Raw genomic sequence first — 1,153,433 nt, 5'->3', positions numbered from 1 at the left:
TACCCATATAACATTTATGTCCTTTTTTTCCCACAAATAGAGCTTTCTTTTGGTGGTATTTTTTTTTTTTTTTGCGCTACAAACAAAAAGAGACCAACAATTTTGAAAAAAAAACTATATTTTTTACTTTCTGCTTTAAAAAATATCCAAAAAAAATAAAATAAAATCAATTTTCTTCATAAATTTAGGTCAATGCTACATATTTCTGGTAAAAAAATCCAAATATGCGTATAATGATTGGTTTGTGCAAAAGTTATAGCGTCTACAAACTATGGGATATTTTATTTATTCTTTTTAACTAGTAATGGGGGCGATCAGCGACTTATAGCGTGACTGCAATATTGCAGCAGACATTCTGACACTAACTGACATTTTTTGGGGACCAGTAACACTAATACAGTGATCAGTGCTTAAAATATGCACTGTCACTATACTAATGACACTGGCTGGGAAGGAGTTAAACAGGAGCGATCAAAGAGTTAACTGTGTGCCTAGCCAATGATTATGTGTACTGTGTGAGGTGCTTTTACTAGGGAGAGAGAAGGAATTTATTCCCTGCTTTGCAAGGACACAAACTCTATCCCTTCTCCCCTGTCAGAACGGCCATCTGCCTTGTTTACATAGATTGGTTTCCACTGTGTATAATGACAGTGGAAGCGAGTTGCCGGCAGCACGCATAAGCGCCCCCTACCCGGAAGTGTCGGATCATGTATATATACGTGATCCGGTACACAAGTGCCGTCCTGTAGCAGTTAAACTGCTATCGGGGAGTCTGGAAGTGGGTAAATCCTTGTATTAAACTATTTTTCATTCTTTGTTCCATCTCAGTGCCGCTAATCTCCTGCAGACTCTCAGCCACTCCTTGTCTACATGTACTCCAGCGATGACTGCATGACGTTTCTCAGGGCAGGTTTCCTGATAGTAACAACAGTGGACCATGCTTGTGTAATCTGTGTTAAAAAGGTCACTTGTAGTCAGTGGTGGCTGGTGGTATATTTTTTTTTTGGGGGGGGGGGCGGCAAACAAGCCACAGGCACCCCACGTTGGGTCGGTCAGTCACCAGCCCAGCGCTTACCCTATCTAGGTCGCGGGCATCGCTTCCTCCGGGCAGAGTCTCTTCCTCCTGGTGTTTCACGGCGGCTTCTACTGCATCTCCTCCCTCCTCCTCCTCGGCGGCCGATAGGAACGCTTCTCCTCTCAGCCAATCGGGTGACAGGTCTCAGGACCCGCTTCCTGATTGGCCGGGAGGAGAATCAGGAAGCCCACCCTTTTTTGAAGCCTGTTAGAGCCTCTGGCTCTAATCATGTGCTTAAAAAAAAACCCCATTGGAGTCAATGTGTCCGATGCCCCGCATGTAGATAAGGGGGCTGGATGCATGGATTAGGTAGGTGGCGCCCCTCTGGCCCATATGGACGGGCCACCACTGCTTGTAGTCTCAATTGGAAATCAACTTGCAGTGCCTAATTGAAAGATGGGGACAGAGCATTGTCACCCTATAACAGGAATTGCTTAACAAGGACTTTTATGGAAGGATTGTCATGTATTATATAAATAATAAAAGCTGCAGATATAAAATATTGAAAATCACGTTAGAAATTACTTTAAAGCTGAAATTTAATCTGCTTTAACCACATGAATACCTCGCCATAGACGAAAGACGGCTACAGCGCGACTCTGTTGTTTTGGGAGGGCATCCATGGACATCCTTGCAGAACATGCCTCGGGCGTGCTCTGTGATCGCTGTGTCCTTCGGAATAACTGCCCAGAGCAGCCCCACCACATCTGGTGTGAACCAGCCCTAAAAGTATATAAACAAACAAAATAACGGTTACAATTATCTGTTAGGGCTTATACACATGAGCAAAAAAACATGCACACAGCGTATAGTTCTGTATGCATCTAAACGCAGCAGTAATCAATGAGCTTGTACACACAGCTATGTCCACATGAAAAAGTGTTCTCGGCTTTTAGCCAGGCACAAAAAATAATGTCCAGAGCCTCATAGATCTGCAGATTTTATACGTGTGCAAGTACAAGTTCATGTAAACGCATACATCAGACATCCTAACCTGCAAAAACTCATTTCAGGGAGGTGACAAACTCATTTCAGGGAGGTGACAAACTCATTTCAGGGAGGTGGTGCTCCGCACCCGCAACCGCCCACCCGAGGCAAACATTTTTTTAAATCACTCTTTCAATATTTTTTCACAGTGCTTCTGGGGAAGGGGGTATGTGGCAGTGGACGGTGTCAGTAGTTTTTTATTTTTACATATTGATTTTTTTCACAATTTAAATTGTTTTTAATTTTTTTCACAATGCTTTTTGGGGGGAGGGGGTTAGGGCAGTGAATAGTGTTGGTAGGGCAGGTGAGAGTGGTGTCAGTAGTTTTTTTATTTTTTTAAATTTTTTTTACACTTTAATTTTTTAGAATTTTTTTACAGTTTGTTGTTTTATATTTTTTGGGGGCTTTGGTGAGATATCAGGGATCTAAACAGACCCCTATCATCTCCCCTTTGAGACAAACAAAGGGACTGAGGACACAGATTCCCCAGTCCCTTTCTCAGCACTAAAGATGAATGAACAGGAGACAGAGGCTCCTGTTCATTCATAAACTGAGCAGAGTAAACACAGAGTAAACACAGGACACAGGAGCGATCTCGCTCACCGTGTCCAATTCCTGACAGTCGCCCCCCCCCCCCCCCCGCAACCACCAGGAGAGGAGGGGAGCCGGCTGCAGAGGACGAGGGGGGGCAGAGGAGGAGGATAGGAAGGGCAGAGAAGGACACAGGGGCCGGAGGAGAAGGGGGGGGGCGGAGAAGGACACAGAGGGGGCCGGGGGAGGAGCACACAGAACAGCTGGGAATGCTGGGTGCGGCGGGAGGGACAGCTGTGGACACCAATCTCCCTGTAGAGCCTTTTAGCTGACAGCCGCGGGAGGGAGAGAAGGAGAAGCGGCTGTCGGCTAAAAAGCTATACAGGGAGATCGTTCACAGCTGTCCCTCCAGCCACACCGATCATTCCCGGGAGATGGCGAGGCGCTTGCGGGTGTCCGGGAGCCGCAGCAGAAATGTGGGAGACCGAGTGTCTGTAGACTGGAAGTGCTACAAAGAAGCTGCAGGAGACCAGCAGCACTGAGATGCAACAAACGATGAAAAATAAGTGAAATTAGTATTTTATTAGAAAAAAAATACTTCAGTTATTTATGATACACATCACTTTAGCAAACAAAATATTATTCAGGGTTTACTTCTACGTTAAACACAAAAGAACTTTACTGTCTTCTAATGCCCCGTACACACGGTCGGACATTGATCGGACATTCCGACAACAAAATCCTAGCATTTTTTCCGATGGATGTTGGCTCAAACTTGTCTTGCATACACACGGTCACACAAAGTTGTCAGAAAATCCGATCATTCTGAACGCGGTGACGTAAAACACGTACGTCGGGACTATAAACGGGGCAGTAGCCAATAGCTTTCATCTCTTTATTTATTCTGAGCATGCGTGGCACTTTGTGCGTCGGATTTGTGTACACACGATCGGAAATTCCGACAACGGATTTTGTTGTCGGAAAATTTTATAGCCTGCTCTCAAACTTTGTGTGTCGGAAAATCCGATGGAAAATGTCCGATGGAGCCCACACACGGTCGGAATGTCCGACAACACGCTCCGATCGGACATTTTCCATCGGAAAATCCGACCGTGTGTACAGGGCATAAGCGTTGTACATCACAGCTTGAGAATTAAGTGTAACAAAATATATATTTTTAATAGGCTCCTTTTCAGTAGGCTCCTTTTGTTTAATAACCGCAGCCGTTTGGTCATCAACTGAGCGCGAAGAAAAGCGTAAATTACCAGAACTCGCTCATGTAAATTAATGTCCTGCGGTCTCTCGTCATCTACGCAAATCCTTTCTCCCACCGATAACGATCTGCGAAGCGTGGCCCCCCTGCGGGGACCAGGGCTGGAAGATATCTTCCATTAATCAGTTTTCTCATGGCCAATAATCTCCCCGAATTTTGCGATAATGAAAGCGGCCAGTGTGCACGGACACGTTCCAGGGTCCTGTCACCTTAAACCTCCTTCCTAATCCCTGCTCAAACTGAAGAAGGCAGCACAGGGCCAGCAATGTGATCTGCCTCGGCCCTTCTCACCAGCTAGGACACGTGCTGCTTTCAGTTTTGCAAACAAAACCCGTTTTTCTTTAATAGCTGATGATATTTACTGCGTGAGGTTTGCTTGTTGCTTGGTGGGTCGGCCTGAGCTACAGAGCCGTGACACTGCCGTGTGTTTATATCTAAGTGCAGTTAATGAGCAGCTGCCTGTTTGTGTCCATGGACATTAAACTCCAGACAAAAGCAAAAAATGACACATGACATGCAGGTCGTCCCTACAATGAATACAGCAGTCTGTGTTTTTCTCATCATTTTATTACCTGTTGATCGTGCCGGTAGATCCAATATTTAGAACTTGTTTACACAGAGTGACAACACGGTTTCTTCTGCAGTGACATCGCACAGCAATGTTGTGATCCTAGTCTTGTAGATAATCATTGGACTTTAATTTGTTTATACACATGGATATTTCCAATGGATTCTCATTTAAGGTGTGGGGTTAGGAGCACCTAGTAAGAATAGTCACATAGCTGGATGATTGCTATAAAATGTTTATTGATTGAGAATATCCAAGCATTTCAGGGGAAACAGATTGCCTTTAGAACTAATAGATAAAAAGATATTAAAGTAGAACTATACACAAAACTTTTTTTCATTTTGGATAGGTAAGGGAGGGTTATAAACTGTCAGGTTTTTTTTTTTTTTTCCGGCCATCTGTGTTTTATTAGGGAGATTTACCATCGCTTTCTGTCCCATAGCCAAAACAAAAAGTTAGATTAACCACTTGCCGAACAGCTGCCGTCATTATATTGCGGCAGGTAGGCATGATCCTGTGAACCGGCGTAGCTATACGTCGACTCGCGCGATCGGGATAGCAGGCGAGCGCGTGCCCGCTGCACAGTGGGGGTGCCGATGCTAGTGGCCGGCGGTCGCGATGACCACCAGTCACGAGCGATCACGAGCACGAGGGACAGAACACAGAAGTCCGTGTTTTGTTCTGAGAGGAATGACAGATCGTGTATTCCTATTAGCTAGGAACCACGATCTGTCACTTACTCTAGTCAGTCCACTCCCCCTTCAGTTAGAATCACCTCCCAGGGAACACAATTAACCCCTTGATCGCCACCTAGTGTTAACCCCTTCACTGCCAGTGACATTTTTACAGTAGTCAATGCAGTTTTATAGCACTGATCACTGTATAAATGCCAATGGTCCCAAAAATCTGTCAAAATTGTCCGATGTGTCCGTCATAATGTCGCAGTCATGAAAAAAATCACAGATCGCCGCCATTACTAGTAAAAATAATAAATATAATTTTTATAATTTTTTTTTTAATATTAATTACGGCAAAAAGTACAAATTTTTTTTTTAAATTGTCGCTCTTGTCGCAAAAAATAAAAACCGCAGAGGCGATCAAATACCAGCAAAAGAAACCTCTATTTGTGGGAAAAAAAGGACGGCAATTTTGTTTGGGTGCAACGTCACACGACCGCGCAATTGTCAGTTAAATTGACGCAGTGCGGAATCGCAAAAAATGGCTGGGTCATTCTGCAGCCAAATCTTCCAGGGCTGAAGTGGTTACATCCTTGTGTAGCATGGCCCCCTTGGGGACTGCTTGGATTCACCTGTTCTTCTGCATCGCCATGACCCTGTGAACATTCCAACCCACCTGACACTCTGGGTTCAGACATCTTCCACAACACCTTTAAATGACACCTCACACAAGTCAAATAAGTTTAAAGTATATACACTTTTACAGTGATGTGGTATTGATACACAGAAATAGGGAATTGGTCGGCCGAGGGCTGGATAACAGCCCAGACTCAGAAGAATAATTCCCCTAAAAGGCAGCTTAAAACAGTACAAAAACATAAAACGCAATTTACATATATGTGCAATGAATTACTACTTGAAGCATAACCTGTAAAGGCAGTAAAAAAATAGCTATCTAGGACAGGCAGTCTCACACTAAAGGGGAACCCCAGGCTGGCCTATTCAACCTTTATTACCTGATGAGAGATCAGACGAAATAGGGGATAGAGTAGGGCCCTTTGTATGGTAATAATAATAACAGCAGTGTCCAAGATGCAGGCCTGACATCTTCACCGGCAGTTGGAGCTCATTAGATTGTATCCGATAATCTCCTTGAAGTGGTTTTAACCCCTTCCCACCGAGCGTACGCAGATGTGTGTACTCGGCTTTCGGGGGTTATACCGGGATGATGCCCGCAGCTGCAAAAAATATACAGTATTCACAATCGCCAAAAATGGCGATCTGAATACTTTGAAGTGCAAAGGAGGGATCGGGGGTCTAAAAGATCCCTCCATAAAGAGTACCTGTCACCACCTATTACTGTCACAAGGGATGTTTACATTCCTAGTGACAGCAATAAAAGTGATCAATTTTTTTTTTTTTTTTTAAACACAATTTATAAATATAAAAATAAATAAAATAAATAAGAAAAAAAAATTTCTAAAGCGCCTCCGTCGCCGCGAGCTTGTGCAGCATATGTAAACGGTGTTCAAATCACACATGTGAGGTATCGCCGCGATCGTCAGAGCGAGAGCAATAATTCTAGCACTAAACCTCCTCTGTAACTCTAACCTGGTAACCGTAAAAAAAATTTAAAGTGTCGCCTATGGAGATTTTTAGGTACCGTAGTTTGTCGCCATTCCACGAGTGCGTGCAATTATAAAGCGTGACATGTTTGGTATCTATTTACTCGGTGTAACATCATCTTTCACATTATACAAAAAAATTGGCCTAACTTTACTGTTTGTTTTTTTTTTTAATTCATGAAAATGTCCCTTTTCCCAAAAAGTTGCGTTTAAAACACCACTGCACAAATACCATGTGATATAAAATATTGCAACAATCACCATTTTATTCTCTAGATTCTCTGCTAAAAAAATATATATATAATGTTTGGGGGCTCTAAGTAATTTTCTAGCAAAAAATACGGACTTTAACTTGTAAACACCAAATGTCAAAATAAGGCTTAGTCATGAAAGGGTTAAGTAAAGGTGTCTATGTACAGTGTTCCAAACAGTAATGCAAAAAAGTGTTCCCAAGGTAAAGGTGTCTGTACACAGTGTTCAGGTTCTAGTAGCAAAGAGGGTTTGCAAAGGATGGGCAATTGCCCTTTCACCGACAAGACCGGCTTACACCTTGCAGACAGCGATCCTGGAAGAGACGTCCTTCAGCAAACAACCGGTGATGACCCACGGCTGATGGATGCAGGCGACTGTATTGTAGATCAGGTAGGTGCCGACGAACAGCAGGACATCCAGAGCCGGATTGAAATCACTCATTCACCGCGTGGTAGGCTGCAGCCTTTCCCCTCCCACACAGGGAGATGTGTGCACAGCAAGGACCAGGAAGAAGAGAGGGCGGCGTGGATCTCCGGACCCTTTTATAGTTCCTCCCAGGAGTCTCTTCGGGTTGTAGCAAGGATCCCTGGGATGTGTGGTCCAGAGGTCATATCACGCAAAGGGAATGCTGGTCTGAAAGACTACTAATCCCACAATCTACTAATTCTGGTCGGGCTCACAGATCTGATGACAGTCACTGGCGCCCAGCACTAGAGGGATATGTCTATAGGTAAAGAATGATGGGGAATTGTACCATGTTATGACTGTAGACCACATCACTACACTTGCAAATAAAGAGAATCCTTTAGGATCCCCAGATCACCAAAACAATGGTAATGGTAAACAGGACAGATAGAGAGGGTGAATCTCCCTAACGGGGACACAGACAACAACTTAACCTGGCAAGTGTTCTAATTACTCTCCACTCTATACAAAACTAAAAAAAAAAAGTTTTGCTTTTAATTATACTTTAGAGGACAGTAAAACAATAATAATATCAGTAATGAAAGTAATATCAATGGTAAATTACAAGAACAACTGTAATCAAATTATTATTAATAGTAATCAATATTATTATCAACATCATCATCATTATTATCATTATCTATATTACCATTATTATGTCTAAGTTACTATTACTCATTATTTTTTATATTACTATTATTATTACTATTGTTCTGTTTCAAATGCCACTCAGTGGGGTTCATCTGGTGCAACTCTGCATAGAAACCAATCAGCTTCCAGTTTGTTTGTTTTTTTGTCAAAGCTTAAATGAACAAGCAGAAGTTAGATTTGGACAATATGATCTACTACCTATTTCTGATTTCTGACAGGTACCCATTTCACTACTGTTCGGATCACCTAGGTAACCCAAGCAAAAGTTTGCCACCCCCTCCCAGCACGCAGCCTTCTGGGACCTGTAATGTGAGTGAGTGCAGCACAGTGGGAAGCCGGCTGTGAAGAGCCACATCCAAGATTGCGGCACCGAGACCCAAAGACTGCCGAAGAGCTGGCCCCCCGGTTAGGACAGCACTAGATCCCTGGACTGTGAAGTGCATCTTTATTAAAAGTCAGCAGCTACACAGACATATGCATGTTAATTGGGATGCAGTGGATGCATAGACATAGCCGCTACTCTCAATTTGACAGCCATGTGGGTATTTATTCTGGCAGACCCTGAACTGCACAGTTGTTGGTAGACAGGGCTGCTGTTAGAAATCATGGGAATCCATACAACCTACCTGACAGGTCCCCTCAACCTGGCAGGGTCAAATCCTGGGTCCAACCCCCCCTCACACACACACACCCCTAGCTTAGAGTAATTTGGGTGTGGCAAAATCGCAGAGTGCAGGGGTGAGGAGTGGGTAACACATATGGTAAATCTAAAGGAGGGTGTTCAACTAGATTGTAAGGTGTAAGACCTAGATTATCGGACGAATGATCCATTTTTTTTGTTTTTTTTTTTTAATGCAAGTCTCCATATCGAAAATGCAGAGGTTACTAAATTTACGAAAATTCTCATGCGACAGAATAAAAATTCAGAAGTGATATGATGTATTTATATTGTATTTGTGGCCGAAAACTGTACTGATTAAACAAAAATCGTACGATCTGGTTTTGTACGAGAAACGTGTTTATCCCTTCGGATAATTTTGGACGAAAACTGTGTACTAACGATCAGATTATCGTACAATCGCTTAAAAAGCGGTATTTTTCATACGATTTTCTGATCGTGTGTACTAGGCTTATAGAGACATAGAAAATGAAGGAGTCAGACACATCCAGGCCACTGTCCTTTTTCAGATGATTTTAGCACTGAAATATAGGAGATTTTTTTTAGTCAGAGTGTAAAGTGTGTGCAGGCATCTTAAAGGAGATTGTACTATCAGATTGTAATGGAGAAGGCGCAATCAGATTGTAATGTGTGTAGTCAGTTTTATGGGATCGAATTTTACTGGGCTGCAGTAAATTGCTGTGAATTAGGCTGCCTTACTGAATAAGCTCATACATTCTGTAGTCCATGGGAACTCTTTAAATGCTGTTCCTGATGTTGGTGGCGGGCCAGAATCTTTAATCTGCCCCAACCAATCCAGGCCATGGCAGCTGACAGAAAACAGAAGGTAACTGACAGTCCTCCTATGAATGCAAATGGCCCATTACATAGACATTGGCTCATTATACCAACTGTGATCATGTCAGGCTGCCTGCTGAGCACCTGGATAGACTCAGGCCTTGTTCCAGAACAAGTGTGGGAATTCAATAGATAGATAATCAATAGACAGATTTATAGATAGATAGATAGATAGTTATATATAGAGAGAGAGAGGGAGAGAGATAAATAGATAGATATTCATAGAGAGAGAGAGTGATAAAACCAAGATAAGTAGTACATAGAGAGATAGATAAAACCTAGATAGATAGATAGATAGATAGATAGATAGATAGATAGATAGATAGATAAGAGGGGGAGAGATAAATAGATAGATATTCATAGAGAGAGAGAGAGAGTGATAAAACCAAGATAAATAGTACATAGATATAGAGATATATATAAATAAAACCTAGATAGATAGTACATAGATAGATAATACATGAACAGATTTATAGAATTATTTGGTTATCTTTTACATGGGGAACGGATAATAATAATATAGTTTATTGTCTCCGTCTTCTTCCTGTATGCAGTACAATCACCTCTTCACATTGGAGTAGAGGAATGGGCCCTCTGTACATTGGGGAAGCGGGCAGTCACAGGACGTGATTTCTGAGTACTCACCATCTCATGGTCACCCACCCACCAGTGTGCTTCATGTTTCTGTGAAATGTGAATCACCTCCCTTGATGGAGGGGGAACTCCTCTCTGAGGCCGGTTATGGTTTTTGTAATATAAATAAACTGTAGGTTGTACTGCCCACAGCAATTCGATTCCATCATGTCTATGGAGTAAGATGGAAAAGGAAAAAATTACTGCTTGCATAGATTTTCATAACAATAAATGCAACAGGAGAAACGAGACTTCATAGAGGAAGGAACAGAACACTTTGAATAAATGAGGCACAAATCACATACTAAATCACCGCTCGCTTGCCCCAAATTAGAAAAACACTGCTGCTGCAGAATCCATCATGTCATCTAAAGCCATGGCAAAGACAACATGTTCTGTCTACCAAGAACCTTGTGGACGTTACACCACTAAAGCCTGGGTTTAGCTAAAATGAAAAACAGAAAAATCAGCACAAGGGACATAACTTACAGACAGTAGAATGTGTCCCTTTTGCTGATTTCTCTTCCTCCTCTGTCCTGCCCCCTTCGCCCCTGTAAGCTGCTGGTGCCATGAGGGTTAGTACAACTAAGAGGCTCTCACGGGCTCTCATTAAGAGACTAGCTATCCTAAGTAATGCCCAGGTGTAATGCTGAGCCTTTACACACAAGGAGTGATGGGCCAGTGAGTGACCTCTGGGCTACTTTTCTGCAAAGTCAGGGTTCTCAGGATTGCCCCACCAAGCGCTCGCAGGAACAGGGTGGCTACACTATGGAGATAGGAAAGCAATACTGAGGTCAGGGTTGAGGCGTAGGTCGAGGCAGGCAAGGCAATAACATGAACAAGCACCAGTAATGGGGATGAGAGATACAGGCAGAGTCAGGCAACCTGAGTCAGTAATAACCAAGGCAGAACAATGATAATTTCTTCATATAGGTAGCTGCCAAGAAGGCACAGCACCATCCACTAGGGATGAGTGGACCCCCCCGGTTCGGTTCGCACCAGAACATGCCAACAGGCAAAAAGTTCTAGCGAACGTGCAAACCCTATTAAAGTCTATGGGAGACGAACATGAAAAATCAAAAGTGCTCATTTTAAAGGCTCATATGCAAGTTATTGCCATAAAAAGTGTATAATGACCCAGGTACTGCCCTAGGGGACATGTATCAATGCAAAAAAAAGTTTTTAAAAGAACATTTTTTTCAGAAGCAGTGATTTTAATAATGCTTAAAGTGAAATAATTAAAATGAAATATTCCTCTAAATATTTCGCCTGGGGGGTCCCCTTAGTCTGTATGTAAAGTGGCAAATCTGTGCAATGTATAGAACAGTGCCACAGCAAAATAACATTTCGAAAGACGTGATCAGGAATATCGAGCCGCCGCGCGTCCCCAGGGGCGCGCATCACGGCGATCGTTGTTGCGGGGTGTCAGTCTGACACCCTGCAACACCGATCTAGGTAAAGAGTCTCCGACGGAGACTCTTTACCACGTGATCAGCCGTGTCCAATCACGGCTGATCACGATGTAAATAGAAAGAGCCGGTGATCGGCTTTTCCTCACTCGCGTCTGACAGACCCGAGTAGAGGAGAGCCGATCGGCTGCTCTCCTGACAGGGGGGGTCTGTGCTGATTGTTTATCAGCACAGCCCCCCCTCGGATCCTACCCAGGACCACCAGGGAAGCCGCCCAGGACCACCAGGGAAGCGATCCACACTGGACCACCAGGTATGCCCCTAGACCACCAGGGAAATGCCACTGTGTGCCCAGGCAGCTGCCCACTTCAATTCCTACCACTGCCAGTGCCACCAGGGATGCCCATCAGTGCCGCGTATCAGTGCCCATCAGTGCCACGTATCAGTGCCCAGCAGTGCCGCCTATCAGTGCCCAGCAGTGCCGCCTATCAGTGCCGCCTATCAGCGCCACCCTATCAGTGCCCAGCAGTGCCCAGCAGTGCTGCCTTTCATTGCCCATCAGTGTCCCCTATCAGTGCACATCAGTGCCAACCAGTGCCACCCATCAGTGCCGCCTATCAATGCCCATCAGTGCTGCATATGAGTGCCACCCATCAGTGCCGCCTACCAGTGCCCATCAGTGCCACATATCAGTGCCCATCGTCAGTGCCTGCTCATTGGTGCCACCTCATCGGTGCCGCCGTATCAGTGCCTGTCAGTGCCGCCTTATCAGTGCCCATCAGTGAAAGAGAAAACGTACTTATTTACAATTTTTTTAACAGAAACAAAAGCAAAACTTTTATTTTTTTCAAAATTTTCGGTCTTTTTTTATTTGTTTAGCAAAAAATAAAAACCGCAGAGGTGATCAAATACCACCAAAAGAAAGCTCTATTTGTGGGAACAAAATGATAAAAATTTAGTTTGGGTACAGTGTAGCATGACCGCGCAATTGTCATTCAAACTGCGACAGCGCTGAAAGCTGAAAATTGGTCTGGGCAGGAAGGTGTCTAAGTGCCCTGTATTGAAGTGGTTAAGGGGAAATCCACACCAAAATAAAATAAAAAACAGCATGGTGTCCCCCCCAAAATGCATACCCTTTGGGTCTGGCATGGATTTTAAGGGGAACTCGACGCCAATCCACCCCCCAAAGAGCGCCTCCCCCCCTTCTCAACCATACCTTCCCCCAAAGCACCTTGTCTGCATGTTGATGGGGACAAGAGCCTTTTCCCGACAACCTTGGCAATTGGTTGTCAGGATTTGCGGATGGGGGGCTTATCGGAATCTGGAAGCCCCCTTTAACAAGGGGTCCCCAGGATCCGGCCCCCCCCATGTGAATGGGTATCGGGTACATTGTACCCCTACCCATTCACCAAAAAAAGTGTCAAAAAGTAAAAACCACAAAACAAAAGACAGTTTTTGACAATTCCTTTATTTAAAAAAAAGTGTCCCGCGATGTACATCCATCGTCAATCACGCCGCCCAACGGACTCAAAAAATAGAAAACAAAAACAAAAAATCTCCGCCTCCATGGGAGGCCTCCCAGCGACTGCTGTCTTTTGGCTTTAACAGCTGTTATAGGCAAGGGCAGGGCCACCCGCTGACATAACCAGATGACCCCGCCCCGTCTGATGCCAGAAGAGGGTGGGGTCACTCAGTTACGTCACCAGGTGGCCCCGCCCTTGCTTATAAAGCAAGAGACAGCAGTCGCCGGGAGGCCTCCAATTTTATAAAGGAGTCTGTTGTTGTTTTTACTTTTTGACACTTTTTTGGTGAATGGGTAGGGGGCAGTGGCGGCCCGTCTCCATAGGGGACGCCAGGCGCCGCCCCCCTGTAGCCACCAAAAAAAAAAATTTTTTAAACGGCCCCTTTAAGAAAGGAAAAAAAAAGTCCTTTAACTGTGTTCGGGCGCCGGACACAATGCACTATGGGAAGCGCCACGTCAATGCAATCACAAGATTGAAGACATGGCGCTTCATTTGCAGGATTTTTACCTGCTCTGTTGCGCAATCGAAATCACTACGGGCGGGAGCATTGTTGTTTAAATCTAGAGGTCACTTCCTCGTTTAATTTCAACAGATGAAAGCCAGAAGTGACATCGGCAGCTCCGTTCTTCGGCCCGAGCAGAGCAGGAAGGTAAGTAATAAAACTGAGAGCGCGCCACGCATCATGAGGGATTGAAATTGAATCGGTTCACTTTGCAATGCAATGCATATGAAAAAAGGATGGACTAAGTAAATAAAAGTGATAAATGGATTTTTGAGCTGCCTCCTCCTGTTGTTGCTCTAGTTGCAGCTCCTCTAGAGCCGGCAAATATGGGCATGCTTTTAATGTGCTTTAGACTCCTTGTTGTCAGCAGATGCCATTTGCTGTTAAAACATTTAATTCTAACTAGCCTTCAGCTTATTTTTCAGATTTATGATGGCAGTCTTTTATCACTTAGTTTAATAAAGAGGACCTGTCACTACATTACCTCCCAGTCTGCACAATTACTACCCCCCCGTCTGCACAATTACTACACCCCCGTCTGCACAATTACCCCCCCATCTGCACAATTGCCCCCCATGACTGGGGGGGTGGTAATTGTGCAGACTGGGGGGTGGTAATTGTGCAGACTGGAGGGGGGTAATTGTGCAGGATTTGTGAGAAATGCTATATACCAGGCTTTGTGAGAAATGCTATATACCAGGCTTTGTGAGACATGCTATATACCAGGCTTTGTGAGAAATGCTATATACCAGGCTTTGTGAGAAATGCTATATACCAGGCTTTGTGAGAAATGCTATATACCAGGCTTTGTGAGAAATGCTACATACCAGGCTTTGTGAAACATGCTATATGCCAGGCTTTGTGTGAAATGCTATATACCAGGCTTTGTGCGAAATGCTATATATCAGACTTTGTGCGAAATGCTATATATCAGGCTTTGTGCAAAATGCTATATAACAGGCTTTGTGCGAAATGCTATATACCGGGCTTTGTGTGAAATGCTATATAACAGGCTTTGCGAGAAATGCTATATACCAGGCTTTGTGAGAAATGCTATATACCAGGTTTTGTGAGAAATTATATATACCGGGCTTTGTAAGACATGCTATATACCAGGCATTGTGCAAAATGCTATATACCAGGCTTTGTGCGAAATGCTATATAATAGGCTTTGTGCGAAATGCTATATACCGGGCTTTTTGCGAAATGCTATATACCAGGCTTTGTGAGAAATGCTATATACCAGGCTTTTTGAGAAATGCTATATACCAGGCTTTGTGAGAAATGCTATATACCAGGTTTTGTAAAAATTTATATATACCGGGCTTTGTAAGACATGCTATATACCAGGCATTGTGCAAAATGCTATACACCAGGCTTTGTGCGAAATGCTATATACCAGGCTTTGTGAGACATGCTATATTCCAGGTTTTGTGAGAAATGCTATATGCCAGGCTTTGTGAGAAATGCTATATACCAGGATTTGTGAGACATGCTATATACCAGGCTTTGTGAGACATGCTATATACCAGGCTTTGTGAGAAATGCTATATACCAGGCTTTGTGAGAAATGCTATATACCAGGCTTTGTGTGAAATACTATATACCAGGCTTTGTGAGAAATGCAATATACCAGGCTTTGTGCGAAATGCTACATACCAGGCTTTGTTCGAAATGCTATATACCAGGCTTTGTGAGACATGCTATATACCAGGATTTGTGAGAAATGCTATATACCAGGATTGTGAGACATGCTATATACCAGGCTTTGTGAGACATGCTATATACCAGGATTTGCGAGAAATGCTATATACCAGGATTGTGAGACATGCTATGTACCAGGATTTGTGAGAAATGCTATATACCAGGATTTGAGGTCTGATGGGGCAGGAATTGGGACTGATCTGAGGGGTGAAGGGACAGGAATTGGATTAATGGGCACAGTGGCTGCATTTGATGGCACAGTGGCTGCGTTTGATGGCACAGTGGCTGTGTTTGATGGCACAGTGGCTGCGTTTGATGTCACAGTGGTGGCATTTGATGGGCACAGTGACTGCGTTTGATGGCACAGTGGCGGCAATTGATGGGCACAGTGGCTGCATTTGATGGCACAGTGGCGGCAATTGATGGGCACAGTGGCTGCATTTGATGGCACAGTGGCTGCGTTTGATGGTACAGTGAGGCTGCAGTTGATGGGTTTTTTTTTTTGAATTTTTGAGTTTGTTTGCACCCCCCAAAAAATTTTGAGCACCAGCCGCCACTGGTAGGGGGGCCGGGATCTGGGGGCCCCCTTATTAAAGGTTTCCGTGGGGCGTGGACTTAGTCCCCTGAGCCATAATTGGCCAAAGGCACCCTGCCTTTGGCCAATCATGGCTCTCCCAGCAGATCGCTCTGTGATTGGCCAAAGCATGCAGGTCAGTTCCATGCTTTGGCCAATCAGCAGCCGTCAATGCACTGCGATCTAGCAGTGCATTATAGGGCGCTCCACAGTGCTCGAATTTGCCGCAAATGCCCCATATGTTCGGTTCGTCTGCGGACAAACTAACACCCGATGTTTGAGCCGAACTTACATTCGGTTCGAACATCGGAACCATTCCTACCGTCCACCATAAGGGAATGAGTTTACATACCCACCTTGGCCTTTATGTATGTCTAGAATCAGGAACGCACTCTAACACTAGACCACCTGCACACTCATGCGCATGTGCACAACCAACCATAGCTGAAAGACCACAAACCAGTACGCACTGGTGACACACTGTACATGGATTCTGACAGATCAGGCTCCTGGATGTACTGACATACCTGTAGATCCTAGAGGTAAAATAACATTTCCCCATCAACTTATATGATTTCTAAAAAACACAGCTCATACTATTCCTCAGCTCAGCATTACCTGAGTCCCCTGCAGGACACCTTGGCTCCAATTAATTGGCGAGCTGACGCTTGATCTGAATGTTAATATCAAAAGATGAATCTGTTTTTCTGATTAAACCCTATCTGCTGTAGCAGCCCATCATTCTATTGAGTCTCATCCTTCAAGAATTTTCTTAAGAGCTCAAATCAAATTGCCGTTTTGAGTAATTCGGCAATTTCTGAATTTTGTAGCATTGGAAGAGAGCCGTTACTGATAGTAGCCATTAATCAGCTGCTTTTTATTGAAACAAAAAACACTGAAATATGTATTTGCTTATTTAATATGAGAAATGGGGATCTCTAGAAAGAGCAGAAGAAGACACAGCTTCAAGCTTATCAAAGGGTCAGTCTATCCAAAACTGATATTTGTGTGTTTTCTGGATGTTGGAGAGTTAAAGCATCTCATGGTTTCCTGTAGCTCAGGACTCTATTGGTGAGATATGAGTTCCTACACAACTGCTTTGCTCCTTATGCAAAGTTCCCACCATTCCTATGCTGAGTTCCCAGGTCTATACACACCTGCTCTGCCCTATATGAGGTTCTTCCACCATCCATGCTCTGAGTTCCTGGCTCTGCCCACTATTAAGGGTTTTCAATCATCGCTGTGCTAAGTTCCTGGGTCTGCACACCTGCTATGCCTATTATGCGGGATTCCCACCATCCCTGTGCTGAGTTCCTAGGTCCACAAACTGCTGAGCAATTATGAAGGGTTCACACATTCCTTGCCCTGTGTTCCTGGCTCTCTATGCCTGCAATGTACATTAAGTTCCCACCATTCCTGCGCTGAGATCTCATAGATAACAGTTGTTTTCTATGTGTCCTTGAGTTGAGCCTACGTTAATAAATGCAGCTTATCGCACCTAGGAATGTGTTCAACCGCAATCACTGCAGGTAATCACTGGCTATGCGAACAATCACTAATAGGAACAGCCACCGACAACTTGTCATTGCAATATATGGGTTGAGTGCCCACAGTGATTAGCACACATCTGCAATTCCAGGCGCAGGAGTCTGCAGATTTTTGCAAGCAGGACAATTTTACTGAGCATGGCTAGGCCCAAATTTACTAAAGACAAGCAACACAGGCTGGGGCTTATTACTACAAGAATTAAGATACCGCAGAGGATGCAACAGTGTAAAAGTGGACAGGAGAAGGACAGTTTTAATCAAGGAGGTCTAACTGGTGAGTGCATTTTACTTTATCTATGGGGATAGGGCAGTGAGGTGAATGCAAATGTTATAATAAAAGGTAGTTTGGGTGAAACCGTTCATGCCCCTTTTTTTTTTTGTTTTTTGTTTTTGTTTTAAACGATGCAGTGAAATGCTTCACTTTAAACACCCGAAACTGAAATAAATAAATAAACGAAAGCCCCCAAATAGCACACTCTAAATTTTCCAAAGAGATAGCAACCGTAATTAAAGTATAGTTTCCCAACTGACCATAACCTCTCGCTATACAGTTTTTTAGCTTTCCTTACAATAGCTTCCAATGCACTGACACCATAGTGTACTGTGTACCCCCTCCCCTAGTGAGGCGTCTGGCTTATCCCCAAAAATTGGCCCGTCTAAGCCTGCTTGCCTTAGTTCAAAGATCATGTAGTGCATTATGGGTCAACAAAAAATTCTCAGAATCTGCAAAAATGTCCACCGGACCTGTGAATCTCAAACCAGCAGGATTCACCTCAAACACGTGATAGTGGTGAACCTGAATCTCATTCCTATTCAATAAGTGCAAAACCTGGGCCAATAATCAAATGAGCTTCTAACCTCCTGCAGTGATATTCCAAGCAGCGTTATCAGCCCTGTTAAAGTTCTCTTCTATGAACTACAGAACACCTCCTCCCTATTTAATGGAGATGAGGAGAGGGGTAGGAGTTTGCAGTCTAAATCAGTAAAGCAGCCTAGAGTGACAATGCTGCCCCCCCCCTATAGTGCAACGAGTGAGACTGGAAGAGTGTTTTTCCCAGGATCACTAGGTGAATATGAAAAAGAAAGCCAACCCCCCCCCCCCCCCCCAAAAAAAAAAAAAAAATGCAGTCACCACATGTAAGGACTGGTAAACCACAATAGATAAAATGTTTGTTCTTGAATTGAGTTAGTAAGTTGCCCTTTGCCATTCAAAACTGAAAAATACATTAATACTATCAATTTTACATTGGGCAGTGAAAAGAACTTGACATCTAAAATGAAAACTCTGAAAAATTCAACTCCTCATTATCGACAATGACCATTTTCCTCCACAAACAGCACAGACTGATCAAGGGGACATTTTTTGTAATAGAATTACAGAAATGTCACTTTCTCTTGTTGATAAATAAGATCCATCATCTGTGAGGTGAAGAGATGGAGAATTATCAGCAGCAATAGACTCTCCATCCCTCTGCACCGATCCTCCCCACCTTCGTGTCATTAATGCGTGAAACGTGTAGTTGAGACCGCTGTCATTAGCACCATGCTGGGTCAGCGCACCTCGAACTTCATGGCTGACATCGCTGGCTGTCTGCTGATTTCGATGCAGAACAAGGTCTGCTCAAACAAGATCACTTCAATCTTTTGTTTTATTGGCATTGTAACTATTGCTGTCACGTTTAACAGAGAAACAATATAGACTCCTCTAGTGTATGTATTCACTAAAGAATTGCTACACGTACTAAAAGTTGAACTCCAGCCTTCCCTTCAAGTAGAACTACAGGAAAAACTTTTTTTTTCATTTTGGATAGAGTAAGGGAGGGTTATAACTCTTGTTTTTTTTAGGCTATCCACAAGGATTAGAAGTGTGTCTATGGGAATATTTGACCATTCTTCCAGAAGGGCATTTGTGAGGTCAGGCACTGATGTAGGACGCGAAGGCCTGGCTCACAGTCTCCACTCTAATTCATCTCAAAGGTGTTCCTCCACCCCAAACACGCTCATCCATGTCTTTATGGACCTTGCTTTGTGCACTGATCTAAATCATTTGGTGGAGGGTGGATTATGGTGTGGGGTTGTTTTTCAGGGGTTGGGCTTGGCCCCTTAGTTCCAGTGAAGGGAAATCTTAATGCGGAGTTCCACTGTTTTGTAAGTTTATTAAAAGTCAGCAGCTACAAAAAGTGTAGCTGCTGACTTTTAATAAACAGACGTTCACCTGTCCCGCGGTCCAGCGATGTGGCTGCCCGAAGCCTCGCTCCTCTCCCCCTCCTCTCCGCGATGCCAATATTACTACTGTGGGCACCCAGCTGTGACAGCTTGCAGCTTCACAGCCGGGTGCCCACTGCGCATGAGCGAGTCGTGCTGTGCTCTCCTAGTGGGCAGGCAATCTTCTGGGACCTTTGACGTGTCCCAGAAGATTGCAGAGAGGGAGGGGCCGCATAGGGGAGAGGAGGAGTCGCCTAGGCAGCGAGACAGCAGAAGAAGGAAGTGGGACAGGAAGTACCTGTCAAAACCAGATACCCCCCCCCTAAAAAATTACTTGGCAAATGTGGCATGTAAGGGGGTGAGGAGTGCTCAAAGCAAAAGTTCCACTTTTGGGTGGAACTCCGCTTTAAGACGTCAGCATACCAAGACAATTTGGACAATTTCATGCTCCCAACTTTGTGGGAACAGTTTAGGGATGGCCCCTTCCTGTTCCAACATGACTGCGCACCAGTGCACAAAGCAAGGTCCATAAAGACATCGATGAGCGAGTTTGGAGTGGTGGAACTAGACTGGCCTGCACAGAGTCCTGATTTCAACCTGATAGAGCACCTTTGAGATTAATTAGAGCGAAAACTGGGAGCCAGGCCTTCTTGTCCAACATCTGTACCCGACCTCACAAATGTGCTTCTGGAAGAATGGTCAAACATTCCCATACACAAACTCCTAAACCTTGTGGACAGCCTTCCCTGTTATAGCTGCAAAGGGTGGGCCAACTCAATATTGAACCCTACAGACTAATGCCGCGTACACGCGGTCGGATTTTCCGACAACAAAATGTTCGAAGGGAGCTTGTTGTCGGAAATTCCGACCATGTGTATGCTCCATTGCACATTTTCCGTTGGAATTTCCGACAAACAAAATTTGAGATCTGGATCTCAAATTTTCCAACAACAAAATCCGTTGTCGGAAATTCCGATCGTGTGTACACAATTCCGACGCACAAAATTCCATGCATGCTCAGAATCAAGCAGAAGAGTCGCACTGGCTATTGAACTTCAATTTTTTCGGCTTGTCGTTCATCACCGCGTTCTTGACGTTCAGAATTTCCGACCATGTGTGACCGTGTGTATGCAAGACAAGTTTGAGCCAACATCCGTCGGAAAAAAACCATGGATTTTGTTGTCGGAATGTGAGATCGTGTGTACGCGGCATAAGACTGGGATGCCATTAAAGTTCATGTGTGTTTAAAGGCAGGTGTCCCAATACTTTTGGCAATATAGTGTATGTTTCATTAGGGAGATTTACCTTCACTTCCTGTCCCATAGCCAAAACAGGAAGTAAGAGAAAATCCCTCCAAAGTGAGGGATTCCCAATGTGTAACCAAGGTCGCCAGAACTAGTGTCCCCATTGCAATATTTATCCTCTATTCTTGTTTCGATGACAACCCTAAATTTGGGATTTTCTTTAACTTTCAACGATAATGATAAACAGGACAAACAAAGAGGGTGATTCTCCCTAACGGGGGCAGAGGTAAGAATCTTCAAGCAATCCAAAACTAAACAAGTTTTATCGTTAGTTATACTTTCAGAGCTCCTCTCCTGTACCGAAATTGCATCCTTTTAGTTCACTGCACACTATGAGCTTTTCACAATATGGCATTAGAAGCTGCAGCAAGTCAGATACAGCCTAACTCATTTCCTGGCTGGAGGATGACCAGCTCCATCTAGCTCTTTCCCCCTCTTTTCTATCTTTTCATGTGACAACACTGAAGAAATTACACTTTGCTGCTACAATGTAAAGTAGTGAGTGTACAGCTTGAATAACAGTGTAAATTTGCTGTCCACCCAAAATAACTCAACACACAGCCATTAATGTCTAAACTGCTGGCAAAAAAAGTGAGTACACCCCTAAGTAAAAATGTCCAAATTAGGCCCAAAGTGTCAATATTTTGTGTGACCACCATTATTTTCCAGCACTGCCTTAACCCTCTTGGGCATGGAGTTCACCAGAGCTTCACAGGTTGCCACTGGAGTCCTCTTCCACTCCTCCATGATGACATCACAGAGCTGGTGAATGTTAGAGACCTTGCGCTCCTCCACCTTCCATTTGAGGATGCCCCACATATGCTCAATAGGGTTTAGGTCTGGAGACATGCTTGGCCAGTCCATCACCTTTACCCTCAGCTTCTTTAGCAAGGCAGTGGTCATCTTGGAGGTGTGTTTGGGGTCGTTATGTTGGAATACTGCCCCGTGGCCCAGTCTCCAAAGGGAGGGGATCATGCTCTGCTTCAGTATGTCACAGTACATGTTGGCATTCATGGTTCCCTCAATGGACTGTAGCTCCCCAGTGGCGGCAGCACTCATGCAGCCCAAGACCATGACACTCCCACCACTATGCTTGACTGTAGGCAAGACACACTTGTCTTTGTACTCCTCACCTGGTTGCCACCACACACGCTTGACACCATCTGAACCAAATAAGTTTATCTTGGTCTCATCAGACCACAGGACTTGGTTCCAGTAATTCATGTCGTTAGTCTGCTTGTCTTCAGCAAACTGTTTGCAGGCTTTCTTGTGCATCATCTTTAGAAGAGTCTTCCTTTTGGGACGACAGCCATGCAGACCAATTTGATGCAGTGTGAGGCATATGGTCTGAGCACTGACAGGCTGACACCCCCCACCCCTTTAACCTCTGTGGAAATGCTGGCAGCACTCATACGTCTATTTCCCAAAGACAACCTCTGGATATGATGCGGAGCACGTGCACTAAACTTCTTTGGTCGACCATGGCAAGGCCTGTTCTGAGCGGAACCTGTCCTGTTTAACCGCTGTATGGTCTTGGCCACCGTGCTGCAGCTCAGTTTCAGGGTCTTGGCAAACTTTTTATAGCCTAGGCCATCTTTATGTAGAACAACAATTCTTTTTTTCAGATCCTCAGGGAGTTCTTTGCCATGAGGTGTCATGTTGAACAGTGACCAGTATGAGAGAGTGAGAGTGAAAACACCAAATTTAACACACCGGCTCCCCATTCACACCTGAGGCCTTGTAACACTAACGAGTGACAGGGCATCGGGGAGGAAAAATGGCTAACTGGGCCCAATTTGGACATTTTCACTTAGGGGTGTACTCACTTTTGTTGCCAGCAGTTTAGACATTAATGGCTGTGTTTTGAGTTATTTTGAGGGCACAGCAAATTTACACTGTTATACAAGCTGTACACTCACTACTTTACATTTTAGCAAAGTGTCATTTCTTCAGTGTTGTCACATGAAAAGATATAATAAAATATATACAAAAATGTGAGGGATGTACTCACTTTTGTGAGATACTGTACTACAAAATTAAAATAAAAGACCCTTTTCATATGTTCCAATCAGGTCCGCCTGTCTGTTTTTTAGGCAGAGCTGATCAGAAGGTCCATGCATTCCTATTGACAGGCAGGTGTAAATTGACTTTTATCTGTTTATCTGAGGTTCCTACCTCCGGATCCAATTGGGTCCGCTACAAAAAAACGTAAGAGGACTCCATCCTCTTCTGTTTAGGTGGAGTGGATTGGAGGTAGCCAGGTGTAAACAGACAGCGGAGTCCATTTACTCCCGGCCACCCATAGAGTACAGCGGGCTCTGTCCGTGTCTGCTCTGCAGGCCTAGGGTTAGTGGATTCTCCAGTCTCCCTATGGCAGCGGTCCAGGTGCTGTGATGTGGGTGGTTGTGCGCTGCCCCCGGGTGCCCTCACTTGGATTTTCATTAGTATCTTCTCCTGCTGGCAGGTGAATTTCCAGACAGAGCTGCTCACACTGTCACTCCCTCCATGCCAGGAGAAAGAACTTTCCAGGGCAGTTTAATAAAAATCATCTCTCCACTCCTTCTACTGCACAGTGCCTATTGGGATCTGTAGTGTAAGGAGACTATTCATCCCACTATCTGGCTGCCATCTCAAATTACAGCTCCCAGGATTCTCAGCGCTCTGCATAGAAGTCTATGGGCTTACTTGGCTTTAGCTCCCCGCCTGCTGGCCAGAGGAGAATGGTGCAGCATAACATCAGTATCTCAGTAGAAGGAGATAAGAATAACTGCTTGAGAACAGCTCTCCTGCGTCGGATAACGTACTTAGTTTGTGATCCGGCATGGGTAGGGGGTGCGTGCGTGCGTGTGCTGCTGGTGCCACAGCTGTGATTAGCCACAGTCTATGTCTTTATGGACCTGGCTTTGTGTACTGGTGCGCAGTCATGTTGGAACAGGAAGGGGCCATCCCCAAACTGTTCCCACAAAGTTGGGAGCATGAAATTATCCAAAATGTCTTGGTATGCTGACGCCTTAAGAGTTCCCTTCACTGGAACTAAGGGGCCAAGCCCAACCCCGGAAAAACAACCCCACACCATAATCCTCCCTCCACCAAATGATTTGGACCACTGCACAAAGCAAGGTCCATAAAGACATGGATGAGCAAGTTTGGGGTGGAGGAACTTGACTGGCCTGCACCGAGTCCTGACCTCAACCTGAAAGAACACCTTTGGGATGAATTAGAGCAGAGACTACGAGCCTGGCCTTCTCGTCCAACATCAGTGCCTGACCTCACAAAGAATGGTCAAACATTCCCATAGACACACTCCTAAACCTTGTGGACAGCTTTCCCAGAAGAGTTGAAGCTGTTATAGCTGTAAAGGGTGGGCCAACTCAATATTGAACCCTATAGACTAATGGTGACCATACACTAGACGAAAAATCATTCGGAAACCTGTCATTTGGACAGTTTGTTCGTTTATCGTCTAGTTAATAGGCATGGATAGAAAATCGGTTGTGAGTATTTTGAGCCAAAAAATGTAAGGAAAAGTTTGGAAAAATTCAGCCGAACGGATGATAAATTGAAAAGTTAATGTGTTTCTCGCCCGAACAGCTTGCACTGGGCTTATGTGACAAAACTAAGGAAAAATTGATTAATTTATGTCAGTTGAACGATTTATCAATCAAATTTTGTTCATTACATGATGGCAAAATTATTTGCTCTCACGACATTGTGTTTGTTTTTCGAAAACTCGTTTGAACGATTTTTTGATAGGTGTATGGCTAGCATAAAACTGGGATGCCATTAAAGTTCTAGTGCGTGAAAAGGCAACAGGCAATTTTTGGGCTTTCAGTAACCGCCCTTTCAAAGATTGCCAACTCCCTATGGAGTTTCTGAAAAATGATACCACCCATAGGCCCACAATGTTCATTATGTATACTGAGAGCATGGTGACTTAGTTGTCTTGTAGTTCTGGGGCTCTAACTTCATCTCTATTTCGGAATATTATCTATGTTTGTGTACTTTTCTTCCCAGTACTCAAGTGTCATCCAACAATCCAAGAGTATACTGGGAAGTTAGCATCCATCAAAACTCAACAATTGTTGTGTGCCTATATCTGCTGTAGAATTTGTGTGAGCTAAATTTAATAAAATAGGTGAACATTTTAGAGCTATATATCTAACAGTCTTTTCCTCCAGAAGTTCAAGCTTTTCCTCTTTGCCACTACTCCTCCCTTCACCATAGAAGAAACCCCGCCCCAGAGGGGTACGAGTCCATCAGCAGAAAGAAGTATTAAGTAACCAATGAGGTCGTCTACTGCTGGTTGAGTGCCTTGAGCTGGCAATATCTTCCCACTGAATTGTGCCTGGCCAACCTACCAGTGTTGAAAATTTACTCAGTACTAGGTGTGAATGAAGCATTTTCAACAAAACTGATTTAGCTGCAAAATTACAAATTTAACTGTCACTGAAGCTAAAACTCAGTTTTGGCCATGGAACTGCCAAGATGAAATTTGCTTGAATAAAAACAAATTTGATGTATGTTTTCAATTGTCATTTGTGTATTAATACTTAAATTTTTTGTCACTAAATAAAATGGTTAGCTTACAGTCCTGTTTACACCTTGCTTTTGTTTTGATTTGCTTTGGCTTCGCTTCAAAAATGATACCCCATGTCGTTTAGTCGGGCTTCAAATCGTCTTCAAAGCCTCCATAGAACTCTGGCAAAGCTTGCTTGAAGCACCTGTAGCTTTTGAGAGGCTTTAATTCAGCTTTAGCTTCCCTTTGTTTTGGAGAAATTGCAGGCATGATATATCCACACACACACACACACACACACACACACACAGGGAATCTGCCAAGCTTCAAAAGAGCATTACCGAAGCATCACTAAAGCTTCCCCGAAGCATCACCAAAGCTTCATTGAAACACCACCGAAGCTTCATCGAAGCACCACTGAAGCATCACAAACACATCATAAAAGCATGTTGAAGCGGTAGGCGCTTTAATGTGTGTTGAAGCTGAAGCAAGTGTAAATGAGCCCTTTGGGAATCATGGATCGTAATGTCAGCAAGAGCTGCCATTGACCATTCTTTTGGAATTAAAAGATCACAATCGCAGCAGGAGCTGTCAGTAGGAATCAAGGATCACAATCTCAGCATGTCAATCAGTGTTCCAGAGATTTATTTGCTCCCATCATGACATGTCATGTGTGTTTACTTGCTCCCATGACATGTCATGTGCTTTTTTAGCCTACTGTTCACCAGGGGTATAATAAGAACAGGACAGGTAAGGAAAATCATCTGTTCTAGTCAATTTGTCCTTGCACTATTGCTAATGCATTCTTACACAGTCATGTTGTCTCTTTTTCCCTGAAATAATTGAAGAATTGTCCTTCTATCACTTTGCATTTGGCAAACTTGACAAATAAGGTAAGAAAAATTCTTGATGCTCCTTCTTGATGACTTTTACCTATCGAAAGTATTTTTAATTCCCACCCAGCGGGAAATTTCAGCATGAAACAGAATTATTTGGGAAAGAGCCGAGGGAAACGGTGACAGGGAGATTCTGAAATCCGGTTATCACTTCCCACACACCTACTGGCATCATTCACCCCGTGAAAAACTGTAACGCTTCAATCTGTGGGGATTTAATGTGACGTTATTTTATGATCATTTTATAGCGATAATCACAGATCGGTTTGAGCCACTAGAACTGCTTACATCCTTGTGTCCAAATCCTTAAAGCTGAACTCCAGGCAAAAAGCTCAAGACACAGATGAAAAGCATGTATGGGAGCTTTTTTACCTACAGTGCCTTGCAAAAGTATTCACCCCCATTGGCATTTTTCATGTTTTGTTGCCTCACAACCTGGAGGATTTGCATCATTTAATTTACAGAACATGCCCACAACCTTAAAGAATTTTATTTTTTTTTTTTTTATTGTGAAGCAAACAACAAATAGGACAAAACTTTGTAGAGCCACCTTTTGCGGCTATCACAGCTCCAAGTTGCTTTGGATGGGTCTCTATGAGCCTTACCACTGGGATTTTTGTCCATTCCTCCTTGCAAAACTGCTCCAGCTCCTTCAAGTTGGATGGTTTGCGGTTGTGATCAGCAATTTTTAAGTCTGACCACAGATTTTCTATTGGATTGAGGTCTGGGCTTTGACAAGGCCATTCCAGCACATTTACATGTTTGTCCTTAAACCACTCAAGTGTTGCTTTAGCAGTGTATTTCGGGTCATTGTCCTGCTGGAAGGTGAACCTCCGTCCTAGCCTCAAATCACACACAGAGTGGTACAGGTTTTGTGTAAGAATATCCCTGTATTAAAGCACCATCCATCTTTCCCTCAACACTGATCAGTTTCCCGACTGGTGAAAAACATCCCCACAGCATGATGCTGCCACCACCATGTTTCACTGTGGGGATGGTGATCGTTGGGTGATGTGATGTGTTGCGTTTGAGCCAGACATAGAGTTTTCTTTGATGGCCAAAAAGTTCAATTTTAGTCTCATCAGACCAGAGCACCTTCCTCCATACATTTTGGAAGTCTCCCACATGCCTTTTCGCAAACTCAAAACGTGCCATTTTGTTTTTTGCTGAAAGTATGGCGTTCTTCTGGCCACTCTGCCATAAAGCCCAACTCTATGGAGCGTACGGTTTATTATCATCCTATGCACAGATGCTCCAGTCTCTGCTGTGGAACTCTGCAGCTCCTCCAGGGTTACCTTAGGTCTCTGTGCTGCCTCTCTGATTAATGCCCTCCTTGCCCAGTCCGTGAGTTTTGGTGTGCGGCCGTCTCTTGGCAGGTTTGCTGTTGTGTCATGTTCTTTCCATTTGGCTATGATAAATTTGATGGTGCTCCTAGGCAGGGGCGTTGCTAGGTCTACAAAAGATCTGGGGCTAGAGCCCATAGCAGCGTAGTAAAGAAAGTCATACGCTTGGGCGGGCATACACATGTATATACAGTAATATACATGTGTGTGTATATATATCCCCAGAGAGCCCCCACTTACATCAGGGTCCCCAGAGAGCCCCCTTACATCAGGGTCCCCAGAGAGCCCCCTTACATCAGGGTCCCCAGAGAGTCCCCCCTTACATCAGGGTCCCCAGAGAGTCCCACCTTACATCATGGTCCCCAGAGAGCCCCCTTACATCAGGGTCCCCAGAGAGTCCCCCCTTACATCAGGGTCCCCAGAGAGTCCCCCCTTACATCAGGGTCCCCAGAGAGCCTCCTCCTTACATCAGAGTCATCAGAGAGCCTCCCCCTTTCATCAGGGTACCCAGAGGGCCTCCCATTTACATCAGGGTTCCCAGAGAGCCCCCCTTACATTAGGGTCCCCAGAGAGTCCCACCTTACATCATGGTCCCCAGAGAGCCCCCTTACATCAGGGTCCCCAGAGAGTCCCCCCTTACATCAGGGTCCCCAGAGAGTCCCCCCTTACATCAGGGTCCCCAGAGAGCCTCCTCCTTACATCAGAGTCATCAGAGAGCCTCCCCCTTTCATCAGGGTACCCAGAGGGCCTCCCATTTACATCAGGGTTCCCAGAGAGCCCCCCTTACATTAGGGTCCCCAGAGAGCCTCCCCCTTAAATCTGGGTCCTTAGGGAGCCTCTGCCTTAAAATCAGGGACCCCAGAGAGCCTCTCCCTTGCATCAGGGTCCCCAGAGAGCCCCCCACTTACATAAGGGTCCCCAGGGGAGCCTCCCCTCCCCTTTGGGGACTCCTGCAGAGACTCAGGGCTATTGGCCCCCGATTCGGGGCTATAGCCCCAAAAGCCACCCCCTAGCGACGACCCTGCTCCTAGGGATCATCAAAGATTTGGATATTTTTTTTAATAACCTAACCCTGACTTGTACTTCTCAACAACATTGTCCCTTACTTGTTTGGAGAGTTCCTTGGTCTTCATGGCAGGGTTTGGTTAGTGGTGCCTCTTGCTTAGGTGTTGCAGCCTCTGGGGCCTTTAAAAAAGGTGTGTATATGTAATGACAGATCATGTGACACTTGGATTGCACACAGGTGGACATCATTTCACTAATTATGTGACTTCTGAAGGTAATTGGTTGCACCAGAGCTTTTTATGGGCTTCAAAACCAAGGGGGTGAATATATATACGCACATGCCAATTATCAGTTTTTTATTTCTGAAAAATAGTTTTATGTATTTTTCTAATTTTACTTCACCAACTTAGACTATTTTGTTCTGATCTATCACATATAATTCAGATTTTAAAAATTGAACTAAAGGCTGTAATGTAACAAAATAGGTAAAAAGCCAAGGGGGTGAATACTTTTGCAAGGCACTGTAACAACAGTTTGTATTTCCGTTCCTGTGGTTACACAGCTCTGTTGCGCAACACAGCCCTGTCTGGCAAGGCAAAAGACTGTTTTTTTTCTCTGCTGCAGTTATGTAACACTTACAGGTCTTGTCCCTCCTCCAGCCTGTGACTGGACACTGTACGAGAAGCAGCCCACTGGGGAGCTCATCTCTCTGTCATTCTGCTATCTCCACCTGTCACCATGTTCCTTGTTAGCGCATCAGAAAGGCGGCACAACTGATTGGCTTCCTGTGCTGCTTCTCCCTCCCTCCCTCTGAGCTCGGCTATATAGGGACTGCAAGAAACTGATACCAGTTCAAACCCAGGTACCTACATTGCTATCATTTTCAAAATACATTTAATGATGTATTAATGAATTAGAAAGAATAAAATTGAAATGCCCAATTTGCATTCTTGTCCCAGGTATTGAAGCCATTGGATCAACGTGATGATTAGACAACTAGCGATTTCAGAAGGGGGAGGGGTCAGCAATGGAGACCTTCCTAGTCACTCAGTATAGGATTTCTTTAAAGCAGAACTATGTTAAAAGAAACACACCGTTTGCCACCTACACACTGGGCCACTTAAAAACTGACCATGCCATGAAGAATACATAAGCAGAGATGACCTTTAGTGAAAACCGCATTTTAATATTGTAAGTAAATTGAGAGATACTGCTGCTAAATTTATGTGTAAATCCATAAGTTTCCTGTACTTTTCAAGGTTGGACCCAACTTTTCCACCTCACAAGCCTATCTATTGGCCCTTCAATGTGAGGGGCAGCCACACTGGCTAATTGATAGGCTTAGGAGGAGAAAGGAGGCATGGATAAGTTTTACATTTATATGAAAGGATCTGTATATAACGTAAGTTGTTTATGTCTCTATATTAACTAATCAATTTACGATGAAGGTACCCTCTGCTTTTTGAGTTTTCATTGCATGCTCAGTTGGAACTGTGCATGAAACGTAAATGGTAGGCAGCAGTCCCTGTGTAAAAATGGCCTTAGGCAACCCATAAATATATACCTACTAACAACGAAGCACTCCTTAAAGTGGAACTTCCGTCATTTTTTCATCTTTTCATCTATTAAATCTTCTGTCCTTGTTGTTTTAACTTTGGATAGTAAAACATTTTTTTTTCTGCCAGTAAATACCTTATACAGCCCACTTCCTGTTTCTTGTCTGGTAAAAGGCCTAGGCTTATGACATCATGCACAGCTCTCTATCTAACTCTCATGAGAGTTTGCCAGGAAGAAAGGGGGGATGAGTCATAAGAGGGCCAATGAGAGCGGCAAGGCTGCAGAGCTGGAGGTGTGCCTCTGTGTGTCTGTGTGAAGTGAACAGGCAGCAGCTTCAGCTGCCCACGGTTAAAATGGATGTAGCCAAACATAGTGGAGGGAGATTTCTGCAGCATATTTGGCAAGTACAGAATCACAGTATATATCAAATAATATGCAAAGTGGTTGGAGGGAAGCTTCAGAATGGCAAAGATGTTTTTATTACAAAATTATGTGAGCAGGCTACAGTTCCTCTTTGATATGAATTACCAAATGTAGACACAAATGGGCATATAAACAACAAAGCTCATAAATTACACAAACATAAATAATGTGCAAAAAACTTGAAAACAATGCCATATATCATCCAATGAGGTTGTAAGTAAAATAAAATATGAGAACAGTCCCAAATATCATCCAATTAGATTGTAAGTGTCCAGAAAAAATGTGAAAACAATCCCATATATCATCCAATTAGGTTGTAGGTAAAAAAAAATGTGAGAACAGTCCCAAATATCATCCAATTAGTTTACAAGTGTCAAAAAAAAAAAAGAAAACCACCACAGTTCACATGCTACAAGTAAAGGTAAGTCTTCCACAGTATCAGTACACTGTATATGCATGCTGTGAATAGATACTTGTATGTGTCTCTGTGCATTGTGAGTGTTACTCCTTTTTATTCTTTTATTAAAAAGTCACTGGGTGCTGACAGGCTTCCCTTCCTCCTCCTCCCGCTGACTGCATCTGCTGCTGGGGCTTTAGATTGGTGTCAGGATGAGGAGTGGGGGAGGGGCTGGGGAGCTGGTATACATATCATGATTACCAGCCTCTACTTCAAACACAGCGATTGATCAGTACTGATCATTCCTGTGTTCATTCATGAACTGAAGCATAGTTTACTATGCTTCAGTTCATGAATGAATAGGAAGCCTCTGTACAGGCTTCTATTCATTCATCTGCACTGCAGCTAAGGCTGCAGAAGACGGGACTCTATGTCCTCAGTCCTTTTTTCCCTTTCAAAAAAGTACAAAATATTAAAAATAACATTGTAAAACATAGGTAACATAGTAAGGCCTCATTCACACAGGGCATACTACAGCATACGCCTGTGCGAGGTTGCGTTTACCTGCACAGGTGTTCTAATGGGACGCAACAGCTGCATGGACACAGCCACTGCTCCCAATATGACATCTGTGTGGGTGCGTGTCCCTGAAGTCACACTGCATTTGGGGCCATGCACCCACAGCTGCACAAATGTCAGATTGGGAGAAGCAGCTATGTCCACGCAGCCACTGCGTCCTGACTGGCATGAATGGGACTGTACAGCACACCGATGTATCCCCGTCGAGCAAACGCGGCCTTGCATTGGCCTACGCTTTAGCAACCCCCATGGGAATGAGGCCTTAGTAGGAATTTAGCAGGCATTTTGTAAGGTATGTTGTGTTTATGTGTGCTTATAAAGATTTAGGTATATTTTTTGTGTAAATAGTGATTTAAAAAAACACATTTGTGCAACGGGGCCTAAAAAATTAGCAGCACTTTTTTTTATTCTACAGGTCATGCGCTTTCAGAAAATATATGCTTTGGGGGGTCTTTTACAAACTCTGAAAGCTATAAATGAAAAATGATAACCTTCAGATTTTTAGACTAAATTGCTAATTTACAGTTTTGTGTATCATTTTCATTTTTACTGTTTATCAAAAAGGCGTGATTAATATTTACAAATACTTGTTATTTATGAAATCAATACAGTTTTAATTTTTATATTTAGTGGGAATTTAAGCAGAATTTTGTTTTGAAGGTTTGCTGTGTTTGTGTCCCCTAATAATGATTTTTGTATATTTTTAGCGGAAATATTGACCCAGTCTTGGACAAAGTGTTCATTATCTTAACAGTTCTTTAAGGTAGACTCAGTCAGGCAAAATTATATCTTTTTGTGTGCAAATGACCATATGTAAATGAAAATCTTCCTTTTTTTTAAATGATCCTTTGTCCTGGGGTTTATGTGTGTTTCAGAGGCTGTCAGTTGTGGTACAGTAATTAGGAGTGTTTTGTGGGCGCAAGGACTGTGACATATGTGTAGAGTGTATAAAGGAACTAGGTTCAGGTTCTGTTTAACCGCTTGTGTACCGCCCCACGCACATATACTGTGGCAGATCACCTAGTACGTGATCTTACACTTCCGGGTCTGGACCACGTGTGCACTGCCGGCAACCCGCTTCCACTGTGATTGTGCAGGAGACAGGCAGAATGGCAGTCTGCCTATGCAAACAAGGCAGACTGCCATTCTCTAAGAGGGGAATGTACTGATTTTCAATGTTTTGTTAGTGTAAAAAAGTTGTGGGGGTTGGCAACCCTGTCAGGAAGGTGCCAAGCGGGAGCCAAACAGCCACACAAGGCAATTAACCCCACAACTGCCAGGCATCTTTATTTTACTATGTAACCAGCAGGAACTACCTAAACCACACCCAATTTTTGGGGTTTTTGATTCATTTTCTTGCGTTTTTTTGTATAAGGTAGAGACTTGTTGTTAAACACAAAAATGTATTAAAAACACTTGTACATGCATTTTTTAATGCATTTTTTCATGCACTTTTCATGAGCTGCCACTGAAGTATAAGGGAACAAAAACTTACAATGCTGCACCAAGTACCTACACCTTTCGAAAACTTGCACTGCACCATGTTGTATTGATGTGAATGGGCACCATACAGAAAAATTGGATTTCAATTTTTGCGCATGACAGCTCGATTACAGACACAGGAAAAATCACATTAGTGCGAATGGGGCTTTAGATTCAGTTTAGATTCAATCAATTTACAGGGTGGAAAATTATCGATTGTTTTGCATCGATTGGCAACACCGAGATACTTTGTTTATGAATACAATCATATCAAGGTGAAAACAATGATGCAATTGATAATTTATGATGTAAGTGAAAAATGGAATTCTAAAGTATAAGTAAAGGCAAAACCTTTTTTATTCGTTTTGGATAGAGTGGAGAGGGATTAGAAAGCTTTTCAGTTTTTATAGCTGTTTGTGCCTCCAATGAGAAGATTCACCCTCTCTATTTGTCCTGTTTAGCATTTTCATTGAAAGTGAACATAAAAGAAAATCCTAAATTTTGGGTTGTCCCCGGAAAAGTAATAGAGGGGAATTTTCTAATGGGGACACTAGTTCTGGTAACCTGGGGGAGGGGGGGGGGGCAGGGAATTCCTTTAATTTGCTGGGGTTTCCCATCACTTCCTGTTTGGCTATAGTGAAAGGAAATCTCCACAATGGGACAGAGATGGTGAAAAAAAAATCTGACAGGGGTTATAACCCTCCTTTACTCTATCCCAGAGGTCTCCAAACCATGGGCCGGATGTGGCTCTTTGCTTGCCATCACCTGGCCCTTGAGGCACTATTCTCTCCACTGATATGAGGCACTATTTCACCATTGACATCAACAATGGGGTATTTATCCCCCCCCCCACACTGACACCAGAGCTGGGGAACTAACTCACCCACTGACACCATTGATGGGGCACTATTCCTCCCACTGAAACCAATTATGTCATTTTTTTACTCCCATTGACCACCAACCTATGGCATTGTTTACCCCCAACAATGCCAGGGCATTTTCTACTCCCACTGGCTACAGTCCAGCCCCCCTAAATCTTGAAGGGCAGTAAACTGGCCCTTTGGTTCGAAAGTTTGGAGACCTCTGCTCTATCCAGAATGAAAAAACAAAAGTTTTGCCTATAGTTCTACTTTAACTATGAAATAAAATCCATGATTGTATCCTAACTATTGATCGAAATCCACTTCCCCATGTGTGGCATATCGATCAAATGGGTTGTCAACTATAGATCAATTTTTTCCTAGAGATTGATCAGAAAGAAATCGATCATTTATTAAAGCGTGTATGGCCACCATTAATGTCCATGTTTTTGGAATGGGATGTCCAACAAGCTCATTTTAGGTGCGAACGTCAGGTGGCCACTACCTCTAGAGTAAGCCCATGAGCGGGTGAAATGCGTTAGGGGGTGTGGCTTGAGAGTAGGTGAAGATGAAGCCTATCTGATACGCTCTTAACCAGGCTGTTTCCCAGTGTGCTCTTCTATCCTTTTCTTTCACAGTTTGTCTACTGAGTGAGACAGGCCCCTGTAAAGTTGGCACTCGGCAGTGTTTGGAATCACCGGGTTGAGGACTGTGGAACTTGAGTTTTAATGGAATTTAAATTCTTTATAATTTTGGGAGTAATGTTGCAGAAAAACAGTGCAGCAGTGTGCGAGCAGTGAGTTTCCTCGATCCTTATAAAGCAGTCCAATAATTGGGTATATAGTGTGATAAGACATTATTGTGAGCAGTTTGCTTTTAATAAATTGGCAGCTGGGCTATTACACATCCTGGTGCGAGGGCCTGTTTGCGTATTTGATTATGTACATGCGTCTAATAACACGCTCAGCGTACATAGGCCTGTGGTGTTTGTTTTGAAGTGTCGGGGCTTAATATATGATTATATCAGGGAGGACCCAGCTGCCAGCTCCATCACCCACCCTCTGCGTGATGGCAATTTGTGTGCAGTCAGTTCCTGTCTGGCCCCAGTGCTCAGAAAGGCCTCAGGGTGCTGAGCTGCTTGGGAACATTTCCTTGGGCCTACTGAAATATTTAAGCCTTGCTTGTCACGTTTTGGTATTCTGCATTTCATTAGCCCCTGCCGAGCCAGCGTTCATTTCTGTCACACAGGCGGACGAGAATCTATTTTCTCACTGGGCCCTGGCAGGTTGGCACTCCGCTAACCCCTCGAAGCCCCCCTCTGGTTCCCTCGCCTATAAGTGGCATTTAAGGGCTGAAGAATCTGCGCCAAATGCTTTCCATATTAGTTCAGCCCCGTGATTCCCAAATACCAGGATCCCTTCATGGCTTGCAGGCAGCCAGGGTGTGCACGAGACAGAGAAGAAAGAAGAAGAGACAGTGAGAGAGAAAGAAAAAGAGAGAGAGACAGGGAAAAAGAGGAAGAAGGAAGAAAAGACAGGAAGATATAGAAAAATAAAAAAAACAGAAAGTAAGACATTGAGAGAGAGAGAGAGACAGTGAGTGACAACGAAAGAAAAAGACAGCAAAAGACAGGGAGAGAAAGAGAAAGAAGAAGAAACGGCAAGAGACAGGGAGAGAAACAGAGAAAGAAGAAGAAACTGCAAGAGAAAGAGAAAGACAGAAAAGGAGATAGGTGAGAGTAAATATAAGGGGGGCAGATAGCAAGAAAGAGGAGAAAGAGATAAAAGAAAGAGTGAGAAGGAGAGGAGAGGCAAAGGAGTAGGAGAGATAGGAGAGAGAGAGAGAGAGAGAGAGAAAAGGGGTGAGAGGGAGAAGAGGGGGATAGTAGAGAGCAAAAAAAGGGAACGAAAGAGAGGAAAAAAAAGAGAGAAAACAAGGGGCAAATGATAGCAAATAAGAGGAGAGAGAGATAAGATCAATAAGGAGAAAAGGGGAGAGGAGAGTGCAAAAAGGGAGAGAGAGGAAGAGAAAAAGAGAAGGGTGTGCAATAGGGAGAGGTAAGGTAGAGACAGTAGAGAAAGAGAAAGTGGGAGATAGTGTGAAAGATACAGCAAAGAGTGGAGAGAGAGAGAGAGAGAGAGAGAAGAGTGACAGAAAGGGTCAAGAGACATAGAGAAAGAGGAAAGGGAGCAGGGGGAGAGGAGAGAAGAGAGCGTAAGTGGGACAAGAGAGAGATAGGGAGGGAGGGGGGAGAGAGAGAGAGTGTAGGAGATAGAAATAGAAAGGGAAGAGAGGAGAGAGAGAAAGAAACACCAGCCCAGCCTGATTTCACGCACACGGCATCCAAATGGGAGCAGACAACAAACACAAGCCATCCCCAACCAGCCAAGAGCAGCCGGTGAAGGGCCAAGGAGAAGGCCAGGACAAAAAAGCCGACAAGAAAAAGCAGAAAAAAGAGAAGAAAGTCGCCAAGGCCGGACAGCAGGATGATGCGCACACTTGCTGCGGCTGCCGCTTCCCTCTTTTGGTGGCCCTGCTCCAGCTGACCCTCGGCGTGTCCGTCGCCACGGTGGCCTTCATCATGGCAGCGAACTGCTCCTCATTACTAGTCAGAGACACCCCACACTGGGCCGGGATTATTGTAAGCAAATCTGGTTGCTGCATGATCCAACAGGCAATAACCCCATGTGCATGTCACGCTCACTTAACCTCTTCTGCACCAGCGCACTAACAAGGATGTGGGGGGCTGTGGGCCTCCTCAGGATTGGGGTGGAGTGGTGGTTGGTGGGGAGGGGTATAGATAACCAAGGGGCCTTTGAGCAAAGAGATTAGGTGACGCACCCGGTTACCCTTTGCAGCGTTGAGTAGCCCCGCTTCTGCAAATTGAAGTGGAAAATGTCCCAGACGCTTTGCAATTAGCAGGCGGATGGTGTGTGCCGTTACTACGGCAACCAAATTTAAAGAGCCAGCCGGGGACCCCGCTGTGCATCGCAATTCAATATTTTCTTGGCTAGACAGCAGCTGCGAAAGGGGTTAATCGTGACATTCATTGTGAGCCTGAGAGCTCTGCAATTCTGGGAATACCCATCACCCCATCCCCGTCTATTGTGCTCCAACACGAGTGTCTGCTAACCCTTTCACTGCCACGTGCCCGGTCTCATGCCTCTGTCTGTGTGACCCAACATTTTAAGAGAACTTTCCCCATTCCAAAGCTTTGTCCCTCAAAATCTTGTCCCTTCAAGGGGGCCTATTTGTAAAAAGTGGAAACAGTCAGATTGATGCTTTTTGGCTTTAACCATTCATTTTGAATTTTTGTTTATAAAAGCTTAATCAATGGTTTTGTTTGTCTTTTTTAATCACTTAATTTGGCACTTAAATATTAAACCCAAACTTTTTTCTTTTATTCCATTAATGTCAATGTGCGTATAAAGACAGTGAATTCAGAACTTCGCTCACGAAAATAGTATTCCGCTTTTAAATGACATGTGTGAGTACTTGAAATGTGATCCTGGCTTCTTTTTTTAAAGCCTAATCAAGACTAAAACTTTTTTTGCTTTGGATAGAACAGCAAAGGGTTAGAAGGCTCACTTTTGTTTTAGTTGCCATATACCGTTTTTCAGTTTCAAGTCAAGTTTTTTATTGCCATCTGCGGAGATTTCTCCTCATCTCCAATCTGGACAAAATGTTGGGAAATGTCTGCAATACATGTTTTTACCAAACTGGGGAAGGGTTAGCACTTCTAGCATTGTTTTTGTAACAGTGACAACCACTCCTCCATTTCTTGCATAACAAGGACAGGAAGTGGTGGAAAATCTCCCCAGAAGGAAGCACAAACAAAAAAAAAATTTTTAAGAATTTTTTTTTGTTATTATTATTAAAGTAGCAGTGATGCCATCACTGTGCTCTGCATATCCTATGCAGAGATTAGAGGCATGGGCAGAACTAGGGTTGCCACCTCATCCCTTTAAAACCAAACACATATGAATTACACAGGTTCTGTGGCTGATTAAGGTGGTAATTAAACTCACTTAGTGCCTTATCTGCTTTAAATTAGCCTCAGAACCTGTGTAATTCAGATGTGTTCAGATTTAAAGGGATGAGGTGACAACACTAGGCAGAACTCAGCAGGCTCCACCATCCACAGTCTGACTGCAGAAAACTACAGGAAGGGGCGGAGACAAGACCAGTCACCCTGCACAAGGAGAGAGAGCAGCAGTGACCGGTCTTTATTACAGGAAGTTCCTGCCCAGAAACAGAGTTAAGCACCGGATGACTGCACAGATCTGGGAAAATTTCCCAAAGGACACCAAGATATACTACATGAGCCTCTTATATTTAATCAATATTTTCTTATCCCAGGTTTCATCTTTAACCTTTTCTAAGCGTCAAAACTAAAAAGAAAGGCTTTATAAAAACTTTACTTATTTTGCAATTATTTTTTCTTATGAGGCTTTCATAATATGCACTAATTGCTATTCAACTTTTTTTATTTGAAATATCTTTTCATTTTTTTAGCTTTTCAAGTCATAGCTTTATAAATCGCAGGGGATAAACTTGTCAAAAGCCTGGAGATGCAGGAAACTGCAAAACAGACATGGTTGCAAATGCTTTTTAAAATAGGCCCCCAAAAGGTTCCAGGTTCCTTGGGTAATCATCCTTAAAATAAAATGTATGTTTTTTTTTTTTTGTTTGTTTTTTATTAATCTCCTGCTGTCTGCATTGTCTTGGCTTTTTATATTAAAGCAGAACTCCACTTCAAAATAGCAAGATAGAAGTAAGTAGCTCATTAAAAAAAAAAAACAAGACCCACGTTTGCTGCAGTATCCACTTAAGGACCGAGCCTCTTTTTGAGATGCGTTGTTTACAAGTTAAAAACATTTTTTTTTGCTAGGAATTTACTTAGAACCCCCAAACATTATACAATTTTTTTCTAACACCCTGGAGAATAAAATGGCGGTCGTTGCAATACTTTCTGTCACACCGTATTTGCGCAGCTGTCTTCCAAGCGCACTTTTTAAAAATTTTTAATTAAAAAATAAGACAACAGTAAAGTTAGCCCAATTTTTTTTTTTTATATCGTGAAAGATAATGTTATGCCAAGTAAATTTATACCCAACATGTCACTCTTCAAAATTGCACCCGCTCGTGGAATGGCGACAAACATTTACCTTTAAAAATCTCCATAGGCGACGTTTTAATTCTACAGGTTGCATGTTTTGCATTACAAAGGAGGTCTTGGGCTAGAATTATTGCTCTCGCTCTACCGATCGCGGTGATACCTCACATGTGTGGTTTGAACACCGTTTTCATATGCGGGCGTATTCACGTATGCGTTCGCTTCTGCACGCAAGCTCAGTGGGACGGGGCGCTTTAAAAAAAAAATTTTCTTATTTATTTTACCTTTTATTTTTTATTTTTACACTGTGTCACTTTTATTCCTATTACAAGGAATGTAAACATCCCTTGTAATAGAAAAAAAGCATGACAGGACCTCTTAAATATGAGATCTGGGGTCAAAAAGACCTCATATCTCATATTTACACTTAAATGCAATATAAAAAAAAAATTGTCATTTAAAAAATATTTTTAAAAAAATGGCCCTTTCAGAGCAATGGGCGGAAGTGACATTTTGACGTCACTTCCGCACTGCATTGTTATGGAGACGGGTGGGGGCCATCTTCCCCTCACTCATCTCCATGCCCAGCAAGGGTGAAGATCCAATTGCCTCCGCCGCTGCCGACGGAGGAGGGCCCCTCTCCCGCCACCGCTAAAAGTGATCTTGTGGCGAATCTGCCGCAGAGACCACTCTTATCGCAAAGCGGACCGCCGTCCGAAGAAGAGGATACTGTGGTTATGGCAGCTAGCTGCTGCCATAACCACGATATCCCCCTTCAAAGTAAGAACATATATTGGCGTGTGGCGGTCCGGAAGTGGGTATTCACCCTCAAAGCAGAGGTTTCCACTGCTGTACTTTTTTTCCTGTTGCCAGCATCAGTCAACCCACTTTTGAGCACAGGTCATCCCCGGCCCACCACAGCCTGTGACTGGACAGTGAAAAGAGAAGCAGCACAGCGATTAGCTTGTGTCTCTGTCACTCTGCTCTCTCCTCCTTTTAGCATGCTTCGTGTAAACACATCAACTGACTGACTCCTGGTACTGCTTCTTCCTCTCACTCTCTGACCCTACTAAACAGGGACTGCAAGAGGCCGAGGTCAAATTCAGTTTCTTAAACTGTTTGCATTAAAAAATACATTTAATGATGTATCCATGAAAAGAGAGCTGCATTAATTTGTGTATTTTATATCTACCTACAGTTCAGCTTTAATATATTACTTGAGTGGTGCTTGAAACTGCATGACGCTGTTTTCTATGGCAGGGCTGTGAATGTTTTTCTGAGAAAAATGAGCAATGAACTTCCATGTTATATGAAGAGAGCAAGGGGGAAAATTATTTGTAAAGAAAAAAATTGTAGCTTCAGATGGAGTAGGGTAGGGGTTAGAATCCCAGACAGGGGTTTTATTACTGTCTGTGTCCCTGCTGGTCAGATTCACCTCTCAGTTTGTCCACTGTCCAAAACAATGGGAAATCCAAAATTTTACACCTGCCATTAAAACAATCTTCCAATTGGGACACCTGTTCCAATGACAACTTTGGAAAGATTCCCCCTACTTCCTGTTGTGTCTCCAGAACAGAAAATGAACAGAAATTTCCCCATATGGTTTTCAGACAGTAAAAACAAAAAAAAACACCTGACTGGCATTTTAAACAGTTGCCAATCTATCAAAAGCTAAAAGAAGTTTTTGGCTTTAGATACACTATATTGTCAAAAGTATTGTGACGCCTGCCTTTATACACATATTAACTTTAATGACATCCGTCTTAGTCCTGAGGGTTCAATATTTAGTTGGCCCACCCAATGCAGCTATAACAGCTTCAGCTCCTCTGGGAAGGCTGTCCACAAGGTTTAGGAGTGTGTCTATGGGAATGTTTGATCATTCTTCCAGAAGCGCATCTGTGAAGCAAAGCAAGGTCCATAAAGACATGGATGAGTGAGTTTGGGGTGGAGGAACTTGACTGGCCTGCACAGAGTCCTGACCACAACCTGATAGAACACTTTTGGGATGAATTTGAGTGGAGACTGCGTGCCAGGCCTTCTTATCCACACCAGTGCCTGACCTCACAAGTGCACTTCTGGAAGAATGGACAAACATTCCCAAAGACACACTCCTAAACCATGTGGACAGCCTTTCCAGAAGAGTTGAAGCTGTTATAGCTGCAAAGGGTGGGCCAACTCAATATTGAACCCTACGGACTAAGACTGGGATGCCATTAAAATTCATGTGTGTGTAAAGGCAGGTGTCCCAATACTTTTGACAATATAGTGTATATTTAAAGGGCAGTAACAGATGGCAATCAGTTAGAATTTATCTTGCTCTGGCCTGATTTCAGCAGACTGAATTGTGGCTGGTTGCTGTGGGTTATCATACCAAAAAATTTGCGCTGTGCCAGTTGGGAACCTGGATAATATTAAAAAATCACTAGCTGGTGGAAACTACAGTTTCAGCCTTCAAGCTAAATCCAGACAGTTTTCTGAACTTTTTAATCTTATTGGTGGCCTCTTACACAAAATTATCTGAGAAAAACAGCCATTGCCCATAACAGCCAATCGAATTTCTCCTTTTATGCATCCTGCACACTATGGGAAAATGAAAGGGAGTATATTATTGGGTACTGTCGACATTATAAAAAACAGTTCAGCAATGACTTCAGTACCTTCTCACAACCTAGAACAAAGATCCAAAATCAGTTCTGATTTTACCGGGACTTCACTCGTTGTATTTTTTCAGGGTGACATTACTACTAGTAGTACAATGCACAAGCATCATTGTCCATAGGAGTAAAAAATGCTCTTGTGTTGGTGGTCGTTGGAAAGAATGGTGCTTCATCTTGAGTATCAGGGGAAGGAATGGTGCCTCATAGGTATCAGTCAGAGGAATAGTGCTCCATTGTTGTTGTTAGTAAGAAGAATAGTGGCAGTGAAAGAAGGGGTGTGCCATTGGCTTCAGTCAGGGGAATGTTGTCCATTGTTGGTGTCAGTGAGACGAATGGCATCCCATTGTTGGTGTCAGTGAGAGAAATGGTGCCTTATTGGTGTCAGTGAAAGGAAGGGTGCCCCATTGGTTTCAGTCAGAGGAATGTTGCCCCTTTTTGATGTAATTGAGAAGAATGCAGTTCCATCAGTGTCATTGGAAGGAATGGTGCCCCACTGGTTCAGTCAGAGGAATAGTGCCCCATAGTTAGGACACCCTATTGTTGGCATCAGTGAGAAAAATGGTGCGCTATTGGTGTCAGCAAGTTCGGAACAAGGAGGGGCGCAATGGGGGCTTCAGCCGCTCTGTTCCCCTCACTGACAGAAGTGACTGTCTGAAAGAGAAGGCATCTCCAAAGCTGCTGGAGGAAGGATTCTGCAACCTGCTGTTGGTAGAAGAGAGCCGGCACTCTCTCAGAACACACCTCAGTTTCAGCACAATACTGCAAGAGAGTGAAACCCTTCTTCCTGGCTCTTCTTGTCATGTGATATATCACATGACTAAAAATGGGAAGAAATAGAAACTGGCTTTATAGCTGCCAGGTGCTATGCTGGGAAATAAATCTGAAGTGAATGAGTAAACAGATGGTGGTGGTGGTGGTGGGGGGGGGGGGGGCAACTCAACCCTTTCCCTCCACACTCCTCCTCAGAACTCCCCCAGGAGATTCATAGACCTTCTACCACCCATAGAGCCCTTTATCTGCCCTTCCTCACTCAGAGGCCCCCAGGTCCCTTCCCTTTAGTTCTATGCACCCTACTGCACACTGCACCCACCTCCCCTCCCTCCCTGCATCCCACTTGCACAGATGCCAAAGCTGTCCTCTTCGGACTGTCACCACCAAAACAGGGCCATTTTTTTCCTTGCAGTGACACCACAGATACAGGGAGATATTTTCCTTTCAGTGACACCACTAATGCAGAGATATTTATTTTTTCCAGTGACACCACTGAAGCTGGGACATTTTTTCTTTTCAGTGACACCACCTATGCAGGGAAATGTTTTCTTTTTAGTGACACTCCCAATGCAGGGACATTTTTCCTTCCAGTGATACCACAGAGGCAGGGACATTTTTTCCTTCCAGTGACACCCCTAACACAGGGATGTTTTTCATTCCAGGCCTTTTTTGCTTCCAGTGACACCACCGATGCTAGGACATTTTATTCCTTCACAATTGTTAGCCCCATATTTGTGCACTGATTTTAAACTTTCCAGTTTGTTTCAGTACATCACAACTATTGGAATAATTTCAGCACTTTCCAGAATCATTAGATACATTTCAACACAGCTCACTCCATGCTTGCTTCTATTAGCATGACCAACTCCACCTCTGAGGTGGGGTGCAGTTTACCATCTTCACTGGGGGGGGCACTGGATGATCCTGCTCTGGCACTTGGTGTCAATAAGGGGAATAGTTCCCCATTATTGGTGTCAATGAAAGCAGGGACGTGCAGTCAGGGAAGGCAGGTGAGACAGAGTCATGAACATAAAAACAAAACAAAAAACAAGCTTTGAGGGTTGTAGCTCGGTGACCTGGGGTCACATAAGTCTGAAGTCCTACCCCACCACTGTTCAAAATTTGGGGCTCCTATGACATATGGTTCCGGAGATACGGGGCTCCTTGCGCAGTCTGTCAGAAGCTACATAGAGAGCAGCCAGTTTAAATGCAAGCTGGCATACTCTGTTTGCAGCGGACTGAGAGGATGAGCTCACAGTGCCTCTCCTCACTTCTTATCAGAGCACTGAGCTCAATGGACAGCTGGGAGTCTTGGACCAATGGTAAAGTACCATTGGCCCAAGCTGTCTAATAAAAATGCTGCAGTGGAGGCACGTCTCAAACTGCAGTGTCATAGAAGTGGGCATGTGTCTAAAAGACACATGCTCCCTTCCAGCCCAACCCTCATAAATATAAGGAAAAAACATGGGTTTATGGGTATAAGATTTACCCACAAGCCCATGCTTTTTCTCACACAGTTAAGAGGGAGAATGAGAATCTGCTGCTTATGAAAATGTACTGTTTTAATCAAGCTAAATCATATATTTATATGCTATAGGTTATAACATAATAATTTATTATTTACAGTATCTATTTACTGTGAAATTACTGGTTTGAGTACAGTTTTTGAAAATATAGTAAATTACCTTAAAAACAATATATAACAAATATATATATAATTTTATTTTATTTTTTTGTAGCAGACACCCTAGAGAAAAAAAAGGTGGTAGGAAGGAAATTGTTTCATGAATAAAAAAAAAATACTAAAGAGAGCCCAATTTTTTTTGTATAATGTGAAAGATGATATGCCGAGTAAATAGATACCTAACATGTGACGCTTTAAAATTGCGCACACTTGTGGAATGGCGCCAAACTTCAGTACTTAAAAATCTCCATAGGCGATGCTGTAAAATTTTTACAGGTTACCTGTTTAGAGTTACAGAGGAGGTCTAGTGCTAGAATTATTGCTCTCGCTCTAACGTTTGCGGCGTATGTAACCTGTGTGTATCTGGCTCTGATACTAGCCAGTGTGTCACCAGCCATTGACCTCACCGCACGTCCCTGAATGAAAGGAATGGTGCCCTGTTGTTGGTATCAGTGAGAGGAATATGCCCCATTGGTGTCAGTAAGAGGAATGGTGTCCCATTTTTGGTGTCAGTGAAAGGAATGCTGCTTCATTGTTGGTGTCAGCAGGAGGAATTGTTTTCATTGTTGGTGTCAGTGGGAAGAATAGTTTCTTATTGTTGGGGTTGTGAGAAGATTAGCGCCCCATGTTTTGTGTCATAAAGCTGGCTGTAAATTAGTCAATTTTTAAATGAATGTTTGTACGAAAATTCCTACAAATATTCATAAAAAGTTGAATGGGTAAATGACACTCGAAAATACTTTAAAATATATTCACTTTTGGAATTAATGTAATTTCCCAAACGAAACCCACATACTGTTAGAAATTCATTTGAGAAAAAATTTCCATCCTGTTCCTTCGAATTTTCCCCTCACTGCGGTCAAAAACGAGCATTTATTTGACCCAGTATGCTTAGAAAATCAAACGAACGTTCTTAAAATAAAAAAAATTTCTAATGAAATTCTACTAGTGTATAGTCAAATTACGTCCCTTTTATTGGTTTTAGTGAGTAATACCCTCCCAATATACATGTTTTGTGATGACTTAAATGCACTCCATGTACCAAACTACGAGATCACTGTGCGCAAGAAAGATACATTGCTTAGTCTCTTGCGTTCCAGTGGCCAGCATGTGCTGCCAATCTGCGTTCAACACTTCCTTTGGACATGCAATGAGAAGACTCGGCATGTAGAGCCTGGTGTATGGTTTATTGGGCACCTGCTCTAACCCTTCCTTGCTCTATCCAAGATAAAATGAAAGATTTTACCCATAGTTTTACTTGTTTAAAGCATCCCTGGACTTTTTTTTTTTTCTTCATTGTTGAGAGTGATGTCTCCTTGCTTGGACAATTGTTTATTTTGTTGTGTGATCAGAACTGTCACAAGTCCATTAGCTAAGAAAATATTGGAAACTACCGTAGTGTCTTTCGTGATGCGACTTGGAGTGGCAACATTTGTATTTATTTTTCAGTTCTGCTATTAGTCATGGGCTCATCTGAAATTTGAAATTTTGTGGGCAGAAAAGGTGACTAAAAATAGGACAAATCAGTCATAATGATTTCACAATATGCTGTTTATGAATCGATGATCATTTCTAGTCACTTGTATTAACCACATTAAGACCAAGCCTTTTCTGACACTTTTTGTTTACAAGTAAAAATCTGTATTTTTTTGCTACAAAATTACTTATAACCCCCAAACATTATATATATATATTTTTTTTTTTAGTAGAGACCATAGTGAATAAAATGGTGGTCATTGCAATTTTTTATATCACCCAGTATTTGCGCAGCAGTTTTTCCAAACACAATTTATTTGTTTTTTAAATACACTATATAACCCAATTTTTGGTAAAATATAAAGGGTGATGTTACATCAAGTAAATAGATACCTAACATGTCGCGCATACTCGTGGAATGGCAACAAATGATGATACTTCTAAATCTCCATAGATTTTAACATTTTTGCAGGTTACCACTTTAGAGCTACAACGTAGGCCTAGAGCTAGAATTGTTGTTCTTGCTATAACGTTTGTGGCGATACCTCACATGTGTGGTACAAATACCGTGAACATATGCGCAACCAACGTATGCGTTCACCTCAGCGCGCAAGCAGAAAAAAATATTTTTAACTTTTATTGCTATCACGAGAAATGTAAACATCCCTTGTGATAACAATGAAGCATGACAGGCCCTCTTTATGGAGACATCTGGAGTGTCTACCTTTGAAAGCATCAGATCAAATAAAACGCATTGATGTGATGCTTTAAAAAAAAAAAAAAAATTATTATTTACATCTGCTCTAAACTTGAAGTGTGACGATCTGGTCTCTTTCACCTCTATGGCCAGCCATGTGAACCGCCGGAACGTTTCTTGGGCTCGCCAGTGAGAATGGTAAGCCTGAGAAACACAGGAGTGTGGTGGTGGTGGGGGGGTGACCCCTCCTACTGCTTCTGAAAGAGATACAGCGGCTAATCAGCTGCTCGGATCACTTTTATTAGAAACAGAATCGCCAGCTGAAAAAAAACAATACTGGGGTTATGGCTGACGGCTGTAGCCATAGCCCCCGTAAACCACTTCAAAACTGCAACGTATATGTACTTAATGTGAACATCGGTTGTGACATGTACTATAATAACTATGCCATTATTACTAAAAGGGGAAGTGGCCAGATTTACACATACTTATGCTTTTGGTTTTTGTGTAAGTCATGGGAAAAAAATGAAATATACAGTACACCTCTGCAATACAACCCAATGCAACTACAGAAAAAGGCCTGTTAATCTGCCAGAAATGTATTCTGGTGTGATCTAACAACCCACAGTATTTGTGTGGACTGAGAGGTGTCAGCCCTGCTCAGTTATTATTTATTAAACTACTGAATACCTCCCACTGTAATCATTTTCACAGCATGAGAACTGTTTATTTTGTAGCCAAGATAAGAATTTGGATGGCTTAATCAATTAAAGCAGACCTTCTCCTCTTTCCCTAAATTTTACATCCGTATGCACCTCTGCATGCTGACGTAAAAATGCCTAACACCTCTGTTTAAAATGCTTTTTTCCTCTACTTACCTTTTTTCACTTCCCTGTAGGCATTGGTCATGTACCCTGGCCGCGCAGATACCCCCTGGGAAGGCAATGTCACCATTGCCTTTAGGGAAATCACGAGATATTGCAGTATTGTTATACTGCACACTCGTGAGATGAAGCATGTGACGTCATGCATGTGCCCATTTTGCGCATATGCTGTACAAAATGACAGTCCTTTTCTGGGAAAAAAAGTTCCTCCACAAGATCTTGCAAGGAATTTTTTTGATGCCTTTAGTATCATGCATTGCATGTTGCGCATCTGCAGCATCACAGATATTTTTCAACTGGCTGCGTGGGAACAAGGACCCAGGTAGCACAGAGGCAGTACAAAAATATGAAGAATAAGTCACAGGATATAGGTAACTGATTGTTTTTTTTCCCCCTTATTAGGGTATACAGGTTTAAAGAGTAAGGATGGAGGAGAGGTCCTCTTTAATCGCTTGCCGATAGGCTCATGCCGATATACGTCGGCAGAAGGGCACATACAGGCAGATTACTGTACCTGTATGTAGCCCCTTAAGAAGCAGTTTGCAGGCGCGCGTGCCCGCCGCGACCTCCGTGAGTGTGATCGCGGGTCCCGCAGACTCGATGTCCTCGGGGATACCCGCGATCGTCTCACGGAAAGGAAGAACGGGAAAATGCTGATGTAAACAAGCATTTCCCCGTTCTGCCTAATGACACTGTCACTGATCACCGCTCCCTGTAATCGGGAGCGGTGATCAGTGTCATGTCACTCATAGCCCCTCCCCCCGCAGTTAGAATCACTCCCTAGTATACACTTAACCCCTACAGCGCCACCTTGTGGTTAACCCCTTCACTGCCAGTCACATTTACACAGTAATCAGTGCATTTTTAATTGCACTGATCGCTGTATGAATGTGAATGATCCCAAACGTGTCCGATCTGTCCGCCATAATTTCGCAGTCACGATAAAAATCACTGATCGCTGCCATTACTAGTAAAAAAAAATATTAATAAAAATGCCATAAAACGATCCCCTATTTTGTAGACGCTATAACTTTTGCGCAAACCAATCAATAAACCCTTATTGCGATTTTTTTACCAAAAATATGTAGAAGAATACGTATCGGCCTAAACTGAGGAAAGAAAATGTTTTTTTATATATTTCTGGGGGATATTTATTATAGCAAAAAAGTAAAAAATAATGCGTTTTTTCTAAATTGTCACAATTTTTGTTTATAGCGCAAAAAATATAAACCACAGAGGTGATCAAATACCAACAAAAGAAAGCTCTATTTGTGGGGAAAAAAGGACGTCAATTTTGTTTGGGAGCCACATTGCACGACTGTGCAATTGTCAGTTAAAGCGACGCAGTGCCGAATCGCAAAAAGTGCTCTGGTCTTTGGGCAGCCAAATGGTCCGGGGCTTCAGTGGTTAACCACTTCCCTACCGCGCATAGTCATATGACGGCAGCAGGAACCCTTTGTCCCTCCGGGCCGCTGTCATATGATATTTTTTACTTTCTGAGCCTCCAGGGGCCGTGCGCGAGCCGCCAGTGGTGCGCGCCCGCCGCGTCACTAGGCGCCCGATGCGCATGAACACAGCAGGACCGTGGATTTGTGTGTGTAAACACACAGATCCATGTCCTGTCAGAGGAGACCGATGGTGTGTTCTCAGTACAGAGGAACACCGATCGGTCTCCTCCCCTTGTGAGTCCCCTCCCCCTAAAGTTAGAATCACTCCTTAGGATACACATTTAACCCCTTCCTCGCCCCCCAGTGTTAACCCCTTCCCTGGCAGTCACATTTACACAGTAATCAGTGCGTTTTTATAGCTCTGATCGCTGTATAAATGTGAATGATCCCAAAATGGTGTCAAAAGTGTCCGCCGCAATATCGCAGTCACGATAAAAATCACAGATCGCCGCCATTACTAGTAAAAAAAAAAATAAATAAAAATGCCATAAATTTATCCCCTATTTTGTAGACGCTATAGCTTTTGCGTAAACCAATCAATATACGCTTATTGCGATTTTTTTACCAAAAATATGTAGAAGAATACATATCGGCCTAAACTGAGGAAAAAAATATAGCGCGTTTATAGCGCAAAAAATAAAAACCGCAGAGGGGGTCAAATACCACCAAAAGAAAGCTCTATTTGTGGGGAGAAAATGATCAAAATTTCATATGGGTACAGTGTTGCATGACTGCGCAATTGTTATACAAAATGTAACAGCGCTGAAGGCTGAAAATTGGTCTGGGCAGGAAGGGGGTGAAAATGCCCTGTATTGAAGTGGTTAAACCTTTGTTCATGTTTTTTTTTTTTTTTTCTAAATTCCAGCCCCCCTATGTACCAATATAGCATTAATGTACTTATTTTGCAAAAATATCAAAGCTTTTCATTAAATATACAGACACTTACTTCACTTGTCCTTATCCATGTTTCCAAACGTATCCATTAGTAATGCCTTACTTCCTGGACAGACTAGAGGTCATGACACGGAAGGAGTTGACCAGCTGACCTCATTTGCACACACCCTGCATCATCCACCCTCCTACCTACCCACCCATTCCCAGCTGCACATTTTTTTAAATTAAATGCAATCAATCAGTGATCGCCCTTCTCACTAAATACACAATAAATGAGTCCACGTGCAAGTACATAGGAGAAATGCAAGTATCTGCAAGCATCTTTATGCAAGTACATAGGAGGAAGTGGACAGAAACACTCAGCTGTCAAGCCCCGTTCACGCTCTGCATAGTGGGAACTCGCATTCCCACGTGCGTTTTTTGTTTTTTTTGCAAGGGGGGAAGTGTTTTGGAACATTTTCTCTCATCACGCATTCACCCCTCCTTGTACTGTCCCCTGATATTTTCCTGATAACACAGAATTTATGGAGTCAGGCTGCATATGCTCAGTTTGGTGTGCTTTGCTAGAGAGATCATTTTTTTCTTGGGCGAGTACATGTGATCAGCACAGGGCCAATCAGCACTGTCCAGACAGAGGGTCTGGAGTCTTGCAGTCTCATAGGACAGAAAACTCCTCCTACAAGCTTTAACCAGTGCTTGGCTGGACACTGATAGAAGTCACAAGACTGCTCTAACTGCTGATCAGAAAAGGTATTTAGCAGTTTATATTTACTAAAATAATTGCATTTATGTGTACTGTGGGAGACTAGATATAGTGAATGCAGAGTCCTGGGTTTAGTAACACTTTAATGTCGCATACACACGATCGGTTTTCTCGTCGGACAAAGATATGGCGGTTTTTCCGATGGGATCCCGCTCACGTTTGTATACGCACGGTCACGCAAAAGTTCGCTGAAATTACGACCATCAAGAACGCGGTGACGTACAACAACACGACAACGAGCCAAGAAAATGACATTCAATGCTTCCGAGCATGCGTCAAATTGTTTCCGAGCATGCATAGGGATTTTGCGCGTTGGAATTGCCACAGACGATCACATTTTCAGATCGGAACTTTTCCCGACCGAAAAATTGAGAGCATGCTCTCAATCTTTTGCTGGCTGGAATTCCACCAGCAAAAGACCGATGGAGCATACGCACGGTCGCATTTTCCGACGCTCTCAATCTTTTGCGGGCCGAAATTTCGACCGTGTGTACGCAGCATTACAGACCAAAACTGAGCAAAAAAGAGAAGGTTGTCATTATACTTTACCTATGTTTTAGGCTTCTTGCTTTAATTCCATAAGGCCCGACATCAGCCAAAACTTTGGATAGAGTGGGGACAAATTTTAATTGCTGTCTGTGTCCCCACTTGGGAGATTCACCCTCACTTCCTGTTCTTGTGACACTCAATATGCGTTATGTAAGGTTTCCTGAGATAATTACAGGATTTGTTACTTCTTTTTTTTAGAAATAACATTATCAATGGGTCCCATTTTCACTAGCCAGGCCAGAAAAATACTAACCAGGTCAGTCTTGAGGACAGAAAGTGATGGAGATTTTCTCTGATAAGGATAGAGACAGCAGGGAGATGCAATGGATAAATATATTATGCTGCACAAGTGCACACACCTTCCCCCCCTAAAAAGAGCTGCAAGTCCACACATACAATGGCAAGAATGTGAACATATGTGAGACAGGACCTCATGGCAAACCTATGAAAGCCAATCCCACTCTCTATCTCAAAAACCAAGCCTAGGAATATTCTTTTTTTTTTTTTTCATAGCAGTTGTATGTAGACTATATATACATTTATCACATTGCTACCTACATTAAAAACTGTTGCTGGATGGATCTGGACCCCATAATAGTCACACAGCCCCAACAGCTATTACAAAAAAAAAATCAAATTTTATCAACCGCCTAGTGATCACTGACTTTTTGATGGTAATCATTTAACAAACTGCTGTTGTCTTCCCCAGCACCTTAGCTAAACAGCTTGCTATGCTGTTTTGGGCACTTTATAGCAACCTATTATGCCGCGTACACACGGTCGGACTTTTCGTCTACAAAAGTCCAACGGACGCCGACGGACTAAAGCTGGCTGGTAATCCGATCGTGTGTGGGCTTCTCCGGACTTTCAACTGACTTTTTTAGCCTCAAATCCGACGGACTTTAGATTTGAAACATGCTTCAAATCTTTACGTCGTAACTACGACGGACCCCGAAATCCGCTCGTCTGTGTGCTAGTCCGACGGACAAAAACCCACGCTAGGGCAGCTATTGGCTACTGGCTATGAACTTCCTTATTTTAGTCCGGTGTACGTCATCACGTACGAATCCGTCGGACTTTTGTGTGGTCGTGTGTAGGCAAGTCCGTTCGTTAGAAAGTCTGCTGCAAGTCCGCCGAAAGTCCGCCGGAAGTCTGTCGGACAGGCTGTCGGACTTTTGTAGACGAAAAGTCCGACCGTGTGTACACGGCATTAGAGTAATAAAAACAGCCAAGGCCTTGTGATCAGAACTACTGTGATCCTAAGGGCACGAAAAACTCCAGGTCACAGACAGAGTTGTTTCATGCCGGGTTGGTCAGCTGATATTGTCAGGCCATTGTTGGCTCTTCTTCAGCCCCCGTGCTAATTTCACTGCAGACTGGCATGATATCTGCTCAAGGGAGTTGACGGATTCATGGCACCAGCTCTCTGCCCATCCCTGCACTGCAATCTGTACCCTGACCCTTCATCTCTAATAATACGCTGTGTGTCAGTGCCTCGAAAGCTAAATTTAAATTACAAGGAAAAGAGCTATCTAAAATGTAACAGTTAAATGGAAACAATGTAGTATATCTAAACCCAGGAATTACATTTGTAATATATTGCACGTTATCAGCCCTTAGATACAGTGGTGGCCCGTCCCCCTAATCCATGCGCCTGGCCCCTAATCTACATGCAGGGTCCCGGACGCATGAATTCCAATGGGGTTTAATTTCTTAGAAGCACGTGATTAGAGCCTGAGGCTCTAATTGACTTTAAAAAAAGGGTGGATTTGGGGAGCAGAGCACTGCCCCCTGAGCCCACCCAGTTGTGTGACAATAGCGAATTAATATTCGCTAATGTCTTCCTGATTCTCCTCCCGGCCATTCAGGAAGCAGGTCCTGGGACCTGATTGGCCAGGCCAGTCTTAGGACTCCCGGCCAATGGGGTCTCAGGACCCACTTCCTGTTCGACCCAAACAGAAGCAACATCTGTCCGTCTGGGAGGCGAAGACCCGGCTCTTATCTCAGCTGGAGGGAGGAGCAGCAGCCATACCCCTCGTCCTCAATCTTCGTCATCTCCTAAGGTAAGGCGACCTTCCCGTCTGTCTCCCGTGGATGGGGGTGGCGGTGGTGTGAGTGAGGGGGAAGGTTTGTTTGCCGCCCCCTCCCCCAAAAAAATATTGAGCACCAGACACCACCACTTAGATATGGTGGTTGCATTTGTTTTCTTTTTAAAAAAAAATTGTTTTCCTTTCCTTTTAGCTTGTGATTTCCCCCCTACTCCTGTGACCAGCCAGCCAACTCCTGTGAACAGCCATTGGCTGAAAGCACTGATTGCATTCTGATCGGCAGAGCTTTTTCAGTCATGTCCCTTTCACAGAAGCTGGCTGAAAGGCCAGCTTCCATTGGACAGGCTGCCTTACACATGGGCCGAATGTCATCCGGTTTCTAATGAACTGGCCAATCCCGCCCAATTAGGGTGCCCACGTGTCCCGGATTGCCCGGGATTGTCCCTTAATGCATATTTGTGTCCCGAGTCCCGGGCACCTTCATTCCGGGACAATACAGTGTCCCGGAATGAAAAAAAAAACATACCGCCAGTCCGCCACGCTGATAAACATTGCATCGCTCAGCCGAACTAAATGGTTGCTAGGGCCGCCCCGCATAGCGTCTAGCAACCACTGACGTCGGCTGAGCGAGGCTTACCCAGTGCTGCCCTGCGCTGAGCAGTGCGCCTCCGTGTCCACCACGCTCTTCGGTCCACCTCAGCTCCGCCCCCTAATTCTGGCTCCCTCAGTCCCTCTCTCTGCATGCAGAGCAATGCAGCGGCCGCCCTGACCCTGTTGCCCCTGTCAATGCAGCGCTCTTGCAGGAGCCCAGCAGAAGGAGCAGCCAGTGTACAGGGAGCAAGTGCAACCCACAGCTTACAGAACAGGACAGCAGGAGAGAGGTATGTACAGTCCACCCCACTGTCCCCCTGTCCACCCCACTGTCCCCCTGTCCATCCCACAGTCCCCCTGTCCATCCCACAGTTCCCCTGTCCATCCCACAGTCCCCCTGTCCATCCCCCTGGCACTGCTGGTAAGCCAGGATCCACCACGGCAGCCTGTGCCCAGTGCCAGTCCAGGGGCCGACTACTCCCGCTGCCTGCAGCTCATTGCCAGGCCAGCAGCCAGCAGCCAGCAGCCCAACTTCTCCCCTCCTGATCCTCCTCCCGCCCATGAGGGCTGCGACCGGAGCCGCCAGCCAAACTTCCAGGTTTGTACACTACTCACTCACTAATACTATTCTATGAGAACATGCATGCTTGCAATGAATCATGTGTTGCTTTTAACAATATTCCTTCTAGAATCTGATACTGTATGTTCGTAACAATAAAATTTCCTTTTTTGTTTTTGTTTTTTTTTTTTTTCCACATATGTATTTCTGTGTGGCAGAAAGTCTGGCTATCTTATTCCAAATAGGGTGACCACCTTGGTATTAGACCCCTTTCACACTGTGCCGCCCCGGGTAAAGTGGAGCTATTTTTTACCCCCCCAACCAGCGGCCGAAAAGTGGTTAAATCCGCCTGCAAAATGCCACTGCAGGGGCATTTTGCCGGCGGTATAGCAGTGCTGCCCCATTGATTTTTTGGGGGGGGCGTGGGGGGGGGTGTCCCTGAATGGCAGTTTGGAAATGTGGTCACCCTACGCCCAATATTCGGCCCGTTTGTATGGCCCTTTACCCTGCCTTGCTCTTCATTGTCTGTTTGGAGGCAGCCATCTCGGTAGAGGAGCAGGGCTTTGCTTTCTTATGTCAAAGCTGCCCCCCCCATGAGTAGTGTGACAATGATTAAAAAGCATCAGGAGAAGTGGAGGAATCACAGAATGATGAAGCACAAGCAGGTCCTCAGGTACATCTTTCTATCCAGCAAGGAGAACAGTGAGCAGCACAATAGGGAGATCACCAAATCTTACTTCAAATCTGGAGATACTAGCAGTCAGAGGCAGTAGAGCCTTAGATGATCTCACACTGTAGATATACTGTACAGTTGCTCAAGGCAGAGGAAGTGCACTAAGTGCACAATAGGGCTCTTGCATAAGCATATGGGCGTACAGAATAAATTACAACTGTTGTGGTGCCCAGGAGCTGCAATGTATTTTTGCCCATAAACATGCATTACAAGAAACACCGTACACGGCTATACATCCAAAAACAGATCTGTGAGAGGGTGGGGAACCCAGCAGGCCCCGCCCACAACAGGCTGACTGCAGAAAACTATAGGAGGGGCGGAGACAAGACCAGTCACTCTGCAAAAGGGGAAAGAGCAGCAGTGACCGGTCTTTATTACAGGAAGTTCCTGTACAGAGGTAAAGTTTCACAAGCACACCAAGACTCAAGTAAGAGTATATGTCTCTTGTCTTCGGACAATATTTGAAGCTTTGCAGGTCAGATTTAATGCAGGGTGCATTGACGCATGACACCACATTGAGTTAAAACATGTTTGTGTGTTGTCTGATTGGGCCCACACCCCAACAGAGCACATCCAACTATCCATTTTACCAAGCTCTGCTTTTTTCAGCTCATTTTGATCAAGGTGTCACTTACAGGCTGGAGAGTGACTTAGAAAAGTTTGTGATTATGGTGGATCTTGTTCTGTTATGCCTGTACAGGCTAATGTAGTATTACTTGCACCACTTAGGAGTCATATTGTCTTTCTGCAGCTGTCTACAGCTATCTACAATGGACAGTGTGAAATATTACCCCTGAGTGCTGCCATTCCCCGACCCCGCATGCCCTGGCTGAGTAGATCTATAGTGGTTAAAGTAATATCCCGCTTTTTAATTACAGTTCTTTAACCTCCAGATAAGTGGGTGAATAATGGTCAGAGGAATCAAATTGTGATTCAATGGTTTGCATTGCAAAACTTTCCCCTTGTGGTCAACACACATCTGTTTATTTTTTATGTTATGCGACACAATGACAGTATTGGATAAAAATAGTTTGTAATCGTAGGCAGTCTTGTGAGTAGACTCACAGACATCTCAAGTCTCCCGCACCTCGCGGAAGACTTGAGATGTCTGAAAGTGGTTGTAAACCCTTACTATACCCAGTGAAGTAACTAGCCTTAGGTGATACATAGAGGTGAAACAAATCCTTCTACATAAGCTTTACCTTTTTATGTGCAGCCATTTGACCTGTACATCCTTGTAAAATCCTATAAAACTACAAACTTGTAAAAAAAAGGATTTTTCACTGACTTACAAAACAGTGTGCAGAGAGCGACAGTTACACACTGTACAAGAGCTCTGAGAGCTGATTGGAGGGGAGGGGAGGGGAGGGAAGGGACGCCCCCCCCCCCCCCACACACACACACACACACATACACACACACACACACAGCACACATACACAGCACACAGGAACAGAGCTGAGGCTGTCAATCTGCTGAAGCTCTGTCACCATTTTTCTTTTGGTGTCAGGAAAACTTGTCAGAAGTGACTCATGATACCAGAGGAAGGAGGCTGTGGAGAGAAATGACTGGCGTTGATTTACCTAAGGCAAATAGACTGTGCACTTTGTAAAGTGCAGTTGCTCCAGAGCTTAGTGAATTAGGTAAATATTCACTTTACAAGGAATACCCAATCACATGCAGGGAAAAAATTGGAATTTTTGCTTGCACATGATTGGATGATGGAAGCCAGCAGAGCTTCTGCTCATTTATTAAGGTCTGGAGCAACTGCACTTTGCAAAGGGCACAGTCTCTTTGCCTTTAGTAAATCAACCCCTTAGTGCTTTGGGGAGAGCCAAATAAATACTATAGAAATATGTGCTTTGTTCAGATTTCATGTCTGAGGTTTACAACCACTTAGAACTACTGTATAGGCAAAACTTTTTTTTTCATTTTAGATAGAGTAATGCCGCGTACACACGAGCGAACTCTGTCGGACAATTCTATCGTGTGTGGGCTCCAACGGACTTTTTATTCCCAAAATTCCAACGGACCTAGAAATAAAACATGTTTCAAATCTTTCCGACGGACTCGAGTCTGGTCGAAAAATCCGCTCGTCTGTATGCTAGTGCAACGGACTAAAACCGACGCTAGGGCAGCTAATGGCTACTGGCTTTCAACTTCCTTATTTTAGTCCGGTCGTACGTCATCACGTACGAATCCGTCTGACTTTGGTGTGATCGTGTGTAGGCAAGTCCGTTCGTTAGGAAAGTCCGTCGGAAGTCCGCCGAAAGTCCGTCGGACCAGTCCAGTCGAAAAGTCCGCTCGTGTGTACGCGGCATTAGGAAGGGTTATAACCCCTGTAAAGCTTATTTTTGCCCTCTTTGTCCCATCTGGGAGATTTTACCTTCAATTCTTGTCCTGTAGCCAAAACAGAAAATTAGAGAAAGTTCCTGTAAATTAAAGTGTTTGTAAAAGCAGAAGTTTGTAGAATCTTAATGCATTCTATGCACTTTATACATGCAAATTGTTTTTCGATATACATGTGCTTTAGCAAAATATCATCCAGATAGGCTGTTTTTTTCTTGTTTGCTGTTAAGGATAATGTTCTTCCATAGATGCAAACTCAAATCATAAAAGATGTGAAGGCAAGGCTCCTCCACCAACTTGTGGTGTGTGACTTTCAATACCTTCCTGCATTTACCAAAACTCCAATCCCTCCACCGTTATGTACACCCTCCTTGCAGCTCCCCGGGGGAGCCTGAGTGTTTATTTCTTTCTATCCAGCAGAGTAGGAATTTGAAATGGTGTCATACAGAGAGATGTCTAAACGCTGACAAACTTGTGACATTTGGGCACATGACAGGACTTTAAATTTACTTGATATTGACAAATTTCTGCAGTGAGCAGAGCACAACACAATAACATTTGTCAGAGAAAAACTTAATTTTTAAATTTAGAATATAGACAAACCTGAACAATTAATTAAATTATGCATGCTTCTACACTGCATGGTAGTTGGCAGGGAGATTGTACAATCAGATTGTATAATGTATAGTGCACTTTAAAAATGAACATAGCATTGGGCAACTTACTAGCTATAGAGGATCTTAACGGGGACTGCATATTAATACTCTGCAATAGTAATGCAGAAGATTGTTGGACTCTGTGGGCATACTAGAGAAGTTGGTCAAAAACCGGGGAGGTTAATGGAGATGTACATACTACAGGAGACGTAAAAGATGGTGGACATACTAAGCCGATGGCCAGAGACTGGGAGCAAGCTTCCTGAGATGGTCAGAGGCTGGGGACATACAGGAGATGGTCAGATACTTTAGGCTTGCTACAGGAAATGGTCAGGGAATATAGGCAAGCTACAGGTGAACTGTGGGTATACTACAGGAGATGGACAGAAACTGTGAACGTTCTATGAGAGGTGGTCAGAGACTGGGCACTTACTGCAAGAGATGGCTAGAAACTTAGAAACTGTAAACATCCTAATGGAGGTCGTCAGAGACTGCAGACATACTACGGGAGATTATCATAGTCTGTGGACATTCTACAGGAGATGGTCAAAGACTGTGGGCATACTACAGAAAATGGACAGAAACCATAAACATTCTACAGGAGGTGTCAGAGACTGGGGACTTACTACACGGGATGGTCAGAAACTGAGGACATACTACAGGAGATGGACAGAAACTGTTGACATACTGCAGGAGATGATCAGAGACCATGAACATTCTACAGGAGATGGTCAGAGATTGTGGACATTCTACAAAGGATAGTCAGAGACTATAGACATAAAACAAGTGATGGTCAGAGATTGCAGACATACTACAGGAGATAGGGCAGAGACAAGGTCATCTGGAGCCCAGGGCAAACATGCCAAATTGTGCCCCTCCCCTTCCCCCAAGATGTATAAATATGTGTCAGCAAAAATCCCCCTCTCACCAAAAAAAAATAAAATCAAAAACTAATCTGCATGCCTGTCCTTTAAGCATAAATCCCCCTTCCTCACAGTACAAATCCCGCCGCCTGCTGACATCCCCCTCCTGGCTTAAATCTTTATCCCCCCCCCCCCAGCTCAAATCATCTTACCCTATATGCCCCCAGCACAAATCCACCCCCACCCCCCAAAAAAAACTTCCCCCTCCTTGCACAAATCCTCTACCCTTCAAATTTCCCCTCCAAGCACAAATCCTCTCTCCCCACTCCAATTCCCCCCTCTTAGCACAAATACCCCCCAATCAACCCTACTAGCACAAATATCCCCCTCCAAAAAAAAATAATCAGATTTTAGCACAAATCATTTTCACCCATCTCCCCTCCCAGCACAAATCCCCCCAAATCACTAATCCTAGCACACCTACCCAGATTTCCCTAGAACAATCCTTACCCCCTGCCACCCCTCTCAAATTCTCCCTCTCAAAACAAATTCCCTCCCCCAATCTCCCTGTGGTGCCCTCACCACCTCACATTATATCACAGTGCCCAGGGCAGCTGACCCTCCTGCCCACCCCTTGTCCCGGCCCTGACAGGAGATGGTCAGAGATTGTAACATGCTAGGAGACTAGGGACATGTTATATAAGGCTGCTAGAGATCACTACCATTGCAGTGCCTTTACATATCCATACTCTCAATTCTAGGCCTCGATGGGGGGGTACCACTGGTCCTTCAGTACATGGCCAGGGCCAGCAGGGTGACCCGGTTAGCAGGGGGAATTGAAATATGGGCAGGGAAGGGGAAACCAATACCCCGTATGGCTCTCTCTGTAGCCGCTGAGAGCAGGCTTCTCCTCCTCTACCTCCAGCTGGATTTCAGCTGCTGCAGAGAGAGCTATACAGGTTCCAGTAATTGCCCAACCCCCAGCACACTGACCACCCTTCCTGTGCACCATCCTCTTTCTCCTGCTGCTTGAGCCCCCCCGTGTGGCCCCCTCAGAGCTCTTCTGGCTTCCCTCCTCTCCCTTCAACCTGCTGCTGCAGGCACACAATGGGATATTTCAGGCTTTCAGAATGGAGAGCAGAGGAAGAGGCCAGTAAATATGCCCCTTCCTTTCCTGAATGAACACAATGACTGATCAATACAAATCACCAATTGTGTTCATTTATAACTGAAGCATAATAAACTGTTTACTATGCTGAAGTTTGTGAATAAACATGAGACACTGTTCAGAGTGCTTTCTGTTCATTCACTTTCCAGTGCAGCTGAGGCTGCAGAGAAAGGGACTGAGGCATTTATGTCCTCAGTCCCTTTCTCTGTCTCAAAAAAGAGACATCAGGGGTCTGTTTGGACCACTGACACTTCACCAAAGCCCCTCTCCCAACAACGTTCTGAAAAAACAAATACATTTTTTTTTTAAATTGTAAAAAATCATAAAGGGAAAACTGTAAAAAAAATAAGGGCTCATTCACACAAGTTCTTTGGCTCATACGGGGTGAATGAGTGGTTTGTGTGGCTGGAGCCACCTGTTATTCTATAAGGACACAACAGCTGTAATGTATTGAAAAGTGAGAATTCTCCAGGCGATCCAGAGAAAAAAGGAGGATAGAATGCCCAGGGAGATCAATGTAAGTGTAGTAGTGTACAGGTTATGGCTAAAATCACAGTATTTTTGGTGTGTATCCTCACATTTGTGAGATTGCAAGAAGCCTGGTCAGGGATCAAGCAACTTATTTTCAAGCTTGTGGAGAACATATCTGTCTCCACACACATACTGGATGGTCATGCTTGGTGCTTGTTGGGGTGTTTCTTGGATGATCAAGTTCTAACCAGTATTGGGATCCTGGTATATAACAGAGAGCGAGGTGGGGAGGTAGAAACTTTGAAGTTTTCTCTTGAGAAGGTAGTTATTTATTGTCAAACCACCAAACAAAAAAGTATAAGTGAAAAATGAAACAAAATGTATGCAGATGACAGGTCAATTGATTATCTTATATGAGTTATGCAGCATTCGTACTGATCGTCATTGTCCCTTTTTAGAATATATAACTTATATAAAAAATTTGGTATAAACTGAAGGTAACTAAATAAATCGATAGCTATAAATAATAAATAATCAAGTAAATCATTAATTCATTGGCTATGAGAGTGAAGCTCAATGTAGATGCCACTGAAGATGTGGAATGAAACTGATAGACAACGAGTAAGATTATACTTCAGATGTTCATGAAGTTTGAGCTTGATAGTTGTGTGGGAAAAAGGGAAGTATTCCGGTGAAAATAAATGATCCAAACAGTGGTAAAGGCTAATATTCGAAAGATAAAAAAAATTCTGGTTGGTTATGGAAAACGGTGAGCTGTTACCTTTTAAGTATGTGTGAGCTCCCACAGCCTTAAGGCTGCTTTACACTAGGGCACTTTTCAGGCGTTTTAGCGCTAAAAATAGCACCTGTAAAGCGCCTGAAAAGCGCCTTTCAAACCACCCCAGTGTGAAAGCCCGAGTGCTTTCACACTGGGCGAGTGAGCTTGCAGGACGGGAAAAAAAGTCCTGCAACCAGCATCTTTGGGGCAGTGCGGGAGTAGTGTATACACTGCTTCCAAAATGCCCTGCCCATTGAAAAGGTGAAAATAAAGTACAAAACCCTGAAATAAAAAAAATGAATGTAGCCAGCACATCCAGGGACTGGTAAGCTGTCATATATACATTTTTTCTACTTGGGTTACACTTTAAGATGCAGAGCATGCATTCCAGTGCCTGTACTATTTTCGGTTTGTTGTGTTCCAGCAACCACGCATGTGGAGTATACAGGTGCAATCTGTATTAGACTATGAGGGCTGCAAATGACAGGATGGTTTATATCAGGCCATACATGAGGAAGTGAGAAGTAAAATGGATAATTAAAGTAACTAAATAGTTAAAGCTGGAAGTGGGTAAAATATGAATATTTGTATATTAAGGGGGAAGTATTTTTGTTAAAGTAGCAACTTTGTATATGGTGCCAGTTATTGAAAGAAAAAACACAGAATACATGTTATGCAATAAAATGAGCACATAAAACCCATGATACTGAGAGAAAACATATATAATAAAGAGACCTAAAAACATAGACATAAAACAAGAGACCCATAAAACATAGCAGAATGTACTTAAAACATAGCAAAATATAATAAAAGTCTGAAGAGTATGTATACAGAATAATGAGCATGAAATCATGAATATATGAAAGACCACACATAGCAGGTAGACAGGTCTATTAATAGATAGCAATATGAAAGTATATATATATATATATATATATATATATATATATATATATATAGTTTATAGCACCTGTCATATTGCTCTGAGATCTTTATGTGTTCTACCGGGGTTACGGTCAGTCGTTTTTTTTATTTTTTATGGAAAAGAGCATAATGTTTGGAAGCATGTTTTATAAAAACATTTTGCTATATTTGTTGGCCATTTCTATTTCTCATTTTTTTGTAATTCTTTCTGCATATTGGAGGCCACGTGGGCATTCCAACAGATACAATTTATAGTCTGCGTTACAAGCGAAAAAGAATTTGATATGAAAAGATACTTGTGAGCTTGTGGGGATAAAGGATTGGCTCAATTATTTAGTCGATTGCAGGTGAAAAATCATACATGATTGCACCTGTAACTCTCTATTAGGATGTTGTCAAAAAGGTAAAAATCCCATTGTTTTGGCTCTTAGGCCCCTTTCACACTGGTGGGAGTCTGCCAGCGGATCCACCTGCTCAGTAGAGGATCTCCCCGCTTATCCCCGCTGAGCAGGCAGATGACAGGTCCATGTCCACTGTAATGCACTGCATTACATTCAGTGGACCACTGAGGAGACATCCAGGGTCTTTTAGACCCTGGATGTCTCATTAAAGAGATTCAGTCACCAAAAAACAATCACATGCGGACTTTTTGTCCCCTATCTGATAAAAAAAAAAGTTAAAGGGGTTGTAAACCTTTGTGTTTTTTCACCTTAATTCATCCTATGCATTAAGGTGAAAAAACACCTGGCAGTGACCAGCCCCCCAGCCCCCCCACTTTATTTACCTGAGCCCTGGAACTTGACCCGGCGGGGACGTGCTGTCTCTCTGCCTTGGGTTCTCGGCTCTTGATTGGATAGATTGATAGCAACGCAGCCATTGACTTCCACTGCTGTCAATCAAATCCAATTATGTGGGTGCGGGGGATGGGGCTGTGTCATACATTTGGCGGTTATGGATGCCGAATGCTGGACTCGGGAGCGTGCCCACAAGGTAACCCCCTCAGGAAAGCGCTTCTCCTAGGGAAGGAGTCGAGAGAGCCGCCGGGGGACCCCAGAAGAGAATGTTCGGGGCCACTCTGTGCAAAACAAGCTGCACAGTGGAGGTAAGTATGATATGTTTGTTATTTTTTAAAAAAAAAACCCTTACAATCACTTTAAGTAAAAAAATGCTTTTTTTAATTGTAAAAAATTTAAGTTACACCCAAACACATAAAATGGGGACTCCCCACCATACATATATGCACGTACAAACATAAACACATGCGTTGGGGTGCTTACAACACGTATCATGTTTCTGCTCCTGCAGTGGCTCGGGGATCCAAGCCCTCTGTGTGGCAGCAGTATGGGTAGAAGTTCCCCGTACCAGTTGTCACTTTTTGAAAAGAGTACTGTGAATGAATCTGTGAAGTTCAATGAACCATCCACATCAGCCCCTGCCTTGGATGCAGCAAGTGGAATTAAATGTGATCAAATGATACCGCTGATAACATCAGGTCACTCTTATGCTAATGAGTGATGCCAGTGAAGTTCAGGTCATAAAGTGGATTTTTTTTTGTAAATATTTGTAGTATGAGAGGACACAGAAACAGGACAACACTGGGCAGAAGGAAACTGCTTCTAAGGCCCCTTTCACACGATAAGCCTGCTCGGATCCTCCTGTCCATTTTTCAGGCAGATCCGAGCGGGCCACCAATTGACTCCTATGGGTCCGCTGACACCCGCCTGTCATCTGATCTTCTCAAGACAGACGTATGGCGATACTTCTGTCGTCCGTTTTGGCGGTTTGGATGAGATCTGATGAAAACTAACATGCTATCCATTTTCGTCCGATCTCCCCATAGAGATCAGCGGGGCTTTGACAGGTCCCTCCCTGCTCAGTCAGCAGAGACAGACCTGTCATCCACTGGCTCAGCAGAGATCAACAGAGTGATCTCCTGCTGAGCTGGCAGTCTCCGCTGAGCGGATCCGCCCCGTGTAAAAGGGGTCTAACACTTGTATCAACTTGTTAAACTGTTTTTGGTGTTGGTTGGCTATGAAGTCCAAGAAATAGCAAGTGTCTACAAAGTGGACCTAGCATTAGATATACAGTATTTGTGCATGTTAAGTGCATGCATACATTCTAAGGCGACATGTACACTAGCCTACCCTGACCGCGGCCACAGGAAAACGCAAAATGTGGCAAAGACATAAACTGCATTTATAATGCGATTTGCGTTTTCCCGTGGCCAAAACGTTCCTATCCAGAATGTGATTCTTCTATGTTCAGGAGAGGGAGGTTTAACCTCACCTAAACACGGCAGCTAAAGCTAAGGCTAAACTGTGTTAAAAGTATGTGTACATGGACACGTTGGGGTTGATTTAGTAAAGGCAGATAGACTGTGCACTTTGCAGGCGCAGTTGCTCTAGAGCTTTGTAAATGAGGTGAAGCTTTACTTTGCAAAGAATACCCAATCACATGCAAGAAAAAAAAAAAAGCATTTTAGCTTGTACATGATTGGATAATGGAAGTCAGCAGAGCTTCCTCTCATTTACTAAGCTCTGGACCAACTGCACTTGCAACGTGCACAGTCTATCTGCCTTTAGTAAATCAACCCCATAGGGGTTGATTTACTAAAGGCAAATAGACTGTGCACTTTGCAAAATGCAGTTGCACTCTGCAAGTGCAGTGGCTCCAGAGCTTAGTAAATGAGGTAAAGCTTCACTTTGGAAACAGTACCTGATCACGTGCAAGGAAATTGAATAAATATCTGGAGCAACTGCTCTTGAAGACTGCAACTGCACCTTGCAAAGTGCACAGTGTATTTTCCTTTAGTAAATCAACCTCATATGCTTTTATGAAATTGAGTTCAGCTTTGGCAAAAAAAAAAAAAAACCCAAAAGCTCCTAAACTCCAAGTTTTGAAGCTGCCTGGGAGCTGCCAGTGTACATGAAGCCTTAGAAAAAGTATTAGGAAAATTTCTACAAAAGTTTTCAGAACATTCTCTGGGAACATTTGAATCATTCAAAAGATTTTATTTATTTTTAACATTTGATTTTGGAAGCAATGAACTTTACCGAACAAAAAGCACATACACCAATATAAATTTGTTGGTTCGAGAAAACGGAAAATTTATATCAAATACTTACCGTAATTTTCCTTTCCTGATAGGCTCCATGGCAGTATACGTGTGGGTAGGCTCCGCCTCCATAACTACCCAATAGGACCCCTCTCCCATAAATCTTTGCTCTAGGCTGCTATCCATGTTCCGTAACTAGCCTACTCCAGACATTTGGGAGGGACTCCTGCTGCCATGGAGCCTATCAGGAAAGGAAAATTACGGTAAGTATTTGATATAAATTTTCCGTTTTCCTGACAGGCTCCATGGCAGCATACGTGTGGGAATTAACTCGCCCAAAAATACACACGGGTGGGCAAAAATGTTTGGGCAAAGAAACCAAATTTATTTTACATTGTCAACCGACAATACTTGTAAACCAAAATAATGGATGACAGAGCAGCAGGCTCAACACAGTAGTGAGAAACGAATGTGTTAATAGAAGACTAGGAAGCTGCTTTACAAATGATTTCAGGCGCGACATGCAGAGAAGCTGCCCACGAGGTCGAGATACTCCTGGTCGAATGATCTGTCACTGCCTCTGGGGGAGCCAAGCTCTTTGCCTTGTATGCCCTCTGAATGGTCTGCACAATCCAAGAAGAAATTGATCTGACCGAAGCTCGCATTCCCTTGTTTTTACCATGGAGAAGAACGAAAAGGAATTCCGTTTGTCCGAATGGAGCCGTGACCTCCAGATATTGTTTTAGAGTGTGGCCCACGTCAAGTGGATGAACATCCTGATTATCCGTTGTTCTGAAAGTAGGAAGTACAATCTCTTGGTTTTCATGAAAGACTGAGGTCACTTTAGGGTTTGACCCAAGCATGGGAATTAACACTACCCTGTCTGAAAAGAAGGTCAGGAAAGGTTCTTCTGAACCAAGATTTCTAATCTCTGACACTCTTTTAGCCGATGTCACAGCTACTAAGAAGGTGGTCTTGAGCGTGAGATCTCTCATGGAAAGAGGTTTGTCAGGATCTGATCCGAGATTGGAGAGAAAATCCAAGACAATAGGAAGGTCCCATTTGGGAAACCTAGGTCTTCTTTGAGGTTTAAGCCTGATAGCTCCTTTAAAGAATTGACGGACTAATGCGTGATTTGCCCAAGATACTCCTGTGAAGGCCGAGATGGCTGAAACTTGAACTCTTAGTGAGCTGACTGCTAAAGATTGGAGAAAACTTAGAATGTCCTGTACTGCTGGAGAATTACACGGATTTGACCGGGAAGACATATGATCAGAGAATTTAGACCATATACGTTCGTATACTCTATTCGTACTTCCCCTCCTGGCACTGAGAAGAGTTGGAATAGCTTCTTCAGGACAGCCTAGAGATTCAAGCCTTTCCCTCTCAAGAACCACACCCTGAGGTGTAGGCAAGATGGGCATGGGTGTAACGTCGTGCCTTGAGACAGTAGATCCGGCCTGAGAGGAAGGGGAACTGGGTCTTGATAACTCAGGAGCGATAACAGAGGAAACCACGGCCTGTTGGGCCACAAAGGAATCACTGCAATTATCTCCACCTTCTCTGATCTGAGCCTCCGGAGAAATTGAAGAATCACTGGTACCGGAGGGAAGGCATAAGCCTTCTGAAACTTCCATTGATCTGAGAGAGCATCTATCCCATATGCCTGAGGGTCTCTGAACCTTGAATAATATCTGGGCATTTTGTGATTGCATGGGGAAGCAAACAGATCGACTTCCGGAAGTACTCCCAGGGTCAGAAGCCACTCGAACACCTCTCTGTGGAGAGACCACTCGTTGTTGTCCATTTGAACCCGCGAGAGGAAGTCCGCCTGTACATTCTGAATCCCCGGAATGTAAACTGCCGAGATGTTGGACAAATACTTCTGAGCCCAGCTCATTATTGGCTCCACTTCCTGTAACAGAGACCAGCTGTGAGTTCCACCCTGCTTCTTTATGTAAGCCACCACGGTTGTATTGTCCAACCTTAGCATTACTGATGACCCTTCTATTAGATGGCGGAATGACAGAAATGCCTGAAAGACGGCCCTCAGCTCCAGAATGTTGGAGACAATCCCTCGTGCAGGGAAAATCCATCGGCCTTGCGCCACTTCTGAAAGGCAGTGAGCGCCCCAACCCCGATTGCTGGCATCCAATGTTAATGTGACCCATGAGATGGGCATGATTGAATGGTGATTGCGCAGATTCTTCCCTTGAAGCCACCAAAGGAGAGACGTCCTCATGGATGGAGTAAGGTGTATGCGCTGGACTTGGCTGGAAGAATCCCATTGTTGAAGGAACCCTTTTTGGAAGGGTCGTGTATGCCATTGGGCCCACTTCACCATAGGAATGGTGGCTGTCATCGTGCCAATTACTTTCAAGCATTGGAGAGCGGAGAGATGAGATGACGCAAGGGCTGCATGTATTCTGTCTCGAATCACTCCAATCTTCTCCTCTGGAAGGGAGATGGTGCCTTCCAATGTGTTGAAGTGAGCCCCTAGAAACACCAGAGATTGTGTCGGCTCTAGATGGCTCTTCTCTAGATTCAGAAGCCACCCGAATTCTTGCAGGGTGGAGATGACTAAGCTCTTGTGCTCTAAAAGCTGATCTTTGTTCTGAGCTAGGAGAAGTAGGTCGTCTAAATAGTGGTGGAGACGAACCCCCTTGATACGAAGTAGAGCCACAACAGACAACAGGACCTTTGAGAAGACCCGAGGTGACGTTGTTAGGCCGAAGGGTAGACATGTGAACTGCAGATGCTGATTGCCTACCGCAAAGCGGAGGAATTGTTGGAACTCTGTTGCCACTGGCACGTGAAAGTATGCATCTTTTAGATCGATTGAAATCATCCAATCTCCCAGATGTACTGATTGTTGGATCGTAATTAAAGACTCCATTTTGAACTTTTCCTTTCGGATAAAGGAATTGAGATATGTTAAATCTATTACAGGCCTCCATGTACTGTTTTTCTTCTGTATCATGAACAGAGGAGAATACATGCCTTTGCCTCGTTCGTTTTCTGGAACAGGGACGGCTGCGCCTTGATCCAATAAACAATTCTCGTAGGTTAATAGGACCTGCTTTTTCTCTTCTGAACCTGGAAGGGATGTGGGAACAAATCTGAGTCTTGGGGTATTGTTGAAGACCCACTTGTGACCGGAGGAGACCGTCTTGATGGTCCAGTAATCTCGGATTGAGGCCGCCCAGACATGCCCGAAGTGGCGAAGACGAGCCCCCACCTGGCATGCCTGAGCGGGCCCAATCTCAAAAGGACTTTGTGGAGTCCTGGTTGCCAGAGGAAGCCCCTTTTGCGGGTTTCTTAAAAGAGGACTGCCTGGATTTCCAGGATCTTGAAAATTCCCGACCAGGTCTGTAGCTGCACGCATCCCTAGCGCGATCAGAGTTTTGTCTTCTAGGAAAACTGCGTTTCTGATTTTGTAGGCGTCTGTCTTGAGGGAGGAAACCAGACTTCCCACCTGTGGCCCGGGTTATGGCACTATCGAGCTTATTGCTGAACAATGAAGAACCTTCAAACGGAATTCGGCACCAAGCTTGCTTGGAAGCTGGATCCGCCAACCACGGACGGAGCCATAAAGCATGACGAGCTGAAACAGCTGCCAACATAACCCGGGACATCAGGCGGATGACATCAATAGATGCCTCCCCAAGAAAGGCTGATGCCAGCCTGATCCCCTGGATAGGAGAATCTTTCGCTGTTTCAGTAGAGATACCACTTAGGAACTCATCCACATTATCAGACCAAGATTCCAAAGCTTTGGAGACTGCAGCTATCGCAAGTACTGGCTTACATGCCATTCCTGACATCGGGTAGATCCTTTTTAAATCTGAATCAATTCGCCTCTCCAAAGGATCTTTAAAAGATACAGTATCTTCTAAGGGAAGCGTTACATATCTTGCTAGTCTCATTAGTGCTGCATCCACTAATGGAGCTGATTCAAGGTGCTTTACTTCCTCTTCCTTAAAAGGATATAGTTTCAAGACCTTTGACTGCATGGAACTTTTCTTGTCCATCTTGCTCCATTCCACAGAAATGACATCGCCCAGCTCAGAGAGAAAAGAAAATACTGTCGCTCCTTATTGAGCTGCTTGAAAAACTTTCTCTGTTTTGGGGGGGAAGTAACTGGATCTTCCCACTTCAGGGCCTCTTTTACTGCCTTCACCAAAGAAGGGATTAGAGCATACTCAAACCCCACGCCAGGATCTGCCAGATTCGATTCGCTATCTGAAACAGGAGCAGAAGGGTGACTTGGCTGGGAAGATTCCCATGTCTCATGCACAGAACCTTCACCCACTGGAGGGCATAATGCAGGGATGTCCAAACTACGGCCCTCCAGCTGTTGCGGAACTACACTTCCCATGAGGCATTGTAAAACTCTGACATTCACAGACATGACTAGGCATGATGGGAGTTGTAGTTCCTTAACAACTGGAGGCCATAGTTTGGACACCACTGGCATAATGGGTCTGATAGGGAATCACGGGGCTGTTGAGCTTCTCTTTCCTGTAGAGATTCTTTCACAACCCGGCTCACCATAGATTCCAAACGCTGGTCTGCACCATGCCTCTCATCTGCAGCTTTAGAGAAGCAGTGATCACAGAGAGATTTGTCTGTTGGAACAGGCATCCTGCATCCCCAGCATGATTTTCCTGATCTCTCTCTAGAGTGAGATGAAGGGGGGTGAGAAGGATTTTTATTGCTCTGTTCAGATCTGGAAGGAGATCTATGATGGCTAGACCTGGAGGAAGATTGCCGGTGGTGTGATTTTGATGATCCACTTCCTTTATGAGAACTACAGTGTGGATCAGACCTAGAAGGGCTGTGAGAGAAGAAACACAGAAAAGATAGAGAAAGAAATCAGCTAGTGTCCTAAAATCCTACTCTCAATCCTTGTACAGGCAGAAAAGCATAACTGCAAACATACCTGCTACAAGCGGGCTGGCCACTAGGGGGCAGTGAGGAGTCCATGGTGTCAATACAATAGGAAGCTGCAGAGACAGATTCACACATTCAGCTGGCTGACAACCGACCTCCACCCCCAGACAATAGAGATTGTCTTACCTTAAATCGCCAAGATAGTTGCCCCGGGAAGTCGCCGTATCCCCCACGATCATTCCCGGGGCTCTGAAAGCTTTCCACAGCTTTTAAAAGTGGCGCCCGTGACGTCATCGCCGACGTCAGACGCGAGACGCTCGCGCGCATGCGCGAACCAAGCCTCGACCTTCTTATCGGTTCCGCGCATGCGCAGAGCGCACGCCGGTACCCGGAAGTCACAGAGAGAGCGGCTGCTGGAACGCAGGGAGCGTCAGCGCCGTTTAGGACACCAGTGAAGCAGAGGAACACACAGAGGTAAACAACACAAAAACACTGCTGCAATAAGCAAATGAATAAAAATCGTACCCCTCCACCTACGATCACCTGGGCCGAGGAACCGCCATCCAAACACACACACACACACCAGACTTGGCAGCAGATAATGGTCGCCTGAAACATTAGGCAAACAGACCGTGCGCACATAGATGAACCGATCCAATCTTTAGCGCTGCTCTGCTATACACTCCATACCCTGCTTAACAGTCAGGGCCTATCGGAGGAATCATTGGCACTCGGCTGAATCGATCGTAGGGAGGTTTATCTTCAGGTAGGAGAACCAACACCTGGTCCTACGGAGGAGGACAAAAAAGGAACATGGATAGCAGCCTAGAGCAAAGATTTATGGGAGAGGGGTCCTATTGGGTAGTTATGGAGGCGGAGCCTACCCACACGCAGGGCTGTGTTTTGGCCTAGGCCGACAAGGCCTAGGCCTAGGGCGGCACTTTGCGGGGGGCGGCAAAATAGGCCGCCCCCCCGCATGAGAGAAAGTCCCCCCACCCGTCTGACTGATTCCCGGCTCCCGCTGCCGGTTCCCGCTGCCGCCTCCCGCACACTTGCAGCCCACGGCGGCCGGCTTTCTGTAGCGGCGCCGCGGTGTATGGGCGTGCTTGGCAGAGGGTGGGGGCGTGTATCTCACGCCCCCTACTCTCTGACAAGCACGCCCATACACCGCGGCGCCGCTACAGAAAGCCGGCCGCCGTGGGCTGCAAGTGTGCGGGAGGAGGCAGCGGGAGCCGGGAATCAGTCAGACGGGTGGGGGGGCTTTCTCTCATGCGGGGGGGGCGGCGTGTGTCACTCGCGCCCCCCATATGCAACAGGTGACAGGTGGAGCCTTAAGCTCCACCTACCCTCCCCTGCACTGCTTTCCTGCAGTGAATCTTCTCCTCGGCCCTGGGGCTGTGACGTCAGGAGGAGAGAGAGGAGCACGAGGGAAACCCCCAGGACAGCAGGTACAGTGATTTAATAAAGTATATCAATGTTATGGGCACTGGCAGAATTTGATGGGCACAGTGGCAGCGTTCGATGGGCACAGTGGCAGCGTTCGATGGGCACAGTGGCTGCGTTTGAGGGCACAGTGGCTGCGTTTGAGGGCACAGTGGCTGCGTTTGAGGGCACAGTGGCTGCGTTTGATGGGCACAGTGGCTGCGTTTGAGGGCACAGTGGCTGCGTTTGAGGGCACAGTGGCTGCGTTTGAGGGCACAGTGGCTGCGTTTGATGGGCACAGTGGCTGCGTTTGAGGGCACAATGGCTGCGTTTGATGGGCACAGTGGCTGCGTTTGATGGGCACAGTGGCTGCGTTTGATGGCACAATGGCTGCGTTTGATGGCACAGTGGCTGCGTTTGATGGGGCACAGTGGCTGCGTTTGATGGGGCACAGTGGCTGCGTTTGATGGGGCACAGTGGCTGCAATTGATGGGCACAGTGGCTGCAATTGATGGGCACAGTGGCTGCGTTTGAGGGCACAATGGCTATGTTTGATGGCACAATGGCTACGTTTGATGGGGCACAGTGGCTGCGTTTGATGGGGCACAGTGGCTGCGTTTGATGGGGCACAGTGGCTGCGTTTGATGGGCACAGTTGCTGCATTTGATAGCACAGTGGCTGCATTTGATGGGCACAGTGGCTGCGTTTGATGGGCACAGTGACTGCGTTTGATGGGCACAGTGGCTGCATTTGATGGGCACAGTGGCTGCATTTGATGGGGCACAGTGGCTGCATTTGATGGCACAGTGGCTGCGTTTGAGGGCACAGTGGCTGCATTTGATGGGCACAGTGGCTGCGTTTGATGGGCACAGTGGCTGCATTTGATGGGCACAGTGGCTGCATTTGATGGGCACAGTGACTGCGTTTGATGGGGCACAGTGAGACCCCCCCCCCCCCCCGTGATAGCATTAAAACTCAGCAGCTAAAAATTCTGTAGCTGCTGACTTTTAATATTAGGACACTTACCTGTCCAGGGATCCAGCGATGTCGACACCTCAGCCGATTTTCGGATTGGCTCTCGGGTTTTGCCACTATCATTCATGGTAAGGGAAACCGACCGGTTCCCTACTGCACATGTGCGAAGCGCGTTGCACTTTCTGAATGGCCCAGCGGAGGAAGGAGGAGGGGGGCAAACTTCAGAGGGGACAGCGCAGTCTCCCGGAAGTGGGGAAGGGTACCTGTCAGAAACAGGTACCCGTTCCCCCCTGAAAGGTGCCAAATGAGCCTAAAGAGGAAGGGGTGTTGTTTACAGATGATAGGGTGGGTCTTAAACAGGAAGGGGTGTGGCCTCGGCAGGATGGGGTGGGTCGTATTTAAATTAGGGGGGTGCATGCGTTTAGTCAGGCCTAGGGCAGCACAAAACCTAAATACACCACTGCCCACACGTATGCTGCCATGGAGCCTGTCAGGAAAAGTTTTTTTTCCATTCTGCTCCTTTGAATTTTCTTGTCATTGTGGTTGAAAATAAACATTGATTTGACCCACTGATTGGAAAAATGAACACACTTTCTTAAAAAAAAAAATTTCTTAAGAATTTTCGTTCGCAATTCTTACCTTCTTGCCTTACATTCAGTGTGCACATCTGCCTCCCAAATGCTGATGGTGACCTCCAGAAATACCTTTACATCACATGACTAAACATGGTAGAAGGGAGGCACCATAAGTGTACTTTTATTGATCACAATTCTAGGAGTGAGCAGCCATAACAGGATCATTAGGATCAGGAAGGACTATGACTAAACAATAAATGTGCCTTTTGTAATGATTTACAGATACCCTGTTTCCCCCAAAATAAGACCTAGCGTGATTGTCAGTGATGGCTGCAATATAAGCCCTACCCCCCAAATAAGACCTACCCTGTTTCCCTGAAAATAAGCCCTACCCTGAAAATAAGGACCTACAAGGACTTTAACTAGGGCTTATTTGGGGGGTAGGACTTATATTGCAGCCATCAATGACAATCACGCTAGGTCTTATTTTCGGGGAAACAGGGTACTTACATTTATTTTACAGAATTGTATTTGTTTTAGCATTCAGCTTCACTAAAAGTACACAAAAAAGAAGTGCAGGGTGCACAGCGAGAGTGTGATGGGCAGAAAATGCGTACAAGGTGACGGAGAGTTTTACGTGAAATCGTCCTTTATTGACGGGAAAATGTCTTTCTCGCTTCGAGTCACATTTACGAGCTGTTTTCAGGACATGTGCCGGAGAAGGCGCTTCTCATAGATGAAGCTTTTGTCGAGTCCTCATGTCAACAACATAATGAACAGTGAAAGAAACAGATTCAAAGCCGTGTGATTGTCACAAGACCTGCCAGTGATGGCTTTGATGTTTCGGCAAATAACAGTCAGAGACAAGTATATTTGGAGTGCTAAAAAGTCTAATATTAGTCTATTTGTTGTGTTTTGTGCTTTACCTAGTACATTTAGGGACATACTTAAAGGGGATTGTAGGCAAAAAAAATTCTTCTCATTCACTTCTAGCCATCTTCTGTTTTCTGCTGTGTGTCTGAAGCCAAAACGTTTTCTGTATTTTTGAACAGAGTAAAGAAACGGTTGTATTTCATCTTCACTTCCTGTCTCAGAGACACACAGAGGGAAGTAGTAAATCTCTTTAAAGCAAAGGGTTGACCCTTCTTAGACAGTTGTCACCAGAGCAAGTGTCCCAGTTGGAAGATTATACATTATTGGAAGCTTATTGCCTACTTTCGCTAAACCAGTTGATAACCTCCTATGGCTTCCAATACCACCTCTATGCTGATTACGTCCAGGTCTATATTTCTGCTCCTCAACACACCCCCTCAATTGCCCCTCGTATCACAAACTTGCTGTGCGACACATCAGTATGGATGTCACACCACTTCCTCAAACTCAATCTTTCTAAAACTGAGCTTGCAATATTTCCTCCCCATAATTTATCATTGAGATCAATGGCACAACCATTGGTCCCTCCACACACGCCAAGGTGCTAGGTGTAATCCTAGACTCTGATCTCTCCAACAGCCCCCACATCCAATCACTGGCTACATCTTGCCGTCTTAACCTCCACAACATTTCCAGGCTTCGCCCCTTCCTGACTAACGACACCACAAAACAACTTATTCACTACTTGGTTATTTCCAGCCTTGACTACAGCAACTCCCTCCTCACTGGCTTACCTTTACACAGGCTATCCCTCCTTAAGTCTATTATGAATGCTGCTGCTAGACTAATACACCATACCAACCAATCCATGACTGCTGCTCCTTCCTGCCAATCACTTCACTGTCTTCCACTACCCCACCATATAAAATTCAAAATACTAACCACAACATACAAGGCCATCCACAACATCGCCCCCAGCTTCACCACCAACCTCATCTGCAGATATTGCCCAATTCGTCCTCTCTGCTCCTCCACTTGTTACCTAATCGCATGCTCTCCTCCAGGACTTCTCAAGAGCCTCTCCCATCCTCTGGAACTCCCTGCCCCTGTATGTCCGGTCAGCCCCTACCCTGTCCGCCTTTAGGTGATCCCTGAAAACACACTTATTCAAGGAAGCCTACCCCACCTCCACCTAAGAACTGTACCCGAGTCACCTCCATCAGATCATCCCCCGCAGCTATTACCTTTTGTACCACCTCCCCCTTCCTTTAGATTGTATGAGCAAGGCCCTCCTATTCCTTCGGTATTGAACTGTATTCTAATTCTACTGTTTAGCACTGTGTAAACTGTTGGCGCTATATAAATCCTGTATTGTAATAATAATAATAATAATACTTACCAACATTATGGCCCTGAACCCCAGGACACTGTTAACTCCACCAATGGTCCAAATTTCTTTAACCCACTTTATGGGTGGGCATAACTGAATAACGTCCACTTTACGGATTGGTCCTGTCTGAACCCCACATCTTAATATGCAGGGACCACCTATCATGCCCACTTTACTGGATGGTCCTGTTTCTAAATATGCAGGGACGACCCACTCACAGCACCCGTCCCCACAATGAATGCCATTTGTGCAGTGTCAGCCGCTTATGCAGGGTGCAGGGGCACCGCCCCCGTAAACCATGCAACCGGCTCCTAATCTACATGCAGGGCGCCGGACACAAGGATTTCAATGTGGGTTTTTTTTAAGCACATGATTAGAGCCTGAGTCTCTAATTGGCTTCAAAAAGGGTGGGCCCGGGGCGCAGAGCACTGTGCTCCAACCCCACCCACTTGTGTGATATTAGCGAATTAGCGGGTCCTGAGACCCGATTGGCCAGCCAATCGGGTCTCGGGACCCTCTTCCTGTTCGGCCTGGAGGAAAAGCAACAGCCCTAGCTCTTCCCTCTACAAGCTGTGGGCCATGTGCAGCAAGGAGCAGCAGGTGGAGGCGCAGCAACAGCCTCTTCCAGGAGACCTACCCCAGATCCAACAGTACACCAACACCACCACCTCATCACCGTCCCCCTCCCCGCACCTCTACCGCAACAACAGCAATTGACAGCTAAAGACTGGGTAAGGCCCTGCCTTCCCGTTCATTTGATTGATTGAGCGTCCCGGGAGGGGGAAGGGTATTTCGACTGAGGGGGCCAGGGTTGTTTGTCGCCCCCCCCCCCCCCCCCACCAAAAAAATTGAGCACCAGCCGCCACTGCTTTTGTGTTACTGCGCATCTGCAGTAACTCAGGAATCCCATCAATCAATTTAATAGAAATTGATTGACTAGTATATGGCCGGGAACTGAGTGAAACTAGGATGAGGTTCAGCATGACTGGGGCCTGCAGAAGAGGCGGAGTATTAGTGGGTGATTTAGAATGATGCAGTCTGCTTAGCAGATTGAAGAGTTCAAGGCAGAGGGTGTGTCCTGTAGTGGGTAGAAAGGAGGGGGGGGCTCCTACTTTCTCCAAAGTGCTGGGGTATTTGTAGTGGGTTATCAGGTTTTATGTTGTTAGCTTGCCATTCAATTTCTTGGTCCTGTTAATTTCTTGTCATAGCAGCAGGCAGGGGGTCTATTGGGCCTTTGAAAGCAGTGCTGGGTAAATAATTGTGGACAATTGTGGGTTGGGCCCATCTGAGGTATGGGTGTCCCTTCCTAACTGTGGAAAATTGTGGGTTTGGCCCATCTGAGGTATGGGTGTACCTTCCTAGCAATACGGTGGTAACATCGGGGTATTAATTAGGTTATATCTGGTAGTACATAAGTGTTTAATTGTCCCTGAGCTGGTGTAGTTGCGGCTGGGGGCCTTTGATTGGGTGGCAGATACAACCGGTTAATCGTGAGTATATAGGCTTTCAAAGACCTTATTTTCTTGTCATAGCAGCAGGCAGGGGGTCTATTGGGTCTTTAAAGGTGGCGCTGGTTAAATAATTGTGGAAAATTGTGGGTTTGGCCCATCTGAGGTATAGGTGTCCCTTCCTAACAATACGGTGGTAACATCGGGGTATTAATTAGGTTGTATCTGGTAGTACATAAGTGTATAACTGTCCCTGAGCCGGTGTAGTTGCGACTGGGGGCCTTTGATTGGGCCCCCAGACCTTAGACCAGGCATAAGCTAAGGTTGGTTTATTTGTTATGCATTGATTATTATATACATTGAACTTGTTTTCTTGTAAATGTTGTATTTAATGGTTTGTAATAAAAGGCTGCTATGGCCATTTGACTCGCTTTATAGATAATCGGAGCTTCTGCATTCTGCGGGTCCCTCAGTCATGTGATTTCTAGAAATCGTTTACTAAGCAGTCCATTCAATTATTTGTTTTTAATTGGGTAATGGTCAGATCACTCCGCATATGGCTAGTTTTTATTGGTCTCAATTTTCTGACTAGGAATAGGATGGGTTCGGTGCCATTTGGGTGGAGCATAGAGCGTTCAACTTTTTTTTCTTTATACCACATTGAGAGGTGAATGAAACAACCTGATTTGCTTTCCTACCTTTTTTTGCTTTTTAGTCATTTTTGTTGTTGATGTTGTGATTGTTTTGTCGAATTTCTGAATTTGTCACAAGGGAGTCAGCAGACTGGCAACACGAGAGAGGTCATCTTGGTTCACGAATTATCATCAAAAATATGTGTGTTCTTTGTACATAGGGCGGGGTTGTAGTTTAACCAGGAATATCCAGGATCCCGGACATGTGAACTGTAAACACGCCGTCGAGGTTTGCCTTAAAGGGCACTTGTCACAGAGGTATAAATGCACAGCGTGATTATATGTCAGTTTGTTGAAAGTTAAGTAGAAAATTTACCAGTATATGCATTTTTTAAAGTTCACAGAGAAGCATTTAAACACTTCAGGAAGCTACCTCAACAGAAGGCATGTACTGCAGATATAAAGGATAGGTATAGCAAATAGACCTTTGAGATAGCCACCACACAATAATATATAGGTATCCATCATAGCACACTTATAGAGACTCAAACATCAATCTGATCTGAAGCTCCATTCACAGGGTAATATCATAATCAGGTGCAGACTAGGGCTTCCACATATCCACTGCAGGTAAAAGTACAGAAAAATCAAGTATTTTAAATACTTATATATATTAGTTTTATTGTTTTTTTTATTATTATTTTTTTATTCAATTAGTTTGCGCTACAAGAAATCCTTAGGCTGCACTGTAGTAGTGATAGAGCCGGAGATGGAGCTGAAGCTTTCCACGTATAAATCTCTTTCCTAGCTAGTGTTTGGTTGTACCCCGACAACGTCAATATGACAAAACGCATAGGGCGAAGCTTCATGGACTTCATGGACAGAGAGAATTCTTAGTTGTGGTTAGTGCTGGGGAGTAGGGACCTGAGGGGAGGTGACGGCTTGGCACGTTGATGAGCCTGCTGTTGAGAATGCAAATGTAAATGTGAATGCGTGTATGTTTTGAATCAATACTTTTTTTTTTAAATCTTTATTTAAGGATTGCAGGTTAAACAAAAAGAAATGATAACAAGCATGTCATCCTATTTCTCCCAGTACCAAGAAATGATACAAACTCATTAAACATTTTTTGTACATAAATAAGGCAGTATTTCAGTTTCAACTATTAGGTTATGTTAAAGCAGGGAACTGTAGTTCAAAGTTGCTCCAGCTGTTTCATCCTCTAAACCAACAAAAACCACAGATATGACCAAAGGACAAAACCGATGGGGAGAGTCTCCCTTTAGGGGACTAAGTTCCAACGTTGTGTTACTCGTAGGATATAGTTCCAATCACTGGAATAGTGGGAATAATACCAGACATTTTCCGCAATTCGTGAGAGTTTTTCATTTATATAATAATAAAAAATATTTTAAAAAAAATAGAGGTCAATGGGGGAAGGATGAGAAAAGAAGAAATAACAAAAAGAGAAGAGAGGGAGGAACAGAAAAGGGCAGGTGTAGGGAAAGGAGGAGGGGATGTAGAGCTACGGCAGGGCCGACGACCCGAAACTTTAAATTATCCTAAGACAGGATATTCAGATGTAAGACTTATATTCCGCTGAATATCGGAAAAGGTTCCAGTGTACCCAACGGGTGTTGTGTTCCTCCTTCCTTTCCCCCAGGGCAGCTGCGAGCTGTTCCATCCACTGAATGTCGCAAACCCTTGCAAACCATTGTGACACTGTCAGTGGGGCCTGTTGCTTCCACGCACTGGGGACACACGCTCTGACTGCACTTAGGAGGTGTATCAAAAGAGATTTGCGATATCTCTTTCTGGACAAAGGAGTCAGATTTAGAAGAACTGCTGCCGGGTTATCCTGGAGAGCGATGTCAGTTAGCTTGTGAATGATCTGTAGCACTTGTCTCCAGAAAGGAGTCAGGACTGGGCACTCCCAGAAGATGTGCAGTAACGTGCCACTCTGCGTGCCACATCACCAGCACAGTGGACTATGTCCTGGGAATATAGTCGCTAGCACAGTGGGGGTCCTGTACCAGTGCGTCAGGATTTTATAGGTGATTTCTTGATACTTGCTACATAAGGAGGACTTGTGAACGAAAGTGAGTATGCGGATCTTTTGGTCTTCAGTGAACGTGACGTTTAGGTCCCTCTCCCATTTCCTCAGGTACGAGGGGTCGTGCTGGGATGTATGAGCAAGTAGAGTGTTATATGAATAGGAAAGGCATTTCCGTATAGGCTCATCTCCCAGGCACAATTCTTCAAAGGACATCGGCTGTCTGTGAAAACCACAGATTTCCGGGAGGGATTTGAGGAAATGGGTGAGTTGCAACAGCTTCCATCTACCCAAGATGGAGGATCTAAACCCAGGGTATATGCTTGATGGGTCACACAACTCTGGGGGGCCCATAAAAGAAGAGGCTCTGATAAGGCTCTGGACCTGTTGAAGCTGAAAGGATTTGTCTGAAATACCCAGTAAAAAATTTGGGTGACCTATTATATGCGTTAGAGGCGAGGGAAAACTGGGCGTGTTTGCCAGTTTAAAGTATCTATTAAGTTCCTGTAAGGTGGGCTCAATTAGTGGGTGCGGAGGGGAGAATCTGGAGAAACTAACTCCACTCCAAGGCAGACCTTCAAGGGGAAATGAGACCGATTCTCGTTCCAGGTGGACCCATAGTTTATGGGGCAGGTGTCTGAACCAGTCCACCACTCTATTCATGTGAACTGCTGTGTAGTACAGGGCTGGATCAGGGAGGCCAACCCTTCCTCTGAGTTTTGGCCTCTGTAATAAGGATCTTCTGAGATGTAGAGGCTTGCCCTGCCATATATATCTAATGAAGGTTGTGCGTAATGTACTAAAGAAGGTTTGTGGTATTCTAATTGGTAGTGCTTGTAGGAGGTAAAGTAACCTCGGCATGATGTTCATCTTTAAAACATTGCATCTACCAAACCATGAAACCGCCAGGTTCTTCAATCTCTCTAGATCTGAGGAGAAGATATTCATGAGTCGCTGAAAGTTGAGTTGGTAGATAAGATGTGGGTTCAAAGGGATCTTAGTACCTAAATATTGGATAGCCTGGTGAGCCCACCGGAAGGAAAAGTTGCTACAGAAGTGGGCATGTGAGCTAGGAGAAAGGGAGACGTTAAGCGCTTCTGATTTTTGCAGATTAATTTTGAAATCTGACAGGTCACCATACTGGCGTATTGCCGATAGGAGGAGCGGTAGAGAGGTGTGTGGCTCTGAATTGTAAAACAACAGGAGTAAGCAGCAATTTTATGATGGTATCTGCTTGTTTCCAGTCCCCTAATGTCATGGTTAAGCCAAATATGTTGCAGTAGGGGTTCTAAGGTAAGTATAAAGGGGAACAGGGAGAGCGGACACCCTTGCCTTGTTCCGTAAATCAATACATTTTTAATGCGGTCTACACTATGAGGCTTTTTTCTCTTCTTTGAACGGCGTTTGACTGTGTGTTGTTTGTTATCAAATCCATTGATCAAACACTGAGGCATCTACCTGCAAGTTATTGATCCAAATTTCAGGTTATATAAAGCTCCAGTTGCCCTAATATATTAGGGCTCATTTGGGAGGTAAGCATACACCATTGGGGGTCCACGGTGGTTGTTTTGGTTCTGAATTTTCACATTTGTTCTTCACACATAATTAGACGTTTCTTCTTGTTTTAAGCACTAGAGATGTGGTTATGGACTTTATTGTATTGCATTTGTCACATTTTAAAAGTCTTACTTGCAGCTTTTTTTCCATAAATTATTTTTATTTATTTTTTAATCACTTGCGATGGGGCTCTGAGCTTGCAGGAAAATTCAACTTCTTCAGGAAGTGTCAATACCCTAGCATAGCACCCTCCCTCCTTTCATGCCATACCCCTCTCCTCTTTTAGGAGTGTCTATTTTCTGTCTGTGCTGGCCCAGCTCCTTCACCTCTATCTAAAATCTTTTATGAAGCAGCAGGGGCAGAGAGGAGGGGAACACTAACCAGTAATTAACTAACCACACACACACACATTATACAATTTCTGTAAAATGTCCTTTAATATTTCTTACTGCTGTGCAGCGTGAAGGTCTTCTTAAACAATCCATTCAATTTCTATATAACCAGATAGGCTTACACATTGCATAGATGTTGGTTGATATAAAGAAGGGTATACAGAGTTTGCACGATCAAATTTTGACTTTTGTGGCTTCTTTCATAATTATGACTATAAACAAAAAAGTGTTTTGTGAAGAAAAATGGTCTTCTTTATTCTTGCTGCTATAAGGCAGGCCTAGTTTCGTTATTTAGAGGAGTGGATTGTTCCTTTAAGCTAATCCTTTTTTCTTTCAGGTCAGTGTGGTGGCCATTTTAGGTTTGATATTGCTCTGCCTCCCATATCAGCCAGATGAGAAGACATCTGGGCAGTTTGCCTTAAAGGTAAGAAGAATCCAAATGATTCATCCTATAATAAAAAAAAAAATAACTTGATGTGATTCATGCATGTTAAAGGTTTGCTGCTGAGGACTCATTTTCAATTTAAATATTTAAAATGATTTTTGGTAAAGTTTGCACTTTATGACACAGTTCTTAATTTTTGAGCACTGCACTTTTTATTACATTGAAAATACATTTAGAGCCCTTGCACACTGGGGCGGGGGGAGGCGTCGGCGGTAAAACGCCGCTATTATTAGCGGCTTTTTACCGTCGGTATGCGGCCGCTAGCGGGGCGGTTTTACCCCCCGCTAGCGGCCGAGAAAGGGTTAAATACCACCGCAAAGCGCCTCTGCAGAGGCGCTTTGCCGGCGGTATAGCCGCGCCGTCCCATTGATTTCAATGGGCAGGAGCGGTAAAGGAGCGGTATACACACCGCTCCTTCACCGCTCCGAAGATGCTGCTGGCAGGACTTTTTTTACCGTCCTGCCAGCGCATCGCTCCAGTGTGCAAGCCCTCGGGGCTTGCACACTGGAATGAAAGCAGCGGCACTTTCGGGGCGGTTTGCAGGCGCTATTATTAGCGCAATAGCGCCTGCAAACCGCCCCAGTGTGCAAGGGCTCTTACTGATTTAAAAAAAAACAACAGCTGCAGTCACTTTTTCATATTGGGGTGGAGTTTAGCATTCAAAAAATGCACTGATCCTATTACTGCAAACTGCAGGATCTTAGGATAAACAGCAGAAAAAGCTAAATACACAGATGGATGGTATATGCTGTTGTACCTGCCGAAAGATCTCTATTTTTTTCCAGTCCTGAGATTTAATCAGCTCTGCCACACAGCATAACTCTGTCTGGCATGGAAGAATACAGTATATGATTTCTCTCCGCTGCAGTTTAGCAACACTTGCAGGTTTTGTGCCTCACCTCACCTATAACTGTCTGGACAGTGAAAGGAGAAGCAGAAGATGGATGAGTTCATCTCTCTGTCACTCTTTCCTCCAGTCAGCTTGTTCCTTGCACTGCAGCATAACAGACTGGTTCCTTATGTTGCTTGTCTCCCTCTCCCATTCTAATGATTACCGAGCTGCATTCGTTTGTGACTTTTTCAGCCTGGAGTTTATCTTCAAAGCAGTATTAAACACAAAAACAAAAATGTTGCAGCTTTGTCAGTTCTTAAATGTGATGGCTGCATTCATTTTTTAGCCTCGTTTTCATATTGTGGATTTTTTCATCTGGACAGTGTGGTCTAATGCACAGGGCCGTACAGCATGGAGAGCCTATGTAATGACACTTCCAGGACCTGCTGGCACTACATACAGCCACCCATTGAAATGCATTAGAAGAGGTGGCTGTATGCAGTGTTAAACTGGGGGTTATGTAAAGCACCCACATGCGCACTGACACATGATTCCAAGTGTGCAGGCCCTCCATTGACTGCAATTCATGTTTTTGTAGCAGCAAAAAAGCCCATGCAGGGTGATCCTATAGCTGCTACATGGGCCTTACAACAAACATTCACTTGTCAGCTGGTAACACAAGGCAGGCTATAACACTGTATAAACGGATTTTTTCTTTCTCTCTTTCTGCTTAGTTTATATCACAGTTTTATTATTGGGTTATTGTTGACAGTCTGTGCTCTCTGTATACAGAAGCCACCTGTGTGCCCTTCCCAGGGAGAACAATAATATAAAGCTCCATTTATGAACGTTATATTACATTTTTGTGCTCCCATTTCCAGTTTATTGAGCTAAGTGAGTATATTGTTTTTTCTTTTATAGTGATTAGCAAATCCTCTTGCTGGTAATGTATCCAACCCTTCAATCTTCAGATTCTCATGGTGGATCTGTATCCTGAAACCCAATCCCCCACTTTCACTCAGTGGAGGACTGGGCTTGAGGGCAAGGGGCATTTTTGCCACCGAGTCAGTTCTAGTAAGATTTGAATGACTGGTGTCCCAAAGTGGAGATACTTTACCAGCCAAATGTCATGACCAGTGTAGTCAGTGGTGTATTTAGGTTTTGTGCTGCCCTAGGCCTGACTAAGCTCGCGCACCCCCCTAATTTAACTATGACCCACCCCTTCCTGTCAAGGCCACACCCCTTCCTTTTTAAGATCCGCCCTGTCATCTTCATGGGAGGACAGAGGGACGCCACGGGAAGAGGACAAAGGGATGCCGCGGGAGGAGGACAGTGAGCGATACAGCATCTTTTCATTTGGGAGTAAGGGGATGTGTGCTGGGTGCTTTGGGAGGTTCTTGCACTGAAGTCGTGTCCCTCCTCTGTGGCTCCTCCTCCTCCTGGCTGTGTACTGAGTGTGTGTGGCTGACAGTGGGGAGAGATGTGTGGGCTGCTACTGAAAGCCCATCGCCGCTTGTGGGACTCCGGGCGGCAGATGTCCTGGGTGCCCACGCTGGCGCATCCCTGTCTGGCCAGTAACCGAAACTCCGTGCCGTAACTTGTTGTGGGCTCTGGGACAGTGGTGTCACTAGGGTTGGCCTAGAGGATATCAGGTTAGGTACTTCCTAATGGCTCAGTTCCTGGGAACAGTAATGTATAATGGCCAACAGGCTCTCTTACCAGATCCGGTGAAACTGCAACAGTGATCTCTCCGGCTGGACGTTCACTCACTCTGGGTTGCCCAGGCCAACTCTAGTCAGTAGTGTAGCATCTCTACCCTGGCAGTGGCTTCATCTTTCTCCCCCTCTGTTGGTGCGGGTACAGCGTGGCTCTCTGGTGGTGCGAGTACAGCGTGGCTCTCTGGTGGTGCAGGTACAGCGTGGCTCTCTGGTGGTGCGGGTACAGCGTGGCTCTCTGGTGGTGCGGGTACAGCGTGGCTCTCTGGTGGTGCGGGTACAGCGTGGCTCTCTGGTGGTGCGGGTACAGCGTGGCTCTCTGGTGGTACGGGTACAGCGTGGTTCTGGTGTTGCGGGAACAACGTCTCTCTGGTGGTGCGGGAACAACGTGGCTCTCTCTCTGGTGGTGCGTGGCTCCCTCTCTGCTGGTGCGGGTACAGCGTGGCTCTCTGGTGGTGCGGGTACAGCATGGCTCTGGTGGTGCGGGTACAGCATGGCTCTGGTGGTGCGGGTACAGTGTGGCTCTCTGGTGGTGCAGGTACAGCGTGACTCTCTGGTGGTGCGGGTACAGCGTGGCTCTGGTGGTGTGGGTACAGCGTGGCTCTGGTGGTGTGGGTACAGCGTGGCTCTGGTGGTGCGGGTACAGCATGGCTCTGGTGGTGCGGGTACAGCGTGGTTCTGGTGGTGCGGGTACAGCGTGGCTCTGGTGGTGCGGGTACAGCGTGGCTCTGGTGGTGCGGATACAGCGTGGCTTTCTGGTGGTGCGGGTACAGTGCGGCTCTGGTGCGGGTACAGCATGGCTTTCTGGTGGTGCGGGTACAGCGTGGCTCTGGTGGTGCGGGTACAGCGTGGCTCTCTGGTGGTGCAGGTACAGCGTGACTCTCTGGTGGTGTGGGTACAGCGTGGCTCTGGTGGTGCGGGTACAGCGTGGCTCTGGTGGTGCGGGTACAGCATGGCTCTGGTGGTGCGGGTACAGTGTGGTTCTGGTGGTGCGGGTACAGCGTGGCTCTGGTGGTGCGGGTACAGCGTGGCTCTGGTGGTGCGGATACAGCGTGGCTTTCTGGTGGTACGGGTACAGTGCGGCTCTGGTGCGGGTACAGCATGGCTTTCTGGTGGTGCGGGTACAGCATGGCTCTCTGCTGGTGTGGGTACAACATGGCTCTCTGGTGGTGCGGGTACAACATGGCTCTCTGGTGGTGCAGGTACAGCGTGGCTCTGGTGGTGCAGGTACAGCATGGCTTTCTGGTGGTGCAGGTACAGCGTGGCTCTGGTGGTGCGGGTACAACGTGGCTTTCTGGTGGTGCGGGTACAGCGTGGCTCTGGTGGTGCGGGTAGAGCATGGCTCTCTGGTGGTGCGGGTACAACATGGCTCTCTGGTGGTGCAGGTACAGCGTGGCTCTGGTGGTGCGGGTACAGCGTGGCTTTCTGGTGGTGCAGGTACAGCGTGGCTCTGGTGGTGCGGGTACAGCGTGGCTCTGGTGGTGTGGGTACAGCGTGGCTCCCTATCTGGCTTCCCCCAGCACAGTACTCTCTTTTTCTCCTCCTGTAACCCCCCCCCCCCCCAGCAGAGTGCATGCATGCTGGGGGCTGTAGCATGATGTCTGTGGACACACACAGGGCCGCCATTCTTCAGGGATTACTCTTCCCATGATGCCCCCAGAGTCTTCTGATTGGCCCTCTGCTGTGGCCAATTATGGGGTGAGAAACAGCAGTCAGGAAGCTGGGCAGCGGCACAGGGAAACCAATTAGAGCCGCTCTCTCTTCTCTCTTCGGCTGACAGAAAGAGGAGGGGGCGAGCAGGGGAGATACACAGACAACCCGCATCTCCCCTCTCCCTGTCACAGCGCTGCTCCATTTACCAGAGAACTTCCCCGCTCGCACCCCCTCCCCTTTCTGTCAGCTGAACGGAGAAGAGAGAAGAAAGAGAGAGAGCGGCTCTAATTGGTTTTGTCATGCCGCCGCCCAGCTTCCTCCCTGCTGTTTCCCTCCCCATGATTGGCCACAGCAGAGAGAGAGAATCACAGCTTTACAGGGGCGGCTTGACAGCTCCTGATTTAACTGCTTCCTGGCCCCATCTGCAGCCGCGAGGCCACTGCACTCCCAAGCTGTACTCCTGATGTGCCCTGCTGTGCGGGAGGAGAGCGGGTGCCGTTTTGGGGGGGGGGGGGCGGCTTTTTGCCGCCCCCCACAAAGTGCTGCCCTAGGCCTGGGCCTTGTTGGCCTAGGCCAAAACACAGCACTGAGTGTAGTCTAAATGACCCCTTCATTCTTATCGCTGTTACCCACTTATACTCCAACCCATACCTTACCCACCTCAAATATTTTATTAAAACAAACCAATTAAATAACTCCAAACCACTATATATATATATATATATATATATATATATATATATATAATAAACAATAACATAACCTGTTAACCCCAGTCTGATGGTCTCTGACGGTGACCTACCTTTTAACCACGTATAACCACACCAATGCACTGTGGGACCTTTTCCAAACTGATAGGCCTCCAGCTGTGACCGCTCGGAGACAACCCCTTCCCACAGTGCAACCATTCTAGTATTCCATCCACCGTTCAGGAATACACCGGAGGGGCACATACAAACGATGAGCCCCCCACCCCTTTTTGATCCCTCTGTTTACTGCCACCGTCAAAGACCACCAGAAGAACACTGCCACAGCCCGAAAGGGTGACAACCTTACCCTTGAGGGCACCTCCACACCCTCAGGGCCCGTTCTATCCCTTCCTGTAAACCCATAGCCATAAGTCAATCCCCACTTCAGAGAGACGAACTCTATCACTCCTCAAGTAGAGCCCCACATTTTTTCCAAGCTCTCTGTGCCTAATCACAATACCCCCATTCTGTGCCACGAACCTACCCACTACTACAGTGCAACCATTCTAGTATTCCATCCACTGTTCAGGAATACACCGGAGGGGCACATACAAACGATGAGCCCCCCACCCCTTTTTGATCCCTCCGTTTACTGCCACCGTCAAAGACCACCAGAAGAACACCGCCATAGCCCTGAAGGGCACCTATCCGCTGTCATGACGACCTTCTTCCTTTTCCTGCAATAAATTAAAAACAGAGCAGCAAGTACACACGGACACATTGCACACATATATCTAGGGAGGGAGGGTGGGAAAAACTGCCTCCTCCTGTAAGTTCATCTTCACACTGACCCTTTGCACCGCCCCCTCTATAAATATAACCACTCCCCTTTGGCAAAAACTTCTTTCTTACCTTCCCCTTTCTTGCCACTCCCATTACTCCTTTCCACATTAACCCCATATGTGTCTCCCTTAGACACACTGTCATGCCCGGCCCTACACTATCCCTCCTTGCAGTCCTTTCCGTTTCGGGCCTCACTATCATAGCAAGACCTGCAGTCAGTAACACATGCTGGGTGTTATATAGCTACCTACGCCATGTTCAGATCTGTGGTCATAGCGTATGGCAGAGATCTGTCATGTGACTCAATGCCACGAGCTGCAATGGAAACTTGGATGCTTTTGTCTCAGCAAACCACGTCCCCACCAATCAATGTGGTTCTATACACACTTTGAAAGGTACACTTCATTTGGTCCACAGACATCTGTCAATACCATGAAAGGGCTAGTTGGTTGTTTGTGCCCCTAGGCCAAAGGTTCTTAGTCCTTCCCTGCATGCACTTGATGATCATTATATTGAATGACCGATATATTGGACCAGTTCACACATTACCGCTTTGGTGTACAATCTTTCTTCAATCTCATTTACATCCTCCAAAACTACTAGGTAGAATCATTGACCAAACATTAAATTTGTGTGCCATCAGGTAGACTTTAATACCTACAGCCCAACTCCAGGCAAGAAAAAAAATTTGCATGCAGTAGGGCCGTGCCTGCATGGCATGGGTCAGCTGCTCATTTTGTCTAGGGGTGAAGAGAGCTTATACTTGATCCTATGTTCCACTGGAAAACGGTGCTCCCCCACAGTCCAGCGGTGGACTGTTCCTGGTCTATGGAGCCTCCTTTGGGCTTGATGTCTTCAGAAACAGTCTACAAATCAAGACTGCTGGAGCAGTGGGGGTGCCAGACCGATCTTGTGCTAGGCGGATTGGAGGTTTAGGTAAGTATATCTCCTTCCTCCTCTCCCCTAGACAAAAACAAGCATTTAACCCTTATGCAGTGCTGGCACAGCCCCACTGCATGGGAACACTTTTTTTTTTGCCCGGAGTTGGGTTTTAATAAGTGTTGGCAGCTTTCAAAGATATTGTAAAATCAGATTGTCAGGTTTATTGACCTAATGATGACAGGGTGCTCCCAAAATGCTTTATGCCTATTGATCCATTTAGTTGGTGAGCAGAGGTCAAGCCAAGGTGCCCCAAAGTGGAGAAACTTCACCAGCCAGTGGACCCCTTCATCTGTGCGCAAATAAAGTGTTTCCCCTGGGAAAGTGGCATATTTGGGTCAGTGCCACACCTAGTAAAGATGCTAGAGGATCAAGATGACAGGGAGCAAGTAGCTATTTCACATGCGACAGGTTTGTATTATAAAAAAAAAAAATCTCCTGCCAATTAAATGAATTTTATGGTTTTACTTTATTATGTCATTAAATAAATCTTTAATCTACCAAGCGGTATTAAAATATCCCTTCAGGGGCCACCGAAATGAAGTGATTTGTAAGTAAACCAGTTGACCAAAAAATGTCACCTTTGTAATAAAACCTTATCCGAGAAGTAATTTTCAGGCGAAAATGTGATTTATACACATTTCATGTCCTAAAACATTATTAACCCATTTGGAATTTTGCGGTGCTAAACTGTAGGAGGGGTGGGAAATATTTTTTCTAGAGTGTGGTATTCACTCCACACCATTTAAGGACAATATTATTTTATGACTTACCACATAGTACAGAACATAAGAACATCATACATTTTCTATTGTATTGTGCAGTCTGTGCCACTACTCACGGGCTTGTAAAATTACATGAACTTTGATTAAAGCCTTAAGCCTAGTACACACTAGTAGTTTTTTTTTTTCAGTCTTCTGCACTATTAGGCCCCTTTCAAGGGATCAGACTGAAAAACAGACAGGCGGACCCAACCAGGCCACCCATTGCCCTCTATGGGGAGGCGGATGTTAGCGGACATGTGTTGCGATACGTTCGCCATCCGTCCAGCTTGCTCTGTCCTTGTCCACTCTGCATAGCGGAGCGGACAGGACCTGTCATCCGCCTGCTCAGCGGGGGATCAGAGGAGAGATCCCCCCCTGAGCAGACGGATCCCGCTCGGACAGATCCGCCCCATGTGAAAGGGGCCTAGATACAGTGCAGATGTAATATTCCTAATGTTCCAAAATTGCAACAAAAATGTTTTGTGCAAAAATAATCCATATATAACACAATACATTATACTTCATGCCTACATCATATATTATATATTAATCATAAACTATTCTTCCTACCTCTTCACTCATTCTATCTATCTATCTATCTATCTATCTATCTATCTATCTATCTATCTATCTATCTATCTATCTATCTATCTATCTATCTATCTATCTATCTATCCCCCTAACACTCTCTATTTCTCTCCTCATTCTCTATTTCTGCATCCCATGTCTCTTCTTTTCTCACTTCCTCTTTCCCTTCACTTACCTACTCTCTTAGTGTAATGATTTATCAGAGGTAAAATAGAGCTATTCCTTGTAGAAACCAATCAGATCTTTTACTTAAGGGGATTCCTCACATCAGCAAACACTCTTTGGTCCATGATCTTGATGGTTTTCAGTAATGTGGCTACCCCAGATGGCAGACAAGGAGTTTATTATTCAGTTCACATGGAAGATTCCCTTTCCATCTGAGAAAAAATAAGGAACCTCATCAATTAACCATGCAAAAGTTACATTTTTCTTTGCTCCACTTTTTATAAATCTTTTTTTAAACGATTGTCTTTTTTTCTTTTCCAGCTCTTGTATTTCCTTCTGAGTGCCCTTGGCATTATCATCTGTGTTCTAGCCGTGGCCTTTGCAGCTCACCATTACACCCACATCACAAAATATTCCTGCAAGATGGCAGAGGACTCCTGCCAGTGTACATTGGACCCTTCCGACCCACTAAGCCGCACTTTTCTTTACCAGACTGTGGCCGACTGCGACATGGTCACCACCACTATGAAGCTCTTCGTTCTTCTGCAAATCACACTGAACTTACTGCTGTCCCTTGTCTGCCTAGCTGCTTGCTTTGTTATGTGGAAGGATCGTTACCAGGTGTTCTACGCAGGCACCTGGTTTCAAGGCTCTGCCACCAATGAGACCCCACAACAAAAAGTATAGTATATTGTACACAGGACTTAAGAACTCTATAAACTCACCTTCCTGCAAGAAAAGAGACCACGTCATATTTATACAAGAAATGAAATTACAACAGGCAGTGCAAAGAGACTGGGGTCCCATAGAAGAGAGGACCCATTCAAACTTATTCGTATAATAAGATTCCTTCATTTTCTGTGACCACCAAGTAATTTGTGACCTCCCTTTACACCATTTATTTGCTTTTTGGCTGAAGTTTCGGTTCTGTCTCTGCAGGAAGGGAACCATCTATTGCTGGGTGATCACTTATGCCTTATTGTGCCATGGATGACCACTTCTAAAACAAATCCTATGACCATTTCTGATAGAACCTCTTGAATGTAAAATAGATCAGGGGCTTTGGTGTTTACACATCTCCAAACCAAGCTCTCTTTTCCCAGGGAAGGTACATCGTTTGGACTCCCTGGAAGGTGAGGGTGTTGAAAAATGGGAGACATTTTAGATGACTAAGGCTGTGGGTGAAAAGATTTGTGTGGAGTCTGAATGTAAGGCTGCCCCCTAGTTGATAATTTACTGGCCTGGTTGATAAAAATGGGACTTGCTTTCAATTTTTTTAAAAGGGGTTTTTTCCCAGTGGCAACCTTGTGGGGTGGTGTTTAAAACTGAGAGGTAAAATGTTTATTTGAAGCAAAGCAATGTATTTTATTTACTTTATACTCATGGGAACCTTTAGCGTGAACTTTGAAGCCATATCTATGCTCTGAATTGTACACATGGGTTACCACCAAGGTTGGGTCAACCTGCTGGTGACCTTAACCAAAAAAATTGTCAAGCAAAAAAAAGCTGAGTGTTAATAAACAGGTGATTTTTAAAATAAGTGATATATATTTTTATTTTTTATTGATACCTAACTACGGACATATTTTCACTTTTTAGTTGGATGGTGTGTAGCCACTGGGGCAGGAATTTAGAAAGATACTCCAAAGTGAGTGCAGACAGCAATAAAATGTTAAAAGAGATTCTAGCCCAGTGATGGCGAACCTTTTTGAGCCAGAATGCCCCAACTGCAACAGGTGTAACAGGGCAGTGTCCCACAGGAGATCACACACGGTCCACTATAGTATTGGCCCCTCTAATGGCCCATCTCCCCGACAGGTGCAGCACCCCCTCCCCTCTCACCTGTGCACCTCGCTCTGAGCCCCCAATAATTCCCATCTTCCAGGGGCAGTAGTGACACCCAGCACTACTCAGACTACATTGATCCATCGAACAACAGATTTTAGAACTGAAGTAACTTACATGGTAAATCTCTGTGCACCGTAGAGCTGTACCAGCGCACACTCTTCAGTGAGCACAGCAGTGCCCCTTCCTCTCCGCCCGCCCGTTATATAGAGCTGGTGATGGCCGTCAGCTGTGTGGTGATTGGGATCAGCTGTAGCGAAGCTCCCGGCCGAAGGATATGGCGGAGGATCTCCCTCTACCTGCAATCAACGGACTGCACACTCTAGGTTGTTCAATCCACCCCCATCTATCTCAGCGCACCAATCACGGGGCGGCCTGGCTAGAGGCCATGTGACCTGGGTAGCGATCCGGCTACTTAGCTTGCATGCCAGCAGAGAGGTTCTGCTTGCCAGCTGTGGCACACGTGCCATAGATTCGCCATCGCTGTTGTAGTCTTTCTCCACTATTAAAACTATTAATGTTTTTTATTATTGGTGTCATGTTCACTCTGGACAATAGCAACCAGGAGACATAGAGAAGATTAATTTTATTCCAATAGGGACACAGACAGCAATATAACTAAGGGAGGGGTTCTAACCATCCTACATTCCTTCCAAAATTAAAATGGTTTATGCTGGAGATACACTTAAAAAGCAGACAGAAAGGGTTTTTGGAGAAAATCGGATATAGCGTGACCAAAATTCACCATGATGTAAAACTACAGGTAGGAGATTATAGAAATCCTCATGTTTATTCATCCACAGCAGCAAAGGTTTAAGGGTTAATCCTCACGTGATTGGTGAATATCTGCAGGCGTCCAATCAAGATCCCAATCACGTGAAATTCGACCTGAGAGTGTGTCATTCACGGGTGAAGGGTCCAGAGATTAACGAAAGCCGCAATTAACGCCAACCAATTGTGACTCACTCCTGGCAGTCCTCTGATAGGAGAGAAGAGTTTTATTGTATTTTGACGGAAATCTTCTATAATACTAGCTAGTGGTAGTTAGTCACATTCTGCTGGACTTGTTCTGTAATGTTGAAGATGTTTTAGAGCTTATCCAATCTACTTCTTTAGCTGTAATTAGTGTCAGGAACATACATTCATATCCACACAGGTAGCACAGACACCTTAATACATGAGGGCTTAACCTGTGGCCTTTCAGCTGTTGTGTAACTACAACTCCCATCATGCCTTTACCTTTGGTAATATAGCTTGTAATGTCTCATGGAACTTGTAGTTCTGCAACAGCTGGAGGGCCCCAGGATGAGCACCCATGCCTTAATACAACCATCATGGAACGTGTCAAGGCAGATGTTGATTGTCCAAGAACAGGATTGGAGGTGTAAAAGTTGTGGAAGCACCCTATTCTAGTTACAAATTCCCATTTTTGGTGTCAGTAAGTCTGCATAGGTATGCATCCTTCGTTCACATTCCTGAAGGTGTGAACAGTTGTCAAAATATGAGTCCAATCAAGTATCTTCCTTGCTCGACCCTTGTCTCAACAACATGTATTTCAAGTACAATGATCATTTCTACAGAAAGAAATATAGAGTTGCTATGGGATCACCTGTATCTCTTACTGTTAGTAACCTGTATATGTAGGAGGTGGAGAGAAGAGCCTTGAACTCTTTCAGAGGAATAAAACTATTTGTAGCCCTCTTTTGGGAGGGTTATGACAAATGACACTCGCCGAACAGGATATTGTACTAAACCTGTAAGTAAATAAGAAAAACAGAACCTTCGCTAAGGGGAAGAGCGGGTTTAATAATAAAGTTGGCAGTGCCTCCACCCAGGTTGGGGCATCTGTGAACAGAGGGGATTTCCTTCCAGGGAAATTAAGCACTAAGTTCTAATTTTATAGATTATAGCAAAGGGTCCAATGGGAATGCTGGTGGATTTGTGCATATATACTGTACCTAGGTATTTATAGTTATTCAGAGAGATGAATGATGGAACAAAGTCCAGTTGCACGGGTCCCTAAGGATGATTGTGATGTGGCATTCATCTTCGTGTCAGGACCTGAAGACAAGAACTGTGTTGATGGGGAGACCCTCCAGCTGTTGTCCAACCAGCCTTGAATGTAGCATCTCACATGCAGAAATTGTGGTGTAAAGACAAGAGTAAAAGAGAGAGCGCACTGGCCCTAGTGTGACACCATTTATTAAAAAAGATATAGACAAATGAATGTAGTACACTCATATTGTGTTGATAAAAACAAGCACATCCATAGAGGCTGTGGTTGTTCTTCTGAGTCCAGAGATCCAAACTGGATGTGAAGCGAAATGTCAGTCTCTGTCTGGATAGTCCACGAGCAGCTGCCAACAAACTGGATGAGAGCCGCCTGCTCTCAGCGAGGATCCTGGAAAGCAGAGCAACTCCACACAAGGACACGTGCACGTGATCCTCAGAAGCCAGCTGATAAATGACACTTGATGGTTGCTAACACTACGCATTTCTGAGGGCGTGGCCTCCTTCAGGTCTACCATATGGTCTCATAGGAGCACTTATGAGAGCGGGCGGCTGCTCGTGGACTATCCAGACAGAGGCTGTCAGTTCGTTTCACATCCAGCTTGGATTTCTGGACTCAGGAAAGCAACCACAGCCTCTATGGATGTGCTTGTTTTTATCAACACAATGTGAGTGTAGCACATTAATTTGTCTATATCTTTTTTAATAAGCAGTGTCACACTAGGGCCAGTGCACGCTCTCTTTTAATCTTGTTTTTTCAGCTGTCAGTATTCCCGCTGGTTGATGGAGCAGCACAGCTAAACTTATGTTACACCCTACTGATTTAACCCCTACTATTAGGATCTCAACAGCTCCTTTCCATACATATACTCTTTTGACGGATTCTTGTGGAACTGTTTTGGATTTATATCCATCTTGCCATCAGCTTATTGCCTTCATTGATTTTCTGGACTTCAGCGCTTTTGGTGCTTTTACTTCTGTTTTGAAATTGTGATGTGGCACTGGAACTCAGAGTGAGCCTATCTATTTTGCGCTTAGTCCCTGGTAGCATCTAATTGGTTATGCACCCGGACCTCTAACTACCAGAAATGGCCATCAGATGCCTAACCCGCCTCTAGCCTATGCTGGTTTTTGAGCCCTAAGCTAAAACAAGCTATAGATTTCCAAACCTTAAGCAATAGGGTTAACTAAAATAAATGGAGCTGCATATAAACTTTATTGCAATAAACATGTTTACCTACTAATATACTGGAAGATGACCAGTACACACATAAAGTAGCACAGACATAGCTATCTGGCACTGTGCATGTGAGATAATAACAATAAGACAGAGATACTCTTTCTTTCACAAGAATTCAGATACACAGTCAGGAAGATATGGACAGCTGTAAATAAACTATTAGAACATAGGAATACAGGCATAATAGTCTCTGCTTCTGGTCTGGGAGAAATACAACATCAGCAACAGCTCCTGTGTGTGTAGTAAGGCTCAGTTCCTCTCTCTGTCTCCTGACTTCTTCCTTCTGGGGTTTTTAACCCAGCCCCAAATAAACAGGACGTGATGTACATAAATAACTCACAGTACAGCCCCTTAAAAATACCTACAGTAGAGGATAGCGGATCCCATCCCTACACAAGTCATTGGTTCAGGTCTGTGGATTATATGCTAAGGAAGAGTAGATCATTGAAAAAACAAGATTTTAGAAAAAACATAAACGCAGTAGACAAAAACATCAAAGTGTCAGGAACATCTAGTGCTCCTGCTCCTAATTCCAGCATCCAGGCACTCTCCTTGTCTGTTTGTCCATCTGCAAGGTGATTAATGTGATCAGTCTCTAGATGCAAACCAAACCTGTTATAAGCCAGCCAAACCCTCACTCGCATACTTGTGATACGTGTGTTATACCTGATCAAGCCCCCTGTCTGTCTGCCCTGCTCTGCTAGATTGGATTTCTCTGTGTAAGACCTTGGACCGGATTTTGGACTATTCCTTGAACTCAGCCTGCCTTTTACCTGGACTGTCATAGAACCATGCTGCCTGTTTGCCAACCGCAAGTACCTGTTTGCTTTGCTCAGTTCACGTCTGCCCTGGTGTGGTGGCCAGGCACTATAGCATTGTATAGAAACGGGCTGCTATAGGTGAAGAACACAGTAGCCAGCTATAGTGTCTGATCACCTGCGTTGGGGTAGACGTGACATTATCACAAGCCTTTAACAGAAAAAAATAATAATACTTTTCTGTGCAGATGGACTCTACACAGGCTCGTTTGTTTGCTGAGTAAATTTGCAAACTTACACGCCAAGTCCAGGAACTGTGTGTGTAAATGTACCTTCAGCAGTAACGCAGGAGCTAGAGCCCAAAGGTTACCCACCTGATCCCTTTTCAAGTGACCCTCATATGTTTTCCAACTTTAAAAATAGTTGTATGCTATACTTTAAGCTTAAGCCACACTCTCCTGGTTCTGAAGCACAGTGGATCAGCCTGATTATTATATGGTTGCCCAGTCTTGGGCTTTTAGTCTCCCCCCACAGATGACCCAGCCAGCGGGTCAGTTGAAGCTTTTTTCAAGTCTACAGGAAACTTACTCAAACAGACCAGTATCTTCTTTTTGACTCCCACCACGCACTGGAACACAAACTGGGGGTTACTAGGACACTGAGACGTAGAACTTAGATGGTAATAACAAACACAGTGTCTAAAGAAAAAGAAAGCAGACATGCTTTTGTAGCCAGGTCCCAGGTCCCCTGAAGCCTAATGGTGACCTCCAGAGTTAGGGACAACTGACATCCTTCTGTGTAGAGTGGGTTACAAGGCATGGTGGGTGTAATGCAAGATGAAATGGCGGGCGCCAGACACTTTTTGAATGCAAAGAGATTTATTGTCTCTTAAACAGAACAGGGGGAGAGAGGGTTAGGGCCAGGACACCCTTAGGTAGGTGCAATGGTAATTGGCAGACTCCAAGACTTCTATAGGTAGACAGCTATACAGGTGAAGGCCTCCAGCCGGACGGTGGTATATTCAAATATTGACAATACAAACAGTTCTCTGTTTACTCCACAATCACTCACTGTGGATCTTCGCTCAACGAACTCCCAGTCTTTCACTAGACTTCGGATACAATAGCCACTAGATCCCCTGAGCGCTTCCACTATTAGCACACAGTATCTTCCTTAAGCGTCACCCCGCTTCCTTGCTTGGTCCCTGGCTTGGCACTCACAGATACTCTTCAAGCGTCACCCCTGCTGACCGGCTAGGTCCCTGGCTTGGCATCCACTGATGCTCCGCAAGCGTCACCTCTGCTGTCCCACTAGGTCCCTGACTTTGCACTCACTGAAGCTTTCCCACTTCTTCACCATCCCCGGCTGATGAGAATACAGCTCAGGTACTAGCTTCAGATTATTCACGGTGGTCTCCGGTAACAAGGTGGATGGTCCCTTAGTGGCGACAGCTTCCCCTCTACCTCCGACCACAGCTGGTTGGACTACATGCCAGTAGTCCCAACCCTACGCTGCTTTTCCTACTCCTGGATAGGCCTCAGGCAGCCTAGCAGCCAGGTGTGCCCGGGATAGGCCTCAGGCTTCTGGCCTAGCAGCCCGGGGCAGCATAACACATGTCCACCCAGACAGCCATCCAGGTGGCTGTCTGGGTGGACATGTGTTATGCTGCCCCGGGCTTCCTTCCTGGGTCCCTGGCTTGGCACTCACAGATACTCTTCAAGCGTCACCCCTGCTGACCGGCTGGGTCCCTGGCTTGGCACCCACTGATGCTCCGCAAGCGTCACCTTTGCTGTCCAAGCGACAGCCATCCAGGTGGCACAGAACCCTGATAACCTGACTCCACCCAAATAAATAGGCTCTCCCAGCAGGCCAAGGGGCCAAAGAAAATCCCTGCCCATTGGCTGAGACACCCCATCCATTCATGCCTGAGCTTGCAAAGCCCCTGTCTTATCTAATTCCATTAGCATAATGCCACCTAGTGACAGAGGAGAAAGGGTGCAACAAGTCCAGATTTAGAGAGGAATCATCTGATCTCCTAACAACTGGCCAAGGCAACTATCACCTGGCAACTAAATTTGATAGCAACCCTGCCTAAACATCAGGGTGCTACACTTTGAAAGTTTTTTACTATCCAGACTGGACTTTTGTTAAAATATCCACAAGGTCCAGCAAAAACATAGGGCCATTGAACAGATGGAAGAAGCATACCACACAGATAAATACAGTCATCCTGTATGTAGCTGGAGTGTTGAAAAAATTCAGAAGGATCTTTACAAGAAAAGTATGGCCAAAGCTTTTTTGGCCACATGTCGTTTCTGGATCACAGGCGTGCACTTACTTGTGCTTTCCTGTGATCCAGAAAAAGCCGACAATCATCTGACATCACAGAGCCACACCAGGCTCTGCAAGGAACCCGACAATAATGTCAGGATCCACCCAGATGCCTGATGGGTATCCCCTCTCCTGTCTGGTGCTCCTGTGAGCACTGGAGGGGTAGTGCAGAGACGGGTGACCAACAGTCACCTCTCTCTGCTCAGAGCAGATCAAGAGCAGATCAGTGGTCATGTAACAAAGGAAAAGAAACACAGCGCCTCTAAGTGCAGTATTGGTAAAACCATTTAATGATAAATCAAAAGTGAAACTACTCACAAAGGGAGCATAAACACAAACATGATAGTAATCCTGCAGCAAATTCTTGGGGGTGGTTTTCTCCTAATCATCCGTGTCTCTGAAGCGAGCTGTCAGCTGCACTTCTGAGACACGGATGTTTAGGAGAAAACCACCCCTGGATTTTGCTGCAGGGTTACTATCATGCTTGTGTTTATCCTCTCTTTGTGAGTAGTTTCACTTTTGACTTATCATTAAATGGTTTACCAATACTGCACTTAGAGGCACTGTGTTTCTTTTCCTTTGTTGCATTGCAGAGACTGCTTCTAGCTCTTCACACTGGCTGCCCTTAGTGCTGGTACATGGATTCCTCTCCCTCCTCATCTTAGAGACTGTTGCTATGGACTTTGTCCCTCCTATTGAGAGACTCTTTTAATCACATTTATTTGACCAGTGTACACCTCCAGGGTCTCTCCTCAAACGAGCTCTGAGTTTATTTTTTTTGTCGATCAGTAGTAATGTGACTGATCAGTTCTCGGGCTTAGAACTGGCGAGGAACAGATGCAGCATCAAACCGATGTGGCAACAAGAAGGTGAGTATAGATATTTGTTTTGTTTTTTGTTACTATTCCCACACTTCTCCTTTTATAAACATCACATTGCTGTATACTTCAAGGCCAGCAATACACTGAGACAGAAGCTTGTACATCCAAAAGACCCAACACAAGTGAAGTAACTTGATGTATGCAGTATAGAGCAGTAAGGAAAGTAATGGCCCGGAGACATGTAAAACTTGGGGGAGGGCCAGCATGACTGGGGTGGGGATATTGAGGCTGTAGCATAGGTTTCAGGAGGTAGGACAGTGGGGGGAGTTTTAGTTACTTTTGGGGGGAGGAGCTTTATGTGAGGCATGCAGTAGGGAGAGAAAGTCCTGGGGGAGAGGTAATTTCTGCCTACGGTCCCGAGTTTTTTAGAGAGCTGATCATGGGGGACTTGGAGCTGCTTTTTCAGCGGTTGAGGGAAGAAACAGCGGCGAGAGGGACTGACTGGCTGCAGGCTACAGTTTCTAGCTTGCTGCAGGCCCCCAGCCAGGCACCCTCCAGCGCGCCCGTCAGCCCCCCTCCTACGGAGCGGTCACGTGCTAGGAGGTCTAGGCCTCCTGAGCGTTTTAGTCCGCCGCTGGAGAGTGCCCGGGAGCGGAGCGGCGGGGCGGTGCAGGGCGAGGCGCCGCCAGCCAAGGAAAAACAAGCGGTGGATGGTGGAGCGGCCAGGAGGAATCCTCGATCACGGCGGCCTCGGGGGGGGGAGCCTGTCGGCTGGCCCCGCTCCCGCCCCCTCTGCGGTGGATATCAGTAAGATGGCGGCCGCCTCTCCAGGTATGACACCTGAGCGGAGGGGGGCTCGGCGGGGGAGAGATGCCTCGGCGGGTGCTGGCCAGCCACACGGATCGGCCGGGACCTGTAATCCTGAAGGGAGAGGGAGGAGGAGGACACCAGATATAGCGCAGCGGCATCGTGGGGACCCGGGCGATGTGCGGTCCGGATCGGCGGCTAGGTGGGCTTCTCCTGCCCGGCCTGCAGCTCTGCGTGGCAGCCATTGGGAACCTGAGATGCAGTTTGGTGCGGCGCGTGGTAAGGTCGTCACTACAGGGCGCTCGGCAGCGGCGAGGACTCCGACGGTGCGGCCTACAGACACTGCTCACGGGGGGGGCCGGGAGTTCCCAAGATAGTCTGTCGGAGGGAGAATTGGACGAACGGGAGGAGAACACGATCCAAGAGGCGGCACGTGGAACGGGCAACACGGCTGGATGTCCGGTGCGGCAGCGACAGCCAGGTGAGAACCTTTCTGTTTCTTTTTCCTCTCCTGTCCTTAGCAAGGGGGCTTCTGGGTGCAGGGACAGGGGTACTGGGGGGGCCGTGGGACCAGTGGTTGGTGCTGGTGGGTTAGGTCAGGATAGTGGTTCTCTGTCCGGGGGTGTACCGGGTGTGCGTGAAGCGGGGGTGGTTGCGCGAGGTGTTGGCGCGCTGTGAGGCTGGTACACGGCCGGTAGCGGATGCTTCCCCTGTGGTGGCATGGGCTGCAGCCCATGTTACCACGGGGCCTGGTGCAGGGCAGGCTGGGCCGGCCCCTGCGGTGTCAGCCGGAAGTACAGGTGCTGTAGGGGTGGCCAATCCGGTGGTCCCGCCGGCAGTGCCGGTGGTGGGGGCGGGTGCAACTGCGGTGGCCAGTGATGCCGTGGCGGTTGGAAAATGGACAGCGGGCTTGGATGGGATGCACTTGGCGGATGCCACCAAGTGCGAAGTGTACGTCTGTTTTGAGGGCCCCTTGGGCGCTCATTTGAAGACAGAGGTGAAGGAGCGCATTTGGAAAGGCGAGTATGTTGAAATTTTTTCTTTGCTCCCCTTAGAAAAGTTTAACTTGGACAAAGTTAAACCTGACGAGAGCAAGAAAGAGGAGGAGGAAAAGCGGCGCACGATTGCAAACTGGTTGCAAGCGTTTGCAATTTTGGCAAGTGTGATTGGGGAAAAAGCACCGGAAAACTGCTCGCCGCTCTTTTGCTACCTTGATTCGATTGGGGAAGCACAAAGGGTGTATGGGGGGAAGGCTTGGCTGCACTATGATGAGAAGTTCAGGCAGAGGAAGGCGGTCCGCCCTGCTTTGCGGTGGGACCATAAGGACATTAGTCTTTGGATGAAGCTTATGTCCTCTCCGAGAAGTGCGGTGCCTCCCTTTCAAGGTGGGGCCAGGGGTTCGGGCGCTGCCGGACAACCGACCGGTAGTCGCATGGGTTTCTGCTGGCAATTTAATGCCGGCACATGTAAGTTCGGAGCCAAGTGTCGTTTACGGCATGAGTGTTCCACGTGTGGGGGTTCACATTCCCAGTCCTGGTGCTTTAAACAGGGCCGTGGAAAAGGGGGGGATGTTGGAAAAAGGGAGGACGCCGGTGATGGTAAAAAGGATGGTCCCCTTTCTAAGGCGATATCCTGATCGGAATGCGGCTGCGCTTTTGGAGTTAGGGTTTACGGAGGGATTCAAATTGAATAGCCGGCTTCAGGTGATTCCGCCGATGGCGGATAATCTAAAGTCGGCTAGGGAACACCCTGGGGTAGTTACGGAAAAATTGTTGAAAGAAGTTTCGTTGGGTCAGATGGCTGGCCCGTTTGAGTTGCCGCCGGTACCCGATTTGGTTATATCCCCTTTGGGTGTTGTTCCTAAGAAGGAGCTGAACAAATTTTGGCTCATTCATCATTTGTCCCACCCGCGGGGGGGGGATCAGTGAATGATTCTATTGATCTGGGCCTATGTACTGTGTCTTATACGTCGTTTGATACAGCGGTCACCTGGGTTCAGCGTTTGGGAAAAGGGGCCTTATTAGCGAAAACGGATATAGAGGCTGCTTTTCGCCTCTTGCCCGTTCACCCTGATTGCTGCCGTTTGTTGGGATGTCGGTGGCAGGGTCAATATTTTGTTGATTGGTGTTTGCCCATGGGGTGTGCTATCTCATGTTCTTTGTTCGAGTAGTTTAGCTCTTTTTTGGAATGGGCGGTGCGGGATGTGTCTGGCCTGTCATCCGTCATCCATTATTTGGATGATTTTTTGTGTATAGAGCATGCAAGGAAGAAAGGTATGTGCGTCGTTGTTGGCCACAATTCAGCATCTGTTTAAAAATTTTGGGGTGCCATTGGCAGAAGATAAGACAGAGGGTCCAGCTACGGAGTTGTGTTTTTTGGGTATCGTTATTGATACAGTGGCCATGGAATGCCGCTTGCCCTTGGACAAACTGGAAGGTTTGAGGCAGGAGGTGGCTGGGGCTTTAAGGGTTCGAAAAATTCAGCTTCGAGCTTTACAATCCCTGCTTGGCAAGTTGAATTTTGCTTGCCGCATCATGCCCATGGGGCGTGTTTTCTGCAGACGCCTGGCGGCAGCCACGGCCACTGTCCGTGCTCCGCATCATTACATTCGTCTAGGGCTGGATCTAAAAGAGGATTTGAAGGTGTGGGATTCTTTTCTAGCGTCTTATAATGGACGCTCTCTGTGGTTGGAAAGGGTAGTTTCCAACCCTGACATGGAATTGTTTACGGACGCGGCAGGTTCTGGTGGATTTGGGGTTTTTTTGCCAAGGGAGGTGGAGCACCGGGAATGGCCGGAATCCTGGAGGAAGGATGGATTAGTTCGCAATTTGGCGGTGTTGGAGCTGTTTCCCATAGTGTTGGCAGTGGAGCTGTGGGGGGAAGAATTTCGGAATCGCCGTGTGCGTTTTCATTGCGATAATTTGAGGGTGGTACAGGCTATCAATAATAACACTGCGTTGTCCCCGCCGGTTGTAAGGTTACTGCGGCATTTGGTTTTGCTTTGTTTATGTATTAACTGTTTTGTGACCGCTGTGCATGTTCCGGGCATTGATAACTCAGTGGCTGATGCGTTTCTCATTTCCAGTGGGACAGATTTCGTCAACTGGCGCCGGATGCGGATGCGCATGGGATTCCTTGCCCCGAGAGGTTATGGAGCGTCGTTTTGCCACTGCTCAGTTATTGATCCGTCGTTCGGTTTCTGCGGCTACCTGGCAGGCATACAGCAAGGTGTGGTTGGAATGGGAAGATTTGGCGCGAGAGGTGGAGACAGTGCAGATGATGAAGGTAGAGTGCATATGCTGCTTTACTTTATAGGTCACTATTTCGAGTGCGGGATATCGGCTTCTTATATGTCCCAAAGTTGGCTGGGTTGGCCTTTATGTTTCAGTTGGCAGGGCAACAAGACGCCACTAAGGCTTTTATAGTTCGGCGTGCTATGCGTGGATATCGCGCTGGTCGAACGGCAGCCGATACCAGACGCCCAGTGTCTTTCATGGTTTTGGGGGAGGTGGTGGAACAGTTGGAAAGGGTTTGTGTGTCTTGTTTTGAGTGGTTGTTGTTTCGGGCTGTGTTTACCTTGGCTTTTTTCGGGGCTTTTCGGGTGGGGAGCTGGTGAGCAGGAATAAAAAAGGGGACGGGGGTTTTGATGTTCATGATGTATGGGTGCAAAGGGATGCGATGGGGGTGTTTCTCAGGAGATCCAAGACCGATCAATTGGGAAAAGGGGCTTGGGTGGAGTTGAGGTCGATTCCAGGCTCCCTGATATGTCCGGTGGTGGCTGTGGGGGAGTTTTGCAAAATTAGGCCGACCGGCGGGGGGATTTTCTTCCGTCATGAAGATGGGACAGCTGTGTCCCGTTTTCAGATTCAAGCGGTTTTCAGAAAATGTTTGGGGGCTGCGGGTTTGGAGGCAAAAAATTATTCTTCTCACTCGTTCCGCATCGGTGTGGCTACCGAAGCGGTACGGTGGGGTTTGGATGATAAGGTGGTACAGCGTATTGGACGTTGGCAATTGTCGAGGTTTCAATTATACGTTCGACCAAATTTTTTGTAACAATTAAAAAAAAAAAAATTAAAAACAAAGAGAAATTTTACATCACAGGTCTGGGGGGGGGGGGGAGGGAGCTTGGGGGTTACTGTTGGGCTCCCCTCTCTCTTTTTCTTCTATTACATTTTAAGTTGCAAGCGGGTCAGTTATTAGGGAATGGGGTGGAGTGTTGTAACTTTCCCTATCCCTCTTTTCTGTTTCTTCTCTTTCAGATTCAGCAACCTGCCTGGTGTGGATACTTGGACACTTGTATGTGTATTGGGGGGCCAGGAGGGCAGATGTTAGGAAGGATGGCAGGTTGTTGGGTTTGTCGGGGGAGGAAGAGATAGTGCGATGGATTGGATTCCCGGGCATGCTGTGGTCCAGGGTGGTACCGGAAATGCAAAGGTTCGCTAGATTGGACCGCCCCCTGATGTGGTTTTGTTACATGTGGGGGGTAATGACCTGGGTTTACGGTGTGCCAGGGAATTGATCAGGGACATCAAATTTGATTTGCTGCGGCTCCAATCATTTTTCCCAGAGACGATTTTTATATGGTCGGATATTGTGGCCAGAACGACGTAGCGTTTGGCTCGCTCTGTTGCAGGTTTGAACAGAGCCCGGGTCAAAGTTAACAAAGCGGTCGTGAAGTTTTTTTATAAGGAATGGGGGTTTGGCGGTTCGCCACCAGGATTTGGAGGAAGAAACATGGCGTTTTTTACGCTCCGACGGTGTACACCTGAATGCTATAGGTCTTGACCTGTGGCAGCTGGGTTTGCAAGATGGGGCAGCGGGCGGTTCGGGTGTGGAGGGCGACACGCACGTAAGGTGTCACGTGTGTGTGCTGTGGCATGAGGTCTATGGGGTCTTAGAAGATGGTGCTGAAAATAATGGAGTTTTGGGAGAGGGTTGGGCCCATACGGAGGTATGGGCGACCTTTCCCTTACAATGGGATTGAATGGTTGTACCTGGAAGGAAGTAGCTGGTTGTCCCTGAGCTTGCGTGGGGCCTTTTCATGGGTGTACCGATACAACTAGTTTGTGGAATTTATACTTGGCCTTCAAAGATTTCTAGATCGAAAAACTTGATAAAGATGTATATTGGTTAATGTCATTAAAATGTTTTTATATGCATTAAGTTATATGTTTGGAAATTGTTGGAAAATGTTATTTTGTTGTAATAAAAAGGCTGCTATGGCCATTCGACTCCAAAAAGAGAGTACTGTGTCGTCTGGTCAATTGCGAGAAAGGTTGGTGGGGTAGTGTAATGTTAATTTAGGGAGCCTCACAATATGGCACATCCCTTAGTCATGCAAAGACCTGCACATTGAGAAGACAAAACAAACTCTCAACAAATTAATAGCCCAACAAGGGAGTGCAAATTTCCCCTCTTAAGTCATTCTTTCGAGGACATTTTGGATTGAGAGGACAATCTGTTAGCAAGAGACGTGAAAAAAGCCATATATGTCAGACTGCAACAACCATCCCTGAGCAGGGGTCAGGGCCTTCAACATCTTCTCTCTTCCACAAATAAAGTACAGCCCGCAGGAAAAAAATAAAAAGAATAAAAAATAAAGCGTAGGGCTAGCATGAGAAGTGTACACAGGGCAATCCTGGAAGCCAGGGGTTAACATTTGTTAATGTATCCTTAAGTCATTGGTCTGCCAGCGGTGGGAGGGGGGGGAGCAGCTGCAGGATCAGTCCTTTGGTTGTATGGGGAGCTGTATATCTAGGGGGAGCAGACACGAGGAGGGGAAGATTTCAGCAGCATTCATCTCACACCGCTGCCTTTCTTCACATGGCTGATCTGTGGACTCTGCAGGCGCAGCTCCGCTCCATAGCAGCATCAATGGGAACAGACTGGCTGCAGACATAGGTAGCGTCTATGCTGGGGCCTCCTCCTCGGCTCCAGCGGATTCCACAGTGAGACGCGCTCAGCGGGCATGCCCCCGGAGTGCTTTAGCCCTTTGCCTCCCTCACAAGAGCAACACCATTCAAGGAGCCAAGCCCTGGACCCTCCAGCCCAGCTGGCTCAGCCTCCACTGGCTAGCCCTGGTGCGTGCGCTAGGAGGAATCCCCGTCGCAGATGGAGCTCCGCGGGAAGGGGACTTAGTCCAGCGTTGTTCCCGGTCCCTGCACATCGGAGAACTTGGGGGGGATACGACCGCCTCCCAGGTGGATGCCGCGGCGGGAGTGGCAGCCTGGCGTTGGAGGAGTCGCCATGCGTGTTCAGGCCAGTTGGGCAAAGCGGCCGGAGACCCCCTCACCCCCAGATCCAGGCAAGGTCAGCAGTGTGTTGGAGCTGGTCAGAACAGCAGGCCCCTCATACCAGCGGAGGAGTGAAGAGGAGCCACACAGCGATGGCCAGGCGCGCAAGTCCTGCAGGGTGGAGGCGCAGGAGGGACAGTAGGCAGCCTGGGCCTTCTACGTTCTGTGCCAGACCATTGGCTTCAAGATGATCCACTAGATTCCTTGTGATCTGAGGGCGAGCTGTCTCGTGCTGAAGACAGGGATGCACCGCTGCAGTCGGCGACGGGGGATTACAAATCTGCGGCTGTGGGATCGGGTCCTGGTCAGCTTTCTTCTGTGTCGGGGGTCAGGGCCCCGTGGTCGGTGCAGGTACCCTTACGTCTACAGAGGCAGGGCCCCTTCCCACGGCCGACGGGCTCCAGGCCCGCTGTGCAGGGTGATTCCGCAGCTGTCCATGATCTTGTGGCTGGGCTACGTTCGTTAGTACGTTTTGATCCGGGCTCGGCTTCCAGCTCAGCGTCGTTGTGTCAGCTTGGGTTTTGGATCCGCTGGGGGCTGGCCAGGCAATGGCCCAGGCCCCGGCTGTTTCGGTTACTGCGCAGGTGCCTGGAGGGACGTCGGGGGACACGGCGGCTCCAGAGATGGCTGCGAAGACCTCGGCGGACTCACTGAGGGAGCCTAGTAAGAGCACAGACACGGTTTGCTTGGCTGATGCGGCCAAATGCAAGGTTTATGTCTGTTTCGAGGGTCCTTTGGGTGCGCATCTCAAACCTGAGGTGCGGGACAAGATTTGGCAAGGGGACTATGTGGAGTTTTTGCCTCTTGAGAAGTTTAACCTGGATAGGATAAACCGGAAGAATCCAAGAAGGAGGATAAGGAAAAACTTTGCTACCGTTTGTTTCCATGGACGTTTATTAACTGGCTCCAGGCATTCGCCATTTTTCTTAGCATAAATTTCATGAGAACTGTTCCCCCCTCTTTTGTTATCTGGATGCCATTATCGAGGCCCAGAGAGTGTATAGGGGGCATGGCTTAGCTGCATTATGATGAACAGTTTTGTCAACGTAAGGCTATGGATGAAACTTATGTTCTCGTCTTGGGCCTCCACTTCGTTTTTTCCAGCGGGGGCCGGGAGTCCGACTGCCCCCGGACAACCGGACGCAAAACAGCGGGGTCAGTGCTGGCAGTTCAATGAGGGTTCTTGCAGATTCTGCACCGGCTGCAGATATAAGCACAAATGCTCTCACTGCGGGGGGGGGCTCACCCCCTGTCTTGCTGTTTCAAGGCTGGCAGGGCTGTCCTGAAGATGTTATGGGAAAAAGGCAAGACTCCAGTGAGGGTGGACAGGATGGCACCCTTTCTAAGTAGATATCCGGTCCGGCCTGCAGCCCAGTTATTGCAGATGGGTTTCACCGAAGATTTCTTAATCCCTTGCTTCCTTTCTCAGATCCCTCCCGTCGCAGACAATTTCTACGGTGGTTTCAGAAAAACTTGCTAGGAGGTGCTATTGGGCCGGATGTGCGGCACTTTTCCTCACCCCCCCCTTAGACAACTTAGTGATCTCTCCTTTGGGTGTCGTTCCAAAGAAGGAGCCCAATAAGTTTTGCTTGATTCACCATCTTTCGTTCCCGAAAGGTGGGTCGGTTAACGATGCTTTTGACCCAGAGGCATGTGTGGTGTCTTATACCTCGTTTGATGCTGCAGTTTTTTGGGTATGGCACTACGGTAAGGGTGCTCTCATGCCTGAGATCGACATTGAGTCTGCCTTTCGGTTGTTGCCGGTCCACCCGTGCAGTTTTCACCTATTGGGTTGTAGATGACTGGGCGCCTTTTATGTGGATCGGTGCCTTCCAATGGGCTGCTCTATTTCTTGTGCCTTTTTCAAGACCTTTAGCTCTTTCCTCGAATGGATGGTTTACAACGTGGCGGGGGTCAATTCAGTTACTTTACTTTTATTACTTGGATGACTTTCTGTGCGTTGGCCCTCCCTCTTCCAATTTATGTGGGATTCTGTTGGCTACGGTTCGGCACCTCGCTGAGTGTTTTGGGATTCCCCTCACAGCTGTTAAAACGGAGGGCCCCACATCGTCCATCAAGTTCCTGGGGATAGTAATTGGCTCTCAGGCGATGGAGTGTCATCTGCCTGATGACAAGTTGCTTTCTCTCAAGGAAGAGGTCCGCTTGGTGTTTGGCAAACACAAAATCCAGCTCCGAGAGTTACAGTCTCTCCTCGGCAAGCTGAATTTTGCGTGCCGCAAAATGCCGATGGGCAGAATATTTTGTCGGCGGCTATCGGCTGGGGTACTTTCGCCTAGGCATTTTGTTTGGTTAAACAGGGAGCATAGGGCCGACCTGCGAGTTTGGCAAGTTTTTTGGGAAACTTTCAACGGTCGGTCACTATGGATGAAGGAGCCGGTCAGCAATTATGATCTTGAGCTTTTAACGGATGCCGTCACCTCCACTGGCTATGGAGCTTGTTTAGGGGGTTGGTGGAGTGCGGAGCGCTGGCCTGCCGATTGGTCGGAAGTGGGCTTCCTAAAGAATTTGGTGCTTCTGGAACTTTTTCCCGTTGTGGTTGCCATAGCAATCTGGGGTGAATCTTTTCGTAATAAAAAGGTTTGTCTCCACTGTGGCAACCTAGGGGTGGTTTAGGTCATCAACTCACTGTCAGGGTCCTCCCCTCCTGTAATCCGGCTTCTACAACATCTTGTTTTGTGTTGTCTTCAGCTAAATATGTTTCTTTATGCTGTGCATATTCCGGGGGTGAAGAATACATTGGCTGACGCTCTCTCACGTTTCAAGTTGGACAGGTTCCTGGAGTTGCTGCAGAGCGCGGAGAAATATGGAACCCCTTGTCCTCCCCGGTTGTGCATTGGAGTCGCCTCCATTTTGATTCGAAGCTCCTTGAGTGAGTCAGCGGGTAGGGGTGGATATGGTCAGTTCTGAGGTCAGACATCTCTTGATCTATTTTGTTTGTTTAAGTTTTATTTCCGCCATGAACCGTAAATTGGCCGGGCTGGCCCTCCTATTTAAATTGCAGGGCATCCCAGATTTTATCAAGGATTTTTTGGTAAAACAGACCCTGCGAGGTTACCAAAAGGAGCTCGGAGGCCGGACGGCCGCCGGCCAATCACTTTTGACATACTGCATTCGTTGTTCATGCAGATGAGTGCCGTGTGTTCTTCTGTTTTTGAAGCTCTGTTATTCCGTGTGGCTTTTTTTATTCCTTTGCTTTTTATGGCTCTCAGGGTGGGTGAGTTGGTTAGTAAGTCCAAGGCTGCTCAGGGGGGCTTGTCAGCGGCGGATGTCCACTGTGATGGCTCTTCAGTGGTTCTTTTTATCTGCCGATCTAAGATGGATCAAGCGATTGCTGAGGGTTCATGGCTCTCCCATTTGCCCAGTTTCCGCGGTGGTGGAGTATTTACAGTTTCGCCCTGTGGGGGCTGGTTCTTTTCTAATTAATTCGGATGGCTCAGCCTTGTCCAATTTCCAGTTCGTGTCAGTGCTTCGGCATTGTCTAACGGCCACGGGGTTGGAGGCACAAAGTTACTCTTCCCATTCATTCCGCATCTGGGCGGCCACTGAGGCCGCCCGGTGAGGTTTAGACAACGCGGTGGTAAAACGCATCGGCAGGTGGGAGTCGGACTGGTTTAAACGTTATGTCCATCCTCATTTGGTTAAAGCACCACCGGCTTTTGGGTATCTTATTGTTATTCATATTAAGTGTGCTAATATGTGTTTTGGTGACAGTTTCCGTGTTATGTGTTATGTTTATTTATTTCCATTCAGATCATGCTTGCCTCGTTTGGATTTTGGGTCACTTCTTTGTCATTGGGGGCCAAGAGAGCAGATGACAGACCTAATGGCCGTCAGCTAGGCTTCCCTAGGTCCGAGGCTAGCATCAGGTGGATAGGTGTTCTGGGAATGTTGTGGAGCAGGGTGGTCCCGGAGGTACATAGGATTTCACGATGGGACAGGTCCCCGGATGTTCTGGTGTTGCATGCTGGTGGCAATGATCTGGGTGTCCATTCCAGCCGACACCTCATTCGGGACATCAAGTTTGACGTCCTTCGGCTGCAGTTGCATTTTCCTCACACAGCGGTGGTTTGGTCCGACATTGTAGGCTGCACGTCTTGGCATTTTGCCAGGTCTGTGGACAAATTGAACAGGGCCAGAGTAAAGGTTAATAAGTTAGTTAGCAAGTTCATAGCACGTAACAGCAGGTTGGTGGTTAGGCATTGGCAGTTGGAGGTGGATACATGGCGGTATCTACGCAATGACGGTGTGCATCTGAATGGGGTGGGTATGGATCTGTGGTTTCTGGGATTACAAGACAGGGTTCAGAGAGCATTGCTTTTTTGGCGGGGCACAAAGGTGTGAGGTTTCACACTTTGCGTTGTGGCGGTTGGGGTCTTTGTAGGCATTTTAAACTAACCTGCTCTGATGATTTTATTAGGAACCCATCTAAGGTATGGAGTCCCTGGTGGAATGCCAGTTATGGTGGATTAACTGGTAATTACAAAGGTGGTATCTGCAGAATGTGGTTCGTCCCCGAGCCGGTGTGGTGCGGCTGGGGACAGTGGAAGTAGTAGGCAGATACGAAGTGACTATTGGATATTTTGTATCTCCCAGGATTGGCAACCTTAATTTTATGGTTAATGTAGTATTTTGTTATCCCTTATTAAGTAATGTTTGTTATATTTGTTATTGTTAAATAAAGGGGCCGAAACAGCCAATTTTACTCCAACATTTTGTGTCATGGTTTTTGGTAGGTTTAGTTGGGGTAAGGGGGGTGGTGTTGGGCAGCAGTCAGTAATATAAAAGTATAGGATTTCACCTGGGGTACTGTTATCAAGTATAGCTTGCAGCAAAAAAAAATGTAAAAATGAAAAATAAGCGTAGGGCTAGCATGAGAAGTGTACACAGGGCAATCCGGGAAGCCAGGGGTTAACATTTGTTAGTTAATCTATCCTTAGGTCATTGGTCTGCCAGCAGGGGGGGTGGGTGGCTGCAGGATCACTCCTTTGGTTGTACAGGGAGCCGGATATCCTGGGGGTACAGACACGAGGAGGAGAAGATTTCCCGCCCGCCTGCTCTACATGGGTTTGGTTCATCCTATGTTTTTTTCAGGCCAGTGCAGATGGAGTCTTTGGAGGCATTTTAAAAAAACCTGCTGTGATGATTTTATTAGGGACCCATCTAAAGTATGAAGTCCCTGTTGGAATGCCAGTTATGGTGGATTAACTGGTAATTACAATGGTGGTCTCTGCAGAATGTGGTTCGTCCCCGAGCCAGTGTGGTGCGGCTGGGGACCGTGGAAGTAGTACGCAGTAGTTAGATACAAAGTGATAATTTGAAATTTGGTTCCTCCAAGGATCGGCAACCTTAATTTTATTGTTATTGTAGTATTTTATTTTCCTGTATTAAGGAATGTTTGTTATATTTGTTATTGTTTAATAAAGGGGCCAAAACGGCTAATTTTACTCCAACATTTTGGGTCATAGCTTTTGATAGGTTTATTTGGGGTAAGAGGGGCGGTGTTGGGCAGCGGTCAGTAATATAAAAGTATAGGATTACATCTGGTGTACTGTTATCATGCCAGCGATTTGACAACAATTCACACCTTCAGCCATTTGTTCTGAAGAACTATCACCTATGTAGGCTTCCTGACACCAATGATCGGATTTTGTAACTAGAACAAGGTGGTTCTGCAACTTTCACAACTCCCATTTGGTTCTTACACAATCAAAATCTGCCTTGACACATTCCATGATGATTAAATGCTGGGGAAAGTTTCTGACGCGAAATGAAGAAGTGGTTTGGATAAGCTAGGAAACATCTTCAAGATTACAGAAGTCTAGATGAATGCGACTAATTACTACTAGCTATACCATGACCTAGATAGATGATCGATGAGAACATTCACAGACTTTTAAAACACTTTTTTTGCATTGATTGTACCAGAAAAAAAAGAGAACAAGGGATAGAATATTAGAAATACTGATGATTCTTCAGGCATCATAAATTTGACCGGAGAGAGACAAAGATAAGGCTACATGAGGTGTGTTTGAGAACCCCTTTCCTGCAGATCACCAAAGAGATTTCTTAGATTTCCAACAAAAGAAGATGGGTAGACCATTGCACAAGCCTGGATCAAAAACAAAAGCAGGGAGACTATGCTTCCTGCAAGCATCTTAAAGAGGAACTAAATTTGTCCCTTGTTCATATAAATTTGTCAACTGTTCATATTCAAGGCATGTTGTGAATGATAACTGTCAAAGTTGCTTGTGCTGTCAATCTGTCAAGCCATCAAATGGCTGGATTCACGTGATCACATGTAAAGCACTATGGCAACTGCAGATCAAACAGAGGCTAAGATGGCAGGTTTTTTGGCTGCAGTGGATGAGAGAGTTTAGTTCCATTCTAACCATTTCCCATCCGTTCATCTATATACATTGGCGGGGCGGGAAAGGGGTTAAAATGGAACTCCCACGTCCTCCCACTCACGTGCCTCGTGCACGTCCCCAGGGGCAGTGAACACAGCTGATCATACCGCTCAGTAGGTCCATTGTGCTTGGCTCAGGTACCATGTGATCTCTGTGACTAATCTTAACATGTCCACTAGTAAACAACTGTCATGAATGGCAGCCATTCATGATAGCATTGTTTACTTTTATGATCTCTGTGATTGGTCACAGTAATCAAATGGTACACACAGCAAACCTGTGCCATGTGATAGCTGTGGCCAATCTCAGCATCACAATAGTAAACAATGAATCATGAATCAAAGCCATTCATGACAGTTAAAATTATTGCTTTAACAGAGATCATCATTGCAATAAATGATCTTAGTTTTAAAAAAAAAAGAAAACCTTCCGATCATCTCCGCAGAGTAGTACAGTGTCAGTATGGTCAGAGTATGTCAAAAATAAATTGTAAAAAAAGTTCACACAAGTCATATTGTCCCTAATTACCGCCATACAAGTTACAGTGTCCCTGATCACCACCAGAATAGTTAAAGTGTCCCTGATTTCTGCCACAACAGTCACAGTGTCTATGATCACTGCCACACCAGTTGCAGTGTCCATGATCACTGCCACACCAGTGTCTGGAACCATGAATCAGACGGAGACAGAAAATGCAGTAAAAATCACACCTATCAATATAGTGGTAAAAATGGTACAAATAGTATGTGACGGGAGTCACTTTGGGCAGGGGGGCTTATGAAACCCATCTTCTCTTGGGGATTTCTGGAAACTCCTTGTCCAGCTCCCCCGGCCCCTCCTATGTGTAAGTCACCCTGTGTCTATTAGGGGCATGGGGTGCCCGAGAATTCCAGTCTGATCTCAAGAATATATGAAGATAAAGTTCCCCCTTCATCAGAGACCATTGCTAGATGGTTTGAGGTGGGATGGGGTTACTATGTGTTTGCTAAGTGCCTGTATCCCATTGTTCTATTGTGTCTGTCTGCCTTGTAAAAAAAGTATTATGGGATGTATATGTGTATGTGGATTAGCTGTGAGGATGGAGGTGGGAATTCCTCCAACAGCTCTCCCTGCTGATAGGACAGTCTACTGAAGAGAAGTTTGAATACATCTGTGTGTCTGTTACTGAATGTAATCTACCCCACCCTGTGTCATTATGCAAAGGAGGGGGTGATTGTCCTCTGAGTGTATATCTCTGTGTGCCTCTGTTCAAATAAACAGTTCATGTTCCAGCTTTGCAGCCAAACGAGTCCTGCCTAGTTCTTGGTTGTAACATGCGGCTATATTATCTAATATCTATATTCAGACTGGAGGAAGTGGTATATAACAGAAGCACTCAAGCAATATGTGGGACGTTCTGTTACATAGTAAACATAGTCAAAACATAGCCTAGGTTCAGTAATCAAAGCAGGTAGTCAGTGCAAACCAGTAAATCAGGAAGCCAGAGATCAGCGTAGTTGGAGACAGCAAACAGGATCAGGAACCAAAGGGGTGTTAGCCAAGTAAGTCTTTAACAGGAACACAATCTTCAGGAATGTTGACCAAGGCGAAGGCATTGGGGAATTGAACCAGGCAGTTTAAATAGCCAGAAGGGGCTGGCTGACGAGCAGGAAATGATCACCAGGTGAGGCACTGTGGAAAGATGAGTGCTGGCAATTAACCGACAGCTGAGCACTGAGAAGGGTGGGCTGAGCCCAGTCCTGACAACCAGTTACAGTGTCTCTGATCACTGCCAAAAACAAGTCACAGTGTTCCTGATCACTGCCACAGCAGTCATAGTGTCACCATAAGGACTTGTTCACATATGCCATGCACTCTGAAGAGCCATCCATGTTTGGATGGCTCCTCGTTGAGCATTTGACAGGCAGCGAGGAGGCCTTGTATCACCTCCTCACCACCTGTTTAACCCCGTGGACCTCACACAAGCAACCCCATTCCCTTAAATAGGTCACGATCGGCAATCGTACAGGGGGTATAATTCTTGTCACAACTTGAGCCCAGGGCATGTATATACTCCAAGCCTCTACCTCTGCAGCTAAAGGAGGTAGCGGTTGAGGGGTGGTAAGCCATAGCTCAGCTACAAGGTTTTACCACCACCCCAACCTCACATGTGCATAAGCCCTAATAGTGCAGACAGTCACAATTCTCTGATCACAACCACACCAGCCACAGTGTCGCTAGAAGAGTGTAACTAGAATTAATCTTCCTGATCGCCACAACACCAGACCAGTGCAGCAAGCAACAGTTTTCCCGACCACTACCACCAGGTCTCATTAGATGAGTGTATGCCACCAACAGTGTTGCTTATCAGCGCCACACCAGTCACGGTGTCACCACACCAGTGTAAGCCAGCAATGGTGCCTCTGATTGTCGCTATACCAGTCCCAGTGTCACCAGAGCAGTGTAAGTCAGCAGAAGTGTTCCTGATTGCTGCCACAATATCCCCAGTGTTACCAGACTAGTGTAAGCCAGCAATATTGTTCCTGATTACATAGTTGCCAACATTGTAAAAAAAAAATGTGGGACACTTTTGTGGTTGTAGGCGGAGCCGTAGAATAATTAGGGGGCGGGGCATTCGTTTACAGGTGTGGCTTAGGAAAAATATACAAGTGCGGCACGCGTCATAGTGGGCGTGGCTTAAATGGGCGTGGCTCAAGAGGGTGTGGTTAGAGTCTGAGATGAATGAGGGATGGAGAGGGAGAGAGAGATTAGAGGGGGAGAGGGATTAGAGAGATTAGAGGGGGAGAGGGAAATGACGGGACAGCAGCCCCAGATCCTACACAACAATAGAAATATGTGTATTCTAGAAAGTTTAACAATCAGCAGATAAAGATGCTCCAAACACCTGGTGTTAGCACTTCAATCATCCCGGCACCATGGTTGTTATGGTGTCAGGATGATTGAAGTGCATTATTTCTATTATTACATTGTAATATAAAATGAAATCATTCAACTCACCATAATGCAGAATCAGTGGGATCCCTGAGCGTGTCACCTGCCACGTCGCCTGCCACCAGCAAAGTCCTTCCTTGCGTCAGATGTCCCAGCAGAGTCCGTCCTTGCATCAGGTGCCCCCAGCGGAGCCCCCCTTACATCAGATGTCCCGAGCGGAGCTCCCCCCACACCAGGAGTCCCCAGCGGAGCCCCCCCTCACATCAGGAGTCCCCAGAGGAGCCCCCCTTCACATCAGGAGTCCCCAGCGGAGCTCCCCCTCACATCAGGTGTCCCCAGCGGAGCCCCCCCTTCACATCAGGAGTCCCCAGTGGAGCCCCCCCTCACATCAGGAGTCCCCAGCGGAGCCCCCCCTCACATCAGGAGTCCCCAGCGGAGCTCCCCTTCACATCAGGAGTCCCCAGCGGAGCTCCCCTTCACATCAGGAGTCCCCAGCGGAGCTCCCCCTCACATCAGGAGTCCCCAGCGGAGCTCCCCCTCACATCAGGTGTCCCCAGCGGAGCACCCCCTCACATCAGGAGTCCCCAGCGGAGCTCCCCCTCACATCAGGTGTCCCCGGTGGAGCCCCCCCTCACATCAGGTGTCCCCGGCGGAACTCCCCCTCACATCAGGAGTCCCCAGCGGAGCTCCCCCTCACATCAGGTGTCCCCAGCGGAGCTCCCCCTCACATCAGGTGTCCCCGGCGGAGCCCCCCTTCACATCAGGTGTCCCCGGCGGAGCCCCCCCTCACATCAGGTGTCCCCAGCGGAGCTCCCCCTCACATCAGGTGTCCCCAGCGGAGCCCCCCCTCACATCAGGTGTCCCCGGCGGAGCCCCCCCTCACATCAGGTGTCCCCGGCAGAGCCCCCCTCACATCAGGTGTCCCCGGCGGAGCCCCCCCTCACATCAGGTGTCCCCGGCGGAGCCCCCCTCACATCAGGTGTCCCTTGCGGAGCCCCCCCCACGTCAGGTGTCCCCGGCGGAGACCCCCTCACATCAGGTGTCCCTTGCGGAGCTCCCCCTCACATCAGGTGTCCCTGGCGGAGCTCCCCTTCACATCAGGTATCCCCAGTGGACCCCCCCTTGCATCAGGTATCCCCAGTGGAGCCCCCTTGCATCAGGTGTCCCCAGTGGAGCCCCCCTTGCATCATGTGTGTGTCCCCAAAGGAGCCCCCCCTCACATCAGGAGTCCCACAGCGGTGCGCCCTCCCCCCCCACCTTAGAGGTGTCCTAGCAGTAGCATGGCTAGAACCCCGCCCCTTTCCTTATCAGACAGGAAGACGGCTGGGGGGGCTAGACGGAGCTCCTGCATCACCGCCCACCCTCCGCCTCGCCCCGCCTACCCCCCCCGCCCCGCTGCCAGACTGATATGGAAAGGGGCGGGGGGTAGGCGGGGTGAGGTGGAGCGGGGCGGAGGGTGGGCGGCGACGCAGGAGCTCCGTCTAGCCCCCCCCAGCCGTCTTCCTGAACTTCACCAAAATGGCGGCCGGCGGAGACATTGTCTCCACCGGCCGCGGACCTCTAGCGGCGGTGGCGGCGGCGGCGAATCGTGAACAACCGGATTTCTCGGGACATTTCCCGGGACACCAGGAATTCGGGAATGGCGTCCAAGTCCCGGGAATGTCCCGGGAAATCCGGGACAGTTGGCAAGTATGTGATTACTGCTAAACAAGACCCACTGTCACTAGACCAGTGCAGCCAGTAACAGTGTTCCTGATCACTGACACAACAGTGCAGTATTGCCTCTGCCTGCTACCTGTACTATCCTTGGTCTGTTTATTGACCTGGAACAATCTTTTGCTTGTTCCTTTCCATGTTTCTACCTGCGCCTGAACTGACTCATCTGCATGTCCGACCATGTTCCTACAAGACACCAGTCCCAGCAATCTTCTGTGGACAACTGAACTCCTGAAACCACAGGAACTTTTTTGATTCTTCCTTTATTTAGCCTCCTGGCCAGGAAACATGGCATTCCTGGGGGTAGCCACATGTCAGTAGGCTAGGTTTGCTTGGCTTATAGGAACTGGGACTGCTATAGGTGATGCTACATTAAGCTATATTCCCTGACCTCTCGTATAGAGGCGACCATTGCAGTACATTGGTTTTGATACAATTGGTTGATTTGTGCAGGACCGCCATTAGGGGAGGGCAGCCAATACACATGTAGGAGGCCCGGGCATCAGGAGGGGCCCGGGCATCGGGCAGGTCCAGGAGGAGCGTGGCTGCCCTGTCTTTCTCTATACATTCACTCACAATAGTGGAGTCGGCAGCTGCTGCTTTCTATGTCATTTTGCTCAAATCAGGCTCTTTGCTGCCACCTCTGGCTACTTCCTGCATATGCACTCCTCGTGTGTGTGCTGCCTGTACTGTATCCTGGCCTGTAATCCACTCCACTCAGCAACATGTGTCAGCTTTATGTAATAAAGAGATGAGACTAAGAAGGCCTTCTTTACAAGTAGGGGCTGTGTATACAAGTGAAGGGAGGGGGCTTTTTGTGTACAGGGGGAGGAGCTTTGTATGTGTTTACAGATTTAAGCGGCACAGTGGTGTAGTGGGTAGCACTCTCGCCTAGCAGTAAAAAGGGGTCACTGGTTCGAATCCCAACCACGACACTACCTGCCTGGAGTTTGCATGTTCTCCCTGTGCCTGCGTGGGTTTCCTCCGGGTACTCCGGTTTCCTCCCACACTCCAAAGACATGCTGGTAGGTTAATTGGCTTCTGTCCAAAAATTGGCCCTAGTATATGAATGTGAGTTGGGGACCTTGGATTGTGGGCTCCTTGAGGGTAGGGACCGATGTGAGTGTGCGATGTATGTGTAAATTGATGGCGCTATATGGGTACCTTAAATAAATAATAATATAATAGATGAGCATCTTAATGAGATGCAATGTACAGGGATAGGGATTATAGTAGACACGCACACTCACTCAGGTTGAACTGGATGGACTGGTGTCTTTATTAAACCTTACTAACTATGTAACTATGTGTATGTGGGGGGTGGGCATATATACAGGTGTGGGGGGGCTGAGTGTGTACAGGTGTGGGGGGGCTAAATGTGTACAGGTAGCGGTGGCTTAGTGTGTATAGGTGTGAGGGGGAGTCTGAGTGTGTACAAGTGTGGGGGGGGGCTAAATGTGTACAGGTAGGGGGGGCTGAGTGCGTACAGGTGTGAGGGGGGAGGCTTAGTGCGTAGACGTGTGAAGGGGGGCTGAGTGTGTACAGGTGTGAAGGGGCTCAGTGTGTACAAGTGTGGGGGGGCTAAATGTGTACAGGTAGGGGGGCTGAGTGCGTACAGGTGTGAGGGGGGCTTAGTGCGTAGAGGTGGGAAGGGGGGCTGAGTGTGTACAGGTGTGAGGGGGTTCAGTGTGTAGAGGTGTGAAGGGTGTCTGAGTGTGTACAGGTTTGAGGGGGGTTGAGTGTGTACAAGTGTGGGGGGGGCTAAGTGTATACAGGTACAAGGGGGCTGAGTGCGCTTAATGATATTATAATTTTACAGAACAGCATCTGTGTGGTTGAATCATGACTTTCTGCAACAATTCCATGTACGATGAATCACACCAATTCACAAGCCCAGCATGAGATCTACCTTCCATACATCATTTCCTGGAAAGAGATAAAAATATACTTGCATCTTTTGTTTATTTTTTCCAAAGAGAACCAGTTCTTCTTCTCTGGTTCTGATAAACTATGCAGAGACTGCAGCTGTTTCTACTTTTTACTTACAGTCTAGAAAGCAGTCACGTTTTAAATCTCAACTGTCAAACCTCACAAAATGGAAAGGATTAAGTTGTGTGTCACTCTTATCTGCCCTTCACAGCAGGGCACTTATAAAATAAAGATTAGTCTGTTTCCTTTAACCCCTTTATCACAGGCATCATATTTTGCATGTTTGTGGCTAGACTGATTGTGGTTAGAAGACCTAAACTGTACAACTTTACATAAATATATCTAATATATATATATATATATATATATATATATATATATATATATATATATCAGCAGCATGTGAAATGTAAATGCTATTTGAAAAAGGCCTTTAGGCTTCATGTACACACTGCCTACATTTACTACGGTCACAGGAAAACGCAAATTGTGATTTTGCAGTGTTTTGCTTCAGTCAAAACGTTCCTATCTTGAATGGGATTTTTTCACGTTCAGGAGAGGAGGGTTGAACCTCACCTAACCGCAGCAGCTCCTAAACTCTGCTAAAAGCTTATGTGTACATGGACACATAGGCTTTTATGGAGTTGAGTTTAGGAGCTTTGGCAAACAAACGCCAGAAGCTCCTCAACTCAAGTTTAGGAGCTGCTAGTGTACATGAAGCCTTAAAGGAGAAGCATTGGAATGCAAAAATAGGTAGTACATGCTACCCTCATACCTGCATTGCATTCCTTTCTATCCCCAGTCCTTTAGTTTTTGTAGAATAGTATTTTGAAGACTCTAACTGTTCTTTGTCAGTTCAAAAGTTTGCAGGGGATGGATACAGCTCCACAATCCAGCCACTCCTTCACTCCCTCCCTCTGGAGGACATGTGGGTGTGTTTGGTGAAGAGGTGCACACCCAAACTGCTATCTAGAACAAGCATGTTCTTCAGTGCCCGGAAAAACCCGGAAGCAGAGACAGCATGACCCAAGTGAAGTCTCCTCACCTTTCCCTGGCTGTTATCTGAAAGCTCTCCTCTGGAAGACTCCAACACCTCTCCCCTGGGCTTTGATGTTCCTGTCCCCTCCTTATTGCCTCCCCCTCTCCCCTCACTCATTCAAAGTCGATGGGGGGAGGGTGGATAGGCACTGAAAATTTCTCATGTCCAGCAATAAACACAGGTGAGCTCTCTACACATAGCACTGTAATATATGAGAAGGGGAGACATGGAAAGGAGCATCGTGACATGTGCCCTGTGTCTATTCTCTGAAATGTACACAGTGCTATGTGTATAGAGCATACCTGTGTACAGTACATAGGAAGGGAGACTGACACCTCCCCCACATCTAAAGTGACCCCCGATATGTCCCCAGAGTCTCCTCTTTTGTACATAAAAAATCATCCCTCTGACACTGATCCCATCCCCCTACCACCATCCCTCTCCCACTGATGTCATCACTATCCCCCATCCCCTGTACTCCTATCCAATCCTATCATCCCCATCCCCTGTACTCTTATACAGTCCCGTCATCCCCATTCCCTGTACTCCTATAGATTCCCCTCATCCCCATCCTCTGTACTCCTATACAGTCCCCTCATCCTCATCCCCTGTACTCCTATACAGTCGCGTCATCCCCATCCCCTGTACTCCTATATAGTCCCCTCATCCCCATCCCCTGTACTCCTATACAGTCCTATCATCCCCATCCCCTGTACTCCTATAAAGTCCTATCATCCCCATCCCCTGTACTCCTACACAGTCCCATCATCCCCATCCCCTGTACTCCTATACTATCCCATAATCCCCTGTACAGTCCTGTCACCCCCATCCATCCCCTGTAATCCTATACAAACCTATCATGCCCATCCCCTGTACTCCTATAAAGTCCTATCATCCCCATCCCCTGTACTCCTATACAGTCCCCTCATCCCCATCCCCTGTACTCCTATACCGTCCCATCATCCCCTGTACAGTCCTGTCACCCCCTTCCCCTGTAATCCTATACAGTCCTATCATCCCCATCCCCTGTACTTCTATACAGTCCTGTCATCCCCATCCCCTGTACTCCTATACAGTCCCATCATCCCCTGTACAGTCCTGTCATCCCCATCCCCTGTACTCCTAAAGAGTCCTATCATCCCCATCCCCTGTACTTCTATACAGTCCTGTCATCCCTATCCCATGTACAGTCCTATCATCCCCATCCCCTGTACTCCTAGCAGTGTGAAACCAGCATATGTACATGGAAGGCTCCATGACCTCAATCACATAGAACAATCTGAATAGCCAGTAAAAAATTATGAAATCACAATATTAGGTCTAATTGTTTTACAGTAAATGTAGGCAATGCTGACAAAAGCTAGTGTTGTATTTTACTTTAAAAATGTATTATTTGCATTATAATTTTAGCAGGAAAATAGAATATAATACACTGTACAGAGCATTATCACTGACTTCTACACTCACTAATGCCTGCTGCTTTCCTGAATGTGTGCTGAAATGTTCTGTCTGCAATAGGGAGGAGGGAGAGGGGAGGAGGGGAGGAGGGGAGGAGGAGAGCAGCTCTGTGTGTTGTATGAAGTCTCTGGAACGAGCAGAGAACTGACATCAATCAAGCAAGATGACAGGAAAGTGGGTGGATCCAGACTCCAGAGCCAGACACATTGTCGGTATGACGCTGTATGAAAGTCTGTAGCCCCCCCAACAGGTAATTAACTCTATTTTAACAGAAACTTGGCCCTTCTCAGAGGGCAGGAAAAAATTGTAGATATCAGCAGCTCATAAGAAAAAAAGAAAACCCATACTTCTCTAGTGGTTCAGTGGTTCTAAAGGCAGTATTTTATATTACCTTAATACATTCTATAGGGAGTGGCCTCTGACCCGGGTAGGTATCGGCTTCACTCTTCAGTGTACAAGCAGAGTGACTCACTTGTACACTAAAGCCGATACCTGCCTGGGTCAGAGTCCCCCAACCTCTCCACTGTACACAGGGAGGTAAACTGCTTGCCGGAGGGAAATCCCGCGGGCACTACAGAGCTGCTGATCGCCATACCTCCAATGCTTGGTGAACTGACAGCCAGAGGTGCAGGGGGAGATGCCGGGTCTTGGGCCCTCCCCCTCGCAGTGCCAGAACGTCATGGCCCGGTCGCAAGTGCGACTGCTGTGACCCTGGTAATTCCGCCACTGCACCCAGCCCCATCTTATACTTACAAGAGTCCAGGGTGTATTTGATTTAAATCACGTTTTAAATCCTGATTTAAATCACTAGTAAAAAGGCTTGATTTAAATCAACTCGATTTAACTCATAATTTTAAAAGAGCAACTGTCATATCTGTCCAGCAGCAGCTCCTCCTCTGACCCGCTGTTGACTCACCGACAGTCTGATTCACTTTAATGGGACAGCTGGTGATGCGGCAGTGACACAAGGTGAGGGACATGGCGGCAGCAGGTGTGTGGATGCCCGCTAACAGGCGCTGCCATGAAATGGGTGAGAGAGAGAGGAGCGACACCACGCTGAGTGCAGTATGTCAGTTAAAATTCAATGTTTAATAAAAGTAAGAACAACTCCCATTTTGGTGAGATATCATGTGCATGGCATAAGTAGCTTGGGCTCATGTAGTCCAGCTCGGCAGCGGTGGTGTTAAGCAGTTACCGGCGGCTCGGGTGGTTCCCAAGGCTCCGAGGCTGAAGACGGTCACACAAAAAGCACGTCAGCGGTGATGGACAGGAGGCATGGTCGAGCTAACGTTCAGAGCATGCGTGCTCCTTCATCAGGCCTGATCGCTGGGGGATCAGGGCTGCTCTGTGCAAAACAGGTAAGTATAACATGTTTGTAATTGAAAAAAAATACAACTTTTAGAAGCAACTTAATAGTGTTATGGGCTTAAATTTTATCTCAGTCTGTTATTCACTTAATTAATATAATGGAAAACTTAAGTAAATCAGCACATTATGAAATACTTACATTATAACAAAGCCCCCGCAGTGGCACCTGGTCATCGCTGAGGGGGCTGACATGTTCTTTCGGGTTCGCAGAGCCGCGATTACGTCACTCCCAAGTATGCACGCGGGAGCCCTCCGTTCCGGCAAGAAGCACTGAAGTTCCGGCACAATACACCGGACCTTCAGATCGCACACGCCACTGACCTCAAAGGCTGAATGCAGGGTGAATGTCTCCTAAACCATGCAGGTTTAGGAGATATTAATTTTACCTACAGGTAAGCCTTATTATAGGCGTACCTGTAGGTAAAAATCACTAAGCGGGGTATACAACCGCTTTAAAGTTATTGTAAATTATCAGCTTGACATACAACCCATTCAGTTTAAAATAGAACTAAAAGGCAAAACATTTTTGTATAGATATAAAAAAAACATCATAAATACCTATTTTCACTTTTTTATACGTGATCACATTCCCTCTGTTCTCAGCTGCATAAGAGCCGGGGGGAGGAAAGGCAGCAGCAGCACACTGAGCTTTAAAAAAGCAATAGGCTTCAAAAAAGGGTGGGCTCGGAGCTCAGAGGACTCCTATTGGCCACCTAGGAGGTGGAGGGAGGAGTCGTACGGCGGAAGCCACCGTGATGCCGAAGAGGAGGAGACACAGAGGAGGCCGTCACCCGGAGAAAGCACTGTCCGATAGATGGGGTAAGTGCGGGGCTGGTGACTGACCTCCCGGGGGGGGGGTTGCGTGTGACCCGACAGAATGGGGGGGTGGGGGCTGTGGGTGCATTGTTTGTGGAATCCCCCCTCTTAAAAAATATTTTTTCAAAATGATGCAAACCTGTGACTTTGCCTAGCCAAAGATGACGTCATCAGACTGCTGTAGGCAGGAGGAAGTATTTCATCAGACTGCTGTAGGCAGGAGGAAGTATTTCCTCAGCTGCTTCTGAGGAAGTCTGTTAGGACACGCAGTTTTATCTTAACGTATATGTGAGTGCAATCTTTTCTCTTACTAATAAAAATTGTGAAGACAGAAAGCAAGATGGTCTGCAGCTGGATCCCCTGAACGGGGATTATAAGATGGATTGGAAAATTCTTTGACCTAAGGGAGAAGTTGGAAGAGACCTTCCATTGCAGTGGCCTATTACAAGAAGTTGATGCTACTCTTATGAGGATAAGCTTTTAATTATCACTTATCACACACGAGTGGAGGTTGTGAATGCTTTAAGATGGAGGTTTCCTCTGAAGAAAGAAGTACATTTTTGATTTATCGCATCGATGGATTTTGGACTTATTTGATGTTGATATATATATATATATATATATATATATATATATATATATATATATATATATATATATATATACAGTATCTCACAAAAGTGAGTACAACACTGAAGAAATGATACTTTGCTACAATGTAAAGTAGTGTACAGCTTGTATAACAGTGTAAATTTGTTGTCCCTTCAAAATAACTCAACAAACAGCTATTAATGTCTAAACTGCTGGCAACAAATGTGAGTTCACCCCTAAGTGAAAAAGGGTCCAAATTGGGCCCAATTAGCCATTTTCCCTAACTCATTAGTGTTACAAGGTCTCAGGTGTAAATGGGGAGCTGGTGCGTTAAATTTATCACTCTCACTCTCTCATACTGGTCACTGGCACCTCATGGCAAAGAATTCTCTGAGGATCTGAAAAAAAAAATGATTGCTCTACATACAGATGGCCTAGGCTATAAGAAGATTGCCAAGACCCTGAAACTGAGCTGCAACACGGTGGCCAAGACCATACAGCGGTTTAACTGGACAGGTTCCACTCAGAAGTGTCAATATTTTGTGTGGCCACCATTATTTTCCAGCACTGCCTTAACCCTCTGAGTATTGAGTTCACCAGAGCTTCACAGTTTGCCACTGGAGTCCTCTTCCACTTCCCCATGACGACATCACAGAGCTGGTGGATATTAGAAACCTCGCGCTCCTCCACCTCCCCTTTGAGGATGCCCCACCGATGCTTAATATGGTTTAGGTCTGGAGATATGCTTGGCCAGTCCATCACCTTTACCCTCATCTTCTTTAGCAAGGCAGTGGTCGTCTTGGAGGTGTGTTTGGCGTCGTTATCATGTTGGAATACTGCCCTGCGGCCCAGTCTCTCTACATAAAAATTATTATGTAGAGCAATAATTTTATTTTTCAGATCCTCAGAGAGTTCTTTGCCATGAGGTGCCATGTTGAACTTCCAGTGACTAGTATGAGAGAGCGAGAGCAATAACACCAAATTTAACACAACTGCTCCCCATTCACACCTGAGACCTGTACTCCTATACAGTCCTGTCATTCCCATCCCTTGTACTCCTAAACAATCATATCATCACCATCCCCAGTACTCCTATACAGTCCCCTCATCCCCATCCCCTGTACTCCTATACAGTCCCCTCATCCCCATCCTCTGTACTCCTATACAGTCCTGTCATCCCCATCCCCTGCACTCCTATACAGTTCCCTCATCCCCTGTACTCCTATACAATCCCCTCATCCCCATCCTCTGTACTTCTATACAGTCCCGTCATCCCCATCCCATGTACTCCTATACAGTCCCATCATCCCCAATCCATGTACTCCTATACAATCCCATCATCCCCATTCCCTGTACTCCTATACAGTCCCATCATCCCCATCCCATGTACTCCTATACAATCCTATCATCACCATCCCCAGTACTCCTATACAGTCCCCTCATCACCATCCCCTGTACTCCTATACAGTCCCATCATCCCCATCCCCTGTACTCCTATACAGTCCCATCATCCCCATTCCCTGTACTCCTATACAGTCCCGTCATCCCCATCCCCTGTACTTCTATACAGTCCCGTCATCTCCATCCTCTGTACTCCTATACAGTCCCGTCATCCCCATCCCCTGTACTCCTATACAGTCCAGTCATCCCCATCCCCTGTACTCCTATACAATCCTATCATCACCATCCCCATCCCCTGTACTCCTATACAGTCCTATCATAACCATACCCTGTACTCCTATACAGTCCCATCATCCCCTGTTCTCCTATACAGTCCCATCATCCCCATCGCCTGTACTCCTATACAGTCCTATCATCCCCATCCCCTGTACTCATATACAGCCCTATAATCCCCTGTACTCCTATACAGTCCTATCATCCCCTGTGCTCCTATACAGTCCCAACATCCCCTGTACAGTCCTGTCATCCCCATCCCCTGTATTCCTAGCAATGTGAAACCAACATATGTACATGGAAGGCTCTATGACCTCAATCACATGGAACAATATGAATAGCCAGTAAAAAATGATGAAATCATAATATTAGGTCTAATTGTTTTACAGTAAATGTAGGCAATTCTGACAAAAGCCAGTGTTGTATTTTACTTTAAAAATGTATTATTTGCATTATACATTTTAGCAGGAAAGTAGAATATAATACACTGTACAGAGCATTATCACTGACTTCTACACTCACTAATGCCTGCTGCTTTCCTGAATGTGTACTAAGATGTTCTGTCTGCAACAGGGAGGAGGGAGAGGAGAGGGGGGAGGAGGGGAGGAGGAGAGCAGCTCTGTGTGTTGTATGAAGTCTCGGTAACGAGCAGAGAGCCAACATCCATTAAGCAAGATGACAGGAAATTGGGTGGATCCAGACTCCAGAGCCAGATCATTGTCGGTATGACACTGTATGAAAGTCTGTAGCCCCTCCCACAGGTAATTACCTCTATTTTAACACGGGGCCCTTCTCAGAGGGCAGGAAAGATTTGTAGATATCAGCAGCTCATAAGGATTAGAATTAAGCAAAAAAAAGAAAACCCATACTTCTCTTTTAAAGTGATTCTAAAGGCAGTAGGTCTTTTTACCTTAATACATTCTATAGGGAGTGGCCTCTGACCCGGGTAGGTATCGGCTTCACTCTTCAGTGTACAAGCAGAGTGACTCACTTGTACACTAAAGCCGATACCTGCCCGGGTCAGAGTCCCCCAACCTCTCCTCTGCACACAGGGAGGTAAGCTTGCCAGAGGGAGATCCCGCAGGCACTACAGAGCTGCTTATCACCCTACCTCCAATGCTTAGTGAACTGACAGCCAGAGGTGCAGGAAAAGATGCCGGGTCTTGGGGCCCCCCCTCACAGTGCCGGAACGTCATGGCCTGGTCGCGAGTGCAACTGCTGCAACCCTGGTAATTCCGCCACTGCACCCAGCCCCCTCTTATACCTTCAAGAGCCCAGGGTGGATTTGATTTAAGTCAAGTAAATTTAAATCACGATTTAAATCCTGATTTAAATCACACAAAAAAAGGCTTGATTTAAATCAACTCGATTTAAATCATAATTTTTAAAGAGCAACTGTCATCTCTGTTCAGCAGTCTGATTTACTTTAATGGGACAGCTGGTGATGCGTCAGTGACACAAGGTGAGGGACCTGGTGGCAGCAGGTAAGTGGATGCCCGCTAACAGGCGCTGCAAAAAAATGGGTGAGAGAGAGAGAGAGGAGCGACACCACTCTGAGTGCAGTATTTCAGTTAAAATTCAATGTTTAATAAAAGTAAGATCAACTCACATTTTGGTGAGATATAATGTGCATGGTGTAAGTAGCTTGGGCTCCTGTAGTTCAGCTGGGCAGCGGTTGTGGTAAGCAGTTCCCGGCGGCTCCGGTGGTTCCAGAGGCTCCGAGGCCTGATTGCTGGGGGATCAGGGCTGCTCTGTGCAAAACAGGTAAGTATAACTTGTAATTGAAAAAAAATACAACTTTTAGAAGCAATTTAATAGTGTTATGGGCTTAAATTTTATCACTTAATTTTATTCACTTAACCACTTCAGCCCCAGAAGAATTTACTCCCTTCATGACCAGAGCACTTTTTGCGATTCGGCACTGCGTCACTTTAACTGACAATTGTGCAGTCGTGCGACATGGCTCCCAAACAGACGTCCTTTTTTCCCCACAAATAGAGCTTTCTTTTGGTGGTATTTGATCACCCCTGCATTTTTTTTTTTTTGCGCTATAAACAAAAATAGAGCGACAAATTTGAAAAAAACGCATTATTTTTTACTTTTTGCTTTAATAAATATCCCCCAAAAATATATAAAAAAACAATTTTTTTCCTCAGTTTAGGCCGATACTTACTCTTCTACTTATTTTTGGTAAAAAAAAAATCGCAATAAGCGATTATTGATCGGTTTGCTCAAAAGTTATAGCGTTTACAAAATAGGGGATAGTTTTATGGCATTTTTATTAATAATTTTTTTTTTAAATGGCGGCGATCAGCGATTTTTATTGTGACTGCGACATTATGGCGGACACATCAGACATTTTTGACACATTTTTGGGACCATTGTCATTTATACAGCGATCAGTGCTAAAAAAAATGCACTGATTACTGTGTAAATGACACTGGCAGTGAAGCGGTTAACCACTAGGGGGCGGGGAGGGGTTAAGTGTGTCCTAAGGAACTGTCAGGGGGTTGGGCTGTGTGTGTGACGTCACTGTTCTCTGCTCCGATGTCAGGGAGCAGAGAACAGTGACACTGTCACTAGGCAGAAAGGGGAGATGCTTGTTTACGTTAGCATCTCCCCGTTCTTCCTCCCCGTGAGGCGATCGCGGGTATCCCCACGGCGATCGAGTCCGCGGGACCCGCGACCCAACTCACGGAGCTTGCCGCAGGCGCGCCCGCTGACCGCCTCTTGAAGGGGAACATACAGGTACGTGGTTTTGCCTGTACGTGCCCTTCTGCCGCAGTATATCTGCGTGAGGCGGTCGGCAAGCGGTTAATGAATATAATGGAAAACTTAAGAAAAACAGCGGTAATAAACCGCTGAAAAAACAAAACAAAAAGACAATGGCATAATGTGCTAGTATGCATCGATTACGTCACTCCCAAGCATGCCATCCGTTCCGGCAAGAAGCTCTGAAGTTCCCGTGCGATACACCGGACCTTCAAATCGCATGCGCCACTGACATCAGAGGCTGCATGCAGGGTGAATGTCTCCTAAACCATGCAGGTTTAGGAGATATTAATTTTACTTACAGGTAAATTATTATAGGCGGTTGTATACCCCACTTTAAAGTTATTGTAAATGACCCATTCAGTTTAAAACAGAACTAAAAGGCAAAACATTTTTGTATAGATATAAAACAGATCATAAATACCTATTTTCACTTTTTATAAGTGATCACATTCCCTCTGTTCTCAGCTGCATAAGAGCAGGGGGAGGAGAAGCAGCAGCACACTGAGCTTCCCAGTGAATGGTTGTGCAGCAGGGGCATGTCAGGACAAGTCTGATCATTGGAGGAGAGCACACTGAATTCCCAGCATAGCCAGAGAACTGTTCATGCTGTGCTCTCCTGCTTAGTGTGGTCAGTTTTTATTAGGAAAGCAGAGGGACTGGCAGGAACACCGGGGATTTCACATAAAAGAAGCAATGCAAAGAGAACAGGATACTTTCTCATACAAGTACATGGTACAGCAGGCACATATCGGGAATATGAAGTGTTGGGGTAACAAACGCTTTAAGTCTGAGGGTACATTGAGAACAACAGCATTACAAGATGACAAAGAGAGAAAAATCTTTTGGAGCTTAGCAAAAATGTTTAAGTTGCAGATCAGAGAGGAGGCTCCTTAGAAGTCTATGGGGGACAGTGGCAGCCCGTAATGCAGGGCACAGGGGCGCCGCCCCCCTATCCGTGCATCCGGCCCCCTAATCTACATGCGGGGAGCCGGATGCATGGATTCCAATGGGTTTTTTTTTCTTTTTTTGAAGCATGTGATTAGAGCCAGAGGCTCTAATAGGCTTCAAAAAAGGGTGGGCTTGGGGCTCAGAGGACTCCTATTGGCTGCCTAGGAGGTGGAGGGAGGAGTCGTACGGCGGAAGCCGTCGTGATGCCGAAGAGGAGGAGACACAGAGAAGGCCATCACCCGGAGAAAGCACTGTCCGATAGATGGGGTAAGTGCGGGGCTGGTGACTGACCTCCCGGGGGGGGGGGGGGGGTTGCGTGTGACCCGACAGAATGGGGGGTGGGGGCTGTGGGTGGATTGTTTGTGAAATCCCCCCTCTTAAAAAATATTTTTTCAAAATGATGCAAACCTGTGACTTTGCCTAGCCAAAGATGACGTCATCAGACTGCTGTAGGCAGGGGGAAGTATTTCATCAGACTGCTTCTGAGGAAGTCTGTCAGGACACGCAGTTTTATCTTAACGTATATGTGAGTGCAATCTTTTCTCTTACTAATAAATATTGTGAAGACAGAAAGCAAGATGGTCTGTTTTTGTGTTTACAAATTCATGCAGCTGGATCCCCTGAAAGGGGATTATAAAATGGATTGGAGAATTCTTTGACCTAAGGCAGAAGTTGAGCAAGAGACCTTCCATTGCTGTGGCCTATTACAAGAAGTTGCTGCTACTCTTATGATGCGCTGTATGCTCGTATGATCTCCTATAAGCTAAGAGATCAATTAATGAGGATAAGTGTTTAATTATCACTTATCACACACGAGTGGAGATTGTGAATGCTTTAAGATGGAGGTTTCCTCTGATGAAAGAAGTACATTTTTGATTTATCGCATCAATGGATTTTGGACTTAGTTTATGTATATATCAGTATCTCACAAAAGTGAGTACAAAACTGAAGAAATTACACTTTGCTACAATGTAACAGTGTAAATTTGTTGTCCCCTCAAAATAACTCAACACACAGCCATTAATGTCCCAAATTTCAAAGGTGAATATATATTAAAATATAACTAATCCGCACTATGCGACTAAACAGGAGTTCCAAATCGCACTAATCACCTACAGGGTAAAACGTGTAACCTCATATACAGATGTGAAAATGCACCAATAGTGATGAAAACATTTATCCAATTAGGTTAAAATAAGTATATAACCATTATATTAACGAGATGCAACATCTTATATAAATATCAAAACACACCGAAGAAAAAAGTGTGGATTAAAGAAAATGTGTAACTATTATTGTAGCAAATCAATCACTCACACATAAAAATGTGGACAAACAATAAATGTGAAATTGTGCAAAGAAAATCAGTGTTATTAACATCAGAAAAAAAAGTTGCAAAAATGAATGAAAAATCCGTGTTGCTAACACAAAGAAGAGTTCATAGAAATATAGATGGTAATAGTCCCAAATCTCTCATATATTTCTCAAACTGCCCAAAGTGGTAAAAAGGTGATCAAACGATATTCTTCCCAATGGTGATCTCAAACAATGAAGAAGATGGGGTACTCTTACCAGCAATGGTGGACTCAAAAACGCTTAGACTGCCATATAATGGGTGACAGTGTGGATATGGTCTGCAGAGATGAGATGTTCCTGCTTGAATGGGGACCTAGGTGTCCGTCCGGATGGCTGGTTTAATCGTCTTACTCAAAGGTGTAAACGAGCCATGATCAAAATATGTAAAAAAGAAGAAGAGGGAGCCTGTCTGTCAGTCTGATTGCTAAAACTTCTCTCTGTCGCAGAACTTCCCTGCTACGAAGATGATTAAACCAGCGATCCGGACGGACACCCAGGTCCCCATCCCAGCAGGAACATCTCATCTCTGCAGACCATATCCACACTGTCACCCATTATATGGCAGTCAAGCGTTTTTGACTCACCGCTTATGGCTTGTGAGTCCACCATTGCTGGTAAGAGTACCCCATCTTCTTCATTGTTTGAGATCACCATTGGGAAGAATATAATTTGATCACCTTTTTACCACTTTGCGCAGTTTGAGAAATATATGAGAGATTTGGGACTATTACCATCTATATTTCTATGAACGCTTCTTGGTGTTAGCAACACGGATTTTTCATTCATTTTTGAACATTTTTTCTGATGTTAATAACACTGATTTTCTTTGCACAATTTCACATTTATTGTTTGTCCACATTTTTATGTGTGAGTGATTGATTTGCTACAATAATGGTTACACATTTTCTTTAATCCACACTTTTTTCTTCGGTGTGTTTTGATATTTATATAAGATGTTGCATCTCGTTAATATAATGGTTATATACTTATTTTAACCTAATTGGATAAATGTTTTCATCACTATTGGTGCATTTTCACATCTGTATATGAGGTTACACGTTTTACCCTGTAGGTGATTAGTGCGATTTGGGACTCCTGTTTAGTCGCATAGTGCGGATTAGTTATATTTTAATATATATTCACCTTTGAAATTTGGGGCATTATTCTTAGGATGCCTCCATTTTCTTTGGGCACTCGCACATAATTTTTTATATAATTAGCGCTACACTTTTACTTTAAATTTTTGCACAATTTGTCTGATTGTTGTGTTGACTGCTCTTGACCTTTGGGATTGGCGCTGTATTATTACCCTATTACACAGCCATTAATGTCTAAACTGCTGGCAACAAAAGTGAGTTCACCCCTAAGTGAAAAAGTGTCCAAATTGGGCCTAATTAGCCATTTCCCTCCCCAGTGTCATGTGACTCGTTAGTGTTAGAAGGTCTCAGATGTGAATGGGGAGCAGGTGTGTTAAATTTGGTGTTATTGCTCTCACTCTCTCATACTGGTCACTGGAAGTTCAACATGGCACCTCATGGCAAAGAACTGAGGATCTGAAAAAAAAATGATTGCTCTACATAAAGATGACCTAGGCTATAAGAAGATTGCCAAGACCCTGAAACTGAGCTGCAGCACAGTGGCCAAGACCATACAGCGGTTTAACTGGACAGGTTCCATTTAGAAGTGTCAATATTTTGTGTGGCCACCAATATTTTCCAGCACTGCCTTAACCCTCTGAGCATTGAGTTCACCAGAGCTTCACAGGTTGCCACTGGAGTCCTCTTCCACTTGCCCATGACGACATCATGGAACTGGTGGATGTTAGAGACCTTGCGCTCCTCCACCCTCCCTTTGAGAATGCCCCACCGATGCTCAATAGGGTTTAGGTCTGGAGATATGCTTGGCCGGTCCATCAACTTTACCCTCATCTTCTTTAGCAAGGCAGTGGTCATCTTGGAGGTGTGTTTGGGGTCATTATCATGTTGGAATACTGCCCTGCGGCCCAGTCTCTATACATAAAAATTATTATGTATAGCAATAATTTTTTTCAGATCCTCTTTGCCATGAGGTGCCATGTTGAACTTCCAGTGACCAGTATGAGAGAGTGAGAGCGATAACACCAAATTTAACACACCTGCTCCCCATTCACACCTGAGACCTTGTAACACTAACGAGTCACGTGACACCGGGGAGGGAAAATGACTAATTGGGCCCAATTTGGACATTTTCACAGGGGTGTACTCACTTTTGTTGCCAGCGGTTTAGACATTAATGGCTGCGTGTTGAGTTATTTTGAGGGGATAGCAAATTTACACTGTTATACAAGCTGTACACTCACTACTTTACATTTTAGCAAAGTGTCATTTCTTCAGTGTTGTCATATAAAAAAAAACAGTGCCTTGAAAAAGTATAAATACCCCTTGACATTTTCCACATTTTGTCATGTTACAACCAAAAACGTAAATGTATTTTATTGGAATTTTATGTGATAGACCAACACAAAGTGGCACATAATTGTGAAGCGGAAAGAAAATGATAAATGGTTTTCAAATTTTTTTACAAATAAATATATGAAAAGTGTGGTGTGCATTTGTACTCAGCCCCCCTGAGTCAATACTTTGTAGAACCACCTTTTGCTGCAATTTAAGCTGCAAGTCTGTTTGGGTATGTCTCTACCAGCTTTGCACATCTGGAGAGTGACATTTTTGCCCATCCTTCTTTGCAAAATAGCTCAAGCTCTGTCAGATCGGATGGAGAGCGTCTGTGAACAGCAATTTTCAAGTCTTGCCACAGATTCTCAATTGGATTTAGGTCTGGACTTTGACTGGGCCATTCTAGCAAATGAATATGCTCTGATCTAAACCATTCCATTGTAGCTCTGGCTGTATGTTTAGGGTCGTTGTCCTGCAAGAAGGTGAACCTCCTGCTGGAATGTGAACCTCCACCTCAGGTTTTCTTCTAGGATTGCCCTGTATTTGGCTCCATCCATCTTCCCATCAACTCTGAACTCTGGCCAGTTTCCCTGGGGAGAGAATGAGAGGGAACCCACAGCACAGGGTACTATGGAGGAAGGTGTTCCAGAGTGCACGAATTGCAACACCACAGCAGCTCATGCAGAGGGGATGGAGGAGAGAGGGGTAGAGAAGGAAGCGCCACCTAAGTGTAGTATTAACAAATGATGTTTAATGACACCAGGTAAAAACACACTTACAGGATAAAAACATATAAAAGGCTCATCTGTATAGGTATGTGGTCCTCGGGGTTCCCTCTGATCCTGTGGTGGTGACGCTGCAGGGATGCTGGGCTGCAGAAGGTGGATTACCAGCCGGGAGCTCCTTCTGTGGCCATCAGGAAGAGACTAGGGGCCGGCGTGGAGCGCACGTGGAGCGTGCGTGACGTCACAGGTCGTCCGTCCGCTTCCGGGTTCGGTATCCAGGGGAGGGATCGTCCAGGGAGGAGGGCTTGCAGGGAGGTTGAGAGAAGGCTACGCGCTTGGGGGGTATCAGGGTGAGTGGTGATGAGGTGGGTTGGGTAGGCTTAATTCTACTGGGTGCAATTTTACTCTTAATGTTACACACTACTTTAAGCCACCCCGTTTCCTCATGAGACCACCCCTACAGATGTAGCCTTGCTACAATATATATATCTTTAAGAACCCTGCAAAGATACGTGCTTCCCTGTTCCTTGTGTTTTCCCAATACGCATGCTTTATCCATGTCCACTTCTCATACCATAATTATTTCACCATTTTTTTGCCTCTCTCTACCTATTTATTTTTATTTTTATTTTTATATTTATTCTTATTTCTATATCTATTTTTATTTTTATTTTTATTCTTAATTCTATTTTTTTTTCTCACTTTCATTTTTATTTTTATTTTTTTCTTTTTTTTTTTTCTTTACCGTTGCATTTTCTGGTTCTTTTGTATCATCACCATGGGAAATATTATTATGTTTCCCTTCTATACTTATATATATATTTTTTTATACTTACCTCCATTTTTTGCCCCCATTGTTACTCCCATTTTTACTATTGTTAATATTATTGTCTCCATGTTTACTACCATGCACTTCTCCGCATTCATATATATGTTTCCATGCCACTTACTATTATATAACCTCTTTTTTTCTCTGTGTATATTATGTTACCTTGTAGTTCCCCTCCCGCCCACAGTTGGCGCTGTGCTTTCTTTGACAGATGCTGGGACCTGTTGACCCACAGCACTGCCATATAAAAGCACATTGCAGACACCTTCCATTTAGGCCTATTGAAGGAGCAGCGGCTCTGAGCCCGTAGCCTTCTCTCAACCTCCCTGCAAGACCTCCTCCCTGGATGATCCCTCCCCTGGATACCAAACCCGGAAGCGGATGGACGACCTGTGACATCATGCACGCTCCACGCCGGCCCCTAGTCTCTTCCTGATGGCCACAGAAGGAGCTCCCGGCTGGTAATCCACCTTCTACAGCCCAGTATCCCTGCAGCGTCACCACCACAGGATCAGAGGGAACACCTAGGACCACATACCTATACAGATGAGCCTTTTATATGTTTTTATCCTGTAAGTGTGTTTTTACCTGGTGTCATTAAACATCATTTGTTAATACTACACTCAGGTGGCGCTTCCTTCTCTACCCCTCTCTCATCCATCACAGAGCCAGCTCTCTGAGGACAGCAGCCTCCTAGCCTACCAGCCTACTTTAACCATTAGATTACCGGTTACCACTTAACCCTTGAACTTCCAGCCTATCCCCTATGGACTAAGTTGCTCAGCCCTTTAGATCTCCTGTTATATATGGACTTGTTTGTTTGCGCTTACAGTTACCAATACTCTGGAGGGGATGGAGGAGAACAGTGAGGAAGATGAGGAAGAGCAGGCACATCCCACACTGGCTGAGATCCTGAGGGCTGTTAATAAATGTGCTGCCTCAGTGAATGCTCTGCAGGAACGCTTTGGTGGTCTGAAAGAGGAAGTGTCCCAAATCAGGCAGGACATACAAAAAATCAGGGAAAGAACCACCACTGCTGAAAGCAGGATCAGTGATGTGGAGGACAAACTCCCCCCTCTGATTAGAGACTCACAACACCAGAATGGTCACTGCGGTGGACCAACGCCCTGATGACCTCGAGAACAGAATGAGAAGGAATAATGTAAGAATAGTGGGTCTCCCGGAGAAGATTGAGTGCAGAGACCCCACGAGTTCTCGAAAAGTAGATGCCGGAGGTGTTTGGGAAAGATGCATTCACACCCCTTTACGCTGTGGAGAGGGCCCACAGGGTCCCACTGAGACCCCTTCCACCAGGTCATGCCCCTCGCCCTATCCTTGCACGTCTACTGCATTACAGGGATAGAGAAATCCTTCTGTTTTGGCCAGAGAGAAGCAAGACATAAGGTTCATTGGTGCACGCATCTCATTTTACTCTGACTTTTCATCTGATGTACAGTTTTCTGCCACAAAGCGTTTTGCTTTTAGGCCAAAAAGTTAAATTTTGGTCTCATCTGACCAGAGCACCTTCTTCCACATGTTTGCTGTGTCCCCCACATGGCTTCTCGCAAACTGCAAACGGGACTTCTTATGGCTTTCTTTCAGCAATGGCTTTCTTCTTGCCACCCTTTCATAAAGGCCAGATTTGTCGAGTGCACGACTAATAGTTGTCCTATGGACAGATTCTCCCACCTGAGCTGTGGATCTCTGCAGCTCCTCCAGAGTTACCATGGGCCTCTTGGCTGCTTCTCTGATTAATGCTTTCATTGCCCGGCCTGTCAGTTTAGGTGGACGGCCATGTCTTGGTAGGTTTGCAATTTTGCTATACTCTTTCCATTTTTGGTTTGAACCATGCTCCATGAAATGTTCAAAGCTTGGGATATTTTTTTATAACCCAACGCTGCTTTAAACTTCTCCACAATTTTACCCCTGACCATTCCGATGTGTTCCTTGGCCTTCATGATGTTGCTTGTTCACTGAGGTTCTCTAACAAACCTCTGAGGGCTTCACAAAACAGCTGTATTTACTGAGATTAAATTAAACACAGGTGGACTCTATTTACTAATTGGGTGATTTCTGAAGGCAATTGGTTCCACTAGATTTTAGTTAGGGGCATCAGAGTAAAGAGGGCTGAATACACCCAGATAGCAAGTAATGGTGTTACAAGTTTGAAAATGGCTTGCTAAACTCTTGCTAGACTTTGTTGCACAATTGCAGCAAGTCTGCATTGCATGACTCCAGAACAACTTTCTTTGCAAGTCTGCTGCAAGTTCTGGTTCATTCATGTTGTGTAAGGCTGGATTCACACCTATGCTTTTTTAGTGCTTTTTGCATTTTGCAGATTTGCACTACAGTCCATTTAACTTGCTTTCCTATGGAACACGTTCTGTAGTGCAAATCTGCAAAATGCAAAAAGCACTAAAACTGCATAGGTGTGAATCCAGCCTTATGCCCCGTACACACGGTCGGACATTGATCGGACATTCCGACAACAAAATCCTAGGATTTTTTCCGACGGATGTTGGCTCAAACTTGTCTTGCATACACACGGTCACACAAAGTTGTCGGAAAATCCGATCGTTCTGAACGCGGTGACGTAAAACACGTACGTCGGGACTATAAATGGGGCAGTGGCCAATAGCTTTCATCTCTTTATTTATTCTGAGCATGCGTGGCACTTTGTCCGTCGGATTTGTGTACACACGATCGGAATTTCCAACAACGGATTTTGTTGTCGGAAAATTTTATAGCCTGCTCTCAAACTTTGTGTGTCGGAAAATCCGATGGAAAATGTCCGATGGAGCCCACACACGGTCGGAATTTCCAACAACACGCTCCAATCGGACATTTTCCATCGGAAAAGCCGACCGTGTGTACGGGGCATAATAGTTATCCCACCACAGGGGCCACTGTGGCTGAATTTTCATCATTGCTCCCTGCTGTGTGTAAGGTTTTTCTTTAATTGGTGCTGGGGCGTGGTGTGCAGAGAGGTGAGTGGTAGCCATGTGATCTGATATGGAGTTCAGAGAGGTAGAAATCCTAATATCCCATTGGTGGAGCACAGTTTGGAATGTTTAATTTTTCCTTGTCTATATGCTAGCAGCTCACCTTAAACAAACACCACAATAGGAGGAGAGGGAGAAGGAGAGTGAAAGTGAACTGCCATTAAGGATTTGTATACCAAAGCACCACTAGACCTGTTGTGGTCTTTGTTTAAAGCAGAGTTCCACCCAAAAATGGAACTTCCACTTTAAGCACTCCTCGCCCCATTACATGCCACATTTGGCATGTAATTTCTTTTGGGGGGGGGGGGAGTGGGGGCTTCATTAGGAGGGGGACTTCCTGTCCCACTTCCTCCTTCCACCCAGGGACCGCCAAGGCAACTCCTCCTCCTTTCGCCTTAGGCGGCCCCTCCCACTAGGCGATCTCCTGGGACACGTGACAGGTCCCAGGAGATCACCTGTCCACTCCGGGAGCGCAGCGCGCCGTGAAGCCTAAAGCTGTCACGGCTGGGTGGCAATGGAGGCCCCGGCGGAGAGGAGGGGGAGAGGAGCGGCGCTCCGTTTGGTCGTATCGCTGGACCGTGGAACAGGTGAGTGTCTGTTTATTAAAAGTCAGCAACTACACTTTTTGTAGCTGCTGACTTTTAATAAACATAAAAAGCCTGGAACTCCGCTTTAAGGTGAGCTGCTAGGGCACACTCCTGGTGGATGCCTGGATGGTGGGAACAATTGTGTTCACAACTTTCAAGAACTGTTTTTTGAGCTTCACATCTCATCACTTTTTGATGCACATGCACTTTATTATTTGGGACTTATTTTATTGTTTTTTATGTAAAATCACACGAATACCTGCTTTTGAGTCAAGAACTTTTATCACTGTTTTACACATTATGGCATATTATTGTATTTTTTTTGGTTTTTTAAATTAGGGATAGTCATTTATGCATAGTTGTCTTTTTGCTGTTTAGTTTCTTGAATTAGTGCAAATTTAATTTATTACTGTTTCACATAGTATTGCAATTTTTGTTTTGTGGGTTTTTTAATTTTTTTTTTTAATCGCTTCAGCCCCGTAAGATTTTACCCTCTTCCTGACCAGAGCACTTTTTGCGATTCGGCACTGCGTCTCTTTAACTGACAATTGCGTGGTCGTGCGACATTGCACCCAAACAAAATTGATGTCTTTTTTTCCCCACAAATAGAGCTTTCTTTTGGTGGTATTTGATCACCTCTGCGGTTTTTATTTTTTACTTTTGCTATATTAAATATCCCCCAAAAATATTTAAAAAAAAAAAATTTCCTCAGTTTAGGCCAATATGTATTCTTCTACATATTTTTGGTAAAAAAAATCGCAATAAGCATATATTGATTGGTTTGTGCAAAAGTTATTGTGTCTACAAAATAGGGGATAGTTTTATGGCATTATTATTTTTTTGTTCTTACTAGTAATGGCGGCAATCTGTGATTTTTATCGGGACTGCAACATTATGGCAGACACATCGGACAATTTTGACACATTATTGGGACCATTGGCATTTATACAGCTATAAAAATGCATTGATTACTGTAAAAATGTCACTGGCAGTGAAGGGGGATGGGACTTACTAGGGGAAGAGATAGATTGGTGTTCATACTTTGTATGAACACAAGATCAGTCTCTTATCCCCTCTGAGAACCGGGATCTCTGTGTTTCCACACAGAGATCCCGATTCTCGCCGCGTCACGAGCGATCGCAGGAGCCCGGCGGCACTTGCAAAGGCTCCGGGGGCGAGCAGCGGGCACGCGCCCCTAGTGGCCACAGGGCGAAGAGAGGTAATGTCATTTCTTTTTTTTTTTTTTTTATTGTATCATTTTTATTGTTTTTGAGAATATTCTTTTTCATATTATAAATGTTCTTTTTTTATGTTTTGTTAAATGTTCACCCTAATAAAAAATAATAACTAAGATGTAATCCAGTGTTATGTATTGATTTTATTCAAATATTTTAAATATTTTAATCAATGTTTTTATAAAGATCATTTTTGTCTTAATGCACTATTCAGTGAACTGAGGTACATTTTTAGGAAAATGGTAAAATATAGGCCAAAAAAAGCTGAACTAAAAATATTTCAATGAAAGCTTTTTTTTTCTACTTCAGCCACTTTGGCTTAGATTTTTCTGACTATTCACCTCTCTTCACTTATTAGTGAATAGACCCGATAAAAATGGACACTTGGACAAACAGCAAGAAAAACTAGTGCCAAAGATATTAATGGAAGATTGAAGGATTAAATAAGATTTCTGCCACCTAAGTACCGGTGAATATAAATATATATATATATATAATTACATATACAGACACTCACACTCTTATGGTAGAGCTGGTACAGTGAAAGAGAAGAGTAGCACTTCATGAATGGCAGAACTGGTCAGAGGGAGATATTTCCCATCTCCCTGCCTGCACACAGAGCGATAATGCTAATGCACTTGGGGTGATTAGGGTGTGCCCAGGCACACCCACTGCACATGCCTATGATCACCAGTTAATTGGCAAGAAAAAGGAAGCAAGCAGCGCAAATCTATAATCCCACAATCTGGTTAAAGTGAACCCACTGCTATTAACCTCATCCCTTACTGTACTCGTGTGAAATGCATTCAATCCAACAATCATGAATAGAATAATGATAAACTCTGTGTTATTGCATAAAATAATTCATCTATCATACAAACGTTATTTGTTTCTATTAAACAAACCAAGTGCAAATGCTGTTAAAAAAGTGCCAAAGAAAAAACTGTGTGCTGACACAGTGAACAAAAAGTGCTTAGTGCAAGAAAACATTATTCATTAGTAAAGCGCATGCATCAAAAATCCATATGTGTTCAAAATATTTGCAGTCCATTTTGCAATCCCAGGAAAAATCCAAGAAAGCGGTGATAATAATAATAATCTTGGATTTTTCCTGGGATTGCAAAATGGACTGCAAATATTTTGAACACATATGGATTTTTGATGCATGCACTTTACTAATGAATAATATTTTCTTGCACTAAGCACTTTTTGTTCACTGTGTCAGCACACCATTTTATCTTTTGCACTTTTTTCTTTTTTTTAACAGCATTTGCACTTTAATTGTTTTCATAGAAACTAATAATTTTTGTAAGATACATTCAATCCATTGCACAAAATAATTAATCTATTTCACACGTGTACAGTAAGGGATTAGGTTAATAGCAGTGGGTTCACTATCACCAGATTGTGGGATTATAGATTTGTGCTGCTTGCTTCTTTTTTCTTGCCAACAATGGAGACTTGCATAACTCTGGCTATAGCCTTGTGGGGCTCTTGCTGAGACTTGCAGGGCTCTTGCTGTAGGCTTACCACTGCAAATGTGCTCTTGCTAGAGACTTGCTACGCAAATTTGGTACAAATTGAAAAAGTGTCAGCTAGAACTTGTGCAGCAAGTTCACAAGGCTTACAATTCAATACTGCCACAAATGTTATCCTTGCTATCTGGGCAAATGCATGCCACACTTTTAAGATAAGTATTTGTAAAATATTTTGAAAACCATTTATCATTTTCCTTCCACTTCACAATTATGTGCCACTTTGTGTTGGCCTATCACATAAAATCCCAATAAAATACATTTACGTTTTTGGTTGCAACATGACAAAATGTTTGCCACTGTTGCACATACATATTCGCTTGAGTGGTTAACTACATGTTAGTGTGGGCTGGCTCTATTTATAATCAAGAAATTAAAATTTTTCACTGCGCCGTTATATATATTTCAGTTTTTTGTTTTATTACACCAAAACATTAGTGAGTATCCATGGACTCATCATAAAAAATCTATATCTGATGCTAGGTCCAAACCACTTGCTGACCAGGCCTTTATCTGACACTTGTTGTTTACAAGTAAAAATCTGTATTTTTTGCTAGGAAATTACTTAGAAACCCCAAACATTATATATTGTTTTAGCAGAGACAGTAGAGAATAAAATGGTGGATGTTACATTTTTTTAGGAAAAGTAATATAAAGAGAAACAAAGCAAGTTTTCCAAGGGTGGCCTGCTGGTATTTACATGATTGTCCAATTACACACACAAAAAAATCTTATATATAAATATACATAACTTTTATTGTACAGCAACTAAAAAATCTTAAAAACATAATTGGATCCACATATGAAACCATACAGAAAAATGAACGATTACTGTCCAGTGCAATGGTTCAGTTACGCGTTTCGCTGTAACATGCCGCTCCTTCAGATTGCTAAATATGCTTGCGACAGTTAATTCAATACAGTTCATATTTAAAAACAATGAAAAAAAAAAAGGAGAAACGTTCGGTTCGTCTCAGGTGGTGGGGAGGCAAAAACAAAAACCAAAAATTGAGGGAGCCAGTCCGTCTTAGCAATTTATTGCTGAGTGGTAGTAGGCGCTTAAATGTAGGGCAGTTATAGATGAATATATCCAAAGTCCTATGTATTGGTTAAATGCTCTGGGATCTCCAAATAATAATTGTTTGTGAAAAGGGCTCATGGATATTAGTCACAGCATAAATTGCTACACTTTCACTTCCCTGAAAGTTAGATCAGCCAAACGCTCACCATTTTCAGATACAGAGATTTTTATGTCACACGGTTCTTGCTCAGTGTTTTTTTAAACGCAATTTTTTTTGGAAATAATACACTTTAATTAAAAAAAAATAAACATAACATATACCCCAATTTTTTGTATAATATGAAAGATGATGTTACACCGAGTAAATAGATACTTAACGTGTCATGCTTTAAAATTGCCTGCGCTCATGGAATGGCACCAAACTTAGGTACTTCAAAATCTCCATAGACGACACTTTAAATTTTTCTAGTTACCAGTTCAAAGTTGCAGAGGCGGTCTAGTGCTAGAATTATTGCTCTTGCTCTGACATTCGCTACCTCACAAGTGTGGTGCGAATACCGTTTACATATATGGACATGACCTACGTATGCATTCACCACTGCACGCGAGTACGTGGGGACTGGGGCACTTTAAAGAAAAAACATTTCTTTTTATTTATTTTATTACATTTTTTTTGTTTTTACACTGTCCCTTAAAAAAAAAAAGTTTGATCAGCTTTATTGCTGTCACAAGGAATGTAAACATCCTTTGCGATAACAATACAGCATGACAGGTCTTCTTCATGGAGAGATTTGGGGTCTAAAAGACCCCGAATCTCTACTCTGCCCTTAAAAAGCAAAAGATGCTTTTTTGCTGTGAAAAAAATTATCTTGTTTACAAGGGGGCTGGAACCAGAAGTGATGTCATGACGCCGCTCTGGTCCTCATAGGGCAGTGATGGCGAACCTTGACACCCCAGATGTTTTTAAACTACGGTTCCCATGATGCTCCACTACACTGCAGAGTGCATGAGCATCATGGGAAATGTAGTTCCAAAACATCTGGGGTGCCAAGGTTTATCCATCACCATCCTAGGGCGTAGAGATGAGCAGAGACCATCTTTTCTTTATTCATCTCTGTGCCCAGATGCTGCTATTGCCAGATCCGTTTTTGGGCTTCCCGATCCGCCAGGTAAGCCACCAGAAAGAGGCGAGGGCGGTGGGGGGATGACCCCTTCCGCCACTTCAAAAAGTGATCCAGTGGCGAATCCGCTGTTTAAACCACTTTTATGAGAAAGACCGGTGCTTGCTGCAGTGGTTAAGGCTGAATTTCAGGTAACGCTAGCTGAACTAACAAATTGGTTTATGACTTCTAAGGGAATTCATAAGTGAACTAGGGCTGTTCCTATATATTTCACCAGGGTGCTTTTCTCATTAGGCTGCTCCATCTCTGAGCGGTGCCACACCTACCAAGGTTTCAGTAGAATTGTATCCATTTGTCTCTTTTTGTGTATTTTACACTTATAATAAAGCCGGAGGAAGAGGAAGCAGCTGAGCCGGGGAGTTCAGAAAAAAAGTTATTTTAATAAAGCAGAAAGCGGGTGCCAAATGTCTCAGAGTCACAATACAAACACACTCACTTCCTCTAAGCTCTGTCTTCTGGTTTTGTATCCTGAGCTGTCAGAGAGCAGAGATAGCGCTTATCAAAGCCAGGGCTGACCATGGAAAGGAGAGCTCCGTATGAAGTGTAAAGTGTTTGGAAACTCACACAATGAACATCTCATATTGGTCTTCCTTTGGTTTGTTAAATACAGTATATAGTTGAATGTGTTTTGTTATATCTGTTCAATAAGTTCCAAAAAAGTGCCTGCTGATCCTGCCAGCTGTTCAGAGCTGTCCTGTGCACACTCCAGTGTTATCCTACTACGTCTTGTGTTATCCTAGTCCTTCGACTACAGAACACCTTCGCTCTATGTTATGGAGATGAGGGTGAGGTGATCTGCAGTCCTACTACACATTATAAAATAGATTACAGCGCACACATACAAAAATGACATTTAAATCCTGCAAGACTATTTAAAAATACTTAAACATGTTCAAAAAATATGGGGATTTGGTCACACTATATGGTCATATAGTGCTAAGCCCACTTACTGCATTAAAGTACCCCGAATTAGTGGGTCCTACACTATTCATAGAATGAAAGATCCTGCGTTTCAACCATGGGGGACAAACTCCTCTTTGTGGGAGAACTGAAAGGACTCCTCCTATAACACTGGTGGACACTAATAAGAGGTAATGAAGGGGGGATGGGTTGCTCCGGCCCAAGGAACCTGGTCAGCGTCCATACAATATACATACAAAATCAATCAATTTTGTATGTATATTGCATAGCTCCCAACCGTCCCTCATTTCGAGGGACTGTCCCTCATTTTGAATAATGTCCTTCTGTTCTTCTTCCCTCCTCATTTGTCCCTCATTTTTGGTCTGATTTATATAGTTGTATACAAAATGCACTATTTATATATCCAAAAGTGTTTTACAGTGCTAAACCTTTCATTCAACTTCTGAATTTCTACATCTGTAAATTGCAAAAGCCAATATAAAGGAATAGTGGTGGTAAAAAAAAAAAAAAAACACTTGTGGGTTTAACAAATCATTTTTGTTGTATAATTTTTCTTTAAGGGGTGTGGCAGGGGGTGTGTCCTATGCCTACAAACTTTTGCTAATAGGTGTCCCTCATTCCCATCTCAGAAAGTTGGGAGGTATGATATTGTATGGACTCTGACCAAAAATGTTCAGGTGTTTTTAAATAGCCTTGCAGGGTTTAAATGTCATTTTTGTATGTGTGCGCTGTAATCTATTTTGTACTGTTTGTTGGTCTTATAGCAGCTTCATCTTAAATGTAAACGCATTTTTAGGGTGTGCCCCCTAAGTATGATTTTGTATCTTCTACACTTTATGTCCACTGCTTCTTGGACAATATGATGATGGTGCTGTTGACAGAAGAAGTTCAAGAATAAGGATGAGCTAAGGTTCAGGCTGAACCTTGTTTGAACCCATAGGAAATTGTCACATGATACTGGCACATGGAACCAGCAATCAGCTGTGGCTGTATGATTCCTCGCCCTGCAGCTGCACAAAGCAGCAAGGTTGCTGGGGATATCATGACCATAGGTCTACACAGGCACTGTGTTTGGGTAGATCCACCAAACACTGCGTAAGTAACAATTGCCTACAACTTTACTTATGAGAGACTCAGCGTTGAGGGATCAGCTGAGATTTTGCTATCCACATGGCAATATTTGGTCAATTACGTTGTCCATATGTGGTCATGTGCCATTAGGTCAATGATGTCACCAGCATCATTGCCCCTTTGTTACTTGTGGCTGTGGGCCAGGAAATTCCATGACTGCAGCCGATTGGGCCAGTGGCCTGTTATCATGTGACAGTTTCCCATGGGTTTGTTCCAAACCTTAGCTCATTCCTAGTCAAGAACATTAGTCTACATAGTCAATATACTGTATGTGGGCAGATTGATCCACCAAACAAAGCATTCAAAACTGCCTATGATGTTACTTCTGGGAGACCCAGCACCAAGGGACCCGCAGGTGAGTAACCAATGACAAAGTTGCACCCTGTGTCCCAATGGAGATGTCCAAATGGTGATGATCACTGGATTAAGCAATAGTTAACTATCATGAATGGCGTCTTCTTCATTACAGCTTGCTTACTGTTGACATGCTGTAATTGGCTACAGCTAATCACATGGTACAGGGTGCTGTGATTGGCCCAGGTACCATGTGATAGCTTGGGCTAATCACAGCATCACAATAGAAAGCAAAACAGTCATGAATGGAAGCCATTCATGGCTGTTTTGTTTACATTGTAATCATGTGATTTCTATGACCAATCATAGTGATCACATGATACTCTGGCCACTCACAGCAGTCGGGTGCTGAGTGCCGTGATCCGCTGTGGTCATGGGATCATGCCATTGTGCGCCATAGTATGCATGTGCACCATAATGGACCAGTGCCGTCTGCTAGCACTACATTTTCTGTGAGCGGGCCAGGAAGTGGTTAAAGCCTAACTCTATGTTTACTGTGTTCATTTGCTTGGGCCAAGCTGACCCAAAGTATTACCTTCCCTAACAGTGTGCTTGCTGGTAGTGCTATATAAACTTATGTAGCCTCAGCTATATACAGTATACAGCACTGTGTTCTGGCAGTGGGATGGGAACTTTCTGTCCCACTGGTGGAGCAAAATCAAGTCAGGCTAACTGCTCCTCAGCCATTCACGGGAAGGTTTCCATCCCAATGCTGTAACATCCCAGATAGCAAGGTTAACTGGCCACAAATTTGTAGCAGTGATGAATTGTAAGTCTTGTTAACTTGCTGCACATTTTCACTGGCAGTTTGTACACTTGAAGACCACTTGAAGCACAAGTTCTAGTTTTACTCTTGATAAAAGTACCCCAGATGTCATCCTAAACCTTTGTATTACTGACCGCAACCCAACACCACCCCTCTTACCCCAACTAAACCTACCAAAAACCATGACATAAAATGTTGGAGTACAATTGGCCGTTTTGGCTCCTTTATTAAACAATAATGAATATATAACAAACATTCCTTAATAAAAGAAAACTAAATACTACAATAACCATAAAATAAAGCTGCATCACAACAGCTCAGGGACGAACCAGATAGCACTATTGTAAGTACCAGTTAATCCACCATAACTGGCATTCCACCAAGGACTCCATACCTTAGATGGGTCCCTAATAAAATCATCACAGCAGGTTATTTTTAAAATGCCTCCAAAGACCCCCAACCGCACTGGCCTGAAAAAACATATATAAGATGAACCAATTCGATGTAGGGCAGGCGGGCAGGAAAGCTTCTCATCCTCATGTCTGCCCCCAAGGATATCCAGCTCCCCTTACAGCCAAAAGACTGATCCTGCAGCCACTGCCCCCCTCCCGCTGGCAGACCAATGACCTAAGGTTAAAGAGGAGGGCCCATTAAAAAGAAAATTAAAAGTCAGCAGCTACAAATACTGCAGCTGCTGACTTTTAATTGGACACTTACCTGTCCCAGGGTCCAGCGATGCAGGAGATCGAAGCCCCGTTCGTCTCCCCCTCCGTTCGGCGGCGCCAGCATTGCAACTGTGGGCGCCGGGCTGTGGCTTCACAGCCAGGCACCCACTGCACATGCGCGAGTGGCGCCGCGCGCCGTGATTGGCCACTCAGTCACCTGGGACCTGTAATGGGTCCCAGGTGATTGACAAGAGGGAGGGAGCAGAGCCGAGTCCTTCCTGTGCCGAGGGGGAAGTGATGTCACCAGCCCAGGCACTGAAAGAGGCAGATTACGAAGGACCCCCCTAGCAACAGGCATTTAGAGGTGAGTTAAAAAAAAAAAAATCCAAATGTTTTTTTTTGTTTTTTTTTTATCAATGTTCATGTATTTTTTATTTTTTGGGTGGGAGACCACTTTAAATTAACTAAACAATTGTTAACCCCTGGCTTCCCGGGTTGCCCTGTGTTCACCCATCTTGCTAGCCCTACACTTATTTCTTTCTTTTTTTTTTGCTGCGGGCTATACTTGATAAAAGTATCCCAGATGTCATCCTAATGTCATCCTAAACCTTTTTATTACTGACCGCTATCCAACACCACCCCTCTTACCCCAACTAAACCTACCAAAAACCATGACACAAAATGGTGGAGTAAAATTGCCTGTTTCGGCCCCTTTATTAAACAATAACAAATATATAACAAACATTCCTTAATAAAGAAAACAAAATACTACTTTAGCACTAACTCTCGGTGGAGCTGCTGGTTTAAAGTGGGCAGTTACCTCCACTCTCGATACCTCTGTTTCACCGTCACCGGGTCTAGGGTCCCGTTGAGTTTACCTCTGGACGATATAGGCACCAAACACTTGAGTATATTTTCCAATGCTTTAATGAACAAGTAATAAAGGAAGTAGCAGGAAAGAGGCAGAAGGAAAGTTGCAGGGAAGCTCAAATACCTTTCCTTAGTATTCTTTAGATCATTCTTTGGAATTGAACACTTGTAATTGAATGCACTCCCCTCGTGGGATTCAATCTTTGCCCACCTGGATAGGCCTCTCTCACTTGCCTAGCAGCCAGTACGCAGCACGAACCAATATTCTCTGCCACAGACTTGTTTGGAATAAAACCTGTACGATCCTCTGCCACAGGGTGTATTGGTTTGCGATGAATGTCAAACACAGTACTTGAACCTTTAAGCCAACCCGGCAGTACTATGCAGTAAGATTACTTCAGGATACGTCCTCCAACCAAGTCACCAGGCCCCTCTCCAGACCAGCACTCTGCATGATCCTTCCATGATGGGTCCTCCCCTGGGATCTAATTGGTTGTCCAGCTTCTTCACTCAGGATAGACAGCTCAGGACATTCCTCTGCTGCTGTGGCAGGCCCCAGACAGGCTTCTGGGCCCACCCACACGCTTCAGTGACGTGGGCCTCCGGAACGAGATGGTACTCCTAACGCATACCAGGAGGGCCAGCAGGTGGCTGTAAACGAACCCCTAAACATAGCGTCTGTCCTATAAATACCCTCTCCCAGAATGCAACTCGGAGGACCACCTCCACCGAGTTATCTCCGGGACAGAGGAGCACTTATATGCTTCAACACGTTGCCTTTCCAACACCAACCCATGGTGACAACGACACCCGCCGGCACAGTGTGGAACAACACGCAACTCAGCCAAGCTGGAACAGAGGCAAATCTAACTTCACCTAACAAGTAACCCACAAGATTTACCTATCAGCGGTAGATTAAAAATCTACCAGCGCTACACTACGATAACCATAAAATAAAATTTGCCGATCCTTGGAAGCACCAAATAACAAATTATCACTATGTATCTGCGTAACTACTTCCACGGTCCCCAGTCATACCACACTGGCTCGGGGACAAACCACATTCTGCAGATACTACCATTGTAATTACCAGGTAATCCACCATAACTGGCATTCCACCAGGGACTCCATACCCTAGATAGGTCCCTAATAAAATCATCACAGCAGGTTATTTTTAAAATGCCTCCAAAGATCCCCAACCTCCACAGTGCAAAGTGTGAAATCTCACACCTTTGTGCCCCGCCAAAAAAGCAATGCCCTCTGGACCCCGTCTTGTAATCCCAGAGACTACAGATCCGTGCCCACTGCATTCAAATGCACACCGTCGCTGCGTAGATACTGCCACGTATCCACCTCCAGTTCCCGATGCCTTACCACTAAACCGCCATTACACACTATGATCTTGCCAACTTCTTTACTAACCGTCACTCTGGCCCTGTTAAATTTTTCCACAGACCTGGCAAAACGCCTACAATGTCAGACCAAACCACAACTGTGTGAGGAAAATCCAGCTGCAGCCGAAGGACATCAAACTTGATGTCCCGAATGAGGTGTTGGCTGGAACAGACACCCCGATCATTGCCACCAGCGCGCAAGACGAGAACGTCCGGGAGCCTGTTCCATCGTGAAACCCTATGAAACTCCGGGACCACCCTGCTCCACAACAGTCCCAGAACACCTATCCACCTGATGCTAGCCTCGGACCTAGAGAAGCCCAGCTGACGGCCATTAGGTCTGATATCAGCCCCTAGGCCCCACAATGAACGAAGGAGTGACCCAAGATCCAAACGAGGCAAGTATGATCTGAAAGGAAATACATAAAACATAACACGGAAACTGTCACCAAAACACATATTAGCACACTTAATATGAATAACAATAAGACGCACCAGAAACACGGTTATTCTTAAACCAAATGAGGATGGACATAAAGTTTAAACCGGTTCCACTCCCACCTGCGTTTTACCACTGCGTTGTCTAATCCCCACCGGGCGGCCTCAGTAGCCGCCCCGATGTGGAACGAATGAGAAGAGTAACCTCCAGCCCTGTGGCCGTTAGAGAACGCAGAAGACCTTACACAAACTGGAAAGTGGACAAGGCTGAGCTATCTGAATGAATAAGAAAATACTAGTCCCCACAGGGGGAAACTGTAAATACTCCATCACCGCGGAAACTGGGCAGATGGGCGAACCATGAACCCTCAGCAATTGCAAATGTGCTCTCCTGCCCGCTTGATCCGTCTTAGATCGGCAGATAAAAAGGACCACTGAAGAGCCATCACAGCGGACATCCGCTGCTGACAAGCCCCCCTGAGCAGCCTTGGACTTACTAACCAACTCACCCACCCTGAGAGCTCCATAAAAAGCCAAAGCGAAAGCGGCACGGAATAACAGTGCTTCGAAACCAGAAGAACACACCGTACTCGTCTGCATGAACAAGGATTTCAGTATATCAAAAGTGATCGGGCCGCGGCCGTCTGGCCTCCGAAAGCCCTTTCAGTAACCTCGCAGGGCCTGTTTAACCAAAAAATCCTTGGTAAAATCCCTGCCCTGCAATTCAAATAGGAAGGCCAGCCTGGCCAATTTATGGTTCATGGCAGAAATAGTCACGCCGTCAACAAAACTTAAACAAACAAAATAGATTAAGAGATGTCTGACCTCAGAACTGACCATATTCCCCCCTGCCCCCCGAAGAAGCTCCTTCCACTCCCACCAGACTTTAGTGTATGAAGACCACGTTGACTCAATCAAGGAGTTTCAAATCAAAATGGAGGCGACTCCAAAGCAATCCGCCACAGCCGAGGAGGACAAGGGGTTCCATGTTGCTCGCCCGGTGCCAACTCCTGGAACCTGTCAAACTGAAAACAAGATGACAAGTGACCGACCATTTAAAGTTTCCAAAAAAAACATGCCACACTCACAGGTCGGCCCTATGCTCCCTGTTTAACCAAAGAAAATGCCTAGGCGAATGTACCCCAGCCATGGCAGCTGACATAAAAATCTCTGCCCATCAGCATAATGCGGCATGCAAAATTCAGCTTGTCGAGGAGAAACTATAACTCTCTGAGCTGAATTTTGTGTTTGCCAAACACCAAACTGACCTCTTCCTTGAGAGAAAGAAACTTGTCATCAGGCAGACGACACTACAACATCTGAGAATCAATTACTATCTCCGGGAACTTGATGGACGATGTGGTGCCCTCCGTTTTGTCAGCTGCAAGGGGCATCCCAAAACACTCAGCGAGGTGCCAAACCATAGCCAACAGAATCCCACATAAATTGGAATAGGGAGGGCCAATGCACAGAAAGTCATCCAAGTAATGAATAACTGAATTGACCCCCGCCGCGTCGCGAACCACCCATTCAAGGAAAGAGCTAAAGGTCTCGAAAAAAGTGCAAGATATGGAGCAGCCCATAGGAAGGCAGCGATCCACATAAAAGGCGCCCAACCATCTACAACCCAAGGGGTGAAAACTACACGGGTGGACTGACAACAACCGAAAGGCAGACTCAATGTCAGTCTAAGCTATGAGAGCAACCTTACCGTAGTGCCGTACCCAAAAAACTGCAGCGTCAAACGAGGTATAGCATAGTCCAGGTCAATAGCATAGTTCACCGATCCACCTTTTGGGAAAGAAAAATAGTGAATGAAGCAAAACTTATTGGGCTCCTTCTTTGGAACGACACCCAAAGGTAACACCACCAAATTGTCCAAGGGGGGCCAATAACACCTCCTTAGTGAGTTTTTCTGAAACCACTGCAAAGTGTAAAAGAGCCATACGAAAATTGTCTGCGGCGGGAGGGACCTGAGGAAGGGAGCAAGGGATCAAGAAACCCTTCGTGAAATCCGCCTGCAATAACTGGGCTGCAGGCTGGTCTGTATATCTTCTTAGAAAGGGGGCCATCCTGTTCACCCTCAACGAAGTTATGCCTTTTTCCCATACCATTGCCGGGACGGGCCCTACCGGCCTTGAAACAGCAAGACAGGGGGTGAGAACCCTCATTGAACTGCCAGCACTGACCCCGGTGTTTTGCGGCTGGTTGTCCAGGGGCAGCCGGACTCCCAGCCCCTGTTGGAAAAAACAACGTGGAGGCCTGAGCCGAGGACAAAGGTTTCATCCATTTCATCCAGCCTGCTGTTCTGGTTGGCTCCCATGCTCTGCTGACCCTGCCTGCATCTGGGGGGAAGAGGGTCTCCGGGTGCTCTGCCCGACTGGCCGGAACCCACATGGCGACTCCTCCCACTCCCGCCATGGCATCCACCTGGGAGCCGGCCATATTCCCCCAAGTTCTCTGATGTGCAGGGACCGGGGACAATGCAGGACTAAGCCCCCTGTCCTATAGAGCTCTGCCAGCCAGTGGAGGCTCAGATGGCTGGGCTGGAGGGTCCATGGCTGGGCTCCCTGAATGGCGCTGCTCTTGCGAGGGAGGTGAGGGCTAAAGCTCTCCGGGGGACGTGCCCGCCAAGCACGTCTCACAGGGGAATCAGCTGAAGCCGAGGAGGAGGCTCCCAGCATGGACAGTACCTGTGTCTGCAGCCAGTCCATCCCCATCAATGCTGCCATGGAGCGGAGCTGCTCCTGTAGAGTCCTCAGGTCATCCATGTGTAGAACGGTACCTACGAGGTGTAGGCCCCCCCCCAGATATCCGGCTCCCTGTACAACCAAAAGACTGATCCTGCAGTAACTCCCCCCCCCCCACCCACCCCTGCTGGCAGACCAATGACCTAAGGTTAAATTAACTAAACAATTGTTAACCCCTGGCTTCCCGGATTGCCCTGTGTTCACTTATAATGCTAGCCCTACGCTTATTTTTTTCTTTTGCTGCGGGCTATACTTTCCTGTGAAGTTCATGGAAGCAACACTGAGAGAACACGAGCCAGCATTTAACAAATAATTTACTGGAGAAAGTTTTTTTTATTGTGCTCGACATGTTAAAGTGATTCTAAAGGTACTTTAGAATATATATGTCATACTTACCGTTGCACAGAGTGGTCTTTTGGGGTCCCTCAATGGATCTTCTGGCTCCTCCCCCATAGCAAACATTCCATTGACATACACTGTGTGACTTGGCCCCGCTCCCCCCCCCTCTCTCCTCACTGGCTGTGATTGACAGCATCAGGAGCCAATGGCTCCTGCCTCTGTCCAGTGAGAAGAGAAAGAGAGGAGAGAGCCGCTGCTCTCAGGCACAGTGCTGGATCAAGTTTGGGCTCAGGTAAGTATAAGGAGGAGCTTGGGGGGAAAGCTACATACAGAAGGTTTTGTACATTAATGCAGAGAATGTAGAGGTAAAAGGTAAAAAACCTTCTGCATTTAGAACCACTTTAAGCTAAGAAAAATGCTGAAGTTTCTATTGGCAGTCTGTAGGCTTGGCAGCAAAGTCAGCCCCATGCAGAACGCCTGTTGAGATAACACCAGTTATGGGCCCCCTCTCCCATTAACACTCTGTGCTGTCATTTCCAAAGCCATACGTGCAGGAGAGCAATCAGTGCAGGGACACACAACCTAAGATTGCATATGTTTAATTAGTGGTGTTTTTCCTGGCTTGTTTTCTCCCACCGCTGTTGACCGTGACGCAGTTCAGTTCTGTTGATGGTTAAGTTTCCTTTTGACAAGAGCTGGTCAGAGGGATTAGTGTCAGCTTGCGCCTGGCTGTGGTGCGCTGACTCGGACGTGCAGAATGGAGAAGTGAATATTTGTGTGCAGTGAGCCCTCTGTCACAGCTTGTCTCCTTCACGTGATCAGACCGTGCTGGCTGCCAGCCCTGGCAGAGTGAAGGCTGTGTGTTGTGTTACAGCCTTAAAATAGAGTCAGGATGGGGGGGGAGCCAGAGACACCACTAATATTGATACCAGGCAGTAAGAAGTTTTTTATATTTTTAAAGATTTAAAGATTTCCAAATATCCTAATTTAAAGTTTATGTAAACCCAAAATTTGTATGCTTGGCATCACATACAGTGAGGGCGGAAAGTATTCGGACCCCCTTAAATTTTTCACTCATTGTTATATTGCAGCCATTTGCTAAAATCATTTAAGTTCATTTTTTTCCTCATTAATGTACACACAGCACCCCATATTGACAGAAAAACACAGAATTGTTGACATTTTAGCAGATTTATTAAAAAAGAAAAACTGAACTATCACATGGTCCTAAGTATTCAGACCCTTTGCTGTGACACTCATATATTTAACTCAGGTGCTGTCCATTTCTTCTGATCATCCTTGAGATGGTTCTACACCTTCATTTCAGTCAAGCTGTGTTTGATTATACTGATTGGACTTGATTAGGAAAGCCACACACCTGTCTATATAAGACCTTACAGCTCACAGTGCATGTCAGAGCAAATGAGAATCATGAGGTCAAAGGAATTGCCTGAAGAGCTCAGAGACAGAATTGTGGCAAGGCACAGATCTGGCCAAGGTTACAAAAAAATTCTGCTGCACTTAAGGTTCCTAAGAGCACAGTGGCCTCCATAATCCTTAAATGGAAGATGTTTCGAACGACCAGAACCCTTCCTAGAGCTGGCCGTCCGGCCAAACTGAGCTATCGGGGGAGAAGAGCCTTGGTGGAAGAGGTAAAGAAGAACCGAAAGATCACTGTGGCTGAGCTCCAGAGATGCAGTCGGGAGATGGGAGAAAGTTGTAGAAACTCAACCATCACTGCAGCCCTCCATCAGTCAGGGCTTTATGGCAGAGTGGCCCGACGGAAGCCTCTCTTCAGTGCAAGACACATGAAAGCCCGCATGGAGTTTGCTAAAAAAACACCTGAAGGACTCCAAGATGGTGAGAAATAAGATTCTCTGGTCTGATGAGACCAAGATAGAACTTTTTGGCCTTAATTCTAAGAGGTATGTGTGGAGAAAACCAGGCATTGCTCGTCACCTGTACAATACAGTCCCAACAGTGAAGCATGGTGGTGGCAGCATCATGCTGTGGGGGTGTTTTTCAGCTGCAGGGACAGGACAACTGGTTGCAATTGAGGTAAAGATGAATGCGGCCAAGTACAGGAATATCCTGGACGAAAACCTTCTCCAGAGTGCTCAGGACCTCAGACTGGGCCGAAGGTTTACCTTCCAACAAGACAATGACCCTAAGCACACAGCTAAAATAACAAAGGAGTGGCTTCACAACAACTCCATGACTGTTCTTGAATGGCCCAGCCAGAGCCCTGACTTAAACCCAAATGAGCATCTCTGGAGAGACCTAAAAATGGCTGTCCACCAACGTTTACCATCCAACCTGACAGAACTGGAGAGGATCTGGAAGGAGGAATGGCAGAGGATCTCCAAATCCAGGTGTGAAAAACTTTTTGCATCTTTCCCAAAAAGACTCATGGCTGTATTAGATCAAAAGGGTGCTTCTACTAAATACTGAGCAAAGGGTCTGAATACTTAGGACCATATGATATTTTAGTTTTTCTTTTTTTAATAAATCTGCAAAAATGTCAACAATTCTGTGTTTTTCTGTCAATATGGAGTGCTGTGTGTACATTAATGAGGAAAAAAAATTAACTTAAATGATTTTAGCAAATGGCTGCAATATAACAAAGAGTAAAAAATTTAAGGGGGTCTGAATACTTTCCGTCCCCACTGTATACTGTTTTTTTAAATCTGAAGTTTAATCGGCTTATATTTTGTTTTGCCATTTATTATTGCCATTTGCTATATATTTTGTTTTGCCATAATTGCTACGATTATTCCCTGCCCTATCTTATACCATGTTATCCCTCTAGTGCCCAACGTTATCAGACTGACATCATAATTGTGAGCCCAGCCAAAGGGTTTGTGGGATTGGTAGTTCCAACAGACGGCTGTTCCCCTGCATGACTATGCATCCGGACTACATATCCCAGGGATCTTTGCTACCACCAGGGAGATTGCTGGGAAGAACTATAAGAGACCAGAGACCCGCCTCAAGTTCTCTGGCTCCAGGGGCCTTGTGTGTGAAGGACCTCTCTACGCATGAAGAGTGAGGTTGCGGCCTACCACGCGGTCCACAGCATCCCTACCTGACCAAAAAGGGATCCAGCACTGCCTGCTGTTTATCAGACTTCTGATCAGCATCGTCTCTACAAAAGCAGCTACCTGCAATTCGTGCTCCGTAGCAGGAGTCGCTAGCTGGAAGGCGTTGAGTCGGCCTGGTCATTGGTGAGAGGGCCATTGCCCCTCTTTGCAAACCTTTCCTTTGTTTCATTGGGACACTGTGAACAGCCAGCTTTACCTTGGGAACACTTCACTGCACCTTTATTTGAACACTGTACATAATTCTCTTTAGCTACAGTCATAACGAGATATACTACCACTTTGTTACTACACCCTATTGGATACAATTAATGAGCTCCGACTGCCAGTAAAGACCATCAGATCTGCAATGGGGACATTCTGTCATTGCTACTTAAAGGGCCCTTACACCATCTACGTTTAGCTGCATCTCTCATTAGGATCCAGTGGTGGCTGGTGCTCAAAATTTTTGGAGGGGTGCAAACAAACTGAAAAATACTGGAACCCCCCCCCCATCAATTGCAGCCTCACTGTGCCCATTAAATGCAGCCATTGTGCCCATCAAATGCAACCACCGTGCCCATCAATTGCAGCCATTGTGCCCATCAAATGCAGCCACTGTGCCCATCATATGCAGCCATTGTGCCCATCATATGCAGCCACTTGTGACCATCATATGCAGCCACTGTGTCCATCATATGCAGCCACTCTGCCCATCATATGCAGCCATTGTGCTTATCAAACCCAGCCACTCTGCCCATCAAATGCAGCCACTTGTGCCCATCATATGCAGCCACTTGTGCCCATGAAATGCAGCCACTTGTGCCCATCATATGCAGCCACTGTGCCCATCATATGCAGCCACGTGTGCCCATCAAATGCAGTCATTTGTGCCCATAAAATGCAGCCACTTGTGCTCATCATATGCAACCATTTGTGCCCATCATATGTAGCCATTGTGCCCATCAAATGCAGCCACTGTGCCCATTAAATGCAGCCACTTGTGCCCATCATATGCAGCCACTTGTGCCCGTCAAATGCAGCCACTTGTATCCATCATATGCAGCCACTTGTGCTCATCATATGCAGCCACCTGTGCCCATCATATGCAGCCACTTGTGCCCATCAAATGCAGCCACTTGTGCCCGTCAAATGCAGCCACTTGTGCCCAGTATATGCAGCCACTTGTGCCCATCATAGGCAGCCACAGTGCCCACCGACCCCCCTGGCTCTGGCAGCACCCCCAACCCCCCCCCCACCCCTGCACGCATGCGCGGCTCTGACAGAGCTGAAGGGACTTACCACAGCACTGCAGCAGCTCCTCTCCAATGCACCAGAGCGGCAGCGACCTCCGCTCCAGCGTGTGTCTCCTCCACTCCTCTTCCTAAGCGCCAGGCATCCAATAGGGTGGCCTGCCACTTTGGCCAATCAGAAAACAGGTCTGATGCCCTGCCTCCTGATTGGCAGAGAGGAAGGTTAGTGTGAAAATAGTGAAAATGAATTCACTATCGTCACACAATTGGGTGGGATCAGGGCGCACAGTGCCCACAGTGCACGGGCCGCCACTGTTAGGATCAGAGGTTAAACAGGCCGGCCTGGGTTTCTCTTTCTAGAAGTACTGTCAGTATTGCTGCTTAACTTGTTTGTCCTTTCAGGTTATGTCCAAGTGGTATTCTATTGTACATAGGTGCATATAATATTCTGTTATTGCCTTCTGTCTCAACTGACATTTCTTTAGTGGTCATTCGGTTGAGTTTGAGCTGCTATCCCAAACTCAGTTGAACCATTACCTCTTTGTACAACCACACCTTAACTGAAGTATTCCAGTAAACGTTAATAGAATATAAACGCATCGAGTGTAGTCTTATTACTTAAAGGTATTGCAATGATGTCTGAACCCAGAGTTCTCAGGTGGGTTGGAAGGTTCACAGGGTCATGGTGATGCAGATGAGCAGGTAAACCCAAGCAGTATCCTAGGGGGTCGTGCTACACATACCTTGTTTTAGATCCTGTGATGTCATAATTGAGTCTCTGTTCTTCTCTATGCAATGCAGGCAGATGATGGCTGGTAGGAGGGGCCAGCAAGGTGAAACACACAACATCCTGCCTCAGTACTCCTTTCAAAAGTCCTGATGCAAGCAGTGGGCTGGATCTTGGAAGAAGTTATGCAAATAAAAAAAAGCCTTGATGGGTAGGGTGTCAATCTAGAGTGGGCATTCCCAGGAAGGCGGTATTTGCATGCAGAACATCCCAGGTAACAGCCACATGTGTTGCTGAGCCTCCATGACTGACCGAACAGAAATCCAACGAGTGAAAGGGGCAGGTCAAGGACAGTCTGACCCGGGGAGGTGCAGTTCACAATGAATGGGACCACAACGCATCGTTCTACATATGTTCTACTACAAATTACCATGATGGCCCGGTGTAAAGCGATAACCCATAAAAAATGTATGTGTATGTTTTGTGACATCATAAAAACAGGATACCATCTGCTGAATTCTAAGAACCTCCCTGTAAGCTTTTTCGGAGACAGTTGTACTATTACATGTCAGTCCTCCCAAAAAGTGATATTTCACCTATAGGTAGAGTCTGGTTGGCATCTGCTGGTAATTAATACACATAGGGAACTCCAATGATGAGACCTCCAACCCTGCCATAGTTCCAAGCTCTGTTGCCACCTATATTTGTGTTTCAGCTTGTCATGGTAATGGGTACAGCAGGTGTGCAGAGCTGGGAACTCACCACAGGAATGGTAGGAGCCCCTCATAATGGGCATAACAAGTGTGCACATGCAGGAAATCAGAACGGTGATGGTAGGAGGCCCTCATAATGGGCATAACAGGTGTGCACATGCAGGAAATCAGAACGGTGATGGTAGGAGCCCCTCATAATGGGCATAACAGGTGTGCAGAGCTAGGAACTCACCACAGGAATGGTAGGAGCCCCTCATAATGGGCATAACAAGTGTGCACATGCAGGAAATCAGAACGGTGATGGTAGGAGCCCCTCATAATGGGCATAACAGGTGTGCACATGCAGGAAATCAGAACGGTGATGGTAGGAGCCCCTCATAATGGGCATAACAGGTGTGCACATGCAGGAAATCAGAACGGTGATGGTGGGAGTTCCTCATAACAGACACAGCATGTGTGCACATGCAGGAAACCAACACAGGGTTAGGTGAGAGCCCCTCATTATGGACACAGCACGGGGATGGTGGGAGCCCCTCATAATGGCCACAGGATTGGTGGGAGCCCCTCATAATGGGTACAGCACAGGGATAGTGGCAGCCCCTCATAATGGGCACAGCACGGGGATGGTGGCAGCCCCTCATAATGGCCACAGCACAAGGTTGGTAGGAGCCTCTCATAATGGACAAAGCATGGGGATGGTGGGAGCCCCTCATAATGAGCACAGTATGGGGATGGTGAGAGCCCCTCATAATGGGCACAGCAAGGGGATGGTGGGAGCCCCTCATACAAGGCACAGCAGGCATGCACATGCAGGCCACAACATAGGGATGGTGGGAGCCCTTCGCAATGGTCACAGCACAGGGATGTTGGGAGCCCATCATAATGGACACAGCAGGTGTGCAGAGGTGGAAACTCAGAGCAGGAATAGTGGGAACTATTTATAATGGGCACAGCTGGTGTACAAAAATAGGAACCCAGTAAAGGGATGGTGGGAACCCCTCATAATGGCTGCAGCAGGTGTGCAGACCTGTGAACCTACAAAGATATCACTAACAGAGTCCCCCAGAGGCTGCAGAAAATGTAACTCTCCATGCAGCCACCAAACACATCAAATTTTGGTGGACTGTCTCTGTAAATGATCAATAATTGACATAATCCCCACAATAGGCTTTGTTCACAACAGTCATGTTGGGAATGAAGAAATAATATGACTGTGGTTGGCAACAGAACAGTCTTAGACAGAATGTTCTTTTTTTTTGCCAATTTGTGGCAGGCAGAGGGTTACCCAGTCCCTGTCACTCGCTCCAGGCTCTCTCACTAACAAACAGCTGTCTGAGCCCGTGGGCAGGTGCTGCTGTATTCCTGGTGAGGGATGATAATGCTCTGAGTTGTAAAAATAGTCTCCAAGCAGAATATAAGCTAGACGTGGGAGAGCAACGGACCCGAGAATTTGACGTGACACTGTCGATGATGAAAAGGTCACCGCAATATCACAGCTCATCCACATAGAAAAAATAAATACATAATCAGACTTCTTACTGTTCTATATTTACCTACACAGAGGTTACTGCATAGAAACACCAATGTAATATCACAATTGTGACATCACTGAGAATGCAGCCTACCCATTCACTAGAGACTGGTGACATCACTGAAAATACAGCCTATCCATTCACTAGAGACCGGTGACATCACTGAAAATGCAGCCTATCCATTCACTAGAGGTTAGTAACACCACTGAGAATGCAGCCTATCCAATCACTAGAGACTGGTGACATCACTGTGAATGCAGCCTGTCCAATCACTATAGATTGGTGAACCACTAAAATTGCAGCCTTTTAGTGGTTCAGTATATCTAATGACAAAGCAATTTCCATGATGGGGGTGGGGGCTGATGTTAGATACATCTTTCCCCGATGTGAAGATTCACCCTTTCTCTTTGTCTTTAGAAAAGTAGTTATGGGAAATCCAAAAAATGTCAGTTCTCATTGGCACAGAAATGGAGAAAAGATGGTTTGGATGTATTTGCTAATATTAACTATTAAATAAATTATTAACATTTAATCCCCTTTAGGGATGAACAAAGTTCAGTTCAAAGGAGGTTCAGCAAGCGCAGTGGGAAGTCTGCAAACCCCCAATATAGCTCTGAACCCTACCGAAGATGATATGAGCTAAATCTTGATATTTTTATGGCCTTTCCAAAGTTAATTTGCAAGCCTTTATTAAAAAAGGTGCATAAGCTTGGCACTGCCAAAAATGTTTTGAAAAATACCATTCAGTGGGAGAAGGGTAATTTAATGTAGCTTAATAGGCAGCAGTGAAAATACACAAATTCTTTTTTTTCCCCATAATTTTATTGTTTTCTGGATAATTTGTACAAACAAGAGAGGTTATCATACAGCATGTGTCAAATAACACTTATTTTGGAAGAAAGGTAAATACAGTATGTGAGATTCATCTGATAATAATAATTTGTACTCTTAACGTAATAGTAATTGTTAAGCATTGATGAATAGTTGGACCATTTTACAGTTTAACATTTTAACAATTCTAGATTCCTTGTCAAAAACCCCATTCTAAATGAGTAATTTAGAGTATTTTTAAAGTATAATAAAATAAGATATAAAATAGGAATAACATTAAAACAAAAATTTTAAAATAAAGAATAGACAACAAAAAATATATAGATATAAAAATGGAAGGAAAAGTAATGACTGAAATTGTTATACCTATGTGTAAGAAAGTGTCATTTCAGTCCAGAGGCTATGTGAAGCAATGGGATAATTTCCAAAGGGATTTGCAGAGGGCTAAGGGCATGTTGTAGATAATTTATCTCAGTTCCAACCTGCCCAGTGAATTAGAGAGAAGGGCTTTATTATAACACTCAGAGTATTTAAACATTGTCATAATTTGTATTATTTATGTATAAGTCCGAGAACTTTCCATGAATGTTTGCCATCTTTTAAAAAAGTGGTTAGTTGAGTTAAAGGAGTGGTTTGATATGTCCAATTTTTCCATATATAGAAGCATTTTAAGATCTCTTTTCACTTTTGAGAGTGTTGGTGGAGTAGGGACCGTCCAGGATTTTAGGATGGCTTTACGTGCTGTCAGCAAACATAGCCATGTCCAGGTCGATAATTTGGGTTTGTGACTGGGATTAGCGTATTCCGGAATGTCATTGTGAGCAAAAAGGCATAACATTGGATGTTTAGCTATCTGCATTGAAGTGATGCCAAAGATATAATTGAGCATTCGGTCCCAGAAAGTTGATATCTCTGGGCATTCCCAGAAACGATGTAAGAGAGAAGGACGGAAGGACTTGCAACACGAGCAAGTAGAAGCTGAAGGGCCTTGTTTATTAAACAGGAATGGAACAAAAGCTTTGTGTATAAGTTTGAATTGGGTTTTCCTTCAATTTTCATTTATTATAAGATGACAAGTCTTGAGATATACTTTTAAGATCTTTTCTCAGATGTTTTCGTCTTCAAAATCTTTTTGCCAGCTTTTAAAGATAGAATGTCCTTGAGTTTTTGAAAAATGGAAGTTTAGAGGAGCATAGAGTTTTGATATAGAGTATGCTGAATGCTCAGTGGCTTGGTCGATAATTGAATGTTGAAAGGGATTTCTTTTTTGGTTGAAGCATCCTTTGAAGAATGATACTACCGTGTTTCCCCGAAATTGGACACCAAAAATACACTAGGGCTTATTTTCAGGGTAGGGCTTGTCATGTAGAAATCCCCAGTATGAACATACCAGTAAAAGGATCATATAATGCAAAAGGTACTGCTGCAATACAACTGTGCAAACACCCTTATTGTATATCACTTCCATCGGCTGTCCTTGGCTGTCTTCTCCGCTGTGAACACTGCGGGGGAGGGGGGCCGAGATCCCCCCCCCCCGAAACCTGGCGCTTCCATCGCCTGCCCCAGGCCGTCTTCTCTGCTCTGAACACTGCAGGGGAGGGGGGCAGAGATCCCCCCAACATCCGGCACTTCCATCGCCTGCCCCAAGCTGTCTTCTCTGCTCTGAACACTGCAGGGGAGGGGGGCCGAGATCCCCCCTGACACCCGGCGCTTCCATCGCCTGCCCCAAGCCTTCTTCCCTGCTCTGAACACTGCAGAGAGGGGGGGGGCTGAGATCTGAGATTCCCCCCGACACCTGGCGCTTCCATAGCCTACCCCAAGCTGTCTTCTCTGCTCCCAACACTGCAGGGCAGGGGGGCCAAGATCCCCTGCCGACACCCGGCGCTTCCATTGCCTGCCCCAAGCGCCTTCTCTGCTCTGAACACTGCAGGGGAGGGGGGCCAAGATCCCCCTGACACCCGGCGATTCCATCGGCTACCCCAAACCGTCTTCTCTGCTCTGAACACTGCAGGGAGGTGGGCCGAGAAACACCCCCCCCGACACCCGTCACTTCCATAGCCTGCTCCAAGCTGTGTTCTCCGCTCTGAACACTGCAGGGAGGGGGGCCGAGATCCCCCGGTGACAGCCAGGAGATCAGAGACAGAGACACACACACAGCACACTGCACACCGCCGTAACAGAGGATTATACCGTGTTTCCCTGAAAAGCGCACAAGCACTTCAAACTAGGGCTTATTTTCGGGGTAGGGCTTATATTGCAGGCCTCCTGGAAAATAGTGCTAGGTCTTATTTTCGGGGTAGGTCTTATTTTCGGGGAAACACGGTAGTCTAAAGATGGGTTCATGATGAGATGGCAAATCATACTCTGTTGATATTTCAAGGATTTGAATTGAGTTGAGTTAGCTTTTAAAAGTTCTGACGCTTTTGTAGGGCCTTTAGTTCCAGGTTTCATAGTCCATAGCTGGTTGGAAATTGAAGCTGAGAGGCCTAATGATCTTCTCACTGAGCGCCAGACCATGAATGTGTCTCTATTCAGTATAATCGCTGTAAATTTTAGGGCAGGTTGTTGAATTTGCTATGAAGTAGAATCGGTAGGTTATAGGGTTGAACATATTCTGATTCCGGTACATTATTTGTATAGGATGAGTTTCCCAATAGCCACAAATTGTTTAAATAACATTCTTGGAAAATGCCTTAACGCTGCATGTAAAATTACAGAACATTACAAATGAACCCTTTAAGAGTAAAAAAAAAATTGTGTGGAGTTCCCCTTAGAATGCACATCAGACCCTTATCCAGTGATGCAGCATGAGTGGCCAGGAGAGGGAGGGCAGTGAGCATGTGGCCCCTCTTTCTGAGCCATTCCAGGCCACATGCCGTTCATATTTGGAAAAGTGCCTTACAAGGGGGGAAAGGGGCAAAGCCTTTCCCGCTTGCACAGCACTATGTCCCCATGAAGATAAGGGCCTCTTCAATCATACCCTGCCCCCCAAATGGAAATGAGGGAAGCTTAGCCCCCTTTATAGTAAGGCCCCCTTTATAATAAGGGTTCCCTGATATTTGCCGCAAAAGAACGAGTACAGGGTATATTAGTACCCCTTCTTTCCAGAAAGAGTTAAAAAGAAATGAACACACTATAGATAAAGTCCTTTACTTACATTACAATTTAAAAAAAAGGAACAACATCCTGCAAAGTAAATCATTAATGACATCATCCAGAGATGTAGATACAGTGTCAGTCCTGATGACCAGCCGGGACAACAGCCTGCCTTCCAATAATGTTGCAGATGTTTGGTCAATGACACCATCCAGCATCCCCTGCTGGTTTGTTTACAAACAGAAGTCAGTTGGGGATCTGTAATTTTGTGCAGAAGTGCGACCACCAATATTATTATTATTATTATACAGTATTTATATAGCACCAACAGTTTACGTAGCACTTTACAACTTGAGGGTAGACAGTACAAATACAATACACGTTGATACAGTAGGAATCAGAGGGCCCTGCTCCTTAGAGCTTACAATCTAAGAGGGAAGGTCAAGAGATACAAGAGGTAATAACTGAGGGTGATGTGCTGATTGAGAAGATAAATGTACAGTTGTTAGGTGGGGGCCAGATAGGCTTCTCTGAAGAGATGAGTTTTCAGGGATCGTCTGAAAGTGGATAAAGTAGGAGAAAATCGGACGGATTGGGGTAGAGCATTCCAGAGGATGGGGGAGGCTCTGGAGAAGTCCTGAAGGCGAGCATGGGATGAGGTGACAAGGGAGTTTGAGAGCAGGAGGTCTTGGGAGGAGCGAAGAGAACGATTAGGTTGGTATTTTGTGACTAGGTTAGAGATGTAGCTGGGGGCCAGGTTGTGGATGGCTTTGTAAGTTATAGTTAGTATCTTGAATTTAATTCGGTGACTGAGTGGCAGCCAATGGAGGGATTGGCAGAGGGGTGTAGCAGACGCTGAGCGGTTTGTGTGGTGGATGAGCCTGGCAGTAGCGTTCATGACGGACTGAAGTGGGGATAGCATATTTAGAGGTAAGCCAATGAGGAGGGAGTTGCAGTAGTCGAGGCGGGAGATGACCAGGGAGTGGATTAGAAGCTTTGTGGTGACATTGGTTAGGAAGGGGCGTATCTTGGAGATGTTGTGGAGATTGAGGCGGCAAGCTTTGGATAGTGATAGAATGTGGGGTCAAAAGGTTAGTTCAGAGTCCAGGATTACACCTAGGACCTTGGCGAGGAGGGGAGATGGGTTGATAGTTGAGCCGTTGATATTGACAGGGAAATCAGGGGAAGTGGCACCTGAGGGAGGAAATATCATGAGCTCGGTTTTGGATAGGTTGAGTTTGAGGAAGTGATTTGACATCCAGGCTGATATGTCTGCTAGTAAGTTGGTAATGCGTGAGGAGACAGATGGAGAGAGCTGGGGGGTGGAGAGATAGATTTGGGTGTCATCAGCGTAGAGATGATATTTAAAGCCGTTGGAGGCAATCAACTGACCCAAGGAGGTGGTGTAGATTGAGAAAAGGAGAGGTCCAAGAACAGAACCTTGGGGGACCCCAATGGAAAAAAGAAGAGGAGAGGAGGAAGTAGAGTTGTAAGTGACACTGAAGGAGCGGTGGGATAGGTAGGATGAAAACCAGCGAAGAGTACAGTCACGGAGACCAAAGGAGTGGAGTTTTTTGAGGAGGAGGGGGTGGTCCACTGTGTCAAAGGCAGCAGAAAGATCCAGGAGAAGTAGTACAGAATAGTGTCCATTGGCTTTAGCCATTAGTAGGTCATTTGAGAGTTTAAGGAGAGCAGTTTCCGTGGAGTGTTGAGGGCGAAAACCGGACTGAAGGGGATCAAGAAGTTTATTCATGGTCAGATGGTCGCTTAGTCGGTTGTAGACCAGTCTTTCAAGAAGTTTGGAGGAGAAGGAGAGTAAGGAGATGGGACGTAAGTTGTTGAGATTGGTGGGATCCAGTGAGGGCTTTTTTAGTATGGGGGTGACTAGCGCATGTTTTAGAGAGTTTGGGAAGATGCCACAAGAGAGGGAGAGGTTGAAAATGTGAGTTAGAGAGTGTAGAATCGAGTCAGAGGGTGAGCGTAGCATTTGCGAGGGAACAGGATCCAGGGGGCAAGTGGTTAGATGAGTGCTAGATAAAAGTTTAGCAACCTCAGTAATAGTAGCAGGGTTGAATGAGGGAAGTAATGATTGTGTCTGTGGACATGGGGTGTTGCATGGGGGAGGTTTTTGCGCATTGGTGATCTCCTCATGAATTGTATCAATCTTAGTTTTGAAGTGATTGGCAATCTCCTGGGCAGTGAGTGAGTTGGTGGGTGGAGGCAGTGGAGGACAGAGTAGAGTGTTGAAGGTAGAGAAGAGTTGACGTGGACTGGATGAGAAGGTGTTAATGAGTGTGATAAAGTAGGTCTGTTTGGCAGTGTGAAGGCAGGAGTAGTATTTTAGGAGGGCAGATTTATATTGTGTGAAGTCTTCCTAGGTCTTAGTCTTATGCCACAGGCGCTCAAGAGCGCGGCTACGTTTTCTGAGACTTCTGGTGTCATCTGTTTGCCAGGGTTGTACCAGTCGGGGCCTAATTCTGCGTGTAGTGAGGGGGGCAAGCTTGTCTAGGGAGGAAGACAGTGAGCTGTTGTAGATGAAAGTAGCTAGGTTGGGGCAGGACAGAGGTGAGATTTTGTCATAGAGGTGATCAGTAGCAGAGTAGAGAAGAGAAGGGTTGAGGTGGCGAAGGTTTCTACGTGTAACTGTTAATAAATAAAGAATAAAGAACAGATCCCCAGCCAGTTTGTTTAAAAACAGCAACTGGGGATTCACATGGGGGACGTGGCCAAATATGGCCAGTTTGTTTGATGGTTTCCCCAAACTGTGAGCAGGCTGGAAACTGAAGTTTAACCCTAATGCTTTGTAACAAAGTCCTGCAGCCATTAACCCCTTCTGGCTGAGCGTATGCATATTTACGCAGTCTCATGGAAGAGGGTCTTAACCCGTGTGCTGCTGTGCTTGTGCTCAAAGCCTACTGCACAGCATGCTCCTATCACAGAGACCAATTTGTCTATTTGGTTCCCAATCACCTGGTCACTGTGATGGCCTCTGATTGGCAATGACAGCGATCATTCACTGTACAGCCCCTCCCTGTGTTGTTTTCTCTTCTTGAATGGAGAAAAAGTTACACTGTCTATCTTTTTTTCTTTGCTAGAGGAGAAAATTATTAAACAAAAAAGTGTGTATAAAAAAATAATGAAAAATAAAGATAAAATACCTAGATCAGGGTTTGATCTAGGTCAGTGTCAGGATTAGAGTTAAGGTCAAAGGTCATAGTCAAACGCCAGGCCAGTGTACTTTAGATAGGATTTAAAAAAGCGTTTTTTAATTTAGTATCAGAGTCAGTTAGTATCAGGGTCAGTGTGTTTTAGATCAACTAGATTAGATAAATTAGACCAGAATAAAAAAAAGCAAAATGTGCACTATTGATTCTGGGAACTACCATATCTCCCAACCGTTCCAGATTTGGGGGGATCGTCCTGAGATTTCAACTAAATCCCGGCATCCTACGAATTTGGGCTGAATTCCCGAATCCAGTGCCAGGACAAATCCAGGCACTTGGCTCCACTAATTAGCCAAACAGGGTCGAAACCCTGTTGTGTTTCACCTGTTGGTTAATACTGGGGAAGTGGTGGGTGCATAAGGCCAACGCAGGAGTGGTGGAGGGGCAGTGGGGCTATAGGCCAATCACAGGGGAGGGTTGTTGTACCCTGATAGTGCCCAGCAGCCCCACTGGTGCCCGTCATATGCAGCCTGCCAGTGCCCATCATATGCAGCCTCACCAGTGCCCAGCAGCCCCACCAATGCCCATCATATGCTGCCTACTAGTGCCCATCATATGCAGCCTCACCAGTGACTAAAAGCCCCACCAGTGCCCATCATATGCAGCCTGCCAGTGCCCAGCAGCCTCACCAGTGCCCGTCATATGCAGCCTGCCAGTGCCCAGCAGTCCCACCAGTGCCCGTCATATGCAGCCTGCCAGTGCCCATCATATGCAGATTGCCAGTGCCCAGCAGCCTCACCAGTTCCCATCATATGCAGCCTGCCAGTGCCCAGCAGCCTCACCAGTGGCTGTCATATGCAGCCTGCCAGTGCTCATCATATGCAGCCTCACCAGTGCCCATCATATGCAGCCTGCCAGTGCCCAGCAGCTCCACCAGTGCCCGTCATATGCAGCCTGCCAGTGCCCATCAAATGCAGCTTGCCAGTGCCCAGCAGCCTCACCAGTGCCAGTCATATGCAGCCTTCCAGTGTCCAGCAGCCTTAACAGTGCCCATCATATGCAGCCTCACCAGTGCCTAGCAGCCCCACTAGTGCCTGTCATATGCAGCCTGCCAGTGCCCGTCATATGCAGCCTTCCAGTGCCCAGCAGCCTTAACAGTGCCCGTCATATGCAGCCTGCCAGTGCCCAGCAGCCTCACCAGTGCCCATCATATGCAGCCCCACCAGTGCCCATCTTATGCAGCTTGCCAGTGCCCAGCAGCCCCACTAGTGCCTGTCATATGCAGCCTGCCAGTGCCCAGCAGCGTTACCAGTGCCCGTCATGTGCAGCCTGCCTGTGCCCGCATCAGCGGCTATCTCCGTGTGTGATTGAATTGCCCGGACTGTAGTAACAATGTCCCGCCCAGTGGCGGTGCGTCCATAAGGGCGCACGGGCACCGCCCCCTCTCTCCAGTCACACCCTCTATGACCAATGGATAGATTCATGCATAGCATGAATTGTTCAATTGTGGCAATTGTTCCAATACTTGAGATGGGCGATATCAGCGTGCTCCCAGGCATTGGCGGAAGATTGGCAAATTGGCACACACAGGTGCGTGGCGTTGTGAGTTGGCACGCACATAATGTGACAGATGTGACCTCTTGCTGGCATATAAAAGCTTCTGGTGCCTCCAAATTGCTGGATTGTCGTCAGCTTCCCTGTGCTTCCTTGGATTTCCTGTTGTGACCGAGTTTGCTCCAGACCTGTTTACCTCCTCTCCTGGTAACTACCCTTGGTTTGTTCTATGGACCTTTCTCCTGCTTGATCACCTGTGTTCGGCTTGCCTTATGGACTTTGTTACCGCAAACCTGCTTGATCACCTGTGTATGACCCCAGCTTGCCTTTCGGACTTGCTACCTCTTACCTGTGTAAGACCCTGGCTTGTCTTATGGACTTTGCTACCTCTTACCAGCTTGATCACCTATGTGTGACCCCTGGCCTGGTTTCTACTGCTGTTCCTGTATGCACTGGTTGCCATAGCGCACCTGGAGTTCCTAAGAGACATCTATCTCACTATCCACTCTGCAATCTTCAGCAGCTTCCAGGTGATCATCAGATCAGCCATCCATACCCTGCCGGCAACCCGTGCTTCTTTGGGCACTATACCTCCTGTTCCACTTTCAGGGGTATACGGCACTTAGCCGCAAGAGGAGCCCCTCTCAGCACATTGGCCTCGGATCAGCTACGTGACAGTACAATCCAGCCATGTCATGAGGCCAACAGAGGTGGTTCCCCACTCAATGTTTTGTGCCAGCAAGTCACTGCCCTTACTCAGGCAGTACAGAGACTCCAAGAAGGCTACTTTCAATTGGAAGGTCGCTTTCAGCATCTGACAGTTTCTCCTGCTCCTGCGGATCCCAGTCCACTGCCTACCAGTGTTGCATCAGCTTCTTCATCACAGGAGCATGTCAGCTCAACTCATACATTGATAGTTTCTCCTCCCAAACCATGAATCCCAACTCATTCAATGGGCACAGTGGCAGCATTTGATGGGCAAAGTGGCTGCATTTGATAGACACAGTGGCTGCATTTGATGGGCACAGTGGCAGCATTTGATGGCACAGTGGCTGCGTTTGATGGGCACAGTGGCGGCAATTTTTGGGCACAGTGGCGGCATTTGATGACACAGTGGCTGCGTTTGATGGGCACAGTGGCTGCGTTTGATGGGCATAGTGAGGCTGTAATTGATGGGGTTTTTTTCAGAATTTTTCAGTTTGTTTGCGCCCCCAAAAAATTTTGAGCACCAGCCGCTACTGCAATTACTTATGATACACAGTGCACAGTGAATAAATGATTATCTAATTATAAGAGTTCAATTAAAGAGTAAATTCAGCTAAACCTTTCTTAGTTAGTGTGGAGTATGGAAAGGTCAGAAATGTAGTCAGGTTTTTTTATTGCTGTTTGTTCCCACTTGTGGGACAACTGTTGCTGAAACAGGAAATAACAAAAAAATTCCCGGAAAAGGAAAATGGGGCAATAAATTCCCTGGTCTAGCTAAAGTGAAAAAAAAAAACATAATATATGGAGCACCACACCCAAGCAATGTGGTATAGAGAAGGTTTGCTTTAAAGCTGAACCCCTGGCAAACAGCTAAATACACATACTGCAATACATATATAAGGATGTTTTACCTGCCTGTATTTCTGTCCATCCAGCATTAGATTTTGCACAGCTTTGCCACACAGCACAGCTCTATCTGGCAGGAAAGGAGGCCTGATTTTTTTCTGTTTTAGTTTCGCTTATAGGCCTGAGACTAGACAATGGAAGGAGCAGCACAGTGATGAGTTTATTTCTCTATCAGTCTGCTCTCTCCTTTTTAAAAATTCTGTATATAACCCTACAGAACAGACACCGTCCACATGGGCTTTGCTGCTTAACTGCAGACAAGAACAGGAAACTTTATTATACAGGGAAAAGACATAGAGTTTACCATAGAGCAGCTACAAACCTATAAACACTGCCATCTACTGGCTGATGTAGTTGTTGCACAAAATACATGAAAAATGTGTTCCAATACTCCTAACTGACTCCTTGTGCTGCTTCTTTATCTTCTAGTCTGAACTCTGTTGTACAGGGACTACAATGGACTGAGAGAAGGTTAAATTCAGGTACTTACACTGCTTGCATTGAAAAAATACATGTACAATATGTATTATCGATTACAAAACTGCATTCATTTGTATTTTTGTTTTATTATATCTGCCTGGAATTTAGCTGAGAGTCTGAGAAGTGTTAATTCATCTTGTATTCTCCAAAAAGGAATGTGTGCATTAAATCCAAATTCAGAAATGACGTTCTAGTCACAAGCTGGAAACACTTGTTCCTGCACAACCACCCATAGGTGTCAGAAGGATCATTTCCCAATTCACTGCCGTGGGAAATCTGGGGTTTTTATACCTTTTATAGAAGTCATTATTAATCTCTCCTGTTTTTAACTTACTACATGACATAAAAATTCAATACATTTGTTCCTGGCATTGGGACTCTGGCACCGGTAATTATAGCACCAAGAACAAATGAACAGCTCCCCTAGGACATTATTTCTTAAAAAGTATCTGCTTTCTAAAGTACCCATTGAATATTTATTAACCCTCCCCTACCCAAACACTTAAAGTGGATCTAAAGTCAAAACTTTTCATTTTAGTGAGGAAGTGTCACATTGCTGTCATTCATCAGCTCTATTTGTCCTGGTAACCGCCATCTCTGAAACAGAAAGCAAAGGGAAAAATGTTAGGGTTGTCAACAGAATAGGAATAGATAGGAAATCTTTCAAAGGGGACACCGATTCCAGTGACAAACGTCAAACAGGGGATTGCCCCTTGTTTTTTTTTTTTTTTAACAAAGAGATACAAAACAGTATATATGTCATACATTAATCAGTGCCCATCAGCAATGCAATTACTCGAAAAATTAGGGTAAGACATATAAATCCGACGGAAAAAAAGCACTGTACAACGATATTGAGTCTAATAATTACAACCATAGCTGGAGTAGTACTACAACGCCACAACCGTCTAATGATGATGAGCCGAATGGAAGAAGGCTCTGAAATGAACACAGTATTAGAGTTCTAGAAGATACAGTGGAACATAAAAGAAATAAGAGAAAAAGAAAAGAAACAAGAGAATAAGGAAGAGCACCCACCTATATCAGGACCCCCCCTGGAATCCGAAGTCACTGTTTGCTCAGGGCATCTCTGATTGCCCCTTGTTTTGCAAAGACTCCCTCTTACTTCCTGTTGTTTTACTGGGACAGGAAGTAAAAGGAAATCTTTCCAGTGAGATTTAATAATATTTGGTCTATATATTTCTGACCTCTGACTAGGAATGGGCCGAACACCCCCCTGTTCGGTTCGCACCAGTATATAGCGAACAGGCAAAAAATTCGGCAGAACACACAAACACCGTTAAAGTCACCGTTATGGGACACGAACATGAATAATCAAAAGTGCTCATTTTAAAGGCTTATATGCAAGTTATTGTCATAAAAAGTGTTTGGGGACCTGGGTCCCCAAGGGTCTGGTATGGATTTTGGGGGGCCCCTATGCCATTTAAAAAAAAAAAATTGCCACAGGGTTCCCCTTAATTTCCATATCAGACCCGAAGGGTCTGGTATGGATTTTAGGGGGACCCCACACACATTTTTTTTTTTAATTTTGGTTTGGGGTTCCCTTTAATATTCATACCAGACCCAAAGGGCCTGGTAATGGACTGGGGGGATCCCATGCTCTTTTTTTCAATTAGTTTTATTCATATTGCCGAGACCTGACAATTCATTACAGCCACAAGCAGTTTCAAATGACAATTTTTCCTTTAGAAATTTTATTTTGCTGCGGTACTGTTCTAAACACGGGAAAAACTTTACACTTTACAGGCATACTATAGACACCCCCCCAGGCACGATATTTAACCACTTCAATACCAGGCACTTAGACACCTTCCCGCCCAGGCCAATTTTCAGCTTTCAGCGCTGTCGCAATTTGAATGACAATTGCGCGGTCATGCTACACTGTACCCAAACAAATTTTTTATCATTTTGTTCCCACAAATAGAGCTTTCTTTTGGTGGTATTTGATCACCTCTGCGGTTTTTACTTTTTGCGCAACAAATAAAAAAAGGCCGAAAATTTTGAAAAAAAACAAGTTTTTCTTTGTTTCTGTTAAAAATTTTTGTAAATAAGTATGTTTTTTTCTTCAATGACGGGCACTGATATGGCTGCACTGACGGGCACTGATACGGTGGTACTGATGGGCACTGATGAAGTGGCACCAAAGAGGTGGCACTGACGGGCACTGATGATGGGCACTGATAGGTGGCACTGATGGGCACTGATAGGTGGCACTGGTATGCAGCACCGATGGGCACTCATGGGCGGCACCGATGGGCACTCATAGGCGGCACCGATGGGCACTCGTAGGTGGCATTGATGGGCACTCGTAGGTGGCATTGGTGAGTAGTTATGGGTGGCACTGATAGTTGGCACAGATGGGCACGGATGGGCACTGATAGGTGGGCACTGATGGGCACTGACAGGTGGCACTGATGGACACTGATGGGTGGCACTGATGACACTGATTGTTTGCAGTGATGCCCCTAAGGGTGGCATTGCTGGGCATCACTGCAACATAATGGTGCCAATCAGTGCCCATTTGTGGGCACTGATTGGCACAGATTGGGCACTGACTGGGCACACTGGGCACATGTGGATGGCCATGGGGTACATACCTGGCCATCCACATGTTGTCCCTTCCCTGGTGGTCCTAGTGGCGATCCCTGGTGGTCCAGTGTGGTGATCTGAGGGGGGGCTGCGCTGATAAACAATCAGCGCAGACCCCCCCCAGCCAGGAGAGCCGCCGATCGACTCTCCTCTACTCGCGTCTGTCAGACGCGAGTGAGGAAGAGCCGATCAACGGCTCTTCCTATTGACATAGTGATCAGCCGTGATTGGACACGGCTGATCACGTGGTAAAGAGCCTCCGCCGGAGGCTCTTTACCAAGATCGGTGTAGCGGTGTGTCAGACTGACACACCGATCCACCGATCTCCATGATGCGTGCCCCCGCGGGCGCGCAGCGGCATGTTATCCTGCTGGACGTCATATGACGCCCAGTCAGGATAACTGAACCACCGCCCGGCCGTCATCTGCTATGGGCCGGGCGGGAAGTGGTTAAAGGAATATTTAGTTTTTATTGTTTCACTTTAAGCATTAAAAAAATCACTGCTCCGTTTTTAAAAAAAATGTTTGCATTGATCCATGTCCCCTGGGGCAGGACCCAGGTCCCCAAACACTTTTTATGACAATAACTTGCATATAAGCCTTAAAAATTAGCACTTTTGATTTTTCATGTTAGTGTCCCATAGACTTTAATGGTGTTTCGAATTTTCCCTGAACACCGCATATTGTTCGGTGTTCGCAGAACATTCGAACAACCAAAGTTCGGCCCGGAACCTATGCTCGGGCCGAACCGTTCGCCCATCCATACCTCTGACAATAAGTGCCGGTTCACACAGGGGCGGCTTCAAAGTCGCCCGACTCTCGTCCGACTCTGAAGCCACCCCGTACAGCGCAACTTCAGCACGGCTTGCAAAACGACTTCTGTATAGAAGTCAATGCAAGTCGCTCCGAAGTCACCCAAAAGTAGTACAGGAACCTTTTTCTAAGTCGCTCCTATTAGAACGGTTCCATTGCAATGCATGGAGCGCGACTTGTTAGATGGCTAATCCGCCTGACAGGTCGCCCCTGTGTGAACCGGCACTAAGGAGCACATTTACAAATATTTGTATAATAATTCTCCCTGTGAAAGTGCATGAATGTGAATTAGGAAAAAAAATATTGATATTAGGCTATTTCCTGTGATGGCCGAATGTTTTTCTTTAATTGATAAAGGAAAATACTGCATTTGGCTACTAGATGGAGTAAGTATCATAGTACAGTAATTGTCTATTATATTTAGTGTCATCTAGTGGCCAAATGCTGTCTTTGACCGAAGGATTGATAGTTCACAAGTGCTGTCATCCTCAATGAGGTTATAGTCTTCAGGTAAAAATAGACTTTTATTTGAAGTGAGAATTGTGCCTGGAATCCTTATCTGTGAGTTATTTGTCCCATTGACCTCTCTAAAGCCGGCCACACATGTATTAAAATTTGTCCGGTTTAGAAGAGACCAGCCAAATTTTGATCCATGTATGGGCAGGCTGATTGTGCCCAAGTTGATCGACTTGTGTGCAACCAGCATATCAGGTTTTTCTATATACTATAAGTGCCAGCAGTAACCATTGCACCCCCTGCCCCCCCCCCCCCCCACTGGCAAAACTCAATAGCGCAGCAGGAGGCCTTCTTCCTTCAACACTAACTGGGTTGGTAGGGGAATCAAGTAATTTTTTTCCTTCCACCCGCGGTGGAAGGAAAGATAAACGCATCATCTATGGCCAGGCTAAAATCTGATCTCTTCTTTCTCTAACAACACCCTTTACTACTAAAATACGTCAATAACAAATTGCTGTATTTAGTTATTTTAAAATGTATGTTTTATTAGTCCTCCTTGTAACACTGTGTATAAATATGAGCCATTTTTCTGAAATGTAAAAAACTGGATATCCCCAAAATTTCCATCATAAATAACTTACATTAGCCAATATGGGTATTACTTAAACTCCAAACTTTCTGCATTTTTGGATTGAGTAGGGAATGGTTAAAATTTAATTTTTTTTTCTCATCAGTGTTCCACTTGAGAGGTTTCCCTTCACTTCCTGTCTGTAGACGCAGCAGTGAAATGTCTCCAAAGTTATGGAAATCTTCTCCAAGGTTAAGTTTGCACTTGTGGAAGACCACTTGCTCTGAAAAACGATCCAAGGTAGACCGCTTTTTAGAGGTGTTTGACAGGCTGTCCATTTAAACCTGTAAAGCCCGCAGTACCCTGCCGCAAGTGCATGCATTACACGCAGTTGCAGCAAGGCCCTTTTTACTTGATTGGGTCACATTCGGTGACGATAATACAAAAGAAGATATCATTTTTGCATCCGAATATCAAAGCATCATATATGTGGCATGTATACAACCCTGCCAGGCTGCTCTTGCAGCTTCCAGGGGTGGTAAAAATGCAACTCAACTGCCTATTTTTAACACCCCCGACCGTAAGTCTAAATGGGTTTTTAGACAATTGCCTCCAGAACAGGTCTCCTCATAGAAACATTTCCCTTTTATTTCTGTTTGGGTTATAACTCAAAAATTTGGATTTCCCACACTTTCAGTGGGGACACAGACAGCACTAAAAATAATAAGAAATAGCCAACATACTGCCTGTCTTCCGGGTTAACGCTGGAACGCACAAGGCCGATGGCGTCAGTGAGGGGCGGTAACGCGTTTCGGAGCATGCGCAGCTCCTTCGTCAGACCTACGCCCATGTTTTCCAGATAGGCTTATGAGAGGTGTGGGGCGGAGTAAGGGGAGGAGTGCAGACTGGGTTACTGGATGATTGATGGAAATGAGAAAAGTATTATAGCGGAGGTGCCGCGAGTGCGGCCAAGGCGGCGATACACACATAGATTGTGTCGTATCGTATTTGATACTGATAGAATTTATTTTATTAATTAAAGTATAAACTTGGGAGAAGAATAAAGGGAAGGATGTTTGTAATAATGTGATTGCTGTTAAACTTTTTGGGCATACAGTTTTTATAGTCTAATGGAGAAATTGTGGATGAGTTGATTGCTTAGAAGACCAGGGGATGGTAGTGGGTGTCAGTTTTGTGTTGGCTCTGAAAATGTCACATACTCGTGAGTCCAGGGGGCGTAACCTGGACGCTAGATTATGGCTCTTCATAGGGAATATATAGGGGATATAGGTGGTGGATGGTGGCATGTCTTGTGCTGTTGAACTGTACACTGTGTGGCTTATGTGTAAAGGATATAGATAAATAGATAATCTGGTTGCAACAGAGGGACAGTTATATGTATGTCAGACATTGTGATGGTTTATAGTATAGTGTTTATTTCCAGCTCTTCATTGATACCTCCTGGTAAGAGTACATCTAGGGCATATATCCAGTATGTTTCCCTTTGGCAGAAACGCTGAAATCTCTCTGCCGCGGAGAAGCTGGCTGGTATGGATTCGATGATCCACACTTTTAGGCCTAGAGTGGATTTATTGTGGTATTCCACAAAGTGTCGGGGAACACTATGATCATCTCTGCCAGCTTCAATGAATCGGCGATGCTTTCCAAAGCGATTGCGTAGAGGGTGTATGGTTCTACCTACGTAATGGTGGCCACAGGGGCAGGAGAGGCAGTAGACTACATGGTCTGTGGAGCAGGTGTAGAATACTTCTTGTGGATTTTGTAGGTTTTCCCTTTGACTGTGAATTCTTTTTGCCCATGGTGTACAAAGCTGCATGTGAGGCAGAGGGGTTTTCGGCATTGGTAAATCCCAATGATGGAGAAGAACTTTAATGATGGATATATGTATTTATTTGTTTTTAGCTTACTTGGGGCAATTTTCCCTTTTATGTTAGGGGCTTTCCTGTATATAGAATTTAGGTTTTATTGGTTCCATATTTTTGTGTTTGTTGTGGAATTGAGTGGTAAACCAGATTACATTCGGTGTATTCTTGGTTTTGTGTGTAGAGGTGTCATGATTTACATATGTTTTGTATGTTTGTTCGATAAGTGGTGGTGGATAGCCCTTTTCTAGAGATTTTTGTTTGAGGGTAGTTTTCTGTGCCTGATAATCTGACTGTTTAGTGCAATTATGTCTGAGGCTTCAGAATTTGCTTCTGGGGATGATGTTTAACCAGCGAGGGACGTGACAGCTGTTGTAGTGTAGGAAGGAGTTGCCAGCGATAGGTTTATGGTAGTTTTTGGCATAGATTCAGCCGTTGTCATGATATAGGTCAAGATCCTGGAATGCTAGGTGTCTGTTATCATGTAGCTAAAGGATAGGCCCATGTTGTAATTATAGTGGGAGACAAACTGTTTAATGTGGTTGGTGTCTCTGTCCCAAATGATAATAATGTCGTCAATGTAGCGACCATAAAAAATGATCCTGGACATGAAGGGGTTGTTGGCCTTTATGTGTTGTTAAATTTGTCCATACCGCATTTAGAGGTGCCTTACTCTCTTCTACAAGTTACATGCTAAGGGCCTTCTTATCTTTTTATGTGACCTCTGACTATTTCCTATAATTTAGGTACAAAAACTTGACAGAGATTCTAATTCTTCCCTTTTTTATCCAAAACGATAAAAAATTTTACTTTTTGATACCTAAATTCAACTTAAAGTTTGAATATGACATAACCAGAAACATGACATGAAGTTTGAATATGATATAACCAGAAACTCTATTTTTCCGGGTGTTGCAGCAAAACTCTCCCAAACTTTTGGATTATATAACATTTACTGGAAGTCCTATGCAATACAACACAGAGCGGAGGTTAAATAATTCCATAGGGTGTGGAAGAGCATGATCCATGTTCAAGTGTCAAAAGGTCTGAATTTATCCGTAGCTAATAATGTCAGCCCCACCCTTCCCTGAGGCAGGATAGTTTAGATCAGGCTTTCGAAACCAGAGTTCTGTGGAACCCTAGGATTCCTCCAGTGGTTGCTAAGGGTTCCTTGAGCAATGTATGACCCTCAGATAAGTAACCACTGACATTGTCAATGATCTTTAAAGGTATATACAGTATATTGGGGAGTTTTCTACCCATTGACCACCAATGTAAGGAACATTCTTACCATTGACAACAAATGTAAGGAGAAGTTTACCCAATGGTCATCAAAGTAATGGAGTCCCGCTTCAAATTTCTAGCTCACCCATCCCTTTCCTGAGGCACAGAACACCGGGGATTGGAGTGTGGGTGGGCAGACAGAGGGGTAAGGGTAGGAAGAGGATGAGCAGATTGAGCCCTCTCTAGTCTCCTGTCCATGTATGGGGCTGGGGCCCGTGTGCACACCTATGTACTGGGTGGTTGTGGTACTCTGTTACTTGGAGAGCTGCAGTCCATTCTGAATAATATGTCAGGGTTTCAGGCAGCCTGAAACCAAGACACACAATTCAAAACCCGGAGTGTCCGGGTCAATCCTGGACATGTGTCAACCCTAGTGACACAGCAGTGCCTACACAGAATTCAAGAAAGTAAATTTGTGGGGGTCTTTATATATAAAGTAACTTTACAGACTTCAAGAATTAGAAGTATAATTAGACCCAGAACAGAAATGGGCAGACACTCTCCCTCTTTTCCTTTGCAGTAAAAGTCTGTGATGAGGGGTATGGCTGTTAGTCAGCTCTGCCTGCACAGAGTACTGCAAGGGAGTGCAAGAAACAACAGAAAACAATATTTTAAGTAGTTTCCAAGTAAAAATCAGTCACAAATCAAAACATTTAGGAGTACAGGATTATAAAAAAGATATAAAGGTGTGAAACTTCAGCTTGGACTTAATAATTTGGGACGGGAAAGTTTGGTTTGGTTCCAGTTGCTTTGCTAGACTGCAGGAACATGTAGAAAGCATAAAACAATCTCCCATAATTCTATGTCTGTCCTAATGTCACATTACATAAGAATTTCAACCAGACCGGTTCTTATCTTGCTCAGTAAATCAAACTAGGCACCAATAAAAACTCCCATATAGTAAATATTCTGTTGTAAAGCTCTCACTGGTGTTCACAAGTGTCATTATGGCTCATGCAGTAGGAATTTGGCACTTACACTACCTCCCTGAGCCAAATTCCTGTGGCTGTGGATGCACAAGGCACCTGTGTGCTGAGAGAGAGGACACGAGTCGTTTTCAAAGGGCTTGTCCGGGTGAAACCAATATATCAGAAGCTGGTTGATGATGGTGGTGAAATAATATCACACAGCAGCTGCTTTTATATGTTGGGACTAATAAAGTGCCAGTTCTAGGAGGCTGGGTTGTTGGGAGGTTAGGCTGTTCTAAGTAGAAAGGAGAGAACAATCACCAGAGAAAAAGATGAAAAAGGAGACCAGTACTAAAGACAGGTGAAAATATTGACATTGCTTCTTCTTCTCTTTCCGGAGATCTAGCTCCAGCTTCATATCTCGTACCAGAATTTCATTTGTGCCTGTCGCTCCTAGTTCCTCCACAACCTAAACATCTAACACTGCCATGATGAAAGACAAATATCATGGAAGGACAGTAAAGCACATCCCACAATGCAATAGGGGCCTCAATAACCTGTGCAATAAAACAGGGACTTGCCTCATCAATGGGTTCTTCATTTATAAGGTTAGTTTGAGGGGCCGCATTGAAAAGTTTTGCTTTAAATTAATATTTTAAACATTCATAAGCGCTCGAGAGCCTGTTTCCTTGTTGCCCATAGAAAACCATTTCAAGTTTCTTGAAAAATGTGACTTTTTAATAAGCAAGGTTAATTTTAGATGATATATTCCGGGTGATCCGGAGTCACTGATCTCAGATGCATTCTGGGCCTTGTAGGTCATGTGCTAATGAGGAGATATTCCGAGCCATGGAAGCGGTAGCGCCATAACAAATGACAGAGGGAGGTTTATAGGGCAGGCTGTGTGATTCATACCACAGTGTGCTCATTTTCTCCCATATCACAGAGATAGCTGAGAGACGATTCATAAGACCAGAAAATAGGTCACTTAGGATGCAGACACGGACTGCACGTTAGCCTAAAGTCTGCGAGTGTAGCTGTGACTCCCAATTATTACATGGCGTCCTGTCGCCCCTGTGGTGGCCAAACACAAGGCAGTTGCCCAAGAAGGAAAGATAAATTGACAGAATAAAGGAAAGGATTTAAACTTTTTATCTTTATGGGGAACACAGTAGAGGATGCAGAAATTATAACCAGGATGATCAGGGAATGGCTGCTGGCACACAACCTGCCGCTGGTGGGCCACATGTGGCCTTTTGGTACTTTGTGTGCGGCCCTTGAACCCCAGCAGTCTGTAGTGGGAGCTGGAGCATTGATTTGTGAAGTGGTAACAGACTACAGTGGTCTCTTGTGGCCTGATGTTACATGTCCCAAATGTAGCATGTCCACAGTCTCTGACAATTATTTCCACTCATATGTCTGCAGTCCTCTCTAGCATTACATACAATGCCTTTCAAGGCGTATGAATGCTTTTTCAAGGCACTGTATACTGGACTTACTATAGTTGAGGACACCCTTATCCTTTGCATTATAGACGCTAAAGAAATTACAGTATTGGTACTCAATAGGTATTCAAACCATGAACCATGGGTGACCAAACCTTAGTGGTGGTAAGTACAGAAAGCAAACATAGGCTGCAGATTGCAGATTGAGGAACCTGATTCGTGAACTGAAATGAGTCCTTTGGTAAGTGTAATTTCTGGCACAATAAGCCCAGGTTCTGTTCCGTAATTCCAGAATTACATGAGCTCCTTAGCTTTTGCTGATTCAGTGGGGATCCTGTTTTTATGGATAATCAGAGAACAGAGAGAGTCTGTTCCTTGCAATCTTCTGATACAACTGGGTCCTATAAGGGAATTTGTTTGCCTTCAATAACCACACAGCGTTTACAAACCTCTTCTGCATATGAGGTTTAATCCTCTGGTAAGTTGCTCATTTACAATTTTGGGCAGAGGTCTTTTTTTATTTTATTATTTTTATTTTAAGTTTCAAAAGTTTAGTACAATACAGAGCCTACGGGGCATACTGAGGCTCCTAGACTCATAGGCCAAACCAACATTGAAACAAAAATAGAAAACTAAAACTAAACAACACAAAAACTAAAAATTACGCTCAGACCACAGAAATGGATTGAAATCACAGTTAGTTTATACCTGAAATCAGGGTTTAGGGACTTATGCCGTGTACACACGAGCGAAATGTCCAACAGAGAAAGTCAGATGGGAGCTTTTCATCATATATTCCGATCGTGTGTATGCCCCATCAGACTTTTCAGGTCGAAAATTCTGACAGACCTAGAAAGAGAACATGTTCTACATTTTTCCGACGGAACCAATTCCTATCGGGAAAACCGATCATCTGTATGCTGTTCCGACGTACCAAAAACGACGTATGCTCTGAAGCAAGTACGAGACGGAAGCTATTGGCTACTGGCTATTGAACTTCTGTTTTCTAGTCCCGTCGTACGAGTTGTACGCCACCGCGTGTAGAACAGTCGGAATTTGGTGTGACCATGTGTATGCAAGACAGCTTGAGCGTAATTCCGTCGGAACTCCGTCAGAAAAACCTTCAGAGTTTATTTCGACAGGAAAACTGGTCGTGTGTACAGGGCATTGGAATACCATTTCTCTGGAACACATAAATTACACTGTTATATGTGTTAATCAGGCGTAGTGGAATCAACAATCGTAGACAGGAATTCTATTCAAATATCCCATACCTTGTGGAACTTTGTGGCACAGCCACGAGAAAAGTAAGTAAATTTGCTGTATCCTTAAAGTCCAGGTATTGATATTTTATACATAGTTATCTAGCCAATGCCCCTGGAAGCTGGAAATAACTGAAGTAAACACTGCTACTACAGTGATTTTTAGTAGCTATTGGGCAGGGCCAGGACAAGAGGTGGGAGGCAGAAGGGGCACGTTCCTGAGGCGCTGAAGCTTTATTGATGGGGGGGGGCATTCTGTTAACTCTAGCCGCATCCTTCTTTTTTCCTCTGACTGGAGTGCTGTGCTACTTCTGTCAGCAGGGCTTTTTTTTAGTCTGGAACACGGTGTTATTCAGCATCGTCGCCTCTGGCACTAACCCTGCAATCGCCACTGCCACTTGTTAACAGAAACCGGCTTCTTGTGCCAGCTTCTGTTTACAAGTAACAGGGCCTCCTCAGTATAGGAGGAAAGTATGACGGGAGGCTGGGCTGTCATGCAGGGAAAGCTCACACAGAGCATGACAGCCAAGCCTTCTGGCAGCCACTCCTCCTCTACTGAGGACTGGATATGTACTGGGGTTGGGGTGGATGGGGGCAGGGTTGAATATTGTGTTTTTTTCAATGATTCAGGTGCCTGTTTTTCTGTCTCATATTCTTTGTGTCTTTCATTCTCAAAATACAAACACATGCCAAATTTTACACAGCGCCCTGGACAAAAAAACTGAAATTTTGTTCTAAATGTGGATAATCCCAGTAGTGGCAGTCCAAGTGCCATAGACGGTGAGTAACATACCTGAGCTACCTTGTGTTCCCGCCAATGTCATCGCACTCAGAAGACTCGGACTGTCTTTTTTAACTGCCATTGATCCTCACATAGCCTCTGTTTTATGTCACTGGCAAAGGCCATTGTGTGCTAACCATGTGCTATTATTTTTACTGTTGTAGCTTGCTCTGTATTGAGAGGGGATGAGGGATGAGTAGTGATGAGCTCAAGTGTGTGTGGAATCCATACCCACAAAGCTATCCCACCAGGAAGCTGTCAAAGGCGATAACCATCCAAAGGCAGCTGAGGCATTCCCCACCCCATAGCCATGTATGCAAGGTGCCTCCACTGCCTATGATTGGCTGTCAGCTAGGTTCGGACTTGAATGATGAGTGATGAGCTTTGTAGGGGGGGGCATGGTTGTGGGAGGAGCTCTGTACTGTGGCGCAGGGGAAAAAGCTGTTTAGTGGTGTTTCTTCCAGTGACACCACTGACGCATAGACATTTTTTCCTTTCAGTGACACCACCAACTCTTGGTCATTTTTTGCTTTCAGTGACACCACTGAAATCACCAATGCATTGGCAATTTTTCCTTCCAATGACACCAGTGGCAAAAAATCACACAATTATGAAAAGCACGAAAAACCTGTCTCGTGTTTGTGTTGTCATTTATTGTTAATGGCTCCTCAAATGCAGCAAAGATAACGTGGCAAAATGTATGCTTAAAAAAATGTGCAAAGATCGATGGTTTAAAACCTGCATGGGCTACTTTAATGCTTTTTTTTACATGTAGGGTAGTCCATTAAAATGAATGTAGATAAAGTCAGTAAACAGGTGAGGCTGAATAAAATTTCTCTTTTTTTTTCCCAAGGAGTACACGTTTCAAACAGAGCCACCGCTGACATGTTTCAGCCTATCAAGGCTTAGGCATTAGTGTTGGCTCTGTTTAGAACCTGTGTACCCCTTGAACGAAATAAAGAGGCATTTTATTCAGCCTCACCTGGTTGTTGACTTCTTCTGCATGGAAGGACTTTTGTGTTGCGGGGTGGAGACCACAAGTCAGGCACAATGAGTGTAAACAGATTACATGATTGGATTGCTGTGCCATTACCTTGCATGTACATTCAAATAAATGGGCTGCCCTATGCGTAAAGCACAACAATGCATAAAAATAGCACATAAACCTGCAAATGTGCAACGCCTGTTATCGCACATCATAGTATGAGTGCAGCCCACCTGGGATATGGGTGCTTTCACACTGACGCAGTGCAGTTTAGCCGCACCCTGGGTGCAGCGTAGTGTATACATGAATTTTGATAGGTATTCTGAAAGTACACCAAAAGTCTTGCATGCGGGAATTTTCGTACACTTTCACCGAATCAGTGTGAAAGCACCCTGATACTTAACTTCCTCCCCAATTTGTAAGCTGTACACTGAGGAACCACTTAATAGCGCCATAAGTATGGCTTTACCATAGAAATAAAGATGTGGTGCAGTATGAAGAGCGGACGACTGTAACCTTGTCAGAGGAGAGATCATTGGATCAGGGAGGTATTATCCCAGGTGGTCTGCACTCAGGGGGGTAGGGACTTTCTTAAAGGACAACTTTAATACAATGTGAGCTCCTTTAAGGAGAATGGGGCTACCTCCAAAGCACCCTTATTCCCTATTTATTAATGAGTATATATGTTACAGGGTTTGGGAGCTCTGTTAGACTAAGGTTAGGGACGACACTTTGCAGGGGCCCTGACCTGGCAGTATGGCTTCAAACACTTTGTATTTCTAAATGTATGCAACAAAATCCTCTGTTTTAATGCAAATGGTTGAAACATTTTAGACTTGGTTTTTATCCTGATCAGCTGGGGAACTTTTTTTATTGTTCTGTGAACTGTCCTATCCATGTCCACCTTTTTTTTATTTTTTACTTTGCTTCTAAAAAAATAGCAAGACCTGAATGGAGACATCAAACATTTTTTGTAAGAGAGAAAAAGATTCCCTGCTCCAATACCGCAGTGGGCACCATGTCTTCCAACTACGCCTCTGCATCTCGGTGTGGTCCCATCACGCCCTGGGAGATGGAGCCAGGTACCCGCCTCATGTCCAGCTCTGCGGAATCCATGTGGAATGAGGCTTAACTTATCCAGCTTGCGGTTTCTTTGAAATAAAGATTCCAGTAACGTAGGACAACATCTGGATCTGCAGTCAGACAAGTCACATATGAGCCTGAATATGTCACATTGTCTCGGGATCTTCTCAAAAAAAGGAAGAACGTTTCCTGGACAAATCTCCCACTCAGTGTGTGTATGTGGGAGAGAAAGCATGTTTCATCACAGCTGTGCTTCCTGTGTGAGTGGGTGAGCTGGGCTTGTTAGCCGCTATCTGATGTACTGTGACTGTGATAGTACATGTGAGTATGACGCAGTCTACGCTGGGTGAGGTTGCACATTGATGGCCAAAACATTTTCAAAGTCTTATTGTTTCCTAAAACATTTTTATAATTAACAGGGTGCTTGTCTATAAAAGTCAAAAAAGCAGCTGCATCAATCATATCGAATAATTTAATATACACACATGGAATATAACATACAGTATTTGCCAACTGTCCCATAGAGCTGAATAATTTTTTTCTTTAATTTCCCTGAAATTACAGTTAAAATTTGGAGAGTTCAGAAAAATTAGGCATTTGTGTTTTAAAGTAGGTGTAAACCTATTCACTAAAATCTCATATAAGCTTTAACTTATTAATGCCACTCCAAAAGTTGTTTTCAATTTTTTTAAATCTGCAGCTTTCATTAAAGTGGTTCTAAGGGCATGAGATTTTTTTTTTACCATTATGCGTTCTCTGCATTTAAAAAAAACATCTTCCATGATCAGCATCCCCCAGCCCCCTTCCCTAAATACTTATCTGGTTCCTCCTTCGATCCAGCACTATGGCAACAGCGGAAGTCATTGGCACCTGAGGCAACAGCGGAAGTCATTGGCACCTGCAGCTGTCAATCAAATCTTGTGAGAAAAAAAGGGGGGTGGGGCAGGCTGTGTGTGTCTATGGATGTACACAGCCTGGTTCAGAAGTGTGCCCACACAAATGCCCCCACAGCACACAGCTTGCTATGGGGGCACTCAGGGAAGAAGTGGATCGGAGAACGCAGTTGGGGGACCCCAGAAGAGGAGGTAAGGGGCCGCTCACCATTGCACAGAGCAGGTAAGTATAACATGTTTATTTTAAGAAAATATGTCTTCACAACCATTTTAATATAATACCTAGTTATCCTGCCATGAAGGCCCTTGTAGTCAGATATACTTACCTGATCATCCGCTGATCCATGCCGCTAGACCTTGCAGTGTGGACCTCAATTCCCCTGCAAAGGAGAATTTTCAAGTTTCCTAGAGGTGAACTTTAAAGTTTTGCTGCATGTGTCCCAATTGTCTACAATAGATTTTGGATAGACATCTCCCTTTCTATGGTCATAAGTTGGTCAATGTCACCTCCCAATTTACCAACCCAATTCCAGAAAGGGTGGGACCATCTACAGCCACTATGGTGGGCATTTATACTTGGAGAATATTTGTACAGTAGACCAGCCCTTGTCCCTTCTCACTGAGAGGAAGATTTCTGCACCCTTCTAGGGACATCAGTCACATACTACAGAGCAGTCAAGCAAAAGCAGTTGTCTCCCTACCTGTCAGCATCTGTACGACATCTGCATATCTATGGCTGTACTAAACCTTACCCCTTAGAATTCTGCAAATTGTTTTATAACTGACTAGTCTGTATTATTTTAGATGACAATTTCAGACCCTTTCAATTTCTGTAAGTGGATTGTGAGATTGCGGGCCATTTTCACACACTGCGGCATGTTTATGAGATCGCAAACAAAGCTGCTTTCATGCAAGGTGTCTAGACGGCAGGCGATCAATGTTTCTATAAGGTGGGAGCAGCGATGTCAAGGAATAAACACTCAGCCGAGTCCAGACAGCCGGAGGATGAGTAATGCAGTTCTCACATCTTTTATAAACTACATCTACTGCCAATGCAGACATGTTACCCTGAGATTATGGTTTTGCAGGGGTTAAACTCATCATCCATCTATCCAAAATCCTTACAAAATTTTTAAAGGAGAAAGGAGTGCAGACTGGCCACAACTTAGCTGTCAGGTTTGCTCTCCTTTCCTAATCAGTCATGTTCGAATTTTCCTTTTATAAGGTGCAATACAGAATACGGAGCAGTAACATTGTATGGAATAAAGCTGTTCGACTAATCTGCATGCCATTGACATCTGCAATGTTTGTGTATTTTGATGGAGTAGTGTAGTGTGTACTTATAGTTTGCCCACTCTAGCTCTGTATTTATAGAACTAAGCTGTGGGCAAAGCAGGGCATTTTCGAGGCTTAAGGACCATTCATTTTTTCAGGACTTGTATTAAAGAAAACTCGGGGATGGCACAATCAGAAGGATTAAAGTGATTCTAAAGGTCATTTTTTGTTAATAACCATAATTGCTATGAGCAGAGGAGCTGGACTGGCACAGACGCTAATTAGTTCCTCCCAGAAAGGTAAAGGGCTATAACGTGCAATATATCTGTGTGTCCATAAGATACACAAGGCGTGGCTCGGCCCCACCGCCTCTTCACTGGCTCTGATCGACAGCAGCAGAAGCCAATGGCTCCCGCTGCTGTATCTGAGCCAATGAAATTTGAGAGAGCTGAAACAGCCTCGGCTCTTTTACACATCGCTGGATTGAGATCGGGTTCAGGTATGTATTTAGGGGGAGCTGCATGCATAAGGCTTTCATAATAAGGTACAAAAAACCTATTGCATATACAGTAGTATAGTAGAATTTCGTTTAACATTTTTCATTCAACATTTTTCGTTGTGAGAATGATTATTTTAGAATTAGCGAGGTCAAATCATTATTAATTTTCGACCATGGTGACAAGAAGGATCAGGATGGAAAATTGTTTGCGAATGTACGAATTTCTAAAAGTTTATGTGGTTTTCCTTCAGTAAAGTCCAGTCATTCGAATGCTAAAAGCAAATAAAACCTTGAACAACTTTTGAACAATATTTGAATGTACTGAGGATTTTTGTCCGAGATTTGTTCTAAATTCTACTAGTTTATACCCAGTTTTACTCCTTAAGATCTCTGTTTACATCACAAAGCACAATACCTTATTTTGATCCCCTGCAGATTTTGTAAGTTGGCCCACTTACAAAGAAATTAAGGGTCTAAAATTTTTATCATATGTGTATTTTAAATGATAGAGACAGAATATCAACCAAAAATCCAGGAAAAACACATGATACAAATGTTCTAAATTGAGTTGCAGTTCAGTGAGTACTGTAAGCAAAACATGATTTAGTACTTGGCGGAGAAACCCTTGTTGTCAAGCACAGAGGTAAGACGTTTCTTGTAGTTGGTTACCAGATTTACACACATTTCAGGAGGGATTTTGGTCCATTCTTCGTTTTTTTTTTACGTCTAAAATATAAAACACATACATACAACACTACAGAACAGTATCCTGCCACAGCTTCCAAAAGGACCCTTGCAGGGATGCACTGTATGGGATATAATATGTTGCAACACTAAGAGGTGTAAGGAGCCATGGCCTGACAAAACCATTTAACAGGGTTGGCTCGTGCTCACTCATATAACCGACTATACCCCGACCTGCAGCAGAGAAGGATGGCAGGAGGAACTGAGGGGCGATACCTTCTCATCTTATGTACTGCTTAAACAGATGATGCAGTAGATGGCTCAGCCAGGGCCGGCCCTACCATGGGACCCAATGGGACCATTGGTCCCGAGCGGCAGGTTCTGAGGGGTGGGACATTGACGCCCAGGAGGACAGTGGTCCCGCCCGATTGTTCTGCTCCGCACGCCCGCCCCTCCCCGCCCCTCTTCTCTCCTTTCCTTATTCCACTGTGTGGATGGCTCGGCGCCACTGCTATTACATGTAATGGCAGAGCACAGCTTGCCCACCTGCCCATCCTCTCTGCGGTTCCCTCCACATTGCTGATGACAAGGGAAAGTCAGCTGACAGGCTGACGGCCAACAGCGTGAAGGGGGAGAAGCTTTCTGCTGTGTAGAGACCCCATGATGAAAGAGGGATCGCTATAGGTGTGGCTGGCACTGAGAGAAAGTAAGTGCCAGCGCCACTAATCCCATCTCCACCACCACTGCCTGTGTCTAACCCCTCCCTACATCCCCTGACGGTGTCTAACCCCTCCCTCCCACCCCTGCCTGTGTCTAACCCCCTCCCCACCACCCCTGGCTGTGTCTAACCCCCTTCCCTCCCACCCCTGCCTGTGTCTAACCCCTCCCTACCACCCCTGCCTGTGTCTAACCCCTCCCTACCACCCCTGCCTTTGCTAACCCCCTCCCTACCACCCCTGCCTGTGTCTAACCCCCCCACCACCACCGTCACCGCCTCTGTCTGAACCCCACCATCACTGTTGCATGTAAATCTGATAAATTTAATTTGGGTCTTAATTGTCATGATTTAAAATAATTAATGTGGGGGCCTTTTGGTGGGCCTGATTTTAATTTTTTTTGGAGGTGGGGGGGGGGCAGCACTTCATTCCTGGGCCCAGGCAGCACAATGTCTTGGGCCGGCCCTGGGATCGGCTAACCATTTGGTCCATACTCTATCATATTTTTTAGGGCAGCCTCTATGACAATAAGTGTCTTTGTAAAGGGGTAGTACTTTATTGACATGTGCTTTCCACAAAGAGAGAGAGAGGGAGGGGGCCTGTTTCCTCCAACAAACTGTAATAATTTTCCTGGCATAAAATAGAAGTTCAATCAATGTTCTCTCTGCCACCCTGGGGACCAGCTCTTCTACCAACCCCAAAAGACAAACCTGCGGTGTAGGGATTATTTGTACGTCTACTATTTCTTGTATAACATATACTATTTGCGTCCAGTATACACCGATTGTGGGGCAGGTCCAGAAAATATGTATGTAGTCCCCCGCATTCTGGGCACATCTCCAGCATTCTGTGGGTATAGAGGGTTTCATTTTATGCAACCTGTAATGGGTGATGTGCGCTCTATGGGCAATTTTATATTGTATAAGACGGTCCTGTAAGAAGACAAGAATTTTGAATGGGAAGTCCCACATGTTCTCCCAATCCTCGGAGTCCAGCCCTGGAATATGATGCATCCTACGCTGCCGGAGCACTGACAGTTCAGGGGAGGAAACACAGAGAAGGTGTGCATGTAGGACAGATGTAGGTTTCGTTGTACAGTCATAACGCACAATCCTTTCCAAATCAGGCTGTACCACTTGTGTGTCTGTAGGATGTATTGGGACAATTGTAGGTACCAAAATAGGTAGCAGGATGGAACATTATTATGGGACATTAAGTGATCAAACAAGTAAATTAAGTTGCCAGAGGTAATATCAGAAACCAGTTTAAGCTTGTACTTGGCCCATATTTTGGGTTCTGGTAGCCGCGTAAAAGTGGGGTAGAGGGGAATTATTCCACAAGGGAGAATTTGGAGACACCGCAGATTGTGGGTATTTTTCAAGACCCGAACCTGCTTTCCAGGCCCGAAAGGTTGTACGCATGAAGGGAGTCAGATCGTATGGAGCCTTGAGGCCCCGCAAGGGTAGATTTGACAAGGCTTCCAAGGATCGGACTACTGCCGCCTCCAGGGCCACAGTGGGATTGGAGGCATCCGGTATCAGCCACCAAACTGCTATAACCAACTTGGCTGCAAGAAAGTATTTCTGACAGTCCGGAAACATCAATCCCCCTGCGACACAGGACACATCAGGGTAGCCAGCTTTAAATCTGGGTGGGTGCAGGCCCCAAAGAAATGAGGAGAATAGATAAATTGTTTAATGTTTAATTGCACAAAGAAAGAGCTGGGGATCCATTGTGGAGAGTTGCGGAACAAATAAGTAAATTTGGGGAGTATCTTAATTTTAACAAGATTCACTTGTCCTATCAGAGATAAAGGAAGGTTCTGCCATGCTTTTAGCTTTGTTTTAACGCTTCGAACAACTGGGTCCAGATTTAGTGGGATAACTTCCTTGGCATCTCCTGAGCCTCTCACTCCCAGATATGTAAAATCCTTCACCCACTCAAGCTGTAGATCCAGCGGGGCCAAACATTTGGCATCCGGGTCAATGGCCAGCAACTGAGACTTGGACCAGTTCACCTTCAGTCCTGTTACTTTTGAGAATTCTGTTAGAACTTGTAAAGCCCAATGCAAGGAGGAGTTTGCAGCATTCAGGAAAAGTAAGAGGTCATCCGCATACAGGGCCACCCTCTCCTCCAGCCAAGCCAGTTTAAGACCCTTGATATGTGGTAAGACACGTAATGCTTCTGCCACTGGTTCCATGGCTATGGCAAAGAGGGCCGGGGAGAGAGGGTAGCCCTGCCTAGTTACCCTACCCCCTAATCGTATGGCAGCCTGTGGTGATCGATATAGTGTTTGCAGCCATTGGATAAAAATCCTCCAAAGGATTTCCCACAGGAAGGGCAATTCGACCGAGTTGAATGCCTCCTCGATATCAAGAGAGGCAATCACTCTGGTTTTCTTGTGGTGCAAATGTAGATTCGTGAAAAGCCTGTGAAGATTAATGTCTGTGGATTTATGGGCCATAAACCCAATCTGATCTGGGTCTATAATGGAGGGGAGAAGGGGGTTAAGTCTAATAGTGATAAGCTTAGAAAGAAATATGAAGTCTATATTTAGGAGTGCGATGGGTCTGTAGGAGGCACATAATTTGGGGTCTTTATTAGGTTTCGGAATCAGAATATTATGTGCATCAGCCATAGTAGGTGGCAGAGCACCAACCTCCAGGCAGTGCACCCGGTAAAATTTGACAGGCAGACCGTCTGGGCCTGGGGCTTTACCCGTAGCTAAGGAATTAATGACTGTAAGGACCTCGTTAGCAGTGATGGGATTTACTAGATGGGATCTCTCCGAGTCTGAAAGCCATCCGAGGGCCAGGGGGTCTAGAAGGGGTGCCAACTGGTCTAGACCTACATCTGAATGCAGTGTAGTGGCGTACAGAGTCTGATAACTTTTAAACTCCTTCAGTATATCTTCTGGGGAAGAAACAAATTCCCCCCTTGGAGGATATGAGCTCGGGGATCAAGGTGAGAGGGGTATCATGGTGGGACATCATCAACAGTCTGCCATTTCTATCCCCCTGTTCAAAGAATCGCTGCTTGGTATAATAAAACTCTAGTCGTGTGACCTCTGTGAGATGCAAGTGAAGGTCTCGTTTAGAGGCCTGTAGAGTCAGACACATATTGGTCGGAGGACCTCTCAATCTCCTTTTCCAGTAATATTGGTCCATTCTTCTTTACAGATCTTCTCTAAATCCTTAAGGTTTCTTGGCTATCGCTTGGCAACTTGAAGTTTCAGCTCCCTCCATACATTTTCTATAGTATTAAGGTCTGGAGACTGGCCAGGACACTCCATGACCTTAATGTGCTTCTTCTTGAGCCACTTCTTTGTTGCATTGGCGGTATGTTTTGGGTCATTGTCATGAGGGAAGAGGGTTCTCATCCAAGATTTTATAATACATGGCCCCATCCATTGGCCCCTCAATGCGGCAAAGTCAGCCTGTACCTTTAGCAGAGAAACAGCCCCAAAGCATAATGTTTCCACCTCCATGCTTGACTGTAGGGATGGTGTTCTTAGGGTCATAGTCAGCACTTTTCTTCCTCCAAACACAGCGAGTTGAGTTCATTCCAAAGAGCTCAATTTTGATCTCATCTGACCACAGCCTTTTCTCCTAATTCTACTCTGAATCATTTAGATGTTCATTGGCAAACTTCAGATGGGCCTGTACATGTGCCTTCTTGAGAAAGGGGACCTTGCGGGAGCTGCAGCATTCCAATTCATGGCAGTGTATTGTGTTACCAATGGTTTGTTTGGTGACTGTGGCGCCAACTGCTTTGAGATCATTCACAAGCTCCTCCCGTGTAGTTCTTGGCTGATCCCTCACTTTTCTCATGATTATCCTTATCCCATGAGGTGAAATCTTGCATGAAGCTCCAGACCGAGGGCGATTGATGGTTATTTTTGTATTTCTTCTATTTGCAAATAATCGCTCCAACAGTTGTCTCTTTCTCACCAAGCTTCTTGCTGATGGTCCTGTAGCCTATTCCAGCCTTGTGCAGGTCTACAATCTTGTCCCTGATTTCTTTTGACAGCTCTTTTGTTTGGACAGGTATCCTTTATACACATAATGAGTTGTCGTTAGGAGCAACTTCTTAAATTGACAGGACTAATCTGTGTACCACATGAGCACATACTGTAGCCAGCCTGTGGGAGCCAGAATTATTGTTGGTTGGTAGGGGATCAAATAATTATTTTACTCACTGAACTGCAACTCAATTTGTATCATTTGTTTTTCTGGATTTTTGGTTGATATTCTGTCTCTATCATTTAAAATACACCTATGATAACAATTATAGACCCTTCATTTCTTTGTAAGTGGGTAAACTGACAAATTCTGCACGGGGTCAAGTAATTATTTTTCACCACTGTAGTTATGACGTATGATGTACATCACTGGGCTTTATCTGACAATTGTTCTTACGTTCTTTTGTCTGCTGCAATGTTCTATTTGTTCAAGAAAGATGATGGTATTTTCTTCAAGTGCAATATGCTAGTAGACAGAAAACAGATTTCCTTTGGCCCCCCCAATACATATGTTACATAAAAAATGACATAATTAGTTGTTCCAGTTTCCTGGTAACAAAAGTAAAGCAAATATCTACTTTTTAAATACAAAACAAAGCTGATAGGAAGGAGAGTGGTTATAGATGGAGAAATGTTTTATTCATTAAAAAAAAAAAAACAACTTTTTTTTAAACTGTAAGTGGATTTTTTGGTGGGATGTTCACATGTTCATCATAGTTAAGGAGTATTGCTAATACTTGTATTCTTGTCAAGTGAAGGGCGAAATAAGGTGACAAACACTGACAGTGCCTGGTAAACACAGATGTTGATAAAATGTGCCAAAGTGTCTTAAATGACTTCAAAGTGTCAATAGTTTTTCATTTTGGATAAAGTAGGGAAGAGATAGAACCTCTCTCTGTTTTTTTATTATCTGTGTGCATCCCCACCGGGGAGATTTCCCCTCACTTTCTGTCTGGCTGCCCACTGTCAGCAGGAACACAGGAGATATCTCCCCAATGGGGCTATACATAGGAATGACACTAATGCTTGGCTATATATGCATATATGTTTCACTGGATCAACCAATCAATGCAATCATATTATTATGATGATTGATGCACTGTTAGTACAACTTCACCATTTTTTGTCGGAAAATGCGACCGTGTGTATGCTCCATCAGACTTTTGCTGGCCGAATTCCAGCCAGCAAAAGATTGAGAGCATGCTCTAAAATTTTCGGTCGGCAAAAGTTCCTATCCAAAAATGCGATCGTCTGTGGCATTTCCGACGCGCAAAATTCCTACGCATGCTCGGAAACAATTCGACGCATGCTCGGAAGCACTGAACTTCATTTTCTCAGCTCGTCATAGTGTTGTATGTCATCGCGTTCTTGACAGTCGTAAGTTCAGCAAACTTTTGCGTTACCGTGTGTATGCAAGGCAAACTTGAGCGGTATCCCGTTGGAAAAGCCGTCATATCTTTTTCCGACGAGAAGTCCGATCGTGTGTATGCGCCATAAGTGAAAATTCCATTTGCAAAATGTAAATTGACTTAACTTAGGGAATTGAGGTGAAACTGTATTGATTCAATGAACAGTGTTCATTCAAACATTTGTGAGCAAAAATACATTTTTCCTTATTTTCTTTGCTAATCTTTGCAAAATAAAATATGCCTTGCGCATTAAACAAACCCTATCACCTACTTAAAAAATTGCAGGCAACAATCACATACATATCAAGTATTTTTTAATGCTTACTTGCAGTGTTTTATATTTTTTTTCATAAATTATTTTAATATTTTAATATTGTAATGTGCCTCGGAACCTGCTAGAAAATGTGACTACTCCAGAAAGAGTCAATACCCAAGCACAACCCCCTTCCTCCTTACAAGTTATAGCTCTCTCCTTATCTGGTGTGTCAAATTACTGTATGTGCTGGATGAAAAATGCTGATAATAACGTTTTTGTAGCGGCTTGTAGTAGTGTTTTATTAGCTTTTAGTCACATTAGAATCTTATTAGCATTTTTACAGAACAAGAGGAAAAAAAAAAAAAATTTATATATATATATATATATATATATATATATATATATATATATATATATAAAGCTGTTTGGAGCGTTTTAGTAGCATTTAGAAGATTTTAGGAGCGTTCAGCGTTTTTTTTTCTCTCTAAAAAAAAACTTTTTTCTGCTCCTAGACGCTGAAGCTCAAAAAAACGCTAATAGCCTAAAGTAGTGTGCATGGACACATAGGATTACACTATTTAGCTTATAGGAGCTTAAAAAAATGCTAGTGTGCATGGAGCCTAATAGAATGTGACTTGAGTGACAGCTCTGTGTCTGCTGGAACTTCTGAAATCAGGACCTGAAGCGCCGAACAGTATGTTGTCTACGCTCGGGTTCGGCACATCACGGATCTTGTGGACAGATTACTGGGAGGGGCTGGGGAAGACCCGGCTGACATGGTGCACTTTGGCACCAATGACAAAGTCAGAGGCAGATGGAGCGCCCTAAAGAACGATTTTAGGGACTTAGGAGCTAAATTGAGGAAAAGGACCTCCAAGGTAGTATTCTCAGGAATACTACTGGTACATCAAGCCACACCAGAAAGGCAGAGTGAGATTAGGGAAGTAAACAAGTGGCTGAAGAGCTGGTGTAGTAAGGAGGGGTTTGGGTTCCTGGAGGACTGGGCCGACTTCTCAGTCGGTAACCGGTACTATAGAAGGGACGGACTGCACCTAAATGAGGAGGGTGCAGATCTGCTGGGAATGAAGATGGCCAAAAAGTTAGAGGGGTTTTTAATCTAGGCGATGGGGGGGAGGGTCCAGAGACAGAGATAGCCAGCGCGGAAGATATTCCAGAGGGTAGTATTGGGGGCATTAGTGGTAGGTTAACCAAAGCACAAAAACACAAGGTGAGTATAGTAGCAAGTCCTAGTTGCAATCTCGAAACACCCAATATGAGGACAATCTGCGACTGGTCTAAACTATGTGGCATGTTCACCAATGCCAGGAGCATGGCGGACAAGATGGGTGAACTAGAGATACTGTTGTACAAGGAGGATTTGGATTTTGTGGAAATTTCAGAGACCTGGTTCAACAGCTCTCATGATTGGCTGGCAAACATTCAAGGGTATACCCTATACCGCAAGGATAGAGAGGGTATAAAAGGGGGAGGGGTATGCCTATATATCAAGAATAATGTACAAGTGAATGTGAGAGATGACATCACTGAGGGAGCTAGAGAGGATGTGGAATCCTTATGGGTAGAGCTCCAAAGGGATGAAGCTAAGGGGAAAGTAATACTGGGAGTATGCTATAGGCCCCCTAACCTGAGGGAGGAAGTGGAGACGGATCTCCTATCACAAATTGGATTAGCAGCAAGGATGGGAAGTGTTATCATAATGGGGGATTTTAATTATCCAGACATAGACTGGGCGGAGGGAACCGCGCATTCATTTAAGGCTCGCCAGTTCCTTAATGTCTTGCAGGACAATTTTATGGGTCAGATGGTAGACGCACCAACTAGAAATAAAAGATTACTGGATCTACTGATTACCAACAATACAGACCTGATCACGGATGTGGAAATACGAGGCAATTTAGGTAACAGCGATCACAGGTCAATTCGTTTCAGTATAAATCACACAAATAGGAAACATAAAGGGAATACAAAGACACTGAATTTCAAAAGAGCCAACTTCCCTAAACTACAAACCTTGCTAAAAGGCATAAATTGAGATAAAATTTTAGGAACAAAGAATACGGAGGAGAGATGGGCTTGCTTTAAGAGCATATTAAATAAGGGCATTAGCCAATGTATCCCATTGGGTAATAAATTTAAAAGAGCGAACAAAAATCCTGGATGGCTTAACTCCAATGTAAAAATGCATATAAAAGCAAAGGAGAAGGCCTTCAAAAAATACAAGGTTGAGTGATCATCCTCAGCATTCAGACTTTATAAAGAATGCAACAAGAAATGTAAGGGTGCAATTAGGACGGCTAAGATAGAACATGAAAGACACATAGCGGAGGAGAGCAAAAAAAAATCCCAAGAAATTCTTTAAGTATGTAAACAGTAAAAAAGGGAGGACAGACCATATTGGCCCCATAAAGAATGAGGAAGGACATCTGGTTACAAAGGATGGGGAGATGGCGAAGGTATTGAATTTATTCTTCTCCTCAGTCTTCACGAGTGAATCGGGGGGCTTCAGTAACCAAAACTGCAGTGTTTATCCTCATGACACAACACAGGAAGCACTTCCATGTTTTTTTTTTTTTTTTTTCCAAGCTACTTCAGCAAGTTCTTTTGGGATACTTAATTCACCATTAAAGTTCATTCTTATCCCATCGCATGTCACATCATAGTAGCTTTTTTCTTTTTTTTTTAATTTAAATCCTTTTTTTATTGAGAAACAAAGATAAAAACAACAAACAAAAAAAAGTTTCATTAAATATAAGCGAACAGGCAAGGACTGTTACAGCCAACATCTGTTCAGTCCTTATATTAACCCCATTGTTACAAAAATCCATAGCATAGTAGAAAAAAATAAAGCATACATAGACCACACTCCAACAGAAGATGTTTCCAGGTTTTCTCATTTTTTCCCCTCTTTTCCCCCTTCCCCTTTCATTCCTTACCCCTACCAATAAACCCCCCCCTAACCTTCCCATATCACCCCACTCACCCACTCATACTATGCTCCTCCCACATCATCCATAACTTCCATATTTTAACAAATTTTTGATAGTTACTCCTTTTCTTATATATATACTTCTCTCTACTGACTTCCTCCTTTACTTCTTTCACCCATTCTTCAATCGTCGGGGGTTTTTTCCTCTGCCAGTTTTTAGCTATAATCTTTTTCCCTTGAAACAGGCACCTAACTATTGCGGTCTGTGTGTGCCTAGCGATCTGTTGTTCCTCCATCAGGCCCAATAGGCAGGTCTTAACATCTATGCCCAGCGATGTCTTAAATATGGTGTTTATTTTATCCACTATGTCTTTCCAATATCTATACAACTTGGGGCATCGCCAGAACATATGCAGCAGATCTCCTCTCTCTCCTCCACATCTTGGGCACCCTGCATCCGACCTTTTACCAATCCTGAACAGTTTTAGTGGTGTTAGATACGCCCTATATATCAAATATAGATGAGAGACTGCCTGTGATGGAGAGAGGGAGATCTTGGGGCCAGAAGCCAAAACACCCTCCCATTGGCTATCCGATAGTGGCCCAACCTCCCTCTCCCATTTTATCCTATTTTTGTCTTCCCCCCTGTCACCCTGGCCTAGTACTCTCAACTTATTGTATATATCAGAAATTAAACCCTTCGTAGATTCTGCGTCAACCAGTTTTCTCAAAGAGGCCATATCACTCCATATTGGCTCCTTTCCACTAAATTGTGCGTCTAGGGCATGCCTAATTTGCAAATACCTATAAAATGATCGGTTGGGGATCGCATATTCATTCACTAGCTCCTGGATTGTTTTCAGTCTCCCTGCCTTATACAGCTGCGGCAGATAATGGATGCCCTGGCAGTCCCACTCCTCAATTCTCCCCATTATTTTAAGTTCATTGAGCTTGTTATTTTCCCATATTGGGGAGAACTCAGAAAAGTCTGCATACCCCATTATTTTTTTAACCTTAACCCAGCTCTTAACCATCATCCGAGTAGTGGGGCATCTAGTAACAAAGGAATCCGCCTCCAGCGCTTCTACTATGGTATCGTGATTGGTGTCATTTAGTAGTACATTATTTCCTGCTGCCCAGTTCCCGGGCCTATTACTCCCTCCTACATGCTGGATTTGAGACGCCAAGAAATAGCACCCCGGATCCGGCACTCCCAACCCACCTTTCTCACCCGGTCTCCGAAGCACCTGCAGGCCAATCCTTGCTACCCCACCCTTCCAAATTAGTTCTCTAAAAATACTATCCATTTTATTGAACCAGCGTTTGGGGATCCAAACTGGTGAGTTGTGTAAGATATATAAGATCTGTGGCATCCAAACCATTTTTATCAGGTTGCAGCGCCCTGCGACCGAGAGAGGAAGCCGTCCCCATACCCGGCATTTCTGTTTAAGTTTTTTCATAAGTGGAACTAAGTTTTCTGTGATATATTGCTCCGGGTTCCTTGAAATATTAATCCCCAAATATTTCAATTGATTCACTACTTTAATCTGGGGAATTTGGTGATGAAGGGGCTCTGTCAACGGATCTATTGGCAATAATGCTGACTTTTCCCAATTAATTTTTAACCCGGAAAAGTATCCAAAATCTTCAATTAACCCCATGGCCGTCCTCAAAGAGTCCTGTGTGTCCCCCAGGAATAACAAGATATCGTCCGCGTACATTGCTATTTTCTCCTCTCCCCTCTTTCTTTTAAACCCCTGTACCCCCTGAGATGCCCTTATGGCAACGGCCAGCGGCTCCATTGCTAGGGCAAATAGGAGGGGCGACAAAGGACACCCCTGCCTAGTGCCCCTACTTAATTGGAACCATTCTGAGCACTCCCCATTGACTCTGATCTTAGCTCTTGGCTTATCGTATAGTAACCTCAGCCAATGGACAAAACCGGGGCCAAATTGGAGTTCTGCAAGTACCTTCCAGATATATTGCCATTCCAGGCAATCAAATGCCTTGGTTGCATCTAGTGAGAGAAAAGCTCTCTTACCACTATTTACTATGGGGATCTGCATATTTAAATAAACTCGCCTTATGTTCGTACTTGTTGATCTGTCCGGGATAAACCCGGTTTGGTCTATATGGATTAATTTTGAAATTATTTTCTTTAGCCTTGTTGCCAAGGCTTTTGCCAGAATCTTCACGTCCGAACATAATAACGATATCGGCCTATATGACATCACATCTAACGGGTTTTTCCCCTCTTTCAACAGCATTATTATGGTGGCTTCTGTCATAGATGCCGGTAGATTACCATCCTTCATAGTCCCATTGAACACCCCCAGGAGCATGGGAAGTAAGATCTCCCCATATTTTTTAAAAATCTCAATGGGTAGACCATCGGGGCCTGGGGCTTTCTGGTTTGCCATATCTGCCACAGCTCTTTGTAACTCATCAAGTGTTAAAGGGGCCTCTAACATTTCCCGATCTTCTTTTGCGAGAGGGGTTAACTTTAACTGTCCAAAGAACTCCCCCATTGCCCATCCATATCCCTCTTCGCCGAGCTATATAAGTTTTGGAAGTATTCCCTAAATTCTACCAAGATTTCTGGGTTAGTCGTTTTTATTATTCCCTCTTTCCCTTCTATCGCTGGAATAGTGTTTGGGGGGCCATTAGCTCCAATTACCAAGGCCAAGGTCCTCCCAACGCACTCCCCCTCACAGTCAAACCTCTGTTTTTGGAATAACTTTTTCCTCACCATCTTTTCCAAAACCATCTACCATACTCGTTTTGTCTCTCCACCCACGCCTCATATTTAGGCGGGGTTGGTGACTCCACGTACTGTTCTTCCGCTCTTCTAACCTTCTCCTTTACTTTTAGTTCTTCTATTTGTGATTGTTTTTTAATATGGGAGATTTTTTGGATTAGAACTCCCCGAAGAAAAGCCTTCAGGGAATCCCAAACTATCCCTAATGAAGCAGTGCCTGAATTAAGGTTTACGAATTCCGCCAACCTTTCCCTGATGGTACTTGTTTCCTCAATAATCTCGAGCCAAAAGGGATTAACTTTCCAGTCACCATTTTTAAAGCATCTCTCTCCCTTTAATTTGATTATCACTGGTGAGTGGCCCGAAACTCCCCTCGGCTCGTAGACTATATCCTCCACTACGTTTAAAGCTTCCTCATTGCCCAATAGTAAATCTATTCTGGACAAAGTGGCATATGTCCTGGAGTGACAAGAGTATTGCCTCACCTCAGGATGCCTCCTTCTCCAGATATCCACCAAACCCACCTCAGCGCAATATTGTGCAAGAGGACTCTTAGGTGCTCCTCTACTGATGTTTTTTGAAGGAAACCTATCTATTCCATTATCCATAGTCATATTGAAGTCTCCGACTGCTATAACCGGAGCCCCTGGAAAACCCGCCATGAAGCCAGTCAAATCATCCAAAACCTCTCTCCCAAATGGGGGGGGAATGTAGATGTTCGCTAATACATATTTCCTGTTCTCGATTGAACAGTAGAGAAAAATATACCGCCCAAATATATCAACCTTACTCTGCAGGAGAAAGCCAATCCTGACTTTATCAAAATACTCACCCCCCCTTGAAAAGGAGGAGTGGGTAGAATGATACTGTATCTGAAATTTCTTATGGTCCATTATTTTGATTGAATCCTTATCTAGATGTGTCTCCTGCAGACAGAGTATTTCGACTCTCCCCTTATCTATCATAGAGAGGATCGCTTGCCTTTTAACCTTAGCTTTTACTCCCCGCACATTCCAGGAACATATAGTGATCTGTTTTTTTAAATTTCGGGGTCTGTTACGACCTGCTCCATCGTGCATCATTAAGTGAAACCTATATCCTTATACCCCTCAGCAAAATTAAACCACCTCTTATTGTGACCCTTGTGGTTCTTGTGGGTTATGCTTCCATCTACCACTCTCACCCTTACCTCAACACTTACATTCCACCCTTCCCACCACCCACCCACACACCTACCCACTCCACCCACCCCCCCATCCCACCCCACCCCCTCCCTGCCCCCCATATATTTTCTACCCCATTGCCCAATTTTGGGCCTACCCCTATGGCTTCTATTGTGACCAGCCACATTGCTTAAGGTGAGAAAAAAAAACCAATACAACCCCCGGTCCCATTGAGAGGGGAATTATCCCCATTATTACCTTTTGTGCCTATAAACGGTTAAATTTACTTACTCCCCTCAACCCCACCCCCCCTCTCACTTATATATATGTGCGTATTACAAAAAAAAAAAAAAAGGGGAAAATAGGGGAGACAGAGTCCTCTGTTGACTACGAAAGTCCCTGCTTTTCTACATTTCTTCTTCACGCTGTACTCTTCCTTCGTTTTTTTCTAGCCAAGTTACAACTTCGGTGGGAGTGTCAAAAAATTGCTTTTCCCCCAGAGCCACTATGCGCAAGCGTGCTGGATATAATAATGCGTAATTAATTCTTAGCTGTTGAAGCTTGCGCTTGCATTCCAAGAATTTTGCTCTCTGCCTCTGGAGTTCAGGGGAGAAGTCAGGATATATTGAGATCCTTGCGCCCCTATATTGTATATTCTTCATCTCTCTTGCCTTCCGAAGGATAGTAGTTTTATCCTTAAAGCATAGCAGCTTCAGGATCAATGGTCTTGGATAACCCCCCGGGGACCGAATTCTAGTGGGCACCCTATGCGCACGCTCGATTGAAAAAAATTCTGAGAGTGATTCCTTCCCAAATCTCTCCTTTAGCCAGTCTTCCATAAATTTTACAGGGTTATTTCCTTCACAACCCTCAGGTAGTCCCAACACCCTTAAGTTCTCTCTACGCAGTCTATTTTCCATACTGTCTATTTTTTGCATGCATTCATTAACCACTTGACGACCGCCTCACGCCGATGTACGTCGGCAAGGCGGCACGGACAGGCAAAATCACGTACAGGGTACGTGATTTGCCTTCCGCGGGTGGGGGGTCCGATCGGACCCCCCCCCCGCCGCCCGAGGCGGTCCCGTTCTGTCCCCCGGCGATCAGAGACGAGGGGGAGGCCATCCGTTCGTGGCCCCCCCCTCGCGATCGCCGCCGGCCAATGGGAACACTCCTTTGCTGCTGTATGCTAAACAGCAGCAAAGGAAGTGATGTAATCTCCCCTCGGGTCGGTAGTTTCCGTTCCGGCCCGAGGAGAGACGACATGTGAGTGAGTGCACCAACACACACACACACAGTAGAACATGCCAGGCACACATTACACCCCGATCCCCCCCCCGATCCCCCCCCAATCACCCCCCCCCCTGTCACAAACTGACACCAGCAGTTTTTTTTTTTTTTTTTTTTTTCTGATTACTGCTGTGTCAGTTTGTGACAGTTACTGTGTTAGCAGTTACTGTTACCCCCCTGTAGGTCTAGGGTACCCCCCTAACCCCCCCTAATAAAGTTTTAACCCCTTGATCACCCCCTGTCACCAGTGTCGCTAAGCGATCATTTTTGTGATCGCTGTATTAGTGTCGCTGGTGACGCTAGTTAGTGAGGTAAATATTTAGGTTCGCCGTCAGCGTTTTATAGCGTCAGGGACCCCCATATACTACCTAATAAATGTTTTAACCCCTTGATTGCCCCCTAGTTAACCCTTTCACCACTGATCACTGTATAACCATTACGGTTGACGCTGGTTAGTTTGTTTTTTTTTTATAGTGTCAGGGCACCCGCCGTTTATTACCAAATAAAGGTTTAGCCCCCGATCGCCCGGCGGTGATATGCGTCGCCCCAGGCAGCGTCAGATTAGCGCCAGTACCGCTAACACCCACGCACACAGCATGCGCCTCCCTTAGTGGTATAGTATCTGATCGGATCAATATCTGATCCGATCAGATCTATACTAGCGTCCCCAGCAGTTTAGGGTTCCCAAAAACGCAGTGTTAGCGGGATCAGCCCAGATACCTGCTAGCACCTGCGTTTTGCCCCTCCGCCCAGCCCACCCAAGTGCAGTATCGATCGATCACTGTCACTTACAAGGCACTAAACGCATAACTGCAGCGTTCGCAGAGTCAGGCCTGATCCCTGCGATTGCTAACAGTTTTTTTGGTAGCATTTTGGTGAACTGGCAAGCACCAGCCCCAGGCAGCGTCAGGTTAGCGCCAGTACCGCTAACACCCACGCACGCACCGTACACCTCCCTTAGTGGTATAGTATCTGAACGGATCAATATCTGATCCGATCAGATCTATACTAGCGTCCCCAGCAGTTTAGGGTTCCCAAAAACGCAGTGTTAGCGGGATCAGCCCAGATACCTGCTAGCACCTGCGTTTTGCCCCTCCGCCCGGCCCAGCCCAGCGCACCCAAGTGCAGTATCGATCGATCACTGTCACTTACAGAACACTAAACGCATAACTGCAGCGTTCGCAGAGTCAGGCCTGATCCCTGCGATCGCTAACAGTTTTTTTTGTAGCGTTTTGGTGAACTGGCAAGCACCAGCCCCAGGCAGCGTCAGGTTAGCGCCAGTACCGCTAACACCCACGCACGCACCGTACACCTCCCTTAGTGGTATAGTATCTGATCGCATCAATATCTGATCCGATCAGATCTATACTAGCGTCACCAGCAGTTTAGGGTTCCCAAAAACGCAGTGTTAGCGGATCAGCCCAGATACCTGCTAGCACCTGCGTTTTGCCCCTCCGCCCGGCCCAGCCCACCCAAGTGCAGTATCGATCGATCACTGTCACTTACAAAACACTAAACGCATAACTGCAGCGTTCGCAGAGTCAGGCCTGATCCCTGCGATCGCTAACAGTTTTTTGGTAGCGTTTTGGGGAACTGGCAAGCGCCAGCGGCCTAGTACACCCCGGTCGTAGTCAAACCAGCACTGCAGTAACACTTGGTGACGTGGCGAGTCCCATAAGTGCAGTTCAAGCTGGTGAGGTGGCAAGCACAAGTAGTGTCCCGCTGCCACCAAAAAGACAAACACAGGCCCGTCGTGCCCATAATGCCCTTCCTGCTGCATTCGCCAATCCTAATTGGGAACCCACCGCTTCTGCAGCGCCCATACTTCCCCCATTCACATCCCCAACCAAATGCAGTCGGCTGCATGAGAGGCATTTTCTTTATGTCCTCCCGAGTACCCCTACCCAGCGAACCCCCCAAAAAAGATGTTGTGTCTGCAGCAAGCGCGGATATAGGCATGACACCCTCTATTATTGTCCCTCCTGTCCTGACAATCCTGGTCTTTGCATTGGTGAATGTTTTGAACGCTACCATTCACTAGTTGAGTATTAGCGTAGAGTACAGCATTGCACAGACTAGGCACACTTTCACAGGGTCTCCCAAGATGCCATCGCATTTTGAGAGACCCGAACCTGGAACCGGTTACCGTTATAAAAGTTAGTTACAAAAAAAGTGTAAAAAAAAAAAAAAATATGAAATAAAAAAAAAAATAGTTGTCGTTTTATTGTTCTCTCTCTCTCTATTCTCTCTCTCTATTGTTCTGCTCTTTTTTACTGTATTCTATTCTGCAATGTTTTATTGTTATTGTTATTGTTATTATGTTTTATCATGTTTGTTTTTCAGGTGTGTAATTATTTATACTAATGTTAACCATTTTTTTGTCTTCAGGTACGCCATTCATGACTTTGAGTGGTTATACCAGAATGATGCTTGCAGGTTTAGGTATCATCTTGGTATCATTCTTTTCAGCCAGCGGTCGGCTTTCATGTAAAAGCAATCCTAGCGGCTAATTAGCCTCTAGACTGCCTTTACAAGCCGTGGGAGGGAATGCCCCCCCCACCCCCACCGTCTTCCGTGTTTTTCTCTGGCTCTCCTGTCTCAACAGGGAACCTGAGAATGCAGCCGGTGATTCAGCCAGCTGACCATAGAGCTGATCAGAGACCAGAGTGGCTCCAAACATCTCTATGGCCTAAGAAACCGGAAGCTACGAGTATTTCATGACTTAGATTTCGCCGGATGTAAATAGCGCCATTGGGAAATTGGGGAAGCATTTTATCACACCGATCTTGGTGTGGTCAGATGCTTTGAGGGCAGAGGAGAGATCTAGGGTCTAATAGACCACAATTTTTTCAAAAAAGAGTACCTGTCACTACCTATTGCTATCATAGGGGATATTTACATTCCCCGAGATAACAATAAAAATGATTAAAAAAAAAAATATGAAAGGAACAGTTTAAAAGTAAGATTAAAAAAGCAAAAAAATAATAAAGAAAAAAAAAAAAAAAAAAAAAAGCACCCCTGTCGCCCCCTGCTCTCACGCTAAGGCGAACGCAAGCGGCGGTCTGGCGTCATATGTAAACAGCAATTGCACCATGCATGTGAGGTATCACCGCGAAGGCCAGATCGAGTGTAGTAATTTTTCCAGTAGACCTCCTCTGTAAATCTAAAGTGGTAACCTGTAAAGGCTTTTGAAGGCTTTTAAACATGTATTTATTTTGTTGCCACTGCACGTTTGTGAGCAATTTTAAAGCATGTCATGTTTGGTATCCATGTACTCGGCCTAAGATCATCTTTTTTATTTCATCAAACATTTGGGCAATATAGTGTGTTTTAGTGCATTAAAATTTTAAAAAGTGTGTTTTTTCCCCAAAAAATGCGTTTGAAAAATCGCTGCGCAATTACTGTGTGAAAAAAAAAAATGAAACACCCACCATTTTAATCTGTAGGGCATTTGCTTTAAAAAAATATATAATGTTTGGGGGTTCAAAGTAATTTTTTTGCAAAAAAAAAAAACTTTTTCATGTAAACAATAAGTGTCAGAAAGGGCTTTGTCTTCAAGTGGTTAGAAGAGTGGGTGATGTGTGACATAAGCTTCTAAATGTTGTGCATAAAATGCCAGGACAGTTCAAAACCCCCCCAAATGACCCCATTTTGGAAAGTAGACACCCCAAGCTATTTGCTGAGAGGCATGTCGAGTCCATGGAATATTTTATATTGCGACACAAGTTGCGGGAAAGAGACAAATTTTTTTTTTTTTTTTTTTTTTTTGCACAAAGTTGTCACTAAATGATATATTGCTCAAACATGCCATGGGAATATGTGAAATTACACCCCAAAATACATTCTGCTGCTTCTCCTGAGTACGGGGATACCACATGTGTGAGACTTTTTGGGAGCCTAGCCGCGTACGGGACCCCGAAAACCAAGCACCGCCTTCAGGCTTTCTAAGGGCGTGAATTTTTGATTTCACTCTTCACTGCCTATCACAGTTTCGGAGGCCATGGAATGCCCAGGTGGCACAAACCCCCCCAAATGACCCCATTTTGGAAAGTAGACACCCCAAGCTATTTGCTGAGAGGTATAGTGAGTATTTTGCAGACCTCACTTTTTGTCACAAAGTTTTGAAAATTGAAAAAAGAAAAAAAAAAATGTTTTTTCTTGTCTTTCTTCATTTTCAAAAACAAATGAGAGCTGCAAAATACTCACCATGCCTCTCAGCAAATAGCTTGGGGTGTCTACTTTCCAAAATGGGGTCATTTGGGGGGGTTTTATGCCACCTGGGCATTCCATGGCCTCCGAAACTGTGATAGGCAGTAAAGAGTGAAATCAAAAATTTTCACCCTTAGAAATCCTGAAGGCAGTGATTGGTTTTCGGGGTCCCGTACGCGGCTAGGCTCCCAAAAAGTCCCACACATGTGGTATCCCCATACTCAGGAGAAGCAGCTAAATGTATTTTGGGGTGCAATTCCACATATGCCCATGGCCTGTGTGAGCAATATATCATTTAGTGACAACTTTATGAAAAAAAAAAAAAAAAAAAAAAAAAAAAGTGTCACTTTCCCGCAACTTGTGTCAAAATATAAAATATTCCATGGACTCAATATGCCTCTCAGCAAATAGCTTGGGGTGTCTACTTTCCAAAATGGGGTCATTTTGGGGGGTTTTGTGCCACCTGGGCATTCCATGGCCTCCGAAACTGTGATAGGCAGTGAAGAGTGAAAGCAAAAATTTACACCCTTAGAAATCCTGAAGGCGGTGATTGGTTTTCGGGGCCCCGTACGCGGCTAGGCTCCCAAAAAGTCCCACACATGTGGTATCCCCATACTCAGGAGAAGCAGCTGAATGTATTTTGGGGTGCAATTCCACATAGGCCCATGGCCTGTGTGAGCAATATATCATTTAGTGACAACTTTTTGTAAATATTTTTTTTTTTTTTTTTGTCATTTTTCAATCACTTGGGACAAAAAAAATAAATATTCAATGGGTTCAACATGCCTCTCAGCAATTTCCTTGGGGTGTCTACTTTCCAAAATGGGGTCATTTGTGGGGGTTTTGTACTGCCCTGCCATTTTAGCACCTCAAGAAATGACATAGGCAGTCATAAACTAAAAGCTGTGTAAATTCCAGAAAATGTACCCTAGTTTGTAGACGCTATAACTTTTGCGCAAACCAATAAATATACGCTTATTGACATTTTTTTTACCAAAGACATGTGGCCGAATACATTTTGGCCTAAATGTATGACTAAAATTTAGTTTATTGGATTTTTTTTATAACAAAAAGTAGAAAATATCATTTTTTTTCAAAATTTTCGGTCTTTTTCCGTTTATAGCGCAAAAAATAAAAACCGCAGAGGTGATCAAATACCATCAAAAGAAAGCTCTATTTGTGGGAAGAAAAGGACGCAAATTTCGTTTGGGTACAGCATTGCATGACCGCGCAATTAGCAGTTAAAGCGACGCAGTGCCAAATTGGAAAAAGACCTCTGGTCCTTAGGCAGCATAATGGTCCGGGGCTCAAGTGGTTAAGTTGACTTTTCATAACTGAGACTTCCTGTTTTAAAGGGAAAACATCATCCTCCATCTGGCTAATCCTGTCTTCCAGGGCTGCTGTCCGGGTACTGACCACTTGCATTTCGTTTTTTACCGCCAACAATTCAGCTTTAATGCTTTTCAGTTGTATGGACAGATCGGTGATAGATAATTTACAGCTATTAACTGCTAGGAAGATATCTTTCAATGATGGCTCCTTCTCGACTGGTGGTATTGCTGCACCATCCCCCAGCTCCACTCTCGGGCCAGAATCCCCCTCCAGTGTTCCACTTGCCCCTGGATCCATCAGCGAATTCGCAGCTCCCCCCCCAATGGGGCCTAGGCTTCTCCTCCCGGGCTGGCTAGATTGATGCTGCAATAATAATGATAAATGATTCACTAATGACTGCCCTCCCTCCAAGTGAAATCAGATAGCAGCGCTAATTATAAAAATGTGCATACATATGTGACTTAATCACAAACAAACTGAAAAGTGACAACCTCTTAAGTGTCATATAAATAATAAGCAAAATTATTCTAATGTGAAAAAATTAAACAGTGTATAAATTGGTAACATAAAAGTCCAATAAAATAGTGACGTAGTGATATGTGTGATGCTTCACAAATAATACAGATCTTCAGTGAGCAAAAATCTTCCACCACACCGCTGTGCACTGTGATCTCCTCTCCCCTTCAGCGAGCAGACTCACCAGCTATTTTTGCCTTACACTCTCGTGCTTGGCTCACAAGCTATTCCCACACAGTAGGGGGTACAGTGATAATTTCCACTCAATTCCTGTTGGATATCCAGAGCATATGCTAGCGTACTCTCCACATGAAACAAAGAAAAGCGAAGCAATAGTGCAGTAACGCAACAAACTTTAATAAAAATAACACTCTCCTCCACCATTAAACTCACATTTCAAAAACTTGAATCAAGCAGAATAGCACAGCACACATGGTCATCACCAAAAAACACTCTCCAAATAATAACCGGACGTATGGTGGTCACGGCGGACCCAGGCAGTCGGATGTTCGGATGACTCTCACCCGTTCCTCGCGTCTCCTGGAGCCGCTTCCCCGCTTTCCCGTATGGCGCCTCCTATCTCAGCGTCCTACGTCTAGCGCGTCAGATTGCCTCGTAGCCACGCCCCGACATGTTTCGTCACAAGGGACTTATTCATGGGATTGGCTGCGCTATCTGGCAATCTTTCTTAAATACCCTCCTCTCTCGTATGACGCGGTATTGGTGACACCGTGCCTGCGCACTCCCTGTGTCTCCGCTCGCACCATACGTGTACATTGCTTAGTATACACAAGTTAACATGCATTTAAGAGCTTCAGTTACTGCAAGTGCTGAGTATGACACTATATATCTGCAAGAGAACTACTTGGTAATCCCGTGAGCTCATGTCATAGGCCGTGCGGGTCACCAATCATCTTTACATGTGTTCTATATTGCAGGTCTTAAGTGTCATCCCAAAAAACATTTAAAAAAATATTTAAAAAAATATATTATATTATAATATAATATTATAATAGATTGATGCTGCGACAGCCCTGCATGGTTGCTCTTTTTTGGTGTCAAGCTTGCAAGCTGGTTTGGTGTATGAGCAAACCGTTCTAGTTTAGCAGCCACCTGGCTTCCTTTTTCTTTAGGGTTTCGCTGTACTAGGGCCCCTGTGCCTTCCTGTGCAGATGCCTCCTCCTGCCCCTTCTTTCTAGTCATACTGTCCCAGCTGCTTCAGCGAGTGTCACCCTGCAGAGATACAGCAGCCTCCCGCTTGCTGAGGAACCCTCGCTTTTTCTTTGCTGGCTAAGCGGACGGAAAATACTGTCCTATCTGTGAGGGGGGTTCACAGTACCATATATAATATATATAATAATACCAGCCCACCCTGTGTGTCCCCCAGAGTCCTCCGTTGTGGGTCACTCACCCCTCCAGTCAAACTTGGAGCACCGCCACTCCGCATGGCTCACACAGCTGCCGCCGCCGCCACTCACTCTTGCTTCCGGGCAGGTGCGCTCCCCTCTCCCGCACACAGAGTGCGATCAGCTGACAGTCCACCCGGGAGAGCTCCGAGCGCATGGATTCCTCAGACACTGAAAGCGTCTGTCACATATGGAACTTCCATGGTTAACAGAGGACAGAATTAAAATTAGACTTGAGAAACTTAACATTAATAAATCACCGGGACCAGATGGCTTGCATCCGAGGGTACTTGGGGAACTCAGTCAAGTGATTGCCAGACCGTTGTTCCTAATTTTTACAGATAGTCTACTGACTGGAATGGTACCAGCTGATTGGAGAAAAGCCAATGTAGCACCAATATTTAAAAAGGGCCCAAAATACATCCCTGGGAATTACAGACCAGTTAGCCTAACATCAATAGTATGTAAACTCTTGGAGGGGATGATAAGGGACTATATACAAGATTTTAGTAATAAGAACGGTATCATTAGCAGTAATCAGCATGGATTCATGAAGAATCGTTCTTGCCAAACCAATCTATTAACCTTCTATGAGGAGGTGAGTTGCCAACTAGATAAAGGAAGGCCCGTAGGCGTGGTGTATCTGGATTTTGCAAAAGCATTTGACACAGTTCCCCATAAACGTTTACTGTACAAAATAAGGTCCGTTGGCATGGACCATAGGGTGAGTACATGGATTGAAAACTGGCTACAAGGGCGTGTTCAGAGGGTGGTGATAAATGGGGAGTACTCAGAATGGTCAGGGGTGGGTAGTGGGGTTCCCCAGGGTTCTGTGCTGGGACCAATCCTATTTAATTTGTTCATAAACGACCTGGAGGATGGGATAAACAGTTCAATCTCTGTATTTGCAGACGATACTAAGCTAAGCAGGGCAATAACTTCTCCGTAGGATGTGGAAACCTTGCAAAAAGACCTGCACAAATTAATGGGGTGGGCAACTACATGGCAAATGAGGTTCAATGTAGAAAAATGTAAAATAATGCATTTGGGTGGCAAAAATATGAATGCAATCTATACACTGGGGGGAGAACCTCTGGGGGAATCTAGGATGGAAAAGGACCTGGGGGTCCTAGTAGATGATAGGCTCAGCAATGGCATGCAATGCCAAGCTGCTGCTAACAAAGCAGACAGAATATTGGCATGCATTAAAAGGGGGATCAACTCCATAGATAAAACGATAATTCTCCCACTCTACAAGGCTCTGGTCCGGCCGCACCTGGAGTATGCTGTCCAGTTCTGGGCACCAGTCCTCAGGAAGGATGTACTGGAAATGGAGCGAGTACAAAGAAGGGCAACAAAGCTAATAAAGGGTCTGGAGGATCTTAGTTATGAGGAAAGGTTGCGAGCACTGAACTTATTCTCTCTGGAGAAGAGACGCTTGAGAGGGGATATGATTTCAATTTACAAATACTGTACTGGTGACCCCACAATAGGGATAAAACTTTTTTGCAGAAGAGAGTTTAATAAGACTAAAGAGGTTTAACCTTAAACTACGTAGAGGGTTCTTTACTGTAAGAGCGGCAAGGATGTGGAATTCCCTTCCACAGGCGGTGGTCTCAGCGGGGAGCATTGATAGCTTCAAGAAACTATAAGATAATCGCCTGAATGACCGCAACATACAGGGATATACAATGTAATACTGACACATAATCACACACATAGGTTGGACTTGATGGACTTGTGTCTTTTTTCAATCTCACCTACTATGTAACTATGTAAGGATGGCGGTGCACAGCAGAAGTCTCAGGACTTTTGGATATCTACACTAAAATACGTTGAATGCACATAGGGAAGAATTTTGTTGAAATTAAAAGTCTTTAAGGTGCTAGTAAAGTGCCGAAAAAAAACCCTGCAAGACAATAGCATAATGTGCTACTTACCTTAGAACGAAGCTTCTGCAGCTAGCCCGGTCACCGCTTAGGGGGTTGGCATGTTCCCTCTGCGTTTCTTCGGGATTTGCGGGCTCCGGCGCTGTGAGTGGCCCGAGTCACGCTGCATGCAGTTCCCCTTTCCGGCAAGTTCCGGCACAAGCCTCCAGACCTTCAGAGCACATGCGCCCCTGACGTCAGCGGCTGCATGCAAGATGCATACCTGTACGGTTTAGGAGATATTCATTTTACCTACAGGTAAGCCTTATTATAGGCTTACCTGTAGGTAAAAATGACCAGGCGGGCAATACAACTGCTTCAAGAAAAGAAACCCCATAACCTGCAGCAGTCAGTACCATTTTGAAAAGTGATTGGGTTGAATAAAACAGAAAATGAAGGACCATGAAGGGCATATACAGAAATACACTTTATTGAAAATGCAGCTTTGTTAGTGCAATGCCATTTATAAGTTGTGGGCTACACATAAGGCAGCCCAGATGTACAGGCACAAATATAGTTTCTATTTGTTCAATACACTGATACAGCCAGTCCAGTTAATTTGGTTATAATCCTCTAGAATTATCAGATCGGCAAAAAAAAAAAAAAAAATGTAAATTGACAGCTGTCAGCGTGTTCTTTTTTTCCCCTGAAATCTTAGTATCCCCCCCCCCACTAAAATATCTCCCTGTCCTATTATTTTAAATAGGAAGTTCCAGTTGACAAATATTGTAAATTTCATTCTCAACTTCTTTTCCCTTATGAGTTCATCCTAAAGGGATTCCTCACTTATAGATACAAAGTTCTAATTTAAGGATCATAAGGCACAGTTGCTTTAACCATTGGGCAGGGCCCTAGCCAGGCAAGGAGCATTCACAAGCATCTAGCAGTGCAGGATTTTTCAGGAGAGTTGAGTTAGATAGAAGCAGCGCAGATTTTTTCCGAAGAGGAGAGTTAGAGAGAGGAGTAGAGTCCTCCAGTAGCAAATAGTACTGCAGGAGAGAAGAGTTAGGTAAAGAAAGGGGGCAGAGTCCTCAAGCAGTACAGAGTCATCCAGCAGTGCAGGAGAGGAGACTTATGCAGCGTACACACGGTCGGACTTTTCGACCGGACTGGTCCGACGGACAATCCGATCGTGTGTGGGCTTCATTGGACTTTTCCAGTCGAAAATCTGACGAACTTTAGATTTGGAACATGCTTCAAATCTTTACGTCGTAACTCCGCCGGACCCAGAAATCCACTCGTCTGTATGCTAGTCCGACGGACAAAAACCGACGCTAGGGCAGCTATTGGCTACTGGATATCAACTTCCTTATTTTAGTCCGGTATACGTCATCACGTATGAATCCGTCGGACTTTGGTGTGATCGCGTGTAGGCAAGCCTGTTCGTTAAAAAGTCCGTCGGAAGTCCGTCAAAAGTCCGTTGGAAAGTCCGTCGGACCAGTCCGATCGAAAAGTCCGCCCATGTGTACGCGGCTTTAGAGGAAGGAGCAGAGTCCTCTAGTAGTAGAGTATTTCAGGAGAGAAGAGTTAGCCAGTAGAAAAGTGTATTTCAGGAGAGGAGAGTTACTCTAGCAGTATAGCATAAATCAGGAGAGGAGAGTTAGAGGAAAGTGCAAAGTCCTCCAACAACACAGATCATTTTAGGAGTGGGAAGTTAGAGAGAGGAAGGAGAGTCCTCCAGCAGTACATAGCATTTCAGGAGAGGAGAGTTAGAGGAAGGAGCAGAGTACCCCAGCAGTGCAGACTATTTCAGGGTAGGAGAGTTAGATAAAGGAAGGAGCAGAGTCCTCTAGCAGTACAGCATAAATCAGGAGAGGGAAGCTAGAGGAAGGAGCAGAATTCTCCAACAACACAGATTTTTTTAGAAGAGGAGAGTTAGATAGAGGAAGAAGCAGAGTCCTCCAGCAGTGCAGAGTATTTCAGGAGAGGAGATTTAGAGGAAGGAGCAGAGTCCTTCAGCGGTGCACAGTATTTCAGGAGAGGAGAGTTAGATAGGGGAAGGAGCAGAGCCCTCCAGTAATGCAGAGTATTTCGGGAGTGGAGAGTTATATAGAGAAGGGAGCAGAGTCCTCCAGCAGTGCACAGTATTTCAAAAGAGGAGAGTTAGAGGAAGGAGCAGAGTGCTTCAGCAGTGCACAGTATTTCAGGAGAGGAGAGTTAGATAGGGGAAGGAGCAGAGTCCTCCAGTAATGCACAGTATTTCAGGAGCGGAGAGTTATATAGAGAAGGGAGCAGAGTCCTCCAGCAGTGCACAGTATTTCAGGAGAGGAGAGTTAGATAGGGGAAGGAGCAGAGTCCTCCAGTAATGCACAGTATTTCAGGAGCGGAGAGTTATATAGAGAATGGAGCAGAGTCCTCCAGCAGTGCACAGTATTTCAGGAGAGGAGAGTTAGATAGAGGAAGGAGCAGAGTCATCCAGCAGTGCAGAGTATTACAGGAAAGGAAAGGTGGATGAAGGAACAGGTGGTAAAATACAGCTCAAGATTTTCCATAAATTTACATGTAGAGATCTTTTAATGTTGTATAGTGGCATTGGTTTACCCAACATGTTCGAACTTTCATGTATAAACTTCAAAACAAATTGTCACAAAAATTCAGAGACAGCCATTCCATACATGATAAGTGTGACAAACAGCGCATAGTAAATCTAGTTGGTTGTATGGATTGGGAGACTAAACCCCACACTGGACTTACAGAGAAAATTACAAAGCCCAATAATTTGTATAAGAAAAAGCAACTCCTATATCTGTACAAATGTTTCCTGGATACAGTCTGATATGAGATGAAGACGTATCTCTGTGTATAAGGCACAGATAAAATGGAGGCTCCTTTGTCAAGTGTCAAGCTTTTCCAGCTTTCAGTCTCTCCGAGTGCAAACATGATACAATCCTAGTAATGGAAAGCATAGTCCATCTTCACAAAGAACATGTTTTTGAGTTTGTATTGCGCAATTCAGCTGTAGAAGATTTTTCTGGCACTTTTCAGCACTTTTACATGTTTGCTGTCCCATTTACATATTTATCTGGCGGATGGGTAGATTCTTTTTTTGAGATAGCAGCCTTGCTTAACGGGTTCATTAATAAGGCATTGTTTTCAAGCACGCTGCAGTCCCACAGCTTTGCCTTGAAAGAAGGAAAAATGTATATGCGTTGTACTGCAATAGGAAACAAAGTCTGCCTATGTATAATAAACAAATATTGCTGTTTCCCAAGTACATAAATAACAAAGATCTATAAATAGAAAAAAATATCTTTTCTTAAAAAAAAACTTTAACATTATAAGATTCCCTTTAAAGAAACCAATTTGCAATTCTGTCTCAAAAAGTGATGCCTCTTGAAAAGTTCATGTAGCGGTTCCTTGAATAGTACGGTCACTGTTTCCATGAAGATGCCTCTGGTCTGGCTGGTGACAGACCATGTTAGAAAAATCGTACACGACTTCAAATCCGTTCAACAAGACCACCTGTCTGTCATTCACTCCGCGTCCGATCGTACATAGACACTGCTATTGCCATCATCTGTGCAGACTCAATGTGGAGAGAGGTGATGGTTCACGTGGGTCGGATTTGAGCCAAGAAAACCCAGGCGCTGCTTGTTTTTTCTCTGTTCCGTCATCTGTAAAAATTAAGATTTTGAGAAATACAATTTATATGGTAACCAAGTTATATAATGGCCATATTTATTATTATCTTAAAGGACATTCTTTAAATGCAGCCTGCCTAGTATAATGCTTACCTTCCTGCCCAGCCCTGGGATTTTGGGGCCCTTGCTGGCCATGTACAATCTTTACAACAAAAATGTCCTTTTCTTACTGTGCATGCATGCCATGGCCTTATTTATTCCTATTGAACCGTACTCATGGCAGCCTCCAGCTATTTAGTGGCGTACGTCTCATTCATAGAAATGAATAGGGGAATGGCACACTACTGGGGCAGTCACATTGGTCATTGTAATATGGCAGAGCTTAGCCAGACAGTCAGAAGACACCAGGCCCCAGTAATAAACTAAAACCAGATTAGAGAGGCACAAAAGCTTTTCTGGACAATAATGGTAATAGCTGGCATCTTGAGGTATATGCTCTTAGTCAGCACTTAAAGTGTAACTCTGGGCAAAAAAAAAATGACCTACTGTATATTCTGCAGTCTATTACTAGCATTAACACAGCAGCTTTTGTTTTTCTGAATCCACCCCCATACCCTCAACATAATTTCATTACCTGTCAATGGATTTGTTGTTTTTTCCACATCCTGCAACAGGCCAAGCTATCCAGCAAAAGTGACAGTTACAGGGGCTTGGACAAACCATATAACAGTTCTTACAATGGCCACCCTTATTATTTATAAGGCTTAAACCATGTGCTTGAATTTGTTTGTCTTTTACCTAAAGGCGATTTAAAACTAATGTCCATCTAATACAGGTAGTACAAAAATAAGGGAGGAGGGGCTGGGTGGACCCACACACCCAAAGTATTTCGATGAAGGTCTCTTAGGGCATGTGTGGTATGCCCAAAGTCCACAACCGGTTAAATGAGCTTTAACGTGGAACTTTAGGCCACAATTACTAATGGGTGAACCGGCAGGAATTTTAATGCAGAAGAGATATGCTCTGTCTTATCTGCATTCAAGTTACTTACTGGCCTGTCTGCCCTTGTACAGTAAACGAATCAGTGACGAATCTGACTGAACTCCTGCACATGCGCGGCCAATGAAAGCGGCTGGTGATAGAGACCCGGAAGCCAACCACCCAAGATGTGAGTGGCCAGAGGGGACACCGCATTGCTGGAGCTGAGGTGTGTATAATTCCACTTTAAAGTGGTTGTAAATCTCAGACATAAATATGAACAAAGCATATCCCTCTATGGTGTGTACTTGCCTCAATTAAGAGCTGTCTCGTTTCTCTGCTATCAGCATGAGTCACTTCTGAGTTTCCCTGACACCAATAGAAAAAGGGCGACAGGGAAAGGCACAGCCTGTGATTGGCAGCCTCAGCTCTGTTTCGGTGTGCTGTGGTGTGTCCCTTCCCTCTAATCCGGTCTCAGAGCTCCCCACACTGAGGTAACTTCTCCCCACCCCCTGCTTTTCAGAGCCTAGAGATCCTGTGTAAATTCAGCACTTTGAACGGATGTAGCGAAGCGAGACTGCAGATAGACAGGTACAACTTATGTAGGAGGATTTTTCTCATCTCTGAGGTTAGTCACTTCACTGGGTATATGTAAGGGTTTACAACCACTTTAAAGCAGAACTTTACCCATAACAACTTAATAGAAAATAATGTTCTTTAGCAAAGAACATACATTCTACATTAATAATTATGCTACCAAAATGAGTGTGTGCTGTAAATTGCCTCCAGCATTGCTCCTGTTTCCTATTCCTAGAGGCTGCCGTTTTGCTGAAGCCCAGAGCCCCTCAGCAGCAGTAAATCATAAAGCGGAACTAAACCCATTGATTTAATGGTTTCTAAAAACAGTTACAGTCCTGGAATGCCGGGATTGCTAACTGTTACATTTGCTTGTGTCCTCAACCAAACTGTCAAACTATTAAATGGCTGGTGTCATAAATGATTACATGTGCAGCTCCATGGTAAGTGCAGATCAAAGTGAAGCAGCTTCCTTGGCTGTAAAGGATAGGTGGGTTTAAATTCTGCTTTAAGGCTGTCAGCAAATAGGCATCTACAAATTTGACAGTGCGTAAAAATAGAGAGCAATTGAGCATGTGCAGAGCAGGGTGGGACAGTGTATTACTGGATTTTAAACAGTATAGACACTTATTTTTAATGTTTCCATAGCTATACCTGCAAAAGGGGACAGCCTGAAGTGATCTAACTGGACTTCCTTTTCTGACTAAGGTTCCACTTTAAGTAAAAATCCAACAAATGAAAGCTAACTCACCAACTAGCCAACTCCAGCTAACTCGTTTTAGTTGTTACAGTAATAGTTTTTTTTTGGGTTGAGGAGTAGAAGGTTTAAACCATATATATATAAATGCTGACTATTGTAAGCACCCCAGTTACTGTTATGTGATTTATCCTAACCCCTGTAACTGTCATTTTTGCTGGGCAGACTTGTACTGACAGGATCAACAGATATTAAAACGATATAACACAGAGGCTTCAATAAAACAAAGTCTGTTGTGTTAATGCCAATGACAGACTGCGTCGTTTTTTCTACTTTGCCCAGAGTTCTACTTTAGCTGAAGCTTTCCATGAAGGTTCTGGCAGCTGTTTTTTTTTAAGTGCATTGGGTTTGTAATAAACTGCTGATTACAGACAGTATTGTACCGAGAAGAGGTTCAGTAAAAGAATAGATGACCCCTATAAATTGAATGTGTTTGCTCCAGACATTGAAGAAAGAGAGACACTAGATAATCTGTGTGGGCTGCAGGCAGCCGTTCCTGAATCTCTCCCACGTCTTGCAAGGTCAGGCTGCTGCACATACCCAGCGAAGTTTAGTAGAGAGCCTTTCTGCGTGCATTTTGTGTTATCATACTGGTCAGCAAGTTCGCAGTACAGATATATTTAGTGCTTATTAGTCAGCTTGTTTGGTTACATCTGACTGTGCAGATGCTTTCTTTTCATTTTTAATATTAACCATGTATTTGGTCAAAGTACTACATTGAATGGAACCCAGAAATAAAGTTTACTCAGTTCTGTAGAATGCTTTTTAGATGAAATATATGAGACAAGTAAATGAGTTCTTTCAAGTCTGTAATGGGTAGATAAAAGCCCATCCACTCAAAACTTACATTTCTGGTAAAAGTTGGAGAGTTTAGTCTGGGTTTACCATGACAGTATCTTTCATCATTCGGGGCCTCTATTGGCGAGATCTCTGCACTGAGTTGCCAGCTCTGCACACCAGCTGTGACTATTATGAGGGGCTCCTACCATCCCTGTGCTGAGTTCCTGGGTCTACACACCTGTTGTGCCCATTATGAGGGTTTCCCATAATATCTACTCAGGTATACACACCTGTTGTGCTTGTTATGAGTAGTTTCCACCATATCTAACGTGGGTTTCCAGGTCTGCACACCTGCCTTTTCCATTATGAGCCGTTCCTACCATAACTGTGATGAGTTTCCGGGTTTGTACACCTGCTGTGCCATTATAAGGGTTTCCCGCACCATTCCTGTGCTAAGTGCCTGGCTCTGCACACCTTCTTTTCCCATTATGAGGGATTTTCACAATCCCTATACTGAACTCTAGGTCTGCACATTTGCTGTGCATATTATAAGAAGCTCCCACAATCCCTGCTGAATTTTCATTAGGGATGATGTAACAGGAGAAGCTGGAATGCACAAAGATGGTCAGGAACACCAAAAATTCCTAGGTGGACTGGAATAGAGTTGAAACTATGGCACAGCGATCTCACTACTCCAAACTAAGTATAACTGATATATATCCTGATAAAGCCTATGATGTAGGTGAAATGTGTTGATGCATACAGCTACATCGGGATCTCCCACCATACATTCCCTGGCTTAATGACTTGTCCTGCAAATAAGAATACTTTTAAACCATGCGCACAGCATGAGGAATGCTGGAATAACTATTCCTAAGTATTCTGCATTGAGCATTATGGGGTACTCAGATGAGTTTTACGCCTAATGAATTTCTGTATGTCTACAGTATATAATGGAATCAAGAAATACATCTATCTATACCGGGAACTGTGTTACGATGTGTATGTGGTGTTGGGATGATATATTCGTGGAAGGAACACACTTTACACACTTGAATCTGCAAGTTTCGATATGAGTGGATTTCATGTATAACACTGCATTGTGCTGCGATGGAATATAACCCCGGCAGGTTGTAAAAGTTATCACAAACAGAATGGAAAGCTTGATCCCTTATGTATGGGAGGAAGAGACAGGACAAATTGTTTCCCCGCATTTGTGTTTGTATGGAGCATACCCTATAGAAGTGGATCTGCCAGTCTTATGATATGACAAAGAAAAAAAAAGTGTAGTGCTGCCCAAAAAAAAAAAAAAAAAACAGTGATGGATCTCAGCAAATCCACTGGGGATACTGATCCAAAATCCCAGTGCTGTAAGCATAATCCACATGAAATATATCTGCATATGTACAAGGTTAAGCCACATAATGCATGGCGCAACACGTAAGAGCGGAGTATAGAGTGACTTCACTGGATGCCAGAAGATGGACGCGGCTCCATCTGTGCCATTCACCTATGCTTACCATTTCTGCTTGAATGCCAGTGTAAATTTTATTCAATAAAAACAATCATTTTTATTGTACTACACTATGGTGGGTGCCTCCCCTTTCTGAGCATTTGCAGCTTTTCAGTTGGAAATGCAGGACCCCACGGGAAAACATTTGAGTGATTCATTTAAAGGGTAAGTCCCACCTATATTTCTGGAGAATCCTCCTAAGGGAGAAATGAGTGGTATGACAGTTGGCGGTCAATACTTGAGGTGAGAGTCCATTTGGAACACGTGGCGTGGTGGTGCACGCACCTTTGTTTTATTGAACCCATTTGCAGCACTGGGAATTTTGGTTTACAACACTGGATGAGAAGTTGATGAGTGTCTGATTTGAAGCATTTGGATTACCAATGGCCTATTATTGAGAGACACTTTCACATAGATTGCACAGTTTACTCTTGCAGCGCTGGGACTTTGGGCTACATACCTTTGTTATATATGTTGTATTATTATCGCTATTATTATTATTATACAGAATTTATATATTTTGTTTGTTACTTGATTATTTGTACATAAGCAGATATATTTCCTGTGGATTATCCTTACAGCACTGGAATTTTGGGATCAGTATCCCAGGTGGATTTGCTGAGATCCATCACTTTTTTTTGCAAATATTTTGCAGTGCTACATACACAATTTTTTTCTTTGTTATTCCTTAGGGTGTGGGAACACGCTGCTCAGTGTTAGCAGCAGCACTGTGTATAGTTAGGGGAGTAGCAGCACACTAGTTATCATTGCATTACTTATTATGATATGGCTTTGTATACTCATACTGGGCTCTTTGCTGAAGTTGGAACTGCGGTTATATTTTGATACATCATCTATCAGTCCATGTGGATCAGGGGTCTTCAAACTGCGGCCCTCCAGTTGTTCAGGAACTTCAATTCCCATCATGCCTAGTCCTGTCTGTGAATGTCAGAGTTTTACAATGCCTTATGGGAAGTGTAGTTCTGCAACAGCTGGAGGGCCGTAGTTTGAGGATCCCTGATGTAGATGATTATCAGCCAATGTTGTCCCCTATGGCAGGGCGGATGTTATCTGGAGTGTCTCCGTAGATAGTGTTAATTACATATAGCATGCATGACTTACATATGGGGGTACCCCAGTGTAGAGTTTTAAGTGACAGATCTGTCATATTTAACAGGTGGTGGGGTTGCTAAGTGACATTTTTTGATTCTGTCATTTGTCAAGGATTGTTTTTTGGCTAATGTATACATCTTGTGAATGAATTATTGATTCAGTCCTATTACTCTATTGGCATGGAATAAATACAATTTAAACATCACTGTTTGGTGACCGGCCCTTTAAAACACGTGTCATTTAAAGAAGTATAGGAAGTTGACAGATTTTTTTTTTTATGGAAACGCTAGAATTTTTTTTTTACAGAGGAGGGGGTCACTCTACAATTGAGTCTTTTTTTAAATGTTATCATGAATCTATTCACAAAACTGTGATAATGACATAGATAGGAAGACTCATAAAAAAACCTTTTGTTAGTATATTTTTCTGACAATTAAAAAAAAACTGTCGGTTGTTTTAAAGTTTTAGATACAGTTAGGAAAGGTTAAAACACTACCATTTTTTTTTAATTCACTTCCTGTAACCGAAGCCCAACAGGAGGAAATAAGAGAAAATATCACTTTGTGCACATTCGGCTTCTAATGCATATTCAGCTTCAGCTTCTAATGCACATTGTGAGGCTCAAAGTGTACAGTGAAATTAGAGTAAGCAATTACTATTTAAGACCGAAGGAAAAGTTGGAGTTCAGATTTAAAGCGGCGTTCCACCCATTTAAAAGTCAGAAGCTACAAAAAGTGTAGCTGATGACTTTTAATAATAAGACACTCACCTGTCCCACGGTCCAGAGATAGGGGTGCATGAAGCCTCGCTCCTCTCCCCTCCGCGGTTCCGGCATTCTAACTGTGGGCGCCCGGTTGTGGCTTCACAGGTGGGCACGCACTGCGCATGCGCAAGCCGCTTTGTGATTGGGCGGGCAATCTTCTGGGACCTGTGATGTGTCCCAGAAGATTGCAGGGAGGGACGGAGGGAGGAGAGGTGATCTTCCTTCCTGTGCCGTGGAGCCAGGAGAGGAAGTGGGAGCTGGGTGCCTGTAAATACAGGGTACCCGCTCTCCCCCAAAAAAATTACATGCCAAATGTGGCATGTCAGGGGGTCACCAGCACTTAAAGTGGAAGTTCAATTTTTGGGTGTAACTCCGCTTTAAATCATCAAGGAAACTGCAATAAAAAACCTGACCGGAGTTCTAATCCTTACCCACTCCATTGAACAATTATATTGACTAAAGCAGCTTTTCTCAGCGAGGTTCTGTGGAACCATAGGGTTTCTGCTAAGGTTGGTAAGGTTCCCTTAATCAATAAGCAAATTTGGCCTCTTAAATAAGTTAGTAATAACAACTTTGACATTTTCAGCAATCAGTAAGGGAGTATTCTTCCCAATGGCCACCAATGCAGGGGATTATTCTTCCCAATGGCCACCAATGTAAGGGGCTATTCTTCCCATCTTCCCAATGGCCACCAATGTAAGGGATTAGTCTTCCCTATAGCCACCAAGGTAAGAGGTTATTTTTCCCAATGGCCGCCAATGTATGGGATTATTCTTCCCAATGGCCACCAAGGTAAGAGGTTATTTTTCCCAATGGCCGCCAGTGCACGGGATTATTCTTCCCAATAGCCACCAATACACGGGATTATTCTTCCCAATGGCCACCAGTGCACAGAATTATTCTTCCCAATGGCAACCAATGCAGGGGATTATGCTTCCCAATGGCCACAAATACAGGGGATTATTCTTCCCAATGGCCACCAATGCACTGGATTATTCTTCCCAATGACCACCAATGCAGGGGAGTATTCTTCCCAATGACCACCAATGCACTGGATTATTCTTCTCAATGACCACCAATGCATGGGATTATTCTTCCCATGGCCACCAATGTAAGGGGTTATTCTTCTCAATGGCCACCAGTGCACAGGATTATTGATCCCAATGGCCACCAATGCACGGGATTATTCTTCCCAATGGCCACCAGTGCACGGGATTATTCTTCCCAATGGCCACCAGTGCACGGAATTATTCTTCCCAATGGCCACCAATGCAGGGGATTTTTCTTCCCAATGGCCACCAATGCACAGGATTATTTTTCCCAATGACCACCAATGTACAGGATTATTCTTCCCAATGACCACCAATGGATGGGATTATTCTTCCCAATGGCCACCAATGTAAGGGGTTATTCTTCTCAACGGCCACCAGTGCACAGGATTATTCATCCCAATGGCCACCAATTCACAGGATTATTCTTCCCAATGGCCACCAGTGCACTGGATTATTCTTCCCAATGGCCACCAATACACAGGATTATTCTTCCCAATGGCCACCAATGCACAGGATTATTCTTCCCAATGGCCACCAATGCACAGGATTATTCATCCCAATGGCCACCAATGCACAGGATTATTTTTCCCAATTTTTCTTTATTAAAAGTCTTGCAATCAATAAGCATAAAATCACTATATATAATATACATAAATATATACATATTTACATAAATGAAAATAAATATAGCAAATCTGCTCTCAAACAAAAAATGATTTTACAGCAAAAACAAAACTCATCATGAACATGTCATTATTGGGGAAAATCTTACTACAACTCACACCACTACACCAGACATCAAAACTGTGAGGTCAAGAAACAAACCTGCACCCATTATGCATGCAGCCCTTCTTCAAAAAGAAGATACTAACCAACAAAAGCTAAGGGAGTGAAAGAAACAGGAAAAGAAAAGAGCTCCTCACCCAGAGATGGGCAGTTCACCAAAGGCAGGTCTGATATTCCTCCACGCCCTTTTCCAGGCCACCCGAGGCTCCCTGCCCTTCTCAAGACCCCGAATTTTCCTAAACTCACCTAGAATATCGTGCACCACCACCTCAAAAGAGAGGACTTTCTTCCGCAGGGTAATCTGGCACTGTGCATTCCATGTGAAGTAACGGACAACTATACTAACTAAAAACAGTGTATCCAAATCAAAATCACAGCGAGTCAGGAATGCCCCATACACCCACTCCACATAACTCATGCGATTGAAAAAGGGGATGCCTAGAGCCCTCCCCACCCTTTTATACATCTCTATGTTAAAGGGACACTGCAGCAAAAAGTAGTCCATAGACTCCACTTTACCAACACACTCCGCTCTAGGACAGTCCCGATCATCCACAGGGCGATGCTTCAAGTTCCCTCTCACACAGAGCCTTCCATGGAAAGCGAGCCAGGCTTGATCCCTAAACTTCAAGGGGATTCTTTCTAAATTGATTAAACGCAACCCCTCCCTCATTACAGAGCCTGGGCAATCCCTTAAGGCCAGTGACACACTGAAAGCAGAACTCAAAATCCTCTAATCCAGAAGCTTCCTGGGGAGGGACTTGATATCCTCCACTGTCACCTGCCACTGCCGAAGTATTTTCAGACACAGGGCAACATAAGCCGGGAGCTTGCCATGTCGGACTCTCAGACTATTCACTGGCCCGCCATCTTCCCAGCATCGCAGAAAAGGCCTAAAACAAGATTGAAAAATGCCCACCCATCCCGGCGGGTTCTCTGCTAGCATGTTACCAAGATTGTACTTTAAAAAGAGCAGAGAAAAGAAAACTATTGCGTTGACCATTCCTAGGCCACCCTCCCGCCTAGACAGGTAAGTTACATTGCGTTTGATCAGGTTCAGCCTATTTCCCCATAACAATTGGAAAAAAAACAGCTGTACACCCTTGCATAGAGGGATGCAGGCAAAATACAGACGAAGCTGACATATAAAAAGATTGGGACCAGGTACGTTTTGATCAAGTCAACCCTCTCCCTCAAGGAAAGCTTTCATTTCTTCCAGCTTGCTACTTTGGCATTGGCACACACCAACCTGCTTTCCCAATTTCGATGGCCATAGTCACCAGGACCAAATTTGACGCCCAACACTTTAATTTCCTGCTGGGGCTCTGGGAAGGCATCCGGAAGTTCGAAGCTTTCACCCTCCTCACTCATCCAGAAAACTTCACTCTTTTCATGGTTGACTTTAGAACCAGACGCCTCCGTGTACTGCTCTATCATAGAGACCACCTCCGGCGCCTCCTCCGTCCCAGAGACAAAAACAGACACATCATCAGCATAGGCCACGACCTTCAAAGGCGGCACACCAGCAATGCCCAAAGGCACCCCGCACAAAGATCCACTCTCTAGCCTTCTTAAGAAAGGGGTTGATTGTGAATACATATAACAGGGGGTTCAGAGGACATCCCTGGCGCACACCAGAGCCAACCTCAAAAGGCCGTCCAACCCAACCATTAACCAGTGGGAAGCTCTCAGCCCTCCTATATAATGTCTTCAGCTAATCTATAAACCTCCTCTGCAGGCCGTATCTACCAAGTAGCAAATACAGGTACTCGTGATTGACTCTATCAAAAGCCTTAGCTTTATCCAGTGCCAGCAAGTACTTTCTCCATCCTGCAGCCCTGCATCGTTCCAAAGCCTCCTGGACAGCTAAAACCGCTGAAAAAGTACTTCTAGCTTGGACCGAGCAGTGCTGATGACTAGACAACAAATCGCCTGCCACTGACGACAAGCGCCAAAAAAGAATCTTCGCCAGGATCTTTCTATCAACATTGAGAAGACTGATGGGGCGCCAGTTCTCAATCATTGAGGGGTCTTTACCTTTTGACAGAAGAATCACAGCGGATTGCCTCATGGAGGGAGGGAGCGAACCATCTTCTAGACAGCTGTTATAAACCTCTGCTAAAAAGGGAGCCAGAATGGACTTAAAACACTTGTAGAATTCAGCTGTCAACCCATCTGGCCCAGGCGATTTTTTGGTAGCCAGCATCTCTATAGCATGAACTACCTCATCCACTGAAATTGGTTCTGTCAAATCCAACAAAGGCAATGCACCATTTCCCAATCCTGGAGTAGAATCCAGAAAGCTTTCCATCCCGTCCCGACAAAGGTCCTTTCTTCCCAGAAGGTCTGCGTAATATGATCTGAAGATCTCCAGGATCCCTGATCTGGACTTCACCAGGGAACACGTACTATCCCTCAGGCCTATGACTGTCTTAACTGCTATGCCTTGCTTACAGTTCTGGTAAGGATCAGGCGAGTGATTTTTTCCATAATCCCTCTCCAGAACCAAGGAGGCATGCCGGTCGTATTGACACTTCCTAAGAAGAAGCTTCACCTCAGAGATCTCCCCTGGATCTCCTCTATACGAGACAAGGCGATCAAGCTTCCTCCGCAAATGCTGGTAGGCAATGTACATACCAAGCTGCTTCTTCTTACTTATGGCCTTGAAAAGTCCAATTGCCCTTTGTTTCACAAGTTCCCACCACTCTGACTTACTGCTGCAAAAGTCCAGAATAGAAACCAGTGCCTGAAAAAAATCCTCAAAGGATTGTTTTACCTCTACATCTTCCAGGAGAGCAGAATTCAGCTTCCAGGTACCCCTTCCCCTGGGTGGAGTGTCCGAGGCATTCAGGGTCACAGACAGCATACAGTGGTCAGAGAACTCCACTGCCCTCAACTCAGGAGCCGAGAAAGCAGAGTTTTCCTTTAAAAAAACTTATCTATCCCACTCTGACTATTCCCTCTCTGAAATGTGAATCCCGTGCTGCCAGGGCAGTGCTTAATATGCACATCTACCAGGCCTGCTTGTCTCACCATATCGTTAAGAAAAACGCTATCGTAACCCAGCTTGTCTATGGAGCCTCTCCTGTCTTCAGGCCTAATTATGGTGTTAAAATCACCTCCAAAGACAACCTGCTGGGATGTAAAAAGGAAGGGCTTGATCTCTGTGAGGAGGCATTTCCTGCCCCATTTTGACTGCGGTCCATAGATATTGAACAGGCGCAGGTCCTGCCTCCTAACAGAGACGTCTAAGACCATGCATCTCCCCATTTCTACCTCAATTACCCGCCGGCATGTTACCATATCGGTTTTAAAAAGGATCGCAACTCAGCTGCAGGGCTCAGCCGCAAGAGACCAAAAGGAGGGACCGCATCTCCACTGTCTTTTTGCTAGATAGACATCGGCCAAAGTATTGAGCCAGGTCTCTTGCAAAAATAAAATCTCGGCATCAAACTCGCTGAGCAAAAATAAGGCAATATCTTGCTCTTGCAGATTTAATGTTGGCGACATTAATGGTCGCCATCTTTATCGGAGTGGGAACTGCCATCAGGATGATTGGGGTAGTCGTTTCTTAACCTTTACCACACTCTCATCACCAGAAACAGCTCTCTTCAGACTACGTGACTCCCCCTCATCCATGGATGATAAAGAGAAAGATTTATCAGACATATCATCACCTGACAAAACTGAAAAGGTATTACCAAGAGGAACCCCTCCTGGGTCCGACTCTGAGGAAGAAAAGACCACTTTACTTGTCTTCCTCTTCTTCTTTGTCTTCCTCCTAAACTTCTCCCACCCCTCATCATCCGAATCCCCCTCAACAGAGGGTGAGACATGGGATATGGACACCTTTCCCTCAACCCCTCCCCCATCCAACACCCCCACACTCCCCTGACCACGTTTGCGCTGTCGAGGGACAGGGACTGGAGGCCGAACGGGAAGATCCGCTAAACCTGCCCCCCCAGCAGCTTCTGCTAGTCTGGAGGATCTACATACAGTAGGATTAGGGACCACCACATGGGGGACAGACTCAGGGACCACATTACTAGGGGAAACAGAATCTGAAACAACAGATGTAACAGACACAAGAGGGACAGACTCAGGGACCACATTACTAGGGGAAACAGAATCTGGAACAGATGTAACAGACACAGGAGGGGCAATAACAGTTTCCTCCCTAACTTTAGCGGCCTCATCCTCTTTATTGAGCCTCTGTAGTAGAGCCGCCAATCCTGGCAAGTTATGTAATGCCTCCGGGCACTGACTATAAGGATGACCGAGCTTTTGGCACAAATTACACCGAATTTCGGTACAATCCTTAGCCAAATGGCCCAAATCCTGGCATAGTGAGCATTTCTTACGGGTACAGGTAGATACAAAATGGCCTTTGTCACCACATTTTTTACAAACTTAGGCTGACCCTGGTAAAAAATGGTCAGCCTATCCCTCCCCAGAAAGGCTGAACAGGGAAGGTGTTGAACTACATTGCCCAGCATGCCCAATTTTAGTGAGACTGTCCAGGCCCCTGTCCATATCCCATGCTCATCGAGAACCTTCCGCAGTGGAGCGAGGACCTCACCATATCGGCGTAGCCATACTATCAAATCAGGTATGGATTCGTTACGCACCAGGATCGTCACCGATTTTATCAGAGGCTGCCTGGAAATCACCTTTGGCACCAAACCACTCCACTGCGGAAGGCCCTTGCACCTACTATACCTCTCCCAAAATAAATCCAGACGCTCAGGCTTTACAAAGGACAAATCAAATTCATAACTCCCCACTGGGCAAATCAAAGCAAATATATCCGATGCTTGAAAACCCATTTCCAAAACCAGCTCAGCCACCCTCCCCCTTACTGGTGGGGTCCCCTCCCCCTTCAACTGAACCACATTCCTTCTCCTGTACCCACCAACCATCCTACCACCAAGCCTCCCCAAATTGTGAATAGTATTTACAAAATTGCCTCCACCCTCCTTGGTGCGACTCCCCAGAACAGACGCATAACAGCCCACATTTCTCCCAGCAGAAAAAACATTTGTGTGTTTTGAACCATCTGATACATTTCTAGCAGATATCAATTGTACAGATTTGGTCTGAACAATCGATAAGTCTTTCCTCTGCTGAGCAGGGGGAGGAATGTCATTTTTATTTTGCCCAGCAATATTAACCTCTCCACCCACCCCATCCATTGCTTTATCAATATTATTGCTGTCATTATTTTCTGTCACATTCATAATTCCTGCTGTGTCCTCACTCACTGCTCTCCCCATACACACATCACCTCCAGGCAGACTCTCCTCCATCAGGACAGGACTTTCAGCTGAGCAAAGTGAAGGTTGTTCTAATACAGCAACAGGTGAATCATTGCAGGAGACTTCCATGGCTGTCTCCACTTCACACGCTGCACCGTGCTGATCCCCTCCCCCACCTGCATCAATCAGCCCAGGTGCAGGAGAAACAGGCTCTTTGGAGCTGGCAGCCATCTTGCTTGTAGAACTACAGGTCTCAGAAAAATCCATGTCCGGGGTGCATAATGCAGATCCATCCACATTACTCTGTTGGTCTGATGACACCTCTGTCAGGAGTTTTCCCTCCATGTCTGCAGAGGGTTTCTCTGTAGCAGAAACTCCAACAGGCAGCTGTTCGCAGAGCTCCTTCCCTTTCTGTTTCTCAACCAGGACACCACCCACCACAGCCAGTGGGGCAGACATGTTGGAAAGAGGCAGTACGGTGCACTGGGATTTCTCCACCAGTGCTGGCTTTGCCGGTCTGTAACCCCTCTGCTCATCCTCAGGGACTTCTGATGGTTCATCAACAGACCTGTCTGCCCTTAGGGGTGACTCCATCTGCTTGATGAACTTTAGGGTGCCATGTTCACTCTCAACCCCCTGGCTGGTTGCCGCTGGCGATTCCCCAGCCTGACATGGGGGGAGAGGTGCAGAGGCAGATGAAGCCGGGATGTCTGTTACCTGCGGCTGCTGATCCACAGAACTCACTGATGTCTGGCTGGCAAATCTTCTCTCATTGTGAAACTTTTCTGCAAAAGCTCAATTGCTCCAAAAATAAAGATCGTTTCTTTACCTTCTCCTCCGGCTGCTGTAACTCTGGCTTCATGGCCAAACGATTCTTACTCCAGGCCTGGAAATACTTGACCCTGAAGTTTTTATGTTCAGCTTTTAAACATTTAAGTTTCTCCACAGCTCTTCCAATTGCTCGGAAATGATCAATGATCTTCTGTCTGTAGACATCCACATTCTCACCAGGGCCTGGACCCACAGTAAGATCCTCCACCTCCTCCTCACTAGGCCCCATATCATCAGGGGAATCCCTCCCAGGGCCTCCCCCAGGATCAGGCATTATTCCTGGGCCAAGCTAGCAGGCAAGGCCCAGGCTTGAAAAAGGCTGGTTCTCACAGAGAGCTCTTTGGGTGTGTCCTCCTCCTCCTTCCCAATGACCACCAATGTACAGGATTATTCTTCCCAATGACCACCAATGTATGGGATTATTCTTCCCAATGGCCACCAATGTAAGGGGTTATTCTTCTCAACGGCCATCAGTGCACATAATTATTCATCCCAATGGCCACCACTGCATGGGATTATTCTTCCCAATTGCCACCAGTGCACAGGATTATTCTTCCCAATGGCCACCAATACACAGGATTATTCTTCCCAATGGCCACCAATGCACAGGGTTATTCTTCCCAATGGCCACCGGTGCACGGAATTATTCTTCCCAATGGCCACCAATGCAGGGGATTATTCTTCCCAATGGCCACCAATGCAGGGGATCATTCTTCCCAATGGCCACCAATGCAGGGGATTAGTCTTCCCAATGGCCACCAATGCACGGGATTATTCTTCCCAATGACCACCAATGTACAGGATTGTTCTTCTCAATGACCACCAATGCATGGGATTATTCTTCCCAATGGCCACCATTGCACAGGAAAATTCTTCCCAATGGCTACCAACGCACAGGATTACTCTTTCCAATGGCCACCAGTGTAAGGGTTTATTCTTCCCAATGGACACCAACGTAAGTGGCATTCTTCTCTCCAGCCACCACGTTAATATACCAGGATATAATAATTATTTGCAGGGGTTCCCTGAGACCTGAAAATTATTTTAAGGGTTCCTCCGTGTAAAAAGGAAGGATGGCAAAGGCTGGGCTAAAGGCACATTTAAACAAGTATGGCATTTTAGGGTCATTATGTCACAAGGGAAATGGAAGAAATTTTTTAGTTTTAGATATACTTTATCCCATTTTTTTCACTAAACTTTTTTGCTGACAGTTACTCCACCCTATTTATGTCATGGTTTATTATATTCACTGGAGGGAAGCTTAAGAAGGAACTGGGTCCCCAGACTCACACAGAGGTGGTGGTGAACACCCATCAGGTGTACGTCTGCCCTTACCTGCTCCTTGAGTTCTGACAGCTGGCCGGACAGTTGCTTCACCAGGCTCATGGTGGACTCCAGTTTCTCCTGCAGGTTGCGGATCTCATTCTGCTCGTTCTCCCCTTCGCTGCTGACAAGTGACATGGCCCGCATCCGAGGGAACCAGTCCAGGTTCTTCTCCTGGAAAAGAGCGATGAGGAGATTAATTTATCACACCGCTTCCCCAGCAGGACAATGCAGTCACAGCATCAATCAACGCAGCAGCTCAGCCTGAGAAAAATCTCTTTTTGAACGCTTCATTAGTAAGTGGTAACCCTTATCAATCAGCTGGAAACCAGCTTACCGCAGCACTGGTGGATAATTCTGATTGGTCGCCAGGGATTTACAGACAGACTAGAAAAGAGTACCTGTCAGCCCTAAAACAGAGCAGATGCATGAATGGTTGTTCTTAGTGCAACAATAAACAAATTATTGTAAATGTTGAGTTTCTGTTGAAGTAAAAGCAAAACTAAACTGTATCAAAGCACCACAAACTAAACGTTCATTGATTAATTTTTAATATTTAAAGCAATCTCATCTATCCATTCACGTCTCCATGCTTTATTTTGAGAAATCATTTTAAAAAACACCCCCACCCCCAGCATTTTTAGCTGTGGCCATGTTGAGTAAGGCCAGATGGTTTATGTAGCATTTACTTTCAGGAATCAATCTGCCTTTAGCTCAGGCATGCAGGCAGGGGGGTGTTCTTAGTTGAGAAAACCCATCCTCACCTCAACAAGATGAAAGAAAAAAAAAATGCCCATGAAGACTCCTTGGATGGGAGACATCATTTTGGCCTAGACCAGAAACCAGGAAATGTAAAAACAAATAAATTTAATATACCTTCCTATCTATTTACTAATACTAGAAGCATATGGACTATAAATAGTTAATCTTGACTAAAAGAGTTTGTTCATCTTTAAAGCGAACTTGTCACAAGACCATTCACTTTAGCAACAATCTTCCCATAACATTTAATCTATTTTATGCATGCTATTTACCTGTGAGCCTGGGTTCACACTATTGCGAACACAGACATTGCATGAGATTCATATCGCACAGAAAAATGAGGGGAATAACTGCGCTACAGTGAAATACATAAACAATAACAATTATAGCTGCGATTCATCTATGTAACACAAACACAGTGAAATTAAATAAGAAAAAAAGGGGGTTGAATCGTGCTAAAACAGATTGGTGATCATACACATCATCACCAAACCAAATATTTAGAACTAAGTGAAGGGGTCTCTGGATGATGTGACTCTATCACGAAACGCTGCGTAGGGCAGAGCGACGTGTTCTCGTCACCTCCCATTGCTGCTGTTGTTTTCAGTAGGACGGGCTGTCTGTGAGCTTCCGGCCGGCGCTCCAGACTACACTACATGCCTACTATTGTCTACTAACATTGGGCTGATGTCTGAGTACCTGTCAGTGTGAACATCTTTAGCCTGACCCTGCAGTCTTTGATGTCCCATCTCGGTATAAGGTCTCTGATCCATTGGTCGTGGTTCGAAGCAGTATTAACAAACAGCTTTCTCTGATCCTCTGTAACGGGGGATCATGAGTTTCTGGCAAGCGGCCAGTCTGATTTCACGGTGGTGGAGCAAGCACGCTTTTTTCTTCTCACAGCAAGAATTTATGTTTTTTGGAACTTTTTTAAGATACTTTCATATCACTTGGGTGATTTATTTTTTATACATGGACTTTTTATTATCACTTTGAACATTTTATTTTTGGATTGATTATTCATTTGACATGTGTTTTGTATATTATGTATACACTAAAGGGGAACTCTTCACTTAGTTCTAAATATTTGGTTTGGTGATGATGTGTATGATCACCAATCTGTTTTAGCGCGATTCAACCCCCTTTTTTTCTCATATCGCACAGACATCGCGTTTGATCTGTACAGCAATGCGGTTCGAATCACATGCAATGTCTGTGTTCGCAATAGTGAGAACAGTTTTTATGGCTGAACTCGCAATGCACGAAATGCTGCAAGAACCTTTTCTTCCCGCACTGGAATTGGATCGCATGGGTGTTACGATGTGGGAACCGGCACTGGAATCACGCTGGTTCCCGCATCGCAATAGTGCGAATTGGGGAGGAAAAACCTCCCTTGTGTAGACATCTAAAAGCTCAGAGACTACTGCTGGGCTAGGCCATCTTGTATGGAATGCTATCACCCCCAGCAGACTCAGACATGTCACTCAATGGATACTCTACAGTAGTCTCCTTCACTCCATCTCTGGCGGTACATAAAAGGTTATGTAGTGATGTGAAAGGAGGGGTGGGGGCAGTGGTGTATTCTGGTTTTGTGCTGCCCTAGGCAAGACTAAAATTGTCCGACGCCACCCCCCCATGTAAATTTACCCCACCCCTTCCTGTTTAATGGGCGTGACTCCCTCCAAAATTGAAGGACTATGAGTCCCAGCATGAACCCGAGTTCTCACAAGAGGGGGGGTGAGAGAGAGAGAGGGCGTGAGAGAGAGGGGGGCTGAGAGAGAGGTATGTGGGAGAGAGAGGGGGAGGGTGGGAGAGAGGGGCTTGGGGAGAGAGAGAAGGGGGCTGGGAGAGAGAGGGGGGGCTGGGAGAGTGAGGGGGGTTGAGAGAAAGAGAGAGGAGGTGGGAGAGAGGGGGTGAGAGAGAGGTCCTGGGGGGGAGAGAGAGAGAGGGGCTGAGAGAAAGAGAGGGGGTTGAGAGAGAGAGAGGAGGGGGCTGGAAGAAGGGGGCTGGGAGAGAGAGGGGGATGGGAGAGAGAGGGGCTTGGAGAGAGAAAGGGGGCTAGGAGAGAGAGCGAGAGAGGGGCTGGGAGAGAGAAAGGGGGGCTGGGAGAGAGCGGGAGAAAGAGAGGGGCTGCTGGGACAGAGAGGGGGGCTGGGAGGGAGAGATGGGTTGGAGAGAGAGTGGGGCGGAGAGAGAAAAAGGGGGTGGCTGGGATAGAGTGAGATAGAGGAGGCTGGGAGAGAGAGAGGGGGGCTAGGTGGGAGAGAGAGAGGGGGGCTAGGAGAGAGAGAGTGGGGATGGGAAAGACAGAGGGGGCTGGATGGGAGAGAGAGAGGGGGGCTGGGAGACCCCCTACCCTGCCTGCAGTCCCTCCTGTGCCTTCTGTGGGAAGGTGTGTGATGCACCCACCTCCCGCCCATCCTCATCCTCTGGGCCCTCGGTCAGCCTGTCTTCCTGTCACAGCAGTGATCGGAGAGGAGAAGTAGTGCAGGCGCTGGGAGGTGCCGAGGATGCTGCTGCTCGAGTCCGGGTCGCGGTGGAGGTCTTCTCCCTCCCAGAATCACGGTTCTAGCGAGCCTCATGCTGCTCGCCTTCCCCTCAGCCTCCAGGCCACAAGCTTGCTCTGTGAAGATGATATGCGGGGTTCGGGCATATCCTTCTGCCTGCAGCCCAAGGATGCTGCTGTCGGCACCTGACTGGCAGATTTAGGTCCGCTGCCCTGCACCCTGCCGCCGACCAGCGGGACGCTCCATAGCAAGGGGCTCAAATTGGCAGCTGCTTGGGGCCCCACGAGCACTAGGAGCATAGTTCAAGTTGAATTATGGCTAGGGCCAGCGAGTCGCGGCCATGAGGTCACTGGCTGCTAGATGCCAGGCGGCTCTAGCAACCAGTGGCCAGTAGAATCTCGGGTGGAGTGGAGACGGCTTTATAGCCGCCCCCCTGCAATGTTCCGGCCTAGGCCTGGGCCTTGCCAGCCTAGGCCAAGATGCAGCACTGGGTGGAGGAGCTGGGCCAGCAGAGAAGACCAGCCTGTATAGTAAAGCTTGGAAACTAACTTATCCTGTTGTTCACAGAGCCAATCTTCGTTGTCTTAAAGAGATACTACTGCCTAATAAATCTTCCATATCTGACACTTCCAGGAGAAGACTGGTCCCCCTCTGCAAACTGTGATTACACCTGCTGGACTCAATGGGGTTGATTTACTAAAACTGGAAAGTGCAAAATCTGGTGAAGCTCTGCATAGAAGCCAATCAGCTTCCGGAAAGTGTAGTGATGAAAGGGTGGAACCACAGAAGGGAACCAGTCATCTGTCACTCCTGGAAGTGTCAGATACAGAAGATTTTTCAAACAGTGGTATCTCTTGAAGGCAGCAAAGATCATCAGCATGGGTACCAAAAAAAGTCAGTTTTTCTTTATGTACAACAACAGAGACACTTTAGTTGACCAGCAAGTCTTGCTGTCATTGTGATTTAAGTACTTTGTGTCCCATGAGTACACTCTATACACCGGGTATTAACTGGCAAATTAGATTGAAAACACTTGAACATGGGAACTTCAAGATTGGCCATCTGAGTCTTGCTAATGACGTGACTGGTCAAAGAAAACTGATTTGGGTGATTCACAGCACAACATTCTGTAGGAATGCAGAGAGCCTGGTCACCCACTTATACTGTTCTGTTTAGAGGTAGCTGAATGCTTGAAAATGTAGACTGTGTAGGCATGGGCACACTATGTACTTTTCCCTTGGAAGGAGGACTGATCTTTCTGACAGGGGCTGGTGTCATCTGTGCCTTATACTTAATATACAAAACTGTCTTTTCTGTTAAAAAAAGAATATACAAAACTGTGATCTCAGGGGGAGATCCTAGAGACCTTTAGGCCCTTTTCACATGGGCGTTCTGTCTGTCCATTTTTCATCCATCTATTGAGGGATGAAGAATGGACAGCAATTCATTTCTATGGACAAACGCAAGTAAATGGATGATTATCCATTTACATCCGCATCCATTCAGTTAGGGAAGAGCCAGTTACTTATTTATTGTTTTATTTATTTCAGGTACTTATATAGCACTGTCAATTTACGCAGTGCTTTACATATACATTGTACATTCACATCAGTCCCCGTCCTCAAGGAGCTTACAATGTTCTAATCCATTGAAATGGAACAAATGTAAACGAATTCCGTCCATTTACATTCATTCTGTTTGTCTGTTTTTAGGCAAGAAACATTTTTTGTTTATAGAATGAAAACCAGGTTCCTCAAAGGGTGGGACTTTAACCGCTTCAGCGCCGGAAGATTTTACCCCCTTCCTGACCAGAGCACTTTTTGCGATTCAGCACTGCCTCGCTTTAACTGACAATTGCGCGGTCGTGCGACGTTACACCCAAACAAAATTGACGTCTTTTTTTTCCCACAAATAGAGCTTTCTTTTGGTGGTATTTGATCACCTCTGTGATTTTTATTTTTTGCGCTATAAACAAAAAAAACGCAGTATTTTTTGACTTTTTGCTATAATAAATATCCCCCAAAAATATATAAAAAAACATTTTTTTTCCTCAGTTTAAGCCAATATGCATTCTTCTACATATTTTTGGTAAAAAAAAAAATCACAATAAGCGTATATTGATTGGTTTGCGCAAAAGTTATAGCGTCTACAAAATTAGGGATAGTTTTATGTCATTATTATTATTCATTTTTTTTTACTAATAATGGCAGCGATCTGCGATATTTCTATCGTGACTGCAACAATATGGCGGACACATTGGACACTTTTGACACTATTTTGGGACCACTGTCATTTATACAGCGATCAGTGCTATAAAATGCACTGATTACTGTGTAAATGACACTAGCAGGGGGGGATGGGCTACAACTCACATGACGGTGATCACTGCTCCTGATGACAGGGAGCAGTGATCTCTGTCATTTTACAAGGCAGAACGGGGAAATGCCTTGTTTACATAGGCACTTCCCTGTTCTGCGGCTCCGTGATACGATCACTGGGAGACCGGCAGACATTGAGTCCGCAGGTCCCACGGGCACAGTCATGCTGTACACGGCGGGCGCGCCCGCTAACCCCGCCAATCAAAGGGGACGTACAGGTACCTCCATTTGCCCACCGCTGTCATTGTGCCGATGTATATCAGCGTGCAGCGGTCGACAAGTGGTTAATGGACCATGACCAGTATAGATAATAGTAAAATTACAGATTTAATGTTATCAAAAATGTTATTGCACGATACAGAAATCAAACAGAATTAAACACATGGTGAAATGAACAGCAGAGGACAAACAGCTGGAAAAACCCAAATCGACTGACGAGGAGACAGAGGGAGTCCAACACGTTTCAACAAATGAGGTAGGAGTCTTCTTCAGGGACATGAAGCCAGAGCAATATGAGGATGGAGCATGTCCAACAGAACCCCCCTGTCCGAATGAGCCTATCCAAAGGGGGGCCGGAGCAGTGCTAAGGGACAAGCCACAGAGGATCTATATCTTAGAAATTTAGGGACCAGTCACTCTATCCAGGAATTGAATCTATAGGGGTACTTGTCCAGAAACTCGATGCAGCTGTAGGTGGTCACTAAGGTTAGTACAGGGCTACACCACAACAATGGCCTTGGAGGGGTGCCATGATGTAATGCTAGTACACAGATCTATAGGAAATGGCTGAACAATAAGCAGCCAGACCCCTATGTCTCCAAGATGAAGCCATTTATAGAATTGTCGACTCAAAAATGGATGTAGACTGATCTAAACTGAACTGAAGACGGAAGTGCAAAGTGATGTAATCTGAATCGTTAGTACAGAGCTTTCGAGAGCCGATCAGGACAGTTCATCCGATATTATTTGATCGGACATGCACAAATATTTTTTCCGTCCGATGACAGATAGTACGATTTTTGTTTAATCAGTACAGTTGTTGTTCGAAAATGCAATGCAATCACACTACAACACATGACATCACTTCCAAATTTTTATTCTGTCGTACGAGAATTTTCATGACTTTACTAAACTCTTCAGGTTCAATCTGAGATTAGCATGCAAAAAAAAACAGGCGATCAATCGTCCGATAATCTCATCATGTGTACCAGGCATTCATGACTGAATAGATGACGCCAGTGTGAAAGGGACCTTACGCTGACATATTACTTAGCATGCTTTACTTAAAGTGTTACTAAACCCACAACAGTAAAATCAGTCTGCTTATGCAATAAAGCATGCTTGTTATACTCACTGTGGAACCTAAGGGGTTAATCCTCTGCATTGTGTAAAATGGCTGTTTGATCCTGTCTTCTCTGATCCTCCCCTTCTTTCACAGTCCACAAACCATCTCCTGATAGAACAGAGGCTAGGGGGCAAGCTGCACATGCTCAGTTTGGTGTGTATTGCTAGAGAGGTTTTTTTTTTTGGGAAAGTGCATGTGATCAGCACAGGGCCAATCAGCACTTTCCAGACAGAGGGTCAGGAGTCCTGTAGCCTTATTGGACAGTCAGAGCAGAATAAAAACTCCTCCTACAAAATTTAACCAGACACTGATAGACGTCACAAGAATGCTATATACTGCTGATGAGAAAAGGTATTTAGCAGTTTATATTTACTAAAACTATTGTGTTTCCATGTTCTGTGTACTGTGGGAGACCAGATATAGTGAATGCAGGGTACTGGGTTTAGTAACCCTTTAACCACTTCCCGACCGCCGCACGACTATATACGTCCTAAGTTTGAATGGGGATATCGTTGTTATGGCAGCAGCTAGCTAGTTTTCGTGCGGCGGCCGGCTTTCAGATAAAAGTGGTCCCTGCGGCGGATTCGCCGCGAGATCACTTTTATCGGTGGCGGGAGAGGGGCCCCCCCCCTCCCTCCGCGATCCGGTGCCCTCCGCCGCTTACCGGAGCCGTCGGTAGGCGATCGCGTCCTTCTGCCTGGTGTGTCTGGAGACAAGTGAGGCCAAGATGGCGCTCACTCGTCTCCATGATACTGCTGGGCGGAAGCGACGTCAAAACGTCACTTCCGTCCACGCCTCTTAAAGGCATATTTTTTCAAATGTCATTTTTCTAAATGACTTTTTTTTTTTTTTTTATTGCATTTTAGTGTAAATATGAGATCTGAGGTCTTTTTGACCCCAGATCTCATATTTAAGAGGTCCTGTCATGCTTTTTTTCTATTACAAGGGATGTTTACATTCCTTGTAATAGGAATAAAAGTGACACAATTTTTTTTTTTTTTAAACAGTGTAAAAATAAATAAAATATTTTAAAATAAATAATAAAAAAAAAAAAAAAATTTTTTAAACCCCCCTGTCCCGACGAGCTCGCGCGCAGAAGCGAACGCATACGCGAGTAGCGCCCGCATATGAAAACGGTGGTCAAACCACACATGTGAGGTATCACAGCGACCGGTAGAGCGAGAGCAATAATTCTAGCCCTAGACCTCCTCTGTAGCGCAAAATATGCAACCTGTAGAATTTTTTAAACGTCGCCTATGGAGATTTTTGAGGGTAAAAGTTTGACGCCATTCCACGAGCGGGCGCAATTTTCAAGCATGACATGTTGGGTATCAATTTACTTGGCGTAACATTATATTTCACAATATAAAAAAAATTGGGATAACTTTACTGTTGTTTTATTTTTTTATTCAAAAAAGTGAATTTTTTCCAAAAAAAGTGCGCTTATAAGACCGCTGCGCAAATACGGTGCAAAAAAAAGTATTGCAATGACCGCCATTGTATTCTCTAGGGTGTTAGAAGAAAAACCATATATAATGTTTGGGGGTTCTAAGTAATTTTCTAGCAGAAAAACCTGTTTTAAACATGTAAACACCTAAAATCCAAAACGAGGCTGGTCCTTAAGTGGTTAAAATGGAAAAATATATCCGATTCTGGGTCCATGCTTGCAGGTATTTATTACCTCTGACAGATCACAGTACTCCCCCTGACAATGCCTCCATCTGCCTTTCTCCCCAGAAAGACAGACAACTTTGTTTGGAAATCATCCAGATTGCCTGTGCAGTGCTTGACTGTGTTCACAAATGTTTTAGACCCCTTTCACACTGGGGCAGTTTTCAGGTGCTTTAGAGCTGGAAATAACCTCTGCTAAGCACCTGAAAACCGCCCCCCATTCATTCAAGTATGACTTTTCACACTGGGGCGGTGCACTTGCGTGAAATTATGAAAAGTCCTGCAAGCAGCATCTTTGGGGCAGGTTGGGAGCGCTGTATACAGCACTCCCAAAACGCCCCTACCCATTGGAATGAATGGGCAGTGCTTTCAAAGCGCCGCAAACGGGGGTTTTTAACCTCTTTTTTGGGGTTAAAAGCACCCTGCTAGCAGCCAAAAAGCGGCGCAAAAGCGCCGCTTAAACAGCGGTAAAGCACCACTAAAACAAGTGGCGCTTTAGCACAAACACGGCCACAGCCCTAGTGTGAAAGGGGCTCTACACAGGTTAAATTCTGCTGACAGTCTCTTGCTACAAGTTACAATGTTGCAGTCTGATCACTGGAGGAGAGAAGACTGAGGAAATCAGTTTAGAGAGAGAGAGAGAGAGAGAGAGAGAGAGAGAGAGAGAGAGAGAGAGACGAACAAAATATCTTGTATGGATTTTTTCTACCCCAATAAAAGGTAACATTATTCCATTGTATTCCTATGTTGCAAATAAAGTGCAAAGCTGGCCATAGATGGACCATAATTGTTCATAAAATAAAAATAAACAGATTCCTCCATTCACATAAGGGAGATAGATAAAGGAATCCCCTTTCCCGGGATATTGTATTCTGACAGCATGCTTGGCGCTGTCACATTACACTCATCAGTGGCAGCGGTCAATTGGCTATGGCCGCTGATAGACAAAAGTTGTCTGTTCGACAGAATTCGATCTAGCCATCAACTTCCGACAAACAGGGTGGCCGCACACTGATCAATATTCAGCCAGTCCCTGCAGAACTGGCTGGATTTCGATCCATCTATGGCTAACCTAACATTGTAAATCTGCACAGAGCTCTTATCAGTGAGATCTTACAACTCCCCAGGAAAAAGCTGTGAAGTTATTGAAGTGACATTTGTCGCGCCTAAAACTGATATTATCTTTTGCAGTGACGCAGTTTTCTGAGAATAATCTACAGAGCAAGTCCAACAACTACACAGCACCGACACATTGGGGGTTGATTTACCAAAGGCAAATCCACTCTGCACTACAAGTGCACTTGGAAATCCAGTCGCTTTAGATCTGAGGGGTAGATCTAAAATGAGGGGAAGCTCTGCTGATTTTATCATCCAATCACGTGCAAGCTAAAATGCTGTTTTTTATTTTCCTTGCATGTCCCCCTCGGATCTACAGCGACTGCACTTGAAAGTGCACTTGTAGTGCAAAGTTTATTTGCCTTTCGTAAATAACCCCCATTGGCTTAACCTATTAAGATCTAGTGATAGCAGAGCTACATCCTGAATAGAGGGGTTGCCCATAACATGAGATGGATCTACTCCTTCTATTGTATCTCAGCATGAGTTTCATTTCCTAGGATACCTGCAGCCAAATAAAGCAGGCCCAGCCTCTTCACAATTATTTTGTACAAAATCTTTTTTTTTTTCTGACAGAATATTGGTTTAAACTTTTGTCAGACTTGTTTGCCGAGTGTGTCCGTTGGGGAGATTTTGCTTTACTTCCTGTCCTAAAGACACAACAAGAAGTGAAAGTAAATCTCTCCAAAGTGAGGGAAACAGGTGCCCCCCCTGGAATATTTCCAGTCACCTTCTGTTCTGGTCCTGGATGCGAAATGTGGGATCTCCTATCATACTTTGTCCTAGTGACAGTGGTCATAAGGACAGATAAGGAAAGGGATGAGGAAAAGAGATTTCATCTCCAAATACGGAAAGGCTTCTTCACAGTAAGAGCTGTGAAAATGTGGAATAGACTCCCTTAACAAGGGGTTCTGGCCAGCTCAGTAGATTGTTTTAAGAAAGGCCTGGGTTCTTTCCTAGATACACATAATATAACTGGACACTAATATTTATCGGTAAAGTTGATCCAGGGAACAGCTGATTATCTATTGGGGGATCAGGAAGGATTTTTTTCCTCTGCTGGAGCAAATTGGATCATGCTTTATTAGGGTTTTTTGCCTTCCTCTGGATCAACTGTGAGTATAGGATTGTATATATTTTTTTTCCTTCTATTGGTCGAACTAAATGGACTTGTGTCTTTTTTCAACCGGACAATGTAACTACAGTGAGGGAAAAAAGTATTTGATCCCCTGCTGATGTTCTATGTTTGCCCACTGACAAAGAAATGATCGGTCTATAATTTTAATGGTAGGTTTATTTTAACAGTGAGGGGAGTGCTCCTAATCTCAGCTGGTTACCTGTATAAAAGACAACTGTCCACAGAAGCAATCAATCAGATTCCAATCTCTCCACCATGGCCAGGACCAAAGAGCTGTCCAAGGATGTCAAGAACAAAATTGTAGACCTACACAAGGCTGGAATGGGCTACAAGACCATCGCCAAGCAGCTTGGTGAGAGGGTGACAACAGTTGGTGCGATTATTCACAAATGGAAGAAACACAAAATAACTGCCAATCTCCCTCGGTCTGGGGCTTCATGCAAGATCTCACCTCGTGGAGTTCCAATGATCATGAGAACGGTGAGGAATCAGCCCAGAACTACACGGGGGAGAATCTTGTGAATGATCTCAAGGAAGCTGGGACCATAGTCACCAAGAAAACAATTGGTAGCACACTACGCCGTGAAGGACTGAAATCCTGCAGCGCCCACAAGGTCCCCCTGCTCAAAAAAGCACATGTACAGGCCCGTATTAAGTTTACCAATGAACATCTGAATGATGATTCAGAGGAGAACTGGGTAAGTGCTGTGGTCAGATGAGACCAAAATTGAGCTCTTTGGCATCAATTCAACTCGCCATGTTTGGAGGAGGAGGAATTTTGTTTATGACCCCAAAAAACACCATCTCTACCATGAAACATGGAGGTGGAAATATTATGGTTTGGGGGGGGGGGGGGTCCCTGCTAAGAGGACAGGACAACTCCACTGCATCAGAGGGACGATGGATGGGGCCATGTACCGAACTTTCTTTTTGTGGTATTTAATCACCACTGGGTTTTTTATTTTTTGCCTAAGGCTCCATTCAATGTGTTTTTTGATGCATTTTGCAGAAATGCATGGGAATTTTTTAACATGGGTTCCTATGAAACATGTTCACATAAATGCATTTTTGTGCCTCTGCATTTTTGGAAAGGGTTGGGGACTTTTTTTCATGCAAAATGCAGCGTTTTGCATGTAATAGAATTCAATGGACCAGCATCAAAAAAGCAAGTACAGCGTTTTTGACGCGCTTTTGGCGGGTTTTTTTTTTTTACACTGTATACAGCAAAAAAAAAGCAAAATGCTGTTCAAAAACGCGGCAAGCACCACAAAAAACACTGCAGAAACGCTCAAAAGCAACATGCATAGATGTGAATCGAGCCTTAAAAAATGAAAAAAGACCGCATTTTTCTCTTAGTTTCTGTTATAAAACTTTGTAAATAAGTAATTTTTTCTCTTTCACTGATGTGCGCTAATGAGGCTGCGCTGATGAGGCAGCACTGAATAAGGTAAGTATAACATGTTTGTTATTTTTAGGCAAAAAAAAACCGAGACTTTAGTATCACTTTAATTCACCCAGGTGTCTGAGCAGTAACTGGCTTATCATGGTTCGCATAAAGGGGGCATGTCTTATGCCTACATACTTTCTGCTTAAAAAGCTCCCCTCTTTCTCATCTCAGAAAGTTGGGAAGTATGCATGTTAAATGTGTTGGTGTGATGCAGTGCCATTCATTGTGAATGGCATCCCAGTGCAACTGGTCGACAGATGTGCGCTGCAGCACATTATGCATTACGGTATGCTTTCAACAATTGTGCATGCATTATTTCTGGCAGTGGACTGCAACACAATGCAACCCCCAGAGAAGAGCAATGGGGTGTCATTCACAATGAATGGCATCGTAATCTACCAACGCATGTAACGTGAGTTGCCATAGGTTACCACATCACAGGAGCATAAATAGGCGTCTTAATGATGTAATAATTAATTAGAGACATATTAATTTGTTTCTTGTATGCCTGCCTGGAGTTCAGCTTTAGGAAACCCAACATTTCTAAATAAAATTATTAGAAACAGGATTTATTTCCATCCTGCATTACAGACTCTCGTTACAATCAGGATGACGTGCGCCAGCCTCCGGGATAAGAAACGTGACGCAGTTTTGGCAGAGGAGGCAGAGTTTATGCTCGGTGAGCAGATGCTATTGATATAAATAGTAGAAAAGAGTTTCTCAAACTAAACAAACAATTTCATAAACCAAATGTGAGAACAGTCTGGAGATTATTGCATCAGCCCAACAACCTTCTCTTTTCTGTCGCTCTGCGACTTCCATTTCCATCTGGTTGTGGCTGAATGCACGCCGCTAAGTGGAAATAGTTCACCACAATAGTACAGATTATGTATCAATAAGCTTATTCAACAGTGTAGAGAGCAAGCCATTGTGTGGTACTGAATAAACCCAGACGTTAAAGAGACCCTGTCACCTACTAAAATGCAAGTATTATAAATGATTTCTTGCAGTGTTTTTTCTGTCCATAAGCAATTTTTTATTCACTTGCTATGAAAGACATTTTGTCAATTCCAGGAGAGTAAATTCCCTAACACAGCCCCCTCTCCCCATGTATGTCATAGCTTCTAGGTGTGGTTAATTAATCTCTGTGCTGGCCCAAATACTTAGCCCCTCCTTTCACTTCCCTACTTAAAGCGGAGTTCCAACCACATATATGATTTTTTTTTTTAAATGCATCTATTACTATGATATTATGCTAACGTTGTATTTGTTAGGCTGGTAACTAGCGCCACTTTTGTTAGTATTTAATTAAAAAACTTACCTTATATTCCTTATGCTCAGGCATTCCCAACTTACTTGTGGGCAGAGCCCACAAGCATAAACTTCCGGGTTTACGGTGCTGCTGAATAACCAGTATGCACTGTCCGTTCTCGCGCATGCGCAGTAAGCACACATCGCATGAATGAGAGCCCTCGGCGCTACATAGCAACAGTGAAGAAGGGGTGTGTAAAAAAAAAAAAATTGTCCAATTGTTGTTGCTGAAGGATTATAATGTTTATTTCTGTAACATAAATGTTATGGGTGGAACTCCGCTTTAACCTTCTATGTAGCTGCCAAAAACAGGTACCCGCTCCCAGAAAAATAAAATTCAAAAATGGCAGAAATGGGGGTAGGAGGTGGATGAGCATAACTTTTGTCATCATCAGAAAAATCATTGAGATTTGAGAGATCTGAGTAAAGATCTATGTTTGTCCCAAGCATATTTGAATCCACTTATTGTTGACTGACTCAATAATTCGCTACCTCTGCTGCAAGTCTATTCAAGCATCAACTACTCTTTTAGTAAAATAATACTTTCTAAGAATAATCTTGAACATTTCTTGTGCTAGTTTGAGGTTATGTCCCCGTGTTCTTGATCTTGGCTTCATATTATAAATACTGCCCTCCTGGACCTTATTTACCCCCTTGATGTATTTAAAGGTTCCAGTCCTGTCCCCCCTTTACCTTCTTTCCTCCAGACTGTATATTATTATTATATTAAGTTCCTGAAGTCTCTCTTGATAGGTTTTATCTCTCAGATCTTTCACCATTTTTGTTGCCCATCCTTGGACCCGTTCTGTCTTATCTTTTATCTTATCTTTTTGTAACTGAGGTCTCCAGACCTGGACACAATAGAGTTGATTTACTAAAGGCAAAAAGATGGTGCACTCTTGGATGATGGAGATCAGCAGAGCTTTACCACATTTACTAAGCTCTGGGGAAAATTAGTGCAGTTGCAAAGTGTACAGTCTTTTTGACTTTAGTAAATCCACCTATATTCTAAATGAGGTCTAACTAAAGATCTAATAACTAAAGACTAACTAAAGACTAAAGACCTTCTTCCTCCGGATGGTGACCCCTTTAGTGATAACTAAAGATCTATATAGGGGAATCAGGACCTTCTTCCTCCTGATGGTGATCCCTCTAGTTATACCTAAAGATCTATATAGAAGAATCAGGACCTTCTTCCTCCTGATGGTGACCCCTCTAGTTATACCTAAAGATCTATACAGAAGAATCGGGACCTTCTTCCTCCTGATGGTGATCCCTCTAGTTATACCTAAAGATCTATATAGAAGAATCGGGACCTTCTTCCTCCTGATGGTGATCCCTCTAGTTATACCTAAAGATCTATATAGAAGAATCGGGACCTTCTTCCTCCTGATGGTGATCCCTCTAGTTATACCTAAAGATCCATACAGAAGAATCGGGACCTTCTTCCTCCTGCTGGTGATCCCTCTAGTTATACCTAAAGATCTATACAGAAGAATCGGGACCTTCTTCCTCCTGATGGTGATCCCTCTAGTTATACCTAAAGATCTATATAGAAGAAGTTTAATAAGACTCGGGGCCACTCATTACAATTAGAAGAAAACCCTAGTTAGACTTACCGGTAACGGTATTTCTACGAGTCTTTCAGGACAGCACCTGGAGAGAGCGCAGCTCCACCCACTTTCCCAGGAAACACTGCAGTCAGTTTCTTTAAAGACCGGACACTTCCACCATGGCCTCAGTTGTTCATAGAGTACCTCCAGCCATGCTGAAATTAGATAAGCAGAACACAGCAATAACACATCTTACAACCTCAAAACTTAGGGCGGGTCATCGGCGCTGTCCTGAAAGACTCGTAGAAATACCGTTACCGGTAAGTCTAACTAGGGTTTTCTCCCTTCGTCTTTCAGGACAGCACCTGGAGATGATAAAAGAGTACTTACTCTAGGGTGGGACCACCGCCTGCAGGACCTTCCTGCCAAACGACTGTTCCGCTGCTGATAGCAAGTCCAACCTGTAGTGGCGGGTGAAGGTGGAGAAACTTGTCCACGTGGCCGCTTTACAGATCCGACCTGGGGAAGCCCCTGCCCTCTCTGCCCAGGACGTTGCTACTGCCCTTGTTGAATGGGCTACTACCCCCTTAGGGGGCTCTGCTCCTGAAGCTTTATAAGCTTCGCTGATGGCCATTCTGAGCCATCTACCTATGGTGCTTTTGGATGCTCTATACCCCTTCCGTGGACCAGAGAAGAGAACAAAGAGCGAATCTGATCTTCTAAAATCTTTCGTTATCTCTATATAATGTAATAAACACCTTCTCACGTCCAGGGAATGGAAAGACCTCTCCTTAGCACTGGACGGGTTAGGACAAAAGGTAGGGAGAATTATCTCTTGTTCCCTATGAAATGCTGATGCCACCTTTGGCAAGAAACCCGGGTCAGTTTTTAGCACTACCCGGTCTGGAAAAATATAACAAAAGGGTTCTCTTATGGAAAGAGCTTGTAACTCGCTTACTCTCCTAGCTGAAGTTACTGCTACTAACAGGACTATTTTTAACGACCATAGCCTGATTGACGCTTCCTCTGGAGGTTCAAAAGGCCTTTTGATTAGACCCCGCAGAACCACAGACAGGTCCCATCTAGGAAAAAACTTAAAAGGTATTGGCCTAGCTCTGGCCAATGCCTTGAAAAACCTAATAATAAGCGGCTCCCTTGATAACTGCCTCTCAAGAAAAACCGATAATGCAGCTACCTGCACTTTTAGGGTGCTAGCTGCCAACCCCATCTCCATTCCCTCATGGAGAAACTCTAGCACTGGAGCGATTTCCTGTGGCGAAAGTATCCTAATCGCACACCAGCTATTAAATCGTTTCCACGTTTTGAAGTAGATGGCCCTGGTAACCTCCTTGCGACTGTTCAGCAGGGTAGAGACCAGTTTATCTGAAAGGCCCTTATTTTTTAACATCTGCTCCTCAGTAACCAACCTGTCAACCTGAGATGCTGGGTATTTGGGTGATGAAGGGGGCCCTGCGTTAGGAGGTCCTTCCGAAGCGGAAGCTCCCAATAAGGTTCCACCGCCATCCCCTGTATTGTTGCGAACCAAGCCCGTTTGGGCCAGAAAGGAGCCACCAGAATCATAGTCGTGTTCTCTTTCTGTAGCTTTCTTAAGACCAAGGGGATCATCTGAAAGGGGGGAAAGGCGTAGCACAACTGGAATTTCCATGGCTGTGCTAATGCATCCAATCCCTCTGCCTGATCCTGCCTGTTCAGTGAGAAGAAGGCCTCTACTTTTGCATTCTTTTGGGATGCGAAAAGATCTATTTGGGGCATTCCCCATCTTTCTGTTAGTTGTTGGAAAGTCTCTACATTCAGACTCCATTCTGCTTCCAGTACTCTTTGTCTGCTCAGAAAGTCTGCCATAAGGTTTAAATCTCCCTTCAGATGTATCGCTGTTATGGAGTTTAGCCTGTCTTCTGCCCAGGCTAGAATCTGGAGTGCCAAGGATAGCAGAGCCCTGCTCCTTGTTCCTCCCTGCCTTGATATATAGGCCACCGCTGTGGCATTGTCCGATAGGACCTGAACATGATGGCCCCGGACTGTTCTTTCGAAGGCCCATAGACCCAAGAGAATAGCCCTCAGCTCTCTCCAATTGGAGGACTTTCTGGCTTCCCAGTCTGTCCAACTCCCCTGAGCCATCTGCTCGTCCAGGTGGGCGCCCCAACCCCAGGAACTTGCGTCTGTTGTTAATCTTTTCTGCAAAGGAAAACTCCAGAGCAGACCCCTGTTCAGGTTTGAGTGATTTCTCCACCACCAAAGCTTCCTCTGAACCCGCGCAGGTATCCTTATTAATTTTTCTAGGGACTCTCCATAGGACCAACTCGTTAAAATTGTCTGCTGGAGCTCCCTTCCATGTAGACGTGCCCACTGCACCGCTGGAATAGTCGCAGTGAGTAGCCCTAAGACCGACATAGCTGCTCTTATGGAGATTGGCATATTTGTCTGCGTCTTCTTCACTGCCTCCTGAAGCTTCTCCCTCTTCCCTTCGGGGAGAAAAATTTTCTCCTGGATGGAATCTATCGTGTAACCCAAGAATAGTATGGTCTGAGATGGAATCAAGTTTGATTTCTCCTCGTTGATTATCCATCCTAGACCTACCAGGTGTCTCATTGTCTTTTCCAGATCTCTCACTAACAGGTCCCTTGTTTTGGCAAAAATTAGTAGATCGTCCAGATAGGGCAGGACTAATACCCCCTCTACTCTGAGTGGGGCCAAGGCCTCCGCCAGGACTTTTGTAAAAATCCTCGGAGAAGATGACAGCCCGAAAGGGAGAGCTCTGAACTGGAGATGAAGGGTAGATTCCCCCAGTTTTATCGCAAACCTTAGGTGTTTCTGAGATGTTGACGCTACTGGTACATGCAAGTATGCATCTCTCAGGTCTATGGAAGCCATAAAACATCCCGGGGTCAGGAGATTCTTCACTGAGAATATTGTGTCCATCCTGAACTTCTTGTACCTGATAGTCTTGTTTAGAATCTTCAGGTTCAGGATGAGCCTGAATTTTCCCGACGGTTTTTTCACAAGAAATATGTGTGAATAGCACCCCTGTTCTAATTCCCCAGGGGGTACGTTCACTATCACCTTTTGTAGCATCAAGTCCTTCAGGATAGCTGTCATTGCTAGTGACTTTTCTGAGTCTCGGGGAGCCTGGGTTATGTAAAAACGCACAGGAGGAGGTTGAGAAAATTCCAGCCTGTAACCCTCCAAGATGGTCTTGAGGATAAACTGGCTGCTTGTTATAGTCTTCCACTGTAAAAAGAAGGTCTGTAACCTTGCTCCCACAGTTGGGTGACCGTCACTGGGTTTTTGGGCTTGTGGTTGGGGGGCGAAAAAGTACTCCTGACTTACCCCTCCCTCTTTGAGACCTCCAAGGCCTTTTGTAGCCTGCCTCTTTGGTATCTGGGGTCTTTCGAAAAGCACGAAAATTTTTGTTGCCTTGCGGAAGTACCTTCTTCTTTATAGGGAAAGCCTTCTTTTTGTCAGCTGTTCTGTCAAGAATAGCTTCCAGCCCAGGGCCAAACACTAGATCACCTTCAAAGGGTAAACCGCATAATTTTGTCTTTGAAGCAGTATCCCCTGTCCATGTCTTGACCCATAACGCCCTGCGAGCTGAGTTTATCAGAGCTGTGGATCTGGCTGACATCCTGATTGACTCCGCTGAGGCATCTGCTATATACCCTACCGCCTTTGATAACACCGGTAGCGTATCTAGCAGATCCTTACGAGGCGTCCCTGCCTCAATGTGGATTTTCAGCTGCTCCAGCCAGTGTTCCAGATTTCTGGCTACCACAGTTGAGGCCATGGCAGGCTTCAAATTTGCTAAAGAAGAATCCCATGCCTTCCTTAATAGGGAGTCTGCCTTTTTGTCCATGGTATCTTTAAGGATACCCATGTCCTCAAAGGCCAGGTCAGTATTCCTAGATACCTGGGAAAAGGCTGCGTCTAGTCTTGGCTTTTTATTCCAAATATGCGAGCTATCCTCATCAAACGGAAACCTTCGCTTGAGGGATTTAGAAAAGAAGGGGGCTCTCTCTGGATCCTTCCACTCCCTCTTAATGGTCTCTGATAGGAATTTATGTACAGGAAAAACCCTGTGTTTTTCCTCCCCGAGGCCTTGGAACATCTTATCGTGTAGGGATAGCTGAGCCTTATCCTCTGTGATGTTAAGGGTAGTATGAATTGTTCTTAGTAGATCATCTACCTCCTCAAGGGATAACTTGTACCTAGAAGAAGGAGAAGAAGCTTCATTTACTTCTTCTGCTTCCTCCTCCGAATTTAGTAAAATGTTACTTTCCTCCTCCTCTGAGTCGCTGCCCCCTCTGGATGCTGAAACAGAGGATTGAGAATGTGGCGCCACACTGCTATGCGCCGTTGGACGCCTATCTAGGTAGGACCTGAAGGACTCAAAGGTGTCTGCCAGTTCCTTCCTGAAAGAGCTTAGCAATTCGCTTTGTTGAGCTACAGGACTAGCAGGAGCTGTCTCCTCCTTAACTATGTCCGTAATGCAAGATTTGCATAATACTTTGGGCCAGGAATCCCTCAGTAACCCCTTACAAGAGGGACACTTCCTTTTAACAATAGGGGAGACATGCTTGGTCTTTTCTTTAGCCTTCTGCAATATCCCAAGGGAAAAAAGACAATAGCTGAACCATATTTCACAAACAACAGCTTACATGCTGTATAAGGAACACAGAAAAAAACACCACCAAGGAAGTTAACCCTTTAACACCTATGATCTGTTCCACAGCCGGTGAATCCCCCCACAGATCCACCTTAAAACATAATTAATCACTTATCCCTCCTTTAGCACTCAGGACCAAGTGATCTGCAGGCTCCCCACTTTTTTTTTTTTTTTTTTTTTTTAGGGAAGGGAAAATATATAAACATTATAAATGCCCATAGAGTAAAGACAGAGACCAGTATCCCTGCTTACCTGAGCCTGGCTGATTGTTGTGGCTCCTGCTCCTGCCACCGCCGTCTGATCGTCCTCCATCATTGACAGGACACACAGCGGCGTTTGTGCTCTTTTATTTGATTTTCCCGGGCCGCTCACCGCTGTGAGGGCCGGAAATGAAATCAGCCATGGAGACCGCCCCCCCCTCCTGCGTTCCAGCGGCCGGAACCGGAAGCCGCGTCGCGCCGCTCGAGGCCCCGCCCCCGGTCGGAAATGACGCGCTTGCCATCCGAACCCGGAAGGCGTGCGGCCCGTGGAATAGACGCCGCTCTACTCCACAGCCCTGCCACCGGTCTGTAGGAGCGGAACCCTCGCAGCCTGGCTCTCGCCGAGCATGAAGAGGAGGAGGCACCGGAGAATCCCCCACACGTCAGGGAGGATGCTGGGCTGTCTTGGAAAAGAAGAAAAAAACGATCCGGTATGCCCTAACTTTCACCACCTGGAGAAAGCGCAGCACACCCCTGGTTCCCTGCAGCGCTTCCACCATGGCGGAGGAAACACTACAACTGAGGCCATGGTGGAAGTGTCCGGTCTTTAAAGAAACTGACTGCAGTGTTTCCTGGGAAAGTGGGTGGAGCTGCGCTCTCTCCAGGTGCTGTCCTGAAAGACGAAGGGAGAAAAGAGGTTTAACCTTAAACTACGTAGAGGGTTCTTTACTGTAAGAGCGGTAAGGATGTGGAATTCCCTTCCACGGGCGGTGGTCTCAGCGGGGAACATTGATAGCTTCAAGAAACTATTAGATAATCACCTGAATGACCGCAACATACAGGGATATGTAAGGTAATACTGACACATAATCACACACATAGGTTGGACTTGATGGACGTGTGTCTTTTTTCAACCTCACCTACTATGTAACTATGTAACTATGTAAGAATCGGGACCGTCTTCCTCCTGATGGTGATCCCTCTAGTTATACCTAAAGATCTATATAGAAGAATCGGGACCTTCTTCCTCCTGCTGGTGATCCCTCTAGTTATACCTAAAGATCTATATAGAAGAATCAGGACTTTCTTCCTCCTGCTGGTGATCCCTCTAGTGACGCATCCTAGAATTTGATTCACTTTTCCCACTACCTGGCCACACCGTTTGCTCAATCATCTGAAATAAGTACCCCGAAATCTTTTTCCTCTGTAGTGCTGGTCAACACTGTATCCCCAATAATGTACTCCATTAAGGGATTTTTTTTGGAAGACAAGGAAGACCCAGATGGCTGCCTACCAACAATCCACTTTGTTTGGTATAAACATTAAAACCAAATGACAGATGGAACAAGTACAGTGGGGACAAGCAGGTAGAGGCGTTTCATTGGGGTAATGATTAAGCAATGACTTATTCCATCTGTCATTTGGTTTTAAAGTTTATAAAGAATAAAGTGGACTGTTGGAATGCAGCCGTCCGGATCTTCCTTATCTTCCATGGTGCAGCATGTGAGCTGGGCTGGCACCTAACTTGAGGATTTGTGAAGGAATCATTAGAAGCTGCTCACCTGGAGCAACGATTTACGGAAACCTATTGCAGAGCTCAATAACATAAAGGAAAGAACAGCATGTGGACTAAATAAGCCAGACCGGTGTTTCAAAACCTTTTGCAATTTTTTTCCATTGAAAACCTTCACAAAGAATGCGTGATGGTATTGTTTAGCAAAATGATGACCGTCTTTGCAACAACTGATACTACGCAGTGTTATTTACTGCAAGATGAATATACTGTAGGTCATTTTGAATAATTGCCCAGCATGCTCAGGAACTGTGTTGAGCAACAACGCGGACAAGAGATAATCTTTACAATGGAGATACATAAACACTTTTTCCATACGTCACCACTCTGTCCACGTGTGATCCACCTGCCCGGGGACAGATAAGACTGTGTGACAAAGTTTATCTTCAGTGGAAAGTCAGGAATCTACAGCCAAGGGGTCACAAAAGTTTAATGGGATGTAAAAATCAGGTTTCAGCTGCAGGTGAGGATATTCCGGAGCCAAAATTGATTTATAGATGCTTGCAATGTGACCTCTGAACGCCTTAAAACCTTAAAGGCCATTCCTTGGATGAACTACACTTATGGTTCGTACACACAAACCAAATATCGCATGGTTTTTATTGAACCAGACGACATTCGGCCCGTGTGTATGGCAGCCGGTCAACAGAAGCAGATTCTGTTGAAAGGGCATGACTGAAAAAGGATTGTCAATCGGTATCCGATCAGCGCCCTCCGCCAATGGTGTGTTCTGTCGGGGGAGGGACTTCCCTCTGTCAGAACACAATAGCTTAACGGGGGGGAGATCGCTGTACTAACATCAGATTATTAGTACAGCGACTTCTCCTGAGCGCTTCAGCTTTTTTTTTCGTTCAGCCGGCTGGGTTGAATGAAAAAAAAAACATCTACTAGGCCTTAGACCCCCACTAGAAGGGCCACCTTCTGTGATCTCTAAATTCATCCAGGCTTTCAGCTCTAGCTTTAGACTGTGCCTACAGGTAAAATGTGGCATCATTAACAGTCTATGAAAGAGGCTTGTTCCTCTGCTATCTGCATGACTAACCTCTGACAGGTTGTGCCGACCCCAAGCTCCAGCAGACAGCTCTAGTGCACAGAAGGTGATTGACAGCCTTAAATGTGCATATTTATCTATGAGATTGAGAGGGGTGTGTGTCCATTCCCTCCACTCAGGTCTCAGATTACACTCAGCACTCCTCTCTGAGCTGTGAAGCGTGTGATATCAGATCCCTATCCCCTGCCTTGTGGAGCTCAAAAATCTGTGTGAATTCTGGACTTTGAACTTTTGAGAGAGGGCTGCAGATAAACAGGTACAACTTATGTGGGAGGATTTGTTTAATCTGTGTATTTTCTGAGGCTAGTCACTTCCAATGGTATTTGTAAAGCCATGCAACCACTTTAACTCTTTCGTGCTGGTTCCTCCTGGCCATTTAAGAGGTTTAAGATGTCAGGAGGCTGGACAGGGTTTAAGTTCATGTGACCACCATGATCGGCTGTCAAGGCAATGACATGATTGGAAAGCTCCTGATCGCAAGAAGCCATCGGGAGCTTTCCGTTAGCCACCGGTAACTTAACCGGGGGTATGCAGGGTGCGCGTTCTCGGCACAGCTGTCTCTGCTAAGCAAAGTGCAGCCTGGTCTCAGTAGCTCACCGAAAGCAAACAGTTTACTCCCCAATATGGGAAAGTAAGTTTACAAGCCTGCATATGTAAATAACTGATATGTCACAATGTACAGGATCATTTTTTCATACATCTCCACCTTTTATTAAAAAGCAATCTATAACTTCCAGTCCCCCCCCCCCCCCCCGATGATCTGTAATATTGTAACGCTGTAGTAAGTTACAAGGTAAGTAGCAGCAGCAAGGGCAGATCTGTGTCATTTGTGAAAAAAGCAAAGAACTACACAGACACCAGGATTTACATGACTGTGTCATCTCTGAGCATGCATTTTAGCCCAGGAAGTGGATGATGATCCTGGATGATATCTGAACAAAGATGGCTCTGTCCTTCTAGAGAGAAAAGCAGATGAAGGCATTGTCAGGGGGAGTATTGTGATCTCAGTGAGAGCTAATAAATACCTGGAAGTCTTACACTGGGCATGTATGCAATGGACATTAAAAATATATTTGTTTCTAGGTTCTTTTCTAATATCAGTGTATTTTTCTACAACTCCTCAACAGCCCTGGAATTTATTGATACTTTGCTGTGGGAACTTGGCTTTGCTGTAACCTTTGCCTTTTTAAGCTTTTCATATAGTAGCATACAATCTATTGAAATGCCACAGCTTGCTCTGCATTTACTGGAAGGAAAACAGCTCAAGGTCTTCGCTGTATGAAAGAACACATTCTGCTGTCTGGCTCCAGTGTGATCTTATAATGACATAAGTGAAAACTACAAATGCCATACCATCAGCAGACATGAAAGCTGGCCTTACAAGTGGCTGAGCAAACCTGGACGTAACTACTAGCGGTGCCCTAAATAAGCAGGAAATTACTTTATATATATGCAAACATAAATACTAACTTAAGCTTGAAAAGTCAAGCTCTAACACTCCCATTGGTTTTGGATGGAGTACCACTGTGAAGATGAACTACAGGATAAGCAAATATTGTCTAAACACAAGAGTCATGTGTATTCTTCTTTGAATCTTGGTGTGCTTTGTGTATTTTTTCCAGATCTGTGCAGTTATCCAGTGCAAAACTTTCCCTCTGTGCAGGAACTTCCTGTAATAAAGACTGGTCAATGCTGCTCTCTCAACTTATGCAGAGTGACTGGTCTGGTCTCCGCCCCCTCCTGTAGTTTTTTGCAGGCAGCCTGTAGTGGGTGGTGCTACGGGGTCCCTCCCACAGCTCTGCTCTATACAAAGGCTATGTACAGCACTGTGATAATGTCCCCGATACTTTTACAGGGTAACATTCGAGTTTGCAAAGGCATTGGGTACTTACAAGGTGGATTAATATCCTTTTACAGCAGAAGCCAAAAATATCAAGATGAATTTTAATAACAATATTCATGTCCATCTGGAGATTTCCTCTGTAGGACTTCTTTTTTATACCACAATAAAACTGGACAATAAAAGGAGAAGTAGCATAGTGATGAGCTCATCTCTCCTCCCTTACTCTGCTCTCCCCTACTGTCAGCATAAGAGGAGACAAATGAGCTGAGTGGCTCCTTTTAGTGCTTCTTCCTCTCACACTCTAGCCCTGCTGCACAAGAGACTGAAACCATGTCAGATTCAGGCACTTACATTTCTTGCATTTCAAAAATACATTTAATGATTTATTAACCACTTCAGCCCCGGAAGATTTTACCCTCTTCCTGACCAGAGAACTTTTTGCGATTTGGCACTGCGTTGCTTTAACTGACAATTGCGCGGTTGTGTGACATTGTACCCAAACAAAATTGACGCCCTTTTTTTCCCACAAATAGAGCTTTCTTTTGGTGGTATTTGATCACCTCTGCGGTTTTTATTTTTTGCGCTATAAACAAAAAAAAGAGCGTCAATTTTGAAAAAAAAAAAACAATATTTATTACTTTTTGTTATAATACATATCCCCCAAAAATATATAAAAAAAACAAATTTTTCCTCAGTTTAGGCCGATGTGTATTCTTCTACATATTTTTGGTATAAATAAACGCAATAAGCATATATTGATTGGTTTGCGAAAAAGTTATAGCATCTAAAAAATAGGGGATAGTTTTTTGGCATTTTTTATTATTAATTTTTTTTTCTGTTATTAGTAATGGCGGCGATCTGTGATTTTTTTTTGTGTGACTGCGACATTATGGTGGACATATCGGACACTTTTGACACTATTTTGGGACCATTATCTTTCATAAAAATGCACTGATTACTGTGTAAATGACACTGACAGGGAAGGGGTTAAATGTGTCCTAGGGAGTGATTCTAACTGGGGGGGGGGATGACAGGGAGCCGTGATCTCTGTCATGTCACTAGGCAGAACGGGGAAATGCCTTGTTTACATAGGCATCTCCCCGTTCTGAGGCTCCGTGACACGATCGCCGGGACACCGGCAGACATTGAGTCCGTGGGTCCTGCGGGCACGTGTTCCCCCGCCAATTAAAGGGGACGTACAGGTATGCCCATTTACCCACCGCTGCCATTGTGCCGACGTATATCAGTGTGCAGCGGTCAGCAAGTGGTTAATGGATAGAGCGGTGCAATCATTTGTGTCTTCTATATCTGTGCAGAGTTTAGGTTTAAAAGGTAACTTCACTTTCGTGGGGGGAAAAAAATATCAAATAAATAAAATATTATAGCATATACAATTGCAACACAAGTCATTTTGTAATTGATTGTTATTAAAAATGACTTTTCACTGTCAATCTACAGTGCTGTAATTATAAAATGCAATGCAATATGACTACCAGGAGGCCTTCTGTACAAAGATGGTGTACAGAACGCCCCCTGAAAATGTAATTTCCTGCTTGTGTGATTGACTTACTGATTTTCCCAGAAGTCTGCACTAATATACAAGTTAGATTTCCGGCATCCCCTGCAACAAAAATGTCATTACCCCAAGGGAGGTCAAGTCTAAAGGGATGCAGAACCTGTCACCTTCCTCATTAGAACCCTGCAGGTGCAGCAGCTGAATGATATATATAAAAATACTCCCATACAGATTCACTCTGACCACGAACACAAACAGCAATTTCTTTAGGAAAAAAAAGGTAGGAATCTGCAACAAAAGTTTGGTAAAATCCCTAAAATGTACATAGATCACCCAGAGCGGAACATTTGTTTTCTTAACAAAAGTGGAGTTACTCTTTAAATTAAACTTTTTGTTCAGCTTTAAAATACATTGTCAGCACAATTCACAACCAACAGTACTATTACATTCTATGACGTGACTGACACCCTGGTGCAGTCTTTATATTCTGGGCTGTGTGTATTCAGTTTGTTTCTAGCAACTCAATCAGTCTGCACCGCCTCTCCCTTTCTTGTCATACAGCTACAAAGTTATTTATTTTATAGCGCTGTCAATTTACACAGCGGTTTACATATATATTGTACATTCACATCAGTCCCTGTCCTCAAGGAGCTTACAATCTAAGGTCCCTAACTCACAATCATACATACACACACTAGGGCCAATTTAGACAGGAGAAAATTAACCTACCTGCATGTCCTTGGGAGTGTGAGAGGAAACCAGAGACCCTGGAGCAGTGGCAGCCCGTCCATTAGGGGCTCACATGGCGCTGCCCCCCCATCCATGCGTCCAGCCCCCTGATCTACATACAGGGCGCACCGGATCATGGATTCCAATGGCGGGGGTGTTTTTTTTTTAAGCACGTGATTAGAGTCAGAGGCTCTGAAAGACTTCAAAAAAAGGGTGGGCTTGGGCACAGGGCACTGCACTCCGAGCCCACCCAGTTGTGTGACAATAACAAATAAATATTTGCTATTCCCACAATAATCCTCCTTCCAGCCAATCAGGAAGTGAGTCGTGAAATACCCGTCACCAGATTGGCTAAAAGGACAGGCAATCCTATTGGACGCCTGGCACCTAGGAGGAGGAGAGAGGAGACGCACGGCGGACTTGAGAAAGTCCTGTGATCAGTGACGCAACATGTTGGGAGGAGTTGGGTGATGTTACTTCCTGTTGCGGATCAGACCGGAAATGTCCCTGAATTTTTCGATACTTAATGTTTCCATTTTAAATGTAAGTTTCTGCTTTGAATAAATTATTTGAAATGGAATTACTGCACTATGGAGATCTGCTTTATCTTGTATGACTCTTGAATGGAGGAGAGTGGAGGAGACTAAGGAGGACGTAATTTGCACAGTGGGAGAACACTTATATTTTTTATCCCCAACAACTGCCTATACCTTTGCCTGGTTTGGTGCTCTGAGGAGAAGAGTGGATCGGAGATTGCCATTAAGGATAACAATTACAAGAAGCGCTATTAGACCCGCTGGAGTCTTTATTTGAGGTGAGAGGCTGGGGCACACGATTATAAGAATTGATGTCTTTCCTATACTTGATTGTTGCCCATCAATTTTTTTTAATCCTTTGATTGCAGAAGCACTTTTTTGAATCTTAGACTCAAGGTATTTTTTTTTTTTGCACATGCACTTCTTTGCACATACTATATATAGATTTTGGACTGTTATTTCACTGATTGGTCTTCAGTTATGGACTTGATTGATTATGTGAAGTATTGATTTGTTTACTATTGCACTTTGAGTTAGCGCCACATTTTTTTTATATATTAATCATACTGTTTTGTGGAGACACTTTTTCAATATTGGCTGCCACTCCATGAGGTTTGGGAATTACTTTGGTTCGCGCATTTGTTTTTCTATTTCGCATGGCGGAAGCCGCTGTGCTGGAGGAGAGGACACAGGAATCGCTGCCTGCAGCCCCCCACCTGCCACCTAGATGGGGTAAGTGCCAGACCGACCGGCAGACAGCGAGCGGGGAGGGGGTGGGGGTAGCTGTTCGCCGCCCCCCCCCCCCCCCTTAAAAAAAAACAAAACAGCGGCCACTGACCCGGAGGAAATCCACGCAGGCGAAGGAAGAACATGCAAAGTCCAGGCAGGTAGTGGGATTCAAACTGACAAACCAAGGGCTGCTAGGCGGAAGAGAAAATCACTTTGTGCCATTGTGCTGCCCAACTACAATGTAAAAAAATGAAAAAATGATTCCTCCTGTCTGCAACAAACCGCTTCTTAATGGCAAAACATGCATTTAAAGAAAATACATATATTTTTCTTCTTTATGTTATGGCACACCTGTCATTTATTTAAAAAAACCTCATAAAAGGTATTGGCAGGACGACTGTATAGATGAATTCCAGGCAGATATAAAAGCCAAAACATGAACACATTCTGTGCTCATTAAAACATCATCAAATGTGTTTTTGAAAGACAAACAGTGTAAGTCCTTGAATTCAACTTTTTTATTGATCAGCCTCCTGCAGTTCCTGTACACCAGAGCTCAGACTGGAAAAGGGAGAAGCAGCAAAAGGAGCCAATTAGTTTTGCTGCAGTGTTTATATGCAAAAGGACAGGCTGATAGAAGGAGAGAGCAGAGGGACAGAGATACTAGCTCATCAGTCTGCTGCTTCCACTTCACCCTCCAATCACAGGCCAGGTTGGGGGAGGGAACAAGCCCTTTAAGTGCTAATGAACTGCACCAAGTAAAAATCAAGTCTGCCCTGCCAAACAGGGCTGTCCTGTGTGTCAGAGCTATGCAAATCTCCGAACTGGATGGACAGAAATACAAATCCTATGGCAGGTAATACAGCTCTCACATATGCATTTCATCTGTGTATTTGCATTTGTATTTGCTATGTATTGCTTTTTTTCATTGGGTACAGCCTTCAATGTACTTCTAAGGGTTTCTAAAGCCTTGAGCTGTGCCAGACAACATTTCACCAGCTCAAGCAAAGAGTTCAAAAAAGCCTTTAGATTTTTTTTTTTTTTTGGATCCTTGCCTTTTCCTTTTCAACCAGCAAAGGATTCTGGGGGGGGAAAAAGTTTCCCATCTATGTACTTTCCCTGTTTGCTTCAGAAAGTATGAGTTATATCACGGCAAGATCACGCCAGTACCAGGGAATAGCAGACTATGCTCTTTGGTACAGTGAAGACCTTGAAGCTCTTTTCTTTCCAGGAAACCTACAGCGAGTGACAACGCTCCAGTGGGCAGAGCGCTGAAATAGGGCAAAAGTTTAAACCTGGCAGACAAAGGTTACAATTCTGTGAAATCCCAGGAGACAAGCAACAGTACATTCCGAGGGTGTTTTGTTGTGAAGAACGTATCGAAAAATCCACTGACGTTAAAGCAATGCTGTTATACAGAATAAAGTTTACTTTCACAGCAACTCATGTTACACTTGACTCATATATCACCTTGAAGGTAAACTCCACCTCCAACCCTTGCCCTTTCTAGATCTCTAATCTAGAATGAGGAACTTTAACCACTTAAAGTAGTGTTCCACCCCAAAAAAAAAAAAATGCACGAATGTGCCAAAAAAAAATAAATTTGGAAATTTTTTTTTTAACTCACCTCTAAATGGCTGTTGCTAGAGGGTCCCTCATAGTCTGCCTCCTTCAGCCTGGGCTGGTGACATCACTTCCCCTCGGCGCAGGAAGGGTTCAGCTCTGTCCCCTCCCTCTTGTCAATCATCTGGAACCCATTACAGGTCCCAGATGACTTAGCGGCCAAACGCGGCGCCGCTCGTGCATGCACAATTGCAATGCCGGCGCCGCCGAACGGAGGGGGAGACGAGCGGGGCTTCTATCCCCCGCATCGCTGGACCCTGGGACAGGTAAGTGTCCGATTATTAAAAGTCAGCAGCTGCAGTATTTGTAGCTGCTGACTTTTATTTCTTTTTTTTAAATGGGAACTCCTCTTTAAGGACCAGAAGTATTTTCCCCTCTTAATGACCAGGCCATTTTTTGTGATATGGCAATGGGGCACTTTAACTGACAATTTTGAAGCTTTCTTTTGGTGAAATTTGATCACTGCGTTTCTTTTACTTTTTTCTGTGCTATAAACAAAAAGAGCAACAATTTTGAAAAAAAAAAACATTTTTTCTTTTTGCTATAATAACCACTTGCTTGCTGGGCACCTAAACCCCCCTCCTGCCCAGACCAATTTTCAGCGTTTAGCGCTGTCACTCTTTGAACAACAATTGCGCGGTCATACAACACTGTACCCAAATTAAATTTTTATCATTTTTTCCCCACAAATAGAGCTTTCTTTTGGTGGTATTTGATCACCTCTGTGGTTTTTCATTTTTTGTTAAAAAAATTTAAAAAGACTGATTTTTTTTTTTTTAAAGAACTACAAAACCGTTTTAAATTTTGCAAATAGGTAATTTTTCTCCTTTATTGATGTACGCTGATGAGGCTGCACTGATGGGCACCGATAGGCTGCATTGATGGGCACTAATAGGCGGCACTGGTGGGCACTGATGAGGTGGCACTGGTGGGCACTGATAGGTGGCATTGGTGGGCACTGAGAGGTGGCAATGATGGGTGGCATTGAAGGGCACAAATAGGTGGCACTGATAGCTGGCATTGATGGGCGGCAGTGATGGGCACTGATCGGGCACTGATTGGCACCACTGCTGGGCATTGATGGCATTCGTGGGTATTGATAGGTGGCACTGATTGCTGGCACTGTTATGTACTGGTGGGCACTGATTTGTGGCACTGTGGGCACTGATTCGTGGCGCTGTGGGCACTGGCAGGCAGTACTGGTGGGCACAGATGAGGCGGCTGTGCCTCTTCCTCTTCGGGACCGATGTCCCTTCAACAGAAGCCGGTGATCGGCTTTTCTTTCTCCTTGCGCTGTCAGCGTGAGAAAAAAAAACAAACGATTAGCGATCTTCTGTTTACATCACGTGATCAGCTGTCATTGGCTGACATATGATCATGTGGTAAGGGGCCGGGATCGACCCCTCACTCCGATCTGTGATCAACCGAGTCTCATTAACTCGATGACCCCTGCAGGGTGCGCTCGGGGAGCGTGCAAAGTAGATCCGCGCTGTAGCCATCATTTGGCTATAGAGCAGATCTGAAGGGGATAAATATTAAAAAAAACAAAGGAAAAAAAAATTTCTTTATCAGTTAAGGCTGATATATATTCTTCTACGTATTTTTGATAAGTAAAAAAAAATTGCAATAAGCGTATATTGATTGGTTTGCGCAAAAGTTATAGCGTCTACAAAATAGTGGATAGATTTTTGGCATTATTTTTTTTAGTAGTAATGGCGGCGATCAGCGATTTTTAGCGGAACTGCGACATTGCGGCGGACAGATAAGACACTTTTGACACTTTTTTGGGATCATTGACATTTATACAGCGATCAGAGCTAAAAACAGCCACTGATTACTGTATAAATGTCACTGGCAAGGAAGGGGTCAACACTAGGGGGCAATCAAGGAGTTAAATGTGTTCCCTCTCTGTGTTCTAACTGTGGGGGGATGGGACTGCCTGGAGGAGGAGACCGATTGCTGTTCCTAATCTTTAGGAGCAGCACATCTGTCTCTCCTCCCTGTTCTCCCCATCTGTCTGTGTACATTGACAGATCTCCGTTCTGTCTCTGTCAGGAGCAATCGCAGGTGACCGGTGCGCATCAGCTCCGAGTTGTGCATCCGGCGGCGCGCGCGCCCCCCTAGAGCTCTTAAAGCACCCAACATACCATGACAGCGATTAACCCAGGGAAGACAACCTGCCACAGTTTAACTGTGGCGACTGGTCCTTAAGTGGTTAAAGATGAAGTTTAATATGTTTATATTTTTTTTCCCTGTTTTCCTTCTTTCCCCCCTCATCAGCATATTCATATTTAAAGTAATACTAAACACACACTGTTTAATTTACATTGTCTCTTCTATTTCTGTATGTGGATGATGGCACTGTAATTATTTTAATTAACAAAAATACCATATACAGCTGTTACATGACCCAGCTCTTTCTCAGTCTGTCAGGGAAACATAAGCATTAGGAGCTTCTAGTCCTCTGCTGCTGGTCAAAAAAAAACAGTCTCTTGAATACAGAGAAAAAATAAATAAATAATATCAACAAACTATTTTAAATTGTTATACAAATATATAATTTAAAATCAAATCTTTATTATTTTGTGGAAATAACATGGTGTGGGAGGATTTCTGCCAGTCAGGGGCTGTGTCACACCCGTCTAGCCTGTGTCTTAGAATAACAGGGGGGTAAAGCCTCCATTAATATACATGTAATATTCCGCCTCCATTGTGTTTAGCTGGTTAGTGGGCATGGAGGAGGAATGGGGGAGTGGGCTGTCATTTACCATTGTGTATTCGCTTACATGTGTCACTCTATAGTCACATGGGCTGCTCAGATGTAATAGGGAGGGAATGCTCGGCATAGAAACTTATTGAAAACTGAGCATGTGCAGTGTTGCGACCACAGCTGCAAAATCCCTAACTGAATTGGGGATATGAACAGAAGGTGGAGATAGAGAACAGCAGGATCAACCTTTTTTTTTTTTTTGCAGAATACAGTAATGACTGAGTGAGTATGAACAGCATGGATTACATCATTTCATGATAGTTTTTTATGATGTGGGTTTAGTGACATTTTAAGGCTGGGTTCATACTATCTTCGCATGCAGCTCACATCACAGCAGGAATCTGGTACGTCCCCCCCATTCACCATTTCAGGTCCGATTTCCTCCCAAATTTTTGGCTGAATTCGGACCTGAAATGGTCAAAAAAGACGTACATGGCTCCTGTGCAAATATGCACTGGAGCCGCAGCAGAGATATGTGAACCGGCTCCATAGAGAGCCAGTCAAAATTTTCTGCTATTGTGAATTGGATGCGGGGGAACCCGCATCCAATTCGCAATAGCGTGAACCCAGCCTGAAGGATAAGTTCACCTTTTGGCAAAAAATAATACATGCACATTTTTTTGCAGGTGAAAAAAATGTGCATGTATTATTTTTTGTTTCTAGATCCTGTAAAGCGTTGCACCAGCGATCCATGATGCCATGCAGGACTCCTGCAAAACTGTCAGTGTATCTGATTCCTCGTACGATACAGGAAGAATGAATGAACTACTACAGCACTCACAGCGCCGTGGTAGTTCATTGAAAATTGCAAGCTCACAGCCGCAAAGGCTGCCAGACATTGTAGTTTTCCATTCACAAAGCGCTGTGAATGAGTGATGCGGCCAGGCAGGTGGGCCGAGCCCAGCACAGCTACGTTTTTTTACATCTTGACAGCTAGCGGGTGGGAGAAGATCCCCCTTTAGCTGTCACAGTGGGGGAGCGGGAGGTGTGGGCGTGGGTGCATTGATAACATGTCACATCCCGAATATGGGCGTAACACGTAACATGTTATGAAAGGTGAACTTATCCTTTAAATAAAACCTGTTTTCAGTACATAAAAACTAACATTTCCAGGCATTTATTACCTCTTACATAGATCACATTGCTTCTGGGTTCGTTAACTTGAGGAACAATCAGCGAACAACCAGTGTAAATTTCTTTTAGATGTGGTGATTGTGCAGCTACAGCAGCCAGGAGTGTGTGTAAATACCTCCGCTGCTACCAGAGTAAGCCTTATACCAGTAGCTAGGAAAAGCTTAAAGGGGTTGTAAACCCTCGTTTTTTTTTGTTTTTTTTTATAACAAACAAATTATACTTAGCTCCACTGTGCAGTTGGTTTTGCACAGGAGCTTGCGGCTCCTCCTCGTATTGGTAAACCCAATAGGAGAAGCGCTCTCCCTGGGGGTTACCTTGCGGGCTCGCTCCCGAGTCCAGCATTTGGGTCCATAGACACGGAATGCCGGACTCGGCCCCGCCCCCCACGTCACTGGATTTGATTGACAGCAGTGGGAGCCAATGGCTGTGCTGCTATCAATCTATTCAATCAAGAGCCGAGAACCCCGGGCAGAGAGGGAGAGCGCGTCTCTGCCAAGGGAACGAACGGGCTCAGGTGAGTAAAACGGGGGGCTAGGGGGCCAGTCAGTGTCAGAAGTCTTTTCAAAAAACACGAGGGTTTACAACCCCTTTAAAAGATAAATGAAATAATCATCCGAGCAACTTCTCCCAATCATCCAAGAACAGTTTGGTGATGAACAATGCCTTTTCCAGTATGATGGAGCACCTTGCCATAGGGCAAAAATGATAACTAAGTGGCCTGGGGAACAAAACTTTGAAATTATGGGTCCATGGCCAGGAAGCTCTGCAGACCTTAAAGGGGTTGTAAACCCTGTTTTTTTTTTTTTTAATTAAAATAACAAACATGTCATACTTACCTCCACTGTGCAGTTCGTTTTGCAGAGTGGCCCCGGTCCTCCACTTCTGGGGTCCCTCAACAGTGCTGGTGGCTCCTCCCCGCATCGAGTGTCCACGTTGGAGACATGCTCTCCTTGGTGGACACCCGACCTCTGACTAGGCACACTTAAAAACTTAAGGACCGGGCCTCTTTTTTAGATGTGTTGTTTACAAGTTAAAAACAGGTTTTTTTTGCTAGAAAATTACTTAGACCCCCTAAACATTATACATTTTTTTTCTAACACCCTAGGGAATAAAATGGCAGTCATTGCAAACCTTTCTGTCACATCATATTTGCGCAGCGGTCTTACAAGCGCACTTTTTTTGAAAAAATACAATTTTTAAAAAAAAATAAGACAACTGTAAAGTTAGCCCAATTTTTTTATAGTATGAAAGATAATGATACGCCAAGTAAATTGATACCCAACATGTCACACTTCAAAACTGCGCCCACTTGTGGAATGGCGACAAACTTTTACCCTTAAAAATCTCCATAAGAGACATTTAAAATATTCTACAGGTTGCACGTTTTGCATTACAGAGGAGGTCTAGGGCTAGAATTATTGCTCTCGCTCTACTGATCGCGGTGATACCTCATATGGTTTAAACACTGTTTTCATATGTGGGCGCTACTCACGTATGCGTTCGCTTCTGCACGCAAAATCGGCGGGACGAGTCGTGTTTAAAAAAAAAAATGTTTTTTCTTATTTATTTTACCTTTTATTTTTTATGTTTACACTGTTTAAAAAAAATAAAATGTGTCACTTTTATTCCTATTACAAGGAATGTAAACATCCCTTGTACTAGAAAAAAAGCATGACAGGACCTCTTAAATATGAGATCTGGGGTCAAAAAGACCTCAGATCTCATATTTACACTAAAATGCAATTAAAAAAAAAAAAAAAAAATTGTCATTTAAAAAAAATGACAAAAAAAAACTTGTCTCCATGCACAGCCACGGGAAGCATCCTATTGCCTCCGCCGCTGCCGACGGCACCGGTAAGTGGAGGGCACCAGATCGTGGCAGGAGGGGGGTGGGCCCTCTCCCGCCACCGATAAGTGATCTCGCAGCGAATCCACCTCAGAGACCACTTTTATCTTGTACTGGACCGCCGGCCGAACATGGCGATACCCGGATTATGGCAGCTAGCTGCTGCCATAACAACGATATCCGCCCTCAAAGTGAGGACGTACATCGGCGCGCGGCGGTCTGGAAGTGGTTAAGTTGTAATGGAAACAGAAAGCTGCATAGAAGAAGGTCTCTGGACATACGCAGCTATTGACTGAAAAAAAAAGCGACCGGATAATGGTATCTTGATATCAGATGGAAGGCTTCCGATGAAGGATCATTTTATATACACCCCTCACATTTTTGTAAATATTTTATTCTATCTTTTCATGTGACAACACTGAAGAAATGACACTTTGCTACAATGTAAAGTAGTGAGTGTACAGCTTGTATAACAGTGTAAATTTGCTGTCCCCTCAAAATAACTCAACACACAGCCATTAATGTCTAAACCACTGGCAACAAAAGTGAGTACACCCCTAAGTGAAAATGTCCAAATTGGGCACAAAGTGTCAATATTTTGTGTCACCACCATTATTTTCTAGCACTGCCTTAACCCTCTTGGGCATGGAGTTCACCAGAGCTTCACAGGTTACTACTGGAGTCCTCTTCCACTCCTCTATGACGAAATCACAAAGCTGGTGGATGTTAGAGACCTTGTGCTCCTCCACCTTCCGTTTGAGGATGCCCCACAGATGCTCAATAGGGTTTAACTCTGGAGACATGCTTGGCCAGTCCATCACCTGTACCCTCATCTTCTTTAGGGGTCGTTATGTTGGAATACTGCCCTTCGGCCCAGTCTCTGAAAGGTGCAGATTATGCTCTGCTTCAGTATGTCACAGTACATGTTGGCATTCATAGTTCCCTCAATGAACTGTAGCTCCCCAGTGCCAGCAGCACTCATGAAGCCCCAGACCATGACACTCCCACCACCATGCTTGACTGTAGGCAATACACACTTGTCGTTGTACTCCTCACCTGGTTGCTGCCACACACTCTTGACACCATCTGAACCATTTAAGTTTATCTTGGTCTCATCAGACCACAGGACATCATCTTTAGAACAGGCTTTCTTCTAGGATGACAGACATGCAGACCAATTTGATGCAGTGTGTGGCGTATGGTCTGAGCACTGACAGGCTGACCCCCCACCCCTTCAACCTCTGCAGCAATGCTGGCAGCACTCATAAGTCTATTTCCCAAAGACAACCTCTGGATATGACGTTGAGCATGTGCACTGAACTTCTTTGAGTGACCATGACGAGGCCTGTTCTGAGTGGAACCTGTCCTGGTAAACCACTGTATGCTCTTGGCCACCATGCTGCAGCTCAGTTTCAGGGTCTTGGCAATCTTCTTATAGCCTAGGCCATCCTTATGTAGAGCAACAATTCTTTTTTTCAGATCCTTAGAGAGTTCTTTGCCATGAAGTGCCATGTTGAACTTCCAGTGACCAATATGAGAGAATGAGAGCGATAACACCAAATTTAACACACCTGCTCCCCATTCACACCTGAGACCTTGTAACACTAACGATTCACATGACACCGGGGAGGGAAAATGGCTAATTGGGCCCAATTTGGACATTTTCACTTAGGGTGTACTCACTTTTGTTGCCAGCGGTTTAGACATTAATGGCTGTGTGTTGAGTTAATTTGAGGGGACAGCAAATTTACACTGTTATACAAGCTGTGCACTCACCACTTTACATTGTAGCAAAGTGTCATTTCTTCAGTGTTGTCACATGAAAAGATATAATAAAATATTTACAAAAATGTGAGGGGTGTACTAACTTTTGTGAGATACTGTATAGTAGCGTGATAAGAGATATACCGCACAAGTCCCCAGACCTGCCAAGGCCATGCAATACAGCCAGGTAACAACCCAGGGAGCTATCATGATATGATCTGTCCAGAGACCTTCTTCTATGCAGCTTTCTGTTTCCATTACAACTTAAGAGTGCCTAGTGAATATCTCTTCATTTAATTTAAATTTTCTGATTGTATCAGACGTTGGCCAATTGTGTATATATATGTGATTACATGTTTTTAATTAATTTTGGGTTATTTTCGTATATGTAATTTTCCTTTTTTTTTCATGTATAATAAAATATGATTTTTTATATAAAAATGATCGTTGTCCAATCTGCCTCTAAAGTCCGACTTGGAGTCAGATTTTTTTCTTCTTCAAATTTCAATCTACGGATGTGGCTTAGGAGTGACCTGAATACTTATACCTTCAGTATACCTTCAGTGACATCTGAAAAAAAAATCTAAAAAAACTGAGGCAGCAGACTTGAAAATTAATATTTGTGTCATTCTCAAAACTTTTGGCCATGGTGGATATATATAAAATGGCATGTTAATGAATACAGAGTACAGAATGCAGAAACAATTTTCGACTGTAATATTGTGGATACCCTCCAAAATGTTAACAAGCTTATGCTGTAAACAACTAGGTACAATAATAAATAGTAAGCTATTAACAATTAAAATTTGCTAATTGCAGACAAGGTAGAAAAATGACTGACTGCGACATCAACGTATTTTTTTTTTCATTTCTGGGAAAATGCGTTCTGCCATTGACACCGCCAATTCTGTTCGCAGTTTCAAGCGCCGTTTAGCATAATTACAGTTACTCATAATGTGACGAGGGGTCGCATCAGTCTTTAAATATAATTACGCTGAGAAGAATCTGGCTGTTCATATGTCTCCCTCCTACACGACGCAATTATAGGAACTCGCCAGAAAAGACGTTTACGCCTTGTAGGACAGACAATCTGCGAAGTTTCTCCAAGTCGCCGTAAACTGGGTCAGTACGATGACCAAAAATAACTCGCAGCCTGCGATTACCCCAAAGTTTTTTTTCTGTCTTGCATAATCAGAATTTGTTTGCTTGTGGCTAGATTAAAGCTGAACTCCAGGCAGACAGCTAAATAAACCGATGACATAAATATAAGGGAGTTGTTTTACCTGCTGAAGGAACTGTACTTCTGCCCATCCAGTCCTAAGATTAAATAGCTCTGTCACACAGCACAGTCCTGTCCAACAGGGCAGGGTACTTCATTTTTTCTCTGTGTTTTCTGATTCTTCCAAAGTTCAGTAACACTTACAGGTCCCCTCCCCAGCCCCCAGAGTGTGACTAAACAGTAAAGCTGGCCATACATACATCAGTTTTTTTATAAAGCCAGAGAGCCGATCAAAAGAAACTGAACAGATTCCCCCATCTGCACATTCAAGGTGGATGTGGGAATCCTCCCTGCTGCGCGATTGTATCCCAACAGCGGGGACTCTGTTCAGCTGCAGCACTGATCGAACAAAACTTTCCAACAAGCCTGTTAGTGAGAAGTTGATCTAATCATTAAGATCAACTTCTCATGAATGTCAATGGCCATAGATGAATTCAAATTCAGCCAGTCCGTGCTGAACTAGCTGAACTTCCATCCATCTGTGGCCAGCCTAAGGGAGAAGCAACAGACTGAAGCACTCAGACTGAAGCTCTCATTTAACAGAGGTCTATGCAAGTCGCAATAAAATCAGTAAAAAGTAGTACAGGAACCCTTTGTCATAATCACTGCGACATGAACGGTTCCATTGCCAGCAATGGGGTGCGACTCGACATGACATTTGGAACTGTCAAATCGCATGACAAGTCACACCGGTGTGAACGTGGGCTACAAATGATTACAGAGCTGCATTTACTTGTTTATATCTGCCCGGAATTCAGCTTTTTAGAGCCTTTGTGAGATCTATTTTACTTTTATCCCAGTTGGGGAAATCTCTCTTCCTGTCAGGACAGGAAATTATGAGACATCTGTCCAACTGATACACACAAGAACAATTTTTAGTAGAGCTAGAATATGAATGGGGGTGTGATGGACCCCGTACTCAAAAGGAGTATGTCCGCCATATAAGTTTCCCTTGCCTGGTACCAGCACGATCCAAGATCCCTTAGTGGTAGATGGGACTCAGGGCACACTCCTTTGTCAAGCTCTTTTGTCAAGGAGCGCACCCTGAGTCCCAATTTCCAATGCGCATGCTCTGAAATGTCGTTGCAACCCACCAGTGACGTCATCATGCCCGGCACGGCATTTCAGCCCTCACCATTGGCCTGATCCAAGCCTCAGTTTCATCGCTGTGGTCCCAGAGATCCTGCTGGCTAGGATTTCTCCCCCACAGGCAGAAAAATCAGCTGTTCAGAACACCGCTCTGCAGTGAATGCCAGTGTGGATGGACTCGTGCCTTATTTCCTTAACCTCCATGTAAGTGGATAATGCACCTGTATCTCATTAAAATATTTACAGTTCTAACCTAGAGGCACCTGTGTTTCTCTTCTCTCTAGCAACCTGATAAGCTGATGAGTTATGGTGGTCTGAAACAAAATGTCCAAACTACTTACAGTAATCATTTTAGCCACAAAGCTTTCTGGTCCTGTATACTCCGTTGGGTCCTTCACCTTGATCAGTACGATAAAGTACAGGTAGTGCCACATGCAATGCTCTGACATTATGTGCTCCTCAAAGGAGACCGTCTTGTTGTCAAACTTGTCCCTCTCCAGGGCTGCAAAAAAGGAGAAGGAAAATCAGAAAATAAAAATGAAATATCCTTATTAACGAGACTTCAACAACAGTCTTCCCATAAGATTATACAGTGGGGACAGAAAGTATTCAGACCCCCTTACATTTTTCACTCTTTGTTATATTGTAGCCATTTGCCAAAATCATTTCAGTTCATTTTTTTTCCCCATTATTGTACACACAGCATCCCATATTGACAGAAAAACACTGAATTGTTGTCATTTTAGCAGATTTATTAAAAAAGAAAAACTGAAATATCACATGGTCCTAAGTATTCAGACCCGTTGCTGTGACACTCATATATTTAGCTCAGGTGCTGCCCATTTCTTCTGATCATCCTTGAGATGGTTCTACACCTTCATTTGAGTCTAGCTGTGTTTTATACTGATTGGACTTGATTAGGAAAGCCACACACCTGTCTATATAAGACCTTACAGCTCACAAACTCACAGTGCATGTCAGAGCAAATGAGAATCATGAGGTCAAAGGAACTGCCTGAAGAGCTCAGAGACAGAATTGTGGCAAGGCACAGATCTGACCAAGGTTACAAAAACATTTCTGCTGCACTTAAGGTTCCTAAGAGCACAGTGGCCTCCATAAACCTTAAATAGTAGATGTTTGGGATGACTAGAACCCTTCCTAGAGCTGGCCGTGCGGCCAAACTGAGCTATCGGGGGAGAAGAGCCTTGGTGAGAGAGGTAAAGAAGAACCCAAAGATCACTGTGGCTGAGCTCCAGAGATCCAGTCGGGAGATGGGAGAAAGTTGTGCAGCCCTCCACCAGTCTGGGCTTTATGGCAGAGTGGCCCGACGGAAGCCTCTCCTCAGTGCAGGACACATGAAAGCCCGCATGGAGTTTGCTAAAAAACACCTGAAGGACTCCAAGATGGTGAGAAATAAGATTCTCTGGTCTGATGAGACCAAGATAGAACTTTTTGGCCTTAATTCTAAGTGGTATGTGTGGAGAAAACCAGGCACTGCTCATCATCTGTCCAATACAGTCCCAACAGTAAAGCATGGTGGTGGCAGCATCATGCTGTGGGGGTGTTTTTCAGCTGCAGGGACAGGACGACTGGTTGCAATCGAGGGAAAGATGAATGCGGCCAAGTACAGGGATATCCTGGACGAAAACCTTCTCAGGACTGCTCAGGACTTCAGACTGGGCCGAAGGTTTACCTTCCAACAAGACAGTGACCCTAAGCACACAGCTAAAATAACGAAGGAGTAGCTTCACAGCAACTCCGTGACTGTTCCTGAATGGCCCAGCCAGAGCCCTGACTTAAACCCAATTGAGCATCTCTGGAGAGATCTAAAAATGGCTGTCCACCAACGTTTACCATCCAACCTGACAGAACTGGAGAGGATCTGCAAGGAGGAATGGCAGAGGATCCCAAATCCAGGTGTGAAAAACTTTTTGCATCTTTCCCAAAAAGACACATGGCTATATTAGATCAAAAGGGTGCTTCTACTAAATCCTGAGCAAAGGGTCTGAATACTTAGGATCATGTGATATTTCAGTTTTTCTGTAGCCTCCCTGACGGTAATCCTGAGTGTGGCTCGGGGTTAAATTTCAGCACCATTAGCGGTAACCCCGAGCCACACTCGGGATTACATCTCAGGATCCTGGTGCGCTGTACTTACCTTGTCCCCAGGATCCTGCGATGTCCCCGCTGTGTCCGTGGGCTCTGTCTCCTCCGAAGCCTCTCTGTGCCAGGCTCCGTTCCCTGCGAGCGTCGCGACGCACGGGGGCGGAGCCTGGCGGCAAATTCAAAAAAATGTACAAACCATAACACATACAGTACTGTAATCTTACAGATTACAGTACTGTATGAAATTATTTCACATCCTTTTTGTCCCCAGTGCTTTGGCCCATGCCCTGCATGTAGTTTTATGTTATATATACTGTTCTTTCTGCCTGGAAACTTGAGATTGTCCATAGCAACCAAAAAGTGTCCCTTTATGTCAAAAGTGGCTTTAGACCAGCTAGAAAACAGCGATAGTAAATTAGAACATGCAGAATTGAGCGATAGTGAATCGTGGGGAAATTTATTTTATTATTATTATATTATTATTTTTTAAATTATTTATATTTATTTATTATATTAAAATTTATGTTTTTGTGTTTCAAACTTCATCATACCCGGGATATCTACTAGACTCTTGTTTGGACAGATTTAAGTGTGCTATTGTTAAGGATTACAGGCCTACAATATAAAACGCCAAATTTCCATGCAAAATAATTGTACCGCTTTCAGCACCTAAAATCCGAAATAATCATACCGCCAGGGAGGTTAATAAATCTGCAAAAAATTTCAACAATTCTGTGTTTTTCTGTCAATATGAAAATGAACTTAAATGATTTTAGCAAATGGCTGCAATATAACAAAGAGTGAAAAATTTAAGGGGGTCTGAATACTTTCTGTCCCCACTGTATGTGCATTTCACATGTTTTTTACATGCTATTTACCTGTAAAAACCTCTCTTGTGTAGACTTCCAAAAGTCCTGAGAATGCTGCTGGGTTCCGCCACCTTGGATGTGATATCAGAAGCCCCAGCAGATTCAGAGCTGTCATTCAAGGGACACTCTGCAGTATTAGTCTGGTTATACATTATACAATTTTCTTGTACAATTTTCCTTTAGATTTGCCAAAACCATATAATATGAGGTCAAACTTAACACTTTCAATTTGTATGCAATCAGGCAGGCCCTTACACTACATAGTTGAATTTAAAAATGTAAAAAATACTTTTGGAAAGGTTCAACTCTGCACGTAACCATTTCAAATACTTGATATTTATGTGCTTTTATCTGCAATTTTTGAATAGTGACAGGGTCTCTTTAAACAGCAGCAGCAAGTGACAAATATGTGAACCTACTGCTATCCAGGAAAAACGTAATTTGCGTTACAATCAAAAACCTCACTCCGTATACTTTAAATCTCTGGGTTAAGCTCACCACACACGATACAATCTGATTGTACAATTGCCTTTAGATCTACCAACAAGTATATAGTGCAAGACAAGAGCCCGCTTGATTGGATAGATTAGCTAGGCCATTCATATTGCATAGTTTTGGTAGATATAAAGTAGATTATAAAGAGATAGTACACTCAGATTGTAATAATTATGGTGAGCCTAATTTTTTCATTAATGTAATTTTCTTAAGAGGGGGTCTCCCCATGAGGGACAAACAGCAGAAAGAACCTAACCCTTTCCCTCTCCACCCAAAGCTATAAAAATGTCTAACTGGAGTTCGGCTCTCAGGTATATTGAATGAAATGTATGATGCCTCTGTTCAGGTTATGTACAGCACAGTGATGATGGCCATACTACTTTTGCAAGGTAATATCTGGGTTTGCAAACGTATTTGGAGTACACAAAGTGGCTATTGACCAATGAATTTACATGAAAGTTTTCTTTCCCAGAGTTATAAGCTTCTAACACAGAGACAGACATTGTGATGATTCACAGAGGTGATTCACAGCGCTGAATATCCAGGCAGACTTTCTATATTTATATATCAATAAATTCCTCTAATCCTAGATAATGATTCATACCTATTACATGTAATCACTTTTGTCCTGGCAATTATATGAAGCTAAGACAAGGGCAGTAGTGACATCAACAAGGCGGACCACAGCGCTCAGGTAATAGCGGAAAACTTCCTAAAATGTCTGGCTAGATTCCGCAGCTGCAAATTGTTTGACCACCATCTAAAAGCTCACCACACATGGTACAATCCGATGGTATAATCTACCAACAAATAACGTAGTGCAAGGGCCTGCCTGATCGGATACAAATTAAAAGGATAGTTTATATAGGTATAATATTACATTTTTTTTTTATTTGGCAAATCTAAAGTTGATGGTAAAAAAAATTGTATTGTTAGATTGAAACATGTATGGTGGCCCTAAAGGTATCCATACATAATGCAAGATTCTTTTCAAAAGCCACAAAAATATAGACACGTGCATATTTTCCCACTTTCTTAGGCTGAATTACAATAACTTTGCATCATATAATTAATAAGTCTTAAGCTCTTAAACTGCTGCAATCTTCAAAGTAGATAAGATTGCTAAAATGTCATATAACATGGTAATGTATTTTAAAAGTAATTTGCAATATGGTTTAAATCTGCAGATTTCATTAAAAATTCATGCCACAAAGGTGCTTGTTCACGCAGTTCCCTCTCCACCCAAAGCTATAAAAATGTCTAACTGGAGTTCGGCTACTGGGTTTGCTAATCTGACAGAACACCTGCAGTCAGAAGAAGGCAGCGGACATCTTACTACACCCAGCTACGTCTTGAATTTCAGAGTAATTTTAGCAAAAAAGTGAGCGCATATAAATATAGTATATTGACATCTGTGATGCTGTTTTTATGTGACGTTTTGAAAGAAGTTGGACGCCAGCAGTAGGAAGGTGGCAGAGGCCATGTTAGTAAACCCGCACTGCTCAGCGCTAAACCTTTAGGCTTTAAAAATTAAACATCCAAACACAATCACAGATGTCAATATACTATATTTATTTATATACACACACTTTATTGCTAAAATTACTCTGAAATTCAAGACATAGCTGGGTGTAGTAAGATGTCTGCTGCCTTCTTCTGACTGCAATTGTTCTGTCAGATTAGCAAACCTGGTAGCGGTGCAATGCATGCTCAGCTGATGGAGCGTCACTTCTGTTACACTGTCTGACGGGTTCACTAATCTGATAGAATACCGGAGCGAGCTTCTTTCCTGCAACCACGGCTTGCAGAAAAGAAATTTGCTCGATTCCCCCATCAACACAGTGTTGATGCGGGAATCCCTCCTGCCGGGGCCATTGTTGGCAGGTGGGTGAGGAAAGCCATCCCCGTTGGGAGAAGACAGTGATTATTGCTAGGGGCTACAGCAGCTGCTAGCGATAATTGCAAGAGAAACCAGCAGGCTGGTTGTACCCTAGTTGATCGATCAACTTGGGACATTCAACCTGCCCATTAAGGGTTCAAATCTCAGCCAGTTCCTGCTAAACCGCCCGAGATGCGAACAGTGTATGGCCGGCCTTACCACTGTTTCCAGACACAACAATGCTAATTCTATAGATGGGTTGGAGAACCCCTTTATAGTTATTTTACGGAGAAGCAAAACGTTATTTATGTGAAGGTCTGTTTTTTTCAGTAATTATCTATGGTGGCCACAAAGAGTCCTTTTATAAAGATCGAAATTGTTATATTGCAATTTCTGGCCCCTTAGGACCCCAACCAGTGGAGCCCCGCCATGGGCCGCCCCAGATCAGAGGCTCACCGCAGATGAAGCAAGTTGTTTTCAGAATTTCCTCTTTCTTTTGCTTCTCACTTCTCAGGTCAGCAAAAGTATCAATGATGACACCAAAGATGAGGTTCAGGACGATGATGATGACAATAAAATAGAAGAGGAGATCATAAACAACTCGCGCAGCAAACAAAGGCTCCTGAAATATAGGATGGCATGGACGTGATTAGCAATGTCTATATATATGATATGTTTATACATACTGTATAGTTCCTATCTGGGTTGTTTTTGGTAAAATATATGATAGATATGCAGGTAGTTTCAGGTGCAGGCTCAGGGCTTCCAGGACACAAGAAGGTAAGAACAGGTCACCTGGGGTGAACATACTGCCTAAAGTTACAATTTACTGTGAACTTGCGCACATCCTACAACGTTCCATATATAAAGTGAATTAACAAAAATAATAAATTAAATGCAATAATGTGAAATAAATTACATTCAATGTTCATAAACAATAGTGACACAATTAATTAAATATGTGCAGTGAAGTCCATAAATGAAAATAGTCCAATTGCTCAAAGTAGTGAAGATGGAGCATCAATAGAATTAACTTGGTAATTTATCCAATAAGTGAAACCGCTGACACCACACCACTGTGCTCACAGAACTCTCACCTCATAGGCATAGGTCATATGCCTTGGAACATGATCCAATAAAAACGACAAATTCCCCTTCCAGGATCCAGGATCAACAGTGTGTCTTTTTATATCAGAGAATTCCACCCCATATATACGATGTTGATTCACTTTATATATGGAAGGTTGTAGGATGTGCGCAAGATCACTGTAAATTGTAACTTTATTTATTTGTGTAGTTGTGAACACTATTAGGTTTTGCTGCATTTTCACTTTATTTTTATTTTATTTTATTCACTAGTAGTAGCGCAGAGGACCACTATATACATTTTTGATACTGTCTAAAGTGGCAATAAAGTACATTTTTTTTTCCAAAATCAGAAAAAAATTAACATAACTCTCATACATTTGATTTTTTTATTTTGTAATTTCCACCTTGAAGCTTGCTTTTTCAATTGTTCCCTGACCGCAACACTATATTCCTATTCTTCCTGTGCCCTTTGTCCTGTGAGAGTCTCTTCAATGCACGTGCCCCTGTTCTGTACTACTCCTCTACATGCAGCCATTCAGGTATTTATAGGGTCAAGTGTAATGCCCTGTACACACGATTGGATTTTCTGACAACAAATGTTGGATGTGAGCTTGTTGTTGGCTGAAAGTCCGACCGCGTGTATGCTCCATCGAACATTTGCTGTCGGACTTTCCGCCAAGAAATGTTGGCTAGCAGGTTCTCAAATTTTCCGCCATTAAAACTTCGTTGTCGGAATTTCCGATCGTGTGTACACAAGTCCGACGCACAAAAGTTCACGCATGCTCGGAATCAAGCAGAAGGAGCCGCACTGGCTATTGAACTTCCTTTTTCTTGGCTCGTCCTACGTCTTGTACATCACCACGTTCGTAATTGTTGGCCAACATTTGTGTGACCGTGTGTATGCAAGACAAGTTTGAGCCAACAACCACCAAACCAACAACCAAAATTCCACGTTTTTTTTTGTTGGAAAGTCGGACCGTGTGTACGGGGCATTAGGCTCCATTCAAACACTTCAGCTCCTGGACCTGTATATTCCTTATGGCCCAGAGCAATTATTATATTTCCAGGCTCTCTTATGGCAAAATTTTTTTTTATGGATTCTCTAGACATAAAAAACATAAAAAATGACTTTTTGTGTTTTGACCAGTATTAGTTTAAAAAAAAAAAAAAAGTTTACTTTAAATAAAAAGTATACATTTTATTTTATAATTTGTGCCATTCAAACTTACAATAAAATTAGGTTTCTAGTGAAAAAGCAAGGCAAAGTCATTTGTAAATGAAAAACCGTCTTTTACTTTCAATTATGTGCATTTTCTTGTTATGCAACACTGAAAAAGTAACACTTAAAACAAATGAAAATAAAAAAATGTCAAATAATGGTAAAAAAAATATATATTAATTAAAAAAAAAAAAAAAATTATATATATATATATATATATATATATATATATATATATATATATAAATATATATGGAAAGGGGGAGAAAGAGTTAATTAGGGCTGATTAGGGTTGAAAGTTACTAAGTGGTTAAATAGGATTACATTTTATTTAAAAAAACAATAAGATTTCTTTAACTTATCTTTGATATTCATATGAAAGAAATTGTAAATACAATGAAATAATTCATTATTACATTGTATTAACTCAATTACAAAGGAAGGGCTGCTTTTTGACAGTTGTTACTTGTTGGTAAGGGTTAAAGCCCAATTTTACTAAAAATATATATATATGAAGGGTTTTTATTGCGCTCTGTGACTTTATTGAAGAGCATTCTCCCCACTTCTTGGTCCAGTGACACCAGGACAAGAAATTAAGGGGACCTTATATAGTATCTAAAGTGCCAAGGACCATCATTTCCTGGTCCTTGGCACTTTGTCATGGAAACATTAAAGAAGGAGACATCTTTTATCCGCCCCCCAGTAGGAACACAAGAATAATATAAACCTGACAGAGGTTCTGCCTCTTCCCTGTGATTGGCTGTTGATGGGCTGTTAGGATAAATTTAAAGTGGAACTAAACCCAGTAAGGCATGCCGTGAATGAGAACTGTCATGCCATTCACTGTCTGGTGTCATGACTGATCACATGTGCAGCACCATGACCACTGCAGAGCAGAGACAAAGATGAGAGTCTCCTTGGCTGTAAAGAAGGGGGGGGGGGGGTTGGTTTAGTTCCACTCTAATAGTCACCCAAATCCTAAATGTAATCTAACCCTTAAAACGAACCCTGTTCGCCTGTAACTATTTATTACCTCGTTATCTGGCAAATAAATCTGTTGTTTTTCAACTTTCTTTAATAGACCAAGCTGTCCAGCAAAGGTGGCAGTTAAAGGGTTGAAGTGTCACTAAACCCACATCATAAAAAACTTTCAATAAATGGTGTATTACATTCTGTTCATACTCATTTAGCCACTATGAGATTTGTTTTCCGTATTCTGCAAAAAAACTGGTTGAGCCTGCTGTTCTCTATCTCCACCTTCTAGCCAAGTCCCTAATTCAGCTAGTAATTTTGCAGAGCAGTGTTGGCAGCTCTGCACATGCTCAGTTTTCAGTGAGATTCTATGCTAAAGCCTTTCCTCCCTATCACATCTGAACAGCCCATGTGACTATGTGGGTGTATACACAGTGGTTAATGACAGCCCACTCCTTCCCTCCTCCTCCAAGTCCACTAACCAGCTAAATACAGTGGGATATTACATGTAGATTAATGGAGGTTTCATCTCCCTCTTATTCTAAGACACAGGCTGGAGGGGGGTAACACAGCAGAAAATCACCCACACCAGGTTATCGCTAAAAAATAATAAAGATTTTATTTCACATGTATATTTCAGAGTAATTTTAGCAATAGTGAGCGTATATAAATAAATATAGTATATTGACATCTGTGATGCTGTTTTTATGTTACATTTTGAAAGAAGCTGGACGCCAGCAGTAGGAAGGTGGCCATGTTGGTACACCCCGCACTGCTCAGCGCTAAACCTTTAGGCTTTAAAAATTAAACATCCAAACAGCACCACAGATGTCAATATACTATATTTATTTATATACGCTCACTTTTTTGCTAAAATTACTCTGAAATTCAAGACATATATGAAGACAGGTGCTGACACCTAGAACTAAACTATCACTTTTAGGTGGACTGCCGCTCTAGCTATTATTTTTGGATCGACTGAAAAGAATCAATCACATTACAATAAAAGAACAATAGGAATGCTGACCACCCTCACTTAGTGTACCCTGATATTTTTTGACTTACATCTTTCGAAGGCTTCCGGAGGACATCACCCACACCTCCACCATTGCGCAAGCCCTGGTTTAGGACGGTCACTATGCACATGAGCAGTGTGTCGCATGCTCGCTCTGAATTATCTTCCTCCCCATCCACCTCTGTAAGAGAAAAGAAGGATGAGACTAATGCACTGTAGATCATTTCAAAGGGAACTTGTCAGGACCATAATTGGTGGGCTGCTATTAATGACCTTTCCTCATTAAAGCCCAATTTTTTATTTGTAACCTAACAAGACTCATTTATACTGAACAGTGATTCCACGATAACCTGTTTCAGGCAGAAGAGACTGCAAGGGATGTTCTGAGGATGCTCCCAGCAGGACAGTTATTGAGGCCTTTAGTTTTGTGATAGCACTCAAAGGAGGGGGGGTTTGGGAGGGGATTATAACTGTGCTTACAGGTGATAATAATGGAAACAGTACATATATGAAAAGTATATACATTTATTAGAAACATAATTAAAAACCAAACATAGCAATTTGTTGAGTTTTGTAAAACATCTCCATTATGGTGGTCATGTAAGGTGGGATCTAGTTGAACAGAGATTTGATATTTGTATGCTATTCTGACATGTTTCGCCTTATGGCTTCATCAGCGAATATACGAATCAACCAAAGACTACGAAAAAACACCTCAAAGCTCCCAGGAGGGTCACCCACGGAGGAAGGACTGCCAAGAGGAGGAGGTACTACGCGGCCACAGAGAAGATACAACGACCAAGTTAAAAGAAAGCGCATTCAGAACATATATAGGAGAGCGCCTGAATATAGAATACCATGTTTCCAATAGAGACAAAATAAATGATGCTAGCAAGCAAACAAATAGGATTAGCAGGTCGCCCTCAGTCTCTGGCCAACTCCCCTTTATAAGCATTTGCTACCAGATTAGAAGACTGCAGGAATGATTTACAGCACATGTGAGTGACAGGACGGGGTTTGGATCTACAGCCTACGCCAAGATAAATATAAAATCTATTCAGTCAGGTGACTTTCACACTATTAATAAGCGGAGGATACATGGATCATGTCTGTTTCACAGGCTCTGCGCACAGCCACTCAGGCGGGGTAAACATATGTGTTTACTGTGAGCAGAGAACGTGGGATGAGAGTGATGGGAGCCCAGACAAGTGATTGCCGGCTGTAACTGTCAACTGCACTGCAGCTGACTATCCGAAGATTGTAGGAAGAGCTTTGTAACAATTATTGGTAGATCTTTACTAGGGAAGGAGAAACTACACTGAAAGTGCTGGTCACCGGTCTCTAGGCTGCATTCCCAGTGATGTCACTATTATTCAGTGAATGGATAGGCTGTATTCTCAATGATATCATCAGTCTCTAGTGAATGGATAGGCTGCATTCTTGGTGATGTCACTGATCTCCAGTGAAAGGATAGGTTGTGTACTCAGAGATATCACTGGTCTCTAGTGAATGGATAGGCTGCATTCTCAGTGACATCACCAGTTTCTAGTGAATTGATAGGCTGCATTCTCAGTGATGTCACCAGTCTCTCTAGTGAATGGATAGGCTGCATTCTCAGTGATGTCACCAGTATCTAGTGAATGGATAGGCTGCATTCTCAGTTATGTCACCAGTCTCTAGTGAATGGATAGGCTGCATTCTCAGTGATGTCACCAGTCTCTAGTGAATGGATAGGCTGCATTCTCAGTGACATCACCAGTCTCCAGTGAATTGATAGGCTGCATTCTCAGTGATGTCACCAGTCTCTAGTGAATGGGTAGGCTGCATTCTCAGTGATGTCACCAGTCTCTAATGAATGGATAGAATGCAATCATTCTCAGTGATGTCACTGTTCTCTAGTGAATGGATAGAATGCAATCATTCTCAGTGATGTCACTGTTCTCTAGTGAATGGATAGGCTGCATTCTCAGTGATGTCACTGTTCTCTAGTGAATGGATAGAATGCAAGCATTCTCAGTGATGTCACTGTTCTCTAGTGAACGGATAGGCTGCATTCTCAGTGATGTCACTGGTCTCTAGTGAACGGATAGGCTGCATTCTCAGTGATGTCACTGTTCTCTAGTGAATGGATAGGCCGCATTTTCAGTGATGTCACTGTTCTCTAGTGAATGGATAGGCCGCATTCTCAGTGATGTCACTGTTCTCTAGTGAATGGATAGGCCGCATTCTCAGTGATGTCACTGTTCTCTAGTGAATGGATAGGCCGCATTCTCAGTGATGTCACTGTTCTCTAGTGAATGGATAGGCCGCCTTTTCAGTGATGTCACTGGTCTCTAGTGAACGGATAGGCTGCATTCTTAGTGATGTCACTGTTCTCTGGTAAACGGATAGGCTGCGTTCTCAGTGATGTCACTGTTCTCTAGTGAACGGATAGGCTGCATTCTCAGTGATGTCACTGTTCTCTAGTGAACGGATAGGCCGCATTCTCAGTGATGTCACTGTTCTCTAGTGAATGGATAGGCCGCATTCTCAGTGATATCACTGGTCTCTAGTGAATGGATAGGCTGCATTCTCAGTGATGTCACTGGTCTCTAGTGAATGTATAGACCGCATTCTCAGTGATGTCACCGTTTTTTAGTGAATAGATAGGCTGCATCCTCAGTGATGCCCCCCCTCGCCCATCACCATACAATAAATAGGAAGGTTTAGGACAAATAGCTCTCCTTTACCAGTAAGTCTACAACACTAAACATTTAAGACTGTTTGCCTTTAAGTAAGTGAAAATGTAATGTTCTCTGCTCAGGAAGGTTATGGAAAGGTTTATTTCAGGGACTGAAGCCGACTGCTGTCATTATTCGAGTAGAAATCCAAAGTGGGGTGGCCTGTTTCCCTGTCAGGAAGGTGTTAACGTGTTTTCCTGCCGCTTCTCCACACTTTTTACATAACGGAGCTCAGCAAAGTCACATGTAAAAGTCATCTGAGTACTATCAATTACTCATTGTGAGAGAGAAACCACAGGCAGCGTGCAGAATCCCATCTGTGAAGGTGACTGGAGGAAGACGCAGTCCACAAACAAAAAAACCCCATAAGCCCTTGAGAGGAATCCTAATTTACCCCTGAGCATCTCGATTCACTCTGCCTGTCAAATTATCTTGTTTATGTGGTTTGCAGCACAAAAACAAACTCAGATAAAAACAGGATGAGAGAGAAGGAGGTTAACCCCTTCACAGCCAGCGGTGAAAATGGTGATGTTGAGGCTGTTGTAATGGGAGGAAGAAGATTCCCGAAGCATGAGGGGCTGCATGCCTCATTCCTAGTCTACTCCGCTCCTAGTCACAAAATGGCCACTCCTACAAGTGCACTTTATACATCAAGGTGGTTAAAGTGGACCTGTCATCATGTATATATTAACCTGTTGCCACCCAAATGCCACACACATGCTTGGCATTGTGCAGCTGATGTTTTTGTGCTGAGCGCATGCTCACTGCGCACTCCAGGCACAGAGACCAAGGTCCTCACTATCAGTCCCCGGCAGGACCAACTCCCAAACATATGACTACTGTGACAGCCAATCACAGTAGTCACATGATCGCTGATCTTTCCCCCTCAAAGCTTTTTTAAGGATGCCAGGGAGAACTGGAACTGCAGCATGCTTGATAATACTTAAGGGCCCATTAACATCACTTGCGGTGCAACAAATGTAAAGAATGCACGGCCCTCTTTAGATGTGTGCAGGTGCCATTCTTTATTAATGGCACCCCAAATGTGTCCAGTAAACTAGCACGTTTGCGATCACCAAAACACATAGTACCGCAGGACCATGCAGTTTGGTACAGCACAACTTTAAAAGTCGTTCCTGCTGTACTTTTTGCATGTTCCAGCGAGTTTGGCAGCCCACTAAAATTAATGAGCTGTCACAAATGCACTACAAGGGAACGTGCAAAAAGACATGCACAAACTTGCACGTTGTGGTGTGAACCGGCCCTGAGTGTAGACTTCCAGGTATTCATTATCTGTTATGCCTCATTCACATGAGTGAATGATTGATCCGTACACCCACGTGAAGAGCCATCTTCAGGCACCCGTATTGCACAGGTGTTACATGCTGGGCTTGCAGGTATCCTGTCCAGAACAATAACTGGTGGCTGGCTGCACGGATCTTCAAGTGCATCCTGAAATGTACATCTGTGCGAGTCTGATGCATGGATCAGGACACAATGGGGGAGATTTACTAAAACTGGAGCACTCAGGATCTGGTGCAGCTGTGCATGGTAGCCAATTAACTACTAACTTCAGCTTGTTCAATTAAGTTTTGGCAATAAAACCTGAAAGCTGATGCACATTTACACCAGATTTAGCATTCTCCAGTTTCAGTAAATAAACCCCAATCTGTCTGTGCTCTGATGCCTGCACTGGGCCCGCATGGATGTACACACAGGGATGTGCTTGCAGGTCTGTGCAGTTGGCCTCCTGTCACTGACTTGAAAAGGCAGCCTGCATGCAACACCTGTGCATCCTGGGCAGCTAAAGATGGCTCTTCACATGGGTGTATGGATCGTACCGATCGGTACACCCGTGTGAATGGGGTCTTATATAACCCCTGCTACAGCCTCTGACCTTGTGACTTGTTACAAACTGGGGGAGAGGAGATCGAGGTAACGCTTCCTCCTGCCTGCAGCTGACTGGTGACATCATCTCAGTCTAGGCAAAGCCACTGACCAGAGCTTATTGATGGCTTGTTAATGATAAAAGGTGGAGCTTTTATGAAAAAAGGAATTTGTGCAGGCCTGTAAAGTTACTGTAAGGTCCAATTTTATCTGCCATCTTTGGTGTCTTGCTACTGAATACAAGAGGGACACTGCTGGTGCCGCTAATTAGCTGGTCGTGGGAAATGCGTAAGAAGACTTCTGGGATTTTTTTGATGATTTACAGCGTCAGTCACAGCTTGTGGTGGAGTTTACGAACAAGCTTCTAATTAGGTTGTCCTCTCTTTTGAAGCAGAGGCTTAAAGTGACTGTAACATCAAATATGTATTTTTGATTAACTGTCTCTGAAATGGATAAAAGCGTGCAGGTCGGGGAGGGGATAACACAACTGTAATATGTCCCATATACAGTTTATTTAAAGACACTGGGCTTGTGACAGCAACCTCTGTCTGTGATGTCATAGCTGTGGGTTCATCTCAGGCGCAATCATTCCCATTGTGAGGTCAGAAGAATATCACAGAATATTCCAGTTTCCAATCATTGGAGTGGATTCACAAGAAAAACAAAATCAGTTAAAAAAACACAAGTTGGTCACAAAAGATTTAAATCACAACTTAAGCCAAAGATTAGATAAAAATGAAGATCTTATTAAAAGATAAAATAACAAAAGCAAATTTTGATGCACTATTCAGCTTTAATCCCTATACTTCCCATGTAGTATGTTGTTCTACCACTAGATGTCCTTAGATAGCCAGAATCATTCAATCTACTTTCTCTAATCCCAGGTCATCCTGGACCCGCCTCCAGCTTGTGACTGGACAGTGAAAGGAGAAGCAGCACAGTGAGAAACTCATCTTTCTGAACTCATCTCTCTGTTACTTGGCTCTCTGATTCTATCAACGTTCTTCATGTTGACTTCTTGTGCTACTTCTTCCTGTTCCAGTTTGAGCTCTGCTTTACAGAGACTGTAAGAGTCTGTAAGTAAAATGCAGGCACTTAAGTGGCTTGTATTTAAACCAAATACATTTAGTGATGTATTAAAGATCACAGAGCTGCATTAATGTATGTATTTTATATCTGCCTGAAGTTTAGCTCTAAAATTTCTTTGCATGGAAACATGAACAAAAATTCTGATTGGTTGCCCCTGGCAACAAGCTCTTCATCTATGTAAGCATTTGTGGCATATAGGATACGTTGCACTGCCCATTCATTGTCAATGAACCATCAACATGTACCCATGGGTCAAAAACATGCAATTGCTGCCTCTTTTTTTAACACACCTTAACATAAACGCATGCATTCTTATGACATGCCTGCAGTGCGCTGAGGGTCAGGTGCATTCTTGTACTGTGTATGTGCCCATGGGTGTGACGGGAGCTCCTAATGAATGTGCTGGCTTTTTTGTTGAGAGGATTAGGAACTTTTTCAGCAGGCAGCACTGCAGCCACTGAAATTAAAGGGTAAGTCCCCAAAAAGTGATTTTTTTTCAGATTTGGGTAGATGTAGTCAGGTAACCTACCTAATAGTTTGTTAAATCGTTTAGGGACTCTCAAGCACATCCTGGGCAGCTTCACAAGAGAATCCTACTCTTCCTCTTAGATTTTTAATATATTTTATCCTAAGAATCCAATAGTATGGGAACACCAAAAACCACAAGGTTGGCCACGAACTGCACTAAAGGCCCATGCATGAATGCATCAGTGTAACAATTGTAGGTAATAATTACCCTTCAAAGAGCTTACAGTACTCCCTTGAAAATGCTTTAATCTGCATTTCTCTCCAGAACAGAGCAGCCATCTTTGTTTAGGTATCATCCAGGGTCAGCATCTACTTCCAAGACTAAAATGACACAATCCTGTAAATTCTGGTGTCTGTGCAGTGCTTGGCTGTGCTCACCACTGTCTTACACAAGTCAGCCCCTGCTGCAGCCTCTCACTTTGTGACTTGATGCAAAGTTACAATGTTGCAGTCTGATCACTGGGGGAGAAGAGACTAGGGAAATGCTTCCTCCTGTTTGAAACATCTCAGCCTAGGCAGAGTCACTGACTGGAGTTCATGAGCTCCTTCTATGATAAAAGGTGGAGCTTTTGTAAAAAAATGATACAGTTGCTGTATAATGGACATGTCAGGAATGTATCCATGCAGAATTGGAAAGTTACTGACAGGTCCACTTTAAAAATAGAAAAAGTTAGAGCTTATTTCAAATTGGAAAGCTAAAGAAATTGAGAAAAGGATGGCTGAATTCAGAGTTTTAGGAGCGGGACGTTTATTGCAACTGACCTGTGATGGAAATGGTTGATGACGGACAGTCTTCCTGTGGACAGGAGCTCATCATTGCTGTTACAGAAGAGGCTCGAAGGCCACCATTATCTGTTAATGGGAGAATGTGAAGTGGTTAACCCTTTCTGTCCTGAACAGGTCCTTACGTAAAAAAACTAGATGAGGAACACTGCTTAAACCATTGTCTTTCTGTGTTATGCGTTTTCTGTCTACAGGCTTCTTTGTTCAGCAGTTATTTATTCCCGTTGCTGCGGGATATAACTTTACTATACTGGGTTCCAGTTTGAAAGCTGAAGTTTATTTTGCTTATATTTGCCTCCCCTGGTTCTACCTTTTCCCCTCATCAACATGTAAATTACATTTTTAAATAAAACATGTTTGCATTACATACCTAATTTTAGACCCAGTGGCATCATCACTGGTTTCTGTGCTTCTCTATGCAATGCAGGCAGATCATTGCTGGTGGGAGGGACTGGCAGGATGTTGTACCTGAAAACATCACAGCACCCTGCATAGCACCCCATTACTTCTCTCAAGAACTGTCAGCCCTGATAAAAGCATCGGGTTGACTCTTGGGAGGAGCTATCAGGGACTTGTGTCCATTTACATTCACCCCCTCCAATCCAATCTGCTAAACAAAATGGAAAAGGATCCGTCCCCCTTTATCTAGCTGATCAGATTGGAAGACAACCGGTTTGTCTACACCAGCCACCCTTAGAGCAGAGTGGGCATAAGCGGACCTGGAGCAAATGCAGAATGCACATGCATCCGAAACTGAAAACAAAAGTCCCTTGACTGCTCCATCATCACATCATCAGAGAGGGGCCTATGAAATAGTAGTAATACACCCCCCTGTAAGCTAGTAGGAGTGCCTAAGGGGGTGGGGGGGGAATTTAGAAAGCCCTTTTTTTTCTGCACTGAACTGTCTGTGATGCTGCCAGGGCAATAGGGCCAGTTGCACTGGCTTATCAGTGACCTTGCCCCGCCGCCTGCTTTAGGATCCAGTGAAAGGGATGAGATGGGTGCGAAGGGGTCAATGATGTCAAGAGGTGCCCATGTCTTACTTTGTAAACTTACAATCTGTTTATTGATATGCATTATATTAAATCATGCAGCAAAGTCAGTATAACTGGCAGAAAATGCAGATATATAGGCTCACACAAGTGTTTTGCTACATGACAGGTGGGGATATTTACTAAAACTGAAGCAATCAGAATGTGGTGCAGCTGTGAAAAGTAACCAATCAGCTTCTAATTTCAGCTTATTCAGTTAAGCTTTGACAATAAAACCTAGAAGCTGATTGGTTACTAGGTAGAACTGCACCAGATTCTGTCTGCAACAGTTTTAGTAAATCTCCCCCAGGGTCTCTTAAAGAATTATTTTATTAGGGCCCCTCCTCCATGCCACAATGCTGCAGCACAGTTAAAATAAAAAACACAAAAAACCTTTGGGCAAAAAAAGTTAATTAATTTGTTTTAAAAAAACGTACTAAACCCGCAGCTTATATGTGTCCATCCACCCACAATAAAGTCCGGCTCCTTCTGCTCCCTTTTAGCTGCCTCTCCCTCTCGGCTGCTAATTGTGAAACAGAGCGGTGGAAGATCACTCCGCCAGGGAAGGCAACAGTCAGCTGGGACTTCGGCTGTCCGCAGAGCAGCCAGCAACATACAGAGCAGGTACCAGGCACGACTGTTCCTTCTCCACCATCAGAGAGGGGCCTTGGAAATAGTATTAATACAACACCCCCTAAGCTAGTAGGAGCGGCCGAGCGCGGGTGTAAAGAAAGCAGTTTTTTTTCTTCACCCGAACTTTCTGTGAAGCTGTCTGGGTCCTCCCTGCTGGCTGGGCCCGGTACAATAGGACTGGTTGTACTGATTTACCAGCGGCCCTGGGAGTTATGCAAATATCAAAATGCCTTCATTTGTTTGCCTATTTGCCCACATGTCATGCTGAGCCTCCGCGATTAAAAGAATAATAAGTGCCTAGTCATCCTTTGAGATGTACAGTATTATAGGGCGTACACACGGTCGGATTTTGTTCGGACATTCCGAGAACAAAATCCATGGATTTTTTCCCGACGGATGTTGGCTCAAACTTGTCTTGCATACACACGGTCACACAAAGTTGTCGGAAAATCCGATCGTTCTGAACGCGGTGACGTAAAACACGTACGTCGGGACTATAAACGGGGCAGTGGCCAATAGCTTTCATCTCTTTATTTATTCTGAGCATGCGTGGCACTTTGTCCGTCGGATTTGTGTACACACGATCGGATTTCCGACAACGGATTTTGTTGTCGGAAAATTTTATCTCCTGCTCTCCAACTTTGTGTGTCGGAAAATAAGATGGAAAATGTCCCATGGAGCCCACACACGGTCGGAATTTCCGACAACACGCTCCGATCGGACATTTTCCATCGGAAAATCCGACCGTGTGTACGGGGCATTAGAGTGCATTTTTGCTTGGGCATAAAGAGGAACTTTACCCTAAAGCGGAATTTATGACCTCCTCCCTCCATCCTTTTCTAATTTTGGCACTTTTTGTTTGGGGGAGGGGGAGTGGGTACCTGATTTTGACAGGTATCGGCTCCCACTACCGGTTAGATTGCCAAAAAAAAAAAAAAAAAAAAAAAATTTTTCCATATTCCATATTTTTAATTAATTTTTTTTTTTTTCTCCCCCCCCCCTCTCCCCCCTTCCCCCACCTCCTCTCCCCCCTTCCCCTCATCTTATTCCTCCCCCCTTTTCCTTCCTTTCCTATTCCCTGTTTGCTCTCACGGATTCGCTCTGCTAGTCATGTTTTATGTTTTTTCTTTGTGTATGGCTGTCAGTGAACAGCGCGGTAGCTCTGGCAACGAGACGCCGAAACTACGTGATCCCGTCTCAATACTATATAAGTTGATCAAACCTGCTACTGCGCATGCTCTGATGAAATCCGGTTTACGGATGAAACGCGTCAGCATGACGCCATTACGCTGCTCTTAGCGTACCTGCTGACCAACAGACCCACCTACCAGCCTTGATCACGCTGACCCGCGAGACCAGCGGCTGCCTGAATCTTGCCACAGCAACTAGCCGAGGGGGAGACTGCTACCTCAGCTGCCTGGACCTACGCAGTACCCATGTGAGTCTACTTACTCTTACTGCCTACCTGTTACTCACGACTGAGGTACTCTTCGGATGACTCCCCACCGGACTGGTCCATCTACATAAAGGAATTCTACAAACAAGAGATGGTGACAGCTGCAACCCTCCCTTCCTGACCTGGACGGCAAGCAACAACGGGTGAGATCCTCCCTTTTTGTATCCCTGATTCGGGACTGTCATTTTCAGTTACTCACCGTGTGTGTTAGTTGGCTTCCGTCCCACAGGGTCAGCCCATCATCAATCCTGTCTCTCCTACTCAAGCCGCCTGCACGCTCTATCCATACCCTTTGGTCTGCAGCCTTGTGAGCCATCCCTGGCCTAGAGAGGCTCCGACCCGCCAGCCTATAAACATCTGTGCCCTGCAGCGGTTGCGGTGTCATCCATTTATTCCTGCATGGACCTTTCCATCACGGCCCTCCGACATCATTGCCCCCCCTCATAACGGCTAGTCTTACCTCCCATACTATCTTTCAGCGTTGATCAAGTTCTGTTGTCACAACTACCCAACATTTATTCAATGATTTGCTGTCCTTCCCCCATGCTATTTGGACTTCCAACAATGTTTTGCATATATATTCTATGTCTTGATATCATTGATGTCTATTTATAGTGAATGACTTCTAATATTTATCATGAGTGGTTGGTTGTGATAGGTGGCCATCTGCGTCTGCACATGACTGTTAGGTCTTTTTAATGGTGATGGTACCTGAGTTATCAGGATATTTTTTCTGGATTGGTGTATATTGTGAGTCTTTTTTCATTAAATAGTATTTAAATTTACACTGACTCCTGCCTGTTCCCTACTCATGAATTCACTTTCTCTCCCCCTTTTTTGTATGCTGTATGAATTCTGAGGAACACACCCACTATTGATTGGTGTTAGCAGGTGTCACTAATCATATGCAGACTTGTTTGGACCCAACCCTCAGTCTGCTACTAGTCATACTTAAATTACAGAGTGTCACGGTTCTTTTATCCTATCCCCTTTTTTGCTTAGATTGCCATAGCGATCCACCGTAAGTTCTCCCCCCCCCACAATCTTCTGGGACACATCACAAGTCCCAGAAGGCTGCGGGACAATTCACAAAGTAGCGCGGCTTGCACATGGTCAGTAGGAAGCTGGCTGTGAAGCCGCAAGCTGTCACAGTTGACTTCCCACACTAAAGATGTTGGTGCCGGGAACCCAGAGACTAGTGCAAAAACACGGCACAGAGGGCACACCAACCTAGCGCATTACCTTTGTTATAGCTTTATTCGTGTTAAAAGAATGGATGTATACTCAAAAAAACATCAGCAATAAAGCACATCAAAGTCTACAATGTACATGAAACGGCCTGGCCATCTAGACAAGTCCCAAGCACAAGAAGACCTTCCAAAAAGCTGATGCGTTTGGAGGGGAGATCCCTCTTCCTCAGAGCCCCTTGAAATGTGTGAGAGTGCTTCCCTCAAAACGTGTCAGCTTTTTGAAAGGTCGTCTCGCACTTGTGACTTGTCTAGATGATCAGGCCATTTCAAGTACATTCTAGACGTTATGTGCCTTATTGCTGGCGTTTTTTGTAAGCATACATCTGTTCTTTTAATACTAATAAAGCCATCACAAAGGTAATGTGCTAGGTTGATGTTCCCTCTGTTCCTTGTTTTTGCAGTATTTATTCTGGGTTTCCCCGACCTGGAGAGGGCAGCAAAGCCAGTGCAAAGATTGGATGAGCCGAAGATGTCTGATTGATTTTTGCCAGTGCACTTCTACCAAGCGTAGGGGATCTTTTTTTGTCCAATAGTAAAGAACCAACCTGGCTGAAAACAACGCTGGATCCCTGGACAGGTAAGTGTCCTTTTATTAAAAGTCAGCAGCTACAGTATGTGTAGCTGCTGATTTTTTTTTTTAAGTACATAGGCTGAAGATCCGCTTTAAAGTGGATGTCTGGACAAAATAAAAAAAATCATATTCAGTACGTCTCTAAACTTCTACACTGCATGCAAATGTTCCCATGTTTGATCCCTTTAAAATGCTGCAGGTGTGGAAAATGCCTGTTGAACCACCAGAAATCCAAGGACCTTGAAGCATCCTGCAGTGAGCTGACAACTTTGCTACATTGAAATCCCAAGCAGTGTTGTCAGTCCTGTCTAAGTTCTTCCATTTGGAAAACAGAACACCTCCCCCTTATGTTATGGAGAACAGTATAGGGGAGGTGTTCTGTAGTCTAGCAGGGGAAGCAGCACTGACAACACTGCTTGGGATATCAGTGCAGCAGAGGCACTGGGCTGTCAGCTCAAACAGGAAGTTAGGAGCTCATTGGATTAGTGCAGAGGCATTTTTCTGTACTTTCATTGCTTTTAAAGGGGGGGAATGTGGGGAAATGTAAATGTATTTAAAGTCTGGCATATCACCATTACTCTTTGCACTGGTTAATGGGAAGATTCTGTATGAATATTCAGCAAAGCCTGAATGGTGAAGTTCTACATTCAAGTCTTGGGGTCAGATATAAATCTGGATTAGATGGAGAGAGTAAAATTCTTGATAAAGTACTTTTAGTTCTCTATAATCGCTTGTCATTAGGCTATTAACAAGTAATGGCTGGATGTCCTGCTGTCAGACGAGCCCGCGCTTGTAGCGCCTCTGTAATAGATGGTGTAGGAGCACGCTGGCGGATGGACTACACAAGGGTCTCTGTCTGCCCCCTCCAAGCTACCCGCGGCATCTTGTAAAATTAGCTCTCAGACTGCTGTTACTGGAGCGGCCGTGCTGGCTGGGGGAGTCCTCAGGGGAGTTCTGGGATTAAAGAACTTCTCACAAGACTCGTGTACTGCAGAACAGACTGACCCAAGCCTGAGGTTAACCTGTTCAATGCTAGACGATGAAGAGTAACTGCCAACTAACCCCTCACTGCTAGATAATGAAGAGCACCTGTCTACTAATCGCTCACTGCTGGATAGCTAGAGCAAGCCTATGGCTTTAAATAAAAAGAGTACCTGTCTGAAAACCTGCTTACTGTTATGTATTGAAGAGCACCTACTTTCACTGCCACAGATTGTAGTGTGCCACATCTCCAACACTTTCTATTCTAGAGATCATCATATCAGCCCTGTTACCATGAGTTGAAGGATTTAATAAAGACTCGGTGGTCTGTGGGTAATATAAAAGCCTGGACTTAATGGAAGGGACACTATATGAGGAAAAACATTGTGGTAAATTAAAAGGAAAGGTCCGGGAATTACAAGAAGAACTAACTAGAAATAAGAAGAGGATATATTTATACCTATTCATTGGGGTTGATTTACTAAAACTGGAGAGTGCAGAATCGGGTGTAGCACCGCATGGTAGCCAATCAGCTTCTAACTCCATCTTGTTCAATTAACCTTTGGCAATAAAACCCGGAAGCTGATTGGTTTCTATGCAGAGCTGCACCAGATTTTGCACTCTCTAGTTTTAGCAAATCAACCCCAGTGGGTCCTAAGTCCTATCCCATAGAAACCCCTAGTTTTCATACACTGGACTGAGGATAGCCAAAAAGCCTGAAACAGATAAATGTGTTAACAATAAATGGCTCTATAATATTAGACTGTATTTGCACCATACACCAGCAGTTCTCGATGTGCATATGGCTGATGAAGCCTTTAGGAATGATTTGCATGGCTTTGCCCACTGGCCTGAAATAAAGAATACTACTCTTATTTTTTGGATATGTGATGGAACTTTTTTTTTTTTTTTTTTTTTTTACAAAAGGCTTCACTGTGCTACGCACAGGTTCAATTGGAACACTTTTTCAGTTATTTGGTCCCTTCTTACCATAATATACACTATCAGTTTTTTCTTGTTTAACCAAGTGGGCTGAACGAGAAAAAACTGAGGAGCTTGGGATGACCCTCTGTACTAACTATCCAATGTTAGAACAGCGATCCCCCCGCTCAGCTATTGTGTTCTGACTGGTGTGATCTGGCGGCGCCCCCACCCCCAGAACACACCGGTCAGCTATTGGCTGCCAGCACTGATCGGATGTCGATCGGATGCTGGTTTTCCTGCATGCCCAATCGAAAGAAGCCTGATGGTCACACACAGGCCAAATGCTAACTGGTTTCAGTTGAACTGGCCGATATTCGGTCTGTGTGTCCGTGGCTTAATCTGTATGGTTCTACTGTCTCAGTAAGTAATAGATAAAAAATGTATCTTTAATTATACTGTGATTTCATAAATTACTTATAAAAAATATATATAAAAATATAATAAGTCAAAGACTTAATACGTTTTTAAACTTGTCACCTAACCATATCTATATTAGTAAGTGATATACAGTCATGTCTTCATACCGAGATCTGGTGTCCTGTCCTTCAGTCGGTCTACATCCATGATAAAGTCATCTTTAAGAAAGAGGAACCCAATAATTGAGAAGAGGTAGACAAGAATGAGCGCCAATACTGCGGTTAGGATGATGGAACGACCATTTCTGGTGACACTTTTGATGACGTTCAACAAGGTTTCTTCTCGGTAGACAAGGTCAAACAACTGTAGAAAAGTCAATATTTATTATATTACTTCTGGAAAAATAAAACAGCCTGCATGGGGAATAACTGATATGTCTAAATAGACATGTCTCCCAACACATGTAAGAAGCCAAGGGCTGACTCAGCCTACCAGGCCCCAACTAAATTACACTATATGGCCAAAAGTTTGCTGATACCTGATCATCGCATCTATATGAGCTTGCTGAAACATCCTTTTCTAAAACTATGGGCAGTATAATGAATTTGCCCCCTCTTTAAGGCTATAACAGCATCCACTCCTCTGGGAAGGGTTTTCTCAAAATTCTGGAGTGTGTCTGTGGAAATTTTTGCCCATTTAGCCAAAACACATTTCTGAGGACAGGCACTGATGTTGGATTAGAGATGGGTAAGACCTGGCACACAATCGGCGTTCCGGCCATCCCAAAGATGTTCAGTAGAGCTGAGGTCCACTCGAGTTCCTCAGCACCAAGCCCATCAAACCACATATTTATAGAGATGGCTTTGTACACAGGGGCACATACCATGCTGACTCGGAAACAGAACTTCTAATAACTGTTGCTAAGTTGTCTAAAATGTCTTTGTATGCTGCCAACAGTACCCAAACGACCATACCATGCTGAATCGGAAACAGAACTTCTAATAACTGTTGCTAAGTTGTCTAAAATGTCTTTGTATGCTGCCAACAGTACCCAAGTGACCAAAAACACCTGAACTCAAGAACATGGAGGGGTGTACTACACACATTTTACCACATACTGTAGGTGTAATGGTCAGGGGTAAACAAACTTGGCCATACAAAGTATAACTTTTAGCAAAACTTTAAACATAAAATCTTTACACTTGATCAAGAGTGTAACTGTAGCTCTGAATTCATATATCCCACATAACATACATACCAGGAAGCTGTAGAAGAACTCATGCACGAAAAGGCCCAGCATGCACACGATTACATAGACCACGTGATACAAAAACGCCATGTCCATTATGACAGCTCGGTAACCTCGGGTGAAGGTGCCACGGTTTCCCACGAAACTCACCAGGAAGACCACTTTATTGCATAACTGTCGCAAAGAAACAGGGACAATTACCAGCCTGCATTAGCCACCTAAAACATTTGATAAAAACAACAATTGGCTTTATGCACCTCGGAACAGATCATCGCACAGAAATAATGGCTGTTTCCAGCATGTTTATCGCTAGCCCGTCACGCTGCCGAGGCACAAATAATGGTGATTTGATGGATTGAGAGAGCAGCCGGTTAGAATCCATTTAGCTAAAATAAAAATGTAATAATTCTATCACAAATCCTGTGTGACAGTTTAATATCCAGGTAGGGCACAAATTCTCTACCGCTCAACAAAAGGCACCAATCTGTCTTATTCACTCCCTAAAGCCCCAATACGACTGTGTCGCCGGGCTTTAAAGTTCTGGACAACGCAGTGAAAAATGCATGTTTTGTTTACTGAAGCTGTATCGAAAGTGTTTGTAGGTGACATTTACTCGATAAGTAATCATGGAACAGAGCAAAGTGAGACAGCATGAGGTTGAGAGTTAATATCAAACCACAGCTTGCTTTCTGTGAGCCGAAGAGCCGTGGAATTTGCTGAATCTGCCTAGAAATAAAATCATGGCTAAGACACAGAAAGATACATTACACAGTTACAGCACAGAAAGTTTGGCTTACTTGATAAAGTTGGTATGACAGCTTTTTTTTTGTTGGGTCCAAAATAATTTTGAACATGGGGAAAACTCTCTTATTAAGAAAATCCAAAAAAAGTTTTGTCCAGGTATGAGTAGTGACAAGTCTCTCTTCATTTGCGAGTTGGGAATAAGTAGGACAGGGAAGTAAACACTGAGAAGGAAATCAGACCTTTAAATTCTATCTGTTAAAAGGGATTCGGCAGTTATGCTATGAGGTTAGGCTGCTATGAGGAAGGCTTTTGCTGAAACATGTTAGCGTTTTGATGTCGCACTGCTGTTTGTGCTCAATAAAGATTCAAGAAGAAGCAATCGAGTTGCCAGCATTCTTTTTGCAATTTTGATGTATAGGACACAATGGCCTGAGCACCATTATTTAGCTCATCATCCTATAAACATGCGGTAGAGCTTGGGTGAGTTTTTGTCTACATTCGGCAGTTATGTGCTCTTTTGAAAAAAAGAATCCTCAATGTCTCTGGAGATTTCAACAAATGCTATACATATTTTAAGCTTTGTCTCTTCTGCATTAAATCCACACATCTGCCTGTCCGCCCCTGTACAGTGAGCTACGCACACGCAGTTCGCTACACAAATTCAGCAATGCTGAAGCTGACAGAACTCCCGCACATGTGTGGGAGTGATGTCATCTCGGTCCAGCCAATGATAGCGGCCTGCAATCGAGACCCAGAAGCTGGCCGCCCCAAGATATTAGCGGCTGGTAGGAGAAAAGGGACGGCGCATCGCTGGACTGAAGGTAAGTACAGTTCTGTTTTAGTGGAACAAAAAGAAAGCACTTTGGAATTAAAAGAGGACATAGGTAATACTAAAAAACAGAGGATGGGAAAAAGAGAGAGGGAAGAGAGAGAGACAGATAAAGCAAATAAAAAAAGGGGGGGGGGGCAAGGCAAGCAAGGAAATTCAAGCTCAGCATGCCATAAACAAAAAAGGACAGTATAACCATACAGGTTATGGTGAGAAGGGACTACAGCAGTGTTGCCAACCTAACAGATTGAAATTTACTGACATGACACCCAAAATTTACTGGCACAGCCACGTTTTTACTGGCATTTCCAAAAGTGACTAAATTACAGTTTTAAGTACAAATTTCACTATTTAGGATACAAACAAGTACAATATGTAATTAGCAATGTGATTTAAGGTAGATAATAAGGCAAAAAACATATTTCTTATTTTATTTTCGCTATAGTAAGTAAGTAGCTCAGGGACAGGACTCAGGAGGGCAAGAAATTAGAATGGGCGGCACACACATGAAATTGACTCTCATGGTGATACTGACAGCAGTGTGCAGCAGTACAGATTACTGACACGACACGTCCCCTCCTGAGTCACAGTGACAGTCTCTCTCTAAGCCAGGTCGTCCCTCCAGTCCAAACAGCACTGATGGTCCCGCTCCCAGCCTGCCTTGCTCCCATCCCGCAGACCCACACAGAAGGCTCTGGCCGCTCTGCTTGGCTCCCTTGCACCATGACATCACAGGACATACTCAGGCACCGCCTCCACCAGAGCCACCCGAACACACTGTAGCAGGCACTCGTATGGTCTCGGCTGGCTCTGGGCCGAGCGTCACAGCCATATTTTTTACTGGCAACCTTTTCTTTTTACTGGCATTTACTGGCAGGAGGAAATTGCCTGTTTTTTACTGGCTGCCAGTAAAAATACTGATGGTTGGCAACACTGGACTACAGTAATCAAAAAGCCCTCCTTCAAAATCAACAAAACCTTCTTCGGGTTTTCAGATACCTCCTTTCATTACATATCCCAAAAATAAGAGGGATTGGCTGGTTTGGTCCCAAGTCTTACTCCAAAGAAACCATGGTTTCCATGCACTGCACTAATGATGGATAAGAAGCCTGAAACAGTTGTATGCAGTTTGGAATAAATGGCTCTATAATATTGGTCTATATTTGCACTATACACCAGTGGTTCTGGATGTGCATCTGGCTGATGAGGCACAGAGCAATGATTTGCATGGCCCACTGTCCTGAAATGAGAACCAACCCCCATATTTTTGAATATTTGATGGAATAAGACATATGAATACTCTATTATAAGAAGGCTTTACTATGTTATGCTGTAGAAAAAAAATGCAGTCACAGGTCACCATTATTGAAAACTGTATCTCAAAACAGGAAGGCAGCTGAAGTTAAATGAAGCTTTCCCATAAAAGACTGACCTTGACCCCGCACCCTTCCAGCCCTGAGCCTTGCTATTGATCAATGAGGCCACCCTCTATTTTCAAGAACTGATATAGAGCCCTGAAAGACACGACTGGCCCAAGCTTGAGTTTGAGGAAAAGTCAATATTTCCATATTAATTTAGCTGCCTATATCTCATGGTCTGGTAATCATTTTGGCATGATGAAATAAATAACAATAGCCTCTGCATCTTTACCTATGCTCAGTTTCAACTGCCCAGGACCGTAGCGAGTTTGCGTTAAAATATATCTGAAGCCGCAACCTTTTTTTTTTTTTTCCAATGTACAGAAATGTTTTTACAAAATACAATTTATAATTAACAGCAGATAGGTTTTGTATATAGTTTTAAGGTCTGTATTTTAGACATTGACAGCTGCTCACTGTACCTGTCAAAGTGCCTTTCTCGGTGTTGAGCTGGCGAGTTTGATTTGTAAACTAACCAATGTCTTCAGTACGATTGGCTGTCATAGTGATTACATGATCAGCATGCAATGAGAGTGCTGCCTGATCACTATTGTGAGACCAGCACTGTAACTGACTGCATGAGCAGAAAACTAGAATCCTATACTTCTGTATGGGACATGGTCCGAAAAACTATAATTTAAATGTAAAGCCTAACAATGAATTTATGTTATTTGCCCCCTTTTGGTCTGATAAAAAACCCTTGAAAGTATTTTATTCGATCTGTTCAATAAATGCAGAAAAATATTCGGCGATCCCGCCAGAAATCCTGTGAGCTGATAACAGGCTCTCTGCCTGTGCTGCACTTACCCCCCCCCCCCCCCCCGTGTTATGGATATGAGGGGCAGGGAAGGTGTTCTGTAGTTCTGTCCTAGGGTGACAACACTGCTGCTTTTCCATGGATACAGTACAGCGAGCAAGCGTTGTCACCCTAGGGCAGGAAGCATGTTACTGGCAGGATCATACAGCAGAAATAAAGGAAGAAAAACCTGAAAAAAGAAAACAAATGCAGCTACAGCATTTAAAGCTGAGCTCCAGAACAAGCAAATATTGTCCAAATGCGTGTGTATTCTTACTTGAATCATAATGTAATTCAGTGTGAAACTTTGGCTCCTTTACTAAAGACTGGTCGCTGTTGCTCCCTTTCCCTGTGCAGGGTGACTGGTCTTGTCTCCGCCCCCTCCTGTAGTTTTCTGCAGGCAGTCTGTAATGGGTGGAGTTGCTGGGCCTCTTCTACAGCTCTGCACCCTGCACAGGCTATGTACAGCACTGCAAATATTATATGGTATTAACTGGCCTTGCAAAGGCATTTGTAGCACATGAATGATATTTTTGTTCTTGGGTTCAGATATACTTTAAATCAACAGATTGCAGCAGCCACTGACAGGGCTCTTAGTACAAAAATAAAGCCTTTCCCCTTCTTCTCCCATGCACTGTATAACGGTGAGCAGCAGAGATGGCAGGATACATATCAAGCAATTGCTAGAAATGGAACTGTAAATACTACTTGGAAACACACTGAGAAGAAACTGCATAAAGCATATAGTACTTATCCCGTTATCAGTTTTGGGAGGATTTTCATTTTTCTTTTTTTCTTGATGATTTGCGAAGCAGCAGCAAACCCATGAAGTAGTTATAAGTCCTGCAGGTATTGAAAACTTCAGATATTCTGCATTATAAGAATTGAAAGAAATCCCCTGCAGCAGATGAAAGTGTGTGAATACACAGGCCCCTGGCTGTTTGGCTGGCTGCCGTCTGTTCTTATTGTTGTGAATCACTGTCAGGAGACGACCAGAACCTGAAAACAGTGCACAGCGGTTTCTATATGTACCTATGCTGCTGGATCAAAGGCGTACTTACATTGGCAGCCCCGAGTAGTATGAGAGTTGGGCCTAGCCCCAAGGTATAGATGGAACGCAGCATCACCGACACCAGGAACGGACGAATCCCGAACGGTTTGAGAAAGAAGAACAACATGGCTGTGCAGGTGCCAACTGCTATCCAAAGCAAGACGGAGATCCACGGGGGAAGAGTACCTGCATGGAATGAGAGAGGAAAATATTCAATTATCACAAAAACTTCACTACAAACATCCTCTTTTTTAGGTAGTTGTCACTATATATATATATATATATATATATATATATATATATATATATATTTATTTATTTATTACAGGTACTTATATAGCACCATCAATTTATACAGCTCTTTACATATATACTGCATATTGTACATTCACACCAGTCCCTGCCTTCAAGGAGATTACAATCTAAGTTCCATAACTCAAATTCATACATACACAGGCAAACCAGTGACCCTAGTACTGCTAGGCAGAAGTGCTAACCACTACACCACCATAACTCATAACTGCTAGAAATGTATATATATATAAAATGTTTGGGGGGTTTTGTTGGTTGTGTATCCATATCAATTGGAGACAAGTTACAAGTGCATGGTTCACAGTTATAAGCACATATGGTATATATGGTAGGATATTGGACAACCCAACACACCACACCACTGTTAGTGGCTTTGGTAGCGTATGAGTTAATTTTCCACATCTGTACTGACCTGCTTTTATTTCCTGAAAGATTGAACCTGTTTTACTGATGAAATGCCTTTTTTGTTAGTCTTTCAAAGTGATTGTAAAGGCAGAGTTTTTTTTTTTACTTTACTGCATTCTATGCAGTAAGGTAAAAACAGTCTGCATGCAGTTTCCCCCATGGCCCCCCTATTACTTACCTGAGCCTGATCTCGATCCAGCAATGTGCATGAGAGCCGAGGCTCTCCTTGGTCTCTCACTCCTTATTGGCTCAGATACAAAAGCAAAAGCCATTGGCTCCTGCTGCTGTCAATAAGAGCCAGTGACGAGGGAGCGGGGGCGGGGTTGAGCCCTGCTCTGTGTGTCTTATGGACACTCAGAGAGGGGCTTGGGAGCGAGCACGCACATGTGCCCCCATAGGAAGGGTCCAGGAGCGCGGCGGGAGACCCCAGAAGGGGAGGATCAAGTGGTTTTACAATGAGCGGGTAAGTATAACATGTTTGTTATTTTAAGAAAAAAGCCTTTACAATCACTTTAAAGCAGTATTAAACCAAAAAGCAAACATTTATTATATTGCAGCTTACAAATTCTTAGATGTGATGACTGTGTTAGTTTCTATTTTAGGCTTGCTTTCTTCTATTTGCATCTGGTGATCTGGCCAGTAAGTCTGTTTTTCAACAAAAAAGCTCTCTTGTAGTTACAGGGATGAGAAAGACCATTTAATACTGCCAGGGGTGATTAAAATGATCAACTTTTATTTATTTAAGTAAAACCTTTATCCCAGAAGGAAAAAACTATTTGCTGTAACTGATTATAAAATATTAGCTGGAGTTCAGGTTCAGTTTGTTAGTTTATTTAAATCTGCTAGTATTTCTTATGCCCTGTACACATGACCGGTTTTGCCGTCGGCAGGGGCGGACTGACCATTGAGCGACTCGGGCACTGCCCGAGGGCCCTGAGCCACTAGGGGGCCCCATCAGGGTTGCCAGCCTCAGTAAAACCAGGGACAGTATGTATAAATCTGTGTTTTTTTTACATCTGTCTGTGTATACTGTGTGTACATGTATGTGTATACTGTGTGATTGTATACTGTGTGTGTGTATACTGTGTGGCCCCATAATCTCTGATTGCCTGGGGGCCCCATAATCTCCTATTGCCCGGGGGCCCCATGAGTTATCAGTCCGCCCCTGGCCGTCGGAATAAACTCCGAAGGTTTCTCCGACGGAATTCCATTCAAGCGGTCTTGCCTACACACGGTCAAACCAAAGTCCGATCGTCAACGTGGTGACGTACAGCACGTACGACGGGACTAGAAAAAGGAAGTTCGAAAGCCAGTAGCCAATAGCTTCCGTCTCGTACTTGCTTCAGAGCATGTGTTGTTTTTGATCCGTCAGAACAGCATACAGACGAGCGGTTTTCCCGATAGGAATTGGTTCCATCGGAAATATTTAGAACATGTTCTCTTTCTAGGTCCGTCAGAATTTTCTAAAAAAAAAAAGTCCGATGAGGCCTACACACGATCGGAATATACGATGAAAAGCTTCTGTTGGACATTCCACTCGTGTGTTTGCGGCATAACACTCTTGTTCTTCGAGACCGACAATGGTGCGGTCAAAAATCTGCCCCCTGTGCTCCTTCATCCAGAGTGGTGTCTGTACAATACAGGTGGTGTGTTACTGGCCAGATCACCAGGGGAAAACAGAGGGCCTAGAAAAAGAAAACGAATACAACCACATCTAATGATTGGTAAGCTGCAATATAATACATTTTTCATTTTGAACCACTTAAAATTGAATAAAACGTTAATAAATATATTGTTTAAAAAAAAAATGGGGGACACTGAACTTTTGGATGCACCAACAGTTATTTTTCTGCATTTGCAAAAAAAAAAAATGTTCTTAGCCTGAAAGCCATCTCAGGACTGGTAAGCTGCAATCTATTGGATTTTTGTTTGTGGATTTAGACATACTTTAGGTGAACATTACAGGTCCACTTTAAGACTTTGGCTTTGTGACAAGCTGCAGACACGTTGTTCCAAGTGTATCCAAGATATATTTATATTCTTAACGATATAAAACAGTGAAATCCCGAGCGGGGACAGACAAGTTTTAATCACATCATTACCAGGGAGATAAAACAATAGGAATTCAGACGCAAACGGGACCCAGGACCTCTGTACGCAGCGTCACTTGTCACTGCGCCTTTATCGGCTTCTTTAGTTCTATAAGGAGAAGTCGGAGCCGTGACTATATTTAGGATTTAAAGTGACAATCATTTCCCTTAACAGATCCACAATGCCACAGAGACTTTTAATGAAACCCAGTTTAAACGCGATAAAATGCTCTGCCAACATGACACGTCCTATCTTCGCCTGTGACCTGTCACTCTCGTTTCCTGCAGAAGTCTTAATAGGAAGCGACTGATCAATTTCCAGGCCTAAAACTGTGTTTTCCTATAAAGCCATGTTTTACATTCAACTTCTTCATTAAAGTAAGAAAGGTAAAACTTGCTTGAAAGAGTAAAACTTTTACTAAAGGAGAACTCTGCTAAGGACTGTCAGAAGTTTAGCTGACCAGACAATCAGAATATAACTATTCTGTTCTCTTACTGTATCTCTTACCATAAATGGGTCACAGTGGGGGTTATTTACTAAAGGCAAATCCACTTTGCACTACAAGTGCAAACTACAAGTGCAAAGTACACTCCAAATTGCACTGAAATTGCACTTGGAAGTGGAGTCGCTGGAGATCTGAGGGGGACATGCAAGGAAAATAAAAAACAGCATTTTAGCTTGGACATGATTGGATGATAAAATCAGCAGAGCTTCCCCTCATTTCAGATCTACCCCTCAGATTTACAGCGACTGTAGTGCAAAGTGGATTTGCCTTTCATAAATAACCCCCTGTGTCTTTAAAAATCAGACACATGTGGGAAAAAAAATAAGATCAATGGGGATTTACTAAAGGCAAATAGACTGTGCAATCTGCAAGTGCAGCTGCTCCAGAGCTTAATAAATGAGATGGCGCTTCACATTGCACCAATAGCATGCAAGGAAAAAAAAAACACACATGCACATGATTGGATGATGGAAGTCAGCAGAGCTTCCTCTCATTTACTAAGCTCTGGAGCAACCGCACTTGCAAAGTTCAGTAGTTTTGCCTTTAGTAAATCCACCCCACAATGTGGCTCCACCAGCCCCTCCTTAGCATGGCAGAGCTGAGCAACTTTGAACCAGGAACAAATAAAACTGCTCTGATGATGCTTATCTGTATTTATCCCCAGAAGGACAGAGTGATCTTTTTTCCAGGAATCATCCACGGTCCCCATATACTTCCTGAACTGAGATGCCAGCTCAGAAATGACACAATAATACAATTCCTGGCATCTGTGCAGTTCTTGGCTGTGTTCACAAATGTCTGGCACAGATCAGCCTGCTGCAGCTTCAACTTGTAACTGCTACAAAATTACAGTGTACAGTCTAAGTGATCACTGGAAAGAGTAAGTTACTCTCCTGCCTGCAGCAGACAGACGAGATTATTATAATTATTAAGGGCTCTGGAAGACAAGGCCTTGTTCACAAGGGCATACTTAAGCATACATTTGTGTGAATGGCTGTGTTTACCCACACTGGATGTACAGGTGCTTCACGCATCCGTGTGCATGCAGTCCCATTCATGTCTATTGGGACGCAGTGGCTGCAGGGACACAGCTACAACTTCATATTTAATATTAGTATGGGTGCAGGTGCATGTGTGCCGCCGAACACAGTGTGAGTCTGCACAGATGTCAAATTAGGAGCCGCAGCTGTATCTGTGCAGCCGTTGTGTCCCAGTAGACATGAATGGTACTGTCTGCAAACACGGCCCTTCGCACAGCTGTATGCTTAAAGTATATCTACAGACAAGACTTTTTTTTTTAGTTTTCGAGTGCTGAGGGATTAGAATGCTTGTCAGTTTTTACTGCTGTCTGTGCCCCTGTTAGGGAGTTTCCCCCTTTCTATTTGTCATATTTACCATTATCATTGAAAATTAAAGTAAAATAAAATCCCAAATTTTGGGCCCACAGGTTAACATACACGGACTGGCATACGGGTACGTCGGTTTGCGCAGGAGAGCCGACCTGCCGCAGTATATATACTGTGGCTGGTCGGCAAGTGGTTAAAGGGCAACTCCACTTTCGTGGGGAAAAAAAATTGCAAATAAAGATAAAATAATATAGCGTATACAATTGCGACACAAATCATATTGTGATTGAATATTATTAAAAATGACCTTTCCTTTTCAATCTGCAGCAGCTGTAATCTTCTGAAAATGCAATGTGGCTACCTGAAGGTGTTCTGTACACAAAATGTGTACAGAATGCTCCATAGAAACAAAATTGTGTGACTGGCTCACTGATTTTCCTAGAAGTCTACACCAAGATACAAGTAAGATTTCAGGCATCCCCTGGAACAAAAATTTCATTTTTGGTGAGATACTCCCAATAGGAACACGTCTAAAGGGATGCAGGCCCAGCAGCTTTCCTCATTAGTGTCCTGCAGGTGCACAGTTGATTGATAATTATGAAACCACTCCCATTAGACTCACTTTCCCACATGGACACAGACAAACACACAGGGATTTCTTCAGAATAACAAAAGGTAGGAATCTGCAACAAAGTTTGATAAAATCCTTGTAATGTACATAGATCACCCAGGGGGAATGTTTTTTTCTCAACAAAAGTGGAGTTACGCTTTAATAGATTTTCTAATATATATATATTTCAGAATTATATATATATATATATATATATATATATATATATATATATATATATGTTCCAACACAGGAGACTTTCAGAATTATAGAGTTAGGACAGCAGTACACTGGGGTGCCACAACATGGCCTCTGCAGCTTAGCATGTATTTGCAAATGTGTGCAAACCAAACCCCTTGGTTTTAACATGAACTGTTATGCCGCGTACACATGGTCGGAATTTCCAACAACAAATGTTCGATGTGAGCTTGTTGTCGGAAATTCCGATCGTGTGTATACTCCGTCGGACAGTTGTTGTCGGAATAGGTTGGGTGGTTGACATTTGTCTGTACACTTAAGTACATCCGTGTGAAAGAGGCCTAAAGTTTGGGATTTTCTTTCACATTCTGTTTTGGCGAATCTAGTCAGCAGGTCAATTTCCTCGATAAGAGCAGAAACAGAATACAAACCTGAAAGGACTTCCAATACTTCCTTATAATATCCAACACAAAAAAAAAAAAAGTTTGGGCTTAAAATACATTTAAAATAAAAACGGTGTTGGCTACCTGTAGACACTACAATTTGAGAGATCGAAAAGGAAACTTCAAACAGAGATATGAAAAAGTTGACCACAAGCTACACCCCCTTTCCCAAGCCAGTGTCTGCATTCAAACCATTCATTAATATTTATGCCTGAAGCTGGACCTGAAATAATTTCGGCTGAAGCATGCCTTCACATCTGACCGTCCGCTGACGTCTATGTCTATGTCTTAGATGGTGAAGGAAGCCGAGTCCTTCAGCAGCACGTAGACGTGATGTGAAAGTCAGCAGTGTGGGAGAATTATGACACCAAAGTCCTACATTAAACAAAGTTCACACAATGTATCATTTGTTATTGTCAGAACCAGTGAACAGAGGAAGGACAGGTCACTGGAGGGAAGAGTAAGTATAGTAAGGAGGAAGTATCTCAATGAGACAGAGAAGTAGAATTGCAAATCTTGGATCTGCATGGCCGGAGACGGAGGAGGAGAAGAGGATGTTCTCATTCTCAAGAAAAGCAAATTTCAAGGAATCCCCTTACTGCTGATGCAATAGGGCACAAGACTTGCTCTGAGAGCCAGGTCAAGATTACAGTGAAAATGAACTTTTGTTGACCGAAAAAAGAAAAAAAAAATGCTTCTTTAATTGTACAGTGCCTTGAAAAAGTATTGATACCCCTTGAAATTTTCCACATTTTGTCATGTTACAACCAAAAATATAAATGTGTTTTATTGGAATTTTATGGGATAGAGTAACGCAAAGTGGCACATAATTTGTTAAGTGGAAGGAACATGATAAATGTTTTTTCATTTTTTTTACAAATATATATCTGAAAAGTGTGGCGTGCATTTGTATTCAGCCCCTTTTACTCTGATACCCCTAACTTAAATCTAGTGGAACCAATTGCCTTTAGAAGTTACCTAATTAGTAAATAGAGTCCACCTGTGTGTAATTTAATCTCAGTATAAATACAACTGTTCTGTGAAGCCCTCTGAGGTTTGTTAGAGAACCTTATTGAACAAACAGCATCATGAAGGCCAGGGAACACACCAGACAGGCCAGGGATAAAGTTTTGGAGAAGTTTAAAGTAGGTTATAAAAAAAAATCTCAAGCTTTGAACATCTCACGGAGCACTGTTCAATCCATCATCCGAAAATTGAAAGAGTTGGCACAACTGCAAATCTACCAATACATGGCCGTCCACCTAAACTGACAGGCTGGGCAAGGAGAGCATTAATCCGAGAAGGTCCATGGTAACTCTGGAGGAGCTGCAGAGATCCACAGCTCAGGCGAGAGAATCTGTCCACAGGACAACTATTGGTCGTGCACTCCACAAATCTGACCTTTATGGAAGAGTGGCAAGAAGAAAGCCACTGTTGAAAGAAAGCCATAAGAAGTCCCTTTTGCAGTTTGTGAGAAGCCATGTGGAGGACACAGCAAACGTGGAAGGTGCACTGCTCAGATGAGACCAAAATTGAGCTTTCTGGCCTAAAAGCAAAATGCTATGTGTGGCGGAAAACTAACACTGCACATCACCCTGAACACACCATCCAAATACAGGGCAATCTTGGAAGAAAACCCGTTAGAGTCTGCAAAAGACCTGAGACTGGGGCGGAGGTTCACCTTCCAGCAGGATAATGACCCTAAACATACAGCCAGAGCTACAATGGAATGGTTTACATCAAAGCATATTCATTTGTTAGAATGGCCCAGTCAAAGTCCAGACCTAAATCCAATTGAGAATCGGTGGCAAGACATGAAAATTGCTGTTCACAGACGTTCTCCATCCAATCTGACAGAGCTTGAGCTACTTTGCAAAGAAGAATTGGCAAAAATTTCACTCTCTAGATGTGCAAAGCTGGTAGAGACATTTCCAAAAAGACTTGCAGCTGTAATTTCAGCGAAAGGTGGTTCTACAAAGTATTGACTATTGGGGGGGGCTGAATACAAATGCACGCCACACTTTTCACATATTTATTTGTAAAAAAAAAAAATTGTAAACCATTTATCATTTTCCTTCTACTTCACAATTATGAGGTAAATATAAAGGAGCGCCCAAAATGCAATAGTTGAGAAATAAACTGCTTTAATAAGGGTACAGGATACAGAACAAAGCTAATGCATTTCGGGGACCAAGGACTCCCCCTTCTTCAGGGCTGCCGTTTGAATAAAGATCCTGTCAGGGTCTGTCTAGGACCTAAGTGTCGTGAAGGTCCAACTGTCAAGTGTGGCTTGAAAGGCAGTCGGGCATCAAACTCTGGAAAGAAACTTTTCCTATCCTGCCCATTTGACCTTCTGTCTATAACCAGTGACCAATTAAGTGCAGAAAGATCCCTACCCTTCAAAAACAAACTTCACAATTATGAACCACTTTGTGTTGGTACATAAACCAAATCACAAAACATTCCTCAGTAAACAAATTTTTTTTAAATGTATTTTTTTATACGAGAATGCGGTTAAAAATAGAGGGGCCGCAACATTTGGCTAGCAAAACGATATAAGAATAATAGTGTACAATTAGTAAGTATAGTTTGAGAACAAACTAGGAATGCTGGTCCAGTAGTAAAACTAAAAGCAACACTCCACCCAAAAGGTCCTCCTCTCCTCCTACTCTTCTATATTTGGCATCTTATTTTTTTTTTTTTTTTGTGGGGGGGTGCAGGTACCTAGTTTGGACAGGTACCCACTCCAACTTCCACTGGGATCGTCTAAGCCTAGTTCTTCTTTCCCCTTTGCCCCGGTCTTCAGGGACATGTCACAGGTCCCAGAAGACTGCGGGACAATTCACAAAGCGCAGCTCACGCATGCGCAGTGGGCAGCCGGCTGTGATGCTGAAAGCTGCATAGCTGGCTGCCCACAGTTACGTGCTAGGAACCCGGAGACTAGTGAAGAACTGTCCTGGGGTAGGACAGCGCTGGATCCCTGGACAGGAAAGTGTCCATTTATTAAAAGTCAGTAGCTACAGTATTTGTTGCTGATTTTTAATTGTTTTTGCCCAGACTGAACCTCCTTTTAAAGAAGCACCTGGATGGATGGTGGTCAGTCTAATGATTAACAAGTCAAGGAAAAAGGGGGTGAAGCCTTGGTCATTAGGTTATAAATATCAATTTAAGTGCAGGGTAAGGGTCATTTGGGGGGTCACCGGTCAGCAGTTTGATTTGGTACCACTGGGTGTGTTGAACGTACTACTGTACTATCGATTGTTATCTACAGGCAAGGTTTAAATGAAAAATTCCCAAACCTTAAATCATTTTTTGACCCATGATTCCTTACATATAGAGGACTCCAGCCATTCCATGTGGAAATCATGGGATAATTTGGTTATAAACAATGAAATGGTGAGGGGTAGAGTAGATCCACTGATGAAGGATGGTTCTCCGTTCTACAAGTGATAGAATGATAAGATGTTGTTTATACCCAGTAAATTATTTATTAAAATTCTTACCCCAGCACTTGCAGTTTACAACTTCCAATGCTTCTGGCTCCTGCTGTTTCAGAGCTGCTTCCCTGAATAACTAGTCTTCGCAGGAAACAGTCTTGAGCCCATCTGTTAGCTTGGAGAAATCAGGCGGAGGGGAGTGCCTTGTCATCCTGAACTATGGGGCTGTAGGTTTCTATTGATGCACACAGTGTAGGGAGACACAACTAGTGCCTGCATGCAAGGGCAACTCCATAGGCTGCTGCAAGAGAAAGGAGACACTCCTGGGGCAGCAGCCATAGCACAAGCTTAGCTTCACCTATTTTTTTGAACTTCCTCTTATAATAATGGCCTTTGGCAGTGCAGTGTGAAATGGACATTGACAATTTTTTTTTTTTATTTGTAAATACCTTTTTTATATGCAGTTTGCAGGTACTTCCTGTCCTGGCCACCTAGGCGATTTCATCATTAGGCGATTCCCTAGAACTCCTGGGATGTCAGCATCATCTATCCTAGAAGTTCTACGGAACCCTAATATTGTAATCTCGTGGTACTAATGCACATGCACAAGATGGGGAGGTGCATGCTGGGTAAACCAAATACACTACAACATGGAACTGGTACCAGATTCAGATGTCCTCACCTAAGATGGCCACGCTAGCATTTTATCAGGGGCAAGCAAACTGGAGATTTGACAAATAAGCACTGCATGTAAAATATTGACGATATCCAAATTTAAAAAAGCATTTTTTTAAGGAGAATGGGGATGTTTTTATTGCATTTTTCATTAGTAGACTGTAGCTCCTCTTTTAAATAGAACATAGGCAAGGAAAAAACCGGATAAGCGCCCAACGTCCAGATGAAGTAGTGCGCACGTAGCAGGCTCACAACACTGTTGCTAATTTCAAGGCAGAGACTTAAGGTTGTCAGCCTGCCACAGGAAGTGCTTTTACTGGCAGGATCTCTAGGCAAGAAACTTTGCAACAGATTCCCAAAATATTATTTGCTTGAGAAAACTGTGTACAGTGAGATATAATCGCTAACATACAAAAAAATAGATCTGGGGTTTTACATACACTTCATTTTTCGCAGCAGTATACATGTCTGCTTTTACCAAAACACATTAATTTAGGGTCGAACAGATGGATGGTTTCATTTGCCGTCTGTGTGCATGAGCCCTATAAATAAATCCCGTGACATAGATCCTGAGATGCTGCAGGTTCTCATGTCTCCGTGCCTCCTTCCACTGTAAGCCAGGGTGACTACAGTGATCATGTGAGATAGCCGCCTCTAACCTTAAACTAGTAATGAATATTTATGTCACTTTCTGCACAAACAGGGCCTCCTAATAAGACAGAAGAAGCTTTTTCTGTACAGCTCGGAGACCCAGGGGGCCAGCGCCTCGGCTCAGACACGTGCAGGCACATGTGGAACATAAGCCGCGCAGACATCATGTGACGGGGTCCCTGAAAGAGCTATTATGAGTGGACGGTGCAGAGCAGACAGTGGGCTCAGCTGTTTGCTACCTGCCAACCCTCCTGCAGAAAACATGTCCAAATACAGAAGGGAAAGAGATTTGGACTAATCAGGCACCAATAATGTAACGTAATAAACTCTGGTTTTAATGATAATCTGCACATTCTCTACAACGAAATAACTACTAAAAAATCTCTTGATATATTTGACAAATGGTTTCCTGGATCTGCGCAAGCTAAAAATATGCAAACTAGCAACTCACTGCCCAAAGCAAATTTTTTAGCTTTGGGCAGAGTGTAGAAGAGTTAGAACCTCTGTCAGGTTTTTATTGCTGTCTGTGTATCATCCTCTCTATTTGTCCTGGTGACCATTGTCACTGGTACAGAAAGTGATGGGGATAACATTTTTCAGTTCTCACCAGAAGGTGAGAAGAAATCTTCTAATAAGGACACATGGTGACAACTGTCTAAGATGGGAATTCCTCATACTTTGTAGAGACTTTCTTTCCCTTTCTGTTGCATCTCCAGGATGGGATGTGTAAGGAAATCTCTCAATGGAACACAGACAGCAAACAATAAACTGGTCTACTCTATTTATCTTTAAAACAAAAATTTAATTTTAGCTAGACTTACCGTTCAAACTTTTTTTTTTGTAAAAGATATCTTTAGAACCTCTGGCTTTTATTGCTCATTGAGAGACACAGATTCTTAACCCAAAAAAAGGATTTATTAGTTATGCCTAATGGTTTGGCTTTGGCGCTAGCATTCAGCCGTAGATGCAATTGCATATTAATTATTTCTCCTGTCAGAGATATCCAGAAGCTTTTGCTTTTAGGCTACTTTCACACTGAAGGCGTTTTTCAGGCGTTTTAGCACTAAAAATAGCGTCTGTAAATCGCCTGAAAACCCCCTCCCATGCCACCCCAGTGTGAAAGCCCAAGTGCTTGTGGGACAGGAAAAAAAGTCCTGCAAGCAGCAACTTTGGGGCCATTTGGGAATGCTGTATACAGTTGTCCTAAACCGCCCCTGCCCATTGGAATGCATGAACAGCACTTCCGAAGCACCTAAAAAGCGATTCGGAAGCACGGGCGGTTTTAACCCTTTCTTCAGCAGCTAGCGAGGGTTAAAAGCATCCTGCTAGCGGTCAAAAAGCGCCGCTAAAATGACGGTAAAGCTCTGCTAAAACGCTAACGTGGCGTGGGCCCAGTGCGCAAGTAGCCTTAGTCCAGTAGACACCTCTTTGCTTCCTTTGTCCAAGCCCTGATGAAGGAGGTTTTTGTGGCCCCCCAAAACACATTGGCTGTCTTTTGCCTTTCTTTTGTTAGGTGTGATATTAACAATAAAGGATCTTGATCTTAAAGTGTTTGTTGACCCACTTTTGTTACATGCTGCCTTCCTTGCTGCAGCATTATAATAATTGTCCCTGTGCCTGTGTTCTGTAAAAAAAACTGCAGGATTGCACCTGTATGAGCTCCGCTCCTGGCGCTCAGCTGATTTCTCTTCTGCCTTGTCTCTCTGACTCACAGTTGCAGTGGGTGCGGCCAAGCCCTCCCAATGACGTCAGCTGGAGAGGATGGGGAAAGAGGAGAGACAGAGCTCCGAGCCGCCAACAATCAGCTGAGCTCATACAGGTACAATCGTGCAGTTTTTTTTTTTTTACAGAACACAGGCACAGGGACAATTATTATAAAGGTGCAGCGAGGATGGGAGCATGTAATATGTGAAATGAGAGCAGCAGGAGCGGGAGAAGAAAGGAAGTCCTCTTCCTCCTGCTAACTGCCTCGAGTGCCCTGTCTATAATGCCACACAGAGTCTGCTCCAGCAGGAACACAACAGGGATTGTGTCACTGATGCATGCATTGTCACGGCTCAGCATCCTTGCCACCTCCTCAGATAGTGACAGTACTGTGTATGCATCCTTTATCAGCAGCCATTGGCATGGAGAAAAAAAGCAGAGTCTGCCTGAGCCTGTCGTTGTGCCATACTCACACATTGTTGATGGACCTCTGCTGCATGTGCAGCCACTGCAGCATTGTCAAAGTCGAGTTTCACCTGGTGGGCATGTCACAAATCAGGCGGTTACGGGCAGGTGGAATTCCCACTGAATTTCAGCCAACCCTTCACTGGCTGTGTATGACTGCCTGAAATGGCTTCCGACTCTTCTGGCCTGCTTTAGCATATCTTCCAACCCTGGATACCTGCTTAACAAACGCTGCAGCACCAAATTGAGGACATGTGCCAGGCATGGCACATGTGTCAACTTTCCCTGTCTAAGGGCAGACAGGAGGTTTATGCCATTATTGCACAGCCCCATTCCCGGCTCCAGCTGATGTGGCGTGAACCACCTCTGGGTCTGCCCCTGCAGAGCTGCAAGAATCTCTGCTCCGGTGTGGCTCCCCTACACAGACCAGCTAAAGCATTGCATGGCACCTTTTAGCCTGACTCATTGAATAGCGCCCTTGAACGCTTAGGGGGTAGTGGTGGTTCATAGGACAATTCAGCAGAGGAGGGCATGGAGCAGGGGGTGGAGGTGACAAATCTCGCATAATTACCAGTAGTTGTATGGAGACATGGCGGCACAACAAGCTGCAGCACTGAGCCCTGTCCTGCATCCTTCTAATTTGCAAGCAGAGTTACCCGGTGTGCTGTGAACGAAATATAGCGCCCCTGAGCATGCTTGCTGGACCACGTGTCAGCAGTAACATGGATCTTGCGGCTGAGTACCTAGTCCAACAATGCCACAACATTGCCTTCCACGTGATGGTACAGATCTGGAATGGCCTTAAAAGAAAATAGCGACTGGGAACCTGCCATTGTGGTACAGCACATTCTGCAAATTCACAGGAGGGGCAGAATCCACCAGATGGAATGGCAGGAGTTGTAAACCCAGCAGCTTTGACAAGCTTGAATTTAGATGCTGGGCATGTGGGTAGCAGTGATTGTGTTTTTTTTTTTCGCTGCAACAGATGGGGCAGAAAAATTTGCCTGCTATTGTCTACAGCTGGTGGTGTGCCACTGGCAGATGTCGTGCAAGGACCTATGACACCCTTGGCTATACCATCATCCCTGTCAGTGGGGGCTGTTGACAGGTCATGAGGTATAGCTGGGGTAGGCCGGAAAGGTGAGGCGTAAGGAGGAGCAGAATTGCGTCCCTTTTGTGTGGCTTTCATGTGCTCTTGCCAACGGGCTGAGTGGTGGGAGGTTAAATGCCTTGTGAAGCATGTGGTACCCAAATGGCTGGTGTTTTTGCCAGGCTTGATCTGCTTGAGGCAAAGTTTGCAAATTGCAACTGTGCGATCAGCTGCACATGTGCTAAAAAAGATCCAGACAGCTGAGCTGTGCGAAGTGGGCCAGGAGATAACAGCTCCACAATCTGGTGGAATAGGGTGGCTGCTCTTAACTCTTTCATGATGGCTACCTCGTTGGTGTTGTGCCTCGCCCTCACTTTCCTCCTCTGCTCTATCCGGCACCCAAGTCACGTCAGTGACCTCATCATCATCATCATCACTGGAGCCAACTTAGCAATACGCTGCGGCTGGGGGGAACATGACTGCCCATTTATTGTTTTTTTCCCCTCAGTGTTCTCCCCTCTCTGTAGGCTCATGTTCCTACCTTCCTCAACCTCCAAGATCTGAATTAAGTATTGGCTGTGCATCGTCAAGGAGCAAAAGAGCTGACGCTGTGTTCAAATAACTCAGCTGACTATGGCAGGAGTAGCTGTGGACAAGGAGGCAGAATAAGCCACTCTGGAAGCAGCGGTGGATTGCACACTAGTCTCTGCTTGGGTGATGGAGGATGAGAAGGATGAGGATGGTTTAGTAAGCCAGTCCGCCACTTCCTCTGCATGCGGTGGCTGGATAGCATGGTCAACATAACTAAAAAGGGGAAATTATGCCCTGCCTGAGAATGGACCATGTCCACCTTTGCCTGTGGACACAGACACTGCTGGCCCCCTCACAGTGCCATGGTAACGTCTGCCTCTCCTTGTTGGCCTCCCAGACATGATGGGGGGCTTATTAACAAAATGTAAAAAAGATGGGGAAATGTGTACGTGGATGCCTTTTAAATTATAGAAAGTGGTGTTTGGTGCACTTTAACAGGTTTGTTTGCTGCCCCCTCCAAAAAAATTGAGCACCAGTCGCCACTGACCTGTCTGATAGACATTTGATGTCAATGTTTAAACCAATTGCTCCCTGAAAAGTAGATCATTCAAGGTACCCCACATAGGGATCACCCCGAGCCTTCAACAAGCCCTAAACCAGAGACAACATCTTTGTAAACACTCTGGGTGAGAACTGAATAGCATTGCAACAAACTGGTAGTGGTTGTCCTCCACTGCAAAAAAACAGAAAATATTGGTGAAGCTGGAAGATTGTAATGTGCTGGTAGGCATACTTGATATCCACTGATGCCAGGAAGTCTTCCTTATGAAGGGAAGCAATCACTGACTGGGAGGATTCCACCCTGAATTTCTGTACCCTCAGCAATTTTAGGAACCCTCAAGGTCCAGAATGTTTGGTTTGGGAACAGTAAAATGGTTGGGCTAGAAGCTGAGAGTCATTTCCTCCCTCAGTGCAGACATGATGACCCCCTGAGACAGCAACCTTTTCAGAGATGCAAGGAAAACCACTTGTTTTTGAAACTTCAAAGAGACCCTTGAGGGCATAAAGCACAGAGTGGGAAAGCAACAAAACTGACTCGTTACCTCTGGACACCACACTGCAGACCCAGTCGTCTGAATTCTTTAGTCCAGATACCCACGAAGGCTGAGTCAGTGGGGGTGCCCCTTCACTGTGAAAAGCTGTTGTCTTTTGACTTGTCACCTTCGCCCTCTTCTTAAGGGGTAACAGCGTACTTATACTCACAGTCACCTTCTTGGTGATGGCATCCAAAGACAGTTCAAACAAGCGCTTGCTGTTCTCAAAAGGTAGCCTCTCAAATTGCTTCTTGTAGAGAAGTTCCACTGACCAGCACTCGAGCCTCAGAATCCTTCTATTACGGACAGACATGCTGCCCACCTGGAAAGTTTCTATTTGGTACCCTGTAACTCTAATAATTGGAGTTGCCATCCAACTCAGAGGAGTGTCTGTCAAGGCCTGATACCCATGTGGCAAATCACCCCACAAAAAGTGTCCCAAGAGAGACAGACGAACAGAATAGTTGAGCCAAAGGCTGCTGTGCTGGATCGCCACATGAAGCTGTGCAGGACCTAGGGATGTAGGCGACTGATCTGAATTAAGCCTTTCTCTTCCCCAGCAGGTGTTTCCAGAACAGGCTGTTAAATAATGGGACTAATGCTCACAGACAGCATCTTCAGAGAGACTTCACAGGCACATCTATCACCTAAGACAACTAGCAAAAAAAAACGAGGCTTAGCTGAGCTGGGAGGAGCTATGTCTGAGCAGGGAATCCTGCCTTTTTTAGGCCAGTGTCAATTCCCCTGAAGGTGGTGGCATAACCCAAGTGGTCATGCGTATAATGGTGCCCTGAGTTCTGTGATGTATGATTAGGAAGATCTTTTTATCCTCACACTCTCCTCCTTCTTGACCTGAAACTGGGACACTAAAAGCAAACAGGGCTTTGGAACCTCCTCCAGGAATCTGCACTGAGGTAAAGAAGAAAAATATGAGCTCCCAGAGATCCGATGCAGGCCTTAAACTCTGTTTAGAAAACACTTTGATCCAACACTAAACTAGCATTTAAACCATCCCCAGATGCTAAACAAATCATAGAGCAGAATACTTACCTTATAGTTACACCAGAAGCAGCCACAGATAAGGTACCAGTTATATGAGTAAAATTATCAAAGCCAAGAAATAATAATCTGAGAGAGACCACAGCCCTAGATACTTCAGGAGCACTAAACGGAATTACTAGGGTATCAAACATGCATAGAACTTCCCTTGCTCACATAAGCAGAAGAGAAATTGCACTTACCTTCATCTCCATCATCTCCGAATGGATAGAACAGAGCCACAGCCAGGTTAATGAAAACTGCCAGGTTGAAGGAGATGCTGCCCCAGAGTGATATGTGTCTGGAGAACCAGAAAAGAGCTTGGTTACCTGCGAAGGAAGACAGATCCAAAGTCATCACGGGTGGTCAATTACAAAAATGACCACAAAAGTCCTGCTGATTTATAATTATATAATAATTATAATAAATAAATAATAGATATTTATATAATAATAATTTATAATTTAAAGCCTCACAAACTAATTATGGGAGGTTTCACTTTTGTCAATAAAACTCATACTCCATTTACTTTCCATTATTTGCTCTCCATCCCTTTTACAAACAGCTACTTGGGTAGAGGAGCACCTTCATAGCAAGTGGTTTTATAAGCCAGAACATTAAAATAAGGCAAGCACTCCCCTAGAACATACTCAGCAAGAAAAAAAAAGATACACAAGTTTCTGGTTTTACTCGCCTAAACATCATCAAGGGGTCTCATCCACCTATAATTAGAGGTCGACATATCGGACGATATTTGGCGTTTTTTACTTAATCGGCATCGGCCGATTGTGCTGATAAAAAAGGCCGATTGTAACTTCAGCCGTGACTTGCAAATGACTTCTGTAATAGAAGTTAATGCAAGTTTCCTTAAGTTATCTGTGGAGAGGATTCTCTCCTCCTCTGGGCAGCCTGCCAAGTCTGATAAGAAGATACATTGTATCTTTTCAGGTTCTTTTATCAATAGACTGAACTCCGTGGAGAAGTTTTCAGTTTAACCATTTAAAGACTAAATCTTTTCTGACACTTGTTGCTTACAAGTAAAAATCCTGTATTTTCTGCTAGAAAATCACTTAGAACCCCCAAACATTATATATATTTTTTTAGCAGAGACCCTAGGGAATAAAATGGTGATTGTTGCAATATTTTATGTCACACGGTATTTGCGCAGCGGTCTTTCAAACGCAATTTAAAAAAAAAAAAAATACACTAATGAATTAAAAAAAACCTAAGCAGTAAAGTTAGCCCATTTTTTTTCGTCCAAAAGTTTTGATTACCTGTTTTTGTGTAATATAATATTTAAGATAGTTTTTTTTTTTTTTTTCTAAATTATACATACAAGTGAACTGATTGGAGGTTTGTTTTGTTTAATGTTTAAATGAAAAAAAATTTCTGTATTACTTAAGGCTGCTTTCACACTGGAGCGGGCAGGCGTTGACGGTAAAACGCTGCTAGTTTTAGCGGTGCTTTACCGTCATTTTAGAGGCGCTATTCGGCTGCTAGCGGGGCGTTTATAACCCAGCTAGCAACTGAGGAAGGGGTTAAATGCGCCCCTGAAGCGCCGCTGCCAAAACGCTTTTCAGGCACTTCGGCAGTGGTGCGCATTCATTTCAATGGGCAGGAGTGGTGGAGGAGCGGTATACACCTCGCCAAAGATGCCGTTTGCAGGACTTTTTTTTACATCCTGCCAGCGCATCGCCTCAGTGTGACAGCACTCAGGATATCACACTGAGACTGCAGGGGAGCCGTTTTAAAGGCACTTTACAGGCGCTATTTTTAGCCCAAAAGTGCCTGAAAAATGCCCCAGTGTGAAAGGGGTCTAAACTGTTAGATTTTATGAGATGAAGGGAAAAAAGAAAAAAAAAAAAAATCGGCCAAATATATCGGCCCAAAAAAATCGGCATCACATATCGGCCATCAGCCACCGCGATTTCTAAATATCGGCATCGGCCAGAGGAAAACCCATATCGGTCGACCTCTACCTATAATGATCTATGTTTCCAAGGCTCAATGCTCTATGCTCAACCAGCAGATATTGGGATGGATTTACTACAGGCAAAAAGACCTGCAGTTGCACTCTTTTTCCACAGAGCTTAGTGAATGTGGTGAAGCTTCACTTTGTAAAGAATACCCAATCAGGTGCAAGAAAAAAAAGAAAAGGCATTTTTTTTTGCACATGATTGGCATATAGAAATAAGCAGAGCTTTACCACATTCACTAAGCACTGGGGTAAATGAGTACAACTGCACCTGCAAAGTGCACAGTCTATTTGCCTCTAGTAAATCCACCATATTATTTACTTTTGGTGGCCCTACACCAACATTGAGACTTTTAGAAAAACTAGTTTAGATTTAATATCCTCATGTTTTGCTTTTTTTTTTTTTTTTTAATAGAGGACAAATGCTGGGTACTAGTAAACATTGAAAGTTGGCATGATGGACATTAAAGTTGAATTCCAGCCAAAACTGTATGTTGTTTTGGAAAAAGTTTAGAAGAGATAAAACATCTTTTGTGCTTCTATCGCTCACACTGATCCACTCTCACAAGTTATCCTTGTGACCATTTTGTTCAGAACAGAAATTACAGGGAGATCCAAAATTTTAAAAACTGTCACTAAAAACAGAGCTGAGGGGGAATGTATCAATTTGAACTTTTGGACTATTAAAGTTCAACTGCACATTGTATGCTTTCCTCAATGTTCAAAGTTATATATGTTTGCAAACCTTTATTTGTGGTATGCCACAGGAAAAGCGGGAGAATATTTGTTCCTCTCATACTTTAGTCTCACCAGCAGTTAACAATAAACTTATTCAGTTGTTTATAGTATATCAGACATACCTTTCTCCCACCCACCTATAAAAGAACAGTCCCTTGAGAATTGCTAATAGTCTAAGACAGTGATTCTCAACAAGGGTTCCGTGGAACCCTAGGGCTCCTCCAGAAGTTGCTAGGGGTTCCTTCAGCATTGGGCCATTTCTGCCTCTCAGATAAGTTTCCACCGACACCACTGATCTTTTTAGCTATCTGTAAGAAGGTAATTCTTCCCAATGACCACAAGTGTAAGGACCATTCTTCCCACTGACCATCACACTAATGTATTATGTAGATTTCTAATTTTTAGCAGGGGTTCCCCGAGACTGGAGAACTATTTCAAGGGTTCCTCTGTGTTTAAAAGGTTGAGAAAGGCTGGTCTAAGATGTACTCACCTGCAGACAGATTTTGTACACTTACTTTGGTCTTGACCGGTGATACCTGCCTATTGGTCCAAGTGGTTGGTATGTTGACTTCCATACTGTGCACTTCTGAGATTTGTAATTTGGTATACTGGATGAAGAGCTGAGGCTGCATTATACCAGGGAAACCTTAATCATGGCATGCAAGATGAGCGCAATCAAATAGATGAATCCTTTGCCTCACACGCTGGTCTCATGGCTAGCATTATCTAATCAAATTCTTCCCTATGAGAGGGTCATTGTGATAGCCAAAAATGCCCTCTAAATTTCAGAAAATCTGGGAACCATGGTACAAATCTATTTTCACCAACAACCTAAAAAATACGCTTTGATTTCACACTGTTCGGTGAACTAGGGTATGGCTATCTATCTTCGATCCTTCTCTGATCCCTTCTATTTTCTGTTCAGCTTGTTTGTGTAAATGTGCAAAATAATTCCACAAAACTATCATTGTTTTACATTTTTTAGTACTTTTGCTTACTGTGGATACTGTACAACCACTGTCATTACTGTATATGTAATGGATTCTGTATTCTGAGCTCAATAAACAGATTAAAGATATATACATTGCCTACTCCCCTATACCAATCCAAATGTCAAAATCAAGACACCAAAAAGAAATTTGTTAAGATCAAGACCTTTACAAAAACACTACCAATTGTAAAGATTATATCTGGTTATTTGATTTCAATATTATTCAATATAGAGGATGTATTACATTTATCTGTATGCTTTTTCCAGCACACTTATAATTGTACTATTTGTACTCCGACCAAAGAGATAGCACATGACGAGCTTTTCTTAGAATACCACTCCTGTGCTCGGTATTCCAGCTTAAAAAGCATATGTCAAGGTTCATATGGTGTTAATATGATTGTATAAATGCTTACAAGGTGGCATGCTCTACTGTTCTCTAAAAAGCGATCTGCAAGGGATCACCATTCCAGAGGCTGTTTGCAGCCAGTTTACAGGCATTTGGGAGGTGATACTCTTGCCACCTAAATGCCTGTTTTTTTCTTTTTTCAACCCCTATAATTATTTTTTCCATCCCAATGGGAATTTTACATTGAGCTACCACACCCCAACCGCGATAGTCACATCTGGTGTGTGGTTGCAGCACAGTCCCATTGGCTTTAATGGGCGAGTTGACAGGCGCTTTTACCTGACAAACTCATAATACCTAGTTAGGATTGGCACGCTATGCACTAAAGCAGGGGTCTCCAAACTTTTTAAAGAAAGGGCCAGTTTACTGTCCTTCAGACTTTAGGCAGGCCGAACTGTGCCCAGTGGGAGTAAACAATGCCCAATGTAGGAGGCGAAATAGTTGGTATCAGTGGAAAGAATAGTACCCCATTGTTGGTGTCAGTGGAAAGAATAGTGCCCCATTGTTGGTGTCAGTGGAAAGAATAGTGCCCCATTGTTGGTGTCAGTGGCAGGACTACTGCCCCATCGTTGGTGTCAGTGGCAGGAATAACGCCTCAAGGGATGGATACAGGCAAGCAAAGGGCAGCATCCAGAACCAGGGCCGCAGTTTGGAGGCCACTGCACTAAAGTATCAGAGAAATGTGTACTTAACCCTCTGGATACTATGTTATTTTGATGGTGGGTGGGTGTTTTTTTACTGCCCCTCCCCTATATATTTTGTGATATAAGTGCAAGAAAGAAAAAACTGTTGATCCTTCCAGAAACCCAGTTGGCACTTAAAATTCTGTGCACACTAAAGTGTTTTCTCAATAATGCCATTGGACGTCCAGTCACAACAATTAAACCACCGCCTGGCCCGTCATTTTGCTATAGGCTGGGCAGGATGTGGTTAAAGCTGAACTCTGGGATCAGGAGATATTGTTTAAATACAAGAGGCATGTGTATTCCTATATTTTGGTGTGCTTTGTGTATTTCTACCAGATCTGTGCAGTAATCCAGTGAAATATTGCCTCTGTGCAGGAGCTTCCTGTAATAAAGACTAGTTATTGCTACTTTATCTCTTTTGTAGGGTGACTGGTCTTATCTCCACCTCCCTCCTGTAGTTTTCTGAAGGCAGCTTTTGGTGGGTCTCTTCTACAGCTCCGCACAAGCTATGTACAGCACAGTGATGATGTCATCATTGCTTTTATAAGGTAATATCTGGGTTTGCAAAAGCATACCGTGCACACCAAGTGGAATGATATCCTTTCTGGCTACTGAGGAACATATTTAAATTAAGTTTGTGTGCTAGGAGTTCAGTTTTAAAGAGCAGAATTGTCTAAAACATCGTTGTGTGCTGTAGAAACCACCTGTACTTCAACATTCAGAGAAGTGTCCACATACTTTTGGCCACATTGATAGGTGTGACAGTCAGGTGTTCACAAACATTTGGACTGATCTTGTCTTTTAAGAAGGCTCTACTGTGATTGGAGATGTTAGAGAATTACACTGAGTGAAAACAGAAAGGTCATTTTTATTGCAATACATTAAGATATGACATGTATAGCAATTATATTGGTTATGTCATGTTTTCTATGAAAGTGGGGTCTCCCCTTTAAGGCCTGGTTCACATCTTTGCGTTTTTTGCAGAAACGTACTACAGTTCATTTAACATGGTTTCCTACGGGACACATGCACATCAATGCTTTTTTCAGCCGCTGTGTTTTTGGAATAGCTCTGGGACATTTTTAAGTGCTTTTTTTGCTTTTTTGGTTCAATAGACTTCTATGGAAAAGCTACAGAAAAGCATTTAGCGAGTTTTTGCCACGATTTTGACACAATTTGCATCTTCCCAACAACTATTCGGCCAAAAAAAAAAAAATGCAAAATGCAAATCACAGAAAAATCGCATGCAAAAATGCAAAACTCACAGCAAAAAGCACTGCAGAAATGGTGGATCAAAAGTAAACTGCATAGGTGTGAACCGAGCCTAAAGCCAATGTCTACCAATTCAGTTGCTGGAATATGAAATCTTTCTTCTGCATTTGGGTGATTGTGGTGGGGATTTGCTGGCGGAATGGGTAGGACACCTGCATTCACTAATTCATGAGCAGGCAGGCATGTCAGGGATGAGCTAAATGACAGATCTTCCTCTGCTGATCTCCAAGTAATAAAGCAGCTGGGGCTCCTGCAGGGAAGTTTTCATTTAAATAAAAATGTTTCATCGTTTCATTTGGAGGTATGAAAAACCATCAACGCAGAGAGAAAACCTGAGTACCGCCAATGTGAGCATGATTACGTAACGCCAGGCCATTATGCTAAAGTGCAAATCCATCACAGCTTACTAACCATCTAGACGGTCAGATTGCAACTATCATTGCAACAGGATAATCAGAATGTAATGGCTTAATCATGATTGGATACAGTTCCAACAGCCCCCATTCACATGCCCCCCCCCCTGTCCCGGCCCTGGAACAAACAGAGGGATTTTGAAAAAAAATAACCAATTTTGCCAAAGCCGAAACTCTCAACTCTCAACTTCACTTCTTGTGCTGCATAGGTGAAATCTTCTTAAAAAGTATTTTTTTCCACTATTTAGAACGTGTGGAAGGGGCTATTTAGGGTAGGTAGTTACTTTATAGCATTTACTATTCATTGTATCTGTTTTTTTCCTTTTTTTTTTTCTTTGTATTTCATCATATCATACTTGTGGATAGTTGCTTTACATTTGTTTTGTTTATTTTAAACGCAGTTTCTTTCCTTTTCATAAATTTTTTTTGTTCACATGCAATGTACCTTTCAACCTGTTAGAAAATTTGACTACTCCAGTAATGCCGCGTACACACGAGCGGACTTTACGGTAGACTTTGCCTGGCGGACTTTGACGTACTTTACGATGGACTTTCTGAATGAAAAGACTTGCCTACACACAATCCACCAAAGTCCGTCGAATTCGTACGTGATGACGTACAACTGGACTAAAACAAGGAAGTTCATAGCTAGTAGCTGCCCTAGCGTGGCTTTTTGTCCGTCGAACTAGCATACAGACGAGTGGAGTTTTCGACCAGACTCGATTTCGACGGATTGATTTAAAACATGTTTCAAATCTAAGTCCGTCCAACTTTTGAGAAAACAAAGTCTGCTGGAGCCCACACACGATCGTATTGTCCGACGAAATTCCGTCCGCCGGGCAAAGTCTGCCATAAAGTCCGCTCGTGTGTACGCGGCATAAGAGTCAATTACCTAGCATAGCCCCCTAACTTTTTGCACATCTTAGCCCATGCCTTCATTGGGAGTGTCTTATTACTTTTTTTTCGCTGGCCCAACTCCTCCTCCTTCCCTTACCCCCTACACAACATTTTATGTAGCTGCCAGTGGAGGAGTGAAGGGGAATACTACAGAGTGTCCCTTGACAAATCTGAGTCTGTTGGAGCTCCTGACATCACATCCAAGATGGTGGAGCCCAGCAGCAGTCTCAGAGATTTTTGATTTCTACACAAGTGAGGCTTTTACAGGTAAATAACATGTATTAAATATGTTAAATGTACATATCTTAAGAAAATATTTCTGTTGAAATTAATGGTTTGGCAACAGGCATCTTTAAAAATTATTATTATCTTTTTTTTTTGGGGGGGGGGGGTTACCCAATTAGTACACTTTGCATTTGTAAGGGTAGGTTCGGGATAATGAGAGGGGTTACAGTGTGATTAATGTAATAACTGCTGTTAAATCTAAAGATGATTGTACAACCAAATTGTATTGTAATTGACCACCTTCAGCCTCAACCAAATCCCATCAGCCGCATCCCAAACATAACCATTCTCAGGTTCACTGAAAATTGTTGGACAATGCTTCTAATACCCAATTCTAATAAATTCAAATAATTATAACAAATACATAAATTCTAATGAATGCTTCCAATTCTAATATCCAGTATACTGTTATATTTTTAAGCATCTCTTATCACAGTCTTTTTTTTGGGACGCCGCAGTCCAGACATAGTGGCCGCTACATCTAAAATAATTTGCAATTAATGAGCAAAAAAAAACAAGAGTTTTTTATTTTTTTGTTCCCACTAACAAGGTTTTAATTATTTAAGTCGAGGCGAGCGCCCCTTGTCAGCTGGAGGGGCGACAGTCTGCTCCCGCCCGTCTCTGGACCGAGGAGGCGCTGATGAAGTACGGCACGTTTATGAACAGAATGCCAAAGAGATCTGATTAACTAATCAAATATTAAAAGGTACAATGTGTACCGAGCCAAGACCGCGTCTTTCTTGTTCCAACCGTGAATACAAAAAAAAAAAAAACTCAATGTGTACGCAGAATACCAAATATAAATTAAAGAAACGGTATCCAGCTGTGCTCCAGGCCCCTCCGGAGAGAAGACAACTCTCGCTAAAAGAGATCTAAAGACGTTGACAAGTCGCTTTAATAATTAAGTCTGCAATTAAGTCAATGAAAAAAAAAAAATCACAGTGTGAGAAACATAGGAGGGGCTTAAAGACACACTCCAGTTTAAACTGAAAATGGAAGCATGAGATAAATATGGGGAGAATGCTTTACCCGCTTGGTGTGTAGGCCTCCTTTATGTGAGAAACAGCAAGGGGCTTCCAGTGGGAGTGTTCAAAAATGACTCCTCTACTTAAGAAGCAGGGGTTCCCAGATCTCCATACTAAAGGTGAGCGGGATGGGATGGTGCACAACAGCAGTGCTTGGATGAAATACTAACCTCTGCGCAATATAAGGCTGTTGTAAACCTGATCATTAAAATCTCATAAAGCCTTTAACTTGTTAATGTTATTTCAAAAGTAATTTTTGATGTACAGTGGGGAAAATCATTATTTGATCCCCTGCAGATTTTGTACATTTGCCCACTTACAAAGAAAAGAAGGGTCTATAATTTAAAATACAGAAAAAAAAACAAAAAAACACGTGATACAAATGTTATAAATTGAGTTGCAGTTCAGTGAGTAAAATAAGTATTTGATCCCCAGGCAAAACATGACTTAGTACAGGCATAACCCATTTTTAAGTACACAATGGGGTTTATTTACTAAAGCTGGAAAGTGCAAAATCAGGCTCACTTCTGCATAGAAACCAATGAGCTTCTATCCCCAACTTGTTCAATTAACCTTTGGTAATAAAACCTGGAAGCTCATTGGTTTCTATGCAGAAGTGAGCCTGATTTTGCACTTTCCAGCTTTAGTAAATAAACCCCATTGTGCACTTAAAAGTAGGGTATGCCTGTACTTGGTGGAGAAAGCACAGAGGTAAGACATATCTTGTAGTTGGTTTGCACACATCTCAGAAGGGATTTTGGTCCACTGTTATTTACAGATGTTATTTACAGATCTTCTCTAAATCCTTAAGAGAAGTAAAGGTTTTGGGTTTTTTTCCATATTCATACTTACCTAGGTGGTTGCAGCATTGGTCCGATGCTGCATCTGTTCCCGGGCGTCTCTACACTGAGAGCCAAGCCATCGAACATCGCCGATGGCTCGGTTCTCATAGCTCCCTGAGCAGAGAGCTGCTGACTGTCAATCAGTAGCTCCCTGCTTTGCTCCTCCATGCTCACTGGAGCGCTGAGCTGGGGAGAGGTGGGGAGAACGGCCATCTCAGGCTCTCATCGGTGTCAGGTGTCAGTCCAGGCACCTGGCCGATCCAGACATTGTCGTGTTGAGACGATGCCTGGACTGATTCCTGTGACGTCAGCAGAGAGCGGACTTCAGTCCTAGGCCACTCTTTGACCTTAATTGGGCTTCTTCTTTAACCACTCCTTTGTTGCCTTGGCAGTAGGTTTTGGGACATTGTCATGCTGGAAGACCCATCCATGACCCATCTTCAGTGTTCTGGCTGAGGGAAGAAGGTTCTCATACAAGATTTTACAATACATGACCCCATCCATTGGCCCCTCTATGTGGCAAAGTCAGAATGTACCTTTAGAAGAGAAACAGCCCCCAAAGCATAATGTTTTCACCTTCATGCCTGACTGTAGGGTTGGTGTTCTTAGGGTCATAGTCAGAATTTTTTTTCCTCCAAACATGGCAAAGTGAGTTAATGTCAAAGAGCTCAATTTTGGTCTCTGACCACAGCACTTTCTCCCAATCCTTCTCTGAGTTATTTAGATGTTCATTGGGAAACTTCAGATGGGCCTGTACATGAGCCGTCTTGAGGAGGGGGACCTTGCGGATGCTGTAGGATTTCAATCCATGGTGGTGTATTGTGTTACCAAAGGTTTGTTTGGTGACTGTGGTCCCAACTGCATTGAGATCATTTACAAGCTCCTCCTGTGTAGTTCTGGGCTGATACCTCACTTTCCTCATGATCAACGTTACCCCATGAGGCGAAATATTGCATGGAGCTCCAGACCAAGTGCGAATGATGGTTATTTTGTATTTCTTCCATTTGCAAATAATCGCTCCAACATTTGTCTCCTTCTCACCAATCTTCTTGTTGATGGTCTTGTAGCCCATGCCAGTCTTGTGCAGGTCTACAATCTTGTCCCTGACGTCCTTTGACAGCTCTTTGGTCTTGCCCATGATGGTGAGGTTTGAATGGAAGAAAGATTTTGTGGACAGGTATCTTTTATACACATGAGTTGTCATTAGGAGCACCTTCTTAAATTGACAGGACTAATCTGTGTACCACATGAGCACATACTGTAGCCAGTCTGTGGAAGCCAACATTATTGTTGGTTGGTAGGGAATCAAATAGTCACTTTACTCACTGAACTGCAACTCAATTTATAATATTTGTATCATGTGTTTTTTCTGTACTTTTGGTTGATATTCTGTCTCTATCATTTAAAATATACCTATGATAAAAATGATAGACCCATTATTTCTTTGTAAGTGGGCAAACTTGCAAAATCTGCAGGGGTTCAAATAATTATTTTTGCCACTGTATCTGAAATTGCAGTTTTCATTAAAACACTCTCGTGTGATTCTGCCACTGAAGGTCCTTGTTCAGTCACCACCTGTTATATGGTGACAACGCCCTCCCCCTGTCTCCCAATTGTGCTCCTGCATTTGTCACCCTGTCACACATGCTTCCAACAGAGACAACAAGCGTTAATTTCAACACACGCTGCGTAGGCATGGCCCGCTGTTGACTCCATCAAAAAAAAATCACACCAGGTATTTTATAAAAAATAAATAAAAAGCAAAAGCTACTGTTTATGATATGCTATGCTTTAGGAAACTAAGGGGTTGATTTACTAAAGGCAAATAGACTGTGCACTTTTGTAAGTGCAGCTGCTCCAAAGCTTAGTAAATCATCCATCATCCAATCATTTGCAAGCAAAAATGGGGTTTTGTTTATTTTCCTTGTATGAGATTGGGTGTTCTTTGTAAAGTAAAAATTTGCCTCAATTTCTAAGCTTTGAAGCAACTGCACAGTCTATTTGCCTTTAGTAAATCACCCCCTAAATGTCATCCAGTATCTTTAAAAACTTTGAAATAGACTTTCCAAACATTTTGAAGTGGGATCAATAATGAGTACTTTTAAAACCAGTGTGAGTGTTTGTTATCACTTAGCAACTAACTTACACCTAAATACTGCGCTGATCATTCTGGCTTGTGGATATTGTTCAATGTCTAACCAACTTTTAACACAATAACCCTTTACTAAAGCTCATTCCAAGGCTCCTGGAAACAATAAGGCTGTGTCAAGGGACGTATCCTAGTTGATCACAAAGCCACACCCTCTCAGCTGTTACCTGCGCCCCTCTCTAAGGCCACACCCCCTGTATTTATCCAGTTAGGAGGAATCCACTTACTCCGGATTTTCTTCTGCCATTTCATCTCGTTATAGAGGTCCTCTGTCTGCTGAAAGAAATCATTAATTTTGCTGCCCTGCTCATCCCTCTCGGTGCTGTTGAACACTCGGTGCATAGACTCTTTGGTGAGATACTCGCAGATGTTTGGCACGGGGAACACGATCTGCTCCATGGTGCGATCATGGCGGACAATCTGAAAAAACAAGAAACATAAATCAATGACTTATGCTTTGTCTAGTTTTTCTTCATAAGGCACAAACACTTCAGTTGTGCTATAATGACTACAAAAGAACACAAACTGACAACATACGCATTGTAGAAAGGATACAATAAAGCTACAGAGTAAAGCTGGATACACACTATAGAATTTTCCTTTAGATTTACCAAAACCATATAATATGAGGTCAAACCTAAACACTTTCAATGTGTATGCAAACAGGCAAGACCTTGCACTACATAGTTGAAGATAAATCTAAAGGAAATCGAACGACAAAAGTTGTAAAATGTGTATCCAGCTTTACTTGTACTCAAAGTGATTGTAAAGGCATACGTTTCCTTAATTAAAATAATAAACAAACATTCTTATAATTGATCTGTGTAATGGTATTGCACAGAGCTGCCCCAGACCTCCTCCTCTTTTGTGTACTCCACCATAGCAAGTGGCTTGCTTTGGTGGCACATGTGGAGGCTCGCTCCCTCCTTACAGGATTTGACTGACAGCAGCGGGAGCCATTGGCTCCGTACCTGTGAGATAGAGGGAGAAAAGACAAGCACTGAGTTGGACTGAAAATGGGGCCAGTATGTATTTGGGGAAGGTGGCTTGGAGAGAGCTGATCATGGAAGGTTTTTGACTTTAATGCAGAGAATGTATTTACAACCACTTTAAATCAATGTCAAAGTTCTCAGTGTTATTAAACCAAAATGATCCATGGGTTTGCAGCCTTCTCCTTCAGACTGGGAATCTTTGTAATACACTGAAAAGCACATGGAAAGCACGCCAGCACATGCCAAAAATAGAACTTAACCAGAAGTTCTAGCTGACGCGTTTCAAGGACTGACCCTCTTGTTCAGAGCTCTGTAGCTGCTTTCTCCACCATGTTGCTAACCTGCAGCTGCTGTCTCCAGCGGGGGCCCTGGTTGACACATTTCAAGGGTGGATTCTTTTCTTCAGAGTTCTGTAGACGTTTTCTCCAGCATGTCAATAATGTGTAGGCACTGTCTCCAATGTGCATTGTAGTTAACACGTTTCAAAGATGGACTTTCTTCTTCAGAGTTCTGTACCTGCTGTCTCTAGCATATGTCTTAGTTGACACATTTTTAAGGGCAAACTCTTCTTCAGAGTTCTGCTGCCGCTGTATCCAGCATGTTGCTATCGTGTGGCCGCTGTCTCCGGGGTGTGTGCTAGTCGACACATTTTAAGGGTGGAGCCCTGTAGCTGGAGTCTATAGCATGTGCCCTAGTTTACGTGTTTCAAGGGCAAACTCTCTTCTTCAGAGCTCTGTAACCGATGTCTCCAGCATGTTGCTAATGTTTAGTCACCAGCTCCAGCATGCATCCTCGTTGACACTTTTTAAGGGCTGACCCTTTTCTTCAGCACACTGCCAAGTTAAAGCACTTCAAGGGCAGACTCTCGTCTTCAGAGTTCTGTAGCTGCTGTCTCCAGCATGTTGCTAATGTGTAGCAGCTTGCCTCCTAGTTAACATGTTTCAAAGGACTCTCTTTTTCAGAGCGTTTTACCAGCTGTCTCCAGTGTGCATCTTAGCTGACACAGTTTAAAGTGCGGACTCTCTTCTTCAGTTCTGCTGTTGCTTTCTTCAGCGTGTCGCTATCATGTGGCTGCTGTCTCCAGTGTGCATGCTAGTTTATACGTTTCAGGGGCAGAACCTCTTCTTCAGGGTGCACTCAAGTTGATGCATTTCAAGGACGGACTCTCTTTTTCAAAGTTCTGCAGTTGATGTCTCAGGTACGCCGCTAACATGTGGCCGCTGTCTTCTGTGTGCATCCTTGTTGACACATTTCAAGGGTGGACTCTCTTTTTCAGTGCTCTGAAGAAGTGGGCTGCCCTTGAAAAGCATCAGGTCACATGCCGGAGGTAGCAGCCATGTTATACTGTGGGGCAGAGAACTAGGGATCTTTAATTAGAAAATAAATTGCGCTTCTGGATACAATCCAATGTCAGATGCTAGCACACCAACAGATATACACTATATTACCAAAAGTACTGGGACGCCTGCCTTTACACGCACATGAACTTTAATGGCATCCCAGTCTTAGTCCATAGGGTTCAATATTGAGTTGGTCCACCCTTTTGCAGCTATAACAGCTTCAACTCTTCTGGGAAGTCTGTCCACAAGGTTTAGGAGTGTGTCTATGGGAATGTTTGACCATTCTTCCAAAAGCGCATTTTTGAGGTCAGGCACTGATGTTGGACAAGAAGTCTACTTCATCCCAAAGGTGTTCTGTTGGGTTGAGGACAGGACTCTGTGCAGGCCAGTCAAGTTCCTCAACCCCAAACATGCTCATCCATGACAGTAAAGTGTGACTGTCTCTCACTCTCAGGAGAGTGTGACTGTCTCTCACTCTAACCAGTGCCTTACAGCATAACCTGACCCTAACCATAAACCATATTCTAAATCCAAAAATAAAAATGCAATTTACTCCAGTCCTTAGATGTTGTGGCTGCATTCGTTTTTCAGGCTTTTTTCCCATTTCACCTGGTGATCCTGTGAACACCACACTTCCTGTCCCTGGATGGCTACATTGACTCCTCCACTGTGTCTTTGGAGGGAGTCATGGTTGCCACCAAGGCTGGACTTTAAATATGTCTGCCTGGTCTGCAAACATATCTGAGCTGTGTACATTTCAAAACTGGATTGACTGATAAACAAGTCCTGGCAGTGGCAGGTAAAACAGTTCCACATTCCCACATTTATTTAATTTCCGTATTTAGCTGTTTGCCTGGAGTTCAGCTTTAAATGATGACCGCAATGAAATACAGTATCTCTTATGGCATGGATATATTATATAGCACAGCAACTGGGTATAACACAGTTAATGCCGAGTCTCCTGTGGAATGGCTATAAATCAGACTCTCCATGCAGTAGAGAAATGTAAAAGAGACATATGATCAGGTGCATCTGCCAGACTATAATTTATATATCTACAAAGCAGTCCCCCGCAGGTCACAAACCGACAGTGGAGAGAGCCTAGAATGGACACCTGCAGTGTTTAATAGCTGCATTCTTATGAGGGTGTTTTATTTCATTTAAAGGGTGCTGTGAACTTACATTTTTAAAGATTTGGCAAAGAAGGGCGACAAAAACATGTCAGTAATGTTTTATTAAAGCCCAGTAGAAGTCTCACACCTCTTCTCTGTATAGTCCTGTATCAATCTCTATTTTGATTTATAACTGATGTTTGATTGAGAATCCCTTTTCCTACAGCTCCCTGTACTCCCCTTCCAGTGCTCTGTGCTGGCAGAGCTAAGTGACAGCCACACCCACAGCACGTGTCATCACACAGAGGAAGAGGGGCGTGTTTGACCAGATCTGATAAACTATGGTGTGCACAGGGCAGTTTGGTAAATCTACGGAGCCTAGTGCACTTTGTAGTCACATTTATGCCTACTGCACAAATAAGGAAGTGGAGCATTTAGAAAGTATTTAGCTAGGCTCTTCTGTAATTAAACAGTGTGAAAAGGTTAGAATTCCTGTTTGTATGGCTGCCTGTTGCTGCTAAGGAGATTGAGATGACTGCTATTACTGAGACAAAAACCAATGAGAAATACAACATTTTACAGTTGTCACCTTTACAGAAGGAAAAATCTTTCTACTAGGGCACCGGTTTAAATCTGAATTCCAGCTTTCCCCTCCCCTGCACCCGCACAGCCGTACAGGCTCCTTTCCTGTGCTGAAATATCTCACTCTGATTTCACTGCACACTGTGAGCTGCTAACAAGATGTATTAGAAGCTGCAGCACATCAGATAGAACCTCAGTCTTATTTTCTGACTAGAAGATTACCAGCATCATCTAGCTCTTTCTTCCTGACTGTCCCTGGCTTGACCCGTTCATTTACTGACTTAAAGTTCTTTTAATAAAAGGAGGCTTAGCATCATATGTGGGCGTTACCTAAAGCTCTGTGCATGCAAATACAGCCTGCCCAGGAACACCCATTGCTCCAGACTCACAGTCATCCATCAAGGCATTTTGATTATTTGCATAATGTCAACCAAGAGCTAGCCCAATACTTGCATCAGGGCTGAGGGTGTTCAAAAGAGTACTGCAGCAGGGGGCTGTGATGTCTTCAAAAATGTGCAGAACCCTTCCATCCCCTCCCACCAGAAATGATTTGCCTGCATTGCATAGAGCAAGGGTCTCCAGTCTTTTTCGAAACAAAAGGCCAGTTTACTGACCCTTAGACTTTAGGGGGCCGGCCTGTGGACAGTGGAAGTAAATAATGCTCCATCGTTGGTGACAGTGGGATGAATAGTGCCCCATCGTTGGTGTCAGTGGGATGAATAGTGCCCCATCGTTGGTGTCAGTGGGATGAATAGTGCCCCATCGTTGGTGTCAGTGGGATGAATAGTGCCCCATCGTTGGTGTCAGTGGGATGAATAGTGCCCCATCGTTGGTGTCAGTGGGATGAATAGTGCCCCATCGTTGGTGTCAGTGGGATGAATAGTGCCCCATCGTTGGTGTCAGTGGGATGAATAGTGCCCCATCATTGGTGTCAGTGGGACGAATAGTGCCCCATCATTGGTGTCAGTGGGACGAATAGTGCCCCATCATTGGTGTCAGTGGGACGAATAGTGCCCCATCATTGGTGTCAGTGGGATGAATAGTGCCCCATCGTTATGTCAGTGGGATGAATAGTGCCCCATCGTTATGTCAGTGGGATGAATAGTGCCCCGTCGTTATGTCAGTGGGATGAATAGTGCCCCATCGTTATGTCAGTGGGATGAATAGTGCCCCGTCGTTATGTCAGTGGGATGAATAGTGCCCCATCGTTATGTCAGTGGGATGAATAGTGCCCCATCGTTATGTCAGTGGGATGAATAGTGCCCCATCGTTATGTCAGTGGGATGAATAGTGCCCCCATTGTTGGTGTCAGTGGGATGAATACTGCCCCATCGTTGTTTGTATCAGTGGCAGTAATTATGCCCCCATTGTTGGTGTCAATGGCAGGAATAGTGCCTGAAGGGCCAGATAAAGGCAAGCAAAAGGCCACATCCATCCCCCAGGGCACAGTTTGGAGACCACTGGCATAGAGAAACACAGATACCCAGTGATGAGATCACTGATTCTAAAATAATGCAATGAAAAAATAAAGTTTTTATTTACAAACTCCATTAATTTGTCAATGAGGGCAGAAGGGAGGAACGAGGGAAGGCAAAATATAACCTGATTAAACATCAGCTTTAAAAGACAGTTTGCCTTTAGAGATTTCTTCTCACTTTCTGTTGTATTCCTGATGCAAGAAGAGAACATACAAAAACACAGCCTGACAGAAGTTATAACCATTCCTTATTCCATGCAAAAAGAAGCAAAAAATTGGCGTTGAATACATTTAAAGCCACCACGTAAAAAGTGCAGGCACACTATGGGTTAAGTCCAAGGAGGTGCATGACATCTCCTGGATTATCTCTATTATTTATATCTGACAGTTTTATGAGTCTGGCGGAGCATACACTGGCAGGCAGGGCTGACAGAGAGAGGACAGGAATACAGAGCAGCTATGCCCGCCCCTCCCCTCTGATGCCCATTCAGAGAAGCCTTTGTATTTTGTGAATGAACTCACATAATAAAAAGGTTTCTGTGATTGGGCAGGAGGATGGGAGGGGCATGCATCGGCTGCACCGATTGTAATATTGAAGATACTTAGACCTGAAGCATCAGCTTCGGGCTCCTGGAAATACGATAGTCCTCCAGGAGTGCAATAAAACTACCAGATGTAAATAATAGAGATAACAGAGATAAGCCCAAGAGATGTCATGCAGCTCCGACCTATAGTAGAATTATAGGAAATCATTTTTTTTCATATTGGATAGAGTAAGGGAGGGCTATAACCCCTGTAAGGTTTATTTTTGCTCTCTTTGTCCCATTGGGGACATTTACCTTCACTTCCTGTCCCATAGCCAAATGGGAAGTGAGTGGAAACCCCTAAAAATTAAGGTAATCTCTTGGGGACCCCCGGGGGCCCCCCCATCCAGTGTCCCCATTGCAAGATTTCCCCTCCATGAAAATGGTAAACAGGACAAATAGAGAGAGTGAATCTCCCCAATGGGGGCAGAGGTAGCAATAAAAACTGATAGGTGTTCTAATCCCTTACCATATCCAAAACTTAAAAAAGTTTTGTCTTTAGTTATACTTTAACTCATAGTGTGCCTTCACTTTTTACAAAGGTGCTGAATTCCTGGAATTCAGCTTTTAAACCATTTGATGGTCACAAAAAAGGAAAGTGAGAGTTGAAAAACACCAGTTTGACATGCTGGATGTATATGACAGAGAAGGTGGCCACGAGTCTGCCAAGCTCTGTCTAGTGTCTTTGCATAAAAGTACCAAAAGGTTTTATGTAGCCCCGGTGATTTCCCACCACATCAAACCCTTTCCTCTACCTCAATCTGAGCCGTATGGTTAGCGTAGTACTTCAAAGCTTCATCACCGCCATCTGGGTCGTTCCCCGGCCTCAGCATTTGCTGTAATAACTTGGAATGTCGTGCCAACTGAAAAACAGGAACATTTAATTCATGTGAATGAGACGTGCAGATACTTTGCCAACGTGAACATTTTGCTGCACTGAACTAATATAGAAGAGACGTAAGGCTGTCAGTGGACAGTTAGGAATCATTTCAGGTCTCCATAGCATTTTTCAGAAGTCTTCAAATGGACCTTGCAGTAACTTTACAACTCTGCAGAAATACATTTGTGAAATGACACAATGGGGGTTACTTACTAAAGGCAAATCCACTTTGCACAACAAGTGCACTGAAAGTGCACTTAGAAGTGCCGTCGCTGTAGATTTGAGGGGAAGATCTGAAAATGAGGGGAAGCTCTGCTGATTTTATCATCCAATCATGTGCAAGCTAAAATGCTGTTTTTTTATTTTCCTTCACGTCCCCCTCAGATCTACAGTGACTAACTTCCAAGTTCACTTTCAGTGCACTTGTAGTGCAAAGTGGATTTGCCTTTAGTAAATAACCCCCAATGGGGTTGCTTTACTAAAGGCAAAAAGGTTGTGCAATTTGCAAAGTGCAGTTGCTCCAGAGCTTAGTAAATGAGGTAAAGCTTCACTTTGCAAAGAGTATCCAATCATGTGCAAGGAAAATAAATAAATAAACGGTATTTTTGCTTTTACATGATTGGATAATGGAAGTCAGCATAGCTTCGGCTCTCATTTACTAAGCTCTGAAGCAACTACACTTGCAGAGTGCAAATGCACTTTGCAAAGTGCAGTCTATTTTTCTATAGTAAATCAACCCATTTATGCAGCAACAGTATCATTTCTTCAGAAAAGCTCCATATTTTATCACTAAAAACAGCTCTAGCCATTGACTTTGCTTATGACAAGATGATGTCATCAGTCTGGTTCAGGGAGGGGGAAGCATATTCGCAGACTCCTCACCCCACTGATTAGACTGCAACAATTACCTTTGTAGCCATTGACAAGGTGAGGGGCTGCGGCAGGGGCAGATTGGTGTCAGACATTTGTAAACAAAGCCAAGAACGGCACAGACAGCAGGATTTACATGACTGCGTCATCTCTGATCTGGCATCTCAGTCCAGGAAGTGGATATTCACCCTGGATGATGCCTGAACAAAGATGGCTCTGTCTCTCTGGACAGAAAAGCAGATGAAGGCATTGTCAAGGGGAGTAGTGTGATAATTTGCTATTTTATTCCCAATGCAATATTGTTTGTCACAGTTTTGTTACTATTTCCATCTCCCTTATCCTGGTGTAATAAATTTCTTTCAATGGAAGACTCAACGTAACATTTTTTTCAATGCCAAATTTTGCTGTTTTTTTTTTTTTTTTTTTTACAGTTTTTTCCCCCAGTCTGTCCACCTTTTAACATTTCTTTTTAAAAACATTCCCACGTGGAACTTTAACCATAAAACAAATGTGCGGCCAAGCGAAAGAGCAATTATTTCGCCATCTTTGTGGATAAGCCCCCTTAGCCTTGATGTGCAAACAAAAGCAACAGCACCCTGCGAACGTTGCAAAGAACAAAAGATTTCGATCGCTCTGCATCAATGTGAGCCAGAAGACCGGTATCTTTTATCTGCTTCTCGGGGTTGCAAATTATAATGGTATTTCGAGAGAACTCCGAGTTATTCAAGGTAAGGCACAACAGGGAATGGTCTAATCAGGTCTGCGGGGACCCAGAACTTCCCCGATCAACGTCTACTTGGCAGAACTTTCAATTAGCTGCGCGGACTGAAATCCTAGCAGAGAACGTCTCGCACGCGTCGTCATGAAAAAGAACACCGATTGAGATAACGCTGGGGAGCAAAGGGTGATGCAGGGGACAGATTAATTACCTGGATCAGAGCTAGGCAGTAAATTGCATGACCTCACGTGACCTGCTTATTCTGAGTTCTAAGTGTGTAAAATTCTACGCCAACAAGGCTGGGGCCTGGACATTGTGGATAGGCAACAAAGGCCAGGACTGAAGACAGGGAGAGGGCTGGATGACAATGCATGTGTCATGGTTTCAGAAATCTTTTTTATGCAAGTGTTTTGGCAGAAAAATATAATAGATTTATGTCAAATTTCAAAAATACTTACAAGATGTGAGTTCCATGAAAATGTTTTGTGCACAAACATTTCTAATTCCATAAGAAAAATCAAGCAAGAAAAATCCTATAGGTTTTAGTAAGGGCCATGTTATAGGAGTGATCTTTTTTTCTTTTTTTGGATAATTCATCAGCAGCAGAATTGCAAATGAAAGCTTTCTCCTACTACTATGGCTTTTTTCTCTTGCTGACCAATACACTGCAGGTTCTTGCCTGCCAACATGGAAGTATCAATGTTGCGGATCAGCAATAACATGACACTATAAGAGCAGGTAAATTCCCTCTTTAGTAATCTTGTTGCTGGAAAGTTGCCGACAGATGGGATATGTTACCAAAGGCTCATCCTGAACTGTGGGCACAGTACCTTTATTAGAAATATATTCATCAATAGCTACAAAGGATTTAACCACTTAAGGACCAGGCCTCTTTTTTAGATGTGTTAAAACCAGTTTTTTTTGCTAGAAAATTACTTAGAACCCCCAAACATTATACATTTTTTTTTCTAACACCCTAGAGAATAAAATGGCGGTCGTTGCAATACTTTCTGTCACACCGTATTTGCGCAGCGGTCTTACAAGCGCACTTTTTTTTTTTTTTTAAATACACTTTTTTGAATTAAAAAATAAGACACCAGTAAAGTTAGCCCAAGTTTTTTTTATATTGTGAAAGATAATGTTACGCCAAGTAAATTGATACCCAACATGTCACGCTTCAAAATTGTGCTCGCTCGTGGAATGGCGACAAACTTTTACCCTTAAAAATATCCATAGGCGACATTTAAACTATTCTACAGGTTGCACATTTTGCGTTACAGAGGAGGTCTGGGGCTGGAATTATTGCTCTCGCTCTACCGATCGCGGCGATACCTCACATGTGTGGTTTGAACACAGTTTTCATATGTGGGCGCTACTCACGTATGCGTTCGCTTCTGCACGTGAGCTCTGCGGGACGGGGCGCGTTTAAATCTGAAGGATCTGATTGCCTCCGCTGCTGCCGATGGCTCCGGTAAGCGGCAGAGGGCACCGGATCGCAGCGGGAGGGGGGGCCACTCCCGCCTCCGATAAAAGTGATCTTGCAGCAAATCTGCCGCAGAGACCACTTTTATCTTGTACCGGACCACCAGCCAAACGCTGCGATACCAGGGTTATGGCAGCTAGCTGCTGCAATGACAACGATATCCGTCCTCAAAGTGAGGACGTATATCGACGTTTGGCGGTCTGGAAGTGGTTAAAACCACTTTTTGCGCACCAAATCCTTTTGTAACCTCAGATATTACCTTGCAAAAGTAGCAGTGAAATCATCACTGTGCTGTACATAGCCTATGCAGAGAGCAGAGCTGTGGGAGGGACCCAGCAAACCCCACCCACTACAGGCCACCTGCAGAAAACTACAGGAGGGGCGGAGACAAGACCAGTCCCCCTGCACAAAGAGAAATGGCAGCAGTGACAGGTCTTTATTACAAGAAGATACTGCACAGGGGCAAAGTGTTACAAAGCACACCAAGATTCAAGTAAAGGTACATATGCCTCTTGTATTTATACAATAATGATTTAGCCAGGAGTTCATCTATAAAAAAGTAGGAAAGGCTATAAGGCCATCTGTGTCCTATTGGGGTAAATTATCTTCACTACCAATCCCTCTAGATCAGGGGTGTCAAACTAAATTTCATTGTGGGCCTCAGCAGCATTATGGTTGTCTTCAAAGGGCCGGTTGTATCTGTATAGCAGATGGTACAAGTCTAAAAAGGGGGTCACACACCGCTGGTATCATCCACAAGAAACTTTACTGGAGACTGCACAAACAGAATATGGTTCTTCTGCCACGGTGTTCTGTCTGCGCAGTCTCCCATAAAGTTTCTTATGGAATCTCTGGATGATACCAGTGGTGTGCCACCCTCCTTTTCAGCTAGCATAGAATTGTATTATTCTCAATAAAATTCTAAACAGATGCCCCCCCCCTTTACATCAGATGTCAAGAGCTCCCCCTCCATCAGAAGTCAAGAGTCCCCCACCCACCCTTACAACACAGTGCAACCCCCTTATCTTGTACTGCTGCTGGGAATAAGCTGGGGGCAGATCTGGGAAGAAGAAAGTGCAGGGTTTGGAGGAGGACTGGAGGCAGCTGCCAGAGTCTGCTGAATGATGCGGCAGGAGTCTGTGGGGTGCTGCAGCTGCACAGAGAGGTGCAGGATCTGTAGGAGGAGCTCTGTCCTCTTTGTTGCGGACTGCTGAAACGGAGGGGGAAAAAATGGGCTTCTTCACGGCTGCACTAAGAAGCGCAGGATCTGGCAGAGTTCTGGAAATTTCTCCAACATATGGAAAACCCACTATTAGACAGTTAGCCACTGGAACATATGTCCCCTTTGGGAAGGTATTTCATCACCTGTACTGCTGACAACTCAAAATTTGGGATTTTTTCTCACATTCTGTTTGGTACATTCCATGGATGTTGTTTTTTTCTAAATCTTCTGACCCTATTGCCTTTGTTTACTGACACCCCACTCATAACTTATGAAGGACAAGCCCTTTTTCTAAAAAGGTTCATCACTAGGATACAGTTCACAGGATACAGGTCACTTGCTGGTGCAGCACCGTGGCTTAATGGTTAGCATGTCTTCCTGGAAGCCCTGGGGCCCCCAGTTCAAATCCTGGCCAGGGCACTATCTGCAAGTTCTCTCTGTGTTTGTGTGGGTTTATTCCTGCTATCCAAAGACATGCTGGTAGGTAATTGGCTCAAGCTTCATTTGTAAGTTCTTGAGGCCAGAGACTGCTGTGAATGTACAGTAAACGATCAGAACTCTTTAATATCTGCAATAAATTAATACTGTCCAATCAGCAGGCTAAGGGTGGGGAGGTGACCAAAGCTGTTATTTTTTCTAGTTACCCATCAGATAGGGGAGTACCAGGGCCACAGTTACTTGGGGAAAAATGATATAGAACAGTTCCCACTGTGGATGCTCACAGCTTTAACACTATGACAAGACATCTATATGAGGAATAGCACTGAAGTCCTGAGATTAAGATTTTTTTCCTGGAGTTCCACTGTAAGGAAAAAACAGACTGAATTCCATGGACGTTCACCGGATGGAGAGAACACGGAGATGTACAGAACGGGTGGTGGCGCACAACTGCAGCAGCTGGAGCAGTCAGCGAGCGGGAGCCTCACACCTCCACACTCCGCAGCAATTTAATTAGGTGCTGTCATTTCAATCCCAGACTGTGAGTCACACTGTTCTAGACTGCTGTCTGCTCCAGTGAGCGAGACTCACACACAAAGTTCTGCGCAAGAGAGACAACTTTCGACGACACCAACAACAACAATTCACCGAGATCTGCCTGCTATAAATAAGCCTCATACTGCCTCATCTCACTTGTTAAAGGCAAACTCCGGGTGATAAAAAAAAAAATTCTATTAAAAAAGCATCTCCTGTGAATTGTGACTGCTTTGCTTTACCATGACAATACATGGTACAATTCTTCAGAGAATGTAATATAGTGAAATATCTTGTGGACTTATGGTTATTTATTTTTGATTTTTTTTTTTACAAATCCTAGCATGCTGCAACTGTTGTTTGTTTTATCAACTTTTATCAAACCTTTCTTTCTGAAAACTGGGCTTTATTAGAACATTGTTCCCACCTGAACTGGGCTGTCCTATTTGTGGGTCAATCGTAGAGAAAGGCAACACACCAAGTTAAAGAGTTTACTAGAGTCCCATATCAGAATAAAAAAAACAACAACTGTTTCGAGAGCACAGCAGGCCATTTATCAAGGTGGCAAGCAGAGACCACCTTCATAAATAGGACCACCTCACCCTTGAAAGGTATGTGTTTTTTTTTTCTCTTATGGGACTCTAGTAAACGCTCTACCTGGGTCTTACCTTGGCATACTGCCTTTCCCTACCATTGGATATACATGGTATTGCTATTCAGCCATGCACCCACCCTTATATAGAAATTTGCAGAAAGTTTGTCTGATATGAGTTAATGTACTTTATCCCTGTGAGCCAGTCGACTGAGATTGTTCATGCCGTGCCACCTGCCTTGGGTACCTAGGAGTTCCTTAAAGCCTGCTGTAGGCATGAGATGACAGCCGTCCTGCTGTTTGTTGGCAATAACAAGTAGCAATATAATAAGCTATAAGATCAAAAGTATGTGGACACCCCTGCAAACAATTGAATAAATACTGTACTCTTCCAATCTGGTGGTAACAGTTTCAGGAAGAATCTTTTCTGTTTCAGCATGACTGCCCCTGTACACAAAGCCAACTCCAAAAGACATGGTCTGACCAGTTCAGTGACCTTTGAGATTAATTGGAATCTAGATTGTGAGCCAAGTCTTCTCATCTAACAGCAGTACCTGACCTTACAAAATCTTTTGGCTGAATAGGCACAAATCCCCACAGACAAAATTTTGTGGAAAGCATACCCAGAAGAGCTGAGTCTGTTAGAGCCAAAAAGAGAGACCAACCTTGTATAATTGTCCATAGTTTTGTAATGGGATGGTCAACAAGCTCTTATAGCTGTGAGGGTCAGGTGTCCACAAACTTTGGGCCATATAGTGTACGTACAGGAAACCCCTGACCTCACCTTGTTGACATCACCTACTGTGGAGAGTAAAAGGCCTTTGCCAGTTGCTATTTCTCCCACAGTGGCTAGCACTTCCATCTAGCAGCACTAGGATCATTGGTTTGAATCCCAACCATGGCACCACCTGCCTGGAGTTTGCATGCTCTCCCCGTGCCTGCATGGGTTTCCTCTGGTCCTCTGCTTTCCTCCCACACTCCAAAGACATGCTGGTAGGTTAATTGTCTCCTGTCCAAATTGGCCATAGTGTGTGCATATGTATGAATGTGAGTTAGGGACCTTAAATTGTAGGCTCCTTGAGGACAGGGACTGATGTGAATGTACAACTTATATGTAAAGCACTGCGTAAATTGTTGGCGCAATATAAATCCCTGTAATAAATCAATAAGTCAGAGAGGAGCTACTCATTTCCATCCTAGAAAAACATTACTGTCCACTGGGCTAACAGCTGGTGCTTCTGTTTGAAAGCAGTCCATACAGGCCTCCATATCCAGTTGATATTGAAGATTTATGCCTGCTCTATACTTAAAGTCTGGGCCTTTTTTTTTTTTACATTCCAGCATGACTGGGTCTTTGTGGACAAAGCCCACTCCAAGACACGGTTTGACAAGTTTGGTGTGGAGATACTCTAGTAGCCTGTACGGAACTCTGCCCTCAACCCTACTAAACATCTTTGAGATGAATTGAAAGGCCAATTGCATGGCAGGTCTTCTTATCAAGCGTCAGTGCCTGAACTCACAAATGCCCTATTGGCTGAATAGATGTAAATTCCTGAGCAGTAACTGCCATAGGCACAATGTCTTTCTGGGGGCACCAGGGACAGCCAAACGTTCAGCACATGGGACTGAGAACAGGCTGAGGGAACTGCAGGGGTGCAGAAAAGGGCAGGGAACCTACCTATTTCCCACTAACACAAAGTAGATCCAATAGGGGGGGGGGGGGGCTGCAGAATGCTGCACTTATAGATAGCAATAATGTGCTGACAGGTTTGTGCTGCATATGTGAGTTTATAGCAGTTTTCAGTGCCATAGGTTTGCTTTAAAAAGGCAGCTCTGTAATTCACAGAGGGATGTGGTCCAGCTCTGTGTGTACCAGGCCCTGATTAATCACACTTCAGGACCTCTGCGATATATTTATGTCTCCTGCACCCTGCGGGTCAGCCAATTACAAGAAATTCTGCCTGTTTCTGGTAAAGAGAGCAGCAGGTGGGGCACCAGAGGAGAGAGCTGTGCATAAACGCAGCCTTCCCAATCCCCCCCCACATCACCACCCTCCCCTCGGGGGGGACATACAAAACTTTCAACTGCGACTGTGCCAATAATACAGTGTCTGCCTAACGGATAGAAATAGAACAAAGAGGACCTGAAACTGAATCCTGCCGATAAAATAACTGATACAAGACAAGTTCCATCTGGAAAAGAGGAACTGCACTTGGCTTGGCTGATACAGGACGTGGTGGAAGTGGCTAGTATTGGTGTGGCTCCGGTCTGCACAACACGTGTATGTGGGGTGATTTCGTTACCGCAAGCATCCGTGGTTTCATCCATTTTTTTCGTTCCTTGCTCTGTCATTATTTTCTCCACTGGTTGCCTTTTTTTTTAAAGGGGAACGATGTAGTATTTTCATTACGAGCTTATTTTGGGTTATTGTGCTTGCTTTACCAAATTTTTTAACCAGATGTTATATACATAACTAGGTACACTCTGAAATGACTACAGTGCAACCCCCCCCCTGGTGAGTCAGATAACTTATCTGACTAGTTGTTGAGCCATTGCAATGAAATACATAGCACCCTCTATTGGCTATTCTGTGCATCTCTATATTTAATACAATGACAAAAATATGGAAGAGAAGGTATGTAAAAACGTAAACGTCAAAAGAAAAGACTATAGGGCAAACAATTTAACTATATCTCAAAATATATTCACTGATAGTAACGAATAACATTCTATACTTTGCCTAGAAACATGTTACATGTTCCATCCGTTTTTAGGGTGGAACATGTAACATGTACCCAATGCTGCAGCCGCTGCCTGACCCCCCTCCTCCCTGTGGTAGCAGTACAGAGAACTTTCACGTACTAGCTGTCAGTCTTTTAAATCAGTACAGAAGAGCCCCACATGGACGCGTCTTTCATTTACAGAGTTCTGTGAATGAACGAACTACAAGTATCGACATCCTTGTTGGCTTGTAGTTCATTGATCCTCCTGTCAGATTATCTGCTTGCCAGTACGGGATGTATGGGCACACAGATACATTGACAGGTCTGCAGGAGACCTGCATGGCACCAGCGATCTGTTGATCACTAGTGCAATGCTTTACACGCTCAAAAAAAAAAAAAAAAAATGCAAATTTTTTTTACCTGCAAAAAAATGTGCATTTATTATTGTTTTTAAAAAAGTTAACTTCTTATCCTTTAAAGCTGAGCTGCACCCTTCCCCTCAGTCTTGCATAGTTGTAGAAGCTCCCTTCCTGTACTGAAACTGCTTACTCTGATTTCACGGCAAGCTTTTCATAATGTGCATTAGAAGCTTCAGCAAGTCAGATAGGAACTGCCTCAGTCCTTGACTGGAGGACATCAAGTATCATCCAGCTCTTTCCTTTCCAGCCTATCTCTGGCAGCTTTAAATAATGCCTAAGATGACTGGCTGTCAGTGGGAGGTAGGAGGCTTTATCTTTGTCTGCCTTTGCATTGCCATAACTGGAACATGAAGAACAGCAAAGAAAACTCTACTGCTTTATGTTCCATACCTTCTGTAGACCTTCCCAGCTACAACAAGCTAAGCAAAAGAAAAAGCTACATAGGGCTCCCTTCCTTAAATGCTTACACATGAGCAAGACAGTTAATCGCTGCTTTACAAACATTAAAAATAATTTTCATAAAAAGATGTAAATTAGAGAGGGTTAGTGTTTTGTGGTCAGTTAGTGATTTATGGAAACATTCCTTAATCTTTTCAAGGCTTTTGAAAGAGTTTTTTTCAAGGTTTAATGAAACAGTGTGCATACCTGGTGAGCCAAGATGTAAATGTTGTGTCCAACACACCTTGGGGACACTTGCTCATCCTGGTAGTGGTCGTCTTGGTCACTCTCCAGTGCCTGGTTATAAGCTGCTTTTATTACATCCACCTGTACAACAAGATGAAGAATGTCAGATTACTGGGATACCTATCAAAATCTGCACATTGGCCAGATGAGGGACAATAAATGCCCTCACCCCCTCAACAAATGCCCCAAATCCTTTAGTCCAATACACGTCATCTTTTTCGATGAATGGAATATTCTTTTGGGTATCCAAACTTATGGTGGCCTCCAGTGGTCCCTAAAGCTGGCCATACATGGATTGAAATTCAGCTAGATCAGCAGGGACCAAATCTCCATCCATCTATGGCTGTTCACGCTCAACAATGTCAATCTAATGATGGATTTCTGTCAAAATCAGACTCTGAGGAGTCCCCGCTGTCAGAATACAATAGCACAAAGGGGTGGATTTATCCATCCGCCTCGCTTTTGTGGATGGGGAATGCGTTTGTTTGGTTTTTTTGATCAGCCTAGTGCGAGTGGCTAGGCCTTGAGTAACCAAAATTGCCCTGGCCTCAGCCAGGGGGGGCTATTCTTAAACTGGGATGTGGACTGAAGCAGCGCCTGCCATGGAGTAAGCAGGCGACCGCATGTGCAGACAATGCAAGTTTTGGCTGGTAAATGGCAGTCCCTGAGGAGTGATATACAACTGCACTCCGTTTCTCCCTGTATTTCTGCTTTTCGCACCAGGAGCAAGCTGCAGAGAGAGGGAGAGCTGAGCTGCCTGTGCTAACTCCACAGTGTCTGGCAAGTAATGAGATTCCCAGCATCACACTGCACATTCCTGACTTCTCCTGGCTGGGTTTCTAATGTAGGGCCCCTTTTTCACTTGTGGTGCTCTCTGCAGAGTGATACGTGTTTGGATCGCTCTTTAGGGCCCGTTCACACTAGAGCAGTGACTGGTGTTTTTCAGCACTAGAGGAACACCAGTCATTGCTAGGGCATATAGAAAACAATTGTTTTCTATGTGCCTTGTTCTCACTGCAGTACAGCCTGGAGGTGCAGTGCAGCGAGCTGCAATAAAATGCAGACATGCTAGATTTTATCACAGCTCACAGGAAGGCACCGCATGTTACCGCACAGCAGCGCAACACACTGTACTCCTATTCAGTGACACTTTGTACACTTCACATAGAGTTAAATTAAAAAAAACTGCGTGATGCAAGAAACCATGCATCACATCACCCCTACTGCCAGCTCACTGCAGCTGAAACTGCTTCCTGCAGACTAAACAGCTCCGATTTAGTGTGCAAGCAAGTGTGAACGGGCACTTAGAGAGCATTTGGCAGGTGGTGAGGAGGCATTGTATTGCCTTCTCACTGCCTATTTTAACAGCCTAAATGCCAGACTGCCATGCCACAAATGCATGCATTGTGTGTGGTTGCAGTGCGGCCCCGTTTACTTGAATAGGTCATGTTTGGCAGGTGTAAGTGCCCACCCAACATGCCAGGGGGTATAATATTTGCTGCTGCAGGGATGGTACAAATGCCTTTCAACTGTGGGGGTTTTACTACCCCCCAACCACTAATGTAAGGGCTCGTGCACATGTGCTTTGATCTCTGAAGAGTGATCCATGTTCAGATCACTCTTCAGAGAGCATTTGACATGAGAAGGCATTGTATCTCCTCCTCACTTCCAGCTTTAGCCCCTGCAGGGTGCTTGAGACTGGCCCCATTAACTGTGGCTGCAGCATGTGTACACCCCCACCCATCACAAGGGATAAGAAATATCACTTGAAGACAAAGCTGCATTTTTTTTTGAGGTGGAGACAGGGGGCGCAGGTGGGTTCAGTCCAGGGGTAGGCTCAGGGCAAGGTCGGTGGCCCCATCAGGTAGACTGTACAGGGCCCCATGATTTCAAACAGCAGGCTTGCCCCAAACCCCTAGTGCTTCTCCAGCAGACCTGGGAAGCAACTCCCAGGGGGGCTTGACACCATAGGCCCTCTTGCCTTCCCAGCCCCCAGCAAAGCAAGGCAACACTGCTCAAATCGAGAGGTACTGGCCCCTCAGAATCCCCCAACTCTTTTGTTCCCACAGGATGATCCTTCAGAACCCCATGATACCGGCAGGAATACTATACAACTAGACATTCAAGCCATAAGGCCAGAATGATGGCAAAGCACCCCTATTGGTCATTGATAAGAATAGATAATACACTTGATCCTAGCCAAAAGGCTGGGAAGGACTGCAGTGCACATGTGCAGAATAAGAAAATGTTGGGCCATGTTGGGATGAAAAGATCATTGGAATGGGGACAGGGGTATGTATTAGGCTTGGCTGCCTGCACTTAAGGAAGTGGCGTATTTATTACACCAGTTGTTAAAGGAAAACAAAGCTAACAAAACCAAAGGTAATTCTGAAGTGGCTCTGTACTTCTTTGTTAAGTGGCACATGCACCCTCAAGATTCCTCCACATGCTTTAAGGTAATTTCCAGAGCAGCCTGAGTGTCTCAAAAATCAGTTGGCTTTAATATGTAAATATGAACTTCCTACTAGAAGGCAACACTTGGCTCTGCCCTCTCATGTGCCTCATGATTGGCCGATCAATTTGATGGGCAGCCTCGTGACCAATTAAAAAGTGAAGGAGGCAGAGCCAATAACCAAGCAAAAAATCTATATATGTAGATTGGCCCAAACCAGGTATTAGTGTATATTATAAGCAAAAAAAAAAAAAAAAAAAAGTGAAATCTTTCTAAACAAAATTAAATTTTGCTATATTTTTTTTACCTTTGCTGAAATATGGCAAAATGAAATGAGAAAATGAGAAATTTAGCACAGACACTTTAAGAAAAAAGGCTAAACTGACAAATTTGCATTACATAAATAATAAAAGATGAATTATACATTTTAACGATTTATAAGGAGGCCCAAAATGACATGACCAATATTTCTTACCAGTTCTCCAGGTCTCATGTTAAATAGGATCCTCTCCGCGTTCTCGCTGTCATGGCGGCTCTCCATGATGGCCAGAAGCAGTTTGGAGGCATTGTTCTGGAAGCAGTAGAGTAAAAGTTGAAGTATCACTAAACCCACATCATAAAAAACTCTCAACAAATGGTTTATTACATGCCGTTCATACTCACTCAGTCACTATGAGATTTGTTTTCTGTATTCTGCAAAAAACCTGGTTGATCCTGCTGCTCTCTATGTCCCCCTTCTGTCCATGTCCCTAATTCAGTTAGGGATTTTGCAGCTGTGGTGGCACCTCTGCACATGCTCAGTTTTCAGTGAGTTTCTGTGCTGAGCATTTTTTCCACATCTGAGCAGCCCGTGTGACTATAGAGTCACACATGTGGGTGTATACACAGTGTTAAATGACAGCCACTCCCTCCTTCCTCCTCCATGCCCACTAACCAGCCTTACACAAATGGGGGCAGGATATTACATGTAGATTAATGGAGGCTTCACTTCCCTCTTATTCTAAGACACAAGCTGGAGGGGCATGACACATTCAAATATATATTTGTATGACAATTTAAAACAGTTTATTGATAATATTTATTTTTACTTTGTATTCCAGAGGCTGTTTAATTTTTGTTTTGAACATGTGACCAGCAGCAGAGGACTGGAAGATCCTCCTGCTTATGTTTCTCTGCGGACAGGCTGGGAAAGATCGGGATCATGTGACAGCTGTATATCGATTAGGAAAAAGGTACTTAGATGTTTTTTTTTAAATAAAATAATTACAGTGCCAACATCATCCACATACAAAAATAGAAGGGACAATGTAAATTAAAACAGTGGGGGTTATTTACGAAAGGCAAATCCACTTTGCAGTACAAGTGCCCTGCAAGTGAAGTCGCTGTAGATGTGAGGGGGACACGCAAGGAAAATAAAAAAATGCATTTTAGCTTGTACATGATTGGATGATAAAATCAGCAGAGCTTCCCCTCATTTCAGATCTTCCCCTCAGATCTACAGCGACTGCACTTCCAAGTGCACTTTCAGTGCAAAGTGGATTTGCCTTTCATAAATCAACCCCAGTGTGTTTAGTATCACTTTAAGTAGTGATGAACCCACATGGCACTAATGAGTGAGGCTCTTTGCTGACCCGCCAGTATGTACCCTGTTCCATGACATTTTTTGTTTGTCCTTTTTAAAAAATTAATAAAAGCACCTTTAAAAAAAAAAAAAAAAAAGTGAAGCTCTGCAAGAAAAGCCCTTTTCAGATATGGATAGATGGTGATGGATTAGAATCCCTGTCAGCTTTTTATTGCCGTCAGTGTTTCCACTTGGGAGATTCACCCATTCACTCTCGACTGAAGAGTACAAATCTGAACTTTAAATATGAACTCCAGCCTTATCTGCAGACCTGCACAGTTCCTGCACGGCTCCTCTCCTGTACTGAAATTGCTAAATCTGATTTTACTGCACACTGTGAGCTTCTCACAATGTTCACTGGAGGTTGCAGCAAGTCAGATATAGCCTGTCTCATTTTCTGTCTGGAGGATGCCCAGCATTGCCTGTCCCTGCCCCGCCCCTTACATTTACTGGATTTCAGTTTTTTTCAATCATCCTGTCTAAATTGGCCCTAGTATGTGTATGTATGTATGTGAGTTAGGGACCTTAGATTGTAAGCTCCTTGAGGGCAGGGACTGATGTAAATGTACAATATATATGTAAAGCGCTGTGTAAATTGACAGCGCTATAAAATAAATAACTTTGTAGCTGTATGACAAGAAAGGGAGAGGCGGTGCAGACTGATTGAGTTGCTAGAAACAAACTGAATACACACAGCCCAGAATATAAAGACTGCACCAGGGTGTCAGTCACGTCATAGAATGTAATAGTACTGTTGGTTGTGAATTGTGCTGACAATGTATTTTAAAGTATATGTATATATGTATATGTAAAAGCGCTGCGTAAATTGACAGCACTATATAAGTACCTGAAATAAAATTAAAAAAATAAATAAAGGGGAGGTTTATGTCGCTTTGGATAGATTTCTTCTCATTTTCTGCTGTGTCTATAGTGCAAATCTCCCCAATGAGACATAGATGACAAGGAAAAACCTGATGGGTTTTAACCATTCTCTGCCTCAATGCACTTTAATAAATGTAGATTGATACATCAAAGTGGAAAAGACTTCCTTACCCTTCTTAACTTGTAACGGACAAACTTGGGGAAACACTTTTCTACAAAGCAGCAACTCTGCAGATCTGCCAGAAGCTTCTAAACAGAAATCTGCATTTTTATATTACATCAAATGTTTTGGATGGTATATTGCATAATTTTAGTTCCACTTTACCAAAAATACACACATTTGCTATTATTTTTAAACTCCTATTCCCTTGGTAACAAATTAAAAAAAAATCCACTCATTATACTAAAAATAAAGCACTTATATAAATCTGAACTCCAGGCACACAGCTTAAATACATTCAGTGCCTTAAAAAAGTATTCATACCCCTTAAAACTTTCCACATTTTTTCATGTTACAACAAGAAACTTAAATGTATTTTATTGGGATTTTATGTGATAGACCAACACAAAGTGGCACATAATTGTGAAGTGAAAGAAAAATGATAAATAGTTTTCAAATTTTTTTTTACAAATAAATATCTGAAAACTGTGGCATGCATTTGTATTTAGCCCTCTTTACTCTGATACCCCTAACTAAAATCCAGTAGAACCAATTGCCTTCGGAAGTCACCCAATTAGTAAATAGAGTCCATCATGAATTCCAAGGAACACACCAGACAGGTCAGGGATAAAGTTATGGAAAAGTTTAAAGCAGGGTTAGGTTATAAAAAAATATCCCAAGCTTTGAACATCTCATGAAGCACTGTTCAATTCATTATCCAAAAATGGAAGGATTATAACACAACTGCAAACCTACCAGGACAGGCCGTCCACCTAAACTGACAGGCGGGTAAGGAGAGCATTAATCAGAGAAGCAGCCAAGAGGCCCATGGTAACTCTGCAGGAGCTGCAGAGATTCACAGCTCAGGTGGGAGAATCTGTCCACAGGACAACTATTATGCCGCGTACACTAGAGTCCGCCGGACAATCCGACCGTGTGTAGGCTCCGGCGGACTTTTGGGAAAAAGTCTGCCGGACCTAGATTTGAAATATGTTTTAAATCTTTCCGTCGGACTCAGTTTCTGACGGAAAGTCTGCTCGCCTGTGTGCTGGTCGGACGGAAAGCCCGCTCGTCTGTATGCTGGTCTAACGGACCAGATACAACGCAAGGGCAGGGTATTGCATTTCGCGCTCGCTGCAATAGGAAAAACAAATTTTCCTATTGCGGCGAGCGCGGGGCATACCAGGCCCTTACGTCTGGTATGGATCTTAAAGGAAACCCCCTATGCTGAAAAAAAACCCCCGTGGGGTCCCCCCTAAAATCCATACCAGACCCCGATCCGAGCACGCAGCCCGGCCGGTCAGGAAAGGGGGTGGGGACGAGCGAGCGCCCCCCCCCCCGAACTGTACCAGGCCGCATGCCCTCAACATGGGGGGTGGGCATGCGGCCTGGTACAACATTTGGGGTGCGGGGCCCCCCCACCCCAAAGCACCTTGTCCCCATGTTGATGAGGACAAGGGCCTCTTCCCGACAACCCTGGCCGTTGGTTGTCAGGGTCTGCGGGCGGGGGGCTTATCGGAATCCGGGAGCCCCCTATAAGAGGGCCCCTAGATCCCGGCCCCCCACCCTATGTGAATGAGTATGGGGTACATGGTACCCCTACCCATTCACCTAGGGAAAAAGTGTCAATAATAAAACACACTACACAGGTTTTTAAAATAATTTATTAAACAGCTCCGGGGGGGGTCTTCCTCCGGCTTCGGGGGTCTTTCCGGTTCCTCTTCTCCCGGCATCCGGTTGGTTCTTCTCCGCTCTCTCTGGCCTCTTCTCCCGGTGTTCCAGTTCTTCTGCCAGCTCCTCCGCTGTCTTCATGCCGCTCTTTTACCAGCAGAGGTCCGGACTTCTGGGCTTCTTGTCTTCTTCCCTCTTCTCTTCTCCAGATGTTGACACGACGCTCTCTCCGGCTGGACTGCTCTCTGAGCGCTCCGTTGTGACTTATATAGGCGGAGACCCCGCCCCCTTATGACGTCACAGTCCCTGGGCATGCTGGGACTGTGACGTTTTAGGGGGCGTGGTCAACATCACTCGAAGTTCGTTCGGTTTGAACGTGATGACGTAAACGGGACTAAAAAAGTTCAGTAGCCAATAGCTTCCCTTGCGTCGTATTTGGTCCGTCTGACCAGCACACAGACGAACAGACGAACAGTTTTCCCAATCTTAGTCCGTTGGACTTTGAGTCCGTCGGATAGATTTGAAACATGTTCTATTTCTAGGTCCGTCAGATTTTTATCCCGAAAAACTATCGGACTAGCCCACACACTATCGGATTGTCCGCCAGACTAATCCCGTCGGACCTAGTCCCCCAGAAAGTCTGCTCGTGTGTACGTGGCATTAGTCTCTGCAAAAGACTTGAGACTGGGGGGGAGATTCACCTTCCAGCAGGACAACGACCCTAAACATACAGCCAGAGCTACAATGGGATGGTTGACTCAGGGGGGCTGAATACAAATGCACCCCACACTTTTCAAATATTTATTTGTAAAAAAACTTTGAAAACCATTTATCATTTTCCTTCCACTTCACAATTATGTGCCACTTTGTGTTGGTCTATCACATAAAATCCCAATAAAATACATTTAAGTTTTTGGTTGTAACATGACAAAATGTGTAAAATTTCAAGGGGTATGAATACTTTTTCAAGGCACTGTATATGGGAGCTGTGTGACCTGTCAAAGGATTTATATTTTTGTCCATTCGGTACTGAGATTTGAACAGCTCTGCCCTCACAGCACTTTTTCTCTGCTACGGTTAAGCAACTAAACGAGGTCAACTCCATTGCCAGCCTGTGACTGAGCAGTGAAGGAGCAGCAACATACTAATGATGCCACCTCTCTGCTCTGTCCTCCTGTCAGCATATTCCTTGTCAGCACATGTTAATGTAACACACCTGACTGGCTCCAAGATCTTTCAATTTCCTAAATCCTTATGCAGCTACTCATTGACAGGATACAGGATATGGTTTGTGCAACTCCAGAGAACAAACTTAATATTAATGGCTAAAGTCACCTTTTCGGGCAGAATTTCACCTTGCATAATAAATATAAGCGTTTTCTATTGTTATTTCTGGCCCAGCCATCCCAATGTGCTTATCTCTAACTTACCTCACCCATGGAAGCTTTGAAATGCTCAAATGTTTTAACTGTTTGATAAATGTTTTTTGCTTCCATCACATTCTGTAGGTCATGTGACATCCAGGAAGCTTTGAATCCCACAATGAACTACCTTGCTGCATCACAGAAAAGGGCGTGATAGGATATATTCACCACTCTGGACAAACCTCCCTCGTTCCCTCGCATAGTGTGTGGCCATCTTTATACAAGTACATAGGAGGGAGTGGATGGTGGCACTTAGCTGTGAGGCCCCGTTCACATCTCTGCAAAGCAGAAACTCACATTCCTGCATGCGTATACTTTTTGTGGCGTTTCGGATTGTTTTCGCTCAGGAATGGGCTGCCTTACATGCAACAATCGTCCCAAAGAAACGCCAGAACTTTTTTTGAGTGGTGCGGGGTGCATTTTTTACTGTGTTTTTTGGTTCATTTGCAGTGCGCTTCTAAAGCTCAAGGCAAAGCATGCATTTTTTGTGCAGTTTACCACAGTTTGGAAATACACAGATATAAATGGAGCCTTATTGTTCCTGTGTAAACACACAAATCTCACTTTCAGGCCTCATTCAAACCTAAAGCAGTGGGAACGCATGTTTTTTGGCTCGTTTTCCAGTGGCACACATAGGGCAGCCCATTGATGCACATGGCAAAGTAGCTCACGGGACATCTTGCCATGATGCGGGTTGTACGTTTGTTTACTGTGCATTTTGCAGCATTTGTCATTCTTTTTTTTTCATGTGGCAAAACATGTTTGCTTATGCGTTTGGTGTGCCGTTAATTAATGGCACCAAAAGTGAAACTAGTTAATTTTAGGTGTAAAAAAGGTCGCTGTACACTATATAATCGGATTGTGCAATCTCTGTACAATCTCCTTTAGATTTACCAAAACAATATAATAAGAGGACAGACTATCTATTCAATCACTCTGTATCCAATCAAGCAGGCCTTTGCACTACATAGTTGATGGTAGATCTAAAGGAGATTGTACACTCAGATTGTATAGTGTATGGTGAACTTTACAGAACTGAGGACATACTTCTCTTCAATACTACATCTCTGATCCATATAGGCTGTTATCTGATCACTCTGCTCCTGCACACCCTGCCAAATGAACAATCTATGCAAGATGAAAGTAATGTAGAAAAAGAAAAATCAATGGCTGTATGTTTAGTGAGAACAGTGATCACTGATTGACTGCATTGGAAAACCATGCACCTTAGGAGGTGGGTAGGAGTGATCTCCTGGAAAAGGAAGGCAGCTGCAGGGTGTGTACTAATCAGGTCAGCTGGTAAACTCCTTTCTGTGTCTTAAAAGAGAAGTATGTGTTTGTTTGTTGTTTATGGTTTATACTTACCTAGGTGGATGCAGAATCGGAGGGGGCTCAGTCTCTCAGCGCTCCCTGAGAGGCTGAGCCAGGTGTCGGTCCAGGCACCTGGCAGATCCAGACATTTTATTGTCTCAATGACGCAGTGCCTGGACTGACTTCTGTGACGTCAGCAGAAAGCGGACTTCAGCCAGCTCTCTGCTGAAAACGGGTCACAGCAGTGCAAAACAAATTGCACTCCTGTGATCCATAGGAGAAGTACAGCCAAACAAGCTCCTTTAACAGTTTTCACTCCCCAAGGTCTGTCCAAGAAGTAATGGAGGAGTTTTTTTATACAAGCTGTACACTGAGGTAAGGACTGTGTAGGATAAATAGAAAGCTTTTTCTTTTCTGCAAAAGAAGTACATTAATGCTATATTGGTACATAGGGGAGCTGCGATTTAGAAAAAGAAAAAAAGGTGAACTTATCCTTTAAGGAGCCATGTCCTTTCAAAATTTGTCAGGTTTCATTATGTCTTGTGGCAGAGCTATCGGGCGGTTTCTGTTTACCTCCACCAACAAACATTTCTAGTTATTCAGTATCTCTCAAACACAGTTTAACTTGGTTTTTATGACTTCTTTACCAAGAGATTATAAAAGTTGAAGATATGTTTCTCTACTCTCATCTCAAAGGCAATACAACTACTACCTGCTTTCCCAGCAAACAAAGCCTACCAAACTATACATGCATTGATTTTATACAAAGATAGCAGGCAAATTAAATTGCTACCTGCACAAGTTCTTGTGTAGCCAGACAGATTTGGGCCTCCTGTGCTTCTGGGCCCCATAGCAGTTGCATGGTCTGCTATGACTATAGTTATGCTCTTGGCTACTAAGCCAACTATCCCCACACCTCGGTGCCATGCAGTTGCTCATGATGAAATAAAATTTGGTACCTTTAATTGCAGCACCAGGTCCATACGGTACTTCCCCAGCGGGTTGATGTCATTCAGAATTAAGGCAATGATGATGTCAATCCCGTTAGACTCGTGAGTTGCTATACACGTCTGCAAAACACAAATCAGCCCATTTCCTTGATTAGGAAAAAGCACGATTCCCATCCAAAGCAAACACATAATTGTTTCAAAAATACTGCAACTATTAAGGTGCAAAAAAGTAAATGTTTCACTTGCACCCCCCCTCCTCCCCCGCCACAACACCACCACCACCATCTGACGTTTACATGTGCAGAACTTTAAATTATTGCTCCGCCTCCTTACCAAAAATAAGCTTTCATGATGCAACAGGGACTTCCTTCAAAAGCAATACTATCAGTGTTAGCCTTGTTTCATTGGATCGAAGCTGAACCCCAACCTTTTTCCACAACTGTACAGGCTCCTCTGCTGCACTGAAATTGCTTACAGTACTCTGATTTCTCACAGTGTGCCATAGAAGCTGCAGCAAGTCAAAGTCCTCATTATTTACTGGCTGGAGGACATCCAATATCATCTAGCTCTATCCTCACCAGCCTGACTGTCTCTGGTGTGCCCCTTTCATTCATTGGATTCTAGATGTTTCAGTCATGGAGGCTCAGAACATGTGGGCATTACCTAGGGCAGATGCACACATCGAATTGCATAGTCTTTCCCAGTAGGCAGCCCACACTGTACAGCACCTTGCTAAGCCCTCCACCAGCCATGATCTGCATCCATTGCAAAAAAAAGTACAGAGACCCAAAGTCTAAAATAAGTTATGTCATGAAAATGGAAAAGCTTTATTCAAAAATGACATCCCTAGTTCCTACTTCGTCCCATCATTGATGATGGGAGAAAGTAGGAACGAGGGAAGGAAAAATAAAAACAGATATAATTTCGGCTTTAGATCACACATTCTTGCATGCTATATACCTGATTCTCATGACAGGGCCCTTGACAATATTCTGTTAAGCTCTCCAGTGTTTGGTTTACCAGAGCCACGTTCCGTTCATTGATGTACAGCCCAAGCAGACCTAGACCGCCTGTTGTGCTCCCGCAAATACAATCCAAGAACTGGAGTGTCTCGCACACTAGGTTGTAGTTGGTCTTGTTGTTCTGGTTCCTCAAAAAGTTCTGAAAAAAAGACAGCTGAATGTTGGATGGTGTAGTGTAAGAATGGCTCACATTGATGAGATAAATGATAATTCCCCATGATGGAGACAATTATACTATCAGTATTTAAAGCATACCCAATTTAAAAACCAGCCCAGGAGATCAGAAGTAGAAAGGAGGTCTTTATCTATCCTAAACTCCTGGGCCCTCACATGTCTCCTACTGTACTCCTTTGATAGGTTTGAACTGACTTCAGTAAAAGGAGAAATTTCAGTAATTTAACAGTGTCATTCGTTTTAAACAAGATCCGCATTTTATCAATAAAAACTGTAATTGAGCTCAAATCCAGTGACTTAGCCAAGGATGAGACAATGCCATCAGTCTTCATGTGTTACAGCATATACAGTGGGGGCAGAAAGTATTCAGACACCCTTAAATTTTTCACTCTTTGTTATATTAAAGCCATTTGCTAAAATCATTTAAGTTCATTTTTTTCCTCATTAATGTACACACAGCACCCCATATTGACAGAAAAACAAAGAACTGTTTACATTTTTGCAGATTTATTAAAAAAGAAAAACTGAAATATCACATGGTCCTAAGTATTCAGACCCTTTGCTCAGTGATCGTTCAGGTGCTTATCTAATAGTTTTTTGAAACTATCAATGCTCCCCGCTGAGACCACCGCCTGTGGAAGGGAATTCCACATCCTTACCGCTCTTGCGGTAAAGAACCCTCTACATAGTTTAAGGTTAAATCTCTTTTCTTCTCATTTTAATGAGTGGCCACGTGTCTTGTTAAACTCCCTTCCGCAAAAAAGTTTTATCCCTATTGTGGGGTCACCAGTACGGTATTTATAAACTGAAATCATATCACCTCTCAAGCGTCTCTTCTCCAAAGAGAATAACTTCAGTGCTCGCAACCTTTCCTCATAACTAATATCCTCCAAACCCTTTATTAGCTTTGTTGCCCTTCTTTGTACTCGCTCCATTTCCAGTACATCCTTCCTGAGGACTGGTGCCCAGAACTGGACAGCATTCACTTTTTTGAATAAAAATATAAGACAACAGTAAAGTTAGCCCAATTTTTTTTATATTGTGAAATATAATGTTACGCCATGTAAATTGATACCCAACATGTCACTCTTCAAAATTGCACCCGTTCGTGGAATGGCGTCAAACTTTTACCCTCAAAAATCTCCATAGGTGACGTTTAAAGAATTCTACAGGTTGCATGTTTTGCGTTACAGAGGAGGTCTAGGGCTAGAATTATTGCTCTCACTCTACCGGTCACGGCGATACCTCACATGTGTGGTTTGACCACCGTTTTCATATGCGTTCGCTTCTGCGCGTGAGCTCGTCGGGACGGGGGGTTTTAAAAAATGTTTTTTATTATTTTTATTATTTATTTTACATTATTTTATTTATTTTTACACTGTTTAAAAAAAAAATAATTGTGTCACTTTTATTCCTATTACAAGGAATGTAAACATCCCTTGTAATAGAAAAAAGCATGACAGGACCTCTTAAATATGAGATCTGGGGTCAAAAAGACTTCAGATCTCATATTTACACTAAAATGCAATAAAAAAAAAAATAGTCATTTAAAAAAATGACATTGAAAAAAATATGCCTTTAAGAGGCGTGGGCGGAAGTGACGTTGCTTCCGCCCAGCAGTGTCATGGAGACGAGTGGGCGCCATCTTAGCCTCACTCATCTCCAGGCACAGGAGGGAGACGGACGCAATCGCCTCCGCCGTTACCGACGGCTCCGGTAAGCACCGGCGGAGGGCACCGGATCGCGGCGGGAGGGGGGGGACCCTCTCCCGCCACCGATAAAAGTGATCTCGCTGCGAATCCGCTGCAGGGACCACTTTTATCAGAAAGCGGACCGCCGCACGAAAACGGGGATACCGGGGTTATGGCAGCTACTGCCATAACAACGATATCCGCCACCAAAGTTTGGACGTACATCGGCGTGCGGCAGTCCGGAAGTGGTTAATGCATGCCAATATTCTGTTTCCTTTGTTAGCAGCAGCCTGGCATTGCATCCCATTGCTGAACCTATCATCTCCTAGGAGCCCCAGGGGTTCTCCCCCCCCCGTGTATAGATTACATTCATATTTTTGCCACCCAAATGCATTATTTTACATTTTTCTACATTAAACCTCATTTGCCATGTAGTTGGCTACCCCATTAATTTGTTTAGATCTTTTTGCAAGGTTTATAAAATCCTGCAGAGAAGTAATTGCCCTGCTTAGCTTAGTATCGTCCGCAAATACAGAGATTGAGCTGTTTATCCCATCCTCCAGGTCGTTTATGAACAAAATAAATAGGATTGGTCCCAGCACAGAACCCTGGGGGACCCCACAACCCATCCCTGACCATTCCAAGTACTCCCCATTTATCATCACCCTCTGAACTCGCCCCTTGTAGCCAGTTTTTAATCCATGTACTCACCCCATGGTCCATGCTAACAGACCTTATTTTGTACAGTAAACGTTTATGGGGAACTGTTTCAAATGCTTTTGCAAAATCAAGATACACCACATCTACAGGCCTTCCTTTATCTAGATGGCAACTCACCTCCTCATAGAAGGGTAATAGATTGGTTTAGCAAGAACGATTCTTCATGAATCCATGCTGATTACTGCTAATGATACCGTTCTAATTACTAAAATATTGTATATAGTCCCTTATCATCCCCTCCGAGAGCTTGCATACTATTGATGTTAGGCTAACTGGACCCTAAGCTACAAGGAAAAGCCCCAAAATAAACCTAAAAATGCAACCCAGCAATCACCAGCAGTCAAAAGCAAATCTTGTTCACACTCTCCACTTAAGGTCCCCACTGTTTAGCTTCCAACCAGCAGTCTGAAGAACTTAGAAGGAAAGTGCCAGAGGGGAGTTCACAAGATCAAAGATTGCACCAGTGGAAACTTTAGTTGGGGATAATGCTAAATCTACACTATAAGAAAAGCCATTTCTGCAATCTCTTGATTAGCCTGGAGTCCTGGTTGCCTACAGAAATTGTGAAGCCACTATAACCCAAGCTAAGTGACTTTTTAGCATATCCCTATAAGCATGCACACCATTGTCAATGCTCATTTGCTAGGAAGGATAGATAGCGTGTGCATGTGTGTGTTGTATGCATTTGTAATACTCTGCATGTCTTCTACTGTTGTAATCAAATTGTAGGTAGTTTGTATGTACAACATTCATGTTTAGTAAAACACATCAATATACTACAGGGGTTTCTGCTTCCTTGCTTTAACACTAAGTAACCTAAAATAAAAAAAGCAAAACTGCTGCAGGCAGGAAGAAACATTTCTGCAGTGCCCTCTGCCCCAGTGATCAGACTGTACATTGTAACTTTGCATCAAGTCACAAAGTGAAAAGCTGCAGCAGGGGCTGTTCTTTGTCAGACATTTGTGAACACTCTGTCATCTGAATGATGTCTAACCAAAGATGGCTCTGTCATCCTGGAAGGAAAAGCAGACGAAGGCATTGTCAGGGGGAGCTCTGTGAACTCTGTAAGCGGTAATAAATACCTGGAAGTGTTACACTGATATATTACTGAGCAAGAAAGCTCTTAACATGAAAAACTAAATGTGGTACTAGATCCAATTTAAGTCTGCACAGACATCGTGTCTTCCCTACCTGAAGGCCAAGGTTGTGGTTCTCGCAAAGCAGCTGGAGGAACCTCAGGATCGGCTGCATGATTTCTATGACAGGGCTCATGGTGACCGACTCCTCTGCTGCCTTCTCTTCGCCTCCTCCGTTATCTCCTCCAGAGCCCATCATATCCATATCTGGATCTATCGCTTTTCGGTACATGCCGTATGCCTTGGACGTCGCAGTGGAGGCCTCCGCCAGCTGTCCCTTCATCCCATCTTTAAGATGGAGCTGAGAATCTCTTACTGAAAAAAAAAAATATTATGGGTTGAGCCTGCTGGATTCCTCCCATAGCTCTGCACTCTGCACAAGCATGTACAGCTCAGTGATGAGGTCACCACTAATTTTACAAGGTAATAGCTGACTTTGCAAATTAATTTGGCGCATATAAAGTGGATTTATATCCTTTGTGGCTATTGAGGAATATAGTTAAATTTTCATGCCTGTAGTTCAGTTTTAAAGTATATCTAAAGACATTTTTTATTAAAGTTTAAAGTTTAGTCTTAAAACTTTAACAAAAGGGCACAAGGGGCGGTACTTAAAGTCAATGAAATGTGTCCCTTGTGCTGCAGACTACAATTTTAACTTAAATCTCAAGTCCTCTGATCCCCCCCCCCCTTCCTCCCACCGCCACAGTCATAATATTCTGGTGCTGCAAATCTATGAATGGAGGAAATAGGCCTTTTCATTCATCTGCCTGTCCTCTGTTCATAGTTCACTTTTAATTGATAGACATTACAGTGCAGTTTCTATGAATAGGGGGGTGGTGGGGTAGGCAGAAAAGACAAGAGTGCATGAATCTCCCCAGTGGGCATTTCACACAGTAAAACCTGACAGGGCTGCTAACCCTTCTGTACTCTTTTTGAGCTTTAAAGTTGGACTCTGGGCTGGAACAACAAAAAAATTCTTGGTATATCTAAGGGTCCTAAAATAAGGAAAAATACCTTATTTCGCACTCCAGCCGGCTTCGTTGCCGCCTCTGTAAGATGCCCACGCTCCTTCAAATACAATGTAGGGTTAATATCCCTGCATTTTATGTGATAACACAGAGCGACCCCCCACAGGGAGAAGAAGACAGCACTGAAGTCTGCTGGAACAGCGAAAAGGGTAAGTAATAGAGCTCATTCCTCCACTCCCCTAGATATAATGAGCATTTAACCACCATTTGTATTGCAGGGGGACCCCATTGCAATGGTATTTTTGTATTCCAGCCTGGAGTTAAGCTTTCACCCACTTTGGTGGATACCTAGAATGAGATCCAGACCATAAACATAGAAGAGGATTGTCAAACCAAAAAAAAAAAAAGAGTGAAAGAAGCAAATGACTTCCCACTTGACTACCCATCCGCTGATTGGCCCCATACTCTCCGAGATTGAAAGATTCTTTCGACTATCTTCACTGACTAGTTTTCCATCCCCCATGACACCGATTGCTGGGCATCCGAGATTGCCTCTTGGCCTTTCAGGCCCGGCCTTTACTGTACAGGCTTCGCAAAGGCTTTTACGGGCCTCTCACTTTTTACAGCCCACAGGCTGGATCCCCACCGAGACTTTAATGTCGGGACGGACACCTATTACACTGGAACTTTGGAGAGTTATGCAGGTTTCTAACTTCCTTAGCTCCATGCCTAAACATGCACTCTTCACACGACAACTCCAATCATTTGAAGAACTCTGCTTGTGTGACGGACCTATTCGTAGATCCCTCTCTATGTCTTACAAAATCTTGCTGGACCTACAAGCTACCACAGACCCTCCTTTCTTGACAAAATGGGAAAGGGACTTACAAACCACATTTACTGAGCCCCAAAAAGAATGCATACTTTTATTTGCGCAAAAGTCATCACTTTGTAGTAAATATCAGGAAATTTCCCACAGATTAACCACACGCTGGTACCGCACTCTGTCAATTTTGGCTAAAATATTTCCCAATCAGTCTGATCGATGCTGGCGCTGTGAACAACACCCGGGCACTATTCTCCATATTTTTGGGGAATGCCCCAAACTTCAAACATTTTGGCAACCGGTCCTCGACTCATTCACAAATTCACAGACATTCCCCTATCCAATGATCCTGCTGCAGTTCTACTAAACCTTACTCCCATGTCAAGAAAGCGGTATCACAAATCTCTTTTTAAGCACCTTCTCAACACCACTCGGGCTTGCATACCGAGCCAATGGAAGCAACAATCTGCCCCCACAGTGGCCCAATGGTTCGCAAGGGTTAATGATATTGAACGGATGGAAGATTTGACTGCAACTATACAGGACAAATCTGAGGAACATAAGTCCAGGTAGTTCCACTGGGACCTTTTTCGCTTCTCGGATAAATACCTTCACTATACATAGTTCAGCCTTAATGAGTGCCAGAAACTTCACCTTTAAACCTGATGTTTGCATTGCTTGATGAGCATAGGGTGGCCCTCACTCCCTAGGTGGGACTTCTTCCCCCCTCCCTTTCCCACATAACCCTTCCCCCTTTCCCCCCCCTCTTTTTTTTCACTTTCTCTCTTTGTTTCCCACTCCCTTTTCTCCATTATAATCCAAAAATTGGTATGTCTCGACCTCAGCGGGATACCCTGCAATATAATTCCCCCACATACCAATAACTGTTTTTCAAGAATAATGGGACTTACTTCTATTGAAGTGCGAGTGATTACACAATCCATCTATACGGACCCCTAGACTTACATATCCTAGGTACTGGAGATCCCTGCACACCTACAGCTTTATTCTCTGGTAATTACCCTGAGTGACCCTATGCCCAGTAGGATGCATTCAGATGCTGTCCATTTATATGCTATTTTGTGTGGACTACGTATTCTGTGAAGTTATCTTTTCATTGTTTATGTCGTATACTAAATAAAAAAATTTTAAAAAAGAATGAAAGGGTGCAGATCACTTTAATTGTTCTTAATATGCTCACAAAGAAACAACCAACGCGTTTTAGGGGCCAAAGACACCCCCCTTCATTAGGGCTCTGTAACTTTAACAGGACCAGATCTACCAGACAGATCTACACAGGAGGCTACGGACCTGTCTGATATATTTTTCTCAAGACCAAGACCAAGTTCAAGACCTGCCAAAGTTGCTGAGCCCTGGTGTCGTCCCCCCCCGGAAAACACTGGCTGTTTTTTGTGATTTTATTATTGTGACAGACGCAACTGGGACAAGGGCTTTTGGATGGGACTGCAGGCTAGCCTCTGGCCCACTGACCATGGGCCCTGGCATTTGAGGGGGCTCTTTGGGAAGTGTGTGACTGGGGCTCAAAACAACCTGATGCTGGGGTCTCCTGCTGTTATGTGTAATTTGTTTATTAAGGTGTCATGAGCAGGGCCCTCTGATTCCTCCTGTATTGAATTGTATTGTGACTGTACTGTCTGCCCTTATGTTATAAAGCGCTGCGCAAACTGTTTGCGCTATATAAACCCTGTATAATAATGATAATGTGTTTACTGTTAAGTGTCTTTCTCCCATTGTGTAATTTCCCCACTGTGTGCCTCCTAGGTGTGAATTCTCATTGTTAATTGAGTAACATATTGTTTCTGTCTGTTTGCTAATCCTCCTGGAGATGTGATTAGTCTTGTGTCCACTTTACCTTGTTACCGAACAATTTTGGGATGTTTACCCCAATGTGTAATATTTGTTTTCGTTGTTCGTGTGGTGACCCCCCTATTTTTGAAGTATAAAAAACAAAACAAAAAAAACTGTATTTCTGTTCAATAAACAGTTATTCCTTTGGTTTTGATCTCAACATCTTGTCTGTGTACGATGCTTGGGGTAAAGGGCTGGTATTAGCTATTGGTCTGCTGGAAGGATTTGGGGGGCAGGAGGCACTGTTTGGCGGAGGCATCCACTCTGGGTGCCAAGCGGTTGTCACAATTATGAACAAATAAAGCCATTTGGGTTTGGTTTGATGCTCATGTTGTATTTTTATGCTCAGAGTAATAAAAGCCTGACAGAGATACCAACCCTTTTTTTTGGTAATTCAAAGCAAAAGGATGACTAGAGTTTCACTTTTTAAACAATTTCAGGATTTCATTTATAACAGTGTTTTCTGTTTTGCGAAAGCAGTCCATGCGAATCATTATTATATAATAATTCCATCTCTTCAAATGTCCAATTACCAGTTGTTTGCTTTCAACAACAGACACTAATTATTTATGGTAATTAAGGTCTATAATGACTGCCACAGAGTTAGTTGAGACAACACAAGGAAATAAAACCTGCGGAGGAGTTACCTGCAAAGTACTTTGAGAAGTGCCACCATAAAAAGGCTTCAGATAAACGTGAGTTTTATCACTTTCTGGGCTGCAGCACGTCAAATCAATCCATTACTACAAATTAACATCTGCTGGCTAAACATGCAGATGGCATTGTCCGGATTTATTTACCAGCACATTTTTGAAAACTAAAGTGACGACTTCAAAAATCCATTATTTGATGAAGGATTTTGCACTATATTTTCTTGACTGCAAATCAACAAAACACATTGGGGGAGATTTACTAAAACTGGTGTACACAGAATCTGGTGCAGCTGTGTATAGTAACCAACCGGCTTCTAATTTCATCTTGTTAAATTAAGCTTTTGACAATAAAACCTGGAATGTGATTTGCGACTATGCACAGCTGCACTAGATTCTGTGTGCACCAGTTTTAGTAAATCTCACCCATTGACTCTTACAACAGGAGACAGCTGTACACATGAACAAGATGTGTTTTAAAATAAATTTTAATCGTCAATAATTTTTAGAAAGGAATGTGTGAAAAATTGGTTGCGAGAATTTTCATAAAAAAGTTATTGAAGACAGTGGCCAAACCATATTGTGTGCAGTGCATGCGGCGCACACAGGCCGCAAGGGGGAAGCGTGGAGGTAGAAGGGGACAGATGCAGCATCCACCTAGGTGAGTATAAAGTATATTTTTTATGAAACCCCATACTTATCTTTTAAGGTAGGATGAGACAAAGTGTTAGCTCTCTATCTATATTCTTTTTGCAGAAAAGCATATGTAACAGCAGAATTCATTTTGTAAAAAAAAATATCCTTTGTGCCAGGGTTTATGTGGGTCTGTAAGCCTGTTGCTTTTGGCTCATTATTTAATAAGTTTTTTGTGGGTACAAGGACTGTGGCATTTGTATAGTATATGCTGCAAATACATTCAGACTGTACTTCACCATACTCCTTTAGTGCCAGTTCACATCTATGCGGCCTCAAACTTTCATGACTTTGACAGCTGACATCCTGCGCGACTTCATTGCAGCTCGTTTGCAACTTCATTAACAGAAGTCAATGCAAGTCACGATGAAGTCGCCCCAAAATAGTGCAGAAACCTTTTTCTAAGTTGCTGCGACTTGAGTCGCACTGATTAGAACAGTATTATTGACATTAATGGGGTGCGACTTTGAACTCTCAAGTCACATGACAAGTCACGGCAGTGTGAACCAAGCCTTAAGCTGCACCCAATTTTCAGCACAATGCAGCCATACCAACCTTTTAGCATGTAGCATATCCCTCACTCATGGGGGTGTTCCTTTTTGTCATGCTTTAAAGATGGACGGTATCATAAAATGTAATAAAAATAATTAAAAAAAAATATATATGGACGGTAACAGACAGCGCAGCCCATTCTACAGCACCCAGTGGCTTACATGGACAAGCAAACAGCATGCACATCTAAACTATGTACATTACACACCACTGACCACTGCACCAGGCGCGTACATATAGTGGTTGCAATTGCCCTTGCGGCCGCCTATACACCTGGATAGGAGGGAGGGGTGGCATATAGAGAAACCAATCCCCTCCATTTTCAGCGGCTGTGTTTACTATGTTTCAGTTTGTGAATGAACCAGGATCTCTGTACAGAGCTATACCTGTCCATTCATTCCGTGCAGTTAAAGGGTGCAGAGATGGAGATTGAGGGCTGTGTCCTCAATATCCTTTCTCTGTCCCAAAGGTGAAACATCAGAGGTCTGTTTAGACTCCTGATATTTCCCCAAAGCCCCCCAACGAGGCTCCTAAAAATTGTAAAAAATAATTAAAAATAAAATTAAAAAAAAAACAAATAATAAAATGATAAAGGGGTAAACGGCCAGGGGTCTGGGAGGGCCCCTATGGTTTCTTGCCCTGGGTCCTGAAGGTTCTAGTTATGCCTCTGCCCTGCACTACATATTATATATGCCCTCCCCTAATCCTGCACTTACATACATACATACTCCTGCACGCCATACATCATAGGCTCAAGTTTTAATACCCCACAACCCCCCCCCATTAGCTAAATTTTTGCCACAACCACAAGCGCTGCTGCTCTAGCTGTCACATTCTTCTTTCTTTTCTTGAAGAAGGTAGCCCATCTTAGAATGCAATGCACCTCAACACACAATAAAAAAAACTTGTCTATCACTTATCCCTCCTCCTCCTTGTACAGTTTTCTCCACATTACCTCTCTTCTTGGGTAAAGACAAGGACTCACACTCGTCGTCCTTCTTCTTGGTGCCCAGGTCAATGGTGTTGACGGTCACAGTGGCTCGGATCTCCTGCTGGGCAGCTTTCATCCTGTCGTACAAGACCTTGAAAAACTTCTCAGATTTTTTCTGCTCGTTTAATTGGTGGTAAAATGAACCCTGTTGGAAAATAATGTACTCACATTGTATCACATTGAAAAGCAATGGAGAAAAGTGAATTTGGGACCTGGCTGTGCTGTCTGGCAGGGGTGCCTGGATCACAACACTTTCTGAATAGCACCCAATGCATTTCAATTGTGTTCTTAGCTGTTTTATTGAAGTTCATCTCTAAGGTGTAATTCCAGCCAAGACTCTTTTTTTGTTTTGGATACAGTGAAAAATAGGGAGATTTACTCTCACTTTGCTGTGCCAGGGACAACATGGTAACTAGCACAGGAAATGAGGAAACACTCAGGAACACAGTAAGCAATAAAAGGCTGATGGAGTGCTTTTGTTGTGATTTGTTCCCCTTGAAATCTGCTCCAGACTTTTTGTCCTGGTGACAGTCACTGGCACAGGAAGAACAAGACAATGGGGTGACACAAAGAGGAAAAAAAAACAGAAAGAGAATCTACTATCCAAAACTGAAGAAAAAAGTCTGGACTAGGGACACTTTAAATTTAGAAACATACGACAGTTTCCTTTTTACTTACGTTACTTTTGCAAGTTTTAAAGAGTAACTCTACTTTAAAAAATAAATAAAAATTCCGCTCTGGGTGATCTATGTGCATTGCACATAGACAAACTGTGATTTTAACAAACTTTGTTGCAGATTCCTACCTTTTGTTATTCTGAAGAAAAAGCTGTTTGTTTGTATGTGTCCATGTGGAAAGTGAATGTGAATGAGTTTATAATTATCAATTAGCTGCTGCACTTGCAGGGCTCTAATGAGGAAAGTGGCAGCGTCTGCAGACGTGATTAGCCCTCTGGGAGTATCTCACCAAAACTGAAATGTTTGTTGCAGGGGATGCCCAAAATCTGACTTGTAAGCTCCATTCAAAATAGAAAAAAATGCAGTTCTGATGGAGAATACAGGTCCAACACGACAAATCTTTTCGCCTTTCAAATGTTAATTTTAAAATCTGACATATTACGTAGGCTAAAATATTGGTGAATTCAAGATTGGAACTAGACAGGCCAAATGATGTTACAATATATTCAAAGACATAGGCAGCCATATTGGAAGGTGGGTGGCCTATATAGGGGTGTTTTTGTTCTTACCTGTATTTGGGTGTTTCCACCCTCCAGCAGCGCAATTCCAAGTAAGATTCCTTCAGAAAATATCCGATCGTTCTTGGGGCTAACAATGACATCTATGACCAGTTCAGAAGCACCCTCCTTGTCCAGAAGGCACTGAATATCCATCATGGAAGCCCCTGACTTCTTGTCGCTGTCCGGGATGGAGAAGGCTGTTAAAAAGCAGACAATGGAGTTATTGTTTGCGATCCTCTGTTCTCTTACTCCCCCGTTGTGTTTTGTTAAAATGGAACTCCAGCCTTCCACAGTTGTACAGGCACCTCTAGCCGTTTCCTCCCAGCCTACTTTCCCTGGCCCCAGGGCTGTCTTTAATATTGACTGGACCCTGGGCAAACATGTCTCTGGTCCCACCCCCCGGCTAGGCACAGCAGCACTCTGGAGCACCACCCTCTGCTCCGCTAACACTGGCTGCAGCCACCCTGTTATCTGAGCCAGGCCACCACTCCCATTGGCACTATCTATCTACCATCAGGGCTGCTGCTGACTGGGCAGGACCCTGTAGACTCCCAGGGTGGAGGCTGCATGTATTGTGTGTCCGCACATTGCAGAGGGTATGTTCTAGAAAGCAAAAGCCAGGAAAACTATTTTCGAGCAGTGCAGGCTCAAGGGGCAGCTGCTTTGGGCCACACAACAATAAATGGGCCCGGGACAGCTCCCCCTTTTGCCCTGCATTAAAGACGGCCCTGCCTGGCCGACCCATTTCATTCATTGGATTTGAGTTCTATTAATCATGGTTGCTCAGTATTATAAGTGGGTTTTACCTAGGGTAATATGCAAGCAAATACAGCCTGCCTAGGAATGCCCACTCCTCCAGACTGACATCCACCCATTAAGGTATCTGATCTTTGCATAACTCCTCCCAAGAGCCAACCCACTGCTTCCATCAGGGTTGAAGGCCTGACTGCTGGTCTTTCCCACCAGCCATGATGGGCCTGCATTGGCTATAGAAGCACAAAGACCTGGTGATGACGTCACTGGGTCTATAAAGGTATAAAATGAAAATGGAAATGTTTTATTTGAACATTTTATTAGCTTGTTGATTAGAAGGAAAAGAATGAACTTTGAAAGGAAAAATAGGAGCAAATTAAACTTCAACTTCAAAAGAATAAAAGGTGAGTGAAATGTGGTACAAGGTAGGACCGAAATATTCCTGTTGGTATTCTGGAGAGCAGCATAAACCCTGCAGTATATCAACCTCAAAAGTGAGAATTCAGTTTCGGAGTCGATCTTCAGGCTCAGAGCGGCAGTCTGTGGTCTGTGAACACTGGATGATTCAGGACCTACACTACTGTTCTAGTGAGTGAAAAAAAAAGCTCCAAACAGACATTCTCCATCAGTACCGGATGGATGGTCTTTATTCAATCTTACCTACTATATACAGTGAGGGAAAAAATTACTGTATTTATTGGCGTATAACACGCACTTTTTTGCCCTTAAAATCAGGGGAAAATCGCGGGTGCGTGTTATACGCCGATCCCCCGCTGACTGTGAGCGGAGGAGCGAGCGCCTCTGGCATACATACATAGCCGATTGTACTCGCCTAGGTTTGGCTAGCTCCGCTCACAGTCACGCCCAGTCCCGCCCTATGATGGACATAACACAGGGACTGGGCGTGACTGTGAGCGGAGCTAGCCGAACCTAGCCGAGTACACTTGGCTACGTATGTATATTGGCGGCGCTCGGCTCCACCCACAGGACTACGAGAGGAGCCGAAAGCAGCCGAGAGCCGCCGAAAGGACCGGCTCTGTGTCTCTCGGCGGCGCCATATTTAAAAACTGACAAGTCTGCAGTGTCACTGGGCAAGGCTGCAAATGACACTACAAGGCTGCAAATGACTCTGAAAGGCTGCAAATTACACTACAAGGATGCAGATGACACTGACAAGGCTGCAAATGACACTGACAAGGCTGCAAATGACACTGACAAGGCTGCAAATGACACTACAAGGCTGCAGAGGACACTGACAAGGCTGCAAATGACACTACAAGGCTGCAAATGACACTACAAGGCTGCAAATGACACTACAAGGCTGCAAATGACACTACAAGGCTGCAGATGACACTGACAAGGCTGCAAATGACACTGACAAGGCTGCAAATGACACTACAAGGCTGCAGAGGACACTGACAAGGCTGCAAATGACACTACAAGGCTGCAGATGACACTGACAAGGCTGCAAATGACACTACAAGGCTGCAAATGACACTACAAGGCTGCAGATGGACACTGATAAGGCTGCATTGAAGGGCATTTAAATGTAAGTTTTTTTCCTTAAAAGGTTTTTTTCCTTCAAATTTCCTCCTAAATATGGGGTGCGTGTTATACGCCGGCACGTGTTATACGCCGATAAATACAGTATTTGATCCCCTGCTGATTTTATATGTTTGCCCACTGACAAACAAATGATCAGTCTAAAATTTTAATGGTCGGTTTATTTTAACAGTGAGAGACAGAATAACAACAACAAAAAATCCAGAAAAACGCATTTCAAAAAAGTTATAAATCGATTTGCATTTTAATGAGTGAAGTAAGTATTTGACCCCTTCGCAAAACATGACTTAAGACTTGGTGGCAAAATCCTTGTTGGCAATCACAGAGGTCAGACATTTCTTGTAGTTGGCCACCAGGTTTGCACACATCTCAGGAGGGATTTTGTCCCACTCCTCTGCAGATCCTCTCCAAGTCATTAAGGTTTCGAGGCTGATGTTGGGTAACTCGAACCTCCAGCTCCCTCCACATATTTTCGATGGGATTAAGGTCTGGAGACTACCTAGGGCACTCCAGGACCATAATGTGCTTCTTCTTGAGCCACTCCTTTGTTACCTTGGCCGTGTGTTTTGGGTCATTGTCATGGAATACCCATCTTCAATGCCCTGGCTGAGGGAAGGAGGTTCTCACCCAAGATTTAATGGTACATGGTCCTGTCCATCGTACCTTTGATGCAGTGAAGTTGTCCTGTGACACCCCCAAAGAATAATGTTTCCAGCTCCATGTTTGACGGTGGGGATGATTTGAGTTGATGCCAAAGAGCTCGATTTTGGTCTCATGTGACCACAACATTTTCTCCCTGTTCGCCTCTGAATCATTTAGATGTTCATTAGCAAACTTCAGATAGGCCTGTACATGTGCTTTCTTGAGCAGGTGGACCTTGCGGGCGCTGCAGGATTTCAGTCCTTCACGGCGTAGTGTATTACCTTGAGATGCTGCCTTGAGATCATTGCAAGGCAGCATCATTTCTCCCGTGTAGTTCAGGGCTGATTCCTCACCGTTCTCATGATCATTGAAACTCCACAAAGTGAGATCTTGCATGGAGCCCCAGGCCGAGGGAGGTTAACAGTTATTTTGTGTTTCTTCCATTTGTGAATAATCACACCAACTGTTATCAGCCTCCCACCGAGCTGCTTGGCGATGGTCTTGTAGCCAATTCCAGCCTTGCGTAGGTTTCCAATCTTGGCCCTGACATTCTTAGACAGCTCTTTGGTCTTGGCAATGGTGAAGAGATTGGAATCCGATTGATTGCTTCTGTGGACAGGTGTCTTTTATACAGGTAACAAGCTGAGATTAGGAGCCCTCCCTTTAAGAGAGCGCTCCTAATCTCAGCTCGGTACGTGTATAGAAGACACCTGGGAGCTAGAAATCTTGCTGATAGGGGATCATATACTTATTTCACTCATTAAAATGCAAATCAATTTATAATTTTTTTTAAATGCGTTTTTTTGGATATTTTTGTTGTTATTCTGTCTCTCACTGTTAAAATAAACCTACCATTAAAATTATAGACTGATCATTTCTTTATCAGTGGGCAAACGTACAAAATCAGCAGGGGGTCAAATACTTTTTTCCCTCACTGTAACTATGTAGTAGGTAACAAGTATGATAAAATGTAACAGTAAATGATCCAATGGAGCAGCCCAGCCCTACATTATGGCCTAAACTTACTAATGGGAATTATATAATTTACAAACAATATTTATTAATATTATAATTATTGCCATTATTATGGCATTAATATTTTGACTGCTTTCTCCATCATTGTCCGAGGAATTACTGTGATACACCTTTGAAACTTCAGAAATTAATTTACTAAAAATCAAACCGAATGAGTCCCCTAAGCCCTAACAGAAGCAACAAGGAAATTACAGTTACCGACTGCTGCTCCGGATTTCACGTATCCTGCCGTCAGTGGCCCGGTCAGAGAGGAGCCGTAGTCACCCTTGAAGTAACGATTCAGAAGTATTTTGCGCAGCGTGACACCCTGTAGAATGAAGGTAAGAATTCTATGTAAGCATCTGAAACATCAATTCACAATTCCACAACTATTGAAGTTGACCCCCAAGGAAAACTTCTGGATTTTTTTACAGGTAAGAAAAAAAGTGGAGTTAGGGCTCATTTACACTAGAGGTTGGGTGGAGGGGAGTAAAACCCTGTGGTTGAGCCTCACCTGCTGGAAAGGCAGCAGCCGGGGGTGTATGTATGCCACGGCCGCAATGCCTTGCTTGGCAGCCAGAGCAGGGATTATACACCTCCATCGCATTAGACAGGCACTGTTGGCCGCCTATCATGACCTATTCAAGTGAATGTGGCCAGGCTGCAATTGCACGGTATTTCAGCATTTAGGTGGTTAAAACAAGCGGCGAGAAGGAAATACAACACCTCCTAACCGCCTGTCAAATGCTCTCTGAAAAGTGATCTGAACACGGATCACTTCTCAGAGAGCACTGCAAGTGTAAATGAAGCCTTCAGGCCCCTTTCACACTGTCGGAGTCAGCCAGCGGGTCCACCTACTCAGCAGGGGATCTCTCAGCTGGTACCTGCTGAGCAGGCAGATGACAGATCCAGGTCTGGTCCGCTGTCCTTTATGGGCTGTCGGATGGAAACAGACTGCCTGTCCATTTCCATTCGACTGTTATCCGATCGTGTCACACCCCCTATCCGTCTGCTTTTAGCGGGCAGGATTGGATGTTGGCGGCTGTCAATGGATACATGTCTGTTGACATTTGCCGCTCCATAGAAAGCTATGGATGATCCGATCGGGTCCGCCTGAAAAAACTGACAGGTGGACCTGATCGGTCCGTCCATGTGACAGGGGCCTAAGACAAAGCAAGAACAAACAGTAATGATAACAACAATATAACAGTACAAAAATAGAACATTTGTGTACAGTAGACAGCATGTAGATCTCTTTTTCAAGACACAGTTATTGCTGCATATTATTAATAAAGTGGACCTCTCAACAGACATATTTTCTCATGTTAAAGAGGAACTCTACCCATAGCAACTTGATAAAAAAATAATGTTCTTTAGCAAGGATCATAGTGTATATTCCACATTAATAATTATGCTACCAAAATTAGCGTAAATTTCCTCCAGCATTGTTCCTGTTTCTTCTTGCTGGAGTCTGCAAGTTTGCTGAAGCCCAGAGGCCCTGAGCAGCAGTAAATCTTTAGGCATTCGGCAGATCAGCCACTACGTTTTCAGCACAGTGCCTAAAAATAGAGAGCAACTGAGCATGTGCAGAGCAGGGTGAGACAGTGTATTACTGGATTTTAAACAGTATACATAGCTATACCTGCAAAAGAGGCCAGCCTGAAGTGATCTAGCAGGACTTAATTTTCTGACTAAAGTTCCACTTTAAAGTGGTAGTAAATATTCACACTGGATACAGCTGGTGATGTCACAGGCGCATGCACTCTGAAGGTCCGTCATGCAATGCTGTATATTCAGAGCTCTGTGCAGTAGCCGAGGGCTTCCACGCGAATGCACGGAATGACGTCATCATGGCCCTGGCCACTCATACAGCCAGAAACGGCTAACCTGGAAGGAAGACTGGGGGAAGATGAAAGCCACCGCTGGAGGGCTTTGTTCTAAGGTAAGTAATTCATAATGTGCTAGTATGCGATGCATGCTACTAGCATATTATGCCATTGCCTTGCAGGGGATTTTTCTTTTTTTTTTTTCAGAGTCACGGTTTCCTACCACTTTAAGAACATACAGGCTCAATGATGTGTCAGTGTACCACTTCTAGGCATTACCTCTGTCAGAGATAACAGTACTCCCCCTAACAATGCCTTCATCTACTTTCCCCTGCAGAAAGATGGCTCCATCTTTGCTAAGGCATCAACCAGGGTCACTATCTACACAACGACACAATCATGTAAGTCCTGGTGCCTGTGTAGTTCTTGGCTGTGTTCACAAAAGTCTGGCACAGATCAACCCCTTCTGCAGCCTCTTACCTTGTAACCTGCTACAAATTTACAATGCTACACTCTGATCACCGGAAGGAGACTCAGGAAATACTCCCCCCTGCCTGCAGCAGACTGATAGCATCATCTCAGCCTGGGTAAAGTCATTGCACTAGAGATTAAGGACGGTTTTTTTAAAATAAAAGGTGGGACTCTGCTGAAAAATGATACAGTTGTTATATATTGAGACAGGTCTGGTATTTATACAGAATAAAGTTACTGAAAGATTCACCAAAAAATCTCCCAAAGATATGTGTGTAGTGTTGGGAGCTCTTTGCTGCACCTAGACACATCAGATAAAATATAAAATGGCTGTGCCTAGATTTGTATTATATTGTGACAGTAATCTAGACACTAATGCACTCAGAAAAGACATTCTTCTGCATCATTTCATGAACTGCTGGATGAACAAGCACTTTTTTCTTGGCATCATATCCATTCATTGAAGTAGCATTTAACTGTACATATGAAAATGATACAGCTCAAATCAGACCTGTTAATCTGAAGTTTTGATTATTTTTATTCCTTTTTTTTTAATGCTTGCATGCTTTAAATTGAGTTTTTTAAAATTTTGGATTTGTTTTCATTACTTGTATAATACGAGGAGCGCTCAAGTCAAACCAGGACTTTTAATTTTACAGGTATAAAAAGAGATGCTAATGTTGCAGTGCTACACGCAGTAGTAAGTGGTAAGAATGTCCTATTACTGATAGGTGGCGCACATGTCGCGGGCCAGAGACTGTTAATCAAGATGGCAGAGAAAGTGCGTGCATGGAACAGCGTTTGGTGATGAAGTTTCTTGTGAACTAAGGCGTAAAACCCGTGGATATACACAGAAGACTTTAAGCATAATCCGGTGATGAGACATTCAGCTGCAGCAAGACATTTGAATGGTGTAAACATTTCAAAGGTGACCGTACATTTGTCAGTGACGATCCCGGCTGTGGTGGCTCCCAGCCCACAGCAGTCATTCCTGTGAACATTCAGCGTGTAGAATGCCTGATCCTGGATAATCGACACATATTCTCTCATGAAATTGCACAAGAGACAAATCTTGGGGTCTGTAAACACAATCATTCGTGATTGTTCTAGGATGGCTCAGGCGTACTGACAAATCTTTCTATGCCAAAGCTTTCCAGGCATTAGTTAACCACTTGCCTACTGGGCACTATTACCCCCTTCCTGCCCAGTCCAATTTTCAGCTTTCAATGCTGACACACTTTGAATGACAAAGAGCTTTCCTTTGGTGTATTTAATCACCACTGGTTTTTTTTTTCTAAATAAACCAAAAAAGACTGAAAATTTTGAAATAATAAAAACTGAAATGTTTTCATAGTTTGTTATAAAATTCTGCAAACAGGTAATTTTTCTCCTTCACTGATGTGTGCTGATGAGGCTGCACTGGTGGGCACTGATGAGGCTGCACTGATAGGTGGCACTGAAGAGAACTGATAGACTGAACTGATGAGCACTGATATGGAACTGGTGAGCACTGATAGACTGAACTGATGGGCATCGATAGGCGCCACTGATGGGCACTGATAGGTGGCACTTATGGGCACTGATTGGCAGCACTGGTGGGCACTGATCGGCATCACTGGTGGGCACTGTTGGGACTGCAGTGATCTGTGATCAGATCAGTGATCTGATTATAAGTGTACATGTCCCTTTTACACAAGCCAGTTATTTGCTCTCTTCTCCTGTCCTCATGCTGTCAGCATGAGGAAATGAGTGCCGATAACTGGTGTTCTGACAAAAACTCCAACTCGCCAAATTCTCCAACCATGTCACTTCTGGTGACTCTCAGTAACTCTCCAGCAGCATTAATTGGAGATTTCGACAAGACTTACCCGTTTTCACAGAACACCGGCAGCGTTTACACTACGGTACACGCTATAATGAGCGGACATTGTTAGTCAGCCCACTACTAACCAACAACATGGCCGCCTCCAAGGTGGAAACAACCTTTTTCCTCCTTACCCGGCGTTCTTTCAATACAGCCAACTTGTCCTGTACAGTACTGTAGACGCTGCCGGTGATCTGTGAAAATGGGTAACTTGTCAAAATCTGCAATTACAGCTGCTGGAGAGTCACCGGAAGAGACGTGGTTGGAGATTTTGGCAGAACACCCCCCTCTGTTTACATCGTGATCAGCTTTGATAGGACACAGCTGATCACGTGGTAAACAGACGCAGAATGGCTCTTTACCTCGATCTGTGATCAGATGTGTCCGGTAGGTATGATCATAGGAGGACGTCATATGACGCCCTCCAAGAACTGGCAGGCATCGCTGGAGCCATCATTTGGCTAAAGCAGGGTCGGCAAGTGGTTAAACGCTGGGATAAGTGTATAAATGTAGCAGGGAGTATGTTGAAAAATAAAAGCAGTTTCCACTCCTTGAAATTTGTTTTTATTATATAAACTCAAAAGTCCTGGTTTGACTTGAAAGCCCCTCATATCTTTCTTTTACAAATAATAAATTCTGAGTTGCTGCTCCCTCTCTGGCTGTGCCTATGTGAGTGTAACTTCATACAGTATGATAGTGTAGGAGAGCTCTACTGTGTACCATGTTTTAAGATTTAACAAAGGAGTCATTTGGATATGCTGGTGTGCTGTCATCCATCTTTCTGATGTGGTGTGAATGAGCCCTAGAGGGGGACAGGCAACCGCACAGCATAAACAGCAGAAAGAAATTTAGTAACACTCAGTATCAGGACACATCCCTCAATTCTATCCAAATGTAAAATGTTCACATCTGATCGCAGCACCCTTGTAACTTACAAGCTGTTTCCATTCAAAATCAAAGTTATGAAAACTTTTCAAACATTTTCTATAAGTCTCGGAACTGTGATCACACCATCAGACACAATCCCAGACAATTAACTATTTAATAATGCACTAGACTGTGCCCGGAATATCTGACTGCCCCCCTTCCCCATCGCTACACGTTGCAGCGCAGCCACCAGACGTCTTCAGAGCGAAGCCAAGGGAGACAGCGCAGACGGGAAGAATGAGCCAGATTTGTCTGCCTCTTCCCAAGGTCTGGCCTTTAAAGGATAATAAATGAAATCAGTTGCAGGGCGTGCGTCTCTTCTGACCTGTGTGGGCTGACTCGGCGGCGAACGCCATGTAGGACACACAGTTACCATGGAGACAGCACACGACTTTAAGTGTAGGAGTCAGGCATTGTAAACACGACGGGGGAAAAAAAATTCAGTCTCCCCGACCAAAAAGACACCCTGAATCTGCCGCAGTGTCTGGACTGTAAACTCTGTATACAGAGACAGATACCAAGTAATATATCGCTAAAGGGACAAAATTACTCTTTTCTGTTATATTCAGGACTTTATATAATGTATATAAGTGTATATACTGCTAGATAGATAGATAGATAGATAGATAGATAGATAGATAGATAGATAGATAGATAGATAGATAGATAGATACATTTTAGATTTGATTAATTATAGAGTATCTGCATTTTACATTGTACAACATTAGTATCTAGCTAATCTTAGTTGATAGGAAGTCTACTGGACAAGATCTTGCAGTCTTCAATAACATGAAATGTCCACAAAGCTCCTGATAGCTATATGATCTTTATATTTTTTAAACATAAACATGTTATACTTTCCTGCTGTGCGCAAAACCGCAGAGCAGCCCCGATCCTCCTCTTCTCGGGTCTACCGTCAGTGCTCCTCCCCCATGTCGAGTGCGACACACAGAGTGAGGCCCAGTCCCGCCCCCCCTCCCTCCTCACTGGCTGTGATTGACAACAGGGAGAGCCAATGGCTCCTGCTGCTGTGTCTGAGCCAATGAGGAGAGAGAGAGCGCCTCACTCTCGTGCACATTGCTGGATCAAGATCAGGCTCAGATAAGTATTTAGGGGGGCTTGGGCGGGAGAATGCTTTAAAGGTAAAAAAAAACTTCTGTTTTTAGAACTTTAGTTTAACTTAAAAAAAATCAAATCAATTAGTACCCAGTGACCCTTCAATGACAGTCCTTGTTCATGCATTTCCTGCTTTAGGGTGACAATGTTTTGTCCCTATCTACCAATTGTGCTTCTGTACTGTCACCATGTCACACAGGCCTCCAATGGAGACTAAAAGTGGCTGTTACAGCACCCATTAAACAGACATGGTCCATTGTTGTCACCATCAGGAACCCCACTTATGCATATTGTGCATGTAGACTGGAATTGGCTGCAGGAAATTAGTAGCACTGAGGGCTGGTTCACACCAGATGCTTTCCTGTGTATTTTTTAAACACATGCGGAACACATGCACAGCAATGGCCATGTATACCCACCAGTGCATTCAGTTCTAGTGTTTTCCAAAAAAGTAAAGCATGCTGCAGTTTTTTTCTGCCGGAAATGCATCAAAACGTGTCTAAAATCATGTAAACACTGCTAGGCACAACCTCAATTCTACAAAAAGTGGGTCTCCTATGTAAAATCCACATAAAAACAGAATGCAATGATTTGCAAATCTCATAAACCCATACTTTATTCACAACAGAAAATAGAAAACATATCAAATGCTTAAAATTAGAAAAATTACAATTTTAACAAAAAAAATAAGGTCATTTTGAAATTGACGGCAGCAGCGTGCCTCAAAAAAGTTGGGACAGGGCCATGTTTACCACAGTGTAGCATCCCCTCTTCTTTTAAAATGGAGGTAAACCCCAGTCATGGAATCTGAGCAAGGCACATACAGTGGGGAAAATAATTATTTGATAACCTGCAGATTTTGTAAGCTTGCCCACTTACAAAGAAATGAAGAGTCTATAATTTTTATCATAGGTGTATTTTAAATGACAGAGACAAAATATCAACCAAAAATCCAGAAAAAAACTATGATACAAATGCTATAAATTGAGTTGAAGTTCAGTGAGTAAAAAAAAGTATTTGATCCCCAAGCAAGACATGACTTAGTACTTGGTGGAGCACAGCACAGAGGTAAGACGTTTCTTGTAGTGAGTGACCAGGTTTGCGCACATCTCAGGAGGAATTTTGGTCCACTCTTATTTACAGATCTTCTCCAAATCCTTAAAGGGGTTGTAAAGGTTCGTGTTTTTTCACCTTAATGCATCATATGCATTAAGGTGAAAAAACACCTGTCAGTGACTGGCCCCCAGCCCCCCCGTTTTACTTACCTAAACCCTTGAACTTGTCCAACGGGGACACGCCGTCTCTCTGCTAGGGGGTTCTCGGCTGTTGATTGGATAGATTGATAACAGCACAGCCATTGGCTCCCGCTGCTGTCAATCAAATCCAATGACGTAGTGGGCGGGGCAGAGTCCTGCATGGACCCTGAATGCTGGACTTGGGAGTGCGCCCGCAAGGTAACCCCCCGGGACAGCGCTTCTCCCAGGGGGTTATCTGATGCGGGGAGGAGCCGAGAGAGCTGCAGAGGGACCCCAGAAGAGCAGGTTCAGGGCCTCTCTGTGCAAAACGAGCTGCACAGTGGAGGTAAGTATGATATGTTTGTTATTTTTAAAAAAAAATAAATGAACCTTTAGTATCACTTTAAGGTTTCTTGGCTGTCACTTGGCAACTCGAAGTTTCAGCTCCCTCCATAAATTTTTCATCGGCTTAAGGTCTGGAGACTGGCTAGGCCACTCCATGACTTTAATGTGCTTCTTGAGCCACTCCTTTGTTGCCTTGGCAGTATGTTTTGGGTCATTGTCATGCTGAAAGATCCATCCATGACCCATCTTCAGTGTTCTGCCTGAGGGAAGAACGTTCCCATCCAAGATTATACAATACATGGCCCCATCCATTGGATGAGAACCTTCTTCCCTCAGCCAGAACACTGAAGATGGGCAGCATGACAATGACCCAAAACATACTGCCAAGGCAACAAAGGAGTGGCTCAAGAAAAAACACATTAAAATCATGGAGTGGCCTAGCCAATCTCCAGACCTTAATCCTATGAAAAATGTATGGATGGAGCTGAAACTTCGAGTTGCCAAGAGACAGCCAAGAAGCCTTAAGGATTTAGAGAAGATCTGTACAGAAGAGTGAACCAAAATCCCTCCTGAGATGTGTGCAAACCTGCTCACCAACTACAAAAAATGTCTTACCTCTGTGCTTGCCAACAAGGGTTTCTCCAAGAAGTACTAAGTCGTGTTTTGCTTGGGGAACAAATACTCATTTTACTCACTGAACTGCAACTTAATTTATAGCTTTTGTTTTTTGTGCTTTTTCTGGATTTTTGGTTGATATTCTGTCGCTATCATTTAAAATACAACTATGATAAAAATTATAGACCCTTAATTTCTTTGTAAGTTGGCATACTTATCTCTCTCCAAAGCTCTAAGTGTTGTTTCTCGCTGGTGCTTTGTTCCTCTGTTATCAGCATGCGTCACTTCTGAGAAGTTTTCCCGACACTTGAGATAAATTTGTGTTGGGAGGGAGGACAGCTCAGAACAGAGCTTTTCTATTCAGAACACAGTTCTTCTGCTGTGTGGAGGGGGGGGGGTGACTTTCCTCCAATCAACTCTCACACACTGTTACTACAGCCTCTGTGCTCCCTGACAGATAAAGAAAGATTTTAACACAATCTGCCCTTTTGAAGGGTGTAGGGAAGAGAGGGCTGCAGATAAACAAGTAAAACCTACGTCGGATTTGTTTCATCTCTGTGTATCACCTGAGGCTGTTCACTTCACTGGATATACTGTATGTAAGGGTTTACAACCACTTTAACAACACTCTAAACATCTGGGAGTAGACCAGTTGCTGGAGTTTTTGGGAGAGCAATGCTTTCTCATTCTTGCCTGATATAGGATTATAACTGCTCAACAGTCCTGGGTCTGCTTTGTCACATTTTTCCGTTTCAAGATGTGCCAAATATTTTCAATTGGTGAAAGGTCTGGACTGCATGTACCCGGACTCTTCTACCACAAAGCCATGCTGTTGTCATAGATGCAGTATGCGGTTTAGCATTGTCCTGCTGAAATATACAAAGCCTTCCATGAAAGAGACATCACATGGATGGGAGCATATGCTGCTCTAAATCCTTCATATATATTTCATCATTGATGGTGCATTTCCAGATGTGCAAACTGCCCATTCCATGCACACTAATACACCTCCATACCATGCAGTCTTTTGAACTGAGTGCTAATAACAAGCCAGAAGATCTTCTCTTTAGTCCGGCGGACACGGCACCCATGGTTGCCAAAAACAGTGTCAAATTTTAATTAGTCTGACCACAGAACAGTTTTCCACCTTGAAACAGACCATTTTAAATTAGTTCTTTCCCAGGGAAGATGGTTGTGTTTCTGGATTATGTTCAGATTTGGCTTCTTCACATGATAGAGCTTTAACTTGGATTTTTGGATGGCACAGACAACTGTGTTTACAGATAAGTATTCCTGAGCACATGCAGTGATGTCCATCACAGAATCGCGACTGTTTTTAATGCACTGCCGCCTGCGGGCCAGAAGATCATGGGCATCCAATATTGCTTTTTGGCCTTGTCCCTTGCACACAAAGATTTCTCTAGGTTCTAAAAATCTTTTGATGATATTATGTACTGTAGATAGTTATATATTATATACATTATACAGTTGTGCTCATAAGTTTACATACCCTGGCAGAATTTATGATTTCTTGGCCATTTTTCAGAGAATATGAATGATAACACAAACACTTTTCTTTCACTCATGGTTAGTGACTGAAGCCATTCATGATCAATCTTTTTAAATCATAATGGCAACAGAAACTACCAAAATGACCCTGATCAAAAGTTTACATATCCCAGTTCTTAATACCGTGTATTGCCCCCTTTAACATCAGTGACAGATTGAAGTCTTTTGTGGTATTTGTGGCTGAGGCTCTTTATCTTCTCAGGTGGTAAAGCTGCCCATTCCTCTTGGCAAAAAGCCTCCAGTCCCTGTAAATTCTTTGACTGCCTTGCATGAACTGCACGTTTGAGATCTCCCCAGAGTGGCTCAATGATATTGAGGTCAGGAGACTGAGATGGTCACTCCAGAACCTTCATGCCGTGTACACACGACCGGACTTTTCGTCAGGAATGAACCCTGAAGGACTTTTCAACGGAGTTCCGACGGAGTTCCAACGAAACGGACTTGCCTACACATGATCACACCAAAGTCCGAACGTTTCAAACGTGATGACGTACAACCGGACTAGAATAAGGAAGTTCATAGCCAGTAGCTGCCCTTGCGTCCTTTTATGTCCGTGGGACTAGCATACAGACGAACTGATTTTTCGATCGGACTCGAGTCCGTTGAAAAAGATTTGAAACATGTTCTATTTCTAAAGTCCGAAAAAGGTCCGATGAAGCCCACACACGATCGAATTTTCAGACGGATTCGTTCCGTCGGACCAGTTTGGTCGAAAAGTCCGGTCGTGTGTACACGGCATCACTTTATTCTGCTGTAGCCAATGACAGGTCGACTTGACCTTGTGTTTTGGATCATTGTCATGTTGGAATGTCCAAGTACGTCCCATGCGCAGCTTCCTGGCTGATGAATGCAAATGCTCCTCCAGTATTTTTTGATAACATACTGCATTCATCTTGCCAACAATTTTGCCCACCTCTGTACCTTTCATCATAGGCCTTGCTGACTCCTCTCCCAATGTAGCATTTATGGCTGTGGCCAAAAAGCTAAATTTTGGTCTCATCACTCCAAATGACTTTGTGCCAGAAGGTTTGAGGCTCGTTTCTGTGCTGTTTGGTTATTGTAAGCGGGATACTTTGTGGCATTTGCATAGTAATGGCTTTCTTCTGGTGACTCAACCATGCAGCCCATCTTTTTTCAAGTGCCTCCTTATTGTGCATCTTGAGTTTAAAAAAAAAAAAAACGGTGTGGTGCCCCCCCCAAAAATCCATACCAGACCCTTATCCGAGCATGCAGCCCAGCAGGTCAGGAAAGGGGGGGGCGAGCGAGCACCTCTCCCCTTTCTTGAACCATACCACACCACATGCCCTTAACATGGGGGGGGTACTTTGGGGACAAGGGCCTCTTTCCCACAACCCTGGGCTGTGGTTGTAGGGGTCTGAGGGCGGGGGGCGTATTGGAATCTGGAAGCCCCCTCTAACAATAGTACCCCTACCCATTCACCAAAAACGTGAATAAAGACAGTACAAACATTTTTGACAATTCCTTTATTAAAAAAGAAAAAATATTTTCCCTTGATGTAGATTCATTGCCAATCACGCCACCACTGCCGGACCTGAAAAAAAAGCTTCACTTGCCACGAACACTCCCACAGTCTGCCTGCCCCGCCGTGTGACATTTCCTAAATAGCTATGGGGCAGGGCCACCCGGCAATGTCACTTAGTGGCACTGTCACCTTGTGACGTCACTGACCCAGCATGCACCGGTCGGTGAAGTCACAAGGGGGGCGGTGCCATCAGTTGATGTTTCCGGGTGGCCCTGCCCCATAGGTATTTAAGAAATGTCACGCGGCGGGGCAGGCAGACTGCTGGAGCGTTTGTGGCGAGCGGAGCTTTTTTTTCCTATTTCAGGTCTGGCGGTGGTGTCGGTGTCGTGATTGTTTTTTTTAATTTTTTTCATAAAGGAATTGTCAAAAACTTTTGTACTGTCTTTTTTCACTTTTACACTTTTTTGGTGAATGAGTAAGGGATTCCAATATACCCCCCACACGCAGGGCTGGGTATGCATTGGGGGGAACCCATGCTGTTTTTTTTTCATCATTTTTAATTGCCGGCATGTTTTCTTTACATTCAGCTGTCAGCGTGGAACCCACTGACAGCTGATGACTCATCTGTTGTTAAGAATGTGGCGGCCGACTAGCCGCTCTAGACTGCTCCTTAGCAACCAGCTCAATGCAATAGATTATCGCATGTGTTAATTACCGCTAAATCGAACAAACACTGCATTCATTATTTAACGCAAAATTCAAAACTGATTTAATGCAAGCGCTATTTTACCGCATTTTATTTGCTGTTAATTAACTCTTAGTGAATTGACCCCATGTTGCTGCCATCAATTTCAAAATTACTTTTTTTTTCTTTAAATGGTACATGGTATAGGTATGGTATTTGGTAAAAAAATTTCAGTTTAACCACTTGTCTACTGGGTACTTATACCCCCTTCCTGCCCAGGCCAATCTTCAGCTTTCAGCGCTGTCGCACTTTGAATGACAATTGCGCAGTCATTTAACACTGTACCCAAACAAAATATTTTTATAATTTTTTTCACACAAATAGAACTTTCTTTTGGTGGTATTTAATCACCACTGGGGTTTTTTTCCTAATAAACAAATAAAAAAAGGTTTTCATAGTTTGTAAAATGTTGGTAATTTTTTTCTCCTTTAAGGATGTGAGCTAATGAGGCTGCACTAATGGGCGGCACTCATAGGTGGCATTGGTAGGCAGCCCTGGTAGTTGGCACTGATAGGTGACACTGATTGGCAACACTGGTGGGCACAGATTAGCAGCACTGGTGGGCACACATTGGCAGCACTGTTGGGCACACATTGTCAGCACTGGTGGGCACACATTGGCAGAACTGGTGGGCACTGTTTAGAGTGTACTAATAATCAAGACAATGATAATCAGTGCCCTGGTTATCAGTGTACATGTCCCTTTTAGAGAAACCGGTTATCAGCTCACTTCTCCGATCCTCATGCTGTCAGCATGAGGAAAAGAGTGCCGATCACCGGCTTCTATTTACATCCGTGATCAGCTGTGATTGGACACAGTTGATCACGTGGTAAAGAGCCGCTAATTGGCCCTTTACCTCAATCTGTGATCAGCCGCTGGTTACTGTGATCACAGAGTGCGCCTCCTGTGCCCCGCAGCAGGCACACAGCGGCCGTGATCACGGAAGGCCATCATATGATGGACTCCCAGAACTAGCCGTTATTTGGCTATAGCGCGGTCGGCAAATGGTTAAACATTTGATATGTTTTCTACTTTCTATTGTGAATAAAATATGAGTTTATGAGATTTGCAAGTCATTAAATTCTGTTTGTATGTCGATTTTACACAGTGTCCCAACTTTTTTGGAATTGGGGTTGTAGAATATAAAAAAAAGGGGGGGGGATAAAAAGCGCTGGAACACATAAAAAACATGTCAGAATGCATCAAAAATATGTGTAAACGTGTATGTAAAAAATATTTTTAAATGTTTGTAAATGTGTATGCAAAAAAGCATCCAAAACGCTGAAATTGTAGTGTGAACAAGCCCTGAGATGCATCAAAAAATGGAAAAAAAGGGCAATTGTTTATGACGTGGGGGGGTTTATTTACTAAAGGCAAATCCACTTTGCACTACAAGTGCACTTGGAAGTGCAGTCGCTGTAGATCTGAGGGGGACATGCAAGGAAAATAAAACAGCATTTTTGCTTGCACATGATTGGATGATAAAATCAGCAGAGCTTCCCTCATTTCAGATCTTCCCCTCAGATCTAAAGCGACTGCACTTCCAAGTGCACTTGCCGTGCAAAGTAGATTTGCCTTTAGTAAATCGATCCCAATGTGCTTTTGCAAACTAAATGTTAGGCTTTATGTCTACAATACCCCTTCATGGCCAGCAGCCACAAGAGAAGCCCCAGTCTACTCATCATCCTATACTAACCTGCATTTATCATCCGTCCCCTCTCTCAGCTGCTCACCGCAGGCTGCGGAGACGAAAGGTGTTAATTGATAATCAGCGTAATAACTCTCTTCCCAACATCTCCCAAAGAACAGAAAACTTTTCATCTTGCTCGCATGGAAGAACGAAGATGCATTACAATTAATAGCATCTCCTGAATTTTACCCAAAGTGCTTCATCATGTGAAACCTGGCGAATCATCTGCCATGCTAAAGTGCTACCTACTTTAAAAAAAAAAAAAAAAAAAAGAAAAAATAAATCCTGAATTTACAATTTACTAAAACAAGTGCCTCATTTTTCTGGGAAACATTATTCAATATCCATATTATTTAAAAAAAAAAAAAAAACCTTCACACTTAATGTCATCTCTCCGGATTGCCTAGATGTGATTTAGAAGAGTTTACAAATTGCGCTCCTTTAACCCTTCGCTGGGGCTCCTGAAGCGCCGCCCGTCACGACTCCGCCATTGCAATCAAGCCCTGTCGTTAAGCAGCCGGCAATCACAAGGGATTCTGATGAATCTTTTTTTTTTTTTTTTTTTAGATGGTGACATTAGGGTGGCTTTGTAGTACAATCAGAGGTAAGCACTCGACTTTCTAATTACGGCTATGCGAATATATATTCGAGCGGGCAAAATTAAGGGGCCACTGTTTTTTTTTTTGTTTTTTAGCGTTTTGAAGCATCTGCTTCTATCTAATCATGCTTTTTCTACCTGCTTAAACTTCAGGAACAAAGTAGCAAAATAGGCTTAAAAGGAACATGCTGATAGTTACATGTGCAACAGTTTTAATTGTGGCTCCAGTGTGTGACTCCCCCACACTGGCATGTTAACGAGAGCCTGTCGCCAACTTTGCTGGTAAATACATAGAGAAGTATTAACGAGGAAAGGGGGTTGGTGGGACTTTATATGAGGTAATGACGCAGTCATTAACCTCCATCCCTGTATTATATATAAAAGACATTGCAAAGAGAGCGGGACTTTACATGAAGTATGTGAGGGACAGGATAATCTATTAATTTATAGTAATGAACATATCTATGATATCTATACCAACATCTATATATTTTATTCTATAAAATAGGTAAACACATGATGAATAGTAATGGAACCCAAAGTATATAGACTGGAAATAATTGATACAGTAGAAAATATACTGATAAGACACATAATTGGAACACGATGTCTGTTGGCTCAACGCGTTTTACGACTTATTGTCGCTCGTCAGGAGAAAGCGTGTATTGTGTCTAGGGTATCCATGTGTTGATGGCATGGCAGTATGGGCCATGCGTCTCCCCATATACGGGGAACGTCCCCCCTGGGAGCTGAGACGAAGTGTTCTACGACGGACAGCCCCCACAGGCCCCACCCAGGACAAACAGGCATCAGGCAGCGAATGATGTGTAGACATGATGTCAGTGACAAACTGTAACTGCTATCCAGGCTGAGAAACATGTGGTGTGTGTTGTCCTGTGAAGTAAGAACTAGCTTAATTCCATATACACATAAAGAATGTATTATTTGTGATTTTTGTGCAAATGCTGAGAGATTCGCAAAACTATTTTTTTTTAAAACAGACCCCTAAGTGTACCTTCTGGGTGAAAATGGAATAAAATAAAGACCTCAGATTGCAAGTAGCCATGGCACATGAACCAAAAGTGATGCAACAACTAAAATGACAGTCCTGAAGCATCTGCCTCATTTTCCAACATGGCACCTGCAGGATATTTTGAAGTAAGTTATGGCAGCAGTCACTAGAGTGTAATAAATAAAAAAAAAGTCTCCTATACCATGGCAGTAGTCCTCAAAATATATATGTTTCTTCTTCTCTGGGGCTATGTAGCACTTTCTTGTGATAAGCAGTCTCTTGTTAGGCTCGATTCTAATGCGTTTTTTGATGCATTTTGCAGAAATGCAGGGAATTTTTTTTTAACATGAGTTCCTATGGAACACGTTCACATCAATGCATTTTTGTGCCTCTGCATTTTTGGAAAGGGTTGGGGACTTTTTTTCCCGCAAAATGCAGTGTTTTGCATGTAATAGACTTCAATTGACCCGCATCCAAAACACAAGTACCGTGTTTTTAGATCGATTTTGCCGCGATTTGCGTTTTGTGTTTTTTTTAGTTGCACATTGACTGTATATAAATGGTTGATAAAGAGGGGGCCGGGAAGCCGGCCGTCGCGTCCTTAACAACCAATGAGTCATCAGCTGTCAGCGGGCTTCCCAGCTGAATGTAAAAAAAGAATTGCCGTCAAAAAGAAAAATCGTGAAAAAAGGGGCGTGGGATCCCCCCAGTCCATACCAGGCTCTTGGGTCTAGTATGGATTCGGAGGGGACCCCCCATGCCAAAGTATAAAAAAAAATGGTCCCACCCAAAATCCATACCAGACCCGCGGCGCGGACAGATCAGCGGGACGCAGCATCAGAGAAGGGTCAGCGGCAGAGGAAGAAGAACACCGGACAAAGAAGACAGGAGAAAGAAGAAGAGCGGAAGAAGAAGCGGGAGAAGGAGAAGACCGGAGGAGGAAGATGCAGGAGAAGATGGAGGAAGACCTGAGGAAGAAGAAGATATTTTTAATAAAAGACTTGTCAAAAACTATCTACTGTATATTTTCACACTACACTACGTTTTTTGGTGAATGGGTAGGGGTACAATGTACCCCATACTCATTCACATGGGGGGGGCCGGGATCTGGGGGTGAGGGTTGTGGAGAAGAGGCCCCTGCCCCAAAGCACCCACCCCCCCATGTTGAGGGCATGCGGCCTGGTATGGTTGGGGGGGGGGGCGCTCGCTCGTCCCCTCCCTTTCCTGACCTGCCACGCTGCATGCTCGGATAAGGGTCTGGTATGGGTTAAGGGGGGGCATGCCATTTTTTTTTTTTACATTTTGGCGTGGGGGTGGGTTCCTCTTGAATCCATACTAGACCCAAGGGCCTGGTATGGACCTGGGGGGGGAGGCCCACGCTGATTTTTTTCACGATTTTTTTTTTAGCCAGCAATTTTTTTTTTTTAGCCAGCAACAGCTGATGACTCATCGGTTGTTAAGGAAGCGGCAGCTGGCTTCCCGGCCCCCTCCTTAGCAACCAGCTATATACAGTGTAAAAAAATTGCAAATCGCAGAAAAATTGCTGGAAAAACACGTATCCAAGCACTGCAAAGAGCACTGCAAAAACACTTAAAAGCAACATGCATAGATGTGACTCGAGCCTGACATAGGATTATTTAAAATAGGCTTTGGGTAGAGCTGTAGATAAAAACTCTATAGATCAGGCACAGGTATTCCAAAGTGACACCTCTTTCTCGTTGAAAATCAGTCTTTTGTTAGGCCTAGTTCACACCTATGCATTTTTTTGTACTTTTTGCATTTTGCAGATTTGCACTGCAGTCCATTTAACATGGTTTCCCATGGAACACGTTCTGCAAAATGCACTAAAAATGCATAGGTGTGAATCAGGCCTCACAGTAGCAGTTAGGTTGGGTTTTAGATCAGAATATGGACAGAAACTCTGCAGGTGCAAGAACACTAACTGCAATGCGACTTCCCATATTTAACAAAGCAATAAGCTCTTGGCATGTGTCTGTCATCCTCTGTACTCTTGCAACATGGCAACAGTCCCCAGTACTGTCTTGTCCAGTGTTGGCCATCCTCAGCAATAAAATGTTGACATTCCTCAGCAGTCTATTGCCCTGACTTAAAGTGGAATCTTTTCATCTATTAAATCCTCTGCCCTTGTTGTTTTAACTTTGGATACTAAAACTTTTTTTTTTCTGCCAGTAAATACCTTATAAAGCTCACTTCCTGTTTCTTGTCTGGTAAAAAGCCTAGGCTTATAACATCATGTGCAGCTCTCCAGGAAGGGAGGGGGGATGAGTCATAAGAGGGCCAATGAGAGCTGCAGAGCTGGAGGTGTGCCTCTGTGTAGCTATGTAAATCCAGGAAGTGAACAAGCAGCAGCTTCAGCTGCCCACAGTTAAAATGGTTGCAGCCAGACTCAGTGGAGGGAGATTTCTGCAGCATATTTGGCAAGTACAGAATCACAGTATATATAAAATAATATGTAAAGTAGTTGGAGGGAAGCTTCAGAATGGCAAAGATGTTTTTATTACAAATTATGTGAGCAGACTGCAGTTCCTCTTTAAGAATTGTCTCTTGAAACACAGTAGTAAAGTATTTTAGGGAAAGTAGGGTAGTAGTAGCTGCCATGCGACAGCTCTTTCTTGTGACATAGCAATCTCTTCACCCCCCGGGAGAGCGTTGTAAGCAGTAATACTACAGAGCACTGCAATATTTTTTTTTTTTTTTATAAACAAACAGATAAACATTCTCAGACAGGCAACATACCGTGTCGAAGAAGGCCTGGCAGGGCCTACAATCCTTCTTCATCCCACCCTCCCCTCCCCCCTCCCCCTCTACGGGACCAGCAGTCATATTATAACAGTTATGGAACTATGCATCCAACAAATTTTCAATTATTCATAAACCCAACCTCTTGTCACGTTTACCGAATATCCAATATGCAAACATAAGCATCAGGGAAGTAAACCTTCATCGATTTACCAGAATCTAGATAGTCTACAGAGTGTTATTTATATCATTCCATCCATCACCTAATCATTTAATATACTTCTCAACTCACTGTAGCAGTAGAGTCCAACCAGGCCTGCCACACCTCAGCGAATTTCTTTTCACACCCTCTAGAGCGGTACGTTGCCTTGTATAAGTGAATAACTGAATTAACCAGTTTTTTCCAATATGACATGGTGGGAGCAGTAGTTTTCTTCCAGAGCACTGCAATATATCACAGATATATCTTTAGGTTATCACTAGAGGGATCACCAGTAGGAGGTCCTGATTCCTCTATACCGATTTTAAGTTAGAAGGATCACTAAGAGGAAGAAAGTCTTGATTCCCCATATAGATATTTAGTTATCACTAGAGGTATTACCAGCAGAAAGAAGGAGATCCTGATTTCCCTATATGAATCTTTAGGTATCACTAGAGGGATCACCAGCAGGAGAATAGAGGACTTGATTCGTCTATATAGATATTTAGTTATCACTGGAGGAATGACCAGCAGGAGGCCCTGATTTGCCGACATACAGTAGATATTTTGTTATAACAAGAGGGATCACCAACAAGAGGAAGGCGGTCCTGATTCCCCTATATAGATCTGTTATTAGATCTCATTTTGAATACTGTGTTCAATTCTGGAGGCCTCAATGAAAAAAAAGAATATTGATAAGCTGGTCCAGCGTAACTATGCTATAAAATCTATACCTGAAATTCAGCTTTAAGGGTGTAAAAAGGGTTCAGGAGGGCAGTATTTTCAATATGTATCTATGATCAAGAACACTTCTCATAAAGTTGGAATTTAAACACGTTTGGGACAAACACAGATCTAGACTCAGACTAAAACATTAAAGAATTTTGTAAACTCAATAATTCATATTCCTGATATGTGCCTGCTTTACCATGCACTTGTATTAAAAATTATCTTCTTCTTTTTGTATTGCTTCCTTTGTGTGAAATCCCTAGTGATCCTTCCAGTCCCTCTGCTTTCCTATTAATAACTGACCACACACCACACTAGGCAGGAGAACACACCTGTTCTCTAGCTGCCTGCTATTCTCCAATGATCAGACTTGTCCTGAAACCCCCCCCCCCCCCCCCCCCCGTACAGCCTTTCACTGGGAAGTTCAGTGTGCTGCAGGTTCTCCTCCTCTAGCTCTTGCAGATGAGAACAAATGGAATGTGATCCCTCATACTAAAGGGGACAAAAAAGGTACAGTATTTATAATGGTTGTAGATCTCTTGTAACATAGCAGTCTCTTGTTACACAGCAGCAGTTAAAGTGAGTTTTGCTTAGAGTAGTAGGGTTGTAGAAAGAAACTCTGTGGATCAGGCACAGGGATTGCCATGTGATAGAATCTCTGTTTATGTGGCTCAGCAACTGCAATGTAAGAGCTTTTTCTTATACCACAGCAGTCTCTTTTAACACCCTAATGCCCCGTACACACTATTGGACATTCCGACTACAAAATCCATGTTTTTTTTTCCGAGGGATGTTGGCTCAAACTTGTCTTGCATACACACGGTCACACAAATCTTGTTGGAAATTCCCATCACCAAGAACGCAGTGACGAAAAACACGTATGACGAGCCGAGAAAAAAATGAAGTTCAATAGCCAGTGCGGCTCTACTGCTTGATTCCGAGCATGCGTGGAACTTTGTGCATCGGAATTGTGTACACACGACTGGAATTTACGACAACAGATTTTGTTGTCGGAAAATTTGAGATCCAGATCTCAAATTTTGTTTGTCGGAAATTCCGACGGAAAATGTCCGATGGAGCCTACACACAGTCGGAATTTCCGACAACAGGCTCCCATCGAACATTTCCCGTCGGAAAATCTGACCGTGTATACGCGGCATAATAGTTAAAATGGGTTTGGGGAGAGTTGGAGATAAACTCTGCAGACCAGGTTTGTATGACATACATTTCCACAAGGGCCCACACAGTCAGTTCATGATTGGCACATACGGAGGAATTGAACAAGGTTTTCAATGCTTTTCAATTAAGTAAAACTACTTGAAATTCAAGGCCAGAAATAAAGCCACACAAACAATAAGAGAACAACTATTTTTGCCCAAGCTCCCAGCGTCTCTCAAGCATCTGTTCAAAGATCCTCTTTAAAACCTTTTAATGACGCAACTTGCCAACGCACCCAAACACCTGGCCACAGCATGCATGATGGTGTTACTGCGTTCCAACCAGGAGCACGTGGCTATATGATTCAAGAAGACGGAGGAAACAAGGGAGAACAGGGAGGGGAAAGAAATAGAGAGAAACGAGGCAAAACAGATGCCAATAATGAAGAGATTTATCTTGGTCCTGGCAGCCATAGCGCGCGTCCTGGCAGCACTGCATCGAAAGCTGGCACCAGGAGGAGCCACAGAGGATCTCAGAGATGATTTAGGAGATAAAAGAAGCACACTTTGCTCCCACAGCGACTGGAAGATGCAGAGCTCGGCGGATGGTGCTGCTGACTTTGAAAAATGTTCCTGTTCGACCGGTGCTACGGAAAACCCTGACGGCTAGATTTATGGCCGTGAGCGCCGAGGCGTTCATACCTCGGTGGGCCTGATATTTAAGAACGAAGGGGGAAAGATGTAGATTGCTTGTTCCCCTTAACTCTGCAGCACTAAGGCAACAAAGCACAAAAAAAAATTGTATGAAAGCCAGTGTGAAATTAAAAATAATACTAGAAAAGCAGATTGTCACAGACTGGCGCAGAATCACCATCAAGTCCCCGGCCAAATAATATTTAGGTTGCTCTGGAGGGAGGACGTGGCGAGCTACGAAAATAAATCAGGAGCAATCCAATTTATTTATTCGTTACGCTGCAGAGACAAGTTAGAGAACTCAGGCCATATAACTTACCGGAAGATATGTCACACTCACCTGATACTTACCATTAACCTTTTCCATCCAAAAATAGCATGTGTTGCTAAGCAAATTAATCTGCGATGAGATATCAGGTGAATTACATGAAAAGGCTCACTTGTTATTTTACCTGCCCAGCCTTATCCTTAAAAGATTGCATCTTAATATGCACTAGTACTCACACACAAGAAAATGATTTATAGTTTGTATGTGAAATGTATTGAAACACATCAAAGACCCTGCAAACTCTATATATAATATAGATAACAATTGGGGTGTATTCCTTAGCAGTCTCTTGTCGCAGATCAGATGTACTCAACAATACGAAAGTTCTCCAGCACAAATATTCTGATTAAACCATTTCAGGTTAAAGTGGTTGTAAACCTCTGAAATGAAAAATGAACAAAATATATCCCTTCAATGTATATACTAAACTCAATCCAAAGCACCTAGTGTGGTTCCCATCTGTTCTCTCCTCCCTCTGCAAGAGTCACTTCTGACAGGGTATGCCACAGAATCCTGGGGATGCCCATCCCCCTCCAGAACTGAAAAGGTAATTGTTTTCCATTGAGACTGTGTAGGAGGGGGCGTGTCCATTCCCTCCACTGAGGTCTCAGATTACACTTAGCTTTCCTTTCTGTGCAGTGCAGTGTGTGACAACGCCCCCTGCCTTCTAGCGCTGACATATGCTGCTTGAAATGTGTGCATTAGAAGGCTGTAGAGGAGAAAGGGCTGCAGATAAAACCGGTACAACTTATGTAGGAGGATTTCTTCCATCTCTGTGTATCCTCTGAGGCTATACACTTCTGTGAGTATATGTAAGGGTTTACAACCACTTTAAGCAGTCTTCTGTTACAAATCCATAGTAAACAGGTGTCTCTTATCACGTCAGAAGTTCTTAAGCAGAATGAGTCCTGATCAATCTCTGTCACAGTTTGGCAGTCTCCAGTTGTCTTCTGTATCATAGGAAATGTCCCTAACAGTGTCTTTCGCATTCGTGTTCAGCAGTCTGGGAAGATAGGAACAGCACTTTATACTCCCTTGTAAAGGTTACTTGTGTTCCTTTTCAACCAGAGTACCTTCAGGTTTCTTCAGGGATGCCTTGGCCAAATGCCTAAAAGTTGTATACAAGCCAGTGGGTGGATGAGGCCTTCCTCTTATGCCGCGTACACACGAGCGGACTTTACGGCAAACCTTGCCCGGCGGACTGGATTTCGTCAGACAATTCGATCGTGTGTGGGCTCCAGCGGACTTTGTTTTATCAAAAGTTGGACGGACTTAGATTTGAAACATGTTTTAAATTAATCTATCGAAATCGAGTCCGGTCGAAAAGTCCGCTCGTCTGTATGCTAGTTCGAGGGACAAAAAGCCACGCTAGGGCAGCTATTGGCTACTGCCTATGAACTTCCTTGTTTTAGTCCGGTCGTATGTCATCACGTACGAATTCGACAGACTTTGGTGGACTGTGTGTAGGCAAGTCCGTTCATTCAAAAAGTCCGTCTTAAAGTACGTTGAAAAGTCCGCCGGGCAAAGTCTGCCGTAAAGTCCGACCGTGTGTACGCGGCATAAAGTTACACAAAGCCGCAGGTTTTCATTGTGCACCATTAAAACCTTCCAACCACTGGCATTCTAACAACCAATGACATCATCGGTTGCTAAAGGGGACATCAGGCGCCTGCACAGCATCCTTGTTTGCCCCTCTCCTGCCCCTGTCGGTCAGCACTGGTATCACTTTAGCTGATTGAAGGAGAGAATTTGCTTTGGAAGAATAAATCACCTCCAACGTTGGGTGTCCTAGGTGTGTTGATGTTGTTGTGTTATGTACAAATATTAGTTTACTTTTTTACATTTTGCAAGGGAGTGCCTCGAGATTGTGTATAATTTTAAGGGCGCAGTGACAGAAAAAAAGGTTGGAAAACACTGGTCTACAGTAACATGGAAACAATGCTTTTTAACGAAGCAACAATCTTATGGCATGTGCCCGACACCCTCTGCGCTCTCTTGCAACATGGCAAGAGTCCCCAGTACTGTCTTGTCCCATGTTGGCAATTCTTAGCAATTACATGTTGACATTCCTCAGCAGTCTCTTGTAACTTAAGAATCCTCTCTAGCAGTCAATTGTTAACAGTGCTTAGGAGTCTCCTGTCGCAGCTTAGTAGTCCTGAGCAGCCTAGTGTATATCTGGTCACAGACGGACTGAAATTTGGCAGGTTTATCAGGGAGCGTCCGAATTTTCAGTCTGTGTGGCCATCTTTGCTTGACAGAGGTTGATCATTTGCAGTGGTGGCTGGTGCTCAATATTTGCCACCCTCCCAGGAGACGAAAGGGAAGGCAGCAATCCCCCTCCCACGCGGGAGATGAACGGGAAGGCGGTGATTCCCCTCCCCCCACAGGAGATGGACGGGAAGGTGGCGATCAACCCCCTGCGGGAGACGGAAAGGAAGGCGGTGATCAGAAGCCTCCTTACCTTAGGCAGATGACAAGGATCTGGGGTAGGGCTGCTACTCCTTGCTCCGGGGGGCGCTCCTTCTCCTCCAGGCAGAACAGAAAGTGGGTCCTGAGAATCGATTGGCCGGGAGTCCTAAGACTCCCTGGCCAATTGGGTCTCAGGACCAGCTTCCTGATTGGAAGAGTATCAGGACAATAGCAAATAAGAATTTGCTATTGTCATACAAATGGGTGGGCTCAGGGCCTCGAGCCCACCCTTTTTTGACGCCAATTAGAGCCTCAGGCTCTAATCATGTGCTTCAAAAAAAAAAAAAAACCATTGGAATCCATGTGTCCGGCGCCCTGCATGTAGACTAGGGATTAGGCATATGGATTAGGGGGACGGCGCACCTTATGGACAGACCACCACTGACTTCTGTTGAAGGGACAAGCAGGAAAACCTTTGTCAATCAGCAGCTGCGAGTCCCACTGTCAGAATGCAAGGTCCTAGCAGGGGGAATTCCTCCATCCACCACGGGAACAGGGCTCAGCTGTCCCTTGTCACACGTCTGCAGTGACTTACATCCTTAGCAGTCCCTTTAGCATGGAAACAATGTTTGCAGTCTTTTGTCCAATGCTGGCAATCCTTAGCAATTAATTACATGTTGACATTCCTTAGCAGTCAAAAATCATCTTCATCAGTCTCTTGTAACAGTGCTTAGCAGTCTCACATGTTAGCAGTCCTCAGCAGCCTAGTGCAACATGGGAACAATGCTCAGCAGTCTCTTGTCACACATTGGCAGTACTCATCAGTCTCTTATAACACAGCAATTGCCCTCAGCAGTCCCTTGGCAAGTGTATGCCTTCCCTAGTAGTCTCTTTTAGTGTGCAAACAATAACAGCAGTCTCTTGTTCCATGTTGGCAATCCTCAACAACAGTCTCTCATCAAATGGCGGCAGTCTTAAAAGTGGTATTAAACCCAAAACAAAAAAAAATATTGCAGCTTATCAATCCTATGATGTGGTGGCTGCATTCGTTTTCTCTTTTAGGCTTTTTCCCTCTGCTTCCACCTGGTGATCCAGCCAGTAACACACTTTCTGTATTAAGAATGCCTGCACTCTGGATGAAGGAGGACAGGGACACCTTTGGACAGCAGCATTGTCAGTCTGGAGGGAGGGGAGTGTTAGATGTATTAGCAGATTTAGATACTCTAACAAAGTGAAGCTTGTCACGCTTACCCCTAATGCAGGTGGTCAGGCTGGTTTGTGTGTTCTTCACCTAGAGCAGCCCCCTTTCTCATAAGGCAAGTAGGCCTACTAGTACTCAGTTGCCACCAGGTCTTATACACAATGCTATAGTGCCTGGCCACCATGCCGGGGCAGATGTGAACTGAGCACAGCAAACAGGTACTAATGCAGCCACCACGTCTAAGAATTGGTGGGCTGCAATATAATAAATGATTGCTTTTTGGTTTAATACTGCTTTAAGGTGTCTCTCATTACGGAATAGTCCTTAGCAGTTTCTTTATATGTCGGCAGTCGTTAGTGGTAGTGTCTTGTAAGATGAGGATTTTCCCTAGCATTATCCTGTAATTTAGGAGTAGTCCTTAGCAGTCTCTTGCTATATCATGGCACTTCTCAGTGGTCCCCTAAACCTAAAACATGGGAATTGCTTTCAGTAGTCTAGTATAACATGTCACCAGTCTCTAGTATTGTGGCAGGTTTCTTATTAAACAGTATAGTAACTGGGCTTCCAGTCTCTGTAGTATGGGTCCAACTGCAGGTACATGCACCGGGTTGCAGGTAGCTCCCCCCTCCAAAGAGTTTCCTTTTAATGTGAAGGCTCATGTGAAAGCTGCCTTCTTTGACTTTTTGGAAATATGCTAGCGACAGGACAATGATGTCCAGAGAAGATGACAGAACTTACTAACCCAGAATTATTATACTGCAGCTTTAATTTGTGGGATGTTTCCTTTAAGGGAGAAATAAAATCCAATAGAATCAGGAGCAGAGCTCAGGATTTTAATGGCTCTATTTGCTCGACCAAGTCACTGGCGGATCTTCAGCCTGGAGACATAGAGGGTGTTAACAGGTCACTTGTGATTTTAGGATTCCTGCTGGTAACAACGAGCTTGCTGCCAAACCTGCCGACAAAGAGGTCTTTCACCGAAGCCTTGAGAAAGCCAGAGCAAGCACTCGTGCCGGCCTATGTCAAACTTACATACAGAAAAATAAAAACTTACAGGCACTCCATTTGTGAAACTGAAATAGTTAGAGGTATGCTATGGTCTGGCTGTAAGATTTTGCAAACCGACTCAGGATAGTCATTGATTGATACAATTTTCATCTTCTGCAGAGGTATGTTGTGTATACTTGAAAATCACACCTATATGCTCCGGTCAGACATTCCATTCCAAAACCATGGCCACTAATATGGGGTTTCCCCTGCCCACCCCACCCAATTGTCTGCATTTTCCAACAGCTCCTTCACTTATTTGATTGAAGGATGTCAGTGTGCAGTGGTGCAGACAGGGTGACCCACAGCTTCATCAGAAACCATCAAAATTTGCTGTGTGTATGGCCAGCTATCCCTTATGGTTGTTGGTCTTCTTATCTTCTGAAGAGCCTACAGTTGGCATCTACAAAAATACAGATGTGTGTTTTCTGTGGTTCCAGCATCGCCCTCTCTCCGAACACACACAAGACCATTGGATGCAGGTTGCACAGCAAAGCATCATGTGACAAGAGGCTGTAGTTCTGTTTAGATGTCCTGTAAAAAGCACCTATTGAATCTTCTCTCCCATGGATTACTTGTAATCTCAGATGCATTTGTTGTCTGCCTTTAGCACAGTCACATCTCATCTCACATCTCTATCCCAAACCAGCAGATCATTGACTAATGTTTCTTACCTGCTCTTTAAAGTGTCATTAAACCCATATTGATAAAAACTATCAAAAAATGGTGTATTACATGCTGTTCATACTCACTCAGTCACAATGGAATTTGTTATCTGTATTCTGCAAAAAACCTGGTTGATTCTGCTGTTTTTTGTCTCCCCCTCCTGTCCATGTCCCCACTGCAGGTGGGAATTTTACAGAGCAGTGTTGGCAGCTAGTGCGCATGCTCAGTTTTCAGTGTATTTTCTACCCTAAGCATTTCCTCCTTAGCTCATCTGAGCAGCCCATGGTGACTATAGAGTCATACATGTGGGCGTACACACAGCGGTAAATGACAGTATACTCCCTCCCTCCTCCTCCATGCCTACTAACCAGCTAAACACAATGGGGATGGGAATTTACATGTAGATTAATGGAGGCTTCACTTCCCTGTTATTCTAAGACACAGACTGGAGGGGTGTGACACAGCCTGTGACTGGCAGAAATACGCCCACACCATGTTACTTCCAAAAAATATTAAAGAATTTATTTTAATCACATAATTTGTATAACAATTTAAAACAGTTTATTGATAATTTTTTTTTTTACTCTGTAATCCAAAGGCTGTTTTTTTTTAAATGTGACCAGCAGCAGAGGATTAGAAGCTCCCCCTGCTTATATTTCCCTGCAGACAGGCTGGGAAAGAGCTGGGTCATGTGACAGCTGTATATCGATTAGGAAAAAGGTACTTAGATGGGTTTTTTTTAATTAAAATAATTACAGTGCCATCATCCACATACAGAAAGAGAGGGCATACTGTATATTCAATTGTGTGTGTGTTTAGTATCTATGGTTGGCACCTCATCCCTTTAAACCCGAACACATATTAATTACACAGTTTCTGTGGCTGATTAAGGTGGTAATTAAACTTACTTGGTGCCTTATCTGCATTAAATTAGCCTCAGAACCTGTGTAATTCAAAGGTGTTCGGGTTTAAAGGGATGAGGTGGCAACTCTATTAGTATCACTTTAAGAGAGTCTTTTCACAACTGCTGTGTTAAAACCAAACTCCAGCCCAAACTTTTTTTTTCAGTTTTGGATTAAGTAAGAAATCCCTGTCAGGTCTGTATTTCGGTCTGCAGTCCAACTGGGAAATTTCTCCTCCCTTCTGTTCCAGTTAAAATACTTTTGTGTTAGGAGAAGGGCTTATGTTCATGCGCATTGTTTTCCTACATTTGAAACGCATGTCAAACGCATCTCAGCAAGTTACCATTGACGTCAATTAGGTAGTGTACATGACAGGTCAGAAACTGCTTTGATCTGCTTTGCATTTTTTCTGATGCAGCATGCCCTTTACAAGTGTATTTGAATGGTAAACGAGGGCAGATCAAATGCAGCCTTTTCCTATTAAATCAACATTTCTCAAACTGCTAACACAATGGAACCCTGGAAATAACTTTCAGGCCTCAGGGAACCCTGCTAATATTCTAATATGTACACCTCATGGTACATTGCCATGAACAGCAAGTTGGAGATAAAAGAAAATATAAAAGAACAAGACAGTTGACATCCTCATATTTTACAACTGATGCTGTTCTATTCCACAAAATAATTGTATTAAAAATAAAATTATGCCTTGTCCTGAGATTACTACTTAGCGCTGTACTCATTTGAATGAGCTTCTGTTACATTTCTTAAATAATTGTGATGTTTTTATTCTTGCATCCTTTACATTTTAAAAAACAATAAAATAAGATCGAATAAAGTATGTTGCTAATGATAAAGCACATTTGAAGTCATAGAAATAGATACGCTGTAATAATAATAATAATAGTAATAATGACCAGAAGAGAACTTGATAATTACTTGATTACGTTTACAGACAGTGAAAAAGGTGTCACATTACATTGGTGGTCAGTGCAGAAGGACCCCCTTATGTTGGTGGTCAGTGGAAAAGTGCCCCATTAGGGCCCTTTCACACAGACATGTCTGTGTACGGGCTCTGCTTTGCTCAGCGGGGGATCGCTCCGTCGATCCCCGCTGAGCAGGCAGATGACAGGTCTGTCTCTTTTCATCCGATCCGCCAGACGGATGGAAAAAATAGGGTTTCCATCCATCACACTTTAGTGGATCGGAGCGGGTCGGATGTCAGTGGACATGTCACTGCTGACATCCGTCGCTCCATAGACCTGTATGGAGCATCCGTTCAGGTCCATCTAAAAAACTGACAGGCAGACCTGAACGGTCCGCCCGTGTGAAAGGGGCCTTGCACTGGTGGTCAGTGGAGAAAAAACACCTTACACCAGTGGTTGGTGGAGAAGGACCCCTTACATTGTTGGTCAATGAAGAAGCCCTCTCCTCACATTGGTGTTCAGTGGAGAAGGACTGTCTTGCATTAGTGGTCAGTGAGAGAAAAGCCCCATTACATTGGCAGTCAGTTCAGAAGGGCCCCATTACATTGGCGGTCAGTAGAGAAGGGCCCCCCTACAAGGATGGTCAGTGAGAGAAGAGTCCCATTACATTGGTGGTCAGTCCTAAAGAGCCCCATTACATTGGCGGTTAGTAGAGAAGGACCTCCTTACAATGATGGTCAGTGAGAGAATGTCCCCGTTACACTGGTGGTCAATGGAGAAGGCATTCTTACATTGGTGGTCAGTGGAGAAGGACTGTCTTGCATTAGTGGCCAGTGATAGAAAAGCCCCATTACATTGGCAGTCAGTCCAGAAGGGCCCCTTTACATTGGCAGTCAGTAGAGAAGGACCCCCCCCTACAAAGATGGTCAGTGAGAGAATTTCCCCATTACACTGATGGTCAGTAGAGAAGAACCACCTTACACCAGTGGTTGGTGGAGAAGGACCCCCTTACAATGGTGGTCAGTGGAGAAGTCCCTCTTACCGGAAAAGGACCGCCTTGCATTAGCGATCAGTGAGAAAAGGGCCCCATTACATTGGTGGTCAGTCCTGAAGGGCCCCATTACATTGGCGGTCAGTAGAGAAGGAATCCCTACAATGATGGTGAGTGAGAGAAGGGTCCCATTACATTGGTGGTCAGTCCAGAAGGGCCCCATTACATTGGTGGTCAGTGGAAAAGGACTGTCTTGCATTAATGGTCAGTGAGAGAAGGGCCAAGTACATTGGTGGTCAGTCCTGAAGGGCCCCATTACATTGGCAATAAGTAGAGAAGGAACCCCTACAATGATGGTCAGTGAGAGAAGTGCCCCATTACATTGGTGGTCAGTCCAGAAGGGCCCCATTACATTGGCGGTCAGTAGAGAAGGACTCCCATTACAATGATGGCCAGTGAGAGAATGGCCCTGTTACACTGGTGATCAATGGAGAAGGCATTCTTACATTAGTGGTCAGTAGAGAAGGACTGTCTTGCATTAGTGGTCAGTGAGAGAAAAGCATCATTACATTGGCGGTCAGTCCAGAAGGGCCCCATTACATTGGCAGTCAGAAGAGAAGGACCTCCCCTACAATGATGGTTAGTGATAGAATGGCCCCATTACACTGATGTTTAGTGGGAAGAATGCTCCCTACATTAGTGGTCAGTGTGATGAATGCTCCTTACTTTGGTGGTCAGTGGGCAGTATGTCAACTGAGTAACAAGATCACTGGTATCAGTGGTTACCTAAGAGGCAGGAACTGCTCAGTGTTCAAGTAACCAAAAACAATCTCTGGAAGAACCCTGAGTAAGAAAGACTGTATTAAACACTGCTTTTCCATGCTAATGTGTTTGATTAGAATGATGACAGCTGTGTTTGACAAGAACGCCCATCAGCATAACCCCTAAACAGTGTGGTTCATGATATCCCTACTCTATGCAAAAAAAAAAAAAAATGATATAGATATACTTAAAGTTAGATATACTTTAAGATACATATTTTTGAGAAGTTCAGCTAGTTCTTTTACATAAAGAGAACTTTCATGCCTTTCAAAAGTCCGTTGGCTCTTTAAAAGAGAGATAGAGAATGCAATATTCTCGGGGCTGTGATAGAGACCCGTTACATAACGTTAGCCCCCACGCCCTCGCTGAGTCCGTATTGTATACAAACACACGGCGGATCAGCAACAATCCGCGTATTCATGTGCAGCTAATAAAGCCATTTGCTTTCTAGCGTAGAGCGGGAGAGGGGAGAGAAGAGAGCTTATCTCATGCAGAGTCACGATCGTTCAGAGCCGCCTAATTGAATTTCAGGGCCAGGAGCATTGCACAACACGTGATGCGTCTCCAGTGAAGCGCAGTGCCAGACACTGCGGGCGTTACATAATCACATGCTGTTGTTGCCGGTTGATTTGGGGGGGCAGCCTCATTCGCCTCATCGACTTGGCAGTCTAACATCTCCTCCAACCGTGCCCCGAGGCCCGAAATCCGAACACCCCTCTTCACATGTGCAGTCACATGTCAGGCGGCGAGGAGGGGGCTTTGCGCACAGTGGCAAACAAGGACGAGAACAAGGCTCAGTATTTTCAATGGACTGAGAAACGGTGGGGGGGGTGTTTGTCTAATCACCGAGAGGGATTTGAGACGAAGCAAAGGCTGGCGATACAAAGGAGAGACTGGACGTGGGGTGGTCGCGGAGGGTAGGGCCTACAGGGAGACAGGAATAAAGAACAGCAAGTAGACAGCACGTGCAAGATATTTAAACTAGGAAGAGAAGGCAAAGAAAATAAGCAACCTTATTTGTGAAAGCGTCTGAAGAAAAGGGGGCATAGGCAGTCAGGGGCAATAATACCAGGCTCAGAGAAAATAGAGATATTTACATAACTTTAAATATACAGATACCAAGATAGCCATCTATATATTTAGGTAAATAGATGGCTATCCTGGTGTTACTAGTGGTGCTTGTGTTTTATTTTTTTTGTTTTTTTCGTTTGCATAATTTTCAGGGATTGAAGAATCACCAGCTTTATTTTTAAGCTTCACCTGTGTGCAAAGTGTTAACTCACCTCAAAGAAACTCTGTATCTACTTCACACACAGCTGACACATTTCATTTACATATATGTTTAAGGCTGGGTTCACACTGGTACGACAAACGTTCCAACATTGGGAGCTTATGTCGCATTACGTGTGAAAATCAACGTTTCCCTATGGGAGCCGTCTTAACTGGTCCGACACAAGTCGGTTCCGACTTTGAAAATGCTTCCTGCACTACTTTGGTCCGACCTTGATCCTACTTCAGCCCATTGAATATCACTGAAGTCGGATCAAAGTCGGATCGCCGTCTTAACTGACCCGACTTTGGCATGCGATTTGTGCTCTGAGGAGGGGGAAAAAAAATGGCATGGGTTCCCCCTCCAAGAGCATACCAGCCCCTTCGATATGGTGTGAATTTTCAGGGGAACCCCCACGCCGAAAAAACGGCATTGGAGTCCCCCCCAAAATCCATACCAGACCCTTATACGAGCACACAGCCCGGCAGGTCAGGAAAGGGGTGGAGACGAGTGAGCGCCCCCCAACCCCAAGACCGTACCAGGCCGCATGCCCTCAAGATGGGGGGGTGGGTGCTTTAGGGCAGTAGGGGCTCCAGCGCCCCCCCAACCCAAAGCACCATGTCCTAATAATGAGGACAAGGGCCTTTTCCCGAAAACCCTGGCTGTTGGTTGTCGGGGTCTGCGGGCGGGGGGCATATCGGAATGTGGAAGCCCCCTTTAACAAGGGGGCCCCCCAGATTCTGGCCCCCCACCCTTTGTGAATGAATATGGGGTACATTGTACCCCTACCCATTCACCTAAAAAAAGATGTCAAAAATAAAACACATTACACAAGTTTTTAAAGTAATTTACTAAGGCAGCTCCGGCATCGCTTCCGCTTTCTTCCCCTGTCTCCAGCTCTTCTCCGCTGATGTCTTCTAGCCCTCTCCTGTTCTTTTCCCCTCTCCGGGTCATCCCTGCTGATGTCTTCTAGCCCTCTCCAGTTCTTCCCCCTCTGTCCGCTGTCTTCTTCGCTGTCCGGGTCTTCTCCGCTATCTTCTTGCTCTTTTGCTGGGTTTTCTTTCCTGTTCTTCTTCTGATGTTGACTCAATGCTCTCTCCCGCTCTAATGCCGGGTGCGCGGTGTGCCACTACTTACATAGGAGACCCACCCCTTATGACGTCACCGCCCATCATACCCCGGGCCTGGACGTCATAAGGGGTGGGGCCTCCATATGACGTCACATGGTGACCCCGCCCTATGCCAATATAAGTAGTGGCACACCGCGCACCTGGCATTAGAGCGGGAAAGAGCGTTGAGTCAACATTGGAAGAAGAACAGAGGGGGAAGACAGCGGAGAAGACCCAGCAAAAGAGCGAGAAGATAGCAGAGAAGACCCAGCAGAGGCAGAAGACAGCAGACAGAGGGAGAAGAACCGGAGAGGGCTAGAAGACATCAGCAGAGAAGACCCGGAGAGGGGAGAAGACGTCAGCCGAGGAGGCAGAAGAGCCGGAGAGGGGAGAAGAGATCGGAAGAGATGACGGAGCTGCCTTAATAAATTACTTTAAAAACCTGTGCAATGTGTTTTATTTTTTACATTCTTTTTAGGTGAATGGGCAGGGGATCAATGTACCCCATACTTATTCACACAGGGCGGGGGGGCTGGAATCTGGGGGCTCCCTTGTCAAAGGGGGCTTTCAGATTCCGATAATCCCCCCACCCGCAGACCCCGACAACCAACGGCCAGGGTTGTCGGGAAGAGGCCACTGTCCTCATCAACATGGGGACAAGGTGCTTTGGGGCGGGGGGGGCGCAAAGCACCCACTCCCCCATGTTGAGGGCATGTGGCCTGGTACAGTTCAGGAAGGGGGGGACCGCTCGGTTGTCCCCACCCCCTTCCCTGACCTGCCGGGCTGTGTGCTCGGATAAGGGTCTGGTATGGATCTTGGTGGGGACCCCAATGACGTTTTTTCGGCGTGGGGGTTCCCCTGCAAATCCATACCAGACCAAAGGGTCTGGTATGCTCCCCGAGGGGGAACCCATGATGTTTTTTTTTTTTACATTGTGCATGGAGTTCCCCCTACAGTGCCTGGTATTGTCGGGGATCAAATGCGGATCCCTGTTCATTGAAGTCGGACGCATGTCAGACTTCAAGTCACAGGGCAAAGTTGGATCCAAAGTGGTACGACTGTCGTGTGAAGGCAAACAGCTAAATATACAGATTGAATACATATAAGAGATCTGTTTAAACAGCCAAAGAATGTGTACTGCTGTCCATCCAATCCTGAGATTTACACAGCTCTGCCACACAGCACAGCCCTGCCTGGGTTGGACAGGAGACCTGATTTTTCTCAGCTGCAGCTAGCAGCACTTACAGGTCTTGTCCCTTCCCCAACCTGAAACTGGACAGTAAAAGGAGAAGCTCATCTCTCTGTAACCCTGCTCTCTCCTCCTATCAACCGATCTCTTGTTAGTGTGGTACACCTGCTTGATTCTTTGTGCTGCTTTGCCCTGTGCCAGTCTGAGCTTTGCTGTACATGGGACTGCAAGAAGCTGTTACTAAGTCAAATTCAGTTACTGAATAAGAAGCTGCCTTAATTTGTGTCTTTTACGTCTGCCTACAGTTTAACTTTAGAACAAAACTATAATGGATTTAGGTCAACTTTTTTTTTAACTATATATATATATTTTTATATATATATATACATAATCTTCATTTCATACATGACAAAGGATTACAAGAACACTATGGATCAGGTAAAGTGACAGAACAGCAGTTTCATTATGCTCTCTTTAAATACGATATTAAATTAACAGACAAAAACATCTAAAAAGATCCAGCTGCTGGGTACATATGAATATACAAAATAGTAAATATATATATATATTTATTTATTTTATTCCTGAAAGATATTTCAAAATATATATTTACATTACCAACATTTAAAGTAGACCTCCAGGAAGTCCAATCATGTTTTTAAAAACAATAATAATAATGTACTTCAAAATATTTATTAAACTGTTAATATATAACTACCTGAAATATCTGAATTATCTTTATACAATTGTCCATAGAGCAGGCAGAGAGTGCAAGGTTTTCATAAGCAACAAGCAAATCATGCTCTGCTGCATTGCACAACCCTATAATGCTAACATTATTCAGGCACTGGGGGCCTGAATAGGTACTATTTTGCTGATTTATGGAAGGAGAATAGCATAAGCAGGAATGTGAGGATTCTCTTTCACATGCAATGAGCAGGCAGATGATATAAGAAACTACAAATCTCAATACGCAGTCTGGCAGAGGTGTGTGAATCACAAGACTGGCTGAACAGAATTACAAACATTTTTGGCAAGTAGAACTAAATATATATATATATATATATATATATATATATATATATATATATATATATATATATATATATATATATATATATATATATATATATATATATACACAGTGGGGATGGAAAGAATTCAGACCCCCTTAAATGTTTTACTCTTTGCTAAAATCATTTAAGTTCATTTTTTTCCCTCATTAATGTACACACAGCACCCCATATTGACAGAAAAACACAGAATTGTTGACAATTTTGCAGATTTATTAAAAAAGAAAAACTGAAATATCACATGGTCCTAAGTATTCAGACCCTTTGCTGTGACACTCATATATTTAACTCAGGTGCTGTCCATTTCTTCTGATCATCCTTGAGATGGTTCTACACTTTCATTTGAGTCCAGCTGTGTTTGATTATACTGATTGGACTTGATTAGGAAAGCCACACACCTGTCTATATAAGACCTTACAGCTCACAGTGCATGTCAGAGCAAATGAGAATCATGAGGTCAAAGGAACTACCTGAACAGCTCAGAGACAGAATTGTGGCAAGGCACAGATCTGGCCAAGGTTACAAAAAAAATTCTGCTGCACTTAAGGTTCCTAAGAGCACAGTGGCCTCCATAATCCTTAAATGGAAGACATTTGGGACGACCAGAACGCTTCCTAGAGCTGGCCGTCCGGCCAAACTGAGCTATCAGGGGAGAAGAGCCATGGTGAGAGAGGTAAAGAAGAACCCAAAGATCACTGTGGCTGAGCTCCAGAGATGCAGTCGGGAGATGGGAGAAAGTTGTAGAAAGTCAACCATCACTGCAGCCCTCCACCAGTCAGTGCTTTATGGCAGAGTGGCCCGACGGAAGCCTCTCCTCAGTGCAAGACACATGAACGTCTGCATGGAGTTTGCTAAAAAACACCTGAAGGACTCCAAGATGGTGAGAAATAAGATTCTCTGGTCTGATGAGACCAAGATAGAACTTTTTGGCCTTAATTCTAAGCGGTATGTGTGGAGAAAACCAGGCACCATCACCTGTCCAATACAGTCCCAACAGTGAAGCATGGTGGTGGCAGCATCATGCTGTGGGGGTGTTTTTCAGCTGCAGTTACAGGACGACTGGTTGCAATCCAGGAAAAGATGAATGCGGCCAAGTACAGGGATATCCTGGATGAAAACCTTCTCCAGAGTGCTCAGGACTTCAGACTGGGCTGAAGGTTTACCTTCCAACAAGACAATGACCCTAAGCACACAGCTAAAATAACGAAGGAGTGGCTTCAACAACTCCGTGACTGTTCTTGAATGGCCCAGCCAGAGGCCTGACTTAAACCCAATTGAGCATCTCTGGAGAGACCTAAAAATGGCCGTCCACCAACGTTTACCATCCAACCTGACAGAGCTGGAGAGGATCTGCAAGGAGGAATGGCAGAGGATCCCCAAATCCAGGTGTGAAAAACTTGTTGCATCTTTCCCAAAAAGACTCATGGCTGTATTAGATCAAAAGGGTGCTTCTACTAAATACTGAGCAAAGGGTCTGAATACTTAGGACCATGTGATATTTCAGTTTTTCTTTTTTAATAAATCTGCAAAAATGTCAACAATTCTGTGTTTTTCTGTCAATATGGGGTGCTGTGTGTACAATAATGAGGAAAAAAATGAACTTAAATGATTTTAGCAAATGGCTGCAATATAACAAAGAATGAAAAATTTAAGAGGGTCTGAATACTTTCCGTCCTCAGTGTATATATATATAATACTTTCCGCCCCCAGTGTGTATATATATATATATATATATATATATATATATATATATATATATATATATATATATATAAAATTATTATTTAACTGGGTATGGCCCCTTTCACACTGGGGCGGGAGGTGCGTCGGCGGTAAATCGCCGCTATTATTAGCGGTGCTTTACCATTGTTTTAGCGGCGGTATTCGGCCGCTAGCGGGGCGGTTTTACCCCCTCTAGCGGCCGAGAAAGGGTTAAAAACCACCGCAAAGCGCTTCTGTAGAGGTGGTATAGCCGCGCTGTCCCATTGATTTCAATGGGCAGGAGTAGTGAAGGAGTGGTGTATACACCGCTCCAAAGATGCTGCTAGCAGGATTTTTTTTCCCGTCTTGCTAGCGCACCGCTCCAGTGTGAAAGCACTCGGGCTTTTACACTGGAGACACAGCAGCGGCTGTTTCGGGTCGGTTTGCAGGCGCTATTTTTAGCGCAATAGCGCCTGCAAACCACCCCAGTTGAAAGGGGTCTAATTGGTAACAGAATCAAATTCTTAGATGTTTTATGGACTTTAATGCCATCATTTTCCTTACATGTGCTGGTTTCTCTTATGAGGTTGGCCTATTTTGTATGTGGGTGCGAGGGCTATGTCTCTAAAAATTGGACACCATCCCCCAATTTTACATACTATATACAAAAATATAACGAACCTCCAATTGTCCAACATGGGATATTGGAGTTGGGGATGTATTAAGTGTCACTACAAACAAAATGTAAACGTAAATACAACTTTATTCATACAATAAACACATAAACTTGTTAAAAAGTGATCCATATCCCAAAGAGTTATAGCCATGATGATACAGTCATAGAGCCTAGTGGATCAACGCATTTCGCATATATCTAGTGCTTCATCAGGATCCACGTGCCCTTAGTTTACAAGGATATGGAACATAATACAATATCTATAATTAAAAATATAAGATAATGTATCAACATTTTTTACATTTCCATATATACATTATATTACATCACACATAGGAGGGCCAGGGGAATTAAGGGCATGTGGATCCTGATGAAGCACTGGATACATGCAAAACGCATTGATCCACTAAGCTCTACAATTGTATCATCGTGACTATAACTCTTTGGGATATGGATCACTTTTTAACAAGTGTGTGTGTGCGTTTTATAGTATAAATAAAGTTGCATTTACTTTTACATTTTGTTTGTAGTGATACTTAATACATCCCCCCACTCCAATATCTCATGTTGGACAATTGGAGGTTCGTTATATTTTTCGCTCATGAGGTTGCTTCAAGCTGCAGTGTACATCATTAATTCCAGACAGTAGCCACTCTGCTCTGAACAGAAACAGAATCAGTCATCACTAGCCCACATTTATAATATGACAGGTTCCTTTTAATGTCACTGAACCTGGAAACACTTTTCCACTTCGGTTTACTTCTGTCTTTCCACACTGTACTTTCCAGAAGCCATAATTAGTTTTAAACTCATCCCGAAGATGATTAGACAGTCACTTTCTCCCCCTGCGTAGAGGCCCTTTTAGCATTAATGTTAATTACAATAAATTAATATGTATATAATCCAACCACAGCCATAAAATTTAATGGCGGAACACGCTTGGAGGAAATGGGTCCACGTTTTACGAGTTCAGAATTAATATTTTAGGAAGCGCTGACATCCTCTAAGTAGATAAAATGCACGGGGGCACTTGGTGTCGGTCCACCCTAATCACTTTTAGCATTGTAAATTTGCCGTGTGACCCTTTGTAACGAGGAAAGGGAATCTAGAATGAAGCTAAGCAGTTCTGTTGCTCAATCTGGAATGATTTCTTATTTTGGCAAAAAAAAGGTATCTTTTGAAATATGTTATTTTTATCAAAAAGTCCTGTACACTTACTAAAATCTGTTCTCGTCTTAGACCTTAGAGGATTCAAAGGAAGAACCCAAAGATCCTTAATGTCCTTAGCTTATCACCATTACTAGAGTTCTTGGCGATTTTATGGAGCAGGCCTCTCAGTGCTGAAAGCAATTATCAATCTCGTAGCTCTCCTAAGTCTCCCAATAAAATAACGGTCCCTCTTCCTGTCTGAACCCTTTAGCTATGTTTACCTTTGCAGTGGTTAACGCATGGTATTTTATTTATTAATGTGTATTGCGTTAGGGCAGTCCATTCATTTGAATGATCTCCCTAGCGCATTAATATGTGAGCTAGAAAGGTGCATGTACTTTTTCTTGAAAGACGGTGCACCACAGGGTATGGCAGTACATTACTGTGCATTGTGCTGCACTAAAGTGCATGTGCACTGGGGTTCCATCTAGAACTATTGGCATCATAGCATCACACATCCGTTGTGTTAACACGTGTGTTCCTGTAATGCAAAGGTGTGAACGGAGCTTGAACCCCTTCACCACTGCCTAACACATACAGTACAGTGAGGGAAAAAAGTATTTGATCTCCTGCTGATTTTGTATGTTTGCCCACTGACAAAGAAATGATCAGTCTATAATTTTAATGGTAGGTTTATTTTAACAGTGAGAGACAGAATAACAACATAAGTATCCAGAAAAAGGCATTTCAAAAAAGTTATAAATTGCTTTGCATTTTAATGAGTGAAATAAGTATTTGATCCCCTATCAACCAGCAAGATTTCTGGCTCCCAGGTTTCTTCTATACAGATAACGAGCTGAGATTAGCAGCACTCTCTTAAAGGGAGTGCTGCTAATCTCAGCTTGTTACCTGTATAAAACACACCTGTCCACAGAAGCAATCAATCCGATTCCAATCTCTCCACCATGGCCAAGACCAAAGAGCTATCCAAGGATGTCAGGGACAAGATTGTAGACCTGCACAAGGCTGGAATGGGCAACAAGACCATTGCCAAGCAGCTTGGTGAAAGGATGACAACAGTTGGTGCGGTTTTTCGTAAATGGAAGAAACACAAAATAACTGCCAATCTCCCTCGGTCTAGGGCTCCATGCAAGATCTCACCTCGTGGAGTTTCAGTGATCAAGAGAACGGTGAGGAATAAGCCCAGAACTGCACAGGAGAATCCTGTCAATGATCTTAATGTAGCTTGGACTATAGTCACCAAGAAAACAATTGGTAACACACTATGATGTGAAGGACTGAAATCTTGCAGAGCCTGCAAGGTCCCCCTGCTCAAGAAAGCGTATGTACAGGCCCATCTGAAGTTTGCTAATGAACATCTGAATGAAATGGGTGAAAGTGTTGTGGTCAGATGAGTCCAAAATCGAGCTCTTTGGCATCAACTCACCGTGTTTGGAGGAGGAGAAATGCTGCCAAGAACACCATCCCCACTGTCAAACATGGAGGTGAAAACATTATGCTTTGGGGGTGTTTTTCTGCTACGGGGACAGAACAACTTCACCGCATGAAAGGGGCGATGGACGGGGCCATGTACCGTCAAATCTTGGGTGAGAACCTCCTTCCCTCAGCCAGGGCATTGAAAATGGGTCGTAGATGGGTATTCCAGCATGACAATGACCCAAAACACACAGACAAGGCAACCAAGGAGTGGCTCAAGAAGAAGAACATTAAGGCCCTAGAGTGGCCTAGCCAGTCTTCAGACCTTAATCCCATAGAAAATATGTGGAGGAAGCTGAAGGTTCGAGTAACCAAACGTCAGCCTCGAAACCTTAATGACTTGAAGAGGATCTGCAAGGAGAAGATGTGTGCAAACCTGGTGGCCAACTACAAGAAACGCCTGACCTCTGTGATTGCCAAGAAGGGTTTTGCCACCAAGGACTAAGTCATGTTTTGGGAAGGGGTTAAATACTTATTTCACTCATTAAAATGCAAATCAACTTATAACTTTTTTGAAATGCGTTTTTCTGGATATTTTTGTCTCTCACTGTTAAAATAAACCTACCATTAAAATATAGACTGATCATTTCTTTGTGAGTGGGCAAACATACAAAATCAGCAGGGGATCAAATACTTTTTTCCCTCACTGTATGTGCAGTGGCAAAAGCGTGGGCTTAAACGTCCACACGTCGCACATATGAGTCGCTGGAAGCCAACATTTCTTTGCTGAGAGCGCGCTCACTATATGCTCCCAGCACAGAGACCAAGCTGTGAATGACAGCTCTTTGTCCCCACTAATGATCTGTAGCCAGTGGGACTGGCTCCTGATCATGTGACCACTGTGGCAGCCAATCAGCTGACCCCCCTCCTCCCTTGGCGTTCAGAACTTTCACATGGGTGGACTGATGGGCTCTACCTGTCAGTTTTTTAAACAGACTCGATCGGACCATGCATTGCTCTCTATGGGGCAGTGTATGTAAACAGACATGTGTCCGTTTACATCCACCTACATCCAATCCAATTCTGTTTGCTCAAAACAGATGGCTGGGGGATCCGTTCCCCATCCGACTGGTGCATCAGATGACAGCCAGATGTAAACAGACAGGGAGTCTGTTTACATCTAACCGCCCATAGAGGAAGTGTCTGTATCCGCTCTGCATAAGAGCAGGCACGGACCTGTCATCCACCCGCTCAGCGGGGATCAGCAGACAGATCCCCCGCTGAGCATGCTGATCTGATGGTGGGGTCTCCCTGTGTGAAAGAGCCCTTAGGTTTAACATAAACCCTTAAAACATCCCCCCTAACCAAAGTCTTTTAGTGTTAAAACCCATCCCAGTGACTTTGTCTAGGCTGAGATGATGTTGCTGATTTTGTTGCAGGCAAAAAAAAGCATTTCTTCAGTCTCTTTTCCACCAATGATTACATTATCACATTGCAACTTTGTAGGTGGGAGGCTGCAGCAGGGGCTGATCTGTGTCAGGCATTTGTGTCATCTCTGGGCCAGCATCTCATTCCAAGCCTGAACACAAATCCTTCTTCAGATTAAAGCAGATAAAAGCATTGTCAGGGGGAGTATCTCTGTGAGCGGTAATAAACACCAGGAACTGTTATAATGATTTATCACTTAGTATGCATTTATTAAACATGAAAAAAATAGATCTAATAGTAGGTCTGCTTTAAAGTGAAACTAAAGCTGCAGTTACTTACCTCAGCTCCAATGTTGGTGCCAACATCTTCTCACTGACTTCTCCAGACATGCGTAGCTCAGTGTACATTTTCAGCCTTGGTTCACACTGCACATCACATGCCTGTGCAAATCACATGCGATCCTTTCATTTTGAATGGCTCAAATCGCACCGCATCCACATGAAAAAAGGCAGCATTTTTTTTTGTTCACCCTGGAACCGGATCACATGGTTCCGAATCGCATAGCTTCAGGCAAACGCACTGCGTTTTGCGACCTTCTTTTAGTGTGTCGTTGACTTTTAATTGACACCCGCAGCAGATCGCATGAACACAGCTCACTCGCAGTTTGTTCTTATAAACTTTAATTCCACTTTAAGCAAAATATACATACAGAGACACAAAAGCGGAGCTCTTCTTTAATCCCGGCCGTTAAAAGGTCCTGAATTCTAAAGAAGCAGACGGCTTACAGACAGGAAGTCTTAGTACAGAGTATGCTTTTCCTCTCCTGCCCTTACAAGATTTTGCACACTTCGATCCGTCTTCCCAGAAAAGATTGAAGCTTGCTGGGAATCAGAGTGACAAGTGATCGAGTAATGTGTGACAGGAGAGAGATTACAGTGAGAGGCCTGCTGACACAGCACTGCCCCAATCAGAACTGAACACTCAGAGGGAAATTATTCTCTTATATAACCAGTGCTTACAATGGAGATCGCTGATCCCACATGCACCGTACCTGCAAGACGTGGTTTGATCAATATCCTGGATATTACAAATACACTTAAAAGTGTATCTGAAGCTACTTTACTTTTATTTCTGGATTGAGTGTGGAAGATTCAAAACTTCTGTTTTTTAGTTTTATCTTGTAACGGAATTCGGGGCAGGGAGAGATAGGTTACTGACCTCCTGCTGAAAAGGAGCGTCAACACATCTGCTTGTGTGTATTATTTATCATGTGCTCAGTTTGGATTGCCCAGGTTCGTAACAGCTGAGTCACTGCTGGGAAGGGGGAGCTGAACTGCTGAGCCACTGTTGGGAAGAGGAGCAGGGTAAGCTGCTGAGATACTGTTGGGAGGGGAGGTGAGCTGCTGAATCATTGCTGGAAGGGGGGTGGAACTACTGAGTCACTGTTGGGAGGGGAAGCTGAACAGTTGAGTTACTGCTGGGAAGGGGAAGCTGAGATGCTAAGCGGGGGGAGCAGGTTGAGCTGCAATGCAATGCTGAGACATTGTTGGAAAAGGAAAACAGGGAGATCTGAGCTGCTGAGTCACTCCTAAAAGGGGGGGGGGGTGTGCTGCTAAGAGACTGTTAGAAGGGGGGGAAAGGATGCTGGGATTGGGGAGCATGGAGAGCTGTGCTGCTGAGACACTGTTGGGATGGGGGGGGAAGGGGAGCTAAGCTGCTGAGTCATTGCTAAGAAGGGGGGGCTGAGCTGCCGAGTCACTGCTTGGAGAGGGACCAGGGAGAGATGCTCTGCTGAGACACTGTTGGGAGAGGGGAATAGGAGGAATATACCTGCTGAGTCATTCCTTGGAGGTTGACCAGGCAGAACTGCTCTGCTGAGACACTGTTGGGAGAGGGGAATAGGAGGGAGCTACCTGCTGAGTCATTCCTGGAGGAGCCAGAGGAGAGCTGCACTGCTGAGACACTGTTGGGATGGGGGGGGGGCAAGGGGAGCTAAGCTGCTGAGTCATTGCTAAGAAGGGGGAGCGGAGCTGCCGAGTCACTGCTTGGAGGGGGACCGGGGAGAGCTGCTCTGCTGAGACACCATTGGAAGATGGGAATAGGAGGGAGCTACCTGCTGAGTCACTGCTTGGAGGGGGACTGGGGAGAGCTGTGCTGCTGAGACACCGTTGGAAGATGGGAATAGGAGGGAGCTACCTGCCGAGTCACTGCTTGGAGGGGGACCGGGGAGAGCTGCTCTGCTGAGACACCGTTGGAAGATGGGAATAGGAGGGAGCTACCTGCTGAGTCACTGCTTGGAGGGGGACCGGGGAGAGCTGTGCTGCTGAGACACCGTTGGAAGATGGGAATAGGAGGGAGCTACCTGCCGAGTCACTGCTTGGAGGGGGACCGGGGAGAGCTGCTCTGCTGAGACACCGTTGGAAGATGGGAATAGGAGGGAGCTACCTGCCGAGTCACTGCTTGGAGGGGGACCGGGGAGAGCTGCTCTGCTGAGACACCGTTGGGAGATGGGAATAGGAGGGAGCTACCTACTGAGTCATTCCTTGGAGGGGGACCGGGGAGAGCTGCTCTGCTGAGACACAGTTGGGAGATGGGAATAGGAGGGAGCTACCTGCTATGTCACTGCTTGGAGGGGGACCGGGGAGAGCTGCTCTGCTGAGACACCGTTGGGAGATGGGAATAGGAGGGAGCTACCTGCTGAGTCATTCCTTGGAGGGGGACCAGGGAGAGCTGTGCTGCTGAGACACTGTAGGCGGGAGGACAGGGAGAATTGTATGGCTGAGACACTGTGGGAGGGGAGAATAGGAAGGAGCTAGGCTGCTGAGTCAGTGCTGGGAGGGGGAGCAGAGACAGCTGTGCTGCTGAGAAACTGTCCAGAAGAGGGAACAGGGGGAGCTGAGATGCTGAGTCACTGCTGAGAAAGGGAAGCAGGAAGATCTAAGCTTTTGAGAGATAAACTTGAACAACTTCAAGTTTCTGCTGTGAAGTTTGAGGTTTGATTTGCTAAAACTTGATTGTCCATAACCTGGTAGGTTCACTTTAAAAACACCCTTCACCTGTGGTTTGAGAATGTTGGGCACAAATCATAATAAAAGCACTGTCACTTAAAATAAGTGCTAGCAGTATTCAGCAGGTTTTTTTATTAAGTTTGGGTAGTATGGATAGTTAATTTTCCTTAAATTCGGATACCAGCTAAAGCTTTAAATTCAATGACAGTTGCGCTTGTCTTCTGAAATAATGGGAATGGAATGGCATCTATCTGCAGCTCAGTCAGACTCATGTTTCAAGACCTGAAAAGAGTGAAATGCTCTCAGGCAGCACAAAGATTTTAGGTACAACCTTCTAGTATGACAAGTGCTTGCTGGCTGCAAGGAAAATCATTTTATAGGTGGAGAGTAGAAGTAATGGCTACTTTTTTTTGCTTGTTCTTATTTGATGTATTTAAGAAATTTAACTTGTTACCGGGCTAGCCATACTCTTGCAGTGATCCTGTAATGCACAATGTTCTCTTCCGAATGACCAAGAACTAGAACATCTTTATTAGACTCCCGATTGTCTCCAATTGAGTCCCTTTCAGCCACGACACATGGACAGACAGCGGCCACTAGTGGCCAAATCAATTACTGCTGGTAAAAATATGATAAAACTTTCCACACCTTGCTAAAACTAATAAGCCTAAACATACTTTATACAATAGAGATTTATCTGTATATTTGGTGTGTCTGATTTTTTTTACTCTTCATGTTTTATAATAAAGCAGTATAAGTACATAATTCTGAATTGGTATCAGCCTCTTGCAGTCCATGTACAACAGAGTCCAGATCAGGAGGGGGGACAGCACAAGGCACCAATAAAGTGTGCAGCAGTGCTCATGTGCTATAAGGAACATGCTGTTAGGAGCAGAGAGCAGAATGACGGAGAGGAGCTCATCAGTCTGCTGCTTTTCTTTTCACTGTTCAGTCACTGGCTGGGGAAGGAACACAACTTGTAATTCTTAGTGAACTGCATTAGAAAAAAATAAAGTCTCCTGCCAGACAGGGCTGCCAGGTTTGGTAAATCTCAGAAATAGATGAAAAGAAATATAAATCCTTTGGCAGGTAAAAAAAGCTTAAAGTTTAAAGAACAGTTTAAAGAACTCTTAAATAACGCTAATAAGGATAAAAATCATCAGTAAACATACACCCAGAAGTGACCTCATTAGTTACACCCATATAGCAGCAAGTAGGGTCACCACTGCCTTCTAAACAGCCAAAATCTGTTGAGTTTTGGATTCAACAAAGTTCTTCAGGGATTTTGGTTGACTTGAAAGCATCATGGTGTTCCTGAGAACTTACAGTACACAAATTAAGCTACATTCACACAGCAGTTTAGCTGCAAGTACTTTGCTGCATTCAGAGGCAGCAAACCTCTGTGCTATGGCTGCATAAACCGCCCGGTTACCTGCGACTAGTTTGTGTGCAGCCAAAACTTAGCAGAATGCTGACCCTGGATGTACACTTTACTGACACCAGAAAACCCAGTGTAATGGCATTTTAGCTCCATGGTCACCATCCTCTGCTTACAAACACCCAAAATAAAAGCAAGGTGGTTATAATGGTGTGACTAGGCCAGATGGAGGAAGGCAGGGGCACACGCATATTTTACACTTTATAAAAGTCAGCTCTGTACCTGCTCAGCGAAGCTGTCTTTTTTGTCCAACATTTCACGTAACGTCTGCAGGATTTTGATACAAAGTTTCTCTTCCTTCTCCATCAGCTTCTTTGTGTGATTAATCAACCTGTGAAATTGCACATATTAGCTTCTCAGTTTAACCTTTAGGCCCCTTTCACACAGGCGATCCGATCAGGTCTGCCAGTCAGATTTGCAGATTTTCCTATGGACCAGCAGATGTAAACAGACTTGTGTCCATTTACACCTACCTACCTCCAATCCGAACCGGTCCACTAAAAATGGAAGGGGATCCATTCCTCTCCGTATAGGCAGATCGGAGGGCAGCTGAGTGTAAACACACAGCCTGTTCGTTGACACCTGACCGCCCATAGAGCATAGCAGGTTGTATCCATATCTGCTCGGTATAAAATGGAGTGGACACGGACCTGTGATCAGTCCATTCTGCTCTGCTCAGCGGGGGATCAGAGGACAGACCCCCTGCTGGGCAAAACGGATTCTGCCCTGTGTAAAAGGGGCCTTAGGAGTAAATTCACAATTGCTGGTGAACCCAAGAGCCAAGATGAAACTTCTCCTGCAAGATGTGACAATACATTACACTGAATATTTGATGATAAAGCACTGGAAGGCCACTCTGCTCTTTCCTAGAGTATACTCTCCTCCCCTGAAATGCTGTGAGCTGCCAGAGGACTCTGATCCTTCCTCTAAGACCCCTTTCACACTGAGGTGCTTTACAAGTGCTATAGCGCTAAAAATAGCGCCTGCAAATCGCCTCTCCTCTCACTCCAGTGTGAAAGCGTGATTGCTTTCACAATGGAGCGGTGCGCTGGCAGGACGCTAAAAAAAGTCCTGTAATCAGCATCTTTGAGGCGCTGCAGTAGCGGGGTATACCCCACTCCTAAAGTGCCCCTGCCCATTGAAATCAATGGGTAGCGCTAGCAAAACGCTGCTTTTAACCCGACGCCCACCAGCCCCAGTGTGCAAGTGCTCTAAGGCTACATTCACACGAGGCATATGTTGCATGTTGCATTCAGAGGCTGCATGCAAATTATCTGATTGGCTGTGGCTAGTTTGTGTGTGGCCAGAAATCTGCAGTAATGCTGACCTGGACCTATACTATCTGCGTTCAGGGTTGTTAGAGGCTATATTAGCATGTAATCTCTTGGATAAGCAGTTACATGGGAACATAAGTGGCACTGGCCATTGATTTGTGAGTGAAGGCAGCCCCTGGCCACTGCTTATTGGCCTTGTGAATGTCACCAACTCTCCTCTGCACTGTTGGTGGATTCTGCTCCTTCCTGTACCTAGCTCTCCCACCGTGAAATACTCTGCACTGCTGGATGACTCTGCTCCTTTCTTTATTTAACTCTCCTCTCCTGAAATACTCTGCACTCCTGGATAACTCTGCTCCTTCCTCTATCTAATGCCCAGGACACACATGTCGAAATTCGGCCGGTTCAGCAGTCAGTGACCGACTTCTGTTAAACAGTCATACTAGAAAACCAGCATTTGATCTGTGCTCGCAGCCGATGGCTGGAAACGCTGATCTGTGTATTCTTACTGGGGATGGAGGGGTGGAAGTCCCTGCTGTCAAGAGAGATCCCTGCATCCACAACGCTTGTGTTGATGCGGAGATCTGTCAGTTTTTTTTTCCATTCAACCCGCTGGTTGAAAGAAAAGAAACTGTAAATATATATCTAGCTTTACTCTCCTCTTCCTGAAATACTCTACGCTGCTGGAGGACTCTGCTCATTTCTCTATCAAACTCTCCTCTCCTGATATACTCTCCGCTCCTTGCTCTGTCTAATGCCCCGTACACACGATCCGAATATCGTACGACCGATCGTACGACCATTCTCGCTTAATGGTCGCAAGTAGAAATTGAATAGGTAAATAAAGTCACGAAAGTTCTCGTACGACAGACAAAAAAAATCGGAAGTGATGTCATGTGTTGTGGTGTATCTGTATTGTATTTTCGGACGACAACTATACTAACTAAATGAAAAACGTACGATCTGGAATCGTACGAGGAAAATTTCCGGGTATGTCCGATCGAAAAATATCGGATGAACGGTCGTGATCGGCTGTCGAAAGTAGTGTACACACGATCCGAATATCGTACGATCCTTCCTTGGACGACCGTTTTCATACGATATTCGGATCATGTGTACGGGCCATTAGGCAGGCCATACAGGACTCTTCTTTTATTGTTCAACCAGTGGGTTAAATTAAGAGATGATTCCCCAATCCACACATTCAAGGTGGATGGGGGAATCCTTCCCACTGTGGTTTTGTGTTCTGACAGCAGGGAACTTTTACAATGATCAGTGTTGCCAGCTATAACCGATGGCACTGATCGGTCATAAAAAAAAACAACAGGCTGGTTGTACATAGGGCGATTGATAGATCGACTTGTGTATAACTAGCCTGCTAAAACATGGATCGAAATTTGACCGGTCCCAGTTAAACTGGCTTAATTTTGATCCATGTATGACCGGCTTAACTCTTCTCTCCCAAAATACTCTACACTGTTGGAGGAATCTGCTCCTTCTTCTACCTTGATCTCATCTCCTGAAATACTGTGTGCTGCTGGGGGACAGTGCTCTCTCCTCTATTTAAAGCTATCCATAGATGGATCAAAATTAAGCTGGTTCCGCAAAGACCAGTCGAATATTCTTTCCATCTATGGACGTCCCCAATTTGAAAGGAGTTGACCTAGGGATCAACTCGTCTTGAACAGGAATACTAAAAAGCTTGTGTTCAATCAGCACATGCAGCCAATTAGCTGCAGCGCTGAGCAGTGTATTCTGACAGTGGAGGAGTCACACTGTCATACCGCAACAGCACAGCGGGAAGGATTACTGCATCCACCTCAAATGTAGGGATGGGCAGAACAAAAGAAAAAACAATCCATCAATGGGGCAGTTTAACTCTCCTCTCCTGAAATAACCTGTGCTTCTGGAGGACGGTTTCTTCCTTATGTAAAGCTGATCAAAAGTTGACTGTTCAGCAGTGACTGTCCCTGCTCAACAGAAGTTGATCATTTGATCAACTTCTGTCAAAGGACCATGCTGGAAAACTTTTGTTGAATGGCTGGATTTTAAAAAAATGGATCGTGTATAGCCAGCTTAACTATCCTCTCCTGAAATACTCTGCACTGCTGGAGGATTCTACTCCTTCCCCATTCTGACTCTCCTCTCCTGAAATAATCTGAGGGGAAAATCTGAAGTGAGGGGAAGCTCTGCTGATTTTATTATCCAATCATGTGCAAGCTAAAATGCTGTTTTTTATTTTCCTTGCATGTCCCTCTCAGATCTCACTTTCAGTGCAATTTCAAGTGCACTTTGCACATGTAGTTTGCACTTGTAGTGCAAAATGAATTTGCCTTTAGTAAATAACCCCCTCTGTTCCTTCCTCCAACTCTCCTCTCCTAAAATACTTTGCTCTGCTGGAGGATTTAACCCTTTCCTCTGTCTACACTTTGGGGGTTATTTACTAAAGAAAATCTACTTTGAACTGCAAGTGCACTTGAAAGTGCACTCAACGTGCACTTGGAAGTAAAGTCACTGTAGATCTAAGGGGGACATGCAAGGAAAATAAAAAACAGCATTTTAGCTTGCACATGATTGGATGATAAAATCAGCAGAGCTTCCACTCATTTCAGATCTACTCCTTAGATTTAGAGCGACTGCACTTCCAAGTGCACTTTCAATGCACTTTCAAGTGCACAGTGGATTTGCCTTTCATAAATAACCCCCTATCTCTCCTCTACTGAAATACTTCAACCTGCTGGAGGACTCTGCTGTTTCCACTTGTTTAAAATCTGCAATATTTGTATTAGACAGTCAATTATTTAAAAACCATGTTGCTATAAACCTCTATCTTGTAGCCTGATGAAAAGCAACCTAATGTTCAGTACAAACAAACAACCCCACTGTTACAGAAAAAGAAAAATGATCCATCACAACAAAAGAGAACACCTACTTAGACATGAAGGCCCCGCAGCGGATCCGTGCATCGCTCCCTTCAGGAAAGAGAAGTTCGGGGCTGTGAAGAACATCGACAAGGACTGAGAACTCCGCCAACACCATGGGACTGAACTGGTGCTCCAATGAGGCCACAACATCCTGAAAATAGAATAGAAAGTAAGCCCAAATTCTCCACCTTAAAATGAAATCACTGATGCATCCAATGGTCTGATTTATTTCAGAATTTAAAACAAATTTGTAATAGCTCTTAATTTATCCTAGTCAGCCCTAGTTCACACCTTCTTCCACTTTTCCCCTTAACTATTATTTTCCTACAGTTTTTAATTTTTATTTCTATGTTCTTACCAGTAATATTTTCATTTTATTTTTTATTGCTTTCTTTATTAATTTTTAGTGTAGCAATAAAAAGCACACTTTTTTCAGATGTTTTGTTATTTGTTTGCATAAAAAATAAAATAATTTTTGAAACAAAATGTTGTGAACCCCACAGACTTTGGGACAGCAGCATCAAGAGTACCTGCAGCTTCTCAATGATGTTGCGGTAATCCCAGGCTGGACCTCCCAGCATCTCTTTGCGGGGCCCGGTGCGCGCACTCATTCTCCAGCCCATGGCAGCTCTCTGCACCATGTTAGTGTGACTCTTCAGGAAAAGTGTGTTCACCTGGCTGTCCAAATCCACTGGAATGGCTATCCCACGGTTCTTCGCTGGTGGGGAAAACACAAGCAAAACATTTTAATCACTAAGTTCTCCAAATTACAGGACACTGACAAAGCACTTTAAAGTGGTTGTGAAGGCTGAAGGTAAAAAAGCCTTCTGTGTGCAGCTTCCCCTACAGCCCACCTAATACTTACCCGAGCCCCATCTCGATCCAGCGATGTGCATGAAAGCAGCGACTCTCCCGGGTTTCTGCCTACTCATTAGCTGAAACACAGCAGTGGGAGCCATTGGCTTCCACTGCTGTCAATCACAGCCAGTGAGGAGGGAGCAGGGGCGGGGCCGAGTTGCGCTTATGCCTTATGGACCCACAGATGTGGCTTGGGAGCAAGGACGCAGAAGTGCCCCCATAGCAAGTGGCTTGCTATGGGAGCACTCGGCAAGAAGGAGGGGCCAGGAGCACTGGCTGGGGACCCAAGAAGAGGATGATCAAGACTGCTTTGTGCAAAACCACTGCAGGTAAGTATGACATATTTATTATTTTAAAAAGCATGGGCCTTTACTATCACAGTAAAGTGTTGACCTTCAGCCTTCCCTTCAGTTTTGCACAGCTGTATAGGCTCCCCTCCTGTACTGAAATGTCTTAGTGTGATTTCACTACACCTTGTGAGCTTCTCACAGTGTGCATTATAAGCTGCAGCAATTCAAATAGAACCTACCTTATGTCCTGGCTGGAGGATGTCCAGCATCATCTAGTGCTCTCCTCCCTAGTTTGACATGTAAGTGTTACCTACAGCTTGCCTAGGAACCCCTACTGCTCCAGACTAACACCTGTCCATCAATGCATTCTGATATTTACATAACTCCTATCAAGAGTCAGGTCACTGCTTGCATCAGAGCTGAGGACTCTATGGAGGGGGCACCGAGGCAGGTCACTCTGATGCTTTTAGGAAACCTACAGTACGTACAGCACTCTGCTGCCACCTCCCACCAGCCTGCACTGCACTGAGAAGCACAGAGATCAAGTGATGACATCACTGGTTCTAAAATAAAGTATAATTAAAAATGAATGTTTTTTTTTTTTTAATGTCATTAGTGTGTTGATGAAGAGGAGGGAAGAAGCCGGGAATGCAAAAAATAAGCAGATTAAGTTTCAGCTTTACAGTGTGGGGAAGATTTAGATTGGTATTTTCCCCACTCTCCCTAGTGTGCTCACATCCCCTCCAACCCCCTGCCAAAAAAAAAAAATTGTCTGGAGTTACAGCCTAAAGCTGGACACACATTACTCAGTTTATTTTTTTGTTCAGCCAGCCAACTGAATGCAAAACTGAGCTAATTTCCCCATCCACACATTTGAGGTGGATGGGGAATCCTCTCTGCTGTGTCTTTAGCCTAGTACATACGATGAGATTATCGGACGAAAGATTGTCCGTTTTTTTTTTTTTTGCATTCTAGACTCCATATCGAAAACGAATAGGTTACTAAAGTACAAAAATTCTCGTATGACAGAATAAAAATTAGGAAATGATGTAATGTATTTGTACTGGTTTTTCAGACGAAAACTGCACTGATTAAAGGAAAATTGTACAATCTGGTATCGTACGAGAAAAATTTTCATGTATGTCCCTTCTGAAAATTTCAGAAGAAAGCTGTGTACTAAGGATCAGATTATCGTACGATCATTTAGAAAGCGGTATTTTTTGTACGATATTCTGATCATGTGTATGGGCCTTTTATATTTTGACAGCGGGACTCCCCGGCGTCAGAATACACTGATCAGCGCTGCAGCCCATTGGTTTTCCAGCAGGAACGTGCAACAGAAGGCAGTCTAACGACAGGCTTCTGTTGAACAGAGAGGGCCACGCATGGATCGAAATTCGTCTAGTTCCTCCTGAACCAGACAAATTTTGATCTATGTATGGCCAGCTTAACTCCAGCTTTTTGTCACTTTAAAATACTTTGTCCAGTCTAAGCTAATATAAACAAGCAGAACAAAGAAGAGCTCAGCCCGACCTGGTTTTGTACTGAGTGGAAGATGGGAAATTCCTTTGCTGGAACACAGCTCTGTATACTGTATGTTGCTGATGCTACCTACAGTTTACACAGCACTCACCTGCATTAGTCACCTGCACACCTGTTAGTGAAATCTGGACCAACTTGGTCCAAATAAACAATTTTTAACTGACAGGAAGCTGGAAATCGGCTTCAAGGTTTTAAATTGAATCCAGCCACAACAATATATAACTGCAGATTACTCAGCAATGGCAGCATGATTACTAAAAAAGGATAAAACAGTTAAATAATGTCATTAGGCAAGCTCTTGCAAAATCCACCCTAATGCATTGTGTAGCTGTGATGGACAGAAGGGGGCATGGACAGACTGCATGTGTATACACAGCACACAAGGCTCAGTATACATTCTGACAGGTACTCATTAAGCCCTTTCAGTATTCTTGGAAAAGTGAAAGTTTGGAAGAAGTTTTCCTTGAAGAACCCTCGGCTCCTTCTGCAATTAGGCACAGACAGAATCCTCATCCACGCGGCCGTCTCCATTCATCAAGGTAAAGTGTTCCTGCAGCTGTTTGCATACTCACCCACTTCTGCCAGTGTTTTTATACACGACTCCACCGAGGATTTCTGAGACGGGTTCGGCCACGTACAGTTATAAATGCGGAAGGCGGATTGGAGGAGCTGGATAAAGACGGGCTGGTGGGTCTGCGGAGACATAAAGCAAAGAAATACACCATCTGCGCATTAAATCTCTGCGATTACTCCGAAGCATCTCTGATAGCTGCTGGCTGACATGAGGGCGGCCATTTTGGCAAGTGAAAATGTGCGCTGAGCGCTTAAATGATAACCACCTGCAAGATATACAATGCATTCCCAGATATATGGGACTCTTAAAGTGAAAATAGACCTTTTTTCTCCATGGAAAATAGAAAATATGATTTTTGTATTAACCATAAAATCTTTTCTCTGCATTCATTGAAGGGCACAGCAGAGATCCTGACTTCTGACCATTGGGACAGTGAAAAGATCTTCCAGGACAGTAGGAGGAAGGATTACCCCAATGGTCAGAGATCAAGATTTACATTATGCCCTTCAATGAGTGGAAGAAAAAAATTATGATTCTAGTGCAGGTAGTAAATAGGTTAGGGATGAAACACCGGACCTTTGATGCCGAAAAGTCCGCCCGTGTGTACAGGGCATAAGGAGACAGTCCGTTCATTTGAATGGGCTGCCTAACATCAGATAGCACCAAAAAAAGTTGCATGTACCATTTCAGCAAGTATTTCATCACACATCTGTTGATAAAGGGTGTTGGCGTTCCATTCAGAAAGCATGGCACTGTATCTCATGACATGCATGACAGTGTGAGGAACAAATTCCACAACACAAGAAGTATCCCAGGTTATCAGACACTAAACAACTTTTACTGTCCAAAAGTTTTTTTTTTTTTTTTGCTCTCTCTTAAACCTTTAGTCTCCTAATTAATCGCTGATAATCAGAAAAAGACTTAACGAGCTTGAGTGAGAATCTGTATTCCTCGAACATGTTTCGAGTCTTGATAGATGTGCCCATCTGTTCATTAATCGTGCACCGCTCCGTGGTCCTGAATGTATTTAAATATTGCCTGGCTTTTATAAATCACCGATCGGAATGTGAGAACATGGACAATTATGTCTCCTGACAATGATAGGGGAGACGGGAAGAATTTAACTGGGGAATAAAATGAGCAATGGCCTCAGCCCAGGTGTCTGACAGGTGAGAGGAATTAGGAAGGTTCGGGATGGCATTAAGTGATGAGATGCAGGAGCAAAGATGTCAGATATCAACGTCAGTGGTTAAAGGATCCTATGCTGAGGAAGCATGGAGGCTGCCACTCGTCATCTCTCCTTAAAATGCTAGTTGCCTGGCCCTCATTCTGTATCAGCTAACTCCTGATTCATATACCAGGAACAATTAGCGCCCATTCACACTATATAACATGTTACTGTGTGTTAAAACTAAACATCAGACAGATATAAAAGATACATGCAAGCAGTGTAAGTATATGAATTTGACTGGCTATCAGCGTTTTACAGTCTACTGTACAGCAGAGACCGGGAGTGGGAGAGGGAGAGGGAGAAGCAGTACAAGGAGCCAATCAGGCGTGCTGCAGTGCAAGGTGCCAGCAGATAGGAGGCGAGAGCAGAGTAATAAAGAGAGGAGCTCATCAACCTGCTGCTTCTCCATTCACTGTCCAGCACTGGTTGGGGAGTGGACCTAACAGAAAGTGAAATCACAAAAAATCAGGTTGCCTCCCCTTCTAGTCTGGTCTATGGTGTGTGAGAGAGCTGTGTTAATCTCAGAACTGGATAAACCGAAACAAAAATCTTGTGGCAGGTTAAAATGCACACATATTTCTTTTACCTGTGCATTTAGTTTGTGTGAAGTCCAGCTTCAATGAAGACCATTAATTTTAAATGGACTGGCAGCGCACCTTCAGCCCTTGTTCATACTGATGCAATTTCTGATGCATTGCAGAATGCATGGAATCGCATGACAACTGAAATAATATAACTTTCTATGGAGTTCACATATATGTAGTGCAATTCTGATTTTGAAAGGGTCCTGCATTCTTTAAGAGTGGTGCGAGTTTCACCTCCATAGACTTGAATGGTAATGGTCCTAACATAACATGATTCCAGTAAGTTTCAGCTTTCTTCCTTCTCTGGACCATGGTGTATGAGAGAGACCAGAAATCGCATGAAAAACGCATTGGAATTGCCTCTAACCTGCATCAACTTGCACTGCAAAATAAATTCAACACGCATGTTGAATTTGGGGCGGCACAGTGGTGTAGTGGGTAGCACTCTAGCCTAGCAGTAAAAAGGGGTCACTGGTTTGAATCCCAACCATGACACTACCTGCCTGGAGTTTGCATGTTCTCCCTGTGCCTGCGTGGGTTTCCTCTGGGTACGCTGGTTTCCTCCCACACTCCAAAGACATGCTGGTAGGTTAATTGGCTTCTGTCCAAAAAAAGAAAAATTGGCCCTAGTATATGAATGTGAGTTGGGGACCTTGGATTGTGGGCTCCTTGAGGGTAGGGACCGATGTGAGTGTGCGATGTATGTGTGGAGCGCTGAGTAACTTGACAGTGCTATATGGGTACCTTAAATAAATAATAATAATAGATGAGCATCTTAATGAGACACAATGTATAGGGATCAGGTCTATTGTAGACACACACCCACACTCACTCAGGTTGAACTGGATGGACTGGTGTCTTTATTCAATCTTACTAACTAGGTATGTGTGGGCTGGCTCCAGGGCCCGGGCTGTGTGAGTCCATAGAAACACACAGTTCAGCTTGGCCCTACCTCCTACTCACAGGATTTGATTGACAGGAGTCAATGGCACCCACTGCTTCCTCTCTGTCCTGTGGAGGGACAGGAGAGAGCCACTACAGATGGGCACAGTGCTGGATTGAGTGAGGACTTAATGAGTGAGATAAGGTATTTAACAGGGTAAGGCCCCGTTTCACACAGGCTTTCCGATCAGGTCCCCTGTTAGTTTTTCAGGCGGACCTGATCGGACACTCCATTCACTCCCATGGGGCAGCGGATGTCCGCTGATATCTGATCCAATCCGTGAAATCCAGATGGATGGAGACCCTATTTTCCATCCGTCTGGAGGATCGGATCGGATGGGATCAGATGAAAACGGACCGCCTGTCCCATAGAGGAGAGCGGGACTCTGACAGGTCCGTCTCAGCACAGTGAGCGGAGATGGATCTGTCATCCTCCTGTGCAAGTGGAATGCGTTGGTCTGCCCGCCCATGTGAAAGAGCCCTAAGGTGCCGATACTGCTAGTGGGACGTTTTTTACCTTAATGCAGGGAATGCATTAAGATAAAAAAAATGTCTTGGCTTTAGAACCACTTTAACACACCAAAAAAATGGACAAGACCTTTTTTTACAGGATAGTGAATCCAAAAGTACTGGAAGTAACATGACAGGCAACTTGTATTTTTGGAGAGGGGGAAGCAACTATTGCTTTCATATTTGTTTTAAGAACAGCATCCTTTACTAGCTACCCATAAAACTACAGATGGTAAAAATATAAACTGTTCATTAGCTCACCTAGAATGCAAGTTTAAATCCTACTCCTTGGTCATGTACAATTTAAACATACTTAGATCAATATAAACTTGACAGAGGCTCATTAGATCATACAGCACTTAGCTGTCACTTAGACCCCTTTCACACTGGGTCGGTTTTCAGGCACTTTAGCGCTGGAAATAGCCTCTGCTAAGCGTCTGAAAACCGCCTCCCATTCATTCAAGTGTGACTTTTCACACTGTGGCGGTGCGCTTGCGGGACGTTCCGAAAAGTCCTGCAAGCAGCATCTTTGGGGCAGTTTGGGAGCGCTGTATTTAGCGCTTCCAAAACACCCTGCTCATTGGAATGAAATGTGCAGCCCTTCAGAAGCACCTGAAAAGCAATTTGGAAGCGCCACAACACAGGAGTTTTTAACCCCTTCTTTAGGGTAAAAGCGCCTCGCTAGCAGCCCAAAAGCTCCGCTTAAACAGCGCTTAAGCACCTCTAAAACGAGCAGTGCTAATGCAGACATAAATAGGCCCATAGTGGAAATGTAAAACTTGCTCTGGTCCAAAGGAGTATACAGGTACAAGAGCTAAATTGGTAAACCATATAATTGACAATCATTTTAATCCCCTCTCACCTGAAGACTAGTACTGTTATCTGAGAAGGGGGAGTTGAAGAATCCGCTGGCGATATTCATGACGGGCTCAGTGACGTACTTCTCTAGAGCCGTGTCTGCGTGTTTCCGATCTGTTGTTGTGTTACAGACCTTTCATGAAAAAACAAGAATCCACTTATAAGTGCAAGTAGTCTCTGTTGGTCCCATAAGAAACAATAAAACACCCTAAACTTGTCTAAAGTGGAATCACAAATACAATTTTGTTTTGTTTTAGCTACAGTAAGGAAAAGTTAAGGGGAACTTTACCATTATCAACTTGGTAAAAAATACTGTTCTTTAGCAAGTTAAAGACAAGGGTTCCTGAAAAAGTTTCTGCACTTTTTTAACTATTAAATATAAAAAGTGCAGAAACTTTTTGAAGTCCTCTTGTAAATTCCACATTAATAATTATGCTACCAAAATGATTGTGTGCTGTAAATTGCCTCCAGCATTGCTCCTGTTTCTTCTTGCTGGAGGCTGCCATTTTGCTGACCATCAGTAACTCATAAAGCGGAACTAAACCCATCAATTTTAAGGGCTCATAGCACACAGGACATTTAAAAAAATGGCAGAGCTTCTGGCAGGAAAAAGCAGCTGTAGAAGCGCGCTTTCAGACGCCTTTTTGACTAGAATTTATGGACGTGTATGCACGTTTTTTGCTGTCAGCGTTTTTGGGCGTCTTTACAGTAAAAACAATCCCTATAATGTAAAAACACCAAAAGTGGCTAGATGCAGCTAAAAGCTTGTTACAGCGTTTAGCCGGGTTCAGCAGCGTTTTTGGCATCTTGCGGTTTTACAGCTCAACAGCCTCTGCTCCTGGACACACAGGCTGTGGTTTTTTTCTACTGCCCCTAAACATTTATGCCTCCAAACGTCTCTGAAAGTGTATGTGTGCATGGGACACATAGGCTAACATGGAGGGGCATTTAGAGGCACTAAACAGCTGTAAAAATGTCCTGTGTGCAGTTACATTCCTGGAATGCTGGGATTGCTAACTGTCACATTTGCTGGTGTCCTTAACCAAACTGTCAAACCGTCAAATAGCTGGTATCATAACTGATTACATGTGCAGCACCATGGCAATTGCAAATCAAACAGAAGCAGCTTCCTTGGCTGTACACGATAGGAGGGTTTAATTCCACTTTAAGGCCATCAGCAGGTTGGTCTCTACAAATTTGGCACTGTGCCTAAAAATAGAGAGCAACTGAACATGTGCAGAGCAGGGTGAGACAGTGTATTACTGGAGTTTAAACAGTATCGGTACTTATTTTTAAAGTTTTACATAACTACACCTACAAAAGGGGTGAGCCTGACGTTATCTAGCAGGACTTAATTTTATGACTAAAGTTCCACAAAGCTGAACTCTGGGAGTTATTCAAAATAGACCCTTGCAGTGCGTGCCCCCATACCCCATGCAATGCAAGGGTTAAATGCTTGTTAAGTCTAGGAGGAAAAAGAAGAGGCTGCATTACCTTATTCCTTGCTTTGTTCAGCTTTGGCACTCCCCTTCCTCTCCTTGAGATGGAAGTATGCTTCAGAGCCTCCTTGTCACATACAGTGCTGGGCTATTAACCCTGCACTGCATGTTAAGGAAGCTGGGAAGGTGTTAGGGAACTGGGAAGCTGGGAAGGTGTTAGGGAACACCTATAAGGCTGGGTTCACACCATCGTCACATGTGGCTCCCAGCAGGGCTCCGGTGCATCCTGGTTCACTGTTTCAGGTCCGATTTCAGCCTGGATCTTTGGCTGAATTCAGACCTGAAATGGACCAAAAGACGCACAGGGCTCCTGCGCAAATTCACACCTGAGCCGCAGCGGAGATATGTGAACTGGCTCCATAGAGAGCCAGTCAAAATCTCCTGCTATTGCAAATTGGATGCGGGGAACATTCGCAATGGTGTGAACCCAGCCTAAAGCCTTGTACACACACTTAGATTTTCAGACAACTGAGCGCCCGTTTTTTGTTGCATACTAGTCTCATGTCGAAAGTGAAGAGGTTACTCACAATAAGAAAATTTTCATACGACAGAATACAATGTCAAAAGTGACGTAATGTGTTGAATAGTTTTGTATGTATTATTTCATTTCTGAGCATGCGTAGTCTTGCTCTTACGATTTTTGTAATGTGAAAACCGTACTAATGAAATGAAAATTAGACGTTGAGTTCAAATCTGTTAAAAAATTTTATAGTCTGCACATCCAGCTTTTGTCTGGCGAAAAAGAGAAATCGGCTGTTGAAAGCACCGTACGAACGATCCAAAAATCAGCAGACAGCTCGTCGTACGAATTTTTCCATCCGATTTTTGTATCATGAGTACGGGCCTATAGAGAGGAGGCAGAGCTGGACCAGTTGCACAGATTGAAGGAGCCTGTCAGAGCAGGGGATATGGCAAGTATCTGTCCATGTTTGTGCATAGTCTCTCCATATTTTTTGCACCATAGACCTAACAAGCAAATAACCATTCCTGTGTGGGGGAACCCCAACACAAAGAATTGTATTAAAATAAAGATGCAATGGAACCTATCAGAGTGACGCCAGCTTCCTGTCAGTCACAATGACTTCAAGCAATCTGCAAGCAGTTTATGAAAAACTAAACCTGATTCATCTCATAAGTGCTGCCAGGCTGACGACACAAACAGAGAACTGTATCAGCCCTGTGTGTATATAGACAACTAGACTTGCAGTTCTTTGCAAAGGACATTTAAAAAATGCCCCCAAACATGTATTGTTACTCTTTTAGTAGTCATTTTAGTTGCAAATGGACAGTGAAATGTCAGTGCTCTTTAGCTTGTTAAAACGGTGTAACTCACTCTTGCCATATCCACGAGGAAATTCTCAAATAACTTCCAGATGTGGTTGCTGGTGTAAATCTCCTTCATCTCCACCTCAGTGTCCACGTAACAGTGGTTGACAAAGTTGACATAAGCGATTTTGACCTAGGAAGAGAGGACAATAAGAGGGCACAACACCACAGATATGACACTGACTTTTGAAACTGAGATCCAGCTGAAGTCTAAAGGCCTGTACACACGATCGGATTTTCCGACGGGAAATGTTGGATGTGAGCTTGTTGGCGGTAAGTCCGATCGTGTGTACGAGGCTTAACTCCTTTTTTTCTTCTCCAAACCCCCCTACATGCAAATAAATTTGCTGCTTCCTGCTCTCACACTACAGTGATCTGTGTTGGCAGAGCTGAGTAACAGTCACACCCCTCACCACAAGTGTGCCTACACAGACTTGTAGTTCAGAAGAGAGGGGCATATCTGACCAGAAGAGGCACATCTGACCAGGTTTAATAGATTACAGAGTGAACTGGATGCTCTGGATCAACTTTGGGTATAGGATTGTGTATATAAGATTGTAAGATTATTTTTTCTTTTATTAGGTGAACTAAATGGACTTGTGTCTTTTTTCCACCTGACTATGTAACTGAAAAGAGGGGTCAAACTCTGGTCTGGTGTCTGGTGAACCTGACGAAACTGCAGTAACAGGAAAGTGAATCAAAGCAGATGGTTATACAATGTCTTTTTAACAGAACCTCTTTTTTTAGGTTTTAGCAAATGCAAACCATTTTAGAAAAACGCTTTTCTATATACTGATTCTAGGGCCGATTTATATGGAAGGTGACTGCCTATCCGAAAAACACAGAGCATATAAACTTCACACACAAAGTTAATCCCTGGCGAGAACTAATCACAAGTTCCCAGTGCTGCAAGGTAAAAAACATCAGTGTTATGCCGCCATGCAGTGGCAAATAGGGCTGTTCTTCTGCAGAGAATATGAAGTCATTCAAATCATGCCAAGGGATGAGTAGTTAGCAATAGTGCCAACAGTAGGTTAAATCCTCAGTCATCCACCAAAATTGGCTACCATTGTGCTCAGGTCAGTGTTAATATTTTAAATGCAGGACATCTGTGGTTTACCTCCGGAATGCAGTCATCGTGTGACACCACCCGGACAATGTCATCCAGGGGCAGGAGGGAGTTGCACTTGATTTCAGTGTAGACATTCTTGCCCTCCGTACAAGCTGCCAGGAGCTCTACCAGGTTGATGTGATAATGCAGGGGCCCGCTCTCATCTGCACGGTCTCGCTCAGAGCACATCATCTGAAGGAGGATGGGGAATGAGGCCCGGTCATTGTAGAAGATAAGCACATCTTCTCCACCATTGATGAGCTGCAACACAGATGAAATCCAATAATGGTTTATGTTAGCCGCCAATTGATTAGCTGACTGTTCCACTTACTTTGGCTAAATTTGTAATCAAAGTTAACCGTAATTTATAGATGATGTCAGTTTTTTACACTTCGGTCAGTTGTGTGCAACTTTCACAAACTTTGCATTGTCCAAGTATAACCTGTGTTATTAAATGTTCAATCAGTAGTTTTTAGCTTTGGGATAACTGTACTGGTATCTTCAGGCATAGGAAGAGTTGTTTTTTGGTGCAGAGTTTCTTAGTGCAGGACAAGTCAGTTTGCAAACATAAGGTTTAGGTTACATAAGGGAGGATTGGGGTGAGAGTTACAGGAAGGGTTTGTGTTAGGGTTACAGGAAGAACTGATGTTATAGTTAAAAGGAGGATTTGTGTTAACGTTACAGAGACTGTTGGTGTTAGGGTTCAGATGAAGCATTAGTGTTAGAATTACAGGGAGGGATAGTACAAAGGTTAAAGGGAGAGTTAGTGAGTGGGTTACAGGGAGCATTAGTGTTTCAAGAAGGGTTAGTGTTAGGGTTTCAGGGAGGGTTAGTGCACAGGTTAGAGGGAGGGTGAGTGTTAGAGAACACTGAACGTTGTGGTTACAGGGAGGGACTGTGTTAGGGTTAGTGTTTGGTTTACAGGGAAGTTAATGTTAGGCCCCATTCACACCTGATCGTTTTGTAGCTTGAAGCCTGAAGCTACAAAACGCTGGAGAGGAAAAAAATCAATTATTCTCTATGGAGATGGTTCACATCTCCACTCCAAAACGCCTGAAGGCAGAAGCCCCAAAATGCCTGAAGTTTAAACAAGTTCTGGAACATTTTTTTAGGCACATTTGGGCGTTTTTCTGCTTTTTACATTGGTGACCTTTTGACCTGTACAAAATTGCGCCCAAAACGCGGTAAAAACGCTGCAAAAATCACGGCAAAAACGTGGTAAAATCACGCGACTTTCTGCCTGGAAACGCTACGCTCAGGTGTAAATGGGGCCTAAGGGTTACAGGGGGGATTGGTTTTAGTATTACACAGCAGATTAGAAACAAAGGAAGGGTTAGTGTTAAGTGTTATAGGGAGGGTTAGCATTTGTTTTTCAGAGAGAGTTAGTGTTAGGGTTACAGGGAGGGTAAGTGTTTGGATTTGGGGTAGGTCAGTGTTATGCCGCGTACATACAGTCGGAATTTCCAACAACAAATGTTGTTATGAGCTTGTTGTCAGAAATTCAGACCATGTGTAGGCTCCATCAGACATTTTCCATCGGAATTTCCAACAACAAAAATTTGAGAGCTGGATCTCAAATTTTCTGACAACAAAATCCGTTGTCGCAAATTCTGATTGTGTGTACACAATTCCGACGCACAAAATTCCACGCATGCTCGGAATTAAGCAGAAGGGCCGCACTGGCTATTAAACTTCATTTTTCTCGGCTCGTGGTACGTGTTGTATGTCACCGTGTTCTTGACATTCAGAATTTCCGACAAAATATGTGTGACCGTGTGTATGCAAGACAAGTTTGAGCCAACATCCATCTGAAATAAATCCAGGATTTTGTTGTCGGAATGTCCGATCGTGTGTACGCGGCATTAGGGATACAGGGAGGATATATGTGAGGGTTAAAGAAGGAAGGATTAGTGCTCCGTTTACAGGAAGGATTATGGTTAAAGGGAGGGGTTAATGTCTGCAATTCAGGTGTGATGCGGTAGCCAACACAGGATTCGCAGGGTTTCCTGTATCGCACCAGTGTGAATCCAGCCTTAGGGTTACAGAGAAGGTTGGGGTTAAAGGAAGGGTTAGTATAAGGATTATATGAAAGGCTAGTGTTAGGATTACAAAGAAGGGTTAGTATTAGGGTTACAGGAAAAATGAATGTTAGGGTTAGAGGGAGGATTAATGTTACAGAGATAGATAGTGTTAGGATTACAATGAAGGTTAGGGTTGGAGGTAGGGTTGGTGTAATAGTATTAAGGGTACCTAAAGGGGTAGTGTTAGAGTTAAAGAGAGGATAAGTGTGTTATGAAAATAAGATTGTAAGCTCCTGTAAAAAAGGGTCTGATGTGATGGGCTCAATGTATTCCAAGCTTCAGAACATGAAGGATTCTCATATTATACAAATCTGTGAACACAAGTCAGTATAATGTATAGCTTTCCCTTAAACCAACTTCTGTTCAGGCTGAGACTATAATTAAACCAAAACAGCCCATAATATAGAATTTAGTACTAACTATGGCAATGGAGAGCCCGACAAAGCCAAACGGAGCCTAATGGCGGGGAATTGTTATGTAAATTCAAGTCTTGTAATAGTTAAAAGGACGGTGAATCAACCTTCAGCGCCAAATGAAAAGGTTGAAAGGAACTCAGCGCTCAACAAAGGTTATCCGTGTAAGAAGTTTTCAATTCGTTCTGAAAAAGTTACAGCGCTTATGGCGACCGGCACTGTGTGTTTTTTCTTCCATCCTTGACTCATTAGCTTGATATTTTTTTTTTCCTCCTCAACGTCTTTTTGTCTACATCTGCTACAAAACCGTCCGCTTTTTGGCAGGCGGTAGAAAAACGACTTTTTCGCTTTTAATCTTTAAAAAGGGGAGAGCGCGACTAAAAAAAATAAAAAAAGAAATTAGTTAGCATAACTGTATGCGATATCTGGTGTCATATGTCAGTCATCTTAATTGCTAGCAGAGAAACTGGAAGTTTTATGTCAAGATGGCTGAATATTACATGTCATTCAGCGACAGATAGGGCTGCTGAAAAGACTTGACATAGAAAAGTTATCGCTTTTTGTGCAACTCTCTGAGTTCTGGCAGAAGATAGGAAGCCGGCCGGCCTCATTTTTAGACCACTGTGAACTGGGCGTGAAGTAACTGCTTGGCAATTACCAGCAAACTTTATATACCGTAAGTAAAAAGTGTCACATCTTTTGCAAAAGCATTGGAGGGATTGAAGGATCTGTCCATCTCAAAGGTCAGTAGGGTGAATCTGGTTTCTGATATCTCCTGCTGAGCTGCCTTCGCAAGCCGAGCTGCCTTCGCAAGCCTGATTTTAGCTTTCAGATAGCTTTCACTTCCTGTGAAATAAACTGGAAGAACAGAATAAACTTATCCCCCCCCCCCCCTTCCATGTAATGGAGATGAACAAAGGCAGACACGTTTGAAATCCAGACTGAGTGACAACCATGACTTTTCCCATAGATAGCCACCCAGGGGGCAGGAAGTGTATGTTATTTACAGGATCACCAGATGAGAATAAAGGGGAAAAAGAGGCAAAACAAATGCAATCACAACATCTAAAGACCAGTAAGCTGCAATATATAACATTTTTGTTATTGGTTTTAGACAAACTCTAAAGGGAGGATAAGTTCACCTTAAAAAAAAGGAAAAAAAAACGCACATTTTTTTGCAGGTAAAAAAGGAGTATCTATCATTTTTTTTCATGGGAGCCTGTAAAGCATTGCACCCGCGATCAGCAGATCACGGGTGCAATGTCAGGCTCTTGCAGACTGTCAATACACTGTCTGCCCGTACCTCCGATACAGGCAGGCAGTTACAGAAGTCCAGAAAGCTCAATGGACTACAAGGGTGCTCACCAGTTCCCTCACAGTTCATTGAGAACTACAAGCCATCATCTGCAGTGGCCGATGGTAGTTGTAGTTCATTCATTTATAGAACTCTGTGAATGAATGATGCGGCCGTGTGACAGCGGGGGGCGGTGAGTTGGTGGATGCTCAACATGTTACACCCTAAATATGGGTGTAACATGTAACATGTTGAGAAATGTGAACTTATCCTTTAAAGCCTAACTTATCCTTTAAACTTTTCTGAAAAGACCAAAAATGGGTTGGGGGAGAGTAGTTATCACTAGCGAGAGATGGTAATGGTACTAAAAATTATGCTACATTAAAAGTATGCTTTAAAACATAACTCCATGTTTGATTTTACATAGCATTTATTTCCCTATCTTGTTCCCAGAGTTGGGATGCTACTGTAGGCTTTTTACTGGTAGCATAGAGAAAGCCCTACCAAAATAGATAAATGTGACTTTTGATGGAGAGGTGATGAGCCGCGCTGTAATAAATCAGGTTTCTGATTATTACATATTAATCAGAACAGTACAGCAGCATCAATCACCAGTCTTTCTCCACTTTTAATAATTCTCTGAGTCTGTGAACACTGTCAGAACCCCTGTGTAAATGTCTCACGTAGTGATAAACTATTAAGTGAAAATAGATTCAGTCATTTGAAACACCAGGGCTGGATTTCTGCATCCATAGGCCAGGGTCTATCTAGATTCTAGAGCAACAAGGCTGCCAGGGGCAACACACACCCGCCAAGACATCTTGTTGATGATTGGATCCATAAACCTAGAACCTAGAACAAAACTGCCGGAGGAATAGGGCAAGGCTTGAAGTGTAAGACACAAGAGGTGGAGCAACAGAAGAATGAATTGGTGAGGCAGTTGGATGTAAAGTCATCCATTATTATCGTTATTTGCCACTAACTGCCCAAGCCATTGTAACACTTCTCACATGCATGTAAGAATCTGCAATTACTTAGAATTCCCAAAAATTATACAGTGCCTTGAAAAAGTATTTAAATCCCTTGAAATTTTCCACATTTTGTCATGTCACAACCAAAAACATAAATGTATCTTATTGCGATTTTATTTTATAGACCAACACAAAGTGGTACATAATTGCGAAGTGGAAGGAAAATGATAAATGGTTTTCACAATTTTTTACAAATAAATATGTGAAAAGTGTGGTGTGCATTTGTATTCAGCCCCCCTGAGTCAATACTTTGTAGAACCACCTTTCACTGCAATTACAGCTGCAAGTCTTTTGGGGATGTCTCTACAAGCTTTGCACATCTAGAGAGTGACATTTGTGCCCATTTTTCTTTGCAAAATAGCTCATGCTCTGTCAGATTGGATGGAGAACGTCTGTGAACAGCAATTGTCAGGTCTTGCCACAGATTCTCAATTGGATTTAGGTCTGGACTTTGACTATGCCATTCTAACACATGAATATACTTTGATCTAAACCATTCCATTGTAGCTCTGGCTGTATGTTTATGGTCGTTGTCCAGCTGGAAGGTCACCCTCCGCCCCACTCTCAAGTCTTTTGCAGACTCTAACAGGTTTTCTTCTACGACTGCCCTGTATTTGACTCCATCCATCTTCCTATCAACTCTGACCAGCTTCCCTGTCCCTGCTTAAGAAAAGCATCCCCACAACATGATGCTGCCACCACCATGTTTCATGGTGGGGGCGGTGTGTTCAGGGTGATGTGCAGTGTTAGTTTTCCGCCATACAGAGCGTTTTAATTAGAGGCCAAAAGCTTCAATTTTGGTCTTATCTGACCAGAGCATCTTCTTCCACATGTTTGCTGTGTCCCCCACATGGCTTCTCACAAACTGCAAACGGGACTTCTTATGGCTTTCATTCAACAATGGCTTTTTTCTTGCCACTCTTCCATAAAGCCCAGATTTGTGAAGTGTACAACTAATACTTGTCCTGTGGACCGATTCTCCCACCTGAGCTATGGATCTCTGCAGCTCCTCCAGAGTTACCATGGACCTCTTGGCTGCTTCTCTGATTAATGCTCTCCTTGCCCAGCCTGTCAGTTTAGGTGGACCGCCAAGTCTTGGTAGGTTTTCAGTTGTGCCAAACTCTTTCCATTTTCAGATAATGGATTGAACAGTGCTACGTGAGATGTTCAAAGCTTGGGATATTTTTTTATAACCTAATCCTGCTTTAAACTTCCCCACAACTTCATCCCTGACCTGTCTGGTGTGTTCCCTGGCTTTCAGATGCTGTTTGTTCACTAAGTTTTTTCTAACAAACCTCTGAGGGCTTCACAGAACAGCTGTATTTATACTAGAGCTACACAATCAATCGTTAAAAAATTGTGATCTCGATTCACCTCCCCTGACTATCTCTCCTGCAGAGCTTGCCGATTCGTGTAAATGCAGGAAGTTTAACCACTTAAAGTCTAAATCTTTTTGTGACACTTCTTTCTTAAGTTAAAATCAATATTTTTTTGCTAGAAAATTACTTGGAACCCCCAAACATTATATATATTTTAGCAGAGACCCTAGGGAATAAAATGGCAATTGCTGCAATATTTTATGTCACACTGTATTTGCCCAGCGGTCTTTCAAATGCAATTTTTTGGGAAAAAATACACTTCAATGAATAAAAAAAAAAAAAGAAACAGTAAAGTTAGCCCAATTTTTTTTGTTTTAATGTGAAAGATGATGTTACGCCACGAGAATCGTGAGAGAATCGTGATCTATCTTCTAAGCAAAAAAATTGTGATTCTCCTTTTAGCCAGAATCGTGCAGCTCTAATTTATACTGAGATTAAATTACACACAGGTGGACTCTATTTACTAATTAGGTCACTTCTGATGGCAACTGGCTCCACTAGATTTTAGTTAGGGGTATCAGAGTAAAGGGGGCTGAATACAAATGCATGCCACACTTTTCAGATATATATTTGTAAATAAATTTGAAAATCATTTATCATTTTCCTTCCACTTCACAATTATGTGCCACTCTGTGTTGGTCTATCACATAAAATCCTAATAAAATACATTTATATTTTTGGTTGTAACATGACAAAATGTGGAATATTTCAAGGGGTATGAATACTTTTTCAAGGCATTGTATATTTTTTGAAAGAAAAGGCCCGGGAGGAAAAAAATGTAATTGCTGCAATTTTTGATGTCAAAGGATAATTGTGCAGTGTTTTTTTTTTAGAAAAATACACTTTGATGAATTTTAATGCACAAAAACACAGTATAATACCCAATTGTTTGGTAAAATATAAAAGATGATGCTACGCTGAATAAATAGATATCGAACTTTAAAATTGCATACACCCATGGAATGGTGTCAAACTATGGTACTTAAAAATCTCCATAAGCGACATATTAAAAGCCTTTACAGGTTACCAGTTTACCATTTTCGTGGCTATACCTCACATGTGTGGGGCAATCATAGTTCACATATGAGTGCGGGACCTATTTATGTGTACCTATTTGCACGTGAACAAGGGGGGGACGGGGGCGCTTTACATTTTTTTTATTTGATTATTTTTTATTTAAAAAAACACTGTTTACACTGTCTCTTTTGATCAATTGAAAAATTGATCAACTTTATTGCTATCACAAGGAATGAACAATGCTTTGTGATAGTATGGGCAGTGACAGGTGCTCTTTACTAAAACATTTGGGGTCATTTGACCCCAGATTTCCCCTCTGTCTTCAGAAGCATCTGATCAAACTGAGATTGGTTTGATCAAGAGCTGTAAAAGGCAAAAGCTTGAAAACAACAAGCCAAAACCAGAAGTAACAAAATCTTTGTAACTCTTCCACAAAATCCACGCCAGTTTTATAGACCACAGAGACAATCAGCAAATGTAAATAGTTAAAGGTTGGTATACAATGTTTTTCTGGGGGTTTCCAACTCCATCATACATTGATTTATTTTGCAGCACAACAATGCTACTGCCTGAACTTTAGAGATAAACAAGGCCAAGGATAAATCCAAGGAAAAAACCCAAGCTTACAAGGCCAAGGATAAATCCAGGGAAAAAATCCAAGCTTACTTACCGACCAGCACGCGGATAGGTGGGAGTAGTGGACCCCATTTTTGCAACAACATTATATTGGTCAGGCAACGCACTGACACCTTTGCAGCCATTGTGCGATTTGCTGGGTGCTCAGTGTACATCTGTACCTTTAAGAAGGGGTGGGCTCCCTTCAGTCCATCTGCCCTCCATCCACTCATCAGAATGCATGTGCTTCCACTGTAGAGTCACTCATCAGTCAGTGATAGGAACTACAGATACCAGGGTGCCTTGGTAGGGCTCTATAGCTTACGCATGTATTTGAAAATGTGTGCAGACTAAACCCCTGTTTTTAACACATACTGTTAGACAGATTATTGCATTTTTGCATGCATATTCGTGAACGACATTAGAAAATCTTTTAAATAAAGATAATTTGATATTATTGAGTAGCTTCCATCATCAGTAAAGACTACTGAAGGTGCATAGTAGGAAATACGCTCACCTCAGTCATCACAACGTCCTGGCTCTTCTTCACATACTTCCCATCTGCTTTCACAATGGTCTGCAGGAAGCGAAGGTACTCGACATGACGGCCGTGTGTCTCAATGCAGCGAACAAAGTGTTGGACTACACGATCGCTGATCTCATTGCATAAGTGATAATTGTTCATGAAAATGTTTCTCATGGTTTCCGCTTCCAGGAGCTGAAATATTAAAACAGAACTGTACTAAGCACCATTTCTATGTACAAGGGCTACAAAATCCTATATAACCTCATGATCATTTTTAGAAAAAAAAAACACTTAATTCCATAGTCTGGGTGTCATTTCTCTTTCTATAGATAAACTAAGCAATGGGCTTTTGTAACGCATTGGCCATTGGCTAATGCAGAATGTTTGGAAATTGGAGATTTGAAGTGAATGATGTCTGCTCTTAAGCAGGACTTTTACTTTTAAAAAACAGAAAATAGTTTCACTTTAACTTCATCCAAACAAACATCCATCCTCATCTTGTGATTGCAACTGTTGCAGTCTCTTACCCCCGGTGTCAGGAAGAGGTTCAAGTTTTTATGAAGCAGGACTTGATTCTGTGGGTTGCCACGGCAAAAGTTTTGTAGGAAGTTATGCGCGAGGGTCATAATCTCGTTCATCTTATCGTCAGTCTGGATAAAAAAAACATAAAGAAGACAAGTCTAACCAAGCTCCGCTTACAACAAACTGGGATCAGCCTTTCATCTCACCACCAACTTTGCTTAGAAAATGTAATACAGTAATACCTTGGATTGCGAGTAACGCGGTTTACGAGCGTTTCGCAATACAAGCTATTTTTTTTTTTAAATCCTGACTCGGTTTGCGAGCGTTGCCTCGCAAGATGAGCAGGATTCAAGCCTCTGGGGTGTGCAGTACCGCATGTGGTCAGAGGTGTGGGGGCGCCGGTGACGCTCGGAGACGCTCCATTATCGAGTGTTTCTGAGCGTCTCCGAGTGTCTCTGGTGCCCCCACACCTTTGGCCACATACAGTACTGCATACACCAGCAGTGACTGTGGAAAGCATTATCTGAGTTTCCATTGATTCTAATGGGGAAACTTGCTTTAAAATATGAGTGCTTTGGATTACAAGCATTCTTCTGGAACGAATTATGCTCGTAATCCAAGGTACCGCTGTACAATGTTTCTACCAAGTATGTGTGTCCTTGGAAAATCCCACTTTTACCCCAAAGATATTGAAGGGTGTTCACCCTGCAGTTGTAACCTCAAGTTCTGGCAGTGACAGCATCTACTTGATGAAGTACATACCTTTTCATATGGAATTTGCAGAAGATCTAGAACCACAGAATGTGCTCCCATATTCTTCAGAAGTCTCTGCTGCTGGCTGCGACCCTTCTTACTCTGTGAACACAGCTTGCTTAGCCGGATCAGGATCTGCAATGTCAATATGGAATGTTACTGGTGATAAACATCCTTATCCCATTTCAAAAACACAATGCTAATAATCATAAAAATGAGTATAGTACCTCTTTGACAATTTTGTAGTTGTTTGCTTTGTTGCTGTCAATCTGAGGCTTCTTGGTTCCATCTTCAACAGGGCCCAGAATAATTGTGTCCTGGAATGAAACACGCACATCATAAAGAAGTGTCAATTATAGGTATAATAGAAACAAACTCAAAGATGAAGCCTTGAAATGCTAAAGGGGACAATGTCTAATTCCAAAGAAGTATAGGTGTCCTGGGAACACCAAATGCTTTATTATTTATTTATTACAGGTACTTATATAATGCTGTCAATTTTCGCAGCGATTTACATATGTATATATTGTACATTCACATCATTCCCTGCCCTCAAGGAGCTTACAATCTAAGGTCCCTAACTCACATTCATATATTAGGGACAATTTTAGACAGGAGCCAATTAACCTACCAACATGTCTTTGGAGTGTGGGAGGAAACCCACACAGGCACAGGGAGAACATGCAAACTCCAGGCAGGTAGTGTCGTGGTTGAGATTCAAAGTGATGACCCCAGTGCTGCTAGGCAAAAGATACTAACCACTACACCACTCTGCTGCACCAGTGTGTAAATATCTACTGGTGTTCTCAGTCCCACCCATTGCAAGTTTGTTACCATTTTTACAGAGAGAGAAAGAGAGATAGAGAGAGACAGGGAGAAAGAGAGAGAGAGAGAGGGAGAAAAATAAAAATAAATAGAGAGAGAGAAAAGGAAAGATAAAAAAAACAAACGAAAGAAACAAATGGGAATAAAAAGAAAGAAAGAGGATAAATCTGATGTTAAAGCAAAGCTATTGGCCTCCCACTAAACATTATGCACTGCAACCCTTAAAGCCTAAAGTGGTCAGTGGAGGAAAATTTCAAGGAAACCAATGGCCAGCAGCACCAGGGACACAGCACATTTATAGTAAGTCATGTTTTTGCTACACTTAGGCTTTAATCACAAGTCCAGCTACAGTTACAGTTTTCTCTTATGCCGCGTACACACGAGCGGACTTTACGGCAGACTTTGCCCGGCGGACTTTACGACGGACTTTCTGAATGAACGGACTTGCCTACACACAATCAACCAAAGTCCGTCGAATTTGTACGTGATGACGTACAACCGGACTAAAATAAGGAAGTTCAAAGCCAGTAGCCAATAGCTGCCCTAGCGTGGCTTTTTGTCCGTCGGACTAGCATACAGACGAGCAGACTTTTCGACCGGACTCGAGTCCGTCGGATGGATTTGAAACATGTTTCAAATCTAAGTCCGTCCAACTTTTGAGAAAACAAAGTCCGCTGGAGCCCACACACGATCGAATTGTCCGAAGAAATCCCGTCCGCCGGGCAAAGTCTGCCGTAAAGTCCGCTCGTGTGTACGCGGCATTAGTCCCCCTGTCTCAAAAATACCCGTTGATCCAAGTAGTGAAGTTCACCTAATGCAGCTTCCTATGATGTGGCAAGGATACAGCACTGCTCCCTAATTCAGAGCAGAGTTGCCACTTTCTTATAGACTGTTCTCTGCTTGCACTACATTGGGATGAGATGTTACAGGTGGCATGGCTATCAGCATTATATGATTCATTGCTGCATTGAAAGCATTGCCTCTGCTGCTGAAACACTCCCACTGTGAGCTGCAGTGCCTGGGAGGGGGGAGAGTGTGAGACACAAATGAAGGAGGATTTGGCTCAGTCAGGAGAGGTAAAGAAGGTTTTTTGTTTAGTTCATGAGGCTTATGCATCACATAGGGGGTTATTTACTAAAGGCAAATCCACTTTGCACTACAAGTGCACTTGAAAGGGCACTGAAAGTGCACTTGGAAGTAAAGTTGCTGTGGATCCGAGGAGGACATGCAAGGAAAATAAAAAACAGCATTTTAGCTTGCACATGATTGGATGGTAAAATCAGCAGAGCTTCCCCTCATTTCAGATGTACCTCTTAGATTTAGAGCGACTGCACTTCCAAGTGCACTTTCAGTGCGCAGTGCACTTGTAGTGCAAAGTGGATTTGCCTTTCGTAAATAACCCCCATAGTAACTGGATTTCAAACTTATTCAGACTGTTATATATAGTTGCATTTCAAGTAAAGTTGAACTGATCAGAATTTCTCACATTAGCACTCTTGCCAGGTATCTGGGTTACAATTAAAGAACTTCACTGACTGATTTCACTTGCTGGCTGGGACTGTTTTTTAAGCTTATTTGATAATACAAAAAGCCTTGTGTATAGAGCAATGTGTGGAAGGATTATAACCTCTGTCCAAGTGTTTATTGCTATTTTTGTCCCTGTTAGAGAGATTTCACCTCAATTCCTGTCTTGTGACCACACAGGAAGTGAGTAGACCTTCCCAACAAGTAAAGAGAAAGAAATAAAAACCTTAAATACGTCCACATTTATTCTTATCCCCTTATAGAGGTTTTGGTTACTATCTCTTTTGCTGACCACACAAAAAGTGAGGGAAAAATCTGCCCAATGGTTTCAGAGATAGCAACAAATTCCCAACGGCCTCTAAAGGCCCGTACACATGATTGCATTTTTCAACGGGAAATGTTGGATGTCAAGCTGTTGGCGGAAAATCCGACCGTGTGTGAATGCTCCATTAGACATTTGTCGTCGGACTTTCTGCCAACAAATGTTGGCTAGCATGTCCTCAAATTTTCCGCCAAAAATTTGTGTTGTCGGATTTTCCGATTGTGTGTACACAAGCCCATCGGACAAAAGTCCAAAGTACAGACACGCATGCTCGGAAGCAGAAGCGGTCGGTCTTGTAAACTAGCGTTTGTAATGGAGAATTAACATTCGTGACGTGGCAAATTATGGAATCTCCAAATGCAGCGCACAATTCTCTTCTTCTTTAATGGGATAATAATGAAGCTGCTTTGCTGGTGATACTGATGGAGTTATTGCAAATTAATTTTCAAAGGCTTTTTTTTCTAGTGATATCAAGAATAATATTATTATGTTTTGTTTTTTTTTTTATTTGTGCAAGTTACCACAACACCATTATCCTGACGTTTATAAGATCAAAGATACAACTATGTTGGTGTCCCTTGTCAATTTTAGATTGTATTTTTTAAAATGTACCTGCCTACTCCCAAAATGTAATTTGAAGCAAAACACATAGCCAAGTATTATTCTCCACAATTTTTTAATTGTGCGTTAAAAAAAAAAAAAATTAGACATGCTATCTGCCAATAGAACTTAACCAAAAAGTGCATTCTATGCATCCAAAAATATAGAAAATATACCAATAGAAATCATTATTCAACCAAAAAAAATGTCAAAGCAATAACTCCAAGGCCAATAATAAATAACACGTTATCTCCTCAGATTCCGCAACATGTCTGGTTGACGAACGGCCGCTCAGAAACGAACTGAAAAGCGCTAAATGAAAAACACGAAAAGAAAAGCACGAATCAACGCTCACCAAACCTCTACTAGCACGAAATTAGCAGAAGGAGCCCAAAGGGTGGCGCTAAAGAGCTGAAAAAACACATAGTACGTCTAGTACGTCACTACGTTCGTAATTGTTGGCCAACATTTGTGTGACTGTGTGTATGCAAGACAGGTTTGAGCCAACACCCTTCGGACAAAATTCCATGGTTATGTTGTCGGAACGTCCAATCGGGTGTACGGGGCTTAACTCTTTTCCAGTCTGTCCAAAACTAAAATGAAAATATTGCAAAAGCTGGGTACACACTGTCAGTTTTTGTTTTCATTCAGCCAGAAAATTGAATGCAAAAAAAAAAAAATGATAAGATTCCTCCATTCACACAAGCGATGTGGATGCAGAAATTCCCCCTGCTGGGACATTGTATTTTGACAGCAGGGACTCTCTGCAAGCCGCTGTTTAAACAAGGTTTTCCAGCAGTTCCGTTCCACAGAAGCCATCTTTTGATCAGCTTCTAACAGGGAGGGCTACACGTGGATCAAAATTAGGCCAGTCCCTGCTGAAACGGTTGAATATCATTTCGTGTGTACCAGCTTTAGAGTTGTGCTTTACTAACCCCAATCAATATATGTCAGATTTTTAAAACAATTACATCTTTTAATTAGAGCAAAGTTTGTCTTTAAAGTGTATGTAAACCCTAATAAGGAACGTCTTTTATTTGGTCCCTTTTGGTCTGCTGAATATATTTTTAAAAGCATTTTGTTTTATCCGTTTGATAAGTGCAAAAAAATACCTACCTGCCAGAATTCTTGTAAGTTGATAACACTGTGTACACTCTGCTTGTGCTGACTTATTTATTATAAAAAAAAAAAAAAAAAAAAAAAAAACTGTTGATTCTGACACAAAAATGGTACTGTTCTGTGCTCTGTACACTAAAGCCTCGTACACACGAACGGACTTTCCGACAACAAAACCGTGGATTTTTGTTTGAAGGATGTTGGCTCCAACTTGTCTTGCATACACACGGTCACACAAATGTTGGCCAACAATTAGGAACGTAGTGACGTACAAGACGTACGTGATATCTCCGTTACGAACGCTACTTTTACAAGACCGAGTGCTTCTGGCTCATACCTGATTCCAAGCACGCATGGACTTTTGTGTGACGGACTTGTGTACACACGATCGGAAAGTCTGACAACAAAAATTTGTTGGCGGAAAATTTGAGGATCTGCTAGCCAACATTTGTTGGCAGAAAGTCCGACAACAAATGTTCGATGGAGCATACACACGGTCGGACTTTCCACCAACAAGCTCACATCCCACATTTGTTTTGGAAAATCTGATTGTGTGTACGCGGCATAAGGCCCCTTTCACATTACTGCGACTTCAAAATAAAGCGATTTTACCGCAATTTCGCGGCCGCGATTTTGCCGCAATTTCAGGGAATGCCTGTGTAACTGGCATCAAAGTCGGACCAAAGTAGTGCAGGGACTACTTTGAAGTCTGAACGACTTGAAGTTGTATTAATATAAATGGTTATCATTGGAAATCATGGGGAACGACTTGTCATGCTACTTTGCAGTCCAAAATCGTGGGACAAGTTGTACAAGTGTGAAAGGGGCCTAAGAAGAAGAGGGATTCTGTAGTCTTAACACACTTCCTGTCCTCGTGTTACAATGTTGCTTCTCCATAGATGCAGTAAAATGAGTCAGCTCTGTCACCCTAAGGCAGCCTATAGATGAGTAATTTATTTTCATTTAATAAGCGGCTTGAATGAAAAAAAAATGACTCGATTTCCCCATCCACACACTTGATGTGGATAAGGGAATCCTCCCTACTAAGCTATTGTTAGTGATCATCGCTGCTGGCTATAGCCTGCGATGAGGATTGAGCAGGGAGAATCCAACGGGGTGTTAGAACAGAAGTCGTTTAATAGAGGAAGTGTGTTACTGGCAGAATCACCAGGTGAACATAAACAAGGAATGCCAGAAAAAAAAGAAAACTAGAAGAAAACTTGTTTATGGGTTTACGTGTAAACAACTAAAAACTACTCGGCGGAATGGACACTCAAGGGTTGATTTACTAAAGGCAAATAGATTGTGCACTTTGCAAAGTGCAGTTTAGCACTCTGCAAGTGCAGTTGCTCTAGACTAGAGCTTAGTAAATGATGTGCAAAAAATCATGTGCAAAAAAAAAAAAAAAAAAAAAAAGAATTTTTGCTTACACATGATTGGATAATGGAAGTCATCAGCGCTTCTGCTCATTTATTAAGCTCTAGAGCAACTGCTCTTGCAGAATGCAACTGCGCTTTGCAAAGTGCTCAGTCTGTTTGCTTTTAGTAAATCAACCCCTCAGTGTCCTGGAGAGCTTACAGTCTGAGAACAGGAGAAGGTCAGATTCTGCAATTGGTATTATAAATAAAAAGGCAGGAGATTACATATCACATACGCGTGTCCATTGTGTTCTCCTCCCCGTGATTCATCATCTCTCATTCAACTGTCTCCAAAGTTCCAATTAATGTGCATACCAGAAAGCAGCAGAGGTCTGTTCTTGCATGGCCTGTGACATTATCACTGCAGCTTTCGCTTTGAAAAGTAATGTCACAGAAACACGCTACAGAAAAGGCTTGGTCAAACATAATTCTTTTTATATTGCTGTATCACGAAAAATGTCCATATCACACATGCACTAAACTTAAAGGAGAAGTCCAGCCAAAGCTTGTTTGGCTGGGCTTTTCCTATTGGTCACAGGAGTACAATTCGTTTTGCACTCCTGTGACCTGTTTTCAGCAGAGAGCAGGCTGAAGTCCGCTCTCTGCTGATGTCACAGAAATCAGTCCATGCGCCGCATCATCACGACAATAAAAGTCTGGATCCGCCAGGTGCCAGGACTCATACCCGTCTCAGCCTCTCAGCAAGCCGCTGGGAGCCTGAGCTGGCCTCCCCCGTCCCCTCCACAGCTCAGCATTCTAGTGAGCGTGGAAGAGCAGAGCAGGAGAGCTGATGACTGACAGGCAGCAGCTCTCCGCTCGGGGAGGTGAGAGAACTGAGCCATCGGCGATGTTTGATTGCTTGGTTCTCAGTGCAGATGCGCCAGGGGACAGATGCAGTATCCACCTAGGTAAGTATGATTCTGAAAATTAAAAAAAAAAAAAACTCTTTTAAAGCTGAACTCCAGGCACAAAACATTGTATTCCTCAACAGGCATAAATTATATAAATCCACTTTGTATACACCTAATCCCTTTTCAAACCCAAATATTACATTGTAAAAGTAGCAGCAACATCATCACTGTACATAGCCTGTGTGGAAAGCAGAGATGTGGGAGGGACCCAGCAGGCTCCACCCACTATAGTCTGCCTGCAGAAAATTACAGGAGGGGGCGGAGACAAGTCCAATCACCCTGCACAAGGATAGAGAGTAGCAGTGATCGGTTTTTATTACAATAAGCTACTGCACAGAGGGAAAGTTTCACACTGGATTACTACTCAGATCCAGAAGAAATACACAACTCACACCAAGGGGCATATTTATAAAGCAGTGAATCTGCCTCTTGCATTTAGACAATATTTGCTCATCCTGGACTTTGACCACTAGTTAGTCAAATCTACAGGGATCGGTGAAGTGACTTTGATGAACTTGATGTAGTTGCACAATTTCTGACTTCTAGAATTTTGTTGAAGTAGTAACTCTCAATTCCCCCTTAGCGGAGAAACAGAAAGTAATCTTCGCAGAGGTTCTAACCCCTCCTTACCACATAAAAAAAAATCCCTGTACACATACTTAAAGTGATACTAAAGTCTTGATTTTTTTGTTTAAAAATAACCAACACGTTATACTTACTTGCTCTGCGCAGTGGTTTTGCACAGAGAAGCCCAGATCCTCTTCTCTGATCCCTCGCCGGTGCTCCTGGCCCCTCCCTCCTGCCCAGTGCACCCACAGCAAGCAGCTTGCTATGGGGGGCACCGGAGCCGAGCCGCTGCTCTGTGTGTCCATTCAAACACAGAGCTGTGCCTCAGCCTTGCCCCAGCTCTCTCTTCATTGGCTCACTGACTTTGATTGACAGCAGCGGGAGCCAATGGCGCTTTGTGTTTTAGCCAACCAGGAAGGATCTTCTCGGACAGCTGAGTCTCTTGTGCAACATTGCTGACTCAAGATGGGGCTCAGGTAAGTATTAGGGGGGGCTGGTGCACATAGAAGGTTTTTTGCCTTAATGCATTCTATGCATCTATAAAAACCTCCTGCCTTTAGAACCACTTTAAATCTCACCTTCCTTATTGACTTCAATGCATTTTGCAGAAATGGAATGAAAGGGAACGAAAACATAACTTATCTCATCCCTACATTTCATGAAAAAAAATTAATTTCACAGATATTTCCATCAAGAGTATAACACTCTGGCTTTCAGCACACAGTCTCAGTCCTCCTGCTGTAAATATTTGAAAAAGAAATGAAAAATGAAACCACCTTTAACCAGTGGGAGGAGCTGAGAACCGAAGAAATATTAAGCACTTCAAATGATCTTTTAATGGCATACACTAATTATTACTGCGTTTGGTTCAAGATGAAAGCATATAATAAAGTAACCATATAAAATAATGCACTGTGTGGTTAATTCACTAATCTAATCAATGTGAGCTATTGGATTTTAGTGCACAGATGTCAACACTGTCCTGATAGGTTGAAGCTCTCATTGCATTAAATTAACACTGACCTAATTAACGTCATGCCAGTATTTACTGATGTGATGGTATAAATTTTACCTGATATTTATTCCAGGGCCCCCTGCCCAGTGTGGCTGGGCACTCTTGATTCAAACCCCTCTACTGACTGCCTCCAGGTGATTTGTAATTGTTTGTTATACCCTTGTGCATTGACATATCTGCAATAAATTTTTGTGACATTTTTCCACATTGTCTCCTCCTGTTGTATGATATTACTAATGAACCTGCCGGGATGCAGTTTGTTGGATACTTTTTTATCTACATAAACTATTTTGAAAAAATTTACCTGAGATTTAACTCGAGCATAAATGGGTCAAAATTACCCCCCCCCAATCACTGCGTATGGCTGTTTGTGTGTAATGACAGTGTAATCAAGAACAACTAAAAAAAAAAACGTTGCCAATGCTGCAAATTAAGATCCATAAAATACAAACCCTTATCTTGTGGAGCTGGCGTGTTCCCTGAAAATTCTATGCAAATTCTATCTTCAAGTCGTTATTTCCATAGAGTTAGGCATGTCCACTTTTCACGTAAGTGGATGTATATATATGGTTCTAGGAGTCTTGCAACAATTTTAGATTTTGTGTTTTACTGCTACATATCAAAACAAACTTATAGTATACCAAATAAAAGTGTGGTAATCTAGTAACATAGTTACTAAAAAAGTCCATTGAGTTCCACCAGTACCTGAAAACCTCCCTAAACAGAACCCTCTACCCAATCATGGTCCAATTTGTTCTAACACGTCATAATGACGTAATACAGGGATGGAGGCACCTTAGGGTGCTTCATATAAAGTCCAGCGGGATGGAGGCACTTTAGGGTGCTTCCTACAAAGTCCCAAACTCCCCCCATTTTCATACATAATTTGTTCTAACAGGAGGGAAAAATTTCCTTCCTGATCCCTCAAGGCAATCAGCTATTCCCAGGATCAGCAATCTCTGGTGTTACGTCTTCAGAAATATGTAAACACTATTTAGGAATGCAAATGTACTATTGGCATTAACCAGCGCATGCCAATCGGCAAGTTAACTGATGTAGGCCAAATTTGGTCTAAGCATCTAGGCTTTGATAACTGTGGGACTTCAAGGCTTTAAACAAAAAAAAATGGTAGCAATAATCGATTTTGGAGGCTTGTTGAAACCCTCACACTAAGTTACTGACCCGCTCCTGTTCTCACTGCTTGTCAGTTTCCTGCACTGTTAATTGTACGTGTTGGGGGTGCAGAAATCTTGTCTCTGCCATTTACAGACCTTTGTTTAATCAGCCAGTAAATGAAATAGAAGCCAAGCAGCTCAGCGCTTAATTCACCTCATTAATCTGCTCTTTGCCATCCTTGGCCTGCCCGTCTCCCAGTTCCTCGTTCTCGTAACTATTGCTCTTTTCAACCCAAAGTTCAGACTTCTCCACAGTCAGCCGTAATTGGTCCAGGTCGGCCTTGATCTGCTTGTAGTTGTCGACATCCTGATTTGACACCAGCAGCTGAACCTGAACGGAAGAAGAAATATTATTTGGATAATGTGAAGATACAAGATCTCACTCTGCCTGTAGGAATGCTCAGAACCGTGTAATATAATCTGTGGACGTTGTCCAGCCTAATAGCCAATAAAGGCAGGGATGTAGTTATCATACAGGACAGCCAGGCAGTTGCTAAAGGCCTTTTTACCCATAATACCATGTGCAATATCAACTTAATGTAACCCTAAATGGGTCCAGACATAGAGCTGTGACGTTGTGACATTATTAGTGACATTGGGACTTTATATGAGATGGAAGGCCTGCATGACAGATACTGTCACTGGCACTATTGTAAGGAATACACTCCTGAGAGTGGAAACAAAAAGAAATCTAAACACAAGATCTCATTCAGCAGCATCTGTTATTATATGTGGATCTCCCACAGTCTTAACAGCCAATACAGACATTGCTGTAGCCATCATACAGCCAACCTAAGCTGATGTGTAGACCCTTAAAGCTGAACTCGGGTCTTTTGCTCATTTTTGCACAGCTGGGCAATCTCCTCTCCTGTTCTGAAATTGCTTAGCCATAGTGTGCAATAAAAGCTGTAGCAAGTCAGACGGAACCACATTACCTTGCTGGAGGACATCCAGCATCTTCTAGCTTTTTTCTCCCAAGTCTGACTGTCCCTGGCCCACCTTTACCATTCATTGGATTTCAATACTTTCAATCAAGGCTGGTCTGCAAATATAGTCTGCCTAGAAATGCCCTCTCCTTCTGACTCATATCAGCCCATCAAGTCATTGTAATATTTGTACAAGTCCTCCATAGGTGTGCGCAGCCTATTGCATTAGGATGTGCACCCTTAAGCTCAAACACACATGCATGTGCGGGTGTCTACATACATATGACCCTGGCACATTGATCTCCCTGCCGACACAGTGAAAGAGAAGAGCATAAACACTTTTCTTATGGCAGAGCCGGTAAGAGGGAGATATTTCCCCAGTTTCTGCTGCTACACAGAGCGATAACACTAATGTGCATGGGGTGATTAGGGTGTGCCTGGGCACATCCGGCACACCCTGTGCGCACGCCTATGAAGTCCTCCCAGGAGCCAGTCCGCTGCTTGCATCAAGGGCTCCTGCAAGTAGTGCTGAAGGAGGCTGCTGTGATGTTTTTAGGAAGCTTTGTACAACCCCCCCCACCAGCCATGATCTGCCTACATTGAACAGAGAAGCACACAGACCCAGTGATGGAAATATTTGGTCTAAATTAGAGTGTAGAGAAAATGAAAAGGCTTTATTTAAAATAATAATTATCATGCTGATGAGGGGAGGCAAAAAAGAAGCAGAATAAACTTTAACTTTAACATAGTTGGATTGGATAAGTGGTGCAATCAGTACAGAGGTGTGCTATTGGTCAGGTGACCTTCGTACCTGTTTGAAGGCCTGTAGTACCTCTGCCCTCTGGCTAAAATGCTTGAAGAGCAGTTGAAGAGCCCCAGAGAGCAGCGGCGGATAGTCATGCATGATTAGGTGAATGAGAACCCGCAGGAAGGTCCTGCCACCTTCATCGTCCAATTCCACAGGATTCTTCTCCTTGCTAGAATTAATATTAGAAAGAATATCAGCAACTAGCATTAAGCTGTAGGTCTAAGCGAAATATAAAATGTATTCAGTACATCTCTGCAACATACACACAGTTATCCATGCTTTGCCGAAATGCATGCAAGTACAGAAAAACAGGGTGGATAAAAATCAAAGATTTTTTTTTTTTTAATTAAAAAATGTTTTAAAAAATCAGATTTTTTAAATTTAACTCGGATTTTTTGTGCATGTATCTAAAAATAGTTTTCTATTTAAGATACATTAATAATTTAGTTTATTTAGCATGAAACAGAACTTAGTTATGTAGCATGAGGCTGTATATTCTGCAATATTTACATTTTTGGTAAACTCATTCAATGAATCCAAGCTCTGCAAGCTAGGATAACATGCACTGCATTGAAGCATTCACAAGATGTCACAGTAACCATGAGATAAAACAAAGTTTAGGAATATTCCTTTAATCTATTGTTTTGCAAATCTATGTACACTACAAACTGTATGATTGAATCGGTTCTGATATCACTGTTTTACTGACCTGACAGCCTTTTATTCTAAATAGGAAACCTTCATTTTGTTTGCAAATATTAAAGCTTCTAACTACCAGCAAGAATGAGTCCTTACATTTATAGAGCACCTGTCATTTCAGATCCATCATGGCAGCACCTGTTAGTGGGCATCTACTCACCTGCTGCCGCCACGTTCCTCACCTTGTTGTGTCACTGCCCCATCACCAGCTGTCCCATTAAAGTGAACAGGACTGTCGGTGAACCAATAGCGGGTCAGAGGAGGAGCCCCTGCCGGACAGGGATGACAATTGCTCTTTAAAAATTATGATTTAAATCAAATCTACCTTGCAGAAAAAAAAAACTGCTAATCTACCAGAAATCCAGAGAGCTCCTAACTTCCTGTTGTTAGCTGAAAACACAGCTTTTGCTAAGGCAAAATCATAACCACTGTTGTCAGACCTGCCCACTGGACTACAGAACTCTATCCCTGACCCTCTGTCCCTCTCCACATCCTTTTACTGATTTCTTTACCAGCAAAATATTGCTGCTGCCTTGATTTCTAAGAGCCTGCCCACACACTGTGTAGAGAAAAGGTTCCTGGGAAATGCGAGTTGAAGTTATGGGAAGTAAAGCTGTTTCAGGAACAAGGTAAGAAGAAAATAATAAATTAAAATAAAATAAAATTCCACGCTTGGATTAATTCACCATGTGCAAAAAACACAAGCAGCTAGTACTAAGATTCTTGATACAGAATTCAAGCACATAAAAAATCCAAAAAGTCTAGTGCTAAAAATAAAAACAAACCATATGTAACTAGTTAACATTTAAACCAACCATATAAGTGAATAAAAATGTTTAAATCATGCTACTGTGCTTCACACACTAGCAATATGTGACTGTGAACACATATCCACTATATTGTATAAGTATTGGGACGCCTGCCTTTACAAATAATAAACTTTAATGACATCCCAGTCTTAGTCCGTAGCGTACAATATTGAGTTGGCCCATCCTTTGCAGCTATAACAGCTTCAACTCTTCTGGGAAGGCTGTCCACAAGATTTAGGAGTGTCTATGGGAATGTTTGACCATTCTTCCAGAAGTGCATTTGTGAGGTCAGGCACTGGAAGGCCTGGCTCGCAGTCTCTGTTTTAATTCGCCCCAAAGGTGGTCTATTGGGTTGAGGTCAGGACTCTGTGCAGGCCAGTCAAGTTCCTCTCCCCCAAACTCGCTCATTTATGTGTTTATGGACTTTGCTTTGTGCACTGGTCCAAATAATTTGGTGGAGGGGGGATTATGGTGTGGGGTTGTTTTTCAGGGGTTGGGCTTGGCCCCTTAGTTCCAGTGAAGGGAATTCTTAAGGCGTCAGCATACCAAGACATTTTGGACAATTTCATGCTCCCAACTTTGTAGGAACAGTTTGGGGACGGCACCTTCCTGTTCCAACATGACTGCACACCAGTGGATAAAGCAAGGTCTATAAAGACATGGATGAATGAGTTTGGGGTGGACTGAATTTTAAACCCTACAGACTAAGACTGGGATGCCATTAAAGTTCATGTGCATGTAAAGGCAGGTGTCCCCATTCCTTTTGACAATATAGTGTATGTAGTGAATGACCAATACTTAGCAGGCCATACACAAAACAATCTGTGATCAATCTCAGTGAATACACAAAGTCCTCAAACACACAACACTGTGCAGTGAAATACTCAGCTTTCAGGGCTTGCAAAGAACAAAAAACACATGCTTCTTACCAGAATTCCATGACACTCTATTTATTGAGTAGCCATAAGCACTTGTGGGATTAAATTCCCTAAACAGCAAAATGACGGAGAGCTCCAAACTCCAGCCAGATTCCACTTACAGAACAGGAAGACAAAGAAGGAAACCAAACCTCATAGTGTAGCCAGGGCCGGCCCAAGAATGAAATGCTGCCCCCCCCCAAAAAAAAAATCACGCCCACCAAAAAGCCCCCACATTCATTATTATATATCATGATAATTAAAATTAAAATTAAATTTATCAGAAAATCATATTTACATGCAACAGCACCTTGTCCATATGCAAAATTATATCACAAACCATTATGTTCAAATCCAAACCTTTTTTTGTTTATAGCACAAAGAATAAAACCGCAGAGGTGATAAAATACCACCAAAAGAAAGCTCTATTTGTAGGGAAAAAAACCCCGTAAATTTTGTTTGGGTACAACGCCGTACTAGCGAGCAATTGTCAGTTAAAGCGATGTAGTGCTGTATCGCAAAAAATGGCCTGGTCATTAAGGGGGCAAATCCTTCCGGGGCTGAAGTAGTTAATCAGGGCTGGGCAAGGCACGTCCCTATCAGACTCTTACGTCTCATACAACTTGTGATGTGTGTTTGTACTTACAGTTTTGATTCAGACTCCTGCAGACAATGCTGCTATGGGGAACTCAGTGGTGGCAAAATGGACAGGGTGACGGTCATAGGCGTGCGCAGCCTATTGCATTGAGGTGTGCACCCCAAAGCTCAAACACACATGCATGTATATGTGTATATATATATATACACACACACACACTAATTATATTGTAAAAAGTATTGGAATGCCTGCCTTTACACACAAAAACTTTAATGGCATCCCAGTCTTAGTCCGTAGGATTCAATATTGAGTTGGCCCACCCTTTGCCAGCCACTTGTGTGGGCCGCTGATCCTCCTCTTCTTAGGTTCCCCATCGGTGCTTCTGGCTCTTCCCCCCTACCGAGTGATCCCATAGCAAGCCGCTTGCTATGGGGGCACTTGTGTGGGCTTGATCAGGAGCCACACTCTCCCCTCACAGGCTGTGAATGACAGCTGGCCATTGGCTCCTGCTGCTGCCCCCATGGCCAGTGTGGAGAGAGTGAGACGCTGCTTTCTGGCACAGTCCTGGATTGAGATCAGGCTCAGTAAGTTTAACGGGGGTTGGGGGAGGGTTGCACACGGAAGGTTTTTTATCTTAATATAGAGAATGCATTAAGGTAAGATATTTCTGCATTTAGAACCATTTTAAATGCCTATGGCAGCAGCGCTGTATTTGTAGGGATGAGGGGCCCACCAGAGGATCCTGCAGCAGGCCAGTCTGAGCAAGAATGCCACATGATGATCCTCCAGGTGCCACTGAAAATGACAACATGTGTCCATCATGGCACCTGTGCCTTAATATGCCTATCCCAGTTGTAACCCTTCAGCACTATCATGAGTTAAAAGGCAAAATGTTTAGGTTGCAGTTCTACTGGTATTAGGTGGACTGGTGCTTTAACTCACCTTCCAGCAAACATGGTCTCAGCCCTTGCTGCTATTTCATCAATATCAGGAACAACGGCTAAAAAAAAAAAAATGAAACTTACGTCAATCAAAGACCTTGGAGAAAAAGTTAAGATATATGTAGCCCATCAGTACATAAGGTGCACAGGAACTTTGAATGCCTGAATCACATTTAAAGTATTATAGCTGCTCACAATGACAGCTGCTGATCTGCTGTAGTAATGATCACATGGTTCGGTGATTCAAAGCATTTTTCTGATGGTCAAGCAGATATTTGTTGAAGAGGCTCTGAGAACTGAGATGCTGAACTGTCCAAATAGATAAAGTAGAGGCCTTCCTTTCAAAATATTTTCAATGGATTAGCCGCTTTACCTGTACACTTAAGTGATGCTCCCATGAGCCTTATTATAATTAAAAAAATAAAGCTGCCATTCATGCAGGATACAGGTTTTCATGTAATCACTCACTGAGTTGGGATGAATTTCCGAACCAATCGCTAATTTCCATCTAGACAAGCCAGTGAATGAGCGCTTACCCCTCTTGCTCCGTAGGTGGAAGGGTATTTACACACCCAGTGAAAACATGCTTGCTTGTACAGTGGTTAGATGCATGAGCTGGCCACCATCTAGTAAAGAATTGTAAGCCTCTGCTGAGAAGCCATTATGTACTGAAAAGACCTAAATGACAGCAGACAGCTTCCACCCACCTGCTAGGGTCGGCGTGTCTGGTGGTGAGGTTGTTGAAACAGTTGAGTTGTCCACGTTGCCTCCATTATCTCCAAATTCCTTCTTGTAGATGGACAACATATAGGAAATTCTATAATCCAGACGCACACTGAGAATAAACTGAAGCAAAAAAATGACCGGTCATTTCATTGTGTAATATCAAAATAAAAGCTTTTAAACAAACGTTTCCCAGAAACTAAAGCAATCTGACATTGTGCTGACTGTCTATAGACATTAGAATAAAGGCAGAGAGGGCATTTTGTTTTTTAGGTCTAGCGTGAAAGATTAGGTTTAGGATTAGGACAGAAAGTGCCTTGGCCTTAGGGAGGAATTGTGAATAATAAAAACCAACCATGATCTCTCTTATGCAAGAATCTGAATATTCCCTCTTAAAGTGCATGAATTACCAAAACACTTTGTTCAGTTTTGAATAGAGTAGAAAAGGGTTAACATGTGTCAGTTTACTTATTACTAACTGTGTCCTGTTGAAAAGATTCCCCTTCACTTTCTGTTCTGAGGAAACAACAGGAAGTGAGAGGTAATCTTTACAAAGCTAGGGTAATTTTCCTCTTAGACTGTCACCATGACAGATGTCCCCATTAGAGAATTTCCTCTTACTTTTTGCTCTGGTGACTACTGTAAAATATTTGATTTGTCATCACTTTCTGTCCCAATGACAGTGATCACCAGAAAAATAATGAAAGTGAATCTCATCAGGGTCACAGACAGCAATAAAAAAAATCAAACACACAATCAAACCACAGTCTAAATCCTAGGTTTGCAACAGGTCAACTGCAATCCCCAAGTCAATTGTAGTCTTGTGGTGTGTTGATCACGTCCTTAATGACTTGATCCTCCATCAGAAATGTTATCACCCCCCCCTATCACGTATGCAGAACAGAGCAGGGAAGGTGTAGGAAGAAACTGCTACCTGTTCTGCAGAGTTGTTCTCCCCAATTCTTCTCTACCCTATTCGCTTGTATGTGACATTGAATGCAAGTGCCTAGGATCGATGCAAGAGGCAGTACGATTGAGACCAGTGCAGCAGAAGTGATAGCTATGTCTCACTGCTACTTCCCTGCACATGGGGGGTACAAGGAAGGTAAGCCTTTCCTACAGGGGACATGTTGATGATACTAGGGGGACATAATGGTGGCACTGGATATATATGGATGGCACTGTGGGGTCATAATGGTGGTACTGGAGGGAAAGGGTGACACCAGGGGGGGCATAATGTTGGCATTGGGAGGGGTATATTGATGGCACTGGGAGGACATAATGGTCATGGCACTTGGTTAGCAGAGTTGCAATGGCGTACTTACTAATGAGATAATTAAGCAGCACAATAATGTGGAGCCATATAATGGAGGCAATATTAGGGGGTCTCACTGACCTCCGATGTAAGAGAGGATGTTACTGGTGCTCCCTACTGACCACCAAGGAAAGCACTACTTGGGGGAAAGGGGGGCACACTAAAGACCAGTGCATGATTTATATTATCAACCTATTATCACTCACAACACCCACTTCAATTTGGTCATGCCTCTTTTAAAAATTAAAAATGCTCTTCTCCCCTCTGGGGTTGCTCTCCACCAGTCTAACTTATTATTACTCCACAGTTTCATTGAAAAATAGTCATATTTTAACGCACTCATTCAAGTTTGTCTTGTCTGAGTCTGATGCCGCGTACACACGGTCGGACTTTCTATCCTACTTGGTCCGGCACACTTTTCGACGGACTTTGTCCGCCAGGTGCGCCGGACTTTAAAACGGACGGACTTGCCCACACACGCCGGGACTTTCCGGCGGGCTAAGTCCGCCCGTCTTTCCGACGGACTTTCGCCGGAGTTCCGGCGGACTTTCAGAATGAACGGACTTGCCCACACACGGACAAGTCCGTTCATTTTGAACGTGACTCAGGTGCGACGGGACTAGCAAAGGATGTCAATCTTGCCGCTTTTATCGGCGAGATTGACACCTTGCGAGCCCCGTTGCGGGGCATACCAGGCCCTTAGGTCTGGTATGGATTATAAAGGGAACCCCGCTACGCCGAAAAAACGGCGTGGGGTCCCCCTAAAATCCATACCAGACCCCGATCCGAGCACGCAGCCTGGCCGGTCAGGAAAGGGGGTGGGGACGAGCGAGCGCCCCCCCCCCCCTCCTGAACCGTACCAGACCGCATGCCCTCAACATGGGGGGTGGGTGCTTTGGGGGAGGGGGGCGCCCTGCGGGCCCCCCCACCCCAAAGCACCTTGTCCCCATGTTGATGAGGACAAGGGCCTCTTCCCGACAACCCTGGCCGTTGGTTGTCGGGGTCTGCGGGCGGGGGGCTTATCGGAATCTGGGAGCCCCTTTTAATAAGGGGGCCCCCAGATCCCGGCCCCCCACCCTATGTGAATGAGTAAGGGGTACATGGTACCCCTACCCATTCACCTAGGGAAAAAGTGTAAGTAATAAAACACACTACACAGGTTTTTAAAATATTTTATTACACAGCTCCGGGGGTGGGGATCTTCCTCCGGCTTCGGGGGTCTTCTTCCGGCTTCGGGGGTCCCTCCGCTTCATCTTCTCCTGGCATCCGGTTGGTTCTTCTCCGCTCTCTTCTCCCGGTGTTCCAGTTCTTCGGCCGGCTCCTCTGCTGCCTTCAGGTAGCTCTCTTGCCAGCAGAGGTCCGGACTTCTGGGCTTCTTGTCTTCTGGGCTTCTTGTCTTCTTGTCTTCTTGTCTTCTTGTCTTCTTGTCTTCTCTTCCCCAGATGTTGACACGACGCTCTCTCCTGCTGGACTGCTTTCCGAGGGCTGCGTTGTGACTTATATAGGCGGAGACCCCGCCCCCTTTTGATGTCACAGTCCCTGGGCATGCTGGGACTGTGACGTTTTAGGGGGCGTGGTCACTGGGTGATGTTGGTCACGCCCCCTAAAACGTCACAGTCCCAGCATGCCCAGGGACTGTGACATCAAAAGGGGGCGGGGTCTCCGCCTATATAAGTCACAACGCAGCCCTCGGAGAGCAGTCCAGCAGGAGAGAGCGTCGTGTCAACATCTGGGGAAGAGAAGACAAGAAGACAAGAAGACAAGAAGACAAGAAGCCCAGAAGCCTAGAAGACAAGAAGTCCGGACCTCTGCTGGCAAGAGAGCTACCTGAAGGCAGCAGAGGAGCCGGCCGAAGAACTGGAACACCGGGAGAAGAGAGCGGAGAAGAACCAACCGGACGCCGGGAGAAGATGAAGCGGAGGGACCCCCGAAGCCGGAAGAAGACCCCCGAAGCCGGAGGAAGATCCCCACCCCCGGAGCTGTGTAATAAAATATTTTAAAAACCTGTGTAGTGTGTTTTATTACTTACACTTTTTCCCTAGGTGAATGGGTAGGGGTATCATGTACCCCTTACTCATTCACATAGGGTGGGGGGCCGGGATCTGGGGGCCCCCTTATTAAAAGGGGCTCCCAGATTCCGATAAGCCCCCCGCCCGCAGACCCCAACAACCAACGGCCAGGGTTGTCGGGAAGAGGCCCTTGTCCTCATCAACATGGGGACAAGGTGCTTTGGGGTGGGGGGGCCCGCAGGGCGCCCCCCTCCCCCAAAGCACTCACCCCCCATGTTGAGGGCATGCGGTCTGGTACGGTTCAGGAGGGGGGGGCGCTCGCTCGTCCCCACCCCCTTTCCTGACCGGCCAGGCTGCGTGCTCGGATCGGGGTCTGGTATAGATTTTAGGGGGACCCCACGCCGTTTTTTCGGCGTAGCGGGGTTCCCTTTATAATCCATACCAGACCTAAGGGCCTGGTATGCACCGCGCTCGCCGCAATAGGAAGATTTGTTTTTCCTATTGCAGCGAGCGCGAGATGCAATACCCTGCCCTCGTGTCGTATTTGGTCCGTCGGACCAGCATACACACGAGCGGGCTTTCCGTCGGACCAGCACACACACGAGCGGACTTTCCGCCCGAAACTGTGTCCGACGGAAAGATTTAAAACTTGTTTCAAATCTAGGTCCGGCGGGCTTTTGGGAAGAAGTCCGCCGGAAAAGTCCGCCGCCGCCCACACACGGGCGGATTGTCCGGCACACTCTGGTCCGCCGGACCAAGTATGCCGGAAAGTCCGACCGTGTGTACGCGGCATGACTCTTGACCTGGAGAGTCAGGGGTCACCTGAAGCCTGAAAGGTGCGAGCCTGTCAACGTCCTGGCCTTGTTATACATTATCCCCCAGTTCCAGCATAACAGTGTTGAATAAGAAAGACAGTTGGATTGATGTACTGACCTTTCGCCCCTGACTTTCAAAAAGAGGACAAAACGGGTAAAGTTAAAATAACCAAAAATAAAGCAAAAATAAATAAAGCAAAAATTACCCTTCATAAGCAAGCAGTCATGATTATAATAACTAGAGAAGACTCAAACCACAGGAATGCTTACCTGTCCTGCAGCCTCAAACAGCTGCGAACTCTTGTACGGCTTCCTTTTCAGGTGGTCTTTGTAAGAGGGGGTGGGTATGGTTGTTAAATTGGTCCCAGGGGCCTTAAAAGTGGCACCCTATTAGACCATGCCAGGTGACTAGATTTGAATAAGGCACCAGGGATGAGGCTCGTTCAGTTGAGGTATGGCATATTATCATATCAATACACAGTGTATGTTCCCTACCTGTAGGATCTCACTGATCTTAAGTTCAGTTGAGCTACGGCATATCATGATAACACATATTATATGCTCCCTACCTGCAGGATCTCAATGATCTTCAGTTTAGTGTCCATCACAGTTATGTCCTCGCTGTCACTGGTCTGCTTGCTGGTGTGCAGACTGGGCTGAACATCTTGAACTGCAATGGGAAGGACAGATCCACGGCTGAGGACCATCTGGGTCATCATCTCTCCAACCCCGTGGATTGTTCTCATGACGTTATTCCCTGAAATCAAAACATGGAGGCAATTTCACATTTTGAGATTTACATTTTTTTGATTAAAGACCAGTCAAAGTTTTACAATCAGGGTACATCAGAACAAAAAGTGTGCAAAGCCTTACAGTTTGTCTCCTTTACAGGAAGCAGCCACAGTGAGAGTAGAAAAGCCTGTCCCCAGCCAGTATGCTGCAGAGTCTGTGCAGAAGCAGAGGTCTCTTTTTGCCCTAAAGATGTTTGTTGCATTTTCTCTATTGACATGAGACTTTAACCTGTTCATATGTTGCTTCAACATGCTGATGATATTTTTTAAAAAAACGTTTCATTCTCATTACATACCTTATGGCATCTGTGCTTCTCTATGCAATGTGATGCCTAGCCTTCATAAATGAAAGACCTGAAATCCAATGATTGAAAGGAGCGGGCCAGGGACAGGCAGGCCGGAGCAGGAAGGGTTTGATGATACCAGACGTCCTTCAGCCAGGAAATGAGATGGGCTCTATCTTACTTGCTGCAAGCTCTAATGCACACTGTAAGAAGCTTACAGTATGCAGTGAAATCGATAATTGCAGTACAGGAGAGGAGCCTGTACAACTGTGCAAGACTAAAGGGAAGGCTGGAGTTCAGCTTTAAATTTTGGCATTACAATGTAAACTCAGCAGAAAACCCACTGAAATGTGTTTTAAGCAAATATAAGGGTTAGGTAAAGAAGTTAGAATTCCGTTTGCTACAGTGTTGAGCAGCATTTCTAGACATCTTGCGCTACTTGCAGGCACAAAGTAAGTGCTAGTCGACACTTATTAGCTAAATATAAATATAAGCGACAAATCTATTTTTCAGCCTAATTCCCACGTAGAAAGCAGTGAGAGCTCACAGCTTGTACTGGAAAGCAGCCGCTATTCTCTGCTCAAAGAAGGCCATAAGTGCTTAAATCATTTTCCCTAAAGCTGGACTCCGGGATAAGCAAATATTGTCTAAATACAAGAGTCATTGCATTCTTACTTGAATCTTGGTGTACTTTGTGTATTTCCTCCGGATCTGTATAGTAATCCAGTGTAAAACTTTGCCTCTGTGCAGGAGCTTCCTGTAATGAAGACCAGACACTGCTGCTCTCTCCTTGTGCAGGATGGCTGGTCTGTCTCCGCCCCCTCCTGTAGTTTTTTTCAGACAGCCTGTAGTGGGTGGCGCCTTTGGGTCCCTCCCACAGCTCTGTTCACTGCACAGGCTATGTACAGCACAGTGATGATGCCACCACTGCTTTTACTAGGTAATATCTGGGCTTAAAATGGGATTTGGAGCACACAAGGCAGATTTATATAATTTGCGGCTATTGGGGAATATACAGTGGGGACGGAAAGTATTCAGACCCCCTTAAATTTTTTACTCTTTGTTATATTGCAGCCATTTGCTAAAATCATTTAAGTTCATTTTTTTTCCTCATTAATGTACACACAGCACCCCATTTTGACAGAAAAACACAGAATTGTTGACATTTTTGCAGATTTATTAAAAAAGAAAAACTGAAATATCACATGGTCCTAAGTATTCAGACCCTTTGCTGTGACACTCATATATTTAACTCAGGTGCTGTCCATTTCTTCTGATCATCCTTGAGATGGTTCTACGCCTTCATTTGAGTCCAGCTGTGTTTGATTATACTGATTGGACTTGATTAGGAAAGCCACACACCTGTCTATATAAGACCTTACAGCTCACAGTGCATGTCAGAGCAAATGAGAATCATGAGGTTAAAGGAACTGTGTGAAGAGCTCAGAGACAGAATTGTGGCAAGGCACAGATCTGGCCAAGGTTACAAAAAAATTCTGCCGCACTTAAAGTTCCTAAGAGCACAGTGGCCTCCATAATCCTTAAATGGAAGATGTTTGGAATGACCAGAACCCTTCATAGAGCTGGCCGTCCGGCCAAACTGAGCTATCGGGGAGAAGAGCCTTGGTGAGAGAGGTAAAGAAGAACCCAAAGATCACTGTGGCTGAGCTCCAGAGATGCAGTCGGGAGATGGGAGAAAGTTGTAGAAAGTCAACCATCACTGCAGCCCTCCACCAGTTGGGGCTTTATGGCAGAGTGGCCCGACGGAAGCCTCTCCTCAGTGCAAGACACATGAAAGCCTGCATGGAGTTTGCTAAAAAAACACCTGAAGGACTCCAAGATGTTCAGAAATAAGAATCTCTGGTCTGATGAGACCAAGATAGAACTTTTTGGCCTTAATTCTAAGTGGTATGTGTGGAGAAAACCAGGCACTGCTCATCACCTGTCCAATACAGTCCCAATAGCGAAGCATGGTGGTGGCAGCATCATGCTGTGGGGGTGTTTTTCAGCTGCAGGGACAGGACGACTGGTTGCAATTGAGGGAAAGATGAATGCGGCCAAGTACAGGGATATCCTGGACGAAAACCTTCTCCAGAAAGTTTAGGACCTCAGACTGGGCCGAAGGTTTACCTTCCAACAAGACAATGACCCTAAGCACACAGCTAAAATAACGAAGGAGTGGCTTCACAACAACTCCGTGACTGTTCTTGAATGGCCCAGCCAGAGCCCTGACTTAAACCCAATTGAGCATCTCTGGAGATCTCAAAATGGCTGTCCACCAATGTTTACCATCCAACCTGACAGAACTGGCGAGGATCTGCAAGGAGGAATGGCAGAGGATCCCCAAATCCAGGTGTGAAAAACTTGTTGTATCTTTCCCGAAAAGACTCATGGCTGTATTAGATCAAAAGGGTGCTTCTACTAAATACTGAGCAAAGGGTCTAAATACTTAGGACCATGTGATATTTCAGTTTTTCTTTTTTAGTAAATCTGCAAAAATGTCAACAATTCTGTGTTTTTCTGTCAATATGGGGTGCTGTGTGTACATTAATGAGGGAAAAAAATTAACTTAAATGATTTTAGCAAATGGCTGCAATATAACAAAGAGTGAAAAAGTTAAGGGGGTCTGAATACTTTCCGTCCCCACTGTATTTAATTCAATCTTATTTTATTCATAAAGAAAAACAAGAGAGACAGAAAAAATGTAAACATTACAAACATTGGTAAGGTACAGCAACAATAGGTATCATGTGCGTCGGAACAAATACATGTCTAGGTTACATATAAATGGAGTGAAAATATGTTTATAAGGCACATCAGGAGACCATCTGTGATAGCAACCCCTGAAAACATTACAGGTTCCTTCATCATCATTTCAGAGAAGGGGGTCATAGGTGTCCCCTACATAGTGCATCAGGAAAGGTTATATGAAAAACCTGTCTTTATGAAAAATATGTTGTAGGGGTCACACATCGAATCAGTAACAATAGATAAGTTGAAGTCTTGGTACATTTGCTTAATGGATTCTTAAGGGTGTATTTAGATAAAAAAAAAGGGGGGCTGAAAAGAGGGGGCAGAAAGATAGGGGACAAGAAGCACTCCATCATAGTCCCAAGGCGATGTCATCTAGGCCAGTCTCAGCCCAGGAGATAAACTCAGAGGAGTATTGGAACACAGACCATGAAGTCCAAGTGAGAGAAAACTGTTCGTCTTTACCATATTCCTCTGCCAACAGACGTTCAAGGTCCCTTATGCGGTCCACTTCAGTAGCCCAATCCCCCAGAGAAGGCATGGTTGTCAGGGAATCACTACTGGCCGCTGCAAGAAAGTGTCGTAATACATCTTTTTTAATGGTTTTGAATTTGACAGGGAGTATAGATAAGAGAGCCACCTCAAGTGAAGGTTGAATGGAAGTCGCCATCAGTTTACAGTATAGTTTGAATATCTGCTGCCGATATCCCTGTATAGGAGGGCATTCCCACCAGATGTGGAGCATGGTACTCCGGGAGCCAAGACACTGCCGAGTTGAAATGGTGTATAGTCGAAGGGCATCTGTACCATCTCGTTACCAGTTTGCATTTTCTCTATTGACATGAGACTTTAACCTGCTCATATGTTGCTTTCTCTGGTCCCCCCCCCCCCCTTCATCTCGTGGCATCTGTACCATTTCGTTACCAGTTTGCACCCAGACCCAGGAAAAATCCTTTTTCCTGGGTCTTAGTGGCTAGGGATATCTTGTGCATCAAGATAAAACATTTTTGCCAGTCAATAGGGGAGATAGAATGATGTAATTCTGCCTCCCAGGCCACCATAAATGGTGAGGAGATATTGAGCAAGAGGGAGTAAAGTTGATATACCATGTGTGTTGGAGGTTCCGCCTGAATGAGCAATTCCTCAAATCCTGTCGGTTCAGCAAGGATGTCTGGAATGGATGGGAAAGTCGGGATGTAAGAAGTAGTCTGTTGTCTCTGAAGCCACTGCATGGGGTGTCGGGAAATCGGACCAGCAGGGGTATCTGTCCTTAAAGTGGGGTCTGCTCGAAGGACTTGGGCAAATCTCCTATGATCTTCTCTTTGCCATGGTCCGAATCTTGTTATGTGTATAGCTGGGGGAAAGGCCAGGGTCCCAAAGAAGGGAGACATAGGCCCCATGTGGTTCGATAACTTCCTTCTGGACAGCATGCGATCCCAGATCTGAATTGTTTGACAGGTGAGGTCATTGAGTGGGCCTGAACCCCCCTGGAGCGTGGGCAAGGTCCATGGGAGAGCGGAGAGTTCAATTGGATTCGTGTGGCTTTCCAAATGAACCCAAAGCTTGGTTGAAGAGTGATGATACCAATCTAATATGCGAGTGAGCACCGCTGCTTTATGGTATAAGGAGGTGTCTAGGGCTCCAGCCCCATCCTCCCTCCCACCCCCAAACCTTTGGAAGAGATAATGTTTCATATCGTATTCTGGGATGGGCGGCATTCCAAATGGATTTGGAAAACAGCTGGCGTAGTTTCCGGAAGTACAAATTAGGTATGTGTATATAGGAATGGTTTGGAACAAATACAGAAACCGAGGGAGAATATTCATTTTCAGGGCATTCACTCTACCCAGCCATGAAAGCCGTTTGGACGTAGACGTTTCGAAGTAGGTAAATCCGCTTGGGTTCTAAGGAGTGAGGGAGTAAAGTTCTGGGAGGGGAATCTATTTAAATGCAGTTTTTTTGTGCGTGGAGTTCAGCTTTAAGTTTAGTGCCTATGTGATATTGACAAATTTGGTGATACAGCAACTCCTGTACTTTACCTCTGTGCAGGAGCTTCCTGTAATAAAGACCAGTCCCTGCTGTCACTTGGTGTGCTTTGCATATTTCTTCTAGACCAGTGCAGTAATCCAGTGTAAAATATTCCCTCTGTGCAGGAGCTTCCTGTAATAAAGACCGGTCACTGCTGCTCTCTCTCCTTGTGCAGGGTGACTGGTCTCAGCCCCCTCCTGTAGTTTTCTGTAGGCAACCTGTAGTGAGTGGGGCCTGCTGGGTCTCTCCCACAGCATTGCTCTCTGCACAGGCCTGATGTCACTGCTACTTTTAAAAGGTAATATCTGGTGTTTGAAAAAAGGCATATGATGCATACAAAGTGGATTTATATCCTTTGTGGCTATTGAGGAATATACTAAAATGAAAGATTTTATTCCCAAAGTTCAGATTTAAAGTAGATGTAAACCCTGACTGAATGCTACTTAGTTTGCTGTTTGTGTGTCACAAATTGCTTTTTCTAAAATAAAATCTTTGTTTTTAACTTTTTCATCCATTTTCACAGCTCAGTGCTATTGATCTCTTGCAGCCACTTTTTGTCTACATTCACTCTAGCGATGGCTGTATGGCATTTCTCAGGGTGAGTTTCCAGATGGTGACAGCATGGTGTCATCACAAAGCCGAGAGAAGTGCTGTTTGCAGCCGCAGCCATCTTGCCATTTCTGGAAGCTGCTGACAGGCATGTACTGGCAATCGGGACTACCGGGAGTTTCCCGGTGGGCCGATGGGTTTCAGTGACAGCCAGTGGCATCGCTAGGGGGTGCCTTTTGGGGCTATAGCCCCAAATCTGGGGCCCATAGCCCCAAGTCCCAGGGGTCCCTAACCACAGAGCCGCGGCCCTCTACCAAGCCGTGGCAACTCTGCAGCCATGTGGCAGGCAGAGCGAGCGGGTAGGCAGCATGGGAGAGCGAGCGGGCAGGCAGCACGGGAGAGCCGGGCGGGCGAGAGAGCAGAGAGATGACATCATCTCCCATTGCTCGCCCTACATCACCGCTGTTCCGCCCTTACTGTGCAGCCATGGGCAGCAGAGAGATTACATCATCTCTCACTGCCTGCCCTTTCTCTGGTGACCCTGATGTAAGAAGTGGCTCTCTGGGGACCCTGAGGTAAGGAGGGACTCTCTGGGACCCTGATGTAAGTGGGGGGCTCTCTGGGGACCCTGATGTAAGTGAGGGGCTCTCTGGGGACCCTGATTTAAGGGGGTGGCTCCCTGGGGATCCTGATGTAAGGGGGTGGCTCCCTAGGGACCCTGATGTAAGGGGGGGCTCTCTGGGGAACCTGATGTAAGGGGGATGCTGTCTGGGGACCCTGATGTAAGGAGGGCTCTCTGGGGACCCTGATGTAAGGGGGGGTGATCTCTGGGGACCCTGATGTAAGGGGGGGCTCTCTGGGGACCCTGATGTAAGGGGGGGCTCTTTGGGGACCCTGATGTAAGGGGGGGCTCTCTGTGGACCCTGATGTAAGGGGGGGGCTCTCTGGGGACCCTGATGTAAGAGGGGGCTCTCTGGGGAACCTAAAGTAAGGCAGAGGCTCTCTAGTGACCCTGATGTAAGGGGGGGGGCTCTCTAGGGACCCTGATGTAAGTTGGGAGCTCTCTGGGGACCCTGAAAAAAAGCCATTTATACTTACAGTGGAATGCTTTTACTTATTTTTTTTTGCGCAATTGCGTATAGTTTACATACTGTTTTGTGCATGTTTGGAAAATTAAAGTGGGCCGGTCTGGATGAAATCCAGGGCCACATTTTTGTCCCAGTCCAGCCCTGGCTGCTGATGATTATGTTCCAGCCTGATGCCTGACAGCTGCTCAGACATCGTCCACTGTTGTCAGGAAGCCAGCCCAGAGCAATGATGTACATTTGAGGTTGGAGAGAATGCATACAGACATTAAGTGGATGAAAGAGACTGGAGAGGATCAGCAGCACTAAAAAAAAAAAAAATTTACACAGTGCTAGCATCTGCTAGCGTCTACATTCGAAACAACTGACCTGATTACCCCATCCACAAAGAGGTGGATAGGGGGAATCCACCCACTGCACTACTGTATTCTGACAGTGGGGAAGCCTCCCCGCCATTAGAACACACTGATCAGTGCTGCCATCTATAGCCTGCATCACCGTTCGAGCAGGGAGAACCCGAAAGGGTGGTTGTACAGAAGTTGGTTGGTAGTTTCATTGATTGATTGACAGCGCCCATAGATTGATCAAAATTTGGCAGGTCCCTGCTGAAACAGTTTAATTTCAATCCATGTATGGCCAACTTAACATGTTTCAGGCACAGAAAGATGGAATAGTTTAGAAAGTTTAATAAATGAAAAGAGGAAGCAAAACCTCAGAGGTATGGTCATGTGAATTTATCATCCCATGCAGAAAATTACTCATATTTGGATGATAAAACAGTTTACATATATGTATTTAAACCTTGACTCCAGGCAAACAGATAAATGCAGAGATAAAATACATATAAAGAAGCTGTTTTATCTTACAAAGTTATTGTACTTCTGTCCACCCAGTCCCGAGATTTACACAGCTCTGCCACACAGAACAGCCCTTAATTTCTCTCTGCTGCAGTTCAGTAACACCTACAGGTCTGGTTCCTCCCCTGGCATTTGACTGAATAGTGAAAAGAGTAGCAGTAGACTAAGGCGCTAATCACTCTGTTCTCTCCTCCTATCAGCATACTTTTTGCACTGCTGCACAACTGATTGGCTCCTGTGCTACTTCTCCCTGTCCCAGTCTGAGCTCCCCTGTACAGAGTAATACTCTGATACCAAGTAATACTCAGAAACTTTAAAGGATTTATTAATGAATATAGAGCTGCATTAGTTTGTGTCTTTTATGTCTGCCTGGGGTTCCGCTTTAGGAAGGAGTTCTTCTTTAGAATCTTTAGGATTGGCTATTGGCTCTTAGGGAAAACTTCTTTCCCTTTCTCTTTTCCAAAGAAGCCAAGTAGTATTCTGCATGATACAAATCGACAGTTTAAACTCGGGCTAATTAAGCGCCCAGAAAACTATTAAGACATGCAAGCGACGCAGCGAGCTGTCTGGAACGATCTAGTTTGCCTTTTCATGCGCACAATGAACTGGCGGTTCTTGATGCAAGGCTAGCTAATGACTGGCAAGACAATGGATGCCCCGGAGCCACTGCCGATGATATCAGCTCATTAACCTGCCAGCTGTATGAGTGACACATTCTACCTCTCAGGTTGAAAAGATATGATAAGAGCCGCGACACACAAAGGGGAATACATACCATTTCAGACTCGCAGATAAGGAGGAAGGGAAGAAAAAATGAAAACGCCAAAATTACCGCTGAAAACGCCGGGCAAGATTTATGGGCCGCCGAGACGACTCAATAGCGCTAATATGGATATCTGAAGAGGCGGTGGACAATGTGCTGTCCGCGCACCTTCATGTAAGACAATAAAAGAAGAATTTTAAGGACATGGCGGTGAAAATTAAATTTATCAGAATCTTTCAGCCCGAAGTTCAAAAAGTGCTGATAAGCCAAAGAGAAAGAGAGAAAGAGATCATTAGGATCCTATAAAATTGTATAGAAGGAATTTAAATGTTCTATAATTGTTCTCAGATTAGCACAGAGGCCGGGGGCGGTGAAGGCATCCAGGTTACAAGTTTTGATAAGTAATCGGTAAAAGTTTTTTGAGACAATAACCAGATGACATCAGAGATGATTTCCATAGATTATTATGGAACTTTTCAGATCAATGTTTGGGAAAAGCTGAGCTCAGCTAAAATCAAACTAACAGAGTTGTGGTACGGAGGCACTTTTTCAATGCCAACTTCCATTCCAATCAGGCCTGGTGTAAAACCTGCTTCTTCTGCATATGGGGCTCAACTGCACTTCCAGCACTGTCCTCCCACAATGCAATGCTTGCTTGGGCAGTCAATCACCAGCAGGACACCTTAGCCCCATGCAGATAGCAACTTTCAGAAAAGGATTAACTGGGGCTCTATTAGCAAATCAGAAAGCCATTCGATACTCAGAACATGTTATTTTTTTTCTGAGGACAGGTTCACTTTAAAGTGGATGTAAACCCTAAAACTGGCCATACACAAATTGAATTTAATCCCTTTCCTTCTAAATCGGCTGAAATTCAGTCTTGATCTGTGGCCAATCATTTGCCACCACTGCTCTGGTATTTTGATAGCCACAGGTGCTGGCTGTCAGAATACAATAGCCTGCGGTGTGGATTGGATTGAGAAATCTTGCATTTCTTTCGTTCAGCAAATAGGCTGAACAAGAGAAATCTATGTGCATAGTGAGCCATTAAGAGCCTGAGCCAGCTGCTCCCACTACCTCCACAGCTCAGCGCTTCAGTGGGCTCCCAGGGCAGAGTAGAGAGCCAGCAACTGACAGTCATCAGCTCTCTGCTCACAGAGCTCTAAGCACCGAGCGATCGGTGGTGTTTGATCGCTTGGTTCTCAGTATTAGTGCTGGCAGGGGACAGATGCTGCATCCACCTAGGTAAGTATGATTCTTATAAAAAAAATAAAAAATCTCATACTTCTCTTTTAACAATGTCATGTATTTGTGTTTCCACATTTCTCACCTAGGCGAGGTGTTCTCCCAAGCCCCTGCAGGTGTGCAGATATGCCACAGGGCTGGGGTCCCAAGAGAGCTTTGCGGCACATTTGCACATGCATCAGGTTACCCAGACACCTGCACATGTGCAGGGTTTCCAGAAAAGTATGAAACCTTCCCTGTCTGCACATGCACAGAAAATCCCCTGTGCATGCACAGATGCTCCCACGGGTTCTTTGTACCCCGTTACCATTTCACACAGGGGAGAGGCCAGAATCTGGGGGTCCCCTTGTTAAAGGGGGCTTCCAGATTCCAATAAGCCCCCCGCCCGCAGACCCCCACAACCACTGGGCAAGGGTTGTGGGGATGAGGCCCTTGTCCCCATCAACGGCGCAGGACGTCGTATCCTTTTTGTGCGGAGAGCCCCCCTGCTGTCTTCTGGGACCTATGTGTGTGCAAGAAGACAGCTGGCCATTCACAAAGCGCTGCACAATTCGCGCATGCGCAGTAGGAAATAGGCAGTGAAGCCGCAAGTCTCCACTGCCAGTGTCCCTTAGTTAGAATGGTGGCGCCTGCGCCCGATCCGATGGACGGATTGGCCTTGGGCTGACATCGCGGACTCCCTGGACAGGTAAGTGTCTTTATTAAAAGCAGCTATCATTATGCCCCCATACAAACCATTAGTAAGACCTCATCTGGAATATGTAGTTCAGATTTGGGCACCAGTTCTGAAAAAGGACATCAGGGAACTGAAGAAAGTGCAGAGAAGGGCAATCAAACTGATAAGAGGTATGGAGGAGCTCAGCTATGAGGAAAGATTAGAGGAACTGAATTTATTCTCTCTTAAGAAGAGGAGATTACGTGGGGAGATGATCAACATGAAGAAATACATACATGGTCAATAAAGTGAACTTGGTGTTGAGTTATTCACCTTAAGGGAATCACAGAGGACAAGGGGGCACTCTACGTCTGGAGGAAAAGAGATTTAATCTCCAGATACAGAAAGACTTTTTCACAGTAGGAGCTGTGAAAATGTGTAATAGACTCCCTCCAGAGCTGGTTCTGGGCAGCTCAGTAGATTGCTTTAAAAAAGGCCTGAATTCTTTCCTAAATGTACGTAATATAATTGGGTACTAACAATTATAGGTAAAGTTGATCCAGGGAATATTTTCCCCTGCTGGAGCAATTTGGATCATGCTTTACTGGGGTTTTTTCGCCTTTCTCTGGATCAACTGTTGGCATAGGATTGTGAATATGGGATTGTATGAACTAGAATTGGTTGAACTAGATGGACGTGTGTGTTTTTTCAACCTGACTAACTATGTAATTATGGGGGAGGTTAACCCTCTCTACATCAGACATTCCTTCCACTTTGTGCATTTTATCTTCTTTCCATACCATGTTCTGCCTACTTTTCCCATAAAATCATCTACTGGATTTGTCCACATCATCCTTTATACAGTTTGTCCACTTTAAATCAGGTTATGTCTGTCTACACCACCTTCTGTCCACTTACTCTAAACAATCTTCTGTCCACTTTGTCCACTCTAGCTTCTGTCCTGTCTGCTCCATCTCCATACCACATTAAAAATCTGCTCATTCTGCCCATACATCTTCTGTCAAATCTACCTACCAGTATGAAGAGTAGAGGTAGAGCTGCAACCAAAACTTCCTCTGCAGACAGCTTGGCAGCTGACAGGTCCCGGAAAAGGATCGGATTGGGCGTGCCTTTCATTCATACACCTGATTACATCATCATCCAGGGACCGCCTGCCGCAGCTGGCAGTTTAGCAATTGGGCTACTTGGGCTCCCCTGGAGCACAGGCGGGGCAGTAGAAGAGACACGGGCATGGACGCACGGGAGGTGAGCGGCGACTTTGTTCCCCAATTACCTCCTGCTGTGCAGCCCAGTCATGAACAGGCTACGGACTCGGTGGCCTCAGCCCACCGGGCAAATGCCCAGTGTGTCCTATAGCAAGTCTGGGCCTGAGAGGGGAAATCTTCAAATAGGGGCAGGTGTTCCTATGACAACTGTTTAAGAGGGGATTTAATAAAGAAGTATGGGTTTCAGTAAAAAAAAAAAAAAATTATATTCACCAGGTGGATGCATCATTGGTCTGATGCTGCATATCTCCCCCGCAGCTTCAATGAACTCTGATTGCTCAGTTCCCAGTCTTGAGCCTGCAGAAAGCTGGTGACTGTCAGTCACCAGCTCTCTGTTCTCCCATCCAGCACTCGCTGGAGCGCGGGGCTGTGGAGGGGAGGGGAATGGCTGTCTCAGGCTCTCAGCCTCTCGCAGAGAGGCTGAGCCAGCTCCCGGTCCAGCCATCTGGGTGGAACCCGATCATATGGTTGGGATCTTTTCACAGCTTGGACTGGCTCTGCGATGTCAGCCAACAGCGGGCTTTAGCCCGCTGTAAGCCAAAAATGGGTCACAGGAGTGCAGAAGGAACTGCACTCCTGTGATCCATAGGATAAGTACACCCAAAAAAGCTTTGGCTATACTTCTCCTTTAATCATGCTACTAAAATCAAAAGCAGTTTATTGCTTGGAGTAACTATTGATCATTAAACAGAAAGTAACAGACCTGGTACTGCATGCATAGCATAACTGGAGGGCCTGCATGACTGAGTTTGCTGTTCAGGCTACAGCCAGGCACTAAAGATGTTATTTTTTAAAGAAAGGGTAAGGCTTAGGGTGGCATAGTGGTGTAGTGGGTAGCACTTTCGCCTAGCAGTAAGAAGGGTCGCTGGTTCGATTCCCAATCATGACACTACCTGCCTGGAGTTTGCATGTTCACCCTGTGCCTGCGTAGATTTCCTCTGGGTACTCCAGTTTCCTACCACACTCCAAAGACATGCTGGTAGGTTAATTGGATCCTGTCTGAATTGTCCCTAGTATGTATGAATGTGAGTTAGGGACCTTAGAGTGTAAGCTCCTTGAGGGTAGGGACTGATGTGAATGGATGGCCGAGGGGAGGGGGGGTGTGGCACCAGTGGTCTAGCAAAAGGGTGAAGATGCTAGTGGGTCAATGGGAGCCAGGAAAACGTGGAAGACATTTGCCTGCCCACCCCTCAGCTTTTTCTGAGTTTTTTTGCAAGGGTAATTGTTTTCTGTTGTTGTATTTCTTCAATGGGTGCTGTAGGGGGCTGTGTATCGTGGTTTGTAGCATGGGGGTTGTTTTCGTCTTTTGTCATAGCAGCAGGCAAATGTTTGTTTATGTGGAATGAAATTAGAAGTTATTTGCTTTTGTTAATAAAAAGGTGCTATGGCCAGTTAAATCCAAATTATGTGGTAGTGTCATTATTATGGACGGGTGTTATATAGATAATAGAGGTAAGGTTATGGCAACCGCCACATCAGCAATACTTCAGTCATGAGCACTTGAATCCCTATGATATAGATTAGACAGGAGATCTGTAGTAGCAGTCACACACAGTTGCAACTCTGTTCAGTCATGTCTGCTTTATGTGGTCCTGAAACTATGGCTTTTTTAGTGAAAATTACGTTGATTTAAATAAATTATTCAGATTTTGTAAAGAACATTTACTTGCATCTCAAACATATCTCACACTGACTAGAATGAATGCACACTCTGGAGCAACTCCAGAGGTCCAAGATAATGGGGGCCTAGCTTTCCTGAACCCCTGGCTGTTTTACCTGGCAGCCCAGCTGCAGCAGCTGCTGAACAGCATGAATGGTGTATTGGCTGAGGGGGAAACACACACTGATTCCACATTAGCTGTGGCGTTACACTGTGTAGAGGCTCAGACTCTCCCGGAAGCCCTTGAGGCCCAGCTCTTCTTAAAGTCCAACAAAAGGTACACCACGTATAGGTTACTACATAAGATTTGGTTCAAAGCAAAACAACTACAAAGAGTGTTAGGATTTACTAGTCACAGCCCCATCTGGAATAACAATATTTACCTGGAACGTGCAAAGCTGCAGTGTGCAACCAGGTGGCAAGCATATGGTGTTACTCACCTCCTTCACATTTTAAGCAATGGCAGGATTCTCCCATTTGCCCAGATGCAAGCCAGATATGGTTTGTCAAACAAAATTTACTTCCCCTACCTTCAACTGCAGCACGTCATTAAAGCGCAAGCATCCTTAGAGCAGGCGGTGTTATCTCCCACTCCTCTTTTCATTACGATGCAGCAATCCACATCCACTAAAGGTTTCATCTCCAGGTGGTATGCGATGCTGCTGCCAGACTACCTGGAAAATTTTCCCAACATAGCTATGGATAAATGGGTGGAGGATGTGGGTGATATAGATGGGGATCTGTGGTTGGGGGCCCTGGAATCGGTCCACGGCTGTTCTTTAAATGTAACCCAAAGACTGTCCCAACTATATATATTATTGAGGGTTCATCCAACCCCATTTAAATTGTTTGCCTTGGACTCCGCCCAGACCCATTGTGTGTGAGATTCAAGGGAGCTAATGGGGACCTGATACATCTCCTTTGGTGGTGCCCAAAGTTGCACCGCTTTTGGACTGGCATAGTAAACACCATCAGCAATGCTTTTCAAGTAACCAAGTAACCGTCTCTCTTTACCCTAAACTGGATGAGGTTATAACGGACAAATATGTCAGAGAGATGGTGTCCAGAGCACTGTTCCAAGCTCGAAAGCTGATCTTGCAACACTGGATCTCTCAAACCTCTCCAACTTTATACATGTGGTTAACCAATATGGGATTAACTTTGACATATGAGCGCTTGATAAATCAGCATAGAGGCAGCCCCAACCGGTTCAATAAGATCTGGGAATGCTGGCTAGCTACCCCTGGCTTGGCTCCATTAGACCTAACTCTTGATAGGCTATACAATACCTTCACAGAATACAAAGTAGAATAATGTTCATGTACATAGCCAAAGCAGGTTTAAAAAACAGATTGAACCTGAGATGTCATTAGTCGTTATATCTCACAGTGTATGCATCCCTAGGTATGGTTTAGGAAGATATAAATGTAATACTTCGGAATGTGCATTGTTTGTTGCACTGTTAAAAGTTGTTAAAAAACGTTATTCTGATTTAAAAAAAAAGAATGAATGCACACTGATTTGGAACCGACCTCAAATTCAAGTAATTTTTCTGTGCTTTCCCTTGCTTCTTGGTTGGCAGCCTATAATTCACCAATGACTGTGCAAAACCGAAATATCAGTTTGCTGCCCTATATGTTTTCTTTACAGAAACTGAACATCATTGTGTCTTTGCATTTGCTATTGGGACAGGAAAACATCAAAAAGTAAGTTGGGTCAAATCTCACCTCCATCCTGAAATTTGCTCAGCCGCTCTAGGTAGGAAGACATGGGGCTCTGGACAATGTCAAGAATAGCCAGAAGAGTTCGAGTTAGTCGTAGTAGCTCGCTGAAGCTATAGAATCCAAAATAGATGAGATTTCGGGCCAAATGGACAACCTGGAGGAGGATGTGGAGGTTAAAGGGGAAGAACATTGGGCAAAACCTTTATGTGACATTCAGTCAATGCTCAATGAAAGGAAGTCCTTTTTTTCATGTTAGATGATGGTCACAGATGTCCCAATGAATGACCCAATTATTACCAGAGCCATTCAGATCAGCTGTATGGCTAGCATAATTTGTGCCAGCCTATTTACAATTAAGGGCTAATTTCAGCCTTCACTATATTGCCAAAAATTAGTGAACACCCATGCAAATAACTGAGGTGCTTCCAGTGAAGTGTACTGTAACGCTCCAAAATACAACCATGTGCTAACAGTTTGGTGAAGGTCTTTATCTGTTCATCCTGATTTGTGCCCCTGTGTACAAAGCCAGCTCCATAATTGCCAGCAAGTTCTTGCCATCCTGACCTCCCAAATGCTCTGTTTGCCAAAAGGACACAAATTCTTACAAGCATTTTTCAAAATCCTGTGGAAAGCCTTTCCAGAAGATGGTTACAGTCACAAATATTATATACATGGATATGGTTTTGGAATGGAAAGCCCAACAAGCTCATAAATGGGTGATGATCAAGTGATGAGTTCAGGCGTATTCGGATACAAGTCTGAACATGCCTGAGTTGTCCCGTTAGGAAGCTGTCACTGAGTACTGCCAATAAAGAGCAGACGAGGCATTCCCTGCCTGCAGCTGCACATATACAAAGGGCGTGTATACACACACCCAGGGGTGGGAAATGCCTCAGACTCTTATGATTGGAAGTGTGCAGTGTCAGCACACTTTTGGCCACAAGAAATCTGGGTTCCTAGGCTGCATAAACAAAAAGATACCACATAAATTTTGGATACCCGCTGTCACAAGATGAGGGAAGCAGCTTGAAGTATATACAACAGACCTCCATCAGGTACAGTGCTATCCAACCAATCCAAACTAATGTGCTAATCCAAAACAGTGAAAAAACAAAATTATAAACGCTCTGCTACTGCAAGGAAAGGTATTTAAAATCGTTATTAAATTAACTCAAAGTCAACAAACTCAGTGTGGCGTGCTCCTATTCACACCTAGTGTATACAACTATACGTGGTGATAGTACTCCGTATCCATGTACAGTGCTCACTTCCAAGTTATCTACCCAATTTCTTCCGCACTCGCTGGAGAGACTGGACCCATTAGCATGAACAAGTGAGTCAGTAGTGTGCCTGGGATTGATGGCTTCTTAAATCCAGTATTCTCTAATGCTGAGATAGATTTGTCTCCCATCACTGGAAGAGGCAGGCCAAAGCTGGAAATGTTCACTGCAAAACTTTAAAGTGGACCTTTCAGTAAATCTGCAGGACAAGTGTCATTTGTCACACTATCCTGTGGAAGAATCTTGCCAGCAGTTCCACGGATGTGCTTGACTTCCTGACAGTAGTTGCATGCCTATGTCATGACACAGTGATCTAGCGTTTTTTTTTTTCATTGTTTTGGATTAGCACATGGATTTGGTGGATAGCACTGTACCTGATAGAAGCCTATTTTATTCACTTTTGGCCATATAGTTTATGAAGAACCAAAAAAGCTAATTATGCACAAAGGGATGCAGGAATTGTGTAGGATCTCCAACATGGGTTTTAGGTCTGCATTTGCATTAGTCTAGGTTCACACTCACACTTTAGCTGGAACTTGCATGATTTCATTCCCGCATGTCAGTCCCGACTTCAGGGGCGATTTCAGAGACATCTGTGAGGGTTTCTACACAGATGTCAATGGAAATCGCATCCCCAAATCACCAAAAGTAGTACAGAAACTACTTTTGGGAATCTGCCATTGCCAGCAATCACCTCTGATTTGGCATGCGATTTGACATGTCAAATCGCATCAATGTGAACCAGGGCTAATACATAAAAGTTGGGGGAGCTCAGAGGTGCAAAAAATATTTAAAAAGGTAAAGGTTTGCTAACTTTTTTTTTGCTACTGACAGGTTTCTGTTGAGATACACACATAATACCAGTACCTCAAAGGTTAATTTATTTTTCTCCTTGTCACCAAAGGGGAAAGGCTGATTCACAACCTCTTTTAGATATTCTTCCACAAACTCCATGGTCAGAGCAAATTTCATCTTCATGTCATCCCGGGTAGAGTCAGTGAAGGAGTCATAACTGAATATGAGAGGAGATGGAGAACAATTGTTACAACTTGATCTAGATAAACCTACAGACCTTCCAATAATCATCTATATTATGGCGAGAAGTGAAACTGCATTATATAGACACTGATATTTTTTTATTATAACCACAGCTTATATGTGACTGTATTCATATTACAGAGAAAAATACAACACAATACAGTTTGCATTTGTTACATACAGTATTTACTGGGTTATCCAACTTAGCCTCTGTTCACACCTATGCAGTGTAACAGTGCCTGCGTTTTTGTACGATTTCACCTGTCACGTTTAGGGCAGGCCATTCATATCAATGGGCTGCACTATATGTAGGAAAAATCTCAAAAAAAAGAAGTGCAAGACCCTTTTTAAAAAACGTGCTGCACCAAAACACCTGGTACTTTGTTACGGTGCATTTTGGTGCACACAAGAAAGTGCATGTTAGCAAGATGCATTGGGGGTCATTAAGAATTAATGGCTCCACCGCATGCCTGAAAAAGGGATGCACTTTTTTTGTGCTGCAGGAACACACACGATTTTGCCTAGCCTTAGTCCCATTTATAGTTATAACCAAAAGGTTACTATTTACATGTTTCATAAGAGAAATACACAGGTTGCTAATGCCGACTCCTCCTTCTGAACATAATAAGTGCTTGGCTGGTGCAGTGCCAGCCTGCTGCATACACTTCCTTCAGCTCTATATTTGTACTGAGGTACAGACCTACGGTTACTGAGATGGAGGAAGTGTCACTGGATTGTGAGCTTGATGATTACCACACTTTTTTTATATTAAGAACTTCAAGTCCGTCTGCCGCAGTGAATGACAGCACATGTAGTTGATTCATTCACAGATCTCTGTGAATGAATGATGTGGCTGTATGTGCAAAGCCCCACAATTTATAAACATGGCGGTGGCTGTAGGGGAGAGAAGCCCCCACAAGCTGTCACAGAAAGGAGGGGGGCTGTATGTGGGTGGGGGTTCCTATCTGCACCACGTAACAGGTTAAACTGGCCACACATGGATCAAAATTTGGCTGGGTCAGGAGGATATAGCCAAATTTCGATTCATGTATGGGCAGACTTCTGTACAACCACCCTGTTGGAAAACCTTCACTCGATCAGCACCACCGGCTATAGCTGGAAGCACTGATCAGTGTATTCTGACAGCAGGGAAGTCTCCCTGCTGTCAGACTACAATAGCTCAGCAGAGTGGATTCTCATCCTTTTGCACCATGTTAGATTTGATGTAGATGGGGAAATCAAGTCGTTTTTTTCATTCAACCCACTGGATGAAAAAAAAAATAAAGAATCATCTTCGGGCTGTCTTACACTCTAAATATGGGTGTAACATATAACATGATACAAAAAGTACAGTTAGCCTTTAAGACCTATTTCACATCACAGCTGTCTACTTTTAACAGTACATTTGTTCTCTTTGCCAAAGGTCCGGCACTGGTAATTTGCAAGGGAAAAGCTGCAGCTCTACTAAACCAATTAAACATATCCGCTACAGTAAATTACGCCACTAACCCTCCTTAACCTACCCTGACATTGAGGCTAGGTTCACACTGCTGCGAATTCTATTGCGAATTTGAGCCGTTGCGATCGCTCAAATTCGCAAGTCATTTAAATTACATAGATTAACATTAGTGCCGTTCACATCGACGCGTTGCGAATATAACCTGCGTGAAAAAAAGGTCCTGTGCGAGTTTACTGCGTTGCGTTGCGAATTTAGTCTCCATAGACATCAATGTAAATCGTTCTTGAATCGCATTGATGGTTCACATATGTGCGAATTCCACCACACTACTCTCCACAAAAACCAGGAAGTACACAGGAAGTTAAGACCCTTTTTTTTTTTACATTATGATTCCATTGGCTAGACTATCAATCGCAGCTATATCCAACTCCTGAAATTCGTGGTAAAATCGCGGTAAATTTGCGGTAAAATCGCGGTAAATTCGCGGTAAAATCGCGGTAAAATCGCTGTAAATTCACACTGCAGCAGTGTGAACCTAGCCTAAATACTTGACACTTAACCTATACCGTAACACACACACACAATCCTAACACTAACCTAATCCCTAGCTTGAGCACTTAATACTTAAAGGAGTTGTAAACCCTCGTTGTTTTTCTATGCATGAAGGTGAAAAACCTCCTGCGCTCCGGCTGCCCCCCAGAGCCCCCCTTTTTCTTACCTGAGGCCGATCGTTCCAGGGCCATTGGCTTCCGCTGCTGTCAATCAAATCCAGTGACATGGGAGCAGGGCCGAGTCCTGCTGTCTGTGGCAATGAACGCAGCAGGACTTGGGAACATGCCTGCACGAGTGCCCCCATGGAATGTGGCTCGCCGTGGGGGCACTCGATCAGGAGGGGCCAGGGGGCACTCGATCAGGAGGAGCCAGGAGCTCCACTGGGGGGACCCAGAAAAGGAGGATCGGGGCCGCTCTATGCAAAACCCTTGCACAGAGCAGGTAAAGTATGACATGTTTGCTATTTTTAAAAAACAACCCTTTACAATAACTTTAAGCTCCCTCCCAACACTTAACGTCGAAGGAAAGGTTATTGCTAATTATGCTTAAACCTGCTCCTACCCCCCCTTCTAAATACCTTGTGAATGAAAGATGGTTATACTTACCTATTCCAGGGGACAGCCAACAACATATGCCCCATAGTAAACCTATGGGTGGCATCACCACACAGGTATTGCGGCCTTTGTCAGCGATCTCTCCTCTCCCATGAAGCCGGCCACTGGGGAGATCATGTGATTGAAACGCCATCAAATTAGGTAAGTATAGGCATCTTCCTTTTACAGACTAGTTAGAATAGGATTTTTTTTTGGGGGGGGGGGGGGGGCGCAGCGCAGGTTTAAGCATAGTTAGGAATAGCCTATCCTGCCACTTTCAGCCCTAAAACACTGAATGCCTAAGCCTAATACAAACCTTATCCATTACCTAAGCCCCAACACTAATCAAACCCTAAACTGCTGCAACACTGAAGCTTTCTTTTAGCAGAAACCACATGATCAATACCAAGCCAATGGAGCACCCAGAGGATACCCAAGGTCTCACCTTCTTCATAGTAAGTATTTTACAGCTTTACTATCTATTGCTACAGCTCAGCAGGGACTATAGCTGGACATAGATGGATTTTTTTTTTTTTATAACAGCCAGCCCGCTGATCAAAAAAAACCAAATGGATTCCCCCATCTACACATCTGAGGTGGATGAAGGAATCCTCCCCATTGTGCTAATGTATTCTGACAGCGGGACTTCTCCGCTGTCAGAATACACTGATATGTTGTAAAGCACTGAGCAAACTGTTGGCGCTATACAAATCCTGTATTAAAATAATAATATTATTATTAATAATAATAATAATAATAACAATAATCAGCGCTTAAGCTGATTAGCTGCAAACACTGGTCAAGCGAAAATCATTAGATTAGAATCGTTAAACTGACTTCTCTTGAACAGGGATGGCCATAGATGGATTGAAATTTGGCCGGTATCTACTGAGCCGACCAAATTTCGATCCATCTATGACCAGTTCAAGTCTTATTTAAGGAGACTCACTCGTGGATGCTGATTCGTGTGGGAATTTCTGTCCACAGTCTGGCGTACTTCACAGGAACCACTGATTCTTGAGGATCACGGTCCACGTGAATGTGCAACATGAGACGGCAGAAGGAGGCACGCAGGTCGTAAGGGAGGCTTTCATCGGACATACAGCGGAGAATTAGATCTACAGAAAGCTGGTTGGAGATCTGGTTGATGGCAAGGTACTGGCGGTCCAGACACATCCGTGCAAACAGGTTCAACTGATACCTTTACAAAAAAACAAAAACATAAAAGTCGTTTAATTTCTTTTTAGACTGTCTGGGAAAAGTTATTGTTCCAGAAAAGACTAAACTTTTGGACAACTGTTTCATATTTTATATCATGCAACAAAAATAAGTAGAAGATTGCTTGCAATTTTTGTTACTCCATTTGTAGCTGGATTTAACAAAATTGGAAAAGAATAGGGTGGGGGTCTTCCCTTCCACACCTTTTTTTCTGCACATATAATGCCTTTTTAACATCTCCACCCTGGCCATTTGACAATTCATACCTTCATCCTTGTAACTCAAGTGATTAACATGGAACCATGAATTGGGCCAGCATGGGATAGCATTATGGGGAGACTTCAAAGGCTCTCACATCTCCTATCCTGTTTTTGGTCAATCAACATCTGCCTTGTCCATGGTGATAGGATTAGGGTGAGTTAACTGTGTAGCTATAAATACTGGTGTTCCTAATACCTACTAAACCTGAGGAAATCATTGGAAATGTCTTCAACATTACAAAACAAATTCAGCAGAATGTGACTAACTACTACCAGGTACTCTATGACAGGGATGAACAGAAACCTTCACTGACAATGAGCAGTAAAGCACAACAGCTGTGCAGCGTTGTGCAGGAAGCAAAGCCTGAGCATGTAATGAGCAAATATCACTGCCTCCATGTACATATAAAATTTCAAATTATACACTGAAACAAATTTTTTCAACATTAATACCAGAGAAAAGATATTAAATTCAAGCATATATCTTATTCACGTGTTTCTGCAGAAAACGCAAAAGACTATACATTCCACCTACAGGTGTACCATGACATTCACCTGTAGTAGTTTAAAACTTCCAGGTCAACTTTAGTTCCCTCCTTAGCTTCCTGTGCCAGGTGTCGGATGGCTTTGCCATGTGGTTCTTTATTGCTGTCAATCCAGTATAACCAAACTTCTTCTTCATCAAGGTCGTCTGCGAGAACAGAGCACTCCAGGGGATTGTCCATCTGCATAGAGACCAGTCTGGAAGCACGATACACCACGTACGTTACATGTCAATGTCATACTAAGGCATGCAATACGATCTAGCAATTCTTGTACAGCAGACCAATAAACTGGTGTAGCAAGTGATCAAATGATATGACAGGCCAGTCCACTCAGTGCATTATGGCATGCAGACGGCATGCTAGACCTTTGACTTTGTATTTACATTTGGATTGTGTCTGTACTTGTAGGGCATGCACTAGGAAATATTATGATAAAAAAAAAGTGTGCTACGGAATCTTGCCCGAGTGCTTTCACACTGGAGCGATGCGCTGGCAGGACGGTAAAAAAAGTCCTGCAAGCCACATCTTTGCAGCGCTGTAGGAGTTGTGTATACATGGCTCCTAAAGCACCCCTGCCCATTGAAATCAACAGGCAGCGTCGCCGAACCGCTGGCAATGTGCCGCTGCAGCGGTGCTTAGCGGGCGGTTTTAACCCTTTTTTGGCCGCGAGCAGGGGTTAAAAGCGCCCTGCTAGCGGTCGAAAAGCTCTGCAAAAACTACGGTAAAGCGCCGCTAAAAATGGCGGCGCTTTACCGCTGACGCCCCCAATGCCCCAGTGTGAAAGTAGCCTTAATGTAAATAAAATTGCAGAGAGATAGAAAGAGATCACATTTTCCTATTTGTGGCCTTGAGGCTGCATTCACACCTGAGCAGTTTCAGCTTGTAAAATGCTCATCTCAAAAGTTCAAAAACGCCCAACAAGCAAAATTCCATTCATTTAAATGGCCCCTGTTCACATCTAAGCATTCTGTTGCCTGAAGCAAAACGCCTGAAGCTCAAAAAAGTACATGAGCTTCTTTTTAGACAGATTACAGGCGTTTTTCTGCTTTTTTGTTGATCTTTTGACCTGTACAAGATCGTGGTAAAAATCGCGCAACTTTCCGCCTGAAAACTATACACTCAGGTGTGAATGCAGCCTTAAGCATTCAGTTCTGTCCTCTGCATAAATTTTCCGAAGGTAAAACATCACTCACAGACCAGAAATATTGCCTGGTATGTGATAATATTTGGATGCTACATGAATATTTTGAAAAGCTACAGGACTGTCTAGCCCCATCAATGTTCCCACACTCTGTTTTGGTATAAGTTGGCCTAGTGTTGTGAGTCCCAGTGCTCTGATTGGCTACAGGCATGTCTGGCTTAGTGAATGTTATCACAAAATATCTCATCATAGTATGTGTAGTGGTGTGAGTGTACTAGGATTTGCTACAGGATGGTCTAGCCCTTTTAAAGATATAAAAGGCTACACCCCCATACTGCTACCACCAAAAATCCCATTACACATAAACAAATATTTTATAAAATGCACTCAGAATCTGAAAATAAGGTCCTGGGAGTGACATGAGCTCTCAGTGGCAGGATCTGAATTACAGCGGTCTCAGGTACTTACTTGGTCTGAATAAGGATATCGGCATTTCCTGGGCTTAACATGAATTTACAGATCAGCTCCTGAGTTACAGGTATGGCGGTTGTGTTTGACACACACAGATCTGACAAATAATCAAGGAATCTAAAGAACAAGAACATGAGATCTTTATTAGGTCATACATTCTCAAGCAAACTGCACATTTGAATAGAACAGAAGAAAATGGCCTATTCACATAGGGTGCCATTGATTCCTATGGAAGATGGGCTGTCTGTAAAACACAAGAAAAATTGATTTGCCCAATATGAGGATGGTGGGGGCCCCTCATAATGGGCAAAGCAGGTGTGCAGACCTGGGAAGTCAGTGCAAGGATGGTGGGAACCCATGATAATGGGCACAGCAGGTGTATAGACTTGGGAACTCAGCACACCATTGGTAGGAATCCCTCTTAGTGGGCAAAGCGAGTGTTCAGTCCCAGGAACTCAGTACAGTCATGGTGGGAACCCACATATCATGGGCACCGCAGGTGTGGGGTCCAGGAACTTAGCACAGCAATGGAAGGAGTCCCTCAGAATGAGCACAGCAGATGTGCAGACCCGAACACTGAACGTATGGATGGTGGGCAGAGCAGGTGTAGAGACTCGAGAACTCAGCACAGGAATGGTGTTAACTTCTCATAATGGGTACAGCAAGTGTTCAGTCCCAGGAACTCAGCACAGGGATGGTGGGAGCTTCCCATAATTGACACAGCAGGTGCTCAGAGCCCAAACTCAGCACAGGGATGGTAAGAATGCCTTAGAATGACTCAGGAAGTCAGCACAGAGATGTCAACAAGGGAGTGATAAACATGACTGTCCAGTTAACTCCCCAGCATTTACCATAAATTGAAATATATGTTTTGAGCAGACTGAGGTGCACAATTCAATGCGTCACACAGCTCCCTTTTTTTGTTCACTGATATTAAGAACTTTATTTGAAGTGTACAAAAATACACTTCATTCATATCACTGTACAGCAGCACGATGCACAGCAACATGCAAACCTGTACAGTGTGCTGCGATAAAATGCAGCATGTCTGCAGTGCAGCTCCAAGCTGCGATGCCTAAGGGCTTATACACACTGGGCTTAAAAAAAAAAATAGGATTTTTATAAGAGCTTACCTGTAAAATCCTTTTCTTTGAAGTAAATCATGGGACACAGAGCCATAGTAGTTACTATGTGGGTTATAAGCCACCTTCAGGTGATGGACACTGGCACACCCTAAGACAGGAAGTCCACTCCCTATATAACCCCTCCCACTACTAGGAGTACCTCAGTTTTTGTAGCAAAGCAATACACGTGTATACCAGAAAGAAGGGAGGAACGTCTGTGTCCCCTGATGTACTTCAAAGAAAAGATTTTACAGGTAAGCTGTTATAAAAATCTTATTTTCTTATCTACATCACGGGACACAGAGCCATAGTAGTTACTATGTGGGATGTCCCATAGCAATGCCAACTGAAGAAGGGAGACACAACAAAAGTAGGGCATCATGAGACCAGAGGACTTATACTGCTGCCTGCAGCACACTGCGTCCAGAGTCGATATCCTCATGACCTTTTACTACTATCTTTTTCTATCTACTTGATAGAATCTGGTAAATGTATGGACTGAAGACCAAGTTGCGGCCTTGCAGATTTGAGCCATAGAGGCTTGGTGATACACTGCCCAGGAAGTACTAACAGCCCTGGTGGAGTGCGCTTTGATATGAAAAGGTGGAACTTTCCTCTTTAAACCATAAGCTTGAACAATCACTTGTCGAATCTATTTAAAAATAGTAGATTTCGATGCTGCCTGTCCTCTTTTAGGACCTTCAGGCAACACAAACAAAACATCCATTTTGAGCAGTCGCCTTCAAATAGATTTTGACTGCTCTCACCACATCAAGAGAATGTAGTGACTTAGTGAACGTAGTGAACGGGGTTCTGGGAAAAATGAAGGTAGAACAATATCCTGGTTTAAATGAAAACCTGACACTACCTTCGGTAGAAAATTAGGATGAGGACGCAATACAACATTATCCTTGTGAATAATTAATTATGGCTCTTTACAAGAAAGAGCAGCCAACTCTGCTACCCTTCTTGCAGAAGATATGGCTACCAGAGAAACTAGTTTCCTTTTCAAAAGAACCAAGGGAATATGTCGTATCAGCTCAAAAGGCTGTTTCTGTAATGCCGACAGGACTAAATTCAAGTCCCAAGGGTTCAGGGGTGACCTAACCAGAGGATTAAGCCGTGTTACCCCCTGAATAAAGCTAAGAACCAAAGAGTGTGAAGCAAGTGGACACTGAAATAATACTGATAAGGCCGAAACCTGGCCCTTGATAGTACTAAAGACCAGCTTTATTTCTAATCCCATCTGTATAAAGTCAAGGATTCTACCTATGACATACTTCCTGGGGTGCCAACCCCTGGATTCACACCAGAAGACATATGCCTTCCAGACTCTATAATATACGACTTCCCTTCCTGCTTGATCCTGTGAAGTCGTGGACGCAGGCAGAATAGGAGGGAATGCATAAATCAGTAAGAACCGATTCCACGGGAATAGCAAGGCATCTGTTCCGCATGCTAGCGGATCCTTTGTTCTTGACACAAAGTTGTCTATTTCTTTGTTGAACCTGGACGCAAACAGATCTATGTCAGGGATCTCCCATCTTTGACATATTGACAGGAAGATATCGGGGTGAAGGAACCATTCTCCCGGGAACAACTGCTGGCGACTCAAGTAGTCCGCCTGCTAATTTTCTATTCCTAGAATGAAGACTGCAAGATAGGATATGACTCACCTCTCTCTGGGCCGCACAACTTCTTGTGCCCCCTTGGTGATTGATATAGGCCATTGCTGTGGCATTGTCGGTTTGAATCCTGGCAGGACAATTCTGTAAACTGAACATTCAGGCCCTCAGGACCAAGTGCTCTGCCTGAATTTCTAGAATGTGAATGGACAAGGCCATTTCTGATCTGGGCCACTTCTCTTGGACAGTTGCTTCTTCCAGGACTGCTCCCCAACCCAAAAAAGGTTGGCATATGTTGTTACCACTTCCCAGGTAACTGAAGGAAGGATTTTCCCCTTTGCAGATTTTTGGTTATTAACCATAAACTGAGGCTCCGGCACACCTTTGGAGTCAGACACATTGGGAAATCTAGAGCTTGAATCCTTTTGTTCCAAGCCATAGGATACTGTTTTGCAGCAATTTCGAATGAAACTGAGCATAAGGAATGGCCTTGAATGAAGCCACCATCTTTCCCAACAACCTCATGCAAAGCTGAATAAAATAATTCATCTTGCTTCGACCACCTGAATCAGTTTCTTTATGGCGCTGATCTTTGCCTGGGGCAAGAATATCCTTTTCTGGGTGTATCTATGATCAGACCCAAGTATTTTAGCCTTCTTCATGGTTTTAAGGAAGATTTCTTCTAGGTTGAGAATCCAACCTAGGTATTCCAGATAGTTGAATGTGGTGACCATACTTTGGTCTAAGCGGGCTACCGACTGGTCAATCAAGAACAGATCGTCTAGGTAAACTATTATCGTTATACCTTGGGCCCTTAATCTAGCTAGAGGAGGGGCCAGAACCTTTGTAAACACTCAAGGTGCAGTAGTTGACTGAAAGGCAGAGCTAAGCACTGAAAATTAAGATTTTCTACCTTGAAAAGTAGATATTACTGGTGAGCGAGGAAATAGGCACATGGAGGTATGCATGTTTGATGTCGATTGACGCCAGAAGTTCTCCTCCTTGTAGGATGGAAACAACTGATTGGATTGACTCCATGCGAAAAAAGAGTGGTTATAATCAGGAATTGAATTAGATTTTGAGATCCAGAATGTCCATTCGGTTTTGGCACTGTGAAAAAAGGTTTGAACCAAACCCCAACCCCTGCTCTTACATGGGGACCACCATGATCACATTTTGCCAAAAGATGGTCCAATGCTTGAAAGAAAGTCTTCTTTTTCTCTGGATCCCTAGGAACATTTGATCTGAGAAAACGAAGAGATGGGAACTCTTGAAACTCCAGTTTGTACCCTGGAGCTATTGAGGAAGTCCCTATCTGTCTAGACACTCTTCCTGCCAGATCCTTTAGAACTGCAGAAGTTTTCCCCCTACTCGAGCGAGCAGGAGCGCCTCCTCATAAGGAGGCTTTAGTATTTTGTAGGTTTCCCCCCAAGGCCTCTTTTGTCCCTGGGGTTGACCCTGAGGATTACCTTTTGAACTTGACGGCGGAGGCCGTCATGACTGCCTGGAGGCTGATGCCCCTAGCACAGGAGAAGGAGCTTGTTAAAATGAATTACGTCTACTCCTTTTCTTAAATGGCAAAGGGGTACTTTCCACTAGAATTTCTTTGGATGTATTACCCAAATCATCCCCAAAACAGCCGTTTCACCGCAAAAAGGAAGACTAGCCAGGAGCTTCTTGCATGGCGCTTAGCGAAGGCCGAAAGGCCTGAAGGATAGAATCTCTCATAGCAACTATTGAAAACATAAAGCTGCTAGTAGCTTGCCAGATCCTGGGCCTGCTGAACAGGATAACCTTGAGCACCTGTTTAAACTGGCCTCTCAACGATTAACCAATTACTGTCAGCGCAGGCTGAGACACTCAATCTGCCAGAGAAAAAAGTGTTTTTTTGTTTTTTTTTAATAGGAATTCCAACTATTTTATCTGTTTAATCCCTAAGCATTTGAGCATTGTCTGCCAGACAAGTCAAACTTTTATTCACAGAGGATATAGCAGCGTTAATTGCTGGTATACCCCACTTTTAGTGAATTTTTTCCTCCATAGGATAAAGTGTAAAAAACTTTTTAGGAGGGATAAAATGCTTATCTGGGTGAATCACTCAGATACAAAAAGCTTTTCCAGCAATGAATGGACAGGAAAGGCATACACAGCTTGAGGAGGCTTGAGAACCCAAACACTCAGTTAAGGATACATAAATGTGGAGCGGACCATTCAGCAAGAAATTGCACCATCAATCTTACAGATTGTGAAAGCTGATCCTCCCCCCCGCATTTGACACCTCAGAGGAGGAGTTATCAGCCTCACCACGGTCCCCTGAGGGAATTCATCACAGGGGCTGCAGTGTTAAAAACAGTTGCAAACATTTCATGCCCCCGATGCTCACTCTGACCAGCCACCCCCTCTCAGGGGAAGCTGCCATTGTAGAGATGAGTAGGCTTTCCAGAGCTTGAGGGAGACCCTTTTAGCCCTTTTTGGGGGTGTTTCAACCCCCCCTTCTGACCTTAGCCCGATGCACAAAGCAGAGGTACTATAAGAAGAAATCGCATCCACTGCTTGAGCAATAGTCCAGCCACTGCCGCTGCTATTAACGCTCAGCCTGATGCTTTTAGTAAATGTGTCATGGAATGCCTGTGTCACCAACCTCTTATATGCCCCTTTTTGCTGTTGTGTCCCTCCGACATCCGCAGCCAGCAAAAAATGGAGCTTTTCAACATACCAACGAAGGATGCCAACGCCGTGCTAAGCCCTGCCCCTTCCATCACATCGCCCCTCTCTTTTAAAGAGAGGGTTTTCCCGCGCGAGCACGTGCTTCCGATCCGACGGGATCGGCGTGTGTTTGTGTGTGTGTGGGGGGGGGGGGGATGGTGAGGAGGAGACCTGTAACAAGCTGCCGTGCAGGGGCGGTGAAAAAAATGGAGCGGCATCGTCGATCGTTTTTTGCTTCCCCCATGCAGGAAGAGGGGTAGAGCTTTGTCCAGGTGGGTGGTGTTTCGTGGAGGAAAATCCCCCCCAATCTTACCGGAGGGCTGAGCTCCTCCGAAGGGAAGCCTGCTGCTTCTGTGACATGCATGATGTTTGAGGAAAGCATGACAAGGTACGTGCTCTATACAGCCCCCAGTGATGACTCTTAGGCATGACAACTTTCAAAAACTGGGGATCCTCGGGGAACCCACACTCCTGGACCCGTAAAGCACCCCGCCAGAAAAAACTTTATAGCTGAAAAAAACAAAGCACTGGATCCCGGAGTCCAGCTCTCTAAAAAGAGAAGCGTTACAGGCAAAACCTAATTTCTTCCGCCATGAGGCCCGGGTACCATATAATTTATCCTGAAAAGACACTTTGAATGGATCCGGCTGCATAGCTAGCCCCAGCAAGGATTGCTCCAGTGGAGCTCAGCACAGCACATCTTTACTCGTGACCAACACCTTAGACACTGGCGAAAAAAACTGAGGTATTCCCAGTAGTGGGAGGGGTTATATAGGGAGTGGACTTCCTGTCTTAAGGTGTGCCAGTGTCCATCACCTGAAGGTGGCCTATAACCCACATAGTAACTACTATGGCTCTGTGTCCCGTGATGTACGATAAGAAAAAATGCAGCTGTTACAGGTGTTGAGTGTTTTTTTTCAGCCTGTAAAATCACCTCTATGTAAGCCTATGGGGTTGATTTGCTAAAACTGGAGAGTGAAAAATCTGGCACAGCTCTGCATGGTAACCAATCAGCTTCTAACCTGAGCTTGTTCTATTGAGCTCTTTGATAATAAAACCTGGAAGCTGATTGGTTTCTATGCAGAACTGCACCAGATCTTGCACTCTGCAGTTTTAGTAAATCAACCCTATGTGTCCATGCACACATAGACGTTTTCAAGTGTATTAGAAAAGCAGCATTTACAGGCTGAAAAAACACCAAGGGTATGTTCTGGAGAGGAGCATTTTGAACACAATTTACCCTAGACTAGGGAATGAGGGTAAATCTCCCAAATGGGAACTCAGACAGCAATAAAACCTGAGTCTATTCAAAACGAATCGATAAAAAGCTTTGGCTGCAGTTGGGCTTTTTTGTTCTGTATTATATCTCAATGCGTGTAGCAACTTAAAGAAGCCCTGTCACCAGACCATTCATTTCAACAAAAATGTTCTCTGCATTGAACTTATTTTATGCATTTTGTTTACCTGTAAAAGCCTCTCTTGTGTAGACATTCAAAAGCTGTCAGACCGCTGGGCACCGCCTTCTTGGATGTGAAGTCAGCAACCCCAACAGACTCACAGATGTCACTTAAGTGACACTCTATAGTATTCTCCCTCCCCTGACAGCTACAACGAAAGGTTATGTAAGGAGGTGAAGGGAGGGACAGAGGAGCTGTGCCAGCACAGAAATTAATTAGACACCCCCAGAAGAGGTGAGGGCTATGATGTAAAAGGAAGGAGGGGGTATGCTAGGGAATTAACACTTCCTGATATAGTGAAATTTTCTAGCAAGTTCAAAGGCACATTGTAAGTGAGTAAAAATTGTTTAGAGAAAAAAAATACACTGGAAGTAAGCAATTAAATATTGTATTTTTATGTGATATTTACCTACACTTTTTTTAAGTTGGTGTCATGGTCTCTGAACGTTGATTGTGTAAATGTGGAAAACTAATTAAAATGTAATATTATTATATTAATTAATATTACAATGATTGATAAGAATATTTAAAAATATATTTAAAACACTTTATACAGTGGTTAGCTTTTCACAGAAACATGATGAATGCATTATTTTGTGAATTTTTATACTCATTGAACCATAAGACATTGAGACGGTCTTGCACTGACCTCGGCTCTCGGTTCCGTCTCAATAAATTCACGAAGGTCTCAATCTCCTTGGCAGTGATGTGTTTCTCTAGCAGTTTGCGGTTGTTGTGTAAGAGAGCGGTGATAGTGTCTTCTGCCAGGATGTCATATCCAATCTGTGACTGCATGATGCAGAAATGCTTGGCGATATATTCCTGGGAATAGAAGAATGTCAATTGTGAATATAGATGGTAGGACCAGGAACGGATGTCATGCTGTTGCCGCCCTCATTACTAAATGCTCTATTTCCAGTCCTTGTGACTTTATCCCACCCTAAACCATTACACTGCAAGCCCTCGGGGCACTGATATCAATCCTAACATGTGAAAAGCTACTTGCATAGACAGGGGACAAAGAGTTTGAAGAATCACATGATTGAGCAATAAACAAACCCTCTCATAAAAAATAAAATAAAAATGTTTAACCCTTTCCTGCAAGCCCCAGTGTCTCTTTAAAGGAAGGAGGGGGAGCAGAAAGGATCAGCCATCATGTAACCACTGTGGTCACATGATTGAGATTCGGTCCCGTTGGCTATCGCTACTGGGGACCAAAAGCTGTTTTTGCCAGCTCGGTTTCTATGCTAGGAGCACCCACTGAAGGTGCTCTCAGCATAAAAACAGGTTCTGCCCAGTGACGCATGTAAGCAGCATGTTGGCGTTAAAACCCACCGTTCAGCAATAAAGACCGGTCACTGTTCCTCTCTCGCCTTGTACAGGGTGACTGGTCTTGTCTCCACCCCCGTCTGTAGCTTTCTGCAGGCAACCTATAGTGGGTGGTGTCTTCTGGGCTCCTCCCAGATTTTCCCTCAGCACAGGATATGTAAAGCAGAGTGGGGATGTCACTGCTAATTTTACAAGGTAACATGGTGTTGCAAAGGTATTTAGTGCACACCAAGTGGATTTATATAGTTTGTGGCTATTGAGAAATACATATAAATTAAAGTAATTGAGTTGTTCAGCTTTAAAATGTCTAGTAATTAAAATGAAGAAAGCATGCAGATCAAGAAATTCTGAGTAAAGTCACAGCTTCTGATTTGCATATTTGTTTCAGGTGCTGTAAGTGGTTTAGAAAATTCTGGATCACCATGACAGCAAGCAAATTCGCATTTCAAAAGGGGTCAGCAACAGGAGTTTTTATACCTTATTCCTTGGTCCTGTAACAAAAGGTGATCTTCCTTGCTCCCTCCCTAGAATGTGGGTGGGTGCTCAACATTATTTTATACAATGCAGGACCAACATTTGTTCTGTAATCTCAGCCAAAGAGTCTTACACACACCAAACACAGCCAGTTAAAAGCAAAATGTTGGCACTCCAGCTAAAATCCGGCATTTTATCAATCCACTAATAAAAGCAGCAATGCTTCAGAAAAACAAATACTTTCACAGGCAACAGAAAACAAAACTAAACCCAAAAACAAAAATAAAATATATTGCACTGTACCAGTCTTTAGATGTAGTGACAGCATTAGTTTTTTTATTAGGTTAAGAACATCCTGAACCAAACCTGCATGAGCTATCCTGCTGGGAAGCAGTCAAAGCCAACAGCCTTTGATGGCAGAGGCATTTCTTGCCCCTAGGGTGCATGCAAGACATATCTGAAAACCAGCTTGGGTGCAACCATGGCTCCATTCATAGACAGTAAAAGAGTGAGCATTGCACTCTTAGGTAGTGGGTTTTTGTTCACAGTATTAATAAGTTAAGTTAAAAAATATTGGAAAATGAGAACTAATGAAGCCAACAAATCTAAAGACTGGTAAGCTACAATATATTACATTTTTAGCTTAGGGTTTAATGCATGTAACACTTATGTCTCTTATAAACTCTGGATCCTGTGGGCAGTGAAGTCAGGAGACAAAAGAGGTGGCCTACTTGGGCATTTCAGCAGAAGGGGGTGGGGGGTAAAAAAGGGCCAGGCTGAATGGTAGAAGAGTCGGCCAACTTGGGCATTTGGGCAGGAGGAAGGTGCAAAAAAAGAGCAGAAACTGTATGCTGCTGAAGTGGTTTACAGCTCATGAAAAGGGGACTTGGGCTTTTTCGCCTTGGGTGCTAAAGGACTTTATCCCATCACTGTCTTTATTATGTGCAACATGTACATGTTGATGCAAGTGTCGGAATGTAGCTGGAGTATCATATTTTTGTTTTTAACCGTACTGTAAACAGGGAGGGACTGTAGTATAGCAGAAGAGGAAGAAGAAGAGAAAGAGGAGGACAAAGAGGAAGAGGAGGAGGAAGGGAAAGAAGAGGAGGAAGAGAAGGAGGAGGAGGAAGAAGAGCTGTTTCCTGTATTCACAGCAATGGCACCACCATGTTTCATTCAGAGCAGTTTTCCTTTATATGGTAACCACCTGGATTACACTTTGGTTTCAGAATACTCACGCTTCAAGACCCAGTCACACCTTTGGTTTTGCATATGTTTAAAAAACATATAAAAATCTGCCTTGATACCGCCAATACAACCAGCTTCCATAGCAGTAACGCTAACCTGGTTCTTCCGATAGTCTTGCTGAGAGTGCCTCAGGACGCGGTAGCAAAGTCGCAGAATGTACTTGTAAGGGGCATATCTCTGGTCACCCAGATCTTCAAGACGCAGCATGGAACCCTCACCAGCTTTGTCTTTAAATGGTGCCTTCAAGATGCCAAAGATCTGAGGAAACACATTAGGGAAAAAAAACTGTTGTCATTCCCTGGATAAAACAAAGACAACACTATTTTCTTCCAAAATATTCATATGTAACTGTATTTCACACTTCCTAACTCACTAACTGCCCATGGAATGAATGAAAGCAATTAACAAAATGACTATTGTTATCAGGAGTCATAGGAAGCTTTTAAGGAAAACTAAGGACTCGATTTGAGTCTTCTTAGCATCATAGATGGCCGAAAGCAGGCATTAAAGTTGCTAATGAAAGATCTCTGACATTGTTTTCTGCATTATGCTAAGAACATGCTTTTCATGTACAATCGGATATCCCCCAATTGACATCTCCTGATGTCGCATAATAGCCCAGCATTTATGTCTCTGTCTGCTGTTAGGATATATCACTTTTTTCATTCTTTCTTTCTTTTGGTCATGTGATGGGCACTCTTTTATTTCAAGAGTAATTCAACTGTTAACAACTGTAGAAGCCTTTTCATAATTTAGTATTAATAAATAAGGCCTAATTTAATCTACAACCAGCTATGGTTTTCAAAAAACTAGCTGAACATGTTATACATGGCTTCTCATGGGAATGTTCTGTGCATTGTAGGTGTACATAGCAGAAATGTCATTAACTGTTCATGTGATTGGCTCCTTGCTACTCATGTGACTATAGTAGGTAGACACATTGGGGTTGGTTTACTAAAGACAAATAGACTGTGCACTTTGCAAAGTGCAGTTTCTCCAGAGCTTAGTAAATGAGGTAAAGCTTCACTTTGCGAAGAGTACCCAATCACGTCAAGGTAAATTTAAAAAAACAGCATGTTTGCTTGCACATGACTAGATGATGAAGGTCAGCAGAGCTTCTGCTCATTTACTAAGCAATGGAGTAACTGCACTTGCAGAGTGCAATTGCACTTTGTAAAGTGCTCAGTTTATTTGCCTTTAGTAAATCAACCCTATTGCTCCCATTTAGCACTCAGGAAATAAGTCAGGGTAATCCACATGTGAGTTCCAGTACAATGGCTGCAGGTAGATTTGTGTAATAAAGTCTTTAGAACTTCCTTGCAAAGTATGTAACAGACTGGGGGAGATTATTTTTGCAGGGCATACGTGGAGTTACACTTTAAACTTCCAAATGACTGTTCTTTAGTCTAACTGAAGTGGAACTCTGGGACTAAAAAAAGAAAACAAATAAAAACAAAATAAAAACAAAAAGAAAACAAATAAAAAAGACAACACTGGAAAATAAAAGCAGATGTCAGATATTCTGGGATGAATGTTCAAGGTTTTCAGTGTACCAAAAGGTGTAGAAAGGTGCCACAGGAAGTGGCACTTTGGCAGACATGCAGGAAAATCAAGTTTTGGGTCAGCTGACATATAAATATGTCAAAATCTGATCATTATTAGCCAGATATAGATGTAACCCTATGTTAGCCACAAATGCATTAAATGTACTTTTTTTTTTCTCTTTATCTATTCAATTGAAATCTCTAGTTGTATCAACCAATTTTGGCATTCTCCCATATGTGATATGACGTACAAAACACAAAAATCTTGAAAACAAAATATTTCCATCTCTCTGATTGTTTACTCTTTGCTTTGACCTAAAAGATGATTGATTGATCTTGGCTAGAAAAAATACCAGTGTGTACATTTTTTCTCCTATAATTGATTTGAAACACATGCGCTTTGCTACGTTTCATGTCTGTTTGAAATATACTTCAAATGCAGGTCTTTCTTCTAATTTCTAATGCAGTTCCAGTTGCTCACCTGAGCTAAAATATTCTGCTCTCTCATTAACTTTTGTCTTTCCCGGTTGGGTTTGGTGACAACTACATCCAGTACTTCCTGTCCGTTGTTTGGGACTCCAGCAACAAAAAATATCAGATCTTCCAAAAGTTTGGTTACAAACCTGAGCAGAGGGAAAAAAAATTATCACACGCAACAAATGGCAGATCATCTTCTGAAAACATTAACAAACCACCAATTTAATGTATACCCGCTCTATGAATTTTGTAAACTGAAACAGAATGAATTCAGTTTATTTTGATTCCATTCAAAAAATGGGTGTTTGTACTGTTTAATAGGACAAAATAGAATTGTTGTGCTCACTGTAAAATATTTGTCTTGTAAAATATTTGTCTTGAAGTCAATGGAAGAACACAGGAAGTCTTCACCTTTGGGTTATACCGCCTACAGGAGGATTGGACACTGGCAAACTAAAAACTGCAAGCCACCCCAGAATAAACCCCACCCACTATCAGCATGCCTCAATTTTGTAGCAAAGTAGTACCAACAGCATAGTCAAAAAACTGAGGGGTTGAACTTGCGTCTCTCAAAGGACTCCAAGATAAGGATTTTATGGTACAATAATCCTGATTTCTTTCTCCACTATTGAGGGACACAGGAAGTCTTCACCTTCACAACATCCAAAACCAGTTGAGTGGTGGGTGACACATTAAAAAATTACCAACAGGCCCAACGTAAACATAAGAAAAAAACCTGGGAACTGCAGCACCAGATGAAGCAACATCTTCCACCTGGTAGCAAAAACATGTGAAGAAGACCAGATCAAAGTCTTGCATAGGGACCCAACTCCTAAAGCTGGAAGGTAAAAAAAACACACATAACCAATGAAATATTTCTTGACAGGAAAGACAAAAAAATATATATATCTACAAGACCATAAACTTCTAAGCTGGTCTACCTGATCCATCCAAAATATCCATTCAAAATGGTGAAATGAGAACTGAATCAACCTTCAGGGTCCATCCCTGAAGGAGTCAGTCGGTAAAGAGATAGAGACTCAGCCTGAACTGTCAATCAGGAAAAAAAAGCTCCACTTTGAGAACTGTGCCCGAGGCCGTTAAGAAAAAGATCAAAACTCCCCTATGTCAGAAGTTTGTAGACCTCAGCTGACCTGATCTCAGTACAGGCCCAAAAATAAAAATGAAGAAAAAAAAGTTCTAGAAAAAATAAGTTTGCGCTAACAGAAGAGCTGAAAAAAGACACCCATTTCTCCAAGGACACTAGCAAAACACTGAGGCATGCTGGAAGCAGGAGAGGTTATCCTGAGTTGGCCTACAGCTTTTTTTTTGGCAGTGTCCAATCCTATAATATGCTGTGTGTATATATCACAAAAGTGAGTACACCCCTCACATTTTTGTAAATATTTTATTATATCTTTTCATGTGACAACACTGAAGAATTGACACTTTGCTACAATGTAAAGTAGTGAGTGTACAGCTTGTATAAAAGTGTAAATTTGCTGTCCCTTCAAAATAACTCAACACACAATCATTAACCACTTAAGGACCGAGCCTCTTTTTGAGATTTGATGTTTACAAGTTAAAAACAGTTTTTTTTGCTAGAAAATTACTTAGAACCCCCAAACATTAAACATTTTTTTTCTAACACCCTAGAGAATAAAATGGCGGTCATTGCAATACTTTCTGTCACACCGTATTTGCATAACGGTCTTACAAGCGCACTTTTTTTTGGAAAAAACACACTTTTTTTAATTAAAAAATAAGACAACAGTAAAGTTAGCCCAATTTTTTTTTTATTGTGAAAGATAATGTTAATGTTACCCAACATGTCACGCTTCAAAATTGCGCCCACTTGTGGACTGGCGACAAACTTTTACCCTTAAAAATCTCCATAGGCGACGTTTAAAAAATTCTACAGGTTGCATGTTTTGAGTTACAGAGATGGTCTAGGGCTAGAATTATTGCTCTCGCTCTACCGATCGCGGCGATACCTCCCATCAGGGGTGGAACTACCACCATAGCGACCCATGCCGGCGCTATGGGGCCCGCAGCCGATTGGGGCCCGGTGAGGATGACAGCACCGCCGGCACAGTCTCCCAGCCAGGGGAAGAGAGAGGTGAGGAAGAGGCGAGCTGTCCGTATCAGCAGAGAGCTGAATTGCCCAATGTAATAGCTTTCATTAGAACTTCCAGTGTTCCCGGGGCTCACGTCACATAGCTCCACCTCTTGGCCCGACGCCTTTGATAGACAGAACGCCAATCCAATGCGGGACATGTGACGTCATCAAAGGCGTCGGGCCAAGAGGTGGGGCTATGTGCCCCGGGAAGACGGGAAATTCAAATGAAAGCTATTACAGCGGGCAATCCCACTCTCTGCTGATCTGGGTGGCTTGCCTCTTCCTCTGCACAGGTGAGGCTGTATGGGGCACAAGCAGACCAGGCTGTATTGGGCACAGGCAACGCTGTATTGGGCACAGGTCATGCTGTATTGGGCACAGGTCACGCTGTATGGGGCACAGGTCACGCTGTATGGGGCACAGGTCACGCTGTATGGGGCACAGGTCACGCTGCATTGGGCACAGGTCACGCTGCATTGGGCACAGGTCACGCTGTATGGGGCACAGGTCACGCTGTATGGGGCACAGGTCACGCTACATTGGGCACAGGTCACACTGCATTGGGCACAGGTCACGCTGCATTGGGCACAGGTCACGCTGCATTAGGCACAGGTCACGCTGTATTGGGCACAGGTCACGCTACATTGGGCACAGGTCACGCTGCATTGGGCACAGGTCACGATGCACTGGGCACAGGTCACGCTGCATTGGGCACAGGTCATGCTGCATTGTGCAAAGATCACGTTGTATGTGGCACAGGTCACGTTGCATTGACACTAGGGCAGCTGTGGGGGGGGGGCTGTTTGCAGGGGGCCCCATACAACATTTTGCTATGGGGTCCTGCTATTTCTAGTTATGCCCCTGCCTCCCATGTGTGGTTTGAACACCGTTTTCATATGCGGGCGCTACTCATTTATGCGTTCGCTTCTGCACACGAGCTCGGCGGGACGGGGCGCGTTTAAATTTTTTTTTTTCTTATTTATTTTACCTTTTATTTTTTATTTTTACACTGTTCTTTAAAAAAAAATTGTGTCACTTTTATTCCTATTACAAGGAATATAAACATCCCTTGTAATAGAAAAAAAGCATGACAAGACCTCTTAAATATGAGATCTGGGGTCAAAAAGACCTCAGATCTCATATTTACACTAAAATGCAATAATAAAAAAAAAAGCCAACGGCTCCAGTAAGCGGCAGAGGGCACCGGAGCGCGGCAGGAGAGGGAGAGGCCCCTTTCCAGCCGCCGATAAAAGTGATCTCGCAGCGAATCCACCGCAGAGACCACTCTTATCAGGAAGCAGACCGCCAGCCGAAGAAGAGGATACTGGGGTTATGGCAGCTAGCTGCTGCCATAACAACGATATTCCTCTTCAAACTTAGGACGTATATCGGCATGCGGCGGTCCGTAAGTGGTTAATGTCTAAACCACTGGCAACAAAAGTGAGCACACCCCTAAGTGAAAATGTCCAAATTGGGGCCAGTTAGCCATTTTCCCTCCCCGGTGTCATGTGACTCAATAGTGTTACAAGGTCTCAGGTGTGAATGGGGAGAAGGTGTGTTAAATTTGGTGTAATCACTTCATATTGGTCACTGGAAGTTCAACATGGAACCTAATGCAAAGAACTCCCTGAGAATCTGAAAAAAAGAATTGTTGCTCTACAGAAAGATGGCCTAGGCTATAAGAAAATTGCCCAGACCCTGAAACTGAGCTGCAGCACGGTGGCCAAGACCATACAGCGGTTTAACAGGACAGGTTCATCTCAGAACAGGCCTTGCTGTGGTCGACTAAAGAAGTTGAGTGCATGTGCTCAGCGTCATATCCAGAGGTTGTCTTTGGGAAATAGACGTATGAGTGCTGCCAGCATTGCTGCAGAGGTTGAAGGGGTGGGGGGTCAGCCTGTCAGTGCTCAGACCATATGCCACACACTGCATCAAATTACTAAAGCACACCTGTGCAATAATCATGCTGTCTAATCAGCATCTTGATATACCACACCTGTGAGGTGGATGGATTATCTTGGCAAAGGCCTTTTGTGCACATAGAAAAAGTCTTATATCTTTAAGTTCAGCTCATGATAAACAGGGGCAAACACAAAAGTGTATATAATATAATTTTTTTTACATTTTTTTTAGGTAGACATTTAATAGAGGGTTTCCCAGTGGTATAGGATTGTGTTTTCTAAAGAGAGAGAACAGTGGAAGCTCTTTACTTTCAAGGTCTCTCTCTCTCTCTGTACTTGAAAATACATATGGAGCCCTCTAAACAGAGTGAGAGAGTCATTGCCCTGACTAATTTCAGCTCCATGTGTAAATTATAACTTTAGATACAGCAGATAACGAGAGCCTGAAAAACATGTGAAGAAGTGCCTAGAGCTCCACTTAGACCCCTTTCACACCAAGCCGCCTATAGAGTCGGCGGTAAAACGCCACTATTTTTAGCTGCGTTTTACCGGCGGATTTGCGGCGCATTTCGGCCACTAGCGGGGCGCTTTTACCACCCGCTAGCAGCCAAGAAAGGGTTAAAACTGCCCGCAATGCGCCTCAATAGCAGCGTTTTGCCGGCGGTATCCCAGCGCTGCCCCATTGATTTCAATGGGGAGCAGCGGTGGAGGAGTGGTAAACACCCCACTCCTTCACCGCTCCAAAGAAGCTTCTGGCAGGACTTTTCCTAACCTCCTGCCAGCGCACCGCTCCGGTGTGAAAGTCCTCGGGCTTTCACACTGGAAACAATGGAGAATCTGTTTGAGGGCGGATTGCAGGCGCTATTTTTAACGCTATAGCGCCTGCATAACGCCCTCGGTGTGAAAGGGGTCTTATTGTCTGGAAATGAGAATTCAAGGTACTTATACACAAAATTTCATGTTTATTTTTTATGTATTGTTTAATCCTGACCCTACTCAATAAATACAATTTGTACATCTAAATAAGACTCTATAGCACAGGCTTTCTCAAGCTTTCCAACACAGATGAACCCTGGAAATAACTTTCTGGTCTCAGGTAACCTCTGCTAAAAATTCTTATATCTACAACTCATAATACATTAGTGTGATGGTCATTGGGAAGAATGCTCCTTACACTTGTAGTCATTGGGAAGAATTACCCCCTTACAGATAGCTAAAAAGATCAATGATATTAGTGGCATTTTATCTGAGAGGCACAAATTGCCCAAGGAACCTCTGGAGGAACCCAAGTCGAGAAACCCTGCTATAGAGATTGTAAATGATATTGTTAACCTGTATAGTCAGCTTAATGCTGATCACATCAGGTAAAAATGTCACAGTTTTATTAAAATATTGTGACATTTGTGGTTACCTCAATCATTTCTCTTCATAATATCTTGTTTCCAACAAAAGATAGAGTGCGGAATAATCACTCCGCTGCTTATTTAATGATTTGCCTAAAAAGTGATTTAATTTGAAAAAAGTATAACCATATTCAGGAACAACTTCAGAACTAAATAGCAGCCACCAAACATGGCCAGAATACAGTATGACAAGGGTGGGCAATCGGCACTCCAGCTGTGGAAAACTACAAATCTGGACTTGTAGTTGCAAAACAGCTAGAGTGCTGAGGATCCCTCCCCATGCAGTATAATATAACAGACTGACAGATTTAAAGAAAAAATATTTCTGGGTTAAAAAATAGCCATACCTTCGCTCGTTCTGAGTGATAGTTCCATACTCCAACTTCTTCACCGTGGAGGCTAAAACTTTGTTGGCGTCATTGGCAAAATCCAAGTCTCGAACCTCAGACAGAGGAACTGAGATGATGGCAAAAGCTTCCTTATCTTCCTTCGTTTGGCACGTTCCGATCTATTGCATTGATTTACATGAGTAATCTCTTTTCACAAACAGTACATGTATAAGTATATGAGGTCATTAATAAAAAAAACGAAAAGAAAAATTCTTAAAATACTTTTAAAATAATGAAAAAAAAAAATTGAAGGGTGTCTATACATAAATGCCACTTCTGCTCCAAAGAGCGCCTTTTGCTATAGTTCTAGAGGTTCCTATTACTAATTCAGGATCCTTTGGTTTCTGAAATGGCTTTCTGGTAAAGAACCCTACTGACCAATCCAGAATAACACAAAAGATTTTTATTTAGAGGTGATAGCCAACACATTTCAGGAATCACCTAAACCCCACTTCTTCAGGGCTCTGAAGCAAATGCGTGCGGCCAAATTTTACTGCTTCAATGAATGACAGATTAACATCAGCTTGAGATAAGATAAGCAGGCAGCCAAAAGGTTGCTACAATCTATAAAGTAAAATATTATAAACACCAGTGCTTGCTGTCCACTTATTATCAATGTTAAACAGCAACTCAAGCTGATTTTAATCTGTCTTTCACCAGTGGCAGTACATTAGCCAGCACGCATCTACTTCAAAGCCCCGAAGAAGGGGAATAATTCAAGAAAAGCCCTGCACACAGCGGGAGCTATGATAAAGGCCATTCCAACTGAACCTCATTAGCGTGCTGCTTTCATGGAGCTTTTTTCCTTTTGATTAATAAACATAAGAGGACTTGGAGCTATGTGCAAGACTTTTCTTGAATTATTGCACTGTGTGTGGGCAGCCAGGAGCCCCAACCTTGCAATTCCTTGTAGCTTGTGTGGAGTAGCAGGTAGAGCAGTTATACTATAGGTCAACCTGAAGAAGGGGGATTTATGTGATTCCTGAAACATATTCGCTATCGACTCTAAAAAAAATAAAAAATAAAAAACTCTTCATCCAAGGTCTCCTAGCATTTGTTGCAGGGTTACAACACTGAAATGTTTTTAGATACAGTGCCACTCCAGCCCAATTTGCCAATAACCAATCAAGTAAAACTGCCTGCCCCAAAGATGATGTAGCAGGCACCCAAAGCCAATAAGAAGCATGTGCAAAGTTCAGAACAATATGACATCTCCCAGAAAAGGTACTAGGGTGGAGGAGAGTGTGTCACATATCAACCAATCAATGGGGTTCATTTACTTAAACTGGAGAGTGCAAAATCTGGTGCAGTTATGCATGGAAATCAATCAGCTTCCAGGTTTTTTGTCAAAGTTTAACTGAACAAGCTGAAGTTATTATTATCATTATTATTATACAGGATTTATATAGTGCCAACAGTTTACACAGTGCTTTGCAACGTAGAGGGGGACAGTACAATTACAATACAGTTCAATATAGAAGGAATAGGAGGGCCCAGCTCATGGAGTTAACAATTTAAAGGGAGGGGGGGGTGGTACAAAAGGTAATAGCTACGGGGGATGTTGAGATGGTGGTGACTCAGGTACAGTTCATAGGTGGAGGTTGGGTAGGCTTCCCTGAATATGTGAGTTTTCAGGGATCACCTAGACAGGGTAGGGGCTGACCGGGCATACTGGAGCAGGGAGTTCCAGAGGATGGGAGAGGATCTGAAGAAGTCCTGAATGCAAGTATGGGAGGAGGCAACAAGGGGGCTAGAGAGCAGGAGGTCCTGGAAGCAACGGAGAGGACAATTTTGGCTATATCTGCAGATGAGGTTGGTGATGTAGCTGGGAGCGATGTTGGGGAAGCTATAAGCTGATTAGCTACCAAGCACAGCTGCACCATATATTGCACTGTACAGTTTTAGTAAATCAACCCCAATGTCTGCAGCAAGAGCATGCATAACTGATCATACATAAGTCACAGAACTGGTGAGGTATCTGATTGGTGGGCTGTGGGATTCAGGGTGCTTGACAACTATTCAATTCCAGACTACAGAAAGGATAGAGTGGTCCATAGCAGTAAAGGTAAATGGTAGTCAAAAGTTACATCAAAGGACAGGCTACCTTAGATTGACTACAATAAAGTCCAATCCCTGCCTAAACTTTTTTAGTTCTGGAAAGAGTGGAACAAAGCCCCTCTAAGGATTTTAGTGCAGTCTGTGTCTGCCATTGGGAAGATGCCCCCTCACTTCCTGTCAGGACAGGAATTGATAAAAAATTTTGCCAGCAAATATTTTTTTATTGCTGTCTGTTCCTTTCTGCCACAGTGATGCCTGCATCCCCCTTTTCTTTTCAGAGCGATACGAAATGAGAGAAAATCTCATCAATGAAGACGCAGACAGAAAAAAAAATCTTAAAGGAAGTTTACCTCTCCCCTCTTTATTCAAAATTAAAACAAAATTGACTGGAGCCATTAAATCATCGAGTTTTTGTGATTACCTATGCAATGCAGTCACAATGTGAGGGGTTGGCATAGTACTTTACATCACATACAGCTTCCTTAAAACATCACGGCACCCTGCTTCAGTACTTCAGTGCTTAAAGCAGAGTTCCACCCAAAAATGGAACTTCCAATCCTTTCCCTCCCTCCGGTGTCACATTTGGCACCTTTCAGGGGGGAGCAGATACCTGTCTAACCCAGGCATTTGTTCCCACTTCCGGGCATAGATCACCACAGGCTCTGCAGTGATCTACGCCATGTCCGGCTCCTCCTCTGCCCCCCCCCGCTGTCTTCTGGGAGACACAGGTCCCAGAAGACAGCAGGGACCAGTGAGGACGTGCAGTGCGACTCGCGCATGCGCAGTAGGTAACCAGGCTGTGAATCCGCAAGGCTTCACTTCCTGATTCCCTAAGACCCCTTTCACACTGCCAGCGTTTTTCAGGCGCTACAGCGCTAAAAATAGTGCCTTTATAGCGCCTGAAAAAAGCAGCTCCATTCACTCCAGTGTGAAAGCCTGAGGGCTTTCACACTGGAGCGGTGCGCTGGCAGGGCGTCACAAAAAGTCCTGCCAGCAGCTTCTTTGGAGCGGTGAAGGAGTGGTGAACTCACTGAAAATCAATGGGGCAGCGCTGCGGTACCGCTGGCAAAACGCCGCTCCAGCGGCGTTTTGCAGGCGGATTTAAACCCTTTTTGGCCGCTAGCGGGGGGTTAAAACCGCCTCGCTAGTGGCCGAATAGCGCCGCTAAAACGACGGTAAAGCAGCGCTAATAATAGTGCCACTTTACCACCAGAGCCCGGGGCGGCTCAGTGTGAAAGCCGTCTTACCGAAGATGGCGGCGCCTCCACCCGAGAGCCGAGGGCTTTGGGTGAGGACATCGCAGGAGCCCTGGTAAGTGTCCATATTTTAACAGTCAGCAGCTGCAGTATTTGTAGCTGCTGACTTTTAAAAAAAAAAATTTTTGCCAGAACTCCGCTTTAATGGATTGACACCTGTCTGGAGGAATGGACATTCGTAATTAGAGTGCCCTAAGTAACACCCACAAGTGTTGCTGAGCTTCTATGATTAAAAGAACTGAAATCCAATGACTGAAAGTGTTGGGACAAGGACAGTTTAGGCAGGGGAGGAAAGAGATAGATGATGCTTTCCTCCAGGCAGGAAATGAGGTGGGCTCTATCTGACTTGCTGCAGCTTCTAATGCACATTGTTAGAAGCTCACAGTGTGCAGTGAAATCAGAGTAAGTAATTTCAGTACAGGAGAGGAGCCTGTACAACTGTGCCAGACTGAAGGGAAGGCCGGAGTTCTGCTTTAATTGACTGGAGAAGCTCTAAATTAAAAGTATATTGTGTTTGTGATACATTTGGCTTGAGTTCCCAGGTCCTCCCATCTGCAGTCATTGTGAGGGGTTTCTATTCACACTGTTGGATTTTTTATATCTGAATTCACTTATAGAGAATGCATCAGTAGGCCTGTTAGTAAGGTGAAGGAGAACTAAAGAGCAAAGATCCCACCACTGTAACTTGAGATTAGCGATTGATTGAACTTGCCAAAATTCAGTTAAAACAGAACTATTTACTTTGAGTGGTCTAATCCTTTAATTCTGCCAGCAATGACCCCTTACCTTCTGCATGACGGGTCTTTCCTCATCTGTGTCAATATTAATACTAGTACTGGTCACCCAGGTGTTGGTACAAAGATGGCGTAGTCTGACATAGGAGTTCCTACATTGGGAAACAACATTTTTTCCTGAAAACCAAAGCTGATAAAATATTCAATGTATATGTGTCATATTACAAGGAAGTGCAAATAATATGTTTGCTGTTAAAGCTGAACTCTGGGTTAAGCAAATATCACCTAAATACAAGAGTCCTGTGTATTGTTACTTGAATCTTGGTGTGCTTTGTATATATCTTCTATATCTGTGTAGTAATCCAGTGGAAAACTTTTCCTCTGTGTAGGAGCTTCCTGTAATAAAGACCAGTCACTGCTGCTCTCTCTCCTTGTGAAGGGTGACTGGTCATGACTCCGCCCCCTCCCATAGTTCTCTACATACAGCCTGTAATGGGTGGAGCTCGCTAGGTCCTTCCCACGGCTCTGCTCTCTGCACAGGCTATGTACAGCACAGTGATGATGTTACCGTAACTTTTATTAGGTAATATTTTATTAGATATCCTTTGTAACAATGGAGAAATGTATTGAATTGCATTTTTTGAACCACATTAAAAATTCTACTGCCAAAAAACAAAACAAAAACAATCACCCTGGTGGGGTCGTTGGCCCAAACCCTGGCTGTTTGCACCCATTTGGGGTGCTGGGGTGATTGTGGCCATTAACTCCTACCTAAAGTGTATTACTTGGCAGGAAGCTTACTATGGGTAACGATTTAACAATTATCTGTTGGAATCTCATCCCCTTTCTCCCTCCTCACCTTTATTTTTCATTATGATTTAGGTCATTATTGTTTGACTGGACTATTGATTATGACATTGAATAATATCAAATACTGCTACTTGATATTTATTGCTTTAAGAAAAATATGTTTGAAATAAATAGAACAGAAAAGGGCTAGAACCTTTGTCAGTTTTTACTGCTCTTTAGGGCCCCAATGGATACAATTCCTTGCTTCCTGTTCTGGCTTTGTCACCAGGACAGGAAATATGGGGACATTTCCAGGAAGGACACAACTGTAGAAAAAAAAAATCTTCTACGTGTTGGCTAAGGGAAAGACTAGAACTCCCATCAGCTTTTTGATTTTGCCTGTGTTCCCACTGGAGATTTTCTCTTACTTCCTGCCCAGGCGAAACATTGTCCCTAGGACAGGGAGTCAGTGGAAATGGAGATCTCCTCAAAGAGATCTCAGCAATAAAAACCTGTGCGAAGTTGTAACTCTTCCCCACTCTATCAAAAATAAAACAAAAGGTTTGGAAAAACGTATGTCACTTTTTTTTTTTTTGCAGATCGCAGTTCTTGTTCTTGGCAGCTAAGGAAAATGCACAGAACCCCCAGACAGAATGTGGTGCACTGTGGCTTTACCTGGGCACTAAGCAGTCAGCTCGCTGCAGAGTTGTGGCATCCAGTTCAAAGAGTGATGCAATGTCATTCCCGTGCGGTACGGACACCAGTGTGAACATTATCTTCTCTCCTGTCTGCCATTTCCTCTTCGACATTGGCAATTCACCTTCCTTCTGCAAAGTGAGCACAAATATTGAACAGAGAACTGTAGATATCAATGTAAAAGGCATGCATGCTTATTTAAACCCCATAACAGCTGTGGTGGCTCCATTAGTTTTCTTTTTCAGACTGTATTATATTACATTTTTGTTCCTGGGCTTGGATACACTTTAAATAGAAAATATATACCTGTGCTCAAATCCCAATAGTTCGTACATGAATTTAAAATATCAAGTGCTAAAGGGGTGTGACCACATGGTAGCACTACAAATTCTGGATGGACCCTCTGCACACTGCAATACACCCTTTCCAGCAAACTATGCAATGAAAAACAGAGATTTTTAATTCTCACATATTGCAATACATGCTTACGCTAGCCAACTGCATCAAGGTAATCCCTCTTATGGCCAGTCCTACACTGCTCTGCCACTGCAAATGCTACAATGGACACCATGCCAACCTGGAGCATAGAGACACAAGGTGGGGGAGAGCTACTAGGTTCAGGTCTGGTCACTGACCTGCGTTACAACAAAGAAAAGATATACCTGTGCTCAAATCCCAATAGCTTGTACATGCAATTAAACTATCACTTTAAATGCATGTGTCTTTATAACCCATGTTGGTATGAGCGAGTTTGGGGTGGAGGAAATTGACTGGCCTGATCTCAACCCGATAGAACACCTTTGGGATGAATTTGAGCGGAGACTGTGAGCCAGGCCTTCTCGTCCAACATCAGTGCTTGACCTCACAAATGCACTTCTGGAAGAACGATTAAACATCCCCATAGACACACTCCTAAACCTTGTGGACAGCCTTCCCAGAAGAGTTGAAGCTGTTATAGCTGCAAAGGGTGGGCCAACTCAATATTAAACCCTACAGACTAAGACTGGGATGCCATTAAACTCCCTGACGGTAATCCCGAGTGTGGCTCGGGGTTAAATTTCAGTCCCATTAGCAGTAACCCCGAGCCACACTCGGGATTACATTGCAGGATCCTGGTGCGGCGTTACTTACCTTGTCCCCAGGATCCTGCGATGTCCCCCACAGTGTCCGTGGGCTCTGTCTCCTTCGAAGCCTCTCCGTGCCAGGCTCCATTCCCTGGGAGCGGCGCAACGCATGGGGGCGGAGCCTGGCGGCAAATTCAAAAAAATTTACAAATCATAACACATACAGTACTGTAATATTACAGATTACAGTACTGTATGAAATTATTTCACATCCCTTTTGTCCCCAGTGCTTTGGCCCATGCACTGCATGCAGTTTTATATGATATATACTGTTCTTTCTGCCTGGAAACTGGAGATTGTCCATAGCAACCAAAAAGTGTCCCTTTATGTCAAAAGTGGCTTTAGATCAGCTAGAAAACAGCGATAGTAAATTAGAACACTTGCAGAATTGAGCGATAGTGAATCGTGGGGAAATTTATTTTATTATTATTATATTATTATTTTTTTTAATTATTTATATTTATTTATTATATTATAATTTATGTTTTTGTGTTTCAAACTTCATCATACCCGGGATATCTACTAGACTCTTGTTTGGACAGATTTAAGTGTGTTATTGTTAAGAATTACAGGCCTACAATATAAAACGCCAAATTTCCATGCAAAATAATTGTACCGCTTTCAGCACCTAAAATCCGAAATAATCATACCGCCAGGGAGGTTAAAGTTCATGTGTGTGTAAAGGCAGGCGTCCCAATATTTTTGGCAATATAGTGTATATCTTCTGTTATCTGTACCTATAGAAGATATTTTGTTCATATCAGAAGGATGCTGTCTATTATAAATGTAGTAAATACCAAATATTCATATTTTCATACCCTGACTAGTTTTCTGGGTTGATGTCTATGCCTCCATGCCTTTGAGCTCCCGTTGTGCCCAGTATGAGATGCTCCCACTATCCCTGATGGAATTTTATTCATTTTATATTATGGAGAATGTAACAGGAGAAGCTGGAGCACACAACGATGGGAAGGGACACCCAAAACTCCCAGGCAAACAGAAGTAGAGCTGGGAACTAATGCAGGGAGATCTCGCTGTTTGATTATCTGAGAAATCTGTTGTTTTTTATGTCATATCAGGCAAATATACAGACTGATTTCAGCTATCCTGCACAAGTGAGACATTTTTGGGTTGATTTACTAAAGACAAATAGACTGTGCACTTTGCGAAATGCAGCTGCACTCTGCGGGGTGCAATTGCTCCAGAGATTAGTAAATGAGGTAAAGCTTTACTTTATAAAGAATACCCAATCATGTGCAAGGTAAATTAAGAAAAAACAGCATTTTTCCTTGTATGTGATTGGATGATGGAAGTCAAAAAATCTTCTGCTCATTTACTAATCTCGGGAGTAGGGATGAGCCGAACACCCCCCTGTTCGGTTCGCACCAGAACATGCGAACAGGCAAAAAATTTGTTCGAACACGCGAACACCGTTAAAGTCTATGGAACACGAACATGAATAATCAAAAGTGCTAATTTTAGAGGCTTATGTGCAAGTTATTGTCATAAAAAGTGTTTGGGGACCTGGGTCCTGCCCCAGGGGACATGGATCAATGCAAAAAAAAGTTTTAAAAACGTCCGTTTTTTCGGGAGCATTGATTTTAATAATGCTTAAAGTGAAACAATAAAAGTGTAATATCCCTTTAAATTTCGTACCTGGGGGGTGTCTATAGTATGCCTGTAAAAGGGGCGCATGTTTCCCGTGTTTAGAACAGTCTGACAGCAAAATGACATTTCAAAGGAAAAAAAGTCAGTTAAAACTACTCGCGGCTATTAATGCATTGCCGGTCCGACAATACACATAGAAGTTCATTGATAAAAACAGCATGGGAATTCCCTACAGGGGAACCCCGAACCAAAATTAAAAAAAAAAAAAAAAATGACGTGGGGGGTCCCCCTAAATTCCATACCAGGCCCTTCAGGTCTGGTATGGATATTAAGGGGAACCCCGGCCAAAATTAAAATAAAAAAAATGGTGTGGGGTCCCCCTCAAAATCTATACCAGACCCTTCAGGTCTGGTATGGATTTTAAGGGGAACCCCGCGCCAAAATAAAAAAAAATGGCGTGGGGTCCCCCCAAAAATCCATACCAGACCCTTATCCGAGCACGCAACCTGGCAGGCCGCAGAAAAAGAGAGTTCCCCCCCCCGAACCCTACCAGGCCACATGCCCTCAACATTGGGAGGGTGCTTTGGGGTAGCCCCCCAAAACACCTTGTCCCCATGTTGATGAGGACAAGGGCCTCATCCCCACAACCCTGGCCGGTGGTTGTGGGGGTCTGCGGGCGGGGGGGCTTATCGGAATCTGGAAGCCCCCTTTAACAAGGGGACCCCCAGATACCGGCCCTCCCCCCTGTGTGAAATGGTAGAGGGGTACAAAAGTATTATTTAAATGTTCCTTCTTTCTTCTTTTTTCTTTCTTCTATCTTCTATCTTCCTTCGGTTTCTTCCTCCATCTTCTTCTTCTTCTGGTTCTTCCTCGGCATCTTCCTCTGCGGCGTCGGCGTCTTCTTCCCTTCTTCTCCTCAGGCCTCTCCACATCCATGATGGCATGGAGGGAGGCTCCCGCTCTTCTTTTCATCTTCTTCTCTTCATCTTCTTCTCTTCATCTTCTTCACTTCATCTTCTTCACTTCATCTTCTTCACTTCATCTTCTTGTCTTCATCTTCTTTTCGGGCCGCTCCGCATCCATCATGGCATGGAGGGAGGCTCCCGCTGTGTGGCGCTTCTTCTCTTCTGACAGTTCTTAAATAATGGAGGGGCGAGGCCACCCGGTGACCCCGCCCCCCTCTGGCATTCCCCGTGACGCCACAGGATAGTCCCGTCAAGTCACCGTGCGTCAGAGGGGGGCGGGGCCACCGGGGGGCGGGGTCACCGGGTGCCCCCCCCCCCCACCCCCGTTATTTATGAACGGTCAGAAGAAGAGAAGCGTCACACAACGGGAGCCTCCCTCCATGCCATCATGGATGCGGAGCGGGCCGAAAAGAATGAAGACAAGAAGATGAAGAGAAGATAATGAAGAGAAGAAGATGAAGAGAAGAGCGGGAGCCTCCCTCCATGCCATGGATGGGGAGCGGCCCGAGGAGAAGAAGGGAAGAAGACGCCGACGCCGCGGAGGAAGATGCCGGACGAGAACACCGGAGGAAGAACCAGAAGACCCAGAAGAACCAGAAGAAGAAGAAGATGGAGGAAGAAACAGAAGGAAGATAGAAGATAGAAGAAAGAAGAAAGAAGAAGCATTCCTTAAATAAAGGAATTGTCAAAAACTGTCTCTTGTCATTTTTAACATTTTTGACAGTTTTTTAGTGAAATGGTAGGGGTACTTTTGTACCCCCTTACCATTTCACACAGGGGGGAGGGCCGGGATCTGGGGGTCCCCTTGTTAAAGGGGGCTTCCAGATTCCGATAAGCCCCCCGCCCGCAGACCCCCACAACCACCGGCCAGGGTTGTGGGGATGAGGCCCTTGTCCTCATCAACATGGGGACAAGGTGTTTTAGGGGCTACCCCAAAGCACCCTCCCAATGTTGAGGGCATGTGGCCTGGTACGGTTCAGGAGGGGGGGGCGCTCTCTCGTCCCCCCCTCTTTTCCTGCAGCCTGCCAGGTTGCGTGCTCGGATAAGGGTCTGGTATGGATTTTTGGGGGGACCCCACGCCGTTTTTTTAAAAAATTTTGCCGCGGGGTTCCCCTTAAAATCCATACCAGACCTGAAGGGCCTGGTATGGAATTTAGGGGGACCCCCACGTCATTTTTTTTTTTTTGTTTCGGGGTTCGACTGTGGGGAATTCCCATGCCGTTTTTATCAATTAACTTTTATGTGTATCGTCGGACCGGCAATTCATTAATAGCCGCAAATAGTTTAAATGACTTTTTTTCCTTTGAAATGTCATTTTGCTGTCAGACTGTTCTAAACACGGGAAACATGCGCCCCTTTACAGGCATACTATAGACACCCCCCAGGTACTTAAAGGGATATTACACTTTTATTGTTTGACTTTAAGCATTATTAAAATCACTGCTCCCGAAAAAACGGCCGTTTTTAAAACTTTTTTTTGCATTGATCCAAGTCCCCTGGGGCAGGACCCAGGTCCCCAAACACTTTTTATGATAATACCATGAATATAAGCCTTTAAAATTAGCACTTTTGATTTCTCCTATAGACTTTTAAAGGGTGTTCCGCGGCATTCGAATTTGCCGCGAACACCCCAAATAGTTCGCTGTTCGGCGAACTTGCGAACAGCCGATGTTCGAGTCGAACATGAGTTCGACTCGAACTCGAAGCTCATCCCTACTCGGGAGCAACTACACTTGCAGGGTGCAATTGCACTTTGCAAAGTGCACAGTTGATTTGCCTTTAGTAAATCAACCCCTTTGTCTCTACCTCTGCCCTGACCCAGGACCTTGGTGCTGCAAAACACGCACGCCAGCCAATTTAACCACCGTCATGTAAGGTCAAACTGAGGAGGCTTTGGCAAATTGTTAAATAAATTTAAACATAAAACAAGCATATGGCCCTCACAGTCTGCAGATGTGATGTGGAAGGATGACGTGTGCTATTATTGCCTTTAGCGGTCGGGCGTGGGGTGTTTTAGCAAGCAGCGGGTGTTGCAGCGCACGGGCACAGTAATGCCTCTGCTCATATTGCAGACCCCTGTGAAGCCTCTCGCTTCCACAAACACCTTCGCTGTTGACTCAGCCGTGAGTCATCTCCCATTTTTAGCAGAGACATCACGCTCCAGCACTCAAGACGCCCTGGAAGACACAAGCTGTGTGATTCCCCAGCTTATTCAGCCTCAGAGGCAGCCGAGCTGGCACATCCTGCGTTACTGTGAGCGGAGTTCCCCCAACCACTTAACCCCTGACGCTCTAAAATCACCCAATTATCCTACCACCTGAAAACAGCATGTAGCAGAGTTATTAAATTGGCGGATTACTTTGGAAAGGGAGGAGGGCAGGGATTCGTTAAGAAAGCCACTTTTTAGATTAGAGGACCAGTAAACCCGAATCAGCTTCCTTGCGGCTGCAGAGGAGTTATTAATATCTAAAACACGAGTGTAAAAGTGCAAGTACAGAAATTAAGACACTCGGTGCTATATGTACGTTGGCTCTGTAACCAGAGTGCAAATGTTGCAACATACTTAATGGGGCATATTTAGAAATCAGCGAATGTGACTTTTATTGGACATTCACTTGTGGTAATCAATCACTGTCATTTAACATGCATGCATCAGGAAGAAACTGCAGTGAATACTTGGTGAATGTCAGAATAAATTGCTTTATAAATTGACCCCAAATTGTATATAAACTCAAGAACAATCATCTCATATATTGCAGTTTACCAATCCTTAGATGTGATTGCTGCATTTGAATATTTTTTTGGCTTATTTCCCTTTATTTTCACCTGGCAACCATGTCATGTACAGGCTTCCTGTCCTGTTGTTCAATCTGATGAGAAGATGCAAGGTCCCCAGCACTCCAAGTAAATGAGTATCACATATTTAGGCCTGTTTCACACGGGCTTTAGCTTGTATAAGAGCAATGTGAATTACGGTGTGATTATAGAGAATGTAACAGGAGGAGCTGGGTAGATTCACTTGTAACACCAGTACAAGACATGGGTTGAAACAAAATGATGGCCTGTCTTGACCCCTGGCATTGGTCGGAGGGTTATTGTGTTGGATAGTTTACACCCCATGGCACATGCTTTTTGTGTTTTTTCATGTTGTTCTACATTGTCTATTGCTTATATCTCCTGCGTGGGAATATTATGGCTGCAATTTTGGCTCATCCATAAGGACGCAAAGCTGGCCTTATTACACTGTCCTATCCAGGGTCTATTTTCCTATCAACAAAAACTGGTCACTTACCTATTTCTTGCCACCAAGCGTATCATAGCCAAGGCCTGGAAAACCCCACACATTTCTGCAGTAAAGGATTGTTTGACCACTATGATGACCAACAAAAAGATGTCCAGCATTTTAAACGATTTCCATTCCAAATTTTTAAAAATACGGGAAGCTTGCCTATCTTATGCTTTCCCCACATTACACCTGACCAGCTTAGGTAATTTGTAACTCTCTACTCACCTATTCCCGAGCCCGGGAGATCTCCCCTCCCTCCCTAACACCCCCTTTTTTTTCCTCTCTCTCTCCTAGCTTATGTTGTGTACTAATGTTCTCCACCATTCTCCTTCTTGGTTTCAGTCTCACCTTTTCCATCTCAAGTTTTTATGCATTGGGTTCACCCAACTCAGGCCAGTATTCCAGGCCTACAGCTTACACCACGAGGCCATGCTGTTCAACTTTGAAATGTTGTTTATTATTATGTTGCCCATGAACCCACCTTAGCTGAATATTATTAGCTGTTTATACATGTCTCTTTCATTTATGTATGGCTATACGTGTCCTCCTGCATGGGTGACTTTTTGGTTTGTACTTTTCTAAAATCTTCAATAAAAATAATTGTACCAGAAAAGAACAGGGAGGCATGAGCAACAATATAAACAGTGTAATGCCCCGTACACACGGTCGGACTTTGTTCGGACATTCCGACAACAAAATCCTAGGATATTTTCCGACGGATGTTGGCTCAAACTTGTCTTGCATACACACGGTCACACAAAGTTGTCGGAAAATCCGATCGTTCTGAACGCGGTGACGTAAAACACGTACGTCGGGACTATAAACGGGGCAGTGGCCAATAGCTTTTATCTCTTTATTTATTCTGAGCATGCCTGGCACTTTGTCCGTCGGATTTGTGTACACACGATCGGAATTTCCGACAACGGATTTTGTTGTCGGAAAATTTTATCTCCTGCTCTCCAACTTTGTGTGTCGGAAAATCCGATGGAAAATGTCCGATGGAGCCCACACACGGTCGGAATCTCCGACAACACGCTCCGATCGGACATTTTCCATCGGAAAATCCGACCGTGTGTACGGAGCATAAGACTTTCTGACCCTTCCTCACTCTAATTATGTGTTTTGGTCTTTGCCCCATTGGAGAGATGGCCCATCTGACAGGAAATACCCCAAGAGGTACACAGTTGGCAAAAAAATCTTGTGTGATGGGCTTCTCTAAGACCTTGAAATGTTGTGAAGGTGGATGAGGAGCACCAAAAAAAGATCTTGAAAAAACCAAGTGTGCAAAAATACAGCCAAAGCATTTTGGGGGTTTCGGGAGTTGAAAAGTATCCCCTCCTCAGGGCTTATTTGGATTATTTAATGAAAAGTCAAGTTAGAGGTTCAGTCAGGTAGCTTAATAGATACTATCCTGATGCTATCACACAAACAGACAATAAAAATGTGACAGAGGTTCTATGCTTTCCCCACCCTATACAAAAAGTTTTGCCTGGAGCTGGATTTTACCATTCTCTGGTACAAGGGAGCTATTGACATCAAAGAGAACAGCAACGTAAACTGCACTCTGTTATCATTTTGATGCACCAAAAGCTTGATGAAGTGCAGCCAAGATCACAGGGTGGGGGGACCCTGTATATACATTATAGTCCCTGCTTTCTATGCTTTTCCATTTCTCTGCCCTTGAACTGTCGCTTTCCTCCTGTGCTAAGTATAACTCCAGAAAGATAAGACGTGATAATCTACGTATGAGACGACAGTCCGCCTCCTCATACACCCACAGTGCTTCTATATTACCTTGTCATTAACAGTGTGTAAATATAATAAAGTCTCTTGATTGTTCTTATGATGACGTCAGAATGTAAAAAAAATTAAAAAAAAAAAAAAAAAGGATTTTACTGTTTAAGGACTAAGTGAAAATTAACAGAATGAGTCTCTTGAGAGTGTTCGATCAACTGTGCCTTATATAAGTAGGCTCAAACACTTCCAAAAAATGTTAACAGTTTTATTATTTATTAGTGTGGATTTTTTAAATTGCTGTTATCTGCCAGAGCTGCCCAGAAAAAGTACAAAGGGTTAAAGAAATGTTAAAAGTTAGACTGGAGTTAGGGGTAAAGAGTTTAGGTTAAAGGGTTAGGATTTAGGGTATTGAGTGATAGGTTAAAGGAGAAGTGTGGGATAGCAAAAAAAAAAAAAAAAACATTCATACTTGATCTGATGCTGCAACTGTCTCCCGCTGACTCTAAGACCAAGAACAGAGTGATCATGGGCGTCCGCTGAACTTTTTTCAGGGGGGGGGCATCATTTTAAGGTCATGTATTGCAATTTGCAATACAAAAAGATGTACACAGTGGTGTCGTTGCACAGGCACTGCTGTTACCTGTGGTTCTTCAGCGATAGGCCCAGGACAGGCACTGGCAGCCAGGCAGTGTATTCTCTGTCGTCTCGGCCACTGCACGCCATGCACCTGTGACCTGTGGGAGGAGCCGGCGCCGCACCGGCCGGATCGGCATAAGCACAACATGCATTTACACAGGCAGAGGCAGGCCGAGGCAGCAGCCAATCACGGAACAGCCGGGTCACGGTGATGTTATGCAGAGGCCCGAGTGGCAGAGCCAATCCGATGCTCGGGCCTGGGGTTAGGAGGCAGTGATGGATGTGTAGTCGGAAAAGACTGAGCGCAGCCCCAGCCCCCAGGCCAGCAGCAGACTTTGAAAAAACAGTCCATGGCTGCCGCGGAGGCGGCCGCGGCGGCCATTGCAACACAGGGGGCAAGTGTCTTCACTCTGACTTCAACACTCTTAGGATTCCGGGGGGGGCAATTGACCCCCCTTGCCCTATGGTGCAGACACCCATGTTAGTGATCAAATGACCACTGATCGCTCAGTTCTCAGTCTTCACTGAGCAGAGAGCGGTGACTGTTAGTCACCAGCTTTCTGTTCTGTCGTTCCAGCACTCACTTGAGCACCAGGCTGTTGAGGGGACGGGAGTGGCTGGCTCAGGCTCTCAGTGACACATTGAGAGGCAAAACCAGCTGCTGCTTAGGCATCTGGGTGGATCCTGACATTATTGCTGCTAGCAATAATCACTGTGTGTTTTCCTGGCCAATAAGGCTCGCCCAGCTCCCACACTAGGAGAACACAATAACTCAGTGGGAGGGATCGAATCCCCCATCTATGCTGATGGGGGAATCGATCGGTATTCTTTCCTTCAACCTGGGCTTGCAGGAAAGAAAATCACTCCATCTATGGCTGGCTTTATTTACAGAAAAGTAAAGGAAAGATATAGATAAAGTTTAGGGTAAGGAACACACAAGGGAACACTTTTTTATTGTTCTTAGTGCCAAAAGAACTATTGCGCAGATCACCGGATGCTTAAAGGCAGCATATTATTGCACAATTACACTTGATCTACTGGAACCTTAAAATTAGTTGTATACAACGACACACTTATACTTGGGGGTCCCAGAACAATGGCATGCTGATGTTTGGGGTCCCAGAACAATGACACACTGACACTGGAGGTTTCAGAATAATGAAACACTGAAACCTGAGGTTGCAGAACAATTACACACTGGCCTTTGGGGTCCCAGAGCAATAACACACTGACACTTGGGGCTCCAAAACAATAACAAAATTACACATGGGGGTCCCAGAACAAGAACAAACTAACACTTGAGGCCCTAGAACAATGGGGTTTCTGAACCATGACACACTGACACTTGCGTCCTAGAACATTGACGCATTGACACTTGGAATCCGAGAACAATGACATGACATGTGGGGGTCCCAAAACAACAACACACTGACACTTGAGATCCCAGAACAATGGCTGTAGTTTCAGAGCTCACCACGTTAATATTTGGGGGTCACCCCCAATGACACACTGATGCCCCAAATCCCCACTACAGAGAAATGCCATCAGTGGCCCATATTTTATCTGGCTTGTAGTCAACTACCAGAGAAAAGACCATAACACGAGTCCTGGCTGGTCTTATAGATGCACACTGAAGCCACGCACACCAATTCCAAACTGTATAAACGAAAAGAAAATACACATTTTGTTTTTGTAACACTGACTTGGTGTCCCAGAACTATGACACACTGACATTTGGTGTCCCAGAATTATGACACACTGACATTTGGTGTCCCAGAACTATGACACATTGATTTTTGGTGTTCTAGAAAGACACACTGACATTTGGTGTCCCAGAACTATGACACACTGACACTTGGGGTTCTAGAATAATGACACACTGACTGACACTTGGGGTTCTAGAATAATGACACACTGACACTTGGGGTTCTAGAATAATGACACACTGACACCTTGTCCTAGAACAATAATATGTAGACACTTGGGGGCCTAAAACAATGATACAAGGACACTTGTGGTCCTGGAACAATGGCACACAGACACCTAGGGTTCTAGAATAATGACACACTGAAACTTGGGATCCAAGAACAACATACCGATACGGGGGTCCTAGAAAAATGACACACTGACATTAGAGGTCCAAGAACAATGATATGAGGACACTTGGGGGCCTAGAAAAATGATATGACACTTGGGGGCCTAGAACAATGATACATTGACACTTGGGATTCAAGAACAATAACATGTTGATATCTGAGGGTCCCAGAACAATGACACACAGACACTTGAGACCTCAGAACAATGGCTGTAGTTTCAGTGCTTACCGCATTTATATTTGAGGTCACCCCCAATGACACACTGATACCCCAAATCCTAGCTACAGAGAATGCCATCAGTGGCCAATATTTTATCTGGCCTGTAGTCAACTACCAGAGAAAAGATCATAATGAGCACTGAATTTATTCTCTCTGGAGAAGAGGCGCTTGAGAGGGGATATGATTTCAATTTACAAATACCATACTGGTGACCCCACAATAGGGATAAAACTTTTTCACGGAAGGGAGTTTAATAAGACGTGGCCGCTAACTAAAATTAGAAGAAAAGAGGTTTAGCCTTAAACTACGTAGAGGGTTCTTTACTGTAAGAGCGGTAAGGATGTGGAATTCCCCTTCCACAGGCGGTGGTCTCAGCAGGGAGCATCAATAGTTTAAAAAAACTATTAGATAAGCACCTGAACGACTGCAACATACAGGGATATACAATGTAATACTGACATATAATCACACACATAGGTTGGACTTGATGGACTTGTGTCTTTTCTTGCAACCTCACCTACTATGTAACTATGTAAGACGAGTTCTGGCTGTTCTTATAGGCACACACTGAAGCCACACACACCAATTCCAAACTGATAAACCAAAAGAAAATACACATTTTGTTTTTGTAACACTGTTGATGTTTAAAATGAAAAACAAGTGCGTAAAAAGAAGTGAGAGAGGAGCAATGGAATCTTCGGGAATGGCTGAGCTGCTGAGACTTCTGGCTGCGCAATTCTACTCTCCAGAGGGGTATAAAATAAGCTCCCTGTCTTGCAGCCAAATGGTACGAGGCCATGGCAGGACAAAGCTCTTCTATGAGAGGTACAAGCAAACAGCAACCTTATCCAATCCACCTCAATGAAGCCAGGCACCCTCCTCAGTAATACAGGGGCCGAAGGACTGACGCCGCCAGAGCCAAAAATAGCTATAGGCTATTCAACCCCGATTTTACTGCACATATTTATATATTTGATGACAGGCAAACATGTCAGTGTTGACAACACAGAACCCACCAGCAAAGTATACATGAGCAAATTGCAAATCACAGTAAAAGCCTAACTCCATTCAAAATATTTTTTTTTTTTGTGGATAAAGTGAGGAAGGAAAATTCTACCAGGTCCTCCATTGGGGAGATTTTTTTCTCACTTCCGGTCTCTGTGACACCTGTACACTGTATAAGAAATAAGGGAGGAGGAAATGTGTTGTCACTGGGACAGGAAGGCACAGACAGCAATAAAACATTGTCAGAAGTTCTGACTTTTTGTCACTCTATTAAAAAAGTTTGGGCTGGTGTCTCTTTTTTTTGGAGAAATATCCCATTACTTTCTGTGCTGACAGGACATGAGGGAAAATCTCCTTAGTAGGCACAAAGACTGGAATAAAAACTCTTCCCTTCTTTATTCAAAATGAAATAAAGACTGCATGTGGTGCAGTACCCTGGTTCAGGGGATCATGTGTCCAGCACTCCTTGAAGCGTTGTATAGCCGCTGAACCCAAAGCTCTTCAAGCTTTATGGAAGCTTTTCAACCCTCTCCTTACCTTCCCTGAAGAAGACCCCTACTACATATGTCGAAACGCGTTCTGTCTGACAGTTGGTCTGGGTTTCTTCCACTATTACATATTCTCATTTCATGTGCATTCCAGTGTTATCACGTGTTTTAGCTTCTTTGTGATATAATGTCCATTATGTGTAATAAAATTTGTACTTTTTACTAAATAATCTCTTTTGAGTGTTCATGGTCCCCCAAAGTCCTGTTTTTTGAGGAAAATTTATTTTACATATTGTATAAGGGATATATGTGATATATATAAAAAAAATGCAGCATATGCCTGAATTTTTAGCGTTGCTCGGCGCTCACGTGACCAGCTGGCTCTCTGCTCTCCCCATCTGACACCTGCAGTGGGCGGGGCCGAGGTTCCCACATTGATGTCAGTTGGAAGGGGAGGAGGAGAGGAGGAGAGAGCCGGCTGGTTACGTGAGCACTAAGTGGAGCACAGAAATCAGACATATACTGCATTTTTTTTTATAAATCACACACGGGGGACACAGCATTAGGAGACAATAGACAATGCTGATAGTATAAGGATGTAGATGTTATTCCAGCAGCGGGGGGGGGGGCGGTCACTGTCACTAGCTGAAAGGCAGGGGAGGGGAGGATAGGAGAGACAGGATGATGGATGCACGTAAACTGGCCACGGTGTCAGGGCTCAGCAGCTATGATAAACCGTGGTCAGTTTACAGAGGGGAGGGTATAGCCAGGTAGGATTAGCCAGGTATTTCAGGTGATAGAAGGGACCAAATTACACAGTACAAGCACTGTGCTGTTATTCATGCTTTAAAGGGACAGGATCCATTTTTTTTCTTTTTTTAGGGTAACAAACGCTTTAATCACCACTGGGTTTTTTTTTTTTTTGTTAAATAAACAAAAAAAGACAGAACATTTTGAAAAAAAACAAGTTTTTCTTTGTTTCTGTCGTAACTTATTGCAAATGAATGATCTTTCTTCATAAATTTAGGCCAAAATGTATACTGCTACATTTCCTTGGTGAAAATAACCCAATTAAGTGTATATTATTTATTCTGTAGGAAAGTTATAAAGTCCGCAAACTATGGTATATGTACAGTATCTGAAAATCAATCAATCCTGATGTACTGACGGCCTATCTCATTTCTTGAGCCCTGAAAACACCAGGACAGTTCAAATGCCCCCCAAATGACCCTTTTTTGAAAAGTAGACTGTCCAAGGCATTTAGTAAGAGGCATGATGATTTTTTTGAAGTTGGAATCATTTGTCAAAATTTTTGGGGAAAATTAAGAAACTAAAAAAACTTTTTTTTTTTTTTTTTACATACTGTCACCAGTGCAGTACAACGTCATGATATAACTGGTGTGAAGGTGATCAGGGACACTGACTGGTGACAGTATGTAAAAAAAAAAAAAATTTTTGCTTTGTTATTTTTGATTACATTTTTTTCTTATTTTACAATTTTTTTACATACAGTGACCAGAGCCATGCCATACCATAGTAACACTGTACTACTCTAGGGAGGTGATCAGGATTTTCTTTTTTAAACACTATGATTGTGTATAATGTTTACAGTTATAAGCAACCATTTTTCTGAAAGAAAACTGGTCATTCAGTGTTTACTATTGTGAATAGCTGTGATTGGTCACAGCTAATCACATGGTACAGATGGGCAGTGATTGGCCTGTCTGTACCATGTGATCACTGTGACCAATCACATAGCTTACATCACAAAATCACATCACAATAGTACACAATAAAAGGCATGAATGAAAGCCTTCGATTTTGTAAAATTGTGATGTGATCTGCTGTGTTTGGCCACAGCGATCACATGATACCGGCAGCAGGCCGGTACAGTAATCTGTCATTGGCTGTGTCCGCGAGCCGTGATCCTGGGAGGACATCATATGATGTCCTCCCAGAATAGCAGGGCTCCCCGTTTTTCAGATCTTCAGATCACTCTGGGGTCCTCCAAGTGTAATCCCCTTCATTGCACCTATTATTTGTCACATCTATTACTATGATATCATATTTGCACTTAGTCACAGGATCCCAATTAAAGTGTATGTACACCCTGACTATGAACTACTCTTTTGGTATAGTAAACATACCACTGAAACATACCATTTTGTTGAGTATGTGTGACTGGCTATGGGGCCACTCAGCGGGGGGTGGGAGGGGCTTTGAGCCAAGATCACCGCAGGGGACCCCAGAAGAGGGGGATTTGGGCTGCTCTGTGCAAAACCACTGTACAAAGCAGGTAAGTATAACATGTTTGTTATTTTAAAGCAAAAACATTTTAAGGTTTACAATCACTTTAACTCACTTACCGCCCTACAGTTAAAATGCAACTTCTTCATAGTGTGACAGTGCTAGTCCCTGTCACTGTGTTAGTGGGATTAAAGATCAAACAGGGTTCCCATGAATGCAGGTTGGGGGGCTCCAGAATGTCAGTCTTGAGTGGCTTTTCAGTTTTCTCTGTGATTTGTAACTGCCAGTTTGGGTTCAGAAGCTTTAAAGAGCCTTGGGTGGGAAGAAGCCTCTAACCCTGGGGTCCAGGTTTTACTTGGAAGCAGCAGGCTGTGTGTGCGCAGGCCTGCATAGTCTTTATAAACAAGGGCTAACAGTGATTCCGGGCTCTAGATGGAAGTCAGGAGGTCCCCTGCCCAGAGGTTAGGGCGTGAGCTAGTGCAGCAGCACGCTGAGAGAGAGACCGTGTGTCTTTAGGCAGCAGCCTGTGCAGCCCAGGTGGGCATTTTCGTTAGTCAATGCACTGAGACTGTATGGTACATACTCCGGGACTGCAAAGTCTAAACAGCCAGGGGGCCTGTCATCTAAGGCCTTGTAAACTGCAATGTATGACTTTGTTTGTTCTTGGGTTTAGATACACTTTAATACAATGTTGTACTAGACTGGATATAAAAATGGATACTTACTGTAACTTTGCCATCATTGACATCCCGATAATCTGGGTTGATCTAAAATAGACAAAAGATTTGTATCATATATACACACATATAAAACATTCTTATATGCAAATAAAAAGAAAAAAAATCCTGATTTAAAGTATATTCAGAGCTTATTTATTTAGTTTACAATAGAATGTATGTATATCTAGACATGTGTGTTGTAACTGAATTTCCGACTCACAATAGTAATGTATTTCAATGAATCCGAAATAAAATATAACGAAACAAATTATTCATATTCATTTTCGAATCCCAAAATGAATTCAAATTTGAAATTAAAACACATTGCAATAAATACAGTAATATATAAAAGTGAAAAAAGATGACGATTCCTACTTAAGGTGCTTTACAGGATTGACTAAAATACAATAGAAAAGAATAAAATAGAATAGAAAATAATAGGATACAATAGGATAAAACAGAATAGAATATAAAGGAATAAAATAAAACATAATACAATAGAATAAAACATAATAGAACAGAAAATAAATGGATATAATAGAAAATAAAGGAATATAATATAAAAGAGTAGACTAAAACAGAATAGAATAGAAAATAAAGGAATGGAACACTATATAATAAAACATAATAGAAAATAAAAAATAGAAAATATAGTAGAAAAAATATGAATAGAGAAGAATAGAATAGAATAAAATTAAACGAATATAGCTGTCTCATGAAATTCAAATTTCAAAATATGAATCTCGCAAGACGGCTATATTCATTCAAATGTATTCTATTCTATTTTATTCTATTCTAATCCTTTATTTTCTATTCTATTGTTTTATTCTATTCCTTTATTTTCTATTCTTTTATGTTTTATTCTAGTCTATTACAAAATGAATTCTGAAAACCAATCATTCTAACATAATGAATATGACAAAACGAAACGATTAACTTAACGAACAAATCCAAAATAAAATGAAATAAATTTTTCCGTCATGCACATCTCTTGTATATCCATTCATTCTTACTGGACTCTTGGCAAATCCACATGTCAGCTCTCTGAGCACCATGTCTGATACACTTGAGAGCCTTTTTTCATAGAATTTGGAAAAGGAAAGTGAGGAGAAAATCCCATCTTTTGCTTTGTCTCCATGGGCTGAAAACGAGCATTTTATATTGTTCAGTAGTAAATGCTTTAAAGATGTGATTCATAACCATGGTTCATGAAGTGTTGTCTTTAAAGTAACATTAAAGACTTGCTCTGTACAATGGTTTTGCACAGAGCAGTCCCGATCCTCCTGCTCACAGGTTCCTCGCCATCGCTCCTGGCTCCTCCTCTGCAGCAAGTGCCCCCATAAGAAGCCTATGGGGGCACTCGTGCAGACTCGGTCCTGAGTCGCCTTGCCTGCATACATTGACACAGACAGTACGGCCCAGCCCCCTGCTCCATCGTCACAGAATTTGATTGACAGCAGCAGAAGCCAATGGCTCCAATTGCTCTCAGTCTGCCCTGTGAGGAGGGACAGATCCGGGAGAACTGCTGCTCTTGTGCGCATTGCTGGATCAGGGTCGGGGCTCGGGTAAGTATAAGGCGCGACTGGGGAGGACACAGGCAGCACAGATGGTTTTCTAAAAAAACAAGGCTTTAGAACCAGTTTAAGTGTTATTCTGTGTGGTTTTTTTTTGTTTGTTTTTTTTTTTTTTTTGCGGCATGGCGATTTTTTTAACGTGTATCACTGCTCTTTTCCAAGAAACACACCATGTCAGTTATAAGCGCAACTAAGAAATAAACCTTCATTGTTTGCATCAAAGTGGTTTAGAGGTGCATAAAGCTAACACCATTTTTCGTGTTACTTTAAATACTTGTTTCAAATGAACAAAGAAATGTCAGCCATGAGCACTACAGATATATTCAGTATACAGCACTGTGTTCCGCAGTGGTATGGAGACATCCCGTCGCTCCCGGAACAAGATCAAGTCTGCCCAAGAGCTGCTCAGCCATTCACAGAAAGCCTTGTATTTTTATGCATAAATACAAGTCTTTCTTTAGATTGGCTGAGGTATCATCATGCTGACTGAGCTATAGAAGTAGCAAGGTAGATGACATCACAACCTCCACCTCGTCCATTCAGTGGAAGCCTTGTATTATTGCTTAAATACAAGGCTTCCTGTGAATGGCTAAGCGTTATTAGGCAGACTTGATTTTGTTCTGGGAACATAACAGGAAGTCCTTGTAATTCTGCCAATAACACAGGACATTGGCTACATACAGCTTATACATGGTCAAATCTCTCAACACTTCGTCCTATGAAGAACATTTTAGCTGGAGTTCTACTTTAATTGTACTTTCATCTGTCTATACCTCCTAATCTACTGATCATTTCAACATGATATTTTCCTCTAAAGGTCACATCAGCTAATGTATTTTTTTCATCAAAAAAAGATTTAACCTTTACATATGGAAAGGCTTCTTCACAGTTAAAGCTGTGAAAATGTTGAATAGACTCCCTCAAGATTTAGTTCTGGCCAGCTCTGTAGATTGTTTAAAAAAAGAACTAGTTGCATTCCTAAATGCACAAAATATAACTGGACACTAACATTTATAGATAATAACACAAGGGGTAGCTGATCCAGGGAATATTCAATTGACACCTGGGGGGTCAGGAAGGATTTTTTCCCCCTGTGGGAGCAAAATGGACCATGCACTAATGTTTTTTTCCTTCCTCTGGATCAACTGTTCGTATACAGTATCTGACAAAAGTCAGTACACCCCTCACATTTTTGTCAATATTTTATTATATCTTTTCATGTGACAACACTGAAGAAATGACACTTTGCTACAATGTAAAGTAGTGAGTGTACAGCTTGTATAACAGTGTAAATTTGCTGTTCCCTCAAAATAACTCAACACACAGCCATTAATGTCTAAACTTCTGACAACAAAAGTGAGTACACCCCTAAGTGAAAATGTCCAAATTGGGCCCAAAGTGTCAATATTTTGAGTGGTCACCATTATTTTCCAGCACTGCCTTAACCCTCCAGAGCTTCATGGGTTGCCACTGGAGTCCTCTTCCACTCCTCCATGACGACATCATGGAGCTGGTGGATGTTGGAAACCTTGCTCTCCTCCACCTTCAGTTTGAGGATGCCCCACAGATGTTCAATAGGGTTTAGGTCTGGAGACATGCTTGGCCAGTCCATCACCTTTACTCTCAGCCTCTTTAGCAAGGCAGTGGTCATCTTGGAGGTGTGTTTGGGGTCGTTATCATGTTGGAATACTGCCCTGCAGCCCAGTCTCTGAAGGGAGGGGATCATGCTCTGCTTCAGTATGTCACAGTACATGTTGGCATTCATGGTTCTCTCAATGAACTGTAGCTCCCCAGTGCCGGCAGCACTCATGCAGCTCCAGACCATGACACTCCCACCACCTTGCTTGACTGTAGGCAAGACACACTTGTCTTTGTACTTCTCACCTGGTTGCTGCCACACACGCTTGACACCATCTGAACCAAATAAGTTTATCTTGGTCTCATCAGACCACAGGACATGGTGAACAAGCTTAACTGAATAAAAATGTAGTCTGCAAAAGCACTGTGTATCATAAACAACTGCCTTTTTATTTTGTGTTCCATCACAGTGCTGCTGATCTCCTGCAGCACCTTTGAAGCCATTTCCTGTCTACATGCACTGTCTACATGGCATTTCTCAGGGTGGGTTTCCTGGTGGTGACAACAGCGGACCATCCATGCATAATGTGTGTTGAAATGGCCACTTGTAGTCTCCTTTAGGAGAGGGCTTGTGACAGGGTGACAACGCAGAAGATAAGGACAGAGCGCTGTCACTCTATAACTGGAAGTATCTGGACAAGGACCTTCATGTCACGATCACAAGGCTATCTTTTAATGAAAGCTGCAGATTTACGAAGCTTTGAAAGCTCCTTTTGAAATGACATTCACATGTTAAAGATTATATGAGCTTTTAGTGAATGGGTTTACCTATACTTTAACCTGACAATACCTACTTCACAGCTATATGTATTATGCGTGGACATAAAGCAGTTACATTGTCACTGTCTGGCAATTCACTGGAGGTAAAGAAGTGTCCCCGAAAACTGTTGTACTTGTAGAACACACAGCGGGGCCTCGGTGAGACTTAAGACAAAGAAACATCTAAGTCTGTTACTTAATGAATACACGAAGGTGTGAGTAATCCTTTTATATCATCTGCGATTTCTGTTATTCTGTGTCATCCTTGTCGCACGGAGAGAAGGTCAGCCAGAGGTGAAAGTGTATACAGCGCACAATATTGCCTTCTTTTATAACAATATATCTTATTTTATGGATACAAAAATAGGAAAAGAAATAAAAGTACGAGTTATCTTCTTCACACAATATCATTTTCTTTAGAGGAAACAATTGTTTTCTTCTATGTGATCAGTTTAAAAGAAACCTTTTAGAAGAAACATGCTGAAGTTCTGACTTTTCTCTATCTGATTTTTGCGCACAATTGTTAGCAGCTTCTGTATATCTCACAGGACAGGTTCACTTTAGGGCTAAACTCTTGGCAAACATCAAAATACGCAGATGAAATACATAAGGGAGCTCTTTTACCAATCAAAGGATTTGTATTTCTGTCCATCCAGTCCTGAAAATGAACACAGCTCTGCTACACAGCACAGTCCTGTCTGGCAGGGGAGGAGACTTGATTTTTCTCTGTTTTAGTTTAGTTTAGTTTTTAGGCCTGATTCACACCTATGCATTCCTAGCGCTTTTTGCCTTTTGCAGACTTGCACTACAGAACGTGTTCCATGGGAAAGCATGTTAAATGGACTGTAGTGTAAATCTGCAAAATGCAAACAGCACTAAAAATGCATAGGTGTGAATCAGGCCCTACAGAGCCTTGAAAAAGTATTCATACTCCTTGAAATTTTCCACATTTTGTTATCTTACAACCAAAAAGGTAAATGTATTTTATTGGGATTTTATGTGATAGACCAACACAAAGTGGCACATAATTGTGAAGTGGAAGGAAAATGATAAATGGTTTTCATTTTTTTTTTACAAATAAATATGTGAAAAGTGTGGTGTGCATTTGTATTCAGCCCCCTTCTGATACCCCTAACTAAGATCTAGTGGAACCAATTGCCTTCAGAATTCACCTAATTAGTAAATAGAGTCCACCTTTGTGTAATTTAAAGTGATTGTAAACAATCACCGTGTAAAACAACCCATTCAGTTTAAAATAGAAATGAAATGCAAAACATTTTTGTATAGATGTAAAAAAAATAGCCTTTTTTTCGCTTTTTTTTTTTTTTTTATAAGTGATTGCATTCCCTCTGTTCTCAGCTGCATAAGAGCTGGAGGGAGGAAAAGCAGCAGTACACTGAGCTTCCCAGTGAATGACTGTGCAGCAGGGGCATGTCAGGACAAGTCTGAGCATTGGAGGAGAGCATACTGAGTTCCCAGCACAGCTAGAGAACTGACCATACTGTGCTCTCATTCTTAGTGTGGTTAGCTTTTAATAGGAAAGTAAGGGGTCTGGCAGGAACACCAGGGATTTCACATAAAGGAAGCAATACATAGAGAACAGGATACTTTCTTATACAAGTACATTGTACAGCAGGCACATAGGAATATGAAGTGTTGGGGTAACAAACACTTTAATCTCAGTATAAATGCAGCTGTTTTGTGAAGCCCTCAGAGGTTTGTTAGAAAACCTTAGTGAACAAACGGCATCATGAAGGCCAAGGAACACATCAGACAGGTTATAAATAAAGTTGTGGAGAAGTTTAAAGCAGGGTTAGGTTATAAAAAAAATTTCCAAAGCTTTGAACATCTCACGGAGCACTGTTCAATCCATCATCTGAAAATGGAAAGAGAATGGTACAACTGCAAACCTACCAAGACATGGCCGTCCAAGTAAACTGACAGGCCGGACAAGAAGAGCATTAATCAGAGAATCAGCCAAGAGGCCCATGGTAACTCTGGAGGAGCTGCAGAGATCCACAGCTCAGGTGGGAGGATCTGTCCACAGGACAAGTATAAGGCTGACCGCAGGTCAGCCTGTTTTTGTAGGCGGAGTCAGGCTCCTGGGTATCACGCTTGATATGCAATCCATGCAGGCCAGTCTTCCCACAGACAAGCTCGTGAGAATCAGAGATCGCATTCATGCGTTTACAGTCTCCCGAGTCAGTACCAGGGTTGAATTACAATCACTTCTCGGCATGTTAAATTTTGTTATGAGGATCATTCCCCAGGGGAGAGCTTTCATTTCTAGATTATTATCATTATTGCCTTCGGCCCCCAACTCTGATGCTCAGGTGTTCCTGGATCCTTCCGCGCTCTCTGACCTTCAGGTGTGGGATGAGTTCCTTCAGCATTGGAATGGGGTCATCATGTTTATCCCGGCTGAGTCTAATTCCTAATTGACTCCGAGTACAATTATTAGTCGTGCACTCCAGAAAGCTGGAAGAGTGACAAGAAGAAAGCCACTGTTGAAAGAAAGCCATAAGAAATCCAGTTTGCAGTGTGTGAGTAACCATGTGGGGGACAAAGCAAACATGTGGAAGAAGGTGCTCTGGTCAGATGAGACCAAAATTGAACTTTTTGGCCTAAAAGTAAAACACTCTGTGTGGTGGAAAACTAACACTGCACATCACCTTGAACACACCATCCCCACCGTGAAACATGGTGATGGCAACATCATGTTGTGGGGATGCTTTTCTTCAGCAGGGACAGGGAAGATGGTTTAAGTTGATGGAAAGATGGATGAAGCAAAATGCAGGTCAATCTTAAGCCACGTACACACGAGAAGAATGTCCGACAGAAAAAGTCAGACGGAAGCTTTTCATCGTCTATTCCGATCATGTGTATGCCCCATCGGACTTATTTTTTCGAAAATTCTGACAGACCTAGAAATAGAACATGTTCTAAATATTTCTGACGGAACCAATTCCTATTGGGAAAACCGATTCTCTGTATGCTGTTTCGACGGACCAAAAACGATAAATGCTCTGAAGCAAGTACGAGACAGAAGCTATTGGCTATCGAACTTCCTTTTTCTAGTCCCGTCGTAAGTGTTGTACGTCAACGCGTTCTGGACGGTTGGACTTTGGTCGGACTTTGGGTTGATCATGTGTAGGCAAGACCGCTTGAATGGAATTCCGTCGGAGTTCCGTTGGAGAAACCTTCGGAGTTTATCCGACGGCAAAACCGGTCGCGTGTGTGCGGCATTAGCAGAAAACCTGTTAGAGTCTGCAAAACCCTTGAGAATGGGGTGGAGGTTCACCTTCCAGCAGGACAACGACCCTAAACATACAGCCAGAGCTATAATGGAATGGTTTAGATCAGCATATTCATGTGTTAGAATGGCCCAGTCAAAGTCCAGACCTAAATCCAATTGAGAATCTGTGACAAAACTTGAAAATTGCTGTTCACAGACGCTCTCCATCCAATCTGACAGAGATTGAGCTATTTTGCAAAGAATTGGCAATAATTTTACTCTCTAGATGTGCAAAGCTGGTAGAGACATCCCCAAAAAGACTTGCAGCTGTAATTGCAGTGAAAGGTTATTCTACAAAGTATTGACTCAGGGGGGCTGAATACAAATGCACACCACACTTTTCACATATTTATTTGTAAAAAATTTTGGAAACCATTTATCATTTTCCTTCCACTTCACAATTATGTGCTGCTTTGTGTTGGTCTATCACATAAAATCCCAATAAAACACATTTACGTTTTTGGTTGTAACATGACAAAATGTGGAAAATTTCAAGGAGTTTCATTGGTGCAGTGATAGTACGGTAAATATTCCTGTGCTACTATAGAGTCTAGTGTAACAGTAGGTATGGTGCAGCAGCCACCGTGTGGGTCAAACACTACCATCGATAAAATATGTGGAAAAAAATCAAAGGATGACGTTGCGCTCCAAACTGAATAAATATAAAGTGCTGAGATAAATGACAGTATGTGTTATGTCCAATATAAAAGTGACATATATCCAATATAAAACTGACATAAACCGATAAAAATCCGAGAAATAATACAAGAAATAATATAATGGTGGTTGTGCAAGGATAGCAAAAAATATTAAAGTGACTGTAGTGTATAAATAATCCAAAAAGCACAATTCATCAAAGATATTATAATGATTCAACAACAGTCCATAAATATAAAAGTGCAGATAGTACAAATGATCGCAATCCAGAAGTAATGAAATCTTCCAACCATTAGAAGGCACAATGTGCAAATCATAAGGTGCTAACTGGCATCAAAAAGTGGCGTTGTGACTTTTAGTGTTGTGGATCTTCGGTGCAAAATGACACCCGCAGGTGTACTAACTTCTTACCTTACTGCTGTAAGGTAAGCAGCATTCAAAGAAACACAAGGGGATGGATGATCACTCTGGGGAGAGATGGGAATCTCTCATCGGTTCCTCCAGGGGGGTTCCAATAGGTGAAGAGCCTAGGGGGTGATGCCTTACTCCAGGACCAACTGAATTACCAGGCAATGCTCAGGATATGCCAAACCAGGTATGGTGGGGAAATATAAAAGAAGCTGATTTGCACATTGTGCCTTCTAATGGGTGGAAGATTTCATTACTTCCGGATTGTGATCATTTGCACTATCTGCACTTTTATATACAGGCGATACTCGAAGAATTAGAATATTGTGCAAAAGATCATTTATTTCACTAATGCAACTTAAAAGGTGAAACTAATATATGAGATAGACTCATTTAATGCAAAGCAAGATAGTTCAAGCCGTGATTTTGCATAATTGTGATGATTATGGCTTACAGCTCATGAAAACCCCAAATCCACATTTACTCTCTAGGGTGTTAGAAAAAAATGTACAATGTTTGGGGGTTCTAAGTAATTTTCTAGCAAAAAAAACTGTTTTTAACTTGTAAACAACACATCTCAAAAAGTGGCTTGGTCCTTAAGTAGTTAAAATTAAATATATGTAAAAATAAATAGGTTCTTTACCACAAAAATTGTTAAATCTTTCCAGGTGTGCTGTGAAAATTTTTAGATCTTTTTGGTGCGCGGCAAGACAAAAAAGATTCGAGAAACACTGGTTTAAGTGCTGATCTTCATGTTGAGTAAGTTGTGGATATAATTGTAAATATCTTAGTGCTGCTGGTCTTCTGCAGCTTCTTTGCTGCCATTTCATGCCTACATGCACATAAGCAATGTCTGCACGGTAATGGCATAGTGAAGGGCAGGTTTCCTGATGGTGACAACAGTGGATCATGCCTGTGTAATGTGCATCAGCACAATCGCTTGACAGGGTGCCAATGCAGAAAAACAGTTGGAGTCAGGGACCAAGTGATTGGGTTTTATATCCACTTTAAGCCAATGAGGGTACAGCTGCAGTGAATCCAAAGACGTGGCAGGGCACAGAGGTAAAGTTGGCAGCTGTTTGTAACACAAGTCCTGGTAGGTGCCCAGTTTCCTCCTGATGGTGAGGGACTCTGGCCAGGGGGCACTAGGATGGAACATACATGTGTAAATCAACATGAATCAAAGAGAGAAGGAAATGTTCTTTTCACTGCAGCTGGCATGTGGTGTAGCCACTTATCTAGATCCTGATCCGTAGTGTAGTACAACCTAGGAAAGTAACATTTTCCTAAAGCAAATAAAAAGAGAAAAAAGCCTGTCCTGGGAAAACTGGGTCCAGGCCACCAGCTGTATTATATTTAACACAGTGTTATAAGAAGCCTGCTGGGAACTGTCAACTGGACACTTCTTATTTAGGAGCGGAGGACTCTATAAATAATAGTGCGGGATTCAGCCTTCACTGCTTCTTCCATGTAGGTCGGGGCAAACCACAGGCTAGTCAATGCTGCCATCTAGTGGAGACTCTGCTTATTTGTCTGATGCATTAACTTCAGGTTCTAGATCAGTGTTTCTCAACTCCAGCCCCAACAGGTCATGTTTTCAGGCTTTTCATTATTTTGCACAGGTGATTTGATCAGTTTCACCGCAGCCATTTCATCTAAGGGAAATCCTGAAACATGACCTGTTGGGGCGCCTTGAGGACTGGAGTTGAGCAACACTGTTCTAGATAACCAATGGGTTTAGTTAAATAATTGCAGAAAAATTAGAGGAATGACATGTCTTTCTAAATCATAGGAAATTCAGATAGTGGCTAGTTTATCCAAATGTCAGTTAGGGTTAGTTCACATGGCCAAACGAGAGGGGGGAATAAAAGAGCAGGCAGTTGAGCTGCACTTTTACTGCTCCCCAAACACCCACCTAAATGAAATACAGCCACTCAGGGTTGTACCCATTAAATGGCAAAAGTTAAACAGCCTGTCCCATTTAGCAGGCAATACAGCTGCTGAACACAAGCTATTGCAGTGAACAGGGCTGCACCGCAACCGCCCTGCAATCACATGTAATGCACATGGTTACAACAAGGTGGTGCAGCATTTTGGGGTTAAAGCAGGCAGCAAGGAGGAACATATCACCTCCTCGACCTTTGTCAAACACATTCTGAAAAATGATTTACTGCAGATTGCCTTTCAATAGGGTGGCAGTATAGCCACACATGTTAACGAGCCCTAAATGTACAAGTATATTTCTTGTACATTATTTCGGGTTGTGGGACAAAACAGAGTTATTGAAGAAAATCCATATAAACACAGAAAAAGCTTACAAACTCCAAGCAGATGGGATCTCTGATGGGAATAAAACCAAAAACCCCAGAACTGCCGAGCCGACATGCTAACCCTTTAACTGCTGCACCGCCCAAACAAGTACAAGGCCAGAAAACCTATGAAAATATGGTTTATATAAACATGCTTAATCATTTCATTGTACCTATGGGGAACATTTTAAATTACATACATGATGCAGGCTGTCAACAGCCATAACACAGCAGTCTTTGTTTTTCCGAGTCCTCCCTGTAATTTTGTTTTATTACATGTGATCATGTCAATAAATTTGTTATTTTTCTATTTCCTTAAAGTGTTACCCAGGACCCTGCATTCACTATATCTGCCCCCCCAAAAAAATTTTTTAATAAATATAAACTGCTAAATACCTTTTCTCATCAGCAGTATATAGCAGCCTTGTGACTTCTATCAGTGTTTGGACGAGCACTGGTTAAAGCTTGTAGGAAGTGTTTTCAATCTCCTCTGACTGTCCCATGAGGCTGCATGACCCCTGACCATCTGTCTGGACAGTGCTGATTGGCCCTGTGCTGATCAAATACACCCTCCCAAAAAAAAAAAAAGAACTCTCTAGCAATACACACCAAACTGAGCATGTGCAGAGTGCTCCCTAGTCTCTGGTCTATCAGCAGATGGATTAGGGACAGTAAACAAAGAGAAGGATCAGAAAAGACAGGTTCAAACAGCCTTTTTTACACAATGCTGAGGATTAACCCCTTAGGTCTCACAGTGAGAATAACAAGCATGCTTTACTGCATATACAGATTTTACAGTTGTGAGTTTAGTAACACTATAAATAGGGTGACAATGCTAATTGTTCTGTTCAGCAGTGTTGTCACCCTGTGAACAAGGAAGTGTTAGAGGAACAGGTAGTTTAAAATGGATTTTAAGGCATACTTAGACAGTAAAATATGCAAAGTCTCTCATGCCAAAAACAACGTCCTCTTTTCCCCAAACACTTTTTATTTTCCGTGTTCACTGTATGTGTCACACACCCAAGCACTGTACACTCTCAATTTATTCTTGGCATCTGTAAGATGACAGGTGCCAGGGACAATGTAACTCCTGTGTGCATGTGCAGAAATGACATCATCAGTACCTACCTAATGGCCAAAAAGTATGGGAACTGGGAAGCAGCGGCGTCAGAGATGGTGGCGGTGGGGGACAGAGCCTGCATTATTCAGAGCTGGAGAAGAGCACACTGCAAACTTATAAGGGAATTGTGCCATAATGTGCAAGTATACCATGCCAAAAGCTCACTCAGCACATAGTGGGTTAATACCGCTTTAATTAATGGACAAACTAAAGCCCAACTCCAGCTAAAACTTTTTAAGCAGTTACATCAACATACAAAGGAAGTTCTGGTTGGCTGCATGTCTGCTTAAAATTACTTAAAATTGGAGTATATATATATATATATATAAACACAAGAATGGGGGCAGAGCATCACCAGCTAACGTGTTTCATGCTAACTTAGCACTTAGTCATAGCTATAGGTGAGTTATGACAAAGCACTAAGTTAGCATGCAACACGTTAGCTGGTGATGCTGTTCCCCATTCTTGTGTTTTTGAGTCACTTTTAAATATATGCTACAATAAGGGTGATTCTAACCAGACGTGTGGCCAACCAAACGTTCTTTTCATCCTGGAACCTGTGACGGACAGGGCCTGCCCCTGGTATGGTGTCAGTGGAATCGACCTCAGGGGGTGTTTGCTTCTATTCAGTTACATCAATAGTTTTTATTTTGGGAAATAAATGTTTAAAAAGTGCCGGTAAACTGTCTTTAAAAATAAATGATATTCAAATACGTATTTTTAAAGGGGAACTAAGCCCTCCTATCCTTTTGAGCCAAGGAAGCTGCTATCTTAGCCTGTTTGATCTGTAAGGCCCCTTTCACACCAGGGGGCCCCATTGGGTCCACCTGTCTGTTTTTCAGGACAGACTCGATCGGACCACCCATTGTTCACGATGGAGTTGCCAATGTCAGTGAACCATGACCCCTGACACCCACCCACATCCAATCTGCTAAAACCAGACGGATGTGGATCCATTCTCATCCGTCCGGTGGATCAGATGAAAGTCGGATGGAAATGGATAGGCAGGTGCAGTGTTGCATGACATAGCAATTGTCAGTACTATTACAGCACTGGTAACAAAGGGGTATTACAGGCTGGTACTCAAGTGGTTAAAGATGGACTGGGCAAACAGCTCTATACCCAAATGTGAGCTGTTATAATTAGCAAAGGATTTGTGATTCTTTTCAACCTTTCAATCCATACACTCCTGCCACACAACACAGCCAAATCCTCAACTTACACTGCAGTGGCAGCACATCATGATCAAGAATACACTCCCAGCTGCTGATTGGACAATGAAGAAAAAGCAGCACACTATTAAAGTGATACTAAACACACACTGTTTAATTTACATTGTCCCTTCTATTTCTGTATTTCGATATACAGCTGTCACATGACTGCTGACACCCACCGGCATCCAATCCACTAAAAACAGACGGATGGGGATCCGTTCCCATCCTTTCGGTGGCTCGGATGCCAATCAGATGGAAACAGACAGGCAGTCCGTTTCCATCCGACTGCCCTATAGAGACCAGCGGGCTATGCAGAGAGGACTCGGACCTGTCATCCACCTACTCAGCAGGGATCAGCGGGGAGATCCCCTACTGAGAAGGCGGATCCGCTTGATGGATTCCTCTCAGTCTGAAAGGGGCCTAAATGCCATGGTGCTGCACATGTGATCAGTTAAAACACCAGACATTTGATAGTTTGACAGTTTGGTTGAGAAAACAATCAAATGTGACAGTTAACAATCCCGGCATTCCAGGAATGTTTTTTAAAACCGTTAAATTGATGAGTTTAGTTCCACTTTAACTGAAGAAAAATCTCTCCTGCAATTTCAGTTCAGGAGAGGAGCCTCTACAACTGTGCAAAACTGAAGGGAAGTCTGGAGGTCAGCTTTATGTTATACATTTTTGAAATATGAAATACTGCATCATATATATTTAAAGCGGAGTTCCAGCTTGTAAACAAAAAATTAAAAGTCAGCAGCTACAAAAACTGTAGGACACTTACCTGTCCTGGGAGCCCGCAATGTCAGAACCCCTAGCCGATTCATCCATCGGCTGTGGGTGCCGGCATCTTCACTAAAGAAAACAAAGTGAAGTCTTCCAGCTTCACTGCCTGTTTCCTGCTGCGCAAGTGTGAGTCGCGCTGCGCTTTCTGAATGGTCCTGCTGTCTTCTGGGACCTCCGTGTCTCCCAGAAGGCTGAGGGGGAGGAGAGGCGGGAAATTTTGTAGATCGTCGCAATCATTGTGCTGCGATCTTACCGGAAGTGGGAGGGGGTACCTGGTTTTGACAGGTATCCGCTCCCCCCCAAAAAGTGCCAAATGTGGAAGTGGAAGGGGGAGGTGCAAACAAGTGGAGCTTGCCATTTTGGGTCTTTCTTACAGCTGTGCTTAAAATAGAGCCGAATGAATCAGAGGAGTGATGGACCATTTTTATAGCGGAGACAGCGGTGCCTTGTCTTTTTAACAAAACCAGAGACCATCTATATGTAGAAGTGTCACAGCAGGGAGCTGAAAAGAACCCCAAAGGAGATCACTGATAAAAAGTTTTGAATCTGATGAGCAACTTTTTCCTCCACACATTTTACTACCTGTCAGCTAATCCTTCTAAAAGACACTGCTGATAGCCTCTGCACCTCCTGAACCCACCATATACTATCACCTGGTGTTCATAGGAAATCAACTCATTTCATTTAGATCAAATACTTGACCTAAGCTTTATACAGTAAAAGCTTTCTATATTGGAAGACATTTTTTATAACTTTCCAAATAAGCTAATATTTATCAGTGGGTAAAATTTAAAGTAGGGTTGCCACCTTATCCCTTAAAAACAGAACACATGACGCCCGGCATGCACTACTCCACTGCCACCTTCCAGGCCTCTTCTCATAGCAACAAAAGCTGGCCACCTACCTCTTCATTGCCGCAAAATGTGCTATTGCTAGAGAAGCCCTGGGTTGGTTTTGCAGAGGTGAAAAGCATTTTGACCACCCTCATGCTGCATGAGAAGATGACCAGTTGACCAGTGTACTTCATGAATTCCATGCTAAGTTCCTCAAAGTGTGGAACCCATGGTGGTCTTATGCTCCCCCACCCTGCCTCCAACCAGGCTGGGTATTCCGGACCATTCTAATATACCACCCAACCCGTAGGCCCTGCGCTCTTCTCTTGTCTAAGTCTACACCCACTCCTTTTCCATTGTTGTCTTGACTATTTCTCTTTCTCCTTTCTGGCCTAATTCTACATCTCCTTTCTCGCTTTCCTTTCTCTCACTTTTTCTCTTCCCACTCCACCCTCCCCCACTCTGTCGTCCCTCCCTATTCCACCCCCCCCCCCCCCCCCGTTTTTTTGTTTGTTTGTTAGTCTTACCATGTCTTGGACCTCCAAGTCCAGTTATGCATTCCCACTTCCGGCACTTACACCGGATGCTTCAACTATTCACTTTTACTTTTAAAAAGTGTTTTGCCTTTTTTTTCTTCAGGCCTGTATTTTGGCATTGTCTTACTTAATAAAAAACGATTGTACCAAAAAGCCAAACACATATTAATTACACAAGTTAGGGGGCAAATTTTATGCAGGTAAGGCACTAAGTCAATTTAATTACCACCTTAATCAGCCTGTGTAATTAATATGTGTTCGGTTTTAAAGGGATAAGGTGGCAAAGGGCTCATTCAGACTGCAGATTAGTGCCATTCTCAGTGCAGAGCTGCTGGCAAATGCCTGTGCATCCACCCCGGAGCTGCGTGTAGGCAGCCCATAGAAATGGAGGCACACACAGCACCAGCATGGACGCAGAGGCTCTGCATTTGGCCAACTTCGGCCTGCATGTCAAACTTTCACATGTACTTGTGTCAGCGCCAGCACTTCTATAGGCCGCCTGCACGCAGCTCCGAGGTGGATGTACAAGCATCTGCTAATGGCTCTTCACAGCGGATGGCATGATTCTGCCACCTGAATGAAGAACCCTAAACTTTAACACAAGCAAATACTTTTTCTCTCTTTGCATTCTGGTCTATGGCCACTAGAGGGAGCAACATTACTAAAGAAACCACGCAGCAGCCACTTTGTACGTATGAAAACGACCTTGCCGCTAGAATTTAAAAATTGAAATAGAAATATTCTGTAAAGGCCCATTCACATCTACGCTTTTTTTAAACACACACTGATATTTTCCAAGTACACCCAACCAGTTTGTCAGCCTCTCCTATCTTTGCCATTTTGCACAGCTACGGCCACCGATGTAATCTAACACTTCTGGGTGTATTGGAAGCCGGGCCCCCCATTATGTTTTGGGGTTCAACATAGAAGTCACTATGTCCTGTAGATACATAACAGCCAGCAGGTGGAACCACAGTGTTCAGCAAGGGGGAGAAAACATTTGACACCCAGAAGAGTCAGATAATAGCAAGCACAGCTGTGCAAAAGAGCGAAGAATGGAATCGCCATCTGCTGGACAGGTACTGAGAGCATTAGTTATCTTCTTTTAAAGATTACTTCAATTAAAGCCCATTAATTATTTTAGCTAAAAACAATACACGTGCATCAAAACAAAAACTGTTCAAGGTCTTACAGCTTGCTTTTTTTTCTACAGGAGCTAGAAATGAGTCTGCTCTAGAGAGTCTGTCTCTGCTGCAGAGACAGACCCTTGATCTTTGTGTGAAAGCAGTGGTCTCTCTGCAGAGGTCTCATACACCCCCTGCTAATTCAGCACTACAGCTCTCCAATCGCTAAAGCTTGTCATATTTCCTGCTGATGTTTGCAGGAGGTTAGATACAGCATTCTGCTGTCCATTTCCACCAGCCATGATCCACCTGAACTGCAAAGAGGACCACAGTGACCCGGTGATGATATAACTGAGTCTAAAATGAAGTATGCAAGAAAACAGAAAGTTTGCTGCTCATAAGGGGGAAAGAGGAGGAACCGGGGAGGGCAAAATAATAAGCAGATTACCTACCTGCCGATCGCTTACAGTAAATATACTGCGAGTGGGCAGCAGGTACAGGCACAATCACGTAAGTGACGCCCTTCCTTCCGAGTTCAGGGCAGCACATGCATGTGCGACAGCAGAATTCAGCCAATGATTTCAGTTGAAATTAGCTGATTGGCTGTGTTCAATCATACACGGAGCTCTGTGTGCATAGGAACTGCGATCGGGCTGTTTCTTCTCCCTGCAAAGCAGGGAGAAGAAACAGCCAGATCAAAAAGTAAAAGCAGCACACATTAGACTTGTTAAGCACTCAGTTAACCACTTAAATACCTCTAGATGTTAACCCCTTCCCAGCCAGTGTCATTAGTACAGTGTCAGTCTACAGTATTATCACTGATCACTGTATTAGTGTCACTAGCGTCGTCAGTGTCAGTTAGTGACCCTCCCATATAGTGTCTGTTAACACCAGATTACTCACCACCCTATCACAATCCCACTATAAGTCACTGATTTCCGCCATTACAGTATAGCGTATATAGCTGCGTAAATACAGTATATATAACATAATTTGTGGACGCTATAACTTTTATACAAACCAATTAATATACACTTATTGGGATTTTTTTTACCAAAGATATAGCAGAATACATTTTGGCCTATGTTTTATAATGGAAAGTAGAAAATATTTTTTTTTTTGTTTATATATCAAAAAATAAAAAACCCAGTGGTGATCAAATACCACCAAAAGAAAGCTCAATAACTACTTAAAATGGGGGAACTGGATGGTACTTTAGCGGTACCAAATGAAAGCTCTATTTGTGTGAAAAGAATAAATAAAATACTTTTCATTTTTGTACAGTGTTGCATGACCGTGCAATTGCCAGTTAAAGTAGCACAGTGCTGAATAGCAAAAAAAATCTTCCAGAGGCCAAGTGGTTAAACTTCAATTTTAAGTCTTCATGTACACTGCTGCTGGTAAACAGACGTTTAGGAGCAGTTGGGCGTTTTTTTTCAGCTGCTCCATATTATCAGTACATGTACACAGGGTCGTTTATAGGAGTTTCTAGGCAGCTGTGTTTAGAAGCATTTTTTGGAAAGCAAAAAAATGCGTTCAGGACGGATGTTCAGAGGCATTTAAAATGCCAAACGCCTGTAACAACTTGTAAATGCGTGTAAACGCGGTAACTCGCGTTTAGCTACGTTTCGTTTACAGGCGTTTTTAATTTTTGACTATTTGGAGAGAAAAAAACGCTTGTAAATGCAAACGTGGCTAAACGCGGCATGTAAATGCAGCAGAACTGATGTTTTTAAACGTCGGTTACTATCTGTCAAGTTCGATCCTTCAGGAGAGGTTGTAAAACATCCCGTGTATATTAGCCTTACATGGTCTGTTGAGTCAGAATGTTTCCTGTTGTTTTCTCATAGCTCTAGAAAAAATATTTTCAAAATGATCTCCAAATTCTCCTGAATTTTCTCAGCATTTGATGTTCAGTTGAATTGTGATTTTGACACGAACCATAAAACTGACAGCTCAGGAATGATAAGCGTGTTTATGATTTCTACAGAGCGTGGCAATGCAGGTGAAGCTGACAGGTAGAACTAACAAAACGCAGAGACTGCCTTTTTGTTCTGGTGACCTTGCAGTTCCCTCAGGGTCAACATGACTGAGAGGGAAAATAAGACTTAATCCAGACATTAATAGAGCTGTCAGCGGGATCGACTCGCGTATGGCCTGTTTACACAACGTTTTCATTCAACAATTGTGAATGGGTGTGTTGATCCTGTAAATACGTTTACAGAAAGTGGAATTATTGATACGGTAGGATACGGGCAGATTACCAGAAAATTTGATGATTAAAGTATAGCAACAGCCAACCCCTCCTGTCCTTTTTTTTTCTAACAGAGCAGGTAAGGGTTAAACCCTTGTTGACTTTTTTGATGTGTGTCCCATTGGAGAGATTTCCCCTCACTTCCTGTCTCAGAGATATAATGCATTTGAATGAAGATTGAGACAGCAAAATGGCTTTCATATGCCTCCTGTTCAGCCTACCATATACCTGCACCCACACACCTGTCAAATTAGGACCTGTGGCTGTGTTCATACAGCTGCTGCATTCCCATAGAGCAGGGATATGCAATTAGCGGACCTCCAGCTGTTGCAGAACTACAAGTCCCATGAGGCATAGCAAGACTCTGACAGCCACAAGCATGACACCCAGAGGCAGAAGCATGATGGGACTTCTGGTTTTGCAACAGCTGGAGGTCCGCTAATTGCATATCCCTGCCATAGAGTAACAGGCAGCTGCAGCTAGCTGCATGAACAAACAGCTCATTCACGCAGCCAGAGTACCGGTGTGAATGAGCCCTAATTATGCTTTAGTCAAATTATTTTTTTTACAGTTTTATTTTTTACATTTTTTAACAGCCTTGTGTATGCATGCGTGTGTGAAGCATAGTAAACATAGTTTACTATGCTTTAATTACGAATGAACACAGGAGCGATCTGTACTGATCACTCTTTGTGTTGATTCAGGTAAGGAAGGGGTCAATAAATATGAAATTTTTGCCGCTATCCCCCAACAGACCCCCTCACTAACACACACAATCATACACAAACACACTCTCTCTTCATCCTGAAACCAATTACCCTGTTTGCTTGCAGCAGCTGACAGACAATGGAAGGGAGAGAAGAAGAAGCTGGCAGTACTGTGGGGGGGGGGGGGGTCAAAGGGGAATTTAAGCTGTAAGGGAAGGGAGGGTATCGTGGGCACATGGAGGGGTCATTGGAGCGACAGGGTCCCTGTGACTCCCCCTGCAGTGGCTGACAGCTGGTGGAAGGGAGAGGAGAAGAAGCTGGTTGCAATGCTGGGGGAGCCACAGGAGGCCTTGCATCAGGGATTGGTACCCCACCACTCCGATCACACCCCCCGCCCCACTGCAAGGGAGAACATTTCGTTTTTCTGGAATAGGGCTTTGAAGCCGAACTCCAGCTGTCTCTTCAGTCTTGCACAGCTCTACAAAAGAAAGTTATGTCTGTCTCAAACGATTAAACAAAATTAATTCAGGTGCATTGTTGCAAGACCAATTGTCAGTCAAACTATTACAGCACTGAAAACTGAACTATAGCCTGGTAACTAAGGGGTATTACTATTACTAGAGCTACTTCCCACCCGGCCACTGCACATAAATGGCTGGGTGGTCTTTTGCTCGATCTGAGTGGACGTTCAGGAACGTCCCTCAGAACAAGTGCTCACAGCACGGTCACGAGGCGCGCTGCGGCTCGATTCTGTGATCATTCTGATCACAGGATCCAGCTGAGCGGAGATCAGGATATGGGCGCTGTGATTGGCCTTCCCGATCACCTGACGGCTGTGTCCAATCAGTGAGAGCTCAGTAGGGGGGGGGGGAATCTGCAGATCTGTGACAGCTCTCTGTGTGAGGATGATTTTACACAGAGAGCTGTTACAGATCACCCCATAAACTGTACACCAAGCACCACTGATATACCCCTGTCCCTATACACATTTCAGTGTCCCAATAAAAAGTCTGTCTGTTCCTCCATCACTGCCAACACCAAATAAACACTGATTTGGGTTATTTTTACCAAAGAAATGTAGCAGCATAATTTTTGGTCAAAATTTATCAAGAGAAATTACTTATTTGCAAAATTTTATAACAGAAACTAAGAAAAATGCATTTTTCTGGAAAATGTTTGGTCTTTTTTTATTTTTATTTGTAGTGTAAAAAATAAAAACCCCAGCGGTGATTAAATACCACCAAAAAAAAGCTCTATTTGTGTGAAAAGATTTATAAAAATTTCATTTGGATACAGTGTAGCATGACCACGCAATTGTCATTCAAAGTGTGACAGCGCTGAAAGCTGAAAATTGGTCTGGGAAGGAAGGGGGTGAAAGTGCCCTGTACTGAAGTGGTTAAAGGCTGGTACTCACATGTTTAAAGCTGGACTGGGCTAACAGCTCTAGTAAAGAATTTGTAATTCTTGTCAGCCTTTCAATCCATATACTCCTGCCACACAGCACAGCCAAATCCTCAACTTGCACTGCAATAGCAGCACATCATGATCAAGAATACACTCCCAGCTGCTGATTGGACAATGAAGAAAAAGCAGCACACTATTAAACTGATACTAAACACACACTGTTTAATTTACATTGTCCCTTCCATTTCTGTATGTGGATGATGGCACTGTAATTATTTTAATGAAAAAACACCTAAGTACCTTTTTCCTAATCGATATACAGCTGTCACAGATCTTTCCCAGTCTGTCTGCAGAGAAACATAAGCAGGAGGAGCCTCTAGTCCTCTGCTGCTGGTCACAATAGAAAAAAACTGCCTTTGGAATACAGAGTAAAAATAAATAAATAATATCAATAAACTGTTTTAAATTGGCATACAAATATATATTTGAAATTAAATCTTTATTATTTTGTGGAAATAACATGGTGTGGGCAGATTTCTGTCAGTCACAGGCTGTGTTAAGCCCCTCCCGCCTGTGTCTTAGAATAAAAGGGAGGTGAAGCCTCCATTACTCTACATGTAATATCCCACCCTCATTGTGTTTAGCTGGTTAGTGGGCATGGAGTAGGGGGGAGGGAGAGGGCTGTCGTTTACCACTGTGTATACGTCCACATGTGTGACTCTATAGTCACATGGGCTGCTCAGATACAATAGGGAGGAAATGCTCAGCATAGAAACTCACTGAAAACGGAGCATGTGCAGTGTTGCCACCACAGCTGCAATATCCCTAACTGAATGAGGGACATGAACAGAAGGTGGAGATAGAGAGCAGCAGGATCAACCAGGTTTTTTTGCAGAATTACAGAAAACAAATCTTCTAATGATTGAGTATGAACAGCATGTAATACATAATTTATTGATAGGTTTTTATGAGGTGGGTTTAGTGACACTTTAAGTCATCTTTTATGCTCACTCTGCTCTCCAGTCTAGGCAGCAGGTTCTCTGACAAACGATGTGCATGCAGCTGAAGTCTGATTAGATACATATGTATATGTAAAAAAACACATACAAGAATATATATAGTACATAGTATTTCTTTCATCCAGCTACATCTCTACAACTATTACATATCATTCTGTAAATCGGTGCTCTTTTTCATAGCTATTAATCAAACTTTTTTCATAAACATATATCATAATAATTTAAAGCTGAACTCCTGTCACAAAAGCTTTCATTCAGATATATTCCGTGAAAACCCTTCTCTTTAACCGCTTCAGCCCCAGAAGATTTTACCCCCTTCCTGACCAGAGCATTTTTTGCGATTCGGCACTGTGTCGCTTTAGCTGAGTGCGACATTGTACCCAAACAAAATTGATGCCCTTTTTTCCCCACAAATAGAGCTTTCTTTTGGTGCTATTTGATTACCTCTGCGGTTTTTATTTGTTGCACTATAAACAAAAAAAGAGCGTCAATTTTGAAAAAAAAGCAATATTTTTAACTTTTTGCTATTATAAATATCTCCAAAAAATGTATAAAAAAACAAATTTCTTTCTCAGTTTAGGCAGATATGTATTCTTCTACATATTTTTGGTAAAAAAAATTGCAATAAGCGTATATTGATTGGTTTATAGCGTCTACAAAATAGGGGATAGATTTATGGCATTTTTATTATTATTATTTATTATTTTTATTAGTAATGGCGGTGATCTGCGATTTTTATCGTGACTGCGACATTATGGCGGACACATCGGACACTTTTGACACTATTTTGGGACCATTGTCATTTATACAGCGATCAGTGCTATAAAAATGCACTGATTACTGTGTAAATGACACTAGCAGGGAAGGGGTTTAACACTAGGGGGCAATCAAGGAGTTAAGTGTGTCCTAGGGAGATGTTCTAACTGTAAGGGGGGGATGGGCTACCACTGACATGACAGCGATCACTGATCCCGATGACAGGAAGCAGTGATCTCTGTCATGTCACTAGGCAGAACAGGGAAATGCCTTGTTTACATAGGCATATCCCCGTTCTGCCTCTCCGCACCACAATCGCAGGGCGCTGGCGATCATCGAGCTCCCGGGACCTGCGGGCACGCTCCTGCGGTGTGCGTGCGCGCACCTGATAGGTGGCAAATTTAAAGGGACGTACAGGTACGCCCATTGCCTGCCTGTGCCATTCTGCCGACGTACATCTGTGTGCGGCGGTCGGCAAACAGTTAAAGAAGCCTATCCTGCTTTTAACTAATACACTGTTTTACTTTCTCCATCAGCTCATCCCCCACAGCTATTAACTTTTGTATCAACTGACCCTCCCTCTTAGATTGTAAGCTCTAATGAGCAGGGCCCTCTGATTCCTCTTACACCAAATTGTATTGTAACTGTAATGTCTGCCTTGATTTTGTTAAGTGCTGTGCAAACTCTTGACGCTATATAAATCCTGTATTATAATAATAATAAAAATGGAAAGTCAGACACGTTTCAAGAAACCAATGTGAAAACCGTAGCAATGGATACATTTATTACTGACTCCTGGCTCTGGTTTCATGTTTGGATATAAAGATGCAGCACAGTCAAGCAGCCAGTTTTAAGGCAAACTTTGCATGCAAATTAAAAAGCAACACAAGGCGTAACATTAAGCACTCGGCTTGGCTTGGCCCGGCTCCAGCTACACCAGTCCCCGGCCAGCATGCTGAGACAACACTTTGCAATTTGGGTGACATTAAAAAACTTTCCACGTTTCTGAAGAGACGGCAATAAAACAGATGCTTTAGGAGCTCAGAGATCAGGAATGCTTTAGTAATATAATGTCACTTATGTCCACAGCATCGCTTACCACGCTAATAGTGACTCTGCTACAAAAAAAAAAGTAGTTTCCTATTTTTTACCTAAAAGTAGTTTATGTAGATCTGGGGTCAGAAACCCATAGATCACGATCTAGCAGTAGATCTCAACCAGGTGACTGGTAGATCAGGGTCTGGGCTTGCTGACCAGCCATCCCAGTGCCCTGCTTTCCTATACAGTACAGCAAACAAGGGGTTAGAGCAGGCAGCGTTGTGCTGCTTCTCACCACCTTGGACTCCGCAGAAGCATGCAGTTGCAGGGCGCTTGCAAAGTGGCCCTATTTACTTGAATAGGTCATGACTGGCAGGTGGTAGCACCCACCAAAACAACAGGGGGTTTAATTCCTGCTGCAGTATGTGTACACCTTTGACTGCTGCCTCAGCCACTAAAGGGGGTAGGGATTGGGGGCAGTAAAACTGAGACTCAACCGCAGGGTTTTACCACACCCCAACTTAACGCATGAATGAGCCCTAAGGGTGCTGCTCCCTATCGCAACTAGTGCAGCAGGCACTGCTGCTCCTCTGAAAAGTGATCCGAGTGTGTTTGACAGGTAGTGAGGAGATGATATGTTGCCTCCTCACTATCTGATTTAAATCTGTGATTGCTGTGCAATGCATGCAATTGCAACAAGGTAGTACGGCAATTAGAGGTTTAAATCAGGTGTGAGGAGGCAACACTGTGCCTGGTGATCTTTGACTTCTCCCATGTTGTTCAGGTAGATCTCCACCTCTTTAAGGTTCCCTATCTCTGATGTATATATATATATATATATATATATATATATATATATATATATATACACATACCTGTATATAGTGACATGTAGGATGTTTAGCTCAGTGGTAGATATGCTTTTTACAGTGAGTCCATGACAGTTGGCACTATAATTAAGGGCCTGGTAGCCCACTTTTATTAACCTCCCCGGCGGTATGATTATTTCATATTTTTGATGCTGAAAGCAGTACAATTATTTTGCATGGAAATTTGGCATTTCATATTATAGGCCTGTAATTCTTAGGAATAACTCACTTAAATCTGTCCAAACCAGAGTCTAGTAGACATCCCAGGTATGATAAAGTTTGAAACACGAAATCATAAATTATAATATAATAAACAACTATAAATAATTATACCAAATAATAATATAATAATAATAAAAATTATTCAATAATGTAATCAAAATCAAAAACACTAAAATTTGCTCAGTTGCAGAATTGTCACTGTCATTACTTTTCAGTGTTTGATGATGGATTTCCCCACGAATCACTATCGCTCAATTCTGCAAATGATTCTAATTTATTATCGCTGTTTTTCTAGCTGGTCTAAAACCACTTTTGATGTAAAGGGACGGTTTTGGTTGCTATGAACAATCTCCAGTTTCCAGGCAGAAAGAACAGTATATATCATATAAAAGTGCATGCAGGACACTGGACAAACCACTAGGGACAAAAGGGAAGTGAAATAATTTCATACAGTAATGTAATCTGTAAGATGACAGTATACTGTATGTATTGTGTGTGTTTCACTTTTTGAATTTGACGCCGTTCTCCGTCCCCGTGCATCGCAGCGCTCGCAGGGAATGGAGCTCAGCTCCATGATAGATCGAGCGGAGGACAAGCCGCTCACACTGCGGGGAGACATTGCAGGATCCTGGGGACAAGGTAAGTAAGCTCTTCCTGGATCCTGCGATGCAATCCGAGTCTGGCTCGGGGTTACCGCTTTTGGTTCTGAAATTCCACCCCGAGCCAGACTCGGGAATACCGCCGGGGAGGTTAAGAGACAAACAGCATTTACAGCATATGACTTCCCACGCAGGGGGTTTCAGCTTCAGCAGGCACAACTATAAAATACCGAGCCACCTGGCTCTTAGGCTCACTCAGCCTTGATTGCAGTACCCTGCTGCAAGGTCCCACTCCTGTCCTCCAGATATGGTTCTCCAGCCCCCCTGGGTTTGCTCACTCTCCGAGACTTCCGGACTTCCTCCATCCTTCCTAGACTCACCAGCTGCCTCAGCTTTCCCAGCCTCCCAGGCCCTCTCTTGGTCTCCTAGGCCCTTATAGCTGTCCTGACCTTTCCAGTCCTTCAGGCAAGAAGTCTCCCTTACCACAGAAACAACTAGGCCACCCAGCCCTGATCTGGACTTGCCAAATCCAGAGAAAGCTTAAAACAGTTTTTTCTGCTCACAAAACTTCTGCCGGCGCTTCTAAAACGTTTTACATCAATTTATACAGAGACAGGGACTATCGCTATATATACACTATATATATATATATATATATATATATATATATATATATATATATATATATATATTCATACGTGCACACACACACAGTATTCCCATTGCATACCATACTGGAATGAACCCAGTAGCTAAAGTTTAATCTGCCTATATTTTGTCATTTTCCCTCCTTTCCCCACCATCAACATGTTAATGAAATTATTCAAAAAAACTGTTTTCATTACATAATTTTGGACCCAGTAACATCATTACTGGGTCCCTGCGCTTCTTTGTCCAATCATGGGAGGGGCTAGCAGAGTATTGAACATAGTTTCCTAAAAAGCAACACAAGACTTTGCACCAATGGTACAAGCAGTGGGACAGCTCTTGGGGGGTGTTTAGCACAATATCATATTGATGCATGGATATCAGTCTTGAGGAGTAGGCATTATTAGGCAGGCTGCCGTTGACTGCCTTGGTACCCTTGGCAACTCCCACATGTGATGCTGAACCTCTATGTTTGAAAGAACTGAAGCCCAATGAATTAACGGAGCGGGCCAGGGATAGTAATGCTGAGGGGAAAAGGGCTAGAATATCATATTGATCCATGAATATCAGTCTTAGGGAGTAGGCATTCCTAGGCAGGCTGCCATTGGACATCCTCCAGCCAGGAAATACGGCGGGCTCCGAATGACTTGCTGCAAATTCTAATGCACATTATGAGAAGCTCACAGTGTGCAGTCAAATTAGAATAAACAATTGCAGTATAGGAGAGGAGTCTGTATAACTGTGCAAGATACCATCCCGCCACTCAATCTCCTCCACTTTGCATTCATTCAGGAAATGCAGAGCATTTTATAAATGGTTCCTGTGCCAAGCAGCTGTCCTCCTGAGTTCAGAATGGAGCAGGCCAGTTGCTCAGCACAGGACCGGGAAGCAAGTAGAGATCACTGGAGTAGCTGTGTCTGATTTCCAGCTTCCAAGGGCATCAGCCAGGTATGTTATATACACAGTTAGATTGGTCCAAGCTGGATCTATTCAACTATGTATGAATATCCATACCTGGATTTTTTTCTTAGGGTGTCACTGTCACTGTCACTGGATAGGGTGTCACTGGAGCAGGAAGTAAGGGGAAATATCCTTGGTGGGCACACAGATAGCGATTAAGACCAGACAGAGAATTTATGCCTTCTACACTAACCAAAAACAAAAAGAGTTCTGGATTGAGCTGGGCTTTAATAAATGTCTCACCTCTGCAGCCAGGTAATTTCCAGTAGCCAAGTGCTTAAACCTGAAAAGGCTGTTCCACTGTCCGGCTCCTCCTCGGCACGGATCGTGATGCACGACCTGCAAGATCAGAAGTGATTATGTCAATGGATCGATACAAGACAAGGAAAGACATAGGCAACAAAATGAAGACTAGCTATTAATATTTGGAATACTGATTTTCTGCAGTTTCCATCTACAATGTTTCTCCTTTTCAGGTAAGAAAATAAAAAATGTTGTTTGTTGTGGGTCACACAGTCACTCCGACTGCACACTTTTTAATTTTTTTTTTTTATCTACCCTGCAATGTTAGTGCTTGGACCCAACTCCCTATCCATGTCAGCACTCTAAGTATGGCAATAAATTTAAAAAAGAGAGAATTACCTCAATTTCCCATAAGGCCTTGGAGCTGGTTGCCGATGTTGCAGACTGGCGTAAGGTGGTACGGAGAAAGATATGTTGCTTTTTTTCATGTTCGTCACAGGTCAGAAATTTTTCTTGTTCTGCATGAAAGAGTCTAACCACGTCGCCCTGTGGAAATAACAGATTGCACTAGTTACATTACAAAGGCTTCCTTAACTCCCTTCATGTCTAGGCTGCACTGTTTAATTTGGCTAAAAACACCTCCCCCTTTGTCATCTACATAGCATAGGGGGGAGGCATTCTGTAGTTCATGGAAGAAAACTGGAAAGGCTGATAACACTGAGATTTCAGTTGAGTGCACATGCGATCTTGGATTGATCGGGTGCTTTGGAGGCCAGAGGAGAGCTATGGGGTCTTAAAGACCCAGCTCTTTCCATATACGGGGACCTGTCATGGCCCCTGGTACAGTGCCTTGAAAAAGTATTTATACCCCTTGAAATTTTCCACATTTTGTCATGTTACAACCAAAAACGTAAATGTATTTTATTGAGGTGTTATGTGATAGACCAACACAAAGTGGCACATAATTGTGAAGTGGAAGGAAAATGATAAATGTTTTTCAAATTTTTTTACAAATAAATATCTGAAACACGTGGCATGCATTTGCATTTAGCCCCCTTTACTCTGATACCCCTAACTAAAATCTAGTGGAACCAATTGCCTTCAGAAGTCACCTAATTAGTAAATAAAGTCCCCCTGTCTGTAATTTAATCTCAGTATAAATACAGCTGTTCTGTGAAACCCTCAGAGGTTTGTTAGAGAGCCTTAGTGATCAAAGAGCATCATGAAGGCCAAGGAACACAAGACCAGACAGGTCAGGGATAAAGTTGTGGAGAAGTTTAAAACAGGGCTAGGTTATAAAAAAAATCCCAAGCTTTGAACATCTCACAGAGCACTGTTCAATCCATCATCCAAAAATGGAAAGAGTATGACACAACTGCAAACCTACCAAGACATGGTCGTCCACCTAAACTGACAGGCTGGGAAAGGAGATCATTAATCAGAGAAGAAGCCAAGAGGCCCATGGTAACTCTGGAGGAGCTGCAGAGATCCACAACTCAGGTGGGAGAATCTGTCCACGGGACAACTATTAGTCGTGCACTCCACAAATCTGACCTTTATGGAAGAGTGGAAAGAAGAAAGCCATTGTTGAAAGAAAGCCATAAGAAGTCTTGCTTGCAGTTTGTGAGAAGCCATGTGGGGGACACAGCAAACATGTGGAAGAAGGTGCTTTGGTCAGATGAGACCAAAATTGAACTTTTTGGCCTAAAAGCGAAATGCTATGTGTGGCAGAAAACTAACACTGCACATCAAATTGAACAGCATAATATTGTGGGGATGCTTTTCTTCAGCAGGGACAGGGAAGCTGGTCAGAGTTGATGGGAAGATGGATGGAGCCAAATACAGGGCAATCTTTGAAGAAAACCTGCTAGAGTCTGCAAAAGACTTGAGACTGGGGTGGAGGTTCACCTTCCAGCAGGACAACGACCCTAAACATACAGCCAGAGCTACAGTGGAATGGTTTAGGTCAAAGCATATTCATGTGTTAGAATGGTCCAGTCAAAGTCCAGACCTAAATCCAATTGAGTATCTGTGGCAAGACTTGAAAATTGCTGTTCACAGACGTTTTCTATCCAATCTGACAGAGCTTGAGTTATTTTGCAAAGAATAATAGGCAAAAATATCACTCTCTAGATGTGCAAAGCTGGTAGAGACATCCCCAAAAAGACTTGCAGCTGTAATTGCAGCGAAAGGTGGTTCTACAAAGTATTGACTCAGGGGGGCTGAATACAAATGCACCCCACACTTTTCACATATTTATTTGTAAAAAAATTTTGAAAATCATTTATCATTTTCATTCCACTTCACTTCTTATGTGCCACTTTGTGTTGGTCTATCACATAAAATCCCAATTAAATACATTTACGTTTTTGGTTGTAACGTGACAAAATGTGGAAAATTTCAAGGAGAATGAATACTTATCAAGGCACTGTATTACAAGGGATGTTGTTCATCCATGGTGATGGCAATAAAGCTGATCAACAAAAAAGGAACAGTGTAAAAAAATATCTAAATAAATAATAAAATAAACAATTTTAAAGCGCCCACACCCCCTGTGCATAGGAGAACGCACACATTGGTCACATGTACATACATAAATTGCAGTCACACCACACATGTGAGGTATGACCACAAACGTCAGAGCACGAGCAATAATTCTAGGGCCAGACTTCCAGTGTAACTCTAAGCTGGTAACCTGTAAAGGCTTTTAAAGCATTGCCTATGGATAATTTTATGTACCGCAGTTTGACGCTGTTCCACGGGCGTGCTTAAGTTTAAAATGTGACATGTCTGGTATTTTTTTATTCAGCGTATCATCTTTTATATTTTACCCAAAAAATCGGGTACTATATTGCATTTGTGCTCACTAAAATTCAATAAGGTGTATATTTTCAAAAATATTTGCTTTTGAAAGCTACTTACAAAATATATAATGTTTGGGGGTTCTAAGTAATTGTGTAGCAGATTTTTACATCTATGAGAGAAATGACAGAATTTGGCTGAATGTCAAGAAATGTCAGAACTGGCCTGGGGGTAAAGTGCTTAACACAGAGCATGCAACATCACTCATAACAATACTCATGAGCCTCTTGCATGCTTCAGCCTGAAAAAGCTCAGTACAGCATTTTTTTACTGATCTGATGTACAAACAGTCACTTAAACAAGCGCTGCATATTCTCAAGTTAAAAAAAAAAAATAGAAAACTCTGTGTTCCAGGTCATTATTTTGTTCTGGTGCGCGCAAATATGTGCATCTGCGCGCAAATGAGCATAAATATGAATGAACTTTCCCTAGAAATGTATTGTGCGAGGGAATACGCAAGCACACATATACGTGCTAATACACACATAAATATGCGCTAATATGTGCAAAACAAACACCTGAAATTGTGTGCAAAAAAAAGGGATGCTCAAACATCAGTATCGTGTGCATACCCTGTAAATACTTTATTTCCTGTTATGGAATAGGTGTTCCTGAAGTGGTTTTAATGCACCTTAACACTCATCAAATGCTTCAAAACTGCACATAGGGTGCTTGGGAAGCGGTTTAAACTCATCATTAACGCTTGGAAAATGCCAGTCTAACGCCCATACTAAAGCTCATTGACGCCAGTCTAACGCCCATACTAAAGCTCATTGACGCCAGTCTAACGTCCATACTAAAGCTCATTGACGCCAGTCTAAAGTCCATACTAAAGCTCATTGACGCCAGTCTAACGTCCATACTAAAGCTCATTGACGCCAGTCTAACGCCCATACTAAAGCTCATTGACGCCAGTCTAACGTCCATACTAAAGCTCATTGACGCCAGTCTAACGTCCATACTAAAGCTCATTGACGCCAGTCTAACGCCCATACTAAAGCTCATTGACGCCAGTCTAACGTCCATACTAAAGCTCATTGACGCCAGTCTAACGTCCATACTAAAGCTCATTGACGCCAGTCTAACGCACATACTAAAGCTCATTGACACCAGTCTAACGCACATACTAAAGCTCATTGACGCCAGTCTGACGTCCATACTAAAGCTCATTGACGCCAGTCTAACACCCATACTAAAGCTCATTGACGCCAGTCTAACACCCATACTAACACTAAAGGAGCATTTGTTAAGTGTTAGAAATTTAGCCAAGGGTGAACTAACCCTAAAAGAGCAGTGCAAACATTGAATACAAAAATTAAACTGGTCCAAGGGTCTCATTAAACTTCTATTACTCCTGTAGCAGGGCTCCTCTCTGGAGGTTCCGGCCGAGCCCTGTTTATTTAGCATGGGCTCCTTCTCCGAGACTCTACAGTTTACACTTTGGTGACTTGGTTGCTGTGGCAACTTCATTACTCACGGAGACGCCCTGCACATTCTTTTCATGTCACAAGCTGCAGGTAGATTTCATAATCACAACACTGACAGGGAAATGACAAGCACAGTGAGAAAGAGATCATCTAAAGATAGGGGTTTTCTCATTCCTAGAGACCGCTTCAGTGATTTGCGGTTGGCGTGTCCATTTTCATGTACACTTTAATGAATTGTTCTCTGAGTGAGCAGATTACAGAGATACTACCATAAGCCCGGCCTAAAGCAAAATGACCTTTTAGGGACCTTGTTCGACTGATAACGCTGTCCAGAAAACATTGCCCTGAGCCAAAGTCCATTCAGTCCACCTTAACCCATTTATTACCGGAGTTTAATGACACCCAGGGCAAATTTAGCAGCGGTGGAATGTGCTGGCTTACTTGACAATACCTCTATGACTAATTTCACTTCCTAAATAATTGATACATAGTTATTTGAGGGGGGTACTTCCACATACTGTACATCCATGCGAAGGGCCATGTTTGCACACTATCTGCCTTTGTACCTGCATGGTTGTCAGACTATGACCAGCAGCTGTGTCCATGCAGCCGCTGCTTCCCAACAGACATGAATGGGACTGCCTGCATGCGGATGCATGGAAAACCTGGATGCGGATGCATGGAAAATCGCATGGATGTACGCTTAAGTACACTCATGTAAACTGGGCCTTATTTGGTAACATGCAGCAATGCAGCTTAGTTTACCTTTTCAGAAACAATGTGCAGGTGAACTAACACCGTACCCTTGCCACCCCATTCCCTAGTCCCTGCTGTACTTACCTCCGTGGGTGCTTAGATGTGGTCCTGGGGTTTGAAATCCCAGCCCTCTACCTCTTCTGTGATGGATCAAAATTAATCTCTACCGGCACTGACCAATCACAATCGCTCTGATCCATCCCAGAAAAACTGCACAGACAAAAGATTTCAAATCCCAAGACCATTACTCAGGCTGCATGGGCACTGATAGCTCAGCACCCACAGAGGTAAGTAAAGCAGGGACCATGGCTGGGGAGGGCGCAGTGTTATTTCGCCATCTCATTTTTTCTGTAAGGCTCCATTCACACTTGTGCGACTTGTCATGCGACTTTGGACACTAAAGTCGCATGACAAGTCTCACCCCATGTTTTACCAATGACAGCTGTTCAAATATGTGCGACCTAAAGTTGCAGTGACTTTAAAAAGGTTCTTGCACTACTTCCAACTTTCTGTTCCTCCTGTTCTAACTTTCAAGCAACTTGGGTACCATAGACTGCAATGTAAACCCTCAAACGTTGCATAAAAGTCACACCTGAATGTTATATATGCGACAGTTGTGCAACAGTGGCCCATTACCACTGGTCAAAGCCAACGTCCCATCCAAGTCGTACCCATCCAAAGTTGCATTCAAGTTGCACCAAAGTTGCTCGACAAGTGTAAATGAAGCCTTAACCTCCCTAGCGGTATGATTATGGAAAATGTTTGCGTCTCAAAGCCATACATTGTTTCGCATGGAAATTTGGCATTTTATATTGTAGGCCTGTAATTCTTAAGAAATAACTCACTTAAATCTGTCCAAACAAGAGTCTAGTAGACATCCCGGGTATGATAAAGTTTGAAACATGAAATCATAAATTATAATATAATAAATAACTATAAATAATTATAACAAATAATAATATAATAATAAAATGTATTCAATAATGTAATGAAATCAAAAACACTGAAATTTGCTCAGTTGCAGAATTGACGCTGTCGTTACTTTCAGTGTTTGATGACAGATTTCCCCACAAATCACTATCACTCAATTCTGCAAGTGTTCTAATTTACTACCGCTGTTTTCTAGCTGGTCTAAAACCACTTTTGTCGTAAAGGACGCTTTTTGGTTGCCATGGACAATCTCCAGTTTCTAGGCAGAAAGAACAGTATATATAATATAAAACTGCATGCAGGGCACTGGACAAAGCACTGGGGACAAAAGAGATGTGAAATAATTTGATACAGTAATGTAATCTGTAAGATTACAGTGGTATGTGTTTTGTTTTTTGCACTTTTTGAATTTGCTGCCGGGCTCCGCCCCTAGGTGTCACAACGCTCGCAGGGAACAGATCCCGGCACACAGTACATTGGACGGAGGACACAGCCCGCGGACACAGCGGGAGGACATCGCAGGATCCTGGGGATGAGGTAAGTAACTTTCCCAGGACACTGCGATGCAATCTCGAGTGTGGCTCGGCGTTACCGCCTTTGGTAATGAATATTCACCCTGAGTCACACTCGGAATTACCACCTGGGCGGTTAAGGTGGACACTAAGGGGTTGATTTACTAAAGGCAAATTTACTGTGCACTTTGCAAGAGCAGTTGCTCCACAGTTTGGTAAATGAGAAAAGCTCTACTGACTTCATCATCCTATCATGTGCAAGCAAAAATGCAATTTTTTTATTTTCCTTGCACGTGATTGGGTACTTTTTGCAAAGTGAAGCTTTACCTCATTTACTAAGCTCTAGAGCAACTGCACTTGAAGAATGCAACTGAACTTTGAAAAGTACACAGTCTTTTTGCTATTAGTAAATCAACCCCTAAGTGTGCTGGTGTGATGCAATGCAGTGCCATTCAATATGAATGGCACACCAAGGCACCTTCCAGCATGAGTGCTGCAAAAAAAAAAATTGCATGCAATGCATATCTATAAAAAGTGCATCGGGCAACAGCAGTGCTGCAAAAAAAAGGCATGCAATGCATATCTATCAAAAGTGCATCAGGCACCACTCAGAATGAACGGTATTGCACCAGCACACTTAATGTGCATTGGTGCATCCATCTGTTCTTGCAGTGTCAGAACGTTTTTTGCTGTGCTATTTAGAATAAATGGCATGCATTACATCATGTTATCCCACTTAACATGCATGGCGTTTATGTGCACATTACCGCAGAAATGCAGTGTGAACTAGCCTGAGGCTTTTATTTGGCACAGTGGGGGAGATTTACCAGAACTGGAGCACTCAGAATCTGGTGTACATGTGCATGGTATCAGCTTCTAACTTTAGCTTGTTCAATTAGGTTTTGACAATAAAACCTGGAAGTGGATTGGTTTCTATGCAGATCTGCACCAGAGTTGCACGCTCCAGTTTTAGTACATCTCCCCCACCGCTTCAATAAATAACCTGCAAAGATCTACTTTTTACAAGCTGGCAAATGGCTAAAAATGTGAAATAAGTTCAATCAACCCTCAACAGTTTATAACAATTTTTGTTTTAAAGTAGAACTCCTGTCAAAAAAAAAAGATAAAAAGATAAAAATGAATCACGATTTAACAGATAAAATACAAAACCAGCTTTTTCTACAAATATTTATCTTCAGTGCAGAAATGTCCCCCATAGTGTTCTTTTTCTGCCACTAGATGTCCAACACTGCCCACTTCCCCTTAGCCCAGGTTGCCCTGGACCCACTCAAGCCAATGATTGGACAGGGAGGGCAGAAATGCACAGCAATGACCTCATCTCTCTATCACTCTGCTTTCCCCTCCTATTAGCATGCCTCTTGTCAGCACATGAACTGAACTTGCTCCTTGTATGGATTTTCCTCACACTTCACCCTGCTGTACAAGTACTGCAAGAGGTCAAATTTAGGTACTCACACTGCTTGCAATAAAAAACACACTTAATGAAAGCTGCATTCATTTATGCCCTTTATACCTGCTTAGTATTCAGCTTTAAAGTTTTTTTTTTTATGGGTTTTTTTTTTTAATTTGTAAATCACTTTACCTGCTTCTGTCAAAGTAAGACTCTCTGTGCCAAACACAATGACAGCTGAGCCAGCTGGCACCGGCTTGTTTGTAAACAAAGCCATGTGATCAAAATGGTTGGCTCTGACTGATCACACGATCAGTAGTCACGCTGATTAGTTCCCGATCATTGTAACCGACAGAGCAGCTGTCAGGTACCACGCTGTCACAGAACTAGCAGCCAGTTTAAGATTTCTATGAGAAAACCATTTACATAATTGTCTGCTTCTCTTTACTGCAGGAGAAGAGCATGTGAGAACAGGTCTAAAGGGGGAGGGGATACTTGATGATGTTGTAATGTTTTATTTCAATATCACAAATTCCAGGGATTGTCCTCCAAAGGAACACTCCCAATTTTATTTTTAGCTGTTAAAAACTCACCCCTTTCAGAACATCTTCCCGATAGTCGCTGTACTTCATAAACAATGTAACTTTCCAGCTTGTGTTACAATTAACAGCGTTCACCTGAAACAAACATACAATGATTTTAATACTGTATTTACACAAAGCACATCTAATTGTGATGACTTCAGAATCGGATTAGATTACCTCCTTACAGCCGGGGTTGTCCAGAAGTTCTATATTACTGGCGTGAAGAGGCTGGCCAGCGTTCACCGGCATCAGAACTACCTTATCGCCTACGACCACCTACACATCAGACAAGGAGAGAATCAGAAGAGAAATTAAAGTGGAACTAAACTTAAAGAGTAACTCCACTTTTGTTGTGAAAAAGAAAGCATTACCCTCTGGGTGTTCTATGTACATTGCAAGGATTTTAACACACTGCTGCAGATTCCTACTTTTTGTTATTCTGAAGAAATAGCTGTCTGTCTGTGTCCATATTCAAAATTAATGGGAATGGGAGTGATTTCATAATTATCAATAAGCTGCTGCACCTGCAGTGTTTTAATGAGGAAAGTGGCAGAGTCTGCATCCCTTCAGACGTGTTTTCCCTTTAGGAGTATCTCACAAAAAAAAACAATTTTTGTTGCAAGGGGAAAATCAGTAAGCCAGTCACTCAAGCAAGAATGTTTCTGGGGGGGGGGGTTCTGTATACCATCTGTGTACAGAACTTCTCCAGGTAGCCATATTGCATTGCATTTTACAGAAAATTACAAAGCTGCAGACTGAAAAGGAAAAGGTAATTTTGAATAACATTCAATTACAATATGATTTGTGATGAAATTGTATAAACCATATTATTTTTTCATTGCAATTTTTTTCCCCACGAAAGTAGAGTTACCCTTTAAGTAGTAAAAAATCAACCAGAAGCAGGCAGCCCTTATTCAAGAAGAGACATATAGGGGTTGATTTACTAAAGGCCGATAGGCTGTGCACTTAGCAAAGTGCAATTGCACTCTGCTAGTGCATTTGCACCAGAGCTTAGTAAATGAGGTGAAGCTTCACATTGCAAAGAATACCCCATGCTTCACATGCAAGGAAAATGAGAAAAAAACAGCATTTTTGCTCACACATGATTGGATGATGAAAGTCAGCATAGCCTCTGCTCATTTACTAAACAACTGCTTTTGCGGAGTGCAATTGCACTTTGCAAAGCACATAGTCTTTTTGCCTTTAGTAAATTAACTCCTATATCTCTTCTGCAATAACAAACACTTACCTGTCTGCTTGTAGTCTTCCATTGAATGTACACCTAGCTGCACATACACAGCTCACTTTGCATTGCTGGCACACTCCGGCTATGTCAAGATAACTGACTCCTATGCACATGTGCAGGATGGTGTCATTCCCCCACCGGCCAATCAAGAGACTGAAAACCCAATACCCAGAAGGGGCTGGGAAGAAGGTGACAGCAGCCGGTGAGGGATGTACCTGCATCACTGGAAGGTGACGGAGGTGATGGTTTCTGGGGCTTTAGTTCTGCTTTAAAGAACTTAGGAACTCAAGCTGGCCATACACGGTTAGTTTGCTTTTGTTCAAGATTAGCACCAAGTCAAAACTCCGTGAAAATTTGCAATCTTTTTTTTTTTTTTTTTTTTTGTGAACAGTAAATTGGACCTTTAAATACCCACATTGTCTCCTTCACTCCTCAGCTTCCAGAATGGCTGAATGTAGAACCAGGAGCCTTCGTTCCCTGCCGCGTCCAGGGACACCCGCATGGCATTCTTCTCCAAAAGCGCCGGCAGCCGCTTGTTAACCGTGAGGTATTTGTTACTCTTAATGTGCAGCAGCTGTAAACAGGGGAGTAACAAAATGGAGTCAGATGTTGGATTGGTTGCAGCACCCCAGTTTCAGAAACACAAAGTATTTCAGGAGGGGAGAGCATGGGCTATGGTCTCTCCGCTGGTGTTAATATGGAGGGTGTGTGACAAAGAGAAGGAGGACAGAAGTAAGAGAAAAACCTGCGTGTTTATTTACTAAAACTGCATTAGGACCATTGCAATGAACAGTACCCCAGAGCAACCACTCAGAATCCATGCTGGACTGGTCGATAATCTGAATTCTGATTGGCTGCTGCAGGTACTGCATTGTGCTTCTTGAGCTGTTTCCAGAATTACCCCAAAAAGACAGAGATAGAGGAAAGAACAGGATCCCCCGGCAGGGTGAAGTATGAACACATTGTAATTCTTCGGTAGGTTGGACCAACCTGTATGACATTGCTGTACTTTACAATCTCTCCCAGAAGCTTTTTGTTCTCTGACTCGTTCTGTTTCTGTTCAAGTTCTGCAGCATGCTAGGAAAAACAGAGTACATGTAATCAATAATTATACAGGATAATGGTATTATCATTTAATTAGTCATTGGGAGGGAGAGAGAGAAATGGAAAAGAAAGGTGGGGGGAAAATCGAGGACAAAGAGAGAGCGAGAGAGAAAAAGCCACCAAGACAAACAATTATTCTTAAAGTGTTTATAAAGCATAAACATATTTTACCTTAATGCATTCCTTTGCATTAAGGTAAAAAATGTTTAGATGTCAGCACCCCCCCCCCCTTTTAACTTACCTGAGCCCTCATTTGATCCAGTGCCGTGCACGTCTGCAGCTCTTCTCTCCCCTCACTTCTGGGTCTTGCTGGCTTTGCTGGGGCATTGGGAGCTGTTGGCTCCCAGTGCTGTCAATCAATGCCAGTTACGAGGGAGCAAGGGGTGGGGCTGAGTCCTGCTGTCTGTATCAATGGACGCAGCAGCAGGGCTTCAGCTTCCCAGGGGGGCACTGAACAGAGGGGAGGGGCCAGGTGCGCCAGCAAGGAACCCCAAAAAGGAGGTTTGTGGCCGCTCTGTGCAATTCCATTGTAAGTAGTATAGACATATTTGTTATTTAACTCCTAGGCGCTGACTGCACAAAAATACGCTGCCTCTCGGCGGCCGCGCCTTAGCGCCGATAGAGCTGTGCTGAGAGCGCCGCCCTGCGTGCTTCCGGCACAGTGACCAGCAGATCACGAAAAACTCCCAATTGCTTCTTAGGATCAGTTTTCCAATTACGTGACCGCCGTGACAGCCAATCACATGGTCACGAGCCCCGCCTCCCTGAATGCCAAACTCCTTAAAGGGTCGGCGGGATCTGGCGTCAAGGGGTTAAACAAAAATTACCTTTACAATCACTTTAAATATTATAAATAATAGTAAAAGGGTTTTAAAGGAGAACAAAAGGCAAAACTTTTTTTTTTTCATTTTGGACATTGGGAAGATTAAAAGCACGGTCAGGTTTTTTTTTTGTTTTTTTCTGCCATCTGTGTCCAACTGGGAAGATTTACCTTCATTTCCTGTCTCATAGCCAAATCAGGAAGTGATAGGAAATTCTTCTAGGCAATCTGTCTTTTATTCATCAGGGTCACCAGAACTATTGTTCCCATTGGAAGATTTTCTTTATCAATGTTCTGAAAATAACCCCAAATTTGGGATCTCTTTCACTTTTTCCTCTATTGATCATCAAGACCAATGAAGAAAGTTAATCTCCCTAAAAGCAGCCATACATGGATTGAAATTTGGATGTTTCAGCAGGGACCAGCCGAATTTCGATCCATGCATGGACAAGGATGTTCTACAAAAGTCGTTCTATCGATCGACATCTATACCACCACCCTGTCAGATTTTCCCCACTCGATCAGCTCCGTAGGCTATAGCTGTCTGATCAGTGTATTCTGACAGAGAGGAAGTCAGAATACAATAGCTCAGCGTGGAGGATTCTCCCTTCCACATTGAGTGTGCAGATGGGGGAACCAAGTCTTTTTTTATTATTCAATCTGCTAGTTGAACGAAAAAAAATTGACTCATTTATGGGCTGCATAACAGGGATACAGACAGCAATAAAACCCAACAAGGGGTCCTTAATAAAAGGGGAGATTTTAACAACATCCACAGAATAACTATAGCCGAGGCTTTTTAAGTAGAAATCCAGGCTAAATAAATATAATCTAAACAAAAGAGCCATGTGTATTATTAAATCTTGGTCTCCTTGTGTTTTCCTTCCTTTAATAAAAACCGGTCACTGCTGCTCTCTCTCCTTTTCAAGGTGACTGGTCTTGTCTCCGCCCCTCCTGTAGTTTTCTGCAGGCAGACTGTAGTGGGAGGGGCTGTTAGGCCCCTCCTACAGCTTAGTTCTCTGAACGAGCCATGTACAGCACAGATATGATGTTCCCTGCTACTTTTCACAAGGTAGTATCTGTATTTTAAGGCAGTTAGATCACACCAAATAAATGTACAGCATTTCTGGCTATTGAAGAATATATTTAGATGAACATTTTTGTGACTAGAGTTTAAGTTTTAAGTTTCAGATACAGTAGGGGAAGGGTTAGAACCCTTGTCAGGTTTTTATTGCTAACCTAAATTAGGTGTTTATGGGAGCCAGCTATTGTATGTAGGCAGATGAAATAATAGTATGCCTGTAGGCAGGTGCCTAGCCTACAAGAGGGTTAATGTGTTTTTCTTTCTGTGTTCCTGTTTTTCCTGACTGTCCTGTGCCCTCAAGTTAATTGGGCCAGTCAGGTGCAAAATGTTACAATGTCTTGATGTCCTAAGGTTGACCTGTGAGCTGGGGGTAACTGAGCAAGAAGGGTCATACCATATAAAAAAGTCTCACCAAATACCCTGTGAAGTTCCTGATCTGTTCCAGAGGAAATACTACCAAAATGTAGCCATTACTCTCTTGGAGGAGGGGGGTGATAGAAGCCCAGTCAAGGGTTCCCAGTGGGGTCTTGAACCTGGAGACCCTTGTGGGCTTACATGTGCCAATGTTGGACTTTATTGCCTCTGTGGATTACTGTCAAATCCTGTACTTATGTTGCCTCTTGTTGTTTTTTGCCTAAATGGACTTTTGCCTTGAAGGGATTGCTTTATGGACTTTACCTTCTGCCTAAGGTACGCACACTTTATGGGGCACTAGAGAACCTTGTATGGGAAATTGTGTGAGGATGTCTTTGGAACTGTTACTTGTCATATACAAAATCTACCTTGGTAAAGGAACTTTATTTGTTCACCTTCTTTGCCTGGTCTAAAGTCTCTTAAAGGGGTACATGCACAGTGTATCAAAAGAACAGGGCTCACAACATAAGGGGACTTAGAGAAGATACAGTACAGAGTGCTATCCAGAGGAAGTTATTGTGTCGCTGTCAAGGACTACAGTGTCTGTGTCACATGCAAAGCAGCCAACCAGCCAGGAGATGGGTGACATGGCCAAGATGAGGGTTACTCTGGTAGTGAAGGGGGTTATGTGTTTGCCACCTTCACTGGTGGTCGATTCCCCACTTTCTGGGACCAGATCAGAGTGCCTAAGGACACAGCCTGAAGTCACAAGAGACACAAGAGAGATGTAGAGGGACCCCGGGAGAATGAGAGCAAGCATGGAAAAAGGAGAAAGAGCATTTCCTGTATCATGTAGCAACACTGAACAGGTCACTGTGAGAGAGTTGATGGTGTTGCTGGATTGGTGGAGGCCGGTGCAGGCTCTGTGGCACCGATCCCTAAATGCTGCACACCTGGGAAAGTGGTGTTTTCTAACAAAGAACGTGTCTGAAGTGTTCAAGTGTCAACAGTGTAAGAAGTCAACCACAGATTACAAAGGGTTAACGATGAGAGTTGCTGCCCGCTTCTAAGTCTGGAGTTCTGCCTTGTTGATTTCACATGACCACCAATTCCTGCCTAGAGTTTAGGCATTAGCAAGTGCATGCAGTTTCTTAGTGTCCACACTAAGGCACCTCAAGCCCCACCCACCACTTGGCATAGTTGCCAGGATACGCCCCCTGCCTACACCTAAAGTTTAAACAGTAAAGAGACTATGTCCTGTCTCCTGTTCATGAATGAAGCATGCCCAGTCAGTGATTAGTGATGCCAGACCACGTACTGTGTTGTGATAGGCCCTTGCTACATTAGAGGCAAGGTAAACGTGCACAAGTCTGGAAGCCCTTTGCCTCCACGTGGTTCCTCTTGCCAGAAGCCTTGTAATCATGGCACATCAGTTCCTGCCCTGCAAGCAATCCACTACCAAGCCTGAGCCTGTGATCTTGGACACTGGGCTGGTCTCCTTGTTGGTGATTAGACTGTTTCACATTGCCGCAGATGATCGTCTGATTTCTCCCCATGGGCATGCTCCCTGAGCTGTCAAACCCTGCTCTGCCACTACTCCTGCTGCCACTTCGCAGGTGATTCTGCCTATCTCCGTCCTACATTCCATCTCTGGTTCTCCGGGTCCCTCGTTTGTTGGTGCTGAAGGACCACACTACGATTCCCCCATCAGGGCCGGTTGACTGCATGCTGGGAGAACCTGTCAAGGGAGTCATGCTTGTTAGGGAGCCTACATCTGCTGTATCCAACCCTGGTCATATGGAGGACCTTCGGGAGCTTGTAACCATCTTGGAGTCTCTTCTTGTGGGTGCTACTGTCCCACCTATGAAGCTGTCTCAACAGAATGCTAAACCAGCTACCCCAAAGGTGCCAGAGGTACCGGCACCTGCTGCTAAACCTGAGCCGCTTGACTCTGCAATGCCTGCCAGGCCACTGCTTCGAGATTCTCTGGTTCCGGATTCCTCAAGGAAGCTTTCCACTAAGTCATTACCCAGTGCCTGGCAGACCTTCCTTCTGACAGCAGTGAGGTTGAGACAGTCCCGTCCTCGCTTTTATCTCGTGCACCAGATTGTGTACCAGAGCCTACACAGGAGAGTTAGGAGGATTATTACAAGAAGTTCCAGCATCGGGATACCAACTGCCGTACTATTGATTCATTCCTCCCAAGAGGTACTGCTTCTCTCTATTGTCACCGCATTTGTTTATCACATGTACAGAGGTACTTTAACAAATATGTAATAAAGCGTTATGTGTACAAGTTACTGTATGTTCCGGCAAATCTGTTTTTGCAACTGGAGCATGAGCGCCCCAAAATTTACAGCCAGGCTGTATGGAAATATCTGCATGTTCCAGAACCTCTGAGGGATCTCAAGCTCCAAAACAAACACACCAAGGTGGAATCTCACCACCTCTTTAAGGAACTCAATGTGAGACACCAAGTTTATATGGACCAGGTTGAATTTGTTAAGCCAAGCTTTACCTGTCCGGTCATACACCAGATTAAGTGTAAGCACCCTGTCATAGGGGAATGGATTGATTTTCCAGAACCCTTTATTTGTAATGTGATTATACGATTATGTTTGATATTATTGATGCTGCTCTTTTATGTTGCACTACAGTTGCCACAAGTATTAATCGTTTTTCCTGCTGTTGTACTAAAAAGAAAATAGATGGTCTAAAGAAAAAAATGTGTTCATATTTTTGCACTTTAAAAGCATTTTAGTCTACATTCGTGATATTTTCTGTAGGTGTTGGGTTAACCTGAGCCGAAGATGGCTCAAACCCTGGGGGGGGTTTATGTGTAGGCAGGTAGGATTAATGTGGGTTTTTTTTTCTATGTTCTTGTTTTTCCTGTCTGTGCTTGTGCCCTCAAGTTAATTGGGCCAGTCAGGTGAAAAATGTTACAATATCTTGATGTCCTTAGATTGACCTGTGATCTGGGAGTAACTGAGCAGGAAGAGTTAACAATTTTCCATTTTTGCCACGTTTAGCAGTTAAGACCCCCTCTGAAGGTCATACAATATAAAAAGAGGTCATCATATGCCCCTGTGGAGTTCCTGGTCTGTTCCTGGGGAAATACTGCCAAAATGAAGCCATTACTCTGTTGGAGTGGATAACCCCCTTGGAGGGGGTTAATGATGGAGTCAGTGTTTCGAGTGGGGTCTTGTACCTGGAAACCTTTATGAACTTTCAAGTACCATTGTTGGACCGTATTGCCTTTGCGGATTACTGCTAAATCCTGGACTTTAAGGGATTTATGTTGCCTCTTGTTGAATTTTGCCTAAATTGACTTTTGCCATGAAGGGATTGCATTATGGACTTTGCCTTCTGCCTATGGTATACACACTTTTTGGGGCACTAGAGAGCCTTGTATAAGAAACTGTGTGAAGTTGTCCTTGGACCTGTTATTTGTCATTTACAAACTACTGCAGTAAAGGAACTTTATTTGTTCACCTTCTTTGCCTGGTCTGAAGTCTTATAGGGGTGCATGCACAGCGTATCAAAAGAACAGGATTTACAACAAAAGGGGACTGAGTAAGAGAAGATACAGTACATGGCTCTAACGTACAGAGTGCTATCCGGAGGAAGTTAATGTGCCATTGCTAAGGACTACAGTATCTGTGTCACAGACAAAGCAGCCAAGGAGATGAATGACATGGCCAAGGTGATGGTTACTCTGGTAGTACAGGGGTTTATGTGCTTGGCACCTTCACTAGCAGCCAGTTCCCTACTTTCTGTGATTGGATCCACGGTACAGTGTGCCCAGGGACCCAGCCTGGAGTCATGGAAAAGAGAGCTGTAGAGGGGCCCGGGAGAATAAGAGCAAGCATAAAAAATGAAGAGAGTGTTTTCTGTATCCAGTAGCAACACTGGACTGGTCACTGGGAGGTGACAATATTTCTGGATTGGAGGAGACCAGTACAGGCTCTGTGATACTGGTCCCTAAATGCTGCACAACTGTAAGAGTTGCTGCTTGCTTCTAAGTCTGGACTTGTGCCTTAATGTTAATTTCACTTGACCGCAAACTCCTGCCGAGTGCAGATTCCTACTGTCCCCATTAGGGCACCTCAAGCCCCGCCCACATGCTGACAGTATAGAGATTTCACAGCATCCCATGTGTATCAACATGAGGTTTATCAAAAGGGATGCAAACCCCCAACTCCATCAGGACGGGCAGTGCCGGTGACGGAACACTGTATACCAGTGATAGCGAACCTTGGCATCCCAGATGTTTTGGAACTACATTTCCCATGATGCTCATGCACTCTGCAGTGTAGTTGAGCAACATGGGAAATGTAGTTCCCAAACATCTGGGGTGCAAAGGTTTGCCATCACTGCTGTAAACCATGGCAAACTCAAGCAATGAAAGGCTGACAGTGGCCACAGCCATTTGCGATCATTGGTATGTAATTACACGTGCAGAGATTACCTGTGAGTTTTTGGCCCTGGACAGAGAATGTTTGCATTCAGGGCTAATCATCCACAGGTAATTGCTACATGTCAGATTATATGCACCGGCCATGAATGGCTGCAGGCGATGTCAGCCTCTGATTGGTTTCCAGCCCATAACTATCTGCAGGAAACCTGTCTGAGTCACCTGTAGGAAATCACAGATGGCCCCAAATGCTCCTGTGAATGAGGCCTAAAAAATAAAAAAAGACAGCAGAAAAGCATTTAATAAGTAATTTTCAGATAATTGCAGTGGATTTCGAAGAGGTCCACATTAATTATGAATTAGATCAGTGTGTTAATTGAATTAATAACACAACTGTGTGAAAACAGTGGCAGACATTCGCAAAACATGAAGTGCTACGGCACTCACAAATGTTCAGCTTCAAAAGGTAGAATGTGATGATGATATAATGATTTGCACACATTTGCATGGTGAAACACTAGAGCTAAACTGTGTTCATAAAAGCCCCCTATGTGATGTTGTGCAATTTACAATGCATCTCAGCGGGCCTGCTTATTGCACAACAAAATGCACAAAATACACGTCCTGTTTCTAAAAACACTCCACGTTTTAGATACTGCAAGCATACTTTGAGTTTCCTTCTTCCTTATTTTGGCTGTTCTGCATTCAGTTCCCATCACAACTGAGGGAAAGAGGCCATTTTCCTGCGTGACAATATTTGAATGGGCGGCTTTCACTGTATTTGTTGATAAAGAAAAAAACAAAGATAAAAAGGAGACAAGCTGACTAAGGATGGAGAAAAGAGGACAGCGTGGAAAATGTCACGACACCCACACAGAGGCCGTGAACTCTGGCTCGGCTGGCACAGTGAAGGCGTATTGTGAGTCACACCTCACAGAGGCTTCCTCCCAGGCCTCGGCTATGAAAAAACGAGCAGGCGTGTTTTTCACATGTCAATGGAGCAAATGTATTACCCTGTTACTAGGCCCAAAATCCCTGGCCTGGCCAATTAAAGAAAATAAACAAAAATAATATATACAATGCCTTAAAAAACTATTTATACCCCTTGAAAGTTTCCATATTTTGTCATTTTACAACCAAAAACGTAAATGTATTTTATTGGGATTTTATGTTATAGACCAAAACAGCACATAATTGTGAAATGGAAGGAAAATGATAAATGGTTTTCAAATTTTTATTATTTAAAAAAAAAAAAAAAAAATTTATTTTACAAATAAATATCTGACAAGTGTGGTGTGCATTTGTATTCAACCCCCTTTACTCTAAGACGGCTTTCACACCGAGCAGCCCATAGCGTCGGCGGTAAAACGCTATTTTTAGCAGCGTTTTACCGTCGGATGTGTGGCGCATTTCGGCCACTAGTGGGGCGCTTTTACCCCCCCGCTAGCGGCAGAGACAATGAAGTAGCTGTTTGAGGGCGGATTGCAGGCGCTATTTTTAACACTATAGCGCCTGCAAAACGCCCTCAGTATGAAAGGGGTCTAATACCCTTAACTAAAATCTAGTAGAACCAATTGCCTTCAGCAGTCACCTAATTAGTAAATAAAGTCCACCTGTGTGTAATTTAATCTCAGTATAAATACAGCTGTTCTGTGAGCCTCTCAGAGCTTTGTTAGAGAACCTTAGTGAAAAAACAGCATCGTGAAGGCCAAGGAACACACCAGACAGGTCAGGGATAAAGTTTTGGAGAAGTTTAAAGCAGGATTAGGTTATAAAAAAATATCCCATGTTTTAAACATCTCACGGAGCACTGTTCAATCCCTCATCTGAAAATGGAAAGATTATGGCACAACTGCAAACCTACCAAGACATGGCCGTCCACCCAAACTGACAGGTCGGGCAAGGAGAGCATTAATCAGAGAAGCAGCCAAGAGGCCCATGGTCACTGTGGAGGAGCTGCAGAGATCCACAGCTCAGGTGGGAGAATCTGTCCACAGGACAACTATTAGTTGTGCACTCCACAAATCTGACCTTTATGGAAGAGTGGCAAGAAGAAAGCCATTGTTCAAAAAAAGCCATAAGAAGTCCTGTTTGCAGTTTGCGAGAAGCCATGTGGGGGACACAGCAAACATGTGGAAGAAGGTGCTCTGGTCAGATGAGACCAAAACTTAACTTTTTGGCCTAAAAGCAAAATGCTATGTGTGACAGAAAACGAACACTGCACATCACCCTGAACACACCATCACCACGTGGTGACAATATCATGTCGTGGAGATGCTTTTCCTCAGCAGGGACAGGGAAGCTGGTCAGAGTTGATGGGAAGATGAATAGAGCCAAATACAGGGCAATCTTAGAAGAAAACCTGTTAGAATATGCAAAAGACTTGAGACTGGGACGGAGGTTCACCTTCCAGCAGGACAACGACCCTAAACATACAGCCAGAGCTACAATGGAATGGTTTAGCTCAAAGCATATTCATGTGTTATAATGGCCCAGTCAAAGTCCAGACCTAAATCCAATTGAGAATCTGTGGCAAGACAGAGCCAGAGCTATTTTGCAAAGAAGAAAATGTCACTCTCTAGATGTGCAAAGCTAGAAGAGACATCCCCAAAAAAGACTTAGAGCTGTAATTGCAGCGAAAGGTGGTTCTATAAAGTATTAACTCAGGGGGGCTGAATACGAACACTTTTCACATATTTATTTGTAAAAAATTTGGAAAACCATTTGTTACTTTCCTTCCACGTCACAATTATGTGCCACTTTGTGTTGGTCTATCACAAAAAATCCCAATAAAATACATTTACGTTTTTGATTGTAACGTGACAAAATGTGGAAATTTCAAGGGGTATGAATACTTTTTCAAAGTACTGTACACATACACTCACCAGACACTTTATTAGGTACACCTGTTCAATTACTTGGTAACACAAATTGCTAATCGGCCAATCACATGGCAGTAACTCAATGCATTTAGGCATCTAGACGTGGTGAAGACCACTCGCTGAAGTTAAAACAGAGCATAAGAATGAAATTAAGTGACTTTGAACGTGGCATGGGTGTTGGTGCCAGGCAGGCTGGTCTGAGTATTTCAAAAACTTCTGATCCACTGGGATTTTCACACACAACCATCTCTAGGGTTTACAAAGACTGGTCCAAAAAGAGAAAATATAAAGCGAGTGGCAGTTGCGCAGACTAATGCCTTGTTGATGTCAGAGGTCAGAGGAGAACGGGTAGACTGGCTCGAAATGATAGAAATGCAACAGTAACTCAAAATCCACTTGTTATAACCAAGGTATGTAGAATACCATGTCTGAACACACAACACATCGAAATTTGAAGCAGATGGGCTACAGCAGCAGAAGACCACACCAGGTGCCACTCCTGTCAGCTACTTGTCAGAAACCATGAATCAGGCTGAGACAGAAATACAGTTAAATCTCACTTGTTTAATAATAATAAAAAAAGGTAAACATAGTCAAAACATAGCCAGAAAGGATAGTCAGACAAGCCAAAACGTTAGGGAGCCAGAGATGAGCATAGTAGAATAGCAAGCAGGATCTGGATCCAGAAGGAATGTCAGCCAAGTCTTTAACAGGAACACAGGAAAGCGTCTCTACAGATGTGACCAAGGTGAAGGCAGAGATCATCTGGACTGGACGGCTCAAGTAGACAGGACTGACGAGCAGGATATCATCAACAGGTGAGTCATTGTGGAGAGATAGGAGCTGGCAATTAGCCGACAGCTGAGCGGCCAGCTTTGAGAAGGAAGGGCTGAGCCCAGCCCTGACACTACTGTAAAAACAGAAAACTGAGGCTACAATTGGCAGAGGCTCACAAAATTTGGATAATAGAAAATTGGAAAACATTTAGATGGTAGGGTCCTCCAATGGCCTCCACAGTCACCAGATCTCAATTCAGTAGAGCACCTTTGGGATGTGGTGGAACGAGAGATTCACATCGTGGATGTGCAGCCGACAAATCTGCAGCAAATGGGTGATGCTATCATGTCAATATGGACCAAAATCTCTGAGGAATGTTTCCAACATCTTGTTGAATCTATGCCACATAGGATTAAAGCGGAGTTCATCTTAAAAAAAAAAATTAAAAGGCAACGGCTACAAATACTGCAGCTGCTGACTTTTAATAATCGGACACTGACCTGTCCCAGGGTCCAGCTATACGGGGGAACAAAGCCCCGCTCGTCTCCCCCTCCTCTCTGCGGCGCCAGCATTGTCACTATTGGCGCCACAGCCGCGCCATCCACCCTGACTGGCCAGGCAATCATTTGGGACCTGTGACATGTCCCAGATGACTGCCGGGGGGGGTGATCTCCGTTCTGGTGCCGCGGTGTGCAGTGAGGAAGTGGGAGCTGAGACACTCTAAAAAGAGGGTATCCGCTCCCTCCCCCTCCCAAAAAAAATGACATGCTAAATGTGGCATGTCAGGGGGTCACCTCCCTTAAAGCGGAAGTTCTATTTTTGGGTGGAACTCCGCTTTAAGGCAGTTCTGAAGGCAAAAGCGGGTCCAACCCGGTACTAGCAAGGTGTACCTAATAAAGTACCCGATGAGTGTATATATTAATTGCTTAATCGGGATTTATTAATAAGTTTGTGTACACTGGCATTATTTTCCTACATTAGCCATGCATTTGAAGTGTTAAACACTACAAATTTTGAATGAAGTGCACAACAAACGCAGCTCAGCAGATTCCCATTCACCCTGATGGTGCGGTGTGAATGGCACTTCTGAGGTTGCATTGTATTTCTCTAGATGTAGCAGTTCCTATTGAGATATTGAGATATGTTCACACTGTAGACGATCAGACAGTCTTTTGCTGCATTTTGCATTCCCATGCTTGTGTTTGAGCTGTACTGCCTAACGCAGCTTTTGTCAACAACTCCCTTCTACATTTGACTAATTACTATAATTACTATAACAGCTAAATAAATGTTATAATTTAGCCGGAAAAAAAAATCTGTTACCATTAGAAAAAACTGAGAAACACCACTTAATGGCTCATGGGTCAGAGCATCTTCTCTTTTCCGGGCAAGGAAGATCGATGCTTAAGGTACCTCTGGATACCTCAAAGTATCTTACAGAATATTCTTTTGGCAAAGACAATTTTCTAAGTTGTATTATATGAAACTTGTGCTGAAAGCCCCAGGATTAGTTGATGTGAATCAGACAAATGGTATTTTCAGATGAGGTAGGCCTGCCCTGGAGGTCTATATTTGACTTTCAGTACATGTTTGCATTGAAAACCATTATTTGTATTAGTGATATCTAGTGTATACTGCTGTTTGGTCTTGCATCTTTGTTCTGTATTTGTGGTCCCTTGCAGATGGTATCTGTATTGGACCATGTTTGCTCCTCTATGCCTGCACTTTCTTGTATTTATATAGTTTAAAGTGTTTGTAAAGGTGAATGTTTTATGCAGTAAGGTAAAAAAAACTTTCTGATTGTAAGCAACACCCCCCCCCTGCAGCTTCCCCCTTAATAGCCCAATCTCAATCCAGCAATGTGCACTAGATCCGAGGCTCTCACAGGTCTTTCGCTCCTGATTGGCTTAGATATGGTACCAGGAGCCATTGGCTCCTGCTGCTGTCAATCAGAGCCAGTGACGATGAAGCGTCAGGGCACACTGTGTGTCTTATGGACGGTCAGAGTGGGACTTGGGAGCGAGAGCGCACACGTGCCCCGTAGCAAGCGGCTTGCTATGGGGGCACTCGGCAGGTTTGGAGCCAGGAACGTCGGAGGAGGACCCCAGAGGAGGAGGATAGAGGCTGTAAAACCATTGAACAGAGCAAGTAAATATAACATGTTTGTTATTTTAGGAAAAAAACAAGGCTTTACAATCACTTTAAAGGGGTTGTAAACCCTTACATTTACACAGTGAAGTGAATAGCCTCAGGTGATACACAGAGATTAAACAAATTATTCTACATTAGTTGTACCGGTGTATCCAAAGTCCTATCTCCTCTAAAGGCATACTAGCCTTTACGTACCCTCGCTTTACATACACTCGCGAGTATGGACATATCCGCTAATGCACGTAAAGTGCTTTGCAAGTACGGACACATTAGTGTCTATGGGAAACCAGCTTGACATGGCACTGCTCCCAGGTTTTAACATTGGCGTCTATGGGAAATCTTGGTCAACTTGACATGGCATGCAACTGAACAATAAGTGACAGGGACACCAAACTTGGGGAGCACCAAGACAAGAGGGGACTCAGGACTACAACATATCAGGTTTTGGGGTCAGCCAGCTTGCCTAGGTAATCTACCTTGGATAGAAAACTGGCTAAAAGACAGAATTCAGAGAGTAGTGGTTAATGATTCTTACTCTGAATGGTCTAAGGTTATCAGTGGTGTACCCCAAGGTTCAGTGCTGGGACCCTTACTTTTTAATATTTTTATAAATTATATAGGGTCTGGGATTAAAAGTACCATTTCAGTCTTTGCAGATGACACCAAGCTATGCAGTGGAATAATGTCCTTACAGGATGTCTCCAATTTACAAGCCAACCTCAATGCACTGTCTAATTGGGCAGCTATGTGGCAGATGAGGTTTAATGTTGATAAATGTAAAGTTATGCACTTGGAATGGGAAGACTGCATTTCCACCTACATCCCCTCTATGATAGCCAAAGATAGGTTCATTCTGCTTAAATTTATACATAGGGTCTACTTCACCCCACACGGAATGGCCAGAATATACACACATCTGGACCCGAATTGCCCCAGATGCGGGACTGAGGAAGGGACATTCTGGCATATGGTTTGGGCCTGCCCCAGGTTCAGAGCATATTGGGAAGGAGTAGTGGAGACGCTTAGCGACATGGGGGGGACTAGGGTACCACCAGAACCCCTGGTACTCCTGCTGAGCTACCTAGGCGAGGTGGATGGGGACAGATACACTAAGCTCTGTATTATGTTCTCGCTGTTTTATGCCAGGAGGGAGATAATGTTACACCACTGGAAGTCTGCCAACCCACCCACTCTTGAATCCTGGTGAAGGTTGATTGATTTAGTATTACCCTTATACAAACTCACCTATAAAAGTAGACAATGCCCAGGCAAGTTTGACAAGGTGTGGTCAGCCTGGATGGAAGCCGGGGGGGGGGGGGGGGGGGGGGGGGTAACCTTTCATTGAGAGATATGGATTTATACCCGGCAAAGCGTGAGGATAACCACTGAGAGGAACATGAAATGTTTACCCAGCTTCCATGTGATGAGGTATGGACTCACTTACATGCTAGGGGAAGAACTACTATGTATTTAAGGATTTATAATCTCAGATTGATGTTTCTCCTTACGACTATAGATATATGGGAACGATATAATGTCTGATGATGACTGAAATGTAATGCTGATTTGTTAAATAAAAGCAATTTCTGTTTAAAAAAAAGTTATGCACTTGGGGGCTAAGAATATGCATGCATCATACGTACTAGGGGAGTACAACTGGGGGAATCCATAGTGGAGAAGGATCTGGGGGTTTTGGTAGATCATAAGCTCAATAATAACATGCAATGCCAAGCTGCGGTTTCCAAAGCGAGCAAAGTCCTTTCTTGTATTAAGAGAGGTATGGACTCCAGAGAGAGAGAGATATAATTTTGCCCCTGTACAAATCATTAGTAAGACCTCATCTGGAATATGCAGTTCAGTTTTGGGCACCAGTTCTCAAAAAGGGTATCGGGGAACTGGAGAAAGTGCAGAGAAGAGCAACCAAACTGATAAGAGGCATGGAGAAGTTCAGCTATGAGGAAAGATTAGAGGAACTGAATTTACTCTGTCTTCAGAAGAGAAGATTAAGGGGGATATGATCAACATGTACAAATATATAAGGGGTCCATATAGTGAACTTGGTGTTGAGTTATTCACTTTACGGTCAACCCAGAGGACAAGGGGGCACTCTTTATGCCTAGAGGAAAAGAGATTTCATCTCCACCACCAAGCTCCTCATTCACTCCCTCGTTATCTCTCGTTCTGACTATTGCAACTCCCTTCTCATTGGCCTGCCTCTCCATAGGCTATCCCTCTCCAGTCTATCATGAATGCTGCTGCCAGACTTATCCACCTTACCAACCGCTCAGTGTCTGCCAACCCTCTCCTCCTCCAATCCCTACACTGGCTCCCAATCACCCAGTGAATTAAATTCAAAATACTAACCACAACATACAAAGCCATTCACAACTCTGCCCCCAGCTACATCACCAATCTTATCTCCAAATATCACCCAAATCGTCCTCTCCGCTCTTCTCAAGACCTCCTACTCTCAAGCTCTCCCGTCTCCTCTTCTCATGCTCGTCTCCAGGATTTCTCCAGAGCCTCTCCCATCCTCTGGAACTCGCTACCTCAACCTGTCCAGCTATGACCTACTTTTGCTACCTTCAGGCGATTCCTGAAAACTCATCTCTTCAGGAAAGCCTATCACGTCTCTAACTAATCTTTGACCACTTCCATTCCATCAGCTCATTCCCCACAGTTACAACCTTTTGTACCACCTGCCCCACCCTATTAGATTGTAAGCTCTTCTGAGCAGGGCCCTCTTAATCCTCTTGTATTTTATTGTATTATAACTGTATTGTCTCCCCTTTATATTGTAAAGGGCTGCGTATACTGTTGGCGCTATATAAATTCTGAATAATAATAATAATAATCTCCAAATATGGAAAGGTTTCTTCACAGTAAGAGCTGTGAAAACGTGGAATAGGCTCCCTCCAGAGGTGGTTCTGGCCAGCTCAGTAGATTGCTTTAAGAAAGGCCTGGATTCTTTCCTAAATATACATAATTTAACTGGGTACTAACATTTATAGGTAAAGTTGATCCAGGGAAAATCTGATTGCCTCTCTGGGATCAGGAAGGAATTTTTTCCCCTGCTCTAGCAAAGTGGATCATGCTTTGCTGTGGTTTTTCGCCTTCCTCTGGATCAACTGTAGGTATAGGATTGTGTATATGGGATTGTATGATATTATTTTTTTATTTATTTTATGGTTAAACTAGATGGACTTGTGTCTTTTTTAAACCTGATTAACTATGTAACTATGTATCCCTGGGTCCCCTTAACGCGCTCCCCAAGTTTGGTGTCCCTGTCACTTATGGTTTGGGAGCAGTGCCATGTTAATTTACATGCATTGAGAAGTGAAAAAAGGTATTGCTTCACTTTAAGTACATTTTCATTTTACATACATGCTCTGGTGGTCCCATTGTGTACTTAAAAGTGGGGTATGCCTGTACATCAGTTTAGAAATACACAATTTACACAGACTTTCTGAGCTTCAGAAGGCAGGGGGCAGGGATCTGATGTCACTCCCTGCACAGCACAGAGAGGAGAGCTGAGTGTAATCTGAGAGTGGAGGGTAAAGGACACACCTACCTCTACACACTCTCATTGGGAAATATAGACAGCTGAAGCTGTCAATCACCTGCTGTGTGCTGAAAGGAGGGCAGGGCCGTCTCCCGAGATTGCTTGGTGTCTGGGTAAATGGTCAGAAGTGACTCATGCAGAAAGCAGGAGGAGAGAAAAGCTAGAAATCACACTAGGTGCTTTGGATTGCGGCAAGTACACACTATAGAAGGCTATTCTTTGTTCAATTTATATTTCAGAGGTTTACAACCACTTTAAATTTAAAACTTTCTAATAAAAATACATTAAAAGAATTTAAAAAAACTTTAAATCTTAAAATTCAGCGACTCACCTGAAGTTTCTTTAGAAGAGCGGCTTCTGTGTTGTTCCCTTGTTTTGCCTGTTTAGCTTTCCAGAATTGCTTCTGAGCGGAGTACCTGCTCATAGGACACACCTTGAACAGACAGTCTGCAAGAAAAGATTAAAAGTAAATATTATCATCTTCTAATTAAACAGCTACAAATGAGAGAGAAATAGAAAGAAGGACCTCAGGCTAAAGATTAATGCCTAACTCCAGCCAATTTTGTTTAGCTTTGAATAGACTAGAGAAAAATTAAAGTCTAATGCCAGGCTTGATTATAAAGGGAGTCCCAGCCAGTATCTAAAGTAAAAAAGCAGCTCTGGCTGTGATACTCATATCCTCGCCAGTACTCTCCCTTGCCGTACCTCAAGATTTGCACATTCTGCCTCCTTATGATACCTCCCAGTGCTTGGTGAATCCTTTATCTTCCATTACGTTTTTTTTTTTTTCATATAAAACAGATTGTTCAGTAAAGAAAACAAGTAAACCACCAGATGAAAAATACCCACATCCATTATAGTTTTCCCTTAACATGCTTCTGTACATTATCCATCCATCAATGCATCAAAACAAATCCTACTAACTAAAAGCATCTGGGGATCTCGCCTCCAGGCATGGTACTTTATTAAAGCTCCACATGATTATGCTCCAAGTGCTAATCTCTTTTTCCACACAAAGCCGACGACATGCACAATACAGCTTAGTGTTGACTCACTGATACTCAACCCTGGGCTCCGATACTCAACCCTGGGCTCCGACACACAAGCACCAAAACCCAATGGCCAGGCCTCACCTAGGAGCTTCCAACACCAATCATTGATCAGGACACATTCCAAAACAACTGTGCATACATTCCAAACTCCCATTCATCACCTACTCCTATACAGAGGACCTGTCGCCCAATTAGAAGCTACTTTATGACCTATTGGAACATGTTCAGTGATGCTCAAGATGTCTAATTAAGTGAAATAGAAGAAGAGCCCTTGTATTAGCCAAGGGAGTTTTCAGAGATCCTGAAAATTATGGGAAGGTCAACCAATAACTTTCTGAGGGCCCCATCCTGTTCTTGGGCAACCCAAGAGTAGATTAACATGTTTAACATCAATGTGAAAGTTATTTCCTGACGGGCGGCTTATTGTGTTATTTGCTGTACTCTGTACATAAACTGTATCTAATCAGCTCCTTCAGCTGCTCTATTCCCATGTCACATCAAAGGAACCCATGGCCTCTGTTATACATTACCAGCATTTTTCTTAGATATGATATAAACCATCCTACGGTTAAATGATTGCAATGATGTCCCACAGTAACAAGCCAAATAATGTTCTTATACAGAAACAAAAATCTTTATTCAGCCAAACACTTTGCTTCTTTTTTTAACTTTGGATAGGGTGGGAAAGGGCGAGAACCTGAGTCCGGTAATGTAAAGGGGTTGAGGATGGAACCACAGTGAGGGACACAGGCATCCGACACTACCAAAAGAGTCGAATGGCAAAGAGGTTTTCTAAGGTTGCAGCACTGGAGCAGAGCAGAGGTAGGAGTAACAGGTCGCCTTTTAGGCTTGTATATACTGCACCCTATAGCAGGGGATTTATGGATTTAAAGTGTATGTAAATCCTAACAATAAATGTCTCTTATCTGCTCCTTGCTTCTGGTCTGTTAAATATACCATTGAAAGTGTTTTGTTAAATCTGTTTGATAGGTGCAAAACTGTTGATCCTGCCAGAAATTGTATCAGCCGATAACTTCCTGTGCTGTCTGTCTATAAAAATTATAACCAAAACATAAATCAATAATCATCACACAAAAATATCCAATCCACAGTAGGTAGCTTAAATAATGTGACAGTTCCATAAAGTATGATAGAAAAGTCCTCACAGAATATTCCAATCACCGTGTTTAAAACAAAGTGCAGTAGCAGATTAACCGTGCTCCACCTTCAACCATGTGTGAGAATGAAATGCAAACTGCGCTTCTTCCTGTATGGACGCCACTTCCAGCTTGCTGGTTCCTATCTCAGGTGCTTTGGAACGCACACTGCGCTCTGGAGACGGCAAGCGCATTCATTTGGCTGTACATGTTGGTGCTGACTTACAGCACCAATAAATGTAAGTGAGCATTTTTTAGATACCTGTTGGAATTGACTTTTTAATAAACATAGTGCACTATGATTTCCAATATGCTTCTCCCGAGACTTTTCTGTAAGATCAATTTAAGGAGACACCTCTGGAGCTGAGAACCATCCCTTTCATATACAGTTGTGCTCATAAGTTTACATACCCTGGCAGAATTTATGATTTCTTGGCCATTTGTCAGAGAATATGAATGATGGCACAACATTTCTTTCACTCATGGTTAGATTTATTATCAATCAACTGTGTTTACACTTTTTAATTCATAATCACAACAGAAAGTACCCAAATGACCCTGATCAAAAGTTTCCATACCCTGGTGATTTTGGCCTGATAACATGCACACAAGTTGACACAAATGGGTTTGAATGGCTATTAAAGGTAACCATCCTCACCTGTGATCTGTTTGCTTGTAATTAGTGTGTGTGTATAAAAGGTCAATGTGTTTCTGGACTCCTGACAGACCCTTGCATCTTTCATCCAGTGCTGCACTGATGTTTCTGGATTCTGAGTCATGGGGAAAGCATAAGAATTGTCAAAAGGATCTGTGGGAAAAGGTAGTTGAACTTTATAAAACAGGAAAGGGATATAAAAAGATATCCAAGGAATTGAGAATGCCAATCAGCGGGGTTCAAACTCTAATCAAGAAGTGGAAAATGAGGGGTTCTGTTGAAAGAAAACCACGGTCAGGTAAACCAACTAAAATTTCAGCCACAACTGCCATTGTTTGGGATGCAAAGAAAAACCCACAAATAACTTCAGTTGAAATACAGGACTCTCTGAAAACATGTGGTGTGGCTGTTTCAAGGAGGCACTTGAAGAAAGATGGGCAGCATGGTCGAGTTGCCAGAAGAAAGCCATTACTACGCAAATGCCACAAAGTATCCCGCTTACAATACGCCAAAACAGCACAGAGACGAGCCTTAAACCTTCTGGCACAAAGTCATTTGGAGTGATGAGACCAAAATTGAGCTTTTTGGCCACAACCATAAACGCTCCATTTGGAGAGAAGTGAACAAGGCCTATGATGATAAGTACACCATTCCTACTGTGAAATACGGAGGTGGATCGCTGATGTTTTGGGGATGTTTTGGGGATGTGTGAACTACAAAGGCACAGGGAATTTGGTAAAATTGATGGCAAGATGAATGCAGTATGTTATTAAAAAATACTGGAGGAACATTTGCATTCATCAGCCAGGAAGCTGCGCATGGGACGTACTTGGACATTCCAACATGACAATGATCCAAAACACAAGGCCAAGTCGACCTGTCATTAGCTACAGCAAAATAAAGTGAAGGTTCTGGAGTGGCCATCTCAGTCTCCTGACCTCAATAGCATTAAGGCCACTCTGGGGAGATCTCAAACGGGCAGTTCATGCAAGACAGCCCAAGAATTTACAGGAACTGGAGGCTTTTTGCCAAGAGGAATGGGCAGCTTTACCATCTGAGAAGATAAAGAGCCTCATCCACAAATACCATAAAGGACTTCAAGCTGTCATTGATGTTAAAGGGAGCAATACACGTTATTAAGAACTGGGGTATGTAAACTTTTGATCAGGGTCATTTGGGTAGTTTCTGTTGTGATTATAATTTAAAAAGAGTAAACACAGTTGACTGATAATAAATGGCATTAGCCAAACACTAACCATGAGTGAAAGAAAAGTTTTTGTGTTATTCATATTCTCTGAAAAATGGCCAAGAAATCATAAATTCTGCCAGGGTATGTAAACTTATGAGCACAACTGTATACTTCTGATCGAAAGAGTTTAATTACTACAAGGCGTATTTGTTATAGCGTTTTGGTGAGTTTGCAATTCTCACACACGGTTGAAGGTGGAGCACGGTTAAAAGACTAATCTGTTACTCCACTTTATGATTTAATCACAGTGATTGGAATATTCTGTGAGGACTTTTCTATCATACCTTTTGGAACTGTCACATTATTGAACTACCTACTGTGGATTGGATATTTTTGTTTGATGATTATTAATTTATGTTTTGGTAATTATTTTTGTTTGTGTTTAAGTACCTTTTTATCTACAATTTTTTTTCACATGTAAGGTGGTTTATTACACTTTGAGGGGGGCAGCTGCACTCGCGGAATTTTATTATTCTTTGGCGCAACCACTTGTCGTTTAATTATTCACTCAGTTTAACAGTTACATTGTTTTCAGCTATCCATTTGGACTACAGTATCTATCCCCTCCTCTACATATGGAAAATAGTAGAGTAGGAGGTGTTTGTAGTCCAAATCAACCTAGATATCTGTATGCTTCTCAATGAATATAGTACTGGCAGAATCACCAGATGAAAATAAAGCAGGAAATGCCTGAAAAGAAACACATTTTTTGTTCGTGGACTTAAATATTTTACATAGTTACATAGTTAGTCTGGCTGAAAAAAGAAACAAGTCCATCTAGTTCAATCAATAAAAAGGAACCCCCCACACACACACACACACACACACACACACAAAAATATCATACAATCCTATACCCAGTTGATCCAGAGGAAGGCAAAAACCCCAGAAGAGCATAATAATCTCATTGGCTCCAGCAGGAGAAAAAATTCCTTCCTGATCCCCCCGAGAGGCAATTGGATATTCCCTGGATCAACTTATTGTGAAGAAACCTTTCCATATTTAAAGATTAAAAATCTTTTCCTCTAGATGTAAAGAGTGCTCCCTTGTCCGCTGTGATGACCTTAAAGTGAATAACTCAACACCAAGTTCCCTATTTGGACCACTTATGTATTTATACACGTTGATCATATCCCCCTTTAATCTCCTCTTTTTAAGAGTGAATAAATTCAGTTCCTCTAATCTTTCCTCATAGCTGAGCTTCTCCATGCCTCTTATCAGTTTGGTTGCCCTTCTCTGCACTTTCTCCAGTTCCCCGATATCCTTTTTGTGAACTGGTGCCCAAAACTGAACTGCATATTCCAGATGAGGTCTTACTAATGATTTGTACAGGGGAAAAATGATATCTCTCTCTCTGCAGGTTTTTTTTCTTATTGCATTCTATCGCTTTAATACAAGAAAGAACTTTGGAAAACGCAGCTTGGCATTGCATGCTATTATTAAGCCTATGATCTACCAAATATGTTTCAAGCTGATCCCTTTTTATGTTTATATCTACGGTTCCCCTTTAATATTTGTGCCCACTTAGAAAATAAATGCAGCCACTAAACCGTTGGACTGGTAGGCTGCAATATTTAAAATTTTTTTTAGATAAGCTTTAGCACTTTAGAGACTTGACATGGCCTGTTTAACCCCTTTAAACGGCTGATCGCGGCGGCCCATTATTTATGCAGTGCTGTTTATGAGAAAAACTGAAGGGCGGCCATTCCACCCATCATTAGAAGGCTCAGTATACAGAGACACTGTACAGAGCCAATCTGAGAGGCTAGGTAGTGTGATTGCATCTTCTGTCACTTACACACAGGGATTTTTTTTAACCTTTTGATGCTCCCCATGCTGTCTATAGTGACCTAGATATCAAACCATTACATCTGAACATTAAACCCTTCATCTCCATCCAGCCACTGTATGTGACCATTAATGCAAGTCACAGCAATTGAAAATTGCTTGATTTTCCCATCAACACAGTCAGTGTTTATAGGGGAATGCCTCCTGTAGCACTATTGTATTCTACTGGTGGGGGGGGGTGAGTGGAGCCTTCCCGGCTGGCAGAATACAACGATTACTGCTAGTGGCTATAGTCGCCAGCAGTAATCACATGTAGACAAATCCGACATGCTGGTTTTACCCAATTCGATCAATTGATCGCCTTAGTTACAATCAGCCTGCCCATACATGTATTAAAATTAGGTCAGTCTCTGCTGAACTGGCTGAATTTCAATCCACATATGGCCGGCTTAACCCTGTTACTTCTTCCTTCCTCTGTAGAGCACTGTACATTTATTGCATTTAGTGCACCAGTCCCAAGCTTTTTGGCAAACAATTAGATCACCTAGTTGTATCTACTTTCCAAAAAAGGGGTCATGTAAGGTGGTGATGGTGATGGTGATGGTGGTGGGGGTGGGGGTGGCTTGAGATGTTGTACTGTCCTGACATTTTTATTTTAATAGAAAGTAAGGGGAAACATTTTTTCCTTTTTACTTCAAATCATTTTTTTTATATATATATGGTACATTCAATTTGAGGCTTAAACGTACCTACTCCCATAGAACAAAGAACAAAGGTTTATGACATTGATTTCAGTATACACAAAGAGAAATAGGAAGATGTTTCAGAGTGGTCAGAACATAGTGGAAGAGTAGGAAGATAACATCCACTTTTACTAGAGTAATTACTATTGTAGTTTTTCACTATGAATTGGTAGAGACAATGCAATAGGATGCTTTTATCAATACTGTGAAATCTTTTTACCTTTTTATAGTAAAAAAAAAAAAAAAATAGTAGTTATTAAATACCACAAAAATAAAGCTCTCTGTCTAAAAAAAACATTTTTTTTTGGGGGGGGGGGCAGCAAACAAACTACCCGATAACAACCCCCCCGTTCAGCCGATTGGTTATTCGGTCAAATCCCCCCCCCCCATTGCTCGGTTAGTCAAACCCCCCATCCGTCCGCCTATCAGCCTCGTAGTTATCCCATCCAGGCCGCGGGCAGCTTTGGAGGCTTCCCACTGCGTCTCCTCCTCAGCATCTCCCCCCTGCTCCCAGCCAATACAATAGATTCCCCTCTCGGCCAATCGGGTCTTAAGACTCGCTTCCTGATTGGCTGGAGGAGAAGCAGGAGGAAAATAGCGAATATTAATTTGTCACACATTTGGGTGGGCTCAGGGCGCAGTGCTCTGCACCCTGAGCCCACCCTTTTTTAAGCCAATTAGAGCCTCATGTTCTAATCAGGTGCTTCAAAAAAACAAACAAACAAAAAAACATTGAAATCCATGCGTCTGGTGCCTTGCATGTAGATTAGGGGCCGGGCGCATGGATTAGGGGAGTGGCACTACTGCGCCCCTAATGGAGTGGCCGCCACTGTCAAATTCACAAACGTACATTGTTGTGCTCAAGTGATTAAAGTTTATATGGGACTTTAATTATTGGGTTTTTATCTACGTCAACAAGTTACACTCTGTCTTTGCAGGCGCTTACATACATATGTTTCCCAGGGAGCCTTGTCTGAAATCTATCTTCCTTCATTTATCCCCTTTCCACAAATAATCAAAGTATATTCAACATGATACGCTGTACATCAGGGGTGCTCAACCCATGGCCCATGTGCCTCATGTGGCCCACAGAGCTATCTGATGTGACCCACAACCTCAAACTAGGGAAGCACATGCCCATGCTCTGGGATGGTTGGTTGTCAAGCCCAGATCATGATCAACGGGTTTCCGACCCGCCATCCCAAAGCATCAGAGTGCATGGAGCCAGCACCAGCAGCAAAGAAAGCAGGCAGCCACAGAGGGAGCAGGAACCTAATAAGTTGATGCTTCCTTTGTAGTGCAGGCTCCTCCCCCCGGCGGAGTGACACCAAAATTCACTTCCAGCAGGAGCTGAAAGCGGCTTTCCTGCGGGTTAGCTGCACCTGCGGCTTCCCTGCGGGTTAGCTGCATTTTGCCATAGACTTCTATTATATCCTGTGGGTTTGGTGCACTTTTTGAAAGTGCACCAAACTCCTAAATGCAGGAGCATTGGTGAGCTTTCAGAAAGTGCACCACACCCACTGGTTGTAATAGAAGTCTATGGCAAAATGCAGCTAACCCACAGGGAAGCCGCAGGTGCACCAGCAGGGCGGGTAAACCGCAGTGCATCAGTGTGAAAGCAGCCTTATAGGGGGCTCAGGATAGTAAGGGCTGGTTGACATCTGCAGTTTAGGGGGTGGTAAAACCCCATAGTTCACTGTGGCTTGTGACTGGTCACCCAATCACTTAAGTAGCCTTCGCTTTTCAAAAGGTTGAACACGTCTGGTGTACATCATTTGAATGCCTGTGTCTAAATGGTGCACAATGTGTGAATTAATCTACTAACCACTGGCACCGATACTCTTTAAACAATTGCTGCTTTATGATGGTTTATTTGTTCTTTGTTTCGTTTCACCTGTTCCCAAGGCCGGTCACCTTGATTTGACTTTGTGGTTTAGCTGACGTTGTAAGTGAATTTACTATAAATATTATTGCTGGGTAATGAGTTTTATTGTGCAGTTATTAAACTTAAACGCCTCTTTCTGAATTCCAGTTGTGCTTGATGTTACATTCTAAAGGGATATAGTAGCATATGTTAAAGTGTATGTCCAGCTCAAAAGCTTTTTTCCTAGTTTTGGATTTAGTGGGGAAGGGTTACAATGTTTTTACTGCTACTGGCATATCTCCCAACCACCCTGGATTCAGTGGGACCATCCTGAGATTTCAATAAAATCCCGGTGTCCTGCAAATCCAGGTTGAATTCTGGAGCCCAGTGTTGGAACAAGTTGTTCATTGTCTCAAAAGTTGCCAGTTGCTAAGAAGTGCCTGACTATTTTAATCAAGGTCTTCTTTAAGGTAGGCTCAAACAAAGTGTTAGTTCTCTGTCTTTTATCAATGTGCACAATATCATATGTAATGTGCTGAGGTTTATGTGTGTCTTGCTTGTGACACAACAATCAAAGCATATTTTATAGGTACAAGAAAGCCCTGGTTTTGTTTAACCATGCCCTTTAAGTCTCTCCCACTGTTAACAATTTGGCCATACTCACTTTTTCCTCAATTCCTACAGCTGAGGCACAAGCCAAATTGCCATACAGTCATACCAGAGGCAATCGGGTCCACCTACAAAACTTCTTTTTAAATATAGGCAGGGTGATTCTGGGACAGCCCCTATTTTGTAGATCACTAACCTGGCTCAATACCCCCACTGTGGGCTCTAGGGAGGCAGCAGTGATTTTTTTATTCTGTACTTATATATGTATATCTGTAGACTCCTGAAGAAGCCAAACAGTCTTTCAAGAAATGCGTCGAGTGGGATTGTCTATTCTTACCACTTAAATCGAGAATTATGGAATATTTTTGGTCATGTACTTTATACCATTTAGGGTGCCTTGAAAAAGTATTCATACCCCTTTAAATGTTTCACATTTTGTCACGTTATCACAGTGCAGTTTCAGTATCATAAGTCAGAATGAATAAGGAAACAGACACTGCATGATAAGGATGCTTGCAATTAACCAAAGAGCTGTATGTGTGACTCAAAAATAAATGTTATTACCAAGCAGTATTGTGTAAGGCTCCATTTATTTTTTATTTAGAGGCTCCGATGCTATGCCTAAAGAATGCTACTGTAATAGTAACAGTGGGGCCAGGTTAGGCTCAGACAACCATCCAATCCATAACTTTTTGGGGACATCCTTTATGTTTGTATACCAGCTTCTTCCTAGTGAGAATAATATTGGACTGAGAAAAATGTTGGTGGATTGGGGAAAGTCAGTTTTGTGCAATCAGTTTTCCTGCTAGAAAGAGTAATCTGATGGCCAGTAATAAAATATCAGGCTCAAATTGTTCTGCACTTAAAGTGCTACTAAACCCAGGACCCTGCATTCACTATATCTGGTCTCCCACAGTACACAGAACAGCTTGTAGGAGGAGTTTTCATTCTTCTCTGACTGTTCTATGATGCTGCATGACCCCTGACCCTCTGCCTGGACAGTGCTGGTTAACCCTGTACTGATCACATGCCCCCCCCTCAAAAAAAAACCTCTCTAGCAATACACACCAAACTGAGCATGTGCAGAGTTCCCCCAAGAGATGGATTGGGGAGTGTTAAAGAAGGGGAGGATCGGAGAAGGCAGGATCACAGGATCAAACAGCCTTTTTACACAATGTTCAGCATTATACCCTTAAGTTTCACAGTGAGTATAACAAGCATGCTTTACTGCATATAAAGATTGATCTTACTGTTGTGGCTTTAGTAACACTGTAATTTTATATTGCTTATACATCTTAATATGGTAGCACAGTCAGAGAAGAAGGGTGAAATAGAAACATCAAGTAAATTATAAATCAGAGTCAAGGAAACTTATTACACAGATTAAATGTAAGGCCTTTTGGACACTGGTGCCTAAAAACTCACGCATTTTAGGCATACAGGCCTTTTTTTTTCTGATGTAAACAAATACCATTGTCTTCAATGTGCCTGTACACAGCGTATAAACATGCACTGTGTATAAATCAGTAAAAAAAATAAAGAAATCTGAGTTGCCAGTCAGTGTTTTACGTGTGTATGCGCGCATATGCACTTGCAATATACCCCTCAATAAAATACTGCATTCTGGGAGGTAGAATTAATTTTAGTAATGCCTGAAATTTCACCCAGGAATACTTGGGAATTATGGCTAAGCAGACCTTGACAAAAGCAAGGAAAATGATACTGGCGACCATGACATAGGTCAAACAGAAAATGTTCTAGAACTTGACAAACGTGAAGCTTTTATATGGACTTCACAATACTCTGCATCAACTGAACAAAGTCTGAACACCCTGGATCACACACTACACGTCCTCCAATTTTGATTGGACACTGCTGACTTTTTAATGAGTCGTGGAATGGCGTGGTCTTGGAGTCAGGTCTCCCTGGGCACCTCCCCACCTCTGCTCCCCTTTCCTTGCATCCCTTCACACTCCCCCCTACTTTGCTTTACACCAGCTCTCATGTCTAGGCCTAGTCATAATAACTAGTATAACCAGTCCTCTCATTGTACATCCTCGGTGGTCAACACTAAATTGTATATCCTCGGTGGTCAACACAAAATACAGTAAAACCTTGGATTATAAAAGGAGTATAAAAGAGAAGAGAGGTGCCTCTAAGAGTAGCAATATGGTTACATTTAATAAAGGTACAACATTTAGTAACTCACATGGTTGATGATTAAAAGAGGCACTAAGTATGCAGGCATCCAGGGTAAAGCTCCAGATCATCTTCAGCACCGTCATCAACGTCATCGCTTCCACGCACCGCCGGCTCTCACTGCTGTCAGTCTGCAATCGTAACCAGGAAGACTACCCTGCAGTAGAGCATTCTGAAAGCAAGGCGTGAAGCACTCGTGGAGCGCAGCGTGGAAGGGATGACGCTGATGGTGGTGCGGAAGATGGTCTATGTGGACAGCTTTACCCCAGATGCCTGCATACTTAGATATGCCTGTTTTAATGATCAACCATGTGAGTTGCTAAATGTTGCACCTTCAATAAATGTAACCATATTGCTACACTTAGAGGCGCCTCTCTTCTCTTTTATACTCAGTTGTGACATGACGCTACTTGAATATCAAGACATTTATTGAGTCAAAAAAAGTTTTCTTTAATTTAGCCTGTCTTGCAAAACACTCTCAGACCAAGTTACTCTCAATCCAATGTTTTACTGTACAGGCTCATTGCACTATATAGAAAGGATTAGTTGGCAACTACATACTGTGAATGTATTAGAGGTTTGAGCAATTTTGACTGTGCCAGTTAGTACAGCTATGTGTAACCAACTTTTACTAATTGCCTGTACTGTTCCTCCAATCATTAGTTATACTGTAATCTATTCCATGTAGCGCTCTACTATACAATTACAATCAATAACATTTAGAGCAACAGAAATAATAATGGGACCACTACATCAGATGGCCATTGAACAAGCTTTAAAGGAATACATATTAATTAATAATACAACAGACATTTCCCCAATAACACCGTGGGAAGCTCATAAGCCTGTCTTGCGTGGTACAATACAAAGACAAATGGCACTATTTAAACGGGAACGCAAAAATCTAGCAAAAAAACTAGAACTCAATTTTAATGCAGCCTACATATCATTCCAAGATAATCCATCTCAGAGTACAAAATCTCACCTGGAAAAATCTAGATTGGAATACGATCTATTTCTCACTGAGTCAGTTGATAAATCCCTCAAACGCTCCAAACACAATTTCTACATGAATACAAACAAACCAGGTACATATTTGGCTCGGGCATTAAATTCAACTAACAAATCTTTCAAACCAATACGGTTGAAATTATCAAAAAATGTTTATACTTGTAATCCAGTTAAAATAGTCCATAAATTTCACTCACATCTCGCAACTTTATACAAGACAAACAATGAATTTAATCCTACAGAGGCTGAATCCTTCTTCTCAAAAATAACCTTACCTGAGTTGTCTCAGAATCAAAAAAGCAGTTTGGATGAGCCTATAACTATAGATGAAGTTGCTAACGCCATAAAAGACCTAAAACTTAACAAAAGACCAGGCCCAGACGGCTACTCGGCTTTATACTATAAAACATTCTCAGAAATACTCTCTCCCATTCTCACTGAAACTTTTAACAAACTTCTAGAAGGACATTCTTTTTGGCAAGAAACACTAATGGCAATTGTTTGTATGATCCCAAAACCCCTTTCTGATGATACTTCCTGTGTGAATTATCGGCCCATCTCTCTGTTAAACCTTGATATTAAATTATTAGCACAAATAATAGCAAAATGCCTCAATAGCATTATAGGAAAATTAATACATAGAGATCAAGTAGGCTTCATGCCAAATAGACAGGCAGGCAATAATATACGCAGGGCAGTGTTATTGGCACATATTGCTAAAAAACGGAAAATCCCTTTATGTTTTCTATCTCTCGATATTAAGAGGGCATTTGACACAGTATCCTGGCAATATATGCAATATTCATTACAAAAATGGGGTTTTGGACCCCACTTTTTAACATGGATCAAAGCATTATATAATAAACCCAAAGCCTATATAAAATATGCTGGATACAAATCTGATGCCTTTAATATCGAAAGAGGTACCCGACAGGGTTGCCCATTATCTCCCTTATTATTTGCCCTTATACTCGAACCCATGGCCCAATACATCAGAACAAACCAAACTATAACTGGCATTGAAGTAGGAGGTATTACACACAAATTATGTATATTTGCAGACGATATATTACTTTTTCTATCATCACCACAGGTCTCTGGTCCTAACTTAATACCAGCTCTTGATGGATTTGCAGCCCTATCCGGCCTTATGATTAATCCTAAGAAATGCCTAGTGCTTAATATTTCGCTCACAAACATGGAATTAATCCCGGCTAGGGCTGCACTCCCATTCACATGGGCAGAAAAATCAATCCCATATCTTGGAATTCATTTAACAGCATCTCATTCTAACTTATTCTCAACCAAATATCCTCCTGTATAAAGACAGATCACAAATCTAATAAAACAATGGTCGCAACTTCCTTTATCCTGGATAGGGAAGATTAATGCAATCAAAATGACTATTCTACCCAAATTGCTTTATCTATTCAGAGTCCTCCCTATTCCAATTCCTTCCTATTTTTTGAGAATAGTACAAAAAAGAGCAACTTCGTTTATATGGGGTTCTTCTAAACCATGTATACCTATACACACACTACATCTTCCCAAAAATAAAGGAGGCCTGGGATACCCTAATTTTACTAACTACTACAGAGCAGCACATTTGGCCAGTCTGTCCAAATACCATGCAAAACAGGAAATCCCATTATGGGTATTTATAGAGGCTTCAGAAAATGACCCTCTATTAATATCAAACTTGTTATGGCTTGATCCTAAAGACCGCTTTAAAATTCATAATCCCATAACTAAACACTTCTTATCTCTCTGGGATAAACTAAAAACCAAATATCAGTTACAATCTCCACACAATCCTCTCCTTTCTTTTATCAGAAATCCGGCCTTTTATCTGGCATGGATCTACCCAAATTCTTTTAAAGCTTGGACAACATCAGGCATTCAGACACTAAATGACTTCATAGCATCTAAATCATTCCTTTCATTCCCATCGCTTAGAGAAAAATATGATCTACCAAACTCTGAGATATTTAGATATCTCCAAATCAAAAATTTCTATATACCACTCCTAAAGGGGGATACACCATTATCCCAATTATCCATTTTTGAATCAATCTGTACAAAAGATCCATTTGCTAAAGGTACAATTTCATCACTTTATAATCAATTATATGGAGTAGTAAATCTTAATAGACCCTCTTACGTTCAGAGGTGGGAGGAGGACCTGGGACGAACTTTAGAAGACACGGACTGGTCTAATATATGGCTCACATCTAAGTCATCTTCACCCAACATCTTAGCACTGGAGACAAATTATAAAGTCCTAACTCGTTGGTACCTTGTACCCGCTAGAGTGGCAAAATATTCACCTAATACCTCAACTCTTTGTTTTCGAGGATGCCCAGAAATAGGCACACATTTACACATATGGTGGACGTGCCCAGTAATCCAAACCTTCTGGAAGGAAGTCTTCGTGATTGCATCTAAAATATTTAAAAAAATAATACAACCAGATCCATATATAACTTTACTTAATCTAAAACCGGAATGGTTAACACTCTCTCAATTCAAACTTATGATCCAACTAATAACAGCTGCAAAACAAACAGTGGCCAAGGCATGGAAATCTCCTACATTGGTACTAGCAGAAACAATTCACAGAATGAATAATACAATGTCCCATGCTAAGATGGTAGCCATCGATCAAAATCAAATTCCAAAATTTGAAAAACTTTGGCATCCTTGGATAAAACAACAGTTCCTGTCAAATTTCAATGACTCTGTCCTGTTGCCATGGTAACAGTAACAGATTAAATGACTTACAGAGACACCCATTCTAAGGCTTCAAAGAGAACTAAAAAGAATAATAAACTGACGAGCAGCGGGACAACCTTGTGGACCATACCTCTGCCTTTCTACCCTTTTTCTTCTTTCTCTTTCCTTTTCTCCACCTTACGATTAAAGCTCATTATCAGAATGTATTTGACCTATATACACTCTACCTGTAAACAATATGTATAGTAGGTATAAATCATTTAAATACCTACAAAAGTAACTAAGGAAATGATATATATCTTTAATTTAGGTTTACGTGAACCCTGTTTAATATTTGAAATTTCATGATATTTACCTATATAAACCCCACTGTAAAACAATGAGCTTACTTTATAGATCCTTGTAAACTTACTTTATGTATCTTTATAATATTGTATACTCAATAAACTTCTTTTGACAAGGAAATAATAATGGGAACTGGGTTTGTGGAATCATATAAAACAAAAAGCCAATGTGTTTTGGGGAGTCCAGGAGGCCCCCTTTATCAGGGCTTAAACAGCAAACAATTAAAAAGGATACAAAGTCTGCGGCAGGAGATGGAGCGTTCATTAAACAAACAGCAAAGGTGTTGTCAGGATTGTCAGGATTACAGGAAGAAAATTTCTATTTGAAATATTTATAAACCAACTATCGGCGGCAGCCACCCAGAGAGAGCTTGCAGAGCACTTTACATCTCACTACTAAATAAGTTAAAATGCAAATCATGTGTACTTCCAGAAAGAAGGAGACATGTACTTGCATTCAAACTAAAATGAATATATGTAAATGTAAAATGTTTGATATCCAGGCAAATTATAAGTGCTTAATAACTGAATAAACTATTAACTTGAAAGGGCTAAGAGGATTATCTTCAAAGAATTTTGATAACAGTCATTTATACAGTAAATATTGAGTGCAAATTGTGCTTTCCTGGCTGAACAGTGTGTGAAAACATTTTGCGTTTGTTTCTCAAACAAAAAAAATAATAATAATAATAATTAATAACCTCAAACTTTTCTTAAGAATCTTAAGAGAAAGTTTGGTCTATTTCCAAAATTTGTTAAAGTGACCCTGTAAACATAGTAAAAAAAAAAAAGAAAAAAAAAAAAGCATTAATGTGTAAATATGCAGCTTAATACCTACCATTCTGGTGGGTGGTAAGTTGCTGTGGCCCTTACAGTGGTTCCTCCCATGTTGCGGTGGCCTTTGTAGTGGCTCCTCCTCCCCTCCCCGCACTGCAAGACTCAAAGGCTGGTTAGGTCTAGGAGGTACAGGCATTGTTATTTGCCCTATCCCCCACTTTGATGGGTTCCAGCACTGTCCTCTTCTCCCCAAAACTCTGGTCTGTGGGCTATTATTCGTGCATTGTTCATTGTGGGGGAGAGGGTGTGATCATGGCTGTGATTGGATGGTGGAAGTCTGCTGGAGCACAGAAAGGATTCCTCCATCCACACAAAGGAGGTGAATCCACTCTGCTGGGAGGGGGAGAGCGTGACATCACCACCCTGCCTCTCCACCTCTTCCAATCGGAGAACACTTTGCATTCATTCAAAAAATACGAACATTCTTTGAATGGTGCCTGTGCCGAGCGGCCAACCTTATGCGTTCACCTTGCAGCAGGGCAGCCTTTTGGCACGGGACCCAAAAGCTAGTGCAGATTACTGGAGTAGCGATGTCTACCTCAATGATTTCCAGTTTCCAGAGGCATTGGTCAGGTATGGTATATACATAGTTACATTGGTCCAAGCTGGATCAATGCAACTATGTATAAAATATCCATACCTGGAATGCATCTTTAAGTATCTCTCCATTTTCAGGCCCCACTATACATTAACCTTGTGCAGAGGCCCAACTACAAGGGTAGATTTTTTTATAATTCTTTAAATGTTTGCTCCCAGAGCTTTGGGTGATGATGCGATCCAACACTTCCAGGGGGTTTTGGAAGGCTACGTCACCACAATGTTCTGTAGTAACATTGTAGCCAGTGAGAGGAACCACAGCACGTATGTCATACTGGATAACAGAGGCATCTGAAGTTTATCATGAAAGCAAAGATTTAATTCACAACAGAGCAGTGAGAGAAACCACAGCATGTATGTCACACTGGATAACAGTGGCATCTGAAGTTTATCATGAAAGCAAAGATTTAATTCAGAACAGACCAGAAAGGCGATTATTAAATCCTCCTCTTAACTGTTGGTTTAAATAAGATAAATTATAGGTGCTTTAAAACAAGTCTTACCATTTCCTTTTATTTAGGAAGCAAGTACAGCCCGACTAGAAAAGCCTGTCCCCTGCCAGCATCTTACAGAGAAGGACCCTTGATCTTGTTTGGAAGCAGTGGTCTCCCTATAGAGGTCCAATACTATACATCCCCCTCCTGAGTCCGAGCAGGAGCTTTCCAATCAACTGGAAGCAGGAGCTTTACTGATTGCACAGCTATAGGTCTTACCTGGCTATAGGTCACAAATTCAGTGCTATCTCTATAGCAGTAGTCTCCAAACTGTGGCCTTTTGCTTGCCTTTATCCGGCTTTTGGGGCACTATTCCTCCCAATGACATAAAAAATTCCTTCCACCTACACCAACAGTGGGGAACCATTCCTCTAGTTGACACCAACAGTAGGTCATTTTTCCTTCCAGTGACACCAATGATGGGGCACTATTCCTCCCACTGGCCCCAGCAATGGGGAATAATTCCTCCCGCTGATATGCACACTTAGGCACTATTCCTAACACTAATACCAATGATGAGACACTATTAATCCTTCTACTGACTACATGCACTATGTAATTTTTTTACTCCCACTGAAGCTCAGGCATTTTCTACTTCCACTGGCCACTCCAGCCCCCCTGAAGTCTGAAGGACAGTAAACCAGCCCCTTATTTAGAGTCTTTGGAGACCCCTGCTCTATAATGTTGTCTCACTCTCAAGGAGTCTGATTAGTCCCCCCAGTTCTTATTTTAAACTACAGAACAATTATTTTGTTGTGGATATGAAGAGAGTAGATTTAATTTAGTAGATTAGCAAAGGACTGGCCAGGGTTGACCATTTTTTGTGGTTTAAGCATACCTCCCACATTTTTGAGATGGGAATGAGGGACACCTATCAGCAAAAGCAATAGGACACACCCCTTGCCAAGCCCTCTTAAAGGAGAATTGTATAAAAAAGCAAGATTGGTTAAACACTCAAGTGCTTTTTTTTACCACTACTATTCCTTTATATTGGCTTTTGGAATTTACAAATGCAGCAATTTAGAAATCAGATGAAAGGTTTAGCACTGGGAAAAACTTTTTGATAGATAAAAAGTGCATTTTATATACAACTATATGGATCAGAGTAAAATGAGGGACAAATGAGGAGGAATGAGGGACAGAGGGACATTGCTCCAAATCAGGGACATTCCCTCCAAATCAGGGACAGTTGGGAGGTATGGTTTAAGTTCACCAAATGCTGTGTGCGGTCAGCTTACAACAGAAATAAGGAATTACCGTAAGTGCTGGAAAATCAAGTTGTATTTTCTCTGTACTTACAGGGTCTTTAACAGACAGTAAAGGAAAATGTGCATGTTTTGCAAAGATGTACTGCATTGTTTTTTTTTTTCCTTTGACATATACTGTACTTTAACAAACTTCTTCTATAAGCCAATGCAACTACTATTTTCAAACTACACTAACCTAAATAGCCAGAATTACCATTAACATAGTGAAAAGGGGAAAATGCTAATATCTGCTTGCCATAGCTCTGCGCACTTTGCACAGTTGTCACATTTTGCATTGACCTAATAAATTATTTTGATTACTATATAACATGGGGAACAGTTAGAGGAAATGCCACTTCCTCTATTCCAAAGAATTGCAACCAAGTTGTGTAATAAAACCATCAAATGCTCAGATCTGCTTGGAAGATTTATTTTTTTTCCCCAGTCCTATTACATAATTATAAAATGAGCATGTATCACCTTTTGGAAATGCATGCATTATAATATAGTGTGTGTGCACTGTTCATTATTTTGTGAAAATAAGTTAACACAATCTCTGTCTGCAGGGCACAAATATATCTATATTTTGCAAATGTAAACACACTTTTTTAAATCCAATACAAGACATCTGGATCAAAAAGCTCCAAAAGTTGTCAGTTGATAGGTACAGCACAATGGCTTAGTGGTTAAGCACTTGTTCCTTGCAGCAATGGGGTCTTCAGTTTGAAAACCAGCCAGAAAACTATCTGCATGAAGTTTGCATGTGCTTGTGTAGGTAGGGGTGCTACAGTTTCCTGCCATACTCTAAATACATGCTAGTAGGTTCAAAGGGTCCTGTCTAAATTGCGTGTATGTATGTATGTATGTGTGTGTATGTATTCATGTAAGAAAAGGACATTAGATTGTAAGCTCTTTGAGGACAGAGACTGTCTAAATTGTTAGCACTCTATAACTCCCTGTCATAAGTACCAAACCTTTACAGAATTGTCATCCTTTAACCACTTAAGGTCTGTCCTATAGCAGTTTTACTGCTACAGGGCGACACTTCTGGGTAGGGGGACACGCATGCGCACTGCTGGCGGCTTGCTCCCGCTGTGACCACAGACATCATTGTGCAGAAAGGCAGAACGGCGGTCTGCCTATGTACACAAGGCAGATCACTGTTCTGACGAGGGAAGAGATGAAATTTGTGTCCCTGCAACGGGAATACATTTCATCTCTTCCCCTAGTAAAAGCACCATAGTATAGTAAAACACTTGTTAGACACACAGTTACCTTTTGATCGCCCCTGATGTAAAGAGTCTCTATGGCAGACCTTATTTTGGGCTTGTGAATAAGTACGATGGTTTATCCATATTATCTATTTTACTACATGCTAACTTATAGATGTGTTCATTTTTCTTCAGTTATAAACAGTACTAAATATACATTTCCTGAGAACTTATATTGCCTTAAGCTGAGGCATCTCCCTTCCGACTGTACACACCTATACGAAGAGGACGACGGTATTATAAATATATATGCCCTATTTGTCCAAGGTAATTGTGCAGCATGAATTTGAGTAAATAGTTCAACATAAGCAAACCATGAGCCACATTCTCTAGGATTGTTTGCCTGGGTTTACCAGGGTAACAAGGATAATGAAACCACATATAAAAAGGATCAGGATCTGTTAAACATACATGAATTGGCTCTTTACAGCCAGAGCAATATTTGTCAAAGAGCCTGAAGGATGAAGTGCGCTTGTTGTGGAACCAGATTCTTTTGCTAAGTTTCCCCATGTGGATGCCAATGAAGGACAACGCAATCAGCATCTAGTTTGTCACTATTATGCCGCGTACACACGGTCGGACATTATGACAACAAAATCCTGGATTTATTTCTGACGGATATTGGCTCAAACTTGTCTTGCATACACACGGTCGCATAAATGTTGTCGGAAATTCCGTACTGCAAGAATGCAGTGACGTACAACACGCCGAGAAAAATGAAGTTCAATAGCCAGTGCGGCTCTTCTGCTTGATTCTGAGCATGTGTGGAATTTTGTGCGTTGGACCTGTGTACACACGATCGGAATTTCCGACAATGGATTTTGTTGTCGGAAAATTTGAGAACCAGCTCTCAAATTTTTGTTGTTGGAAATTCCGACAACAAATGTCCGATGGAGCCTACACACGGTCGGAATTTACAACAACAAGCTCACATTGAACATTTGTTGTCAGAAATTCCGACCACGTGTACGCGGCATAAGACGAAAATTACTTACTTTGCAAAGCAGTTGTTTAAACTTGACTCCATAATAAATAGAAACATTTTGATCCATATCCCATGTTTTCTATATACATGAAAGCTCTTAAAAATGCATTGGTTCATCAGTTTACAAGCTATGTGGACATCCCTCCAAATTATTTGAGTTCAGGTGTTTCCAGTGAAGGGTACTTTTAATGCTACAGCATACAAAGACATTTTAGACAACTGTATAGTTCTAACTTTTTGCCCCTGTGTACAAAAACAGTCCTATAAAACATGGTTTGGCCAGTTTGGTGTAGACTAAAAGAACTTGAGTAGTCTGCACAGAACCTTGACCTCAACCCTACTGAATTCCTTTGGAATACACTGGAATGCTGATTGTGAGCCAGGTCTTGTCCAATACCAGTATCTGACCTCACAAACACTCTTATGGATGAATAGGCACAAATTTCCACAGACCCACTCCAACCTCTAGTAGAAACCCTTCCCAGAAGTGTGGATGCTGTTATAGCCCCTGTCATATGGCAATCCCAGGATCGCTAGCCAGTCTTCTAAAAGGAAGACAGTTTTTAAACAAACAAATGCAACAGCTTTCTTCAGCCAGACAGGAAACAAAACAGTCCACTCTTGGTACAAGAAATCAAAACTTTCAGCCCACCTCCTTTAAAACTTTTCACAGTCCTTTAACAGGGTTAGTCAGTTTACCCCTTATGCATATAAAACAAATCCCCCTTAATGGCTGAAAACCCCTAAGTACTCCAAAACTGCATTCAAATTGTCCCTCATAAAGGGACCACAATCGAAAAACAGGAAACACACCTGCCTTCCAGGACTCATCCCTGATGTTTTGTACATATCCCCACTTTAGCTAGACGCGGGGATGTCAAAGGCAATGTGGGACACTTGGAGAGGGTATCAGCATTCTAATGTTGCCTACCCAGCCGGTGTTTCACCATGAATTTGAACTCTTCTAGGGCCAGATGGTTCTGGCTAGTCTAGCATTCATGTGTCTGTTCTGTTTCATCCAGGTCAGAGGGGCATGGTCGGACACCAATACTTTCTGCCAAGGAGAAAATAGTGTAGTGAGTACTGAGCCCATTTAATGACCAGGCACTCTTTATCCACTAAGGCGTAATTTCTCTCGGTAACGGTCACATTTCTATTGAGAAAGACTATGGTGTGTTCCTCCCCATTGATCTGTTGGGACAGAGCTGCGCTTTAAAGTGGAAGTCCATGCTAAAACTAAAATCCCTGCATCTATAGCCACCAACATTCCAACACTAACTTCTCTCGCCCTGAAAATATAAGTATACGTACTTTTTTGGAAGCTGCTCAGACCCAATCTCCAGCGGCAGAAGCTCTGATCCCACACTTCGATGTCAGCCGAGGCTTCGCTGTGGAAACGGGTGCAGAGGACACTTCTGTCAACGTAACTCTATGGGTGACGTCACTTCCCATTAATTTCACAGCCGTTGTCGGCCGTGTCCTCTGCAGCGCTTCCGCTGCTGGAGATCGGGTCGGAGCAGTTTCAGAAAAGGTATGTATATTGAGTTTTTCTTTTCAGAGCTAGAAAGGTTAGTGTTAGAATGGTGGTGGCTATAGATGCAGGGATTTTAGTTGTAGTCTGGACTTCCACTTTAAGACTTCACTAGAGGCATCTACTTGGACAATAAACTTTTGAAAAAAGTTTAATGTAACTGTAATGCCTGTCTTTATTTTGTTAAGCGCTGTGCAAACTGTTGGTGCTATATAAATCCTGTATTATAATAGTAATAATAAAAAATCTGGAGCAACCAGCACTGGATACCGACAAAAGCTGTTTTAAACTCCAGGAAAGCCTCCTTAGCCTTATCAATCTACTTGATCATGGCTGACATCTTACCCTTTGCCAAGTCAATCAGAGGTGCAGCAATAATGGCCAAGTTGGGGACAAACCGACAGCAGTACCCAACAATGGCCAAAAAAGCTTGGACCTGTTTCTTGGTGATGGGGTGGGGACAAGTCTGAATAGCCACTACCTTGTTCATCTGGAGTTTCACCAAAATGCACCCTAGGCACTTGGTCTCTTCCACTGCAATGGCACACTTTTCCAGATTACTGGTAAACCCTTCCCTGTTTAGAGAGTCTAAGACAGCCTGCACTCCGGAAAGATGGAACTACCAGACTGTGACAAAGATGACAATGTTGTCCAAATACACTAAGCTGTATTTCTGATGTGGGCATAGGGTTTTTGTCCATTGCCTTCTGAAACTTATCCAGGGTAGAATGTAAAATTTTATATTGGAAGTAACCCAGTGGAGTGGAAAATGCAGTCTTTTCTCTGGCTTCCTTAGGTAAAGGTATCTGCTAGTAGCCTTTAGTGAGGTCTAAGGTAGTAATATAAAAGGGCTGGTCCCAAACGCTCAGTCCATCCACTTGGGGCCTCAGGTATGCATTGAACTTTAACCACTTCCCACCCGGCCACTGCATATGTATGGCTGGCTGGGCGCTCTCTCCTTCTGAGTGGATGTTCAGGAACGTCCCTCAGAAGGAGGGGGGATTGCGATTGTGCGGGCCCATGCAGCGGCGCGATCCCGATGCGCTCTTGTCACCCAGACACGGTGCATCTCAGATCATCAGGGGGGCTCTGTGATTGGCCCTCCTGATCACATGAGGGCCGTGTCCAATCACAGCTGTCAGGTGATATAAACAGAGAGAGCCGGTTGCTAGGCGATCGGCTCTCCTCTCCTCACACATTAGTTGTCGGTGAGGAGAGGAGAGCGGATCGCTGCAGCCGGCTGGTGATCAGTGTGAATGAGCTGTTTTTTACAGCTTTTTACACACTGATCACCAGCATAGTAACAAACAATTTAAAACACAATGTCCCAAAACACGTCCCCAAAACACATGTCCCCACATAGTAAAAACACCTGTCCCCCACATATGTCCCAGTAAAATCACATGTCCCAATGATTATCTGCGCAAATATGTCCGTGATCACCTGCGCACATCTGTACATGATCATTTGCGTACATATGTCCGTGATCACACGAACCAATTATTATACACTTAACAGGATTTCTTTTTACCAAAGACATGTAGCAGAATACATTTTGGCTTTAATTTATGACAAAGTTCGATTTCATTGGATTTCTTTTAAAATAGAATAAAGAAAATATTGTTTTTTTTCCAAATTTCAGCTCATATCGCAAAAAATAAAAAAACGGAGTTGTGAATAAATACCACCAAAAGAAAGCTCTATTTGTTCTTGCGAACAAAATGTTAAAAATTTCATTTGGGTACAGCGTAGCATCACCGCGCAATTGTCATTGAAAATGCGAGAGCGCTGAAAATTGGCCTGGGAAGGAAGGAAGCGAAAGTGCCCAGTATTGATGTGGTTAATATCTCATTGAGCTTTCTGAAATCATTACAAAACTGCAGGGTTCCACTGTGTTTCGGTACCAATACAATTGGGCTTGACCACTCACTCTGCTGTTCCTCAATGGCCACTCCTACAGTGGGCTTTGATTTTACATTAGGCGGGAGCAGCTACCTGCTCTCTGTCTTTACAGAAATGCAACAGCTTCACGCGGTAAATTTAGCAAGGCTTCCGCTTCCCAGGTTGGTGTAATTTACTAATTTACTAATTTGCTTCACCAACCTTTTTTACCACCTTGAATGGCCCCTGCCACCTGGCCAGGAACTTACTCCCCCCAGAGCTGCACGATTAATCGTTAAAAAATCGAGATTGTGATTCTACCCCCCTCGCAATCTTAACACAGCATTTTCCGGATTCAGTGCAGAGCCATTCTCTGCTCACAGCTGACAGCTGTCAAAAAACAAAACAGGCAGTCTGCCAAGTTTATCAGAACATGGCTTAGGCCAGGGGTAGGCAACCCCCGGCACTGGTGCCGCAAGCAGCATGCAAAGCCTCTTTTGCCGACACTCAACTCCCTCCCCATCAGCAGGGCAGGGAAGTGTCAGTGAGACACTAATGCATTCCAATTTCAGAATTCACCACGCCACACCTGCGCTAAGGGGGAGGCATTGTTTGGTTCTCTAACTTTGCTGTAGCTGCAATGGTCAGCTTTTGTTAATAGTAAAGTGAAGCAGCACTATATACCATAACCAATACTAAAACAATATAAAGTGCTATATATAAAATAAAGTGCAAATGCGATAAACAAATCCTATGTTAATGTGCAAAAGTGCAATCATATATCAACAAAAATAATCCAATGACAATAAAAAATGTGCATCAAATATCACAATGATTAAAAGTCTCTTGAATTGTGCAAAATAAGTGCAAAAAGCAGGAGGGGGGGGAGTGTCCAAGTGCAAATCAGCAGGATAAGATGTGATGATAGTCTGTAGATAACCTCCAACAATCCACACCCAGTGTTCTAGACTCTTACCTCAAGGATAGACCCCAATGGGTCAGTCTGACACACCGCAACTCCGATCTAGGTAAAGAGTCTCCGATGGAGACTCTTTACCACATGATCAGCCATGTCCAATCATGGCTGATCACAGTGTAAACAGGAAGAGCCCTGTCAGACGTGAGTAGAGGAGAGCCGATTGGCTGCTCCTCTGACAGGGGGGGTCTGCGCTGATCGATTATCAGCGCACCCCCCCCCCCCCCGAGGATGCCCACACTGTACCACCAGGGACGTCACCAGAACCACCAGGGATGCCCACCACTAGTCACCACCAGGTATGCCACCCATGGCCACCAGGGATACCAATCAGTGCCCACAATGGATGCCAATCAGTGCCAAACAATAATGCCAGCCAATCAGTGATGCCCATCAGTACCATCCTTTAGTGTACATCAGTGCCACCTATCAGTGCCCATCCATGCGCATCCCTGCCACCTATCGGTGCCATCTGTGCCGCCTATCAGTGCCCATCCATGCCGCCTATCAGTGCCCATCCGTGCCGCCTTTCAGTGCTCATCAGTGCCACCTTTCAGTGCCATCTTTCAGTACCGCATATCAGTGCCACCTATCAGTGCCGCCTATCAGTGCCCCATCAGTGCTGCATATTAGTGGCCATCAGTGCCACCACATCAGTGCCGCCTTATCAGTGCCCATAAGTTCAGCCCCATCAGTGAAGGAGAAAACATACTCATTTACAAAGTTTTGTAACAGAAAGAAAAAAAATGTTTTTTTTTTCAAAATTTTGGGTCTTTTTTTTATTTGTTTAGCAGAAAATAAAAATCCCACAGTTGATCAAATACCACCAAAAGAAAGCTCTATTTGTGGGAACAAAATGATAAAAATGTAGTTTGGGTACAGTGTAGCATGACCGCGCAATTGTCATTCAAAGTGCGACAGCGCTGAAAATTGGTCTAGGCAGGAAGGTGTATAAGTGCCCTGTATTGAAGTGGTTAAAATAGACATAATAACATCGAAAAAAGGCAAAGCCAGCAGCATACATGAAAAAAACTTAGGTCATATATCTGTATTTCATTTGCCAGATTATTGTGCTCTCTCCAGTCAATATCTTGCACCTTTGCATATCTGCAGCTGTCCTTATCTCCACTACCACTCGTTACTGACCTTTGGCTTGTTCCTCAACTACACTTCCACTTGAAGCCAACCTGCAACCAATTGTTACCGACTTTTGGCTTGTTTAATTATGTTTCTGCTTGATCCTTATCAATATATTTACTACTGTACACCGAATTGCTCGCCTCTTGGAGGAGCGATCCTGAGGATCGCGACCTGGTACTAACACACAGCAAAATCAATCTCAACTATTAGGAGCTCTGGTGAATACTGGTTAGTGCTTAAACCCTGCACCTCGGGTGAGCCCAGGTCATCCACCAGGTTGACCTGCTTGTGTACTTATCCAGCTGGTCAGTGAAGCCTCTCTACTGCTATAGCTACTGGTCTCCGAGCCTCACCCCTGACCATGACACCCAATATTTTCCATCTTTTTGCACCACCTTTTTGAGCATTGAATCTTACTGAGCATAGTCTTTTTGAGCCTTTCGACCCGCCCATCTGTCTGCGGAACTTGCATAAGTCTGCCATCATCATTGATATGAACGGAGTGCCTTGGTCCATCAAGATTTGTTTAGGGAACCCAGTCTTGGAGAACATGTTAAACAGCTCTCGAAAGATAGTGCTAATCACTGGGGTATTGTTAAGTCTAAACTAAAATATGTTGTCTTCAGGTCTTTTTTTTTTTTTTACTCAGATATTTTTTATTAGAAAAAAGAAAAACATACTGTTGATAGTATAAGGGTATTGACAGAGGAAGTAAATACCATGAAAATAATTTTATATAATAATGGTGCATATCATATACACGTATATGTACCTGCAAATATGTTTATCCCATCATTACAGTGCTCAGCTAATGTTAAAGTGTTACTTAACCCAGGACCTTCACTATATCTGGTCTCTCACAGTACACAGAACTAGGAAATGCAATTATTTTAGTAACTATAAACTGCTGAATACCTTTTCTCATCAGCAGTATATAGCAGTCTTGTGACTTCTATCAGTGCCTGGTTAAGGCTGTCCTATCAGGATGCAGGACCTCAGACCCTCTATCTGGACAGTGCTGATTGGCCCTTGCTGATCACATGCACTCTCCCAAGAGAAGAAAAACTCTAGCAATACACACCAAACTGAGCATGTACAGCCTGACTCCAAATTCTTAGGTTCCATAGTGAGTATAACAAGTATGCTTTACTGCATATATAGTCTTTTTTTACTGTTGTGGGTTTAGTAACACTTTAAGTAACGTGGACACAGCCCGTTTGATACAAGAATGAACCTGAGCATAGGTAAGCTTGAGTGTTAGTCTTCTAAGCAATCTTGCCAATGTAATGGAGGGTAAGCTAAGGGGATATTAGAAAGAGGTATGCTATGGCCTTATATCTACATAATTATGTACACTTAAGTGTGGAGGCTGCAAACTGACGAGGGAGTAGGGTCATCTCTTCAGGTATTTTACACTTCAATTTATTCATTGATATTTGGCTGGAACAAAGGGATCTATATACTGTATATACAGAGTAGGTTGAATTTAAAAACATTTATCATCCTCGGCCTGTCCTGATTTGCCAACACACCTTGGCAGCATTTAAGAGGTCTACGGTAAATGTACAGCAAATACACTGATCTAGCAAACCTTTTATCACCACTGAATGTATTTCTATGGGAAATAAAGAATTTACCATGTAGGAGTAGGAAATAAAAACTGGCAAATCACATGAAATGTTTATAAATTGTAGAAATTGTGACCCTGCAAAAAAGGGATGGACCTGTGACTAATGCCGCGTACACACGGTCGGACTTTTCGGCTACAAAAGTCCGACGGCCCGTCCGACACACTTTCGACTGACTTTTGGCGGACTTGCGGTGGACTTTCTAACGAACAGACTTGCCTACATACGATCACACAAAAGTCCGACAGCGGTGACGTACACCAAGTCCGGCGAGACTATAAAACGGAAGTTCAATAGCCCGTACGACATCCTTTGGGCTCCCTCTGCTAATCTCGTGTTTATCTCGTGTTAGTAGAAGTTTGGTGAGAGACAATTTGCGCTTGTGAGACTCGTATTTTTCAGTTTGTTTCAACTGTTGTTCAGTCTGTGCTTGTGAGGTTTGTATCTGCTTTTCAGTGCGTTTGGTCAGTTGGCATTGAGCAATCTTTGTTTTATTGTCCGCTCGATTTTCAGGTCGCTCTTCACAGGCCTTGCTGTTCTTCAGTGCGTTCTGTTAAGTGCGTTCTGACCAGCCGACCGTTTTGAAGCCATGTTACCTGTACGCACTCGTCGTAGAGCTCCTGCTTGTATGTGCTTGGTGCTGTAGTTCATTCTTCAGCCCAAGACCAGTCCATGAACAGGGCGAGGAGGAGTTCATGGACGAAGAATTGGTTGCTCCAGCGTGACCAATGCTGTCACATGCCATTGCTCCGTGAGATCCGTGAGAATAATCCTGAGGATTTCAGGAACTTTCTCCGGATGACGGACCCCGTTTTTGACCGTTTGGTGGCTTTGCTCACCCCTTATATCAGCAGGCAGGATACCTGCATGAGGCAAGCCATCACTCCGGAGCAGAGGCTAGTCGCCACGTTGCGGTACTTGGCGACAGGGAGAAGCCTGCAGGACCTTAAGTTCTCGACAGGCATCTCCCCCCAGGCTCTGGGGATCATTATCCCAGAGACCTGTTCTGCCATCATTCAGGTCCTGCAGAAGGAGTATATTAAGGTAAGAATTTTATCCTTTATTAGCATCACATGTTATTTTATTTAATGTTTGATAATGTAATGTATTTCTTAACCACTTGCCGACCGCCGCACGACTATATACGTCGGCAGAATGGCACGGGCAGGCAAAAGGACTTACAGGTACGTCCTTGCCTGCCCGCGGGTGGGGGGTCCGATCGGACCCCCCCCCCGGTGCCAGCGGCGGTCGGATCGAGGTCAGGGTCGATCGGAGGTGAGGGGGAGGCCACTCATTCGTGGCTCCCCCCTCGCGATCGCTCCTGGCCAATGATGTGCTTCCTCGGCTTCTGTGAATGTAAACAGAAGCCGAGGAAGTGATGTCATCTCTCCTCTAGTCGGTCTTTTCGTCCGGCGCCGAGGAGAGAAGACATCCAAGTAAGTGCACCAACACTACACATTCAGTAGAACACGCAGGCACACTTGTCACCCCCCTGTCACCCCCCAGTCACCCCCCGATCACCCCCCTGTACCCCCACACATACTGACACCAATAGCAGGTTTTTTTTTTTTTTTTCTGATTATTGCATTGGTGTCAGTTTGTGTCAGTTATAAGTGTTAGGGCAGTTAGGTTAGCCCCCTTTAGGTCTAGGGTACCCCCCTTAGGTCCAGGGTACCCCCCTAACCCCCCCTAATAAAGTTTTAACCCCGTGATCACCCCCCGTCGCCAGTGTCACTAAGCGATCGTTTTTCTGATCGCTGTATTAGTGACACAGGTGACGCTAGTTAGGGAGGTAAGTATATAGGTTCGCTGTCAGTGTTTTATAGCGACAGGGACCCCCATATACTACCTTCTAAAGGTTTTAACCCCTTGATTGCCCCCTAGTTAACCCTTTCACCAGTGATCACCATATAATTGTTACGGGTGACGCTGGTTAGTTGGTTTGTTTTTTGTAGTTTATTATAGTTTATTACAGTTTATTATAGTTTTAGGGCACCCGCCGTTTATTACCTTATAAAGGTTTAACCCCCTAATTGCCCGGCGGTGATATAACTTAAGTTTTTAGGGTCAGCTTAGGTCTGCGTCGCCCCAGGCAGCGTCAGGTTAGCGCCAGTACCGCTAACACCCACGCACGCAGCATACACCTCCCTTAGTGCTATAGTATCTGAGCGGATCGATATCTGATCCGATCAGATCTATACTCCCCAGCAGTTTAGGGTCCCCCAAAAAAACGCAGTGTTAGCGGGATCAGCCCAGATACCTGCTAGCACCTGCGTTTTGCTCCTCGGCCCAGCCCAGCCCACCCCACCCAAGTGCAGTATCAATCGATAACTGTCACAAAACACTAAGCACACATAACTGCAGCGGTCGCAGAGTCAGGTCTGATCCCTGCGATCGCTAACAGTTTTTTGGTAGCTTTTTGAATCAGTCGCTGACAGTCAGGAGCTTTTTTGCCTGTGAGTCTCACTAGTGTACCCCTAAATTTAGAGGCCAAAATGGCAAATCGAAGGTACACTAGTGAAGAGGCCTACACGTTTCTGAGTATGACAGATAGTGAAGAGGAAGTCACTCATCTGTCAAGTTCAGGCTCAGAATACGAACCTGTAGAGGACAGCGGCTCCATGACAGATAGCTCTGACGACGGAGTTGTGGTCCCTGCTAGGGTCAGGCGTACCAGACCCCGAACTTCTTCTTCTGTCCTTGAAGTGCAAGAACCGCAGGTCCCTCGTATGGAGCAGAGCAGTACTAGTGCCGCTACTCCTTCTGGTGAACTGGCAAGCACCAGCGGCCTAGTACACCCTGGTCGTACATCCAGCACTGCAGTATCACGTGGTGACGTGGCGAGTCCCATAAGTGCAGTTCAAGCTGGTGAGGTGGCAAGCACAAGTAATGTCCCGCTGCCACCAAGAAGACAAAGACAGGCCCGTCGTGCCCATAGTGCCCTTCCTGCTGCATTGGCCAATCCGAATTGGGTACCCACCACTTCTGCAGCACCCGTATTGCCCCCATTCACTGGCCAACCCGGAATTCAGGTGGAAACAGTTGATTTTACGCCACTGGATTTTTATTCACTGTTTTTCACCGAAGATCTCTATAGATCTATTGTGGACCAAAGCAATTTGTACGCTGGTCAACACATCGCCACTATTCCCCAGTCCTCCCTTGCCAGAGATTGGAGACCAATTACGGTCTCCGAATTTAAGGTCTTTCTGGGCCTTTCCCTCAACATGGGCATAACCAAAAAGAGTGAGTTGCGGTCATATTGGTCCACTGACCCAATTCACCATATGCCCGTGTTCTCTGCCTCCATGGCCAGGGCACGATACGAGCAGATTTTGCGGTTCATGCACTTCAACGACAATGAACTCTGTCGTCCTCGTGGAGACCCTGGATACGATCGGCTCTACAAAATTCGGCCCCTCGTAAACCACTTCAACCAACGTTTTGCAGACTTGTTTACCCCCCATCAAGTTGTCTGCGTTGATGAGTCCCTGATTAAATTTTCTGGCCGCTTGTCATTCAAACAGTACCTTCCCAGCAAGCGTGCCAGATACGGGGTCAAGATGTATAAGCTCTGTGACAGGGCCACAGGCTATACATGTAGATTTATGGTTTACGAGGGCAAAGATAGTCACGTAGAGCCGATCAACTGCCCTGACTACATAGGAAGCGCTGGCAAGATAGTGTGGGACTTGGTGTCACCCTTATTCGGAAAGGGGTACCACTTGTACGTGGACAATTATTACACGAGCGTGCCACTTTTTAGTCACCTTTTTGATCATCAAATTGGAGCATGTGGCACCGTGCGACCTAATCGCCGGGGCTTTCCTCAGCGGCTTGTAGATTCCCGTCTTAGGCTGGGGGAGAGAGCCTGCTTGCAGTGTAATAATTTGCTCGCTATGAAGTGGAGGGACAATAAGAATGTTTTCGTTCTTACCTCCCTTCATGCAGACACGACGACCCAAATTACTACGGCGACTGGTGTTGTGGAGAAACCCCTCTGTGTCCACGAATATAACCAAAATATGGGAGGGGTGGACCTCAACGACCAGTTGTTGGCGCCGTACCTAATTGCCCGTAAGGCCAGACGCTGGTACAAAAAAGTGTCTGTATACTTATTTCAATTGGCTTTGCTGAACGCTCATGTGCTATACAGAGCTTCAGGACGGACTGGATCCTTCCTTAAATTCCAGGAAGAGATCGTCAGAGCCCTTCTGTTTCCAGACGGTGCTCCACCTCACCTTCCCCAACCAAATGCAGTAGGCCGGCTGCATGAGAGGCATTTTCCTTATGTCCTCGAGAGTACCCCTACCCAACGAGCCCCCCAAAGAAAATGTCGTGTCTGCAGCAAGCGCGGATTTAGGCGTGACACCCGGTATTATTGTCCCTCCTGTCCTGGCAATCCTGGTCTTTGCATTGGTGAATGTTTTGAACGCTACCATACACTAGTTGAGTTTTAGCGTAGGGTACAGCACTGCACAGACTAGGACACACTTTCACAGGGTCTCCCAAGATGCCATCGCATTTTGAGAGACCCAAACCTGGAACCGTTACAGTTTTAAAAGTTACAGTTATAAAAAAAAAAAATGTAAAAAAAAAAAAAAAAAAGTAAAAAAAAAAAAATACACAAAAAAAATATAAAATAAAAAAACCAAAAATAGTTGTCGTTTTTATTGTTCTCTCTCTCTCTATTTTCTCTCTATTGTTCTTCTCTTTTTTACTGTATTCTATTCTGCAATGTTTTATTGTTATGTTTTATCATGTTTGCTTTTCAGGTATGTAATTTTTTTATAGTTTAATGTGTTTTAACCATTTTTTTGTTTTCAGGTACGCCATTCAGCTGCAGCGCGGATTTATTTATCTTGACAGCAACAGCGTTTGCTCCCACGATACATAAAGCCGTGACTCCAGCGCTGTCGGAGGTGATTTCACCACCACAGTTACATACTTCAGCATATATGCCGAAGCGTGGGGGCAGCAGTGGGTGGAGGAGCGATTTGCTCCTGCCTTTTGTGGGAGGATGCCCCCATGCTTCGGCATATATATATTTTAGGTAGGCACAGGTTGCGTTAAATGTTTTATTTTTTACTATGTTTTTTTTTTTTTTGTATTTGCTTTGCAGGTATGGTAAGTATTACTGTTATACTGTAATGTTACTTTGTTTTTTGTTAACCATCATTTGCTTAGCAGGTACGCCATTCAGTTGCAGCGCGGATTTATTTATCTTGACAGCAACAGCGTTTGCTCCCACGATACATAAAGCCGTGACTCCAGCGCTGTCGGAGGTGATTTCACCACCACAGTTACATACTTCAGCATATATGCCGAAGCGTGGGGGCAGCAGTGGGTGGAGGAGCGATTTGCTCCTGCCTTTTGTGGGAGGATGCCCCCATGCTTCGGCATATATATATTTTAGGTAGGCACAGGTTGCGTTAAATGTTTTATTTTTTACTATGTTTTTTTTTTTTTTGTATTTGCTTTGCAGGTATGGTAAGTATTACTGTTATACTGTAATGTTACTTTGTTTTTTGTTAACCATCATTTGCTTAGCAGGTACGCCATTCAGTTGCAGCGCGGATTTATTTATCTTGACAGCAACAGCGTTTGCTCCCACGATACATAAAGCCGTGACTCCAGCGCTGTCGGAGGTGATTTCACCACCACAGTTACATACTTCAGCATATATGCCGAAGCGTGGGGGCAGTGGGTGGAGGAGCAATTTGCTCCTGCCTTTTGCGGGAGGATGCCCCCATGCTTCGGCATATATAAATGGTGCATGTATGCCCATCATTAGAAGTGGGTGGATGAAGGGAGGTATTCTAATGGTGGGCATACCCACCGATCAATATCTTTTTTTCGTTCAGCCCACAGGCTGCATGAAAAAAAAGTTTACAATATATGCCCAACAAGGACCAGCAACGTACTGGTATGTTGCTGGACTTTGAGTGGTTATACCAGAATGATGCCTGCAGGTTTAGGTATCATCTTGGTATCATTCTTTTCAGCCAGCGGTCGGCTTTCATGTAAAAGCAATCCTAGCGGCTAATTAGCCTCTAGACTGCTTTTACAAGCATTGGGAGGGAATGCCCCCCCCCCCCACCGTCTTCCATGTTTTTCTCTGGCTCTCCTGTACCAACAGGGAACCTGAGAATGCAGCCGGTGATTCAGCCAGCTGACCATAGAGCTGATCAGAGACCAGAATGGCTCCAAACATCTCTATGGCCTAAGAATCCGGAAGCTACGAGCATTTCATGACTTAGATTTTGCCGGATGTAAACAGCGCCATTGGGAAATTGGGAAAGCATTTTATCACACCGATCTTGGTGTGGTCAGATGCTTTGAGGGCAGAGGAGAGATCTAGGGTCTAATAGACCCCAATTTTTTCAAAAAAGAGTACCTGTCACTACCTATTGCTATCATAGGGGATATTTACATTCCCTGAGATAACAATAAAAATGATTAAAAAAAAAAAAAAAATGAAAGGAACAGTTTAAAAATAAGATAAAAAAGCAAAAAAATAATAAGGAAAAAAAAAAAAAAAAAAAAAAAGCACCCCTGTCCCCCCCTGCTCTCGCACAAAGGCGAACGCAAGCGTCGGTCTGGCGTCAAATGTAAACAGCAATTGCACCATGCATGTGAGGTATCACCGCGAAGGTCAGATCGAGGGCAGTAATTTTAGCAGTAGACCTCCTCTGTAAATCTAAAGTGGTAACCTGTAAAGGCTTTTAAAGACTTTTAAAAATGTATTTAGTTTGTCGCCACTGCACGTTTGTGCGCAATTTTAAAGCATGTCATGTTTGGTATCCATGTACTCGGCCTAAGATCATCTTTTTTATTTCATCAAACATTTGGGCAATATAGTGTGTTTTAGTGCATTAAAATGTTAAAAAGTGTGTTTTTTCCCCAAAAAATGCGTTTGAAAAATCGCTGCGCAAATACTGTGTGAAAAAAAAAAATGAAACACCCACCATTTTAATCTGTAGGGCATTTGCTTTAAAAAAATATATAATGTTTGGGGGTTCAAAGTAATTTTCTTGCAAAAAAAATAATTTTTTCATGTAAACAAAAAGTGTCAGAAAGGGCTTTGTCTTCAAGTGGTTAGAAGAGTGGGTGATGTGTGACATAAGCTTCTAAATGTTGTGCATAAAATGCCAGGACAGTTCAAAACCCCCCCAAATGACCCCATTTTGGAAAGTAGACACCCCAAGCTATTTGCTGAGAGGCATGTCGAGTCCATGGAATATTTTATATTGTGACACAAGTTGTGGGAAAAAGACAAATTTTTTTTTTTTTTTTTTTTTTTTTGCACAAAGTTGTCACTAAATGATATATTGCTCAAACATGCCATGGGAATATGTGAAATTACACCCCAAAATACATTCTGTTGCTTCTCCTGAATACGGGGATACCCCATGTGTGAGACTTTTTGGGAGCCTAGCCGCGTACGGGACCCCGAAAACCAAGCACCGCCTTCAGGCTTTCTAAGGGCGTAAATTTTTGATTTCACTCTTCACTGCCTATCACAGTTTCGGAGGCCATGGAATGCCCAGATGGCATAAACCCCCCCCCAAATGACCCCATTTTGGAAAATAGACACCCCAAGCTATTTGCTGAGAGGTATAGTGAGTATTTTGCAGACCTCACTTTTTGTCACAAACTTTTGAAAATTGAAAAAAGAAAAAAAAAATATGTTTTTCTTGTCTTTCTTCATTTTCAAAAACAAACGAGAGCTGCAAAATACTCGCCATGCCTCTCAGCAAATAGCTTGGGGTGTCTACTTTCCAAAATGGGGTCATTTTGGGGGGGTTTGTGCTATCTTGGCATTTTATGGCCTTCGAAACTGTGATGGGTAGTGAGGAGTGAAATCAAAAATTAACGCCCTTAGAAATCCTGAAGGCGGTGATTGGATTTCGGGGCCCCGTATGAAGCTAGGCTCCCAAAAAGTGCCACTCATGTGGTATCCCCATACTCAGGAGAAGCAGCAGAATGTATTTTGGGGTGTAATTCCACATATGCCCATGGCCTGTGTGAGCAATATATCATTTAGTGACAACTTTGTGCAAAAAAAAAAAAAAAAAAAAAAAAAATTGTCACTTTCCCGCAACTTGTGTCAAAATATAAAATATTCCATGGACTCAACATGCCTCTCAGCAAATAGCTTGGGGTGTCTACTTTCCAAAATGGGGTCATTTGGGGGGGGTTTGTGCCATCTTGGCATTTTATGGCCTTCAAAACTGTGATAGGTAGTGAGGAGTGAAATCAAAAATTTATGCCCTTAGAAATCCTGAAGGCGGTGCTTGGTTTTCGGGGCACCGTACGCGGCTAGGCTCCCAAAAAGTCCCACACATGTGGTATCCCCGTACTCAGGAGAAGCAGCAGAATGTATTTTGGGGTGTAATTCCACATATGCCCATGGCATGTTTGAGCAATATATCATTTAGTGACAACTTTGTGCAAAAAAAAAAAAAAAAAAAAAAAAATTGTCACTTTCCCGCAACTTGTGTCAAAATATAAAATATTCCATGGACTCACCATGCCTCTCAGCAAATAGCTTGGGGTGTCTACTTTCCAAAATGGGGTCATTTGGGGGGGTTTTGTGCCATCTTGGCATTTTATGGCCTTCAAAACTGTGATAGGTAGTGAGGAGTGAAATCAAAAATGTATGCCCTTAGAAATCCTGAAGGCGGTGCTTGGTTTTCGGGGCCCCGTACGCGGCTAGGCTCCCAAAAAGTCCCACACATGTGGTATCCCCGTACTCAGGAGAAGCAGCATAATGTATTTTGTGGTGTAATTCCACATATGCCCATGGCATGTTTGAGCAATATATCATTTAGTGACAACTTTGTGCAAAAAAAAAAAAAAAATTGTCACTTTCCCGCAACTTGTGTCAAAAAATAAAATATTCCATGGACTCAACATGCCTCTCAGCAAATAGCTTGGGGTGTCTACTTTCCAAAATGGGGTCATTTGGGGGGGTTTTGTGCCATCTTGGCATTTTATGGCCTTCAAAACTGTGATAGGTAGTGAGGAGTGAAATCAAAAATTTATGCCCTTTGAAATCCTGAAGGCGGTGCTTGGTTTTCAGGGCCCCGTACGCGGCTAGGCTCCCAAAAAGTCCCACACATGTGGTATCCCCATACTCAGGAGAAGCAGCTGAATGTATTTTGGGGTGCAATTCCACATATGCCCATGGCTTGTGTGAGCAATATATCATTTAGTGACAACTTTTTGTAATTTTTTTTTTTTATTATTTATTTTTTATTTTTTTGTCATTATTCAATCACTTGGGACAAAAAAAATAAATATTCAATGAGTTCAACATGCCTCTCAGCAATTTCCTTGGGGTGTCTACTTTCCAAAATGGGGTCATTTGGGGGGGTTTTGTACTGCCCTGCCATTTTAGCACCTCATGAAATGACATAGGCAGTCATAAACTAAAAGCTGTGTAAATTCCAGAAAATGTACCCTAGTTTGTAGACGGTATAACTTTTGCGCAAATCAATAAATATACGCTTATTGACATTTTTTTTACCAAAGACATGTGGCCGAATACATTTTGGCCTAAATGTATGACTAAAATTGAGTTTATTGGATTTTTTTTATAACAAAAAGTAGAAAATATCATTTTTTTTCAAAATTTTCGGTCTTTTTCCGTTTATAGCGCAAAAAATAAAAACAGCAGAGGTGATCAAATACCATCAAAAGAAAGCTCTATTTGTGGGAAGAAAAGGACGCAAATTTCGTTTGGTTACAGCATTGCATGACCGCGCAATTAGCAGTTAAAGCGACGCAGTGCCAAATTGTAAAAAGTGCTCTGGTCAGGAAGGGGGTAAATCCTTCCGGGGCTGAAGTGGTTAACTCAAACACTACTTACCATCATTGCAATATAGTGTGAATGTCCCCTTTTTGTCCTCATGCATGCTGTAATTTTTTCATGTTCTTTTTTGTCCTGCATGTATATTTGCCTTCACTAACCTCCCCAGCATGCAATGCTGGGCACATATCCACCTAGTCTACTCACTTTGAATGTATTTTGTCAGCTGCATTGTAGTTTTTTTTACCCTAAACTCCATCCAAACAGTGTGTGTGTCATTAACTTGATTTCCAATCCCCTCCCCCCAAACTCCATACAAATAGTGTGTGTGTCATTAACTCGATTTCCAATCCCCCCCCCCCCAAACTACATCCAAATAGTGTATGTGTCATTACCTTGATTTCCAATCCCCTCCCCCCCTAAACTCCATCCAAATAGTGTGTGTGTCATTAACTTGATTTCCAATCCCCTCCCCCCAAACTCCATCCAAATAGTGTGTGTGTCATTAACTCGATTTCCAATTCCCCCCCCCCCCCAAACTCCATCCAAATAGTGTATGTGTCATTACCTTGATTTCCAATCCCCCCCCCCTAAACTCCATCCAAATAGTGTGTGTGTCATTAACTTGATTTCCAATCCCCCCCCTCTAAACTCCATGCAAATAGTGTGTGTGTCATTAACTCGATTTCCAATCCCCCCCCTAATAATTTGCTATAATGTTCTGTGGTGTTGATTTTAAAAAAGCAAATATATATTGCACTTGCAAAATGCATTTGCACTCTGCAAGTGCATTTGCTCCAGGGCTTTAGTAAATGAGCAGAAGCTCTGCTGATTTCCATCATCCAATCATGTGCAAGCCACAAAGTGTTTGGATTAATTGCCCTTGCATGTGATTGGGCACTCCTTGCAACACGAAGCCTTTTTACCTTACCTAATTTACTAAGCTGTGGAGCAACTGCACTTGCAGATGTTCTTTTTTGTCCTGCATTTATATTTGCCTTCACTAACTTCCCCAGCATGCAATGCTGGGCACATATCCACCTAGTCTACTCACTTTGAATGTATTTTGTCAGCTGCATTTCCAATCCCCCCCCCAAACTCCATCCAAATAGTGTGTGTGTCATTAACTTGATTTCCAATCCCCTCCCCCCCCTAAACTCCATCCAAATAGTGTGTGTGTCATTAACTCGATTTCCAATCCCCCCCCCCCCAAACTCCATCCAAATAGTGTGTGTGTCATTAACTTGATTTCCAATCCCCCCCCCCCTAAACTCCATCCAAATAGTGTGTGTGTCATTAACTTGATTTCCAATCCCCTCCCCCCCTAAACTCCATCCAAATAGTGTGTGTCATTAACGCGATTTCCAATCCCCCCCCCCTAAACTCCATCCAAATAGTGTGTGTGTCATTAACTCGATTTCCAATCCCCCCCCTAATAATTTGCTATAATGTTCTGTGGTGTTGATTTTAAAAAAGCAAATATATGTTGCACTTGCAAAATGCATTTGCACTCTGCAAGTGCATTTGCTCCAGGGCTTTAGTAAATGAGCAGAAGCTCTGCTGATTTCCATCATCCAATCATGTGCAAGCCACAAAGTGTTTGGATTAATTGCCCTTGCATGTGATTGGGCACTCCTTGCAACACGAAGCCTTTTTACCTTACCTAATTTACTAAGCTGTGGAGCAACTGCACTTGCAGATGTTCTTTTTTGTCCTGCATTTATATTTGCCTTCACTAACTTCCCCAGCATGCAATGCTGGGCACATATCCACCTAGTCTACTCACTTTGAATGTATTTTGTCAGCTGCATTTCCAATCCCCCCCCCAAACTCCATCCAAATAGTGTGTGTGTCATTAACTTGATTTCCAATCCCCTCCCCCCCCTAAACTCCATCCAAATAGTGTGTGTGTCATTAACTCGATTTCCAATCCCCCCCCCCCCCAAACTCCATCCAAATAGTGTGTGTGTCATTAACTTGATTTCCAATCCCCCCCCCCCCTAAACTCCATCCAAATAGTGTGTGTGTCATTAACTTGATTTCCAATCCCCTCCCCCCCTAAACTCCATCCAAATAGTGTGTGTCATTAACGCGATTTCCAATCCCCCCCCCCCTAAACTCCATCCAAATAGTGTGTGTGTCATTAACTTGATTTCCAATCCCCTCCCCCCTCTAAACTCCATCCAAATAGTGTGTGTGTCATTAACTTGATTTCCAATCCCCAACTCCATCCAAATAGTGTGTGTGTCATTAACTCGATTTCCAATCCCCCCCCCTAATAATTTGCTATAATGTTCTGTGGTGTTGATTTTAAAAATGCAAATATATGTTGCACTTTGCAAAATGCATTTGCACTCTGCAAGTGCATTTGCTCCAGGGCTTTAGTAAATGAGCAGAAGCTCTGCTGATTTCCATCATCCAATCATGTGCAAGCCACAAAGTGTTTGGATTAATTGCCCTTGCATGTGATTGGGTACTCCTTGTAACATGAAGCCTTTTTACCTTACCTCATTTACTAAGCTGTGGAGCAACTGCACTTGCAGAATGCAACAACTGCACTTTTCAAACTGCACAGTCTTGTAGCCTTTAGTCAATCAAACCCTGCGTGTCCTTAAACTTAATTTCTAATTTCACCACCCCCTAAAATGTAACAATGTGCCATCAGAGGGGGTGAGCAATCTGATAAGTGTGCCTTTCCATATTATTTAGTAAAGAATATTTCAATTATTTAATGTTATACTGATGCTGGGCAATATTGTTTTAAGTATAATGTTCTTGCAATGTTCTTTTCAAAATTACTGATTTTTAGTTTCTTGTTTGATTCCCCAGTTTCCTTCAACGCCACAGGAATGGCAGATTGTGGCATCCCATTTTGCCACCTGTTGGGACTTTCCCAACTGTGGAGGGGCTATAGATGGGAAACATGTCCACATAGAGCCACCACCCCATTCGGGTCATACTATTTTAATTATAAGGGGTTCCATAGTATTGTCTTAATGGCGGTGGTGTCGGCACAATATGACTTTCTGTATGTGGACGTGGGGAAGAATGGCCGGATGTCGGATGGAGGAGTATTTGCCCAGACGGAGTTCTACCAGCGTCTCCAGAGTGGTGGCCTGGGATTGCCACCTGATGTGGATAATGTGGAAGGACTCCCCTTTGTCTTCATAGCAGATGAAGCCTTTGCTCTGAGCAAGCACCTCATGAGGCCATTCCCCCAAAGGACCCTCACCCCGGAGAGGAGGGTTTTTAATTTCTGGCTGGCCAGAGCGAAAAGAGTTGTTGAGAATGCTTTTGAGATTCTGGCCAGCCGGTTCCGCCTGTTTCAGACATCGATAAACCTTGTGGAATACAAACTTAATTACATAATTTTAGCGTGCTGCATCCTGCACAACTTTTGAACAAACATTCCCCAAATTATATTTTGCCAGTTGGGCCTGAGGCCGGACTTATTATTAGTGGATTAGCCTGGATACTGTCCGTACTGGCTTGGCCCCCCAAAGTGCCCGTCAAGTGCCCGTCAAGTTCGTGATCAATATGTAGATTATTTTATGGGTAGGGGGGGCCATTGCAATGCCCCGGAATAGTTAATTTGTCAAAATAAAAAATTATATTTATTGCTTGCCTTTCTTTTTGGCTTTCTCCTAGGTTATCGTAGAGCACTTGTAGTGCCAAGTGTATTTTCATTTATTAAATAAGCACCATTGTCACTGTAAGCAACTATTTTAACTTTAAACAAACTGATACTGAGCATTGAAAGAAGAAACCACACATTTTTTTTAATTACTACACAGATCTTTTAATATTCTGTGTACATTCACTTATGCGTTTGTAAACATTTTTGATAGTCCAAAATATATCTATATTTAGAAATTTTTAACAATAAAATTAGGTCCTTTTTTTTACAATATTTTATTTTCTTTTTGTTTTAAAAAACAGGCCTCTATTTTTTTATTTTAAAACAGGCCTCTATTTTTTTTTTTTTTAAACAGGCCTCTATTTTTATTTTTTTTATTTTTAAAACAGGCCTCTTTTTTTTTTTAAACAAGCCTCTATTTTTTTATTTTAAAACAGGCCTCTATTTTTTTTTTTTTTTAAACAGGCCTCTATTTTTATTTTTATTTTTTTTAAAACAGGCCTCTTTTTCTTTTTTTTCTTTTTTTTTTTTTTTTTTTTTTAAACAGGCCTCTATTTTTTTTTTTTAAGATCGTTTCAAACGATATAAACTCATACATTAAAGAAAAGCACATGGAGCAGTATACAAGGTAATAAACAGAATATGAACACACGACAAGTACTTACTTTTTTTCAGCACTTTATGGATCCGTCTGTACTGATCCGGCTCCCGGAGTTTGAGGTCGGACCATCTTTTCCTAATCTGATCTTTTGAGCACTGTACCCCAAAAAAAGATGTAATGTCTTCACCACCTTCGCCATTATTTTGGCTTTTCTAAAATTAGGTCGGGTGTACGGTCCATACTTCCCATCATAGTCATTTTTTCTCAGAATTGCCACCATTTCCGCCATCTCTTTAAAGGACATATTGGAGGCCTTAAATCTCTGCTTCCCAGATCTGGACGTTCCGGCCTCCGGGCTTTCGTCACTACCTGAGGCAGTACACACCTGATGTGTCTCCGCCATTGTTCATCCCACTACGCACCGTAGAAAGAATGGACGGAGAATATTCGTTAAACTAGAACGTCAGGGGCGGGCGACGCAGGCGGAGTTTCACACATGCGCAGTGTATAAAGAAAGGTATTACGCATGTGTCGTACGTACGTTCTGTGCATAGAGACAAGGGGCGGAGAATATGAGTTAAAATAGAACGTCAGGGGCGGGTGACGCAGGCGGAGTTTCACACATGCGCAGTGTATAAAGAGAGATATTACGCATGTATCGTACGTACATTCTGTGTGTAAAGACAAGGGGCTGAAAATATGCTTAAAGAAAAAGAACGTCAGGGGCAGGCAAAACAGGCAGAGTTTGACGCATGCGCAGTGTATAAAACTTTCTTACGTATTGTGTCGTACGTATGTTCTGTGCGTAGATGATAGTGGACCGGGACGCTAGAAAACGAAGGTAATTTTAAATTTTTTAACTTGTTTAAAACTTTGTAGCAAGCAGCCTATATGGCTTGACAGATTGATGAGGCCTATGTTGGGATAAGATGATGAGGGTTTAGCAGAAACATAAGTGTTTTTTGTCTTGTGTCTTTATCTTATACAGAAATTATGAATGCAAAATTTAAGGAGCCTGAATTTCTGTCGGCTTTTATCGATCAATACAGAGAGATGAGAAATCTGTGGGATCTTGAGGAACATGTATAAGAGGGAGCATAACAAGATCCAGGATTCCCTGAGATCAGGAGCATCAGCAGATGATGTATATGTACTCATGCTGTGGTACTACAATAAACTACGTTTTCTTGATGACCAGACTGAAGCCAGGGCATCACTTTCAACCCTTCCCTCCACCCTTCCCTCTATCCTTCCATGCATTCTTCCATGCACCCTTCCCTCCACCCCAGCAGAGGCTGATGAGGACCAAGCTGGGTCTTCCATCCTGGAAGAACCGGATGTGACCATCTGGAGTCAGGTAAATTAATTTCAAAAATATTTACTGTCCTAATATTAATGATGTTAACTAGATGTTATAATTGATTAAAATAATTTTCGCCTAAAAATTATGTATACATATCAATTGACAGTAGTGGCCAAATATGTTTGTCACCAGCTTTAAAAAATTATGGTGTCTGATTTCTAGACTCTTTTAATAAATGTATTAACATTGAATTTGCAAGTCAAATTGTGTGTCATTGATAAACCAAAAACAAGCAACTAAAACTATGTCCCTTTTGTATACACAGGATGAGGTCAGCCAGGAGGAAAGTGGGGAAAGTTGCAGGCAGGAGGAGGCCGGGCCCATGGACAGCCTGGGGGAGGCCGGACCCAGTGTCATCCAGGAGGAGGCCGGACCCAGTGTCATCCAGGAGGAGGCAGGACCCAGTGTCATCCTGGAGGAGCCCGGACCCAGTGTCAGGCAGGAGGTGGCTGGGCCCAGTAGGAGCCTGACCCAATCCCAAGTGGCTCCCCACCTCTTTCCTACAAAAAGGGCCAGGAAGGGGACGGTGACACAGGAGGCATCCCTGCGACTCATGCGTGAGGCCACCAATTTTTTGAAGAGCCCCCCCGAAGCTGAAGAGGCCTATGGGTGCTATTTAGCCAGCAGGCTGCTTCAAATGGAGTGGGGCCAACGCTTCATTTGTGAAAAACTGTTTGCTGAAATGCTACACAAGGGGCTGAACGGCGAGTTAACTGCCAACACACAAATAAATGAGGCAGCCCCCCCTCCTCCTCCTCCTCCTCCTTCCACAACTCAACCACCAGAGCCACAGCCTCCAAGGAAGGCTGCAGGGAAGGGTGCAGGGAAGGGTGCAGGGCAGCGTGGAGGGAAGAGGCTGCAGGGAAGAGAAGAAAGTGATGACCTGGGTTCAGTCTGGTCTGACAGAAGACGCAGGCTGTTGTAGTACCACAGTCTGGGGACATCAATATCATCTGCTGCTGCTGTTGATCTCTGGGATTCCTGGACCAGATTGTGCTCCCTCTTATATGGACTCCTCAAGATCCCAATTTTCTTGTCCACAGACTTTTATTTTTTTTATTTATTTATTTATTTTTTAAATAATTTCGACAATAATCATAAAAAAAAAATCTGGATAAAATCTAAAATAAAAGATGACTTCCCCCCCCCCCCCCCCCAAAAAAAAAAGTGTAAAAATTTGTATTAGTATGGAGATATGGCTTTTAAACAAAATACTATATCATTCATGAGATCAAAGACAAAAAGAATCTAGAAATCACTTTGGGAGAACTCTGTGTGAATAGGAACAGCAAAATATCTTCGTTCTTATAGCATTATTAAAGAAGACATTAAATGCGCTACATTCAACGATCACAGAATTTGCAGCGTGAGGAATGTGCTACCTACAATACGAACACTAGTTTTACTAGACCGAGTGCTTCCGTTTCGTTTTTGCTTCTGAGCATGCGTCGTTTTTTTGTCCGACAAACTAGCATACAGATAAGCGGATTTCTGGGTCCGGCGGAGTTACGACGTAAAGATTTGAAGCATGCTCCAAATCTAAAGTCCGTCAGATTTGTTGCTGGAAAAGTCCGTTGAAAGTCCGGGGAAGCCCACACACGATCGGATTGTCCACCGGACTTGGTCCGTCGGCGTCCGTCGGACTTTTGTAGCTGAAAAGTCCGACCGTGTGTACGCGGAATAAAAGAAGCCTAGTGATCACAAAATACTTACAGAGTGTCTACTGTTAATGCCCTGTACACACAGTTGGACTTTCCGACGGAATATGTGCGATCGGAGCTTGTTGTCGGAAATTCCGACCGTGTGTAGGCTACATCGGACTTTTTTCATCGGAATTTCCCACACACAAAGTTTGAGAGCTTGCTATAAAATTTTCAGACAACAAAATCCGATCCTTTAAATTCCGATCGTGTGTAGACAAATCCGACGAACAAAGCGCCACGCATGCTCAGAATAAATTAAGAGACGAAAGCTATTGGCTACTGCCCCGTTTATAGTCCCGGCGTACGTGTTTTACGCCACCGCATTCGGAACGATCAGATTTTCCGTAAACTTTGTACGACCGTGTGTATGCAAGACAAGCTTGAGCCAACATCCGTCGGAAAAAAACGATGGATTTTGTTATCGAAATCTCCAATCAATGATTGATCGTGTGTACAGGGCATAAGGAGTAAAGATGGGCAGAGGTTCACCAATCTGTGAAATGCTATGTCTAAAAATTGTTGAATAATGTTCCTCAATGTTAAATTTCAAAGATTTTAAATACATCATCATCTAAAGTATATAATATCATCAAAAGATTCAGAGAATCTGGAGAAATCTGCGTGCAAGGGACAAGGCCGAAACACAATAATGGATGCTCTGCTCATGACCTTCGGGCCCTGATGTCAGGGGGGCACTGTGATGGGCACTGTGATGGAGATGACCTGATGTAAGGGGACACTGTGATGGTGATAACCTGATATAAGGGGGCACTGTGATGGTGATAACCTGATGTAAGGGGGCACTGTGATGGTGATAACCTGATATAAGGGGGCACTGTGATGGGGATAGCCTGATGTAAGGGGGGCACTGTGAATAGGGCACCTAATGTAAGGGGGCACTCTAAAAAATGACATTATAAATACAAAAAACATATTACTGAAAAAGCTACAGAAATTTCACAATGCTTATTTTTTGATAAATATAAAATGACTACATACTATATGAACTAAAATCTGTGTAATAAACAGACTATTAGATTTGGACCTCTGCTAGAAGAAAACTTTACAGAATTTTAGCTGAATATCCCTGTATTAGAGAAATAAGAGATTACAGCTGATACTTATTAATAACTACTTTGAGGGGTGAGGCTCGGTTCACACTGCCCCGACCTAAAAGCTGTGCGACTTAGACCCCTTTCACACTGAGGTGGTTTCCAGACGCCTTAGCTGGAAATAACCTCTGCTAAGCACCTGAAAACCGCTCCCCATTCATTCAAGTGTGACTTTTCACACTGGGGCGGTGTGCTTTCAGGACGTTCCGAAAAGTCCCGCAAGCAGCATTTTTGGGGCTGTTTGGGAGCACTGTATTTAGCGCTCCCAAAACGCCCCGCCCATTGGAATGAATAGGCAGCGCTCCCAAGGCGCCTAAAAAGTGCTTCTTCTTTGGGGTTAAAAGCACCCCGCTAGCGGCCGAAAAGCACCGCTTAAACAGTACTAAAGCGCTGCTAAAATGAGCAGCACTTTTGCGCTTATGCGGCCATGGCCCCAGTATGAAAGGGGTCTTACGGTGCCACTTCACCAGGTGACTTCATGGCGATTTGCTGGCGACTTGAGTACTACTTGATGCAACTCTGAAGAGACTTTGAAGCGACTTTGAAGCAACTTTCAGGGAATGCCTGGTTAATCTTCCTGTAATGTCAAATCCAAATAACATCAATATAGATGAGGATCCGACTTGGAGGCGACTTCCATTAAAGTCTATGGGCACAAATCAGATAGAAGTCACCTTGAAGTAGTACAGGAACCTTTTCTAAAGTCGGAGCGACTTCAGAAAAAGTGCTAATTAAGACAGCTCTCATTGACTAACATAGGATTTCACATGTCACACGACTTGGTGTTTCACAAGTTGGATCCCAAGTCGCGGCAGTGTGAACCGATCCTAAGGCTGCTTTCACACCTGGGCATCGGCGGTAAAGTGCCGCTATTTTTAGCTGCACTTTACCGTAATTTTTGCAGAGGTTTTCGGCCACTAGTAGGGCGCTTTTAACCCCCACTAGCAGCCGAAAAAGTGTTAAAACGACCTGGCACTGCCCATTCATTTCAATGGGCAGGAGTGATTTAGGAGCGGTGTATACACTGCTCCTTCACCGCTCTAAAGATGCTGCTTGCAGGAGTTTTTTTAACGTGCTGCCAGCGTTAAGCACTCCCCTGCAGTCTTTCAAACCGAGACTGCAGGGGAGCCGCATTTCAGGTGCTTTACAGGCGCTATTTTTAGCCCAAAAGCGCCTGAAAAACGCCTCAGTGTGAAAGGGGTCTAACGTTTTGTATTTTGTTAGGGTGTGTTATTGTTTTAGAAAAGGGCAGTAATTAAGGATTTATAAGTGACTATTTTAGTTAGATGGGGAATCTCTACTTTTTGAACGTGAACTTTGTTTAAACTTTCCCACGACATATGTCAGTCGAATATACAGTCGTAATAAAAGACATGTGATTTGAAATTGAAACGTGCAGGAACAGCTATTTGAAGCTATTTTCAGAAAAATTACAGAATGAAACCTGAAAAAAACATCTACCTATTTCGACTGATTACAAAGGAATATCTGGAACCTTCCACAACAAACTCCAGGTGTTCAGAAAGAAATGTGATGTGAGATGCCGGCTGCAAAACCAATTTTCAACAGCCTCGTACCATGTAGACTTGCGTGCAGAAACACGCCCCCCAACAATTACTCTAAAAAAATAAGCCACAGAAAGGTACTAAAGACAACAGTGTAGTTTACCCATTTATCATTAGTTATTGCAACTTCTACCTAAAAGACATTTTTGATGGACATCTGCCTTTTTTTACTTATTTGCTATTCCACAATTTTATTTCACAGCAAGGATTGCAGCGGCACGTTTTTCTTTCCTACAACAACGGGGTGAAGAAAAGAATATGGCTCGATTCCCCCATCAACCCAGTCAGTGTTGATGGGGGAATCTCTCTGGTGAAGCCATTGTGTTCTCCCGTGAGGGGGTGGGGAGAACACAGTGATTATGGGGAGAACACAATGAATATTGCTAGTGGCTACAATAGTCACTAGCAATAATCGCATGTAATATCAAACAGGCTGGTTGTACCCAAGTTGACTGATCGATCAACTTGGGTGCATTCAATCTGCTCATACATAGTTCGAATCTCGGCTGGTCCCTGCTGAACTGGCCGAGATTTAAACTGTCTATGGATGGCTTTAGGCAGGCCATACATTATGCAATTTTCTTTCCTTCAACACAGTCAATGTCGATGGAGGAATCCCTCCCACGGAGCAACTGTACTCTGACAGCAGGAGGTTTCCCAGCCATCAGAATACAATGATCACTGCTTGTGGCTATAGTGATGGAACAAAAAAACCTATAGAGTGGCTTCAGTACAACCAGCCTGTCAATACATAGATCGAAAATTGGGCCAGTTACTGCTGAACTGGCTGAATTTATGGCCAGCTTTAGCATCATTGCTAAATGGTTACAGAGGTAACCCTAGTTGCGGCCCTTTACACCATACACCAAGTGCAGATTTTTAAAAGCCCATTTCTGGTTTTTCTGTAGCTCAGTGGGGGAGAACTTCGCTCCTCTACTGAAAAAACTGTATATCACCATCCTGTGACTTTACTGTACTGTCCACATTTGGGTCATGTAACTCTAGCTGTGGGTGTCTATCTTACTCTGAGTTTCATCTCCTTACACCATACGTGTGTTGTAAAAACTTGTAAGACCAGACTCTGCAAAGACATTGCTTCTCAAAAAAAAATTTACTGAAGAAAGCAGTAAGAACTCTCCACTTGCTGGCTCCTACTGATGCATTCTTCCTCTACTGAGTTGTAGAGACTGTATAACTAAGCCCCAGTGCAGGGCAAAACACATCAGGGGAAGCCAGCAAGGTAAACTACCCTAATCACTTGCTTCAATAACGTTTTTGGAGGAGAATAGACTTGTGATGTGCAAGACTAAAATTTTGAGCGGAAAAACACTAAGCATTTCAGTGCAGCAAAGGCAGGGTTGTCTGCTTTGTACAGGAACTCAGAAGTTAACTGGATTTCTGGCATATCAACAGGTATTTTACTGTCTGGCAATTTTAAAATGGCAAAATATGGAGAAATGTGGATGTACTGCAGAGATAAACACATAGCTCTCCACCAAACTCTGCTCCTTCTCCTCTTGGTCTTGTGAATGTATTCATATTACAATAAAGCCTTTTTCCTCCTTGAAGAAGTCAAGGGAAAACGCGTTGGGCGGAGTTATTGACGTCATCATGCTGCAACAGGAAGTTTCTTATGATATCTCTTGAGACCAAGCCGCTGTAAACATGCAGATGATCTTTTAAGGGAACCCATACCCCGAATGTACTAAGTGGTTTACCCAGGTGCACTGGAGAAAGTGCACATTTAAATTTGAGTTTTAATTTTAATATTTTAAAAAAAGTGAGTTATACAAGGAGGAGCTTGTTGATGGCTGTGTGAGGACGCCGTCTCTGTGAGCTTCGGCTCCTACTCCTGCCTATATATCATAGCAAATCAATCCGGAATGAACGAATAGCTGGGTCAGCTACACCTGCCTTCGCTCCTACCTTTGGCTTGTTGGCATTCCCACATGTAGCATCGGCGGTCTTATCTGGGGGTCGGATCTCCTGGCTCTGGCTCCGTGCCCTGTATTGCTGTGGCTTGATGGCTAGAGGTTAGAGGCTGGCAGCAAGCCGTCGGATCACCTGCTAGTCATTGGCCTCTCAGGTCTCTGCCTGCTGCGGTCAGTGTAGGAGACTGTAGGAGACTGATTGTGAGACTGACCTTCCAGCGAATTGATTGCATTCCTGGCCCCCTCCGTGCCTGCATGCCTTTCTGCCTGTCTGCCTGCTATCTCTAAAGTCCTCTAAACTATCAGCAAGAGGATCGCATCCCTGCCTAAACTGTGTGAGGTACAGATGACATTCAGTGACAATTAGCTGGCGAACTGCATGCCTAAACCAGAACGAACAAACGTGACATAGCTTGCCACAGTTCAGCTCTTAGTGATTTCTTAGTGACTCCTCAGTGACCTCTAACCTGTTATCTGCAATTCCTTCATCAATGTTTCCAATACATGTGTGCTCCGTCAACCCTGCCATTATCTAGCTGGTCTACATTTTACTTGATCCTCAGCACAGCACACCTCTGGTTCTGGCTCTGGCTCAGGGCCTGGCGGTAACTGCAACAGGCTCATTCAGAGCAGTGAGTATCTGAATGTCCAAAATCTGCTGTCTATTACAGTTTACCACTGTACTACTGTACTTAGCCTTGCACTACATTGCTTTGCCTTGGTAATTTTTTTTTGTTCTTTGTTTATATTGCTGCTTTAGTGATTTAGGAGGTGTATAGGAGAAGTACAGGTGTACAGTAAAGGACAAAGGATAAATTGCAATCACTTTGTCAACTCATACATTTGTTATGAGTAAGTCAAGTAAGGGAAAGACAATGGGCACTAGATCATAGCATCAACATGACTGATATTGGTGCTTTCTTTAAAAAATCTTCAAGTCCCAGCCACACCGGCAGTCTCGCAATGGGGCCAAGATGGCGACATCGCAGGCAGAGTCCGAGGCTTTATCACCATCACCAATTCAATCTGTAGATTGTGAGAGAGATAATGGTCGTGGTCACGGGGGTCACTTACCAGTCTCGGGCAGTGACAATGAGAGAGGCGAGATACCACATATTTTAGAAAAATATATTTTTTTACCAACTAAGAGGGACATGGAAGATATGTTTCAGGAAAGTGGAAGATAGCCATAAAAGGGAAATGGCGGACCTTCGATCTAGCATCCAAAGCTTTCACTAACATTTGGAGGAGGTGGAAAACATTGTTACACCTATCGTGTCTGTACAAGAACATCATCAGACAGTCATTTCTAAACATCGTGCCCAGATTCAAGCTCTGTGGTCTTATGTTGATGACTTATAAGACCGACATCGACTAAATAACATTCATGTCAGGAGCCAATAAAAGTAGAAGATGTATTGCCTACGGTAACCAGTATCTTTAATGCTCTAATAGGCTAATCGGCAGCAGGCTTGATTGACATAGATCGTATACATCGGATTCCTGCATTTCCCAATCCGTCTGCTACGTTTCCCTGTGATGTTATATGTCGGGTGAATTTCTTTAAACAGAAGGAAGCCGTACTCAATAAAGCCCGGGAAAAGTGCAAAATAGACTTTGATGGTGCCCAAATTATTTTATATCAAAAACTAAACGGACTCTGGCTAAGCGAAGAGCCCTCCGTCAGCTTACCAAAGCACTTCAAAATGCCAAGCTTGTGTATAGATGGGGCTTTCCGTTCCATCTGCAGACAAGGAAAAATGTCCACTCCTTTGTTTTACGCACCCTAGCAAATATTTATCAAAAATCTTGGGCTACCTATGATTGAACTAAAGCCATGGCCAGACCCCCCGATACTGATTTTTCCAACACCACCAGCATGTGAAACTTGGCAACCTGCATGCTCCACGTCTGGAAAGTCCCCAAGACCATCGTAAAGGCGGTTGTACTCGACGACTCAGGAGCTGAAGATCATATAGTATTAGCTACAGACAAGTCTGAGTATTAATTGATTGGGTTATACAGATGAACAGAAAATAACCTGGATTATTCATTTTCTAGATTACTGCTAACACTGTTAATAATGTGGCTTTTAGTCTTTTTCTCTCCTTTATTTATTTTTTTTTTTTTGGGGTTTTTTTTTTTTCGCCGGAAATTGAAATTGAGTTGGTGGGGTTTTTTTTCTGCCAGTAGCTGGCAGATACAGTGATTTTATATATATCTGTATATATAGTATATATTTTATACACTTTTTTCGGTCATGTTACCATATTATACAAAACCAATAACAACTGAATGAAACCCTCTTAAAAGATAAACAGACCTGCGCAGCAATTAGGCGCACAGTTTCTCAATTTGAATTAGGTCATATGCACGAAACAACAGCGCAACCATTTAAATGAGAGCCATTATGTCAATAGGAGGGCCCTTATTTCAGAGGGTGCCCGTCTGAAAAAAGAACGCTCTTTGGATATCACACGGCTTATACAGGAAGTTCACACGTTAGAGCTTGCCCATAAATGTACCCTTGCGGCTAACCTTTTCATACAATTAGAAAGTAAACGCAAGGATCTTCTTCAGCTGTTAGACCAGATGTACTATCAACATAAGGACTGCGCAAGTAGAACTAGCTATGAGTTTGGTAATAAGATTGGGTGATCATTAGCTAACTCTATACGTACAAAAATAGGACATACATATATTCCCAAACTTCGATGTCCCAAGAGGGGGTTGGTGAAATCATCCATGGAGATTGCTTTGATGTTTCATGAGTATTAAAAGACTCTATATAACATCTCCAATCCCCTCACAAACTCCATTAATGCGTTAGGACATGAAAAGCTTTCAGAATGCATGTCGACCACGGCCCTGCCTAGATTAGATCAGTCTGCTGCCTTTTCATTAAATACACCATTTACTACTGAGGAAATTCTGAAAATGATGAATGAGCCCGGGACCAGATGGTTTTTCAAGTGCTTTTTATAAACAATTTAAGACATTTTAGCTCCCATCATGGACATCACCTTCAATTCAATCTCTGACGTGTGCGCTTTTTCTCGCCAACTGGAGGAGGCGCATATTACTCTTATTCCTAAAGATCACAAAGACCCAGCTGGATGCCCAAGTTATCGCCCAATTTCTTTAATTATTGTCGACCTTAAAATATATGCCAAACTATTTGCGGATAGACTTCAGTCGGTTATTCCATCTATTATAAGTCATGAGCAGGTTGGTTTTGTCCCTACTCGTTTAGCACGGGCAAATATTATTAAAATAATATTGCTTATCTCTTATTGTCAATCAAGAAAGATCCTTTGTGTCTTCTTTCACTTTTGCTTTTGAACATTTAGATTGGGCATTACTGAAAGCAACATTGGAGCAAATTGGCTTATCTGCGGACTTTATTCATAAAATAATGGCTCTCTATTCCTCTCCTACAGCTAGTATTAGAGTAAATGGTGTACTTTCAGACCCGGTCCATATATCTAATGGGACTTGTCAAGGTTGTCCCCTCTCCCCGCTTTCGTACATACTATCAATGGAACATTTGGCAGTAGCTCTGCTTTCCAGCAATTCAATACAAGGCGTGGACATTGTTGGTAAGCAATATAAGATTAGCTTATTTGCGTATGATCTCCTGCTTCATATTACCAAACCACTAGTAGCCTTCCCTTCATTATTAAAGGAATTGGAATTATTTGCCATCTTAAGCAATTTTAAAATGAATGCTGCCAAATCATATTGCTTAGATATATCACTTCCTACAGTCACCCAAGACTCTATTGCAGATACATTTCCATTTCAGAGGGCGCAGCACTCTATCAAATACTTAGGAGTCCAAATACCTTCACAACATAAAAAACTGTACAAGTTAAATTACTTGCCCTCTCCTGAATACCATGCAGCAGCGCCTTAAGTCATGATCATCAATGTGTCATTCCTGGCTGTGACGGATATCCCTCTTTAAGCTGAATATCCTCTCTAGGTTTCTTTCAATCTTTCAAATAGTTCTGATTTGGATTCCACTACTTATAATATATATTAGCGCCCGGAGCCTCTTACCCCGATTCTGGGTAATCCAGGGTTTTTACCCGCAACATCAGATAAGGGCTTTCTGTATTGGCAACCACCATGCCCATCTCCTATTCAACATGCACTCACCCCGAAGGATCTGAAACCCCTAAGTGAGCTTAGCTTTATTTCTTGCGTTAGACGAGGAGATTGGCGTCAATATTTCCAATTACGTCATCTTTATGATGGTTTGGGCAAGGAGCAGCTTTATAGGGATCTGACTAAGATTGAGGGGCTGTGTCTTTCTGATCAAAAATGTACACATACCCTCTCTAAAATTTATAGAATTCTTTTATCTCACGCATTCCCTCATCGCCCTTTCTATATCCGAGACTGGGAGCAAGAATGATGCCATGAATTGGCTCCTGAGGAATGGGATAAAGTCTTTTTTCTTACATTTAAATCAACCTTGGCCTCCAGTTCACAAGAGAGAAACTATAAAATCATATCTAGATGGTATCGCTGTCTGGCCCTATTAAATAAAATCAACCTGGTCTTACCAGACCAATGCTGGAGATGTGGTGGTCCTAGTGGTACACATCTACACATGTGGTGGTCTTGCCCGGCAATAAAACCATACTGGTCTGCCATATTCTGCCTAAGTCAGTAGATAATGGGTAAGATCAGGCCAGAGACCCCGGAGGTTGCCCTTCTATCTCTGATCCTGGGTTCAATCATACCCATTAAAAAGGAAATATTTAGATTTTTATTGATGGCTGGTAGAGCTTTGATACCCAGATATACCCAGGAAATCTGCAGTAATTCCAACAATACAGGAATGGGTTGCAGAAGTGAACTCTGCCTATCATGTCCATGGAAGGGCTGGTATCTTCAGTCAACAAAAACGATTCTCAGTTTAGAGAGGTCTGGAACCCATGGGTGCAGTCTCTTGAATCTCCTATATTTTTCCTTTAATGAGTTAATTGATAATGGCACCCCTTTTTGAATAGGTATATCTGTTTGACCTTTTGGGTCAGATACCTCGAAGTATTAGACAAATGCATACTTACAGACATCTACATACAGTGGGGCAAAAAAGTATTTAGTCAGCCACCAATTGTGCAAGTTCTCCCACTTATTTGTCATCACCTATGAGAGACAAAATGTGGAAACAAATCCAGACAATCACATTGTCTGATTTTTGAAAGAATTTATTTGCAAATTATGGTGGAAAATAAGTATTTGGTCACCTACAAACAAGCAAGATTTCTGGCTCTCACAGACCTGTATCTTCTTCTTTAAGCTCCCTGACGGTAATCCCGAGTGTAGCTCGGGGTTAAATTTCAGTCCCATTAGCGGTAACCCCCAGCCACACTCGGGATTACATTGCAGGATCCTGGTGCGGCGTTACTTACCTTGTCCCCAGGATCCTGCAATGTCCCCGCAGTGTCCGTGGGCTCTGTCTCCGAAGCCTCTCCGTGCCAGGCTCCGTTCCCTGCGAGCGGCGCAACGCACGGGGGCGGAGCCTGGCGGCAAATTCAAAAAATTTAAAAATCATAACACATACAGTACTGTAATATTACAGATTACAGTACTGTATGAAATTATTTCACATCCCTTTTGTCCCCAGTGCTTTGGCCCATGCCCTGCATGCAGTTTTATATGATATATACTGTTCTTTCTGCCTGGAAATTGGAGATTGTCCATAGCAACCAAAAAGTGTCCCTTTATGTCAAAAGTGGCTTTAGACCAGCTAGAAAACAGCGATAGTAAATTAGAACACTTGCAGAATTGAGCGATAGTGAATCGTGGGGAAATTTATTTTATTATTATTATATCTTTTTTTTTTAATTATTTATATTTATTTATTATATTATAATTTATGTTTTTGTGTTTCAAACTTCATCATACCCGGGATATCTACTAGACTCTTGTTTGGACAGATTTAAGTGTGTTATTGTTAAGGATTACAGCCCTACAATATAAAACGCCAAATTTCTATGCAAAATAATTGTACCGCTTTCAGCACCTAAAATCCGAAATAATCATACCGCCAGGGAGGTTAAGAGGCTCCTCTGTCCTCCACTTATTACCTGTATTATTGGCACCTGTTTGAACTTGTTATCAGTATAAAAGACACCTGTCCACAACCTCAAACTGTCACGCTCCAAACTCCACTATGGTAAAGACCAAGGAGCTGTCGAAGAACACCAGAAAAAAAATTGTAGACCTGCACCAGGCTGGGAAGACTGAATCTGCAATGGGCAAGCAGCATGGTGTGAAGAAATCAACTGTGGGAGCAATAATTAGAAAATGGAAGACATACAAGACCACTGATAATCTCCCTCGATCTGGGGCTCCACGCAAGATCTCACCCCGTGGGGTCAAAATGATCACAAGAACGGTGAGCAAAAATCCCAGAACCACATGGGGGGACCTAGTGAATGACCTGCAGAGAGCTGGGACCAACGTAACAAAGGCTACCATCAGTAACACACTACGCCAACAGGGACTCAGATCCTGCAGTGCCAGACGTATCCCCCTGCTTAAAGTGGATGTAAAGCCGAAATTTTTTTTTTTTTTTATTTATATCATACTGTAGTGTAGAGTATAAGATTTGCTATCATTTTGAGCCCAGTCTTGCCACACAGAGTTAATCCATCTCTGAGCAATCCCCTTTTATTGTTCAGTGAGATAATTCTTGACAAACTGAGAAAAACTTGGTCAAATACTCCCCCTTGCTGTGAGTGACAGGTGATTTACATCTCGTGCATTAGCCTAAGAGACATGCAGTATTTTTAAATTCCCTCCCCCACTCCTTTCTTCAGCAGCTTTGCAAGGATTGGCTGTTCCACACCTCACCATGATTTGGCATACTGAAGTCATGTGGTTACTTTCTTGTCTTTTCACTGGATGTTAGAGATCATAGCAGAAGTTCAGCAGAAGTTCAGTGTTAGAAATACACAGAGAAAATGCATATTGACAAGGGAATTGTAGAAGTGGGCGGGGAGTCTACTGACATCACGACTCCACCCACCGAGCTCCAGACAACAGACCCACCCACAGAATATGCAGTTTTTCGGGTCTAATAACAGAGAGAGGGGAGACATTTGACATGTAAGGATACATGCAGGAGGCATGTATATCCTTATAGATAACCCCTATGGCAGTAGTTTAGAAAGGATGGCATTGGGTTTACATCCACTTTAAGCCAGTACATGTCTGGGCCCGTCTGAGGTTTGCTAGAGAGCATTTGGATGATCCAGAAGAGGATTGGGAGAATGTCATATGGTCAGATGAAACCAAAGTAGAACTGTTTGGTAGAAACACAACTCGTCGTGTTTGGAGGAGAGAGAATGCTGAGTTGAAACCAAAGAACACCATACCTACTGTGAAGCATGGGGATGGCAACATCATGCTTTGGGGCTGTTTCTCTGCAAAGGGAACAGGACGACTGATCCGTGTACAATAAAGAATGAATGGGGCCATGTATCGTGAGATTTTGAGTGCAAACCTCCTCCGTTCAGCAAGGGCATTGAAGATGAAACGTGGCTGCGTCTTTCAGCATGACAATGATCCCAAACACACCACCCGGGCAACGAAGGAGTGGCTTCGTAAGAAGCATTTCAAGGTCCTGGAGTGGCCTAGCCAGTCTCCAGATCTCAACCCCATAGAAAACCTTTGGAGGGAGTTGAAAGTCCGTGTTGCCCAGCGACAGCCCCAAAACATCACTGCTCTAGAGGAGATCTGCATGGAGGAATGGGCCAACATACCAGCAAGAGTGTGTGACAACCTTGTGAAGACTTACAGAAAACGTTTGACCTCTGTCATTGCCAACAAAGGATATATAACAAAGTATTGAGATGAACTTTTGACATTGACAAAATACTTATTTTCCACCATAATTTGCAAATACATTCTTTCAAAAATCAGACAATGTGATTGTCTGGATTTGTTTCCACATTTTGTCTCTCATAGTTGAGGTATACCTATGATGACAATTACAGGCCTCTCTCATCTTTTTAAGTGGGAGAACTTGCACAATTGGTGGCTGACTAAATACTTTTTTGCCCCGCTGTGTGTGTATATATTCATATATATATATATATATATATATATATATATATATATCCCTTTCTAATGCCGCGTACACACGATCGGAAATTCCGCCAGCAAAACTCCGATGAGAGCTTTTTGTCGGAAAATGCGACCGTGTGTATGCTCCATCGGTCTTTTGCTGGTGGAATTCCAGCCAGCAAAAGATTGAGAGCATGTTCTTTATTTTTCGGTCGGGAAAAGTTCCTATCGGATTTGCTAAAGATCAATGGAATATTTTCACTTCTGCACTCAGTTATGGTGCTGATTGTTTTAGTTTTATTTTATTGTTCGTGACTTTCTCTTCCTCCCCCCTCCCTTCTTGGCTTTACACACGGGCTCCTAGCTCATGTTTGGTACAATAATTTTCGGGCAAAATCCCCAGTGTTCTTTGGGGAATAAAGTGAAATAATTACATAATTTACACATTTGAATGTACCAGTAAGCTTCGGTTGCCAATTTCAAGTTACTTAGATTCATGATTTACTGCCCTTTTGGGCTCCTTTTCTCTGTTTTATGTAAGCTTACCATTTATGAAACTCAAATAAAGATTATCTAAAAAAAAAATAATTATTGGAGAGACTGAGCATCTTACTTTGCACTTATATTTATGTAAGTGGTCACTATTAATATTATTTAATTTTATTCATTTATTTTTCATTTTTAACATTTAAGAGGGTCAGCGCTTCACTTTTTTTTTCTCTCTTTGAATAAAGCTTTTTTGAAGACAATAAACAAGGATGTGGCATGCGTGTGACCTTTTCCATGTGAATTTAGTACACCAGGGAAGAACAGATCCTTAAAGGAAAAAAGAAACTGTGCTAAAGAGCTAACAGAACACCTTAGATTGCAGCTGCAACAGAAAAACACTAATATCGGTGTAATAAACTGAAAAGAATATGCTAAGTGCGCTTACAATCCAATGGCTGAAAAATGTAAGTGAATGGTGACAAAGTAGATAATTAAATCAATCTAAATCAATCTAAAGTGTATATATCAATTACCAATAATATTGTGAATAAATAGATATAAAAAATGTGACAAACACAAATATGAGTTCAGTTATACCAAAAAAAATCAAGTCCATAGTAACTGAAATCTTTCCAAAATTAATAAGTGACTGATAAAAAATTAACAGATATAAATAGTGAAAGTGAATTAGGTCCATTCATAGAGAGTTTAATGAAGATACACCAATCAGATGGGAAGGGATCACATATCCACAGTTCATTTAAACACAGCCCATGTAGATGGAAAAGGAGGGGAGAAAAAGTATGAAGAAGGATCCCAGCCACTGGTGACTTCAGGGGGCAATAAGGATGGACCCTTACCGGACACGATGGACCTCCAAAGTAGCAAGGTCTTGTGAGCGTGCAGATACAGCCCTCTGCAAGGACAGCTGAATCCTCGTTCCGACCGGAGGCAAATCCAGCATGTCAGTCTCGAGGGAGGCACTCGAGGTGATGATCGGCTGTCCTCACACAGGCCGGATTGGGTGGTGTATGGGGAGATCACTCAGTCTATACAAACACAGTCCACTTCGGTGTCCCGGATCGTCACCGGCTGTGCAGTGTCATGACCCGGACACATCCCCGGGCTCTGCACACATCATGGCTCCTGAGATCCCCCTCCCTGGCTGGGCCAGTCCTTGTCTACTCGTCCGATCTCCTTCTCTCCGTGTACGATCAGTGACAGCCGCCTCTCCGGAACCTCGGGCCAAGGCCGACATCTGCTCCGGATTCCTTTCTACGGGTACTCCGCATACCCCTAGAAAGGAATCCGGAGCAGACGTCAGCCTTGGCCCAAGGTTCTGAAGAGGCGGCTGTCATTGATTGTACACGGAGGGAAGGAGATCGGACGAGTAGACAAGGACTGGCCCAGCCAGGGAGGGGGAGCTCAGGACGATCCGGGACACCGAAGTGGACTGTGTTTGTATAGACTGAGCGATCTCCCCATACACCACCCAATCCGGCCTGTGTGAGGACAGCCGATCATCGCCTCGAGTGCCTCCCTCGAGACTGACACGCTGGAATTGCCTCCGGTCGGAACGAGGATTCAGACGCCGCCATCCACCTGTCCCTGCAGAGGGCTGTATCTGCACGCTCACAAGACCTTGCTACTTAGGAGGTCCACCGTGTCCGGTAAGGGTCCATAAGGGTCCATCCCCTGAAGTCACTGGTGGCTGGGATTCTTCTTCATACTTTTTCTCCCCTCCTTTTCCATCTACATGGGCTGTGTTTAAACGAACTGTGGATATGTGATCCCTTCCCATCTGATTGGTGTATCTTCATTGAACTCTCTATGAATGGGCCTAATTCACTTTCACTATTTATATCTGTTAATTTTTTATCAGTCACTTATTAATTTTGGAATGATTTCAGTTACTATGGACTTGATTTTTTTGGTATAAGATCACTGAACTCATATTTGTGTTTGTCACATTTTTTATATTTATTTATTCACAATATTATTGGTAATTGATATATTCACTTTAGATTGATTTAATTATCTACTTTGTCACCATTCACTTACATTTTTCAGCCATTGGATTGTAAGCGCACTTAGCATATTCTTTTCAGAAGAACAGATCCTGCAGAGTCAGCACCCACAGTCAGTGAAGGTGAGAAGACCGCTTGGAGCAGGAATCTTATGTTTTCATTTAATGTCACATTCTCCCTGTGTGGGGTCTGACAGGTGTGTGTTGCTGAGAAATTCAAAACCAACAAAACCGGTCAAAGTGTATGTAAAGTTTTTCTCATTTCCATGGCAATTAAAAACAACAAAATCTTCTCCAAACATTGTCCTGCTATCAGATTTTATTTTCTGCAAATACACTTTTTTGGAGAACATGTACTTTGCCCACTCTGGGTTCTTTATTGGTTCATGCACATGGACTATTAAAGGCAAGTTTTAAGCCTTGTGTAAAGCTTGTGGCATTTGGCATTTTTCTGTGCCCAGGGAGCCACACAAATTTTATTTATGCTAGGCATAAAAAAAATGCCAATAATAAACCGTTTACACAACACTTAGCCTGGGTTCACACATGTGTGGTGCGAATTGAAGCTCAGGTTTCACTGGGAAGATAAAAATCAGTTGTTCAGAGGTTCCTCTGCGTTGTAGCTGCGGATCAGTGAGCAGGGAGGGGGGAGTGTAGTGAGGAGAAGGAGAAAATCCATGTTCAGAACACAATACATCTGCGAATCAGATGCGTTCCCATATAAGATAATGGGCTTGTAATTCCCACCGCAATGCCCAGAAAATGCACACGTTTTTTGTGCAATGTGCAGTGCGAATGCAACGCACATATGGGAACCAGATGCATTCATATGAATGTATTTTAAAATGTCCTGCAAATTGGATGCGGTGTAAGCCGCATCTAATTCACATAGGTGTGAACGGGGGCTTAAAGTATATCTAAAGCCAAAACTATTTTATTCACTTTGATTTGAGTAAAGAAGAGTTAAAGTGGTTGTAAACCTCTGATTGTGACTTTTACCTATAGGTAAGCCTAGAATAAGGCTTACCTATAGGCAGTGGAAATATCTCCTAAACGTGAGGTGTTTAGGAGATATTTGCTGTACACTGCGCCGATGATGCCCTCCGTGCCGTTTCTTCACTCGCAAGTGTCGTGACTGACGGCTCAGGAGTGACGTCACATGGCTCCGGCCAGTCACAGAGCCGGAGTCCGTGGCCCCGGAAGGAGGGGCGAAGATGGATGCAGCCACCAGCGGGACTTCGTTTGCAGGTAAGTGCAACATAATACCACCAAACCTTAACAAGCTGAAGTTAGAAGCTGATTGGCTACCATGCACAGCTGCACCATATTCTGAGTGCACCAGTTTTTGTAAATCAACCCCAATCAGTCCAAGGTTAAGTGAAATCCTTCCACCACGACAAGTATTCCCAATGTAAAGGTTCCCCTCTATTCCTGGCAACAACTTAAATTTTTAGATTTTGCCTTTTCAGTCCCAACGCAATTGGAAAGAAAGTGAATCTTACTTGCAGGGACACATACAGGAATAAAAATCCATACTTAAAGCGGGGGTTCACCCACACCGCCAAAAAAAAAAAATATTAAAAGCCAGCAGCTACAAATACTGCAGCTGCTGACTTTTAATACATGGCCACTTACCTGTCCCGGGGTCCAGCGATGTCGGCAGGGGACGCCGAGAACCCGCACGGTTCTCGGCAGCTGCCGCCGCCATCCTAGGTGAGGGAATCAGGAAGTGAAGCGTTGCGGCTTCACTTCCCGGTTCCCTACTGCGCATGCGCGAGTCGCGCTGCGCGTCCCAAGTGGTCCCCGCTCTCTGCTGGGAGCTGTGTGTTCCCAGCAGACAGCGCGGTGGGGACGGGAAGAGGCGTAGACTCCCATGGGAGTCTATGCCAGAAGTGGGTGCAAATACCTGTCTTAGACAGGTATCTGCACCCCCCTCCCCCCTGAAAGGTGCCAAATGTGACACCGGAGGGGGGGAGGGTTCCGAAAAGCGGAAGTTCCATTTTTGTGTGGAACTCCGCTTTAAGAAAGTAATCAAAGTGTAATACCACTGTTCTTATGTCCAAAATAATATTATTTTCATTCACAGGCAGAATAACAAAGAATAAAACATCCAACATGTTTCAGGGATTAAAAACATGCTCCTCATTTATTGGGGCTGCATTTAAAAACAAGGTGTACAAAACAAGGAGTATAAAATATGAAATAAATGCATAAAATGGAAATGACTTATAAACTATCTATAGGTTTATGAGTAAACAAGAATAAAAATGTTTAAAAAAAAAAACATGATTCTTGCGGGATGTGAATATAAAGATATTAGTCCTATAGTTCAAAAACATAGAGCACTATAAACTCATAAAATAATAGCTAGTGGTAGTCACATTTAACTGGACTTGTTCTGTAATGTTGAAAATGATTCATAGCTTATCCAAACCGCTTCTTTAGTTCTAATGAGTGTCAGGAACATTCCCCGGCATTTATATTCACACAGGTAGCACTTACACCTTATCCCAATCCCGATGGGATGTGTCAAAGTAAATGTTGATTGTTCATGTACATGTTCATGACTGGGAGATTTTAAATTGGGTAACCACCCTGTTCCAGTTACATAATCCTGCCACTGGTGTCAAGAAATGTGCATAGGTTTTAATGATTTTATTCACATAGCTCCTTGAAAAAGTCACGTGACTGTGGTGCAACGCGTGGGAGGAGCCAAGGAAGCTCTGTGCAGATCAGCAGTATCACACAGTGTACTGCAGTGAATCTGCTCCTGTGTAAGGCGGCTGACTGCTATAGTAAAACCTGCATATGCCTTATCATTATAAGGCACACGTGAGTGGATTGAAGTTTGCCTGTGTATTTTGGTATCCTAACTATTGCACAATGATTGTTTTTTTCTCTTATCTGCCTGTTAAATGAGATCTGTTTATGATTCTCACATTGGTTGTGAACAGAAGCAAAAGAAACATTGTTACTATAAATGTCAATGAGCACCTTAATTAAGCAAGTGTTTTTAAACAGCTTTGCTAGTGGGACTGGATCAAATCTTTATACCAATCGGATTCTACACTTGTATAATTGAACCTTCTGAATACATCCCTATATATTTATTTTTATGTTGATTTTTTATGTGGATTTTTTTACACATTTGGTGGCACTAATTTTTTATAATTTTACACTATTTTGATTGCTGGATTTTTTAGGAATTTTTACTCACCGCTGGATTTATTTGAGTATTTATATTTATTTATTTATATTTATTCATATATATTCATTTTTATGCACATTGTGAAGCGCTTCAAATATCATTATTTATTCTTTTTAAGTGACTCTGAAAACACTCTCTTTTGATAGCAGCCTCACTTGGTTTTATGTGTAATTATCAGCTATTTAGCATCACAGCGCTTTGTGTTTTATATATTCTCTTTAATCTAGCATCCTCCTGTGTCTCCCTTAGCTGGTCTGGATCCACCTCCCCATCTGAGCTGTGGTTTGACCTGACCTGGCTTTCTGTTGTCCCCCCATCCTCCTCTACCTTAGCTAGAGGCAGTGACTGTGAGGGCGGGAGGAGAGCACTAGGCCCCCCTCTGGAGAGGCTTTCCTGGGAGGATGTGCCTTCTCTAGGGGCAAGCTGCTCTGGGTCAGGACCCTGGGCTGCTGACTGCCCAGCGGCTTCGCGGAAAGATTTGACTGTTGCCAGCATTTCTGTCTGCATAGATGAAAAAACTTTTTCATAAAATTATAAGCCTCTTTCCCTGCTAATTTATTGATACATTTATAGCAGAAGAGTTTAAAGAAGATATAAATCTAGTAATGGTAAACTAGTACCTTAAAACATAATATCAGCCGCTGGCAGGCATGGTTGAAAGAGAGACGATTCTCCTCCCAGCGATTGGCCAGGAAACTGTTGGGAAGGGAGAGGGGAGGAAAGCTGGCTGGATCACACAAAGAGGGGAACTCCTTCTCTGACACAGCTTGTATCTGAAACGCCAGCCACTGTCAAACAAAATCCCGCCTCCTGGACCGACTCACAAGTCCAATGCCAAGAAAATTGAAGTAGTGTGTTGTCTATCATAGGAGCTGGTCCAAGAGGCGTGACTTTGTTTGACTGCAGCCGGCGTTTCAGATACAAGCTGTGTCACAGAGGGAGATCCTCTCTTTGACCTGGTCGGCTCTCCTTCCTGTGATCCCTGTGCAGAGATAGGCTGCATTCATGGGCACTAATGAGGCTGCATTCATGGGCACTGACAGGCTGCGCTGATGGGCACTGACAGGCTGCGCTGATGGGCACTGATAGACTGCGTTGATGGGCTGCACTGATGAGCACTAATGAGGCTGCATTGATGGGCACTGAGAAGGCTGCACTGATGGGCACTGATAGGCTGCACTGATGGGCACTGATGAGGCTGCATTGAAGGGAACTGATGAAGCTGCACTGAAGGGCACTAATAGACTGCATTGATGGGCACTTATGGGGCGGCACTAATAGGCTGCATATATGTACATTGCTCTAAGGCAGCCCGGTGAGTAGAAACCCCCCTTGGAAAGGGGGGGGGGGGGGGGGGCGAGAGGTCCTGGCTTCTAGGGGTCTGAGAATTCCTGGGCCAGCCAGAACAAGCCCGCAGTTAGGGGAAGACAGAGTAAAAATTACATGTATGCTCTTTCCCTGCTGCTCCAAAAAGCATACGTGGAGGGTGCGAGCCCTGTATGCAAACAGATACTTAGAAGAAAAGAAGGATGGACGGTCGCACTCCTATGCAATTTCTTTATTTAAGTGCCAGATAGAAATTGAACTACAGGTATCAGCTTACATGTTTCACAACAAGGTCGGGTGCTTACTAATAGGCTGCACTGATGGGTACTCATGTGGCTGCATTGATGGGCACTGATAAGCTGGCACAGATAAGGCTGCACTGATGGGTACTGATGAGGTGGCATGGATGAGGCGGCACTGATGGGCATTGTTATGCTGCACTGATTAATATGATGCACTGATGGGCACTGATAGGCTGCATTTATGGGCACTGATGAGGCTGCATTCATGGGCACTGACAGGCTGCTCTGATGGGCTGCACTGATGGGCACTAATGAGGCTGCATTGATGGACACCGATAAGGCTGCACTGATGGGCACTGATAGGCTGCATTGGTGGGCACTGATGAGGCTGGGGTGGCACTAATAGGGTGCATATATGTACATCGCTCTAAGGCAGCCCAGTGAGTAGAAACCCCCCCTGGAAAGGGTGGGGGGATGGGGTGAGAGGTCCTGGCTTCTAGGGGTCTGAGAATTCCTGGGCCAGCAAGAACAAGCCCACAGTTAGGGGGAAGACAGAGTAAAAATTACATGTATGCTCTTTCCCTGATGCTCCAAAAAGCCTACGTGGAGGGTGCGAACAGATACTTAGAAGAAAAGAAGGATGGACGGCCGCACTCCTATGCAATTTCTTTATTCAAGTGCCGGATACAAATTGAACTACGGGTATCAGCTTACATGTTTCACACCAAGGTCGGGTGTTTACTAATAGGCTGCACTGATGGGTACTCATGTGGCTGCATTGATGGGCACTGATAAGCTGGCACTGAAAAAGGCTGCACTGATGGGTACTGATGAGGTGGCATGGATGAGGCGGCACTGATGGGCATTGTTATGCTGCACTGATTAATATGATGCACTGATGGGCACTGATAGGCTGCATTGATGGGCACTGATGAGGCTGCACTGATGGGCACTGATAAAGTTGTTGTTGTTAACCACTTGCTTACAGGGCACCTAAACCCCCCTCCTGCCCAGACCAATTTTCAGCTTTAGCGCCATCACTCTTTGAATGACAATTGCGCGACACTGTATCCAAATGAAATTTTTATCATTTTTTTTTCCACAAATAGAGCTTTCTTTTGGTGATATTTGATCAAATCTGGGTTTTTATTTTTTGTTAAAAAAATTGAAAAAAACGATTTTCTAAAAAAAAAAAAAAAAAAAAATACAAAACCGTTTTATATTTTGTTAATACATTTTGCAAACAGGTAATTTTTCTCCTTCATTGACTTCATAGGCTGCACTGATGGACACTGATAGGGCGGCACTGATAAGGTGGCACTGATGGGCACTGATCAGTGCACTAAGAGGTGGCAATGATGGGCGGCACTGAAGGGCACTAATAGGTGGCACTGATAGCTGGCACTGATGGGCACTGATGGGTGGCAGTGATGGGCACTGATCAGCACTGGTAGGTGACACTGATAGGCAGCACTGCTAAGTGGCACTGACTGGCACCACTGGTGGGCATTGATAGGTGGCAAGTGTGGGCACTGATTGCTGGCACTTACGTACTGTAGGCCCTGATTCATGGCATTGTGGGCATTGATTCGTGACACTGGCAGGTGGCACTGGCAGGCGGTACTGGTGGGCACATATGAGGCGACTTCGCCTCTTCCTCTTCGGGACCGATGTCCCTTCAAATAGAAGCCGGCGATCGGCTTTTTTTCTCCTCACGCTGTCAGCATGAGAAGAAAAAAAAAAAGATTACTTCTGCTTACATCACGTGATCAGCTGTCATTGGCTGACAGTGGATCACGTGGTAAGGGGCCGGGATCCGGTGATTACAGCGCGCGCGCCCTTCGGGGGGCGTGGCGAGCCTTCAATGGGGAGGACATCTATTGATGGCCTCCCGGCAAAGCGGATCTGAAGCAGTTAAAGCAGGGGTTCACCCACACTGCCAAAAAAAAAAATATTAAAAGCCAGCAGCTACAAATACTGCAGCTGCTGACTTTTAATACATGGCCACTTACCTGTCCCAGGGTCCAGCGATGTCGGCAGGGGACGCCGAGAACCCGCTCGGTTCTCGGCAGCTGCCGCCGCCATCCTAGGTGAGGGAATCAGGAAGTGAAGCGTTGCGGCTTCACTTCCTGGTTCCCTACTGCGCATGCGCGAGTCGCGCTGCGCGTCCCAAGGGGTCCCCGCTCTCTCCTGGGAGCTGTGTGTTCCCAGGAGACAGCGCGGTGGGGACGGGAAGAGGCGTAGACTCCCATGGGAGTCTATGCCGGAAGTGGGTGCAAATACCTGTCTTAGACAGGTATCTGCACCCCCCTCCTCCCTGAAAGGTGCCAAATGTGACACCGGAGGGGGGGAGGGTTCCGAAAAGCGGAAGTTCCATTTTTGTGTGGAACTCCGCTTTAATATTTATTTTTTATAACTTAAATCTGCATAAAACATTTAACAATGTCATTTCATGCGATAATTTATGGACATGATTAGGGGCAGGGCAGGGTAGGGGTTGGGTGGGGCGAATGGTGGCAAGCAACTCTTAAGACCTAGGTAGTAGCTCAGGGCTTGACATTTTGACCTCTGCTGTAAGAGATACAGTATATAATGAGACTGTATGAATCATGACAAATGATAAATGACTATAGAATACAGATGGCATATTCTAGAGCAGGTTCCCAGTAATTAATATAGTACCAGGCAAGGAAAATAAGCAATAACAAAAATATCCAATATTGGGTCTCATTGATACAGAGGAAAAAAATGTAAGAATGATATTTAGAAAACATTTCAGTGCAATAAAACATGTATAAAGGGAGTTGTTCATTCCCAGTAAAACTTGAGTCTAAGGCCCGGTTCACACTGGTGCAACATACGCTCCGACTTTGGGAGCACGTCGCATGACGAGTACAAATCAATGTTCCCTATGAGAGCCGTCTTAAGTGGTCTGACTCAAGTTGGTCTGACTTTAGAAAAGGTTCCTGCACTACTTTGGTCTGACTTTGGTCCATTTTTAGCCCATTCACTATCACTGAAGTCAGATCAATGTTGAATCCTCATCTTAACCATCCGACTTGTGACATCCAACATGGTGAGTTATGTCACACTGGGATTGTTTCGATTGATCAAAGGACAAGCCAGACTATCTCAAAGTAGGAGCAAAATCTTATCCTGTTCATTCAAGTCGGATGGATGTAGGACTGAAGTAGGACTGATGTAGGACTGATGTCGCAGGACAAAGTAGGATGACAGTCGTACATGGGGGTGGGATATTGCATGTAGATTAATGGAGGCTTCACCTCCCTGTTATTCTAAGACACAAGCTGGAGGGGCGTGACACAGCCTGTGACTGGCAGAAATCTGCCCACACCATGTTATTTCCACAAAATAATAAAGATTTAATTTCAAATATTTATTTGTATGCCGATTTAAAACAGTTTCTTGATATTATTTTTTTTTTAACTCTGTATTCCAAAGGCTGTTTTTTTATTTTGAACATGTGACCAGCAGCAGAAGACTAGAAGCTCCTCCTGTATTTGTTTCCCTGCAGACAGACTGGGAAAGATCTGGGTCATGTGACAGCTTTATATCAATTAGGAAAAAGGTACTTGGATGTTTTTTGTTTTCTTTTATTAAAACAATTACAGTGCCGCCCATCATCCACAAATAGAAATAGAAGGCATAATATATATTAAACAGAGTGTGTTTAGCATCACTTTAAATATCTAGTTGTCCTAGATCATTCTGGCAACTCCTTCTATAGCTCCTATGACTAAGCCAATAGGAAGAAGCAGTATGCATTTTCGTACTTCTGATTCTGTTCTCAGTTAATAGGCTGGAAAATCAATGTGCAATAAGTGGTTCCAACAGTTGCCACTTAACCCCCATACCCTCGAGTGGCTTTAGAGCTAAACCCAAATTGCATCTTTAATCTCTTGCTGACCAGCCTCCACAGATATACTGCGGCAGGTTTGCTCGGCTGCGGGAATTGCCGTAGGTGTACCTTGGTTCGTGCACAGGGTTTTGTGGGCACGTGTGCCGATTTGCCAACAGGGGAGCCAATCAGTGGGTCCGGTGGCCACCGTAATCGTTCCCCGCAGAGACAGAAGGGGGTTCTGCCTGTGTAAACAAGGCAGATCTCCATTCTGACAGGGGATGACACAGGATCTTGTCTTCCTGCTATACAGGAAGATGGATCTGTGTGTTGTCCGAGGCAGCCCATCCCCTACACAGTTAGAAACACACTGAGGGAACACATTTAACCATTTGATCGCCCCTGATGTTAACCCCTTCTCTGCCAGTGTCATTGGTACAATTTCAGTGCATATTTTTAGCACTGATCACTGTAATAATGTCACTGGTTCCCAAAAAAGTGTCAAAATTGTAAGCTAGGCGTCTGATCTGTCTGCCGCAATGTCACAGTCCCACTAAAAATCGCTGATCACCGCCATTACTAGTAAAAAAAAAAAATAATAATAATATAAAATGCCATAAATCTTTCCCCTATTTTGTAGATGCTATAACTTTTGCGTAAACCAATCAATATATGCTTATTGGGGTTTTTTACTAAAAATATGTAGCAGAATACATATCGGCCTAAACTGATGAATAAACTTCTTTTTTTTAATTTTTTTTTTGGAAATGTTTATAGCAGAAAGTTAAAAATATAGTTTTTTTTTTCAAAATTGTCACTCTCTTTTTGTTTATAGCAAAAAAAATATATACTGCAGAAGTGATCAAATACCACCAAAATAAAGCTTATTTGTGGGAAAAAAGGGACATAAATTTTATTTGGGTACCGCGTCGCACGACCGCGCAATTGTCAGTTAAAATAACGCAGTGCCGTATCACAAAAAATGGCCTGGTCAGGAAGGGGGTAAATCCTTTTGAGGCTGAAGTGGTTAAAGTGATATTAAAAGTATTTTTTTTATTTTTTAAATAACAAACATGTTATACTTACCTGCTCTGTGCAGTGGTTTTGCACAGAGCAGCCCAGATCCTCCTCTTCTCAGGTCCCCCGCCGGCACTCCTGGCCCCTCCTCTTCTCTGAGTGCCCCCATAGCAAGCTGCTTGCTACGGGGGCACTCATGCCTTTTTAGTATTTTTCGTTTCGTTTTTTAACCATTTTCACATTCTTCACTAGCTCACTGTGACTATATTTCACACTTTCAACTCTATTTCTTATCACTGTTATGCCCTATACACACGGTCGGACATTGATCGGACATTCCGACAACAAAATCCTAGGATTTTTTCTGACGGATGTTGGCTCAAACTTGTCTTGCATACACACGGTCACACAAAGTTGTCGGAAAATCCAATCGTTCTAAACGCGGTGACGTAAAACACGTATGCCGGGACTCTAAACGGGGCAGTAGCCAATAGCTTTCATCTCTTTATTTATTCTGAGCATGCATAGCACTTTGTGCGTCAGATTTGTGTACACACGATCGGAAATTCCGACAACGGATTTTGTTGTCGGAAAATTTTATAGCAAGCTCTCAAACTTTGTGTGTCAGAAATTCCGATGGAAAATGTGTGATGAAGTCTACACACGGTCAGAATTTCCGACAACAAGGTCCTATCACACATTTTCCGTCGGAAAATCTGACCGTGTGTACGGGGCATTAGTGTCAGAGTTTAAAGACAAGGTCATCTTTGGCATATTCTATATCAATTATATGAATATAGTCATCATTATTATATTAATATCATGCCTAAAAAAAACCCTGGGGGACCCTTTCTCCATTTTTTCCGGGGGCACTCATGATTGCTCACTTCTGAGCCCTGCTCTGTGTGTTCCCTGCTCCCTCCTCACTGGCTGTGAGCTGTGATTGACAGAACCAATGGCTCCTGCTGCTGTCTCTCAGCCAATCAGAAGGCAGAGACCCAGGAGAGCAGCCACTCTCATGCACATCGCTGGATTGCGCAAGTAAGTATTGATGGGGGGGGGGGGGCGATGGAGGGGGAGGTGCTTACTGAAGTTTTTTTTACCGTCATGCATAGAATGTATGAAGTTTAAAAACCTTCAGCCTGTAGAAGCACTTTAAAAAGGGCATCAGATTTCTGAGTTTGGTGACCTATTTAAGAGTTTAGTTTGGATCTCCATTGTGCAGTCTTCTCTGCTGACCAACATCTTGATTGAGTGAATTATAGCTGGTTTGACCTTTGAAATAATCCTCAACCCCAATTCCTATTGTCCATTTTTATTCTAAAGGCCAGCTGGTGGTTCTCCCGACACTGACCAGAGGCTTGACCACCAACTACAGGTAAGCTCTCACACCTGACATAATATCTCATCACCTTGCTTGACGCTTGCTTGACACTGGTCATTCTTCATCTCAACCTCTGCTACAGCCAAATTTTTTTTTTTTCATTGGTCACTTTATTTAGATTCTATAATCCAGAACATAAGAACATAGGGTCAGCCGGATATAATCAGGCACAAACCTTCCTAACTGTTGGTTGCAGAGGGGGGTCACTAAGTATGACTAAGTAGCCCGCCCTTACAAGAACATTAAGCTTAGAAAAGAGAACAATTGCCATGAAGCTTACCTCTGAATTTTTTGGGTGGATTGGCCAGGTCTCCAGCCTCTGGGTTAACCACACATCTATCATCCACCAACCTATGGACATAAAAAAAAAGAAACATCTTCAATATAATTCAAGTTTTAAACATGAGAGGATCAAATATTGACAAAGCAAAAGTTCAAAACTGGCTAAGATTAGCAGAATCAACAATGACACATTGCAGGATTAGAAAAAATATACGTAATCCCGCAGATACATTGGAGTTTCTCAAAACTGAACAAGTTAAAGAAGCAGGACAGTCACTGTGCCTAAACAATTAGGGGTCTACCTATAAAGCAGGGATGTAACTTTCACCACACATTCTCTGGTGGACAATCAATGAACCTGGGAGATTTACCTGCACAGAATGTTTGCTGAATGTAAGATTTACTGCTTTATAAGGCCTCATTCACACGGGCATACTTAGTGCATCCATTATATCTGGTCTACCACAGTACACAGAACATGGAAATGCATTTATTTTAGTAAATATAAACTGCTAAATATCTTTTCTCATCAGCAGTATATAGCAGTCTTGTGACTTCTATGAGTGCCTGGTTAAAGATTGTAGGAGGAACTTTCATTCTCCTCTGCTGGTCCTACGAGGCTGCAGGACCCCTGACCCTCTGTCTGGACAATGCTGATTGGCCCTGTGCTGATCACATGCAACCTCCCATAAATAATTTTTCAAAATGCTTTAGCAATAGACACCAAACTGAGGATGTGCAGAGTGTCCCCAATGCTCTGTACTATCAGGAGATTGATTGGGGGCTGTGGAAGAAGGGAAGGATCAAAGAAGACAGGATCAAGCAGCCTTTTTACACAATGCGGTGGATTAACCCCTTAGATTCCACAGTGAGTATAACAAGCATGCTTTACTGCATATACAGACTGATTTTACGGTTGTGGGTTAAGTATCACTTTAATTGTACACCAGCATGAGGGCCATGTTTGCCCGCAAGGGGATACACGGGACATCATGCAGGCAGTCCCATTCATGTCAACTGGGAAGCAACAGCTGCACAGACACAACCATTGCTCCAAATTTGATAGCCGTGTGAGTGCTGGTCCCCGAATGCACACTGTCTGTCCGAACGTCTGATAGTAGAGGAACAAGCAGAAATGACACTTAGTGTTCTGGACAGTGGCAGCCGCACCATTAGGGGCACAGCCCCCCTAATCCATGCGCCCGGCCCCTAATCTACATGCAGAGCGCCAGACGTATGGTTTTCTTTTTAAGCACATGATTAGAGCCAGAGGCTGTAATTGACTTTAAAAAAGGGTGGGCTCGGGGTGCAGAGCACTGCTCGGGCGGTCGCGGCAGTGCGAGTGAGGGGGGAAGGTTTGTTTGTCGCACTTCACGGAAGTGAGCTTTTTTTTACATGGGCTCGCATATCTCCCTTTGTGCTAGGAGCGTGCCACACAGGATTAGTGTTAGGGTCAAGGTCGGGGTCAAAGGTCACGTCAGCATATTTTGGGCAGAATTTAAAAAAAAAATGTATTAGTATCAGTGTCAGTGTGTTTTAGGCAGAATTTAAAAAAAAAGCAAAATGTGCAGCATTATTTCTGGGCTGTACTACAGGTACGAACAACACCTAACATACACATATGTGGTATCGCTGCAATCGTCAGGAGCAGAAATTTTTTTATGGTAGTAAATTGTGATAATAGCAAAAAATATACAGCTAAATTTGAAAAAAAAAAAAAAAAAAGGGGCGTGTCCGGATGTGAGCAGCGGCGGACGTGTTGGAGAGGAGCTCCGGGTATCCTGAACACCATCCTCTGCCATCCGTGCCACAAATTTGAAAAAAAGTCAGAATACCTGCCTGTAGGCTTCTCCTACAACATCTGCTACTCCCTGTGCCTATATTACAACTCTCGGGCCCGTGATCTTCTGGGGATCCCTTGCCGAACCACGGCTGCGGCCGCCGCCATTCTTGGGGTCACAGCAAGCTGGAGGAAGCTGTCCCTGGCCTGGTGAAGAGGTAAGGGAACTCCTTACCATCCGACCTACCCCCCCAGGTGTTTGTCAGAGCTGGGTGGTCCGTGGGGCCGTTTAAATCGTCCGCCGCGGCCGCGGCCTAGTGCGGCCTAGCGAAGCCTCCAGGCCACCGCACTTTCCTACACCGCCGGCCGGCGGAGGAGCGCCGCGGCCGGCCTGCTTTGTAATTGAGGGCGGGGACACTGCTGCGCTCGCACATCCCATCATCCCTTCACCATCCAGCAGAAAAACGGCTCAGTTAGCTGGTGGTGGCTGTTATACGTGGGCTGGGTGAGGAGTCCTGGGGCCCAGCATCCTGATTTACCCCTCTACCTTCATCTTGGCTACTTGGGCCTCTCCTGCATAGTGCCCACGATCGGCTCTTCCCACTGAATTGTCACTACTAGCAAGTTACACGGGGGGCTGCTGGCGACTACTGCCCACCTCTCTGTGCTGCGGACTTCTGGGACTAAATACCTGCGGCATACCTGTAGTACCCTTCTAACCGCTGCACTGGGCCCTGAAGTCTATCCTCTGTTGGGACTGGGATCCTAAAATCTGTACCGCACTGCTGACTTGAAAATACCCCAGTGGTGAACACTATTACAGTGACTGACTGGCTGCTGTGTGGCTGTGGGGGTGCCCTCTCTCTCCCCTCATTCTGATTGTACACTGAAGGCTGATTATTACCCAGCTCCATTTTATCAACCTCTTGCCTTCAGCTTCATGGGCCCTAAGCAACGGCCCAAAAATTCATCCACACCAGGCCGCTCAGCCCCTATACCGGCTACACAGCCTGACTCTTCTCTCATAGGGAGGCTGCAGGAACTGCTGACCGAATTAGCCATGGAGCACGAGGCTTCGCCGAGTGCGGCTCTCCCTGCCCCGCCCTCCCAGGACAGCACCGCATTGATCCTGGCCGCCATTGAACAAAGCAAAACCTCCATGCTGGTGAGAATAGACCGATTAGCTGAAGAATGTAATCTCATTAGAAACGACCTGGATAAGATTAGGGGCAGGCTGACTGAAACGGAAACCAGAATTTCTGCCACTGAAGATCTTACAACTACCCACTCCAATACCATAGCGGAATTGCAACGCACAGTACAATCGCTTGTCGCCAAAGCCGATGACGCAGAAAACAGGGCGAGACGCAACAATGTTCGAGTCCTGGGTCTCCCTGAGGGGGAGGAAGGTGACAGACCGGCGGAGTTCGCGGAAGAGTTCTTCAAAAATCTGCTAGGCCTCGCAGATATCTCCCCGACCTATGTCGTCGAGCGTGCCCATCGTGTACCCACGGGACGCACTATCCCTGGTGCGAGTCCCCGACCCTTCTTGGTTCGCTTCCTCAACTTCAGGGACCGAGACAGGATCCTTTCCGCAGCTCGCAAACATCCTTCGCTCCAGTATGGCAATTCTGCAGTCCTATTATTTCCGGATTTTTCAGCCGACCTGCAGCGCAAGAGGAAGTCCTTTAATGACGTCCGTAGACGCCTACGCGAAAAGGACATTAAATACAGTATGTTATACCCCAGTCGTCTCCGGGTCCCCCATAATGGCTCGGTCAGGTTCTTCGACTCTCCGGCTGATGCAGATGACTGGTTAAACAACCTGGGGTGAGCACCAGATATTATCCCTTACTACAAGTGGCTCCCCGATAGTTTCATAATAATTCTATCTCCCTTCCGGATCCGGGCTCGTGGGGATTTTGTCCAGTTACCAGTCTGTTGTATAGCCCCCTTGGGTCTTATCACCTAAAGTTGTTGCTAATTTACTCCTGAACTTCCATGCAGGACTTACCCGTTATGCTGAGTGGGAGACCAACCTAACCCCGGGAGCTGGCATGTTTAATCTACACCTGATTATGATTTTTCTCTTGCAAGAGCCATTGATCAACGGAGATTCCTCTAGTTCAGGACTAGACAGGCAGTACTTCTACATTCTTCTACCCCCGGAGCTACCTTATTGGACACACCTCACTACAGTATCTACCCCCCCCCCCCAGTTTTTCTTTACGCCAATTGAAGAGGCATCAGCGGCACTGAATCGCCGCACTTTGGAACTTTTCACAGAAGTCTGAAGTTCTAGGAGTTTTGAGTTCAGGTTTTAGGGTATTAAACTGGCCATAGTTCTGTTTTTCTTTTTTCTCTCTCTGTTAGGGGTACTTCATGGTCAGTAGGGAGTTTACAGGTTACAGTTTTTGTTTATTTTTTTTTTTTGTACGCTCTATATCCACTGACTGATGTATATATATATACATGTGTTCTGTCAATGCTCACCATGCCCAGTGTAAAATCTGTTCCCCTCTTTGCATTCTCCCTTGGGCCCAAGGGGGCTGATCCCTCGCAAGTAGATATCATTATGCTGTATTATAAATTGTTATTGCCTTTATGGAGTTAAAACTGATAACATGGAATGTACGAGGTCTTAATAACAAGGTAAAAAGGGCATTAATGTTCAAATACCTGAATAATCACAAACCCCATGTCTTGTTCCTGCAGGAGACCCATCTCCTGGGGAATAAGATCCTAGCACTACGTAGACCCTGGGTACGGCAAGCATTTCATGCAACGTACTCCAGTTACGCTAGAGGAGTGGCCATCTTATTAAACAAATCCCTTGCATATAAGGTCCTGCATCTTCATACTGATCAGGAAGGCCGATTCATAGTCCTCTTACTGGAGATTGGGGCAGTGGTCTATGCTTTAGTAAATGTATACATTCCCCCTCCTTTCAACCAACAGGTCCTCTACAAAATTTATGAACATTTAGCTATATTACAGTTCTCCAGACTTTACATAGCTGGAGACTTTAATTCTATTCTGGACCCATCTCTGGACTCGTCCAATCCAAATAGGGTGTTTTCACCGGACCTACTTCAATGGGCACAAGCACTTAATTACACTGAGATCTGGAGATGGAAGCACCAAACCACTAGGGTTTACTCCTTTCACTCCACCACTCATAAATCAGGCTCCAGGATCGACCTGGTCTTTGGCAACACCTGTGCCCTGGCGGCGGTGAGGGGGGTCTCGTACTTACCTGCGGGCCTCTCTGATCATGCGCCCTTAGAGGTCACCTTGGGGTTGTCTGACACCAGGAGTCGAGACTGTTGGCGTTTAGCACCAAAATGGTTACAGGACACGAGGGTGGAGGAGGAAGTCTCTCCTAAACTACAACAATATTGGGAGATCAATGAGAACTCAACCTCAGCACAGGTAGTCTGGGACGCCTTTAAGGCCAACACTAGGGGTGAATATATTTCAGCTATCAAGACGGTTCGTTCTGAGATGTCCTGTCAGGTCCAGGCCCTTGAGGAGGGAGAGGCTAAGGCAGCGGAGGCTTTTTCTGGTTCCCCGACTCGGGATCACTTCAGCCAGCTAGCTGAGGCAAGAAGAGCATTGTCTCTACATCTTGCATCGGCCACGCATCTGGATTTAAAATCTCTGGCGGGGAAGATCTTTGAGTCCGGAGACAAGAACAGCAAACTTCTAGCAAATTTAGTTGCGGACTCTAAAATGCAGACAGTGGTGTCAGAAATACGTGGTTCGGATGGTCAGGTGCTTTCTACTCCTGAGCAAATTTTGGATGAATTCAGATCCTTTTATGAAAAATTATATGAAGCAGTCCCTGGCTGGCCTGAGGACCGGCGTAGGGAGTTTTTACATTCCCTGCACCTACCCACTCTTTCACAGGAGGATCTTGAATTTTTAGATAAAGATTTTACCACTGAGGAGATAGAGGCAGCGATCTGTTCGTTCCCCAGTGGAAAAACACCGGGACCAGATGGCCTGCCGGGTGAATGGTACAGAATGTATGCCTCTTTAGTTGCACCAAAACTGTTGAAGGTCTTCTCTGAAAGTAAAAGGCAGATGTCCTTGCCCCCTTCTATGTACCAGGCACACATAGTCCTCATTCCTAAGCCCGGCAAAGACATATCCCTCTGTTCTTCCTATAGGCCGATCTCCTTGCTAAACTATGACCTCAAGATCTTGACAAAAATACTAGCGACCAGACTGCGGACGATTCTACCATCCCTAATTAATATAGACCAGACTGGTTTCATGCCAGGGAAATCAACAGATATAAATCTACGTAGAGTGTTTACACATCTTCAGCTGCCTCCTACTGAGTCCTCCACGAGGGTATTGGTTGCGCTAGATATTGAAAAGGCATTTGATTCGGTGGCATGGCCTTATATGTCTTCGGTTCTTGAGGTTATGGGTTTTGGAGAAGAATTCCGTAGGTGGATTGATATTTTATATAAGGACCCAACAGCACAGATAAAACTCAATGGTGCTCTGTCGGCACCTTTTTCGGTGGAAAGAGGTACGAGACAAGGTTGTCCGCTGTCACCGGCTTTGTTTGCCTTGGTGATGGAACCACTTGCTTCGGCCTTGAGACAGGCAGAGGGGGTTAGGGGCATACAGGTGGGATCCATACATGAGAAAGTGGCTTTATACGCAGATGACCTCATTCTTTTTTTGAATGACCCTGCTCAATCCCTCCATGAGACGCTGACCATTCTTTCAAATTTCAATAGTTGCTCGGGACTCAAAGTGAACTGGGAAAAATCCCAAATCTTACCGATAGATATAGCCGCAAAGGACATAGCAGATCCCAACCTTCCCTTATTATGGACAGATAAAATTAAATATCTAGGCATCCACATTTCCACATCTACCTCTGATTATTATACCCTTAACTTTGAACCACTGATACAAATGACGAGGACAAGACTGAAGGCTTGGGCACATCTCCCCCTCTCTCTAGTTGGGAGGATTAATTTATTCAAGATGAAACTACTGCCCGCTTTTCTCTATGTTCTTAGACACGCCCCTATCTGGATTCCAAAAAAAGTTTTTTGCCTGATAAATACCATTCTATTATCTTTTCTCTGGAGAGCCGGTCAGCCGAGATTTAGGCTGGCGGTGCTACAGAGACCTTGGGGGGAGGGAGGCCTGGCTTGCCCTGACCTCCATTCTTATTTTGTGGCGGCTCTATTATCACATGCCCACAACTGGCTGGTCTCTGATGAGTCCAATGCAGCAGTGGTTCTAGAAGCAGCACATCTGGGGTCATACGAGGCGCTACGGAACTTACTTTACCGGGGTCCTAGGGCTCCCTTCCCTCTTACAACGGCAATGAAGGCGGTTATACGAGCGTGGTCGGTGGCCAATTCCATGCGCCCCATACCTTCTGGACACATATCCCCGCACAGCCCTCTTTGGTTTAACCCGCAATTGTCAGAATTTGGGTCCAATCCTGACCCTAGTATATGGGCATGCAAGGGCATCAAATATATAAATCAGATTTGTTTGGAAGGCCGAATGCAGACTTTTGACGGGTTGAAACAACAATATGACTTACCCAACTCTCACCTGTTTAGATTCCTGCAGCTTAGACATGCCTTCAACACCCAGTTTGAGCATGCCCAAGTGGCTTTTTACACCTCAAATCTGGAAACTCTGCTCAGGGACGAAACTCTAACTAAGCCCTTATCCACCATATATAAAGCGTTACTCCCTAACGTACACACGGGATTAGAAAACCTTAAGGCAAAGTGGGTGATTGATTTCCCTACACTAGACACAGAAGATTGGGAGGAACTGTGGGAGTGTCCCTTCTCACAGCTAGTATCAGCTAGAGACAAGTTAGTGCAGTTTAAAATAGTACATAGGATATATTACACACCCGTGCGTCTACATAAAATATATCCATCTATTCCTCCCTCCTGCTGGAGATGCAACGCATCCTCAGCGGATTTCATACATATATTTTGGAGCTGTCCTCAGATCGAAATTTTTTGGGTTGAGGTAACCAATTTTATTTTGACTGTCACCACTGTTCCTGTACCGCTGTCTGTAGAGGTATGTCTGCTGGGACTTGTGGAACCCCTGGCCCCAAGCCGGACTATTAGAACCCTGCTAGGATTACTACTTTATTATGCCCGTAAGTCGATAGTACTCAGATGGAGGGCCTCATCCGCACCCTCATTACAATTTTGGAAGAGGTTAGTGAATGCGGCTCTACCATTATACAAGGCTACCTACCTGTCACGTGGATGTGCCAAAAAATTCCACAAAATATGGGATATTTGGACGGATTCCCTGTCCACTAATGCAGACTCGATGGACGATTAGTAACGTTCTACTAAGTACCGTGAATGATCCAAGAGGCATCTCCAATCTCATAACACCCCTGAGATGCTCGGTCAATAGTCAGGGGGAGGGGGGGGGATGCAATTATGTATCTATAATGTACACTTAATTTTTACAAGAACCTAAAGTGAGCTTTGTGGGATATATGTGGAATTGAAGAATTGCTTTGAATTTTCTACACAGGTGGTCGAGCGTACAATGGTTTAGGCAGTTTATGTCTGTTTTTTCCCCTTTTTTTTTTTTTCTTTCTTTTTTTTTTTCTTCTTCTCATCTTACATCTAGTTTTGTAGTTGTAGTGAACGAGCCTGGGTATGCCCAATAGGCTCTGTATTGTTTTGTTCTCAACTAAAATTATAATAAAGATAACTTTAAAAAAAAAAAAAAAATTTGAAAAAAAAAATCTATTTTGGGCCAGTTTTCCTTGAATAAAGAAAAAAAAATCAGGCGATAGCCGTAACCATTTACCACCAAATGAAAGCCCATTGTGTCCTGTAAAAAACAAGGTATAATCCACCTGGATACAAAGTAGTTGTGATGATATGTACAGTTTCACTAACACATGTCAAAGTTGCAAAATTGTGCTTAGGCATTTACATTTGTTGTAGCATTAGGCATGAAGGGGTGGAGATCCCACTGATAAATACCATTTTCACTATGAAAGCACGGAGTCCATTGGACCTGTTGGTTGCTTTAATACAAAGTAAAATACTAAAGCAGCATTTTTTGGCTGTTCAACGAGCATGGCCAACTAGGACCATACCATTGGATATCATTGTACCATCTGCTGGATAGGTTCACAGATCAAGTTTGCTATGCATGCATACATCTGCACGCATACAGTAGAAATTTATCCATTCCTTTTTCATGTATTTTAATATACTTTTTTAAAGCATGCAACTAGACATAAGAGCCAAAGCCCAGCACTCAAATAAATGGCATGTTCGAAAACTCTTTACTACCGATCTTCAACGTGTGAACTTAGGCACAAAAAAGCCTTTACAAAAAGCACTGGATAACGTTTTAACCTATAAAATATGAAAAGACCGTTTCAGTTATGTGGTTTTCATGTGAAGTCACATTTTTTGTCTCTTGCTCAGAATGGTGAGTCTGCGGCCAGAGCAGAGCCTTGGCTGGGAAGCATGTATGTCGCAGTAGCTGGGCGTGGCCTGGACGCAGTCAGAACTCTTGTGTGAAGGACACTGTTGTCCGTGCAGAATTGGCACGTTTTGATGCAGGAAGGAAGGAGGGAGAAAAAAAAACCTCATAATTAATTTTGCCTGAATAAGCCAAGGCTGGAACACAAGTCCCATCGCCTTGACAACTACACTTGCATGTCAAGTATCCATGAGAGAGGAAGAAGGATTAAAATGTCCGCGGTCCACACACAGCAACATTATTTACAACCCTTTCTGGGTGCAGATATGGTGGTTTATTTATTTAAACTGATGGAAGAAATGTTGCTTTCATTTTCTATTTGTCTAAATAGCAAATAAAAAAAAGTTTTCTTTTTCTCTCCAGCTAATCCTTGCATTTGTCAGCGTCTCCAATGCAGTATGGCCTGCTTTACCTGAACTCAGTGTGCTGACAATACAGCTTCCTCAACTTTTTTTTTTTTTTTTAATTCTTTTTATTTCAATGTACATAAGAAAGTTACAAATGTATAAACATTCAACATTCAGTACTAAAAGCATCAGCACCAGTGAACAATGCAGCTCCATATAATAATATGTGACCGGTTTCATCTAAAGAAATGAACATAAAGCACATATTCTAGCACATGGGGGGGATTTACTAAAACGGAAGCATGCAAAATCTGGTGCAGCTCTGCACAGAAACCAATCAGCTTCCAGGTTTTATTGTCAAAGATGAATTGAATAGGCTGAAGTAAGAAGTTGATTGGCTACCATGCACAGCTGCACTAAATTCTGAGTGCTCCAGTTTTAGTAAATCTCCCCTATAGTGTTTCAAATCTTAACACCCCAAAAAAAAACAATAGCGATTATACCAGGACTTCACCAAGTCCCACCCCACAACATTTTGTTAACCTATAATCAATCAATCTGAAGCCGTAGAATTGTCATTGATTCAAACACCCCACATCTTATCAAATTTAGACAGTACCCCTCTACTGAGATATGCAGCTTTGTACAATGGTAAGATATGATTCACTAACTCCTTCCAGGTCATAATGGTACGGCCCATCGGTTTCTTCATAGACAAAATCATTTTTTACGTGCATAGAACAGAAGTAAGGTAGGTAGGTACGGATTACCTTTTTGGGTGCCAATGAATCTACCAGGCCCAATAAACAAACTAGTGATAGCCATGACTGATTTAACACAATCCATAACCTCAGACCAGAACAGCCGAATGTGTGCACAATGCAAAAAATGTGCAGAAAATCAACTCCAGGGGCAGCATACCTCCAACAGTTTTGAGGGGTATGCGGCAAAAATTCTAGCAAGTTTAGCTGAATTGTAATAAATTTTATGGAGAATTTTTAATTGTATCAGGTGGTCCCATGTTGACAGCAACCTCGAAAAAGTATTGCTCCATACATCATCCCAGTCATCACTGTCAAGTGCGGGAAGTCCACTAACCACGCATTGTGGCAAGGGGTCAAAACCTTGGCAGTATCTATGAATAATTGTTTATAAATGGTGGATAAGGCCTTAACAAGGTGCTTTTCTCTAAGTAAGGATTCCAAATCACAAAGACCGGTAGATCCAAATTGGGCATAAAGGGCATGCCTAAACTGGAGATAACGAAATAAGTGCAAATTAAGGAGCCGGAATTTATGTTTAAGTCCATCAAATGTCCATAGCACCCCATTTCCAACTACCGAACCCACCGTCTTGATCCCACACCTCGTTCATACAATTGGATCTGGGTAAGAAAAAAACTGGGTCAGCTTATGCCACAATGGCAAATACAGGGACACTGTGCTGTCTTGAAGTTCAGGGCTCCTTCCATCGCTCTCACAACCAATCGCATAGTCCCAGTGAGGTGGTAAGGGGCCCTGCTCCCTCAAAACATTAAATGAGACAATGCCTCATAAGATCCTATAACTGCAGCCTCCAGTGATACTGCTGCATCATCCTCAGGCTGTGTCAACCATCTGTGGGCAAAAATGAATTGTCCGGCCAAGAAATACCTAGCAAAATTGGGTCTCAACTGCTTTTTTAAAGTGGACCGACATCAGATATATTTTATCATGTTATGCTGCATGCATGCCAAGTAATCTGTCAGTGTAACACTTCCGGGTATCTTTTCCCTCTCACACAGATCACATGACTCCCCCCTGACATTGGCTTTATCTACTTTCTGTCCAGAAGGACAATGCCAACTTTGCTCAGACATCCTCCAGGGTCACCATCTGCCTTCTGGACTCAGATGCCGGTGTTTCGTCATATATGGCGACCCATCACATTTGGTCACCCGCTGGAGTGCGCATGCACGACGCCACCATATGCATTCCAACACTTATAAAACTTTACGTTTTAAAAGTGGCAAAAACACAAACACTTTTTATTTTTTTTAAACACTTTTTAAAAAGTGTTAAAAGTGACAAAAGTTTTATAAGTGTTGGAACGCACATGGCGGCGTCACGCATGCGCACTCCAGCGGGTAGGCAAATGTGAAGGGCCGCCATATGTGACGAAACACCAGCTCAGGGATGACCCACACATGTAAATCCTGGTGTCTGTCATTTTTGGCTGTGTTCACAAATGCCTGACATAGATCAGTCACTGCTGCAGCCTCTCAACATATGACTTGTTACAATGTTGCAGTTGCAGACAAACAGAAGCAACAGCCCTGATCTGTAACACTGATAACTTCCAATAAATCCATGGGAACTTGATATATGCTATGGATATGTAACCATAAACACCCGTCTGGTCATCAGACATTTTTAATGCGTTGGTAAACTCTTACATATACCAAGTTTAGGGACTATCCTCAGGTGACATACAGAAATGAAACAAATCCTCCTACATAAACTGCAGTCTTCTCTTCTCTACATCAGTTAAAAGTGCAGAATTAATAAGCTTGTCTGAGAGTTCAGTGCTGAAGTTACACTCTGCAGAGCTCAGTGAGGAGAGCTTTGAGAGCTGATTGGAGGGAAGAGATACACCCCCTACACACAGCACACAGGAACAGAGCTAATGCTGTCAATCAGCTGGAGATCCCTCCCCTGTCACCTTTTTTTTCTCTTGGTGTCAGGAAAACTTTTCAGAAGTGTTTCATACTGATAGCAGAGGAACGAAGCAGCAGACGGAGCTGGCACTTAGTGCTTTTAAAGAGGAAGTAAAGCCTAAAATAAAAAATAAAAAATACACCCTGCAAGGCAAATTCATAATGAGCTAGTATGCATAGCATACTAGCTCATTATGAATAACTTACCTCAGATCAAAGCTCCCAAAGCGACCCTCGTTCGCCTCCTCCGCCGTCGCCATCTATCCCGGAGTGACTTCCGAGTATCGCGGCTCCGGCGCTGTGACTGGCTGGAGCCGCAATGACGTCACTCCAGCGCATACCGTGGGTGCCGTCAGTGAAGGCATGTTCGCCTTCACTAACGGCATGCTCAGTGCGCCTGCGCCGTTGTGTATGGCGCGCATGCGCCCTAGACAGCAGTGCCCGGTTTTTGTAAAAATATCTCCTTAAACGTGTAGGTTAAGGAGATATTTCTTGCACCTACAGGTAAGCCTTAATCTAGGCTTACCTGTAGGTTAAAGTGGTCCCAGAGGGTTTACAACCACTTTAATTGAGACAAGTACACACTATAGAGGAATATGTTTTGTTCATATTTTTGTCTGAGGTTTGCAAATCACTTTAACCACTTGCCGCCCGCCATATAGCAAAATGATGGCGGCAAAGTAGTTGTGTTATCCTGATCGGACATCATATGACCACTTAATGCATTCTTAGACCCCCTTTTACTTACCTGAACCCGGTCTTTCCATCGACAAAAACAAGCACACCAGCTCCAGCCGGCATCTCGTCCTCATTGGATAGATTGATAGCAGCAGGAACCATTGGCTCCTGCTGTTGTCAATCAAATGAAATGACGCGGGAGCCAGGGGACGGGGCCGAGTCCTGCTGTCTGTGTCAATGGACGCAGCAGCAGGACAAGGAAGCGCACCCGCACGAGTGCCCTGAGGGAGAGCGACTCTCCAACGGGGCACTCCAGAAAAGGAGGAGCCAGGAACACAGCTGAGGGACCCCAGAAGAGGAGGACCGGGGGCCACTCTGTGCAAAACCAACTGCACAGAGGACCTAAGTATGACATGTTAGTTTTGTTTTTTTAAAACAAACCTTTACATATCCTTTAATGCTCACTAATGCCAGCTAAAGCCTGCCAGAAGCTTGTTTAAAGTGGCAATCAATACTCTCGTGAAAGGGAACTGTAGTGAGGGAATATAAAGACTGCTTCAAGAAATACTAGTTGCCTGGCTGTCTAGATCATTTAGACCAGGGGTGTCAATCTCAATTTCATGGCGGGCCTCATCAGCATTATGGTTTATCCAGGGTTTTCTTCTCTGAGAATAGGTGCCGGAACTCAACTACAACAGCCACCTCCCCGCCAAAGCGCAATGGGTGTGGCCAAATTGCATTAACAGTGCAATGATCATAAAGCAGCAATAAATACCAGGAGTGCGTTATGTGCGGAGTTGAGGCATGTGCTATGTATACCGTGCAAAATTTAGGGGTGTCCTATGGACAGAGTGCAGAGTTCAGGGGTGCGCCAAGTACATACCCAGATAGCAAGCAATTGTGCTGCAAGTTTGAGAAAGACTTGCTAAGCTTTTGCTAGACTTGCCAGGCTTCACAAGTTTGTTGCACAATTGCAGCAAGTCCGCATTGTATGACTCCGGATCAACTTTCTTTGCAAACATTCTGCAAGTCTGCTGCAAGTTCTGGTTCAGTTATGTTGTGCAATAGTCCTCCCACCACAGGGGTCACTGTACCTTGCAGAGCTCTTCCTGTAGACTCCCCACTACAACTTTGTTCATGCTAGAGACTTTGCACTCAAATTTGCTCCAAATTGGAAAAGTGTTAACTAGAACTTCAAGTGCTCTGCAAGGGTACAACTTGCCAGTGAAAATGTGCTGCAAGTTAACAAACTTACAAATCAACATTGCCACAAATGTGTGGCAAGTTAATCTTGCTATCTGGGTAGTGAAGAGTTCAGGGGTGCGCTATGTACAGAATGCAATTCCAGGGGACCCCATTGACATTGGTGAACTGGGCTCGGATGTGGATCATAGTGCAGCTTTCCTATCCCACACTGCACCCGCGTCTGCATCTCCCTTGTCCTTGCTGTGAGTTCAAGGCAGACAGGGATCTGTGAGAACCACAGAGAGGAAAGATGTCCTTGAAAACATAAAAGGCTTCTGTGTTTACAAGTGACAGTGGTTTGTGGGGAGTGGAGGGCAAAACCCAGAGATGGTGGAATGGAGATCTGCCATGTTCCGGTGTTCCATCAAATATGGCGACCTGTCAGATTGTGTAACGGAAGTGATGTTCCGTCGCCGCCATCTTGCTACACCCCACTCCTCCATGGTAAGGATACAACGAGAAGGTGGCAAGCGGACATCTTGTTACACCCACTGGAGTTTTGCATTTCACAGTTATTTTTAACAGTAAACGGAGCTTATATGGTGAAATACAGTATTTGGAAATCCATCGGACTATTTACATGTTGAATTATAAAAGCAGCGGTGCTCTGTCAGATTAGCAAACCTGTGAGATCAGCAGGTTTGCCGCTGCTTTTAAAATTCAACATGTAAATAGTGCGATGGATTTCCAAATACTTATACCTTATAAGCTGCGTTTACTGTTAAAAATAACTAAAATGCAAAACTCCGTTGGGTGTAACAAGATGCCCGCTTGCCCCCTCCTCACTGTATCCTTACTGTGGAGGAGTGTGGGATGTAGCAAGATGGCGGTGACGCAACGTCACTTTCGTTACCAATTCTGATGGGTCACCTAATCTGACGGAACACCGGCTGAAAAAAAGCCCTGGGTGCGAGGACCAAATGAAATGGCCTGGTGGGCCTTGTATTGGACACGTGATCTAGATGCTTCAGTACAGTTTTGAGTCTATGATCTGGAACAAAAATGAAAATCAACAGCCCTGACTTCACTCCGATTTTCCAGTCTGCATGCTTGTTCCAGGTCAGTGAACAAACGACAGAGACAGACAGGAAATTATTATTCTTAGAAACAAACAGATCTACTTATAATGACAGACTGTTAATCGTTTCAATATTCACACAATAATATGTTTACCAATCAGCTGTAATCAGCAGATCCAAAGTCACATGGGTTCAAGTTTCCTAAGTGTATGGAAAGCTTTAGGGCCCATTTAGATGGGAGATTAACGTCGGCAGACAGAGATGCTTCCCCCATGCACTCTGTACGGAGAGCCGTAGCCAGATGTCTGTCCTGTAGGTTCTCTGACCAGTCCTGAATGCACATAGTTTGCATCCAGGGCTGGTGTTTGTGGCCACATACAATCTGTCTGCAGCTAATTGTCCAGTTCGTATGCGGCAATATTGGCCAATGGTCCTCATTCACCCATCTGAATGAGGCCTTAAGCCTCGTACACACAATCGGATTTTCCGGCGGGAATTGTGTGTTGACAGACTGTTGGCGGAAAATCCTACCGTTTGTACGCTCCATTGGACAATTGTTGTCGGATTTTCTGTGGACAAATGTTGGATGGCAGGCTTTAAAATTTTCCGCGGACAGCAGTCTGTTGTCGGATTTTCAGAGCGTGTGTACACAAGTCGGTTAGACAAAAGTCCAAAGTATAAACACGCATGCTCGGAATCAATGCTCACCAAACACAACATTAGCAGAAGGTGCCCAAAAGGTGGCGCTAAAGAGCTGAAAAACCACTTAGTACGTCAGTACGTTTGTGTTTGTTGGCCGACAATTGTGTGCCATTTGTATGCAAGACAAAATCCAGGCACATGCCCTTCGGACAAAAGTCCGATGCTTTGTCTGCAGAAAATCCGATCATGTGTACGAGGCTTAAGTATAACATGTCGCCTCTCACAGTGGTGTGCGGGGACAGCTGCAACAGCTTCAATCTAAGGTATTTCATAATGAGCTAGTATGCAATGCATACTAGCTCATTATGCCTTTTTCTTGCAGGTTTTTTGTTTTGGCCCTTCCCTGAAAACAGAATAATTGGTTTACTGTCAGCTTGTGCAATTCAACATTGTATAATATACAGTTAACATTTTAAGAATTTTAAACTATAGTTGTGCTTCAATCCAGTTATGTATGATGGCTCTTTAACAAACAGCCCTTCCCTAGCCTACAGCTACCTTAAAGATATCTTGTCAGTCTCTGCACCTGACACACCTGAAGTTCCCTGCAAAACAAGAGCTTCCTACATTTGCTCCATTCCAGAGCGTCAGCAAGACTTTTCCGCATCCGACACTTCTGGAAGTGTCAAATGCCCATTTTCCTCATCACATGCTGTGGAACTTTCCTCTGACCCCTATATCACCACAGGACTCAGCAGTGACACATGGGTCAGAGGAAAAAGCCACAGTCATCTGATACTCCCAGAAGTGTCCAACGCTGAAGAGACTGATAGAGGCTGCAGTGCTGGAACACAGGAGAAACAGGTTGCTGGAGAGGTGAGTGCTAGTCAAGTTCACCTTTCATTAATTGTTACATGTTACACTCATATTCAGGGTGTAACATGTAACATGTTATAAATGCACCTCCCCGATCCCCGCTGTGCCAGCTAGCTGGGGATGTTCTCTACTCGCTAGCTGTCAAAAAAAAAAAAGTGGCCGTGCGGGGCTCCGCCCACCAGCCGCAACACTCATTCACAGCGCCCTGCAAATGGGAAACTTCCAAGATCCAGCAGCCTTTGCAGCTGTCGGCTTGTAGTTTTCAGTGAACTGCCACAGCACTGTGAGCGATGTGGTAGTTCATTCATTCTTCCTGTACAAGGTACGAGGAAACAGATACACTGACAGGACTGCAGGAGACCTGCATGGCATCAGAGATCTGCTGACCGCTGGTGCAATGCTTTCCAGGCTCCTGCAACAAAAAATAATAAATGCACATATTTTTACCTGCAAAAAAATCTGCATTTATTATTTTTTTTGAAAAGGTGAATTTATCCTTTAAAAAGGAAGTAAACCCTGATGGATTTTACTTCCTCTTTATTCCCCTGCAAAGTAAAAACATAATGGGCTAGTTCACGCTGCACTTACCTGCAAACGAAACTCGCGATTACCCCAAGGTACCTGTTGGTGGCCGCGTCAATCTTCACCCCTCTTCCTTCCGGGGCCGTGGACTCCAGCTCTGTGACTGGCGGAGTCGCGTGACATCACTCCCGCGCTAGCGTGCGGGAGCCGACGGTCACGGCACAGGCCCTATAGAAATGACACAACCGTACCGTTTCTTTAGAGCGCATGCGCCGATGACGTCAGCGCAAGCGTATATGGTAAATATCTCCTAAACTGTGCAGGTTTAGGAGATATTTCCAGTACCTACAGGTAAGCCCTATTATAGGCTTACCTGTAGGTAAAAGTGGTGTGTGAGGGTTTACAACCACTTTAAGCTTTGTACACATGATAAGAATAGTCTCATATCGAAAACCAATAGACTACTTAAAGTGGTTGTAAAGTCAGAAGGTTTTTTATCTAAATGCATAAACCTTCTGTATGTAGCAGCCCCCCTAATACTTACCTGAGCCTCATCTCTCTCCAACGATGTCTACAAGTGCCTTGGCCATCCGGGACTCTCCTCCTGATTGGCTTAGACACAGCAGCGGCGCCATTAGCTACCGATGCTGTCAATCAAAGTCAGTTAGCCAATCAGGAGAGAGAGGGGACGGGGCTGAACCGGGGCTAAGTGTCTGAATGGACACAGGGAGCTGTGACTCCGCTCGGGTGCCCCTGTTCATTCGTCAAATTAGGTGAGCCGTCAAATTTAGTAATGGAAGTGACGTTCCGTCACGGCCATCTTGGTACACCCCCCCAGTCGCCCACAGTAAGGATATAGTGAGAAGGCAGCAAGCGAACATCTTTTTACATACACCGGAGTCTGGCATTTAACATTTATTTTTACTATTAAACTGAGCTTATATAGTCAAATACAGTATTTTGAAATCCGTCTTACTATTTTGATGTTGAATTTTAAAAGCAGCAGCAAGCCTGCTAATCTCACAGGTTTGCTGATCTGACAGAACACTGCTGCTTTTACAATTCAATATTAAAAGAGTCAGACGGATTTCAAAATACTGTATTTCACTATATAAGCTCCGTTTAGTGGTAAAAATAAATGTGAAATGCAAGACTCCGGTGGGTGTAAAAAGACGTCCGCTTTCCGCCTTCTCACTTTATCCCTGTGGGCGACTGCGGGGTGTACCAAGATGGCCGTGACGAAACGTCACTTCCATTACAAAATTTGACAGGTCTCCTAATCTGACGGAACACCCCCATAGCAAGCTGCTTGCTGTGGGGGCACTTGACAGGAGGGAGGGGCCAAGAGCTCCAAAGAGGGACCCAAGAAGAGGAGGATCTGGGCTGCTCTGTGCAAAATCACTACACAGGACAGGTAAGTATAACATGTTTGTTACTTTTAGATAAAAAAAACGAGACTTTACAATCACTTTAAGTTACAAAAATTCTCATACAGCAGATTACAATTTCAGAAGTGATGTATTGTATTGCATTCTTTCATTTCCAAGAATGTGTGGTCTGGGTCACACAATTGTTTTCATAGAATACTAATTACACAAAAATCGTTCGCTCTACTATCGGACGAGAACATTTTTTGTGTTTGTCCCTTCGGATAATGAACAGTCGTAAACGGCTCTCAAAAGCTGTGTATTAACGATCAGATTATTGTACGATCACTCCGAAATTGGTATTTTTCGTCCAATTTTTAGGCATTACTCTTCTCTTGCAGGAAACGCCAGGTACCATTTTCGTTAGGGGCTGATAGGTTCTCTTGAAAGTGTAAACTCCACGCAGAATTGGTTCATAGTTTTAATGTGGAAGGGTTAGAACCTCTATCAGGATTTTATTGCTCTCTGTGTCCATGTTTGATGCATCCTGTAAGGAGCAAATCTCTCCAACAGGGACAAAGACAGCAATAAAAATTCTAAGCCTTCCCCTCTGTATCCAAAAGTAGAGGAAAAAATTTCTGCTGTAACAATCAAGACCAATGATTGGTGGATACATAGAAACAGTAGCGATTGAGGTTGCATGGAGATGTGACTTTGAGGTGTGTGCAGTGGAGTGTGTTTATGTAGTTACACTGTGGCTCGAGGTTTTGTGCTGTTTGTTTCGATAAAAACTCACTCAACAAGGATAGGCTTTGTTTACTTGCTGAGAACTTTTGCAGGTTATGTAACAAGGAGGCAGTTATCTGGGGCGTATATCATGACGTCCTGGAAGGACACTTTTTTTTTTTTACACTCAAATATGCTCACAATTTTGACAAAATTGTTTTTGTCACATAGTAGATTGCAAGGTGGACAAAAATGAATGATTTAAAAAAATAAATAAATAAATACGATATGTTTGATTTAACCTCCCTGGCGGTATGATTATTTCCGATTTTAGGTGCTGAAAGCGGTACAATTATTTTGCATAGAAATTTGGCGTTTTATATTGTAGGCCTGTAATTCTTAATGATAACACACTTAAATCTGTCCAAACAAGAGTCTAGTAGATATCCCGGGTATGATGAAGTTTGAAACACAAAAACATAAATTATAATATAATAAATAAATATAAATAATTAAAAAAAATAATAATATAATAATAATAAAATAAATTTCCCCTTGATTCACTATCGCTCAATTCTGTAAGTGTTCTAATTTACTATCACTGTTTTCTAGCTGGTCTAAAGCCACTTTTGACATAAAGGGACACTTTTTGGTTGCTATGGACAATCTCTCAGTTTCCAGGCAGAAAGAACAGTATATATCATATAAAACTGCATGCAGGGCATGGGCCAAAGCACTGGGAACAAAAGGGATGTGAAATCATTTCATACAGTACTGTAATCTGTAAAATTACAGTATTGTATGTGTTATGATTTTTACACTTTTTTTTAATTTGCCGCCAGGCTCCGCCCCCGTGCGTCGCGCTGCTCGCAGGGAATGGAGCCTGGCACGGAGAGGCTTCGGAGGAGACAGAGCCCGCAGACACAGCGGGGGACATCGCAAGATCCTGGGGACAAGGTAAGTAACGCCGCCCCAGGATCCTGCTAAGTAATCCCAAGTGTGGCTCGGGGTTACCGCTAATGGGACTGAAATTTAACCCCGAGCCTCCCGTCAGGGAGGTTAAATCAGTTTTTTTTTATTTAAATCTGATTTTTTTGATTTTTATCAAATGTATTTATTTTAATAAAATGCTTTTGGAGAAAAATGTATCTAAAGATAGTTTTCTAAGATACATTAAAGCGGTTGTATAGTCTTTTTTTTAACTTTTACCTACAGGTAAGCCTATAATAAGGCTTACCTGTAGGTAAAAAAAAATATCTCCTAAACCTGTACGGTTTAGGAGATATTCCCCTTGCTATGAGCCACTGACTGCAGCGGCGCAAGCGCACAGGGGTTTCTCGGCTGAAGGCCCGGCAACTGCCGGACCTTGCCGGGAAAGAAATCTCCCGCGCGCATGCACGGGAGTGATGACATTGCGGCTCCAGCCACTCACAACGCTGGAACCGCGATACCCGGAAGACACGCCGAGGCAACATGCCAGCTACCTCGGCGTGGACCAGGTAAGATACCGACGCCTCGTTCTAAGGTAAGTATTTCATAATGAGCTATGCCTTTTGCTTTACAGGGGTAAAAAAAAAAAAAAAAATTTCAGCGGGTATACAACCGCTTTAATAAATTAGTTTATTCAGCATGAAATGGAGCTTAGTTATGTAGCATGAGGCTGTATATTCTGCAATATTTACATTTTTGGTAAACATTCAAAGAACCCAAGCTCTGCAAGCTGAGGTAACATGCACTGCATTGATACATTCATACAATTTCACAGTAACCATGAGATAAAACAAAGTTCAGGAATATTCCTTTATCTCATTGTTTTGTAAATCTATGTACACTGCAAACTGTATGATTGAATCAGTTCTGATATTGCTGTTTTACTAACCTGACAACTTATTATTCTAAATAGGAAACCTTCATTTTGTTTGCAAATATTAAAGATTCTAACTACCAGCAAGAAGAGTCCTTACATTTAAAGAGCACCTGTCATTTCAGATCCATCATGGTAGCGCCTGTTAGCGGGCATCCACTCACCTGCTGCCACCACGTCTCTCACCTTGATGTCTCACTGCTGCATCACCAGCCGCCCCGTTAAAGTGAATAGGACTGTCGGTGAGTCAACAGCGGGTCAGAGGAGGAGCCGCTGAGGGTCAGACATGACAGTTGCTCTTTAAAAAATATGATTAAAATAAAATCCACCCTGGTACAATGTTACAATATCATGGTGTAAAACGTTCTGAATCATCTTTAACCGCTTCCCGACCACCTCACGCAGATATACTGTGGCAGAAGGGCATGTACAGGCAGATTAACATACCTGTACGTTGCCCTTTAAGAGGTGGCTTGTGGGCCGCCGGGAGCTCTTTGACATGTGACATTTTTACAGTAATCAATGCAATTTTTTAGCATTGATCGCTGTATTAATGCCAATGGTCCGAAAAAAAGTGTCAAAATTGTCCGATGTGTCCGCCATAATGACGCAGTCACGATAAAAATCGCTGATTGCCGCCATTACTAGTAAAAAAAAAAAATTATCAATAAAAATGCCATATAACTATCCCCTATTTTGTAGACACTATAACTTTTGCGCAAACCAATCAATAAACGCTTATTGCAATTTTTTTTTTTTACCAAAAATATGTAGAAGAATACGTATCGGCCTAAACTGAGGGAAAAAATGTTTTTTTATATATTTTTGGGGGATATTATTATAGCAAAAAGTAAAAAATAATGCGTTTTTTTCAAAATTGTTGCTTTTTTTTGTTTAAAGCGCAAAAAATAAAAACCGCAGAGGTAATCAAATACCACCAAAAGAAAGCTCTATTTGTGGGAAAAAAGGACGTCAATTTTGTTTGGGAGCAACGTCACACGACCGCGCAATTGTCAGTTAAAGCGACGCAGTGCCGAATCGCAAAAAGTGCTCTAGTCTTTGGCCAGCAAAATGGTCCGGGGCATAAGTGGTTAAAACATTTTTTATAGGGCTAAGCCTGTTCAACATAAATGCCAATGCCTTTCCCTGTCTGGGAAGCCCAGGTGCAGCGTACAGCCTCCCATAGACACGAATGGTGGCACACTGCTCTACACCAGTGCTAAGGTAAACATGAATACAGCTTACAGGTGTAAGCAAAAAATAGAACAATTTCTATTATTTGTATACAAAAAAATAGAAAATGCTGTAGATATGCTTCCCAGGCAGGGAAAAGACACGGGCATTTACAATAAATGGGCTCCGACACCCATGTGCAAGAGGCCTAATAGTGCTGACTCCATAGTGCCATACACTAACACATTCAAATCAGCACTTTCCCCAAAAACAGCTCAGGTGGTGATGAACTTACAGAGTATAGGGGGTCTTATATGTGGCCCCTGACATCACCAAAGGGCCACATATAATATTTATTATATGCAGGGCTTTTTTTAACAGGAACGTTGGGGAACACAGTTCCCGCACCTTCAGCACTGAAAGTTTGTAATGGCAAGGGGTACTGGGGTATGCTGGAGGGTCTATTGATGCTGGTAGGAATCTATGTTTGTGTGGGGGTCTATAGTTACTGAGGAGGTTTATTGTTGTTGTTGAGGAAGAGGTCTATTGTTGCTGGCTGCTGGAGGGTCTATCGTTGCTGGTTGCTGGGAAATCTGTTGATGTTGCTGGGGGTCTGTTGTTGCAGGGGTGGATCTATTGTTGCTGGGGTGGTTTTTGTAACAGGCAGTCTATTACTGCTGGGGGGGTCTATTGTTGCTGGGGTGGGACCTATTGTTGCTGGGGTGGTATTTTGTAACAGGTGGTCTGTTGTTGCTGGGGGGGCTACAGTATCTATTACTCCTGGGGGGTCTATTGTTGCTGCAGTGGGTGGAGGTCTATTGTTGCTGGCTGCAGAGGATCTATTTTACTGCTTTTCTTGTTATCATTAACAAATCCCATACAAATTATTTAGCACCACAAAATGATACTTGTTCTGTACTCCCCAAAAGGGCCAGTACTGGGAGGTAGGTAGCGGGTGGAACCAAGGAACGGTGCTCAGAGGTGGGTAGGGGGCGAAGAGAAGGAGTGACTCAGAAGGGGGGAGTTCCTGCACCTATTCCCTGAGAAAAAAATCCCTGATTATATGTAATGCTACAGAAGACTTAGCTCCCATTCACACTAGTGCGTTTTCTCCTGCATTTGCTGTCGTGCTGGAATGCATGGCAATGGAGTTCACATTATTCTGTATGGCAGCAGTCGCCAACCGGTGGTCTGTGGAGAAATTTGGACATTTTTTGCAATTTTTATGTTTATTATACTGTTTCATCATATTCTGATAAGTCTTCGTGTCAGCAACCCAGGATCGCTGACAATTTTGGCCTCACGTTCCACGAACGACGACAATCATACTTACAACATTACTTATTGTTGTTTTTATTTAGGCCTCTGGGGCACTTTTGTTGGCAGGTTCTAGTCCGATTTTCATGTTTTGTTGAAGCAAATTGTCGTCTGTCAATGCTATATTGGTTTTTAACCCTCACAATACTCTTCTTAGGTAAGTGACCAGTGATGTTTTTTTTTTTTTTTTTTTTAATTCTTTATTTATTAGTTTTTATGTCATACAGGGATCATCGGGGCCTGAAAGCTCTCACAAACAACAAACAGCATGGGCAAGGAACATGGTACATATGCAGATATTTTTATTTTAACTGTGCACAGTGTGATATTTAATGGCATTGAAGAAGTTGAGTTTGATAACTGTAATTTTTTGTTTGGGTTTTAGATTCAAATAAAATAAACCCTCAATGAGTGAGAAAATGCAACCAAGCTTTTTCTCATTCTTTGGTAATACAATGGAATAGAATTTTTATAATCATTAGTCTATAGCTGTTTGTACCTTTCTAAAAAAATTCATTAGTGGTCTGATGGATTCAAAGCTGTGAGTTTAGTGGTCCGTGAGGTCCGAATGGTTGGCGACCGCTACTCTATGGTGCCTGTTTACATCAATGAAGCACAGCGCAGTACATTTTTTAAAAGGTGCAGGGGCTTCTTTTGGTGCAGTGATGGGGCGGTGGCGTCACAAAGGGCGGGGGTCTCCGGATGACGATACCAGATGGCCACGCCCCATGGCTATATAAGAAGTGGAAGACAGCGGGAGCCAACACAACAGCGGGAGTTAGCGTCAGGAGAAGACATAAGTGGAGGGAGAAGAACCAGAGGGAGAAGACATGTTGCAGCTACGCCGGGGGACATTCTTAATTTTTAATAAAGGACTTTGTCAAAAAACTGTGTGCTGTTTTTATTTATTTTTGACACTTTTTGGGGGGAATGAGTAGGGGTACAATGTACCCCATATTCATTCACATGGGGGGGTGGGATCTGGGGGCCTCCTTTTAAAGGGGGCTTCCAGATTCTGATAAGGATTCCGATCAGGGTTGTGAGGATGAGGCCCTTGTCACCATCAACATGGGGACAAGGTGCTTTGAGGTGGGGGCGCAGAGCCCCCCTGCCCCAAAGCACTAACCCCCCATGTTGATGGCATGTGGCCTGGCATGGTGCTCAGATAAGGGTCTAGAATGGATTTTGGGAGAGACTCCACTCTGATTTTTTTTCTTTTTGTGTGGGGTTCTTACCTCAAGATTCATACCAGACTTAAAGGGCCTGCTATGGTCAGATCAAAGTTGGATCCCGTTCATTCAAGTCGCATGGAAGTTGGACAAGACGTCGTAGGGCAAAGTCAGATTGTCCGAGTAGTGTGAACAATGAATTTTTTCAGTGCCATCTCTGATACATGCTGATAACATAAAGCCAGAGACATGCAAAATTTAGGATAACTTTAAACAGCAAATCATTTATTTGATGCTATTTACTGTACTGTTCGATCCTTGTGTCAATTTATAAAATAAGTCAGTTTTTGGTACATGATTTGGAGGAGGCAGTGCTCTTGGCAGCAAGGCTATCTATCCATCCATTGTGAATTTTACTTTTGTTCATTGATATATGTACTGTGAACAGATGACAAGACAAAAAGTACAGGAACTGCTGTGTGCACCCAGATAACGTAAATACCGCAGATTATCTCTGCTAGGAGATAGAGCTTCACCAGCCTGCCTGCACGTGAGTCCTTCCAAATCAATCTAATTCCACAAAGCAGAGACCATGTATACATTGTAACCCACAGCAACCAATCCAATTCCACAAAGCAGAGACCATGTATTCATTGTTACCAACAGCAACCAATCCAATTCCACAAAGCAGAGACCATGTATACATTGTAACCCACAGCAACCAATCCAATTCCACAAAGCAGAGACCATGTATTCATTGTTACCAACAGCAACCAATCCAATTCCACAAAGCAGAGACCATGTATACATTGTAACCCACAGCAACCAATCCAATTCCACAAAGCAGAGACCATGTATTCATTGTAACCCACAGCAACCAATCCAATTCCACAAAGCAGAGACCATGTATACATTGTAACCCACAGCAACCAATCCAATTCCACAAAGCAGAGACCATGTATTCATTGTAACCTACAGCAACCAATCCAATTCCACAAAGCAGAGACCATGTATACAATGTAACCCACAGCAACCAATCCAATTCCACAAAGCAGAGACTGTATACACAGAATGAGAACCCATAGCAACCAATCCAATTCCACTTAGCAGACACTGTGTACACAGCATGGTAACCCATAGCAACCAGTCCAATTCTACACGGCAGAGACTGTGTGCACAGCATGGAAACCCATAGCAACCAACCCAGTTCTACCTAGAAGAAACTGAGTACATAGCACAGTAAACCATAGCAACCAGTCCAATTCCACAAACCAGTCCAGTTCCACATAGAAAATATTGTGTACACAGTATGGTAAACCATAGCAACCAATCTCATTCCACATAGTAGAGACCGTGTACACAGCATGCTAACGCATAAAAACCATTATAATTCCACACGACAGAGACCACACAAAGCAGGGATATGCAATTAGCGGACCTCCAGCTGTTGCAGAACTACAAGTCCCATGAGGCATAGCAAGACTCTGACAACCACAAGCATGACACCCAGAGGCAGAGGCATGATGGGACTAGTAGTTTTGCAACAGCTGGAGGTCTGCTAATTGCATATCCCTGACATAGAGCATGGTAACCCATATAGGTTGGCCTCCTTGGCCGGTATTTTATCGATCTTTCCCTTACAAAATGGAACATGTTGCCAATGGTATTAATATGAAAGAAACAATAAGGCTGTCATTTTTCCCAGAAAACGTGGCAACCCTATTGCAATATTAAACAGACTTATATTATATAAAAGAGACCATGTACAAATTGCAGTAACCCATTGCAACCAGGCTTTACCATTCTTCAGCGTAGAGCAGCAATAAGAATGATTTTCTAATTGGTTGCGGTGGATTATTTTACGTTGTTCGCTGGACTAATACCATCACCTTTATTTTTCAATTATTACGACCTTCACAGAATTGAGGAATAAAGACAATATTCACAGTATATCTAAAGCCAAATGTGTTAAACTTTAAAATCTTTTTTAAAAATCCCTCTTAATAAGCCCTTTGCTCTTTGCACGACATTGTTCAATAAAGATTAATATGTAAATGGTCAATATTGTATTATTGAGAGGACAAGAGGAACATATGGAAAATCATGTAATACAGAGGAACTAGAACAAGTATGAGCTGTAAAAAGCAGAAGTGAATTAATTCTGAGAGCGTTCAGTGCTGTAATATAATCCGCTGTCAGGTTATTGATTAATCGGGACGCAGGTTTCCAGGCTACTGAGAACATACTACCTCTTGTTCCCTAACAAGACCTGGAGCAGATCCATTGAGTGTACAATGTACTTCTGTCCTCTGATCTTACCAGTAATGGGAACCAAATATAGAATGGATTTTATACAGCACATTTCTACATATTATATTTTCTACAGGCAATATAGTGACTCATGCATGCTGGGGTCTGCTATATACAATCCTTCATTTACTTAGGCTGGGTGCAAACTGCTGCGATCAGATTTTCAGTGCAATTATGTAATGCAACTTGGGTGTAGTTTGAATATTCTATGGGGCCAAAATGGCACCAAAGTAGTACAGGAACCTTTTCCAAAATTGCTCTGTGCTGAGTTGCATTGATGTGAATGGGCACCGTTGAAAATAATGTGATTTCCATTGTCATGCAATTCGGAAATCACACTAATGTGAACAAAGCCTAAAGTCTACAGCATAAGTAGGGCCTGTTCTGTTGATTACATTATTTTAAAAATTGGTTATATTTAGGTGTAGCGCAGGAGCTGCTGAGTTTTTAGTTCTCTTATAGTCTGCACAGCCAAGCAACACACGTCTTTTACTTTTAAGGCAGACACCGGAAACAGTCCATGGGTTTGGTTTTTAGTATATATTAGAGGTTTCAATTTGGATTGGGTAGAATGGGTTATAAGATGCCCAACTTGACTCAAAGAACAACAAAATGAGGACAACTTCCTTCTCTAGCACACTGCAAACTACAGATACTTGAATGTATGTCAGCAACAGCAAAGTAATCCCCTCCTAGGAGCTTGGTGTCCTCTGTGTGGATTTTTAAGCAAAGTCCCAACTTGTAGGAGTTCTCGGTCCCCTTAATGAAAAATACCAGCCCACCTGGCTATGGTATCTGATCCCAAGGCAAGGGATTGGGTAAGCAATAAACTGTCACCTGAAGACTTGCCAAGAACTTGCATCTAGCAGACTTCTCCCTTATAGGCCCACACTGTCCTTGTCCTACAGCTATGGATGGAACTGCTTTCAGGCCTTCTGCTGGGCTGCTTCCTTTCCAGGCCATGTAGGCTGTCTCTCCAGTGAGCTGCAGGGCAGTGGAGCTCCCTCTATCAACTTTCCTCCTTCCGCCAGCCTGGAAGCAGAACCCCCCTTCTCCAGGGCCCCCTCCTGGCCAAGCCCCTCAATATTTACGGGCTGGTTCAGCCACCCTGACAGGTCTCCTGCCCGGGCATCCGATTGGCCAGATTCCCGCATATATTCAGATCAGCACCTCCTGGCCTCCACCCACTAGCTTCTAGAAACTTTTCCAAGCCTCTAGAACCAGGGGGGAGGTACCAGAGGCCTGACCTGCAGAGCCCCCCAGCCTGACCTAAAGTAAACCCTTTGACTCACACCCAGGCATCTATCTACACTACACAAGTATGTACACCAAAGGGCGCTACATAGGCTTCGTGCACCTGTGCAGAAAAAAACACTGCATTTAGAAGCACTTTTCTTTTTTATGCCTATGAACGCAGCCCTTTCTTAGCCAATGTGTCCAGGTAAATCGTGGTGTTTCATTTGTGTTTTACATTAGTGTTTAAGGGTATAAAAATTGCCCAAAACCTGTGTTCAGACAGAAGCATACTGGTATAATTTTCGAACATACATGCAGAAAATCGCACAAACTACTCAAACGTACTCAAATTAATTTGTACATATGTGGGTAATTTTATTCAACTGACTAAAACAAATGAATATTTCCTGACAGCTCCATGTCAGCGCAGACTCGAAGGTGGCTGACATGGAGCTCGTCAGGAAAGGAAAATTGCGATAAGTATTTGATATGCAATTTTCCGTTTTTAACCACTAAAATGAAATTAAGCTCTTACGCATCAAAAATATGCGCCAGATTTTTTTCTGCTGGAGTTTTCTGCTAGCTCTTGGCAGAAAGATACAGTGTAGGTGGGATTATTATAACACACCATTGTGCATGCCTAAAGCTAAACATCAGACAGATGTTAATGCAGCTCTGTACTCACTCATACATTGCTAAATGTATTTTTAATGCAGGTATATGCATTTGACTTGGTATCAGCCTCTTGCACTCCATGTACAGCAAAGCTTAGACAGGGGGAGGGAGAAGCAGTCCAATGAGCCAATCTGTAGTGTTACGTTGCAAGAAGCATGCTGAAAAGAGGAGAGAGCAGAGTGAAGGGGCGATGAACTCACCAGGCTGAAGGAGAGACAAGACCTGTAGTGAACTTCAGGAGAAAAAAATGAGGTCTCTTTCAATACTAAATAGGGATGTGCTATGTAGTAGCACTGTGTAAATTTCAGGACTGGATGGACAGAAATAAAAGCCCTTTGCCAGCTATCATATATGGTGTGTATTTCATCTGCGTATTTACCAGTTTTCATTAAGTTCAGCTTTAAAAATCATCTTTTTACTATTTTGGCTTAGAAAATCAGTCAAATAAGTGTATAAAAGTGGAAGTACTCTTTGATTATTTACTGACACTGTTATTATATAATGTATGTTATCAAATACATTGTGGGGGCGTTTCTCAATTCTGTCACAAAGGCCAAGCAATGCTAAAGAGGAGCAGTAAGAGTCGTCATGGGACAGATTTATTACAAGGTTACAGCTTGAGTCATAAATTCCTCCTATGGCTCTTCCAAAGTCGCACTGCGACTGAATGGATCCTGACCCTGACCATTTCTTAATAGTGTATCTGTTTAAAGTGGAAATCGGTCTTATTTTCAATAGTAAAACAGTCGCACTTGGCTACCCAGGAACTCAGAAACACAGGTCTGTAAACCTGTTGCAAGAGACCTTGCCTAAGCAGACACAACCTGATTTGCGGCTGTGTCACCACTTTGCTTGATTAAATGTCCCCATTATATTTGTCAGATTTGTATGCGATAGATAGATAGATAGATAGATAGATAGATAGATAGATAGATAGATAGATAGATAGATAGATAGATAGATAGATAGATAGATAGATACAGGGGTGTATGTACAGGGGTCGCAATGATGACCCTGCCACCTGCTCCAGGGTGTCTGTGCGGCCCTCCTGTATACCTGGATAGGAGGGCGGCGGGAGCTGCGACATGCAGAGGAGAACCCCGGCTGCTGCGGGGGATCTGTCAGGATGAGAAGCAGGAAAGGAGCTGATGTCATTTACCAGCCCCTTCCTTGTCTTAATGAATAAAGTCAGTACCGATCACCAACTCTTTTTTTTTTCATTCATAGCTGGGGCATAGTGAACTGTGTTTACTATGCCTCCGTTTTTGAATGAACAGGAAGCTCTGTACAGAGCTATTCCTGTTCATTCATTCTATGCAGCTGAGGCTGCAGAGAAAGCAATTGATGAATCTGTCCCCAGTCTCTTTCTCAAAAGTGAGACATCAAAGGTCTGTTTAGACCCCTGATACTTCATCAAAGTCCCCCAACAGGGGTCCTAAAAAATATGTAAAAATAATAAAAAAATAAAATGTTTACAAAATTATTAAAGAAATAAGATGGTAAAAAACCATAAAACAACAAAAAATAAAAAACTACTGACACCAGTGGCGGAACTACCAGAGTCACATCTGGGGGGACCCCAAGATGGCAGGAAGGTGGCCCGCTGCGGAACCAAAATAATCACCATAATCCCACGATGGGCCCTGGGATCAGTGGGAAGGGCCCTGGTTGGAGGTCAGGGGGGGCTTCCATGGTTTCTTACACCGGGGGGGGGCGTAAAGGTTCTAGTTATGCCAGCCAAATAATGTTTTACCTTAATGCATTCTCTGCATTAAAGTAAAAAATGTCCCACTGCCTGTTCCTTTACAATCTTTACAACCACTTTAAGCTGGTCATAGACTAGTAGAATTTCATTTGAAATGTTTTGCTTTTAACATTTTTTTTTTTTTTAACATTTTTTTTTTCTAATCGTATATAAGGACAAATTAACATTTTCAACCGCACTGCCGAGAAAAGAGGCAGAATTTTTTTTCCTGAATGAACACGTTTCCAATGTGTAGCTGGTTTTTATTTTATTTAGTCCATTTGTTCTAAAATAGAATGTTAAAAGCAAAAAAAAAAAAAAAATGTAAGAATTTTGAACGCCATTTGTCAAGCCGTCGAGTGTACGGAGAATTTTCGGTCTAGTTTGTACAAATGTTCATTATTCAAAAATCTGCTAGTGTATGTCCAGATTTACAGCACAGGAGTAAATGATCGAGCCCTGGACTAGCAGGTAACATAAAGCTGACGTGACTGCATGCTCTCTGGCTGGATGTATAGTCATATATGAAGTGGAGGTATGAGGCTCACTATGACTCATATTACTCTGAGAATTATTATTCCAGCCCCACAATTCTACCATCCCAGCCCCCTCACCCCCAGTCAGCTTCTCCTGAGTCACAGGAAACAGATGCAATATTGTAGATTTGTTCGGTTGCTCTGATATGCCGCCTTGAAACGGAAGTGAAAAAGTTACTGTGAGATAGCCGGTCTCAGCATTGTAATAAGTCTCTGTGTGTTCTATGGAAATTGCCGAAAACTCCACGGGGTATTATTCAGGTTTAAAATAGATACAAAATATTGCTCATTGTAGAACTATTATTGTGGAGGAGGTTTTAGGAAGACTTTAGTCTTTTTTGTAGTTTTTCTTATAAGTTTAATTTATATATTTTGTTGATCTTCAGGCAAAAATAAAAAAAATCACACATTTATCCAGTTCTATAATCATTAATACCTGATTGCATGTATTTGTATAAATGAATGCAATGCAAGCAATGAGCTCGACTTGGTATCTTGCAGTCCCTGTACAGCAGAGCTCAGTTGTTTTGCAGGGCTCTTGTAATAACAAAGAGCATGCTTCTAGGAGGAGAGAGCAGGGAGATGAAATCACCAGTCTTCTGTTTCTCTTTTCAATGTTCAATCACAGTCTGGGGGAAGGATGAGACCTGCAAGTGTTACTTAAAGGGTTGTAAACCCTCACTGTTTTTTACCTTAATGTATTATATGCAATAAGGTGAAAAACCTTTTGTACTGCAGCAGCCCCCCCCCCCCCCACTCTTTTCACCATTCCAGTGACGGGGACGAGCACAGCAGCTCCAGCTGCTGTCTCGGGTCCTCACTGGATAGATTGATAGCAGCAGGAGCCTTTGGCTCCCACTGCTGTCAATCAAATCCAGTGACATAGGAGTGGGGGGTGGGGCCTAGTCCTACTGTCTGTGTCAATGGATGCAGCAGCAGGACTCATGAGTGCCCCCATGGAAAGCGGCTCTTCGTGGTGGCACTCGAGAAGAAGGAGCCAGGAGCGCCATGGGGGGACCCCAGAAAGAAGGATTGGGGCCACTCTGTGCAAAACCATTGCAGAGAGGAGGTAAGTATGACAAATTTATTATTTAAAAATAATAATAAAAAATTATTATTATTAATAATAAAAAATCACTTTAAATCGGCCATAAATGGAGCGATTTTCTTTCCCGCAACCACAGCATGCAGAGCCGTCCCTGCCAGGAGAACGCACAATATTTATTGCCAGTGGCTAAAATAGCAGGAAAAATCTGACATGTTGGTTGTACCCAAGTTGATTGATCATCTTTGGTACAATCAGCCTGCCCATACATGGATATTGGCCAGTCCCTGCTGAGCCAGCCGAGACTCGAACCGTCTATGACCAGCTTTAGATGAAGAAAAGTCAGGTCTCCCCCTCTGCCAGACAGGGCTGTGCTGTACAGCAGAGCTATTATATCTCAGAACTGGAAGGACAGACATACAAACCCTTTGGCACATAAAACAGCACCATTAAAGAGGAACTGCAGTCTGCTCACATCATTTGTAATAAAAACATCTTTGCCATTCTGAAGCTTCCCTCCAACTATTTTGCATATTATTTTATATATACTGTGATTCTGTATTTGCCAAATATGCTGCAGAAATCTCCCTCCACTGAGTCTGGCTGCAACCATTTTAACTGTGGGCAGCTGAAGCTGCTGCCTGTTCACTTCCTGGATTTACACAGACACACAGAGGCACACCTCCAGCTCTGCAGCTCTCATTGGCCCGCTTATGACTTATCCCCCTCCTCCCTTCCTGGCAAACTCTCATGAGAGCAAGAGAGAGCTGTGCATGATGACATAAGCCTAGGCTTTTTACCAGACAAGAAACAGGAAATGGGCTGTATAAGGTTTACTGGCAGAAAATGTTTTACTATCCAATGTTAAAACAACAAGGACAGAAGATTTAATAGATGAAAAGATGAAAAAAATTACTGAAAAATTACTGAAGTTCTGAAGTTCCACTTTAAGCTAGGTGTACACATTCATTTATTTTTTAATTAATTTTATTATTTTTTTTTTAATTACAATCTCAATATCAGCACAGCAATGAATGATGCAGGCAGCTCCCCCATAACACTATTGCATTCTGATAGTGGGGGGCCAAATTGCTGATCAAATGCTAGTTTTCCAGCATAACCATTTTACAGAAGCTGTAAAAGTCCACATTGACTTGCATGGCTGACTTTGAAAGGCAGTGCCGTCTATTAACTTGAAATGCTGCGTTAAATTAGCATTTGTGATGCATCCCTCTGGCTGTATTGTAGAATTTAAGTGGGTGGTCGAGGGGCCAGTAAAGAAGTGGCTCAACCCCCTGTTTTTACCACCCGCTGTCCACTCATGTGAAAGAGGGAAACCCATGTGAAAGAGGCCTTACATGGGAGGGAGATTAGTAGTTTAAAGCAGAAAGATAACATTGTTTGTGCTTTCAGTTTAGTGACAAGGACACTACACTTCTAGAATCAAATGCAAACTACTGCAGCCACCACATCAAAGGACTGGTAAATTGCAACAAATTACATTTTTGTTTATAGGTTTACTTAAATCATGATTTAAATCAAATCCACCTTGGGTACAAGTGCAAAAAGGGAGTTTACGACCGCTTTATTGAGCACTAATTGATTCCATAAGGCAATGTTCTTTCCTACAACCATGGATTGAAGGATGGATTGCTGGATTCCCCCATCAATGCAATCAGTGTTGATGGGGGAATCCCTCCCACTGTGCTATTGTATTCTGACAGCGGGAGATTTTTAGTGATCTGACAGCAGAGATTGCATGAAGAAAAAACCAACAGGCTGGTTGTATTGAAAGATTGATAGATCGACTTCAGTACAACCAGCCTGCCCATAGATGAATTGAAATTTGGCCAGTTCCTGCTTAACCTGCCTAATTTGGATCTGTCTATGGCTGGCTGAAACAGTTAGCGAATACCCCAAAGTAGAGCTGCACGATTAATCGTTAAGAATCGTTATCGCAATTTTTTTCCCCCTTGCGATCTTGACAAAGTATTTCCCGATTCTTTCTATGCAGAGAATTCTCTCTGCTCTGCTGAAGCCCAGCAGTCAAAAGAAAGGAAAAAAAAAAGTGGATCTTAAGTATAAACATTGTAACGATTTGTCCTTTAGAATAAAGAAATACACTTTGGTGTGTAAATGAGGGAAGTTTAACCACTTAAAGCAGAGTTCCAATTAAAAGTGGAACTTCCGCTTTAAGCACTCCTCGCCCACTGACATGCCACATTTGTCCCACTTCCTATTCTCGGCTGCCTAGGCGACTCCTCCTCTCGCCCTAGGCGGTCCCTCCCTGCCAGCAATCTTTTGGGGCACAACACAGGTCCCAGAAGATTGGCTGACCAATAGCAGAGCGCAGCGCGATTCGCACATGTGCAGTGTGCGCCCGGCCATGAAGCCATAAGCTGTCACAGCCAGGTGCCCACAGTATCAATGGAGACGCAGAGGAGAGGAGGGGGAGAGGAGCGAGGCTCCGGGCGGCCACATCGCTGGACCGTGGGACAGGTGAACGTCTGTTTATTAAAAGTCAGCAGCTATGCTTTTTGTAGCTGCTGCCATTTAATAAACTAAAAAACGGGTGGAACTCCGCTTTAGGCACTAAACCTTTTTCTGACATTTGTTGGTTTCAAGTTAAAATCATTTTTTTTTTTGGCTAGAAAATTACTTAGAACCCCCAAACATTATATATATATTTTTTAGTAGAGACCCTAGATAATAAAATGGTGGTTGTTGCAATATTTTATGTCACACTGTATTTGCGCAGCAGTCGTTCAAATGCAATTTTTTGGGTTAAAAAATTACACTTTATTGAATTTTAAAAAAACTAACCAGTAAAGTTAGCCCAATTTTTTTGTATAATGTGAAAGATTTTACGCCGCGAGAATCGTGAGAGAATCGTGATCTTTATTCTAAGCAAAAAAATTGTGATTCTGTGATTCTTTGGCCAGAATCGTGCAGCTCTACCCCAAAGCACACTTATTTTCCAAACGGTATGCTAAATATTTCCGATATAAGTTTATTTCAGCGGATTGCTACTGAGTCCATCCAAAAAAAACTCAGCAGCACTGCATTTAATTGCTTTTACCAAATCCCAACAACTGCACACATTACCAACGCTGGGCCTCGGACTACAAAGAAAGAGAAAGCAGCAAAAAGCTCTCAGTGTGTTCTGTAATTTAGTGACTGACAGGAGCTTTCAGCAGACAAATTCCCATTAATGCCAAAAATATCTTAGTAAAACCTAGGGAACAATGGTGACATTATTGCAGCAATGACAGGCGCAGTTTGTCGAGCGGCAATGCAGGTGCCTCGGCCCGGTCACAGTTTACGGAGCAGACTGACAAAGCAAGACCCTGCTGACAGTTCCTGCTTTCGGGAAAGACAGGTGCTCACAGCTCTTCCTGTTTGCATTGCTGTTGAAGCAGAAATATTTGTGGGACGCGCTTGAAGTAAAAATGTCACTTTAATGGCATGACTGCAAATATTTCCTCTGTCAGGGCGGTAAATCTGCCAGAACAGCGATGTTAGAGGAGTACAGCGTGACTCTACCAAGTCTGCATTTACAGGATAAAGAGCTTGAGAGATTTCTGCAATTAAACTGCAATTATTCTTGTATATTTTATATTAGAATAGAGACTATTATGTCGCCACTATTTAAAGTGAAACTCCAGCCAAAACTTTCCGTTTTATTGTCCTTTTACTGTCGTCCATGTCCCCAGACATTCCCCACTTGCTGGGTCTCATTTATTAAAGGATATGGATGATGGGTATGCTGGCACATTAAACAAGCGAAAGGTATGTTCATTCAATTTAATACACACATACACGGAGGGCACAGGATACAGCACATATACATGGAATTTACCAACAAGTGTAGTTTGCTATGGAATGTACGCTCCAGCATCTGAACATATGGCATGCCAAGAATAAAAATGTTCTAGAATTTTTTGTAGGTCTACCTAAGCACACTTCATATTTTTTAATTTGCATACCCATACCATGTACAAAAAAAAACTGGATAAACAGTACACGGCTATTATTAAAGGGGTTGTAAAGGTAAAAGTTTTTTTCACCTTAATGCATTCTATGCATTAAGGTGAAAAAACATCTGACAATACCGCCCCCCCAGCCCCCCCATTTTACTTACCTGACCCCTCGAAAGTCCCGCACTCGCCCCCGACATCCTCTTCGCCGCTCAGCCTGGCCATTGATTGGCTAGAGTGGATGGATTGAAAGCAGCGCAGCCATGACGCGGCGCACCGAGGGGCGGGGCTGAGTGATACAGTGAGCGGCTATGGCCGCCGGCTGTATCACAAGAGTGCGTCCGCAAGCACGCAACACCATGCGAGGGAGCTCGCATGAAGGTGTTGAGTCCTTGTGGGGGGGAGCCGAGACAGCCACCGAGGGACCCCAGAAGATCAGGTTAGGAGCCACTCTGTGCAAAACGAGCTGCACAGTGGAGGTAAGTAGAACATGTTTGTTATTTAAAAAAAAAATATATATATATATCTTTAGTGATCCTTTAAAGTAAAACTATATTACCAAAAAGCATTGAGACGCCTGTCTTTACACACACATGAACTTTAATGGCATCCCAGTCTTAGTCCGTAGGGTTCAATATTGAGTTGGCCCGCCCTTTGCAGCTATAACAGCTTCAACTCTTCTGGGAAGGCTGTCCACATGGTTTAGGAGTGTGTCTATGGGAATGTTTGATCATTCTTCCAGAAGCGCATTTGTGAGATCAGGCACTGATGTAGGAGAAGAAGACCTGGCTCACAGTCTCCGCTCTAATTCATCCCAAAAGTGTTCTATTGGGTTGAGGTCAGGACTCTGTGCAGGTCAGTCAAGTTCCTCTACCCCCAAAATCCCTCATCCATGTCTTTATGGACTTTGCTTTGTGCACCGGCCAAAATCATTTGGTGGAGGGGGGATTGTGGTGTGGGGTTGTTTTTCAGGGGTTGGACTTGGCCCCTTAGTTCCAGTGAAGGGAAATCTTAGGCCCCTTTCACACATGCTGTCTGTTTGTCCATTTTTCATCCATTCGTTGACAACCCCACACCATAATCCCCCCTCCACCAAATGATTTGGGCCAGTGCACAAAGCAAGGTCCATAAAGACATGGATGAGTGAGTTTGGGGTGGAGGAACCTGACTGGCCTGCACAGAGTCCTGACCACAACCCAATAGAATACTTTTGGGATGAATTCAAGTGGAGACTGTAAGCCAGGTCTTCTTGTCCAACATCAGTGCCTGACCTCACAAATGTGCTTTTGGAAGAATGGTCAAACATTCCCATAGACACACTCCTAAACCTTGTGGACAGCCTTCCTTGAAGAGTTGAAACTGTTATAGCTGCAAAGGGTGGGCCAACTCAATATTGAACACTATGGACTAAGACTGGGATGCCATTAAAGTTCATGTGCGTGTAAAGGCAGGTGTCCCAATACTTTTGGTAATATAGTGTAGAACTACAGGCAAACCTTTTTTGTATAGAGTAAGGGAATGTTATAAACCCTGTCACACTTTTTTGCCATCTGTGTCCCATAGCCAAACATGAAGTGAGACTTAATCGAACTATCCATTGCTCTCTATAGAGCAGCGGATGTAAATGGACATGTGTCCGCTGACCCCTGCAAACATCCATTCCGATCCTGTCAGCCAGACGGATGGGGATCCTCATCTGTCTGGTGGATCAGATGACAGTTAGATGGAAACAGACAGGCAGTCATTTTCAATCAGACCAAGAGGACAGCAGGCTGTGTCCATGTCCGCTCTGCATCAGTGGAGTGGATGTGGACCTGTCATCCGCCTGCTAAGCAGGGATCAGCAGAGAGATCGCCGGCTGAGCAGGCAGATCAGCAGAGAGATCCCCCGCTGAGCAGGCAGATCAGCAGAGAGATCCCCCGCTGAACAGGCAGATCAGCAGAGAGATCCCCCACTGAGCAGGCAGATCAGCAGAGAGATCCCCCGTTGAGCAGGCAGATCAGCAGAGAGATCCCCCGTTGAGCAGGCAGATCAGCAGAGAGATCCCCCGCTGAGCAGGCAGATCAGCAGAGAGATCCCCCGCTGAGCAGGCAGAACAGCAGAGAGATCCTCCGCTAAGCAGGCAGGTCAGTAGAGAGATCCCCCACTGAGCAGGCAGGTCAGTAGAGAGATCCCCCGCTGAGCAGGCAGGTCAGTAGAGAGATCCCCCACTGAGCAGGCAGGTCAGTAGAGAGATCCCCCACTGAGCAGGCAGGTCAGTAGAGAGATCCCCCGCTGAGCAGGCAGGTCAGTAGGGAGATCACCCGCTGAGCAGGCAGGTCAGTAGGGAGATCCCCCGCTGAGCAGGCAGATCAGCTGCCGCCCCGTGTGAAAGGGGCTTTAGAAGGGATTATTAGTTGAGGAAGTTAATCTACATATAATCTTAATCTAAATAATCGACAAAAATACTCTTCTGATTCTTAGAGCTGTCAACATCTCATTAAATAATTATTATTTAATCTGTGTCAGAATATACACAGTTCAGTCACACACACCCTGCATCAGATATTCTATGATTCTGCAACACACTATAGAGTTACTTCATCTTTACCAAAACACTGCCTATGCAGATAAGAGGCGTCTGTAGATAAAAACAAGCTGTGCAGCTCTGGCTCAAGCTGAATAATGCTCTGATATAGGATTAGGCCAGAAGTCTCCAAACTTTCTAAACAAAGGGCCAATTTACTTACCCTTAGACTTTAGGGGAGCTGGGCTGTGGCCATTGGGAGTAGAAATTGTCCTGGCATCAGTTAGAGTAAACAATGCATCTTTGGTATTAGGGGGAGGAATAGCGCCCCATCGTTGGTATCAGTGGGGGGGAATAGTGTCCCATCATTAGTATCAGTGGGAGGAATAGTGCCCCATCACTGGTATCAGTGGGATGAATAGTGCCCCATCATTGGTATCAGTGGGATGAATAGTGCCCCATCGTTGGTATCAGTGGGGGGGAATAGTGTCCCATCATTGGTATCAGTGGGAGGAATAGTGCCCCATCACTGGTATCAGTGGGATGAATAGTGCCCCATCATTGGTATCAGTGGGATGAATAGTGCCCCATCGTTGGTATCAGTGGGGGGGAATAGTGTCCCATCATTGGTATCAGTGGGAGGAATAGTGCCCCATCACTGGTATCAGTGGGATGAATAGTGCCCCATCATTGGTATCAGTGGGATGAATAGCGCCCCATCATTGGTATCAGTGGGAGTAATAATGCCCCATCATTGGTATCAGTGGGAGGGAAAAGTGCCCCATCATTGGTATCAGTGGGAGGACCAGTGTCCCATCATTGGTATCAGTGGGGGGAATAGTGCCTCATAATTGGTATCAGTGGGAGGAACAGTGCCCCATCATTGGGGTCAGTGGGGGAATAGTGCCCCATCATTGGTATCAGTGGAAGGAATAGTGTCCCGATATTAGTATCAGTTGGGGGAATAGTGCCCCATCATTGGCATCAGTGGGAGGAATAGTGTCCCATCATTGGGGTCAGTGGGGGGAATAGTGCCCCATCATTTGTGTCAAGGGGGGGAAATGTGCCCCTTCATTGGTATCAGTGGGAGAAATAGTGCCCCCATCCTTGGTATCAGGGGGGAATAGTGCCCCGTCATTGGTATTAGTGGGAGGAATAGTGTCCCATCATTGATATCAGTGTGAGGAATAGTGCCCCATTGTTGGTGTCAGTGGGTAGAATAAATCCCCATCGTTGGTGTCAGTTTGAGGAATAGTGCCCCATTGTTTGGGTCACCGCCAAGAAAATATGCCCCATTGTTGGTGTCAGTGGAAGGAATAGTGTCTTGTATCAGTGGGAGGAAAAGTTTCCCAAGGGCTGGGAAAAGGTGAGCAAAGGGCTGCATCTGGCCCCCGGGCCGCAGTTTGGAGACCACTGGTGTAGGGCATTTATATACCTCATGAAGACTGACCTGAAAACTTCCAAGAAGTTTCTAAGTGAGGCCCGGCTGTTACTGTTCACCTTCACCATCACAGAAGCAAGCTCTCAAACACTGAGCTCAGAGCCTCTGAATCAGGGGACAGAAAGCACATGTGAGGGGGTTTGAGTCAGAGAAAGAGCCCGCTCCTGTGATGGTGAGGTGAGCCGTAATAGCTGGGCCTCTCTTAGCAATATCCAGCATCGTGCTGGGAGTTTTCCAGTCAGGCTTCATAAGGTACATAATTGGTCTACAACTATAGCAAGGCCATTATATAACTTTGGTTGAAGCTGCACACTTTGTTTTCATCTACAGACACTCCTTATCTGCACAGGCAGTTGTTTGGTAATGGTGAACCTTTAACGCTGACAATGTCAATGTGATCAGACCTCAATGTTGTAACTCAGGAGCAAGTCACAAGGTAAAAGGCTGTCGAAGAAACTGCTCTGTGTCAGACATTTGTGAATACAGCCAAGAACTGCACAGGCACCAGGATTTATATGACTGTGTGATCTCTGAGGTGACATCTCAGTCCTGGAGGTAGATGGTGACCTTCGATGATGCCACAACAAAGATGGCTTCTGGAGAGAAGAGCAGAGGAGGGCTTTTTCAGGGAGAATAATGTGATCCATTTGAGAGGTAACAGACAGGTAATAGATATTTGGAAATGTGTTACACTGACATTACTTAGCATGCCATATGTGATAGTAGTACTACTTTAAAACCACCACAGGTACTATCTAAAGCTGAACTCTGTGCAAACAGCCAAATACACAAAAGAAGTACAGTAAGAATTAGTTCCAGAAGAATGCTTGTAATCCAAAGCACTCTTATATCAAAGCGAGTTTCCCCATAGGAAATAATGGAAACTCAGATAATCCGTTTCCACAGCCACTGCTTGTCTATGCAGTACTGCATGTGGCCAGAGGTGCGGGGGCGCTGGAGACACTCTGAAACACTCGGAGATGCTAAGAGACCACTTGGAGACACCCGGAAACACTCGGAGACGCTCACACGACACTCAGAGACGCTCAGAGACCACTTGGAGATGCTCAGAGACACTTGGGAACGGAGTGATTCCGAGTGTTTTTGTGTGTCTCTGAGCGTCACCGGCGCCCCCCCACCTCTGGCAAAATGCGGTACTGCACAACCCAGAGGCTTGAATCCTGCCTGTCTTGCGAGACAACACTTGCAAAGCGAGTCAGAATTTTTTTTTTAAATAACTCGTATTGCGAAACACTCGTATACCGCGTTACCTGCAATCCGACGTTCCACTGTACATTTCATTATTTTACCTGACAAAAGTTTTTCATTTCTGCCCATCCAGTCCTGGGATCTACACAGCCCTGTCTGGTAGGGCAGGAGACCTGATTTTTCTCTGCTGCAGTTCAGCAACGCTTCCAGTTCTTGTCCCCTTCCCCTCCCCCTCACCCCTCCCCAAACCTGTGCTTGGACAGTGAAAAGAGAAGCTGCAAACTGATACATGTATCTCTCTGCCAGTCTGCTCTCTCCTCCTATCAGCATGTACCTTCGTACCATTAATGTGCAGGCTGAATGTACCAAGTTGATTGATTGATCAACTTGGGTACAACTAGCCTGCCGGATTCGCCGCTAGCGATAGTCACTGTCTTTTCCCCCGCCCCCGACAGGAGCAGACAGTTGCTCGGCGGTAGGGATTCCCCTGTCAGCACTGTCTGTGTTGATGGGGGAATTGTGCAAATTTATTTCCTGCAACCCGTGGTCGCAAGAAAGAAATTCTCACCGTCTATGGCCAGCCTTAATGGCTTCTCCCTCTCTCAGTCTAAGCTCTACTGTACAGGGACTGCAGGCAACTTATGCCAAGTCAAATTCAGTAAATTTCACTGCCTGCATTCAATTATAAAATAATTAATGACGTATTCATGAATTGCATTAAATAATGACTTTTGAATTTGCTTTGAGTTCAGATCTTAATGCGGCTTTCCAATGTAGAAGTTCTAAGGGGGGCGCTGAGTGTAGAGGTTACTCTGGGTGAAGTGAACCGTTGGAGAAGAATCACAAGTCCTGCGGATAGAAGGACTGGAGGAAATCCTTACAAAAGAGAGTTTATTTGAGAAGCTCTGCCTCTTCACATCCTGAAACTCTACAACAGGAAGCTCTGCTCTCTCTGCCTTGGGCCAATGGGCTGAAAAGCCATGAATTGGAGATAGAATTGTAGCTGGTTATGTTATCTTTAAAAATAAACACAAAGAAAACACTGGGTCCCGTGACAGATTCTCCCCTATGAGGCTTGTAGGTGGAAGCGGCTTCATTATATTGTAATCAGAGCAGCCATGACATTCCGGGACAGCCAGGGGCAAGGGCTCCACAATGACCTCTAATCTTTCTTTGTACAGCAAACTCTCCTACCCCCTATGCTGCTGGCTCAGGTATATTGTGATGCCTTTTGTTTGCCACCAATTAGTTTGCATTTGTAGTTTTTTTCTTTCAATTTAAACTATATACTAAAGTGTTTTTAGGCAATTTTTACAAAAAAAGTAATACTGGCACTTGAGCCATGGCTATCATTGGGTTAGAGATACTGGTACAGGTAAGCCGGAAACACACGTCCCAAAAGTTTGAAGGTCTAGCTGGAATAGGCCAAGCTTAAAGTGGTTGTAAACCTTCCATTTTTTCTTAAATAAAAATACCAACATGCCTATACAGTACTTGCCTGCTCTGTGCAATAGTTTTGCACAGAGCACCCCCGATCCTCTTCTTCTGGGGTCCCCTGCTGGCACTCCAAGCCCCTCCTCTTCATCGGATGTGGGAAAGTCGCTTTCCATGAGGGCACCCGTGCGGGCATGCTCCCGAGTCCCGTTGCTGCATTTATTGACACAGACAGCGGGACTCTGCCCCGCCCTCCGCTCCCGCGTCACAGGATTTGAGCCAATGGCTCCTGCTGCTATCAATCTGTCCAATGGAGGAGAGAGAGAGACAGTGGCTGTAGCCGCTTCGCTCATGCACATCGCTGGATTGGATCGTGCTCAGGTAAGAAAAAGGGGGCGTCTGGGGGGGAGCTGCAAAACAGAAAGTTTTTCACCTTACTGCACAGAATGTGAAAAACTTTAGGGCTCATTTACACTTGCTTTGGCTTCAACATACATGAACGGTTAGTTTACACTTGATTCGGCTTCAACATACATGAACGGTTAGTTTACACTTGATTCGGCTTCAACATACATGAACGGTTAGTTTACACTTGATTTGGCTTCAACATACATGAACGGTTAGTTTACACTTGATTCGGCTTCAACATACATGAACGGTTAGTTTACACTTGATTCGCCTTCAACACACATGAACGGTTAGTTTACACTTGCTTCAAAACAAGGCTTCGGACAGGCTTTGTTAAAGCTCTCTGAACACTGTCATTAAATAAAATGGTTAGCTTACAGTCCTGTTAACACCTGCTTTTGCTTTGCTTTGGGTTCGCTTCAAAAATGATACCCCATGTAGCTTCAGTGGTGCTTCTAAGGTCTTCAAAGCCTCCATAGAAGTCTATGGCAAAGCTTGCATGAAGCCCCACCGAAGCCCCACGAAGCCTCAACAAAGCCCCATCGAAGCTCCACCAAAGCCCCATCGAAGCCTCATCGAAGCACCAAGCAAAAGCAAGGTGTAAACAGGACTGTAAGCTAACCATTTTATTATGGTTTGATTGGCATTCAGAGAGCTTTAACAAAGCGTGTCCGATGCCATGTTTTGAAGCAAGTGTAAACTAGCCCTTTAGCCTTAGAACCACTTTAGACTGGGTTTGCTTAGCAGGAGAATGTGACCGGCTCTCTAGGGAGCCAGTTCACATGTCTCCGGAGCGGCTGCGGAGCGCACTGCACAGAAACGCTGTGAGTCTTTGCCTCCGTTTCAGGGCCGAATTCAAGCAAATATTCTGCCCTGATTTGTCCCTAAAACGGAGAACACAGCCGAACAGCATTGCTGTGTGATCCGTGGCCTGTTTACGTGTGAACCGAGCCTTAACGTGTTAATAAACCAGCAACAGTAAAATCAGTCTGTATATGAATGACTTGTTATACTTGTGGAACCGAAGGGGTTAATACTGTGCAAAAAAGCTGTTTGATCCTGATCCTCCTCTTCTTTTACTATCCCCAATCCATCTGCTAACAGTAGAGAACCTTAGGGGCACTCTGCACATGCTCAGTTTGGTGTGTAGTGCTAGAGTTTTTTTTGGAAAGGTGCATATGATCAGCACAGGGCCAATCAGCACTGTCCAGACAGAAAGTCAGGGGTCCTGCAGCCTCATAGGACAGTCAGAGGAGAATGAAAACTCCTCCAACAAGCTTTTACCAGACACGGATAAAAGTCACAAGACTGCTATATACTGCTGAAGAGAAAAGGTATTTGGCAGTTTATATTTACTGAAATAATTGCATTTCAAAGTTCTGTGTACTGTGGGAGACCAGATATAATGAATGCAGGGTCCTGGGTTTAGTAACACTTTAATGGCCAGCTTCTGTTGAACAGTACTGCTAAAGAAACAGCATTCCATTAGCGCTTGCAGCCAATGGCTTCAGCACTGATCTGTGTATTCTGATTGGGGGAAGATCCCGCTGTCAGAATACAAGAGCAAAGCAGGGGAGAGCCCTACATTTACATCGCTTGTGTGGATGTGGCGATCTGTCCGTTTTTTTTTTTTTTTTTTCATTCAACTCACTGAACACGATTTGTGCATACCCTGCTAAAGTGATTCTAAAGGCTCAAATTTAATTTTTTTTAAATAGCAAACATGTGATATTTACCTGCTTGGTGCAATGGTTTTGCATAGAGCAGCCCAATACTCCTCTTCTTGGGTCCCCCGCTGGTGCTCCTGGCTCTTCCCCCCTGACGAGTCACCCCAAAGCAAGCGGCTTGCTATGTGGGCACTCGAGCATGCTTGCTCCTCAAGCCGACTCTGTGTGTGCATAAGACACACGGGCCGGCCCCACCTCCTTCTCACTAGCCGTGATTAACAGCAGCAGGAACCAATTGCTCCCGCTGCTGTTTCTGAGCCAATGAGGAGAGAGAGAGCCGAGACAGTCTCTACTCTTATAGCACATCACTGGATCAAGATCGGGCTCAGGTAGGTATAAGGGGGGGGGCTGGTTGGGAGCTGCCTACAGAAGGTTTTTTACCTTGATGCATAGAATGAGAAAAGATAACAAAAATGTGTGCTTTTAAAACCACTTTAAGCTGCCCATAGATTTTTTTTTTTCAGAACAGTGAGTGGGAACAACCATAGATGGATCGAAATTCAGCCAGTTCCTGCTAAACTGGCCGAATCTCAATCCGCCTACGGCCAACTTTACGCTGATCAAAATTCAGCCGGTTCAGCAAAGTCTGGCCGAATTTCAATCCACATGTGGTAGCTCCCAACGTCTGTTAAACAGGCTTCTTGGAAAAAAATGTCACGATCAGCAGCTGCAGCCAATGGGCTTCAGGCTCTGATCAGTGTATTCTGACAGTGGAGACTCCCCACTGCCAGCATACAATGATTCAGTGAGGAGGATTCCCCTATCCGCCTCAACTGTGTAGATGGAAGAATCCATTTGATCTTTTTTTTTTTCGTCCAGCCTGCTGGCTGAATAAAACATAAATAAATACATTTATGACCAGTCTAAAGCTGGCCATACGCAATTTGAACTTTTAGTGGGCAGGCTGAATGTACCAAATTAATCAACTTGGGTACAACCAGGTTGCCGGATTCTCCTGCGATTATCTCCCGCCAGGAGCAGACAATCTTCCTGTTAGTACTGTCTGTGTTGATGGGGGAATTGTGTGAATTTCTTTCCTACAACCCATGGTTGCAGGAAAGAAAATTTGCACTGTGTATGGCCTGCCTAAGGCTTCGTTCACAGCAGCGGACGGTGAAAACAATCAGTTATATCACATTGTTATCACCCACCTAGCCAGAGGACATGTCTGTATACCCATCTCTGTCACCTTGCAGCTCTCCAAAATGTATACAGTATGTCACTTTCGGCAGGCGGCAACTGTGATGCAACTGCATCTAATCCACGCAGCTGAAGTACAGTGGGATTTCCCTCAATAAACAAGCATCCGGGAGGCAACAGATCGATTTTTAGAGTTGTCAAAAAAAGCTGTCAATAGGAACAAGGCCTAAAAGTGAATCTGAAGCTAAACTTTTTTTTTTTTAATTCTTTTGGCTAGAATAGGGAATGAATAAAAACTGTCTGTGCCCCTTTGGGGAAGTTGCCCTTCACTTCCTGTCCCTGAGAAACAGGAAGTCAGAGGAAATCTCACCAAAATAAGGGGGAAACCCCACAGCCAGCTGCCAACAGAACAACTGTCCCCCATTGGAAGACTTCATTTTTAAAGAAATGTTTGAAAAAAAAAATCCTTCTTCAGTGGAAAATGTCAAATATTGGATTTCCCATCTCTTTCTGTGTCAGTGACAACGGGGACAAATAACAGACACATAAAGAACAATACAAACCTGATATGGGGGGGGGGGGCAAATAACAGACACATAAAGAACAATACAAACCTGATATAGGGGGGACAAATAACAGACACATAAAGAACAATACAAACCTGATATAGGGGGGACAAATAACAAACACATAAAGAACAATACAAACCTGATATAGGGGGGACAAATAACAAACACATAAAGAACAATACAAACCTGATATAGGGGGGACAAATAACAAACACATAAAGAACAATACAAACCTGATATAGGGGGGACAAATAACAGACACATAAAGAACAATACAAACCTGATATAGGGGGGACAAATAACAGACACATAAAGAACAATACAAACCTGATATAGGGGGGACAAATAACAGACACATAAAGAACAATACAAACCTGATATAGGGCCTAACCATTATGTCCAAAACTTGCTATAGCTGCAATTTAAATGTATGTAAAATAACTTTTTAAGGTTACTTGCACTTTAAGCAAGGAGGTGAAAAGGGAACACCTAGGTTTAGATAAACTGAAATAATACTTCTTGTGTATAACCCTGACGGTGACGGGTTTAATGTTGCTTTGCTACCAAGTGTAGCCTGTTAATCTGCAGAATATAAGTATATCTTATTCCAAAATGTCATAACAGTTTATAATTAAGAGCTCATACGTTTACACTGGGGAAGCAGCAGTCGGTAAATCTCTCCCTGAAAGCATCACAGCTGGGCCGGTGGAGTCTGTGAGGGGACAGAGCTCAAATTCAGGACAAAACCCAGTGCTGGCAATTCTGTACAATTAATTTAGAGCATCCATAGTGAACTGATGGGTCAAGATGTCATACAGGCCCTATAATGTGTTCAAGGGGTCAGTGTGCAGACAACTTGTATGATCATAAAGGTAACAATGTGTATAACAATCTCTGCTTGAGACCAGTTCGGGTTTTAAAGCCAATAGAACATGGACTGTTGAAATGTGAAAATGAACACAAAAAAGGTACAAAGATTAACAACTTGATAATTGGGGTCCTAAAACAATGATACAATGACATTTGGGGTCCCAGGACAATGATACACTGACACTTGGGGCGCCCAGAATAATGACATAATCGCATTTGGGGTCCAAGTACAATGATATAATCAACTTCGGGTCCCAGAAAAATTAAGCACTGACACTTAGGGGGCGCAAAATAATGACATTCGGGGTCCCAGAAAAATGACAAACTGACACTTGGGAGGCCCAGAATAATGACATAATGGCATTTGGGGTCCAAGAACAATGGATATAATCAACTTCGGGTACCAAAACAATGAAGCACTGACACTTAAGGGTCCCAGAACATTGACACAGTGATACTTAGGGTCCCAAAACAATACCAATACTTAAAGGTATTTACATTAAGGCTGCATTCACACCTCAGTGTTTCAAAGTCGCGCGTTTTTACCACGATTTTACTGCGATTTTTGCCGTGATTTTACTACGATTTTGTTCAGGTCACCAATGTAAAAGGCAGAACACCTGTAATCTGCCCCAAAGAAGCTCATGTTCTCTTTTGAGCTTAGGGCATTTTTCAGGCGTTTTGCTCCAGGTGACAAAACGCTCAGATGTGAACAGGTACCATTGAAATGAATGGGATTTTGCTTGTTGGGCATTTTTCAGGCGTTTTACGAGCGTTTTATGAGCTGAAAACACTCAGGTTCTAGAACAATGACACACTGACACTTAAGGCCTGTACACACGATACAAAAATCAGAAGTAAAATTTCGTCCGACGAACGACCTGGCGATTTTCGGATTGTTAGTATGGTGCTTTCGACAGCTGATTCCGATTTTTGGTCCGACAAAAGCTGGATGTGCAGACTATAAAATTTTTGTTGGATGTGAACACAACGCCCGATTTTCGTTAAATTAGTACGGTTTTCGTTTAAAAAACCATAAGAGCAAGACTACACATGCTCAGAAACGAAAGAACACATACAAAACTATTCATAGTTATATAGTAGGTAAGGTTGAAAAAAGTCCATCAAGTCCAACCTATGTATGTGATTATATGTCAGTATTACATTGTATATCCCTGAATGTTGTGGTCGTTCAGGTGCTAATATAATAGTTATTGGAAATTATCGATGCTCCCCGCTGAAGCCACCGCCTGTGGAAGGGAATTCCACATCCTTGCCACTTTTACAGTAAAGAACCCTCTACGTAGTTTAAGGTTAAATCTAATTTCTTCTATTTTTAATGAGTGGCCATGTGTCTTATTAAACTCCCTTCCGTGGAAAAGTTTTATCCCTATTGTTGGGTCACCAGTGTGGTATTTGTAAATTGAAATCATAACCCCTCTCAAGCGTCTCTTCTCCAGAGAGAATAAGTTCAGTGCTTGCAACCTTTCCTCATAACTAATATCCTCCAGTCCCTTTATTAGCTTTGTTGCCCTTCTTTGTACTCGCTCCATTTCCAGTACATCCTTCCTGAGGACTGGTGCCCAGAACTGGACAGCATACTCCATTCCCATTAGTTGACTGTCAGTAAAAATTAGGAACAATGGTCTGGCAATTACTTGACTAACTTCCCTAAGGACCCTCGGGTGCAAGCCGTCTGGTCCCGGTGACTTAAATTGGGAGTCCAGCGACCAATCTTTTTTTTTTTTTTTTTTTTTTTAGGTCATTGAGACACTTTGCTAATCCCAAAATAATACTCACAGTTTGGGTGTAATATTTCCACCTCTGTCTGTTTTCGTACTGAAGAATAACTTAAAAAATTGATGCTGGCTGTTTCCATCTTGCTTGTGGGCATGTGAAGCCCACAAGCATTGATTTCCTGGATGCGGTGAATGCTTTTCATTCACAGCTTGTGGAAGCCTGACACTAAGCTCCCAGGAGACAGTGCGGCGCCGGGGAAAGGCAATAAACACGCCTACTCCCATGCGAGGAGAGACAGGAAGTGCCACAATAAAGTACAATATAAAGGTAATTACAGCAAAGAAAAAAATTTCGTGTGGCATTTGAACATCTATGCAATTAACTAAAGAGGGTAAGATTAAGTTAAAAATTTGAGTGGAACCCCGCTTTAATAATGTTAAGTTTTCCAAGTCTATCTCTAATTCTGTCCTCTGTTAGCCATGAGGGTGCTTCCTGTGATGTGTCATGAGGATAAACACTGCAGTTTTGGTTATTGAAGCCCCCCGATTCCTTCATGAAGACTGAGGAGAAGAATGATTTCTATGCCTTCGCCATCTCATCATTCTTTATGGGGCCAATATGGTCTGTCCTCCCTTTTTTAACACATTACGTGACTTAAGTTAAATTCTGTCATACAAGAATTTTCGTATAGTGAGTAACCTCTTCACTTTCGACATGACACTAACATGCAACAAAAAACGGACGACCGTTCGTCCGAAAATCTAATGGTGTGTACGAGGCATAAAGTGGTTGTTAAGTCACTCTAACCTGTATACACCATCAGCATTGCCTCCTATTGCAGTGTCCCTCTCTGTGTTTGATTTATAAAAATAAATGCTGGGATTGCGATCACATGACTGGCCAGCTTTCGCCTTTCCTCCTCTGAGAGATGCAGCGGGCGGGGCTGAGATTCCTCTGCTGAGGTCAGTCTGGAGGAGAGGAGGAGAGGAGGAGAGAGCTGGCTGGTCATGTGTTTGCAATCTCGACTTTGAAATTAGGTATTTTCAGCATTTATATTAATAAATCACACACAGAGGGGGACACTGTGATAGGAGGCAGTGCTGATGGTGTATACAGGTTTGTGTTATGAGAGCAGCAGGAAGGGGGAGGGGTGGCACTGTCATGAGGGGAGGGGGACACAGGAGTAGAGAGGAGACAGATAGCAGGCTGCAGATGACAGAGGCACGTAAACTGACCACGGTGTCAGGGCTCAGCAGCCATCATACACCGTGGTCAGTTTACAGAGGGGAGGGGAGAAACTGGCAGGACCAGCCAGGTTTTTTAGGTGTTACAGGGGGCCAAATGACACAGGACGAGCACTGTGTCATATAACATGCTTTAAAGGAGCAGGATCAATTTTTTGGGGGTTAACAAACACTTTAAGAGTTCCAGAAAAATGAATAATCTGTTCACACTTAGGAGTTCCATGACACACCGACACTTGGGCATAGCTCCCAACTGTTCCTGATTTCGAGGGACTGTCCCTGATTTGCAGTCCCTCTTGCCCCTCTTTCCTCCTCATTTGTCCCTCATTTTGGTCTGATCTATATAGTTGTACATAAAATGCACTTTTTGACTTTCAAAAAGTGTTTCCCAGTGCTAAACCTTTCCTCCAATTTCTAAATTGCTGCATTTGTTACTTTCAAGAGCCAGTATAAAGGAATAATAGTGGTAACAAAAAAAAACACTTGTGGGTTTAACTAATCATTTTTTTTGTAGAATTCTTCTTTTAAGGGGGCATGGCAAGGGGTGTGTCCTATGCCTACATAATCTTGCTAATAGGTGTCCCTTGTTCCTACCTCAAAAAGTTGGGAGGTATGCTTGGGGGTCCCAAATCAAGAACACTATGACTCTTGGGGGTTCCAGAACAAAAACACTCTAAAAACTTGGGGTCTGAAAACAATGACACACTGACAATTGGGGTTGCAGAACAATGACACACTCATACATAGCAGTCCTAAAACAATGACACACTGATACTAAGGCTCCATGCACATTGGCATAAAAAAAACGTTGCTTCTACAGGAGTTTTGTGTTCTGCCTGTAGAAGCAGATTAATTAAATCCTATGTGTCCATGCACATTAGGACGATTACAGGCATATTTCTAGCTCAACGTTTAGGCTCCATGCACACTAGGAGCAGAAAAAACGTCAACGTTTTTAGCTTAAAAACATGGCATAAAAAACGCAAATTGAAAGCATATTGTACAAAGTTTAGGCGAGTCTATGAGAGTTTAAGAGCATTTTAGTTTATAGGTGTTTTTGCACTACATTCCCCTCTGCAAAAGTTTTACTCCCAAAATAAGCATTTCACAGCCTTTTTTTTGCTGGGTGCCATTTTGGACAAAAAGAGCAAAAGATATTGTGAGCAGAGATTCCTGAGCCATCAACAGCCATGCCACTCTACTCTTCAATTCTACTCTTCCGAATACTCAGGGTGCTCCAGTTCACGCTATCTCCTCCCAGGATGAATGTTTTATCATTCTGTCTTTATAACCTGGGTGAGATTTATCCCAGAGGTTGGCATGTCCCTGCACAGCTGCAATCAACTGATGTTGTGTGACCTCCCTCCTGGTCATGTCTGAACATGTGGCTCTCTCATAGAAAGATGGAGACGATGGACAGGGTCAAAAGATACTTCCTGTAAAGCCAGGAAACGATGTACAGTGACAACACACCTTTTTTGTTACTAAAAAAACATTGAAACTTGACGTTTAGAAGAGATAAGAGGAGTTTAGGACAGACTGACGTTTTTACAGCTCCTAAACTTCTCCAAAAAACGCGATAGAGAAGGTTTTTTTTTTCCTGCCTCTGAACGTCCCTGACAGAAAACGCATGTAGTAGTCATAATGTGCAAAGACACATAGAACACAATAGAAGTGCTTCTAGAGCCAGGTGAAAAAAACGTCAAACGCCTGTAGAAGCGACGTTTTTTAAGTCCAGTGTGCATGGAACCTAAGAGGCAGAAAAAAACCCTTCTGATTCGCGTTTCTGATTGGAGCACACTGGCAGAAAAAAAAAAACATAAAACTCTCCTAAACTCGTCTAGACTTTGTACAAAAAATGCTCTATATGAGCGTTTTTTACTCCCAAGAGAACAGGCGTTTTTTTTAAGCCCAGTGTACATGTAGCCTTAGGGTCCCAAAAGAATATGGTACACATACAATGGAGCCCCAGAACAGTGACACACCAACGCTTGGGGGTCCCAAATCCAAAAAAACTGTGATGCCGCGTACACACGAGCGGACTTTATGGCAGACTTGGTCCGGCGGACCGGAGTCCATCAGATAATTCGATCGTGTGTGGGTTCCAGCGGACTTTTTTTCCCCAAAAGGTCGACGGACCTAGAAATGAAACATGTTTCAAATCTTTCCGACGGACTCGAGTCCAGTCGAAAAGTCCACTTGTCTGTATGCTAGTCCGACGGACAAAAACCGACGCTAGGGCAGCTATTGGCTACTGGCTATGAACTTCCTTGTTTTAGTCCGGTCGTACGTCATCACGTACGAATCCGTCAGACTTTGGTTGATCGTGTGTAGGCAAGTCCGTTCATTTGGAAAGTCCGTCGAAAAGTCCGCCGGACCAAGTCTGCCGTAAAGTTCGCTCGTGTGTACGCGGCATGACACTTGGGAGTCCTAGATTAATGATACACTGACATTAGGGGTTCCGGAACAATGAATAATGTATTCACACTTAGGAGTCCCATGACAATGGCACACTGACTCTTGGGGGGTCCCAAATCAAAAACGCTGTGACACTTGGGGGTTCCAGAACAATAACACTCTGAAACTTGGAGTTCCAGAACAACGACACAAGGACAATTGGAGTTGCAGAACAATGACACACTCAAGCTTAGGACTCCTATAACAATGGCACACTAATACTTAGGGTCCCAAAATAATATGGTAAACATAAAATCTAATATCCAGCATCTGTCAAATGATCATGCTGGAAAACCAACATTCAACCAGAGCGTGTAGCCAATGGCTGCAGCACTGATCTGTGTATTCTTATAGAGAAAGGGAAGGGGTAGGGTCCCCCTGTCATAATTTTTTTTTGTTCAGCCCACTGGTTAAATGAAAAAAAAAAACCTGAACGTATATCTAGCTTAATACTCTGGTACTCATTTGGCTCAACAATGGCTCACAAGTATTGGGGATCCAAACAATGAGAAAAAATGGATGATAACAATCGAGGACAACTCTTAGCAACAATCTGAGCCAAGCCATCCAGGCACCGCATAGTCCTAATCCAGTCCACCATCCTGACTCCCATCCTCTATCAAAACCCGATTTTTATTACTGCAATTTAATGGTACAATCAATAGACTTTTATGTTTTCTCTAACAAAGGTGAGGCTTTCAAACAAACCAAAAACAACTAATTAACTAGAGACCAGAGAGTTATCAAACAATCTTATCACTAAAAATATATTAAATAAACATCGTAAAACCGCTCAATGGCCAGCTCCTGTGAGAACAAGGCACTAGCTCACTGTTTTATACTCACTTCACTCTCTGCCTGGACATTTAATAAAGGAAAGGCCATTGTATACCTTCTCTGTAAATATCAGAAATCCTATTAAAACATAGAGACGGACCCTCCCCTTTCCCAATTGATTCCCCTACTTAAAGTTGTACAGGCTGACTAGCGGCTCAATGCGATGACCTCCCCAGACCTACAGCGTGAACCCATTAGGGACAGGCTGGAATAGGCCATCAAGAACTGATCCAAGCCTATTTTATATGCCTTTTCAATGTTTATTATTATAATGTTATGTACCATTTGCAACAACTTTAATTGTCATGCTCTTATTTGATAAAATAAACAATTTTTATGAGAAGGAAAAAATAGAGACGGATGTTTTGTGAAATGGGCCTGCAGTCCACATACTGACGCTCCCATTCGCCGACATACAGTGACATCACGCCTGTCACATGTGCACACAGGTGCGTTCCTGCAGCTCCTACCCGCCAAAAGTATACATTTTTACCATCCAGCTTGAGTTCTATAAGAGAAAATAAGCAGAGCTTTGCCAAAAACCTGGCGTTTTGACCGAGGGGATTGAGCGTCAGGCCCGCATAAAGGCAATCTATTATACACAATTAAAGACTTATCTCAGAATCCTCAGGTGGAGGCACACTCCATGGATGAATATTAAACATTCAAGTAAAGGGCAGCCTGACTTGTTTGCAATTCACATGAAAACTAAAACTTAGCTTTTTACAAAACTGGGAGCAGGTGACTCTATTGCAGAAGAGAGGTGCTATGCCTCCTCTGCAATACCACACAATTTCCTGCCTGCTTGCAGTCGTCTGAGCTGAGCTGCGCATGCGCAGGATGATGTCATTCCCCCACCAGCCAATCAACAGTCAGAAAACCCAGCACTTTTAAGTAGTCAGGGAGAAGATGACAGTGGATGGTAAAGGATATAACCGCTCTGCTGTATCGCTGGAAGGTGGAGGTGAGTGTTTGGGGGGGGTTAGTTGCACTTTAAAAGGTATTGAATCTATCATGGGCATGTAGGATTCCTTTTCAAGTTTTGAATGCAAAAACAAACAAAAAAACTGTACAAAGGGGTTAGATAGGATCTAGAATTTTTGAATGTACTTAGAATCCTGTAGATACTTTTGAAGTATATTTAAAGCCTATTTCTTAGTATTGGATAGAGTAAATTGTACATTCTAATCACTTGTTGGGTCCATTTACTCCAAAATCAAGTGTTAAAAGCAAACATTTACTTTCAAGTGACACTCACCATGCCATTGAATGTACTGATGTGAATTTTTGTGTGAATGGCCGTATGAATGTTAATTTGAACATTCATTCAGAAATCTACTAGTGCATAGCCAGTTTAAGAAAGGGTTAGAACCTCTGTTTGTTTTTTATCTTTTGCAGATGGTATGAAGGGGCCCCAAAGGCTAATTAGCAACATGCTATGAGCAGCTCTGTTGTACAAGTTTAAAACAGAAATGTGTAGGGTCTTCTTAAAAGGAGCTCCAGTCACCCAAAAAAAAATAAAAGTCAGCAGCTACAAACACTGTAGCTGCTGACTATTAGTATAAGGACACTTACCTGTCCAGGGATCCCACAGTGTCCTCCCCGAGCTTATTCTTAAAATGGTTTTGGGTTCAGGCGCAAGCATCTCAAGCCTTGCGGCTTCACAGCCAGTTTTCTACTGCGCATGCTCAAGTCATGCTGTGCCTTGTGAATGGTCCCGTAGTTTTCTGGGACCTGTGATGTGTCCCAGAAGACTGTTGGGGAAGAAGGGGGAGGGGGGACTGAGCCAGAATTGGTAGCAGATACTTGTCAAAACCAGGTACCCGCTCCCCCCCCCGAAAAGCGCCAAATGTGGCAGTGGAGGGTGGGAGGATGCAAACAAGCAGACCTTGCCCTTTTGGGTGGAGCTCTGCTTTAATGTATTCCTGGTCACTTACTTCTCTAGGTCATAATGTACTGAAAGCAGATCTGTAGTTTAAGAAAAAAAACACAAATACAGACACTTTATAACAGTGGTCCCTAAACTGCGGCCCGGGGGCCAGATGCGGCTTGCTTGCTTTTATCCAGCCCTTGGGACACTACTTCATCCACTGATACCAACAGTGGGGCACAATTCCTCCCACTGACACCAATGAAGGGGCACAATCCCTCCCAATGACACCAATGATGGGGTCCAATTTCTCCCAATGACGCCAAAGATGGGGCACAATTCCTCCCAATGACACCAACAATGAAGCCTAATGATACCATTGATGGGGCACTATTACTCCCAATGACACCAACAATGGGCCCAATTCCTCCCAATGGCACCAACAATGGGGCCCAATGATGGGACACTAATCCTCCCAATGACGCCATCGGTGGGGCACAATTCCTCCCGCTGACACCACGAAAGTTTGGAGAACCCTGCTTTATAGTATAAATTTGGACCCTTTCACATTGGTTTCACATCAGTTTTTCTTCTGTTTTGCCTTGCCAAAAGCAGAAGAATAATGCATGACCATTCAATTCTATGGAACTCTTCACACCACTCAGTTGTAGGTCAGTTGCATTTTTAAAAGTCCTGCATGCTGTATTTTTAGTGCATATTTGGTGCCATAAAAAAAACGCACCTCCCCATTAAAATGAATGAAATAGCACCAAGAACGCATAAAAAACACACACTTGCACATGTCTTTTTTTCACGCACCAGAAACGGAGCAATGTGAAAGCAGCGTAAAGTCAAAACTTTTTTTTTTAAAGATTAAAACAAGGTTAGAGCTCATGTTTTTTTTTTTTTTTTTTTGCCATCTGTGTTCAATTGAGGGTATTTCCCTTTATATCCAGCCTTGCAGACAGAACAGAAAACAAGAGGAACTTTCACAAAAACGAGGAAAATCCTCCCTTAGCTGTCACAAGTTTGCGCATCTCTCTCAGTAATAACTTAAAGCGGGGTTCCACTCAAATTTTTAACTTAATCTTACCCCCTTCAGTTAATTGCATAGATGTTCAAATGGCGCACGAAAAAAAATTTTATCGCTGTATTTACCTTTATATTGTACTTTATTGTGGCACTTTCTGTCTCTCCTCCCATGGGAGTAGGCGTGTTTATTGCCTTTCCCCGGAGCCGCACTGTCTCCTGGGAGCTTAGTGTCAGGCTTCCCAAGATTCAGTGCGGGAACAATGATCATGCGTGTGAACAAGCTGTGAATGAACAGCATTCACCGAATCCAGGAAATCAATGCTTGTGGGCTTCACATGCTCACAAGCAAGATGGAAACAGCCAGCATCACATTTTTTAAGTTATTCTTCAGTACGAAAATAGACAGAGGCGGAAATATTACACCCAAACTTTGAATATTATTTTGGGATTAGCAAAGTGTCTCAATGACCTAAAAAAGAAAAAAAAAGATTGGTCGCCGGACTCCCACTTTAAAATGTTTGCATTTTGAGGACATTGGATATACTTAGGCCTGAGCTTCTTTGGCCTTCAGGTGAATGGGCTGCCCCATGTGCAACGCGTTGAAACGTGTGTCAATCACACTTTTAGAATCACCAGATCCCGCATTCCCACTAAGTGACATGTGAATGGGGCCTTATTAGCTGTAAATTGCTGAAGCATAAAAATCTTGACGCTTTTCCACACCCGGGGGAACCACAGGTGTGGCATACAGCCGCCATTACAAGTGATTGGCTGTATGCAGCTGTACTAGTGTAAACAGTAAATGCTTCTGCATAAGTGTTAACCCATTCATACACATATGGCGGTGTTTGCCCAAACGCACCGGTTTAGTGTTTGAGGAAACATACTGTATACGCATGCGTGGATAAACACCAAAGCAGAAGCGATCGGTGTTTACACAATTATGGCCATGCACACTCATTCACTTGTATTGGTGGCTGTATGCAGAACCCGAGGCGTTCCGGGCGCAGAAAAGCAACAGGGATTTCAGGATTGAGGAGTTCTCAACTAATAAATATCTGTGAGCATTAGGCCTTTCACACGGGAACTGTGAATCTCCCCAGCAGGGACAAAAACCTGACAAGGATTCCAACCCTTCCCTAATACTTTTGGCTTTGGATACACTTTCAAGGTTCTTCAATCCTGTCCAAAATTCACTAAAACCCAAAGTATAGAGCCTACTTTCTCTAACCTCCACTGCATTATCTATTTATTCATTCATTTATACCTGCTGCCTTTGCCTGTACATCCTCTAACTGCTGCACTTTGACAGTTGATTGCAAATAATCACACAGCTGTCATACAATTCCAAATTATATAAAAAGAAAATTAAACACAAATATGTTTCAGGCTTGGAAGACAATGAGAAAGTAATTAATCACAGAATGGCTCAGGCAGGTGCGTCTTCGGGAAGAGGTCTCAATGCTGAAGATCAGGTTGTGTGAAAGAAGTGCCTGTTTGTGTTTGTCTGTGGGATCCCAGCCAGACATGGTTTAAGGTTTCTATAAGACACGGAGCAGCACCTCCCAAGCCTTAGCTTCAGTCCTGACAATCCTCGTTCACTTCCAAAGCTACAATCCATCACTGCAAGCAAAATCCCAAACCATTGTTGGGTGGCCATGAGCCCCCCAGAGCCCTTAGGGGACAGGTACTGCTGTTGTCTCTTGGTGCCAACCAAGAAAAATTATTTTACGTGTCAGCTCTTTCCTTTTTCCAGGAAATTTTTTTTTTTTTTCTGCAATTATATTGTATGTTTCCATAATTGGTTTCCCTCTGTGATCAGAAAACCATATGAACTGTTTCCCTCCTTCACTTCCCAAAAATAGCATGGCTCGTCTTTTAACTGTCACTAATTACGTGCACACCTGATTAACGTGTTGTGATTTGATATTGCATTGAACATTTCCTACAAAACAGAAATCTGTCACTTATCATGTGGGAAAATGTAAGATTCTATTAAAGCTGGTGTAACAAGCCAAATACACATATAAAATACATATGTATGAGCTGTTTTACCTGCCAATTGAGTCGAATTTCTGTTCATCGAGGCCTAAGATTTAGGCTGGCCATACATGGTCAAATTTTTGAAAGAATTTTTTTTTTTGAAAATCAGAAATTTTGTGCGTTTTGTGATCCGATTGTGCCATCATTGATTTCGAAATTCGCTTCTAACCCTTTAATCGGCTGCTAGAGAGGGTTAAAAGTGTCCTTTTACCGGCTGAAAAGCGACGCTAATACGTCAGTAAAGAGCTGCTAAAACCAAAGGCCGGTTTACCGCTAACGCGGCCCGCTGTCAGTGTAAAAGGGGTCTTAAAGAGCTCCAGTCTGCAATAAAAGGCCAACAGGGGTCAGGTTTTTAATCTTTCCCTAATTAAGCCAAAGCTATAAAAAGTTCTGACTGGGACACCCACTTTAAAGATGAACTTCAGAATAAGTAAATATTGTCTAAATACAGGAGTCATATGTATTCTTTGTGTATTTTTCCAGATCTGTGCAATAATCCAGTGTGAAACTTTCCCTGTGTGCAGGAGCTTCCTATAATAAAGACCGGTCACTGCTGCACTCTTTTATTGTGCAGGGTGACTGGTCTTGCCTCCACACCCTCCTGAAGTTTTCTGCAGGCAGCCAGCAGTGGGTGGAGCCTGCTGCACAGGCTATGTACAGCACTATGATGACGCCACTGCTACTTTTACAAGGTAATATCTGAGTTTAAAAGGGCATTTGGTGTACTCAATGTGGATTTATCTTCTCCGTGGCTATTAGAGAATATATTTAAATACAACCTTCCAAACACAGAGTTCAGCTTTAAGCTTGAGCTATTTTGGTATGTAAACACTTTTACAAAATGTGAGCCTTAAAATCATGTGAAAAGGAGCTGAGGGCTCAACCCACTGGCTGAATGTAGAAAAACAAAATCTTAATAAGCAATACGTCGTATTTTCCTAGATAAAAATTACACAAAAGAGACGAAAATGTATCCAAAGCCACTATAACTTTCCCTGTTAGTACTTACAGACAATGGGGTGACCACAAAGATGAAATGTTGGTATTTTTTGAGAAGCTATTCTATATTTTCAGTATTTAAATAATCAGAACTATACACTTGGCACCACTTTACATAATACAGTCCTATGTAGCGGTTCTTTACCTGCTCCATGCAAGTACATTATAACTAATATAGTACTAATCCTGGTGTAACTGCTCTGCTGTTTATACAGCATAAACCACAATTTGCATGTTCTGCTATGGAATGTTTCCACGCAAGTCCCTCTAATCCATTCATAACATGCTCGTGACTCAATCAAAATAACTCCGCACCTTCCTAAAGAACAGGGAATGTCAGATCCTTTGTGATTTTAATACCTATAATCCAACGATACATAAAGCTTGAGTAATGACAGAGGCATGCAGGTCCCCGTTCGCTTATCTAACCATCCAGAACTCCAGAGAAAATGATAAAACTCACACGTGCCTGAAGAGAACACAAGATTGTGTCGTGGTTTTGTATAGTCGGTGTCAAACCACATGGAAAGCCTTGGGTGCAATAAATGGTGACTACTCGTCTGATAAAGTAGGTATGTCTTTTTGCTGATGATACAAAGGCGAGAAATAGGTTTGATACTCCTGGAGGTGTTTGTAATGCCGCGTACACACGAGCGGACTTTACGGCAGACTTGGTCCGGCGTACCAGATTTCGTCGGACAATTCAATCGTGTGTGGGCTCCAGCGGACTTTGTTTTCTCAAAAGTTGGACAGACTTAGATTTGAAACATGTTTCAAATCTATCCGACGGACTCGAGTCTGGTCGAAAAGTCCGCTCGTCTGTATGCTAGTCCGATGGACAAAAAGCCACGCTAGGGCAGCTATTGGCTACTGGCTATGAACTTCCTTATTTAAGTCCGGTCGTATGTCATCATGTACGAATTCATCGGACTTTGGTTGATTGTGTGTAGGCAAGTCCGTTCATTCAGAAAGTCCGTCGTAAAGTCCGTTGAAAAGTCCGCCGGGCAAAGTCTGCCATGAAGTCTGCTCGTGTGTACGCGGCAAAACTTGGCTCATAATTTGCCATTGCTGGAAGATTGGTCAAAGCAGTGGAAGCTCCAGGACAACATTTCTAAGCATAAAATAAGTCACATAAGGGAAATAAAATCCTTTGATAGAGTAAAATATTGGGGCTACAGAGGTAAAAGATTTGGAAAGTCCTGATTTCACTATATAGATCCCTAGTTATCACTAGATTGAGTCACCAGTACAAGGAAGGAGGTCCTGATTCCCCTACATAGATCATCAGTTATTACTAGAGGAATCACCAGCAGGAGGAAGGAGGTCCTGATTCCCCTATATAGATAATCAATTATCACTAGATTGGGTTACCAGTAGGAGGAAGGAGGTCCTGCTTCCCCTATACAGATCTTCAGTTTTCCCTAGAGGGATCCCCAGCACGAGGAAGGAGGTCCTTATTCCCTTAAATAGATCTTCAGTTATCACTAAAGGGATCCCCAGCAGGAAGAAGGAAGTCCTGATTCCCCTATATAGATCATCAGTTATCATTATATTGGGTCACCAGTAGGAGGAAGGAGGTTCTGATTCCACTATATAGATCATCAGTTATCACTATATTGGGTCACCAGTAGGAGGAAGGAGGTCCTGATTCCTCTATATAGATCTTCAGTTATCCCTAGAGGGATCCCCAGCAGAAGGATAGAGGTCCTGATTCCCCTATATAGATCTTTAGTTAGACCCCATTTGAAATACTGTGTCCAGTTCTGCAGAACTCACTTACAAAAAGATATTGATCAAATAGAATGAGTCCAAAAGCAGGCAACAAAAATGGAAAGGTCTAATGCCACGTACACACCAACGGCTAAACTCCGTCGGCATTTCCGACGGAAAGATTTAGAACATGTTCTATATCTGAGTTTGTCGGAAATGCCAACAGAAAAAGTCTGATGGGGCATACACATGGTCGGAATGTCCGACCAAAAGCTCCCATTGGACTTTTTCTGTCAGGAAGTCCGGCCGTGTGTACGTGGCATAACGGTTAAAACATATGAGAGACGGCAAGAACTTAAGGCTGGGTTCACACTGAAGCATGAAGCAGCTCACACCAGGGGTCCGGTGCGTCCCTGTTCACCGTTTCAGGTCCCATTTCGATCCAAATTTTTGGCTGAATTAGGACCTGAAACGGACCAGAAGACGCAGAGAACTCCTGTGCTACTCGCACCGGAGTCGCTCTGGAGATGTGTGAGCCGGCTCCATAGAGAAGCAGTGACAATCTCATGACATGCAAATTGGATCTGGAGAAATTCCAATCCAATCCAATTCGCAACAGTCTAAACCCAGCCTAAAGAGGTATTCAAGAAAATTTTTTTTTTTGGTTGTGGAAAGATATATTACAGAGCAGGCCTATACCTCCTCTTCAGGAGTATCCCACCGGCACTCCCCGCTCCTCCTTCCTGTGGGTGCCCCCTCAGCAAGCTCTATGCTATGGGGGCACCCATGCGGGTGTGCTCCTGAGCCAGGCTGTGTACATCTATAGACACAAACAATGCAGCTTGGCCACACGACACTTTGTCTCCAGACACTTTAAACTCCATCACCATCAGAACCCAAAAAGTTTGAGATTTTGGGGTATAGAGAGGGTCACCAGGCACTGGAGGGGAGGTAACTTTATAAGACAACTGAGTAAAAGAGAATCATATTGGATTTTTGAAACCAGGGTTAAACGTGGATTTCGATACAAATTGCTTTATATCTGATCGTTAATTGCTTTTTATCTGATTGTTTGTGGTATTGTATTTATGGGGTGACAGTGGCCGCGGGTGACTCACACATAATTTTAAAATATAATTTTTAAAATGTTTTAATTCCTTGTAATCATTTTGAAACTATTGTAAAATATTTCTAATGGTTTCTGTTCTTTTGTATATTTCCTTTTTAGGATCGATGCACATTTCCTGTTAGGATTGATGCATTTTTTTATTTTTTATTATATTCCCCTTTTAGTTGTTTTATATGTATTGGATTAGATGCTTCCGTTTATTGCATATTTAACTTCAAGGGGACACATCCGGATTGACTTCCGGGTACGCGTGAGGTTGATCATGCTCCATTTATCGTTGTCATGGTTACTCACCTGGTATATAGCGCGGGTGCCCACGTCGTGTCCTCATCTGCTGATGAAGTCCCCGCCCACTGGGACGCAACGCGTCCAAAACGAGGATACGCCGTGACGTCACCCGCGGCCACTGCGCATCCGCATTGTTGTCCGGAAGATCCACACCGCTTCTGTCTGTTTGCTTGCACTTACCAAGTGCTTTACATGTGAGTGTGATTATTTTTAATATTGAATAAAGAGTTATATATACGGAGAGCACTATTTCTCTGCCATTCTCATTTCATATATGGCCATATTGGAGTGTCCTAAACTGGGTCCCTGACGGATGCCTATGTATGCTGCATACCATTTGGTTACATGAAAAGGCGCTTTTTGACCCTCTATAACTAAAGGGTCCACACCATCAGGTGAGAGGCCATTTGTTACCTTGGTGGTGGGCTTCTGGAATCATCTCTCTTCAAGCATGTTGTCCACTCAGTATTGAAGATGTTACTAGGACCACTTTTATGGACTCATTGATTTTACACTGTGGTGGATTTCATTGTGTTCTCTCCTGTTTTTATTTGTTTTTTAGCGCTGCACTGTCTGTTGTTTTTGATTTTTGTTAAGGGATTTGAATTTTGACCCTAGTGTTCAGCTGCTGCATTTCTTATACACCACTTCGCGCTGATTTATCTTACTTTCTAGCTTGGCCACACACCCCCACTCCCTTCTCATAGGATTTGACTGACAGCGGAGCCTCCTGCGTAACCAGAAGAAGAAGGGAGCACTGCAGATGGGACAGAGTTGGATCGTAGAAGAACTCAGGTAAGTGTTTAGAGATGGGTGGGGGGAAGGGGAACAGTTAGTGGGGTGTTTTTTATCTCAATGCAGAGAATGCATTAAAGCGGAGCGCCGTCGAAAAAAATTTTTTTAAAAGTCAGCAGCTACAAATACTGCAGCTGCTGACTTTTAAAACATGGACACTTACCTGTCCAGGGCGCCCGCGATGTCGGCACCCGAGGCCGAAGCGTCTCTCCGTCCTCGGGTGCTGCCGCCTCCATCTTCGGTAAGGGAATCAGGAAGTGAAGCCGTGCGGCTTCACTTCCCGGTTCCCTACTGCGCATGCGCGAGTCGCGCAGCGCAATACGGATGGTCCCTGCTGCCTCTGGGACCAGTGTGTTTCCCAGCAGGCAGCGGGGAGGGAGCAGGAAGTGGCGTAAATAACCGCAGATTCTGCGGCTATCTATGCCGGAAGTGGGTACAGATATCTGTAATATACAGGTATCTGTACCCCCCTCCCCCCTGAAAGGTGCCAACTGTGTCACCGGAGGGGGGGAGGAATCTGATGAGTGGAAGTTCCACTTTTGGGTGGAACTCCACTTTAATGTTAAAAAAAATGGTTAGTCTTTACAGCTACTTTAAAGCGGAACAATACTTACCTTGGCTCTGGCAGTGTGGTGTCCTCGAACTCCCCGCCCGGCTGCTGACATCTTCCAGGTCTCGTTCGCCAGCTCCTGTCATTGGCCAGGCGGGGGTGACATCATTCCCGCACATGGCGGGAGTTCAGGCAGATGGGTGTGCACGGCTTACTGTACAAGGGCAAACAGGAAGGTAAGTAATTTTAATGCAGAAGAGACAAAGCATGTCTCTTCTGCATTAAAAATCCTGCCTGTCTGACCATTTTAATTGGTTAGCCTAGAGTTCCACTTTAATATGAACCTTCTTGAGGAAAGAAGGCAAAGGGGGGGCATACAGTAACTGAAATCTTTAAATACATGGAGGGTGTGAATAACATTCACGTGTGCAGTATATTCTATATGAAGCCAAGATCAAGAACACAGAGACATGACCTCACACTAGCAGAAGGAAATTTCACCAGCCTTGGAAAGTATTATTTTAAAGAAAGAGTAGTTGATACTTGGAACAGACTTCCAGCAGAATTAGTCAACAGTAACAGTGAATTTAAACTTGCCTGGAACAAACACAATCTATACTAATGCCCCGTACACACGGACATTCCGACAACAAAATCCTAGGATTTTTTCCGACGGATGTTGGCTCAAACTTGTCTTGCATACACACGGTCACACAAAGTTGTCGGAAAATCCGATCGTTCTAAACGCGGTGACGTAAAACACGTACGTCGGGACTATAAACGGGGCAGTGGCCAATAGCGTTCATCTCTTTATTTATTCTGAGCATGCGTGGCACTTTGTCCGTCGGATTTGTGTACACACGATCGGAATTTCCGACAACGGATTTTGTTGTCGGAAAATTTTATCTACTGCTCTCCAACTTTGTGTGTCGGAAAATCCGATGGAAAATGTCCGATGGAGCCCACACACGGTCGGAATTTCCGACAACACGCTCCGATCGGACATTTTCCATCGGAAAATCCGACCGTGTGTACGGGGCATAAGACAAAAGTATTAAAAAAGAAAAAAACAAAAATATAAAAAAGGGTACAGACTCCATAGACCATGGTTTTTTGTCACTTTTCTACGTTTCTGTAACCTACTGTATACAATGACATGAAAAAGTATTCACACCCCTTGAAATTTTTCACATTTTGTCATGTTACAACCAAAAACGTAAATGTATTTTCTTGAGATTTTATGTGATAGACCAACACAGAGTGGCACATAATTGTGAAGCAGAAGGAAAATGATAAATGGTTTTCAATATTCTTTACAAATAAATATGTGAAAAGTGTGGGGTGCATTTGTATTCAGCCCCCCTGAGTCAATACTTTGTAGAACCACCTTTCACTGCAATTACAGCTGCAAGTCTTTTTGGGTATGTCTCCACCAGTTTTGCACATCTACAAAGTGAAATTTTTGCCCATTCTTCTTTGCAAAATAGCTCAAGCTCTGTCAGATTGGATGGAGAACGTCTGTGATCAGCAACTTTCAAGTCTTGCCACAGATTCTCAATTGGATTTAGGTCTGGACTTTGACTGGGCCATTCTAACACATGAATATGCTTTGATCTAAACCATTCTATTGTAGCTCTGGCTGTATGTTTAGGGTCGTTGTCTTACTGGAAGGTGAACCTCCGCCCCAGTCTCAAGTCTTTTGCAGACTCTAGCAGGTTTTCTTCTGTATTTGGCTCCATCCATCTTCCCATCAACTCTGACCAGCTTCCCTGTCCCTGCTGAAGAAAACCTTCCCACAACATGATGCTGCCACCACAATGTTTCACAGTGGGGATGGTGTGTTCAGGGTGATGCGCAGTGTTAGTTTTCCTACACACATAACGTTTTGCCTTTAGGCCAAAAAGTTAAATTTTGGTCTCATCTGACCAGAACACCGTCTTCCATATGTTTTCTGTGTCCCCCCCCCCATGGCTTCTCGCAAACTACAAACGGGACTTCTTATGGCTTTCTTTCAACAATGGTTTTCTTCTTGCCACTCTTCTATAAAGGCCAGATTTATGGAGTGCATGACTAATAGTTGTCCTGTGGACAGATTCTCCCACCTGAGTTGTGGATCTCTGCAGCTCCTCCAGAGTTACCATGGACCTCTTGGCTGCTTCTCTGATTAATGCTCTCCTTGCCCCGCCTGCCAGTTTAGGTGAATGGCCATTTCTTGGTAGATTTGCAGTTGTGCCATACTTTTTCAAGGCACTGTATATCATGATAAAGACAATTATTAGGAACAATGATTTGCATAATTATCTTTAGTGGGATTTGCATAGATGGAAAGTACACTTGGTATGGTACTAGGGGCCCATCCTTTAGAATTGCAGATCACAGCGTTCCCTGACTGGTAAGAGCTGGGAGACTGTTGTGACAGCAAGTGACTAAGAGTTTTGATTGGCTGCTGGAGTAACAAGTCAAAAGTTTACATACATAGGAGTGAGCGTTTTTGTTAAAGTGTATTCAAAGCCATTTTATTTAGCTTTGGATAAAGTGGTAAAGGAGTCTATCAGTCCTGGTGACAGTGAAAAATGAAAAATTTGAGTTGTTACCAGAACAAGAATCAGTGGCAAAATTATCAGGGGCGCAGCCAGTTCGCTCCGCCACGGATGGGGGCTTTCACCCGCTGACAGCGCTGAGGGGAGAGAAGACAGAGCTGAGACTGTGGACGTGGACCGCTCCGCCTACCCAGAGAGAATGTAGGAAGGTGGGGGCGGTCACTGAAAAAGAAAGTCAGCTGACCAGCTGACACCATGTTAAATGAAGTGCTCTGTCCTCTGCGACTGCCAGGAGTCCCCATGAGGCAAAGGCATGCCTGGGCTGCAGGAACCGTGTGACAGAATTCTGAGGAGGAATCGATTGCTTGACCTAAGTAAGTGACAAATTGCCAGTGCAATCGATCCCAACCTCCACCACCTCTGCCTCTTACTGATCCCGTCCCCCCACCACCACTGCTGCCACCCACCCTGTACACCACCGCTGCCACCCCCCTCCCCCCGAACACTACTGCTGTCACCCCCCTCAACACCACCGCTGCCACCCCCCAACACTACCGCTGCCACCCCCCCTCAACACCACCGCTGCCACCCCCCCTCAACACCACCGCTGCCACCCACCCTGTACACCACCGCTGCCACCCCCCTCCCCCTCAACACTGCTGCTACCACCCCCCCTCAACACTGCCGCTACCACCCTGCCTCAACACCGCCGCTGCCATCCCCCCCTCAACACCACCGCTGCCACCCCCTCAACACCACCGCTGCCACGCCCCCCTCAACATTACCACTTCCACCCCCCCTCAACATTACCACTTCCACCCCCACTCAACACCACCGCTGCCACCCCCTCAACACCACCGCTGCCACGCCCCCCTCAACATTACCACTTCCACCCCCCCCAACACTACTGCTGCCACCCCCCTCAACACCACCACTGCATCCCCCCTCAACACTACCGCTGCCACGCCCCCTCAACACCACCACTGCCACCCCCCCTCAACACCACCGCTGCCACTGATGGGTGGGGGGGGGGTCTTGAGTTTCTAGTTACGCCTCTGACAAGAATAGAGGTGAGATCTTCTGATGGGGACGTCTATTCTGAGTGCAACTGCCTAAGGAGTTTTTTCTGCTGCTTTGAAAAGATTTTCTTGTATTTCCTGTTGAGTTCACAGGATGGAAGTGAATGCCAATCTCTCCAGTGAGACACAGAAACCAAAAAATAAATACAAATTCTTGCCCATTTGGCTTTAGATATACGTACTTTAATGCAGCCTTTCTTAATACAAAATTTTTTTGATAGTGTTCTTCCAGAGCTTGCTTGGGGTTCCATGAGCAAGGAGCAATGTACAGTATATCTCTTAGATAAGTAACCACTGACACCAATGATCTTTTTGGCTATCTGTAATAGGGACTTTCTTCCCACTGAGCACCAACGTAGGAGCAGTTTTTTCTATTGAGTATTTATGTAAGGCACATGTGTCAAACAAAAGGCAAGCAGGCCAAGCCAAGTAATCCTCTCCTGTATAGCTGCGGCACCCTTCTTGTCTCTGCTCCCACCTTGTCTCAGCAGCAAAGAGGAGGACAGAACTCCTCCTACATATCTTGCACCCTCTTGTCTCCTTCTCCCCTGGTCTCAGCATCCAGCAGACTGCAGCAGCTGACTCTTGCGCCCCCCCCCCATTGTCCTCCTCCAGACCCTGCACTTTCTTCTTCCCAGCTCTGCCCCCATCTTCTGGAGCCCACAATGAAATTGATTTTGACACCCCTGAAAAGAGCATTTTTCCCACTTACCATCAATGTAAAGAGCATTCCTCCCACTGACGACCAGTGTGTGGAGCACTAAAAACAAATGTAAGGAACATTCCTCTCACTGACCAACAATGTATGGAGCACTAAAAACAAATCTAAGGAACATTCTTCCCACTGACCACCAATATAATGAGCATTCTTTCCACTGACCACCAATGTAAGTAGCATTCTTCCCTCTGACAAGTAGTATAAAAAGGCCCTTCTCCCAATAACCACCAACTTAAGAGAGTCCTTCTACCACTGGCCACCAATCTAAGGCATTTCCAATGATCACCAATGTAAGGGGACCACCAATGTAAGGAAGCATGTTTCCACTGACCATCAATGTAGTGGGTCATTTCTTCACTGGCCATCAATTATCAGTTTTCAGTATCTGCATTTCTTTTCTGGTCATTGTCTGTGAAGGTTCTCATTTATGGTATAGCTAGTTAGATGTTAGTCACATTCAACTGGACTTGTAATGTTGAAAACATTTCGTAGCTTCTCCAAGCCACATCTTTAGTTCCAATGAGTGTTAAGAAAATACCCCACCATTTATGTGCACACTGGTGGCACAGACACTTTAATCCAATCACCATGAAATGTGCAGGTGTTGATTGTCCAAAAAACAGGATGGGAGGTGTGAAACCACCCTGTTCTAGCTACATAATCCCATTGTTGAGGTGTTAGTTCCTCAATTTACATAGCTAAGGCAGGCCATAGATGACACAACCCATATCTGCAGGAAAGAAAATTGCTTGATTCCCCCATTAACACAGTCAGGGGAGCCATCCCTGCAGGGAGATCCGACGTGCTAGTTAAACCCAAGTTGATCGATGGATTGACTTGGGTACAATCAGTCTGCCCATACATGTTTCTTGGCCCAGATTCGAACTGGCTATGCCCAGCTTAAAGGTGTAAATTGTTGTCAAACAATTGCAGCTAACCTATACATGGAGCAGCTGGAGAAGAACTCTTTCAGGGGGATAATAACAATTCATTGGTTCAGGTATGTGGATGCGGTCAAGATTAGAACACTTGAAATACATGCTTTTAGTGAACACATAAACTCAGCGAAAAAAAAGTTTACACAGAAAATGGTATAAAATACCAAATTACCCTTATTGGGCTGTGTGTTATATGTCAAGGAGAGGGCTGAATGGGACATTGATGATCACGAAACCTACCCACACAAACCAGTATCTGCTTTTTGATTCCCATCACCCACTAGAACACAAACTGGAGGTTATTAGGACTCTGCGAAATTGGACTGAGATAGTAACAACAAACAGAGAATCTACCGACAAGGAACATCTCAGGAGTGTCTTGAAAGTGTATGACTACCCAAAGACTGGGTCTTTGGTAAAAAATGGGACCATCAAACAGATTGGAGAAGCAGAACAGACAGAGCAATATAGCACTGCGTTTTTTTGGTTTTTTTTATCCGTTTCCATTGAAGTCTATGGAACCAAAAATGGAACCTGCTGCGGGATAAAAAGTCCCTGACCCTTTCCAAAAAACGCATCGGTGGAAAATACAGAGATGTGAACTCGATTCATAGGAAACCATGGTGAATGGACTGTAGTGCATCTCTGCAAAACTGAAAAAGCAATAAAAAATAAATAGGTGTGGACTTAAAGCTTTGGAAGGCCCATCCCTTAACTTGATTTGGGAGAGTGAATGCTCTAAAAATGATGATTCTCCTGAGGATCATTTATCTTGTATATGCAATTCCTATTACACTTCCCCTGACTTTTTTTAAAAACTTGCGTAAAGCATTTCTGATCATTATTTGGCATGACAAACATCCTAGATTAGCTTATATCATTTTATGTAGACATAAGTTGGATGGTGGTGTCGGTCTCCCGGATATGGCCCTATATTACAAGGCTATGGCTCGTAATATATGGCTACGTATCTTAAACTGGTGTTATGATACCTCAGCTAAATTGTGGGCCCCCCTAGAAAAATCCATGGCAAGCAGGAATTGGTTCCTTGGATTCCTACCACCTCAAGAGGTCTCTCGAACTGGACATCTCCACTGACTTGGACTACACAAGCTATTTGGGACAGACTGAACGGGACTGGCCAATATGATAATAAAAAATCCCCACTAGTGCCTTTATGGGGCTATCCTTGGTTTCCACTGTCAGAGGATCATGGGTTTTTCCCCTCCTGGGGAATAGATAGAAATGCTTCCTGAGCTAAATTTACCCAGCAAACTAAGACACATTCCCACTTGCTGACTGGAGATAGCATCAACTGAAAGATTTTCTAACTAAGTTAGAGCCCAAGCCTTGTTCTCGAACCACACTTATGTAGTTTGAATCTATGTGTATTCAACTCCCAGATTAAAGACTTTTACTGTCCCAAATGTATAAACTTGTTCTAGGCTCCCTTTCCATGTCTGTTCCATACTATATCAAGGAATAGGAGAGGGAACTTGGATTGGAATTTTCACCCCGCCACAGATTTAGAGGATTATTAAATTGACGCATACTACCTCCGTTAGTTTCCATATCCAGGAGTCAGCTTACAAATTCCTGGTACAAGACCCGTTCCGTTTAGCTCAGATGTTTCCCATCGCTGATGCCTGCTGTTGGAGAGGGTCTGACCGTTTAGCTCAGATGTTTCCCATCGCTGATGCCCGCCGTTGAAGAGGGTCTGACCAACGTGGTGCATTCCTCCACCTTTGTTGGCCCTTTCCCAAGATTAGAGCCTTCTAAGAGGCTATCACCCCTTGGATTAAAAAAGAAAAACGACTCTAAAGTCATACACACCACTATTTATTTATTTTTTGTTCAACCTGCTGGGCTGAAAGAAAGAAAAATTGACAGCTCAGATCTGAGACGCTGTACTAACTATCCAATGTTCGTACAGGGATCTTCCCTGCTGTGCTATTGTGTTCTGACAGTAGGGTAGCCCCCCACCAGAACACTCCGAGCAGCGCTCTCAGCCTTTGGCTGAGAGCACTGAGTGGGAGCCGGGCATGCCCCTTCGACAGAACGGTCGATGCCGCCCGACATTCGGCCCGTGTGTACTAGGCTTTAGACCTATAGAAAATTCTCCCTGACAATTTCTTGTTCATGGAGGTCCCCTCCTCGACTAAACTTTATAAGAGAAGTATTACTCTCCATCAGTTACAGTTGTGCTCATAAGTTTACAAATCCCGGCAGAATTTATGATTTCTCGACCATTTTTCAGAGAATATGAATGATAACACAAAAACATTTCTTTCACTCATGGTTAGTGTTTGGCTGAGACCATTTATTATCAATCAACTGTGTTTACTCTTTTTAAATCATAATGACAACAGAAACTACCCAAATGACCCTGATCAAAAGTTTACATACCCTGGTGATTTTGGCCTGATAACATGCACACAAGTTGACAAAAAGGGGTTTGAATGGCTATTAAAGGTAACCATTATCACCTGTGATCTGTTTGCTTGTAATTAGTATGTGTGTATAAAAGGTCAATGAGTTTCTAGACTCCTGACAGACCCTTGCATCTTTCATCCAGTGCTGTACTGATGTTTCTGGATTCTGAGTCATGGGGAAAACTAAATAATTGTCAAAGGATTTGTGGGAAAAGGTAGCTGAACTGTATAAAACCGGAATGGGATATAAAATGATATCCATATCCAAGGAATTGAGAATACCAATCACCAGTGTTCAAACTCTAATCAAGAAGTGGAAAATGAGGGGTTCTGTTGAAACCAAACCACGGTCAGGTAGACCAACTAAAATTTCAGCCACAACTGCCAGGAAAATTGTTCGGGATGCAAAGAAAAACCCACAAATAACTTCAGGTGAAATGCAGGACTCTCTGAAAACATGTGGTGTGGCTGTTTCAAGATGCCCAATAAGGAGGTACTTGAAGAAAGATGGGCTGCATTTTCGAGTCTCCAGAAGAAAGCCATTACTACGCAAATGCTACAAAGTATCCCGCTTACAATACGCTAAACAGCATAGAGACAAGCCTCAAACCTTCTGGCACAAAGTCTTTTGGAGTGATGAGACCAAAATTGAGCTTTTTGGCCACAACCGTAAACACTACATTTTGAGAGGAGTCAACAAGGCCTATGATGAAAGGTACACCATTCCTACTGTGAAACACGGAGGTGGATCACTGATGTTTTGGGGATGTGTGAGCTACAAAGGCACAGGTAATTTGGTCAAAATAGTAGGCAAGATGAATGCAGTATGTTATCAAAAAATACTGGAGGAACATTTGCATTCATCAGCCAGGAAGCTGCGCATGGGACGTACTTAGACATTCCAACATGACAATGATCCAAAACACAAGGCCAAGTCGACCTGTCATTGGCTACAGCAGAATAAAGTGAAGGTTCTGCAGTGGCCATCTCAGTCTCCTGACCTCAATATCATTGAGCCACTCCGGGGAGATCTCAATTGTGCAGTTCATGCAAGACAGCCCAAGAATTTACAGGAACTGGAGGCTTTTTGCCAAGATAAATGGGCAGCTTTACCATCTGAGAAAATAAAGAGCCTCATCCACAAATACCACAAAAGACTTCAAGCTGTCATTGATGTTAAAGAGGGCAATACACGGTATTAAGAACTGGGGTATGTAAACTTTTGATCAGGGTCATTTGGGTAGTTTCGGTTGTGATTATGATTTAAAAAGAGTAAACACAGTTGATTGATAATAAATGGCTTCAGCCAAACACTAACCATGAGTGGAAGAAATGTTTTGTGTTATCATTTATATTCTCTGAAAAATAGCCAAGAAATCATCAATTCTGCCAGGGTATGTAAACTTATGAGCACAACTGTAAATGCAGCCAAGTCCCTAATTTCTTAGTTCTGCAAACGGACTACTTGCCCCACACTCTCAGACTGGAAGAGGGAGGTAGATATTATCACAGAGGCAGAACGCTGGGTACACATGGTTGAAAACCAACAGAAGAAAATGAAAGTTGTATGGTCGGGCTGGATGTATTATTCTATTGAGATCCCAAATGACTGATAATCCCCCTGTGTATTGTTTGGCAGCCTGATTGCTGGAGTATTCAATCCGCTCATTTTTTATTTTTTTTTTCCACCCTGGTATTAGTCGGTTGGGGTGTTCTTTTCTTTTTGCGTTTCTCTTTTTTCTTTTATTTCTTAAAGTGTTACTAAACCCACAACGGTAAACTCAGTCTATACATGCAGCATGTTATACTCACTGTGGAACCTAAGGGGGTTAATCCTTTGCAGTGTGTAAAAAGGCTTTGATCCTGTCTTCTCTGATTCTCCCTTTCTTCCACTATCCCCAAACCTTCTCCTGATAGAACAGAGCTTGCACATGCTCAGTTTGGTGTGTGTTGCTAGAGAGTTTTTTCTTTTCTTGGGAGAGTGCATGTGATCAGCACGGGGCCAATCACCACTGTCCTGACAGAGGGTCAGGGGTCCTGCAGCCTCATAGGACAATCAAGGGAGAATGAAAACTCCTCCTACAAGCTTTAATCAGACACTGATAAAAGTCACAGGACTGCTATATACCGCTGATGAGAAAAGGTATTTAGCCGTTTATATTTACTAAAACTATTGCATTTCCATGTTCTGTGTACTGTGGGAGACCAGATATAGTGAATGCAGGGTCCTAGGTTTAGTAACACTTTAACTAATTGAACAGTGGTATGTCTCATAATTTGTACACTTCTTTAGGCTTGTCCGGGGTTGTTCATAATATTTTGCAAGATACCTAGACAGTACCTGGACCTTGCTTATTTTGCTGTTATTATTTTAGAATTGTGAGTTGTATTGTGCAACGTTTGTACTCAACATCAGCTTTTCACTAACTTTCTACTGTGTTTCTTTGTAATGTCTTAAAACTGTAATAAAGTTTCATTACAAAAAAAAAGAAAATATGCATTGATGTGAACTAGGCCTAAAATAAAGGGAAATCTCCACTGTTATTCCTGGAACAGATATCCCTATGGGAAGCCTCCCAGTCAAACCCTTCCACACGCTATAAAAAAAATATAAAAGAATTAAAAGAAAGGTTTTAGCTATAGATACTCTTTACATCTTAGCAGCTGTTTAAAACTAGATAATACGCTTCAAATGGATTTTATCTATGGCGGATGGGGAACATTGGTTTCTGCTCAGGAAATGTTAAACAGCCTATATTGATAAGAAATTTCTGAGACAAGAAAGAGACAATCCAGAATGACAGAGATACATCGCACCGTTTTGTAGACAAATCATGATATAAAAACATTCATGTATAAATAAGGATAACAAGAAGTCATATTAGATACAATTGTTGCTATTTGTTTTTGTATTGTTATTTGAACATCTATTATTGATCAGTACTTTGTATTGGCCAATCACCTTCTTACACATATCAATCTACATTTTCCTATATAGTCTATGACGGTTCTGGATTATCACTGCACATCTGTAGGTTTTCTTATTGATGTTAAATATGGCCGCATCATTGGCAATTATGTTTCAAGGAAACCTGTCAAAAGATGGAAGCTCCCACAACTGATCTGGGTAAAAAGATACAGGCTCTGGGTCTGACATTCTCATTCTTGCAATGGGGTTGGTTCACACCACAATTTCTGCATTACCAATGCATTTTTGCATATGCGTTTACACTTGTGTTTTATGTGTTTTCAGCGCGTTTCACGCATTTTTTCATTTCCAATCACTTTTATTGACATTTTCAAACAGATACAAAGAAATCTCAGCATAGTTCAATAAGCTGAATAACAAATGTTTCCAACAATCTGAAAGTGCCTACAAAACAAAAGTGCAAGGAGCACTTACAGCACATTCCAGTGCATTTGTTTTCTTCTTTTTTTTTGACACTTGAATTTTCTTTATTTTCATTTAGGACAAATGTGCGTTCTGGTGCGTTTACGCATGTTTTGATGCATTTGAGACAGAAAAAATGCAGTGGGTTGTACTTTTGTTGAAAGCACTGGACCTGAGCGCACCGGTGTGATCTAAGGCCATTGGAATACATGGCAAAAACTGTGCATACATTCTGGATGTGGTTCAAAAAAGCATCTGTGTGAACCAGCCGGTATTGTTAGATAAGACATTGTGGTGAGTGGAAAATGATGAAAGAACTATGACCTCCTGTGGCCTCTTCTGTGTATATCCTGCCAATCACATGTATAGGGATTATATATCACTGTTAGGAAAGTGAGATGTACTGTATATTCTGAGTGCAGGCAGATCTGTGTATGCATGGAGAGGGATCAGTGTATGCATGAAGAGCAATCCGTGTATACATGGAGAGGGATCAGTGTATGCATGAAGAGCAATCTGTGTATACATGGAGAGGGATCAGTGTATGCATGAAGAGCAATCCGTGTATACATGGAGAGGGATCAGTGTATGCATGAAGAGCAATCCGTGTATACATGGAGAGGGATCAGTGTATGCATGAAGAGCAATCCGTGTATACATGGAGAGGGATCAGTGTATGCATGAAGAGCAATCCGTGTATACATGGAGAGGGATCAGTGTATGCATGAAGAGCAATCAGTGTATACATGGAGAGGGATCAGTGTATGCATGAAGAGCAATCCGTGTATACATGGAGAGGGATCAGTGTATGCATGAAGAGCAATCAGTGTATACATGGAGAGGGATCAGTGTATAGATGGGGACAGATCAGTGTATGCACAAAGAGCGATCAGCGTACGCATAGAGAGTAATCAGTGTATGCATGGGGAAAGATTAGTGTATGCATGAAGAGTGATCAGTGCATGCATGGAGAGGGATTAGAGTATGCATAGAAAGGAATCAGTGTATGCATGGAGAGGGATCAGTGTATGCATGGAGAGGGATCAGTGTATGCATGGAGAGGGATCAGTGTATGCATGGAGAGGGATCAGTGTATGCATGGAGAGGGATCAGTGTATGCATGGGGACAGATCAGTGTATGCATTGGGACAGATCAGTATATGCATGGGGACAGATCAGTGTATGCATGGAGAGGGATCAGTGTATGCATGGGGACAGATCAGTGTATAGATGGAGAGGGATCAGTGTACACATGAAGCACGATTAGTGTACACATGGAGAGGGATTAGTGATGACATGGAGACAGATCAGTATATGGTGTATGCACAATGTACACAGATCAGTGTTTGTAAGGAGAAATGTCAGTGTATGATTGCAGACCTATCAGTGCAGTTATATAGTGTATGTTCACATGGCGACAAATCAGTGTACACAGTGCAGTGGGATCAGTGTGTATGATTGGAGACTGATGGGTGTAACACTATAATGTCACACAATGTATCCTCCTCTGACACACACAATGTATCTCACACACAGCACCCCTAATCTCTGCACACTGACAGTTCCGGCCTTTTCCAGAAGTTGTGTGACTTCCTCTCAGTCGGTGAGCTGTCAGTGTCAGATTATATGGGGGGGTTATCTCTGTGCCCCATTTCCCCCCCCCCCGGGGATGAATACAATGTGGGGCAGTGAGCCCGGTACTCACCCCAGGGTGCTGATGAAGCCATTGACGGAGCCCTCCGCATAGAGGGACACGATGTCCCCGATGTATAAGAAGCTGGACATTTTGTCGGACATCCTCTCTGTGCCGGCAGTGGCGCCCCCTACAGCCGGGGCATGGTGCAGCAGCCCAGATCTCCCGTTACCGGCAGAGTCAGAGAGGGATCGGTGAGTGTCCCCCGAGCGGTGTGTCACATGCCAGGAAGAGGGTTAGTTCGGGGTCCCCGGTGTAGAAGGGATCTCCTGGGGAAAGTCTTCGGAGTGTCCTGGTGTCCCCGGCCAGGCTGGGCTGCAGTCCCCTCAGTCCCCGCTCTCCTCGGACTCCTCCGGGCACAGATCTCTCTCTCCCCCCTTCTTCTTCTTCTTCTTCTTCTCCGGCTGCCCCAACTTCCCCGGTCCGAACTGCTCTCTTGCTCTGGGCGGAGCATCGATAGCCCGGCGGCCAATAGGAGAGGTGCCTGGAGGAAGAGGGCGGAGCGGTGAGGAGTCCGGAGGAGGTGAGCGAGGGACATTCATTCATCATGGCAAGAGAGCACAGCTACCACCTGGAGGAATGTATATACCTTACTATATACTGTATACTACAAGAGAGCACAGCTACCACCTGGAGGAATGTATATACCTTACTATATACTGTATACTACAAGAGAGCACAGCTACCACCTGGAGGAATGTATATACCTTACTATATACTGTATACTACAAGAGAGCACAGCTACCACCTGGAGGAATGTATATACCTTACTATATACTACAAGAGAGCACAGCTACCACCTGGAGGAATGTATATACCTTACTATATACTATATACTACAAGAGAGCACAGCTACCACCTGGAGGAATGTATATACCTTACTATATACTGTATACTACAAGAGAGCACAGCTACCACCTGGAGGAATGTATATACCTTACTATATACTGTATACTACAAGAGAGCACAGCTACCACCTGGAGGAATGTATATACCTTACTATATACTGTATACTACAAGAGAGCACAGCTACCACCTGGAGGAATGTATATACCTTACTATATACTGTATACTACAAGAGAGCACAGCTACCACCTGGAGGAATGTATATACCCTACTATATACTATACACTACAAGAGAGCACAGCTACTACCTAGAGGACTGTATATACCTTACTATATACTACAAGAGAGCACAGCTACCACCTGGAGGAATGTATATACCTTACTATATACTACAAGAGAGCACAGCTACCACCTGGAGGAATGTATATACCTTACTATATACTATACACTACAAGAGAGCACAGCTACCACCTGGAGGAATGTATATACCCTACTATATACTATACACTACAAGAGAGCACAGCTACTACCTAGAGGACTGTATATACCTTACTATATACTACAAGAGAGCATAGCTACCACCTGGAGGAATGTATATACCCTACTATATACTACAAGAGAGCACAGCTACCACCTGGAGGAATGTATATACCCTACTATATACTACAAGAGAGCACAGCTACCACCTGGAGGAATGTATATACCTTACTATATACTATACACTACAAGAGAGCACAGCTACTACCTGGAGGACTGTATATACCTTACTATATACTACAAGAGAGCACAGCTACCACCTGGAGGAATGTATATACCCTACTATATACTATACACTACAAGAGAGCACAGCTACTACCTAGAGGACTGTATATACCTTACTATATACTATACACTACAATAGAGCACAGCTACTACCTGGAGGAATGTATATACCTTACTATATACTATACACTACAAGAGAGCACAGCTACTACCTGGAGGAATGTATATACCCTACTATATACTACAAGAGAGCACAGCTACCACCTGGAGGAATGTATATACCCTACTATATACTATATACTACAAGAGAGCACAGCTACTACCTGGAGGAATGTATATACCCTACTATATACTATATACTACAAGAGAGCACAGCTACTACCTGGAGGAATGTATATACCCTACTATATACTATATACTACAAGAGAGCACAGCTACTACCTAGAGGACTGTATATACCTTACTATATACTACAAGAGAGCACAGCTACCACCTGGAGGAATGTATATACCCTACTATATACTATATACTACAAGAGAGCACAGCTACCACCTGGAGGAATGCATATACCTTACTATATACTATACACTACAAGAGAGCACAGCTACTACCTGGAGGAATGTATATACCTTACTATATACTATACACTACAAGAGAGCACAGCTACTACCTAGAGGACTGTATATACCTTACTATATACTATACACTACAAGAGAGCACAGCTACTACCTGGAGGAATGTATATACCTTACTATATACTATACACTACAAGAGAGCACAGCTACTACCTGGAGGAATGTATATACCCTACTATATACTACAAGAGAGCACAGCTACTACCTAGAGGACTGTATATACCTTACTATATACTACAAGAGAGCACAGCTACCACCTGGAGGAATGTATATGCCTTACTATATACTGTACACTACAAGAGAGCACAGCTACCACCTGGAGGAATGCATATACCTTACTATATACTACAAGAGAGCACAGCTACTACCTAGAGGACTGTATATACCTTACTATATACTATACACTACAAGAGAGCACAGCTACTACCTAGAGGACTGTATATACCTTACTATATACTATACACTACAAGAGAGCACAGCTACTACCTGGAGGAATGTATATACCTTACTATATACTATACACTACAAGAGAGCACAGCTACTACCTGGAGGACTGTATATACCTTACTATATACTACAAGAGAGCACAGCTACTACCTGGAGGACTGTATATGCCTTACTATATACTATACACTACAAGAGAGCACAGCTACTACCTGGAGGACTGTATATACCTTACTATATACTACATAGCTCCCAACTGTCCCTGATTTGGAGAGACTGTCCGTGATTTGAAGCAATGAACCTCTGTCCCTCTCCCCCCCTCATTTGTCCCTCATTTTGGTCTGCTCTATATAGTTGTATATAAAATGCACTTTTTTTCTTTCAAAAAGTGTTTCCCAGTGCTAAAGCTTTCATCCAATTTCTAAATTGATGCATTTGTAAATTTTAAAAACCAATACAAATGAATAATAGTGAGAAAAAAAGCCCTTGTGGATTTAATTAACCCTTTTTTGTGGTTAATTCTCCTTTAAGGGGGTGTGACAGGGGGCGTGTCCAATGCTTACATACATTTGCTAGTAGGTGTCCCTCATTCCCATTTCAAAATGTTGGGAGGTATGATACTATACACTACAAGAGAGTATAGCTACTACCTGGAGGACTGTATATACCTTACTATATACTATACACTACAAGAGAGCACAGCTACTACCTGGAGGCGCTCTTCATGCTCTTCCAAAGTCTTGCCAAACACTATGATATCATCTAGGCATACCAATATTTCAATCAGGTTCATGTCACCCACAGTCTTCTCCATCAAACTCTGGAAGGTGGCTGGGGCGCCAAACAGACCTTGTGGCATGCGGTCAAACTCAAAGAATCCCACAGGGGTAATGAAAGTGGTCTTCTCTTTATCTTCAGGGTGCATGGGGATTTGATATCCACTTTTCAGATCCAGCACGCTGAACCACTTTGCCCCTGACAGGCTCTGTAGGGCATCTTCTATCCTGGATGTGGTATATTGGTCAGGAATGGTCCTTCGGTTCAGTGTCCTGTAGTCGATGCACAACCACAACGACCCATTCTTTTTCCTTACTACCACTATTGGGGAGGCATATGGACTCTGAGACTCTCGGATAACTCCTGCTCTCTTCAGCTTAGCCAGCTGTTCTCGCAGGTCTTCCAAGTCCCCCAAAGGAATCCGTCTGACTCTTTCTTGGAAAGGCTTGTCTTCCTCCAGGCGGATCTGGTGTTGGGCACTTTTTGCATGCCCAACGTCAAACTCACTCTTCGAGAAAGCAGCTCCCCATCTTAGGTGCTGAGTTTTGGCCCTTTCCATCCAGGCAGGTGTGAGAGGAGTGTTATTTGGGTAAAACTCTTCCACTGGGATTTCATCCTTCCCTCCGCCCCTTACATCACACGGTGAGACTGGGGTGGCTGTGTTTTCTTTCCCCAGCAACATCCTAGCTGGCATCTTCAATGGTGAAGCTGTAGTGTTACAAACACTGACCGAGATCCTTCCGTGACTTCTCTGTAGTGCCTGGGTTGAGATCACCTCTGGAATCATCTCCCACCCTCTCTCTTCCTTCTGACTGTCCGCTTCAAGGACAATGAAAGGGCCTAGCTGTTTCCAAATCAACTTGACGAACGCTCTCAAACAAACTACCTCACCGGGTTGTAATGTCTTCTCACTCCAACCGCCAGATTTTTCCCACTCCTTCTGCTGGGGCCTTTTCTTCTTGCACCAGGTGCTGATAGGCTTGTCTCAGCATAGGGTGCACACTGGGGTTTGAAGTGCTCTGCTCTTGAATAAGAGGTACTAGCAGCCTTCTCGAGATCAGTATTAATCCCTATGATGAGGGAACTTTTCCCAGCCCCTGGAGGACGAGGACAGACCACTGCCAATGTGTCAAAGTTTTCTGCCTTTCCTGCAGAGGGGTCAAAAGCCAGCTTGATTGGTAGATAGCCATCATTGGGGAGGTTCTGAGTCCCGAGGCCCCAAATCTCCAGCTCTTCTAACTTCTGTAGTGGCAAGTGTTTGAGGTGCTTGTCGTAGAAGTCCCTGTAGAGAAGAGTCACTTGAGCTCCGGTATCCAAGAGGGCCTTGGTATATATTCCTTCTACCTGGATGGAGACAACTGGAGAAGGCCCCACTAGCTTGGGAGGGAACCTGTGGGAAGTTGCAGGTTGGGCCTGTTCGGTGAGTCGTATCTTGACTCCTCTCTTGCAGAGATTCTGATCCGACTTGGGCCTAGGTTGAGCTCTGGGAGTCTGGTATGCATTGACTCTCCAATGCTGGGCGTCCCGGGTTGTAGGTAGTGAGTCACTGAGTCGCTCAGAGGCAACAACTGGAGATTCCTGTGAGTGCTTGGAATCTCGCTGCAGCTTCTGGGTATCGTTGGGTTTTTTGGAGCTTGCTGATGTAACAGGGCACCCAGTTGACTCCTTCACCGGGGCCCTCTGGAGTTTCCCACCGGCCTTCTGCGCTGTGCTTCAGATTTCACTGGGCTTGGGCACACTTTGCGATAATTTCCAACTCCTCCACAGTTGAAACAGATCCCTTGGTTTTCTTGCTTTTTAACCCGAGCAGCTGTAGGGTTTGACGGTTTCTTGGGTACCGAAACTTCATCACTCTGTGGAATAGTTAGTTTTTCGGTTACCAGGGCCATCATCTCTAACATCTCTCTTTGCATCTGAAGCATCAGGTTTTCAAATTCGGAATCACTCCTTGAAGAATGTTGGGTACTGTCACGGAACGTCCCACACTCCACTTGAGTGCTTCCGTCAGTATGCCACTTCCTTGTAGTCTGGATACAGATATCAGATATTCCAAACGCTTCCAAGCACAAAACAAGGCGACACTTGCTTCACTGCTAACATGGTCTATTTTATTTAGAATCAAAATTACAAGACTTTATATGCCGTTGGAACCTCTTCTAACAATACAACATACAACTGTAACCTAATTAACATGAGCTAATTATCTAATCCTTTATACAGCCTAGGTGACTGAGACATGACCTTTTGCCCAGACTTGTGGTCACCGAGCTTCACACAGTAACAGAGTTAATTAACACAAACAACAATGGTTGAAAAGACTCTTAGAGCTACACTAGACTTATTTACAATAAACACATTATAGCAGACATCAGACAGGTAGCTGGAATTGATGACATTAGCATTTAGCAGTAGGAGTCCCAACGGTATGAATCAGTCACCATTCTAATATGGCATATAAAGGGTTCCCAGAGTCTGTGTGTTTTGGGGGGATATGGAGCTGAATCCAAAGTAACACCAACCCCAGGGTCCCCAGGCATACAGCTCACAGAGAGCACCATTCCCCCAAATGCCAGGGTCCATAATCGGTGGGCAAGAGGCTTGCGTTCAGTCCCCTCCAATAGCCTCTGTCCCGGTGAGTCTGTCACATTTCTCCCCCATCAAAGGTTGACTAACAAGGTCCCAGACCTCAACCTGGTCTGGACATGCTTAGTCAGGCAGAGTAAACTCACACAGTCTTCCCGCATGATCTCCTTTCTTGGCTGCAAGGAATAGTTGACCTCAGTAGGTGTGGGGCAGAGGTCATTTACTCTCTGGCTGCCAGGGCTTCAGCTGGATTGTTTTTAACATTCCTGGGCTCGGTCTGCTGCTGGGCAGAAGGGCAGATCACCCCTGCTTCCTGAAGCTGTAGAGAGACACTAGGTGCTAGGCAGAGGCCAGCGGTGCTCTGCCCTGTTGCCAGCAATTGAGCTGGGAGTAGCAGCTCCACTACATCAGCTTGTCCTCGGAGAGAGGGGCCAACTGCCCCGGCTCCCTGGAACTCCACAGTTGTTGCCGGTGCTGGGCAGAGGTTGGTAGCACTCTGCTCTGTTGCCAGCACTTCTGCTGGGGACTCCGCATCCTCCGCTCCGGCTAACCTTTGGGGCAGGAGGCTGGCTTCCTCCACTCACAAACTGTGTAGCTGCCATTGGAAAGGGGAGCCGGCTGCTTCCTTTTCCATTCCCTCATCTGGCTGCTGGGACGACATGTCTATGGTACTGTCTCCCAGGTGCACGGATCTTTGCTGGGGAGGAAAGGCCGCTTCCTCCACCCTGGCCAACTGTTGGGGAGGGACAACAAACACCTTCTCCCCCTGCATCTGCTGCTGGGAAGTGATTGCCACCTTCTCACCCTGAGCCTCTGAAACTGCCACAGGTGTGGGGCAGAGGTCTTGGACCCTCTGTCTGGTTGCCAGCACTTCTGCTGGGGGTTTGCTAGGTGGTTCCTCCCCATTAAATCCCCAGTCTCTGGAATTGCTAAAAGTGTGGGTCAGAGGTCTTGGACCCTCTGTTCAGTTACCAGATCTTCAGCTGGAGGCTCATAAGGTTGTTCTTCCTCAGCAGAAAAGTCTATTAAATCCCCTACCTCTATAACTGGTGTCTGGGGATAGAGGTTCACCATCTCCTGTCCATGGAACCCAGAAGATGTTATCAGTGCTGGGCAGAGGTTGGCAGAGCTCTGCCCTATGATCAGCACTTCAGGTTTGGGGACGACAATCTTCAGATTTTCCACTGCCGATTCTCTGGCATGCTGCTGAACGTGTTCTAGCAGTTTCCTGTATGCCCTTTACAGATGCTGTTCCTTCCTTAGCAAATGGTCCAGATCAGGTTTGAGCTCTGAGACCCCTGCAAGACCGAGCATAGCCTCTCTATATTCTTGCAGGTCCTCAAGGGCAGGTTCCCCTTCATCAATAGATGAAAAAACAGCGCTCGCAAACAAATAAATTATAATAGAAACTAATTCATGTGTTGCAGCTGCTAGGTAAAAAGTGCTGACACTTTGGTAATATGTAAGAAAAAAGACCTGCGCTGACTCACCAAGTGAACGATTGTGAAAACAATTCAAAAAATATGTGCCTTATAATATTACACAAATACACATTTAGTGAATATTAAATGAAAATATACACAGAAACTGTGCATAAACACACTGCCCAACTGTATGACTAAAAGTAAATTAATAAACATAAATAATAAGGTCTAGATCAATACGTTCGAAATCTAGATCAATTCGTCCAAAAGCTAACCTTTGGACGCTATGCGACTAGACAATCACTAAACTAATAGATAAATAATCCCATATATTCGTGAATAGTAAAGTGAAACTCTATATAGTAGAACTCCAAAAAATGTTTAAATCAAAGATCATACATAACATAAAGTCTATTAGATCACACAGTTCCTTCACAGGAGGATAATCTGTAGACTTCAGGCTAATTCATTCATATGGTAAATTTGAATGACAGACAAGGCTGGTGCCGGAAATGCTTGAGAGGAGACTTTGGGAATCACAAACCTCGCGTTCCACCAAAAGGAGAAGAGAAAACACATAGCATAAAACCTATGACACCGTGAGATCACCTGCGCATAAAAGCGCTACTCACGGTTTAATAAGAAAAATCAAATATTTAGTAATATTATGTAAGCATTTTTTATTTGTCTAGATATCCTGTTGTAATATATTTTATGTCTGTATGGGACAGCAAGCGTTAATGTGATGTCCTATATAGGTTGTATAGATATGCACATTTGTTAGTATGGGGATCGGAGATGTTGTGTCTTCGGTCACTGATTAAAGTTTTTTCAAGTGCAACAGGATATGATGACTTAGGAAGGAATGGGTGATGCTTCATCCATTGGCTGTAATGGGCTGTCACTCACTGAGCGCAGTATAAGTAACTCATGGCCTGAGCTGGATGTTAAGTCTTTGATAACGCCCTGGGGGAGTGGCGAAACGCGTCGACGCAACATCCTGCCCACGCTTGGTAACCCGAGAACCAGTGACATCACTTCCTGGAGTTGGTGGAACGCACGCCGTTCAGCAGCGAACACCGACTTTATCTGAATGCCTGCTCTGCACAGCGGTTCCGTGAGTAGCGTTTTTATGCGCAGTTGATCTCACGGTGTCATAGGTTTTATGCTATGTGTTTTCTCTTCTCCTTTTGGTGGAACGCGAGGTTTGTGATTCCCAAAGTCTCCTCTCAAGCATTTCCGGCACCAGCCTTGTCTGTCATTCAAATTTACCATATGAATGAATTAGCCTGAAGTCTACAGATTATCCTCCTGTGAAGGAACTGTGTGATCTAATAGACTTTATGTTATGTATGATCTTTGATTTAAACATTTTTTGGAGTTCTACTATATAGAGTTTCACTTTACTATTCACGAATATATGGGATTATTTATCTATTAGTCTAGTGATTGTCTAGTCGCATAGCGTCCAAAGGTTAGCTTTTGGACGAATTGATCTAGATTTCGAACGTATTGATCTAGACCTTATTATTTATGTTTATTAATTTACTTTTAGTCATACAGTTTGGCAGTGTGTTTATGCACAGTTTCTGTGTATATTTTCATTTAATATTCACTAAATGTGTATTTGTGTAATATTATAAGGCACATATTTTTTGAATTGTTTTCACAATCGTTCACTTGGTGAGTTGTCAGCGCAGGTCTTTTTTCTTACATATTACCAAAGTGTCAGCACTTTTTACCTAGCAGCTGCAACACATGAATTAGTTTCTATTATAATTTATTTGTTTGCGAGCGCTGTTTTTTCATCTATTTATGTTTCACAAGTCTATCACTTGGTCACAGCAGCTGCAAAATTGTTCAGCCAATTATTAATTAGATCACCATGGAAATTTTTACATTTATTAATAATAGAAGTCTAAATGCGGATGATTTTTTCTCTTCCAATAACGAACAATCAGATACTAACTTAGATTTTAAACATCTCAGGGGCGCCCTTGATAAGCAAGTAAGGACCTGGTGGGACATTTTCTCTCTCAAAAAATATGTGAAAGATAGGATGACCCCAAGGCGCCTGAGATGGGATATTGCCCCAAATGACGGGCTTACAGATAAGGACCTTGAGGATGAGTGGTTTTCTTTCTTTAATGGCATTGAAAGGAAACTTTTGGAAATGCTGATAGCAAGAAAAGAAAGGAAAATGAAATTAATTGAGGCTAATATTAATGGGATCAAATCTAGATTGGGTCCTCTCATCACTTCTGGTGAATGTAAGGACAAATTAAAACAGCTTCAGGAATTTGTAGACAAACTTGATAGAGATACCCAAAAGAAAAAAAAGAAAAAAATTTATTAGAGATACCAATGACTACAAATCCAATAAGGTCTATAAATGGCAAGAAACGGGGGAGGAGCCAAATAATGTATCCAACCCCTCAGAAATAGAGCCAGCCCGAGTATTGGATACTATTAAAACTCCTGTTAGAAAATATGATGGCTCATATAAAGACCATGGTAAAGCCATTGGTAACAGTCAGTTCAATGACTATTATGGTGCATCAGCATCTGGGTATGGTATACCCACTTACAACCGTTTTGAACCTCTTGATTATGACCATCCTTATCCATCCCAAAGGGGACCCTATGGTCAGAGTGGTTATGAACATAGGGGTTCCCACAATCAAAGGGGATATAACAACAGGGAAGGAGGGCATGGTGGACGGCCTTGGGCTTATAATCAGTCTGAGTACCGTCCCCCAGCCAACCGAGGAAGAGGATGGTATCCTAATAACCAAAGAGGGGATTTTCAGAGGAGAGGATCAGGGGGACCACCTTTTACGAGAGGGAGAGGAGCCACAACACCCAGGGGTTGGGGGAGAGATCAGGGCCTACCAGAAGAATGGAGACCATGGTACCCCATGACCCCCCAACCACAAAATTTAGAAAGAAGAGGAGAACAAGAGGATGCAGAGGAGGTAAAAGGAAAGCGAAAAAGAGTAACTTAATGGAAGGGATTTTTAATTTAAGTGATGCCATTTTTTCTCAAGAAGAATTGAAAGTTTTAGATTTGGGTTTAAAGTATGCTATGGAAAAAAATTTGAACAAATTTGATGTGTTCATCGATCTGCAGAAGTTTATTAGGAAAATTAATATTAAAAAACATTTTTCTAACAAGGAAATTTTAGCAAATTCCCCGGAAGAGGAATATTTGCATACAACTTTGAAAAATAACTCTATTTTCAACCCCCAGATCAATAATAACCATTTTGTTGGGGTGTTTAAATCTCTGGTAGAACAGGATTTGGATAATCTTGTTGTCAAACCCCAGAGACGTAAAAAAGATTTAGAAAGAGGTTTGGAGTCACTAATAAAAAACAAAAATATAGTTGTTAGGTCAGCCGACAAGGGAGGGGGGGTAGTAATATTAAATAAAACCGATTATCTAGAAGAATTAAATAGATTAGTAGGAGATCAAGAAACATACGAAAAACTTAAGAACAACCCCACCAAGAAATTTAAGGCCAAATTGAAGAATCTAATCAAAACAGCGACTGAGGAGGGTATTTTGAAGAAAAAAGAGGCCAGATACATCATCCCAGATGCACCACGGGTCCCTGTGATATATCAACTACCCAAGATACATAAGAATCGATGTAAGCCTCCCGGTCGACCGATAGTTAGCGGGATTGGATCACTTTTTTCCAGACTAGGTGAATACCTGGATCACTTCTTACAACCACTGACCAGAAAATACCCTGCTTATCTTAAAGATAGCAGAGAAGTAATCGAACTAACAAATACCTTAACAATAGATGAAAATTGTTTGCTTGCAAGCATTGATGTAAATTCCCTCTATACCAATATTCAACAAGAACATGCATTACAAGCAGTTGATTGGGCCTTGGGGCACACTGGTATGAAATCCAAACAAAAGAAGTTTATTTTGAAAGCTCTTGACCTGGCGATGAGCCACAATTACTTTTGGCATCAAAAAGAGTACTATAGGCAAAAGAAGGGAGTCGCTATGGGCGCTAAGTACGCACCTTCAGTGGCCAATCTGTTCATGAGCTTCTGGGAGGATGAAGCCATCTACCAATCTAACATACCGGAGCTCAGGTTATACAAAAGGTACATAGATGATATTCTAATCATCTGGGCAGGATCACCAGATTCTTTTCTGGAATTCGTGGCCAGGATAGGAACTAATCGGTTCGGTATTTCTTTTTCTGAATGTTTCAGCTACCATCAAATTAATATTCTAGATTTGACATTATTCAAGGAGGGGAAGAAATTACTCACTCGCACCTTTTTTAAGGATGTCGATAGAAATGGGTATATTCCCCTAACAAGCTGCCACCATCCCAGGTGGCTAGGAGGCATCCCAAAAAGCCAACTACTCAGGATTAGAAGGAACTGCAGCAACTTAACCACTTGCCTACCTAATAAGTGTTTTAACCCCTTGATTGCCCCCTTGTTAACCCTTTCACCACTGATCACCGTATAACCGTTACGGGTGACGCTGGTTAGTTCGTTTATTTTTTATAGTGTCAGGGCACCCGCCGTTTATTACCGAATAAAGGTTTAGCCCCCTGATCGCCCGGCGGTGATATGCGTCGCCCCAGGCAGCGTCAGATTAGCGCCAGTACCGCTAACACCCACGCACGCAGCATACGCCTCCCTTAGTGGTATAGTATCTGATCACATCAATATCTGATCCGTTCAGATCTATACTAGCGTCCCCAGCAGTTTAGGGTTCCCAAAAACGCAGTGTTAGCGGGATCAGCCCAGATACCTGCTAGCACCAGCGTTTTGCCCCTCCGCCCGGCCCAGCCCAGCCCACCCAAGTGCAGTATCGATCGATCACTGTCACTTACAAAACACTAAACGCATAACTGCAGCGTTCGCAGAGTCAGGCCTGATCCCTGTGATCGCTAACAGTTTTTTTGGTAGCGTTTTGGTGAACTGGCAAGCACCAGCCCCAGGCAGCGTCAGGTTAGCGCCGGTCGCGCTAACACCCACGCACGCACCGTATCCTCCCTTAGTGGTATAGTATCTGATCGGATCAATATCTGATCCGTTCAGATATATACTAGCGTCCCCAGCAGTTTAGGGTTCCCAAAAACGCAGTGTTAGCGGGATCAGCCCAGATACCTGCTAGCACCAGCGTTTTGCCCCTCCGCCCGGCCCAGCCCAGCCCACCCAAGTGCAGTATCGATCGATCACTGTCACTTACAAAACACTAAACGCATAACTGCAGCGTTCGCAGAGTCAGGCCTGATCCCTGTGATCGCTAACAGTTTTTTTGGTAGCGTTTTGGTGAACTGGCAAGCACCAGCCCCAGGCAGCGTCAGGTTAGCGCCGGTCGCGCTAACACCCACGCACGCACCGTATCCTCCCTTAGTGGTATAGTATCTGATCGGATCAATATCTGATCCGTTCAGATCTATACTAGCGTCCCCAGCAGTTTAGGGTTCCCAAAAACACAGTGTTAGCGGGATCAGCCCAGATACCTGCTAGCACCAGCGTTTTGCCCCTCCGCCCGGCCCAGCCCAGCCCACCCAAGTGCAGTATCGATCGATCACTGTCACTTACAAAACACTAAACGCATAACTGCAGCATTCGCAGAGTCAGGCCTGATCCCTGCGATCGCTAACAGTTTTTTTGGTAGCGTTTTGGTGAACTGGCAAGCACCAGCCCCAGGCAGCGTCAGGTTAGCGCCGGTCGCGCTAACACCCACGCACGTACCGTACACCTTACTTAGTGGTATAGTATCTGAACTGATCAATATCTGATCCGATCAGATCTATACTGGCGTCCCCAGCAGTTTAGGGTTCCCAAAAACGCAGTGTTAGTGGGATCAGCCCAGATACCTGCTAGCACCTGCGTTTTGCCCCTCCGCCCGGCCCAGCCCAGCCCACCCAAGTGCAGTATCGATCGATCACTGTCACTTACAAAACACTAAACGCATAACTGCAGCGTTCGCAGAGTCAGGCCTGATCCCTGCAATCGCTAACAGTTTTTTTGGTAGCGTTTTGGTGAACTGGCAAGCACCAGCGGCCTAGTACACCCCGGTCGTAGTCAAACCAGCACTGCAGTAACACTTGGTGACGTGGCGAGTCCCATAAGTGCAATTCAAGCTGGTGAGGTGGCAAGCACAAGTAGTGTCCCGCTGCCACCAAAAAGACAAACACAGGCCCGTCGTGCCCATAATGCCCTTCCTGCTGCATTCGCCAATCCTAATTGGGAACCCACCACTTCTGCAGCGCCCGTACTTCCCCCATTCACATCCCCAACCAAATGCAGTCGGCTGCATGAGAGGCATTTTTATGTCCTCCCGAGTACCCCTACCCAACGAACCCCCCAAAAAAGATGTTGTGTCTGCAGTAAACGCGGATATAGGCGTGACACCCGCTATTATTGTCCCTCCTGTCAATCCTGGTCTTTGCATTGGTGAATGTTTTGAACGCTACCATTCACTAGTTCAGTATTAGCGTAGGGTACAGCATTGCACAGACTAGGCACACTTTCACAGGGTCTCCCAAGATGCCATCGCATTTTGAGAGACCCGAACCTGGAACCGGTTACAGTTATAAAAGTTACAGTTACAAAAAAAGTGTAAAAAAAAAAAAAAAACACAAACAAAAATATAAAATAAAAAATAATAGTTGTCGTTTTATTGTTCTCTCTCTATTCTCTCTCTCTCTATTCTCTCTATTGTTCTGCTCTTTTTTACTGTATTCTATTCTGCAATGTTTTATCGTTATTATGTTTTATCATGTTTGCTTTTCAGGTATGCAATTTTTTATACTTTACCGTTTACTGTGCTTTATTGTTAACCATTTTTTTGTCTTCAGGTACACCATTCACGACTTTGAGTGGTTATACCAGAATGATGCTTGCAGGTTTAGGTATCATCTTGGTATCATTCTTTTCAGCCAGCGGTCGGCTTTCATGTAAAAGCAATCCTAGCGGCTAATTAGCCTCTAGACTGCTTTTACAAGCAGTGGGAGAGAATGCCCTCCCCCCCACCGTCTTCCGTGTTTTTCTCTGGCTCTCCTGTCTCAACAGGGAACCTGAGAATGCAGCCGGTGATTCAGCCAGCTGACCATAGAGCTGATCAGAGACCAGAGTGGCTCCAAACATCTCTATGGCCTAAGAAACCGGAAGCTACGAGCATTTTATGACTTAGATTTCGCCAGATGTAAATAGCACCATTGGGAAATTGGGGAAGCATTTTATCACACCGATCTTGGTGTGGTCAGATGCTTTGAGGGCAGAGGAGAAATCTAGGGTCTAATAGACCCCAATTTTTTCAAAAAAGAGTACCTGTCACTACCTATTGCTATCATAGGGGATATTTACATTCCCTGAGATAACAATAAAAATGATTAAAAAAAAAAAAAAATGAAAGGAACAGTTTTAAAATAAGATAAAAAAGCAAAAAAATAATAAAGAAAAAAAAAAAAAAGAGCACCCCTGTCCCCCCTGCTCTCGCGCTAAGGAGAACACAAGCGTCGGTCTGGCGTCAAATGTAAACAGCAATTGCACCATGCATGTGAGGTATCACCGCGACGGTCAGATCGAGGGCAGTAATTTTAGCAGTAGACCTCCTCTGTAAATCTAAAGTGGTAACCTGTAAAGGCTTTTAAAGGCTTTTAAAAATGTATTTATTTTGTTGCCACTGCACGTTTGTGCGCAATTGTAAAGCATGTCATGTTTGGTATCCATGTACTCGGCCTAAGATCATCTTTTTTATTTCATCAAACATTTGGGCAATATAGTGTGTTTTAGTGCATTAAAATGTAAAAAAGTGTGTTTTTTCCCCAAAAAATGCGTTTGAAAAATCGCTGCGCAAATACTGTGTGAAAAAAAAAAATGAAACACCCACCATTTTAATCTGTAGGGCATTTGCTTTAAAAAAATATATAATGTGTGGGGGTTCAAAGTAATTTTCTTGCAAAAAAAAATAATTTTTTCATGTAATCAAAAAGTGTCAGAAAGGGCTTTGTCTTCAAGTGGTTAGAAGAGTGGGTGATGTGTGACATAAGCTTCTAAATGTTGTGCATAAAATGCCAGGACAGTTCAAACCCCCCCCAAATGACCCCATTTTGGAAAGTAGACACCCCAAGCTATTTGCTGAGAGGCATGTCGAGTCCATGGAATATTTTATATTGTGACACAAGTTGCGGGAAAGAGACAAATTTTTTTTTTTTTTTTTTGCACAAAGTTGTCACTAAATGATATATTGCTCAAACATGCCATGGGAATATGTGAAATTACACCCCAAAATACATTCTGTTGCTTCTCCTGAGTACGGGGATACCACATGTGTGAGACTTTTTGGGAGCCTAGCCGCGTATGGGACCCCGAAAACCAAGCACCGCCTTCAGGCTTTCTAAGGGCGTAATTTTTTGATTTCACTCTTCACTGCCTATCACAGTCTCGGAGGCCATGGAATGCCCAGGTGGCACAAAACCCCCCCAAATGACCCCATTTTGGAAAGTAGACACCCAAAGCTATTTGCTGAGCGGTATAGTGAGTATTTTGCAGACCTCACTTTTTGTCACAAAGTTTTGAAATTTAAAAAAAGAAAAAAAAATTTTTTTTTTTGTCTTTCTTCATTTTCAAAAACAAATGAGAGCTGCAAAATACTCACCATGCCTCTCAGCAAATGGCTTGGGGTGTCTACTTTCCAAAATGGGGTCATTTGGGGGGGGTTTGTGCCACCTGGGCATTCCATGACCTCCGAAACTGTGATAGGCAGTGAAGAATGAAATCAAAAATGTACACCCTTAGAAATCCTGAAGGCAGTGATTGGTTTTCGGGGGCCCGTACGCGGCTAGGCTCCTAAAAAGTCCCACACATGTGGTATCCCCGTACTCAAGAGAAGCAGCAGAATGTATTTTGGGGTGCAATTCCACATATGCCCATGACCTGTGTGAGCAATATATCATTTAGTGACAACTTTGTGCAAAAAAAAAAAAAAAAAATTGTCACTTTCCCGCAACTTGTGTCAAAATATAAAATATTCCATGGACTCAACATGCCTCTCAGCAAATAGCTTGGGGTGTCTACTTTCCAAAATGGGGTCATTTGGGGGGGGGGGGTTGTGCCATCTGGGCATTTTATGGCCTTCAAAACTGTGATAGGTAGTGAGGAGTAAAATCAAAAATGTACGCAGTGATTGGTTTTCGGGGCCCCGTATGCGGCTAGGGTCCCAAAAAGTCCCACACATGTGGTATCCCCATACTCAGGAGAAGCAGCTAAATGTATTTTGGGGTGCAATTCCACATATGCCCATGGCCTGTGTGAGCAATATATCATTTAGTGACAACTTTTTGTAATTTTTTTTTTTTTTGTCATTGTTCAATCACTTGGGACAAAAAAAATGAATATTCAATGGGCTCAACATGCCTCTCAGCAATTTCCTTGGGGTGTCTACTTTCCAAAATGGGGTCATTTGGGGGGGGTTTGTACTGCCCTGCCATTTTAGCACCTCAAGAAACGACATAGGCAGTCATAAATTAAAGGCTGTGTAAATTCCAGAAAATGTACCCTAGTTTGTAGGCGCTATAACTTTTGCGCAAACCAATAAATATACACTTATTGACATTTTTTTTATCAAAGACATGTGGCCAAATACATTTTGGCCTAAATGTATGACTAAAATTGAGTTTATTGGATTTTTTTTAGAACAAAAAGTAGAAAATATCATTTTTTTTTCAAAATTTTCGGTCTTTTTCCGTGTATAGCGCAAAAAATAAAAACGGCAGAGGTGATCAAATACCATCAAAAGAAAGCTCTATTTGTGGGAAGAAAAGGACGCAAATTTCGTTTGGGTACAGCATTGCATGACCGCGCAATTAGCAGTTAAAGCGACGCAGTGCCAAATTGGAAAAAGTGCTCTGGTCAGGAAGGGGGTAAATCCTTCCGGGGCTGAAGTGGTTAAATGATTTCAACTCCCAAGCCAGTGTCATTCTAAAAAGGTTCCAAGAAAAAGGTTACAGTCAAAAAAACCTAGAGAGAACAAAACAAATGGTTGGGGAAATGGATAGAAATGATCTGTTTAAGCCAAGAGAGAAAGAAGCACGTAACTACAATCTGTCCTTTCTTACTGGATTTAACAGGCAGTACCGTGATTTCGAGAAAATTGTTAAGAGACATTGGCCCCTCCTTCTTCGGGACAATGACCTGAGGAAGGTTTTGCCAAAACAGCCAAATTTTGTCTATACCAAACCCCCCACGCTAAGGCTCCAGCTAGCGCATAATGTCATAGACCCCCCTAGAAAGGTATGTACCTTTCTAGACAGTGTGGGGTTTTTCAGTTGCGGTAGATGTGTAATGTGCAAAACTTCTAAATTCCGCAGACGGAAAACCACCCATTTTAGTTCTTTGGTGGATGGTAGATCATATGAAATTAAAAAATTCATAACTTGCAGCACCACACATGTCACTTACCTTTTATCTTGTCCTTGTAATCTTCAGTATATAGGAAGAACTACAAGACAATTGAGGGTAAGGCTCCAAGAACATGTGAACAGGATAAAAAAGGGGTATAAGTTTCATGGCCTTTCCAATCATTTCAGGTTGTTTCACAACAAAGACCCGAGTCTGCTCACTTTTTGTGGGATCGATAGGGTTGAGAAGCACTGGCGAGGTTCCAATCTCAGGCAAAATATATCGCAAAATGAAACCCAGTGGATACATAGATTACGCACCTTGAACCCCCTGGGCCTGAACATTGAGGTAGACCTTAACTGTTTTTTATCCAACTGGTAGCTCCAATTTTTCTTATCATAAGTCTTTTGTATATATAGTTTTTTGGGATCTTTTCCATTTTTGAATGGTCCATCTATATATATATACAATGGAATATAATTTCCCCTGTCATAAATATAGCAACTAGCAGGGTATGGCACGTTTTTAGTACAAGGAACTGGTTATTACCTTCATTTTATTTTCATTTTAATTTAGCCAGTTTTATTTTTATTTTTATTCAAAACATTTTTTTAATTGCTAATTTTTATTCTATTTTTATTATTGCCTATTATTATTTTTTCATTAAAGATATGTCTGTTGTAAGGTTTAATAAGAAAAATCAAATATTTAGTAATATTATGTAAGCATTTTTTATTTGTCTAGATATCCTGTTGTAATATATTTTATGTCTGTATGGGACAGCAAGCGTTAATGTGATGTCCTATATAGGTTGTATAGATATGCACATTTGTTAGTATGGGGATCGGAGATGTTGTGTCTTCGGTCACTGATTAAAGTTTTTTCAAGTGCAACAGGATATGATGACTTAGGAAGGAATGGGTGATGCTTCATCCATTGGCTGTAATGGGCTGTCACTCACTGAGCGCAGTATAAGTAACTCATGGCCTGAGCTGGATGTTAAGTCTTTGATAACGCCCTGGGGGAGGGGCGAAACGCATCGATGCAACATCCTGCCCACGCTTGGTAACCCGAGAACCAGTGACATCACTTCCTGGAGTTGGTGGAACGCACGCCATTCAGCAGCGAACACCGACTTTATCTGAATGCCTGCTCTGCACAGCGGTTCCGTGTGTAGCACTTTTATGCGCAGGTGATCTCACGGTGTCATAGGTTTTATGCTATGTGTTTTCTCTTCTCCTTTTGGTGGAACGCGAGGTTTGTGATTCCCAAAGTCTCCTCTCAAGCATTTCCAGCACCAGCCTTGTCTGTCATTCAAATTTACCATATGAATTAATTAGCTTGAAGTCTACAGATTATCCTCCTGTGAAGGAACTGTGTGATCTAATAGACTTTATGTTATGTATGATCTTTGATTTAAACATTTTTTGGAGTTCTACTATATAGAGTTTCACTTTACTATTCACGAATATATGGGATTATTTATCTATTAGTCTAGTGATTGTCTAGTCGCATAGCGTCCAAAGGTTAGCTTTTGGACGAATTGATCTAGATTTCGAACGTATTGATCTAGACCTTATTATTTATGTTTATTAATTTACTTTTAGTCATACAGTTTGGCAGTGTGTTTATGCACAGTTTCTGTGTATATTTTCATTTAATATTCACTAAATGTGTATTTGTGTAATATTATAAGGCACATATTTTTTGAATTGTTTTCACAATCGTTCACTTGGTGAGTTGTCAGCGCAGGTCTTTTTTCTTACAGGTTCCCCTTCATCGCCAAACACAAAATGATCTGTAAGGCTCTCCCACAGCAATCCAGGGCCTCCAAAGTCATATCCCTCCGGAGAGCATTCTGTTGTCTCCCCTAAATATCCCTCCTCTGAGTGCCATTGCAGAGCTCGATAACTATTGTCCAGCTCTATCTCCTGCTGGACCAGCCTGTCCAACTCAGTCACCCATTGCTCCTGGGGCCGCTCTCCCAGGAATGCCATCCGCAATGCCCGTTGGTCACTGGCCCGTTGCTCTTGGGTTGGAAAGCACTTGCCCTGTTTTATACCAGCGAGCTGGAGGGCTCCAATCCAGAGCTCCACCCAAATTTGCTGCCTAAGCTCCAGGTATTCATCCTCAGACACAGTCCTGGTGTATGTTGAAAGGATGATCCGCAGCAGCCCCGGGAACTCTGATGCCAGGTCCATATCTCCGCTGGGGTGACTGAAGTCTGCTATCCTGATCTTGGATCCAGGTGGAGGTTTAGATTTCTCAGACTGCCGGAAGCTTCCCGCTGCTTGCCACCAATGTCACGGAACGTCCCACACTCCACTTGAGTGCTTCCATCAGTATACCACTTCCTTGTAGTCTGGATACAGATATCAGATATTCCAAAAGCTTCCAAGCACAAAACAAGGCGACACTTGCTTCACTGCTAACATGGACTATTTTATTTAGAATCAAAATTACAAGACTTTATATGCCGTTGGAACCTCCTCTAACAATACAACTGTAACCTAATTAACATGAGCTAATTATCTAATCCTTTATACAGCCTAGGTAACTGAGACATGACCTTTTGCCCAGACTTGTGGTCACCGAGCTTCACACAGTAACAGAGTTAATTAACACAAACAACAATGGGTGAAAAGACTCTTAGAGCCACACTAGACTTATTTACAATAAACACATTATAGCAGACAACAGACAGGTAGCTGGAATTGATGACATTAGCATTTAACAGTAGGAGTCCCAACGGTATGAATCAGTCACCATTCTAATATGGCATATAAAGGGTTCCCAGAGTCTGTGTGTTTTGGGGGGACATGGAGCTGAATCCAAAGTAACACCAACCCCAGGGTCCCCAGGCATACAGCTCACAGAGAGCACCATTCCCCCAAATGCCAGGGTCCATAATCAGTGGGCAAGAGGCTTGCGTTCAGTCCCCTCCAATAGCCTCTGTCCCGGGTGAGTCTGTCACAGGTACGTGGGGACCAAACCATTGGGTTGGTGGTCACCGTCAGGACACTGGGTTCTTGAAGACACTGGGAGACATTGGGTTGACATTCATCTCCTTTCAACGAGTTGTTGGGCTGAGCTTTCTTCCGCTTCTTTTCCCTTTCCATCTTCATGTTGGCTGCTTCATTAGTTTCCTCTATGAGTACTTCATCTGAAATGGAGGGATCGTCCAAGTACTGCCTTAATTGGAACTTGATGTAATCACTTCTCAGTCCTGTACTCACTGACCTTAAGAATTTCTTTTGTATCAGCTCAGTCCCAAGGTGTTCATCCGAGTCCTCTCCCTGTGAGACTAACAACAGGCGGTCCTTCAACTCAATAGCCCTGAACAGGAAATTCTGAGGAGTTTCTCTACTGTCCTGTGCCATATTTATCAGTTGGTGATACAGTTCAGAAGCATTTTCCTCCTTGTAATGGCTTTTTAATATTCTCCTTAGCTGTACTAGGGTCAAGCCATTCTTCATCTCCAGCATACTCCTGAGACTTAGGCCGGGGCTAATTGCTTTAACTACAGCTTCCACAATCTCGGGTTCAGGATACCCTCTGTGAAATCCCACGTCGATCTGATGCATTAAGTTTGAGTAAGACAGCTTGCCTTTCTGTCCCTTTTCACCTATCTGACCTTCAAAATCCTTCCTGATCGTCACCTCTGGCAGGTTACCACGTGGAAGTCTCTGCATGACCGAAACAGGTCCTTGTTTTGGATGACTGTCCCTTGGACTCTTGCTCTAATGCCTCGTACACACGTTCCGTATATCGTACAACCGATCGTACGACCATTCTCACTTAATAGTCGCAAGTAAAAATTGAATAGCTAAATAAAGTCACGAAAATTCTCGTACGATAGACAAATAAATCGGAAGTGATGTCATGTGTTGTAATGTATTTGTATTGTATTTTCGGACGACAACTATACTGACTAAACGAATATTGCACGATCTGGATTCGTACAAGGAAAATTTTCGTGTATGTCCGATCGAATAATATCGGATGAACGGTCGTGATTGGCTGTCGAAAATAGTGTACACACAATCTGAATATCGTACAATCCTTCCTCGTGTGTACGGGCCATTGGTATTTAGCTCTCTGATCTGCTGCGCCATCAGTCTGGAGGTCTCCTGGAACCCCTTTTGTATACCGTGATACTGTTGCTTCAACTCGACTAATGGCTGCCCCGGTTGGGGATTTCTCTTTTTCTTCGTGAAGGGCTCTGCCCCACTTTTATTCGGAGTTGACTGGAAATGGACTTTGTTGGGCGCTATCTCTGATTGTCTGGAGCTGGTAGGGCTTTCACCTGGACCCTCAGGATGGGTTAGGCAAAACTTTGTTTTATTAGCAAGTTGTATCCTTGTACCTTTGAAGTTTTCTGGAACCCCCTTTCGCCATTCCAACAGTGCATGAGTGCGAGAGGTCTTACGATCGGTTCTGACGTCAATCACCCACGTCTTTCTGTCTGGGGACAGGGCCTTTACCACTTGTCTGACTTGTTCTTCCTCCCAGGCCTCACTTGGGAGCTCAATTCCCACACTCGCTTCTGAGCGGATGCCTTCTGCCTTGCACCACTGAATATACCATACTATATACTACTATACAGCAGGGGTAGGCAACCTTAAGGAGGTGGAAATCTACCTGAACAACATGGGAGAAGTCAAAGATCACCAGGCACAGTGTCGCCTCCTCATACCTGATTTAAACCTCTTATTGCCGTACTACCAAGTCGCAATCGCATACATTGCACAATAAACATGGGTTAAAATCAGGTGGTGAGGAGGCAACATATCCCATTCAGGAATGTTGGTGCTCTTTCAGAAATTGCACCAACCCACAGGATATAATAGAAGTCTATAGCTAAGTGCAGCCAACCCAGGAAAGTCGCAGATGCACCACTGAAACCCCCCCCCCGGTGTGGGTAATCGGCAGCACATCAGTGTGAAAGCAGCCTTATAATATTATGTCCAGTGTATTGCTTCATACTGACCTGAAGATATCCTCTTTCCTGCTGCTGGTACCACTCTGGAGACTGCTAGCCGGGATAAGAGGTGGAGTGCAGTTGGTATCACCCCACATGGGACAGGAGCCAGCACTACAGAGGAGGAATCAGCTTATGTGGCTCTTGCTCCCTACTACAGCTCCAGCTTTACAAGTAGTCCCTCTGCATTGCACTCTGTTTGATGCTCTGGGATGGCGAGTCACCAAGCCCAGACCCCGATCTACCAGTCACCTGTCCAAGATCTACTGGTGGATCACAATCTACAGGTTGCTGACCCCTGCTATACACTATATACTACAGGGACCACTATATACCACAGGGACCACTATACACTACAGGGACCTCTATATATTACAAGAGAGCACAACTACCTGCAGGACTGTTATATCCCATGCTATATACTACAGGGACCACTATATACTACAGGGACTATTATATACTACTACAGGGACCATTATATACTACAAGAGAGCACAACTACCTGGAGGACTGTAATATCCTATTCCCATACTATATACTACAGGGACCAATATATACCACAGAGACCACTATATACCACAAGAGAGCACAACTTTCTGGAGGTCTTATATCCCATACTACAGCTGTGGCCAAAAGTTCTGAGAATGACACAAATTTAAATTTTCACAAAGTCTGCTGCAATTCACCCTGGCATGCTGTCAATCAACTTCTGGGCCACATCCCGACTGATGGCAGCCCATTCTTGCATAATCAATGCTTGGAGTTTGTCAGAATTTGTGGGGTTTTTTTGTTCACCTGCCTCTTGAGGATTGACCACAAGTTCTCAATAAGATTAATATCTGGGGAGTTTCCTGGCCATGGACCCAAAATTTCGATACTTTGTTCCCCAGGCCACTTAGTTATCACTTTTGCCTAATGGCAAGGTGCTCCATCATGCTGGAAAAGGCATTGTTCCTCACCAAACTGTTCCTGGATGTTTGGGAGAAGTGGCTCTCGGATGATGTCTTTGTATCATCCTTTATTTATGGCTGTGTTCTTAGGCAAAATTGTGAGTGAGCCCACTCCCTTGGCTGAGAAGCAACCCACCCCATACATGAATGGTCTCAGGATGCTTTACTGTTGACATGACTCAGGACTGACGGTAGTGCTCACCTTTTCTTCTCCAGACAAGGTTTCTTTTTTTGGGGGGGGGGGGAGCAAACAACCACCTCCCCCCTGCAGGTGGTTGGTCAGTCGGTCAGTTATTCAGCAGCTTCCATCGTGTCTCCTCTTCCTCGGCATCACGGCAGCTTCCACTGCGTGTCTCCTCTCTCCTCTTCCTCCTAGGTGTCAAATAGGATCGCCTGTCCTTTCAGCCAATCAGGTGACGGGTCTCAAGACCCACTTCCTGATTGGCCGGGATCAGGATCAGTGTGACAATAGGGAATATCAATTCCCTATTGTCACACAACTGGCTCTAATGTACGTGCTTAAAAAAAAAAATAAATAAAATACCCATTGGAATCCATGCGTGCTGCGCCCTGCATTTACCGTAGATTAGGGGGCCGGACGCATGGCTGGGGGGGCTGGCACCCCTAATGTATGGGCCACCACTGCCCCAAACAATCGGAAAGGGGATTCATTCAGCTACCTGCTTGAGTACAGTTTTTGAAAATGTAGTAAATTACCTTAAAAACAATATATAATAATTATTTGTATATTACTTACTTGTGGTAATTAACCACTTGCCACCCAGGTCAATTCTGACACTTCTCTCCTACATGTAAAAATCATAATTTATTTGCTAAAAAATTACTCTGTACCCCCAAACATTATATATATTGTTTTAGCAGACATCCTAGGGAATAAAATGATGGTCGTTGCAACTTTTTATGTCACACGGTATTTGCGCAGCAATTTTTCAAATTGTTTTTTTTTGGAAAGAAACTGTTTCATGAATAAAAAATAAAAATAATAAAGTTAGCCTGATTTTTTTGTATAATGTGAAAGATGATGTTACGCCGAGTAAATAGATACCTAAAAGGTCACGCTTTAAGACTGCACACACCTGTGGAATGGGGCCAAACTTTAGTACTTAAAAATCTCCATAGACGAACCTTTACAATTTTTTACAGGTTACATGTTAGAGAGGAGATCTAGTGCTAGAATTATTGCTCTCACTCTAATGTTCGTGGTGTATGTAATCTGTGTGTATCTGGCTCGAATACTAACCAGTGCATCACCAGCCACTGACCTCACCACATGTCCCTGCTACAAGAGATCACAACTACCAGGCAGAGCAGAGTCCGTTACACTAGCAGAGGTCAGAACCGGGGTATCAGGCAGAGCAGAGTCCGTTACACTAGCAGAGGTCAGAACCGGGGTATCAGGCAGGCAGAGTATTCCGTAATACAAGCAGAGGTCAAAGGGTATCAGGCAGGCAGAGTAATCCGTAATACAGGCCAAAGGTTCAGCACAGGTTATCAGGAACAAGGAGATTCAGCGGTACAGGGAGACAGGAAATAGCTGACGACAAACCAGCAACCCGACTGGGCGCTGGAGCCGTCAGAAGTAGCCTCCCCGGCGAGCGCGTCAGCGCGACGTGCTACCGGGCACCCGCACGGGCGACGGTGCGCAAACGGGGACCGCCGTTCACCCGCACGTGCCGCACCATTGGGCCGGAACGGGTGTACGCCAAAGCGCTAGTCCACCGCGCATGCGCCCCGAAGCCCGGCGGACGGAGGCGACCTGCGTCTCCTGACACAGGGAGAGGACAGTATTCTGAAATACATAGGTTTATAACTACTTAGCCATTGTTGTTTAAATATGAGTCAAAGGATGATATGAATCTATCTCTAAATAAGGCAGATTTACCTTGATCAAAGTAAATTTTCAAATATTGAACCAATGAGTCCCTAATGCCCTGACTGGGAATGTAACTTGCTGCTGGGATATACACTGGAGAAAAACAGCAGAAGATGTTTACTGGGGTTTAAAAATGGCCCAGACACAGGCGGAGCCTAGCGGAGCAGACATGCATTGTTAGAGCTCCACACCGCTGAGGAGAGAAGAGAAGGACAAAGCGGAGCCTGCAGGCTCAAAAGGTATCCATTTGAACCTTTTTGCCCCGGGAACAAACTGTGAAAGTTTGGGCAGGAAATATGGTACTGGGAGGAAACCGTGGCAGAAATAAAAATCACCTCACAAAGAGCTCACAGGCACTCACTGCAGCTGAAGCAGCTCCAGTCACCTCACAAGATACAGCACCAGGGCGCTCTCACAGACAGAAAATGTCACAGCAAGACTCTCCATTTGAGTCAGATACAGAACAAATCCTCTCACAAACTTCTCCACAAGCCTCCTCAGCATCCCCAGTAATATTATTACAATTTGAAAAGATGCTTCAGAAGGCTTTAAAACAAACCTCAGACCAAATAACAAAAAGCCTAACCAAAGAAATAAGAGAGCTGGGAAACCGCACCGCAGCCCTAGAAATAAAAATGGATGAAATTGAAATTACAACCCAAGAAAATATAACAGAATTGGAACAATTAAAAAAAGAGAATTTAATACTTCAAACTAAGCTCGAAGATTACGAAAATAGAGCCAGACGTTCAAACTTGCGCATAAGGGGAATACCTGAAACTGTGACAGACCTGCAATCTACTATTACTGCTCTATTACAAGAACTAAAGCCAGATATCCCTATTGAACGTTTAGAACTGGACAGAGTACACAGAGCCCTCACAGCCAAAAAGAAAGATGGACCCCCACGTGATATAATCAAAAAAATTTCATTATTACAGAACGAAAGAACAAATACTAATTGCTGCAAGAGAAAAAAAGGAACTTAATTTTCAAGGACACAATTATCAAATTTTTGCTGACCTATCCCAACTTACTATTACTAAAAGACGATCCATGAAACCCCAACTAATGGAACTGCAACGCCACAACATTATGTATCAATGGGGCTTCCCCTTTTCAGTCAGATTTAACTACCAAGGTACAATTTACAGAAGCAGATCAGCAGATGAACTACAACAAACCCTTTTAAAATTAAATCTGACAGAACCCACAAGCAGCAACACTCCCACACGCAGAAGAATGGCATCATCTTCACCTTCAGGCAGCACCCAGAAAATTCCAGAACAAAATGGGAATCATCATTCTCACAAAAGAGGCCGTTATGCCACATCATCCATGAACCAAGAAGATTCAATGGACTGACATCCTAATTCCTGATATCTCTTCATTTATTATACTAAGAGATGGTTCTCTATAAAAAACCTGTATTTATAACTGAATGTAACTGCATTCTGATAGTCACACACTGTGTGGGATCATGTTACATTCCAGTTATATTTCTTATTACTTCTGATTCATATAGCCTTAGAATATATAAGTGAAATAAGGAAATTCTTGTTCAGTTATATATTATCAGGTAATAACAATAGATTTATTACTTTTTAGGACAAATATGTTCAATAATCCAGAAGTAATGGAAGCTTTTTCTTTCTTTTCTTAAAACAAATATATTATTACCTAACTAGTTCCTAGAATTATGTTTTTGTTTATTCTAATCTGAAGCAATACAACCTCAATTTTATGAGTTAACATATCTAAACAGTTGCATATGAATAAAATATGTAATTGTTTACTCTAAAAGGGTTAAAATCCCAAAATAATTCAAACTATCTTCATCAATACCAAAGTTATTAACAGTACCTTCCTAACTGAATTATTTAGCCTAGGGCAAGACTAACCATATACAACCACCCTGGAATAAGTAATTTCAACACAAACTATATTCTGCACTCCAATTAATGAAACATCATTTTGATGTCTTTTGACATAGCACTTCTCTCCTGTAAGCGGAAGATCCATGTACCCCCATTAGCCCTCCTCATTCTCCCAACCATATTATGTGGGAGTGTGACGAAGGCACTTATTCCCCTGAGAGAGATATTTATTCTCTTTCACGGGTAAATTGTGATTACTTGCAAAAAATAATTTATACAATGTATCATCTAATCTCATATGTTTTTTGTTTACTCTTTACTCCAGAATTCACTGGTTTCTTTTCTATCTATTCATCTCTTCAGTCCACACAGGTTGATCTGCACAGTCAGCTCTGCATAACAAAAAGTAAGTCAAAACTATTTGATCTATTGCCATGGCACCACTGAATATACTTTCCCTGAATGTTCAGGGAATAAATGTCCCTCAAAAAAGGACCAAAGCCTTCCGTACTTTCCATAACAAGAAGGCTCACATAGTATGCCTCCAAGAAACACACTTCACCAAAGATTCTACTCCAAAATATATTTCTCCTTTTTATCAACAAATTTACACGGCTTCTGCCTGTACCAAGCAAAGGGGAACTCTAATTGCATTTCACCGATCCACACTATTCACCTTATCATCAGAAATTAAAGACCCAGAAGGTAGATACCTGATACTCATGGGTTATATAATGGATACAGCAATCACTGTGATTTCCTACTACGCTCCTAACAAACAATCTACACCATTCCTCTCACATATATTACAAGTGATTAATACACACAAAATAGGAACAGTGATAATGTGTGGGGATTCGAACCAGGTCCTCCTCCCATTTCTAGATAAATCACCTTTTACACCATCCAAAATAACCTCTAGATTACCTTTTTCTCAACTTCTTTCCAAATACAATCTGGTAGATTCGTGGAGAGAAAGTAACCCAATGAAAAAGAAATTCACTTATTTCTCGCACCCTCATCAAACCTTCACCAGAATAGATCATATTTTTCTAACAATAGGAATGATACCAGAAATTATTGCATCAGATATAATTCCGATTCCGTGGTCTGACCATAATGCAGTATACACTACTATAGCCTCAGCCATACCAAAAGCGCATGACCCAACGTGGTACTTACCGGACATAATGCTCAAACACCCACTACATCAGATGGCCATTGAACAAGCTTTAAAGGAATACATATCAATTAATAATACAACAGACATCTCCCCAATAACACTGTGGGAAGCTCATAAGCCTGTCTTGCGTGGTACAATACAAAGACAAATGGCACTATTTAAACGGGAACGCAAAAATCTAGCAAAAAAACTAGAACTCAATTTTAATGCAGCCTACATATCATTTCAAGATAATCCATCTCAGAGTACAAAATCTCATCTGGAAAAATCTAGATTGGAATACGATCTATTTCTCACTGAGTCAGTTGATAAATCCCTCAAACGCTCCAAACACAATTTCTACATGAATACAAACAAACCAGGTACATATTTGGCTCGGGCATTAAATTCAACTAACAAATCTTTCAAACCAATACGTTTGAAATTATCAAAAAATGTTTACACTTGTAATCCAGTTAAAATAGTCCATAAATTTCACTCACATCTCGCAACTTTATATAAGACAAACAATGAATTTAATCCTACAGAGGCTGAATCCTTCTTCTCAAAAATAACCTTACCTGAGTTATCTCAGAATCAAAAAAGCAGTTTGGATGAGCCTATAACTATAGATGAAGTTGCTAACGCCATAAAAGACCTAAAACTTAACAAAAGACCAGGCCCAGACGGCTACTCGGCTTTATACTATAAAACATTCTCAGAAATACTCTCTCCCATTCTCACTGAAACGTTTAACAAACTTCTAGATGGACATTCTTTTCGGCAAGAAACACTAATGGCAATTGTTTGTATGATCCCAAAACCCCTTTCTGATGATACTTCCTGTGTGAATTATCGGCCTATCTCTCTGTTAAACCTCGATATTAAATTATTAGCAAAAATAATAGCAAAACGCCTTAATAGCATTATAGGAAAATTAATACATAGAGATCAAGTAGGCTTCATGCCAAATAGACAGGCAGGCGATAATATACGCAGGGCAGTATTATTGGCACATATTGCTAAAAAACGGAAAATCCCTTTATGTTTTCTATCTCTCGATATTAAGAGGGCATTTGACACAGTATCCTGGCAATTTATGCAATATTCATTACAAAAATAGGGTTTTGGACCCCACTTTTTAACATGGATCAAAGCATTATATAATAAACCCAAAGCCTATATAAAATATGCTGGATACAAATCTGAAGCCTTTAATATCGAAAGAGGTACCCGACAGGGTTGCCCATTATCTCCCTTATTATTTGCCCTTATACTCGAACCCATGGCCCAATACATCAGAACAAACCAAACTATAACTGGCATTGAAGTAGGAGGTATTACACACAAATTATGTATATTTGCAGACGATATATTACTTTTTCTATCATCACCACAGGTCTCTGGTCCTAACTTAATACCAGCTCTTGATGGATTTGCAGCCCTATCCGGCCTTATGATTAATCCTAAGAAATGCCTAATGCTTAATATTTCACTCACAAACATGGAATTGATCCCGGCTAGGGCTGCACTCCCATTCACATGGGCAGAAAAATCAATCCCATATCTTGGAATTCATTTAACAGCATCTCATTCTGACCTATTCTCAACCAATTATCCTCCTGTATTAAGACAGATCACAAATCTAATAAAACAATTGTCGCAACTTCCTTTATCATGGATAGGGAAGATTAATGCAATCAAAATGACTATTCTACCCAAATTGCTTTATCTATTCAGAGTCCTCCCTATTCCAATTCCTTCCTATTTTTTGAGAATAGTACAAAAAAGAGCAACTTCGTTTATATGGGGCTCTTCTAAACCACGTATACCTATACACACACTACATCTTCCCAAAAATAAAGGAGGCCTGGGATACCCTAATTTTACTAACTACTACAGAGCAGCACATTTGGCCAGTCTGTCCAAATACCATGCAAAACAGGAAATCCCATTATGGGTATTTATAGAGGCTTCAGAAAATGACCCACTATTAATATCAAATTTATTATGGCTTGATCCTAAAGACCGCTTTAAAATTCATAATCCCATAACTAAACACTTCTTATCTCTCTGGGATAAACTAAAAACCAAATATCAGTTACAATCTCCACACAATCCTCTCCTTTCTTTTATCAGAAATCCGGCCTTTTATCCGGCATGGATCTACCCAAATTCTTTTAAAGCTTGGACAACATCAGGCATTCAGACACTAAATGACTTCATAGCATCTAAATCATTCCTTTCATTCCCATCGCTTAGAGAAAAATATGATCTACCAAACTCTGAGATATTTAGATATCTCCAAATCAAAAATTTCTATACACCATTCCTAAAGGGGGATACACCATTATCCCAATTATCCATTTTTGAATCAATCTGTACAAAAGATCCATTTGCTAAAGGTACAATTTCATCACTTTATAATCAATTATATGGAGTAGCAAATCTTAATAGACCCTCTTACGTTCAGAGGTGGGAGGAGGACCTGGGACGAACTTTAGAAGACACGGACTGGTCTAACATATGGCTCACATCTAAGTCATCTTCACCCAACATCTTAGCACTGGAGACAAATTATAAAGTCCTAACTCGCTGGTACCTTGTACCCGCTAGAGTGGCAAAATATTCACCTAATACCTCAGCTCTTTGTTTTCGAGGATGCCCAGAAATAGGCACATATTTACACATATGGTGGACGTGCCCAGTAATCCAAACCTTCTGGAAGGAAGTCTTCGTGATTGCATCTAAAATATTAAAAAAAATAATACAACCAGATCCATATTTAACTTTACTTAATCTAAAACCGGAATGGTTAACACTCTCTCAATTCAAACTTATGATCCAACTAATAACGGCTGCAAAACAAACAGTGGCCAAGGCATGGAAATCTCCTACATTGGTACTAGCAGAAACAATTCACAGAATGAATAATACAATGTCCCATGCTTAGATGGTAGCCATCGATCAAAATCAAATTCCAAAATTTGAAAAACTTTGGCATCCTTGGATAAAACAACAGTTCCTGTCAAACTTCAATGACTCTGTCCTGTTGCCATGGTAACAGATTAAATGACTTACAGAGACACCCATTCTAAGGCTTCAAAGAGAACTAAAAAGAATAATAAACTGACGAGCGGGACAACCTTGTGGACCATACCTCTACCTTTCAACCCTTTTTCTTCTTTTTCTTTCCTTTTCTCCACCTTACGATTAAAGCTCATTATCAGAATTTATTTGACCTATATACACTCTACTTGTAAACAATATGTATAGTAGGTATAAATCATTTAAATACCTACAAAAGTAACTAAGGAAATGATATATATCTTTAATTTAGGTTTACGTAAACCCAATGTTTAATATTTGAAATTTCATTATATTTACCTATAGAAACCCTACTGTAAAACAATGAGCTTACTTTATAGATCCTTGTAAACTTACTTTATGTATCTTTATAACATTGTATACTCAATAAACTTCTTTTGACAAGGAAAAATGGCCCAGACACAGGCTTACAGCACTCCTGTTACAGGGGCCTGTTTTCCCAGAGGAACAACCAGCACAATCCTGAAAAACGAAAAAAAGAGGAAAAAGAAAAAAAAAGGGGCACTTGTACTTTTTTGCCACAAAATAGGCAAATGGGGGAATGCTACAGTAAATAACATAGGCCTAATTATAGAAACGACTTATAACTAAAAGCATCATTCAGTCCAGGAGGTTTGAGAGCTGATAGATTATTAATCCATCGAGCTTCTCTCTGTAAAAGCAGCCTGTCATTGTCGCCTCCTCTCTCATTTAATGGTAAATATTCTAAGGCGAAAAAATGCATTTTGGACAAGTCAAACCCATGGAAAAGACCCATATGTCTACTGATGGGTGTTTCCATTTTGGATTTGGAGACTAGTCTGACATGGTCACGGATACGATGGAAGAAGGACCTCTTTGTTTTCCTCACATAATATGCACCACAGCCGCATGTCATGATGTAGACCACCCCCACCGATTGGCAATTGGCCAAAAATTGTGGTTTATAAATATATCTGTCAGGCAATGTGATCTGCTGAGCTCCATAGATACATCTGCAAAAGTTGCATTTGTTGCAAGGAAAGGTTCCATTGCGCTTATTTTGACTTTCTATTTTGGATTGGTGGTGGCTATGGACTAAACTATCTCTTAGTGACCTAGATCTTTTAAAAGTTATTACAGGGTAGATTTTTAGATATTTAGATACAGTTTCATCTGCAAGTAATAAATACCAATACTTTTGCATAATGCTTCAGACTTGTTTTTGTTGTCCCGAGAAGTGGGTAATCATTCTCACCCCCGTCTCGGATTTAGATGTTTTTTTACCATGAATAAGTTGCACCCTGTCTTGATTCCTCGCTCGATTGTAGGCCTTTGCTTTTTTTTACTGTAACCTCTTTCAAGTAGGCGCAGTTGTAAAGCTTTGGCCTCTTTTTCAAAATCAGCATCTCTGCTGCAATTTCGCCTTGTCCTCAAGTACTGACTATAGGGAATACTCATTGCTAAAGGTGATGGATGGTAACTGTCAGCATGTAAAATAGAGTTTCCTGCAGAGGATGTGTGAAATAGGGTGGAGCCAAGGCTGCCATCAGGATTGACAAAAATCTAAACATCTAAAAAGCTTAATAAATGTTCATGATAGTTGATGGTGAATTTTAGATTAAAGTTGTTACAGTTCAAGGTTTCAAAGAAGGTAAGCAACTCAGTGTACCTGTCCATATAAAAATAAATGTTGTCAATAAAAAGACACCATATCAAAACCTTGCTGAAGAATTCTTACATGTCCTCCCTGAAAAATAGGTCACACTCCGCTTCCAAACCCCCAAGTACAGCTTGGCGTACGCAGGGGCACACTTGGTTCCCATTGCCACCCCCTGCACCTGGAGGTAGTGGGAGCGCCCAAAAAGAAAAACATTATTAGACAATATAAATCGTGGCAAGTCTAGGATAAGTTTGTTATAGGGTCCAGCTGTTCGATCTCGTTCTTGAATAAAGCCCCCCACAACCCCAACTCGTGGGGGATGGAGTTGTAGAGGGCCTCCACATCAATAGCCACCAGTAGGGCGCCCTCCGGGATATCAATCCCATCAAGGGCCCTTAATAAATCCATAATGTCCTTGATGTAGGAGGTCAGCGCCCCCACCTGGGGATGAAGATAATCGTCCACCACTTGGCTGACTGCCTCCGTAAGACACCCATTCCCTGAGACAATAGGTCGCCCCGGAGGATGGGTTAAACTTTTGTGAATTTTGGGCAATGCATAAAGTGTTGGTGTTTTAGGAGATTGAGTGTTCAGAAAACCCCACGTTTTTTGTTAATTAGGTTATCATGATAAGTAGAACCTATTAGTTCATTATATTGTATACCCTCTTGCACCAGTCACGGTTGTGACGAACGCGGGTGTCAGATCCCTGCCCTCCTCGCTAACTCGTGACAAAGGACCGGCCAACCTCACACCACGCTGTCACTTACGTAACAATGCCACTCTCAGCTGCGCCCAGCACAAAGATTTTCCAGCTTGCGGGACCACAATCTAGGTGCGAGCAGCCTGAGAGTGATTGTCACTGGGCTAATTACACAATTAACCCTTTAACTGCCACCACCCCCGTTTAAAAGACCGAGCCGGGGGAGACTCGTAATTTTGCAATACCAATTATAATTTTAGAATAAGCGTCTGCCACACACACTGCCACCACAGACAGGTCTGCTCAGAGTCTTACTCTACAACAGTAGCGCCCTTCAAGAGGCAGGTTCGTTTATAGCTTGCATTAAGAGCTTTAGAGACAAGGTTAACACTTTTCAACATAAGGGTTTATTATGAAAAGGTCAAAGTTGGTGCAAATAAAATATTTACAGAAAAAAGATGTTTCAAAAAGATAAAGACAATATACAGCCACAAAGCAATAAGGTAGAATTGGGAAGGAAGAATACTTGCAATTAATGTCCGAGGGTTGATAAGAGTTCGATCGATGAGCTAGGTAATCGGTTCTCGACTTGGCAGATGTTTCTTCTTGGATGGTCAAAGGAGAACTGCCCATTGTCTTGGCATCTCCTCTTTTCTGTCAAATCAAAGGGGGTGTTGACAGCGACCAGTAACCAATCATCTGGTCATCCTGTTTTAGGGGTTGGTTGCTGGGAGGTGTCTACACTCATGACCACGTCCCAGGTAGATTTTTTAATACATATTCATATATCTGCATCTATAGGGTTTACAGACTCCAAATATCCATATTATTATTCAACTTGAGATTTCCTTCAAAACAAGTCTAAACATGCCATATCTATAACGTATAGCCTGCTTTGGAGGAATAAGTGGTCCCAGGGGTTTCCCATATGACCTGACATAGGGGTGTCTGGACTTGAAACGTTCCATATTATCTGAGGAAGCTAAATATGTCCAGATTATGGCTGTGCTATTACTAAGTCAGAAGTTATGAAACATGCTGAAATTTCATACTTATTCTACTGAGGTGTATTCAGACAAATTTACAACCGAGGCCTGTTAGGTCTCTGAATGGGGAGGGTGACAGTTTTACGACAGGCCTGAACACTGCCCTTACAACAAATGTTTTCTACTGACCTAACCTGGTTCTGTTTTCTCTGTTGAGATAACCTTTTCTGTTGAACTTAAAAAGCTTTGAATTCCTAAGGTGGGGAAGGAGGGAGTTCAGAGTTCTCTGTGAGGTTACATGGTTAGCCAAACTGTCATGGCTACTTCCACACAAGATGGCAGCTAGCTACAGCTTTTCATGTCCCGTACTTGATATCGTTACACCTCCCCCCTTAGGTGGTTGCATGGGAGGGAACTACAATTTCCCTCCTGACGCAACCGACTCCTGCGGGCTCGGCCTGTCGTGACAGCCCATCAGCATTGCCATGGGCGCTGCCTTTCTTATGCTGGATGGTGAAATCGTATTGCTGAAGAATTAGGCTCCACCGAAGTAGTTTGCCATTCTCCCCAGCAACACGATTTAGCCAGCTCAAGGGATTGTGATCCGTGATCACAGTGAAGTTCCGTCCATAAAGGTACGTTTGTAACTTCTGGAGAGCCCACACGATCGCAAGACACTCCTTTTCGATTGTGGCATATGCTACTTCCCTGGGAAGCAGCTTCCTGCTCAGGTAGAGGATGGGATGCTCCTCTCCGGCCTCGTCCACCTGGCTCAGGACTACACCCAATCCGTAGGCAGAGGCATCCGTCTGCACAAGGAAACGGCGGGTGAAGTCTGGAGCCTGCAGCACAGGGGCGATGGCCAGCGCCTCCTTCAAGGCCTGAAATGCCTGCTCACATTCTGGTGTCCAAGACACCACCTTGGGCAGTTTCTTTTTGGTTAGGTCAGTCAGAGGTTTGGCCAGGCTACTATAGTTACATACAAATTTCCTATAGTAGCCAGCGGTCCCCAAGAAAGACATAACCTGCTTTTTGGTTTGGGGGGTAGGCCAGGCCAGGATGGCCTCAACCTTCCCTGTCTCGGGTTTCCGGGTACCTCCTCCTACCTGGTGTCCCAAGTACTGCACATCAGTCATGCCAATCTGACACTTACTGGGTTTTACAGTCAGATTGGCAGCCGTCAGTTGGTCCAGGACCTGTGACAGGTGCACCAGGTGTTCTTCCCAGGTAGGGCTGAACACTGCGATGTCATCCAGGTAGGCTACGGCAAAGGTTTCCAGCCCCTCTAGTAAGTCATTCATGACTCTCTGGAAGGTGGCTGGGGCATTCTTCATCCCAAACGGCATGACGGTAAACTCAAACAAGCCGAATGGGGTGATGAAGGCCGACTTTTCCCGAGCCTCAGGGGCCAGAGGAATTTGCCAGTACCCCCTGCTCAGATCCATGATTGTTATATAACGGGCGGCCGCCAGCCTATCTAACAACTCATCAATCCGGGGCATGGGGTAGGCATCTGCAGTAGTGATGGCATTCAGCTTCCGGTAGTCCACACAGAACCTGGTCGTCTGGTCCTTTTTGGGGACCAAGACTACCAGTGGCGCCCAGACTGTCCGAGCTCCCTGAATGACCCCTAACTGCATAATTTCCTCAGTCTCCTTTGCCCCGCCTGTCTGCGCCTCCTGCAAGGCAAGGTGGGCTGCAAGGGTGAGGGGAGGATACACCCGGTCGCCCACCTGGTGGACGCCATGGGGTGCCCTCCCAGGGTGTCCCATGACCCAAACACAGCATGCTGTAAGCACTGCCAGCATCATGGGTGCCTGGAGTGGAAGGAAAGGTGAGTGGGACTGAAGGCCTAAGCCCACTCCCTGAGTGTCAGCTATCACTTCTACCAGGGCACCTAACTGTTTCCGTTCAGGTATACGTTCTCTGCCAATGACAGGCACTGTACTGGGACATTGTGTGAACATCAAGTTAGGCCACAAACCATTGTGTTTCGCTCCAACCCTGGCCTTCCTGATTTCACCTGGACCATCACAGACCAGATCAGGTGACACCTTCAACACATTCCCCTTAGGCTGACTGGACACAGTGAGCAACTGTTTAACCCTTTCAGTCTCCAGGCCTCCTGCCTGTAGACCAGTACAGCCTCTCTGCCCACTGTCCCTATCATGTTTTTGTTTATTTTTCTCAGCAGGGGAGCTAACAGCTGGCCTGCTGAACACTGCAAAGCCTTTGTCTCTCAGCAGTGCTGGCTGAGGCGTGGGACTACAAGTACCAACCAGCCGTCCTGTGACACACAAGGACAACTGCTGGGGTGTAGTCGAGGCAGAATACTCTGGGTCAGAGTCAGGAATGGGGCCACCTGGGCCACTCCTGGGCTCTGCCGCCAGAGACTCTATCTTCTCCACCCTCCCAGCATTGTGGGTGACCTCCAACAACGACATAACATCATTACATTCAGTAATTACATTCTTAACATCAGCTACACAAGCATTTGATATTGACACATGCAAGGGGGCCTCCTCTCCTTCTGTAGGTGAAGAAGACCCTTGAACCTCCACTCCACCCTCCCCCTCCCTCTGTCCATCCCCAGGTTGCCCAGATATTACCCCAACATCTGTAAACAGTACCTTGGTAGGTCCAGAGAGTTCCGTGGGAGCATCCTGGGTGCTTTTAGCAGGGGCATAGTAAGAAACAAGGGTACCTAAATCAGCACCCAACAACACCGCAGTGGGGATCTCCTCCGAGACTCCCACTTCTCTCATCCCACTTCCGGCACCCCAATCAATGAAAACATAGGCACGGGGTACACGGGAACGGGTCCCCCCAACTCCGGTGAGGGTAAGGAACTTCTCTGGGATGATGTCTGTTTCTTCTATAACCTCTGGTCTGACCAATGTGACTTCGGCTCCGGTGTTACGAAAGCCTGTTACAGTCCGGTGGCCTACGATGACTGGCTGCAAGTTGGCATTGGTTCCGGGAGGTTTCCCACTGACGAGCAGCACAGCGGAAGGAACAAAGAAAAATAAATCAGCGCGAAGTGGTAAATAACGTAATGAAGCAGCTGAACACTAGGGTCAAAATTCAAATCCCTCAATAAAATCAATAAAACAGACAGTGCAGCGCTAAAACCAAAAAACAAATGAACTAAAAATAAAAATAGAATCCACCACAGTGTAAAATCAATAAGTCCATGGGTATAATCCTGATATCATCTTCATATCCGAGCAGAACACTTGCTTAGCAAAGGGGTGATAAACAGAAATCCCACCACCAAGGTGTAAGATGGCCTCTCACCTGATGGCGTGGACCCTTTAACTACAGAGGGTCAAAAAGAGCCTTTTCATAAACCCAAAAGGTAAACAGCATGCAGAGACATCCGTCTGGGGCTCGGCATAAGGTGCTCCGATTTGGCAATATATGAAAAAGAACAGCAGAAAAATAGTGCTCTCCGTATAAAATGACTCTTTATTAATATACAAACTGATCACACTCACATGAAAAGCACTTGACAAGTGCATGTAAACAATCCGAAGCGAAGGAGATCTTCCGGACAATGATGCAGATGCGCAGTGGCCGCGGGTGACGTCACGACGTTGTCCTCGTTCTGGACGCGTTGCGTCCCAATGGGCGGGGACTTCATCAGCAGATGAGGACACGACGTGGGCACCCACGCTATATACTAGGTGAGTAACCATGACAACGCTGAACGCCGCATGATCTACCTCACGCAAACCCGGAAATCAATCCGGATATGACCCCTCGGAGTGAAATGTAAAAACGGAAGCATCTCTTCCAATGCACCTAAAACACTAAAGGGGAACTCAAATTAAAATACAAAGATGCATCAATCCTAAAAGAATAGTGCATCAAACCTTAAAAGGAAATATGCTAAAACGAAAGCCGGTAAATATTTGGCAATCATTGATGTAAATATAAATAAAATTACTTAAAAAATGTTAATATCTAAAATATAACTAATTAAGATATATGTGGGTCATCCGCGGCCACTGTCACCCTAAATAACAATATCATAACAACAAACATAAAAAATTTTTTTTATATAAAACAATTAACGATCGGATATAAAGCAATTGGTATCGAAATCCACGTTTAACCCTTCAGGGCAGAGAACCCTGGTTTCAAAAATCCAATATGATTCTCTTTTACTCAGTTGCCTTATAAAGTTACCACCCCTCCAGTGCCTAGTGACCCTCTCTATACCCCAAAATCTCAAACTTTTTGGATTCTGTTGGTGATGGAGTTTAAAGTGTCTGGAAACATTGTGGGTTTTCAGGCCTTTTTTGATATTATTAACATGCTCTGCGAGCCTCACGTGTAGGGGTCTGGATGTTCTACCAATATACTGGAGCCCGCACCCGCACTCCAGCATATACACAACCCCTACCGTGTCACAGGTGATCAACTGTTTAATTTCATACTCCTTATTAGTAGCAGAGGCCAAAAACTTTTTCCTTTTCTTTATATTCCCCTTAGCATGCTTGCATGGAATGCATTTACCACAAGCATAGAAACCACCCAAAAAGGAGAACAGCCTATCAGAGGTGGGGACAGGGGGGTTCAGAACACTGGGGGCCAAACGATCCCTTAATGATGGTGCCTTCTTGTAGATAAACTGAGGACGGTCGGGGAGCACAGGGCCTAATATTTTATCCTGTTTTAAAATAGGCCAGTTCTTAAGCACTACTTTCTCAAAGGTGCGATATTGCACATTATAATCAAGTACCATCTTGAAGTTATAATTATCTTTGGGAACATTCCTGACGGTATCGGAGACAAGTGTGCTTCTGTCTAAACTTTTAACTTTAGTAATCTCATCCTCTAACCTAGAGCGATCATACCCTTTCTGTTCAAACCTTGATGTCAGGATCTGTGACTGTGCGATAAAATCATCATCTAAAGTGCAATTCCTCCGCAACCTGATATACTGACCCCTGGGGATGTTGCACAACCATGAATGGTGATGGCAACTCCCCAGGAGTATGTACGAATTGCGGTCAGTGGGTTTAAAGTAATTGGTCATTGTGAGACGATCGTGTGTGATACTGATGGTCAGATCCAAGAATACGACCGTTTCTGGGTCAATGGTCCATGACAGAACGATATTCTTTTGGTTATTGTTGAGGTTTTCAATAAACGAGTTTAATTTATCCCTGTCCCCTCTCCATATCAAAATGAGATCGTCAATAAATCTACGGTAACATATGAGCTCTGGGGGTCTATTAGAAAAAACAGCCTCTTCCTCCCAGTGGGCCATAAAAATATTAGCCACACTGGGAGCAAAGCGAGCCCCCATAGCAACACCCCTCTTCTGCAGATAAAAATCCCTATTATACCAAAAATAGTTCTTAGTTAAACAGAAATCTAAACAATTCAACAAAAATTCCTGATGTCTCCCTGACAATGATGAGGAAGATAAAGCCCATTCAACAGATGACATCGCATCTCTGTGACCAATAATGGTATACAGAGAACTAACGTCCACTGTTACCAAAAAGGTAGATGATGAGCACTCGAGATTTTCCAAGATCTGAATAACGTGCTTGGTATCTTTTAAGAATGCAGGGGTTTTGGTCACAAGCGGTTGCAAAAAATAGTCTATATATTGCCCAAGCCGTGCTGACACTGAGTCTATCCCATTCACAATGGGTCGACCCGGAGGGTTGACAATGTCTTTATGGATCTTGGGTAGGAAATAGATAATGGGGGTTCTGCAAAATAAAGGATCCAAATACATGGCTTCTTTTCTGTTTAGAATTTTCTGATCCTTACCATCCTCTATAATCGCACGCAATTCATCCTTATATGTTAACACAGGATCTTTGCTAAGAATACCATAGGTATCCTGATCAGAGAGCAAGCGACTCATTTCTGATTGATAGTAATCCTTACTCAGGATGACTAGACCTCCCCCCTTATCAGCGGGGCGGATAACAATATCTTTCCGCTCAGCTAGCGATTGGATCCCGCGTTTAATATATAAAGGATCAGAAATTTTCTTAACCTTTAACTGATTAAGGTCATGGGAAACCATGTTTTTAAACACTTCTAAATACTTGTTATCAGTATTCTGCGGGTTAAACATGGATTTATTTCATAAAGAAGAATGATGGGAAATAGATGATCTAGTTCCCTGATGTGACTGGGCCAGAAAATATTTCTTTATATTGAGGGTCCTGACATATTTTTGAATATTGACATAAGTGTCAAATTTATTAAGGTTTTTGATAGGCGCAAACTTAAGACCACGATCCAAAACCTTAATTTCATCATCACTAAGAGTGACTGAGCTAAGATTGTATATACCCTTGCCTACCGTGGTTTGGGCCTTTTGTACTCTCCTGCCCCCTCTCCTTCCTCTCTTTCTTTTCGCTTGCGAGGGCCGGCGTATGGTGGAGTGTAAGGTATCGGTTGCCTCCACGGCTCTCCTTGTTGCGGTTGGAGGGACTGCGGGGGGTATCTCTGTTCCCCCCGCTGGCCTAAAAAACCTTTTTCATTATATGGGGTATGATCAGCCAATGGGGCAAAGCGATTAGATGTAGGGATAGGTTTATTATAAGGGGGGTCTGGACCTCCTCTCTCAAAATGTTCCCTGCTGTCTTCATAAACTGGGTAACCATTCTGACGGTAGGGAGTCACATGATGGTAATAAGGCCTATTATTACCTCTGCCTTTTCCTCTAAAATTACCTCTTTTATTATTTTTTCTCCTTTGGCCATAGGTATTAGGGTAGGAGGCCGGCTTTGCCTGATGTGAATAATCATATTCATATACGGGTTTGATTCTGGGGGTATTAATTCCAGCACCTCCTGTGGTGACCTGATTGTTAACAGGTGCTGGGGCTGGATCTTCCGTGCCTGAGGAATTCTGCCATTTAAAAATTACCCCCCCATTAAAATCCTCAAAATCCCTAATGAATTTTTTCCGTTTTTTATTTTGTGTTTCCAGATCCCATTTAATGAGTTTATTTTTAAGTTCTCCTGATAATTTGATAAACTCATCACTATCTTTGAAAGTTTCCACATTCTTGGTAATTTTTCCAATCTGGGAATCAAGAGTGGCCATTCTCTTTCTCTTACGGATCAGGAGAAATTCCAACAATTCAAAGCCTCTTTTGATGAAAAAGTCACTCCATTCAGACATAGACTGAACATCAGTCAAACCATCATTCGGAGGTAAATCCTACCGTAAGCGTCTAGGTATAAGTCTGGCGGCAAGATATTGCTCAAATGATGTGATATCCCACCAGGTTTTGATCTTTTTTTCATAAGCATAACCCAATTTTCTAAAAGATTGAGGCAAGTCATTAATGGGTTCTAAGGTGGGATTCCTAGAGAATACCTCATTAATCTTAATATCTCGTTTTTCAAAGTAATTGAACACTTCCATATCGCAGCTAGATGACTGAAAATTGCACAGATAACAAACAAAGAAAAATAAATCAGCGCGAAGTGGTAAATAACGTAATGAAGCAGCTGAACACTAGGGTCAAAATTCAAATCCCTCAATAAAATCAATAAAACAGACAGTGCAGCGCTAAAACCAAAAAACAAATGAACTAAAAATAAAAATAGAATCCACCACAGTGTAAAATCAATAAGTCCATGGGTATAATCCTGATATCATCTTCATATCCGAGCAGAACACTTGCTTAGCAAAGGGGTGATAAACAGAAATCCCACCACCAAGGTGTAAGATGGCCTCTCACCTGATGGCGTGGACCCTTTAACTACAGAGGGTCAAAAAGAGCCTTTTCATAAACCCAAAAGGTAAACAGCATGCAGAGACATCCGTCTGGGGCTCGGCATAAGGTGCTCCGATTTGGCAATATATGAAAAAGAACAGCAGAAAAATAGTGCTCTCCGTATAAAATGACTCTTTATTAATATACAAACTGATCACACTCACATGAAAAGCACTTGACAAGTGCATGTAAACAATCCGAAGCGAAGGAGATCTTCCGGACAATGATGCAGATGCGCAGTGGCCGCGGGTGACGTCACGACGTTGTCCTCGTTCTGGACGCGTTGCGTCCCAATGGGCGGGGACTTCATCAGCAGATGAGGACACGACGTGGGCACCCGCGCTATATACTAGGTGAGTAACCATGACAACGCTGAACGCCGCATGATCTACCTCACGCAAACCCGGAAATCAATCCGGATATAACCCCTCGGAGTGAAATGTAAAAACGGAAGCATCTCTTCCAATGCACCTAAAACACTAAAGGGGAACTCAAATTAAAATACAAAGATGCATCAATCCTAAAAGAATAGTGCATCAAACCTTAAAAGGAAATATGCTAAAACGAAAGCCGGTAAATATTTGGCAATCATTGATGTAAATATAAATAAAATTACTTAAAAAATGTTAATATCTAAAATATAACTAATTAAGATATATGTGGGTCATCCGCGGCCACTGTCACCCTAAATAACAATATCATAACAACAAACATAAAAATTTTTTTTATATAAAACAATTAACGATCGGATATAAAGCAATTGGTATCGAAATCCACGTTTAACCCTTCAGGGCAGAGAACCCTGGTTTCAAAAATCCAATATGATTCTCTTTTACTCAGTTGCCTTATAAAGTTACCACCCCTCCAGTGCCTAGTGACCCTCTCTATACCCCAAAATCTCAAACTTTTTGGATTCTGTTGGTGATGGAGTTTAAAGTGTCTGGAAACATTGTGGGTTTTCAGGCCTTTTTTGATATTATTAACATGCTCTGCGAGCCTCACGTGTAGGGGTCTGGATGTTCTACCAATATACTGGAGCCCGCACCCGCACTCCAGCATATACACAACCCCTACCGTGTCACAGGTGATCAACTGTTTAATTTCATACTCCTTATTAGTAGCAGAGGCCAAAAACTTTTTCCTTTTCTTTATATTCCCCTTAGCATGCTTGCATGGAATGCATTTACCACAAGCATAGAAACCACCCAAAAAGGAGAACAGCCTATCAGAGGTGGGGACAGGGGGGTTCAGAACACTGGGGGCCAAACGATCCCTTAATGATGGTGCCTTCTTGTAGATAAACTGAGGACGGTCGGGGAGCACAGGGCCTAATATTTTATTCTGTTTTAAAATAGGCCAGTTCTTAAGCACTACTTTCTCAAAGGTGCGATATTGCACATTATAATCAAGTACCATCTTGAAGTTATAATTATCTTTGGGAACATTCCTGACGGTATCGGAGACAAGTGTGCTTCTGTCTAAACTTTTAACTTTATAAATCTCATCCTCTAACCTAGAGCGATCATACCCTTTCTGTTCAAACCTTGATGTCAGGATCTGTGACTGTGCGATAAAATCATCATCTAAAGTGCAATTCCTCCGCAACCTGATATACTGACCCCTGGGGATGTTGCACAACCATGAATGGTGATGGCAACTCCCCAGGGGTATGTACGAATTGCGGTCAGTGGGTTTAAAGTAATTGGTCATTGTGAGACGATCGTGTGTGATACTGATGGTCAGATCCAAGAATACGACCTTTTCTGGGTCAATGGTCCATGACAGAACGATATTCTTTTGGTTATTGTTGAGGTTTTCAATAAACGAGTTTAATTGCACTTTAGATGATGATTTTATCGCACAGTCACAGATCCTGACATCAAGGTTTGAACAGAAAGGGTATGATCGCTCTAGGTTAGAGGATGAGATTACTAAAGTTAAAAGTTTAGACAGAAGCACACTTGTCTCCGATACCGTCAGGAATGTTCCCAAAGATAATTATAACTTCAAGATGGTACTTGATTATAATGTGCAATATCGCACCTTTGAGAAAGTAGTGCTTAAGAACTGGCCTATTTTAAAACAGGATAAAATATTAGGCCCTGTGCTCCCCGACCGTCCTCAGTTTATCTACAAGAAGGCACCATCATTAAGGGATCGTTTGGCCCCCAGTGTTCTGAACCCCCCTGTCCCCACCTCTGATAGGCTGTTCTCCTTTTTGGGTGGTTTCTATGCTTGTGGTAAATGCATTCCATGCAAGCATGCTAAGGGGAATATAAAGAAAAGGAAAAAGTTTTTGGCCTCTGCTACTAATAAGGAGTATGAAATTAAACAGTTGATCACCTGTGACACGGTAGGGGTTGTGTATATGCTGGAGTGCGGGTGCGGGTGCGGGCTCCAGTATATTGGTAGAACATCCAGACCCCTACACGTGAGGCTCGCAGAGCATGTTAATAATATCAAAAAAGGCCTGAAAACCCACAATGTTTCCAGACACTTTAAACTCCATCACCCACAGAATTCAAAAAGTTTGAGATTTTGGGGTATAGAGAGGGTCACTAGGCACTGGAGGGGTGGTAACTTTATAAGACAACTGAGTAAAAGAGAATCATATTGGATTTTTGAAACCAGGGTTCTCTGCCCTGAAGGGTTAAACGTGGATTTCGATACCAATTGCTTTATACCCGATCGTTAATTGTTTTATATAAAAAAATTTTTTTATGTTTGTTGTTATGATATTGTTATTTAGGGTGACAGTGGCCGCGGATGACCCACATATATCTTAATTAGTTATATTTTAGATATTAACATTTTTTAAGTAATTTTATTTATATTTACATCAATGATTGCCAAATATTTACCGGCTTTCGTTTTAGCATATTTCCTTTTAAGGTTTGATGCACTATTCTTTTAGGATTGATGCATCTTTGTATTTTAATTTGAGTTCCCCTTTAGTGTTTTAGGTGCATTGGAAGAGATGCTTCCGTTTTTACATTTAACTCCGAGGGGTCATATCCGGATTGATTTCCGGGTTTGCGTGAGGTAGATCATGCGGCGTTCAGCGTTGTCATGGTTACTCACCTAGTATATAGCGCGGGTGCCCACGTCGTGTCCTCATCTGCTGATGAAGTCCCCGCCCATTGGGACGCAACGCGTCCAGAACGAGGACAACGTCGTGACGTCACCCGCGGCCACTGCGCATCTGCATCATTGTCCGGAAGATCTCCTTCGCTTTGGATTGTTTACATGCACTTGTCAAGTGCTTTTCATGTGAGTGTGATCAGTTTGTATATTAATAAAGAGTCATTTTATACGGAGAGCACTATTTTTCTGCTGTTCTTTTTCATATATTGCCAAATCGGAGCACCTTATGCCGAGCCCCAGACGGATGTCTCTACATGCTGTTTACCTTTTGGGTTTATGAAAAGGCTCTTTTTGACCCTCTGTAGTTAAAGGGTCCACGCCATCAGGTGAGAGGCCATCTTACACCTTGGTGGTGGGATTTCTGTTTATCACCCCTTTGCTAAGCAAGTGTTCTGCTCGGATATGAAGATGATATCAGGATTATACCCATGGACTTATTGATTTTACACTGTGGTGGATTCTATTTTTAGTTCATTTGTTTTTTGGTTTTAGCGCTGCACTGTCTGTTATATTGATTTTATTGAGGGATTTGAATTTTGACCCTAGTGTTCAGCTGCTTCATTACGTTATTTACCACTTCGCGCTGATTTATTTTTCTTTGTTTGTTATCTGTGCAATTTTCAGTCATCTAGCTGCGATATGGAAGTGTTCAATTACTTTGAAAAACGAGATATTAAGATTAATGAGGTATTCTCTAGGAATCCCACCTTAGAACCCATTAATGACTTGCCTCAATCTTTTAGAAAATTGGGTTATGCTTATGAAAAAAAGATCAAAACCTGGTGGGATATCACATCATTTGAGCAATATCTTGCCGCCAGACTTATACCTAGACGCTTACGGTGGGATTTACCTCCGAATGATGGTTTGACTGATGTTCAGTCTATGTCTGAATGGAGTGACTTTTTCATCAAAAGAGGCTTTGAATTGTTGGAATTTCTCCTGATCCGTAAGAGAAAGAGAATGGCCACTCTTGATTCCCAGATTGGAGAAATTACCAAGAATGTGGAAACTTTCAAAGATAGTGATGAGTTTATCAAATTATCAGGAGAACTTAAAAATAAACTCATTAAATGGGATCTGGAAACACAAAATAAAAAACGGAAAAAATTCATTAGGGATTTTGAGGATTTTAATGGGGGGGTAATTTTTAAATGGCAGAATTCCTCAGGCACGGAAGATCCAGCCCCAGCACCTGTTAACAATCAGGTCACCACAGGAGGTGCTGGAATTAATACCCCCAGAATCAAACCCGTATATGAATATGATTATTCACATCAGGCAAAGCCGGCCTCCTACCCTAATACCTATGGCCATAAGAGAAAAAATAATAAAAGAGGTAATTTTAGAGGAAAAGGCAGAGGTAATAATAGGCCTTATTACCATCATGTGACTCCCTACCGTCAGAATGGTTACCCAGTTTATGAAGACAGCAGGGAACATTTTGAGAGAGGAGGTCCAGACCCCCCTTATAATAAACCTATCCCTACATCTAATCGCTTTGCCCCATTGGCTGATCATACCCCATATTATGAAAAAGGTTTTTTAGGCCAGCGGGGGGAACAGAGATACCCCCCGCAGTCCCTCCAACCGCAACAAGGAGAGCCGTGGAGGCAACCGATACCTTACACTCCATCATACGCCGGCCCTCGCAAGCGAAAAGAAAGAGAGGAAGGAGAGGGGGCAGGAGAGTACAAAAGGCCCAAACCACGGTAGGGAAGGGTATATACAATCTTAGCTCAGTCACTCTTAGTGATGATGAAATTAAGGTTTTGGATCGTGGTCTTAAGTTTGCGCCTATCAAAAACCTTAATAAATTTGACACTTATGTCAATATTCAAAAATATGTCAGGACCCTCAATATAAAGAAATATTTTCTGGCCCAGTCACATCAGGGAACTAGATCATCTATTTCCCATCATTCTTCTTTACGAAATAAATCCACGTTTAACCCGCAGAATACTGATAACAAGTATTTAGAAGTGTTTAAAAACATGGTTTCCCATGACCTTAATCAGTTAAAGGTTAAGAAAATTTCTGATCCTTTATATATTAAACGCGGGATCCAATCGCTAGCTGAGCGGAAAGATATTGTTATCCGCCCCGCTGATAAGGGGGGAGGTCTAGTCATCCTGAGTAAGGATTACTATCAATCAGAAATGAGTCGCTTGCTCTCTGATCAGGATACCTATAGTATTCTTAGCAAAGATCCTGTGTTAACATATAAGGATGAATTGCATGCGATTATAGAGGATGGTAAGGATCAGAAAATTCTAAACAGAAAAGAAGCCATGTATTTGGATCCTTTATTTTGCAGAACCCCCATTATCTATTTCCTACCCAAGATCCATAAAGACATTGTCAACCCTCCGGGTCGACCCATTGTGAATGGGATAGATTCAGTGTCAGCACGGCTTGGGCAATATATAGACTATTTTTTGCAACCGCTTGTGACCAAAACCCCTGCATTCTTAAAAGATACCAAGCACGTTATTCAGATCTTGGAAAATCTCGAGTGCTCATCATCTACCTTTTTGGTAACAGCGGACGTTAGTTCTCTGTATACCATTATTGGTCACAGAGATGCGATGTCATCTGTTGAATGGGCTTTATCTTCCTCATCATTGTCAGGGAGACATCAGGAATTTTTGTTGAATTGTTTAGATTTCTGTTTAACTAAGAACTATTTTTGGTATAATAGGGATTTTTATCTGCAGAAGAGGGGTGTTGCTATGGGGGCTCGCTTTGCTCCCAGTGTGGCTAATATTTTTATGGCCCACTGGGAGGAAGAGGCTGTTTTTTCTAATAGACCCCCAGAGCTCATATGTTACCGTAGATTTATTGACGATCTCATTTTGATATGGAGAGGGGACAGGGATAAATTAAACTTGTTTATTGAAAACCTCAACAATAACCAAAAGAATATCGTTCTGTCATGGACCATTGACCCAGAAAAGGTCGTATTCTTGGATCTGACCATCAGTATCACACACGATCGTCTCACAATGACCAATTACTTTAAACCCACTGACCGCAATTCGTACATACCCCTGGGGAGTTGCCATCACCATTCATGGTTGTGCAACATCCCCAGGGGTCAGTATATCAGGTTGCGGAGGAATTGCACTTTAGATGATGATTTTATCGCACAGTCACAGATCCTGACATCAAGGTTTGAACAGAAAGGGTATGATCGCTCTAGATGAGATTACTAAAGTTAAAAGTTTAGACAGAAGCACACTTGTCTCCGATACCATCAGGAATGTTCCCAAAGATAATTATAACTTCAAGATGGTACTTGATTATAATGTGCAATATCGCACCTTTGAGAAAGTAGTGCTTAAGAACTGGCCTATTTTAAAACAGGATAAAATATTAGGCCCTGTGCTCCCCGGCCGTCCTCAGTTTATCTACAAGAAGGCACCATCATTAAGGGATCGTTTGGCCCCCAGTGTTCTGAACCCCCCTGTCCCCACCTCTGATAGGCTGTTCTCCTTTTTGGGTGGTTTCTATGCTTGTGGTAAATGCATTCCATGCAAGCTTGCTAAGGGGAATATAAAGAAAAGGAAAAAGTTTTTGGCCTCTGCTACTAATAAGGAGTATGAAATTAAACAGTTGATCACCTGTGACACGGTAGGGGTTGTGTATATGCTGGAGTGCGGGTGCGGGCTCCAGTATATTGGTAGAACATCCAGACCCCTACACGTGAGGCTCGCAGAGCATGTTAATAATATCAAAAAAGGCCTGAAAACCCACAATGTTTCCAGACACTTTAAACTCCATCACCAACAGAATCCAAAAAGTTTGAGATTTTGGGGTATAGAGAGGGTCACTAGGCACTGGAGGGGTGGTAACTTTATAAGGCAACTGAGTAAAAGAGAATCATATTGGATTTTTGAAACCAGGGTTCTCTGCCCTGAAGGGTTAAACGTGGATTTCGATACCAATTGCTTTATATCCGATCGTTAATTGTTTTATATAAAAAAAAATTTTATGTTTTTAGTTATGATATTGTTATTTAGGGTGACAGTGGCCGCGGATGACCCACATATATCTTAATTAGTTATATTTTAGATATTAACATTTTTTAAGTAATTTTATTTATATTTACATCAATGATTGCCAAATATTTACCGGCTTTCGTTTTAGCATATTTCCTTTTAAGGTTTGATGCACTATTCTTTTAGGATTGATGCATCTTTGTATTTTAATTTGAGTTCCCCTTTAGTGTTTTAGGTGCATTGGAAGAGATGCTTCCGTTTTTACATTTCACTCCGAGGGGTCATATCCGGATTGATTTCAGGGTTTGCGTGAGGTAGATCATGCGGCGTTCAGCGTTGTCATGGTTACTCACCTAGTATATAGCGCGGGTGCCCACGTCGTGTCCTCATCTGCTGATGAAGTCCCCGCCCATTGGGACGCAACGCGTCCAGAACGAGGACAACGTCGTGATGTCACCCGCGGCCACTGCGCATCTGCATCATTGTCCGGAAGATCTCCTTCGCTTCGGATTGTTTACATGCACTTGTCAAGTGCTTTTCATGTGAGTGTGATCAGTTTGTATATTAATAAAGAGTCATTTTATACAGAGAGCACTATTTTTCTGCTGTTCTTTTTCATATATTGCCAAATCGGAGCACCTTATGCCGAGCCCCAGACGGATGTCTCTGCATGCTGTTTACCTTTTGGGTTTATGAAAAGGCTCTTTTTGACCCTCTGTAGTTAAAGGGTCCACGCCATCAGGTGAGAGGCCATCTTACACCTTGGTGGTGGGATTTCTGTTTATCACCCCTTTGCTAAGCAAGTGTTCTGCTCGGATATGAAGATGATATCAGGATTATACCCATGGACTTATTGATTTTACACTGTGGTGGATTCTATTTTTATTTTTAGTTCATTTGTTTTTTGGTTTTAGCACAGCACAGCGGAAGGGTTGCTAGCCGGATGGCCAGGTGATGTCGTCTTCTTCTGCTCAGGGCACTGCGTCCTGAGATGTCCGGCTTCCCCACAGTTGTAGCATTTGCGTTTGTCAGTTAGGAAGGCCTTGGCTCCAGGAGTTGCAGGTTCCGGCTGCTGAGGAAGTTGTTTGGTAGGCAGAGGAGGGGTTGCCGTGTGCGATTTCCCTCCTTTCCAGCCATTCAGAGGAGCCTTGCGATGGTCAGATACCCGAGAGTGGATATAGGTATCTGCCAGTTCTGCTGCTGCTTTGGCAGAGGTTGGCTTTCGCTCCAGCACAAACTGTCTGACGTCTGTAGGACAGATGTGCAAAAGTTGATCTGCAATCATAAGATCTTCCAGGGATTCAAAAGAATCGGCTTTCAAGCCTTTAGTCCACTGCCGGAATGTGGTACGTAAGCGACCTACCACATCCATGTATGAATCCCCAGGCCCCTTTTGCAAGGACCTAAAACGCTTCCGGTACACTTCCGGGGTTAGCTGAAACTTTTGGATGATTGCAGCTTTTAGGGCCTCATAATTGTCGCACTGCTCTTCTGACAGTTCGACATAAGCATCCAGGGCCTTGCCTCGTAGCCCTGGCGTCAGGTACCGGGCCCATTGTGCTGGGGACAGATGGTACTGATGGCAAGTTTTTTCAAACGACAGTAGATACACGTCAATGTCACTGTCCTTTTCCATAACTGGAAACTTGGCTGCCGGGGTCACTGGCAGAGAGGCATCCCTGTGCTCTAGGGATCCGAGGTTCTGAGCCTGTCGCTGCTGCTGGAGCCTAGCCATCTCCAGTTCGTGACGACGATCAGCCTCCCTCTCAGCCCTGCGTTCCTCTCGCTCGGCCTGGCGTTCCAGAAACTGCAAGTACACCACAGGATCCGTCTCCCTGAGGTTTTGTAGAGTTTCTTGCATTTGAAGAGAGTCTATGATGGTTTCAGGCAATCTGATGCTAGCCTGCTCTTGTGGTGGCTTGGAGGTAACAATCCGTGGTATTCCAGTGTCAGTCTCTGCTTGCCCATCTGGTGAGGCTGCCTCTGAACCACTGGGCTCTGGAGTAGCGGAAACCCTCTCTGGTCCAGTTTCCCCCAGGTTCTGGTCTGCACGGATATCAAACTCCTGTAAGGCATGTATCAAGCCTTCACGATTTTTACCACTGACGTCAATTCCTCTTTCTGCGCACTCAGCAGTCAGTTCATTCTTGCTCATCTTTTTATATGCTGATAACCCAGACATTTTGCAAGCAGAAAAGATAGAACAGAAAGAAGAGATAGGAAGAAGGTGTAGAAAGGAGCTGTTGCTGTATGTCTCTCTTGAAAAAATAAAAATCAAAAAATATGCACCAGCTTGTCTCTAAGGACTGTTTCCACAAAGGTTACAATCCTTCAGTGCAGAGCTAATTCCTAACAATGCACTGAATGCTCTTAATGCGAAACTATCCCGCTACGCTGCCACCAATATGTGACAAACGCGGGTGTCAGATCCCTGCCCTCCTCGCTAACTTGCGACAAAGGACCGGCCAACCTCACACCACGCTGTCACTTACGTAACAATGCCACTCTCAGCTGCGCCCAGCACAAAGATTTTCCAGCTTGCGGGACCACAATCTAGGTGCGAGCAGCCTGAGAGTGATTGTCACTGGGCTAATTACACAATTAACCCTTTAACTGCCACCACCCCCGTTTAAAAGACCGAGCCGGGGGAGGCTCGTAATTTTGCAATACCAATTATAATTTTAGAATAAGCGTCTGCCACACACACTGCCACCACAGACAGGTCTGCTCAGAGTCTTACTCTACAACAGTAGCGCCCTTCAAGAGGCAGGTTCGTTTATAGCTTGCATTAAGAGCTTTAGAGACAAGGTTAACACTTTTCAACATAAGGGTTTATTATGAAAAGGTCAAAGTTGGTGCAAATAAAATATTTACAGAAAAAAGATGTTTCAAAAAGATAAAGACAATATACAGCCACAAAGCAATAAGGTAGAATTGGGAAGGAAGAATACTTGCAATTAATGTCCGAGGGTTGATCAGAGTTCGATCGATGAGCTAGGTATATCGGTTCTCGACTTGGCAGATGTTTCTTCTTGGATGGTAAAAGGAGAACTGCCCATTGTCTTGGCATCTCCTCTTTTCTGTCAAATCAAAGGGGGTGTTGACAGCGACCAGTAACCAATCATCTGGTCATCCTGTTTTAGGGGTTGGTTGCTGGGAGGTGTCTACACTCATGACCACGTCCCAGGTAGATTTTTTAATACATATTCATATATCTGCATCTATAGGGTTTACAGACTCCAAATATCCATATTATTATTCAACTTGAGATTTCCTTCAAAACAAGTCTAAACATGCCATATCTATAACGTATAGCCTGCTTTGGAGGAATAAGTGGTCCCAGGGGTTTCCCATATGACCTGACATAGGGGTGTCTGGACTTGAAACGTTCCATATTATCTGAGGAAGCTAAATATGTCCAGATTATGGCTGTGCTATTACTAAGTCAGAAGTTATGAAACATGCTGAAATTTCATACTTATTCTACTGAGGTGTATTCAGACAAATTTACAACCGAGGCCTGTTAGGTCTCTGAATGGGGAGGGTGACAGTTTTACGACAGGCCTGAACACTGCCCTTACAACAAATGTTTTCTACTGACCTAACCTGGTTCTGTTTTCTCTGTTGAGATAACCTTTTCTGTTGAACTTAAAAAGCTTTGAATTCCTAAGGTGGGGAAGGAGGGAGTTCAGAGTTCTCTGTGAGGTTACATGGTTAGCCAAACTGTCATGGCTACTTCCACACAAGATGGCAGCTAGCTACAGCTTTTCATGTCCCGTACTTGATATCGTTACAACGGTTACTAAGAAGATCCATCACCATGCTTTCATATTGGGTGCAATCCATTACCACTAAGTTACCCCCTTTATCTGAGGGTTTAACAACCAAATTGGAATTCTGTTGTAAGGAACGATCAGCTTCCCGTTGATCAGATGTCAGATTTGAATGGGAAATACCTTTCCATTTTGTCTGGTATATTTCATTAGTAACCTGCTTGGTAAATGCCCAAATATTTGGATTTGCTTGAAGGGCAGAAAATGTTTGGGACTTTGGCTTATATTCTTTGGCAAAAAAAGGAATAAATGGAGCATCGGCAGGAGGAGCATCAACCGACTGGGACAGAGAATCCCCAATATTATGGGGGCTCTGTCTCATCGGTGTAGCCCTCCTCCCAAAGCTCCATTAGATCATCAAGGGCTTCAATGTCATTAATTGTAATTTCATTCCATAGGGGATTATCTAAAGATTGAGGTGCTGTTTGGGTTTGATTTTTATCATACATAACTTTAAACATTAGTTTCCGTGAGAACAAATTTAGGTCTTTAATAAGTTCAAATTGATCTACTTTTTGAGTGGGGCAAAAAGTTAAGCCTAAACTTAAAACTTGAATTTGTTCACTGGACAGAGAGTAAGAGGACAGATTAATTACTTCAAATTTGATTTTACTGTTGATGTCTTGTGACTCGGTTGTTCCAGATTGAATATTTTCTTCGGATCTAGTGCCTGTTGAGAAAAAATTGGTGCTGGACGTAGATCTGTCTGGTGAGAATTCTCGTTTGGGTGGCTTACCTGACTTGATGCAGGTGTGAGTGGTGGTTGAGACGTGCTAGATGATGAGGCCCCTCCATGCTGATCTGAGGGACTCATCTGTGCCTGAGACGGGGAGGGTTTACCAAGTGCTGATCGAGCGTGAGATTGAGCCCAACCCGTAGTGGGAGTGCGATTCGGTGCGGATAATTGTGCATTTTCAATGTCTTGCTTACATTTGTGAGGTCCTTTTATCTTACCTGTGCACATGCATTGAAGAAAGGGGACACCCTTTCTTCAATGTATTTAAGATAGTACCATTTGTTCCAGTAAACTGGATTTTTTCTCCAACATGCGTTGGAGTCACAAAAAGAATCTCTCCATAGAGAGACCACCACTTTCTACATTTTGGGATCGATGAATCTTGTCCATCAGTTCTCTAAATGCATTGCCACAATAGTTAACCATATCTATAGATAGCAATTGATGATCCGACCACCTAACTAGCAAAAAAAAGGGGAAGAAAAATAGTAAAAGGATAAATTATATTGAATGTACTGTTACCAATCAAATGCTCATAAATATTGTTAGTGGAGCGTGTCCAAGATGGCAGAGTGACCGGACTCTTTCCCGGAGCTCTGCTGGAGTATTCTCCTTTTTTCATCCGTACCTGAGAAGTGTGCTGGTCCGCGCTTCTGGGAAGACATCGGATGCCTTCTAAATCAGCCGGCCGGGGGAAAAGTGTCAAGAATACCCCTCGTGGACAGCCCTGATCTCCGACCTAGGCCAGAGCGCTGGCAACATGCAAATATGTCATCCCACACGGATGCCTTGGAGGAGCATGCTGCTTCCTCGTCAGGGATTCCGGAGGTCATGGCGGCGATTGCCCAATGCCAATCGGCTGTTGCTCAGTGCCAGACTACCCTCACAATCAAAATTGAGGCTAGAAACACAGAAACACCAGCACTTAAAAGTGGAGACATGTGTAACAATCAGAAATGGGGAGGTAAAAGTCAATGGAGGGGGGTCTAAGCACAGCGCGGCTGGATGAAAACCATAGCTGGTAGATATGGATCAAACACTAAAGACACGGAGATCCAGCGCTCCATGGGTTAAAGCAGCAGTCCGCAACAAGTGAGAAATTTTTATGCACTGAATAATTTTATTCCAACTTGCAGCTATTAAAAACACAGTCCTGTTCAATCACCATAACATTAAAGGAAAAAAAGGAAAAAAGCTTACATGATCATTTCCAGTCCACTGTGCAATGAGGAGCTATACAGTGTCCCAGTCAGAGCCGTACTCTTTTAACGGGGGGGGGGGGGGGGGCAAGAGGATGAAGGAAGAGGCAGCCACCTGAACCCCTGCTTTGTGGAGGTACACTCACAGATGGACGGGCACTCACAGATGGACAGGCACCCCGAAGTGCAGATAGTAATCCAACATATGGAGAGGTAGACACTGCAGCAGCACTCAGCGGGGAACGGAGCTCCATCTGTGTGTGTCTCATTGATGTCACTGAGACACACACAGAATAGGAAGGGGAAGACCCAGCGTAACTGAACTGGATCTGCTGTATGGTTGCACCTTGACCCGCGGTGAAATCCGCTGCTTGATTATAACTGTGAGAATGTGTAGCCCACTGCTGGGAGATCTGAGCTCACAGGCTGGGATGGCTGCATAGACTACCAATGTTAGCTAGAGGTGGAAGTCCCATGCGATGGTGGATAGTGGGACATGGTAACCGGTCCGTAAGCTAAATTAATGTTGCCTTGACGACGCGTTTTTCGCGTACATGCGCTTTGTCACAGTCAAGGAGGAAGGCAACTCAGAAGATTTAAATACTAATAATGGGCGGGAGATTAACCAAGTTAAGGGGCGGGATAAATCGTACTACTATCCTTAACTCCTCATTGCTCAGTGGATTCACAAATGAATAGAAAATACTGATAAAATTATAATTAAGTCCAATTTAATACATGCCTAATAAAAATAAAACCTGTAGCAACTTCACTATCAATGCCAATTCAATAATATATAAATATTACTACACACAAATACAATATTAAGTCAGAAAGAGCATATAAAAAAAATTATGAAACGCATAAAATAAGGCAGGGCAAAAGGGGCAACTGCCCTGGGCCCTGTCATTGTTGTGGGGCCCAAAGCAGCTGCCTCATACTTTCCAACTATCCTGGTTTAAATAAAATAAAATCAGGCAGTTCATTACATGTTCTACCTATTTTGTGATTTACGTCTTACAGTGCCCGTGCGGCCTCTTCTACGTGGGGCACACTATTCTTGCATTACGTGCAAGAATAGGCGACCACCGTAGATTTATCTCTAAGGGGTGTGATGAGTATAGCGTCCCCGGCACTTCCATCGTTTACACAATAAATATATCAAATGCCTGGAGGTTTTCGTTATAGAAACTACTGTATCCCCAAAGAAACACTAACTACAAACGACAGATTTTCCCTTTTATGTAAAAGTGAAGTGTTCTGGATCTATATGTTTGATTCGCTTGCCCCCAAAGGGTTAAACAAAGAATTAGAAACATGTAGTTTTATATAGTGGTATTGAACTAAATTTTGTGTGTTTCAAGAATTTTTTTTTTTTTTTTATTGATATGCTCTTTCTGACTTAATATTGTATTTGTGTGTAGTAAAATTTATATATTATTGAATTAGCATTGATAGTGAAGTTGCTACAGGTTTTATTTTTATTAGGTATGTATTAAATTGGACTTGATTATAATTTTATCAGTATTGTCTATTCATTTGTGAATCCACTGAGCAATCAGGGGTTAGATTTATCCCGCTCCTTAACTTGGTTAATCTCCCGCCCATTATTAGTATTTAAATCTGAGTTGCCTACCTTCTTAACTGTGACAAAGCGCATGAGCGCGAAAGTCGTCATCAAGGCAACATTAATTTAGATTTCGGACCAGTTACCATGTCCCACTATCCACCATCGCATGGGACTTCCATCTCTGGCTAACATTGGTAGTCTATGCAGCCATCCCAGCCTGGGAGCTCAGATCTCCCAGCAGTGGGCTACACATTCTACACATTCTCACAGTTATAATCAAGCAGTGGATTGCACCACGGGTCAAGGTGCAACCATACAGCAGATCCAGTTCAGTTACACCAGGTCTTCCCCTTCCCTGAGTCAGTGTCTCAGTTGGACTGACATCACTGAGACACACACAGGATGAAGCTCAGCTCTCCCCGCTGAGTGCTGCTGCAGTGTCTACCTCTCCATATGTTGGATTACTATCTGCACATCGGGGTGCCTGTCCATTTGTGAGTGCCCGTCCATCTGTGAGTGTACCTCCACACAGCAGGGGTTCAGGCGGCCGCCTCTTCCTTCATCCCCTCACTTTCCTCCCCCCTCCCCCCTGTTATAAGAGTACGGCTCTGACTGGGACACTGTATAGCCCCTAATTGCACAGTGGACTGGAAACGATCATGTAAGCTTTCTTCCTTTTTTTCCTTTGATGTTAGGGTGATTGAACGGGACTGTGTTTTTAATAGCTGCAAGTTGGAATAAAATTATTCAGTGCATAAAGATTTCTCACTTGTTGCGGACTGCTGCTTTAACCCATTGAGCGCTGGATCTCCGTGTCTTTATCAAAATTGAGGCGGTACAGGTGGACGTGGGCCGTATCCAGCAGGACATGGACAAGGTCCACTCCCGCCTTACCACTGCAGAGCGATGGATAGGCCGCGTTGAAGATACAGTGGCAGAGCATGATGGAGCTATCAGCACACTGAGTCTAAGATGAAAACCCTGGAATACAGGGCCGAGGATACGGAAAATCATTGCCGGAGAAACAATATTCGCATTATTGGCCTGGCAGAAGGAGCGGAGGGTAAAAATCCCACGATCTTTGTGGAAGAACTTATGCCCTCCTGTCACGTACCTGGTGGTAGAGCCTGGTATGCAGAGGACGGCCTCTCTTATACCTCTGACTTGAGGCCCCTGGTAGAGCAGACAGGAGGCACGGGAGTGCAGAGTCGCACGAGTGCCTGGCAGGATCGCTGACACCAGAGCTAGATTGGAACTCCTAATGGGACTGTGGAGGAACACTGACACAGCAGAAGACCAGGAACAGTGGTAAGCAGGAATCTGGAACAAACTAATAATGGAACACCACAGGCTGAGGAGCAGATGCAGCTACAGGTGGGATGGATGCTCCCAAAGAAGAAGGCAGGTAAAGGCAGGTCGAGTCATTCACAGGCGGACAAGTCAGGAACTGATACAGAGGCTGGAGCGAAGTCAGGGTACAGGCCGGATTGGTAACAGGCTGGCAGAGAAGTAGCAGAAGAAGCAGGTAGGTGCAGAGTCAAAGACAAGCCGGGGTCGGATGCAGGAAGAAGGCAGGAACGTCAGGAACAAGCCGGGTCAAACAACAGGAACAGATATCAAATACTGGTTAGCAGGGACACACGGGGAACGCTGTAGAGCAGACAGCATTGAGTTTGGATGCTGACCCAGTTTAAATAGACTATTTTGGCACCATGAACTGTTACAAGGAACGAGCGCGCATCAGCGCGTGCAGGCGCACCTGCGGCATTCTCCTAACAGGAATTGAAGGTTCAGGATGTCTTCTGCGGCTACCATCTTGGTTGCTGGTATGCCCTTCCTGACACCTCCCTTTTACCTGCAGCTCAACTATCCCCCTACTTTACGGTAGAAAGAGCTCACCGCATGCCACCGCAGCCAGGACTGCAAGGAGCCCCACTTGCACACCTTTATCCTGCGGCTCCTTAACTTCAGGGATCAGGATGAGATACTGAGGGCGGCAAGGGCTGCAGGTGAGCTCCACTATGGTAATAAACGCTTGATGTTGTTCCCTGACTACTCCGTTGAGACGCAGAAACTCTGTCGGTCATTTGACTCGGTCAAAGCTGCACTTAGTCTTGGAGGGATCAAGTATAGCGTCCTTTTTCCGGCCAAGCTGCGAGTCCTTGATGGGGAGACAGTCCGGTTCTTCAACTCTTCCAAAGATGCTGCTGGCTGGCTGGCTGGAGTCCCTGCCCCTGCAGGGGTGAAGACCCTGATCAGTATTACAGTTTGGTTACCACATTTCTGGCTGCTGTACCAGTGATGAGAGCTATGGCATCTTGCTCTCTTTATTTTCATTTAGCTGGGGCTCTCTCTACATACCCAGGTTTACTCCTTTGTCTCTAGAGGGCTCCCCCTTTTTTGTTTTGGGACCCCTCCCTGATTAACTGTTGAGGGAAGCCAGCCACTGCTGCTTCGTGGTCTTCTCAAGTTTTGTGCCCCCGGCTTAGTCCAGGTAATTATTCTGACTCAGGTAACATTAATATTCTTTATCCACTATCTCCTGATGGGAACTTTACGTGCCCCCCTTTTTTATCCTTTTCTTAATGGTTCCAGAGGGAAGGAAGGACTGAAGACTGTTATGGGGTGATTTCACTCCTGTTTTGCTATCTGTCTCCCAAGTTCCACTTGCCTTCGGGCGAGTTGTTGGGGATCCATGTGTTCTCATATTATGTGGGTTCTGTGGGTTGAGGGGAAGGGACGGTCCGCAGTTGCAGACCAAGATTAGGCAAGTGGGTTTTTTATGTTTTGTTATGTCCTGTTATGTAGCATTGATTCACACCTGTATAATGATGTTCCCTTATGTCATGGTCTATTTCATTATGATGATATACCTAATGGCAGTGGGCTACCGCTGAGGGGTGCTCCTGGAGGGGGACTGGCTATGATGGGGCGGGTCCTTCCGTCTGAGGTCCCTTGGGGTGCTGGAGTGCAGGCTCTTGTGTATGCAACAAATTTTGATTAAGTGACCCTAGTCTTATGTCCACTATTTCTGTGATCTCCTGGAATGTGCGGGGTCTTAACTCCGCTGTTAAGAGATCTCTAGTGTTCAACTATCTTAAAAAATATAATCCTCAAATAGTCATTCTGCAGGAGACACATCTTGTGGGGTCTCGCATTCTGGGTCTTAAGTGGGTATGGGTTGGCCTGCATTATCATGCCACGTACTCCAGCTACTCCAGGGAGGGGTCAGTATACTGGTTCATAGGTCTCTCCCGTTTCAGCTGTTGGACCTTAAATTGGATCCGGGGGGTAGATATATTGTGATGCATGCCTTATTAGAGAATGTTCCCCTGGTACTAGTGAGTCTTTACCTGCCACCTCCAGGTGATGTCTCTGTACTTGGTACTGTTATGAAAATTGTGATGGCCTATGGGGTGGATGATCTCTTACTGGGGGACTTTAATCTGACTCCTACTCCAGACCTGGACAGGTTCTATTCTGTCTCCCGGTGGCTTCCTGGACGGCCCAGTTGGCGAGTGCGTTCAATCTAGTGGACGCCTGGCGAAACTTTCATCCTGCCCTTTGAAAATTTTCATGTCACTCGTCGTCCTTTCGGACATACTCACGCATTGATTTATTTTTTGTCACCTGCAGCGTGCTTGATAGGGTGTCTGAAGTCACCGTCTTTCCTAGGGGTGTCTCGGATCACTGCAGTTCGGGGGGCCGGGGGAGCGTCTGTGGAGGCTCTTCAGGTATTGGATAGTGGATCCTGCTGTTCAGGAGAGTGTTCAGGTGGGAGTGTGCCAGTACTGGTTTGAAAATGCAGATTCTTCTAACCCAACGACCCAAAGGCCGCTGCACAGTCGTTGGATGAGTCGGAGGAGGAGGTTGGTACAAAGGAGGCTGCGTTTGTTGCTGATCCTAGCTCTATTGCGTATGGGGCTTGGCAGTTTGCATGACCCAGAAATCTATGTTAAGCACAGTGCAGAGAATATTTGAACATGGCAATAAGAATGGTAGGACGCTGGCATGGGGCCAATTTGCCTTGACACACATTAGTGGGGCAAAAGATCAGGACGGGGGAATACTGAGGTCGCCCGCTGACATAAATACTAGATTTTTTAGTTACTACCGACAACTGTACTCGTCCCGAGTGAACTATACTACCTCTGCCCTACATACTTACCTGGAGGGGATTGTCTTTCCTAGATTTGACTCGGTTACATGTGCCACTCTAGAACAAGACATTGCTTTGGAGGAGGTCCAATTAGCCATTACTCAACTCAAATCAGGGAAGACCCCGAGCAGATGGACTTCCCACTGAGTTTTATACGCAGCACTTGGACTTGCTTGCCCCAAGGCTTACCTTATTATTTAAACAATTCTTTCTACTGGAGTCCCTGCCCGACTCTATGTCAGAGGCGGTGGTGGTATTGGTGCCCAAGCCAGGGAAGAACCCTTACCGATCAATATCGCCCCTTAATGTTGACACAAAAATTCTGGCAAAGATATTGGCTAATCGTTTATCTGGAGTTCTCAAGGATGTCATTCATGTAGATCAAACGGGGATGCCTGGGAAGGGTACCAATATTAATCTCCGCCGCCTCTTTCTGAATCTCTCTATCTCTCATGACAACAGCAGACAACGGGTTATGGCATCTTTAGATGCCGAAAAGACGTTCGATTCTGTAGAATGGAACTTCCTTTGGGAGGTAATGAGTAGATTTGGGTTTGGGCCCAGGTTCCTTCAGTGGTTGAAAATATTGTACAGGTCCCCTAGAGCTCGAATTCGCACCAATAATAAATCTCTGAGTCCTTTCAACTAAAGCGGGGGACCTGGCAAGGATGCCCCTTGTCTCCTTCCCTCTTTGCCCTAGCTCTGAAACCTCTGGCTATTCATATTCGGCACTCAGGATTGGTTAAGGGTTTATGGGTGGGGCCGCTGGAAGAGGGGATATCTTTATATGCAGACGACGCTCTCCTTTACCTTCAAGATGCAGATTCCTCTCTTGGAGTGGCCCTGACCCTGTTTAATGAATTTGGTAATTTTTCAGAGATTCGTATTAACTGGGACAAGTCCACGTTGTTTCCTCTTGATCCCCTGGTGCAGGCTGCTAACCGGACTACCCAGTTGAAGTGGGTGGAACAGTTTGGATACTTGCCAGGTTTACCGACCTCAATATAATCCCATTGCTGTCCCAACTTAGGGCGAAGTGTGCTGGATGGTCGTCTCTGCTGTTGAACCTGTTGAGACGCATCAATCTCCTCAAAATGATTTTGCTCCCTAAATTCCTTTATGCCTTTCGGAACTGCCCAACCTGGTCGCCCAATTTCTTCTTTAGGGTCGTGGAACGGTGTATGGGAGACTTCATTTGGGATGGGGCTGTTCCCAGACTGGCGAGGTCGAAGCTAACTCTCCAGGTACGGTGTGGTGGACTGGCACTACCTGACCTTTGGGTCTATTTCTGGGTTGCTATTTTGGTAACTGTAAGGTGGTGGTTCAAGCAATCAAGGGCAAATGCGGCAGTGTGTCTTGAGGCTGCCACCCTGGGCTCCCTGGGGGAGGTGGGGAATTTGGTATATCGAGGACAACGGGCTTACCCTGACCTCCCACCTACCACTAGAACTACGCTTAGGGTTTGGATGGTGGCCAGAAGGAGATTTCACCATCCTAATAGGTGGTCCCCTGCTACCCCGTTGTGGGGTAATCCTAACCTTTCCCATCTTCGTTCCATTCCTGACCCTCAACTTTGGGCCAGGTATGGGATAAAAACCTAACGTGACATTATGGTAACGGGCACTCTACCTCCCTTCGTAGAACTTAGGGCCAAATTCCAACTACCAGGTTGGATGATCTTTAGATATTTTCAGTTGCACCATGCAGTGCGTGCTCAGTTCTCCACCTCGCCAAGTCTTTAGATGAATCCCATAGAGGAACTTTTGGCTCAAGAATCTCTAAACCTTTTTCAGCTCTGTATTTTGACTTGCTTAGGGTTGACTCTGTAAAAATGGACCGCCTATGGGATAGATAGAAAGCTGACATACCCGAGCTTGACAGAGCAGACTGGGAGGACTGCCTGGGTGACAGTGCCAAATTGTTGATATGCTCCTGGGATAGGCTAATCCAAATTAAATTCTTACATAGGGTTTATTATACACCCCAAAGACTGCATGGTATATATCCACAAAGATCCCCGAAGTGTACCCGCTGTGGGGGGGATATTGGTACTTATATGCATATGTTCTGGAGCTGTCTAAGGGTCACTGACTTTTGGGGGGAGGTACTTGAGCTTATAAACTTCCGCTTCCAGCTGGCCCTTCCGGCTACTCCCGAGTTGCTGCTACTAGGTATACAGGATGATGATCAAAGGCCTAGGTATACTAAATTGCTCATTTTCTACCTGTTTTATGCTAAACAAGAGATCATCCTTAAGTGGAATTCCCTTCCCCCCCCCACTGTAGCCTCGTGGGAAAGGTTTATAAATTCTGCACTTCATATGTATAAACTGACATATCTTAGCAGGAACTGCTCTATGAAGTAAGATAGAGTGTGGCAGCCATGGACTGCATAGGAGGGGGTTGCTCTTCGCTGCCTTCATCTGGTTGAACTTGCGGTTGCGGTACTCTCTCAGAACTTTCCCTTTCCGCTTTTGTTCAGGGGCTCTGCTAACTGAATATCTGTACCTTACTTTGATTCTGTAAAATTTGGATGCGTGAACTAAGCTCCTTTCCTACTGCCTATGTATATCATGTGACTTTGATATTTTACATGTGGTTTTTTTTTTCATTATTTTACCGTGCCCAAGTTTTAATAAAGGAACACTCTGTTTTAAATAAAAAGAAAAAAATATTGTTAGTACATATCGGAGTCTAATTAGGTACGGTATTTAAATTCTTCAAAGTCCCAGCAGATTGGGTGGGTACACCCCTTTTGCAAAATTTTGTTAATGAAAAAGCAATGAGGAAACAGAACCAGGCACCACATCCTATTATATAAATAGGAACAAATGGCAAGAGAGAGCAGGACTTTTAAGGTGCCAAGACAATACACAATATAGATATAAAAATATCCATTTTATTAAATATCAATTTCTTTTAAAATGACAATAAATGTTCAGCAAACATATGTTTCATACAGCAATGCAGCTACTTCTTACTCTACTTATTTCGCTCACAAGAGCTTCCTCAGGAGCTTTTGAAAATACTGCATGAGGTTGATACTACAAAAGAAACAGATAATTGTAAATAATTGTATTTTAAAATATTGTGACAATCAAGAATTTTTTCATAGCATAACATTAACCACTTACCCACTGGGCACTTAAACCCCCTTCCTAACCAGACCAATTTTCAACTTTCAGTGCTCTCACACTTTGAATGACAATTACTCAGTCATGCAATACTGTACCCATATGACATTTTTGTCCTTTTTGCACATAAATAGAGCTTTCGTTTGGTGGTATTTAATCACCACTGGGTTTTTTATTTTTTGCGCTAGAAAAGAAAAAAGACAGAAAATTCTGTAAAAAAATGCATTTTTCTTCGTTTCTGTTATAAGATTTAGTAAATTAGTAATTTTTTTTCATAAATTTTGGCCAAAATTTATACTGCTACAATATCTTTGGTAAAAACAACCCAAATCGGTGTATATTATTTGGTCTTTGTGAAAGTTATAGAATCCACAAGCTATGGTGCCAATCTCTGAAAATTGATCATACCTGAAGTAGATGGCCTATCTAATTTCTTGAGACCCTAACAAGCCAGGAAAGTACAAATATTCCCCAAATGACCCCTTTTTGGAAAGTAGACATTCCAAGGTATTTAGTAAGAGGCATTATGAGTTTTTTGAAGTTGTAATTTTTTCCCACAATTCTTTGCAAAATCAAGATTTTTTTTCTTTTTTTTTCACAAAATTTTCATATTAGCAGGTTATTTCTCACACACAGCATATGCATACCACTAATTACACCCCAAAATACATTCTACTACTCCTCCTGAGTATGGCAATACCACATGTGTGAGACTTTTACACAGACTGGCCACATACAGAGGCCCAACATGCAATTTGACTACCTATTACACTTTTGTGAGAAACTGGTGGGCACTGTAGTGGCATGGATGAGGCATGAATGGGAATGGCTGAGTATGGCCGACTATTGTTGGGTATTAGTGATGAGCCGAACACCCCCGCTTCGGTTCGCACCAGAACCTGCGAACGGACCGAAAATTTGCACGAACGTTAGAACCCCATTGATGTCTATGGGACAAAAGTGCTCATTTTAAAGGCTAATTTGCATGATATTGTCCTAAAAAGGGTTTGGGGACCCGGGTCCTGCCCCAGGGGACATGTATCAATGCAAAAAAACTTTTAAAAATGTCTGTTTTTTCGGGAGAAGTGATTTTAATGATGCTTAAAGTAAAAAAAAAAAGTTAAATATTCCTTTAAATATCGTACCTGGGGGGTGTCTATAGTATGCCTGTAAAGTGGCGCGTGTTTCCCGTGCTTAGAACAGTCCCTGCACAAAATGTCATTTTTAAAGGAAAAAAAGTCATTTAAAACTGCTTGCGGCTTTAATGTAATGTCGGGTCCTGGCAATATGGATGAAAATCAGTGAGACAAACGGCATGGGTACCCCCCAGTCCATTACCAGGCCCTTTGGGTCTCGTATGGATATTAAGGGGAACCCCGCACCCAAATTAAAAAAGGATACAGCAGTATACAGGCTCTGTAGTCTGAACAGCATTATACAGGTGGTGCAAACAAGACAGGGCCTGTAGGTTTGTTGTTAAGTAGAATCTGTTTGTAATTTTGAACTGGTACATTTTTAACGTGTTTAGCTCCAGCCAAAAAATCTATTTTAAGCTTTTTGGAAAACATAGGGAAGGGTTATCACCCCTGTGACATTTGTTTTGCTGTCTGTGCTCCTCTTCAGAAGATTTCACCTCACTTTTTGTCCCAATGACAAATGTTTTTTGAAAATTTGGGTTTTTTTGTGAAACAAGGATTGGTGATAAAGCATCAGTGGAAAGGAGAAATGTTTTTCCCATATTAACTCTTACAGGAGAGAATTTCCCTTCCTAGGGGTAGATTTCATCTCACTTCCTGTTGTCTCCTTCCGTTTGCAAGTAGGAGTCGTTTGTAGGTTGGATGTTTGAAAGTAGGGGCCTGCCCTATATACTCAGCAGAAATTTGGGCCTTAGGTGTTGTTGTGGCCACAACACTGTAAGCCCTCACAAGGCCCTGCTGTGAAATATTAGATCAAGAATTGTAATTACATGCCCCTGTTGAACAGGGGCAGAAAAATTGGGCCTTTGGTGATGGTGCTGGTGCCACAACACTGTTAGTCCTCACTTGCTCTTCGTGGGCGCAGAAACGGGCCCTGCTGTGAAATATTAGATCAAGAATTGTAATTACATGCCTCTGTTGAACAGGAGCTAAAAAATTGGGCCTTAGGCACTGGTGCTGGTGCCACAACACTGCAACCCCTCACAGATACTCTAGTTGGAACGCAGAAACAAGCCCTGCTGCAAAGTATTGCATCAAAAATTGTAATTACACGCCCCTGTTAAACAGGGGCTGAAAAATTGGGCCTTAGGCACTGGTGCTGGTGCCACAACACTGCAACCCCTCACAGATACTCTAGTTGGAACGCACGAACGAGCCCTGCTGCAAAGTATTGCATCAAAAATTGTATTTACACGCCCCTGTTAAACAGGGGCTGAAAAATTGGGCCTTAGGCACTAGTGGCAGTGCCCAGAACCAAAAATGTTCTTACAAGCTATCAGCGTGATCATTGAGGAGGAAGAGGATAATTACTCAGGATAGTCACTCAGCATCAGCATAGGCAGTCTTTGAAGGGATCTGAGATTTAAAAAAAAATTATTCGGTTACATCAGCATCAGGTGCTTGATAGCTGGTGGTGATCCAAGACTGATTCATTTTTATGAAGGTCAGTCGATCGACTGAGTCGGTGGACAGACGCACCCTGTGATCGGTTACAAAGCCTCCAGCAGCACTGAATGAGCTTTCCGAAAGAACGCTGGATGCAGGACAGGCCAGTAGCTCAATTGCATACTGTGCAAGCTCTGGCCAGTGATCCATCCTCAAGACCCAGTAACCCAGAGGATTTTCGGTGGGAAAGGTGTCCAAGTCAGATCTTGCCCCTAGGTATTCCTGCACCATGGAAAACAGACGCTGGCGATGGTGCTGGAACCGATCATACCTTGGGGCTGCGGACTAAAAAATTGTCTGAATGCATCGGTCAGACGGCCACCTTCTCCACCGCTCCTTCTTTGACTGACCGAAGCCTCAGCAACACGTTGTCCAGAAACAGGAGTTTGTAACCTCCCAGTCTCTGGGAACGTTGCACAGACCTTTCTGCAAAGCCTCCCGAAGATGTTTCATCCTCTGCTCCCTCTGCGATGGCAAGATAAGGTCTGCAACCTTACCCTTGTAATGTGGATCAAGGAGGGTTGCCAGTCAGTATTGGTCCTTCTCCTTGATACCATGAATACGAGGATCCTTACGCAGGCTTTGCAGGATCAGGGAGGCCATGCAGCGTAGGTTTGCTGAGGCATTCGGTGCGAAGTCCTCTGGGTCACAAGAGACGACATGGTCCGCAGCCATCAACTCCCAGCTATGTACAAGTCCATGTGTTTCTTGGGACTGATCCCTTAAAGACTGCTGCTGATGTTGAGTGCCAGGCTCCACCTCCATACTGACACAATCCTCCTCCTCCACCTCGTCCTCTTCCTGTGTGATCGTCGGGCACGCAGGAACACTGTCTGGATAAAGGGGGCCTTGAGAGCTAAGGAAGTCCTCCTCTTCCTGCCTCTGTTCTGCCTCAAGTGCCCTGTCCATTATTCCACGCAGCGTTTGCTCCAACAGGTAGACAAGGGGGACAGTGTCACTGATGCATGCACTGTCACTGCTCACCATCCTCGTGGCCTCCTCAAATGGTGACAGGACAATGCATGCATCCCTGATCATGACCCACTGGCGTGGGGAAAAAAAAAAACATGCTCCCCTGACCCTGTCCTGGTCCTTTTGGAGGTCTGCCAGCTGAGCACTGGCATTATATGACCGGCGGAAATGCACACAGACTTTCCTGGCCTGCCTCTGGACATCCTGTAAGCCCGGGTACCTGCCCAAGAACCGCTGCACCACCAAGTTAAGGATGTGAGCCAAACAGGGCACATGGGTAATTTGTCCCTGTCGGAGGGCAGAGAGGAGGTTGGTGCCATTGTCGCAAACCACCATTCCTGGCTTAAGTTGGCGTGGCGTCAACCACCTCTGAACCTGCCCCTGCAGAGCTGACAGAACCTCTGCCCCATGTGGCTCCTGTCCCCCAAGCACACCAGCTCAAGCACCGCATGGCATCTTTTGGCCTGCATATTGCGTAGCCCCTCGAACGGCTACGGAGCACCGCTGGTTCCGAGGACAAAGCACAGGAAGAGGCCATGGAGGAAGAAGAAGAGGAGGGGATGAAGGAGAGAGGTGTGTCACAATCATTAGTAGTGGCATTTTGGAGGCGTGGTGGCGGAACAATCTCCAACACTACTGCACCTTGTCCTGCATCCTTCCCAGCTGCCAGCAGAGTCACCCAATGCACGGTGAAACTTAGGTAACGTCCCTGTCCATGCCTGCTGGACCATGAGTCAGCGGTAATATGCACCTTACCGGTCCTGCGAGGCATGGACATTGCCTTCCACATGCCGGTAGAGAGCCGGAATCACCTTCCGTGAGAAAAAGTGGCGTTTGGGTACCTGCCACTGAGGGGCCGCACATTCAACAAACTCACGGAAGGGGGCAGAGTCTACCAACTGAAAAGGCAGCAGTTGAAGTGCTAGCAATTTTGCCAAGTTAGCATTCAACCGCTGGGCATGTGGATGGCTGGGAGCGAACTTCTTTCGGCGGTGCAGCAGCTAGGGCAGGGAAATTCGCCTGGTACAATCTGACGTTGGTGTACCGAAAGCAGATTGCCCACAAGTACTTGGCTGTGACACACCTAATTCTACACCTTCATTCCTCTCAGTGCAGGTCTCAGAGAGGACTGAAGGTATCGTGGGGTTGGAGATCTCAGCTGATGAGGAGCAAGGAGAGGTCCTCTTTGTTCTTTGGTGTGGGTCTTTTAGATACGCTTGCCAACGAACTGCATGGCAGGTCAACATATGTCTGGTCAAGCATGTGGTGCCCAAGCGGGAGATGTTTTGGCCACGCGAGATAAGCTTGAGACATATGTTGCAAATAGCAGCGGTGCAATCTGATACACTCATCTCAAAAAAGGTCCACACCAAAGAACTTTTGGAATAACGCGCAGAGACAGCAGCGCTCTGCGCATGTGGAGCTTTGGGGTGTGATGCAGTCAGTGTGCTGCCCTTAGGCTGGCCCCTGGAGGGCATCCTGCCTCATTGGTGATGTGCCTCCTTCTCCTCCTCCTCTCTCCTATCAGGCACCCATGTTGAGTCAGTGACCTCATCATCCCCTCCCTCCTCATCACTGGAGCAAACCTGGCAGTATGCTGCAGCAGGGGGAGCATGACTGCCAGATTGCTGTCCTTCTTGGACACCCCCTCTGTCCATGCTCACGTTACTGCCTTCATCTAGCTCAGTATCATCATCAGAGCCTTCTAAATGCTGGGCATCCTCCTGGAGCATGTACCCAACACTGTGGTCAAACAGTTCGAGGGACTCCTCAGGAGGACATGGTGGGGCTAGGGAAGGAGTCACTGATGCCATTGAGCCTAGGGATGAGGCCGCGTTGGCAGCTGCTTAGCCAGACAAAGTACCCTGAGCATGGGTGAGAGAGGATGAGGAGGATGAGGACGGCTTGGTCATCCACTCGACCAAGTCTTCCGCATGTTGCGGCTCAACATGGCCAGCTGCCGAAAAAAAGGCCAAGCGTGTCCCACGGCCATGTGCTGATGAGGATGCACCGTTTCCACGACCAGCACTGTTGCCTCTAGACACAGAGCCTGCTTGCCCTCTTTTATTGACTTGTGACTGTCTGCCTCTCCTTGTTGGCCTTCCAGACATACTAATGGCCTGTAGCTGCACTAAGCTGGGATATATATATATATATATATATATATACTGATACTGCAGCTAGCAAAATCAACTGCTTGCCTGTAGTATGAGAACACCACCAACCTTCTACAGGTAGCTTTAGCTGAACACTGTGCAGAGCTCGCAAAAAACTAACTTGTAGCTTATTTAGCTGCCTGCGGTAGTGATAGGATCAGGAAAACACCACCAACCTTCTACAGATAGCTTTAGCTGAACACTGTGCAGAGCTCGCAAAAAACTAACTTGTAGCTTATTTAACTGCCTGCGGTAGTGTAAGGATCAGGAAAACACCACCAACCTTCTACCGGTAGCTTTAGCTGAACACTGTGCAGAGCTCACACTACACTAACTTGTAGTTTTGGCTGAACACTGTGCAGAGCTCGCAAAAAACTAACTTGTAGCTTATTTAGCTGCCTGCGGTAGTGATTGGATCAGGAAAACACCACCAACCTTCTACAGGTAGCTTTAGGTGAACACTGTGCAGAGCTCGCAAAAAACTAACTTGTAGCTTATTTAGCTGCCTGCGGTAGTGATAGGATCAGGAAAACACCACCAAACTTCTACAGGTAGCTTTAGGTGAACACTGTGCAGAGCTCGCAAAAAACTAACTTGTAGCTTATTTAGCTGCCTGGGGTAGTGATAGGATCAGGAAAACACCACCGTCCTTCTACAGGTAGCTTTAGCTGAACACTGTGCAGAGCTCGCACTACACTAACTTGTAGTTTTAGCTGAACACTGTGAGGAGGACGTACTACACTAACTTGTAGCTTTAGCTGAACACTGTGCAGAGGTCGCACTACACTAACTTGTAGTTTTAGCTGAACACTGTTCAGAGGTCGCACTACACTAACTTGTAGCTTTAGCTTAACACTGTGCAGAGGTCGCACTACACTGACTTGTAGTTTTAGCTGAACACTGTGAGGAGGTCGCACTATACTAACTTGTAGCTTTAGCTTAACACTGTGCAGAGGTCGCACTACACTGACTTGTAGTTTTAGCTGAACACTGTGAGGAGGACACACTACACTAACTTGTAGCTTTAGCTGAACACTGTGAGGAGGGCGCACTACCCTAACTTGTAGCTTTAGCTGAACACTGTGCAGAGGTCACACTAAACTAACTTGTAGCTTTAGCTGAACACTGTGAGGAGGACGCACTACACTAACTTTTAGTTTTAGCTGAACGCTGTGCAGAGGTCACACTAAACTAACTTGTAGCTTTAACTGAACACTGTGAGGAGGATGCACTACACTAACTGTAAATAGTCTAGCTGCCTGACTGTGGTACTAATAGGATCAAAAGAACACCAGCAATTTTCTTCAGGTAGCTGTAAATACTGTAACAAGACAAGCCTCCCTGTCAGTAGGAAGATAACAGGAACGGATCTAGCTAAACTGAATACAGTGTATATATATATATATATATATACAACACCTGGGATGCATATATATATATATATATATATATATATATATATATATATATATATATATATACACACAATACACTGTAAGTGCAGCTAACTCACTGACTGTCCTGCCTAATCTATCTAACTTAAATCAAATGACACTGTCTCTCTGTCTATCTCTTTCAACGCCGGAACACACACTACACAGGGCCGCCGTGCAGGCGGCCTTATATAGTGTGGGGCGTGTGCTAAATCCCCTGAGCCATAATTGGCCAAAGCCTCCTTGGCTTTGGCCAATTACGGCTCTCTGTTCAGATGGCGCTGTGATTGGCCAAGCATGCGGGTCATAGTGCATGCTTGGCCAATCATCAGCCAGCAATGCACTGCGATGCCGCAGTGAATTATGGGCCGTGACGCGCCACACGAATTTGGCGCGAACGGCCCATATCGTTCGCAATTCGGCGAATGGGCGAACAGACGATGTTCGAGTCGAACATGGGTTCGACTCGAACACGAAGCTCATCCCTATTGGGTATGGCTGAGTTTGGCTGGGTATTGCTGAGTATTGCTGGGTATGGCTGAGTATTGCTGGGTATTATTGAGTATGGCTGGGTATTGCTGGGTATGGCTGAGTATTGCTGGGTATGGCTGAGTATGGCTGAGTATTGCTGGGTATGGCTGAGTATTGCTGGGTATGGCTGAGTATGGCTGAGCATGGCTGGGCATGGCTGGGTATGGCTAAGTATAGCTGAGTATGGCTGGGTATGGCTGAGTATGGTTGGGTATGGATGGCATTGCTGAGATGGACGGCATGGCTGAAATTATTATTATTATTATTATTATTATTATTATTATTATTATTCAGGATTTATATAGCGCCAACAGTTTACGTAGCGCTTTACAATATAAAAGGGAGACAATACAGTTATAATACAATACAATACAATAGGATTAAGAGGGCCCTGCTCAGAAGAGCTTACAATCTAATAGGGTGGGGCAGGTGGTACAAAAGGTTGTAACTGTGGGGAATGAGCTGGTGGAAGTGGTAGGAGATTAGTTGGAGACGTGATAGGCTTTCCTGAAGAGATGAGTTTTCAGGGATTGCCTGAAAGTAGCAAGAGTAGGGGATAGCCGGATAGATGGAGGTAGCGAGTTCCAGAGGATGGGAGAGGCTCTGGAGAAATCCTGGAGACGAGCATGGGAGGAGGAGATGAGAGAGCTTGAAAGCAGGAGGTCTTGAGAAGAGCGGAGAGGTCGATTTGGGTGATATTTGGAGACAAGATTAGTGATGTAGCTTGGGGCAGAGTTGTGAATGGCTTTGTGGTTAGAATTTTGAATTTAATTCGCTGGGTGATTGAAATGAATGGCATGACTGAGATGGATGACTGAGTATGGATGGCATGGCTGAGTATGGATGGCATGGCTGAGTATGGATAGCTGTGAGTATGGATGAGGCTGAGCAGTGGCGGCCCATCCATAGGAGGGCGCCTGGGCGCCGCCCCCCCAGGCAGTCACAAAAAGAAAAAAAAAAGAAGAAAAAAAAGTCCTTGAGTGCACTGTGTTCGGGCGCCGGACATAGTGCACTATGGGAAGCGCCACGTCTATGCAATCACAAGATTGCAGACGTGGGGCTTCATTGGCGGGGTTTGGAGCTGCTTTGCGGCGCAATCCATCATGCCGAGCAGCCTCCGCCCAGCGCCCGGCTGGGTGCTTTCTCAGTGTGAGAACAAAGTCACTTCCAGCGGGCTACAAAAAGATGGCCACTGTGAAGACTAATCTCCTTGTGTTCAGTGGAGAGGGGAGGCCCCTCCCCTCTCCACTGAACACACGGAGAAAGCCAAGAACTAGCTGGGGAGAGACAGACGCGGCTTGAAGGAGCGCTGGGCTGCCGGAGACACAGATGTGAGGAGGACCCTGCTGCTCCGCTGATGGGGACACAGATGTAAGGAGGGGCTCCACTAACGGGGACACAGATGTAAGGAGGGGCTCCGCTGACGGGGACACAGATGTAAGTAGGGACTCCGCTGACGGGGACACAGATGTAAGGAGGGACTCCGCTGACGGGGACACAGATGTAAGAAGGGACTCCGCTGGGGGGACCTGATGTAAGGAGGGACTCCACTGGGGGGCAACTGATGTAAGGAGGGACTCCGCTGGGGGCACCTGATGTAAGGAGGGACTCCGCTGGGGGCACCTGATGTAAGGAGGGACTCTGCTGGGGGCACCTGATGTAAGGAGGGACTCTGCTGGGGGCACCTGATGTAAGGAGGGACTCTGTTGGGGGCACCTGATGTCAGGACGGACTCTGCTGGGGGCACTTGATGTAAGGACGGACTCCGCTGGGGGCCCCTGATGTAAGGACGGACTCCACTGGGGGCAGCTGATGTAAGGAGGGACTCCGCTGGGGGCACCTGATGTAAGGAGGGACTCTGCTGGGGGCACCTGATGTAAGAAGGGACTCTGCTGGGGGCACCTGATGTAAGGAGAGACTCTGCTGGGGGCACCTGATGTCAGGACGGACTCTGCTGGGGGCACCTGATGTAAGGACGGACTCCGCTGGGGGCACCTGATGTAAGGACGGACTCCACTGGGGGCACCTGATCTAAGGAGGGACTCTGCTGAGGGCACCTGATGTGAGGTGGGACTTTGCTGGGGGCACCTGATGTAAGGAGGGACTCTGCTGGGGGCACCTGATGTCAGGACGGACTCTGCTGGGGGCACCTGATGTAAGGACGGACTCCGCTGGGGGCACCTGATGTAAGGACGGACTCCACTGGGGGCACCTGATGTAAGGAGGGACTCTGCTGGGGGCACCTGATGTAAGGAGGAACTCTGCTGGGGGCACCTGATGTAAGGAGTGACTCTGCTGGGGCACCTGATGTAAGGACAGACTCCACTGGGGGCACCTGATGTAAGGATGGACTCTGCTGGCAAAAGAAGGGAAGGAAAAAGGGGGAAAAAAAAGGGGCACACCCCCCAGGTACAGGTTGGCGTATGATGGGGCACACTTGGTCCCCATCGCCACCCCCTGCACCTGGAGGTAGAGGGAGCGCCCAAAAAGAAAAACGTTATTAGACAATATAAATTGTAGCAAGTCTAGAATAAGTTTGTTATAGGGTCCAGCTGTTCGATCTCGTTCTTGAATAAAGCCCCCCACAACCCCAACCCCCAACTCCTGGGGGATGGCGTTGTAGAGGGCCTCCACAACAATAGCCCCAGTAGGGCGCCTTTAGGGATATGAATCCCATCAAGGGCCCTTAATAAATCCATAGTGTTCCTGATGTAGGAGGTCAGCGCCCCCATGTGTGGACGAAGATAATCATCCACCACTTGGCTGGCTGCCTCCCTAAGACACACGGCGGATGGGATAAACTTTTGTTTATTTTGGGCATAAAATGTTGGTGTTCTAGGAGATGTTCAGATTTTTGTCAATCCTGATGGCAGCCTTGGCTCCACCCTATTTCGCAAATCCTCTGTAGGAAACTATTTTACATACTAATGCCCCGTACACACGGTCGGATTTTCCGATGGAAAATGTCCGATCGGAGCGTGTTGTCGGAAATTCCGACCGTGTGTGGGCTCCATCGGACATTTTCCATCGGATTTTCCGACACACAAAGTTGGACAGCAGGAGATAAAATTTTCCGACAACAAAATCTGATCGCGTCAATTCCGACCGTGTGTGGCCTGTTCCGACGCACAAAGTGCCACGCATGCTCAGAAGAAATTCCGAGACGGGACAGCTCATTCTGGTAAACTTAGCGTTCGCAATGGATACAGCACTTTCGTCACGCTGCAATGTTCAAAATGATTTAATACAGCGCACTCTCTTCTTCTTTATAATGTGACAAGAATTAAGTAGTTTTGCTGCTCATATTCACACACACTTCTCACAAACTTCTTTCGTTACTATTTATCGGGATTCCCTCAATATATTTTGATTTCTCACATCTGACAACATAATTTTGTTGTATTTTATTTATTTTTTTTGGCTTTAATGTAGATTTTTTTTTGTGTTTGTATTTTTTTGAAGGGTGTTTTTTTTTTTTGGATTTTTATTTGTACTCCCGAAAATGTTTGTGTGTGTTTTTTGGGTCAAGTTACCACAACACCATTGATATGTTGTTCTATTTAATCTGTAGGAGATTGTTTGGTGTTGTTGTCTCTTGTTAATTTCACATTTTATGTTAGAAATGTACCTGAATCGTCACCAACAAACTGTCCTTTTTGGATGAAAACACACACAGGAGAGTATAATTTCCCCCAAAAATTTATTAAGGGCTCACAACTAAACAAAGAGGGAGGCAACGCTGGAGAAACTGCAGAAGTGGGTGAAGCCTTGGACCCCCAGGGCAGACATCAATTATTTAAAAGCAAAATTGGTGGCCTGAGGAGTCCATATCTAAGGGAGGGCAGTCTGGTCCAGAAGTCCCAGAGATCCGGAAAGCAGCAGATGACATCTGTGTCCCCAGGCTGTGGTCATACGAGAGACTGCATCTTCTGTCAGACCAGACTGAACCCAGGGCCATCACTCTTTGGTCTTCCTTCCACGCTTCCTTCCACGTGGTGGCTCTGGTGGTGGAGTTGTGGCAGCAGGAGGAGGAGGAGGATCGTCCATCTCAATGACATCCGTCTTGGGTGTTAGTTCCCCACTCACCCCCTTACGTAGGACTTTATAAATAAGGTCCTCAGAGAGCCTGCGTTGGCCCTCCTGCATGCCCTGCAATTTGGTGGCAGCCATGCAGGCAAAGGCCTCTTCAGGAGTGGGGAAGGCTCTGAGGGACGCAGAAGCCTCCTGGATCAGCCTGAGTGCTGAATCCTGCACGGGACTCGGAGTGGCCTTCCTGGCTCGTTTATGTGGCAGGCGGAGGGGAGGGACCTGAGACTCAGTCAGGCTGCGACTGGTCCCAGGCTTCTCTTGGCTGACACTTAGCCCCGCCTCCTCCTGGCTGCCACATTCCACAACCTCCTCCTGGCTGAGGTCTTCCTGTGTATGAAAAAGGGACATATTTTTAGTATTTTATTCATCAATCAGACACAATTTTCACCTCCTGACTGCTGCAAATTGAATGTTAACAAATATAACAGACTATCATTCTGAGCCCAGCATTTTTCATTCTTGTCCCAATTTTGGGTGCCCACTACTGTCTATTGATATGTAAAACACTTTTTTCAATCAGCAATTAGTGATCAATAATAACATCTAGTAAACATCATTTCTTTATTGACCAGAAATGAGTAGAAGAATGCTATACCTGGCTCCAGCTGGGCTCCTCCACTTCTTCCTGGCTGGAAGGCCCAGGTTGGACATCGGAAGCCTCAGCTGGGGTGGAAGGAAGCGTGGAAGGAAGAGTGGAGAGGAATTCCCTGACTTCAGTGTGGTCTGACAGAAATCGCAGTCTCTCATAGTACCACAGCCTGGGGACATAAATGTCATCTGCTGCAGCTCCTGATCTCTGGGAATCTGTGACCTTCTTGCGCTCCCTAAGATATGTGCTCCTCAGGCCACCAATTTTAGCTTTTAAATAAGGGATGGTTGCTGTGGGGACCACCGGCTTCACCAACTCCAGCAGTTTCTCCAGCGCTGCCTGCCTCTTCTGTTTGTGGTTATAATGGGGATGTCTCACTTGCCACAGACAGGGCAGCTCCCTGTACTTGTCTATGAACAGGGGCAGGAAGATGTGGTCGTTGAACCCATCCATTTTCTCTGCAAGACACAACACAAGACAAACCCTAATGTAAGGCCAAACTCCCCTAATCTTGTTACAATATAGGCTTCCATTTCGAAGCAGTATAGGCCCAAGTTTAGATCTTACCTTCGTTATCACGATCGGCGTCTCCGATGCTCCTTCCTCCGCTCACAGATCGTACGTAAGACGCACGTGTGTTACGCTTTATACACACTGCGCATGCATATAACTCCGCCCGCCCCTGACATTCTTTCTAGTATATTCCCCGCCCCTTTTTGTTCGGCGCAGTGGGGGAAGAGCACATGGCGGATAGACAGCAGGTGCGTGCTAATTGTAGCAACGAGGAGGAGGAGGAGGAGGAAAGGCCAGAGCCTGAAACGTCCCAATCCAGAAGGAGATTTAAGGACTCAAATATGTCCTTTGGGGAGATGTTGGAGATGGTGGACATCCTGAAGAAGGCCGACTATGATGGAAAGTATGGGCCTTACCCCAACCCCAATGTCCGAAAGGCCAAGATCATGGTGAAAGTGGTCAGGAGTCTGCACCGGAAATTCGGGGTACGACGATCGAAAGATCAGCTCAGGAAGCGGTGGTCGGACCTGAAATTACGAGAACATGAGCAGTACAGAAAGATCCGGAGAGTGCTGCAAAAAAGTAAGTAGTTGTGCTGTGTTCCTATTCTTTTTGTGTTTATTACGTTCGTGCTGCTCCATGTGCTTTTAGGAACTGTTGTACAGTTTAAAATGGCAACTTTCATGTTCATGGGCACATTATTCGTTCAGATCAAACATTTTTCGTTCCAAATCTAAAATACCATTGTTTAGCCCATATGCATTTGGCCACCATTTTGACGCCCTATACTTGTCTTCAAAGAATTGGGTTGTGTAGATGGCTTTGTTACTAGAATGAAATGCAAACTAGATTCTGTGTAAGGAGAGGACACTCAGCAGCTGTTTTCACATCTGGACACTGGAGCACTAGTGTGGGACACAAAAACGCCATTTTTATTAGGGGGGCCACACAGCTGCTAGAGTGTATACTATAGGGGGGGCTACATCTGTGAAGCTTGTACTAAACAGGTAAAGTATTGCAGGTTGACAAAGGGCATTCAAAAAATTACAGCTTGGAACTCTGCTAAAATTGACAATTGTACCCCACTTCCAAGCAATGTTTCCTATTTATAGTTCTGACATTAAATATCTGTGTGCTAATTATACCATTTTGTTTCACATAAGGGAGAAAAGACTCGGAGGACATCCCTCATCTGAGGAGACCAGAGCCCCCCCCCCCTCTGGAAGAAGGGGAAATCCCCCCAACACAAGCTGAGCAGGAGGAAGAAGACGTGGTGGAACTAGTCACCACAACAGGTGAGTGTCTGCGACCACAGGCTCAGATAAGAGATGGATGGCGGCATTTTTTTTAAACCAAATTTATTTTGGGGTTCCTCTCTTTTTAGGTGATTGTGAGGTTGTGGATGAAGATCCTTTCACATCCGAAAGTGCCCAGATCCTGATCGGGGAGATCATGGGGTGTAATTTACAATTGGAAATCATCAAGCAAAACATCAATGATGTTATTCCAAAATATAAAAACATCATTGGTGTTTTGGGGCGAGTTTAAAACCCCTCCAAATCACTTTCTTCTTTTGTGTGCTACAATGTGCTAAATGTTTTTGTGATTTTTCCCAAAGCCAAATTTGGAGGATGCACACAGTGTGTCAACATGTGCTATCTGCCATCACGGGAGATCAATGGACGCGTTTTGGGGGTGCAACCCCTTCCTCAATAATAAAGTAGCGGTGAGGAAGGGCTTGCTCCCCCAAAACACATCCCTTGATCCCCCGTGATGGCAGATAGCACATGTTGACATTGGGAAATTTGTGTGCATCTTCCAAATTTGGCTTTTCCAGGGGTGATTCCCCCCATCTGAATATCAAACACAGTTCCTAAATACTCATGTTTGATATTGCCTTCAAGTTCTACCAAATGTGAACTTTGTAAGATCAAGATTTGTGTCTTTCTTGTTGGTTTTACACAGGCCTGTTTTATCTAAAATGGACATTTTGATTTTGGATAATGCCACCACAAAAATTGGTATACAAAAAACATGTTGGTTTGTGTGTAAAACCTTTGGTAAATGCACATGTGATTGTGCAGGTATTAAAAAGATTGTTAATCAAGAATATGTGGATTATTGTCTCAACGCTACAACACTTTTGGGGTGATGTAATTGCTGTTTTATGAGAAAATGGGGGTTATTTCCTAAGGGCAAATCCACTTTGCACTACAAGTGCAGTTTCAGTGCAGTTGCAAGTGCACTTGTAGTGAAATGTGTTTTTGCATTTAGTAAATAACAGCCAACAGTGCTTTGTATAATAAGGTTACACAATCACGACATTTTCTGCACTCCAAACATTTCTGTCAGGGTCAGCTAAAACAAACACAAGCAGTAAATGTCCACAGAGATTTTTTTTTTTTTTTTTATTAGAAAAATGCTTCACAGATTGTCTGGCATATTGATGGCCCCCCTACCCGCAAAGAACTCCTGGTATCGTAACCGGACATCACGGGCACTCAGGGAGGGCAAGCCAGGACGGCCGCTTTCAAGCACCGTCAGTGTGGTTTGATGTATCATTCCGGCCTCAGGCCCAACTGAGCCAGCATAGTTGGCCGAATGTTTCCTTAAAAAGTTATGGAGAACACAGCACGCAAGTATAATATGGTTCAGTTTATACTCCGCCATATGGATGGGTGTCATAAATAGGCAGAACCGGCTGGCCAGGATTCCAAATGTGTTCTCCACCACTCTTTGGGCTCTGGCCAGCCGGTAATTAAAAACCCTCTGTTCCGGGGTGAGGGTCCTCATTGGGAATGGCCGCATCAGGTGGTCCCCCAGCGCAAACGCTTCATCAGCAATGAACACGAATGGGAGTCCTTCCACATTGTCCTCTGGAGCTGGCAAGTCCAAGCTGCCATTCTGGAGACGCCTGTAAAACTCCGTCTGGGTGATGACTCCACCATCGGACATCCGGCCATTCTTCCCCACGTCCACATACAAGAAGTCGTAATTAGCCGACACCACCGCCAACATCACTATACTATTGAACCCCTTGTAATTATAATAGTACGACCCCGAGTTGGGTGGTGGGACGATGTGGACGTGTTTCCCATCAATTGCCCTTCCGCAGTTAGGAAAGTCCCACCGCTGGGCAAAGTGGGAGGCCACAGTCTGCCATTCCTGTGGCGTGGAAGGAAACTGTTGAGGAAAAAACAATAAACATTACAATTTTTACTCAGAAACATGGCAAGCAGATTATACACAAACATTATGGGGCAACCTCCAGATAGCATTTATTAAGGGGAATTTAACAACGCCAAAGTATAAGGTACACCTATCGTATTCCCCCCCCCCCCCCCTCTCATGGGCCATTTCTAACATTATGGGGTGTGTGGAAATCTTGGACAGGTAACCCTCTTCACTTCATTGAGAGATGAATGCCTAAATAATGGGTATTACTTTGAACAGCCCCTCCTTAGTTACACTATTGGCAGACCACTGGACAGGTAAGAAGTGTCATAATACAAAGATATAAATACACACAGTACACATTTGAGGACATTTGGACATTCTGCTATTACCTATCAAGATAATAATAGGATACAAAAACTTTAAACAGTACCATTTGAAAGTATACAGGCAGGCCCTTGCACTACATGCTTTGGGGAATTCATCCATAAATCTGAGCACTAAAGAGGTGGGTATAGTGTGTATGGGTTTGGCAAAGTCAGCAGATAGATGATTGAGGTTGAATAGAGAATTGGGATCAGCTGACTTAGCAGTTGGGGGAAGGAGGGTTACTAAAAACTTGTGGGGGACACCACCAAAAAAAAAAATCTGGCACTCTGCCTGAATTTAAATCAAAAATAACATTTCCAAACATTTTAGGGTGTGTTTGGGGTAAAGCACTACTATGGAGCTGATAAAATACATTGTTAAGTGACTACATGAGGTGAATATAGGGCCAGGAGACACCATGCTGGGGAGGTAGGTGAAGGGCAAATATGTATGAAGGACATAAAATAATAATTACATAAAAATCCAGCATGCATGAGAACAAAGGGGACATTCACAGCATATTACAATCATGGTAATTAGGGAATGAGGAAAGAAATACAATATATTATCAAACATTCAATACAATAAAATGTGATATTAAAGCATAAAAATCTTACCTTCATATACTCCTTCTGCAGGACCTGTATGATGGCAGAACAGGTCTCTGGCATAATGATACCCAGAGCCTGGGGGGAGATGCCTGTCGAGAACTTCAAGTCCTGCAGACTTCTCCCTGTGGCCAAATACCGCAAGGTAGCGACCAACCTCTGCTCCGGAGTGATAGCTTGCCTCATGCAGGTATCCTGCCTGCTGATATAGGGGGTCAGCGAAGCCAACAAACGGTGAAACACGGGGTCCGTCATCCTGAGAACGTTCCTGAAATCATCAGGATTATTCTCACGGATCTCACGGACCAAAGGCATATGAGAGAACTGGTCACGCTGAAGCAACCAATTCTTGGTCCATGAACTCCTCCCCACCCTGTTCATGGACTGGACTTGTGTCAAGGTCAGGACCCCAACACCAAGCCCCCGCACAGCACGAACTCTACGAGGAGTACGCATACGAAACATGGCTAGAAAACGGCCGGCTGCTCAGAACGAAGTAACAGAACGTACTGAAGAACAGCAAGGCCTGTGAAGAGCGACCTGAAAAACAGTAACGAACTAACAAGAATACAATGACTACCTAAAGTCACGCGGAACTTGCTGCACGCACTGAAGAGCAGATACAAACCCACAAGCACAAACTGAACGGCAGAAAACGATCTGAAAGCCACGAGTCTGAAAAAGCGCGAATCGTCTCTCACCAAACTTTTACTAACACGAGATTAGCAAAAGGAGCCCAAAGGGTGCCACGCTTGGTTCTGAACCGGCCTTTTCTAGTCTCGTCGTACGTGGTGTACGTGACCGCGTGGTTGACGATCGGAAATTCCGACAACTTTGTGCGACCGTGTGTAGGCAAAACAAGTTTGAGCCAACATCCGTCGGAAAAAATCCTAGGATTTTGTTGTCGGAATGTCCGAACAAAGTCCGACCGTGTGTACGCCCTATAACAGTTCCCATCTATCACCTTTTGTAATGAGTACTTGAGGATAAGGCAAAATTGCAGCAGAGATGCTGATTTTGAAAAAGAGGTCAAAGCTTTACAACTGCGCTTACTTGAAAAAGGTTACAGTAAAAAAGGCCTACAATCGAGCGAGGAATCATGGAAAAAAACATCCAAATCCGAGACAGGGGTGAGGATGATTACCTGCTTCTTGGGACAACAAAAGCAAGTCTGCAGAATTATGCAAAAGTATTGGTATTTATTACTCGCTGATGAAACTGTATTTAAATATCTAAAACCCTACCCTGAAATAACTTTTAAAAGATCTAGGTCACTGAGAGATAGTTTAGTCCATAGCCGCCAGCAATCCAAAATAGAAAGTCAAAATAAGAGCAAGGGAACCTTTCCTTGCAACAAATGCAACTTTTGCACATATATCTATGGAGCTCAGCAGATCATACTACCTGACAGATATCTTTACAAACCACAATTTTTGGCCAATTGCCAATCAGTGGGGGTGGTCTACATCAAGATATGCGTTGTGCATAATATGTGGGGAAAACAAATAGGCCCTTCTTCCATCATATCCGCGACCATGTCAGACTAGTCTCCAAATCCAAAATGGAGGCACCCATCAGTAGACATATGGGTCTTTTCCATGGGTTTGACTTGTCCAAAATGCATTTTTTCGCCTTAGAATATTAACCATTAAATGAGAGAGGAGGTGACAATGACAGGCTGCTTTTACAGCGAGAAGCTCGATGGATTCATAATCCATCAGCTCTCAAACCTGTATTATTTACTGTAGCATTCCCCCTTTGCCTATTTTGTGGTAAAAAAGTCCAAGTGCCCCTTCTTTTTCCTTTTTCCCTTCCCTTCCCCTCTTTTCTCTCCCCCCCCCCCCCCCCCCCATACCCTTTGCTCCAGGTTGATTTGGGATCCCTGTCCTTCCCAAGACAGGAATAACTCTCTTCAAAGATATTTATACACAGGATGACTTTTTTTTTTTACTCTCTCTTTTTCTCGTTTTTAAGGATTGTGCTGGTTGTTCCTCTGGGAAAACAGGCCCCTGTAACAGGAGTGCTGTAAGCCTGTGTCTGGGCCATTTTGAGTCCCAGTAAACATCCTCTGCTGTTTTTCTCCAGTGTATATCCCAGCAGCAAGTTACATTCCCAGTTAGGGAATTAAGGAACTCATTGGTTCTATATTTGAAAATTTACTTTGATCGAGGTAAATCTGCCTTATTTAGAGATAGATTCAAGATTCCTTTGACTTATATTTAAACAACAATGGCTAAATAGTTAAAACTGACATGTTAACCCTATGTATTTCAGAATACTGTTCTCTCCCTATGGTTGCAAACCTGCCCCCTGACCTGGGCTTCAGAAGGAATCAAAGTTGCTTAATTGATCTAAAGTATATTTTTGTGATTTCAAAGCATCTGGTTGGCATACATTCTCAGACTATTATTTGAAGAGATGTTTGTAATTTTGTTTAATGTTATGCTATGTAAAAATTCTCTTGACATGATTGTCACAATGTTTTAAAATACAATTATCTGTTTCTTTTGCAGTATCAACCTCATGCAGTACTTTCAAAAGCTCCCGAGGAAGCTCTTGTGAGATGATGGTGATAGACTTTAGTATAGTGTTATATATTGGACAGGGGTCCATTATATGCTATAGGGGAGTTTTATACAGCATCTCGTTTTCAATCTTTTTATTAAGTTTTTACAAATAGGCAATACAAACATACATTGGTGGTATATCCACACCAAAAAAAAAAAATCTGATAATAACATTTTGCAGACTATCATAACTATAGCATCAAACAAACAAAAGGATGGCCAGGGGGTACAACATGAAGACATCTCCTACGCATACCCCAATTTTTTTTTTTTTTTAGATTAAGGTTCCATTTGCCCCCTAATTTCCAGGCGATTTCCAGGCGATATGTTCTCCAGGGGGCCCATATCTGACAACATTTTTCATATGTGTCCAATTCGTGTGACAGGAGGGTTTCCATCTTCTCAATTAGGTCCATTTCTGCTATCCATTCGTTAACTGAAGGGGCTTGTGTAGTTCGCCAATATCGCGGAATAACCAGTCTGGCTGCTATTAACCAATGTCTTAGCAAACCTTGTTTGATATTTTTATATGGACCTGGTAAAATGGATAGCAGAGTAATTTGAGGTGTGTTGGGGATTAACTCCCCTGTAACTGTAGTATACAGCTGCATGATCATATCCCAAAATTGGAGAATTTGGGGACATTCCCACCATATGTGTAGCAGCGATCCCTTGGCAGCATGACATCTCCAACATTTATCTGATGTGTCTGGATATATTTGTTGCATGGTTGTTGGACATCGATACCAGCGGGAGACAAGCTTATAGCTTGTCTCTTGGGCTTTAATTGTTGATGACAGACAATGTGTGTAAGTAAATGATTTCTTCCACTCTTCTGTTCCAATTTGAGTATTAAGTTCATGTGCCCATTTATTTGTGAATTCTGTGGGCTCAGGGTGGTTTTTTAGGATAAGAATCTTATATATTGCTGATAAAACATGTTTTGGTCTGTTACTTTGCAATAGGATGGACTCGAACATATTTAGGTCTCTATTGAGGGATTGGTTTGGAGAAATAGAAGATAGGAATGACAATAATTGTTGATATTCCATCCATTGCATAAATGAAGGCTGATGCGTTGATATTAGGTTCAATATGGGTGGTAATTTACCCTGGCAAAGAATCTGACTCACTCTTTGGTGAGATTCCTTATTCCATATGAGAAAATGATTCCGGTCTACTGCAGGTGGGAATTGTGGATTGCCAAATAAAGGTGTCATTGGTCCTATCTGTGAAGAAAGCCCTAACCGCAAGATCATTTTGGACCACAGGCTCAATAGATGAAATGAAAGAGAGGGTGGAGAAAGGTTCGTATCTCGGTGGTTACCCTGAAAGGGTAAATCTAACCAAGGAAGAGCCTGAAGGTCAAACTGATTCAGCCCCTGTTCTATTGATACCCATTGTTTGGTATCCGCGTGATGAAACCAGCTTACTAATCTGGTCAACTGCTGCCACATAGTAAAAATAGAGATTCGGTGCACCCGCTCCTCCTTTCGTTTTAGGTAATGTTAGCGTTTTCCAATTTAATCTAGATCTCTTATTACCCCAAATAAACTTAACGAAAGCGGATTGTAGATTAGAAAAAAAGAATCTAGGAATAGTAACAGGAATATTTTGAAAGAGATATAAAAATCGCGGTATTATGTCCATTTTCAATATATTGATCCTCCCAAACCATGAGTATTGTTTTGAATCATATTTTTTTAGATCTTGTAGAGTACGTTGCATTAAGGGAATATAATTTGTCAAATATAGCTGAGTCAGATCTGATGGAATATTAATTCCAATTAAGTACCTTAATGCAGAAGAGCAAAATCTGAATGAAAAGTTATTTTTCAACATCATCACTTGATGTGGTAAAAGTGACACATTGGGAATTTCAGATTTTGAAACATTTACCTTAAAATTACTCAGAGCTCCAAAGCGCTGGAATTCCGATAGAATAGAGGGCATAGAAATATGTGGATTGGTAATATAAACTAGAAGGTCATCGGCAAACAAAGCAAGTTTTATTTCCTGTTGGTCTAGCTTTATACCTGTAATTGAGGGGTTCTGTCTGATTGCTATTGCTAAATGTTCCATTACTAGAACATAAAGCAAAGGAGATAGGGGGCATCCCTGACGGGTGCCGTTTTTTATAGGGAAACTTGTGGTCAGTGAGCCATTGATCCTAATTCTAGCGTTTGGTTTAGTGTATAATGCCAAAATCTTATTAAGTAAATTTGGACCCATCCCTATTTGCTTTAGTGAATGCTCGAGAAAAGGCCACCCAACCCGATCGAAAGCCTTCTCTGCATCGACCGGGAGGAGGCATACTGGTATTTTAGCCATTTGGGCATGGCCCATTAGTAAGAAAGTTTTTATTGTATTGTCACGTGTTTCCCTTCCTTGCACAAATCCAGTCTGGTCATTATGTATCCAGCTAGGTATGAAGGATTGGAGACGTGACGTAATCAATTTGGTGTAAATTTTTATGTCTACTCCAATGTTATACAGCATCTCACAAAAGTGAGTACACCCCTCACATTTTTTTTTTTTTTTTTTTAAATTTTTTATTTATATCAGGCAAGGGGGGCCCGCATGGACCGACATACAAATAGTAAACATCAACACGTTAACAGTCATAACGTTGAGCACAAACATATAATCCAATATATAGTTAAGCCTGTTATTTCTTTCTGTTAACATCTGTCGTCTCAACGCTTTGGTAACAATTAGAATATAGGAAAAAACAAGAATATAAACCGGAAGAGGAATATTCTACGTATTCTTTAAGTATTCTTGTATTAAGTGGTGCAGTCCATCAGGCTCCCCTCCTACCATTATTACTTTAAAGTCTTAAGATTAGAAAAAGAGTAAGAGCGAGAGTAGGGGTAGAGAGGTGGGGATAGGATGTGGGGGGGGAGGGGGGGGGGGGGGAGTGGACACGTGCCCCGCAATCACGGAGTATTTAGAGAACTCTCCGAGGCATGACCGTACTTGTGACACAGATGTGTGTCTCGTATGTTAATTTACCATGTGGTTGATTGGAGGGTTATTCAGGTCTCCATCAGGGTTTGGCCCTCGCTGGAATAAATGAACATATTCCACAACTGCCATGTCTTGGAGAATTCTTCCTGTCTGTTTTGAGCTGTGTGTATAAGGTCTTCCATTCTTTTGATTTCTTCTACTTTTTTGATCCACAAGCCTAAAGTTGGGGGTGTCTGGGATTTCCAGTGGAGCGGTATGCAGGCTTTAGCTGCGTCCAGAAGGTGGCGGAGCACAGACTTTTTATATATTTTGGTAGGTATATTGGATGCATGTAAGAGAAAAAATGCCGGGTCATTAGTAATGTTATAGTCTGTAAATTTCTGTATAATTGTCTGTATTGTATGCCAGAAGTTCGTCAGTTTAGGGCACGACCAGAATATGTGTAATAATGTCCCTTTTTCTGCTTGGCATCTCCAGCAGAGTTCAGGTGTCATTGGGAAGTATTTGTGTAAGAGTGTTGGGGTTCTATACCAATGTGTTAAAATTTTGTAATTCGTTTCTTGGGTTTTGGCGCATATCGAGGATTTGTGTGTGAATCTAATAATTTGCTGTCTTTTGGTACTGTTAAAATTACAGTTTAGTGTCTTCTCCCATTTAAGTAAGCCTGGTGGTACGAAATCTGGTGTGGGAGTGTTCAGTAAGGTATATGTCAGAGAGAGTGTATGCTGTAACACCCCCGGCGTCGAGCACAGGTCCTCAAATGTGGTAGGTGGTAGGGCATTTGAGGGGGGCTGAATTGATTTGAGGAAATGGCTCAGTTGGAGGGCCCTCAGGAAATCTAGGTGGTAAAGGCCCGTAGGTGCAGCAAGTTCTGCGCTCGTCCTCCACCTCCCCCCAACGCTAAAGTGGGAGGCTTGATAAAGACCCTCTCCAGCTAGTCTCTCAAAGATTGCGTCCTGTAGGCCTGGCGCAAACAAAGGGTTTCCCAGTACTGGGTATAAGGGAGAATTTGGTGAGAACAGGGATGCACGGGGCAGAAGACGAGCACAGACCTGTATGGTGTTTCCTATTAGAGGGTGTTTCTTGATTTCAATCGGAACTGCTGAGCAGCACCAAGGGGCTCTCCGGAGTGGAACTATACTTTGTTTCTGTTCTATCTGAGTCCAAAGTTTGGTATCGGTATGACGGCACCAATCTATCAATCTTCCTAGGTGTATTGCCCGATAGTATGTGCGCACATCAGGGAGTGCTAGTCCGCCATGTTGTTTGGGGAGGATTAGTATTTTGTTAGAGAGTCGTGGTCTCTGTTTGGCCCAGACAAATGTCGTAAAGAGCGATTGTACTTTCCTGAAATAAGCCGCGGGTATCGCGACGGGTAGTGCCTGCATAAGGTAAAGGAATTTAGGTAGTATAGACATCTTTAGTATGTTGCAGCGTCCCAGCCATGAGTGCAGTCCTGTGTCCCATTGGTTTAAGAGAGCTTGGACTTTTTTTAAAAGTGGTGGGAAATTCAACTCGTATAGTTTGGACAAGGTTTGTGGTATGTGTGTACCTAGATATTTTAATGAGGTAGTAGTCCATTTCAAATTGAAGCTAGATTGGAGAAGCGAGTGTTGTGGTTTAGGAATTCCCACCCCCATAGCCTCTGATTTGGTGAAATTGATCTTCAGATTTGAGAGGGACCCATATAAGTCAAATTCCCTAAATAGGTTTGGGAGTGATATCGTTGGTTTCGTGATTGAGAACATAAGGTCGTCTGCATATGCAGACACCTTATATTGTGACTGGTTTATGGTAACTCCCGATATGTTTGGGTTTAGCCTTATGTGGCACAGAAAGGGTTCGAGAGAGAGTGCAAAAAGAAGGGGCGATAGAGGGCACCCTTGCCTCGTCCCGTTGGTGATTGGAAACTCGTCTGAGATCACGCCATTCGCCCTGACCCTGGCCGTCGGTGTGGTGTAGATCGCTTTTATCCAGCGCATCATGTTATCGCCTATTCCCGCGTGTCGGAGTGTTTCAAACATGAAGGACCAATTTACACGGTCGAACGCCTTTTCGGCATCGGTGCTTATAAATATACTCGGTATTTTGGTGAGGTTAGCTGCGTGTAGTAGGTTTAAGACTTTGATGGTATTGTCCCTCGCCTCTCTACCCGGAACGAAGCCCACTTGATCTAAGTGTATTAAGTGGGGAAGGTGTTGTTGTAGTCTGGTCGCTATTATTTTTGTAAATAGTTTGAGGTCAGTATTAAGTAGGGAGATTGGGCGGTAGCTCCCACATTGGGTCGGATCTTTCCCTTCTTTCGGAATGACCGATATTTGGGCCTGTAGTGTGGATCTATGGAACAAACCTCCCTCTGTAAGATCGTTAAATAGTTCGGTCAAATGATCTCCCAGAGGCAGTAAAAGAGCCTTGTAGTATTGTATCGTAAGGCCGTCAGGACCTGGGGCTTTCCCTGGCTTAGTGTTTTTAATTGCTACTTGTATTTCTGTCAATGTGATAGGTTCCTCTAATAATGCACTTGTATCAGTCGTCAGGGTGGGCATAAGGGAGGTAGTCAGGTATTCCCTCATCTGTTCTGTCGTTGGCTGTGTAGTTGATATATTATAGAGTTTCTCGTAATACGATTTAAATTCGTTTGTGATTTGTTGGGGTAGGGATATTTTATGGCCCGCTTGTGAGGTTACGTGTGGTATATAGGATGCTGCCTTTTGTGTTTGTAGGGATTGTGCCAGCAGTCTACCACATTTGTTTCCAGATTCATATATTTTTTTCTTTGAGATTTGCATCGCTGCTTTAGCTTTAAATTGAAGTAATTCCATAATTTGCGTGCGTGTCATATCTAGCTGGGCGCCTAGTTGTCTAGAAGGGTCCTGTTTGTGTGCTTGTTCTAATGTCTGTAGTTTATTGATCATCGCGGTCATTTGTTCCGTCCGTATTTTTTTCAGTCTAGCCCCATGTTTTATCAGGATGCCCCGAATCACAGCTTTGTGCGCTTCCCATACTAGTCCCGCATCGCAGTCTGGGGTGCGGTTTACTTGAAAGTAATTTGAAATTTCTTTCGTCACGTCCGCTACTATCTCCGGGTCTTGTAGCAAACTCTCATTCAGTCTCCAAGGTTTTCTTTGTCCCCTGTAAAAATCAGTCAAAGCGTATCGCATCGTGACCGGGGCATGGTCGGACCATGTAATAGATCCTATGTTAGTATCTCTGATTGCCTGTAATTGACTATGGGGTATCATGAGGTAGTCTATTCGCGAGTACGAGTGATGTGGGCGGGAGAAGAACGTGTAATCTCGTTCTCCAGGGTGGAAAAGGCGCCACACATCTATCAGTTGTGTGTCATGTAGTATGGAGTGAATTATTTTGTGTGCACCTCGAGATGTGGAGGACGTTCCCGTCGAGGTATCTTCCATAGGAATAAGGGGGATATTGAGGTCTCCACCAACTATAAGTTGACCTTCAGAGAAGGTTTGGAGAAGTTTCATGTGTTTTTTAATGAAGACTTCTTGATGGCAGTTTGGGGCGTACAGGTTGGCGATAGTCACTTTAGTCTCTCCTATCTTTCCCTTAAGGAAGAGAAATCTGCCCATCGGGTCTGTCTTTATGTCAGTCATGGTCCATGGGATTCTGGCCGAAATCTGAACAGAAACCCCTCTAGATTTGGCCTCCTTGTATGTCGAGTGGTAAACTGTTGGGTAGTGCCTATTTTTCAAAATAGGGAAGGCATTTTCCCTAAAGTGTGTCTCCTGTAGCAGGACGATGTCTGCCTTCATGCGCTTCATGTCATTTTGTAACATTCTACGTTTTTCTGGGACATTGAGGCCTTTTGCGTTTAAGGTGACGATTGTAATTTCGTCCATGATTGCGGAGGGCGTGGTGGGGGGAGGGGGGTGGTGTAGTGGGGTGGATGGGGAGGGGAGTAGTAGGAAAAAGATATAAAGTCAAAAGGAAAGAAAAAATGAAATAGGAGGGTGTATGACCCTCTAAGTGAAATCTAAGGTAATAGCAAAATTTTGCTTATACGCTCTTCAGGAAAAACCTGAGTGGTGAGCGCAGGCCTAGGTGGGGGTTTGATCAGTAAGGGCCTTGGGGGGCTCCCGGTTGTCAACCAGATCCCTCTCAGCCCGTTCTGAGCGTAATAAGCTCTACAGGTGAAAGTTTATAGAAATTACTGATAAAATTCTTCAAATAAAAAGGAAAAAACAGAAACCATATTCTTCAACAATGTTTCTATTACGGTAATCTTTAAAACATGTTAACTCTGCAGGGAGGGTCTGCAATTCGTGTTATCTCCACTAAATCCAACAGTTCCCGCCCTGTGTCTCTCAGACCAAGGGCCCCAGGCCCACTGCGTAGTTTCACAGTGTGCCCTCGTAGACCTTCCTCCAAGAGAGAGGTCGGTAACAGGAGGGGTGGGGTACTCTTATATCGTGTCCCTGGCATCTCACACCCACCCCCCTCCCTGGTGTATCTGGGCCCTGCCGGTTTCTACCCACCCCTCATAGACTTCCACCTTTCTGCTGCTTATTGTTTTGCCCGACCTCCCCTGCAGGGATTGTTAGTCTGAAGCTTTTAGCTCTTACACTCCCCCCCAGCATACTTCAGTCTACGGTCTCCGTATAAAGAATGCTGGAGTAGGAGATCTGGTAGAAACCACATAGCCAAAAGTCATTTAGAGTGAAACCGGTGCAGAGCATCCTTACCATCTAACATGCAGGTGTTAAAACGACCATTTTGTTGGTGAGTAATGAGTTGAATTACAGACACTGTAAGTTCATGTTCTGGTCTTGTAAGTCTGGGTTTGCTATGAGTAGTCTTTCCGGTTCCCAGTCCTTATTTTTGGTTGCAACGGAGCTCTTAGAGTGGCTGGAGTGTCGCATGTGTATAGGATGGAGGGCCCATTACCCGTTGCCACCGAAGGTATTGCTCATTAGAGGGAGGGGGTGGGGATGCGCCAAACAGCACCTCGCCAGACTCAGCTCATCTCTTCTCAGGACACCACTGGGTAGCATAAGTCTCGGTAGCTCGAATAAAGGCAGCGGTAGCAGTATCCCACTTATATTCCAGAAGTTCATTGAGGTGTAACCGAAGGTGCTGAACTGTACCCCGGACTGTATAGAAGTTTCCTCTAGTGGAGCCATGTGTTCAATAGGGAGTTCAGGTCAGTTTCAGCTCGGCAGCAATACAGTCCACCTGGGTCCAGTCGGGGGTGTAACCGCCGCTCGTTGGATATCGGCACTAGGTTTGACGTGGTGACAGGTCCTTTAATCAAAACAGGTAAAACTCCAGTGGGAAACAAAGAACAAAAAAAAAGAACACGAAAGAAAAAACCCAAAAGAGGAACAGTAACCCCACTGGAGGATAACACATAACTTGCTTCACGGATGAAGCCCCATACATTCCTGCTTGTTGAAGAGTCACGGGTTGATGTTTGTTTATGACTCACGCGATCTGTTATTTGTGGTGGGTCGAGATCTTCCTCGGCGCCTCTGAGAGCGGGTATTCCGGCCTGGGCCCGCTGCCACTGGGCCCGATCGGCCCGCCGGCCTTGTTATTTTCATTAGCCAATTCGGCACTGGAACCGGGTCTGTCCCCAGGAAGGTGAAGAAGGCGGGGAGGTCCGAAGGTGTTCTCAACGTGAAGGCGGCTTGGTTGGAGCGAAATGTCACTGCCAAGGGATAACCCCATCTGTAAGTGCAGCCTTGTTGTCTGGCGGCCTCCAGTGCCGGTCGCAGCATAGCTCGTCTCTGTAATGTGGCTCTGGAGATATCCGGTAGTATCTGGACACGGGCGCCATCAAATTCAACCTCGCCACTCTCCCAGGCCGCGCGTAAGATAACTTCTTTTTGGGCATAGCGATGCAGGCGACACAGGACATCTCGTGGCCTCTCGGGATCCGTGGACTTCGGCCCCAGCGCACGATGGACCCTGTCAATCTCTAAGGTAGGTGGTGGGGTTTCCAGCAGCCGATGGAATATGGCTGTGACCGTTACTGCCAAGTCCTCAGATTCTGTGGCCTCTGGAATCCCCCGTAGCCTCAGGTTGTTGCGGCGGCTGCGGTCCTCCATTTCCTCTAAATGAAGCTGCACCTCTTGGAGCTCCCTGTCCCGGGACTCCTGTGCTTGTTCTAGAGATAGAATCCTAGATTCCAGGGCGGATGTTAGGCTCTCTCCGGTGGTCACCCTGTGGTCAATTGTTTGTATGTCCGTTTTGATTTCTTGTATGTCTCTTTTATGGGCCTCCTCTACTCGCTGGATTAGCGTCTCAATGTCTGCCCTCGTGGGTAGGGCCTGTAGCATGGCGCGGAGATCGTCTTCCAGGCGAGATTGGCCTGGTGTGGGATCAGCGGTGGCCGATCTGAGCACTGCGGGGGTCCCCATGAATGGGCCTGGATCTGTCGATATTGTCGGGGAGGGTGCCCGTGACATATCGGTGTTGTTAAAGTCACTCACAGTGCGGAGATCACGTGGAGAGGCTGCAATGGCGTCCTGGGAAAGCTCTCTTTTGTCTGTCAGATATCTCTGGATGCCGAGCTGTGTGGTCGGTGTTCGCGTCTCTTTTGTGATCGCTCTGGTTCTGTATCCTTTAGGGGTGTTCATTCCGTCTCCATAAACGTAGCAGGTCGTCTGTTTGGCCGAAAAGGATCGGTTGAGGCCGGGAGCCCCTGCAATACACGTCTCTACTCGGGCATTGCTAAGCCAGGCCCCCACTGGTTAATATTTTGCCAAGAACTGCATTTTTTTTTTTTTTTGTTTTGCCCTGGAAGTTATGTAGTGCTGGAGGGATCCTCTTCAAGCCTCCACAGGGACATGCAATTCGTCCACAGAGGGCCTCACCAGGGAGGTCAGGGATGGGGATGGTATAGGGCCTGCTCCGCTGTCCAGGTGGAGGCCTCCAGCCGTTTCAGGGCCCCCTCCTCCAGGCACTCAGGATCAGTCACTCTCCCAGGCAGTCCGGCGGCCCTGGATCCTCAGGAAAGGCCGGGGTTGCGGCCTATTTGTTCGTGGGGGGTGATGGGGAGATCAAGCCCCGTGCAGCAGCTGTGACCAGGCCCGAGCCCGGCCTTTAGATCCCATCCGCAGCCGCCGCAGGCTGTGATATATGCCGGAGGCGCCGACCGCGCCAAGGGTTCACGAGGCCGCGGCGCGGTCCACTGGGAAAGTCCGCGGCTGCGGCCTAGTACCGCGAGGTAGGCCGGGGACGTCCGGCGGGCCTCGATCTCCGCCGAGGACGGCAAACTCTCCTCTCCCCTCAGTGCACAGTAGACCCACGAGTCCCCCACAGTCAGCTGGGATGTGTCAGGGGAAGATTAGAGGCTGATGGATCCGGATTAATGAACCGGTAAGCGGAGCTCTCTAAAAACGCCGCCGCTCACCTCGCCATCTTGGCCACGCCCCCCCCCTCACATTTTTGTAAATATTTTATTACACCTTTTCATGTGACAACACTAAAGAAATGACACTTTGCTACAATGTAAAGTAGTGAGTGTACAGCTTGTATAACAGTGTAAATTTGCTGTCCCCTCAAAATAACTCAACACACAGCCATTAACCACTTCAGCCCCGGAAGGATTTACCCCCTTCCTGACCAGAGCACTTTTTACAATTTGGCACTGCGTCGCTTTAACTGCTAATTGCGCAGTCATGCAATGCTGTACCCAAACGAAATTTGCGTCCTTTTCTTCCCACAAATAGAGCTTTCTTTTGATGGTATTTGATCACCTCTGCCGTTTTTATTTTTTGCGCTATAAAGGGAAAAAGACCGAAAATTTTGAAAAAAAATGATATTTTCTACTTTTTGTTATAAAAAAAATCCAATAAACTCAATTTTAGTCATACATTTAGGCCAAAATGTATTCGGCCACATGTCTTTGGTAAAAAAAAATGTCAATAAGCGTATATTTATTGGGAGGCATGTTGAGCCCATTGAATATAAATTTTTTTTTGTCCCAAGTGATTAAATAATGACAAAAAAAAATTTTTTTACAGAAATTGTTACTAAATAATATATTGCTCACACAGGCCATGGGCATATGTGGAATTGCACCCCAAAATACATTTAGCTGCTTCTCCTGAGTATGGGGATACCACATGTGTGGGACTTTTTGGGAGCCTAGCCGCGTACGGGGCCCCGAAAACCAAGCACCACCTTCAGGATTTCTAAGGGCAAAAATTTTTGATTTCACTCCTCACTACCTATCACAGTTTTGAAGGCCATAAAATGCCAAGATGGCACAAAACCCCCCCAAATGACCCCATTTTGGAAAGTAGACACCCCAAGCTATTTGCTGAGAGGCATGTTGAGACCATGGAATATTTTATATTTTGACACAAGTTGCGGGAAAGTGACCAATTATTTTTTTTTTTTTTGCACAAAGTTGTCACTAAATGATATATTGCTCAAACATGCCGTGGGCATATGTGGAATTACACCCCAAAATACATTCTGCTGCTTCTCCTGAGTACGGGGATACCACATGTGTTGGACTTTTTGGGAGCCTAGCTGCATACGGGGCCCGAAAACCAATCACCGCCTTCAGGATTTCTAAGAGCGTAAATTTTTGATTCACTCCTCACTACCTATCACAGTTTCGAAGGCCATAAAATGCAGAGATGGCACAAACCCCCCCCCAAATGACCCCATTTTGGAAAGTAGACACCCCAAGCTATTTGCTGAGAGGCATGGTGAGTATTTTGCAGCTCTCATTTGTTTTTGAAAATGAAGAAAGACAAGAAAAAACTTTTTTTTTTTTCTTTTTTCAATTTTCAAAACTTTGTGACAAAAAGCGAGGTCTGCAAAATACTCACTATACCTCTCAGCAAATAGCTTGGGGTGTCTACTTTCCAAAATAGGGTCATTTGTTTTGTGCCACCTGGGCATTCCATGGCCTCCGAAACTGTGATAGGCAGTGAAGAGTGAAATCAAAGATTTACGCCCTTAGAAAGCCTGAAGGCGGTACTTGGTTTTCGGGGTCCCGTACGCGGGTAAGGCTCCTAAAAAGTCTCACACATGTGGTATCCCCGTACTCAGGAGAAGCAACAGAATGTATTTTGGGGTGTAATTTCACATATTCCCATGGCATGTTTGAGCAATATATCATTTAGTGACAACTTTGTGCAAAAAAAAAAAAAAAAATGTGTCTTTTTCCCGCAACTTGTGTCACAATATAAAATATTCCATGGACTCTACATGCCTCTCAGCAAATAGCTTGGGGTGTCTACTTTCCAAAATGGGGTCATTTGGGGGGGGGGGGGGGGGTTGAACTGTCCTGGCATTTTATGCACAACATTTAGAAGCTTATGTCACACATCACCCACTCTTCTAATCACTTGAAGACAAAGCCCTTTCTGACACTTTTTGTTTACATGAAAAAGTATTTTTTTTTTGCAAGAAAATTACTTTGAACCCCCAAACATTATATATTTTTTTAAATCAAATGCCCTGCAGATTAAAATGGTGGGTGTTTCATTTTTTTTTTCACACAGTATTTGCGCAGCGATTTTTTAAACGCATTTTTTTGGGAAAAAACACACTTTTTTAAATTTTAATGCACTAAAACACACTATATTGCCCAAATGTTTGATGAAATAAAAAAGATGATCTTAGGCCGAGTACATGGATACCAAACATGACATGCTTTAAAATTGCGCACAAACGTGCAGTGGCGACAAACTAAATACATTTTTAAAAGCCTTTACAGGTTAGCACTTTAGATTTACAGAGGAGGTCTACTGCTAAAATTACTGCCCTAGATCTGACCTTTGCGGTGATACCTCACATGCATGGTGCAATTGCTGTTTACATTTGATGCCAGACCGACGCTTGCGTTCGCCTTTGCGCGAGAGCAGGGGGGGACAGGGATGCTTTTTTTTTTTCTTTATTATTTTTTTGCTTTTTTATCTTATTTTTAAACTGTTCCTTTCATTTTTATTTTTTTTAATCATTTTTATTGTTATCTCAGGGAATGTAAATATCCCCTATGATAGCGATAGGTAGTGACAGGTACTCTTTTTTGAAAAAACTGGGGTCTATTAGACCCTAGATCTTTCCTCTGCCCTCAAAGCATCTGATCACAGGATGATCACAAGATTGGTGTGATAAAATGCTTTCCCAATTTCCCAATGGCGCTGTTTACATCCGGCGAAATCTAAGTCATGAAATGCTTGTAGCTTCCGGTTTCTTAGGCCATAGAGATGTTTGGAGCCACTCTGGTCTCTGATCACCTCTATGGTCAGCTGGCTGAATCACCGGCTGCATTCTCAGGTTCCCTGTTGGGACAGGAGAGCCAGAGAAAAACATGGAAGACGGTGGGGGGGGGATTCCCTCCGGGGGGGATTCCCTCCCACTGCTTGTAAAAGCAGTCTAGAGGCTAATTAGCCGCTAGGATTGCTTTTACATGAAAGCCGACCGCTGGCTGAAAAGAATGAAACCAAGATGATACCTAAACCTGCAGGGCTCATTCTGGTATAACCACTCAAAGTCCAGCAACATACCAGTACGTTGCTGGTCCTTGTTGGGCATATATTGTAAACTTTTTTTTCATGCAGCCTGTGGGCTGAATGAAAAAAAGAGATTGATCGGTGGGTATGCCCACCATTAGAATACCTACCTTCATCCACCCACTTCTAATGATGGGCATACATGCACCGTATATATGTGCCGAAGCATGGGGGCATCCTCCCGCAAAAGTTAGGAGCAAATCGCTCCTCCACCCATGCTGCCCCCACACTTCGGCATATATGCTGAAGTATGTAACTGTGGTGGTGAAATCACCTCCGACAGCGCTGGAGTCACGGCTTTATGTATCGTGGGAGCAAACGCTGTTGCTGTCAAGATAAATAAATCCGCGCTGCAACTGAATGGCGTACCTGCTAAGCAAATGATGGTTAACAATAAAACAAAGTAACATTACAGTATAACAGTAAGACTTACCATACCTGCAAAGCAAATACAAGAAAAACATAGTAAAAAATAAAACATTTAACGCAACCTGTGCCTAAAATATATATATGCCGAAGCATGGGGGCATCCTCCCACAAAAGGCAGGAGCAAATCGCTTCTCCACCCACTGCTGTCCCCACGCTTCGGCATATATGCTGAAGTATGTAACTGTGGTGTTGAAATCACCTCCGACAGCGCTGGAGTCACGGCTTTATATATCGTGGGAGCAAACGCTGTTGCTGTCAAGATAAGTAAATTTGCGCTGCAACTGAATGGTGTACCTGCTAAGCAAATGATGGTTAACAATAAAACAAAGTAACATTACAGTATAACAGTAAGACTTACCATACCTGCAAAGCAAATACAAAAAAAATAGTAAAAAATAAAACATTTAACGCAACCTGTGCCTAAAATATATATATGCCGAAGCATGGGGGCATCCTCCCACAAAAGGCAGGAGCAAATCGCTCCCCCACCCACTGCTGCCCCCACGCTTCGGCATATATGCTGAAGTATGTAACTGTGGTGGTGAAATCACCTCCGACAGCGCTGGAGTCACGGCTTTATATATCGTGGGAGCAAACACTGTTGCTGTCAAGATAAATAAATCCGCGCTGCAACTGAATGGCATACCTGCTAAGCAAATGATGGTTAACAATAAAACACAGTAAACAGTAAAGTATAAAAAAATTGCATATCTGAAAAGCAAACATGGTAAAACATAATAACAATAAAACATTGCAGAATAGAATGCAGTAAAAAAGAGCAGAACAATAGAGAGAGAATAGAGAGAGAGAGAACAATAAAATGACAACTTTTTTTTTTTTTTTTTGTGTTTTTATTTATTTATTTATTTATTTATTTATTTTTTACACTTTTTTAGTAACTTTAACTTTTGTAACTGGTACCAGGTTTGGGTCTCTCAAAATGCGATGGCATCTTGGGAGACCCTGTGAAAGTGTGTCCTAGTCTGTGCAATGCTGTACCCTACGCTAAAACTCAACTAGTGTATGGTAGCGTTCAAAACATTCACCAATGCATAGACCCGGATTGTCAGGACAGGAGGGACAATAATACCGGGTGTCACGCCTAAATCCGCGCTTTCTACAGACACGACATCTTCTTTGGGGGGCTCGTTGGGTAGGGGTACTCGAGAGGACATAAGGAAAATGCCTCTCATGCAGGCGGCTTACTGCATTTGGTTGGGGAAGGTGAGGTAGAGCACCGTCTGGAAACAGAAGGGCTCTGACGATCTCTTCCTGGAATTTATGGAAGGATCCAGTCCGTCCTGAAGCTCTGTATAGCACATGAGCATTCAGCAAAGCCAATTGAAAATAAATAAACAGACACTTTTTTGTACCAGCGTCTGGCCTTACGGGCAACTAGGTACGGCGCCAACAACTGGTCGTTGAGGTCCTCCCTCCCATATTTTGGTTATATTCATGGACACAGAGGGGTTTCTCCACAACACCAGTCGCCCTAGTAATTTGGACCGTCGTGTCTGCATGAAGGGAGGTAAGAACGAAAACATTCTTATTACCCCTCCACTTCATAGCGAGCAAGTTATTACACTGCAAGCAGGCTCTCTCCCCCAGCCTAAGACGGGAATCTACAAGCCACTGGGGAAAGCCCCAGCGATTAGGTCGCATGGTGCCACATGCCCCAATCTGTTGATCAAAAAGGTGACTAAAAAGTGGCACGCTTGTGTAATAATTGTCCACGTGCAAGTGGTACCCCTTTCCGAATAAGGGTGACACCAAGTCCCACACTATCTTGCCAGCGCTTCCTATGTAGTCAGGGCAGTTTGTCGGCTCTACGTGACTATCTTTGCCCTCGTAAACCTTAAATCTACATGTATAGCCTGTGGCCCTGTCACAGAGCTTATACATCTTGACCCCATATCTGGCACGCTTGCTGGGAAGGTACTGTTTGAATGACAAGCGGCCAGAAAATTTAATCAGGGACTCATCAACGCAGACAACTTGATGGGGAGTAAACAAGTTTGCAAAACGCTGGTTGAAGTGTTTTACGAGGGGCCGAATTATGGTGAATTGGGTCAGTGGACCAATATGACCACAACTCACTCTTTTTAGTTATGCCCATGTTGAGGGAAAGGCCCAGAAAGATCTTAAATTCGGAGACTGTAATTGGTCTCCAATCTCTGGCAAGGGAGGACTGGGGAATAGTGGCGATGTGTTGACCAGCGTATAAATTGCTTTGGTCCACAATAGATCTATAGAGATCTTCGGTGAAAAACAGCGAATAAAAATCCAGTGGCATAAAATCAACTGTTTCCACCTGAATTCCGGGTTGGCCAGTGAATGGGGGAAGTACGGGTGCTGCAGAAGTGGTGGGTTCCCAATTCGGATTGGCGAATGCAGCAGGAAGGGCACTATGGGCACGACGGGCCTGTGTTCATCTTCTTAGTGGCAGCGGGACACTACTAGTGCTTGCCACCTCGGCAGCTTGAACTGCACTTCTGGGACTCGCCACGTCACCACGTGATACTGTGCTGGATGTACGACAAGGGTGTACTAGGCCGCTGGTGCTTGCCAGTTGACTAGAAGGAATAGCGGCGCTAGTATTGCTCTGCTCCATATGAGGGACCTGCGGTTCTTGCACTTCAAGGACAGAAGAAGAAGATTGGGGTCTGGTACACCTGACCTTAGCAGGGACCACAACTCCGTTGTCAGAGCTATCTGTCATGGAGCCGCTGTCCTCTACAGGATCGTATTCTGAGCCTGAATCTGACAGATGAGTGACTTCCTCTTCGCTATCTGTCATGCTCAGAAACGTGTAGGCCTCTTCACTAGTGTACCTTCGATTTGCCATTTTGGGCTCTAAATTTAGGGGTACACTAGTGAGACTCACAGGCAAAAAAGCTCCTGACTGTTAGCGACTGATTCAAAACGCTACCAAAAAACTGTTAGCGATCGCAGGGATCAGGCCTGACTCTGCGAACGCTGCAGTTATGTGTGCTTAGTGTTTTGTAAGTGTCAGTGATCGATCGATACTGCACTTGGGTGGGCTGGGCAGGGCTGGGCCGAGGGGCAAAACGCAGGTGCTAGCAGGTATCTGGGCTGATCCCGCTAACACTGTGTTTATGGGAACCCTAAACTGCTGGGGATGCTAGTATAGATCTGATTGGATTAGATATTGATCCGTTCAGATACTATAGCACTAAGGGAGGTGTACGGTGCGTGCGTGGGTGTTAGCGGTACTGGCGCTAAACTGATGCTGCCTGGGGCGACGCAGACCTTATCTGACCCTAAAAACGTAACTTATATCACCGCCGGGCAATTAGGGGGTTAAACCTTTATAAGGTAATAAACGGCGGGTGCCCTAAAACTATAGTAAACTATAAAAAACAAACTAACTAACCAGCGTCACCCATAACACTTATACGGTGATCACTGGTGAAAGGGTTAACTAGGGGGCAATCAGGGGGTTAAAACCTTTAGTAGGTAGTATATGGGGGTCCCTGTCGCTATAAAACGCTGACAACGAACCTATATACTTACCTCCCTAACTAGCATCACCAGTGACACTAATACAGCGATCAGAAAAACGATCGCTTAGTGACACTGGCGAGGGGGGGTGATCAAGGGGTTAACCTTTATTAGGGGGGGTTAGGGGGGTACCCTAGACCTAAAGGGGGGTACCCCAGACCTAAAGGGGGCTAACCCTAACTGCCCTAACACTTATAACTGTCACAAACTGACACCAATGCAGAAAAAAAAACTGCTATCGGTGTCAATGTGACAGGGGGTACAGGGGGGTGATCGGGGGGTGATCGGGGGGTGACTGGGGGGGTGAAAAGTGTGCCTGGCATGTTCTACTGGAAGTGTAGTGTTGGTGCACTTACTTGATGTCTTCTCTCCTCGGAACTAAAAAGACCGGCTCGAGGAGAGATGACATCACTTCCTCTGCCTCTGTTTACATTACAGAAGCAGAGGAAGATTCTCATTGGCTGGGAGCGATCGCAAGGGGGGGCCATGAATGGATGGCCTCCCCCTCACCCCCTGACGTCTGATGGCTGCCAGACAGAAGCCGACCGCCTCGGGCACCGGGGGGGTCCGATCGGACCCCCTGCCCGCGGGAGGCAGATCACGTACAGGTACGTGATTCTGCCAGCCCGTGCCATTCTGCTGACGTACATCGTCGTGAGGCGGTCGGCAAGTGGTTAATGTCTAAACTACTGGCAACAAAAGTGAGTACACCCCTAAGTGAAAATGTTCTAATTGGGCCCAAAGTGTCAATATTTTGTGTGGCCACCATTATTTTCCAGCACTGCCCTAACCCTCTTGGGCATGAAGTTCACGAGAGCTTCACAGGTTGCCACTGGAGTCCTCTTTCACTCCTCTATAATGACACATTATGGAGCTGACGGAAGTTAGAGACCTTGCGCTCCTCCACCTTCCATTTGAGGATGCCCCACAGATGCTCAATAGGGTCTAGGTCTGAAGACATGCTTGGCCAGTCCATCACCTTTTCCCTCAGCTTCTTTAGCAAGGCATTGGTCGTCTTGGAGGTGTGTTTGGGGTCGTTATCATGTTGGAATACTGCCCTGCGGCCCAGTCTCTGAAGGGATCATGCTCTGCTTCAGTATGTCACAGGACATATTGGCATTCATGGTTCCCTCAATGAACTGTAGCTCCCTAGTGCTGGCAGCACTCGTGCAGCCGCCAGGCCATGACACTCCCACCACCATGCTTGACTGTAGGCAAGACACACTTGTCTTTGTACTCCTCAACTGGTTGCCATGACACACGCTTGACACCATCTGCACCAAATAAGTTTATCTTGGTCTCATCAGACCACAGGACATGGTTCCAGTAATCCATGTCCTTAGTCTGCTTGTCTTTAGCAAACTGTTTGTGGGCTTTCTTGTGCATCATATTCTGGGACGACAGCCATGCAGACCAATTTGATGCAGTGTGAAGCGTATGGTCTGAGCACTGAAATGCTGATCCCCCACCCCTGTAACCTCTGTAGCAACGCTGGCAGCACTCATATGTCTATTTCCCAAAGACAACCTCTGAATATGACACTTAGCACTCAGCTTCTTTGGTCGACCACGGCGAGGCCTGTTCTGAGTGGAACCTGTCCTGTTAAACCACTGTATATTCTTGGCCACTGTGCTGCAGCTCAGTTTCAGGGTCTTGGAAATCTTCTTATAGCCTAGGCCATCTTTATGTAAAGCAACAATTCTTTTTTTCAGATCCTCAGAGAGTTCTTTGCCATGAGGTGCCATGTTGAACTTCCAGTGACCAGTATGAGAGAGTTATAGCGATAACACCAAATTTAACACACCTGCTCCCCAGTCACACCTGAGACCTTGTAACACTAACCAGTTACATGACACCGGGGAGGGAAAATGGCTAATTGGGCCCAGTTTGGACATTTTCACTTAGGGGTGTACTCACGGTTGTTGCCAGCAGTTTAGACATTAATGGCTGTGTGTTAAGTTATTTTGAGGGAACATCAAATTTACACTGTTATACAAGCTGTACACTCACTACTTTACATTGTAGCAAAATGTAATTTCTTCAGTGGTACATGAAAAGATACAATAAAATATTTACAAAAATGTGAGGGCTGTACTCACGTTTGTGAGATACTGTATATCAGACTGGGGTTCATTATATACAATAAGAGAGAGTGCTATATGTCAGACGGGTCAATATACTATAAGAGAGTGTTATATGCAAATATCTCTAGTAACACAGAATAATTGCTTTCTTGGATCGTATATAAGATCCCAAAATATATATACAATCATGTAATCCAAAATTTTTTTCCCAAATCCTGCTACAGTTACGAACACCCGAGTTACGAACGACTCCTACTTACGAACGGCCTCAAACGCCAGCCACTTGTGCTCCACGCTGGTCCTGGATACCTCTGGACACATCCCATACTGCAGTACTACATGTACTGCATGGCCAGAAGAGCCCCAGATAACATAACAAGCGCCCTGAACATCCTACATCCATGTACAGGTGGACGTTACACTTACGAATGCAGTGTTCTGACCGAAAGTTACACTTACAAATGCAGTGTTGCGACTTACGAACAACTTCGACTTACGAACAAACCTACAGTCCCTATTGTGTTCGTAACTCGGGGACTTCCTGTACTATGGACAAGTAGGCAGGTTGAATATGTTGGTTTTAGTGAGTTAACGCTGGCCCAGGCTAGAGGAAGGGATTAAGTCTGTAAAGTTCAGTTCCCCGGCTTTTTGGTCTCAGCCAGCCCACCTATGCTATAGGAAGGGGGAAAGGCCGAGGTCCAGAGGTCACTGGTCCTTAGTTGGTTCTGTTCTTGCTCACGGCTTCTGGTACTGGAAATGCTGCTCCTTGCAGTCCGCTGAAGGGATTTACAGGGGGACATCCAAGCCATGAAGCATGCCAAGATGAATGATCAGCTCATGAAGGTATGATTGGGCAGCCACACTACTGTATTTTAGGGAGAACTTGTTCAGTAAAGTTTGCAACACCCCCTGCAGACCTAAAACTTGGTGTAGTCGGCAAGGATGCGCTGCCGCTGACACCACCCACCCCACAGACATAGCTCCCTGTCTAGCCAGGCAGTGCTGAGCCCCATAGCATCTACATGGTCTGCTGTAAATGTAGTTATGTCCTTAGCAATAAACTGTGCTGCATGTATGCTAAGTGTTGGTGCCTGTGCAGTTCTTGGCCGTATTCACAAATATCTAACCCAGATCAGCCCCTGCACAGCCTCTTACCCTGTGACTTGCTCCACTGGAGAAGAGACTGAGGTAATGTTTGCTCCTGCCTGCAACAGACTGATGACATCATCTCAGCCTAGGCAATGGAACTCCAAATCAAGGTGAAACAAAGTGTATGACCAAAAAAGATGGGACTTTAAAAAGGTGCTGTGTACTTACCAACACTTGGTACCGTTAGGGGGTCCAGATCAAGGATGGCTCGGTTTCTTGTTATACAGTGTTCTGAGATTTTTACATATATAGAATTCACAAAAAAATTCCATATATTTTATGCTGTCTGATTGAGGAGGTTCCCCTTTGCTTCTTGTCCCAGATATACAACAAGAATTTAAAGGACAGCTCTACAAAGTTGGAGGAATTTGGGCTGACTTTACACAATGCAATCTGTTTGTACCATTTCCTTTAGATTTACCAAAACCAATTGATACGAGGACAACCTGAGCAATCTATTCAACTTGTATCAAGTTCTTGCACTATATTGTGAATGGTAGATCTAAAGAAAATCAGAAGAAAAATTCCGTAAGAGCAACAAATGGTTGATTTTCATATAGTGTGTACACAGCTTTCGACATCTAAATCAGACTTTTCAAACGGAAATTTCCGAAGGGACAAACTCCAAAATTTTTCTCATATGTAAACAGAACTAATGATTTTTGTTTAATGTTTACTATTTTCGTACAATAAAAATCAGATATGGAAGACTGCACTCGATCAGAAACAATAGACGACAATAATCTATGCTACAATGTTTCTACGTCAAATTAAAAAAAAAAAAAACCCTTTGTCTGAGAATTTTAGTACCATCCTTGGGTTCGACTTGCTGTGAAACATGGAGGAAAACCGAATGATCGTTCGCCCGATTTTCTTATAGTATGTACCCACCTTTAAACCGGCCACAAGCTATACACTCTGATTATACAATTGCCTTTAGGCTGGGTTCACACATGTCCGGCTGCAGTTTGCAGTCCAGAATCCGGTGTGGTTTTGTTCACTGGTTCAGGTGCAAATTTTTACTTGAATTCGCACCTAAACTGGACCCAAAATCACACAGAATCCTTTTCAGAAATGGACCGCGGTCGCCCTGGATATGTGGACCGGCTTCATTGAAAGTCAGTCTAATTCACATGTTATGCAAATTGGATGCGGTTAAAAACGCTTCCAATTCACATATAAGTGAACTGAGCCTTAGACTTACCAAAACCATGCAACAGGAGGACACACCTAAACAACTGACCAGACTGTATAGTGTGCATGGCTTTAGACAGTGTTCACCAGAACAGGTGTCCCCTTTGGAAAATGTTCTCTCCTGTTCTGGTGACAGCTGCAAAATGTTTGATTTTGCATCACTTCCTGTCCTGGTAATACTGGTCAGCAGGAATCTCCCCCGCAGGGACACAGACAGTACAATAAACATGATCCAAAATCACAAATAGAAAGTTTGGCCTTTACATACACTTCTACATCCCCTCCTACATCAGAATCCCCATCAAAGCCCCCTTCTACATAAGAGTCCCCATCAAAGCCCCTCCTACATCTGAGTCCCTGTCAGTGTTGCCAACCTACCAGATTGAAATTTACTGACACGACAACCAAAATTTACTGGCACAGCCAAGTTTTTACTGGCTTTTCCAAAAGTTACAAAATTACAGTTGTAAGTGCAAATTTCAGTATTTAGGCTACAAATAAGTACAATATGCAATTAGCAATGTTATTCAAGGTAGATATTAAGCAAAAAAAAAAGCATATTTCTTATTTTATTTTAAATATAGTAAGTGGCTCAGGGACAGGACTCAGGGGCAAGAAATTAGAATGGGCAACACACGCACATGAAATAGACTCTCACAGTGACACAGTGTGCACTGCAGCAGCATAGATCACTGACAAGTCACATCCTGAGTCACAGTTACAATCTCTATCCATGCTAGGTGAGGTGGTCCTCTCAGTCCCCTCCAGTCCAAACAGCATTGACAGTCCTGCTCCCGGGTCCCGCTCCCAGCTTGCCTTGCTCCTGTCCCACAGACCCGCACATGAGGCTCTGGCCACTCCGATTGGCTCCCTTGCACCATGACATCACACGACATGCTCAGGCACTATCTTCACCAGACCCGCCCCCCGCCGGTATCACCCGAACACACTGTAGCAGGTACTTGGATGGTCCTGGCCGGCTCTGGGCCCAAGCTGCGCTTGCCCAGTTCCGATCCAAGCGCCACGGCCATATTTTTTACTGACAACCTTTTCCTCTTACTGGCATTTACTGGCAGGGGAAAAGTGCGTGTTTTTTACAGGCTGCCAGTAAAAATACTGATGGTTGGCAACATTGGTCCCCGTTACAGCCCCCCTTATATCAGAGTCCCCATCAAAGCCCCTCCTACATCAGAATCACCATCAAAATCCCTCCTACATCAGAGTGCCTATCAAAACCCCTCCTACATCAGAATCACCATCAAAACCCCTCCTACATCAGAATCACCATCAAAGCCCCTTCTACACCAGAGTCTTCATCAAAGCCACCCCTTTCATTAGAGTCCCAATCAAAGCCCCTCCTTACATCAGAATCTCCATGAAAGCCCCTCCTACATCAGAGTGTCCATGTAAGCACCCCTAACATCAGAGTCCCCATCAAAGCCCCCCTTACATCAAAATCCCATCAAAGCCCTTCCTACATCAGAATCTCCATCAAAACTCCTCCTACATCACAATCCCCGTGAAAGCCCCTCCTACATCAGAATCCCCATGAAAGCCCCTCCTACATCAGAATCCCCATAAAAGCCCCTCCTACGTCAGAATCCCAATGAAAGCTCCTCTTACAGCAGAATCCCTATCAAAGCCCCCCTTACATCAGAATCCCCATCAAAGTCCCCCTTACATCAGAATCCCCATCAATGTCCCCCTTACATCAGAATCCCCATCAAAGCCCCTCCTACATCAGATTTCCCCGACCCAGCCTGCCTGACTCTGCTATCTTCACTTTGACCCGTTGCCGAACTCCTGCTTGCCGACTACTCTGCTGTTTGCCCATTTGAACTCATCTGCCTGATCTCCTGCCAACCCGGACTGTCTGACTCTGCCTACTGCCTGTTGCCTTGTGTTGCTGCATTCCCGGCCTTCTCATCCAGCTCCAGGTGCCACTGTTCCAGTATCTTCTGCTTTCCAGTTTGCTGATCCTCTCCGGCCTGTCATCATCTGCAGCTCAACCATCCCTGAAGGATCTCTAGTTCCTGTGCCAGCCACTGCAACTTCCATCAGGCACTCCTACCCACTGTGCTCACGAGACCACTGTTCCCACTCCAGTGGCTCCTGAACCAGCGTTGTAAAAGGGGTCTTCTCCTACAAGTCGGGCTCAACTATCAGGTACCTAACAGTACAAACAGCCATGACTGAGCCTGCAGGAGAGACCTCCCCTATAAAGGAGATTTGCACGCATCTTGCGGCCCTCACCGGCCCTGGTAACGTGGCCTCTGCTTCAGCTGCCACCCCAACACAGACTCTCTCGTCTCCCTCTGTTGTAATGCTTACACCTGAGCCAAGGGTTCCCATTCCTGAAAGGTTTTCTGGGGACCGAACCAAGTTCCGGGCCTTTCGCAGCGCCTGTCAGCTTTACTTTGCCCTGCAACCCCGGACCTTTTCCCTGGAGGCCACCAAGGTGGGGTTTGTGATCTCCCTCTTACAAGGAGAACCTCAGACCTGGGCTCACCGTTTACTTGAAACAGACTCAGTTCAGATCCATTCCTTGCTTTCCTTCCTTGAGGCTATGGCTCAGCTTTATGAGGATCCTCAGCGGACTGCTACAGCTGAGTCAGCTCTGTTTGCGCTCCAGCAAGGCCACAGACCGGCCGAGGACTACGTCACGGACTTCAGACGCTGGAGCGCAGATACTCAATGGAACAATGCAGCCTTACGTCATCAATTCCGCATGGGCCTGTCCGAGGGTTTGAAGGATGAGCTTGCTCAGGTCGGTATGCCTGACACCATTGAGGATCTTATCACCTTGATGATTCAGATTGATCGTCGCCTCCGTGAACGCCGGTCTTAACATTCTTCCCAGCAGACCCGCCCAATGTGGATCACCGCAAAAGCTCCAGTTCCTGCTTCCCATTACTTACCTCCAACCTGCTTGAACCTGGTCAGTTCAACGCCTGATGCTCCCAAACCCATGCAGCTAGGGCTGATGCGACCTACCTTGTCTCCAGAAGAATAAGCACGCCTTCCCCAGCTAAATCTCTGCCTCTACTGTGGTGGAATAGGCCACTATGTGCACAGCTGCCCGGTTAAGACCCGTAAGTGTCCACTTTCTGTTCCTGACAGTTTCTCTGCCTTGACCGCTAATGCAACCCATCTTGCTCTCCCTCTTTCGTTACAGCTCCTGGGAAGGACAATTCAGGTCAACGCTATCATTGACTCCGGGGCATGCAGTTGCTTTGTGGACGGCGTCTTTGCCTCCCAACAAAACATTCCCCTACAAGAAAAAACACATAGACTTTCCGTTTTCTTGGCAGATGGCTCCCGCATTAAATCTGGGCAAGTCTCTCAGGAAACTCTTCCTCTGCCTGTCACCAGTTCTCAGCATGAAGAAATCCTAACTCTTGACGTAATTTCTTCCCCACTATTTCCGATTATTCTGGGCATGCCCTGGCTCCAGGCCCATAACCCTCACATCGATTGGATTATCGGCGAAGTTAAGTTTCTGTCCTCCTATTGTCAAGAACACTGCTTACATAAACGCTCCAGACCTCCAGCCACCTTACTATGTATGGACACTGATCAGGACTTACTTCAATCCGTACCAGAGCCTTATCAGGAGTTCGTTGATGTGTTCAGTAAAAAGGGAGCAGACTCCCTGCCACCCCATCACCCATATGATTGCCCAATCGAACTTCTTCCTGGGGCCGAAATCCCTTTTCGGGCGCATCTTTCCCTTATCTGAAAAGGAGCAAGAAACACTAAAATTGTACATTAATGAGAATCTGGAGAAAGGATTTATTCGTCCCTCTACTTCCCCAGCTGGTGCCGGAATATTTTTTGTTTCTAAAAAAGATCAGACCCTCCGTCCATGTGTGGACTATCGGGAGCTAAACAAAATTACGGTCAAAAACCGCTACCCGTTGCCCTTGATACCTGAACTGTTTCAAAAGTTGAGATCTGCTGTTATCTTTACCAAGCTAGAATTAAGAGGAGCCTACAACCTGGTCCGCATCCAGGCCGGGGATGAATGGAAAACGGCTTTCCGGACTCGGTTTGGGCATTATGAGTACCTAGTCATGCCTTTCGGCCTATGTTACGCTCCTGCCACATTCCAGCATCTTATCAACGATGTATTCAGAGACTTTCTAGATATCTTTGTAATCGTCTACTTAGCCGATATTTTGATATTCTCTGGGTCACTTAGTCAACACCGGGAACATGTTCGCAGAGTCTTGGCCTGTCTTCGTTTGCACGGACTATACGCAAAGGCAGAGAAATGCGAATTTGAGCAAAAGGACATTCAGTTTTTAGGCTTAGTGATCTCCCCAACCAATATCAAAATGGACCCTCAGAAGGTATCCGCCGTGCTAGATTGGCCAGTACCCTTGGATAAAAAGGGAGTGCAATGCTTCATAGGGTTCGCAAATTTTTACAGGAAATTCATCAAGGGGTTTTCCGCCATAATCTCACCCATTACGCAATTAACTAAACAGAACTTTCATTTTCAATGGAGCCCGGAGGCCCAGGACACCTTTGAAAAACTTAAAGGATGCTTCACTTCAGCCCCAATTCTCAGTCATCCTGATCCGTCTTTGCCTTTCATCCTGGAAGTTGACGCTTCCGAAGTGGCCGTGGGAGCAGTCATTTCTCAGCGGCAGGGCAACAAGGACCTAATGTGGGATTTTTCTCTCGGAAACTCTCGTTGGCTGAACGGAATTATGATGTAGGTGATCGGGAACTACTCGCTATCAAAGCAGCATTGGAGCATTGGTATTTGTTAGAGGGCGCTGTTCATCCGGTAATAATATATACCGATCACAAGAATTTAGAATACTTGAGATCTGCTAAACGATTGAAACCTCGACAAGCCCGTTGGGCCTTATTCTTTACACGCTTCTGTTACCACATCACGTATCGGCCAGGAACAAAAAATATCAAACCAGACGCGTTGTCACGCCTGTTCGACAATCCTAGAGACTCATCTGTACCTGATACCATACTGCCTGCAAACAACTTTTTACTCCTTCGGACGGATCTTCTGTCTCTGATCAAGGAAGCATCCACAGATTCTTCAAGCCTCCAGGGAATCACCTTAACACCTCGAGAAGGTTTATTGTGGAGAGGAAGACAAATATTTGTTCCAGAAAGTGTTCGAGTCAAAGTGCTAACCCTACTTCAGGACCATCCACTTGCAGGACACTTTGGGGTCCGTAAGACTCTTGAACTCGTGCAACGCACGTTCTGGTGGCCCAATTTGAAGGAGTTCTGCAGAGAGTATGTCAGTTCTTGCCCTGTCTGCATCCAGAATAAGACCACAAGAAACCGAGCCTGGGGGCTGCTTAAACCTCTACCGGTACCCAACAGACCCTGAGAAAATGATAGCAATGGACTTCATAGTCAAACTTCCATGCTCAAAGGGGTTTTCAGCTATCTTTGTGGTCATCGACCGCCTGTCTAAAATGGCCCATTTCTTACCTTTGAAGGGAACACCATCGGCTGTGGAGACGGCCCGTGTATTCATTAAAGAGATCATCAGGCTGCATGGAGTCCCTGCAAATATAGTGTCTGACAGGGGGTGCAGTTCACCTCACGCTTTTGGAGAGCCGTGTGAGATTCTGAAGATCGAACTAGCCCTGTCCTCAGCATATCACCTTCAAACTAATGGGCAAACAGAGAGGACAAATCAGACTCTCGAACAATACATTAGATGTTTTACATCTTTTGTACAGGATGATTGGGTGTCCTTGCTGCCCCTAGCAGAATTTGCGTATAATAATGCTAGCCATTCCGCCACTGGTCAGTCCCCCTTTTTTTGACAATTATGGTTTTCATTTATCCTTTTTGCCTGACTTTCTTCCAGAACCCTCAGTTCCGGCAGTTCAGGATACATTGCAGTTTCTCAGCCACAATAACCGGGTATTACAGGAGGTGGTATCCAAGGCACAAGTAGACAGTAAGAGGACCTTCGATCAGAAGAGAAGAGGGGAGCTGAACCTTCGGCTTGGTGATCAGGTATGGCTGTCCACGAATACTATTAAGTTGACTTGTCCTTCCAAGAAGCTTGGAGTTTATTGGTCTTTTTCGGTTAAAAGGAAGATCAATGAAGTGTCTTATGAACTATGTCTGCCTGACTCTCTTAAAATCCATCCAGTGTTTCATGTGTCACTATTGAAACCTGCTGTGCCTGATCCTTTTCCTGATAGAGGAACCAGGGTTCCCGAACCTGTCCTAGTAGATGGAAGTGAGGAGTATGAGGTGGAAGCCATCCTCAATTGCAGGAAAAGACTGTTTTTAATCAAGTGGAAAGGGTATGGTGCAGAGAACAATTTGTGGGAACCTGACAGCAAAATACCACGCTAAACGCTTAATCCGTGCTTATTTTTCTGCTCACTCTGAAAAGAAAAGTTACCTGGGCATCCGGAGGCTGCCCGTTGAGAGGGGGCAATGTCAGGGACGTGCTGGTACCTTTCAGGGGAATATGCATGCGCGCATGCACACGCAGGGCCTGTCCAGAGTTATGCAGCAGAATTTACCCACTGGTGTGCATCGGCAAGCTCCACGGACGCGCGCGCGTGTGCACACGCACGTGGGCGTTAGCGCCGTTTGGCGCCACGGTGCCTTTAAAAGTATGACAGCTGCACTCATGCGGTGCTGTTCGTCTGCAGCTCTGTACCTGTGTTCCTGTATCTGCTTGCTGATTGTTTACTGCTATTACCGACCCGGCTCCGTCTGACTCTGCTACTATCTCCAACCTGACCCGGCCTGCCTGACTCTGCTATCTTCACTGTGACCCGTTGCCGAACTCCTGCTTGCCCGACTACTCTGCTGTTTGCCCATTTGAACTCATCTGCCTGATCTCCTGCCAACCTGGACTGTCTGACTCTGCCTACTGCCTGTTGCCTTGTGTTGCTGCATTCCCGGCCTTCTCATCCAGCTCCAGGTTTGCTGATCCTCTCCGGCCTGTCATCATCTGCAGCTCAGCCATCCCTGAAGGATCTCTACTCAGTTCCTGTGCCGGCCACTGCAACTTCCATCAGGCACTTCTACCCACTGTGCTCACGAGACCACTGTTCCCACTACAGTGGCTCCTGAACCAGCGTTGTAAGAGAGGTCTTCTCCTACAATTCGGGCTCAACTATCAGGTACCTAACAGCCCCTCCTACATCAAAATCCCCATGAAAGCCCCTCCTACATCAGAATCCCCATGAAAGCCCTTCCTACATCAGAATCCCCATGAAAGCCCTTCCTACATCAGAGTCCCCATGTAAGCCCCTCTTACATAAGAATTCCTATAAAGTCCCCCTTACATCAGAATCCCCATCAAAGTCCTCCTTACATCAGAATCCCCATCAAAGTCCCTCCTTACATCAGAATCCCCATCAAAGCCCCTCCTACATCAGAATCCCCATCAGAGCCCCTCCTACATCAGAATCCCCACAAAATCCCCTCTTACATCAGAATCCCCATCAAAGTCCCCCTTACATCAGAATCCCCATCAAAGGCCCTCCTTACATCAGAATCCCCATCAAAGCCCCTCCTACATCAGAATCCCCATCAGAGCCCCTCCTACATCAGAATCCCCATCATAACCCCTCCTACATCAGAGTACCCATCAAAGCCCCCCTTACATCAGAATCCCCATCAAAGCCCCTCCTTACATCAGAGTCCCCATCAAAGCTACCCTTACACCAGAATCCCCATCAGAGCCCCTCCTACATCAGAATCCCCATCAAAGCCCCTCCTTACATCAGAGTACCCATCAAAGCCCCCCTTACATTAGAATCCCCCATCAAAGCCCTCCTTAAATCAGAATCCCCATCAAAGCCCCTCCTACATCAGAATCCCCATCAAACCCCCTCCTACATCAGAGTCCCCATCAAAGCCCCCCTTACCTCAGAATCCCCATCAAAACCCCTCCTACTCCTAGATAGTAAGCTCTAACGTGCAGGGCCCTCTGATTGCTCCTGTATTGAATTATATTGTAACTGTACTGTTTGCCCTCGTGTTGTAAAATTACTGTGTAAACTGCGCTATATAAATCCTGTATAATAATACTACATCAGAATGCCCATCAAAGCCCCTCCTACATCAGAGCCCTCGCTTACATAACAGTCCATCTTACATCACAGAGCCAGATAGAATTTTACAGAGGGCTGGATTTGGCCCTCATGCCGTAGTTTGGAGACCCGTGGTGTAGAGCAATGATGAGGCACGGAGGGAGCCAGTCTAAAACAAGGAGAGTTGGAAGCTCTTATGCCGCGTACACACGGTCGGACTTTCCAACGGGAAATGTTGGATGTGAGCTTGTTGACGGAAAATCCGACCGAGTGTATGCTCCATCGAACATTTGCTGTCGGAATTTCCACACAGAAATGTTTGAGAGTAGGTTCTCAAATTTCCCAGCAACAAAACTTGTTGTCGGAAAGTCCGATCGTGTGTACACAAGTCCGTCACACAAAAGTCCACGCATGCTCTGAATCAAGCAAGGAGCCGCACTGGCTATTGAACTTCCTTTTTCTCGGCTCGTCATACGTGTTGTATGTCACCGCGTTCTTGACGTTCCGAATTTCCGACATTTGTGTGACCGTGTGTATGCAAGACAAGTTTGAGCCAACATCCTTCGGAAAAAAATCCAGTATTTTGTTGTCGGAATGTCCGATCGTGTGTACGAGGCATTATTCTATATAACAGGTTCTACCTGGACAGCGACCCTTGGCACAGCCCCAGGGTTGTTACAAAAGTAAATATAATAATTAAGTTGTCCTATTCTATATAACAGGTTCTACCTGGACAGCGACCCTTGGCACAGCCCCAGGGTTGTTACAAAAGTAAATATAATAATTAAGTTGTCCTTCCATAATTATCACTGTAACCGATTGTTATGCTGATCTTCTGCAGGGAAAGGTATTCTGAAGGAGATCCCCGTTACAGTAACCTTATTTACATAAAGTATTGTTCAATTCAATGTAAGTCACAGAGCCAACAGAAACCACAACAAACTAAGATGGTAATTAGAGTTTCCTCATTAGAGTGTATCTAACGCCCCACACACACGGGCTGAATGCCGGGCGATATTGGCCAGTTAAAAGTCAGATACAGCCCACTTCATTTTCTGACTGGAGGAAGGCCAACATCATGTAACTCAAGGGTCCCCAACCACTGGGCCATGGCCTCTCTGCATCCTGACCGCGAGTGTGACCAGCATGAAAGAGCCGGGCGGGCGGATGAGAGAGTCGGGCAGACGGCATGAGAGAGGCAGGCAGGCAGGCGGGCAGAATGAGAGCTGGGTGGATGAGAGAAGCGGGCGGGCAGGCAAGCAGAGATTACCTCATCCCTCTCTGCCCGTCCCGCATCACCGCTCTTCCGCCCTCACAGCCGATGTTCTGTCAGCCTCCTCAATGTTGGAGGTGCAATGGGGAGCAGAGAGATGACATCATCCCTCACCGCCAGCCCCGCATCACTGCTCTCCTGCCACTGTACTATATTGACCAGTGCTGCCACCAATGCAGTGACAATCCGCATCTGGTGACAGGCGACGTGGCAGGTGAAAAGCTGCATCTGAAGGCAGGTGACTTTGCAAGTGACAATCCACATCTGGTGGCAGGCAGCATGGCAAGTGACAGTCCACATCTGGTGGCAGGCAGCGTGGCAAGTGACAATCCACATCTGGTAGCAGGCAGCCTGACAAATGACAACCGTGGTGATTGAAGCGCTGACACCAGCCATTGCCCTGACAAATTGCCAGCGAAAAATCACTTACCCCCCGGGCCTTGGTACAGTTTTCTTCCATACAGCCGGTACCTGGTGCCAAAAAGGTTAGGGACCGCTGATCTAACTAATTCTTTCCACCCCAGCCTTGCTGTCCCTTGTCTGCCCCTATTCATTCATTGGGTTTCAGTTCTTTTAAATCATAGAGGTGGTACCTAGGGTGGTCTACATGCAAATACAGTCTGCCTAGGAACACCCACTGCTCCAGACTGACATTCTGATATTTGCATAACTCCTCCAAAGAACCAGCCTAACTGTTTGTATCATGTCTGAGGGCTCCTGAGAGGAGTAGTGAGGTAGATTGCTGTGATGTTTTCAGAAAGCTATGTACAGCACCCTGCCAGCCCCTCCTACCAGTCACGATCTGTTTGCATTGCATAGAGAAGTACAGAGGCATAACCTCCAGCTTTCCGAGATGGCAATGAGGGACACCTATTAGCAAAAGGCTGTAGGTATAGGACACAACCCTGCCATGCCCACCTTAGCTGCTTGCCGACCAACCGCCGCAGTTACAATTCGGCAAGCTGGCTTGGCTGCGTGAATTGCCCTAGGTGTACGTCAGGCTCTTTCACGGCCCTGTGTGGGTGCGCGTGCGCGCCGATTGGCCAGCAGGAGAGCCAATCAGCAGGTCCGGCAGACTCGATGTCCGCCGGCTGCCTACAATCGTTCCCCGCAGAGACAGAACGTTCTGACAAGGGATGACACACAGATCCTGTCTATCTGCTATTCAGTAAGACGGATCTGTGTGTTATCCCAGATAGCCATCCCCCATACAGTTAGTAAATACACCCAGGGAACACAGTTAACCCCTTCCCTGCTGGTGTCATTAGTACAATGTCAGTGCATATTTTTAGCACTGATCACTGTAATACTGTCACTGGTTCCCAAAAAAGTGTAAAAAAAAAATGTCAGTTAGGTGTCCAATCTGTCCGCCGCAATGTCGCAGTCCCGCTAAAAATTGCTTATCACCGCCATTGCTAGTAAAAAAAATAAATAAAAATAAAAATGCTATAAATCTATCCCCTATTTTGTAGACACTATAACTTTTGCACAAACCAATCAATGTACACTTGTTTTTTTTTTTTTTTACCAAAAATACGTAACAGAATACATATTGGCCTAAACTGATGAAGAAATTAGATTTTTTAATTTTTTTTATTGGGTATGATTTATAGCAGAAAGTAATAAATATTGTTTTTTTTTTTCCCAAAATTGCCTCTCTTTTTTTGTTTATAGCGGTGATCAAATACCACCAAAAGAAAGCTCTATTTGTGGGGGGAAAAAAAAGACATAAATTTGATTTGGGTACACGGCCACACAATTATCAGTTAAAGTAACGCAGTGCCGTATCGCAAAAAATAGCCTGGTCAGGAAGGGGGTAAATCCTTCCGGTCCTTAAAGTGGTTGTAAACCCTTACAATCCACTTTTTTCTACAGGTAAGCCTATAATAAGGCTTACCTGTAGCTACCCCGGATATCTCCTAATACCTGCCGGCTTTAGGAGATATCCCCTGTATCAGCATGTGCCGACGTCATTGGCACATGCGCACTGACGCAGTGGGACATTCCTGCTGTTGCTTCAGCTAGTGTGCCGTTACCGGTGGCTCCTGCGTGCATGAGTGGGAGTGACTTTATCGTGACTCCGACCAATCACAGCGCCGGAGCCCGTGATACCTGTAAGTAACTCCGGGAGATATGAAGCTGGCCAAAGCGGTGTGCCGGTGTCCTGTCAAGAAAGGTCCCCCGTTGGATAGTGTCCGCCCTGTACTGCGCAGGCGCAGTGCTTGCGCAGTACGGAGGACAAAGGAGACAGCAAAAGTCTCCGAACATGAACAGCTGTTCATCAGCTGTACACGGCGCCTGCGCAATTAAGACTACATTGTGCCACACGCTCCTGATGCTCGTGCAACTCTGCAAGGGGTGGGTGTAGGAGCGGATGCATACAGAAGAGACCGCATGATGGGCAGAGCTCATATGATGGGGGTGGATTTCTCAAAGGGGCGGATCTTTGCGGGGCTTTCAAAACCCACCCTTCAGTTGTGTAAACACGCCCCGCATGTAGTTTATTGATAAAACCACCCCGAAAACCAGCCCCAACTTATCAGCTCTGCCCATCATTGTGAAATACGTCCTCTTCTGTAGGCATCCGCCCCTTACACGCTTCTCAATAATACATCCGCCCCTTCCAGAAATCCACCCCCATTGTATGAGTTCTACGGCCTCTTCTGTATGCATCCTCCCCTACACCCGCCCCTTGCAGAGTTGCATGAGCATCGAGAGCGTGTGGCACAATGTAGTCTTAATTGCGCAGGCGCTGTCTACAGCTGATCAACAGCTGTTCATGTTCGGAGACTCCTTTGTCCTCCGTACTGCGCAAGCGCTGCGCCTGCGCAGTACAGGGCGGACACTATCGGACGGGGGACCTTTCTCGTCAGAACACTGGGACCACTGCGGGGACTTCGATCTAAGGTAAGTATATCATAATGAGCTAGTATGCATAGCATACTAGCTCATTATGCCTTTGTTTGTAGTCTTTTTTATTTTTCTGCCTGGGTTTACAACCACTTTAAGTGGTTAAAGGAGCATTGGACCAAAAAAAAAAAAAATCGGTCAAACCCACAAGTGCTTTTTTACCACTAATATTCATTTATATTGGCTTTTGAAATGTACAAATGCAGCTGTTTAGAAAGTAGATGGAAGATCTAGCACTGGAAAACACTTTTTGATAGGTAAATAGTGCATTTATATCTAGATCAGACCAAAATGAGGGACAAATGAGGAGGAAAGAGGGACAGAGGGACTTTGTTCCGAATGAAAGACAGTCTTGATCTATCTCCTCTCCCCGTTCTCTAATTGGCTACTGCTGCTGTCAGTCAAATCCTGTGGGAGCCAGGGGCACGGGCCGAGCCACGCTGTGTGCGACTATAGACACAGAGTCCAGCTTGGGCACAGGCCTGAAGCCATAGGAAGCGGCTTACTATGGTAGTGCACCGAGAAGAGGAGGAGCCTAGAGCGCCAATACCATTGCACAGAGCAGGTAAGTATAACATGTTTGTTATTTTACAAAACAAAAATTATGCTACACATTTGCTTTAAGCCACACCTTGAAGAGGTAATATAACTAATGGACACCAACCACAGTGAAAAAAAGTTCCATTGATCATACTGCATTATTAAATGAATGCATTTATTATGCAGTCAGCATTCAAAAATGTTCTGCAACAATGATCCTGTATGAACCACACCTTACATCAAGAACTGATAGATCCAACACTGAACAATGATTTATAATAGCGATATGGCCATGGTGATCACCAACGCTTTGTTCCCTTCACGGGTCATCAGTTATTTATCAGTAAATATACCAACTGAAAATAAAAAAATTCCAAAGGATTAATGACCATTCTCGAGATCAGAAGATTTTAACATATAGATGTTTTCAGAGAACTTTCTCCCGATAGTTGACAATTCTTCATCACAATGATCATAAGTGTATGGACAATGTCAGCTTATATATTAAAGGCCAGTTGAATCTTCAAGCTGAACTCCAGACAAACCACTAAATACACAGCTGAAAAACATATATGAGGGATGTTTTACCTGCTAGCAAATTTGTATTTATTGTCCATTCAGTTCTGAGATTTACACAGCTATGCCACACAGCTCAGCCCTGCCTGTTTTTTTCTCTGCTGCAGTTCAGTAAGGCCTTATGCACACTTGGCATTTATTCCTAGAACATGAGGCTCTGGCGTTCAGGTGCAGGTGGAAGATACAGGCACACCATCCTGACCTATTGCTGCACTAAGACTGACAGCTGCTGCAGCTTGATGGGGCTGGACAGTGCACAGTGCTTACATTTAGTGCAGTATGTTACCAGGGACCAATGAACAGAGTAACCATCCGCCCTCAAGTCTGCTGATTGAGGGCCGGTTCACACTGGTCCGAAATACGCACGGACTTTGAGAGCACAATCACATCACATGTCAAAATGAATGGTTCCCATTTACTTTGGCTGTAAAATGCATTTTGTTAAACAAAGGAATTATAAAAAATAAATGGTTCCCTATGAGAGCCGTCTTAGTGCGACTTGGACACGATTTCAGCCCATTGATTTGAATGGAGGTTGCATCCAAGTCAGATCATCATCTTAACTGATCCGACCTGTGGCATGCGACTTGTGCTCTAAGGATCTCGAAGATAACCCAAAAAAAAAAAAAAAAAGAAAATAGTATGGGGGTCCCCCCGAAGACCATACCAGAGCCTTCGCGGTCTGGTATGGATTTTGAGGCGAAACTCCAAAAGAAAAAAAAAACCGGTGTGGCCCCCCCTCCAAAATACCAGATCCTTATCCGAGCATGCAGCCCAGCAGGTCAGAAAAGGGGTGTGTGTTTGTGGGGGGACGAGTGAGTACACCCCCTCCTGAACCATACCAGGCTAGAAGCCCTCAACATGGGGGGGTGGGTTCTTTGGGGCAGGGGGGGCTCTGTACACTCACTTGCCCCCCCCCCCACCCCATTTCTGACCTGCTGGGCTGCATGCTCTGATAAGGTCATGATATGTATTTTGGAGGGGAGGGCCCCCACAGTGTTTTTTTTTTTTTTTTCTTTTGGAGTTTCGCCTCAAAATCCATATGGTGGTGGGGGGGACCCCATACCATTTTTTTTTTTGGCTCCAGTGATGTGTTCTTCCTCCGGTCTTCTCCGCCGTTATGACATCTTTGATGTTTGCCAGTTCTTCTATAGCCATGGGGAGATGTCACATGACACTCTACCCTTGTGACGTAACAAGGGATGGAGTCTCATGTGACGTCACCACATGGCCACACCCCATTGGCTATATACAGTGCATCCGGAAAGTATTCACAGCGCTTTACTTTTTCCACATTCTGTTATGTTACGCCCTTATTCCAAAATGGATTAAATTTATTATTTTCCTCAAAATTCTACAAACAATACCCCATAATTACAATGTGAAAGAAATGTGAAAGACGTTTGTTTGAAATCTTTGCAAATTTAAAAAAAATAAAAAACAAAAAAAAATCCCATGTACACAAGTATTCACATCCTTTTGCCAGGACACTCAAAATTGAGCTCAGGTACATCCTGTTTCCACTGATCATCCTTGAAATATTTCTACAACTTGATTGGAGTCCACATGTGGTATATTCAGTTGATTGGACATGATTTGGAAAGGCACACACCTGTCTATAAGGTCCCACAACAGTACATGTCAAAGCACAAAACAAGCCATGAAGTCCAAGGAATTGTCTTTAGACCTCTGGGATGGGATTGTATTAAGGCACAGATCTTGGGAAGGGTACAGAAAAATTTCTGCAGAATTGAAGGTCCCAATGAGCACAGTGGCACCCCTCATCTGTAAATGCAGGAAGTTTGGAACCACCAGGACTCTTCCTAGAGCGGGCAGCTGGGCCAGACAGGGTGATTGGGGGAGAAGGTCAGGGAGGTGACCAAGACCCCAATGGTCACTCTGACAGAGCTCCAGCATTTCTCTGTGGAGAGAGAACCTTCCAGAAGAACAACCATCTCTGCAGCACTTCAACAATCAGGCCTGTATGGCAGAGTGGCCAGACAGAAGCCACTACTCAGCAAAAGGCACATGACAGCCCGCCTGGAGTTTGCCATAAGGCACTTGAACGCCTCTCAGACCATGAGAAACAAAATTCTCTGGTTTGATGAAACAAAGATTGAACTCTTTGGCCTGAATGGCAAGTGTCATGTCTGGAACCAGGCACCACTGTCCATGAGTGGCCCAGACTTAAACCCGATTGAACATCTCTGGAGAGATCTGAAAATGGCTGTGCACCGACGCTCCCTATTCAACCTGATGGAGCTTGAGAAGTTCTGCAAAGAATGGGAGAAACTGCCCAAAAGTAGCCAAGCTTGTAGCATCATACTCAAAAAGACTTGAAGCTGTAATTGGTGAGAAGGTGCTTCAAGAAAGTATTGAGCAAAGGCTGTGAATACTTATGTACATGTGATTTTTTTTTGTTTTTAATAAATTTGCAAAGATTTCACATTGTCATTATGGGGCACTATTTGTAGAATTTTGAAGAAAATAATTAATTGAATCAATTTTGGAATAAGGCGCTAACATAACAAAATGTGGAAAAAGTGAAGCTCTGTGAATACTTTCCATATGCACTGTAAGAACTGGCAGACATCAGAGATGTCACAACGGTGGGAGCCAGCATCGGAGGACTGGGTCGGCAGCGGAGAAGACAGCAGCAGAGGGAGAAGACCGGAGGAAGAACACATCACCGGAGGGAGAAGACAGCAGCGGAGAGGGAAGAACACATCGCCAGAGGGAGAAGACCGGAGGGAGAAGACATCGGTGGCGGAACCAGAGAACGAAGACACGTTGGAGCTACGACGGGGGACATTCATTTTTTTGATACAGGACTTGTCAAAACTGTCTGTTGTTATTTACACTAAACTGCTTTTTTTCGGGGTGAATGGGTAGGGGTACCCCATATTCATTCACATGGGGGGTGGGTTTCTTGACACAAAGAGAAAAAAGGTGACAGGGGGAGGGACCCCCAGTTGATTGACAGCCTCATCCCCATTTGTGTGCTGTGTCAAAGGGGGGGGGGGGGGTGGGGTGGGGGTGGCGGCTCTTCCCTCCAATCAGCGTTCAGAGCTCTCCTCAATGCAGAGTGTAACTTAAGCTCTCTGACCCTTTTTTTCTGAACTCTCAGACAAGCTTTAAATATTTATCACTTTGAATGGACGTAGGGAAGAGAAGACTGCAAAAAAACAAAACAAAAAAAAACAGGTACAATTTATGTAGAAATTGTTTCATCTATGTGTATCACCAGAGGCCAATCACTTCAGTGGGTATATGTGAGGCTTTTCAACCACTTTAAATGACATTTTATATGCCTGGAGTTCAGCTTTAGATAAAAAAAAATGTGCTTGTGTAGAAAATTTGAGTATCATTGTTTTTTAAACTAAGGCGGGGTTTTAATTTTACATTAACACATTGTGGTAACACACAAAGCACTAATGCAATGCCCCTGTGCAGCACACAAATTCTGCCTTAAAGTGCACCGCAGGCTGCATTAATGCACTACAAAGTAGAAAATTGGCCTCTAAGATGCTTCCTTAGCAGATATTTTTGTTACCTTTACAACAAAACTGCCAGGATGACTTATTTTTTTCATGGCACTGCGAGAACGTCTGCCTCTCCTGTGTTAATATTGACACAGGAATCTACCTGCAGTCAAGATACACGAGTCCTTGGCGCACAGCAAGTTTATGATTGTCTTATATCTGTAGTGTTTTGGTTGTCAAAATGACCAGTGATTGCGCATTTCTTGTAAAGGCAGTACAAGGTTACAGAATACGAAGAAAAAAGAGGATTAAGGTGAGGGGCTGCAGCAGGAACTGATCTGCGGGAAAGCCACCATTCACACCTGAGCGATATCAAGTGCGTTTCCAGAAGTGCTTGAATGCTCAACACCCAGCTCTGCATGGTATTCTATTGGGCTTATCTATATCTAAAGGTAATTGTTACTAACATTCAATTACAATATGACTTGTGTCATAATTGTGCACGCTATATTATTATTATTATTTTTTTTGCCAATTTTTTTCCCACGAAAGTGGAGTTGCCCTTTAAGGTTTTGCATGTTGTGCCATGCTTTTAAAAGGGGCAAGTCTACCTAAAACTTGTCTTAGCTCCACCCAGTACACATAAAGCTGCCTAGGGAGAGACTTCATCACTGTTGGTGGAAAATTCAATCTAACAAATATTGCAGCTGGATTTCTTGAAACATTTATGAAGCTTGTTGGTTACCATACCCACTTGCGTTCACAGGGTGATGTGGTTGTCCCTTCAGCACTGGACCAACCTGTTGAGGGGCCATACGATTCGGATTTAGTTGGACAATGCCATGGTGGTGGTGTACACGGATCATCAGGGAGGAACCAGACATTTCACTGCAATAAGAGAGGTAGAGCCGATTCTGTCCTGGTCAGAACTGTATGTTCCAGCTTTGTCAGCCTTCTACATTCCAAGCATAGACAATTGGCTCCTCAGTCATCAGAGTCTGCCATGTGATCTCTACAACCAGAGATCTTCTGGGACCTGTCTCACAAGCTGTGGATGTTGGATATGTACCTCCTGGCCTCCAAGTCTAAAAAGCTGGGCAGGTTTGTTTTTAGCAATTCCTTGGCAAAAGCAGTAGATTGCTCTGGTGATTCCATGGGATTAGAACACCATGATCTATGCCTTTCCTCCCTAAAAACCTCTTCCTTGCCTGCTCTGCAAGATCAAGATGAGGGGCATTGCAGCGATCCCCCCTGCCCTGAATTGGTCCAAGTGGATATGGTATGCCAAGACAGTAAGACTTAGTAAGACTTTGGCCAGCCTGTTCTGGATTTACTGTCCCAAGGACAGATTTACTATCCAGCTTCTTGTTTGCTGGCTTTAACAGCATACCGGTTAAATCCCAGGTTCTAAGGGACAGGAGCATCTTGGAATTTGTTTCCTACAATGCTCAAAGTGGAATTCCAGCTTACACCTACCTCTAGCCTTAAAACGATCCCCTTTCCCTCTTAATACCGAAGCTACCCCTCCTAACACCAGTGCAAGAAAGATTTATATACTTACCTATTTTCACATGCAGTGGATTTGTACAGGGCAGCCTGGATCCTCCTCTTCTCGGGTCCCACTTGGCTGCTCCTGGCCCCTCCCTCCTGTCGAGTGCCCCCACAGCAAGCAGCTTGCAATGGTCCAAAAAGCTGGGCAGGTTTGTTTTGAGCAATTCCTTGGCAAAAGCAGTAGATTGCTCTGGTGATTCTGGCAGCAGTATAATCTAAAGATGAAAGACCTCCTGTATCCCCCAAAAAGACTGCGACAAAGGATTTTGCAGCGAGTACAAAAATCCCATTTTTATATTATTTTTTACACAATAAACTAAACAGTTCTTTTTTTCTAAAAAGGGTACAACAAAACAACTTTAATATAATTTTTTTCAAGGCGGGAAGATTAGTTCATTGTTATCCCCAAAAACCGGATATCTTATTCTTCTCATTGTATTAAAATAGTTTGCCCAGAGTCTGCACATTTACAGATGATAGAAAATGCTAGAAAGTGTCCAAAATGGTAAAAATTGATCCGTATGCTGTAAAATGACAGAATTCATCACGGTGTGACAGAATATAGTTCATCACTGTCTTCCAGCTTTTCCATTTTCAACAGGGTCCGTTCTGCAAGGAAATAGAAAAAGTGAACATGTTAAAACTGTATGTCCAGGCAACATTTGAAAAGGATAAAATAGTACATCTCTGCAATACATGCATATTTTCCCATTTTTTGACACTTTAACCACAGCCCCGGAAGATTTGGCTGCTGAATGACCGGGCCATTTGTTGCGATTCGGCACTGCGTCACTTTAACTGACAATTGCGCGGTCGTGCGACATTGTACCCAAACAAAAGTGACGTCCTTTTTTCCCACAAATAGAGCTTTCTTTTGGTAGTATTTAATCACCTCTGCGATTTTTATTTTTTGTGCTATAAACAAAAAAAGAGCGACAATTTTGAAAAAAAAAAGCAATATTTTTTACATTTTGCTATAATAAATATCCCCCAAAAATATATAAAAAAAATAATTTTTTCCTCAGTTTAGGCTGATATGTATTCTTCTACATATTTTTGGTAAACCCCCCCCCCAAAAAAACGCAATTCCATGTTATATTGATTGGTTTGCGCAAACAAAATAGGGGATAGTTCTATGGCATTTTTATTATTACTTTTTTTTTTTAGTAGTAATGGCGGCGATCTGCGATTTTTACCGTGACTGCATCATTATGGCGGACACATCGAACACTTTTGACACTATTTTGGGACCATTGTCATTTATACGGCGATTAGTGCTATACAAATGCACTGATTACTGTGTAAATGACACTGGCAGGGAAGGGGTTAACTACTAGGGGGCGATGAAGGGGTTAAGTGTGTCCTAGGGAGTGAGTCTAACTGTGGGGGGGAGGGGCTACCTAGGACATGACAGCGATCACTGCTCCAGATCACAGGGAGCTGTGATCTCTGTCATTACACAAGGCAGAACGGGGAGATGCCTTTGTTCCTCTCCACACTGCAATTGCGGGCCGCCGGAGAACATCGAGTTCCCGGGACCCGTGGGTGCGCGAGCCCGAAAGGTGGCAAATTTAAAGGGACGTACCTGTACGCCCATTTGCCTGCCTGTGCCATTATGCCGACGTACATCTGTGTGCGGCGGTCAATAAATGCTGGCAACACTGCCTCTGCTCGCACTAAAATTCCAAGCCCTTCCCAGTTCACCTTTGCAAAGCACAGAACACCTTTCTGCTATGTTATGGAGATGAGGGGAGAGGTTCTGTAGTTCAAACATAATTTCTGTAATAGAGTGACAACCTTGCTTCTTTACAAATACAATACGATGAGTGAGTGTTGTGACCCCAGGACAAGAAGTGTGTCACTGGTGGGAAAAGTAGCTGAAAATAATGGGAAAAAAGAAAAAAAAAAAAACTGTAAAAAATAGGACTGGTAAGCTACAATATAATACATTTTTTCCTTGGGTATAGATAATATTTAAGAAAACGTTTGTCGTTTTTTTTTTTTTTTTTGTTCTCTAAATGAATATGCATTTAGATTAAAAAAAAAACGAAAAAAAAAAAAAAAAACACCCTACCTCATCCAATCAGAGTGGCGCCTGTACTGAGCAGCCAACCTCCTGTGTTCACAATGCAGCAGCGCAGTCACTCAGTATAAATCACTGGAGTAGGGATGTTTGCTACAGCAATTTTCAGCTTCTGAAGGGATCCCACAGTCATGGTACATGCATAGTTACATTGGTTCAACCTGAACCAATGTTGCCATGTAAAAAAATGTCCGAAATTCTTGTTTAAGGATGTATTAATAAATGCAGACCTGCATTAATTTGTGTATTTTATATCTGCCTGGAGTTAAACTTCAAATTGAATTAAGTTCTTTTCTTGCTCACATATTCTGCTTTACACTGCCCAGATAGCATAGGGCCAATGCTGTGTCAGAAGATGTGGATGCCTGCTGGGAGAGGATGAAGATGTTGGACAGGTTCATACTGGCCCCGTCTATACAAGTCAGCTTGACATAGACAATGCCCCCCGTCTTCATCGCTCTGCAGACAGCCAAGCCTTCCAACTGGTCCTCTCCAAACGATGTTAATCTTCCCTGCAACTCTCACCCATTTTCTTCCTTTAGGTGTTGGTACAGTTCAGCCTTGTTGTTGACAGAATTCGTACGTCCAAAAAACTCCTGATGTTTCCTGGAATTGGCAGCGTTAATTCTTGAACTCCACAGAGACAGCAGAGACATGGGACCTGTAGACATTAGGAGAATTTAAATAAACTTTGGAGCATTTATTAAAAATATAGTTCAAAATGTTACATACTTGCATAATTTTCTTTTATGTACAGTGAAATCTATCACTTGACTTTATCAAATCACATATTCATTTATTTTAATTTTACAAAAACACACAGCCAAGGCGCTCCGGGGAGGTCATATGAAAACAGTATGTGGGGGGAAGATGCACTAACAACAGCCCAGGATCCACAGGAGACAAGGAAACCCAGTTGAAATCACACTTTCATGAAAAGGCAATTAAAAGTCTTACATGGTGCAGTGAACACAGCTGCTAGTTGAAAGATCCAAACCAGTGATGGAGGGGATGTGCCGGAGAGACCGCAAGCCGCAGCACAGGGATCGGATGACCTCCCTGGAGCACCTTGACTCTGTGTTTTTGTGTATTGTCTTTATCACTATCCCAGTGGTCACTGCTGATATGGATCCACATTGTGATACTGCAGTATAGCGCCTTACATGATTTTATATTTATTTTAATTAACCCTCTCAGGATCACCAATGCCTATATGCCCTGGACAAATTTACCAGCATCAACATGTGCAAGTTACTTAAGCTATAATTATGCGACTAATTTGGATACCCAAATATATTTAATATTTTTTAAGGATGCACAAGGCTTTTATTTATTTACTGTTTTATTACAAAATATATGTTTTTTTTATTGTAGGCTGACAAATGTGCAAAAATGTTAGAAATAAGCTTTTTTTCAATTATATATTTTTTTATTATTATTACTGTAATTGTATCTGACAAATATAGTATTAAACAGATAAACACTGCCACCTTCAGGCTGTAGTGGTATCTGCAGTGCCCTGTTCAACCTCCAGTCAGCCAGTCATAGCTGACCTAGTGATTATACGTTAATGAACCACCCCAATTGCCAATGGGGACCAGAGCTGTCACTGACAGCCATCTGGTGGCTCAGAAAATAGGAAGTTATTTTACGTATATCCCCACCATGCGGCACCGAGAATGGTAATTTAATGATAATCTACACAATGGGAATGAAAAGGGTTTAAAGAATATTTTGCATTAGTTAAAAAACATACTACAAAAGCAGATGGAGCAGTGCTGTATTTAGACTTCATGCTGTCCTGAGACCAGATGAGTAAAGTCTGAACTGGCTCTACCATTTTTGTCATACTGTTGTTTTTGCAAAATCTATACTACACTACAGGAGGAAACCTGCCGTCCGCTCTATGTAAAGAGCTATAACACAACTTTGCAGACACCGCCACCCAAGATAAACAGGAGATGATTTTGTATTGCCTGATCTAGAGAGCATGGTGACTTCTCTAAATAACCCCCTGAGCTGCTTCCTGCTACAGTTATCTTGTAGGCCACATGACACTGGAAAAAGTAACGAGTATTTGTAAAGTTAGTGTTTGCTGCTGCCCTGCTATTTGTGTCCTCTTATCCATTGACCTGCATGTATCTGTTAGTAACTATGGTCCTGGATGTTGTTCAAAAAGACGTCATGGTGGGTGTGCCCTCATTTCTGTACAGATTATACATTTTTATAAGGGCTGATGGTGTACCTTTGTAAAGTCCTTGGGCACTGTGAGTGATGACAGCAAACAACTGCCCATTGTCTGAACCTTATTTAAAGAAAAATCTGCTCCACGTTGGTGGAAAAATCACACCGAAGAAATATTTTAATGGGGTAGACATTTTAAGGTATTACAAAAATTGTCTGAATCCCTCCATAGACCGATAAATAGTAAGAAAAAAGCAAGTCTGTCAATCTTTCCTCTATATCAGGAAATAGAGAGAGCATCCATGCTGAGGAACTGCCAAGATAAATCAATCAACCACATATGCAATAGTTTGTGTTCAGATTTGCAAACTGAAAAAGGACTGTGCAGCACTAAAAAAGCAGGAAGCAGAGTACACATTTATTTTGATGTGCATTATAATTTGACATATGAGTGCTACTTTTTTTATGTATACAGTAGAATAACATTACATATTTATCAGAAGAAAAATGTTTATAGGACTCATTCAGACACTTTGATAAAGCACAAATCCAGCCGTTTCCCACACTAACCTTTAGTTTTCTCTATTGGGGTGACATCCTCTATGACGATATGTGGCTTTTTGTTTGGGGGCTCTGGGGAATCGGGAGAGTCCTTTATAATCTCGGCCTCTGCCAGGTCCTCCTTTTCCCGATCTATTGATGTTTTCATCCTAAAATAACAAATTGATTGTTTACTTCATTCAAAGTTACAGTTTCATGCCTAGAATCCTAAATACTCCAGTGAATTGTCCAATCCCTAGTGATGAGTAGATGCTGATCATTTGCACCATACACAGGTTTCTAATGGCTTTCTGTACTGGCAATGGCAGGATCATTCCACTGGTCCAATTACATTATGATAAATTGTCAGTTTTTAAAGCAACCCTATCACAGCTGGCTATCCACTGCACATGCATGAAGCACACTGCACTTTGTGAATGGTCACACAGGATGAAGACTTCAAAACTAGGTTCCTGCTCCACCCCAGCCCAAAAAAAAAAAATGTTCCAAAAGAATAAGAAGAGGAGGGCACAAAGCAGAACTTTGTCTTTAGGGTGAAGTTCTGCTTTACTGTTAATAGAAGCACTGCTAACCAGGCCTAATTCAGTCACTGGATATGTCGCTTTATATAATAGAAATCACCTCACTCTGAACTGAAAACTATGCATGAGATGCGTCAGCTGTGTTTTTCAAACACAACTTAAAGTGGTTGTAACCCTAAAAAAAAAAAAAAAAAAAAAAAAAAAAGAAGAACATGCTCTTCCTTAAAGGCACAAGATATAGCACAGTGCTTTTGCCATGTCACTTGTCATCCTCTCCCTCTCCACATAATTCTATTCCCTGCGGCTGCTCCAGTGTTTGTAACGTAAAGAAACATGTATTACTTTGATTCTCTCCGCTTTAGGTCCCTGTTCAGTACAGTGTGTGCGTTTTCCTGAAATTCTAATGTTAAATACCTTCTTTGCATGTGACCTCCCTTTGCCAGCTTGTATTCATCAGAGTGGAATCTCAGCCCCTCCCACTGTGCTCTTTTAGATAGGGAAGGAAACCAGAGGGAGGTCACATGACAGCACAGCAGGGCTCTGCAAAGAAGGTATTTAGCATTATAATTTTAGGAAAACACACACACACACACACACTACTTTAATTTGAAAAAAGTTATACCACCACCACCATCTGGTCAGAACCATCTTCAGACAAGCATTTAAGGCATGTTAACACCTTTTACAACACATTTGATGTCAAACACATATTTAGGATGTAAGACCCTCACACCCAAACTCCCCCCTCCCTTTTCCTCAACTTACCTGAATTACAGGCTTAAAGTGATTGTAAAGTCTAGTTTTTTTAATTAATTTATTTTTTAAAACAAATATGTTATACTTACCTCCTCTGTGTAGTGAGTTTGCACAGAGCAGCCTGGATCCTCCTCTTCTCGGGTCCCTCTTTGCTGCTCCTGGCCCCTCCCTCCTGTGGAGTGCCCCCACAGCCAGCAGCTTGCTATGGGGGCACCTGAGCTTAGTCACAGCTCAGTGTGTTAATTCAGACACAGAGCCCCGCCCCCTCTCTCCCCTTATTGGCTAACTGACTTTGACAGCCGTGGGAGCCAATGGCACCACTGCTGTGTCTCAGCCAATCAGGAGGAGAGTCCCAGACAGCTAAGACACTTGTGGACATCGCTGGAGAGACATGGGGCTCAGGTAAGTATTAGGTGTGCTGGGGAGGCTGCTACACACAGAAGGTTTTTTATCTTAATGCATAGAACGGATTAGGATATTTTTAAATTGGTGCAGCCGTGAGTACCTCTGCCCACACAGCTGCATCCTCCATTAACAGATATTGGTGAATGGAGATACTACAAAGCCCATTTGCCAACAAGGTGATGTCACTGTACTGGTTGTCCATTATAACTTCCTCTCGCTACAGTCCATATCTGGGGCTTGAGGAATAGTCTGCAGGAACCTGTGCATTGCACTGATGATCTGCTGATCACAGTTCCAATGCTTTGCAGGTCCAAATGCAAAACATGAATAAATGCAATTTTATTTACTAAAGATTTTTTTTTTTTAGGTTGACTATGCCTTTAAAGATATAGTACAGTTAAAGATCTACTACAATAAAACATGGGTGGTTACATTTAAATCTAAACCCAACAACAACATTGCAATATATTGCAGCTTACTAGTCCTTAGATGTGGTGGCTGCACTTCATGTCCTGGGGTGACAACACTCAGTGTATTGTACCTATGGAGGATCAGTGCTGTCACCTTAGAAAACGAATACAGAACATCTTGTAGAAATTCTAACCTTTTCCTGCTCTATTCAAAAACAAAATAAAAATGTTTTGCCAAGAATTGGCATTGAAACACAATCTTGGGTTGCACCTGATGACTTTCTAATCTGCATGCTGTCACGTGTGACTTTGTAACATACTTTTCAGATTCTGTCCACTTCTTATCGTGTTCATAATCTTTCCCAGCAGGCTTGTCCTCTTTATCTTCTCTCTTTCTTCCTCTCTTCTTCCTTTCCTCCTCCTCTGGTGGCTTACTGCGGCAGGCCAACAAGCACTCCATGACCCTTTGATGTCTTTCGGAGCTGTTGATATGAGCTCGCACCAGAGTCTCCAGCTCATTCCACATGATGCGATACTGCTCATCCCTGCCAGAACAGAGGCAAGGCAATGACATGAGCTAGAAACTTGCCAGAAAATTTTATCTTTTTAGAAAAGATAAAAACTTTACAGAATCCAATGCACAGCAAATAATGTGACCAGAAAAGTCAAGTACACACAGGTTTTCACAAAACTGCATAATTTAGGAGTTCATTTAAAAAGCAGCAGCGGATATAAAAAACATTTAGGTGTAAACACCCTTTTAGTTATTGATAGAATAGTTGCTGGAACACCTGCGGTATGGCCATATTATATATATATATATATATATATATATATATATATATATATATATATATAAATAATGGTGCTTGCAATTTTGCATTGTGCTCTGCTAGCTTCAGCTTCAAAGCCAGGGGAACACAGTAGAAATAAATGGGAGGTGGCAACAAATAGGAAAAATCCAGGAAAAGATGCCTAGTCATTAGATCTGTCAGAGTAACATGATCATCTCTCCTTCAATCACAGAGCTCTCTATGCTGCATTAGGTAAAACAGACTGGAGCAAAAAAGACTACACACCAAAGCCTCATATTTTATGAAAGGGTCCTAAATTGCAGGCCTTGGTTTGTTTACCCCAGTGGAATACAACAGAGAGTGGATAGGAATATCACCATAAAAAGTTTAGAAAACCCTCTACTGCACCTCTTTGGTCCTTTGCCCCGCGTGCCCGCTGTAGAAATGGGCAGAGGATCATTCTTTCTCTCCATATCCACCAAATTGTAGATGGTTTTCTGGCAGTTTAGAACATCTTCCTCCGTCAGAGTCTCCTTCACAATAACGCTGGCCAGTGGAACAACCTACCAAGCAGAAAAACAAACTCAAGATATATTGTATACCCCATTTACAAACAGTTGTAGGGGGGCAAACCTACCGCCTGCATGTTGAAAATGGTGGTCTGCGAAATGATCATTGGCCAGTATCGCGTGTATCGCTCTAGTTGGCACTTTGATCGCTCCAGGGGAACCTCCGGCGTTCCGTCTATCCTGTACTGCTGGTCCAGAAAGGGCATCAGTCTGTTTTCCCTCATGAACTCCCCAAAATCCTGTGTGGAGACATTGATAGCAAGTCACCGCATTAAAACGCACAAAAAAGTAACATGCCAGAATTTTAACATCAATTTGCTTAACCCTCTCCTGCTGGTGGGAGCTGGCCCTTTAAGGGGATCCTAACAGCGGAGGCATTTCCAGGGTTACCAGATCATGTTGTCACTGATTCATAAACATTGACTGGGAACTGTCAGTGATTAAGTGGGCTCCTAGCACAGAACAGAGATGCTGGCTGAATGCATATACAGTATGTGGCAGCATGGCGTTAAAGCCCACGGGTGTGCTGACACATATTTGTGGATTGCAGAATGGGGTTAATGTGTATGTCTGTGCACATACAAAAAAAAACCAAAAACACATAAGTAGTACAAAAACAGGCACATTTCAACACAATGTTTCTCTTTAAAAATACTACAAATACAAAAAAAGCCTGGTGATCCTCGTATCCTCAGAACTTTCTGTAGTATGCAGTGTTGTCAGCTCTATCCAGTTCTCTTTTTTGGACTACAGAATACCTTCCCTTTCTCTTGCCTCCACAACATTAGTCGGGGGGGGGGTTTGTTTTTGCAACATTTTATATTTACCAGAATTTTTTTTTTTTGTGCTAAAGTAAAGCAAATATGTAAAAAAATATATGTTGTATATTCCCTTTCAGTTTTGTGAGGTTGACTCACCGTAATCCTATAATCTGTGACTCTTCCACCGCAGCCCTCGCTGATTGATGGAGGGTCCTCCAGAATTGAGCGAGTGCTGCTCAAGGTGTGCAGGAAAATTTCCCCGCCATGGCTGCTCAGCATGTGACTGATCACTTTGGATCCGGACTTACGTGGCTGCTCCAGCAACACAGAGCGGCCTGTGGAAAAACAACATATCTCAGCTCAGTGATCAGATATTGAAAGGAACAACTGCAAGCTGGGCAGACGGAAGAAGCAGGTACTTAGATGAGCTTCCAGGAGAGAGCTTATGGTGGATGTGGTCAGTGTTGAGGTAATTTGCTTTCACAAAAAAAAAAAAAAAAAAAACCACCACACACACACACACAAACACACACACACACACAAACACACACACACACAAACACCGGGTTTTATTGTCGCTTACTCTATTAAAAAAAAATGGTTTTTCTTTAGATAACCTTTACAAAGTGCAATCCACCGGCACAGAATCACCCCTTTTTCTTTAAACAGCAACAAGTCTGTTTTTGACAACACTTTGCCATTTGCAGTTTTCCAACTTTACACTGCCTAGAGCTATTGTTCATCTGCACCAGAGAGAACATGCTGCTGATTAAAGACTTGGAAGAAAGAGAAAACTGCAAGGAGCTGGTAACATAATTGTAAAAGCTAACAGAATTTTATCATACGGTACGAGAGCAAGGCTGCATGTCACCTCAGTTCTTACCATTTAACAGAAAGTTGGTAAGACAGGAAGATGGTCGGCTGTTCACATCTACTGGTGATATCCGAAAGGCTCCTGTGCAGTAGTGCAATTCTAGAAACAAACAAAAATCATATGTATATGTCCTTATATTGGATAACAAAATGATTGGCCTTGATGATGCAGAGATCTGAGAATGAGAGTGGCTGAGTAGTATAGCAAAAGACAATGGGCAGAGCTGTTTACAAATTTTTAAGTTTACACTGTGTGATGGTAGTTGGCACGAGCGGGCTTGGAACCAGGGAACAGCCCAGCAGCAATTTTAGATTCTAGAACAGGAAGAAGATAAAGGACCTGACTACTATAATACTTTGGCTAGCAAAACAGGAAACACTATATGGCTAAAAGTATGGAGGACCTTAATTCAAATTTTTGAGCTTGTTTCCAATGACTGTAAGGCCCCTTTCACACTGGGGCGGTGGGGGCGTCGGCGGTACAACAGCGCTATTTTTAGCGCTGCTGTACCGTCGTTCTTGCAGCGGTATTCGGCCGCTAGCGGTGCGGTTTTAACCCCCGCTGGCGGCCGAAAAAGGGTTAAAATCCCTCGTACAGCGCGGCTATAGCCGCGGTATTGCCGCGGTATAGCTGCGCTGTCCCATTGATTTCAATGGGCAGGAGCGGTGAATACACCGCTCCTTCACCGCTCCAAAGAAGCGGTTTGCAGGACTTTTTTCACCGTCCTGCCAGCGCACCGCTTCAGTGTGAAAGCCCTCGGGCTTTCACACTGAACAAACAGCGGAGGCTGTTTAGGGGCGGTTTGCAGGCGGTATTTTTAGCGCAATACCGCCTGCAAACCGCCCATGTGTGAAAGGGGTCTAAGGGTTACACTATAGCATGATATTTTAGACAACTGTATACTTAAGGAAATCCCTTTCAGTTTTAGGTTGGACATATACTAGTATAAATTTAATTTAACATTTTTCTATTTAAGAACGTTAGTTTGATTTTTTTCATTTGTGATGTCAAATTGATATTCTTTTTCAACCACGACAAGAAAACGCAAAAGGACCAGGATTAAGAATTTTTTTGATTTCTAACAGTGAAGGTGGTTTTCATTTGGGAAAGTCCATTCATTCCAAAATCGAAATCCAAAATTAAAAGCAAACAAAATGTTGAAGTGGTTACTAACAGCATTCCTCAAGTCATTGAATGTATGGAGAATTTTTGTAGAATTGTTTGTTCATAAATTTACTAGTGTATGGCTGGCTATATTACCACTGCATCACCTTGCATAAAGACAGCTCTATAAAGACATCATTTGACCAGTTTGGTGTTGATAAACTCAAGTGTCCTGCACACGATCTCACCTTAAGCCTACTGAACTTCTTTGTGGTTTGTAAATAAATAAATAAAATTAAAAAAAATCTACATACTCACCTCTATTCTGCAGCATTGGTGTGATGCTGCAGCTGTCCGACGTCAGCTCTAATCCTGAAAACTAAGCGATCACATGACCGCTTATCAATCAGTACTCAATCTGCTCAGAGCAAAGAGCAGTGACTGTCAGTCACCGCTCTCCATTCTGCAGGGCTCATTGGAGCACCTGGCAAGGGAGGGGGGTCAGCACAGCTGGCTTGGGCTCTCAGCTGAGCACTGAGAGACGGAGCCAGCTGTCAATCAGGCAGCTGGATGGATCCCACCAATATTGTTGGGATCCTTCCAGAGCTCGGAGTGGCTCTGCCACATCAGCTGATAGTGGGCAATAGCCCGCTATTGGCCAATTCTGGGTCACAGGAGAGCAAAAGTAAATGCACTCCTGTGACCTACAAGAGAAGTACAGCCAAAAAAAAGCTTTACATCTCTTTTAACTGTAAGTACTGTCATCCAACTGTCTGTGCTTTGCAAATTTTAGGACTTAATGGACAGAAATACAAATCTATCGGCAATGTAAAATGAGTATTTAGGCGTTTCTGGGGTTCAACTCTAAATTGCACTGGATTTCGGGTTCCTGGGATTTGTGCAGCCCAGACTGGATTCAGGAACATTAAATTGAACATTTGCACTTACCAATGCTATTTGTTCTTGGTGTGCACCACTTAAGAGTGACTGTTTCTTTCAGTGTAGCTTCCCGACTGTTTCCTTCTCCTATTGGGGACAGAAAGAGGACCTGTCACTGTACATTAACTGCTTAAAAGCTTATCATATATATCACTATGCTTAATGGTAATCTATGCTGCTTTCAAAATCCACCTCTAATTGAAAACGGATTCATTGGTATCAATGTACGTAATGGTAATCTATGCTGCTTTCAAAATCTTTACCTCTGTCCATATTGCTGTGATGTTTATTTTTCTCTCTTATTGTCTAAGCCTAAATTTATCAGCCGATTTTAATCTTTACACGTCTGCTCTCCTGCTCTTTTGCTGTCTCTTGTAGTCTGCCTTTTGGTGTGAAAAATTTTCTGTTAGCCATGTGTCGCTCCTACGCACTACTAATTGCTTAATTGGGAATACCCCCACGAAACTCAGTATAAGTTTAGGCCTTCTCTAGGGGATGCAAAGGCAGGGGTTGCATTGGCAACTATCATCTTGGATAGAGTATTAATCTTGGATTAAGAATAGCACTTTGGCTCTGCACTTGAGCTAATGCACAAAGTGAAAATCCACAGCAGATAACTACAAAACACTAAACAGACTACAGGTGACCTGTTTCCCCATCCAACTTTTACATCTCTTACCCAGTCTGCTTCTTAATTTCACAACGCTGTAACATGGACTCCCTAACCTTCTCACAGCTGTATCCTCTATCCTCAAACTCTCACTCCTTCACTCCTGTTTTCCACCACACAGCTTGAATATATCACCCTTACTCCTGTCTTCACCTTATTACTGCACTCATCAACTCCTGTTAATTTTGAACCCACATATCAATAAAACATCAAGGAGATATTTCTCCAAATCCTGGAATGCCATCATTTACCTTTGGCCAACGACACCCCCTATCCTCTGACAGCAGCAGCAGCAGCAATCTACACAATCTGGTTTATATTCCTCTTCTTCCTAGATCCAGCCTCCCATTCTCCTGTGTCCTTTGGAATGCTGGTGTTTCGTCAGAGTAGGCGACCCGTCAGATCTGGTAACGGAAGTGACGTTCTGTCGCCGCCATCTTGCTACACCCTGCACTCGTCCACAGTAAGGATACAGTCATAAGGCAGCAAGCGGACATCTTGTTACACCCACTAGAATCTTGCATTTCACACTTATTTTTAACAGTAAACTCAGCTTATATAGTGAAAGTCAGTATTTTAAAATCCATAAGAATGTTTTGATGTTGACTTTTCTAAGCAGTAGTGTTCTGTCATATTAGCAAACCTGTCAGATCAGCAGGCTTGCTGTTTTTAAAATTCAACATCTAAACAGGCGAATTTTTAAATATTGTATTTCACTATATAAAGCTCAGTTAACTGTTAAAAATAAGTGTGAAATGCAAGACTCAGGTGGGTGTAACAAGATGTCCACTTGCCGCCTTCTGACTGTATCCTTACTGTGGATGAGTGCGGGGTGTCGCAAGATGGCGGTGACAGAACGTCACTTCCAGTACAAAAACTGACGGGTCGCCTAATCTGACGAAACACCTGCTCTGTCTGCAACAACTGAACAACAAACTGTCCGTGACCTTTTTATCAAACTCCAATTACTGAGTCCTGGCTTCGCGAATCTGACTTTCCCTCTCCTACTGCCCTATCCCATGGTGGGCTCCTCTGGACTGACCTTCCCAAATCTAGTGGACGGAAAGGAGGTGGAGTTGGAATCCTTCTGTCCTCTTAAAGCACCCTTCATCCCCCTCCCTCTGTCTCTCTCCTCATTTGAAGCTTACTGTATTTGTCTATTCTCTCCAGTTTCTTTGAGAATTGCTGTGATCTATCGGCCTCCTGGACCGGTATTAACCTTCCTTGATGACGCTTCACCATCTTAACTCTTCTCTTCTTTGTCTGCAACAGATTGTCTCTATGACAAAATCTCATCCCTGTCCTGCCCTGACCTCGCCACTTCTAGTTCACTGTCATCCACACTGGCCCCCTTCACTACACTGACCACTACAACCCTGGCAAACAGACAACACCAGCAGCATCAAAAAACATACCTGAGCTCTTGAGTGTCTGTGGCTTAAGACTAAGTCCCAGCAAGACTTTAACCAGTATAAATCTGCCCTTCAAAAAATACAATTCTCGCCTCCACACTGCCAAACAGACATTCTTCATCACTCTCATTAACACCCTCTCACACAGTTCCCATCAACTCTTATCTACCTTTAACTCTTTACTTTGTCCTCCATTACCTCCGCCCACTAACTTACTTATTGCCCAAAAGATTGCTAATCATTTGAAAAATAAGGTTGATACAATTCGTGACGAGATCTCCACTACACAGATACAGTTGTGCTCATAGGTTTACATACCCTGGCAGAATTTATGATTTCTTGGCCATTTTTCGGAGAATATGAATGATAACACAAACATTTTTTTTTTCACTCATGGTTAGTGTTTGGCTGAAGCCATTTATTATCAATCAACTGTGTTTACTCTTTTTAAATCTTAATGACAACAGAATCTAGTAACTACCAAAATAACCGTGATCAAACGTTTACATACCCTAGTGATTTTGGCACACAAGTTTACACAAAGGGGTTTGAATGGCTATTAAATGTAACCATCCTTACCTATGATTTGTTTGCTTGTAATTAGTGTGTGTATAAAAGATCAATATGTTTCTGGACACCTGACAGACCCTGGCATCTTTCATCCAGTGCTGCACTGACGTTTCTGGATTCTGAGTCATGGGGAAAGCAAAAGAATTGTCAAAGGATCTGCGGGAAAAGGTAGTTGAACTGTATAAAACAGGAAAGGGATATAAATAATGGCTTCAGCCAAACACTAACCATGAGTGAAAGAAATGTTTTTGTGTTATCATTCATATTCTCTGAAAAATGGCCAAGAAATCATAAATTCTGCCAGGGTATGTAAACTTATGACCACAACTGTATCTCCCTTACCTTACACTTCTTGTCCACCTGCACAATCAATACTTTCCTCGTTTAACCCAGCTACTATAGAGGAAGTCACTAAACATTTTTCTAACGCCCCCTGGACCCTGTTCCCCTCGCAAATACTACAGTCACCCTCTGGCTCTATTCTACACTCCTTAACTGATATCTTCAATCTCTCCCCTTCTACTGGTAGCTTACTCAACCCTCTAAAACATGCACTAAACACTCCCATACCTAAAAAAACCTTACTGGACCCCACCAATCTTCACAACCCAAGATCCATCCTCTTACTCCATTTTGCATCCAAACTCCTTGAGCGTCTAGTCTACAACCCGTTGAGCTGCCACCTCAGTGAGAATAACCTTTTTGATTCCCTTCGGTCTTGATTTCGCCCGCAACACTCCACAGAAACTGCTCTCCTAAAACTCACAAACGACTTACTAACAGCTAAAACCAACGGTCACTATGCCGTAATCTTACTCTTGGACCTCTCCTCTGCCATTGATACAGTTGACCACCCCCTCCTCAAAAAACTCTTTTTCCTTGGTCTCCCTGGCTGTGCTCGCCATTGGTTCGAATCTTACCTATCTCGCCACACTTTCAGTGTCACTTACAACTCTACCTATTCCTCTTACCGTTGGGGTAACCCAGGGTTCTGTCCTTGGACCTCTCCTATTCTCGATCTACACCTCCCCCTGGGTCAGCTGGTAGTCCACTACCATTTCTATGCTGATGACACCCAAACCTATCTCTCTACCCCTCAGTTCACCTCATCAGTTCCCTCACGTATCACTAATTTACTAACAGATATATGTGACTGGCTGACACAGCACTTCCTCAAACTCAATCTATCCAATATTGAGCTCATACTATTTCATCCCCCACGTGCCCTCTCCCCTGATTTCTCTATCAAGATCAATGGCACAACTATCAGTCCATCCCTACATGACAGGGTGCTAGGGGTAACCCTGGACTCTGAACTGTTCTTTCAGGCCCACATCCAATCCCTGTCCAAATCATGCCGCCTCAACCTCAACATCTACAGAATACGCCCCTTTTAGAAGCTCAGTGGCGTCAACGGTTAACCACTTCAGCCCTGGAAGGATTTACCCCCTTCCTGAACAGTGACATTACAAAGGGTTAAATGGATTCCCTCAGTGCGTTGACACCACTAACACCGTTGACACCCCTAAGCTTCTAATTCACTCCCTGGTTATCTCTCGCCTTGACTAATGCAACTCCCTCCTCATTGGATTAACTTTACATGCTGCTGCAAAACTCATCCACCTTAGCAACCGTTGAGTGTCCTCCACCCCTCTCTGCCAATCCCTCCACAGGCTTCCGCTCACCCAACAAATAAAATTCAAAGTACTAACAACAAATTACAAAGCCATCCACAACTCAGCCCCCAGCTACATCGCTAGCCTAGTCTCAAAATATCAACCAAGCCGCTCTCTTTGGTCCTCCCAAGGCCTCCTGGTCTCTAGCATCCTTGTCACCTCCTCCCATGCTCGCCTCCAGGATTTCTCCCGAGCTCCTCCGATCCTTTGGAACTCCCTACCCCAATCTGTCCAACTGTCTCCTAATCTATCCATCTTTAGATGACCCCTGAAAACCCTTCTCTCTAAAGAAGCCTATCCTGCTTCTAACTAATAAACAGTTTTTTTTTTTTACTTTCTCCATCAGCTCATCCCCCACAATTATTAACTTTTGCATCACTTGACCCTTCTTAGATTGTAAGCTCTAACGTGCTGGGCCCTCCGATTCCTATTGTACCAAATTGTATTGTAACTGTAATGTCTGCCTTCATTTTGTAAAGCGTTCCGCAAACTGTTGGCGCTATGTAAATCCCGTATAATAATAAATAATATCAAATTCTTCATCTATCCAAGGCATGTGTGGTCTTTGGTTTTGCAGCCAAGAAAAAGCCCCAGCATGCATTGCATGTTCACTAGGCTGTCTGACCAAGTACTCTCTCTGTGAAAAGTATTTAACGCACAATCTTGATCCTCCAAAGAACATATGCCCTTGTCCGCACGTCAGCTTACCGTTTTTTATAAACTCCAGGTGTGCATCCTTGTGGTGGAGAAGCTCCACATCATAGTTGGCAGACGTGTTAGCATGTTGTTCTTCCTTAATACACACAAAAAAGCAAGACACTGTGAAACCAAACCATCAAAGGCAGCACAGCAGAAAAGTCAATTCCAAGGAAATTCCTGCAACACCAAACACTGAATTCTGCAGTAGATTTTAAGGGACATGAGCAAGTTTTCTTTCCTGTTCTGGCATCTCAATATGACTGATCTATATGACAATATTTTCAATTTGTGTTTTTAAAGCTAAACTCCAGGCAAACAGCGGTTGAACTGCATCTATATAAAAAGACAGACGTGTTTTATCTGAAGAAAGGATTTTTTTTTCTTTCTAGCTCTGCCACATAGCACAGGCCTATCAAGCAGGGCAGGAGACCTCATTTTTTTATCTGCTGCAGTTCAGCTACACTTACAGGTCTTGTCATTCACCCTGCTTTGACTAGACAATGAAGGAGAAGCAACAGACTGATGAGCTCAAGCTAATCCCTCTGCCACTCTGCTCTCTCTCCTCCTATGAGCCCTTTCACACTGGGGCGGGCGTCGGCGCTAAAGTGCCGCTATTGTAAGCAGCGCTTTACCGTCGGTATGCGGCCGCCAGTGGGGCGGTTTTACCCCCGCTAGCGGCCGAGAAATGGTTAAAAACCACCGCGAAGCGCCTCTGATTTCAATGGGCAGGAGCGGTGAAGGAGCGGTATACACTCCGCTCCTTCACCGCTCCGAAGATGCTGCTAGCAGGACTTTTTTTTACCGTCCGTCCTGCCAGCGCATCGCTCCAGTGTGAAAGCCCTCGGAGCTTTCACACTGGAATGAAAGCAGCGGCACTTTCGGGTCGGTTTGCAGGCGCTATTATTAGCGCAATAGCGCCTGCAAACCGCCCCAGTGTGAAAGGGCCCTAACAGCATGTTACTTGTTAGCACATGTGTATTGCAGGAAAACTGATTAGCTCTGTGTGCTGCTTTTCCCTCCACTAGCCCAAACCCTGCTGTACACAGACTGCAAAAGAATACCAAGTCAAATTCAGGAATGTACACGGCTCGGATTAAAAAAATAAATGTACATTTGATGCTATATTAATGAATACAGAGCTGTAATTTGTGTATTTTATATCTGTCTGGATTTCAGCTTTAAGATTGATTGGTTCAAGTCATCACATTGGTTGACTTGATCAAGCTGCACTGTAATTAATCAGCCTGTTGAAAACTGTAAAATGTTCCAATCCCTTTTTAATTGAACTGGCTGTTCAGATTGCAAATTAAGCTATAATTTTCATAAAATAATTACAAGTACAGGAAAACTGATGCATGAGTGGGCAGGGGAAGGCTACTTACTTTCATCAGCTGATTCCAAATAATATAGTATATAGCAGGGTGGCCTTGATTTTACTATAAAGCAGCCTTAAAGGGATATTGTGTTCCAGTAAACTAAAAGGCATGGAAATCTCACAGATCATTCTGTATAATACATTTTCCTACAGGAAAACATATTTATCATAATGACTTGGGAAAATAATGAGGGGAGGATGAATGTAAAAACCACATGGAGCTCAGGAGGGTAGAGACCAACCACCTAGAGCTCAGGAATGTAGCGAGAGCTCAGGAGGGAGCAGACCAAGCCAGTTTAGCTCAGAAGGGAGAAGACCCCTGCCCGTGAAGCTCAGGAGGGAGGAGACCCCTGCCCGTGAAGCTCAGGAGGGAGGAGACCCAGGCCCGTGGAGCTCAGGAGGGAGCCCGGGATGGGAGGAGACCCAGGCCCGTGGAGCTCGGGAGGGAGGAGACCCAGGCCCGTGGAGCTCAGGAGGGAGCCCTGGAGGGAGGAGACCCAAGCCCCGTGGAGCTCAGGAGGGAGCCCTGGAGGGAGGAGACCCAAGCCCCGTGGAGCTCAGGAGGGAGCCCGGGAGGGAGGAGACCCAAGCCCCGTGGAGCTCAGGAGGGAGCCCGGGAGGGAGAAGACCCAAGCCCCGTGGAGCTCGGGAGGGAGGAGACCCAGGCCCGTGGCGCTCAGGAGGGAGCCCGGGAGGGAGGAGACCCAGGCCCCGTGGAGCTCGGGAGGGAGGAGACCCAAGCCCCGTGGAGCTCGGGAGGGAGTCCGGGAGGGAGGAGACCCAAGCCCCGTGGAGCTCGGGAGGGAGTCCGGGAGGGAGGAGACCCAGGCCCGTGGCGCTCGGGAGGGAGGAGACCCAGGCCCGTGGCGCTCGGGAGGGAGGAGACCCAGGCCCGTGGCGCTCGGGAGGGAGGAGACCCAGGCCCGTGGCGCTCGGGAGGGAGGAGACCCAGGCCCGTGGCGCTCGGGAGGGAGGAGACCCAGGCCCGTGGCGCTCGGGAGGGAGGAGACCCAGGCCCGTGGCGCTCGGGAGGGAGGAGACCCAGGCCCGTGGCGCTCGGGAGGGAGGAGACCCAGGCCCGTGGAGCTCGGGAGGGAGGAGACCCAGGCCCGTGGCGCTCGGGAGGGAGGAGACCCAGGCCCGTGGCGCTCGGGAGGGAGGAGACCCAGGCCCGTGGCGCTCGGGAGGGAGGAGACCCAGGCCCGTGGCGCTCGGGAGGCAGGAGACCCAGGCCCGTGGCGCTCGGGAGGCAGGAGACCCAGGCCCGTGGCGCTCGGGAGGGAGGAGACCCAGGCCCGTGGCGCTCGGGAGGGAGGAGACCCAGGCCCGTGGCGCTCGGGAGGGAGGAGACCCAGGCCCGTGGCGCTCGGGAGGGAGGAGACCCAGGCCCGTGGCGCTCGGGAGGGAGGAGACCCAGGCCCGTGGAGCTCGGGAGGGAGGAGACCCAGGCCCGTGGCGCTCGGGAGGGAGGAGACCCAGGCCCCTGGAGCTCGGGAGGGAGGAGACCCAGGCCCGTGGAGCTCGGGAGGGAGGAGACCCAGGCCCGTGGAGCTCGGGAGGGAGGAGACCCAGGCCCGTGGCGCTCGGGAGGGAGGAGACCCAGGCCCGTGGCGCTCGGGAGGGAGGAGACCCAGGCCCGTGGCGCTCGGGAGGGAGGAGACCCAGGCCCGTGGCGCTCGGGAGGGAGGAGACCCAGGCCCGTGGCGCTCGGGAGGGAGGAGACCCAGGCCCGTGGCGCTCGGGAGGGAGGAGACCCAGGCCCGTGGCGCTCGGGAGGGAGGAGACCCAGGCCCGTGGCGCTCGGGAGGGAGGAGACCCAGGCCCGTGGCGCTCGGGAGGGAGGAGACCCAGGCCCGTGGCGCTCGGGAGGGAGGAGACCCAGGCCCGTGGCGCTCGGGAGGGAGGAGACCCAGGCCCGTGGCGCTCGGGAGGGAGGAGACCCAGGCCCGTGGCGCTCGGGAGGGAGGAGACCCAGGCCCGTGGCGCTCGGGAGGGAGGAGACCCAGGCCCGTGGCGCTCGGGAGGGAGGAGACCCAGGCCCGTGGCGCTCGGGAGGGAGGAGACCCAGGCCCGTGGCGCTCGGGAGGGAGGAGACCCAGGCCCGTGGCGCTCGGGAGGGAGGAGACCCAGGCCCGTGGCGCTCGGGAGGGAGGAGACCCAGGCCCGTGGCGCTCGGGAGGGAGGAGACCCAGGCCCGTGGCGCTCGGGAGGGAGGAGACCCAGGCCCGTGGCGCTCGGGAGGGAGGAGACCCAGGCCCGTGGCGCTCGGGAGGGAGGAGACCCAGGCCCGTGGCGCTCGGGAGGGAGGAGACCCAGGCCCGTGGCGCTCGGGAGGGAGGAGACCCAGGCCCGTGGCGCTCGGGAGGGAGGAGACCCAGGCCCGTGGCGCTCGGGAGGGAGGAGACCCAGGCCCGTGGCGCTCGGGAGGGAGGAGACCCAGGCCCGTGGCGCTCGGGAGGGAGGAGACCCAGGCCCGTGGCGCTCGGGAGGGAGGAGACCCAGGCCCGTGGCGCTCGGGAGGGAGGAGACCCAGGCCCGTGGAGCTCGGGAGGGAGGAGACCCAGGCCCGTGGAGCTCGGGAGGGAGGAGACCCAGGCCCGTGGAGCTCGGGAGGGAGGAGACCCAGGCCCGTGGAGCTCGGGAGGGAGGAGACCCAGGCCCGTGGCGCTCGGGAGGGAGGAGACCCAGGCCCGTGGCGCTCGGGAGGGAGGAGACCCAGGCCCGTGGAGCTCGGGAGGGAGGAGACCCAGGCCCGTGGAGCTCGGGAGGGAGGAGACCCAGGCCCGTGGAGCTCGGGAGGGAGGAGACCCAGGCCCGTGGAGCTCGGGAGGGAGGAGACCCAGGCCCGTGGAGCTCGGGAGGGAGGAGACCCAGGCCCCTGGAGCTCGGGAGGGAGGAGACCCAGGCCCGTGGAGCTCGGGAGGGAGGAGACCCAGGCCCGTGGAGCTCGGGAGGGAGGAGACCCAGGCCCGTGGAGCTCAGGAGGAAAGAGACCCACCACGTGGAGCTCTGGAGGGAGGGGACCCAGGCCCGTGGAGCTCAGGAGGAAAGAGACCCACCACGTGGAGCTCTGGAGGGAGGGGACCCAACACTTAAAGTTTAAAAGTGAAGAGTCCCATATTTGGTTCTGATGGTTTTTTTGGTCTAATTTGCCATACTGGACATACTGTACATTTGCAGTAAAATGAAAATAAGTGATTGTAAAGGCACAGTGTTTATTTAAAAAAAAATAACAAACATGTCATATTTACCTTCTCTGTGCAATGGTTTTGTACAGAGCAGCCCCAATCCTCCCCTTCTCGGGGCCACTGCTTGCGCTCCTGACCCCTCCCCCCTGCCAAGTGCCCCTATAGCAAGCTGCTTGATATGGAGGCAATAGTGTGTTCCCTTTTGGGCAGGCTCTGTTTGTCCACTGAAAGACAGAGCGCGACTCGGCCCTGCCCCACCCCTTCTCATTACTGGCTGTGATTGACGGCAGCAAGAGCCAATGGGTCCTGCCTCTCTGTCCCATGAGAGAGAGAGCGCGAGAGAGAGAGAGAGACGCTGCTCTTGTGCACATTACTGGATTGAGATTGGGCTAAGTATATAGGTGGGTTGGGGGGCTGCTTAGAGAAGGCTTTTTACCTTAATGCATAAAATACGTAGAGGAAAAAAACCCTTCTGCCTTTAGAAGCACTTTAAGCTTAGGTTAAATCGACAGATGTAGCAATCGAAAACAAACAAGTACTGGCTATGGAGAGCAATGCTAGTATTACAGCCAAACAGAAGCAGTTCCATGTGTGTTTAAAGATTACAAAATGCCAGCTGCCACCATATGCTTCCTAAAGAGGAAGTAAACTCTCCCACTCTGATGCTGCTTTTCATTTAGTCCATTATAATAAGTAATTATCAAACTATAGCCACTGTAATCCAGCCCAAATCGCATATTACTTACTGTTTAAAGAAACTTTAAAAAAAAAAAAAAAACTTGTTTCCAGGGGTAAGGCAGCGCCATCTTAAGTATTGTTTTCTGAGTCCACAGTAGAGTGTATTTCCGCCCTTACATTGAGCACTTCCTGTACTGTTAACCAAGCCTCCTTCTAAATCTAACGTTTCTATGGCAACCCCGCTTCACTGCTCATGGCTGACTTGTTTTATTTCATAGTATTTACTTGTTCCGATTATCTAGTGTTTGCCTGTGTCAGTCTTACCAGCTTCAGCTGATAAGGCTGCAGTAATGCTGTCCGATGCCCAAGTTTACACTCCATGTGATGTCACATGGTCACATGGGGTGCAGTCTCGTGGGATTTCAGCGTTGTGCCGTAGGAAGATCTGATAAATAGACAGACAAGTACACAGAGTGTGCTGTAAATCAGGGGAGATCTGGGCATGCTCAGTGAAGTCATTCTAAAGAACAAAAAGGATTACAACAATACTAAGCAAGTAAGGAGATATCTACAAGCAGTGTTCATTAGGGTTTTTTTATGCGGATTTACATGGGACAAAGTTATCGGGGAGAGTTTACAACCACTTAAGGTCGACCATGCACGGTGCAAATTTCTTTCCTGCCCACGGGTTGCAGGAAAGATATTTCCATGATTCCCCCGTCAACACCAGACAGTGCTAACAGGGGAATTAGCAAATGTCTTCTCCCGGCAAGGGGGAGAAGACAGTGATTATCGCTAGCAGCCAGCAGCTAGCGATAATGGCAAGAGAATCCAGCAGTCTGGTTGAACCAAAGTTGATCGATCGATCAATTTGGTACATTCAGCCTGTATATTAACGGTTCGTAAATAGCTTGCCTAAGAGGGCTCCACACCAATGTCTGATGAGTGTACAGTGAAGTTTCACTCACAATGGCTATCTTTGCTCTCCAGAGGCTATTTTTTTTTCAATTTGAAATTGCCATTAGATACACAAAATGTGGGCTTTTGTTTAGTGGGAATGTTAGCAGGAATTTCCAAGAAATGTTTGAAGTCCTGAAATGCAAATGAATGCCTTTAAATATTCAAAACAAGTGTTAGATATATGAAAATATGGTCTAAGCACTAAAAACTGGACAGCAGGAAATGAAAGTGAAGACATTGGAAAAGGAAATTTTCAGAAAGGATGGAGACACTCTCGAGGTGGGGCCCGCTCTGATGTGCAGCTCTATGACCATCTAGAACAGTGGTTCTCAACCCCTGTCCTCAGGACCCACTAACAGGCCAGATTTTAAGTATTACCTTGGGGAGATGCAGACTACAATACTGCAATCACTGAGCAGCAAATGATATCATCTGTGATGTATTTCAGTTATCTTGCAAACCTGGCCTATTAGTGGGCCCTGAGGACAGGAGTTGAGAACCACTGATCTAGAAGCTACGAGCCTGTTCTGCTCACCCCATTGAAGCAGAGCATGCTGGGAGTTCTAGGAGCTGGGTTTCCTATTGGAGCTCTATAGAAGTGTGTTTTTCCAGTAGCAATCAAATACTACATTTTATTTTTTACCTGGTGGGAAAAAAAAAGGAAGAAAGGAATCTGGCTGACTGTCTACAGCAATACAGACACTAACTTGTCAAGTAAAGAAACAAACCTGTCTGTTGATATTCCCTGTTGAAGAGATAAGCTCATGTTAGCCTAGTGGTCCTGTCGCTGGCAACAACTGGTTCACTACACAGAAACTCACCTACACGGTGAGAAATGCGGAAGAAGTAGGCGAGTGGTTCTTTGCCCTACCAGTGATCTCATTGCTGGTGAGTTGCCGCCAGTAACAGGATTGCTAGTTCACACAGGCTGTAGTGTTAAAAAAGCCATACTAGGCTGCATCAATCAGGAGAAATGATTTGTGTTGTCTATACAGAAGCAAACGCTTTGTTTATCTGGGAGAAGGAAAGGAAGACTATGGTTGGGTGATAAGTGCAACATATTGTCACAGGTAATTCTTCCTTCAGACGCATAGAGGCAAAAAGTGTGCTAAGGGAAACATTTATTGTTGCCAATTATGACCAGAGCCCTGTTCTTTTTCAAACATGGACTGCAGTAACAGCTTCTGGAAGCTGACCGATTGCTATAGGCATTTAGACATTTCTGCTGTAGTGCACAGCTGCCCCATCATGGGCAAAACTTGGAGCAAAATCAGAGCAGTTCCCTGCAGCACCAGGATCTTTTTTCAAGAAAATAAGAGACGTGCCCTGATTGGCTGTTATGGGCAAAGGACCCGCTTCTATACATTACCCCCAGGTCTGAAATAACTCTCAATACTGTTGTTACTTCCCTTCAGATTCCAATCTACCCAGAAAAATGATTGTTAGAATATTAAAGCAGGGTTCTGACTGAGGAAATAATGACAGTTCTTTAGAGCAGGAATCTAGCTGGAAAGAAAGACACAGTGCTGCAAACAAGAAACAACCTGAAAATAAAGGCAAACTCTACTAAGACCTTTTGGGCTTCTAATTAAGCCCAACTGATTTCTTGCACCTTTTTTCTTTTTATGATTCTATATTGCCTTATGTTATGATTTAATGATTTTGTTTGGAAATCCTTTAGCCTGGGATCACACATATGCAAATTGGATGGGAGTTTCTCCACATCCAATTCGCAAGACAGGTGAGTGTGACCGGCTCTCAATGGAGCCGGCTCACACAGGTCCAGGGTGGTCATGGACCACATTCAAAAAGGTCCTTTGCATCTTTGGGTCCGATTCAGGTGCAATTCAGGCAAAAATTTGGATCTGATTCGCACCTGAACCAGTGAACAGGGACGCACCGGACTCCAGGCAAGAACCTGTGGCACATATGTGAACCTGGCCTTAAGCAGAACTCCTGTCATGTATTACTAAGCTGGGCTAGCACAGGAAGTAGTGACTCCACTGCACCGCCTTCTCTGCAGTACAGCTTCATGAAGAAATATTCTCGCTGGCTCCAAAAGAACTTCTATATAGGCAGGGCTTGACAAATTTGCTTTGAATCGAGGAGACAGCTAAAAAAGTTAAAGCAGTTGTATACCCGCACATCTAAAAAAAAAAAAAAAAAAAAACCCTGTAAGGCAAAGTCATAATGAGCTAGTATGTACTGCATACTAGCTCATTATGAAATACTTACCTTAGATCGAAGCCCCCTTATTGCAGCCCGGTCCACGCTGAGGGAGCTGACAATTTGCCCTCGGCATTTCTTCCGGGTGCGCTGAGTGACCGGAGCCGCGATGACGTCACTTTGCATATGCGCAGGGATATTCTTCCCGGCAAGGTCAGCCGGGCATTCAGAGCACATACGCCGCTGACGTCAGCGGCTGCATACAAAGTGAATATCTCCTAAACCATACAGCCTTATTATAGGCTTACCTGTAGGTAAAAATTACAAATGAGGGTATACAACCACTTTGAGAGCCAGTTTTTTTTTTTTAAACTAACAAAGCTTTATTTTTAAAGACAAAATCTCTTCTCTTATGTGGGTTTACAAAAGCCCAGGCGCCAGGATGCAATTTTTAGTCGCCATGGCAACCTGGGATTTGTCGAACCCTGCCCTAGAGAATAACATAGTGGTAGTTCCAATTTTTTTATGTCACACAATACTGTCGCAAAAGTCTAGGAAACACAACATTCCAGTAAAAAACACATTAAGGTAAATTTTAGGGGGCACAAAAATGCAATGAATTACCTAAATTATTTAGTAAAATATAAAAGCAGAGGTTGCACCGAGTAAATAGATACCCAACATATCAAACCTTAAATTTGCATGCGCCCAAGAAATGATGATATACTTCAGTGCCCTATATTTTCCATCGGAGACGCTTTAAAACCCCCCTATAGGTCATCAGTTTAGTGTTACGAAGGTGGTCTAGAAATATTGCTCTCATTCTGGCATGCGTGACGATATGTAACATAAGTACTGTAATCGTCATTTAGAGTAGGTGCCCCGACATGTTCGTTTATGTTCTATGTGCGTATATGTGGGGGTGGCCTCAATTTGGGAGGGGGGGGGGGTGATTTTATGTGCTTCAGTGTAACTTTAATTTTTTATAAATTAACTTTTTCTTTTTCATTAACTTTTCTTTTTCATCACATAGCTGAGAAAAAGTCACACTGTACACATATCGCACTGCATTACATTCTCTCCTGTCCTTGATGGATGGGGAAACTGTCAACAGGGACCCGGAGGTGATGCCATACACGTCACTTCTGGGTCAGCAACAAGAAGGGGAGGAGAGCGAGCGGGTGTCTGCTCTCCTCGCTCCCCTTTACCCAGCGGCACCTACTATGCCGGTCCTGGGCCCACGGATGGGCAAGCAGAGCCCGGGGTACATGGCGGGGGTGTGTGCGCTGGATGTGTGGGAGCATTTGGGCCGCAGTGCAGCCACCCAAATGCTTCCATCCAACAAGTAAACCTGGCTGACAAATGCCCAGACACCAGGATGCAATTTCTAGTCGCCATGGCGACTTGGCGCCTGGAATTTGTCGAGCCCTGTATATAAGTGACATGCAGTGTCGCACAGTCAATTCCTGTCCTGGCTGGCTGTCCGGTTTAAGCTAACAATTTGTGTTGTGTTATGTGTAATAAAATGGTATGACACAGAGAAAAAGTATTGAACACGCTAACTGCAATTTATTTAATACTTCCTACAAAATTCTTTGTTGGTAATGACAGCTTCAAGACGCCTCTTGTATGGAGACACTAGTCGCATGCATTGCTAGTCACATGTGATTTTGGCCCATTCTTCAACTATTTCCATAGATTTTCTATTGGATTCAAGCCAGGTGATTGGCTGGGCCATTCTAGCAGCTTTATTTTCTTTCTTTGAAACCAACTGAGAGTTTCCTTGGCTTTGTGTTTGGGATCGTTTCCCTCGTTTCATCTTCATCATCCTGGTAGATGACAGCAGATTTTTGTCAAGAAAGTCTTGGTACATTTTTCCATTCATCCTTCCTTCAGGCTGGGTTCACACTAGTACGAGTTGGATGTGGATTTCCCTGCATCCAATTTTCATGACAGGAGATTGAGACCGACTCTCAATGGAGCCGGTTCACACATCTCTGGAATGGCTGCGAAGCGAATTACACAGAGGTCCTGTGCGTCTTTGGCTCGGTTTCAGGTCCTAATATAGGCAAAAATTTGGGCCCAATTCATCCCTGAAACGGAGAACAGGGATGCACCGGACCCCTGCTGTCAGCTGCATCTGTCTGCAGTGTGAACCCAGCCTCAACGAAACAAAGTTTGCCAGTACCGTATGCTGAAAAACAGTTCCACAGCATGACGTTCCCACCTCCAAACTCCACTGTTGGTATGGTGTTTTGGGGGTGATGTGCAGTGCCATTTGACCTTCAAATATTGTGTGTATTATGGCATCCAAAAAGTTCAATTTTGGTCTCATCTGACCAGACTATACTCTCCCAGTATTTCACAGGCCTGTCTAAATGTTGAGCAGCAATTTTTAAACGAGCTTCAATATGCTTTTTCTTCAGCAATGGAGTCTTGCATGGTGAGCGTGCATACAGGCCATGGCAGTTGAGTGCAATACTTATTGTTTTCTTTGAAACAATTGTACCTGCTAAATTCCAGGTCTTTCTGAAACTCTCCACAAGTGGTCTTTGGCTCTTGGACAACTCTTCTGATAATTCTTTTCACTCTTCGGTCAGAAATCTTGCAAAAAGCACCTGGTTGTGTCCGGTTTATGGTGAAATTATGTTCTTTCCACTTCCAGATTATGACCCCAACAGTGCTCATTGGAACATTCAGAAGTTTAGAAATCATTCTGTAACCAATGCCATCAGTACGTTTTAAAACAATAAGGTTGCAAAGGTCTTGAGAGAGCTCTTTGCTTTTACCCATCATGAGATGTTTGTGCGACACCTTGGTAATGAGACTCCTTTTTATAGGCCATCAGTTGAGACTGAACCAGCTGATATTAATTTGCACTGACAAGGGGCAGGATTGCTTTCTTATTACTGATAGATTTCAGCTGGTGTCTTGGCTTTGCATGCCTTTTTGCACCTCATGTGTTCAATACTTTTTCCCAGGGTCATTCCATTTAATTAAACATAACTTAGGGACCAATTGCCTTCAGAAGTCACCTAATTAGTAAATAGAGTCCGCCTGTGTGTAATTTAATCTCAGTATAAATACAGCTTCTGTGAAGCCCTCAGAGGTTTGTTAGAGAAGCTTAGTGAACAAACAGCATAATGAAGGCCAAGGAACACACCAGACAGGTCAGGGATAAAGTTGTGGAGAATTTTAAAGCAGGGTTAGGTTATAAAAAAAATGTCCCAAACATCTCACGTAGCACTGTTCAACCCATCAACCGAAAATAGAAAGAGTATAGCACAACTGCAAACCTACCAAGACATGGCCGTCCACCTAAACTGACAGGTCGGGCAAGGAGAGCATTAATCAGAAAAGCAGCCAAGAGGCCCATGGTAACTCTGGAGTAACTGCAGAGATTCACAGCTCAGGTGGAAGAATCTGTCAACAGGACAACCATTAGTCGTGCACTCCACAATTCTGGCCTTTATAAAAGCCATTGTTGAAAGAAAGCCTAAGGCGTCCCGTTTGCAGCTTGCAAGAAGCCATGTGGGGTAGACAGCAAACATGTGGAAGAAGGTGCGCTAGTCAGATAAGACCAAAATTTTACTTTTTGGCCTAAAAACAAAAGCTATGTGTGGTGGAAAACTAACACTGCACATCACCCTGAACACACCATCCCCACCGTGAAACATAGTGGTGGCAACATCATGTTGTAGGGATGCTTTTCTTCAGCAGGGACAGGGAAGCTAGTCAGAGTTGATGGGAAAATGGATGGAGCCAAATATAGGGCAATCTTAGAAGAAAACCTGTTAAGAGTCTGCAAAAGACTTGAGACTGGGACGAAGGTTCACCTTCCAGCAGGACAACAAACCTAAACATACAGCCAGAGCTACAATGGAATGGTTTAGATCAAAGCATATTCAGGAGTTAGAAAGTCCAGACCTAAATCCAATTGAAAATCTGTGGCAAGACTTGAAAATTACTGTTCACAGACGCTCTCCATCCAATCTGACAGAGCTTGAGCTATTTTGCAAAGAAGAACGGGCAAAAAATGTCACTCTCTGGATGTGCAAAGCTGGAAGAGAACTACCCAAAAAGACGTAATTGCAGCGAAAGGTGGTTCTACAAAGTATTGACTCAGGGGGGCTGAATACAAATGCACGCCACACTTTCCACATGATTGGCTGCATGAGTACTGTCGGTGTTCTGCCGAGAAAGTTCCCCTCGGCAGATAAGGACCCCCCTCTACTGCGCAGGCACAGCGCTTGCGCAGTAGGAGTCGGCGGAAATAGCCGAAGCCGAATAGAAATCAGCTGTACACGGCGCCTGTAAGAGGGCCCCTCGCGGGCTCGCTTCGCTCGCCACGCTTCGGGCACGGCCTCGCTTCGCTCGGCACTTTTTTTTTCTCCCTCTGGGTCCACTTGGATAGTGGGGCTTGAACCTGGACCTAGGGCGCAGGTGCCGTGTACAGCTGATTGAAGTTTTTCAGCTTTGGCTATTTTCGGCGGCTCCTAGTCGTTCGTACTACGCAAGCGCTGCGCCTGCGCAGTACAGGGGGGTCCTTATCCACCGGGGGAACTTTCTCGGCAAGACACTGGTACTGGGGAGCTACAGTTCATTGAGGGAACTATGAATGTACTGTGATATATACATATACATGTACTGTGACATACTGAAGCAGAGCATGATCCCCCTCCCTTCAGGTATTGGGCCACAGGGGCAGTATTTCAACTTGATAATGACCCCAAACACACCTCCAAGATGACCACTGCTTTGTTAAAGAAGCTGAGGGTAAAGGTGATGGACAAGCCAAGCATGTCTACAGACCTAAACCCTATTGAGCATCTGTGGGGCATCCTCAAACGGAAGGTGGAGAAGCGCAAGGTCTCCAACGTCCACCAGCTCCGTGATGTCGTCATGGAGGAGTGGAAGAGGACTCCAGTGGCAACCTGTGAAGCTCTGGTGAACTCCATGCCCAAGAGGGTTAAGGCAGTGCTGGAAAATAATGGTGGCCACACAAAATATTGACACTTTGGGCTCAATTCGAACATCTTCACTTAGGGGTGTACTGAATTTTGTTGCCAGCGGTTTCGACATGGCTGTGTGTTGAGTTATTTTAAGGGGACAGCAAATTTACACTGTTATGCAAGCTGTACACTCACTACTTAGCAAAGTGTCATTTCTTCAGTGTTGTCACATGAAAAGATATAATAAAATATTTACAAAAATGTGAGGGGTGTACTCACTTTTGTGAGATACTGTATATATAAATGCAAAGAGCACTATGGGATAGATAAAGAACCATCTCTTATCCACCTGACACATCTTTTTACTTAAACATGGGACTGAGCACTTTGATAGGGGCACTCTGGGAAGACTTTTATATTTCTGTTGACACATTTAGATGTAGCTATTGATCTCTATAAACAACATGCTTTCTACAGCAACCTGGTTAAGAAAAACTTTACAGCCTATGAAGTAGAGGAGCTGGATGGATTTCAAGTACGTCTAAAATCACCCTGAGCCAAACTTATTGATTATTACATCAAAGTCTGATAGGTGAAGCTGGAAAATGTTGGTCTGTCTGACCTGCTTTAGTGTCACCGGTGGCTGGAAGAGCAAAGGGCAAAATAATATCTAAAATTAGCTGAATACCAGGAAGAACTGAGCTGTTTAACCTGCCAAAGGATTTGTATTTATGTCTATCCAGTTCTGCTAACTCTGCTACATAGCACAATCCTGTCTGGCAGAGCAGGAGACCAATAATGTTGTTTTCCACTGCAGTTGTGCTACTCTTGTAGGTCTTATCCCTCCCCTAGCCTGTGGTTGGATAATGACAAAAAAAAAAAAAAAAAAAAAAGCAGCAAACTGATGAGCTCATCTCTCTCACTCCACATATCCACGTCAATCTCTGTACTGGCTATTACTCCTGTGATGTATGTCATATATTCTATTGGGATTGTGCAATAAAAAGGACTTTCGATATGACGGTGTGCAGCCACTTTCTTCCACATACGCATGTTCCTTGCTAGCGCATAGCACTGCGCTGATTGGCTCTTTGTGCTCCTTCTCCTTTCCCCAGTCTAGGATCTGCTGTACAGAGACTGCTGGAGGCTGATCAAGTACTTACACTGTCTGCATTAGACAAATATATACATTTAATGATGTATTAATGAATACAAAGCTGCATTAAGTTGTGGTCTTATATATGCCTGGAGTTCAGTTTTAAATTTGTTAGAATGCATATTTCACTGGACTGATTAAACAGCAGTGTCAATCAGAGCTCCCTCTGATATTTAATTTCTAAGTGTGCAAAATAGACATGCCCCATTCTCCTATACCCCCACGCTTCTGCATTCCACAGAGCAACATCCAGCAAACAATCATCAGCCCTGAACAGTCTAACAAAGGTGGGGAATCATTTACTGTATATGCTGAGCCACTTCAGCGGGATTGCAGCTTAGATCCAGAGCATCATCCTATATTAGATCATAAATTTTGTCAATGCCAAAGATTCCCGGTTGTTTCTGTAAAGCATACAGTATGGTGCCATTTAACATTCCTGAAGTAATGCCTTCATACAAATTATGACACACTTGTCTCATTATTAAATATGCCCTGCTGCCAATAAGATGCATCGGGCTTCCAAAGTTACCTTTAAAGCTTAACTGAGTGTTCAGTTCAAAATCAGCTAAATACAACGTATATGGAAAAGAATCACCCCCCATTTAAAATAATCACATTTTGTTGCTTTGCAGCCTGAAATGAAGGCAGACGCAATTTTTGTTTTATCCAGCTGTATTTACTCAGTGCAACTTATAACATCCAAGTGAAAGATTCAAAAACAGAATCACTGAGTTGGAAAAAGGATCACCCCCCCCCCTTCCAAAAAATAACTTGTAAATGCAAACTTTCAACTGTGATCAGCTGTGGTCATTTTGATTAGCTTATCATGGAAAGAGCTTTATTGCAGCATTTCAGTCCCTGGTAGTGCAACTGAAGTAAACAATCAACTATGGGTGGACAGGCACAAGTCAGGAGATGGATACAAAAAAATGGCAAAGGCTTTATCAATGCCTAGAAGCACCGTGTATTCTATTATTGGGACGTGGAAAGTATTAGGTCCAACACAGACCCTCCCTGGATCAGGACATCGCACCAAACTGGATGAAAGAGCCAAGAGGAAACTGGTCAGAGAGGCTACCAAGAGGACTACAGCAACTCTAAAGCAGTTGCAGGAATTTATGACAAATAGCGGTCATTGTGTGCATGCGACAACAATATCACAAATTCTCTGCAAATGTGGCTTGTAATGGAGGGTTGCAAGAAAAAAGCCACTCCTCAAGTAAGGCCACATGCAGTCACTACCACAAGCTTTGCCAAAACCACTTTGAAGATTCTAAGGCCACATAAAAAAAGGTGTTATGGTCAGATGAGACTAAAATTTTATTATTTGTCCTCAATACCAAATGATATGCCTGGCGGAAAACCAATACAGCTCACCAGCCAAATAACACAACTCCTACAGTAAAGCATGGAGGTGGTAATATCCTGTTATGGGGGTGTTTTTCTGCAGCAGGGAAGGAAGCACTTGTCAGGATAAAAGGAAAATGGATGGGGCAAAATACCATCAATTTCTTGAGAAAAATCTGCTGCTCTCTGCTGGAAAGTTGTCAGTGGGAAGAAGGTTTACCTTCCAACATGACATGGACCTAAAGCACACAGCAAAAATGGCCACACAGTGGTTGAAGGAGAAAAAGGTGAATGTCCTTGCATGGCTTAGTCAGAGTCCAGACTAAAACCTCATTGAAAATCTGTGGAATTACTTCAGTCCACAAACAGTCAGCATCAAATTTGACAGAACTTGAGCAGTTCTACTGAGAAGAGTGGGCAAACATTGCAAAGTCTAGATGTAAAAAGTTAGTAGAGGCATATCCCAACAGACTAAAGGCTGTAATTAAAGCAAGGTGGTCCAACAAAATACTGACAGGGGTGATCCTTTTTTCCAACTCAGTGATTCTGTTTTTGAATTTGTTAAAAAAAAAATTCTAACATGATGTTGGTGTTATATTGTTCACTTGGATGTTGTAAGTCGCACTGAGTAAATACAGCTGGATAAAGCAAAAACTGTGTCTGTCTTAATTTCAGGCTGCAAAGCAACAAAATGTGATTATTTTAAAGGGGGCGATTCTTTTCTATACCCACTGTACATTCCAGGGAGCATTAAACAAAAGGTGTGCGAAGTAGGTCAAGTAGAGAATCCTGTATCTGCCAGGATACTGCAGAAAAGGACCCTTGCTCTGTGTGGTCTCTCTGCAGAGGCAAGACATGCCCTTGCGGTGTCAGAGCTGGGGTTCTCCCATCAGCAGGGAGCATGAGCTTTGCCGATGGCAAAGCTATAGGTCAGACTAAGCAGGGGGAGTGTTGAACATTCCTGGTGCATCAGAACAAAAAGGTGTTCTGTGTCTGTTTATTTTCTTTCTAAAGCAAGAGAGGCTACATAGAAAAGCTTTCCCTCATGAGCAGATGCAGAGAAGGACCCTTGGCACCTCTGTGGAATCAGTAGTACCACTGCATAGGTCTGATATAAGTCCTACTGAGTCAGGCATAGAGGTTTTCAGTCAGCAAAGTTCATGGTACTTGATGATTGGAGAGCTCCAGTTCTGACCCAGCAGAGGACATGTTGAGACCTCTACAGAGAGATCACTGCTTCCACTCAGAGAGAGAGTCCTTCTCTGCAGCATGTGGGCAAGGGACAAGTCTTTTCTACATAGGCTGTGGCTGCTTTCTGAAGAAAAACAAACGTAAAAAGACTTTGCACACATTTTGTTTTGATGCACCTGGAATGTATTAGCTATTTCAACAGTTCAAAGGTCTTTGAAATTCAGGTAAGAAAAGGGCCTGACCATCAAAAATGTGTGCAGGAATTTTTTTTCTTGTTGCCCATGTCAACTAATCATATATTCCCTTTCGTTTTTTCCTACAACCTTGTATTCATCAAACAGAGAATTTGATTGGTTGCTACAAGCAACAAATTACAGTACTTTGTTTAGGCGCTTTCCATGCATGAAGCCCAAAATGGCTTGTGGACATGAAAGGAACCAACCAACACGGATGTGAAAGCACAGAAATCACATGAGGGCAGACATGGCTACACGACCACAGGGTGGCTCTAATAACACAGGAGGTGGGTAAGGGGGTGGGGTGGGGGGTCACTTCTTTGTAAGTAAGCAGAAAGTTGCCTGCGACACTGTTCTTGGGAACGCTTGCGTTTGGAGGGGAGGGGGGGTGTTTTCCAAAACGTACTAACCTGATCAGAGACACTGAGTGTGGGCTAGTGAAAAACAGAAAGATATGATATGGAGAGGGAAACAAAATGAAAGTAAAAAAAAATACAAAAAAGTAGCCAAGGGCAGGGCATAACTAAGAGGACTTACCTTCATGGGAATGTTAGTTATGGTGGTGGAAGCCAGGTCGAAGTGCAGCTGGACTAAATGATTCAGTTTTGTAGCAAGGTGCCTGCCAGCCCGAACACTGTGAACTTCGCTGGTCAATACGGAGGACAGCTGGTGACAAAATGAAAAAGAGCACAAGAATCTGTAATTAAGCTTGTGTACACAGGCATTTCTGGAGCATTTGTCAAGAGATACATTGGTTATACTTGCTGGGCTTTTAGTGCCAATAAATTTCCCAACAAATGTGGCCTAAACCTCAAATCGGAAGTCCATGCTAAAACTAAAATCCCTGCATATTTAGCACCAACAGTCTAACACTAACCTATCTTCCGCCGCTGGAGATTGGGTCAGATCACCTGCAGAAAAGGTATGTATACTGACTTTTTCTTTATAGGGCTAGATAGGTTAGTGTTAGTCTGTTGGTGGCTATAGATGCAGGGATTAAAGTTTTAGCATGGACTTCCACTTTAACGCTCCAGGAAACTTCTCTCTTGCAGTGCGTCTGCTCCCACAATGCATGGGTTAACTGCTTCCTTCTGGCTAGGGAATTTGGATAAGCAGATTTTTTTACCAGATCCTCCACTTCTGCAGGCTCATCTTTGCTGCTAGATCAGTTCCAGCAACCTCTTCTACCCAATGCTTCACAGTTCTAAGGTCCTCTGACATCATCAAGACTGATGCATTGGTCATGAGGATGATGAGACCACGCCTTTGGAGCATGGGGGAGAACTGTCTGCCGGGGGAGAGCGTAGGATTGGGTATGTTAAATTGCCTTTACTGTCCCCTAGACCCCTTTAAGTAATTCCTATGAGTGATGCTGAGCCTCTATGATTAAAAAAGCTGAAATACAATTAATGAAAGTGGTGGGCCAAGAACAGACAAGATGGGGAGGAAAAAGCTAGATGATGCTAGATTTCTCCTTCCAGGAAATGGGGCAGTCTCTATCGAACTTGCAGATTCCAAAGCACACTGTGAGAATCTCAGTGTGCAGTGAGAACAGAGTAAGCTTTTTCAGTACAGGAGAGGAGACTGTACAACTGTGCAAGACTAAAGGGTGGAGTTCAGCTTTAAAGTATAGATGAGGAAATACTTCAAACCAAGTATCTTTATTTGTATTTATTTTGTCATCTATGTCTGGTTAGGGATATTTCCCTTCACTTCCTTACCCATAGACACAACAGAAAATGAGAGGAAATCTCTCCAAAGAGAGGAAAGTTCTTTCAGGCAGTTGTCACCGGAACAGGTGTCCCCACTAGGAGATTTGGCTTCTATTCTTGTTCCAGTGACAGCTCAAAATGTCACATTTTCCCTCATTTTCAGTCCAAGTGATATTAGCCACAAGACAAATAGTTAACATTAAAGTGGTTGTAAACGAGCTGCTTCTGAGGACATCACGTTTTGATAATGAAACGCGTCAAACGGAACTTCCGATGCGTCATTTCAAGTCTGTAGTCTTTAGGTGGAATGCACGCCAGGGATCAGGCAACATCCAGCTTGCTCAGTATACAGACTAATGCTTTACATCTATATGCGGTTTTGTAGCGAATTTAATCCTATGTTTTAATAAAAATAAGCATTTTTTCACTATGAGAGGACTTCTCTCCTTTCTTAATTCATGAATCACTCATGCCCATTTAACAAAGAGGAAAAGGACAATGAGGGGATAACATCCAGGACAGAGGACGTTGGAGAGATATCCAGATAGGTCCCATAGTGACCACAAAGCGCTATGGACTCCTCTTGCTGTACAATAAAGGCGTCATTGGAATCTGGTGAGTGCGGATGATATCACATAAGCACGAGGTGGAATAGTATTAAGAGGGTCGGTTTGGCACCAGCACCTTTTTTTCACATCTTTAAGGACTTTGTTTTTTCTTCACCTTTAGGGTTTTTATTTTTTATTTTTTGTATGTGTGGACTTTGTTTCATGGCACAAGTGATCAATTTTTGGGATTAGAAGTTCATCATTTTTTCTTTCTTTTTTTTTTTTCAATTTAATCATTTATGGTACCTTATATGGCAATCAGGGCCGCTGATAAGGCAGTACAACCGGCCCTGTTGTACCAGGCCCAGCCCCATGCTTTCCAGGGTGTACTTACATTGTCTTGGGCCCCATTAGGGCAACAGGGGGGCCAGGAAATGAGAGCACTGAAGGGACTTTATTTCCATTTTCCATTTTCGGGGGTGTAGGCAGATAAGCCAGTGCTACATAATGCGCTGCACATGTTCTAGTTCTGACCATGGCTGCCCACTGCTTGTACCATCCCTGGCGGAGTGATTCATTTGCATACTGCTCCCTCAGTAAGTGCCGTTGACTGAGGGAGAGAGATTATGTGAGAGACGGGCAGGCAGCTGACAGGGTGCAGGAAACCTAATTCGGCAGTGATGCACAGCTTCAGGCAAAGGGCGGCACCCATCACACTAACTACCATGGAAAGAAGGTACAGCCCCCCTGACTCCCCACTGTGTTTATGATTATCGTCATTGTGATGATCACAACATTTTAGATCCTCTATTGCTCTTCCACAGTGTCACATGGCTATTGGGGCTGAGTGTGTACAGACTGTAAAACAGTACAGCCACAAAAAAGTCAGCCCCAATAGTCATGTGACACTTTGGAAAAGTCTAAAGTGGTGTGATCATCACAATGACGATAATCATAAGCATGGAGATGCTACTTTACACTTGCTACTCGTTTAGAGGGAAGGGGGGCAGTAAAAACATGCAGGTGAGCCAACTTTTTAACCACCCGCAACCACTCCTCCTCAAAGAACCTTTCACTCAAGCTTTACAATTAGGTCCGCCTGTCAGTTTTTCATGCAGGTCTGATTGAAAGCTCCATGTAGCATGGAATATGGATGTAAATGGACTTGAATCTGTTTACACCTGCCTACCTCTTTCTCCAGACCTAAACATGACAGATCAGAGGTAGCTTGATGTAAGTGAATAATCAAAGAGCAACATCGCTTCGGGTAAAACCCTCTTTCTGAGTCACAGGGCAACGGTCCAGTCCATGACCTGAGTGTAGCAGAAGATGTGGAAGGAAGATTGACCGCACTCCCATCTTCAGAAAAAATTAGCTTTAATGTAGAAAAGCCACAAAGAAAAACATCACAAACCCACAATACAGAGAGATAGATAGCAGGATGGTTATTGAGTTTCATGAAATAATTTGCTTAATCATAACCCAATGCCATGCTGCTATCTCTCTATACCGTGGGTTTGTGATGTTTTTCTTTGTGGATTTTATACATTAAAGCTAATTTTTTATGAAGCTGGGAATGCGGTCAATCTTCCTTCCACATAGCCTGATGTAAGTGGTCACAAGTCCAAAATTTCTATTTGGCCACCCATAGAGACATCACAAGTCCTCCTCTGTCTGCTGTGTGGTGTATGCAGACACCAACCGAACAGACCTGGACGTCAGAACACTGACATCTGTCCCATTTAGCTCCAATTCAGCAGAGAATCAGCTCACTGATCCCTTGCTGAGCGGAACAGCACTGTTTGAAAGAGCCCTTATGCTGGAAAGGTAGTGGTGGGGAAAGTACATATGTTGCAACCACAATGCTTTTTGTACAGAAACAATTATCCCCACTGTAACCACCCACCATGTTCCCTGCTGAGCATGATCGCCTTCAAATACTGTCAGATTTTTAAGTGGTTAAAACAGGTGGTGAGGAGGTGATACAATGCCTGTTCACCACCAGCCAAATGCTGTCTGATGAGCAATCCACATGCAGATCACAGCAATGCTAGTGTGAATTAGCCCATACAGATTTTAAATAATTATTGGAGTGCATGCTTCAGCTGACTTAAAAGGCATAATAGATGTGCCTTAAGGCTTAAGGAAAATTGAATCCTTAAAGTCAGCTTCAGCACTCTCATTCCCTAGCAGGAATGAGCGCAAGTGTGTTCAGATCCTAGTCTAATCAAATTAATAAACAGCTTGGACAAAGATAAATATCACTTGAAATATCAAAGTGAAATATCACTTTTTCTAAGCGGGAGGGCGGAGTCAAGGGGCCCCATCAGGTAGGCTGTACGAGGACCCATGATTTCAAACAATGGCCCTGATGGCAATGGAATGTTACAAGCACATGTATGATATTGGTTGATGCTTTTGTCCGTGCACAGAAGCAAATGGTGTTACTACACGGTTTCTCTGTACAAACAGGAAGTGGCTGGACTTGCTCTGTCCACTGCAGGGAAGGGGATGCCGAGCTGCTAAATCACATCTTGGAGGGGGGAAATGGAGCTGCTGAATCACTGCCTGGAGTCAAGAGTAGAGCTGTAGATTCACTAGTAGAGGGAGGAACTGGGCTGCTGCTGGGAAGTCGAGTCACAGCTGGGAGAGTGCAGCATGGGGAGGTAAGCTACTAAATTACTGTGGAGAGAGCAGAGCAGGGGAAGCGGATCTGCAGAGTCACTGCTGGGAGGGCAGAGCAGTGAGAGCTGAGCTGTCAAGTCCTTGCTGGGAAAGGCGAGAAGAGGAATATTCACTGCTAACGCACTGCTAGGAGTGGGGAGCAAGAAGGATGAGCTGCTGAGATGCTGCTGGAAGGGGGGAGCAAATGAGCTAGTGAAAGAAGATGAAATTGCTTTTGCGGTAAACTTTGAGGAATTACTCCACAGTACCTACAGCTAGAGAGTTTAGTAAGGACTTCACAGTATCAAAGCTCATTTACTGCTATGTAAATATTTGAATAAATCCTGTCCATAGTAGGAATACCTTGCAATATTAATCCAATATACGTGCTCACTGAAAATGAACTGATGCAGTATTATCACAGGTTCTTGAACACTTGCCTTTACAACCACATTCTCAAAAAACAACCAAAACCACCTACCTCCTTCTTGGGCCGATCAGACACAAGACTGTCATCGCCAACTGGGTATGTGTGAATTAACACCAGCTCACACTTCTGAATCTGCATGAGACTAGAAAAGACAAAGGTAGTTAATAACGGTGGTAATGGTCCCCGTGTCCAGAAACCACATCCCACTTAGACTGATTACTCATAAATAAGGATGAGCCGAACACCCCACGGTTCGATTCGAACATGCGAACAGGCAAAAAATTCGGACAAACATGCGAACACCGTTAAAATCTATTGGACACGAACATGAAAAATCAAAAGTGCTCATTTTAAAGGCTTATAATCAAGTTAATGCCCAAAAGTGTTTGTGGACCTGGGTCCTGCCCCAGGGGACATGTATCAATGTAAAAAAAAAAAGTTTTAAAAAAAACGGACGTTTTTTTCAGGAGCAGTGATTTTAATAATGCTTAAAGTGAAACATTCCTTTAAATATCGTGCCTGGAGAGTGTCTATAGTATGTAAAGTGGCGCAGTTTTCTCGTGTTTAGAACAGTACTACAGCAAAATTACATTTGTAAAAGGAAAAAAATAATTTAAAACTGATCGCGGCTGTAATGAATTGTCGGGTCTCGGCAATATAGATAAAACTCATTGAAAAAACGGCACGGGGTTCCCCCCCATCCACTACCGGGCCCTTTGTGCCTGGTATGAATAATAAGGGGAACCCCGAACCAAAAATTTAAAAAATAATTGAATGGGGTCCCCCCAAAACCCATACCAGGCCCTTCAGATCTGCTATGGATATTAAGGGAAGCCCTGCGCCAAAAAAAAAAGCGCATATTGTTCCCCCCAAAATCCATTCCAGACCCTTATCTGAGCACGCAACCTGGCAGGGCGCAGGAAAAGAGGCGAGGACAAGCTCGCCCCCCCCCCGAACCGTACCAGGCCACATGCCCTCAACATGGGGAGGGTGCTTTGGAGTAGCCCCCCAAAGCACCATCCCCACAACCCTTGCCCGGTGTAACAAGGGGACCCCCAGATCCCGGCCTCCCCCTCTATGTGAATTGGTAACTGGTACATTGTACCCCTACCATTTCACAAAAAAAAAAAAAAAGTGTGTCAAAAATAGTAAAAAAGACAGGAGACACTTTGGAACAAGTCCTTTATTAAAAGATAAAAAATAAAAATGTCCCACGATGTAAATTCATCTCACTCCGCCCGACATGCCGAAAAAAGAAAAAAAAAAAAGCCGCAACAACTACGCCTCCATAGGAGGCTCCCGCCGAGTGGCGCTTCTTCTCGGTGACAGCCGTTATATAGCTGAGGGCAGGGCCCCCCGCCCGCAGACCCCCACAACCACCGGGCAAGGGTTGTGGGGATGAGGCCCTTGTCCCCATCAACATGAAGACCAGGTGCTTTGGGGGGGCTACTCCAAAGCACCCTCCCCATGTTGAGGGCATGTGGCCTGGTACGGTTCAGGAGGGGGGCGCTCTCTTGTCCCCCCCCTCTTTTCCTGCGGCCTGCCAGGTTGCCTGCTCGAATAAGGGTCTGGTATGGATTTTGGGGGGGACCAGTACGTCATTTTTTTTTTAATTTGGCGCAGGGTTCCCCTTAATATTCATACCAGACCTGAAGGGCCTGGTATGGATTTTGGGGGGACCCCACACAAAACTTTTTTTTTTTTTGCTTCGGGGTTCCCCTTAATATTCATACCAGACCCAAAGGGCTCGGTAATAAACTGGGGGGGGGACCATGCCCTTTTTCTCAATGAGTTTTAGCTATATTGCTGAGACCCGACAATTCATTACAGCGGCGATCAGTTTTAAATGACTTTTTTTCCTTTAGAAATGTCATTTTGGTGTGGTACTGTTCTAAACACAGCACAAGAAAACCGCAACACTTTACAGGCATACTATAGACACCCCTCAGGCACGATATTTAAAGGAATATTTCATTTTTATTGTTTCACTTTAAGCATTATTAAAATCACTGCTCCCGATAAAAACAGCCATTTTTAAAACTTTTTTTTTTGCATCGATACAGGTCTCCTGGGGCAGGACCCGGGTCCCCAAACACGGTTTATGTAAATAAATTGCATATAAGCCTTTAGAATGAGCACTTTTGGTTTTTCACGTTAATGTCCCATAGAGTTTAACGATGTGCCGCGGCGTTCGAATTTGGCGTGAACACCGCATAATGGTCGCTGTTCGGCGAACAACCGATGTTCGAGTCGAACTTACATACGACTCGAACATCAGGCTCATCCCTACTCATAAACACTGCATGTATACAAGATGTTTTGGGTTTTCAAAATTAATATACCATTTTTATGAGTTAAAATCATAAAAAAAACTATTTTTTTTATTGTACATGTATAAAAGAAGGATTAGATATAAAATAAATAATTAAATATACAGGCAATATCAAGGTAAATTACCCTTACCCAACGACTGCTAAAATATACACATGTTCAGTGAATTGTGCTTGAAATTAGGCGGTAGGTGTTTGATGCGTTTTACAGACATACAGTGCCTTGACAAGTATTCATACCCCTTGAAATTTTCCACATTTTGTCATATTACAACCAAAAACGTAAATGTATTTTATTGGGATTTTATGTGATAGACCAACACAAAGTGGCACATAATTGCAAAGTGGAAGGAAAATGATAAATGGTATTCAATTTTTTTTACAATTAAACATCTGAAAAGTGTGGCATGCATTTGTATTCAGCCCGAGTCAATACTTTGTAGAACCATTTTCCGCTGCAATTACAGCTGCAAGTCTTTTTGGGTATGTCTCTACTTATTTTGCACATCTAGAGAGTGAATTTTTTTCCCATTCTTCTTTGCAGAATAGCTCAAGCTCCATCAGATTGGATGGAGAGCATCTGAACAGCTATTTTCAAGTCTTGCCAGAGATTCTCAATTGGATTTAGGTCTGGACTTTGACTGGGCCATTCTAAGACATGAATATGCTTTGATCTAAAGCATTCCATTGTAGCTCAGACTGAATGTTTAGGGTCGTTATCCTGCTGGAAAGTGAACCACAGCCCCAGTCTTAAGTCAGGTTTTCTTCTAAGATTAATTTAACAGTGATGTGCTGTTCTCATGCTCTAATAGTTAAAAAACAATAATATATAAGTGCATTCATAAATAAAACCTTCAAAGATCAAACAGCTGCAAACATCAGAATATGACAAAGAGAGGCAGCAACACCGCTCCACATGATACAATAGCTGTACTGAAGATCTGGTGCTGGTCCAGTCCAGGAACTGAAAGACTGTCAAAGTATGTGCAAAAGAGGTGACCGCACTCCAATCTTCAGAAGTATGAATGCGTTAATCGTAAAAATCCACGCATTACATCAATAGACCATGATACAACAGGACTATAGCAGCAAGGTTAACATGTTTCACAAACCAAATCACTTAATCATTATGATTAAGCGTTTGATTCTTGAAACCTGTTAACCTTGCTGCTATAGTCCTGTTGTATCAAGGTCTATTGATGTAATGCTTGGATTTTTACGATTAACGCATTCATACTTTTGAAAATTGGAGTGCAGTCCACCACTTTGTGCAAAAAAATTATATAGAATAAAAAAAAAAAAAAAAAAAAAAAGTGAAAAAATATATATATTAAAAAATGCAATAATGGGCGTGGCCTAGCACATGGCGGCAGCTCCCAGTCCTGACGGCTTCCACGGGGTTCTATCACCTCTATCATCACCCACATTCTCTCCAAATCGCACCAAGGGGCAAGGGGAAGCCCAAGGATCAGTCCAAATCTGCCGGTGACCGGACACAGGGCGACTTGGGACATCTTCTGAGCATCTGCGGTCTATATGAACCAAGGGAAATCCAAGATGGCACCGGCACCTCCATCCCCAGCCCGCTCTGAGCCAGCAGACGCCATGCAGGTACGCTCTAGGAGCCGTTCAGCCTCCATTGCAGACCTTGAACCCCCCCTTACACAGCCCCCACAGCCTCTCACAGGCTTCACTATACTCCGGTGATGGCTGGGACATGGAATCACACATGCGATCCTTGCACACCTACATGCGATCCCTGCCCACAAAATCTGACTTTGAACAGTATGTCTCCCACATAGAAAAGACACACAGGCAGGAGATAAGTGAACTTAAAAAAGACCTGGGGGGCTGTATGGAATACATAGAGAACACCACTGACGGCATTTGCAACACATTGCAGATCCACGAGGAGACCCTAAACTTCCACACTGTTTTACTGCAGCAGCTCATGTACCACCAAGACGATATCGAGAACCGTAACAGATGGAACAATATCAGAATACATGCCATCCCTGAAACAGTGGAACACAAAGACCTAGCAGGGGCAGTCGACGCCATCTTTAATCAGCTACGCCAGCAGCCTAAAAATGCCCACATTGAATTCCTTTGTCTGTGATACACTTTGCAGGGTCCACTTCTACAAGGTTAAGGAGGAAATTATGCGTCCCGCCAGCATGCAAGACTCCCTCCGGCTGAACGACATCCCATTCATGCTGCTCCCAGATCTCTCGCGCCAAACACTGGCCAAGATATGCTCTCTCAAGCCACTCATATCCCTTCTCCAGGAGACACACATTAAATATCAATGGAGGTTTCCATTCCAACTGCGGGTCCATCATGAAGGCAAGACGGCCGTCTTCAGCACTTTGGGGGACCTGCCACAGTTCCTGAGTACCCTGGAACTTCCCCAGGTCTCTTTACCGGACTGGCCCCTCACCCCTACCACCCCAGGTCTCCCATTCATCCCACAGTGGCAGAAGTTCAGCAAGAAGAAGCGCCCCAGATCTGCCTCCCAGATGATTGACTCTGCACTGGCTCCTGTTATTTTTGCACCTTTACCGGATCCGGGATCGCTCCCTTTGCTACAGCCAGGGCATACACCCACCATCTATGACCCACTAGGGCACACACCCAGGACTACCTGAATGGCTCCTACACTAACTATGTTACCTTTTTCAATTTCCTTTTTCTATGCCTTTTGCTCCTGTTTTGCACTATTTTTACCAGTTCTGTTTTTGAATATATATCCGGACGTACAGGGATCTTCCTCCACACTGTAGTCGGTATATTTGATTCTGACGGTATAGGTTATCCCCCCTCGTGCCACTAATCGCATCTTAAATCCCGCAGAATCCCCCAGCTTCCCCTGAGCATACCCAACAACAGTGTGAAGGATTACTTGTTTTATCCATTATCTACATATGTGCCTTATAGTTCCTATTAAGCTATATGTAATCTATGATGATTATTTTTCAGTTTAGCATTCTTTTGCTATACCTCCGTGGATCCTTGGGAACGGGAGGCACTCTGTGTGCTTACCACTACTCCCCCCCCCCCCCCCCCCTTAGGACCGATAGTGCATGTGTATGCACTGTACTTTTTCTAGTAAGTTCAACATTTTAGAACGGTCAAGTTATTTACTCAATGGTTTATTGCTGCCACCTAGTGGCCTGTTATATTTTTTCTTTTTCTTTTTTCAATGGTGGTTCCCATCTCCTACTACTCAAACCCTTTATTCTCTTCTGTACTGGAGATGGATCCCGCCCATCCCTCCTCATCTTTCCCTCTTCTGCTCTCTCCTCCCCCCTCACAATCCCCTTTACCTCCCTCCTTTTCCTCCCTATTGGGCAGGCCTTGGTGCAATTACAGCTCGGTGTTAGCTACCATATGGAAATTTAGTGTCCTCTCCTCTCAAGGTTACCATGCTGTCCCATGACCATATAACTTTATCATCCTTTACCTGTAGGAGTTTCAATACTCTCGAGAAGAGAAGCCAGATATGATACTGATCCTGCAGGAGACCCACTTTAGGGGCACAGCCGTCCCAGTCCTTAATCATTACTACCACCAGTGGTATCACAGCACAAACCTGCAGGCCAAATCAAAAGGGTTGTCTATAGACTTCCATAAATCATTACAACCAGAGGTTCTAGACTCCCTTGTTGAACCCCAAGGTCGTTTTCTTTTTCTCAAATTAAAAATCGAACGCCTCTATTTTCACAGTGGCTAACGTGTATGGACCAAACCAAGTCCAGGGGAGCTTCCTGTTCATGGTTCTGAACAAATTATTCTCCTTTGGCGGTCCCCATTTCATTTTAGGTGGAGACCTCAACGTGACCCTTTCCCCGGCCATGGACACTTCCTCGGGTAAGTCCTCCATCTCCCACTCCACTCACACACACATCAAATCACTTTTGCATTCCGCTCAACTGGTGGATGTTTGGCGAGTGCAAAACCCATTTGAGACTACAGCTGTTACTCCGTAGCCCACAACTCTAATGCCCCGTACACACGGTCGGATTTTCTGACGGAAAATGTGTGATAGGACCTTGTTGTCAGAAATTCCGACCGTGTGTAGGCTCCATCACACATTTTCCATCGGATTTTCCGACACACAAAGTTTGAGAGGAGGATATAAAATTTTCCGACAACAAAATCCGTTGTCGGAAATTCCGATTGTGTGTACACAAATCCGACGGACAAAGTGCCACGCATGCTCAGAATAAACAAAGAGATGAAAGCTATTGGCCACTGCCCCGTTTATAGTCCCGGCGTACGTGTTTTACATCACCGCGTTTAGAACGATTGGATTTTCCGACAACTTTGTGTGACCGTGTGTATGCAAGACAAGTTTGAGCCAACATACGTCGGAAAAAATCCTAGGATTTTGTTGTCGGAATGTCCGAACAAAGTCCGACCGTGTGTACGGGACATTATAGTCGTATCAACTATTTCCTAGTCTCCCAATCTTTGGATATCCCACTTAAGGCATCCCTTAGCAACATATTGTGGTCCGACCATGCCCCCGCACACTTAAGCCTCGCCCACCCTCCTAATTCCCGTAAAACATTTTCATGGCACCTGAACGACAACTTGTTGAAGGATACCCCATGTGTAGCAGCGATTGAACAGATGATCCGTGACTTTATCCAGGACCACCGGTCCGACGACACCAGCCCCCTCATTAAATGGGAAGCTTTAAAATGCGTACTCAGTGGGACATTCATACAACAAGGCTCCCGCCTAAAGAAGGCCAGATCCGCTAGGGACAAGGGACGTAACCGGAATTACACTTTAGCCAATGTGGGCAACACCTGGCGAGGGTCCTCTACCCCCGCCCGCCACGCCGACCCATCCAACACATCTGCACCACCGACCAGCAAAAGATTAGCAACACTCAGGGTATTTCTGGCGCCTTTCAACACTACTATCAGCTATATAACCTGCCCCCGTGGACTAAAACCCACACAGGGGACCCACATCTTTCCAGCATGAAGGATTACATATAAGAGAGACGGCCCTACCACAGATAGATGCCAAAGAGTCAGCTGACCTAGACAACACTCTAATGGTAGGGGAATTCCTAAACGCTATCAAAGGGCTGAAATCTGGAAAATGTCCGGGCCCAGGCGGGTTTTCCCCTAAGTTCTATAAGTCGTTTGCCCAGCCCCTCGCCCCGTTGCTCTCAGCGGCGTTCAACTCCATAGACGATTCCCACCTACCATCTAGAGACCTTTTATGCGCTAACATCTCTGTCATACCTAAGACAGGCAAGGATCCCTCTCAGTGCAGTGTAGTAGTTATCGGCCGATACCTAGTAATAGAACACCTGGCTAGGGCCATCAGACAAAACAAATCAATAGTGGGGATTCAGACACCCTCCTCCGACCATAAATTTTTGCTTTATGCGGATGATCTCCTGGTCTACATCCAGCAACCACAAACGTCCCTACCCTCATCGATGCATGAATTCCACAGGTTCAGGGAATTTAGTAACTTCAAATTAAACATGTCTAAGACGGAAGCCTTTAATATTTCTTTACCCTCCACTACTCTCGGCCGAGTACGGACTAACTTCCCGTTCCAATGGGCTCCAGAGGCATCTTTTATTTAGGGATAATGATTCCCTCCAACCTGTCGGACCTCTATAACCTTATCTCCCTTTTACTGACCCAGCTTAGGAAGGAACTGGATACCCAGAACTCATCCCCACTGCCCTGGTTTGGTCGCATCAATAGACTCAAAATGGACACCCTCCCTAAGCTACTTTATTTATTCCAGACGGTACCTATTACCGTCCCTAAACGTTTTTTCAGCTCCATACGTTTCATCTGGCACCAAGGCCTGTACCGCATCCGCCACACCCTGCTTACGTACCCCAAAATTCAAAGTGGGGTGTGCCTCCCAGACTTCGAACTATACCACAGGGCGGCACTGTTGTCTAGGATCCTGGAATGGTTCCCTCTCCCCTTCCACAAAAGCATCCACCATGGTAGAACAAGACCTTTCCACCCTCGACCTTCGGGCCCTACTTTGGGGCTACGGGCAGAAGTTACTTACCTCATTTACCCTACCTTATTTACTTTCCTCCTCGTCCCCTTTAACAACCACTGCCTTACATTTATGGTACAAAAAAGGACTGTCATCGCTTCTATCCACGGACCCCTCGCCCCTTACATCATTGTTTGACCACCCTGCACTACCTTAGGGAATGGGATCCAATATGGTAGGCCCATATTCATGCTCTACCTGGCCTGTAGTCGGTTCATTTGTAAATCCCACCTCAGGTACCCCTGTTGTACCGAGAGACCAGGGCAACTGGCTGACGGCCCTTCGTATATCCTCCTTCTGCTCTGATTTATTTTCCTCTTCCCAAATCCATAGATCCCTGACTGGATATGAACAGCTGTGCTCTCTCTCAGAAACACCCAGACACTTGCTCTCTACTATCTACAAATTACAACACTCACTGCTACACGATCAACCACCCTCTTACACCAGGGAAGGGAACTCTCTCTCTAATCGACTGGCAAAAGTCATTCCACTTCACGCACAAATCCTCTATATCCTGCTATACCCAGGAAAAAAGCTGAGTTAGACTTACCGGTAACTCCTTTTCTGAGAGTCTTCCAGGACAGCCCATGAGACCTTGGGCTCCTCCTACCAGGACAGGAAACACGTCACCCCCACCAGATAAAAGGGCGGTCCTCCAGGCCCATGTCAGTATTCTCAAGAACCGTAGGACCCTGCAAAACATATGCATAATACACATAACTTCAGACAATACCGGGTGGGAATCCGGCTGTCCTGGAAGACTCTCAGAAAAGGAGTTACCGGTAAGTCTAACTCAGCTTTTCTCCAAGCGTCTTCCAGGACAGCCCATGAGACGATGAGCCAGAACTTACCAGTCTAGGGAGGGACAACTGCCTGAAGGACCTTACGACCAAACGCCTGCTCTTGAGCTGATAGGAGATCCAGGCGATAATGTTTAATGAAGGTCGAGTAACTGGACCAAGTGGCAGCCCTGCAAATTTGTTCCGGTGAAGCACCAGCCCTCTCAGCCCAAGACGTAGACAAGGCTCTAGTTGAGTGCGCAGTAACAAAAGGTGTAGGGACCTCCCTAATTTTGTAAGCTTCCAAGATGGCTTGCTTTATCCATCTAGCCAATGTGGCTTTAGATGCACTATTCCCCTTGTGAACTCCAGAAAAGAGGACAAACAAGGCATCAGTTTTCCTAAAGGTCTTCGTGACCTCAAGATAGACCAAGAGAATCCTTCTTACATCTAGGAAACTAAATTTTCTTTCTAAGTCGCCCTGTGGCAAACTACAAAAGGTTGGCAATACAATGTTCTGAGATCGGTGGAATGTACTTGCCACCTTGGGCAAAAAACCTGGATCGGTTCGTAACACAACTCGATCCTCAAAAATCGTGAGGAAGGGTTCCCTAACTGATAGGGCCTGCAACTCACTTACCCTACGAGCTGAGGTAACAGCTATAAGGAACACAGTTTTTAATGTAAGTAACTTAACTGACATACTTTCCAGAGGTTCAAACGGAAATTCTACCAGAGTTTGAAGTACTAGGGACAGATCCCACGTTGGACAACTTCTCACCACTACTGGTCTGGCCCTAGAGATAGATTTGAAAAATCTGGCTATAGTGGGATTTTCCAGGAGAGAAAACTGGAGGAACACACTAATAGCTGCCGCCTGTACCTTTAAGGTACTAACAGAAAGACCTTTGTCGACACCCTCTTGGAAAAATTCCAAAATAGACGGAATATCATGAGCTAATCTATCATTTTCAGATAACCATGAGTTAAACCTTTTCCAAACTTTGGAATATATGGCTCTAGTAACTGGCTTCCTGCAATTCACGAGAGTCCTGACTACTTTTTCAGAGAACCCTTGGGCGCTCAGTATCTTTTCTTCAGATACCAGGCCGTTAAGTTTAAGGAAACCACCTGAGGGTGTGATACTGGACCCTGCAATAATAGGTCTTCCCTTTTCGGAAGACTCCACGGAGGCTCTGAAACCAGAGACTGTAGCAGGGAAAACCATGGCCTCTTGGGCCAAAACGGGGCAATTAGAATCAGATCTGTCTCTTCCAGCCGAAACTTCCGGAGGACTACTGGAATCAGCCTGATTGGCGGAAAGGCTTAACATAGGCCTGGAGGCCACGGGTTTGCCAGAGCATCGATCCCCAAGGCTTGGTCTGCCGGGTTCATGGAAAAGAATATCTCCGTCTTGCGGTTGTTTCGGTTTGCGAACAAATCCGCTACCGGATAACCCCATCTCTTGGTGAGGTCTGCAAAGACTTCGGGATGAAGGGACCAGTTGTCTCGGTCTATCCTGTGACGGCTGAGATAATCTGCCAGGCAATTGTTTTTCCCCTTCAGGTGTACAGCAGAAATGGAGGCTAGATTCCCCTCTGCCCATGAAAGGATCTCCTGGGCAATGGACTGAAGCCTCCGGCTTCTCGTGCCTCCCTGCTTGTTGATATACGCGACTGTCGCTATATTGTCTGACAGGATTTGGAGGTTGTGACCCCTGACCACCATCTGAAAAGACTGGAGGGCTCTCTGGACTGCAAGCAGCTCTCTTTGATTGGATGAGGCCCTTGCCTCCTCTGGGGACCACTCTCCTTGTGCTACTGCATTGCTGAGGTGGGCCCCCCATCCCCAGGAACTCGCATCCGTGGTAATCCTTCGGGAAATGGGAAAGGACCATGGGAGACCTCCTGCTAGGTGCTGACCAGCTCTCCACCACCACAGGCTTCTTTTTATCCTGTTGGGAAGCCAGATCCTTGACTCCAGGGACCTTACGTCCCCGTCCCAGTTTCTTAAAAGAAACCTTTGTAACGGACGCTGACGGAGTCTCGCCCATGGTACTGCGGGAAAACATGAGGTCATAAGACCCACTGCCCTCGACACCTGTCTCAGAGAGACCGACTGGTTGGTCTGCAATGTTGACATAGTCTGGAACACTTTGGTAATCTTCTCCTGAGGAAGAAAAACTCTTTGGTTCACGGAGCAAAATTCGTAACCCAGATAAGTTACTTTCTGGGCCGGAATCAAGGACGATTTTTCTTTGTTTATTAGCCAGCCTAGGGACTGTAAGAAGTCCTGTACAGCCCGGAGATCTTCCAACAACCTTTGGTATGATTTTGCCACTATCAGGAGGTCGTCTAAGTAAGGGATAACCGTTATTGCCTTTAATCTTAGAGGAGCCAGCGCTTCCCCCAACACCTTCGTAAAGATGCGTGGGGCTGAGGAAAGACCGAAGGGGAGGGCCTGAAATTGAAAATGTCGGGTCCCCATACCCGTCTTCACTGCCAATCTCAAAAACTTTTGGAAGGCTGGATGGATAGGGATGTGAAGATAAGCATCCCTTAAGTCCAACGTGGCCATAAAGCAGTTTGGGTATAGTAGGTTTTTGATTGTAAAAACCGTCTCCATACGGAAATGCTTGTATCTGATGGACTTGTTTAAGGTCCGGAGATTCAGGATAAGTCGAAACTTTCCTGCCGGCTTTCTGACCACAAATACATGGGAATAGAATCCCTTGCCCCGCTCCGATCGAGGAACAGGAATCAGGACTTTTTGATCTAATAAGTCTCCGATCTGGAGACCCAGAGCCCTCGCTTTCTCCCGATCTTGTGGAGGAAATGTGACCAACAAACGTTCTGGTGGTTGGTGAACAAACTCCAGCCTGTACCCGTTGGTCACTAGGTCCAGGACGAAGGGGCTCAGAGTGACTGCTGCCCACTGTGGGATGAAGGCCCTCAATCTCCCTCCCACCGGGGAACACAAGTCACTGCGGCTTGGCGGGCTGTTGAGGAGGGTTAAATAGCACTCCCCCTTTGCCTCTGCCTTTGTGCCCAGTCCAATGCTTTTTCGGCCTGCTGTCCTTTTCTCTAGGACTCTGTTGCCTGTTTTGGCCACGAAAAAATTTTCTGGCTGTCTGAACTCTCTTTCTCTCTGGAAACGCCTTTTTCTTATCAGCCGTGCGTTCCAGTGCCTCCTGTAGACCTGGGCCAAATAAATGATCGCCAGTTAAAGGAAGGCCACAAAGGCGCAACTTGGAGGCCGAGTCCCCTGACCAGGTCTTAAGCCAAAGGCTTCTCCTGGCCGAGTTCACTAGAGCCGAAGTCCTGGCTGACATTCTTACCGACTCAGCGGAAGAATCTGCCAAAAAACCCACTGCCTGAAATAGGAGAGGAAAAGACTTTAAAATTTGCTCTCTGGAGGTACCTGCTGACAGATGTGACTGAATCTGAGTCAACCAAACCTCCAGATTTCTGGCCACACAAGTGGAAGCCAAAGCTGGTTTCAGGTTTCCAACTGCTGAGTCCCAGGCTCTGTGGAGAAGGATATCCCCCCTCTTGTCCATCGGATCCTTAAGCGTACCCATATCATCAAACGCCAGGTCCGAGTTTTTTGAAACTTTTGAAAGAGGTGCGTCTAACTTGGGATTCTTATTCCATGGCTGCGCAGTGTCCTCATCAAAAGGAAACCTCCTTTTTAGGTTACTAGAGAAGAATGGTTTTCTCTCAGGATTATCCCATTCCAGTTTAATAGTATCAACCAAAGAACTATGAACTGGAAACACTCTTGATTTTCTCTTATGTAATCCCTTATACATAAGATCATGTTTGGATAACTGAACCTCTTCCTCTTTTAATTCAAGGGTAGTATAGATAGCCTTTAATAAGTCATCTACATCCTCAACAGATAACTTAAATCTTGAGCCTCGAGTGGATTCTCTATCTCTGGGCTCTGTATCTGACCCTGATTCTTCCAGAGAAGAACGGGTAGATCTGACCTCAGCCTCAGAGTCTTCACTCTCTGCCTGCTGCGGAGTGCTTACTGACGCCTTCAGTGAAGACGGACTCTCTGCTGGAGTCTGGAGCTTGTCAATAAGCGTTCTAAAGGAACTGAAGGTGGACGCAAGCTCATCCCTAACAGAAGTAAGCATCTTCTGGCACGAGGCAACCGGGTCATCCTTTACTAGGCCTTCTATACAGGTGCGACAAACTGCTTTGCTCCATGAGGAGCTCAATTTGTTTGCGCAAACCGCACATTTCCTTTTAAGTGGCTGCGCTTGGGCCTTGTCCTGAGTCTTGGTCTGCAAGACAAAATAAATGACCCACAATGTAATTAAAGCCACACAATCACTCCGTAACACCACGTGCAGGAGGGAGGAAATGTGTCCCCTTACACCCACTACTAAAGAGGGGGGAGGGGAAGGGAACACTCACAGGGATAGTAAGGTGGTGACAGAACACCCCAGGCTTACCTGTGAGGTACTGGTGTTGGGAACTGCATCCGCTGCCTGTGCAGGTACTGCAGGAGGATCCATTCTGCCCCTCTTGGTCATCCACAGCCTGGCTGCTTAACACCAAGAAACACCAGCAGCCAGCGTTCTCTGTTCGTTTATGAAGACTGGAACCTCGTCTCCGGCGCCCGATGATGATGTCATATGCCCCGGAAGTAACCCTCTCCAGGCACTTCCTGTGGGCCAGCTTGGAGCGCAATAGCTCCGCCCCCTCGAACGCTGCGGCTTCCTCCATTCCTTGCTCAGATCAGCCAGGCTGTCGGCAGGGAAGGACAACCGAAGCTCAGCTGAGCTAGAGTGCAATGCACTGCGCTAGGGGCCCGACCTCACACCAGTCCTGGCCCTCTCCAGGCACTGAGGACAGAGAACAGCAACACAGCCAACCTCCCCAGCGGTGTGCTGCTTCTGGCAGAGGAAGAGGTAAGTGATATGCCCCAGAAAAAAGCCATACAAAGCCCCTGCTTATAAGGCCTATGGGAGCAGGTTCCATGAACATGTTACCCCCCGTCCGGAGGAAACACAAATAACTGACATGGGCCTGGAGGACCGCCCTTTTATCTGGTGGGGGTGACGTGTTTCCTGTCCTGGTAGGAGGAGCCCAAGGTCTCATGGGCTGTCCTGGAAGACGCTTGGAGAAAAACTTTAAAATTCCTCTCCAGATGGTACAGGGACCCTCAATCTCTACATAAAATATTTCCATCGGTACATCCCTCGTGTTGGAAATGTGGTTCGGCAGAGGGAAGCTATTTACACATTTGGTGGAGCTGTAAGGGTATACAACCCCTCTGGTCGCAAGTTTTTGCCATATATAGCACCTTATATGATCAACCACTGACACCCACCTCAGAGATAGCTTTATTATCCATGCTTCCAGGCTCCACAGCCTCCCAAAAACGCACCTTGCTGCACTTTTTCTTGTCAGCCGCCAGACAGCTTATTCCCCTATTCTGGAAAACAACCACCACCCCCCTTTGTCCTTATGGGTCTCAATGGTCAATGACATCATGCGTATGGAAGAGATGCTAGCCCTAGATAATGACACCTTTGAAAAATGTAGGGTCCTATGGCTCATCTGGATTAATTACTCTACCTCGGACTCCCTGAAAGCTATGCTGGCACCCCATTGTCAACCCGGAACCCCCCCTGATCCCACCACACAGGTTTGTTGCACCAAGGTTTGCTCAATTCCCTTCTGACCCTCTCCCCTCCTACACTACGCCTGAACTTTCCCCTCTTATTTTTTTCCACTTCCCCTTTCTCTCCTCTTTCTTTTCTTTTTTCCCACTTCTATGTCTCCTCACCCCACACCCAGATGTTTTACTCACCAACTCTAATAAGTCTCTCTACAATACGTAACAGTTTTAACCCTTTTGATCCTGAAAAATAGCTATATGTTAGTATTTCACCCAGGATTATAGCCTAAAGTGCACCGGATACGTGACTTACATTGTACTGTCTTCTGTAATGAAGATTTGGTCATTATGTTATTTTATTTTGTTAAACATAATAAAAACATATTTGACTCTAAAAAGCACAATAATGAACTGTCCATAGATCCACCGCGATAAGAGATCCACCGCGATGAAAAACAGTCCACACTTCCAAATGCTTGTATACGTGACTATTCCAATTTTACTTCCAGCCACCTTCTTTCACGTGCAGCGCATGCTCACCCTAATGTTTTGACCTTAAAGGCTAATAATCGTGGTTTGGGTATTCAATATTCATCCCTTCAGGTCCTCCTCTGCATATGGTTCCCCTTTTTAAGGGAGATGGCTCCTTTCCAAAGTGTTGCTCAAAAAAAAAGAAATCTGCTCTCTTGATGAAGCTCCAAGCTGTGAAACGCGTTGAGAGATAACCTCACATCTGCTTATAACCCAATGGTACCTCAGGAGGACCCTATCCGGTGCCCATTCTCCGCCAGACGAGGCTTTCTCGTGGCTCCTCCGCCTCGTACTGAGCCAACTGATGCAAACCGCCTACTGATTCCACTGTGGACAGTTCGTTATTGCATTTTTAATATATATTTTTTCACATTTTTAGTCTATATAATTTTTGCACAAAGTGGTGGACGATTTAACAAACCTGAGGCTATTGTTTCCAGCTATTTGATTTTTTAAGGGTTTTATTTATCAATGTACTTCTAGATTATTGTTTTTGAACTATTAGAGCATGAGAACAGCGCACCACTGTTTTAATAATCTGTTTTCAATTTAAAGTGCTAGAGTGCACTGGATTAGCGATAGCACTTTTTTTTTTCTCCAGCGAAACTTCTTATGGCTTTCTTTCAACAATGGCTTTCTTCTTGACACTCTTCCATAAAGGCTATATTTGTGGAGTGCACGACTAATAGTTGTCCTGTGGACAGATTTTCCCACCTGAGCTGTGGATCTCCACAGCTCCTCCAGAGTTACCATGGGCATCTTGGCTGATTCTTTGATTACTGCTCTCCTTGCCCTTGTTTAGGTGGACAGCCATGTCTTGGTAGGTTTGTAGTTGTGCTATAATCTTTCCATTTTCGGATGATGTATTGAATAGTGCTCTGTGAGATGTTCAAAGCTTGGGATATTTCTTTATAACCTCATTTTTTTTTTTATAACCTAACCCTGCTTTAAACTTTTCCACAACTTTATCCCTGAACCTGTCTGGTGTGTTCCTTGGCCTTTATGATGCTGTTTGTTCACTAAGGTTCTCTAACAAATCTCGGAGGGCTTTACAGAACAGCTGTATTTATACAGAGTTTACATTACATGCTGGTGGGCTCCATTTACTAATTAGGTGACTTCTGAAGGAAATTGGTTCCACCAGATTTTAGTTAGGGGTATTAGAGTAAAGGGGGCTGAATACAAATGCATGCCACACTTTTCAGATATTAATTTGTAAAAAAAAAAAAAAAAAAAACATTGAAAACCATTGATCACTTCCCTTCCACTTCACAATTATGTGCCACTTTGTGTTGGTCTGTCACAAAAAAATCCCAATAAAATACATTTACGTTTTTGGTTGTAACATGACAAAATGTGGAAAATGTCAAGGGGTATGAATACTTTTTCAAGGCACTGTATATGACCTGCTTCCTCAGAAGCCAAATTAATAGGATAAATAGGATACTGTATGCTACCATACCTCTGGAGTGTATCTAGGGAGAGACTGCAGAGCACATAAAATCGCCAAAAGATGCCCCTACCCTATAGAACTATAGTCCTTGATTTGTTCTTCTATTGAATTTCTGTGAATCTATCTACAGATGGGGTGACCCCCTCACACCAACGGAGAAAATTTTTTCCTATAGCATCCTTTCAAATAAGGTTGCACGCGTCCTAAAATGAGAAGGTCCCAAAGCGAGGAGGATACTCCTATAACCTAAAGGGAAATCATGAAGAGATGACACAACACTCACAGCTCAATAAATAAAGTCTTCCTTAGTGGACGTGAACAATAATCTACAGCCCATGCAAATGTGCCAATGCACTCCAGAGGTGTGACCCAGAAGGAGACCAACAACAGGTAAAACATTACTTCTCAGGGTTCAAAAGTAATTTGTTTTTAAAACTAAAATCGGCTTAGCCAAATTTTGTGTACATACTGATCAGAGCCAGCAGCCAGCTTGTTGTGTTCATGTATTGTCTCACTGACACAGTCCTCCAACATCTGAACGTGGCTATCACTGGGAAAACAAAACAGAAAGAAAAGATAAAGATGGGCAAGTGAGAATATGGCTTGAATGACTGGCAGCAATGACAAACTAGAAGACAGATTTGATAGGATAATGCAAATTATTAATGTGCTGTAAGTATAGAGGTACCAGCTTAAAGCGTACCTTCACCCACAAATAGAAATTCCTCTCTTCTGCCTCCACCCCGCCCCCCCTTACACAAATTGTGAAAAAATTATTTAAAAACATGAAATTCCATTTTTTCCACATTTTAAAATGGACGATCTTTCCGAGGATTATGTGCCCAGTCATCCGCTGCTTCCTGGGATTCCGATGTCTATGTCACATCTCAGGAGGCATTATTTCTGGGTATCAGCATGAGATCTTGTGCATGTGCAGACTCACATCGTTCTGCGCATGAGCAGACGGCCACCGGTATCTGCTAGTTCAGTATTTTTCAACCTTTTTTCAGTCAAGGCACCCCGTAGAATTATGGACAATCCTAGGGAACACCAGTCTCTGGTCCTGTACACACCAGGAGGTGCATCTTAGTGTGCTTGCTTTTTTGCGTGTACCCGTGCATCGCAATTTTTAATGGGCTGCTCTATGCTTGTGAAATACACAAAAAAGGCGATGGTATGATTTATTAAAGTGTTTGTTAAGCCTTTTTTTTTTTTTTTTAAACTGCCAGCCGCTTTATTAGAGGCTGGCATACAACACTGTGTAAATCCTTTCGAAGAAAGAGCAGTGTAACGTGACTCGTGGCCGCATTTCAGCTCTGAAACACGGCTACTGCAGGAGGGACCGTGATCTCCCTCTGATATCAGCCGGGGAGATCACGTGGCCGCTCGGCTCCTCTTGCAGAAGCAATGTCTCAGAACTGTAAAGCGGCCGCAAGTCACGTGACCGGCCTAAAGACAGCTCTAAACAGCTATTTAGAACACTTATTTTTAGAAAGGATTTACACAGTGTGCTATGCCAGCCTCTAACAGAGAGGCTGGCTGTGACAATTTTACGTTTTTAATTTTCAATAGTGGCGGTGGAGCGGAGACAGAGAGGTCACTCACAGGCAGGAAGGAGGGGGGTGAGGGGGGAGAGAGGAGAGCAGAGCAGGGCAGCGTATGACAGAGGGACGTTCTTTGACAACGGTGATCAGGGCTGAGTAGCCCTGGTTATTGTGGTCAGTTTAGAGAGGGGCATACAGGAAGTGGGGGTTTTAGATTTTTTGTTTTTTACAGCTTAGAAGGAGGCAGATTACACAGCACAAGCACTGTGCTGTTTAATCTGCTTTAAAGGACCAGAATCTGTATTTTTTTTTTTTGGGTTAACAAACACTTTAAATCGCGGCACACCAAAACACATGGTACTGCGGTACCATGTGTTTGAGCAGGTGCCAACATACACATATTTTCTAGATGCATGGGGGTCCCATTAAGAATTAATGGCACCCGCTCCCATCAGCAAAAGGCAGGGCATGTTTGTGCGGTGCGGGAAAACGCATGATTTTGCAGGTTTTACCGCACTGTACACCCTAGAATGTGGTTTGTAAGGCAGAGTTAGATGTCTGTAGGTTGTAAATCCCCCCTGCCAAATCTTCCCTCATAGCATAAATTCTGTTCCTCCTCCCCCCTCCAAATCTCCCTCTTATCAAAAAATCTCTCATCACTTCAGAAACATTGACAGCAGCAAAGAAGAGAGAGAGCCAGGGGAGGTGTGGGCTGTGCTGCTCCCCCTCCAGCTCCTTTCCCACCTGTCTGTATAACAGAAATAATACAGAACACACTCCAACTTTGCAGGGTTCGATTACCTCCCTCTACCCACAATTTTTGCTGCTGGGACAAGAGCAGTGTGGGAGGTAATCAAGCCCTGTACAGTCTAATGAGAGAGTGATCCCATGTTAACTCCTGTATACAGAGAGAGAGCACAGACCAGATATCCTCCCGGCTCTCACTTACTCCCTGCTGCCATCTGCACTCCTGTCAGCAACCCAGGTGGCTGCCTGACCTGTCCTTAGCAACCGATGACATCATGGTTTGGTAGCATGTGGGCAGGCGACCCACTGTTGACTGAATCTTGGTCACAGGAGTGCAGAAAGAAGTGCATTCCTGTGACCCACATGAGAAATATGGCCAAAAAAGCTTTTTACTTTTCTTTTAAAAGCATATGTAAACCCCAAAACAATAATGTAATATATTACACCTTACCGGTGCTTAGATTTGGTGACTGTTTTTTTTTTTTTGTCTTCCTTTCTTCTTTTAATCTTCCTGTCCTAGGGTGTCAATGATCGCTTACTGTACCCAAAGCATGGAGAAGCAGTGTTGTCGTCCTAGGTTGCACTGCTGATTTGAACTAAAAACACCTCAGATTGATGTTTTATAGTTTCTGGAAGATAGTTGGGAAGGCTGATAGCATTCAGTCAGTGCAGTATACAGGAAGTTACAAAACTGGATTTCTGTCAGGAACAAGTTTTTTTCTGTACTTGCAGAAAATGAAAGAGAAAACTAATGCAGCCACCACATCTAAGAACTGCTTAGATGCAATATTTTATATTTTTGTGCTTAGATCTAGCTATAACGTATGTCAAAGGCTTTTAGAGATCAGGTGTGAAAGACAGATATCCAGTACCTATGAGTTTAAACAGAAGAGTCCTGCTGGTTGCTAAATACAACTCTGACAAAAGATTCATTTCTACAGGTTTGTACCTCTTGGCATTGGTAAGACAGATGATGCGGCCCCTGTTAGCTACACGGTCTGCGTTCTCCATTAGCACCGTCCTGGACTCATGCTGATAATCAGTGATCTTACACAAGGACTCCACTGCTGCCACCAGCCCATGGAGGATGCTGCAACACTCTGGGTCTGCCCGTGGATTTGGAGGGCCAATCGAGGCCAAGGCTGCCATTAACTAGAAGAAAATAAAAAGGGGAGTCATTTTTAAAAAGGGTTTGAATTAAGGAACCAAATACGGCAGGTATAAGCCATGCTGCAGGGCGAAACAAGTGGAAGCGATGCATCGGATAAAAAGGACCTCTAGCAACAGTCCATATAAATGGCAGAAAAACTGTAAAATTCCGTTCATTAATAAAACGATTCCCAGGGGTGCAAAATATGTAGATTTGTATATGTCAATATCTCTCCTTACCTCCTGCAAGTTTTGGTCCTCTTGAGACCAACTATTCAATATCCGGGAACAAGAATCACTGACTATAAAATTCACCTACAGACACAGAAAATATTGCATTTCAAGGTTAGGAAATTCTAAGACATGGTAGCAAAAGGTATGATCTCTTCTATACAAAAACCACATTAAAATGTTATACAAAAAAATTATTACATTTTTAAAGCTGAACCCCAGCCATCCCTTTCGCACAGCTGTGCAGGCTCCTGTAGTGAAACAGTTTACTCTGATTTCACTACACGCTGTGAGCTTCCGACAATGTGCATTACAAGCTGCAACAAGTCAAATAGGAAATGTTGCAGGCTCTACCTGGAAAACGTCCAGCACTGTCTAACTCTTTCCTCCACATCCTGACTGTCTCTAGCTCGCCCCTTTCATTCATTAGATTTCAGTTCTTTTAATCATGGAGGCTCAGTGCCACATATGTTTATTACTTAGGGAGGTCTTTTTTTATTTTTTTTTTTAAAGAACTATGTGCAGGTCCAACTACCATGATCTGCCTGCATCACATAAAGAAGAAGAGGCCCAGTGATGAAATCACTGGATCTAAAATAAGATGTATAATAAAATAAAGGGTTTTATTGAAAAGTTACATTTGCACATTGATGACAGAAGGTGGGATGAACCAAGGAAGGCAAAGTATGAGCAGACTAAACATCAGCTTTAAAAGCAGCATCAAACTAAATGGTAAACAATTTGCTAATAGTATAATCCCTATCACCCCTTTAATTTTTACTGTGACCACTATAAACCTGCATCTATAGGACAATGTGTCATCATCATGCTGCACACTAAAGCTGAGTATACGCATTGGTTAAACAAAAAAAACTGACAGATCCCCACATCAACACAATAATGATGTGTGATTCGGGGATCTCTCCCACTATTGCTACTGTAATCTGACAGGGGGACTCCCTGCCCCCCCAGAATACACTGATCAGTACTTGCAACCACTGGCTGTGAGCGCTGATTGATTCAGCCCGACGTTAGACCTGCTTCTGATGAACAGACAGCGGTAAACATGTACTGAAAGTTGCTAAAACCGGCTGATTTTTGGTACATGTGTACCTAGCTAAAGAGATCTCAAGTTCCATACTCCTCTGTGGTATTTCTGTAATGCCATAGAGGGAATTGGGGGAGCACGCGCATCAGGCTGGTGCCCTGTAACTGCCAGGATTTTTAATTAAAAATCATACCAAAAGAACCTGTGACAGATAAAAATCAGATGCAGATCTTTTTTTTTTTTTTTTTTTTTTTTTTTAATGCTTTAGGCTGCATTCACACCTGAGCATTTTCAGCTCGAAAAATGCCCAAAAAAATGCCCAACAAGCAGAATCCCATTAATTTAAATGGCCCCTGTTCACATCTGAGCGTTTTGTAGCCTGGAGCCAGGTGTTTTTCTGCTTTTTACATTGGTGACCTTTTGACCTGTGCAAAATCGCAGGTAAAAATCGTGGTAAAAATTGTGCGACTGAAAACAAAATGTTCAGGCGTGAATGCAGCCTTAGACCCCTTTCATAAATATATGTCCGTTTTGACAGACTCCGCTTGCTCAGCAGGAATCCCTGCTGAGCTGGCAGGTGACAGGTCCATCTCTACTCACTGTGCAGGGACGACCCTGCTTTCCTCTATCGGGGAATCGGATGAAAACGGACCGCCTGTCCTTTTTCATCCGTACGATAGGCGGACAGAAAAATAGGGTTTACATCCGTCTGCATTTAGCGGATCGGATGTCAGCGGACATGTCACCGCTGACAACCGTCGTTCCATAGGAGGTACATGGAGCGTCCGTTCTGGTCCGCCTGAAAAACTGACAGGCGGACCTGAACAGTCCGCATGTGTGAAAGAGCCCTTAGGGTTTACATATACTTTAAAGAACCTGTGACTAGATTTAATGCTGTTTTTATTTAAAGACCTGAAGTTCAGCTTTAAATACCACAAGTTGCCTTTTTATATACAGCTGGTAAAACTACATAGATCTGTCTTGATATCAGATTCCTACATATCGGCACTGGGAGAGAGAGGGGCAGAACTGTGAACCAATCAGGCTCTGCTTTATTGCACAGTGCTGTCCATCTAAAGCTCACCATATGCATTACAATCTGTTTGTACAATCTCAAGGGCCTGTCTGACTGGCTATAAATCGATTGAATAGATTAGTTAGGTCCTCAATTTAATACAAACTTAGAGTGCCAATAGAAGCCAGGGACTCTGCTCCCATGCTCCACTGGAATGAAGGGGTGCAGGAGTGCTCATCCAGAGTAGTGTGTACAGTAAATGAAAAAACGCCGCCCTCCTGACCAGCCAGGGTGACACGATTATGGAACGGCTTCAGCCTACATGTCTCTACCAAGAAACCACGCCCACTGACGCATTTGGCCCTGTCTACAGGGCTTATTCATAGGGTCACGGTGGACGGGGCGAAAAGCATCATGGGGCGTAGTTTGTTGGCGGAGACATGTAGGCTGATGCCGTTCCACAATCTTGTATCACCCTGCCTGGTCAGGAGAGAGGCGTACACACTGCTAAGGTCCTCATTTTACATAGTTGTGGTAGATCTAAAAGTTGATTGTAAAGAGATTGTATGGTCAGATTATATGCGTATGGTGAGCCTAACACTCAAGAGGATGACATAGCAGAGTGATTATATCACCATTTGAGGTCATTTTCATTGTTCCACCAAAGGCTGGAAGTGGGTCTTAAACCAGGCTGTATTGCTGAACTGCAGAGAAGATCTCACAGAGTTGCAGGACGAGGTTGTACAATCTGATGGCAGGATCTCAATCACAAGACTGGCTGAACAGTGTTAAAAATGTGATGGCATTTCATATACAGTGCATCTGGAAAGTATTCTCGGCGCTTGACTTTTACCATATTTTGTTATGTCACGGCCTTATTCCAAAATGGATTCAATTCATTATTTTCCTCAAACTTCTACAAACAATTACCCTTAATGACAATGTGAAAGCAGTGCATCCTGTTTCCACTGATCATCCTTGAGATGTTTCTACAACTTGATTGGAGTCCACCTGTGATAAATTTAGTTGGGCATGATTTGGAAAGGCACACACTTGTCTATATAAGGTCCCACAGTTAACAATGCATGTCAGAGCACAAACCAAGCCATGAAGTCCAAGGAATTGTCTGTAGACCTCCGAGACAGGATTGTATCAAGGAACAGATCTGGGGAAGAGTACAGAAAAATGTCTGGACCACTGAAGGCTCCAATGAGCACAGTGGCCTCCATCATCTGTAGATGGAAGAAGTTTGCAACTACCAGGACTCTTCCTAGAGCAGGCCGCCTAGCCAAACTGAGCAAATCGGGTTGGGGGCCTTAGCCGGGGAGGTAACCAAGAACCCGATGGTAACCGACAGAACTCCAGCGTTTCTCTGTGGAGAGAAGAAAACCTTCCAGAAGAACAACCATCTCTGCGGCACTCCACAAATCAGACCTGTATGGCAGAGTGGCCAGATGGAAACCCCTTCTCAGGAAAAGGCACATGACAACCTGCCTGTATCTTGCCAAAAGGCACCTCAATGACTCTCAGACCATGAAAAAACAAAATTCTCTGGTCTGATTAAATAAATATTGAATCCTTTGGCCTGAATAGCAAGTGTCATGTCTGAAGGAAACCAGGCACCGCTTATCACCTGGCCAATACCATCCCTACAGTGAAGCATGGTGGTGGTAGCATCATGCTGTGGGGATGTTTCTCAGTTGCAGGAACAAGGAGACTAGTCAGGATCGAGGTAAAGATGAATGCAGCAATGTACAGAGGCATCCTTGATGTGCCCTGGACCTCAGACTGGGGCAAAAAATCATCTTCCAACAGGACAACGACCCTAAGCACACAGCCAAGATAACAAAGGAGTGGTTACGTGACAACTCAGTGAATATCCTTAAATGGCCCAGAAAGAGCCCAGACTTAAACCCGATTGAACATCTCTGGAGAGATCTGAAAATGGCTGTGCACTGAAGCTCCCCCCATCCAACCCGATGGAGCTTGAGAGGTCCTGCCAAAAAGAATGGGAGAAATGGCCAAAAATAGGTGTGCCAAGCTTGTAGCATCATACTCAAAGACTTCAGGCTGTAATTGGTGCCAAAGGTGCTTTAACAGGAGTATCGAATAAAGGCTGTGAATACTTGTGTACATGTGATTTTCTTTGTTTTTTATTTTTAATAAATTTGCAAAGACTTCAAACAAACTTCTTTCACATTGTCATCATGGGGTATTGTTTGTAAATTTTGAGGAAAATAATTAATTTAATCCAATTTGAAATAAGGCTGTATCATAACAAAATGTGGAAAAGTGAAGTGCTGTGAATACTTTCCGGATGCACTATACATTTATACAGTCTTAAGGCCCGTACACACGATTGGACTTTTTCACAACAAACATGCAAATTAGCTTTTTTGGAGCAACATCCGACCGTGTGTACGCTCCATCGGACAAACTTTCTCTGTTTCCATCGGACTTTTGATGGCTGTGCGAATGGACAAACTTTCCGGCAACAAAAGTCTGATGGAGCAAAGTCTGATCGTGTGTACACAAAACCATTGGACTTTTGTACAAACTACAGTATGCAGCCACGAGAAAGTTTCCAGCGCGATCCCATCCCATTGGCGACTGGGTACTGTACATCTCGCGCTGGCTGCAATAGAAAAAACACATTTTCCTATTGCGGCGAGCGAGAGAGGGAATTCCCCTCTGGGGGCATACCAGGCTCTTAGGTCTGGTATGGATCTTAAGGGGAACCCCATACGCCGAAAAAACGGCGTGGGGGTCCCCCCCAAAATCCTACCAGACCCTTATCCGAGCACGCAGCCTGGCCGGTCAGGAAAGGGGGTGGGGACGAGCGAGCCCCCCCTCCTGAACCGTACCAGGCCGCATGCCCTCAACATGGGGGATGGGTGCTTTGGGGGAGGGCGGCGCCCTGCGGCCCCCCCACCCCAAAGCACCTTGTCCCCATGTTGATGAGGACAAGGGCCTCTTCCCGAAAACCCTGGCCGTTGGTTATCGGGGTCTTATTAGGCAGCTCCGGGGGGTCTCTCCGGCCTCTTCTCCCGGTGTCCGGTTCTTCTCCGCTCTCTCCGACGTCTTCTCCCGGTGTCCGGTTCTTCTACCGAGCTCCTCTGCTATCTTCTGCCGGTGTCCGGTTCTTCTACCGGGCTCCTCCGCTATCTTCTGCCGCTCTTTTGCTAGCGGTGGCCCGGTCTTCTGCGTTGTCTTCTTCCCTCTCTTCTTCCGCTGTAATGCTGTGTGAGCGCTCCGCAATGACTTATATAGGCAGTGACCCCTCCCCTTATGATGTCACAGCCCCGGAGCATGCTGGGACTGTGACGTCATAAGGGGCGTGGTCATCAGATGACATCACCCGATGACCCCGCCCCATGCCTATATAAGTCATTGCGGAACGCTCACACAGCATTACAGCGGGAGAGAGCGTTGTGTCAACATCGGAAGAAAAGAAGTGGGAAGAAGACGACGCAGAAGACCGGTCCACCGCTAGCAAAAGAGCGGCAGAAGATAGCGGAGGAGCTTGGCAGAAGAACTGGACACCGGGAGAAGAGGCCAGAGAGAGCGGAGATTACTTTAAAAACCTGTGTAGTGTGTTTTTTTATTGACACTCTTTTCTCTAGGTGAATGGGTAGGGGTACGATGTACCCCATACTCATTCACATAGGGTGGGGGGCCGGGATCTGGGGGCCCCCTTATTCGGATTCCGATAAGCCCCCGCCCGCAGACCCCAACAACCAACGGCCAGGGTTGTCGGGAAGAGGCCCTTGTGCTCATCAACATGGGGACAAGGTGCTTTGGGGTGGGGGCGGCCTGGTACGGTTCAGGAGCGGGGGGCCGCTAGCTCGTCCCCACCCCCTTTCCTGACCTACCGGGCTGCGTGCTCGGATAAGGGTCTGGTATGGATTTTGGGGGGACCCCCACGCCGTTTTTCCGGCGTAGGGGTTCCCCTTAAAATTCATACCAGACCTAAGGGCCTGGTATGCTCCTGGAAGGGAACCCATGCCGGTTTTTTATTTAAAATTTGGTGTGAAGTTCCCCCTCAAGATTCATACCAAACACAGTGTCTCGCATTGGCGGGGATCCAAGTCGGATCCCCGCACCAGTGTGAACCCAGCTCGCAAGGTGTCAATCTCACCGATAAAAGCGGCGAGATTGACACAATATCAGACAGCAATACAGAAGTTGACCAAAGGGTGGTGGTAAAGAGCTGAAAAACCACGTGATTTGGTGAAAAAGTTCTGACGTGTGTATGCAATACAAACTTATGGCCAATGCCCTTTGTACAAAAATCCAAGGGAAAGTTTGTACAAAGTTCTATTGTGTGTATGAGGCTTTACAGATACAACCAGCCCTTTGAGGGCAACCATAATGCAGATGCGGCCCGTGATGAAATGGAGTTTAACACCCCTGCTCTATAGTATTCCCCTCAAATCCTCCTGTAGCACTTGAATAAAAGTTTATGTAGGTGTATCACTCAGCTCTTTTGGGATCCATCGCCAAGTGTCCTCCTGGGCTAGTGGCCTCTAGCACCATGACCAATCAGGACAGTTCATCTGATTGGTGCTGCCTTAAACTGCAAAGCAACAACGTGGCTCAGTGTTCCAGTAATGTTATACTTCAGGCTGGGCCCCTAGCTACGACCTTTATCTGCATTCTTGTGCCTCGTGTGTACTCTGTGAGATTACAGGTTGACATGCCCGCTACCCAGCTTGACAGACAGCAGTCGATCACCTTGAGCTAAGGAGAAAGAGAAGCTATAGTGTCTACTTGACCGCAGCAAAATAGAGTTACAAAAGCGATTTGAGGATTTTCATATTGTTTTTGTGAACAGACCCTTTCATGATGACTTTATACACTATTATCTTTGCATCTACCTTAAGTAAACCTATTTCTTTGCCCTGAATAGGCATAGAACAGGTTTACATTGAAACAGCCAATCAAGAGACCAACATGTAACTTAAGATGTTGGGAGTGGACTTCTATTGATCAACAACAGAAGAAGAATGGACATTAGGCACAGAAGACACAGCTGTAAACACAGTGAATAAGAGAGGCAATTGTACTCTTACCAGTTTCTTGAAGGGGAAGATATCATACATTATTCGACAATATTCCACAGATGCTTCCACAGCACACGTCCACAGAGATTTTGAGATTGGCGCCAGAGGGATGATTCCCTGCGTACGGTTTTTGGTCAACATATCAAACTCGACATGCTGTCTGCAGGATTCTGCCATGTACGGGCAGTGATCGACCACAAACACCGTCTTGTGGGACTCTGAAAAAAGTTTCATCTTGTCTACAAAGTAACAGAAAAAAAAAAAAAAAAATCTAATTACCGTCCCCATTTCAAAATAAAAATGTCATACTAATTTAAAGTATATCAACAGCAAAACTTTTTTTCTTCCTCCTGCAAGAGAGTAGGGAATGATTAAAACCCCGGGCAGAGTGTTACATTCACCTCTCCTTTTTGCTGTGCCTGGTCTTCTCTCTGCCGTGCAGTTGGCAGCACTTTCAGCTGGAGGCTCCTGATTGGTGCCCATCTTTAAAATGATTGAGCAATGCCACGCTATGCCTTAGTCTCCTGCTGCTGTATCCGCTCTCCGGTGTTTCCTAGTGACCCCAGAGTCTCCCGTAACCTTGGTGCATTCCTGTGTCTAGTGACTCCGCAGCATCCTGTGTCACCCCTGATCCCCATGACACCAGGGCATCCCAAAGTATTCTGCCACCCTAGGACCCCAGAGCACTCTGGACATCCTGTGTCACCCCCTGACCCCTAGGACTCCAGAGCAATCGGAACATTCTGTGCCACCCTGTTACCTCAGAGCACTCTGGGCATTCTGTGTCAACCTGTGACTCCAGGGCACCCAAAGCTTCCTTTACCATCCTATGGCTCCGGTGTGCCCTAAACGTTTCATGACACCTGTAACTCCATGCAACCACAGGAAGGGCTCTGATTCTCTCAGTGGATACAGACTTCTGTATGATGCAGATAGCAAAGCAAGTTAGAGGAAATCTATCCCTTTACAGACAGTTGTCACCAGAATAGGTGTCTTGTTTGAAATATCTTCCCTCTATTCCTGTTCTGATAACTGTAAAATTTTGGGTCTCCTCTCTCTGTCTCAAGGACACAATGGTCAATGATCATCAATGGTCACCAGGACCAGGGAGGAGCTCAGGTGTGTTTGGACACAAGCCCAAACCCACCTGAGCTATCCCGCCAGGAAGCTGTTAATGCGGACAGCCAATCATAGATGGTGGAGGGATTAAACTGCCCCGCAGTAGCATGTATATACGCTTTTTGTATACGTGCATTTGTGAGGTGGGGCATGCCTCCGCTGCCTATGACTGGTTGTCTTGCTTTGACAGCTTCCTGGCGGGATAGCTCAGGCGGGTTTGGACTTGTGTCTGAACTGATCCCTAACCAGGACAAACAGAGGGGTGAATCTTCCCAGCGAGCAGATAGAAAATAATAACCTGACATGGAGGGTTCTAATCCTTCCACACTCTATCCAAAACTAAAAAGAAAAGTTATGCAACAATAACTATATCCGGCCTCCCCTTGATGGGTTTTCTTTTTTTTTTGTTTTTGTTTTGACATCTAGGGGAGGCTGTAACCTTTGGATGGTGGGTCGTTTGTGTACCTGGAGGGACGGTGTGGTGGAGGCGGGGTGGGACAAGGTTTGCCTTTTTGTGTGAATGAGTATAGATGGGTGCATGTATGGTGTGGATGTTGTGTTCATGGAAATATCCCTGCTGTATATAGCATTGTGATTTTAGGTTGTGGTGCCCTACGAGGTCCACACTCATTACCCTTATGTGACCAGTGGTATACTTCATTCCTCCGTTGAGGAATTTGGTAAATATGATGTATAACTATAACAGTTGGCCCCCGTTGGGCTATTGTACTTTCTTTTATATTTTGTAAAAGAGATTTGTTTATGGATGCATTTGTACTATCTGAACCTGTAAACTACTTTCTATCAAAACAAATAAAAAAACTATTTTGTAAAAAAAAAAAAAAAAAAAAGAAAAGTTATGGCTTTATAATTTAAAGTGACACTGCACCCTTCTCCATGCAAGGCAAAGTGTAAAGGCCCCACATATACTCACCTTACTAGTGCTCTCATCAGAAATGTCAGTATAGGGCCTTTCCTTTTACAGGGTGTGTATTGTATACCAGTGACCCTATGGTGACAGAGTGACATAATGCAAACCTATAATTAGAGAGACATAGAGAATGCCCTTGACAACTTCTCTAGAAGAGCTCTGCCTGTCATGCTGATCCTCTGGCTTTCATATTCTGAGTGACTGACCTGGAGAATGTAAGATCTGAGGTTTTCTTGATCTACATACATGTGTAGAATCAGTAACTTAACGTGGAATTCCACCCAAAAGTGGAACTTCCGCTCATTTGTTTCCTCCCCCACTCCGATGCCACATTTGGCACCTTTCGGGGGGGGGGGGGGGGGGGGAGGAGAATCGGATAACCTGTCTTTGATAGGCACCCTGTCCCCACTTCCAGGAGACTGGGCCACAGCGCATTACGTCAGCAGCTCAGCTCCCTCCTCATTCCCTCGCCGCTGGGCCAGTAGGAGAGCGCAGCGGTGCCTCGCGCATGCACAGTAGGGACCCAGCATGAAGCCGTAACGCTTCACTACTGGGTTCCCTTACCGGCAGTGACATCAGCTGCGGTGCCAACATTGCTGGACAGGTAAGTGTCCTATTATTAAAAGTCAGCAGCTGCAGTATGTGTAGCTTTAAAGTGTTACTAAACCCAGGACCCTGCATTCACTATATCTGGTCTCCCATTGTACAAAGAACATGGAAATGCAATTGTTTTATTAAATATAAACTGCTAAATACCTTTTCTCATCAGCAGTATATAGCAGTCTTGTGACTTCTATCAGTGTCTGGATAAAGCTTGTAGAAGGAGTTTTCATTCTCCCCTGATTGTCCTACGAGGATGCAGGATCCCTGACCCTCTGTCTGATTGGCCTTGTGCTGATCACATGCACCCTCCCAATGAAAAAATAAAAACTCTCTAGCAACACACAACAAACTGAGCATGTGCAGCTTGCCCCCAAAGCTCTGTTCTATCAGCATATGGATTGGGGACAGTGGAAGAGGGGGAGGATCAGAGAAGGCAAGATCAAACAGCCTTTTTACACAATGTGAAGGATTAACCCCTTAGGTTCCACAGTGAGTATAACAAGCATGCTTTACTGTATATACAGACTGATTTTACTGTTGTGGGTTTAGTAATACTAGCCAGAGGATCAGTATGGCAGCAAACATTTTCGGATTAAAGTCATCATAGGCAGCCTCCAGAATTCTCCCTATTCCATACATTCCTGTGCTGGGAGTGGGCTGCCATAGATTCCACATAAAATAACAAGAATGTTGCAGTGATGAAGTGAGCAGTCCCTGCACTCTCACCTGATCCGAGGGGCCAGCACCGTGCTGGTGAGGTGTCACAGAGCACACAATGATGGGGTCACCCTTCCATACAGCCCATATTCCTCCCAGGTCAGGTGATCACAGGCTCAGGCACCGGCCGGTCCCCCATTGATGGCGGCTTCGCGCTCTCACCCTTCTTGGTCCCGCACACTCGCCGTACATCCCAGGGCTCGCTGGGCAAAGCACGCCCACAAACTTAACGAAATGATTACAAATTCCAATAGTAACGAAATATCCGAAACCACAGACGGGAATTATACCATATAAAATACGAAATATTATATATATATTTGTCTTTCACGGCACGTTCCTATTCACATCCTGTTTGGTCCCGTCTGCCCTCTGTACCTCAATAGCCTAAGACTGCGCATGCGCGCTCACACTACTACTACTTACGAGGAATATTGACAAATCATATAGATAAGGTAATAGAACTATAGAAAATGAATAATAATCTCTCAGATATTATTTAATAAAAATATATATATGAATACCCGCGCATGCGTAGCTCTACTGTTGCGTTCTTAACTGGGTGTACGGCGGGCGGCAGGGACCAAACATAGGGAAAGCGCGAAGCCGCAGCGCAAGACAGGCAGATTGTTCTGCCTCGAGACTAAGAATATTACAGTTCGATTTGGGAGGAATTTTCCTTTTTTCAGCGCGCATGCGCGGAGATTGGTCGCGCTGAGTGTACGTCATGGAATGCGGCGCTGAGCGGTGACGGTACTGTTTGGTGTTGGGAAGCGAAGAGAGGTGACAGAGCTTCTGAGGCGCCGAATGTGACCGGAGATCATCGGAAATCGGTAATAAAAAGGGGGGCAGGGGGCTATGATCAGCTCTGACAGTCTCTTATTTCAAGTCAGTAACAACCCAATCCCAGACACCTCCCCTCTTCATCTACAGTTCCAGCCTTGTTTGCCCTGTGGAATGTCCAAGTGTGCCAAGATAGGGCCACAGACTGCAGATGGTGATTGGATGTGGTGGGGCACAGTGGGCAACAGATATCTGGCAGTGTGTGACTTAGGATTGGACCGACCAAACCCTGCGCGGCGTGGGCGCCAATCTGATCACAACAGCTCTGAGCCACTCGGAACAAAAAAAAAAAAATCTATATTTTTATGTTCTTTTTTTACAGTCTAACAGTCTAAGTATACCTAAAGCCCAAATTGTTTGTTTTGAATGGAGTGCGGAAGTCAAAGAACCTGTCAGATTCCTTGTTGCTCTCTGTGGGAAAATTTCTCCTGACTTCCTGTTACAAGGATGCAACAGGAAGTGAGTGGAAGTCTCTATAAAGTAAGAGGAAGTTGTCCCCATTGGATGATTTGTCCTCACTTCCTGTTCTGGCAACAACTGTATAATTTTGGATTTTGCCTCGCTTTCTATCCCAATGTCAACGGTCACCAGGAAAAATAGGGAGATTCTCACCAATGGAGACACAGAAAGCAATAAAATCATGATGGGGGGGGGGGGGAGGGGTTCTAACGCTTCCACACTCCATTCAAAGCTCGTAAATAAAAATGTTTATTATTATTATACAGGATTTATGTAGCGCCAACAGTTTGCGCAGAGCCCAGTGACAATACAATTCAATACAGGAGGAGTCAGAGGGCCCTGCTTGTTAGAGCTTACAGATCAGGTCTGCTCTGTGCAAAACCAACTGCACAGAGCAGGAAAGTATAACATATTTGCTGTTTAAAATAAAACAATTTGAACCTTTACAAACACTTTAAAGGCAGAAGGTTTTTTATCTTAATGCATTAAGATAAAAATCCTTCTGTGTGCAGCAGCCCCTCCTCAGCCCCCCTAACACTTACCTGAGGTCCCTCTCTGTCCAGCGATGTCCACAAGTGTCTCAGCCATCCAGATTCTCCTTCCTGATTGGCTGAGACACAGCAGTGGCGCCATTGGTTCCCACTGCTGTCAAAGTCGGCTAGCCAATCAGGGGAAAGAGACGCGGCCGGGTCGGGGCTCTGTGTCTGAATGCTGTGACTCAGCTCAGGTGCCCCCATAGCAAGCTGCTTGCTGTGGGGGCACTGAACAGGAGGGAGGGGCCAGGAGCACAGAAGAGGGACCTGAAAAGAGGAGGATCTGGGCTGATACTTAATCACTTTAAGCTTTGACAAAAAAAAAAAAAAAACCTGGAAGCTGCACCAGGTTTTGCACTCTCCAGTTTTAGTAAATCTATCCTCAAGTGACAATCCACACCTCAGCTTACAACCATCCACTGCATTCTACTATTAGACCATTATATAATGTAATTATAAAGTTTCTACAACTTATCTACATAGTATTACATAGTAGGAGAGGTTGAAAAAAGACACACAAGTCCATTAAGTCCAACCTATGTGTGTGATTATATGTCAGTATTACAAAAAGAAAAATCCTGACACATTTTATGAACAAGAGTTCACTTCTTCAAGAGACAGTCTATAATTATACAAATACAACTCTTGGCTGTTTTTATATAAGGGATGTGGTGTATTCAATAAGGGTGGCATCCATACTTCAGATAGAACCTTATATAACATTTCTTGTATGTTTCAGGGATGTTGCCTGACCAACACAAGTGTGAGCAAAATTATAGGCATGTCTGCTTCTCTGTGCTGACATGTTGAGGTCAGAGGTCACATCTCCCTCCTACCTAAACATAGGCGTCCATGTGTTCGTTATCATATGGAAGCTGTCACAGCTCACTGACTCAGCAGTTTGTACACTTGTGGCTATACAGTTTTCAGAACTTTGTAAGTTCTTTGAAGCAAGTCTGTCCTCTTTTATAAAAAAAATGGTTAATACTTGGCTGTCTCTGGAATCCTCTGGAATAGCAGTCAGCACTTGTAGAATGTTCACATCCAAGGCTTCCGGGAGTGCCTGTGCGCTGTGGTTCAGTCTGTCAAACCCCATTCAGCCTGTAAACACTCCTCTTCTAATACATTTGTAAACGCCTAGGTGTGCATGGAGACATAGGCTAACATAAAGGGGATTTTAAAGGCTGGGAAAAAAAAGCCAAAGGTTTGTAGAATAAGTTCTGTGTGCATAGTCTAAAATATCCACACCGTCCATTGGGTGAAACATTTATCACGTGTCTGTGTGAAAGACGAAATGTTCCTCTCTCCTCAAATCATTTACCAGATGTACCTAGCTTATAAAAAAGGGTGTCTGAGGAGACCTCCTAAGAGATGGAATCAGTTGTCTGCCTGCTGAGGGAAAATGCTTTAAAAGTTGGGTTTTCTGGTGGCCTACCAAGCCTGAAAAAATAGAAGGAAGGGTGTGTCCTGTAACTATGGAGCTGAACTCCAAGGAGGGAATGGGCTAATTGCCCATTTTACCTTGGAGATGATATACTTGCCATAAGCCGGTTACACACTAACAGGTTTTTTTCTTGCAACCCCAAGGGTTGCACGAAAAAAAATCTGACAGCTCCGGTTGGAGCCGCTGTACTAACCATGCAAGTTTAGTCCAGCAATCTCCCCCGCTGAGCTGTTGTGTTCTGACAGACCTGTGTGTACAGGGCTTTATTCCTCGCTTCTGTAGGCATTCTCCTCTTAATGTGACTGGTCCCTTAAAGAGACTTTCCTTCACTAACCCAAATCACGTCATCCTGTACAATGTTTAAGTTATTCACATATATCCTTCATCACATATCCCTAAAATAAGAGGATCATTCCAGACATTGGACAGAGCCATGCAAATCTTTCCTTTTATGCCCCATTAGCCAGATGCACATCCAGAATCACAGTACAAATATAGTATAATATTATAGAATCATATATTCCAAACTGGATACATCTGTTTGAGACTTTTTGGCCATCATCAGTGCAGTGAATAGAAAGAAACCATGACTTTTATGGAGTAGGGCTCAGGACCCAATGAGACTGTATAACCAGGTTATGGTGAGAAGAGACTAAAGGAATCCAAAAAAGCCCCTAACCAAATCACTGCTTTGTACAGTAAAGCCTCCTTAGAACAGAAGTTATACATTCAAACACAGCTGCATCCAACACCTGCACCAACTATCCCTCCTATCCTCCATCTACAAACTATTACATGAGGTGCTCCCGGTTACTAAAAACATTCACCTATATATGCCTAAGTGGGCCCAAATTCTTCAACGCTCTATCCCCGTGAAATCTTAGGAGAGAATAAGGGAGTCTGCTTTTAAATCCTCCAGATGTGTGGTACGGTATATAGGGAGAACGCATGCAAAGTTATGATGTACTGGGACAGGACACCTGAGGTGCTCCACGCCGCCAACCCTACTTTACCTAATTCCTGTTGGAGATGTGGTCGAGACAAAGGTTCTCTATTTCACTTACTATGGACATGTTCTAACCTCCAGCCTTTTTGGCTTTATGTTAAGCCCATGCTTGAAAAGATCCTTGATACATTATATTTGTCAAAGCCTTGTGGCTTTGTAACCGTGATAATTTACAGTACTACATTGTCTGTACATTCATTCTTTGAAATCCTGAATAAAAACATTAGAAACAAAAAGATCCTTGATGCCTCTTTTACTGCCAACCTCATCCACTACCTTCTGGGGTTCCCTTTTTTAGGCATTCTAAACAATCAAAGACGTTGGCCAATCATATCTTAGCACTAGCTAGAAGGGTCATCTCTAGGTGTTGGCTTTCCACTTCTCCCCCATCTCATAGCCAACTCATAGATACTATAACTATGGTTTGAGACTTGGACAACCTTAACAGACAAGTTGGATCTATTCCATAAAATATGGGATACCTGGGGCCATTAAGAATATGGTTCTCCATCTCTTCCTAAGCCACTACCCAAATGACTGCTTTGACCTTTCCCAGTATAATTCAGTCTCATACAATTGATGCTGGTGTGTTTTTGAATAAACCTGTTAATTGCCTTTTACCGCTTATCCTATATTCACTGGATAATTGTGATTATGTTGCTCATGCTCTATCCATCCAGAGGGTTACTCAGACTTATTTCAGTTTATTGCATATGTTGTACATCTTTCGACTATTGCATGCTGTAATACCTATGCACCCTATTCAAGTTGTTTGTGTTGCTTACTTAATTCAAACCATTCACTATATTTGAAACCCAGGACTGCTGATGTGCCAAAACATTCCTTATTCTTATTCATTTTTTTTCCCTCCAATCGTCTTCCAGGGCAGCATCCGAGAGATAGTCTCCTCCTTCCTGCAACAGGAAACACAATAGTCAACCATTATAAATTTGTTAGTCTTATCTGTGTTCCTCAGTTGTTTTGTGTTTTCCTCCGGACCCACAGGAGCTGCAAACGTTTATTATTTTTCCCAGTCTCTGTGCTTTCTGCAGGGGACTCGCTGACCAGCATCCCATTCAGCCCAGCAGGCCTTAGGAGGGCGAGCAGGGGCAGCAACGTGAGCCTAGGACTCTGCCTGAAGCTTTGCCACCTACAGAGGGGTATGCAACTATCCCCCCAAGCTGCATCACATGCCACTGACACTTCCCCCAGATGCCACGGCTACAGCGGTGGAGGGCTGGCCGTTTCCCGAAGAGAGCTTCCCCTAGCGCACGTATTCCGCCCGCTGCATCCTGCAGTCTCCCCCTCGGCCGCCTGTGTATGTGGCCGGCCCCGGGAGGTGTACCAAGATGACGTCGGAAACATCATGTCTGGTCATGCAGTTCCGTTCGGCGGCCATCTTGGTGAAGTCTGGAAGCTTTCTGGGCAAACACTGGAGTGGGTTACTTCCCAGGCGGCGGCGCGAATTTGAAAAGAAAAAGAAAATTACAAAAATGCTCAAAGGCCTCCCTCCCTAATGGAATGCCAGGTAGGAGGACGACGGCGGGAAGTGGCATGTGCAGGTATGTCCACCAACCTGCATGGGGTCAGCTGAGGGTGGGGGTGGGGCCGGAGCTGATGCAGGAAGCAGTTAAAAAGGGCTCTCAAAGGGCCCTCAAAGCAGAGGATCCCGGTGGCTGACCATGGTGGATGCTTCTCCACCCTGCCCTGCAGATCCTTCCTGCCAGGACAGCTCCAAGGTAAGCCAAAGCACTCTGGAGTCACCTCTGTCTTTTACCTCACTACAAAAATTACACTTGGGTGCAACTATAACCCGCCTACCTCACCAAGGTCCTTTGTGCTTAATTGCAGGTAAAGGCCCCAGAGGAAAAAAGGGTGAAAGACCAGCAGCAAGGCATCTGCCTCTTGCAGTCACTGGTTTCCCCCTGATTGGAAAAAGCCACTATGCCAAAAATGCATAAACAAAATGGTGACTAAGGAGTCGCAAGGCTTCCTCAAAGATATGCTAAATTCTTTAAAAAAGAAATAAAGACCACTATTGGGCCACTACGCTCAGCAATTAAAAAACTAGAGGTGCCAGCAAGCTCCAGCCAATCCAGTACCCCATCTACCAGCAGGGCGTGTATCCCCTCAGGTAGCGAGGAAAAGGTGGATCAGCCAGAACAGGAGGTCGATTCAGATGAATCCGAACAAGAGTCCGAGGATGGCTTATGATCAGACTCCAAGGAGGATTAACCGACATCAGAGGGCACCCTATTTCCCTCAGAAGATACGGATAATCTTCTGAAGGCTATAGCCGACACACTGCGTATCAAAGAGCAAAAAGCCATAGAGCTTTCCCGGCACAACAAAATGTACAAAGGGCTGCACCCCAGGAAACCCAGAAACGTTTCCGGTGCATCAAACTCTTAAAAACATAGTTAAGAGGGAGTGGGAAGAGCCAGAAAAGAAGCTCTTCATACCAGCTGCGGTCAAACGCAGGTATCCATTTGCAGAGGAAGACACCAAGACTTGGGTGAAGTGCCCCAAAGTGGATGCCTCCCTCGCGAGAGACGCAAACAAATCTGACTTGGCCTTTGACGATGCAGGTACCTTAAACAAGCCCAAGGATAAGAAAATAGAGATGCTATTGAAAAGGGCCTGGAGCAGCAAATTTGAACCCAGCGATAGCTTCCACCTGCACAGCCCGCACCCTATTAACCGCTTCAGCCCCGGAAGATTTTACCCCCTTCCTGACCAGAGCACTTTTTGCGATTCGGCACTGCGTCGCTTTAAATGACAATTGCGCGGCCGAGCGACGTTACACCAAAACAAAATTATCATCCTTTTTTTCCCCACGAATAGAGCTTTCTTTTGGTGGTATTTGATCACCTCTGTGGTTTTTATTTTTTGTGCTATAAACAAAAAAGAGACAATTTTGAAAAAAAAGCAATATCTTTTACTTTTTGCTATAATAAATATCCCCAAAAAATATATAAAAAAAACAATTTTTTTCCTCAGTTTAGGCTGATATGTATTCTTCTACATATTTTTGGTAAAAAAAAAAAAAATCACAATAAGCGTATATTGATTGGTTTGCGCAAAAGTTTACAACATAGGGGATAGATTTATGGCATTTTTATTATTAATTTTCTTTTATTAGTAATGGCGGCAATCTGCGATTTTGTTTTTTTTTTTTTTTTTTGTTTTTTTATCGTGACTGCGACATTGACGGACACATTGGACGCTTTTGACTCTATTTTGGGACCATTGTCATTTATACAGCGATCAGTGCTATAAAAATGCACCGATTACTGTGTAAATGACACTAGCAGGGAAAGGGTTAAACACTAGGGGGTGATCAAGGGGTTAAGTGTTTCCTGGGTATTGATTCTAACTGTAGGGGGGATGGGCTACCACTGACATGACAGCGATCACTGCTCCCTATGACAGGGAGCAGTAGATCCCTGTCATGTCACTAGGCAGAACAGGGAAATGCCTTGTTTACATAGGCATCTCCCCGTTCTGCCTCTCCGTGACACGATCGCGGGACACCGACAGACAAAGAGTCCGCGGGACCCACAGGCACGGTCACATTGTACGCGGTGCGCGCACGCGCCCAGTAGTCCCGCCAATTAAAGGGGATGTACAGGTACGCCCATTTGCCCACCGCTGCCATTGTGACATATGAGGGTTCTGTGCTGGGACCAATCCTGTTTACCCCATCCCCCAGGTCGTTTATGAACAAAGCAAACAGTTCAATCTCTGTATTTGCTGACGATACTAAGCTAAGCAGGGCAATAACTTCTCTGCAGGATGTGGAAACCTTGCAAAAAGATCTGAACAAATTAATGGGGTGGGCAACTACATGGCAAATGAGGTTCAGTGTAGAAAAATGTAAAATAATGCATTTGGGTGACAAAAATATGAATGCAATCTATACACTGGGGGGAGAACCTCTGGGGGAATCTAGGATGGAAAACGACCTGGGGGTCCTAGTAGATGATAGGCTCAGCAATGGAATGCAATGCCAAGCTGCTGCTAACAAAGCAAACAGAATATTGGCAGGCATTAAAAAGGGGATTAATTCCAGAGATAAAGCGATAATTCTCCCGCTCTACAAGACTCTGGTCTGGCCGCACCTAGAGTATACTGTCCAGTTCTGGGCACCAGTCCTCAGGAAGGATGTACTGGAAATGGAGAGAGTACAAAGAAGGGCAACAAAGCTAATAAAGGGTCTGGAGGATATTAGTTATAAGGGAAAGGTTGCGAGCACTGAACTTATTCTTTCTGGAGAAGTGATGCTTGAGAGGTGATATGATTTCAATATACAAATGCCCATACTGGTGACCCCACAATAGGGATAAAACTTTTTCACGGAAGGGAGTTTAACAAGACTCCTGGCCACTCATTAAAATTAGAAGAAAAGAGGTTTAACCTTAAACTACGTAGAGGGTTCTTTACTGTAAGAACGGCAAGGATGTGGAATTTCCTTCTACAGGCGGTGGTCTCAGCGGGGGGCATTGATTAGTTTCAAGAGCTATTAGATGAGCACCTGAACGACCGCAACATACAGGGATATACAATGTAATACTGATATATACTGTATATAATCACACACATAGGTTGGATTTGATGGACTTGTGTCTTTTTTCGATTTCACCTACTATGTAACTATGCGCTGATGTATATCGGCGTGCAGCGGTCGACAAGTGGTTAATCTGGCTGACTCAACTGCAAGAGTTACTGGAAGGAGACATGCCAAGGAAAGAGTTAGTGAGGACCATTCCCACACTAACCAGAGTGGCAGCTTTTCTAGCAGATGCCTTGGCCAAAACAGTAAGAATATCTTCAAGGGCCACAGCCTTAGTGAATTCAGCCAGAAGAGCCCTGTGGCTGAAGTCATGGGAAGGAGACATTGTCTCCAAGAACAGGTTGTATGATATCCCATTCACAGGAGATTTGTTGTTCAGGCCGGACCTGAAAACAGTCCTGGACAGGACCACAACGAAGAACAAAAGGTTCCCCCAGGCTAAGAAGAAGCAGGGGAAGGCCCCCTTTCGTCAATCCAAAAAATTCAACAAGGCGAGAGCAAAAAAGCGCTGGGGACAGCAAAACACGAAAGGCAGGAGAGACTTTATCCTCAAGCCCCCCAACCCAAAGAACAAAAAACAATGATGATCTTCAGGTGGGGGGCAGACTGGCAGCCTTTGCCCACCAGTAGATGGATGCTACCTGAAACAAATTTGTCTGCCGAACCATAGCGGAGGGCTATGCAATAGATTTCCTGCCCGCCCCCCAACCAAGTACCTAGTCAGGGCCGTTTTTTCCACTGGGCATGCTGGGCAGTTGCCCGGGGGCCCCACTTGTCTGGAGGGCCCCATCCAGGGCTGATCCTCAGCGCTGCAATCTGCTGCTTAAGTTGACTGACTGCACTGGTTGCTCACTTGCTAGAATCACAGGCCGCCTGGCGTCTAGCTAGCAACCAGTGACATCAGTCAGAGGATGCGGCCGCCCCAGCATTCATAGCGCGCCGCGGCCACCCCAGCTGCTAGTGAACAAGCTCTGCCCACCTCTGCCATGTTCTTCAGACAGCGTGGAGAGGGAGTGGAGCAGAAAGACGGCCCTTGATAGCTGGCGCTGCCTTTCTGCTGTGAGTGACACACTGTACTGCACTAGGCCGGCGGCCTCCAGTAAGTCTAACACTGTCTACTTAAGTAAGTTCAAGTTGTGCACCAAACACAGCCACTGTCTGTGCCCATCAAAGCTGCCACTGTGCCCATCAAAGCTGCCACTGTGCCCGTCAAAGCTGCCACTGTGCCCGTCAAATGCAGCCACTGTGCCCGTCAAATGCAGCCACTGTGCCCGTCAAATGCAGCCACTGTGCCCGTCAAATGCCGCCACTGTGCCCGTCAAATGCCGCCACTGTGCCCGTCAAATGCCGCCACTGTGCCCGTCAAATGCCGCCACTGTGCCCGTCAAATGCCGCCACTGTGCCCGTCAAATGCAGCCACTGTGCCCATCAAATGCAGCCACTGTGCCCATCAAATGCAGCCACTGTGCCCATCAAATGCAGCCACTGTGCCCATCAAAAGCTGCCACTGTGTCCATCAAACGTGTGTTATATTGTCCAAAAGTTGCGTTAATGTTTAAACATTGATTTTGTTGGAAGTACCAATAAATATAGCCTTATTGATAATTTGCATTTTTATTCTCGTGCGTGATTGTGTAGACAGGGCCCCAGTGCACTGTATTGCCCGGGGGCCTATAATGCTCTTAAGACGGCCCTGTACCTAGTAACCACACTTCCAAGGGACAAAGACCGATCAAAAGCTTTTCTAGAGTCCCTGGAAACCCTCTTGACCCAGAAAGTAATTTGTGATGTCCCACAAGAAGAAGAGAACACGGGGTTCTACTCGCATATATTCGCAAGGAAGAAACCATCAGGCAAGCTAAGGCTCATGCTCAACAGAAGGATAAGATACAAGAGATTCAGGACGGAGTCCATCTATTCACTCAGGAATATCTTACCAGCAGGGGTATTCATGACCACAATAGACTTTCAAGATGCATACCTACATGTGCTCATAAAGAAAAGTCATCAACGATTCCTAAGGTTTGTGATCCAGGGACTGGTGGCTACCCTGCATCTGCAGTACACATCTTTGCCTTTCGGCATCTATTCTGTGCCCAGGATCTTTTCGAAGATAATGGCAGAAGCTCTAAAGGGCCTGAGACAGCAAGGCATAGACGTGATACCATACCTAGACGATCTACTGTTCTTTTTTGGATTCAGCAGAAATCCTAGAAAACAATCTTTACACAAGCAGGTCCTATCTACAAAACCTGGGGTGGATAGTAAATACAGAAAAATCGCAGCAGACCCCAAGCCAGAGAGTGGTATACTTAGGTTATGTACTGGACTCAAGAGTCAAACAATCGCTTCAGTGGTGGCTCAATCCGCTCCACTACATTGAGGAGAGCAGATGGACTCAAGCCAACCCTCTCAGGATCACCACAGACACCAGTACCCTAGGGTGGGGGGCGCACATGGGGGATCTCTGTACTCAGGGAAAAAAACTCCAGGTGGTCTCAAGCCTCCTCAAGGAAGGAGGCTTGAGACCACCTTTAGGAAGTTAAAGTGGTTATAAACCCAAACAAAACAAAAAAAAAAAAAAAACAAACTCTGTAAGACAAAGGCATTATGAGCTAGTATGCATCGCATACTAGCTCATTATGAAATACTTACCTTAGATCAAAGCTGTTGCAGCGGGCCCCGCACACCCCGGTGACCTGGCGACATGTCTCCCGGAGTCATTTCCGGGTTTGCAGGCTCCGGCGCTGTGATTGGCCTGAGCTGCGATGACGTCACTCCCGTGCATGCGTGTGGGAGCCACCGGTCATGGCTGCTGAAGAACCAGCACGAGTGGCCGCTTCTTCAGTACGCATTCAGTACAAAATGGCTGTCCTGCTTCCGTGAGGGCTGTGGACAGAGGGGGCTGCAGACCAAAAATGGGAAGCCTAAAAACACTTTCCAACAGCTGGGAGCGGTGACCATAACCAAAGCCGGGCTAGCTCAGGGAGGGGAAAGGCTGGGTCCAGATCCAGGAAGCACGATCACTGTATGACCAGAGTGGAAAATGGCAGAGTCGCTGCAGTGGCAGGTGAAACCAGAGATGGATGCTGGAAGGGCAGCAGGTAGGAGGCTGAGCTGCAAGGTGTCCAGACACCACAGGACTCCTCCCCGGCCACATGACGTGGCCGGGGAGGAGTCCTGTGGTGCCTGTACACCCCTTTGCAGCTCAGCTTCCTGGATCTGGGACCCAGCCTTTCCCCTCCCTGATGTAGCCCGGCTTTGGTTATGGTCACCGCTCCCAGTTATTGGAAAGTGTTTTTAGGCTTCCCATCTTTGGTCTGCAGCCCCCTCTGTCCACAGCCCTCACGGAAGTGGGACAGCCATTACTCCACAGTGAGTTTGGCCATTCTGACGATTTTTCCGATTTGTACTGTGTATTGGTTACATGTTTTATCAGCAATAAACTGTTTGAAATTTCACATGGATTCCATCTCCAATTGATTCCTTGCCACCTCCTGGATCTGCGCTTCCCAATTCTGTTTTTGTCTGTTTCTCATTTGGTCATTTGAATGCGGTAGCAGCGGTCCAGTGTGACTTTTATAATGATTTTGGCTCCTTGGTTTACTTTCTGCGCTTGGCTCCCTGTTGGCATTTTAATGCTATGATGGTGGCATACCTGAACAGGCAAGTAGGGACAAAATCCCAACGGTTGATGAGCCTGACGAAAACTATTCTCTCATGGGCCGAGGTAAATATCAGATCGATCTCAGGTATCCACCTGAAAGGGACAGACAATACACTGGCAGATTTTCTAAGTCGAAAGACCATAAAACAGAGTGATCGCTAAACCAAGCAACCTATTTGTGGATCACGCAAACTTGGAGGTGCCCAAGGTAGATCTGTTCACCTCAAAGGCAAACATGAAGCTGCCAAAGTTCTTCTCGCTGGATCCCACAGATGGCAACATCAGAGTGGACGCGTTCAGTCAAAACTGGACTTGCCAGGTTGTGTTATGCATTTCCTCTGACCGCTCTAATACAGAAAGTGATCCAAAAAATCAGGGAAGAAAGGGCAGCGGTGATACTCATAGCACCCCACTTGCCCCAGAGAGCGTGGTTCAGTCATTTGAAGAATCTCAGTCTCCAGCCGCACCTGATACTGCCAGACTTACGGAACCTCCTATCACAAGGGCCAGTCAACCACCCGAATCACGAACTCGTGAAGCTTTCGGCTTGGTTACTGAGGGGGTGAGGCTGCAAAAGAAAGGACTGTCAGACAGAGTGATCCACACCATTCTAGCCAGCAAAAAACCCGTAACTAGAGCCATTTATGAGAAAGTAAAGCCCCATACACAATTCGATTTTCTGCAGATTTTTGTCTTCAGATTTACCAAAACCATGTAGTGCAAGGGCCTGCCTGATTGCATACAAATTGAAACTCTTAAGGTTTGACCTCCATATTATTATATGGTTTTGGTAAATCTGAAGACAAAAATTTGCAGAAATTTTAATAGTGTGTATGGGTTCTAAGAAGGAAGTTTGTCTCCTGGTACGGGAACAAACAGGATACCAAAATTTCCCCCATGGGGGCTTCGTATGGGTCACTGCTGGAGGCATGGCGTCTCTCTTGTCCCTACATTTTACCGATTTAGCACATTCAGAGACTAAGCAGGGGGCGTATACAATATTTGCAGAAGGGGACAAGAATGGGAAGCTTTTGGCTATGTTGCTTGCGGACTATCGCTCGATCACCAACATCCCAGCTATCAGAAACAAGGGGGGTGACCGGGTCACGGATGCACGGTCCATAATGACAGAGTTTATTGACTTCTTTTCATCCCATTATTCCCCCCATACCGACGTATGACATGTCTACTTTAGATTCCTTGCTGGAAGGCCTATCGCTACACATGTTGTCATAGGCAGATAGTAATCCCTTAGATGCTAAAATTAACATCAAGGAGATTGAAACGGCAATCTTTGCGTTTTCCTCTTCATAAAGCCCCTGATCCAGATGGCTTTCTGACTGATTTTCTATAAAGCCCATGTAGAACAGCTTGCCCCCAGACTGCGTTTACTCCTGGAACATTGCCTTGAAAAAGACTCTGCCGGATTCAATGCTAGAAGCCTATATGATCCTTTTGTTAAAACCTTAGAAGAACCCATTAGAGTGTGCTTCATACTGTCCTATAGCTCTTTTAAACATGGATCTAAAGATTCTGACCAAAGTATTGGCGACCAGGTTGGCTACGGTTATTTCCTCCATAGTTAATATAGACCAGACAGGGTTCATGCCGGGTAAATCTACGGACACAAATCTGAGGAGACTTTTTACGCATTTACATCTTCCTCCTATGGATGCCAGAACTAGAATAGTGGTATCAATTAACCTAGAGAAAGCTTTTGATTCAGTCGATTGTTATTTGTTCAAGGTCTTAGAACTCATGGGTTTTGGGCCAGATTATAGAAAGTGGATATCAGTGTTTTATAGACTCCCTAGGGTGGCAATAAGAGGTTTTCTGTATCTGAATTCTTTACGGTCAGCAGGGGCACTAGGCAAGGGTGTCCGTTATTCCCCTTCCTGTTCGCTCTTGCTATGGAGCCTCTGGCTGTTGCCCTCCAGTCATCAGGGAAGGTTAAAGCTATTAGGGTAGGCTTGATTAACGAGTCCCTTGCGCTGTATGCTGATGATTTGCACCTGTTAAAGACCTGGGTGCTTCACTGCAGGCAGCGCTGGACATTGTTTTTTTCCAAGTAAAAAAAAAAAAAAGAACTTTATTAATATAAAACACATTTTACAAGTCAATTGGGTATAGATAGCGACAGAAGGTCAGATACATATTGTAACATCACAATTAAATATGCAGGAATACTACGGGGCATACATTCACATATATTCACATGTGCCGTAAGTTATGGGGCAGATTAATCCAACTTATAAATATACCGTGTTTTTGGTGTAGGGGAACGCTGTACTGGATTTGGACCCATTATATACAGGTCTCCCCGTCCCCCAACCATCTGTCCCAGATCTTTGAATATTTTTGTGCGGATCCCCTGTGTGCGTAGATCCGTTTCTTAAATGGCAGGGTGTCATTAACTGCTTTTTTCCACAACTGTAGTGTGGGGGGCATATTCTGCATCCATCTTTGCGCTATCACTTTGCGTGCTAAGAATAATGTTTCAAAAATGAAAATTGTGTGATATTTATCCATCTCTACATCTGGTAATACATAACTTAGGGTCCAGCACCACAGGGGATCCCATATTATCATGGAGAAAACGGACAACCTGCATCCAATATGTCTGAACATGTGTGCAGCTCCATATAAGATGGTAAAACGAGCCCGGGTCAGCTCTGCACAGGCGACATGCCGGGTCCGGCGTGTGATGGAACTTTGCCAATCTCACCGGGGTCAGATAGGCTTTGTGTACAATATACAGTTGTGTCAGTCGGTCGGACAGCTTAGGGGACACCGTCTTGGTTCCCTCCAAAATCTCGGCCCAGTCAGCGTCATCTATAAGTCCTACGTCCTGTTCCCATACCGTTTTGGCCTTGTGTGAAACAGCAGCTGCGCCTCATTGTCTAATTGTATAATATACGTGTGATTATAAGCTTAGAGGATTAATTTCCCATAACTATATTCAGTACAGGGAGAGGTTCCTTCTCTACATCCAAGTCCGGCAATTGGGTTCTAAGTGCGTGGCGGAACTGCAGGTATTTAAACGCTAGTTGGTGTGGAAGGGAAAACTCCTCCTTGAGAACCTGAAACTGCTTGAGCCCAGAGGTGGACAGAACCTGATGGAGATACAATATTTCATGTCTAGCCCAAACTATCGAGTCTGGAACTGTTTCCAGTTCTGGCATATTACTGTTAAGCCACAGTGGAGTGTGGGAGTGAAACCTCCCCAGATTCTGCTTCTTTAGAGATATTTTCCATCCCCTTTTGGTGATATAGCAACATGCCCGTGTTGTACCGCGCAGAGGGACCTTGTGTTTTTTTTTTTTTTCCCCCCGAAGTATAGCCTGAATGGGTGTATACGCGGGGTGTCCTGCTTTGTCACAAACTAAAGATCTATAGCGCTGCATTTACGACTTGTGGGAAAGCTGCGAGGCTAAATAATAGTCCTGGAGCTCCGGGAGAGATACACCCCCCATGTCTGTGGGATTTTTAAGGGTTTGCCAAGCTAGTTTGTGTCTACTATTACCCCAGACAAATGAATTTAGGATAGCTTCCATCTGTTTAAAGATTTTTAGGGGAATATATAGGGGGGCATGCCATATCAGATAAAGAATTTTGGGCAGTAAGATCATTTTAATTAAATTTAAGCGCTCCATCACCCCTAATGGTAATCTGGACCATGTCTGCGTTTTATTTTTTAATAAGTTAAACAAAGGGGTTACCTTCAGGGGTGTATAGTCTACCAGGTCCCTGGTTACCTCCACCCCCAAGTATTTAATCTTGAATACTCTAGCAAGTGGTAACGGGGGAGTTGTGAAAGGGGGAGGGAATACATCTATTGGAAGAATCTGAGACTTGTCCCAATTTATACGCAATCCAGAGTATCCCCTCATTTGTTCAATAAGTCTTAACGCTGCTTGGAGTGATGGTCCCTGATCTGCTAAGTAAAGTATGGTGTCGTCAGCTTACATTCCTATTTTATCGGCCGTAGGGCCCCGGCGCAGACCTTGAATATCGGGGTGTGCTCTGATGGCAATGGCCAGTGGCTCCGCTGCCAGCGCATACAGTAAGGGAGAGAGGGGGGACACCCTTGTCGAGTACCCCTCAAGTGGGAACTGCTCAGAGAGCCATCCATTCACAAATCCATCCATTTTCGCCCTGGGTGTCTGCTATAGAAGCTGTACCCATTTTATAAAGCGTGCCCCAAAACCATAATTATGCAAACATTCCCACAGAAATGGCCATTCCACGGAGTCAAAGGCCTTGGCTGTATCTAACTCCACCACCACCCTCGTTCCTGAGTTGTCGTGTCGGGCTTGGATATTCATATAAATTCACCTAATATTCATGGCTGTATTTTTCCCCGGCATAAAGCCCGTTTGGTCCGCATTAAAGTCAGGATAACAGTGTTTTATCTAGAAGCCAGAATTTTAGCTAAAATTTTTATATCTACCTACAGGAGTGAGATAGGCCTGTAGGATTCAGGGAGATGCGGGTCTTTTCCTGGCTTGGGGAGAACTATGATTTGGGCTTCCTGCATAGACTCGGGGAGTCAGTTCTGATCAAATATAGACTGGTATAAGGCTTTCAGCTTGGGGACCAATATATCCGAGTAAGCGACATAAAATTCCAGAGCCAATCCATCCATCCCCAGAGCTTTAGATTTAGCTAGCTGTGCAGTCGCTTCCGTGATGTCGTGGTCGGAAATAGGTGCATCAAGAAGCTCAACTTGTTCTTGATTCAGCTGGGGGAACTGTATGGAAGATAAATGATTGAATTTCCCTTTGCGTGTATGTGTGTTGGGATTTATATAAATTGCCATAGAATTGTCTAAATTGATCTGCTACCTGTTCTGGGTTTGTTATATTACACTCGTCTGGACCAACAAGCGACACCACGACTGGGGGCTTATCCTTCATGTGAGCCAAATAGGCCAGCAGCCTCCCCGCCCTTTCACCCTGCTCATACACCCTCTGCCTGCAAAAAAAACCACGCTGTTTAGCCTTCTCAGTGTGCAATTGCGTGACTAGTCGGGTCTGCAGTTTCACTCTATTCAGGTTTTCAAGGGTCGGGTTAGAACTATAGGCCTCTTCTAATTCTTGTAGTTTGTCAGATGTGAGTTGTAGTACAGTGTTGGACTCTCGTTTTAACCTATTTATTCTGGAGGATAATATTCTGCGGGCATGGATTTTAAAGTCGTCCCAGTGTGTAGTGAGGGCGGGGGGGTCCCTGCATACCCTCCAAAAAGAAGAGCAGCTCCCTGGCAATAGAATCATGGTCTGTAAGAAGGGATAACCAATGAGGGTTTAGCCGCTAGCATCTAGTGGAAGAAGCTACTCGCAAGGATGCCGTTGGCCAACACGGAGAGTGGTCTGACAGGGTCCTTTGACTTTTGGCAAAAGGGCCCTGGAGACGTAGGCTATTCTGGACATGGTATTGTGACTTATTGAGTGGCAAGTATATGCTCTAGTTGTGGGGTTAGTATGTCTTCACACGTCAACAAGGGCAAACTCGGTCAGTGTACGGTACAGCCTAGTATGCAGTGGTTCATCAGGTCTGATTTCAGCCCGTTCTGGGTGGTCAAGGGATGGAGTCATCGTGTGATTGAAATCCCCCATCCACACTACTGGTATAGACGGGTACAACGCTATAAATGCAAGACCCTCTGTGACCACGTCTGCCCTATATGGAGGGGGGATATAGCTAGCCAGTATCAACAAGGGGTCTCCCCCCACAATTGCATGTAGAAAGAGGTACCTGCCCTGGCGATCGGACACCATGGAGACCAATTCAAAAGGTGTAGATTTTGCAATCAACACTGATACCCCTCTAGACATATTGGTGTGGGTGCTATGGTAAGCCCACCCCACCCAAGGACGCTTCAGGGCCGCCTGTAAGTGACCCGTGATATGTCTCCACCAATGCAACAATATCCACCCTTTGACTTTTCAAATATTGTAAGACTGCTGTCCTTTTAATCTTATCCCGCATGCCCCGCACATTCCACATCATAAATGTAATGTCTGCCATGGTGTTCATGTGCACATATATCGCATGTGGATCCGCAGGGCAACCTCTCCTCCTCAAACCAAGGCAGCACACCCACCCCACAAGTAAACCAACATATTGCATATGTAGTAAGTGCTTGTTTAAAAACATTCCAAGTAAAGAACATGTGCACAATGGTGCTAACATTCCCAATGCTCTGATCAAAAGATCCAGCATTTTCCTTCCCTCCCAGCTTCTCGTCTCCCCAACTTGGCGGAAGCATACATTCCCATGCAACCTTTGTATAGATCATCTTCCAGCCAGCAACATTAGCTGGAGGTACAATACTTAGATTCTAATAAGCAAAAAGGTACAAAATATAAAGAAAAAGAAAAAGGGGGTTGCAAACATGATGGGGGCGATTATTCACTGAGTGAAGCAAGGTTAGGGCACGAATCATGTCCTTTGTCTCTGTCTCCATCCAAGTGATGCTCTTGCTGCAAGGATATACAGTCATCCTGATGTATCAGAGTTCAGGGGCCTCCACCCCACGGTATCCCCATGTAAAGGCTGTGAGGGCAATGAGATGCACAGGGTGATAAGCTCTATGGTCCAAAGAGCTCCAGGCCCGAAGCCGAGTTTCCAGGGTTAACAAGAAGTCAAATTCCTCCCCCCCCCAAGGGGAGTACAAGGATCGGGCCCCCTAACTTCAAAAGGGGGGAGGGGGGAATCTCTGTTCTTACATTCAGTAATGCATGTGCTATAAAGATGGGGGGAGCAGAGAGAGGCAAATGGAGAATCGGGAGTACCCCCCACAACAGAGGGGACATTCAGAAGAAAAAGGGGGCCCGTCAACAAAAAACAATAGTGACAGTACTAACAGTAACATGCCGCAAACCCGTTCATCCATCTGGACGTCCGCGTCAATCCAGCCAGTGTACTGCCGCCTTCGGGTCCTCAAAAAAATATGGCTCTGCCATCTTCCTCCACTCTCGCTTTCTTCATTAGAGAAGTCGGGAAACACTGCGACATGTCCGTTGCCCAGGGCGATGTTACCCTTCTCTCTGTTTAGTCGAAGGATTTTATCTCTATCTCTAAAGTTAAGAAACAATAAAAGTTCACCAAGTGGCCGCGAGATATGGGGCCCAAAAGTCTGGTCGCAAAATGTCAAGCACTTTTCTGTAGCAGAGAATGACATTTTGCGACACGATTTTGGGGCCCCATATCTCGGGGCCACTTGGTGCTAGGAACCCCAAATTTGGTGCTAACACATTGGAAATAACACTACAACATATCCAATTTTGGGGTTCCTAGCACCAAGTGGCCCTGAGATACGGGGCCCCAAATTTGGGTTGCAAAATGTCAAGCACTTTTCTGCAGCAGAGTGACATTTTGTGACCTGACTTTGGGGCCCCATATCTCAGGGCCACTTGGAGGAACCCCAGCTTTGGATATGTTATAGTGCTAGTTCCACTGTGTTTGCAGACCAAATCTGGGGTTCCTAGCACCAAGTGGCCCCGAGATATGGGGCCCCAAAGTCAGGTCGGAAAATGTCATTCTCTGCTGCAGAAGTGCTTGACATTTTGCGACCTGACTTTGGGGCACCGTATCTCGGGGCCACTTAGTCTGCTCTGCAAACACTTCTAGACGCAAACGCGGCAAAACGGGCCTTTCTAAATGCCGATTTCAGCTTTTAAAAACGTGTGTTCAGCAGAGTTTGCACCGGCGTCTCGTGTACATGAAGCCTTACTGACGCGAGAGGAGCTTATTGGGCCCCTTTCAGTGGCCTATAAAGAGTTCTTTAAAAAGACTCCTCAGGCCCTAGCCAGATGTAAGGAAAAATGGGAAGCTGAAGTGCCTGACATACAGGTGGAGGACTAGGATGATTTGTGGACTCAACCCTTTCAACCCCCAGTATCGGCTAGAGATAGGTTGATTCAATTAAAATTTCTAAACAGGAGCTACTATACCCCGGCCAGGTTAGCCAAGATTTTCCACTCAGTCTTAGCTGAGTGCTGGAGATGCTCCTTTTCATCCGCCAATGCAGATCATTTTTTCTGGAAGTGCCCACAAATTCAGCAGTTTTGGTCTGAGTTCACCTCCTGTATCTCGGATCTTCTGGCAATGCCTATGATTGTGTGGGTTTGTCTGCTGGGTCTTTAACATGTTTATTGGGTGACTATTAAAAAAGAAAAACCCTGAGACTGATTTTTAAGATGGCTTCTAAACACATGTTTGAATTAACTTTTTTTTGTCTTTATCTAACAAGCTTTGCCATATATGGTAGAACAGATTGTACAGGAAATACTAATTAGCCAATAAAGTACGTACCAGGAATGCTATTGGTGTTTCCTCAGCCAATAGAAGCGTTATAGCTATATTATTGTAAGTATTAGGAGGGGGCTGTACAGCTCTCTGTGTGATCCTTAATGCCTCTTTTAGCTTGTAAGCAATCATCCTTTTGTGTGACGCATCTGAAATAAATTGTCTGCTTTTCAATACATCTGGAGTTTGACTGATCAAAGGAGAAGAATAATCCTAACAGTCTAGTAGTAGATGAGGTGGTACCTTCTAGGGCTCTTAGAACTCTGCTTAATATTTTGTTATTTTATGGGAGGAAAGCAATTCTGCTCAACTGGAAGAAGCCGAGGGCTCCTGATGTGATATTTTGGAAGGGCTTGGTGAATTCCATGATGCCATATTATAAAGCCACGTACACCACCAGGGGCTGCGGAAAGAAATTTGACAGGGTATGACAGGCATGGTACAATTCCAATGACACAGCAGGATAGTCCTTGGTTGAGCTGTGACAAAGGGGGAGGGGGGGCTACATTGTTAGAATGTACTGGTTTAGTCAGTTGGACTTTGTTCGGTTTATATGCAATGCACTGTAACTTTTTGGGCCCTGTGTGGCTGTGGATGCGGGCTGATGTCATGTTGACACAGCTCGGTTGTTCTCGGTTATGGTATACATAAAACCTTAACAATAATAATTTTTAAACAAAAACAGGATTCCAAAAGAGAAATCATCCTGGCGATTCTGGATTTCCTGCACGAGGGAGCAGATGAGAATATCTCTGAGCACGCTGAAGGTACAATTGTTAGCACTCTCCTCCTTTCTGGACACCAGATTAGCAGAGGAACCGCTCGTAAAGAGATTCCTGATCTTGTTAAATAGAGCAAGACCCGCGAAAGTTTACAGAACTCAAACATGGGACCTCTCCAAGGTGCTCAGAGGATTTCTCTCTCCCCCATTCGAACTACTGGAGGAGAGCTCAGATAGGAATCTTACTCTAAAAAACGTGCTCTTAGTGGCCATAGTATTGGCCAGAAGAGTGAGCGAAATTCAAGCTTTATCCATGATGGAACCATACTGCCTGATCCAGACAGACAAAATAGTCCTCTCTCCAGACCCAGCTTTTCTACCAAAAGTCTCTTTAACCTTCCATAGGATGCAGAATGTGTTTATCCCATCGCTTCCAAAATCAATGGATAGTAAGAAAAGAGACACATACAACAAGCTAGATGTAAGAAAAAAGCACATAGCTTATTGCGAGAGAACAAAGGACTGGTGAAAAACCACCTCCTTATTCATCCTCTATGCAGGAGTCAAAAAGGGAAAGCAGGCATTGAAAAGCACAATAAGCAGATGGATAAAACTTGTCATACAGACGTCCTATGAGGCGCAAAACCTTGCCTGCCCTGGAAGACTTATTAGAAAAAGAGTTACCAGGTATCTTACTGTTCACTCTAATGCACTGTTAGCTGTAGATATAGTAATTAGTAGGGGGACCCTGAGACCTAAAAATCATTTTAAGGGCTTTTCCAAGTTAAAAGTTTGAGAAAGGCAGCTCTAAAGCTCACCATATGCATTACAATCTGGTTGTACAATTTCCTTTAGATCTACCGACAACTATGTTGCACAAGGTCCTGCCTGACTATACAGAGATTGATTGGATTGAAATTGTTTAGGTAGGTCTTCATGTTGCATAGTTTTGTTAAATCTAAAGTTGATTGTACAAGGATTGTAGGGCAGATTATAATGTGTAGTGTGACTCTTACACTGTGCACAGTGGAGTGCTTCATATGACTGTAATTTTTTTTACAACAGCCAGCAATATGAGTTGTACAATCGAAAAGGTTCTGGCCGATGCAAAATCCCTGGTGGAAAGGTTACGGGAACATGACAGTGCAGCAGAGTCTCTTATCGAACAGACGACGGTGCTCAACAAACGGGTGGAGGCAATGAAACAGGTCAGTGGAGTGCCGTAACATGAATATTGATGATGGCACAGAGTATGTGTGCTGAAACTTCTTTGTATACTCGGTTCATATTGAGTTCTTACTAAAGCAATTTACTAGAAATTAATTTTTGCTTGGACTTTCACATTATTGCTCGCTTCCTGTTCTGTCTTTATGCGTCACATATCTCTCAGCTCAACTACTGCAACTCCATCTTTATTGTCCCACCTCTACACAGACTATCTCCGTCTAACATGAATGCTGCTACCAGACTCGTACACCTTACCAGTCATTCAGTTTCCACTACCCCTCTCTGTCCATCCCTCCGCTGGCTTCCATTTTTCCCAACAAATAAAATTTAAACCGACTTCTGTCTAGTAGGAGAGGTCACACATGGATTGAAATTCAGACCGTACCTGCTGATCCATTGTGCTTGTTGGAAAATGTTTCCCAATTCAGCAACTGCTGCCAATGAACTGCAGTTGCTAATCGGTGTATTCTGATAGTGGAGAGTGCTGTCAGAATAAAATGACTTTGCAGGGATGATCCCTCTATCTAACACAGTTTGTATGAATGAAAAGAAAAACTTGATCCATCTATATCCAGCTGAAACAATCCATAATTATTCCCCAGCTACATCACCAACCACATCCCAAAATATCACCTAAACCATTCTCTTTCCATGACCTCCTGCTCTCTAGCTCCCTCGTCGCCTCCTCCCATGCTCGGCTGCAGAACTTCTCCAGAGCCTCTGCCTCTGTCTGAAATCCCCTACCCTAACATGTTAAGCTAGGTACATACTATGAGTTGTTTTGTTTTTTTGATTTTTTTTTTTTCTGTTTTTTTTTCATTCCCCACTCTGTCTGCTTTTAGGGGATCCCTAAAAACATATCCCTACAGGGAAGCCTACCCCATCTCTAGTTAACAACTGAAGTTTACTTTCTCAAAAAAACTCATTCTCTCAGTTACTTCCTTTTGTATCCCTTTCTTTTCCCTTAAGGGCCGGTTTACACTGGTCTGACATCCGCTCCGACTTTGAGAGCACAAGTCACATGACATGTCAATCTAGTGGCCCCTCTTGTCCTGGACCATACCAGGCCACCTGCCCCCAATATGGAAGGTTGGGTGCTTTGGGGCGGGGGGGCTCTAGATGGTGACAAGAGCCTCTTCCCGACAACCCTGGGCGATGGTTGTGAGAGTCTGTTGGCAGGGGGTTTATCTGAATCTGGAAGCCCCCTTTAACAAGGGGGTCCCTAGATTCCCCCTTCCCCCTTACCCATTCACCAAAAAAAATGAAGTGTAGTGTTACAAAAAACAAGAGATGGTTTTTGATCAGTCCTTTATTAAAAATGAAGAATGACCCCTGTCGTAGCGCTAACATGTCCTCTTTCTCCAGTTTCGCCGCTGATGTCTTCTCCCTCTGCCGATGTCTTCTGCCACCGCCGACAAAAAACCTGGTCGTCCTCCGATGCTGGCTCCTACCATTGTGTCAGCTCTGTTGTCTGCCGATTGTTATATAGCTATGGGGCGTGGCCATCCGGTGAAGTCACCTGGAGACCACGCCACTTTTGATAACCTAAAACTTCAAAAGGGGTGGGATCTCCGGGTGACATCACTGGACAGTGTACCCCATACTCATACTCCCCCCACCCCCCATGTTAACCCCACAGCATTTTTTTGACGTGGGCTTTCCTTTTAAAATCCATACCAAAACTAAGGGTCTGGGTGGGAGTCACGCAGTTTTTTTTTTTTTTATAAATCTGGCATGAGGTTTCCTCCATACCAGAAGCAAAGGAATTGTTTTGATTGGTTAAAGGACAAGTCAAATCCTGTTCATTAAAGTTGCATAGAATTTGGATTGGAAGTGGTGGGACTTCCGAGTTGGAGCAGTATGAACCCGGCCTTAGATTGTAAGCTATCATGAGCAGAGCCCTCCCCCAGTGATCAAGCTGTAATATTGTAAATTTGTGACAAGTCAAAAGGCAAGAGGCTGTGGCAGTGACAGATCTGTGTGAGACATTTTGTAAACACAGTCAAGAACTGAATAAGTACTATGAATTTGACCTCTCTGAGCTGGCATCTCAGTCCAGATAGTAAATTATAGTCCAGTAACATATTGAATTTAGCCAAAAATAAAAGTAGTAGCAACCCAAAACAGATATATAAAGAAGCTATTTTAATGCGGAACTAAATCCATTGATTTAACAGTTTCCCAAAATGGTTACATTAAGGCATACCATGAATGATACCTGTCATAGATGTCTGTGCTCTCAACTGACTTGTCAAGCCTTTAAATGACTGGTGTCCTGACTGATGACATATGCAGCCAGGACCGTTTTTAAGGCAGGGCAAAAGGGCAGCTGCCTTATACTTGCCAATTATCCCTGTTTAAATCCCCTTGTACCTTGAAGTTTTATGCTGTGTCCCAATATCTCAGTGTGAAGTTCTGTTACTAATGCTACTCAACTCTGTCCTATTGCCTTGTACAGATGACTCACCTGCAGACCCCATGTTTACATGTAAATAACCTGCATTAATATGTAAATAGAGGTGACCTTGATATGTAAATGGTAGCGGCATTCATATGTATAGCATGTCCCCCTGAGGTCATATTCACCATCACTTCTGCTGAATGCTGCTCACTGGGTAAGTAAAGGGGCATGCTGGAAAGCCTTGCCTACAACTGTGATCATTAAGCCTAACATCAGCCTGTTCTGCAAAGGTAAGCAAATTGGAGGTGGAACACTTTTTCAAAATAACATGGTGCCACAGCACCCTGAATTTTGATACATGTGAATACGTACATCTCAGCAGATGTGTGAGGGTGTCATTAACAATTAATGGCACTGCTGTGTATCTGCTAAAGGGCAGCACGTTTCTGTGGTGTCAGGAAAGCAATTTTGCATGCGTTCCTGACACACACAAATGTAAACGCAGGCTAAATGTCTCAGTTACATTGGTGGTCAGGATAAATCTTCTCATTACATTAGGGCTTGGTGTACAATCCTTTCATTTACACTAGTGACCACCAGTGTGGTCAGTGTAAATCCCTCTTTACATTGGTGGTTACTATGAATGCTCCTATTACATTAGTGGGTAGCGTAAAATCCCCCGTTACATGGTGGTCAGTGCAAATGCCCCCTCACATTGGTGGTCAGTGCAAATGCCCCCTCACATTGGTGGTCAGTGCAAATGCCCCCTCACATTGGTGGTCAGTGCAAATGCCCCCTCACATTGGTGGTCAGTGCAAATGCCCCCTCAGATTGGTGGTCAGTGCAAATGCCCCCTCAGATTGGTGGTCAGTGCAAATGCCCCCTCAGATTGGTGGTCAGTGCAAATGCCCCCTCCACATTGGTGGTCAGTGCAAATGCCCCCTTCACATTGGTGGTCAGTGCAAATGCCCCCTTCACATTGGTGGTCAGTGCAAATGCCCCCTCACATTGCTGGTCAGTGCAAATGCCCCCTTCACATTGCTGGTCAGTGCAAATGCCCCCTTCACATTGGTGGTCAGTGCAAATGCCCCCTTCACATTGGTGGTCAGTGCAAATGCCCCCTTCACATTGGTGGTCAGTGCAAATGCCCCCTTCACATTGGTGGTCAGTGCAAAAGCCCCCTCACGTTGGTGGTCAGTGCAAAAGCCCCCTCACGTTGGTGGTCAGTGCAAAAGCCCCCTCACGTTGGTGGTCAGTGCAAAAGCCCCCTCACGTTGGTGGTCAGTGCAAAAGCCCCCTCACGTTGGTGGTCAGTGCAAAAGCCCCCTCACGTTGGTGGTCAGTGCAAAAGCCCCCTCACGTTGGTGGTTAGTGCAAAAGCCCCCTCACGTTGGTGGTCAGTGCAAAAGCCCCCTCAGATTGGTGGTCAGTGCAAAAGCCCCCTCAGATTGGTGGTCAGTGCAAAAGCCCCCTCAGATTGGTGGTCAGTGCAAATGCCCCCTCAGATTGGTGGTCAGTGCAAATGCCCCCTTCACATTGGTGGTCAGTGCAAATGCCCCCTTCACATTGGTGGTCAGTGCAAATGCCCCCTTCACATTGGTGGTCAGTGCAAATGCCCCCTTCACATTGGTGGTCAGTGCAAATCCCCCCTCACATTGGTGGTCATTGAAAATTCCCCATTACATTGGTGGTGAGTGTAGAATGCCCCACGACAGTATGCAGTCGTGCTCAAAAGTTTGTACACCCTGGCAGAAATTGTGAAATTTTGGCATTAATATTGAAAATATGACTGATCATGCCAAAAAACTGTCTTTTCTCCAAGCGTCTTCCAGGACAGCCCATGAGACCTTGGGCTCCTCCTACCAGGACAGGAAACACGTCACCCCCACCAGATAAAAGGGCGGTCCTCCAGGCCCATGTCAGTTATTTGTGTTTCCTCCGGACAGAGGGTAACATGTTCCTTGAACCTGCTCCCATAGGCCTTATGAGCAGGGGCTCTGTATGGCTATTTTTTGGGGAATATCACTTACCTCTTCCTCTGCCAGAAGCAGCACACCGCTGGGGAGGTTGGCTGTGCTGCTGTTCCCTGTCCTCCGTGCCTGGAGAGGGCCAGGACCGGTGTGTGGTTGGGCCCCTAGCGCAGTGCAATGCACTAATAGCTCAGCTGAACATCGGTTGTCCTTCCCTGCCGACAGCATGGCTGATCTGTGCAGGGAATGGAGGAAGCCACAGCGCTCGAGGGGGCAGAGCTATTGCGCTCCAAGCTGGCCCACATTAAGTGCCTGGAGAGGGTTACTTCCGGGGCATATGACGTCGTCGGGCGCTGAAGACGCGGTTCCAGTCTCCATAAATGGCGCAAACAAAGAACGCTGGCTGCTGGTGTTTCTTGGTGTAAAGCAGCCAGGCTGTGGACGACCAAGAGGGGCAGAATGGATCCTCCTGCAGTACCTGCACAGGCAGCAGATGCGGTTCCCAACACCAGCACCTCACAGGTAAGCCTGGGGTGTTCTGTCACCACCTTGCTATCCCTGTGAGTGTTCCCTCCCCCTCCCCCCTCTGTAGTAGTGGGTGTAAGGGGACACATTTCCTCCCTCCTGCACATGGTGTTACGGAGCGATTGGGTGGCTTTAATTACATTGTGGGTCATTTATTTTGTCTTGCAGACCAAGACTCAGGACAAGGCCCAAGCGCAGCCACTTAAAAGGAAATGTGCGGTTTGCGCAAACAAATTGAGCTCCTCATGGAGCAAAGCAGTTTGTTGCACCTGTATAGAAGGCCTAGTAAAAGATGACCCGGTTGCCTCTTGCCAGAAGATGCTTACTTCTGTTAGGGATGAGCTTGCATCCACCTTCAGTTCTTTTAGAACACTTATTGACAAGCTCCAGACTCCAGCAAAGAGTCCGTCTTCACGGAAGGCGTCAGTCAGCACTCCGCAGCAGGCAGAGAGTGAGGACTCTGAGGCTGAGGTCAGATCTACCCGTTCTTCTCTGGAAGAATCAGGGTCAGATACAGAGCCCAGGGATAGAGAATCCACTCGAGGCTCAAGATTTAAGTTATCTGTTGAGGATGTAGATGACTTATTAAAGGCTATCTATACTACCCTTGAATTAAAAGAGGAAGAGGTTCAGTTATCCAAACATGATCTTATGTATAAAGGATTGCATAAGAGAAAATCGAGAGTTTTTCCAGTTCATAGTTCTTTGGTTGATACTATTAAACAGGAATGGGATAATCCCGAGAGAAAACCATTCTTCTCTAGTAACCTAAAAAGAAGGTTTCCTTTTGATGAGGACACTGTGCAGCCGTGGAATAAGAATCCCAAGTTAGATGCACCTCTTTTAAAGGTTTCAAAAAACTCGGACCTAGCGTTCGATGATATGGGCGCGCTTAAGGATCCGATGGACAAGGGGGGGGAAATCCTTCTCCACAGAGCCTGGGACTCAGCGTTTGAAAACCTGAAACCAGCTCTGGCTTCCACTTGTGTGGCCAGAAATCTGGAGGTTTGGTTGACTCAGATTCAGTCACATCTGTCAGCAGGTACCTCCAGAGAGCAAATTTTAAAGTCTTTTCCTCTCCTATTTCAGGCAGTGGGTTTTTTGGCAGATTCTTCCGCTGAGTCGGTAAGAATGTCGGCCAGGACTTCGGCTCTAGCGAACTCGGCCAGGAGAAGCCTTTGGCTTAAGACCTGGTCAGGGGACTTGGCCTCCAAGTTGCACCTTTGTGGCCTTCCCTTGACTGGCGATCATTTATTTGGCCCAGGTCTACAGGAGGCACTGGAACGCATGGCTGATAAGAAAAAGGCGTTTCCAGAGAAAAAGCAAGTTCCGACAGCCAGAAAATTTTTTTGTGGCCAAGGCAGGCAACAGATTCCTAGAGAAAAGGACAGCAGCCCGAAAAAACACTGGATTGGGCACAAAGGCAGAAGCAAAGGGGGAGTGCTGTTTAACCCTCCTCAACAGCCCGCCAAGCCACAGTGACTTTTGTTCCCCCGGTGGGAGGAAGATTGAGGGCCTCCATCCGACAGTGGGCAGCAGTCACTCCGAGCCCCTTCATCCTGGACCTAGTGACCAACGGGTACAGGATGGAGTTTGTTCACCAACCACCAGAATGTTTTTTGGTCACATTTCCTCCACAAGATCGGGAGAAAGCGAGGCCTCTGGGTCTCCAGATCGGAGACTTATTAGATCAAAAAGTCCTGAGTCCTGTTCCACAGTCAGAGCAGGGCAAGGGATTCTATACCCATGTATTTGTGGTCAGAAAGCCGGCAGGAAAGTTTCGACTTATCCTGAATCTCCAGACTTTAAACAAGACCATCAGATACAAACGTTTCCGGATGGAGACTGTTTTTTCTATCAAAAACCTACTATACCCAAACTGCTTTATGGCCACGTTGGACTTAAGGGATGCCTATCTTCACATCCCTATTCATCCAGCCTTCCAAAAGTTTTTGAGATTGGCAGTGAAGACGAGTATGGGGACCCGACATTTTCAATTTCAAGCCCTCCCTTTCGGTCTTTCCTCAGCCCCACCCATCTTTACGAAAGTGTTGGGGGAAGTGCTGGCGCCACTGAGATTAAAGGCGATAACTGTTATCCCTTACTTGGACGACCTCCTGATAGTAGCAGAGACATACCAGAGGCTGTTGGAGGCTCTCCAGGCTGTACTGGACTTTTTACAGTCCCTAGGCTGGCTGATAAACAAAGAAAAATCGTCCTTGATCCTGGCCCAGAAAGTATCTTATCTGGGTTATGATTTTTGCTCAGTGAACCAAAGAGTTTTTCTTCCTCAGGAGAAGATTACCAAAGTGTTCCAGACTATGTCAGCATTGCAGACCAACCAGTCGGTCTCTCTGAGACAGGTGTCGAGGGCAGTGGGTCTTATGACCTCATGTTTTCCCGCAGTACCATGGGCGAGACTCCGTCAGCGTCCGTTACAGGATAAAAAGAAGCCTGTGGTAAAGAGCTGGTCAGCACCTAGCAGGAGGTCTCCCATGGTCCTTTCCCATTTCCCGAAGTATTACCACGGATGCGAGTTCCTGGGGATGGGGAGCCCACCTCAGCAATGCACTAGCACAGGGAGAGTTGTCCTCAGAGGAGGCAAGGGCCTCATCCAATCAAAGAGAGCTGCTTGCAGTCCAGAGAGCCCTGCAGTATTTTCAGATGGAGATCATGGGTCACAACCTCCAAATTCTGTCGGAAAATATCGCGACAGTCGCGTATATCAACAAGCAGGGAGGCACGAGAAGCCGGATGCTTCAGTCCATTGCCCAGGAGATCCTTTCATGGGCAGAGGGGAAACTAGCTTCTATTTCTGCTGTACACCTGAAGGGGACAAACAATTGCCTGGCAGATTATCTCAGCCGTCACAGGATAGACCGAGACAACTGGTCCCTTCATCCCGAAGTCTTTGCAGACCTCACCAAGAGATGGGGTTATTCCGTAGCGGATTTGTTCGCAAACCGAAACAACCGCGAGACAGAGATATTCTTTTTCCATGAACCCGGCAGACCAAGCCTTGGGGATCGATGCTCTGGCAAACCCGTGGCCTCCAGGCCTATGTTATGCCTTCCCGTCAATCAGACTGATTCCAGAAGTCCTCCGGAAATTTCTGCTAGAAGAGATGGATCTGATTCTAATTGCCACATTTTGGCCCAAGAGGCCATGGTTTTCCCTGCTACAGTCTCTGGTTTCAGAGCCTCAGCGGAGTCTTCCGAAAAGGGAAGACTTATTATTGCAGGGTCCAGTATCACACCCTCAGGTGGTTTCCTTAAACTTGATGGCCTGGTATCTGAAGAAAAGATACTGAGCGCCCAGGGGTTCTCTGACAAGGTAGTCAAGACTCTCGTTCATTGCAGGAAGCCGGTTACTAGAGCCATATATTCCAAAGTTTGGAAAAGGTTTAACTCATGGTTATCTGAAAATGAAAGATTAACCCATGATATTCCGTCTATTTTGGAATTTTTCCAAGAGGGTGCCGACAAAAGTCTTTCAGTTAGTACCTTAAAGGTACAGGCGGCAGCTATTAGTGTGCTCCTCCAGTTTTCTCTCCTGGAAAATCCCACTATAGCCAGATTTTTCAAATCTATCTCTAGGGCCAGACCAGTAGTGGTGAGAAGTTGTCCAACTTGGGACCTGTCCCTAGTACTACAAACTCTGGTGGAATTTACGTTTGAGCCTCTGGGAAGTATTTCAGTTAAGTTACTTACATTAAAGACTGTTCCTTATAGCTGTTACCTCAGCTCGTAGGGTAAGTGAGTTGCAGGCCCTATCAGTAAGGGAGCCCTTCCTCACGATTTTTGAGGATCGAGTTGTTTTACGAACCGATCCAGGTTTTTTGCCCAAGGTGGCAAGTACATTCCACCGATCCACCGATTGTACTGCCAACCTTTTTGTAGTTCGCCACAGGGCGACCTAGAAAGAAAATTTAGTTTTCTAGATGTAAGAAGGATTCTCTTAGTCTATCTTGAGGTCACCAAGACCTTTAGGAAAACTGATGCCTTATTTGTCCTCTTTTCTGGAGTTCACAAAGGGAATAGTGCATCTATAGCCACATTGGCTAGATGGATAAAGCAAGCCATCTCTGAAGCTTACAAAATTAGGGAGGTTCCTACACCTTTTGTTAATGCGCACTCAACTGGAGTCTTGTCTACGTCTTGGGCTGAGAGGGCTGGTGCCTCCCCGGAACAAATTTGCAGGGCTGCCACATGGTCCAGTTACTCGACCTTCATTTCATTAACATTATCGCCTGGATCTCCTATCAGCTCAGGAGCAGGCGTTTGGTCGTAAGGTCCTTCAGGCAGTTGTCCCTCCCAAGACTGGTAAGTTCTGGCTCATCGTCTCATGGGCTGTCCTGGAAGACGCTTGGAGAAAAGCTGAGTTAGACTTACCGGTAACTCCTTTTCTGAGAGTCTTCCAGGACAGCCGGATTCCCACCCGGTATTGTCTAAAGTTATGTGCATTATGCATGTTTTGCAGGGTCCTACGGTTCTTGAGAAGACTGACATGGGCCTGGAGGACCGCCCTTTTATCTGGTGGGGGTGACGTGTTTCCTGTCCTGGTAGGAGGAGCCCAAGGTCTCATGGGCTGTCCTGGAAGACTCTCAGAAAAGGAGTTACCAGTAAGTCTAACTCAGCTTTTTTTGCACTAAGCAGGCTAGACATTGAGCCATGAGGAAGTAGAAAAGAACAGTCAAAAGACCTGCATAACAAGGTAATGAAACTTTATAACGATGGAAAAGTATATAAAAAGATATCCATAGCCTTGAATATGCCAGTCAGTACTGTTTAATCACTTATTAAGAAGTGGAAAATTAGGGGCTCTTTTGATACCAAGCCAAGGTCAGGTAGACAAAGAAAGATTGCAGCCACAACTGGTGGAAGAATTGCTCAGGATACAAAGAAAAACCCACATGTAACCTCAGGAGAAATACAGGCTGCTCTCCAAAATGACTGTGTGGTTGTTTTTAAGGAGCACAATTCAACGATACAAAACAGCTGCATGGTTGAGGTGCCAGAAGGAAGCCTTTACTGCGCCAATGCCACAAAAAAGCCAATGAGACATGTCAAGGTGGTGTTGGGCATATTGTAACCAGGCTTTTTTGTGCAGTAAAGGCTTCTTTCTGGCAACTTGACCATGCAGCTCTTTTTTTTGTTCAAGAATCATCATATTGTGCTCCTTAAAAACAACCACACCATCTTTTTCCAGAGAAGCCTGTATTTCTCCTGAGGTTACCTGTGGGTTTTTCTTTGTATCCCGAACAGTTCCTGTGGCAGTTGTGACTGAAATATTTCTTGATCTACCTGACCTTGGCTTGGTATCAAGAGATCCCCAAATTTTCCACTAATTATTAGGTGATTGAACAGTACTGACTGGCATATTCAAGGCGTTGGATATCTTTTTATATCCTTTTCTATCTTTGTAAAGTTTCATTACCTTGTTACGCAGGTCTTTTGACTGGTTATTTTCTACCTCCTCATGGCTCAGTGTCTAGCCAGCTTAGTGCATCCATGTGAGAGCTAACAAAATCATTGACTATTTATACACAGACACTAATTATGATTTAAAAAGCCACAAATTTGGGAAATTTGTGAAACCTTTTAATTGCCATTTTAACCCATGTGTGCCACCTTCTGTGTCTGTACCAAGGCCAAACATTCCAGGGTATGTAAACTTTTTATCTGGGCCATTTGGGTGATTTCTGTTATGATTTAAAAAGGATCCAAAAAACGACGTGGTAATAAATGGCTTCATGTGATTGCTATCCTTAAATAAAAGACAGTTTTTTTGTCATGATCAGTCATATTTTCAATATTAATGTCAAAATTTTACAATTTCTGCCCCGGGTATGCAAACTTTTGCCAACTGTATACTGTACTTGTCAAAGATTTCCAGCTTTGTTCTACATGATTCAGAATTTGCCACAGTGTACTGCCTACTAGCCAATCCCACCACCACCACCACTACTGCCACTGAACCCATCAACCACCCAGCATTGCCACTGATCACATCCCCCTCCCCAAGCATTGCCACTGATCCCTAGGAGTTTTCTGTCTATTGATGGGTCCCCTCACCTCCCCAGTCCATAGTGTGCAGGCAGTGAGGAGATCATGTGCTATAACCTTTGGCAACCAATCAGTGAGCAGTAATTATGTGCACTAACCTCATGCAACCAATCATTGAGCGGTAAGGATATGCAGTAAACGCTAGCAACCAATCAGTGAGCAGTATTAAGGTACAGTAATCTCTAGCAACCAATCAACAAGCAAAAGTCATGTGCTGTAACCTCTAGCAAATAATCAGTGAGCCATAATGTGTGCTGTAACCTCTAGCAGCCAGTCAGTGAGCGGTGATGATACACTGTAACCTTTTGGCAACCAATCACAATCTCTGCCTGATCGTATTCAGTAAACTGATTTTAAGTCTAGCTGCTATTTATTGTATGTCTCAAAACAGGTGGAGAGGGAAATTTGCATGGAGGAGGGGTCCAAAAAAATGTTTGCCCAGGGTCCAATCAATATTAAAAACGGCCCTATATGCAGCATTATGGCAACTGCAGATCAAACCGTGGCTAAGATGGCAGCTTCTTTGGCTATAAAAAATAGGAGGATTTAGTTCTGCTTTAAGTGACACGTCCTCTTTAAATATACAGCCATAACATGGTAAATATTGCAAATCTTTTAAAGCCACTGAATTTATCAGTTGAAGTTACCATGGCTATTGGCAATTATTTAGAGTTGCTTCATCTCGTCCTTCACTCCAAGCGTTCTGTGTATTGTGCTGTGTGTTTTGTGGTGTAAGCTCTGATTTCTCTTCTGATAGTACCAAGAGGAAATTCAGGAACTGAATGAGGTTGCGAGACACCGACCACGGTCTACGCTGGTGCTAGGAATCCAGCAGGAGAATCGGCAGATCAGGGAACTTCAGCAAGAAAACAAAGGTTGGTTCTTTCACATTTCTTGACTTTTACCAATGTGCTTCAAAATGCACTCAAATGTATTTTAAAGAGAAAATGTTTACTGAGTCCTACCTGCAGGGCTGCCATCAGGGGGGTACAGCCGATACACATGTACTGGGCCCGGAGTCCGGCATCCAGGAAGTGTGCAGGAGAGAGGAGCCGGAGGAGAAATAGTGCAGGAGAGGTGCCGTAGGCTAAGCACAGTAAGCTGGCAGGGCGAGACTCGGAGATTTTATGAGGGAGGGACTTAACAGCCTTTCAGTTGCTGATTGGCTGAGGAGGCGGGCTGCTCCGCCTCATGCTGCCTCCTTAGCCAATAGTTACACAGGGGTCACTGTCCATCACTGCAGACCTCGTGCTTCCTGTGTGGGTTGGAGGGATAGAATTCCTCTGCAAAGAAGCTGCTGCAGAGATTGAGGTGAGTGTGGAAAAAAAAAAAACGGTTTGCCTGAAGCTGCTAGAAGACATATACAGTGCACAGCCTGTGCCCCCTGGTAATATCAGTCACTGTATTGCCAACTCTATTGCTGTCCTTTTAGCAGGTTGAAAGTAACTTTACACATGTGTAGCATAGGTGTCAGCTTATGTCACCATGTTAAAAGGACAGCAATATGGGTAGCATTACAGTGACTGTTATTCGTCCAGGTTCACTAAACTAGCCAATGCTCTGAAAAGCAATACATGCGGATTGTTTTTCAGGCCCCTTTCAAATAAGTGGTCCGATGGAGTCCTCCTGTCCATTTTTGAGGCAAACTCGATCGGACCATCCATTCTCCTCTATGGAATGGCAGATTTAAATGGAAATTTGTCCGTTTACACCCGCCTACCTCCAATCTGATCTGATCTGATCTGGCAAAAAGAAAAGATGGAAGGGCATCCATTCCCCTCTGTCTGGCCGGATCAGAGGGCATTTGGGTATAAACAGACAGCATGAGTGGACACATCTGTCAGTTGCCCGCTTAGCTTGGCAAGGGATCCACGGACAGATCCTGCTGAGAAAAACTGGATCGGCCCATGTGAAAATTGAAGCTAGAGTGCAGATGAGGACGGCCATAGACTGTTTGCATCTCGGTCTGTTTAGCAGAGACTGGCCAATATTCAAACTATGTGTGGGTAGGCTGAATGTACCCAAGTTGATTGATCGAACAACTTGAGTACAACCAGCTTGTCAAATTTTACATACATAGTTACATAGTAGGCGAGGTTGAAAAAAGACACAAGTCCATCAAGTCCAACCTATGTGTGATTATGTGTCAGTATTACATTGTATATCCCTGTATGTTGCGGTCATTCAGGCACTTATCTAATAGTTTCTTGAAGCTATCAATGCTCCCCACTGAGACCACCGCCTGTGGAAGGGAATTCCACATCCTTGCCGCTCTTACAGTAAAGAACCCTCTACGTAGTTTAAGATTAAACCTCTTTTCTTCTTATTTTAATGAGTGGCCACGAGTCTTGTTAAACTCTCTTCTGCGAAAAAGTTTTAATTCTATTGTAGGGTCACCAGTACGGTCTTTGTATATTGAAATCATATCCCCTCTCAAGCGTCTCTTCTCCAGAGAGAATAAGTTCAGTGCTCGCAACCTTTCCTCATAACTAAAATCCTCCAGACCCTTTATTAGCTTTGTTGCCCTTCTTTTTACTCCCTCCATTTCCAGCACATCCTTCCTGAGGACTGGTGCCCAGAACTGGACAGCATACTCTAGGTGCGGCTGGACCAGAGTCTTGTAGAGTGGGAGAGCTCTTGTAGCCACTAGCAATAATTACTGTGTTCTCCTGACGGGGGCAGTTTTCCTGCCCCCCACTGGGAGAATACAATGGCTCCACAGCAGGGATTCCCCCATCAACACTGTCTGTGTTGATGGGGGAATCGAGCTAATTTTTTTTTCCTGCAACCCGTGGGACACAGATGGGGTGAGGTCCCATAGACACAACAGGTAGTGAGGGAGAAATGCCCTTGGAGACACTTGCCACCAGAACCGGAGTCCCAGGATGGAGGAGATGGGACTGGAGGAGGATGATATGGGATAGAGGACAATGGGACTGGAGGAGGAGGAGGAGGACGTGGGACTGGAGGAGAAGGACGTGGGACTGGAGGAGAAGGACGTGGGACTGGAGGAGAAGGACGTGGGACTGGAGGAGAAGGACGTGGGACTGGAGGAGAAGGACGTGGGACAGGAGGAGGAGGAGGAGATGGGTCTGGAGGAGGAGGAGGAGGAGGATGTGGGATGTAGGAGATGGGACTGGAGAAGGAGGACATGGGCTGGAGGAGATGGGACTGGAGGAGGAGAAGGAGATGGGACTGGAGGAGAGGGAGGACAGGGTATGGAGGAGATGAGACTGGAGGAGGATGTGGGATGGAGGAGATGGGACTGGAGGAGGAGGAGATGGGACTGGAGGAGAATAAGGACATGGGATGGAGGAAATGGAGCTGGAGGAGAAGGACATGGGATCGGGGAGATGGGACTCGGTGGGGAATGTTGATGGTCAGGTCCGGGGATTGGGGGGGGGCAGGCCTAAAACTGTGTAAATTTCTGATGGCAGCCCTGCCTACCTGATGTGTTAATTCCAAGTGTCCTGATCCTCCCTTTACAAAAATAGGATTTTTATAACAGCTTACCTGTAAAATCCTTTTCTTTTGAGGTACATCACGGGACACAGAGCCTCAGTAATTACTGATGGGTTATAGGGTATTACTAGGTGATTGGACACTGGCACACCCTAGACAGGAAGTTCAACCCCCTATAAAACCCCTCCCCTTACTGGGGATACCTCAGTTTTGTAGCAAAGCAATATAAGTGTATTAGAAGAGGGGCGGGACCTCTATGTCCTTTGATTTACCTCAAAAGAAAAGGATTTTACAGGTAAGCTGTTATAAAAATCCTATTTTCTTTCTCATACCTCACGGGACACAGAGCCTCAGTAATTACTGATGGGGTGTCCCAGAGCAATGCTATTTGAGGGGAGGGGACCACACAACGTAGGGTGTAATCAGACCTGAGGACCTCATACCGCTGCCTGCAGCACACTACGCCCAGAGGCGATATCCTCATGCCTTCCCATATCCACCTGATAAAATCTGGTGAATGTATAGACTGAAGACCAGGTTGCAGATTTGAGCCATAGAGGCCCAGTGATGCACCGCCCAAGAAGCACTAATAGCCCTTGTGGAGTGTGCCTTGATTTGAAAAGATGGAATCTTCTGTTTCAAATTGTAAGCTTGAATAATCATTTGTCGAATCCATTTTGAAATGGTAGACTTTGATGCTGCCTGTCCTCTATTGGGACCTTCTGGCAACACGAACAAAACATCCGTTTTGCAAATTTGAGCAGTTGCCTCCAGATAGGCTTTGACTGCTCTTACTACATCCAAAGAATGTAGTGACCTTTCTTCCGTAGAACAGGGATCTGGAAAAAAGGAAGGTAGAACAATATCTTGGTTTAGATGAAAATCTGAAACCACTTTCGGTAGAAAGCTAGGATGAGGGCGCAATACCACTCTATCCTTATGCATGATTAAATAAGGCTCTTTACAGGAAAGGGCTGCTAATTCTGATACTTTTCTAGCAGAAGAAATGGCTATCAGAAAAATTAACTTTCTTGTCAACAAGACCAAGGGAATTTGACGTATTGGTTCAAAAGGCTGTTTCTGTAAAACTGACAGAACCAAATTCAAGTCCCAGGGGTTTAGGGGCGCCTTAACCGGAGGATTAAGACGCGTTACCCCCTGCATAAATTTTCAGACTAAAGAATGTGAAGCAAGTGGTCGTTGAAATAATACTGATAAGGTCGAGACCTGGCCCTTGATGGTACTCAAGGCCAGCTTCATTTCTAATCCCATTTGTAGAAAGTCAAGAATTCTACCTATGACATATTTTCTGGGATGCCAACCCCTGGCTTCACACCAGGATACATAAGTCTTCCAGACTCTATGATAGATTACTCTAGAAGCTGGCTTCCTTGCATTGATCAAAGTAGAGATCACAGGACCTGAAAGCCCACGATTCTTCAGAACGTGGGTTTCAATAGCCAAACCGTCAAATTCAGCGTTTGTAAGGCAGGATGGAACACTGGACCTTGAGATAACAGGTCTGGACGTGACGGTAGGGGCTACGGGAAACCTACTGTCATCCTTACTATTTCTGCATACCAAGCTCTCCTGGGCCAAGCTGGGGCCACCAGAAGTACCGACTTCTTTTCCTGCCTGATCCTGCAAAGGAGTCGTGGCAGTAGCAGAATAGGAGGGAATGCATAAATCAGTGAGAACCGATGCCACGGAATCACCAACGCATCTGTCCCGCATGCAAGAGGATCCTTTGTTCTTGCCACAAACTTGCCGATCTTTTTGTTGAATCTGGATGCAAAGCGATCTACATCTGGAACCCCCCATCTTTGGCATATGGCCCAAAAGACGTCGGGGTGAAGAGACCATTCCTCTGGGACTAACCGCTGGCGACTCAAATAGTCCGCCTGCCAGTTCTCTATCCCCGGCATGAAAACTGCTGATATGCATGGCACATGCTTTTCTGCCCAGACTAAAATTTGGTTCACTTCTCCCTGAGCTGCACGACTCCTGGTGCCTCCTTGGTGATTGATATAAGCCACTGCTGTGGCATTGTTGGACTGGATCCTGACAGGGCAACCCTGTAGCCTGAGAGTCCAGGCCTTTAGGGCTAGATACGCCACACGGATCTCCAGAATGTTGATGGGTAAGGTCCTCTCGATTTTGGACCATTCCCCTTGGACCTGCAGACTGTTCCAGAACTGCTCCCCAACCCGAAAGACTGGCATCCGTTGTTACCACTGTCCAGGTAACCGGTAAAAAGGATTTCCCTTTTTGCAGGTTTTCGGGTATTAACCACCAACTGAGGCTCTGACGCACTGTAGGAGACAGACGCATTAGAAAGTCTAATGCCTGCACTTTCTTGTTCCAGGCAGACAGGATACTGTGTTGCAGCAGTCTCGAATGAAACTGAGAATAGGTAACTGCTTCGAATGAAGCCACCATCTTTCCCAGCAGCTTCATACAAAGGCGAACAGAAGGACCCTTTTTTGTCCTGACTACCTGAATCAGTTCTTTAAGGCACTGATCTTTGCCTGAGGTAAAAATACCTTCTCTTGGCTTGTATCTATGACCAGGCCCAAATACTCTAGTCTTCTTACTGGTTTTAAGAAAGACTTTTCTAAGTTGAGAATCCAACCTAGGTATTCCAAGTAGTTGACTGTGGTGACCAAGTTCTGGTCCAGGCAGGCTACCGACCGGTCTATCAAGAGCAGGTCGTCTAGGTATGCTATGACTGTTATACCTTGGGCCCTTAATCTGGCCAGAGGAGGAGCCAAGATCTTTGTAAACACCCGAGGTGCAGTGGCTAGCCCGAAAGGCAGGGCTATAAACTGAAAGTGGTGTTTTTCTACTTCGAAACGCAAGTACTTTTGATGAGCAGGGAAAATGGGTACATGCAGGTACGCATCCTTGATGTCTATTGACGCCAGAAGTTCTCCTTCTTGTAGGATGGAGACTACTGATCGAATTGATTCCATGCGAAACGATCGAATCATTAGGAATCGGTTTAGATCCTTTAGATCCAGAATGGGTCTGACATCTCCATTTGGTTTTGTAACCGTGAAAAGGTTTGAATAAAACCCTAATCCCTGCTCTTCCGTGGGAACAACCACGATGACCTTTTGCGACAATAGCCACTCCAATGCTAGAAGGAGAGACTGATTTTTCTCTGGATCTCTGGGGACATTTGATCTGAGGAAACGAGGAGAGGGCAATACTCGGAACTCCAGTTTGTAACCTAGAGTTACCGTGGAGATCACCCATCTGTCCTGGAAATCTTCATGCCAGAGCCTTGAGAACTATAGCAGTCTTCCCCCCACCCGAGCGAGCGGGGGCGCTCCTTCATGAAGAGGCTTTAGCGTCTTTTCTAGTAGGCTTCTTCCCTGACTCTGAAATTTATTTCTTGAGCCTGACGGAGGAGGCCGTCGCGACTGCCTGGAGGCTGATGCTCCTGGCACTGGGGAAAGAGCCCGTTTAAAAGAGGGACGTTTACTCCTTTTCTTAACTAGTAAGAGTGTGCTTTTTTCACTAGAGATCTTTTGGATATAATTGTCCAAATCCTCTCCAAACAGCCTTGCACCACGAAATGGAAATCCAGCCAGAAGCTTCTTACATGGTGATTCGGCTGACCAACTTTTCAACCATAAGTTTCTACGCATATGCACCAACCCGAGCGAAAGGCGAGCGGTTTGGATGATACAATCTCTGATTGTGTCAACAGCAAAACATAAAGCCACTGGAAGGTTGGCCAACCCCTGGGCTTGCTGTTCAGGTAAAACTTTGAGGACCTGTTTTATATGGTCTCTCAAGTATTGACAGACTCCGATTGCTGCTACTGCAGGTTGAGCTACTGAACCTGCCAAGGAAAAAACATTTTTTAACAGGAATTCCATTTTTTTGTCAGTTGGATCTCTAAGCATCTGAGCATTGCCGACGGGACAAGTCAGGCTTTTATTAACGGAGGAAATGGCGGCGGCAATTGCCGGTATACCCCACATTTTTCTACATTTTTCCTCCATAGGATAAAGTGTTGAAAACTTTTTAGGCGGAAAAAAATGTTTATCTGGGTGATCCCACTCAGAATAAATGAGCTTTTCTAGTAAACTATGAACAGGAAAAGCATGTGTTGTTTGAGGAGGCTTCAGTGAACCCAAAGAAGAGGAGGGTTCTTTAACTGACTCAGATACGGGTAACTTAAATGTGGAGCTGACCAATCCAGCAAAAATTTGCACTAACACCTTCTCATCCTGAGAAGCTGAAGAGGGCCCTTCTCCACTTGATTCCCCAGAAGAGGAATTATCAGTCTCATCCCGATCCTCTGAGAGGGATTCCTCTCCTTTTTCCCAGAGTTCCTCTGCTTGAGGGTCATGGGTGACCGAGGGAGACCTAGTGCGTTTTCTTCCACTGAGTGAAGATGCGATTAAGGCCATTTAGTCGTTCCTCTAATCCATTAATGGTTGAGGAGAAAACCTCCTGTGTAATGTATACAGGGGCTGAAGTGCCAGAAGCAGATGCAGCCCCTGACCCCGACGGCTCACCCTGGCCAGCCATCCCCGGTCCTTCAGGGGGGGGAGGTGCTGCAGAAGGGGGGTCCTCAGAGCCTGAGGGAGATCCCCTAGAGCCTCTGGTTTTCGGGGTATTCGTACCTCTTCTATGCCAAGTAACAAGGTGGAGGTACCACAAGAAAACACTGACTGACTGCTGAGCGATGTAGTTCAGCAACTGCCGCTGCTACCAGTGCTCAGTCTGGTGTTTAAGTAAATGCTGCCTGGGAGAATGCCTGTGTCCCACCTCACATGCGCCCGTCAGCTACTGTGTCCCTCCATAGGCTGTGTGCACCTGAAAGAGAGTGCACTTTATAGCCTGTATAGCCAGCGATGTGGGCGTTTAATCACGCCGGACGTCGCATTAATGCTCCGCCCCCCCCTCGCTTTTTTCAAAAAACTAGTGCTTTCTTGCGCGAGCCGGGGCTCCGATCCTCGGGACAAGCATGGAGGGGAGGCTGGGGTGGAGGAGAGAGAAGGGCCGGTGGATGGGAACCTGCCTAAAAAATGGCGTTAGTGGCGGCGGCAGCGTGGTGCGGTATACTACCGCTGCTTGCTCAGGCCACCCTGGCCCCCCTAAGCCATGGGGGGGAGAATCCTTCAGGAGAGAACCCCCCCAACCCATCCTACCTGGAGCCTGGCTGGAGGAGCGTACAGCGTGGACACTGAGACAGACGGAACAGGAAATTTTTTTTTTTTTTTTTTTTTTTATGTCATATTGTAGTATATAAGATTTCCTATCATTTGAGCCCAGTCTTGCCACACAGAGTTAATCCATCTCTGAGCAATCCTCTTATTGTTTAGTGAGAAAATCCTTGACAAAATGAGGAAAACTTAGTCAAATACGCCCCCTTGCTGTGAGTGACAGGTAATTTACATATCTCGTGCACCAGCCTAAGTAAGACACAGGCAGTATTTTATAATTCCCCCCTACTCCTTTCTTCTGCTGCTCTGCCAGGATTGGCTGTTCCACATAATCTCAGATTATGTGCTATATATATATATTATGCTGTGTCCAGCAGCAACCCCCCCCCCCCCCCCCCCGTAAATGACATTTCCGTCCTTTCCTCCGCTCTCCATCCTGACAGAGCCCGCTGGAATGGAGGGGAGTCGGCTGCGGGGGATGAGGGGGGGTGGAGGAGGAAGACACAGCAGGCGGATAAGGACAGGAGGGGGGCCAGAGAAGAAGGGGAGGTGGTGGTGGTGGTGGAGAGAACACGTCAGGCACTGGAGGAGGAGGACACAAGGGACAGTCGGGGGTGATCAGTGCAGTGGAGGGACAGCCGTGAGCACCGATCTCCCTGCATGGTGTTTGATCAGCTGCTTCTCCTTCTCTGCTTCCTCAGGGGGATCTGTGCTCACAGCTGTCCCCACCGCACTGATTATCCCCGACTGTCACTGGACAGTGACAGGAGCCATGAGCGCGCTCCTCTTCCCCTATGCGCGCACTTTTCACTCCGGCCAGGCGCGAGTGTAGAGGTGGGCGGGGAGTCTGGTGATGTCATGACTCTGCCCACCGAGCGCCGTACAACGGACCCGCCCACTGAATCCGGCGTTTTTGGGGGCTGCAAACAGACAGAGGGGAGACATTTGAAAGGTAAGGCTACATGCAGGAGGCATATATATCCTTATAGATCACCCCTATGGCAGTACTTAAAAAAAGATGGGAGTGGGTTTACATCCACTTTAAAGGAGAAAACCTACTAGAATTGAAAAAAAAAATTCCTGAGGAGTCTCCCTTACCTTATCCAGCTGCAGGGTTCTGTTATACAGACCCAATCTTCACCTCTCACGGTGGGCTCCCTTTGAAAAAACCTTCAGAGACTGGGGCCTCCTTGAATAGGAGGATCCGCAGTTCTGGCCCCGTAAAGCACCCCACCAGGGATATGGCTGAAAAAAACAAATACTGGATCCCGGGGTCCAGCTCTCTAAAAAGAGAAGCGTTACAGGTAAAACCTCGTTTCTTCGGACACGAGGCCCGGGTACCATCCAATTTGGCCTTAAAAAGCACTTTGAATGGATCCGGTTACATGGCTTGCCCCAGTATAGGATATTCCTTTGGAGCTCAGCACAGCACATCTTATTCGTGACCAACACCTAAGACACTGGCGAAAAAACTGAGGTATCCCCAGTAAGGGGAGGGGTTATATAGGGGGTTGAACTTCCTGTCTAGGGTGTGCCAGTGTCAAATTACCTAGTGATACCCTATAATCCATCAGTAATTACTGAGGCTCTGTGTCCCGTGATGTACGAGAAAGAAACAAAATTTTCACCATTTACTGCACTGGAGTTACAGCTCTGTATGAAGCTGAATTCCAGCTATCTCTTGATTCATGCACAATTGTACAGACTCTTCCTCTGTACTTTATAGATGGATGGCAGGAGTCAGAGGAGTGGGCACTCCTAGGCAGGTTGCATTAGTATGCAAAGCACCCTAGGTGATGCCCACATGTGAGGCTGAGCCTCCATAAAAGAACTGAATTCCAATAAATGTAAGGGATGGGCCAGGGACAGTCAGGCCAAGGAAGAAAGCACTAGATGATTCTGGATGCCCTCCAACCAGGAAATTAGGCACATTCTATGTGACTTTCTGCAGCTTCAGAGTAAGCAATTCCTTGTGAGAGAGGCCTGTACAACTTTGTAAGATTGATGAGGAGGCTGAAGTTCATGGTGGGAAAATAATGGTTATTCAGCTGTAACAGGTTCATGTATTCCTTGGTTAATAATTTTCAGATATGATATTTAATTTGAGCAAATGATCCAATTTGGTTTGTATTTTGTTCTGATGAATGCAAAGCGTTCTCTGATTGGAGGAGCTAAAGAGGAGGGGCTGGGATGTCCTCCTATTCCAGGCAGCAAATGCTTTGCATTCATTTAGAGAATACAAAGCATTCTCTAAATGGCATCTGTGCCAAGCGGCTGACCAATTGTTCAAAATGTAGCAGGGCAGCTACTTGGCACGGGACCCAAAAGCAAGTGGAGATCAGGTATGGTATCTTCATAGTTACATTGGTCCAAACTGGACCAATGTATGTATAAAATATTGATCCAGGTTTCAATTTTACTTTAGTCTGTTTGGGCCAAGCTGGCCCAAACAAACTATTTCCATTACCAAATAATGCAAATACAAGCTTTCCTTTGCGTGGCCAAGGTGGAAATTGCACCATCATATGCCCTTCTCTCCACCTCCTTTTGACCATAGATGGTCGTGGGAAGCCATGCATCCATTGATAAAAATACAAGATTTCTGAATGGCGAAATTTTGACAGACTGGAAGTCACCCATACTACTGTCGAAGCACAGTACCGCTTATTGTATGTAGTTAATGCTACTACAGTTCATTACAGGGCACATGGCAGCAGCATTGTTTAGAAGTGGAAATATATTTTTTGGGCCAGCTCAATTAAAACCTGGAATTCTACTTTAACCCTTTTTTCCCCCCTGTATTTGTTGGACAACTCCATGGGAATTCTATTCCTTGGTTTTTATTCTTCACTCCAAGCCCTTCTCAAATTGGTGTGTTTTTCTTCATCCAGAGCTTCGAACTTCCTTGGAAGAACATCAGTCAGCACTGGAGCTGATTATGAGTAAATACAGAGAGCAAATGTTCCGATTATTGATGGCAAGCAAGAAGGATGACCCCAGTGTTCTTGTCAAACTGAAAGAGCAGCATTCCAAGGTAAGCCGGGACCCAGTGTGTTTATAAAACATGAGGGATGAATATTACAAAACCACTTCCAATACAAATTTTAGTTTTGTGTGGCAGTGACTAAAGCTGATCTCCGGGCAAAACCTTTTTATCTCATATTTATTTGAAAAGGACATTTTTACCTTTTTAAAGTGCAACTAAAGGCAAAATGTATTTTTTATTTTTTTTTTTTGGATAGAGAGGGATTAGAACACCTGTCAGTTTTTATTACTATCTGTGTCCCCGTTAAGGAGATTCACCCTCTCTATTTGTCCTACTTACCATTATCATGGACAGTGAAAGTAAATGAAAATCCCAAATTTTTGGTTGACACTAGAACAGTAATAGAGGGGAAATCTTCCAATAGGGACACAAGTTCAGGTGACACCCTGAGATTCCCTCACTTTGAATTGATTTTCTCTCCCTCCTTGTTTTGGCTTTGGGACAGGAAGTGCAGGGAAATCTTCCCAATGGGACACAGATGGCAAAAAAAAACCAAAAAACTGCCAGGGGTTATAACCCTCCATTACTCTATCCACAATATAAAAAAGTTTTGCCCTTTTAGTTCCACTGTAAGCAATATGTTGTTTTTCAATGCAATCATCCCCCTCTGATAAAAAAAACGATTTGACTCATGCAGAATAAGAGCTCAATCTCCTTTTATTTTTGTTTTGTAAGCCTGGTGGCGGTTATGTCCGCTCTTCCCCTGGCCACCGGTCCTGTAACATCCCGTGTAGTTCCTTGTACAGCAAGCTGCAATGTAGTGGGAGGACCCAGGCAGCTCAGATTCCCTGTCTGACTCCCCCACTATCATAACGTTTTTTGACAGGCCAGGAGACCTCTGCTCTATCCTTCCACTATTACTAGGGATTGGCCAGAAACCCCCCACAATCCTACCTTCGTTCTTGCCCATTGTTGACTACAATTCTGGTTTATGAGAATTGTAGTTTTTCTTTGCAGACAGGAAATGATGTCATTTCTACGCTGATACAGCCTCCAGGTTCCAGGCATAGCTGTTATTTCCAATTCAAAGATGACATCACAGATTTTATCAAGGTAAATTTACACAGAAACTAGGTCATTAAAAAAAATAAAATAAATATATAACAAAAAATTGGAGATGCAATCTCAGTTTCAAAAACATTTTACTTCAAACTTCATGCATATACAAGTAACGACTGCACAGTTTCGGAAAATCCGTCCTTCATCAAGTTTTGTGTGTGTGAGATATATATATATATATATATATATATATATATATATATATATATATATATATATATATATATATATATATATATATATATATATATATAGGACACCGCACCGGTCTAGGGCTAGGCCGAAGCCGCGGCCTCACCTAAAAACTCCTGCCCGCAGCACCGGTCCTGGGGAGCTGCAGGCAGGAGTTTTTAGGCGAGGGCGCGGCTTTGGCCTAGTCCGCGGCATCCGGCCTTGCGGACTAGGCCGAAGCCGCAGCCTCGCCTAAAAACTCCTGCCCGCAGCTCCTCAGGACCGGCGCCGGTATTGGTGAAAAAAAAAAAATCGATTTGCTGAAAATTTGAATCGATTTGACCTCTCAACTCGATTCAAGATTCAAATCGATTTTTTCCCCCAGACCTAATATATACACACAGTATCTCACAAAATTGAGTACTCCCCTCACATTTTTGTAAATATTTTATGATATCTTTTCATGTGACAACACTGAAGAAATGACACTTTGCTACAATGTAAAGTAGTGAGTGTACAGCTTGTATAACAGTGTAAATTTGCTTTCCCTTCAAAATAACTCAACACACAGCCATCAATATCTAAACCGCTGGCAACAAAAGTGAGTACACAATTAGCCATTTTCCCTTCCCGGTGTCATGTGACTCGTTTGTGTTACAAGGTCTCAGGTGTGAATGGGGAACAGGTGTGTTAAATTTGGTGTTATCGCTCTCACTCTCTCATACTGGTCACTGGAAGTTCAACATGGCACCTCATGGCAAAGAACTCTCTGGGGATTTGAAAAAAAAAAAAGAATTGTTGCTCTACATAAAGATGGCCTAGGCTATTAGAAGATTGCCAAGACCCTGAAACTGAGTTTCAGCACAGTGGCCAAGACCATACAGCGGTTTAACAGGACAGGTTCCACTCAGAACAGGCCTCGCCATGGTTGACCAAAGGAGTTGAGTGCACGTGCTCAGCATCATATCCAGAGGTTGTCTTTGGGAAATAAACGTATGAGTGCTCCCAGCATTGCTGCAGTGGTTGAAGGAGGGGGTTAGCCTGTTAGTGCTCAGACTATACACCGCACGCTGTATCAAATTGGTCTGCATGGCTGTCATCCCAGAAGGAAGCCTCTTCTAAAGCTGATGCACAAGAAAGCCTGCAAACAGTTTGCTAAAGACAAGCAAACTAAGGAACCATTACTGGAACCATGTCCTGTGGTCTGATGAGACCAAGATAAACATATTTGATTCAGATGGTGTCAAGTGTGTGTGGCGGCAACCAGGTGAGGAGTACAAAGACAAGTGTGTCTTGCCTATAGTCAAGCATGGTGGTGGGAGTGTCATGGTCTGGGGCTGCATGAGTGCTAACGGCATTGGGGAGCTACAGTTCATCGAGGGAACCATGAATGTCAACATGTACTGTGACATACTGAAGCAGAGCGTGATCTCCTCCCTTCAGGGACTGGGCCGCAGGGCAGTATTCCAACATAACGACCCAAAACACACCTCCAAGAGGACCACTGCCTTGCTAAAGAAGCTGAGGGTAAAGGCGATGGACTGGTCAAGTGTGTCTCCAGACCTAAACCCTATTGAGCTTCTGTGTGGCATCCTCAAATGAAAGGTGGAGGAGTGCAAGGTCTCTAACATCCACCAGCTCCGTGATGTTGTCATGGAGGAGCGGAAGAGGACTCCAGAGACAATCTGTGAAGCTCTGGTGAACTCCATGCCCAAGAGGGTTAAGGCAGTGCTGGAAAATAATGGAGGCCACACAAAATATTGACACTTTGGGGCCAATTTAGACATTTTCACTTAGGGGAGTACTCACTTTTGTTTGCCAGCAGTTTAGACATTAACGGCTGTGTGTTGAGTTATTTTGAGGGGACAGCAAATTTACACTGTTATACAAGCTGTACACTCACTACTTTACATTGTAGCAAAGTGTCATTTCTTCAGTGTTGTCACATGAAAAGGTAGAATAAAACTTTTACAAAAATGTTGGGTGTACTCACTCTTGTGAGATATTGTGTGTGTGTGTGTGTGTGTGTGTGTGTGTGTGTGTGTGTGTGTGTGTGTGTGTGTATATATATATATATATATATATATATGGGACAGAAAGTATTCAGGCCCCCTTAAATTTTTCACTCTTTGTTATATTGCAGCCAGCTCTAGGAATGGTTCTGGTCGTCCCAAACGTCTTCCATTTAAGGATTATGGAGGCCACTGTGCTCTTAGGAACCTTAAGTGCAGCAGGAATTTTTTTGTAACCTTGGCCAGATCTGTGCCTTGCCACAATTCTGTCTCTGAGCTCTTCAGGCAGTTCCTTTGACCCATCTCAAGGATGATCAGAAGACATGGACAGCACCTGAGTTAACTATATGAGTGTCACAGCAAAGGGTCTGAATACTTAGGACCATGTGATATTTCAGGTTTTTTTTTAATAAATCTGCAAAAATGTCAACAATTCTGTGTTTTTCTGTCAATATGGGGTGCTGTGTGTACATTAATGAGGAAAAAATGAACTTAAATGATTTTAGCAAATGGCTGCAATATAACAAAGAGTGAAAAATTTAAGGGGGGTCTAAATACTTTCCGTCTCCACTGTATGTATATGTGTATATATATATATATATATATATATATATATATATATATATATATATATATATATATATATATATATATATATAGTAAAGGGATGGTAAATATGGGTAAAAATTAGTAACCAGCCCAGAGTTCAGCTTTAATGTTTTGTAAGAACCAGTATTTTGTGCGCTTCCTGTAAGTTGTCCCTTTAGAATACTTAACCAATATGTAAGTTAAGGCTACTTTGACACTCAGACCGCCCGAGCGCTAGTTTTACCGGCGCTGTGCGGGCAAGAGCAGGGCGCTTTTAACCCTGCCCCAAAGATGCTGCTTGCAGCACAAGGGAAAAGATTTACTATCAATCTGAGGTACCCCTTGTGCTGCTGGCTCCTTGTTTATTTGAAATGCCCCTCATCCCTGATGAAATGAATGATAAACGAACTCTGAATGGAGGACCAGTTGATGAATGAAAGGACCACCTCCTCCATTTAGAGATTGTTTTTCTTTTATAGAAGCTATAGTACAACTTCTATGAATGGAGGAGGTGGGCATAGTTGTTGCTCTTGATGAATGCAAATGTCAACCCCCTCCGTGCCGGAAGAATACGGCTGCAGGGGTTTGGAGGCTTTATCGGAGGAGGATTTCAGATTTACATGGAGCCAACAGCACCTATTTTGACTATACTTGGGTTTTATTAAGAAGGTGTCAATGATTGAAGGACTACCCTATTTCAAGGCTTTAACTACTTTAAAGCAGTCCTAAACACAGAAAAAAAATTGAGCTATTGTAACTATCTTGTTTCTTTACACAAATAATGAGGCCGTGAAATAGCTTTATTGGTAGGAGCAATAGAGCTCAATGTGGTTTTTGCTGGCCCTGCATCCCTTCTGTCAGCGGCATCTTTTCAGTACAGCAGAGATCAGGACATCAGTGGTGTGGGTGGCAGAAAAGGTAACAGTTGGTCATCTCTTCAGGGAGTGCGATTATTTTAATTTTTTTATTTAATTTTTTAGTTCCAGCAGCAGAGACTATTTAATCTCCATGAAGCAACTAAAAAAGATTTTCTTTTCATTAGGACTTACAGACTCATGTAGACAAAATTACGGAGATGACGGCAGTGATGAAACATGCAATTGAAATTGATGAACAATGTGGTGACCAGGAATATGACAGGATCCTCAAACTTGAGGTGTGTGTGTACTTACATGTAATTGAAGCTGATGGCTGCAAATTGGTAAATGACTTGTAATCAGGATGTTCCAAAATCCTTATTTTCCTGGTGATCTGGCAAGCAACACACCTCCTGTGTTACACAGACACCACTCTGGATGAAGGAGCACAGGGGACAGATTTGGACAATAGCATTGTCAGTCTGGGGAGGAGAGTGCTAGAAGTACTAGCAGATTTAAATACATTCAAAATTTGAAGCTAAAGTCCAGCTAATACTTTATAATCAGTTACAGCAAACAGTTTTTTTCCATTGTGAGATAAGTTTTCCATAAATGAATAAAAGCTGATAATTTCAAGCACCTCTGCCAGTGGTAAATGGTCTGTCTCATCCTTGTAACTGCAAAAGAGCTTTTCTGTTGAAAAGCAACTTGCTGGCTGGATCACCAGACGAAAGAAAGAAATCCTAAAGATAGGAAGCTAATGCAGCCATCACATCTAAGAATTGGTAAGCTATAATAATAATCTAATACATAATAATATATTATAAATATAATAAATGTATCCTTTAGGTTTAATACTGCTTTAGTAGCCAAAAAACTAAAAGAAGTAAGTGTTTGTGGCAAAATTGGTAATATCTTGGAAACCTGTAGAGGGGGTTGTGGTGTGCTCTTCTTCTTTTTTTGTTTTTTTGTGTTTTTGTTTCTTTCGTCTCCCAAAAATATGTTAAAGGTGTATTTAAAGCCAAAATTGTTACTTAGTTTTTGAGAGTGGTTATGGGATAGAAACGTTGCCAGATTGTTATTACTCTCTGTGTCCCTATTGGAAAAATGCACTCTTTCTGTTTGTACTGGTGACTGATTAGTACACACTGTCAATTTTTTTTCATTGAAACAAAAACTGACAGCTCAGGTTGGAACCGCTGTACTAACAATCTGATGTTGGTACAGCGATCTCCCCGCTGAGCTATTGTGTTCTGACAGGGGGGCAGCCTCATTCGGTGTCGTGTCCCTCCCGCCCACCCGCTAGAACACTCTGGTCAGCGCTGATCGGGAGCCGGTCGGCTGCTGGTTTTCCAGCATGCTCGTCCGTCAGAAGACGGCCGAACGTCCGGCTTCAGTCAGACCGGCTGCCATATACACGGGCCGTATGTCGGCTCGTTTTTATTGAACCGGCTGATATAGGCCCGTGTGTACTAGGCTTTAGGCTGGCCATACAATTTTTTTCTTCTTTCTTATATTTACCAAAACCATATAATATTAGGTCAAAGGTAAACACGTTTGTATGCAATCAGGCAGGCCCTTGCACTACAGAGTTGAAGGTAAATCTAAAAGAAATTCACAAGAAAATTGTATAATGTATGGCCAACTTTAAAGTGTATTTCCACTACAGTGGACAAATTGGGATAAAACCAGAAGCGTAACTAGAACCTTCAGGGCCCTGGTACAAGAAACCATGAGGGGGGGGGGCCCTTCCCACTGATCCTGGAGGCCTTTTACTTCTATCGTGGGATCCTTTTATTACTGTCCCACAGTGGGCCACCTTCCTTCCATTTTGGGGTCCCCCCACGGTGGTGGAACGGCAGAGCCCAGTCGCAAGTGCGACATTTGCGACCCTGCTAGTTTCGGCACTAGTGTCAATAGTTTTTTACTTTTGTTATTTTTATTTTTACCTTTTTGTTTTATGTTATATTATTTTTTACATATATTTTTTAAGACCCCGTTGGGGCTTTGGTGAAATATCAGGGGTCTAAACAGACCCCTGATCTCTCACATTTGAGACAGAGAAAGGGACTGATTCATCAGTCCCTTTCTCTGCAGCCTCAGCTGCACAGAATGAATGAACAGTAATAGCTCTGTACAAAGCTTCCCATTCATTCATAAACTGAGGAATAGCAAACACAGCTATGAATGAAAAGAAGAACGCCGATCACTGACTATTCATTACACATTTACCAGCCCCTTCCCAAACCCCCCCTCCCGCTCTATTCTGGAACCTAATTCTGTTTATGGGTAGCTGTGTTTGCCATAATTGACCTTGTCTGTACCGTGCAGGCAGATTTTCTCTATTAGTTGTAATTAGATTTTAATGCTGTCCTAACAAAGGGTTAAATGTTTATAGGCTAGGCTTCTTCATTGTATGGTAATGAGGACAGACTTAAGCCGGCCATACATGGATCGAAATTCATCTGGTTTAACAGGGTCCGGCGGAATTTCAATCCATATATGGGCACCCTGGTTGTACACAAGTCAATCCATTGATCATTGCGTTTTTCCAGAAAGCTTCCCACTGGCAGAACACAATAGCTCTCTGGGAGGGATTTCCCCATCAACACTAACTGTGTTGATGGGGGAACTGAACAATTTTCTTTCCTTCCACTCATGTTGGAAGGAAAGAAAATTACATAATCTATGGCCTGCCTAAAGCTTCATACACAATACTATCCAATGTTAGTACAGCGATCTCCCCTGCTGTTCTATTATGTTCTGACAGCCCCCCGGCCAGAACACTCCAGTCAAGTGCTCTTGCTAACAAGGAGCCGATCGGCAGACCTTTTTCAGTCATGCCCCTTCTCGGCTGCAGTACACACGGGCAGAACATCGGACGGTTTCTATTTAACCAGCCGCTGCTGCCCGACATTCGGCCCCTGTGTACTAGGCTTTACTCGTAACATTGTTTAAAAAAAAATTGACACCTTCACCTCCCAAAAAATTTTTTTCCCTGTGTGAATGGGAACACAAATCAAACATTGTGAGGTTTTCTCAATTGCGACTTCAAAAGTAGAAATACACTTTTAGTTTTATTTGAACCACATTCATGAGTAAGGCTCACTATTCCACTTTGTCATCAAACCTTCATTCTTTTATATTGTTCCCCAACAGCAAGAGAACAGAGGCTTACGAGAGATCCTCCAGATCACCCGGGAATCCTTCCTGAATCTCAGAAAAGATGAATCTCTAGACAGCTCCTCTCTTTCTACCCTAGTCAACAGCACGGACCATAATTTACGGAAAAGCTGAGGCCTCCATCTACTTCCGCCTGGATGGAATAGAGCCTATTAAAGGAACAACAAGCCAAATTCTGTGAAACACGATTTTTAAAGTTACTGCTGTCCTCTACTGGTATACTGGAAAACTGACGATTCACCTGGGGCCTGGACCCGCAGGAATCCCTGTATGTTTCACACAGAACCGGCAGCCTGCAAGATTATTTTACTGCTAGCCAGAGATGGCACAAGTTATTTATAGGGCATTGTAGAGTTCACTGATATTTTAGCTTTGGGGGGAAACGTAAATTTTGAAGCGCTATTTTTTAAAGAACTGTGTAGATAAATTTTGAAGTATTTTTATATCTTGGGTACGGAAATGTTATGAGTGCAAGATGGTCATTACATTCCTTCAAATATGCTGTCAGTTCTGTATTTTATAGGGGGATTAATGAGCCTATAAATCTGACAGTGGAATTATACTTTTTTTTTGCAGTCGTGAATGAAAGTTTTTAGAAAATCCTTTTCTTTCTGTTTGTGTGACCTTTGGAGAGATTTCTTCATTTATTCTCACTTCCTGTCCTGGAGGGTAACTAAAAGTAAGGGGAGGTCCTACCTTTTGACAGCTGTCCCCAAAACTTGTGTCCCTATTAAATAATTTACCATCACCTCCTGGGAACACAACATGAAATAAGAGGAAAACTCTCCAAAGTGAATGGAATCCCCTTTTAGATGGTGTCACTGGACAGGTTTGCCCGTATTTCTGCTCTGGTTAAAGTTAAAAAATGTTTGATTTTTTTTTTCTCACATTCATATTCAGGTGACAGCTGTCCCTAGGGCAGGAAATGTAGTTGAATTTCTGTAGTCGGAGCACAGTTGTTTAAAACTGAGGAGAGACTCTAACTCTTCAGCTGGTGAGTGAGAAGACCTTTGGGCCCCTTTGCAATGGGGTGCCCATTTGGCTCCCTTGGTGGGGGGGGCTGGCACTTTTGTGGTTGACACTGTCCACTGCTTTGCCAAGGCCATTTGGTGGATAACACCACACTCCCAGCATGACAAATAACAGTACTGAAATGGCGGCACCTTGTAAGTTCCTATGTTAGTTAGTAATGCTCCCCCTGGCATCTTAGGCAGAAGCTGTACATGGAGCCTTGGCTTTTGCCTACCCCTCCTCATGCTGAGCCCTTTCACCATCAGATTCCTGAGCATCAGCAGGCAGTACAAACTCTGGCATTTTAAAACTTTTGATACCAGTACAGATTTGCTTTAAAGGTCAGATCCACCCAACCCAGATTTTGGGTGAAAGGTTGAAGCGCCTCCCCCCCCCCCCCCCCCCCTCTCCCTGTTTTCCTTGTAATACTCATTTGGCGGGATACCTTATTGGAATTCAGTGTCTCTACCCCTCCTACCCAGCCATTAAAAAGCTGTCACTCTCTGACAGCTGCACCCCCTCCCCCCAGTTATTTGTATATACGTTATTAGAGTCAGTCATAACTGTTGAGATTATTATTGTCTCAGCAATTTAGTAGATCTGGGACTTATGGTTGGGAAATGTCACCACTGGTGTCTCTGAGAGACAGAAGAAGATGCCACGAGATTCAGCTTGTCAGCAACCACACCATCTGCAATGAGAAAATACATAGACTATTACTGAACTCCCCTTTAATGCAGGTTGCTGACTGTGATGGTGATCTAGAATTTTTAGTTGTGTACCGTTAAAAAAGATGAAGTTCACTTGCTGCATGCTTGTTTTGGGTAATAACTCGGAAATAACTGTAGTCAGGCAGCTGGCATTTTCAGGAGGAGACCAGTTATAGCCAACACCCTTTTATAGTATGTTACAGCTGAAGTATGTAAACCCTTAGTCTGTAAAATATATAATTGCTTATCACAAGCAGTGTGATCACCCTGCCACATTCCTAGAAATAGAAACTGGCAGCATGCTGTTAAAATTCAACACTGAAAGCTTTGTTTAAAATGTAACCTCTTTAATAAAGGCCAGTCTTGTGAATAAAATGCTACAGTGGAGGAGTTTCCAGAATGGGACACTTTTCAATTAACTGTTTGGCTCGTGTGGGGTTCCTCTTCCACAGCTGCTGCACAGTAATGCCCCGTACACACGGTCGGACATTCCGACAACAAAATCCTAGGATTTTTTCCGACGGATGTTGGCTCAAACTTGTCTTGCATACACACGGTCACACAAAGTTGTCGGAAAATCCGATCATTCTGAACACGGTGACATAAAACACGTACGTCGGGACTATAAACAGGGCAGTAGCCAAAAGCTTTCATCTCTTTATTTATTCTGAGCATGCGTGGCACTTTGTGCGTCGGATTTGTGTACACGTGATCGGAAATTCCGACAACGGATTTTGTTGTCGGAAAATTTTATAGCCTGCTCTCAAACTTTGTGTGTCGGAAAATCCGATGGAAAATGTGTGATGGAGCCCACACACGGTCGGAATTTCCGACAACAAGGTCCTATCACACATTTTCCGTCGGAAAATCCGACCGTGTGTACAGGGCATAAGCGATGTTATCACCAGGATCATCAGGTGAAAATAAGAAAAAAAAAGTCTGAAAAAGAAAATTAATGCAGCCTACACATCGAAGGTCTGGTAATCTGCAATATATTTCATTTAGTTATTGGGTTTAAATACAATTTAAAGGAAACCTTATCGCTGGGAGTAATGTGGGCTTCCATTGCTGATCCCCTTATGAAAAGAAATGAGTAGTAACAAACATAAAATCTCCTGTGCTTGAGAGTGGGCCCAGTGATATCTAGTAGGCTATACTTTCATCGATAAGCCTTGTCTTGCTGCCCTCATTAGACTGGGGAGTCTGAAACCACAAAACAGAGGGCGCACTGACCTAGGGCATTATCCTAAAAGCAAAACTTTATTATTATTGTAAAAGGTGGTAAGTATTATACCCAGAGTGACTATTGCATCAAAGCTCATCACAAAGAACAGCACCATCCTGTCCACAGTACATCATAACGTGACAGGACAAATGAAGATCCAATAGGCTTTTCATTTGTCCTGTCACATGTTATGATGTACTGGGGACAGGATGGTGCTGTTCTTTGTGATGAGCTTTGATGCAATAGTCACTCTGGGTATAATACTTACCACCTTTTACAATAATAAAGTTATGCTTTTAGGATAATGCACTAGGTCAGTGCACCCTCTGTTTTGTGAAATAGGAATGAGTACTGTGATTCCGAATATAATCAAGCAGGGGTGCTGTAGGCAGAATGAATTGCAGACGGTCATTGTTGGTGCTACATAAGCCACAGCCTTCAGTGCAGCAGATAAACTGGCTTTCCAGCTAACTATAATAGGTAGGTAAAGGCAGGTTATCGCTTTGCACCTACAGTGAGCCGCCATGAGAGAAAATGGGGTTTTACAACACTGTAAAGTATAGATTAAATAAGTAACACGGGGACACTGACCTGCATGAAGAGTGTGTACTGCCTTTGAAAAGGCTTTCTGTGCTTACAATTGAGGGCTGTAAAGCTCAGTTTTACTTACATGGGAGACCACGTTGTTACATAGAAGGATCCACAGTGATGTAAACCTTTTCAAAGCCACGGAAATTCCTCTTTAGGGGTCACATTGTAACGGCATACAGTGGAGACAGCCAAGATGGTAAATCATCTGGACAGTATATTGGTGACTGCCTTGTTGTGGGTGCTGAGGCGCTATAGTCACCTCAGTCTTGAGGTTGTGGAGAACAAGTCTGTAAAATGCTGATTGAGGGCCTGTACATAGAAAGGCAACAGCCATGTTTTTGACTCATAAACCGTTAGTTTAAATATATTCCAGGTGCATCAAAAGAAAAGATGTGAAATCTTTTTTTTTGTTAAGTCAGCCACATCCTAAGTAGAAAAGCCTGTCCCCCTGCAAGCATGATGCAGAGAAGGACCCTTGATCTGTGTGCAAGCAGAGGTCTCTCTAAGGTTTAACAATCTCTCTGGCTGAGCTAGAGCTCTCCAAACAGCTGGGAACATGAACTTTGCTGATCACAGAGCTATAGGTCTGCAGAGATCACTGCTTCCACACAGAGAGCCAGGGTCCTTTATGCAGCTGCGAGCAAGGATCAGTTTTAGAAAACTAAGTGTAAGACATTGCACACCTTTTTGTTTTTATGCTTCTGGAATATGACAGATTTAAATTAAAATTTCAGTTGGGAAAGATTCTCCCAGTGGCCAGAGTGCGATAACACAAGACTCTAAAGCTGGCAATAGATGGTTCGAATCTCGGCCGGTTCAGCCTGGACTGGCCAAGATTTGATCCGTGTATGGGCAGGCTGATTGCACCCAAGTCGATCTATTGATCGACTTGGGTACAACCAGCATGTTGAATTTGTAGTATGAGAGATTAGCTACAGCCGCTAGCAATAATCATTGTGTTCTCCCAGCAGTGACGGCTCCTGGTGCCCCCCTCCGCTGGGAGAACACAATAGGTCTACATGAGGGATTCCCTTATCGACACTGTTTGTGTTGATGGGGGGGGGGATCTAGCAATTTTTTTTTTCCTGCAACCCAAGGTTTCAGGAATAAAAAAAGTCACATTATCTATGGCCTGTCTAAATGGCCCTCAGACAAGAATGCACTACTGCAGGCTCACCAGAGCATCCACCCCTGCTTGATTAAATAAGCTGCCTGACCATTAAGTGACATTCTGCTGCAAAGATAACTTCCCCCAGTTCATAGGCCACAAGTATACATTAGAGTAATTAATTTATTGTTTCTGTGGACTGTTGGTATACATGTCATTCCTGTGTTGTTACCATATTGTGTGCCTGTTATTGATTGTGTTCAGATGCCACTATTTTAATTGTAAAATAAACATGGTGCAGTCTGCATATTTGAGTTTATTTATGCAGTATAATTGTGTGGCTATTTCACCATTCATGTGAGGCAGGGGCGGAGCCAGAGTCTAGTCTCGGGAGGGGCATTGCCAGAAAATATGTTTTTTTGGGGGCAACTTACCAGGGAAATGGCTGGTGTTGGCGCTTCAATCATCCCAGCACCATGGTTGTTATGGTGTCAGGATGATTGAAGAGCATTTTTTTTATTATTACATTGTTATATAAAATGAAATGGTTCAATTCGCCATAATGCAGAACCAGTGGGAACCCTGAGCGTGTCACTTGCCACCAGATGCAGATTGTCACTTGCCACAGGTTTTGGATTGTCACTTGCCTGCTGCCAGAAGCAGATTTTTACGTCACCTGCCACATTTTGAGGATTGTGACTTGCCACACGTTGCTGGTTGTCACTTGCCTGCCGCCAGATGCAGATTGTCACTTGCCACATCACCTGCCACATGTTGCGGATTGTCACTTGCCATGTCACCTGCCACATGTTGCGGATTGTCACCTGCCACATGTTGCGGACTGTCACTTGCTGCTAAGGTGGGGATGGTCTTTTGCTGTGTCCCAGAGTCAGGCAGCAGAGAGATGATGTAATCTCTCTGCTGCCTGCACAGTGAGGGCAGGCGTTGAGAGATGATGTCGGTTTCCCCTGGCTCTCGGCTGAGGTCAGAACTATGCCCCTCCAGCCCTCTGCACCGCTGCTCCTCCTACTCTCCCCTGAATGCACAGGGGCAGTAGAAGGATGATTAGCATTCGGGGGAGAGTAGGAGGAGCAGAGGGCTGGATAGATGAGGATAGGCAGATGCTTTTAAAGCAGTGTTTTTAAACTCCAGTCCCCAAGGCACCCCAACAGGTCATGTTTTCAGGATTTCCCTCAGAAGAAATGGCTGTGGTAATTACTAAGGCAGTGAAACTGATCAAATCACCTGTGCAAAATAATGGAGAGCCTGAAAACATGACCTGTTGGGGCACCTCAAGGCGTATGAACTTTGCTGATCACAGAGCTATAGGTCTACAGAGATCACTGCTTCCACACAGAGAGCCAGGGTTATTTATGTAGCTGCAAGCAAGGATCAGTTTTAGAAAACTATGTGTAAGACATTGCACACCATTTTGTTTTTATGCTTCTGGAATATGACAGATTTAAATTAAAGTATCAATTGGGAAAGAGTCTCCCAGTGACCAGAGTGCGATAACACAAGACTAAAGCTGGCAATAGATAGTTCAAATCTCGGCCAATTCAGCCTGGACTGGCCAAGATTTGATCCTTGTATGGGCACCTTGAGGACTGGAGTTGAGACACACTGTTCAACGCTGCCCACCTCCATAGGTTTTATACTTTTAATCAAGTAAATTCCTTCTGAAGAGCAAGCCAGGCAGCAAATACAATTAAAAAAAAAAAAAAATGCCTGTGCTATAATAATGTGTAAATCTAGTAGTATAGAACAGTGTTTCTCAACTCCAGTCCTCAAGGCTCCCCAACAGGTCATGTTTTCAGGCCTTACATTATTTTGCACAGGCGATTTGATCAGTTTCACTGCCTTGGTAATTACCACAGCCATTTCATCTGAGGGAAATCCTGAAAACGTGACCTGTTGGGGCGCCTTGAGGACTGGAGTTGAGAAACACTGTTATAGAGACTGGTGCTGTTCAAAGTGCCACAGAGATCTTTTAGATCTGTGCATTCAGTTCTTCACAGTGCTGTCCCTTTAACATATCCTCTGTGAAGCCTATATCCCTTTTAGCTTATACACTGTGTCAACAACATCAGAAAAACATTATCCTGTATTAACATAAATTACATGAGTACTATGTAATGGCTTATTCATACATAAAACAAATAAAGACATTAATATTAGGAAAACAGTTCAGGCCTCCCGTGCTTGGTGCAAAGAGTCTGAAAGGGCTGTTTCAAAACCATACATCTAAATGTGCTTCAATGCAGTGCTCCGTGACCCCAATGCTCCCGCACTCACCAGAACAGAACCACTAGCCATACAGCAAAAGGGTTGTCCTCACTTTTGGATACACCCCTCCAGGGTCTTTGGATGTAGATTGCTCTTTTGCTGTATAATATTCACACCTTTATGTCCGGACTCCACCACTCAACATATATCAGCGATAAATATACCATAGAGCAGTAACATTTATTAAAATACCAAACCGTATTCTATTCAACTCACATACAACAGGTAAAGACATACAAGACCTGGAAGAGCTGCTGCAGCATGCGCTCCGTGGGCCGAATGTTATGTCACTAGGAAAGCCCCACCCAACGCAATTAGCCAACCAATAGGCGTCCTTAAGAGTGTTCCAGGTATGTATTTGATACAATTTTTCGTTATATAAGATCCTGAAAGCTTCCTATGTTACTGCAGCCACTTGTCAAATGATGCTTTGTAGCTTCTGGCAGACATAGTAAGTAGCTCACAAAAGAAATGCCAGAAGGTAAAAGACCACCCTTTCACCAGCTTGGGAATAGGCAGCCAATCAGAACTTCAGCTTCACACACAAAGAAGTGTAAGAAAACCAGCCATTGGGGTTTGACCCTGCTGAAATAACCTGGTAAATATTTCAAACTTGTTTTAAAGGTTAACAATGTTGTAAATAAGGCCCTTCAACTTCACCATCAGTCCAGATTGACAAGTTGGGAAAGGAAGTTCTAAAAGTCACACATTGCAGCAAAACCCTCTGAGGACATGTATGACAGCCTAGCCTGGGCTGCAACCAGGCCATGTCTCCAACACGTTTCATTGGAGCTGATTGGAGGAAAAGAACAAGCCCCCTCCACACAGCAGAAGAACAGTGTTGTGAATAGACATGCTCTGTTCTGAGCTCTCCCTCCCAACAAAATTTATCTCATGTGTGGGGAAAAACTTTTCAGAAGTGACTCCTGCTGAAAACAGAGAAAGGAAGAATCAGAGAGAAACTACACTTAGAGCTTTGGAGAGAGATAAGTAAACACTACAGATATATGTGCTTTGCTCAAATTCAATCACTCAACCACTTTAATCATGGGGGGATACCCCTGATTAACCACTTCAAGACCGCCGCACGACGATGTACGTCCAAACTTTGAACGGGGATATCGTTGTTATGGCAGCAGCTAGCTGCCATAACCCCGGTATCCCCGTTTTCGTGCGGCGGCCGGCTGTCAAATAAAAGTGGTCCCTGCGGCGGATTCGCCGCGAGATCACTTTTATCGGTGGCGGGAAAGAGCTCCCGCCGCGATCCGGTGCCCTCCGCTGCTTACCGGAGCCGTCGGTAGCGGCGGAGGCGATTGCGTCCTCTTCCGTGGTTTGTCTGGAGACGAGTGAGGCCAAGATGGCGCTCACTCGTCTCCATGACACTGCTGGGCGGAAGCGACGTCAAAACGTCACTTCCGTCCACGCCTCTTTAAAAGGCACATTTTTTCAAATGTCATTTTTCTAAATTTTTTTTTTTTTATTGCATTTTAGTGTAAATATGAGATCTCTGAGGTCTTTTTGACCCCAGATCTCATATTTAAGAGGTCCTGCCATGCTTTTTTCTATTTCTATTTAAAAAAAAAAAAAAAAAAAATGGTGTCACTTTTTGATGTAAAGTGTAAAAATAAATAAAATATTGTAAAATAATTAATAAAATTTTTTTTTTTTTTTAAATCCCCCTGTCCCGACGAGCTCGCGCACAGAAGCGAACGCATACGCGAGTAGCGCCCGCATATGAAAACGGTGGTCAAACCACACATGTGAGGTATCGCAGCGACCGGTAGAGCGAGAGCAATAATTCTAGCCCTAGACCTCCTCTGTACCGCAAAATATGCAACCTGTAGAATTTTTTAAACGTCGCCTATGGAGATTTTTGAGGGTAAAAGTCTGACACCATTCCACGAGCGGGCGCAATTTTCAAGCGTGACATGTTAGGTATCAATTTACTTAGCGTAACATATTTCACAATATAAAAAAAAATTGGGTTAACTTTACTGTTGTCTTATTTTTTATTCAAAAAAGTGATTTTTTTCCAAAAAAAAGTGCGCTTTTAAGACCGCTGCGCAAATACGGTGCAAAAAAAAGTATTGCAATGACCGCCATTTTATTCTCTAGGGTGTTAGAACCCCCAAACATTATATATGTTTTTTCTTCTAAGTAATTTTCTAGCAGAAAAACCTGTTTTAAACATGTAAACACCTAAAATCCAAAACGAGGCTGGTCCTTAAGTGGTTAAGCTCTGAGGCAGCATGAAACAAGTTGGAGGCATGGCCTGGTTGCAGCCCAGGCTGAGGCTGTCATACACCTCCTCACAGGGTTTTGTTGTGATGTGACTTTTAAGACTTCCTTCCCTACTGGATGTTTTGAGCTGGGACAAGCTCTCTCAGTGGTTTGTCATGCAAGAGGACCTGGTGGAGCCTTGAACGGTACCTGTAATTTTTGTTGTGGGTCACCGATTAATAATTTCTTTTAACCAGTTAAAAACCAGCCGCCATAGTTGTACTGCAGCAGGTTGGCTGTCCTGGGCAAATTGCCGTCATTGTACGTCGGCCACTTTAAGACCACTAGGGGGGCGCACGCCCGCCGTCATGTCCACTGGCCACCCGCGATCGATCCTGAGAGAGACAGAGCGGGGATCTGTCAATAAAGTAGCATAAGAAAGTCCAGGTAGACCTCTGTATATGTCCATTGCTATAGCAGCGCTTGTGTCAGTCAGACACTGACCAGCATTTATATGGTTACACATATAAGTAGTAGTGTGATGACACTTAGTGAATATAGTTCTGAAGATAGGCGGTGATCCTAGTAGTTGTCAAAGCATGCACCATACACCCAGGTCTTCACCACGTGAGTCATACTCCCCCTAGGGGGTTACACTCACCAGAAATTAGTAAATTACAAGCCTTAAAGTAATCCTTGTATCACTTTAGAGAAAAGTCATCCACAGCATAGGCTGGGTTAGAGATCTAGATCGCCCCAATAATATAGGATCATATAAAAGAGAGATTACACATAGTGTGATTCTGTTTAACAAGGAGAGCACCAGTGCAGGTTACACGGCTGCACTGTTTCCTCCTAGTTGTCTCCTGCTGACTGTAACATGCAAACGTCACTTCTGACAGCCGTGGAGGTCACGAACTGACGTGTTTCGTCATTTCCGACTTCAACTGAGTGCGTGATCTCACGGCGTAACATCCCGGCTTTAAATTGATCCCTCACTCAGCCAGTTAACCCTTCATGTGCCGCTCGCTTCAACAAGGTGCACGTAAGTGGTATATCGGCAAACAGGCAACAGTCTGATAGCCGAGAAATCAGATCACACAAAATTACCGTTACTCAGTGTAGTAAACCAGTCTAGGTGTGAACTCACCACCTCTAACAGAATAGTTACACGCTGGTAAATGCTGCAATAGTTATACACATTGTTGATATGGTATACTATTCTTAATGGATTGAAGTTATATATAATTAAATTGAAAATGTATATAATGTTACATTGTTAGTACTGTAATTATATATATATATATATATATATATATATATATATATATATATATATAAAATATACATATAAACACACACACTATTCACCATACTCAATTATATTAAAATCATGAAAAAAACCACCAAAATGTAAAAAAAAAAAAAAAAAAAAATTATGACATTATTCAGATTAAAATTACTATATATTCTATATGCATAAGTAATAAATTCATGATCCATAAGCCAATGTAAACAGACATTTCACCGTTCTAGTGATTAGGAACAGCGATCCGTCTCCTCCAGTCAGTACACTGCCCCCACATTTAGAAACACCTCCCTTCCCAGGGAACACTTAACCCCTTCCCTGCCAGTGACATTAAACAGTAATCAACGGCTATTTTTAGCACTGATTGCTGTATAAATGTCAATGGTCCCAAAGAAGTGTCCTATCTGTTCGCTGCAATGTCACAGTCCTGCTAAAAATCGCAGATCACTCCCATTACTAGTAAAAAAAAAAAAAAATTATAATAAATCTATCCCCTATTTTGTAGTCGCTATAACTTTAAACCAATCAATATAAGCTTATTGCAATATTTTTTTTACCAAAAATATGTAGAAGAATACATATCAGCCTAAACTGATGAAAAATTCAAGTTAGACTTACCGGTAACTTGTTTTCCAAGAGTCTTTCAGGACAGCACTTGAGAGAGTGACTCCTCCCCTTGCAAACAGGAAACACCTCTTCCACCAAACTTTAAAAGGAGGCTCCTTACCACACATTGTCAGTAGTAGTAGAGAACCTCCGGCCCCAAACATAATCGAGATGTGATTAGTCACAGTGTATATATATATATATATATATATATAAAAACAATAGGGCGGGATGCTGCTGTCCTGAAAGACTCTTGGAAAACAAGTTACCGGTAAGTCTAACTTGAATTTTCCCTAAACGTCTTTCAGGACAGCACTTGAGAGGATAATAGAGACTTACCCCCCCCTAGGGAGGGACCAGAGCCTGCAGAACCTTTCTGCCAAAAGCCTGATCCCCTGCTGACAAGAGATCCAGTCTGTAATGACGGACAAATGTTAAGTAGCTTGACCATGTAGCCGCCTTACAAATCTGATCTGGGGTGGCACCAGCTCTTTCTGCCCATGTAGTGGCCTGGGCTCTCGTTGAATGAGCCCTAATTGCCAGCGGGGAAGATAAACCCATTTGAGAATAGGTTACAGAAATAGCTGTCTTAAGCAATCTAGCCAATGATCCTTTTGATGCTTTTTGGCCTTTTTTGTTTCCAGAAAAAAGAACAAATAATGAATCTGAAGCACTAAACCCTCCTGTTACTTCCAAATAATGTAATAGGATACGTCTTACGTCCAAGTTGTGAAACTGCTCTTCCTTTTCACCTGAAGGGTTAGCACAAAAGGTTGGTAGAGTAATCTCCTGAGACCTGTTACTAAAGCTTGCCACTTTTGGCAAAAACCCTGGATCTACTTTAAGGACAACTCTATCAAGAAAAACTGACAAAAAAGGCTCTTTTACTGATAGGGCGTGCAGTTCGCTGATCCTTCTTGCTGAAGTAATTGCAACCAGAAAAATCGTTTTCAAAGTTAAATTCTTTAGGGATATGGCCTGTAAAGGCTCAAATGGTTCTTTTGCCAGAGCTTGCAGAACCACCAAGAGATCCCAATTTGGGAAATGCCTCACCGGGACCGGTCTAGACCTGGAAAGTGCTTTGAAAAATCTCATGATCAGAGTTTCTGAAGATAAGAATCTCTCCAGATAAACTCCCAAAGCGGCCACCTGCACTTTAAGAGTGCTGACCGCAAGATTCTTGTCTGCACCTTTTTGCAAAAACTCCAGCACTGAAACTAGGTCTTTAACCTCCCTATGTTCTGAAAGACAGAAAGAAACATAGACTTTCCATACTTTGGCGTAAATATCCCTGGTTACCTTTTTCCTACTGGAAAGCAATGTAGTACTTAAATGTTCTGAAAAGCCTTTGCTTCTCATTAATTGCCTTGAGGTCTTGAGAGAAGAAAGCTAATGCTAGGGCAACCGCTTTTAGCTCTCTCCAATTTGAGGATTTTTGGGCCTCGAACTGGGACCATGTTCCCTGTGCTAAGGCCTGACCCATGTGGGCCCCCCATCCCTGCAAACTGGCGTCTGTTGTGACCACTTTTCCTTCCGGAAAAGACCAAAGAAGACCTCTTTGCAGTACCACCTGACTTTTCCACCACCAAAGTGAACGTTTGACTCTGGTGGAGATCTTTATTTTCATATCCAAACTCTCTGTCCTGTGGTTCCATGTTTTTAGAAGGAACCTCTGGAGAGCCCTGAAATGCAGCCTTGCCCATTGGATGGCTGGCATAGAAGAGGTTAATGTCCCCAGAGCCGACATAACCTTTCAGACTGAAATCAGTTGATTTGTTTGTAGTGCCGTTATTACCCTCTGAACCTTGATCTTTTTCTCCTCTGGGAGAAAAATCTTTTGCTCCACCGAATTTATCAAGTAACCCAGAAACAGTACTCGCTGAGCTGCAGTGAAATTCGATTTTTGAACATTCACTATCCACCCTAGTGACTCCAAATGACTGCGGGCTCTGTTCAGATCCACCTGGAACTTTTCCCTGGATGGGGCAAAAAAGAGGAGGTCATCCAGATATGGAATTACCGCAATCCCCCGGAGTCGAAGAGGGGCGAGAGCTTCGGCCATTATTTTCGTAAAAATACGAGGAGCTGACGACAGGCCGAAGGGAAGAGCCCTGAACTGAAGATGAATAATCTCTTTGCCCATATTCACCGCAAACCTCAAGAATCTCTGGGACTGAGGTGCTACAGGAACATGAAGATAAGCATCCCTCAGATCGATTGATGCCATAAAACAATCTTTTATCAGAATGTTCCTGACTGTGAAAATTGAGTCCATACAAAACTTTTTGTATAGGACTGACTTGTTCAGGGGTTTTAGGTTGAGGATAAGATGGAAGTTTCCAGATGGTTTTCTTATCAGAAATATGTGTGAATAGGAGCCCTGACCCTGTTCTTCTGGGGATACTGCTATCACTACCCTCTGGTGCCTCAGATCCTTTAAAAGGTTTTTCATGGCCAGGGCCTTTGTTAGATCCCTTGGTAAGTTTGTTACAAAGAATCTTTCTGGCGGGTGATCTCTATCCTGTAACCTTGGGACAGTATGTCTAAAATATATTGACTTTCTGTCATGCTGGCCCAAAGGGGGAGGAAACTTTGAAGCCTTCCCCCCACTGGTACGCACAAGTCATTGCGTTTTACTGGAGGCTGCAGGAGGATGGAAAAGGACATTTCCTTTTCCCTTTCCCTTCTGCAATGCCCAATTTTTTCTTTTCTCCTGGGGCTTGGTTTGTTCTTGAGCCCTTTGGGAACGAAAAAAACGTTTAACTGGCTGTTTTTTCTTTTTGATAGGGAAAGACTTCTTTTTATCAGCTGTTCTATCCAGAACCGCATCTAAGTCGGGACCAAAAAGCAAGTCTCCCAGGAACGGTATCCCACAGAGCTTGGTTTTGGATGCCGCATCCCCCGGCCAAGTTTTCAACCACAGAGCCCTTCTGGCCGAGTTAGCTAAGGCAGCAGATCTAGCTGTCATTTTAATTGATTCCGCTGATGCATCAGAAATAGATGCAACAGCGGCAGACAGAGTCGAGAATGAATCAAAAATTTCTTGTTTTGGTGAGTCTGCTGAGATATGGGCCTTAAGTTGATCTAACCAGAACTCCATATTCCTGGATACCACCGTAGTTGCCAAGGCAGGTTTAAGACTTCCCATGATGGATTGCCATGCCATTTTTAGTAGCTGGTCCATCCTTTTATCCATGGGATCTCTTAACACCCCCATGTCCTCGAATGCCAAATCTGTTGACCTCAAGACTTGGGAAAATGCGGGATCTAGTTTGGGGCTTTTGTTCCAAACCGCCGCTGGATCTTCATCAAAAGGAAAATGCCTTTTTAAGGCTTTGGGAAAGAAAGGTTTTCTCTCTGGCTCTGTCCACTCTTTCTTAATAGTCTCAGAAATAACTGAGTGTACTGGGAAATTGCGATTTTTGTGCTCGCTGAGCCCTGCATACATTTTATCATGCAGAGATAACTCCTTTCTTTCCTCTTCCAGACCCAGTGTGGTATAGATTGCTTTTAACAGGCCATCTACCTGTTCTAAAGACAATTTAAATTTTGAAGGTAAATTTTCTCCTTCCTCCCCCTCATCAGAATCCTCAGATTGAGAGGGGGAATGTCCCTCTGGGGTAGGAGATGCCTCAGTCTCCACCGTCGGGACTATAAGTGAGCCTTGAGAGGACTGTGAGGTGGTAGGCTGACTCAGGGATGGGTTTGCTAGCAAAGAGCGAAATGATTGGATAGTCGCATCAAGTTCTTTTTTAACAGATGCAATCAAGTCGCTGCAAGCGAAGAAGCTTCTTCTTTAACTAGCAAATCAATACAGGCTTGACATAACGTCTTCTTCCATCCTTCAGGTAGTTTGGATTTACATGAAGGGCATTTCATTTTTGCCACTGGATCAGAGCTCTTGGCCTGCCATAAGACAAAAAGAAGAAACCATCCCAGTGAGACAACCTGTCCTTTTTCCAAGGATGCTCACCACAGGTGCACAGTAAGAACTAAACTGCCTCACATGCCCAGAGAGAGATAGAGAGAGACCCCGCAGTACAAGGAGGGCAGTATACAACTGCCCCTTACCTGGGCCTTGCTGGTGCCTGTGCCTGTCCCACTCGCTGCCGCCATTGATTCCATCGTGGAGCGCTTGCTGTGTTGTGTGGCTAAAACGCCGGTTCCGGACTCCAATAGCGCCAGTCCGGAACCGCAAAATAAGCACCAGCCCCGTTCCTCCCCTTTCCCTCTGCAAATTCTGGAGCAAATGACGCCGTACGCCTGTTCCGTGGGCGCCGCCCCCTTCCCGGATGCCTCACTTCCTGCGGATGGAGCCCCGCTGCCATCCCCAAGATGGCGGCGGTGAAATAAGCAACAGGCGGTGGACCGAAGAAAAAAACACAATAAACGGCCACCGCCTACCTTGCCGCCGCCTAGGAGCGATACCCACGACAGTCAGTCTCACCCTGAGCCCAGATGAAGAGGAAGAGGGAGCCCAGCCAGCAGCACCTAACCTCAGCTGTGCAATGGAAGGAACAGCTCTCATGAGGTAAAAAAGCATTTGGTGAAAACACAGGAAACCTGAGCTCCCAGGACAGCACCTGAGAGCCCTGACTTCCCCATGAAGTGTTCCCTCCAGAGGAAACACAAAAACTGACAATGTGTGGAAAGGAGCCTCCTTTTAAAGTTTGGTGGAAGAGGTGTTTCCTGTTTGCAAGGGGAGGAGTCACTCTCTCAAGTACTGTCCTGAAAGACGTTTAGGGAAAAATGTTTTTTTTTACATTTTTTGGGGATATTTATTATAGCAAAAAGTAAAAAAATATTGTTTTTTTTTTTTTTTTTTTGTTTTTTTTAAATAGTCTTTTTTTTTTGCACTATAAACAAAAAAATGAAGAGGTGATCAAATGCCACCAAAAGAAAGCTCCATTTGTGGGAAAAAAAGAACGTCAATTTTGTTTGGGTACAACGTTGCACGACCGTGCAATTGTCAGTCAAAGGGACGCAGTACTGTTACGCAAAAAAATGGGCCTGGTCATTAAGGAGGCAAATCCTTCCGTTCCTTAAGTGGTTAAACAAGAACATATTTGGGGGACACACCATACAATGCGTTTAAATTCAAGATGGTGCTGCTATAAGACCTACAAACAGTACAAAATATTTTACAGCGCACACATACAAGAATGACATTTCCTGCAGGGCTAGTTAAAAACACCCGAACATATTCAAAAAATACGGGGGTTTGGTCACACTATATGGTCATATAGTGCTAAGCCCACTTACTGCGACAAAGTACCCCGAATTAGTGGGTCCTACACTAGTAATAGACTTCCATTCTATTACTAGTGTACGACCCACTAATTCGGGGTACTTTGTCGCAGTAAGTGGGCTTAGCACTATATGACCATATAGTGTGAACAAACCCCCGTATTTTTTGAATATGTTCGGGTGTTTTTAACTAGCCCTGCAGGAAATGTCATTCTTGTATGTGTGCGCTGTAAAATATTTTGTAAGTGGTTAAACAGACATAAATAAAATTGATATTCACCTCTGCTATGCTACTTCTCCACTCTGTTGGAGTCCTTAAAGAAACGTTTCATTTTTCTGGGTATGGGGCAACATGTGACCTTCTCCACATCCAGGGTGCAGCGCTTCTGTCTTAGAGGCCAAAGATCAGGCTCAAATACTGTCAATTGAGGAGTTGAGTCACACAGGGTTTGGCCTCTCTGCTGTGATGGAGAGTGAGGGCTTGGGGAAAAAATAGGGTAAGTGTATGGGGTTTAGGTCTGCTATTTTAAACAGGCAGGTTAACATCATGGACAATGTCAGCTCACACTGCAATCCTCTAAATAAAAAAATCACTTTTTCCACCAGCAAAGCTGATCCTTAAATGGTTTCAGCTTCCCCACCAAGTATGGGGATTGAGTGTTTTTCAGAGAAGAAAAAAAGAACCACCATAGTACAATAATGAAATCAGACAAAGAAATGAGTGATTGCTGTAACAACGGACTGTCTGGTGGAGAATCAGCTTCCTCCTCAGCCTCAATAAGTGTCAAACTAACGGTTTTCGGGGAGGAAACAGACTGAGGAGCTGGTTAGCACCTGTGTGTGTGTGATAAGCATAGATGTGACACTTCACAGAATGGTAACCAATGCTGACTTTTCATAGCCACAAACAGTTCCTGTTCTTACAGTGTTTTCATAAATACCCACACGAGTTTCCAAACAGCCATTATACAATTATTACATCATTTGTAGGCACTCGAGTAAAGGAGGTTTTCAGACTAGGCTGCAGGGGTAATATTAAAATAAATGCAAACTTTAATTGAAAGACAATTCATTTGCTACTTGACACCGTGGGGTTGATTTACTGAAACCAGAGAGAGCAAAAATCTGGTGCAGCTATGCATGGTAGCCAATCAGCTTCTAACTGCACCTTAAAGTGCTTGTTAAGGAAAATCTTTTTTTTTTTTTTCCACAGTTCCCTCTGATAGATAACATTCAGCTCCGCAGTGCATGTCATTTATAAAAACATGCGATATAATAGCTTACTTCAGAGCGCCGTTCGGCGCACAGCTGACTGTCCGCTGGTCTCCTCTCCCGATATGGTAGCTGCAGGGTGAGGCTCAGAAACCCCTGCTGATGTTAGCCAATAGGAAGAGAGGAGACTGGCGGGCAGTCACGTGAGCGCCAAACAGCCTTCTGAAGCAAGCTATTATACTGCATATTTTTATAAATGAGATGCACTGTAGGGCCTAATGTTCTATATCGGAAGAAACTATAGAAAAAAACAACTGTTTTTTTAGAGCAGGAGGGGAGGATCGGGGAGCTGACAGGCAGAGGGGGGAGAGGACAGAGGGAGACGCAGACACAAAAGAGCAGGCTATGATGGAGGCATGTACAGATGACTCTGATGTCAGGGCTCAGCAGCGCTGATATATCGGAGTCAGCGTGGGGAGGGTAGAAATTGGCAGGATCAGCCAGGTGTTACAGGGGACCAAATGACACAGCACAAGCATTGTGATGTATAACATGCTTTAAGGGAACAGGATATTTTTTTTTGGGGGGGGGGGGGGTTAACAAACACCACGTTGGTGCGACTTAGATCCATTGAGTGTAAAGTCGGATCAAGTTGGTCCAAAGTCGTACTGGAAATCATGCAACTTTGGAGACGCGCTAGTGTCAATGGAGCCTTATCGTTTGATTTTTGATTCTTGGTGTGTGAATCACATTTGTTGCAGCTGGTTCCTGTGTTAGAGGAAGGGAGTCTGTACTAGCTGTGCCTACTTTCTTTTCTAAAGCCCAATTGAATGCTAGGTTTAAATCTGCTAAATACATTCTAGGTGCATGAAAACAAAAAGATGTACAAAGTCCCACAGCCAAATGTAAAAAGAAGAAAAATGGAAAGGACATCCCATATTTGCTACACAGTAGATGGGATAAATCTCTTCTCCACTAGGGTATTGGACCGAAGATCTTGCGGCACAAGGAATGCAATATAACCTGGAACAAAAGAAAACCGTGCAAAAATCTGGCACAAAAAAAAAAAAAGGCGGTCATCACTCACACGTGACCAGATGTTATGGAACAGTGTGTAAGCAATAGCCAGGGCCAACAGCAATGCTGGAATAAGCCTGGTGATTCAATGCTTCCAAACAATCTCCAGATGCTCAACCCAACGGACCGGAGCAATGCTAGCAGATCTGGTCCTGGAAAGAGCTGTGCAGCTAACTCAATTAGAACTGGGTTTGGAAATCACCCCCCCCCCCCCCCCCCACACACACACACACACACACACACACACACACACACCAGAACACAGTGCACTGAGGTCACTTCCATACGAGCCTTACAATGTCTATTCTAGCAGGGTCCAGACATAGTAGAGCCCAAAGCCAGGCTGAGGTTAACCTAAACAAAGCTTGAAATAAACACACACACACACACACACACACACACACACACACACACACACACACACGTATCCTCCTAGAACACTAACAAAAAAAATAAAATAATTATAGGCATGCTGGTAGGAGGGTTACCAAGGCCTAGCCTACAGGTTTGATTTTTTTTTGTCGTCAGCGTCCAGTCCTCCTATAGGAGGCAGTATGACTTGAAGGTCAAGGACTTTTTTGTATCCCTTAATGAATGAGAAAAGAAATGTATTTTGAAAAAAAATAAAACTTACCTGTGACCTACCAGTAAATTGCATATCATGGATTACGGCATAGGATAAAGGCTTGAAATTCTTAAACCCTGGGTTATATGCTGGTACCTTCAGATGTACAGACACACACTGGCAAAGCTTTTTGAGGACAAGACCCCTGACCATTCCCCTATAACTCTGCCCCACTCCAAGTCCCTCGTTTTGTAGCAAACAACGAAGTGTAACAGGAACAGAGGGGAGAGGACCCTGTGTCCTGTACTATAATCTAAGATATGAGATTTATAGGCAAGTCAAAATTCCTTTTATCTCAATCATACAGTATAGGTCATAGCCCTTGAAAGTCCCCAAGCAAAGGATAAGAAAGCAAACAGAATTGTGTCAACCAGCCGAACAAGGATTAGCAGATCCCAATACAGAGTGCTGCTGCAAGAATCTTCTGTCTGAAAGCGGAATCCACAGAAGATTGGGCATCCACTTGGTAGAACTCTAATACAAGTAAAAAGGCGCAAAGCACAGTTACCTTGAAAGTAAAACCGATTAGTCCAGAAACTGAAAACTGTAAAAATGCATGTGTAAGTTCATGCATATATACTGGGAGTATATACAAGAGGTCAGTCAGGGCGGCCACCAAAGGAACCAAAAGCAGGGTCCAGCAAGCTAAAACAAACAACAAGGAGAGGGGCGCCTCTGAGTATAAATCATAAATACATTTTATTAAAACAACAATATCCACTCACATGGAAGTTGGAGAAGTTGCATTAGGGTCAGTTGGCTGGGCTGGAGAGATGCGGTGGAACTACAGGTCACAGCGGTTCCTGCAGGGCATGCCAGGTCCAAAGAGGATTAGTTCTTGCAGCCAGGTTCAGTCTCTTGCAGCGAACAGTCCAACACAAATCCTGCTGGGTTGGGAGCCAGGTTATGTCCCAGATGCACAGATAGGGGTTCCAGGGAAGGAAGGGAGAGATGTGTAGGACGCCAGAGCATCCGTTCAGCCGTGCTGCTGCTCACTGATAGAATGGTGTGAAGCCTCTAGGAAGGGAAAAAGGCCGGCCGAGCCGAAGATCTCTAGCGAGGTTTGGAGAGCAAGTACAGCGTGGCGCCCGGTGATGACGTCACACGCATGCGACGCGTTTCAGAATAGGCTTGCCATTGGTGGATGAATGGCCGCATTCCTTTGTCAAGCATAGGGAGAGGAGGACACAGTGGGCTTATATAAGCTGAAAAGGGGGGGGGGGGCGGGGCCGGAAAGTCCGTGATTTGCATAAAAAATAGGTAATGGGCGGCATTAAATGGCAGGGGGGATAAAAACAAAAGGACCTTACAATGACATAGTGCAGAAAAAATAAAAGGGAGAATATATGTATATAATTTTACAACAGGGCTCCAATTAAGACAAAACATTGTGAATAAAACCAGATAAGGTAAGATAAATTCAGGAACAAGCATTTAAAACATCATGAGGAAATAAATCATAAGGTACAGTGCAATAAAATAGATCAAATAAATATAAATAAATATACAGTAAATACAATAGACTGCCATAAGATGTTATGTATAGAGAGTGGGAGATGACTGTCAAGGATAGGGGATTAATAGTTGTAGTCTGCACCGTCTGGTGTGCAATATGGAATAAAACAATGTAAATTTAATTAATAAATTATAAATTGATCCTGGGACTATGATTACAGAGAATATGGAAATAAACACTGATGGGTTTTAGTATTTCAGGGTAAGTGGGGGGAGGGGGGGGGGAGATATGTACATATATAAATGTGTGAGGGGGAGATGCACATATATAAAAAAAATAAAAATAAGGGGGGGGGGTAAAAAAAGGGGGGTAAAAAGAGGGGGGAAAAAAAGGGGGGTAAAAAGAGGGAAAAAATAAATAAATAAATAAATAAATAAGGGGGGGGGTTAAAAAAGGGGGGTAAAAAAAAGGGAAAAAAAAAAGGGGGGGGGGGTAAAAAAAGGGGGGGTAAAAAGAGGGAAAAAGAAAAAAAAAAAAAAAAAAACTACAACTGAGACAAAATTTCATGGTAGCTGTAAAGTGGTAAGAGGAAAGGTTGTTATAGGACTGTGGATATCTCTATTCCTTCATTGAGGCCGCCAGGGGAGAGTACATCTAAGCAGTATATCCAGAAAGTCTCTCTGGCGCAAAGCTTTTTGAACCGGTTCAAAAAGCTTTGCGCCAGAGAGACTTTCTGGATATACTGCTTAGATGTACTCTCCCCTGGCGGCCTCAATGAAGGAATAGAGATATCCACAGTCCTATAACAACCTTTCCTCTTACCACTTTACAGCTACCATGAAATTTTGTCTCAGTTGTAGGTTTTTTTTTTTTTTTTTTTTTCCCTCTTTTTACCCCCCTTTTTTTTTTTTTTTTTTTCCCTTTTTTTTTACCCCCCCTTTTTTTTTTCCCTCTTTTTACCCCCCCTTTTTTTTTTACCCTCTTTTTACCCCCTTTTTTTACCCCCCCTTATTTATTTATTTTTTTTCCCTCTTTTTACCCCCCCTTTTTTTACCCCCCTTTTTTTCCCCCTCTTTTTACCCCCCTTTTTTTTACCCCCCCCTTATTTTATTTTTTTTTTTTTTTATATATGTGCATCTCCCCCTCACACATTTATATATGTACATATCTCCCCTCCCCCCCCTCCCCCCACTTACCCTGAAATACTAAAATCCATCAGTGTTTATTTCCATATTCTCTGTAATCATAGTCCCAGGATCAATTTATAATTTATTAATTAAATTTACATTGTTTTATTCCATATTGCACACCAGACGGTGCAGACTACAACTATTAATCCCCTATCCTTGACAGTCATCTCCCACTCTCTATACATAACATCTTATGGCAGTCTATTGTATTTACTGTATATTTATTTATATTTATTTGATCTATTTTATTGCACTGTACCTTATGATTTATTTCCTCATGATGTTTTAAATGCTTGTTCCTGAATTTATCTTACCTTATCTGGTTTTATTCACAATGTTTTAAATGCTTGTTCCTGAATTTATCTTACCTTATCTGGTTTTATTCACAATGTTTTGTCTTAATTGGAGCCCTGTTGTAAAATTATATACATATATTCTCCCTTTTATTTTTTCTGCACTATGTCATTGTAAGGTCCTTTTGTTTTTATCCCCCCTGCCATTTAATGCCGCCCATTACCTATTTTTTATGCAAATCACGGACTTTCCAGCCCCGCCCCCCCCCCCCTTTTCAGCTTATATAAGCCCACTGTGTCCTCTCCCTATGCTTGACAAAGGAATGCGGCCATTCGTCCACCAATGGCAAGCCTATTCTGAAACGCGTCGCATGCGTGTGACGTCATCACCGGGCGCCACGCTGTACTTGCTCTCCAAGCCTCGCTAGAGATCTTCGGCTCGGCCGGCCTTTTTCCCTTCCTAGAGGCTTCACACCATTCTATCAGTGAGCAGCAGCACGGCTGAACGGATGCTCTGGCGTCCTACACATCTCTCCCTTCCTTCCCTGGAACCCCTATCTGTGCATCTGGGACATAACCTGGCTCCCAACCCAGCAGGATTTGTGTTGGACTGTTCGCTGCAAGAGACTGAACCTGGCTGCAAGAACTAATCCTCTTTGGACCTGGCATGCCCTGCAGGAACCGCTGTGACCTGTAGTTCCACCGCATCTCTCCAGCCCAGCCAACCGACCCTAATGCAACTTCTCCAACTTCCATGTGAGTGGATATTGTTGTTTTAATAAAATGTATTTATGATTTATACTCAGAGGCGCCCCTCTCCTTGTTACTTGGTAGAACTCTGAAAGGGTAATGAGCAGAAGACCAGGTGGTGGCTTTGCAATGCTGGGCAACACAGGCTTGATGTTAGAATGCCCAGGAAATTCCTACTGATCAGAAAGAGTGAGCACCTATTCAAGAGGAGAGGTGCTTTGTCCTTTAGGGTGTAAGCTCTTGAGATTAGTTGTCTTAGGCACCTACCAATAGTGGATCTTGAAGCAGGATGCCCCTTGCAATGTCCTGAGGGCAAGAAAAAGAAAGACATTCCGTCTTCCTGATAGAAGCTGTAGAATAGGACAAATACCCCCACTAGATTTTAGTACCTTGAACAGGTTTGAATAGAATCCTTTGAACCTGTTCTTCGGAGGTACTGGAATACTACTCCCTGCGCTAAGAGATGGTTCAGGGCAATATGCAAATTTGACAGTCTGAGTAGATTTTGGTTGGTCTGAGAGAGGAAAGCAGTGTTGGGGGGGGGGGGTTGGAATGCTGTTTTTTATCCCTTTGAAACCATTGGTCTGTGACCCAGAGAAATGCAAACTATAACAGACGTCCCCCACTCTTAGCAGCGAGAAAGCCTCTTGGAAAGAGGGCTTTAGAGGTAGATTTGGTGGATTTTGTGTACTCGCACTGAAAGGAAAGGCTGAATTTTGGCTTAGCAAAATTTTATTCATTACAACTAGGATATCCAAAAGCAGTTTGAGTGAACATAAACCCCTATGGCAGCTTTGCAAATCTGAGGAACAGATGCCTGATATTGAAAAGCCCATGAGGCTCTAACATATCTGGTAGAACATGGTCTAAATAGGACGGGAGGTCCCCTATCCTCCAGACTATAGGCTCTAAAGATAACACGTTTGATCCACCTAGCAAAGGTGGAGCTAGAGGCAGGAAGACCCTTGCAGGAACCTTCAGGAAGCACACAGTAGGCATCTGATTCTCTAAAAATGGTAGTAACTGCAAGGTAAACTCTTAGTGTACACTACGTCCAGTGAAGAGAAATTTCCCTAGGCGGTTTTGAAGTTGAATATAAGGAAGGAAGGACAATATCCTAATTAGATGGAAGGTTCCCTAACGCATGAGACTCTCCCTGCAGAGGTGATAGCCACCTGATAGGCAACCTTCTAGGAAAGGTCAGACTGGAAAAGATCCCGGATAGGTTCAAAGAGTGGCTTTTGAAGAGCTAAGAGAACCAGGCCAAGATCCCAACTGTGAGAGACCAAAAGGTCCCGAAACAGAACGGTCAAGGCCAGGATTTGTCCCTTAAAAATGGTACTCAAGGCCAACTGGTGGTCCAGACCAGATTGGAGGGAGGACAGGAAAAGTTATTTCTAGGATGAAAGCTCCTGGCTTCGCACCAAGCAAAGTAGGCTATCCAGGTGTAATGTTAGTAAGATGCCTTCCTAGCATTCTAAAGGGTAGATATGACCGAGTTCAAAAGGCCCATCCTTCAGGCTGTTAAAGCCAAGAAACAAGATAGAACAACCCTTGTGACAGGCAGAATGGATGATCCAGAAGAGCCCATGGAGCGTCTGCCAGGAATTTAATTATGACTGAGTATGAAGGGGTCTGTGGAGCTGTGGTTCTGGGCCATACGCTTAGTCCAGACAGCAATGGTCTTGACAGACTGCCATTAACACAACTGCGGGTTGCATGGCAGAACCTGAGGGCCTCTAACCTTTTATCTGACAGCTCTTTAAACATGGGATTATCCTGCAAGGGGTTGTGAGGGCTTATTAGGATAAATGACCAGATCTACCACATGAACTGCCCATTGCTTAAGAAAACTTTCCTTATTACCCTGTTTCCCCGAAAATAAGACCTAGCGTGATTGTCGGTGATGGCTGCAATATAAGCCCTACCCCCCAAATAAGCCCTACCCTGAAAATAAGACCTACAAGGACTTTAACTAGGGCTTATTTGGGGGGTAGGGCTTATATGGCAGCCATCACTGACAATCACGCTAGGTCTTATTTTCGGGGAAACAGGGTAGGAGAATGTTGGGCAAATCTTCTCTTGGAGCGAGTTAGGCCAGTCTCCATAAAGGACAGCCTCAACCAGCATGTGGACCAGAAATGTGTTAGCAGGTATAGGGAATCTTAGAGACTCCATACTGGTAGCCCTTGGGGGTAGCAGACTTAGGCTGTCCCAACACTGAACAAGAGCGTACAGCTGCAATAATCTCTTTGGGCTTAGAGGAAACGTCTATAGCAGGTGTATCATGCTCTAATTCCTCAAAAGACGAGAAGTCTTCTCCTCTTTCATTGTGTCTGGCTGAATGGCCAAGTCAAAGATTGATGCAAGAGGGCAGAGGTTGAAGGGGCAAAGCCATAACCCTTTTTGTCCAGGGCCTCAACAAGGTCAGAAATTCTGCAATTGTGTGGCATAATATTCTTCTCTAGAGTAGAGGGATGAGGCTTGATGTGGCAATCGGCCAGGTCAAGTGACCAGAGGAAGAAAGGGAGTCAGAATTGGGGCAACCATCAGAGGAAAATATACTAGGGCCCTGCACAGATGTACTGCAATCCCCAGAGCAGCTAAAGGCTTAGGCTCGGCTATTGAGCCCAACTGACCCCTTATAGTCGTGCCTATGGTCCGTCAAGCCCATGTTCAAAATGTCTCCACAAGGATCCTCACAACCTCTGCCGCACAGGAGCAGGATGGAGGATGTCTTGGTGCAAGCACCCATAGGCTACCGTAGCCCAGGATCTGCAAGTGTAAATTGCTATCTACGTGCCCTCAGATAGGAGATGGCATTTCAATTTCAAAGAAATGGTGGCAGGGCACAGAAGTACAGTAACCTCCAGAGGTTGAGGATGATGAGTCAGTGCATGCGCAGAATGCACACCAGGTCGTGTAAGTACAGTACTCGTTGACAGCACAACAGTGCAAACCAGGTGCCCTCCTGTAAGACAACTAAATGGGCACCTTCCACCAGGAGTCTGGGTACAGTCACCTTTGGAATGTGCTACATGCCCCACCCATATTTAGGGTGGAACATGTAACATGTTCCAGCTCTTGTTCCCCCCCCCCTTCCCGATCCCCCTCTCCCGCTGTTAGCAAGTGTGGGTTCTTCTCTGTCACTTTTTAAAAACATGACAGCTGTTCGGGGCTCCACCCACACAGCCAGGTCAGTCATTTACAGATTCATGTGAATTAATAAAATACAAGTACCATCTGCCACCCCAGCACTATTGAGAGCTCTTAGGCTCCATTCATACCATGTGTGTTTTTTCCTGCTTTTTGCAGAAACGCAGCACATTATTTTTAACATGGGTTCCTATGGAACACGTTCATATCACTGCATTTTTGTTCCTATAAGTTTTTGGAAAGGGTCATGGACTTTTTTAAACAGTGCTTTTTTTTTTTGCTTCAATAGAGAAGCTGCCGAAAAGTATGTAGTGAGATTTTACCGCGATTTGCATTTTTTAATCTGTATGGGAAGTTCCTGCTCCGTCTGTGCTTAGTAAAATATATAGAATCATTAAAAAATAGTCTACAATATCTGCTATAGCAAATGACAAAGCATAACAATAATGCCCTGTCGGACATTGATCAGACATTGTGACAACAAAATCCATGGATTTTTTCCGACGGATGTTGGCTCAAACTTGCATACACATGGTCGCACAAAGTTGTCGGAAAATCCGATCGTTCTGAACGTGGCGACGTAAAACACATACGTCGGGACTATAAATGGGGCAGTAGACAATAGCTTTCGTCTCTTAATTTATTCTGAGCATGCGTGGTACTTTGTGCGTCGGATTTGTGTACACACGATCGGAATTTCCGACAACAAAATCCGGATTTTGTTGTCGGAAAAATTTTATAGCAAGCTCTCAAACGTTGTGCGTCGGAAATTCCTATGGAAAATGTGGATATGGAGCCTACACACGGTCGATATTTCCGACAACAGGGTCCTATCACACATTTTCCATCGGAAAATCCTATCGTGTGTACAGGGCATAAGAGTTTATATAGTGCTGGGATTCTTCAAGATCGTGATGGTGATGTCGTGATGGTCACTCACCAGCTATCCATATAAAGATCGCCTGTAATGGTGAAATATATCTTTCACAGAAGTGTCTCTGTCCTCTTCCACACGTCCCCAATAGTTAGACGTACTCATAGGATAAGAAATAGAGCATGCATGGCATGATATCGTTTAAAAAGGTTTTATTATAAAATAATATTCCACTCACATGTTAGCCTTTCATGACAAGCATATAAAATGCTGCGGTTTTGCGTCACAAAATCCAAAAAATTGCGTCATCGGAAGTCTCCGTAAATAATGCATTTCACTCCGAACCAGGAGCGTAAGAGGCTAAAGTGTTCTGGCGGCTGGTGACTTCTATATCAATAACCCCTTCCAATGCTCCATCTGGCCACCCTACTACACCCATTGTGAGCTTCCGCTTATCTGAATGGTGGTCACTAGTATATGGATTGTGGGGCGGTATTCACCCGTGGTTTGGTCTTCATAATTTGCACCAGAACATATTGAATTGTCTTGAAAAAAACAACTTTAAAAATATGACAAAAATCATATATATTAGATATATATCTACATCAAAATAACATAAATAATTGTAATATAAAGAAAAAAAAAAAAAAGTTATTATAAAAGGCTACGTCTCCACTAGTGCGACAAAGTTGCGTGATCTAGAGGGCGACCTCAAGCACAGCCCAGAAACAACCTTGCACTCTCTAATCGCATCAAAAATTTGCACCAAAGCAGTGCAAGATAATCCTCCAAAGCTGGCAACATTCAAAGTCGCACAGATGGGAATGGGTGCCATTGAACTCAATGGACCGCAAACTTATGTGTCCAAAGTCGTACGACAAATTGCACCATTGGAAACGGAGCCCAAATGTGAAAAAAATAATGAAAATGAAATACAGAAAAAAATACAAATATAATTAAAACAATGATGTTTCTGGAAAAAAAAACTAGTTACTCTTGCCCTCTGTTTACCTTACATAGTAATTAGGATATGTGAATATATACACACAGTATGTTTTTGGGGGCCTAAATAAAATGGTAGCAATCTATATAAACAAGTTTGGCTAAGATATTTTTATTAAATTATATATAAAAACAATGTCTAACTCAACATTCAGGCCTGTTGGAATCATAGATCACAGTCTGCTGGTCAGTCCATTTATCCTATCTAGGCGACAGGGATCGGGCAGCGGTGGACATCAAGGATCGGCGGGGATCTGCGCCCCGAGCCCACCCTATTTTGAAGCCTATTAGAGCCTCTGGGAGCGTGCCCGCGGGTCCGGCAGACTCAATGTCCGCCTGTGACCCGCGATATCGGTGTACAGAGGCAGAACGGGGAATTGCCTATGTAAACAAGGTGGCTCCCCATTCTGCCAGATGACATGTCAGAGATCTTCTGTTCCCAGTGATCGGGAACAGTGATCTCTGTCATATCCCTGGTAGCCCAGGGAAAGCTGACATGTCCCCGAATGTCCTGTTCGGAGAGCACACATATTTATATAGATTTTTTAGCTATCTAGTTTCTCACTCTAATATCCGTTTCCTATGTTCAGTTCAAAGTGACAAGCTTTTGGGCTACTATGGAGTTGGAGCTTTGTTGTGTCCACCCCCTTCTTGTCTGCGCACAGCTTTGCTGCAAGGTGGGTGGATAACATCACAGTACACCCCCCTTTCTGGCCAGTGAGAGTGGACCAAGAAGGTGGTTTATGTCCGATTCTCAGCGTGGAGCGCATTTGCGTCATTTCCACAGACAGGCGAGGATGAAAGCGAGGCGGAGCGCTTCACGTCATTTCCGTCTTTCGATCTGTCGTTTTGGGCGGTGTGGAGCGCATCACGTTATTTCCACCCCTTTATCCAATCTTTATCCAATAACGGCAGTTCCTGCGAGCGAGGCGTGGAACGCACGTCAGTGCCATCTTGGATTACCGCAGAAGCGGTCCCAGGTGTTCCTATGATCACTTTACAGGCTAATCCCTTATTGGCAAGTCTTCTTATATATACCATAGCGATTATACGTGATACTCACACCCCAGATGATGTCTGGTGGGACGAAACGCGTTGGGTGACTTTTGTGGCAATCACTTTTTATCTCCCAAAGAATAAGCTTCTTTTTATCTGAAATCCTGTAAGTGGATGTAGAATAATTTGTCTTCCATGTCCAATGCTAATGGGATGATCCAACATCTGCTGCATACTTTGGAGTTTGTCTGTTTGAAGCATGATTATTTGTCCCTTGGGGTCTACCTTCCATCCACTGCTCCATTTAGGCTAATCCCTCACCATGCCTGTTTGACCCATGTGCTATACGGTACATGCGTCCACCTTATCTGGTAAGCATACCAACCTTACTTCCCTTGACTGCACTTCATGATCAAGCACTTTTCAAGATTTATTACTGCGATTTACTCACTATTGTTGACTTTTATTCACACCATTATGGTCCACCCAATCAAGATGGACTATCATGTTATGTTATTACCCTTTTTTTTATTTCATATATCAATTGTTTTAGCTCTCTTTTCTTCACTACAATTTGAGTGCTACACTATTATTGTTTTTATTTGTGTTTCACTTTGTGTCAAGTGGAGTGTTGGCTGCTCACCTATTTTCCTATTTTGCGCAATTTTTCCTTTATCTGCAAAATAACACTGCATATGACTATATCCACTAATGACATAGCTATCACTAACATATACGCTCCCAACTCTCCTGATACTTTCTTTTTTCAAGACATGGTATCATGGATACTGAGTGCCCCTGAGGCTCTTCACCTGGTAGGCAGAGACTTAAACTCTGTCATGTCCACATCGGAGGACTATACCAGTGATCAAACCCACAGGCGAAGACTTACTTCCCTAACTTATGACTCTACCCTTTTAGCACAGTCCATCGCTTCTATGCGTTTTGTGGACTTATGGCGTTTAGCACACCCGAGTGATCGAGATTATACACCCCCCCGGCAATTCTTTTTCGCACAGCAATTTTTTTGTCTTTCCTGCATTAATAAGGACACTGCACGATGTGAGGACTTCAGATCACGGCCCCATCATTATACACTTGGCAGATGCTAAACCCTCTTCTCCCTCACCCACACGGCGCTTTCCTTCCTATCTGGCAGACGAGGACTTCCGCCGCATGCTATATGAAGCAGGGGCAGAATACGCCTCTACGAATAGGGCACACCTTACTGACCCAAACCTCTTCTGGGAAGCAGGTTAAGCCTTCCTGAGGGGGAAAATCATATCATATACTACTCAATATAAAAGACACTCTAGGCAACAATAAATACAGGCCAGCGAGGCTTTACGCTCAGCACATGAACACCTAACACTAAACCGCACCCCGATAACATAAAAACACGGCGACAGGCTAAACGCTAAATTTAAAGGCTAAATTTTGACCTATGGGCAGAGCAGCAAGAAGCAGCTAAAGTGTCTTACTGTACTTTGTTTACTTTATTTCACAGGTTCAGTAACAAGGTGGGCAAACTATTGGCTAAGTTATGCTCAGGGCCAAGGCGACCCACCCACATTTATGCCTTGAAAAACACAGCTGGCTCCCTAGTTACCTCACCTGCGGAAATTAGTAAATTACTTGCAGCCTATTATACCTTATATTCCGCAGACTTGATTGACCGAACAATCGCAGACGCCCTACTAGCTAAGATCCGTTAACCTAAACTCCAGTCCACTTAGAGGCACTCAATGTTCCCGTCTCCGTTGAAGACATCCGGCTGACTATTAAATCTCTAGCATGTGTTAAGCCCCGGGGCCAGATGCCTACATGGCTGAATTTTATAAATTGACAAAAGACTTTGTCCCTAACACTCTGAAACATGTTTTCACCACCATGTGGGATGGTGGCCCTCATCTCCCTACGGGAACACAGGCACACAGACTAATCTCCAAAAAAGGAACTGACCCCCTAATCTCCCCTGATCAATGTGGACGTTAACCACTTCCCGACCAGCCTATAGCAGAATGACAGCCGGGCGGTGGTTCTGTTATCCTGACTGGGCGTCATATGACCTACCAGTAGGATAACATGCCGGCGCGCATCGCGGCGATCAGAGGTGTTGTGTGTCAGCCTGACACACTGCATCTCCGATCGTAGTAAGTAGCCTCTGACGAAGGCTCCTTACCACGTGATTAGCTGTGACCAATCGCAGGTGATCACAGCAGTGCCGGTAAACAGCTTTCCTCGGTTCGCATTGACAGAGAGAGACGATCAGCGGACTCTACTCAAGCGCAGTGCCCCTGGTGCTCACTATCACATCCTACACTGCTCCACCATCTCTGGGAATGCCCAACCATTACTTTATACTGGGACTCTGTACTGACTTTCATCTTCAAAATCAATAAGACTCGGATAACAAAAAAATCCTCTATTGTGTCTATTCGGATGTGAACCACCCTCTTCCCCGTCATCAACAGCAGGACCACTCAACTTTACAAAATGGACTCATAAGTTTCCTAGTTGCTTGTAGGACGATCATGTCCCATTGGATTAAATCAGTACCACCCAACCTCCTGGCAGTGAAACGGGCTATACTATCCAAAATAAACTATAATATAAAAGTTGGAATGATGACCATCGATCGAGAGGGACCGTAAGGAAAGGATGGAGGTATCCGATTCTTGTCTGAAATCCCAGGGATATGGGGGGGGGGGGGGGATTAAAGTGCGCCAATAGTGCGGGTCAAGAGATAAATTTATTGGGTCACACTAATATGCAAAACAATTAAAAGCGTGATCACGTAAGGTAAAATCAAAACGTAGGGAAGAGTGTGCCATGTCCGACTCATTTCATCCAATTGGACTTCAACCGATGCCCCTGAAGTCCAATTGGGTGAAACGCGTCGGGAAAGGAACACTCTTCCCTACACTTGATTTTACCTTACGTGATCACGCTTTTAATTGTTTTGCATATTGGTGTGACCCAATAAATTTATCTTTTGATCCGCAGTATTGGCGCTCTTTAATTTTTTTCCCCCCATATCCCTGGGATTTCATACGAGAATCGGATACCTCCATCCTTTCCTTACGGTCCCTCTCGATCGATGGTCATCATCCCGACTGGTGGAGCGGAGAGGAGATGTCCCTTGAGATCCGGGACTCCCTTCAGGACAAACACCTCTTTGGATCTCTAAGCCTGTTTGATTCGGTGTCGTTGACATTCAAATCCACCCGTTCTGGTAAGAGTATTCCATCTCAAGATTTCCATGCTGATGAATCATAGATCAGAAGATTTCTCACTCACATTGGATTTACATTTCACTTTTTGCACAATGGGACTTCATTGTTTCATCTATTCATACTCACGTCTTAGTTTATAATATATATTGAACTTTACTTTTATCACTTTGGTTTTTTTGTCTTTTTATGTTCCAGTGGGTAGTACCCACTGGTCACCGAATTGTTTGCTCACATTTTGGGCTTTGTTTTGTTCTAGCGCTACATATTTATTATAGTTTATTTTGAATATTGGTCACATCTGTGTGTAGCAGCTTTGCCTTTTTTATATTGGGTTAGCGCAGTGTTATTAGTTTAATTTGGGCTATACTATCGCTCTTTAACCTAGAGAGGCTGGACAACATCGTACTGAACTTTCGCTCTACTTCACGCTCTTTTGCAAGATGGCGTAAATAAATGGAGGTCACATTCACCCAAAAGGAAATGCAGGAAGTCATGCATCCAATTTGCTTTACGGATTGTCATCTTAAACAAGACCTCACCAATTCCCTAGGTAACTTTAAAGTGTCCCCCATGCTTCCCCTCTCTTATCCATGATCAAATTTTACTTTTTGCTGTTTTCATGTCTAGCCTATGATTTTGGCAAATAATGTACTTTGTCCTTGTTATATACTCTGCTGAAAAGGATTTGTTTACATTTATTTCCTTTAAAAATGTATTTAGTGTTGCTTCTGACCCCTCCCACACAATAAAAATATAATTTATATACCTTTTGTAGACTTTTAGTTCTGTTTTTCTACTATTTTAGATGTTCTCAGCTTCCCATTTACTAACAAAAATTTTACCAAAAATGTTACCAACTGTCAGGGCATATTTCACTCGCACTGCTGCGCCTCTTTTTTGAACGTAAAACTGTTTATCGTGCCAAAAAAAAAAAAAAATTTCCTCCCATAGCTAATGCTAATGTGTTCAACATAAATTCTATTTGTTTTCTTTTTAACTGTTTTCTTATTGAAAGCCCATTCTACAGCACTAAGTGCATCCTTTTGTTTGATGTTGGTATATAAGGAATCCACATCAATGGCCAGTATACAATTTTTATAGACTTTTGTGTTTTTGATTTTATTTATCGAGTCTCCACTGTCTTTGGTATAGGATGAATAACTTTCACAATCGGCTGGAGAAAATTATCTAAATATTCTCCAATCCTAGGAAAAAAAGTGAATTAAATTCCACTAAATGATAGCATGCCCTGGTTGTTGCGTTTCACTTGTGTGGATTTTTAGACCTTGACATACTACGAGTGTTTTTGGGACATCTGGAATCAGGTAATGGGCCTCTTTTTTGTTTAGTATACCTCCTTCTGATGCTCGCTTTATTAATCTTGAAAGTTTAGCTTTTAATTTTTTTTTTTTTTTTTATAGGGTTTCCCTTTAATTTTTCGTATGTGTCTGTCCGATATTAGCCTGTTTATATCCTTATTTTAGTCCTCTTTGTTGAGGAGCACAATGCCCCCCTCCTTTATCTGCCGGCCTGATAATTATGTTTTTTTTTTTCCAGTTTTTCTATGCCTTTTCTGATGATTTTATGGTTTAATGTCTATGGCTTCTATCTCCTTTTCTATCATTATTTTAAAAACATTGGTTGCTACTGTTTTTAGGATTGAAAGTAGATCGATTCCTGAGGCCACTGTGTGTGTATTGGCTTTCTTCCTGGTTTTTAGTCATGTTTTTGTTTGAAAAATAATTCTTACTCTAGCGATGGCGATATGTCTTAATCCAGACATTTTGGGGATAGAGTGGGGGGGAGGAGCCACAAATGTGCTTTATTTGCAGATGACCTATTGCTGTTAATCACCTCCCCCCACACCACTCTACCAAATTTAATGTCTTTGTTGCATCACTTTGGCAAACTTTCTGGTCTGATAGTTAATCACGATAAATCAGAGGCGTTAAAGTCAATCTACCTACTTCAACGCTTCAGCGCATCCAGTCCCAATATCCTATCCATAGAAGAGGGACATCGGTTACCAATTTGGGAATCCGATTGACCTCCAATATAGCCTCATATAAAGCCAACTACCCACCCATGTTTGCTAAATTACTAGAGGGCGTGAAGTCATGGTCCAATGTGAACCTATTGTGGATGGGCAGAATTGTGTCTGTAAAAATGACAGTCTTACCTAGACTGTTATATTACTTCCGAACACTGCCCATTCAAGTCCCTGCAGACGCGTTGTGAGCCATGGAGGGGAGGAGCCGGATGTGGGCGTCTAGCTGATCCCGGTGCTGGTCCTGGGATGCCGGGTCTCTCTCCCTCCAGTGTTTAGCTGCGGTGTAGCGGCGTTCGTAGCCCGGATGCAAGCTGCCGACCTTTAGGTCGCCCTGCAGGACCCGCTCCCCTACACTCCCGGTCTGGTGTCGCCGCCCCCCACACCCCTCAAGCCTCCGTGGTGGAAGTGCGGAGTCCATAGAAGAGAACGAGGAGAGCGCTCCTCGGAAGACAGCAAGCGATGTGAAGCACGAGTGTATGGCGCTCCCCTCCTCCCCATTGAAGCAGCTGGAAAGAGCGGCGATCACCGGCCAGGGAAGGAGGGGTGGAGGTAGCGATCCTATCACCCCATTGCCAGCCCTCTCAAGGCACGGAGACACTCAGAGGATCAGATCACCAACCCACAGATAAGTGAAAAGATCATTAGAACGAGTACGGCTGGAGGGGTAAGTGCTTTACATTAAATGCTACTAGTGGGACTCTATACATACAACACACAAAGCACAGGTAAATCATGTACAAAAGGCAGCTGATCTCACTACCCACTCACTCAAACCAATTTATTAAAGTTTCCTGGGCAGAAATCCGGAACGGCAAGACAAAAGGTACTCACAAGAATCAAGACTTTTGTGGAGAGAGTGGGGGCTGGTCTCGAGCAGGTTAATCATATGATGGGACTAAAAGACTATGGTATATAGGCTTACATTTTAAATGCCTAAATGTCCTCATTTGTGTATAATTGCATATAACTCACCTGGGGACTACAATAATAGAGGTTCTATATCTCCCTCTCTCGCGGGATACCTCCATCGGTTAAACCTTGGCTAAGGAATCAAAAAGCCCTATGGTACTACATGTGTAAATTAAAATAAGAACTGTATAGCTCATCTAAAACTACAGGCCCAACGGAAACCACATATAAATGTTAAGCTATATAAAGCTACAGGAGTGGATGTGTTAAGTTCCTTGTAATTTTCAGCTAAAATTAGGGCAGGGGCGGACAGAGCTGACGGTCAAGCCTCGGAACCAACTAAGATAGTAGCTGGAGGCACAGGAGATATAGCAGTGCGGGTTTTTTTTTTTTCTTGCTTTAAGAGACGTGGACAGTTGGATACGTACTCCTGGGGCGACACCCCTCTTCGCAAACCCAATGTTTGATAGTAACAACATTATATAGAAGAGAGATCCAGCGGGGGATCTATTCCGTAGGGTTACCCTATACAACAGCTTAAGGAATTTTCAAATATGTAATAACTGGCTCAGCCTATCTCAATGGTGTAACCGGCAAAGAGTTTAATATCCCTGATATTGATACCCTAGCTGGAGAAACCCCCAAGTGTTGGAGACCTATATTATATAACCATCATATATAGCACTTGCATCATTCCTGGGAGTTAAATCAGAACAGGACTAATTAAAAAGGGGAAAGACAAGAGAAAATGAAGGGAAAGTCGGGGAAGGGGGCCACAGCAAACACTACAGTGAACCCTACCAGAACAAGTGCCAGCCCCGGTACTATAAGGAAATATATGGTTCACGAAAACACTAATGTAAGTCCGGGAAAGGCATCTGGTTCCAAAAGTAAAACCCCTGAATGCCCACCCAAAATTAGTACAAGAAGACAGCTAGCGGAAGCGGAATCTCATACTATAAACCCCGTGATAATAGAAGAAGTCTCAATGGAACATCAACAGGAAAGAGTACTACCAACAAAGAATGAGATAGCGGAAATGTTTGCTAGATTGGAAACATCCATTAAAGGCGAAATAGAAACAATACGGGGAGATATGGGCCACATTCTAAGAAGAGTAGAAGAGGCTGAAACAACGGTAGAAAGACAAGGGATAGAGATAAGGAACCTTAAGGGTCAGATGGAGGAGATGCAACGTGAACAAAAGGAACTTGAGATATAGATTGGAAGATCAGGAAAACCGGAGTAGGAGGAAAAATCTGAGGATTAGAGGTCTCCCAGAGGCACAGGGGGAAAGAGAGAACCTACAGGAAAAGGTTGATCAAATTTTTGGAGGCCTTATCAATCCAGCTGAAAACAACAAGAAAATTAAATTGGACAGAGTGCACAGAATTAGGAAGCCAGCTGAGATAAGCAAGGAAGCTCCACGAGATGTGATTGTGAGATTCCACAACTATCAAGATAAGGAGATGATCAAGGCGAGCCTGAAAAATCAGTGAAATATGGAGAGTCCAGTCTACAGATATACCCAGACCTTGCCACCGAGACACAGTCAAGGAAAAGAGTCCTTAAACCACTACTGGCCCAACTCAAAGCTCGAGATGTTCAATACTCTTGGGGTTTCCCAGCGTGCCTGATCAGGCGCAAAGACGGTCGCTCAGCAACATTGAGATTTCCAGAGGAGACTCAAAAATTCTGTCGGCGATTGGATATCCCACTCTTGGAAATCCCAGGATGGTGGGAGAAAATAGAAAATCAGGACACTGCGGAGGATCCACAAAATTGGAAACCAGTATTCAATAGGAGGGGAGTGTAAACAAAAGCTAAAATAATCAGAAAGGACTCATAGTAAATTTAGTCTCTAGGCTTGGAAATCTTATGGCCTGGGGGGTGGGGGAACGGGAGGGGGAGGATGGCCTGGTAAACCCCAGGGTTAGCTATGGGATTTAAGGATTGCTCCACTGAGCTCAACCCTCAGGGGGATAACCGTAGGGCCGGGTGGAGTGTGTGGGGCCACGGTCAACGGGGCCAATGGGTGGTCCAATACCCCCAAATGGGGGGGGGGAGAGAGAGTAAGGGAGGGGCGAGACCGGTATAAATCTCATTGTCTCTTATTGTTTGGTTTAGAAAGGCAGAATAAATGGCCGGATTAAAGCTAGTTACGTATAATGTGAGGGGCCTCAATTCGCCCATAAAATGTGCGAACATAATGGGCGAATTGAGATCCCTTAAAGCAGAGGTGGTCTTCCTTCAGGAGACGCATCTATATCTGGGGAGGAACCACAGAATAATTTGTAAGGATTACCCGTTCTGGATCTACGGTGACTCCCTGATAAGGGGTGCAAAAGGGGTAGCGATTGGTTTTGCAAGGGAAGTCAGTTTTCAGATAGAGAGATGTGTTCTTGAAAGGCAAACTGAATGGGATGGAATATACTTTAGCTAATATATATTGCCCAAATACCAACCCAGGAAAATATTTATTGGGAGTTCTATCAAAGTTTGAAGGCTTCAAGAGGGGGAGGGCTATTGTAGCAGGAGATTTTACCTTATGCCTGGAGCCAGGTAGAGACAGTACATCGCGTGCCCGCGGGACTGGAGGTGTATGGATGAACAAACTCAAGAAAAAATTACGTCAATGTCAGTTGGTAGATGTATGGAGGATGCAACATCAGAATGAAAGAGATTACACCTTCTACTCTCCCGTGCATGCGACGTACTCTAGGCTCGATCTTTTTTTTGTAGACCACAGGCATTTAGAAGAGGCAGAAAGCACAGATATAGGACCATGACATTTTCTGACCACGCCCCCGTGCTACTACAAATAAAACAAAATATACAAAAATCCCTACCTAATATCTGGAGACTAAACGAAGATCTCCTTCACGATAGGAAAATTGATAAGCTAATAAAAGAAGAATTAGAATTTTATTTCAAAACGAACATCTCAAAGGAAACATCAGAATTAATGGTCTTGGAGGCCCATAGAGCGTATATTAGAGGGATTATAATCAAGGAGGGTGTAGAAAAAGAGATGGCGGGTAAAGAACCTCCGCATTCTACAGGAGGAAATTATAAAATTAGAGCAACATCATAAGAAAATTGGGGGAGGGAGAGATCTTGGAAAAACTATACAGATCTAGGGAAGCCATGAGACAACTGATGGAATTGGAAAATCGAAAGAAGTTTAATTAAGTCAAAAAAGAAAGATACATAGGTAGTAACAGACCTGGTAGACTCCTGGCAAGAGCATTAAGTAAAAAGAAAAGTAACAAATATATCGATAAGATAAGGACCAAAACAGATGAAATTAGCTATAAAGATTCGGATATAGCAAAGACATTTCAAGAAGTCTATGGAGAACTATACTCTATAAACAAAAACGATAAAGAGAGGGAACAAAAACAAGAGAAAATCAAAAACTACCTAAAAGTCTGAAGTGAGAAAAGCTATCAGAGAGACACAAGTAGGTAAGAGCCCAGGTCCAGATGGGCTGACAGCACTATACTGCAAAAAATATCAAGACTACTTAGCACCAAAATTGTGCTTCTATATGAATGAGATAGGAGAGAAAGGGGAAATGAGTAGAGATGCACTGGCAGCCAACATAGCAATTATTTATAAAGAAGGTAAAGATGCCACACTATGTTCTAGCTTTAGGCCCATATCTCTATTAAACGTGGACAAAGCTATTTGTAAGAATAATTGCGGATAGAGTAAAGCAAACAATAAAAAGGATCATCCATCCGGATCAAGCTGGGTTTATACCAGGTAGGCAGGGACGGGACAATAGTATTAAAACCCTCTTGATAGCCCAGGAAATCAAAAAGAGCGGAGTCCCAGGACTACTTCTGTCAATAGACGCTGAAAAAGCTGAAGTTGGTTATGGGGTGAAGATCTGTAATGGATAAGGGCTTTGTATTCAAGGCCATCAGCGAGAGTAAAGATAAACGGGACCCTATCTGAGCCCTTCAATATGTACAATGGAACAAGACAGGGGTGCCTAATCTCTCCTATGCTTTTTCTGCTGTCATTAGAACCCCTTCTCACAAGGATTAGACAGAATATGGACATTAGAGGAGTAACGATAGGTGGCGTTGAGTACAAACTCGCTGCCTTTGCAGACGACATTCTGCTCTATATAACACGCCCAAGAATCTCCCTCCCGAACATCATGGTCACTCTAACAGAGTATGGGAAACTATCTAACTTTAAAGTAAACCCAACTAAATCAGAAGTGCTAGACATAAACCCCAATAAGGTGAGGGACTGTTCATATCAAAAACACTTCCCCTTTGTGTGGGGAAAAAAAGCTCTGAATTATTTAGGAGTTAAAATTACAACATCTATGGAAATGCTATACCAAGCAAACTTCATGCCGCTCATGAATGAGGTAAAATCAGAATTAAATAGAATACAACAGGGACAACTGTCTTGGGCGGGAAGAATAAACATCTTCAAAATGGTCTTATTACCAAAAATAACGTATAAAATGCAAATGCTTCCAATTACGTTGCCACTTACATACCTTAAAAGATTACATTCAATGCTATCGAGATTTATTTGGAAAGGGAAAACACCCCGTTTAAAATTCACCCAATTGATAATCACTAAAAGTAAAGGGGGATGGGAAGCACCGGACATACGGAAATATTATGAAGCCATTGCACTAGCGAGTGGTAGACTGGGTTAAAAATAAAGAAAAATACTGGGTAGTAATTGAAAATAAAATTAGTGACACAAAATTACATAAAATCATATGGAGCCCACCAAAAGCGAGAAAATATAGTACTGAAACTCACGAAATCACTAGACATGCACGGTGAGGCGACCTGCAAGTCGTGCCGCTTCTAGTGTGAACCGGCTCTTACAGCGACAGAAGTTTCTCTGATATTGAAGAGAGTCTCTGCCACATCGGTTAATAGCAATTTGTTAGAACTAAACTTCAAGTGCCTGACAAGAATGTACCTGACCCCGGATCGGGTTCATAAACTCCAAGGGGAAAAAAATCACAGCTTTGTTGGAGGGGATGTGCTGAAATAGGGACGATGGCTCATATTTGATGGCAATGTCCAGAAATAGGAATCTTCTGGGACGAGGTGGGAAAATACATTAAGGAGATCACAAAGTCTGACTTGCCAAAAGATCCTGGGATATTTCTGTTTAATCTGAGTGATATGCCCACTAAAACATATCTTAGAACACTTCTGCCTCATCTTATAGACGCGGCTAAAAGCCTAATACCTAAGAATTGGAAAAGGTAAGAAAGACCGACTATGAGGGAATGGTTTAATAAAATAAACGAGATACAGGAATTAGAGTACCTGAGGTTTAGTGAAGGGATAAAAATGGAGGCCTACGAGATAAAGTGGGGAGTATGGGAAAAATTCAAAAATCTTCAAGAGCGGTTGAGATGTGGACAACTTAGAGTAAAGGAGAGTGTAGCTCTCGCCACAGGTCAAGAGATTGATGCAAACCGAAGTGGGGGTAGTCAGGGCGAGTAAATGGGAAGCTAGAGGGGAAGACGGGGGAGGGATGAGGTTCGGTCTCAGGGAGGGAGGGGAGTTAGCTAGGAAGGAAGTAACAGTAATTAGATAGATCAATACTGTTGTGTTATCCCTTTTTGTAATAAGATGATTCAAGCAATGAAACAGATTTAAAGCCACCATGATGTGATGACAAGGAGGGAAATATTTTTGAATACCATCTATTTGAAAAATTAATTCCCGTGGTAAACTCTCTCTGACGTGGCAAAAAATTTTTTTAAAAAAGTCCCCGCAGACGCTATTCAACGTTTTCAATCCCAAATCTTCCACTTTATTTGGGGCACCAAAGGATCCTGAAAAGCTAGGGCTACAATGAATGCTCCCAAGGACCTGGGTGGTCTGGGGGTGTCTGAATTCCAGAAATATTACATTTCTGCGCAGCTGGCCCAATTACGTCAACTACACAGTTGGCATTATTGCCCTGAGACCCTCACAAGACACCACAGGGCTATTCTGTTCCCCACACTTCCCCATTCACTACACATATGGGACACAAACTGCAGGAGATGGCCCCTACGCTCTGCACATACCCAAGTGGCTCCTCTGTTTGGCAATCCCCTGTTCCCCCACCATGGTATACATCCGCCCAGTTTTGGATGGTGGGTGAACAAGGGATTATACTGTATAGGTGACTATCTTGACCACAGAGGAATACGTCCCTCCTCGTACTTTGTGGGCAGCTTGGGAATGCCCCCCAGAGAGCTTTCACTTACAACAAATGTAGCATTTTCTTAATTCATTACAAAAAGGTGGCTCTGATCTAACAGTACGCACCATATTTGAAAACAGGTGTATACAGGATGCGGCTCTCCGGGGGGGGATCTCTGCTTTACAAACTGATTACCAGCCCACTGTCAAAATAGTCTTATCAGGGGGCATAGAAGGGGGACTTGGGCATAGCATTGGCGTAAATGGAGTTTACAAATCCACAAAGGTATCCTCAATGTTGCCCTGATTGAGGCAGGATACAAAAGTACATGCTAGATGGCACAGTGCCACAGCGCCTGTCTAAAATGTATCCGGGAGCTTCATCCTTGCGCTTTAGGGGTTGTGGCCATTGCACATATGGTGGACATGCCCCAAGATTTGCCACTTTTGGATGAGGGTTCATGCATTCATATTTTTGGTCACAATGGGTAATATCGTTAAGGATGCTAGGGTAGCTCTACTGAATAAACCAGTGGAAAAATGTACCCCGACACACCCAGTCACTGATCCATTTTATGTTTCTAGCAGCCAAAATTGCAATTGCCACAGCATATGGAAAAGCCCTAGTTCTATCTTTTGCTCTTTTCCCTGCTCCCCTCTACAGCCCCTGTGTTTTATATGGTGTCTTACCTCTGATAATTTTAGTAATGATTTGGACCCCGGCAGTCTCCAATATTGATTAAGTCCTCCAGGGGGAACGCAACACCCTCCTGTCCCTTGGCCTTCCTTTCCCCCTCCATGGAGGGCCCCCATACCCTCGGTGATGAAAATCCCCCCAATAAATATTGTAACTCCTTGGTAGTCCATAGCAGTGTGGGGGTCCAGAGTATACATAGTGTTTTGGGGGGTGGTCTTTTGTGTCTGGTAGATGGGCTTTCATAACCTGGAGCTTCAAATCAATTATAAACCGGTAGGTTAAATTGTGGTGTTAGATTCTCTTCTTGACGTTTTTTGATATTGGTAGGTCATATTTCTGGGTGTTCCTCCCGCAACTTCATTTCGATGAGTGCTAGTTTCCATTGTTCTAGTGGCCTGTATAGGTGCATCTGTCATGATATCCCTGACTCCAGATGATGCTCTAGAATCCATATTGAGCTCCTCTTTCTTTGTGCCATTTGTACACCTGTCCCTGTTGGGAATCTTTACTATCCCTTTGAAAATATATATGTGGCGCTCACTCACCCTATCAAAAAAATAAATATAAATAAACCAAATACCTACAATGATATTCAAACTACAATATATCACAAACTCCAGTAAAAAAGTGATACCACAGCAATAAAAACCATCATAGGTGTGATGAAGTGTCATGGCACTAAAATGGAGAAATGCTGACGCACAGTGTGGAGTGAACCAAAAAAGCTACTAATGAAATATATAAATAATTAATCAAATGTCCAATATAATATGGAAAAAAATCCTGCGAGCCACAATTATCCAGTGCCTTAATGGAAATTCAACCAAACAGCTACCCGGCTGCAGGCGCAGATCACGTATTCATGACCGTGCGATAAATGATATATGAAAAAAATGCGCCGCGCCTAGGGGTGTAACTGAATAACTGTAAATCTAAGTACAAATCATAGATAATAAAGCGTGCAAATCAAATAGAGCCTAAAGCTCTGATCACTTACTAAGATCACCTGCTGTGTGAGTCCTAAAGCTCTGATCACTTACTAAGATCACCTGCTGTGTGAATCCTATGACCAAAACACACTAAAAAATAACTAGTGCAATAAAACACAAAGTGCAATGTGCATAGAAAAACGTAATAAGATAAATATACAATCCACAGTGATTAAAATATAATCATTCCTAATAAGGTGTATATGCTAAAAAATGTTACACATATGTAGATCCACTGTGATTAAAATGAAAAAGAAAAAAAATTAAACAAAACAATATATATATATTCGTAAAACACAGAGTAAATCAATCACATGCATGGGCGAATTGAAACTATAATCGCCCTAATAAAAGTGTTCAAATCACATCCGTGAAAGAATCTTCCAATCCAGTAACAAAGTGACCAAGTTCAAACAAAAGTCAGTGTAATGGTGATGGTTCAAAGAAAAAGTTCCGGTTTTGAATCAAACGTGCCCAAAGAAAAACATGCTGTGAAGTGCCTTGGTGACCCCCAATGTGATTGCGCTCACCTTGTTCATCCCCCTGATGAAGACACGTGACTCCCTGTGTCGAAGACGCGTAGGGGAGGGGCCAGGACGGAGCGATCAGCACAGAGCTGGGTTGTGGAGCTCTCACACCCCGCAGCACGCCGCACAGCCGTTTTTTCCTATGTTATGTTTGGTGCACATGAGCACCTTATAAATGTGAGTACCCCATGTGGGGATTGGATGTGATTTTAATAAAAGTATCCTACGGTATTATACTATATTAGCCTTTTTCTTTTATATGGTCTGATGTGAGTGGAGCCATAAAGAATCTAGTGTGGGAATCAGCTATACCTAATACTGAGCCCAGGGGTGGCTCCAAAAGCGTGTATTGACACAATTAAAACCTGTGTCACACGCTCCAAGGTGAGGGCAATCACATTGGGGGTCACCAAGGCACTTCACAGCATGTTTTTCTTTGGGCACGTTTGATTCAAAACCGGAACTTTTTCTTTGAACCATCACCATTACACTGACTTTTATTTGAACTTGGTCACTTTATGTTACTGGATTGGAAGATTCTTTCACGGATGTGATTTGAACACTTTTATTAGGGCGATTATAGTTTCAATTCGCCCATGCATGTGATTGATTTACTCTGTTTGTGTTTTACGAATATATATATTGTTTTATTTAATTTTTTTTCTTTTTCATTTTAATCACAGTGGATCTACATATGTGTAACATTTTTTAGCATATACACCTTATTAGGAATGATTATATTTTAATCACTGTGGATTGTATATTTATCTTATTACGTTTTTCTATGCACATTGCACTTTGTGTTTTATTGCACTAGTTATTTTTTAGTGTGTTTGGTCATAGGATTCACACAGCAGGTGATCTTAGTAAGTGATCAGAGCTTTAGGCTCTATTTGATTTGCACGCTTTATTATCTATGATTTGTACTTAGATTTACAGTTATTCAGTTACACCCCTAGGCGCGGCGCATTTTTTTCATATGTCCAATATAATATATAACTGATAAAGTGCAGACAAATATATAAAGTGACAATGTGCAAAAGAGAAACGTGACACACTAATGTGTGTAAGAGGTATCTCAAATAAACAATAATGATCGTACAGTATTAATAAATAATCCAATGATTAGTGCAAGTTCCAAAAAGTGTGATTCCCAACAGCAGCAAAATCCAATCTTGCAAAAGATGAACGCAGATAGAGGTAGAAGTGCAAAAGATAGTCTCTGTGATGTGTCCCTGATAACAGGAAGTGATCAAATTATGCTCCGGAGTGCAATATCTGTTTCCCCCAGCCTCTCACCTGTAGTAGCGGCCCCCAATGGGCCAAATCAAGCATGAGCCACCAGGTGAAGCACTCCACACGGGATCCAGTGACAGCCGCAGCACACGGGGACACTCGATATCCGATTCACAATATAAGTCTTCCACTTTCAATATAAGCCGTTGGATATAAGGTGATACATGAAAGTAAGAAAATAACAGCGAATGAATAAGATGCTTCCGGGTTCGGCTGTACCCAGGATGCGAATGAATGAGATTCTTCCGGGTTTGGCCGTACCCAGAGAAGCCAGGTGCTGCTGCTTCCTGGGTACGGCCGAAAGGTCTGTTTTGTTAGTTTATAGCAGTAGTTTGTTATTTAATAAACTTACAGCAGGCCGTGGGCATCTGAAGCCAGACTGTATTTCTTCCTGAATCTCATCCTTGCAGATCTCGCACATTCTCAGTGCATCACAAGCAGTGTAATAGGTTTCAGGGCAGGTTTCCATAGCAACGGCAGTGTCAGAGGAAGTTGCCGCCCCTTCCCAGAAAGCATTGCAAACAGGAATTGATGTGATGGGCCACGGCCAGATAGGAGGAAGTGAAAAATGAATACAGCAGATATACAGTAAGTGCTGAGAAAAAAAATTTAAAAATATCCAATTTGTTTACAGTGCACAGTTTAGGGAGGGATGCTGTAGAGTTGTAAAAGTGGGTGGAACTCCACTTTAAGTGCTTGGATTTTTTTTTTCCTTCTAATATTCTTAATTTGCTTTGTCTCCTTTTTATGATAATGCCCAATAATCTCTGTTCACTAGCATTACAGAAATTATACCACTTCTGTTGCAACTCTTCATTTTCTAAACTATCATTAGGATTGATATCCCACCTTAATCTTCTAGGGGCGATGTTCTATTTAAGGTATTGCTCCAATGTGGTAACATCCCACCATGCTCTCAGCTGTTTGTCTAATGTGTCTTTGAGTTGTTTAGCTCTTTCATGCCTAACTATTTCCGACATGTTGCTTACAAGTTAGAATCCCTATTTTTTGCTAGAAAATGACTTAGAACCCCCAAAATATATATAAATATCTTTTTTTTTTAAGTAAAAAAGCTAGAGAATAAAATGGCAAATCGTTTCAATATTTATGTCACATGGTATTTGCGCATCGGTCTTTCAAACGCAATAGTTTTGGGAGAAAAAAAAAAAAAACACATTTTTTTTTTTTTTTTCAAATTCATGAAAAACCACTAGACAGTAAAGTTAACCCAATTTTTTTGTATAATGTGAAAGATGTTACGCCGAGTAAATAGATACCAATCATGTCATGCTTTGAAATTGTGCACACTCATGGAATGGCGACAAACTACGGTACCTAAAAATCTCCATAGGTGACGCTTGAAAAAAAATTTAACGGTTACCAGGTTAGAGTAACAGAGGATGTCTTTTACTAGAATTATTGTTCTCACTCCAACGATCGCGGCGCTACCTCACATGAGTGATTTGAACAGTTTACATTTGGGGACGCGACTTATGTATGTGTTTTCTTTGCTACGTAGGGACAGGCGCTTAAATTTTTTTTTTTTTTTTTTTTTTTCACATTGTCCCATTAAAAAAAAAAATAAAATAAAAAAAATAAATAAAATATTTCTGATCACTTTTATTGCTTTCACAAGGACTGTAAACATCCCTTGTGACAACAGGTGGTGACAGGTACTTTTTATGGAGGGATCAAAAGGTCTAAAAGACCCCAAATCCCTCCTTTGCACTTAAAAGTATTCTGATCGCCAAAATTGGCGATTCTGAATACGGTCTCTTTTTTTTTTTTTTTTTTTTTTTTTTAAAATCAGTGTTCAGAGCCGATTTCTACCCAGCAGTGGGACGGAGGTCCCGGGAAAAGTGGTGGAAAGTGGCGAGGGAGTGGACGTCCCCTCCCGCTCCTTAGGATAACAGCCGAGCAGCTTTTAGCCGCATCAGTTGTTATCACTAAAGAGCCAACTGCCCCCTTTAAAAAAATTGGTACCAGGGTGATGCGTGCAGCTGCAGGCATCACCCCGGTTTAACCCCTTCAAGCCATGAATGCAAATTTACGTACAGTCGGCATGAAGGGGTTTAACAGGTGTTCAATATCAGGATTGTTGGTGGTGTGAGTAAAAATTTCTTGTGTGTGTTAATTGGTCGGTGTTTGATAAATTCAAATAAAGCCATAGCTGCAGGGAAGGTCTGTGATAATACCCAGAACAACTAAATACTATAAGTGTCCCTGTGCTGTGGTGTGCCCAAATATTAAAGTTTTGACTGCAGCAAGGGGGAAAAAAAAAAAAAAAGTGGTGTGTACTTCCTTTAAGAATTAAAGTAGAAACTTCCTGCGCTGTCTGCTCAGTAAAATATATAGGATCATTAAAAAATAGTCTACAATATCTACCATATAATCAATAATATCTGCAATAACAAAATGACAAAACATAACAATAAGAGTTTATATAGTGCTGCGATTCTTCGATATCGTGATGGTTCCTTTAAAGGGGGGGGGGGGGGAGCCAGGAGCGCCGGCGAGGGACCCGGAAAGAGGAGGGAGGATTGGAGCTGCTCGGTGCACAATCAAAAAAAAAAAAAAAAAAAATACTACAATGACTAGTCAAACACTTTTTCTGCAAACATACAATTTTACTTTTGGAAAAAAAGGTAGTTTAGTAAATTAAATGAATTCCCAGTGCATGTTTCCGCTTTATACAAAAAATACCATATATGAAAAACAGAATGAAGTGGTTATAACAGCATAATTAACACAACGGTGGTTTTCTCAGATTCTGTCACATAGAACAGACCGAGACATCATTATAGTGGTAAAAAGACAGTAGGTAGAGACATCAATGTACTAAACACTCACACAACAGAAGTCCTTGAAACAACATGAATGGCAACACATTTTAGTTACTGTTCAAGGGTGCTGGGCAAGGTGGTCAGGCAACTGTGGTCCTCCAGTAGTCCAGTAATTACAAGCCCCAGAATGTTGCAAGCTGGTAGGTTCAAATTACAGTTTGTCAACCAATGTTAATTAGCCAGAGATACCTAAACACACCAGTTAAAATGGCTTCTGGTCACCATCTTTGCCCTCAGATTCCACACCCAAGCTACCGGATTGCCCTGGGACTATAATGCCAGAGTGGGCCAAACCCCAATAAAAGGCCTCTGCCCCCAACCAAAACACCTGTGGTGAAAGGGCTCCCAGGGAAATAGCCATTCTCTGGCTACCAGAGCCTGCATGCCTGTTCCAAGCTGTGACCCTGAAAAGGTTCCACTTCATTTCCCCGGGTAGTAAGTCTAGAGACAGCTGCTTCCACAGGTATTCCGCCTTGCAACAGGTATCCATTTACATTTTTATAAAGGTTTAGCACACTCTGGGTTTTACAGCCTGCCTCCCTCATGATGAAATCCTTGTTTCCAGAGCAGTATGGGAGAGTGAAAATGATACTCTGAGTCCTAAGGGCAACAAAAGCTTTCCTCTACAAAGAGAATCGTGAGAACCCACCACATACAAAGTTGTTCAGGGTGCCCTGTATTTAGGGGCTACAACAGAAGAAGTTTAGGGCTTCTAAATTGTGGTAAAAAAAAAAAAAGGCACAGCATGTCATGTCTTCTGCTGTTGAAGCCCAATACTGTAAACCTTACTGTTTTGCACAGAATGAATGCCAGGAAAAAAGGGCAGCAGAGGGAGCTGAGTTTTTCCTCTACTGGATTCTATCCATTCAGCTTGCACTCCAGAAAGGATGTGTAACTTCCCTTCCGTGAACATGCTTCCTGTGAGTCTCTTGCAGTCAGCCTGGTACCTCATACTGGCTATAGTAGTAAAGGTGTCCGTTCGCCCAGAGGCTGCTCCTTGCGGAAGAGATCCCTGAATCTTGCCAGGCTGGCCAAAATTCGTTCCTTAAGTGGAGGCGTATGGTAGATGGGATCTAGAATGTTCGTTATTCGTCTCTCTCTGTTCCTCTTCCATATCACATAGGGAGTGGGTGGGAAAGGCGGCAGTTCACGCTCTCTGTAAAACTGGGTAAATGCTCCGCTAAGCACAAGGACTGCCCACACAGCGATGATGATGAAATCTGTTGGATGCAAGAGGCAGTTAGGCCTGTGAACCATAACCCTAAACTCCCTACTTCATAACCATCAATATTTGCTTTTATATGAACATTGCTAGAATTACACAAATCATAAAAATGACAATGGGCCTCATAAAAGAAGTTTAACCACTTTAAGACCAGCCTCGTTTTGGATTTTAGGTGTTTACATGTTTAAAACAGGTTTTTCTGCTAGAAAATTACTTAGAACCCCCAAACATTATATATGGTTTTTCTTCTAACACCCTAGAGAATATAATGGCGGTCATTGCAATACTTTTTTTTGCACCGTATTTGCGCAGCGGTCTTATAAGCGCACTTTTTTTGGAAAAAATTCACTTTTTTGAATAAAAAAATAAAAAACAGTAAAGTTATCCCAATTTTTTTTTATATTGTGAAATATAATGTTACGCCGAGTAAATTGATACCCAACATGTCATGATTGAAAATTGCGCCCGCTCGTGGAATGGCGTCAAACTTTTACCCTCAAAAATCTCCATAGGCGACGTTTAAAAAAATTCTACAGGTTGCATATTTTGCGCTACAGAGGAGGTCTAGGGCTAGAATTATTGCTCTCGCTCTACCGGTAGCGGCGATACCTCACATGTGTGGTTTGACCACCGTTTTCATATGCGGGCGCTACTCGCGTATGCGTTCGCTTCTGCGCGCGAGCTCGTCGGGACAGGGGGGTTTTAAAAATTTTTTTTTTATTTTTATTATTTATTTTACAATATTTTATTTATTTTTACACTTTAAAAAAAAAAAAAAAATTGTGTCACTTTTATTTCTATTACAAGGAATGTAAACATCCCTTGTAATAGAAAAAAGCATGGCAGGACCTCTTAAATATGAGATCTGGGGTCAAAAAGACCTCAGATCTCATATTTACACTAAAATGCAATAAAAAAAAAAAAAAAAAAAGTCATTTAGAAAAATGACATTTGAAAAAATATGCCTTTAAGAGGCGTGGACGGAAGTGACGTTTTGACGTCGCTTCCGCCCAGCAGTGTCATGGAGATGAGTGAGCGCCATCTTGGCCTCACTCGTCTCTATACACACCACGGCAGAGGACGCGATCGCCTCCGCCGCTACCGACGGCTCCGGTAAGCGGCGGAGGGCACCGGATCGCGGCGGGAGGGCCCTCTCCCGCCACCAATAAAAGTGATCTTGCGGCGAATCCACCGCAGGGACCACTTTTATCTGAAAGCCGGCCGCCGCACGAAAACGGGGATACCGGGGTTATGGCAGCTAGCTGCTGCCATAACAACGATATCCCCGTTCAAACTTAGGACGTACATAGTCGTGCGGCGGTCGGGAAGTGGTTAACCATTTAAATTTTTTTTTCCTAGAAAGTTACTTAGAACCCCCAAATATAATATAATATAGAGATATATATATATATATATATATATATATCTATAGATATATATATATATATATATCTATAGATATATATATATATATATATATATATATATTCTATAGCTATCTATATATCTATATATCTATATATCTATATATCTATCTATATCTATCTATATCTATATCTATCTATATCTATCTATATATATATATATATATATATATATATATATATATATATATATATATATATATATTCCACGTAATTTTCTAGCCTAGGTTCACGCTGAATGTGGGAATGAAATCATGCGTGTTTAGCTGAACACGCACAATTTCATTCCCGCATGTCAGTCCCAACTTCGGTTGCGATTTCAGAGACATCCCAACATGGTGGGCGATTTCAAAGTATCTGCACAGATGTCAATGGAAATTACACCACGAAATCGTCAAAAGTAGTACAGAAACTACTTTTGGGAATCGATTTGGACGCGGCCATTGCCACCGATTTGGCATGAGATTTGACATCGCATGCCAAATCGCATCAATGTGAACCAGGGCTTAAGGCCATGAAGTGGAAGTGACATTGGACTTCGCTCTCCGGTCCACCAAGGGCATGTTGAGTGGGGGCCATTTTGACTTCCTGCCCATCACTCCAGCAGATCGGATTGTTTACTCCTCTACCGATCTCTCCGATAAGCAGGGAAAATACTGGGAAGCGGTTGGAAGGGGGGCGCCTCTAAAAGTGATCTCGTGGAGAATGCACTGCTGACACTACTTTTATTTTGTAGACAATCGCCACAGAACAGGAGAATACCGGGGTTATTGCAGCTAGCTGCTGCCATAACGACGGTATTTAACATCAAACTAAAGATGTAAATGTACTGTGGGCTGTCGTCAAGTGGTTAATCTGCTTATCATTTTGCTTTCCCTGGTTCGTCCTTTGTTTATTACATGCCTCTTTTTTTTTGGCCCAGTGATATAATCACTGGGACTCTGCGCTTCCCTTTGCAATGCAAGTAAATCATCACTGGTAGGAGGCATCAATAAGGTGTTGTACATAGCTTCCTAAAAACATCCCAGCATCTCTCACAGCTGCCTCAGTACACTTCTCAAGGGCCCTCCACTATGATGCAAGCAGTGGGCTGGCTCTTGGGTGGAGCTCTGTAAATATCAAAATATGGCTGTTTCTAGGCAGGCTATATTTGCATGCAGATTACCCAAGGCGACGACTTCTAGGATAAAGAAGGAAGGAATCTAAAATGTAACAGTTGTTGCTACAACTGAAGCAGAGGGAAATCCCACAGTAGAGGCAAATTTTAGTGATAAATGTCAAAAGGCAGTATTTCACTTCACTGAGGAAAATTCATCTCACTTCCTGTTGCATTTCTGGGTAAGGATGTGAATGGAAATCTTTACAGTGAAGACATAGACAGCAATCAAACACTTCACAAAAACACAAAAATTAAAATTAAAAGTTGATCATATGCAGTAATGATCTAAAAATAAATAATAAAATAAAACAAACAAACAAAAAAAAAAAAAAAAACACAACTTTACATTGTCTACACAGATTCTATCAAATGCAGAGAATCCTCAGCTGTTCTTACCATTAGTCTGGAAAGGCACGCTGGTGTACACTGTGCTAAAATCACTGTTCAGTGCCCTCTTGAGGATGTTTAAGGTAATGTAGCTGAGACTTGTGTACAGGTAACTGTCTACAGCTAGCACGACTCCGTAGGAGCCAACTATGCTGCAGGACAAAATATTCAGCTAAAAAAAAGAAAAGAAAAAAGTAAAGCCAGTCAGTCCAAGATTTTAGAGCAAATAGGATATATCATTTTTACACAGTCCATACAATGTTATTTCCAGGAAATTCATTGTATGAATGAGATTAACAGAAAATGAGAATGCATAGCTCAACTCTCCCCGATCCAGTGATCTTCCCTCCAACAAGGTCCCAGACAGCTCCTTTTCACACTGCACAAGCATGACAAGGCTCCATTCCTTATGCAAGTCATACTCTAAATTTTTGGCTGGAGGCTGACATGAGTATGACTTGTCCGTATGAATTAATGGAGTAGCATCACACATCCACTGTCTGAAGAGAAACTGGTTAGGACCTTGTCAGAGGAAAAATTGCTGGATCAGTGAGACAGGCAAGTATTATTCCAAGTGGGCTGCTCTCGGGGAGGTGGAGGAATGAAATAACTTTGCTATGGTTATTTACCTTCCGGTTGGACAGTTCTGAACATCACAAAAAGGCTGCACTTAATAGTTCAGTGAATTCAATGTTACAGAAAGTTATCAGTGACTGCAGACATGCTACAAGAGATGGTCAGAGACTGCAGACATGTTACAAGAGACAGTCAGACTCCTAACATGGTATACCAGTTGTTGGAGACTGGGGACTTACACATCAGTGCTTACATATTTGTGCCCCCTACAGGCCACTTAAAAAGTACTTACACCACGTGTTGCTTTGTTCTCCCATGGGTTTCTGCATACTGCAGAGGAGAAGACAGTCGCAGAGACTCTTGTTTTATTAATATGTATAGCCTGTTATGTACATGTCTTGTGGTACATTAGGTTTTCAGAGAACACTTGTAATGTTCTTTTTATTCTGCTTGAAATTCTATTTCTTTTTTGTATAAATCAAAAGTACTTGCACCACATTTGATATTTTCTCAAGATACATTATAAAAGATCTGGAGGGAAAAAATATAATATAAAGGGATGGACAGTACAAAAGTAAGATAGTAGAGTTGATTTACTAAAACTGGAGAGTGCAAAATCTGATTAAGCTGTGCATGGTAGCCAATCAGAATTTAACATCAGGTTGCTTAATTAGGCTTTTGACTATGCAGAGCTGCACCAGATTTTGCACTAGTCAGTTTTAGCAAAATCAACCCCAGTGTGAAAGTATGTAATCACATAGGAGTTAGAGAAAAAAAAAAAAAAAAAAAAAAAAAAAAAAAACCCCACACCCAAAAAACGGTCTAGTGGGGCCGCACAACCAACGCCACAGGGAGTGTTGGGCACAAGGGCCTCACATAATGTCCTAAGCATACTAAGATGTTTTAGGTACAGAAAGAAATCCAAATGTTAGGTGAAGCAAAGGAGGTGAATACTTACTATTCGTGGGAAAGGGAGCAGACACAATGGCGCCAGCAGTGCAATACAAGTGAAGGTTAGCCAGAACACTGTGTCGTTGCGAAAAGTGTTAAAATCCCCTGCCAGAAAGAAAGAAAGAAAAAAAAAAAAAACTCACATTACACACACACACACCTAACCTCAATATAAAAATGAAGCAACAAGATATTAATAGTATTTTTACAGTGACAACTAAAGTGAAGTGAACGTTAGATTTTTCATTCCTACAAACCAGAACAGTTATGAATAGAACATTAGGGAAGCATCCAGCTTTTAAGCGGATTCAAAAGTGGCAAAAAGGGCCCGAAAATTGAATTTTCTGGAATTTGTTCTCATGGGGCACTGCACAGTCAAAGCTAAAAACTCAGGGGTCTCAAAGTCTTTGGTGCATATGTGGACAAATCTATATAATCCCTATAAAGAGGCCGTCATATGCTGGTTCTGATGATAAACAGCCTCTCCAAAAGGAATAAAGAGCCTTAGGACCAGCTTCAAGAGTTTCCATGGTCATTTGAAAGAAAAAAAAAATAAAAATATGTACAAAAGTCAGTCTTATGTTCCCCAGCTTTAGCAACATCATTGGCAAAGTCCCTCTGCAGTGCAATGAGGGAACACTTAAAATTATTGAAGGGTGCTACCATCCTGTTTGTGACATCAGATGCCCAGCAGACACAGTGGTCCCTCTACCGATAACACTGATCCTACACATGCCGGGTGCACACTCCAAGCAGCTTACAGACTGAAGAGGTATACATGCTACTTTGCATGCATGCTCCTTCTCTATGACTCACAACTGTTCTTACGAAGCTGTACTAGAAGCCTGTACCATAACAAGCTGATGTAGCAGACAGGAACAGAATTTATACACATATAAAGACTTGTAAGTACTTCAATTTGAATAAGAACCCGTCTACTTAAATTGCAGGTAAAAGCACAAAGAAGCTTTTAGTGTTTTCCTTTCCATAAATAATTTTTTCTTCGCTTGCTAGAAAAGTGCCTATTCCTGGAAAATCCATTCCTTAGCAGTCATCTCCCTCATACAGTGTCACCGATTTGGATGTGTGACAGGGTCTCTAAATGCAACAATGTATGTGCCCCTTTTTTTTCTATTTGGCATACTAGGTTTTACAGCATGGGATTAATAGAGCGAAATAAAACAATGTCAGCCATTTAACGTGTAGTATGGCCAGGATGACTGCCCATATACGAAGTGGGCAATGTTGCAGTTTGGTTTGCCTACAGGGGTAGTTCGGAAAGCCCCACAGGAGGTTTTACCTTTTTTGGAAAAGTAGGTACAGAGCAAAGAAGGAAGAATCATGGAGAAAAAAAAAAAAAAAAAAAAAAAAAAAAAAAAAAGGGGGGGGGGGGGGGGGTGAAGAGACAGGGTAGAACCTTAATCCACTTCGCATCCAGGCCAATTCTAACACTTCACTCCTACATGTCAAAAATCATCATTTCTTTGCGATAAAAAATTACATAGAACCCCCAAACATTATATATTTTTTTTAGCAGAGGCCCTAGAGAATACAATGGCGGTCATTGTAACTTTTTATCTTGCACAGTATTTGCGCAGCAATTTTTTAAACGCGTTTTTTTTTTTTTTTTTTTTTTAAAAACAGTTTCATGCTTTAAAAAAAAAAAAAAAAACAGCAAAGTTAGCCAAATTTTTTGCATAGAGTGAAAGATGAAGTTACGCTGAGTAAATAGATACCTAACATGTCACGCTTCAAAATTGCACACGCTCGTGGAATGGCGCCAAACTTTGGTACTTAAAAATCCCCATAGGCGATGCTTTAAAATTTTTTACTGGTTACATGTTTTGAGTTACAGAGGAGGTCTAGGGCCAAAATTATTGCTCTCGCTCTAACGTTCGCAGCGATACCTCACATGTATGGTTTGAACACAGTTTTCATATGTGGGCGGGACTTACATATGCGTTCACTTCTGCGTGCGAGCTCACGGGGACAGGGGCGCTTTAAAAAAATATTTTTTTTTTTATTGTTAAATTTTACTTAAAAATTTTTATTTTGACGTAAAAAAAAAAAAAAAAAAAATTTTTTGATCACTTTTATTCCTATTACAAGTAATATGACATGATCAGTCCTCTTTACAGTGAGATGTGGGGTCAATAAGACCCCACATCTCACCTCTAGGCTGGGAAGCCTAAAATAAAAAAAAAAAAAAAAAAAAATCATCGCTTCCCAGCCAAGGCGGCGCCGGTTTTTTTAATGCAGAGGCCGGGCGTGACGTCATAACATCGCGCCCGGCCTCTGAACGATCATAGAGACTCCGGCGACCATCTGGTCCGCCAGAAATCTCTATGATCTACATCCAGCGCCGGCGGATCCGCTCTCCGACTCACCGATTGCTGAGGTGAGTCGGTAGAAGCACCGGAGGGCGGCGGGAGTCCCCTTTCGCCGCCCGTAAAAACGATCAAGCGGCGGAACAGCCGCTATGATCATTCTTATGGTGTACGGAATCGCCAGCTGAAAATGCAGGTATCTGAATGATGTCTGTAGCCTCAGGCATCATTCAGATATAACCTCGGAAAGTCGAGGCCGTCATATGACGGCCTAAGGATATGAAGTGGTTAATCCACTACCAGGGAGGGAACATTGGCTGTCTGACATTCTAAAGCTACTACACATATGGCTTTTCTCAAAACACCACATACAACAGGGTCTTTTGATTCTGAATTGTTAGAATTTGCACTTCTCCTTTAAGTCTGCTGGGGGCATGTCCACTAGTATGGAGTCTGCTCAACATGAAAACAATTTTTTTGTTATTACTGTCACACAGCATAAAACACACATCAATGTGAACTGAAATTGGGAAAATCAAAGACAAGCTGAGCTTTTGAACCTTCCCTCATATTAGAAGGGGGTTTCTCAAGAAAATAATTAAGCTTACATTGGGTCATATCACTTTATGTAGTGCAATAATTTTACTGTACCTATAGGAGTGAAGAAGACGATGGATGAAACTAGAAATCCTAAAACCAGCCCCACCAGGAGCATGCACATGTAGACACAGCCAAATCTCCACCAATACCCCACCAGCAGCACACCCCCTAAAATTCCAGCGAGGCCGGTGAAGACCAGGCGATCTGTCAAGGACAAGAAAAAAAAAAAAATCAGCAGTAGGTCATACTTCTCCAAATCAAAATACATTGACCTAGTCCAAGAGTTGCCTATATTGGCCAACGGCTGCACGTGACAGTGACAACACCAGCAAAGTAGTACAGATACAACACAGTCTGCTTCCAGAACAATGTCTGAACAAAAAAAAACAAAAAAAAAAAACTTACCATTGTAGCCAAGGAGTGTGACTCTGGTAAGCAGAACAAACATGAGGAACCCAAAAATGATAAAACCAGTAAAGAAGAATCCTGGGAAGATGAAAACAAATTAGTGTGTCACACTTTAAGTTCTCATTCAGCCTATTATGTTAAAGGACCTGGGCACTAACCTGTCTTGAGAAAACGGTGGCCAAGAAAACAGACAAAGAGGCCCAAGATGGCAAAGAGGGTGAAGAATATTTTTGATGAAACTTTGCCTAGAGAAAAAGAATAAAAATGAAGAGGCAAATTAAAAAAAAAAAAAAAAAAAAAAGTTACAGCAAGACCACAACAAACCTGAGGCTCAAAGATCAACCACTGACTGTAAAGCACTATATCATTTAAAAAACAGTTCTTATTGTGCACAAGTATGCATATATTATAATCAAAGCATGGTGGTGGTGAGCAAGTTTCCCTGTTGGCTTCCCTTATTGCTTGGGGACTCCTGAGATGGGATCTCCCTTCTGTAGTTCCTGGTTTTGTCCCTGTCCCACTTGATTAGAACACGTCAACAAGATGCTTGTTAAAACCTTTTATTTTTTTATAATAAACCCTTTATATTCACATTTATCAGGCTTATAACAGTCAGAATGGGTTCCTGTTAGGGTGTCTTTGTACTCTGCAGAATAGGTGTAATGTATCCAGGATGCCCATGTGGATCCAAAATTTTCCTCCCTGTAGTGAAGAGTGGCTGTAAGATTATCCATATGCATAATACCGTTTACCTTAGTGAACCAGATTATGTCTGTGGGTAATGCTGGTTGCAATTTATTGGAAAAGATAAAGACTGAGATAAAAATCGGTTTTAAAAACCTAAGTTTAGCTCAAAGAAAAAAAACAAAAAAAAACAAAAAAAAACAGAAAGAAAGGATAGCAGAAGGGACATTACTTAAACTTCGGTTAGATGTGTCCCTTGTGCTACTTTGCTCTTCTTTTAGTCAAAATCTTCTTCCTCCAAGGCCCCCCCCCCCCCCGCAATATTAAGGGGCGGTCACAGTCAGTCATCAAGAAAGCCTGACTATGCCCGCCCTTTCCACCTAGCTGCTACATTCACAGAATTAGTTCTACAGCTTCTATGAGTGAAACAGAATCTCAGAATGAAGGATGGGTGGATGATTAACAGGTTCATCACCTTCATTCTTGGATTCTGCTTAATTCACAGAATCTGGGTGGGAGGCGTGCTGACGTCATTGCGGTGTATCGTGTATTGGTGGACGGGTGTCTGCGAGCCAGCCGGCATCTTTCTATGAGTGTTTTTTTTCCAGTTTGCTGTAAGTGCAATTGTTTCTTTATTAATAAATTATTTTAATGGATTTACACTATGGAGAATTTTTTTTATGTCCCCATAATACGGATCGCTGGTCCATTCTTTGAGCCCCAATCCTCTGGAATGTCCTCATTGCCATCAAGTGATCCACTGCTGGTTCTGGTCTGATGTCAGGATATCGATCCTAGCTTACAGGCTTGCTATCGCTTGCCTTCTGGTAAGCATGTACTTTTTACGGTGGAGGTTCACAGTCACTGTTTTTTTTTTTTTTTTGCACACAAGGATCATTAGATCAAGACTCACTTCACTGTATGTCATTTCCGTATAGGATATTTTTTGATGGTATCCCCTTTATGTGGGGATTTACCATTGTATTTCACGTTTTATGGACTGTCACATTATGCTTATTTATTTATTTTTAGCGCAGTCTCCTTCCTTTTAGTGTAACAGAATACAAAATTGAGCTGCAGCTTTTTATTTTTCTATTTTCATTTTATTTTTTTCAGCGCGGTATTTCTTCTTTGTTTACACTCATCAAGAAAGCCTGACTATGCCCGCCCTTTCTGCCTAGCTGCTCCATTCACAGTAGTTCTATAGCTTCTATGAGTGAAACAGAATCTCAGAATGGAGGATGGGTGGATGATTAACAGGTTCATCCCCTTCATTCTTGGATTCTGCTTAATTCACAGAATCTGTAGTATGGCTTTTATGAATGGAGCAGCTAGGCAGAAAGGGTTGGCATAGTTGGAATCTCTTGATGGGAGCCTGTGACAGCTGCTTAGCTGTATTAACCCCTGCCACACAGGAAAATTACAGTGGCAGGGGTGGGGATGAGAAGGAGGACAAAGGACACATCCTATTAAAAAGGTAGGAAAACATTCCTTGTGCAGATTTTTTTTTTTTTAAACTACACTTAAGTCATGTTCACACAGGCATATTTAAGTGTACCCCTATGGGAGGGTCATGTTTTTCCACACGGGGATGCACAGGCGATACACGCATCTTTTAATTTGACAAATGTGTGGGAGAAAATATTTTTCAAAACAGGTGACCATACCAATACATGAGGGAAGTCCATGAGCACTTACACTCTCTGGTGTACATGTACCAGCTAAGCAATGTGATCCTACCTAAGGTGTAGCAGTTGTCCATGGTTGCAGTGAAGTTACAGGCATATGTGTGAACTGGCACATAAGCTGCAGATGTGTTCAGGAAGGGATCTCGTACAATCACGTTGTATATAATTCCTTGCCCGGGAATAGATGAAAAGGCCATGGTGGGTCGGTCGCTGGATGTTAGCGTAGCAAGCTGCCAAAATGATAAGACCTTTCATTAGATATTACGCTTACCAGTACTTATTCTAATTTTAAAGGGTTATTCCATACAGATTCCTAGAGGAATCAAACTGGCAGAAATCACCGGCCAGAACCAAGCACTGGAGGGGCTGTTTATCCAATGACAAATAAAACACAAAAAACACATTGATAACATACAAACTTCAAGCAGCTAAGGTCCCTGGTGGGAACTAAAATGTAAAAATAATCTAATAATGAACTTTTTAGTTGCACTCTTGATTTGTTGAATATACCATTGGAAGTGTTATTTCTATTTGTTCGATAAGCGCCAGAAATCTTATCAGCTGACAACTTTGTGTTCTCTGCCTCAGCTGCACTGTTCCCAGTTCCCTGTTGACTACAGAACCCCTCCACCATAAGTATTGGAGATCAGAAGTGGAGGCGTTTGTAGTGCAGTTCAGGAGAGCAACCTAGGGTGACAACACTGCTGCTCCATAAAGTACACTATGGTCACCTAGAACAGAAAGTGTGTTACTGGCAGAATCACCAGGTAAAAATAGAAAAATAAAATAAAAACTAATCCAGCCCGTGTCCAAGGACTGGTATGCTGCAATATATAAAATTACTGTTCTTGGTCATAGACACGCTTTAAAGCCCAGGACCACAGCAGCAGCCACAGTTCTTAATCCACAATTACCTTCTTGCCATTAGTGGAAACTTGGGATACAGTGGACATCCTCAGCAGATGGGTTATGATGGTGGCCTCACTGAGGTTGTTCTCTGGTAAGAAGTATTGGTAGATGTCGTATTGCAGGCGCCATCTGGTGTTCTGACCTGTCTGGGTATCACAACCACCAGCGGTGGCATTCCTAAAGGAAAAGGGAAGACTTACAGATCTCTACATGGACAGAACCTAAAGCCAATTCCAACCAGAGCTACATTTTCCAAGGTTTATAGGCTTTAGTCTTAAAAGGCATACTCCACATTTACTTTCAGATCCTGCATTAATTGATGCGGCTACTATCATCACTGTATAAACTCTCTAACAGCATACATACATACTACAAACAGTATACAACGATGTGTTCCAGCAGTGGTACAAGGACTCCCCATTGGCAAGCTTAACAAAATCAAGTCGGGCTGAGTGCTGCTCTGCCATTCACAGGAGACCTTGTTTTTATAAATGAATACAAGGTTCCCTCCGAGTGGCTGAGGTGGAGATTGTGAAGCCATCTACCCACCTTCTCCACCTCAGAGAAAGTCTTGCATTCACTGATAAAAATACAAGGGCTTTGTGAATGGCTGAGCAGCGCTCAGCTCAACTCTATTTTGTTCCAGCTGCAGATGGGAAGTCCCTGCACCACTTCTGGAACACAGCGCTCTATACTGTATGTAGTGTTGTGGATTCATGAATACATTTTATATTTACTGGTAGAAATGTAAGATTCGCTTAGGCCTCAAAAGAAAGCAGATGAACCATGATTATTGCAATTAGTGGACTGTTGCCCTTTTGGAGACCTTTAGAACAAAAAATAGAAGTTCTCATGTTTTTCCAAGGTGTTCTAATATAGCAACTATTTGAGACTTTTACATGCATGTATTGTGAGAGAAACTCGCTGGAATAAATGGTAGCTCTCGTCACAAAACAAGGAGATATTTACATGGTTTTAGTGGATAAACAAAAGCGACAAACACAGCCATAGGAAAAAAAAGGGTTATACAGACTGTTATCACGTAGAAATTACATCACCTAAACCTATTGTGTTCGAATGAGGAACTGTTTAAATAGCTAACACCTTGGCCAACAAAACCTATTGTGTGAATTTTTAGGAACTGTTTAGACAAACTAAGTCATCTCTAAACATCCAATGGGAATGTCCAACGTCCATCTCAACACATGGTAGAAAGAGGTGAATTTTGTGCCAGTCAAAAATATTTTAAAAGTACCTACATGGTTATTATAAGTCATTTCAAATAATGTATGGTAATGTAGGTCACAGAGACATATTATAATTTTAGTATCTGTGGACCCAACAACTTTGGTATAAAGAAAACATATATGAAAGTGTGATTTTATAAGTAGAAGTGTTTTAAGAAACTAATTAGTATTATGAAAAATATATAGTTATGATTATAACTATATAAAAGACTGTAGCCTATGTTTAGACAAATATTCATTTGGATATACCAGAATTATACAGATTGATTAATATATATATATAACAGAAGCCACACCTTTTGGGCAGTATTTATTATAATTTTATGATCTCTTTGTCTGAGATGGTATTTTAGAGGCAAGTAAGATGCCATGAAGGGGGAGGAAAAGCTCAGGAGGAGCTCAGGGACCCACCCTGACGGACACACCCTGAGGGGGACACTGGGAGATGCCCATACTCCCAGACTGACACTCATGCATCAATACATATCTTTACATTCATGAAGATTTCTCAATACCTGATACTTGGAACTCGGAGGTCGCAAGAACTAAATCCTCTTTAAGAGTATCCACTTTTGAACGCTACGGCAGCCATCTTAACTCTGGTAACCAGCCAATAGGAACAGTTGCCATTTTGGAATGGGTAATTATGTCACGTTGATTTTATCTTGTATGTTCTCTCAAATATTGAATTATTGAATGTTATACAATTGATAATCGTTCTCCCGAATCAATAACCGCCTTGTAGATTTTTCTCTAAAGATTCAAGTTTTCATTATATTTTTCTTTTTGCATAGTTGCCACTTTTATTGACAAAACAAACGTCTAATTTATTTCACATTGTTAACCACTTACTTACCTGCAGTATAGTAACGGTTGGACGTGTGAAATACAGACACACTGTTTAATTGTCAAGTTCACAAGGTTATTGATTCTACCGAGAAGTTATCATGGTGGTATTATGTCAAAGGGACTGCGCACCCATTTTTGCAAGTGTTTTTATTGATTTTTCAAGACGTTCATGTAACGCAATCGGCATTTTAATTTCATGTATTTGTTTTTTTTTGTCAACCAATAAATTAACTATTTTGTATGATCACATGTCTCCGTGAATAAGTTTCATATGCATAGACTGTGTCATGTAGATTGATTTTGTAGCTTAAAAATATCCTCGTTAAAAATTACTCAATAATAATTACTGTGCAGGAAAAATTGTCCTTAAAAAGCATAACAGTAGCTGCACACATTCAGTACATACAGCGCTGACAGCAGCTGCATCCATTAGGCCCCTTTCACACTGGGGCGTAGGCGCTAAAGCGCCACTATTTTTAGTGGCGCTTTACCTTCGTTTTTGCAGGGGTTTTCGGCCGCTAGCAGGGCGCTATTAACCCCCCCTCTAGCGGCTGAAAAAAAGCCAAAACGACCCGCAAATCGCCGCTGCCCTAAACAAACCATTTTAAATTAAATTAAAACATGGAGTTATCCTTTACTCTGCCTATGCGGTCTAGCAAATACTGCAGCTGTGCTCAAGTCCAAAAGTTAACCACTTCCCGACTGGCGCACACCGATGTACGTCGGCAGAATGGCACAGCTGGGCAAATGGGCGTACCTGTAAGTCCCATTTGAATTCCCTGCCGTGCCATTGCATGCGCCGGCCGAGAGTTCCGTGAGTCGGGTCGCGGATCCCGCACTCGATCGCCGCGGGGATACCCACGATCGCCTCACGGGGAGATGCTGATGTAAACAAGCATCTCCCCGTTCTGCCTAGCGACAGTGTCACTGATCTCTGCTCCCTGTCCTTGGGAGCAGAGATCAGTGACGTATCACAGCTAGCCCATCCCCCCTACAGTTAGAACACATCCCTAGTACTGACTTAACCCCTCCCCGCCCCCTAGTGGTTAACCCCCTTACTGCCAGTGTCATTTACACAGAAATCAGTGCATTTTTATAGCACTGATTGCTGTATAAATGACAATGGTCCCAAATATGTGTCAAAAATGTCCGATGTGTCCGCCATAATGTCGCAGTCACAAAAAAAAAAAAAAAAAAAAAAAAAAACTGATCGCCGCCATTACTAGTAAAAAAAAAAAAAAAAATTATTAATAAAAATGCCATAAAACTATCCCCTATTTTGTAAACGCTATAACTTTTGCGCAAACCAATCAATCGCCTATTGCGATTTTTTTTGTACCAAAAACATGTAGAATACGTGTCGGCCTAAACTGAGGAAAAAAAAGGTTTAATTATTTTTTGGGGATATTATAGCAAAAAGTAAAAAATAATGCGTTTTTTCAAAATTGTCCCTATTTTTTTGTTTAAAGCGCAAAAAATAAAAACCACAGAGGTGATCAAATACCACCAAATAAAAAGCTCTATTTGTGGGGGAAAAAAAAAAAAAAAAAAAAAAAGGACGTCAATTTTGTTTGGGAGCCACGTCGCACGACCGCGCAATTGTCAGTTAAAGCGACGCAGTGCCGAATCACAAAAAGTGCTCTGGTCAGGAAGGGGATAAATTCTTCTGGGGCTGAAGCGGTTAAGTATATGTGAAACCTCACCTTGCATAAAAAAAAAAAAAAAAAAAAACACACACACCATTCAGCTTAATATAGAAATGAAAGTCAAACATCACAATCTCTGTTCTCAGCTGCATAAGGGGTTAAGAGAGCTAGGATGGAGAAGCAACAGCACACTGATCATCCCAGTGAATGGCTATGCCAGGGGGCATGTCAGTGGAAGTCTTGGTCATTGGAGGACAAACAGGCTGTTTTTCCAACACAGCCAAAAAACTGGGATTATGTGCTCTCATGCCTAGAGTGGTCAATTTGAAAAAGTGTAAAGAATGTATCCTGACAGAAATCCAGTGCATTCTGCAATTTTATCTCAAGCAGTGATATTAACCCTGCTCCTACAGCTCTGTAAACTACAGAATTTACTCCCCCCCCCCCCCCCCACACACCTCTATGAAGAGGGGGGGAGGGGTAAGGTGTTCTGTTGTCCTGGGAGGACAATGTTGTTCCTCCACAGATGAAATAACATGAGGGATCTCCGTCTGGGAGATCAGATCAGATGGCAGTCAGGTGTAAATGGACAGGCGGTCCGTTTACATCCAACTGCCCACAGAGAAGAGAGGACGGTGTCTGTCTCTGCTCCACTTATGCAGCCATCCGCCTGCTCAACAGGCGAACTCCAACAGAGCCTGCCCCATTTGTAAGAGGCCTTAAGATTTCTAGAGAAGCAGCAAAAAGCCTCCAATATGTTCAAGTATTAAAATCAGGTATTTGAGGACCAAACTTACGGCAATCAGTACCTTTAAAAACTACAATTAAACATTTTGCATTTCAAGTGTCAGTGAACCCAAACACGATAGTGGTAGGTAGAGTACAGGCTGCTTGACAAAAAATATAAATAAAAAAATAATCCTTTAAGCTAAAGTTAAATCATTCTTACCTTGCATAGCCCAGGTTAGCTGGGGCAATTTTTATTACAGTTTCATACAAGTTGTACTGCAGATAAATGTTGGGATCAATTTCCAAATTAAACTCCTGGTTACACGCTCCCGGAATTGGATCTGGAGACAGCAAGAGATAACACTGATACAAAACTGACATAAAAAAAGGACTACTCCATTATTGTTTTAGGCGAGACAGATCACTTGCCAAAGACTTCTAGCTCTTAATCAATAGGAATGAGATTTCCCTGGACCTGTCCTACAAGGCTTTACCAAAAGGGTTACACACTCATAGCTGGATTCTCACTTTTTTTCACTCTTTTGGTATTGCTGCAGCCATTACAAAAGCCAAATGATGTTGTCACCCTTTCCCTGCTATTGAGAATTCTGGAGCAGACATCTAACTTTTACAGACCAAGAGATAGTAGACATTGACCTATGAATCAGCTCAGTTTGCCAACATCTAAGCAAAACAGAAATCTCACTTTTAGATAGGGCTACATTTTTAGGCACTGGTAGCTTTTTGCACAGAGTTCATGACACAATAACTGGTGCTTGTTGCTTAGCTTGAGGCCCTTTGGTACTTGCTGTGTAGTCCTCAGTAGTGAGAGTGGAATGGAAAATGGAATGTATTGGCTTTGATTTATAGTAGTCTTATGCAATGTTCCCAGTATCTGACCATTCCCTGGAGTATGCTGCCCGTGGCTCGTCCCCAGCCCGTGCCCATCGCCCGTGGCTCGTCCCCAGCCCGTGCCCATCGCCCGTGGCTCGTCCCCAGCCCGTGCCCATCGCCCGTGGCTCGTCCCCAGCCCGTGCCCATCGCCCGTGGCTCGTCCCCAGCCCGTGCCCATCGCCCGTGGCTCGTCCCCAGCCCGTGCCCATCGCCCGTGGCTCGTCCCCAGCCCGTGCCCATCACCCGTGGCTCGTCCCCAGCCCGTGCCCATCACCCGTGGCTCGTCCCCAGCCCGTGCCCATCACCCGTGGCTCGTCCCCAGCCTGTGCCCATCACCTGTGGCATATCTGCAGTCTTTGAAAATCTCCTGTAGCACATCTGCAGTTTGACAGTATACAGGAGCATTACACATAATGAAAAATATGTGAAGCCCATTGGAGCTTTCTGGGGCCTCAATAGAAGCCCCTTTATACTTCATAAGTTGGCAAACTTTGCAGAACACCTAGGCCCCCTCACAATGACCCTCATCTAACTTATGTTACCTTAGTGTTGCAGCATTTCTTGGATGTACTGAAGAGTGTGTGCTGGCAATTTGGTTACCAAAAAAAAAGAAGGAAGAAGGATGACAGTGCAATAGGTATTCCCACCCTTGGCAAAACACTCACCCCTCTCAGTGTACGGGATGGAGAGAGCTGAGGCTAGCACAGGATCAGGGGAGGCCGTCTCCACATACCAGGTACATACAGTCTGCTGAGGACGGAGAACGCTCACAAGTCCAGCATCACTGCTGACCTCAGAGTCATTTCTCTCGGGGATCTGGTGACAAGAAATATAGACAGATGAGCAGAAGTGGAGAAATATTTTGGTGAGATTCTGCAGAAACCTGATATCCAGCACCAAGAGACATTCATACCTTGGTGAAGGAGAGCGTCACATTCACATACTGACTGTGTACTTGGAAGATGATAACAGAGACATTAGCTGGAATGTTCTGAAGGCGAAATTCCGTGGGAGTGGAGAAATTTAGGTGCAGTTCTGTCAAATTCCCCATCGAGACTTCCAATAGCCCTGAAAAACAAGAAAAGCACAATGAACCAAATTCAGATATAGATGTGTCAATATTAGCTTAAAGTGATACTAAAGTCTTGTTTTCTTTTTGTTTTTTTTTGTTTTTAATTAAAAATAACAAGAATGCCATACTTACCTGCTCTGTGTAGTGGTTTTGCACAGAGCAGCCCAGATCCTCCTCTTTGTGGGTCCTTGTTCAGTGCTCCTGGCCCCTCCCTCCTGTTGAGCATCCCCACAGCAAGCAGCTTGCTATGGGGCACCCAAGCCATGCTCCCTGTGTCCATTCAGACATGGAGCTGGGGCCCAGCCTTGTCCCCCCTCCTCCTCCTCAGTAGCTCACTGACTGACAGCAGCAGAAGCCAATGGTGCTTTGCTGGAGTCTCAGCCAATCAGGAGGGAGCATCCTGGACAGCCGAGTCGCTCGTGCAACACCCTGGATCGAGATGGGGCTCAGCTAAGTATTAGAAGGGGGCTGCTGCACACAGAAGGCTTTTTATCTTATCTTAATGCATAGAATGCCTTTACAACCACTTTGATGTGAGACTACAAAAGTTAATTTGAGGAAGAGTTAGAACCTCCATCAGCTTATAAAAAAAAAAAAAAAAAAAAAAAAAAAAAAAAAAAGTAGGTCAAGCCAAAAACATTATAGAAGGATTAGATATCCTCTCTGGTCTTCATTATTACGAGGGGATCTGAAAGATTCTCCCCAACTATCTCATTAAAATATGTTTTGCCAGACAGAAAATCTACAACAAAGACACAGACAAAAATAAAAATCCAACAGGGGTTCTAGCCCTCCCCATTCAAACAAAAAACAAAGTCTGCATTTGCTTAGGGACTTGATGGGGTCTCCTTAAGGCTCGGTTTACACCTAAACCGGCCACAGATCGCACAGCAACGCTGTCCGTCCCTGTTCTCCGTTTCAGGGACGAATTAGGGCAGTACCATTGGCTGAATTTGGCCCTGAAACTAAGGCAAAGACACACAGCGTTTATGTGCAGTGCGCTCAGAGAGAGCCGGTCATATTCTCCTGCTATGTGAAGAAACCAGCATTAGGTGTGAACCCAGCCTCAGACTCTGCTGCATTTGATGCTCCAACCCCTTTGTTTAGTGTGTGTGTGTGTGTGTGTGTGTGTGTGTGTGTGTGTGTGTGTGTGTGTGTGTGTGTGTGTGTGTATAGTTCCATCTCGGTCTGTTTAATAAGTCAGTAGTTACACTTTTTTGAATAAACACATACTCACCTGTCCCACGGTCCACACTCCTCTCCTCCACCTGTCCACGGTGCCCGCATTACTACTGTGGGCACCCAACTGACAGCTTCACAGCTGGGTGCGCACTGCGCGCCATGAATGGCCATGCAATCTTCTGGGACCTGTGACGTGTCCCAGAAGATTGCAGGGAGGGGCCACCTAGGGGGAGAGGAATGACCGCCTAGGCGGCTGGGAGCAGAAGTGGGAGCTGGGTACCTGTCAAAACCAGGTACCCGCTCCCCAAACCCCCCCCCCCCCCAAAAATGACATGCCAAAACGTGGCATGTCAGGGGGTAAGGTGCTTAAAGCGGAAGTTCTTCTTTTGGGTGGAACGCTGCTTTAAAGTAATGTTTTTTACTTAAAAAAAAAATAAACTAACAAACATGTCATACTTGCAGCGATTTTGCACAGAGCAGCCTGGATCCTCCTTTCTCGGGTCCCAAGTCGGCACTTCCGGCCCCTCCCTCCTGCCCAGTGCACCCACAGCAAGCAGCTTTCTATAGGGGAACCCAAGCTGAGCCACTGCTCTGTGTCCATTTAGACACAGAACCGTGGCTCGGCCACACCCCCTCCGTATCCTGTATGGCTCACTGGCTATGACTGACAGCAGCGGGAGCCATTGTGCCAATCAGGAGTGCGAGTCCCCAGAGAGGCAAGGCTCTTGTGGACATCGCTGGATCGAGAGGGAGCTCAGGTAAGTATTAGGGGGGCTGCTGCACACAGAAGGTTTTTTACCTTCATGCATAGAATGCATGAAGGTAAAAAACTTTGTGCCTTTACAACCACTAAGTTTTGTTTTCCTCCCATCACAAAAAGTCCCCTGTGATGATTTTCTGGTTGCAGGTTCTCTTTTATGAGACCCTGGCATGTCTCCCCTGTGCTCCACTGAATGTAATGCAGATCGCACTGCATTACATTACATTCTTTCCTGGCCTTGGAACTGCATGTCGCGGGCGTCGGCGATACAAATTGTGCATCCCTGCAACAGTGAATAGGATGACAAAACCCCAGGCACCAGGATGCAATTTCTAGTCGCCGTGGCAACCTGGGATTGTTCTAGCCCTGGATTAAACCACAGTGCATAGTGGGGGGCACAGGCATTCACCACTCCCTGAGGTCTCAAGTGATGAAGAGTCTTTTGGCGGCTGCAGCATTGGAACAGAGGTAGCCTTAGGACAAAAGAGTATACTTCCTCTTCAATTGCAGGGGAGTACTGTTTGCTTTTGTTGAAGGATCTCCATCTTCAAACATAAATGAATAAATACATGCAAACACTGACAGTCCTACTTGCTTATCTCTTGGTCATTGCCTGCCAAGAGCAGGAGTATTTCATATCATTAAACACACAGCGTTTTCCAGTTTTACTTTATCCACATGTTATGTACAGTATAAAGAACACCATTTGAAGATTGTTTCATAAGGTCCATAATTGTATTGTCTATATACATCTGTGTCTGAAAAGAATTGTGTCAGTTTGAAGTTAGTACTCAAACCACAGAACTTAACAGGAAGCCTAAAACGTCTGAAAAAGCTAAAATGCAACATGAAGAAGATGGGGAACAGAGATAGCCAACACTTCACATCTTCCAACGCAGACCCGAAAGGAAATGAATACAGCAACACTGTCTCTGTAACACAACTACCGATATCTAAGGCCCCTTTCACACTGAAGCGGTTTGCAGGCGGTATTGCGCTAAAAATACCACCTGCAAACCGCCCCTAAACAGCCTCCGCTGTTTGTTCAGTGTGAAAGCCCGAGGGCTTTCACACTGAAGCGGTGCGCTGGCAGGACGGTGAAAAAAGTCCTGCAAACCGCTTCTTTGGAGCGGTGACGGAGCGGTGTATTCACCGTTCCTAAACCGCTCCTGCCCATTGAAATCAATGGGACAGCGCGGCTATACCGCGGCTATAGCCGAGCTGTACGAGGGATTTTAACCCTCTTTTTTTAAAACCGCACCGCTAGCGGCCGAATACCGCTGCAAGAACGACGGTACAGCAGCGCTAAAAAAAGCGCTGTTGTACCGCCGACGCCCCCACTGCCCCAGTGTGAAAGGGGCCTAAGCAGAGCCAAATGTGTTCATGTAATACCATTCAACAATACAATTTTACCTTATTAAAAGAACGTTCAGACTGGAATATATGTATAATTGGGACATGGATGATGTAGGTTTTAGTTTTGGGGAAAGCTTAGACCTTTTTTTACATTTGTAAAGCTGTGTCCCCATTTCCATGGCTATGTTTTTACAAATGTGCAAACTTTGACTGCCATATTCACAAAAACGGGTAAAAATGACTTGCTGTTTCTATGCACGTTTGGTCTCTGCAAAAAAAAAAAAAAAACCCAACAACCAACCACACGCCCAAAGTACCCAAGGGTCTACTCACACCACCCACTGATGCATTGCAACGCAGCGGCTGCCAAGTGGTGTGATAATCACAGCTCCGATGCGCAGATCATGGCACATCGCACTGTTCACTTTTTTTCTTAAACTTTATTAAAATGCCACACAGTGACCACTTCACGGTGCAAGGCGATGGAAGACCTTGTACTACACTGGGAAAAAAATAAAGTATAGCCAGCCATACATTCTTTCAGAACACAGCACCTGCATATCCCCACAACACGGTGGTGTGAACCAACCTCATAGGAGATAAGGCATTTTGCCTTGTCTCATGGTGGGACTACATTGGAATAGCCGCTCGATGCAGTCTAGAGCCGAAACTAATCGATTATGAAAATAGTTGTCAACTATTTTTATAATCAGTTAATTGGTCAGCTGATTAGTTGGCCTGCATACAGAATGCATTATTTATTTGTTTACATATCAGGAAATACAGTGCAGCACACATACAGCTCAGTACACCGTCCAAACATGTCAGTAGGTGCCTGAGAACTTGTGAATGTGAATGTGTGAGGAGCAATGCATCGTGGGACATGTAGTCCTGGGCAGGAAGAGAGTGGTTCTAAAGGCAGAAGTTTTTTTTTTACCTTGCTATAGCGGCACTCTATACTATACTTTGCAGCTTGCTATAGGGGCACTCTGAAGGCAGGAGGAGCCAGAAGTGCTGGTGGGAGACACTAGAAGAGGAGAATCAGGGCTGCTCTGTGAAAAACCATTACACAGAGCAGGTAAGTATAACACGTTTGTTAAAAAAAAATAAAAATAAAATAATATCACTTTAAAGACTGTGTGCAGGGAAGATCAGCATCTGAACCCAGAGAAGGTGGAGGCCAATAGACTGGAGGTAACATAAGGCATTACAATTATATTTAAAGTAAACTTTTACCAGTATTGTGCATTATATTTAAAATGATCCATGAAAACTTTAATATAAAAGATTTCTAGCTCCCTTCACATAGATTCATGTCTGACTCCTGGTTAAAATGCCCATATACAGTGGCTTGCGAAAGTATTCGGCCCCCTTGAACTTTTCAACCTTTTGCCACATTTCAGGCTTCAAACATAAAGATATAAAATTTTTATTTTTTGTGAAGAATCACCAACAAGTGGGACACAATTGTGAAGTGGAACGAAATCTTTTGGATTTTTGAAACTTTTTTAACTAATAAAAAAATGAAAAGTGGGGCGTGCAAAATTATTCTGCCCCCTTGCATTAATACTTTGTAGAGCCACCTTTTGCTGCGATTACAGCTGCAAGTCGCTTGGGGTATGTCTCTATCAGTTTTGCACATCGAGAGACTGAAATTCTTGCCCATTCTTCCTTGCAAAACAGCTCGAGCTCAGTGAGGTTGGATGGAGAGCGTTTGTGAACAGCAGTTTTCAGCTCTTTCCACAGATTCTCGATTGGATTCAGGTCTGGACTTTGACTTGGCCATTCTAACACCTGGATACGTTTATTTGTGAACCATTACTTTGTAGATTTTGCTGTATGTTTGGGATCATTGTCTTGTTGGAAGATAAATCTCCGTCCCAGTTTCAGGTCTTTTGCAGACTCCAACAGGTTTTCATCCAGAATGGTCCTGTATTTGGCTGCATCCATCTTCCCCTCAATTTTAACCATCTTCCCTGTCCCTGCTGAAGAAAAGCAGGCCCAAACCATGATGCTGCCACCACCATGTTTGACAGTGGGGATGGTGTGATGAGTGTGATGAGCTGTGTTGCTTTTACGCCAAACATATCGTTTTGCATTGTAGCCAAAAAGTTCGATTTTGGTTTCATCGGACCAGAGCACCTTCTTCCACATGTTTGGTGTGTCTCCCAGGTGGCTTGTGGCAAACTTTAGACGAGACTTTTTATGGATATATCTTTGAGAAATGGCTTTCTTCTTGCCACTCTTCCATAAAGGCCAGATTTGTGCAGTGTACGACTGATTGTTGTCCGATGGACAGACTCTCCCACCTCAGCTGTAGTTCTCTGCAGTTCATCCAGAGTGATCATGGGCCTCTTGGCTGCATCTCTGATCAGTCTTCTCCTTGTCTGAGCTGAAAGTTTAGAGGGACAGCCAGGTCTTGGTAGATTTGCAGTGGTCTGATACTCCTTCCATTTCAAAATGATCCCTTGCACAGTGCTCCTTGGGATGTTTAAAGCTTGGGAAATCTTTTTGTATCCAAATCCGGCTTTAAACTTCTCCACAACAGTATTACGGACCTGCCTAGTGTGTTCCTTGGTCTTCATGATGCTCTCTGCGCTTTCAACAGAACCCTGCGACTATCACAGAGCAGGTGCATTTATACAGAGACTTGATTACACACAGGTGGATTCTATTTATCACCATCAGTCATTTAGGACAACATTGGATCATTCAGAGATCCTCGCTGAACTTCTGGAGTGAGTTTGCCGCACTGAAAGTAAAGGGGCCGAATAATTTTGCACGCACCACTTTTCAGTTTTTTAATTGCTAAAAAAGTTTAAAATATCCAATAGATTTCGTTCCACTTCACAAAAAATTAAAATTATATATATATATATATATATATATATATATATATAATCTCTTTTTGCAGAAACACACCACAGTTTATTTAACATGATTTCCTATGGAACACGTTCACATCTATGCTTTTTTCAGCCACTGCGTATTTGGAAAGGGTCAAGGACTTTTTTTCAATGGAAAACTGTGCATTTTTGCTTGTTTGGTTCAACAGACTTCAAATGGAGAAGCTGCAGCAAAACATGTAGTGCGCTTTTGCAGGATTTGCGTTTTTTAATCTCCCCAACATCAAACTGGCCAAAAAAAAAAAAATAGCATTAAAAATAATGCAAATCACAGCAAAATCACGTGTGCAAATACGCAGAGCAAAAAGCAGAAAGGTGTGAACAGAGCCCTATGCTGGCTATACACGTATCGATTTCCGGACGAGAATATTTATAAGAATGAAAGAATGTCATTTGAAACTTTTAACATAGTTTTAAAATGAATGTAATGTCTGAAAGAAAACCACACACACACTGTCTGAAAATTCCTGTGATCAAGAAGTTTTCTATTCTGCTCCTTCAAATTTTCCCGTCACTGTTGTGGAAAACAAACATCGATTTGACCCCACTAACAATTAGAAAATCAAACGAATGTTCTTAAAATTTGTTTTGAAGAAAGACATTGTTTTGTATGGCCAGCATAAGTGAAAGCAGGCACAGGCAGCTTTTATTAAGCCACCTGCCTATGACAAGGGAGTTTGTCATATATATTACAGTTCTGTCTGAAAAATCACCAAAACAGTCTTTAGTCTGATGATAATTTACCAGATTCAACCTCTAATAGTATACACAGCATCAACCTCTAATAGTATATACAGTATATCTCTTCTGTCTGTTTTTTGACTGTATTAGAGATTTTGCTCCCTTACCATATATCTGGATATTTAGATTTACCACTGCATATAGCCATTTAAGAATAAATTGCCTTTTATTTTAAACTTTACATATTAACTAAATTATACACCAAACTTTATTTTAAGGTTATTATCCGATTAATCGAAACAAAAAAAAAAAAAAAAAAAAAAAAAAAAAAAAAAAAAAAAAAATCGGCCAACTAATCGATTATGAAAATCATTGTGTTAGTTGCAGCCCTAGTCAATCCCATTGCACCTGGTGTAAATGGGCCCTAAATTTGACCGAGTAACAATCTTTAAAAAAATAAAATAGTGAAAAAAAATAAACACCACAATGAACAATAATCAAATACATATAGGTAATACTGAGAGAAAAAAAAAAAAAACAATTATAATCATTGCTATTTTAACCAGAATGAATGCTGGTTCCAGATTCACCAATTACATTCTGTACTCCATCTCCCTCAAAACAAAGTTCAGTTGATGAAATCGAAACAGAATTCCAAGAGGAACTCAAAAGCACTTTGACTGCTGACGCAGTAAAAACAACAAAAAGTGCTTTTCCTGTTCTGCAGCTTCAAGAAACAGAAACAACTAATAAGTCAATACTAGAAAATCCCACTATTGCAACTAAGAACTCTGTTTTTTCCCCACATTCTAAAGACATGCTGGTAGATTAATTGGCTCCTGTGTAAATTGACCCTAGTATGTGTATGTATGAATGTGAGTTAAAAGAAGACCCTTAAGCCTAGTACACAAGGGCAGAATGTCGGGCAACATCTGCTGTTTCACAAAAAAAAATGGCCGACATTCGGCCCGTGTGTATGGCACCTGGACTGGCTTCTGTTGGACGAGCATGCTGGAAAACCAGCAGCCGGCCGACTCCTGATCAGCGCTCTCAGCCAATGGAGTGCTGACTTGAGTGGTCTGGTAGGAGGGGCCGCCCCCCTGTCAGAACACAATAGCACAGCAGTGGAGATCACTGTACTAACATCAGATTGTTAGTACAGTGGCTCCGACCGAAGTTGTCAGGTTTTTTTTTTTCGTTCAACCTGCCGGGTTGAACATGAATATAAACACACACACAAATTGAAGGCGCTATATCAGTACCTGTAATAAATAAGAACTCTGCAGTACCCAAGTCCAATCAAATGAACTCTTCTCTTCCACAGTCCAGAGAGCAGATAGGTGACACAGGAAGCAGCAAAGCTTCAAGTTCTGAATAGTGGTGTCAGCCTCATTGAAATGCAGTTTTATTTTATCCCAACATCAACTTTAAGCACTTTGGCAGGTTTTTTGCCATAACAGTGTGTAAATAAAACAGAATGCAAGAGATGACCAGATAAGAGTGCAACCAAAAGCAAAACAAGCAAAAGAAGGAAAGTCCTTTGGGACAGTGTAAAAAAAAAAAAAAAAAAATCCTGATCACTTGCCCAGAGTAGTACAGTGTCACTATGGTCACACTGCAGTGCTCTGGTCACTGTAAGTAAAACATGAAAAAAAAATATATATTTTTTTTTGTTACAGACTGACCAGTCAGTATCCTTCATTACCACCACAACAGTCATATGTTGACAGTATGTAAAAAACAAGAATTATGCAGAAAATAAAATAACACTTATTTTTTTTCCCTGCAAAAATGTAGGTATTTTTCAATATTTACCAAAAAAACTCCCGGGGTGGTTAAATACTACTGAAAGAAAGCGCTGTCTCAAAAACTGATAAAAAAAAAAAAAAAACACAAAAAAAAAACACTTTAAATTTGGATACAGTTGGCCTCATGTACACTGCTGCCGGTAAAACGGACATTTAGCCCCGGTTCACACAGGGGCGGCACGACTTGCAGGTCTGTATAGAAGTCTATGCAAGTCGCCCCCAAAGTAGTACAGGAACCTTTTTCTAAGTTGGAGCGACTTGCGTCGCTCCTATTAGAACGGTTCCATTGTACAGAACGGGAGGCGACTTGTCAGGCGGCTAGGTCACCTGATAGGTCGCCCCTGTGTGAACCGGCTCTTAGGAGCAGTTGTCCATGTTTTTCAACTGCTCCTGAACTCTCCTCTATGTTATCTTATCAGTACATGTACACAGGGCCGTTTATAGTCGTTTTTCAGCAGTTGAGTTTTGAGGCTTTTTTTGGAACACAAAAAAATGGGTTCAGAAGTTTAGAAGTTTAGAGGCATTTCAAGCGCCAAACGCGGTAACTCGCGTTTCGTTTACATCGTTTACAGGCCCCCCCCCCAAAATAGCCATTTTTTTTCAAATGCTTCTAAACAAACGTAAACGCAGCAAAATGAACATTTTAAATGTGGGTTACCATCTGTCAAGTTAAATCGTTCAGGAGAGGTTGTAAAAACGTCCAGTGTACATCAAGCCTTAGTGTTGCACGAGTAATTGTCATCCAAAGTATGACAGCACTGAAATCTGAAAATTGGCCTGGGCAGAAAAGGGGGTGAAAGTGTTGGGTACTGAAGTGGTTAAAGCATAACTGAAGGCACAATGTATTTATTTTTTGTTTAAAATGGAGTGGAGAGGGATTATCAGGATTTTACTGCTGTTTGTGTGGATTGTCATTAGGGTCATCCTGGTCCATTTGTGACTCTTTGTTCCAGATCCATCCATGTGTAGTACACCTATAGTCCACAACTGGTTAAAGTAGACCTAAGCCCCAAGTGGAGGACATTTAGATTGCTAAAGCACTGTGTATCATTAAAATAAATAAAATTAAATTAAAAAAAAAAATTGACCATGCTTTCAGCCACTTTCTGTCTACATAAACTCAGGTCTGCTGTACATCACTGTTCCAGCCCAGCTTCCCAATCCAATGACAACAGGGGACCATGCCTGTGTAATGTGTGCCGGTGTTCTGCCGAGAAAGTTCCCCTCGGCGGATAATGACCCCTCTGTAGTGCGCTTGCGCAGTAGTAACAACAAGGGAGCCGCCGAAAAGAGCCGAAGCTGAACACGGCGCCTGAGTGCCAAGACTATAGAGAGAAAAAAAAAAAAAAAAAAAAAACACACCACAAAAAAAAAAACACCTTTGTAACAGGCCGCTCGCCACGCTTCGGGCACGGCCTCGCTGTTTTTCGGCAGCTCCACAGTCATTCGTACTGCGCAAGTGCAGCACAGGGGAGTCCTTATCCACCGGGGGAACTTTCCTCGGCAAGACACCGGCACAATCACTTGTAGTATCCAAAGGCGGGTGATTTTTACTGAAGCAAGAAAATTCTGTTCAGCTTCATGCATATGACAAGTGCAGCTAAGTAGTCAGATGTGAACAGAGAACCATGCAGATGGGGCCCCCGGGCTCTAGATGGAAGATACAGATGGGGCGCCCAGTGTCTGGGTAAAATATACAGAAGGGGTGCCCGGTCTCCGAGTGGAAAACTCAGACCTAGAAAGTTCAATTTCTCATGCAAGTCATTTTGATTCATGCTGTGCCTGAACTATTTACACAAACATAAAAAAAATGACAAACATTTCAAAACACAGAGAGGGCAGCAATGAAGAAAAAATATCAACATCCCCTGAAGGGAAATGGAAAATACCTGTGTGACAAAGCTGAGCCGGAAGCTGACAGTTTGACACCATGCTAGTCCTTTTTATTTAGCTTTGCTCAGAGTGATAACAATTTCCTGCAAGTATAAAAAGGTAGAATGTAGCCAAGGCACTAAAGAATAGCAGCTTCCATCCGAGGTTACTCAGAGGTATTTTGCTCTGATTTCGGTGTTCTCCTTTGAAGCGGGGGGGGGGGTGTGATGGTCACAGGAAATAGTAGAAATACGCTTTTCACAAGACTTGTTGTGCAGAGGCACATGACATAGCTTGTGACCGGCTATATATGCTTCTCATTGAGCCTCACAAAGCAGGACTGTGTCAGTGAATGAAGCAGTTAAAATTCAATAAAAGAAGAATGGGGAATCCAGAGCCTCAATCTGACATTACACCAATTACCGTGAAATTTACCAGTAGTTGTTCCAGTGTCATCAGCAGACCATGTGAGGACAGTTACCAAAAACTGAAACAAACTCTGACCTGGGTAACTATTACTCTCCAGACTAAATATGGTGCGGAGACAAAGCGCCCCTTCTACAAACACATAAGGCCCTTTTCAAACAGGCTGGATCCAGTTTTGCTCAGCAGGGGATCTGTCCACAGATTCATTGATGAGCAGAGAAGTCGGATGACAGGTTTGTTTCTGCTCCGCATATGCAGTGTGACACAGACACAGCCCTATGGGCAGCCGCATGTAAACAGACCAGCTATCCGTTTACAACCAACTGCCCTCTGATTCGATCCAGCTCTCCAGAGGGGAACAGGTCCCCTTCCTTTTTTTTGTCAGATTGGACCAAGAGGTAGCCAGGTGTAAACGGACACAATTTTGTTTACATCTGGCATTCCAAAGAGTAGAATGGAGGGTCTGATCGGGTTCAGCAGAGAAACAGACAGCCAGACCTGATCAGACCTCTCATGTGAAAGGGGCCCGGCTCAATCTTTTTTGAAAGGTGTTAATTTTGGTTTTACAGCAAAAAATACAATAGAAATGGACTTACATTACAGGCGTGTAAGGTGCTTATGACTATACCAAGTCATGTACTAATTAGTGTACACCAAGCTAGTAGTCCATGAAGGAACAGAAAGACCCCAACAGCATTCATACATACACACATTCAAACCCACACCTCATACGACCCCTTAAAAGCAGATTTTCAAGGTCCCCCTATGTAGCGGAAAATTCCACACAGAACAATCCCCGATTGTGTAGGCAACCTTCAAAATCACTGTTCCTGAATTACATTAGTGGAAGACTCACTGAGTGAGTTGTGAGGAAAGGACATCCCCCAGAAATCCTCCAGGACATCCAGCCATGGTTGCCATACTTAGGGCATGCCCTACTTTTATATATCAATTTAAATTTGGAGAGAACCCCATGAACGTTACGAAAGAAGCCGTGGGCCGAAAGAGGGCCCACATCTTTCCAATGCAATAAGATGGTTTTTTTTTTCTTTCCCAACAAAGTTTTTATTATGAATCAGATTACATACAAGTCATATTATTTGCACTTACTTATACATGTATACATTACAAGGTAATTGTACATGAAATAAAGATGGTTACATACATGAGTGGTCTGTCTTGCGTTACTTCTGATGTTCTCTATTAATATTATCATTCAATGCAGGATATGATTATAGTGCTTTTATTGAGGAGAGATATTTTTCTGGTGTGAAAGCAATTTACAGTGATTATGAGCAAGTTTCCGAGTCCTGTAGCCATCGATCCCATATTCTGTTGTATTTGGCTGGGCACCCTCTATTTATGTATATCACCCTTTTATACGGGAGTGTCCCATTTACTTCTGCTTTCCACTCTTTAATCTCGGGTGGTAAGGGACGCATCCACTTCCTAGCTATTATCTTTCTACATGAGAACAGGGTCTCCTGCAGAAATACCTTGGTGTATTTTTCCAGTGGGTTCGGAAATATACCTAACAGGCATTGTTTGGGGTCCAGTGTCACAGGAGAACCCATATTGTCGTGGAGGAAGGTCACTATCTGTTTCCATAGGCCCTGTATCTGTGGGCATGACCAGAGGAGATGGTAGAATGAACACTCTGAGGACTTACACATTGGACATATAGTTGAGTAGTTGTGTTTGTATCTGGCTACCCTATGCGGGGTTAGGTATGTGCGGTGTATTATATATAAGTGTGTCAACCTGTCTGACAGCTTGGGAGACACTTCTTTACATGTGTCCAGTGCTTCTTCCCATTCCTCATCCTCTAGGTTACCCAGATCCCTTTCCCAGCGAGATTTGAGGCCGTATGCTATTTTTGTGGCTATTGGGATAGTGAGCATGTTGTAGAAAGAGGAGATTAATTTTTTTGGGTCTGTATCTTTTATGATTGCTATTAGAGGATTGGGAGCTGATTGTGATGGGGGTTGTGGAAATTGTGCCTGCATTGCGTGTCTCAATTGGAGGAATCTGAATATCATATTGTTGGTCAGATGGAATTCTTCTTTGAGGGTGTCAAAACTTTTAAGGGTTCCGTTTGACCAAACATGGTGTAAATAGATTATACCCCTCTCCATCCAAGGTCCCCGGTCATGGATGCCGTGTAGCTCTGGTAAGTCTCTGTTACACCATAAGGGGGTGAAGTCATTGTGTCTGGGTATATTGAGTTTGTTGTTTGCGAGTTCCCAAATGCGTCTGTATTGGTACAGCAGGGATGTTCTGTGTGTATTGCCTTCGTTAGTCCTAGTGCCCATGGTGATAGCATATATAGAATCTGAGATTCCTTGGGCCCATTGTGGGCACAGTAGCATCCGGAATCTTTCACTGTCCACCTTATCTATATGGTAAAGTTGGGAGAGTTGGGACGCAATATAGTAGTGATTAAGGTCTGGGAGTGCTGTACCTCCCATGTCTGTTGGATTTTTGAGGGTTTGCCATGCGATCTTGTGTCTATTTTTCCCCCACACAAAGGGTTTGAGAAGGGACTCCATTATTTTAAAGTGTTTTAAAGGTATGTATATTGGGGCATGCCAGAGTATGTATAATATTTTAGGGAGTAGTATCATTTTTATGAGGTTGATGCGGCCCCATACTCCTAGGGGCAGCCTAGTCCACGATTGCGTTTTAGTTTTAATAAGGGAATATAATGGTTTAATATTGAGTGTTATATAGTCTGCTGGATTTTTGGAGGTATTTATTCCTAAGTATTTAATTGTGTCTACTCTTTGTAATGGTAGGGTGGCTTGGAATTCCGTGGGTGGGAAGGTGTCTATTGGTAAAACTTGGGACTTCCCCCAATTTATTTTGAGGCCCGAAAATCTCCCGAAACGCTCAATTGTCTGGAGCGCCCGGTGGAGGGAAGGACCTGGGTCCGCCAGATATAGTAATGTGTCATCGGCGTACATGCTGATTTTTTCTGTAAGGGTTCCGGTTTTTAATCCTATAATCTCTGGGTCTGTCCGAACAGAGATAGCCAGTGGTTCCGCAGCCAGAGCATACAGTAGTGGGGACAATGGGCAGCCTTGTCTCGTGCCTCTATGGAGGTCGAACTTCTGAGACGGCCATCCATTCGCCACCACTCTGGCCGTAGGGTCCTGGTATAGTAATCGTACCCATTGAATGAAGTTCGGACCAAAGCCATATCGTTCGAGACAGCACCAGAGATATTCCCACTCAATTGAATCAAAAGCCTTGGCTGTATCAAGGGTGACTATCACCCTTGTGCCTACATTCTCATGTATAGCCTGCATGTTTATAAATAATTTTCGTAGGTTAAAGGAAGTATTACGTCCCGGCATAAAACCTGCCTGATCAGCATGTATAAGATTGAGTATCACTTGATTGAGTCGCATTGCTAGGATTTTGGCCAGTATCTTGATATCAGTCTGCAGTAATGAGATAGGGCGGTAGGATTCCGGGTGACCCAGGTCCTTGCCCGGTTTAGGTATTAAGACTATTGTGGCTTCACCCATAGAGGCTGGGAGGGTGAATTGTTTAAACATAACATTGTAGAGGGTTAGCAATTTGGGGGTAAGTATTTCATTATAATGTGAGTAAAATTCTATGGGTAACCCATCTGAGCCAGGGGATTTAGATTTGGCGAAACTCGCAATTGCAGTGTCTATTTCTTCCCCAGTGATAGGGGCCTCTAGAAGTTCCCTTTGTTCATTCGTAAGTTGAGGGAATGCTACTCTTTCCAGAAAGGAAGTCATATCGTCTGATCCCACTTGGGTCCTAGAATTATATAAGTCCATAAAGAACTCTCTAAACTTAGATGCTACAGCAGGAGGATCAGTGATTTTTTGCCCCTCCGGGCCCTTTAGTGCAATTACCACCGGGGGCTTATCCTCATTTCGAGCTAGAAACGCCAGAAGTTTTCCAGCTCTCTCTCCCTGCTCAAAATACTTCTGCTTGGCAAAAAATATTTTCTGTCTTGCTTTTTCGTATTGGAGTTGGTTTATGATCCTGGATTGTAGTTTTAAGTGGGAGGCATTAGCTTGGGATGGGTCAGTTTGATATGTGTGTTCTGTGCGTAAGAATTCAGTCTCCGCCTTTTCATAGGTGTCCAATGAGTTTGTTTTGATCCTGTTAATGCGATTTGTTAGGGTGGCCCTGGCGTGTATTTTGAAGGTCTCCCACACTATCAGAAAAGAAGCAGAGTTTGTGTTTTCTCGGAAAAAGGACTCCCATTCGGCTGACAAGTCATCTTCTGGCAACAGTGTCAGCCAGAACGGATTAAGGCGCCATGAAGTTGGTGGTTTATCTATGTGGAAGGTGAGGGTGATCCAGTATGGAGCATGATCCGAGAGCAGTCTAGGACCAAACACTGTCTCAAGGAGACGTGCTGACAGATTTTGGGATATAAAAATGAAGTCAATTCTTGACATAGTGTTATGTGTTGCTGAGAAGCAGGAGTATTTACGCGTGTGGGGGTGTTTATGCCTCCAGGTGTCTATCAGGTGAAAGGGTGAGAAAAGCCTGGCAAGTTTAGTATCCCTGAGAGGGTTTGTAGCAAGTGGAGTTGGTCTCAGTCTGTCTAGTTCTTCATTAAGTGTATTATTAAAATCTCCCATCCATATTGTTTGAGCTGTTGGGTATTTTGCTATAAAGGAAATTCCCTCTAGTAGTATGGAGATGGAAAACGGGGGAGGGACATAAACAGCCAGGATCAAGAAGGGTTCCCCGTGTATTTTAGAGGATATAAATATATATCTACCTTGTGGGTCAGTGTGTAGTTCGCATAATTCGAAGTTCACCGTTTTTGCAATAAGTACCGAGACACCTCTTGAGTGTGTTGTATAGGTCGAGTGGAACGCCCAACCCACCCATGGACGACGGAGTGTCATCTGAAGTCTACCTTCTATGTGGGTCTCGACCAGGGCCACCACATCCGCTCTTTGTTTTTTAAGAAATGCTAGAGCTGCCGCCCGCTTAATTTTGTCCCGCAGTCCCCTCACATTCCATGTAAGGAACTTCAATGACAGTCTGGGCATTGTTATTTGTGACTATATATTAGTGTACTAATGTAGCCCTCGGTCCCCCCATGGTGGGGTGATGTAGAGCGGTTAAAGAGAAGAGATGGGTGGTATAACATACCGCGTCTGTCAAGTAGGCACCTGATAGGTCCAAGACATGTTAGTGTTGCAGACGCAGCAGTTATAGTGTACACAGTTAAGTTCAATTTTTCAGCTTCTCTCCTTCGCTCCCCCCTTCCAGCAGTATCTCCCACCTCGCCAATGTCAGCCTGCATCAGTAACAGAGTTTTCTCTATGTTTTTGCATCCGGTAGCATAATAAGGGAAGAAGTAAGAAGAGGGCAATAAATAAAATGGGATGGACTCCTGTGCACCCAAACTGAGGTTCTCCTTCCTAAGAAGGAACAAAACAGAAAGTATCAGGCTCCCAATACATCCGTAATATAACATGCTATGGGTAACCAGTGAACACCGGATAGACGTAGGATATAGCATTGTCATACACAAGTAAACCGAAGCACGCGTAGTTGAATCCAACTTTTTAGTTCCCCCCCCCCCCCCCTCTCCCCCCTCCCTAAGACGTATTCTCTCCAATTGGTTTCGGTGTGTGTGCATGACAATACCTTCCCTGTGGATCTGGACTTGACTCTGTATTGAGGGGTAACGTATTGATATAGTAACGGAAATTGTGATAGGATATGTTTTTGTGGTCTCAATCTACACCCCTCTCTCCTTAATAGGAACAAATTAAGAGGGGTCAGATTCTTTCTGGTTATATAATGTAACTCACTGCATGCAGCACCCAACCACCGGTGAAACACAGGGCACACCAGTGCTGTACACTTAGACATTAAAACACATACATTGTAGGATAAGTGTCTGTGCACCTCTAATCTTCTCTTTCCATAGAAGAAAAAACACAAAGAGGGCTAGCCTCTTTTCACTCAGGTGTATAGCTGGAGATTGCACATTATCAGGGTTGGTGGTGTTATGGTGGATTCTTCTTAGGCCGACAATTCCAGACTTGCAAGGGGGCAGAGTACGCTGCACTCTGCTTGTGGATTGCAGGACTGTAGTGGTCCAGAGCCCCTTTGGAGGTGTAAAAGGTAATGAGTGTAGTTTGAACACTTAGGGAGTTGTCCCGGGAAAGTTCCAACATTATATATCAGCAGTGATCCGCAGAATATATACTGGATCGAAGTCCACTTCAGGGGAGTACGTGTAGATATTTGTGTAGACACTGTGTCCCTCTACCCCTTAGGTTATCTTCACAATAGTAACAACTGGTGAAGTGAATGGGGGTGAGTGTTCAGTGTGGGAGGTTGATATTGAGTTGCTGTTGCATCTATTGCAGGGGTGTGTGTGTGGAAGATTAACGTATGATTACATACTCACAGACACCTTAATCCGCCTTTTCTAAGTTGTTTCTGCGTTCTAACCAGGCCATCAGTTCAGCAGGATCTTCAAAGAAGGAAGCACGACCGTCGTGTTCCACCCGGAGACGCGCTGGAAACAGCATGGCATGTTGAGGTTTCTGAGCTTGCGCTTGGCTTCCATAAAATTCTGTCTGCGTCGCTGCACCTCCGCCGAAAAGTCAGGGAATACCGCCACTTTTACATTGCCTAGGGGGATGTTACCTCTTTCCCTTGCAAGTCGCAGGGCAGCGTCTCTATCTCTGTAGTTGAGCATTTTGGCTATAAAAGTACGTGGCGGGGCTCCCTGTGGTGGCGGTCTGGCGGGCATACGATGGGCTCTTTCAACCGCCAGCATGGGGGAGAAGGCCTCTCTACCATAAGTCTTGATGAGCAATTGCTCCAGGAAAAGTGTGGGGTCCTTACCCTCAGCCCCCTCCGGCAGTCCAATGAAGCGGAGGTTACATCTCCTACTTCTGTTCTCAAGGTCTTCTTGCTTAGAGAATAGTTGTTAGATTTGCTGCTTCATGTGGTGCACCTCCGTTCTCACTGGAGGGATGATGTCCTCCATGTCACTGATGCGGGTTTCAGCTTCTTTAACTCGGTCCCGGAGTTTATGGAAGTCTTGTCTGATCAAGGATATGTCTACCTTGACTTCTTCTAGCTGTGAGGCAAGTGATGTTCTGCAGAGGGTTATTGCTTCCAGCAACTTTTCTGTATCTCCCGCTGTACGCTCCTCGCCATGTGCGGTGTCGCCGCCATTTTCCGCCTGGTCCTCCCTGTCCTGTCGGCGGAATTGATCCAGCTTGGATGTGGCGGCTTTCTGAGCCTTCGATGGCGACATGATGTCCAAATGATGAGGTATCCAGGGAGATGGGTACAGGAGTTATTCTTGTTGTGGTGGTGTGTGAGGTGTCACCCCCCCTCTCTCAGAGATATTGGCAGGCTGGGGCAATGCCTTGTAGAATACAGGGGGCCGAGTAGGTAATGTTTAGAGGGGAACAACAGGGCCTCGGACTGTGTTTGCAGTACAGGCAGGGAAGGAGGGTGTGCCAAGATGGCCGCCGGTCACAGCATATAGGCCTAGGCCTCAATCTAGGCCGGTTATGGATGTCAGTCTCTCTGGGCCTCAGATGATTAAATAGGACAGTGATCAAGGGGATGAGTGCAGGCCAGCTCTCCCAGGGGGTTATCCAGCAGCTAGGTACCTGTATAATGAAGCAGGCTTCAGGCAGGGCCGCAGACGAGGAGGGCCAAGATGGCCGCGACCTCCGGTGGTAGGCCGAAGCCGCGGCCTAAATTTATTATGCCGCCGATCGGGAGATCGCCGCTCCGTTCGGGGCGTCGCGCGTTCCTCCTCCACAGGGACCGGATGGTTCTGGTCTAGGTGTCCCAGGGACTCGATCCAGCCGGGTTTTTAATGCAGGATGTCCAGGATTAATTGAGAACAGGAGTAATAGACGGAGCTCTATGTCCACACGTCCTACTCCATGCTGTGTCAGGCCACGCCCCCGCAATAAGATGGTTTTACATGCATAAAATAACAGTATACGTAACAAAGTCCTGGTGTGTGTGTGTGAGGAACATGATCATTAAGAATTCCTAAGAGTCCAACCTCCGGGGTATGAGGTATCGGTAAATGAAGCTTGTGGTCAAGAAAAGCAAATAGATCCTTCCAAAAGGTCAAGAGTCCAGAACAGCTCCAAAACATAAGAAAAAAAAAAAAAAAAAAAAAAAAAAAATCAGCAGCAATCATATCACATCTAGCACATGCAATATCCCGATCCAATCCCACCCGAACCAGCCTGGCTGGTGTTTAATGCAGGTGATGCATGAACTTAAATTGGATCAGTAGGTCAGCAGTGCTGATTACATCCTGAAAACATATCTTGGTTGCCTCTGCCCAGTCCTCTTCAGAAAGTTTAGGCATTGACAGCAGCCATTTGCGATGAGAGTTCTGGAAAGGATCCGCCTCTACCAACTTGAGGCGGCCATAAAAAGGTAGTCACCAACTTGGCAATCTCCTGAAACGATAAGAGGTCCTCAATAGTTGTTTCCATGAGCTCAATGGTCAACAACCCAAATTGTGCCCGAATGGCATGTCTTAGTAAAAGATAAGAAAGGGAAGGAAGGGGTCAAGAGGAGATCCCCCCCAAAAAAAAAAGATGGTCCGCTCAAGAACAAACAGTTGAACCTACAAAAACTTTATTGTGTCACAATATGTAGAAACATAATCCAACAACCATGTGTATTTAAAAATAGGGCAGATAAAAGTCCTATTGTGTGCTGGTGGCCACCACAGACATTACACATATATCTCATGCATTCATGCACTCACACTCATCAATTAAAGTCACTAGAGACCCGGGTCTATACTATTTCACTGGAATTCCAGAGCTGGATTGGCTACATAAGTGGGTAGACTAGGTCCTTGTAGGTAAAGTGCAAGTGCTAATACACAACAAAAGTCCCCTCGGATGTGAACCAATGGCTGGTTAGACATATGTATGTGTCAATCAACCAGAGCCAAGGAAGGAAACGGTGTCCTGATTGTGTGGTGAACAATTGCAACTCAAGCAACCTCACATAGAGGGCTTTTAAGGATGGACGGAAAATGGCCATAAACAAAATGCCTCATGAATGTGAGGGTACATTTTAGCTCACCGTCTGACGTCTTCAATGAAGAAGGAGTAGAGCCCAAAGGAGTTGTTGATGGCCGCGTTCGTGTGGGTTTGAAAACACGTTCATGCGGTATTAGCTTGTTGTGGGCATGAGCGGGTTACTTCCGGGTATCCTCCGGCAGAAGGTAAGGTGAGTCACAAGGGTCAAGATTGTTAGTGTCTCATATCCAATGGTATAAGCAATCCGGAGAGACGCTCGGCGTCCGTGTTCACCGCAGAGGTTTCACCTGATATCCCAAATCTTGATTGATCCAATCAGGATCGTTAGAGATGTTCACATCCAATTTGGAAGGATATTGTAGTTAGAGTGTGAGAGTCTGTGTGCCACCTGCACATGGGTCAAATGCTGAGCGCTTTCGCTTGTTGCCAAGCTTCCTCAGAGCTAATGTGGTATCAGTAGCTGGATGTTTAAATAGCCAGAGGGCTAGTGTTCAATTTCCTGTCTTCTTAATTAACACCTGAATACCATAGCTTGACCATAATTGCAATCACCAAGAATGTGCCAATCACACCCATACATACATCTATTTAGACAAAACCATTGAGGGTAATGGATACATAGAGATTCAATCTGATTGACTTGTGTATGTGGTCAGATTTGAATATTGCATCTCTTACCATCATGAAATAACGGAAAAAGGCTTGTCAAGCAACTGCTATCAATACATAAAAGCCAATTGAGGAATGCTGCATTTCCAAAAACAAACCGTGCATATATAACCATATACTAAATAATAATAATAATAATAAGATAGTCAAAATAGTGATATATGGGAGCAAGAGGGAACAGTCTATTGTTCCGAATTAAATTGCAACACATATCATCATCCTGACAATAAACAGAGATGTCCCAATAGTTGATCAAAAATTGCATGGCATACACACACGGAATAAAAATAATGAGTATGAATATATGCAACGAACCATCGCTTTGGCCAGATTAAATGGCAGCTCACGTCCCATGTATTGTCATCCACACACGGGATAAAAACATTGTTACCAGTGAGATTGCCTGTGAAGTCGCATAGGACAAATTAGTACAAAGTGATTCCGGATAGTCCGGATATGTAGTTACATATAGGCATTGCACTGGTATTACCCGCACATGGAACAACAGAATAATCTGTTGTACAGATTATAATTTAAAATATGAAAATTTCATAATCTGGGGGCAGTGCGGCTTCAATTCAATCAGTTGGTTGGTAGCCAAATGATCGAGGCAAGCTGGGATGGAATGAGGTCATGGGCCACTGTCTCGCATAGGTTACGTCTCACATGTCACTCGCTGATATTCGTGTAGAGAGCAGAGACATGGTCGTGAGCAACACTACACACAGTCAATTTTCTTTAAAAGCTGCCCGTTATGGGCAGGAGAAGATGTGGATCCTCAGTTAGAACCAATCAATTTTCGGATGGGAACATTTAGATTGTGAATATTTAAGTCATTGTTCCAAAAATGGGGATAAATTAAATTCATTGTTCAATCCAAAAGGCTGCATGCTGTTTAAATAGAAGATCCACATCTTCTCCTTCTGACATAAGATCTTATCAAAATCTCCACGTCTATGGGGCAAATTAAGCTTGTATATACCCTTAACCCTAAGGCCATCCGGTTTACCTTCATGTTTATCAAGAAAGTGCAATGATAGTGGCCGGTCATCATCCTTGTTGATAATACTTTGGATGTGTTCGCCAGTTCTGACTTTTAGCTCTCTTTTGGTCTTGCCAACATAGATAAGGCCACACGGGCAGGTCAACATATAGACTACCCGTGTGGTTGTACAGTTGATAAAATTATTGATTCTAAATTGTCTTTTATTGTCAGAACTGGCGAACACATCCGTCCTATCCACGTGTCTACATATATGGCATCTACCGCAACTGTACATACCCCTAAGGGGTGGAAGATCAGTAAGCCAGCTGCGTTTTTTAGGGCGGGTGTACTCTGAGTGTACCAGGCGATCCCTTAAATTTGTAGCTCTACGGGCAGTGAGCAGAGGTTTTTTGCTGACAAGCTTTCCCAAAATGGGGGCCTCAGATAAAATGTGCCAATGTCGGCCCAGAATTTCTTTGATTTGGTCCCACTGGGTACCAAATTTGGTAATGATTCTAAGGGGAGGGTGGCTTGAGGTTTTTGCTTTTTCTTTAGTAGAGTTCACCAACAAAGACGATCTATTTGTCTGTAGTGCTCTTTTTCTAGCACGTCTGATGTCCGTATGCGAGTAACCCCTATCACGAAACCTCCCATGTAGGTCATACATTTCCCTGTGGAAATCCCCCTCCTCTGAACAGTTCCTTCTTGCGCGGAGGAACTGTCCCACGGGGATACCCCGTTTCAGAGATGCGGGATGGTGGCTGGACGCTAGCAGTAAAGTGTTTGCCGCTGTGTCTTTTCGAAAGGTTTTTGTATGTAACTTATCATCCCTGACAAACACCGTAAGGTCCAGAAATGACAATTCATTGGTGTCATACGTATATGTTAACCTAATATTACGGTCGTTGTCATTAAGTTCATTAATGAATTGTGTCAATTCAGATGGCAGGCCGTCCCAAATCATGATCACGTCATCGATGTACCTCAGCCACAAACGACAGTGGCTGAGGTACATCAACGAGGGGTACACACACTCAGACTCCCAAAAGCCAAGGTGCAGGCATGCATATGATGGGGCCCAAGGGGCACCCATCGATGTGCCCCTAATTTGTTTGTAATATATCCCAAGAAATTGGAAATAATTGTTTTCTAACATAAATTGCAATAGTTCAATGATAAATTCATTTTGGCCTGCTAATGACGGAAATTTATTTTCCAAAAAGAATTGTGTCGCTGCTAGTCCCCATCTGTGCGGAATTGACGTGTATAACGACTCCACGTCAATTCCGACCAGTAACATACCTTTGGGTATCGATATGTCTTCCAGGTGCCCCAAAACATCCCGTGTGTCCTGAACATATGATGGTAGTTCATGTACAAGTTCTTTAATCAGTGCGTCCACGTACTTACCGACCCTCTCGAGGGGACCCTTTACAGCTGATACAATTGGTCTCCCCGGGGGGTCGGTAATGGACTTATGTAGTTTAGGAATTGTGTATAGGGTAGGGATGTTGAATTCACTGACTCTGAGGTATTCGAGTTCCCTTTTGGTAATTAGACCTGCTTCAAGGGCTAGTTCAAGTTTAAAGTTTAAGTCTGATATCATTTGGGGAAAGGGGTTCTGGTATAGACGTAGATATGTAGATCCATCACGGAGAAGGCGCATGGTTTGCTCCTCATATAGAGTATGTGACATAAGGACCGTGTTGCCTCCCTTATCGCTTGCTTTAATAACAATATCCTTTGCATTTTCTAATTCCCGTAGGGCCCTTCTCTCTTCCCGGCTAAGATTGTCATATCCTTTATATTCCCAATTGACCCCCATAAGGTCCCTTTTTACTTGTTCCAAAAAGAGCTGGATATGTCTATGTTTGGACAGGGGGGGCATTTTTTGGGATTTAATCGTCAGTTGGGATGGGCGGGGGCAGCTAGGCGACACTTGGGTGGCTTCCCCTTCTGAGTTCCACTGTTGATTTTCATCAAGGAGGGCTATTAGGGCTTCGAGAGAGTCGCGCTCTTGTTTATCTAGTTGGTCCGCGTCTATATCTTGGGTGTCCCTCTTTGCATGCCAGTACCTAAAAATTAATTTCCTCAAGAACAAATTGATATCTTTGAAGACCTCAAATTCGCTCATCGTTGTAGTGGGGGAGAATGTTAGGCCTTTTTGCAGCAGTGAAATGTGGTGGTGATTTAGGGGGAAATCTGATAGGTTAACAACCTTCAGATCAGATTGTATTTGTTCTGAGTGGTCACTAGATTGATTTACTTCGCTATTTAAAGCTTGCGTGGCCCTGACCTGAGTTCCCTTTGATTTTCCCTTCCTTCCTTTCCCTTTCCCCGGTTTCCTCTGTTGGTTTGAGCCTGGGTCTTGGTCATGGATGTGGTTGGTTGGGTGCCTGTCCTGGGGATGGTGTCCCCTTCCTGATCTAAAAAAGCCACGGTTTTCTCTGGTTGTTCAGGGTCACTGTCAGTAGATGTATATCTAGATCTAGATGTACCTGATCGATTTCTCCTGCCCTTGCTTTAAATAGCGAAGTAAATCAATCTAGTGACCACTCAGAACAAATACAATCTGATCTGAAGGTTGTTAACCTATCAGATTTCCCCCTAAATCACCACCACATTTCACTGCTGCAAAAAGGCCTAACATTCTCCCCCACTACAACGATGAGCGAATTTGAGGTCTTCAAAGATATCAATTTGTTCTTGAGGAAATTAATTTTTAGGCACTGGCATGCAAAGAGGGACACCCAAGATATAGACGCGGACCAACTAGATAAACAAGAGCGCGACTCTCTCGAAGCCCTAATAGCCCTCCTTGATGAAAATCAACAGTGGAACTCAGAAGGGGAAGCCACCCAAGTGTCGCCTAGCTGCCCCCGCCCATCCCAACTGACGATTAAATCCCAAAAAATGCCCCCCCTGTCCAAACATAGACATATCCAGCTCTTTTTGGAACAAGTAAAAAGGGACCTTATGGGGGTCAATTGGGAATATAAAGGATATGACAATCTTAGCCGGGAAGAGAGAAGGGCCCTACGGGAATTAGAAAATGCAAAGGATATTGTTATTAAAGCAAGCGATAAGGGAGGCAACACGGTCCTTATGTCACATACTCTATATGAGGAGCAAACCATGCGCCTTCTCCGTGATGGATCTACATATCTACGTCTATACCAGAACCCCTTTCCCCAAATGATATCAGACTTAAACTTTAAACTTGAACTAGCCCTTGAAGCAGGTCTAATTACCAAAAGGGAACTCGAATACCTCAGAGTCAGTGAATTCAACATCCCTACCCTATACACAATTCCTAAACTACATAAGTCCATTACCGACCCCCCGGGGAGACCAATTGTATCAGCTGTAAAGGGTCCCCTCGAGAGGGTCGGTAAGTACGTGGACGCACTGATTAAAGAACTTGTACATGAACTACCATCATATGTTCAGGACACACGGGATGTTTTGGGGCACCTGGAAGACATATCGATACCCAAAGGTATGTTACTGGTCGGAATTGACGTGGAGTCGTTATACACGTCAATTCCGCACAGATGGGGACTAGCAGCGACACAATTCTTTTTGGAAAATAAATTTCCGTCATTAGCAGGCCAAAATGAATTTATCATTGAACTATTGCAATTTATGTTAGAAAACAATTATTTCCAATTTCTTGGGATATATTACAAACAAATTAGGGGCACATCGATGGGTGCCCCATGGGCCCCATCATATGCATGCCTGCACCTTGGCTTTTGGGAGTCTGAGTGTGTGTACCCCTCGTTGATGTACCTCAGCCACTGTCGTTTGTGGCTGAGGTACATCGATGACGTGATCATGATTTGGGACGGCCTGCCATCTGAATTGACACAATTCATTAATGAACTTAATGACAACGACCGTAATATTAGGTTAACATATACGTATGACACCAATGAATTGTCATTTCTGGACCTTACGGTGTTTGTCAGGGATGATAAGTTACATACAAAAACCTTTCGAAAAGACACAGCGGCAAACACTTTACTGCTAGCGTCCAGCCACCATCCCGCATCTCTGAAACGGGGTATCCCCGTGGGACAGTTCCTCCGCGCAAGAAGGAACTGTTCAGAGGAGGGGGATTTCCACAGGGAAATGTATGACCTACATGGGAGGTTTCGTGATAGGGGTTACTCGCATACGGACATCAGACGTGCTAGAAAAAGAGCACTACAGACAAATAGATCGTCTTTGTTGGTGAACTCTACTAAAGAAAAAGCAAAAACCTCAAGCCACCCTCCCCTTAGAATCATTACCAAATTTGGTACCCAGTGGGACCAAATCAAAGAAATTCTGGGCCGACATTGGCACATTTTATCTGAGGCCCCCATTTTGGGAAAGCTTGTCAGCAAAAAACCTCTGCTCACTGCCCGTAGAGCTACAAATTTAAGGGATCGCCTGGTACACTCAGAGTACACCCGCCCTAAAAAACGCAGCTGGCTTACTGATCTTCCACCCCTTAGGGGTATGTACAGTTGCGGTAGATGCCATATATGTAGACACGTGGATAGGACGGATGTGTTCGCCAGTTCTGACAATAAAAGACAATTTAGAATCAATAATTTTATCAACTGTACAACCACACGGGTAGTCTATATGTTGACCTGCCCGTGTGGCCTTATCTATGTTGGCAAGACCAAAAGAGAGCTAAAAGTCAGAACTGGCGAACACATCCAAAGTATTATCAACAAGGATGATGACCGGCCACTATCATTGCACTTTCTTGATAAACATGAAGGTAAACCGGATGGCCTTAGGGTTAAGGGTATATACAAGCTTAATTTGCCCCATAGACGTGGAGATTTTGATAAGATCTTATGTCAGAAGGAGAAGATGTGGATCTTCTATTTAAACAGCATGCAGCCTTTTGGATTGAACAATGAATTTAATTTATCCCCATTTTTGGAACAATGACTTAAATATTCACAATCTAAATGTTCCCATCCGAAAATTGATTGGTTCTAACTGAGGATCCACATCTTCTCCTGCCCATAACGGGCAGCTTTTAAAGAAAATTGACTGTGTGTAGTGTTGCTCACGACCATGTCTCTGCTCTCTACACGAATATCAGCGAGTGACATGTGAGACGTAACCTATGCGAGACAGTGGCCCATGACCTCATTCCATCCCAGCTTGCCTCGATCATTTGGCTACCAACCAACTGATTGAATTGAAGCCGCACTGCCCCCAGATTATGAAATTTTCATATTTTAAATTATAATCTGTACAACAGATTATTCTGTTGTTCCATGTGCGGGTAATACCAGTGCAATGCCTATATGTAACTACATATCCGGACTATCCGGAATCACTTTGTACTAATTTGTCCTATGCGACTTCACAGGCAATCTCACTGGTAACAATGTTTTTATCCCGTGTGTGGATGACAATACATGGGACGTGAGCTGCCATTTAATCTGGCCAAAGCGATGGTTCGTTGCATATATTCATACTCATTATTTTTATTCCGTGTGTGTATGCCATGCAATTTTTGATCAACTATTGGGACATCTCTGTTTATTGTCAGGATGATGATATGTGTTGCAATTTAATTCGGAACAATAGACTGTTCCCTCTTGCTCCCATATATCACTATTTTGACTATCTTATTATTATTATTATTATTTAGTATATGGTTATATATGCACGGTTTGTTTTTGGAAATGCAGCATTCCTCAATTGGCTTTTATGTATTGATAGCAGTTGCTTGACAAGCCTTTTTCCGTTATTTCATGATGGTAAGAGATGCAATATTCAAATCTGACCACATACACAAGTCAATCAGATTGAATCTCTATGTATCCATTACCCTCAATGGTTTTGTCTAAATAGATGTATGTATGGGTGTGATTGGCACATTCTTGGTGATTGCAATTATGGTCAAGCTATGGTATTCAGGTGTTAATTAAGAAGACAGGAAATTGAACACTAGCCCTCTGGCTATTTAAACATCCAGCTACTGATACCACATTAGCTCTGAGGAAGCTTGGCAACAAGCGAAAGCGCTCAGCATTTGACCCATGTGCAGGTGGCACACAGACTCTCACACTCTAACTACAATATCCTTCCAAATTGGATGTGAACATCTCTAACGATCCTGATTGGATCAATCAAGATTTGGGATATCAGGTGAAACCTCTGCGGTGAACACGGACGCCGAGCGTCTCTCCGGATTGCTTATACCATTGGATATGAGACACTAACAATCTTGACCCTTGTGACTCACCTTACCTTCTGCCGGAGGATACCCGGAAGTAACCCGCTCATGCCCACAACAAGCTAATACCGCATGAACGTGTTTTCAAACCCACACGAACGCGGCCATCAACAACTCCTTTGGGCTCTACTCCTTCTTCATTGAAGACGTCAGACGGTGAGCTAAAATGTACCCTCACATTCATGAGGCATTTTGTTTATGGCCATTTTCCGTCCATCCTTAAAAGCCCTCTATGTGAGGTTGCTTGAGTTGCAATTGTTCACCACACAATCAGGACACCGTTTCCTTCCTTGGCTCTGGTTGATTGACACATACATATGTCTAACCAGCCATTGGTTCACATCCGAGGGGACTTTTGTTGTGTATTAGCACTTGCACTTTACCTACAAGGACCTAGTCTACCCACTTATGTAGCCAATCCAGCTCTGGAATTCCAGTGAAATAGTATAGACCCGGGTCTCTAGTGACTTTAATTGATGAGTGTGAGTGCATGAATGCATGAGATATATGTGTAATGTCTGTGGTGGCCACCAGCACACAATAGGACTTTTATCTGCCCTATTTTTAAATACACATGGTTGTTGGATTATGTTTCTACATATTGTGACACAATAAAGTTTTTGTAGGTTCAACTGTTTGTTCTTGAGCGGACCATCTTTTTTTTTTTGGGGGGGATCTCCTCTTGACCCCTTCCTTCCCTTTCTTATATATGCTTTATGGTCCATTGAACAACCGTTTGACAGCTAGTCAGCTACATACCACTGAGTTATATGATTAATGATACGGGTGACATGAGAGACATATTAATTTGATTAATTACCACAGTGGGAGGGAATTCCCCTTCCCCCGTTTGTCACCCCAGAACCTACTATTGGACGACTTTAAGGTGTCCTTCCCCCCTTTTCTTTTCTTAGTAAAAGATATTTAAAAAAGAATTTATTGTCAAGATCATATTTATGTCTGAGTGTGTCCAAGGGTAGTAAGTTATTATCCGCAACTATAGGGGAGAGATGAGTAATTCCAAATCGACCCTAGCATGGCGAGTCTGGGTGACCAAAGAGCTCTGGGAGATTAGGATTCTGCCACAAGGGGGTCTGTGGCGAGATACCCGAAGAGGACGGTGTCAGAATTTTCCCCCCTTCTCCCTCCAAGCCATAAAACTGACATCAACAGGAGAGAATCTGGAGCCCCCAGATCTCCTTGACCTATGTAGCTCGTCCCCTGAGAAAGTTAGAAGGTCCAAAGAGGGTCGTCAAGAGCACTGTGGAGGGAGTCTGGGGGCCAGAGTGTAACCAAGCATGGACGTAGGCCAGTTGGGAAGCAATAAAGTAATTTCTTAAGTTTGGCCAGGCCAGGCCTCCTGCGGCCTTAGCCGCCTGTAGTGAGGATCTGGCTATACAAGGCTGGCGACCATTTTTGCAAAAGTTTTTTTAGGGAGAAAAAGTGGGGCAGCTCGAAAACAATATAGAAATTTTGGTAAGAAAATCATCTTAAATATCTTTATGCAGCCAATTAATTAGATTGAGGGGCAGTGACGTCCAGGTATGAAACCTTTCTATCATCTGTTTGACTATAGAAGTGATGTTGAGTTCTTCGTTTTTAGATGCCTAGGTATTTAAAAGGATAATGTTAATTGGACATGTGACCTCTGTAGATATTTAATAGGAAAAGGGGGGCCTATGGGAAATGCCTGAGATGTTTCCCATCCCACCTGAACCCCTGAAAACTGCACCAAACTCCTCCACTACATGCAGCAGTTTAGTAAATGAGCTCTCTCTACCGTCCAAGTATACAAGGGCATCGTCCGTGTAGAGAGATCTTTTCTATTGGGCCAGATCGGATGCCCCCCATCTCTGATGTCTACCGCACCGCCAGAGCCAAGGGCTCAATGGCAAGTGCGAACAGAAGTGGAGTAAGAGGGCACCCCCTGCCTGGTACCCCTCTGTAAGGAAAATGACCCAGAAATATCTTTGTTGGTGCTGACTCTGGCCCTCGGGGCTGCTTATAATAGCCAAACCCACTGGACAAAGTGCGAACCAAAACCCATCCGTGCCATAGCTTCCCATAGGAAGGACCAACTCAGTGTCAAAGGCTTTTAACACGTCTAGGATAGAACCAATTCACCACATTTCGCATCTGATGCACCATGGATATGCAAGAATAGCCTACGAATGTTATCAAAAGGTGCTCCTCCCAGGCATAAAACCGGATTGGTCTGGCGGTATGAGAGATAGAATAACCGCCTGAAGTTTAAGAGCGAGAATCTTTGCAGCATTGTTTAGTAGAGATATGAGACGATAGGACCCACATTGCAGCCTATCCATACCAGGTTTGGGTATGACAATAATGAGTGCTTCATTCATAGAGTCAGGAAGTTTCCCCTGCTTAAGAGAGTCCTGGAATGTCTCAAGGAGCCTGGGAGCCAGGTCCTCTATGTGTGCCTGATAACATTCTGAGGGGAGGCCATCTAGGCCCAGAGTTTAACTGGTTGGTAATAGGCGTATGGCCGTAGTTACTTCCTCTAGCGTGATAGGTTTATCTGAGAGGAGTTGCTGGGGGGTAAGAAGTGCTGGAAAGTCAAGCAATTCAAAGAATCCCATAAAGGCTTGCTCTGAAGGTACAGTTGTAACTTCATAGAGCTTGCTATATAATTCTGCAAAGGTTTGGTTGATAGTCAATGCGTTAGAGGTAGTTGACCCATCTGGAAGTTGAATTTTAGCAATCGAACTATCCTGAAAGTCCGTGTGGGGGCGAGATACGCAAGAAGCCTACCGTTTTCCCCCCATGCTCATGTATACAAGCAGAAGGGTACAATTGTTGCTTCCTGGTCAAATCCACCATATGAAGCTGCAGCGCCCGATGAGCGCTGTCAGCATACCACGAGTCCCGGAGGAAAGGCTACCCGTATGACGGGAGCGTGCCTCATCTAGTACTTTTTGGAGAGCCTCTTGCGTGGCCCGCCCAAAAGATCTGTAACGTTTAATACGTGAGATATAGGAACCTCTGACCAACGCCTTAAAGGCATCCCAGACAGGGCCCCTGGCTGCAGAGTCAGAGTTGGAGGACCAGTAATTGGCCATGTCAGTCAGAATGGACTCTAGTCTCCAAGCTCGAAACGAGGGTCTGTGGCCCAAAAGTCAAACCCAGCTGTATTATGGAATGATCAGACACCGTCTGGGACAGATATGCTATGGACTGAACACAGGGTAGAAGGTCATCCACGGCCAGTGCATAGTCTATTCTGGAGAGGGCAGCATAAGACCTGAACTGGCAGGAGAACACTGTCTCTGGGATATTTCCAGCGCCATAGATCTACGTATCCATTAGGTATTGCACCACACACTAAAAAAAATTTAGATTCAGGTTGTAGAGGTTTCAACCTATCTAGTTCAGGCTGCAACAGAGTTAAAATCGCCAAGAGCGAGCAAGGGACAGCTAGGCAATGAGGCAAAATGCACATTAAGTTCAGAGAACACTGCAGCCGTGACCAGAGGAGAATTCCATACATAGTCACATGTAAAATAATATACTGCCCCTTAGGGTCCAGAATAACTTGATGACATGAGAATGCTAACCATTTACGAATTAGGAGCGCAACCCCATGGGCGAAGTTAGAATAGGTAGAGTGGTAGTTATGAGCCACCCAATGTTTGAGGGCCAATATCTTAGAACCTATGGGATGAGTTTCCTGGAGACACAGGACATGCGGTTTATGTTGCTTCAGGGCCTCGAAGATAGATGCTCTTTTAAAAATTTAGAGTTCAGTCAGCGGACATTCCACGCACAAATATTTACCATGGACATAGGGTAGACATTAAAACCTGTAGAGCAGGAGGGAACGGGGGGGGGGGGGGGGGGAGGGGTCTCACATAGGGCTCCCCATCTCCGGTCACAGCTACAGAAGGTCGTGGGGGTTCACAGTGGTGTACAATCATACATACAGCATGCATACAACAGCAAAACTATGTACAATTGCATAATCATTACCGAGCTCAAAAAAAAAAAAAAAAAAGGAAAGGGGAGTGGGCTTGTACCCCGAACTTATATTATGCGTGGGGCACATGGCCAGCAACAGAAAGCAAAAAGTTTCAGAAAAATAAAATAGTCAGTGTTCAACAAAAAAAAAAAAATGGGGGGGGAGGGGGTGGGGGTTTGAGTAACTCACCTCACCAGGCAGCTCAGGCCAGCTCAGTAACTGAGAGACAGATCTCCTGCGGGAGGATAAGTGTATGGTCAACCAAACATTCGCTTAACAGAGCTTCGGTAGTGGATAACAAAAAGGATAAGGGAGAGAAAGAGAATTTAGCTTTCCCAGTTTAGTGTGCGGACCTCCATCAGGCAGGTGGTTTAGGGGGTGGGGTAGTGATTCCCACCAAGATAGGGCATCTTGCAGGGATTGAAGAATTGAACCCTCCCTTTGTGAGTAACCCAGACAGTAGCAGGGAACAGCATGGAGCATTGGATATCCTGCTCCCGGAGTTTCTGCTGGACACGCCGATAACTGGCTCTTCGGTTGTGGACTGTCGCAGAGTAGTCAGGAAACAGGGACACCACAGCGTTGTTGATCCGGAGACTTCCCTGCTTCCTGGCTGCCCCCAAAATGGAATCACAATCTCTGTAATTAAGAAGGCGAATCACCATCGTATGTGGAGGGTGTCCGTCAAGAAGGGGATGCCCAGGGACTCGGTGGGCCCTCTCAATCACGAAGCAGGGGAATAGTTGATTGTGGCCAAATTCTTGTTCAAGCCAGCTTTCTAGGAAGGCTACAGGGTCAGATCCCTCCACCCGCTCCGGGAGACCAACAAGACGCAGTTTATTCCTGCGGAGACGGTTCTCGAGGCCGTCCACCTTGTCTTCTAGGGTTGTAATCTTCCCCCCATTAGGTGTTAAGTTTGGGCAGGATGGGGTTAATGGTGTTGCTCAGTCTCAGTAACACGGCCACATATTTTTTGCATGTCCTGCAGCATGATCGTTAAGTCGATCTTTAGGCCATCCACCTACCCCATAAGGTCTGTGTGTTTTACCTTAACGATAGCGAGGACCTCCGACAGTGTCAGCCCCTTGCCGTCATCCGTGACATCCTCACCCGGGGTCACTTGCAGGGACACGGCCGGTGAGTCCATGATCTCGGGAGAAGGTGGCAGGAAGGCATCCTGGCTGCCTCCAAAAAGAGATCAGGAGTGGAGGCTGGTAATGTGCTAGGCCCATGGACGGTGTTGCAGCGGCCATCTTGGCAGGAGCGGGTGGTGATGCTAATCGTGGCCAGAGGTTGCTTCTTCCCCCGCCGCTTTCCCATCCACCAAAATGCCTCCCTAGGATGCAGAAAATGTTTCTGCCCGGGTAGACGTGAATTAGATTTCGATTTTCGTCTATGGTCAATCTGGATGGTGCAGGATGGTAGAAGCAGATACCGGAGCTGCACAGGAACACGTCTGATCACTTCCCGCGCTATGCCACGCCCCCCTGACTCAATCCTTAATGGGTCAGTCTACTTTAAGTAAATGTAAACCCTAGCAAAATCTGGCCATAACATGGATCTTTTTTTGGATCAGCCAGCAAGCTGAAAAAAAAACTGACCCGATACCCCCAACCACACATTCAAGGTGGATGGAGGAGTCTCCATGCTGTGCTATTGTACCCTGCAGCAAGACTCCTCCTCTGTCACAATACACTGACAATCCCATTAGGGAAGAGACCAACTCCTCAAAACGGAGAAGAGCCATAAGTGGGTTTAAATTTGGCTGCTTCCTGCTGAACGAACCAGCCAGCTTAAAGTGGAGTTCACCCGTGTTTGTGTTTATTTAAAGTCAGCAGCTAAAAAAAGTGTAGCTGCTGACTTTTAATAAACACACACTCACCTGTCCCATGATCCAATGATGTGGCCGCCCAAACCCTTCGTTCTCTCTCCTCTTTCCGGCATTACAAGTGTGGGCAGCCGGCTGTGACAGCTTGCCGTTTCACAGCCAGGTGGGCACTGTGCCTCCTCAATAGTCGGGCAATCTTCTGGGACCTGGGACCTTCTGGGACCTGACATGTCCCAGAAGATTGCAGGGAGGGAAGGGGGAGAAGAGAACTTCCACTCGAATCACTTAGATGGCCTGAGTGGAAAGCTGGGTACCTGTCAAAACTAGGTACCCACTACTCTCCCCTCCAAAAAAAAAAAAAAAAAATGAAATGCCAAATGTGGCATTGGGGGGGGGGGGGGGGTGCTTAAAGTGGAATCTCCCCTTTTGGGTGGAGCTCCGCTTAAAGAGGTTTACATTTAGTTTGGTAAAGCCCTGCGTATGCAATGCAATGTCACCTTATAACATGGAGTATTATAACAATCATCGTTTAAGAGATATTCTATTGAGTAGCAGCTGGTGACATTGACCTGTGCTGTTCCTTCAGAGCTGTGTGCTATGACTAAAACTCCTGCGCGCCTGACGTCATCGTGGCTCGGCCATTCAAGCGGCCGTTGCCCGTGAACCTGGAAGGAAGTCCGGGTGAAGATGGAAGCCTCTGTAGTGGTGACAGCGTGCCACAATGTACTAGTATGCGATGTATACTATCAAATTATGCCTTTACCTTGCAGGGGGAGATTCCCCCCTCAAGTTCACTAGCACTTTAAGGCAAACCATTCAAATGAATGGGCTGGCAATGCACCAAAACTTCAGAAAAACAAACATGCACCATTTTTGGCTATGCAGCACAGCACAACCTACCGCCGAGAAATAGTGCGTTTCGCACCTCAACAGCTCAAAACTGTTGGATGCCAGGAATAGCCATGGAATCTGTATTTTAAGATGGGAGAGACAGAACATATTTTGAAAATCTATCTATAAAAAGGATGAACCTTCCTATATGCTGCACACTGTGCCCACATCCCCAACATGCATCACAATTCCATATCTACAAACAAACGAGGACTTCCATGGCGCCATTTGTCTGCATCAAAAACAGGCACATTTTGCTCGTATACATCTGCTTACAATCTGACAAATTTAAATTTTGCTCTAGAAGGATTAATACCTCTTTTATTATCACCTTTAAAACAAATACAAGCATTCTAACTTTTAATTTTGCTGCTGATTATAAAATAACTCTCTCTGCTTTTAGAACAAAGGAGTGTTTGTACTTTTTGATACAGATAAACAAAATAAAAAAAAGTCCCGGTTAGTTTGTACATAACGCATAATGCACGTCAACCCAATAACTGATATCTCATAAGCTTTAAAATGGTAAATCTGAAGCTTAATCTGCATATGTTTTGTTTTGTTTCCCTGACCCCCTCGCCCCCCCACACACACATATCACTGGGTCTCTGTACTTCTCTATGTATGCAGGCAAATCACTGCTGGTGGGAGGGGCTACCAGGGTGCTGTGCAGTGCTTCCTGGGAAAAAAAAAAAAAAAAAAAAAAAAGCATCCTGCCTCAGTGCTCCTGGCTAGATCGTGGGAGGTGTTATGCAAATATAAAAATGCCATGGATTAAAATAATCCTGGGTGATCCTAACATTAAGGTCCTTGGTTCAAGCATCAGTTAAAGGTTGGGAATGCTGCGTCCCTGCCTAAGGCCCCTTTCACACGATCGGACCGTTCAGGTCCGCCTGTCAGTTTTGACGGCGGACCTGAACGGGCGATCCATGTTAGCCTATGGAGCGTCGGATGTCAGCGGAGACATGTCCGCTGACATCCGACCCCGTCCGATCCGCTAAAAGCAGACGTATGGCTCTACGTCCAGATCCGTCGCTGGCGGATCGGATCGGGTGAGATCTGACGAAAACGGACACGCTGTCCGTTTTCGTCCGATCCCTCCATAGGCGGCAGCGGCGCCTGACAAGCCCCTCCCCGCTCAGTGAGCAGAGAGAGACCTGTCATCCGCCGGCTCAGCGGAGATCAACGGACTGATCTCCCGCTGAGCCGGCGGACCGAGGCGGGCTCCGTAGAAACGGAGCCCGCCTCGTGTGAAAGGGGCCTAAAACTTGTGTTCCTGCACTGTCATTCTCTCACACATTCTCCCAATGTAGACTACAAGTGGCCATGATGCTCGTTACACAAGAACTGTCCACTGTGGCCACCAAATGCCAGGCAGCCATCACTGGAGTAGATAGAGACAGGAAGCATTTACACAGAGGTGGCAGGAGAACAGTAGCACTGAAATACAACAAAAGGATGAAATACAGAAAATGTTTTATTATAAACAGTTATTTGAGATTATGGTTTTAGAAATGCAGTGCTTTAGCAATCTGTCAGTTAGGGTTTACATCCACTTTAACAAGTGTTGAGAAGAATTCTTTAGTAAGCAACAGGCCGTGTATACAGCTATACATGGCATGCCCTTTGGAACCATCTACTGTATAGATGAAGCAATGCATGCAGCAAATATGCTGTAATGTAAACCATACAACACAAAAAACAGGAAATGATTTGTGGTATAACATGCCACAACACCACAAGAACCTACATGAAAGTAAAGACCTTTGTCTGACCACCTGTTAATTTAAAAAGTGATTATGAATAAAATCTGACACTTCAACACTTTTTATATTTTTCCCCTCTACTGCCTTTCCATCAAGTTCTGAACAGCACAAATATCACATGAATCTTTACAGTTACTGCATGGGTGCTATCAGCCATTATCATATGGGGACATATATCTTGTAAGGATGTTGAGTACTAAGCTTGTCTTTTAAGCCGATTGCTCAAATCTCGGTTGGTTCAGCAGGGAACGGCCAAGACTTGATCCATCTATGGACATGCTGATTGTACCGAAGTCGATCCAACCAGCACTGATCATTGTGTTCTGTTGGCAGGAAAGGCTCCCCGCCGGCAGACCACAATAGTAATGTGGGAGGGATATCCCCATCAACAATGACTGTGTTGATGGGGGAATCAAGCGATTTTCTTTCCTTCCACTTATGGTGGAAGAAAAGAAAATTGTATAATTTATGGCCTGCCTTACCTGCTTCCCCTCTGCATAAAAAGGCCATAAGAACATTACTTATGTTTCTATAGCGATTTCAATAGCTTCTCTAATCAAAACAATTACGGGATTATTTATCATTAACCCCAAGAGGGGAATTGTGTACACAAGGTATAATCAACAATTAAAAAGAACACACAATGTATGGAGCCTATAACTGTGTGATGATAAATATGCTGTACAATCAAGTGGTAAAGTTCCTGCAAGACCAATGTTATTAGGGCTGAAACAACTAATCGATTATGAAATTAATCGATTACTATTTTCATAATCGATGAATCGGCCAGTAACATAATGGGGTTAAAAGAAAACCTAAAATGAGCCCTTTATAGTACAAAAAGAGCAAATAATCGCTACTGCAAATACTACTTTCACAGTTCTACACTAAAAAAATTAACCCCTTACAGTGGTTAATATCTGCTTTTTTTGTAATATAAAAGGGCTAAGTTTAGTTTTTTTCACCCTATTATGTTAATAAACATCTTAGACCTGGTTCACATCTGTGTTTTTTGGTGCTTTTTGCAGAAACGCACTACAGTTCATTCACATGGTTTCCTATGGGACACGTTCACGCAAAACTGAGCTTTTTTGGTTCAATATACTTCAATAGAGAAGCTGCAGAAAAGCATGTCATTTTTGCAGCAATTTGTGTTTTTCAATCTGCCCAACAACAAATTGGCCAAAAAAAAAAAAATACAAAAAACGCAAATCGCAGCAAAATCACTTGCACAAAAAACAAAACGCACAGCAAAAAGGACTGCAGAAACAGATGAAAAGCAAACTGAACAGGTGTGTACTGAGCCTTATGCTGGCCAGATGGATCCATTTTCAGACGAGAACATTCAGACGAAAAATCTTTGTACATTCACTAAATGAAAGAACGAACGTTCTTAAAGTGACATTTTTTTGAAGGAAGACATTGTTTTTGTTTTTAATAAAAAAAATTTGATCACTGAGTGATGATATTTACCAGATTCACCCTTTAAAAGTATACACAGTATATCTCTCCTCTAATAGTATATCTCTTCTGTCTGTTATTCTCAGTGTGGATTAGATATTTTGCTCCCTAACCATATAGTTGGTTGTTTATATTTACCACAGCATAGAGATATTTAAGAATAAATTGCCTTTTTTTAAAACTTACACATTAACTAAATTATACACCACACTTTTTTTTTAAGGTTATTAACCGAATAATTGATTAATCAAAACAATAAATCGGCCAACTAATCGATTATGAAAATAATCATTAGTTGCAGCCCTAAATGTTATCCACCCCAAAGTAATACATCATCAGCAACAGATGGGAAAATCTACCATTCTGTTTTCAGAGATAATAATAGTGTTATTATAATGTATAATATGCAGATGATCTCTGAGTATATACACAGAATGCACTGGTGGTATCCAACATATATTATCTGATATAGAAGAGCAGTAATGAAAAATATACAAGTTGGGACATATTAATTATCAATACAATAATGCAGAACATGTATGGACTGGTGTCTTATTCAACCTTGCTAACTATGTATATATGATATATAACACTATGGATGGGAATAATGATATCAATCAGCAGAGGGATTATGGATAAAACAAAGGATTCTTTACGATAAAGAAGATGATTAAATATTGAAGCGTTAATATGTATGTAGAGGGATGACAGTATATAGGATTACAGAAGGAAGACGAGATACTACAGAGTATATACATGATATGTACTATTACTGAAGGGAAGAGGGGAGAGATTGTAGATATAAATATTAAAGGGACAGGAAATATAATACTGTAAATCGGAATATAAACAATGTAGAATAGTCATGCAATAAAATGCAAATCAACTGTATAACATTACCAAAAGGGAAGAGATGGTATATAGGAGTGAATGGATGCAACAGTATAATAACATAACACTACATATAGCAAAATAAAACATTACTGATGGGATATACAATTAGTGAAGGAGTAAGGGAGTACAAAAAAAAAAAAAAAAAAAAAAAAAGGAGGCGGCATAATAGAAGCGACAGGGAGATCATATACAACACAGAGAGAGAGAGCTAGAGAGAGGGGATTGGGGGAGGGGGTGTTATATATTGTGTGTGTATAGTGCATTATAATATAGGATACCACAGAATCAAACTAAGGACCTGTACAGATGAAACCATTCCATGGTTCTAGCACCCCAAAACGTTGTCAGCTTTTCAAATACAATGTAGCATTTGTCAACAAAAAGACCACTTTTGCTACTTTGTATTTGGAATACTTAGGGCTTGTTCCCCCATTTCAGTGTTCTAGGTGTGTTTTTGCATAGGCGTATACACACGTCTTTGAAGTTTTTTTTAATGTGTTTTCAATAAGTATCAGTATTTTTTTTTTTACTTTATCTGATGCTTCAAAATACTTTATTTTCATTCAGAATACGTGTTTTGGTGTGTCGGATGCTCTTTGAGGTGTTCCAGGTAAAAAAAATATGCAGCATGTTGTACTTTTTTTGGAAAGGACTGGAACTGAATGCACAGGCGTGAACTGGGACCATTGAAATACACGGCAATTCCTGTACTAGCACACCTCACAAATGTGCTTCTGGAGAAATGGTCAAACCTTGTGGACAGCCTTCCCAGAAAAAGTTGAAGCTGTTATAGCTGTAATGGGTGGGCCACCTCAATATTGAACCCTATGGACTGAGACTGGGATCCCATTAAAGTTCATGTGTCCCAATACTTTTGGTAATATAGTGTGTGTGTATATACACACACACGTTATATTGGGATATATCCCTCAGTGGGGGAGGGGTAGGAAGACAATAGAAGCAACGGGATAATATACAGACCAGATACATTACACGGAGAGGAGAAGAAGGGACACACACAATACAGGTCTTTGGTGTTTCTTACCTTCAGTACAGACTCCTCCCGCCAGCAGCAGCAGGAACACAGAGGTGACCAGCCGCCGTCCCCCCATCTTCCTCATCCTTCTGCTCTCCTGGCTGTGCTCACACTCTCATCTCCTCGAGAGCACCAGCACACACCCGCCCCAATCACACCGCACTTCCGGCCCAGCCCCTAGGGCCCTATGGTCACTCCGCCCCAAAACACAGTGCACTTCCGCTCTATGGAACGCAACTTCCCTTCCAACACATTGCGTGGAACGCATAGGGTACTGAAAAGTTACTAAAGGCATTGAGGGGGGAAAAAAAAAAAACTATCTACAAAGATCCTGGGTTACGCCCACAGCTAACCTATAGGTTAGCGGGTAGAACAAACGAGAAGGCGCGGTTTCGGAGTCGCGCCCACAAGCAAACTTGGAAGGGACAGCGGGGTTTCAGGAGGAGGTGCTTATATCAGCAGCCAATTAGAAGATAGGTAGTTGTGGTAGGCGTGGTGTTGTCAACGGGAAAGATGGCGGACCGGCTGACTCAGTTGCAAGATGCTCTAAATTCGGTGAGTGGTTGGCGGTGTGTCCCGGGCTGGGGGATGGGGTGATAGCTCGGTGTAGTCTGAGCCTCCTCCACTCTGCACAGATCTGTGCGGTGTATGGAAAGGGCGGAGATAATCTGGTCTCCTCCCCCCCATGGCTCCCGAGCTGGGTCCCCCAACCCCCCCCCCCATGGCTCCCGAGCTGGGTCCCCCAACCCCCCCCCCCATGGCTCCCGAGCTGGGTCCCCCAACCCCCCCCCCCCCATGGCTCCCGAGCTGGGTCCCCCAACCCCCCCCCATGGCTCCCGAGCTGGGTCCCCCAACCCCCCCCCCCCATGGCTCCCGAGCTGGTTCCCCCAACCCCCCCCCCCCCATGGCTCCCGAGCTGGTTCCCCCAACCCCCCCCCCCATGGCTCCCGAGCTGGGTCCCCCAACCCCCCCCCCCCCCCCATGGCTCCCGAGCTGGGTCCCCCAACCCCCCCCCCCCATGGCTCCCGAGCTGGGTCCCCCAACCCCCCCCCCCCCATGGCTCCCGAGCTGGTTCCCCCAACCCCCCCCCCCCATGGCTCCCGAGCTGGTTCCCCCAACCCCCCCCCCCATGGCTCCCGAGCTGGTTCCCCCAACCCCCCCCCCCCCATGGCTCCCGAGCTGGGTCCCCCAACCCCCCCCCCCCCCAATGGCTCCCGAGCTGGGTCCCCCAACCCCCCCCCATGGCTCCCGAGCTGGGTCCCCCAACCCCCCCCCCCCCCCATGGCTCCCGGGCTGGGTCCCCCAACCCCCCCCCCCCATGGCTCCCGAGCTGGTTCCCCCAACCCCCCCCCCCCCCCCATGGCTCCCGAGCTGGTTCCCCCAACCCCCCCCCCCATGGCTCCCGAGCTGGGTCCCCCAACCCCCCCCCCCATGGCTCCCGAGCTGGTTCCCCCAACCCCCCCCCCCATGGCTCCCGAGCTGGTTCCCCCAACCCCCCCCCCCATGGCTCCCGAGCTGGTTCCCCCAACCCCCCCCCCCCCCATGGCTCCCGAGCTGGGTCCCCCAACCCCCCCCCCCCCCAATGGCTCCCGAGCTGGGTCCCCCAACCCCCCCCCATGGCTCCCGAGCTGGGTCCCCCAACCCCCCCCCCCCCCCCATGGCTCCCGGGCTGGGTCCCCCAACCCCCCCCCCCCCATGGCTCCCGAGCTGGTTCCCCCAACCCCCCCCCCCCCCATGGCTCCCGAGCTGGTTCCCCCAACCCCCCCCCCCATGGCTCCCGAGCTGGGTCCCCCAACCCCCCCCCCCCCCCCCCCATGGCTCCCGAGCTGGGTCCCCCAACCCCCCCCATCCATGGCTCCCGAGCTGGGTCCCCCAACCCCCCCCCCCATCCATGGCTCCCGAGCTGGGTCCCCCAACCCCCCCCCATCCATGGCTCCCGAGCTGGGTCCCCCAACCCCCCCCCCCATCCATGGCTCCCGAGCTGGGTCCCCCAACCCCCCCCCCATCCATGGCTCCCGAGCTGGGTCCCCCAACCCCCCCCCCATCCATGGCTCCCGAGCTGGGTCCCCCAACCCCCCCCCCATCCATGGCTCCCGAGCTGGGTCCCCCAACCCCCCCCCCCCCATCCATGGCTCCCGAGCTGGGTCCCCCAACCCCCCCCCCCATCCATGGCTCCCGAGCTGGGTCCCCCAACCCCCCCCCCCATCCATGGCTCCCGAGCTGGGTCCCCCAACCCCCCCCCCCATCCATGGCTCCCGAGCTGGGTCCCCCAACCCCCCCCCCCCATCCATGGCTCCCGAGCTGGGTCCCCCAACCCCCCCCCCCCATCCATGGCTCCCGAGCTGGGTCCCCCAACCCCCCCCCCCATCCATGGCTCCCGAGCTGGGTCCCCCAACCCCCCCCCCCCATCCATGGCTCCCGAGCTGGGTCCCCCAACCCCCCCCCCCCATCCATGGCTCCCGAGCTGGGTCCCCCAACCCCCCCCCCCTCCATGGCTCCCGAGCTGGGTCCCCCAACCCCCCCCCCCCCCATCCATGGCTCCCGAGCTGGGTCCCCCAACCCCCCCCCCCATCCATGGCTCCCGAGCTGGGTCCCCCAACCCCCCCCCCATCCATGGCTCCCGAGCTGGGTCCCCCAACCCCCCCCCCATCCATGGCTCCCGAGCTGGGTCCCCCAACCCCCCCCCCCATCCATGGCTCCCGAGCTGGGTCCCCCAACCCCCCCCCCCCCATCCATGGCTCCCGAGCTGGGTCCCCCAACCCCCCCCCCCATCCATGGCTCCCGAGCTGGGTCCCCCAACCCCCCTCCCATCCATGGCTCCCGAGCTGGGTCCCCCAACCCCCCCCCATCCATGGCTCCCGAGCTGGGTCCCCCAACCCCCCCCCCATCCATGGCTCCCGAGCTGGGTCCCCCAACCCCCCCCCATCCATGGCTCCCGAGCTGGGTCCCCCCCCCCCATGGCTCCCAAGCTGGTCCCCCTCCCCCCCATAAAGAGGTAGGTGGGTGATGACAACTAGCCTTTCCTCCGTGCTTCCTGTTAACTTGTTGGGCTGCAAGTTCTGGGTCACATGAGAGGACTACCCTCGGGATGGGTTCTTTGAATCCGGGGACACTAGTACCAGCACAGGGGTAACACCTCACCTGGAAGTTATGTGAAGAATCAAACCTTAGGGCAGTCCCCAACTCAGGATGAGCCACTTGTGTGTAATGTTGTATGTGGAGTCCCTCCAGAAGATGTCCCTTGTCCTACACACTTAAACATGTGTACAGTGAGGGGGAAAAAGTATTTGATCCCCTGCTGATTTTGTATGGTTACCCACTGACAAAGAAATGATCAGTCTATTTTACCAGTGAGAGACAGAATAAAAACAAAAATATCCAGAAAAACGCATTTCAAAAAAGTTATAAATTGATTTGCCTTTTAATGAGTGAAGTAAGTATTTGACCCCTTCGCAAAACATAACTTAGTACTTGGTGGCAAAATCCTTGTTGGCAATCACAGAGGTCAGACATTTCTTGTAGTTGGCCACCAGGTTTGCACACATCTCAGGAAGGATTGTGTCCCACTCCTCTTTACATTCATTACATTTTTGAGGCTGACGTATGGTAACTTGAACCTCCAGCTCCCTCCACATATTTTCTGTGGAATTAAAGCAGAGTTGCACCCAAAAATGAAACATCCACTTTACTTGCTCTCACTTAACTCTTGCCTTGTGTACCTAGTGACCAGGCCATAGTTCACCGTAACGCTGTTGCACTCCCGGTGACCGACAGACATAGCCAGCTGGGCAGCGAGCCGAAAAACGCCTCATTACTGGAGGACCCATTACCTAACCGAGTACCACGCCAACAACTGTTTGCTGTTTCCTTCTTCTGCTGCTGTTCTCCTCTTAAGGCCCGTACACACTATACAGAAATCAGATGGGATAATTCGTACGACGAGCTGTCTGCCGATTTTCGGATCGTTAGTACGGTGATTTTGTAAAAATCGTAAGAGCAAAACTACGCATGAAACGAAAGAATACATACAAAACTATTCAACACATTACCTCACTTCAGACTAGCTATGATTAAGCACTACATATAGCGTGAAACGCGTTAGCTCTTTTGTTCTGCTGTGGCATGTATTTTTGTTTGTAGTTTTTGAATAAAAGGCATATTCAGAGTGCGGCTGTCCAGAACTACTTCTGATCTATTTACGTCACTTCTGACGTTGTATTCTGTCGTATACATATTTTCATATTGTGAGTAACTTCACTTTCGAAATGAGACTAGCATGCCACAAAAATCGTCGTTTGGTCGTCCGAAAATCTAAGCGTGTGTACGAGGCTTAAGACTCACAGGCTAACCTTGCATTGCAGTGATCTCCTCAGACCCCAATGTGCTATTTCAGACTCTGATTCCTTGAGCAGTTGAAACAATTTTACTGAATGTTTGGCAGAACATGTAGAATAGGGTTGTCCCGATACCACTTTTTTAGGACCGAGTACAAGTACCGATACTTTTTTTTTTTTTTTTCAAGTACTCGCCGATACTTTTTTTTTTAATGTCACGTGACAGTTTTTTTTTTTTTTTTTTTTTTTTTTTTTTTTTTTTACAGTGTTTTCTTTTTTTTGGGGGGGTGGGGGGGGGGGGGTGAACTGTGTATGTGTGTGTGTGGTTTTTTTTTTTTTGTTTTTTTTTTTACAATTTTTATTTTTTACAAATAATATTTTTTTTATTCTTTTATGTTTTTTTTTTTTTGTGTGTTTAATCAGCCCTGTTGGGGGGCTTTGGTGAGATATCAGGGGTCGTAACAGACCTCTGATATCTCCCCCTTGAGACAGAGAAAGAGACAGAGGATAGATATTCCTCAGTCCCTTTCTCTGCAGCCTCAGCTGCACAGAGAATGAATGGAGAGAAGACAGCGGCTCCTCTCCATTCATAAACTGACACATCATAATCACAAGAGATTACAATGTTTAAGTTATGAGAATGGAGAGAGTCAGCTGACTCTCTCCATTCACACAGCGGAGAGAGACAGCAAAACGGAGGGGGACAGAGAAGGAGAGGGGAATGGAGGGGACAGCGGAGAGACACAGGGAATGGAGGGGACAGCGGAGAGACACAGGGAAGGAGAGGGGAACGGAGGGGACAGCGGAGAGACACAGGGAAGGAGAGGGGAACGGAGGGGACAGCGGAGAGACACAGGGAAGGAGAGGGGAACGGAGGGGACAGCGGAGAGACACAGGGAAGGAGAGGGGAACGGAGGGGACAGCGGAGAGACACAGGGAAGGAGAGGGGAACGGAGGGGACAGCGGAGAGACACAGGGAAGGAGAGGGGAACGGAGGGGACAGCGGAGAGACACAGGGAAGGAGAGGGGAACGGAGGGGACAGCGGAGAGACACAGGGAAGGAGAGGGGAGCGGAGGGGGACAGAGGAAAGGAGGGGGCATGGAGGAGGATGCAGTGACAGTCAGCAGTGAGCGATCACCGCTGTATGTCACTAAAGCTGCTGAAAGCCGCTGGGGGAGAATCTTGTAACTCCCCCACGCGCCGATCACAGCTGTCTTCCAGGTATCGGGGGAGGCATCGGGAGCATTTGCCCGAGTACAAGTACTTGGGCAAATGCTCGGTATCGGTACCGATACTAGTATCGGTATCGGGACAACCCTAATGTATAACATATTTGATTTTCCTTAACTGTGGCTGCCTCAGGTTACCAGCACAGGTGAAGTCTATTAGAGAAATGTCTAAGCTTGGCGGTGCTCTAACAGAAGTCTAAGGCTGGGTTCACACTAGTGCGACAAACGCTCCGACATTGGGAGCTCATGTCACATGCCTTGTGAAAATCAATGTTTCCCTATGGGAGCCGTCCTAACTGGTCCGACACAAGTCGTTCTGACTTTAGAAATGCTCCCTGTACTACTTTGGTCCGACTTTGATCCTACTTCAGCCCATTGGCTATCACTAAAGTCGGATCGCCGCCTCGCATGATGCGACTTGTGCTCAGGTGATCTTGAGGGGGAACTCCGCGCCAAATTTTAAATAAAAAAAAAAAAAACAGCATGTGTTCCCCCTCCAAGAACATACCAGGCCCTTCGGTAAGGGGAACCCCCTACGCTGAAAAAACGGTGTGGTGGTCCCCCCCCCCCAATCCATACCAGACTCTTATCCGAGCACGCAGCACGGCCAGTCAGGAATGGGGGTGGGGGACGAACGAGCGCCCCCCCCCCCAAACTGTACCAGGCCGCATGCCCTCAACATGGGGGGGTGGGCGCCCCAACCCCAAAGCACCTTGTCCCCATGTTGATGAGGACAAGGGCCTCTTCCCGACAACCCTGGCTGTTGGTTGTCGGGGTCGGCGGGCAGCTTATCGGAATCCGGGAGCCCCCTTTAATAAGGGGGCCTCCAGATCCCGGCCCCCCAGCCTATGTGATTATGGGGTACATTGTACCCCTACCCATTCACCTAGGAAAAAAAAGTGTCAATAAAAAAAACACACGACAGGTTTTTAAAGTAATTTTATTAGGCAGCTTCGGGGGTCTTCTTCCGACTTCGGGGGTCTCTTCCTTCTTCTCCGGTTCTTCTCCCGCTCTCCGGTATCTTCTGCCGGGCTCCTCCGCTATCTTCTGCTTTTTTTTTTTGCTAGCGGTGGCCCGGTCTTCTGCGCTGTCTTCTTCCCACTTCTCTTCAGATGTTGACACAACGCTCTCTCCCACTGTAATGCCGTGTGCGCGGTCCGCAATGACTTGTATAAAGATGGGGCGTGGTCACTGGGTGATGTCACCCCGCTCCTTATTACGTCAGTTGCATCATCCCCCGGGACTGTGATGTAATAAGGGGCGGGGTCATAGGGTGACATCACCCAGTGACCATGCCCCATCCCTATATAAGTAATTGCGGACCGCGCATACGGCATAACAGTGGGAGAGAGTGTCGTGTCAACATCTGAAGAAGAGACGAGGGAAGAAGACAGTGCAGAAGACCGGGCCGCCGCTAGCAAAAGAGATGGCAAAAGAGCAGATGTGATTGGACACGGCTGATCACGATGTAAACAGGAAGAGCTGTTTATTGTCTTTTCCTCACTCGCGTCTGTCAGACGCTAGTAGATGAGAGCCGATCAGCTTCTCCTCTGACGGGGGTCTGTGCTGATTATCAGCACAGCCCCCACCCACACTGGACCACCAGGGATGCCACCCTAGACCACCAAGGATGCCAATCGGGGCCCACAATGGTCGTCACTGATTGGCAGGCATTATCATTTGGCACTGGCATCCATCAGTACCATCTGTTAGGGCTGCACTGATGAGGTGGCACTGATGTACACTATCAGTGAAGGAGCAAACTTACTTATTTAAAAGTTTTTTTTTTTGTTTTTTTTTTTAACAGAAACAAAAACGTTTTTTTTCAAAATTTTCGGTCTTCCTTTTTTTTTTTTTTTTGTTTTTTTTTTTTTTGTTTTTTTTTTGTTTAGCAGAAAATAAAAATCCCAGAGGTGATCAAATACCACCAAAAGAAAGCTCTATTTGTGGGAACAAAATGATAGAACAAAAGTAGTTTAGGTACAGTGTTGTATGACTGCGTAATTGTCATTTAGGCTCGATTCACACCTATGCATGTTGCTTTTGGGCGTTTTTGGAGGTTTTTTTTTCATGCTTGCCACGTTTTTGAGCAGCGTTTTTGCGGCGTTTTTGCCGCGATTTGCGTTTTTTTTTTTTTTTTTTTTTTTTTTTTTACAGTCTAAAAAAAAAAATTTAAAAAAAAAAAAAAAAAAAAAAAACGGCAAAAACGCTGCAAAAACGGTGCACTTGCGTTTTTGATGCTTGTCCATTGAATTCTATTACATGCAAAACGCTGCATTTTGCATGAAAAAAAGTCCCTGACCCTTTCCAAAAATGCAGAGAAACAAAAAGGCATTGATGTGAACATGTTCCATAGGAACCCATGTTAAAAAATTCCCGTGCATTTCTGCAAAATGCATCAAAAAACGCGCTAGTGTGAATGGAGCCTTAAAGTGTGACAGCGCTGAAAGTTGGTCTGGGCAGGAAGGTGTATAAGTGCCCTGTATTGAAGTGGTTAAGGTCACGTGACAACGTGGCCTTAAAAGACCCGCTTTGCGACGCTTTGGAAGCGCTGCCCATTCATTTCAATGGGCAGGGGCGTTTTGGGAGCACTAAAACGCCTGAAAATGGCCTCCAGTGTGAAAGGGGTCTAAATCATTCCTTCCCTACCACCGCTGCCCTCAGTGCTACCGATTTGGTTTTATACGACTCCAGTTCCAAAAAAGTTGGGACGCTGTGGATAATTGACATTAAACCGAATGCAATGTTTCACAAGTCTCAAACCCATATTTCCCTCTTTCGTCTTTTCAGGACAGCACACTTGATAGACCTCGGCTCCTCCCCTCTTAGGAAACACCGCCTCCACCAGACTTTTAAGTCTCCCCTTCCCTTTAGCCCGTCAGTTTTGGTGTTTCCTCCAGAAGGGAGACATCGCTAGGAACCTGGACCATATCAGCTGGTGAGGCTGAGGCCGGTACGATCGATGGAAAGGAGAGACAGAGGTCTTTCATTCACAGCAGTTCGGATGGGGAGTCTGGTTACCTGCTGTGGCATTGCGCTCCCTGTCCTCCCTTGGGGAATGCGAAGGCCTGGGAGTTCTTTTTTTCCGCTGCCTGGGGAAGGCGATACGAAGGTGTCCAGATTCCCCTCATCTTGAGAGTCAGCATGGAGCAACGCTGAGTCGAATGACGGGCGACGTCATTTCCAACGGGAAGGGCACTTCCGTTCGGACCGCGGCTTCTGGTTTCAGCCGCGGGACAGATAAACGAACGGCGCAGGGGCTGGTGCGGGCTCCATTAAAGCTGAAGTGTCAGACAGAGGCGCATTCTAAGGCAGACCACCCCCCTAGCCAGAGGGATGTCAGAGACGGATGGTTCCCGTTCTGTGCCGGGTGACGCCAGCACCAGCCACACTAAGGTAAGAGGAACCCTGGGGTGGTGTTCCCTTACCTTATTCCCACTTTGCTCCACGGGATAAACCCCCCTCTTAGTGGTCAGAGGGGAGGAGAGGCACGTCTGGGACCCTGGTGGTGGTTGGTCCTGGGGGGGTGCACTCCTTGTGTTGGTCACTTGGTTATTTGTTTTTAAAGACTGTTGCTGATGCCGACGCTTGTTTTGTCATTTCAGGACAAACCTGCGGAAAAGACCAAGCCCTTACAAGTGTCCAAAAGAAAGAGCCCTTCATGTAGAAGTACTTTGGGAGAGTCCTGGGGGAAGGTTTTGTGCAAAAAATGCATTGAAGACTTGGTTAAGGAACTCTCTATGGAACAGAGCTCTGACCTGGCAGCTTCTGTGAAAGAGCTTTCCAGCACTTTTCAATCTTTCAAAACATTGTTTGAAAATTTTCAGCCTATACAGCCCCCAGCAGGTCCTCTGCCAGCACAGCAAGATGTCGCACCTGGTCCTTCAGGTCCCTCAGTCAGTGAGGAGTTACCGGGGGTTTCCAGAGAGGCTTTAGAGGATGAATCGCATGGTGCATCCTCGCATTCCTCAAGTGAATCAGATGGAGAGACGGTGGAGGGCGAGTCCTCCAGAACCTCCCGATATAAACTCTCCTTGGTGTAGGAGCTCTTGGGAGCAATCCACACCACCATAGGTATCCAGGAGGAGAGAAAAACTCTGTCTCTACATGACCGAATGTACGTGGGTCTTGGAGAGCAGAAGAAAAGGGTCTTTCCGGTGCATGAGGTCCTAGTAGATACCATTAAAAGGGAATGGCGGGACCCAGAAAGGAAACCTTTCTTTTCCAGAGCATTAAAGCGCAGATTCCCTTTTTCAGAGGATGAAGTTGCTGTATGGAACAAGTCACCTAAACTGGATGCAGCCTTCTCTCAGGTATCCAGAAAAACAGACTTGGCGTTTGAAGATATGGGGGTGCTAACAGATCCCATTGACAAACGGATGGATTCTCTACTTAGAAAATCCTGGGATTCCTCTTTAGGCAACCTTTAAGCCGGCCATGGCCGTCACAGTGGTGGCACGTAACATGGAGCACTGGCTAACACATATAAAAGCTCATATTAAAGCCGGAACCGCTAAGGAGACTATTCTCTCCTCCTTCCCTCCTTCGCCTCAGCGGAGTCGGTCCGCATGTCTGCTAGATCTTCTGCCTTGGCCAACTCAGCCAGGAGAGCCCTTTTGGTTAAAGACCTGGCAGGGGGACAACACTTCAAAAATAAAACTTTGTGGGGTCCCTTTCACTGGGGACTTGCTGTTCGGTCCAGATCTGGAGGCGGTTCTTGATCGAACGGCTGATAAAAAGAAGGCCTTCCCCTTGAAGAAAAAGTTGGGGAACAGCCTAGAAAGAAGACTCGTTCGCAAAGGAAGTTTAATTTTCCTAGAGCAGAGTCTCAGAAAAAAGTCTGGACCAACAGGGGCAGAGGGCGCGGGGGAGCGATTTTTCGCCCTCCTAAACATCCCCGAAAGCCCCAATGATGGGCTAACCCCAGTGGGAGGAAGACTGGGGGCCTTCCTCCCACAGTGGTAGTCAGTTACCTCCAATCGGTTTATTCTGGGGATCGTAAGGAGGGGTTACAGATTATAATTCTCAAGTCCCCCCCCACACACAGGCTGCTGGTTACGGACTTGCCAAAGTGTGCGGAGAAGACAGCGGCATTAATAGCCTCACTGGAGGATCTAGAGTGGCAGGATGTGATATCACGTGTCCCATCCGGAGAAATAGGCAGGGGTTGCTACTCCCACATCTTCGTGGTTCGGAAGCCTTCAGGGAAATTCAGGCTCATCCTGAACTTTAAGCTCCTGAACCTATCAATCTCCTACAAGAAGTTTCGGATGGATTCAATTTTTTCTGTAAAAACACTACTCCCTCCGAATTGCTACATGGCGTCCATAGATCTAAGGGACGCCTATCTGCACATTCCGATTTGCAGCGGGCAGGCAGAAGTTTCTCAGACTGGCGGTAAGGTCCGGGGAGGAAGTAGTGCATCTTCAGTTCCAGGCCCTTCCCTTTGGGCTCTCCTCTTCGCCCCAGATATTCACCAAAGTTTTGGCGGAAGTTCTGGCGTTTATGCGCCTTCGGGGAATATCGGTAGTCGCATACCTGGACGACCTGCTCCTTTTTGCTCCCTCTCCAGAGCAGCTGGTCCAGGATCTGCAAATAGCAAGAGGTATACTGGAACATCTGGGATGGCTCCTGAACTTGGAGAAATCCAGCCTGGTTCCATCCCAGAGGATTACATTCCTAGGTTACATCCTGGACTCAATCCAACGAAGAGTTTTTCTTCCTGAAGAGAAAATTGCCAAAATAGACAGAGCCTTGGCAGTTCTGCAGGGCAATCACCAAATCGCCATAAGAAGGGCCATGTCAGCCTTGGGATTGCTGACAGCTGCCCTCCCAGCAGTAGTGTGGGCAGGAGTGCACTTCCGCCCTTTACAGTGGTTCATTCTGAAAGTTTGGGACCACACTCAGAAGTCCTTGGACTCTGCAGTCTTCATTCCTGTACGAGTGAAGAGATCCCTGTGGTGGTGGAGAAAGGCAGCAAACCTATCGAAGGGTCTGGAGTGGGTTCTGCCTCTGTCCAAAATTGTGACAACGGATGCAAGTGGCACCGGTTGGGCCGCACACCTGGGGACGAGTCTGGCACAGGGTTCCTGGGGGGTTGAGGACGCAGTACAGTCCTCGAACTGGAGAGAACTGGGGGCCATTTTTCTGGCTCTCAGAGCCTTCCAACAAGATCTCCGGGGACATCATGTACAGATCCGTTCAGACAATTCCTCAGCGGTTGCTTATGTAAACCGACAGGGGGGCACCAGGAGCAGTTCCCTTTGGGGTCTGACGGAGATAATTTTCAGTTGGGCCGAGGTCACGGTACTCTCACTATCGGCGGTTCACCTGAAAGGGGAGTTAAACCAGAGAGCAGACTTCCTCAGCCGGAGGAAGTTGAAGGAAGGCGATTGGGTCCTCAATCAAGTCATCTACAAGATGAGTATCGAAAAATGGGGGATCCCATGTGTGGACCTTTTTCCGCTTCAGGGGAAAACACGAAGGCCCCCCTCTTTTTATCCCTGAACCGCTGGAACGGGGCGATAGGGGTGGATGCTCTGTCTCAGAGCTAGCATTTTGCCAAATGCTATGCCCCCCCCCCCCCCCCCCCCCCCCCCTCCGGTTCTGTTGCCTGCGTTCTTGAGAAAATTCCAGTTAGAGGACACGACCCTGATCCTGATAGCTCCACACTGGCCCAGGAGGCCATGGTTCTCGGTCCTAAGGAAACTGGCGGTGGAACCACCCTGGATTCTACCAGTCAGGGAGGATCTGCTCTATCAAGGCCCAGTCTACTGCCCTCAGGTGGAGAGGTGGAATCTGGCTACTGAAGAGGACTTGCTGAGAAGTAAGGGGTTTTCCGAAGGACTGATAACAACTCTTCTGAATTCTAGAAAAGAGGAGACGCGCAAAATCTATTTGAAGGTCTGGAAGAAATTCAGTTCTTGGTGCGCAGAGAGCTCCTTTAATGTTCGCAGTCCAGTAGCAGTGCTAGAGTTCCTACAGAGTGGGGCAGATAAGGGATTGGCACTTAGTACCCTTAAGAGTCAGGTGTCGACTTTAAGTGTATTCCTTGAACAACAGCTAGCAGTGAATCCCTGGATATCCAGGTTCTTTAGAGCTTTAAGAAGGCAGAGACCAGTCAGCTCTCGCCCTTTTCCGGTATGGGACTTATCCTTAGTACTACAGGCCCTTACAGAGGGTCCTTTTGAACCTATTGAGTCTTGTACGGTGAAGTTTTTAACCCTCAAGACAGTTTTCTTAGTAGCCATCACTACTGCAAGGAGGGTTAGTGAGCTACAAGCCCTCTCTAGGAGGGCACCTTTCTTTCAAGTTTTTCCGGATAGGATTATTTTTAAAACCGATTCGGCCTTTTTTCCAAAGGTGGTTTTGGAATTTCATAGAAGCCAGGAAATTTGTTTACCCACCTTTTTGTTCAAATCCTGTGAGGGAACAGGAGCAAGTCTTCCACAAGTTAGATGTCAGAAGATGTGCATTAAGGTACTTGGAGGTTACGGAGCAGTTTAAGAAATCCGACTTTTTTTTTTTTTTTTTTTTTTTTTTTTTTTCAGGGGCAAGGATGGGTTCCAAAGCCTCTAGACACACTATAGCCAGATGGCTAAGATTGGCTATTGGTCAGGCCTATATAGCAAAGTGGGTGGAAGTCCCGGAAGGTATTAGGGCTCATTCCACTAGGGCTATGGCAACGTCACAAGCAGAGTGGGCTGGTGCTACACCCAATCAGATCTGCAGAGCAGCAACGTGGTCAAGTTTTAAGACTTTCGTTAAGCACTACAGACTGGACCTATTGTCTGCCCAGGACCAGGCTTTTGGGCGAAAGGTTCTGCAGGCAGTAGTCCCACCCTAGGGTAAGTGCTCGCTTATCCTCTCAAGTGTGCTGTCCTGAAAGACAAAAGAGGGAAAATCGAAGTTACTTACTGGTAACGTGTTTTTTCCAGGAGTCTTTCAGGACAGCACCGGTACCCACCCAGATATTGTCTTGCCACTAGGACGTGAGAGCATCAGGAATATAAATGTTGTTATGATGTATTCTTATGTCTCCCTAGACTGGCCGGTGGTTCTCGTGCAAAAACTGACGGGCTAAAGGGAAGGGGCGACTTAAAAGTCTGGTGGAGTCGGTGTTTCCTAAGAGGGGAGGAGCCGAGCTCTCAAGTGTGCTGTCCTGAGACTCCTGGAAAAAAACGTTACCGGTAAGTAACTTCGATTTTTATTCATAATAGAGCATTTTAGGAAAAAAAAAAGTAATTTTGAAATTGATGGCAGCAACAGGTCTCAAAGTTGGACCGAGCCATGTTTTACCACCTTCTTTTCCAGAACTCTGTAAATGTCTGGAGACTGAAGAGACCAGTTGCTTGAGTTTTGGAAGAAAAAAAGCAGCGTTTCTGGATCATGATCAGATATGGCTTCTTCTTTGTAGAGAGCTTTACCTTGCAGTTGTGGACAGCATGGTGAATAATGGTCGGACAGTTTTTTTTTTTTTTGGAGCCCATGCAGGGATGCCTTTTACAGAATCTTGCCTGTTAATGCAATGCCGTCTGAGGGCCTAAAGATCAAAGGCATCCAATATTGTTTCGGCTTTATCCCTTGCATACAAAGATTTCTCTAGCTTCTCTTACTCTATTGATATTATGTACTGTAGATGATGATATATTTGATGGGGAAAACTCTCCAAATTATTTTGTTCACCCATGCAGTGGGGCTGTGTCTGCACTGCATGGGTTAAAGTAGTTGTTACCCTAAAAAAAAAAAAAAAGCCCCTGTTCCTTTATGTAGTCACTTGACCCATTCCATGTTGTACAATACCTGGTTGATCCTGCCTTCCCCTGTTTAAACTGACCATGTTTATCATGGCTGCTGATCCATGATGGCGTGGTCAGATTACATGGCTCTGTCATCCTGCTCGGTGTCTTTGTGTCTCTCCCTCTCTCTGTACCAGTCAGTTCCATAGCCGGTGTGTGAGCTATTCTCTGCCCCTCCCCTCTCCTGTCTGTGTAAATCTCTTCCCTGCAGCTGCTCCAGTGCTTGTAGAGTAAAGAAACATGTAGTTGTTGTTTGCTCCTCTCTGCTTTAGGTCCCTGTTCAGTACAGTATGTGTGTTTTTGTTTTTTTTTAATTTTTTTTAAATTATAATGCTAAATACCTTCTTTGCAGAGCCCTACTGTGCAGACACGTTGCCTCCTTCTGCCATCTTGCATTCATCAGAGTGGAATCTCAGCCCCTCCCACTGTGCTCAGTTATTCAGAAAGGAAAGCAGAAGGTCACATGACAACATACCAGGGATCTGCTTTTTGTTGACCTGTGCCAAGTTTTTTGGATGTTGCTGCCATCATTTTTAAAATGATTATTTTGGTGCATTTTTTTTTTTTTTTTTTTTCCCAGTTTAACCACTTCAGCCCGGAAGGATTTACCCCCTTAATGACCATGCCATTTTTTGCGATACGGCACTGGGCTACTTTAACAGACAATTGCGCAGTCATGCGAGGCTGTACCCAAATAACATTTATGTCGTGCCCCCCCCCCCCACAAATAGAGCTTTCTTTTGGTGGTATTTGATCACCTCTAAGGTTTTTATTTGTAGCGCTATAAACCAAAAAAAAAAAAAAAAAAAAACAATTTTGAATAAAAAAAAAAACTTTTTGCTATAACACACATCAAATTAAAAATATAAAAAAACTAATTTATTCATCAATTTAGGCCAATATGTTTTCTGCAACATCTCTTTGATTAAAAAAAATCACAATAAGCGTATATTGATTGGTTTGCGCAAAAGTTGTAGCGTCTTCAAATTAGGGGGTCTATTTATACCTTTTTTTTTGACTGTGTCATTGCAGCGGACAGATGGAACACTTGACATTTTTTGGGACCAGTGACCAGAGCTAAAAATTTCCACTGATCACTGTATAAATGACACTGGCAGGGAAGGGGAGGAGGATTCCCCATTCCAGCTTGAATGTGTGCATGGGGGGAATCCATTCAGTGTGGGGGTTTTTCCTTCCTTCTTTGTGGCCATGTTAAAGTGGTTGTAAAGTCTTTGTTGTTTTTATGGGGGGGGGGGGGGGTTGGGGGGGAGCGAGAGAACATGTTATACTTAGCTACTCTGTTGCAGTGGATTTGCATAGAGCAGCCCGGATCCTCCTCTTGGGTCCCTCTTCAGTGCTCCTGGCCCCTCCCTCCTGTCGCGTGCCCCCACAGCAAGCAGATTGCTATGGGGGCACCCGAGCCCAGTCACAGCTCCCTGTGTCCATTCAAACACAGAGCTCCGGCCCTGCCCCCTTTCTCCCTTGATTGGCTAGCTGACTTTGACGGTAGCCAGTGGCGTCTCTGCTGCATCTCAGCCAATCAGGAGGGAGAATCTCACGATGGCTGAGACAGTCGTGGACAGAGAGGGACCTCAGGTAATTATTAGGGGGGCGGCTGCACACAGAAGGCTTTTTATCTTCATGCATACAATGCAAGAAGATAAAAAACCTTCTGCCTTTACAACCACTTTAAGTTTACAATCTATAGGGAGGGTGTCACACTTCTTAATCCCCTTGCAATTTCTCCAGAAGGCTGCTTGTTTTCTTAGCCTCATTCAGCTTCTGCTTAGCCCTTCATATGACGGGAAATATAAATCTCAAACTTCTCCTTTTTTTTTTTTTTTTCCCTATATAAAGCTTGCGGATCAGTTCTGCAATGCCATTGGAGTCCTGCAACAGTGTGCCCCTCCAGCATCGTTTAGCAACATCCAGACATCAATAAACAAGGATCAGCCACCCAACCCAACAGAAGGTAATCTGTGTGTATTTTAGCTGGACTAGACATCCAAGAGTTGAATACATGTTTGTATGCATAGATGAGCACAGTGCAATATTAGCGTAAATATTTTAAACTCTAAACCCAAGAACAAATCTTTACAATGTTGCAGTTAGCAGTCCCTTATATGTGGTGGCTGAACTGGGGCTCATTCACATTGGAACTCCCAGATCCTTTTGCCCGTGATTTAGATTTCCTTTGTTTTAGACGTGTTTAGCCGTATTTGGAGTAGGGATGCACCAATATCGGGATTTGTGCGATGTATTTGCCCAAATTCTCCAGGTACTGAAGCTTTGCAGTGCGATTATTGCATCAATACAAAATAAATGGGAGCAAACTGCACTGCAAAGAATCGCATGCAATTTGAGCAGGAATGTGGTGTTATTCCCGTCTGAATCATATGCTATTTCCCCCCCCCCCCCCCCCCAAGTGTGTGGGGGTGTGTATGTATAAATGGATAGATAGAGGTATTAAAGTGCTATCTGAGCAGTTTAATTTTTTTTTTTTTTTTTTTTATTTAGAACTCGGTACACATCTGGACACATACAAAATAATCCTATACAGGTGTCCCGTTCCGCCGACGGTAGAAAATTGGGGGGGCGCTGAAGATGTAAAGGCGGTCCACCCCCCAGTTGACCTCACATCTGCCCTATACCCACGGTGGTCCCATAACTTCTCCTGCCCTCTAAACGCCTCCAGCAGCCCCGATTTTGCTACCATCGGAAAACTGGGACAACTAATGTAGATTATTTTGCATGTGGCCAAATATGTTTTGAGTTTAACATTTTTTAAACTGCCCACTAGATGGTGCTTTAATCCCTTTCTACACACTTGCACTTCGGACAGAAATCGTACTGCATTTGTGTTCAACTTGAATTCATTTTATTTGTAGAGCTGTTTCTTTTTTTTTTTTTTTTTTTTTTTTTTTTTTTTGTACTAAAATGTAGCTGTGTGCAGGCAGCTTTTATAAATGCCAAGAAGCACACGCTCTTCATTAGGGCTGTGAACCTGTCCTTGCATACTTGGTAAATGCGACTGTGCTGGTGAGTCCATACTGTGTATCCATTCACTTATATAGGCTGCCTGCATACAGCCTAAAAAACAAATGGCTCTTCATGTTGTTGTATGGAGCAATGTGGGTTTGACACTGCCAGAGTGTTTTAAGGCCCTAGTAGTATTTTCTCCTGTATTTTCTGAAATTGCCTTTCAGGACAACTTTGGAGAGAGCTCTGCTCCGCCCATTTTCCAGGAAACGCATGCAGCCTTTAAATTCCTCCTCTTCCACCATGGCTTCTGTCACTGTGTTTCTACCACCTTGGTGGAAGCGCATGCTGGAACCAGGGACCTGCGCTCTCTCCAAGGTGAAGGGAGAAGGCTTACCTCTAAGGTGTGTCTGCCTGGTGTGCAGCGACCATCCCAGCAGCCCCCCCAGTACGGGCGGGGGGTGTTCCGGAGTCCCCAGTTTCTCCAGCTCAGCAGAAGCAATGGCCTGCAGGAGGTGCCGGAGTCCGCTGGCATGGTCCAGGTGGGCTGCTGGTCGGCGGCATGTCCCTCATGTCACGTCTGGCGACGCGGCTTCCTGTGGGGATGGGGCGACAAGTGGTTCCAGTCGCAAAGGCCAAGGGGGCGGGTCTGTTGACTGGTGTTTCTGGCTCCGGCTCTCAATGACGCAGGGACCGGGTAATTCAAAACCTGATGGTTTTTCTCAGTTCCCCGCTGCGCTCTCTGCTGGAATGACGAGAGACCAACAGGTACGGCGGAAGCAGGCACCAGTCAGGACCAGGTAAGAGGGGTACCCTCTTTTTTTTTTTTTTTTTTTTTTTTTTGTTCTCCATGTAGGCTTATGCATGAGTATTTGTTTTCCTCCCTCCAGGAAGCACTTCGGCTGCAGGGTCAGAGGTAACTTTGCATGGACCCTGCAGCCTGGACACTGCCTGGGGCAATTTTTTTTCCCTTTTTTCTGGTGGAGGTCTTGTTGCACTAAGGGTAGGAAAGTATGCAGGGACCCCTAGGTAAATTTTTTTTTTTTTTTTTTTCTTTGCAGAGCAAACTTAGCAAAAACCAAGCATTCAGATCCACCAGTTAAGAGGAAATGCCCAACTTGCAAGAATCTCCTCAGATTCATGGCAAAAAGCAATGTGCAGGACCTGTATTACGGAGTTGGTTGAAGAGGAAATGTCCCAACAATACAAGGATCTGTTCTCTTCAGTACAAGAGCTTACGAACTCTGTGAGCTCAGTCAAATCTATGCTGGCCAAGTACCCAACAGGCCAGGTTGAGCCCCAGCATCCACCATCCAACTCTAAAACAGCAGAGGTTGTTGACTCAGGGGATGAAGGGACAGGTACTCTTTCCTCCCTCAGGGATTCGGAAGATGATAGCCGAGCATCTAGGTACATCTAAGCTATCACTAGAGGAAGTAGATGATCTTTTGAGAGCAATCTACATTACTCGAGATCCAGGAGGAAAAGGTGCTACTATAGGTTCATGATAAAACGTACCAAGGACTAGATGTTTCCAGTCCATAAAATCCTCTCGGATGCAGTTAAGAATGGAAGTACCCTGAGAGACCCTTTCTTTTCAAAAACCCTCAAGAGAAGATAAGGAGACAGGTTTGGAATAAAGCCCGAGTAGATGCCTCGCTCTCACAAGTTTGTAAGTTTCCCGTCACAGACCTAGCGTTCGAAGACATGGGGTTGCTGAAGGATGCAATGGATAAAAGAGCGGACTCCCTCCTGAAAAAGCATTGGATTCTACATCTGCCAGTCTCAAACCCGATATGGCTTCCACGGGAGTGGCAAAGAACCCTAGAGCGCTGGGTAGAGAAGCTGAAGAGGCATGTAGAGGCAGGTACATCACGGAAAGAATTTCTGGAGTCCTTTCCACTGATACTGAAGGCAGTAAAATACATGGCTGACGCATCGGCTGAATCAGTAAAGATGTCAGCGAGATCTTCAGCACTGGTGAACTCAGCCAGACGTGCTATCTGGCTGAAAACTTGGACTGGTGACACAGCTTCCAAGATAAAATTGTGGCCTACCCTTTTCAGGTGACATTCTTTTTGTGCCAGACCTTGAAACGGTCTTGGACAGGACAGCTGGAACAACCAATCAAGAAGAATTTTCATGCTGTTCAACAGCCCCACAAAAATAGGGACCAGAAGAGCTGCTGGGTCTCCCAAAGGGGTAGGGGAGGAGGAGGAGTTCTCTTCAGATCTCCCCTAGACCAGCCCCCTAAGAATAAATGACAATCTCACCCCAGTGCAGGGAAGATTGTCTGCCTTTCACCCACAATGGGGGGAAAAAAAGCAACTACAAGCCTGTTGATAAAAAGTGTCATCTCCCAGGGGTACAATCTGGAGTTCTTAGAAGTCCCCCCGAGCAGATTTTATGTTGCAAGTCTTCTGAAGGACAAGGAAAAAACTTCCGCAATGATGAACCTGCTGCAGGATCTGATCCAACAGGAAGTTATTATCCAAACCCCAAAACATCAGGTCAGGGCTTCTATTCTCACATCTTAGTGAAGAAACCCTCGGAAGTATCGGTTGATACTGAACTTAAAAATTTTGAAAAAATCGATCCGCTACAAACCCTTTGGGATTGATACGCTCTATTCAATAACGAAGTTGCTGACCCCAGATTGCTTCATGGCATCCCTAGATCTAAGGGATACTTATTTGCACATCCCGATAGCTCAGGCTTCCCAACGGTTTCTCCATCTGGCTCTCAACCTTGGGAGTTCAGTTTGACATCTCCAATTCAGAGCCCTGCCGCTCAGACTTTCATCCTCCCCCAGGATCTTTACAAAAGTAATGGTGGAAGCCCTGGAGTCTCTGAAGCTAATAAGTATTTCGGTCATCCCGTATCTTGACGACCTGTTTTACGCAGATTCCAAAGAACAGGTCTTGACAAATCTTCAGGTGTCTCAGGAACCTAGGTTGGCTCCTGAATTTAGAAAAATCAAACTTAGAACCAGTACAGGAGATGAAGTTCCTGGCCTATACAATAAATTTGGTGCTTCAAAAAGTTTTTCTGCCTCAAGAGAAGATCCAATTGGCGTTGAGACAGATTCAAACCAATCTCTCAGTCCGATCAGCCATGGCAGTTTTGGAACTTCTCACGGCATCGATGCCAGGCTACATTCTCGGCCCCTACAGATGAACACCCTACAAAGCTGGTCGCACCAGGTGCCTTTAGGAAAAACACATCAGGCTCACCTCAAATGTAAAACCGTGGCGGATTAATTCAACCAACCTAGCGAGGTCTCTCCTGGGTTTTTCCCCCTAGACAAACGTCTAACAGACGTGAGTGCTTGGGGTAGGGCAGCCCACTTGGATGGCCAAACCTCTTGGGGGGCCTGGTCCAAAGCAGAAGCCTGGAAGTCCTCAAATTGGCGGGAACTGAAGGCCAATTTTCTCGGACCCCTAGCTTTTCAGCAGGCAGTCAAGTTCTCTCGGACAATACAATGGCAGTAGATTATGTATTGAAGCAAGGAGGAACCAGGAGCAAAGGACTCTGGAGTTGGCCAGTCAGCTACTTACTTGGGCAGAACAAAATGTGGCCTCACTGTCAGCGCTTATCTGAAGGGATCCTAGAATCTGTTAGCATACCTGCTAAACAGAAGCAGAGTGGTGTAGTCTGAATCAAGATGTCGTCCTTTTTGCTCACCAAAACATGGGGGCAACCTCCAAATAGATCTGTTTGCGAGCCAGCAGAACTCGAAAGTACGGGCGTTTTTTCACTCCAAGGTCGGGCTGTAGGCATAGATGCTTTCGCCCATCTGTGGCATTCCCCCCCCCCCCCCCCCCCCCCCGAACCATTCGGGAAGCAGATCAATTACAACTAACTGCTTGGTTTCTGAAGACCTCCTAAAAGCTAAGAGGCTATCGGATAAATTGGTAATGACCCTACTCTCCAGTAGGAAGGAGGTAACTTGAGCCATATACCTGAAAGTTTAGTTTAAGTTCATTTCCTGATGCTCGTCAAAAGTGTAGTGTCAGTTTTACAATTTCTCCATGACAGAATGGAGAAGTGGCTGGCAGCCAGCACCCTGTGCAAACCCAGGCGGTGGCTCTATCGGGTGTGTGGGGTGTTTTTTTGTTGTCTGTGGTTTTTTTTTTTTTTTTTTTTTTTTTTTTTTGGATCTCGGTTTCATTATCTTTTTAGGGCACTTGCATGGAATAGGCCGGTAGCCCTTAAAGTTTTTTCCCAGTTGGGACTTGTCTATTACAGGGTCTCCCAGTTGGGACTTGTCTATTACAGGGTCTTACGGGAGCTCCGTTTGAACCCTCACAGGAAGCATCCTTAAAAAATGTAGTTCTTAAAACAATTTTCCTGGTAGGCATCACATCAGCCAGAAGTGTCAATGACCTTCAGGCCCTGGCGGTCACAGAACCCTTTCTAAAGGTTATTGCGGACCGGGTAATCCTTCAAACGGATCCAGCATTTCTATCATCTAAGGTTTGTTCAACTTTTCACTGTTCACAGGAAATAGTTCCTACCCACTTTCTCCTCAGCTCCTACCAGTCCAGGAGAAGAAGCTTTCCACACACTGGATGTAAGGAGATGCCTGCTACATTTTCTAACAGTCACTAAAGAGTTTATAACAGGGGTCTCAAACTGGCGGCCCTCCAGCTGTTGTGAAACTACAAGTACGATCATGCCTCTGCCTGTAGGAGTCATGCTTGTAACGGTCAGCCTTGCAATGCCTCATGGGACTTGTAGTTTCACAATAGCTGGAGGGCTGCCAGTTTGAGACCCCTGGTTTAGAAGATCAAATACTCTTTTTTTGATTTTCTCAGGACCACGTAAAGGGGAGAAAGCTTCCAAAAGCACTCTGGGTAGGTGGCTTAAATGGGCGATCACCGAAGCCTACAAAGCTAAAGGAGAAATACCCACTTCAGGTATTGCTGCTCATTCTACGAGATCAACAGCAGTATCCTGGGCTGACAGGTGTTACGCTAAAACAAATATGCAAGGCTGTTACATGGTCCAACTTTTCGACATTTCTCCGACATTTCTCTGACACTATAGGTTGGACCTGCTGTCCTCCGCAGATCAAGCCTTCGGCAGGAAGGTACTGCAGGCAGTGGTCCCACCCTAGGGTAAGTTTCTCGGTTATCCTCTCTAAAGTTGTCCTGAAAGGCGATTTGAGAAAGACATATGCCCTGTACACACGATAGGATTTTCAGACAACAAAACCGTGGAATTTTTCTTCTGAAGGATGTTGGCTCAAACTTGTCTTGCATACACAGTCACACAAATGTCAGAAATTCCGAACGTCAAGAACGCAGTGACGTACAACACGTACACCGAACAGAGAAAATTGAAGTTCAATAGCCAGTGCGGCTCTTCTGTTTGATTCCGAGCATGCGTGAGCTTTTGTGCGTCAGAATTGTGTACACACGCTCAGAATTTCCGACAAGTTTTGTTGTCGGGAAAATTTGAGAACCCGCTCACAAACATTTGTTGGCGGAAATTCCGCCAACAAATGTTCTATGGAGCACGCCTACAGTCAGACTTTTCGACAACAAGCTCACATCCAACATTTGTTGGCGGAAAATCCTATTGTGTGTCCAGGGCATAAGACTTACCGGTGACTGTGTATTTCTGAGAGCCTTTCAGGACAACCCTTACTTCCCTCCCTTTTTATCTTAGAAGTGGTTTAAGTATCTGTCGTGGTTTTCTGTGCTTTGTTTTCCAGTGTGTCAGAGACCACACCATAACTGAAGCCATGGTGAAAGAGGAGGGACTTAAAGGCTGCATGTGTTTCCTGGAAAATGGGCAGAGCTGCACTCTCTCCAAGGTTGTCCTGAAAGGCTCTTAGACTTACTGGTGATGGTATTTCTAACTAAATCTCTCCCCCCCCCCCCCCCCCCTTTATTTTGACATAGTGGTTGTCCCAGTAAGGAATTTGCTGTCCTAGAGTGACAGTGCTTACTCATCTATGAAGGAACAGCGTTGTCTCCCTATGACAGGGCTACAGAACACCTTCCCCATTTAATTCGCCTTGTAACACACTGCTTGTCCTGTGGTGTTCAGAGGAGAGGCTCTGCATTCAAATCTGTGCACTGGCTCCTGCCCGCATCTCAAAACTTTGCCATACAATTTTTTTTTTTTTGTCTGTGCCAGCTCTGCTTGTGTATTCACTTCTATGTGCTGTCTGCACACCCCTGTCAGCAGCTCTGCACAGCGGATGGACATAATCACCCATCTGAATTAGCTGTAAGGCTTTACACACCTTTTTGTTTTGATGCTCCTGGAATGTATTCAGTTGATTTAAACTGAATTTAGTTTGGCTTTAAGTATATTTAAAATAGACCCTTTTTTTTTTTTTTTTTTAATATATATTTGGATGTCTCTTCATCACTCTCTCCACAGAGTACGCCCAGCTATTTGCAGCTCTCATTGCCCGGACAGCCAAAGACATTGATGTTCTTATTGATTCTCTGCCCAGTGAGGAATCCACAGCGGCATTACAGGTTAGACGGGCAACTGATATGATTGCATGAGATTGGTAGAATACAGCTTGTATACATTTTATATTCTATGGGAAAATGTTGTCATTTATCTATTGTCTTTTGCTCTCCGCTTATGCTAATATTTGTTTTTCAAGTCTGCTGTATACGGTGGTCTGTTTTCTACAAGATAATCAAATGTGTAGTGTTTTTAAGGGTTTTTCTCATGACACCAGAACTTAACATTCACTTGTCAAATTCCAGAAGCCTGGTGGGCAGTAGAGGTCCTGGGTGCAAGAGGTAGAGAGGGGGGTGGGGCTGAACTTCGCTTGAAAAGTACTCAAGGTCCTGTAAATAACCTGGGTGTGGGATCTAAGGAGCTCCACAGGATAATTGTCCTTAGTGTAGGGCAGTCTTTCTCCACCATGGTTCGATTGGCTGATTCCTTTATCCACACAAACCCATAAAGCATACCTTGATTCCGGACAGAAGTCCATAAAGTTAGACCAGACAAATGCGATGGGAATGGTTGCAGGAAAGAAATTTGCATAATTTCCCCATAAACACAGATGGTGCTGACAGTGATTATCACTAGTGGTTATAGCAGCCACTAGTGATTTTTGCAAAAGAATCCAGCAGGCTGGTTGTACTTAAGTTGATCGATCAACTTCGTACATTCAGCCTGCCCATTAATGGTTTGAATCTGGGCAGGTTCCTGCTGAACCAGCCCAGATTTGAACCGTGTATGGCCGGCCCTAGATATCCAGTTATATTAACTTTTTTAAAACTGAATTACAACCTTCTGATTAGTCATATTGTTGTACAGGCATCTCTTCTGTACTGAAATTGCTTGCTCTGATTTCACTGCACACTGCGAGCTGCTCACAATGTGCATTGAAAGCTGTAGGAAGTTAGTTAGAGCTAATCTCATTTCCTGGCTTGAGGAAACCCAGCATAATCTATCCTGATTATCCCTGGCCCGTTCCTTTTTATTAGTTTGTTTTCAGTACTTAGTCATGGAGGCTTAGCATCACCATGTAGGTGTTATCTAGAGCAGTCTTCATTTAAGCCTGCCTCGGAATGATCACTCCTCCAGATCGAAATTTGTCTATTATGGCACTTTGATATTTGCACAACTACTCCTAAGAGTCAGTCCACTGCTTGCATTAGAGTTAAGCCTCTGGAGAGGAGAACCTGGGCAAGGTACTATGTACAGCACCCCCTTGGGCCCCTCCCATGAGCCATGATCTGCCTGCTTTGCATAGAGAAGCACAGACTACAAAGGATGATTGGATCCAAAATAAAGTATGCATTGAAAACAGACTTTCTTTTAAAAATGTGCTTCGTATGTTAAGATGGAGAGGGAGAAGGCAATATATTTGCAGCGTAAACTTCAGCTTTAACGCATCACATAAGGTGGTTTATATAACAGATAAAGTTTGACTATAAGGTTTTAAACTGAATAATAAGACTGATATCTGAGCATGTCAAACAGATGTTAGTCATTGTCACATTTTAATTTCCTGTCTCTTTAAAGGCTGCCAGTTTGTACCAGCTAGAAGAGGAGAACCATGCCGCTGCAGCTCGCCTGGAAGAGGTGGTTTACCGAGGGGACATGTTGCTGGAAAAGATCCAGTCTGCCCTGGCTGACATCGCCCAGTCCCAGCTGAAGACCCGGAGCAGCATCCTCACTCAGCCACTTCCAGAGAGCTAACACTAGAGGGCAGTGTTCCTCCTCTTAGAACTGATTGTGCGCCTTGTAGTCTTGCTGTCTATGCAAGCTTGTGTGTCGCCAATGGATTTATGTACAGGAATGCCATATGTTCAATACTCATGTGTTCGAAAAAGCATTTTTTTTTTTTTTTTAAATAACACCATCTGCTTTGGAGATCCTATTATCAACCAATTTATGCATGGTGAAAAGTTCTTAAGTTGAAAAAAAAAATACATCTTCTGTTGTCCCTTCAATCTCCAAAAACGTAACCGCTCCATTCCTTTGTCTGCCATCACTGTCATTGCATCCTTCACCCTCCTCCTCCTCCTTCCCTTACACTAGACTGTTTTCTGCAAATAAAATGCTTGCCAAACTTCCATAACTGGCATAAAGCTAATTAATAACACAAGTGAGAGGTCCTCTTCACCCTCCACTTCCAGCCAGCAGATGGAGGACTCAATCTGTTCTATCCAACACATAATACATTTTAGATCTGATGCAGATGACCTGGTTGCTTATGGGTTTTACAGCCATTGCAATGAAGGATCCCTGAGGTTGAAATGTATGTTTGTTTTTATTTCTAATAAGTAAATGGTACAAAAATGTATTTATGACCTTTTTATTTTTTTTATATATATAGTAAATTAAAGGACAACTTCACCTTTATCCCCAAAGTATAGCCCCCTGGTAAAATGCTTGACTTCCCCCACCCTTCTCTTGGGGTTTTTTTTTGTTGTTGTTAATGCATGGCTCCATCCAACATTGCACAACCTTTGCAAAGTGAGCATCTAGGTTAGGTCCTTCTTACTGTGCGTGTGCAACCCCATTTGTTTACTATAGGTGAGCTGTACTCCTTGCAGCCTCCAGAAATTTGAAGCAAAGTACATTTTAACCCTCTCTCTCTCCCCTCCCCCCCCCCCCCCCCCCCCTTTCCTTAAGCTACCTTTTCCCCTCCACAGATGCATACCTCAATCTGATGGTCATGATTCTGTTAGTTTACATCTAACATTGCAAGTCTGTGCTGCCTTGGCTTTACTTGTGCATTGCAGCTACATGTACTTTTAATTGTTTGTGTCCAGAGGCTGCAGATGATTGGAGATGGTTGCATAGAAGTCTATTGGGCTGTAATGGACAAACCAAGTTACTGTGGCCATTTTGATTTCTCCCAAAGGGCCATACATTGAAGACACTGGGAGTGCAGCATAAAGTATTTTACTAGGTGAGCTGCACTTAGGATTAAGGGGGGTACAAGTGAAGTTGTCCAATAATGTAAGCCTCTACTAAGGAAATAATGAGGGTTGCAATTGCTGAGCTCTGAGATTACTTGCCTGCTTAAAGGATAACTTTACCCTCTAACACAGGGATCCTCAAACTACGGCTTTCCAGCTGTTGCGGAACTACGTGTCCCATGAGGCATTGTAAAACTCTGACATTCACAGACATGACTAGGCATGATGGGAATTGTAGTTTTTGAACAACTGGAGGGCCATAGTTTGAAGACCCCTGCTCTAACATGTTACACCCGTATTTGGGTAACAGGCTACTGTGTCATTCATCCACAGAGTTCTATGAAATGGGAGAACTAAAACTAATATCAGTCATTATGGCTGATGGCTTTTAGTTCTCAATGAACTACCAGGTCACTGATGTGCATTCTGGTAGTTCATTGATCCTTCCTGTTCTGTAACTGTCAGCTCGTATGAGGTATGGGCAAACCGCTACAATGACACTCGTGCAGTCGGAGCCTGAGATTCCACCTGTGATCTGGTGATTGCAGATGCAATGATCTACAGGCTCCAAAAAAAGGTTATCAAAGGGTATCTCAATGTAGTATTATTATTATTAATATTATACATTGAGATCATCCATTACTGTTTTACAACCTACCACAATAGGATTCATGAGAATACTCAGATATACATATTTATATTGCAGTGGTTTATCCCGAATGCTGAGATACATCAGTGGACACAACTGTCACCACTGAGTCATGTCTGTCCCTCACATGTTCCCCCCCCCCGGTGGGTTGTTGTAGGCCCCATCCCTTCAGCTCCTGGGCCGAATGCATCCCGTGGCTGCCTCCTAGGGGATCACTTCTTGGAACCTCGGCTTTGCTGTTTTGTAAGCAATGGGGCTCCACTTGGGCCTCCTATTTGCAGAAAGAGATTTTATGTGATATGTACTTTCAATGCATGCTTTGTTTTTCTAGAGCAGGAGTCTTCAAACTACGGCTCTCCAGCTGTTGCGGAATTGCACATCCCTTGAGGCATTGTTAAAACTCTGACATTCACAGACATGACTAGGCATGATGGGAATTGTAGTTCCTGAACAACTGGAGGGCCGTAGTTTGAAGACCCCTGTTCTAGAGAAGCTGCACCTAATGATCTACTCCTGAAGAAGTGAGCAGTGGCTCGCAAAACGTGTCGAGTAAAAAGAAGTGTCACAAACACATCTTTTTGTTGCCACTTCTCGGGAATATCCACTCTGCTAGTATTCTTATTGATGAAGAAATCACATAGCGTAATCCTGTTTAACTTAATTTATTGAAGCCAACAAACCCCCCTTACAGATTGTACATACAAGCAAAGGAAAATAATGAAGCATTAAAAAACAAACCGTAGTGTTGTCACAGATCGCAAGGTGTAGGAAGGCATCAGCGTCAAACAAACCGCTGTGCTAGCTGCTAAACAAACAGTACTCCAGCCAAAATAACTTGATAAAAATGAATAGCCAAAAAGATAGATAAACAAAACCAGCTTTTGCTGCAATATTTACCTTCAATTCAGAGATTTCCCTTGCAGTACTTTTTTTTCTGCCACTAGATGTCTTCATTCTGATGATTAGTCTCATTAAACCTATTGCCTCTGAGTCCAGGTCATTCTGGGCCTGTCCCCAACCTGTTACTACACAGTGAAAGGAGAAGCAGCACAGTGATGAGTTAATCTCTCTGTCACTCTGCTGTCTCCACCTATCAGCATGCATCTTGGCACACAAAAACGCATTAATTCCTTGTGCTGCTTCTTCTCACGCTCCAACCCTGCTGTACAGGGACTGAAAAAGGCTAAAACAGGTCAAAATTCAGGTATTTACACCACTTGTATTAAAAAAAAAAATGTAATTTATGTATTAATGATTACAGCGCTGCAATAATTTCTATCTGCCTAGAGTTTAGTTAATAATATACAGTATGTTATGTATGAACACTACCGAATATGATGGTCTATATACATCAAAAGATAATGATATCCTTGCATGGTTGTCATTCATTATCAGCTGGGTTCATATGCCACTTTTGGCTTGTGTTGTGCCCACGTCTCTTCACAGACAGTTTCTATCACTATAGATTATACAGAAGCGTTCTATTTCACCGGAAGTGGCCGCAGAACGATTTCCAAGTCCCACATGCCCGGAGAGGTGGTGAATATGTGGACAGGCCTATTTTGATAAGGGGACATTTTCCAGAAATTCTGCTGAGATAAGACAGTCCCTGCAAGTGTTTGTGCTCTGTCTACAGCCCAATATAGACGTAGCAGTTCTATATTAGGCAGGAATGTTCCATTTTCTCTAAATATCCTCCTCCCATGGAATGCCAGTCATAGAAATGGAAAACGTATCTAAATGAGAAATCTATTCTAATTTCAAAATTCACTTGTGTAGTCCCTTAAAATTTATAGTTATATCTGCATTTTTATAATATATTTTTAAATGCAATTCAGAATCCCGCACCCTGGAGAATGTTGTATCTGCTCTTTTTGTCCTCAAAAGAAAATCTTGATCTTATTACTAGGCACTGCTACAGAATTTTTTTTTTTTAAATAGGAGATTTATTTATTTTATCAATAATTAATCTAAACCAATTTTCAATGAAGATCCACCAAGCCAAGGGGACATTGTATAGAATAATCCTAAGTGAGTGGCATTTAGTTTGCACTGTGTATTATTGAAAAAAAAAAGCCATTTAAAAATATGACTTGCTTTCACTTTTTTCATCCTTTGTTAAAAGAGAGCTCCAGTCTCCTGTGTAAAAAATGAAAAGTCAGCAGCTACAAAAACTGTAGCTGCTGACTTAATAGCCACTCAACTGTCCCCTGATCCAGCATGCTAGATGAGCTTATCCCAGCCATTTTCACCTCCTGTCTTCTGTCCCCTGCATCTTACCTATGGGCACCCAGCTGAGACAGCTTATGGCTTCACAGCCAGGTGCCCACTGCGGCTGCACTGCACATTGTAAATAGTCCCGCAGTCTCCCGGGACCTGTGTGTGTCCCAGAAGACTGCGGGGAAGGAGATGGGGAGGAGAGCTGGTACCTGTCAAAATCGGGTACCTGATCTCCAGCAACGTTTTTGCAACCACTCCTCATATACATGCACTCCATGAGTGATGGCAAGCAACGCACAAGAGCAATTGGTAGATAAGGACAGAGCGTTGTCACCCTATAAAAGGAAGCAGCTGAACAAAGACAGACAGAGAAATCGCATTAATATATTAAAGTTTATAAGATATTGTATTAATTGGGTTTACATATACTTTAATACATAGGTGTGCGCAGCCTATTGCATTAGGGTGTGCACCCCAAATCTCAAATACACATGAACGCCACCTGCTGTCGCAGAAAGGAGGCTCTGGTGGTGGGAGACAGTTGATTGGGAGCATATTACGTTACACCCTAAATGTAACGTTTTCCTACTGTTGAACCTAGCCTTTAACCCCTTCCCGCCGAGCGTACGCAGATGTGCGTACTTGGCTTTCCGGGGTTATACCGGGATGATGCTCGCAGCTGCAGGCATCATCCCAGTACAGTTGTTTCGAGCCGGCGATCGGCTATCCGTGTATAACAACCGATGCGGCTAAAAGCCGATTGGCTGTTATACCGGAGGAACGGGAGGGGACGCCCCCCCAGCCGCTCTTACCGCTCCCGTGCGATCGGGAGGCCCGGTGTCCAATCGGATGCCTCCGGCAGCTGGGGGCGGGCTGGTACGAAGCTTCGTTGCAGCCTTCTAATTGTAAACGCGGAAGCGACGTCATGACGTCACTTCCCGTTTACTCGGCTGCCAGTGGCGCCGAATTTAAAGAAATACACAGTATTCAGAATTGCCGTTTTCGGTGATCTGAATACTTTGAAGTGCAGAGGAGGGATTGGGGGTCTTTTTAGACCCCCGATCCCTCCATAAAGAGTACCTGTCACCACCTATTACTGTCACAAGGAATGTTTACATTCCTTGTGACAGCAATAAAAGTAAAAAAAAAAACATTTTTTTTTTAACCACAATTTATAAGTATTAAAATAAATTTAAAAAAAAAATGTTTTTTTACAGCGTCCCCGCGAGCTTGCGCAGCGAAGAAAGCGCATATGGAAGTCGTAAATGGTGTTCAAATCACACATGTGAGGTATCGCTGCGATCGTCAGAGCGAGAGCAATAATTCTAGCACTAGACCTCCTCTGTAACTCTAACCTGGTAACCGTAAAAAAAAATGTAAAGCGTCGCCTATGGAAATTCATAGGTACCGTAATTTGTCGCCATTCCACGAGTGCGTGTAATTATAAAGCGTGACATGTTTGGTATCTATTTACTCGGTGTAACATCATCTTTCACACTATACAAAAAAATTGGGGTAACTTTACTGTTTGGATTTTTTAAAATTCATGAAAGTGTCCCTTTTCCAAAAATCTGCGTTTAAAACACCGCTGCACAAATACCGTGTGATATAAAATATTGCAACAATCTCCATTTTATTCTCTAGATTCTCTGCTAAAAAATATATATATATATAATGTCTGGGGGTTCTAAGTAATTTTCTAGCAAAAAATACGGATTTTAACTTGTAAACACCAAATTTCAAAAATAGGCTTAGTCATGAAAGGGTTAATATAATGGGGGCATTTACACTGGCACCCCCAACTACCCCCCTGGTGCTGTCCCTGGATAATGCTAATGCATATGGGGTGATTAGGATGTGCCCAGGCACACCTGGCACACCCTGTGCACACGCCTATGCTTTAATACCTTGTAAGTGAGAATCTCAGCAGGATTAAAAAAAAGTAGAATCACTTTAAAGCGCTTGTAAACCGCTGGGAATTTTTATTTTTTTGTACCTGCAAGGTAAAGGCATAATATGCTAGTATGCATCGCATACTAGCACATTATGTTACACTTACTGTAAAACAAAGCTCCTCCAGCGCCGAGATGTCAGAGCTGCAGGCGCTCTTATCTTCACTCGTCTTGCTTCTGGGTTCGCAGACTCTGGCTCTGTGACTGGCTGGAGCTGCGATGATGTCACTCCCGCGCATGCACACGGGGCTCTGAAGAAACGGCACGGGTGCTTGTTTCTTCAGAGCGCATGCCCCAGTGATGTGACTGGCTACATGTGCACTAAATATCTCCACCTAGATGGTGCACGTTTAGGAGACATTTACACTTTCTATAGGTAAGTCTTATTATAGGCTTACCTATAGGTAAAAGCAAAAGATGGAAGTTTACTTCCGCTTTAACTTAAAAAGTGGTTGTAAAGCTTTGATTTTTATTTTTTTCTAAAAATAACAAACATGTCTATACTTACCTACTCTGTGCAATGGTTTTGCACAGGGCAGCCTGATCCTCCTCTCCATCTGGTGCCTCTACCGAAAGCCGCTTTACATGGGGGCACCCATGTAGGCTCGCTCCCGAATCCCACTGCTGTGTTACAGGAACCCCGCCCCCTTACCCCACGTCACTCAGCCCCTCCCCCCACCCATGTCACAGCTTTTGATTGATAGCAGCAGGAGCCAATGGCTCCTGCTGCTAACAATCTGTCCAATGCGGAAAGCGACAGCGGCTGGAGCCGCTATGCTCGTGCACATCACTGGATCGGATTGGGCTCAGGTAAAAAAGAGGGGGGGGGGGGGTGAGATCTGCAGCACAGAAGGTTTTTTACCTTAATGCATAGAATTTTACAACCACTTTAACTCTCTTCAGCATCCCATACCTACTTACCTATTGCGCACCTGCTTCTCTGTTTGGCCATCAGAGGTAAAGGAAGGTTCTAGTGTACGGTACAAGTCACTGGGATTGACTTAAGCTGGCCATACATTATACAATTTTCTTGTTCAATTTCCTTTTAGATTTACCTTCATCTATGTAGTGCAAGGGCCTGCCTGATTACATTCAAATTTAAAGTTTTTAGGTTTGACCTCATAGTATATGGTTTTGGTAAATCTAAAGGGAAATTTTACAAATGTATTGTATAATGTATGGCCAGCCTTACTGTGTGAAAACACTGATTGGCCACATTCTCCATACCTGGAAGTACAGGAAAGGTATATACTGCTAGGATCCAAAGCAAACATTTTCCCTGAATCTACAACATATAGGTTTTCTATAAATCCTCATTAACCTTCACATTTGGGTTACAATGAATGTTAATCTAGGGGTGAAGGCTGGCCAATGAATGTGTTCAAACCCAGGGGTTTTCTTCTGCACAGATTCAACTTTTGATTTAGGCTGGGTTCACATATATGCTATGTGGAAACCAGCGTGATTCCTGTGCTGGTTACCACATCCCATGTCTCTCGCAAGCAGGTCACACTGCCCTATGTGAACCGCTGCGGGTGTCAATACAAAGTTAATGACACTTCGAGATCGGTTCGTAGATCGCAGTGCGAACTGTCAAATGGTGCAGGAATCGGATCGCATAGGTGTAAACACCCATGCAATCCGATTCCAGTGCGTGACGAAAAAAAAGTCCTGCAGCATTTTCGTGCGAATGTGATGCAAGTTCGGCCATACATCTGTATGGCTGAATTTGCATCGCACAGACATCGCATGTGATCTGCGCAGCAATGCGGTGCGAATCACATGTGATGTCTGTGTTCACACAAGTGTGTTAACCCAGGCTTAAGGAAACATGTCCTAAAGTCACATTTCTTCTGCTGCATTTAACTTAAAGGATTTGTCCAAAAGAGATTTGTAAGTTTTATTTATAGCAAGTCAGTCTTTGGCTTCTTATGTTTTGGATTCTCCAACAGCGACATCTCCATGGCATAATTCCAAGCTCTGCTCCTATCCAGTTCTGAATGTCCCTGCCCACCTTTGTGTGTTCCAGCTCCTTCAGTTACATTTTCCATAATATAAAATAAATATATAATTCTGCAGGGATGGTGGGAACCCATCATAAGGGGTACAGCGGGTGTTCAGACCCAGGAATTCAGGGAGTGTGATTTCATCAGGAAAAATACTTTTGTCCTAGTTTTCGTCAACTCGATGTTTTCAGTGATGAAAACTAAATAAAATTCAGTTTCAATTCAGATGATTAAAATACAAAAACTAAAATGGCATTTTAGTCAAAAGACTATGACTGAACCTAAATTGAAATTTGATGTAAAAATTAACACTGTTAGGTATGACAGGTGTGCAGACCTGGGAACTCAGAGCAGGGATGGTGGGAACCCCTCGTAATGGACACAGCACAGCGGCAGCTGGTGCTCCATTTTTTTTTGGGGGGGGGGGCGGCTCCACGCCCCGAGCCCACCCTTTTTTGAAGCCAATTGGAGCCTCAGGTTCTAATCCGTGCCTAAAAAAAAACAAAACATTGAAATCCATGCGTCCGGCGGCATGCATGTAAATTAGGGGCCGGGCGCATGGATATGGTGGGAACCCCTCCTAATGGGCACAGCAGGTGTGCAGACCTGGGAACTCAGAGCAGGGATGGTGGGAACCCCTCATAATGGGCACAGCAAGTGTGCAGGCTGGAGAACTCAGAGCTGGGATAGTGGGAACCCCTCATAATGGGCACAGTAGGTTTGCAGATCTGGGAACTCCTCATAATAGGTACAGCAGGTGTGCAGACCTGGGAACTCAGAGCAAGAATGATGGGAACCCCTCATAATGGGCACACCAGGGGTGCAGATCTGAAAACTCAGCACAGGGATGGTAGGAACCCCTCGTAATGGGTTTAGCAGGTGTGCAGACTCAGGAACTTAGTTCAGGAATGGCAGAAACCCCTCATAATGGGCACAGCAGGTGTGAAGACTTAGAAGTCAGAACAGGGATGGTGAGAACCTCTCATAATGGGTACAGCAGATGTGGAGACTCAGGAACTTAGTACTTAGTATGAGGGGTAGGAACCCCTCATAATGGGCAGAGCAGGTGTGCAATGAAATGTGGGTTTGAACTTGTGCGAGTGAACAAACCCGAGAAAGAAGAAACTATCAGGAAAGTATCTAAACCCAAGAAGAAAAAATTGCAGCTTACCTGTCATTAGATATGGTGGCTGCATTCATTTCTTTTTCATGCTAAGTATATTTTCTGAAACTACAGGAAAGAGTCTGTTTATCCTGATGGAAATGTTGTGACCATTGTGTGCACTGAACTAAAATATCTAAGACTAATTTCCCACTGGGCCTGCCTGTGTGTTAGCGCTAAAGCGCCGCTCGTTCTAGCGGCACTTTAAGGCTGTTTAAGGCCTTTTAAGGGTTTAAGGGCTTTTTGGCCGCTAGTGGGGCACTTTTAATCCCCACTAGTGGCCAAAAAAGGGGTTAAAAGCGCCAATAGCGCACTGGAAACACTGCCCATTCATTGCAATGGGCAGGACCTTTTGGGAGCACTAAATAAATCGCTCCCAAACTACCCCAAAGATGCTGCTTGCATGACTTTTCTTAACGTCCCACAAGCAAACCGCCACAGTGTGAAAAGTCACACTGAAATGAAAGGGAGGTGGGTTTTCAGGCGCTATTTCTAGCGCTAAAACGCCTGAAAACTGCCTCAGTGTGAAAGGGGTGTAGCGTCATTAGCCTTTCCAGCTATCTTCAGCTACTCTGCCCTCTGTAATAAAGATTAGAAGAGGGGGAGGTGTTTGTAGTCCAAATAAGGAGAGCATCCTTGGGTGACAACATTGCTCCTCCATACATACAGATAGAGTACAATGGGTGTTGTCAGCCATTGACAGGAAGTGCGTTACTGGCAACCAGTGAAAAAAAAAAAGAAGGAAAAAAAGTGCATAAAAAAAGAAAATTAATTCAGCCACCACATCTAATAAATTAACGTCAATTTCTATTTCTATTTTGGGGTTTATGCACAGTTTAATTCTCCGGTATCTACTAAACACAGAAATATTCATTTTAGGAGGATTGGTCCTTTAATTTAGTATTGTGCCGAACGTGTCTAATACTGCAACTGATGAGGAAATGTCTTTTCAGCATTCTTTCCTTGAAGGCAAATTCCCTTTCAGAATAAATGTTTATATTTTGCGGGCTCAGCTACACTTGAGTACAATTAGTTACTGTATATTTCAGGGCAAAGCGCTCTCCTCCCAGTCACCATAATACAGACGGCTATTTATTAGTTACACTTCCCAGCTTTTCCAAGTTTGTTTAACTTCCAGAAATGGATGAAAGTGCGTCACCATCCTCAAAGGCTCTTTTTTTAGGGATGTGGCAGGATTAGGCTGAGAGTTTTTAGGAGGAAAAAGGAGGAGAGGCTGGGAGTGAGTCACACCATCTCTCAGGCAGCCAAGAACACTTGTGTCATTGTGTAACGCCGCAAATCATTCGCCAGTCGCCATCCATGAGTGAGGTCATACTGTGAAATTATCTCTGGATTAGAGTTGGCCCTGTCTGGGCTGACAATGTTTAAAATGGCACAAAAGTCATACCCTGCTTCTTATAATAGTTACAGTGGGGACGGAAAGTATTCAGACCCCCTTAAATTTTTCACACTTTGTTATATTGCAGCCATTTGCTAAAATCATTTAAGTTCATTTTTTTCCCTCATTAATGTATACACAGCACCCCATATTGACAGAAAAACACAGAATTAAAAAAGAAAAACTGAAATATCACATGGTCCTAAGTATTCAGACCCTTTGCTCAGTATTTAGTAGAAGCACCCTTTTTTTATCTAATACAGCCATGAGTCTTTTTGGGAAAGATGCAAAAAGTTTTTCACACCTGGATTTGGGGATCCTCTGCCATTCATCCTTGCAGATCCTCTCCAGTTCTGTCAGGTTGGATGGTAAACGTTGGTGGACAGCCATTTTTAGGTCTCTCCAGAGATGCTCAATTGGGTTTAAGTCAGGGCTCTGGCTGGGCCATTCAAGAATAGTCACTGAGTTGTTGTGAAGCCACTCCTTCATTATTTTAGCTGTGTGCTTAGGGTCATTGTCTTGTTGGAAGGTAAACCTTCGGCCCAGTCTGAGGTCCTGGGCACTTTGGAGAAGGTTTTGGTCCAGGATATCCCTGCACTTGACCGCATTTATCTTTCCCTCGATTGCAACCAGTCGTCCTGTCCCTGCAGCTGAAAAACACCCCCACAGCATGATACTGCCACCACCATGCTTCACTGTTGGGACTCTATTGGACAGGTGATGAGCAGTGCCTGGTTTTCTCCACACATACCGCTTAGAATTAAGGCCAAAAAGTTCTATCTTGGTCTCATCAGACCAAAGAATCTTATTTCTCACCATCTTGGAGTCCTTCAGGTGTTTTTTTTAGCAAACTCCATGCGGGCTTTCATGTGTCTTGCACTGAGGAGAGGCTTCCGACGGGCCACTCTGCCATAAAGCCCCGACTGGTGGAGGGCTTCAGTGATGGTTGACTTTCTACCGACTGCATCTCCCGACTGCATCCCTGGAGCTCAGCCACAGTGACCTTTGGGTTCTTCTTTACCTCTCTCACCAAGGCTCTTCTCCCCCGATAGCTCAGTTTGGCCGGACGACCAACTCTAGGAAGGATTCTGATCGTCCAAAATGTCTTCCATTTAAGGATTATGGAGGCCACTGTGCTCTTAGGAACCTTAAGTGCAGCAGAATTTTTTTTGTAACCCTGGCCAGATCTGTGCCTTGCCACAATTCTGTCTCTGAGCTCTTCAGGCAGTTCCTTTGACCTCATGATTCTCATTTGCTCTAACATGCGCTGTCAACTGTAAGGTCTTATATAGACAGGTGTGTGTCTTTCCTGATCAAGTCCAATCAGTATAATCAAACACAGCTGGACTCAAATGAAGGCGCAGAACCATCTCAAGGATGATCAGAAGAAATGGACAGCACCTGAGTTAAATATATGAGTGTCACAGCAAAGGGTCTGAATACTTAGGACCATGTGATATTTCAGTTTTTCTTTTTTAATAAATCTGAAAAAATGTCAACAATTCTGTGTTTTTCTGTCAATATGGGGTGCTGTGTGTACATTAATGAGGAAAAAAAATGAACTTAAAGCGGGGGTCCACCTATCTATCGTTTTTTTTTTTTTTTTTTTTAGTTAATTCACAAACTTTTCTTCTCAGCATTACATACTCACATATTGTGTGTAATATGTCCGCCTGTGTCAGATTTCGTCGGAAAGAATAACTTATATTATTCACTGCAGGCGGTTTCCATCTTCATTGTGGGCATTTGAAGCCCACAAGCATTTATTTCCTGGATGTGGTGAATGCTGTGCTCCCAGCATTCACCGCTCGTTCCCGCACATGCTCAGTGGCATCCTGGGAAGCCTGAGACTAGCTCCCAGGAGTCTGGGAGAGGCTAGAAACACGCCTACTCCCACGGGAGGAGAACCAGGAAGTGCAAAGAAGAATAGAAAAATAAAAGGTAATTACGGCGATTTAAATTTTTTTAAATGTCATGTCAGCATCTAGGCAAGGAAGAGAATACATACAGATATTGTTCAAAATTTGGGTGGAACCCCGCTTTAAATAATTTTAGCAAATGGCTGCAATATAACAAAGAGTGAAAAATTTAAGGGGGTCTGAATACTTTCCGTCCCCACTGTACTTCACTAGGAAAATAGACATTAAGAGCAGGGGTGTTGCTAGGTGGGAAAAAGACCAAGGGCTTCAGCCCGGAGGTAAAGCCGGGGAGGGTGATAGGCTCACTTGCTTGACCTACCTGACACATACACTGACACACCTGACCCATACACTGACCTACCTGACATACACTGACCTACCTGACACATACACTGACACACCTGACCCATACACTGACCTACCTGACATACACTGACCTACCTGACACATACATGGACACACCTGACCCATACACTGACCTACCTGACATACACTGACCTACCTGACACATACACTGACCCACCTGACACATACACTGACCTCAAGGAAAAATCTGCGCTAATCTATAATAAATAAAAACAAGCAGCCAGCAAAGTTTGTTGATATCCAAACATAAAAGTCCAAAGTTGTGTATAATGCAGCGCTAAATTTGGCAACTGGAAAGAGACAATCCAAGAAAGGTCTGAAGAGTAGAAGGAATCAAATCACCAGCTATAGTGCAAATATAAAGGGGCACTCAACACCACGTGATAAGGTGGTCTGTTTACCAGATAGCTGTAAAAAGTAGGCATGTATAGATATTCTTAGTAACATCCAGCAAATTCAGCTCTCTGGAACCCCTCATCAATACAGCACCAATATCCGGATAATTTTCTCCACAGATCAATGTCTCCCAGAAATCACATCAAAGGTGGGACTTTCATAGCGTAGTCAGCATATACCCATGAAGAGAAATAAGTGACCCATAATGAAGTAATAATAATAAAAACAATTTATTGTAGTAACTTACAGTTTGAGTTCAGAAATGTATGCATCAAATAAGACAATCGGCTGCAGCGTTCAACGTGCTGCGGTCAACCTGCCTGACATGTTTCATCACAACAGATGTCTTCAGAGGCGTGAAGACATCCGTTGTGATGAAACATGTCAGGCAGGTTGACACCAGCACGCTGAACGCTGCAGCCGATTGTTTTATTTGATGCATGCATTTCTGATATATATAATCCTGTATATTGATTGGTTTGCACAAATTTTTATAGTGTATACAAACTATGAGATTATTATTATTATTATTATTATACAGGATTTATATAGCGCCGACAGTTTACGCAGCGCTTTACAACATTAGGGCAGACAATACAAGTACAATACAATTCAATACAGGAGGAATCAGAGAGCCCTGCTTGTTAGAGCTTACAATCTAGGAGGGAGGGTCAAGTTATACAAAAGGGTAATAGCTGTGGGGGATGAGCTAATGGAGAAAATAGTGCAGTTATTAGATGGAGGCAGGATAGGCTTCTCTGAAGAGGAAAGTTTTCAGGGATCGCCTAAAAGTGGATACATTTGGAGACAGTCTGACAGATTGGGGTAGGGGATTCCAGAGGATGGGAGAGGCTCGGGAGAAGTCCCGGAGGCGGATATGGGAGGAGGTGATGAGGGAGCTAGAGAGCAGGAGGTCTTGGGAGGAACGGAGAGGGCGATTAGGTTGGTATTTTGAGACTAGGTTAGTGATGTAGCTGGGGGCACAGTTGTGGATGGCTTTGTAACTTATTGTTAGTATTTTGAATTTAATTCGTTGGGCGAGTGGTAGCCAATGGAGGGATTGGCAGAGAGGGGTAGCAGACACTGAGCGGTTTGTAAGGTGGATGAGTCTGGCAGCAGCATTCATGATGGACTGAAGGGGGGATAGTCTGTTTAAAGGTAAGCCAATGAGGAGGGAGTTGCAGTAGTCAAGGCGAGAGATAACCAGGGAGTGAATCAGGAGCTTTGTGGTTTCATTGGTTAGAAAGGGACGTAGTTTAGAGATGTTGCGGAGGTTGAGGCGGCAAGCTTTGGAAAGTGATTGGATGTGGGGCTGAAAGGAGAGTTCAGAATCCAGGATAACACCTAGTACCCTGACATGTGGGGACGGGTGGATGGTTTTGCCATTGCTCTTGACAGACAAGTCAGGGGAAGAGGCACGTGGGGGAGGAAATATTATAAGCTCGGTTTTGGACAAGTTGGACAAGTTGAGTTTGAGGAAGTGGTGTAACATCCATACAGATATGTCGGTTAGTAAGTTAGTGATGCGTGAGGAGACTGATGGAGTGAGTTGAGGGGTGGAGAGATAGATTTGTGTGTCATCAGCATAGAAATGATATTGAAAGCCGTGAGAGGCTATCAGCTGACTCAGGGAAGAGGTGTAGATTGAAAATAAAAGAGGTCCAAGAACAGAACCTTGGGGGACCCCGACAGAGAAGGGAAGAGGAGTGGAGGAAGTAGAATTGTAAGTGACACTGAAGGTGCGTTGGGATAGGTAGGATGAGAGCCACTGAAGAGCACAGTCACAGAGACCGAGGGAGTAAAGTTTTTTGAGGAGGAGGGGGTGGTCAACCGTGTCAAAGGCAGCTGAAAGATCCAGAAGTAGGAGTACAGAATAGTGTCAGTTGGTTTTTGCAGTTAGTAGGTCATTTGTGAGTTTTAAAAGAGCAGTTTCTGTGGAGTGTTGAGGGTGAAATCCAGATTGAAGGGGATCAAGAAGGTTGTTTTTAATGAGGTGGTCACTCAGTTGGTTGTAAACCAGGCGTTCAAGGAGTTTAGAGGAAAAGGGGAGCAAGGAGATAGGGCGTAGGTTGTTAAGATTGGTAGGGTCCAAGGACGGCTTTTTGAGTATGGGGGTGATATTTATATTTATTTTTTTTTCTATTTTTTTTTTTTTATCATGCTAGTAATGGCGTAGATCAGCAACTTATAGTGGGACTGCAATGCTGCAGTGGACAAAACAAACACCTTTGTGACATTTTTGACACTTTTTGGGGACCAGTGACACTAATACAGTGATCAGTGCTAAAAAAAATGCACTGTCACTGTACTAATGACACTGGTAAGGACATCAGGGGAAATCAAAGGGTTAAATGTGTGCCTAGGTTGCGCTTACTTACAGTGGGGAGGTGCTTTGACTAGGAGGGGCTTGCTTTGCAGAAAGACAGGATCAATGTCGTCCCTTCTGACAGAACCACAGTCTGTCTTCTTTACAGGCAAATTGTCGTTCTGCCTGTGTCCTATCAAATCGGCAAGTGCGGCGTGTAGCGGGGGCAGGTTGTTGGTGGCTTTTTGGATGCAGCCCCCCCCCTTATACTTACCTAAGCCCAATCTCAATCCAGCGATGTTCACAGGAGCAGCAGCTCTCACGGGTCTCTCTCTTCTCATTGGCTCACACAGCAGAGGGTGCCAAGAAGCTTGCTGTCAGTGGCGGCCCATCCATAAGGGGTGCAGGGGTGTGGCCCCCTAATCCATGCATCTGGCCCCTAATCTACATGGAGGGCTCGGACGCATAGATTTAAGTGGGGTTTTTTTTGTTTTTTTTTAGCACATGATTATAGCCTGAGGCTCTAATTGGCTTCAAAAAAGGGTGGGCTCTGTGCCCTGAGCCCACCCAGTTGTGATTAATATTCGCTATTGTCGTCCTGATTCTTCTCCTGGCCAGTCAGGAAGCGGGTCCTGAGACCCGAGTGGGATCTCAGGACACACTTCCTGTTCGGCAGGGAGGAGAAGCAACGGCCTGGCTCTTCCTTCCCCTGCCTTCTAAGGTAAGGCCTCCGATCACCGCATTCATGTCCATCTCCCACACGGGGGGTGGATCGATTGCCGCCTTCCTGTTCGCCTCCCGCGTGCGGGGGGGGGGTGTTAGTTTGCCGCCACCCCCCCAGGAAAATATTGAGCACCGGCCGGCACTGCTTGCTATTAGGGGCACGCAGCAGGAGGGAGGACCAGGGGACCCAGAAAGAGGAGGATCAATCAGGACTGCTCTGTGTAAGTGTAACGTTTGTTATTTATTTATTTATTCTATCTCTTACAATCATTTATTTATTCTATCTCTTGATTTGACATTAACACTTGGCATTACATGCATGCGTTATGCACCTCAAAGTTGTAAATGGTCACCTTAAGGTAGTTTAACTTTGTATTTGTAAATAAAGGGATAATATTTATAATAGTTTTTACTTTTTTCTGCAATTTTTTTGTGTGCTGTCACTTTAAATTTATTTAAGTATTTATTTTTTATTGCTTCTTTCTTTCTGTGAAGAAAACATAACATAATAATAAGGCTTATGATGTGGGTCATTTTTTTGGCAGAAGAACATGCCCACGGTAGTTGAAGGAAGCTTCTGTAACCCTCAGGAGCCATTAAAGTCTACTGCACCTTTAGGCTCGATTCACACCTATGCATGTTGCTTTTGAGCGTTTTTGGAGGTTTTTTTTTCATGCTTGCCGCGTTTTTGAGCCGCGTTTTTGCCGCGTTTTAGCGGCGTTTTTGCCGCGATTTGCGTTTTGCGTTTTTTTTTTTTTTTTTTTTTTTCATTTTTTTTTTACAGTCTTACAAAAAAATTACAAAAAAAAAAAAAAAAAAAAAAACGGCAAAAACGCACCAAAAACGCACCAAAAACGCATCAAAAACGCTGCAAAAAAGGTGCACTTGCGTTTTTGATGCTTGTCCATTGAAAACCATTACATGCAAAACGCTGCATTTTGCATGAGAAAAAGTCCCCGACCCTTTCCAAAAACGCGGAGATACAAAAAAGCATTGATGTGAACATGTTCCATAGGAACCCATGTTAAAAAATTCCCGTGCATTTCTGCAAAATGCAAAATGCATCAAAAAACGCGCTAGTGTGAATGGGGCCTAAGTCTATCCATCGATCAACTTGGGTACAACCAGCATGTCTGATTTCTAGCATGCCATTACTGCCAGTGGCTATAGCCGCTAGCAATAATCACTGTGTTCTTCTGGCAGGGACGGTGATTCAAAAACAGGAACATGGTATTCGTCTTTCATTTAAGCTAGGTTCACACCTGTGTGGCCGCACCGGCTGCGGTTTGCATGAACACGAGAGCCCAGCCATTTGAACGGGCTGTCGCGCCCCGCAACGTGCAGGAAAGAAGTCCCTGCACTATTTTTGAAATCGCAACCTGCACGGGAATCTCGGTTCCCAGTATGGTTGCGATTTCCAGTGTGGGTGGCATGCCATTAGGATTAATGGCACCCTGCCTGCAGGTCCTGCGTTTCTGTTTGTGGGTGGTTGCGACCACCGGTATTTGTGCAGGTCCCGCAGCGGCAACACCCGCACAGATGTGAACCTCGCCCTAATGGCATACACCTATTGAACAGAAGAAGATGGTAAATCTCCCAAACCAGGTAAAACAGAGGGAGGGAATCTCCCCAGGGAGGACACAGACATTAAAGCTAAAGTTAAGTAAAAAAATTTTTTTTTCTACTACAGCTTCATGCCCCGTACACACGATTGGAAATTTGGCCAGCAAAAGACCAATGAGAGCTTTTGGTCGGAAAATGCGACCGTGTGTATGCTCCATCAGACTTTTGCTGGCTGAATTCCCACCAGCAAAAGATTGAGAGCAGGTTCTCTATTTTTCGGTCGGAAAAAGTTCCGATTGGAAATTCCTATCGTCTGTAGCAATTCGGACGCGCAAAATTCCTACGCATGCTCGGAAACAATTCAACACATGCTTGGAAGCATTGAACTTCATTTTCTCAGCTTGTTGTAGTGTTGTGCGTCACGGCGTTCTTGACGGTCGAAAGTTCAGAGAACTTTTGTGTGACTGTGTGTATGCAAGGCAAGCTTGAGCGGAATTCCATCGGAAAAACCAACCAAGATTTTTTGGCTGTAAATTCCGCTCGTGTGCGCGGCATTAGTGACCTAACCACTTGTAATAAAGGATGTCCCATGTTGTGCAAGCTGCTGGAATCCTGTGTAAATCTTTTGTGCATAGTACCCAGTTCTCTTCCTCGCATTTCATTTAAGGCAATGTAAGGGTTAATATGTTCAGGTCTCAGGGCTGAGCTCAATAGAAGAAGCTCCTGATGGGGACCCCTGCCCTCCTCTTCTCTCATCCATCGGGAAACGTATGGGCATAATGCACACATAACATGATCTGTGAACGTGTCAGTATGTCAAAAAAGTGGGAGCTATAAATCTTCCACAAATACAGTGCTCAAACCTCAAAAGAAACAATGTTGCAAAAACATATAAGACAAAATTGCAAATTAAAGTGCTGCAAAAGAAACAGTGTTGTCACTTGCTCTTCACCGAAAAGTCCCATCCACGCTATTTGCATGATTAAAACACTCAAATAGTTAAAAAAAAGGAATTTCAATAAAATGCAAAAGCAGTTATAGTTGAATCAGAATCCAAAACACACCCAGTGAATCTTCAGATAATGAAGACTTCACTCCCTTCTTCCATTTTTTGGAATCTCACTCCTCTGAAATATTTGCTTTTAATTATTTTAAAAGATTAGGCTAACAGGGCTTGTCTCTCTCACCAGAAATATTTGAAGGTTTATCTGGTTGAAGATAGGCAAACACTGTACCATGTGATCTGGTGCAAGTAAACACACTGTGTTTGCGACCTGTGTTTGGGGTGTCGTTAAGTTAACACCGACCGTGTGTGGGCTCCATTGGACTTTTTCCATCGAAATTTCCGACACACAAAGTTTGAGAGCTGGATCTAAAATTTTCCGACAACAAAATCTGTTCGCGTAAATTCCGATTGTGTGTAGACAATTCCGACGCACAAAGCGCCACGCATGCTCAGAATCAAGCAGAAGAGCAGCACTGGCTATTGAACTTAATTTTTCTCGGCTCATCGTACGTGTTGTACGTCACCGCGTTCTTGACGTTTGGAATTTCCGACCAACTTTGTGTGACCGTGTGTATGCAAGACAAGTTTGAGCCAACATCCGTTGGAAAAAATCCGATGGATTTTGTTGTCGGGGCATGTGTACAGGGCATGACACCTGCTGAAGATCGCAACTGCAGTGCCTTTTGAATGCAGTGCGGGGAAACATGCTTGAAATGCATGTTTCCTGTCCCACAATCTGGTGTGAATGGGCCCTTAAAGAGGAAGTAAACCCTAATGGGTTTACTTCCTCTTTGTTTCCCTGCAAAGGTAAAGCATAATGGGCTACTATGCATCGCATAGTAGCCCATTATGTGTCACTTACCTGACACAGGAGCCTGCGATGTCACTGCTGTCCCCTCTGCTATGGCGCGTCCATCTTCTTCTGGGTATCGTGGCTCCGGCGCTGTGATTGGCCGGAGCCGCGATGATGTCACTCCCGCGCATGCGCAGGGAGCCGCCACTAACGGCATATCGTCGTTAGCAGCGGCGCACTCAGTGCGCCTGCGCGCCGCTGTCTATGGCGCATGCACCGTAGACAGCGGTGCCTTTCTTTTTGCAAATATCTCCTAAACCGTGTAGGTTTAGGAGTTATTTCTTGGACCTACAGGGAAGCCTTAATCTAGGCTTACCTGCAGGTCAAAGTGGTCTGTAAGGGTTTACAACTACTTTAACATGGATTAAAATGGCCCTAATTCACACCAGTGCAGTGTGTTCCAGTGCAGTCAACAAAACTAGAACATGTTGCATTTTTTTTGTATGGAAATCATGTGGAACGTGGCAAAACGTATCAAAAATGCACCAGAACACACATTTTCTCAACTGTCCTCAATTGAGATGAAGAAAAAAAAGAGGGGGAAAATGCACCAGAATGCATCAAAAAATGTATCAAAACGGCACTGAAATGCATCAAAACTGTGCATGCAGAAATGCATCCAGAATGTAGGACTTGTGGTGTTTACCTGTCCTAAGGGCCAGTTCACACCACAGAAATACAGTCCGGATACATTTCTGTATGCACATTTTCTGTGCACTTTTGTGCATTCCAGTGCAGTGCTTTTCCATTTTATTTTTTCACAAAGTTACCTGTTTTTCTTGCTGTAATGCGTTCCCGTTGTCTTTGATGCATTTAGATGCATTCCAGTGCATTTTGATGCGTTTTGCCATTTATCAGTGTAGTTCCTTTGCAGGAAAAAAATGCAGCATGCTGTGCTTTTGTTGACTGTACTGGAGCTCAGTGGTATCGCTAAGGGGTGGCTTCTGGGGCTATAGCCCCGAATCTGGGGCCCAGAGTCTCTAGTGTGACCAGGGTTGGTGCTGAGGCAGAAGGGGGAGGTTCGCCCCAGGTGCCACACACTGGCGGGTCAGGCCGGTGTCGCCTGCTGTGTCAGCTTTAATTTGAATCGCCGAGTGCCCACCATCACAAAGTCATGCTTCCTGGTATGGCTCCTTTGACAGATAGCACACTTGTCCAATGCCAAGACATTTGCTGCCTATCATAGGTGGGAGCCGATCCAGGAGGCAGGACTTATGTGACGGCGGGCATCCGCCGATTCAAATTAAAACTGACAAAGCGAGAAACGCCGGTCTGTGTTATGATCCGGCCGGCTTTCCTCTTCCTCTCCTCTCTGATCCCCGGCACAGGTGAGGGCGATGTGGGCACTGGTGAGGCTGTATTCCTGGGCACAGGTGAGGCTGAGATGTGGGCACAGGTCAGGCTGCATTCCTGAGCACAGGTGAGGCTGCATCGCTGGGCACAGGTGCGGCTGCATTCCTGGGCACAGGTGAGGCTGTATTGCGGGACACAGGTGAGGCTGCTTTCCATGGGACTGGTGAGGCTGCATTTCTGGGCACTGGTGAGGCTGCATTGCTGGGCACTGGTGAGGTTGCATAGATGGGCACAGCAAAGCCCTGCATTCTTTATGTAGTGCTCTCCTGAGCCCTGGGGCTCTCTGGGGACCCTGATGTAATGATGGGGGACTGGTGAGGCTGCATTTCTGGGCACTGGTGAGGCTGCATTCCTGAGGACAGGTGAGGCTGGGATGTAGGCACAGGTGAGGCAGCATTGCTGGGCACGGGTGAGGCTGCGTTGCTGGGCACAGGTGAGGCTGCATCGCTGGGCACAGGTGCGGCTGCATTCCTGGGCACAGGTGAGGCTGTATTGCGGGACACAGGTGAGGCTGCTTTCCATGGGACTGGTGAGGCTGCATTTCTGGGCACTGGTGAGGCTGCATTGCTGGGCACTGGTGAGGTTGCATAGATGGGCACAGCAAAGCCCTGCATTCTTTATGTAGTGCTCTCCTGAGCCCTGGGGCTCTCTGGGGACCCTGATGTAATGATGGGGGACTGGTGAGGCTGCATTTCTGGGCACTGGTGAGGCTGCATTCCTGAGGACAGGTGAGGCTGGGATGTAGGCACAGGTGAGGCAGCATTGCTGGGCACGGGTGAGGCTGCGTTGCTGGGCACAGGTGAAGCTGCATTGCTGGGCACAGGTGAGGCTGCATTCCTGTGCACTGGTAAGGCTGAGATGTGAGCACTGGTCAGGCTGCATTCCTAGGCACAGGTGAGGCTGCATTGCTGGGCACAGGTGAGGCTGCATTCCGGGGCACTGGTGAGGCTGCATTGCTGGGCACTGGTGAGGCTGCATTGCTGGGCACTGGTGAGGTTGCATAGATGGGCACAGCAAAGCCCTGCATTCTTTATGTAGTGCATTCCTGAGCCCTGGTGCTCTCTGGGGACCCTGATGTAATGATGGGGGCTCTGGGGACTCTGATGTAAGGGGGGCTCTCTGGGGACCCTAATGTAAGAGGGGATTAGCACTCAGATTTGTAACGATATTATATATATATATATATATATATATATATATATATATATACACACACACACATGTACATGTATATTATCTACATGTGTATGCCCAACCAAGCGTATGACTTACCCTGCTATGAGCTCTAGCCCCAAAACTTTTGTAGACCTAGCAGCGCCCCTGTTGGAGCTCACTGCACTGGTGTGAACTTTGCCATTGAAATCCCTGTAACCTACTGTCCATGCGTTTTTGATGCAGAAAAAAAACACACTGGGATGCATGTGGTGTGAACCAGCCCTGAAGGAGAATTTAATGTGTTTATACAGGTCAGTAAAGAGGCCCTAGTAGTGCAGTGTGGCTTTGAAGTTATTTTTCCCACAAAGGTGTGTAAGGAAGATACATTTGTTGCAACATAGTATTTTTTTTTTACGCTGAGCAAATTCTTTTTTAAGAAAGATACACACTTGTGGTTGGAAGAGTTTTTCATTCAAGACAGATTGGAGATCTAAAGACTAAACAAATATTTATTGGTTTCTTTTTTTAATTTTTTTGCATTTCATATGATTATATGTTTTCAGGGAATTTTAGTTACACATACTTGTGAACCAAAATAGGTAAGTAGATGCGCTTGTTGTTCAGTTGATTATTAAAAAAAACCTGACAGAGGTTCTAACCCTTTCCTCACACCATCCAAAACAAATAAAACAAGTTTGGCCGGAAATACGCTTTAAAGTGGTTTTTAGGGTAGAACTCACAGGTTGTGGTTGCCAGCAGCAGAAGCCAATGGCTCCCTCTGCCTCCATTTCCAGTGAGGAGAGAGATAGAGAGTTGAGAGCCTCTTGGGCACAGCGCTGGATCAAGATCGAGCTCAGGTAAATATAAAGGGTGCTAGTGGGGGAAGCTTAAAGTGATACTAAAATCTAGTTTTTTTTCTTTTAAAATAACAAACATGTTATTCTTACCTGCTCTGTGCAGTTTGGTTTTGCACAGAGCAGCCCCGATCATCCTCTTCTTGGGTCCCTCTTCAGTGCTCCTGGCACCTCACTCCTGTCAAGTGCCCCCCACAGCAAGCAGCTTGCTATGGAGGCACCTAAGCCAAGCCGCAGCTCCATTCAGACACGGAGCCACAATTCTGCCCCCCCTGATTGGCTATCAGCAATGGCGCTGCTGCTGTGTCTCAGACAATCAGTAAGGAGAGTCCCGGGAGGCCGGGGCATTTCTGCACATTGCTGGATAGAGATGGGGCTCAGGTAAGTATTAGGGGGGCTGCTGCACACAAAAGGCTTTTATCTTAATGCATAGAGTGCATTAAGATAAAAAAAATGTTCTGAATTTACAATCACTTTAGCTACTTCAGCCCAGAAGGATTTACCCCCTTAATGACCAGGCCATTTTTTGCAATACGGCACTGCGTTGCTTTAACTGACAATTGTCGTGCGACGTTGTACAGAAACCTATTTTTCCCACAAATAGAGCTTATTTTTGGTGGTATTTGAACAACTCTGCGGTTTTTATTTTTGCACTATCAACAAAAAAAGACTGACAATTTAGAAAAAAAAACAATATTTTTTACTTTTGCCATAATACATATCCAAAAAAAAAATGTTAAAAAAACGAATTTCTTCATCACTTTAGGCCAATATGTATTCTTCTACATATTTTTGGTAAAAAAAAAAAAAAAAATCGCATTAAGTGTATATTGATTGGTTTGCGCAAAAGTTATAGCATCTGCAAAATAGGGGATAGATTTATGGCATTTTTATTATTAACTGACTGCAGACAGATTGGACACCTTTAACACTTTTTTGGGACCAGTGACATTTATACAGCAATCAGTGGTATAAAAATGCAAATGATGGTATAAATGACATTGGCAGGGAAGGGGTTAACACTAGGGGGCGATCAAAGGGTTAAGTGTGTCCTAGAGGGTGCTTTCTAACTGTGGGGGAGTGGACTGACTGGGAGTACAGAGAGATTGCGGTTCCTGATCACTAGGAAAAGATGATTACACTCTACTCCCCTGACAGAATGGGGATCTGCCTTGTTTACATAGGCAGAACCCCTTGTCGGTTAAAGGGGTTTGTAAACCCCTCGTGTTTTTTCACCTTAATGCATCCTATGCATTAAGGTGAAAAAACACCTGGCAGTCACCGCCCCCCCCCTCCGTTTTACTTACCTGAGCCCCATCATCTCTTCGGTGGGGACGCGCTGTCCCTCTCTCCATGGGGTCCCGACTCTTGATTGAATAGATTGATAGCAGCGCAGCCATTGGCTCCCACTGCTGTCAATCAAATCCAATGGCGCAGGCGCTAGGGCCGAGTCCAGCATTCGTGTCTGTGGATGCAAATGCTGGACCCGGGAGCGCGCCCGCGAGGTAACCCCCTCGGGAGAGCGCTTCTCCTAGGGGGTTATCTGATGTGGGGAGGAGCCGAGAGAGCCACCGGGGGACCTTAGAAGAGGATGTTTGGGGTCACTCTGTGCAAAACGAGCTGCACAGTGGAGGAAAGTGTGACATGTTTGTTATTTAAAAAAAAAAAAATGATTCTGTACAATCACTTTAAGGTAATGTAGTGCTGTATCACAAAAAATGTCCTGCTCATGAAGAGGGGTAAATCTTTCGGGGGTCAGGTGGTTAATCACATTTCCATCTTCCCCTGCACATTAGCTGAAATTCGATTTGTTTCTCCCCTGGTCTCTTCAATCCTCAGCGCTGATATTCTGATGTTTCAGATACTAGGGGGTAGATGTGATTTTGAGAGCACAGAAGGTATGGCTAATATTTTTAACTGGTCTTCTTTAACCTCTTGCTGACCAGCTGCCGTCATTATACCGCGGCAGGTTGGCTCATGCCCGCAAATTGCTGTACCTGTACGTCGGCTCGAGAACTAGCTTTTGTGGGTGTGCATGCACTCCCATTGGCCAGCAGGGGAGACAATCAGCAGGTCCGGCGGACTCCATGTCAGCCGGCCACCCGCAATTGTTCCCCGCAGTGAAAGAACGGGGGTCTGCCTGTGTAAACAAGGCAGAGCCATGTTCTGACAGGAGAGATCACACAGATCCTGTCTTTTTGCTAAGCAGGAAGACGGATCTGTGTGTTTCCCCAGTCACACAGTCCCCCATACAGTTAGAAAACACTTGCAGGGAATACATTTAACCCCTTGATCGCCCCCTGATGTTAACCCCTTCCCTGCCAGTGTCATTAGTACAATAACAGTGCATATTTTTGGCACTGATTACTGTAATAATGTCACTGGTTTCCAAAAAAGTGTCAAAAAATGTAAGTTAGGTGTTCGATCTGTCCGCCGCAATGTCGCAGTACCGCTAAAAATCACTGATCGCCGCCATTACTAGTGAAAAAAAAAAAAAATGCCATAAATCTATCCCCTATTTTGTAGACACGATAACTTTTGCACAAACCAATCAATATACGCTTATTGCGATTTTTTTTTTACCAAAGATATGTAAAAGAATACATATCGGCCTAAACTGATAAATGCATTTGTTTTTTTACTTTTGTTTTTTTGAAAATGTTTTACAGCAGAAAGTAAAAAATGTTTTTTTTTTCAAAATTGGCGCTCTTTTTTTTTATAGCGTAAAATATAAAAACCGCAGAGGTCAAATACCACCAAAAGAAAGCTCTATTTGTGGGAAAAAAAGGACATCAATTTTGTTTGGGTACAGCGTCGCACGACCGCGCAATTGTCAGCTAAATTGACGCAGTGCCGCATTGCAAAAAATGTCCTGATCAGGAAGTGGGTAAATCCTTCCGGGGCTGAAGTGGTTAAAAGACAACAATAGAAATGTAAAGGAATGATGCATAGTTTTTAGTCAGTGTGAGCAAATTCAGAGTCATCCATACATATCCAGGGATCAGGGTGACAGAGGTTCCTACAAGATATTTCAATGCATTTATAGAGGGTTGGGGTTTACATACAGTATATGAGCCATAAACAATGACATATAGGTTACTGCAGACATGGTGTCATCAGAAAGGAATTCAGAGCTGGATGCTAAGCTGAAATGCTAGAAGAAAACCCTATCCTGACAATTTAACTCCATAGTTTGTCACAAAATACAGAGAACACCCAGGGACAGGCAGGGGCTTTGTATGACATACAGAGAGTTTTATATGCAAGTCTTAAAGGAATGCTCCAGTCAAACCTAAAAATTCAGCCTATGTTAATAAGCTTTGGACTTGTGTTGATGGGCTAATGCAGTGCTTTCAGGTGCATGAAGCTTTCCTCTGACATCAGTTAAAGACGCTTCTGAGATCACCCAGAAATCATTGACAGGTACATTAGACCTGCAGTTGACCTCCATCTTATGCCGCGTACACACGACTGGAAATGCCGCCAGCAAAACTCCGATTAGAGCTTTTTGTTGGAAAATGCGACCATGTGTATGCTCCATCGGTCTTTTGCTGGTGGAATTCCAGCCAGAAAAAGATTGAGAGCATGTTCTCTATTTTTTGGTCGGGAAAAGTTCCTATCCGAAAATGCGTTCGTCTGTATGCAATTCGGACACGCAAAAAATCACGCATGCTCGGAAACAATTTGACGCATGCTCGGAAGCATTGAACTTCATATTCTCAGCTCGTCGTAGTGTTGTACGTCACCGCGTTCTTGACGGTCGAAAGTTCAGAGAACTTTTGTGTGACCGTGTGTATGCAAGGCAAACTTGAGTGGAATTCCGTTGGAAAAACCATCCAAGTTTCTTCTGACGGAAATTCCAATCGTGTGTACACGGCATAAGACTGTCTACACTGGTCCTAAATATCATGTTCTCTGGCCACCAATCATTAGAGGCTGTAGAGCGGGGGTCAGCAAACTGTAGATCGTGATCTACCAGTAGATCTTGGCACCATCCCAGAGCATCCCAGTTGGAGCTGTAGTAGAGAGCAAGAACTGCATAAGCCAATGCCTCCTCTGTAGTGCTGGCTCCTGTCCCATGCGGAGTGATACCAACTGCACTCCACCTCTTATCCCGGCTAGTGGTCTCCAGAGTGGTGCCAGCAGTAGGGAAGAAGAGATCTTCGGGTCAGTGTGACGCAATGCACTGGTCATAATAGTATAGGGCTGCTTTCACACTGATGTGCTGCGGTTTACCCACACCGGGGGGTGCAGTGCAGTGCACCTGCAGATTTCATCCGGGTTTGCTGCACTTAGCCATAATAGACTTCTATTATATCCTGCAGGTGTGGTGCACTTTCAGAAAGTGCACCGCACCTGCAGGATATAATAGAAGTCTGTGGCTAAGCACAGCTAACCCAGGAAAGTCCCAGATGCACTGCGCTGCACCGTGGTGCAGGTAAACTGCAGCACATCAATGTGAAAGCAGCCTTATAATGGGCTCAGAACAGTAAGGGTTTATATACATGGGCAGCTTGGGGAGTGGTAAAACCGCCACAACCGCAGCAGGAGTTATACACCCTGTCATGGTTGGTGGGTATAGCACCTGCCAAGCATGACCCATTCAAGTGAATGAGGCCACTGCGCAAGTGCCCTGCAACTTTGTGCAGTACAGCAAACAAGGATTTAAAGCAGGCAGCCTTGTGTTGTTTTCTCACCATCTGCTTTAATCCCTTGGGCACCACAGAAGCATGCAAGTAGTACAGGAATTAGAGGTTTAAATCAGGTGTGAGGAAGCGACACTGTGCCCGGTGATCTTTCATCTCTCCCATGTTGCTTAGGTAGATCTCCACCTCTTTAAGGTTGCCTATCACTGCTGTAGATTCTATAGTTTTTCATCAGGCAGATCCTGTCTGGTTGACTTGCAGTAGGATACTGTAAGTGGATCAGCAAGGCATAAAATGACATATAGCTTGCTTATGTAATGAGCCAATATGGCTGCCCCCATTTGTCATATTATTACATTGGACCTTTAAAGCCCAATTGAGCTAAATACATTCTAGGTGCATAAGAACAAAAGGCATGCACAATCTAACAGTCCATTGTCTTTAAAAATCAGCTGTAGTCTGAGTTCCTTGCTAACATGCTGCAAAAATGAATCTTTATGCTCCATTGTAGTGACTTTGCGTAGGCTGAGATGATGTTATCAGTCTGTTGCAGGCAGGAGGAAGCATTTCCTCAGTCTCTTCTCCCCCAGTGAGAAGCTGCACCAGGGGGCTGATCTGTATTAGACATTTGTGATCTGTGGCATACATCTGTAAACGCAGCCTAGAACTGCCCAGGCATCTGGATTTACATGATTGTGTCAACTTTGAGCTGGCATTTCAGTCCAGGAAGTAAATGGTAACCCTGGATGATGCCTGAACAAAGATGGCTCTGTCCTTCTAGAGCAGTGGTTCTCAACCTTTCTAATGCTGTGACCCCTTGATAAAATTTCCCAAGTTGTAGGGACCCCTAACAGTAAAATTATTTTCATAGCGTGGATTGCCAGCACCCAAGGCAATTCAAATAATTTGCGCCCCTAACCCACGGACATTTAGTGCTCCCCGAGTCCCTTCCACTCGTATAGTATTAAAACCTCTTATGGTACATTTTTCTTTCGCTTTTATCTCTCTATCCTAATTTCTTGTCCCCCCCCATCCCTCTCTCTAGCCATCTTTCTTGTTCTCTTATTCTTTGTCTCCCTTTTTCTTTGTTCCTCCCCCTCTTTTTCTCTCCCTTCCATGTATTCTCTATGTTTATTCCTTGGTGGGGAGTGGGGGGAATGGGATGAGTGGCATTGCTGGCAGGGAGATGGGATGAGCAGCAGTTCTGGTGTGGGGGTGGGATCAGTGGCGGTGCTGGGGGGAGTTCTGATCAAACAACTTAGGTGCTCTTGATCAAGGTCATCCGCTGATCTGAGAACTGTAGTGGGGACTTTTAATGGCAACTATAATAACAGGTAGTGTTACTCACTGTGTCTCCAGCTCTGTGGTGTCTCGCAGCAGTGGCACCTATGCCAAAATCAGGAAATAGGGTCTCCTCCAGCCCCTCCCACTTCACATTCCTCACCAGTCAGCTGACCTCTAGTCTCTGCCCCCCCCCCCACCCATGCCGTGAACTGAATGGGTGGGTGCGAAGAGGCTGAGTGGGCAGCCGCGGGCTCTAGGAACAGCCCAGCGGGGTGGCCACAGGCTCCAGAGAGAGAACTGCTGGGTGGCCGTCTTGATATACAAGTAGCGGCATGTCACAACTTAGTATAAAAGAGAAGAGAGACACCTCTAAGTGTAGCAATATGGTTACATTTAATGAAGGTACAACATTTAGCAACTCATATGGTTGATGATTAAAACAGGCACATCTAAGTATGCAGGCATCCGGGTAAAGCTGTCCACATAGACCCTCCTCTGCACCACCATCAACCTCATCCCTTCCACACTGCGCTCCAAGCCACGCTTTCAGAGCGCTCTACTGCAGGGTAGTCTTCCCGGTCATGATTGCAGACTGACAGCGATGAGAGCCGGTGGTGCAGAGGACGGTCTATGTGGACAGCTTTACCCTGGATGCCTGCATACTTAGATGTGCCTGGTTTAATCATCAACTGTGAGTTGCTAAATGTTGTACCTTCATTAAATGTAACCATATTGCTACACTTAGAGGCACCTCTCTTTTGTTTTCTACACTGTAGCTCCTGCTAGATTTTGCTTCTAATCCCCTTGTGGAGGCTGCCATTTGTGGATGGACATTGCTATAATCTTTTTATATGGACTATACTGAAAGACCTATGAATAAATGGTTGTGGAACAAATCATCTGAGTTTCCATTATTTCTTATGGGGAAATTCGCTTTGATATACAAGTGCTTTGGATTACAAGCATGTTTCCAGAACAAATTATGCTCGCAATCCAAGGTTTTACTGTAGGTGCATCCCTCCCCAGTGAAGTTACCACGCCGACAGTGCATTCCAGGGAGCGATCCAGCCCTTACTTCCTGACACTGACGGGTTCGGCCAGCTCTGCCACCACTACCAGCAGGCTGACATCGGCTGACCTCCATTATCCTACACTAGGTTGTGGTGTACCCTCCAGGAGGATTCCATACTGATGAGTCTTTTACTGCATATGAGCAGTCCTCGCTAGCGGCTGTGAACCAGGTCACCTCCAGCTTCCACCACTGTGCAGTCGCGATCTTCTATGGGGATTTACACTCATGAGCCTTATGCCCTGTACACACAGTCGGATTTTCCGATGGAAAAAGTGCGATCGGATTGTGTTGTCGGAAATTCCGATCGTGTGTGGGCTCCATCTGACTTTTTCCGTTGGAATTTCCGACACACAAAGTTTGAGAGCAGGATATAAAATTTTCCGACAACAAAATCTGATCTTTTAAATTCCGATCGTGTGTGCACAAATCCAACGCACAAAGTGCCACGCATGCTCAGAATAAATTAATAGACGCAAGCTATTGGCTACTGCCCCGTTTATAGTCCCGACGTACGTGCTTTACGTCACCGCGTTCAGAACGATCAGATTTTCCGACAACTTTGTGGGACCGTGTGTATGCAAGACAAGTTTGAGCCAACATCCGTCGGAAAAAATCCATGGATTTTGTTGTCGGAATGTCCGATCCATGTCTGACCGTGTGTACAGGGCATTATAGTCTCCTACTACATGTAAGTTTCTCTAATCATGAGTTATATTTTGTGTAAGTCTACACTTATGCTGTGTACACACGACTGGACTTTCAATGGACTGAATCATGTCGGACTTTTCAACGGACTTTCGACTGACTTTTCGACGGACTTCCGTCGAATCGGACTTGTCTACACACAATAACACCAAAGTCCGATGGATTTGACTGTGATGACATATGACCAGACTAGAATAAGGAAGTTAATAGCCAGTAACCAGTAGCCAATAGCTGCCCTAGCGTCGGTTTTCGTCCGTCAGACTAGCATACAGACGAACGAATTTTTCGACCGGACTCGAGTCCGTCGGAAAGATTTGAGACATGTTCTAAATCTAAAGTCTGTCACATTTTCGACAGAAAAGGTTCGCTGCAGGTCCAATGAAGCCCACACATGGTCGAATTGTCAGACGGATTCGTTCCGTCGGACAAGTTTGGTCGAAAAGTCTGGCCGTGTGTACACGGCATTAGAGGCACTTTTATTGTTTCTTTTTGTTCTCAGAGTTAATATATACCTGGAGGTGTTAAGTTGGCCATAGACAGGTAGTAATATTTTTTAGGTTCAGTCAATGGGCTGAATAAAAAAGAAAATGAACAGATTGCCCCATTCACACAAGTGAGGTGGATGGAGGTGCAGCAGGCGTCATGATTGATGATGGATCTATATCAGGGAATATTGTTTTTTTATTTTTTTAAATAAAGGAATTGTCAAAAACTGCCTCCTGTCTATTTATTTTTGACACTTTTTTTTGGTGAATGAGTAGGGGTACAATGTACTCCTACTCATTCACATGGGGGGGGGGTGAGCTCTGGGGGCTCCCTTGTTAAAGGGGGCTTCCAGATTCTGATAAGCCCCCTGCCCATAGACCCCCATAACCACCACCAAGGGTTGTCGGGAAGAGGCCCTCGTCTGCATCAATATGGGGACAAGGTGCTTTGGGGTGGGGCAGAGCCCCCGCCCCAAAGCAACCCCCCATGTTGAGGGCATGTGGCCTGGTATGGTTCAGGAGGTGGGGACGCTTGCTAGTCCACCCCCCTTTCCTGTCCTGCCAGGCTGCATGCTCGAATAAGAGTCTGATATTAATTCTGGGGGGGACCCCACGCCATTTTTTTTCTTTCATTCAGTGGGGAAGCCCCTTGACAGGTGATGACTCATCTGTTGTAAGAACGCAGCGTCCAGCTTCCTGGCCTGCTCCTTAACAACCAGCTATGCACTAAGCAGCAAATTCAGGTGTTCGCCAAATAGGCGATGTTTGGGCTGAACTTTTGGGCTCTAGTTCTAATGTAGTTATTTCAGAAGCTTACTTATGCACTCTGTTTGGGTTGGATGGAGGTGGATCCATCAGAATCTTCGAATCATAACATAACGAATGGAACAAAAATCATTTCCGATTCATTCATTATGTTATAATTCAGAGATTCTGATAAATCCACCTCCATCCAACCCAAACACAATCAGTAGGAATAATCATCTTATTTCACATTTATACCTTTCAATATTTATTGCAATATGTTTCAATTTCGTATGTAGTGCATTTTTGCAACATAAAAACAAAATGGATACAAATCAATTTTGGATCATTAGTTATGTCGTTACTTTATTTCACATGCTTCAAACATTAACAAGAGATCAGAATGAAATGAATGAATTTGTTGTTTATAATTTATCTTGGATTCGTTTAAATTTGTTACTATTGTGATTCGGATACACGGATACATCCGAATCTCTGAATAATGAAAATTTTGTCCAAATTTTTATTAATCACAGAACGAATCGTACATGTCTAGCGGCTGACTGCCTGCAGCCGCTGATCAAAAAAAGTTTTCCAGCATGTCCCTTCTAAAGAAGTCAATTAAACGATCGACTTCTGTCAAGCAGGGCTGTAACATACTGATTTATTTGTACGGTCCCTGCTGAACCTGCTGAATTACAATCTGTCCATGGCCAGCTTTACACTGACACATTACTTAGCCTGCTGTATCTTCATAAAAATGAAAAAAAGTCCACTCTAATGAATGTTCATCAGCACAAAATCCAATCTCTTGCAAAGGCAATTTAAAAACAAAGCTGTAAAAAAAAATTACTTTTCTCAGTGCTGACTTCCGACACTTCCAGGAGGCATGGGTAACGCCACTTTGCCTCAATGTTGCCTTCTGGGATAGAAAATCCCCCAGGAATGCACTACAGCCAAAAGCAAGTGCATATTCCCATGGGTTTTTGAGCACCCAGCTGTCCCAAGAGGCAACAGTGAGGCTCAGTGCCATCACCTGCCCCTCCTGGAGGCATCAAAAGCTGGTACTGAGATATATATTTTTCTATTTTTTAGCAACAGCTTTATTTTTTAATCACCTTTGCAGGAGATTTGACTTTGGGGATGCAGACGCTTTCAATAGAGCGGTCATTATATTTTCATGAAAGGTCCATTTTAATGTAGAAAATACATTTGATACTAGGCCCACTTTAGTAAGCAGAAAAAAAACTTTTAATACATTACTAAGCTCATATCTTTCATATGTGTTACTAAAACATGCTTTGGACAACAACAGTTTACCTCTATATGCTTATGCGTAAAATAATAATTAAATAAAAATTCTGAAAACATATATCAATTTATAATTTTGTAAACTTCCAAGAAACATATTTAACATAGTTCCTAAAGAAAAATATACTTTACTTGTGCTTTAAAAGCAGCATACCTGTAATAGAAGGCGTTGCCTATTGAAAGAAAAGTCAAGAAGTTATCGAAATGTCTTCACGCCCGTCAAGAAGAGCAAATACCTGGACTGGGCAGGAAGGTGTCTGTTTGGCAAACAGGATGTATTTGTTACTATGGAGAACACCAAATATTGTTAGCAATTGCTCGGAGGCTAGGAGACCTCACAGCTCTGGAGGGATTCCAACTCTGTTGTGCTGGGAGGCTTCTACATTGAGGGTTCTACATTGATTGAGTTCAGGTGTTTCCAGTGAAGGGGTAATGCTACAGAATACAAAGACATTTTAGATAACTTTGATCTTCCAACTTTGGAACCACCAGTTGGGGAAGGTCCTTTAGTGTTCCATCATGACTGTGCCCCTGTGGACAAAGCCAGCTCCGTAAAGACATAGTTTGACCAGTTTGGTGTGGAGGAACTCAAATGGTCTGCACTCAGCCCTGACCTCAACCATGCTAAACATCCATGTGATCAATTGGATTGTGCCATGTCTTCTCATCCAACATCAGTACTTGACCTCTCAAAGAATCTTTTGGCTAAATGGGCGCAAATTCCCACAAATGTTGCGGAAAGCCTTCTCACATGTACCCAGTGAAGTGACTGCCCTCAGGGGATGCACAAAGATTAAACAAATCCTTCTACATAAGTCATACCTGTTTATCTACAGTCGTTTTTCCTCTACATCCATTTAAAGTGCAGAATTTACACAGGATCTGTCAGCTCTGAAAAGCCAGGGGCGGAAAGCTGAAGTTACATCAGTGAGGAGAGCTCTCAGAGCTGATTAAAGGGAAGGGCAACCCCCCCTCCCCCACTGTGCCCTACCCTGTCACCATTTTTCTCTTAGGTGTCCGTTTATGAAGCAGTGAAATCTATTCACTGCTTCATTCTCCGGCATTCACAGTGAAGATCTTTCTCCTCTGTGTGCCAGTTTATGAAGCTTTGTAGATCACTTCACCTTCTGAGGAGTGAAGCGATCTACAAACGCTTCCAACAGTGGAGAACTGCCCCTGATAATGGAATCTCGTGAGACTTTCCGAGATTACAGCACTAGAAATTCACAGAAACACTGAGATGTCAGTTTATTAAGCAGTGATAAATTATCACCGCTCAATACACTGACAGACGGCGTGGATTAAAAAGTTAAAAATCTTCCTCCTTCCCCCTCAGATCCCCCGGGATTCTCTCTTCACTCCCCGATTCACCACCTCTGAGCTGGTGAACCTGGGAGTGTGAATTCTGACTCAGATTGCCAGTGAAGCGGTGAGATCACCGCTTCATAAACTGGCCGTTACTGTGTCATTCAATGAGGATTCTCCATGTGTAGAGATAATCGGCGGGAGAACAAGTTCAAACATGTTCTCCCCCGATTATCACTGTTTCATAAACTGTTTATGGACTGTGATCAGCGGCGATCCTCGGGATCGCCGCTGATCACTGCTTCATAAACGGACACCTTAGTGTCAGGAAAATGCATCAGAAGTGACTCATGCTTATAGCAGAGAAATGAGGCAGTGGACAGAATTGACACTTAGTGTTCTGGATTGAGACAAGTGCACACTATAGAGGGTTTATGCTTTGTTCATATTTTACGTCTGAGGTGTACAACCACTTTAAGTGATCGTACCTTAGCAGTTTGCTGACCAATTACCCAGGCACTCATGCCAGAATAATTGTGACCCAAGGCTGCGTAATGACCTCACAGGGGGCAGGTCTGAGAATGTGTCTAAAATGATGCTGCCCATCATTCAACCCTAAAGACCCCTTTCACACTGGGGCGGTTTGCAGGCGTTATTGTGCTAAAAATAGCGCCTGCAAACCGCCCCAAAACAGCCTCCGCTGTTTGTTCAGTGTGAAAGCCCTCGGGCTTTCACACTGAAGCGGTGCGCTGGCAGGAGAAGAAAAAATCTCCTGTCAGCCGCTTCTTTGGAGCGGTGAAGGAGCGGTGTATTCACTGCTCCTAAACCGCTCCTGCCCATTGAAATCAATGGGACAGCGCGGCTATACCGCGGCAATACCGCGGCTATAGCCGCGCTATACGAGGGGTTTTAACCCTTTTTCGGCCCCCAGCGGGGGGTTAAAACCGCACCGCTAGCGGCCGAATACCGCGGTAAAACAGCGCTAAATATAGCGCTGTTTTACCGCCGACGCCCCCTACCGCCCCAGTGTGAAAGGGCGAAGACTGGTGACATTTAGTGGTAGAGATGAGGCACTGCAGTGGACAGCTCCAGGCTGAAGATAAGTTTTGTAGCAAAAACTGCTTTTTCAATTGTTATTATTATTACTATTAATTTTTGTATTATTTTTGTTAGCTGGAGTTCAGCTTTAATTAAAAGCTCATCATTTGCAGCTGATGTTCTGCTTATCATGTCGGTAAAGGGAGCACCTACAAAGTTGTGCCAGGAGCACAAATACCATTGCAAAAATATGGAACAACAGGGAAGAATTATGAAAGCCACATCAAAAGTTTCTTTAAGGTAGAATTTACAACATACAATATGTACACACTGGTTATTCACCATAGCAGCCCTTTTTTTAAATATAGGCAATTTGTGCCGTGAGATATTTAGCCAATGTGTACTTGGGCCTATTTTAAGAAGGAGCACGTATGACCTTGCTGTAACCTGAGCATTTAATCATTAATGGATGAATAATGCTTTCGGCTGGCATCCGTCAGGTATTAAACCACAGCTTAATGATATAATCCCAGCAACGTTTCGGAGGTTATGAGAGATCAGAGCAACGAGCCTGCAGCAGATAAAAAGCAGTGATGCTGTAGCTTGTAGCAACTAATCAGCAGTGATTAGATGCAAAGTGTGGTAACCCTTAGCAATCAATCAGCAGTGATGACAGGCAAAGTAAAGCAGCCCATAGCAACCAATCAGCAATGATGACATGCAAAGTTCAGTATCCCCTAACAAAATGCAGTAGTTTATAGCAACTGATCAGCAATTATAACATTCAAAGTGCAGCAGCCCATAGTAGCCAATCAGCATTGGTGATAGGCAAAGTGCAGTAGCTCACAGCAACCAATCAGCAAGAATGACAGGCAGTTACAGATACAAGTTACAGATACAAGTGCAGTATCCTATAGCAGTTAATTAGCAATCATGAGAGGCAAAGAGCAGCAGCCCATAGCAACCAATCAACAATAATAACATTCAAAGTGGAGTAGCCCCGAAGAACAAACCAGCAGTTATACCAGACAAAGTGCAGCAGCCCATAGCAACCAATCAGCAATGATGACAGGCAAAGTGCAGTAGTCCATAGCAACCATTTAACAGTGAATACACAAAATTACATCACTGGTAGCAACCAGACAGCTTTCTGAAGCCATCTTACCGAAAGATGAATTCCTATTCTGGTTGCTATTGTTAGCTAATCTAAGTCTCTTTTGGGGAAAACTGGTCTGTTCAGTTAGCCAATTTCCCTCTAAATGTAACACTTTCCCATTTTGCACAGTTCACGGTAATTTTTTTCATTTTGTTTGGGTGTCATGTTCACGACCTTTAGACGCCTGATGTATTTAGCGAATAATAATGTAAAAAATGCATTACAGCCTTTAGGTATTACAGACCATGCCAGCCATAGAAAATGAAATATTGCTGACGTTTCCTGGGATTGGGCAGGGAACAAATAAAGTTGCCATCTTTCTGGAAAAAAATACCAGCTTTCCTATTAATAACATTGGCAAAAAGTTCCAGCTTTACTGGCCAGACCTGTAAAAAGCTTGAAACCCTTGGGACAGAGCTGTAGGATGGCCATCTTGGCTGTGCGCCGGGTTTACCGTATGCACCCTTTTCACCTATGAGATGGGGGTACACAGAGACGAAGTGTTCTGGAATCTGTTCTGTCACATATGATTATTACTGAGCTCCCTCAGATAAAGCCCACCATGAGTGTTCAAGCTGTGGCCTTATCTTAGCAGACAGGAAGCCAGCCATAACTATATTATTTCAGGGAAGTTTGCGGTTATCAGTTAAAATGTTGCAATAGTTCAGGGGAGGTGTGGGCCAATTTCTTCACAGTGTGGAGTGCTGGTGAGTCTGGTGAGATTTGCTTCCTCCAAACTGCAGTAAACTATGACTGCGAAAGATAAACTATACACAAAATAATTCTAAAGAAAAAGGTGATAAATATGCAAAAGATTCATGAACTTGAAAAGAAAAGGTGGTGAGCTGGAGAGTGATATCATCCAGAGCGCAACTGACTTCCTGTCCCAAAATCCAATTAAAAATGATTGCTGCCTAACATTTTTCAGCCTCTTTTTAAGTATACTGTATCTAAAGCCCAAATTATTTTTTTCTGTTTAATTTTGGATGGAGTAGGGAGAAGGTTAGAACTCTTGTCAGGTTTTTATTGATGTCTGTGTCACAACAGGGAAATTGTTCTTCACATCTTGCCCTGGTGACACAGGAAGTGAAAAAAATCTCTCCAGAGTGTGGAGAATTTCCCTTTTAGACAGTTGTCATCAGCACAAGTGCCGCCATTGGAAAATTAACCCTTACCTCCTGTTGTGACAACTGTAACATTTTAGAATATTTCATCACATTTTTTATCCCAGTGATCATGGTGACCAGAACAAATAAAATGGGTGAATCTCCTCAGCATGGACACAGACAGCAATAATAACCAGACAGAGACTCTAACCCTTCCACATGCTATAAAAACGAAAAAAAAAGTTGTTTTGGTTTTCCATATTCTTTAAAGTGCTGCCCATAGGTGCAGGAAAGCTCTTGAATGTGCAGCCGCAGTCAGTGCCAGAACAAGGTTATTAAGCACCCAAGGTGAAAAAAAAAGGCCAAAGTACAACCCCTTCCCTCCCCAATGGCCTGTATATTACTTCAGCTGCATAGGTTGCAGATCCTGCCTGTTTGTGCCCCCTCCTGTTGTGGAGCCCAGGGTATCTGCCTTTTCTGCCTACTCATTGACTCAGCCTGGCCTCGGTACATTTATCCTCCCCTGTCTGTGGTGTGTGTCCACAGCAGTCCATAGACATAAATATCTAAAAACAAAAATAATTCTGTGCCGGGGAAGATTTTAACACAAAAAGGAGCCTACTCCAAAATCTGTAATACCAAATTTGTGCATAAATACATCAGGTCTCTCACAACATAAGTGTTGTGCCCAGTTTTCATTTTAGTGATCCCACTAAATGATATTGATTTCTTCCATCAATGTTGTACCTAAAAAGGTTTTGTTTCCTTTCCTAATAGATGTAGTAGTGATCCCTTCCTCTTTCTGTGCTTTGGCAGCCTTAAAGAGGTTGTAACTCTAAAAATCTGTTCCCTTATAGTAGATTAAACAGCACAATGCTTGTAAAAGCTGTAAAAAACCTGGTTGATCCTGCCTCTGTGTGCTGACCACAGTAATCATGGCTGCTGATCCATTATTACCGTGGTCAGGTTACGTGCCTCCGTCATCCTGCTGCTCTCCTCTCTCCCCCTCCCTACCTGCCTGTGCACTCCTGTGTGTGTGAGCCGTCTCCGACCCCTCCTGCTGGTATTAGTAGCTGGCAGTAAAGGCTATTAGTAGCCTCCCCGACTGTCGTCAGAGGGGGATCTGAGCCCCTCCCACTGTAGTCCCTAGATGGGGAGGAGAGCAGCCAGAGGTCACATGACTAGCCATAAAAGATATGAGATAAGATATTTACAGGCATTGTTTTATAAAAACATTTACACAGTGTAGGATAGATTGATAGAACAGAGGGGCTGGCAGATATGTTTTTTCTACCTTTACACCCCTTTCACACTGGGGCCACTCAAGCGTTAGCGGTAAAGCCGCTGCATGTTTTTGCGCCGCTTTACTGATGTTTAAGTGAAGCTTTTCGGCCTCTAGCACTTTTAACCCCCCCTAGCGGCCGAAGTAGGGGTTAAAAGCGCCCGTGTTGTGGCGCTTCTGAAGTGCTTTTCAGGCGCTTTGGAAGCGCTGGCCACTCATTTTAATGGACAGAGCATTTTGGGAGCTCTATATATACAGTGCTCCCAAACCACCCCAATGATGCTGCTTGTAGGACTTTTCATAACGTCCCGCAAGCGCACCGCCCGAGTGTGAAAAGTCACGCTGAAATGAATGGGAGGTGATTTTCAGGCGCTTTACCGGCGCTATTTCTAGTGCTAAAATGCCTGAAAACCGCCTCAGTGTGAAAGGGGTGTAACACTCTAATATAAATTATTGATAAAAATCTCAATTCATAAAGTGCAAAAATGTGAAATAAAATTTAATTTCATAAAAAATACACAAGCATAATAAAATCAATATTCAATACCTATAAACAAATAAGTCCCAATTCATGAATTAAAAAAATCTACAAAATGGTTAATTCATGTGCAACATCCAAAAAAAATATAAGGTGTATAGCGTTATATTTAAGAGCAGCTTTCACTTGCACTTGGATATGGGACTATAGTCCCATATCCAAGTGCAAGTGAAAGCTGCTCTTAAATATAACCAATCCAAGAAAGAGTCCAAGAAAGTGATAGTTGTATACCAATGCTGATCATCACAGTGATATTACCCCTGATATAACATAAGTTTGGCTCCTTGCCAGATAGTGTGGACCATGTTAAATGGTCAACAACGCAATTAAAATAACCTGGATGCCTTCCTGTCACTCCTTGCCCCTTACTGTGAACTCTCCCAGCAATGTAATGCAAAGCAAAAAAACTACCTCTCATTGCGCAATATGTTTAAAAAATCCTTACCTTTAATAATAAAAGTGCACTTACATTCCTTTGTAAAATCGCATTAAATGATGCACAGAGCAGTTTCCCAAGCAGGCAATCTCCAAACAGCGGTGTTTCAGCATTCAGATAGCGTAAAGACATCACGTGTAGGCCCTGCCCAGCACACGTTTCGCCAAAGAATGACATCTTCTGGGAAATTGGCCAAACTGCACATAAATTACCCATTTTTTAGATTTTTTAATTAATGAATTGGGACTTATTATTTGTTTATAGGATTTGATTTTTGATTTTATTATGTTGGTGTATTTTTTATAAAATGTAAATTTGCATGTATTTCACATTTTTGCACTTTATGAATTGAGATTCTCTTATCATTCATTTATATTGGAGTTTTGTTTATTTTTTTTATTTATTCTCTCTTTTATTATGTAAACAAGATACAAGCAATAAAACTCACATTGCAATATCCACATTATATTTTTACAATGTACAAATATTCTCCCCATTTCCCCCTCCCAAAAAAAAAAAAAAAAAAAAAAAAGGGCAACCCCCCCTCTCTCCTCCCTCTTAACCCTTAGACCTCCCTCAAATTCCTCCAACCCTCTGATTTTTAAAAACTCCATCCATTTTCACCATATTAGAGTTTAATGCACATTAAAGTGTTACTAAAACCACAGCAGTAAAATCAGTCTGTATATGCAGTAAAGCATGCTTGTTAGGCGCCTTTCACACGGATGGCTGTTCTGCCGCAGTTAAAAGCATATAATATGTTCTCTAAAATTCAAGACTCCAGGCGCTGCATTTGTACAGTGAGATTACCTGCATTTACGTGTGTTTACATGCGGCTGCGTTTAGCTGTGTTTGGAACATTCTTGCCATTTCTGATGTGCATCCTGTTGCTTTTCATTCCTTGTTGCCGCTGCTATCCGCAGAAGAAATAGTACACTGCGATTACCTCCAGTTATGTGCAGATAGCTGCGCTAAATCGCTCCTGGACGCAGTCAATTCTATTTTTTCTATCAGCACCAAACCGCATGTAACTAAATCGCAGTGTGTGAATGGGGCCATAAGAAAGCATTGTGTGCTTTTAGCTGCGATAGAAAACTAGAAAATCCGCAGCTAAAAGCACAATTCTATCTGTCCGTGTGAAAGGGGCCTTATACTCACTGTGGACCCTAAGTTGTTACTCCTCCCCATTGTGCAAAAAGGCTGTTTGATCCTGTCTTCTCTGATCCTCCTCTTCTTCCGCTGACCCCAATCCATCTCCTGATAAGACAGAGCCCTTGGAGTAACTCTGCACATGCTCAGTTTGGTCTATAGTGCATGTGCTGCATGTGATCAGCACAGTGCCAATCAGCACTGTAAAGACAGAGGGACAGGGTTCCTGCAGCCTCATAGGACAGTCAGAGTAGAATGAAAACTCCTCCTACAAGCTTTAAGCAGACATTGATAGAAGTTGTAAGACTGCTATATACTGCTAATGAGAAAAGAATAAGTAGTTTATATTTAGTAAATTAATTGCATTTCCATGTTCTGTGTACTGTGGGAGACCAGATATAGTGAATGCAGGGTCCTGGGTTTAGTAACACTTTAAGTATGATACATTTTCTATCATTTTGTATTAATTTAGCGCCAGACATAAAGATCTGCCTCTTATTACTTGATAAACAATTGTAGAAGTGTAGAAGTTGCATTTTCATTTTAAAAAAAGTGATTTTTGAATACTCTGTAGTGTTAAAAATAATAAAATAATTAAAATAATCCCAGACGATTGTGGTATGAAGGTCCTTTAGCAGGCACTTCCTATGAGTGACAATGATCTGTCCCAGTCTCCCAGTTGTGCTATTGTGTTGTCACCCTGTAACGTGTTCTCTTATAGGAGACTATAATTTGCTGTTTTAACATACATAAAGCAGGCATGGTCTACCATTGTCATTGTCTGGAAACCCGCCTTGGGAAATGCCATGCGGGCGTCACTGGAGTACAT

At 44.0% G+C, this 1,153,433-nt stretch overlaps 6 protein-coding genes, 1 long non-coding RNA gene and 1 pseudogene across 14 annotated transcripts; 4 read left to right on the top strand and 4 right to left on the bottom strand.

The window, feature by feature from the left end:
- The first annotated feature begins 36,291 nt into the window (after positions 1 to 36,291).
- SSPN (sarcospan) lies at positions 36,292 to 91,596 on the top strand. The gene is made up of 3 exons (XM_073621757.1): positions 36,292 to 36,720; positions 81,761 to 81,847; positions 90,378 to 91,596. The coding sequence occupies exons 1-3, from the start codon at positions 36,427 to 36,429 to the stop codon at positions 90,741 to 90,743; spliced, it is 747 nt and encodes a 248-aa protein (XP_073477858.1). The 5' UTR covers positions 36,292 to 36,426; the 3' UTR covers positions 90,744 to 91,596.
- Positions 91,597 to 213,196: 121,600 nt separating this feature from the next.
- On the bottom strand, positions 213,197 to 731,455 carry ITPR2 (inositol 1,4,5-trisphosphate receptor type 2). Of its 4 annotated transcripts, none has more exons than XM_073621752.1 (58): positions 731,024 to 731,455; positions 653,748 to 653,818; positions 582,443 to 582,558; positions 565,954 to 566,040; positions 565,379 to 565,537; positions 563,895 to 563,993; positions 563,727 to 563,810; positions 555,635 to 555,781; positions 555,236 to 555,331; positions 549,182 to 549,295; positions 528,273 to 528,314; positions 512,116 to 512,267; positions 510,704 to 510,803; positions 506,562 to 506,722; positions 500,796 to 500,937; positions 498,867 to 499,028; positions 496,369 to 496,541; positions 488,805 to 488,924; positions 487,206 to 487,391; positions 486,122 to 486,373; positions 482,398 to 482,542; positions 480,254 to 480,404; positions 465,142 to 465,329; positions 460,418 to 460,556; positions 459,712 to 459,769; positions 455,750 to 455,915; positions 454,167 to 454,343; positions 444,767 to 444,856; positions 444,549 to 444,674; positions 443,792 to 443,914; positions 443,256 to 443,456; positions 434,918 to 435,169; positions 433,805 to 433,930; positions 430,977 to 431,105; positions 426,846 to 426,966; positions 424,114 to 424,301; positions 423,592 to 423,734; positions 419,608 to 419,716; positions 373,795 to 373,909; positions 369,619 to 369,806; positions 368,337 to 368,517; positions 361,879 to 362,138; positions 358,041 to 358,241; positions 357,090 to 357,200; positions 349,537 to 349,632; positions 346,571 to 346,690; positions 336,802 to 336,909; positions 330,187 to 330,379; positions 318,481 to 318,606; positions 301,693 to 301,868; positions 296,854 to 297,018; positions 295,763 to 295,958; positions 288,312 to 288,401; positions 281,376 to 281,506; positions 277,487 to 277,652; positions 272,023 to 272,183; positions 232,103 to 232,264; positions 213,197 to 216,396 (listed from the first exon to the last, which is right to left on the bottom strand). In XM_073621752.1, the coding sequence occupies exons 1-58, from the start codon at positions 731,113 to 731,115 to the stop codon at positions 216,310 to 216,312; spliced, it is 8,220 nt and encodes a 2,739-aa protein (XP_073477853.1). In that variant the 5' UTR covers positions 731,116 to 731,455; the 3' UTR covers positions 213,197 to 216,309. The 4 variants fall into 4 exon arrangements, with proteins under 4 accessions (XP_073477853.1, XP_073477854.1, XP_073477856.1 ...); XM_073621753.1 differs by having other exon boundaries at positions 373,801 to 373,909; XM_073621755.1 differs by lacking the exon at positions 549,182 to 549,295.
- Positions 325,767 to 424,069, top strand: LOC141132836 (uncharacterized). Of its 2 annotated transcripts, none has more exons than XR_012242971.1 (4): positions 325,767 to 325,925; positions 350,162 to 350,293; positions 389,067 to 389,223; positions 423,551 to 424,069. It is a non-coding gene; the product is annotated as an uncharacterized lncRNA (long non-coding RNA). The 2 variants fall into 2 exon arrangements; XR_012242970.1 differs by having other exon boundaries at positions 423,497 to 424,069.
- Positions 348,661 to 348,828, bottom strand: LOC141136003 (U2 spliceosomal RNA; annotated as a pseudogene).
- Positions 731,456 to 855,845: 124,390 nt separating the features above from the next.
- On the bottom strand, positions 855,846 to 926,687 carry INTS13 (integrator complex subunit 13). Of its 2 annotated transcripts, XM_073621748.1 has the most exons (18): positions 926,139 to 926,687; positions 922,769 to 922,998; positions 915,643 to 915,717; positions 915,203 to 915,405; positions 912,432 to 912,512; positions 895,227 to 895,317; positions 890,359 to 890,487; positions 890,232 to 890,255; positions 872,579 to 872,663; positions 867,552 to 867,629; positions 865,509 to 865,598; positions 864,782 to 864,960; positions 863,933 to 864,103; positions 863,704 to 863,858; positions 862,822 to 863,046; positions 860,419 to 860,558; positions 858,190 to 858,325; positions 855,846 to 856,190 (listed from the first exon to the last, which is right to left on the bottom strand). In XM_073621748.1, the coding sequence occupies exons 2-18, from the start codon at positions 922,991 to 922,993 to the stop codon at positions 856,151 to 856,153; spliced, it is 2,127 nt and encodes a 708-aa protein (XP_073477849.1). In that variant the 5' UTR covers positions 922,994 to 922,998; positions 926,139 to 926,687; the 3' UTR covers positions 855,846 to 856,150. The 2 variants fall into 2 exon arrangements, with proteins under 2 accessions (XP_073477849.1, XP_073477850.1); XM_073621749.1 differs by lacking the exon at positions 890,232 to 890,255 and having other exon boundaries at positions 926,139 to 926,682.
- Position 926,688: 1 nt separating this feature from the next.
- On the top strand, positions 926,689 to 984,386 carry FGFR1OP2 (FGFR1 oncogene partner 2). Of its 3 annotated transcripts, XR_012242969.1 has the most exons (8): positions 926,689 to 926,962; positions 948,751 to 948,893; positions 960,631 to 960,748; positions 971,410 to 971,552; positions 972,522 to 972,617; positions 976,437 to 976,550; positions 979,411 to 982,329; positions 982,694 to 984,386. XR_012242969.1 is itself a non-coding variant. In XM_073621750.1 (7 exons), the coding sequence occupies exons 2-7, from the start codon at positions 948,759 to 948,761 to the stop codon at positions 979,546 to 979,548; spliced, it is 744 nt and encodes a 247-aa protein (XP_073477851.1). In that variant the 5' UTR covers positions 926,689 to 926,962; positions 948,751 to 948,758; the 3' UTR covers positions 979,549 to 982,428. The 3 variants fall into 3 exon arrangements, 2 of the variants coding, with proteins under 2 accessions (XP_073477851.1, XP_073477852.1); XM_073621750.1 differs by lacking the exon at positions 982,694 to 984,386 and having other exon boundaries at positions 979,411 to 982,428; XM_073621751.1 differs by lacking the exons at positions 972,522 to 972,617; positions 982,694 to 984,386 and having other exon boundaries at positions 926,691 to 926,962; positions 979,411 to 982,427.
- A 42,493-nt stretch (positions 984,387 to 1,026,879) lies between these two features.
- On the bottom strand, positions 1,026,880 to 1,086,008 carry TM7SF3 (transmembrane 7 superfamily member 3). Its single transcript, XM_073621746.1, has 12 exons — positions 1,085,719 to 1,086,008; positions 1,045,733 to 1,045,887; positions 1,045,485 to 1,045,635; positions 1,044,146 to 1,044,266; positions 1,039,460 to 1,039,631; positions 1,038,598 to 1,038,775; positions 1,036,332 to 1,036,418; positions 1,036,171 to 1,036,251; positions 1,035,817 to 1,035,969; positions 1,032,846 to 1,032,943; positions 1,031,321 to 1,031,483; positions 1,026,880 to 1,028,336 (listed from the first exon to the last, which is right to left on the bottom strand). Exons 1-12 carry the CDS (start codon positions 1,085,792 to 1,085,794, stop codon positions 1,028,074 to 1,028,076), a joined length of 1,698 nt encoding a protein of 565 aa, XP_073477847.1. The 5' UTR covers positions 1,085,795 to 1,086,008; the 3' UTR covers positions 1,026,880 to 1,028,073.
- On the top strand, positions 1,085,921 to 1,111,844 carry MED21 (mediator complex subunit 21). The gene is made up of 4 exons (XM_073621747.1): positions 1,085,921 to 1,086,264; positions 1,101,929 to 1,102,043; positions 1,109,447 to 1,109,547; positions 1,111,061 to 1,111,844. Exons 1-4 carry the CDS (start codon positions 1,086,223 to 1,086,225, stop codon positions 1,111,235 to 1,111,237), a joined length of 435 nt encoding a protein of 144 aa, XP_073477848.1. The 5' UTR covers positions 1,085,921 to 1,086,222; the 3' UTR covers positions 1,111,238 to 1,111,844.
- Positions 1,111,845 to 1,153,433: the final 41,589 nt, after the last annotated feature.

Source organism: Aquarana catesbeiana, linkage group LG03 (assembly GCF_042186555.1).
Source record: "Aquarana catesbeiana isolate 2022-GZ linkage group LG03, ASM4218655v1, whole genome shotgun sequence".
NCBI classification, from domain to species: Eukaryota; Metazoa; Chordata; class Amphibia; order Anura; family Ranidae; genus Aquarana; species Aquarana catesbeiana.
The sequence above is the reverse complement of the archived record's forward strand: the minus strand, read 5'-3'. Positions and strand labels throughout refer to the sequence as shown.

Bases quoted from the DNA above. Each gene is read 5' to 3' on its own strand.
- SSPN (XM_073621757.1), top strand. From the start codon at position 36,427: ATGGGAGCAGACAACAAACACAAGCCATCCCCAACCAGCCAAGAGCAG. The intron at 36,721-81,760 runs GTAAGCAAATCT...TTTTTCTTTCAG, and splicing joins CACACTGGGCCGGGATTATT to GTCAGTGTGGTGGCCATTTT. The intron at 81,848-90,377 runs GTAAGAAGAATC...TTTCTTTTCCAG, and splicing joins CTGGGCAGTTTGCCTTAAAG to CTCTTGTATTTCCTTCTGAG.
- MED21 (XM_073621747.1), top strand. From the start codon at position 1,086,223: ATGGCGGACCGGCTGACTCAGTTGCAAGATGCTCTAAATTCG. The intron at 1,102,044-1,109,446 runs GTAATCTGTGTG...CTCTCTCCACAG, and splicing joins GCCACCCAACCCAACAGAAG to AGTACGCCCAGCTATTTGCA. The intron at 1,109,548-1,111,060 runs GTTAGACGGGCA...GTCTCTTTAAAG, and splicing joins AATCCACAGCGGCATTACAG to GCTGCCAGTTTGTACCAGCT.
- ITPR2 (XM_073621752.1), bottom strand. From the start codon at position 731,115: ATGTCCGACAAAATGTCCAGCTTCTTATACATCGGGGACATCGTGTCC. The intron at 566,041-582,442 runs GTGAGTCGCTGA...TGTTTTTCCTAG, and splicing joins CTCTTCTAAAGAAACTTCAG to CATGCTGCAGAACTTGAACA. The intron at 549,296-555,235 runs GTGAGACATTTA...TGTATTCCAAAG, and splicing joins GAAATTACCTGGCTGCAGAG to GCAGTTTTTTTCTATTGTGA.
- TM7SF3 (XM_073621746.1), bottom strand. From the start codon at position 1,085,794: ATGAGGAAGATGGGGGGACGGCGGCTGGTCACCTCTGTGTTCCTGCTG. The intron at 1,045,636-1,045,732 runs GTATGAATGTCT...TCTTGTCACCAG, and splicing joins TGACGCTCTCCTTCACCAAG to ATCCCCGAGAGAAATGACTC. The intron at 1,039,632-1,044,145 runs GTAAGAATGATT...CTTTTCCTTTAG, and splicing joins GCTAACCTGGGCTATGCAAG to GAATGCCACCGCTGGTGGTT.
- INTS13 (XM_073621748.1), bottom strand. From the start codon at position 922,993: ATGAAACTTTTTTCAGAGTCCCACAAGACGGTGTTTGTGGTCGATCAC. The intron at 895,318-912,431 runs GTATGTACACAA...TGTCTTTTCTAG, and splicing joins CTGGCTGCTGGCTCTGATCA to TCTCATGCAGATTCAGAAGT. The intron at 863,859-863,932 runs GTAGGTTTGCCC...TCTGCTTGGTAG, and splicing joins CCATTTTCAACATGCAGGCG to GTTGTTCCACTGGCCAGCGT.
- FGFR1OP2 (XM_073621750.1), top strand. From the start codon at position 948,759: ATGAGTTGTACAATCGAAAAGGTTCTGGCCGATGCAAAATCCCTGGTG. The intron at 960,749-971,409 runs GTTGGTTCTTTC...TTCTTCATCCAG, and splicing joins ACTTCAGCAAGAAAACAAAG to AGCTTCGAACTTCCTTGGAA. The intron at 971,553-972,521 runs GTAAGCCGGGAC...TTTTCTTTGCAG, and splicing joins TGAAAGAGCAGCATTCCAAG to ACAGGAAATGATGTCATTTC.